Here is a 1,112,802-nt window from a genome sequence, read left to right on the forward strand (position 1 = left end):
CTCTTTGGGTTTTGGATGATGCCTGTGAATCTTGTAGCAGGTGTCATGATAGATTAGGCATTCCCTCTGCTGTGTGTGTGATTGTGTGAGACAGAGAGGGAGAGAGAAAGGGGAAAACTTCTGTTTAGACCAGGGGTCAGCAACCTTTTTCTGCCATGGGCCGGTCACTGTCCCTCAGACCATGTGATGGGCCAGACTATATTGGGGGTGGGGGGGAATGAACGAATTCCTATGCCCCACAAATAACCCAGATATGCATTTTAAATAAAAGCACACATTCTACTCATGTAAAAACATGCTGATTTTTTTTGGGGGGGGGAGGTTTCCCCCAAAAACCTCAACCATTTTGGTGGTTTCCTTGAAAAAGCTCATTGCGAGTGTCAGGAGTTTTACTTTTTGAAATATGGCAGCCTTAGTTAAGCACCAGAGCCCTAAAACCCTTCATGCCATTGCTTTTGCTCTTCTTTGGTTTCTTTTAAATTAGATTTTTGCTGCTGATCCAGGAAATGTAAATATTTATTTATAATCCTGTTCTTTGGCAGAGGGGGAGAGAGAGATCTCAGAGGAGCTTTCAAATCATTATGAAAAAGACACTCCCTGCACTCAGGTTTACAATCTAAAAAGACAAGACACAAAAGGAAAATGGATTGGGATAAACTAGCAAACCCCTACCAAAGCAGCTCTGACCTTGAGAATATCATTAATGCCACTTCAGGGTCCGTCATGGTAGGAGGGCAGGGTATATACTGTAATGTTATAATAAAGAGATGGTGTTGCCACCTTAATTAACCTGGAGGTGATTCAGGTTTTCAGCCCCAGGTACCCAAATGTTGCACAATGGACTCGCCAGGACCCTGTGTGGAGTTGTGTCTAATCCTGTCTCCTGTTCTCTTCCCTCTTCTGGGTAATTTGCTCTGCCACACACACCCCAGCCCTTGTCCTCCCTTTGCTCTGCTGAACACGATGCCAAGTGACTAGAATTCATCCATTGCAGAAAACACCTTCATCTAAATGTAAATGCCATTTCCCTGCCTCGGGCTGCTGCTTCATTCTTTTCTCTCCACTTCGGGGAAACGGATACAAGATAATGCCACTGTCACCACCCCAATCAATTTTTGTCCATGTCAAGCAAAAGCTTTTGTCCTAATACGTCTTTGAAATGTATTGTTCTGGGATGACAGAAGATGCATTCATTGGGGGCTGGGAGAAGAAGGGCACACTCTGAGAAATAGTCTCATTCAAGGAGAAACCCCAAAGGATTGGAGCTGTGTGCATGAAGGAAGTGGCTTGGGGAAGGAGTCAAAAAACTCTTCAAACCCACCCAAATTTCCCTTTTCTCACTAAAATGCAGTAGCTGGTGCCCATTGGGACTGCTTGGTCAGAAACAGGGAGACCAGCAGAGTCAGTGGCAGCCAGAGCCACCCTCCATTGGTTGTAAATAAGAAGGTGGGCAGGGGGTTGGTGGGGCTGTGCCCCATTTGCTCATAGCAAATGGTCTCTGCACCTTAAATGTGAATTAAGCATCACTGTGTATTGGATTATCTAGCTAGCTGGACAGAGAAGTTAGTCTACAGCTCTGGTCAGACCAGGCAGCATAGCCAGTGCTTAAAAGCGGCCCAGCCATTTTATGGAATAATAACCATATAATAGTACTCTAGAACTGGTTTTACTGTTAGTTTATTGAGTTGGCAATCCTTTGCGTTTTGCATTTTACTTTATTGCTCCAGTAGCATTTTGTTGCAAAGCTCTCAATAAACATCCAAATTACCAATAAATATCGATGAGAGAGTTGTAGTCCGACCATATCTGGAGGGCCACAGGTTTTCTGTGTTTGTTTTAAATACAGCAAGGTGGCTACTGGAGCGTTTTTCAAAGAGTTATGTCCTGGAGGCAGACCTGGAGAAGAGGACCTGGTACCCTCAGTGGGCTGGTGAGATGCCATCGCCACAGCAGGACCATTTGTTGCTGAGTCTTCCTTGGATTAAACCACCATGTGGCCATTTTAAATTTCCCACAGTGTCCTGGATGAATGCCTATGCCATGAAGATTGCGGAAAATTTTCAATAGTGGCTTATGGTTGCCCACCATGACCAGGTTCAGGAGAGACGAAAGGAGAGATGTCTTCACATAGCACAAAGCTAAAACTAGGGAATCAACTGCCATGAGTAATATGACCAGTTGTTGTTTAGTCGTTTAGTCGTGTCCGACTCTTTGTGACCCCATGGACCAGAGCACGCCAGGCACTTCTGTCTTCCACTGCCTCCCACAGTTTGGTCAAACTCATGCTGGTAGCTTCAACAACCATCTCGTCCTCTGTCGTCTCATTCTCCTTGTGCCCTCCATCTTTCCCAACATCAGGGTCTTTTCCAGGGAGTCTTCTCATGAGGTGGCCAAAGTATTGGAGCCTCAGCTTCACAATCTGTCCTTCCAGTGAGCACTTAGGGCTGATTGCCTTAAGAATGGAGAGGTTTGATCTTCTTGCAGTCCATGGGACTCTCAAGAGTCTCCTCCAGCACCATAATTCAAAAGCATCAATTCTGACCAGTTAGGGTGGCTTTAAAAGAGGATTAGACAGATTCATAGATGAGGTACCTATCAGTGGCTAGTAGCCAGGATGGCTATATTCTGCCTCCAGTGTCAGAGGAAATGTGCCTCTGAATATCAGTTGCTGGGAATTCCAAGTGAGGAGAGTAGCTGTTTTGTCTGGAACAAAATAAAATAAATAAAAATTCCTTCCAGTAGCACCTTAGAGTAGCACGAAAGCTCATACCAATAACTAACTTAGTTGGTCTCTAAGGTGCTACTGGAAGGAATTTCTTCAATTTTTTATTTTATTTATTTTGTTTTGTTTCGACTATGGCAGACCAACACGGCTACCAACCTGTTTTGTTTGAGTTACAGATAGGTTGCCGTGTTGGTCTGCCATAGTCGAAACAAAAAAAAAATCCTTCCAGTAGCACCTTAAAGACCAACTAAGTCAGTTCTTGGTATGAGCTTTCGTGTGCATGCACACTTCTTCAGATACACTGAAGAATGTATCTGAAGAAGTGTGCATGCACACGAAAGCTCATACCAAGAACTGACTTAGTTGGTCTTTAAGGTGCTACTGGAAGGAATTTTGTTTTGTTTTGTTTTGTTTGAGTTATGCTTGTGGGTGTCCCACAGGCATCTGGTCGGCCACAGTGAGAACAGGATGCTGGACTAGTTGGACGTTTGACTTGAGCAGGCTCTTACTGTGTTCTTAAGCGACGGGTGCTTGAATGAATGGTCACGATTAGCATTTTTTGTTCCAAATAACAGTTGCATATCCCTGCCCAGCCAGACGCCCGTAACGTTCTTGAATTTGGCCAGCAGGTGGCAGCATTCACTAAAAAAGTAACTTCTTACTGAGATACGTGTTATGCTGTATATCCCTGTGATATCGTCAGAGGGATATTTATAAAGTTTTGCTTTAAACAAAGTTGGGTTTAAAAATTCATCCTAGAGCCTTTTACTACACATGGGCTACTGAGGCATTCTGCAGTGTTGGAGGAGGTGCACGTAGCTTTAAGTTTAGAAGCAACTGGTATTCAGAAGCAATGCTGCCTCCACGTGTGCCCCTCCCCCCATCAAGCTGTTCTGGAGCAATATATTTTAGTAAATTGCTTTCAGTTGCTTTTGTAACATAAAGTGATTAATAAGTTTAATAAATGAGAGTAGAAGTAATAGTAATTAGTTTTATTTATTTATTTATTTATTTATACATACATACATACCCCACCCTTCTGACTGGGTTTCCTTAGCCACTCTGGGCGGCTGCCAACAATATATTAAAAATACAATAAAAAAATGCATGCCCATTCATTTAAGGCAATCTTATACCACTTTAAACGATGGTGGCTTCTGCTAAATAACCTTAGGGACTGTAGTTTGTTAAGGGTGCTGTGTGGTATTTGGAGATCCCTCACAGAGCTCCAGTTCCCAGCACTCTTAACAAACTAGTTTCCAGGATTATTTTTTGGGGAAGCCCTGTTTAAAGAGGTATAATACTGCATTAAATTTATAGCGCAGGCGAGGCCTCCCGAGATTCCTCTTTATATCCATACTGCCTCTGTTGCACCTGCACAACTTGCAATAAAATCAGCTGGAATCTCACATGTTTGCAGGCTTCCAGTCAACCACTGGAGGCTTGTTCACACGCTATGCAAAGCACGGGGGCAAGCTGCCTCTAGCACAGGTGCAAAAGTGTGCACATGCGAAAGAGGGCACACACTTGTTGCACATGGGCCGGACCCTCCTTGAACAACAAGTGAATAACTGCGCTGGCGTGCGGGTCAGTGGAATGTGATGCTCACATGTTATCTCTTGTCCCCATGTTTGAGCCGCCTCTGTTTGGGGACTTGTGAGGGAAGAGTCATATGGTTGTTTAGGGAAGCTTTTAATGTTTAATAGGTTATTGTATTTTAGTGTTTTATTGGAAGCTGCCCAGAGTGGCTGGGGAAACCCAGCCAGATGGGTGGGATATAAATAATAAATTATTATTATTATTCTTAGTCAGTAATTCGGCCTTCAGAAACAGTTTCTGGGTGGAAATTGCTGAAATGTCTGGGAACAACATTGGGCAAAACTAAGAAAAAAAACTTGATAACTTTGGCCAAAAACTTGAATTTATTTTTCCCTTTTGCACCCGGATTTTTACTTTTCGAAATATGGCAACCCTACCTCAGGGCCAAGCCTGACATTTGGAGCAAACACTCCTTTTAAGAACTTTTACCTCCCTCAGACGCTCATTTTAGACACATTTTCCCCTCTTAAGCATTCATTTTAAACATCTTTCCCCTCACTTGTTTGAAACATTAACAAACAAAATTCCCCTCGTGAGGTTTTGGGGTTTTTTTTGGTTAAAAACCACTCAAGAAAGGTGGTATTCAGCATAAAAACCGGGCAGGCCTCAGCCTTGCCTTCCTCCGGCCAATCCTGTGGCGGCATTTTGCATCAGGGCCTGCCTACCCAGCCCCTCTGCCAATCAAGCGGCTGCATTTCCCTCGCTCTCGGTCACTGTCCAGAGATGGAGGGGGAGGAAGGAGAATGGCTGCGAGGCATGAAAGCTAATTTCATACACTTAGTAAGTTTCTTTTTCTTTACTGACCTTGCTGGAAGAACCAGCTGTTTGTACATGTGAGAGAGTAATGGGGTTGGAATGGACTGCAGTCAAGTATCAAGGGCAGTGGGAAAATACCTGAAGTGTGTCTCTATTTTGAAAGGAAAAAAAAAGCTGTATTTTAACAACTAAAGCCAAAACAACAACCCTTTTGCCAACTTCCTGCAGGTTTAGGGTCTGGGTTACCTCTCCTCACAGAGAAGCACTTACAATTTTAATTTTAAAAAAATATTTATTTGCCAAGTCCTTCAGTTGTAATTCTTCTCCTTCAGTGATTTTATTTTATTCTCTAAAAGAAAAGGCTTCGTTTCTCAAAATAAGGCTTTCAGTTCTGTCCATGTTTATTTGGGAGTCATGGTTGTCAGGAGCGGGGAGTCTTTCTCTTTCCCCTGAATGAATTATAATCTCCAGAGTCCCAGCTTTCTGGGTTTTTTTTCCTTTTTTTAACACCCCCCCCCCAAGTTTCTAGCATTTGTAGGATCTGACACAAAATGTAGAAAAAGTGCAAATTTCCACACTTTTTTGTGAGCCTGCGCACACACCATATATCTAAAGCACATCCTAACCCCCTCCTAAATGAAAATCTTCCTGGGAATTGTTGTTTGTTAAGGGTGCTGGGAATTGTAGCTCTGTGAAGGTAGACTACAGTTCCCAGGATTTCGGGGCGGAAGCTTGTGAGCTTTAAATGTATGAAACTAGCCTCCCATCTTTCAGTGTTTTAGCCAAAGAATGAAGTCGTAGGAGCAACTGATGTTCAGGGGAGCCAATCTAGCTAATCAGAGAAAGAGAAGGCTGGTTTGAAACACCTGTTACCTATTCTAGACTTCAGATTGGTTTTCAAGCCTGCTGGTCTCACCTGGTGGAGAAGGGATTTGCTGTTGGCTGGTTGAAGACCAAAGTGTTTGGGTGCACGTGTGTGTGATAATTCATTCAGCTTGGAACAACAATTCATGCAACTGATAGGGTGAACTGTGCATAAAAACTTCTGCCATAATACATTTTTTTTGTCTACAATCTGAGTGTGTCAGTGACACTTTGGGATCTTGACTTTGATGGTGTTTACCAAAACAAGTCCATATGTGCTTTGGAGACAGAGAGTGAAAATATTCATTTTTTTTCCTCCATAGCACAGCCTCTCAAGGTCTCACCTCTCATTCTCCTTTCACCTTTTGTTATCCCTCCTGCAAGACAGAGATAAATTTACAGTGCACTCCTTTGCATGCCTACTCAGAAGTAATCCCACCGAGTTCAATTAGGCCTATTTATTACTCCAAGCTCAGTGGGGAGAGGATTGCCATATTATATTATTTTAATAAGAGTTATATGTGTGAAATTGTGCAAACAATTGCTGCATAGTTCTAAAGAAAGATATTGCCATCTTTTGTTCGGTAAAATCTCCACACTCTCAGAGTTTGCCGCAATTGGAATTGTGGAATTTGGCCCCACGTATTAATTTAATTTTTTCAGATTAATGAAACCCAGTGAGCATAATATAACAAGCATCCAGCCTGCAACCACTAGATGGCACTGCTGTCTATGTTTTGGTTTGATAGCAGCTTATTTCAGGGGTCACCAACCCGGCGGGCACCTGGGCACCTGTGAAGGCTCCCAGTGGTGCCCTGGGCAGATGCCCCAGACCGTGAGCTTTCATTTAACAATAAAAAGTAAGTCCCTAACCCTCCTAGACGACGCGGGTGGCGCTGTGGGTAAAACCTCAGTGCCTAGGACTTGCTGATCGCAAGGTCGGCGGTTCGAATCCCCGTGGCGGGGTGAGCTCCCGTCGTTCGGTCCCAGCTCCTGCCCACCTAGCAGTTCGAAAGCACCTCTAAGTGCAAGTAGATAAATAGGTAGCGCTTTATAGCAGGAAGGTAAACGGCGTTTCCGTGTGCGGCGCTGGTGCTGGATCGCCAGATGCCACTTAGTCACTCTGGCCACGCGACCCGGAAGTGTCTCCGGACAGCGCTGGCTCCCGGCCTCTTGAGCGAGATGAGCGCGCAACCCTAGAGTCAGACACGACTGGCCCGTACGGACAGGGGTACCTTTACCTTTACTAACCCTCCTAGAAAGAATATTATGGGGCAAAATGTACAGATACCTTCTAAGCAATTTCTGTAAAATGAGAGTGGAGTCGCCACCTTGTATATTTTTTCCTGGTACTTAGGAAAACTTCCTGTTATTATTAGATTGCAACTGTGTGTTTTTGTGTGTGAGAGAGTGATCTCCACAATAAGTACCATCACAGCATAGCGTGACTTCCCATGATAAGCATAATATTTTGGGGGATGGTTGTCTCTTAATTTTGTGTTATGCCATGCTCCCTGTGGCAGCCATTTTGTGGTTGTGCGTTTTCAGCCCTACCTTGTGATGTTGGGAATTGAACCCATTGCCCTCTGCAAGCAAGGCAGATGACCTACCACTGAGCTACACCCCTTCTCTTAAGAGTTAGGAAAAATGCCTTGTGTCAACTCTGACCAAGGCCTGTCCATCTCAGCATTGTGTCTGCACTGACTGGCAGTGGCTCTCCAGGGTTTCAGGCAGGTGGGGGGGGGCATTCCCAGCCCCACCTAAAGATGCCAGGGATTGAACCTGGGATCTTCTGCATAACAAAACAAATTCTCTCCCACTAAGTTATGGATAGCTCTAATACTCAAAGGAAGCCAGTATGCTGAGCTACAACACGTCCTCATTTCCATTCAGACATTTTCACTACATGGTTTCACTACATGGTGCCTCCTGTTGCCGTGAGACAGAATGAGAAATAAACTGGGCTGCCACCCACTTTAGTTAATCTCAACTGATTTGGTTAATCTCAACTGATTAACCAATTAATGAATAACGCTTTTAAAAATTGCACATGATGAAATCCAATCATTCAAAAGGGTTGCAGACGTGTTGCAGTAACAGTTCTCTTGGAACAGAGAAGGGGAACTGGATCTGGTTGGTGGTCCAGAACATGATTTGTCCCATGGACTAGATTTGTCTTGCCAGGGTCACCTGACATCACAGTGATGTCAGATGACCTATTTTTTTGCATAGTGCTAAGCATGATCAGCTGATCAGTTGGCACTTGTAAAGTGATGTCCATGGGGCTGTGTGCAGATGCTGCTGAACTGCAGTGCCTGCAACCTCCCCTTTCAGCTAAGCCATGTCTTTATTTGCCCTACAACTGCCACCATATATGTCATCTGGTTGTAGGGCAGGTGGGCATGCCTTTGCCTGCTCAATCCACATTCTGTGTGGTGTGTGTGTGAGTGAGAGAGAGAGAGAGCATGGAAGGAATGTGTCTTTTAATATGGTGCTTGCCATCTGTACTTTTTGCAAGAACTTTTATTAAAAACGTAATTAAGAATCTGCTGCCTGGTTTAATGGGGGGCACTGTTTCATTCTATCAAAAATGTTTTTATCGACTTAATTTAACTATTTGACTGAACGTAACAGCCCTTAAAAAATGAACCGATTGGGAACACAGGAAGCTGCCTTATACTGAGTCATACCACTGGCTCATCTAAATCAGTATTGTTTACACTGTCTGGCAGCAGCTCTCCAGGGCTTCAGACAAGCATATCTCCCCTACCTGGGGAGGGGAGATCAACTGTCCTTTGGCTGAGATCTGAGTTGCCTAGAATGGCTACAACTGCTACTTCATGGAGGATGTTGACCAATTCAAGTCCTGTTTAACAAACACTCTTAAGAACAGAGAGGGCTATGGCTCAGTGGTAGAGCATCTGCTTTGCATGCAGAAGGTTCCAGGTTCAATCCCTGGCATCTCCAGGTAGAGCTGAGAGAGACTCCTTTCTGAAACCCTGGAGAGCCACTGCCAGTCAGTGTATACATAACAAGCCAGATGGACCAATGATCTGACTCTGAATAAGGGCGCTTCTTACGTCCTGGAAAAAATAATAATTTCCCTTCCTCCCAGATTCCACTTATTTCCACATTTCCACTTATCCTGCATTATCTTCCTCTTTGGTCATTCCACCCTGGTTCTCTCAGTCTCCCTGCTGGAAACTTTTGCAGCTATTAAAGGGAATTGTTCCCATGCAGCCCAGTCTCTCCAAACACCACCCATCAAATTGACGGGCCCTTAGCTAGTTTGTAGTAGTGCATTAAATAAAGCTCAGTTCTTTCATATAGACACTAGGGGGCACTCACGGTACACCACAGGTCTCAAAGGGACTAAGCAAGAAACAAACTGAACTTTATAAGGCTGCAGCTTGAAAAGCAAAAGCCACCAGAAGATGAAACATTGGAGCTCCTCTTGATGCCTTGCCTGCTGTGGAGCTTCCTTTTCTTCCTTTCTAAAAGATGGTTTTCTGGGAGGTGGGAGTGATGCTGCTGCTTTATACTGAATCAGACTGCAACTCACACCCTGGTCAGTCCCCTTATGCTGTTTCTGTCCCAAGCAGCCAGTATTTAGAGGTGCACTGCCTCTGGAAATTGAGGTTCTCTTCAGCGATCATAACTAATAGCTATTGGTAGACCTGTCCTCATTCATGGATTTGTCTAATCCCACTTTCTAAAGCAATCTAAGCCTGCCTTTATTGTCACATCTGGTAGCAGTGAATTCTATAAGCTAACCATGCATTGTGTGAAAATGCCCTTTCTTCTGTCCCAAATTGTATTGCCATTACCAAAATAATTGGGGGATCATGAGCTTTCATAATACAGTGGTACCTCGGGTTACATACGCTTCAGGTTACATACACTTCAGGTTACAGACTCCGCTAAACCAGAAATATTACATTACCTTGGGTTAAGAAATTTGCTTCAGGATGAGAACAGAAATCGTGCTCCGGCGGCACGGCAGCAGCAGGAGGCCCCATTAGCTAAAGTGGTGCTTCAGGTTAAGAACAGTTTCAGGTTAAGTACGGACCTCCGGAACGAATTAAGTACTTAACCCAAGGTACCACTGTACAGGAATGGAGAAAGATAATTCTGAGTGGTGTTTCAATAATGTTTTATTTTATTTTTGTATAAAATATAAAAGTTGCTCTCCAACTACTAGGAATTATTGACCTCCTTCCTATGTTAGGAACATAGGAAGCTGCCCTGTACTGAGCAAGACCACAGGTCCATGTATTGTCTACACTGACTGGCTGCATCTCCCTAGGATTTCAAGCAGTGAGTCTTTCTGAGCCCTCCCTGCAGTTGCCATTGGGGATTGAACCCAGAGCTTTATCTGCCACAGGTAAAGGTAAAGGGACCCCTGACCGTTAGGTCCAGTCGCGGACGACTCTGGGGTTGTGGTGCTCATCTCGCTTTATTGGCCAAGGGAGCTGGCATACAGCTTCTGGGTCATGTGGCCAGCATGACTAAGCCACTTCTGGCGAACCAGAGCAGTGCACGGAAACGCCGTTTACCTTCCCGCCGGAGCGGTACCTATTTATCTACTTGCACTTTGACGTGCTTTCGAACTGCTAGGTTGGCAGCTGCCACAAAGAAGCACTTAATCAGCCACCTTTCTGGCTTAGTTCTGAGATTCCACCAGACACTCTTTCATGCATCCATGAGGACTAAAAACTTTCTGCACCCAGTACCACATCTTGAGGTCTTTCCCCCTCTTCTGCAGAACTGCATTACGACCTTGCTTTGCCGCTGCAACTGCATACGATCAATCACCTTGTAACCTCTGCATTGTTCCTTATACTGTAATGATCCTGTTCTTCAGAAATACCTTTACCTCACCATGAACTCATCAGTGCCTTGCCCTCTGCTAAAGGCACCCTGCTGGCAGCTGGAGCTGTCTAGCCAATCCCCCACCCCACCCCCCACCATCACCTTTAGTTTCTTCTATTTGTAAAGTAGCTGAAAAACCAAAAGCTGTGTTTTGTTTGGTTCTGACATTGGCTTGCAAGAGTCTAGGAGATGGGAGTTCAAGGCCAGCTGTGTTTGCCTCACAGTTTCCAGGCACGGCTGGGGAACGGCAGCCAAGGAAAGAGCCAAGTCACAGGAGATGGGGAAATTCCAAGCTGGGTGTTGATCAGAACAGGATTCTCGCTCTCCTGCCATGTGCGTTCTTCTCCCCTGCCCCCCGTAGCAATGAGCTAAAGTTGTCCAATCCGTTCTGGCTGTCAGCAGTAGGGGAGCTGGATTTCATGCTTCCAAGTGTGTCTGCATGCGGCTGTGTCTCTGACGTCTGCGCTGTGCCTCCCTTGCCCCCCTGCCAAGGAGGTTGGTGCCAACAGGCGGACAGACCGATGATCCATTTGTGACGCCAAGACCGTGGAAGCAACGCGTCTCCCGTTGGCAAAGCCTCACTTTCCCTATTACCACCTGTAGGGGATGCAGTAGCCTCTGTGCTCCCATCGAAACCCGGTACGAAACCCGGTACCCGAAAAAATGGGAATTCCGCGACTGGGAATCTGTTACACACAGCTACATTTTTGCAAAGGACAACAGCAGTAAATGCTGAGGAACGTACTGTGCAAACTAAGACTGTCTTCTATTACACAACCTAACTGTATTTTGCGTAATTTATCCTGGTTTGGGGGAGTCGCAAGGAAGGTTAAGAAGCTATATGTGAGGTACCAGCAACCCGTATGCGGAACAGTTGCCCAAATGATACATTCTTGACACATTTTGAGAGTCATCTCTTTATGAAGGGGATCTAAAGGGGGGGGGGAACCCTTCAACACTGTAAAAACAAAACAAAAACACAGAATTACAAGCTGTAAAGGCACACAGAGCTGAGCAATACCTTTATTTGGGAAACAACCTTTTTGACTGGGCTGGGGAATCATTTTCAGCCCAAGGGCCACATAAGCAACTTCCTGGGGGCCACATGGCTGGTTGTGGGTGTGGCCAGTGGCAAATGTGGGTAGAGCAATGGATGTGACTTACCTTTATACCTCTTACCTTTGGCCCTCCAGATGTTGCAGCCGCCGTCAGCCCCAGCAAGCATGGGCAAGGACTAGGGATAATAGAACTTGTTCAGCAGCATCTGGAAAAACCAAAGGTTCCCCACAACTGCTTTAAATATCAGGCCAAGTTCCTGCTGTGCAGTAATCAGATAGATCTCAACACGCAGGCTAACACACGCAGCCTGCCTCGTCATCTAGTTTTAGCAAGAGGCAGCTCGAGAGCACATCCCAGTCAGGTGAAAGTGAATTGTGGTCATGGCTTGTGGTGACCTGGGAAGAGCCTTGGGGGCCAAAGAGAGAGGCCTGGGGAGCTGTATTTAGCCCTTGGTCCCTAGGTCCCTCCTACTTTCCTGGGATGAGCTGCGGTTGATGGGAGTTATAGTCCAAAAATGTCTGGAAGGCAGCCGGTTGTGGAGCAAGGCTGCCACGTGTGCTCTGAAGCACATCCCAAGGAAGACTGTGGTTTTCACCCCTAACAATTTATGGGACCAAAGAAAGCTGCCTTATGCCAACTTCTGCCTTGTACCACTTGGAGCAAAGATGCTCGTACGAGTCCGCCCCTTCTAACTGCCTCCTAACATGCAAGCTTCAGAGGCCTTTCTCTACCTTGGTTGTGAAAGCCTCGCAGTGGTCAGCAGGGCCTTCTCTGTGGTGGCTCCTCTTTTATGGCATCACCACCCATCTGAGCCCTGACAAGCGATGCCACGGGTGGTATTTTAGGATTTGTTAAAAACAAAACTGCTTGCTCAGACAATAATGCTTGTTGGATTATCAGCTGCATCTTATTCACTGTGTAGTAGTAGTAGTTTATTTATTTATATTGTACGTACATACATACATACATACATACGCTGCTCATTTGGCTGATTTTGTGGTCTTAATGAGTTTTTATATTTATAGACTCAGCCATAAGATGGAGTATAATAGGTGGGAGTCTTCTTGTTTCTTGGTCACCACCTTCAAATACAAATATTTGATAGATAGATAGATAGATAGATAGATAGATAGATAGATAGATAGATAGATAGGTGAAGTCAGATCCTTGGTCCTTTTAGCTCAGCATCACCTACACCAGCTAGCATTGGCTTTCCGGGGGTTGAGGTGGGTCCCCCCCATACCTGGAAATGCCAGGGATCAAACCTGGGACTTTTGCCATACAAAGCATGTGCTCTGCCTCTGAATCACAGCCCATTCCCCTATAGGAACATAGGAAGGTAGCTGCCTTCCATTGAGTCAGACCCTTAGCCTATATAGGTCAGCACTGTCTACACTGACTGGCAGCAGCTCTCCAGGGCTTCAGGCAGGGGTGTTCCCAGCCCTATCTGGAGATGCTGGGGACTGAACCTGAGGCCTTCTGCATACAAAGCAGATGTTCTGCAGCTAACCTGCCTCCCCTCCTCCCTTTCCACAGGGTGCTATTACACAGATTAGCCATCTTGTGTGCCCTGCTGGGGCAGAAGCAGGGAGCTATAAATAAAACAAGTACAAAAATAAAATTTCATAGATGCAATCCCCGCTGTGCCACAGAATGTAACTAGCAGAAAGCTGCAGCTAATTTTGACTTCCCTTCAAGTAGAATCAGCTAAAGCAATGCTCCTATTAAGAGGCAGAAGGTTTTAAATTATTATTAGCATTACTTTATAATTTCATAATACAGGTATTCGGGAAGCAAGGCAGGGACGACTGCTCACTGAAAAAGCATTTCCTCTGCACTCAGACGGTTGCAGGTTCAGTCCCCAGTGTCTCCAGTTTGTGTGGTCAAATACAGTCAAACCTCGGTTCCCAAACGCCTCTGTTTTAGAACATTTTGGCTCCCGAACACTGAAAACCTGGAAGTAAGTGTTTTGGTTTTCGGACGTTTTTTGGAAGCTGGACATGTGACGCCGCTTCTGCTTGAGTGCAGGAAGTTCCTGCAGCCAATCGGAAGCTGTGCCTCAGTTGTTGAACAGCTTCTGGATTATGTTCGACAACCAAGGTTTGACTGTAGGTACAAGAGACATTTGAAGAGCCCCTCCTGCTGGTCAAGATAGGTAAAACTGGACTTGTATGGAACAATGGTTTCAGTATCCACATTCCTAGAAGCTAGGCACCTTGGATTAATAAATGCGCCCCCCTCACGTACACACACATTTCCCCCTTTGCATGTGAGCGGGTCCACAATCCCTGGAAGGCAACAGCTTGGCATTATGTCTGAACCCAGATTCATGGCTTGTCCCTCCCTAACAAACCAGAATTGCTAGCCAGTTTTGAATCCAGCATCGGTACATGGCATTGGGCCAACCTGAGGCAGGTGGTGTCACTGCCATCTGCCACCACTCACCCACCCCCCCACACTCATGCCCACCTTATTTTGCCACTGCTAACATGGTGCTCTTGCTCTGAGAAAGGATTTCCTTTGTCAGAGGGAGGCATTCTGGGTGTGGTGGCCCAGGAGAGTGACCTCCACTGCTGTGGCTTCGTCAGGTGGAACAGACAGAATACTAACTTTAAGCTGATTTTTAAAAAAAGGATTTTCTAGCTGCATTGGCAAATCGGCAGTGGTAGAGGCACTCTTCGTGGGCCACCTTGCTCCGAGGGATGACCCCTTTTCTCTGAGCAAGGCCACAGAACAGACCCTCTAAAAGAGGGGTCAGCAAAATTTTTCAGCAAGGGGCCAGTCCCTCAGACCTTGGGGGGTGGGGGTGGGCCGGACTATATTTTGAAAAGAAAAAAAAAATGAATTCCTATGCCCCACAAATAACCTAGAGATGCATTTTAAATAAAAGCACACATTCTGTTCATGTAAAAACACCAGGCAGGCCCCACAAATAACCCAGAGATGCATTAAAAAGAAGGACACATTCTATTCATGTAAAGACACGCTAACTCCTGGACCGTCCAGGAGAAGGTGATTGGGCCGGATCTGGCCCCCAGGCCTTAGTTTGCCTACCCATGCTCTAAAGGGCCCCACAGTGAGCAGGCATTTTGCACAGTGGGCAGAAGGAGCTGGTCTGGCAGCCAGACAAACAACCACAGGCCAGAGGGGGCACCAATTTTCTGCTTCTCAGCCCTGGCTGCTTGAGGGAAATTGCCTTGCTTGACCTCATGGAAGGGCCAGTCCTGCTTCAACCCAAAGGTTGTTCTTGAATCCTGGCTTGTTAGGGAGAAGCAAACAACAGTCTTGGAAGTAACTCTGAGCTGTGCCTTTTCTCCTTGGTTCCACCTGCTTGTGTGAAAGGGGGAGCCAAGTGAGAGTTTTGGGGCTGCATGCACAGTGGGTTCTTCCAGACAACCTATTGACTGAACGTTTGTCCTGATTTGCTTGCACAAAGGTTAAACAGAGGTCATGCTATGTTCAGTTTTCGTGGAATAGTCATTCTGATTTGCTTGCAGGGTGGCAGGGCTATCAGAAGGCAGCAATGTCCATTCTGACCTGTCTTCGTCACAGTCAGGTCTGTTTCTGTTCTGCAGTTCAGGTAAAGGTAAAGGGACCCCTGACCATTAGGTCCAGTCGTGGCCGACTCTGGAGTTGCGACGCTCATCTCGCTATATTGGCTGAGGGAGCCAGCATACAGCTTCTGGGTCATGTGGCCAGCATGACTAAGCTGCTTCTGGCGAACCAGAGCAGCGCATGGAAACGCCGTTTACCTTCCCGCCAGAGCAGTACCTATTTATCTACTTGCACTTGGATGTGCTTTTGAACTGCTAGGTTGGCAGGAGCTGAGACCGAGCAACGGGAACTCACCCCGTCATGGGGATTCGAACCGCCAACCTTCTGATCGGCAAGCCCTAGGCTCTGTGGTTTAACCCACAGCGCCACCTGTTCTGCAGTTCAGTTTTCACTAAATATGACACCGTACATCTCTCTACTGTATAAGATAGTGACATAATTATTTCCACACAAGTCATTTCAATGCAAACACAATTTAAATGGGCAGGGGGGAGGAGACACGCTATTGATTTCCATTCTGACACGGGATGAATCAGCGAGCATCAACCGTTTCTGCTTCTGTCACCTGTTCCCGCCAGAATTCTCTGACTTCCCTACACGGCAGTTATGTGACAATGAGCGTTCGTCCTCATTTGCTTGCAGTGTGTTTATACATCTTCCCATTCATCTTTCGCTCATCTTGCAATTTTCAAGACATTTCCCCCCCCCCCCTAACTCTTTCCTAACTGCAAAAAGTTTGTTTCTTTTTCTAAAGTGGGTTTGTGGCACTAGGGTAACAGTGCATTTTAATCCACTTTAATTGCGGAAACCTGGATTTCCCAGTATGCACTTGCAAAATGCTGACCTTCTCGAAAGAGCCATTATTCGCCAGAGTTCTTGGCTTATTATTACATGTAAATGCAGCCAGAGTAAGGCTGCCAGACGCCCTCCTTTTCTCAAACACACCCAAGAGGACAGAATGCCCCTCCCAATGTGATTCTTTCTCTAAATCATGCATGCGCCACCTTTTCTGTTGTGGCATACTCTCCCTGTTGAGCTCAAAGAAGCACCAACTGTGGCGTATTCTTGCTGCTAGTGGACCACATACCTGTGGCTTTCCATGGCTTTTGCTATTATCAACAATAGTTCCTGATGCTCTTGCACACTGTGATTGATTTTGCTGATTTTTATTGATGAGTATTGATTTTTCTAATACAGCGTTTTATCACAGCATGAATTTTTGTTTTTGTAATAGAAATATTTCAATAAATACATTTTATTTATTCACAGGCTTGCTTTCTTAATAAAGCACTCAAAAATTGTAAGCAAGCATAGGAAGATAGGTAGCTGCCTTCCTTGCACAGAGTCAGGCCATTGGCCTATCAGGGCAGTATTGTCTACACTGACTGGCAGCCCCTCTCCAGTTTTTCAGGCAGGGGATCTTCCCCAAACAACTTGGAGATGCCAGGGATTGAGCCCAGGGCATTCTGCGTGTAGAACAGATGTTCTACTGCTGAGCTATGGCCTCCTCTGCATAGAGTGCTGCCTTACAATGAGACTGACAGTGGCTTTCCAGGGCTTTTAGATGAGATGTTCTAGTACATAACTGGGGTGCAAAGCAGCTGCTCTACAACTAAGCTATAGCCCTTCCCTGAAAGTTCACAAAGTTGCCATTTTTCATTGTCCACTGCCCCCAATAATTTATCTTTGTCACATTCAATAATAGTAATATTTATTAAATTTATATCCCGCCCATCTTGCTGGGTTTCCCTAGCCACTCTGGGCGGCCTACAAGAGATATAAAAACACAACAAAGCATCAAACATTATAAAACAAAATATACGAGCAACAAACTAACCAATAAATCAATAGAAACCAATAAGAACAGCAACCATATTAACAATAATAATAAATAGTTTGCAGTTATACCCAAATTAAAATAACTGCCAACCCCAACTAAACATTTCTAAGAATCATTTCCACCCAGTTTTCTCCTTTAAAATGTGTTGATCACAGCTCTTTGGATTTATTTGATTTATCTTTTTTATAGTCCAGTTTTCCAAAAATTGAAGCAGCTTAGAATGGAAATCATTTAAGAGAACACAGGATATAGAAACAGAATATTAATGTGCATTCTCTCATTTAAAACAACAACATTAGAAATCTCTGCAGCAATTTTTTTTTATTAAAAAAAAGAAGCATGATCTTAAAAAAGAATTAAGAAGTAAATATTCGCTTAGTTGCCATCGAAAACATAGCATTAATTACAGCTGTCTGAAGGACTTCTTGCAGAAGCCAAAGGGGGCGAAAAGTGCATCCAGTCCCAGGTGGTTTTGGCACTCTGGCGTGATGGTTGTCCACTTGCCCCCACGGCCTAGGAGCCCACGGTGCTCTGAGTCTCCCAACTCAGCTTACACAGGTGCAAATCTGCACATGTCAGCAAAGGCTCCCTGCCTGGTGGGCCTTGGGTGGCGCCCTCATCACATTCTGGGCTTGAACAGGAGCCAGGACTGCAAAGCTCGTTTCCGCCAGCCCAGCTCAGCAGTATCTGAGATGTTCTGGGAGAGTTGGCGTTGCCACTTCCCCGCCAGTCGTGACTGTGTTGGTAAGATGAGAAGGGATGGGGTCGCTGGTCCCAGGCCCAGAATGTGTGCCTCTCCTGGCCGACGATTCCCGGTCATCTATTTATAATTGCATCCCGTGTGGGGATTAGGAGTAGGAAAGTACCTCTCTGCACGGGGGGTGGGTGCAGGGAGCAGCAGACAGAGAGCCTCCCACTTGCAAAGTTGAAGAGGCATGAGGACGCTGAGGCAACCTCCATCTGCAACAGGGAAGTGGGAGGGCCTGTGGCTTCCTAGAGAACTCCCCATCAGCCTCCAGCTAGCATAGTCCATGGTCAGTGGACTATGATTATGGGAGCTGAAGTCTAGCATCATGTGGGCAGCCACCAGCTTCCCCATCTGATCTGTAAGGAGGAGGCGGAGGAGGAGCAACAGCACCCCCTGCTGGTTCAAAATAGCGAGCAGCAGTGACCTGGAAGCCTTTAAGGGGCAAGTCAAGCAGGAATGGGCAGATCTGTCCATTTTGGTTGGCTTCATTTCTCATTTTTCCAATCAGAATTCAGTTCTCCACATTTCTGCAGCAATTTGTGGGTTTTTTATCCTCATTAAAAATTGTCAGCATTTTAGTGCAATATTCTCCAGATAAGCACATATAAATAAGATGATAATATTAATAATAATAATAATAATAATAATAATAATAATTTTCTCATGCAGTTTTGACAAAAATATTCACACTTCTGCAGTGAAAAGTTCCATAATATAATGCATTTTTGTATGCTAATTTCACTACTTTTTTGCATGCTCTCTCTGAAAATATGCATTTTTGTAAGTCTTGTTTGATTGGAGACCAGCATCGTAAAATTTGGGAAAGCCTGCATATCAAAAGATGGCTTTGCTTGGGTTCTCCTATTGTTTTGGAAAGTGCAGATTACGGTAGATAGGTTCACTTTTAAATGTGAAGTGAATTGAATTAGTTCCCTAGTCTCTAGTATCACGTGACCTCTTCTGCCTTAATACTGTACAGTGGTACCTCGGGTTATATACACTTTAGGTTACACACTCCACTAACCCAGAAATAGTGCTTCAGGTTAAGAACTTTGCTTCAGGACAAGAACAGAAATTGGGCTCCAGTGGCGCGGCGGCAGCAGGAGGCCCCATTAGCTAAAGTGGTGCTTCAGGTTAAGAACAGTTTCAGGTTAAGAACGGACCTCCAGAACGAATTAAGTACTTAACCCGAGGTACCACTGTATTAAGAAGCTTCCTTGAGTCTCTCCCTGCAGTTCCCTCATTTAGCCAGAGCTAATTGGGGGCGCCATGGGCTCAGAATCCATGATGGTTGCAGCAAATCTTAATACTACCCCGCACCCTGAAAATTTGGCTATCTACACTCCCCCCCCCCCCATAAAAAGCTCTCTTGCGTTCTCTGCAGGAGCTTCTATTGGCCTGTTCCAGCAAACGAGAGCTGTTTTGCAGGAAAGTCCCGCAGAGCCATTAACACAGCTTGACCCATCCAGTGCTGGCATGGGAGAAGTGACCCTGAGGATGCCCTGTCAGGGTGCAAGTGGTTTAATTTTGATTTAGGGGTTCTGTCTCTTGCAGGGATGCAAGGTCAAAAGTTTAACTCCCACTCTCTACAAGTTCCCGGAGCCTTGCAAAAGAAGCCTGTGCTGGTCTCATTTCATTTGCAAGTGGGGACATTATACCAGAACCTCTGGCGGCCTTGCCTCGGCTCTCTCAGCTAAGTGTCACCCAGCAGTTCTCTTCATCTGACAGACAAAGCGATGCATCTTACAACAAAACTGATTGCAACTGGTGAACTTATTTAATGCACTTGGAACAGTCTCTATCATGGTTAGTCAGCTGAACAGCACCTGACTCAAACTTTGCCCATTTCAGTTGTATCATATTCTGGTTTGTGGTGAAGCTACCTTACATCAAGTCGGACCATTGGTCAGTCTCTGGACATTTGGGCAGGGGACATTCCCAGCCCTACTTGGAGATGTCTGGGTTTGAACCTGGGACCTTCTGCATGCCAGACAGATGCTCTAACTGCTGCTGCTTTCCTTTATATATAGGAAGCTGTTTTATAGTGAGAATGAGACCACTGATCTGTCAAATTCAATGTTGTGGGGAAGCTTTTTGGCTCCGTGGGCCAGTTTCTCATATCAGCATCAGCCTCACAGGTTAAATTCGGCATCACATGATTGACAGGTGGGCGTTATTGCTGCATGTTACCTGCTAATTTTATTTGCTTCTTTCTGCTCTTATAAAGAACCACAACATAATACATGCCAGGTCCAGTCTGTTAAACTGCTCTCTGAAAAGCTGGTGCCTGAGTCCTCTTTATGACATCTTAATGGACTTTAGCCACCCCAGTCAAGAAGCATTATAGAAAACCCAACAAACCTTCGGGCATCTCTTTGCAGCCCGAAAGAACCAGAAACTTTTTCTTTTTTAAATAAATATGAATTCAAAATACTTAAGAAGTTGGATTCTGCGCTCGACCCCTAATTTTATTGGCTTATTTCTGTTTTCTTGAAGAGCAACAACATCTTACAAGCCAAGTCCGATCTGTTGTTATCCTCTCTGAAAATATGGCACCTGGGTAAGGAAAAGCTTAGCAGGATTTCCCTGAAAGCTGCCGTTTTTCATCCCAAAGTGATTTTAATCAGAATTTCAGGGGGGAAAACCAACAAACCACAAGCACACAAGAGAGACAGAGAATGTACTCCCATTTATTTCCATGGAAACAGCCACGAGGCCAAGGAGGGTAACACAGCAAAAGCCACTTTGCAGTTAAATTCTCCCATAAAATCATTTGTAACATACGGTCAGCAATTAGGCTATTTTTCCTTGCCCTATGCAGACATTGCCTGTCTTCTCTTGATATATTTATTTAATGCCACAAAGTTTTTCTGGTGCCCTCCCCCGCCTCCCCAGCTACAGCCACAGTTGCAGCAACATAGGTTTCCAAACCTGGAAGGCGCCTTTTCTAACAACCCAGTCTGACCTGTGCAATAACAGGCCACAGAGATTGTCCCAGCCTGCCTTTCCTTCCATGGAGTGTGACTGTTGCACGAGAGTTCAGTGCCTATCTCTTAGGAACATGCACTGGTTCTGTTTGGAAAAGGAAGTTTATTGAGGAGGATGCCCTCAGGCCAAGACGGCCAAGGCAGGGATCTATCCTGTCTTCTCTCTGATTTGTTTTGCTTTTTAATTAACATAAAATCAAGAATACAAACAAACAAAAAACACAATCAAGTTTACAAAACATTCAAGCAGTACAGAGGTTGTGTTTTCCAAATCAAGAGCAGATAATGTAGAAAAATAAAAGCAGCAAAACACGTATTGAAAGCCAAATTTTGCAATTTGATGGGAGGAGAGAGTTTTGTATGAGAATTATATGAATTTTTGTAACATTTCTTGGCTAGAGAACTGCATTTCAAAAATTGGAAAAAAGTGGGGGTTTTGATGGATGGCTGTGCTTAGGTCCTCGTGTTGTTTCAAACTAGGCAGACTCACTTTTAAGTGCAGTTTGAATTTTATTCCTCCCCATCCCTAGCTCAGAGAAACTACCATTAGTACTATTATTAATTAATTATTATATCACTTAATGCCCAGGTGGCATTTAAACAGTTTACAAAGCATAAAACCCAGCATTGCACCACATTGTTAAAATACAGAATAATTAAAAAAATATGGCATAATGGGGGGAAAACACAATAAAACAATCCCTTTAAAACAACACAACAGTGTAAAACAGGAGACTTGAGTCAAGATATCAAGGGAATGTCCATGCAAATGGTTGTATTTTAAAAAGCCAGCAGAATGCCAATACAGATGGAACCTCTCGTTTTTTCGTAGGGACTGCATTCCACAACACCAGTGCTAATAGTGAAAATGTCCGTGTTGAAATGAATGAGTTGCATGCATAAAACTCTTGTGAGGCCAAACCATGTGTCTCTGTGTGAGTCTCCAACAAGCCTCCACTGGGGGAGATGGGCAGCAAGTAATTTCATCATTTCCGTGTATTAAGTGTTCTTGGATCAGACAGACTCTCCAGGCAGTGCATACCTGCTGCATTTTTGCATAATTTGTTGCTCTAAGCTTGGCTTCCTCTAACCCAAGAGGCACATGCGGACCACTAACTCATTCACCAGGGCAGTACAAAAGTGCGCCTCTGGTTTTAATTGGGAGCTGGGGAGGTGAGCCCAGCTGTCAGGAGTTTGGGTGAGACTGTTTTAAAGGTTTATCACATTTTTTCATTTTCTAATCATTTTCATTTACTGCTGGATCAGACTTGCCTGTTCTTAAGTTTAAGGGAAAGGGTCATAGATCAATGGGTAGGGTGCTTGTTCTGCATGCGGAAGGTCCCATCTTCAATCCCCAGCATCTCCAGGTAGGGCTGGAGATGGCCTATGCCTGGAGCTTTGGGGAGCTGGTCTGACTTGATATATAAGACAGCTTCCTATATTCCAATGTCTTAAGGGAAAGGCCATAGCTAAGTGATAGAGCAGTCGGTTTGCATGCAGAAGGCTCCTGGTTCCACCCCCCCCCCCCCCCAGCATGTCCAGGTAAGGCTAGGAGAGACCCGTGTCTGAAATCCCAGAGAGCTGCTGCCGGTCAGTGTAGACAACACTGAGCAAGATGGGATAAAAGTCTGACTCGGTATAAGGCAGCTTCCCATGTTTCTAGCTTTGCTGTGTAGCGGTAACTTTTCCAGAACAAAAATTGCTTTGCTGTCCATGCCAGGTTTGTTCTGTTGGATTCTGATACTGATTGTAAGCTTGAGTGTTCTTCAAAAAAGTCGACACATGCCAGGCAAAATGAACATCGTTGTGACTGGAAGAGTGGAAAGAATAAGGACCCTCCTTGCTGCAATAACCCCCAACAGCAGCAGTCATGGAGAGAGGGGGAAGGTTTTGCCCCCCTCCACTTCACAGCTGTCCCCCACCCCCTACAGTTAAATTGGAGCCATCAAGGACCAAAAAATTGCAACCTGGTAACTTTAATCCTTGCTGGTTTACAAAATTGCTGTTGTCACAATGGGAGGCAGCCCATGCTTCTGCATCCCTTCTGTCCTGGTACCCAGTCTGTAGAACTCCTTCTCACTGCCTCCTGAAAGTGGTTTCTTTCCAGCAGGACTTTAATTTAGCTATTTAGCAGCATCTGGCAATCTGTTGTCCTCCAGATGTTTTGGACCACAACTCCCATCATCCCTGGCCATTGGTTTTGCTGGCTGGGACTGATGGGAGGTATAGCCTAAAACATCTATAAGGCACCAGGTTAGCAAAGACTGAGTTACTACGTAAATCTGTTTTAGTTTTTATAGTGCTGCTTTTGTAGGTCACTGGATCTTTTCCCCTCTATTACTCTTACTCTGTTTTCTTGATTGTGCACATTTGTTTTTATTGTAAGTTGCTTCAGTGTCTCTTCAGGTTGGAGTGGGATGCAAATTTCCATATAAACAAACATAGATGTTGCCTTACTCTCAGCAAACTCAGTAGAAACCATCTAGAATGGAGTCTGAGTGGATCTACATGGTTCAATAGGTTCCTTTTCACGCTCAGGAAAGAGTGTGAATGAATTCTGTAACATGTGTGCATGTGTGTATTCTATAAGTGTTATATGGCGCATTATGCAAGTTGATTGGTAGAAACTAAATGGTTCTGCCTCATACAGGGCCGCAACAGGCAGCCTCTTCTGGAAAAGCCTGTAAAGTCTGGTAGCATTTCTGCATTGAGTGTGGGGTGCGATCAGGTCATCATTCACATCACACCCAATGTAGTACCAGCGTGGGCAGCCTTGTCAGAAAGAGGCAAAGCCAAACCAGTATATAATGCAGAGAGAGAGCAGGCAGCCTCCTCTGTGTGTTGTTAGTGGGCGCACAACAGAAATGGCCTTACTGGTATATGCTTCTGTCATGCTAGGCAAGGAACCAGGTTTACAGCAGGTACCTACATACAATGCTCACTTGCCTTTTGGGATATTTCATGCTCTTGCATCCCATTGCTCCTTGATGTATCCCTTCAAAGCACCTGCCTCTCCATCCTCTCCCAGTTCTCAGTTCTCCCCCACTCCATTATGATGTGCACGCCTTCGGCGCTTCTTCTCTGTGTTGGAGGCCGTTGGTGGGTTCACCCTGGGGGGGGAGAGGGGGGAAATTCAAAGGCCATCTTTCTGGCTTGGAAAACATCTTGACAATATCAAAGGCTGAGACGTGACTTTGAAATCAACAAGGTGCAACCTGAAGCCCGTAGCCGGCGCTTTGAGCCTGTCAAGGAGGTGGGGAAAGAGAGGGATATCTATAAAACCGGGGAGAGCTGCTATCTTTAAGGTGCTTCTGTTATATCAACGCAGCATTGAGGCCACAGTGACGTTGTCTGCCGCCTCTGCGGAATGCAGTATTAATCCCACTTGGCGATGGTTTGGGCTTACGAGCTTAAACCATGTCTGCATGAGCGACGTGACCTTTGGGCGACGCAGCCATCGATTTCCTGAAGGGCCTCGGTGGAAGTGTGTGCTGCCGCGTTTGCATGTCTCTGCTCATGAAGGGACACGCGATCTAATTAGCGATGATTGGGGAAGGAGCTGGCTCGTTAAGAATCAGGAAGTAATAAATAAAATATGACTGAGGGGAGGCGGGGGGGGGGGCAAGGGGAAAAGGCAGGAGCAGGGCTCCCTGAAAGCATCCAAAAGAGAGAGAGAGACAAATAAATGGAAAGGGAGCACTAGGAGAAGACACAACTGAATGGAAGAGACTTGCAAAGAGAGCTTTTCTCAACTCTTGTCAGCTCCATAGAAATCCAGGAGCAGCAAGACTTTGGCTTGTAAAGCAAGCCAGGCTGAATATGATCATGGAGAAATCTTACTATTTGTTTCTCTCATTTTCCCACTATTAAATTCATTTATCTACAGCTCCACATCTGTCCATCAATATATTATTATTATTATTATTATTATTATTATTATTATTATTATTATTATTATAAAAAGAGCTCTCATGAAAATCTTTCAGCATTTTAACATACATTTCTCCAAAACACGCTTTTTGACAAGCAATTTCCCTTAATCTGTAATGCACCACCATACATTACTTTAGCGAATGTAAGCATTTCTTTGCATACTTTCTCCCAATGTACGCTTTTTGTAGTGGTTCTGAAAGGATGGTTGTGGTTCACAACTGGTTGCGTTTCAGTTGTTTTGGAAAGTGCAAATCTGGTAGGCTTTAATTGCAAACAGAATTTAATTTTTCTCCTATCTCTTGAACTGCTTGACCAGCTGGCCTATTGTTAAGAGGCTTCCTTGATGCTCCCTGAGCAGTGCAAATTTTGAAGGGTAGCTGTATTTCACATTGCATGTTGTTTCAGGGATTTGCAAAACAAAATGTCAATTGAACAAAATTCCTCCCCTTTCCCTACCTCAGCTAAAGCTTATGGCTTGGTAGCACCTGAAAGGGTACATTTTAAGTCCTACCCAACTGGGGTGGCAGTAGTCATTGGAGCAGAGGAGGCATGGAGGATGCTGTTATTAGTGGGGAACATTGGGAAAGGAAGAGCCCCAAGCGCCTTTGCTGTTAGAGGTTAGGGTGGGAAGACCTGCTAACCCATGGGTAGGCAAACTAAGACCCGGGGGCCGGATCCAGCCTAATCGCCTTCTCAATACGGCCCACGGATGGTCCGGGAATCAGCTTGTTTTTACATGAGTAGAATGTGTCCTTTTATTTAAAATGCATCTCCAGGTTATTTGCGGGGCATAGGAATTTGTTCATCCCCCCCCCCAAATATAGTCCAGCCCCCCACAAGGTCTGAGGGACAGTGGACCGGCCCCCTGCTGAAAAAGTTTGTTGACCCCTGTGCTAACCTCTTGTCCTGCCCCACCCACAGAGCAGAGAGATTCCCTAGCTATGGGGGGGGGGCATTGACCAACCAGGAGGCTGGACAACTGGAGGAGGAAGCAGGGGGACTAAGCACCCCATCACCAAGAGCTTGGCACCACCTCCGCCATTGGTAACAGACCCACACCCTCATTTGGGGAGGCATGTGGGAGAAAGTGTCTTGTGAATGCGTGCACCATATCTCACCTTTAAAACCTCACAGGAGGGGATTAGTAATTTGTGGAGACATCTTTGCATCTTTAATCTGGTCTCAGATCCCTGTGCTGTTCCCGAACTCACTAGCCGTGCCTGTAGCAATCTGAGCCCATAGCTTGACCCGTAGTGTCGGAAACCTTGAATAAAGCTTCCGTTCTTATTTACACAGAAGATCATTGATTGTAGCATTTGGGAAGCGAGCCTTGACAGGGTTACTGAGAGAAAGAGTGAATGGTGATGTCTTCACTTATGAATGTAGGAAGGTACAGTCCTTGCTTGCTGGGACCAAAAAGCCATGTAACTGCATCCAAAGGAAGGATGTGCTATGTGGACAAATACTTTTATAATCGTAACAGTGCAGCATCCTGTTCTTACAGTGGCCAGCCAGATGCCTGCAGGCATCTTCACCACCACCATCACTGCCAATTTTTTTGTATGCCTTCTGCTCCCCGCACCCCTCTCCCCCGTGACAAATTGTGCACAAATCAGTTTTTGCCTGTCTGGGTTATAATTGCCTCGCTCTGAACCCAAGTGGCAATGTTACAACTTTCTTCACACTTCCTTTAGGAACCTAGGAAGCTGTTTTATATTGAGTCAGACCATTGGTCCATCTAGCTCAGTATTGCCTGCACCCATTTCTCCATCCCATCTGAGTTCCTTCCTTCTGTTAGTTTTCTCTCTCCCTCCAGGCCCCCTACACTTGTTAAGTACCCTCCCCTTCTTTTTATATAGCTCAGGGGTAGTCAACCTCTTTATACCTACTGCCCACTAATGCATCTTTCTTGATGGTAAAATTTCCTTACCGCCCACCAGTGCTTGATGGAAGGAGGATTGAGCTTGTGCAGTAGAACCCCCTACCACCCACCTAGAATCCTGAAACGCCCACTAGTGGGCGGTAGGGACCAGGTTGACAACCCCGATATAGCTTCCTATACATAAGGCTGGAAGTGGAAGCCGACAGTATTTTATGTGATTCATATTGATAAGTTATTTTATTTTATTTTATTTTATTTTATTTTATTACTTTGTTCTACTTGTATGGCGTGAGGGTATTATTTTTTTTAACCTTCCTTTGTGTGCCATAAGGGGGGGGGGCAGAGGGATACACTAAAGTCCGAAAGGAACTACTTTCAGTATCTATGTTGCTGTCTTCTACTAAAATTAAAAATGCTGTGCATACTTCACTTCAAACCCAATGAGTTATAGTTCCAAGTAGACCTGTACTGGATTGGGAACTTGTATTGTGTGAGGCAGCTATGGTTATCTAGAATACTTTTGGCTCTGGCTTGAACCATCAGGAACTCTGGCCCAGTGTGCCCACCCATCTCTGCTATCATCATTGGCTCTAACTCTAGGCATCACTGCCATGACACACCTGACAAATTATTTCCTCAGAGTTACCCAGTTCTGCCCTAGAAGTAGACTTACCCCCATGTCTGAGTGAATTAATCTTCTTGTGTTTTGTTTTGTTTTGTTTTGTTTTGTTTTGTTTTGTTTTGTTTTGTTTTGTTTTGTTTTGTTTTGTTTTCAAGGAGGGATGCCAGATGGTTATTAGGCAGGGAAGGAAAAGAAAAAGAATCTACAATTACTATTATTATTATTATTATTATTATTATTAATAATAATAATAATAATAATAATTTTGGGAGCAGGAGGGTGGTGGAAACAGCATCCCTGCAGTCAGTGGCTCTGGTTATTCTTCCAGAGCTGTGCTCCCTCCAGTCTTTGCCCTTACGGAAGCGGGACAGAAGTTCAATATTCCCGCCGACTGAGCCTCTGGATAATGAGGGCACAGACAGCAGAGGTTGGGCTCATTAGCCATTCTGCTGCCCAATTAGGCTGGGAGCTAATTGCTCATTAACGAGGCCATACCTGCTGAGGCAGCTGGGCTTCTGCACAATCTTGCACTCAGAGATGTGTGTGTGTGTGTGTGTATGTAGGTGAAGAATCTAAAATGTAAGCCTCAACTCTTCTGCTTCTGCTAAGAGCCATTTGTTTCTGTTGCTGCTGCCGCCGCCACCGCCACCGCAGCTCCCCAGGGACGGCAGTTCGATTCCTGGCTCCAACCACGCCTGAGCGGCGCGCATCCATTAGCCCAGGGCTGCCGTGACTCTGCTGGAGGTTTCCTCCACGGCGGCGGCTGGCATCCTGACCCGCTCCCCTCCCTCCTCCTCCCCTCCCTCCCGCAGGCAATTTGAACAGGGAAAGGCGAAGCAGTGAAGCAAGAGGCAGAAAGAGCGTCAGGGGCGGCGGAGATGAGCGAGGCCCGCAGGCACTGCCTCATCGTGCATCCCTGTGGCGTCTGGATGCTGCACAAGGGGTTTTTTGGGGGGGCGGTGCAGTCTGGAGGAGGGGGTTAGGGAACTCTGAGAGGAAGGATAAAATCCTGTAGTGCAAGAGAGATGAAAGTGGGGTGTGTTCCTCCCACCTTATTTTGCATCTCCCATATCCTGTTTTTCAACATTTTGGAGCCACCCAAGGATGCTGAGACTTCGTTGGGTTATTGTTCTTTACCCCACTTATCTTTCAAGGGGGGGGCGTCTAAATTTATTGCAAAGGAATCTAGGAAGACACAGTACACTGAGCCAGACCACTAGTCCATGTAGCTCAGTACTGTACACTGAGTGGCAGCAGCTCTCCAGGGTTTCAGACAGAGACCCACTCGGAGCCCTACCTGAAGGAGCTGGGGCTTGAACCTTTTGCATGCAAAGCTGATGCTCTGCTACTGAGCCAGGATCCTTCTGTAATGACAGAACATAGGAAGCAGTATTAGGAACTCAGATATGTAGGCTATTCATCAAATGGCACCTTTTTATCTTGTATTCTTTACTGTAAGATAAAAAGTACATAATTACAAGCGCACAGAGTAATATAAGATGCAGAAAAAGAAATAGCATCCATGTAGAAAACAAAACAGAACAACAACAAAAACTAATATACACTATACAGTGGTACCTCAGGTTACAGACGCTTCAGGTTACAGACTCTGCTAACCCAGAAATAGTACCTCAGGTTAAGAACTTTGCTTCAGGATGAGAACAGAAATCATGCAGCGGTAGCAGGAGGCCCCATTAGCTAAAGTGGTATCTCAGGTTAAGAACAGTTTCAGGTTAAGAATGGATCTCCAAAACGAATTAAGTTCTTAATCCGAGGTACCACTGTACAAGTTACCACAATGGAATGTCTAGCCGCCTTTTTTGTTTTTTTGCAATATTACAAAGCAAAAAATGAATTGTGTATATCATCAATGTTAAAATATTTAACATTTAACATACATTTAACATTTTGCCTATTACAGCAATATCCGCCCCCCCCCCCAAATGTGAACTAATACTGCCATGGAGGGGGGGCAGGGAGGAAGCAGCAGAGGCAACTCTCAGGGCGGCCTGGCCAGTCCATCATGGCTGCTCCGAAGCACTGAGCAACTGCCTCACAAGAGACAGGTGTGTGGGGCTGGGCAAGTTTGGGGGTGTAGGTACGAGGGCTCTTCCCTCTCTTTCTCCCTAGGCATGCTTGCTTGGAAGTAAGCCCTGCCACACCCGGAGGGGCTTTCTTACCCTTAAGAAAGTGTGCTTAGTATTGCAGGGGAAGTGCAGAAGCAAAGTTTCTGCCCTGCGAGCCAGCTGACTCACAGAGCAGCGCAGAAGCGTCTTTAGTTGCATGCGAGTCACCTGGCTCAGGCGGCAGTGCCACTCAACCAGATGGAGATGTCAGTCGCCAAATGCACCTGATGCCTGGGGAATTTCAAACACTGATAAGGAGCGGCCTTAAACCAAGTCAGATCATTGGTCCATCTATCTGTCCCTCCCTGGAGATGCTGAGGACTGAACCTAGGAGCTTATGCATGCAAAGCAGCTGCTCTACTACTGAGCTACAGCCCTTCTGGTGAAGAGCTTGTTTCCAGATTTTAGGTGTCATTGAAACAAATGTAAAAGCAAGGAACAGGACAAAAGAGGAGACAGATTTGCATCACATTTGCATGTGGTTATTTATATGCATAGATGCAAATGTAGAAATAATTGCTGTGATTTAAATAGAAATCCCATACAACAGACTGTGCCCAAGTGACCTGTGTGCCTGCTCAGTCTGCTGCTCAGATCCTAACTGTATATGGACAGTGTCAATAAGAGAGTCTGTGTGTCCTACTATATGGACGGCAATCCTCAATTGGAAGGCCAGTCTGTTTTAAAGATAAAGTACCTAAAGAAGTGGGGACGCAGGTGGCGCTGTGGGTTAAAGCCTCAGCACCTAGGACTTGCCGATCGAAAGGTCGGCGGTTCGAATCCCTGCGGCGGGGTGCGCTCCCGCTGCTCGGTCCCAGCGCCTGCCAACCTAGCAGTTCGAAAGCACCTCCGGGTGCAAGTAGATAAATAGGGACCGCTTACCAGCGGGAAGGTAAACGGCGTTTCCGTGTGCGGCTCTGGCTCGCCAGAGCAGTGATGTCACGCTGGCCACGTGACCCGGAAGTGTCTCCAGACAGCGCTGGCCCCCGGCCTCTTAAGTGAGATGGGCGCACAACCCCAGAGTCTGTCAAGACTGGCCCGTACAGGCAGGGGTACCTTTACCTTTACTTTTACCTAAAGAAGTACTCCCTAAAGAAGGGAGAAGAGGGATGCGGGTGGCACTGTGCGTTAAACCACGGAGCCTAGAACTTGCCAATCAGAATGTTGGCGGTTCGAATCCCCGCAACAGGGTGAGCTCCTGTTGCTCGGTCCCTGCCTACCTAGCAGTTCAAAAGCACGTCAAAGTGCAAGTAGATAAATAGGTACCGCTCCAGCGGGAAGGTAAATGGCATTTCTGTGTGCTGCTCTGGTTCGCCAGAAGCGGCTTGGTCATGCTGGCCACATGACCCGGAAGCTGTACACCGGTTCCCTCGGCCAATAAAGCAAGATGCGCACTGCAACCATAGAGTCGGTCACGACGGGACCTAATGGTCAGGGGTCCCTTAACCTTTACCTTTAAAGAAAAAAGAATAGAATAACCTTGAAGTTTACCCATCAACAACTTGCAAGCATAGCAGACTGAGCTGCCCTACGGCCTTCCACGCCTTCCACATTATGGCTGGTGGGTTGGTTCCTCGAGTAGGACTAGCACTGGATGCAACCTATTACTTCTGCATTTGTATCTAGGCATCTAAATCAGCTTATTCGAATTTTATGCAGATTTGTGCTGTGTTCTCACCCTCTCCTTTTTGTGTGATGCAACACGTCTTTTTAAAAGATTCGTAAGTGGTAACTCTTAAACACCAGGCCCCCTCCTTTCTCCCCTTTTTACAGTTCTCCCATTTGAACCAGACATCCCTTCCAATGGAGAACTGTCCTCTGTAAAGAAGGATTCGTGGGTGGCTACCCTACTTTCATTGGTTTGTCATAACTGGAAATTACTTGAAAATAAATATATTGCCATAATAACAATACAGGGGAAGTGCATTTAGCAAATAGATAAAACGAATGACTGAAAGGCATATACCTAACAGTGGTTTTATGTTTTCTTGCCCTTCCTTTTCATCAGTGGCGAAGCTGCATGCTCCGCTACCGGGGTCAGAGAACAGGTGGGGGCATGGCTGGTGCCCCCCTGGGTCTATGGCACGCATCCCGGGGACGTGGCACGCATCCCAGGGGTATGGCACGCCGCCCGCAGAGGTGTGGCACGCACCCTGGGGCGTGGTACGCCGCCCGCGAGGGCATGGCACAACACCTGCAGGGGCGTGACGCGCATTCTGGGGGTGTGACGTGCTGCATGTGGGGGTGTGGCACCCGACATGCGGGGGGGTGCGCGGCTTGTGTCGGGGGCGGGGGCTGCTGCGATAGCACCCTACAGGAATAGTGGTGCCAGGGGTGGTCCGCTCCCTCCGCACTCCCGTTCCTCCGCCAGAGATCATGCCATGTGCAACTTAAGGGTTAATACTGCAAGTCTTAATGTCAGCCAAGAGGGGGACAGGTGGAGATGTTGTTTAGCAACCAGGCAGTGTGGCACAACATTTGCTGATGTAGCACACAACATGTCCTGATTGGCTGTGTAGTTGTGTGGGAGGTTTCTTCTATGTTTGGTGTTTTTTTAAAATAATAATTATTTGTTAAAATTTCATACCACCCGTCATCAAAATATCCCAGGGCGATTCACAAGATAAAACATCTCCCAGTTATGTACAAGACCTGAGTTGTGTGAACCACTCTGTTCCTTCTTTCCTAAAATTGTACTCTATTTTTGTTCAGTTTCCTCAGTGAAATGTTATCAGGATTTCTTTTCTCTCTGGACTCCATCTGCTTTGTTTAAGAGATTTTGCTGACAAAAATAATCCAGTTTTTCAGCCCCGAGATTCAAGGGCTCTGTTTTCTCCCTGTCTCTATCCATATTAGTTAGTTTCAGTACATATATGAGTATAATCCCATAATTTTGATATCCAATCTTCTAACGTTGAGTGTCTTCATTTCCCCCCAGTTATTACAAATAATTATTCAGGCAATGGTCAATAAGATTTCTGCTCATTTTCTCTGTCACCTGTTAAGACCAGGGGGCTTCTGTCCTATTTAGAGCAAACCCATTGAAAATAATGGACATAAATTAATCATAGACATTCATTTCAGTGGGTCTCCTCTAAGTAGGTCCAGCATCGAATGCAACCCCAGATCTAACCCAACTAAAATAACTAAGGGATTTGAGGGTATGCACATTCATTCTTTGAAAATGGGGAAAAAGTCATTCTTCTTCCATAATTATTTTACTTTCCTTGCTCTGCTTTCTTCCTCTGCCATCCCACCCCCCACTGCTACCGGGCAGCCAATTTTCCACAGCTGTCTTGTTTCACGGGGGTGGGGTAGGGGGTGAAAAAAGTCCTGTTGTGATGCATCTCATCCCGGTGAGCATTATTTTTCTTATGTGAACTGCAGGCTACGCTTTCCTGCAGGCAAGGCTAAGCCTGCGAAAAGGCCAAGAGGTGCCCCAGGGTCTCTCCCCCCCACCCCGCTGGATTGCTGCTTTTCTTCCCCCTCCAAGAGAAGAAGAGGAGAAAGCACCCCCTCCTTTCCCCCCTCCCCCCAACCCCCCCTATTGATTGTCAGCCTGGCCCAGAGCGAAATCCTTGCAGCCTGCCCAGTCCTTGGCCGCCAGCCAAGGCCTGTCCCCGGAGGTGGAGAGAGCAGCGAGGGGTGGCGGTGGTGGTCAGGCAGGGGATGTCGGGAGCGCTTTGAAAATTAAATCTCTCAAGAGCTCACGAGGCTGTTACTTGACCTTGGGTTAAACTCAGCGGAAGAGAAGCTGGGAGAGGAGCGGTGGGGGCAGCCGCATTACACCCCCCCCCCAGCCTCGCCTCAAATAACTGCTGGGCGCAAAAAGCTTTGGGGAAAGGAGAGGGGGAGCTGACAGCTAGAACAGGTTAGCATCAGGGATAAGCCAGGGAATTACTGGTTCCCGTTCAGCCTCTGCATTCACGGCAATTGTGCGCGTTTGTTTTACATGGATCAGACCTTTCCAGGCTTTAAGCATGTTCAGATGTTCATGTTTTCTAACCCACTGAGATGCCCCACCTCTGCTTTCCTAAGGCGAAGGACCATAACTCAGTGGCAGAGAGCCTCTACTTTGCGTGTAGAAGGTCCCGGGTTCAGTCCCGAATGGCAGATCCAGGAAGGATTGGGAAAGATTCCTCATCTGAAACGCTAACGAGCCACTGCCAATCAGTGTGGTCAATAATGAGCTAGATGGATCAGTGATCCAGCTCCCTGTGTTTTATGGTCTTTATTCTAAAAGAACCAAAAAAAGAGATGACTTTGCATCTGGTTGGCCACTATGAGAACAGGATGTTAGGCTGGAGAGCCAGTGTGACGTAGGGGGTTAGATTGTCAGACTAGGACCTGGGAGACCAGGGTTCAGGTCCCCACTCAGCCATGAAGCTCACCGTGTGACCTTGGACCAGTCACCATCTCTCAGCCTAACCTACCTCACAGGGTTGTTGTGGGGAATAAAGGAGGGGGAGGACCATGTACGTACACCACGTTGAGCTCCTTGAAGAAAAAGGTGTGATAGAAATGAAATAAATAAAATGGGCTTTTGGCTCTTCTTATGTTCTTACAATGGGATGCAGGTGGCAAGAGCCTAGGACTTGCTGATCAGAAGGTCGGTGGTTCGAATCCCCGCAACGGGGTGAGCTCCCGTTGTTCGGTCCCTACTCCTGCCAACCTAGCAGTTCAAAAGCACGTCAAAGTGCAAGTAGATAAATAGGTACCGCTCCGGCGGGAAGGTAAGTGGCGTTTCAGTGCACTGCTCTGGTTCGCCAGAAGTGGCTTAGTCATTCTGGCCACATGACCTGGAAGCTGTACTCCGGCTCCCTCAGCCAGTAAAGCGAGATGAGCGCCGCAACCCCAGAGTCGGTCACAACTGGACCTAATGGTCAGGGGTCCCTTTACCTTTACCTTTACCTTTACCTTTACCTTTACTATGTTCTTACACTGCTCACCCCACACCCCTGCATCCCATCGCAGTTGCCCTTCCTTTCTTTTTGCTTCCACCTTGCATCTTTTCTGAAGCGCAGAGAGAGAGAGAGAGAGAGAGAGAGAGAGAGAGAGAGAGAGAGAGATGAGCCTCATTGTTCAGCATTGCAGAGCAGGCGGGCTCCTCCATCCTCTCCTCACCCACCCTCCACCCCCTAGTCTTTTGCCTCCTGGTGCTAGCTGGTTATTTTTGTCTCCGTCTCCCAGCCAGAGTGGCTCGGAGCACCACTGAGCTTTCCCGTCTCTTCTTCTCTTTACTCTCCCTGCCTTTCCCTGCCGCAGAAAGAAAAGCCATCGAGCCAGATGGAGCCACCGTGCCCACCCTCCCAGATCGAGCTGGGGTGGTTTCTAATTAGGACTCCTCGCCTATTATCCCCTGACAGCTGACTTGAGGTATCCAGGCAGCCCCAGAGGCAGAGACAGGAATGCAGACCCTCTGCTCCCTCTGCTGCCTGCTCCCTCCGTTTCCCTCCCCAGCTCCTTTCTAAAAAAAACCCCTGAAATGGTGCCATGTTGCGCAAACTCCAGCCACAACGCCCCACCTGCTAAGTGTGCCTCTTAGGGCAGTGTGGGTGCAGAGTGCGGCAGATTGTTTTGAACAAGATGGGAAAGAACTTGAGGGACTCCTCTGGTTTTTTTTGGGGGGGAGCATTCTTGAAGGCTCAGCCAAATGCTGCTCCGGAATAAGTCTCTGATTTCAAACTCCTCTTCAGAGATTGGTGAGGATACCTTTTGTGCGGTACAGCTTCCTCCAATCTGGTGCCCTTCTGATTTGTGGGGCTGCAGCTCCCAACCAGGCCCAGCCACCACAGCGCAGCCATGGATGGGAGGTGTAATCCAAAACATCGGGTGGAAAGTTGACAGGAGTGCTCTGATGGTGTTTCCTGCTTGGCAGGGGGTTGGACTCGATGGCCCTTGTGGTCTCTTCCAACTCTATGATTCTATGATTCTATGACTCAGACCATAGCGGCCAGTCCATTCTGGACCCAATTCAAAGTGCTGGTGTAAACGTTTTAAGGCAGGGATGCGGAACCTGTGGACATTCAGGCATTGCTGGACTTCCTATCCTCTTAGCTCCAGCCGGCATGGTCAATGGTCAGAGATTATGGGAGTTGTATTCCAACAACACCCAGAGGGCCCCAGGTTCCACATTCGTGCTTTAAAGCCCTAACCAGGCTCCCTGAAGCAGCATCTTCTCTCATATGTATACCTACCATTTACCCATGGCTGTTATCTAAAGCTCTTCTCCAGGTGCTCCCACCATAAGGGGAGGCAGGCAAAAGGTCTTTCCAGGGGTGGCAACCTGGTGGTGCAGTGTTGTCTGTGGAAAGACAAGACTGATGTCCGAGTTGTGAACTTTTTGGTCCCAGCGGAAGACCTTTAAAAACATACATTTCTTTCAGGCTTCTTCCGGATGATCTGTCTACTGAGCATCCATTCTAATTTGTTGGTCAGTAGGGAAGGAGGAATAGTTCAAGTTAGTTAATGTTAAAATCAACAGTGGAGGTAGCTCTCACTGCAGTGAGCCAAATCCTCCTTCAGGTTTTACATCTCATGCCCTGGGAAGCATGAACTATTGCTATGGGACACTGCCATGCAATGCAACTGGACTAGTTGATCTTGAAGTTCCTCCTGGGCCTGTGACCTGGTATCAAGATTTGGGATGGGTCAGGAATTCAATTCAGTTTGCATTTAAAGGCAAACCCCTATGTCATTTGCACTTTCTGAAACAATATGAGAACACAATTATACTTTGAAGTTTGTACCTCTGAATTTTGCAGTGCATATACTAGAGTAAAGGATTCACAAAACTGCATATGTTAGTAACAACATACAAAATGCATTATATGAGGGGAAAATAGAAATATGAGGGTATATATGCTTTGCAAAAATGTGTACATAGCATTCTAAAGTGTGTGTGTGTGTGTGTGTGTGTTGTTTTAGGCAAAAAAGGCACAAAAATGCTAATGGGTTTTCATGAGGGCTTTTTTTAAAAAAGAAACGTGGAAATGTGGAGAACTGAAATTAAGACTGGAAAAATGAGAAACTGAAATCAACAGATTTCCCAGTCCCTAAAATTGATGATTGCGGGTTCCATCTCTCCTTGTTATTGAGCACTTGCAAGCACGGATCCAGCTCAGTTCTCTCCCTCTGTTTCTCAGTCGTGCACACACCCTCTTCCAGGAGGGGAACAATTTTGATTTGTCACTTGCTGAATGCTTTACAATGTGATCCTTTATTTACTTCCCTCCGAAGTTCTCCCACACCCACCCTGTAGACCTTTCTGTGAGGCCCTCTCCTCTCCTGGATTCTTCCCACCTCCCCACCCACAAGTCATCTATGAATAGGCTGCCGCCTCAGGGGTCAGAGTGGAGGGAGCGTGGCGGATGCCTCCGAGGCTCTTGTAGCCCCCACGGAAGCTGACCTCTGTCTTCCCTCCCGTACAGATCTCCTGCCAAGCCCTGGGGAAATGAGTCAGGCCTGAGAAAGATGGGGATGGTTGCTTCAGCATTATTCAGCCACCCCCTGCTCTGGACCCGTGAGGAGCACTGGACACACAGGGCTGCTTTCTCAGGAAGTAGCTGGCTCTCCCCGCTTTCTGTTTCGATCCCAAACAAGTAATTCCTTGCAGCTGTCACCATGCCCGGCTCCACCACCGCGGCTCATGTGCTTCTGGTTAGCTTGGGAAAACAGCCACGCCACTCCTGAGTGAAAAGCAGGATGACAGAGAGGCTGCGGGAGGAATTTTTCGGCTCAGCAAAGGGAAACCGGGGTAGAGAAAAGAAACAAAACAAAACAGGAAGGAGGAAAGGACGGGTGTAATTCTGATTGGGGGTTAAGCCCCGGCAGAAGAGGGAAGCGGCAATAAATAAGAGTGCTCCATAATAGCACGCAGGTGGGAACTTTTTCCAGCACAGGGGCTATCTTCTGGAGGGCCCAAGCCAGGGGTGGGTGGAGCCAGAGTCAACAGTGGGTGGAGCAATTGATGCAAATTTCTACCATAGTACCGTACAGTAGGCTAGTTTCTACACTCACAAACCCATTCAGGCTGTCAAGAGGCATTATCAGAATTCAATGACACATTCCAGAGAGTCTGGGATTTGGCACACACAAAAGAACCAAAGGCAGGGGGGGGGGTAAGGAATGTAAATGTTTCTTGCCTACAAAAGCATGCCCTAGAATCCTTTGCAATGCATGGAGAACCCACAGCTGATTCATTGCAAGGGTTCCCTTGTAAAAAAACCCCTACCCCATAAAGGTAAAGGACCCCCGGACTGTTAAGTCCAGTCAAACGTGACTCTGAGGTGCAGTGCTCATCTCACTTCAGGTCGAGGGAGCCGGTGTTTGTCCACAGACTGCTTTCCGGGTCATGTGGCCAACATGACTAAATGCTTCTGGAGCAGAAGGACACCGCAACAAGTGCTAGAGCACATGGAAATGCCGTTTACCTTCCTGTCGCAGCGTTGGTACGCTTTTGAACTGCTAGGTTGGCAGGAGCTGGGTCATAGCAATGAGAGCTTACCGTGTTGTGCGGATTCAAACCGTTAACGTTCCGATCGGCAAGCCGAAGAGGCTCAGTGGTTTAGACCACAGCCCCACTTGCTCCTGTTTCCTTGTAGGATAAGTTGATGTGGAAAGTATTCTCTGAAGGTAGAATGTTTTGAAAACACTCTATGGTAGTGTTCAATAAATGGATATTGTAAGTGCCATTAGTCCTGTGTGCATGGCTTCAGTTCTTTATTTGTAAAATGGGTGCAACACTCAAGACTCCAGACCAATGTGAGTACAAGTTTTAGGACTGAGAATTGGATTGCTGGTGGTGGTGGCGGCAGCAGGAAGTTCAAGACCGAAATATAAATGCAAATGTGTCCTATTAATATGTTTTTGAAGCATGATGCTCACTCTGTACTCCCCACACAGTCTGTCAGCCTGTTGGGTTTATTCCCTTTCTAGGTTGGGTGGGGAGAATAATGCTTGGGCTTTTGTGTTCTGCTTGAGCCAAAAATAGGCAGCCCCAGAGAGGGAGAAGGTTTGGGGACTGGGCAGTGGTCTGGCTATGTGGGCGGGCAAGCAGTTGGTTTTCCATTTCTAGAGCAGAGATGTTGCAAAGATGAAGCGTTTATTATTCTCCCAATGCTTTCTCTCAGCACTCCCCTGCCTTCCCCACTGCTGTGGGATTGGGGTTTTTTCGGGGGCGGGGGAGACTTGCAAACATTTCCAGTGGTAGATAGGTCCAGCTTCCAGCCTCACCACAAGACTCTGGGGATTGCGTTGCCCTCTGGCTAGCAAGAAGGACCACTTCAAATTCTCACTTGCTGGGTTTATATTTAATTTTCCTTTCCATACAGGCTCTTCCAACGTCCTTCCCACCCGAAACTGTGCACACACAATGTAGAAAGATTAGACTATTAGTGGCTACAAGTAATCGTGGCTATATTTTACCCCCAAGATCAGGAACAGCATGCCTCTGATTGGCAATCACTATAGCTGGGGTAAAAATCTGATTCCGTTCACATGTAAAGGTGATTTTACCAAATTAGCAGTTGCTGAAACAATACACAAATCAAAACACAGCCTTTGTTCAATATTTTATACATCTCAGTGACTTTTGCAATGCCAGTCTTCAGCCGTGTAATGTGTACAAAAATGCACATGCTAGCGTAATGTGTACATATATGCAAATGAAAATAACAGGAATTTTTTAATTAAAAAATGTAAATAGTTGTTTTAAATGCTTTTTACTGGTGATTTTATGGTTTTATTCTGTTTGTAAACCGCTTTGAGTGTCTCCCCCCCTTACAATCAAGCAGAGTATAAATTTTATGAAATAAATAAACAAATAAAATTATATTAGAGGAAATTCATTTGAATCTTTTAGACTTGTGTAGGCAATAGGATACCGGGAGAGATGGACTTCTGTCCTGATCCAGGAGGGCTATTGCGTCGTGAGTGCTATAGGTTGTCCCCTTAGTACAGAGATAGGAATCATGTGGCACTCTCGATGTTGTTGGACTCCACTTCCCATCAGTCCCTTGCCAGTGCTCTGGTTGATGGGAATTGGAGCCCAGTGCTGCATCTGGAGGGATGCAGGTTCCCTCCTCCCCCTTCCCTAATATGTGCCAATCAGAGTTCTTCCATGGCTGAGAAGCAAGAGGGATATTATGAGCTTCTCCAGATGACCTATTTACTGAGCATTCATCCTGATTTGCTTGCAAGGGTTTATATGTCTTCCTCCTAGTTAAATGTGCATCTCACACTTTTTAGTGCATTTCCCCATCATTTCCCACCACCACCACCTCTGCAAAAAACCCGACCAGATTATTGATTAAGGTGGGTTGTTTGGGCTAGGGCAACATAGCCCTTGTTGAGATGCAGAGACTCAGAGCTCTGGTCTGGGCTTGAATCCTTCCTGACAAACACTAGTAGTCTGGAGGCACTTTATATCTGCAGGAGCCAAGATAAAGTTTGTGATTTTATTTTATTTATTAAGTCCTCCTGAAGATTCATCTCCAGTTTAGTTCCAGCTTCTAAAACACACGTTTTTGCATGCAGCATTGCCTAGTAAGTTCACATTTTTTGCAAAGGAGCTTCCCCTAATATACGGTAATACATGTTTGTATGTCGTTTACATAAATACATGCACTTAACCCCACTATATGCATTATTTTTGTACACATGGAGAATGTTGCTACAAAAAAAAATAATGAAAGAAACCAGATAAATGCGCATTTTGAAGGATGGCTGTGTTTTGGTTCACAAATTGCTCTGGGAAGAGCAAATGAGGGAGGTTCACCTTTAAATGTAAACTGCATCAGATTTCTCCCCGTCACCACCGTCCCTGGCTCCCGCCTAGCTCTGGTTTGGCCTTCCTGCCATGTCTGCCGGCCAAAGGCGAAGGCAGGAGGAAGTGGGTCGGCGGCCTGGCTTTCTTTCCCCAGATGGGCTTCCATTCTTGCTTGCGGTCGCCAGCTGGTTGTAGGGAGGGGGGTGGATGTGCATGCAAACAACCTCAGACACACTTGAGAGCTGCTGCTCTGTAATCGTGGCTCCCCTTTTAACTTTATGGTGTAGCAGAGCAATGTACCGATTGCGGCATCTCTGGACCCGCATCTTGAGTTAAAAACAGGAGGCTTCCCAGGCAGGGACAGAGCCATAGGGTTTGTTGGAAGGCGAAGCGGAGGCCAGATGGCTGCAGAGGAAGGAGGGGAGAGGAGGCGCTGGAGGGGCTGCCGCACACTCCGCTTTCCACGTGGGCTTCTCTGCTGATGCTGTGTCTCTGCACGCCTTCTGTGCTAGCAGGGAACGGGAGTGTCCTGCTGGCAGTGAGAGCAACAGCGGCTGCTTTTATGTTGTTATTTTAAACATACGGAGAGGGTCCCTTGGGAACCCATATGGAATTTCAAAGATGTGGTTTGATCTGCTGTGAAATAAGCCCAGCACTGATAGCTGAACTGAAGTGTGTATGTGTATGTGTACAGCATTTGATGTTGCAGTGAATGGGGCAAGGTGGCACTCAGAGTCTCTTGACCCCCTCCAAGACCATGACTGGATGCTACAAGTGTTGGAGTAGGGTGGGAGGAACACATCAGGGAAAACAGCATGGTGGCACCCCAGGTAATGGTCTGTGAAACTTAGGAAGCTGCCTTGTACCAGATCGGACCATTGGTCCATCTACTTCAATATTGTCTACACTGACTGGCAGCGGCTCTCCAGGCTTTTCCTTTGGGGGATATTCCCACTCCTATCTGCGTATGCTGAGGATTGAACCTGGAACCTTTTGTATATAGAACAAATGCTCTTATCACTGAGCTATGACCCTCCTCTTTATAATAGGAACATAGGAAACTCCTTTATACCAACTTAAACTATTGCTGCACCTACAGTATTATTTACACTGGCAGTGATTTTTCAGGGTTTTTAGAAAGGGGATTCCTCCAGTTGTACCTGATGATGCTGGGGATTGAACCTGTGACTTTCTGAGTGTAAGGCAGGTGTCCTTTCTCTGCGGTATCTTAGGTCTGGGGAAGGACAAGGATAGAATATAAAATTCTATGGTGGTTCCCTTCATTGGCCCAGTGGCAGATCCCATCTTTTGCATGTAGAAGGTCCCAGATTTTCAACTCTTGGCATCTCCAGGTAGAAGGTAGGAAAGATATTCAAAATATGGTGGGGTATGAAGATGATAATAATGATCATGATGCTGATGCTGGGGCCCCATGGGGAGTGGAGTCCAGCAACATTTGGAGGGCCACAGGTTCCCCTCCCTACTTGAAATATACGTGGACTATTATTTATTTGTCTACTTATTTTTGTTCTTATATACCACATACATGGATCTCTCTCTCCATTTTATCCTCACAGTGGTCGAGGTAAGTTAGGCTGAGATATGGCACCTGGCCCAAGGTAGCACAATGAGCCTCCATGTTGATGGGTGATAGCCATGTTCTAAAAAACATGGAGCTCCTGACCATGCCAGAGTGATAAGGTTGGGTGCTGCCAACCATAGCTCAGAAGCCAAAACCAGCATCCGATGGTGCATAAGGCCCAGAGAAGCATCTCAGGAAGCTTGCTAATGAGCTTTTTAATGAGCTGTAGTTTCAGGCGAGTTAAGCCCAAATAAATATATGAATTAAAAGATTTGAAAAGCCGAATGCAATCAATAGAAATGTTGAAATGCCAAACCAGTTAGCAGGAACGAGTGTACTGCTGTGTAAATTGGTGCTAGCCCTTTAAGACAGCACCAGCCAGATCCGTTCTCTCTCTCTCTCTCTCTCTCTCTCTCTCTCTCTCTCTCTCTCCCCCCCCCCCCCGCTTTTCCTGGTCTGGATCCCTCTCTGCCTGGAACATGCCATCTGCAGGAAGCCCCATAAATCATCTTGCGCTTGGCTGTCTGCAGTCCAGCGAGGTCTCTCTCCTCCTGGCCCCCTTTCCCCTGGAACCTGCGGGGCATTTCTCCATAAATGAGGCAAGGGCTGGCCAAGTAGCACTCCCCTGGGCCGCTCTCCAGATGTAGTCCCCAGCTGAAACAGCAGCATCGCAGGAGAGGAGGTGGAGGCGACAGGAACTGCAGCCAGGAAACTCCCCGTCAGCTTGAAAAGCTGAGCCACGCTCACGTTGCTGTGCTCGGCGGCCAGTTCAAGGAACAATTTCCCAGAGCCTCCCTGACTTTCTGCCACTGGCATAAAACCTTGTTCCAGAATACCTTTAAATATATTTGCAAATACAACAGACCAGAGTGCCGGGAATACTTTGAGTTGTATGCAGTGCTGGTCCTACTCAGAATAGACCCATTGAGGCTAATAGACATGAGGCTGCATCAACTATATCCTAAGTTAGAACAGAAGTGGATTTAGGGCAGCGTAACTGGTTCTTCTGCACTGGGTGCTGCGCCAAGGAACTATGACGTAGTACACACACAGAGGTGAGAGGCAGGAGGTGCCAGATTTTGGCTGTCCGCAGGGTGCCGCTGAAATTTGAAAGACCAAAGTCCACCCCTAGTTAAAAGCTGAGAGATCCAGTTTCAAATCCCCACTCAGTCCTAAAGCCCACTTCGACCATTCACTGTCTCTCAGCCTAACCTACCTCACTGGGTTGTTGTGAGGATTAAATGAGGAGGAAGGAGACCATGTACGCCACCTTGAGCTCCTTGGAGAAAATGTGGGATATAAATGTAATGATAAATAAATAAGGAAACCTAAGTTATGTCCATTAACTTCAATGGGCCCACCAACTTCATGACTGGTGCTGAATACCACCTATGACTGACTAAAGTTCATTCATTTCAGTGAGTCTCTGATTATGCCAAGCATTGAATACACCCCACCATCATCTGCTGCCATTAGCAATAAAAGCATTCCATGAAGCCTGATTTGAATGTACATTGTGATATAGTCTGTCCATAAGTCCAAATAGGTACCAAATTGGGATTGACCTTTATAAACTGCCTTCCAATAAATGAGGAACATTAGTTACAAGAGTCACTTCAAAAATGCAGACAGAGTCCAGAGAGAAAAGAAAACAATTGCACTTTACTGGGCAAACTAAACAAAAACAATATATGAAATGTGGGGGGGGGGGAATAGAGAGGTTTTGTCTTAGTTACAGGCCTAGATAAGAGCAAGGAGACTTACTCAACCACACATACTGGAGGAAACTCTCTCAGAACTACACAGCCATTTGGAGCACCTCAGCTAGGATCATGCCATTCTGACTGATTTCTAGGCAGCACCTCCACCATCACCCCCTCTTGGTTGACTGTCAACAGAATTAACCTTTAGATTACTAACCGAATGATCCCTGTTGTTGTGCTTCCAAGAAAAACACTGTGCAGTACTTATTTTATTTTATTATTTATTCTATTATACTTCTTTCCAGCCCTTTACTGTAAGGTCCCAGGTGCGTCACCTCAATTAAATATACACATAATATGTAAGGCACTAATGGGATGTTTACTAGTAGTAGCTAGAACCCCTATGGTCACATTATGGAAAGGTCTGTAAGGAATCTCTCTACCAAGATAGTACAGCAAAGTTTGGGAAGTTATACTCCCAGAAAAAACTTACTCAAAATCTGTGTATAGCCAAAAGTCAGAGAGGGAGTGAGACAGTGAGATTCATGGAGGACAGGTGGGATTTGGTTCCACTTACAAATAAAACTGATACTCAGAGACTTGTGGCAAAAGCATTCAGTGAATTGTATGTAAATATATTGCCTGTCTGAAATCAGTGGTAGAGCATCTGCTTTGCAGGCAGAAAGTCCCCGGTTCTGTCCTCAGTAGCATCTCCAGGCTGGGCGGGGGGAAATTCTCTGCCTTAAACCCCACAGAGCTGCTGTTTGTCAAAGTGGACAATACTGCTCCAGATAGAACCAATTGTCTGAATCAGTATCAGGCAGCTTCCTAGGTTCCTTTTTCTTTCTGCTTTTCATTTCGTTTTGTTTTGTTTATAATGTTCTGCACTGGTTTTTGAAAATAAAGAAAGAATCATTCAGGAGGGAGCCACAAAACAGAATATACAATTGTAAAACAAGTAAAACAGTTACAACCATAAAATGAGAAAAGTATATAAAAAACAGTTGCACGGATTAAACAATTATGTATGTTAAAACCAACACATTCCTGTGTGTGTGTGTGTGTGTGTGTGAGAGAGAGAGAGAGAGAGAGAGAGAGAGAGAGAGAGAGAGAGAGAATGTAGTTTGAATACAGATGCAGTATCCATTCTGATACAGATGCAGGGTCTTCATGTTTTGGACCCTACATTTGCTGTTGCTGCTGTTTGGTTTGCCAGGGAGTCGGGATATGTGCAATGCAGGGCCAATTGGGTGTATTCGAACTGTGATTTACTGTGACTTGCTTGCGTGGAAGGCGGGGGTGGGGGTGGGAGCTAGTATTGGGTGGGAGAGGAGGGAGGAAATCAAAGGACCTCAGCCCTCAGCGGCCTTGAAAGTGATCCGCAAGCGACGGCTGTCTTTACACTGATGTATTTGCTGTCACCTCTCCCTGGCACGAAGTGACAGATTTCTGCGTCGCATGAAGCCAAAACCAATAGCCATCCATCAGCCCTGGATGGACAGGAGTGGGAGGGGAAGGGACGAAGGGGTGGGCGGTTGAGAAAGGGAACTGCTGGCAAAATACTTCCCAGGTGGTCTTCTCTTCCAGTGCTTGGCATGACAGAGAAATCAGTCCCGCGTGTGTTTCGTTGGGGATACAAACAATCTGAGTAATGGTGAGCAGGCAGTTGAAGGCATGAGTATATGCCGCAGCTTCCTGTGCTTCTGACATGGGCCATTGGCTGTGTGTCCCATAATTTCTGTAGGTCACAGAATTCATATTTTCTCAGTGCAGAATCCTCAGGCTCCAGGGACCAAATGTGGCCCTCCAGGTCACTCTGTCCGGCCCTTGGAAATCTACATGGGCCACACACCCTGCCAACCCTTTCCCCGGGCCACTCCCCTTGCTGGCCTTGCTTCACACCCTCCTTGGGGCTCTTATTATTATTATTATTTTAAAAAGTTTTCAAAAGCCTTTCTAGCGATACTGGCAAACCATCATGGCAGCACATGTGTTCTCCTGCCTCCCCCTTCATTTGCTGCTAAAACCAGGGATCGAGAATCTCTGTAACCCTCCAGAAGTTGTTGGACTCCAATTGGGGTCTGAACTGGTGATGTCTGACCAGTAAAGAGATACTGGGATCAAAATGGATGGCTGGGGAAGGGGAAGAAATTTGATTCAATTTGGGTTTAAATGGGAACCTTCCGAAAACAATACACAAACTGAAACACAGCCTCCCCTTTGAAATTTGCACTTCTCTGAAATTTGCAGAGCCATTCTCCAGCCAAATAATGTATGCAAAGTTACATATTTTAGGATGAAGTGTACAAAAAAAGTATACTGGTGAAATTTCACAACTAACTGAAAATAACTTACAAAAATGCATTGTGCTAGTGAAAATTGCTTTGCAGAAATGTGTGTTTCAAACAAAATTGCATACCAAAACATGTGCATTAGAAAAAAAAATTACACTAAAATCCTGGTGAATTTTCATGAGGACTTTAAAACACACACACACATAAATGGGGTGGGGGATGTGGAAAAATGAATTTTAAGATTGGTGAAATGAGAAACTTAAAGAATTCAGAGCTCACAGATTCGCTCATCCCTATGAACATCTCAAGGAAAATGCCAACCCGCAGCTGTGAAAAGGGTGAATTCCATGCTAGGGATCATTAGGAAATGAATAGAAAATAAAACAGCCAATATAATGATGTTATACAAATCTATAGTGCAATAGCACTCTGAATACTCTGCTCAGTTCTGGTTGCAGCGCCTCAAAAAGGATATTGTAGAGCTGGAAAATGGCAACTAAATTGATAAAGAGGTTGAAGCAACTTTCCTATGAAGACAGGTTACAACATTTGGAGCTTTTTAGTTTAGAGAAACGTTGATGGGAGGGGATGGTTGAGGTGTATAAAATTATGCATGGTGTAGAGAAAGTGGATACAGAGAATTTTTTATCCCTCTCTCATAATATTAGAGTTATCATGTGAAGCTATATATTTTTTTACCTATCTAAATACTTTATTGAAACACTTATCAAACCTGACCCTGCAATCATAATCTGAAGCCTTTCTTTGTGTGCCCCCACCAGAAGAGGTCTGGAGGGTGGCAACTTGAGAATGGGCCTTTTTCTGTAGTGGCTCCCCGTTTGTGGAATGTTTCCCCCAGGGAGGCTCACCTGGCACCTTCACTACATACCTTTAAGTGCCAGGCAAAAACATGCCTCTTCACCCAGGGAGTTGGCTGATGAAACCATCTTTGGCCTCTTAAATTGTGGGGGGTATTGTTCTGTTTGTTGTTATGTTAATGAGCCTTGGGCTGATTAAACCATCTACAGACTTTTAATTGTGTTTGTGGGAAGGGGCTCATGGGGGTGTTGTTATTATATGTTTTGTGTTCTCATTTTATATGTTTTTGTTTGTGATCTACCTTATGATGTTCAGTTTACAGGCAGTATGCAAATTTTAATAATAATAATAATAATAATAATAATAATAATAATAATAATAATGATATAAGGGAGTTGCAGCACAGCCACAATAAATTTCTGGGCAGGCTCCTCCCAGATTTGCTTAATGCCTTAATGCTCAGCCCTGAATGTGCCAACAACTTTCCAGGTTTCATGTTCCCTGGTTTGACCAGGGAAATGAGTATTACTGAAATCAAAAGTCCTACCCATGGAAGGATCCTTTCAATGTCTTCCACACTGGACAGCAGTCAGTAGCAGAAGAAATTGTGCTGACCATTCTGTTCTTTAGCAGAAATTTATGTCTGTTTCCTTGGAATCAAAGTCAGCCTCTCTCCTGCCAGAGCACTCCTCGCAGCTCAACTCCCCACTCATTTTTCCCTCATATTATATCGCAGAAACTGGGGTGCTGGTCATGTAATTGACAATCCACTTCTCAAGAAATAGTTGCTGTGCGGGTCTGTCATCTTGGCTGAACTTCCATGCCTGGGAGGTTTTTATTTTACTCGGCAACCTGCAGATGAATCTCATTTTGCCCCAATGATTTATGGAGGCAGAGTTCTCCCTGAGTTGGTCTTTCATAACAACCTCCCTTTAAGATTTCAGTGTCTCTAAAGGCTCCACCATGCCTCCCTACCCCAGAAAGTCCTTCAAAATAACAGTCTCCCTAGAGAAGGGGACAAATTGAATAAACTCTCTTCACTTCACCCCTCAGTGTATAATTGTGCAGGCTTCCTTCAAATACATTGAAATCTTTTCATATGTGTCTCCTCCCCTTCCTTTACCAAAACCCCAAGGTTCAGCAGCGCTTCTAGATTTCCAAGTCTGGAATTGTACCTTTTTCTTCCCAGATGATGGGTGTTGGAAGTGTGGGATAGTTAGTCACATATAACCAACATGCTTAAGTCTAATTAATGCATGAAGGGTCTAAGACCATAAGTAAGCTGTCCTGCCAGTCTTAACTCACCTTGGGAGGGACTAGGTAATCAAGACTTGTTCTGCTTAGTCTACCTGAGAAGCTCAATGTGTGAGGACTCCTGAGCTGGTTGCTCCAAGCTCAGACTGCATAGCTCTTACAAGCCACTCTTGAGTTCCTATATCAATAATTTAGGAACCAAGACAAGTTTTAATACCTATGCAACTTTTTCTGTATGGAATAGCACATGGATTTTACTTTTGGAGAGTTTGTACGTAAACCATTTTTAACTTACCAAATGTGCGTTCTTTTTCTCTACTAAGGAAACTTTGGAACTCACTTTAAAGGACACATTTCATGGTTTTGCAACCTATATTTCCAAGTTTTACTTGTTAGTCACACACTAACAAGTAAAACTATGTGTGGAAGTCTCTGACTGGCTGTGCAGTACTGCAGGAGTTTTCCTCTGTATGTTTGGTTGAATGTTTTTCCTGCTATGTACAAGGCCCGTCAAAACACCTCTGTTTCTTTCTCCTCAAGTTATACACTGCTTTTTCCCCTTGATGTTTGTTCAGTACATTGTTGTCACAATTTATTGTTTCTCTGGAGTCTGATCTGAATTATTTGAGTGACTTAGCTAACATGGGTGTCTTTGCCTTGAGCTAGCCTAGGAGTTAGTGAAGAAAGTACCGTAAAATAAAGCACTGGTGACATTGGCTCTCCAAGGGTTAAGACAGGGAGTCACTCCCAGCACCACCTGGAGATACTGGGGGTTGAACCTGGAATCTTCTGTGTACAAAGCACACAACATTTTTCTTAATACGTAGGAACATAGGAAGCTGCTTTATACCAATCCAACCATTGGTCCATCTAACCCAGTATTGCCCAGACTGACTGGCAGCGACTCTCCAGGGTTTCAGACAAAGGTCTCTCCTAGTCCTAGCTAGAGATGCTGGGGATTGAATCTGGGACCTTCTGCATACAAACCACTGAGCTTGGGTTCCCCAAGAAAGCTGCTTTTTAAAAAATCAGCCTCTTTGCTCATGTTGACCAGCATTATCAACTCTGACTGACAGTCACTTTCCAGGGTCTCAAGCAGAGAAGGTTATCCCTATCTCCTTCCTGTGCAGAAGGAAATTAATAAAATCGTAATAATCTATCAAGCGCCATTTGGAACTGTGGTTTTAGTTCTGCTGCCAGCTGACTGAACAGAAAGCGTTGTCCCTGAAGTGCTAAAAGGGGGCTAATTTGGAAGCAACCTTGAATCTCCAGTGTGTTCAAAGCCCGTAAAAGTTGTGCCCAGCATCACACACAGAGCCTATGGGATGGATGACTGAAGAGAAAGAGGCTATGGATTGTATCCAATGTTAGTTGTATGGTGGTTGTGATGATTTACACGCCCTTCATCCTAAGCTCCCAGGGCAGGTTACAGCAATTCAGGCACAATATGGAAAACGGTTTAAAACATCTTACAATCACAGAAATAAGGTGGGTCCTAAGAATATACATCTCTGGTGTCAAAAGTCAGGGTGAAGAGGTACCTCTTAATTCTCCACTGGAAACTGTATAATGGGGTGCCAGGCGCAACTCTTTGGGGAGAGAGTTCCACAACTTAGGGGCTGCCACAGAGACGCGCTCTCCCAGGCTGCCACCCCTGTCAGCTTTTTAGGGTGGTGGAAAAGTCAAGAGGATCTCCTTTGCTGACCTTAGCATCCAGGGGAGTCTGTAGGGAAGGAGGTGGTTTTTCAAGTATTTGGGGCTGAGTTGTTTAGGGCTTTAAACACCAACATTAGCCTCTTTGATTGGGCCTGGAAACGAACTGGCAACCAGTGCAGCTGTTTTAAAACAAGGGTTATGCGAGATCTAAATGGAACCCCAGCTAGCAATCTGGCTGCTGCATTTTGGACCAATTGAAGTTTCCAAGTCAGTTTAAAGTAATGAAGATGACTTAGATCCATTAAGTTCACTGGGTTTGCTCTGCATACGATTTCATTCAATACAACCGTATAAAAATGTAGATTTTCGGGGGGGGGGGGTTCCATCCTTTCTCTCCATCCTTAGATCTTTGACTGCTAAAGAAATATGCATAAACCACATTGGGTAGGGATGCTGTCTCTGCCAATTTCAAAATTATTCTCATTTTTATTTGCTGTCTAAACCATCTGTGCTTCTAATATGGTGTTGTGGAGCACTCAGGCCAAATCTAGTTGTTTTATCTGATTCTCACAGCACCACCTCCTTATTTAATAGGGCATGTAGGATTAGTGTTATGTTATGGGCAAAAAAACCAAAAGAACCACCTTCTTGGATCGCACAGGTTCCCCGCCCCATCCCTTGCCTTTACTGACCCCAGCTACCTCCATCACAACTCTGCCTCCTTTTAATGCAGGAATAAGAAATCTGTAGCCCTCTAGCTGTTGCTGGATTCCAGTTCCCATCACTCCCAACCAGCATGACCAGTCGTTAAGGATGATGGGAATTGGAGTAGCAACAGTATCTGGAAGAATTCCAGTGGAAATGGGAGCAGAAATTGTGTTCTTGAATTCATCCTATGTTAGAACAAAGCAATCTAGCAAATCAGTATTCCCTGTTGTTGTTGCTTTCAATCTGCAAATGATATGTAATTGATTATATTTCTCGCTTGCACACATTTGCACTGTGTTTCCTTTGCACTGAAATTATGGAATAGCAGTGTTATTTGCATGAATAATTATGTAAATTGCATAAGGGATATAATTTTGTGACAACAAGAGAAAGAGCATAGGTTTTGGCAGAAGATGAACTGCAGCTGAATGGAAACAGTGCTGCATGTGATGAATACAGAGCAGAACAGAAAACGATGCATCCTTAGGTGGTTGCTTGCTGTCCTTGCATGATGTTCCTTGAAAGTCTCATAGCACCCTGCAGCTAACAACAGAGTTAGCCTTTATTTCAAAAGTTGCTTAGTTATAAAGATCCTGGATATGTCCTTCCCCTCTATGTGTGTTGTGCTAATAGACTGTGAGACTTGTGTCATAGCCTGGAAGTATTGATTTATTAGCCTCTGCCCAAGGTACAATGTTTTGTTTTCTGCTGCAGTGGAGAAGCAGGTGGAAAGAGGATACTTTCGCAGTGGAAAGCTCTTTGGGTAACCTTGAGCTAGTAACTGTTTCACAGGTTAGCCTACCTCACAGGGTTGTTGCAAGCATGAACTAAGGAGAGGAATGGGGAACCATATAAGCCACATAAAACTCTTTGAAGGAAAGGTAAGATAGAAATGTAAGAATGAATCAAAAAATCAAAAAAGTGCTTTTGAAGTGATGGTTGCAGGGTCTGGGTTGGTTCATATGGGCAGAGGTGATCCTTGAGGTCCTGAACTGAATAAGGATGAATAGGTGAATACAGGCATTGTTGTTTAGTCATTTAGTCGTGTCCAACTCTTCATGACCCCATGGACCAGAACATGCCAGGCACTCCTGTCTTCCACTGCCTCCCGCAGCTTGGTCAAACTCATGTTCGTTGCTTCGAGAACACTGCCCAACCATCTCATCCTCTGTTATCCCCTTCTCCTTGTACCCTTCATCTTTCCCAACATGAGGGTCTTTTCCAGGGAGTCTTCTCTTCTCATGAGGTGACGAAAGTATTGGAGCCTCAGCTTCAGGATCTGTCCTTCCAGTGAGCACTCAGGGCTGATTTCCTTCAGAATGGATCGGTTTGATCTTCTTGCAGTCCATGGGACTCTCAAGAGTCTCCTCCAGCACCATAATTCAAAAGCATCAATTATTTGGCGATCAGCCTTCTTTATGGTCCAGCTCTCACTTCCATACATCACTACTGGGAAAACCATAGCTTTAACTATACGGACCTTTGTTGGCAAGGTGATGTCTCTGCTTTTTAAGATGCTGTCATACAGCAATACAGGCATACCTGAGTTTATTGAACTTTGCTTTACTGTATTGCACTTTGCAGATATTGCCCCTTATGAGGAGGCAGCTGCAGCTGCAGCAGCCCACCTGCTTCCAAGGGAAGGAAGCCCGATGTTGCCACTGCCCCTCATCTGGCCATGGGTGTGGAACAGTCTAGGACTAGAGCCAAAGTTTTTTTTTACCTCCTACCCCTACAGCCAGGGGGTCTTGGCTTAATAGACTACAGTATAGTGTAAACATAACTTTTATATGCACTGGGAAACAAAAATAAAATAAAAAAATTGACCCACTTTATTGTGAATTTTGCTGTACTGCAGAGGTCTGGAACAAAACCCACAATATCTCTGAGGTATGCCTGTACCACCACTGTGAATTGAGCCTGGGAACTATCTGGTAGCCATTGCCGTTGGGGGCAGTTGGGGTAGGATTGGTGTTGTGTTATCAGACTGTCTTGTCCCAGTAAGCAACTGGGCTCCCAAATTCTGCACCTGCTGCAGTTTCCAAAACCATCTTCAAAGACGGCCCTTTGCCACCAAGGCCACTTCGCCTCAAGCAACAGTGAGTGATTCAGAATTACCCCTGAGCTACCTGCCTACTCCTTCAGAGGGACTGTAACCCCATAAAGAGAAGGCAACATGATGAGATGTTCCTCTGCACAAAATAAATTATCTATGCTTTGGAAACACTGAGGACCTCTGAGGGGAAGCAGAGGTGGACTTTGGTAATATGGTGCCCTGACCGAGGATGAAATTTATTGTCCGTCTGCCCCCCACCCCCCAAAAAATAATCTTATTTTCACACTAATTCCCTTCGGTACGGTTGCTTTTTTATTGATCTTCTCAATATTATTATTATTATTCTTATTGTGCGCCACCTTAGCTCAGTGCCTGGGGGTGGGGACAGCCCATACCACCCTAAATCTGGTGATGGGGAAAGTGTGGAAGAATGAATGAATGAATGAATGAATGAATGAATGAATGGCTCTCCCCTAGCCTTCTCTCTGACACACAAGTTTTTTGGTACTGAGGAACGTTCTACCATGTGACCACCCCTACCTGGTGCTGTATGGACATGGTAACTAGACTTGCCACATATGGGAAAACTAGGCCTAGGTTTCTCTTGTTTCTAAATATTCACTAGTCCATGCTCTCTGCCTGCCTTCCTGTTTGACCTTGGGAAGAAAAGCAAATGGGCCTCCCTTGAGATACTTCCACAGGGCACGTGGGTTGCTAAACAAGGCTTTAAGCGTCCCTATCTGTAATGAATTGTTAAAAGCAATCAGATTAGGAGTGTGAATAAAGAACCAGCCTGCCTAATCCATGCTTAGTTTACAAACTTCTGGGTATTTTGGCAGCACTTGAAATGCAATGAATGTGAAGGCTTCTTTAAAAAGGTTGTCTGGGAAAGTGTTCTTGGCTGGAACCCTAACATTATGCACCCCCAGTTTACCTGGATTTTGTAGCTGAAATAAATATGGGCCTGTTCCAGAAGGCTTTTCTTATGTTTTTAATGTAAGATCCTGTTGAATTTTCACAAGAAAAAAAATTCAAATTGTAAGCTGAAATAGAAATGTGGATAACTGAACTTAAGGTTGGTAAAATGAGAAATTGAAATTGGCAGATTCCATATTTCCCCCTCCTTGCTGGCTTCTGTGCTTTGCCAAAATATCTTCTCCACCACCATTCCCCTCCCTCAAATACAAATTTGGAAGGAAGGCTGGAGGTTTTTAATCGCTACCTCCCAAGTGTGATGAGAGATCAATGCTGGGTTAATGGAGCAACCGCTTCAATCTGCGCTTGCAATGCACGTGGGGGAAGGGGGCGTGTAGGTGCGGGAGACAGAAAGAGACACTTGCTGTGTGGCACTTTCTCCCAGCCCCCTGCCCTGCTTTTCACTTTTCAAATGCTTTGGATTGCTTTCGGGTCAAAGTTTGGGGCCAAGGGAAGAAGGGAAGTAAATTAGATCAAACATAAGGTTGGGCCAGGGCTCATGCAACCAGCTCCGGTGGAGGTTTCCTTTTCCCTGAGTTGCAGATCTAATATTAAAAGCTACTGGTGATGAAACTGACTTGTGCATTAGGAACACGGAAAGCTGCTTTGCCCTCTATCTCTGAATGGCAGCAGCGCTCTCAGGTTTCAGGCAGGGGACATTCCCAGCCCTATCTGGAGATTTGACCCCAGCACCTTCTGAACTTTAAGGCCTTCCTTTGCAAGGTCAGTGATTTTATTTCCATCCAGCTCAACAACAGACAATCCTTCCCCCTCCCTCCCCCATACACTCCACTTACTCAACCACTCCCCAGCCTGGGGCATGAAGAAAAGTAGGAGGGTTGCCAAGGCCGGGAGATCCCCTGCTTCCACACTCTCATCTATCACCTTGAATTGTGTTGCAGGATAAAATTTCTCATCCGAACCTAATGATAAATTAAATCAAGGCTGGAGTAAAGAGGATTAATGGCCGTGCCTGCGTGTACCCATCGAGGAGACCACAGCCGCCCAGCCCCACGAGCAAGTTTTAAAATGCTCATTAAAAACAATAAAGCCAATTGCCAGGTGAAGATTCTCCCCATTTCCCAAAGCAGGCAGGCAGAGCCTCCCTTGAGGGGGGGGGGGGTTGGTGGCGGCATCTTGTTTCTTCCATGAAAGAGTGGGGCTTACTATTTATCCTGCGCTTTTTGCAAAGGGAGCCTTAACAATGTCCAGGAATGGAAGTGCGCTGTGAGAAATAAATAATAAGAAATGCTTAAGAGTTTCCTCTGAGCTCAGTGTAACCTCCTGCAAAGGAGGCTGCCTGCTGCCTCTGCAGGAATCACTACAAAATCACCTGCTGCCTGTTGTGTCTCTGTATGATCTACTTCTCTGGGCTTGTCTCCTTCCAGTCTTCCATCATGCTGATGTCTAATTCTGCCATGGCTCTGCTTTCTAATGTTTGTAGATCTGTCTTTCCCAAGCTGGTGCCTTCCAGATGTTTTTGACTATAACTTCCATCATCCCCAGCCGGCAGCATCCTCTTTTTTTGACATGGTTTGATGTGTGTGTAGTAGAGTTGCCTGCTATTTTTTTGCCTGTTTTATTTTATTGGGGGAGGGGAGGTATTTCCCCTGTTTTTTTGGTGGTGGCATTTGTAAGCATGAGTGGTTTTCTTCTGAAGAAAAGATGTTTTGAGGTGCCCACAACAGTTTATTTGGGTGCCTCAAAATTGCCATTGTTTCACAGGAGGGATTCAAGGACATGCTTGTGCTTTAGATTTGCGGAGTTAAAGCAGATTAAAAGGCTCTGTACAATTCACTTTTTAAAAGAATCAGGACTTGGTGCAGTTGGGAAAGTGACAGGGAAACGTTTGGAGTGAATAAATGACTAACACAGGTGTGGAGAATATTTGGCCCTCCAGATGTTGCTGAACTACAAATCCCATCATCCCTGGCCACTAGCCATGCCTACTGGAGCTGATGGAAGTTATAACCCAGCAACATCTGGAGGGCCAAAGGTTCCCCCACATGTGGCCTAATGGGAACACGGTAAGCAAACGCAGAATGGATGCTAATTGTTGTATAACTGCCCCAGAAACAAATGCTCAATAAAGTCTGGCCATGGTCTAACCCAGAGCTTTCCAAACTATGTGTAATGACACATTAGTGTGTCTGCTGCAGTGTGTAGGTGTGTCACACGAATGTACCCCGCTCTCTTCCCGGGGCTAGAAAGGGGTTCGTTTAACCTCTGGTTTGCTAGTAAAACTGAATTACAGTGGTAGCTTGGGTTACAGACGCTTCAGGTTACAAACTTCACAAACCCAGAAATAGTACCTCAGGTTAAGAACTTTGTTTCAGGATGAGAAATATTGCGGTGGCGGCAGCACAGCGGCAGTGGGAGGCCCCATTAGCTAAAGTGGTACCTCAGGTTAAGAACAGTTTCAGATTAAGAACAGACCTCCAGAATGAATTAAGTCCTTAACCCAAGGTACCACTGTACTGTGTTATGAAATGATACATGTCTAAAAAGTGTGTCACCAACATGAAAAGTTTGGAAAGCTCTGGTCTAACCTTCGCTTAAGCTTTATACAAGCAAATCAGTATGAATGCTTAACAAACAAGTTGTTTGGAGGAGTCCTTGTATTTACAAATGTGCTCCTGGGTCCAAAATTTCTGGGGACATCTGCATGACAGGTGCTCTGTCATTGAGCTATGGCCCTTCCCCACATACTGTAGGGTAGGAAACGAGGTTTCACATATCTGAGCATTTTTGCAGGAATTTGGCATCCCATAACCCACATGCTCAGGGGTGGGAATCCCCTTTCTTGCTGCTAAACTTGATGACTCCCCCCCCCCCCCAGCTCCAACAGCTCTCCTAAATTGGAACAGATGCTGAGAGAATTTGATAATTAACCCCCCAGTGTCTCTAGGGGGGCAGAAAAGTAAAACCCAAACTTCTCCTTCTCACCCATCCACCTCTAAGCCAGCCTGATAAATAAATTGGATGTCTGAGGGTGGAGAAAGGAAATAGATAAATGAATTTATGCAAACATACTGTTGCAGCCAGAGGGAATTTCTCTCCTTGCTTCTGGGGTTTAGAAAGAAAGAAAGAAAGAAAGAAAGAAAGAAAGAAAGAAAGAAAGAAAGAAAGAAAAGCAAATGGACCACAAGAGGAAACATGTCATGGTGCAAACTACAACCAGATGGTACGGGTGTGGGAGGAAAAGGGTGGAGAAGGGGGAATTCTCCGAACGGAACATGTTTATCAAAAAGCAGAGGTGGCAGTCAAAGAAACCTCTTGTTTGGCTTAGTGGGTTCCCCAGGACTCCTGCGGAGGAGGTTGAACTCAGAGCAGCTGGCTGGAAACTGGTGTTGGCAGCGGAACAAAACTGAAGGGTGGTTCTTTATGAGCTTATAGAAGCCTCAGCTTCTGATTTGGAAATTACCCCCACTCCATAATCCTAGTTTTGTAGGATTGGGAGCTGTAATTAGGAACATAGAAAGCTGTTTTATATGGAGTCAGCTTATTGGTCCATTTAGCTCAGGATTGTTTACACAGACTGGGGTTGAATTTTGAATGAACGTGCACACAGTTGTGCCATAAATCTGGTGCCACAAGACCAGGGCCAGCCCTACCACGAGGCAGAGTGAGGCAGCTGCCTCAGGCAGCAAATTCTGAAGGGTGGAAAGAGGCTGGAATGGTGTGCCATGTGGTCTGCCCTGCAGCCCCTAAGGTAGCTTCCTGCTGTAGCATGGACGGCGCACCAGTGAGGAGACCTGAAGCAACATGCCTCAGGCCTCCCACTACACTGGGGCCTGGATCTGTGGCAGGGGAGCACTGGTAGCCCATCTTGCTTCAGGTGCCAAAAGGTCTCTGGCAGGCCCTGCACAAGACTGTTCCTTCTTTTTGCTGCAGAAGATTGAACACAGCTACGCCTCTTGCAGTTGAGTTAGAGAGTACATGCTGGATGAGAGTGTAGGAACATAGGAAGCTAACTTACACAGAGTCAGACCATTGGTCCATCTAGCTCAATATTGTCTACACTGACTGGCAGTGGCTGTCAGACAGGGAACTCTCCAAGCCTCACCTAGCAATGCCCAAGATAGAATGTGGGACCTTTTCAGTGCAAGACAGATGCTGTACCACTGAGCTATGGCCCTTCCCAACTTAAAGAAAGTGGTGTTAGAAGTGGACTCTGCCCATGGTGAGAGGTACTCTTGTCTAGGGAATTGACAGGTCTGTCAATGATGATTTCTCTCAATTTCTCATGTTTTCATCAGCCTTAAGGTCATTCTCTACATTTCTGCATCAATTTGCAGGAAAAAAAGTTCTCTTGAAAATGTATCAGTGCATTTCTCCCAATATAGAGGTTTGTGCAAAGTAATTTCCCCAAATATAATGCGAATAAATCAAATTTCACTTTGGTTCACATACTGGATCAGGAGGTGTGAATTAGGTAGGATGCTGTTAAAATACAAACTGCACCAAATTTCTTCCCATCCCTAATGCACAGGAATAGTGGCTAGGCAGCAGCTGATTTGCTTGTGGACAACCACGCAAGGGGGAATGTGCTTTAAAAAGTATATAACTGCTACTATGCACACTATTGTGCACACTTTCCTCGACGTACACATTTGCAGAAGTGCACATTTTGAAGTTTAGCTGTGTTTCAATTCATGTATTGTTTTGGAAAATGCATTTTTAAACCTTACTTTTCAGACAAATCATTGTCTCCCATGGTGGCTCATATCATTTTAACGGGGTGGGGTGGGGGAAAAGAGGGAGAGGTTTTGCCGTCAGTCAGGCTTACAATGGGCTCTTCCATCCAATCTGTTTATTGAGCATCCATACTAATTCATTTCCTCAAGATTTGCATAGATGTTGTTTGCTTAGACAATTATTATACAATGGTACCTCGGGTTAAGTACTTAATTTGTTCTGGAGGTCCGTTCTTAACCTGAAACTGTTCTTAACCTGAAGCACCAATTTAGCTAATGGGGCCTCTTCCTCCTGCTGCACGGCCGGAGCACGATTTCTGTTCTCATCCTGAAGCAAAGTTCTTAATCTGAAGCACTATTTCTGGGTTAGCAGAGTCTGTAGCTTGAAGCATATGTAACCCGAGGTACCACTGTATTTATTTAATTAAACAATTTATATACTGCTTTATTACAGCCACCTCTAAACAGTGAACAAGGAACTGAGTGTAATGGGGAAAAATAAAAAAACATTTTAAACTGCAAAATCAGAATTCAGTTAAAATGCCTGCTGGAACAAAATAGTATTCAGTAAGCACCAGAAGTTCAGCAGGGAGAGGGCCTGTCTGACCTCAACTGGAAAGGAGTTCACAATGCTGAACGTAAGGTTGCTGGTGGATGTGAGCTGTGAATCTGAGCCACAGAGTACCACTAACAGTGACTTCCCTGAAGACCTCAGTGATTGGGCTAGGATAATAGGGACATTGCTGTTTATTAAACGGTAATTCTTATTGGTTTCCATACAGATTTATATGGCATTGCTGAAAACCACCAGCATCCTGTTCTCACAGTGGCCAGTCAGATTCCTCTGCAAAGCCCACAGGCAGGGCCTAAAGGTAAGAGGGGCATGCTTTCTCCCAGCATCCCCAAGCCACACTGGTTCTGGCGAATGGCCCATCTAGCCAGGATCCTGATCCCAAAGTGGCCAACCAGATGGGAAGCCCACAAGCAACTTGTACATTCTGCCTCCGACAGTGGCCTCAGGTAGCAAAATACTTTGGATTGCCCCTGTGAGGCATGTACCAAACACATCTAATAATAATAATAATAATAATAATAATAATAATAATAATAATAATAATAATTTTTATTTATACCCTGCCCTTCCCGGTTCAAAAACCGGGCTCAGGGAGGCTAACAACAAATTTAAAACACTTAATTATAAAAGCAGCATAAAATACAGTATAAAAACATGAATAACAATAAAATTCAAAAATCAATTTAGGGGAAATAAGCATTAGATAATCCCCAGGGATAGCTGGCTGAATTGGTCAGTGAGGAGGCCAGGGGAGAATTAGCTGTGGGGTCTCAGAGCGGATGATCTTCATAAAAGGGGAAAGGGGAGGGAAGGGAAGGGTAATAAAAGATCAGGCTGAATTCAAATTAAAGGCCAGGCGGAATAGCTCTGTCTTACAGGACCGACGGAAGGAGGTTAAATCCTGAAGGGCCCTAGTCTCATGGGACAGAGCATTCCACCAGGTCGGAGCCATCACTGAAAAGGCCCTGGCCCTGGTGGAGGATAGTCTGACTTCCTTAGGGCCCGGGACCTCTAAACTATGGTTGTTCATGGACCTTAAGGTTCTCTGCGGGGCATACCAGGAGAGATGATCCCGTAGATATGAGGGCCCTAAGCCACAAAGCCAGGGAACAGGTCAGATTTTAGTTTTTGTTTGGAGGCAGAAACGGCAGCATGGGTGGGGGAGGTAAAATCCACCTCTCTCCCCGCTGCCAGCCAGCATCAGTTTTTTTTGTCATGGGAAATCAATTTATCACTGCCAACCTTTCCAACTCCCACACCTTCAGGGAAGCAGACAGAGAGGCTGGGGGGGGTGAGGGAGGGGGACCTGGCTGCCGGGTTTGGCGGCGCTTCGGGGAGTTGACAACACTGCCAGGCCTGATGCAGCCAAGTGGGAGAGATGGTTCATTACATGAGACTGGCAGTTTTGTCTTTTGCCTCTGGCTGCATTTGTTCCGGCATTGCAGCCTCCTGCCTTGCTTCCCTCAACCCCTTCAGTCCAGGCATTTAGCATTTCTGCTTAGCTTGACTCTGGATTAAAGCTTAACATGTCCTTTGCCAACCTGGTGCCCTTCAAATATTTTAGACCACAGCTGCTTTCATCTCCAGACAGCGTGGTCATGTTTTGGACTACAGTGGTACCTCGGGTTAAGTACTTCATTTGTTCCAGAGGTCCGTACTTAACCTGAAACTGTTCTTAACCTGAAGCACCACTTTAGCTAATGGGGCCTCCTGCTGCCGCCACGCTGCTGGAGCACGATTTCTGTTCTCATCCTGAAGCAAAGTTCTTAACCTGAAGCACTATTTCTGGGTTAGTGGAGTCTGTAACCTGAAGCGTATGTAACCTGAAGCGTTTGTAACCTGAGGTACCACTGTACAGCTCTCATCAGCTTCAGCCAACATGGCCGCCATTTTGAACTCCAAACATGTGGGCGGAAGCTGATGACAATTGTCGTCCCCATCATCTGGAAGGTACCAGGTTGTCAATGGCTGATGTAGCAACAAAACCTACTCTGAAGTCACATTTAGATTTTCCCCAATCTGTTGGATTTTGGCTGCAGTAGAAAAATGAGGGGAGAAAGGTGTGGAAAAAGAAGCACACTTATTGGAGGTGGAGGAGGGGTGGGAAGCAAACATTCCTTGACATCTGCTTCCTACTTTTGCTTTTTAAAAATCTGCCTTGCTTCGTTTTGCGTCAAGAGAGTCTGCTTGGGGGAATTAACCAAATTGGACATAAATAATTGAAGCTGCTTGAATCATATTTCTTCGCTAATCAAAGAGAGTGGTCCAGGAGAGCTGAAGAGGCAAAATTATTATTATTAAGCATTGATTTGATTTATGATGTCCATATCTTCTGCCAATCCCCAGTGGTAGGGCTCAAGGCGGCATACATAAGGTTTCCAAGGGACCTCCAATCAAGGAACTGATGGGGGAATAGGGATGTGGGGGGAACTGCGATCCAGTTTGCATTGTGCCATGAAAGTTCCTAAGTCTCACTCCCCACCTCCTAAAAAAGGCAGTAACTGAAACTCAGCCATACTTCGAAATTCGTGCTTCTCCAGCCAACAATGTTTACAGAAACGTGAATATTAGGAGATGTGCATAGAAATGCATCATAAGAGTGGGGGTGTGGGGTGGGGAACAATTATCATCTCCCTAACCTGGCAGTCAAGGGAAATGATTCACATGGACGACTAGTTCACTCATAACATGTTTATTGCAGGACGCATCATATCTGATACGTATCTGCTAGTCTTGTTTTTATTTTTTTGTTAAATCGTTTTTATTGCTGTTAACCTAAACTCAAAACTCATTTTTGGGCAAAGGACACATTCTCTTCAGGGGAGATTGCTTGTACAATACAATACATACAAACAATTTGCAAATATCAGGATAAATCTGTGCTAAAACCTAACAATTTTTTATCAGGATCTCAATAGGGAAGTGGCTATGGTGGAGAACTGAATTTAAGATTTAAGAAATGGGGAAATGATGGAAAAAGGAATTGATTACATCCTCTTCTCAGAGTGCCAGCGGCTCTCCAGGGTCTTGAGCAAAGACAGGTCTTCCCTGTCACTTTCTGCCTGATCCTTTTCGCAGGAGATGCCAGGGATTGAACTTAGCTCTTTCTGCATGTCATGCAGGGACTGTACCACTCATCAGAATATGAGAAGAGCCTGCTGAGTCAGGCCAATGGCCCACCTAGTTCAGTATCCTGTTCTCACAGTGGCCAAACAGATCCCTATCTGGGAAGCCCAAAACCAGGAACACAAGAACACTTTCCCTTCCTTTGGCTTCCAGCAACTGGTATTCAAAAGTATTATGGTCTTTGACTAAGGCTGGATTAAGACCTTTAGAGACTGTAATGGTTATATGGGGTTGCTTGTGCGTAAGTTGCCGCCACTCCTGGCTAGGTGGCCTGGTTAAACCTTTCCTGGCTGGACAGCCCTTCACTTCGTGGCTGTTCAGTCGCTGGCAGAATCCGACAGTGGGCGTTTCTTCAACCTTTTCCAACATAAAAGTTGTTTGACGCCCAGTCTCCTCCTACTCTCCCTGCGCGGAAGTCTTCTGCGCAGGGAGGGCGTGGGTAGCGGAGGACCTGTGCTCTCCCCGCTGGTGTCCAGTGAAGAGTCTCTGATCCTGCTCTCTGCTTCCCCCATTGGCCCCCCTCCATCCCTGGTGTTGTGCTGATTTTCTTCCCCAACAGGAGACCTGCCTCTCTCCCTACTTGGCCCCTCTCCAGCATCGTTGTGGAGCCTCGCCTCCTCCTCTCGTTCCGATGGCAGTTCCCTGACAGAGACCCTAGACACTTAAAAGATTGGGGGGGGGGTGTATCAGAAGATAAACCATAAAATTCAATTGTATTTTTCGAAATGAAGCAAAATCTACAGTAAGATGGAAAATAATATTTATTTTTGTATACTTCCACTTCATTGAAAAAATTGTATCCTACTTTTTCTAATTGCAAAGTCTTTGATAAGATCCTCAAAACTAATCTTACGTAACACTTCTGCTTCTGTACATAGTAGAGATAAGGCATCCAGCCTGCCTTGTTGCATAGTTGCTCTCTTGGGATTTCTAATATACTTCAACTGAGAAAATGAATGCTCAGCTGAGCAGTTCGTGACCATTAATGTTAAAAATCCAGCAACGGAAAATTTCTCTCGTGCCCCCCTTTCCCTTATTACACTTTAAGCATGTGCATATTTTATTTAATGTTTAATCCAGTCCTGCCTGTGACTGTGGAGGCCGAGCATCATTGCTAGTAGCTATCAATACCCTTGTCCTCCGTGAATTGGTCTAATTCTCTTTTAAAGCCATCCAAGCTGGTGGCTGTCACTACGAGTGTGAATTTCACAAGTTGTGTGGCAAAGTACTTTCTTCTGTCTGTCCTGAACCTTCCCACATTTGGCTTCACTGGATGTCCCCAACTTCTAGTATTAGAGACTCTTTTCTCTACCCCCTTTCTCCATGTCATGCATAATTCTATACATGCTCAGGTATGCTCTCACCCCTGTAAGCTAAGAGTGGTTCTCAGAATGCCTGTATCCTCCTAATGCAATAGACGGTCCTCACAAGCCCCAAATTTCCTAGATATTTGTTATTTCATTGGCCCCCAGTCTCTCCTTGAACAACTGCTCTCGCATAACTAATCGGGACTGCGTCCTGCCAGCCTGGATTATGGCACACCGTGTAGAGCAAAAAGCTCTTAATCCCCGTGAAGACGGGGTCTGCCTTGTAGCCAAAGCAGCTGCCCCTTTCCTCTTCCAAGAGTGACGCTCTGGGAGCTGTTGCAGGCTTGTTGGAACAACAGGGCACAGGAAGAGCTTTGCTGGTCTTGTTTCCACACCCCAAAGAGACTGCTTGCACTCTGAGGGCTTCAAGAAGGTGCTCAGTCCTTAATCATCACCATCTATAAACATGGAATTAAAGCAAATCTAACTATCTTTCCCTCTCTCTCTATACAGTGGTGCCTCAGGTTAAGTACTTAATTTGTTCCGGAGGTCCGTTCTTAACCTGAAACTGTTCTTAACCTGAAGCACCACTTTAGCTAATGGTGCCTCCTGCTGCTGCCACGCTGCCGGAGCACGATTTCTGTTCTCATCCTGAAGCAAAGTTCTTAACCTGAAGCACTATTTCTGGGTTAGCGGAGTCTGTAACCTGAAGCATATGTAACCTGAAGCGTATGTAACCCGAGGTACCACTGTATATATATATATATATACTTACACATACACATACATACATACATACATACATACATACATAGATGGAATAGTTTTCAGATGGTAAAGGCAGTGTGAACAGGACTTTCTGTTTGCCAGGGTTTTCTAGAGTTTGGCTCAGCAATCTGTTTTTGCTCTGCCCTTGAGTTATCATTCCTTCTAATAGCAGACTCAGGTGGTTGAGTGGTGACAGGATTTGGAGACAAACTTGGGCCTCTGTAAAACAACAGGGAGGCATCAGCATGCTAGTGTATAGCCAGAATTATCTAGAATAGTTATTACCTAACCCCCCCCCCCCAACAGACCACTTGAAAATTGCTGAGGTTCTAGGCAGACTGCTTTGTGCTTTTTCTGCCTGTTGTGGTGGTTGTAAATGCACTGTGTTAGATGCTGTGCGATTTTTAATTGTACTTTTATTGCTTCATTTTCTCATATGTTGTACTTTACTGCATTCCAATTTGATTTCCATAGGACTCTTTCCACTCCTTTCGAGTCACCTCATCACTCCTTCTTTCACACTGCTAATCCTCTCCATTCCTTTCTTGCGCTTCCTCCCCTCCCCTCCATGTCTGGTCCATCTGGACTAGACCAGATTGCCGGGTTCTAAGAATGGCAGAGCAGCCACTGAAGCGGCTATTCACAGCCACTGCTGTAGCCATTCTTCACAGACATGTTGTGGACCACCTACCGTTAAATTAGGTTTGTGGACATCTGGTGGCCCACAGGCCACAGTTTGGGAATCCCTGATCTAGTAGTGCAAGACATTTGAAAAACAAGCAGGCTCAAAGGGGGCAAACAGCCCATAAAATCACCCAGTGATTGGTGACTGTGCATGCTTAGCGACTGTCAGGAGCTAACCTGAGGGACATGCCAGTGGGAATAGTGGTTGTTGTTGCTTTTAATTTAATTACAAATTACACTTCTGTCCTACCTTCCCTGCAAGGAGTTGAAGGCGACATACATGGTTCTCCCTCCATTTTATTTTTGCAACAACCCTGTGAGGTAGGTAAGGCTGAGAGATGGTGACTGGCCAAAGGTCATCCAGTTAAGCTTCATGGCTGGTGGGGATTTGAACCCTGGCCTCCTAGGTTCTAGTCTGACTCTAAGCACTAAATCACCGTGCCTTGTGTGTTGAACACCACTAAGGGTAGGGCAGAAATTCAATTCAGTTCACAACTCAAAGTGAACTTACCTAATTTACACTTTTCAAAACAATATGAGACCCAAAAGGCAGCCATACTTTGAGGGTCACACTTGTCCGAATTCTGCAGTGTAGTTATCCAGCCATGTAATGAGTACAAAACTGTATATACTGGGGTTGAAGTATGCATAAAAATGCACATATGTAGTGGAAATAACTTACAATAATGCATTATGTTAGGGAACACTGCTTTGCAAAAGAAATTTGCACTAAAATGCTGCTGAATTTTCACAAGGACTTGAAGAACTGCACTCAAGACTGGAAAAATGTGAGACTGAAATGGACAGATTTGTTCACTCCTATTTGTGGCTGAGCAGGGATTTGAACCCTGGTTTCCCAGGTCTTAGCCTGGTATTCTAACCACTTCACCCCCTGGCCTATTCCACTCCTTGTTAGTCTAGCAACCTCTTCCCTTGGTACGGATGATCATTACCTCCCCTGGATTAGCCTCTAGATGCCTGACAGAGGGGCAGAAATTGACCTATAAGCCTCACTGTTTCCCCCACCTACACTGAGTAGGCAGGTTAAAATTTGAACGCAGCAGGTGGGATGCATCTTTAACCACCTCCACCATCCTGCCTGTTAATAGTTCATGTTTTTTTCCTCTTGCTCTTTGAGAGCAAACAAACATGCACACTTGAGCAGATATGGGTTAATACTTAAGAATGGGGGTGGTAGGAGTGGAAGGGGTTTTTTTCTGCAGAAGACAATGGCCTAATTAAATCCATCTCTCTCTTCCCTTTGAGCGGCCTGTGCACATGGCAGTGATCCCAAGTAAAGGGAGTTGCAGATGGGCTCACCCCTGTATCAAAGTCTGACGTGAGGGCCTTGAAAAATTGAGCTCACCTACAAAGTTCAAACAGAGCTGTGTTGCTTCTCTCAACTACCCTTGATTGTAGCTGAAATACAAAAATATTACGGTAAAAAGAAGGACTCTATTGGGGAGTTGTACTTCAAATCCTTTAGACAGTACCACGACAACTATCCTGGGAATAAACTATGCTGGGCTAAATGATGGACTAACAGATCAACATGGTAGAAAGCAGTTTTCTATGTTCACTTCCCAGTCCGAAGGTGATGGTGAGGAGGTTCATAAAAGGCTCACAAAACCCTGGAAAGTCAGACAAGAATTGACCTGTGTGGACAGGCATCCTGATTCCTCTGCCCAGTGAAATTATACTGAGATCTCAAATCAGGGGATGACTGAATGTGGCCCTTCAAGCCTCTCTTTGTGGCCCTCAATACTTTATTCAGGTCCTCATTAACTCTGCTTCATGCCCTTCCTTGAGTGTTACTGCCTGACTGGAATGTGTCCTTCAACTGTGGTTATAACTTTTGCCTGCCTGGATGGAAGATTATGATGATGTGTGTGTGTGTGAGAGAGAGAGAGAGAGGGAGAGAGAGAGGGAGAGGGAGGGAGGGAGGGAGGGTATAGACCTCAGAGTGTTGTGGGATTAAAATGTAGCCTACTATACGAAAATAAGAGTTGTATCAATTGCTCTGCCTACTTTTGCCTCTGGCCTTGCCCACCACTGGCATGTGGTCCCCAGAAGTCTGTCCATGATGCGATGTGACTATTGGGCTGAAAGGGGTTCCCGCCACTCCTGTAGTAAACGATGATGCCTTACTTAATGAGCATCTCCTCTGAATATTCAGGAACAGGAGGGAGGGAGGGAGGGAGGGAGGGAGGGAGGGAAGGAAGGCTGGCCAGCGCATGGAGAATTAATCAAGTCAACTATGGCAACTATGACTCTAAAGGAAATAACGCTGCGATAAAATTTTGCCGCGCTGGAGCAGTGCGGAGTTTAATCACAAGAGATGTAGGGAAGCTGCTGACGTTTTTTGGGAGCCGTTTTCTATTCCCCGGCTCGTGTCTTCTCAGATAAAAAGTAATAAGCTAATTAAAACGTGCCCAAGCGTGGCTGTGAGCAATAAAATGGAAGTGTGGGAAATAAAGAGACAAACAGACAAACAAACAGGCCAGCTCTTCCCCTCGGCCTCAGATCCCACCCCACCTACCTCTGGCAGCCAGGACTCAGGTGGGTCGAGTGGAGCTTCTTGATAAACCTGGCATGATTGTGTCCAGCAGTAACACACATAAGCCACATCCGCTCCAGATGTTTAAAACACTATAATACCATTTTAAAACAGTCATGGCTTCCCCCAAAGAATCCTGGGAACTGTAGTTTATGAAAGGTGCTGAGAGTTGTTAGGAGGTCTCTGTTCCCTTCACAGAACTACAATTCCCATAGTTTCCTGGGAGGAGGGATGGATTATTAAACCATTCTGGGAATTGTATCTATGGGAGGGGAATAGCTAATGCTTCCAAATACTGCGGGAAGAAACTGCGGGAGGGGAGACTGTTCTTGTGAGAGCGGGATGTCTGGCCTAGAAGGGCCATTGGCCTGGCTTAGTGGGCTCTGCTAATGAAGGAGGCTCTTTTAAGCTGAAGGGGCCTTTTTAAAAACAACAACACCACTAGAATTCTTAAAGTTTTCTCCAGAGTAGGGTTGCCGAATTCTAATTCCCTGAATCTAGGAAATGTGTTTTGTATATTTAGATAAATTGTTTGGCCATTGTTCCTCAGCTAGACTTGATCGAGGTCAATTGCCATTACTAGATTGCCCTTTCCTGTGGCCTGAGGTGTGTTTTCTGTGAGTTGTTACTTGGTTGGAAATCAAAATCAGCTGTCAGCAGAAAATGACTGGACAGGATGCATGGTGGTGATTGCATTAAATTTTTGTGTGTGTGGACCCATGCTGACGTTTGTGCGCATATGTGCCCATGCACACAAATGTACAGCACATTGCTTCCCTTCACCCCTAACCTGTTCATCCAGATAATGAATTCTACAGAATGTTGGAAGAGTTCTTCTGAGGGCAGAACCAGTTCTACTGTGAGTTTAAATATAGAGTACCATTAAACATCCTTAATTCTTTTTTAAGTAGGAAACTTATGGTCAGTTTACTAACACAAGTCACCTCAGAAGCCAGCACATGAAGGCTGTTCATTGCTAAGGGAATGAATGGTTTCTACAGCATGCAGAGTCTCATGAATCCTGATGCTTGGAGTAAGATACACAAGCGTCTGTAATTTCCTATGAAAACAGACAAATTCTGAACACATGCCATATTGTCAGGGCATCTGGTAGATCCTTGGTCTATCAAACTCAGCATTGTCTATACTGACTACCAACAGCTCTCCAGAGTTTCAGGCCACGTTCTTTCCCAGCCTTACCTGGAGATACCAGGGATTGAACTGGGACTTTCCATGTGCAGACCACATGCCCTACCACTGAGATAGAGTCCTCTACCACTGCTTGGCCACTGGTAGAGAGGAGGTGCTAGATGGACCCTTGTTTAATCCAGCAGGGTTGATAATGTGCTGCTTTGCTGAGTGTATGGACCAGCAAATCTGTGTGTTCAGTCTTTCTCCTCTATCATGTTCTTCTCTAAAGAATGATCCCAGTTGAAACAGGGCTTTGGCCAATTACTAGATTTATGGCAGGTCACAGTTCAGGATGGATTGCTCCATGTGGAGCTGGAACAAGTTTGGAATGTTGGTTCAACAACAATTAAACCCAGATATTGAACCTGGGACCTTCTGCATACAAAACAGATGTTCTACCACTGAACTATGGCCCTCTCCCTTAAGATTTTGGGATAACCAGCCTCATATAAGCAACATGCTTAAGTCTAATTAATACATTAAGAGGTTGATACCATAGAGTAAGCTGTCCTGCCAGGCTTAGCTATGTCCACTTCCTCTCAACTTGAGAGGTGCTAGGTAATCAAGCCTTTGTTCTTCCCCAGTCTATCCAAAAAGCTCATCTTATGAAGAGGTTTGAGTTGGTTGCTCCAGCAAAACCCCATAGATCTCACAAGCCACTCTTGAGTTCCTATTCCAATATTTAGGAACTTTCACCACTTTGTAACTAAGCGATGTTTTACTGCCTGTGCAGCTTCCTGAAGCACATTAATCTGACCTTGGAAGTGTTTGTAAGTAAACCATTTTTTAATTGACCAAATGTGTCGTCTTTTCCTATTCTGGGGGTTGAGAGAAACTTGGGAAAGACACTTTTTAAGGGGACATTTTGGAACTCACTTGGAGGCGCTAACTGGCAGTAGCTCTCCAAGGTTTCAGGTAGGAGTATTTCCAAGCCCTACCTGGAGATGCTGGGGATTGAACCTGGGAGCTTCCACATGCTAGACAGAGGTTTCCCTACTGAGTTACTGCCTTTCCCTTAAGGCATAGGAATATAAAAAGCTGCCTTGCATGGAATCACATCATTAGTCCAACTTGCTCAGTAAGGCACACACTTACTGGCAGCAGCTCTCCATTATTTAAGCCATGGAGAAGCCAGGGATTGGACCAGGGATCTTCTGCATGCAGAACAGCTGTTCTAGCCCTCGAGTTGCAGCTCTTCCCCTAAATCAGCTTCCTTCCCTTCTGCCCTCTGGTACAAGGGAAGTTCCAAAAGGGGAAGCCCAAGAATAGGGGCTATCCCTTAAACCACAGGCGTGGGCTGCCTCACCCCAAGCAGCAGCCCTCCCACCTCTGCTTTGCATGCATCACAAAGGGAAACATCTGTTGGGTTTCATGTGGTTCCAGGAAACATAGTCTGAGTAGGTGGCAGCTAGGTTTCATGATGCAGCGAGACCGGGGCACCCCTTGCTGCATTGGAAACAAAAGCACAAAACCGCAATTGCTGTAAACACAGGGAAGGGGAACACTCAACACTTTCTCCAAGCAGCCCTTAAGATTTTGTTTGCATGAGAACAGTCTGCTGCATCAGACCAATAGCTCACCTAGTCCAGCCTCCTGCTCTCTCAGTGGCCAACCAGATGCCTATGGGAAGCCCACAAGCAGGACCTGAGCACAAGAACCCTCTTTCGCCTCCTATGACTTCTGACAACTGGCATTCAGAAGCATGACTGCCTCCAACTGTAGAGGTAGAGCGCAGGGATCATGGCTGCAATTCAAGCTTCACAGTCCTTGGCCTGATGCCCACACACCAACAGGCTAATGTGCTAAACAGCTGTTACATTACCATATTTCATGTCCATGCTTCAAGTCTCTCCAGCAATGCTCTACGCAGACATCCTCCTCTCTGCTTTTCACCTTGGATTTCCCACCACTTGTATGTGTGGGATGCCCCAGTTTCCTTTATCAGAGAGTTGAGCCCTGCTTTCTTCTAATGGGAACCTCCTGCCATGTCGCGCCCCCCCCCCCCCTTTAAAATAAGCTCCAGTTTGTAAATTAGTTCCTCCAGGCGACTCTGGAATGTTTGTACTGTGGGATGGGTTTTAATAGGTAGGAGAGGATATATTAACTGCAATTTATCTTTCCAGGCCGCCACATGTGTTGGTTGAAGTTTTAAAGTCCCATCCTTAGCAGCAAAATTGAAGCATGTAGGAATAGGCTGTGAAGCCTCTTAATGAAGCCCAATTATGAAGTAAGATGGCTTCCCCCTTTCTTCCTCCATTTAACAAAGAAATCAGACAACATACTGAAAAGCAAGCTTAAAATATAACTTAATTAGATCAATAAAGATCAGGCTTAAAAAATAATAATATATAACTTAATTACTTATTAGTCTTGCATTGGTTTTCAGCTACAGCAGCAGTAAAAGCTTTGCAGGTAAAATACTTAGATTTACAATAAAAACGGTCTCAGGCTTGTGCCTGGGACTGGAGCAAGCACAGAGTATATTTATCTTTATGGCTGATAAAGGAGAGAAAGAGGGACAGGAAGTACTATATGTTCCTTCCCCTCCAGAGGAGGAGGGGAAATGACATCACACACAGCTCTCTCTACCAATTGTATTTCTATGGCCTGAGTGTCTGCCTATCAGGAATACCTCTCTGTGGTCTTGGCCCCTTCTCATGCTAACTAGCAAGGAAATGCATTTGTTAGGATTGGCTGTTAATCGCCCACATGTACAGTAACTGAAAGCATGTTCTTCTCTGGCTGGCCCCTCCCACTTTTTAGGCTACCATCATGCCATAAATAACATATCATGTATGATGGACTGCTAACTGAGCTTATCAAAGCAAGTAACATTTCTGGACTTATTTGCAAGGCTCACTGCACATAGAAAGCTAGTAGGTGAGGAAGAAAGAGCAGCTATATACAGTTATTCTCCCTGGCATGGTAGGTTTCTAAATGGACTGTGCAGGAAATAGTCCTGCATAGCCCTGTGAGCCTTGGGATGAGCTAGTTGAATCAATGTAACAACTAAAACAGTTAGAACAACAATTAGACCCATTTAAAGTTGGAAGCTCAAGTCAGGAGATCAGGGGAATGGCTTGGGCAAACTGGTGTGTCTTCAAGAGCTGGTGGAAGGCCAGTGTCAGTGGTGGCCTCTTGTATTTCAGAAGAGAGAACACTCTACAGCAATGCTGCACAAAACTCTGGGTTAACATTTGCTCTATCTTAATGTCCTCACCTGGCAATATTAAGGCACAGAACATATGTTGGCTTTAAAGGATGAATTCATACAGATTCACCAAAGAGCTTGGCTTAATAGGCATCAGCCGTAGGCCACAAGATCCCTAGTATTAGCACAATGATTGTGCCCCTAGCCCCCGATCCTCCTCTTGCCAAGTTGCTTCACTCCTGGAGTTTAACAGAAAGTCTTCCTTTTCAGTGAGAGAGAGAGAGAGAGAGAGAGAGAGAGAGAGAGAGAGAGAGAGAATGAATCTGGTATGAAAGGGAGAGGAGGTAGCCTGATAAGTTTATGCAGGCCCCTGTTCTCTCTTCAACTTTCTTCATAAAGAAAGAGACACTTTTAGCTAGGGTTGCTAGTGCACCTGTTTTGATTCTGGGGTTCAAAGTAGAGCATTTGCAACAATAAACCGTTAAATGTGTGAATGCTCACTTCTCTTTGTGTGGTGTGTGTTTGTGAGCTGTGTGCTGCCACTAGTTTCTTTTCCTGCTGCTGATGCTACACTATTATTATTTTTCTTTGCTAGAGTTTCTTTCTCCATCCTTGGGTGAGGCTTCAGGTCACAGATCACATAGTAAATGTGGCAGTGTTGCACAGCTATGTACCACATTGGATTTGGTGTTGTCCAGAGCCAATTTAGAATGCAGGCAATCCTTCTGGACTGGCCACAAGGACAGCCCTAGGCCAGTGGTTTTCAAAGGGTGTGGCGATCCACACTGGTGTGGCAAGAGAGGATGGCAAGTGTAACAGGAAGATTCAGGGAGAAGTAAAGAAGCATTTAAGTAGTTCAGTATAGTATAGTATAGTATAGTATAGTATAGTATAGTATAGTATAGTATCCAGATTACATGCACACCCACCCACACACCCAGAAACAGTATCCATGCCTTACGTCAGGCATCCCCATACTTGGCCCCCCAGATGTTTTGGGACTACAACTCCCACCATCCCTAGCTAACAGAACCCAGTGGTCAGGGATGATGGGAATTGTAGTCCCAAAACATCTGGAGAGCCGAGTTTGGGGATGCCTGCCTTACATCAAGAGCATTGGCTGTTCTACAGTTTTCCACATATTGTGAATAGGGATTTTCAGCTCTGATAAATATGAAAGATCAGAAAAGAGAAAGGTTTCTTTGCCTTGATGAGGAGATGAGAGTTTGTTTGTCCCAAATTAGACCTAATATAAATGTGATGACCCGGCAAAAGCAAATTGACACCTTTCATGGAGTTTGTATGCATACTTAAGGTACATATGTAAGAGGCTCGTTTATCATCATTTCGGAATGATTAATATCCTAATGTAGCTCCATTGTTTTATACTTTCCTGGTGTCCCTTGATCATATTATAAAGTAGTTGTGCTCTATGTTATAAATCAAGCGCTGATAGGAGTCGTTTCTCCCCCCCCCCATGTAAATAATAATAAAACCACACCAATAAAATAATAAAACCGCACCAATAAAAAATTTGGTGTGACACGAGCAAATTTTTATTATGAAAGTGTGGCCCAGAGACAAAGTTTGAGAACCACTGTCCTAGGCAATCAGGCATCAGTTAATGAATGTGATGATGTCACTAAAGGTGAATGAAGCCTGATCATTGTAATGTTTGCTGAACAGGTGAACCCTTTATTGTTCCTTTGTCACTGAAAGAGGCAGGGGGAGGCCTTTCAGTACAGGACAAAATGTCCAGGAAAATCAATCCCTCTTTTAGCTGAGCTGTGTACCGTTTAAGTGTTCTCGTGGCACTGGTGAGGGATGCAGCCATGAAAGTATGGTTATGTAACATGGGTCTACACATAGTAAATGTCATTTCCTATCCTCCCTACTCCCCTTCTCTCTCATGCGACACATGTGAATCTGTGTGATGCAGGCAGCTCCACCAAACCCATCTCCAACGCACATGGGAAAGAAAAAGAATCAGAGGGCTACATTGAGCGCATAAGCGCTAGCATTGTTTATGAAGCAAGACTAAGGCCAAATCTAAAAATAAAAACCATCTAATCATCAGCCCCAGGTTCTATCCCGCCTATTGTCGTAACCCCTCCCACACACACACTTTGGGGTTAGGGAGATAAAAAGCCACTTTTAACTTCCTCTGTTTTGCATTTCTGGTTTTCAGCTCAGCAAGAAGGAAGTCTCAGCCAGGGGTTTGCCTCTGGTCTTCTGCTTCACATTTATTGTAATCGTTTTCCTTTCTACTCGTTCCACCCACACATGCACACTAAAAAAGGCTGTGGTATCCCACAGCAAGGAGCCTTCAGACTCTTGACACCCAAGAGATAAGAGATGAACCATTTTCTGTTCCGTTATCATATCTTTGAACTTTTTAAATGCTACACAAGCTTGATGGAAGTCAGGGTGTGGTGGTTAGTGTGTACATGTGTGAATTAAAAAAAAAAAGGTGGTGAAGGGGTGAAGAAGAGAGATGTATTTATGGATGTGCCTGCCATGTGGTTCTTCTGATTCACTAAGCCTGTGAAGGGAAAACAAACTGCTGCTGTAAGAAGAGCTGCTAAGCCTGCTATGAAGAATTTAATAACATGTCTTTCTTGGTCAGATTAGGTCACATGAACAGCGTAGGAACATAGGAACCCCTCTGTACTACAGTGATGACCATTTTAGACATGTTCAATTGCTGTGCGATAGTTGAAGTGTGGGTCCTTTAGGACCCAGAAGCAGAACAGGGCCAGGGAGCACTTATACACACTCTGCCAACACACACAGGGACTAGGAACAGAACAGAAATGTTCACCGCCTGTATACGTTTAAACAGTATCATACCACTTTAAACAGTCATGGTTTCCCCCAGAGAATCCTGGGAACTGTAGTTCATGAAAGGTGCTGCTAGTTGTTTGGAGGTCTCTGTTCTCCTCACAGAGCTACAATTCCCAGAGTTTCTGGGGAAAAGGGGACCACTTTGGGAATTGTGGTTCTGTGAGGGAAATAAGGGTCTCCTAACAGCTTTCAGCCACTTCTACAATTTACAGTTCAAACTACAATAAATTGGATCATAGTAAAGGTAAAGGTAAAGGGACCCCTGACCATTAGGTCCAGTCGTGACCGACTCTGGGGTTGCAGTGCTCATCTCACTTTACTAGCCGAGGGAGCCGGCGTACAGCTTCGGGTCACGTGGCCAGGATGACTAAGCCACTTCTGGTGAACCAGAGCAGCGCACGGAAATGCCGTTTACCTTCCCGCCGGAGCAGAACCTATTTATCAACTTGCACTTTGACGTGCTTTTGAACTGCTAGGTTGGCAGGAGCTGGAACTGAACAGTAGGTTTGATTATTTGTTCATCAAGCTTAGTATTGTCTAGTCTCTCCTCGGTTCTGTAATAGACAAATGTTCTTTTTTACCATTTCCCATTTTAAACTGGAGGTGCTGGTCTGAACCTGGGAATTTTGTATGTGTGTATTCTGAAGCATATGGGGAGCCATGGTCCCTCCCTGCTGGCATGAATTAGAAACCTGTGCTGCTCCAAATCATTGCCCCCATCACTGGGGAAAGGTCCTAAGCTGGGGGGGGGGGCAGAGCACCTGCTTCACATCCAGAAGCTCCCATGTTCTGCCAGTGAGTGTGAGAGGTAGCACTGGTCTGATTTCGTTGAAGTCAGTCTCCTATTTTCTCCCATGTTCTAATCTAGCCCCAGGCTATTGGTTTCCCTATCTGAAACCCTGCAGAGCCTCGGCCAGCTGGATAGACCCACACCTTGTTATGTCCCTGTGCTTGAAGCAGCTTGGGCATGCCTTTTTTGAGCAGCGCCTCTCTTTCTCCTCCTCCTCTGATCCTTTTCGTACGAAGGGAAGGAGCCAGAGCAGCTCTCCTCCCCGCGTTTCCCTCCCCTCCCTTCCCGGCTGTGAGTGCGCCGGGCCAGTAAACAACGCCGGCTCCTGCCTCCTCGCTTCGCCTCCCTCGCTCTCGGCGGCGGTGGCGGCTGCTGCTGATTCCGGGAAGCCTGGATTCCTCCCCCTCCCCTCCCCTGAGCGCCGCCGGTCAGATGAAAGGCGAGCGGCATCGATCTGCCAGCGGGGGAGTCTCGCTGCGCTGCGCCGTCTGCAGCTGTCGGAGGAGGAGGAGGATACGGAGGAGAGGCGGCGGCGGCGGCGGCTCCACGTGGGAGGCCCGCGACTGCCGGCTGCGAGGGGCAGTCAGGCCGGAGCGGAGCCAGGCGGCCAAGAGGAGATCTGACCCCGGCGCGTAAAGGCGCAGAGTCGTCGCCCCCTTCGCCATCAAGGCCTCTTGGGAAGGGGATGAGGAACGCAGCATCCATCCATCTTTCCATCCATGCGCCGCGCTGTCGCCCCTCTCCTTCCTCGTTGCGCTCCCGCTCCCCAAACTCAGCTATGTGATGGTGGTGCTAAGGGGTGGGGGCAGTCTTTGTTTTGTAAAAACGAAATTAAGCTTGGGGTGACTGGCTTGGTAAGCCTGGGGGTCTACACACAGGAGCAGAGTGCATAAGGAGCAAAGAGACTTGTGGCACCTGAAAGGTGACCAGACTTACTGTAGCAGAAGCCTTTATAGACTACCTTACTCTTGTTTCTTGTTCTTTGTCCTGAAAGAAAGCCAGAATTATGGCGACAAAAGTCTTTATGGATTTCTTATCCTTCATAATAATAGTAATAACCAGTGCTTTCTTTTCTAGAAAAACAGGTGCCGGTACTCACCATGTAGTTGTTACACTTTTTAACAACAACAAAGAGGTGCTGATACAGAGTACCCTTGAATACCCCCTTGCGGGGCAGGGGGAGAACTGGTAATAACTTTCGTTTTTATCTTGCCCTTCCTCCACAAGACGCTTCTGAAAGAAGCTTACATGGTCCCACCCACCTGTTATATCTCTGCAATAACCCTGTGAGGTAGGTTAGGCTAAAACAGGGTTTCCCAAACTTGGACTACAATTCCCACCATTCCTGACCGCTGACCCTGCTAGCTAGTGGTTATGGCATTTGTAGTCCAAGAACAGCTGGAGACCCAAGTTTGAGAAACAGTGGGCTAAAAGATTGTGCCTGGCCCAATTTGAACCTCTGTATCGCAGGTCCACAAAAGCTTCTTCCGCATCCCTGGGACTGTGCCTGACTGAACACATTGCATTTGGTATGCAAACAGTCCCAGGTTCACTCCCTGGCATTTCCAGGCACGGTTAGGAATGTCCCCTCTCTGGAGAGCTAGAAGAACCAGTGGTCTGACTTCTGTGTTTCTGTGGGCAGAATCTCAGTGGTAGCGCATCTCCAAGTAGGACTGTGAGAGACTTCCTGCCTGAAACCCTAGAGGGCCACTGCCAGTCAGTGCAAACAACACTGAGTTAGATGGACCAATGGTATGACTCTATAAGGCAGCTTTCTATGTTCCTATGTGTAAGACCTTATCTCTGCCTGATCTCCTGGGGAGCCATTGCCAGGAAGAGCAGATGGTACTGGGTCAGTTGGCTTGTAGGATAGCTCAATCGGTAAAGCATGAGTTCCATGTTGGACAAAAGATTCTTGCATTGCAGAGGGTTGGAATAGATGACCCTTGTGAAGGGATTCCAGCTTTACAGTTCTATTAAATACCAATCCTGGTATAAAACAGGTTCCTTTTTCAAACATCAGAGGATGTGCTGATCAGAAATTTCAGGGGTGTGGCTTACAGTAAGCCCTGCATGGAATAAAAACCTTTTAAAATAAAATAAAAATAAGAGCAATTGTATAAAATATTTTTGTGGGTTTATTGGTGATTTCACCCCAACCACCTTTGATGATGTTAGATTTCCTTTGATGGCTCTGAAGGTGATAATGCTGCTTGCTAGGGACCCCCAAAAGCTAATATCCTTTGATCATTCGTAGCCGATTTTTCGGATGTGCTGGAGATCACAGCTTCTAATTAAATCAATGACCATCGCTGCAGGCCCATGGAGTTTTGACTGTCTCATCTAGTCAGCAGAGAAGGAAATGGGTCTTTTACCACCACTGCGCAAGCTAACAACAGGCTTCTATGCTCACCAGGGCTGGGAAGCCTGAAGGCCCCCCCCCCCCAATTGTTAGACTCCTAACTCCCACCAGTCCCAGCCTACAGGCCCAATGGCCAGAGATGATGGGAGTTGTGGTCTGGTGAGAGCATCCCCATCTCTGTACCAAAGGCTCTTCTGAGCTAGGAGCATCATCCAGAAAGGAGGTTACCACTCTCTCTCTGTGTGATTGACTGCTCATTCTTTTATTAAGACTTGTGGGTTGTTAAAGGAATTTTTTGTGTGGTGCCTAAAACTAGATAAAGATGGCACCAGGTGAGTCTCCCTGGGAAGAGCATTTCATAAGCAGAGTGCTACCACTAAAAAGGCCTGTTCTCATGATGCCACACTCTACCTCTTGGGCTTCCAATACATGAGGTACAAGGGCAGCTGACTTAGCCTGCCTCACGGGCTGGCTGTCCTTGATACTGAGTCAGACCATCAGGCCATCTAGCTCAATGTCTACACTGACTGGCAGCAGGTCTGCAGTGTTTCAGGCAGAGGAACTTTCCTAGCCCTGCCTGGATATGTCCAGGATTAAACCTGGGACATTCTGGATGCAAGGCAGATGCTCTGCCCCTGAGCTACAGCCCTCCCTTTAAGACACAGGAACATAGGAAATAGTTTTATATTGAGTCACATAATTGGTCCATCTAATTCAGTATTGTCTGCACTGACTGGCAGCTGCTCTGCAGGGTTTAAAGCCAGGAATCTTCCCCAGTCTTATCTGGAGATGCCAGAGATTGAACCAGGGACATTTTGTAGGCAAAGCAGGTTCTCTACCATTGAGCTATGGACCTATGGGCAATTTACAAGTTTATAGACAAAAAATAATAAAATACAAAAAAATCCAAGAACAACAACACCCATGAAAATAAAATAGAATAAAAATAGCTGCGTAAGGTGTTCTTCCTTCGGGTGAGTGCTCCAGAAATATGGAGCCACTTCTGAAAAGCTATAGCGAGGGATGCCTTGTTCTGTTCAATGTGAACAATGCTGAATAAATAATATTAATGCTAATGTTTATCTATACCCATTTTGTTTGCATACTCTGTATATCCTGATATTTTTGGAATTGTTCTTTTTCTTTTTGCAGTGATGACATTCCATCAGTGAGTGATCGGTGTCGTTACAGGAAGAAAGGTAATTAAAGCGAGATCTTTGATCCTCTATTTTTTGTGCATTTTTGTGCAGCTCTTTGACATAAACACATTTATTTATCGGTTCTGAAAATTTGCTGCTCATGTTTAAGCAACAAAGAACAACCGCAGCAGTCTGCCAGCTGCCATCCTGAACCCACTTACTCAGAAGCAAGCCGCAATGAATCCAGTTGGGCTGACTCCTTAGTAAGGCTGCATACACACCGACCCATTTGTAGCACAAACACGTACTTTTCCTCAGTCTGGAATCATTTATCCTCAGCTACTATAAGTGTCACATAATACCCATTGTGCATTTGTGAGAACGCAGTCATTTAGTGTGGCAGTATCTACCCTTTGGAACTCCTTGCCTATTGATATCATGCAGGCCCTCACACTGTATTATTTTTGGCGCCTGTGAAAAACATTCTTGTTTAAACACACCTGCCCAGATACTTCAAAAGCTGAGGTAAGTTAAATCTGATTTAGCTTTTGCATGTTTTAAAGTATGGATGTCATTTTCCCCTTGATTTCCTTGTTGTTTTTTACTAAACCACTTTAAGTTGTGTGTGTGTGTTTTTCAATCAAGCCGTGCATAAATTTTATGAAATAATTAAATAAATATAACATGCTGCTTCCAGTTTAGATCAGTTCTAGATCCTCTCGCCCACAGGGGTGGGTCTGGTTACTTGATAGGTTAGCCAAACCTCCCTGCACATGACCCAGGTGAATGAAGAAGGAAGTGGTGCTAATGATATGGCTTTGGCCCACCCTCAACTTCATTGGGCAGGTGTAGTTTCCCCCCCCCCTCGCCAAAATAATAATAATAATAATAATAATAATAATAATGCCAGAACCACCTACATCTGTTTCCAAATGGATACACTGGAGAGTAATGTGGGATCTGCAACGAGCTTTTATTTTGGGAATGAAACCAGCGTCTCAAGAAGCGCTTTTCAGGGGCAAAATATATGCAATAGATCTAGGTGGTGTGTAGCCTATGCAGGAAAAAAAAAGCAGTCTTCATTGATTCCGGAATCTCTTGTGTGTACACAGCCTAGGTATTTGATTGTGTTATGATTGTCATTGGATGAGAACATTTTAAAAGAAATGGAAGTCTCATTTTATTTCTGACTGAAGCAACTTTGGTGGCTGAGTCTCCATCCCAGCCTTTGCCAGCTTGGTGGCCTCCAGGTGTTTTGGATTGCAACTTCCATCAGCCGCAGTCCCCGTCTGGCTTCTCTAGCCAAACTTAACGACGCTCCTCTGAGTTAACCAAGTGAGAGGTGAAAACGTAGGCGAGCTAAATGGCATAACAAAGCAGTTACTAATTTCAGGATGGAAATTGCTCTGAGCTGGGAGGGTGGAGGGTGGGAGCCGAAACCAGCATTTGTACCTACCTGTTCCTTTTCATGCAGGAATCCTCCTTCTCAACTCTCTCGCTTCCTATAATATGCTTCATTTTATCGGAAGGCCTGCCTGACTTTTTTTGTCCTTTTCCCGGGCCACCATAATTTCTTACCCTGCAGCCAGCTTGCGGGAGGATACTTGGGAAGGCTCCTGAATTAAATCTGCATTTGTCCTCTGTGGCCGGGATCCAAGAACGCCGTATGCACAGAGCCTGGCCTTCCTTTGAAGTCTCCCCTGCAGCCGCTAGCTGTTTTTTAAGTTTTAACTTTAAAAATTTAAACTGAAAAGTGGGTTGTCCCTTCAGCATGTGGTGGAAACTTCAAAGGAGCCCCTAGCTGAGATATTTTCCTCTGTTGTTTTCGTTTGCAAGTCTTGGGAACGACCTAAAGAAAAGAAAGAAAAAGGGCAGTGCATGCACACCCTGGTTCATTCCCATACGAACTGCAGCAGTGATGTCTTTTTCACTTGTCTGTCTGAGCAGCCCCTTTATGGGGATTAAGTTCCTGCTGTTAGGTGTTGTCGCATAGCACCTTGCCCTGATTCTCTCAATTATTTGAGTGTGGTTCTGGTAAAAAAAACACACAACACCATGAATTTCAAAACCATGTGCTGCATCACTTTTGGATTTGGATCGGGCAACCACATCTATTGTTGGGATGCAACAGAGTTACCTGTCCTCAGAGGAGGCTGCCTGTTGCTTCTTTGGATGAGTCTCAGATCTCACCTTTCCAAATCAAATCGTATACTCAGGATGGGGACTCACTCAGGAGCTCCAGGCTGATAGGCTCTTCTGAAGGTGGGTTGTTCTTACTCTTTTCACCTCCAACTTTCACATCCAACCTAAACTTCTTTTGTTTAAGGACATACCAGTGGTCAGAAGTTTGGAGAAACAGTTTTAAAGAACAGCTTTAAACAGCTGGCAGAAACAAATAAGGTATATAACTGCCTCTGTTCCTCAGATGAGAGGTAGGAGAGGATTATTACATAGTCTGGTGGGTGTGGGGCATGAGCCCATTAGTGTTTCCGAAATGGGAAGAGCATCTTACTTGAGTCTCCTTGGTGGTGATCCTTTGCATGTGAATTGTAATATTGTTGAGTGTGAGTGGGTTTATTTTTGAGTGGTTGGTAAATAGAAAAAAATTGCTTGAGGTAGGAAATGTATGCGGTGGTGTGAAATGAGTGGCAAGCAAGACTGTTAATAATGTGTGCTACTGCTCTCTGATTTTATTTATATGGGTATTGATTATGGATATCGATATTGTTTGTACATTCTGTTATGTAAATAATTTTAAGGTAAAGGGACCCCTGACCATTAGGTCCAGTCGTGACCGACTCTGGGGTTGCGGCGCTCATCTCGCTTTATTGGCCGAGGGAGTCGGCGTACAGCTTCCAGGTCATGTGGCCAGCATGACTAAGCCGCTTCTGGCAAACCAGAGCAGCGCACGGAAACGCCGTTTACTTTCCCGCTGGAGCGGTACCTATTTATCTACTTGCACTTTGACATGTTTTTGAACTGCTAGGTTGGCAGGAGCAGGGACCGTGCAACGGGAGCTCACCCCGTCATGGGGATTCAAACCGCCAACCTTCTGATCAGCAAGTCCTAGGCTCTGTGGTTTATCCCACAGCGCCACCTGCATCCCATGGTTTTTATTGTAACATAGATAGACAGACGTACACTTGCATACTGCTTTGAGATCTTCTGATAGAAAACAGGCTATAATTTATTGTATTTACACCTCTTCTTTCCTCCAAGGAGCCCAAGGAGATGCACATGATTTCCCCCCCCCCCTTTCCATTTTGTCCTCACATCAAGCCTGTGAGGGAAGTTTGGCAGAGAGACAGTACCTCACCCAAGGTTGCACCCAGTGGGCTTCCTGGCTTAGTGGTGATTTGAACCTTTGTTTCCCACATCCTAGTCTGACACTGACTCTGGACTGCTCCTCCTTCCCAATGTGAAAAACAAAAACAAATTCTGTTTGCTTCCTTCTTTGTTTGCACAGCAGGCCCAAGAGCCAGCGAGGCAGAGTGAGAGGCTGGCCTGCGTTGTCTTTCCTCCTCACCTTTTGGCATGCCCTGAATGCCCTCTGCCCATATCACAGATGCCCACAGACATCTGAGGCTGGCTCTGGAGGCCTCTCTCCCTCACGCCCCAGTGCAAGGTCTGAGCACCTCACTGGCCCCCAGAGAGCAGACCCTAGCAGATAACCTTGCACCTGAAGATCGCAAAACCAGCCATCCGTCTGCTTGAGTGTGATGCTCCCTGATGGCTGATGCATGCAGGCTGCATTTTTATACCCTCCTCCTCCCTTCTCCTCCCTCTTCCCCAACTCGATGAAGTGCAGATTTTGGGTGTTTTGCTGCCGGGGGGGGGGGGCGGGCGAGAGAAGGAAAAGGAATGAAATATTTACAACTCTTCTCTCCCTCGCTTGTTGCCCTGAAGCATTTTGGAAGGGGAAAGAAAGAGCAACATGGAAATGGCTCCTACGGTATAAATATGCTGGTTTGTTTACTCTGCCAGCCACGGCTGCTGCCACTACTCAACCTTGGGTTGTTGGGATTTTTTGCAAGTCAGTTTGCCAAGAGATGGCTGCCATGGATTTCCTCATGGGAAGCTATATGCAGGTTGATGGAGGAGGTGTGATCACCTTTGTGAGGGAAGCAGGTCCAATTGTGTGCCAGTGGCAGTTGTGCAGTTAAAGGCAGATACAACGATATGTGTGTGTAGGAATGAGAGACATATGGGACTATGTTTTCTGTGGACAGGACCATACAGCTGACCGTTTTCTGCATTACCTGTTTATGCATCTTGTCTGGCTGCACCTGCCCACCCCCGCCGTGATGGTTAGGGATATAAGGAAGCATCATTTTCCATCCTACACTCTAGTCATGACATTCAGCACCGTTTCTGTTCTACTGCAGTTTGTCTTCCACCAAAAAACCCCCACATTATTTGACTCTGTGTCTGCCATGGCAGAATTTTACATTATTACATAAATTGTGTTGTTAAGTTGCTTCACCCCATTCAGAGCCATATGAAGAAATATAATGCCAAAGGGAGGAAAACGTAATCAATTACCATATTTTTTGCTCTATAAGACTCACTTTTTCCCTCCTAAAAAGTAAGGGGAAATGTGTGTGCGTCTTATGGAGCAAATGCAGGTTGTGCAGCTATCCCAGAAGCCAGAACAGCAAGAGGGATTGCTGCTTTCGCTGCACAGCGATCCCTCTTGCTGTTCTGGCTTCTGAGATTCAGAATATTTTTTTTCTTGTTTTCCTCCTCCAAAAACTAGGTGCTTCTTGTGGTCTGGTGCGTCTTATAGAGCGAAAAATACGGTACATATCCTTTGAGGAATGAAAGCAACAACAGTAGTAAATGCTGACCGCATTCACCAGATTTGTTTCCATTTTGGATGTGGGACGAATGAGCGAATATTGGCGATTTCCACTCCTGTTTCTCTCTTTGTCAGAATTCTGCAACACCTCTGGTAATGGTGAAAGATATTTGGGTGGGTCAGTGTAATATCTGTGAATGTTCCATTCACACATGCAAGTTACAGTTCGTTGCTGCAATTGTCAAGATGAAAACATGTATGTGTGAAATTGCCCAGTGGTCTTGAAGTTAATATTTGGAGATTTTATTTCATTTTATTTTTTTAAAGGCATTTCACGTTCCCGGGGAGATGTCATTGCGGGCTGGGAGCAAGCCCTCCCTAAGCACGCAGGGCACGATCAGCCCTGCGCCATTGAATGGTCCTCAGCCACGTCACCTTTGGCCGTCCAATTCGGACGGTCCGGGGGCGTGGAACGGGTTATTTAAACTGCCCGCAGCCAAGGATTTGTCCCTGTTTTTCTCCCTGCTCGGCCAGTTCTCCCGCCCTCCCTCCCTTAGGTTAGGCTCTTTTATTTCTTGACCTTGATATGGACCTCAGTTGGTCGCCTTGGTTGTCCAAAGTGCCTGGTAGAAATTTTTCCACTTGGCAAATTGGCACCAGCCATTCGGTTTTTTCACCTACCTCGTAGCAAATCATCACAACTTTGTAAGGTTTGGCGGTTAGGCATTGGAGTATTAGGTTGAAGGGGAGGGGAGGTAGTGGCCATCAGCTACCCCTCCTAATTCAAGGGTATTCCGTTAAAGGAATCTGGGGGGGCGTGGTCTCCATCCGAAGCCCCAGATGGGGGGCTAGGGTGACCCTGGGGGAGTCCCTACTGGTGGTTAACCCTTCCAAGACTCCTGCAGACGGGCAGGAGTCAGATATAGTTGTGTAGTTTCCAGTGCCGAAGCCAATGCCACTCACATTCTGTAACCAATAAAATTGTGGCCTTTTCCACCCATTAACAAAAAATACTATTTCATGTGTCTTTCTTCCACTCCCCGGAAGGGTTTGAGGCCTTGCCATGCAAAGCAGGGTTTTTCACCAAACCTGGTAGAGAGTGACTTGCTGATTTCTATTGCTTCCTGTGGCTCAGTGACTTCCTTGCATTGTGGGGCCCTTCCAGACATCCATTTTATGGTGCACTCATTATGATCTATGCTAAAGATGGTATTATTATTTATTAAATTTATATACCATCCTTCATCAAGAGACCCCAGAATGGTTTACATGCAGTCCTGCTTTCAGTACTGTTTCATGCCTGCAAAAGTTTTGGGGCATCCATACTGCTTTGTTTCTAATCAGTGCACATCCTGTAACTTCCTGCTGAAATTTTGGTAAATTTTCATACCGCAAACATCCCGAGGGAGAGAGGGCTGTCCCACTTTTGTTCTATGATAGTGCAAGAGTGCCCTTCCAGATGACAATAATTTGATAACATTTGGAAAGCATTGCAGAATGACTAAGAAAGTTGAATGATCTGTGGATTGTCCAGTAATAATCCATCACTAATGCACCATTATTGCACCAATGACATGTTGAAGAATATATCACCAACACCCCAAAACAAACTGGAGGGGACCTTGAAGGCTTTGCTAATAGGTCAAGGTTGGGAAATAGATGCACTGTAGTTCTGGCTACTGCATGCTTCTTCCATAGGAGGTCCAGCAAATGGTTCTCATTTGTGCAGTGGAACTACAGTTCCCATGATTCTTTGGGTGAAGCTTGACTATTTCAAGTGGTCTGATACTGCTTTAAGTGTATAGTGCATATGCAAGTCCTATTCAGAGTAAACCCACTGAAACTAATGGACCTAAAATGGTCGTGTTAATTCATTTCAATGGGTCTACGGTGGGTAGAAGTAGCACTGGATACAGCCCAGATACACCCCACTTCCTCGTCCTGCACTGCTGTGTTCTGTTCTGAACAAAGGCTGGATATACATTAATTAAAACTGCTAAAGGCAATGATTACAGAAGGAGGAGGGACAGATTTGGGGAAATAAGGAATTCCAAACCAGCAACTCCAAAGCTCATGGAAGTACAATATTTATGTCCTGAGCTGTGAGCTTAGCCAAGTTTTCTCCCAAGGAGCATTGGTAACTGAATCTGGGCTGCGTGGGACCCGGAGACACATTGTTCTGATTGAATAATTAATGCAGAGTTAATTGAGGCTTTTACGAGTGGAGGGGCGGGTGGCAGAACTCAGCCTGCATGGATGTGCAGCATCCCAGGGGAAGCTTGCTTTTCAGTTCTCCAGAGAAATCCTCTGCAGCTTTTCACTCCCCTTTCTGATTACTATTAGTATTATTTCAGATTTCTGTCCCATCTTTCCTCTCAAAGGACCCCAGGTCAGCAAAACAACAAAGTGGCAAAACAATAACATAAGAACATGAAGACGAGCCTGCTGAATCAGGGCATAGCCCATCCTGTCTGGCATCCTGTTCTCACAGAGGACCAACAGATGCCTCTGGGAAACCATCAAGCAGCATCTGAGCACAAGAGCCCTCTCCCCTCCTGTGGTTTCCAGCAAGTGGTATTCAGAAGCTTTACTGCCTGAGTGTGGAGGCAGAGCATAACCATCATGGCTAGTAGCTATCAATAGCATTATCCCCCATGCATTTGTCCAGTCCTTTTTTAAAGCCATCCACATTGGTGGCCATCATTGCTTCCTGTGGCAGTGAGTTCCATAGTTTAACTGCGCACTGTGTGAAGAAGTACTTCCTTTTATCTGCCCTGAATCTTCCAGCATTCAGTTTCATTGGATACATACAAGTTCTAGTTTTATGAGAGAGGGAGAAAATATTTTCTTTATCCACTTTCTCCATGGGTTTTCTCTATAGACTCAAAAGTCCTAAGTGCTGTAAACTTTCTTCATAGTGGAACAATACAGTAAAAATAAAATAAAGTCATATTTAAAACTCTTAAAAACAGTTTAGAACATTTAAAAACCTAGGGCTGTATCCAATGCCAGCACTACTCATTGAAACTCATAAGCACGGCTAACTAGGTTCATTAATTTTAGTGGGTCTACTATATAAGTAGATACAAGCTTGGTTGGATACAAATCTCTAGCGACTGGCCGAATTCAGCATAATGTCGAAAACCCATAAAAAAACTCAAAACATTTTGAAACAGTCACATAACATTACCCTGACAGCTTATAATTTCAGAGCTGCTAGGAATAGCACATTTTAGCCGTTGCATGCCTAGGTGAAAAGGGATGTTGTTACCATATTTTTCCGTCTATAAGACGCCCCCATGTATAAGATGCCCCCTATTTTGGGGGACTCCGATTTAAGAAAATGGGGGAGATGTTTCTGTGTATAAGACGCCCCCCAAATTTTGACATTTTAAAGGAAAAAAACCTAGTCTTATACATGGAAAAATACAGTAAATTCCTCTGGTTATTATAAGGGGGAGACACATACCTTGTTAGGAAGACAAGGAGCCACCAGTAAGAAGGCCCTGTCATGGATCAGTCCCAAAGGGGTATTACTACTAACAAACAGCAGTAAAGCTCATGCTATTAAGGCTGCATTGACATAGGTATAGTGTCTCGATCAAGGGAAGTCATAGCTCATCTGCCTTGGTCAAATATCTAAAGGGCTGTCACATGGAAAGATGAAGCAAACTTGTTTTCTCCTGCTCTGGAGGCTAGGATCTGAACCAATGGCGTCAAGTTACAAGAAAGGAGATTCCGATTAAACATCAAAAAATGCTTTCTGACAGTAGGAGCCTGTTTGACAGTGGAATAGTCTCCCACAAGTGTGGTAGACTCTCCTGCCCTGGAAGTTTTTAAGCAGAGGTTGGATGGCCATTTGTCATGTACTATCTTTTAAAGATTATTGCATTGCACTGGGTTGGACTAGATGACCCTCAGTATTCCTTCCAACTCTACAATTCTATGATTCTGTTATCTCATGGGCTGTAACTAGTCAGTGCTCCAGAGACCTCCAATGAATCTGAACTAATTTGTGGCACAATGTTTGGCAATGGATCTGAGTGATTTTGCTGTTAAGAGTTGAGCATAGACGTGCTGGGAGGGTATTTTGCCAGGGAGCAGATATCTATATCTATCCTGCCTTCCCACATCCAGCTTTTCCTTCATTCTTGGTCGTTGTTTGCAATACATTTTCCACATTTACTAGGTCAGTGGTGGGCAGGGCCAAAGGCAAAAATGGCCAAGGAGATTCATGTAAATATTACCTTTGTTCAGGAGACTAGTTTCTGCACAGACAGAGATGTGCTTGTGTGTGTGTGTGTGTGTGTGTGTGTGTGTGTGTGTGTGTAAGCTAGCCAAGGTAAAATACACATTAATTGCTCTGCCCAGTTTTGTATCTGGCCTCGCCCACCACCAGCATGTGGCCCCTGGAAGGTTTACCAGAAGCAAATGTGGCCCTTGGGATCATAAAGCCCCCCCACCCACCCAGCACTTGAACCTTAAAGTGTCTCCCTTTCTTCTTCCCCTAACAAATGCACAGTATGGCATCCACATATAAACCCCTTCCTGGAGATGATTCCCTCCCTGCTTCCCCAATCCTTGGGGGGGGGGGGCTTCTGTTGCTCCTCTTCTTTTCCTTGCATCATTAATGTCTTAGTGGTCATGTTGATAAATCATCGGCTGCTGCTTGGGGGAAAAATAAAAATAGTCAAGCTTGATAAACAGAGCAGAGACATTGGGGGGGGGGGAGAGTTGAGATGTGCTTACACATATGGTGGAGGGGGGGCATCCTTCCTTCCCTCCACCGCAAATTTATCCTGGAGCGCATGATTAGGGAGGTCACTTCATTGCTGGTGCTTCAGAGAGCCACTCAAGGAGTGTTGACCCCCACAATCAGGGCTGGCCTCTCTCTTCCCTCCCCCGCCACCCCCACCCCACTTTCCCCGCTGTTGCTGCTGCCGCCGCCACCACTTTCAGTTTCCTAATTAAGGGCTTTTGTGCATGGTGGCCTCTTTTTCTCTCCCCCCCCCCCACGGGCTTTCAGCTGCCAGTCATTTTCCACTGTGAAGCATCACCGGGTTCGCCGGGTGGGGGCAGCTAATGTATTCATTTAGACAGGAGGCTCCAGGTTTTGTTTTTTTGTAGCTCTGGATGTAATGGGGATTATGGAGGAGAGGGGGGCCCTTTCCCCTAGCTTTCTTTTCAGGACCCTCTTGGCTGACAAGCAGACCTTCCTCCTCCCGTCCAACCCCCAATTGTTTTCCCTGGCCTTTCAGGAAAGTCGGGAGGAATATTTTTCAAGCAAGGACTTTCCTGGCTGGATCTCAGCCAAGGTCTGGTTGATGGTCCTGTGTTTTGGCCTGAATAGCAGGCAACAGATGCCTCTGAAAGGGGCCAGCAGGACCTCTGACCAACCAAACAGAATGCAGCCCACCACCGCCGGGACTCAGTAAACCTCCCCGATTTTGCAGTCTTAACCACACAGGCAACAGAACCAGCAGGAGGGTTGTCAGACACAATGCAGCTACAATTCATAGGTTGGTGGGCTGCGTTCAGCAAGTAGTGCTGGCCTGTTAGGGACACAGGGAGTTGCTTTCTCTTGAGTCAGAATCAATGGTCCATCTAACTCTGTGTTGTCTACTCTAACTGGCAGGGGCTGTCCAGGGTTTTTGGGCAGGGGGCATTCTCGGAAATGCCTGGGATTGAATGTGGTGCCTTCTGAATGCAAAGCAGATGCTCTGCCACTGAGCTGTGGCCCTTCCCATAAAGCATAGGAAGCTGCCTTATGCAGAGTCAGACCATTGGTCTATCTGGCTCAGTACTGCTTACACTGGCCAGCAGGATTTTAGACCAATATCTCTTCAGCCCTACCTGGATATGCCAGGAATTGAACCAAGGACCTTCTGCATGCAAAGCTAAAACCTGACCACTGAGCAATGACCTTTCCCCTGCCCTTGAAACTTGACAGTAGGCTTCCTCTGGACAACCCCTTCATCACTAATGGCTGCTTATTTATTTAGAGATTTTTTCATCCTGCTATTGAGCCAAATAAGGCTCTCAGAGTGGCTTACACATCATTTAAAATAAAAAAGGGGCAATCCCTGCTCTCAGGCTTACAGTCTAAAAAGACGCAACTCAAAATGGATTGAGAGGGAGGAGGAAATAAACACACTTAGGTTCAAGCTCTTAGTAAATGGCAATGAACAGTGGTTGAAGAAACAGGTGTCTATCTCCCATTCAATCTGTGTGGTTCTTAAACAGCAACAAGCAGGGGAATCAAGAAATTTAGGTCACCCTTTGGATGGGAGTCCAAAACATCTGGAAGTCGCCTATCTGGAAATGGCTAGGCTAGGCAACCAAGTTCAAGCCATGCTATTGCCCTGGACATAATCACTTGCCAATAACAATGGAGGAAAGCTATAAAGGCAAAGCTGATGTACCTGTGCATACACTGGCCATATTTGGATGTGACATTAAACCATCGTTTAGTCCTATAGTGGCTGAACGGTAGAGACGTGGGATAAATTCGATTCAGTTCACATTACATTTTATTTGTATCCCACTGTTCTACATTGCTGTACATGCCATCGAAATGACAAAATGAGAAAGATGCAAATGAGGCGTTGTGGAAAACATGACTACTAAAATAAAGAAACCAGTCTAAGTCATACTCTGTAATCCATTTGAAAAATAAATATCACAAGATAAAACCAACTCTCAAAATCAGCAAATAATAAATAAACAGTAAATCATTCACAATATACAACAAATCATTACTAGGCTATAATCAATTGAAATAAGAACAAAGTCACAATACATAAAACACCACAGACTGTAAAAAAAGAAGAAGATAAACTGAGCTGCGAAGTCACATAACTTATAAAATTATAAAATGCACAAAATAGTGGGTCTCCCTGCATTTAAATAATGCCCCTCTGTTCACACTTTCTGAAACAATATGAGAAACAACGGCCATCCTTGGAAATTGTGCAACACAATTCCCTAGCCGAGTAATATGTGTACAAAACTGTATATTCTAGGGTGAAGCATGCATATGAATGCACATATTAGTGACAATAACTTACAGAAATGAAGACTTGAGGGCCAGGCTAGATGTAGTGCTATTTCACGCAATTAGCAATGACATTAATGGCTTTTAAAATTGTAAACTGCTAGCACATAGAATCCTGATCTGCATCAGGACCATAGCTGTCAACGTTTCCTTATTTTAAAGGAAAATTCCCTTATTCCGAATAGGATTCCTCGCAAGAAAAGGGAAAAGTTGGAAGCTGTGATCAGGACCCCTACACTGCAGGGGCAGGGTGGGGACTTGCAGGTTTGTTGAGCAAGAGCTCCAAATCAACTGTAATTGTGCAACCTGAATTTGCTGGTATATGACTGCATCCCACCCAAAAATAACAACAGTCTGGAAGTGCCCGACATTATCTGAGTCAAGACCTGTTTATCTGAAACTGCCATTAACGGTCATACACCAGGCAACCTGCATATCAGACAACATATCTGCTGCGGGGGTGGTTCACACCTTCAGTGGTGAGTCATCCAAGTGGGGGCTTAGCCCAGTGGTGGAGCACCTGCTTTGCATTGCAAAAGGTCCCAGGTTTAACCCCCAGCATCTCCTGGAAGGACTGGGGGAGACCCCTGTCTAAAACCCTAGAGAGCCACCTCCAGTCCATGGAGACAGTATTGAGCTTGTCTGACTCAGTATGGCAGCTTCCTAGGAAAGGCCAAAGCTCAGTGGTAGAGCCTCTTCTTTGCTTGCTCATTTAGCTCAGAGTTATCTATACCGACTGGCAGAGGACATTCCCAGCTGTAACTGGATATACTAGGGATTGAACCAGGGGCCTTCAGCATACAAAACAGGTGATCTTCCCCTAAGCTGCAGCCCTTACCTGAACAGGAATATAGGAAAGTGCCTTACACTCATCCAGGGTTTCAGACACGAGTTCTCTTCCAACTTTACCTGGAGACAGCACAGATTGGACCTGGGACCTTCTGTGTACAAAGCCGCTTGAGCTTATAGCCTTTCCCTGCTGGGAGTGACGCACAGAGCCGGCCATGTGGCTTTTGTCTTACTCCCTTTATTTCTCATGCCCAGTGAGAAAACCATCTGCTCTCCACCAGCCAAAGGAACAGGAGCCACCAACTGCTACTCAAACAAAAACACCAGCAAAGGGAGTATCGGCCTGTCTGGACAGAAATGCCTGTAGTCTATTGACAGGGCACCTCCCTCCACTCTCCCATGTGCTGCTTTGGGAACAGTAATAGGCTGAAGAGTGGGATAAAAAATATATTCAAAAAGTTAACAATAAATTCATTTGGGGTTGATGTTTCCAAATATCTTGATGTTCCGGTTCCCCAGGTTCTGTGCTGCTGGGAGTTCTGCCAAGGTGCAGAGGCCTCCAGCAGGGCTTCCAGGAGAAGCACCACACATCAGGGGGCCATTGGCACGGTGCTGACTGTGGCTCCTGTCCCACAACACACACCAGAATGAGGGCAGGGTGCTGCCTTGCTTGTGGTGACATCACATGCCTTCCCTGCTGCTGCTGCTTTGGCCACAGTGCCACTTTCCACAAGGCATCTGTGGTGGCCACCTGCCAGTTACCCCAAATACAATGGCATGGCCCACATCTCTATTACCTATCTAGATCTAAATCTTTGAGTAACTAAAAATGGCAAGAGGGAAGGGTCATGGCTCTCATTGAGGCTAGGCTGGTCATCCATGGGACCCTCAGCCACTGATCAGCCTTGAAGGTCTCTACACTGCTGTCAGAGAAAAGGGAAGAAGATAAGAACATAAGAAGAGCCTGGCTGCTGGATCAGGTCAAAGGCCCGCCCATCTCACAGTGGCCAACAAGATGCCTGTGGGAAACCAGCAAGCAGGACCTGAGTGCAACAGCAACTCTCCCCACTTGTGATTCCAGTCAACTAGTATTCGAGAGGCATATTGCCTCCAAGAGGGGAAGTGAAACATCACTTTCATGATTGGTAGCCATTGTTATTAGCCTTATCCTCTTTGAATCTGCTTAATCCCTCTTTAAAGCCACCCAAAGAGAGCACAATGAATAAGGACACAAGAAGAGAAACCCAAGGGCTCATTTAGTCCAGCATTATGGCCTCACAGTGGCCACAGCAGATGCCTGTCAAAAGCCTGCAAGCAGGACATCTTGCAGAGGGAGGAGGAGAGCTGTTTGAACCCTGTTTAGCTACCAATGGTGTCCTAAAGAGTGAGGTCAGGAGTGGGCACAGGGCTTGGAGGGGAGAGCTATTTTCTGAAATGGGGGTAGCTCACCTTGTCATGTGCACATTCCAGCTGAGCTAAAGGGCTTGCATATCTTCACTAGAACAGTAAAAGATGGGAGAAAAGGCATCAGATTTTATATGCTGCATTTCAGTGCACAGGGTTGGTGGTGATGGGTGGTGGTGAGGAGGGGAATGAAGACGTGAGACTTTTTCAAAGTCTGCCTGGTAGGGAGAGGGATTAATCAGGATAGAAGAGTTACAAGCAAAGCTTCACAGTGGCTCTAGAGGAAGGTATTAACCCTGGGCCAATAAAGGGCAAAGTTCTTGGGCAAAGTCTCTGGGGCTTTTTAAAGGCCAAGAGAGTAGCTGCTGAATCTGGCTTGGCTGCTTATAATCACTCAACGCTCCATCACTCCCTTGATGCTGAGAGCACTCCAGGGAACGCTCTCCCTTCCTCTCCCCTATAAAGATCCTCCCTGCTTGCTCTGGAGGTGAGTAATGGGAAAATGTGGGCGCATCATGGCTTTATAATGGCAGCATTTGCAGAATATCCCAGCAGGGGGGAAATGAAACTTTCCTGCTGGTCTCATGCTGAGCATCTGGAATCCTTCCCTGGAAGCAAGCTCTAGTCTAGTAAATAGGGGTGTTTTTTTAGGGTGGGTGGGTGTGTTTGAGAGAGAGAGAGAAATCTCAGCACAGCTGTTCCAGCTTCTACAGGCATGAGTTTTATTATTCCTGTCCAGCTTTCAGCCATCAACATTCCCTTCAAATCTGGATCTTCCAAAAATGCACAGAGAAACCTAACTTCCTTCCGAGAAACCCACTCTGATGCTCATTGGGGATGAATCTGTTGGTTTCTCTCAGTTTCTCATTTTTACAGTCTTAAATTCAGTTCTCCACATCTCTGCAACAAATTGCAGATTTTTTATTTTTAAAAACCCTATTAAAATAATTTTAAAAGCATAAAACAAAATCACAGAAAACAGGCATGAAATATCAAAGTAGAAACAAAAAGGGGTAGCTAGAGGCATGAGTAATACATTCCTCTCTCTTTTTTTAATCCTCATGGAAAATTCAACAGCATTTTTGTGTGAATATCTCCTAATAAACACATTTTTTGTATGCAGTTTTAAGCTCATATACACCTTTTTGCAATCGATTTTCCCTAGTGCAATTAATTTTTCTGTGTTATTTTCACTTAGGTTTATTTTTATGTACATCCTTTATATATGTATTTTTGTCAACATTGATTGGGGAGCAAGGTGTGAATTTCAAAGGGTGGCTGTGCTTTGGTTCACATTGTTTCAGAAAGTGTGTATTTGTCAGTCACCTGAGAACAGGCCTTTTCAGTAGCAGCTCCCTGCCTATGCAATAGCACCCCTGGCTCCATTGTTACATATCTTTAGGCACCAGGCAAAAACATTCCTTTTTAATCAAGCTTTTAACTATCCATGGCCTGTTTGCATGAGCAGGATGTTTTAATGTAGTGGGTTTTAAAAGTACTTGTTGTAATGGATGTATACGTTTGTTTTTTGCTAAAAAATATTGTAAGTTGCTTTGAGTGAAAAAGTGACTCAATAAATTTAATAAATAATAATGATAATAATAAAGTGAACCGAATCAAATTTCTTGCCCCATCTCTAATGCTCAACACGAGGTGCTTCCAGATTGAGCCAGGGGTGGGGGGTGGGGTGAATATTGTAAAATGGCTCATCAAGATACTGCAGATGGCTGATTGTCCACAGGTTTGTTAGGTTTTTTAACTTGGTGGATTTCCCCCACAAAGAGGAAATCTGGGTTTAATGAGTGCGTTATACAGACTGGCATTTTGATGATATGTGAACATGGCAAAAATAAAAATTTTAAAATGTATTTATGCATCCATCTTGCAATGAACACCCTGGCAATTTGTGGGAACTATTTGCAGGTGCAGTTCAGAGATATTTGAACTAATTCAGTGAATGTCATTGAACCGAACTCGTTCATTCCAGCCACTGGGCATGACCCACTCGGGCACCTGACTTGTGCCTCCAGCTCCTCCATTTGTACCTGGCAGAGTCGAAACAAAAAACCAAAACAGCCAATAACCTTAACTTGATCTGGAAAGGCCCACCTTTCCCCGAAGGGCTGAATGAGTCAGAGGTGACTCAGACCTTGTAAGAAGCGGCTGCCCTTGTGCACTGATGCAAAGAAGTTCAGGTGATATGCTCTTGCTTTTCCCGTAAGGTCACCTGGCTTATGTTACATAGGGCTTTTGCAGAGCCAGACAGGAGTCCAGGCCCTGTTCCCCGCCCTGGAAAAAAAAGCTTCCAGCAAAAGTCTGGAGGAGAGCGCAACTGATCTGTGAGCCAGGGGCCTTCAAATTATCTACATAGGAAGCTGTCTTACACTATTTCAGTTATTGTCTACACTGACTTGCAGCAGTTCTCCAGGGTTTCAGGCAGGGGGCATTCCCAGCCTTACCAGGAGACACCAAAAATTGAACCTACTGCATGGAAAGCAAGTGTTCTTCCACTGAGCTATGTCCCTTCTCCCCAAAGGAGAATTGATTTCTTTGGATTTTATCCTATGATGCTGGGAAGCTGTATAAATGTTATTGTCTACAAAGGGTAGCTAGATGATGGTGGTTATCATTTGTATGAAGGACACCCTTTCTCCTTATGACCCTGACCCAAATCCCCACACATGATCCAGTCTTGCGGGGACTTGGAATCATTTTCCGCTGTTTACGCCTCAAGGAGTACTTTCAACACACACAAGAACAAGACAATGTAGAACAATCTACATCTTCACAACACAACATCTCTCAACCTACTGGGGAACAACCACCACCCTCCCAACACATTAATGAACAGAACATTGACCACCAACTACCACCGAAAAAATGTTACACATGGACCCCACATGGACCCCTTCTGATGGACGCAATACCACACTAGATTTGTACATCGATTTCTTCTGCCACAGAATCCAAATGGATGTGACCAGAAAACACCACTGCTTACAACAAAATCTAAACCTTGCTGAAAGGAGAGCCATAGATAATCTCAGGAACAACCCAGACATTATAATCAAAGAGGCGGACAAGGGAGGAGCTGTCGTCATCATGAACAGAACTGATTACATCCAGGAGGCTCACAGTCAACTTTCCAATACCGCCTTTTACATAAAATTGGACTCATTCAATCTAGGGACATAGGAAGCTGCGTTATATGGAGTCAGAATGTTGGTCCATCTAGCTCAGGTGTTACCTACACTGACTGGTGGTGGCTATCCAGGGCTTTCAGACAGGGGAGTCTCACCCCAGCCCTATCATTGCTGTGATTATTTATTATATTCTCCAATAGCTTTCCATGAGGCATCCCAAGCTGATGTACAGTATATACTAGAGATTTAACCTGGGATGTTTTGCATTCAGAGCAGCTGCCCTGCCCTTCTCTTAAGACATAGAAACATAAGAAACTGCCTGAGCCAGAACTCTAGTCTATTTAGCTCAGTGTTGTCTGCACTGACTGGTAACAGCTCTCCAGGGTTTCAGACAGTGGTTCTACCTGGAGACGCCGGGAATTGAACCTGGTCCCTCCTGCATGCAAAGCAGGTGCTCTACCACTGAGCCGTGCCTGTTCCACCTCTACCCATATAGTCCAGTGTCCTGTCCACACAGTAGCCACACCTGGGAATTAAAGCTCTCTGGAGGGAAGACAGGTCTCCTAACAACTCTCAGCACCCTTAACAAACTGTGATTTTGTTTTTGTTTTTTGGCCATTTGGGTTGCAAATAATTCATGCAATTAAACAAAGGATGAATGAAAAGTAAAATCCTCCCCCCTGCCCTTCCAAACCCATTGGAAAATGGACTCTCCTGAGTATGTACATCAGCTTTTGTGCAAGGGTGGGGCTTGCATAATTAAGCCCTGAGTAGGTGGGTGGGGATGTGTGCTGTGTGCATCTTCTGTGGAATTGCAGATATCTGTCTCCTTGACATTCACAGGGCATCTGTTATTAGGGGGCTGTAAAAAGGCAGGGTTTAACTCTACAGATCTGTGTGCGATGACAACAGAGGAGTCTGGTTTTAATCCAGGTCGTTGCTGCAGAGACTCTTTCTCCCTCTCTCTTTTGCTCTGAGCTGCTGGGATGGCAAATGACTCATGTTGGAGTCGGCTTTGGGGCGGCCTTGCTAATTGAAATGTGCCGCCGTCGGCTTCATCACAGACTCTGCTCTGCATCCCCAGTGACTCCAGCTGCGGTTGCTACGGCTGAGATAGCTGATGGGGTCATGGCGGTGGGTTAGAGACAGGTCTGTAGCCAAGGAAAAGCATGGAGTGTGTGCGGGGGGGGGGGGGGAGAGGGAGAGGAGAGAGAACAACAAGCTCTCTCCTTCCCTTCTAGTATTCCTCTCTCTGTGTATGTGTGCCTATCAGGACACATAAAGAACTGTCTTGCTGGGTCAGAGCAAAGGTCCATCTCACTCAGCCTTTTCTTCCCAGCAGTGGCCAACCTTGCTAGCAGGGCCTCACAAGGAAAAGCCTTCCCCCAGTTTCCCCCCTCCTAATATTTAGAGGTAGATTGCTCCTTAACATGGAGGTTAAGGACATAAGTGAAGTCTGCTGTATCAGGCCAATGGCCCATCTACTCCAGCATCTTGTTCTTACTATGGCCAGCCAGATGCCTGTGGGAAACCTACAAGCCAGACTCAAGGACAAGAGCAACTCTCCTCTCCTGTAGTTCCCAGCAACAAGTATTGCTGGAATAGCACTTCTGACAGTGGAGATGGAAAGTGGTCATTGTGGCTGGTAGCTCTTGATAGCTTTGTCCTCAAGGATTTGCCTAATCTTCTTTAAAAGCCATCCATGTTGGTGGTACCCATCAATGCCCCATGTAGCAGTGAGTTCCAAAGCTTGGTTATATGGTGCACAAATAAATACTTTATTTTATGTATCCTGAATCTTCCAGGATCCACCTTCATTGGATGTTCATGAGTACTTGTGTTACAGGAGAGGGAGAAAAGCATTTCTCTACCCATTTTCTCCATGCTATGCATAATTTTATAAATTTGCTGGGTTTTTATTTTTTTATTGAAATCTGTTTTTATGCTCTTAACGTTATAAATTTCAGAAGTGGTTGTCAAAGACAGAAATTGAAAAATACAACCATTTCAGTAACAGTTGTATAGATAAGTTTTCTACTTTCCTTTATTCAGATCCACTAGCCGTCAATAAAAACTGAGTTGCACCCCAACAGTTAGTGGGCTGGAGTTAGCCATGCTCATTAATTGCAGTGGGTCTACTCTTGAGTAGGACTAACAACCCAATATAAACAAACTGTGTGCTGCTGTGTGAAGAAGTCTTTCTCTTTGGCTGTCCTAAACCTATCCTTCTGCTTCATTGGATAATCCTGGTTAGCATGGTCCTCATTGGGCTGTTTCAAGGGATCTTTGTTCCCCTTGAGGTTCTCCTGAGTCTGCTGATAGCTCCCTCTTGTCATTTTGGCTTTGAATGCAGTGGCACTCAACCCGTGAACATTGTAGACAAATGGATGAGACGCACACACATACATATGTTGAATGAATGAATGAATAACTGTTGGGCTTGCTTGCAATGCTACAAGGCTTCCGCATGGTTATTATCTGCTGAGAGCATAATGGAAAGGCAGTGGACAAGTGTATGAGAGTCAAGGGCAGAGTATGAGCATACCAGCTGCTTGTCTGTAAGGCTACCAGTGCCCTGGATAAGGAGGATGTGAAAGGGAATGGCAGTGTGTGTGTGGCATGAAAATGCCAGGCTCTGGCAGAGATCTGTGCAACATGCCAGTTAGTTGGGAAAGGCACAGAGCTAGAGTGGGGAAAGACAAAGGGCCTCGTGGAGCTTGGAGTGGCTCATTAAGAGCAGCACAGCTTGGTCATACATTACGACCTGTTACTTTTCCAAGAGAGCCGTGCCTGGCTTCTGCTGAAGTGAGCTTGAGTGCATGGGAGAGCGAGGCAAGTCTGCCCTTGCCCATCGGTCCAATAAAATTGTACTTTAGGGTAAGGTAATGTATCATTCCCTGCCAATGAAAGTGAGGTCAATTTTATGCTCAGTGTTCAGTCTCTAAATAGCCTGGGGGTGCCCTACATGCATTTTCCAAACAGCTTGCACCCTGAATCAGTGGTGGAAGCTCTCATGTTTGCTTCCGTTGGTGAAAAAGAAGGTGCAAACTCTGGGAGCTATTCTTCAAGGCAGAACAAACCATTCCAAAGGAGAACAGTTTGCTTTGCGGCCTGGTGTGACTGGGACATGAACAAAAACACAAACAAAAAGATGATTTGGAGGGTCTGAGAAAGCAGTGGTGGGGAACCTCTTTCTGCCTACCTTGTGAGCTACCATCTGGAGGCCACATGGGAGCAGTGGGTGGGACCAGGGCAAGAGTGGGTAGAACAACCGACGTGACTCTTGTATAGTAGGCTACATGTCAACCATGCAGGACTATTGAAGTTTCTACTACTACTACTACTACTACTACTACTACTATACACACACACACATCTACATCCCTTCATCTTTTATCCAGGCAAGCAGGAGTAGGGATGGGTGAATCTGTCAGTTTAGGTTTTTCTCATATTCTCATTTTTCACTCTTAAGCTGAGTTATTCACATTTCCACATCAGTTTGTGTGCAATTTAGCCTAATATATGCATTTTCTGTATGTTTCCCCCCCTAAATTTAAATGTTCATTTATATATATTACAACAATATGTTACAATATATTACAACAATTATTCAATCATATTTTTATCATTTTAAACTCTGACTCCCTTCCCCCTCTTTCTGTGCTTCTTTATAATTCTTTTCATCTTCCTGCCTACTATAAATCATCTCAACATATTCTTTTATACACAGTGTGGGGGAAAGTATTTGATCCCCTGCTAAATTTGCCCGTTTGCCCTCTGACAAAGAAATGACCAGTCCATAATTTTAATGGTAGGTTTATTGTAGCTGTGAGAGACAGGATAACAACAGGAGAAACCCCAGAAACCCAGAAGACAAAAGCCAGAGATTGATGTGCATTATAATGAGTGAAATAAATATTTGATCCTTTTGCAAAAGATGACTTAGTACTTGGTGGCAAAACCCTTGTTGGCAATTACAGAGGTCAGACGTTTCTTGTAGGTGGCCACCAGGTTTGCACACATCTCAGGAGGTATTTTGTCCCACTCCTCTTTGCAGATCCTTTCCAAGTCAGTAAGATTTTGAGGCTGATGTGTAGCTACTCAAACCTTCAGCTCCCTCCACAGAGTTTCGATGGGATTAAGGTCTGGAGACTGGTTGGCCACTCCAGGACCTTAATGTGTTTCTTCTTGAGCCACTCCTTTGTTGGCTTGGCCGTGTGTTTTGGGTCATTGTCATGCTGGAATACCCATCCTCGATCCATTTTCAATGCCCTGGCTGAGGGAAGGAGGTGCTAACCCAAGATTCGATGATACATGGTCCAGTCCATTGTCCCTTTGATGCGGTGAAGGTGTCCTGTCCCCTTAGCAGAAAAACACCCCCAAAGCATAATATGTCCCCCTCCATGTTTGATGGTGGGGATGGTGTTCTTGGGGTTGTGGGCAACATTCCTCCTCCTCCAAACACGGTGAGTTAGGTTGATGCCAAAGAGCTCGATTTGGGTCTCATCTGACCACAACACTTACACCCAGTTCTCCTCTGGGTCATTCAGATGCGCATTGGCAAACTGCAGACAGGCCTGCACGTGTGTTGTCTTGAGTAAGGGGTCTGCAAGATCTCAGTCCCTGCCCTGAGATCATTGACAAGTTCCCCCTGTGTAGTCCTGGGCTGCTTCATCACCGTTCTCCTGATCATTGCAATTCCACAAAATGAGATCTTGCATGGAGCCCTAGACCGAGGGAGGTTGACAGTTATTTTGTGTTTCTTCAATTTGAGAATTATTGCACCAACCTACCATTAAAATTATGGACTGGTCATTTCTTTGTCAGAGGGCAAACAGGCAAATTTAGCAGGGGATCAAATACTTTCCCCCTTCACTGTAGCTATTCCCCTATATATCCCATATATATTTTGAAACTGCAGGTTTTTACTTTAATCCTGCCAATGTCTTAATCTGTTTACAGTTTGTTTGTAAATACTTAATAAACCATTTCCATTCCTTTCTTTAAAATTGTTGTATTGATTTCTTAATCTGCCGGTAAATTCAAATTATTTTGATTTAAATTCTTCACCTTCTTCTCTTAATAAATTTCTAAAAGTTGCCCAGTTTCCCATAATTTCTTTTTCTTTTTCACCGCTATGGCTTCCAAAGGTGAAAGAGATAGTGGTGCTTTGGTCTCCAACAAGTTTTCATACTTGACTTCCGGAGGCGGCGCGAACGGCAATGGCGGTCCTCCTCGCGCTGTGAGGGGGAAGCTCCACGGAAACGGGTCGTCCGCTACGGCGAAGTGGAGACCCGCATCGGAAACCCACAGGCAGCGAAAGCCTGTGGTCGTGGGACTCAGCGGGCACCAGAAGCGCCCCCTGAAACGAAGAAGGGACCCCGTAAGGGGTTTCGGAACGTGGAAGGGCTGGCGCGGTGCTGTGAGTCGATCGCTCTTTCTGTGGAGTGAAGCCGCATAGCCGCTGTCGGTGAGCGCTGACCTTTTTTCCTGGGAACATTCGATTTGAAAAGCAACAACCTGTGAGTAAAAAAAGACAGAAAGAATTGGAGACTAAATTATTTTAAATTCGGCTAAAAGCGGGAGACGCAACCAGGAAGTCCGTCTTCCGCTTCTGCTTAAGATCTAAAGCAAAGGACTTTGATGTTTGGAGCCTTTGAAGAGGCGTTAAAAGCAATCAATCTGCGCATCTAATGGAGCTGTTTTCATGGAGATTTAGGATTTAATCTTTTAAGTGATTTATTTTTTAGCATGGACTGTGTTTTACCTCTTCTTTTGGAATTACAATTTTACTGAGAAACCCAGGCAGTCGGACTGCCTGATTAACAGAACTGTCAGATTGCAGACTTTGACACTTTGTTACTTTGGTCTGTTACAAACTGAGTGTTATTGGAACTGCTACATTGAAACACTTTTTCTGGCACTTGCTAGAGACATTGTTGTGTTTTTAAGACCAACTCTGCTAACTACAAGAAAACTGAAGGTTCTTTGGAAATTAATGGCTGTTTGGACATTGTTTTAGAAGTTTTGGAACTTTGGATTAACTGGAGTTATAAACTATTGATTTCAACAATTTGGCCTCTTCCCTCAAGACACATTTGAACTCCCTCTAGAGGATTTTGGATTTACAACTGTATGTGACTTTGCTTTCTCTTTCCTTCCCTTCCATCTGGCTGTTTACCCTCTGGGCTGGTGGATTCCTATGGGAACATACTCAGTTTGACCTTGACTAGTAGACAGAACTGGAATGAGTGGCACTGGGAAAACAATAGCGGCTAAAGCGAAAGCTAAACAAACAACTTTGACTTTAACTTCACAGCCGCGTAGATCATCTGTCCCTGCTGTTTTGCTGGCAGAGGAAGAAGGAATTGAGCAACCTTTGCTGGAAGATATGGCAGCAGGAGGATCCAACTCAGTACTAGATAAAATCTTTGAAAAATTGGAAGCTTTGGATAAAAAAGCGGATGAGCAAACGGCTAAGATTGATCAAAATACAGCCAGTGTTAACAAACTAACTGAACAAGTTGCTCTGAATGCACAATCAATTGGGAGACTATTTGAAGCCACTACAGAAAACCGCAAATTGGCCGAGGAAGCCAATCAAAAAGATGAAGAATTAAAGCAGGAGGTAAAACCATTGCACAAGCAGATTGGTGAACAGCAGGCTTATCTGTCTATGATAGAATTACGGAGTCGGGAAAATAATTTGAGATTGAGGTCAATATTAGAACTTGAACAAGGGAATTTAATTGAGTTCCTGACAAAAGAATTTTCCAAGTTTTGGCCATTGGAGGAAGAAAAGGACTTTAAAATTGTGACTGCTTTTAGACTTGGAAAATTAACAAGGAAAGACAGGCCCAGAGACTGCTTGATTACTTTGAGATCTAGGGAGGAAAGAGATAAAATACTAGGCCTACATTACGAAAAGTCACTTGAAATTCTGGACAGAAGAGCAGAAATATATAAAGATATCCCAAAACAACTTTTGGACCTTAGATCCACCTATACTGAGTTAGTAAGATTGCTGAGGAGCAATTCAATTGTTTTTAGGTGGGAATTTCCCCAAGGATTATCTTTTACATTCAGAGGGAAGAAGGTGAAAATTAAAACAGCCGAGGATAAAGAAAAAATTTTGAGTGCTTACGGAGAGGACCTTCAGAAAGGGATTGAAAGACCTTCAGGGTCTGGGCCATCGCCTGCACCTACACCTTCGGGATCTGAAGATCAGGAGAAAGAGATATCACCATAAAAGGAATAACAGATTTGTCCAGGATGTCTCTGCAACTTCTGAGTTGGAATATTAACGGCTGCAATTCCCCGGAAAAAAGGAAAAGAATATTTCATGTATTGAAGAAAGAACAATTGGACATTATTTGTTTGCAAGAAACACATGTGACTAGGCTCCACAGAAAAGTGTTAATAAACAAGAGATTAGGCCAAGAATTTATCTCTTCGGACCGAGTTAAGAAAAGAGGAGTGGTGATATACGCAAAGGAGAGCCTGTCACCAAAATTTTTATTTAAAGATGAGCAAGGAAGAATTTTGGCAATTGAGATACAAAACCAAGGAGAAAAGTTTTTGATATTAGGAATCTACGCACCAAATGAGGGGAAATCGGAATTTTATAAGAAGCTGCATGAGATAATGCTGGACTATCTGGACTATAACAACATCATTATGATGGGAGATATGAATGGGGTGGCATCAACCAACATGGATAAGTCACATAGCCAAAATGTGACAAAGGATGGCAGACTACCTAAAACTTTTTTTGAATTGACTGACAATATGGACTTGATTGACATTTGGAGGACAAAGAACCCCCTGGGAAGAGAAGGAACATTCTTTTCTGAAGCCCAACTGACATGGACAAGAATCGACCAAATATGGATAACTAGAGGTCTGGCACCTAAGACAAGAAAAGTGGAAATCTGCCCAAAGACCTGCTCCGACCATAATGCCGTAAAGATGGATATGAGACTAACACCAACCGGCTCCTTTAGATGGAAGATGAATGACAATTTGTTTAGAGATCAGGAGATTACCAAAAAGGCCCAAAAAGCTTTGAAGGACTATTTTGAGATAAATTTGAACACTACGGTGGAAAAAAGAGTCATCTGGGATGCAAGTAAAGCGGTCATGAGGGGGTTTCTGATACAACAGAACACTATAAAGAAAAGAGCACAGAATGAGAAAAAAGACAAGATTTTGGAGAAAATTAAAGAATGTGAGAAGAAGCTAAGATCGAGACCGAAGTCACAGGAGATCTTGAGAGAAATTAAACTTTACCAAGCACAATACTCCAAATTGATAAATCAGGAAGTGGAGTGGAAAGTTAAGTTAATGAAACAAAGATCATTTGAATCGGCAAATAAATGTGGAAAACTGTTAGCATGGCAGTTGAAAAAGAGACAAAAATTAAATACGGTCACAAATCTAGAGATTGAAGGAAGAAATATTCAGAATCCTGCGGAGATCAGAAAGTGCTTCCAGAGATATTTCAAACAACTATATACTCAAGGGCCGCAAAATGAGGTTGAGATAGAACAATTTTTGATAAGGAATGGATTACCAAAGTTGTCTCAAGAAAATAGGACAATCCTGAACTATAAAATAACACAACAAGAGATTGAAGAAGCCATTCAGAATATGCAATTGGGCAAATCTCCAGGGCCAGATGGGCTTACCTCCAAATATTATAAGACATTGAAAGATTATTTGATACATCCATTAATGGAGGTTTGCAATGAAATTATGGAGGGGAAGAAGGCACCGGAATCGTGGAAAGAAGCTTTCATCACATTGATACCTAAATTAGAAACTGAAAAGACACAACTTAAGAACTACCATCCCATCTCCCTCCTAAATGTGGATTACAAAATATTTGCAGACATTTTAGCGAGTAGATTTAAGAAAGTTTTAAATGAAGTAATTCATAAGGACCAGGCAGGCTTTCTCCCAGGTAGACATTTGTTTGCTAACACAAGGAACATTATTGATATTTTGGAACTTTTGCAAACAAATATTAATACAAAAGCAGTGTTAATATTTATAGATGCGGAGAAGGCCTTTGATAACATTTCATGGAAGTTTATGAAGAAAAACCTGGAAGGGATGGGAGTGGGACGGGGATTTGAAAATGGGATAGATGCTATTTATTCAGAACAAAAGGCTAAATTGATAGTTAACAATGTGGTGATGGAAGAGTTTAAAATTGAAAAAGGAACACGACAAGGTTGCCCTATCTCTCCTTTGTTATCCATTTCGGTCCTGGAGGTGCTCTTGAATATGATTAGAGGGGACCGGTTGGTTGAAGGAATTCAGGTCGGAGCGAAACAGTATAAACTTAAAGCTTTTGCAGATGACCTGGTTTTGACCCTACAGGAGCCAGAATCTAGTACGAAAAGGGTATTACAATTGATTCATGAGTTTGGTCGGGTGGCGGGATTTAAACTAAACAAGCAAAAAACTAAGGTATTGAAAAAAAATTGACATCTTCAGAATCAGAAAGGTTTCAGAAAGAGACAGAGTTAAATGTGGTTAAAAAAGTAAGATACCTAGGGGTAAACATAACAGCCAAGAATCTGAGTTTATTTAAGGATAATTATGAAAGGTGTTGGTCAGAAATTAAAAGGGATCTAGAAGGTTGGTCAAGATTGAAACTTTCCTTGTCGGGCCGAATTGCTGCTATAAAGATGAATGTATTGCCAAAAATGCTGTTTTTGTTCCAGACTTTACAGATTGTGGATAAAGTGGAGTGTTTTGGGAGGTGGCAAAGAGATATCTCCAAATTTGTCTGGCAGGGCAAAAAGCCCAGAATTAAGTTTAAGATATTAACTGATGCTAAAGAAAGAGGGGGCTTTGCCCTGCCAGACTTAAGGTTGTATTATGAATCAGCAGCTTTTTGCTGGTTGAAAGATTGGCTGCTTCTTGAAAACACTGATGTTTTGGATCTGGAAGGTTTTAAAAATGCTTATGGATGGCATGCATATTTGTGGTATGACAAGGTCAAAAGTCATAAGGCTTTCAAGAACCATATTGTCAGGAAAGCAGTGTTTAATGTCTGGACAAAATATAAAGACTTATTGGAAAACAAGACCCCAAGGTGGTTATCACCAATGGAAGCTAAGGCTCGGAAAAGACTCAATATGGAGGCCAAATGGCCGAAATATTGAGAAATATTAGAAAAAGATGGAGATAATTAGAGGCTGCAGAGTTTGGAGAAGTTAAAAGATAAAGTGCGAGATTGGTTACATTATGCTCAGATTAAAGAGGTTTTTAATTTGGATAAAAAGATAGGATTCCAGGTGGAAAAATCGAAGTTGGAAACAGAATTGTTAGAACCTAAGACTAAGGTACTTTCAAGAATGTATAACTTGCTGTTAAAATGGAATACACAAGATGAAACGGTCAAATCAGCTATGATAAAATGGGCACAGGACATTGGGTATAATATCATGTTTGCTGACTGGGAAAGGTTATGGACCACCGGTCTGAAGTTCACGGCATGTAATGCCTTGAAAGAAAATATTATGAAAATGATATATAGGTGGTACATGACTCCAGTCAAGCTTGCAAAAATATATCATCTGTCGGACAATAAATGTTGGAAATGTAAAGAAACTGAGGGAACGTTCTTTCACCTCTGGTGGACATGCCCTAGAGTTAAGGCTTTCTGGGAAATGATATATAATGAGTTGAAAAAGGTATTTAAGTATACCTTCCCTAAGAAACCAGAGGCCTTTCTTTTAGGCATTGTTGGCCAGGGGGTGTTAAAGAAGGACCGAACATTCTTTATGTATGCAACAACAGCAGCAAGGATACTTGTCGCCAAGCATTGGAAAACCCAAGATTTGCCCACACTGGAAGAATGGCAGATGCAACTGATGGACTATATGGAACTAGCAGAAATGACTGGCAGAATCCGAGACCTGGGAGAGGAAGCAGTGGAAGAGGACTGGAAGAAATTTAAGGACTATTTACAAAAACATTGTAAATTGTATGAGTGTTAAGAAAGATGCAAGATTGTAAATAACATGGCACCACTAAGCTAGTTGAAAGGAATATGAAGACAAGTGAAATTTAAGAAATGATAAATTTTGGATAAATATGTCAAAATTAAGTTTTTAAGGTTTGGATAAAAGTATCTAAAATTAGGGACACAATATTGGAGAATTATAAAATAAGAATTGAAACAAGGTGATAAATTGCTGGTTAAAGTTTTATAAACCAGGAACGCAGGAACAAGAGATGTGAGGAAGTCCAAAAAAGCGAAGAAAATATGGCTATTATAAGATGTAAGTGTTTTTTCTTTTTTCTTTTTTGCTGTTATTTTGTTTTTTCTTCTTTATTGTATTAAGAAAATCTTTAATAAATATTTTATATAAAAAAACAAGTTTTCATACTTATCCTCTACTCTATACATTTTTTTCCTGATTATATGGTTTGTAAAATCTTTATGTCCTTTCACTTTTTCATACCACAAGTAAGCGTGCCAACCAAAAATATTACCATGACTTTTCAGATCTAAAAATACCGTATTTTTCGCCCTATAGGACACACTTTTCCCCCTCCAAAAATGAAGGCGAAATGTGTGTGCGTCCTATGGGGCGAATGCAGGCTTCAAGAAGCTCTGCGCTAGCCGTGGGAGACGCAGCTCTCCCACGGCTAGCGGAGAGCTTGCCGGCACCCAGAAGCTTGGGGCGCACTGAGCTCAGCACGCCCCAAGGTTAGGGCTTCGCGCAGCCCTCCGCTAGCCGTGGGAGAGCCGCGCGAAGTTGCGCGGCTCTCCCACGGCTAGTGGATAGCAGCCTGTTCTGGGAGCTGGGGTTGGGGGAAGCTCGGGCTTCCCCTGCCCCAGCCCTGCACCTGGGGGGGGATTTTTTTTTCTTTATTTCCCCCCCAAAAAACTAGGTGCGTCCTATGGGCCGGTGCGTCCTATGGGGCGAAAAATACGGTATGTGAATTCTTCAATAACAACCATTCCTTCAGCCAGCACAAACAATATGCTTCATAATATAATCTCCTATCTGGCAGAGAGAAACATCCTCTCTCTTTTGCATCTGTCAGTTATTTTATGTTTTATTCTCAGTATTTTCCTTTGCCAGATATATTTGGAAATATGTTTTTGCCATTTGTTGAAACAATCCGTTTTGCTGATCACCAGTATTGATTGAAACAAAAATAACATCCTTGGAAATACATTAATTTTGATGGTTGACACCCTACCCAATAATTAAAGCTTCATTCTACTCCATATTTGCAAATTTCTTTTAAAATTCTCCCAAGTTTTTAAATAATTATCTTTATACAAATTTATATTATTTGCTGTTAACCACACACCTGGATATTTAATCTTCTTTTAAATATTTAAGCCTGATAAACTTTGTAATTTATTTTTACTCTCACCATTCATATTTTTTACCAGGAATTTGGTTTTATCCTTATTAATTTTAAGACCTGCTATTTCTCCATATATATTTTTTATATCTTCCAGTGTTTTCGGGATTGACTCTATTGGTTCCTCTACAGATAGCACCACATCATTTGCAAAAGTTTTTAATTTGTCTCTGTCATACGCTTATTGTCTCTGTCATACGCTTATTCCCTTAATTTATTGATTATATCTTATTCTTTGTGCCAAAACTTCTAAAACTGTTATAAACAATAAAGGTGACAGCGGGCTACCTTGTCTAGTTCCTTTAGTTATTTTACAATTCTCAGTCAATACATTTACTATCAGTTTTGCTGATTGATCAGTATATATTGCCTCAACTCCTTTTTAAGTGTCTCCACAACCCATATATTCCTAAACCTTAAACATATATTAAAGTCCCAGGAGACATTGTCAAATGCTTTCTCAATGTCTAAAAACATTAAAGCTGCTTTTTTTTTCATTTCTTACTTCTAAATATTCTATTACATCAACTATGTTTCTAATATTATTTTTCATTTGTCTTCCCAGCAAAAATCTGGCCTGATCTTGATGGATTACCTCTTTTAATATAGTTTTCAACCTATTAGCTAATATGTCTGCAAACAGTTTATAATCATTATTCAACAGCGAAATAGGTCAATATTTCTTAACCAGCTCTGGATCTCTATTTTGCTTATGAATCAAAGTTATGTATGCACTCTTCCAGGATTCTGGTAACTCTCTTGTATTCAAAGTTATATTGATATTATCTTTTAAAGGTTGTATTAGGTAATCTTGTATTTTTAAAATAATATATTGCTGAAAGTCCATCAGGTCCAGGTGCCTTCCCTAATTTTGCCTGTAAAATTGCTTGCTGTAATTCCATCATTGTGACAGGTCCATTCAGAAATGACATTTTATCTTTGGGTATCTTAGGTAGTCCGCTGTCTTCTAAATATTTGCACATTTCTTCTAAATTCTCTTGTTTGGCTCAATATAGTTCTGTATAAAACCTCACAAATTGATCTCTTACTTCATTCGGATTTTCCACAACTCTGCCTCCTACATTTATTCTATTAATGCAGGTTTTTTCTTGTTTCTTCTTTATTTGCCAAGCTAATAGTTTCCCTGGCTTCTTAACCTGTTCAAATTGTTTCTGTTTTAAATATTTAATTTTCCACTCTATTTCTTGTTTATTATCATTGAATACTGCATTTGCAACATCTTGATATCCTGTTTGATTATCTATTTTTGAGGGGAATTTATTAATTCTCCCCTTTTTATTTATTGTAAAATTTATTTATTTTTCTGCTCTCTTACCTTTCTTTGGTATGCGCTTTGCCTTATATATGTAAAAAACCTGCACTGCCACTTTACTCGCATCCCATCCTACCTTTAAACTTGTCTCTTGGTTTAAATTAATTTCAAAATAATCCCTTTTCTAATATTACTTGATCATTTAATAAATTTTCATTTAGTCTCCATCTCATTGGGGAACTTGTGCCTGTTCTTAATTCCACTATTATAGAGTTGTGGTCTGATAATGTTCTTGGTAGAATTTCCACCTTCTTTACCTTAGTATACAAATCTTTAGAAGGCCATACATAATCTATTTGGCTCACAGAATTATTTGTGCTTAGATAAAATGTAAATTGTCTAGCCTGTGTTTTTCTCTCCAAATGTCAATTAAACTTAAATTGTCAGTCATCCTAAAATGATACATCTTTTGTATTATAAATTTTATTATTGTCGTGTCCCAATCTAGGGAGGCTACACCATTCATATCACCCTTCAAAGTCATCTTCGCATTCATATGTTCAAATAATATTTTTTCCTGTCTCTTATAATAATCCGGGGGTTTTTCTCTCTCATTAGGTGCATCCACACCAATTAACAATATTTTTTCTCCATGTGTTATCTGAGTTATCACTATAATATATGCATTTTTGTACCCATGACTTGGCTTGAGCACTGCAGTTCAACAATAAATTTTGAAGGATGGTTACCGGTATCTTTTCAGTTTGTGATTTGTTTCGGACAGTGCAGATAAAGTAGGTTCACCTTTCAATGTCAGTTGAATACTCCTGAGGCAGGTGCTTGGTGTGCCACAGGTGGGGCATGAACTGAGGTCTGTCCCATGGGGTGTGGTCCACAGGGAGCTTCTCCTACACAAGCTCAGCTGAATAGGAAAACAGTTCTGCTATTTGGGGCTCTTCTCTGGATCCCATTCCATTTTTCAGTGTTCTGTTTCCCCACCGACTGTTCCGTGTGTGTGTTTGTGTGTGTGTGTGTGTGTGGTTATATTTTCTACTATAGTCACGGAAATGTCTTCGACCAAACCTGACCGCAGGTATTTTCATTTTGCAATCCATATAACTATTCTGAGAGAGAGATGGCTACCCTGTCCGTCCCTCCCTGCCCCTGGTGCCCTGTTTAGTTGTCCATTAGTCACTTAACTCCCCAGAGTATTGATGGGAAGCCTAATCAATTAATGCCTGTCAAGGGACCTGGAGAGCTTTGGATAACAGTTGCTATGGAGAGCACAAACCGTTACCGTTTACATGGATATGGCCTTATTTCAATGTAAGAAGAAGGTGCCCCAATAATTTATTTTGCTGTTTGTTTATTTGTTTATTTAACAAAATTCAAATAATACTTGATTGCAATAAAGCCTCAATGTGTTTTGTAAAAAATGATGCACAACATTAAAATTATCAATAAAAGTCTGGGTGTTTGTTTTTAAATACCTTTTTAAAAACAAAAACATTCAAAAACATAATCAAAATCCAAAATAAACTAAAAAGGTTGAAATGCACACAGCTTCTACATGCCTGGAAAGTGTTATAAGGAGACAGTATGAGGGGTACAGCAAAGGCACCTATCTGATTTCAGTAGGCAGGGAGTTCCCAACTTTAGGCACTGCCACACCAAAAGATCAATTTCTAACAACTTTGTAATGAATATTATGTGGCATCTGTAACAGTGGCAGTTCCTCAGATTATTGTGGCTTGCCCTCAGTTCAAGGATTTAAAGGAAGTTTTTAAAAAAGGTTCATCATTTACATTCCAATTTGTTTTTATTTTGTATAATTTTTCTCCTCTGTCCTGGTCTATCCCTGGGCCACCCAAAGCCAATGTGAATTAAAGCATCTTGCACAGACTCAGGCTTTGGCAAGTCTCCAGGGAAAAAGAATATGGAGCAGAGGCATTGGCTGAGAGAGCCCTCTGTGTCCTCCGTCTGAGCAAGCAAGAGGCACGATCAGAGTTCAAAGACACATTCCAGCCAGGCAAAATACTCAAGGAGGGTGCAAACCTAGGCTGGTGAGGGGCGTGACTGACAAGGGAGTGTGTCCCACCTAGAATGAGGCCTAAGGGCCAGTGAACAAGATCTAGAGGTTACATTCAGCCCTAGGCCTGAGGCTCTTAAAAAGGGATTCTACAAGGAGAAAATGGATTGGGGGGCTGGGAATTCCTCTCATAAAACTAGAATTCATAGACATTCAATGAAGCTGAATGTTGGAAGATTTAGGACAGATAAAAGAAAGTACTTTTCCCACACAGTGCATAGTTAAACTAATCTACCGCCGCACCTGAAGCTCAGCCATCACACCTGGCTCAATTTATCTTCCTGTCCAGGACTCTGCTGATAGAATTAAGCCTCTGAAAGGCAAGCCCCTGTTGCTATGTGGAGTGAGGCTTCAATAAGGGGAAGGGGAACTGCATGAAAACAAAGACCACCCGGAGACTTCCTGGCAAAGGTTTGACCTGTCCCCCCCTCAGCAGACTGGGGTCCAATTCTGTCCACACATCGGCTATTCATCTTGCTTGGTCAAGTCACTCCAACATGCCACTGACCTTCCGTTTTAAAGTCCTCCCCACCTCTCAGTTTTCACATGGTGATGACAACGATCCCTTGCCTCCCCCCTCCCCGCCGCTTTCCCTCTTGTCTGCTTCCCATAAGGTGGAGAGGCAGCTTTGCAGAATGTGGCTATAAAGGCTGGTGGGTGGTGCAGTCCTGGTTGGGGATTGAAGTGCATTGGGGAATGAGGTGTGGATCTGCAAAACAGCATTATTTTAACAAGGCTGGCTGACTGGCTGGCTCTCTGCCATTTTATTTTATAGAAAGCACGGCCTTGACAGGTGCTTGTGGCAGGAAAACAAATCCTGCGTGGGTCTTTGACAAGAGAGGGAGACAGCATGGGGAAGAAGAGAGAGGGAGCTCTAGGAATTGGAGGAAGAAGTGATATCTATCCGATGGAGACTGTGCTTCTTGGAGTCCTTTGGGATGTGGCCTTTAGGGTGCCAAAGGCCTCAGGACCACCCATTATAGTGGATGGTTGTCAGGACCATGTGACTCCCTAATTTAGGCTTCCTCAACCTCAGCCCTCCAGATTTTTTGGGCCCACAACTCCCATGATTCCTAGCTAGCAGGACCAGTGGTCAGGGATGATGGGAATTGTAGTCTCAAAACATCTGGAGGGCCAAGGTTGAGGAAGCCTGCCCTAATTGCAGCAGCTTCACTAACTTCCCAATTTGTTACCAGGCTGCTTGTCACTGTTAAGTTATGGGGAATGGCTTAGGGTCAGGATATCTGAAGGGCCTCTCTTCCCCATATGTTAGGTGTGTGTCTTAAGGCCATTCTAGCATCTGAAATGTGTTTTGCGGGGGCTCTAGCGAAGGCTGGCCACACTGAGGTTGTAGGACTCATTGCCTAGGGAGATCAGCTTTTCTCCTGGAAAGTTTTATATTGACCTTTTTATTTATTGTATAATTTTACTTATATGAAACATTTTAATCCTGCTATTCAGCTTTTTTGGGGGGATAGGGAAAGGCTCCCAGAGCAGTTTAAAAAAAAGAATGTAGAGACAGTCTCTGCCATCATGCTTGTAATCTAAAAGACACAACACGAAAGGAAAATGGAATTGGGAGGGAAGAAAAGCAAACTCAGGCATCAGTTACAATGTTCTTACTAAGTGTTGTTGTTATTATTTATTTCATTTATGAATTACTTCCCATGAAGCATCCTGAGTTGATCTCAATGTAAAACATCATAAATGGAACAGTTGCAAAGAAAATGTTCTTTCTGGCAGGGAGGACAGATGTAACCTACTGGCAGGTGGTCCTTCTTTGGCTAGTGGATGAGGCCAGGTCAGTCTTCCTTTCTATTGTTGTTATTGTTGTTGTTGTTTAGCTAGATGGGTGTAATGTAGTTTCCCATGATCCACTGTAATTCACACTTCTCCAAGCAATTCATGAAATGAAGCTATCCTTCGAAATTCACTCTCCTCTGAATTTTGGATGCTGTTCTCTAACCCAAAAATGTGTGTATTAGATGCACAAAAATGTGTGTATTAGTGACTACAAGTATGCTTTATATTCTGGAAAACAGCTTGCAAAAAAATGTGTTGTTAGGCAAAATATAACCTGTAAAAATGTGCTCAGTTGGTTGTCCTACACCAGGCATAGGCAAACTTGGCCCTCCAGATGTTTGGGCACTACAACTCCCATCATCCCTAGCTAACAGGACCAGTGGTCAGGGATGATGGAAGGTGTAGTCCCAAAACATCTGGAGGGCCAAATTTGCCTATGCCTGTCCTTGACCAACTAGACCTATTGAAATTAATGAACATGGCTAACTTGGGGCCATTCATTTTAAATGGGCCTACTCTGAATAGAATTTAGAATCATAGAATTGTAGAGTTGGAAGGGACCCCAAGAGTCATCTAGGGCAACTCCCCCCCCCCCCCGTAATGCAGGAATCTCAGCTAAAGCATCCATGACAGATGGCCATCCAACCTCTGCTTAAAAACTTTCAAGGAAGAAGTATCTACCACCGCCCAAGGGAGTCAATCCCATTGTCAAACAGCTCTTCCTGTCTGAAAGTTTTTCCATCTGTTTAGTCGGAATCTCCTTTCTTGTAACTTGTAGCCATTGGCTCGAGTCCTACCCTCCCGAGCAGGAGAAAACAAGCTTGTTCCCTCTTCCATGTGACAGCCCTTAAGATATTCGAAGATGGCTATCATATCTCTTCTCAGTTTCCTCTTTTCCAGGCTAAACATACCCAGCTCCTTCACAACTTGCTTGTAAGGCTTGGTTTCCAGACCCTTGATCATATTAGTCACCCTCCACTGCACCCATTCCACCTTATCAATATCTTAAATTGTGGTGCCCATAACTGGACGCAGTATTCCAGATGTGGTCTGACCAAAGCAGAATAGAGTGGTACTGTTACTTCCCTTGACCTGGACACTACATTTCTGTTGATGCATCTTAGAAAAGCATTCGCTTTTTTTGCTGCTGCATCACACTGGTGACTCATGTTAAGCTTGTGGTCTACTAAGGCCCCAAGATTCTTTTCACATGCTCTACTGACAAGCCAGGTGTCCTCCATCTTATATTTGTGCAGCTGGTTTTTCCTGCCTAAGTGCAGAATCTTACATTTGTCCCTATTGAATTTTGTTTTGTTGGTTTAGACCAGGGGTCGGCAAGGTTTACCTTGCCTGGGCCAGTTCACTCCAGTGGAGCCCCCTCCGTGGACCAGATTGTGTGCGTGCATGAGCTGATGCGGCCTCGATTTCCGGCGTCTGCACAGATGCTATTTTTGGCATCTGAGCATGTGCAGATGCAATTTCTGGCAATGCAGAAGTGTGTCCCCACACCATGCTGCGCCAGTTTAGTGCAGTGCGCGGGGACTCGCCAAGCGGACCGCTCAGTTTGGGGGCAGCTCGTGGGCCGGTTAAACGACCCCCATGGGCCTTTTGTGGCCCATAGGCCTTAGGTTGCCCACCCCTGGTTTAGATCCAGTTCTCCAATCTGTTAAGGTCATCTTGAATCCCAATTCTGTCTTCTGTTCTTCCTGATGTTTCGTTGAAATATCTTTACTTGTAACTTGAATCCATTGGTTTGGGTCCAGTGAATCCAACCCTACTGACAGAATTTCAGAAGTACTGTTGCTGTTGCTGTTGCTGCTGCTGCTGCTGCTGTTGTTGTTGTTGTTGCTTTAAGCATTTGAAAGTGAATGCAGAAATGTAGCACACTGAGTTTAGGATTTGGAACTTTTTTTAAATTGAGAGAAACCAAAATCAACAGATCTGTCCAGCTGGGTGTAGCCAACTTTCTTGATCATTTGCCATTTCAGAGCTGGGTGCCACGTGGCAGTTGTTAGGTGTCTGTGTGTGTTGAGCTGTGACTTTCAGCAAAGAACAATTTGAAAATTGCACACGTTCAAATGAAACACAGACAAGCCAACTGTTGCCCAGATAAGATGGATGGTATTCCTCCTCCTTGTGAACACTAAGTCTGGTGGGGCAAGGCCCAGAGATGAATAAGGGCATGTGTGTGTGTGCATGACTAATTGCAAGAGTTTCCGCCGCTAGGGTAATTGCCAAATTCCTCTTCGACCCTTGCTGTCTATATTTCTTCACCATTCAGAAAAGGTACTGTGAGTAATTTCCCTAGCAGGGGGTGCTTATATTGCCTCCTCTACACATCCTGTTACACTGCTGCTTCCAGACCCAGCCATTACAGAAATGGTTGGAAGGTAATCAGAAGAGCCCCCTTCTGCTTGTGCTGTCAACTATTCCCCATTTTTATATGTGCATTTGTTCCTCAGCTCCTACTCTAGTGCTGGCATTTGCAGCGTATGCTCTGTATTCCTTCCACCCGCTTTGATTATCGCTCAGCAGCGTACCCCTAAAATATAATCTCTCACTAGGGAGTAGTGTTTGTGTGTGTGTGCAAAATAATGCAAGCCATCTAGCTCTCTGTTTTTTTCTGCTGCTTCTTATCAAACTCTGGCGAGGATCTCTACAGGTTGTGCAGGGATTTACAATGCCTGGCGAAGAGTTTATGCTGCAGTTTGAGCTGCAATTTGGAGCCTGGATCTATTCGGGATCCTTTGATATATTTTTCTTCATTGTGCTCAGACAGCAGCTGCCTGGAATATAGGGGTGGGAAAGCAATAGGATTCCGTTTGCTTCTAAAGGTGAACCTGCCTAATTAACACTTTCCAAAATGTTGTGCAAACTGAAACACAACCATCCTTCAAAATTCACACTTCTCTGAATTTTGCAGTGTAGTTCTCCAGCAAATCAGTGTGCACAAAACTGGGCATACTAAGATAAAGTTTGCATATATTGATGAAAATAACATGTAACACTGTGTTGGATTAGGGGAGGTTGCTTGCAAAAAACAGGTATACCCGGCAAAATGGCATTAAAATGTGTATATTATGAGAAATTTGCGTTAAAATGCTGAAATATTTTCAAGAGGATTTAAAAATATATACAAGCAAACTGATGTGGAAATGTGGAGTCTTCTTCTTTGGTGATCACTTGTAGCTGAATAAGATTGTCTTCCATGAACACGGTCTTAACAGTGAATCTTTAAGTGACTGTGGAAGCCAATTCTGGATCCACACATCCTTCCACAGTAGGAACATATGTTTCCGGGTGGGAGTTGATCACGGTGAGGGTTTGCCAAATGTTCCTTTCTCTTAGCACTTTTCTCCCTTTTGTCCTGAGTTCAAACATCTTCAAAATCCATGACACCTTTGGTAATGTCTGCTCTCCAGTTTGAGCACTCATAGGCCAATGTTTCCCAATTCTCAGTGTTTATACTACATTTTTTAAGATTTGCCTTGAGAGAGTCTTTAAACCGCTTTTGTTGACCACCAGCATTATGCTTTCCATTTTTAAGTTCGGAATAGAGTAGTTGGTTTGGAAGATGATAATCAGGCATCCAAATGTGACCAGTCCGACGAAGTTGATGTTGTAGAATCATTACTTCAACACTGGTGATCTTTGCTTCTTCCATTACACTGATATTAGTTTGCCTGACTTCCCAGGAGATGTGTAAAAAATTTTGGAGACACCAGTAGATTCTTATCTGCTGCAGCCTTCATCCGCTTTCACAGCCGTTGTAACATGCTGCTTGTTATCTTCCACCTTTTTCTGCCATTGAGGACTTATTGGGTCATTCTTTTTCTAGCTCCTTCCCTTTGACCTTACTGCCTTGGGTGACAAGACTCCCAATGGCTTTGCTCACAAGGGTCATAGGAATGTGCAAGCCCATTCACCACAAGGTGATGATCCAGCAACTGAACTTAAGGGTGGGAAATGGAGAAACTGACAGAAACTGAAATTGACCGATTCATTTATTCCTCCTGAAGCTATTGATGGAAGTTGAGTGTTTCTACCTGAATGCTTCTGCACTCAGACTAGAAAACCAAATGTAAGGCATGCATCCGTCAGGCCTATTCCCAATTTTGTCGCCTGGATGAAGCAGGGGAAGAAGGCTCCTGCAGATCTGAACCACAGGGATTGGAAATTGCATGTCCATCTGGAAGCACTCCTGAGTTCACTGTCTGAAAAATGGGTCTCTGGAGATTCAGCCTATCCAAATGGTAATAATTGCTGACTCATCAGTTATGAGTTATAGTTAACCTCATTTCTATATAATGGCAGTTTGGCAACCCAATAGACAGTCGTAAGAAGACCCCTGCTACATCATGCCAGAGGCCTACTTAGTCCAGCATCCTGTTCTCACAGAGGCCAGACAGCTGCCTGTGGGAAACCCACAGCAGGACCCAAGCATAAGAACAGTCTGCCCTCCTGTGGTTCCCTGCAATTGGCATTTATGCCAAGAAAAGAATGGAATTTTGTTTGTTTGTTTTAACCAGCCCTGCTCTTCAGCATTTAAAGAGTAGCCTGGCAAGCAAAATATAAACAGATGTATTTTGCAGATTTCATTCTCTTGAGGTGTGGGTTTCACCACTAACTTGGATGGAATTAAAAATGGCAATGGAATTGAATCCCACTTGCTAGATCGTGACAGTGATCTAATCTAGCTAGCATAGGGAGCGCAGGTCAGGCCATGTGGAGCATATAGCTCTGTCCTTCTCTGCTGTCACTAACTCAATCTTCCTAATGGGAGAGCCGTCCCAGCTCAATAATCATGTACAGCACTATGAGCTTCTAGGAAGAAGACTTAATTTTTAAAAAGGAATTACTTCTGAAGACCATATGAGCACAAGAGAGCCCTCCTGGATCAGACCAAAGGTCAGTCTAGTCAAGCATCCTGTTCCCTCTGTGGCCAACAAGATGCCTATGGGAAACCTGAAAGCAGGAACTGAGCGCAACAGTACTCCACTCACTTGTGATTTCCAGCAACTAGGATTCAGAGGCCTGCTGCATCTGACAGTGGAGACAGAACATAGCCATTATGGCTACTCTTATCTTCCAAGGATTTGCCTAATATTCTTTTAGACAAATCACCAGCTCTTGGAGCGAATTCCATAGCTGTACTGCTGTGTGAAGAAGTGCTTTTTTCGCCTTTCCAGCACCCAGCTTCTGCAGACACACGCGTTCTCATATTCCGAGAGAGGTAGAAAAACTTATCTTTATCTCCTTTCACTATAACCATCCATAATTTTATACACCTCTATCACCCACCACTTGCCCATCTTTTCTCTAAACTTAAAACCCCCAAACATGTCTGTCTGTCTGTCCTCATAGGGGAGTTGCCCTTTTCTGAACCTCTCTCAGCTCTATGATAATCCTTTTTGGGGGGTGAGGTGACCAGGGCATCTAGGGGCAGCCCACTCATTTTGGCCCCCTATCAAACCCAAGTCCAGTGGATCCCTGAGACATTGTCTACAGCACCCTTCCTTTGCAAAGCAGTGGGGGACTGGGTATGTAAATATTCAACACTCGGACGCCGTAGGTGCTGCATGGTGGATGCCAGCACCAGTTTGGAAAGATCAGTGACTCACCTACCGTGTTGCATAATTGCCGGGGAACAGACCAAGCGCTGAGTCATCAATCTTGAATTGACATATTGCTCCACCGAGTGTTCCAGTCCCACTTTCTCTCTCCTGCTCTGCCTCCCCCCCGCCCATAACAGGAGAGAATATGTTGCTTGCCTCGCATATAAACATTCACGGCACAGCAGGGAGGGCTCTGAGCACATTACTGATGAGAAGCAGGCCTCACTGGGGCTGCTTCATACTGTCCCATATTGGTGCGAAAGTGTATTTTATAAAACAGAGTAAAAATGCCTGTGGGAGCCTTCATATGTATTTTTTAATGCTTCATTCTCCATGGTCTGCCTAGATAACTGTCTTTCTTCCTCTTGCAGCTCTCTAGGCCACTTGGCTTGGCAACTTGGGACTCTTCCCAGGCCACGGCCATTCATCAGCCACACCCCTCTCTGAAGGCCACACCCTCCTTGAGTGTTTTTCCTTGGCTGGAAATGTGTTCCTGAATTCTAGGAATGACTCTTTGCTCGCCTGGATAGAGGATAGAGAAGACTGTGTCAGTGTGTGTAGAAACTAGCCTAAAGTGAAATGAGCATTTATTGCTCCACCCACCTTTGTGTCTGACCCTAGCCATCACTGTCATGTGGCCCCCAGAAAGTTGCCAAGAAGGGAATGTGGCCCTCATGATGCAAAACATCCCCGCTCCCCGCCCCGCTCAGGGGTGACTGCCAGGGCTGAGCCATGGGTAGATATCAGGAGGGAACTGAGAGCCAGAAACTATACAGGGAGTCAACTTTTTTGCGCTAGGAAGCATGTTTGGAATTGGGACAAAATGCTGTGGGTGCAAGCTACAAAGTGGTTGCTATGGGTTTGTGGCAGTTCACAAAATGGCTGCTGTGAAAGGCGTGATATAACACAAAATAAATATTTACTGGAGCCATTTAAAGGTGCCAGAAGATGCTGGCACACTGGTGCCCATGGGCACCACACTGGCAACCTCTAAGCTAGGAGTTGTGCCAGGGGATTTGAATAGGAAATCAAGCTAGGAAGGTGAGCCAGGGTACTGATCTGGACAACAAAGCTGAGAATCGGAGCTGAGAGATGCTCAGAAAGCAGCAGAACCAGGAAAAGAATCAGCTTGAACAGGAAGCCTTCTGTAGCTTTTCCTGCCTGGACGGGCCCAATGACAGCTCAGCTGGGCAGGGCCAGTCCACAGCCTGAATACACTTCAGAGCCCAGGAAGATGCTGCAGAACACAGTTCCAGTGATCTATCAGATGCGGTAGCCATACCCAGAGCCAAGTGATCCTGGTTCCAGCACTGGCATTTCCTGGCTGGGCTCTATTCCCAATTTGTGTCTGTTTCATACAAGTCTTCTCAGAAGTCTGTTCCATTTCCACAGGAGGCCCCAAGCTCAATCCCTTTCATCTCCAGGTAGGGCTGAGAAAGATGCTGTGTCTGAAACCCTGGAGATCTGCTGCCAGTGAGTGTAAACAATGAACCATATGGACAAATGGTCTAATGCAACTTCCCATAAGAACAGTAAAAAGAACTCTGCTGGATCAAGCCAATGGCCCATCTAGTACCTCATCTTGTTCTTACAGGTTACTTGTGGGACACCTGCAAGCTGCACTTGAGCACAACAGCATTTTGCCCACCTGTGTATGTATTCAGAGGTGTAACAGGGGGTGTAGAACAGAGCCATTGTTGCTAGTTGCCATTGATAGCCTTCTGCATGAATTTCTCTTATCCTCTTTTGAAACCATCTGGGTTTGGGACCATCACTGCCTCCTGTAGGAATTCCATAGTTGAACTATGTGCCATGTCCTCTTTTTAAAAAAATCAAGCCTGAATCTTATGTTCTTGAATATTAGGGGGAGGACTGTAGAGTTGGGAGAGACCCCTTCCTGAGACCCCAGAGAGCTAGATAGACCAATGATATAAGGCAGCTCTCTGTTTTTCTAGTCTTCTGGCCCTGAACCATACTGTGACCTAATTCGCCATCACTAGCCTCCCTTCGTTGGTGCCATATTGTTTTACGAGTGCCACAGATAATAACAATACACAAGGCTTGCGTGCCAGCATTTGTAATCTGTCCCAGGCACCCGCCCCGCAAAGCTATCGATGAGGGTGGCTTGCTGAGAAACATATGCAACCATCTTGCTCGTCTTCCAGATGGATATCTTGTCAGAACTTGGCAGGGGTGGTGGATGGCTGTCATTTTGTCATCCCGACTTCTGTCAGCGAAGAACGTGTTTGTTAGCATGGCGGCATGGTGGAATACCTGGTGTTCTTTCTCTCTCTCTTCGCAGGCCGCCGCATACACACAAACAACAGACTGTGAGCACCTTAGTCGCCAAGGCTGGGGAAGGGTTGGCTTGCAAGACGGTTGTATAATTAAAGGCAAAATAACCGTGTCTGCTGCCTTTGCCCCTGCAGCATAATATAAGAGCAAGACTCGGGGGCTGGCTTCTGGCGATTCAGCCGTGGCAGCATGAAAAATGAAGAGGAGAGCGATAAGAAACTAATAATTTATGTTCCAAGCACAGCCTCACACCGGCGCGGAGGGGAAATTTGTGCCAATAACTCCTACTAACTCAGAAAGGCACGCAATCCTTTATTGCACAAATTATTAACGACCAGAAAATAAATGACTCTGTAATCAGATCGGTGCTGCCGGCACTTCTTGAGTTTCTTCCCTTTATTTGTATAAATTCTGAAGCTGGTCCGCCCCTGGAGCCCGCAGCAAAAAAGGGGGAAACTTTTACTGGCCCGCCGCCCTGCCTGACAACAGTGCAGATTAAACAAAGATGGAGCAGGCATATCCTGGTTATCTCACTGCCTGTCAGAGGCCTGTTTGCTCAATAAACAAGCGCTGCCCCAGTTTCTGCCCTACGGCAGGGCTGCGGCAGGGAACCTGGATTTGGGAGCTGGCTGCCATTTGACATAATATGAGAATTCTCCTTTTACACAAACAGGAACAGCTTTCTGCCAATGTGAATCTGCTCTTCTGCTAAGACCGTCCAGCTGCATCTAGGGGTGGGTTGACAAACTTGATTCAGTTCACATTTAAAGGTGAACCCACCAAATTTGCACTTTTTGAAACAATACGTTAATTGAAAACACAGGTGTCTTTTACAATGTGCACTTCTCTGAAATTTTCAGTGCAGTTATCCCTCTGCATGAGGTGTACAAAAACGAATACACATGGGTAACATGTGTCTTTAAAATCCATATATGTTTGAAAATTACATGCAAAAATGCATTCTGTTAAATTAAATTGCTTTGCAAAAAAGACATATAGTAGGACAAATTCACACAAAAGTGCTGATGAATTTTCATAAGACCTTTTTGTCTGTGGAAATGTCAACAACTGAAGGTTGGGAAAATGAGAAACTGGAAGAAACAAAAATGGACTGGTATTCTTACCTGCTTCTAGCATTTCATTAATATATTCAACCAGGAGATAAGCATCATAGTGTATTGGGATGTACCAAATATTCCTTTTCTGCAGCTAGAATGCACTGGTGATTTAAATCTGCAAAGAAGGTTGCAACAACAGGGGTCACCCCTGGGGGCGCACTTGGAAGTCAAAGGAACTGTTGTGGTCACCCCAAAATACCTATTTCACAGATGAAAGCTTGGTGATGATCAGAACAGGCAAAACATTACACATGAACATACACAAAATAAAACAGAGTCAGGGGGAAAATACCCAAACAGCTAACCCTCTCCAAACCAAATTAAAAACCAAAAAAATAAAAAACCAAGAAAGGAAGAAAGACATTGGTGTAAACAGGGGGTCTTAGTGGATACTTGGGTTGTGGTTTCTGAGGGCACCATGTTGCCCCTGGGCACCATATTGGGGATGCCTGAACTAGCAAAATATCCTCTGGGTGGATTTATGGAACTCTTTTCTCCATGCAGATCCACCAGAGCTCTAGCCTGAGTGCTTAGCTGTAACCCAGGAGGTTGCACCCAGTTAAGTCCTCTCATGAGTAGAGGCACTGCAATCAATGTGCCTAAGTTAGCCATGGCTACTAATTTCAGTGGGTCTGCTTTGAGTAGGACTAGCATTGGATACAACTCAGTTGTAAAGACTGCCCTGCACTGATCGTGTATGCACATGTGGAGATATATATATATTAGGCCACAGCATTCAAGGGTATAGTATCCAGACATTGCCTTTTAAATTGCTGCAAGCCACTTTCTTAAAGTCAATATGGGCTTTTAGCACCAGCAGGAAACTGGGTTGGGAAGCTGGGGCCAAGTTCCCTTGGAGATTGTCACTTCCAGGCTGGACAATCTGAGAATAGATCTGAGAGCTGACATCTTTGTTCAGATTTATGGTGGAGCCCATTTCATCCTTGCTGGCAATACATTATGTTCCTGCATGCAAAGCTTCCCCCCACCCACACACCAAGGAAAGAGAGAAGAGATTAAAGAGCAGCGTAACACGCTCCAAAGATGGGGAAACCAATGAGTTTTCTGCAGGGTTTACCCCTATCTGTCACAGGCTTCCTCCATATCCAGTGCTGTTCAGACCTCTGAATTAGGAATTAGATGGCTTCCAGATGGCAGATTAACTTCCAAACGGGTCATGGAGATATTGCAAACAGTTGATTGGCAACAGGCTTTTTTTATTTATTGGATTTCCCCCGGAAAAGGTAAATCTGGATTAAATCTTCTTTTGGGGGGAAGGGGGTAAAACCGGTTAGTGTTTTGACGACAACGATGCCGTCTGGATGCCGCAAGGAACCTGCATACATTATCATCAGCATGATTGCGCAATAAACGCTCATGTAGAACCACCCTGGTTGCTTGACTGCAAACAAGAACCGGCTGAAGAGTGTTCTCTGCGAATGTACACAGGTGTGTGTGTGTGTTGATTTCTTCCTCCCCATCCTTACAACAACCCTGTGAAGTACGGTAAGTTAGGCTGAGAGGCAGTGACTGGCCCAAGGTCATACCCAGTGAACTACAGGTGCAAGTGGTGATTTGATTCCTGGTCTCCCAGGCCCTAGTCTGACGCACTAAATGCTGCACCACACTGGTTCTCTTCAGGTTTGGGGACAAAGAATCAGAAAACATGTTCCGTGGTTACAGAGTTGTCTTGAGGCACAAGGGTTGAAGTCTTGGCTCAGCCATTTACTCAATGGGGTTGTAGCCGGTGCTAGTCCTACTCAGAGTAAACCCATTGAAATTAAAGGACGTAACCGAGATTTGTTTCTTTCAATGGGTCTCTACCAAATAGGACTTCGATGCAGCCCCAGGTTACTTCTCACGCCTCCCTTAACCTTAGTTTCTCATCAGTGTAAGAGGGAGATCTCTGAAGTGTGCTGAGTGCAGGAAGTATTTTGGGATTTGTGTGAGGATATAGATGGCCAAATCTCAATTTCAGTTTCTCTTAGTTTCTCATTTTTTCAAATCTTCAGTTGAGTTCCCCACATCAGTTAGCATTGGGGGTTTTTTTGTTTTTAAAGTTCTCATGAAAATTCATCAGCATATTAGTACTAATTTCTTTGAATTTAATAGTTGATTATTTTCACTAATACATGCTTTGCTATACACACATTTCCCTGATAAACACATTTTTGTACAGATTCTTTGGTAGGAGAACTACACTGAGAAATCCAGAGTCATGCATATTTCAAAGAACAGCTGCATTTCAGTTTGCACATTGTTTCAAAAAGTGTGATAAAAAAAAAGAAAGCAGACTGAAGTTTGTGAAAGACAACATATGCTGAAAAGCACTGTAGAGATATGTGGTGATCAATTGTATGAGATCACTTATCATGAAGTTCCCATCAAGTTCAAACCCTCTTGGACTGGATCAGGAAGCAAGTCTTATATAGGGACTTAGTCCTCCCTTGATATCAGACTCCCTGACCCCAAAGTCCTGCCATTCTCAGATATGCATATGTAATAATGATAATAAAGATATATAATGATGATTTGCATATGGTGGGCCAGCTGCACACTGTGTACAATAGTCTTTTGAGGTGTGTCAACAGTTTGAAGGGGTTGGGGGGAAACCCAGCTCTCTTGATCCTTAAAGCCAGATTGCCTGGAGGTGAGTTTTACTTGCCAAAGGCTAGCGTGCTAGCGGCCAATTAGAGCTTTCACCATACTTCATTATTTTAAATTAGCTGAGCTGTGGTCCTTCTGGTAACTGTGGTGGCTTCCAGACAAACTGTTCATTGAGAATTCATCCTAATTTGTTTGCAAAACGCTTGTGAGGAGGCTAGATGACGTCAGCTGCTCATGGAACATTCATTCTGATTTGTCTGTGGGGAGGTTAGACAAGGTTGTGTCAAGCAAGTGTGTTATCCTACTTTTCAGCGCATTTCCCTGTCGCTTCTTTAAAAATAAAATAAAAAATAAGTCAGTTGGGGAGAACAGTCGGGCAGCAGGCTTGTGGTGCAAGCACCCCACGTGAACTTTTTTTTGCTCAACCTGACGTTTTTGGTGTGTGAGTGAATCCCACTAGAAAACAGCGACAGCCTGGTGGTGCTTGGCATTTCTTAAGCAAAGGGACAATGTGCACAGTGGCGTATCAAGGTAAGGTGGTACCCGGTGTGAAATTTTTTTTGTCACCCCCCCATTAAAATCCCCCTTCCTCCCTCCACCCCCCCCCCCGGTCAAAGAAAGCCGCGCAGGCAGCAATCTGATGTAGATCCTGCCTTCTCCCCCTCCCTCCCTCACTCCACCCCCCATCAAAGAAAGCTACGCCCTGCCCTCTTCCAGCAGCCCGGGAGTGTGGGGGGCAACAGTGTGCCACCCACCTGCGACTCCCAAGCCTCCCCCGAGCTGTCAAAAGGAAGGGGGAAGGCCGCCGGCAAAGCCGATGGCTTGGCATAAGCTTGGGAGTCGTGGGTGGGCAGTGCGCCAAATGTCACCCCCCCTCCGTGTGTGTGTGCACTCGTGCACTTGAAGCTGTGCTGCTGCTCACGAGGCAAGGCAGGGTCCCCCCAAGGGTGAGACATGGATGGGACAGGCAGAGAGAGTCTGGCTAATTGCTGGGAAGGGGACACGTCACAATGCAACTCAGCTTGGAACCTGCTTGGTTCCACAGGCAGCGTTGAGTTGCATTTTGTCACACATACCCATTGATGGCACCTGGGGTGGTCCACCCCCACCGCACCCGCTTCCTCTGCCAGTGAATGTGCAGACACCCACCCACCCGCAACACTTGTTCACATGTTTAATGGGTACATAGAACTTTCAGCAGTGCTTGGTCAGTGTGAGAGCAGGATGATGAACTAGATGAGCCTTTGGCCTGATCCAGCTACAAATCTTTTCTTACATTCTTAGCCTCCTTCTCCTCCTTCCGCCCTTCACTCTAACTTCCCAGGGTGGCTTACAGCAATCAAAGCACAATGTTAAAATGGCATCTCGCTCAATGTTGCCTGCACTGACTGGCAGCGACTCTCCAGAATTTCAGGCAGAGAAATGCCAGAGAATGAAGCCAAGACCTTCTGCATGCAAGGCAGATGCTGTGACCAACTAGCCTTCCTTTCCACTCGAGAAAAATCAGGTGCCTTCTGGTATGGTGTTGTAATGTCAAACCACATACTCTTAGGTTACTTGGAGCCACTGGTGGGGGGGCAGTCTTTCTCAACCATGCCAGGAACATTTCCTTTTACTGGCTTAGGTGTTCTGGCTCCATACATGATTTTGCCTTACCTTTTTTCCCCTTGGAGAAGCTGATGGGACTTGAGCAGAAGCAGATTTTCCTGATTTTGAGGGATGGAGCTCCCCAGTTTCCGCCACCACCCCTTCCAGTTGTGCTGTCAGGACCATTTGACAAGGCTGCATTTATGCTGTTAATTCATGTTATTTATTACTGCTGCCGTTATCTCCTCGGTTGCTTCTTCCAAAATTACAGGGTGTGTGTGTGTCTGGTCCTCTTAATGGTGGTGGTATAGGGGTGTTTGTAAAGGAGACTACAAGGCTACAGTAATGAATTATGTTCCCAAGAACTGTAAGTTTTTTATTAAGGCTGGTTGGGATTTTTCTCTCCCCCCCCCCCCATCCCTTTTTATTCTTCTTTTCAGACTGAATGCCCAATCACCACACAACCGTGAAACCCAAATTGCCTTACAGCTCTCTCATGAACATACTTTTAATCTCGTTGACCTGTCGTTATGCTGCGAGGCATAAATTCAGATTTGGAGATCTTATGTTCCATCATAAATTGGGCTGGCAGTCTTCCGATCAACAGAATAAAACTGTCTCCGACGAGGTGGGTTTTTTATTCGTCGGAGCTGTTCCAGGAGACGAAGCGGAGGTAGAGTCAGCTTTTCTTCATAAACTATCGCTTAAAAAAAATAGAAAGGGACTGAGGGAGAGAGAGAGAGAAAGAGAAGCCTAGGCATGAAATTTGTAAGAGGGAGAAAGAGGGGGAAGAAATAAGGAGATGTTTAAATAACATTAATGTCAAACATAAACTTATAGAACGTGGGAAATTCTGAATTAGGGCTGGTGCAGTGGAGGCGGCAGAGGTGGCCACACTTGCAACACTGAAGAAATTATGAGGCAGGATTGGGCCGGAGGAGGGGGTTATTATTATTATTTTCCTGCAGCCACCGCAAAAGTGAAGGAAGGGGTGCTAATGGATCAGTTTCCAATTTCTATGTATAATTCCGCACCTCACAAAAGCCTCCATAAGCTGGGAGGAATTCTGCAAAGTGAATATATTACTTTCAAATGGATTCAAGTAGAATTTGCTCCCACTAGAGGAAGTGATGGCCACACCAACTTGGATGGCTTTAAAAGAGAATGGGACAAATTCACGGCAGAAATAGCTATCAGTGGCTTCTAGCCATGATAGCTACGTTTTCCCTCCACTGTTGGAGGCAGTATGCCTGTGAATGAACACCAGTTGCTGACAATTGGGGGGGGGGGAGGCCTGCCTTTGGGAAATGTAGCACATTTGGGTAGCAAGCCGATTTCCGAGAGTTAGTCTATGTAAAACTCTACCCATCATATTTTGCTGGATGAAAGAGAATGGAAGTTCTGTAGTTTAATGGTAGAGCATCTGTTCTGCACACAGAATGTCCTGGGTTCAACTCCCAGCATCTCCAGGTCGGGCTGGGAATGTCTGTTTGAAACCCTGGGGAGCTGCTGCCAGTCAGTGTCAACGATACTGGGCTAGATGAACCAGTGGTCTGGCTCAGTATAAGAGCAGCTTCCTAAAACCCTGTCAAAAATTGTCTGCGCATGAGCTGCACCAGGTGTGCAAAAGGAGATGGTGGCTTGCCTCTGAATCCCCTTCTGTCCATGTGCAATCCCATGTGTTTTTACCCCCAACCTATCCCCCTTGCTGAAGCTAGTGCATAACTTTTTACACAGGCCAGGTGCTGTGGCGTCCGCATACATAGCTGGGATTCTTTGGATTGGAACGGTTACCGGCTCTCCAATAAGAAACTTAAGTGTTTAATGCTGGTGGGACTTCTGCAGACATGGCGAGGGAGGGAGGAAGGTGGGGGATGAGGAAAAAAGAGCATACTCCTCTGGAAGGAAACCCATAGCAACAGAAATGCAAGGATTCTGAGCTAATTAAATGCAAGGCAGGCAGCGTGGCCCCAAGACAGAGTGCAAGCTCTTGCAGCGACACTGTGGGAGGGTGTATGTTTGTGTGTGTTTGGGTCCAGATTAATGACCTAGGGCAGCATTGCTGCAAGTGTGATAGAACCGAGGGTGGGTGTGAGGGAAGCTTCAAGTTGGGCTTAGGGTGACACCCCCCTCCAATACCTTTGGGAAGCAGGAGGGAGGCCTCCAGCCTACTATTAATTAGTTTCCCCTCCTCTTTCCAGCTTCCTCCTCAACTTATGGTAACTAGGAGTTGCCCACTGTGGCTGAGTCCTCTGTTGATCTTCTCCCCCTTGTTACAAAGAAGGGCTTATCTGCGTATATGTGTTTAAAGAAACCTGGGTTGTTAATTTTTTTTTAAAAAAAACATTTTAAAAGCATTTGAAATCATTTTAAAAACAATACGAGCAAAGTCCTCCAAGACTCAGTGGTTAGCACCGAGGGGTTGGCAACCAGGTGCCTGACAGCCCTGCATGCCTCCTTCTCTTTGCTAGGTCCTTAAAGTATTTGGGGCACAGGTAGAGATGAAAGAGAGCAAAGATGTTCCATTACACTGTGGTTCATCTTACTCTGAAAACGATGTTATTCGTCTTGTTGTGTCCAGTGGCACAAAACTATATAATTTATGCAATTGATAGCTTGAGTTATGTAATTACATTGTTGTAACATTATTCCACCCCACACATTTTAGTATAAAGGATACAGCATGCAAATATTGGGGGGGCAATGTAATAAATCAGGTATCATTTGAGGACAAGAAAGCAACAACAATAGTGTATATCAATCATATTTGTTGAACTGATTTCTGTTCTGGACATGGGAAGAACAGGTGAAGATCATCAGTTTCCGCTCTCATTTTCATCAGAATTCTCTTACACACGCAGCATACATTTACACAAGCTGGTTTATAATTTTGAATGCCTCTGGGCGAATTAAGATGGCGAGTAGCCAGCTATGTTGGCATGGGCTGATCAGAGTTGGAACGTCTTGAGGTCACAAGATTGGGAAAAGTCTCTATTGAGATCAGAGGTGTAGCTGGGCAGGCTGTTACCTTGGAGGTAGTTCTTTGGGAGGGGCATCATGACGCCCTACCCTGTTGTGTCCGTCTTGCCTGCCCTCCACTTGGAGGGTGCTGTGGGAAGGATGCAACAGCTTAGGACACCCTGCAGCCCTGCACCGTTCTAGTGAGTCTTGCAAAGCGGCACTGGCCTGGCAGGGCACTGTGAGTGCGCCCCTCAAAGCAGGGTGGCAGTGCATTAAGAGGAGAGGGTGAAAAGGGAAATGCAGTCAAGGAAGTGAGGTCTGCTTGCAATATTCAATAGTTCTTTGGACTTAGCAGGGCCAGAATAACGAGGTGCAGTGCTTGAGACAGGAGGACTAGTTGCTGGTGTGGGAATCAGCCAGGATCCCCACACCATATGATCCTGAGGTGGGAGGGATCTCATTCCTCTTCATGCCTTACACCTGCTAAACTCCCCATGAGCTAAAATCTACCTTTAAACAAGTATTTCCCTTTCCTCCTTTTTTTCCCCCTGACTCCTCAGGCAGATTTTCATTTCTGTTCCAGTCGTTCTGCCAGTAATCTCCCTGGCTGGCACCGTTCTCCCCTCCCCTCGTGAGCTCCTGTGGGCCTTCCACGTGGAGCGCATAAAGCCCCGTCGCTCAGCGCTATCTGACTAGTTTTAATCATAGCGTTTTCCATTTAATTAGGAGGGAAGGCACACTTTGCATATTAATATGCATACAGCGCAGCTCTCACCTCCCTGAGCATTTGAGAGGGGGCTTTGTGGAGGAGGGCTTTCCCAACTTGAAAGCGGTGACATATGTGTGATAATCAAGCAGATTTTAATTTATTTATTTACTTATCAGTTGCATTTATATCCCGCCTTCCCTCCAGGGATCTCAAGGTGTGGTGCACACAGTTCTCTCCACCCCATCCCCCCGGTACTTCTTTTATCCTCACAACTACACTATGAAGTGGGGACCGTCCAAAGGTCAGTTGAGCTTCTCGGCTGAGTGGGGTCTCTCCGTCCAGTGCAATCTCTCTGTCCGACACTCTGTCCCAGGGGTCAGCAACCATTTGGGGGAAAAAATAAAAAATGAACGAATTCCTATGCCCCACAAATAACCCAGAGATGCATTTTAAATAAAGGGACACATTCTACTCATGCAAAAACATGCTGATTCCTGGACCGTCCACGGGCCGGATTGAGAAGGCAGTTGGGCCACATTCGGCCCCCAGGCCTTAGTTTGCCTACTCCTGCTCTGTCCACTACAGCGCATTGGTTATCACAGGCTTTTCTCCTGCCCTGCTCAAACACAGCCTAAAATGTGCTTGGGCTCTGCAGTATAGAATCATAGAGTTGTAGAGTTGGAAGGGACCACAAGAGTCATATACTGTAGTCCAACCCTCTGCAATGCAATCTGGAGATACTTAATAGTTCTGCCGCTATTCTGCTGCTACATACAGTCTTTTATGCCTTCCGCCTTGCTGATTCTTGAGCTACCAGTGTCTTCAAAGCAGTTTCCATCTCATTTCCAGTCCCTGGCATCTCCAGGAAATGTACCCAGTCTGAAACCTTGGAGAGCTGCTGCCACCCAGTGTAGACCAGTGTTTCCCAACCTTGGGCCTCCAGCTGTTTTTGGACTACAACTCCCATCATCCCTAGCTAGCAAGACCAGTGCTCAGGGATGATGGGGATTGTAGTTCAAAAACAGCTGGAGGCCCAAGGTTGGGAAACACTGGTGTAGACAATGCTGAGCTAGATGGACTAATGGTCTGACGAAGGCAGCTTCTTATGTAGGATAAGCTGCTTCCACTCCTCCTTGAGCTAACCTGTATTCTGCACTGCTAGTATCTTCACAGGACACCCCCCAAAAAAAACCCATTTCTCTTGAAGCAGAAGCACTAATTCAGCTCTCCTTGCCTCTCTCAGCACATCCAGATCCTGATCTGAGTCTGTTCCAAGAATGACTGGGTCCACCTGGACCAGCTTTATTTATTTTTATGTTTAAAGGAAAGAGCCTTACAGTATAAGACAGCTTCCTGCATCTTCTGGAAAATGTACCTTTTTGTCTTCAGCTTGATGGCCAGCAGGGGAAAGGGATCCCATTTGGCTTCATGCTGAAGATGTCCCCACCACCACTCGCCTCCCATCACCCAGCAACTTACTGAATCCTATTCTTGGCCTTAATCTTCCATCATGCCAAGCATCCCCTACTCCAAACAGCTGTTTCTTGAACCAAACCAGCCACTCTGTAGCGTGCAATTCAGTCTACAATTTGTAAGCAAGGCCACAGCCACTCCTGCTTGGGCTGATTGGGTGCAGCAATGTTTTTTTGCCAAACAAGTCATAGCGATCCAGCGTAGAGAGATAACTCAGGCCCCGGAGGGTGATGGAAGTGTTGCTATTTATACAGAGGGCAGGTCACAGAGTTCTATGAAGTAGAACCGGTTTGGTCGGAGGCAAGCGAGAGTGGATAGGATCAACAACTGTCTGAGAAAGGAGCTCAAGCCACAAGCACTGATTCGAATCTCTGGTAGCATCAGATTTCAAGCAAATTTTATGCTGCTGTTTTGTCACTTCAGAGCCAGCTTTTCTCAACCTGTGGGTCCTCAGATGTTGTTGAACTACAACTCCCATCACCCCTAGCTCGCAAGGCCAGAGCTCAAGGATGATGGGAGTTGTAGTCTAACAACATCTGGGGACCCACAAGTTGAGAACCACTGCGTCCAGACTATGGCCACTTCCTAAGGACCTCTTTATTGCGCCTTCATCCTGATTTGTTTGCTGGGAGCTTAGAGGACAGCCACACCTGCAACATACATGTCTGCTCCCTCAAAGAATCCTGGGAACACTATAGTTTGTTAAGGGTGCTGAGAGTTAGGCTGCTATTCCCCCTCACAGAGCTACAATACAATCACTCTTCCCAAGGAACCCTGGGTTGTGTAGCTCTGTAAGGGCAATGAGGGGCCTTGTCGCAACTCTCAGCCCACTCAGCAACAGTTCCCAGGATTCTTTGGGGAAAGCTATGACTGTTTAAAGTGGTATCATAGTTCAGTGCATGGCACCATAGACTCTGGAATATCATTATGGTAGAAAAACTGTCCTCCATAAAACTTGCTGAAGGAAGAGCTAAACCAATGGACTTCTTCGCAGTCTGGTGCATGTGCATGGATTATGCCAGAGCAAATAAAAACTAACAAGGTCACAAGGTTTTCTCCAGCTTTAGTTTTCTACTGAAAAAGCAACCATGAACAATTCTTCTGCATAGTCCTAAGCTACATGTGCTATTTTCTCAAACTATGTACAGCAAGTAATCTAGGAGACGGGGTAGGAAGACTGTTAGAGTTATTGTTTTTGTTGTTGCTGCTGCTGACATGTTACGATGATTATCCCCCAAAATTCTGTATTTTATGGAAGGAGATTTGATGCACAAGAGCTCTCAATGTGCTATAATTTCACAACCTGAATTTGCCGGTATGTGGTTGAATTCCACTTGGAAATCACAACAGCCTGAAAGCACACTGAGAGCCTTTCAGAAAGAGAACTTCCTACATGACAGTGGACAGCAACTAAAACTGGACATTTTCTCTGCTAATAATACTAATACTAATACTAATACTAATTTATTTATACCCCGCCCATCTTGCTGAGTTTCCCCAGACACTCTAGGCGGCTTCCAACAAAATATTAAAATACAATACAAATATTAAAATACAATAGTGGCTTGCCCCCACTCCCAAAAGAACCCGAGACATGGGCAAAAGGTCTCTTTGAACTGCAACTTTGTCAGAGGGCTTTTTAACACAGAGAAAAGGCAAAGTAAGTGGTGATATGATGGAAGTTTAAATAATTATGCATGGCATGGAGGAAGTGGATAGAGAAAAGGTTTTCTCCCTCTTCCATAATGCTAGAACTCATGGACATCCAAGGAAGCCAAATATTGGAAGTCCCAGGACAAAGAAAAATAAGTAGTTCTAGAAGCACATAGTTCCACTATGGAACTCTCCCACAGGAGACAGTGATGGCTTTAAAAAAGGATTAGACACATTAATGGAGGAGAGGGTTCTCCGTAGTTGCTATCTATGATGGCTATGCTCTGTCTCCATAGTTGGAAGTAGTATGCTTCTGAATACCAGTTGCTGGAAACCATAGGAGGGGAGAGTCCTCTTGCACTTAGGTCTTGCTTGTGTGCTTCCCACAGACATCTGGCTGGCCACTGTGAGAACAAGTTGCTAGACTAGATTGGCTTGATCCAGCTTCTGTTTTTATTCTGGGTGCTGTTCTATTGATGCTTCCTTGTTCCTTCCTCCCCAATGTGTTCTGGCGGAGCTTGCATTCTTATCTTCTAAAGGGGAAGACACTGGCTGATCTTCTGCTTGGCTGTCTCTGTCTGTCTGAGTGGCTGTTTTGCATCATAACTGGTATGTGAGTGTGCCTTTCCGCTGTGTTTACAAACACATGTTTCCACTTGACGATTTACGGAGCTCGCTACTTCAAACAACTTATGTAGACCGCAGAGGGTTGACCCAGTGGTGGGGGAGCATATGGCCTTCCATATGTTGTTGGGCTCCCAGCAGCCAGCATGGCCAATGGTAAGGGATGGTGGGAGCTGTAGTCTAGCAACATCTAGAGAGCCATGACTTCCCCACCCCAGAGACTTGGGTCTTTGTAGGAGGATATATGGCTACATCCATGGCTATTCATAGTAGCCAACGGCTACTAGCCATGAGGGCTATGTTCTAGCTCTGCTGCCAGAGGTCATATGCATCTGAATACCCATTGCTGGGAATTCCAAGTAGGGAAAGCACTGTTTTGTCCTTTCGGGCTTCCCACTGGGACATCTGGGTGGCCACTGGGAAAACAGGATGCTGGACTAGATGAGTCTTTGGGCTATCCTTTTGTTCTTATAAATAACAGAAGGAAAGGGCTCTTGCCTTCATGCCCTGTCTGGGGCTTCCCAGAGGCACCTACTTAGTCACTGTGAGAACAGAATGGGCCTTTGACCTGACCCAACAGCTCTTCTTATGTTCTTAGGCAGACGGTCTTGCACAAGCTATTATGGGCTAGTCGCCTTGGTGGACTTACTTGCAAGTCTGCCTTAAGGCATCCATGCTTAGGAGCTAGGCTGAGTTAAATGTTAGGCTCACTACGCTGGTGCAAGTGTACATTTCCCATTGTCGTTGGTTGTGCCTGAGCAGCATATGTTTTCCCCCTTTAAAAAATGCATGTGGGGGAATTCAGCCTAGGAAGTGGCCCTTTGGGATCAAGCTGTTACAGAGCTTTCTTTAATCTTTCTAAGATCAGCGATTTGTGCCTGGCGGCCGTGGCTTTCTTCCCTCTCCACCCAGCAACAGCTGCTGTGGGCCATCTGCACCAGTAGCCTAATACACCACTCAAAGTAGTAACCACACTGGCAAATGTCAGGCAGGCAGTGGCACAGAATGGCACAGTGGCACAGAATACTGACCTGGCTAGTATTTGGCCTGGGCTGAGCATGCTGAGAGCCTCTGCTTCACCTGTTCTAGGGGTTTTAGAGGGTTACAACGGGAAGACCTGTGAGGCTTTAAGCTGGCGAAGAACAAAACTAAGCCTGCAGCCGCTGCCTAGACAGAACATGTATGCATTCCAGAACCTATATTAATACAGTGGTACCTCTGGTTATGTACTTAATTTATTCTAGAGGTGTGTTCTTAACCTGAAACTGTTCTTAACCTGAAGCACCACTTTAGCTAATGGGGCCTCCCGCTGCTGCTGCTGCGCCACTGCCGCATGATTTCTGTTCTCATCCTGAAGCAAAGTTCTTAACCCGAGGTACTATTTCTGGGTTAGCAGAGTCTGTAACCTGAAGCGTATGTAACCTGAAACGTATGTAACCCGAGGTACCACTGTATACTATCTTTCACATTAATACACCTTCCTTCTCCCAAAGAGCTGTGGGCCATGTATTGAGGGTTCCTGTAGCCATTTGAACATGTCAAGTATAATCTTATTGGGGCATCACAAGTGAAAGCTGCATAGGGTGGAACCTTTGTTATGCCCCTCCCCTGCTCAAATTCAAGTTTAGTACAACCCTCAACGAAGGTTTTGAGTTGTTGTTTTTTAGCATTGTACTTGAACACTCAAGCAGCCCGGTTGATATTCAGGTGAAGCAAGTGAGTGCTTACTTATCCTTAATCAAAGCTAACTTGAGCCTTGCTTTGGGTAATTCACTGGGCCAGTTCTCACAAGGGCCTGCAAATGAGCCTCCATGTGGCAAGAAGCCTTCTGTTTCCTGTACCGGCTGTTGCTTCTGAGAGCTGCTACAGGCACCTAGTATTAGCAGAGAGAAGCCACTTATCCCAGGAAAAACGTAAGAAGAGCCCTGCTGGATCAAGCCAAAGACCCATTTGGTCCAGCACCTTGTTCTCCCTGTGGCCAACCAGATACGGGAACCCCAAATGCAGGACCTGAGCACCACAACTCTCGCCCCATTTGTGATTCCCATCAACTGGGATTCAGTGGCATACTGCCTCCAACAATGGAGATAGGGCATAGCCATTGTGGCTAGTAGCCACTGATGACCTCACCCATGAATTTGCCTAATCCTCTTTTAAAGCCATCCAAGTTGGTGGCCATCTTGTGGGAGCAAATTCCATAGACTGTGACGATTGTATTGCAGCTCTGAGAAGGGAGGACTATTGTAGGTTTTGCCCATGTTCTTTTGCTGCTTCTCAGTTGAACTGGAGCATGTCATGGCACTGACCCGGGTTAGCCACCGTCGAGGTAGTCCATCAGTGCACCAGGGTGGTTGTTTGTTTTCTTGCAGAAAGCCAAAGTTGTGGCTCTCCAGCAGCCAGAAGGAGAGACTTGCCTAGAGTTAAAGGAGCAAGGAGTGGGAGGAGGAGATGAACCAGCATCTCCTGAGCCTCAGGGAAGAAGCCATCCCAATAATCATGCCATCCGCCCTCTTATTCTACCTGAGGCCTCATCCATCTGGTGCATTCACTTTTCAGCTTGCATCAAAGAGGGTAATTAGGAAATCAGTCCAAGCAAACAGGTGCCCAAATTACACTCTTCAAATGCAGAAAACAGATGCCAGTCATAACCCAGGCTTGAATGGACATAGCCGGACCAACTTACAGAGTATGTATGTTAGATGAGGAAGTGTCCTGGCTCAGTGGCAGAGCATCTGTTTTGCATGGAGCAGGTCCCAGGTTCAATCCCCAGTGGCATCCCCAGGTAAGGCTGGGAAAGATCCTTCGTCTGAAACCCCAGAAAGTGACTGCCAGTCGGTGTAGAATATATTCAGCTAAGCAGACTAAAGGTCTTGTTTGGAATAAGGCCGTTTCCTAAGTTTGCATATCTTAAGGGAAGGGCCTTAGTTCAGTGGCAGAGCATCCGCTTAGCATGGAGAAGGAGGTCTGGGGTTTAGTCACACCTCCAGGGAGGGCTAGGAATGCTCCCTGTCTGAAAACCCCTGAGAGTCACTGCCAGCCAGTTTGGACAAGACTGAGCTAAATGGACAAATGCTCTGGTTCAGGATAAGGCAGCTTCCTGTGCTCCCAGGTACCAACAGGCCACGACATGTCACCCCAGTCACAGGCCAGTGTGGGAAGGCCGGCGGCCTGTATCTCCTTTCATGTCTGCTTTCCTTCCTTCCTCCCTCAACCTCCAGATTTAACAAGGTTCTCCCCCCACCCTCCGCCGCATACACACACACACACCTCCAAGCGATTATAATTATAGATGTTTGCCAAACCAGTTTCGCTCCCCACCTCTGCTTTCGAAAGAAACAGCAGAGGGCGGGCGGGGGGGGGGGTTGAGGGCAAACCACAAGAGAGGAGGCGAGAGTCGGTTTCTGGGCGTGCCGGAGTCTTGAGCGTGGGTGCAGGATTCCCCTCTTCCGAGAAGGCAGCTCTTGTTCCCCTCTCTCTATGCCGAGGGCGGCTGGCACGATAAAAGGAAGGGAACCAAGCCAAGCGCATAAGCTGTCTCCCTCTCTCCGCTGGGGGAACCTTCATCCTTGCACTTGACAGCTCCGGATTAAAAAAAAAAAAGGCCACAAAACAAAGAAGATAAAAAGAGGAACTCTGTTCCTTTAACACTTTGTGGTTTAGTGCTTTAGAGGTGTGGTAGCAGGCATGGCAATGTTTCATAAATACTGGGGTTCTTTTTTTGGGGGGGGCTACTCAAGCCACCTCAACCCCCTCCTGCTTGTTAAAACTGGTTAACGCCATCCAATGCCTCTGGCTTTCTGTCTGGTTGCTCATCCCCTTGTCAGCCACAATTTTATTCATCGCATCAGCTGTGGTTGGGGAGGTGAAGGGTAGTGGGGTGGGGTGGGCAGTCTGTGTAACAGGAAATATTTTTTAAAAAATGCTTTCAAATTCTTTGCACTTCCCAAAAAGAATTGGATTCTGTAACGTAACAAAATCATGCAAATGCACATAGCTTCTATTATTTTGCATTATTTTACTTTTTTTTTTACTATTTTTGCACGACTTGCTCTGGTTTGGGTAATCATTTTTCAAGGGAGGAAAAGATCATGCCTTTAAGCACCTCATGCAGAGTGGGCAGTGAGAATGGGGTGTGGGGCAGACAAGGGTCTTGTGGGTACCTTTTTCTCAATTTAAAAGCACATAGAACTGGAGGAGGAGGTTGGAAGAGTGATGCTCTTTCCCATTTTCTCTTTCAATTCTATGTGCTTTTCAATTCTCATATTAATTTGACTGGATCTGACTTTAACTCAGAACCCTGGGGGAAGAAAAATGTGTGCACTCATAACTTTCTCTCTTTCTGTCTTGTTGTGGGGAGGGAGTTGGGGGAGAAGTGACCAGAGCAACTTGTGCCTGTGGCACTCATTCAAAAATCAAAATGTGCCTGCAGGCCTAAAAAAAAATTGTTGCACATGCACACACAGCACTTTACAAGGACTATTATCTGTTCCTCTGGTCCATGGGAAGGAAAATTGGATGGGAGGATTTTTTTTTGAAAGAGGTGCTTGTCAAAATTGCTAGTGATCAAGACCACCACTTTATTTGGGATGGGATGGGGGGCAGAATAACAATGTTTTTGTGCTGAAACAGGGTTACGGAATCTACGTTACTGGGACTACAGCTCCTATCACAACTGATGTTTGCCCAGGGTGGCTGGGGCTGATGGGAGATGGAGTCCAACAACATCGGCTGGTGGGTGGGGGGCGTTTCGCCATCTCTGTGCTGGTCAGTGTTCAAAGTGAGCGACTCTCATCCATGACCCTGCAGAGTGGTCAGTATGGATGTCTGGCCAAGTCTTACACTATACATTTAGGAACATAAAAATGTGTTGGGCTCATCTATCCCAAGCATCCCGTTCTCACCGGTCAACCAGATGTCCGTGAGAAAACCCACAAGCAAGACCCGAATGTAAAAGCAATCTCCCCTTCTGTGTCATTACTGCCTCCAGCTGTGGAGGTACAGCATAGCCATCAGAGAATAGCCAATAAACATTTAAAGCACATGACTCCCCCCCCCCCGCAAAAAATCCTGGGGGCTGTAGTTCCCCTCCCCAATGCTCCATTTCACAGCACTGTGAGCAAACTACAGTTCCCAGGGAATGTCTGCTGTCTGGAACAGTGTACAGCTGCTGCCAGTCTGTGCAGAAAATACTGAGCTAGGTGGACCAGTGGCCCCATTCAGCATAAGGCAGTTTATTATGCTCTCTTTAAAAAACTGCTTAGGCAGAGGATCACATATAGGGCGGCACCCCAACCCTACTATCAAGTGTGCATGTGTATATTGGGGAGGGGGTGGGTGTTCAGTAGCGTCCCCTTTTTGGTTCCTTTTATACATTTTTGTTTTCCCTGGGGAGGGAAAGGAGAAGGTGAGTGAACTCGCCCACTAAACCTCATCGGGTTATATTAGGAGTGGCAAAGAGTGGAGGGAGACCGTGAGGGTGTCTGGGGGCTGCTCCCGAAAGCAGTTGTCAGTTTTGGGGTTATTCTCTCCCCCCCTCAGGGGCTGTTTCAATCGCACTTAGGTGGCATCCGGTTGGCCCCTTGGGATCCAAACAGAAATTTGCAGCAAGCAATGAAACCGCAGCCGGTGCGTGTGTCAATGGGTGGCTTCGTTCTCTCGCCTTCTTGGGCCCTGATCCGGTGCCACGTGGAACCCCCTCGCCCCCTTCTCCCAAAAGGCGAAGCAACGCGCGGAGCAGGGCGCGCAGGTTGGCAAAGCCGGGAGTTGCTCTGGCCGCTGGCGAAGCTCGCCGAGCGAGGAGGCTGCTTAGCTGGCTGGCTGCCTCCGCCTCGTCCTGCCGCGCGCCCCGGGGGCGATGGGGCTGCTTGGGAGCGCGCCTCCTTCCTGCCCGCCCGCCTGTTTTCCTTCCTCCGTCTGGCCCGGCCGGCTCCAGGCGACCGGGGGCGGGAGGCCTGGAGGAGTTTCCAACCGCGGCGGCGGCGGCAGAAGCAAGGTCTGCGCCGCCCTCTGGGCTCCGCCGCTCCTCTCGCCGGGTTATTTATTACCTCTCTCCCGCGGTGGCGGCGGCGGCGCGGCGGCTCCGGGGCGGCTGCCAAGCTGCCGGGGGAGGCGGCGGCGGCGGAGGAGAAAGGGACCCCGCGCAAGGGGGATCCGGAGCAACGACGCCTCCCCAACAGTTCCAGCTAGCCAAACTTTCTTAGCAGGGTTTTTTATATTATTTCTGACGCCCACTCACCCGCCGTTTCCCCCATCATCGGAAGCTAAGATTCACCCGTTGCATTCTTGCCTAAGTATATTGCTTATTATCGGAAAAGAAAGAAACAGGTTGGTTCCTCCATTCTTTCAGGGACGACCAGCTGGTGGACAGGAATTCAAGGGTGAAGCCTCCTTTCCTGGGCATAGAGGCAGAGAGCTGCTGCACCTGTTGGATTTCTGCTTGTCACCCTATGAGTGAAAAAATATAAAACAGGGTTGGGGAATCTGATGTGCACAGCGACCGGGGGTGGTGGGGAGTTGCAGTGTTGGCAACATCTGGGGGGCCACCCAGTTGCCCATCTCTGCCCTAAAGGCTTGAACAGCTGACATAATTTGTTTGCCAGCATCTTGTGCCTTTGGAGGTGGGCCAGTTAATGAGCCAGAGCTCTTATCTTCCCTGTAAAGAAAAAAAAAAGAAAAAAGATTTTATACCAGTTTATGTAGGAACATAGGGATGCGGGTGGCGCTGTGGTCTAAACCACAGAGCCTAGGACTTGCCGATCAGAAGGTCAGCGGTTCAAATCCCCACGATGGGGTGAGCTCCTGTTACTAAGTCCCAGCTCCTGCCAACCTAGCAGTTCGAAAGCAGTTCAAAGTGCAAGTAGACAAATAGGTACTGCTCCGGCCGGAAGGTAAACAGCGTTTCCATGCGCTACTGTGGCTCGCCAGAAGCAGCTTAGTCATGCTGGCCACATGACCCGGAAGCTGTGTGCAGACAAACGCCGGCTCCCTCGGCCTATAGAGTGAGATGAGCGCCGCAACCCCAGAGTCGTCCGCGACTGGACCTAACAGTCAGGGGTTGTTGTTGTTTAGTCGTTTAGTCGTGTCCGACTCTTCGTGACTCCATGGACCAGAGCACGCCAGGCACTACTGTCTTCCACTCCCTCCCGCAGTTTGGTCAGACTCATGTTTGTAGCTTCGAGAACACTGTCCAACCATCTCGTCCTCTGTCATCCCCTTCTCCTTGTGCCCTCCATCTTTCCCAGCATCAGGGTCTTTTCCAGGGAGTCTTCTCTTTTCATGAGGTGGCCAAAGTATTGGAGCCTCAGCTTCACGATCTGTCCTTCCAGTGAGCACTCAGGGCTGATTTCCTTCAGAATGGATCGGTTTGATCTTCTTGCAGTCCATGGGACTCTAAAGAGTCTCCTCCAGCACCATAATTCAAAAGCATCAATTCTTTGGCGATCAGCCATCTTTATGGTCCAGCTCTCACTTCCATACATCACTACTGGAAAACCCCCTTCATGGATCACTGCCTTGCCATGGCGAAGGGGCATGAATAACTCAGAGAAGCTATGAGCTATGCCGTGCAGGGACACCCAAGATGGACAGGTCATAGTGGAGAGTTTTGACCAAACGTGATCCACCTGGAGCAGGAACCGGCAAGCCACTCCAGTATCCCTGCCAAGAAAACTCCATGGACAAAGACAACAGTCAGGGATACCTTATCTTTATGTAGGAACATAGGAAGCTGACTTATCCATTGGTCCATTCTACTCAGTACTGTCTACACTGACTGGCAGTAGTTCTTCAGAGTTTCAGGCAGGCGACATTTCCAGTCCCAGCTGGAGATTCCGGCAATTGAGCCTGTCATCTTCTTCATGAGAGCAAATATTCTCCCACTGAATTACGGCTCTTCCCTTAAGATATGGGAACATAGGAGCATTTATACAGGGCCAGAATATTGGTTCATCTGGCTCAGTATTGTCTGCACTGACTGGCAGCAGCTCTCCAGGGTTTCAGACAGCGCTGCTTGAAGATTCTGCGGAGTGTACCCAATGCAAGCTGTACATGAAACAGTACGTGTCCCTTTGCCTCAGGCAGCTGAATATCTGGGTGTCAGTCCTGATGATGTCCCCAAAAAATGGAAAAAGAAAAGTAATTTTCTTGACTCAGGGAGGCTCACTATGACACATTCTGAAAGTACCTCCTGCAAAGGAAGTCAAGTTTTCCTGCCGACATCTTCTTTGCTGCACTATATAAAAAAATAAATATATTTTATTTGGTCAAGGGCAGGGTGTTCTGCTGTGGCACCTTATTCCAGTGATTTTAAAATGGTTTACAGGCCTTAATTAACATTTCACCCTTCTTCTCCCCCTACTCCCAGGGCTGGCTGGTTTCCCTTCATGTAGCTTGCCCCAGTTGTCAGGCTGTTAATTATGCAGCTTGTTGACGGTGGTGTGTATGTGTGTGTTGTGGGGAGGGGGAGCAGTTAAAAAGGAGGCCTTCTCTGGGGGTGATGCTAGAGGCTGTTCAGACTTCCTTTTCAGGATTCTCCTTTTTCTTAAGGGGGGGTGGCGTGTGGGGAACCTTTTGCAGCCTGAGGGCCACATTCCCTTCTGGGCAAATGGGGGGGGGGCACATGCCAGTTGTGGACGGGGCCAGAGGCAAAAGGGGCTAGAACAACAAATGTAAATTTTACCTTTGCACAGGAGGCTGGTTTCTACTGTCCTGCATCCAGGCAACCAAGAATCATCAGAATTCAAAGACACGTGTGAGCCCTCAAGGAGGGTGCAAAGTAGGGTCAGTGAGGGGTCTGGCCTGGGGAGAATCCTGAGGGCCCTGCAGAGAGGCCTGGGGGGCCGCAAGCTGCCACACACCTGGGCCTGAGGTTCCCACAGTTTTCCAACTGTGCATTTGCCTCAGAGGTTTGGTGCAAAGCCATGTGGTGTCAAACCCATATCTGTCAACTTTCAGATCTGAAAATAAGGGATCAGCAGCCTCACCTGTCCTGGGGACAATCTATGGGATATCTAACAATCTGGGATAGCAGCGGGAAGCAGCGGGAAACGGCACTGGATTAAGGGAATTTCCCGCAAAAAAAGGGAAGGTTGACAGCTATGGTCAAACCATACTTGTGACTATTGCATAGGTAATCAAGGGCTCTGAATGGCAACGGCTGTATGCTGCCTCCTGGATCAGAGGCACCGCTTCGCAATGCCAGTTACTGGGGAGCAACATCAGGAGAGGGCCAGGACCTCCAAGTTCTGCTTGTGAGCTTTCCATATGAATTTTCATTCAGAGGAGCTACTACAAGACCAGTTTTTATTGTGGAATTGATGCTTCTCATGCACAGAGGGTTTTTTTGCAGCTACATCCACACCATACATCGAAAGCAGTATCATACCACTTCCCCCAAAGGATCCTGGGAATTGTAATCTTTTAAGGGTGCTGAGAGGTTTAGAGGAGATACCTCTTCCCCACAGAGAGCTGTAGTTCTAGAGTTCCTTGTGAAGAGGAATTGGTTGTTAAACCACACTGTTAATTGTAGCTCTGTGAAAGGAAAAGAGGCTTCCCAAACAACTCACCAGCAAACTACAGTTCCTAGGAGTTTTTGGCCGGGGGGGCAGAAAACCGTGACTGTTAAACTGGTATAATAGTGTTTTTAATGTATGTTGTGGATATGGCCGCAGTATTGTCTGCATCAAGACGCCACCCTGTATTCCCTACCCAATTTAATCCAGATTTATGGGGTGTGTGTGAAATCAACAGGTTAAAGGAACACAACACCTGTTTCCGATGAGCAGTTTGTGATATCTCAAGGACAGATTTGCAAATTACCTTGTTCCCATCCCGAAGTGCATAGTAACAATATGGAACACACTCCTAGAGGAAGTAGTGATTGCCACCAATTAGGATGGCTTTAAAAGAAGCAGCAGTGCTTCTGAATACAGTGGTACCTCGGGTTAAGTACTTAATTCGTTCCGGAGGTCTGTTATTAACCTGAAACTGTTCTTAACCTGAAGCACCACTTTAGCTAATGGGGCCTCCTGCTGCTGCTGCCGATTTCTGTTCTCATCCTGAAGCAAAGTTCTTAACCCAAGGTAATATTTCTGGGTTAGTGGAGTCTGAAACCTGAAGCGTATGTAACCCGAGGTACCACTGTACCGGTTGCTGGAAAGTTGGCCATTCTGAGAACAGGAAGCTAAACTAGATGGGCCATTGGCCTGATCTATCAGGCTCTTCTTTCTTTTTTCTTCTCATGTTCTTAAGCATCTATAGGTGGGCATTGTGTGAATCAGTATGCTAGGCTAGATATGCCTCTTTGGTGTGTTCTGGCTGGGTTCCTGTGTAAAGGAATAAGCATGATGTGCCGGTCAGAGTCCGGAGAGTGGCTGTTGCAGGCACATCCTGCTTGGGGGCTTCCCATAGGTGCCTCCGGTGAGAATAGGATGCTGGACTAGATGCTCCTTTGGCTTCACCCAGGAGCGCCTACTCTTCTGTTCTTATTCATGATACTCTTCTCAGAAGAGAATTTGACAAATTTATAGAGGTTAGGGCTAGCAATGTCTACTAGCTACAATGGCTATGTTCTCCCTCCACTATCAGAGGCAAAATGCCTCTGAATACCAATTTCTGGGAATTGCAAGTGGGGAGAGAGTGCTATTGTGCTCAGGTTCTGTTTGCAGATTTCCCATGGAGGCATCTAATTGCCCGCTATGAGAACAGGACTGGACTAGATGGTACTTTGGCCAGATCCAGCAGCTGAGCTCTTTCAATGTTCCTTTTTTTGGCACTCAGATCCCCACCTTATGGCTTAGCATCGCCCCCTTCTCCATGCAGCTCAACTAAATGTCAAGCATCTTACCCTGCGCCTTCAATCTCCTTCCCGGCTCTCTCCGGTTCGGTTCGTCTCCCTTTCTCCCCGCTGCACTGCACGCAAGAGGAATGGACGTAAATATCCTTCCCCCCTTTTGGCTAGCAGTATTTCTTTTCCACTTGCTGCCTCCTCGCTGTCTGCAGGCCCGCTAATGTCTCCAGAGCTCCCGAGCCCATTTATTTTCCCATCCGCTCTCGGCTGCCTGAAGCGGGGCTAATGCATCCCCAAAGGCCTTTGCTCCTTGTTAATTACACCGGGAGAAGCCGTCGCAGCTGCCATGTGTGCATCAGGACCGTGGCTGGCAGGTGGGCGACGGCAGGTGGGGCACAGGGGAGGGGGGGCACAGAGAAATCAACAGGCTTGAGAACTAGGCATACCAGAGAATGTGAAGGAGCCACGCAGAAGTTTCCCACACTCTTGTTTAAACCCAAGCTCTAAATGATTCTTTCTACCTTTGGGATGCGACGCGGGTGGCGCTGTGGGTTAAACCACAGAGCCTAGGACTTGCTGAACAGAAGGTCAGCGGGTGAGCTCCTGTTGCTTGGTGCCTGCTCCTGCCAACCTAGCAGTTTGAAAGCACGTCAAAGTGCAAGTAGACAAATAGGTACCGCTCCGGCGGGAAGGTAAACGGAGTTTCTGTGCGCTGCTCTGCTTCGCAAGAAGTGGCTTGACATGGAAGCTGTCAAGGGTCCTGGAACTATATCCGTATAACAATGTTTGACATAGCACCATATACTTGACATGCATGCAAAGACAGGTTCTGGTGGATTGAGCAGATAGTCGGTCCTAAAGTCAAGAAGGTGGTTTCTGCACGTGCTGCGGTGGGAAGTGAGGGGCAGATGGGGCTTGTCAATCTGGGAAGGTAACCCATCTAGGAGAAGGAAAACTCTGATCCTAAACCCCCGGTGCTTTGTGGGATATCTTTGGGAGAAGAAAAACCTAAGAAGTAAACAGTACACAAATCTAGAAGTCCCTTAGATCGTTGGATGGTGCCTTGTACGCCTCCTTCTGAAAACTCCTACAGCCAAGTTGGTGCTAAATAGATTGCTTTCATTTGGACCACATCAGCGATGCTGAGAGGTAGGTCTTGTCTTCTGGGCAGCCCAGGACCTCCATACACACTGCCTAGGCTTGCACCCTGGGGAGGTCTCTTTGGTGCTGCAATACAGCAGTTAGACTTCACCCTGGGATGCACCCTCCATTTTCTCTTGAGGCAGACTGATGCTAATGCAGTATACTTTACAAAGAACATCATGCATGCCTTTGGAAACAGTCATCACACAACGGCCCTGCAAGGTAGGCTGGTAGGACTGTTAATTCAGATAGAAGGTTGAAAGAGGGAGGGAGGGTTGGGAGAGAGAGAGAATTGCCGCAAGTCTAGCTAATGAGTCCATGGAAGGAATGAGATTTGAAGCAGCCCAGTCTACAGTGGCAGCTGGCGCCCATGGGGATTGGTGGGGCAGAAGGCAGGGAGACCAACAGTAGGTGCAGTCTGAGTCAATGACAGGCGGAGCCAATTAATTCTAGGTTTGTCCCCATCCTCCTCCCTAATGAGTTCTGCAAGAGGCAACACTGAGACTGAGGTGGAGGAAGCTGACAGGCAGGGCCATCCCATTGAACTGGTTGTAAGAAAAGAGGCAGGGAAGTGAGGGCTGGCTGAGGTTAGTGGAACAGCTCCCCATTTGCCCTGATGGACCAACCTCCACTGGATGGCAGAAGTCTTCTGCCAGACACCACTGCCAGTCAGAGCAGACAGTGCTGGACTAGATTGACAAACACTATGACTAAGGATAAGGCAGATATTTCTGTGTCCTTCCTTTGGGTGTGAGTCTTTAGCTAAATTGTGGAGCACATACACCTTTGCATGCAAAGGTTCTGCTGAAAATCCTCAGGTAGTTAAACTTTTGCCTGGCTGAGACTAGAAACCTGGAGAGCTGTGGACAGTCCAAAATAGACTTTAATGAGCTAAACAGACCAACTGTGTGTATTGGTTGAAAGCAGCTCATGGGATGGGGTGGGGAGAGAGGCTATAGGTTGGTGATGAAGTATCTGCTTTGCATGCCAAAGGTCTCGGGTTCAATTCCCAGCATATCTGATTAAAAGGATCAGGTGGCAAATGATGAGAGAGCCCTGAAGAATTGATGCTGCCAGGCAGTGCAGACAGTACTGGGCTAGATGAACCAATGCCCTTTCACTAACACAGATTCCAATATTCTTCCCTGCGTAGGAACTGAAGGATCTTTCAGTTTTGGTTCTCTTGGTTTCTCATTTTCCCCGATCTTAAATTCAGTTTTCTACATTTCTTCAGCAATTTTCCAATTCTCTTTAAAGTGAATATTCATGAAAATTTTCCAGTATTTTAGTGTGAATTTATCCTAATTATTTTCCTTAATATGTACATCTTTTTGCAAGCAATATCTCCTGTTATAAGGCAGCTTTTGTACATTGTTTTCACTGATATATTTACATTTTTGCACTTGGTCCCCTAAAATATGCATGTTTGTAAACGTAGTGTAGTTGGAAAACTGTATTGCAAGATTCAGATGGTTGTGTTCCAGTCCTCAGATTGTTTCAGAAAGTGTAGATCTGATAAATTCAGCTTTAAATGTGAACTGAATTGAATTTCACTCCTGTTCTGGGCATGGGTGGCCCTTTAGGAGGCCTGATAGTAGTGTACACACGTTGGGCTTGATAATAATAATAATAATAATAATAATAATAATAATAATAATAGGGGTAAATATTCTCATCATGATCCTCATACAAGCTTGTTTCATTCTGCCACAAAATTGAAAGAATGGTTGTAAAGTCTGCTTCCGTCGCTGAGTTACAATAGCACTTAACCTCGGTGAACTGAAGGGATAAGCAATGCTCAAAATCTCATTAGGATAAGCTTACATTGTCTTTGGCTTGGCCAGAGAGGGAGAGAGAGAGAGAGAGAGAGAGAGAGAGAGAGAGAGAGAGAGGGGCAGGCTTTTGGGAGCCTGGAACCATCCACTCCAGACGTGCCCAGTTAAAAGTAGAGGAAGAACTGTGATGAGTGTGTGTGTGTGTGTGTGTGTGTGTGTGTGTGTGTGTGTGTTTAGAGACAGAATTGCCTTGGAGTATGAATATTTTTGTGTTCAGCATCTGAGTACTATGGCCACATCCTCACAACACAATTGTGCACACCCCTGCATATTCCTGCATTGCAGGTGGTTGAACTAGATGATCCTCAGGGTCCCTTCCAACTTTACAATTCTATAATTTGATGAGGCCCTGAATTATGTCAAGACAACCCCGGTCTCTGAGCAGTGAGAGACTCCAGGGGTACCTGCACTTTCCCAGGGTTCGGTTTCCATGAAATGAAGGACACTGGAGACTGTGGTGTCTTTAGGATATATGGCTTCCTTTACACATACACGCAGGTCCCGCTATCCAAACGCTCGTTATTAAAAAAATCACTTATCCAAACACAAGAAATTAGTACCCAAACCTCGCTTATACACACCACCCACTACAGGTTCAGATATCCAAACTGCCAGACCTGTGTGTAGTACTGTAAACAAAGAAGCTGCCTTAAACAAGCCTTTCTTTTTCATTTGTTGCTGGTCCACAGCAGCTGTTTCACCAGAAACCATGGGCAGGACGAAGAGGTTGGCAGAATCGCCCCACCATGGCACACCGCTCTTGGTAGCACACTGCAATAGCAGCTGAGGGATGAGGTGACCTTTCCCTTAGCCTTTTCTTGAGCTATTAGCAAAGATGTTCCGTCAATGGGCATTAATGGCTAGAAGACCTTTCTCTGATGGCTGGAGGCTGAGATACATCTGTGTATGTATGTTTACTAGGAATGGACAAGTCTACTGCCATATCACCCTGAGAAGCCGGGAGGCCACCTTGGTATACCATGTGTATTAGGGACAGTTAAATCTGTCCACTTCTGTCTTCTCAGTTTTTCCTCTCTTTTCTTTTCATTTTTTTAAAAAATTACATTCTCCACATTTCCACAGCGATGTTTTGTTTTTTCCTCATAAAAAGAATTATCAGCATTTTAGTGTGGGTTTATCCTAATAAACACACATTTATATGCAGTTTCGGTTCACATGCACACATTTTTAAAAGCAATTTCCCCTAATATAATGCATAATGTGAATTGAAGGAGAGATAAAAGAAAGAATTCCTTCATGCAGCACTTAGTTAAACTATGGAACACACTCCCACAGGAGGCAGGGATGGCCGCTAATCTAGAGGGTGTAAAAAGAGGATTGGACCAATGCACGGAAGCGAGGGCTACCGATGGCTGTGCTGTGACTCCATAGTCAAAGGCAGTGATGCTACTGAATCTCAGATGCTGGAAACCGCAGGAGGGGAGAGGGTTCTTGTGCCCAGGTCCTGTTTGCAGGTTTCCCATGGGCATCTGGCTGGCCACTGTGAGAACAGGAGGCTGGACTAGATGGGCCTGATCCAGCAGGGCTCTACTTATGCTCTTAATTCTCATTTTTGTATCTTATTTTTGTATGTTATCATCAACGCAGGGGCTGTTTTTCAGTGGTAAGTGCACCTTCTTTACACGCAGAAAGTCTCAGGTTCCGTCCCTTGGTAGAGCTGAGTGAAGATGTCTGGCAGAATCCCTGGAGAGTCTTTGCCTGTCGATGTCAACAATGCCAAGAGAGGTGGACCAATGGTCTGGCTCAGTATAAAGCAACGGATGCTGCTTTATAGACTAAAACCCTCTGAGTGTCATCCTCATGCTCAATGGGCATCTTTGCAAACAAACAGAAATGGCAACACCAGCAACAAACCCTAGAGGCTACTGGTTCTTTTTTCCCCACAAGGAAAAGGACCCTGTTAAAAGCTGTACACACACAAACAAAGCAGCCCCCCAAAACAACAACACAGGGAACCGTTGTTTACCTCAACTGGGCTACATTTCCCAGCACCCTTAACAAACTACAGTTTTATACTTCCTTAGGGAAAACCATGTGCTTTAAATGCACTGTTGGTATGGAGCATAAATCAGCACATATCAGGCTGGTGTGATGGGTTCCTCATTTGACTGTATTGAGCTTGGAATCAATGGAGACTGGGGGTGGCTTGTTTATGTCGCTGGTTTTTAAGCTGCCGCAGGAATTCCCTCCCCACCCCCAAGAGAAAGTTGTTTATCACATAACACACTATTCATCTGGTTTTACCAATTACATGCCGGATGAAAGTGGCTTATTCCTACTCCCATCCAGTATCTTTTGCTCCAAGGGTGGACAACCCACAACCCTCATCTTAATTTCATGAGGGTGTCAAGGAAGGGGAGAAGGAGGTTGAAGAAAGAGAGTGAGAGATAAGAGATGCCACACCCCCTCTGAGATCTGGTGTCACTCACCACTGGTTTGAGCATAGCCCATCACTTACCATCAGCATTCAGCCACAGCAGACTGCCTCAAAGGGAACACAGCCCTTTGTGGAATAAAAGCTTCCATGCCCCTGCCTTACTCTTTTGACTGAATTGCCTTTTCACTGTCTCTTGCGCTGCTAAGCCTTTTGGCTTCACTTTGTAATTCTATCTCCCTCCCTGTTCTTCTGCCTATGTGTGCATTTGTCCTGTTTTTACTGGGCAACAAGTGACTTGTCAGCAGCCGCACCAATGGGACAGCAACCAGAACCGTGTCCAGGTCTGGTTTGTCACAGAGCGAGCTGGCAGTAAGCCACACTATTCAAAGTTGGAGTTAACTCTTTACAGTGGTACCTTGGGTTAAGAACTTAATTCGTTCTGGAGGTCCATTCTTAACCTGAAACTGTTCTTAACCTATAGCACCACTTTAGCTAATGGGGCCTCCTGCTGCCGCTGCGCCACTGAAGCACAATTTCTGTTCTCATCCTGAAGCAAAGTTCTTAACCCGAGGTACTATTTCTGGGTTAGCGGAGTCTGCAACCTGAAGCGTATGTAACCTGAAGCATATGTAACCCGAGGTACCACTGTATTAGCAAAAACAGGATCTGCACAGACTTGGTGGAATGCCGTGCCTAATGATCACAGGAACTCTTCCCGAGCAGGTCTTGCCCCATGGATCAGTTGCTGAGACTAAAGGTCCTCACCTCCCCTGTCTCCTCCTCTCTGGTATTTTTTCTGAGCAAGTGGAGAGTGCACCTGTGTGCCTGTCTTTGCTCCTCCTGCTTCACGCCTCTTCTGGTCCTGGGAGACTGGGGCTGGTGGTGTGGGGAGCTTGTTGTCTATGACTCTCCTTTCCCCCACTTTCCTGCTTCAGCTTCTGCCTCTGATTCTGGACACCTGTCTGCCATGACTCTCCCAGCTCACTAAGCCCTGTTTCCCCTTCAGCTTCTAACACCTCCTCTTCCCAGTCTTCTCCCTCTGACCACTCATTGTTGTCCCACCCACCCCGCCCTGGGCTCTGAGCCTTCTTCCCTTGGTGGTTCCCCAGCTGGTTCTTCCCACCATTCCTCCGCACCCAGCCAGTCCTTGACATGGTCCAGAATCAGAATCCAAGCAAGCAGGATGCTGCAATAGATGGACCTTTGAACTGATCCATCTTCCCATGATCTTAAACTGTGACTTGCAATTGTTCAGCACCGGGGGGAAAGGAGGAGCAAAGGCAGTAGTCAACAGCAGGCTCTGCCATTTTGGGGCCTTAGTGACTGGTGCCAAGCCTGGTAATGTACCTGTCTGATAGCTCCAGCAAACTTTGGGCACACTTCCTGAGTGCTTTGATATGTGTGCATGCGTTGGAGGAGGGGGGGCATGTCCTGCTGTCAGATCAGTGGATAAATGGTGGGTTCCCACCTTGCCCCTCACTTCTGTGCTGCAACTCAGAACCTTCTTTCAAGACTACAAACACAAAGGGGTGGGGGAGAGATGAAACGGGAAACTCAGGTGCCAAATGTAAGCTGAAAGGCCTTGTGATTCTGTCTTTGATGTTGCTTTGACCTGGGCTCAGGCTCTGGGAGCAGCTGGTCTGCCGCCCAATTCCCGTCAGTGATTGGGTTAAAGACAGAAGCCACCCTGTCCAGATAAAAAGAAAAAAAAGAAAAAAAATCTGTCTAAAGCTGGCCCTATCTTATAGCCAAGCAGGTGGCTAGAGGCTGGAAGAAAGGTGAATAATTTTTAACGTTATTTTAAAATCTGAAAACAGAATGGCTTGCTGTTGGGAGAGTTATTTGATTCAATTTGCATTGAAAGGCAAATTTAACCTAATGTACACTTTTCCAAAACAAGCTGGTTGCTCCAGCTTAGCCGCATGGCTCTCACAAGCCATTCTTGTGTTCCTATACTAATAATTTAGGAACTTTCACTGCTGTAACTAAGCCAGTTTTTACTGCCTGTGCAACTTTTTCCAAATGCTGTATGGAAAAGCACATGAATCTGAGTTTGGAGAGTTTGTAAGTAAGCCATTTCTAACTTACCAAATGTGTGGTCTTTTTCTATGCTAAGGGAAGAAGGGAGTTTTGGAACTCACAAGGGCATATTTTAAAGGTCTAACAGCCTATATTCCCACATTTTACTTTACTGAATATCTTGTGATTTTAAAACTCTGCTTGGGTTCTCTCACCAAAGAGTACTTGCCCCAACCCTGGATCTTGGCATCCAAGGAATTCTCATTTTATACCAATTTTCCTTGCAACCATCAGTTCTTCCAGCAGAGATGCATATCTTGAAGTCCTTTTTATGCTAGCTGGCCTATGCAGTTGTTTAAGATTTTCTTGAGTAGCCAGTCATTTTAATGATTGTTCTGCCCTGCTTTTAATGTCTCTCTATATATTGCTGGGGACGCAGGTGGCGCTGTGGGTTAAAGCCTCAGCGCCTAGGACTTGCCGATCGAAAGGTCGGCGGTTCGAATCCCTGCGGCGGGGTGCGCTCCCGCTGCTAGGTCCCAGCGCCTGCCAACCTAGCAGTTCGAAAGCACCTCCGGGTGCAAGTAGATAAATAGGGACCGCTTACCAGCGGGAAGGTAAACGGCGTTTCCGTGTGCGGCTCTGGCTCGCCAGATGCAGCTTTGTCACGCTGGCCACGTGACCCGGAAGTGTCTTCGGACAGCGCTGGCCCCTGGCCTCTTAAGTGAGATGGGCGCACAACCCCAGAGTCTGTCAAGACTGGCCCGTACGGGCAGGGGTACCTTTACCTTTACCTTATATATTGCTGTGGGCACGCACACACACACACATACCAATATTTTATGAGAGGGCAGTATAGAAATACTTTGACAAAAAGATAAATGAAACCCTGATGATCTGTGAGCAAAATTGCAAAAGTAGTGCAGAACGGTGGTGAACTGAACTTAAAAGACTAGGAAAGTAAGAAACTTAGGTGAGAAATCGCAGTCAACAGATTTTGTCCACCCCTTTCTGGAGATTGGCTCTTTACTGCAATTACACACAGATTCATTAAAGCGAGGTCCAGACTGGCTTGCTGTGGCGAGAGGGCTGGCAACCTCCAGGGCTTTCCTCTCCCCTCCTCTGCTGTGCTGTGCTAACATCCCATTGCATCGGTGTGATACGCTACAGTAGGCCTGTCATCAAAGACTTATGCCTCCCCTTTGATGAATTGCAGGCGTGTCTGTCTCGGAACTGCCCTTGCGGGAGTCAGTGATGAGTAGTCAGCAGGAGAGAGAAGGGACAGATGAAGCGGACCAAAGGGAAATTGGTGTGTCTCTCCCCCCCTCCCCCCAAAAAAAACTCCTGCTGAAAAATAATCATTGTTAAGGGTAGGCTTCCCCTGCCTCTCTATGGCTGCATACACACCATAGATTTAAAAAGCACATGACTTCTCCTTATGGATCCTGGGAACTGCAGTTTATCCCTCACAGGGCTGCAGTTCCCAGTACTCTTGGTAAACTAAGAACTTAAGAAGAGCCTGCAGGATCAGGCCAATGGCCAGTCTTCTCCAGCATCCTGTTGTCACCATGGCCAACCAGATGCCTCAGTGGGAAACCCGCAAGCAGGATTCGAGCACTAGAGCGCTCTCCCTTCCTTTGGCTTCCATCCACTGGTTTTCAGAAGCATTGCTTCCTGCAGCTATGGACAGCCTTCTCCTCCGTGTCCAATCCTCTTTTAAAGCCTTCCAAGTTGGTGGCCATGGCTGCCCCTCCTGTGGGAGCGAGTTCCATAGTTTAACTTTGCGTTGCCTGTAGAAGCGCCTTATCTTTTAGATTGCAGTTCACATGGTACCTTGTGGGCAGGGAGAGAGAAATAACGTGCATTAAATGTGCAGCCTTTATCTCTTTTACAGACATATAGGTATGCATGCCTATCATTTTTTATTGATTGATACACGTTGCCCCTCACCAGCACTCACAATTGGCTAGTTGGCTTATTTTCAGAGTGGGGCCCACAGCTGCCTGACTCACGGCTGGTCATTGTGCATGCTAGCCTGAAGCAAGCTGCTGGCTTGGAAAGAAAAGCAGGATTGGCTAGGAAAAACCTTTGTGGCGCGTAGCCTGGCAGATATTGACTGTTGGGTGTAGGCACTGGTGGAGGAAGAGGGGGGGACCACCCCCATCAGCACAGTCCCGGTGGGGTTCCATCACTGCTGCCCCCCACCCGTACTGGCGGCCCCACCCCTGCAGGCAGCACACCACGCCCCCAGAATGCATGCCCCACCCCCGCCTGCTTTCCACCTCTGGTGCTGGAGCATGAAGCTCTGCCACTGGGTGTAAAGGTAAAGGTAAAGGGACCCCTGACCATTAGGTCCAGTCGTGGCCGACTCTGGGGTTGCAGCGCTCATCTCGCTTTATTGGCTGATGGGGCCAGCGTACAGCTTCCGGGTCATGTGGCCAACATGACTACACCGCTTCTGGCGAAGCAGAGCAGCGCACTGAAATGCCGTTTATCTTCTCACTGGAGTGGTACCTATTTATCTACTTGCACTTTGACTTGCTTTCGAACTGCTAGGTTAGCAGGAGCAGGGACAGAGCAACGGGAGCTCACCCCGTCACGGGGATTAGAACCGCCGACCTTCTGATCAGCAAGTCCTAGGCCCTGTGGTTTAACCCACAGCGCCACCCTATGCCATTGGGTGTAGGAGCTAGGAAAGGCATGGGCACGTTAGCCACTGGTATTTCTGGTGCCATGCTACAGAGAAGTCTACAGAATGGGAAGGGAGTTGGGTGGTTTTATCTTCAAATGGTTGGGGAACCTGGCCTGGAGACCAAAAAAAACCCTCTATGGCTCTCTGCTTGGCCCCTAGGGCTATCCTCAGGGCACACCCCTCCTCAGCTACACCTGCTTTCTCCCTTCTGCACCCTCCTTGCGTGTTTTTGCTTGCCTTGAAACGTGTCCTTGGACCCTGATCATGCCTCTTGCTTGCCTTGATAGAGATGTGTGTGTGAGTACATCTAGAAACTAGCCTGCTGCACCGAGGTAAAATGTACATGTGTTGCTCCGCCCACTTTTGCTCCTGGCCCCACCCACCAATGGCATGTGGCCCCAGGAAGGGAATGCGGCCCCCAGTTTGGAAGAAGCTTCTCCACCCAGACCCTGACCTGGCTGTCTCTTGCCCTTCACTGGTGTCAAGCACCCCTTTGCCCTGCTCATGGTCAGGGTGCCTGGCCTCTGACTGAACTCTGTATAAAACATTCACCACGTCAGCACTGGAGGCAGAGAGAGGCCACCTGTCTCTGTTCTGGTATAGTTTCACTGTGGGGCTTTAATATTTTCCCCGGGGTTGTTGTTGGTTTTTTTTGGGTTTTGCTTTCTTCGTCTTTGCTTCCCTTTTCCCATCTTATCGGAGTTTTGTTTGATTAAAGCTCCACGTTGTGTGGTTGTCATGGCAATGGGTTTACTTCAATTAATCCCTTGCCTGGGGAATAAGACTAAAAGGATGGGGGGGGGCAGCAGAGAGAGGGAGGAAATAAAGAAAAACAAACAAACAAAAAACCACGGGACACCTGATAGCAGAGAATCAAAAGAGACCCATTGAAGTCAGTGAGACTGTGTAACTTAGGTCCATTAATTTCAGTGGGTCTCTGCTGAGTAGGACTTAGGCCCTACCTGAACTAGACATCTAAAGCACTATTATGCCACTTTAAGCAATCATGGCTTCCCCCAAAGGATCTTGGGAAGTGTAGTTTGCTAATGGGTGCTGAGGGTTGTGAGAACCTCATGTCCCCCTCACAGAGCTACAGTTCCCAAAGTTCCCTGGGAAAAGAGGCTGAATGCTAAACCACTCTGCGAACTGCAGCTCTGTAAAGGGAAACTTCTAATGCTAAACCACTCTGCGAACTGCGGCTCTGTAAAGGGAAACTTCTAATAAATCTCAGCACCCAGAAAAAACTACAGCTCCCAGAATTCTTTGGGGGAAGCGGTGACTGTTTAAAGTGGTGTAATACTGCTTTAAATGTATGGTGTGAATGTGGCCTTGCTCAGGAAAGGGGGAATGTTTATTGCATTTGTGGAGATTTCTTCTTACGTTCCGAGAAATCACTGTGGAACTTTGGCCTTTTTCGGTCTCTGCTGGATTAAAGCAGGCGAAACCTGGGATCTTTCCAGTAATGGTGTTTATTTTATTTTTTTAAATAGGACCTTATGTCCTCAGTGCTTCAAGCCCCATCACCCCACCCAAAGCCCCCCTTAAACCCCCCTCCCCTTTGGCGGCTGTTCCTCTCTGAGCTGTCAAAACATCTCCCCTAATGAAGCAGTCTGGCCTTAGGCTAGTCTGACCTCCGATGCTGATCCCACCAAGCAGGACTTTGGTGGCGCTTGCCCAGCTGCCCTGCACAGCACATTGGGGCCTCATGTGCCTGGTGGTGCTAGACACGGCCTGGAGCGAAAGATCTAGGACGGCCTTCTACAACCTGGTGCACTCCAGATGTTGTCAGACTACAACTCCCATCAGCCTCAGCTGGCACACCTGCTAGCTAGGGATGGTGGGAGTTGTAGTCCAACAACAGCTGGAGACCCAAGTTTGAAAAATGCTGTTCTAGGGTCTCCATTGGGACAAAAGCTAAAGTTGAGACCAGGAAATAATTTATCAGCAGCTGTCAGGGGCATTATTAGAAGGTGGGTGCCATTTTGCACACTTGCAAACAGATTTACTTATTGTTTGTATCTCTTTCTTCCAGCCCACACCCCCAAATTAAATCCCTTTACGGACATGGAGGCTGGCCCACTTGGTCAGATGGGGCACAGCCCCACTAACCTAGTATATCAAGCCAACACCCACCTACTTGGCTTCTTATTTATATCCAGCCTTGGATGTGGCACTGCCTGTCAGATTCCACATCATTCCTAACCACCACCCAGTCCAGAGCTGAGAAACACTGGCCTTTCATGTGGTTGAGCTCAGCTGACCAGAGAGATGTTTTGGTGCTTTATTAAAATCAGGCAACACTGGAGGGTCTTGCAACCCTCCAGATGATTAAAGGTAAAGGTAAAGGTACCCCTGCCCGTACGGGCCAGTCTTGACAGACTCTGGGGTTGTGCGCCCATCTCACTTAAGAGGCCAGGGGCCAGCGCTGTCCGGAGACACTTCCGGGTCACGTGGCCAGTGTGACATCGCTGCTCTGGCGAGCCAGAGCCGCACACGGAAACGCCCTTTACCTTCCCGCTGGTAAGCGGTCCCTATTTATCTACTTGCACCCGGAGGTGCTTTCGAACTGCTAGGTTGGCAGGCGCTGGGACCGAGCAGCGGGAGCGCACCCCACCACAGGGATTCGAACCGCCGACCTTTCGATCGGCAAGTCCTAGGCACTGAGGCTTTAACCCACAGCGCCACCTGCGTCCCAGATGATTAGGACTAGCCTAATGGGCCACTGGTCCATCTACTCCAGCATCCTGTCCTCACAGTGGCCAACAAGATGCTTGTTGTTACATTTAGCCTCTGGAACGGTTTCTGGAGAATGTGATAGCTTACAAGGATACAGAATTCAGCAACCCCTGCATTAGTTTTAAGCAGAATAAATCTGCTACATATCCTGTTTGGGCTCTACAGTATACAGGGACCATAGCTCGTCTGCAAAGTAATGAAGATAATCTTTGCAGGAGCTCGGTTGCTGGGTAGGGTGGGAAGCAGACTTCCTTGCAAGATATTATTTCCGCTGCGTTCAACACAAGCTGATAGGTTGCAAAAGTCACTGTTGCTCCCTATTTAGCATGCATAAAGTGTTGAGTTCAGTATCTGGCATATCAAGCTTAAAAGTCTAGGCCAGGGATCTAGGACTCTGTAAGGACTTTGATGATTTGAATAGTCTTGTACAGGGCCTTTTTTTCTAGTTCCGGCTTGGGGGTGGGGGGAGCCCTGGTCTTGCAAAACTGCACCTGGTCCAAACTGTGGTAACCAGATTGCTAACAGGAACTAATCACTTGGGTTTAAAGAACTATATGCAGGTTTCCAGCCACAGTTTAAAGGAACAATTTAAAGTGCTAATTTTGCCCTTTAAGACCGTAAATGGTGTGGGACCAAGATGCCTTAAAGCAATATTCTCCAGCTTTTATAGACCAAGGATCCACCTTTAACCCCAGTCTGCAAATGGGACTTGCTCTAAAACACTTTTTAGCATACGTGTGAAGTTTTGGGCCTTATCTCTCTCCACCAGAAAGGAAAGAAAAAAGTGGCCTTGGTGTCACAGCGGCAACAAAACTTAGTTTGGGGTGTTGACCCACCTCTTGAAGATGAATGACTCAAAGAACACTTCCTGTGTATAAATCTGAAATAATTGTTGGTTGGAGGGCCTCTTAAGAGTGTGTCTGCTTTCCTTGGCTGGCCATAAGTTACAAGGGATAGGCCTTTATTAATGGAGGCTCCCTCTTTGTGGAATTATTATTATCATCATTATTATTTGTTACTGTTAGTTGCTTTTCCTACAAGGTGACTTGAAGCAACTTACAGGAATACCATTTAAAACCTCAATAAAAACCTAAAACACAACACACCTTAACTTGAGGTGCCACTTTAGCTAATAGGGCCTCCCGCTGCTGCCAGAGCACTATTCTATTCTCATCCTGAAGCAAAGTTCTTAACCCGAGGTACTCTTTCTGGATTAGCGGAGTCTGTAACCTGAAGCATATGTAACCTGAAGCGTATGTAACCTGAAGTACCACTGTAATAATGACAATAACACCCCCCCACACACATAGATCATTTAACAGCCAAGGGCCTGTTTTGGGGGGGGGAATGTTTCCGTCAGATGCCTTAAGATATGTAATGAAGGCACCAGGCGAGCCTCCCTGGGGAGAACATTCCAGAATTGGGGAGCATTGGAGCCAACTCCTAGGGATCAAGGGGTCTTCACCCCTCCAATGAAATATTTGAGCCTCCCCCCAGTTGATAGGCATTGCCATTCAAATTGTGTGTGGGGGGGTCGCATCTTGTGATTATGAAAGACGGAGCTTCCCTGGAGCCCCCCAATATTTTATTCAAGTTGGCACTGACGTCACCTTTTACAGAAAGTAAGTGGGAGGTTTGTGGCACAACAGTTGCACTCTCAGCATCTTCAGGTAGAGCTGTGAAATATATCTCCCCGCCCCCTGAAGCCCTGCCAATGTGTCAACAATGCTGAACTAGATGGACCAAGGATCTAAAGCAGCTTCCTATGTTCCTACTTCAGACCTTGGCCTACCCAGTTAGAATTGCAAGGAGTAAAGCTAGGCAGATCTTAGTCTGAGTGTCAGGATGCTGTCAACAACTCCCAGCTGGTTGCCCAGGAAAGTATAAAGACAAGGGAAGGTTTCTTACTATCCTTTTTTATTCAGTAATTAGAGGGAGAGGCTATAGAACCCAACCTCTTGGATAATGGCGTGGTCCTGCTATGTGCCCTCTGTCTTTGAGCTCTTTGCTCTCCTACTTTCACGGCTCGCCAGGTTCTGGGAGAGGGGGATCTGGAATGCTTTCTAAAGACACCGTGTCTGTCAGCTGTTGTCTCTCTGCTGCTTCCTCTTCCTCCTCTCCCATTCTTTCCTGTCTTTTCCCCTCATCTTCCTCTGAGCTGTGACCTCCTGCAAACCCCTGTTGTAAATCTAAACTGTCTTCCTCTTCCTCCTCCTCCTCCCTCCTCCCTGGAAGGGTCAGGCTGGGGAGGTGGTCTCTGCCATTCCTCCTCTGCCCAGTCCCTGACACTGAATCACTTGAAAGCAATTACAGTGGTATCTCGGGTTAAGTACTTAATTCGTTCTGGAGGTCCGCTGTTAATCTGACACTGTTCTTAACCTGAAGCACCACTTTAGCTAATGGGGCCTCCTGCTGCCGCCGCGCCGCCGCGCCACCAGAGCATGATTTCTGTTCTCATCCTGAAGCAAAGTTCTTAACCCAAGGTACTATTTCTGTGTTTTTTTAAAATAATTTTTTATTAATTTTCCACACAAATAAAAACAAAACAGTCAACACACACAAACAAACACCAACATATAAACATGTATAATTTCAAATCTTTTTTTTTTTCATAACCTTACTTCTCGGACTTCCCCCTCCCTCCCCTTCTCTGCTTCCCTATTTTAAATGTTTCTTCAACAACCCTTCAGATTGGTTAATTAATCACTTATTGTCTTTTTAAATTTCTTCTGGTAATTAATCTATCAGTCAATTACAGCTATAATTCCATATTTTCCTTTACCTTGACATTTTAACATTCATCAATATTACAACAGTTCTTAAGATATACTTTAAACTTCTTCCAATCTTCTTCCACCGTCTCTTTCTCTTGGTCACGAATTCTGCTAGTCATCTCTGCCAGTCCCATATAGTCAATCACCTTCGCCTGCCATTCTTCCAGCGTGGGTAGTTCTTGTGTCTTCCAATACTTTGCTAGGAGAATCCTTGCTGCTGTGGTGGCATACATAAAGAACGTCCTATCCTTCCTTGGCACCAATTGGCCGACCATGCCCAGGAGAAATGCCTCTGTTTTCTTATGGAAAGTACATTTAAGTACCTTTTTAATTTCATTATAAATCATTTCCCAGAAGGCCTTAATCCTCGGGCAAGTCCACCAAAGGTGATAGAAGGTACCTTCAGTCTCATTGCATTTCCAACATTTATTATTGGGCAAATGATAGATTTTTGCAAGCTTGACTGGGGTCATGTACCACCTATAAATCATTTTCATAATATTTTCTCTTAAGGCATTACATGCCGTAAATTTTATCCCGGTGGTCCATAACTGTTCCCAGTCAGCGAACATAATGTCATGACCCATGTCTTGTGCCCACTTTATCATAGTTGATTTTGTTGGAATTCTGGCCCGGTCAGAGGCATGTGCCTATCTATACAGGCACCGGCTGAATTCCTTTGACCTCCCTCCGGCGACCTCCGGCAGGAAAAACACACGAGGTCCGTTCCGGCGATTCCTTTACTCCCCCTAAAGTATCAATGCGTGCTGCAAGCAAAGCGTCATCCAGAGAAGAAAACAAACAGTTGTTATATGTATAACATTCCCCTGTTGTTTCAGTCCCACCCTTGGAACTACCCGCCACTGGTTTTACCAATGTACCTCTCTGGTTGTGTGACTTCCAAGGAATGAGTGCTTCTGCATTACCTTGGTTAACAACTCTCTGTTGTGCCTTTGTCTCTGACTCAGACACAGCTTCAATCTGACCTTGGTCGTTTACAACAGCAACAGCTAAATTAGCAAACTCCTTTGAATACCTCTTGGGTGGTACACCCTTCGTTGCTCTCTCAGACCTACGTAAGAGGTGCTGCTCTTCTTTGCTTTCTGGTTCAGCCTCTGAACTCTCTGGAGAACCAGTACCAATTGTAAACAGTGGTTCGTCCTCCTCTTCTGACGGTCTAGTCATTATGTGAGATTTCCTCTCAATAACTGTGACAACTGAGCTGTCTGAGCTATCGCTGTCATCATCAGTACTACTGAACTCAATAAAATCAACATCATCATCATCATCATCAGAATCATCATCACCTCCTGTGGGAAATGTGTGAACTATCACTCTCTCCTGTTCAGGAGCACTCTCTAGAAATTTTGTGAGAATCACCTTACCAGATTCAGACAAAATTACTCTGTAGAGACCCTTTTCATAACCCACAAAAATGCCTCTGGCATTCTTTACTCCACCCGGAGCTTCTGTCCTCACATGAGACCCAAAAACCTTGAAATGGGCAACAGAAGGTTTTCTGTGGAACAGTTTCTCAAAAGGAGAACTTCCCAACTCTTTTGAAAACTTTCTCAACCACGTATAACAAAACGACATTAGCGACTCAGCCCAGTACTCATGTGGCAGATGTGAACTAAGCAATTGCGCTTCCATTCCCTTTTGCAATTCTTTGTTCACCCTAACACAGACACATCTGTTCCAAGCTTCTTCGGAACTAGCAATTCTGTGTCTTATCCCTTTCTTCTTCAGGAACCTCTGAAAATCCTGTAAGAGAAAAATTGGCTTCTCATCTGTGCAAAGACAATCTATGTCAGCATCATGCATATTTTTAACCTTGTCACAAAACTCTTTAAACCTTTCTAAGGCTTCTTTCGGTCTCTCCAAAAGATAAATCCAGACAAAACCTGTAAAAGAATCAACACATATTAGGTAATATTTTGCATTGCCTCTAGAAGGTGCTAGAGGACCAATCACATCAGCATACACCCGCTGAAATGCCTTGTCGACCCTCGAGGTGACCTGCTTGGCGTTCTTCTTGGCTACACCTGCAAAAGAAATAATGTTAGAATCACAAGAATTACATTCCATGTAATCACTTTGATCAAAAGTCAACAAATACAGTCCATCTTTCTCTTTGGCAGAAAGATACAACTCTCCATCTTTGTAGATCTCGCAGTGTTGATCATCATAGGACAGTTTTAGTCCCTTCTTGGCAATCTGCGAAACGCTGAGCAGATTGTACTTCAACTCTGGAACCAAATAAACATTGTTTATAGTCAAGTTCAGACTTTCAAGATACACAGTCCCAATTCCGGTGGCTTCCAGCTCTTGACCGTTGGCTTGTTGTACAGCGAAGCTTTGCTTCTTAAACGTAGAAAATAGTCCTCTGTGTCCTGTCATGTGAACTGTGGCTCCAGTATCGATGACAAAGAAATTCCCCGCTTCTGGTGCGGCTTTTAGCGACATCAAAGCCTTTGCAGTCTTTGCCTTTGGGATGGTATGACCTTTGTCTGACGCCTCAGACTTTGTGGAGCTCGCCTTGGCTCCTTTGTTCTGATGTGGCTTCTTGCAGTTCCGCTGAAGATGCCCAGTCTGTTCACAATTGTAGCATCGGACAACGTTTAAAGCTACAGCGTCTTCTCCAGTAGCTACAGCAGTGGGGGTGTCAGAACTCCGTTCTTGTCTCCCCCTGTCCTTGACTTCCAGGGCGGCAAGTCTGTCCTGTTCATTCAGAACGACGGCAAAGACCCTGTCCGACGTTAGATCTTGCGCTGGGAGGGACCCCAGCTGACTGGCAACTGTTTTGTAAGTCCGATTCAGGCTGTTGATCACCATGAAGCAAAACACTTCCTCATCCAGACGGAAATTGCGTTCCACCATCTGTTGACGCAGAAATGTCATTTCCGTCAGGTGCGCTTGAACATCTCCATCAGGCGCAAGTCTCAGGTTGGTCAGCTTTTCAAAATACAACAACGCTGAAGAACCTGCATCTCTCTGATGTGTCCTTCTCAGCGTGTCCCAAACATCTTTCGCGTGCTGTAAATCTTGTATATGAATAAGCTGTGAGTCTGACACGCACAGAATTATAGCAGTTCTGGCCTTCACATCCTGTGACTCCCAAGCACGCGTTGGTGCTGCAGGGATGGGGTTCTCAATCACCCCAAACAGTCTCTGATTCTGCAGCAAGGCCTTCATCTTAATAGACCAAGATGCATAATTGTAACTGGTCAGGAGGTTTGGAGAAGGCAGGCCTCCCCCCTTCTTGGCATCCATTTTGAGTCCTTGCATTGACTCTCAAACACAAGCCTCTAAAATCCAATAGCTGGCTTGTTTACACTCTTGTGCACCTGGCAGCTATAACACTGGCCGCTTGGAAAGTCCCCTTTCAAGTGTTCGTTAAGGGCCTAAGTCAAAACATAGGCTGTTTTTGCCTCTCTGAGCATAGCCTGACTTCCAGCCCTCTCGTGAAACTGGCCTGCGTTGCTAAGCAACAGCATTCCTTTCCTTGGACAGGAAAAACCACAGGAATGTTTGGAATGCAGAGCTCTTCTCTCTCGGAGCTGTTTTTCCCAAACGTTGCTCCCTCGAAGCAGAGCATGCACACTTCTAAGCCCGAAAATCTCATACCTGGGCTCCGTAGCTTGGCTTTCAGCTTCTTCTGGTCAGCTTCTGGCTGCAGAGAATCAGCTTTCTCACCTCAGGCCTCCATGGAGCGATGAATACAGTAGCTCTGCCACTTTTCTGCAGACTTCCATGGATCGAAGAAACCATCAGCTCTGATACCACTGTTGGAATTCTGGCCCGGTCAGAGGTATGTGCCTATCTATACAGGCACCGGCTGAATTCCTTTGACCTCCCTCCGGCGACTCCCGGCAGGAAAAACACACGAGGTCCGTTCCGGCGATTTTCCTCAGGCTGTGAGAAAAACACACCAACTGCTTCTCCTCCTTCTCCTCCTCCCTGCATATCCCCAGGGAGGGGAATCAGACACAGACAGAAATGTAACTACATGTCTTTATTTCTGTCTCTAGCAGTTATACAGTAAAAGATGTGTGCTCTCTTCAACAAACAGAGAGAAACTCCAAACTCCACCCATGTACATCCTGTACAGGTCATATGACACACACTGAGCTCACATCCTGTGCTCAATAAGGAGAATGGACTGCCCCTTTGTTTCCATGGCAACAGTCACAGACTTCCTGTTTGGCTTTCCAGCCACAAGCAGCTGACTGAGCTGCTAGAGCCTTTGCTTGCTGCAGCATTGCTGCTTTAGAATAACAGATTTGACTGTCTCATCTAGTGTATTCCACTTCAACAGCAGGTTATACATTCTTGATAAGTTCTTAGTATTGGGTTCTAACAGTTCTGTTTCTAGTTTTGATCTCTCCACCTGGAAGCCAATTTTCCTGTCTTGTTTAAACACCTCCATTATTTGATAATAATGAAGCCAGTCTCGTACCTTAGACTTTATTTTCTCAAAACTCTGTAATTTAATTTTTCCACACTCTTGCTCTAGGATTTCGCAATATTTTGGCCGTTTAGAATCCATATTAGGTTTTTTCACCTCCTTAGCCTCCATTGGTGATAACCACCTAGGAGTTTTATTTTCCAGCAAGTCTTTATATCTAATCCAAACATTGTATAGTGCTTTCCTGACAATATGGTTTTTAAAACCTTTATGAACTTTTACCTTGTCATACCATATATATGCATGCCAACCAAATCTGTTATCAAATCCTTCCAAATCCAGAATGTCTGTGTTCTCAAGAAGTAGCCAATCTTTCAACCAGCAGAAAGCTGCCGATTCATAATACAGTTTTAAGTCCGGCAGGGCAAACCCCCCTCTATCTTTAGCATCAGTTAATATCTTAAATTTTATTCTGGGCTTTTTGCCCTGCCAGACAAATTTAGATATGTCTTTCTGCCACTTCTTGAAACAGTCCAATCTGTCCACAATCTGTAATGTCTGAAACAAAAATAACATTCTAGGCAATACATTCATCTTAATTACAGCAATTCGGCCTAACAAGGAAAGCTTCAAGTTTGACCATATTTCTAGATCTTTCTTTACCTCTGTCCAACATTTGTCATAGTTATCTTTAAATAAGTTCACATTTTTAGATGTCATATTAATCCCCAAATATTTAACTTTCTTTGCCACCATTAATCCAGTTTCATTTTGAAACCTCTCTCTTTCAATATTTGTTAAGTTTTTCTCCAAGACTTTAGTTTTTTGCTTATTCAACTTAAATCCTGCTACCTGACCAAAATCTTGAATTATTTCTAAAACTCTTTTCGTACTAGTATCTGGCTGTTGTAGGGTCAATACTAAGTCATCTGCAAAAGCCCTCAGTTTATATTGTTTGGCTCCGACCTGAATTCCTTTAACCAACTGGTCTCTCCTGATCATGTTTAACAAAACCTCCAAGACAGATATAAAAAGCAATGGGGATTTTGGGCACCCCTGTCGTGTCCCTTTTTCTATAAGAAGTTCTTCAGTAACCACATTATTTACAATTAACTTTGCTTTTTGTTCAGAGTATATAGCACCTATACCATTTTCAAACCTTTGGCCTACCCCCATCCCATGGAGATTCTGCTTCATAAAACTCCAAGAAATGTTGTCAAAAGCTTTCTCCGCATCCACAAATATTAGTACAGCCTTCGTATTGATGTTAACTTCTAACAGTTCTATAACGTCAATTATGTTTCTTACATTATCTGACATATGTCTCCCAGGGAGAAAGCCAGCCTGGTCCTTGTGAATCTCCTCCACCAACACCTTCTTCAACCTTTTTGCTAAAATGTCAGCAAATATTTTATAATCCACATTAAGTAATGATATAGGGCGGTAGTTCTTGATCTGGTTCTTTTCAGTCTCAGTTTTTGGTATAAGTGTAATAAATGCTTCTTTCCACGATTCGGGTGCCTTTTTCCCCTCTAAAATTTCATTGCAGACCTCCTTCAATGGTTGTATTAACCATTCCTTCAGAGCTTTATAATATCTGGAGATCAATCCATCCGGTCCTGGAGATTTCCCCAATTTCATATTCTGGATGGCACCCTCTATTTCTTGTTCTGTTATTTTCTCATTCAAAACCATCGTACTTTGTTGTGAAATTCTTTATAGTCCATATTTTTTAAGAAAATCATCTATTTCTCCTTCATTCTCCGGCCCTCGTGCGTATAGTCTTCTGAAATAACTCTTAAAACAATTACTGATCTCATTTGGTTTAAAGATGTTCTTTCCTTCCACCTCCAAACTTGTAACAGTATTCAGTTTTTGTCTCTTCTTCAGTTGCCATGCAAGAAGTTTCCCACATTTATTTGCTGATTCAAATGTCCTTTGTCTCATTTGCTTAATTTTCCATTCTATCTCTTGATTCATCAGTTCCATATACTGCATCTGGTAGAACTTAATTTCTCTCAAAACCTCATGAGACTTTGGTTTGGATCTCAATTTCTTTTCACCTTCTTTTATCTTTTCCAAAATCTTACCTTTCTTCTCATTTTGTCTCTTCCTCTTTAAGGAGTTCTGTTGTATTAGGAAACCTCGCATCACGGCTTTACTTGTGTCCCAAATTACTCTTTTCTCCACCTCTGTCTTCAGGTTTATCTCAAAGTAGTCTTTCAAAGTTTTTTGGGCCTTTTTGTAAATCTCTTCATCTCTAAATAGGGTGTCATTCATTCTCCATCTGAAGGAACCAGCTGTTGTTAATTTCATCTCCATCTTTACAGCATCCAAGGTACTATTTCTGGGTTAGCGGAGTCTGTAACCTGAAGCGTCTGTAACCCGAGGTACCACTGTACTAGCTGAGAAACTTGCTCCTATTGGAGGCAGCGATGCCAACCCACTTTAAGAAAGGGTTGGACAAATCTTTGTAGGAGGATAATGCTATGTCAAGGGCTATTCATGAAGGATATGGCTATCAATGACTACCAGCCACGATGTCTATGTTCTGCCTCGATGGTCATAGGCAGTAATGCTTCTGAATTCCAGCTGCTTGAAACTTCAGGAAGAGAGATTGCTCTAGTGGGTTTCCCACAGACATTTGTTTGGCCACTGTGAGAATAGGATGCTGGACCAGATGATCCAGCAGACTCTTGCTATGTAGCCAGAATAGGCAAATATTGGAGCTGATGGATTTATTCTGTAATTTTGGATACAGTCATACCTCAGGTTAGAGATGCTTCAGCTTGCGGTTTTTTGGGTTACAGACGTGCCAAAACCCGGAAGTACCGGAATGGGTTGGTTTCGGAAGTCACACATGCGCAGAAGGGCTAAATCACATTTTGTGCATGTGCAGAAGCGCCAAATCGCAACCCGCACGTGCGCAGACGCAGCGCTGCGGGTTGCGAATGCTGCGGGTTGCGAACCTGCCTCCTGCACGGATCACGTTCGCAATCTGAGCGTCCACTGTAATCCCACCTTTCCTTCAAGGAGTACGCAGCTCTTCTCACAACAACCCTGAGAGGTAGGTTAGGCTGTATCGCACTCAGTTGCCCTGCAAATGAGGATGGATGGGCTGCTTTGTGACCTTGAGCTCAAAGCGTTCCCAAAGGGGTGCTCTAGTACTGGACATGGATGCACCATCAGAAAGTTACCGAGTTGTTTTTACAGAGCACAGCTGTAACTGGGGAGTTCCTCGCTGTGCCCTCCTGCATTCAGATTCTCCTTCAGCTCTGACAAGATTGGCACAAGGCTTCTCTGACAAACCGCTTTTGGCGCCGGTTTGTCCTTGGCGACCAGCAGGGAGACAGAAAACTCTGAGCATCACTCTTTTCTCAGAGCTTTAGGGGGGCTGCTTGTCTACAAACAGTTTCAAATATTCCAAATGAAGGGTGGGAAATAGTTTATTTTCTGGTAGGCTGCCTGCCAAGCTTTGCCTCATCATCATCATCATTAATTTTGGGGGGGGGGCGGGAGGAAATAATCAAATACAGCGAAATATTGGCAAGTAAACATGCAGTACAATGTAATGTAATATTTTAAACCTTGCCATTAAACTTTTAATGGAAAGCAGTAAATGTGGCAATTAGGTAGGATATCTCCCTGACACACCCAATTTGTGAACCACAAACCAAGATCACCACTTTTTCCTCCTTCCTCCATGCACAAGGCATTCAACAAGAGGGAGTGTCAAGAAAAGGTGTGGGTTTTGGGTGGTGGTGTTGTTCTGCTTGTGCTTTTTTTTTAATTATTTCTCCAGCTGCTTTATATTAAATAAGAACATCTGGACTGGATCATCCTCAGAACAGGGACACAGTGGCCCACAAGTCTGTCTGCGACAGCAGCCAAATACAGTTGTTTTAGGACAGGCAACTGATGGTCCCAGATCCACCCCCACAGTCCTTTTTTTCTTGGCCCCTGCTAGCTCTGCCAATTTTTATTTTTAGAACAAATGTAGTATGAAATAGAGATCCAATTCCACACTTTGGGTTGCATTCAACTAAGTTTTATTCAGGGTAGACCCACTGAAATTGTTCATTAATTTCAATGGTTCTCCTCTGAGTAAGACTAACATTGAATTCAACTCTTATTACAGTTATTACAGTGGTACCTCGGGTTAAGTACTTAATTCATTCCAGAGGTCTGTTCTTAAGCTGAAACTGTTCTTAACCTGAAGCACCACTTTAGCTAACAAGGCTCCCACTGCCGCCGCACCGCCAGAGCACCATTTCTGTTCTCATCCTAAAGCAAAGTTCTTAACCCGAGGTACTATTTCTGGGTTAGTGGAGTCTGTAGCCTGAAGCATATGTAACCCGAGGTACCACTGTACATTTTTGGTTATGTGCTTTATATATATTTAGATATAGAGCACTCCCCAAGGACATGTTCTCTGTAACTTCCTTTCCTGACCTAGATTAACATAAGAGGAGCCTTGCCCCTGGATCAGGCCAAAGGCCCAGCCAATCCAGCATCCTTTGCTTATTTATTTTACATTTTACAAAATTTATATAGTGCTCAGCTTTAAGAAACCTGATAAGCAGTTTACAAAAACAAAAAAACAAAACAAAACCCTTGATAAAATTCTTGATTAAACAAACCAGGTGTTTAAAAACATCCTGTTCTCACATTGGCCAATCAGATGCTTCAGTGGGAAGGTCGTAAACAGGACAGGAATACAAGAGTTTTATGGGGCCAGTTTTATGATGGAGGTGGTGGTTCTGGGCTCCAAGAGTACTGTCTGGAGAACACAATGACCCTTGCATAGTGTGACTGTCCAAAACACAAGGGCAGTATCCAAAAAGGGGGTCAGCCCCACTCTGGCCTGGAACGCCTTGTTCTCCTTAGAGGTCTGCTTCTGCAGTGAAAATTTGCAGTCAGACTGAGAACCATGACAGAGGACTGCCATGATGTTTAAGACACTTGTCCTGAAGACAACATGGGCAATGCATTGGTGGAGTGGGGAACCTGGTGCTGACAGTTGTCCTTGCTAGCTGGAGATGGTGAGAGTTGTGAACCCAACATCTTCTGGTGGGTCTCAGGTTCCCTATCAGTGATGTAGAAAATGTTCCTCTAAGTAAGATTGCTCATGAGAAGATCACTTAAAAATCTACCCCCCCCCCCAAAAAAAATGTGCAGGGGCTCACAGCTGCCTGCACCACACTTACCTTAATACAGAAGCCCATTCTTTCCAAACACCAGAGTTGCGATGAGACAGAGTAGAGAGACTTTCACTCTTGCTGCCCAAGGCAGCAGTGAGCCTTCCAGCTGAAAACAGGTTGGGGGGCAAAGCCCAGTGACACCCACTGACTCCAAAGGCATCCAGAGTCCACGGGTAAGAAGAGCAACCTTTATTAACCCACCCAGGTTAATTTGGGCTTTAAAAAAAACACGGGGGAGACGATTGTGTGGTTCTTTGAAGGAGGTGGTTGTCCGTCGCTTACCCCCCTCTCCTAGAGTCAGTCCCCCCACCTTCCACTTTTTCCGCCTCTCTCTTTTTTTTGCAAGCGCCTTGTGCTGTTTAAATGGGGCAAGTTGGAGAGTCGGCCGCGGAGGGAAAAGCTTGTTTGGTCGGAGTGTCTCAGAACTCCACTCTGACTTCCGAAAATATATCAATATATATGTTTCTATCAGGGGTGCCTGTAGGAGGAAGCCCAGCCAAATAGAATCCCCTTACTTCTAGTGAAGGCAAGGGCGCTGTTTATTGGGGAGGGGAAATTGTCGACTGTGAAAGTGTTCTAATTTTATTTATTTTTTTAAATTCTAGGTTGCTTTTAATTTCTAGCCTAGAAATTGGTTTCCTAACCATCTCAATAGGCTTCGCTGGGAGGGGGCGTCGTTTGAGAAATATCTCCTTTTGCAGGTGCACGTGTGGATGCATGTGGGTGGGTTTTTTAAAATTATTATTAATAGCGGGGAGACAGACCTGTGGAAAAGTTGCAGGCTTGTGTGGGAGGGAAGGAAAACAGTGTTGCAAAGGTTGCGCTAAAGCAATTGCAATTTTAAAATAAAAAATGCAGTTTTAAAAAATTACGTATTTTGCAAGTGGCGGGGCAGGGGAGTGAAAGTGCGTTACCCGCGTGGAACGGAGAGAGAAAATAAGGCTGCTTCTGCTGGTGGTGGCTGCAAGATTTTAGGTGACTGTAATATATATTTCTTTTTTTAAAAAAAAGAACCACTCGCACACAACCAGATTAAAAATAAAACGCCAGGCAAACGAGCAGGGAGGGCTGCGTGGGCTGGCAGGGCAAGCCAGAAGGGGATACTCCAGGCGGGAAAGTGGGGGGGGGGTGGGGGGAGAGAGAGAGAGAAAGAGAGAGAGAAAAGAGGTCGCTAGGCAGAGGCGCAGGGTCGATCCGCGGCTGGGGGCGGCGGCGGCGGGGGTGTGTGTGTGCGTGGAGATCAATAAACCTTTGGCGACCGAAACCATGTCTCCGGCGGCGGCGGCGGCAGCTGTGGCGGCGGCGGCGGCGCCCTCTCCCTGGCCAAGATGTCAAGTATTAACCCGGAGGGGCAGATCTGCCGCCGCTGCCGCCGCCACCGCTCTGAACTCCTCCCGGGCGCATTAAGCTCGGGTTGCTGGCTGCGGGATCCCGGCGCCCCTTGGCTGCTGCGCCGCTGGGGAGCTTTGCAAGCGGGTTCGCCGCCGCCGCTCCAGCCGGCGCCTGCAAGGTGCTGCTTGTGCTGGGGCTGTTGCTGCTTTTGCTGCTGCTGCTGCTCTTGCGGGAGGCTCATTCCAAGCGCGCAACTTGCAGCCTGGGAAGAGCAGCCGCCGCCGCCGCCGCCGGCTGAGCGCGCCGCTGTCGCCGCCACCATGCCGGCCATCAAGAGGGAGCGCCCGGACCGCGAGGAGCTGGCGCTGGCCGCCTTTAACCAGCCCATGGAGACCTTGCCCGACTACCTGGTCCCCTTGGCGGCCGCCGCCATCCCCGTGGTGACCCCGCACCCGCCTGCCTACGAGCAGATCTTCGCCACCGCTGCGCACCACCAGCACCACCACCACCATCACCAGCAGCAGCGCGCTTACCTGGACTTCCACGCGGCGCCCCACGCCGCCGCCCACTCCCACCCGCACCCCCTCCCCGAGGACCTGATGCTGGAGCGCTTCTCGTCCATCCCGGATTTCCAGCCCTTCTTCGACAACGGCGAGCCTTGCATCGAGGTGGAGTGCGGCGAGAACAAGGCGCTCCTCTACATCAATAAGTTGTGCCAGGGCAGCAAAGGGCCCTCCATTCGCTACCGGGGAGAGTGGCTCACTCCCAACGAGTTCCAGTTTGTCAGCGGCCGGGAGACCGCCAAGGACTGGAAGCGGAGCATCCGGCACAAAGGTACCGACCGACCGGCCGGCCGGCGGGGAAGAGAGCGAGCTAGCTGGGGCGGGAAGCCGGGGCGCGCCAGGCGGCGGGGCTGCTCCTTTCGGCTTGCTCGGCTGGCTTCTCTGGGGCGAAAGTGCCGGCTTTCGAGGCGCGCAGGGCTCCTCGTCAGGCGGCTGGTGGGGAAAAGTAGGTAGGGTGTGTATGATTTTAGAAGGCTCCCTTTCCCTCAGCAATCAGTAGCGGAACAAGCCTTTGCATCGTCCCGATCTCGGATAAGGGAAGGGGGGGGCAGGCTTGGTAAGCTTTATTTTTTCCACAGGGCTCTTCGTTTTACCGGAAATAGTGTGCAACTGCTAAAATGATAGGTGGCTTGGGTTCAAGTGTATCCGCGCCCCGCTATCCCGTAATCGCGTGGTGGGTTGATCGTTGTTCACTGAATGTTACGGGGAAAGATCTCTGCTCATGTTCAGAGGCACTCTTGACTCCTTTGCTCATTCCCGGAGATTCGACGTTCCGGTGGGAGGGGCGTGACCGCGTTAACTATCGGCGCGTGCTAGAAGAGAGTCCCGTCAAACTGGGAAACTCCCGCGGTTTTCCGAGGGGGCTCGTTCCCAGTTCCCTCTCCACCGCCGAATCCCTTGATGCCCATCGGGGACAACAGCTGTCGGCCAACGGGTGTGCGGGATGATGTTCCGCGAGGGTTTGTAAGTGCGTCTTTCACAAGCCTTGTCCTCCGCCCCACCTTTTATAAACTGCCCTTTTTACTTTCGGAAAGTCAAACTGACATAAACACGCCTTTAGATTATACTCGCTTTTCGTGAGTGTGAACGAACGAACGCCGCAAATGCGCTGCAGAATCCGAAAGAACCGACGGCGGAGACGGAAGTTTTCGCGCGTGCTTAGAAAGTTATTGATGCGCGCCTCTTGTATTTTGCGGGCCAAGTAAAACCGAGGGTGGATTATTTTTTTTTAAGATTGGTGGCGGCAGCATGTGCCCATGTTGGGGGGGGGGAGAACTTGCACTTGTTGGGCGGTGGCGGAGTCTCGCGCGCGCGCGCGCCAGAATTGGAGGGGGGTGGGGGAGGTTGAGGATTGGAACAGACTCATCTTTCCTCCACTTCAAACCGGAGCCGCCTGGCGCGGAGCGAAGGACTGTCTGGAGCGCGCCTCCGAAGTGACCCGAGGCTGCAACTTCTCGAGGCCAGGCTGAGCCGAGAAGCCGCCAGCGCTTTGCCGCCCGGAGTCTGGTGTGTGTTTCTGGGCTCTTTTTGTGTGCGCGCGTGTAGTGGGGGAATCGAAGCAGCACTGCAAAGGGTCGACAGAGATACATACTCCTATCCTTTTTGAAGCTGCCTTGTGCGTTGTTTTCTCGGCTGCCCCCGACGGCGCGTCCCCTTTGAGGCGCTGCTCGCCTGGCTGCGGAGTTGTGGTTTTGGCGCTGGGCGCCCTTCGCGGTTGTGTCTGCACAGCTGCTGTTTACGTCTAGCTCAGCGTGTGTATGTGTGAACGGCGCGCCCGCCCCGTCTCCCCTCCCCCCCGCCCCCCCCCGAAGCTCTTCTCTCTTCTCCGAGTGTAGCTTTTGCGCCGGGGCGGCTGGGCGCGACTTTGGAGAACCCCCTTTCCGCTGCTGCTCGTCTGCGACTGGCGGGAGCGCTTTTCGCGCGGTGGCCTCGCCTCTCGCCCGCACCCCCCCCCCCGAATGGCAAGTGAGGCGCAGCAACCTCGCTGCTTTCTGGAGGGGGGAGGGGTGTTCAAAAACGCAAGCTTCGTGTTTGCGCGTAGCGTGGCATTCTTAGAGGGCGCGATCCTAACTCGGGAGCAAGTCCCTCTGAACTCTGCGGGGCCGCTTTCCAAGTATGTGTGTGTCTTGTGAGAGGTTGCGTTTTTTACCGGCGTCGCAATGAGCGGAGCTGCTCTCCCCCCCCCCCCCACCTCGGACAGGCAAGAGGCACGTGGACCTGTGGTGTCCCTCCTCCAACCCGCAGTGTGGCGTCTTCCGTGACTTGCTGTTGATCTGCCGCTTGCGTCCCGATCCGGGACTGGCCTCGATGCTTTTGGATCGCCCCTTCCGCCGACGCTGAGGTTAAGCGGAGGAGCGGGTGGGGGGGGGGCGACCGCGGGTCTGCTGCGCCTGCCTTGCTCTGCTCTGGAAGCGCGCCTGTGGGTGGGGGGAGTCGCTTCGGAGAGGGCTGATGCGAATAGAAACCGAAATCCCAACCCCAGCCGCTCAGTCCGGATCCGCCAATGCGCCGAGGCAGGTGGGTGGCGGCGGCGAGGGAGCTGGTGGGTGGGAGGGAGGTCTGTGCTGGCGGCTACTCCTCTTCCCTCCTCCTCCTCCTCCTCCTCCTCCTCTGTTAACAATTTAATTTCACAAAATCTCCCGCACCTTCGCCCCAGCGACTTTCCCCGGGAAAAGTGGAGCGGCAAGCGGGTGCGTCTTCGTTGCTGTTGTGCAAGGAGGCGAGGATCGACCCTGTGGCTTGCATTGGCGCGCGCGCTCTTTTTTTACACACCCCCCCCGCGCGCCTCTTTTTATTTTATTTTATTTCATTGCCCGGGCTCGGGGAGGCAGCTAAGGCTGGGGCGAAGCGGGGGCCGGAGAGCTGGGTGAAGGAGGTGGGAAGCCCAAGAGGCGTCCGCCTTGACATGTCATTAGCCGAGGGCTGCATGTGTCACGCCGAGGGTCCCAAGAGCCATTAGGAGGTGACTGACACCTCGCCTTGTTTATTGATCGCCTCGAGGAGGAGGAGAGCGGCTGTTGCTGCCGCCGCTCTAATGATGCTGCTACCCCCTTCCTCCGGCCGGCTTCAGGAAAAGTCCCCTCATTCCTCTGGGGAGGAGAGCTGGTGTTCAAGGGACGGAGAAAAGAGTTTTTCAGGGGCAGCGGGGGCTAAGCTCCCTGCGCTCCCCGCCTGTCTCTTCAGCCTGTTGTTTGCCTTTCTTTACCTGCTTTCAGTTGTGTGTGTTTTATCCTTTGAGTGCTAGCGTCATGGCTGTGAATTGCAAATGCATGCATCTTGAATGGTGTTTGCTTGATGCAGGGGGAGGCGGGGTGGGTGCAGAGCGGCTCTGCTCCTCCAAGGCCTCTCCTTTTCAGGGTTCCCCTATTATTTTTCAGCCTGGCGAACATTTTTAACAAGGTTAGATAGGGGCTAATGAGCGCTGCTACTCCTTTTCATCATTTCTACAGGGTACAAAGTTCAATTAGGGTGCAAGCCAGGGCCCTGTAAAAGGGGATGGGTGGGTAGAGGCTGGCTTGTTTTGTGCAAAGCCTCTCAGTCTCTCTCTCTCTCTCTCTCTCTCTGTCTCTCTCTCTCTCTCTAAAAGCCAAGCTAAATACTTGTTTTGTTCTTTCCATCCCCCCATTCCCCTCTTTTTTCTTTTTCATCCAGGGAAAAGTTTGAAGACTCTTATGTCCAAAGGAATCTTACAGGTACATCCTCCAATCTGTGATTGCCCTGGGTGTCGAATTTCGTCTCCAGTGGTAAGATGATTGCGAAAAACCAAAATGAGAACGCAAAGAAATAATTTCTCTGTTTTAATATTTGGCCACATTTCTATTTGATAATTTCTTCATCTATCCACCCCTGCCGGTGTGCACACTGTTTTTTAAGTATATGTGTGACTGCTGGTGGGAGACAGTGGTTTGTGGTCCTCTGTGACAATTGAGAGAGCTATATCCCGTGATGTTCTTATGCTGAATGCATCTAGTTTTAGCTCCATGTTATCGAGGAGGGCTCAGGGTTGCAGCCTCCAATAGGCAGGCAAAACTGCTGTTCAAGGATGCCAACTCAAGTGTTTGCGAGCTTTCTATCAGCTTTCTTGGTCATCCATTTCCCCTTTCTGGTATATTATTCAGCAGTGCAAAATAGTCAGTGTAAGAGGATTTGAAGTTAGATTATGATATTGGAATGTGCATGTTTTGGAACTGTGTTGGCAAAAGACTGCAGGAATAACAATCCTATCTTGAAAAAAGAAGAGAACACTTATGTTCATAAAAATAATAATAATAATAATAATATTTTTTTGAAAATGGGAATAATGTACAGCATTAGTAGGGTTCAATTAAATGCAAGGCCCTGTTCTCAACTGTGCCGATACTTCGATCAATGAGACATACTTTCACGTAAATGTGCTTACACTTCTGTACTCTAAATTGGAATGATGAAACAATGGGGTGGGGTTCCCAGCCCCACACCTTTCAAATCATATTTATGGGCAAAGAGTGGATTTGCAACCCACATTATGTGTATAGAATCTGGAGCAGGAATCCGTAATTCTCCGCTGCTGATGAGTGTGATGTCGTTAAGAATATAGGGTTTGGGTTTCAGTTTGTGATTACTGAATTGACTCGCATCAGTACTTTTCGACAATTGCATGGCATCCTATTTTTTTTCCTGGTAAAGGTGGTGTTAAACGAAGTGATATAACACAAAGTGAGGCTTGTTGAGTAAGAAGTGCATCTGTGTATCTATAAACATTTGTAAATGAGCACTGAATGCCAAATGAGGATTTGTGGGTCTGTGAAGTGCAAATGTGGTTATTGACAGCTGATTATTTGCAGTGTATGGCTTGGTTGGTGGTATGTTCATTTCCAAAAGTTCCATTAGGTTTTTTGTGTGTGCAATGAGGGAGACCCCAGGGTCATCGCAGCAAAACATATTGGAGGCTGGTTTAAATTCATAGTGTAGATGTGTTCTTAAGAGAGCTGATTTGGGTGACCAGTTCTTCAGCCTTGGAGAGCCTGATCCTACCTACCCCAATTAAATTGTATTGGCAGTGGAGGGCGGGCAATCTAGGCCTGTTTCACTCACCAGCTTCAGTAGATATGCTGGGGAAAGTCCAGAGCCCCCTGGCTCTAGACACTGGGTGGGCTTTTCTTCTTTGTACAGTGGTGGGCACTTCTCTGATTGGGACATGCGAGATCTAGAGGCTGCTGCAACATTGCAGATATCTTGGATTGCTCCTTTGGGAAGGGTGGTACCCTGCTGCCTGAAAGGGAAAAATATGGGCTGTTGTTGTTGTTGGCCAGCAGGTCTTGGGGCAGGTTGCAACAGTTTAACATTCATAATTAAAAGTGGCTAAAACAAATTTTGCTTGTAAGAATTGGGTCCTGAAAACACACACCTCAAGTGTCAGAGGCCGGAGTGAAGAGGTTGCCTCTTCAAGCATTTGTGGAAAGCTGTATAGTGAAGGTGTCAGACGCACCTCTGTCAAGGAGGAAGTCTACAGTTTGGGGGCTGCCACATGGAATGCCCCGAACTTCTGAGGGTAGCATAACTACCAAGATACACACACACACACACACACACACACACACACACGTGTTTATCTTAACACCTGAGAGGGTCTGTAGGTACGAAGGATAGTTGTCAGCGCCTTAAATTGGGCCCAGAAACAATGGCAGCCAATGCAATTGTTTGGGGTTATACGGGTTCTAAAGACAACCCGTTAGTAATCTGGCCACTGCACTTTGAACCAGTCATCTGTAAGGGCAGCCCTGCTATAGGCCAGGGATGGAGAACCTGTGGCTTTTCTGATGCTGTTGCACTCAAATTTCTATCTAGCCAGTATGGACAGTGTCAGGAACAATGGGAGCTAGAATCCTGAAGACCTCTCAGGGGCCCACAGGTATCCCCACCTTTGTAACAGGCTGTAGCTTAAGTCATTCAGGATAATCCAGTTCTAGTTTAAGTTCAGCACGTCCAGAAAGGGATTATTCCAAGTTTATGCCCGTCCCTTCACAGAGTGAACTGGTTTAATACGTTTTCAGTTCACATTTGTCCAAATGATCCTTGGCAAAATAAAATAAAAATAAAGCATTCAGTATTATTGTTATTGTTATTATTGTTGTTGTTACTACTACTACTACCTCAAAGTGAGTTAAAAATAAAATTAAAACCAATATACAGCTAAAATGAAACAAAAAATAATAATACTGTGTTTACATAAAAAAAGGAGTCCAGCACATGTCACCCACTGAAAGAGGCCAGCATATCTAAACGTTATAAGTTGCTGTGCCGAAGTATAAAACATACTTCAGAAGACTAAGGAAGCATTAAAAAAGACACAGTGGAATTGGGTTGTTTATTTCCTCCAGTAATTATTATATTTAAGCTTACAGGCCCAAAGAGTAAGAGAATGAACACAAAGATGAACTTCACATCTTTCTACCCCACAAAACAAACTTAATTCATCTTCAATTCGCCCAGCAATTATGGGAATTATTTACAGGTGTAGTTTAGGGAGTTTTTAACTGATTAACTGAACTTGGTAACGCAGAGCTAGTTCACTTTAAGCACCGTTTGTGCCTCTTACGAAGTGGGGCTCTTTAGTGTCCAAATGCTTAGGCCCTAATAATTTTTTTAGTCTTGTCAAGAAGTTTCTTTTTTGTTTCTGCTGCAACAAATGTAACATGGCTACCACAATGGAAGGCTGGAGTCACTGTCACCTAAGGGTGCGTTCTTATGAGCACCCTTCCCTTTTTTGGGTGCTGTCGTGCTGAACAGGAAGTGTACAAAGTGGTATCTCTCCTCACCACAAAATGGGAACTGTGGTGTAGTTAGTTAATTTTAGGCTTTCACCAGGGGCAGGCAAGGTTCGCTTTGGATCAGGTATATGGAACCTTTGACCCTCCGGATATTGCTGAACTACAGCTCCTATCACCCCCAGCCATTGGACATGCTTACAAGGGCTGATGGAAGTTGTTGAGCAACATATGGAGGGCCAAAGGTTCCTGACATCTGCTGTGGATGGTAATGTGTATTACTTCACCTATTTTAAATACAGTGGTACCTCGAGTTACAAATGCTTCAGGTTACAAACTCAACTAACCTGGAAGAGTTACCTTGAGTTGAGAACTTTGCCCCAGGATGAGAACAGAAATCATCATCATCATCAAACCTTTATTAGCATCACTTACAAACATTCAGAATAAATAGACCAATGCAATCTCATTGCCATTTCAACAGTATAATCATTTGCCAAAGGGAAGAAGAGGCGAGCAATCTATTTCACCTCTCTGGGTCTCCAGCAAGGGCAGGGTCCTGTAGCGTACTTCGGCGGCAAAAATATCAAATAAAGGAACTTAGCTACTGTCTTGGTGAGCTCCTGGTCTCTCCCCTGTAATAAGAAGTGTATAACCTTTGTCTCTGGTTTCCACATTGGGGTACATAGATGGTCTAAGAATTGTTGGTAGATATCAAGAACAGAAATCGTGTGCTGTTGGCGCAGTGGCAGCAAGAGGCCCCATTAGCGAACAAACAGTTTCAGTTAAGAATGGACCTCTGGAACGAATTAAGTTCATAACTAGAGGTACCACTGTATAGTATAGTAAGCCAACCCTGCTGTATTTGAAAGGCCCTTCTGCTCAGTACGACTGTCACCCTCTGCCCCAAAGCCCTATCCTTTTTCTTTATATATATATATATATATATAAATTTTTATTAAGTTTTTCTTTAACAAATAATTTTGACAACCATGTTTACCAATTTACAGTTTTTGAACTTCCACCAGTACCTCCTTCAATCATCCATTTTTCATATCTTTACACATTTTCTATGTAGTATTGCCGATTTGATAATAACCTTCCATCTCAGTTTCTTTCTTACAATATACCTTGGTTTATCACAAAGCCCCAAAGCCCTATCCTTAATGCACCAGTGAACTTGAATAAGAGAACATGGATCCATTAGGACAAATGACGCATTACCCCACCAACCTCAGGCAGCAGTGGCGTAGCGTGGGTTGTCAGCACCCGGGGCAAGGCAAGTAATTTGCACCCCCTAACCCGTGGATTTGCGCCCCCTAAACCTAACCCCCAGATGTTGCGCCCGGTGCAGCCGCCCCCCCCTGCACCCCCCACGCTACGCCACTGTCAGGCAGCCCCCTCTCCCATCTTCTTACTTATAACCAGTCCTGCTGGGTTGACCCTAGCTGTCAGTTTCCTCCTCCTCAATCTTAGCATTTTCCCTTGTAGAACCTAGCAGTGAGGAGAAGGAGGAGGATGGAGACAAAAGTTGAATTACTTGGCTGTGTCTGTCATTGGTTCTGGCTCTGTTTGGGCTCCCTATTCTCCACCTTGCTAGTCTCAAGGGACACTAGCCATTACTGATACTTCTACAGTGGATCCTTTACTGTTGCTTGAGGCTCAAGTGGCCTTGGTGGCACAGAGTGCTTTCATCAGCTTTGGCTGGTATTTGAGCTACACCCCTATCTGGACAGGGATAGCCTAATGTCTTTTGTTTATGCTCGGGTAACCTCTAGGTTAGATTACAACAACGTGTTATCCATAGGGCTGTCTCTGAAGACTGTTTGGAAACTTTAGCTGGTGCAGAATTCAGTGACTAGGTTGCTTACCAGGACAGGACGGTTTGAGCATATAACACCAATCCTGGCCTGACTGCACAAGCTGCCAGTTAGTTTCCAGGCCCAATTCAAAGTGCTGCATTTGACCTATAAAGCCTTAAACAGCTCAGGACCACAATACCTCAAGGATCACCTCTCCTCATATGAAGCTACCCAGAGCTTTCAATCACCATAGGCCCTTCTTTGTGTGCCTTCTCCATGAGAACAGGCCTTTTCTGCAGTGGCTCCCCATTTGTGGAATGGTCTCCCCAGGGAGGCTCACCTGGTGCCTTCATGACATATCTTTAGGCAGTGGTGGAACTAGGCTGTATTTCACCTGGGTCAGAGACCTGGCTTGGCACCCTCCCCCATGCACATTTGTGTGCGCGCGCACACACGCACACACACACACACACAGGCTGGGAGCCTCAATGGCACCCCTCTGGAGGCTTCACCAGGGGCAAAAAAACTGGCTGCCCCCCTCCCCCGGTAGCTAGGCCTTTGCTTTAGGCAGCAGGCAAAAACATTCCTCTTCATCCGGGACTGGGGCTGATTAAACAACCAATGACCTTTTAAACTGGGTCAGGTGGGGTGTTATTGCTTTGTTTGTTATTACCTTACGTATTTTTGTGATTTTTTTTAATACTGTAAACCGCCCTGGGTTTCTTGGATGAAGGGTAGCTTATAAAATAAACTGGCAGACAAATAATACCCCACACATTCTGTGTGTGGGGGGGACTAATGGAGGTCAGAAAACATGCCAGCCACTTTGCAAGGATTGGGCTGGTCAAATGGGCGCCTCTCCGTCCCAGACAGCCACTCTGTGTATGAACATGCCCTAAGAATGGGCACAAGAGTCCCTTAATTAAAAGAAGGGTAAAAACTTATGAAGCTTTGCTTGCGTGCTTTTGCCACATTATTGAGCTTCCGTGTCATTCTCGCTACAGCCCCCCACCCTGCCAGCAGCTCTCTGAGAAGAGGACTATAAAGGTGCTCCTGGTGTAGATGATTATTTTAAATTGTTAGCCAAAAATAGTTTATAGCATGTAGAACTCCCTGGAACATGGAGTGCCTGGAAGTTTGGGTAGTAAAGCAAGTGTTTCACAGTTTGTTTTATAACTCTAGTATTATAGGTTAAACTTGCCCGCTTTTAATCCTAGGTGTCATAAGCAGTGTGCCATTTTCATGGTTTCACAGCAACAATGATAATTGGAAGCACAGCAGATTCAGGTTTCCTTGAGATGGTGATTCTATAAGGCTGAAAAACGTCACATGCATTTTGACAGCAACACAATTTATAGCTGTGGAGTGCACTAAATAAAATATCGTGTGGCTATTTACATATAAAATACATATCTGAAGGGCAGGTTTGTTGGGAAAGGAAAGGGGCTTTTGACACATGGTTTGCTGAGTCTGCATTAATATACGTTAATTGGTCCTTTATGATATATGGTACTTTCTACATAGGGTCATGCTAGGTTTGATGACTGGGGTGATTTTGTGCAGTGCATATTCACAAGGTGTTTGCCAACATGGGTCCTTGTGTGGCTGATTGCTGCACATTTTGGAAGAGTGGCATGCTCACACCTGTCTGCGTACAATTTGCAAAGTGGCTACTGTGCAGGGGATCCAGAGAAGCTGCTTTGTCTGTGCAGATGCGTACAGCTGTCTGTGCAAAAGCAGTTGTGCACTGTATATGGAGAATCCACTTACAAAGGAAGTGTAAAGCATGCTGTCTGCTGTAAAGAGAGGAGTAATAAGGCAAAGAGTAAATTTCTACTCTGTGCTTGTGGCTAACTCTCTTCCTTCCTGCAAATATGAAATCAGTGGCACCTTCAGCATGTATAATCTTCTTTGTCTTGATCGGCCTTACAAATAAGTTCATGCAATTTGTTTCTCTCTCTCCCCATTTTACTAACCCAAGTGCCTAAATATCCCTTAGTTAGCCACATGTCAGCCTAAAAGAAAACCAGCCTTTACAATGCTTCCCTACCTGGTTGCCTGGAGTTGCTGCAGGTGACCAACAAAAGTATAAGATAGTGGCTATGGGCACTGGCAGAGGAAGAGGCGTGCGGGGGGGGGGGAGTGTACCGCCCCCGGCAGCGTGATCCTGGAGGGGTGCCGTCACGGCTGCCCCCCCCCCCGCCCATGCTGGACGCCATGCCCCTACGGGCAGCATGCTATGCCCCTGCCTGCTCTCCGTCCCCTGGTGCCAGAGCATGAAGCTCCGCCACTGGCTTTGGGTCTGCATACAAGGCCTTCCAATGTATACTCAAGGATTATAGGAGCAAGATTTCACCTATTTCTGTCAACATCAGGGGATGTTCCCACCCTGTTGCAGTCTTGATGCGTGAAGCTTTTTCCCACTGAAGTAGAAAGAACAACAATACTGCAGAATTTGTGTGTGTTTTTGTAGCTTTGGATTGAGGCCATTGTCTTTTACTGTTTAACTTCTTAGGGAGGTTATCTTGATGGGTTTTACACCAGGCTTTTCAAAATCAGGGAAATATTTAACTTCAAAGTATCCTTCTGGGAGTCCATTCACCAAATAAAATCCACTCCATTTCCCACTCTCTTTAAAATGCTGTCATGTCAGTAACGGTTGGTTCCCTTCTGGGAACGGCATGCTCAGCAATCTTAGCAATGCTGGAGAACAATGGGGAGTCTTCTAATAGCATGATGCAACCTCTCACGTTGGAGAAGCTCTGTAGCTCAGTGGCAGAGCATCTGCTTTGCATGCAGTGGCACTTGGAAGGTCCCAGGTTCAACCCCCAGCATCTCCAGGTAGGGCTGGAAATGTCTCAGTCTGAAACCCTATACCATGGGTAGGCAAACTAAGGCCCAGGGGCGGATCTGGCCCAGTAAAGGTAAAGGTACCCCTGCCCGTACGGGGCCAGTTGTGTCCGACTCTAGGGTTGTGCGCCCATCTCACTTAAGAGGCCGGGGGCCAGCGCTGTCCGGAGACACTTCCGGATCTGGCCCAATTGCCTTCTAAATCCGGCCTGCGGACTGTCTGGGAATCTGTGTGTTTTTACATGAGTAGAATGTGTGCTTTTATTTAAAATGCATCTCTGGGTTATTTGTGGGGCATAGGAATTTGTTCATTTTATTTTTTTCAAGATATAGTCCAGCCCCCCACTAGGGACAGTGGACTGGCCCTCTGCTGAAAAAGTTTGCTGACCCCTGCCCTATACAGTGGAACCTCATGTTACGTACCGCCCTCCTTAGGAATGCTTCGGGTTGCAAGCTCCACTAACCCAGAAGTAGATGCTCCCGGTTGCGAACTTTGCCCCGGGATGTGAGCGGAAGTTGCGCTCCAGTGGTGCGGCAGCAGCGGGAGGCACCAGTAGGGAAAGCGTACCTCATGTTAAGAACGGTTTTGGGTTACAAATGGACCTGCGGAATGAATTATGTTCGTAACCGGAGGCACCACTGTAGAAAGGCTTCTGAGCTAGATGGACCAGTGGTCTGTTAGCTTCCTATGCTCCTTGGACAATGCCCCAGTGTATTTAGACAGCTACTCAAAAGTAGCCCTGCAAAAGCATCCAGGTGAAGAACGCATGACCAAAATGGAAAAAACCAAAAAACAAAAACACTTCCAATGCCTACCTAAAAAGCATCAGGGATGAGGCCAGTTATAGTGTCTCTAGAAAAGTCTCTAGGAAAGTTCATTATGGGGCTGGTGCCACAGGCCCTGTCTTGATTACCTTGACACTAACTACAACTTTCTTTAGACAGTGGGACAAAACCAAACAAACCCAAGGCCTCCAGTGATTATGAGCGTAACCAACTGGCCAGTACACATGGGAAAAGGTGGTCTTTCAGATACCCTAATCCAAAACAGTGTAGGGCAGGCAGGGCAGGTGAGTCTTTGGCCCTGAATTCCCATCAGCCACTGCCAGTGGCGTGGGATGATGGGAGTTGTAGTTCGGCGACATCTGGAGGGCCAATAGTTCCCCAGCTCAGATGTATAATAGATCCGAGGACCAATACCTTGATTTGTGCATTGCACTTGACTCCATTGTCCCTTGAGCTGCATTTTGAAAACACAGAGCAAGCACACACATGCACACACACACAATCAACTTGCACAGTTATGATGGGGCTGCTGACTAAAACCTATGTTGGGGAACAACTGCTTCCTGGCCTCTTCCCATCTTTGATTCTCATTTCCTTTCTTAAACATGGCAGGTGGGGTGTGGGGTGGAGAAAGGCAAACAGCACAATCCAAGTCATATTTGCACAGAAAGAAAAGTCACTGGGTAGCAAGCATGTCTGAGGATTGCAGCCAACACTTTCTCAGGCTGTGTGCTCTGAAGTCTGCCCCACTGAATGGGATTTGTCTGCTGTAAACCTAGATTGAAGACTGCAGCAAATGCCTGCCTATCGTATTGCATGCTTATTGACAGCCAAACTTGTTAACTTTATTTTTTAATAATAGAAAGTAAGGAGAAGGAGGGGCTGCTTTTGAGGGGTAAATGGCCCCCGCCTGCTCTCTCCATAGCCAAAGGGGTGAGCATTGAAATTCTCTAACCTGGAACTCCCTGTTCTTGCAAAGATTAAATTAAATTAACCCCATCCTTTCCTCCCTCCCCTCTGCTCGCCCTTTCTCTTGGGTCAAATCAAATTTGTAGTGTCAGGGGCTTTAATCAACCTCTGTGAATGGTTGGAGACCACATCAGCCACCCAGAAAGAGCGAGTGGGGGTTGGAACATTGATTTGAAGAGGAAATTGCATCTGGCTGTATAGATCTACATTTGGAAATCGGCTCAGCAGAAAGCAGCGCGCGCACACAAACACCACACACTGCAGCATGTGCCTGAAGCTGCTTCTCGACTGATTCCCCCCCCCCCCCTGAAACCTCATTAGGAAAATCCAAGAACTGTTTCACCTTGTGAGAGGCTGATAAGGAAGGGCCCTAGCTCAGTAGTAGAGCACCTGCTTTGCATGCAAAAGGTTCCAGGTATCTCTGGCATCTCCAGGTAGGATTGGGAGGCACCCTGGCTGAAACCCTTGAGAGCTGCTGCCAGCCAGTGTCTATCATACTAACCAAATGGTCTGGCTCAATATAGGTCAGCTTCCTGTATTCTAACCATTCCTTGGAATTAGGGTTGCTCAAGCAGAAAGGGCTGTGTTTCCCAGTGAATGGGGTTGCATCATAGGGCATCTTCATTACAGATGCCACTTGTTTACACATTCACTGGGACTCCAGATAACATTTGTTAGGGAGTGGACCAGTGTTTAGGATTTCGGTGAGAGGAGTCCGAGGTTCAAATCTACCTCTCATAATTACTATCATGAAATAATGATTCACTATTTCAGGGTCTGATTCCCACATGCATGTCCTGATGCCTGGACACTTGGGGTTGGATCCAGTGCTAATCCCGCCCAGAGTACACCTGTTGAAGTTAATTGGCATGGCTAATATATATCCCATTAATTTAAATGGGTCTCCTGCAAGTAGGACTTAGTTGGCTACTACTCACAATTGCTGGCAGCTGAATGCGTGAGCAGACCCCTCACTGAAAAGCATTGTGTCTGGGGGGAGATTAAAGGTTTATTTTGAATGTGTTTCATCTTAATGGTTTATATCCCACCTTTCTGTAACAAGCACAGTTAAGGTAGCTTACAAAACCAAAATAAAAACCATGAGATAAGTTAAAAATAAGATCCTTAACAGGAGCATCCTACACAAATGCAGGGTCCATCAGGGTTGTCCCATTCGCCTGCATTTCCATCGCTTACTGTTACACCAATCAAGAGTGAAGTTTGTGTCTGCTTTCATGAAATCTTGGGCCTGCTTCTCACTGAGGCGATGAGTTTGCATACAATGCTAATCTGTGGTTGAACTTTAGCCATAGTTAAAACAGAGGTGTCTGACAGATTATCACTTAAACCTTGCTTTGCTATGTTTCTACCTCCTGCTTCCCCCTTTAAAGGAGACACAAGCTGGGAAGAGCTTCTCCTTGCTCAAGGCTCAGCTTTTACATGGTCACAGCTCCTTAACCATCATTCACATGAAATGCTCCATGCACATATGATCCCAAGTATCTGTACAGCAACTGTCACAAGGTGCAGCTCCTCCCACATTAAAGGTGAGTTTCCAGTCCACCTGGTGAGTCAGGTATGGGGAACCTTTGGCCCTCCAGATGTTGCTGAACTACAACTCCCATCAGCCCCTGCAATCATGCAGCAACATCTGGAGAGCCAAAGGTTCCTCACACCTGCAGCAAGTCCATCACTACTTAACCACTACTTTATGCCTGTTCTCTCGGATGGAACTCCTGCAAAAAAATCTGGGCCCCAGTGCCTTTTAACACCTGGTGACATAATTTTAACCCTATATCTGAAAGGAGATTTGTACTATAAATCCAAAGCAGATTCAACACGCATTTAAAGCACACAACTTCCCTGGAAGCTTCATAGAGACTCTGTAGTTCCCCCTCACAGATCTACCATTTCTAGCACCCTTAGCAAGCTACAGTCCCCAGGTTTCCTTGGGAGAAATTTGTGTTGAGTATACTTTAAATCAGGGGTCGGCAATGTGCGGCCCACGAAGACTGTTTTACCAGCCCACGAGCCACCCCCAAACCGAGCCGCCTGCTCGGCGAGTCCCCCCCCCCCGCGCTGCACTAAACCAGCGCTGTGCGGGGACTCGCCGAGTGGCACCAGAAATTGTGTATGCGCACGCACAGATACCGGAAATAACGTCTGCGCATGTCCAGATGCCGGAAATTGCTTCTGTGCAGGCACGATTTTTGGTGTCTGGGCATGCGCAGAAGTGATTTCCGGCGCCACGGACATGCGCAGACGCAATTTACGGCGTCGCGATGTGCCAGTCTGGCCCACAGATGATCTCCGGGGGAGTGATCTGGCCCACGCCGGTAAACTTTGCTGCCCCCTGTTTTAAATGTATAGTGTGGAGCTCCTTTCAGTATCTTGAGCCCCTAATGTCAGGGACAAGTAACAACTCCCCTTTAAGCATAACTTGTATTTTTTACTTATTATACATCATGCAGGACTGTTAAATTTTGTCTGAAAGGCTGTAGGGCGGCAGCAAAAGCTACTGAACAGCCTCTGAAGACCCTACATGTTAATGTATACTGTATTGATTTTGCAAGGAAATGTTTTCAACCAGCCTATTATGGCAATGCACTTCCTACGTGTTTATTCCAATACTTCATTTCTGGTTTTGGTGTTATGTTTATCAGTTTGCATGTTTATGCGTATGGCTGTTTGAACAATTTTTTGTTGTTGTTGCTGCCCTTTTTCTTTTCTGAGGCTTGAGCTCAAATTAAAGCCAGCCCGTCTGCTCTCTCCCTCTTTGTGATGCTGTTGAACTTACGAAAAGCAAAATATTCTGTGGGCAGGGGGGCGGAATTAAGCACCGGGGAAATTTTCCGCCCCACATCACTGGGGCCCCCTGAAGGTGCCTTGCCCAGAGCCCTACCCTCTCCCACCAAGCGCGCGCGCGCGCACACACACACACACACACAAGCTTGGAGCCAGCACTGGATAGACTGTCTAATCTCACAATGAATCTGTCTGTACTAGAACAGGCTGAAATGCAGACCGCATTTTACCTTGTGAATGGGAGTAGCAGGTTGTGCCTGCAAGTCAGGCATTAGGATCAAGGGGTGTGTCCCTCAGAGGTGCACCAAAGCCCCACTCGAAGCATAGTTATTCCAGAGCCCTGCTGAGTCTGTCCAAAAGAATTTCGGCTGCCATGCCCGGCACATTTCCTGGGCTTCTGATGAAATAAATACAAACACAGAGGATTCTGCTGCTACCATCAGGTAAGTAAGGCTCATGGAGGTCACTTACCTATTGAGCATTCATCTTGGATTTCTTTCCATAAAGCTTATGCAGAGGTTAGATAATATGTGGTTGTATTGAGCTTTCAGTCTGATCCGCTTGCGAAAAGGTTATGCAACAATGAACATGCACCCTGATTTGCTTGCAGGGTGTCTCTGCATCTTCCCATAAATCATTTGTTCATCTCACACCTTTGAATACATTTCCTTGTCACTTTCCTAACTGCAAAAGAGCAGGGGTTTTTCCCTTAAGTGCCAGGGTGACAGAGCGAGCGCTTTAATCCATTTTTGCACCAACCTAAATTTCCCAGTATGCACCTGAATAGTCTTAACCAGGGGTTGGCGGCCACAAGTGGCCCACAGGGATGGTTTTACCGGCCCACGAGCTGCGCCCAAACCAAGCCGCCCACTCGGCAAGTCCTCGTGCGCTGCACTAAACCAGTGCAGCGCAGCACGGGGACCCGCTTTCACAGCGCCGGAAATCGCGTCTGCATAGACGCCAGAAATCGTGGGTGGTAAACCTTGATGACTCCTAGTCTTAATCTGGAGACACCCTAAAATTGTAGATACCTAGCTAGATGCAATATTTTTATCCTGCTCAATAACAAAGTCCCTCTGTCTGGTTTATGTTGGCTTGTAAAAATGTGTTAAAAAACGGTTTTTTCCAAAACATTGTCCCTAAGATGTTACTAGATTCTAATCCTCATTATCCCTGACCATTGGCCATAGTGGCTGATGCTGATGGGAGATAAGAGTCTGGCAACAGGATCTGGAGAGCACTAGGTTGAAGAAGGCTGCTTTACAGTCTTTAGGCAATGCCCCCCCCCCCCCGCGTTCCTAAGCAGAGACCCAAACTTTCGCATTATCCACAACTGTTTTTCATTCTTCATAACTCGCTGATTGGAAAGCTTGCTCACTCTTCTGCAACATTTTGAATTGGGTGCTAGTTAAGGTCATTTCTTAGAGTAACCCTGATTAAGTATGCCAGTGCAGTGTGCTTCGAGTAGGGCAGGTTTGGGGCAACTTGTGCCCCTCCAGATGTTGCTGAACTACAAATGCCATCAGCCCCAGCAAGCATAAGGCCAATGCCCGGGGATGAAGGGAGTTGTAGTTTAGCAAACCTCTGTTGCACCAAAGGTTGGGAGACCAGGGTTTAGATTCCCACCCACACCCAATGCTCACTTGAGTGATATTTGGCCAGTCACCCTCAGCCAAACCTACCTCAGAGTTGTTTGTGAGACTGTAATGGGTAAGGCAGGGAGAGCCACATTATGCCACCTTGAGCTCCATGCAGGAAAGGTGAGGTTAAAAAAGTTACCCCACACCATATGTTACCTTTAAAGCAGACCCCCCCCAAAGAATCTTGGGAGCTGTAGTTTGTGAAGTCATCTCATAACATCTCTCAGCATTCTTATGAAACTACAGGTCCCAGGATGGGGAGGGAAGGAGCCCTAACAGTATAAGGGCGGATCCACGACATGCATTCAAAACCCATGATCTTGGGAGCTATAGTTCCCCCCTCACAGAACTACAACACCCAGCAACCTAACAAGCTGTAGCTCCCAATATTCTTTTTGGGGAAAGTCATATATTTTGAACATGCATTTTACAGTGTTTCTCAACCTTGGGGGCCACAGCTGACTACAACTCCCACTGGTCCTGCTAACTAGGGATGATGGGAGTTGTAGTCCAACGACAGCTACGGAGCCACGGTTGAGAAACGGTGGGTGCGCAATATGTTTCTGGAGAAGGTGCGTAACTTGCAGCCTCGACTCTTAGCGCGGGGACCTTGAAAAGGCGCCTCTAAGAATAATCAGCCCCCGCGATACAACATGCGGCGGGAGTGACCTCTGACAAGTGTTCCCCGCCTCCTGGCGGCTGCAGCGCCCGCTGTCCTTTGCTTGCTTTCCTTTCCCAGCGAGCGGAGCCGCGTCTCGCCCGCTGCGGCTGCCTTGGCGGCGGCGCCTCCTCCTCCAGCAGAGCGCGTCTCTCCCGCTCCCGCTGCTGCCGCCGTCGCATCAATCAAGCGACGCAGCTGAGCAAGCCCACCCGGCGGCCGGGCGGCTAATCGGGCGGAAGGGCGCGGCGCTGGAGAGGAGAGGAGGCGGGCGGGGAGGTCACTGCAGGGGCAGGCGGAGGAGAAGGGGCCACCCGCTCCCCTGATGGAGGAGGAGGAGGAGGCCAACGCCGCCGCCGCGCTGGCTGGCTGGCTGGCCTGCGAGCTGCTTGCTTGCTTGCTTGCAGCGACAGCAGCAGGAGAAAAAACGAGAGGGAGAGACTCGCACGGGGCCGAGAGGAGTTTGCAAACTCTGTGAGTCTTCAGTTCCGCCCCCTCTCACTTTTGCACAGAGAAAGAGAACGGCTTACAGGGAGCAGCCGCTTCTCTCTTGGGAGGGGGCGCACGGAAAGAGTTACTGTTCATACGTTACTTTGAACTCGCAGGCCAGGTCGTGCCTGCAGGGAATGCAGCTTCGTTGTCAAGAGCCAGCTTTTTACCCATCTCCCGCTCCTCCCTTGCGGGTTCAATGGAACGTGTGAAAAGGGATTCAAAGTTAAGAGGCAGCCTCCCCAAGTAAGGAACTCTAAAATGCACTTTGCAAGAGTCTGTGCAGCATTGTGTGGCAGCTTCCCCTCCCCATTCCGTTAGAACCTGAAAGCAAACCTCATTGAGCTCAGCTGGCCTACTTATTGGAATGAAGTGCATATAAGGTCCCTCTCTTTAGGTGCAATCCTGTGTATACCTGCCTGGGACCATTGCACGTGCTAAGCACACATCAGTGCAATGGGATTTGCTCCTTGGTAAGCATGCATTGAGCTTGCAGCCCATTCCTATGGGGAAATCTGTGGCTCTCAAGGGCTGCAACTCCCAGCAGCACTGACTTGGCTTGTTTAGTGGGGTTTGCTCCCAGATAAATGTGCATAGGATTTCAGCTGTAGTTACACACACGTGCACACACATTGTTGTATTGGGGTTGTTGTGATGGCCTTCGCACCTCCAGGGGGTGTCCAGTAGTAGTGTGCCGGCATACACTTTCTCTCCAGCCTTCCCACATCTCAATTGAGGGCAAACACCTGTGGTTGTTAAGGAGGGGATTCTCAAGGCTCACTCTGTGTGTGTCAGGAGAGTGTTCTTGTTATGGTAAATCCTCCTTTCCTGCCCTCCCCACCACCACCCTGAATTCACATTTGCAATCATTTCGGTCCCTGCAGACCTTTAATTCTGCATGGCGAGGGTTTCTTTATTTGTGGTTTCACGCTGCTTTGAATTGGCGTTTATTCTGGTACATTGAGTTTGATTTATTGGGGGAAACGTTGAAATTGCACCCTTTGGAGACAGCTTTCAGAGTCAGAATTCCAGTGCTTAATGGACGGGCGGTGTGTTTGTGAGCTGCTCCTTTGAGCTGCTCTGCAGGATGGGCCTGTTCTCTGTGCTCACAAGTGCGCTTTGCAGTCTGGTGTCTGGACAGCAAGTGGTGGTGATTAGCTGGTAGGGCCCTGCTGCACAGAAAGTGGAAACCACAGAAAACTGAAGGTGAACACCATAGAGACACTAAGACTGCAATCCTAACTGGGCTCACCTAGGTGTAAGCTCCATTGAATTCACTAGAACATAGTCTAGAGTTGACACGTTCAGGATTGCACTGCTGGTCAAGCCTGCTGTGCTTGTCAGAGGGAAACTTAAGAGTCTGTCCCCCAGTCCATTCTATTACTCCAATTTTGTGAAAACCTGTCTGTATGATTTTTTGCACTGTATGGTATGCTGGTGTGATTGCTTAAGCCATCTGAGTTACTCTCCCCAGTTGCCACCAGCTTGTATACCTATAGACGTTTTCAGTTCATAGGGACCATGAGGATCATCTAGTCCAACCCCCCCTGCAATCTTTCACCAAATGTGGGGCTTGACCCTGAGATTAAGAACCTCATGCTCTAGGTCTTTGAGAGCATTTTAAAAAGCTCTGTAGAAGTTAGCTGGCGACCTTCTGAGTTGAGATGGTCGTTTTGTTGTTGTTGGTTTGATTTTGGAATTTATTTTGTATGATGGGTGGGAGACCTCAGGCTGAGGGGAGGGCAGATTCAGCCCACCAGACACCTCTATTTAGCCCTTTGGACCCTCACCAGCCTTGCTTCATTCCTTCTTTGAGTGAGTTTTTGCCCAGTTGGAAATGTGTCGTTGAACTCTGATGCCTCTTGCTTGTCTGGCTGGAGGATAGAGACATGAGCGTGTGCAGAAGCTGTGGAGAGGTTAAAATTTTTACGTTTGCTGCTCCACTCGCTTTTGCCTCTGGCCCTGTCCACCACTGGCATGCGGCCCTTGGAAGGTGGCCCAGAAAGGAACGCAGCCCTCGGTTTGGAAAAAGCTTCCCCACTCCTGCCGGAGGGAAGCCATGGCAGTTTATGTGCAGACCCAGAAAACACTTCTCATGGCCAGCGCTGCTTCAGTTGCAGGCATGACACATTTGGCTGGAGAGCACAACCCAGGTTCAGATGAGCTTGTTAAAATCAGAGAGAGACTGGGGTGGAAGTTGTGTGTGTTTGTGTGGGTGTGTGTGGGAAAAGGAGTAGTAGAAGAGCAGGAATGCAAATAAATTAATAAATGGGGAGGTCGGGGAAGCGGCCTCATCTTGTTAGTGATGTGTCAAGGGCAGTGTAAAGGTGAGCTCCGATAAGTAATTTCGCTGTCAAAATTATTTAGAGATGTCATTAAAACTGCTCGGGGGCTGTCTCCACTGCTTCAGGGCATGAGCGAATGTTTTTAATTTGCTGGTGGCTCGGTGTCCCCAACTCTGGCTCGCTCGCAACTGCTTTCAGGCTGGTGGGGGGGGGGAGCTGTCAGCTGGGACTTCACTGTGAACATATGCAAGGCACTTGCTTTAAATTCCCCAACGGGCAGTGATGCTTTGTGCCCATCTGCCCCATAGGATCAAGAAAAAATCTCACTTCCTCAACGCCCCCCCCAAAAAAATTGGAATGTAGAAGCAACACCATCCTTTATGTATTGGCTTTCTTTTCTTTTCTTTTTTTGCAAGAGAGGTGGGTGAGTGGGAGGGAGGACACTCTTTCCAGCACATGCAAACTTTTTTTAAAAAAGTTTTGTCGTCCCCCCCCCCCCCTTTCTCACTCTTCCATGCATTACCTAATTCCTTGGGATGTTAGCTGGTGGTTCTGCTCTGTGCAGGCTGTTTCCTCCATCTAGACACTTGGCAAGGGTCTGCCTGCACAACAGATGCCAGTGCTGAGCTGACCAGGAAGGGGGAGTCACTGCTGCTGCCACCTTTCCGTTCTATGGTTTTTCTCATGGGTAGGTAAACTAAGGCCCGGGGGCCAAATCCGGATGGTCCAGGAACCAGCGTGTTTTTACATGAGTAGAATGTGTCCTTTTATTTAAAATGCACCTGTGGGTTATTTGTGGGGCCTGCCTGGTGTTTTTACATGAGTAGAATGTGTGCTTTTATTTTATTTATTTAAAATGCATCTCTGGGTTATTTGTGGGTCATATGAATTGGTTCATTTTTCTTCTTCAAAATATAGTCCAGCCCCCCACAAGGTCTGTGAGATAGGGGAACGGCCCCCTGCTGAAAAAGTTTGCTGACCCCTTTTGGATCAGTCCTAGTAGGGAGTTTGGATCAGTCACTGGCTGTTATCATTCGTGTGCTGGTAGGGTATCGTGCCATTGGTTCTTCTGTAGCCAAAGTCCATGGATAGGGGATCCAGTGTCCCCGCAGGTGTACTCCAGTTCCCATCAGCCCCCAGCTGGCATGGTCGGTGTCGTGGGTGAGTGGATTTGGAGTCCACCAGCATCTGGATTTCCAGAGATACATTCAACTTCCATTGTCTTATCCTCCACAAATGTGTTTAATCATAGCTACTAGCCATGATGGTGATGCTCTCCTTCCACTCTCAGAGGCAGCTTTCGGCTTTGAGGCAGGGGGTCTCTCCCATGCCAGTATGCCTCTGACTACCACTTGCTGGGAACTGCAAGTGGGGAGAGAGTGCTGTGTTGCCCTTAAGTTCTACTTGCTGTTGCCAGTCAAGGCTTCCCATATGCATCTGGTTGGTCACTGTGAGAACAAGGTGCTGGACTAATGTCCTTTAGCTGGATCCAAGAGGGCTTTTCTTGCGTTCTTATGCATAGGTAGACACATCCATGTAGACTTTCAGTCCATTGGTCCATCATCTATAACAGTCATTCCCTTTTTATACTACCCTTCTTCCGGTAGGAGCCCAGGGCACAGGAAACCATTGCAGTGAAAGCACCGGAAACTGCATTTCCAAAAATTAAAATTAAAATTAGTACCAGCCGCTGACTTTACTGCTAGCATTTATGCCTCAAAGGCCCAAGCAAATAGATGTCTTTAATTGGCAACTAAAATATTATCAGTGTAGGGTTTGGACACAGCTTCCTAGTTTTTCAGTAACTGAAAGCAGCTCTCCAGGGTTACAAGCAGAGGATCTTACAAAGCCCACCTGGGAGATGCCTGGGTTTGAACATAGGACCTTCTGCATGCAAAGCAGATGCTCCGCCACGGAGTTTTGGTCTGTCCCTTAAGAGACAGGAACTTAGAAAGTTCCCTTATAAAGAATCAGGTCATTGGTTCATCCACTTCAATATTGTCTACACTGACTGGCAGTGGCTTTTTGGATTTCAGGCACAGGGTATCCCACACACCAAGTATTCAACCTGGGCACCACTGCTCTAGGGCCACCTTTAGCTCTCTTGTGATGGGGCTGATACGCTAAACGTTATTGAACCTCCTCTTTTATAACTACATCTTTCCCTTAGCTCTTGTCCTTGGCCCTAATTTGCTTCCCGGATGATAGTGAAGACGGAGCGGAAATCATGCCTCCCCATGGGTCGAAAGTATAATCCGATGCAGGATTCCGCTGTAACGTGCCTGAAGGAGGCAGAAGGGTGGGAATTCCCAGATGTGCAGAAGGAGAGCCTTACGCACATTCTGGATATGGTTAGAGCCTGGAGTTTTAATTGCTCTTGATTCGTTTTGCACATGGCGGAGAGGGGAGGACACCCTTGAGCAAAAGCTCTTTCCAATTGGACTTGCCAAATTGGCCAGCGTTTCAACCAGACCGTCTCGGTATTTTAATTATCTGGATAGATTTATTATTTAAAAGCCCAGTTTAGTAAATGAGCAATTGTATAATTTCCTATAAATGATCAGCAGGCAGTTTAAAAATAAAATTAAAGATTCTCTACCTCTCAAGCCCTTCTCCCCTACCCAATTTTGTGGCTCTGAAAGCAAAATCCTGCTGTTGCAACATGTTTTGCTAACTGTCATCCTTCGCATCTGTTAAGCTTTGCATAATTTATTCAGCTTTCTTGATGGAGGCACTCTATGCCTTTTGAAACTTTTGTGTGCAAACGGGGGTGCGGCAAGGGAAAATCCAGAGAGGGGAAGTGCTTGTGGATATTTTTCAAGTTTTTTCTTCCTGAAAACAGAAAGTCTATGATGCTGAACTTCACACCCCACTTGCAATGGGGTGCTCCAGATCTAGAAAGGCCTGGAATATTTCCTCTCCTTAGAAGGGCACTGCTGGATCAGGCCAGTGGCCCATCTAGTCCAGCATTCTCGTAGTAGCCAACCCAGATTCTTTTTTATTGTGCAGGGATGTGATTTAAATGCATGTTGTGAATGCAGCCCAGATTCACATCACAGTGGTCAGGTTTCACTAAATATGGGCACTTGCAGAAGAAACATCATCTCACCTCTCTGCAAACAGATGAGAATGAATGCGTCATCTGAAAGTGACCTGGGTGTGTGCATATGTTCTTTTAAGTTGGGTGTTCTTGGGTTTTGAAAAAAGAGGTATTAACATGGGTTTTTTTTTCTTCCGCTCAGGAAAAAAATCTAGCAGAGACACATAAGTTTATTGAAAACAATCCTGTGGACTCAACAGCATTTATATATTTTTTTGACAGTAAACAACTTTTGGGGAAGCAAAATGGCAAATGCAATTCAATGTAAAGAAGTATAAAGTGGTACATGTTGGAGGGGAAAAAATCTTAATTTCACAAGGACACTCATGGAGTCTGAACTAGAGGTGATGGACCAGAAGCAAGTCCTTGGGGTCATAGCAGATAGCTCAGTGAAGATGTCAGCTCCAGTGTGTGGCAGCCCTGGAAAAGGCAAATTTCATGCTAGGGATCATTAGGAAACAAATTGAAAATAAAACTGCCAATATCATAATGTTATAAAAATCTATGGTGTGACCACATTTACAGTTACTGTACAGTTCTGGTCACCTCACTCCAAAAAAAGATATTGCAGAGTTGGAAAAGGTTCCGAATAGGGCGACCAAAATGATCAAGGGGAGCAACTATCCTATGAAGTGTTGCAGCGTTTGGGACTTTTCAGTTTAGTGGAAAGGCGACCGACAGGTAACATGGTAGAGGCTTATAGCATTATACATGAGATGCAGAAAATGGATTGAGCAAAGTTTTTCTCCTTGCGTAACAGTAGAACTCGTGGACATCCAATGAAGCTGAACGTTGGGAGATGTAGGTCAGATAAAAGAAAGTACTTCTCCATCAAACTACGCTCCTCCAGGAGGCAGTGACGGCTACCAGCTTGGGTGGTTTGGACAAATTCATGGAAGCTAGGGCTATCAATGGCTACTAGCCATAATGGCTGTGCTCTGGCTCCACAGCTGGAGGCAGAAATGCTTCTGATTACTAGCTGCTGGGAACCACAGGAGAGGGGAGAGTCCTGCTCACTGGTTTCCACAGGCATCTGGTTAGTCACTGTGAGAACAGGATTCTGGACTAGATGGGTCATCGGCACGATCCAGCAGGCTATTCTTAATGCTCTTTTTAAAAACACACACACAAGAGTTTGAGAGTTTGTCTCCTTTTTTCCGGTCATGCCTACTCGCCTTCTGGAGCCTGTGCTTATGTTGAAATAAATGATAGCTAGCACTTGGCTCGCCTTTTACGATACTAACCTTCATGGACCTTTTCTCCTGGTGTCATCCTTGGTCCTTTTCAGTCAGCTCTGAACTGCCAGTGCTAAGTCTTTTATCTCTTTCAGATGCACTTACAGTTCTTCTCCATCGTTCCTTGCCTTTAGCTGCTGCTCCTCCTTCTCCTCTCACTGCAGCGGGCTGTGGTGCAAATGATATGTGCAAATATGTGTAACAAAAACCCCAACCTTTGTGTGCTTTATTTTTAAATGGAAAGAAGGTTTGGGAGATTGTGGTTTTTTGAACGGAGCAGGAGTCAAGAGTTCCTAATCCTCTTCCCTCACCAGCTGTTTTTCTTGCTCAGAATTGCCTTTGCCAGCTGCTCTTCCCCTTGCAGGGCTCCAGCTGCGTAATTAACCTTGTAAATCAGGGACGGGGAACTTGTGGCAGTCCAGATGTTGTTTGGCTGCTCCCACTGCCCATTATCCCTGACCATTGGCCCTTGGGGGCTGGGAAAGAGATGGAAAGCCAAAAGTAAGCGGAGGAAGATTAATGTGTTCAGGTCACTTATGAGTTCTTAGGTTTGGTTTCAGTAGAGCAAGACAGAGGCAGCTGTGGCCCTGCAGATGTTGTTGGACTCCAACTCCCACCAGCCCCGGCACCCAGCCTGATGAATGGTCAGGGATGATGGGGAATGTGGTCCAGAAAGGAGACTTCTTGTTGTGTCTTCATGTGTGCCTGATCTGGCTCTTATTGAGGCTGATTAAAACAAGGTTGGGGAAGCCTATGGCCCTCCAGTTGTTGCTGGACTCCAAACCTCCATGTGAACTGCAGAACGTGGTGACACCTTACGTTTTTATGTATTTAGGAAGATATAATCATTATAAGCCACTCTGAGCCCCATGGGATAATGGATGGCCAAAACTGAACTAAATGAGTTGTTTTCTCCTCTTGCTTTCTAATTTGGTGCAATTTAACGTAATCTCTCACTGGTGGTTTTTGAGTTTTGCATAGATCCCCCTCCCCCTTTCTCTGCTTGCTCTTGGGGAAGGGGTATATATCTGCACCCCAGTTTATTTATTTTCAAGTACAACCCCTGTATATGGGTTTAAACACATCCGTATATAGGGGTTGTATTTTAAAAAATAAACCTGGAGACGAATGTGGTAGGTCTGACTTCTGTGGAAATGGCATTTTGCTGCGTTGCTAAGGCAACAGGAGATAGCACCTGAAGACAAGAACAGGCAGGACTTCCCCTTCTCAGCTGTGGTGGAGCAATAGTGATCGAATGAGATTAGGTAGAATTAGATAATACTAAAATTCGCTATGGTTTTGATGCCAGCCCTTGATTAAATAAGTGAGAAAGTCCTGTCCCCTTATAGGTAAAATGAATTCTCCTCGGATCAATAACTTTTCATATCCTTTCCCTGACCCCATCAGCTTTGTTTTTGCAGGAGTCTTATGAAGAAGGGGTTATGGCTGGCTGGTAAATAGATGTGCACCTGTGGTGAATGAAAGTTGCCCCTAATGACAATCTTTACCAAAAAAAAGGTTATTTTTACTCTCTCTTTTTTACGTCAGAAATGGTAAACATATTTATTGGTGGGCAGGTAAGCTAGTGAAAATCATTGTGGAGGGTAGGACTAGATGACCCTTGGGGTCCCTTTCCCAAATGGACCAAAACTCTGTCTCTGTTTCAGGCAACTTTCTATGTTTCTTTGGCATGCCAAAAGCACATTTTCTCTCCTTAAGCTTTCATACCAGTCAGGAGAGAGGAGGCGAGAGTGAGGTGTACCTTAAAGCGATCTCAAAAGTCTGCTTGTTACCTGTTTGGGGAGCGGAGCCCGCAGCAGCCCACCCACCATTCAAAGCAGGTCTTTTGGCGGCCAAAAGGGACAAAGGAGCTTTTGAGGTTTTTCTCATCTATCCTGTTTGAGGTTTGTTTGCGTTTCCCCTCCCCCCACCCCTTCCGGAGATGTTTGGCAGTTTTTTGAATGTGTGCCATGGAAGCCTTCCTGCAGTAAGCCTAACAGGTGAAGTCTCGCTGTACGGAATCTGTTGCAAGGAGCTTCTTACTGGAATTTAAAATATATATATATATATATATACTCTGGATAAATGCTCACCCCTCCCAGTGGGTAGGGAAGTAAGAGACAAGTTCATAGTGTTACAGTTAGTATATGAAGCCCTTATGGATTGGAACCAGTTTACGCTATATATATATATATGCCCACTCAACGGTTTCAGTCTGTGGAGTCAGCCCCTTTACGGGTACTGCATGATACAGTGGTACCTCAGGTTACATATGCTTCAGGTTACATACGCTTCAGGTTACAGACTCCGCTAAGCCAGAAATAGTGCTTCAGGTTAAGAACTTTGCTTCAGGATGAGAACAGAAATCGTGCTCCGGCGGTGCGGCAGCAGCAGGAGGCCCCATTAGCTAAAGTGGTGCTTCAGGTTAAGAACAGTTTCAGGTTAAGGATGGACCTCCAGAACGAATTAAGTACAGTGGTACCTCAGGTTAAGTACTTAATTCGTTCTGGAGGTCCGTACTTAACATGAAACTGTTCTTAACCTGAAGCACCACTTTAGCTAATGGGGCCTCCTGCTGCTGCCGTGCCGCCGGAGCACAATTTCTCTTCTCATCCTGAAGCAAAGTTCTTAACCTGAGGTAATATTTCTGGGTTAGCGGAGTCTGTAACCTGAAGCGTATGTAACCTGAGGTACCACTGTACTTAACCTGAGGTACCACTGTACTAGCTTTGCACTTGTAAGATATTGGCCTTTGGGTGTGGCAGCACCTGGATTTTGGAACTCCTTGCCTATTGAAAGCAGCCAGGAGACTTCACTGTACTGTTTTTGGTGCCTGCTTAAAAGCATCTTTGTTTGGACCAGCCTTTCTAGACATGTAGGAGTTGTACATGTCTTATTTCTTTGGAGCTACTTATTTGATTACAGCAAGCCCACAACTTACACAGGGGTTCTGTTCCCAGGGATCGCGCTTAAAGCCAAAATTGCACATAGTCAAAACAAATGGGGTTCAGTGGCAGGTGGGATTGTGAAAGTTGTTTTTCCTGGAACCCTGCCCCCTTTCCACCCCCTTTTTATTTACTTTTTTGCCACGCACATAAAGCTCGAATGTGTTACATGCATGTATGTTGTGGGCTTACTGTATTTTAAAATGTCTGTTTTGGGCTGTTTTTCAATTGATAGTTTTAAAGTTTTATTGCTAAACATTTCGAGGTTAGCAATAATACACCAAGCAGTGCATAAATTTTGTTACATCATCAAATTCCAAACTTGGAGTGCTATAGGGCCATGCTGTGAATATATTCCTGCAGCAACCTGTACTGTGCACCACACAAATATGGCTTCTTCAAACTATTCCCCCCCCCCCTTTGTGAGAAGCTAGTCTGCTCCCTCTCTTTCAGTGTTTTATTTTGTGTCCACACTGGGGGAAAACCAAAAATTCTTGCAGATATAGAGGTGAATATTGTTATCAATGTAAAGCACACGGGTATTGGGGTATATTTTGCATAATTCTAATTCTGCAAGTTGAGGGGGTGGGGATCCTGATCAGTGCAGCCTTCCCCCACCACGAGCTCTCCAGATAGTTTGGACCACAACTCTCATCCACCCCAGTCAGGAGTGATCCAAAACATCTGGTGGGTATCAGGTTGGGGAAGGCTGGAGTGTGATGTGTGGAAAACTAGGACTGGGCAATAATCTGGTTTTCAACTTACAAAGGTAAAGGGACCCCTGACCATTAGGTCCAGTCGGGGCCGACTCTGGGGTTGTGGCACTCATCTCACTTTATTGGCTGAGGGAGCAGGCGTACAGGCCAGCATGACTAAGCCGCTTCTGGCGAACCAGAGCAGCTCATGGAAACGCCGTTTACCTTCCCGCCGGAGCGGTACCTATTTATCTACTTGCACTTTGACGTGCTTTCGAACTGCTAGGTTCGCAGGAGCTGGGACCAAGCAATGGGAGCTCACCCCGTCGCGGGGATTTGAACCGCCGACCTTCTGATCAGCAAGTCCTAGGCTCTGTGGTTTAACCCACAGCGCCACCCACGTCGCTTTCAACATATATCACTAGCTAAACATCTTTGCTCATAATCTGCTTGGTGTACCAACTCTGCAAGTTAGACTTGCCCATGAGAGGCAGTATGGTGCGATGGTTAGAGTGACAGACAAAGGGCAGGATGGGGGCAAAGCATAAGTTCGCATCCCGACTTGGCCAAGAAGCTCTCAAGGCACATTAAAAAAGCTTGCTCTCTTTTAGCCAGGCCTACTTCACAGGGTTGTTCTGAAAATAATAACAGAGGGGAGGACCACCAATGCCACCTTGAGAGTTCCTTGGGAGGAGGGGAGGATAAGAAAGAAATAGTACCTCTTTGTTCTTCCACTTAAAAAAACAAAACCCGACTGCTGTGTTTACAGCCGTGACACAAACTATTGCAAAGGACAGAAGATCAAGCTTTGCCGTTGAAACAACGAGCCCTGTGTGGTTTTCATCTGTGAGCCAAACCTTATTTCCACACCTGGATGCTATTTGAGCCCCAGTCCTTGTCTGGCTGCTTTTTTTTGTGTCTGTGTTTTTCTCTCCTTCTCCCCAGCCTTTCCTGTTTGGCCCTGGCAGGTAACAAAGACCTGGCGGCTTTTCAATTATCTAAATAACTGATTAGGGTCTGTTTTGTCAAGACTTGCACCTCCTTAAACAAACAAATTTCTCCCTTTCCTTGATGTTTGCTTTAACGATCTTGGAAGGATGTCAATAGCAGTGGGTTGTTCAGGAGGGGGGAAACCAGTTGGGCCGTAATGCATCGCAGGGTACAGTTTTACCGTTGGGAAATGTGCTGAACGCCACTCTTCTCCCTCCCCACCCTGCTCATAATGAGAACTGCCGTCCTTCAGCAAGGGCCAAACGTTTTGCCCAAAGGCAAGCGAGAGGTATGTTAAGCCGGGCGATGTCTACTAAGACAGTGTTCAGTTACAGGCACCTGCCAAAACAATGTTTTGCTTTTCTGCCACTGGCAATATTGGCAAATTCATCCCCATCCGCCCAATCGCCTTCAGCAGCTACAGGCAAGATAACTATTGGCGACAAACTGGCCTTCTCCAGTTAGTAGAGTTCTATCAAAGTACCATCCTTTTCTAGTTGGTTATCAGGTGTTTTTTCACTAGAAAAGATAGCGCTTTGTTAGCACCTTTCTGACTGCAGGAGGCAACACAATGTTGATGGGTTTGCTGATAATAGTGTATTGTTCGTTTTCACCTGTACATTCACAAGACACTGTTCCCTCAGAACAATTCAGGATGGTGCTGTTTCTCCCAGTTGGCAGGGTGCTAGCAAAGAGCTGTCTTTTTTCCAGTAAACAAATACTGGAGTTGACTCATGGGGCTATGCATTCAACAACAAAAGCTTCAAGCAACCAAGGTAGTAGAATTGTGTGCAAAAAATTAGTTACGTACTTAATTCGTTCCGGAGGTCTGTTCTTAACCTGAAACTGTTCTTAACCTGAAGCACCACTTTAGCTAATGGGGCCTCCTGCTGCTGCCATGCCGTCGGAGCACGATTTCTGTTCTCATCCTGAAGCAAAGTTCTTAACCCGAGGTAATATTTCTGGGTTAGCAGAGTCTGTAACCTGAAGTGTATGTAACCCGAGGTACCACTGTACTGTTTAAAGCTAACTTATGTGATTGTTTACCAGTTGTCCAGTCTGAGCCCACTGTCTTGTTACTATCAATTTGGCTGTTTATTTGCGTCATATTTGTTATCTGTGGTGCATTCAGACACTTCTGGAAAAAAATGAAGAAATTTGAGATTTCCAGGCAGCTATATGCTGTAATAGCCAGACATGGAACCTCCCTATTTAGAGGTAATATACCTGGGAATACTGAGATGCTGGAAACAATTTGCAGGCCAGAACCAGTGTTTTCATATTCAGCTTGACCGCCTAAAGGTTCTTATTCTTTGTGTGCATATGTATATCTATCTCTACAAACCTCCATATAAGGATGTTAGAGAATTCTGCTGAACTTGGAAATGGGAGCAGAACCTGCTACTGTTTGCTTATTCGTCCCATTTCCAGAATGGAAATCAATTGTATTTGCTGTTGCTGTTGCTTTCAATCCGTAAACGATACATGATTGAGAATGCTCCCCCATCTAGTCCATCATCATGTTCTCACAGTTGCATGCAATGAATACAAGGTGGAAGAAAAAATTATGCCTTCGTACATTCCTACATATCTATATTTGTAGATCTACATATACCAACCCATAGATTCACATAGAAAACTCAACCCCTCAGGTCACAGTTCTTTCAATTGCACACTCCCATCTCCAGCCTTCACTGATCATTCTTTTGCACCCTGTATATGGAAAACACACACACATGCATCTCACACAACCATGAAGAGTAGCCACATTAAAATGCGCACCCCAGGTACAGCCCCCTCTGGCTCGGATTGCACGCGCTCCTGGTGCGAGGGCCCTTGTTTCAGAATGGCATGCTCTGCTTCAGAAGCAGGCAGCAAAACGGCTTTATTGATTAAGGGGGAGGCAGGGAAGGTAATAGGCATTTTGCCCGGGGCGCCTCAATCGCGTTACTTTGCCGTCACTCTCTCGCCATTCCAGCTGGAAAATTGGGTTAGGGAGAGATAAATAAATAAAGGAGCGGAGAACAGCGGGAGGTTGACAGGCAGCCAGATGCTGACCCCAAGCACGGCCACCCTGGGTTAGAAAAATACAAAGTGAATGTTGACAATCTCTCCCATCACTCTGTGTGTGTGTGTGTGTGTGTGTGTGTGTGTGTGTGCACACCCACCCACACCGACACCCCTCTGGGGTTGTGCTGATAACTTAGCCTGCCGTTGCGATTTCATCTTGTATAAAGGATTCACTGTGCAATGGCTGTGCAAGCTGAAAGGAACAGATTTGGGGGTCTGGAGTTAGGCTTGAGGGTCAGGGTTGTGAGTTTTGCCCTGTCTGACTATTGCTGTGTTGTTAGTTTGTTCATCTTGTTGCATCCCTCTTGTTCACTCTTCCTACCCTCCAATCAAGGGTGGTATCCAATTAAGATTTGCTCTGAGTAGACAAGTGGATAAAAAAAGTGCTGGAAAAAATATGCTTCTGAACATATTCTGGTGCACATCACTGTTGGGGACCACTGCTACGGTCTTGGTACTCAATGGTTACTTAAAGTTGCTGGCGCTGGCCCTATCTCTAAGATAGATTAGTATCCTCTCTAGATTTCTAGGGTAAGGTTAGAAGTTGCGACTAGCCACAGCAGCTATCGTCTTCATCCATTGTGGGAGGCAGTATGCCTCTGAAAATCAGTTGCTGGGAATCACCAATGGGGAGAGTTCTTGTTGGGTTCAGGTCCTGCTTGCAGGCTTCCCAGAGGCATCTGATTGGCTCTTATTATGTCCTTACGTTGTACAGCTTCTGTTTTAAGGACTGTGGAGGGTAGGGGTAAATCCTTTTTACTCTGTGGGATTCTGCTTTTAAGTGTTTCCCAGGTTTAAAAACAAGCCAAGAAGGAAAGAAAATCCCTTGCAAGTAAAAAAATCCACCCCAGTTGCAGAGTGTTTCTGGCTTCTGCTGCAGGCTGTTGGGGGACGTTAATAGCATGCGGCAAATGCAGCAGAATTGTGGGCACACCACCACGGGTTAGTTCAAAGCATAGTGTGGTGGGTTTCTTGTATGCACAGGTGTTGGGGCATTATTTTTTTCTGTGTCTTTGCTTCTGACCAAACCTGGCATACACTACAATGCTAGGCTCTTGGGTCATTGCACGGTGCTTTTGCTCCAGGAATCGATATTGTCAGGGGCGTGTCACAGCGCTGGCTTGAACTAACACTTGGGCGGCCCGTTTATTTATTCAACTGCGTATTGATCTGCTGAGCTGGGCTTTGGCCTTGGGCTACGGCTCGGGGTTACATCCAGAATGGCGCCTGTACTGCAGTTCTGCGGGAGCGGAGACAAAGCACAGGTTGTGGAGTTTCTCATCCCAAGAAATTTCCTTTTTCTTCTTTTTTTTAAAAAAGGGACTTAGGTTTCTAGCCCTTAGGGGTACTCTTGCAGAATCCAAAACTGCCTGAGGAATGCCTGAATGTGGAGGGTAAGGTACTCAAATGGCTACTAACCATAAGTTCTACCTCCGTTGGCAGAGGCTGCATGGTTCTGAATGCCAGTTGGCTGGGGTTCCAAAGTGGGGAGAGTTGCTGTTGCACTTAGGCCCTGCTTGCAAGTTTCCCTTAAGCATCTGATTGGGAACTGTGAGAACAGGATGCTGGACTACATTTACCCTTGACCTGATCCAAGAGGGCTCTTTCTATGCCCTTACAATCCCCCTTCCTGCAGTGATCAGGAGTTGCCCTGTATCCACCCTTTCCCCTCCCCACAATTAACTGAAGAGATCTTGTGAGATAGTAAAACCACACAGAATAAATTCATTCAAGTCAAATATAGTAATTATTATTATTATTATTATTATTACCCCACCCTCCCCAGCCAAGACCGGGATCAGGGCTGCTAACACCAGGTATAAAAACAATTGATTAAAATACAACTTAAAAACAAGATTAAAAGACAACATTAAAATGCAGCCTCATTTCAGTAGAAACTCAAATCAAAAACTTTTTGGGGATGGAAACATCAAATCTTCACCAAGGCCAACTATCCAGAATGGTCCTACGTGGGCCAGAAAAAAGCCAGGGAAGTCCCCAAATAGGAGTTCCATCACAGAAGGAGAAAGGAAAAAGGAAAGAGGGGGAGGGGATCAAGTTGACTCCAAGCCAAAGGCCAGGCGGAACAACTCTGTCTCACAGGCCCTGCGGAAAGAAATCAGATATAGTGGTGCAAAAGTCCTTAATTCGCAGGACCCTCACATGTGTTGCAGAATTTCCTGCAGAAATTGTTACTCCCTGCTCCCTTGTGCACCATGCAGCCATGGTTGAAATCATCTGTGCTGTAAGGCTAAGCCAACAGGCCAAGCCCATTTTGGCTCTTCCTTTTCTAGAGACCCCTGTCTACATACAATTCCATGGCCGCTTCAAGAGTCATGTAAAGCACAGGTGGGGGAATCTCAGGCCTGGGGACCAAAATGCAGCCCTCCATACATTTCCATCAGGCTCTCGGGACTCTTATAGGCCATGCCCTTTCCTAGCCCCACCCCTGTTCTCATGTCATGCCCCTCACTGACCCTCTTCTCTCTCTGGCTGGAAAAGTTCATTGCACTGTGATAATGACTCTTGCTTGACTGGATGAGAGGGAGGGTGTAGACACCTGGATTTTGCATTGCTTGAATGTAGCCTGCTGTACAGAGGTAAGAGCCACATCTGGCTGCTGGAGTTGCTGAAAGGAGGTGTCCAAGATGCCATCCAGCCAAATTCTGAATGTGTATAGGGAACACCTCCTCTTGCTGTCAATCTTAATTGCCCTTCTTTTCAAAAATTTCCAGAGTTGAGACCTGGAATGTCACACATTAAAAACTTTCCTGAACAGGGCTGCCTTCAGATGTCTTCTAAATGTAAGGTAGTTGTTTATCTCTTTGACATCTGATGGGAGGGCGTTCCACAGGGTGAGCGCTGCTACTGAGAAGGCCCTCTGCCTGGTTCCCTGTAGCTTTGCTTCTCGCAATGAGGGTACTGCCAGAAGGCCCTTGGCGCTGGACCTCAGCATCCGGGCAGAGCAATGGGGATGGAGACGCTCCTTCAGGTATTCTGGGCTGAGGCCGTTTAGGGCTTTAAAAGTCAACACCAACACTTTGAATTGTGCTTGGAAACATACCGGGAGCCAATGTAGATCTTTCAAGACTGGTGTTATGTGGTCTCGGTGGCCTCCCCCAATCACCAGTCTAGCTGCCGCATTCTTGATTAGTTATAGTTTCTGGGTCACCTTCAAAAGTAGCCCCACGTAGAGCACATTGCAGTAGTCTTTCTTCTGGTTCTCAGTTTCTAATCCCTCAATTCCACCTGTCTGCCATGTGGGCTCCTGTGGAGTTGGCGTGGGAGCGATCAGGTGAAGGACCTGCAAAATCCACTTTCTTTCATCCTTGTCCCCGCCCCCCCCCCCCCAAATTTCAGTATCTTGACTCTCTCCTAGTCTCTCTGCAAATGTGTGAAGACATGTACTTTGCTAATGATTCCTAAATATAGCAGCTGTTCGGTGCACCTGTTAAGCTGTCAAATGTTGCCACAACCTAGCCACTCTTGCTATTTGTTGGAGCTGCTGGCTTGTCCCCCATCCCCACTCGCCAGCGGCTTGACGAGTTCCCTCAGGGCCCCCCACAAAAGCTTTAGAAAGTGAACTCCAGGCTGAGAAGCAGAAATCTTAATGAGAGCCAGCAATCCCCCCCCCCTTTTGTGTTTTGGTTAGGAAGTCCTTGGGAGGCCTGGCTTAGTTCTTTTTCCGTTCACCTTCATCCAGGAGTGGAGGGTGGGGCTATGTCACCTAACGTTCTGTAATATATCCTAAATGCCCGTGGGACAATATCCAGATAATTCGGAAAGGGATAGCAAGAGGGAGTGAAATTAATGACTCTGCTTATTAATGAATAATGACTCTGCTTATTAATGAAATTAATAAGCTGCTTCTGCATCCAAAGCAAGTGAACTTTGGCCCCGTCCCTTGAGAAAAAGGAATGTAGGAATCTGCCTTCTACTGAGCCAGACCGTTGGTCTGTCAAGCTGTATTGACTGGCAGTGGCTCTCCAGGGTTTTAGACCAAAGTCTTCCCTAGCCCCAACTTGGAGATGCTGAGGATTGAACCTGGGACCTTCTACTGATGCTCTGCCACTGAGCAAGTAACCATTGCAAGCTCAGCGATGCATCCTCCCCTCCCTCCTCATGGTGCCATCCTGCTCCCCCAGGGCCAAAGTAGGCATTATGGTAAATGTGTGGTTAGTGTGGAGAATAGCACGCACTCCTGCATAGTTCTTGCTTCCCCTCCCTTTGGAGCATCTCCTACAACAACACAAGAAGAGATTCCCTTTTGTCTGCAACCTCCTCCTCTTCTCTCCCCCCCTCCCCCAAATTCACAGGCACACACAATTACTAACAGCGATAAGCTCAGGTCTCCAAAAAATCCAGGAAAATCACTCTTTGTTACATGGCAAATAAAGCAAGCCTATAGGGAAAATAACCATAAATGTTCATTATTTGTACAGGAAAATCAATTTGTAGGCCAATTGACCAAACAAAGTAATGCAATTTGCTGGAAAATCTCTTCTATACCCCCACCCTCATGTAGTAGACAAATCATCAAGCCGGTTGTGAATGGAAACCTAAATTTGTGCACGCACACATACATATTTCTTATGGGCTTGGTGTGGAATTTACGTGTGCTTGGGGAGGGGGAAGAGAAAGCTGATATGGAAGGGCAGAGGCCAATGGAGATCTTCATGCAAATTCTCTTAGAGGTGTTTGCAATTTCATACCTTTCCTTAAAAAAGAAAAGTTTCCAGCATAGTGAACGACTTGGAGGACTTCTTTGGGTGGTGGTCATGTGGTGGACTCCCAGATACTTGCCAGAGTTTAGGAGAAGATGGGGGATACTTTTTCTAAAGGCCTGCTCTGAGGGAAAGCACCTTAGCTCAGTGGTAAGCACCTGCCTTTCATGTAGGAGTCTCAGGTTCATCCTTGAACTTGGCCTGGAACCTAATTGGCAGCCAGTCCAGCAACCCTTTGAGGCAGGTTAGGTTGACAAGGAATGATTGGTCCAACATCTCCTGTGGAGCGTCATAGCTGAGTTGGTGTTAGAACCTTGGCTTCCCTGGTCCTAGTCTGACCCCCTTAATGCTACACCACATTAGCTGCCTTGTTTTCCATTGTTTTTCTGCTGATCTGGTCCAAATCTTAAAGAGAACCCATTTCTTGGATGTAGCTCAGTGACAGAGCTCTTGCTTGCATGCAAAATACCCCAGGTTTATCAACATAGGGCTTGGAGAGACCCAGGAGAGCTGCTACCAGTCTGTGTAGATCAAGAGTCGGCAAGGTTTATCTGCTGTGGGCCGCTTAACTCCTGTGGAGATCGCTTCATGGGCCGGAGCACGAGTGTGCGATTTTGGTGTCTGCACATGCACAGACGCGATTTGCAGCACAGAGAAGTCATTCACAGCTTCCCATGGGCTGCAGGAGCTTCCTGCAGCCAATGGAAGGTCGCCCAGCATTGTGGAAGGCGGTCTCCGCTCTGCACCGGTTTAGCGTGGCACACGGGAGCCGGCCGAGCGGGTGGCGAGGGTCCATGGGCCGGTTATGCGACCTCCATGGGCTGCTTCCAGCCCATGGGTCTTAGGTTGCCTATGCCTGGTGTAGATAGTTCTGGGTCATATGGACCCAGCAGACTGACTTGTATAAGGGAGTTGTTGATAAGTGCCAGCTTGGGGATCTGAAAGTACTTTACGGGTGCTTCCAGGTGGGGTTTAGTCAATAAGGGCAAATTCACATTAGACAATTATAGTTGATTGGGAGGCCTTGCACAACAAACCTGCTCCTCCAAAAGATCAGACTTCTTGCAGTATGAATAATGATGGGAAAATGCAGCAGAATGTGTGGGACAACACCTGCTTTTACTCCTTGCAAACAAATCAGAATGAAAACTCATTAAATAGCCAACATGATCTAATCTCTTTGCAAACAAATCAGGATGGATGCTCAATATGGGTGCGCAGTTGGGAGAAATCTGGCATAGAAATGCACTGTGACTTAGTCCAGGTCAGATGTGAAACTGGGAATATTCACATACACACACACCTCCCTTTTGATCCTTTCCACTCTCCCTCCTTCCACATTTCCAGGTGGTCGGGATGCTGTCTTTTATCCCACCACCAAAATAATAGCAGGAGCAAGTTCAGAAAGGAGGCTTCTTGGTTCTCTTGTCTAGAAGCTACTGCTCTCTTGACCTCTAGAAATTATCCATCCTGTCTCGAACAGATGTGGATCAAAAGAGTCGAAAGGTGCAAATAATTTACCATCTGCCTTCAGTGCTCGTTTATTGGCACCTTGAGTAAATGCAAGCAGATTATCTCCGAAGCCCAGGCTTTTCTTTCAGCCGCCTCCCCCCACCCCCAATCCTGCCTTCCTAAGCAATAAGGAATTTTTAGCCGAAGTGGCATCTAGATCCAAAGAGTAATTTAGACCGAAGCCTGATTTGATGGAATAAAATTGTTCAGGGGCTCCCTTGACAAAGCTATTAAGGAAACTTTCTAGTTTCCAAATTACAACACCCACCCCACCCCGGGGAGTAAGGCAATATAGGACCTGGAGAAGGGAAGCGAGGACGTGAGGAGCTTGAATACTGCCAAGGTCAGAAAACTTGGCCAGTTCTGCTTTCCACCCATTCCGCGCCTGCAAATGTTTCTCACAGTTCCTTGGCGACAAGCAGAAGGCCAGGAAGCCGGGAGTAATTCATAAATTCTAGCAAACTCTTAATATGTTCCGGGTTGGGAAGAGTTTAGTTGGAAAGCAGAGCACTGAAAACATTTGTGAGTGGAGATTGTGAGGTCCCAAGGCATGGCAGTGGAGCCCTTTTAGGTCTTCCTGCTGGTACCCACAAAGCCTCTGGGCCACCGTCCTGACCCACACTGCTCCATTGGTTGAGAGGGTGGTTGAAAAGTTCACTGAGTTAAAAGAGCAAGTTGAAGAGTTACGTACTTGCCCACTTCGTCTGTCAGCTCTGTGTGCTTTCTGAGGCTCAAATCAGTTCTGCTGGACCTGACTTTGCTCTGATCCTTTGAAAAAGCAAGCGTCTGCATGCACTTTCTTTCCCAATGGCCTGTATCCAACTAAGGTCCGACTAAAATTTGACCCATTTAAATTTATGGACCTGAGCTGGTCAATCTACTGTCTCTTGGGGGAGGGGGAGAGAATCTCGGGTCTGATTTCAGGGATTGTTTGGGTGGGGTGGGGGGTTGTAGGCAGCTGATGAGTCAGGAGCCAGAACTCATGAAACTCAATCTGTTCCAGACCAAAAAAGAGAGAATACACTTGGCCTCTCCGGTTTTCATGATGGTTTTGGACTCTTCCAGTTTCCAAGTGTCCAGATTCCAACTCGCTGGAGGAAAAAGGATGCCAAAATCAGCTGCTTCTGCTGAAAGAAACTGACGTTTCTTTGAGTTTGGTCGTCCAGGCAGGTTTCTACCCCCTAGGAACACGGGAACCCTCCCAACAGATGTTCTGCCAAAGTAACCGACATGTGGAATTTCCCCATGGTGGAATTTACTGGTATCCTGGGGCGGCAGAAAAGCTCAGTGCTGTTCCAGGTCCTGGGCTAAGGCAAAGCACGGAAGAATCCGGGTGGCTTCAGTTTTACGAGCTGACAGGGCCAATATTTACCTCTTTGCTCTAAACTCTTTGCTCAGTTCAGAAGGCTAAAGCTACAATCCTTCCTGAGGAATAAGCCCTATTGAAACACAGCGAAGCTTGCTTCTAAACACAGAAAAGGGATTGGGCGGCATTAACCAAATTCAAGATTATTTTGAAAAACCAATCCTTGCATGGAGGAGGAGGAATCGATGGTATGTGGAACCTGCAACAAAACGTTGCAGCGTATGGACCGCTGCTGTTCAGGATTCCCGCTGCTCCACTCCATTCCTAACACCACCAGGCAGTCAGCAAGCATTCCGTTAATACTGAGCATGTTCAGTTCTCATTGGGCTGTTTCGGGGTTTGCCTTCAAGGTTTATTTGTTGTTGTTTGAAAAGAAGTCTTGCATTTATGTAAACTTCAGGGCTCCATCAAGCCTGCCGACACCTCCCTTTTGGGCATGGAGAGTGCTGTTCTGGCAACATATGGATTGGTACTCACAGCCTGAACATCCGATGTGGAAGGGAGGATAATTGCTTTGTTCTGCCTCCATTGTCAGAGGCAAAATGCCTCTGTATACCAGTTGCTGGAGACCAAAGGAAAGGGAGAGTTCTGGTTGATCAGAGGTCCTGCTTGCAGGCTTTCTATTGGGGCATCTAATTGGCCACTGTGAGTACAGACGGGATGTTAGACTAGATGGGCCACTGGCCTGATCCAACAGGGCTATTCTTATAGATAATTTATGTTACCTGGAATTTTTTTCCTTTTTAATAAATAGAAAAATGTATTAAAATACATCACTAAAACAATACAGATAATTGTTAAAGTGACTGGCTAATAACAAAAAGAAACATCTGCAAAGGCCCTTCGGCATAAAAAAAGATGTTTAGGAGACACCTGAAAGCAAAAAGTGAGGATGGCTGTTGAATCTTTGCTTGTATGGGACTGGCAACACTAAAATTCTATGCTCAGACTCATATTAAAGTTTTGTGCCAAGAAAAACCACATTCTGTAACCTGGATAAATTATTTCAGTGGGCCACGTTTGCACAATCTTTCAAAATTTGCATAAATTATTTTGGTTTCTCATGGGATCAGGAGAGATAGTGAAATGCCACACTCAGTTTCCTGAAAATACCTCTGACTTCTGAGATTTCAGCCGCCGTTGCTAGCGCCCTTTCAAAACATAGCTCCGTGACTAGAAGGGCTAGGAACTTGCTTTAAAGAAATTCAGAGAAGCTGAATTCTTCCCTGCACGTTGTGAATTGGATTCAACTGTCTCCTTTTCTGGTGGCAAAGTTTTCTCTCAGCTGAAGACTTCCAAGCAGGGGGCAGCCTTCTGCTTTAAGGAATCTTGTTCCTTGCCGAGAAGAAAGGTTTCTTAGCCCAATGCTCTGCTACCATGTCTTTGTTTCTTGAAGGACCAGCTTCAGAGCATGACTTCCTGTTGTGCTGAAAAGGGGATCTCCAGGTCTTGATGTGACCTAAGAATCTTCCCTTCTATGAAACATCTGGAGCATTTTCAGAAAGACTGCTTTAAAAAATAGGTTCTGATTTCCCCCCATCTCTGTGTTATATGTTTTCCCACAATATATTCCTTTTGGGGGGGGAGTGAGGGGCAGAGAGTTAAAACATCCATCATTGAGACAGGTTAGGTAGGGAAGGAGGTGTGGAGATGGTCTCACGGGAATTAGAGGCAGAAAGTTTGCCATTTCTTTGAGCCTAGTAGCGGTCCAGGATATTTTCCAGTCATGCAGCTGGGTTTGGTCACATCCAGGCCTGTTCGTTAAACACTCATTTTGATTAGTTTGCACAAAGTTTATGAGAAAGTTAGATGATGCTGGCTATTAATTAAGCCTTCATTTTTATGTGATAGCAGAGAGGTTAGACGGTAGTGCCACAAGCAAATGTTATTTCACACTCTTCATTGTGTTTCCCCATCACTTTCCTTATTGCAAGAAGTCACAATTGGGGGGGGGGTTTAGTGGTGGAGGACCAGGTTTTCATGGGCAAGAGCCACAACTCAACTTTAATTACGCAACCTGAATTTGCAGATACGCAATTGAATCTCACTTGAAAATATGAAAAGTCTTCGGAAGGAATACCAGCAAAGTAACTGCCATTCATTATGGCAGAAATTTTCATGGACTGCAGTCCACATATCGGCTATTGCTGTCAAGTCCATAGCAGAAGGCAGCTAATGCTACAGTGCTTTGTGCTATTAATAGAGATAGGGGAGAAATCTGATTCAGTTTGCATTAAAAGGCAAAACTCTTTTTAACAATCTGAAACAATACAAGAACCTAAGCACAGCCCCCTTTTGAAGTTCACACTTTTCAGAATTTTGCAGAGCAGTTCTCCAGCCGGGTAAAGTGCCCCAGAAATCAGAATGCATATGTTAGGGTAAAATATGCATTATGTTAAGGGAAATTGCTTTGCAATGATGTGTACATTAGACAAAACTGCAATAAAAAATGTGTGTATTGGGAGAAATCCGTGCAAATTTTCAGGAGGACTTTAAAAAAATAAAAATTGCAAATTGATGGGGAACTGTGGAGAGCTGAACCTGATGAGAAACTGAGAGAAACCAAAACTGAGAAACCGAGAGAAACCAAATCCCTAAGGATTAGACAGAAGTGGGCCCCAGTGTGTTCAGCAGGGCTTAGTCCCTAGAAGACATGTTTAGGATAGCAGAGTACTGTGGAACCTTGGTTCTTGAGCGGCTTAGTTGACAAACAAATCTGCTCCCGAACTCCGAAAACCTGGAAGTAAGTGTTCCGGTTTTCGAAGGTTTTTTGGAAGCTGAACATCCGATGCAGCTTCCACTTGAGTGCATAAGAACCATAAGAGCCTGAGTGCTGGAACAAGCCAGCAGCCCATCTAGTCCCAACGTCCTGTTCTCACAGTGGCCAACCAAATGCCCCGGTGGTAAGCAAGCCCACAAACAGGATCTCACCACAAGATGACTCTCCTCCCCTGTCATTTTGTGGAAGTGTGTGCATGTGGGTGTTCTGCAGAGCAAGATGTGCCCTTTGGGCTCTACCTAACTTTCCCCAATTTCTCTCAAGACCTCCTGCCATAAGGGTTGCCTGGCTTCATTTGTGGCTGCACAGTGTGAATTCCTATCCGTATGAGAGATGCACTGCATTAGCAATCGGGCGAGGAACTAGGCCGCTTTTGACAGGTGATGAGGGAAACGCGCTTGGCAGCAAAGCCTGCGGAGAGAGCTTGCCTCTTCTTTTATTCATTTCCTCATTACTTGAGCGTCGGAGCAGAGGACGGCACGGAACCCGAGAAGCTTGTTTTATCAGCGGCCTGGGTTTTAATAGCAAAGCTGGTTAAGCACCAGGAAGTGAGGCGAGGGCTGCCCCAGCCCCTGGATTTGCTATCGAAACAAATCGGCGGCGTTGAGACGCTGGCTTGCGATGTGTAATGAAGGCCTGGGGGAGAGACGGGGGGCTTATTTGGGCACCTGGTGTGACCCTTTTGGTAATCGCAGCTGGCTTTAAAACAGGCGGGGGGCGGGAATCGGGGAAGGACAGAGGACTCTCTCTGAGGAACTCTTGGTATGGCTTCTTAATAAGAAATTTGTGGGCCTTCCCTTTTCTCCTCCCAGCCGTGGTTTCCAGGCTCCTGGAGGGCAACCAAACCTTCGTGTGTCAGTAACAAGGGAATGAAAACAAGGGAATGAAAACTTTGGGGCCTCCTCTCCATATGGAGCTCATTTGACTTCTCTCTCTCTGTGGTCTGTGGTGATGGTAGGCAAAAAGCACCTTCGGCCTCCACCCAAGAGGCTCGGTGAGATGACCAGGCAGTGATGGGGGTGGCATCTTTACAGATGGCAAGGGACCCACGAGACGGAGTCTAGCTAGGTAGGAGAAGAACCCAGTCCCTTCTGCATGCCAAGTACGTGTTCTGCCACTGAGCTCTATACAACCTCTCCTGCATACGTGTTTGCAGCTGCCTTTATTTATTCATTTGCCAGGAAGGCGAAAAGTGTGTTGGTTGGAGCTAAACTACTCAGGAGTTGGCTTCCCTTCTCCACATAAGAGCAGCCTGTAGCTGGATCTGGCCAAAGGCCCATCTAGTACAGTTTCCATAGTGCTAATTTTTTTTTTATTTAGTTTACATAGTGGACACCCAGATGGCTCAAAGAAGCCCACAGGCAACAGCCCTCCTTCACTGCTACTTATATGAACATAATAAGAGACTTACTGGGTCAGGCCAGACACTGACCTATTGACCAACAAGGTGCATATGGGGAGCCCGTGAGCAGAACCTGAGCACAAAAGAGCTCTCCTCACCTGCTGGTGCCGGCAACTGACATACTGTCTCTGACCGGGGTGGAAGAACATAACCAGTGTGACTGGTAGCCACAGTGAAGATGCCCTGTCCTCTGTCAAGATGCAATATTTTCTGCCCCCCCCCCCCATGTCCAGCCTTTCCCACCACATGACCTCACATAAGCGTCTCTCTCTGGTCTCTCTCACTCTCCCACGTCTCTCCCGCCCTCCAACCAACACATTGCAAATTCCGCCCTAGCTGAGGCCTTGGCGTCTCTGGGATCAATTAAATGCTCGCCGGGGACCTGCTGGAAGGAATCCTTCCTCGTTTTCTGGCAGCTGTGCTACATCACAAGCAGGGCGTTGATACGCTTTGACCTTCCCTCTGAGAACAGGGGTCCTTCCTTTCCTCCTCCCCCTTGTTCTTGTACTTTCCAACCCTCCGTTCTCATCTGGAAGATCCGTCTCGGTTATTTCCTATTCTGCTGCGGAAAAACGCCGTATTCTCTTTTTATTTTTTAAATGGGCTGGGGAAAATGTGGCTTCATGTGGGAGTTACGATGGAAGGGTTAGTTTGGGTGGGTGGTTTGGGGGTGCTTTTGTCTTAACAACATGGCTAACCTTGACTGGCTCCTCTTTGAGTGGAAATTTTAGCCTCCTTTCCATCTTTGATTTCCGTCTTCTTGGGAGACCCGGAGTGCTCTTCAACATGGGGATAAAACCAAAGCAACGACATATTATTAAAATGCATATTTAAACTCTAGCTCTCACCAGGGCCAATTAGAGCGAGGAGCAGTGGTCAGGCGGGAGGGCCATTTGCCGGGCCCTCAGGCTCAAAGGAGGCCTCGGATTTAATTGTGTGGCATTTGATAAGTTTCACCAGTTGCCTTTAATGCAGATCAGAGCAGAATATGACACGCGCTCTCAGCTTAGAGCTGCAGATTTAAGCAAATAGGAGATGTGATTTGGGGAAAGAGGCAGGCTTGTAGTCATTATTAATCCTAATCAGAGTAGACCAGTTTAACAGAACTCAGGATAGCTCAGTTGGAAGAACGTGGGGCTCTTTAGCTTAGGGTCATGTGTTTGAGCCCCACGTTGGGCAAAAGATTCCTACACTGCAGGGGGGTTGGACTAGATGACGTCTGTCCTCCCTTCCGACTCCACAATTCTATGTAATAAAGGAATGTTACTAACTTAGATTAATTCATTTTAATGGGGAGAATACTGCTGCACTGATGTCCTGCTTTTTGAATGTGTTACTGCGTCTGGCTGGCCAACAGGATGATGGGCTAGATGGACCTTTGGCTCTTCTTATATTGTCATATCAACACATTCAAAAACATAATAAGTCAAGAGGCAGAAGATAAAATTCGGGTCTCTTCCCTGTCCCCCAGCACACAATGATGCACAGTACTCTTATTAGCAAGGGAGGATTATCTCAGGGTTATAAAAGGAGGCCACATCCAAAGGGACTTCCTTTGGGCTGATCCAGTGTTTATACTGGAAGTGAACAAAGCTAGGACTCTCTTAAAATGCTGTTTTAAATTTTTTTGGAGGCTGTGCATGTCCGGCGGTGGTGATGGTTTTCCCAGGCAGGATGCTGGACTAGCAACTGTGAAATGTTTCAGATGTTTGATATATGCTTCAGTTGCTGTGTTACTCCCCGAGAAGGAAACAAACCCAGAACAAATTAGGACCTTGAATTCAGCCAACTTTTTCCTAGCACCTAATTTTTAGTGACTAGGAAACCTCTTTTCCACTATGGTATCTGTGAGCCTCAGACCAGCGGCAGGTTATTTTCAAGCTTCTTAGCCATTGGCTGAGGTGTTGTGATGACATGGAATGTTTGTGAACATTTCCAATTGTTCGGGGTGGTGTGCCAGTAATAGAAATTATGCAGTAGGTTATATGAGTGGGACTATGTTTCACATGTTGATGCAAAGTTCTTGGTCACATCTTTGGGTTGCATGCAGCTAAATCCTACTCAGAGTAGATCCATTGAAACGAATGGACCAAAGTTGTGTTAATTTCAGTGGGGTCTACTCTGAAAAGGACTAGCATTGTCTACATTCCGTTGTCTTCAGGACTCTTAATACACATTTGGTAATCTGCAAAACATCAGCACTAGTGGTGGTTAAATAAAGTGGACTAGAATCATGCTGAAGTAAACTGCAAGCCTGCCCATTGGCTTGCAGTGCTAGGAATCTAATCTGAGTAGAACTAGCATTGACTACAACTCATTAACTTTGATGTGTTAGGTTAATCTGGAGGAATGAATGTGGTATTATAGGGTGGCATTCAGCTAAGTTTGACTCCGGGTGGACCTGTTGAAAATAATAGACACAACTTAATAAAATTTAGTTTCATGCCACTCTGCATTCAGCCAGCAGTAGTGTAACAGGAGCATTGAACTTTGCTTCAGGATGAGAACAGAAATTGTGCTCCGGCAGCAGCAGGAGGCCCCATTAGCTAAAGTGGTGCTTCAGGTTAAGAACAGTTTCAGGTTAAAGAATGGACCTCCGGAACGAATTAAGTACTTAATCCGAGGTACCACTGTAATGCAAGGGTTTGGACTAGATGACCCTCAAGGTCTCTTCCAGCTCTACAATTCTATGAGAACCGATCATTGCTGCTTGAAAGTCCAGTGTGTAAATGTGTCTGTAGTCCAAAGCATCTGAGCACCAAGTTGGGGGAGAGGCTGTGTTAGAGTCGCAAATGCAGGCCACTTGACCCATAAGTGTGCACTTGAGCCACCCCCGATTGTGAGCCTGGCAGGGCTGTTAAAGGAAGCTTAACAGGACCCCCTATTTCTCTGTGTGTGGGGCTCTGAATAGTTTCCGCGAGGGCTGTTCTCAATCCCCAACACACACCCTCTGTTCCTTCCCCCTTCTCTAGTTAAGTATGATGAGTCCCTGAGCAGCCACTGAGACCAAGTAACTGCTCTTAGGTACCATAATGGCCATTAAATGATTTTTATGAGCTGAGATCGGCACCGTCCCCCTCCTCAGCTTCTGGAGCTGCACTCGAGGCAGTCCCGTGGCAGTTGTGTGTTGGGAATTTGCAGGCCGCTGACTCTTAATTGATGCGATAAATTGTGACTTAGCGGGAAAGAGGTGCACTGCGACATCTAGCTGTGGGGGAGGAGCGGGGAGGTTAGGCATTGAGCTCTGGGGGTCCCTGGCGAAAGCATCAATTGCTGGAGTAAATGCTCAATATAGGTGCTGTGCTCAGATTTCCAGGAATGGCTTCAATTTAAAAAACAACCAGGAGTGTCATTTTTGTTAGGGTGCAACTGAATACTTTGTTGCATATTTGGAACCTTCCTGTGTTGGTTGCTGAATACTGTATGTAAAATATTGGGGGGGGGGTGGAGGCATTTTTAGAGTGGCAAGTGGAAGGGGTATTTAACCCTTTTGTGTCTGCCACTTTTTTCCTCTGCAGTCTCCCATCCACTGCTGTTTCCTCCCATTTCTCAGGGTTCCCAAGCACCATGGTGCATTAAACTATGGTTTATTAAACCATGGTCCTCGTACTGCTTAGTTGACAAACAAATCGGCTCCCAAATGCCAAAAACCCAGAAGCAAGTGTTCCGGTTTTTGAACGTTTTTCGGAAGTCAAACAACCAACGCGGCTTCCGCTTTAAGCTCCTGCAGCCAATCGGAAGCCGCGCCTTGGTTTCGGTTTTGGGAGTCGAATGGATTGCGTTCGAGAACCAAGGTTCCACTGTACTTGTGAGCCCTGCAGCTTAGCTATGGTTTATTAACTGTGCTTAAAGATTACTCATTAATTAAAGCATCTACTTGGTTTACAAAATTAGTTAATGCTAACCACAATTTAGTATCGCATAAGAATCCAGTCTCCTGCCAAACTGGTTAAGGAGCTATCACCACCCAACAGCTATAGAGCTGTGGATAAAGAGCCACAAAAGATTCAGACAAAGGCACAGCAGCCTTTTCTGGTGCTTTTAATCATTCTGTAATGTAAGAAACGAAGGTCTAATTGATAATCTGCTGTACGCCTCAGCTTTAATGATGGTTTGTTCACACCATTAACATTAACTATAGTTTGTTTTGCATAGGGATTATGGAGGTGTCAACAGAGCCACCCCAACAGATGACTGACTTTATTTTAAAAACCTCCCCCCTTCAGCACATCTTGATTGAGTCACCTAATCTGATCTTTTCCTCTTTCTCTCCCCCCTTCCCTTCCTTCGACTCCGGATATCTCCCCTTCCACAGAATCGGGGTCGCCTTGCTGAGAAGAGGACCATCCCCTTGCCTCCTACCAGGACCCCAAAGAAAGAGCTTCCTTCCATATTCTCACACAGTGACGACAGTGAGGAGAGTGACAAGGTCAACGGTCACCACCCTGATGTCAAGCAAGAGGAGGATTTGCATATTAGTATCATGAAAAGAAGGTGATTTTGTTTATTGTGATTTCCTATCTCACCCCCCACACCCCAAAGCATTGAGTGTGAGTTGATCATTTGTGCTTCTACCCCAGTGGTTGTAAGTTGTGAGACTGCAAAAAGTCTCTGATTGGCTGGCTGCATATCCCCTTTGAAAGCCATTGGTTGGCATGCTGTGATGTCATGTAGTGCTCATAAAAATCCACATGCCCTGAAAGCAAGCCTAGACAGTAAGATTCTGTGATCACACTTCTTGTAGAAGAGTTATGCCGTAAAAAACATATTTGTTGTGCTTTCCCCACTTCCCTGAGTCATAATAGATTCCAGGGGCAGTGGGTTTGATTTTCTTTAGAGGAGAGATCACTGGAGATTTGAATGTCATTTAAAAATATTTGCAAGTGTACAAGTACAGACAAAGACTATTGGAGCAGATATGCTACCCCACATCAAGGGGGTCACAGGTTCATTCCCCAGCATCTCCAGCTAGGGCTGGGAGAAACCCATGTTTGAAATGCTGGAGAGCTTCTGCCAGTCAGTGCCGACATACTGAGCTAGATGGACCAATGGTCTGATTCAGTATAAAACAACTTCCTATATTCTACACCCCTGGCAATGTAGCTGCCATGGGTAGAGGAGAGGCGATTTTTCCCTCTGGGGAAACAAAGCAATCCCCAAAGAGAGTCCAGACTTTGGATTCCTCTGGGAAAGCATGCATTGTGTAATACCTTGTAACGGAGAGGCAATGAAAATGTATTGCAGCTGTGTCTCATTGCCCTCCACCCCCCAAGTGTATCATTACAGCTATTCTTGATCATCACCACCACCATCCTCTCCCTGCGCTCGCTAATGCACAGAGTTGCTTGGATTCCGAAACAAGCCCTATAAAAACAAAGGAATGGGAGAGCAAAGGCGTGTAATTGCTTTTCTAGTTCTGTGTGTGAGGGGGTTTTATGTGCCTGTTGCTTGCCAGTCACTAAGCCGTTTTCCTCCCACTTTGCCGGGTCGCCAACAGCAGAGGTCTGGGGAGCTGGAGTGGTACAGCATCTCCTCCCCCAAACCCCCACCCCAACTGAAAAAGAAGCATCTCTGTCTTGACACCCTGTTTCTTGTGGCCATTGTTGTGGATGCAGTTTATTAATTCTGCATGTAAAGCTGGGCAATAGGTCTGCGTCCTTCCCTACCATGGGTGCGCGATGTGCTATGGAGCCATGCACAAAGCATCTCCAAATTGTTCATCCTTCCTTTTTAACTACCCATTTAATTCAGCGCCTCTGTTCCAGTAGCCCTGCTTTGTCTTCCTAAGGAGGGAGGCGAATAGTTTGTTAGATGAATACCCAGGGTTTGCAAACCAATAAAATGCTTTTATCTTCAGAATTTTAATTATAGTGATTTGCTTGGGCTCATTGGCGAGAAAATACAGTAAGGAAAGAGAGAAGAGGAGAGAAAGTTTTAACTATTAGTCGTTGGCTTGGTCATCTACTAAAGTGGTTTCCTCTGAGATTTTGCATCCCAGTTTTGTGCATAACGTACACCAGTGGCGCTTGCCTCCCAGTGTACCTGTGATTTCAGCCTCGCTCTGTTTTCATGGAAGGTCTCGAGGCTAGAAAAATCCCCAGTTGACTACGTCCTTGGCTACAGATTTTGCTTCTGAGACCAATGAGTTCAGAATACTTTGCCGTGCACTTTTAAGCCAGTCTTATTCAGCATAGTGCCCTCCAGTTGTTTGGACTCCCAACTCTCATCAACCCCAACCAACCTGGCCAATGGTCCAGGATGCTATAATCTTAGATGTCTATATTTGCTTGCTTGTTTGTTTTCTGTCTGAAGATCTCAGGGCATTTCACAGAATAAAATACAAGTTAAAACAACACAAATATGCAATAAAAAGAAGAACAAAAGCAAAACAAACTAATAATCCTCCTCTACAGGTTCCCTGCCCTGTGTTAAGCCACGGTTTAGTGTGTCGAGAAGATGTCTGTCTATGTCTCCTGGTTTTTGTCCTCCCTCTCTTCTGCTTTCTTTGCTCCATTGAGAGAGATTGGAGCTTGGAAGCTTTTGCTATCCCTTAACTCGTTCTTTCAATTACACTCTGGCCTATAGGTGACCTGGAATTGCAAGTGAGTGGTCTGCCAGAGGAGGGCTAGCAGCAAAGAGATAGGAAACTCGCTTCTTCCATGCCCAGCATAGGAATGCAACATTCAATTCTTCTCTTGGTAGCCCCCAATAGATTAGTAAAACCCTTTTTCAGGTTAGTCCAAACTCATCCACCTGACCATGTGTGAGGGAAAGGGAGGAACACATGAGCCTGAGAGTAGGCCTGGCTCCACTAAACCATGGCTTAATGTGATGTCTGAATATGGCCACTGAGTGTTTTTCAATCTCAGCTCCTTTGCCCCCCTACCCCGCCTACAAAAATAGTGCTGGCCTGCCTTACAGGGTAGGAATGAGGATTACTGAGATCCTCTATACCACTTTAAAACAGTAGTACCGTATTTAACAGAGAATGATTTACAAACTGTGGTTTGGAATATTAAGGAAGAGGTTATCTCTTGACACGTGGGGCTAAAGTAATTTATCTGTCTATAGGCTGAAAACTGTTTGCTTCCCTGAGAAACTAGCCATTCATTGATCTGCTTGTGATGTTAGCATTCCTTACTGCTTGGGGAACGCTGCCGGAATAGAATGTTGACAGACACTGCAGCTTCCGAAGGTGAAGCAAAAGGTCATAATGCCTGATAGGATGAAAATCCTTAGTAGATACAAATGTTCAGGAGGTGGGGGAAGCGACAGAGATGCAGCCTGGGCAGAATAAGCTGAAAAGGAAGAGGGTAGTGGAGCCAAGAGACGCAAAGCTCCGGGGCAAAGTTACTGACGGAAGAGAGCGAGAAAGAGCTGGCAGGAAGCAAGTAGGCTAAGTGAGCACTGGGTCACAAGTCAAAGGGCAGGTGGTGGTATTTCATGTCACGAAGAGTGAGGAACCCTTTTCAGTCCGGGGGCCACATTTCCTTGTAGGCAATCTTATGAGGGCCACATGCTAGTGGTGGGTAGGTCCAGAGTGAGTAGGGCAACAGAGATGAGCATTAACCTTTGTACAGTAGCTACAGTCCAGGGTGTATGAGGTGTTTGGGGAGGGGTAGTACCTCTTGTGGGGGGGGGGATGTTGTGCTCCTTCTGGGTTAGTGTGTCTACCTTTGGTCCCCACCCTCAGCTCTCACCTGTGGCTCCTAGAAGCTGTCGGCATGTGACAGTGGCCACACCCTGGGAATGGCTTTGAGTGGCTGGCAAAACCAGGTGAGGGTGTCCAATGGATCTCAAACCCTCGGAGAGTTAGGTACTTCCTTGCATGCAAAGACAGGCTTTGGCGGATTGAACAGATGGAGACTAATAAATTGATCCAGTGGTCGAGAACACAGTTTCTGCACCTCCTGTAGAGGGAAGCGAGGGGCAGGTGGGGTTTGGGCTACCTTCCCAGGTTGACATCTAGGAGAATGAAAACTCTGATCCTAAACCACCGCTGCCTGGACCCCTGGACTTTGAGCTTCCCCACCCTTGGTTTAAACTAACCAGCTGAGTCACTAATAAAATAAGAAGCTAAGTAAGAAGAGCCCTGTTGGATCGGGCAGGCCAGTAGCCCATCATAAACCAGCATCTTGTTATCTCTTGACAACAAGATGCCTCTGGCAAACTGGCAGAGGACCGAAAAGCAACAGGACTCTCCTCACTTGTGATTCATCAACTGGCATCCCACAATTGTTTGGCGTCCCCTATAGTTTCTCTGCCTCTGGCTTGCGTTAAGTGGACCAACATTTTGTATCCTATGTGTCTGTGTGTTTGAACGCCTATGATCTTCACTCTAGCCCACAGAATAGGAATCTGATGGAACGGTCTTCAGCGACTAGCAGCCACTTGTGGAGAAATCTACCTTTCGGTTCAGGCCCCTGCAGCTGACGTCAAGTGCCCCTACCAGCAAGAAGAAGCGCAACCAAAACACGTCTTTTAAAACTGGCAAAAAGTCCTTTTGGCTTGTGGCTGGTGGGGAATGCTCTTTTAAATCAGCAGTCTCACGGGTTGAACAGGCAAAACAGCTCCGGGGGTAGCTGGGATATTTTATTGGTGTCCCGCCAATGTGCTGGGAGTTGTCCGTACAGCCCGCAGTAAATTCGAAGAAGAGAGGGGGAGAGGGTTGAGAAGAGAGACTACGGATTGGAACAAGGGAGGTGTGGAAAGATTGATGGATGAGGTTAAGGGAGGGTCAGATATACGTTTTTAGAATTCCCCTCATTTCGCTGCTGTTATTTTGACTGATGGGCTGAGTGTCTCTGTGGTTTAGCGGTGGGGGGGGGACTTTCTGTCCGCCCCCCCATCCTCCCCCGTTCCGCTGCTTCCCCCCTTCCCCTGCCCCCATTTCCTTTCCACTTTGCCTCCAGTGAACCGGGTCACCGCGCCGTTCTTACCCAGACTTCCATCTTCTAATAGCAAAATTGCCAACCTCCGTGAAGGCTTTAATGGTTTGGGGCTGTCAGTCTGTCAGCCGCATCCCTGGTGCTCTTAAGTGGAAATCTATTTCTGACATCCCTGAAGGCTGCTGCTCTTTGCCTCTCTAATTGATTGGAGTTCAAACCAAAGCAGCCCCCATTCTCCCACCCCCACCCCCCATTCTGCATCCCTGCTCCCCCACCCTCCTTACATGTTTCTGGCACTTGTGGGACGCAGCTGTGTGCAAAGGGGGCAGGGTGTGGGTCAGGTCTGTGGCTCCCATCTTCTCTGGCAACCTTCGTAAGTAGGAATCTCTACTGAGAATTATGCTCAAATAAATCCTCCTCGGAGCAGACCCATTTAAATTTATGTACCTACATTCAGTCATATTTATTACCATCCAAAGGGTCTACTCCCAAGTAGGTCTAGCATTGGATACAGCTCAGTATCTCCAGCCAAACTTGTTCTTTTGAGGCTTTTATGGGACCATCTACCCACTGGTGTATGTGTGTGTTTGTTGCAAGTCGTCATGGTAGTGTATGTTACGTAGATTTGTGTTTTATATTTTAAACGCGCCCCACAATCCTTGGATGAAGGGTGTATAGAAATTTAATTTAAAAAGATGATGATGATAAAAGACTCGTAAGATGCCCAGGTCTGGGATTTATCTTCCATTGACAGAAGGGCCTGCCCTACAATTGATCAGTCAATCAGTTTATTTAGTGTTTTTGTGCCCTGCATTTCAGCAACAAAAAAGGGTCCCAGAGCAGCTTACATACAACAAGTTAAGCAAGACAAGTCCCTGCCTGCAGGCTTACAATCTAAAAAAATCACTAAAGGTAAGAGGGATAGGGAGGGAAGAGGGAAAAAGCAAACTTGGGCACTAAAAGTAGTAGTTCTATTAGGTAGACAATCTGCCCCCTTTTGCAAAACTAAAATGTATATTATGCAAAATTCCATACAACAGTATTAGGAATTTGCATTAAAATACTGATGAGTTTTCATGGGGCCTTCAAAAACAACAAAACACTGTAGACTGATGTAGAAGTGTGGAGAACTAAATTTAAGACTGGAAAAATGAGAAATCAAGAGGAATCAAAGTTGGTGTGTTCACCCATCCCTATGTATAGAGTGGTCTCACTCACTGGATCATCACCTTGCTGTGGTGAGTGGGCTTGCATGTTCCTATGACCCTTGCCTTTACCAAAGGTGTCATAGACTTTGAAGACACTCAAACTCAGGATGAAAGGGAGAAACATGCTAAGAGGAAGGCACGTTTGGCAAACCCTCCCCTTTATCAATGCCCCCACTGTGGAAGGATGTGTGGATCCAGAACTGGCCTCCACAGTCACTTACGGACTCACTGTTAAGACCGTGTTCATGGAAGACAGTCCTACTCTGCTACAAGTGATTGCTAAAGAAGAAGTAGTATAGAGAGGTGCTGTTGTTGGGACAGTGGGAAGGAGAAATCTCTAGGCCTGTTTGTACCACCATTCAAGGGCCCAGCTTCCTAGGTGCAGCTCTGGTTGGGCTTTTGCCACTGCGTTCCCTGCCAGTGATGCTGTTCCTCAGCCTAGCCCTTCGGTGTTCTCCTGACATTTCCTCCTCCAGCACAGCTGCTTGCTGCCGCCGCCGCTTCATAGTAATGACTGTCACCCTAATAAATAAAATACATTTAAGATCCGTCTGGGAAACGAGCGCTGGATTTGATCCAGAGTGCCAGGAAGCGGCAGTGGGTCTAATGAGGACTTAGATTTGATAGTGAGCGGAAATGGCTACTTTATTGTGCTGTGGAACTGGCAGGCAGCACAGAGGGGGAGGCTGAATGTGTGCTGGGAGAAATGCCTTCCTAAAAGGGAGCCAGGTAGAGCACCTGCTTTGTATGGAGAAGGTTCTAGGTCATAGATGGCAACGTTTCCCTTTTTTAAAGGGAAATCCCCTTATTCCGAATAGGATTCCTTGCAAGAGAAGGGAAAAGTTGACAGCTATGTTCCAGGTTCAATATCCAGCATCTCCAGGTAGGGCTGAGAAAGGCTCCCTGCCTGAAATGCTGGATAGCCACTGCCAGTCAGTGTAGACAGTATTGAGCTAAAGGGACATTTTTTTCTGAGTTTGTATAAGGCAAGCCCCAGAGAGCAAAAGCACCTAGGTATTTGTTAGGGATGGTGGAGTAATGAGAACCTCTCCAGATTCGCACTCTGTCAAATAATATGCGAGCTGACACTCGGCTATCCAACAAATATTACACACAGAAACTATCTACAAGGGTGTAAAATTGCATATATGGGTGAAAATGCTGGTATAAGTTGTGGTCTTTTTCCTGAGGCTTGTGCTCCAGCTAAATCCCACTTAGAGCAGACCTACAGTGGACCTACATCATGTCCATTAGCTTCCAATAGGTCTACCCTTGAGTAGGGCTAGCATTGCATACAACCCAATATCTCCAACCAGACTTGTTCTAGTAGACCTGTTGAAGTTAATGGACACGACCAACTTGTGTGCATTAATTTTGATGAGTTTATTCTGATGAAAACTTAGCTGGCTATAAACGCAGATCTCCTGCCTTTCTTATCTGCTTGTTAAACTCTTTTCTTTTCTTTTTGCATACCTGCTGAAAAGCACAGGTTTCAGTGAGTCATCTAAACTTTCCCAGAGGCACTCTGTCTATTTATGCAGATTTGCATCTTGGGCCTTTAAGAACCTAACAACACCTTGGCCTGTTAGATTTCTGAATGTGTCTGATTATATCTATATATTTTATGTACTATCAATCAATCTGTCCGTCTGTTAACAGTAGGAATGTTGACTAGCCATCCTTCCACATACAACTGATTTGTTCTAGGAAATAATAACAACTTATTTTAGTTCCCACCATTCACTCAATAAGGTCTCAGCATGGGTTAGGTAAAGGTAAAGGGACCACTGACCGTTAGGTCCAGTCACGGACGACTCTGGGGTTGTGGTGCTCATCTCACTTTACTGGCCGAGGGAGCCGGCATACAGCTTCCGGGTCATGGGAAACGCCGTTTACCTTCCTGCCAGAGCGGTACCTATTTATCTACTTGCACTTTGTGCTTTCAAACTGCTAAGTTCGCAGGAGCTGGGACCGAGCAACGGGAGCTCACCCCGTTACGGGGATTTGAACCGCTGACCTTCTGAACTTGCCCTAGGCTCTGTGGTTTAGCCCACAGCGCCACCCTTCAGAGTGGGTTACAGCACTTTAAAATGCAACACTTGGGGTCTAGAAGTCTCTCTTATACTGAGCCAGGCCACTGAATTTTCTAGCTCAGTTTTGTTTATACTGCCTGGCATTGGCTCTCTAGGGTTTCAGACATGGGTCTCTCCTTGCCCTACCTGGAGATGCTGAGGATTGAAACTGTGACCTTCTGCATGCAAAGCAGATGCTCTGCCCCAGAGCTACATCTGCTCTCTTGAGAAGCTGCCAGGAAGATCCATTATGCTCCTGTACAATCAAACGAGAAGGCTACCTCAAACTCATGGAAACTTATGAGAGACCTATGGGATTGAGGACCCAAATTACTATTGTGTCTGTTTTTTTGGTTTTCTTAGCAAATGCCAGGTTGTCTATTGTAACTTTGTCAATAGGATGAACAATTAGTCACTTTTGTATTGGCTTATAGTTCATGTTTATTTATTGATACGCATGTTTCTTACATGTTTTTTAATTATTTAAAAAATAAAAGAAGAAGAAGCTGCCTTGTACGGAGTTGGAGCATTGGTCCTTTTGGCTCCGTATTGTTTGCACTGACAGCTGTACCTGGAGATGCCAGTGACTGAACCCGGGATCTTCTAATGCGGTATACTGCCTCAGAAGATGGTTTGGAAACTTCAGCTAGTGTAGAATCGGATGGCCAGGTTGCTCACTGGAGCAAGATGATTTGAGCATATAATGCTGATCCTGGCCTGACTGCATTGGTTGCCAATTAGTCTCCGGCCCCAATTCAAAGTGCTGATTTTGACCTATAAAGCTTTAAATGGCTCAGGACCACAATACCTCAAAGGCCACTTATCCACAGATGAACCAGTCTGAACCTTGCAATCATCATCTGAGGCCCTCCTTCGTGTGCCTCCTCCACGAGAGAGTGGCACCACAAGAATGCGCCTTTTCCACAGTGGCACCCTGCTTGTGGAATGCTCTCCCCAGGGAGGTTCAGCTGGCAACTTAATTATACACCTTTAGGTGCCAGACAGAAATGTTCCACCTCAACCAGCCCTTTGGCTAGCATCCTATCTCCTTTAAAATATGGATTATTGGTTTGCTTTTGTTTTTTATTATGTACTTTTGTGTTTGATATACGCAAAGTTGGCACGCAACCCCTAAGCTGAAAGAGCTTTCCTTAAGACACAGGAACATATTCCGCACCCCTGCTCCTATGGCACATTCTTCCATGGTCTCTCGAGACAGACAGATGCCAGCAACTACCGGGAACAGAGGGCACTGCCTTTTGCAGAGTCAGGCCTTTGGTTTGTCTTTGCACACAGTGATTGCCAGCTTCCCTCCAAGCTGCTTTCTGAGCCCTGCCTGGAGATGCAAGTGGGGTTTGAACCTGGCACCTTTTGCATGCAAAGCAAATGCCCTATCACCGATTGGTGGCCCCTTTCCCAGGCCTTCTTCTGCTTCCCCTCCTTTTCCAAGCAGAGAGGAAGCCTTGCCTCTGGTTGTTGAGGGACACATCTGGCTTTCCTTATTAAACCCTGTATAACTGATTGTGTGTTAGAGGAAGGGCAGGGGAGGTTGCAGCAGAGAAAGGGAGCATCAGCAGCTGCCTTGCTGCTGTTTGCTTCTAGCTCCCACCCCATTCTAACCCCCTCTTCAAATCTCTCCCCCCCCCCCCATTTAATTATTAGTAATTTATAAGGAGCCTTCTTGGTCCCTCCAACCCACCCAAATACACGACTCGTGCAGCTTGATAGCTTGCAAATTATTAGTAATTTGATTTCAATTGAATGAATAACCCGCTAAAGCGAAACGCACATTAGCCCCAGAAATCTAATTGGAGATAACACCATAGAAACTAAAGGGGGGACGACAACAGAGCCAGAGCTTGGTTAAGCTACCCAGAAAAGGAAGAGGACAGCAGAGGGGGTAGGAGATAGAAGATAATTGGGATTTAATTTCATTTCTTACCTACTCATTTGTTTAAATATGGGTGTTTAATTATCCAGCTCCGCAGATAGCTGCAGTTGCCAAGTTATGAATATGCGCTCCTCACTGCAGCGCTTAATTTCACCTCTCTCTCTCTCTCTCTTTTGCAAAATAGACTCTGATGCTAGCCAAGCCGGCTTTGATGTTGAGCCCACTTAAGCCTTATTGGGGGGAAACGGGCGTCTCATGCAAAAAGGGATATTGTAGAAAGCTGGAGAAGGTTCAGAGAGAGGGCAACCAAAAATGTTCAAGGCGTTGGAGCAACTCCCCTGTGAGGAAAGGTTACAGCATTTGGGGCTTTTCGGTTTAGAGAAAAGGCGGGCAAGAGGGGAGGATTGATAGTGGTGTGTAAGATAGTACAGGGTGTGGAGGAAGTGGATAGACTGACGTTCTGCTCCTCATAATGCTAGATCTGGGAGATACTCATTGGAGCAGAATATTGGAATTCCCTGCCGCAAGAGGCAGTGATAGCCACCAACTTGGATGGCTTTTAAAAGAGGATTGGGCAAATTCATGGAGGAGAGAGCTATCAATGGCTTAATAGCCAGGAAGGCTATGTTCTGCCTCCGTGGTCAGAGACAATATTGTTTGTTTGCTGGGTCCCACTTTCTGGTTTCCTAGAGGCTTCTGGTTGGCCACCGTAAGAACATGATGCTGGACTAGATTAGCCACTGGCCTGATCAGCAGGCTTCTCTTGCATCCTTAATGAAGACGAGATAAAATAAATGACTTTTTCATTCCCATGAGATCTAGTGATGCTCACCAATTTGGATAGCTTTTAAAGAGGATTAGACAAATTCATGGAGGATAAGGCTGTCAGTATCTACCAGCCACTAGGGCTATGTTCTCCCTCTCCCGCCAGAGGCAGCATGGCTCTGAAGACCACTTGCTGGGAATGTATTTATTTATTTTTTTATGACTAATTAATTAATTAAATTTCCATACCGCCCTTCATCTGAGGATCACGGGGCAGTTTGCAATATAAAAACACAAAAATACAAAATACATAGTAACAAATGAAAACAACCCACCCCCATCACAGTTTAAAAGGCCATAGATTGTTTAATCAGCCAAAGGCCTGGGAAGAGAGGAATGATTTTGCCTGACGCCTAAAGATATGCAATGAACATGCCAGGCGAGTCTTCCTGGGGAAAGCATTCAGCAAGTGGGGAGCCACTGCAGAAAAGGCCCCGTTCCTCTGTTGCCACTCTCTGGACCTCTTGTGGAGGAGGCACACAAAAAATTATGATCTCAGGGTTTGGGCTGGTTCATATAGGGAGAGGTGGTCCTTGAGGTATTGGAGTCCTGAGCCATTTAAAAGTGGGGACTCACAATTGGGGAGCGTGCTGTTGTGCTCTGGTCCTCCTGTTTGGCCTCTGATGAGCTAAGCCTGAAAGCGAATCCACAGCTTCTAGAACTCCCATGCAGAAAATGATGATCTGGGAGCTCCAGCCAAGCCAAGCCAAGATTCGAAATTACAAAGGAGTCTTTCCAGGACAGGGTAGACGGACTGGGAGACTTGTCACAGTTTCCCAGAATCTGGTGGGTGGAGGAAGTGGAGGGGAGCTGAAACCAGTCTGGAGATCGAAATTCATCAGCTGGTTAGTGACGGGCCTTAGCTCAGTTGTAGAGCATCTGCTTTGCCTGCCAAAGGTCCCAGCATCTTCTGGTAGGGTTGGGAATGCCCCTTGCCTGGAGAGCTGATGCCAATCAGTGTAGACAATGTTAAGTTAAAGGGACCCTTGACCTGACTCTGTAACGCAAGCACCCTGTGTTTCTAGCCCTACTGTGCCTGGACTTCCCTGGTGAGTAGCCAATCAGGGGCTGAGCATCATCCCACCTGGGGACTTGATCCTGAATCTGAATCTGAAATGAAGTAGGTTGCCTGAGGCAGCCTTCAGAGGCTTGCTGGGGGTGGGGAAATCTCATCCGCTGTCACTTGTCAGCATCTAAATTTAGGCTGCCTCTTGTCTGGAATCTTGTCTCTCCAGCTTGCGGGCGGAACATGCAGAATTAATTTCAGAGGCGGGGAAAGGGCTAATGATTTATTTACAGCTGGAGAGAGTGTGACCGGGTTTGTGTGTGTGTGTGTGTGTGTGTGTGTGTGTGGTGCAAGGCAGCGTTTGGGCTTCCTTAATACATGGCAGGCCTCGGCTTCTTCTCCTTCCTGGAAGATCATCTTGTTACTTGAGACACGATCTCTCGCTACCACCAGCCTCCCTTATCCACTGTGCTTCTGAATACATTTGCTGGGAATCTTAGGTGGGATCCTGCTTTTGTGGGTTTCCTATTCAGGCACCTAACTGGCCACTGTGAGGACAGAGTGCTGGACTATGGTGGGCCACGGGCTTGATCCAGCAACAGGGCTCTCTTTACAACGTGCTTTTTTGCTAGCTTATTCAGCTCGCTTTTTAAAGCAGTACTGGTGAAGGCATAACATTTCCTGGTCCCTTAATAGTTGAAGGGGTCAGGAGTGCCTTACTTCTTCACTGTTCTCCTTCTTGCAGTGGATGAACAAGGCACTTCCTCACCAACCTCAGCCTGCCCTTAGCAGCCACCATACACCTTCCTTCTTCATAGCATCCATCCCTGGAGATGGCCCTTGGCTTCCTCCTCCTGGTTCTCAATCTTTGACAGCTTGGCAGGAAGAACAATGGCTCCACCTGACATTGGCTGGCTCCACCTACTTTGAGGCTCCCTCCCTTCTGCCCCACCAGTCTCAGTAGGCTCCAGTCACCTCTGTTCCTTTCCTCCTTCAAACCCGATTCCCCGCCCCCCCCAAAAAAACCATTAACTAGAGTATTGTGCTACCTCTGTGCCAACATTAACTGTGACTAGCTCTAAGACAGAGTTTCAGGTCAGGGACTGAAACTTGCTTGCATCCCAGGTTTAAAGGTAAACAGTGGTTTGTGGCAAATGTCTGTGCAGATAGACACTCTACGTTGTCTTTTAGCATTGAAAAGGTGGGAGAGGGTGAACACAATACTTTAGACAGAGGTTACAAGAGGAGGGAGTGTTACCACCCCCCTAGTCTGTGAGCCTGAGCTTCTCTGAGCTGCAACATCCTATTCAGCACCTGCAACTGAAAGTTCTCTCTCTCTCTCTTTCTCCCTTTCCCCCTTCCTCCTCCTCTCTCAACAGGATACATGCACATTGGGATCTGAACATCTCTTTCCGTGAGACCTCTTGCAGGTACCAATTTTGGGGCCCCTCTTTGTATGGTAGGCCAAGAGTTTATATAACGATGCATTTGGGGGTGGGATTGTTGGGTACCACTGAAAAATATGGAAGGCTGTTCTTGTAGGGGTCGACTGTGATTTGGGGTTTCTTGCTTTTCCTTCTTTTTCCCCGCTTTCGTTTTTTGTCTTCGTCAGGGCAATCAAAACTTATACTTAAATGCAGAAAAGGGTAATTTGCAATTGGGAAGGTAGAGAATTTGAGTCACATAGACCCCTGCAGAGTTTGTTACGGCTGAAGTGATCCACACGACTGATTTAGCACGCAGCCAAACTATCCTTTCTAGCAACACCATTTTACTTCTTTTTCATTTAATTGAAACACCATTTTGATGGGGGGGGCGATACCTCCCAGTCACACAGTCAATTTTTGCCCTCTAAAATGAATTGGGTAAAAGCTGGTAGGCACAAATCAAGGCCAGCATTCTTCCCACCGCCCCTGGATAGACAGCACACCTGGGACATTCTAGGAGGAGATGTCATCCTTGTAAGAGGGGCCAAAAACAAAATGTCAGCCACCCATTCTTAAGCACCCTTGAACCTTTCAGGCAACTTCACTGCTGCTCTGAAACAAGCCCCCTCATTTCACCACCCAGCATTAAGCAGCAGGTTTGACAGTTCAGCCACATGACACATACAAGCCAATCCTTAGTCCTCCGTCTATTCTAGGTAGGTGGTATTTCTGGGATGTGAGGTGGGTTGGGGTGTAAGCTAGTCTTTCATCCCCAACATGGCACCCCTTTCCATTGATGTTGACTCCCAGCTGTTCTGGCTGGAGCTGATGGGAATCGTAGACCAAAACATCTGGAGGGCATCGGATTCAGGAAACCCTGAGGTTCACTGAGGTCTTTTTCCAGAGGCAACTTACCTCCGAGGTTAACCATTATCCTGAACTAGTCCCACACTATGTCACGCATACTCTATTACCTTACACGCCTGTGGTTGTTTTGTCTTGTCTCTGCCCTTTGCAACATGTCTGGGAACAGCCTGACTTGATTTTACCTGCCTTCCTTTCCTCTCCTTCCTTTGATCTTCCTTTCCAAGTCTGCAAAGGTGCCCTGCCTCCTCCCCCCTAAGCAGTCTGGTCACCTTGGAGTTGCTGTCTCGGTTGTCCTTGATGAAAGAATGTTTAATTAGATACAAACAGGTCCCATGCATTCTCGACGCCAAAACCCCATCGCTGGTGGGGAGGTTCCTTCCGCCCCCCTCCCTTTCCTGAAAGGGGAAATATTTCAGTCTCCTGAGGTCTCCAGGGTAATCTTTTCTCTTCAGTACTTTGAAGCCATTCACACAGCTGATATAGTAGTGCCTTAAGTGTGTGTCTCTATCTTTTTTAAAGAAGCGGCTCCATGTGGTGCCGTTCCCTTTATTTCTTTTTTTAAGCATCGTTAAAAGCTTTTTTTCCCCCCAAGCATCAAAATGGTGATACTTTCCCCCTTTTTAGACTTCCCCAACACTTAAACAAAAAAAACAAGCAAAGTGTCTGTCAGGATCCCAAGTTGGGCTTGTAGTCCGAAGGCCTAGCATAGAGATAGCCAAGTAATGATCTGCACATATTTGTTGGACTACAATTCCCATCATCCCTCGCCATTGGTTGTGCTGGTGGGGGCTGATGGGAGTTGGGAGTCCAACACCTTATAGCACTACATTGGCTACACCTAGCCCAGCCCTTCAGGGAGCTGAGCATCTTTAGTAGACTTGAGGACTCCTGTTTTTGCTTTGTGAATCCAAAGTTAATCGTTTGGGTCTTATAAGTGGGTACACATCATACATTTAAAGCACACCCCCACACCCCCGCCACAAGCATCCTGGGAATTGTAGTGCTGGGCATTTTAGCTATCTGAGGAGTAAGCTGTAGTTCCTAGAGGGAAGCAATGCACTTTAAATTTGCTTTAAATGAATGATGTGTATGCAGCTTATGTCAGCTGTTTTAATTGCTTTTATGTAAGTGGCTCTGGGAGCCTTCTTTGGCTGGGGACAATTGTTCTAAATAAAAAATTAAAAGTGCACGTGTACATAGTCTAGGACACAAGCTTTGGGCATTCAAGTATACAAAGGCATACCTGGATCACTTTCACAAGTAAAAGGTTTCCTCATGGCTGTGCCATTGAAAACACATGGCTTCCCCCAAAGAATCCTGGGGGGTATAGTTTGCTTAGGGTGCTGGGAATTGTAGCTCTGTGTGGTGCAAGCTAAATGTGTATATGGTGTATTTGCAGGGTTAGCTCTCGCTAGAATTAAGGCTCCTTGCAAGGGAGAATTGGCCAAATTAGCAAGCGTAAGGAGAAAGGAACAGCTGCTCAAAGTTGTGCTTCTAGCCTGATTGACACATGTTTCATGTTTTATCTGTGGCGGGTGAGACAGTAGACGGGAATGGTGGCGTGGGTGGCACATCACCACATCTGTCAAACCTGCCCTTTGTGTGATCTTAAAACATTTAATTGGTTGGTAAGGGTAGGACAGGACAGAGGTTATGAAACTGAGAAGCAGGGTGGTCAGTTTCAGTTTCTCTCAGTTGCTTGTTTTCCATTCCTAAATGGAGTTTCTCAGCATTTCCACATTCTAGTGTGAATTTCTCATAATAAACACGTTTTTGTATGCAGCTTTGACTTCAGCGATCTTCCCTACCTTTGTCTTTTGTTTTCACCAATACACACATTTTTATTTATACTTCCCTCTAATGCATTTTTGTACACATTCATTGGCTGGATTGCAAAATTTGCAAATTCTGAAGGAAACTGTATTTCTGTTCATGTTATGGTTCGAGAAGTGCAGATTATTAAAATGCCAGCAAAACTAATTGCTCCTCCATTCCTACTGTGGGGCTGCTGACCCTTTGGTGGTACAGACAGGTCACAGTACCATTAACCCTTTGCAACCATAGCACTGGTTTTTATTAACTGTGGCTAAGCATTAATCTCCAATTTCATAAGAAGAGCCCCATTGGATCAGATCAAAGCCCCATCTCATCCACCATCCCACCAGATAACCTATGGGAAGCTCACCTAAAAGCCATGCCTTAAGTATTTCCCCTTGTATCAAGAGACAAAATTATGGACTCAGTGTAGGTTTGGAAACCAAGGCTAGTGTTAAGGTGATCCTTGAGGTGGTGGAATGGGTTTCAAGCCAGGGATAATATGATTTCTCTACCTCTATAAACTCTGTTTACAAAGGGACAGCAGGGGTCTTGTTGGTGTCTCCCTATAAACACCTTATGAAGGCAGGATTTTGCTTGCTGAGCTAGCTGTGGCTTTACTTTGTGTATGGTGGTGGGGGCGGCTCTGAACTTCAGTTAAGATGACAAATTCTGGTTAGTGCTAATCGTGTTTAGGTGTTAGGTCAGCACCAGACTATGGAAGTTACAAGAGAACTGGAAGGGAAGCTGTTGCATCTTGGATTTGTTTCAAATTGAGTAGCTTAATTGGTAGAGTATGAGACTCTTTAATCTCAGGGTTGTGGGTTTGAGCTCTACGTTAGGCAAAAGATTCCTGCATTGCAGGGAGTTGAACTAGATGACTCTCACAGTCCTTTCCAACTCTACAACTCTATGTAGAGAATTCTCTATGTAAATAATTTTTTATCCACAAGAGCCAGCTTCAGTATATTAATAGTATTGGCTTCTTGATCTGATCTTAGAACTTTTCAACTTTCTACTCATACCTTTAGGACAAGGGGAGGAACATTTTTCATCCTGAGGGCCACATTTCCCTCTGGGTAACCATCTGGGGGCCACATGCCAAGGCCGGGTGGGACAATTGGCATAGCTTGGCATACAGAGAGAGTGATAAATTTGATGAGAGCATTGAATAGGTGTTGGGATCTTGTTCTCTAATCCCCACCCAGCCGTGAAACCCGCCATGTGGGTTGCGTTCTGCTAAGTCCTACTCAAGTAGACACACTGAAATAAGTGGATCTTAGTAATGCCCATTAACGTCAGTGTATCTACTCTGTATCTACCCCCATGACCTTGGACGTGCCACTGTCTCTTAGGCTGACGTACTTTTATTGGAGAGTCAGGTTGGGACTTGAAGAGACCAGGGGTCAAATCCTCACTTGGCCATGAAGCTCACTGTGTGTGACCCTGGTCCAGACCCTACCTTTCAGCCCAGCCTACCTTGCAGAGTTGATGTGAGGATTGAATGAGGAGTGGCGGGGGGCAGGCATGGGCATGCATGCCACATCTTGAGCTCCTTGGAGATAAAAGTGGGATATAAACTCAATTATTATTTTTTAAAAAGGATTTTTTAAAAAGATAAAACGGGATCAATGCCAGCTATCGTGTGTGTGTGTTAGTCACAACCTGTTTTACAGACGTTATTTAACACTTCAGGTGCGTTCTTAGCTCTCTGGAACACACAAGCTTGGCTCTGCAGGACCTCATCCAGGGTGTCTTGATTCTTTCTCTTTCTTGATACTCATCTTCCTAAAAGAAGACATTACAAAGACCAAGCCAGACCCAGGCTGTCTTTGCCTTGATATCTCGTGCTGGTTGCTCAGCTGCCATACCAGGACGTTCTTCCTGTAGGTGAGGCCAACATCAACAAGGAAACGGTTGCTGGCGGCTGGCAATCAAAACAGACCGTCATGGGAAGGTGGTATTATGGCGAGTGAAAGGTGTTGTCGTCCCCCTGCACAAACACACGTCATTGGTGCATTTGTGTGGTTTTCAGGCAATAGCTGGAGAAAAAGCATTAAATAGACTCATGTTGTTTAATTTGAAAGGTATTTTAAAGTTAAGGAAAGAAGTAATCTCTGGAGGAGATGCTGCTGTTTGATGCACCTCCAGGCTCCATGTGCTTTTCTGAGTACTTAGGCCGAAGGATCTCTTTCTGTTGAAAAACCTTTTCATAATGCAGAAGAATTCTGGGGCATCTTGGGAGCTGTTTCCAGCCTGAGGGCCACATAGCCTTCTGAGCAAACTTCTGGGGGGGGTCAGGGTCCCGCGATCGCCCAGGGACACCCCACGATCAACCAGTAGATCGCAATCAACCTGTTGGACACCCCTGGCTTAGAGGATCTCTAACAGGGTTTTGTTTAGCAGTCACACCAAACTATAATTCCCAGGAATTGGGGTGGGGGGGGTGGGAGGTCATGACACTTTGACTAGTATAGAACTGGTATACATGATCAGTGCAGGCATGTTCTTTCCCCACCCCCTTTTCTATTTCTCTTTGTTTTGCCTTTAAAAGTGAACATTGGGCTGCCCTTGGGACGACCCACTTTAGGCCAGCTTTGCAATGCCCATTGAACTTCTGCTGTATGTTGTCAAACCTTTTTTGGCCTCACCATTGCCCCGCTTGAACCAAGAGTGTCCTGCAGAAATGCATCTGGGGCTGTTCCACACTTGCATATTCCATGGGGAGAAGGGGCAGGGCAGCCAGGCCATTTTTCAAGGGGACACCATTTACCAACTGCAAGCCGCCTCTTTTGAGGGAACCCTTGATCGTTTTCCCCAGCTTGGAAGTCCGCTGGGGTGCCTCTTCGTTCTGCGCGCCCCTCATGTCGCCCTGTCAGCGAGTCTTTGTATTAATAGCCACATTGCGCTGTGGTCAGGGGATGATCGATAACACAGGTGCTTGATGGATGTTGAGAGGGAAGATTTATAGGTGCTGGTAGCGGTCGAGGCGGGCAAGCCAATGGAGATAGACAGCAGGGGGGCAGCGGGGGAGACGGAGAGTCCTTCAGAACTCTGGCAAGGAGCAGACACTGCAGAGATGTACATCTGCAATAAAAAAGGCCTCTTGTTCCTTTAAACAAAGTTGCTCTTTACGCTTGGACCTTCCTCTTGGACCAACTGCACTGGGCCCTCTCTAAAAACCACAGCAGGTGCTGCAACCTTCCAACAGTTTGACTTCACACCCGAAGGAGCACTCCTCCATTGTCTCCCGAGACGGACTGGTGCCACAACCTGTGACTCCCAGCGACGGGTATTCAGAAGTCTACTGCCTCCCAACGGTGGAGGTAAAAGCCAGCTGTCGTGACTAGCAGCCACCGATAGCCCTATTCTTCATGAATTTATCTCATCGCCTTTTAAACCCATCCGATGGAATAAGATGAATCTAAGAAGAGCCTGGGACATGGGTGGCGCTGTGGGTTAAACCACAGAGCCTAGGACTTGCCGATCAGAAGGTCGGCGGTTCGAATCCCTGCGACGGGGTGAGCTCCCGTTGCTCGGTCCCTGCTCCTGCCAAGCTAGCAGTTCGAAAGCACGTCAAAGTGCAAGTAGATAAATAGGAACCGCTCCGGCGGGAAGGTAAACGGTGTTTCCGTGCGCTGCTCTGGTTCGCCAGAAGCGGCTTAGTCATGCTGGCCACATGACCCGGAAGCCGTACGCCGGCTCCCTTGGCCAATAAAGCGAGATGAGTGTTGCAACCCCAGAATCGGCCACTACTGGACCTAATGGTCAGGGGTCCCTTTACCTTTTAAGAAGAGCCTGACTGCTGGATCAAGCCAACAGCCTGTTTCACCCAGTCCAGCATCCTGCTCTCACTCTCCCCACTTTTGCTTCCCGGCAATGGGCACATGGAGGCATACTGCTTCCGACACTGGTGGTAGAGCATAGCCATTGTGGCTAGAAGCCATTGATAGCCTTTTCTTGAATAGATTTGCCTGTCCTCTTTTAAAGCCGTCCAAGCTGGTGGCCATTGCTGCCTCCTGCGGGAGTGAGTGCTGTAGTTTAGCTAGGCACTTGCTGTCTGAACAAAAGAGAAGCTTTTGTGCTTAATCCCAAAGCCTAGCAGACCTGAAAAGGACCCTTTTTACAGCCTCCCTAGCTTGACATTAGAATAACTTGGAAGGAGGCAGGCAGGCAGGAGGTGCTCTTTAGATCTGGTGGGCTGCATAGCCCTGTTCACTTTAACGTTGGCTTGCCCAAGGCTGATCTGAGCATCTCGGATGAAAACCACCCCGCGGCTTCCCGGCAGGCCGCGATGCCCCTCTGTTCAATACCGGAGAGCTCTTGCGCGCTGCAGCGGCACATTTGCTCCTTCCCTGTCTCGCTGCCCTCACTGCTCGCTGATTAGACACTCGATTGCAAGGCTTGAGAGCCTTGACCCAAATCCTTGCGTTGCTCATCTTCAGGTTTTTATCCTCTCGGGGCTGTTCTGCCCGCCATCGACCGGCGAAGAAAGGCATTGGCCATGCGGCGAGCGATTAGGGAGGTTTTGTCGTGCTGTGCGCAAGGCGATAAGTGTGAAACGGGGGGGTGGGGGGGTTGTCTCATATCAAGTTGAGCTGTCAGCTTCTCTCAGATCACCGTCCTTTCTTTCGGCTGACTCAGAGGTCCTGGTCTTACCGAACGGGGAGTTTTGGAGAGGGCTGACCTTGCTGGCTGGCTCAAGGCCTTTCCCACCTTCAGGCTGGTCTGTGCAAAGCCAAGGATATCTGGGGGAAGCCTCTTACTGCGAATCATCCCTTGCACCGCAGCCAGAGGGTGTTAATCCTTTTGGTTGTACGAGAATGTGAGGCTGTTAGAATAGGGGTGGCAAATCGATGGTGTTATCGATGGCTGTTGGCCATGATGACTGTGCTCTGGAAGGGAGAGGGCTCTTGTGCTCAGGTCCTGCTTCCAGGCTTCAGGTAAGCATGTGGTTGGCTGCTGTGAGAACCGGATGGGCCATTGCCTGGATCCAGCAAGCTCTTCAATAATAATAATAATAATAATAATAATAATAATAATAAATTTATTATTTATACCCCGCCTATCTGGCTGGGTTTCCCCAGCCACTCTGGGCGGCTTCCAACAGTATATTAAAATACAGTAGTCTATTAAATATTAAAAGCTTCCCTAAACAGGGCTGCCTTCAGATGTCTTCTAAAAGTCTGGTAGTTGTTTTTCTCTTTGACATCTGGTGGGAGGGCGATCCACAGGGCGGGTGCCACTACTGAGAAGGCCCTCTGCCTGGTTCCCTGTAACTTGGCTTCTCGCAGCGAGGGAACCACTCTTTTTCAGTGTGACAGTCGCATTCCCTTCCAGGCAACATTTTGGGGACCTCATACTTTTTCATCCAACTTTCTTCCAAGGAGCTCAGGGTGGAATATCCTGTCCTGTCAAATAGGATAGGCTGAGCAACTCTGGCTGCCCAAGGTCACTCCTATCCGTTTCATCTCTGATTGGGGATTTGAACCCTGGTCTGCACCACACATGAGTGGGCAGGGCCAGAGGCGGAAGTGGGCAGACATTAATGTTAATTTGCCCAATGTTGCCCCAGGGCATTCCTTATAGGTAAGCTGCCTCCTACTACTGGAAGGGTCCTCTGGATCCTTTTGACCAGCGGTTCTCAACCTGTGGGTCCCCAGATGTTGTTGGACTGCAACTCCCATCATCCTGAGCTCTGGCCTTGCTAGCTAGGGGTGATGGGAGTTGTAGTTCAACAACATCTGGGGACCCACAGGTTGAGAAAGGCTGCTTTTGACTCATCCCTGGGTAAGAGGCGGAGGGTGGGGAGTCATCCCTCTCTCCAGACCAACCCTGCCTGCTGTCCTTTAGTCTTACTAAATTCTTTCTCATCTGTAGCCTTGATTTGTGAGTTCAGTAGTCTTTTTCCACCTTTGCTTTTCCCCCCATTTGGGACCCTATGAGTGAAAGTTACTACTAGATTTATTACCTTCACCATCAGGTCCCAGGGCAGGTTACAACAATTTAAACTTCAGAATTAAAAACAGATAAAACATATTACAATTACAGGAATAGGGGTGGGACCTAAAAATCTCCTTTCTTGGGGTCATTAGCATTTCACCCTCAGTTCTTTCCCCTCAGACTTTCCCCTATTCCTCCCCCCCCCCAACCCCCTTAGCTGCTTTGTCCATTTGGGCCTCCATATTCTTGCTTCTTCATCCGCACTGTTACTTGTCGCTTTTGAGGGAGGGAGAAAAGTTTAGATTTGACGGACTGAGCATGAGGGAATCAGTCATTGGCTGCTTGGTGAGTCTACAGCTCGAGTTTGGCACACTCCACATCTCTGAGTTGCCATTTTCTGCCCTTGTGGTAGAATCATTGGCATTGGGCCTAACAGCGCTTTGGTGCCACGTTGTGTCACAAATGCCTGGGGCCTGTGGAGTTGCGGTTACCAAGCTCCCCCACCCCACATGTTCATTGTTCGATCTCCACTGCCTTTCCACTGTCCTCACACCTGCCTACCTCATCCAGGCAGCTCTTTTTATTGGGGTCATGCAGAACGGGTGGTTGACTGTTCCTCATCCGTTTTCCTGTACTTCTGCTTAATGTGCAGGGATGCTGCGTTCTAATTATTGCATTTATATACAGTGGAACCTCGGGTTGTGTACCATCTTCCTTACGAACACTTCAGATAATGAGCTTCGCTAACCCAGAAGTAGATGCTCCTGGTTGTGAACTTTGCCCCGGGATCCAATCGGAAGTTGCACGACGGCGGCAGTGGGAGGCCCCATTAGCACGGCTCATGTTAAGAACAGTTTCGGGTTAAGAACGGATCTCCGGAATGAATTATGTGCATAACCGGAGGTACCACCTTTGCCTTCAAGGAGCTTGAGGTAGTGTACATGGTTTTTCCCTCTCAATGTTATCTTCACAACAACCCTGAGATATAGGCTAGGCTGAGAGGCAGTGACTGGGCCCTAGGTCATCCAGTCAGCTTTATGGCTGAGTGGGGTTTTGAACCCTGGTATCCCAAGTCTTAGTCCAATACTCTAACCACTACGCCACACAATATACTTTTGTTCCTCAGTACTTCCTCTGTCTGCAACAACCACTTGCCTCAGGAGGAGGGAGATGTGTGTCTGATGCCCATAATGTCATGTCTGATGGGTCCGGGCAACCTTTTTTGTCTCCCAGGTGAAGGGATGAGTACTCAATTTTCTGTGGCTGATCCAGAGGGAATTTCCCAAGTTCACGTCCTGGACTGAAGACCCAGGTCAGAGTGTTGCTCTTGAAGAGCTTGGATAAGTTTTGCTTTTTAAGGTTTTTTTCCAATATTCACACACACAAACACACACCAACCCAACCTGGTCAAACTGTCCTTGAGATCTTTCATATATCTCACAGGTTAGGCGCCAGCTTCTGTTAAATAAGGTTGTTCAGGCAGCGTCGTCGTGCTGCAACAGTATTTATAGAGCAGGCTGGGGTTCCCTTTTTAATGGCATCCATAAAAAGATCATTATTTTTCTTCTGGCGCAGGCTCTGGCTGATTTACACGCCTACCCCGTCCCTTGGTGTTCGCTCTCGTTTAGGCAGCTCTGACTGATACATCGCTCCTGTTTCACTCGTTCTTAAATAACATAGATGCCTCGCAAAGCGTGACACCATCGGGACCCATCCCCACCCCCTTTTTCTTCTTGAAACTTTGGCAACAAGATCCTTTTTTTGTTTGCAAAGAAGTTGCCTTTTGGTACTCGATTAGAGTTGAGTGCAGAAATTCCTGGGCCATAAATGATGCTGACGCCCTGCCCCCTCCCCGCTGATGCCTGACAGGAAAAGAAACATGAAATGATGCCTTATCCTGAGTCAGAATTGTTGGTCCATCTAGCTCAGTATTGCACACACTGACTGGCAGCAGCTCTCCGGGGCTTCAGATAGGAGTCTTCATTCCCAGCCCTACCTGGAGATGCCGCAGCTGCCGTACATGCAAACGGAGTTACACCACAAAGTGTCACATTGAAAAACTTCACCTCCTAAGTGTAAGGCAAAGGAGATGATGATGCTTCGCCTCCTCCCGTTCCATGTACGAAGCTGACTGGCCGGCCATTGAGTTTTACTTCAATACTGGCAATGGGGCTGTTCGTTCCCACCCCACCTGAAGGCAGCGGGCCTGCTTCAAAACAAACGAAACATTTTTGTATTACTTTTATAAACGTAAAAGAACAAAGATAAATCATAACAAAGAGAGAAAATGTTTCACAGGGAGTTACAATCACATCTCATGGATGTATTCAAATTTCATTCATCAGTGCTAAAAATATTTTTAGATTTTCCCCAAAGTATTTAGTCACAATTAGCCATGTGTGGCTTGGGCTGGGGCGCTTCAGTCATTTTCGTCTCCAGAGACAAGCGTAAGGAAGGTTTGCCACGTGTCCTGAAATTGGTTGACTCCAGATCCTGTTCTTAGGGCTCTGAGCTTATGGATTGGCTTCTTCATTCACGTCACATTCCAGACCTCTTGATAAAGCAGCAGGCTTGCTGATGGGAGTAGAGAACAGGGTAGACAGGGGCATACACAGCACCGCCCTCCAATACTTCACTACCGCCTGAGGCATCCGCCTCACTGTCCCTAATGGTAGGGCCGTTCCAGATCCAAGTCTTCTGCCAGGCACGCAGTTCCTGCAAGCTTTTTGATAATGCTGTGTCACTGGGACGACAAGCTCATGATATAATAACCTGCTAAAGCATGCCGTGTGATCTAGTTTGATTTGATGGTTTTGATTTGCAGCCGAGGCTTGAAAAGCCCAATCAGCCCTGTTATCTGGGCCAGCTGCAACACTCCAGGAGGCTGGTATGAACGGGAACTCTGTTGCTGTTAGATGAACTAACGAAAAGCTGGACAGTAAAACGGGGGGGGGGGGGTGTCTGTTAAAACTACCTTTCTTTTTCGTGGGATTCCCACTTACTTCATGCTGGCATTCAAAATGGGAACATTTCTTGCATTGCAGAATAAACTGCATTTCTCATTAAAAGCATGGAACATTCCATTTCAGTCGGCGAAAGGGAGTGAAGGGTTGTAGCTCTGTGGTTAGGACATCTGCTTTGCATGCAGAAGGTCCCAGATTCAATCCCCGGCATCTCCTGATAGGACTTTGCCACCTGAAACCCTGAAGTGTTGCTGCTAGTTAAGGTAAGCAGTACTGAGCTCGATGGACCCAGTGGTCTGATTCAGTATAAAGGCAGACTCGTATGTTAAAGCTCTGTGAGCTGTATACGTTGAACCTATGCAGTCAGAAACACGATGGGAGCTGCTGTGGTTATATCCTGCACTTCAAAATAATACAACTGCACAGGGCAGTGAAGGACTGACATTTCTTGGGCATTTGTGGGTCTGTTCCCCTTGACGGGGTGAGCTCCCATTGCTAGGTCCCAGCTCCTGCCAACCTAGCAGTTCAAAAGCACGTCAAAGTGCAAGTAGACAAATAGGCACCACTCCAGCGGGAAGGTAAACGGCATTTCCGTGCCCTGCTCTGGTTCGCCTGAAGCGGCTTAGTCATGCTGGTCACATGACCCAGAAGCCGGCTCCCTCGGCCAGTAAAGCGAGATGAGCACCGTAACCACAGAGTCGTCCTCGAATGGACCTAACAGTCAAGGGTCCCTTTACCTTTATCTTTACCTTTTCTGTTCAGGGGAGAGCCTTTCATTATGTCGGTCAGGGGTGGGGAACCTCTGGTCCTCCAGATGTGCAGACTCCAATCCCCATCTGCCCCAGCCAGCATGGCCAATGGTCAGGGATGCTGGGAGCTGAAGCCTGGCATCATCTGAAGGGTCACGAGTTGCTGGACTCCAGCTCCAGAACCGTAGCTATGCGGAGCTAGCTGCGTGTTTTGCGCCAGGTGAAGCCTCCGGGGGGGGGGTACCATTGAGTTCTCCCGGCCTGTGTGTGTGTGTGTATCCATGCCAGTGGTGACAAACTGGGTCTGTCCCTGACTACTTACCATGCTGACTGGGGCTGAAGGGAGTTGGAGTCCAGCAATGTCAAGTTTCCCCATCCACACCAAACAGGTAATATTGAAAGTGGCCAGGTAGAAGCGCCTTTCCCTGCAGCTTTTGCCCGGTGGATGCACAGGCAGATACCTCTGTCCATTTCCTTAATGTCTTTGTGGTTCTTCAGCTCTGTCTGTGCTGCTGCCGTCGTGGCCCCAACACGGCTCCTTGCTTTGCATATTGGATTTTATTTTATATGTTAAGGAAGGGCAGAGGGTCGGGACAGGTTTATGGCGACTATATTGATCAGGGGAATTTAATACGATCTCAGCAGCGGAGGAAGGATCGTTAAGAGATGGCAAGATGAGTAAAACTTTTTTCTTTTTTAAAAAAGGAATGGCTTTCCATTGTATTTCATATCTCGTTATCTTTCTGGGTCTCCTTTCGTTCCACCCCCTCCCCTCCCCAAATAAATATCCAGTGAGTGTTAGTGACTGTTTTGGGGGCACGTAGCTAGGATCAAGCTGTTCGATGCATTGTCACTAGGCATGGGCAAATCTATCAGTTTCTCTCTGTTTCCCATTTTTGCAATCTTGAATTCCTCTTTCATCCCCAGTTTGCTGTTGTAATTAATTAAGTCCTTGCGAAAATTCATCAGTATTTATGCCATTTTTCCTAAGAACATGCATTTTTTGCAAAGCAGGTTCACCTAAAATAACATGTTTTTACATGTTGTTTTCATCAATACCTGTGTTTGTATGCACACTTTATCCCACTTTATATGCCTTTATGTACATGCTATGTAGCTGGAGAAGTGCAATGCAAAATTCGGCGGAAGTGCAAATTTCAAAGGATGGTTGTGTGTTCAGTTCTCATGTTGTTTTGAAAAGTACAAATCCAGTTAAATTGCCTATAAATGTAAACTGAATAGATTTTTTTCCTCTCCCACCCCACCCTCCATACCCCCAGCTCTAGATTCACTCCCCAGGTGGAACCAAACTCCCCAATTCCAGTTTCAAAGGTCTGTTGCAGGCTTGAATTGGGATTCTGTTCCTGACACAGGTTTCGGGTTCCCTGTCCCTCATTTGTATTCTTAGCTTTTCCCCTCCCAGCACCCCCCACTCACTACTGCTGTCTCCTTCCCTTCCCTTTTGACAGCCCATCACTATGACTGCTAACACTTCGACATCTTGCCAGACCCCACAGGCGCCTGGCAGCCTTGGCGCGAGAGACGCAAGGATCCTGACGCTGATTTATTTTTTGGTTAATTGCCTCAATCCATTAGCCTCTTCATCCTTCTCCCCATTAAAGACATGTCTGACTCCTAATGCCTGTAAGTGTGTGTGTGTGTGTGTGTGTGTGTGTGTGTGTGTATTTATTATTGGATTTCTTTCCTGCCCTTCAGTATAAGATCTCAGGGCAGATTAACACTATAAAATGCAATGTTAATAACAAGGTGTGTGGTTTTTTAAAAAGAAATATCAGGGTGTGTGTACGTGTACACCTGCACATCTCACTAACATGGATAGGAAGCGAGTCAGATCATTTGGTCCCTCTAGCGCACTGTAGTCTACACTGACTGGCAGCAATTTCCCAGGGTTTCAGACAGGGAGTCTCTCCCAGCCCTACCAGGATATACCATTTGGGATTGAATTTGGAACCTCCAATTCTTAATTTATTAGGAATATAGGAAGCTTATGCTGGTTCAGGCCATTGGTCCATCTAATTCCATATTGTCTATATTGACTGACAGCAGCTGCCCAGGATTTCAGGCACTGAAGTAATACCTTCTTGCATAAGTTTGGTGTACACGAACATGCCGACACCAATGCACCTATATATGCTTTAAGATTTCCAAAATTTCAGTGCAGGCAAACTTTCTGTTAGAATCCAGCTTCCATCAGTCGAGAGCCAGTCATGCATAATATAGGTGTTTGAGGTTCTTAAATTTTCTTCATTTTATTGGTATGAGAAATAGAGTGAGTGGGATAGGGGGAGCACTAACTCGCTGGAGAGTCAGCAAAACAGCACAAACACCTGGCTATGTTCATCCTTCCAGTGTGGTTGGCTAAGGTTATCTTTCTGCCCAGAGTTCATCTCACATGTATATCTCCTCTCGAGCTCCATTTCCTGTAAGCTTCAGAGCTACCCTGTTGCCGTTGGTGAATCATTATATTGCCATTACAGAGGATGGATTAGGATAGTTGGCCTTTTGAGAGAAGGCAAGCGGACTATTAGTCCCATTACGTGCAGACAATAGATTAATCTGGGGATGGTTGGGCGGAGACATTAACAATTGCATTTGTTTGTTATGGGCTGAATTGCAGCATTTTTCTGTCTTTTTGGTAGCCACAGTCGCTTGCAAAGCATCTTGGCATGTTTGAATGTCACCCAAGGTTAACCTGAAATAGTCCGTGAAGCAAGAACCCCAATCAGGCTGGGATGGAGGCTATTAGTTTAAGCAGCAGCTTTTAAAAGAGAGATAGGGAACCAGTGGTCCTCAAGATGTTGCTGCACTCCCAGTGGGCTGATGGAAGTTGTTGTTGTTTTATTTCCTTGCTCATAAAGATAGCCCAGTGCTCTTTTAAACCTTTTGTCAGCTAAGCCATGGTTTGGCTTAATGTGTTGTCCAGTCAGAGGATTATGGTTTGTCTTACTCCAGGCAAACCACAAGCCTGGGTGTGCACAACACACTAAGCCAAACCAAGGCTTCACTCACAGCAACATAGGACCAGGAGAGAAGCAGAGAGGCCGCAGTCTTCTCTCTGGGATCCTGCATGCTTTAACCTTTAACTTTCAATGTGTATACTCTTGAGTAGGACTAGTATTGGGTATGACCATAACTTGGCCCAGCATTACGTGCAACCTGAGTCAAAGGGTCTCTTTCAGGGAGGTGAAATGGAATGGCATCTCCTGGGAAAGGGCATTGCTGGCTAGCTGGCTGCAACTCTCAGTTGCAACACTCCCCACTGCAGCATTTTGTTGCCGCTTCCACTTTTCTCACCCATTCCTGACATAATACGTGAAGCAGCCATTACCTATCAGTAAAAACTGTTAAGATAGGGGACATACTTTGATTTGCTTGTCTGTGAGAAAGGGGGAGATTGGGTGTTCCTTCTGTATTTCCCCCTCCCTTTTCTCCTCCGCGCTGTCAACGCTGAAAACCTTCTAAAGCATTAATTAGCAAAAAGGCGGGGTGGAGGGAGGAAAAACTTGGTCAAATTGAAAATGGTTACGGCAACCTTCAGTCCTTCAGGAGATTATCTGTCTCCTCTTCAACCTCTCAGGAGATCCCTATCTCTCTCTTAGGCCTCCTTTTGTAATCCATTTTTAAAATATATATATAAAATACGCTGCTGGAAGGGATCAGACGACTAATCTGATTTCGTATGTGCGTATTTGGGGGAGGGCAGGCGGGCATGGGAGAGCTGGCAGTGTTTTAGAAAAAAGAAAGAAAATCACTGCATATCGGAAGGAAGTCTCTTCTTTTTAGGAGAGAGGCATCTGTGCCTCCTCCCCCCCCCCCCCCCCCAGCCTGTCCCCAGCTCAGAGGTTCTTGCATTATGCTGGTAGGCGGTTTTCAGACTTTCTTGCTTACATATTAAGCTGCTTTATGCCTGCTCAGAGTTCACTAGCGCATTTCAGCCAAGCAAAAATGTTCAAGAAGGTTGTGAAGTAGGTCCAATGAGGTACATGCCCTGGGGGAGAGGATATATCGTGGGGAGAGTCTCAAGGGCTAGATGGAGAGGCTTGCAGGACTGCATTTGTCTCAGAGGCTGGTCGTCACCCATCCTTGGTCTATAGGAACTGTTCAACATGTGATGAAATTGTTCCTGGCCTGTTTCCACACAGGGGTGTGAGGCGAGTGACATGATCGGATGTCTGTGTGTGTTAGGGGATAGCAATCCCTGAGTTAGCCTCTCAAGAAAACTTAGTTGACAATCTAGTATTCTTTGAGCAGAGACTGAGGTCACATTCACACCATGCATTTAAAGCGTTATGATTCCACTTTCAAGACGGCTTCCAGGAATTATTGGAGCTGTAGCTTGTTAAAGATGCTGAGAGTTATTTGGAGCTTATTACCCACTTCCCAGATTTGCATTTGGTTGAACCATTTTCAGAATGGTTTAACAATCAATCCCTCTTCCAAGGGATTTCTGGGAATTGGAGCTCTGTGAGGGGAAATAGGGCTCCCCTTTTTATTTATTTCCTAAAATTTATATACCGCTTTATTGGAGGGGAAAACCTCAAAGTGATTAACTGTTTTTTATTGATAATTTCATTGTTTCATTCTTTTTGTAAACTGCTTTGAGGGATTTTTTAATGACGAAGCAGAATATAGATTTACGTAAATCTTTAGGAACTTCATTTTGCTGCCTGTATAAACCAGGCTATGGAACATTGCACTGACCTAACATGCCATTCTGTGGTCATTGCACATAAGAAGGGGGGGGGGGGACAGCTGCACAGACTTGCACCCTAGACTGCTGTGATGATGGGGTTATAAGCCAATTAAACCCACTGGCATGTCCACCATGTCAGGCCTCTTTCCCCACCCCACCCCTGGTCGGCCCACCCTCCTTTTCCTGTTGTGCTGACGGCAGCTTTTATCTGTCCTTTGTCCCTGACGTCCGGAGATATTGATTTGCACGATTAAGAGGAACCGATAATCGCCTCAAATTAATCCTCTAAACTCCTTTGGAAATATTTTGCATAATGCTTCTCGAAGGTGGTATCTAGGCAAGGGATAAGCCTTGAAATTGCTTGCCGTGGTGTCGGCAGGAGCCAGGACGGCAGGGGAGAGGAGATATGGATTGGGCGGTATGATTTAAATGGCCAGTGGTGAAAACCAGCTTCTTCTTCACACGTAAATGGTAACTTGGGTGGCTGCATCGAGGCGATTCCACCTTGAAGGAACAGGGTAGCCCTTTAGGATTGCAGCTAACATCGCTTGAAGACTCCTGTTAAGGTCAGGTTTGGTAGAGAGAGCAGTTCTGCAAGGGGTTGGGGACAAAAGAGGACAGATAGCACAAACCCCCGCCACTGTCTGAAAAGCTGCAGCCAGACACCCATCGACAGCACCTGCCTCTAATGACTTTTCTGTCATAAACTTTATCTGATTAAGCAGAGCGCTGGACTGGAGATTAGCGCCCCTTCTCCCCCTCCCTTTTCCTCCCACACTCTGGACGGGCTCATGGGAGCAGCTCCACAGCATTGCTGGTCCAAGCTGGGGAGGGATTCAGCCTCAAGGAGGGCTATTTAAAGAGGGACAATTGCTAGGTAATTTGGCAGATAACTCTTGGTCCCCTCACCCCAGCGCTCACTGGTTAGGGTGGTCTCCGTGGAGCCAATGTGTGGGCGGTCATGTGCGGCGTCTTGCCGATGCACAGAGTAAGGCCGCTGGCTGTGTGAGTATGAACCTTCTTGGGAATTGCCTTTGCCTTAATTCTTTAATGTTGTGGGAAGTTTTTGCTCCTCTGTAGTCCTTGTAGCATGTCAGGGAGAAGAGAAATTTGAGGAGGGCTTTGCCTGAATTATTTAATGTTGTGGAATGTTTTCATATCTCTGTCGGAACATGAAGTACAGAAGAGAAATCCATGGGCATTAGGTCTACTGAAAGTTGTTAGTTGTGATGGAGTCTCTGCATCCTGATCTCAAATAGATCAGCAAATTCCACAGGTGTGGGGCCACCAACAAAAGAGCCCTGTCCTCTATGCCCACCAACCTGATAGGGAATCAGGTGCTCTTCTTTTGAACTTCATTTACAGGTAGCAGAAAGGACAACACAAGAAGATCACTATTTAAGGGGGAAAGGAAACTCGCAGAATGCAGTTCTTAGCGCCTTGCGTTTTATTTTCTGATGTATTCTGCAAAATGTTCTTGATGCAAGGATCGTGCATTAGTGCCAAATTTATTCTCCTTTATTAGTTGTTCTGCGATGCTTCCACCAACACTACCATATTATTGCTGTCGGGAGGGACTGTGGTGCAACAAAAGAGCGACCAAAACGAACCAGATCATGTGCAGTATTTCAACAGGATGTTACAAAATCTGCACTGCCTGGAAGTAGAGCAGTATGACCACCCCCCAAAAAATTGTAGGCATAAACAGTAGCAAAAGCAAGATTGCATGTGACTACCTCGATGGCACCATGAGCACAAATGACCCCAAATGCACATTTGGAGGAGGTCTTTGGGTATCATAGGGTTGGCTTGTGGGAGAGGGCAGTTAGGGTAAAAGAGCCTCAGGAGAAGCTTGCTAGCAATTGGCTGTGTAAGTGAAACCCTTCTTCTCCCTTCCACAGCCGGGACAACGAACTCACCTCCTTCATCTCCAACCTCCACCAGAGTCGCCAGCTCGTTATGCCAGAGACCCAGAGCCGGTGCGAATTCAAGAGAAGCAGCTTGGATGTTGGCTTGGGGGCAGCAGGTAAGCTTCCTGGCTCACCTCTTCTTCTCCCTCCTTGCCCCCGTGCCTTGTCCCCACCCCCAAATGTTTGGCTGCTGCCCCAGACCTGGGAAGGTGACATTTTGTTTTGACCCTCACCTGGGCCATTCTGAGCCTCTCCTTGGTGTTTATCCTGTGATGTGGAGGCCTGCGTGTTCAGAGCATGCTCCGCCAGAGAAGCGAAGAGGCCTGCGGGCGGGGAAGGGGGTGGGTAAGCATGCAGTGAAGCAGAAAGAGACCTTGGTTGGGTTTGTAATTGCATTAATCAGAAGCTTGTCGCGCGGTGCCTCCATCTCCGCCGGCCCCCTTGCTTGAGTGGCTGCCTCGACTTTATGCTGCGGTCTGACCTTTTGTGGGGTTTAGCAGGCTCCGGCTTGTCTTCTGCTGAAAGAGAGGGAGAGGGAGAGAATGAAAGACAGGTCGGTTGTATCTTCTGCTGATCCTTCCTCTCATTGACAGCGTTGGTGGGAAAGAGATGCGCTGGCTTTTGAAAGGGCGGTGGTGCATAAATCAACAAGTGAGGCTATTGGATGGATGGCGGCTCTGTTGTGAGCCTTTATTTATTTTTGTGAGCAGCCGGTGAAGGAAGGGGCTGTAGCTCACAGCAGTGCGTCTGCCGTGCCAGTCAGAAGGTCCCTGGTTCAATCCCCAGCATCTGCAGGTAGGGCTGGGAACGCCCCCCTGTCTAAAACCCCACAAAGCTGCTGCTGTTCGGTGTAGACAATACTGAGCTGGATGGACCCAGAGGTCTGACTCAGGATAAGGCAGCTTGCTGTGTTCTTAGGAACTGGTTGCTCAGAACATAACTAGGCCTTGAAGATAGGGGAAGGGAAACATTGAGGTAACTTCTAAGGATCCAGAGATGCAGGGAAACAGGGATGTGTCCTGGGGTCAATCCAAGGCTTCAGCAATCTCCTAAATGTGGTGTACATAGTCTGCCCCTTGTTGTATCTTCATAGCAAGCACTGTGAGGTTGGTTGAGCTGAGAAAGAGTGTTTAGGCCCTTAGAAAGGAATCTGTGTGTGCTCAGAAGTAAGGTTTGTAACCCTAAGTACGACCATATAGGTTCCCCAAGCTGCTGGAAGACAGATTCAAGACAGAGCAAAGGAAGTACTTGTTCAAGCAGCACGGAGCTGTTTCCCACAAGAAGCAACAGTGGCCAACTAGGATAGCTTTAAAAGAGGATTAGACAAATTCATGGAGGAGACAGGTATCAATTGCTGCTAACCCTGTTGGCTGTGTTTTACCTCCGCTGTTGGAGGCAGTGTGCTTCTGAATATCAGCTGCTGCAAACTGCAGGAGAGTTGGTATTACGTTAAGGTCTTGCTTGTGGGCTTTCCTTTGGCCTCTGTGGGAACAGGAGGCTGGACTAGACGAGCCCCCAGTCTGATCCAGCAAGGCTCCTCTTATGTTCTTAAATGGAAGCATAAATCTGGTGCTGTACCTTGTCTTTTCACAGAGGGGAGGTAGGTGTAACTTGGACTTCTGCCTAGCCAGCACATGTGAGAGGAGAGGCCTGGGGGGAGGGGGGGGGAGGGAAGCAGGTGCTGATAAAATCTAATTGCCCCATCGATTGCGCTCGGAGCTGCCGTGGGTTGCCGCTTAATGATTGAGATATTCTTAACTTGTTTGATGCAATGCTTAGCTAGACCCCGCTCTGCCCAGCCCACTGGGGACCGTAAGGTATTACAGGGATCTCTTAATCATGGAGCTGGGCTAGGCGTGTGCTCCCTGCCCAGCACCAAAAGATTTATTATAATTATCGCTGGGGCTTGGCTTTGCTCTCTCTGCAAGAATGCAGAGGTGAGATTGTGCTGTGTTAAGAAGGGGGCTGGGGGGCTGCACTGTTAAACTCCTTCAAACATTGCCTCGCTGATGAAATCGGCTCAGGACAAGGCTAAATTAAACCACTGAGCGTAACTGAGTAAAACATCCCAGCCTGTCTCTCAGCTAAGGATGTTGGAATCTATTTGTCTCAGTCTCTCATTTTTACAATCTTTAGTTCTCTACATTTCTGTGTCTGTTTCCATTTTAAAAAGGGGAGAGGGCACATTAAAATTCGTCAGCATTTGAGAGCGACTTTTGCCCAATATACACATTTTTGTATGCAATTTTTCCTAATATGGACACATTTTTTTCAAAGCTATTTCCCCCAATATAGTGTATTTTTGTGTGTTGGGTTTCATGTTTTTTTAATTAATAGATTTTTATTGAATTTTCCAGAAAGAAACAAGTATAGTCAAACAATATAAACTAAATCACAGTTAATCAAGGCAACATTTTATGTGGGGGGAGAAGGGAAAGAGCGAAAATGGCTGGTGGTTCAGACCCCAACTGCTGTGCTGACATTCATGCAAATGCAACTATGTAAGGAAGGAATCCATATATCAGAGCACTTTCTTGTATTTACCTGCCAGCAGAGTCATATCCTCTGTCCAAAGTATGATTGGTGGTGGTGGGGAGTGACTTTATCTAGGCATTACCTTTTAAAATTACTATTACTATTAATTTCCATTTTCCCCATCACGCATTAAACAACATAACTCACAACACATCAACCACTTCGCTTAAAAATATCAAATCAAATTATTACAGATCACTCCAAAAAATATTTCCACATATTACAGTAAGATCTCGAGGGGTTATGAACTTTGCAATTTTCTTGACACATATCTAGGCATTTTTATGCACACTTCACGTGCTCTCTTTTTTAAACTTATTACTTGGCTGGAGAACTGGCAGTGCAAAATTGGGTGAGGTGTGAATTTCAATGAGTGGTTGTGTTTTGGTTTGTGTATTGTTTTGGAAAATTCAAATTGAGTAGATTCACCTTTAAAGTGCTATCTGAATCAAATCCCACCCCCAGCCCAATTTTCCAGGGTTGTATCCAATTCTAGTCCTAACCCTGGTCCATTCATTTCAGTCGGTCTACTCTTGAGTAAGCCCTCATTGGACACAACCCCTTAGTACTTTTAAGCCGCCACTGTACCACCTCTCCTCCTCCCTCTGAAGCAGAGCATGGCTTACAGGATAAGTGTTACGTAAAGCAAATAGCACTCGCTTTTGAGAACTGAGTGCATTGTCATATTATGTACTCGAGTGTACTTGAGTGCTCTTTAACTGTAAAGCACTGAATGGTTGCCACAGAGGACTCACTGGCGGCGGCTGCTACTCATGAGTCGTGCAGCAGTTCATAGGTCTTGCAAAGAGGAGCTGTGGCTTCAGGAGAGGGGGGGTCACTTGCCTGCAGATCCCTGGGTGGGATATGTGGTAAAAAGGATAACTGTAGCTGATCCTCAGCTGTTGCTTCACATCTTGCAAATGCTGCCCAGGTAGGGTTTGCTGCCCACAAAAAATAATAATAGGATGAAGTCACCTGGTATAGCCCTACCTGCATTCAACAAAAGACTTCTGTCTATGTTGTAGCACAGGCATAGGCAAAGTTGGCCCTCCAGATGTTTTGGGGACTACAACTCCCATCATCCCTGACCACTGGTCCTGTTAGCTAGGTATGATGGGAGTTGTAGTCCCAAAACATCTGGAGGGCCCAGTTTGCCTATGCCTGTTGTAGCAGGTGAATTTTTATACCACATAAGGCAGGAGTCTCCAACTTTTATTAGGCAGATTCGGATTTTCGAGTGAGTGTTCTGGGTGCCACTCCTGCTGGCCTCCCTGGAAATTAGTCTACTGTACAAAGGTAAAGTTGACATTCATTGCTCCACCCAACATTTGACTCTGGCTCTGCCCACCACTGTCATGTGGCCCCCTGGAAGGTCACCTAGAAGGGAATGTGGCCCTCGGACTGCAAAAAGCCCAGCCTTAGTCTATTTTGTGTATCTACAGTCTTGTTATTTTTATGTCTGCAGTCCATGGCTACTGACGTTGTCCCCTTCCCACAGTTCTGCAGCAGACGAATGCAAAAAAAGACCACTGATTTTTTTTTTAAAAAAATGTAATTTGCTCTTAATTAATTCATTGCAGGATCTGTGCTCTTTCTCCCCCCCACCCCACAGTGGCAGGATTTGCAATTGTTCTAATGGTTGAGCTGTACTGACTCCCCCCGCCACCGCTCCCCGGCTTCCCACCACTCTTTGTGCCGCTGCGCCCCCCCCCAACAGATCAGATAAATGCGAAGCTGCCTACAAGGTGCTGCTCTCTTGCCACAAAGGGATTTTCTCTGTGTGCGAGAAGGGAGGATGATGGCATAAGGCCCTTTTTAATCTTAATTGAGAGCGACACACAAAGGGATGAGCGCAGGAGCCGGGGTCCGCCTGACAAAGGCATGGCGGCAAAGCTGGAGGTTTGCACATCAAACACAGACTTAGAGCCTCCCTGAGAAGCTTGCTGCGTGTCTGTAAACAAATCCAATCCTTTCTATCCAGTTTGGCTAATTCACTCTGCCAGGGCATGCAAAAGCGAAGATGGGCGGCTGGCGGAGGAGGAGGGGGTGGGAAGCTTATGAAGACAGCGCCTGTCAAAAGAAGGAGCTGATCGGCTTGCGTGTGTCCGCAGGGAATGCTCCAGCCCTGGGGTCTTTTAGTTTCTTCCTGTGGCTGACTCAAAACTATTTGCTCTTTTCTCTTCTCACCGCCCTGCTGTCACCCCAAATGCTTTGGGTACCTCCCAAAAAACTGCCTTTGGTTTCCATTGTCTTTTTCAGAATTCCATGGAGAACTGGTTTTTTGTTTGCCTTGTTTTGAGTTGCCCCTGTGTTTGCCCTCACCCTTGATCGCTCTCAGTGATGTTATTCTGCAGCCTGATCTGGTTGGCTGTATAGCATCATGACATCATCCCGATTCACTATGACTGCATCCACACCCCATGTTTGAAGCGCTATGATACCATTTTAACAGTAGTTGAGAATCCTGGGAAATGTTGTTTGATTAGGGTGTTGGTCTCACAGAGCTACAGTTCCCAGAGGTATAATAGTGCTTCAAATGTATGGCACAGATGTGACCTATGTTTCTGATTAGTATCTCAGCTTTTCTCCAAGGAGATCAGCACATCCTACATGATTCTTGCCTCCCACATTTTCTCCTCAAAACGATCCTGTGAGCAAAATTATGGGAATATAGTGGTACCTCGGGTTAAGTACTTAATTCGTTCTAGAGGTCCGTTCTTAACCTGAAACTGTTCTTAACCTGAAGGACCACTTTAGCTAATGGGGCCGTCGCGCCGCCGGAGCATGATTTCTGTTCTCCTCCTGAAGCAAAGTTCTTAACTCGAGGTACTATTTCTGGGTTAGCGGAGTCTGTAACCTGAAGCGTATGTAACCTGAAGCGTATGTATTCTCTCTATTCCTAGTCTTGACTCTTATTAGCCATCCCCCATGGGATCCTGGATCATGAACCCTGAGCCTATGGTTGCTGATTGTGATTATCATGTGATTATCACAGGAAGGAAAGAAATGAAGCAACATGGAAGGGGTGGGATATGGCACAGTAACATTACTGCAAGATTTTTGTTTAGATAACTTTTCACTTCTCCAAAATCAGTGACTTTGACTTCAGTGGCTAAAAGGGATGGTGTGGTGCCATTTTTAAGTTTATTTTTGCTTTCTGTTACCATGATCTGGTTCACTGGCTTTCCAAATGGAAACAGCTTTCCAAATTATTTATTTGAACTTCTGAACGTTGTCAGTGCTGGGCACACGGGCACCAGAGCATGCGGAGGGCATGAAGCAGGATGGGACCTAGAGCCGTGTGAAGAATCAGAGGAGACCCCATAGAAGAGCGTATTAGGAGTGCAGAGTCTGCTACGGGCTGTGGTTGGTGCCTGGCTGGCACGAGGGTGGGGGAGGATATGCATGCAAATAGGGAAGTTTGTATACTTGAGGCAGGAATGGGAGAGAAGAAGGAGGCAGGCAAGCAAGCAACAGGGAAAGAGGCATACCATAGCATAGTGGTTGGAGCACTTGCTTTGCATGTAGAAGTCCCAGACTCAATCCCCAGCATCTTGAGGTAGGGCTGGGAGAAGTTCCTGTCTGAAAACCCAGAAGGACCGTGCCAGTCCCTGTGGACAGTGCTAAGCTAGATTTACTCAATGGTTTGACTTGGTAAGGCAGCTTTCTATATTCCAGTGTCTTAAGCAGATGCTTTTTTCTTTTTTTGTAAATATTTTTTATTTATTTTCAATAAAATCCTCCAATTAATGACAAATCCAATCAAATCATTTCAAAATACAATAATAATACCACCAATTATATATTCCAATTATAAAAAAAATTCAAAAGGGGACTCCCCATGTTCCAGATGTCTTGAGATTTTTGCTCTCATTACAGTCTCTGCGTTCTTTGCTATTGTTCAGTTCATAACTCTGATTTTAACCATCCTTGTTTTCTCAAACAAGTCTTGCTGTACTGTAATTCCCTTTTACCCCTGAGCTACAGCCCTTCACATAAGAAATAGGAAACTGCCTTATATTGAGACAGATCCTTGGCCCATCTAGCTAGTGTTGTCTACACTGACTGGCAGCATCCCTCCAGGATACAAAGGAGGTGGGCTACTGCCCTTTCCTCTTCTGGGATACCAAAGGAGCAAACTGGGAGGTGAAAGTATGATGTTTGCTTTACTACCTGACTGCACCTTCCCGATTTAATGATTATTATTTTTTAATTTAAAAGAAAACCTATAACTGATTGCTCATCACATGAAATTGAACAGAAAGCCAACTCCTTCCCAGTCAAGCATCTTAGGCAGTCATTGCTGCCTTTTTTGCTGCAAAAGGAAGAGCTGTTTGAACAGGAGAACCAGTGACAGCCTTTCCACCCTCTTGTGGCTGGTGTTTGTTTAAACTGAGGATGGGGGTGATTTAAATTGCCCTCTCCCCCCAATTACTTAGTCTGTGGTTCCCCACCCCCTCTTCTTCAAACTGGCAGGATGATCAATTTCCATGCTGTTTTGGTTTTCTTGAATCTGGGATCCTAAGACCTTGGGAAACATTTTCAAGCAAATTGCTTCCTTCATATAAGCAGATTGCTTCCTTGCTTTCCTCTCCTAGAGCACGGGTGAATTGGCATATGGAGTTATTCACATAATAGCGGTTATCATCTGATAACCTGAGTTATTATCTCTCTGCTCACGGAGCGCTGCCTTTGATCAAATTGGGCAGACGCCCAGTCATGGAATACAAGTGGAGAGGAATGTTCATGCCTGCTGATTCCTCAGCCAGCAGCTTTCTTTAGAGGTTCTTGGAATGTTGTGTGCTGGGCAAAGGCACCCTGCCTGAAACCCTGGACAGCTGTTGCCAGTATGTGTAGTCCTAAACTAGATGGGCCATAACCTTATTATAAAGCCATCCAAGTATAAGAAAACCAGAGAGACAACAGGGATTTTGTCAAAAGTACCACAGAGCCTAAGAGTTGCCGATCAGAAGGTCAGCGGTTCGAATCCCCGCAACGGGGTGAGCTCCTGTTGCTTGGTCCCTGCTCCTGCCAACCTAGCAGTTCAAAAGCACGTCAAAGTGCAAGTACATAAATAGGCACCACAACGGCGGGAAGGTAAACAGTGTTTCCGTGCGCTGTTCCGGTTCACTATTCTGGCCACATGCACAAAAGCTGTACGCCGGCTTCTTCGGCCAGTAAAGCGAGATGAGCGCCGCAACCCCAGAGTTGTCCACGACTGCACCTAACGGTCAGGAGTCCCTTTACCTTTAAATTTTATTCTAATTAAAAGTTTTCCTTCTTCTGGAGCAGCTCCGTACGGGGTGGGGGGAATACTTTGAATTTTGTTCCCTAGTCACATGCAGCTGAGTGTCGGGCATTAACAGCTACAATAAACTTGGGAGGGAGCACTTTAAGAACCTTATCCTTTCTCATTTTTCTTGCATTCTGTGCCTCCAGCACTTTTTTGTGGTTATGCCTCTGCATGAGAAAGCTTCCTTTGCTCCCCTGGATGGACTTGACATCGTGACATGCTGAAGTTGAGCAAGGGGGGCCCAGTCCGCTGGCGCGCCTGAAGGCCGCTGAGATGTAAGGGTTAAGCCAGTAATGTGACCGCACAGCTCATAAATTAACCAGGGACCTGCCCCCCTCTGCAGTTGCAAAAGAGAGGTATTGAACAGGCTGCCAGGAGGACTTGTTGTTCCACCGTGGATGCTGTGCTCTCTCTCTAGCAGTGGGAAACTAATTGGCCAGGGAGCAGCTGCATCGTGGGGGTGGGGAAGAGCCCAACCAATTAAGAACTCAGGGGAGACTTTGCAGTGCAAATCACCACCACCCATTTTCAATTTCCCAGTCACTCATTCCTGGCTTTCCCCCTCCCTTCCTCCTCACACTTCACTTCTAGAATTCTGTTCTTCCATTTTCTTGTGTTTTGCATTTATCTCTCTCCCCACTTTCTCCGCTGTGGGGAAGGGCTATGGCTCAGTGGTAGAGCACCTGCTTTGCATGCAGAAGGTCCTCGCTTCAATCCCCAGCATCTCCAGATACGGCTAGTAATGTCGCCTGCCTGAAATCCCAGTGACTTGCTGCCAGCCAGTGTAGGCAGCACTAAGCTAGATGGTCCCAGTGGTCTGACTCAGTATTAGGCAGCTTCCTGTGTCTTAAGGGAAGGGCCGTAGCTTGGTGGTAGATTGTCTGCTTTGAATGCAGAACGTGTCCTGGGTACCATCTCCAGGTGGGACTAGATTATGTTCCCAATTCATCATAAATGGAAAACAAAATGGTGGATGCCTGGAGGAGAGATGACACTCTGTATAGCAGCTAAAAAATGGAAGGGAGCCACTCTTAACATACCACAAAACAAGCCTGCCCATCCCCAGGGAACCTCAAGAGGACACCCAATTAGAAGGGGATCCCATTACATCTCAAGAGCCTCCTCAAACCTGCAACTTGCCTGTGAGAGGTGGGGTGGACTTTGATAAGTCAAGTTTTACCATGAGTACTGAGGGAGAAACTCATCTTGTGATTCCTCCATGTCACACACATTTGTGTGTCAAACGTACCAAAGTCCTAGAAGCATAAGAAGTTGTGTGCTGGATCAAGCCAAGGGCCCATCTTGTCCAGCATACCCTGTCCTCACAGTGCCCCAAAGGGCAGTCTCCCCACCTGAAATTCCCACAAACTTCGTATTCATGGGTATACTGCCTCCCAACAGCGGAGGTGGAACAGGACCACAGTGGCCTATAGCCAGGTGCTAGCCTTCCCCTCTATAAAGTTGTGTAGCCTCCTTTTAAAGTAAGCCTAGGAGGGTATGCTGAATAAGACCATAAGAAGAGCTGGGCTGCTGGATCAGGACAAAAGTCCATCACGGTCTAGCACCCTGTTCTCAGCCAGATCCCCAGGGGAAGCTCCCAAACCAGACCTGAACACAATAGCATTTGCAATTCCCAGCAACTGGGATTCATAGGCATACTGCCTCTGATAAGAGTGTGGGGGGGGGGGGGAATAGCCATTCCAGCTAGTAGCCATTGCCAGGCTTCTCCTCCATGAATCTAGTGGCTCCCTTATTACAAAATATTGCTTCTAATTTTCTCCTTTCCCATCTTTTCTCCCCATTATTTTCTCAACCCCGAAACTACCGTGTGTGTGAGAGAGAGTTTTCTCCCATCTCTCCCTCCTCTCCCACCTACCTTCCCTTTCGCCTCCCCTCACTCTGTCTTTGAGCTCCTTGGGAAGAAGACAATTTGAAGGCTTTCCGCTCGGCGCTCAGCCCGAGAGGTTCCTTTTCCCTCAAGCCAATCAATGGCAGGCTTTTTGGCCCCGGCGGGGCTCGGCAAACACGAGATCAATAAGTTATTAGCACCATTCTGTCAGCTGTAATGTGGAGATTGATCGGGGCTGGGGCTCCTGCACGCTGCTTGGCACTTCCCCGGCCTGATAAAGATGACAGATTAAGGGAATAAGAAAAAGGAATTAAGGAGTCTGGCTGTCAAAGCCTGTCACGGGCCGGTGGGGGCTGAATGAGTGCGGTCGGACGTTTAAGCGACGCTCAGGGCACGGCTCCTGCTGCCTGCTCCCCTGGAAGCTGCTATCTCTTTGCTGCCGCCTTCAAAGTGGTGCAGAAAAGGCCGAGGCCCTGACAAAACGAAATGGTCATGGTCATCGCCAAACTGTCAGGCCGGGTATCTGAGGATGCGTCAGTTCAGTGGCTCTGGCTTTGTGGTTCTCCATGGAGATGAGTAATGGGCCTAAGGTGGTGGTACAGGCAGAGGTCCCAGTAAGGCAGGGGTAGGGAGAGGGGAACCTTTGTCACCCCAAGGGCCACATTCCCTTCTGGGGGCCACATGTTAGTGCCAGGCAAAAATGGGCAGAGCAACAAATGGGAATTTCATCTTTGTACAGTAGGCTAGTTTGCACACACAGCCTTCTCTATCCAGGCGAGCAAGAGTCTTTATCAGATTTCGAGGATGCATTTCTAGCCAGGCAAAAAACTGTGTGTGTGTGTGTGTGTGTGTGTGTGTGTGTGTGTGTGTGTGTAAAAAACAAAGCTGCTGAGGAGAGTAACTTGGGAGGGTTTATTGCCTGAGGAGAGTCACGAGGACCAAATGGACAAGGATTTGGCCCCCGCACCTGAGGTTCCCCATTCCCACTGTACCTCAAAGCTTGGGGACCCCGCTTTTTCTTCTCTAATCGTGTGCTAAGAATGCACTGATCCTGGTTTGTATAACCACACATTTTGGTCCCTGGGGACAAGTAAAAGGTGTGTAAAATCAAGCATTGTGAGAAGAAAGTGGGTAAGTTTTTCTCCCATTGATAATATTGAACTTTGTGGCCATCCAATGAATCTGAATTATGGAAAATTCAGTACAGACAAAAGAAAGTACTCTTTCACGCAGCACAGTTCATTTAGTGTCAGGGAATCTGGGCCCTTCCTGAAAGTAAGGATGGGGGAGAAATTCTATTCAGTGTGCATTCAAAGGCAAACTTCTCTTAACTCAGACTTTCCGGAAAAAATACACAAACTGAAACACAGCCAACCGTGCAAAAGTCACACCTCTCCAAATTTTGCAGTGGAATTTTCCAGCCAAGTAATGTGTACGAAAATGAATAAAAGTGTGCATAAAAATGAGTACATTAATGAAAATAGCAGACAAATATGCATTATATTAGGGGAAGTTGCTTTGCAAATGCATGTATATTGGACTGTATTGATTTGTTCATCATATAATATTACTTTTGCTAATTGTGATGTTTATTTTTAGTTGCTGCTTTGTTAATGTTTTATAGATTGTTAGTGTTTTATTGATAGTTCATTAATTATATTATTTGATTTATGCTGTATTTGTGATGTTCTATCATGTTATTGTTGTTTATTGTTCTTAAGCCGCTTTGAGATTGATTTGAATGGAAAGCAGCATAGAAATACAATAAATCAAACGCTCCTTGCAAAAAGGTGTATATTAGGAGAAATTCATACTAAACTGCTGGTGAATTTTCAGGAGGACTTTAAAAATAAATAAACCACAAATTGATGCTGAAAAGTGGAGAACTGAACTGCATATTGGAAAAATGCGAAACGTGAGAAGAAGAAACCAAAATTGGCAGAAAGGCAATCAGAAACCATGAGCATAATATAGAGATGAGCAGATTCCAACTGCCTTGAATTAAATTTATGAACATTTGAAACTCAGGATGTTTTCAGTCTGTGAATGCTCAGTGAGCCCGTTCCAACCGCCTTGATTTATTTATGAACTCTTGACCCTGAGAAAATGAATCAACCTTGAAATGCCTGTGGACTAAAGGACGAGGACTTCTTTCTAAACAGTTTTCACCTTAGTTCCTTCTTGGCTTTGTTGTGTCCTCAGAACATGATAGTGAGCACTTGGATTGGCTGTACGTTTCTCGGAAAATAAGAGATTCTCATGTGCCGTATGGCGGGGAGAGAAAACTTCAGGCTTTCGAGATCTGCTTTGTTACAGAGCAACATAGCAAACTGCCCTTGTACAGAGTCAGACCGTGGATTCATCCAGCGTGGCATTGTATATATTGCCTGACAGTGGCTCTCAAGGGTTTCAGACCAGGGACCTTCCCAGCCTTACCTGGAGATGTGAGGGATTGAGTTTGAGACCTTCTGCATGCAAAGCAGATGCTCTACCAGCAAGCTACAACCCTTTCTCTAGATTAGGAACATAGGAAGCTGCCTTATATCAAATCAGACCATTGACCCATCTACATTGACTATCCACAGTTCTCCAGGGTTTCAGAGAGGGGGACATCACCAGCTTTACTTGGAGATTCCAGGGATTAATGCTAGCCAAAGTTCCTTTCTTAACCAGGGCATGAAACAGGCCTGCAAGCTGAGGTTGAGATTTGGGGGAGCAGCAAACCCCAGTTAGCATGACATTAACACCGAACATGACATTGGTGCCTACATAGACACAAAAATCATTTTGAAATGAGAGTAAAAGAGACTATCACACACCCAAGTACCATTCTCTACATATGCATAACTTGTGCAAATTCAGCCATGGTTAAGTGTGGCATTGACACTAGGCCTGTGTCTTAACCATACAATACTTACATGTAAAAAAAAGGTAAAGGACCCCTGACATTTAAGTCCAGTCGCAAACCATTCCGGGCTTGCGGTGCTCATCTGGCTGTATAGGCCAAGGGAGCCGGCATTTGTCCACAGTTTTTCCAGGTCATGTGGCCAGCATGACTAAACTGCTTCTGGCGCAACGGAGCAACGAAACCAGAGCAGTGCACGGAAATGCAGTTTACCTTCCCGCTGGAGCGGTACCTATTTATCTACTTGCACTTTTTGGCGTGCTTTTGAACTGTACAGATACATTATTTTGTAACGAGAAAGAGAAAACCCTACTCACTTCCCAAGCACAGTCTTCATTCATGCGTAGCCTGCAAGGTAGGCCATGGTTAGCTTGGCACTGACACTAGGCATGTATCTTAAGCATTTGATACTTGTATATACACAAGTGAGAGTAAGAGACGCCCAGCCACTCGCCCAAGCACCGTCCTCTATGCATGCATCATCTGCAAAATGAACCTGGATCTCTTTCTTCCACCACAAAGACGAACAGCTGGGCTTGTTTTCCATACTATGAATTTTTACCACCTTTTTATGACCCGACACAGGCTGTAAAAATGAATTTTGCAGGGCATGTCTGCACACCTCTCCTTGTAAACGGCCTCGTTATAGGTGAGCAGTGAAGGAGGCTGTGAAAGCAAGCCACCCCCATCCCCGCCTCTGCTCTGTTTCTCCGAAGGGACTTTGGAGGAGGCGTCTCAAAGCTGTTCATGTAATAAAACCACACCTTGGGAATCAGGGCCCCTCCGGATATCCTTTTTATTGCACATTCATGATGATTTGTGCTCTTGATGCTATCAGGGCAGTCACACACAATCCTTTTTTCAATACTGCTTGCGCCTGTCACATTGCGCTTCATTTCCAATCAGTGCGTATCCTGTAACTCGCTGCTGAAATTTCATTACTTTTTATCCACAAATAGTCTGGTTTATTTTTGTCCCATATTTGTTGCACTTTAGCTCTGTCGGATGGCAATAATGTGGAAGCATCACAGAACAAAAGCACGATAAATCCATCACTAATGCACCATTACTCTGTCAAGAACATGTTTCAGAATATACCAGTAATGAAACATCAGTCTGGCAGAGCCCTTAATGTCTTCAAATTACTCATTGCCTAACAATTGGTCTTCTCCAGAATGTTGATGTACAAAGTGAAACACTTCTCTCCGAGAAGGCTTTCCTTCACCATTTCAGCTCTCTCCAGATGTTCTATTTGTGGTGATTTCATTAAGATTTGAGCTCGTGGTGATATTGGGGTGGTTATCTGCCATTCTGCTTTAGAACCTGTCTGCGCTTGTAAACATTCTGAAGCACAAGGTAGCAGCGAGAGCCTCCTTGGTGGTGGCTCCCCCCGCAATTTGTGGAATGCTGTAGTGTAAAGGTTTGCTTGATACCTTTTCTCTGATTCTGCTTAAACTTGCATTTGAGGTTCTTGTTGTTATACAGTTCTACCAGTGTTGATTCTTTTTTTAACTGGTTGCATTGTTGTTTTAGTTGTTTGTGTTGTGTATGTTTTTAATGTTTTATATTCTACTTTGTTTCATCTACAGCAGATGTTGCCGAACTACAGGTGCTTATTTATTTATTAAAAAGATTTATATATTGCTGTACCATAAAGAGATATCACAGAAGTTTATAACAATATTGAAAAAAACTTAAATGTTCAGATGTTTCTGAACTACAGCTCCAGCCATCCTTGGCCATCCTTGTTGAGGCTGATGGGAGTTGTGGAGAATGATGGGCTGGGAATGTGGAGAAAACATCCCATTAAGGACTAACATATTTGGGTGAAAACACCCAAAGCTTTTTGCGGGCAATAGAACTGGGGAAAACCTCCCATAGGGACTAGCATCACTGAAGCTATTTTAGGAATGAAAACACACCAAGGGCATATTACGGACTAAGGGACTGTGGGGAAACCTCCCATAGGGACTAGCGTCATTGAGGTTGTTTTAAGAGTGAAAACTCTCAATTCATTTTGCAGGCTGTGGGACTTTGGGGCGGGGGGAAGGGAACTTGCCACAGGGACTAATGTCATTGGGGCTATTTTAGTCATGAAAATTTACCTTGGGCATTTTGCAGGCTATGGCACTCCCATAGGGACTAGCGTCATTGAGCCTATTTTAGGAGTGAAAATGCATGTGGCGTTTTGCAGACTGTGGGGCGGGGGATGAGTTCCTATATTAGGAGGGGAAAACACACCTAAGGCATTCCTTCTGGCCGTGAGCAGTGGGCAGAGAGCAGGGGCAGCAAGACCCAACGAAGGTCTGCCGGTTGCAGGACATTGCACAGTGATTTTAAACTAGCCAGTCAGATGTTGGCTCCTGAGCCTCTAGGCTCCAAGCACTTTTCCTTCTCTCCCCCTCCCCAAGTGCTGATGGCTTGCCCTCTGTTTAAATTACACCCTGTAATTCCCATGACCTTTCCCCCCCTCTCTCCCTTTGTTCCGCTGATTCGTGCCGGCAAAGGGCAGAGCCAACTGCATGCCGTGGCACGAAACCCCAACTGGGCGCCTTTCACCTGCCGGTCCATTGTTCTTTTACGGTTTAGGGAGGGTGGAAGCCAGCCCCATGCTGGTGGGGCATAGGGCAAAAACCGTCCTGTTGTCATGGATGCCGTTTCTAGGGGCAAGTGTGTTGCACGTGCCGGCCAGCGGGATGTCCAGGTTCAGGAGAATCCAAGCTTGCAAGGCAGGGAGAAATACCCCAAAGAAGAGTTTGGATTTGATATCCCGCTTTATCACTACCCGAAGGAGTCTCAAAGCGGCTAACATTCTCCATTCTCTTCCTCCCCCACAACAAACACTCTGTGAGGTGAGTGGGGCTGAGAGACTTCAGAGAAGTGTGACTAGTCCAAGGTCACCCAGCAGCTGCATGTGGAGGAGCAGGGAATCGAACCCGGTTCACCAGATTACAAGTCCACTGCTCTTAACCGCTATACCACACTGGCTCTCACACTCACATGTTTCCCATAGAGTCTCACACTCACATGTTTCCCATAGAGGCTAAGCCTCAGACTGGCCTTAAAAAGGAAAAAAAAAGTACTTGACTCTCAGTAGTTATTTTATTTATTAAATTTGTATACCACTCTTCATTTGTAGATTTCAGGGTGTAAAACGCAACATAAAAACACAAAATACATAATAAAAGAAGAACAAAAAGTTCGTTGTCAGCATCTCAGGTGTTAGCAGGGATGAGGGAGGAATTTGATTAAGTTCACATTAAAATAAGTATCTCCCAACTCATGCACTTTCCAAAAACCATACAGAAGCCAAAACACAGCCACCCTTAGAAGTTTGCACTTTTCCCAATTTCTCTGTGCAGTCCTCCAGCCAAGTCATGATGTTAGGACGAAGGGTGCATAAAATGCATGTATTAGTCAAAAGAATGTGCAAAGATTGCATCACATCACGGGAAATCCCCTTACAAAAATGTGTGTACATGTAAATGTGCACAATAGGAAAAACACGCACTAAAACGGTGGTGAATTTTCCATGAGGATTTCCGCAAACTGATATGGAAAAGGGGAGAACTTACGTCATGATGGGGGGGGGAAGAAGTTTCAGTAGCCTTCTCCTTTTTAAAAAAGCAAACTGCAGAGGCAGTAATGCTTCAGAGTACCAGTTGCTGGAAGCTGCAAGAGGGGAGATCTTGGGTTCAGATCCTGCTTGATGGGTTTTCCCACAGGCATCTATCTGGTTGGTCACTGTGAGAACAGCATGCTAGACTAGATTGGCCATTGGCTTGATGCAGCTTCAAGGCTCTTTTTTATATTCTTATATAGATGAAGGTTTCATTCAAAAATCAGTCCAAAGAGATAAAACTGCCAGCCATTAGGGGGGAAAAACAGGGCAAAAGGTTTCGCTGCCCAAAACTCTGTGGCAGAGGGAAAACTTCCTCCCTGATTTAAGTGTTTTGATCCACAGGAAAGTTTACATACTCCCACACTCACAGAAACTGTTCCATCAAGAGATACTGTTTCACCTAATTTGCAACGGCTGCCCAATCTGAGCAACACAGTGGTTGTTAAACAGCAGGCAATTAGGACTGCTACCAGCAATACAATCAACGTCTCCGCAATCCAAGCAGGGTAGTTTTTCATGTGGTTCCTGACCAGTTGCAAAGAAATATGCACAAGAGCTGTATGGGCCTTGTGCTTAAATAAATAAATAAATGCCACCCGAGCAAGTTGAATTCCATGCCAGGAAAAGCTCAGTTCTGCATCTAAAGATAAATTAAACGACTTGAGCAAAATGGCATGAATTTTATTTTGTGTGCATTTTTTTAAAAACATAATTGTGCATAATTAATTCTCGTTTTGGTCATGTTGGGGTTTGGGGGAGGACACAGAGGTACATGAGTTGCTGAAGCCCATTTCTCAATCCACCACTTTGCATCCTGGGATTTCATTAGTCATAAGGACCAGAAGCTTGGTTGGGGGTTGTTTACATTAAAAATTTACATTACAAAAAAAAAAAAGCAGCTGAAATTGTCAGGAAGCAGAGTTCTGCTTCTATTAAGTGATGTTATGAGCGTTTTCAGAATTGCAACACACACACATGCACACACACAAAATATGATACTTGTTTCGCACAGGGTGTTTTTTTGTGGGGGGAGGGGTTGCAGTCCCTTTAAGGCAGAGCCTTTTTGATAGATGAGAATTTGATGCTTGCGACGATGACAAACGGTCTCCCCAGCATTATTATGGGAGGATATTGATTTTTAAATCTGTACAGGAGGAGAAGGGAAAAGCAGGAGGGGGGAATTGAGAAAGAGAGGAGGGGGTGGGGGGGGGAGAGAGAGAGATGTTGTAATTGTATATTAGATATTTTGCGTTGGCTTGCTAGGACTGCACGGATGCAGAGGCTGAGTGCTTCTCGCGCAGTCTGGCGGGGAGAAGATTGCTGAAGATCTTGCGATCGCCAAGAGCGAAGGGGTGGAGATAGAGAGAGAGAGAGAGAGACCGTGAAGAAAGATTGAGGAGCAGGGTGCTTGTGTGTGTGTGAGAGAGAGAGAGAGAGAAGGGGGAAGTGAATACTCTTTCTCTCTCTCTTTCTCCCCCCCCCAACCACCCGCCAAGACCCCAGCTGTTTTGCATCAGGGTATGAAAAGCGAGGACACACCCGGGGGACGAAAGGCGGCCGATCAAATGATGCAGTTCAGTAAGGAAATAAACTAGATTTCCAAATTTATGGCTGGAAACCGTGGCCATTGATCAGCGTGCTGAAGGGTCGCCGGGTCCCTTTGGGCTGCATGATTAGGAAAGCATATCCGTGAGCTCAATATGACTTCCACTCCGCCACCCACCCTCCCTCCCTCCTCCCTCGCTCAGCCAGATTTGTGTGTGTGTGTTCAACATGCCCCCCAAAGTCTCTGGATGAAAGGGTGGCGGTGATGGAAAGAAGAGTGTGCCTTTCTATCTAATTCTCTTTCTCTCCTCTCTCCCCCCCCCCTTCCAGACGAAGTTTTAGGCAAGAGAAGAGCGTGTTCACCCAACAGCAGCAGCGAGTGTCCCCTGGAGAGCAAGAAATCTCGAAGTGAGTCCCCAAAAGGTAGGTTCCTTTTTTTAAAAAAAATCATAATACTTTCTGAAGCTTGGAACAGTTGGCGTTTATGATGGAGAAAGAGGAGTTTTTTTGGGGGGAGCAGCAGGATCTCCCCGAGTCATGCCGCTGCTGCAATTTCCTTTCATAAAAGCTCAAAGGGTTCTTCCATTCTCAGCTTTCTGGCTACGGAAGGTGTCCCTTAACTTGAATTGCTCTTAATTTATGCTGACCCCTGCACCCTGCTCCCACCCCCGGACTTGATAAGATCTGGGTAAGTTCCTTCCTTTATGAACGATTTAGTACCGGATGAGAACATCATTCTGTAAGATTTCCCCCACCCCCTGTCCGCTTAGCAAGAGTTAAGATTACAAAAATTACTATGTCCCATTTCCTTCCTTGGTGTTTTCCTTTCTTTCTCTCTTCCCCCCTCCGCTCCCTCCTGCCTGTGAGTTTGGGTTTTTATAGTAAAACATTTTCTTTTCAAGACTTCCGTATGGAATACAAACAGCTACTTCAGTCGCACTCGGGGGAGTTGGGCGTGATCAACAGGATTTTTTAAATTCCAGTTATTTCTTTGAAGAGAAGAACTGCATACCTGCCCAATGCCATATTTGCAATCTGCTTTTGAAAGCCCCTAAGTTTCAAAAGCAGTTTTGCGTGCAGCACAGAGATGGGGGAGTACGAGGCCAGGTTCCTGTGTGAGAGAGGCAGAGACTGTGTACACATTGTACATTTAAGGCAATGACTCCTCCACCCCACCAAATAATCCAGGGAACTGTAGTTTCTTAAGGGTGCTGGGAATTGTAGTTCTTCTAGGACTAAGCTACAATTGGTCCATCCAGCTCAGTGTTGTCCACACTGACTGGCAGCAGCTCTCCATGATTTCAGGCCAGAGTCTCTCCCAGCCCTACTTAAGAGAATCTGGGGATTATCATTCATTTAATTTCTATACCGCTTTGTATTTTTAATAAAAAAATCTCAACCTACATTAGTTTGCAACCTACATTAAAAAATCAAGTAAAGTAATCCAGAAGAAAACATTACTGAAGAAAGTCAAGTATACATTAAAAACAACAGATGCTCTTCCACTGAGCTACAGCCCTGTCCCTGTTCCCTAGAGGTTTCCTTGTTTTAAGTTCAAAACTAATTAGCAGTTAATAGCACACACCTTGATGGAGATTGCACTCTGATTGAGGGGCCCAAGTTGTCAGAAAGGTTTTGCCTTAACAGCTACTGTGAAAATAAGTTTTTTAAGCAGCAGCTTTCTTTCTCCTTGGCTCTTCTGCAGCAGGACTCTACTGTGGGCTAGAAAAAGTGCCAAGATATGACCTTGCCATGCGTTCAAAAGGGCACTTAAGGCTTAAGAAAGATGCCTTCTTCACCTTCCAGTTTGTTGATACCAACGTTTTAGGCAGTGAGGGACAGGGCGGGGGACGGAAGGACAGGAGATCATGGGGTGTATCCTACTCAAGAGCAGACCTGTTAAAATTTATGGACCTAAATTGGTCCTGCCTGTTATTTTCGCAGGGATACAACCAATGTTATTTCTACTGAGGGTTGTTGGCATCTGTCTGTATTGGGAGACAATGGAAGAGTGTTCCTTTGGGGGAAAAGTCAGACTGTTGGAATGTTGCAGTGCCTGTTGTGGCTGTAGAGACCGATGCAGGAGAGACATGTTTTGTTGCAGCTAGGATGGATGAAGGCATCTGGTTGTGCTTCTGCAGATGCACCATAGCGCTTCTTCTCTCTGCACTCCTCCCAGCAGTCATTTCTCCTCTGATCACCGCTATGGATGCTCAACCTGACTGTCTGTCTTCAGGTGCTGCAATTGTCTGCAAGGGTTTCCCCCACAGCACAATTGATGCTACTAGCCTTCACGTCACATTTGTAAACATTTTTGTAGTGCAAAGTTGGTCTGCCAATTGACCTGGTGCCAGAAGCCAGCTCTCTGTAGGGCACATCCTTGGGGATCCTGCCGCCTTCCATTCTGTGGACATGACCAAGCCAGTGTAGACGTTGCTGAGTGCAAACATACTGCGAATGTGGGCCTGAGAGAGCATATCTTTGTTTGAAACTCTGTCATTAATGCACCTGAGTGTGGGGAACCTTTGGCCCTTCAGATGTTGCTGAACTACAATTCCCATCAGCCCCAACAAGCACAACCCATGGGAGAGTTGTAGCTCAGCAACCTCTGAAGGACCAAAGGCTACCTCCCCACACCTGTTTTCAAGTCTTCCACTTAGATGATGGAGCGAACTTGTTTTCTGTTGCTCCAAAGAGCAGGGCCTGAACCGGGTTCAAATGACATGCACTGGAATTTCAACTGAGCATTAGAGAGAACTTCCTGGTGGCAGGAGGTGCCTGACACTCCTTTGACACAGGCTTTTGAGAAGAGGCTGGATGACTGCCTGTTGGGGAAGTTGTAGCAGGGGAGTGCCTGCATTGGCAAGGGGTTCAGCCAAATGGCCTTTTGAGGTTCCTTCTAACTCCTATGATTCTATGAAAAGTAGTCATAAGATAACAAAAGGATGGCTGTGCTTTTATGTTAGTTCTGTGGGCAGCCAGGACATTTGCTTCTGGGCATTTTGAAGAGGCACAGGGAAATCTGGAGAAAGAGCCAGCAGCATCTCTCCCTGTTGTTCTAGCGCTGGAGTCACTGCAGCTTTGTTACTTTGCCAGGCAGAGTCTTCACAATCATAAGGACTAGAAACTTTACTTGTATCTTATTTCTATTTTAATCTTCTCTTTTCAACCATAAGGACTAGAAACTTTGTTTTTAACCGTTTCTTGTTTTTAATTTTATCTTAGCTTCACCATCATAAGGACTATATATACTGTATTTCCCCCCTCTTACCTTGCTTTCATTTTTCACAATGCTAAGAGTTGGGAACTTTATTGAAAATGAGAAGGAATGCAATTAAGTGATGAACCGAGACCTCAGGGTTCTCTCTTCTGCAGGGCAGTTGCAGATGCCTAGGAAGAAGCTCCAAAACCACAAAGACAGTATAATATCCCAGAAGAATCTGGTTTTCCAGTGCACATTCCTCTTGTCCACAAGCCTGTGAAACCATTTTCCCCACTCCTCACCCCAGCCTGCCTCTCCTTTTTCCTCCTCTGCTTCCCTCTCCCTCCTTGGAGTTGCAATTAGGCAGACATCAATATTCCAATAGGATCCAGGTAGGATGCTGAAATGCATTTTGATACCAAGGAAGACAGTGATGCCAGCCAGCTTATCGGAGGGGACCTAACAGTGGTATTAACCTGTAAAATGCTGCTCATAATACGCTTGTGCTATCCATCTGCAGGCTGTTTCTGAACTCCTGCCTCCTCCTCTTCCTTCTCCCCCTTCTCTCCCCCCCTTAACAGCTGCATCCTCTGAAAAATTAATCAAGGTGATAGCAGTTTAATCCATCTCTTGGAGAAGGAAGGCAGCTAAGCTTTAATCAGGCTTTCCCGAGACCTGACTATCTATCGCTTTTGGATTCGGAATCAATGCTGCTTATCCCAGACCCCAAATAAGACCTCCCTTTCCCCCACACCTCCATTTCTGCCCAGATTGGCATCTCCCCCCCCCCCCCCAGTCCCACCACACTCTCTTTGACATGGACAGTTTCAGGCTGAAGCAGCAGATTATCAGATCTGGTGTGAGATCGGTCAGAATGATCTTTGTGCTTCCAGTTACCTGCAGAAGTTTAAATGAAATAGATTCTAGGGTTTTCTTTCTCCTACGTGAGGCTGACTAGTGACACTGTGTGTGTCCCCATCCATCCATCTGTGTCCTTTTCCAGCCAGATATACCAAGGGGGGGGGGTAAGGGGGAAGCAGTTTCCATCCTGTGCAAAGTTCATGGCAATCTGGACTGCTTCCTTTCTGCTGCAGTTCAGCTTCCACTAAAACCTACATAATTTGCTATCCACCATGGCTGAAACGAATGCAGTTAATTATAGAATCAAATACATAATTAACTTCAGTGGGTAGGAAGTATAAAAAACAATGCAGGAAACAGAATTAGTTAAAGTTGCAAACTTAACAACAACAGATGATGATACTATACACTGCTCATATTAACTTAAGTGATTTCCATTCTTGACCCTGGGTGAATAAGCAGACCGTGTCAACATCTACTCCTATTTCCATTTCCGACAGAATTCTCTGGCATCCCTAGCTGTAGTCTAGCAACATTTGGCCACTGTTAGAACAAATGCTGAACTTGATGAGCCATTGGCTTGGCCTGATCCAGCAGGGATTTACTTATGAGTAACAGAGAAAGAAGGCTGCCGCCTTCATGCCCTGCCTCTGGGCTACCTGAGACCCTCTTATTGGCCACTGTGAGAACAGGAGGCTGGATGAGTTGAGCATTTGGCCTGATCAGACCAAAGGACCACCTTGCCCAGCATCCTGTTTCCAAGAGTGGACAACCACGTGCCTCTGAGAAGCCCTCAAATAGGACATGAGCACAGTTAATAGGACATGACCATGGAAGCTCCTTGCAAATATTATAACCTGTAGCCATGGAGAGCCTTATCCTCCATGAAATTTGTCCAGCCCCCTTCAAAGTCATCTACCCTATTGGACATGGCAAATAGAAGGGGAAGAAACGGAGGCAGTGAAAGATTTTACCTTCTTGGGCTCCATGATCACTGCAGATGGTGACGGTGACAGCAGCCATGAAATTAAAAAACGCCTGCTTCTTGGGAGAAAGTAATGACAAACCTGGACAGCATCTTAAAAAGCAGAGACATCACCTTGCCGACAAAGGTCCGTATAGTTAAAGCTATGGTTTTCCCAGTAGTGATGTATGGAAGTGAGAGCTGGACCATAAAGAAGGCTGATCACTGAAGAATTGATGCTTTTGGATTATGGTGCTGGAGGAGACTCTTGAGAGTCCCATGGGCTACAAGAAGATCAAACCTCTCCATTCTGAAGGAAATCAGCCCTGAGTGCTCACTGGAAGGACAGATCCTGAAGCTGAGACTCCAATACTTTGGCCGCCTCATGAAAAGAGAAGACTCCCTGGAAAAGACCCTAATGTTGGGAAAGATTGAGGGCACAAGGAGAAGAGGCAACAGAAGACGAAATGGTTGGACAGTGTTCTCGAAGCTACTAACATGAGTTTGACCAAACTGCGGGAGGCAGTGGAAGACAGGAGTGCCTGGTGTGCTCTGGTCCATGGGTCACGAAGAGTCAGACACAACTAAATGACTAAACAACAACATTTTTGAAGAGTGGGTTCCCTAAACTGATTGCCTGGTGCTGTGTGAGAAAGCCCATCATTTTTTCATTGCACAGCAACCTGACAGTGCTTTTCGTGTCAAGGGTTTCTTTGCCCTGTTTACAGAGTGTGAGTTTGTATGCATCTGCTATACCTGAATATCCCACATTTTGAGATAGTTACCTTCTTGAGTTCCCCTTCCTTTATTTGGTGTTCCTGCCCTAAAACCTCCTCCCCTATGAACCAGATAATGCTGCACTGACCTTGACAACTGCTTTTGCAACCCCCTTTCTACCATAATCGTCAATTCCCCACCTGGTTGTTCTGGCCCTGAAGCGTGAACATCAGAGGGGACAGCAATCCTATTACAGCAATACAGCATTATTAGTCTTTTATAGTTTGGGATATGGGATAAACTCAATATGGTTTGCATTTAAAGGCGAACTGTCCAAATTTACACTTTTCGAAATGATACTTGAAACGTAGCCATCTTCTGAAATTCAAATTTCTCTGAATTTTGCAGCGTAGTCCTCTAGCCCGGTCATGCGTACAAAAATGCATGTGATAGGGCATAATGGGTGCCTGTAAATGCATATTTCAGTGAAAATTATAGACAGAAAAATATATCGTATTAGGCAAAATTGCTTTGCAGAAATGGGTACATTAGGTAAAACTACACAGGAAAAGACCCCAAAATCTTCTAGTCCAACTCCTTACAATGCAGGAACCTTGAGTAAAAAGAAAAATCCAAACTAAAGAGCTGATAAATTTGCTTTGGAAATTGCTTACAGTTTTCAAACTGAGTTGGGAATGTGGGGAACTTAATTTAAGATTGAGAAAATGAAGCCAATATTGACAGATATGCCCATCCCTAGTGTAGCCCACTGACACTTGCTGTGGCTGCATGCTCTCTGGAAAAGGATGGAGAAGCAACAGGATGAGTTGCTTTCTTCTCCTCTCTCCTTCCGCCCAGGGAAGAGGGAAGGGGAGACACCTGTAGGGGCCTCCAAAGCTTCCAGCTGTGAAGCAGGTAGCCGTCTCTTCCTTTCCTCCTCTGGAGATCAAACACCAGCCCTATCTCAGCAGAATCGGGGGCCGTCCAGGTGTGCCTGCTGTCAAACTGAGCAGAACGTTCTTGCCTCTATTATGGAAATTGGAGCGTATCAGAGGCCCGGAACAGGAGCCGCACTGGCAGGTCGTGGAGGAAGTGTCCACCCCAGGAGAAGACTCCTGACTCTCTCCTCTTTGTCTCCCGCCAATAAAATCCTCACTTCTGACACAGGTGTGGAGATCAACTCCCCAGATTCCACAGGAGATGGGAAATGGAGTTGCATTATTAAGAGGCTGGTGGCTGAAGAGAGAGAGAGAAAATTGTTGAGATGGGGACTGTCTCTTTCCACCCACTACTCTTTCTTTAAGCAAAAATAAATGCAGGAGAAGCTTCAACACATTGGAGGAATTTTGAGCTAGGCTAATGTAAGCATTGGTGGGGCAGGGGAATTGCAGTGTCAAGAAGAGTTCTCTCACTTCCTATGTGATCCAGTAGACAGGAATGTTCTCACTGCTCTAATTCTCAATTTCTGTGCCAGGTGCAAACTGGGATTTGTGGGTCTTGGTAGTAGGGCACCAGATTGGATGCTGGGGGGGGGGCGGGTTAGGCAGGTCGCTGCAGGATTGCCAAGCAAGAGCAGCTGAAGCCTTCTGACGATAGTGAGGACTAGCAACCTGCTTTCTCCTTAAGCAGTTGTTCACAACAATTGAAAGTTCTGTTCCTGAATCCAGGTTGCCTTTCTGTTTTGGTTCACTTCAGGTAGCCAGTAAGGTCTCCCATTCCCTCTTCCCTGTATGTGAAAACTTTTTAGGTTCAGGGTTGACGAATGGACAGAGGGCTAAGGAGCATGCTTCCTCTGAGAGTGAAGGGAGAACACAGCCATTGTGCCTTATAGCCATTGATCCAAGTTGGTGGCATTCACCATATCTAGCTGGTAAAGGTAAAGGGACCCCTGACCATTAGGTCCAGTCGTGGCCGACTCTGGGGTTGCAGCGCTCATCTCACTTCATTGGCCGAGGGAGCCGGCGTACAGTTTCCGGGTCATGTGGCCAGCATGACTAAGTCGCTTCTGGCAAACCAGAGCAGCACACGGAAACGCCATTTACCTTCCCGCCAGAGTGGTACCTATTTATCTACTTGCACTTTGACGTGCTTTCGAACTGCTAGGTTGGCAGGAGCAGGGACCAAGCAACGGGAACTCATCCCGTCGTGGGGATTCGAACCGCCAGCCTTCTGATCGGCAAGTTCTAGGCTCTGTGGTTTAACCCGCAGCACCACCCACGTCCCTTATCTAGCTGGTAGTTGGTTCCATTGTTTAACTATGCACTGTGTGGTCCATTCTAAGGAATAAACTACTTCTGTATATATCTTTAGTAGACTCTTAGATAGGGGGAGGCACTTATAGGAGTGAAAATAACAGTCCAGCATCTGGATCAGGCTGAAGACCCACCTAATCCAGCATCCCGCTCTCACAGTGTTCTCACATTGTGGGGGGTGAAGCGCCAGTTAAAGGTGCTGGCAGAGTTCACACACAGTTGTCACGTGAGCTGGAATGCCAGGGGACGGGCGCCTCCGAGCGGCATCTGTGCACCAGGCGGAGCAGAAGGCCAGGGCAGCTGCTGCCGTCTCGGTTACGCTCTCTGAGTGGCTCAGCCGGAGTCCTGATGTCACACCTGGAGACGTCTGGAGATTTGATGGGATCAAGCGCCTGGCTTTAACCCGCCGGCGCTAAAGACCAAAGCAAGACAGCAGAGCCGCAGGGCTGAGATGGGTGGCAGAGCAGGAAGAAATCTCCCTTGGGTTCTTTCCACACATCACATCCTAACCCCCCCCCCCATCCACCTACCCCTGCCTTTCTCTGCACTTTGCCTCTCTCCGCCTTGCACCTGATATCATCTCTGGGACAGATTCCTCCTCTGCACACACCAAGTCTTTTTCTCTAGCCGAAAGCAACGACACAATCCAAACCTCCAGTGATTTCCCCCTCCCAAAATCCTGGCTTCCTCCCCTCCCCGCCAAGCTTTGGCTCTGAGTGGTGGTGGGGGAACAGCAGAGTTGAGACAGTTGGTGCATTTCTGAGCTTTCTCTCCAGGGAGCCAAGTGGGCGGGCAAGCGTGGGAGGCCTTGTCATTCAGCAGCAGGGAGCGGCGGCGGATGGCGGCGGCAGGAATAGAAAGAAGGGGAATTCCAAAGCTGCGGCTGCTCCCCCTTCCTTCCCTGGGGTGTAGACCACCTGCTCCACCATGGGCAAAGCTCCCTTTGTGCGCTTCCCTTCTTGGCCACCCCTCCTCGTTCCTCTCCAGAGTCAACAGGTCTTCACGGCTTTTAGTGCCAGGTGCAGGTTGAAGTCTTAGGTTCACAGTGCTGGTGCATAAAGCCCTTCTACAGCTTGGGACCAGGATATCTATACCCAGTTGATCACCACGGTCTGCAGATGAGGGCCTCCTGCAGTTTTTAGGAATTCCATTCCACACAGCGCTGGAATCGGGCTTTTAGTGTGGTGGCACCTGCCCCTTGGAATTCCCTCCTGTTAATTTATTAGACAGGCACCATTTTTTGTGGCCTTTTCAATTCCTGCAGACCTTCCTCTCTTCCAACAAGCCTTTTTTACATCACACACACACACACACACACACACACACACACACGGACTACATCTCTGCTGGAATTGTCTTTCAGATGTTTATTTATTTTATCATTTGTGCATTTGCCACTCTGGGCTTCTTTTGGGAAGAAAGATGGGATACACATCTAAATGATGGCGCTGAAGCGGCAATAGCATTTTTCATTGACATTGTTCCCTGGGCTCCTAATGCTATGTGCATCAAGTCAAGGAGGAGATAACTCATCCTGGTTTCATGAGAAGCCAGGCACCTCTGGTTTATGGAGTGGGCCCCTTGGTGGAGATGCACTTCGTAAAGATACAGATTTCCTTTTACAACTTTTCAAAGTGCCCTGACATAATGGGAGAGTAGGAATTAGACTGGGTCTGCACCATACATTTAAAGCACACATCTTTCTTCAAAGAATGCTGGGAACTATAGTTTGTTCAGCATGCTGGGGGTTGTAGCTCTGTGAGGGGGTGAACTACAGTTTGCAGGATTCTTTGAGGCAGGGGTCGGAAGCCATGTGCTTTAAACGTATGGTATGTATGCAGCCAAACCCTTCTGAGAGAGAAGCACTGGAATCTGCCAGTGAGGCAAGAGGCACTGGCCAATGAAGACAGAGAACCCAGTGTATTGGCTTTGTCTCATCTCCCAACCTTGCTTCCTCCAGATGTTTTTGGACCCCATCAGCCCCAGCCAACATGACCCTAGTGATCAGGGGTGATGGGAGGTGAAGTCCAGCAGTGTCCAGAGAGCCACAGGTCATCTAGCCTTGCATCAGAAGAAGGCAGGGTTGTGACAGTGGTGTCTTTTACTCCAACCGTATGCCAGCTCTGTTAAATACTTCCTAGAAAGGCAGAGTATAAAATGTTAGGAAATTAATGAATGCCCCCACAATGGCACCACACACCCTCCCTCTGCAGCAAAGGATGTGGTGCCCTTTGGAAGAGTTTGTCAAAAGCTGTCCACCAGGATGTTCACACTCACTCTGGTTTGGGGTTGGGGGTTTTTTTTGGAGACTTCATGCAATTTTAAAAAAACAAGAGGGTTTTCTCTGCATCTGCCTGGTCATCACCTCCTGGGCCAGGAAGGCTCTGCTTTCAGAAGCCAGCTGCCTCCGTGCCTGTCACAAGCACATGGATACAGGGCCCAAGGCACAATCAAAGCAGTTCCCTTAATAGATCGTTATCTGATTCAATTAACCGTGCCAACTGTTCTGATGGGAGCTCTGCAGCATGCACACCCATGCATTGGGGGGGGGGTCCACCCTCCCCAACTCACTTGCTGCCTTTGCTCTCCCCCATCCCACCCCCCGCACTGCAATGTTACCACTGATGTTGGGAGTTCCTCTGGAGTAATGAAAAGCTTCAGCCCGTGGGGATGATCAGAGATAAAACAGTGTTGGAGGGAAGCTGCCAAAACAAGAAAATGGTAATTACTGTTGAGCTTTGCTTACAGTAAACAAACGTCTCCAGGCCTGGTTTTTTAATCTTCCACCATGTGCTGCAGCAAGAACCTGGAGGCACCTTTGCTGTTTTAGGGGTGAGGTGGTGGGGGGGGGAACGGGTGACAGAAATGGTTGGGAGCCAGAGATGGGCTGATTTTTATCTATGGGTGCCTCCAGAAGTCCTTTTCCTTGGCCATTCATGGTGATTCATGATGGTTATTGGAGCAATTATACGTGACCCCTATTTTCAGTGCTGTTTTCATAGAATCACAGAATTTTAGAGTTTGAACCGCCCTGAGCTCCTTGGAGGAAAAGGTGAGATAGAAATGCAACAAATGAATAAACAGGGGCGCTGACTTATAAAAAATATTGGGGGGCCCCATACCGACTTATAAAAAATATGGGGGGGGCCCAAGACCTCCAAACCGCTGCTGCTGGGGGAACGAAAGGGGCGAGCCCCGGGCTGTGAGGGCCTGCCCTTTGCGGCAGCCAATTGGCTGCCGCCGTGGGCGGTGAATATTAATGAGCTAGGGGGAATCCCCGCTTCTCGCTGGGCTGACGCCAGCCCCGCGAGATTGTTGATGGGTCGAGAGCCCGCAACCCCACCCCCTCTCTAGATCGGGATTTGTTTTAACTCATTACTGAATGTATTTTAAAAGGTAACTATCGTCAAACAAGGAAAATAAAAAATACCAACATAATTTTGTGATTTTACAAAGCATAATATAACTAATAATTTTCTTAAATTATTGGGGGGGCAGAGCCCCCCCAAACGAATTTTTGAGGGGGCTCAGGCCCCATGGAGTCGGCGCCTATGTGAATAAATACACACCCTCTTCATGTTTCATCTTTTCTCCTCTCAGAAAATTCACACACTCCCTTGTTGGAGGGCGCCGTGACTCAGATGACCCCCGAGGAGCACTACAGGAGGATGATGTCCGCCCTCAATGAGCATGGCACCTTCGAGGAGCAGCAGCAGCAGCGCCTCTACCAGTTGGCCAACAGCATGGCAGTCCCTAGCCATAGTGGTGAGGACCCCCTTTCGTTGTCTTATTGTGAGAGTGCCTGCCTGGAGCTTTGAGCCACTTCCACCACCCCTTGGGAAGCTTATCATGGAGCCCCCCGAAAGAAAACACTGGGAATGGCCCCCTAAAGGCAGTTTTCCCACAACCACTTGAGTTTCCCCAGGCAGTGCACATCAGTCACAGCGGGACGTAGGAAGCAGCCTTACATTGAACCCAGACCATTGGACCATCTAGCTCAGTGCTGTCTGAACTAGCCAGCAGCAGCTCTCTAGGGCATGGGTAGGCAAACTAAGGCCTGGGGGCCAGATCCAGCCCAATCGCCTTCTAAATCCGGCCTGTGTATCAGCGTGTTTTTACATGAGTAGAATGTGTGCTTTTATTTAAAATGCATCTCTGGGTTATTTGTGGGGCATAGGAATTCGTTCATATATTTCCCCAAAAAAATATAGTCCGGCCCCCCACAAGGTCTGAGGGACAGTGGACCGGCCCCCTGCTGAAAAGGTTTGCGGACCCCTGCTAGGGTTTCAGGCAAGCGACATTCCCAGCCCTACCTGGAGATGCCAGGGGTTGAACCTGAGACCTTCTGCATGTAAAACAGATTCTCACTATAAACAACACACTGAGCTGGACAGATCAGCGGTGTGACTGAGTATAAGGCAGCTCCATTTCTGTATCTTAAGAGAAGGGCCGTGGGTCGCTGGTAAAGCAATTGCTTCACTAACCAAATTCAATCCCTACCTTCTCCAGTGCAGACCAGAGGTGGGAAACAATTTTCAGCCCAAGGCCTCACTTCCTTTTTTTTAGCAGCCTCCCCAGGTGCCACATGCCAGTGTTGGTGGGGTGGGGAGCAGAGGGAAAAGTGGGCGGAGCAATGCATGCAGATTTTTACCTTTGTGCAGCAGACTCATTTTCTGCACACAGTTCATCCACTAGTTCATCCTCCATTCAGGCAAGTGTGAGAGGCATGTCAGTGTTAAAGGGCTCATTCCAGCCAGGCAAAAACAGTGCAAAGCATGCTGGTGATGGCTGGCAAGAGAGGCTTGGGGGAGGCACATTTGGGCCTGAGGTTCTTCACCCCAGGTGCAGACAATTCTGAGCTAGATGGACCCTGTGCTCTGACTCAGTAGAGGGTAGCTTTCTGTGATCATATACCCAAGTCCTGGGGCAACAACAGGCGGTGATTTTAACTCAGCATTGGGACTTAAAAGTTATTTGCCTCTGCATCTGGATGATGTTAGCTGGGTTCTTTTGAAACAGCAGTTTCTCACCTGGTGTTTTGCTGGATCAGAAACGGCTGGGAGAGGCATCCAGCCCCTTTAACTCAACCCAGGTCACGAGATAGGGAGATCAGGGGTGGGATGGAGGTGTTGCAAGGAAGGAAATGGTCTCCTTATGGTGGATCCTCCGTTTGACAGATCGTTCTCCCTGGAATTCTGCCTTTAATGCAGGGATGGGGGACTTCTGTGCCTCCAGATGTTGCTGGATTGCAGTTTACATCAACCATGATGGGATGGGCAGATGGGAGTCTTGGGCAGATGAGAGTTGGACTAATAAAGGGTTTCCCACGCCTGCCTTGTAGGTAGGGGCCAGAGAAGGCATTGCCTTGCATTCCGCCCTGCCGCTTGCAGTGCTGCTTCCGTTCAACTGCAGTTTGCCTTCTGCCCAAAAGGACATTATTTATATCGCTGTTTAAAATTTTTACGAAACTAATTACATAAATTGCATAATTATTGAACCCACCAAAACCAGTAGCCTGCAGAAGGCTTGCTCTTGTACCTGTGCATCACCTGGCAACCGTTCTCGACTTGCATTGGCAACCAGGCAAGCAACTATTCAGAAGGCTGACTCCGGGGCAGAACTGGATGGCTAAGGGGATGGACTCCCTTCCATCTCTCACCCTGGAATAGCAGAAGCTCCCTAGGAGAAATAAGCTCAGTGAGAGCAAGTATAAATTTTATTCCTGCCAGCACAAAGCACTGATTATCTGCGGGCACACCCAGTGGCACCAACTAACCTTTAATAATTTAGGAGCCATTTTTTTCTTTTTCTTTAATTGCTTGTCTCTCCTTTCCTCTCCTCTCTTCCTTCCTTCCTTCCCCCCCCCCCCACTTGCACATGCCGTTCTCCATCTGCATCAATCCTCACATTCTCCATTTCTCCCGCGCCTGGAACTGCCGTCCCCTGTAGCATCCGTGTGTCAATCACTCTTGATTTCCAAACCGTCAAGAGAGTGTAGCGTTGTAAATAACACATCCTCTGCATGTCTGCGCGGGCAGGCGGTGGGTTAGGGGGAGGCAGGGCTGTGGCTGGAAGAGAGAAGGAGGGGAGGGAGGAGGCGGGAGCGGAGGAGGGTTTGGGTGGATAGTTGCGGTCATTCGGGATCAATGCCGCTCTTGGAATTGGCAGCGCATCAGGCTTCTAAATTGCAGCCCCCACTGCAATAAAGCACGGCCAGCCTTTTTCAGATAATTAATTTATAAACATTGGAGGTGTGCAGTCACTGGCTGGAGAAAATTCTCTGGGCTTTTCAGCGTGTGAGATCTGGTGGGGCTTGATGTTCTCTTTTTCTTTCAGGGTGGGGTGGGGTGAACCCTCATTTTAAAAATCATTCAGAGAATCTGTGTTTGTGTGTTGTATATATTATGTTTGCAATATTTAATAGTGTAATCGGGGGTTGTATCCAAAGCTAGTCCTACTCAGAGTAGATCCAGTGTGTGTGTGTGTGTGTGTGTGTGCGCGCACACACACACACACACACACAAATATAAAATATCTAACTTAAATGTGGTATGGAGGGCAGGAATGTGATTTAACATGGAACATTGTGAAATGCTTTTCAATATTATTAGTATGATTAATAATTAAGTAATTGTGGGTGGTATTCGATGCTAGCCCTATTTAGAGTAGACCCACAGAGGTTGATGGGCATGACTGGCTTAAGTGCATTATAATTTCAGTAAGCTGCACTGTGTAGTACTTAGCTGGAGACAGCTCTGTGGTGGTGTTTTTGAATGTATAATGAGATACCGTGCATGCAGATTTACTCAGACATAAGCCCGGTTGAATCCCAGGTAAGAGGGTATAGGATTGCAACCATGATCTGCTTAAAAAGGTGCTACCTATGAACCAGGCAGCAGGAGTGGGTTTTTTTTAAAGACAGTTTTTAATGCAAGTGCTTTTAAAGACAGGTTGCAGTCTCTACCATCAAACAGGCATCCATACTTCTTTCATACACCAGGACAGAACACCTCTTCCAAACTGGGCCAGCTCTTCCATTAGGCGTCTACCTCATGCAGCCAGTTCTAGGAATTCAAGACCAGCACCGAGGTGTTACTGGAGTCCAGAGCTGTGTGTGCACCCTGAATCTCCTAAGTGAGGCTTCTGCTCTCGGGTCCACTGATAGGGGGAGAATAAGGCTACCAATGGCTGCCAGCACTGCTGTTTTACTGAAGTCCAGGGCTTCCCATTGGGGCACCTGGCTGGCCACTGTGAGAACTGGATGCAAATCTAGATGGGCTTTTCCCTCTCCTCCCCATTTTTATCCTCTCAACAACCCTTTTTGCTAGCTAGGTAGGTAAGTGGGTGGCTGGAGCAAAGTCACCCAGTCTGAGGTTCATGCCTGCGTGGGAATTTGAACACTGGTCTCCCAGGCACTAACCCAATATCCTAACCACTAAACCACACACAGGCTCTCTGCAAGCCAAAGCTGTGAGTGGGCAGGCAACTGCCTGTCCCCCCACTTGCATGTTCTTCATGAGATGAGTTCTTCTCATTGCATGTTCTTCATGAGTCCTTCAATGAGATGCTCAGAAAAGGTGACTCTTACATGATCGCTCACCTCTGGGCTCAGCCAGGGGAGCTGGTGAGAACAGGACTTCTCCAGTATTATTCCCACAAACTCTCCTTGTCTCCTCTCCTTTGCAAACCCATTCTGGCATCCTGGGGATAAAGGCATCAAATGGTGGTGATAAATAAAGCATTGTCTGCTTCCTCCAAAGTTCTTGGTACAAACTGCCGCCAATTAGTGATTGCTAATTACCTGGCTGTGGAAGGATTACTGCTCCTGCTTTAGAAAAGGAGGGAAGGGGAGAGAGGCTTAGCTGCCTCAGCTTCGTGGCCTCGGCTGAACATGGATACAAATGTAGGAACTGTTTGTTTGTTTTTATTCAATTCCATTTGCGAATCACTTCCCATAAAATACCTCAAAGCAGTTTGCAGTAAAAAGAACAAAACCAAAAATAGCAAAAATCGTTTCCATATGTAAAAACGTTTCCATATGTAAAAACAATTCCATCTATACAAACAATTAAAGAACAATTTTGTATATAAAAACAATTACAAACCCAGTACGTTTACAGATTGGGATAAAGATCTCCTCTTTCAGAGGCTTGTTGAGAAAGGATGATCCTTCAATGTGCACCCAAGTCTGTCTGTCTGTATTCTGGGAGGGATTTCTAAAGTGTCGGTTCTGCCCCTCTGAACACCCGATTCCTACATCATATGGAACGAACCTCCTGGTAAGATGATACCTCGTAATGGGTTGGGTATATAAGGAGTGAGAAGCTCTTTCAGCTATCCTAATCCCAAGCTTTATAGGGCTTTGCATACCAGTAAGGTAAAAGGTAAAGGACCACTGGATGGTTAAATCCACTCAAAGGTAACTATGGGGTTGTGGCGCTCATCTCACTTTCAGGCTAAGGGAGCCGACGTTTGTCCACAGACAGCTTTCCGGATCATATGGCCAGCATGACTAAACCACTTCTGGCACAACAGAACACCATGATGGAAACCAGAGTGCACAGAAATGCCATTTACCTTCCCGCCACCTGTTTATCTACTTGCACTGGTATCCTTTTGAATGGCAGGAGCTGGGACAGAGCAATGGAAGCTCACTCCGTTGCAGGGATTCGAACCACCAATCTTCTGATCAGCAAGCCCAAGAGGCTCAGTGGTTTAGACCTCAGTGCCACCTGTGTCCCATGCATGCACACCTTGAACTTAACCTGGGAGCTAATTGGCAGCTAGTACAAATTATCACTGGGTATAAGAAGCTGTGTGTGTGTGTGTGTGTGTGTGTGTGCGTGCGCGCGTGCGTGCGCGCGCTATGGTGGGTGCAGAGTATGTGCAAAGCATGACTAGGAGTACTATTTCAGGGGGAGGAACAAAGATTCCAGTGGTTCAGGCAAGATTTCATACCAAGATTAGTGAACCTGCTCTTGGAGAGACCCTCTTTTGTGGAAACCTGCATGTCTAGAGGCACACGACCTTTGGATGGTATTGCTTTCCTGTCCAACTTTGGGAGCTTCGTGGTGGCCTCTTGTCTGGGGACGCTGCACTATATGGATCTGTGCTCTGATCAAGACAGACTGCTCTTTTAAGTCTTAGGTTTTAATCTTAGGTTCTTTGGCTGAAGATTTTTCAATGAAAAACAGCAGTTGGAATTGTGTAGGATAGCCTTAATCAGTCCAGATGTGGTTGGACTCCAACTCCCATCAGCACCTGCCAGCATCCTAGGTGATTGGGTGTGGCTAGACTACAACTCCTGAGGGCTGGAGGAGGGTCTGAAAAACAGTGGAGGCGGGATGTGACAACCCGCCCCCCTCCCTCTCTCTCATCATCTCCAGGTGTGACCATTTTCTTTCCACTTTTACGGACAGGGAAATCAAGACTGGGTGCAAACACATGGCTTGTCTAAAGCCACTAATTTGTTGGGTGCAATTTTATTTATTTTTTAAAGAAAGAAGTCCATAGTCGTGCTTATACATTCTTTGACGTTTTGGGCCAGGGGGCGGGGAATATCTTCTTGCCCTACCTTGAGATACTGAGACTCAAACCAGGACCCCTTGAATGCAGAGCACATGCATACATTTAAAGCATGCGGATTCCCCCCCAGAGAATCCTGGGAACTGTAGTTTGTTAAGGGCACTGAGTGTGGTAGCTCCGTGAGGCACAAATGATAGTTCCCAGGGTTCTTTTGTCCCTGTTAAAAATCTACCTGCAAAGCTCAGGCTTCCCACACACATGCATATTTTATCAGGTTTATGTCTGTGATTCACCCCAATCCTTCCCCCCCCCCTCTCTCTCTCTCTCTCTCTCTCTCACACACACACACACACACACACACACACTGTCTTCATGCCTGGAATTCCCTGCATATTCAGAGAGACTGAGCCGCAAGAGCCACCCAAGGCAGATGCCTCTTCCAGTCCCTCTAGCAGATGCCAAACCACCACCTCCCTTTCCCGTCTCTCTCTCTCCTCTCCTCTTTCTCCCTTTCCCCGCCCAAAGAGCCTTGCAGCTCGGAAGCCGAGCTCCAGGGATGGTGCAGACGGACGTTGGTCAAGGCAGACTTAGCGTGGCAAGAGCGATATATAGACGGCCAGGGCCACTGAGATATAAATAAATCCCAGCCAGGCTGAGCTACTAGAACAAGCAAAGGCAAGCTGTTGCGGGGGGCAAGGAGTGAAGAGAGAGAAACCCCAGCAGATGGGTGAGTTATTACCAGCCGCTCCGGCTGCATCCTCTGCTCAGAGGGCGCGCAGGAGGGGAGAGAGCAGCCGAGAAGGACTTGAAAGGAAGTCTTGGTGGCTGAGGTGGTGTCCGGCTGTAGGAAAGTGGTTGAACCAGCAGCGCAAGTCTGCAAGACAAGCAAGGAGGTAGGTGCCGTCCAGTCGAGGCAAGCAGACAGAAAGGTTCAGAGCTTGGTTGTCTGTGGCCTGGGCAAAGGCCCAAGTCTGACCCTGGAAGCTTTTATAACCCTGCCAGGCTGGAGCAAGGGAGGGAGAACCAATAGGCTGCTTCCTGCATAGGTGGAGTTGCCTTGGAGACGGTTGCCTTTTAGCTCCACAAACACTTGAACCTAATGGTGGCTGGTGCCCCGTTTCCTCTAATGGACCAGCCTCCACTGAGCCAAACCTCCATCACTTGAGACCTGGGGGATCCTGGCATTGAGGCAGCATGGGTAAGAAATGACCGTGCTTGGCATTTATGCACGGCCTCAAGTGTGTTCAGGCTTGTTTCACATACCACTGTCTTGGGAATCTTTGTAGCAGAGGGAGGACGGTGGTGGTATCAACCCACCCCTGTCCCCCAATTGCAGAGGCCGAAAGAAAAGTGGAGTGAGGAAACTTGTTGCCCTAGAGATGTTGTTGGACTCCCCAGCGCTTATCAGCCCCAGCCGGCATGAGCAGTGGTCAGGGATGATGGGAGCTGAGAGTCCCGACAATATATGGAGAGCTACAGGTTCTCCATCCCTGGACTAAAGGCTCCTGGGAGCTGGGGAAACAGAAAGGAGGCTGCCTGCCTGCATGAGTGGCTGCTCTGGAGTTTAAGCCATAGCCCTTCTCCATTGGTATTCAGTGACCTCCTGTCTCTTGAATGTGAACGTTCGATTTATCCCTCATTGCCAATGGCTGTGAACTGGGCTAGTTTCCCCTTTTAAAGCCATCCTGGCTGGCGGCCATTGCTGCACCTTGTGGCAGAGTGTTCCATAAGTTAACTGTGACTCTGTTGACTTCCTGAGTTAGCACTTGGTCTCCCTTAGCCGCGATGCCAAACTTAAGGCTTACTGCTTTTTAAAAGATTACAGTTTTAAAAAATAAGTGGATGTGTCCCAGAAGGCGACTCCACTTGGGTCTGGGTGCTTGAGTGCCCATCCAGGTGTAAAGGGAAAAAACCCAGGGGGGAAAGAAGGTGTCCTGTCACTCCAGGTTGGACATTTCCTACCATGCTCACTTGATGCAAGAAGCCAACCAGGTGGACCTCACAGCATGAGCATCAGTCTCTCAACGATGGCTCTCAACTTTATGGTCTAGCAGGAAAACCCCTGATGGAACGCACGTTTGGGTTGTAGGACCTGTGTTGTCAAAACAACTGTTCTAGCTCCAGCCTATCTTCCCAGTGTAGAACGAGGATCACCGTCTTCCTGCAAAGCTCAGCAGAAGCTTTTTCTTTGGGGGCTTACTCCAGACAGGGGTTGCATCCCATGTTAGTAGACCCTCAAAGTAAAGGTCATAATTTCTGAATACCAGTTGCTGGAAACCACAGGATGGGAGAGGGCTCTTGCATTCAGGTCTTGCTTGAGAGTTTCCCACGGGCATCTGGTTGGCCACTGTGAGTACAGGAGGCTGGACTAGATGGGCCATTGGCCTGATCCTGCAGGGCTCTTCTTACATTCTTAGACCTGTTGGAAGTAATGTACACAAGTAATTTAGGCCCGTTATTTTCAGTAGGCTTACTCTCCATAAAAGGGAGTTGCCTGCAACCTGGAGCAGGGTTGTCACAGTTGTGTTTTGCAACATATCATTAATGCGATAATAGTAAATTAGTGATGGATTTATACTGCATGTTGCTCTGATTAATTAGGCTTTCCCCCAATGTGGATGCATTATTCCCATCTGGGTGGGTGTTCTCACTCCATGGCGCAACAAAAGCAGGACATGAAATCAAACAGGAGCATTTGAGCCCTGAAAAGGATTTCTGCAAGATGTTACGGGACATGCCCTGATTGGAATAAAGTACTGTAGTGTGTCTTCCCCAAAACATCTGTAGATGCAAAGCATAAAAAGCAGGGGCCACATGTAAATGCCCCAATGACATAGCGAGAGCAAAGCATCGTGAATGCCCAATAACAAAAAATTATTATTGAACAACTGATTGATTCTTTAACGAGTCTCTGGTTGTATAAGAAAACACTGATGGATTAGTTAGTTGATGCCTTCTTTCCACCTATCCAGCTTCCATGCACCACTAACTGGGGGCCAGGAGCTCTGCAGTGTCCAAACTTCTTGCTCTGAGCAGCTTAGCAATCGTTGGATGGCTTTTTGGGGGGGGGGGGGAGTGCAGACAGGACCCTCTCCAGAGCAACAAAGTGACTTGTTCTTTTCTCTGCCAAGCACAGAAACCCTCATCCTGGGTTTAGTTGAGTTGCACAGTTTGCTCTCAGGTTTTAAAGGCCCCTGTTTAGGCAGGGAACTTTTGAGTGCTCCTATTTCAGCCAGTAGACAACAGCTGGATTGCTCTGGCTGGAGATTCCCCCACCCCTGCTTCTCTCCCTGCACCTGAGTGTTGACAGGAAGGATTCTCTTCACTGTTGTCCACTAATTCTCTCTTAAGAGCTAATCCCCTTTAACGCTCTGAAGGAGCCTGATTCCCATTAGGGCTCTTGAAAGAGAGCACTGGAGACAGAGTTTCTTGTGGGGGGAGGGGAGGGGGTCGCAGCAACTAGGGAGACAGAAGGGTGTAGAATGGAGAACTGGCCAAGAAGGAGCCATGGGGAACTGGGGAGAGGATGGTGCAATAATTTATGCAAGGGTCCCCTATCTTTGCAAGGTTGGAAATGGAAGTGAGGTGGTCAGAGGATTTAATTTTTTTCGCATAAAGCAGGATAGATTGGGAGTAGCATGTGGGTGGCTGGGCTGTGCCTTGGGGCATCTTCCAGCTGCCTTGCAGCACTCCATGACGGATGCTTTTCATGATCTGTGATGGAAGGTGGAGGCTTTAGGGGTACTGGCTCCCTTCCCCGGGGCTGGGGGTGATGACTTGTGTTCTTTTCTATTTTCTTCCTTTTTTCTTCAGCCTCCATCACCTTCTGTTTAATCTCTCAGCAGCTGCAGATGTTAGAGATTTGCAGGGCTTCCCCCCGCCCTCCCCTGTCGTGCCAGGAAGGAAGAGGGGAGGAAAAGAACAAAATTTGAGAGGCAGTCCAAGCACATGAGGCACTTTTGGGTGGGGTGGGAGGTTGTTTTCCATGAATGCAGCAACAGCTTGTTTGGTGGCAATGTGAATGCTGCGGGGGGGACGACCCAACAACAGTTGTCAAATGTGGGGCAGGGTGGGTGGGAGGAGAGCCAGTTGCAATAGGTGCTGGGGCTCAAAGCCAGCCTGGCAGCTGCTCCCTATCTACTTTGCAGGCACTTGTCCTTGCTTCCAGATTTGAAGGCAGCCTAATTGTGTGGCAGAGAGGCATAAAACTCAGCGTTGGAGCATCTGCTTTGCATGCAGAAGGGCACCAGGTTCAGTCCTTGGCATCTCAGTGCAACAGGCCAAAGCCCGTGGAACTTCTTCCTCACTGAGATTAGGCGGGCACCCTCCTGGCTCAACCACAGGCGCATTAGAAAGATTTCCTTACTCCAGCAGGCGTTTTAAGGTCTGTGTTTGGTCGAAGGAGCTATTTCCCCCCTGTATGGTTTATTTTTATGTACACCATTTAGACTTGCAAATGATCAAGCAGATATATAACTGCCATACAATAGATATCCAGACTGGACCCATCCAAAACCCCAGAGAGCTGCTTCCAATCAGTGCAGACAAAACTAAGCTAGATGTACCAATGGTGAAAGGCAGCCTCCCATGCAAACATAATGTACTTTGCCTATGTTCAGAGACTCTTCATCACATGCCAGGAAGCAGTGAAACCAGTTCACATCCAGGTAGGGTTGGGGCCCCTATCTAGCACACCAGCTTACTTAGGGTTTTCTCCTCCACAGATCTCCTCCGGGCACGGCAAGAAGTGGCAGCCGCCGCCGCAGTGCGCAACCCCAGCACCATGGAAGCGCATCTCCCTTCTGCCAGCAACTCATCCAGCCAGCGGAGGAAGCAGGGGCTCCCTCAGCACCGGGATTCACACTTCACCGAGAGGTAGATTGCAACCTGTATGGGACCTGTATCTCTTCCCCACCCATCTACCCACTTCCTTTTCTTGCTTGTGCCCACCCAGTTGAAATTTGTTTTGGCATGCTGGCAGGTGGGGGTTCCTTGAACTACTTGAGGGTGTAAGTAGCACATGCAGGGTATGGATCACTGGTAGATCAGAATCGAAATCGAGGGCTGGTGTGAATCCTGACAGCGGACTAGGACCCAGTTTGCTCATTTGTTTGTTTGTTTTAAGCATGTTTACCCCACTCTCTGGTTGACCAAAGAAAAAAAAAGGTTCCTAGGCAGTGGCCCACAGCGATAATTTGGCACAACACAAAACGGGGGGAGAAACCAAGCTGATCTCTCCTTTAGCAAATGCTTCTTGCTCTAGGAAAGTGCTGGAAGTTAGAGGTACAGCCATGAGGGCAGAGGCCCTTTGAGGGTCACCGAATGCTTTCTTGCCGAGGAATTTCTCTGGGTTTTCAGTCTAACTTGGCCTAAGCATGGTTTGAATCCTGAAGCTGAAGGATAAGAAGACCATAGCTTCACACCTGTTTTGCATGCAGGAGGCCATAGGTTCAGTCACGGGCATCTCCAGATAGTGCTGGGAAAGGCCAAGGCTCGGTATTGCCAGCACTGACTGGCAGTGGCTTTCCAGGGACATTCGCAGCCTTACTTGGAGATGGCACTGCAGGTCGAACCCTGGGGCCTTCTGCATACACGCAGCAGGTGCTCTGGGTGCATCTGAGCAGGCAAAGTTTTTTGGATGGCTGCTTCTTCCTGTGTGCCCCGGGGTGTGCCTGGTGTAGCTTGACTGAAAATGAGCAGGCCTGAGAGAGAGGGAGGGAGAGAGCACTGGGTGGTGGTGGGGAGATGTACTTTGCTTGACCTGCCCCATAACCACCCCCCAAAGCAGGCAAAACATGCTGGAGACAGATCTGTCAGGAATGTGGATGTAGGGGCTGGTTTCAGCTCTGCATGTCAGCAAGGAAACCTCACCAGCTCTGTGTGCACTGGAAATCAGCCAGATGACTGGCTGAAAGATCACTTTGGTGGAGCCGGAGGACGGGGGAGGCAGAATGCAAGATGCATCTGAAATGGGCCCTCTTGTCCATCACAGGTGGGCCATTTCAGTTCCGGTTGTTTGCTTTGCTTCCACCATCCAGACGGTATTTTGTTTTCGTGTGGGCATATTCCCCCATTCCCTCCAAACCCAAGAGCTGAACTGCATTTAGGAAGATAGGGAACTGTGTCTCAGTAGCATCAACACTGACTGGCAGTGGTTCTCCAGGGTTGCAGCAAAGTAACGTTCCCAGACCTGCTTGGAGAGACCAGGATTTATACCTGGGACCTTCTTTGTGCAAAGCTGATGCTCTGCCACTGATCTACGGCCCTTAAGACATAGGAAAATAGAGAGCTGCCTTATGTTGAGTCAGCTAAGTAATGCCAACACTGACTCGCAGCAGATGTCTCAGGTTTCAGGCAAGGGTCTCTCCGAGTCCTACCTGGAGGTGCTGGGGTTTCAACCTGAGAATTTTCTGTATGCAAAGCAGATGCTCTGCCTATTTGTCCTCCCTTATGACAAAGGAGCATAGGAGAAGGACACAATCAGAGCATCGGTCCATCTACCCCAGTATTCTTGATTCTGGAGGCGGCAGATGTGTTTCCAAACCAGCTTTTCATCCAGGTGTTGACCAGCCCCAGGCCTGCTTACCTTCTTCCGCAGGGGTAGGCAACCAAGTGGCCCATGGGGGTCGTTTAACCGGCCCACAAGCTGCCCCCGAACCGAGCCGCCTGCTCAGCAAGTCGCCGCATGCTGCACTAAACAGCGTGGCATGGGGATTCGCTTTTGCAGTGCCGGAAATCACATCTGTGCAGACGCCAATGGCAAAAATCGCAGGGGCGCGCAGTGATCCGGTCCATGGAGGGATCTCTGCTGGGGTGAACCGCCCAGGCGAGGTAAACCTTACCGACCCCTGTTCTTCAGCAAGCCTGCTACCTTTGGCTGTTTAGGGAAGTTTTTAATGTTTGAAGTTTTATTCTGTATTTAATGTTCTGTTGAAAGCCGCCCAGAGTGGCTGGGGAAACCTAGCCAGATGGGCATGGTAGAAATAACAACAACAACAACTGCTGCTGCTGCTGCTGCTGCTACAGCCTTCAAACCAGACACTGGTGTTGTTTTAATGATAATAATAAATAATGAACTTTTATTTATATCCCGCCCTCCCCAGCCAATGTTGGGCTCAGGGTGGCTAACATCAGATACCATTATTCCCTCCTTTCAGAAGTGTTCTGTGTGGCCAAATAGCTTGCTTCAAGGCTTTGATTTGGGGGCAGTGGGGAGGCCCATTGGAGACATAGTATATATGCCCTAGCTATAAAACACTTTGCCCCTGTCCCCCCCCCCCAAATCATGGGAACTGTAGTTTGCTAACACGGCTGAGAACGGTAGCTCTGTGAGAAGCAAACTACAGTTCCTACGATTCTTTTTGGGGGGGTGGGGGATGTGCTTTAACTTTATGGTGTGTACGCAGCTACTGAATTGAGATGTTTAAAGGGTTAATTTTTCCTCCTCCTCCCGCCCCGCCTTTTGGCAGGGTCCTTTATTTTTTTTTAGTCAACAAGGTCAATCAAAGCTCCTTTTGTGTATGCCTGGACTCCCCCAAAGGGCGTGGGTGTTTGAAACTGCAGGTAGGCAGAGAATTGGGGGGGGGGAATAGCGGTGGTTGGATGACTGGGAGGGGGGGAAGACAGAGTAGGGAGATCGGGAGGGGCAAGACCCGTCCCCCAAGACTCTGGCTTGGAACAAAACTGCAGGTAGATTTATGGTCTCTGCCTTTCCCGGGAGTCAGGCAATAATGCATGTCGTGATGGGGGGGGCACAGAAAGTGGGGGTTGGAATGGAAGCGTCTTGGCATGGTGCTAAAATTCCATTTCAGCTTCCTGTCGAGAACCCGCAGGGATTAGGTCAGTTCACGGATGCAGCAGCGGCAAGAATAATTAGCCACTGAAGAATTCAGCCATTAGCTAGAGGCAGAGAGGGAGGAGGGAGGGAAGAAGAGGCCTGGCAGTGACTCGGGCTTCTTTTATGAAGGTGGCACTGCGGAAAAGAGGGGGTAACCAGAATACTCCCCCCCCCAATGCTAGGGCTGGAGAAGGGGGGCGGGGAGTAAGGCAGTCAAGCAGAGGTACAAAGAGCTGCCTTCACTCTGAGGAACTCAAGTTAGTCACATGTATTTTAGTGGGTCTGCTCAGAGTAGGACTTAGTTGGATGCAACTACAGCTGGGTATTGAATACTCCTAATAACCACAGGAAGCTGCCCTTCACTACTCTAAAAGTGCACCATTCAGCCAGCCCAGCTTACGGCACCTGCAGCTACCAGGCTCCTTTAGTCTGCAGCTCTCTATTCTCATCAAAGACCATCCTTTCACAGCTCTTGTCAACCTGGAATCTGAATATAGCGACAGAGACTGAACTGGGTGCTGGCTTTCTAAACAAATGCAAAATAAATGCAGAAGGTCTATGGAGCCATCTGTAGTACAGTGGTACCTCGGGTTACATATGCTTCAGGTTACATACACTTCAGGTTACAGACTCCACTAACCCAGAAATAGTACCTTGGGTTAAGAATTTTGCTTCAGGATGAGAACAGAAATCATGCTCTGGCGGAGCGGCGGCAGCAGGAGGCCCCATTAGCTAAAGTGGTGCTTCAGGTTAAGAACAGTTTCAGGTTAAGAATGGATATCCGGAATGAATTAAGTACTTAACCCGAGGTACCACTGTATATGCAAACAGCTCCCAGGTTCGGCCCCTAGCATGTTCAGGTAGGGCTAGGAACGTCTCCTGCCTGGCACCCCAGAAAGCGTCTGCCATCCAGTGCAGACAGTATTGAGCTGGATGGTCCAGTGGTCTGACTCTGCATAAGGCGGTTTCTGGTTCGGCCCTGTTGGAAGTGCCCCATCCTATCCCAGTAAAGTGGGGAGCACAGTCTCAGCCCCATCGCACCTATCCTTGTTACAACAATTCAGAATAAAAATCAGTTAAAACAAATAACAGTCACAGGAGTAGGGTGGGTCCTGAAAACAGGCACCACAGGTGTGAGAGGCCAGGGTAAAGAGGTGCATGGACACACGTTGGAAACAATTTAATGAAGGTGCAAGTAGGTGCCAAACGCACCTCTCTGCAGAGGGGATTCCACAGCTTAGGGCTACCACAGAGAACATGCTCTCCCAACCCACTACAACCTCTGAACTTCTGAGGTCAGTGGAACCACCAAGAGAGCCTCCTCTCTTGGCCCCCAAAAGGCCTGTGCGATTTTTCAAATATTTGGGGCCTCAGTCGAAAAGACTTCAGACGCTAGCATGTTCCCAGAGACAAACTGGCAGCCAACTTTTGAGAAGCAGGGTGCAGCCTCACAATGGCTCTTTACCCTGCCTGCCTGCCTGCCTGCTTGCAAGCACAACCTAGAATTTAGTCCTCTTCAACTGCCCTCTTTCCCTCTTTGTTAAAAGGTAGCTCTTAAGCCTGTGGGGAGCTTGTGATTGGAGAAGAGGAAAGGGGGTTAAAAAATGCAATACACCGGGTTTTTAACGGTATAATGTGTAAGCCCGTAATGACTTAAAGTATTGATTATTTGAAGGCCATTAGCGCTTATTGTTAAAGAAAAGTCAATACTTTTAAAGCCTCGTGAACCATTTGTCTCCTCTTAAAGGACATATCAAATTTAGCAACATGCAGTTAAAATCGCCTAATACCTTTGCACGCCAGCCGCTGACTAGGGTGTGTGTGTGTGTGTGTGTGTGTGTGTGTACGTACACACAGAATCATTACAAATGCTGATTTGTTTTCTTAATGCTAGTATGTCACATGTCATTGGGTGTGTACCCAGAACCCTATCCATTTGCTCTGTATTGGTGGATGAATGCCCCCTTGGTTCTGTGATCATACAAATTACTACACCAGTGGTGGACCTGTCACACTAAAACTCTCCACCACATCCTAAAGGTAGTGCTGTAGTGCTATAGTCTGACTTTGACACACACACACACACACACACAGATACTTGTGTCGGCTAAAATGAGGAAGAGAATCTGAAATTCTGCCTAAGAAGCTGCATTCTGTGTCCCTGTATATATAATGCAAACGGAAGAGATTTGCATAATTGCTCTCTACATGTTTTATTTTGCAGGTCTTGGTACTTTTCCATAAGTCATTCATTTTAGGGCAATTATAGGATTAATATAATATTGCGGGTGGCGCTGTGGGTAAAACCTCAGTGCCTAGGACTTGCTGATTGTAAGGTTGGCGGTTCGAATCCCCGCGGCGGGGTGAGCTCCCGTCGTTCGGTCCCAGCTCCTGCCCACCTAGCAGTTCGAAAGCACTCTTAAGTGCAAGTAGATAAATAGGTACCGCTTTATAGCAGGAAGGTAAACTGCGTTTCCGTGTGCGGCGCTGGTGCTGGCTCACCAGCTGCAGCTTCGTCACGCTGGCCACGTGACCCGGAAGTGTCTTCGGACGGCGCCGGTTCCCGGCCTCTTGAGCGAGATGAGCGCGCAACCCTAGAGTCGGTCATGACTGGCCCGTACGGGCAGGGGTACCTTTATCTTTACTATAGAATTAAGGAGAAAAGGCCTGCCTCCCGTCACCTGGGAAAGCCTGATGCAGCCACCCCTTTCCCCTTGACTTCTGGAGTTTTGGGCCATACACTTTTCAAGACTTATTTTTTCAGCCATAAGGACTAGAAACTTATGTGTCCTCCCACCCCGACCCCCGTTTAATGACAGGTGATATTCTCAAGAAAGCTACTTTGTGCCAGCTACTTTCCTAGACTCGCAACATCCCATTCACAGCCCTCTGTTCTCTTGCTGAATTTGTTCAGTCTGTGTCCTTTTAATTATTCCAGAACCTGTGCAGCCAGGGAGGGAAAGGAGGGGAGAACCCACAACAGCAAGAAACCACACCATAACTTTCTCCAGCCCCATGGCAACAGCTCCCCTCCCTCTTATCTTGCTGGCAATCACACCAAGCCCCAGAGTCACAGCCAATCAATGTGCCCTCAAAGAGACAGAAAGACAGGCTCTGCTGTAAATAGAGTCTGGAGCCAAAAGGTTCACACAGGAGAAGAGTCAAGATTCTGCCTTGCACAGAAGAGGGGAGTGAAGAATAATCCTAGCCAGAGCACCAATATCACTCTGACCCACTTCCTTTGGAATTACATTAAGTGTAGTCAAGCTGACCTTTGATTTTATATCGGGGCGTGGGGATGTGTCCATTATTTATTTAGTATTTATTTATAAGGTTTCTTACTTGCCCCCTCACCGCAAAATCCCAGGGCAGGTTGCAACAATAGAATCTGCAACTATGAGAACAGATTAAATCATTGAAGTTCAGAAGAGATGTACAACAGTTCCACGTGGAACAGAACAGTATAAATTGAGCAAAAGAAGCGGGTCTGGCAAAACAAAAACACCGTAACTGCCGGAGGGCAGGATAGAGGTGTGTATTCAGCACATGTGTACAATTCCGGAGCTGGCATTCCCTGCACTTCTGCAGGTGGCGAAATCACAAATAAGCCCCCCTCTCCCGTCGTTTATGGCACCCAAGGGGGTCACTAAGAAAGGGGACAGCCTGTCAGGTATTAGGGCATTAGATGCAGGAGTTCTAAATGGAGCCCCAGCCAGTAACCTGGTTGTTGCGTTTTGGACCAGTTGGAAGTTTCTGAGTTGTCTTCAAGGGCAGCCCCATGTAGAGCACATTGCAGTAGTCTAGAGGTTGCCATGACCAAGTTATCTCTATCTAGAAGGGGGCATAGCTGGTGACTATCATCGCTACAGCCAGTTCTAGTGACCTTCAATTTTTCCATTTCCCCAGTTTCTAAGGGAGTTGTTGTTTCAGCAGTGAAGCTGCTCAGAGTGAAAACTTAGATGGAAGTGGAGGCACCACCCCAAATAGGGCTTGGAAATATTTCTGTCTGAAACAGGAGAGCCACTGCCAGTCAGTGTTGACAGTGCATGCATGACTCAGAACGTCCCTTGCCTTAAACCCTGGATAGCTGCTGCAAGTCAGTGCAAACAGTCCTGGGCTAGGTGGACCAACTGAACTGACTCTGTATAAGGCAGATTCTCATGTCTTAAGGGGAGAGCTCAGGGGTAGGGCACCTGCTTTGCATGCAGAAGGTTCCTGGCATGTCTGATGGCTGGAACCCTGGAGACCCACTTCCTGCCAGTGTAGTCAATACTGAGCTAGGCGGAACCAGTGGAGCCTGACTCTGTCTAAGGCAGCTCCCTGCGTTCCTCTGATACGGGAGGTGAGGTGTTTCATTGGCAAACGGTAGGGTGGGAGGAGTCCGATGGAACCAGAAGACTGCCCTAACAGAAGTGGAGGCTTGTTCTTGGCAAAGAGGCACACAGATGGGGATGGGAAAGAGGGAGATGGAGTCGGGGTGAGCAGCAGTCCCTCGCTGGATGTGCTTATCTCTGCGAGACACACGTGCGCACACACTTGCTGCCAGTGTTTACGGGAGGGCAGCGATGGGTGGGGTGGGCGAGGATGTGCCTGCTTGGCCACAAAACGGTTAAGCGCCACTTGATTTCCCAAATTGCTTCTTATAAAACAAGCGGCACGTCTGCCAGGCTCTCGTCTCCCCATGATTACAGCTAATTACGATTGAGCGGACGCGCCTCCCGGCCCCCGCCAGGCCGCTTTAATTGTCCGTTATTCATCCGCTCGGCTGTCCGGAGTGGCAGCGCACTTGGCAGCCCGGCGACCGAGGGCCCCGGCTAATTGTGAGGCCTCGGGGATTAGGGCAGGTGATTACACACTTCATGGTGTAATTACATAAGCATCGCTTGGCTGCTGCCCCGGCGCTGAGCCCCGAAGGTCATGCGCCACGTTACCTGAGATTAATTGGCGCTGCCACTGAAGTGCGAGGCGCTGGCGGAGCCGTTATACGATTAGCATTAACATTTCAACAGCGACGGATCGATCCGTGGCTCTCTTCCAGACACCGGGAGCTGTGCAATTAGTTTAGAGGAGAGCTCAGGAGGGAGGGAAGGAGAGAAAAGCTGAAAGCTAGGCGTTGGGGGGGTGGCAAGCAAGAAGGGGGGACGGAGAGGGATGGACAGAAGGGGAGCAGGGGGGAGCGAGCGGGACGAGACAGACTGGAAGCCGGGGGAGAGGGACAGATGGGGAGACAACAAGGGGATGGAGACCTGGGTCTCGGAAGGGGAGAATTTTAATCCACTCAGTTATATCTCTTTGTGTGTGTCTACATGCACGTAGTATTTGTGCAGTCTCATTAGAAGGAAAAATTATCCCCTTCTGTTTTTATCTTACTTGGTCTCTGAATGTGTGTTGACTGGTGTGTGTGTTTATAAATGGTCTTGTGAGATGAGATTTTACTCAATCTAGTAGTCCACCCTTGTTTAGTATGGATAGGGGGTTAGTTTTCCTCCTGACTGACAGTGGGTGAGTCTGTCCATCTTGCTTCTTTTCGGTTTCCCCATCCCCCCCAACCCACAACTTACATTCATTTTAACCCATTTCTTCTTTACTTTGCAATTTGTTTATTTGAAAAAAGAACTTGTTGTTGATTCCGTTTTTGAATCTGTTGTTGCTGTTGGAAAACAGAACAGTAAAATTTGGCGACGTGCATATTTTGAAGAATAGGCAGGTTTCAGCTTAGGAACTGCTTGGCATGAGGAACCTCAGGCTCAGGGGCCAAATTTGCCACTCAAGAATCTTCCCCAGGCAACTCCCCGCACCGGTCCTGCTGCACACCCTTCTCAGGGACTTTTGCATCGTTGGGTTGTTCATTGAACTGCAGTACAGTAATGTCTCTTGATTTCCTGGTTGGAATATGGAGAGATGTGTCTGTGTCTGTTTCTGCAAACTTCTGACTTTTGTATGGCTGTGCAAACACAAGAATTACACCTGTTGCTCTGGCCCCACCCACCTCTGACATGTGGCCCCCGGGTTTCCTACAAGAGAGTGTACAGCACTGCAGCTTTAATCACTAGAATCCTCTCCCCCCCCCAAAAAAAAGTACATTATTTGGTGTGGAGAAACATCCATAAGCTACTAATGATTGAAGAGAGAGCCTGTGCTACTTTTGTGTAATGAGCCGGTGCTGGTTTGGAGGGGGGGACAAGCAGGGTACGGCTCTGGACCCATGCTCATCTCCCGGGGGAAGGAAACACATTTCATGCTTGCTGGCTCCTTGTCATCTTTCAAGCAAATTTTGCCCTTTTAAAAATAAATGGCTGTTCCCAGTTGAGAAAAACCCAACGTTCCGAAATCGCTGTGGCTTCCCGGGCTTATTAGCTAAAAGATTGTTAGCCATAGATGTTTTGTCCAGTGGGGAGTTTAGCTGGTTACACTGGCATTAGCCATGAGAATGTAACCTGGAACCTTCCATCCTGTTCTCACAGTGGCCAACCAGGTGCCTCTTCGGGAAAACTCTCAAACAGGACCTGAGCTCAAGAGCAGCTCTTGTGATTCACAGCAACTGGTATTCGGGGTAGATTACCGGTACCTCCAGCTGTGGAGGCGGGACATGGCCATTGCAGCTAGTCAGATAGCTCCCTTGAGTGTGCTCTGAGAGCCCATGCATGGAAGGAAGCCAAGGGGAGCTGCCTGATCTTTTTTTGCCGGGGTGGGAATCCTGTGGCCCTCCAGATGCTGTTGAACGCCAACTCCCATCAGCTCCAGCCAACATGGCCAGGGATGATGGGAGCAGTCGGCTCCCCATCCTTGCTTTATGCTGTCTGGATGGGAGACTGTGAACTGTTCCAGCAAACACCTGAGAATTCAATACATAGAACAAATGTATGGCAGTTGAGGGGGTTGTTTGGGCCATTGGGAGAAGAGTGCTGAGCTCCCTGAGTATTTGGACCAGTAAGAGAATGTCTCCTAGTCAAGACTGGTCCAAACAATATACCAAGGGAACTTAATTCACCTTACAGGTGTTGTACAACAGGTACAGTAGGATCCCTGGCCCATGTTCAGCTCTCGGCCCAGTTTGGCCTGTGAGGTAATTCCCTCCCCCTTACCATACCTGCCAATCAATCAGCTGACATCAGCTGGAGGGCAGGGTTCATTCCTGCAGGGTGCTGCTCCACCACTGTGTTCATTGCAGAGAACATGCAGGCAAAGCAGACCTTCTCCCCACCTCCCAACCTATCAGTCAAATGACATCATACTGGCATTAGATGATTGGCAGGTGGGTGTCCCCGCCCACCTGTCTAAGTTAGAGGAGCAGAATGATAAGATGTAGGCCACTGGGCCAAAAGAGGTTCCCCACTCCTGCTTTACAAGAAGGGTGAGAAATTAAAACTCCACTTTGTGTTTTCATATGTTTGTCCCCGCCTCTCCTGGTTAAGCTCACCAGTTCACTGTGGGTTGCATAGCATGCCCCTGTGCTTATGTGCTGAGCCAGGAGCATGTCAGAACTGTATAGCTTCTACAGACTTGGTCAAGGCCACATACACACACCCTACATTCAAAGTACAACCATGCCACATTAAACAGCCATGGCTACATCACCCAAAGAATTCTGGGAGTTGTAGTTTGTTAGGGGTGCTGAGAGTTGTGAGGAGACCCCTGTTCTTCTCCCAGAGATACAGTTCTCCTAATGATTAAACCATGGGTAGGCAAACTAAGGCCTGGGGGCTGGATCCAGCCCAATTGCCTTCTAAATCTGACCCATGGACTGTCTGGGAATCAGCATGTTTTTCCATGAGTAGAATATGTCCTTTTATTTAAAATGCATCTCTGGGTTATTTGTGGGGCCTGCCTGGTGTTTTCCCATGAGTAGAATGTGTCCTTTTATTTAAAATACATCTCTGAGTTATTTGCGGGGTCTGCCTGGTATTTTTACATGAGTAGAATGTATGCTTTTATTTAAAATGCATCTCTGGGTTATTTGTGGGGCATAGTAATTCGTTCATTTCCCCCCCAAAAAAAATATAGTCTGGCCCCCCACAAGGTCTGAGGGACAGTGGACCAGCCACCTGCTGAAAAAGTTTGTTGTCAACAGTAGTTGAACAGACAGTCCCTCTTCCCAGGGAGCTCTTAAGACTGTGAAGGGAAGAGGGGCCTCCTCATAATTCAGCACCCTTAACAAACTACAGGTCCTCCCAGGATCCTTTGAGAGAAGCCATAGCTGTTTAAAGTGATGGTGTGGATGCGGCCCAACACTCCCCCCTCCCCACACACAAGTAAAGTGCTTAACTTCCCTCTGCTTTGTGTTGTTTTTCCCTTTAGGGAGATGTCCCATCCACCCCCTCTTCTGTCGCCTCAGAACGCTCCTCACATTGCATTAGGCCCGCACTTGAGACCCCCCTTTTTAGGGGTACCTTCGGCCTTGTGTCAGACGCCAGGTGAGTGTTCCTGTCTGTGCTGAGGATTATGCCATGCAGCAAAATGTTCAAGGAGCGAGGGAGGTATGTGGTTTTGGTGTTCTTCCTCTAGCAATGGACAAATCTGTCCATGTCAGTTTTCTCTGGTTTGGTATCCCAACTAAGTTTTAACTCAAGATGGACCTGGTGAAATCATTGGACCTAAGTTGTGGCCACTAATTTCAGTTGGTCTCCTGTTGAGTCGGACTGGCATTGGCTACAGCCTTCCATCTCCTACTTTTTCCAGTTCTAATTTCAGTCTTCCAGGTCAGTTTGCAATATTTTTCTCTTTTTAAAAAAAAAAAAAAGTTCTCATGAAAATTTTGTCAACATTTTTGTGTGCAACTGTGCTAATTATATACGCATTCTTTGTATGTGCTTTTGCCTAGCACACACGTTTTTGTTATCTATATATTTTCACTAATATATTCATTTTCATTCAAATGTTCCCTTAATATATGTGCCTTTGTGTATATTACTTGTCTGGAGAACTGCATTGCAAAAATTCAGAGAAGTACGGATTTCGAAGCACAGCTTCCTGTGTGTTGTTTTTGGAATTGTAAATTGAATAGTTTCCAATTTCCCCCTCTGTCATCCTTCATAGTCAGAAGGCTTAGTGTAGAGATGGAGTGCATGCTTTTGAATGCAAACAATCCAAGGTGCTAGCCCCTTGCATCCCCAACAGGATATTAGGGAGCAGGACTGAGAGAGGCCTAGGAACAGGACTGAATCGTCATAAGGCTGGATTTGAGTGCAGTGGTCCAGGGTTCTGGAGTGGGGGAAGATCAAAGACCTGTTACTATTTCTGCTGCAGGGTCTCTGTCCCTAGCGTCCTAGCACATCCAGTCAGCATGAAAAGGAGAGCTTTTTAGCCACTGAGAAGAAGTCTTCTAATCCTTTCTGCTGATTTGGAGCCAGTCAGAGTGAAAGGAGTTGAGTAAGCCAGTTGAAGATTGACTCCTAGGGTCATTCTGGAGAAGGCATTTCGGAAGAACACCAGGGAATTGTTGCTCAATATGCTCCAAAGTAGGGTTTCCCAGATTTGGGTCTTTATCTGTTTTTGGACTACAATTAACATCATGCCTGACCTCTGGTCCTGCTAGCTAGGGATGATGGGAGTTGTAGTCCAAAAACAAGTGGAGACACAAGTTTGGGAAACTTCTCCGAAGCTAAGTAGGTAGGGACACTGCAAACAAAGGGCTTCAGTTTCAAGGGAAGGGTGAGCAAATTTTATTATGTGAAATGGAACTTTGGGGAAAACACAATTCAAGTCACTCCGAAAGAAGTTATTGGAACACTCCAAATCATTTGTCCATGTACATGCACAGAAAATAATAGATCTAGCTGAAATGCAGCAGATCAGCATTAGTTGTTGCAATGCACCCCTAATTATTATTCTTGTTTGACTCTTGTGAAGGGATGATACACTTCTGAATTTAACACTACATTAGTATTTCTGAACAACCATGCATTTGTGTTAACCTCCAGATCTTTCCCCTCCCTCCCGCCCACAGGTTACGGGTTTCTACAGCCAGCCCAGGCAGAGATGTTTGCACGACAACAAGAGATGCTGAGGAAGCAGAACCTTGCCAGGTTAGAAGCCCACAGTTGATGGAGATGGGCCCCAGCTCAGTGGGAGAGCATCCTCTCTACGTGTAGACAGTTCCAAGTTTAATCCCTGGTATCTCCAGGTTAGGTCAGGAGAGATCCCTGCCTGGAGCGCTGCTACCAGTTGGTGTAGACAGTACTGAGTTAAATGGGCCAGTGGCCTGACTTAGGTGTCGGAAGGGAAGGGTTGTAGTTCAGTGGTAGATCAGTTGTTTTGCATGCAGAAGGGTCCCAGGCTCAAGCCCTGGCAGTTCCATGTATGGCTGAAAAGCACCCCCTTCCTGGCACCCAGGAGAGCCACTGCCAGTCAGTGTAGACAGTAAGTGGACCAAGGATCTGACTCTGTGTAAGGCAGCTTTGGGGGGGGGGGGAGAAGAAGGAGGCCCACTCCCTTTCTTCTAGCTCAGGGGTAGGCAACCTAAGGCCTGGGGGCCGGAATCGGCCCAATCGCCTTCGACCCATGAATCAGTGTGTTTTTACATGAGTAGAATGTGTCCTTTTATTTAAAATGCAGCTGTAGGTTATTTGTGGGGCATAGGAATTTGTTCATTTCCACCCAAAAAAATATATTCCAGCCCACCACATGGTCTGAGGGATGGTGGACCGGCCCACAGCTGAAAAAGGTTGCTGACCCCTATTCTAGCTAGAGCTGTGGGAGGTGGGGGCCTTGGCCATGAATTCATCCCTGATCTCCCATGCATATCCTTTGAGAAGGGGAGATTAGCTGGTACGCTTCATTGAGCCAAAGAGTTGGAGGCCGTGCCAGACACGTTTATCATCGTTCCCTTCCAAGGGCTCTCTCCCGGACAACCTCCCTTCCTCTTAAGGGGGAGAGATGGGAGGCTGGGGAATCTCCCTGGGATGTGGGAGTTTTGGAAAGCATTGCAATTTGCCTGGCAGTGCCTCCCCTCCCTCTTTGTTTTCCCCAGGTTAGACTCCAGCTTCCCATTTCCAATTGGAAGCAGGGAGAGGCGGAAGCAGAACTACCTGGGTGATGCAAGGATGTCGGGGTGGGAAAATATTGCCGGAAAGGGAGATGGATAAAACTCGCTTCCAAGGGTTGGCAGACCCATTGAAAATAATGGATGTGACTCAGTTGGGCCCAATAATTTCAGTGGGTCTGTTCTGACCCACCCAATACGCATTGCTGAACCACTGCTATTGGTTTTGTGTTCTGTTGTTTGTTGTATACTGCCTTTCATCCGAAGAATGCAGGGTAGACCACAACATAAAAATACAAGTGAGAACACAAAATACATAATAAAACAAAAACAAGCCATAACACCCCCCCAAACACATTTAAAAAGCCATAGAATGTTAATCAGCCCAAGACCTGATTTTTGTCTGGTGCCTGAAAATATGTTTCAAAGGCTCCAGGCAAGCCTCCCTGGAGGGAACATTCCACAAATGGGGAGCCACTGCAGAAAAGGCCCCGGTTCTTGTGTTGCCAACCACCGGACCTCTTATGGAGGAGGCACATGAAGAAGGGCCTCAGATGATGTAGTGCTTTGAATTTGTGCAAGTATCACACTCCATTTGTATTCAGATGGGGTCCCTCAACAACCCTGCAAGGTAGATCACTTTCACACCCCATTTTAATTTTGGGACACTGCAATTTGGAGACAAGAGGGGGTAGTTTATTCACAGCTGCAAGGCAGAGAGGTAGGACTCTGACCCTGAGCCTCTCAGTTCCTCCCAAACCCATCTCACCCATTTGCCTTCATCCATTTAGGCTTGAGATGTCTGCAGAGATCATCCGCCAGAAGGAGTTGGAGAACCTCCACCGCCAGCGGCTCCTGGCCAGCGACCCGATGAGCTTGCACCCGGGCCTGCCGCCGGACCACCCAGCCCTGCGCAACGTCCACGACATTCCCGAGGGGCACCCGCTCCGCGATGAGCTCTCGCGGAGGAACGCCATGTTGGTGCTCCGCCATAATAACACCCCACTCCTGTCGCTCAACCACGGGGTCCCCAGCGCCTCCACCACCCCGCCCAAGGAACAAGGGAGTCGGAGGGGGAGCCGGAAGTCCACACACCACCGGGCCGAGGCGCCTGGCCAGAGCGAATCCAAAGAGCTGTCCGAGAGCCGCCCCCCTGATGGCAACGACGAGGAGATGAAGGACTCTGAGAGCGATGCCGACGTGAGCGAGGAGAAGCTGGACAGCACAAAGGCTGAGAGCAGCAGCCTGGCTGGCGAGCTGAAGGAATGCAAAGAGGCAGCAAAAGCCTGCGATGGTGCCAAGGAACTGGGCGATTTATCTGCCAGCCAGAGCGCCCCCTGCAGCTCTTCCAGCGCTGAGTCGCCCAGCCACCTCCTCGGCCCAGTCATCAACAAAACCGAGGCAAAATACCTCCCACCGGCCTCACTCCCACCTCCGCAGCCGCTGCCATTTGGCTTTCCGTACACCATGAGCCCCTATTTCCACACAGGTAGGTGGCGGCGACGGTTGTCTGTGGAATTGGTACTTTAAGAATGCAAGCAGACGTTGGGAGTGTGCAGAATTTTCAGGTGGAGTGTGCCTTCGTTTGCAGAGTTTGGTTCACAGCCGTACCATGTGCTGAAAGCATTTGCGCTCCTTTAAAATTCATGACTCCCCTTACAGAATCCTGGGAACTGTAGTCTGATAAAGGTGCTGAGCTTCACTGACTTCCCAATTCCCAATACCATTAATAAACTACAGTTCCCAGAATTGTCCGTAGTTGCTAAAAGTGGCACAAAAATGCTTTAAATATATTGTGTGGATATGGCCTTGGATTCTGGATTTGGAGGGGGCGCTGTGGAGAACCCCTTCTATCTCCCTTCTTTTAACATGACAACACCCACCAGCCCAGTATTTCCACTTTCTTAAAGAGTCTCTGACTACACATAACCTGTGGTTCTGCTCTGGCCAAGAAAGGTGATCTGATACACGTTTAAATTAAAGAGGAGCAGGCTTCTCTTTCCTTCTGATTTCTTTGGTTATAAGAACCCTTTTTCTCATACAGTATTACTGTTGTGTTTCTTTTATTTTCTTGTTATTGTTTAATTGTTTCTGATGGTGGCACTGTGACATATTTGGGCTCTGTAACTCCTGCCTTTTACCTGTATGGCTGTGTTTTTAATTCATGGAGGATACGACTATCAATGGCTACCAGCCACGATGGCTACGCTTTGCCTCTGCAGTTGGAGGCAGTAATGGCTCTAAATACCAGTTGCTGGAAACCACATCTGAAGAAGTGTGCATGCACACGAAAGCTCATACCAAGAACTGACTTAGTTGGTCTTTAAGGTGCTACTGGAAGGATTTTTTTTTGTTTTGGAAACCACAGGTGTGGTGAAAGTGCTCTTCCACTTGGGTTCTGCTTGCAGGCTTCCCACAATGCACCTCCAGTTGCCCACTGTGAGAACAGGAAGCAGGAGTAGATGGGCCATTGGCCTGATCCAGGAGGGCTCTTCTTACGTTTTAGGGTTTTTTTATTTGGTTGTTCTTAATGGCTTTTAATGTTAGTCCCTTTGGTTCACTCTGTAAGAAAAGGGACTAACAATAACAGCAATGAGCTTTCCAGGCCTTTTGAACAGGCTGACGTCCACCCAATTCTACACCCTCCTACCTGTGAGGTGCTAAAAAGTGTTGTCAAATGTTATAATTTATTTAATATGTGCTGATTTTTGTACTGGGCAGGGAGGAGACCATTTGTATCTTTTGCTGGTGGGGGAGAGATACCTTGGGCCAGCTCTGTGACCCTAAACATCTCTTTGGATATTATATTTCAGGACCTAGCTGAGTTGAGTTGAGTTGAGTTGATATTTGTATTCCGCTTTTCCAACGACAAATATTGAAAGCTGCTCACAATAGCATTTAAAACAAAAAACATTGCAAACACAGTAATATCAAACACAATAGCATATAAAGCAAACAACAGCAAATTCATCAACACAATGAATACTGTTCAGTAACATATGAAGCTGCCTTATATTGAGCGAGACCCTTGGTCCATCTATCTCAGTGTTGCCTATACTGACTGGCAGCAGCTCTCATGATTTCAGGCAGGGGACCTTCTTAACCCTACCTGGAGATGCCAGGGACTGAACCAGGGGCCTGGTGCATGCAAAGCAGATGCTCTGGCTGCTGGGCTTACAGCCCTTTTGTTCCAGAATCCCCCCATAGGTCCACTGTTGTTTGTGTGTGCATCCAGCCCTAGTTGATGCTTGGCAGGTGAGGTGTGGTTGAGTGGGTTGCAATGCAATTTCATTGCCCTTTTGGTCTTGCAAGGTCAGCCTGGCCTTGCTTGGAAAACCCTCCTCCGGGACAGATGTTGATAAATTGCTGGGCAGGCGACAGAGAAGGACCTGCAAAAATGATTATGGGCTTTTCAGGATTTGGAAAGGAATCGGTAAAGGTGTTTTTGTTAAGATATATATATACTGCCCTTCATCGAAAGATCTCAGGGCTGTTCACAAGACATGACATGAGTATAGTTGAGCTGGATTTGGGGGGGGCACCTTTTTAGTCCAATCAGAATGCTTCTTAACCATCTCAGTGTTTGCACCCATGGTATTTTGTGTGCACAATTTCTTTTGGAACTTCCCCATGGAGTTAGGAGTACTTGTACAGCTCCCAGGCATGAGTGTTCCCATGTTTCACAGTGCACATATTGTCTTCTTAATGGCAGCTGTTCTGTCTTAGGCTGATGAGAGTTGTAGTCCAAAACAGCTGGAGGGCACCAGATTGGGGAATGCCATTTCATGTGAATGAAGTGCCGCCATAACGCGAACTGAAACTTTAAGGCTTGTTTTCGAAGCCTCTGCTTTTCCTTCCTCCTGTTTGCTACCTAGCATGTTCAGCCAGGGAAAGAAAGAGGGGAACATGAGCTGAAGTGGGTTGGTGGGGGAGGGGGAGGAGGAGGGAGCTGCTTTGGGGAGAAGAGATGGAGGCTATGCAAGCCACTTGGGTGATGGAGCCGTCCTCCTTTCAAGAGGAGCTCATCGGGTCAAGGCAAGCCCGCCGGCACTCGCCACCAAAGGCGGGGCAGAAAGGAGTGATTTCTTCCTGACAGATGGTTGGGTGTGATGGAATATCCCCAGCCACCTCAACAGATGAGGCGGCTTGGCAAGAGCGTTTCCTTACTGGCTGATTAAAAGGGAAATGTGGGTTTTTAAGAGCGTGCAGAGCAGGGCATGGGTCCCAGATGGGCAGGGGCGAGTGAGAGGCGGTGCTTCTCCAAGCCCTGATGTAGCTTTTTCTTGGTCATATCAGTTCCTGTAACCCCTCCACTTTGTTTTCAAAGCGTGTTTCAGCTGGGGGGCTTTGAATGCCTATTTGTGATTAGGGCGTTCCTGGTTTCTCCTTTTTGGTGTACCACGAGGTTTGCGGAGCTGGTACGTAGGGCAGGAAAACAACTGCTGCTAGAACTGTAGCTCAGTCTGATGTTCACACCACGCATTTAAAGCACATTACTTCCCCCCTCCCCCCCCCAAAAAAACCTGTCAAGGGTGCTGGAAATTGTATTTCTGTGAGTAAAGGTAAAGGGACCCCTAATCATTAGGTCCAGTCGCAGATGACTCTGGGGTTGCGGCGCTCATCTCGCTTTATTGGCCGAGGGAGCCGGTGTACAGCTTCTGGGTCATGGTGGCCAGCATGACTAAGCCACTTCTGGTGAACCAGAGCAGCGCACGGAAACGGCGTTTACCTTCCTGCCGGAGTGGTACCTATTTATCTACTTGCACTTTGACGTGCTTTTGAACTGCTAGGTGGGCAGGAGTAGGGACCGAGCAATGGGAGCTCACCCCGTCACGGGGATTCGAACCGCCAACCTTCTGATCAGCAAGTCCTAGGCTCTGTGGTTTAACCCACAGCGCCACCCACGTCCCTATTTCTGTGAGTACTAAGCTACAATTCCCAGAATTCTTTGGAGGAAGCCATGCACTTTAAATGTATGGTGTGGAGAAAAAAACAGCATGGTAATGGTTACTAGGGCAGAGCTTGGGCTCATTCATGGACACTTGTTTCCTCAACATTCTTATATATCTTCATGGCACCCATGTAAGGTAGGTTATGCTGGGCCAAGCTGGGAAGTGCGGAAAAACAGTGATGGGTTAAGTGACGGAAAACTGAAATGGCACATAGAATCATAGTCCAAGCCCCTGCATTGCAGGAATCTCCACTAAAGCATCCATGACACATGGCCATCCAACCTCTGCTTGAAAAAACTTAAGAAAGGAGAATCCACCACCTCTTATGGGAGTCTGTTCTACTGTCCAACAGCTCTTGCCATCAGAAATATGGGCCTGATGTTTAGTCAGAATCTCCTGTCTTGTAACTTGAATCCATTGGTTCGAGTCCTGGCCTCTGGAGTAGGAGAAAACAAGCTTGCTCCATCTTCCATGTGACACCCCTTAAGACAGGCTTCCTCAGCCTCGACCCTCCAGATGTTTTGGCCTACAACTCCCATGATCCCTAGCTAGCAGGACCAGTGGTCAGGGATGATGGGAATTGTAGTCTCAAAAACATCTGGAGGGCCAAGGTTGAGGAAGCCTGCCTTAAGGTGTTTGAAGGTGGCTGTCGTGCACAGAGTATTTTCTTTTCAGCAAAATGGTTTTTGTGTTTGTTCTGGTGAGAGTTACAATGAAACTTTGCATGCTCAGAAGTTTTAGGTTTTTCTCATCATTAACAAAACCTAATATTGTAATAAATTGATAAGGGTTGCACCCACTGAAGTTAACGGACATGACTAGCTTTGGTCCATTAATTTCAGAAAGTCTTAAGCTTTATAGGGCTCATCTAGATACAGTTTTTAAAAAGATGCCGCAAGACTAATTTTGTGGTACCTTATTTGATGTGTTGCTTTGGGGAGGGGGGGGATAACAGAATCCTAGAATTTTAGAGTTGGAAGGGACCTTGGGGGACATCTAGTCCCACCCCCTGCAATGCAATAAGGAAGAGGTTCCTTATTTTGGGCCCCCAAAGCGCTTTCATCCAGCCTTGCTCCTTGGGCCTATTCCTTCACTCTTGATTCTCTACATTTCCCTGAATCTGCCACTGTGTCCATTGAAAAAGGTTTGTGCACAGGGTGGTAAGGCAGTTTTATCACCGGTGGCTTGTTCACACATGCAAGCCAACTCTTCTTGGGGAGGCAGAGCAGAGATGCAGCATCTTCAGGTTGGGCTGGGAGAGATCTGTGTCTGAAACCCTGGAGAGCCGCTGCCAATCAGTGTAGACGGTACTGCTCCAGGCAGACCAATGGTCTGACTCAGTAGAAACCTGCTTTCTGTGTTCATAATGATGCATTCCCCAAGAGACAACGTGCGCATGTGAGCCGTGTGTGTGTGTGTGTGTGTACACATGGCCTTGCCTTCGTGCCGTGGATGAAAGCTAGATAATGCAAGCAGGAAGACCCAGATAGCGGCTGACGGGAAGATGGAGGGCAGAAAGGGGAAAGGGTAGAGATTTAATATCCGCAGATGATCCAGGAGGCTCTGAACGAGGCTGGCTGCTTTCCAGGGAGGGGGAACAGTGGTGGTGTTGGAGCAGGCTGGGGGGGAGGCTGGCTCCTCCGGCACTTTGGAGGCGCAGAGCCATTTTCTATCCCCAGTGACAGAAAATTATCGACACGGCAGTTGATTGCCGGGTCAATTCCCCAAGCTGCCTTATGAAAACCCCAGTCGCTGCCAAAATGACCTCATCTCGTTTCAGCCACGCACCTCTTCTCTCATACACTGCCACCCCCCCTGCCGCCCACTTGCCCGCCGGCCGGCCCCGTCCTCTGGAAAAGGTGAAGGATGGAGCCAGCAAGCAGCTAAAATCTTCCTATCGATCTGCAGTCTGGAGAGCAATTAACGCCAGCCTTCCGGGGCCGTTCGGTGACCTCTCCCGGCTCTCGGCAGGGCAGGGGAAGAAATAACAAGATGGATTAAGCCCCCATCCCGGCTCTCTGTGTGGGTCAGTGGCATCGGCCCCATGCGGGGGGGGGGGGAGGTGCCTGGTCTTTATGGCTTGTTTGGCCTCTTGGACCCACATTGGTGGGAGAGGATAGGAATCTCGCGACCTTGAGGAAATTAGCAGTCCTTTGCTAGGGGCTGGTGTGGGCCCCACCTCCAAAGCAATGGTGGCTGGTGGTATGTGGGGTGGAAGGCCAGGTGGAGTAGGTGGAGCCGGAGCCAGTGAAAGGAAGAGCAGACTCATTCTAGTTTTGTTCTCCTCTTCCCTGCTGAGTCCACCACCACCCGCAAGAAGGCAGGCAAGTGGGTAGACTGAATTTGGTGGGGCAGCATCCCACTTGCCTTAATGAGCCATCCTTGGCAGGGTAATCACTCTCGCTCCCTTATAACCTGGCCCTGCATGGCAGGCAGTCCATTGTAAGCCCCTTGACCCACACAACTATTAACATAGCTTGAATTCTAGCCAGTATTAGCAATGGCATGAGCTGTAGCTCAGTGCTAAGAACATCTGCTTCGCATGCAGAAGGTCCCAGGTTCTATCCCTGGGTAGGGCTGGGCATGTCCCTTGCTTGAAACCCCAGAGAGCCACTGCCAGTCAGGGTAGGCAATACTGAGCTCAATGGACCAGCTGCCAGAATAGGCAGCACCCTATCCTGCTACATCTTCAGGGAAGAACTGTGGCAAAAGGTTCCAGGTTCAATCTCCAGCATCTTCAGGTAGGACTGGGAGAGATTCTCTGCCTGGAACCCTGGATAGCTGCTGCCAGTCAGTGTAGAAAACACTGGGCTTAGTGGACCAGTGGCCTGACTCTGCATAAGGCAGCTCCCTCTCTTCCTATGCACTAATTGCTGGGGATGGCAAGCGGGAGAGGGCGATGGATTTTGCTCAGGTCCACTGTGGGAAACCAGTTGCCAGTGCCTGTGGTCTAGCAGGGCCCTTCCTGTGTTCTCCGCATCTTGTGGGGCCAGAGAGAGATGCTTTGAAACTTCTTGCTTCTGCCCACACATACTGGCATCCCTTGAGAGAACCGGGTGTGAGAGCTGTGTGGAATTAATTAACGAAGCTGTTCAAAGGAGTCCTCTGAGCCCAAATCCTGGGAAGCTGAGCGTGAAGCATGTGAGACGAAAGGGGGGAAAGACGTCAGCAGGGAGTGGCTTGCCTTTTTCCTTGTGGGCAGTGGTGCTGATTTGGCCCAGAGGCCGAGAGGAGGAAAATGGGCAGAGGCAAGGAGGTGGGCCCGTTCAAGGTGCCAGTGCCAACCCCCTCCCCAGTTAAAATCAGGAGCCTGACCTGATGGGAATAGAATAATCGCCTCTTTATTTGCAGAATGCAAAGGGCAGGCTTCCAGGTGCCTTTCCATTGTTTTGGACCACGACTCTCATCCACAGCTCAGTGATAGAGCATCTGTTTGCATGCAGAAGACCCCAGGTTCGCTGCCAGTCAGTGTACGCTGCAAAGAGATAGACCAATGGCCGGTCTCAGTAAAAGGCAGCTTCCTATGCTTCTGTGTCTTAAGGGACAGGCCACAGCACAATGGCAGAGAGTCTGCGTTGTGTCCAGCTTCACTCCCTAGCAGCTCCAGGAGAGACACCCCTTGCCTAAAACCCTGGCAAGCCCCTACCAGCCAGTGTAGACAGTACCAAGCTACATAGACAAAATGATTTGATTCGCAGCTTCCTGTGTTCCTAGTAGTTTTCGTCCAAAGCAGCTGGAGGGCACAAGGTTGAGTAAGAATTTGGGCTTTAAAGCACCAAACCAGCAAGCCTTCTCAGTATCCCTGGATATACCCCCGCCCCACAGGCATGGGTCAGTTGTTCCTATTTAACTGGAGTCTGTGAGAGGAGAGTGGTTAAAGGGGGAGTTTGAGAGAGAAATGCACTCCTCCTGAAAGGAGGGTTGGTCAGCTGAACTAGGCGTATTTTTTGGGTCTCTGCACGCTGTGGCTGTTTGTCCTCACAGAGCTTTGACCAGTTCCTATTTATTTATTTTGGCAAAATCAGGCATCTCCTCTTTCTTGCCCCCCCCCCCACCTCCAGTAACTGCCAATAAATCACTCTGTCTCCTGCCCCCCCCCCCCATCCTTCAGCTCAGAATTTTTTACGCCAGCAGACATTCTCTCCGTGTGTTTTCCTGGTGACTGCAAAAGGGAGGATGAACTGTCTTGAGATAAATATTTTGGCAGGGTCTGTGTTTGTGTGGCTGTGTGGAAAATACTTGTGGATTCTTACAGGCGAGCTCAGGGGAGAGTTGGCACACCAAAAAAAATGTGTTGGGGAGTGCCTCTTCCTCAAGAAGAAGAAGAAAAAATATTTTCCTTCATGGCAAATGAAAGAATTTGAATCACTTGCCACGGGCACCTGATGTCAGGAAGCTGCTTTATCCACTGGTCTGTCAGATCTCCGTCTACACTGACTGGCAGCAGCTATCCAGAATTTCAAACTGCGAGTCTTTCCCAGCTGAGGGGAAGAGGAGGATGCCTGATGGGAATCTGCATGAGTTGCTGTTCTGAGCATGGTTCCTCCTAGTCTGCCCTTCATCCAGTTCTGGGAGCTACACTGAGGTGCCGTCCAGAACTCTATAATTGTCCAGGCTAGAAGTGCTCTTACCCTGAACCTATATGTACAGAGTTTATTTGACATAGGTTATACGGAGGTTAGACTACATCCAGATACTTCCTCATCGCTTCTGTAACCACAAACCCCTGCCTTGTGGATGTGTTTCTAAGTGTATTTGTTGCCCTGGGGCAACAGTACTTTATCCAAATAGTTAGGCAAACCTGGTTTATGCCTGATCCCTCCCACAAAATGCTGACTAGAGCAGAGGCAATCTAGACTGGGGAGAAGAGTTATTTTGGCAAAGTCTTGCTTGCTTGTGCTCAGTGCAGGAGCTGTCCTAGTATGGAGAAAGTTTGTTTAACCTGCCCATTGGGGGTCAATGGGTGCTGGAAGTAGTGGTGGGAGAAGAAAGGGAGGCCAACAGTAGACGGAGCCAGAGCCAATGATAGGCGGAGCCAGAGCTTGTGCTTTGCCATTGAACGCTTTCTCTGTGTCTTGAGCAAAACCAGGTTTTTTTCCTATCAGGCTTGGTTAAAAAGTTGGCAAGAGAAGCCAGCCCTGAAATTGGAGGCTGGAAAAGCCCCTCTGGAAAATAGCTTCTGGTCCCATGGAAGGGTTGGATCAGAGCACTGCCCTATTTTTCCTATGGGTCCGGAGCGATGCCCCCGTTGCAGAGCCAAAGTGCTGAGGTTCAAGCTGCCCAGCCGGGTACAAAGGAGGAGGCTCTCCTCCGTTCCCATCTACTCTGCCGAGCTGCTATCCTTGGCCGGCCTCTGGAAGGAGGAAGTGCATCATTTGGAACCAGTTGGCTGTTACTGCCAGATCCCTTCGGAGACGCTTGCTTCTCCGGCTGCAGATGGAGGCGTCTCGCCGGAGCCTTAGCTGTGCCTGGAATAATTGAGTTCAATTCCACTTCCTCTATTTACCAAGTCAGCTCTGCGCTCTTTCAAATGGGTGGGTGGTGGGGAGGGGGAGGGAGAGAGAGAGAGAGGAAGAAAGCGAGAAAGATCTCCAATGTTTGGCAAAAACAGCTTCAGGTCTGAAAAAAACGCAAGTCTCTTGGATTAGGAGATTACTAAAGAGGTGAATGTCTGCCTTCACTTAGGCTGCATACACACCATACATTTAAAGCCTATCCCATCCCCAAAAGAATCCTGGGAGCTGTAGTTTACCCCCTCACCAATCTACAATTCCCAGCACCCTTAATGAACTACAGGTGCCAGTTTTAATGCAGTGGGTGAGATGTTCCTTAACTGTATGGTGTGTATGCAGCTGAAGATCAAGGGTGGCTCATAACCTGTGGGCCCTCTGGTTGTTGGACTCTAGTTCCCATCATCCCTGACCATTGGCCAGGCTGGTAGGGGCTGATGGGAGTGGGAGTCCAGCATCTGGAGGGCCACTGGTTCCCCATCCCTTCTCTTAATTCATCTTAGGGCAGTATACAGACTTTTGAATTTCACAGGCATTCGCGTTTCACTAGCAAGAGTTCTGTCAAATCTGGCAGATTTCACAGTTTTATAAACAAGTTGATTCCGTGATAGCTGTTGGGCCCTCCTCAAGTGTTGTTGACACTGACTGGCAGTGGCTCTCCCAAGGTTTCAGACAGGGGGTCTTTCCCAGCCCTACCTGGAGATAACAAGCGATTGAACCCAGGACTTTCTGCATGAACAGCGGGTGCTGTTATCACTAAGCCATGCGCCTGGCATTGTAGTTTTCTGTGATAACAAGCTGCCTGACAGCAGGTAGCATTTCCATCCCTCTACCAGCGAGCTCTTCAACCTGTTCCCTAAAAGGAAGGCGGCTGCCTGTTGTGTCTCTGCACGAGTCTCTGTTTTGAGTGTGCCTTCTTCCAATCGCTCAGGTCCTGTCCCAGCATCTCCAGGAAGGACTGAGAGATTCCCAGAAATCCCAGGATGCCACTTCTAATCAGTGTAGACAATATTCAGCTGGATGGACCCAGTGGCCTGACTCAGTATAATGCAGTTTCCTATGTTCCTGAAAAGCTGCCACTTCCTTGAACTCCTTTGTTGTCCTGAGCACATACTTAGAGGTGGTCAGAGACCTTTGCTGGCTGGCCTTAGTGGGGGCTGTTGATGTTGCTTTTCAGTTTGCAGCCCTTGCTGGATTCTACTCCCCCCCCCCCCGCCTCCCCTCCCTTGACTGCAGCTGAAGAAAATTAAGCACATTGAAGACATTAGTTGGAAATGTGTCATCCCCCCCCCCCAGCCCCGCTGTCATTCTCTTGGCTTCCCCGCCCTCGGGGCTAGGAATCTCCGGGAGGCCTCAGCGGGCAAATTGACCCTGCCTGGTGTTTTAATTGACAGTTCATTAAAGATGGATGTGTGGCTGGAGGAAAATAACGCAATGGGCAGCAAGGGAGGCCTGGCAGCAGTGTGGCTGTCCGTGTGGGACTTTCGTGATTTATGTTTCCTCTGCCCCCCCCCCAGCCCCAATTTCCCAACTCTCTAAAAACCTTCTCCCCCATTCCAGGCAGCATGGGAGGTCTCTTTTTGGATGGTGAAGACAGCCCAGCACTGGAGGACGTCAGCAAGTGGACGGTGGAGGACGTCTGCAGTTTCGTGGGCGGTTTGTCCGGCTGTGCCGAGTACACTCAGGTAAACTCCCAAATATTCAGGAGGGGAGGGGAAAACCTGGGGCTTTGGGTTCTTACTTTCTCTGCAAATCAACAAGGCCAAGAGTTGCTTTCAGATTCCTGGAGGGCTCTATCAGAGGGTTGCACTGTTCCCTGTTTGTTTGTTTGTTTGTTTGTTTGTTTGTTTGTTTGTTTGTTTGTTTGTTTGTTTTAATTCTGCTTCCTAACAAACTGAATTCTGCAAGCTGAATAAATTATTCAAAATTTATTCTGCTGATCCTAGTCATGGGGCACTAAAGTGTCCACCCCCCAAGCTACTGGAAATCTTGTCTCAACGCCTCTGGCTTTCTGAGGTTTTGCCAGGCCTTGCCTCCGCCTCATAGGGTCTAGAAACATATGGGATCTTTGAAAAAACTTTTTTTTCCCTAATAAAAAAGTATGCATCTCAAGAAGCTGAATACTGCACTCAGTACCACAACTGTCTGCACTTCTTTGTGTCTTTGTAAGTCTACTGTGGCTTGTCTGCAGAGGCTTGGTCATGCCCATCCATGTTCCCTAAATACTAGTAAGTAAATACTGCCTGCCACTGCTGACTAAACAATCCTACATGGAAGTAAGCCACACTGTGTTCAAGAGCACTTTCTCTCAAATACGTATGCAGAGGATTGCACACTAAAGCACTGTTGTATACTCCGGTATTACCATTATAAGAACAAAGGAAGCTGCCCTATACTGAGTCAGACTTTTGGTCCATGTAGCATAGTATGACTGACTGGCAGTAGCTCCCTGGGATTTCAAATGAAGGATATTCCCAACCCCCCTAACAGGTATTGGGGTTGTAATTTAACATAATTTATCCTTATTAATCCATACAAATTATCCAAATGTCCAGCATACAGTTACCCCAGAGACAGCATAAAAGTTGTTAAATCCGTCACAGGGAAGAATATCACTCAAACTATCCTCTTCAGGATAGCCACACCTTCAAAGATTTTTTTTTTTGGGGGGGGGGGATTCATTGTTAAGACCACTGTGTCCAAATAATATTTAAATCAATAAATGTTAAATAAAATGTTGTTAATAAAAAGTAAAAAATAAATAAAAACAATAACAAATGATAAATATTTAAATAAATGATAAAATATCAATAATTCTTTGCATGCAGACAGTTTTTTAATCTACGGTTTTTTTAATCTGGGTTTTTTGATGATTTTTTTCTGATAATTATGTGCAAGCAGCTTGGAGGTCTGAGCTGTAGAACTTAAAATTGCTGGTTAACCCTGTGCATTGAGCGGGGAGGAAGGTGGGTGGGGGAATAACCCCCAAGGCAAGAGGCCCTTCTGGAACATCCATCACTGCCAGGCGGGGATCATGAAGTGGCTCAGTGTGAGGCCTCCGGTCAGGATACAAAAACCCCGTCTGTTCGTTCGGCACCAGAGTCAGCCAAGGCCTCTTTCTTATAAACACTCCATTGAGAGAGAGAATATCAGCTTCAGGGGAAGGGATCCTGAGATGTGCAACGAGAAGGTGGCTGTATACTTGGAACAGAGAGAAGACCTGCTCAGCAGGGAGGGGAGGGCCAGAGCTGAGTGGCAGAGCATCTGATTTGCAAGCAGAAGGCCCCAGGTCCAATCCTTGGCGTCTCCAGCTGGGACTGTCTGAAATCCTGGAGTCCCAGTTGGTATTGATGCTAGATGGACCAATTTGGTCCCATGATTCTGCACAAGGCAGCTTCCAGGGCCCCTATGAGGCACATGCCCTGCAGGCAGAAGGTCCCGGGCTTGATCCCCAGCATCTCAAGGGAGCTCTGGAGAAGAGCCTTGCCTGAAACCCTGGAGAGCGGCTGCCAGTCAGTGTGAGCATGGGCCTGTGATCTGACTTGGTACAAGGCAGCTTCCTATGATCCTCTGGAAGCCAAACATTCAGAACAGCAAGGCCCTTCAGGGGAAGGAGTGCTTTGCAGGCAGGAGGCTACGATCCTGGCATCTCCAGGTAGGGCTCAGGGTATCCCTTGCTTGAAACCCTGGAGATCAGGTACACTAGAGAGACCAAGGCGGCTTCCTTTGTTCCAGTGTGCCATGTTCCCCTTCCAAGAAAGAGTCGTACAAAGCAGGGCTAAGAAGGAGGAACCGGTCAAACCTGTTAATGCTTCTAACCTGAATCAAATACTTCACCTTTATTAATACTATTATACGTTTCTAACTGTGCTAAGCAAAATAAAAAAATAAGAACTAAGTCTATTACTCTTAGACCAATTAAAGTGTTTGGACCTAAGTTAGCCACACTTGTTAGCATCAATGGGTCTACTCTTGAGTAGGACGAGCACTGGGCTACAGCCCAGTGTTTATTTCGTTTTTCAAACCACCTCCCACGAGGCACCCCAAAACGCGCCTCTTTAAGCACAGCCGGCTCTCTCACCTGCCAGTGAAAGGAGGAGGCCTCCCTGCGAGTCTCAGGCCCCCTGCTTTCCAAATAATTTGCCCACCCCCTTCCCCCAGCCCTTTCTGCTTACAGGGTCGCTGTTTTTCCCTGTCTCTTTCTGGGTGGCAGGCGGGTGCTGCATTTTCAAGGCAGGGCCTGCCCCCTGCTCCCCCCCCCCCCGCCGCCGCCGCCACCCTCTCGCACACTGTGCAAGTGCTAATCCCCTCATGACACGCTTCATTAAAGCCCCCTCTAAGGCTGGGGCTTCTGCAGGGCGGCAGCTGTGGCAGCTGGCTTTTTTTGGGGGGGGGTCAGAGGCACGAATGGGATGGAGAGGGTGAGAATTGGCGGGAGATGCAGAAGGCTCTGTGTAGGTGGGACTGCTATATATTACTATTATGACATTTTTATAGAATCTTACAGTGAAATGTCGCCCCGAATGAAACCCTGGCGATCTGCTTTCCAGTCATTGTGGGTGATGCTGAGTTATACAGACTGGTGGGCTGTTCTGATCTAGAGCATCAAGTACATACTGCATACTGGACCAGGGCTGTCCTAGAATGGACCGCCTCCAATACAGGCATCTGATCAAACCCTGGCATGTTGCCCATGCTGGCTCTCAGATGCAACCTAAAACTAGGGTTGCCTTAATATAAATGAACATGTCATTAGCTAGGCATAAGTATTATTGCTGATAGTGGATGCAGTATGTAGAAAGCTAAGCAGGCACAAGGCAAATGCTCTACCACTGAGACACAGTCCTTCCCATCCCATCAAAATGGTCCTGAGCTGGCCTAGCACCTTCCTCTCTGTCCTATTCTAAAAACTGCAGCTTTTCTTTGTTCCTTCTCTTTCTGTCTCTCTCTGACACACACATCCCTCCCTAGTTTGCTTTGTCCCTTCAGTCAGATGGCAGTGGGTTGACTCACCTTTGCCAAAATGGCTCCCATCTTCCAAGTGGGAGCATCCAGCTATTTCCTAGCTTTTCTGGGCCAATTACCTGTACTTTCAAAGACGTGTACTTTCATCACTAAGGAACTTCAAGCAGCGCCCCCCCCCCAAACCCTTAACTTTCTCCAGTCCAAAACCCAGACTCCTCCATAGCACCCCTAGTGCAGAATAGAGTTGTGGCAACACTCTTAAAGGCCCTCCCCGCTGTTTTTCTCCTCTCTTGCAAGCCATCCGTGTGCTTTTGTGCCAGCAGCACCTACTGGCATGAGCAGGACAAGCATGCCCTCTCAGCTCCCGGCCTTGTGCTTCCTCCAGGCTGAAGAAGACAGCAAGCAGGGTTGCTGAGAGTTCTTCCAACCGTCACCAGCCACCCCAGAGCTCCCTGTGAAGAGAGTTGCACTTTCACAGTGGTGCTTTCCAGGCAGCCTGATCCAGAAAAATACAATCCCCCCACCCTATTAACAAGGTCTCTTGAGTGAGCCACGAAGGGCAAGAGGTTTGGAGGAGGGGGAGGTAGTGAAGGAGGAGGAGGAGGAGGAGGAGGAAAAAGGGGTTTGGCACAGAACGAGTTAAAGGGATAAGGGCTTTTTCTTTTTCCTTTTGGTCCACAGCGGGGCTCTGCATTTAACAGGTTTTTACTGTGCAAGAAAGCCAGGCCGCCAGGGAGACCCAGCGCTGCAGAGCTGTCTGCCTGCTTTCTCTCCTCCAAAAACCGCAGCTGCCGGGGAGGTCTGGCACAGAGCTGACCTCCGCTCTTGCCAGCAAAAAACAAGCAACCGAAAGAAAAAAGCCGGCCACAGCGTTTGCATTAGGAATAAAGCAGGGGGCAGTGGGAGGAAGGCTGTCTTTGCTCAGCGCAACCCTGTATTGGAAACAGACACACACACACACCCTTGGTGCTCTCAGCCCCTGGGACCGTCCATCTGTGTCTTGATGGCACGTTGCATCGCACACAGCTTGGCATGGGCTCCAGGGAGGCCTGGAAGCAAGCGTGGCGGAGCGCAGGGATGGTTTTTTGGCTGTCAGCCAAGCTGGCCTGCTGGGTCACGGGGCAGGGATAGGAGACTGTGCTCCTGAGCAGCCTTGGCTGGAAGGGCCCACCTATAAAAAGAAGATCCAGAAGGGGAGGGAGCTGCTGTCGGCTTCCGTTTTGTTATTATGATTTAAGGGAAAAAGCTTGAACAGCAGGCTCCCATCTGTGCCTGCCTCTGAATCCCCAGCTTTAAGAGTACGGGGCAAAATGAGGTAATAGTTGTCTCCAGTAGTGGCCCTACTCAGAATAGACCCCTTGGATTTGATGGACATCTCTAACTTGGGCCCATTAATTTCCGGGTGTTTACCAGTTCACAAATGGACAAAAGTCAACAGCAGAATAACAAGGATAAAGCCTTTTTTTAAAAAAACACCACTGCATAATTGAAATACATAGTAAATCAACTACGCTAAAAAGTTCAATAATTAAACTATGTAATAAACAAGCCATTAAAACAATATTCAAAGCAGGAGGTACAAGAAGTAAGAGCATTGAGTTTCTCTCTTCAGCCTGATTGCAATACGTCAGGTACTCCCCTACTTAGAATCATGGAATTGTAGAGTTGGAAGGGACCCTGAGGGTCATCTAGTCCAACCCCCTGCAATGCCGGAATCCCAACTAAAATGCCCATGACAGTATTATAATTAGAAGACTAGCACAAAAGGAAGAGGCCTGGGGTAGACATTTCCTCCCCCATCCAAATGCTTTCTTTGCAGGGTGCTTTTTCTTCCTGTTTTCTTTCTTTCTTTAAAGTTTTACTGAGTTTCCCAGTATTAGATAAAATGGAAGGAAGAAATCACGAACAACAAATACAAAAAACTGGTCCCTTTGAGAGAGAGGAGCAGTATCGTATTGTTTATGAGTCTCTGATTATGTCACTGGATGGAAATACCCATGCCATTATGACGAGCCAGTTGCTGGGGGGTGGGGCACTGTATAACCTTATTTAACAGAACTAATGGGCAGGAAGCAGTCTGCATCAAAGTGATCGCAGATGCTCTCTTTTTGAAGCATAGGATGGGGTTCGCATCCACACACACAGAGCCCACCTGCATTCTGAAGTGCAACACTGCAGCTTGGCTCACCACCTTACCCACACGTAGACCCAACCTCATTAGGTTGGCAAACAATAATGATATAGGCTCACATCTACACACTGTGTGTGTGTGTGTGTGTGTGTTAGTCTTGCTTTGTGTTCACCAATAGACTTGACGTCGTATAAGGCAGCTTTCTGTTTCTCTCATAAAACACAGCACTCAGATTCCAAGTAGCTCTCCTCTGGTCTCCTCTTACCCACACTGCTTTCTGCTTCTGCCCCTGACAGGTCTTCCGGGAACAGGCCATAGACGGCGAGACTCTGCCCCTCTTGACAGAAGAGCACTTACTGAATAACATGGGGTTAAAACTGGGACCCGCATTGAAGATAAGGTCACAGGTAAGAGTGCTCAAGATGCAGCAGGCCAGAACCTCAGAATCCAGAATTCCTGTTGACACTTGTCTTCAATAAGATTAAGGGCTGCAAGTCCGGCAGGCAGCTGGGGTCTAAGGGCTCAAGTGGCCTATTCCAACCAGACATTTGTGTGTGTGAGTGGATGAACAGAACCCAGGGCAGGTGGAAGTGAGGGTGGGGGGACCACACTTTTGAATGCTCTCCTCTTTACACAGAGAGGCATAAGAAGTGCTTGTTGGGTGAGGCCAGTGGCCCACCTAGTCCAGCATCCTGTTCTAAGTGGCCAACCAGATCCCCTAATGGGGAATCGGCAAGCAGGACCTGAGCACAAGAACAGCTCCCCATCTCCTGTGGTTTCCAGCAACTGGTATTCAGAAGCACACTGCTTCTGACTGGCAGAGCACAGCCACTGTGGCTAGTAGCCATTGGGAGCCTTTATCTAATCCTTTTTTAAAGCCATCCAAGTTGGTGGCCATCACTATTTCTCCAAACCTAAGAAGTTCCAAGGGACGTGGGTGGCGCTGTGGGTTAAACCACAGAGCCTAGGGCTTGCCGATCAGAAGGTTGGCGGTTCGAATCCCCACGACAGGGTGAGCTCCCGTTGTCCGGTCCCTGCTCCTGCTAACCTAGCAATTCAAAAGCACATCAAAGTGCAAGTAGATAAATAGGTACCATTCCGGTAGGAAGGTAAATGGTGTTCCCGTGCGCTGCTCTGGTTCGCCAGAAGCGGCTTAGTCATGCTGGCCACATGACCTGGAAGCTGTACACCGGCTCCCTCGGCCAGTAAAACGAGATGAGCACCGCAATCCCAGAGTTGTCCGTGACTGGACTTAATGGTCAGGGGTCCCTTTACCTCTAAGGAGTTCCAAATGGGGGAGTTGGCAACATCTCCCTGGAAGGAGGAAACTAGCAGGGAGGATCATGGCAATGAGCACATCCCATGAGAAGGTATTATAGGAGGATGGCATCCCTTTTCTGCAAGCCGACGGTGTCCCACTCTGCCACTTCATTCTACAGCATCTGTAGGTCAGGCCTGTGCTGATGGGGCTCTGGACTCGCCTGCAATAGCAGCTTTATACATTTCCTTTGCCTTCTACTGTAACCCAAAAGCTTGCACACTCACATACCGGTCGATAAGTTGTTTTGGTAGAACAAGGCTGAGGAACCTTTTGCCCTCCAGATTCCCAACTCCCATCATCCCTCATCCCTGGTCACATAGCTTGGGGCCTGACGGGAGTCCAACAGCACTTGGAGGGGGCCACTGGTTCCCCACTAAGTGCAGTAGAAGGTGCTTTTCTAAGTACACCTCCCCCACCACCACCACACACCTTTTTCTCAGTGCGTTCTGGAAACAGGGCATAGGAAAGGGTTCAAATAGGAGTCAGAGGTCTAGGTGTTTTGCTAGCTTTTGAGCACTATCTCTTTCTTCCCATCCCCCAAATTTTTCCATCACCCACCACCAAAATCTGCAGGATTAACATCATTTGCACGCACATACTGGTCCTTGGTTTCTTCTTCCTCCATAAAGGCTGCTCGCTTTTCCCCATCACAGCCTTCATTTGCACAGTCAACAATTTAATGGTAGCCCCCTGCCCTCTCCCCAGCTGCCGAGTCTCTCCCCCTATCCTCCCGTCTGCCCCAGGGATGTGGGCTTATATTAATCACCTTCGATCCTGAGCCAAAAACCCCCCGCCTGCTCTCGCACCTACACAGCTGGTTTTTGTTAAAGCTTCAATAAAAAACAGAGGTTCATATTTAACCCAAAACAACCAGAGTATTATTTAGTTAGCAAAACTTGGGCAAGGGATGGCTGTATCACTCCAAGCCCAATTTTAAGGCTACTGCCAGTTATTTTACTTCCGTATCTCTCCTGCAAACACTCCAAAACCTGCGTGTGTAATCAAAGTCGGATTGGTGCTCCTGAATTTCTTGCTGCCACCGCCACTGCTTCTTTTTCCTCCTTGAATCAGTTTTATTTCCTGCAGAATTGATCCACAGGGAACAATTGCCCAGAGAACCTTTTTATTAGACCCCTCGTAAACAGTAAGGGCTGCAGGGAAAGTAATAAAGTTGCCCTTATTGTTTTAACATAATATAACAAATGTATATGGCCAGTGGTGGTTGAGGCGGGGGGAAGCCTGCCTCGGCAAAATGTATTTATTGCACCATGGTCCGCTTCCCAAGGGTGGTGTCGCTGGGGGGCCGGCAGAGAGATTGCAAGATTGCTCAGGGCTTCGGGTGCATGTGTGTGTGACCACCAAAAGGTTCATCCACAGTTGGAGGCAGTAATGCTTCTGAATATGAGGGGAGCGTGTTCTTGTGCGCTGGTCCTTCTTGCAGGTTTCCTATTGTGGCATCTGGTTGGCCACTGTGATGTGAGAACAGGGTGCTGGACTGGATGGGCCTCTGGCCAGATCCAGACTTACAATGTTTTTGAAGTGTGCGTGGAGGAAGAATGTGAAGCCCAGACACAGCAGTGGTCCCCCCAACGCAGACTGCAGCTTCCCCGTGGAACATCCCTCCACATCCAGCCATTATTATCCCCGTGTGTCTGAAATAAGAAATAGCCTGGTCACATTTCAGGTGACTCTGCCCCAAGTGTCAGCGGGTATCTCTGTCCTGGGTGCTGTTTCACCAGAGGGTGACAAGGAACATGTTGGGCGTGTGGGATAGAATTCTGAGAACTGGTTTCTAGGGAGACAAGAGGGCTCACTTGCTCTATCTGCAAATGGGTCTCCATGGAGTGCTCTGATGATAAGTATATCAGGAGCATAATGACCCCTCTCCCCCAGCATGTGTTCTGCAATCATGTACACATGTGCAATTTGGGATTATGTGAAATTTAGCATGACTATCTGTCCTCTCCTGCCCCATTAAATCAAGGTGCTAGTCCTCAAGAGGGGGAAGATTGACTTTTGTCCTGTGGAGATCCCCTCTCACCAACCACTTCCCTTTATTTATGACCTTCACCAAGACTATCCACAATGTGTGCATGTGGAATTACTCAGCTTGTATGCACATGGTTTTAATTTGCCTACTTTGTGCACGTTGCCTTTTCCAGAATTTCTATTTTGTCAAAACAGCCCCCTGCTAGCTCCCTGACCTGTACAGATTCTGCTGAGGAATCAGCAGCACCAGGCACTCACTGCTTGACCCCAGAAGACGAACTGCAGCTAGAAGACGAGCCCGCATGCTCTCTTCTCAACCCACCCATTAATCTCCCCTCTTCCTTTTGCAATTTCCCTCCACAGGTAGCCAAGAGAGTCGGCCGGGTGCTGTACATGGCTAGCTTCCCCATGGCTTTCCCGCTCCAGCCCCCGGGCTTGCGACCCGCAGACCGTGACTTGCCTCCCGCTGACCTCCGCCCCTCGTCGACAGGAAGCGTGACCTCCTCCCCATACGGCAACGCTCTCCTCCCCGCCAGCCGCATCTCGCCAAAGCAGGAAAACGGGAACCCTTTGCTGGCCGGCCTCAGCGACACGTCGAAGCCGCCCTCGTAAACTGCACAGCCCCAGGCAGTCAGCCAGCCTCGCAAGGGTCCCTGGCTTGGGCTGCTGGGCCTTCCAGCACTGGAACCAGCCAGCCGAGGAACCAAGAGAATAATAATGCATTCAGCGTTGGGGTTTTAAGGGGCAGGGGTCGGCGTAATCCAAAGATTTATTGGAAGCAATTTGAAAAGGGACACCGTGACTTTTTCTTTCTTTTCTTTTGGAGAAAAGGAACGTCGTTTGGGCTTTTTTCTTTGTTGCCTTTACAAAAATGCAACGTTGGGGAAGAGACCCTCAGCACCCCCTTCTTCCCTTCCCCTAACCGCAGCCTCCCGCCAGGAGGAAACACTCTTCCTTCCCCACTTCTGAAATGTGTCCCTCGCTGGAACCTGTTCCGTTCCTCTTTCAGGGTGTCTATGCATCGCTCAAAAAACAACTTTGAAACAATACCAAAGACAGACAACTGACCCAACGCCCAAGTTCTGGTCCATGTTTACTTCAGTTTGGATGGTACGGCACAGCTAGCTCTGTGGGGTACAGGTTTTTTGTGTGCTTTTCTCTTTTTTTAAAACTGCATTTTCATGCTGCTTAAACATTGCAGATTGACTGTGAAAGATTCCCTCCTTGCTGGGCACTGCACAGACTTGTTTTGCAGAATAATAATAATAATGATAGCCTGGGGGGGGGCAGAAGGGGAGATGAGCGTGGAAGAGGCTGGGAGGCAGAGTTACCCCCCACACCTTAAACTGCGTGTGTACAGAAGATGTGTGTCCCATTTTTACTTTGTTTGTGTGGGGGGAGTGTGTGTGTATTTTGCGGGGGAGGGGGGGAAGAGGCTTGTTGCAGAGGATATGGAGTTGCACATTTTTACCTGGTCCCTCACCCCATGACCAAGGTAACAGGTACCTGAGTGAGCCCATCGGGGGCAGGGCGCTCTACCTTGCCCCCTCCCCACCTCGAAATTTGTACAGTGATGGAAAACAATCATGTGATCGATGCTTGTCTGCTTTTCTCTCTCCTTACCCTTTCTGTTTTGAAAACACCTGCACGCTCAACCTTTTTTCCCTTATTCATTTTTTTTTTTTACTTTTGTTTGGGGTGGGGGTGGGGAATCAAACAGATCGCTCAATGGTACCTTCGCTTCTTTATATATTGTAAATGGTCGTTATCCATCACATCCAGGCCAACGCTTTCCAGCAAATCAATTTAAATAATAATAAAAAAGAAATCACTTAATTTATAAATTGGTTGTTCCGTGGGCCGGCTGTGTCCTTAAGAGTCTTGCAAAAGTACAAAAAAAAAAAATACACAGAGTTGAGTCGGGGGTAAGCAGAGGTGAATCTAGCGAATGCAGTTCCCAGTGCAGAGTCTCTTCTGCCCACTATAAAGAGAGACCACAAGCACCCAACTATTAGCCCTTCTCTTTCCTAGAATCTGCTTAGCATAGCTGTACCAGTGTTTTAAATGGCAGAGGGCACGGGCTGGCAAAGAAAGACTTCTCTGCGCCCCTAGAAGCCCTGTGGAATAGGTAAGGTAATATTAGGAGATACCTGCCACCAGTTAATTGCTGGAACTTCCCCACTGGAAGCGGTGGCTGGCTAATAATGGACAACACAAGCTCTGGCCGTGCTGGTGGGCTTGGGGCTGGCTTCCTTCCAACAAAATGGGGATTTGGAGGTGGCGGATCCGCCCTCCCCTCGTTATTTATAAAGTGGCAGGTTTTAACAAGGGCCTTTTTATCTCCTTGCCTGAGCCACTTTACTGCTGCTGGCAAAGTCACAAATTTTACTGTGTTTCTCCAAAACGTATAAACTGCTGCACAAGATTTTCACGTTTCAAGTGGTGCCTTGGGGGACAGGGGAGGCGGCCTCAGCAGAGCAACTTCCTGCCCCTGCTTTAAAGGGGCATATGGGTTACCCTACCACAAACGCAACACCTCCAGATCCATTCCCCTTGCCCCTCACAATACCCATCCCAGTTGTCTGCTGGCGCAGCTGTCAGTCAGCATCAGAGAAGTCCAAGTCTTCCACCATGTCTTCGGGTCTCTGCGCCAGCTGCTTCAGCTCCGCCCGTGACAGCTGTTTCCCAACGCCCTTGCGGCCGGCCCCTTTGCCTCCCCCTGTGGAAGGGAGAGAGAGAGGTGTAAATCCTGCCTTATCAGGAAGGAAGAGGAGGGGAGAGGGAGAAAGAGGCAGGCAGAAGCGGCTCATTGCTAATTAATCACAAGCATTAATTAATTTATCGCCACCGCTGCATCTTCCAGATAGCAGGGATGGAAGGGCTGGTGAACAAGCGCTTCTGTGCTCCTCTAATTGCAATTTGGAATCAAAAAACAAGGCCTTTTGGGAAGGATGGTGCAAAAAGTTGTTGCCCCCCTCCCACCGCTCTGCACTGCTCTTTCTAAGCGGGACTCTTGAGTTTAAAACGTGGGGCAGGCTTTTTTCCTGAAATCTCAGCCCCAGCCATCCTTAGGGGAGAGAGAACAGTCCTGGGGTTGTATGCAGTGCTCATCCTACTCAGAGCAGACCCATTGAAATCCATGGCCATGGCTAGCATCAGTCCATTTATTTCAATGAAAGGAATCCCTTGGCACAAGCATTTCTGCGTGCCAGACCAAACAGTCTTTCTTTTCCTCCCCACATGGGCTGTTCTGGGTTTTCTACTGACCATAGCAGGGTGGGGGCCTGTTGTGCTTGCATAACTTGTTCTACCAGCTCCCACTAGTGCAACTGCTTAGTTGAATCTGGGTCCGTAGGTTTACTCTGAGTAGAATTCGGTTGGCTGCAACTCCTAGGCAACATCGTACATTAAGATAGACACAAGAAATGCAAGGCCCTCCACATGTCGTGAGACTACAACTCCTATCATCCCTGACAATAGGCCATGCTGGCTGATGGGAATTGGTGCTCCAATATCTTCTTGAGGGTAGCAAGATCCCTATCCCTATGGACAGTACAAGGCCAGTACCCCGAAGCTCCTCTGCCCAAGCAGGTCACGCAAGTTGCATTTCAAAGCTTGAGATGATCATAGGTATTGAAAAAATCAAGCTTAAAAAATTTTAACGGCTGCAACTGTCCCTGGGACTTTGGGGTGAAGAACAGGTAAATAATGCTTTAAAATTATATGCCAAAGGTCTGATATCCTTGGGAGACCCACCACCATAGTGCTGACAGTAAGGGACATTTCTCAGCCCTTCCTGAAGATGCTGTGGATTGAACCTGGGGACCTTCTGCGTGCAAAGCACATGCTCTCATGTGCTGGCCCCCGCAGAAACATGGGCGCATACGCCCCTGTGCTAAAATGCTTATTACAGTATTGCAGATCTGGAAGGGTGTTTTTTTTTTGCCTCCCCCCCCCCCCAAACAAATGTCACTGCACATCTCGAGGGAGGGGCCAACTGGTAACATCCGCCCCAAAACAAGCACTGAGAGAGGCAGCTGTGGGAGCCGTTTGCCTTGCCAGGCTCTGGCAGCCCCAGATAGAAATAGCTCCAAGAGCCGGCAAGGAGACTGCCAAGTGCTCCCAGCCAATGTTCGCTCCCATCTCTGCTGTTCATCTATTCTGGGCAACGGCACCAAGGTCCATGTGCCAACCCTCTGCCATCTGTCACAGTGAATCAGTCAGTGGGGCTGGGCACAGCTCTCTCCTCTCATTTTCACCTCAAAGCCAGGAGAGAAATCTTGTTAAGGAGAGGGGGGAGGAGAGGTGGACATCCCTGCACCATCATCGCCACCCCAAAAGGGCTTTGCATCCTTTAAACCTCACCCCTCAGCGAGAAGGGGAAGGCAGCAACGCACTTGGAGATAATGGGAAAGGACAGCCAGAGCCGGTGGCACTCTTGACAAGCAACGTCCTTCTCCTGGCGGAGACTTCTCTTGTTTGCGTGGATCGTCACCCAAGGCAAAAACACTGCTTGTCACCACCCTGGGCCTTGCTTCAAGGACCTCCACTGCTTATCTTTTCAGGCCAAACCGATGGAATTGGTATGCGTGCGCGCGCACACACACACACACACACACACACCAGTGTAGCGGGTAAGTGGCTGGATCCTACCCAGCACCTTCCTCCGTGGGCACCAGCTGCTCCTCTTAAAGGGATCTCCAGCAAGACAGTACGAGGTGTGCAGAGATATGACAACCAGGAAATGTGTGTCACACACACAAATGCACACACACACCTGGCAAAATGCAAGCTGTGTAGCAAGCAAACCCATTTCCAAAAAACGTAACAGGTAAAAGGCATATTCCTTCAGATCCCATACTAGAGGTCAGGAGCACAGAAGCAAAAGCCTACATCTCGCCTCACCAATATGCCCAACGTCATTCCTCCAAAGGAAGCTGTGGCAGCACTCTCTTACCATCTGAATCACTGGAGCTCTCGTCGTCATCATCTTCTTCGTCCTCCACTTTGTACTCTCCTTCATCGCTGTCATCCTCTTCCTCACTGCTGCCAAATGAAGTGTCATCTAAACTGTCCTTCTTGGCCTTTGATTTCCCTGCAGCAAGGAGACCAAAGCAATTTTTTTTTTTTACAGAAAGGGTATCAAAACATTTAAGATACTTTTGCAACATGGGAAACTGCATAGTCTCAGATGTCGGACACAAAGGTAGCAGAACAAGTCAGAACCCAACATGTGTTGCTCGCTTTAACAAGGTGGGGGGGGGGAATCTATATATTCCTTGACACGATGGCTTGCAACCAAATTTTGCGTTACATGGCAAAGCAGTCTTCAATATACAAATACAAGGAGAGCCTTGGGGGATCAGGCCAGGGGCCCATCTGGTCCAGGATCTGGTTCTCACAGGGGCCAACCAGATGCCTCAGCGGGAAGCTTGCTAGCAGAACCTGAGCACATGAGCAACACTCTCCACTTACGACTCAATCAACTGGCACTCGGAGGCCTATTGCCTCTGACACTGGAGGAAAGAACACCACCATCTTGGCTAGTAGCCACTGACAGCCTTACCATCCACAAATCTGTCTAACTCTCTTTTAAAGGTGGCCATTGTTGACTCTTGTAGGAGCAAAAAAGCATTTCTCAGTTTCCTTTCTGCACACCATGCATGATTCTATCATGTCAACTCTGAAAAAGCCCCAAATGTTGCACCCTTTCCTTATGCGGGAAAATGCCCCCTTTTGGAACAGCACTCCAGCCATGCCATGCCCCCTATCCAACAGGCCACACACACAGACCCCTGAAGCCCTTATGAAGGTGCTGGCAATCACAGCTGAGTTCTGCTAGGTCCCACTTGAGCAGAACACCAAATGGTGCACCATCACCTGGGTTGGGGCAGTCTAGGAAAAGTTCCCAGGACCAGAGAGAGATGTTTGGGGGGCTGCATTAGCCCCTGGGTTTACACGGACTTGAAAAAAACAACCCACCCTCTCCCCAAATTCACTTTGGCTCAAAAGATTTCCTTGCTGCCTTTTCCCTGACTGTTCAGCTCTCTCCACCCCCCAGGGGACCAAGCAGAAGATGGATGGCAGGGTTGCCTTCTGCGGGAGATAATCCTGACAAGCACCTGAGCAGCCTATCTCTGCAAGCGCAGGAGAAACAGAAAAAAGTGGCTCTCCTGCCATCCCCCTCCCCAGCCCAATCCATCACACGCCGCTGGCGGGGGGAAAGGGGTTATCAGCTGCAGCGGCTGCCTGGCGATGGAAGCCTGCCCAAACCGGGCTCCCAAACAGAGCTCAGCTGCGACCGGCAATTGCAAGAGCCAGCACCTTGATTATTTCCCATTACCTTTGCAGCCAGGGAGCTGTGTGTGGTGCTGGGGGGGGGGCACATAGGCAGGCTTATGTAACTTACTTTTAAAACCATTTTCTAGAAAGAAGGGGAGAAGCTTAATCACAGGAGAGCAGCTGGGTGGATCTGCCATGCTCATTTTTTTCTTTGCAACTCTCCCCAACCAGAACATCTGCGCGGGTCTTTCCACATCTCTTTCTTCATTCAAATCTTTCCTCAAAACTCTTCCCCGCCCATGAAATCTTCATTTTCACAGACACCCCTTCTCCCAAGCTGAACATAACAGCCCTCTTGGACCAGGCGAACAGGTGACCTTCCACAGTAGTCAACCAAATGTCTCAGGGAACCTCACAAGCAGAACAGGAAGGCAGCAGCCCTCTCCTCCGCAGCCCCAGCAACTAGTATTCAGAGGTATAATCATAGAATTGGAAGGGACCCCAAGGGTCATCAGGTGCAACCCCCCTGCAATGCAAGACTCTCAGCTAAAGCATACATGACAGATGGCCATCCAAGATCTGCTTAAAAATCTCCAAGGGAGAATAACAATAATTTTTTATTATTACTATTATTATTATTATTATTATTATTATTATTATTATTATTTACTTATACCACTCGGCAGCTTCCAACAAAACACTAAAATACAATAACCCATTAAACATGAAAAGCTTCCCTAAACAGGGCTGCCTTCAGATGTCTTCTAAAAGTTTGGTAGTTATTTTTCTCTTTGACACCTGGTGGGAGGGCAATCCACAGGGCGGGAAGAAGAGTCCACAACCTCCCAAGGGAGACCATTCCACTGCTGAACAGCTCTTACTGTCAGAAAGTGCTTCCCGATGTTTGGTTGGGAATCCCCTTTCTTGTAACTTGAAGCCACTGGTTTGAGTCCTACCCTCTTTTCCAGGCTAAACATACCCAACTCCTTCAACCAGTCCTCATAAGGCTTGGTTTCCAGACTTTTTATCATCTTGGCCACCCTCCTCTGCAAAACGTTCCAGCTCATCAATATCCTTCTCAAACTGTAGTGCCCAGAAGTGGACACAGTACTTCAGGTGTGGTCTGACCAAAGCAGAACAGAACAAGACAATTCCTTCCCTGGATTGCGACACTAGATGTCTGTTGATGCAGCCTAGAATAAGATTAGCCTCTTTTGCTGCTGCATCACACTGTTGACTCATGTTAAGCTTGTGGTCTACTAAGACTCCTAGATATTTTTCACATGTACTGCTGGCAAGCCAGGTGTCCTCCATCTTATAGTTGTACAGCTGATTCTTCCTACCTAAGTGTAGAACCTTACATTTGTCCCTACTAAAATTCATTTTGTTAATTTTGGCCCTGTTCTCCAATCTGTTTAGGTCATTCTGGATCCCAATTCTGTCTTCCGCAGCACTGGCTACCCCTCCCAGTTTGGTGTCATCTGCAAATTTTATTAACATCCCCTCAGTACCTTCATCCAAATAATTTATGAAGATGTTGAAAAACAACGGGCCCAGGGCAGAACCCTGCAGCACCCCAGTTTTCACTTTTTCCCAGGTTGATGAAGAACCATTTGTAAACATTCTTTGGATTCCATCAGTTCAACCACCTACAAATCCACCTAACAATTACTTCATTCAGCCAACATTTTACCAGCTTCTCTGCAAGAATATGAGGGACTGTCAAAGCCTTACTGAAATCAAGATACACTACATCCACAGCATTCCCCTGATCTAGCAAGCTTGTAACTTTATCAGCTCTTCTGAACAGGAAGGTTCCTGTCCATCACAGCTAATGGCCAACCAATAGACCCAGCTCTCTCAGCGAATCTGTCTAATCCTTTTTTACTTGGCCCCATTGCTACATCTTAGGGGTGACAAATTCAATAAAGCAATGACATGCTGTGAAATCCAGCTTTAATCAAATGAATTTGCTTGCTATTGTGCCTTCTTGATCTTGGGTTCTATCCAATGCTAGTTCTTACTTAGGGTAGACCCACTGAAGTTGATGAACATGGCAGCAAACACACTTTGGAACTCCCTGCCTACTGACACCAGGCAGGTTCCTTCACCCTGCCCCTTTCAATGCCTGCGAAAGACATTTTTGTTTAGGCAAGCCTACCCAGAAACATAAAATGTTGACATGCATTTTGCTCAGGATTTAACTTACTGATGTTTTTCAATTATTATTTTTACTGAAAATTTTATTGTTTTATTCTTTCTGTAAACCACATCTAAATCTTGTGAAATAAACAACATAACCCAACATAATTTTACTGGGTCTAATCTGATGCCACTCTTTCTCCCCCACCGAAGTTCGGACTGTAAGCTCCTTTGGGGCAGAGACTCTTGCGTCTAAAGCCCCATTATGGACACGGGTGCCTCTCTACAAACCAACCAGCCACCAGCTTTTCAAACATACAAAGTGCTTTATTAATTTTTCTCATCTCCCTTTTTGCCCGAAAGGCCGCAAGAGGGTCTATCTCCTAAGGCCACCCAGGGAGCCTCACGACAGAGAAGGAATTTGAACCTTGGCCTGCAGGACTGAATACCTACACCACTCCTCTCTCCTTGCAGGAGATGATGACGACAGATTGAGAGCATTTGGCTTGCCTTTCTGGACGAGCCGGGGGGTGGTGGTGGAAGAATTACCACCCACTGTGGAATCCTGTGCTTCCCACTCCTTTTTCCCACTGACTGACTGCTCCCCAAGACACACCAACCCCCCAGCAGAGGAAAGAACAGCAATGCCCCCAGACACTACGGAGTTAAGAGCATCCTGTTCACATCATCTAGCCCCCCACCTCGCTTTCCCCCACCGGAATCCCTGCTAGCAAGAACCGGAGATATTAGCCTGACTTTTAATACAATTTGGTTGGGAAGCGAGCGCTCTAAAGGCAGCATTAATCACTTTAACGATGAAGCTATTACTGGAGGTGCGGCGGGAGGGGAGGGGAGAAGATGGGAAATTTTTCCACGCTTCCCCGCCCTTAACCCTCCCCACCCCACCCTCAGGAGTGCTTGCAGCCGTTGCAAGGAAAGGGTCTGTTTCATGCCATGCTGGGTTGGAGGGGGGGGGGCAGGCTGTGGATACTGGTGGGGTGGGGTGGGGGCGCTGCCAGCCCTTCCAGGCACAGAGGTCTTGCGGCATTTCATTCCCACTGAACATCTGAGTGACCAACCCAGCCTCAAGTCATGAGCTCAGTAGTCCCAATCCTGCACCATCAAAACATTTTGGCCAGAATACTGGGTCTTGAGCTTCCACACTGTGGACACTCTGCACACCACAGAACCATAGGAACCTGCCTGATGAGGCCACTGGTTCATAGAGCTCAGTATTGTCCACATTCAGTCTGCAAGTTAGATACTCTACCACTGAGCCCTTAGGACACAAGAATATAAGAAGCTGCTTTAGACAGCCAGGTCCATCTAGGGTCAGTACAGTCTGCACTCAGTGTCAGCGCTGCACTGAACTATGGCCCTTCCCGAACAGGGAGAGCTGTTGCAGTCATAGAATCTTAGAGTCGGAAGGGACCCCGAGGGTCATCTAGTCCAACCCCCTGCAATGCAGGAATCTTAGTTAAAGCATCCATAACTGATGGTCAAACAATCTCTGCTTTGAAACCTCCAAGGAAGGTGAGCCTAACAAGCTCTGGATGGAGTCCGTTCCACTGTCAAAACAGCTCATGTCCTATTTGGGGGCTTCCCAGAGGCACTTCGCCCCGGGCACTGTAGGCAAACGCGAGGCTGACATTTGCTCAGATCCAGCAAGGCATGGATGGGATACATGTGGCCCTCCAAAGGCTGCTGGAATCCCAGGGCCCATCAGTCCCAGTCAGTGTGGCCAACTGTCAGCGATGGTGGGAATTGTAGTTCAGCAACATCAGGGTGCGGTGGGCACAGGTTCCCCATTCCCGTTGTCAGGGGTTCAGAAGGAGAGACACAGGAGGGGGAGCAAATGGAGAGTGAGGAGGAGGAGTACGAGGGGGGCGCAGGCAGTGACAGTGGCCAGAGTTATTCCACAAGCCTCTCTAGCGAATCGGAGGACTCACAGAAGGGAGCGCCGGTGGCCAGAGCGAGGGGGGTTCCAGGGGGGAAGCCCCAGGAGGAAGGGGCCAGCGGGGAGTCCCTGAGCAGCAGTTGGAAATCAGGACCAGCTTCTCCACCAGAGCGCAGTGGGGAGGGGGAATCCCAGGAGTCGGGACCAGTGTCCTCACCACCAGAGGGAGGAGAGGAGTCAGGTTTGGCAACGCCCACATCAGGAAGCGGGGAAACGGTCAGAAGGAAAGTCACCGGCTGGGCGCGTGCGCCAAGTTCAAATGTACAGGAGCGCGGCACAGCGGGGAGCCCGGGAAGGGAGCCAGGTCCTAAAGCCCGCCGGAGGGAGGGGCAAGACTCAGGAGGCTCAGCGTCAGAGGAGTCCAGGAAGGAGGAAACCCCAGAGGGCAGAAGGACCCAGCGAAGGAAAGAACAGCGTAGGAGGTGGAGCCGGGCTAGAATCTTAAACTGGTGTGGGTGGAACAGTGAGTCAGAGGGGACTTAGCCGGTCTAGCGTCAAGACGTGGGTCTGCGCGCCCAGAGCTTTGAAATGGAAACTAAACTTCAATAAAGACTTTTGTACATTATATCCACCGGGCGTTGGTCCTCTGTGAGCTGGGATCTAGAGGCAGACCTGACACCCGTGTTAAAGGCTCCTGGGAGCACCATCTAGAAAAAGAGGCTGCCTGCTATCTCTCTGCATGAGTGGCTGCTCTGGCTTTGATTAAGGTTGATTAAAACAGGGGTGGGGAATTTGTGACCTTCCAGAGGTCACATCCAGCTCCCATCAGTCCAAACTTGCATGGCCAAAGGTCAGTGGTGACAGAAGCTAGAAACGAGCTACATATGGAGCGCCCCAGATTCCCCCAACCCCTGCCCTAAAATGGCATTCTCTCCATCATGCTACTCAATGCGTTGGTTTCCCTCATCCATAAAATGGGCATAAGGAATCATAGAATTGTAGAGTTGTAAGGTACCACGAGGATCATCTAGTCCAACTCCTGCAATGCAGGAATCTTTTCCCAGCATGGGGCTCAAATCCACAACCCTGAGATTAAGAGTCTCATGCTCTACCGAATGAGATATCCCAGCTGTACACACCACTCACCTTAGAGAAGATATGTGTTTTAGGGCAACTGGTGATGCTCCCTACCCCAAAATAACCAAATTCTGATCCTTACAAACACACAGAAACACACAGATTATCCCCACAGTGGAGAAGGTCTAAGAAGGACAACCAGTCTATTAACTCTCCAGCTGGAAAGGTTATAGGGAGGGAGCACTGAGACCAGAGATGACCAGAGAGACCAGAGACCTGGGTTCAAATCCCTACTTAGCCATGAAGTTCACATAATAAATTCTACCAGTCAACCTCAAGAGAGCTGATGTGGACAGAAAATGAGACAGAGAGAGAAAAGGAGAAATTTGGGAAGGGCCATAGCACACAGAAGGCCCCAGGTTCAATCCCTGGCATCTCCAGGCAGCGCTCAGAAAGGTTCCCTTGCCTGAAACCCTGGAAAGCTGCTGCCAGTCAGTGTTGACAATACTTTGGCAGATGGATCAAGGGGTTGGTCTCAGAATAAGGCAGCTTCCTAGGTACTGCAAATTCTGTCACAATCCTCCAGATAGAGAGGGAAACTAATCTTGTCTTTGGAGCTCTGTTCATTGTTTTAGGTTGTGTTTTAATTTATGTATTATTATTATTATTATTATTATTATTATTATTATTATTATTATTATTACTACTGCAATGTGATGCTGTTTCAGCCATGCTGTCAGCTGAATTCCTCAGTTGAAAGGTGGGGTGGGAATAACAACAGCAGAACAAACAGCCACAACACACCACAAACAACAAGTTTGGCTGCATTTTACAAACAGGCAGAGTAAATGTATAGACACGCACACTTCTAGTGAATTATATCTTTCATTTAGTCAAAAACGTACAAGAGGCAAGGAAATGCAAGTTATAAGCGAGAGAGAGAGGAAGAGAAGAGCAGAGAGAAAGAAGCACAAAACTCCCCTGAGGTAAAATCTGAGATAATCACCTATGGTTATTACATAATCTATTCTTCCTCCTCCCTCCTCCTCTTCCTCCCCCTTCCTTACCCACTGACATTTGGGTCGACAGGCTAATTATCTGATAAAAGGAACACGTCCAACCTCACCCGGCACACAACCACACACACACACATACACACACACAAACATATACAATCGTTGCTCATTACAGATCAGGCTGGCTAGTAATGTATGCACAGTCACGCACCAGGAAATTCGTTCCCGTAACGAACCGGGGAGCGGGGGGGGGGGGGGAGAGGAAGACCGTTCCCTCTGGCCGCCCCACACAACCCTCCCCCCTCCCTCCCCACCCCCCAATATTAAATTGGCGTAATATGATTACGTGCTGGATAAATGAATGAACGCGCTAAAGTTCATTAGAGGCGCACCGTCGCTTAATGCGGACAGATCGCTCATTACGGGCCCCGGCGCGGGGAGAGGCGGCAGCCAGCGAAGCGGCTCCTCGCCGGCTTTAATTGCCTCGTGACAAGGCAATCCACCAGCTCTCCCCAAGCCATTAATAACCGCCCGCAGCAGCCAGCCTCCCCTCCTGGAGCTCCGTCAGCCGGTAAATGAGAGGAATGAGTCCGCCGCCGCCTCTCCCCACTGCGACCGCAGACAGGCCATTGATCAAATCTGGCAGGCGAGGGGAGGCCATCTTACACGGGGCCTCGTTCTCGGAAATTCAACGCGGCTCTGGCCCGAGGCGTCCAAACCCCCTGACCTTTCTCTTTCCCCCGCCTCCCTCTCTCTCACACAGACAGAAGCAAGGCTCCCCACACTATCCATTCCTCTTAGCATCACTAGTCCAATTCATCATGGTGATAGATAGATGATAGATAGCAGCCAAATGCGGCCCTGCGCTCCTCTGTATCTGGCCCTCGGGACTCTCTCTAAGCCACACCTTCTCTCCTCCGGGCTATGCCCCTCACAAGTCCCACTCAGCTGTTTTTGCCTGAAATGTGCCCTTCAACTGCGACATTGCTTCCCTGGATGGAGGGTAGAGAGGGGTGGTTCAAGTGTATTTGTGGGAAAAGGCCTACAGTGCACAAAGGTAAAATTAGCATTTATTGCCCCGCCCCATTTTGCCCCTGGCCCCGCCCACCCCTCACCTATAGCCTGGACAGGACTATGGCTCCAGCAGTGAAGTCCTGTTTTTTAGGGGAAGCTTACATTACTATTACTCCAGCTCTCCCAGTGATTCTCCACAAAGCCTTTTTGAAGCAACTTAAAAGGTAAAGGGACCCCTGGGCATTAGGGCCAGTCGTGGCCGACTCTGGGGTTGCAGTGCTCATCTCGCTTTATTGGCCAAGGGAGCCGGCGTACAGCTTCCAGGTCATGTGGCCAGCATGACTAAGCCGCTTCTGGCGAACCAGAGCAGCACACGGAAACGCCGTTTACCTTCCCACTGGAGCGGTACCTATTTATCTACTTGCACTTTGACATGCTTTCAAACTGCTAGGTTGGCAGGAGCAGGGAGCAAGCAACGGGATCTCACCCCGTCGTAAGGATTCGAACTGCCGACCTTCTGATCGGCAAGCCCTAGGTTCTGTGGTTTAACCCACAGCGCCACCCGCATCTCTAAAAGCAACTTAAGAGGGTTTTTTAAAAAAAAAACTACATGATATTAAAGAAATAAAAAAGATGTATCACTCAGTCGGATGAATCTACTACAAACCTAATGTGATTTTATGGCCATGGCCTCTTTTGCAAAAAGGAAACCCTGAGAAAGTTAGGTCTGTGTAGATTGCTTGGCTCTTTCTTCCATCTACAAATTACAAAATTCCCCCGCTTTTGTACTAATGAACAACAGTTTACAGGAGTCAGGCAGCTTGCAGAGTCATGAAGTTAAGGGGCCACAGCAGAGAAGGCCCCGCTTTGTACAAACTTTGATTTGAGGCCCTCTTGCCCAAACAGGAAAGTACATCTAAGCAATAATTGCAGTGTGGCTCCTGTATATGGTCATTAGTATACTTAAAAATAAAGTAAAATATAGACCATTTCTTCTGAGGGAAGCCACACAGAAGAGAAGAGAAGAATACAGTGATACCTTGGGTTACAGACGCTTCAGGTTAAAGACTCTGCTAACCCAGAAATAGTACCTCAGGTTAAGAACTTTGCTTCAGGATGAGAACAGAAATCACGCAGCAGCAGCGCGGTGGCAGCAGGAGGCCCCATTAACTAAAGTGGTACCTCAGGTTAAGAACCATTTCAGGTTAAGAACAGACCTTCAGAACGAATTAAGTTCTTAACCTGAGGTACCACTGTATTCCCAATTTCAAAGCATCAGTAATGTGGCTATTGAGACATATCTGAACACCCTCCAAAAGTTCTTATCGGAATGGTGGTTTTCGTTTCAAACAAACAAAGCAAGCACTTGCGGATAGCTTCCTGAAGCCTGGAGAGCGAGAGGGGTCGGTGCGCACCGACCCCTCTCGCTTACAAGGCTTCAGCAAAAGCCTGCATTCGCTCCATAGGACACACACACATTTCCCCTTCATTTTTGGAGGGGGGAAAAGTGTGTCCTATAGAGCGAAAAATACGGTATGTTATGCATTTTTGTAGTTTAGAACACAACCAGACAGTATTTGGCTCTTAAGGCAGCCAGCATCTATCTATAGGTAAAGGTAAAGGTACCCCTGCCCGTACGGGCCAGTCTTGACAGACTCTGGGGTTGTGCGCCCATCTCACTTAAGAGGCCAGGGGCCAGCGCTGTCCGGAGACACTTCCGGTCACGTGGCCAGCGTGACATCGCTGCTCTGGCGAGCCAGAGCCGCACACGGAAATGCCGTTTACCTTCCCGCCGTTTACCTTCCCGCCAGTAAGCGGTCCCTATTTATCTACTTGCACCCGGGGTGCTTTCGAACTGCTAGGTTGGCAGGCGCTGGGACCGAGCAGCGGGAGCGCACCCCGCCGCAGGGATTCGAACCGCCGACCTTTCGATCGGCAAGTCCTAGGCGCTGAGGCTTTAACCCACAGCGCCACCTGTGTCCCCTATCTATAGTGTGCATTAAAAAAAAAATACAACAACCACACAAACTCATAACTTCTGCCAGAGAATTTAGGAGGTCCAACTTCTTTATATTTCAGTGGGGGGGGGGAATCCATAGAATAAAATACAGCTCCAAAGGACCTTATTCCCCTCATGATTGAAATGGAGAAGGAGGAAGTAAAAACTGGATAAGGCCCCCTCTGGTGTAAGGTTGCCTCCAACCATGTTCTCCTCAGTGTACACCCATTGGAATTAATGAACCTAAGTTGAGTGAAGGCCATTAAATTCAGATGGGTCTAAACATTAGGTACAACCCTTTAGTCTTGATTAGAGATCTAAGTTTGCAATGGTTAACTATCAGGAGCCAGGCTGCTCTCCAGACTAACTTACTCCGCAGAGATTATAGTTGCTATAAAACGCTAATGAGTGCTTAACTACTGCAATATTTAATTAAAAAAAAGGAAGAGGGGCTGTGAGCTGCTGCTAATTAACAGAAAATTGGTAATTTCCAAGCTATTAACGGCTTATTTTCCACTCATCTGAACACAGCCAAGAAACTACAGCTATAGCATAAATAGGAAGCGCATTCTGTCAACAAGGGAAGAGCTTGCTGTGAGAGGGGGCTTGCTCTCTGGTGAATTCATGGCGACTAGGAACCTGCTGCCTCAATCAATCAATCCTTCATGGCTGCTTTTCTGTCATGAGTTCCAATGAACACCTTATTATGCCATCTGCCCTGTTTCGGGAAGCTTTTAAATGTCCGATGTTTTGTTTTATTCCTTTATATTTTGTGGGAAGCCGCCAAGAGCGGCTGGCGTAACCTAGTCAGATGGGTGAGGTATAAAAATTATTATGATCACCATCATCTTGCTTCTCCCTGTACAAAACCCATTTTTTGTCAAAAATGTATAAGACGTGCAACAAATGTTGGAAATGTAAAGAAAAAGAAGGTACGTTTTATCATATGTGGTGGGAATGTAAGAAGGTGAAGGGTTTCTGGGAGATGATCTATAACGAAATGAAAAAGATGTTAAAATATACATTTGTAAAGAAACCAGAGACCTTTCTTCTAGGAATTACGGGGAATGAAATTAGAAGAAAAGACTGTAAACTTTTCCAATATGCAGCCACAGCAGCAAGAATTCTACTGGCCCAGAAATGGAAACAAGAGGAGATACCGACAATAGAAGACTGGAGAATGAAGCTGACTGACTATGCAGAACTGGACAGATTAACCGGAAAAATTAGATATCTTCAAGACCAAAAGTTCATCGAGGACTGGGGGAAATTTGCTGAATATCTGAAAAGAACATGTGCAAACAACACTGGTGGGATTTCAAGAAGCACTGTGATAACAGAGATATATTGTTAAAAAAAAAAAAACAGGAGTGGGAGGGAAGTTTAATGGCAATATAAACAGAGAAATGCGTAAACTGAGAAGTAAATATGGATGATTGTCAGAGAATCCGAAGGAAGTCTAAAAAGTAACAAATTTGTGAAAATCTGTGAAAATTTGGCATAATTGTATTTTTTGTATTGGAAAATAATAAAAATTATATTTAAAAAAACCCCATTTTTTGGATACAGGGGTGTGAAACCTTTTTCTGACCGAGGGCCCCATTCCCATACAGACAACTTTCCAAGGGCCAGTTGTGGGTGGTGCCAGAGGCCAAAGTGGGGGGGGGGGAATAGGAGGTTGTTACCTTTGTACAGGAGGCTATATTTCCAGGTATGCAAAAAGCAGAGGCTTTTCAACGGCACTATAAACCAGGCATTGGGCAAACTCGGCCCTCCAGATGTTTTGGGACTACAACTCCCATGATCAGAACCAGTGGTCAGGGATGATGGGAATTGTAGTCCCAAAACATCTGGAGGGCCGAGTTTGCCAATGCCTGCTATAAACATTCCACTGTCATTAGCAGGGCTCCAGGACATATTCCAGCCAGGCAAAAGCACTCAAAGAGGTTGTGGGAGGGTTCAGAGGGTGAAATACAGAATCCGGGAGGGAAGAATTTGTGCCTAGGTCTAACTACCCCCACCCCCATCCCATGTAAATACCATACTGTTTCCAAAGCAGGCCCACCCATTTTCCAAGCTTCCGATAGCTTCTCATTACCCGATAGATGAGCAATGCAACACTCACAGGTTTTGCTTGGAATCCTGATCCATCTCTGCACTCACCCCACTTTTTTTCTTTTTAAAAAAGAGTAAATCGTCTAGTCCTCAGTCCCCATGGCTCCTCACCCCTGGTTTATATGATCAAGAGGACTAGAAAAATGGGAGAGGTACAAAAATATACTGGAACCTAAAGTTCCACACTGGTTGTCACCATTAGAGATATTGAGTGTAAAGAAAATTAATATGAGAGGAAATTGGATAACTTATGGTGAGTTAGTAATGAAAGAGGGGGGGGGGAATGGAAAATGAAGCCATATGAACAAGTTAAAGACTATGTGTATGATTGGTTGCGTTATCTTCAGGTAAATGAAAGGTTCAAAATGGACCTCAAAGAGAGGGGATATACAGAGAAAGAATCAAAATTTCAAACGGAGATAATTGATAATGATGTTAAGATATTGTCAAAAATGTACAAAATACTTTTGGAATGGCAAACAAAAGATGAGGAGATAAAGTCGGTCATGATTCAATGGGCCAGAGATTTTGGTTATAATATACAATTGGATGATTGGGAAAAGGTATGGAATGATAATATGAAATTCACTGCATGTACGGCGTTAAAGGAAAATATTATGAAAATGGTTTACAGATGGTATATTACACCCGTAAAGTTAGCAAAAATGTATAAAACATGTAATAAGTGTTGGAAATGTAAAGAAAAAGAAGGTTCATTTTTTCATATGTGGTGGGAATGTAAGAAGGTAAAGGGTTTCTGGGAAATGATATACAACAAATTGAAAAAGATGTTTAAATATACGTTTGTTAAAAAACCAGAAGCCTTTTTGTTAGGAATAACAGGAAGAGAGATAAAAAGATGTGATTATAAACTGTTTCAATATGCAGTTACAGCAGCAAGAATACTAATGGCCCAAAAATGGAAACAAGAGGAACTACCGACCTTGACTGAGTGGAGAATGAAACTTATGGATTATGCAGAATTGGATAAAATGACTGGAAAAATTAGATATAAGAAAGATCACAAATTCATTGAGGACTGGGGAAAGTTTACGGAATATCTGAAAACTGTATGTGATGAACAGACAACGCTAGTGGGTTTTAAAGAGGCTTTGTGATAACCCAAGGTATATTGTAAGAAAGAAACTGAGATGGAAGGTTATTATTAAATCGGCAATACTACATAGAAAATGTGTAAAGATATGAAAAATGGATGATTGAAGGAGGTACTGGTGGAAGTTCAAAAACTGTAAATTGGTAAACATGGTTGTCAAAATTATTTGTTAAAGAAAAACTTAATAAAAATTTATATATACATTTTGCAAGGAAAAAAAAGGAAAAAAAAATGATTTTAAAAGAAAGACCTCTGTATTCCGCCTTTGGGATTCTGCCCAGTCCACATATTTCAGTACCTAAGAACTTTTTTTTTTAACCAAGCAGATTTCCCAGCTGCACAAATTCCCCACACTAACTAAATACACACAAGAAGCCAAACAAACACAAAGTACCGTATTTTTCACTCTATAAGACGCACCAGACCACAAGACGCGCCTAGTTTTTGGAGGAAGAAAAGAAGGAAAAAAAATATTCTGAATCTCAGAAGCCAGAACAGCAAGAGGGATCTCTGAGCAGTGAAAGCAGCAATCCCTCTTGCTGTTTTGGCTTCTGGGATAGCTGCGCAGCCTGCATTCATTCCATAAGACGCACACACATTTCCCCTTACTTTTTAGGTGGGAAAAAGTCAGTCTTATAGAGCAAAAAATATGGTATGTTGTGCTCCTTCCTTACATCCTGTATCAGTGGCAATTTCTCCATGGCAGCCCTTAGTCCCTATCTGCTACATAGCAACAATTCATATATGAATATGTCTTCGTTAAGTATCTAACAGGTGCTTTCAAGGGTATTTACAAGCATGCCGCAAAGTCTTAGATGCTTGGAGATGAAGATGAAGAAGAGGAGGTTCTGTTCCCCCCCCCCAAAAAAAGATGTTTTAATATGGTTTGGGAAGTTTGCACATATGCCTAATGGGTCTACCCCACCCCTTTTTTTAAAACTGCGCATTATCAGCTTTACAACTGCACGATTCCCCGCATTCCCAACTACACACTTTGTAGATTCTTTGCCACAGAATCATAGAACTGCAGGGTTGGAGGGTCCCCCAAAGGTCATCTAGCCCAACCCCCTTCAAGGCAGGAATCACAGTTAAAGACGGTCAGGCAGACAGCCATCCAACCTCTTTTTAAAAACCTTCACTACTTCCGAGGTAGTCCATTCCACTGCCGAACAGCTCTTCCCATCAGGAAGTCGGACCTAATATTTCGTTAGAATCTCCTTTCTGGCAATTAAAATCCATTGGTTCGGATCCTATGCTTTGGAGCAACAGACAACAAGCTTGCTCCATCTTCCATGTGACAACAACCCTTAAGATATTTGAAGGTGGTTATCATATCTTCTCCTCTTTAAAAAGATGGGGAATTAAGAAGCTGTGGTTGGGTGTTCCTCTGACTCTTGGAACATGAATGAAACGTGGTCGGCAGCACTGGTCTTCAACGGGTCGGCCTGGACCCACTAGGGGGTCTGCAGCATGATCCAAGGTGGGTCATAACTGGAGCACCACCACCATGCAAATATCTGGGGAAAGATTAAGCAGTGGGTTCCCAAATGCATGCTTGAGCTGAAAGTGGGTCATGGGGTCTGAAAAGCATGAAGCTACCTACAGTCATACCTCGGGTTACAGACGCTTCAAGTTGCGTGTTTTTGGGTTACGGACGCGCCAAAACCCGGAAGTACCAGAACGGGTTACTTCCGGGTTTCGGCACTTGTGTGTGTGCAGAAGCGCCGAATCGCAACTCGCGCATGCACAGACACGGCGCTGCAGGTTGCGAACGTGCCTCCCGCACAGATCATGTTTGCAACCCAAGTGTCCACTGTATTCTACAATACAAAGGGGTGCACCCGAACCTCCGCCCACTTTTGTCTCTGGCCCCGCCTACCAGCCCCAGCCCCCGGCCCAGGTTTCCTCATAAGGGACCTTGTGCTGAAAAGGTCATCTAAATAAAACAGAAATTGGCCGCATTCAAGGGAGGTTGCAACTTTGGGAATGTTAGGAAGCTGCCTTATACAGAGTCGGACCACTGGCCCATCTAGTTAGGTATCATGGCTGGCAGCAGCAGCTCTCCCAAGGTTTCAGGATAGGGTTCTTTCCAAACCCCGCCTGGAGATGCCATTGACCCTGGAGCCTCCTGCAAGCTCAGTAGATGCCCTGCCACTGGGCAATGGCCCTTCGCCGAGAAAACAAACATGGCCTCAATGCTTTTTGGGAACCAGAGAGAGAAAGAGAGGGGAGATTTCCAGCTGTGACAGCTCCTGCTGTTGTTCCACCGAGGGAGGCTCGCCAGCCTCCAAAACGTGTCACTTCATTTCGCATTGCCAGCCCGCCGCATGCTGACAGGATTTCCCTTGCCTCTCTCCTCGCAGGGAGAATGGTGTCGCCGGGTTGGCAGCTAGCTTTAAAGGCGGGCACATCAGCAGCCCAGCCATGCGTGGCCTAACCGCCTCTCCAGGGGTGCCCGAACACCGTTCCCTGCTACGACCCAGTGCCCCTGCCACCAGCACAACACACACACACACACACAGAGCAGCAGAAGTATTCCTGCCTCTTCTAGAGTCACGCTCAACTCGGCTTGGAAAAAATGCTGACGGCGAAGACTGCCAAGCAACCAGCTTAAAATCAATACAGGCCCAATGTCCTCGTTTATTCCTCCGAGTGTCGTGAGAGGGGCTCGCCCGTACATGGCCACGCCAAAAACATGAACTAAAATCCAGATCTGCACCGCAAGGAACTCCCAAACACAACATTAAGAACTGCCACAGTGGGACGGGCTGACGGAGTCTGGCATCTTATTCCCACCAGCTGTTGGCCACATGTCCCAGAGAAGCTCAAAAGCAAGCCTGTGGCTAATAACGGCTAATAACAGGATCTCCCAATGCTCAGAGCCTTTGGCTTTCCCTTTGTATATTTCTGTGTTTATTTAGGAAAAAAAAACATTAAAAAAAAAAACCCTTCCAAAACCAATCCTCACATATAGCCAGCAATTCCCAAATGCTAAAACACACCGGCAGCAAATGTCCAAAGGGATGCTCTTTTCCTAATTCCCTCGCAACTGCGAGTGGGGGGCTTTCCTGATGTGCTCTGGCTGCTATAACTCCCGCTTTCAAGAGAACAAGACATCTGCAAACCCCTAGTGGCCAAAGGGGAGACTGCGGCTCTCCCCACCCACCCCAACTTCAAAGTCCCTGCTGTACCTTTGACAGACAGACCGCCGACAGCATCTTCCCCCTCTTCAGAGTCGCTGTCCAGCTCAAAAAGGTCCTTGAACTCCCTCTTATCGTCCTCCTTCTCTTCGCCCGGCTTCTTCCGCTTGATTTCAGGTAGGTTCAGATCTTCCATCTGTGCCAGGAGAACAGAAAACTTTAGTCCTCCCCGTTTCAGTCAAAAGCATAAAGCAGCAGCATGACAGCCCATATAAATATATCACTTGCCCTTTAACTGAAAAGAACTACACACACGATTAGGACAGAGGCTGGGGAGCCTATGGCTCTCTGGACATTGTTGAATTCCATTTCCCATCAGCCCCGGGCAGCATGACCAATGGTCAGCAATGACGCAGCTGGCAGCCCAGCAATATCAGGGAAGGCCATAGTCCTCCCCCCACCTGCATCCCTACACTAAAGGTTCCTGGAAGCTGAAAAACCCACCCAGAAAGGAGGCTCACTGTTATGTCTCTGCATGAGTGGCTGCTTGGGCTCTTATTAAGATTACAATAGGGATGGCCCTCTAGTTGTTGTTTTGGACCCTGGATTAAAGGCTCCAGGAAGCTGGAAGCACATTATTATGATTTATTAAAACAGGGAAGGAGAACCTGTGGCTCTCCAGATGTTGGCTGGACTCCAGCTTCCATCAGGCCCATGCCAGCACAGCTAATTGTTGGGGGTGGTGGGAGATGTGGTCCGGAAACATCTGGGAAGGTCTCAGGTTTCCCATCTCTGGCTCAGAAGGACACTGACAAGAATGATTCCATCTCCATTCTGTTCAAAGGGCATATTCCAGCCAGGCAAAATTACTCAAGGAGGGTGCGAATGAGGGCCAGGAAGGAGTGTGGTCTAGGAAGAGGTGTGTGGTCTGAGGATCAGAGAGAGAGGGCTGGGGGGGGGTCTGCATTTGGCCCCTGAGCCTCAGCTTCCCCATCTGTGTCTTACCCGCTCTTTGCCGCTGATCTCCAGCTGAATCTCCTTCTCCCTCAGCTTCTTCCAATGCACATAATATGTCATCAGTGGAGTCCCTTCCTCTCTGACCTTTTTCTCCCATTGCTCCTGTCAAGGTAAGCAACAAAATACCATTGTCAACTGCAAGTGATACCATCTTAAGAGCCAGCATGTGAGCCTATCTTCACCACTTTCCCCTCCCCATCCCCCTGGAGGCAAGTCATAGTGTCTGCATTCCTATGCCCATTTTACAGTTGGTGCAGCTGAGGACTGAAGGGGAGAGGGCAAGCCTTTGCTCATTAGGATTCTAGGAGTCGTTCACACAGTCGTTTGGGCATCCCCATGATTCCTTGATATGCCAAAGACCACTTTGATGCACTGGATTAGTGCAGCCAAGAGAAGTTTCCCCCCCCCCCCCCCCAAGTCTAGCACAGCTGTGAGCCTAAAGGCCAACCATCTCAAAACCTTGTCAGCAGATGGAGGCTGTGTAAAAAGCTTTCTGTGTGTCAGCCCAAGTCAAACAGATCCCGCCACATCCTCACTCAGAAACTGATCATCAGAGATAAATGGCCTCTGAACTAGAAAGCCCAGAAGCATTGGAATGGAGGAACCTCAAGTGTGGAACTCTTCTCCCCACGGAGATGCACCTAACAACTTCGCAAAACAACTTCTGCTACGTGCCAAAGACATACCTTTTTACCCCAGCCTTTGACGGTCAAGGTATTTTGTTTTGTGGGAACCACCTCTTTTCGCTAAATTTACGCTGTTCTGTTGTTAAATGGTTTCATGCATTTTATACATACAAAGTACGTCTGGAGGATCACACAGCCCCCCCCCCCCCAAATCCCTAAACTAGGCCATCACTTGCCCTTACTGCCACCTTCTAATGCAGGGGTGGGGAGCCTGTAAACCCACCCCCCACCCCAGATTTTGCTGGACTCCCATCACCTGACCACTGAGCCATACTGGCTGTGGGCTGACATAAGTCCAACAAGATCTGGAAGGCCATAGAAGCTTCCCCCCCCCCCCCCCCGGGCAAGGCTGTGGTTACGACTGCCACAGAGGTCTCTAAATAATTTTATCATAAAGGCCAAAGATCGTAAGGGATTTCCACTGCGGCCTTAAAAAATATTAGTGGGCGTCATGAAACGAGAGCTCTGGGTTGTTGTTGTTGTTGTGGGCTGATCTCTTTTTCACAAGTCGACTCAAGCGAGAGTCGGCATCCACGCCCAGCCCTCCTCTTCCTTCCTGCCTTTGCTTGAGGCTCCGCCAAGCGGCAGTCAGAGCCCCTCTCCCGAGATACTGAGCCAGAGAGAGAGAGAGAAAAAACAGAGACTCACCATAGCCTCCCGGTTAGCGACGCCAAAGGTGGCTTTCTGCCGCTTGCCGGTGATGTAGGCAGAGTTTTCCTGCAGCTTCTCCAAGAGCTGACGGATCGTCTTGCAGTAGTTGGCAACTTTGCACTCCTTCAGGAACGACTTCAGCTGCAGGAAAGGAAGCAGACATTCCATGAACTGATCCCATTAAATTCCCCAACTCTGCTCCTTACAACTTTATATTCCGCAGTACGGCACAGCTGCCAAAAGAGCAGGAAAGTATGGAATGCAGGATCCCACAGGAAGCTGCCTTGTATAGAGTCGAGCCACTGCTCCGCCTGGCTCAATACGCTCTACACTGACTGGCAGCTGCTCTCTAGGGTTTCAAACAGGGAGTCTGCCAAGAATTGAACCAGGGACCTTCTGCAGGCTTTACCATTGAGTCACAGCCCTTCCCTTAAAGCATAGGAAGTTGCTTTATACTGAGCTGGGTCCATCTATTTCAGTATCATCTACACTGACTGGCAGCAGCTCTCTGGGGTTTCAGGCTGGGTTCTCTCCCAGCCCTACCTGGAAATGCCAGGAACTGAACCTGGAGAGCTACTGTAAGTCAGTGCAGAAAATACTGAACTAGGTGGACCAATGGTCTGACTCAATATAAAGGCAGCTTCCTACCCCTGCCTTACATGGCCCTAAGAAGGGGAGGGGGAAATAGACCCCCGCCTCTCATTTCTAACTGATTGCAGCTTGAGGTTTGAACTTTGTTCGAAGCTAGCCATTTGCATCTTTCTCTCCCCTGAATTGCCCCACTAGTCACTGGAATTTTGGGCTCAGAAGCTGCACATCTAGACAAAGCATGGTATGCCCAGAGTCAAACCCAAAATTGTGGAATTCACTTGTGAGTGGGGATGGCATCACAACATCAGCACATCATGCTACAGAAGGGAAGAAGAACCTGATATGGTGCTATGTTCCTTATAAACATGTTATTTGGAGTTAAGGGTACGGGGTTAGAGAGATCCAACTTTTCAGACCACAATCCACCAGGGCAGTTCTTCTGCACAAGCTCTACTGAAAGGATCAGGAGCTGTGCAAGAGAAGTTTCCTTGGTACCTTATATGCCTTGCAGCCATAGTCCCCCAAATTAAAAATAAAAATGGGAAGCTTAGAACAAAAAAAAGTTGATTTAGTCCAGAATCCTGTTGGGCAACCAGATGCCTCAATGGGAAGCCTGCAAACAGCACCTGAGCACAACATCAACTCTGCCCCCATGCAATTGGCATTTATTTTATTTCTTTTTTTATTTGTTGCATTCATACCCCATCTCCTCCCCCCCCCCCCCCACGGAGCTCAGGGCAGCTTACAACAGCTCTCCTGCTCATTTAATCCCCACAACAACCCTGAGAGGTAGGTACGGCTGAGAAGTAGCAGCTGGCACAAGGTCACTCCACCATGAGCTTCATGGCCGAGTGGGGAATCGAACCCTCATCTCTCAGGCCCTAGTCCGACACTCTAACCCAGAGCTTTCAAACTGTGTGGCACGACACATTAGTGCGTCGGCTGCAGTGCGTAGGTGTGTCATGTGAACACTCCCTGCTCACCTCCTGGGGCTGGAAAGGGGTTAGTTTAACCTCCAGTTTGCTAGTTGAAGCCACCCAAGTTAAGTAAATAGGTACCACTCTGGAGGGAAGGTAAACAGTGTTTCCGTGCGCTGCTCTGGTTCGCCAGAAGCGGCTCAGTCATGCTGGCCACATGATCCGGAAGCTGTACGCCGGCTCCCTTGGCCAGTAAAGCGAGATGAGCACTGCAACCCCAGAGTTGTCCACGACTGGACCTAAAGGTCAGGGGTCCCTTTACCTTTACGTTAAGTGACCAGGGCCGGGGCATCTGGATCTGACAGCAACTGCCAAGCACTGGACACAGACACAGAACTTTGCTACACGCAAAGCCAGCTCAGCATCCAAATGAAGGGTCCCCCTCCCAAATTCTTTCCTTAAGACATTCTTTCTCCTTGCTTCCTTCCCACTTCCTCTCTCTCTCTGTCTCTCTCAGTCTTTTCCCCCAGGGCATACGGATGGGGATGAAGCTGGAAGCCTGCGTGTTCCTGCTAATTGCAAGCATGCCCCCTGGTTGCTCCAAACAGCCAGCCAGCTCAGATTATCCTCAGAGATTGAAGGAGGACAGGCAGCTGTTCCTTCCCTACAAGCAACCTTCTGGGGCAAACAAGACCACCCCAAGGTCCCCTGGGCAAAGGGTCCAGGGATTTAAAACCAAACCTCTGCCCACTACAGCCTGACTCCCTAGCAAAAAGAAGATTGTAACAGTCTCCTCTGGAGATCCTTCCAGGCTACAGCCGCGTTTCATGAATGAGGCAGGCCAGGATGGGAGTCCAACCCCACACCCAGAGGGAGGGGGTGCAGGGGGTGGAATTCCAGGAAAAGCAAAGCCCTGCAGAGGCGTCTTTAAGAGAGTGGAAAGGAAAGGCGTTCCCCCAACGGCACTGCTGCAGACAGGGCTCCCACCCAAGCAGAATGGGAAGCAGTGAGGGCATTTTTAAAAACACGTCACTTTCAGAAAGGGCCGTAGCTCAGTGGTAGAGCATCTGCTTTGCATGCAGAAGGTCCCAGGTTCAATCCCCAGCATCTCCAAGTAGGGCTGGGAATGTCTCCTGCTTGAAACCCTGTCAGTCAAAGTAGGCAATTCTGAACTGGATGGCTGCTATTTAGAAGTGGACACGGGGAGAAAATGCAACTTTAAAAAAAATTGTATTTAAATGAAAATTTCCACATGGAATTTGCATGTTTTGAAAAACTGCAAACTAAATTATTTACTTTGTTGGCGACAAGCCTAAATCCTCCTCAGAGCAGTCCCACTAAAATTAATGAACCAGATTCAGTCATGGCTATAGATTTCAATGGGTCTACTCTGAGTAGGATTGGGGCACATTCCTTAGTTATTTAGTTGTGGCTTTATAAACAGTTAACAACCAAACTTTTTTCAGTGCACAATAAAATGAAATAAGTGAAGATATAAAAGATCGACAAACAGCAAATTAAAGGCGATGGGTTGCATCCAATGCTAGTCCTACTCATTGTAGCTCAATTAAAGTTAAGGGGTCTACTCTGAGTAAGACTTAATTGGGCCGCACCCCAATAAAACCACTTCTACAATGATTATTCTGTGGGAAGGGCAGTAGAACAGTGGCATAGCACATGCTTTGCATGCAGAAGGTCTCAGATCCAGGCATGGCAGGGACTATCCCCTGTCTGAATCCTTGGGAGAGCTGCTGCCCGTCAGTGCAGACCACACTGAGCCAGATAGACCAATGGTTTGACTCAATACAAGGCTGCTTCCTATGTTCCTAGTGCAGAATTTGGGACTGACGGGTGAACACATACAAAAGTGATGCGGACCAGAAATAGGGCAGGTTTGCTCGCCGCTAATAACCAGACAACTTCCTGGATGAGCAAAACTTCTGTAGGTTGTCAAGTCTCTGCACTATCATAGACAGGGAACAAGCTCAGTCAGAATCCCCATTATAGAGGGGCAGGGCTAACCCAGAGAGAGAGGTGCCTTTTCACCCAAGGCTAGTTTTTTGACACCTGGATGCACCTGGAGAATAGTTGGGAGGGCGAGCTCCGGAAAACCGATTGTATAGGCCTGGCCGTGAAGATACTCCAGAATCAGGTCGTATAGCTGGTCAATGAGGCCATCCTGTGTGGGAAAAAGCAGGAGAGGGGGGCTTGTTAGAAAGAGAGAGGAAAAGCAAGTGCTTGTATTCTGCTTTCCTTTCACCACTGAACTTGAGACAAAGTATATGGCTTCTCCACCCAGGTGATCTCCCAGCCAGGCACTGAGTGCTAGGGAATCTGATTTGCACGCAGAAAAACCCAGTTCAAGCTCCAGCTTCAAGCCTTAGCATCTCCCAGTGTGGCCGGGCATGTCCCCTGTCTGAAATCCTGGAGAACTGTTGCCACTCAGTGTAGACAGGCAAAAGGCAGCTTTCTGTGCACCTATTTCAAGGAGCACTGAATTCAGAACCATGAGGACTGGGAACTTAATGCTCTTTTTAAAAGGAGGACCATAGTTCAGTTGCAAAGCACTGCTCTGAGCTTCAGCCTCAAGCATCACCAGTTACCAATGATCAATCAGGTAATGGAGAGCCGCATCCGATGAGAGGAGACCATTGCGGCGGCTGTGGTGCTAAACTACAGTTCCCATCATGCCTGTTCAATGGCTGTGCTGGTTGGGGCTGATGGGTGTTGGGAGTCCAACAACACTGGGATGGAACATCAGACGGGTGAGCCCTCCCAAGACCCTCTGCCCAGTTCAGCTCTTTTATAACAAAGGACACCTGCACCTTTCATACAGCTGGCCAAATCACAGAGTCCAGACGTTACATATATAATGACTCATATTAATTACTTCTGGTGATGCTTAATTAGACTTGGTTTCGTAATTAATTAGGTGGTGCAAACGGGCTTATGGTTGTACTCACTGCCCGCAGGGTGTCCCCCCAATTCTAATTCTATAGTACTCAAACTAAAAATTTTACTAGAGAACTGCAGCTCAGTGGTACAGCATCTGCTTCGCATGCAGAAGGTCTCAGGTTCAATCCTTGGCACCTCCAGGCAGGGCTGGGGAAGAATCATTATTCCCCCCCTCCACCCCCAAATCCTTCTGCTTCTAGTTATTTGAACGTTTATTTGAAGGGAGGAGTATAAATAACCACACAAGCAAATATGGCAGATTAGGATTTCATAAATTGGGCATTTCAAAAGCTGCTACTCCGAAAAGCCAGAGGCTGGACCACGCCATCTCTGCCCCCAAAGCCCGCCCCTTACCCGGAAAGCCTTCTCCTGAAGATTGGCATTGGAGAGCTTCAAGATAACGGAGAAGTTGATGGGTTTTGAACTCATGCGCCCCGGTTTCTTGTTGAAGTCTACCTGCTGGAAAACCTATGAGATAAAAAGACACAATCTAGTATTTACTATTTGCTCAGGAAGGAATTGGGTGTCATGCTATTATAATCGTTCTGATGGCACCATGATTTCTACTTGTCAGGTAGAACAATCCTCCTCTCCCACCCCCACCCCCTTTGCTGACCTGGGACTCTCCTGAACCTCCAGAGGGGATTTGGGAGATATTGGGGGGAATGCCAGGGGGGTGAGAAAGCCCCATTGCATTACCAAGAATCTTCCCCTAGCAAACCGGGTTAACTGAACCCACCATTCAAAGCTGCTGGTGTACATGCCATTTTACTGAATGTCAAAGTTCCTGTGGGTACAATTTTCGCCCCTCACCCAACTTCCTGAAAGCTCCCCTGCCACCACCTAGGGGTGATCCAGAAGCTGCATTCACACATCACAGTAAGCCGAGAACTCCGGCTCTGGGGCGAGTGAGTAAACATTACAGTTTAGTGCAATGCCTGAACCTGGCTCGCCAGCCAGACTTAAGGCAAGGTTTTGCTTCTGGGTTATACTTCCGGGGTCGTTAAAGAGAAAAAGCAAAGAATCACACTCCACAAGCAGAATGGCCATCTAAGCCAAAGCTCTCGCCTACGAGATGATGCGGAGTCAATGCTCTGTAATTTTCACTGACCTTCTCAGCGACCCTGTGAGGCTGGGAAGTGACAGAGAAAACAGGTGCCCTTCTCCCAAAGCCACCCCGGTGAGGTCTATGGCAGAGAAAGGATCTGAAGAAATACTTTAGATGCGATGAAAGGCTTGCTGTGGTTAGAGCACCATCTCTAGGCAGGGCTGGGGAATGTCCCCTGCCTGAAACCGCCTGCAGAATTGTTGGCAGTCAGTGCAATGAACCCTGTGCTAGATGGGCCAGTGGTCTGACTCTGTATAAGGCAGCTTTCCTATATTATTCCCTTTCCCTAAACCCCGCCATTTCAAACAAACGAATCAAACCCCAAACAACGCAGACAGTGCTGTATCATAATCTCCTTTTCAAGCCTCCCTTAAATTTCAGAAGCAGTTTGATCCCTAGCACTAGGTGTGTGTGTGTGTGTGTGTGTGTGTGTGTGTACGAACAGCAGCCCAAATCTGCCCCCACCCCCCGCCAGAGCTCAATAAGCTAAACTGTGGAGGGTATGCAGATGTTGGGTCTTCCTTTGCTGTGCAACACCTGGTAGAACAATATTCCACCACCCCTCCATCTTCCAGAATCACTATTCATTCCCTTTTCCGTGTCCTGGGCCTCTCTTTCTCTCCCACCCCCCACCCTTGGAGTCCAAGCAATGGGGCCCTCACACATCCGACAGCGACCCACCATTTAAAGAGTCAGCTGAGTGCATTTACGTCTCTCCTCTTGTGACTCTCTGAGCTTATCAGTTAACCTTCCTTATTCCTACATCCCCCCCCCCCAACGCACACCCAAGGAGCGCGGAGGGGGAAAGAGATGGATTTTAGATTGTCAGAGCAGCCTTGCACCCTATCGGGAGATGGGAGAAGCAGGCGAGTTAGAAGGGAGAGAGACATGGGGGAAAGTTTTCCCACCTTAATTTACCCAAACTTGCCTTCCTGTATTAAGTGTCTGAACAAGGGCTGGTGGAACAAACTTCTTGGCAGTCTGTGTGAATTGATTCTTTAAGTATGCATTGTTCTTGTTTTACACTGTACTCTGTACACACAGAGAGAGTTTTTATCATTTTAAATGAGATCATTTTTTTCATTTTTTAAATATTTCTGTTTCACATATGCTTTTATTATATAGCAAATCACTCCAGGAAGCAATCCCTAAATGGAAATAAATAAATAAAATCAGCTTCCCAAGTGCCGCCAAAGAATAAGGAATGCCCTCCAGCATCCTCTTAAACATAAGCAGAGCCGGGTAATAAAATAATAGCAATCATTAGCTGTAAAGTAGAGCCAAATCTCAACCTCCTTTCAAGTAGGACTGAATCCCTGCAAGGACCCACCTTGTTTTGTTTCTTCTGATTGTAAGTTGTTCTAAACAGTTTTTAATACTGTAATTTAAAGTCGTCAATCCCTGCTGGGACCTTAGAGCGAAAGTCAGGGGATAAATAATTGACAGCAGTAGCTTTGAGCAGAGTCCTATCCTAATAATAGCAATAAACTTTTAAGTAGAGCCAAATTCTACGATTCTACAAAATCCTCTGAAAAAGAATAAGAATAAACAGTAGGACCCCCTTCCCTGGGCCTTGCCCCCTACCCTATACACTGAGACCCTTCCAGAGGCCCACTCAACCTCTCCTGAAACATGTCTCACCCCTCAAGAGAGGGAGAGCGAAGGGAGAAGCCGCCAGTCGGGGGGGGGGGGGAGAGAAGCAGGGCAGGTGCTCTTCGCGCCAGAGCAGCCAAGGCGGCTGTCAAGGCCCATCACTGACACGACTCTTATCTCCGGTGGCAGGAGCCAGGGGAATTCCAGCACCTGGAGGGGCGGCAGGAGACGTGCAGGCTGTCAGCGGCGGGTGGTGACAAGGGCACGGGGGAAAGCAGAAAGGGGGGGGAGCACAGTTAGAGAAAAGAGGAGCCGCAGAAGGCCCCTTTCCCTGCTGTTACTTTAGGATGAGAGCAGCAGGGAGGAAAGAGTAACTGCATCCTTTGTCACGCAAAGCACACGCCGGGATTCCGGAGAAATTCATTTGAACGGTGGAAATAAGGTGACCTCAGAAGATGGGGCTGAATCTTAGGAACATACTAGGCCTGTCTAAATCTCTGCCCCATGACAACGTAAGTCCTTGCATGGAGAAAACTAGCACTTCAGGGTTCTGCAGTGGCGATCTCTTTGGTGTGCCATTTTCGACACGTAGCAAGTTTTGTTTCTGAAAGGGAGGTGGGGAATCAAATACATGAACGCAGTAACATGGGAAGCTGCCTATACCAAGTCAGACAATGGGTCCATCTAGCTCAGTATCGTCTGCGCTGACTGGCAGCCACTCTCCAGTGTTTTAGGCCAAGGCCTCTCTCAGCCCTACTTGGGATTCAGCCTGAGATCATCATTTGCATGTAGAGCATATGCTCTGAACTCAGGACCTCGCCTGCAACACAAGTGCTTAACTTCTGGGGAATGCTGGCTCAGATTCAGTGGCCTAATCGCTCCCTCCCACCAACCTGCAAATCTTAGACAAGAACAGCTCACAGGCTGCTATGGGGACAACAGCTCAGAGGCCTAAACTACCTCACATTGCTGTTGTCAGGACAGCATGATCCTACTCAGAGTAGACCCACTGAAATTGATGGACGTGACTAATCCTGGTCCATTGATTTCAACAGGTCTGCTCCTGAACAAAACTAAGCTGGATGAATGTGTGTGTGTGTGTGTGTGTGTGTGTGTGTGTGTCACAGCTGTCAATGTTTCCCTTTTTTTAAGGGAAATTCCCTTATTCCGAATAGGATTCCTCGCAAGAAAAGTGAAAAGTTGACAGCTATGGGCGGGTGTATCTATATACAGTGGTACCTCGGGTTACATATGCTTCAGGTTACATACGCTTCAGGTTACAGACTCCACTAACACAGAAATAGTGCTTCAGGTTAAGAACTTTGCTTCAGGATGAGAACAGAAATCGTGCTCTGGCGGCGCAGCGGCAGCAGGAGGCCCTATTAGCTAAAGTGGTGCTTCAGGTTAAGAACAGTTTCAGGTTAAGTACGAACCTCCGGAACGAATTAAGTACTTAACCTGAGGTACCACTGTATATCTATCTATATCTCTCTATCTATCTCACAAAAATACTGGATCCAGAAGATTGAAAGGAAGTTCCACATTTTGAGAAGCTTATTCCCACACAAACTTCCTTCTTATAAAGGGGCTGCTTGTCTTCGGCGAAGTCATGAACCAAAATCTCCCCAACGCAGGCACTCAGCCCGTGTGTGCCGTCCCCACCCGCCGTGGGTGAGCTGCCTGTTGCATGAGCCCAGGGCCATCGGATGTGGTCGCTGGCGGAAGCCAGGAGGAAAAGCACGCTGAGACCACGGGGGCGGCTGGGCTGATATATGTGGCTTGCCACGAGGGAGGAGGCGTCGCCGCTGGGACCCTGTTATCTACCGGAGGTTGAGGGCTGGGAGCTCAGCAGCGCAAGTGGGGAGCGAGAAGGAGGAAGGAAACAGATGCACGGAGGGGAACAGCCAAGAAGCCGCAAGGGGTCCAGGAGAGAGAGAGAGAGAGAGAGAGAGAAAGAGGGAGAGGAAGAGTGCAGGGGGGGGCTACGCTGGCCGCTGCAGGCGGAAAGGATGTGGTTAACAAACGGACGTATGCAACGACATAAAAAAATAACCACAGGAGGGTTCTCGCTTCCCAGCAAACCACGGTGGCTTGGCTAATTCCCAGGCAACGGCCTCTCCCCAAACCACCACCCCTCCCCGCCCCAAACTTCGCACCGTCTGCCATTTCTCCTTTTCCTTCCCACCCTCCCCTTTCAAAGAGCACAAATAACCAGACGCGGGGGGGGGGGGGGACAGCAAAGCAGGACAGTGTGTGGAGGGGGGCCCATAATGAATGCAAGCAACAGATCCTGCACAGAGGCTGCTACACAGCTGAGTTACGCTGTAGGATTTGCTCCCAAGTCCACATTCCCATGCTTAAATCACTGCGATATCACTTGCGACAGTTGTAGTGTCTTCCCACCCCCCAAATAATTCTGGGAACTGTAGCTTGTTAAGGGTGCAGAGAGTTCTTGGAAGAATCTCTACTCCCCCCCACACAGACACTGTGCAGTTTTAGCAACCAATTCACAGGGAATTCTGGGAACTATAGTTCTGTGGGAGGAATTGGGGGGAGGTCTCCTAACTATTCACAGCACCTTTTAATGTTCTACAGCTCCCATATTTCTTTGGGGGAAGCATTGGCTGCTTAAAATGGTATCACGGCACTTTTTATATATGGTGTAAATGTGGCCCCACACAACGCAGTTCTCAAGAGGCAGCTTGCAGGTCAAATTTGGGGAAGGGGGCAGATTCCTAGGGGATACACAAAATTTGTCCCAAATGTGGGGGGGCAGCATAGCAGCCGCCTTCAGCACAACCCTTGGGTCCGGTTACCAAGCCCAACTAACTGAAATAACTGCAAAACAAAACTTAAAAGAGGGAGCCATTCTGGACCTGTAAGAATCGACATTACAGCTAAACCTTTATCAGGCCAACAACATTTCAAAACAGTGTGCAAGCTTTGGAGTCCGCCAGAACTCTTCATCGCCAGGCCAGGTGGCTGCTGCTTTGGTACCAAGCCAAGTTTAAGCTTTTGCTGTTAACATAGAAAACCCTAAACAAGACTGTTCTATACATTTAAAGCTGTATCACACCACTTTGAACAGTCACAGCTTCCTCCCAAAGAATTCTGGGGACTGTGATTTGTTAAGAGTGCTGAGAGTTGCTAGGAGACTCCTATTCCCCTGGCAGAGCTTCAATTCCCTGAGTGGTTTTATCAGTCAATCCCTCTCTTCCCAGGGAATTGCAGCTCTGTGAGAGGAACGGGGGTCTCCCAACAACTCTCAGCACCTCCCTTAAAAGATTACAGTTCCCATGATCCTTTGGGGGAAAACATAATGGTTTAAAGATTACAGTTCCCATGATCCTTTGGGGGAAAACATAATGGTTTAAAGATTACAGTTCCCATGATCCTTTGGGGGAAGACATAATGGTTTAAAGATTACAGTTCCCATGATCCTTTGGGGGAAGACATAATGGTTTAAAGCGGTGCGATGCCGATTTAAATGGATATTGCAGGCGGAGCCCAACTTGGGAGCAGTTTGTCCGAAAGACCAGCCTGCACACTGAAATCCACGGAGGACGCTGTCTTGGTAGCAGAGCCGCTGGTGGTCCACCATGTGCCCACCTGGAATAGGTCCTGAACACACAGGAAGCTGCTTTATATTTTATTACTGCGCCATTTACGCTGGTGAAAAGAGCACTCACCTCCAAGATAAAGGGCAAGACAGGAATGAACGTCCAAGTGCTCTCCGAGAGCAGGGTCAGGGCCCGGGCGCAGTGCATGCGCAGGGGGTAGAAGCGAGCTGTGGGCACCAGCCTTGCAGGGAGAGAAAGAGGAGAGGGGAGAACGGTCGTCAGCCACAGAATCAAAACTCTCTATCCTGCTAGAGAGGTTTCTGCCGTGAGAGCCAACCCTGAAAACTGATTTGTTGGCAGAACAGCTGCACATGTTTTTCTACAGGACTTCTAATGCACAATTTGTCCACCACCACCAGCAGCACAAGGCAAAGGAACAGCAACAATGGATGAACATAAGCAAAATGCAGGTTTGCATTTTCTTCGGTTTGATTTGAGCCAGGGATGAACACTAAGGAGTTAAAAGAATGGCTTGAAAGTCCACGAAGGCAGAAACTAAGCTAGTAAGCGCTCAGCCACTGATTTTTATTTCTTTACAGCAAGGGTGGGTAGAGAGCCTTTAGCTCTCCAGAGGTTGTCGGGACCCCCGCATCCCTTCAACCCCAGGCAATATGGCCAACAGTCAGGGATGATGGGGTCCAACAGCATTAGGAGAACCAGAAGTTCCCCATACCTGGAGACTAGAGGCTCCTGGGAGTGGGAAGTACCGTATTTTTCGCCCTATAGGACGCACTTTTTCCCCTCCAAAAATGAAGGGGAAATGTGTGTGCATCCTATGGGGCGAATGCAGGCTTTCGCTGAAGCCTGGAGAGCGAGAGAGGTCGGTGCGCACCAACCCCTCTCACTCTCCAGACTTCAGGAGAGCCGCAGCGCCAGCCCCACAAGGTCGGGGACAGCGGGAGGCGGACCGCCGCCATCCCGCTGCCCCCCGATGTGGTTTGGAGGCTGATGGCGGGAAGACGCGTGCTTCTCCCCGCTGCCAGCCCCGGACCTGGTCTGCAGGCGGGCGGCGGGGGGAAGAGCGCTTCTCCCCGCTGCCTGCCCTGCAAGCTCCGGGGACAGCTGGGAGGCGCAGCGCGCCCTCCCGCTGTCCCCAGACCTGATCTGCAGGCGGGCGGCGGGGAGAAAAGCACTTCTCCCCGCTGCCGGCCCCACAAGCGCCTGGGGGGGAAATAAAATTTTTCTTCTTTATTTCCCCCCCAAAAAAACTTGGTGCGTCCTATGGGCCGGTGCGTCCTATGGGGCAAAAAATACGGTACTGCTCAGAAAGGTGGCACCCTGTTACGTCTCTGCACGAGTTTCTGCCCTGGATTTTATTAAACTGGAAATGCAACATTTCCTTTTTATTATTATGATATCTATATATAGCAGTTATGTATATAAAAACAGCTGAAATTACTGCATATATAAAAGCAGTGCTTAAAAACAATTATAAATATTAAAACTGATTAAAAACTACACCAGCCTATAAAGTAAAATCCACGCAAGTCCAAAGCAGATTTCAAAAAAGTTTTTAGAAGATGGGTTGAAATACAAATGTCCATAGCAGGCATCAGAAAAGGCAACAGAGAAGGTGCCTCCCTGTAATCTCTCTGCACGAGTGACTGATCTGAAGACTTCTCCAAACAGGACGATGGAACCTGTGGCTCTCCAAGCATTACTGGACTACAACTGCCATCAACCCCAACTAGCATGGCCAAGGAAGATGGGAACTGGGAGCCAAACAACATCTGGAATGTCAAGAGCAGGCATAGGCAAACTCGGCCCTCCAGGTGTTTTGGGACTACAACTCCCATCATCCCTGACCACTGGTCCTGTTAGCTAGGGATGATGGGAGTTGTAATCCCAAAACATCTGGAGGGCTGAGTTTGCCTATGCCTGGTCAAGAGTTCCCCCATTCCTGGCACAATCAGGGACAGAGTTCAAGGGACGCCATCCCAGAACAACTGCTCCGCTTAAAAAAACGGAGAGATCTACAGGAACTCACACCTTTCTTCCTGCTTCTACACCCTCTGCAAGTCCTTCCCACTTTTCAAAGTCATTCCCCGATCACAGCTCTTGTTCTGAGAAGCAAATCACATCACACTGCTCCCCACTCCCACCCCCACAAAACGGCAACGGCGACTGCTGAGATTGTAAAAACCAACGAGGGCGAGAAACTGCATCAGCCGCACCATATAAATCACACACCACCCCTTCACCCTCACCCCCACCCACCCACCCGCCAAATAGTGAAATAATTATCACTGGATCCATTATGGAAATAAATCTACTTTCCCGCCCCCCGAGACCTGGCAACCGGCGAAAGCGATGACGAAAGCCTTCTACAGGAATTAATTGATTGGGGGATAAACCTGTTAAAAGGTATAGATTTACTGTAAACCAAGGCCATTAATTTCAGAGAGCGAGGCAAGGCGACAGCCGGCTTAAAAACTTCCCAGCGGCGAGGGACAGGCCTGGAATGAAGTATGTGCCAGGAGAGTTTGTCGCCGGACCAGCTGACCGGTCAGCCGCGAGACAGGAAAAGGCTGGAGTACAAGAGAGGTGGTTGCCTGAGGAACACAGAAGCTGCCTTCTATCGACTTGGACGACTAGCTCAGTATTGTCCACACTGACTGGCAGCTGCTCTCCAGGGTTTCCGGCCTGGAATCTTTTGTAGCCCAATCTAGAGATGAAGGGGATTGAACCTGGAACCTTCTGCTTACAAGGCAGATGCTCTTCCACTGAGCTACAGTCCTTCTTTTAATACATGGGAAGCTGTCTTCTACTCAAACCATTGATCCATCTAGCCCAGTGCTTTCCAAACTTGGGTCTCCAGCTGTTGTTGAACTACAACTCACATCAGCCCTAGCTAGAAGACCAGTGGTCAGGGATGATGGGAATTGTAATCCAAAAGCAGCTGGAGACCCAAGTTTGGGAAACACTGGGCTAGCCTAGTGTTACTCACACAGCCAGTGTAGCATAGCGGTTAAGAGTGTTGGACTAGGACATGGGTAGGCAAACTAAGGGCTGGTGGCTGGATTCGGCCCAATCGCCTTTTAAATCTAGCCCGTGGACAGTCCAGGAATCAGCGTGTTTTTACATGAGTAGAATGTGTCCTTTTATTTAAAATGCATCTTTGGGTTATTTGTGGGGCCTGCCTGGTGTTTTTACATGGGTAGAATGCGAGCTTTTATTTAAAATGCATCTCTGGGTTGTTTGTGGGGCATAGGAATTCGTTCATTTCCCCCCCTTCAAAATATAGTCCGGCCCCCCACAAGGCCTGAGGGACAGTGGACCGCCCCCCTGCTGAAAAAGTCTGCTGACCCCTGGACTAGGACCTGGGAGTCCAGGGTTCAAATCCCCGCTCAGTCCTGAAGCTCACTGGCTGGCCTTGGGCCAGTCACAATCTCTCAGCTGAACCTACCTCACAGGGTGGTTGTGAGGGAGAGAACCTTGTACGCCACTTTCTAGCTCTTTGAGAAAGAGGTGGGATATAAATGCAAATAAATAAATGAATTTCCAGGTAGGGTTGGAGATGGCTGCTGTCTAAAACCCTGGAGAGCCTGTCTGTGTTGACAACACTGAGCTAGCTAGACCAGTGGTCTGGCTCAGTATAAAGTATTCCTGTGTTCCTGGTTGGCATCTGCCAAGCAATGATACATCTCCTATATACAGTACACAGAACCCGCAAAGCATAAATGTTTATCTGCTGCCAGCCAGTGTAGGCAACACTAAGTTCCCTACATTACTCTCAACCAAGAAACTTACCAAGAGGAGCAGTAGCTGCAGTTAATATTTGTGGGGGAAAAGCTTATTAAAACATTCTGGAATTCTGTGAAGACAGTAGGGGTGTACAGTTGTGTACCTGAGGACACAAAAGTTGAACTAAACACTTGTGCAGTAAGTTACACACAATGTTCAACCAGTGTCTTGTCTGTGTACATTTGAGAACAAGCGCTGCATAGTGTTTAGGGTGCTGGAGTAGGACTAGGGAAATCTGGGTTCCAATCCCCACTCAGCCACGAAATTCAGTTGGTGGCTTTGGGCCAGTCGCTGCTTCTCAGCCTAAATCTACCTCACAGGGTCGTTGTGGGGGGCGGGAGGTGTATGCCAACTTGAACTCTTTGCAGAAAATATTAACAGGGGCAGCACCTGAGCTAGGCAAGTGTGCCCACTTCCACACAAACGCCTATATATGTAGCGACAGCTTATACCTGTGTTCAGGGTAATGTGTGAACAAGCCTAGCATCATGTCTGAATGTGGTTGAGGTGTGGTTGGTGTCGACGACAAATGAACCACGTTCAAACCACCTGCCTGGTGGGCATCTTTGGGCAAAGTATTTGCAGCAAGAGGCACCTCAGAAATAATTACATTTTAAAAGAAAAAAAGATGGCATTATAACAGAACATTTGAAGAGAAAAGAAGGGTGGTTCTGGGTATATGTGATTAACTTGGAGAGACAACCCCCCCACCCCCAGCCGCCCTTATATTCTTCTAAGTCCTAACTCCACACACACACACACACACACACACTCTCTCTCTTGGCAAAGCATTGTTTTTTTAACACAGCGACAGCCAAAATCCATTCTGGCAGCCTCACACAGTACTCTTGAACCCCCAGGCCCACATTCCTGTCCCACAACTCTTCCCTCAAATCTCTGTCAAACCGCAGGAAACGAAGGCCGACGAGCCCCCCCCTTCCACCATGCACCAGAGGGTGGGGGGGCTTCGGAGGCAGTGGGCGAAAGGAGTCAATTCCAGCTTCTGTCGGCAACCCCTGTGCTGCCTAGTTATCTTGTTTAAGCACATTTAAAATTCTGCCCTGGTTCCTGCCTGAAGCAAGAGAGCTCCCGCGGACAGCATTAGCTTCCACTCTCGTTTCTTCTGTGGCTCCGTTTCTCGAGGGCGAAGCGCCACCTTCTGGGCAAAAAATAATAATAACCAGCACGGTGCGCTTCTCAACCACCCGATGTTTAAAATTAAAACAAGCCAGAAGCGTTCCTTCTAAAATCTGTTGCCATTTTCTTTTCTTTTCCACCACTCTCCTCACATTTAAAGTCAACAACTTGTGAAAAGCCACTGTGGTGTAGAGGCGGGTAGGGATTGAAAGGCATTAAGAAATCAATCTTTATCAAATACAGTGGTACCTTAGGTTACAGGCGCTTCAGGCTACAGACTCTGCTAAACCAGAAATAGTACCTCGGGTTAAGAACTTTGCTTCAGGATGAGAACAGAAATCGCTCGGTGGTGGCGTGGCTGCAGTGGGAGGTCCCATTAGCTAAAGTGGTACCTCAGGTTAAGAACAGTTTCAGGTTAAGAACGGACCTCCAGAATGAATTAAGTTCATAACCCAAGGTACCACTGTACAGTGGTACCTCAGAAGTCGAATGGAATCCGTTCCGGAAGTCCATTCGTCTTCCAAAACGTTCGGAAACTAAGGCACAGCTTCTGATTGGCTGCAGGAAGGTTCTGCAGCCAATCAAAGTGGTGTCAGACATTTGGGTTCCAAAGAATGTTCGCAAACTGGAACACTCACTTCTGGGTTTGCAGAGTTTGGGAGCCAAAACGTTCGAGTCACAAGGCATCTGTCAACCAAGGTACGACTGTATTGTTTTTTCATGGTCGATGGCCAGGACTGATGGGAGGTGCAGTTCAAAAACATCTGTAGGGCCAAAGGTTACCCTCACGTGTGACAGGTGATGAACCAAATTTCCAGAACTGCACTGGAAGGCTGTTTTCAGCTGAAAACTCATGGTAAACAATACCAAGATTGATGGACCAATGTCTATTGAGATGGGCTCAATATAAGGCAGCTTCCTCCATTCATATGTCTTAAGGGAAAAGCTTGATGAGTCAAAGCACTGGTCCACCCAGCTCAGTACTGTCTACACTGACTGGCAGTGGCTCTTCCCAGGGATTCAGACAGGGCTCTCTCTCAATTCCACCTGGAGATGCCAGAGACTGAAGCTGGAGTCTTCTGCATGCAAGACAAATTCTCTAACTGACTGAGGTACAGCCCTTTTATACATTCATAGGAGACCAGTTTGAATTTTGAGAAGTTTGTACAAATGCAAACAATCGATCTGCATGGGTTACTCTAGATGCAGAATATGGATGGAACAAGGACCTCTTCATGCTCCATCCATATTCTGCATATAGAAAAAACAGCATACCTGATTTCTAACATTTGTGCGAACTTTTAAAAATTCAAGCTGGTTTCTCTAGATACAAACACCCTCCATTTTCAAAGCTTTTAGGGCTTGTTTAAAAAACAACAACTTTTGCACAAAATCCCAAGAGCCGTCCTCTTATGTGACAGTCACCAGCAAAATTCCGCTCCTCTCCTCCCAGGGACCTGCTGAGCTCACCTTTCCAAGAGGCCTCAGAGACAGCTGATTTATCTGCTTAGACAGGTGGAAAACTGCCTCAGCTCGTCCGCAGGACAATTAAAAGCCCCGCTTAAGTGACGGAAAGACATCTTGGGGGGTGAGGGAAGAGAGAGAGAAGGGGGGGAGAGGCGAGCTCTGGAAATCGTTTAAACCTGTTTATCTTCATCAACACTCAGAGGAGCCTGGAAACGCAAGCAACGTAGGTTTTTTTAAAAAAAAAAAAAACACCCAACCGTGCAATCTGGACACGGCATTAACAGGATTTCTGGAGATTGCTGGAGTTTTAGAAAATTTACTGCACACCCATTAGCCTCCAAGTGTGGTCCCAAAGCACGGAATCAGCTGGTGTGGGCCTGAGTGTGTTACGTGTGTGTTTCAAATAACAAAAACATTCAGGGTTCTTCATACAGGTATAGGTTTGCAGAAATATGTCAAGAGCATCAACAAATCTCAAGCGGCTCCTTTTCAGGGGCCATCACTCATTCTGGTTACTTTGCGCTTGTGCTGGTTTATGATGTTCTAACCCAGGGAGAGCTGCCAACATGGTGCCCATGGGCACCAGTGTGCCCGCTGGTATGTCCTATAATGCCCAACAAAAAGCCTCAGTAAATTAACCCTCAAACTTTCAGCAAGGGCTCAGCCTCTCCAACACTGAACATGCCCCCTTAAACATGCCCACATTTCACCGGGTGCCAGGATTGGACGCCTGCCCTCTTTTTCGTTGCAGGTGCAAAGAGCTTCCTTTTTACCCTTTTATATGGGCTGAAAACCATATGATACCACTTTAAACACTCATCACTTCTTCCAAAGCATTCGGGGAACAATGATCTGTTAAAGGAGCCAAGAGCTGTTAGGAGACTCCTTTTCCCTCTCACAGAGCAAGAATTCCAGGGAAAAGGGATTGCTAAACCACTCTGGAAATTGTATCCCTGGGAGGGGAATAGGGGGTCTCCTAATGCCTCTGGGCACCCTTAACAAACTACACTTCTCAGGATTTTTTCGAGGAAACTGTGACTCTTGAAAGTGGAATAACTGCTTTAAATTCATAGTGCAGATGTGGCCTCAGTGAGTGGCTGATGGAGATTTCTCCCCCCCCCCTCCCCGATAGGGCAGCTGTGTGGGATTGGGATTGCCTACCCTATTTTTGTTGGTCCTGTCTTCCTCCCACCCCACCCCCTTCTTTCAACCTTGTGGCCATTTTGCAACATGCCACCCACCTCCCGGCAGACATTTCATGACAGGCACCTAGGTCACTTTCTCAAAACTCCAAACGAAGCCCAGATGGCAGACCAATGTCCATGAGCAGGTCAACCAGGAGATGTCATTGCCTTGGGAGTTGGGAAAGGAGGGAGCCCAACTGAGACAGAGACTAGAGTGCCAGCGGCAGGTGAGTTGACCAGTTCCTGGTTCTCAGCTAATTGACCCAGATGGAGGAGCCTGGGTCCGAGGGCCCACTGAAGCAGATGCCATGACCACCACAGGTGCTGTCCCTGAATCCAAGGGACTGGGGGTCCCATCGCCATTCCTCCACCCGTTTTCCTAAATTAATATATTTTGAGAGTGGACTTGTATGTTTTGAGACCCAGTAAAGCATAGCACTTAGAGCGTCAGACTAGGACCTAAGAGACCAGGATTTAATTTCCCCATTAGACCAGAAAGCTCACTGAGTGCGACTCATAGCCTGACCTACCTCACAAGGTTGCTGTGAGAATAAAGTGGAAACAGGGGACAGGATAAAACAGAAGACATAAGAGAGAACTTTCTTCGCCAGCTTGAGCACCTCGAAGGAAAGGTGGGAGATGAACACATAGGTTTCGAAAGGCAAACCTGACACAGAGGAAACAAAAGACTTACTTAATGCAGCCTATGATGACTTGGGTCAACGGGTAGATCAAAGGCTCCATGATGTTGTTCGGGTGGATGGTGCTCAGGACGCGACACCAGAAGTACAGGCAATGGACATACTGCCAGTTGTAAACAGACTGGTAGTTTTCCTGAAGGGTGAGGAAAGAGGTAAATAGAGAGATCTTCTAACAGAGGGCACTGAAGAAACATAATTTATACAATTTGAAGGGGGGGGAGAAGGATCTTATTCATATTATTTATTTATTTACCATTTAACTGCATTTACAAATCACATTCCTATAAAAACATACTGAATTCGTGGGATGATAGAAATACATATACAATAGATATAGAGGCAACTCCCGATTGACGAGCACCCAACAGCACGGCACCGAACCTGGAAGCAACTATAACGTCACTAAAACAGCAGAACTTGGCGGGAGGGGCAAAATGCCTTTTGCAGGCCGCAATGTAACAATTTCAAACGCAATGCAGAATCAATGCAAATATGAATTGCACATCCTGCTTTCTGACCATCAGGCCCTCAAAGCTGTTTACAAAGTTAAAAAAACACAATTGTCACTTCTTATCATCTCCTCTTCTTGCTCCCAATACCTTACTCAGTGTTTCCCAAACTTGGGTCTCCAGCTGCTCTTAGACTACAACTTGCGGTATCCCTGACCACTGGTCCTGCTAGCTAGGGATGATGGGAGTTGTAGTCCAACATCAGCTGAAGTTTGAGAAACACTGCCTTAAGTCAATGATTTGATGGGAGCTGGGAGTCCAACAACATCTGGAGGGGCAGTTTCCACTTCCCCATTTTAACCAGTCTTAATGAGAGCCAGTGCAGGCACTCATGCAGAGACACAGCATGGAACCTCTTCCTGCATGGTGCTCCTAGCTCCCATGAACCTTCAGATGGGGAACCTGTGGCCCTCCAGATGTCACTGAATTATAACATAATCCCTGACTACTGGGCATCCTCACATCTGCCTTAGGCTTGACTATGGAGCCTGGCACCCATTGCCATTTTTGTGACTGATTAAAGCAGCACCACTGGAAGAAAAAAATTAAAAATCCTAGGCATTTTTAAACTCTGCCTGAACCATCTCACTTTTTCTGCCACTTGGGGGTGCTGGTTCCTCCACCGATAACTTTTTCTTTTTTAAAATTGACCAGATTGGAGAGGAGTCCCCTAAACATATTTTAAAGCAGCCTATGCCTCTCACATTGCCACACTTCCCAGAGTGATTTAACAGTCAATCCCTCTTCCCGGGGAACTCAGGGAATTGTAGTTCTGTGAGGGGTAACAGAAGTCTCTTCAAAACTCTCAGCATTGTTAAACTACAGGCCCCAAAATTCTTTGGGGAAGCCATGGCTCTTTAACAACAACAATCTTTATTACGGTCCAGAGACCCAACAAATCGTTACAAAGCAATACACAATTCATACAGCCTACCTCCAGGTTAAACAAGCATTTTGTTCAGAATATAGGGACCACTGGTTCTTGCAACCACCGATAAAAACTTTGCCACTGCTAATGTTCTAGCATTTGTCCAGTCTTCCAATAGGAATCTGACATAGTGAGCCTCTGATTTTCCCGGGAAAGGTACCAGCAAGGGTAGTATCAGTTCAGCCCTGGCTTGCTCATATTTTGCACAGAGCAACAAAATATGTTTTATGGAATCGATCTCTCGAGCACATGAGCAAAGTCTGTCCTGGTAGGGAACTCCTCTCAACCTGCCATCCAACACTGCAGAAGGAGGCTCTTTAAAGTGGTATAATACCGCTTTAAAGATATGGGATTAATGGAGGCAAGATGTGACTGCAGGTGTGTGCAAAAGCTGGGGGGCGGGGGGGGTAGGTTTTGCATTCCCATTTCTCTTTGCAAGACCTCCTTTGTTTGGTTATTCAATTGTTAGACTTCTAGAACTGGAACTGCAATGCAGGGATCACAGCGAAAGAATCCCTGAGAGACAGCCACCGAACTTCTGCTTAGAACTTTCATTGAAAGAGTCCACTGCTTTCCACCCGACTGCCAAACAGCTCCTCTGTCAAAAAGTTCATATCTTACATTCACATTCATTTAGACTTGAAGCACACCAAAAACTTTTGTTATGTTTCTGGCATTCATAGAAAACTTTTTCTTTCCTCCCACACCTTCCCAAATTGGTCTATTTATTATCTCTCGACAGTTTTTAATTCCTGCTGGGTTTTCACACTTTAATACTGTTTTAAGATCTGTGTTATTGTATTCAATTTCTGCATGTTTATCATTCAGCTGTGCTGTATTTTATTTGCTTCTTTTATTGTCAAGCAAAACACCACCTTGAGCTCCTTTGAGGGAAGGTGGGATACAAATGTAAAAAACAAATAAGTAAATAAATATTGTACTGTTAAAATCCGTTTTAACAATGTTTACGTGATTTTCATTTTCTTGTTTTCTTACTTTAGCTGTAAATTGCTTTGTGGTTTTTGGTTTTTAAAGAGGGATATATTGACTAAACCTAAGCAAATAAAATAAAAATATAATGTGGTTGTCACCGTAAGATCGTAATATTGCAAGAAAGGCTACGAACACTCAAAATAGGCTGCACAAGCGCAAAAAAAACCCCTGTTACTTTTGCATGGGGGGAAAGGCCATAGTTCATGTTCAGAGCATCCATTTTGCATGCAAAAATCCCAGGTTCCCTCTTGAATGTCATCTCTAAGTACGGCTGGGAGAGACTTCTGCCTGAGACCCAATAGAGCCTCAGTCAGTCAGAGTAGACCAGTGTTACTCAAAGTTAGGTCTCCAGCTGTTGTTGGACTACAACTCCCATCATCCCTAGCTGGCAGGACCAGTGGTTAGGGATGATGAAAGTTGGAGACTTAACTGAGAAACACTGGCGTAGCCCATACTGAGAGCTAGAGGAACCTAATGATCTAACTCAGCCTAAGAAAGCTCCCTATGCCTTAAGGCAGGCAGGCACCCCCAAACTCGGCCCTCCAGATGTTTTGGGACCACAACTCCCATCATCCCTAGCTGACAGGACCAGTGGTCAGGGATGAAGGGAATTCTAGTCTGAAAAGATCTCAAGGGCAAAGTTTGGGGATGCCTGTCTTAAGGGAAGGAATGCAGCTTAGTGACACGAGCACCTGCTTCTTATGCAGAAGGTCCCAGGTTCAATCCTTAGCATCTCCAGGTACGGCTGGGAGAGACTACTGCCTGATATCCTGAAACTCTGTTGCCAATTATGGAACCAGAGAGTTGGAAGGGATCCCAAGGGTTATCTAGTCCAACCCCCTGCATGCAGGAATCTCAATACTGAGCTGCAAGGACTGGTGGCCCGACTCAGGATAAAGGTAGCTGCCTATGCTTCTGTCTTTCCCCATCATTTACCTATTTGCCACTTGAATTGTAAAATGGATGCATTATCAAGATGGGCAGTAACAATAACTCGGGACCGACAGAAATTTAATCTCCCTCGCTCTGAACTGCCTCTCCCACAGTGGAACTAACTGGATTTGGGTCCTGTCTGGCTCACGGCTGAGGGTCTGAGAAGCCAAACAGATCCAATTAAGGTCCTAGACTTTGGTTATATCTCCTCAGCTTATCTGCCATGTCTGAGCATCTTTTGGGAAGGGGGGGAGAGAGAAGGCTTAACATGGTAACCAACCCCTGCAAGCACCAGGGGTGTAAATCAACCCACTAATCTGTGTCGGTATTGTTTACTTTAAAACACCAATAAAGAGGGGATTAGCAATTTGCCTTGCATTAAGTCCACGTCAGACTGGATGAGACCCCAATCTGGGGATGGAAAGGGATGGGGGGGGGATTACCTGCTCTCTCCCGCCCTATCTTACTTTTCCTCTGGTGGCTGAGTGGCGGGGGGAGAACAGGAGACACACAGCTCTAATGGGAGTCTAGGAGGACAACAGATACAAAAATGGGGGCAAATGACAGGTTGCCAAAAAGAAGATGGGGTTTTTTTTGGGGGGGAGGACAAAGTGGGGAGACTCTATAATCTTCTTTGCTACTTGGTGGGGCTTTCAGTTAATGCGATGAAATGCAGATTTCATATATCAACAGAAGACACGCCAGATCAGAAGACAGCTGATAAAGCCAGGCTGTTGTTGTGAGGGATATCTCTTTTTATTCCACCACCCCCTCAATAAAGACCAAGAGACGGATAAACAAAAAATATCAGCACCTCTCTAAGGCTGTGTACACACGGTAACTTTAAAGCACATTTGAGGCACATCCTTTTTTCTGAAAGAAATATGGGCACTGTAGTTTGTTAAGGGGAACTGCAACTCAGCAATTCCTGCTAGGTGAAACTACAGTGCCCAGAATTCCTTGCGGGTAAGAAAGTGCTTTAAAGGTATGGAGACAGTCGATAAGTGTAGACAGTCGATAAGTTATACACCAGGTGTATCTTGAGCAATGGAACTAAATGGGGAGATTCAGGACCTAGACAGGAAACAGGAAGTGCTGGGACAGGAAGTTAGGGAAAGCGACCCTCCCATGCTCTCTCTGCAGCTTGACCAGTGGACTGGTGTGTGAGTCCACACAGAACTGAACAAAGATATCTCACCTAGTGCTATGAGACAGGAAGAAAAACGTCTCCCTCTTCACTTACCATGTCACCTCTTACTTGTGTTTTCTCAAAAGCCCCAAATGCTGCAATTTTCCTCACAGAAAGTGGCTCAATTCCTGTGGCGCCCTGGCATGCCCTGAATTATGGTCAGGGGTGCCACGGGCAACACTGGCCTCTGTCTCTCTTTCCCTCCCTCCTCTGATGCCCTCTCACGTCTCTGCCTCCCAAAGGCTTGCACAGCTGTTGGTTGAAGCAGCCTTGGCTACAAACTCCCTGGGCAAATGTTGCCTCTGGGGCTGGCCAGGGGGTGCTGGTTGCCAGGAGCTGAGGCGGCCTCAGAGTAAGCAAGCAAGCAGGCGAGGGAGCCCAGCCAGCCCTTGCTGTTGGGAATGGACAGGCAAGTCCCAGGCCCCTGAGGGGCAGCCTGAAGAGGCACCTCTCTTTGGGGCAAGGGGGGCAGCTCAGAGACCAAGGATGGCATCAGCAGCTGCCCGGAGGATTCCCAAGGAGAGGGAAGAGGAGGCTGAGTGAACACTCCACAAGGGAGGAGTGAGAGGCTGCCAGCTCTGCAGGCAAGGGGCGACATAACTGGGCTCCTGAGCCCCACAGGGGTGCCGCAGAAGTTGGTCAAAAAGGTTGAAAACCTCTCCCCTGGATCATTCTGGTTGCCCTTTCCTGAACCTTTTCAAAGCTCTACGATACCCTTTTTGAGCTGACGCGACCAGAACGGTGCACAGTATTCCAAATGCGGTCACACCAGAGATTTGGAAAGCAGCATTGTAACTTGCCTTCTTCTTCATGGCCATGGCACTGCGCAAATGGATGGCCAGCTGGCGGATGTAGACGAAGGCATGCTGGTAGGAGACGGAGGTGTCGAGGGAGTACATCTCCGTCAAAGTCCGTTGCATGAAGTTGATCATAGGGAGGACATTGGGGGAGGTGAACCTGGAGTTCTTCACGTAGGAAATATACATTTGCTATAAAGAAAAAGGTGGAGTTTGCGGGGGGAGGGGGTTGGAGGAAACCAGAACAAAGTTTATTTAATTTTAACAAAATGTATATAGGCCACTTGACTGTAATATAAAACCTCTGAGCGTCTGGCAAGAATACATTAAAGCCATTCAATAAAAGGCCGTTAAAAACAAGCATTAAAAACCATTCAAAAGATAATTCAAATCAACAGTAGTCCCTAAAAATGCATGCGCCTTAAACTTAAATGTAGAAAAAGAATTTCAAATCCAATACGGTTACCGACTGAGATAAAAAAAAAAGATCCTCTACTTAGAAGGCTTCTTGGAAAATAATAGTTTTCTTTTCTTTCTTTTTTACACTGCTGGGCTTCGATAGGTACCCCGGAAGGCAGACTTGCCATGGTATTAAAAAGCAGCAGCAAAGTATATGGAGGCCCATATCTGACTGTGCCCACTGTTTGAAGCTGCCATCAGGTCTAAAGGAGGGGCAGGTGGGAGCTTTTATCCTGCTCTACTTTGTAGGCCTCTGACCATCAAAAACATTCATTCATTCATATATATCCTGTTCTAGCAGGGCTTGGTGCTATCCAAGTAAGTGAAGGCAGTAAACAGATTAAGAAGGGCAAGTCTGAGCAGGCAAAAAGGAAGTCCAGGGCAGTGTAGGAAAGAGGAATCAAGGCAGTTCAGGACCAAGGACAGCTCCCAGTAGGCCCTGGTGACTGAGCTATGGAAAGACATTGTTTCAGCCAAGGCCCTGAGTGTATGGCAGCAAGGCCTCTACAGTCATACCTTGTTTTGCGGCCGGGATCTGTTCCAGGGCCCCAGCGGCTAGCTGAAAAGGACGCAGGGCAAAGTGTGACGTCTGTGCATGCGCACAGAGCAGTTTGCGCTTCTGCACATGCATGAAGCACGATTTAGCGCTTCTGCGCGTGCGCAAACGGCAAATCTGGAAGTAACCCATTCCGGTTGCCAGAATGGACGCTAGACAAGGCGGACGTTCATGGAGGTATTACTGTACTACTGCTGGACCAACCTCCTTGTGAACTCTGAAGCTGGCTTAAAAATCTGATTCTGCAGGCACTGACTTCTATGGTACAGAACGGACTGGGGTGTTATGGGGAACGCTCATTGGAGTTTGAGGAAGGCGGGAGTGCTCTATCCTCAGGCCACGACAGGGGCATGAAGGGGTGTGGAGCATAGGCATAGCCAGGATTAGGGTGGTGGTGGGGAGAGACTTTATATAGGGAGAGCAGAACCAGGTTACCCGTGATGCAATCGGTCAAGTAGTTAAGCATTTTTATTTATTTACTTGATATTTGGGGGGGTAGTTGCACCTCCCCGGCTACGCCCATGGCGTGCAGCAGTGTGTATTTCCTCCTCATCCATGTCTTCTTTAGGGGAGTAAGAGGGGCCAGCTTCTGGGGCCATGACACCTGTGGTCCTCCAGGTATCACTGGACTACAACTCCCATCATTCCTGCGCACTAACCATGCTGTTTGGGGCTGGTGGGAATCCATAATCATCTTCAGGGCTGCAGGTTCCCCCGTCATGATCCTGAGCCTTTTGACTCATAGTAGACAATAGGGGACCAATGCCTTCCCATCAATAGTATGGCAGTTGAGGTGGCTTTTCTCCACCACCTTACCTTGAGAACTGGGTTCAAGTAGACATCTTTTTTATGCCGGCAGATTTTGTTGAGCACCAGGAAAGCCAGCACCCTGACGGTTTCCTCACCTGTGCTCCAGAGACGGGTAGCTTGCTGGAAATAAAGAAAATAATTAAGAAATGCACACAGAAACCAGCAGACAGGTTCCCAGTCCACTAGCTTCCACCCAATCTCAAAACACAGACCACCTCTGTTATCCATACAACCTGTCCTGGAAGCTTAGGGTGAAGGGAGAGCAAACAACAATGAATATTAATATAAATAGGGCTGCCACATTTAGTCAATCAGTTGTAGGTGTGTATCAACTGATAATATTCTGATAACTGGGGGCACATTTTTAATCTAATTACTGACTCATTATGTTTATTTTCTTACAAAACAATAGTTGGTAAGCAGCTTCTGAGGAACACTACCATCTCCTCTCTCACACAGGAGTGAGTGCCTCTTCTAATGATATTTTCAGAGGGTATTTCTTCCTCTTCTAAAGAACTTAAGGTCAAAGTTGCCAATGTGGTGCCCTCCAGGAGTTTCTGGACTACAACTCCCATCATCCCTGACCACTGGCCAGAATGGCTGGAGTTGTTAGTTCAACAACATCCAAAGGCTGCCTCTGAATTAAGAAATTCTGCCTGGGTTTACTTAATTCCTCCTCCCTCCCAATCACCTTTCCTTTTGTGCCATGTCTTTTTAGATTAGAAGGCACTGTCTTATCACTTATCACTGACATTTGTAAGCCGCTATGGGAGTATTTATTCTGCTTTTTTGGCTGAAGAGCGGCATTAAAACTAGATAAATAGATAAAGCACCAGCTGCCGAACTCACCTTGAGCAGCATCCGAGTTTGTTTTGGAAAAGTCAAGAAATAAGGCACAATGGAGCTGACGTGCTGGAGGACAGCCGCTCCCACAGAGGCTTCTGTCAAACATGAGAGGAGCTGCAGAAATGGGCAGAATGTGCGGGAAGCATTAAAACCCGGGTGAGGCTCACAAGCTGCAATCTCACCAAATTGTACATCTCTCTCTTAAGCTGGTCAGAGGCACACAAGTGCCCCTCCTTCCACAATGTTCAACCGAGAGACCAAGCCAGGCATTGGATTTCACTAACTGCAATTGAGAACCCCCACCCACCCACCCCAAACCATGGTTTGAACTTCCAAGAGTAAAGCAGCCAAACCACAATTGCAGGCCTGATTTGCTTTCCTCTGGAGGCAACAACTGTAGTTTATAGCTCTACCTCTCCTTCAAATCAGAACCAGTGAAGGTCCTGTATGAGTGTCTGGAGGCGGTTGGAGGATGGATGGCGGCTAATGGATTGAGGTTGAATCCTGACAAGACAGAAGTACTGTTCTTGGGGGACAGGGGACAGGCTAGCGTGGAGGACTCCATGGTCCTGAATGGGGTAACTGTGCCCCTGAAGGACCAGGTGCGCAGCCTGGGAGCCATTTTGGACTCACAGCTGTCCATGGAGGCACAGGTCAATTCTGTATCCAGGGCAGCTGTCCACCAGCTCCCCCTGGTACGCAGGCTGTGACCCTATCTGCCCGCAGACTGTCTCACCAGAGTGGTGCATGCTCTAGTTATCTCCCGCTTGGACTACTGCAATGCGCTCTACGTGGGGCTACCTTTGAAGGTGGCCCAGAAACGACAACTAATCCAGAATGAAGCAGCTAGACTGGTGACTGGGGGCAGCCACTGAGACCATATAACACCTGTCTTGAAAGACCTACATTGGCTCCCAGTATGTTTCCAAGCACATTTCAAAGTGTTGATGTTGACCTTTAAAGCCCTAAACAGCCTCGGCCCAGTATACCTGAAGAAGTGTCTCCACCCCCATCGTTCTGCCCAGACGCTGAGGTCCAGTACCGAGGGCCTTCTGGCGGGTCCCTCATTGTGAGAAGCAAAGCTACAGGGAACCAGGCAGAGGGCCTTCTTGATAGTGGCGCCCGCCCTGTGAAATGCCCTCCCATCAGATGTCTAAGAGATAAACAACTACCGTATTTTTCGCCCTATAGGACGCACTTTTCCCCCTCCAAAAATGAAGGGGAAATCTGGGTGCATCCTATGGGGCGAATGCAGGCTTTCGCTGAAGCTTGGAGAGCGAGAGGGGTCGGTGCGCACCGATAGCAGCCTGCGGATAGCAGCCTGCTTGCCCAGAGCGCCCCGTGCTTCGGGAAGCTATCCGCAGCCTGGGGAGCCCACGGGAGTTCCCACAGGGCTCCCTAGGCTGCGGATAGCAGCCTGCTGCACAGAGTGCGGGGAGCGCTGAAGCAGAGCACCCTGCGCTTCGGGCAGACATCGGGCAGCCCCACAAGCTCGGGGGACAGCGGGGAGGTGCAGCGCCGCCATCCCGCTGTTCCCTGACCTGGTTTTGGGAGGGAAATAAAGGGGGGGAAATTCCTTTATTTCCCCCCCAAAAAACTAGGTGCATCCTATGGGCCGGTGCGTCCTATGGGACGAAAAATACGGTACCTGACATTTAGAAGACATCTGAAGGCAGCCCTGTTCAGGGAAGTTTTTAATGTGCGACATTTTAATGTATTTTTAATCTTCGTTGGAAGCCGCCCAGAGTGGCTGGGGAAACCCAGCCAGATAGGCGGGGTACAAATAAATCATCATCATCATCACCATCATCATATCTGTTCCAGAGCTCACTCCATCCTCTGCCCATTGGTCACAACAGACACAACTGCCCTGGGACAGAACTCAGAGCCTGCTACCAGCTGTAACTAGTGGAAAGGCATCACTCAGTCGTGGAGTATCTGCTTTGCACACAAGAGACCCCAGGTTCAATCCCCAACATCTGCAGGTGCGGCTGGGAGACACTCCCTATATGCAACCCTGCAGAGCTGCTGCCAGCCAACAAAGCATGATTGTGCAATGGGCTCAGTGTAAAGCGGCTTCGTACATCACTATCTCTTAAGGGCAGGGCCATATCGCAGCAGTACATCATCTGCTTTGAATGCAGAAGATCCTAGGTTCAATCCCCGACATCTCCAGCTAGGGTTGGGAATGTCCCCTGTCTGCCACCCTGGACAGAGCTGCTATCAATCAATGCAAACAATACTAAGCTAGATGGCATCAGTGGTCTGACTCCATATAAGGCACTGTCACAGGGATGAGGAGTGACAGATGCAGTTTTTTAAACAAGTCCATCAACTCTCCCCACCTTTTACCTGGATGGTACAGCCAAGGTGAGTTTTGATGTCTAAGCGAAGCTTTCCCCAAAGCGGACTGGAAGAGGGAAGGACCATCCTAAAGAACAAAAGAAATATATTGTGTGTTATAATAATGAATAATAATAATTTATACCCCGCCCATCCAGCTGGGTTTCCCCAGCCACTCTGGGTGGCTTCCAACAGAATATTAAAATACAATAGTTAGTTAAACATTAAAAGCGTCCCTAAACAGGGCTGCCTTCATATGTCTTCTATAAGTCTGGTAGTTGTTTTTCTCTTTGGCATCTAGTGGGAGCGCATTCCACAGGGCGCGTGCCACTACCGAGAAGGCCCTCAGCACTGGACCTCAGTGTCCAAGCAGAACAAAGGGGGTGGAGACGCTCCTTCAGGTATACTGAACCGAGGCCATTTAGGGCTTTAAAGGTCAGCACCAACACTTTGAAATGTACTCAGAAACGTACTTTAGGCATAGCAGCGCAAGATGAAAATTGGTGGCAGCCTTCCCGTGTGTTTATATGCGGAGGTGAGTCCATCATGGACCTGGGACACAGAGGGTGTTATTCAACTCAGAAGAGACCTATTGAAATTAACGGACCTCACTTAACGGTGCTCATTCTACTTGAGTAAAACTTAATTGACCACCTTGCAGAATTAGGTGCAGAAATCAGTATCTTGAGAACCACAACCTTCCATCTGCCCCTCCCATAGTTTCATTTGAAAACAAGCTTCTAGCCCTCGTCGCTAGGAAGGTTGGCTTCAAAGTGTCTGGACAATGGCCACTGAAATTTAGCATAAAATGTGCTAAATCTGCAAAGTTTAGCTAAAGTCTTGAGAATTTGGCTTTTCCTGGAAGGAATCCTAAAATAATAAAAATAAAATAGCAGTACAGACTATGCACACAACTGTGCAGATAAAATATGCCATCTATAGCATGCTGTCGTGGTAAACTTCAGTTGTTACCTCGATTTCACTACAGGCCTTGGAGACAGGGAGATGCCACACCTATTTTATAGTAAGGGAGCAGAGGCAGAGAGGGCGTGAATAACTTGCTCAACACCATCCAGCGAATCCATGGCTGGCCTGACATTTGAACTCAGGACCTTTTAAGTACTAGCAGAATTTAAATGGTTAGCCCAGGTTGCATCCAACTGATGTCTCCTCAGAGCCGACCCACTGTAATAATTAAATCATGCTCAACAATCTCAACTGGTCTACTCTGAGTAGAACCAACTTTGGAACTCCCTGCCTATTGACCATAGGAAGGCACCTTCACTGTACTCTTTCTAGCACCTGCTAAAAACATTTTTATTTAGGCACAACCATCGGGACATGTAGAATGTTGGCAGGCATTTTGATTATGCTTTTATGTTTTAAATAGTTGTTTTCATCGATTATTCCATTGTTTCATTCTTTCTGTAAACAGCTTTTGAGGTTCAATTGCTTCTTACAATTAAGCAGTATATGAATTCGATGAAATAAAATTTTAAAATGCTCTTGAGTGGGAGGCCTCTTTTCATCTAACCCGGTCTGACCTTGTTTAGTTCAGGAAAGCTGCCAAGTATACCCAGAAGCCAAGTTCATGTGCAGAATAGCATGCATGCAACACTAATCCCACACACCCAACCCCAAAAACCCAGCCAGATCGGATGGCAGTGCCAAAGAATGCAGGAGAATCAATGCCCGCGGCAAGCAATAAAGGATTAATTGTACCCTCCACTGACCCAGCTGTTTGCATTCATTCCCTGTTTGAGCTCGAAAATCCAACCCTGACTTCCAGACAAACCTTCAGCCACCTTTCTCACTCTGAGAGCACCATGATCCTTGAGCTCTGATGACATGAGGGTTTCTTGGGGATAGCCAGAACATTTGAGAAGAGAAGTAACAGATTGCAAGGGGACGGAAAGGTGCCTGGAACAGGGCACCCAGCCACTGGCAGATGGTACAGCACCTCACGTGCCCCCAGCACTCTGACAGGAACATAGGAAGGTGGCTTAGACAGAGCCAGACCATTTTTGGGCTACAACTTCTATCAGCGTCAGCCAAAGCATACTGGCTGGAGCCAAGGCCTGTTGTAGTCCAAGACAGAGGGCACCAGGTTGGGCAAAGCTGCCATAAACTAACTTTCATTTCTATGAAATTCTCTCCATAATTTCTCTCCTCTTCTCCAAGTACAGTTTTGATTACTGTTTTATGGTTGCTACAGTCTTGATTTAAAAAAACAAACAAAAAACTCCTTTCTGTAATCCTCCTGAAAAGGAAATGTTTTCGACCCTGAATGTTGGGATTACAAATCCATAAAATGAGTGAACACCAATATACACATGTAAACAGCCAGTAAGTAACAGATTATTCAGATTCAGTGGGTAGGGTTTGACTGATTTGTATAGTGCCTAGTTGTTGTTTTAATGCAGTGGTTCTCAAAGGATACAGCTCAAAGGGAAGGAGACGATGTGAAGATTCAAGGGCAATCAAATAAATACACACACAGAGAGAGAGAGAGAGAGAGGGAGAGAGAGAATATAGATATATTTTCAAAACAAGAGCAAGAGCATCAAGTGAGACCGATGACAATCCTAGTTGTGATCCCAAAATTACCATTTGAACAGAGTGCTGGAGAAGACGCATTTAATTTGACACCAACAGCAGGCCAAACGAATCTCCAAAATATAAAGTTTGTCACCAATTACAGTGAGGGGGGGGGGAAGTATTTGATCCCCTGCTAAATTTGCCCGTCATGGAGTGGTCATTTCTTCGTCAGAGGGCAAATGGGCAAATTTAGCAGGGGATCAAATACTTTTACCCCGAGCTCTCCAAGTCCCTTTCTGGATGTCCCATGATCATATTATAAAGCAGTTGCGTTCTATGCCATGACAAGAATCTGGGAAGTTAGACACCGAAAGATCTGTAGCATTCTAAAAAAACCAAAAAAGACAAAAAACTGGGGGTGGGGGTTAAGAACATAAGGACAGACTTGCTGGATCAGTCCAGTGACCTATCTAGTCCAAAATCCTGTTCTCACCAGATGCTCCATGGGCTTCAAGTGACAAGAAATGAGATTCCGACTAAACACCAGGAAGAACTTTCTGACAGTGAGCACTGTTCGACAGTGGAATGTTCTCCCCTGGGAGGTTGTGGACTTTCCCTTCCTTGGAGGCTTTTAAGCAGAGGATGGAAGGCCATGTGTCACGGATGCTTTAGCTAAGATTTCTGCATTGCAGGGGGTTCGAATAGATGAGCCTTGCGGTCCCTTCCAACTCCCATGAGAGAGTCTCATGGAATGCAAGAAGATCAAACCTATCTATTCTGAAGGAAATCAGCCCTGAGTGCTCACTGGAAGGACAGATCCTGAAGCTGAGGCTCCAATATTTTGGCCACCTCATGAGAAGAGAAGACTCCCTGGAAAAGACCCTGATGTTGGGAAAGATGGAGGGCACAAGGAGAAGGGGACGACAGAGGACGAGATGGTTGGACAGTGTTCTCGAAGCTACTAACATGAGTTTGACCAAACTGTGGGAGGCAGTGGAAGACAGGAGTGCCTGGCATGCTCTGGTCTGTGGGGTCACGAAGAGTTGGACACGACTAAACGACTAAACAACAATATCCATGATCTGAAAGCAACAGCAACTCTCCTCAGATGCAATTCCTAGCAACTGGCGTTCAGAGGCATTCTACCTCCAGCAGTGGAGATGAGACATAGCCATGGTTGTTAGTAGTCACTGACAAGATTTATCCTCCAATTAAAAAAAACAAAACTTACTTGGATTTGTTTTTTGCAGCTTTCACCTGAAGCAATTTCTGCAGCAGTTTAAAAAGATCGCGAATGCAGAAGGACACCAGGGTATTGAACACTAAACAGGACAGAAAAACAAACCTATGTAACCAGATATAAAACTTCCTTTGCAGTAAGGAGCAAAGCAGTTCTAGAACACACACAAGGCTGTGTGTGTGTGTTTGTGTGCGCACATGCATGTGTTTTATCTCTAAACATCTACAATTAGGATTAATTTGACATCAACCCTCCTAGGAATCTCAGTGAGAACTTATTTTGCTTAAAAAGCAACATCCCCAAGGTGATGAGGATACACGGCACAACTTTTGATAAAAAGGGGGCGAATGGGTGTGGTAAGATGAGAACAGGACTTAAATTGATCAAGGAACTTTAAAGGGGGGGGGTTAAAAAAAGTGGGGCAGCACTATTAAATAGAATGAACTGGAAGGTCAGCAGCATCTAACACTTAAGAATCACACAAAAGAAGTAAAATCCCAATTTGCATGCTAGTCTGAAAACATTTGCATCTTTTATCTCAAGACCTACCTGACTGCCCTATTATAAACAAACAAACAAACAAATCATTTTGCAAAATGCCCAGCTGCCTAAATGTATGCATGCACCTACTGGGCCAATTATTAACCCTTGAACACAACTTAGAGGTGTACACACACACACACACACACACACACACACACATAAACAAGGAGTATATCAGAATGTGTGGGGCACCCCCTGCAGAACCATTTGGGTAGGTGAAATAGCACTACAGTTTTAGCAATAACTGATGATCCTTTGGCTCCCCCTACTGGAATGGCTCCTGTATAGCCAGAGGGGTAGCTCTTAAATACCCTTTATACGGTCATACCTCGTGTTGCGTTAGGTTCATGTTACGTCTTTTCGGCTTGCAAACGCAGCAAACCCGGAAATGTATACTTCCGGGTATCGCTGCACGTGTGTGCACGCAGAAGCGCTCTATCGCACATGCGCAGAAGCGGTGCTCTAGTTATGGGCTTTTCAGGGTGCGAACGGGACTCCAAAATGGATCGAGTCCGTAACTAGAGGTACCACTGTACAGGATAATACAGGCCTCTCTGGCAGTGCCCATCTTCTCGTGGGGAGGACATGCCTTTAGTATTTCTATTTTTAATATGTTACTAGATAAGCATTTTGTATTATACGCCGTTTTATATTTTCCAGCTTTTAACATAGGAAGTTGCCTTATATGGTGCCAGGTAATTTGTCCACCCGGCTCAGAGCTCTTTGCACTGATTAGCAGCAGCACTCCTGAGTTTCAAAGAGGGATCTTTTCCCAGCTCTGCTTGGGAGATGCCACTGGGAACTGAACCTAAGACCTTCTCCCAGAGCAGGTGCTTTGCCCCTTCGCTACAGCACTTCCCCTGGGGCAGAGGGAACTGACTACAGGCACCTTTACAGAAAGGAAGTGAGTTCTCAGTGGACACCCTGCTGGCACAAGGGAATATGGAGGTCCTCCTACTTAATCTCACCTTAGAGGCAAAGTTTGAGAGGCAGCAGTTAAGCCTTCTCTGATACTGGTAGAGTGAACAGTACATAATAAACAAAGGAAGAATGTTCCTGGTGATGCTACTTTGAGCTGCACTTGCAGCAGCAGAATCACATGACACAGGATCTTTTCGGACTATGCCATCCAATCCGCAGAAGGGACAACTTCGGGTTTTAATAACTTGCATGCATTTTGGTTTGGGAAGGCTTTCCCCAAAGGGTGACCCAGCCCTTTTATATAGTACCAGCTATGCAACTACGGGACGCGGGTGGCGCTGTGGGTTAAAACACAGAGCCTAGGACTTGCCGATCAGAAGGTCGGCGGTTCGAATCCCCGTGACGGGGTGAGCTCCCGTTGTTCGGTCCCTGCTCCTGCCAACCTAGCAGTTCGAAAGCACGTCAAAGTGCAAGTAGATAAATAGGTACCGCTCGGGCGGGAAGGTAAACGGCGTTTCCGTGCACTGCTCTGGTTCGCCAGAAGCGGCTTAGTCATGCTGGCCACAAGACCCAGAAGCTGTACCTATTTATCTACTTACACTTTGATGTGCTTTTGAACTGCTAGGTTGGCAGGAGCAGGGACTGAGCAATGGGAGCTCACCCCATCGCAGGGATTCGAACCACTGACCTTCTGATCGGCAAGTCCTAGGCTCTGTGGTTTAACTCACAGCACCACCCGCATTGTGAATGGTACAGTCCAGTAAACCCATGTGTCACACAATTCCGCTGCATGAGTAGGTTCTCTATCACCACTAGGGGCAAAAGGCAAGCATGAGAAGTGCTGGAAGCTCACCTGTGCCATCAGTGACTTTGTACTTGCCGGGTTCCATCCCCGAGGCATCCCCCTTGGCTGTTACCACGCAGGCTTTGAAAGCCTGGGTGATCTCGTGGAAGAGCTTTGCTGTGAGCTGCTTCTGGAGAAAAGAGGACAGAGCAATGGGAAGATGATTAAGGAGAGATCGATTTCTTCGCGTCATTAAAAATTAAAACAAGGAATGTGGAAACCGACAGTCCCAGGGTGTAACAGTTCAGCCACCTTTGGCACGCTAGATATTAACACCAAAGGGAGCGTGCCGCATCTTAGGATACTTACTGTAGGATGGGCACAAGGACAGGTGATCAGCACCCCAATTTAATCAGCGCTACCCTTAAAAAGTGCAAGTAGATAAATAGGTACCGCTGCGGTGGGAAGGTAAACGGCGTTTCCGTGCACTGCTCTGGTTCGCCAGAAGCGGCTTAGTCATGCTGGCCACATGACCCGGAAGCTGTACGCCGGCTCCTTCGGCCAATAAAGCGAGATGAGCACCGCAACCCCAGAGTCAGTCATGACTGGACCTAATGGTCAGGGGTCCCTTTACCTTTACCCTTAAAAAACAGAGTGGGAAGGAAATCAAACCGCCTCATCTCTTGCCTCTGCAGCTGCTTTCCAATGCTCCACCATCTTCAAATTTACATTGATGAAGTCCACTTTTTTCCGTTTGCTGGTTTGCTCTTCTTCATCATCTTCATCATCACTGGCTTCCTGCAAAAGATTTTACAATGGTGCCGAGAGGTTATCATAAGGACATAATAAGCCGTCGGCAGCAGGTTTTTCAGATACCTGGAAGGCAGATTTGGAAGAGGACTTTCTGCCTGTGTATTCCATCCTTCAAATGCCAGGGGAAGCTCAATGGTTACAGCACATGCTTCGCTAAAAATAAAACGAGCACATGCTTTGCGTGCAAAAGGTCCCAGAGTTTCCATCACTGGCATGCTTATGTAGGGCTGGAAAAGCCCTTGGAGACCTGATGGTAATCTCCACGGTCCTTTTCCCCACCTGGTGCTCTTCAAGAGGTTTTGGGCTACAACTCCCGCACGCACCCCAAAATCATGGTGGGCAGTCAGGGACGGAAAAAATAGTGGTCTTAAAGCATCTGGAGTTTGATAAAAATGCCTAGGTGTCATAGTAATGAGTACTGTCAGAACAGAAGCCCTGATTATATTGCATAAACAGTCGTGGCTTCCTCCAACAAATCCTGGGAAGTGCCACTTGTTTTTATTTTAATTGGTATTTAATTGAAAGGCTTTCACTTAAATGTGATAAAAGGAATTTTTAAAAAAATGTGGAAAAGAAAAAAACATGCCAAAAGTACAGTGTAATACAGGCTTCTTCAACCTCGGCCCTCCAGATGTTTTGAGACTACAATTCCCATCATCCCTGACCACTAGTCCTGCTAGCTAGGGATCATGGGAGTTGTAGGCCAAAAACATCTGCAGGACTGAGGTTGAGGAAGCCTGGTGTAATACATTAAGGAAATTCAATTTCATTTCTACAGCTTATGGTATAGATATAAGTGATATTATTATCCTTACATATGGCTGCTAATAACCTACTGCCTTCTGCATAAACCTGTTACAGATATCAATATATTCATCCGAAGTCTATGTCTATTGGCAATCCATTCATATGTTGCCAGTGTTATCATGTTGTCAATCCATTGATTGGGAAGTGTCATTTGTTAAGGGTACTGAAAGTTGTTAAGAGACCCCCATTCCTCTGACGGTACTACTATCCCCAAGAGTGATTTAACAAGCAACTCTTCTTTCCTGAAATTCTGGGAATTGTAGCTCTGTGAAAGGAACAGGGGTCTCTTAATAACTTTCACCACCCTTCATAAACGTCACTTCCCAAAATTCTTTGGGGTAAGCCATGACTGTTTAAACTGGCATAATAGTGCTTTAAATGTGGGCCAATAAGTCTATTAATTTCAGTGTGTTTACTCTGAGTAAAATTTAGTTGGCTAGAACCCGCCAGTCTTAATCTCTGGCCCATTTAACATCCTAAATTAGATTACTCTCTAGGTGGAGTGATACAATCCAAAAATAACCATGATACAAATTTAGAGTACCTGGAGAAAAAAAAATTCTGGAAAATCCACTTCATTACTCTAAAGCTTTTTCCTAGAGCTCATGACATCAGCTAAAATTTTCACTAGGATACTCAGAACTCCAGAGGGTGACCTCTGTAAGGAATTTTATCCAGGATATATATAGCCATCGTAAACCCTTGTACAATCTAACAGTACTCATGTGCTAACCAATTCAACCACTGAAGCACATTTATGGGCTGAATCTATCAACCAACAGCACTCTATTGTAGATGAGGTAAGATAATTTGGCTTTCAAGAGATTACGAAGCACAAGCTAGCTACCGCAAGACCCACCAGTGACGGCCACCAATGAGGATGGCTTCAGAAAAGGACTATATAGACTAGAGTAATTCATGGAGAGAGCTATCAAGGGCTGCTAGGCCACAATGGCTATGTCCGGCCTCCGCCAATGGGGAACCTTTTGCCTCTTAATGAAGACCAGATGCTGGGAATCACAAAGGGGGAGAAAGCTGCTGTGCTCAAATCCTGCTTTCATGCTTTCAAAGTATCAGGTTGCCCACTATGAAAACAGGGTGCTGAACTAGCAGGGCAACAGGCCTGATCCAGCCCATTCCAAGAATAGTCTTCCCAGGAGCTCTGGGAGGCCTTGCTCTTGGGTCTACTGAGACATGAAAGGTGATGAGAGACAAGGCCTTTTCTGTTAAAAACCCATTTTCCCAAACTGCCTGCCTCAAGAGGTGCAAATGGTGCCATCTGTTTCCTTCATAGCATCAAGGGCATTTTTGACCAAACACCAAGGCTTAATAACAACAACAACAACAACAACAATAATAATAATAGGAATAATACTAACAATAATATTTGGAATAATAAAGTTGGAAGCCACTCTGGGCAGCTTCCAACAAATTGAAACATAGAAAGACATCAAACATCAAAATATTCCCTAGCCTTCAGATGTCTTCTAAAGGCCTTTGGCCGAGGTTCAGTCTGACTCCCTCTCCCCTTTCATAAGAACTTGCATGAAAGTGGCCTCCCAATTTTTTTCACAGGCCCATATAAGTTCACCACAAACAGTTGGGCCTGGTGAGCATTTAAGGTCCTCAACCCTAATCTGTGGGTTGCCATCTGATTGGATTTTATTCTGTTTCTGATTTTAGCATGTATTTTAATTGATTGCTTGATTTTATGTTAATGTGTTATACATTTGATGTTAGCCACTCTGAGCCTGGTTTTGGCTGGGGTACAAATAAATAATAATAATAATTACTCATTTACTTGACATCTGGTGGGAGGGCGTCCCACAGGGCAGGTGCCACTACCGAGAAGGCCCTCTGCCTGTTCCCCTGTAACCTCTCCACATGCAGGCTGAATGATGGGGGTGGAAAAGCTCCTGATGCTGCTCTTTTATCTTATCTTGTTGCTCTGTGGTGCACTGTTTTATTGGTGTAGTTTTATTTTAAGGATTCGGTTATTTTTAAAAAATTGGCTACCACTAAATGTTAAAATGACAACTACATCATACTCAGAGAACACCCAGTGAAATAAATGGGCATAAGACAGTCAGCCTCATTCATTCCAGTATTCGGCTATATTTTATTCAGTGTAGACCTACTGAAATTAATCGACACAGCTTACTCATTTTTATTAATTTCAGTGGGCCTATTCCAAGTAACATTTAGTTGACCAACATCCTATCAATGTTAGAAACTCAGATATATAAGCCAGTTGCCAAAAGCACCTCTAACTTAGGTTACACAATGGAATGTCTATCTCCCTCTCTTTTTATTACAATTACAAAGCAAAAATTGAATTGTATATATTGTCGATGTTAATTTATTTAATGATTCAGTTGCACATTTTACCAATTCCAGTCATCTTTTTTCAAAACACGCAAACTAATACACAATTCACACCAGTGACACATTTTCAGTATCACATTTTTAATAGCAATTGCTACTGGGACCCTATAAACCTATATGGTCTCTCAGCCTTAGCAATAGCGGCCAACCATGTCATTTGAATAACCCATATTTATAAATACCAGTATATGTATATGTGTGTGTGTGCGCGCGCATTATATAAAATATTGTGCTACACTTGTATGTGGCACAGCTTTGTATGTCAGTAATATTTTATGTAGTGCTAGTGCTAAATCCATAAACCAATTATATATATATATATCATTACAGTAGCGTAACACTAATTCATTTACTAAGATTACTGTACAATTTATTACGAGTACTGTGACAAGGACAAAAAACTGCGAAGTTTGTTACAAAAGGTGAATGAATAAATGGAACTTACATGTTTAATTTTGCTTATACAATAAAAAATATTGGTACCATACTGACGTTTTGAAAATAGTTTTTCTTTTTAAAAGTCTGGTCTTCCAATATGCTCTATAGCAGCATCCTTCCACCACAAATTAATTGCATTTTCAGGATTGAAAACCTCCAGGTTGGGGCCATTCATCTGGATCATTAGTAAGTCGTCAACGATAGTCACAAGCCGACTATTCCAAATGTCTGTTTTAATCAGATTTAACTGGTTAAAGCCCCTCTCACATTCTGCAGTACTAAGTGGGAGAACCTGCAAAAAGTTCAAAACTTTACATATATTAATATATGAATCAGAAGCTGTTGACTCTGCCTGAAGACGCTGCCAAGCTTCTTCACATGTGATGACTCTCTTATTCCGAGCCCACACTTTAAAATCCTGATATTCCTCCATGATGGCTTCCTTGTCAACTTTTACACTGATAGGCAATGCTTGCACCAGTTCACTCAATTCTTTTTCTCCATGGTTACTTGTAGACAAGTCCCTTTCACCGACTGGCTCGGGTACGTTGCATGGGTCAAATATTTCCACATTTCGTAGAACTTTGTCGTTTCTGATACTGTCCAACCGTTTGTCTATTCCTTCCACAATTGAACTCAGCAAGACATGTCGATCTTCCTCAAAGCACTCAATTTCGCTTGCGCTACAAACAATTTTCACACCTCTGTACACTAACACACCATCTTCGAATTGCACGGTACTGTCGAACTTTCGCAGCTGAGGGCCACTTTCTTTCACCATCCTCCGCAGCCTTTCTCTTGCCGAAGCCAAACTGATTTCAACATCATTAACTGACACGCACTTCCTCTGAAATGCCTCAGATAGTCTCGCGAGTGTGTTCGAAACATCGTGCATGAGAAACAAAAACCTTACAAACCATTCTGACTTCAAACACTCCAAGTACTCCTTCAGTTCTGACTCTGCACCAGAACCACTCACAATCTGCTCCAAATCTGCCACCGCTAGTGGGAGATTGTTTGCTAATGCCTTCACAACACGGTTCTTTGACTGCAACCAGCTGGTTCTGCGAATACCTATGTTGCGAAGCACTTTTTCGCTCAGTACTTCATCAATATCTTTCAGCACCTTCGCTCCTTCAGGACGACTGTAGTAAAATGTGTATATACCACACACAACATCTTCGGCGACCCTAGCAAATTTTACACACTTGAAGGCGTCGCCTATCGCAAGCTCCAGTTGGTGAGCTACACCGTGAACTGCCACTAAACCTGGACAGTTGTCCTGGAACTGTTTTGCTATGCCAGACACAGTCCCCATATTAGCAGCGGCCCCATCGAAACTTATCGCCGTTAGCTTGCTTTTCCAGTCGGGTACGTAGTCACGGAGAACTGACTCAATTGCAGATGTCCCATCTACTGCATTCTCACTAGTACATTCCCTAATGGCTCCATAACTGCACTTCAGTCCACCTTCAAATATATAATAAAAGTAAATTATATCAGATGCCACAGCCAACCTATCCGTTGAGGCGTCAGCCAAAATCCCAAAGAACTCTGTTTTACTCAATTTGTCCCTGAGTTCCAGACGTAGGCTTTCGGCAATGTAATGCACAATCTGTTTCGCCGCCTCATCGTCCGTGTGCGCCTCGCCTAGTCTTATACCAATCTTCCTCAGGAGTGCACATATCATTGGGAAGAGCTCAAATGAAAGGTTCTCCTTTGCAACGAAGTATGCAATGTTGAACAGCTTCTCCACCTTCATGCGCAAATCACTGTCCATTGTTTTTAATGTCTCTGCCATTGGGCTTGACTTGGCAGATTCATCTGCTTGGCGAGTAGCAGATGACCATGTTTTCTTACCTGAAAAAGTTAAGGAAAATGAATTTTTTATTATTATTATTCATTTCATTCCTAAACAACTTTGTATTTTAAATTTAAAAAATCTCAAAATGCTTTACACCACTTTAAAACATCAAACAAAACAATCCAGGATAAAACATTACTGAACAGCACTTGTTTGCCTTTCTGTAGTCTATCACTGCTCATGGTAGTAGGAGGAATGGTAATTCAATTCCAACAGCAAGTGAGGCTTGATGTGCAGCATTTGGACAACCAGCCTTGGGGCTCCATGGGCTCTTAAACATCAGCTATGGGAGCCTGGTCCAATTACCCTGCTGCTGGTATCACAGCCCCAGTCCCAGCAAGCTCCTCCTCTGCCAACTCTCTGAGCACAAGGAAGACTTTCCAGGTCATTTGTGTGTGAGAGAATGAAGAGTCCTGCCCGCCCCACACAGACTTTGTAAGAGTTTGTGGCATTATTAATTACAGATAAGAGCATCCTGCAATTTTTAAAACAGGAACAGATGAGAGCATATGGACAAAAAATAAATGAACAACCCCCCCCCAAAAAAACCCACGCTAGAGCATTCACCACTATTGTTTCATCAAAGATATAGTAAAGCAGCAGGCTATTTGTCTGAATGCATGGAGTCTTGCAAGAATAATGTCACACGAAAAACAGAAAGACAAAAAACAGAGGAGCTGTGCAGATGTAGCACCCACCTCGGGCTATAATTCATCATAGGTTTCCATCATTTTTGATGCAGTAGTAGAGCAGCAAGTTAAGACATATGCAAGATAGGAGGTCTTTGTGCCTACGTCTGGTTTTAGCTGCAAAAGTAACTTGCAGCCTAATAATAAGAAGGAAAAAATGGTCATATTAAAATCTGCCACTGTTAATGGCTGTTTCCTCCGAACTTTCCTGCAGCTGGAAGTTCGGCCATTAAGCACAACTTGAAACCACTGACTGGTTACTAACAAAGCTGCAGTCTTCTGGGTGTTCGTACATATGCAATTAGCATGCCCAAAGTGAATACTCATGAATGTAGAAAGTGCTTTTATTTGTAAAACCTTACTTAACATTGCAAACTGGTGTAAGTGTCCAAGACTGGTGTGAAGCTGCTCTTAGTAGACTTCTCTGCGACCCATCCCCTCTGCAGGGAGGTGGGACCAATTCGGATGGTCCGCCCCCGCCACTTAATGGATCCAAATGGTTTCCAGAGAGTGGTAGGGGATGCTTTATCCCATGTTGATGGCCTTTCAGCTGATTCCCTGGTGGCCCGCTGGAATGCGGAGTTAACCAGGGCTATTGACTGTTTGGCTCCGAAGCGCCCTCTCCGATTGCATGGAGCCCGGAGAGCTCCGTGGTTTTCCACGGATCTGAGGGCAATGAAACAATCGTTGAGACGGCTAGAGCGCCGGTGGCGGATAACTCATTCCGAATCTGATCGGACACAGGTTAGAGCTCAACGTCGAGCCTACCAAGTGGCGATAGCGATGGCGAAGAAGAATTTCTTCACCGCCTCTATTGCATCTGCAGAAAACAGCAGGAGACTTTTTCAGGTGGTTCACAATTTAGCGGAACCACCTGTAACATCGGGGCCCAGTACGGGCCACATATTCTCCTGCAATGATTTTGCAAAGTTTTTTGCAGATAAAATCGCTCAGATTCGGGAAGAAGTAGACTCCACCGTGGGAGCAGGCCCAGGGCAGGAGAGTGCTAGAGTTCTGTCTAGTCAAGTTGAGTGGGATCAATTCCAATCTGTTACCTCCGAGGATGTGGACAGGCTGCTTGGACGAGTGAAACCAACCACCTGTCTCCTGGATCCTTGCCCATCCTGGCTTATAAAAGCTAGCCGGGAAGGACTGGGCGATGGGCTTTGTGGGGTGGTGAATGCTTCCCTCCGTGAGGGAGCCTTCCCAGACCCACTGAAAGAGGCGGTTATTAAACCGCTTCTTAAAAAACCATCTTTAGATGCGGCCACGATGGCCAACTATCGCCCAGTCTCAAATCTTCCATTCTTGGGCAAGGTGATAGAGCGAGCGGTTGCCGAACAACTCCAGGCACGCCTGGAAGAAGCGGACCATTCGGATCCCTTCCAGTCGGGATTCAGGCCTCATCATGGGACTGAAACTGCCTTGGTCGCACTGGTTGATGATCTCCAGCGGGCTAGGGACAAAGGTGAGAGCTGTTTCCTAGTTCTGCTGGATCTCTCAGCGGCGTTTGATACCATCGACCATAACATCCTTCTGGACCGTCTTGAGGGGCTGGGAGCTGGGGGCACTGTCCTACAGTGGTTCTGCTCCTTCCTCCTGGGCCGTGTTCAGAAAGTGGTGGGGGGGGATGAGTGTTCAGACCCCTGGGCTCTCACTTGTGGGGTGCCTCAGGGTTCTGTCCTCTCCCCCATGCTTTTCAACATCTACATGCAGCCGCTGGGAGAGATCATCAGGAGGTTTGGGCTGGGTGTTCATCAGTATGCAGATGATACCCAGCTCTACCTCTCTTTTAAATCAGAACCAGTGAGGGCAGTGAAGGTCCTGTGTGAGTGTCTGGAGGCGGTCGGAGGATGGATGGCGGCTAACAGATTGAGGTTGAATCCTGACAAGACAGAAGTACTGTTTCTGGGGGACAGGAGGCGGGCAGGTGTGGAGGATTCCCTGGTCCTGAATGGGGTAACTGTGCCCCTGAAGGACCAGGTGCGCAGCCTGGGAGTCATTTTGGACTCACAGCTGTCCATGGAGGCACAGGTCAAATCTGTGTCCAGGGCAGCTGTTTACCAGCTCCATCTGGTACGTAGGCTGAGACCCTATCTGCCTGCGGACTGTCTCGCCAGAGTGGTGCATGCTCTGGTTATCTCCCGCTTGGACTACTGCAATGCACTCTACGTGGGGCTACCTTTGAAGGTGACTCGGAAACTACAACTAATCCAGAATGCGGCAGCTAGACTGGTGACTGGGAGCGGCCGCCGAGACCATATAACACCGGTCTTGAAAGACCTACATTGGCTCCCAGTATGTTTCCGAGCACAATTCAAAGTGTTGGTGCTGACCTTTAAAGCCCTAAACGGCCTCGGTCCAGTATACCTGAAGGAGCGTCTCCACCCCCATCATTCTGCCCGGACGCTGAGGTCCAGCGCCGAGGGCCTTCTGGCGGTTCCCTCATTGCGAGAAGCAAAGCTACAGGGAACCAGGCAGAGGGCCTTCTCGGTAGTGGCGCCCACCCTGTGGAACGCCCTTCCAGCAGATGTCAAAGCAATAAACAACTACCTGACATTCAGAAGACATCTTAAGGCAGCCCTGTTCAGGGAAGTTTTTAACGTGTGATTTTACTGTATTTTTGGTTTTTATGGAAGCCGCCCAGAGTGGCTGGGGAGGCCCAGCCAGATGGGCGGGGTATAAATAATAAATTATTATTATTATTATTATTATTATTATTATTATTATTATTATTATTATTATTTTATTATGGCCACAATTGCAAGTTTAGCTCTAGTGCTTTACTGGATAGTGTATTAAGAGTTTTGGGTTTTTTACTTGCACAAAAGAGAGTAATGTGCCCAAAAGGAAATATTTTAAGCCTAATCCTTATTCATGCCACAATGCATCCATAGCGATTCCACAAGTGCATCACTGTGCTGGTGGTAGGTTGGAAGGTGGAAACATAGGAGAATGCAAATGACAACTGAATGAATCCCATATTTATGCCAAACAAGGATCCACTCTCAGGAAAATTAAATAAAAAACCTTGCGCACCTTAGGTCAAATTTAAATATACATGTGTTATACAAAAACATGGAGTTGACTTTAAAGTCCAACTTCCCATCAAGGGACCTAACATCCCCTAAGTTCATGTTTCGGTCAGAGAATGTGAGGAGGGCAGGAACCAGGAGGCAAATGCAAGGCTGATCTTTATTGTTCTGCTCGCAAATGGAGGGAGGTGGGGAAGGAAGCCCAGAGAAGAAGTGTCTAACTGGTTCAAAGACACATGGAAATTGCCCAGCCCCTTAGCCAGGGACCACCCAAAAGCATCATGCAAAAGTCACACAAATGGGTTGTGCATGTAAATCAGACCAAGTCTCCATTTACATAGCAGATACCGCTTTGTCAGGTCCATTTTGTATTTTATTTTTTGCAGAGGCTGGCAGAAGTTAAACCATTTACAGGTTTGAGGTATTTGCAAGTGAAAAGAACTCAGCCAGTCTATATTGGGAAAGTTTTTATCAAGACCTTCCTGTTACCTATTTGGGAGGGAGTCTCACAGTTCCACTGGAGGCTAAAAATAGCCCTGCTTTTGCCCTGTCTAAGTTATATCCACTAAAATAAACTGTCTATTTTTCAAGGGGATATTTCCTAAATTGTTGAAGGTTGAAGAATTGGTATTTCCCGGGGGGGGGGGGGGGGCTGCTAGGTGTTTGCACCTTAAAATTCGTGTAACACATTCAAAGCACCACAATTAACTGGAAACTAAAGTACTATCTTAAAGATTTCAAAATATAGTTACAAATAATGTAACTATAGAATGTGCATTTAATAACGCAGAACCGCTAACAAAAAGAATCTTAAACATCTCAAAAGGAGACATTGCTAAAGGATATAATATATAATATAAACTGTACATTTAAAACAGCATAATTAACAAGAGAATAAAATACTATCATGAGCATAGAATATATCTTGCTTTTCACAGCATCTGGATCTTAAAGCAGCTTCTGGGCTCCCTGAGAATTTAAATCACTTAGTCTTCTTAAGTCAGATGTCACTCACTTCCTTCCCTATCACAAAACTGTCACATTTAGCAAATGTAGAAAATCGTATATGCAGAATAAAACTATAAACTCACCGTTTCGTTATTAAATGTTGCACGGTCTTTCTCAAAACTTGCGTCCTCGGCCTGGGAAAACTCTTTGCAGACACAGCATATCATAACATCAATAAAACATCTCCAGCCATGGATTTTCTTGCTCGCCTCCGAGGTCTTCCTCTTGGGTCCCACTGCCTTCTGAGGCCAGACAAGGCCTTTTCTGTCATGGCCTGTCTCCCATAATTCTCTGCCTCAAGAGGTGCAAATGGTGACACCGTGTTTTCTTCATAGAATCAAGAGTTCCCCTCCCTCCCCGCCGGAGACTGAGGCTTCATGCCGCCATTTTATTTTATCGCTGTGTGGTGTATTGTTTTATTGTGATCTGTTTTTAAGGAATCAATGCTTTCTAAATTGCCATTTTAAAATGTGGTTGTAGCCAACCAAATCCTACTCAGAGAACACCCATTGAAATACATGGGCCTAAGACAGACAGCCCCATTCATTCCAGTGGGTGGTATTCAGCTAAGTTTTATTCAGCATAGACATACTGAAATTAAAGGACATAGCTTACACATTTTCATTGATTTCAATGGGTCTATTCCAAGTAACATTTAGCTGAGCACCACCCAATGGGTCTAACCTAAGTAAGGACTAACAGTGGATCAGTATTTTTTTTTAACTTGTGGAAGGCAGAGTGATTGTTTTGTTATGTTTTAATTATTGATTTTTGCTTTTACCTTGTATTTTTATATTGTGAATCACCATGCAATCTTATGATGAAGGGCGGTATATAAGTCAAATAAATAAAATGATTAGTCACTTGTTACAAAAAACAAACAAACCTGTATCCAAGCAACTCATGAAAAATAAAGAGTCAAGATGAAGCAAAAAACATAGAATGGCTTAAAACAAAGCCATTACAAAGACCCGTAAACAGACCCAATGAAGCAGCAAAACCTCAGCAGCAGAAAGCAGGAATAAACTGAAATATTCATCATAATCTGTCAAATACCATGGGGAAGAGAGAGGTATTCAATGGGCACTAAAATGATGTTAAGGGTGGCACTAGGTGGACCTTATGCAACTGTCCAAGAGCATCACTGAAAATCAGCTTATATACAGTATGTTTTTTTAAAACAGAAACAAATCACCTCTAGCTTTTCAGGCAACACATGAAGCCCATCCTCTTCATCAGAGCTATCGGAGGCATCGAAATTCAGCAGCGTGCGGTCATTTTCTTCCAAGAATTTGTAAAATTCCGGATCACGTTCCTTCAACCGGGAGAGCTGGTCTTTGTGTTGGGAAGCCTTCCCTGTCTTCACTTTCCTGATCAGGAGAGAGGAATTGTGGTTTCTTTAAAATAAAATAAAAATCAAGAGCTGACTTTGAAAGTACAGAGATTTAGAAACAATTGCTTATAACTTGGATGTACAGTGGTACCTTGGGTTAAGAACTCAATTCACTCTGGAGGTCCATTATTAACCTGAAACTGTTCTTAACCTTAGATTAGCTTCAACCAGAGCCAGGGCCTTTTCAACACTGGCTCCGGCCTGGTGGAACGCTCTGCCTCATGAGACCAGGGCCCTGCGGGATCTGATTTCTTTCCGCAAGGCCTGTAAGACAGAGTTGTTCTGCCTGGCCTTTGGCTTGGAGCCAATTTGATTCCCTCCCCCTCTTTTTCCTTTCTCCTCCTGTGATGAGGCTGCATTTTAATGTTTCAATATTTTAATCTTGTTTTTAAGTTGTATTCATTCAACTTGTTTTTATTATTGCTTGTTAGCTGGCCTGAGCCCGGCCTTGGCTGGGGAGGGCGGGGTATAAATTATTATTATTATTATTATTATTATTATTATTATTATTATTATTATTAACCTGAGGCACCACTTTAGATAATGGGGCCTCCCACTGCCGCTGCGCTGCCACCACATGATTTCTGTTCTCATCCTGAGGCAAAGTTCTTAACTCAAGGTACTATTTCTGGGTTAGCGGAGTCTGTAACCTGAAGCGTCTGTAATGAGGTACCACTGTACATTTCAGGGGTTTGGCACACAACCGTTTGGAATTGTAACTAATTTAAGAAGAGCCTGGCTGCTGATCAGGCCAAAGGCCCATCTAGTCCAGCATCCTGTTCTCACAGCAGCCAACCAGAGGCTTATAGGAAACTTGCAAGCAAGACCCAAACACAGCAGTACTCTCCTGCCTCTAACTGCGCAGAAAGAGCACAGTCATTGTGGCTAGAAGCCAACGATAGCCTTAATCTCCATGACTTTCTCTAATCCTCTTTTAAAGTTGGAGACCATCATCGCCTCCAGGGAGATCAAGTTCCATAGTCTATATGCTGCCTGGAGTACTTTATAAAAATCTGCCCTGAACCTTCTAAGATTCAGCTCCACTGCATGTCCACGAGTTCTAGTGTTATGGGAGTCAGAAAATATTTCCTCTACCCGCTTTCTCCATGCCATGCATAATTTTATAATCTTGTGTCATTTCACCTCTTATTCGCCTTTCCTCTATCTTTTTTTAATTTCAATGGGTCCCCTCTAAATACATCTGAATACAGTCGTACCTTGGTTTTCAAACAGCTTAGTTCTCGAACGTTTTGGCTCCCAAACGCCGCAAAACCCTGAAGTGAGTGTTCCGGTTTGCGAACTATTTTTGGAAGCCAAACGTTCAGCGGGGCTTCCACGGCTTCTGATTGGATGCAGGAGCTTCCTGCAGCCAATCAGAAGCCGCGCTTTGGTTTCCAAACGTTTTGGAAGTCGAATGGACTTCTGGAACGGATTCTGTTTGACTTCCAAGGTATAGTTATAATGGAGAAAATTATGCATAATTTTCTCCATTATAACAAGGGCTAGAACCACCAGACACTTTTTATGACTTGGTGTTCTTTCATTACATATACAGCAGAACCATCATTTTCAAGATGACTCTTCTCACAAGGCTGGCAAATCTGGAACTATATTTGATAAATTGATAACGCTGATAAGTCTTTAGTTGGGCTTTTTTTCTTTACCCATGTGCAACTACACTCATTCTACATGCCTATTTTATAGATTTGTTTTTCATCTCTTGCTGTATTTGCTCTCTGTTTTACAGTGGTACCTCGGGTTACATACGCTTCAGGTTACAGACTCCACTAACCCAGAAATAGTACCTCGGGTTAAGAACTTTGCTTCAGGATGAGAACAGAAATCGTGCTCCGGCGGCGCGGCAGCAGCAGGAGGCCCCATTAGCTAAAGTGGTGCTTCAGGTTAAGAACAGTTTCAAGTTAAGAATGGACCTCCGGAACGAATTAGTTAACCCAAGGTACCACTGTATATACATTATAAAATGAAAAAACAAAACATTATGGGGGGGAAGCTCTGAGTAAACTGTAGTTGGATATCATTTATTTTATTTTTTATTTGAACAACTCATATACCCTCAAACTACAAGAGTCTCCAAGCGCTTTACAAAGATGAAATATATAAAATAAAAATTAGCTAAAACTATTACTCTAATGCACTGTACTTCACTGTATTTCAAATGTGTTTTTTTAAAAAAATATTTTCTGTGGTTTGTTTTGTACATTTCAAAATGTAATGAAAAGCATTTTAGAAAATTCTAAAAACAAGGAACGTTTTCGTCTCTTACTTTTCCACGGCTTTCGATTTTAGCCCCCCTTTCTTCTTGATGGGGGCCTTCCCATTCTGGCTGAGCTTTTTATGAACCCCATCCTCTCTGGAATTCAAGGCTTCCTCCTGCAACTCGTCATCCGCGTCAGAATCAAATCCGGAAGTCAGGAACTCATCCACACTCAGCTCAGCGAGTTTTCTGTTCCCAGGGAGGCATGGGACAAAATGGGTAAACAAAAGACAAAGAACAGAGTTTCAAAAAACAAGAGAGGTGTGAACATCGCTGGAAAAATCTGCCTTTCAAGATGTCAAGAGCATCAACCAAGGACCATAGCTCAGAATTGAATGGCCACAAGCCTGGGCAAACTGAGGACTTTCCTACCTCATTCTTTCAGTTGCAATGGTCTGACTGCACTGCCTACTGATAATTATTTAGTAATTAATGTATTATTTAAATTATGTATATAACAGCAATTGATTTTAATGCATCTATGGGTTTTTTTTTATCTGTCTGTTGGGTTGTAAGTCACTTTGGGCAAGAGAAAGCAACTAACAAATTTAAAGAACTGTGAGGGGAGAGAGACTTTCTGCTGTTCATCAGGCAATGGCTTTTTCCACCTGCCTTACCCCACCTTTCAGCTCTAGCTAGGAGCCTTTCCCAAACCATGACTTTTGAGAACAGCAGAAGCAGCTGGGAGGAAAGAAGTTCAAGGATATTTTAAAACAATTAATTTTATAAGTTATGAATCCTTGTTTCTCAATGTGATCCTTTTACACGGTTTTGCATGTTTTGTGGTGTTTTGTGCATTGTGACTTGAAGTTATTTTTTATTATTGTTTAGCAATTGTATCTGATTAGTTTCTGGGTTCAATTCAAAGGGCTAGCTTTGACCTATAAAACCTTATGTGGCCAAGGAGCCTGAATACCTCAAGGTGATTGTAAGTTGTTTTAAACCATTTTTAACATTGCGTGTTAATTGCTGTAACCCACCCTGAAACCTAGTAAGAAGTCTCCTGGGTCAGGCCAATGGCCCATATAGTTCAGCACTGTTTCTCAGGAAAAAAAGAAAATAATTCCTACTGTGTTCAATGAAACGAATTCCCAGCTTTATAAAAAAAGTATATTACTTGTATTATTGTTGTTGTTAATTTATCTGTATATCTACTTAAGGCCAAAGCAGATTTCTAAGCGAAGTATAAAAACCCAACTACGTAAAGATTAAAATATGTGCACCTGTAATTAAAACACACGATATAAACAACTCCATAAACACTGATCATGAAGACACACAAGTAGCCAATTCCAATAAAAACAGATCCAGGGATTAGAAGATGAGAAATTGTTCCATTAACCTCCCAGGTGTTCCTTGTGGCCCCCGCGATTTAGGGAAATTCGCAAACACGCGCAGGGGAAACGGATGAGAACTTCCATTACTCTCTTTCTCCACAGCCCGGATTACCGCAAACCATGCAAACCCTCCAAGGGGACAGTTGGGAAGATATCTTGGGAGCGAGCACATTTGCAAAGCTAAGGTGGGACCGGTCCGGTTTCAAAATGGAGGCGGGACCGCGTGATGAGATTCCTGAATTACTTAAGGATTTGGGCTCGATGACCCTCGGGGATCCCTTCCAACTCTACCATTCCATGATATTATGCATCTTCTAGAAAAAGAGCTAGCTCTGTTAAACGCCTGCGAGGCTACCTGGCTGCAAAGCCACACTAACCTCTTGCTGGAAGCGGCCATGCTTTGCGCTCGCGCCTCCGTCCGGTCCCAGCGGCAGCAACGTGGTCCGAGCACTTCCTCTCCCAAAATGCAACAGTAGCAAAGAGGAGGAGGAAGAAAGAGGAGGAGGAGACTGGAAGAGAAGCCGGCCCCGGTTGATCTTTAGGTTCACGGGCACGGCGAGAGGAGGGAAAGAAACGAAATCAGGCTTTGAACAGGGCACGAAGCGGGCGGGCGCGTTTGGGCACACACACACACACACACACACACACACACAACCGATTCCGGGGAAATGTTGCACCGTTGAATTTCACAGCTTGGAGTTGTGTGTGCGCGCGGATGTGTCTTTTCTCGTATCCACTGCAGGCTCTCAGATATTTAGAGGTGCCAAGGGACTGTTGCACGAGTGATAGGGAACGGTGGGGACTCGCCCAAAGTAGAGCTTGAGAGACGCAGTGACTGCTGTGCACAACACGCATTCAAAGCACATCCCTTCCGCGCCCAAAGAAGAAGAGTTTGGACTTGATATCCCACCATTCACTACCCTTTAAGAAGTCTCAAAGCGGCTAACAGTCTCCTTTTCCCTTCCTCCTCCACAACAAACACTCTGTGAGGTGAGTGGGGCTGAGAGACTTCAGAGAAGTGTGACTGGCCCAAGGTCACCCAGCAGCTGCTGGTGGAGGAGCGGGGAATCGAACCCCGTTCACCAGATTACAAGTCCACCGCTCTTAACCACTACACGACACTGGCTCTCTACTGGTGAGAGCCCAAAGAATCCCAGGAACTGTTTACCCCTTGCAGAGCTACAGTTCCCAGCACCCTTAAAAAACTACAGTAAGACGTGGATCTTCTAAAAGGCATGAGTAGGCAAACTAAGGCCCAGGGGCCGGATCCGGCCCAATCGCCTTCTAAATCCGACTTGCGGACGGTCAGCGTGTTTTTACATGAGTAGAATGCATGCTTTTATTTAAAATGCATCTCTGGGTTATTTGTGGGGCATAGGAATTCGTTCATTCCCCCCCCCAAAAAAATATATAGTCCGGCCCCCCCAAGGTCTGAGGGACAGTGGACCGGCCCCCTGCTGAAAAAGTTTTCCCACCCCTGTTCTAAGGAAACAGTAGCCCCGCCCCTCCGAATGTTGAAGTGATCTATTTCTCCCTTTGAGAGTGGAAAAGGAAGTTGAGACTAAAAAAATATGGGAGATCTTGCTTCACTGGAAAAAGAAGCCCCTTTCCAGAGGAAGGACTGACATAGGAACATAGAAAGGCACCTTATACCAGCTCAGCCCATTAGGGGCATCTAGCTATGTTCTGAATTGTAAATACTGACTGGCAGTGGCTCTCCAGGGTTTAAAACAGACAGGAAGCCTCTCCCAGCAGATGAACCTGGCACCTTCTGCATGCCAAACACAGGCTCTGCCACTGAGCTATGACCCTACCCAGTGGGAGCACAGAGCAGTTGGCAATACTGTATCTCATAGGTCACACAATACAGACAAAAATGTTAACACTGAAATATACAAAGCAACAGTGCTGGCAAGAAGGCTGGTTACATTTCAAAGGTATATAGGTAAAAAGATAATATGTTCACCTTGCTTGTGCCTAAGTGATGCCAACATGGGGGGCAGCAAAAGGATGTGATTTAGGAGAGAATTTCGTAATCAGAGGGGCCACTGCTGAGAATGCCCTGCCTTTCACCATCCCTTACCCAGCAGAAGTTAAATGGAAAATAACAACCAGGGCATCCCTTAGTGGATCTTAAATGACTGATAGGGCGGTACTTGGGGATATTTTTGTCCGTCTGCAAAACCTTGTGGTCTCCCTTGTGGCCTGCTGATATGTTCCACTTGTGTTTGGGTTGGTGCTGTTTTTGCTACATAAGGCTTGGCACTCACCATCTGGACATCAGAAATAGAGGGAATGGTGATACAGTACTTAGCATTTACATTTTGTCCACAAATGTTTATGCCACAATAAGTCTTTTAAAAAGTGCCCCAAGACTCTATTATCTTCCTGCTTTATCCCCGCCCTGCCCCCCCCCGCCCGGCAATACTTACAACAACCCTGCAAACTATTTATATTGCAGATTGGGGATAGTGAAGCTGTGTATACACTGCCCCTTTAAAGCACATCTGAAGGACATTATTTCACTCAAAGAATTCTGGGGGCTGTAGTTTGTTAAAGGTTGCTGGGTACAGTGGTACCTCGGGTTAATACTTAATTCGTTCCGGAGGTCCGTACTTAACCTGAAACTGTACTTAACCTGAAGCACCACTTTAGCTAATGGGGCCTCCTGCTGCTGCCGCGCTGCTGGAGCACGATTTCTGTTCTCATCCTGAAGCAAAGTTCTTAACCTGAAGCACTATTTCTGGGTTAGCGGAGTCTGTAACCTGAAGTGTAGGTAACCTGAAGTGTATGTAACCCGAGGTACCACTGTATTGTAGTTTAGCAAGGAGTGAACTACAGTGCCCAGAATTCATTGAGGGAAAGAATATGCTCCGAATGTGCTTTAAAGTTATAGCGTGTACACAGCGTGAGAGACAGTAGCCTACAGTCCAATCTTATGCATGCTGGTTTTGCACATCAGTGGAGAAGATGATTTATTGTACCTGTTTTTTTAATCTGGAGAGGAGGTAGTGTAATATTTATGCATGGAATTCTCTCCCAATCGATATTACCTTAGATGCCTCTTTGTTATCCTTCCACCAGCAAGTGAAGGTTTTCCTATTCAGACAGGCCTTTAAAACTAAGGTGCAGACGATGCTGATCACATTTCTGGTTCTGAATGTGTTCTGATATATTGTAATTATTTAACATGTTTGTGTTTCTTACTTTGTATTTTATCATGTTGTTTTTAAATGTTTTTAGCCACTTTGAATCTCAACTTAGGATAAAAGTGGGGTGTAAATATGTATAATAATAATAATAATAATAATAATAATAATTTGTTTATATATTTTGGATGGATATGTAACTTTGGGCCATATTGGTTTTTGGCTAGAAGCAATAAAGTTGGCAACGAATTTTATATCTAGAGTTAAACATTTTGGGTTGTATCCAGTTAAATTCTACTGTACCCATTGAAATGAATGGGTACAGGTCTTTTATGACACTGAATCAGAGTGGTGTTGAGTACAACCCCATTATGTGTCTTTTCATAGCATCATAGAATTGTAGAATTTCATAGAACTGTAGACCTAAATGCAGAAATATTTTCCCCAACATGGGTCTTGAACTCTACCAGCAGAGCTTTTGCCTGCTTATATTCAATAGCAATCATTGCCTGACAAGTGCTCAATGCAAAGGAGGCGTTTTACCAGTGTGGAGTAGCCATAAAGCTCTCTAAGTGACCTTGGGGCAACCTCTCTCTCTCAGCCTAACCTACCTCACAGGATTGTTGTGAGGATAAAATGGGGAGGGGGGGAAGTGTGTTCAGGTCCTTTGGAGAAAAGTTGGGATACAAATGTAATAATAAATAAGTTGTTTTGAACCGCTTTAAATAATGTTTAATATTGTGTTTTAGTATTAATGTTGTATTTTAATTATTGTAGGGGACCTCAGAGTGAAGGGCCGGTATTAAAATGTAATAATAAACAAACAAACATGGGGGGAGTATCCGAAGATGGGCTTCAGGGGGCACAAAAATGGGTTTGTTTTGTGCCCAAAGCAATAAAATTAAGTGTATGCTTCCCCCTCCCTTTCTGTCTTTTTGCATTTTTAATGCATTTTGTTCCCTTTTTATTGTTTCACTTTATTTCGTTCAATAAAAATATTTCCCATAAAATGTATGCAAAATGTGCATATTTGCTTTAAGTGATTTTTTTGGGGGGAAGGGGGTCCATAGCTTTCCTCAGATCCTCCAAGAGGTCTGTGACCTCAAAAAAAGGTTGAGAACAGCTGATGTAAAGACACTCTTCTGTATCCCCAAGGAACAGTCTACACAGCACGACCCACCGTTGCAAAACTGCAGAGCGGGCGGCGACTTTACACACACACCAGCACAGACACACAAATCTAACAAGCCTTCCTTTTGATTATTGCTGTAGAGCCCAGGGTGGGGGAAAGTGCTGGTGTTTTTTCCACTGTTAAGGGAAGCAAAGAAAGACGGACCTGATATGTGCAAAGAGAAGAGAGAGTAAAGAAGGAGAGAGGAGTATAATCCAGCGGGAGGCTTTTGCCGCTGTTAGCAATCGCCCCATCAGCTGGGAAAAGCAATTTTTGCACCGGCTAACTTTTTAAAAAATCCATCAATCTGGAGAGCAAAGTGCCTGACCACGGAAAGCACCTTTGCTTTCTAGCCCTGGAGGTGTCAACTGGGTGAGTACGGTCTTTTATTCACAATTCTCTTCTTCTTCTTCTTCTTCTTCTTCTTCTTCTTCTTCTTCTTCTTCTTCTTATTTCTAACGGGGGAAATTCTAATAGAAGCAACCACCGGTTCTGAACAAGAGAGGCAGATTATTTACAGGATTGCAGCCTAAACGTGGGTCCATTGCAGATGTGTGTGTCTCGTTTTATTGTATAATTTTATGTGCTACCTGCAATGGCTCCATTTGGAATTCTCACGCAGCCTGGGTACCGCATTTTGCAGGACCGGGAAGGTTGGCGGTGAATCTCAAACGCACACTTTTGCACGCAGCCTGCCCGTGCGCTTCCTCGAGAGTAAACCCCAGGGTCCTCAACCGGGTTTTACTCCCAGGAAAGTGTGCCCTAAAGCTTGCAGCCTCGCCCCCGTTTCCCCCGCCTCTTCTCTCTCTCTTCCCCAGTGAAATGGGCTGGCTTTCATTTCTCCTTTGTTACTCTTTTTTGAGTTTTCCTTGCACACACACAAACCCAGCCTGGCTTGTTTGATGGAAATAGGATGGCTGCGTGCGATTGCAAGCGCTTGCCTCGCTTTGCGCTAGGCGCTGTACGATTTGAGACGCCAACGAACAACAATGCAGCCACCACAAAATCCTTCATTTGTTGTGGCAGGGGAGGAGGATCTCGTTATGGGCTGCACGTTTCCAAGAAACTGCGGCTCAAATAATCTGCTGCAAGGCGTCGATCGGATGGGGCAAAGCACGGGCCCCGATCCCGCTGCTAGTGAGGGTGTTCGTGTTGCGGTTGGAAGCTTTTGAAGACACGCGCTGGTGTACCGGCGAGGGGGGTTATCTGAGGTGACTGCCGTATTTCAGACAACTGCAGTCTAGCTCTCGCTCCTTTAATTTAATGTTTTTGAAAAAATCCGGATTTGTCATTGTGGGTTGCAGCGGGTGCACAACCCTTTAAAGGAAGTGAGTGGCTGCGGGGGGTGGGGGTGGGATGCAGGTTTTGCGTGTGCGCGCCTCCCCCCACCCTCGCCCCGTTCCCAAATGCTCCAGTTGCAGTATCAGAAGCCTGCATTGCTGCTACCCAGATCAGTTTTGTATGTGTGTATTTTTTAAAAAAAAAAATTTAAGGAGGCTATCCGACTTTGCATATCCTGGCAGAATCCCGCTGCTGCAAATATATACAGTGTGTGTATGTCTATCAAAGCAAAACTAATTCTTCCACCAGCCCCATCTGAAAACTAACCTACTGCCTATTTGCTTTGCGTTTTCAAAGACAAATATGACCATTTATAAAACCGGGACTATCAAAAGATCGGGGGGTGGGGACGAAAAAATCTAGCTCCTCCTTAAATTTTTGTGTGTTAAATCGCCTTCCACCTGGTCCGTTTACATTTGCGTCAATTTTAGCCCTATGGAAAGTGGGGGGCGGGCGGTGGAATATGGACACAAAGGAATCTGTTTCTTAGGCCATCCGGAATATGTTTGCACTTTCTTCCTGACTGCACCCTCCTCTCTAGGCTGGGAATGCAAGGGAGAGATGTAATTATGCAAATCATGAGAAAGTATTAGTTGGGGGAGCACTAAACTGCATACTCCCCCCCCCCCAATTAAAAATTGACATTTTGAAAGTCTTTGTTTTAGCCTGGCTATTTGCAGAAAAGACTCCTAGTATATAAGAGCACTGAGAAGGGAAGGGGGCACCCAGCCAATCCCACCCCCTTTGTAAATGTACCTGCATGGCAACATGTGTTGATCACATTCACATGTTAGCATTTGAGTCAGATATTAAGCATACCGTAAGTGGGGGAGAGAGATTACCCCCTCTAGAGGGAGGGTGTAAACTGCAATGCAAAACTGACCTTTTTGTGCATGGACGGGGGGTGTTCCTAATTGTTTAATGCATTCCACCCACCTTATTTGCTTCTGTTTTAAAATAATAATAAAAAATTAAGTGCATCTTCTTTTCCCGTGCTACATTTATGAAAGCATAACTCAGTCTTTCAGAAGCAATGGTTTTGTAACTCTCCAGCAACTTTTTTTTTAAAAAAAATATTGTAATAAAAGAGTCATACCCAGTGTCCTGTGAGAGAGCTGTTAGTCTACTGTTAAGAATGAAATTTCAGCCCACCCGCACACACAGATGATGGCCCATTGCATCTCTGCATGAATAGCTGTTCTGGTCTTCCTTTTATTCCAGTCAGCCTACACTGAATGCAGGTAATTTTTGTTTTCATCACAAGATGTAATTTGAGCATTTAATTACCCACACTACAAATATAACAGAATTACCTGCCTTCAGAGGAGGATCCCATTTGTGTCCCTGTGTGAGTCTCTGGTCTGAAGTTGCCTTTTTCCAGTCAATCTTCCCTGTTACAGATCCTTCTGCCACATCTCATGATCAAATGAGACTGGTTCATTTACTCTCCTTCAAGTAGTGATTCAGGAAAATTACCTGCCCTGAGAAAGCTGACTGTTGTATTTCTGCATGACTGCCTGTTCTCACTTTGCCTCCTTCCAATCCATCTCTCCTGACAGACAGGTAACTTTGTGGCCTCTCTGAATCAAGTGCAGCTGGCAAATTCACTGGGGCATTAAAATAGCCTTAATTAAAATAAACAATAAAACAAAAATTAATAAGTATAACAATTAAAAAAAGTTAAAACGAATCAGAAGTTCAGTTCAATGGAATGCTTGCCTTAACAGGTATTTATTCAGTTACTCTCATGGCAGGAAGGCTAAGATGAATTGCCTCTGCTTTTAGGAGGCTGCCTGCTGAGTCTCTGTATGAGTCACTGCTTTCGCTCTGCTTCCTTCTAATTAGAGGGCTCAGTCTGAAACATATGGAGTACACATTATTGCACAATCCAAAACTAAACTGCTGGTCATTTTAATTCAGACTTTGTGGGATGAAAAATGAAATGAAGGGTATCTTTCCCCAGGTGGGGATAACATTTCATTTCTTGGTATCCTAGGGGAGATGCCTACCGACAGTGCTTCAGAACCCATGCATACCTTTTGCAGCATAACTTTACCACACTGTTCAACAGTGGACCAGACTCCACAGGGAGATAGTGGACTCTCCTGTCTTGGAGGTTTTTGAGTAGAGGTTGGATGGCCACCTGTCACGTATGCTTTAAATGAGATTCCTGCATTGCAAGGGGTTGGACTCACTAGACGATCCTCGGGACCCCTTTCAACTCTACAGTTCTCTGACTCTATTACATCATGGTAGAAGCCCCATTGTCAGAGCACCACACAAGAATGAGTTGCTCTTTCTGACCTTCATCTAGCAATACTTGGATGTGGTACAGAGGTTCTTGGCTCCAGACCAGACTTCACCAATATGGTGCCCCCCAGATGTTTTAGACGACAGCTGTCACCAGCTCAGCCATGCTGGCCAGGACTGATAGACGTTTCAGTCCTAATCATCTGGAGGGTGCCAGGCTGGTTGAGAACCACCTAATTTTAGAGCTGGAAGTAACCTCATCAAACTGCCTGCCCAACGTCACCCCTGCTGGGTGGAGCAGCAGGCTTTCTTCCACTGTTAGGAAGACAGATGGTGGGGGATGCAGGTTGGAGCATGCCCCAGGATTGGGCCCATTTTGCTCAGCATGAGACTTGTAATCTTAGGGTTATGCATTTGAGTCCCATGTTCGAGTTCCCATGCATTCCTGCATTGCAAGAGGTTGAACTAGATCAGGCATAGGCAAACTTGGCCCTCCAGATGTTTTGGGACTACAACTCCCATCATCCCTAGCTAACAGGACCAGTGGTCAGGGATGATGGGAATTGTAGTCTCAAAACATCTGGAGGGTCGAGTTTGCCTATGCCTGAACTAGATGGCCCTTGTGGTCCCTTCCAACTCTATGATTCCTTTAAGAGAGGAGGGATGTTTAGGCACCAATGCAGGCACCTCTTTTTGTCGAATTTCCTGCAGCATCTGTGAATTCCTGATTTTTTGTTTTGTTTTGTTGTGCTACTGATGTAGTTGCCACACAGCAGGAAGAGAAAGGAAGGCATTTCCTAGCCTCCGAGGAGCTTAGAACACAAAAAGAGTTCATTCCAAGCCAACTCAACTTAGTAAACAGAGTCTAACACAGGAGCATAGGAAGTAGCCTTATACCAGAGCAGTGTATCCTAGCTCGGTATTGTTGAAATGGTGTGTATGTGTGTGTGTGTGTGCTTGTGGCCCTCCAGGTGTTGTTGGATTGCTAATCCCATCAATGCCAACCATTGATCATGTTGGCTGGGGCTAGTGGGAATCCAACACCATCTGAAGGGCCACAGGTTCCACGTCCCTGTTTTTAATCCATCTTAGCCAGAACAGCCGCTCATGTAGAGACACAGCAGTGAGCCTCCTTTTTCTGGATGGTTCTCCCAGTTCCCAGGCAATTTTAATACAGGGATGAGGAACCTCCCATCATCCCTGGACTGTTGGCCATGCTGGCTTAGGCTGATGGGATTTGGAGTCCAACAACATGGTCTACGTCTATTGGCAGGAGTTATCCAGAGGTTTCTGCAGCCAAAGTATGTGCCCTACCACAGGGGTGGGAAACCACCTTCAGCCTGAGGGCCACATTGCCTGATTGACAACCTTCAAGGGACGTGTGCAGGATACTGGCAGGTGGGACCAGGGACAAAAGCAGTTGGGCGAACAGTGAGGTGTCTTACCTTTGCAGAGGAGACTCCATTCCAACCACTCAAAAGGCAGAGGTTTAGAACATAAAACGAACCTGCAGGATCAGGCCAGTGGCCCATCTAGTCCAGCATCCTGCTCTCACAGTGGCCAACCACTGTGGCTCGTAGCCATGGAGAGCCTTCTCCGTGCATACAGTGGTACCTCGGGATAAATACACTTCAGGTTACATACGCTTCAGGTTACAGACTCCGCTAACCCAGAAATGTTACCTCGGGTTAAGAACTTTGCTTCAGGATGAGAACAGAAATTGTGCTCTGGCGGTACAGCAGCAGCGGGAGGCCCCATTAGCTAAAGTGGTGCTTCAGGTTAAGAACAGTTTCAGGTTAAGAACGGACTTCCAGAACAAATTAAGTACATAACCAGAGGTACCACTGTATATCTAATCCTCTTCTAGAGCCATCCAAGTTGGTATCCATTGCTGCCTTCTATGGGAGCAAGTTTTATAGTTTTAACTCTGAAGAAATACTTCCCTTTCTCTGTCCCAACTCTTCAAACATTCAGCTTTCTAGCATTACAAAAGTGGGAGAAGAATTTTCCTCTATTCACTTTCCATGCCATGCAGGATTTTATAATACTTATACATACAAATCTCTCTCTTTCTCCATCCAGGCAATGCAAGAGGCACCAGAGTTCAGGGACTCTATTCCAGCCACGCAAAAGCCCTTAAGGAAGGTGTGAATCAGGGCTGGGAAAGCGTGTCACCTGGGGAATCCTGAGGGCCAGACTGAGAGAGCTAGGGGGCCACATTTGGGCCCTGTGCCTCAGCTCCACTATTCCTGCTCTATACCACAAAGCTGCAGGCCCTTCCTTAAGCTCCATCAACGTTGCCCACAAGCCAGTGGGAGGCAGCCTGTAGGATTGAGGAACTGGATCCGTGTCTTACAGCAAAAGCAGAGAAAGGGGTTTGCAGCGCCTGAAAAGTGTTGCTTGCTTTCGTTATTAAAATGTTTGAATCTCACCTTCCCATCAGTACCTCTTACAGCGCCAAATTAAAAATCTAAAAGCAAGCTAAGTAAAACAAAAAACAAAAAAACCCACACAAATTAAAGCAATTAAGAAGACAGCCGACAACAGATGGGATTAAAGCAAACAATAACTCAGCGGAAAGAACAATGGGGTTGCAATCTTATGTACACTTGTCTGGAAGCAAGTCCTGTTGAGCTCAGCTGGGTTTCCAAACAGACGTGCAAAAGAAGAGCTCTGAGGCTAGATCAGGCCAAAGGCTCACTTGGTCCTGTATCTTGTTCTCACAGTGGCCTTCCAGAAACCTATCAGAAGCTTGTAAGCAGGTCCTAAGCACAAGAGCAGCACTCTCTGCCACTGAGAGTGGGAGTAATACATAGCCATCCTAGCTAGTAGCCATTAATAGCCTATCCCTCATAAATTTGTCTAAGTTATCCAAGTTAGTGGCCGTCACTGACTCCTCCTGATCCATAGTTTAACTATGAAGTACAGTGGTACCTTGGGTTACATACGTTTCAGGTTACAGACTCTGCTAACCCAGAAATAATACCTTGGGTTAGGAAGTTACAGATAGGTAGCCGTCTTGGTCTGCCATAGTCAAAACAAAAAAAATTCCTTCCAGGAATTTTATATAGTGAGAAGGTGGGGAGGGGTATTACTCAGAAGGGTGGTGGGAATGGGTGATTGGCAGATAGCTGTGATGAGCCTGTTGACGACTCTTAACGACTGCAATAGGTCTTACACCTTCTCACTATATAGAAGGTCTGGAAACTTCTGTTTCAGTGTATCTGAAGAAGTGTGCATGCACACGAAAGCTCATACCAAGAACTAACTTAGTTGGTCTTTAAGGTGCTACTGGAAGGAATTTTTTTTGTTTGGGTTAGGAACTTTGCTTCAGTATGAGAACAGAAATCGTGCTCCGGCAGCGCGGCGGCAGCAGGAGGCCCCATTAGCTAAAGTAGTACTTCAGGTTAAGAACAGTTTCAGGTTAAGAACAGACCTCTGGAACGAATTAAGCACTTAACCTGAGGTACCACTGTACTTTCTTTCATCTGGCTTGAATCTTACAACATTCAGCTTTGCTGGACATCCCTGAGTTCTAGTATCACAAGAGAAAGAGAGAAAACTTCTCCTCTGTCCACTTTCTCCACCACCCCTATCATGTCCTCTCTTGCTCACCTCGTCTCTAAGCTAAGAAGCCCCAGACATTGTGACCTTGCCCCATAGAGGAGTTGCTCCACCCCCCTGGAACTGTTTGGTAGCTCTCCATGCTCATTTCTGAACTTTCTTTTGCTCTGTATGCATCCGCTTGCAACCCACAGGCATTCTTAGAAAGCTGCATTCTGGGTATTCAAAATGCGAGCAGCGAGTTTGAACAACTGGGCCTCTCTAGGGCAGATGTCCCACATTTCTGGTGACTCAAAATACTGGGGAAAGTTCAATTATCTTTATTTTGTCTGCCCTGTTTATCCCTGCCTCCTTTCCCTCCTGGTGTTACCCTGTGTCAAAATTTAGGCTCTAAACCTTTCAATGCAGGAGCTGACCTCTTATATTTTGTAAAGTGGCACACACAATAAATAAAGTAATCACAATGCGGGGTTTTGTTAACTTGCTGGAGCCCAAAGCAGCCTGCTCTGTAGGCCTGCCAACGCCTTGATCCTCCCTGTTCATGGCGTAGGGCACCTGTTGCCTTTGCCCGATTATGTGGACTGATTTTAAGCACCAGTTTGGATTTGAAGGCCTTTGGTTCTATGAAATGCCACACTGAACCTAACGGCTGGCATTGGAAGCTACCTGTGTTAGCAACAGAGAGGGTGATTAATTTTGTGGTTTGCGTCATGTCCTTTAAAACAACCAGGACTATTTTTAGGACGGCTTGGTTTGAGGGCTGCAAAAAAGAGATAGCGGATTTGCTTCCATAGTACACTATAGACTTGAGCTTTCAACCAAGATGGAAGGCTTAGCTGTTCAACACTACCTGAACCAAACAAGCAGACCTGATGGGTAATATTAGGACTGTGGGGCTAGAACATGCTGAATAACAGAATAATAAACTGCCTCTGAGTGTGTACAGAATATATTTCCATCGTTAATGACTGTGCATGGTAAAGATAAACTATGGTTTTAGATAAATCACAGCTTGTTGTGACATCTGAACCCAGACAAACAGTGGTTAATCTTAATTGTAGATTACAAAGATGGCTTGTTTCAACAATGCATATTTAAGATTAGCCACAGTTTAGAGCTCAGAGGCCACACTAAACTGTGGCTCATTTAAAATAGAAATGGAAGCTTCCAATCTCTTCCTTGCAGTCAAACTGAAGAAGGGGAAGCCCAAGTCTTGCTGCAGCTTCTAATGCTAAATTATAGTTTAGCACAATCTTGCATTTAACAGCTCACCTAGTACCACAGACAACCAGGAATTTCATGCAGGTGAGTGAGGAGGCTGGCAGAGGACAGACAGATCAAGCCATCCACCAGTCTGCTTGATTTCCCTGCTAGACACAGTGGACGGGAAGCATCATAATACACAACACACATGGAAATACAGTGGGCTAGTGAAGGAAGCATGGGTTGCTTTCTCTCTTTTCCGCTAGCTCCCTTGCAAAATGGTTGTTTTGTTTGTTTTTAAGTAGCCTAAGAGTACCTATGTTTACTGACCAGAGTTCATAAGTAATTTCCAGGTTCTTCCCCACTTCCCAGGCTATAAAGTAGTTGAGGGTTAAAAACCAAAATTCAAGAATAGGTTTACTAAGTGTGAGGTGTTGGGTGTGGGGTTTGTTTTTTTTTAAAAAGAGAGAGTTCTGTATCTCTGTATGAGTTGCCATTCTGGGTACTACATTCCTGCTTGAAAATGTTACTCATACAAAGGTGCTGTGGGCAGCCTCATCTGAGAGAAGAAGAAGAGTTTGGATTTGGTATCCCGCTTTATCACTACCCTAAGGAGTCTCAAAGTGGCTAACATTCTCCTTTCCCTTCCTCCCCCACAACAAACACTCTGTGAGGTGAGTGGGGCTGAGAGACTTCAAAGAAGTGTGAGTAGCCCAAGGTCACCCAGCAGCTGCATGTGGAGGAGCGGAGACGTGAACCCGGTTCACCAGATTACAAGACTCTTAATCACTACACCACACTGGCAGGTCATTCCATAGCACCTCTGCTTTGGCAGTGACCGAATAGTGCCTAGACAGAACCAAAGGATGCCCTAAGGAGGAGGGTTGGAAAGAGGTTCAGAACAGTGACTCTCCAGAGGCATCTGGCATTGGAAACACAGGCTTTATATGCAAGACTAATTTAATGTGAACATGCAACACAGCCATTGAGTAATGACAATCTTTAGTCATGCTGGGTACAGTGGGCAGGATTTTCAGGTCAAAAGGTCTGCCTTGCAGCAGATCTTAGCCTGTGCACCTGTTGGTTATAGAAATAGTCCCTTAGGAGCACCTGTTAATAGAGGGTGAACAGCTTCTAGCCTAACCCTGTCTAATATATGCCACTTTAGAAGCTTGCTAGGCAAATTTAAAGGTAAAGGTAAAGGGACCCCTGACCATTAGGTCCAGTCGTGACCAACTCTGGGGTTGCAGTGCTCATCGCGCTTTTTTGGCTGAGGGAGCCAGCGTACAGCTTCCGGGTCATGTGGCCAGCATGACTAAGCCGCTTCTGGTGAACCAGAGCAGCGCACGGAAACGCCGTTTACCTTCCCTCCGGAGCGGTACCTATTTATCTACTTGCACTTTGATGTGCTTTCGAACTGCTAGGTTGGCAGGAGCAGGGACCGAGCAACGGGAGCTCACCCCGTTGCGGGGATTCGAACCGCCGACCTTCTGATCGGCAAGTCCTAGGTGGTTTAACCCACAGTGCCACCCACGTCCCTTGTAGCCAAGTTTAGATAGCTTTAAAAGGGGATTAGATAAAAGATTTAGTGCTGTGTATGTACAGATCTGCTCTTTATTGTTATATCAACAAAGTTTAGACACCCCCCTCCTAGCAATAAAAGATTCATATATGCATTAATCCAAAGTGAATTCTCCTGGAACATAAGTTTTTGCATTGGTGGCTCTGAAGCTCGACCTTTTAAAAAGACAAAAGGCTTTAATTTAAGAAGGGATGGGGGAAGGGATTGAGGACTTGAAAGCGTTCATATGTTACCCTTAAGCCAAATAGTTCCCAGGGCACTTCACCATAAAAAAAAAATCAATACAAAATTGCATGTAAACGGACATGAAACAACTAGCTGTTAATGACAGCAGATTAATATGGTTTAAAAGTCATTCCCAAGTTGCTCCTAGGCAACCCACTATGTCCCACTTCCTTAACTATTATTAGTTGAAAAAATGTTTGCTTAGGACAATAACTGTTTTGCATCTTACATTATTGAATAGAAGAGTTCCTTGTTCAGAGTTGCCATGGGCAGGCTTGCTTGAAAGCATGCCACTCCATAGCATCTCTGCTTTGGCAGTGAATGAATGAGCCAAGGCAGAACCCAATGGTGCCCAGAGGAGACAGATTCAAAAAAAGTGTGCTCAGAACAGTGACTCTCTCAGAGCTACAACGATTACTTTCTTGGGGTATAGGTTCATTAGGGCTCTCAGAATCCTTTAATTGTTGCTTTAATTTATTTCTCACAGAAAGCCAGGCACTTCTCTTGTAGCAAACAACTGTGCTCAGGATGATGGGTAAGGGTGAGGAATCTTTTTCACTCTTAGGGCTGCATTTCCTCTTGGAAAGCCTTTAAGAAGACGAGGAAGGAATGTCTGAAAAGATGCTACCTCCAACAGAGCTTGGAGTTTCATGAACAGAACTGGGATCTCAAAGCAAAGTCTGTTCCTAGTGAGGCTATAGGCTTCACACAGAGGGTAAGGAACAGGAACTGAGTCAGACCATTGGACCCATCTAGCTCAATATTGTCAACACTGACTGGTAGCTGCTCTTCAGGGTTTCAGGCAGGGAGTCTTCTTTCCTATCCCTACTAGGAGATGCCAAGGATTGAACCCAGGACCTTCTGCATGCAAAACTGCTGCTGTACCGTTGAGCCACGGCCCTTCCCTTAAGACACAGGAACATAGGAAGCCTCCTTATACTGAATCATGCCATTGGCCCATCAGCCTTAGTATTGTCTACACTGACTGGCAGCTGCTCTCCAGGGTTCCAGGCAGGGCATCTTTCCCAGCCAATGCTCCCAGAGATACGATTGGGGATTGAACCTGAGACCTTCTGTATGCAAAGCAGATGCTCTGCTTCCGAGCTATGACCTTTTCTCTTGACTTGTGCCCAGAGACAAGTTGTTTATGTTCTGCATTCTCAGGATTGCTGAACACATTGTCTTAAAAGATCCTGTGTATATGTGACTGTGCAGTGTGGCAGCCTTCCCTTCAAGTTGAAGAACTGTGGTCCTATCAGCCAGCCCTTGGGTCTGCGACTGCTGCTGTTGAATGACAGATTGGCTGTGTACCCATGACTTGATTGTAGATGGGAAGGCCGATCTGGCCTGCATCACTGAGACCTGGGTGGGTGAACAGGGAGGAGTTGGTTTTACCCAGTTGTGCCCACCTGGGTACTCAGTACAGCATCAGAGCAGACTTGAGGACCAGGGAGGGGGTTGCTGTGGTCTATAGAGATTCTCTCTGTGTGTCTCTATCCAGGCTTTCTGTCCCACTGAATGGGGATCTTGAGTGTGTGTTCCTGGTGTTGGGTAGGTAATTGGGACAGATTAGAGATTCTCCTGGTTTACTGACCACCTTGGTGTCCTTCAGTCTCCCTGACGGAGGTGTTCTTGGCGGCAGTGCTTGAAGACTCCTAGACTGATGGTTCTGGGGGACTTCAACATCCATGCTGAGGCAGTTGGGTCTGGGGTGGCTCAGGACTTCATGGCTGTCGTGACAACCATTGCATCCTCACTATACCATCTGGCAGAGCTTTTCCGGGTCTTCAGCACACTGGCCCAAAAGTGGTGGCAGAACGCTAGGCATTTTGAGGATAAAATTCCTTGCATCCATCAGGACCTTAGCTCTACTGTTACAGCAATTGACTCTCAAGAGATACACAGAGCACTGTCTAATCCTGTTTTGTTGGTTGAATTTCATTGATCCGGCTCGAGGATGTTGGCAAGGCGCTTGGATCGGCACAATCGACTACCTGTGCTCTGGACCCTTACCCTTCTTAGCTGATAAAATCCAGTAGGAAGGAGACAGCTGTCAGGACTAGGGAGGTGGTCAATACCTCTTTACAAGAGAGGATAGTTCCTGCCTGTTTCAAGGAGGCAGTGATCGCTTCTTAAGAAACCATCCCTAGATTCTGAGAACTTTGGGAATTACCAGCCAGTTGCCAACCTCTCTTTCTTGGACAAGGTTCTTGAGTGGGTGGTTGCTAACCAGATCCAGGTGTTCTTGGAGGAGACAGATTTTTTCCTTGATCTGATGCCATCAACCACTGTATCCTCCTGGAGAGGCTATCTGAGTTGGGAGTTGGGTGGCAGTGGTGGGTGTTACTATAATTAAATATACAAATAGATTGATAACCTGAAACGGTTCTTAACCTGAAGCACCACTTTAGCTAATGGGGCCTCCCGCTGCGCCGCCGGAACATGATTTCTGTTCTCATCCTGAAGAAAAGTTCTTAACCTGAAGCACTATTTCTGGGTTAGCGGAGTATGTAACCTGAAGCGTAGGTAACCCGAGGTACCACTATAGTCCATGCAAATGCTAGGATGTTTCAGGACCCAGGATAGCTCCTGCACATGAAAGAGGTTGTCCCTATGAAAGTCTAAGCCCAGTTGAGAGTCCTTCTACCGTTATGCACATCCTTATGATTTGACCAGTTCCTGGGCCCTCAACCAAAGCTTTGATACAATGCTATTGAATGGTTGAAACTATTGTAATTGTCCCATCTAGCTTGTACAGTAGGACCTTTGGGAGAGTGCACTGCTTAGGATGGTTGCTCCTTGCCCCACTACCTTACACTACCCCCTGCATGGCTGAAAGGTGGGAACTACTCTGAGGGGTCTGCAGGAAGGCCAGCACATGGGGGCTGTGAAATCTCCTAGCCAGATGACCGCGAGTCAGTGATGTTGCCATAGTGGAATCTTTTGGAAAGGCTAGGATGGGGATGGGGAACCTTCTCCAGTTGAGGGGCCATATTCCCTTCTGAGGGACTTTCCAGGAGCCGGTGGTGGGTGGAGCCAGAGGCAAAAGTGGGTGCAGCAACAATTTTTTTTTTTTTTACCTTCATATAGGAGGCTACTTTCTTCACCCACATTCCTCCATCCAGACAAAAGGCAGGAACAGAGTTCAATAACACATTCTAGCTGGGCAAAAACAAAGAGGGTGCAAAGTCAGGCTGGTGAGGGATGTGGCCTGGGGACAATTTTAAGGGCCAGTTAGAGAGGTCTGGAGGACTGCATTTGGCCCCCAGGCCTAAGGTTCCTCACCCAGGGGGCTAGGCTGAAACATTTAGGGAGCAGAAAAATACATTTTATCCCCCACCCTGAAAAAGTCTCACCTGCTGAAATCAGGCTGCTGGAGGGGAGCACATGGCCCACCTTCCACCCGTCATAATTATACCTTGTGCTTCCGCCACTGCATACTTTGCAAATGTTAATTCACCCGCCCGCTGCGCATCGTGCATTTGGCAGCTCCTTAACTTCACGAGATCTCCTCTCTCTTCCCATTTGCCTTTAGCTTGCACGATCAGCTGTATGTGGGCGGCTCTCAGGAGTCACATCCGTTCAGTCGCCGCTCGATGCCTCCACTCGTTTCAGACGAGGACGGGAGTTCCCTCTTCTCCATCACAGGAAGCGCTCTGTATGCTTTGGTGCTCCCCCCCCTTCTCTTCCGAGGCTGCAGGAAGCTTGGCATCTCACTGCGTCTGCACCCATCTGTCCATCTGGCTTGTAGCGTGTGCATGTGTGCGCTGCTTTGTGGTCTGATTCTCTTTGTCCCCATTGCCGTCTTCGTCATCACTGCCGCCGCCTCCCTCTCCTTGGCATATGCGTCTCCCGCTTTTGGCAAGAATGAATTAAAACTGCTTCCTCTTCCTAGCTGAGGACCAGTTATTTTTAGGCACGCTCACACATACTCATAAGCCCTCGCAGCCGGCAGTGTGGAGGTGTTTGTGATGAATATCAAGGCCCGGATAAACATGCGTGTGACTTACTGCCGGTGGGCGGATCTGATGTGAGGCTGCTGAGTGGTTTTTAATTATTCCTTTTCATGATTATTACCGGCGAGGTGCCTGTGGTTATCACAATGCATGGTGCTCAGAGGCAGCGGCAGGGAGGCTAGTGCTTTGGAAGGAGCCTTGGGCAAAACTGTATGCCTTCCCCCCACACCAATCAGGATTTAAATGGATAAAGTCCAGTTCCACCCAGCATCCAAGGTAGAACATAAGAGCAGCTCTGCTGGATCAGGCCAGTGGCCTCTCTAGTCCAGTATGCTGTTCTCACAGTGGACGGCCAGCTGCCCTTTCTGGAAAGTGCACAAGCAGGACCTGAGCACAAGAGCAACAATTCCCTCTTGTGGTTCCTAGCAAACCGGCATTCAGAAGCCTGCGGCCTCTGACAGTGGAGGCAGAAGAAAGCCATACTGGCTAGTAGGCACTGATAGCCTTCTCTTCCATGAATTTGCCTGATCTAAATCATCTCCACATAATGCAATGATGAATAACATAAGGAGTTCCCTGCTGGATCAGGCCAGGGGAGCATCATAGTCCCACATCTGGTTTTCATAGTGAATGGAGGTAAAAGAGGATTGGATGAACTCATGGAAGGTATCAGTGGCTGGTAGTCATGAGAGCTGTGTTCTGCCTTCATTGCCAGAGGCAGTATGTACTCAGGTCCTGCTTTCCTTTGGGGCTTCTGGTTGGCCACAGGGAGAACAGGATGCTGGACTAGCTGGGCCTTTGGCCCAATCAAGCAGAGCTCTTATGCTCTTGTTCATCATGCTCCCCTTGGATGGCTTTAGAAGCGGATTCAACACATTGATAGAGGGCAAGGCTGGCAATGGCTGACCCCTCCGCTGTTGGAGGTAGCATGTCTCTGAACGCCAGCTGCTGGGAACTGCAAGCAGTGAGAGTTGCTGTTGGGCTCAGGGCCTTCTTTGGGGCTTCCCAGAGGCATCTGATTGGTCACTGTCCAAACAGGATGCTGGTGGGCTTTTGGCTTGATCCAGTTGCCAGGCTCTTCTTACCTTCTTATTTTCCACTTTTGCATTCATATAGGGTGCTTCTGGTTGGGGAGCTGAAATGTTGCAAAGAGGTCGTCGGCTGCAGGGTGTTGTTGTTTAAACCAAGGAGCAGAGTTTAGGATCCAAAACTGTGATTAATCTGCTTCTTGTCCTTCCCTAAAATGTTTCTCCAGAGAGGCTGAGAGGGCGCTGCCACGAGCCAGGAACGACCCGCCTGCAGCCATGGAAAGCGGAATGCAGCTCCTAAACCGGGATGGGCACAGCATCTCCCACAACTCGAAACGGCACTACCACGACGCCTTCGTCTGCATGAACCGCATGCGGCAGCGATCCTTGCTCTGCGACATTGTGCTGCATGTGGCCACCAAGGAGATCAAGGCCCACAAAGTGGTGCTGGCTTCCTGCAGCCCTTACTTCCACGCCATGTTCACAAGCAAGTATCTCTACCCAAATCCTCTTCTTCTTGCTCCTTGCCTCAGTTGCCTTGAAAGTCTGCACCCAGATGGTTCATGTTCTGCTCCAGTTGAGGCAAAAATTCTGCAACCTGTAGAAATTCTGCAAGTCGAGTAGACTTTTAATTGGTGCCCTTCCTCTTGCTGCACATAATTCATTAACCCTGAAATTCTTTCTGCTTTGAGACTTTCCCTTTCAGGTGAGCTGCAGAGCAGAGTTTCTCGAAGGGTGCATTAGATAACTTGCAAATGAACTTTAATAGGTGCATAATTTAATCTGGTGTTACTACTCAAAGAGAAGGGGAAAGGGACTATGTGGGGCACTGATGCCTCATATTTAATTATTTTTTATATTTATATCCTGCCCTTCTTTGTAAAGGAGTCAAGGGTGGCAAACATTTACATAAGAAGAAGAAGAAGAAGATATCCCTTAATCATGACATATATAGCAGACATTTTGGGTTCTACCCAAATAAATCCTATTCAGAGCAGATCTATTGAAATTAACTGGTCTATGTTAGTCAAGTCCACCCAGTATAAACCAGCTAAGTGAGGGGGGGAGCTATTGGTAGTCTTGTCTCTGGCTTTTTTAAAGAATCAACCCCTCTTCCCAGAGAACTCTGGGAAATGTACTTGTGAGGAGAATGGGAGGGAGTCTCCTAACAATTCTCAGCACTCTTAAAAGACTACAGCTCCCAGGAGTCTTAGACGAAGCCACAACAGTTTAACATTACAGTGGTACCTCCGGTTGCGGACGGGATCCGTTCTGGAGCTCCGGTCGGATCTCGAGGTTTCCGCAGCTGGAGGGACCGCTTCTGCGCACGCACGCACGGCGGTAGAGCGCTTCTGCGCATGCGCACGTGGTAAAAACCCAGAAATATTCTTCCAGGTTTGCTGCTTATGTATCCCAAAGTTTACGTTAGTAGAGGGATACGTAAACGAAGGTACGACTGCATATGATACTGCTTTAAACGTATACAGTGGTGCCTCGCAAGACAAAATTAATTCGTTCCGCAAGTCTTTTCGTCTTGCGAGTTTTTCGTCTTGCGAAGCACGGTTTCCCATAGGAATGCATTAAAAATCAATTAATGCGTTCCTATGGAAACCGCCTTCAGACCAGGTCCAGGGACAGTCTGTCCCCAGACCTCTTCTGAAGGCCGGCGGGGGTCAAAAGTCTTTGCTTCCCCCCCGCCTGCCTTCCCGGGAGAGCGGAGAAACGCAGCGCTGCGTTTCTCCGCTCTCCCGGGAAGGCAGGCAGGGGGGAGCAAAGACTTTTGCCCCCCGCGAGCCTTCAGAAGAGGTCCAGGACCTCTTCTGAAGGCCGGCGGGGGGCAAAAGTCTTTGCTCCCCCCCGCCTGCCTTCAAAAGCCATCCGGGATAGCGGGAAGCGCTTCCCTGCTATCCCGGACTGCTTTTAAAATGCTGGCGGTGGGGAGCAAAGCCTTTCGGCCCCCGCCGGCCTTCCTGGACCTCTTCTGAAGGCCGGAGGGGGGGGGGAAAGGCTTTGCTCCCCACCGCTAGCATTTAAAAGAGGTCCCCAGAGATTTCCCTATGGGCTTTCTTCTTGCGAAGCAAGCCCATAGGGAAATTCGTTTTGCGAAGCGCCTCCAAAACGGAAAACCCTTTCGTCTAGCGGGTTTTTCGTCTTGCGAGGCGTTCGTCTTGCGGGGCACCACTGTAGTGCAGATGGGGCCAAGTCTGAAGCAAGGGCTTCTCTCAGACCTCTAGGACTTGTGATTGTTGCTACCCAGAGATGAATTTGGGACTTTCTGCAAAGAAAGCATCTGTTCTGCCATTGATCTGCGGTTCCTCCTCCTCCAAAGGGCTGGATGGGCCTTGGCTTTTGCTGGACACAGTAACCACAATAAAACACCTAGGGGTTTCTGCTTAAGATACCCATGGCGTCCTCATGGAGTTCCCTTGTGTTTCCTTGCCACCACAGATGAGATGAGTGAAAGCCGACAGACCCACATAACACTCCATGATATCGACCCGCAGGCGCTGGAGCAGCTGGTTCAATATGCCTACACGGCTGAGATTGTGGTGGGAGAAGGGAACGTACAGGTAAGATGGACCAGAAGGACCAGCATCTTTTCTATGGTTTCTTTGGGAACTGTCCTCACTGCTGCCTCACCTGCACCCTCTGCTGTTAAGCGGCAACACTGCTGTGGCATTCTGGTCTGATGCCAGGGACAAAAGTGGCAGAACCACGGACAGCTCCGAGGGAGCAACTTGCTCAACAAAGGTTGGGAGCAGGCTGAGGCCTTTGGGGTCTCCAGACTTCTTCCTCCTGGCTCTGCCCATCTTGAGGGTACTTCAGAACCTTTGGCCTGAAAACAGGCACGGATCCTCCATTCCATAGCTTTCTTTCTGGTGGGCTCTCAGCCCAGCCAGACTAGAGACATGTGGTTCTTCAAGCAAAGGCATCAATGAGTGTTCAGCCTTGGTGGTCTGGAAGTTCTTGCCCGGCCACCTGAGGTGTGATGGTCTGCATACCTTCATGCAGTCAGGTCTGAGCCCTGACCCAAACTAGCTCCCCACTTGGTGCCTCTGCAGCCTCCGACTCTTTGTCCAGATCAGTGCTGGGTGCAAGGGCCATGAAAGCTGCTGCTGCACTGCCCCACCAGGTGAGCCATTCCTTTATATTTCCTTCTGTTTCCAGTGTTCAGGGGTGGGTGTTGACATTTTTGTAGTCAAAATTGCACACACGTACAAAGGTTGGTATCAGTAGGCTTGGAGAAATCCCCCTGCAGAGAACCCTCAATTCTTGCAGCTGTACAACAATAGACTTGAGTGGGGGCGGGAATCCTAACAGAAGATCCCCTCAACCCCACATCACCCCCAAAAAGCCCCACCCCAATGAGGACTGAGCAAAGGGGACAGTTGGAGAGATGGGTGAGAGAAGAAGTGGAATGGAGCATCTTGGATACGGGCAAGGAGCATTCCACATGGCCATATGGGGTTCCTGGGTCCGTCTTGTTTAATGTCTATTTATGTATCAAAACCAAATTGCAGTGGCACCTCCAGGCCCCTGAACCACAGATGCTGCCTGCCTGTAATCTTATCACATTGCCCTCCCTGCAATTCCCGATGATGTCACATGATGGCTGGCTGGGCTTTGTTTGCTGTTGGTCTTGCAGTGCTTCCAACAAGGCTGGCTCAGCTGGCCTGGAGCAACCCCTTCTCTCTCCCCATCTGTGGATCTCTCTAGGGTTTTTGTAGGTTCCTACCAGAAGGTGATGGCTGAAAGACTGCCCAGTGCAAAACCAGGATAATTGAGGGAAGCCTTGGTCCAAAGTAGAAGCTTCCCTGCTATGTTTGCGCTGACTGCACAGCTTTCCATTTTAAAAAATGGAAAGAAAAATGATGACACACAACTTATTAAAATGCAAGAAGCAGAAGTGTTCTTAGTACTATGGAGCTGGGGCACACTTCTCTCCTGCAGCTTCCAGGACCTGGTATTCAGGAGCATTGTTTCCTCTGGCAGTGCATGGCCATCAGGGATAGAATTGATAGCCTTGCCTCCATGAATTTGTCCAGTCCTCTTTGAAAGACATCCACGTTGGTGGCCGTCACTGCCTCCAGTGGGAATGAGTTCTAGCAAGATCGGACCCTGCCCATCAGCTGGTGTCACCTAAAGATGTTAGCTGATTGGCAGATGGGTGTGGTTTGGGGAGGAAATGACTTCACAGGCCAATTTAGACCCCCTGGTGGGCCAAGATCGTTTCCTTGTGTTTTTTTCCCCTCTTGGAAGATTTCTTAAAGTTTTCCAAAATTTCACACATACATTTCAATACATAATAAAAACGTATTTTTTTTTACTCCCCACTCCCTTTTCCATGGTTTTTTTCTGTTTCTCTCCCTGTGCTACATCCTGTCTTCTATCTCTTAAATCTTAACAAAACTACTATAATCTTTAATCCATTCTGTTGCTCATAATTCAAATCCTACTTGCGTGTTTGCCATACGATAATATTTCTCTAAATAATCCGAAAAGGATTTCCATTCTTCCACAAAACCTTCATAGGTTCTCTTATTTTAGCTGTTAAATTTGCCAATTCTGCATAATCCATCACCTCACTTATTCATTCTTCTTTAGTGGGTATTTCTAATTCTTTCCATTTTTGTGCATGGAGAATCCTAGCTGCAGTTGTTTCCTTGTTACATATATTGTATGTGTCACTTTGTAAACAGCTTAGCAACTTAGCGGTATATAAGGAGGCAGTGATGGTCACCAACTTGGATGGCTTTAAAAGAGGATTAGACGCATTGATGTAGAGGGCTTAAATGATGTTTACCAGCTGCAATGGCTATGATCTGTCTTCATAGTTGGCTGCAGCAATGCTTCTTAATAGCTATTGTTGTAAACATCAGGAGGGGAGATTGCTCTTGCACTTGAATACTGCTCACTGGTTCCCACATGCATCTGGCCGGCCACTGCAAGAACAGGATGCTGGACCAGGTGGACTATCGGCCTGACCCAGCAGGGCTCTTCTTAAATATATTAAATAAAAATGGCCTGCAGCCTAAAGGCTCCCCACCCCATGCATCCTGATTCAAGAACTGTAACATGTTTGGAAAGTCCTTCTCTGTAGGTCTCAGCTTTTAAGATTGTTTCTTGCGTGTCAGGAGAAGGATGGAAGAGGATGTTTCACGGTGGCATTAGGACCAGGAGTGTCAGGACCAGCGAGGGTTGTGGGGAGTGAGATACCTGCCTGTGACAGGCTTTTTTGCCTTGCAGACACTGCTTCCTGCCGCCAGCCTCCTCCAGCTGAACGGGGTGCGGGATGCTTGCTGCAAGTTCCTGTTGAGCCAGCTGGACCCCTCCAACTGCCTGGGCATCCGGGGGTTCGCAGACACACACTCCTGCAGCGACCTGTTGAAGTCGGCCCACAAATACGTCCTGCAGCACTTTGTGGATGTCTCCAAGACAGAAGAGTTCATGCTTCTGCCTCTCAAGCAGGTAAGAGATTGCGCGGCCCTTTTTTCGCCTTGTGTGACAGGTTTCGTGAATGGTATGAAGCAGCACCAGAGTTCGCTCACCTGCTTGAGATTGAGGCTGCAATCTACCTTTGCAAATGAAATCCACAAAACGTTTTAGTAGCACAAACTAAAGGTATAATGCAGGCTTCCTCAACCTCGGCCCTCCAGATGTTTTTGGCCTACAACTCCCATGATCCCTAGCTAGCAGGACCAGTGGTCAGGGATGATGGGAATTGTTGTCTCAAAACATCTGGAGGGCTGAGGTTGAGGAAGCCTGGTATAATGAGTGATCGATTCCCCCATCCCCCATGTTTGGTTTTGCACACAGACACTCAGTCCCATCAGTTTATGCAAATGTCTGGATTCAGTGGGAAACCAACACCGTGAATGCTGTCCAAACGCCCTGGTAAATAAATATGGCTAGAGTGAGTCTGGCTCAGGATAGCACAGCCTCCTGTGTATTCCTAAAGAGTTAAAAAAATTGAGGGAGGTACCTCCCTCCTAGCAACTTCAGTGCCTCCAATCGCTTTTCCAAACCACAGGCCAAGCTTTGCAGCTGGTATAGGAAGGGTGCATGTAAATACGTGCTGACCTAATGTGCTTCTTATGCAGTAAGAAAACACCAGTGTGCCTTCTCATTAAAACTCCTCCTGCGTTTCCATGAGGCCATTCCTGCCTTTGCTGGTGGCATCATGCCAGCTTCTCCTTTGACACTGTTGCCAATGCTTGGCAGGCACCACTGTGATGCCCTTTGTAGATGGAAGCATTGGGAAGGGCTGTGTTTTTTGTTTTTAGTGGGGGGGCGTGCTTTGCATGCAGAAGGTCCCAGGTTCAATACCCCCCAGTCTGAAGTTCTGGAAAGCCACTGCCGGTCAGTGTAGACACTACTGAGCTAGATGGACCAATGGTCTGAGTATAAGGCAACTTCCTATGTCCCTATGGTTTATGTAGCTTAGTGGTAGAGCATCTGCTTTGCATGCAGAACCTCGATCCTTGGCACCTCCAGTTAAAAAGGCTCTCAAGTAGCAGTAAAGACCTCTAGCTGAATCCTTGAGCAGCTGCTACCAGCAAAAGGGACCATTAGTGAGTTTAGATGAGGGATCAGTAACCTGCTAGGTGGTTTTCAAATATAAAACCAAGCACTAACCTATAAAGACCCATCATTAGCACACACTACAAAAGAACCCCATCCAAACACAAAAATTGGAACATTCATGATTAGAATAACCAACAAGCAATCCCATTATAACAGCAACATAGTTAAAGCAGGCTGCTGAGGTCCTAGTGAGCCTCTTCTAATGTTCTCATGTTGTTTTTATCTCGATCTCTTGATCTGGATCCAGCTTAGAAATGCTGGCGGTTCTTGGGATCAACTTTGTTCAATTCCATTTTTCCAGTGCAGTGTCTGAAATAATACAAATTTTCTATTATTTTCGCCCCCCTCCACCCACCCCGGTCCTCCTCTACAGGTGCTAGATCTCATCTCCAGTGACAGCCTCAATGTGCCCTCAGAGGAGGAAGTCTATCGAGCTGTCTTGAGCTGGGTGAAGCATGATGTGGACAGTCGAAGGCAGCATATCCCTAGGGTACGTTGCTGTGCGGGTTTCGGTGCTGTTTGGGATGAATGTGGGAGGGGGCTGCATGCTACATAGCCAAGAGTCTGCTATTTTCAGCTGACCCCCCAAATGGTGGTTGCTGGGTCTCCAGGCTCTCCTCCGTCCCTTCCTTGACCTCAGGCTGTGCTGCTGTGCAAGGTCAGGGACAAGTCACTGCTTCCCTCCGCAAAGTTTGGAGAGGGGTGGGGTGGTCCATTCCTGCAGCTGCACCAGAGTGCCTCAGTAGCCCAGCAACAAAGCCACCATTTCCAGGCTTTATTTGCTAACTCCAAGCTGGAGCAAGTGCCAAGGATTCTCCCACAGCTGCACTGTTGGTTTAGAGCACCGTACAATGATGTGGGTCGCGCTGTGGGTTAAACCACAGAACCTAGGCCTTGCTAATCAGAAGGTCGGTGGTTTGAATCCCCGCAACAGGGTGAGCTCCCATTGCTCGGTCACTGCTCCTGCCAACCTAGCAGTTCGAAAGCACATCAAAGTGCATGTAGATAAATAGGTACCACTCTGGTGGGAATGTAAATGGCGTTTCCGTTCGCTGCTCTGGTTCGCCAAAAGCAGCTTAGTCATGCTGGCCACATGACCTGGAAGCTGTACGCCGGCTCCCTCGGCCGATAAAGCGAGATGAGCGCCGCAACCCCAGAGACGGTCAAAACTGGACCTAATTGTCAGGGATCCCTTTACCTTACAATGACAAAAGTGATTATTCCTCCTAGCTGTCCAGCTCCAAGCTGGAGAAGAAGGCTCTTCTTATTTTACTCACCAAAGGAAACACTCGTTGTGGCGAACAGAGTTCTTGACTCCTCTGTATGACATAATCGCACAACTGATTTCAAAAACAGAACAGCTTTCTTTTTCCCCTACCGATGGATGCCATTCTAGAGACAGAGACAGAGAGAAAGAATGAATGGGTCATTTGATTTTATTCTGCTGTAGTTAAGAGCGGGAAGGAATTCAATTCAGTTCACGTTTAAAAGCAAATCTATCTAATTTGCACTTTCCGAAACGATGCAGAAAACAAAGCACAATCGTCCTCCGAAATGTGCAGATCTCTGAATTTCTCAGTGCAGTTCCCCTCACAGAGCAACAGTTCTTAACAGTCAATCCCACTTGCTGGGGGACTCTGGAAATTGTAACTAATAGGGGTTGCTTAACAACTCTCAGCGTTCTTAACAAACTACAGTTCCCAGGATGCTTTGCGAGGAGCCATGGCCATTTCAACTGGGGTAGTGGTTAAAGAGTTGGACTAGGACCTGGAACAGCAGAGTTCAAATGGAGGAAAAAGGTGGGATATAAATACAATGAATAAATTGATACTGCTTTAAATGCATAGTGCAAATGGAGCCTTAGTTGGGTGCAACCCTTAGTGCAAACAAGTTTGGGTCAATGCCCAAGGAACAGGTTGTCCGAAAGTGACCCTGTTCTTGCATGATTCCCATTCCAGACCCTGCAGTTTTCCTTCCCCCTCATACCCCGCCCAAACCTTCTCCTTTCTTCTCCCCAGCTCATGAAGTGTGTCCGGCTTCCCCTCCTAAGCCGTGACTTCTTGATGAGCAACGTCGACACAGAGCTGCTTGTGCGGCACCAGTCAGAATGCAAGGACCTTCTCATCGAAGCCCTCAAGTACCATCTCATGCCTGAGCAGAGAGGCGTCCTTAGTAACAGCCGAACGCGCCCCCGGCGTTGTGAGGGGGCCAGCACTGTGCTCTTTGCCGTGGGTAAGGAGGCTTGGCCAAGACCAAGGAACTGGATGTTGGGGGTTGTGGGGAGAGGGGGAACTTCTGGAGGTTGGACAAAGGAAGGACTAGATGCGGGGAATGATTGTGCATGTGGCACAACTTCCTGGCCTGTTGGGGAGGCGTTGCCACTTTAGCACTGTGGGTGCTGTTCAGATTGTCTCTGTCTAGTCATAACTGTTAAGCAAAATCACGTTAATAAAGCAAGCTGGAACACAGAGAGAAAAATCCTGATAACAGTTTTTCCAAGCCAACTAGACAAAATCAGTGTATAATTTGAGAAGAAAGAAACAGAGAGGTTTTTGTCTTTTCTTAGTTCAGGCCTTGTACAGAGCAGGGTTAGATATTAAACCAAACACGGGGAAAACTGCCTCGCAACTGCACAGCCAGTCACAGCACATGCTACCTCATGCAAGCACATGCTAAAGATCATGCTGCTCTGACAGGCTGCTAAGCAAAACCTCCATCTATCCCCCCTTCCTTGACTAACACTTAACAGAATTTACGCTTAAGTTATACACTGAATGATCTCTGCTGTTGCATTTCCCACGACAACTGGTTGGCGGACTATACAATATATCATCTAGATCAGGCACGTCCAACTCACAAGAGGCTGCGAGGGGGGAAGCCAAAGCTTTTTTTGGAAAGGGGAAGATCTCACTATACTTTAGTTTCCTAACTCGTTAGCTACATACAATTAAATACCACCCATTTGACACAATGGAGGAACAGAGCGATAGAGGAGGGAGGCGGGGACTTTCACTGCATTGCTTTTCACTACTGCCGATTGAGAGGGATCCCGTCATCAACCAAGATCAGCCAGGGATCGACCTGTCAATCATGGTTGACCAGTTGGACATCCCTGATCTAGATGATGGAGAATGATGATGGGAGTTAAGAGTCCCAACAACATATGAAGGGTGACAGATTCCTCATTCTCTCTGTAGAACCAGAGCCTACCTGTTGGATGCTATTACTTGCTTCCATTGAGATTCTGCCCCCTACCCCGCTGGGGCTTGTTCAGCACCCCCTGGCCGCCTCCTACCATCCCTCCATGTTTCCTCACAATTTTAATGGGGCTTTACATCATGTCTGGATGATAGTACATTGTACAGTCTCTGGGGAGCCAAATCCAGTCCTCCAGATTCTCTTTGTGGCCCTCTCCCCAGGCTGTACCCCTAATTTGATCTGCTTTGCACCCCAAGCATTTTTGCAGCCCACCTAAGCGGCAGCTTATCAGGTGCCAGGAGTCAAAGGCTAAGAGCCAGACATTTGCAAACCACTGACTCAGTGGCGTAGCGTGGGGGGTGCAGGGGGGGCCGGCCGCACTGGGCGCAACATCTGGGGGTTAGGGTTAGGGGGCGCAAATCCACGGGTTAGGGGGCGCAAATCCACAGGTTAGGGGGCGCAAATTACTTGCCTTGCCCCGGGTGCTGACAACCCACCCTACGCCACTGCACCGACTTGCCGGGGGCAGCCTTCAGGCTCAACTCCTATGGACTGCCTATAGCCCAGTCCTGACAGGAGGTTGCCTCAGAAACAGCTGTGTGAACTGAGCCCCGAGATGAGCTTGCAGAGAGCCCCTTGGCCTTACCCCCTGGCCTTCCAGCTTGTCACTTTCTCCCTGCTTTCTGTTTTCGTGCAGGTGGCGGCAGCCTCTTTGCCATCCATGGTGACTGTGAGGCCTACGACACCAGGACAGACCGCTGGCACATGGTGGCTTCGATGTCCACTCGCCGGGCCAGGGTGGGCGTTGCTGCCATTGGGAACAAGCTGTATGCCGTGGGCGGGTAAGGAGGAATTCTCGGCCACTCTCACCCACCCACCACCCCCATGGCTGTCATCACATAATTTCAAGGGAGCAATAGATGTCAGGGAGGGAGAATTTTGTATTTATGGAACCTGGCCTGGTGATTATTGGCTAGTGGTAATGCCGAAGCAGACGTTTTCATTGGTAGCTCCAGTGTTATGGAACGCATTCCCTGTTGCATCTGCCAGCTTTTGAAGACACACCTGTTTACACAGGCATTACTCTGATCTCTTGACCAGAGTGTCCTGTTTTAATTGCTGTGTTGGTTTAATTGTTTATTTTGATTGTGGATGTTTGTTTTTTTAAATGTATTTTTCATTGAAAATTTTCAACATAAAATACAATAAGAATCAAACTAATATACAGAACAATAATATTTTAGAAACCAGAAGGGAAAAAAGAAAGGAAAGAAAGAAAAAAGAAATACAGTGGTACCTTGGTTTAAGAACAGCTTAGTTTATGAACAACTTGGATTAAGAACGCTGCAAACCCAGAAATAGGTGTTTTGGTTTGTGAACTTTGCCTTGGAAGCAGAACATGTTTCACTTCCTGTTGAGTGTGTTCCATTTGTAAATTGAGTCCCCCGCTACTATGGGAAAGCACGCCTTGGTTTAAGAACGGACTTCCGGAACGGATTAAGTTCATAAACCAAGGTACCACGGCCAATGACCGTATTTATATCATAAATATCCTGTCATTTATCCACAGGCAGAGAGGTGGATTTGTTTTGATTGTGAATGTTTAGGTTTTTAATGTTTTAATGGGATTCTTTTACTGTGCATTTTAGTTGTGGATGTTGATATGTTTGTGTAGCTGTCTTTTTTTATAACTTGTAAATCCCTTAGAAGCCTATTTTCGTATGAAGTGATAAATATGTATTCTTCTTATTCTTATTAGCATTTGGTTGTCTCCAATGTTAGATCTAATCAGAGTAGACCCATTGAAGTTAAGGGACTGTGGGTCTATTCTGAGTAGCACTTATTTGGTTGCAACCCATGTATCCTGATTTAGGAGCTAGCGGCAAAAGGCAGAGATGATTGGGAGGGATGTCATTATTCAGAGTGCATTTTCCTAACGTCTCCATTTTAAAAGATCTCATGTCTGAGAACCTGGACAGCTGATGCCAGTCAGAGCATAAGAACCTAGAACTAGCCAGCTGCTGTTACTTATTTTCCGCCCTTCACCCTATTGTCCTAGGGCATGTCACAACAATTTAAAACAACAACATTAAAAACAGTTTTAAACCATTTACAATCAGAAGAACAAGGTAGGTCCTAAATATATACATCTCAATAGTATATTTTTTATGCTGGAAAATGTTTGTAGTATTTTTTATAATTTTATCAAATGATATTTTACAGAGAATTATTTTAAAATTCTAAAACTATAAATAGGGTGATATATTCAATAGTAACGCTGGCTCTATTTCACCACAGCTATGATGGGACCTCTGACTTGGCCACAGTGGAGTCTTACGATCCGGTCACCAACTCGTGGCAGACGGAGGTTTCCATGGGGACCAGGCGGAGCTGTTTAGGGGTAGCAGCACTGCATGGGCTCCTCTACGCTGCTGGAGGATATGATGGAGCCTCGTGCCTCAACAGGTAAGAGGGCTTATTGGCTTATTTGCCATTCCCCTTGCCCCCCTCATTCCCAGAGTGGTTTAACAATCAATCACTCTTCTTAGGAAACTCTGGGAGTTGTAGCTTTGTTGGGGGGAATAGGGGGTCTCCTGACAACTCTCAGCGCCCTTAAATAAACTACAGCACCCACAATTCTTTTTGGGGGAAGCCATGGCTGTTTAAAGTGATATCACAGCACTTTAAATGTATGGTGTGAATGTGGCCCCGGTGTGATGCAAACCAGTTAAAATTCACGAACAGAGCTAATTTAGGTCTGCTAATTTCAGGGGTTCCACTCTTGAGTAAAACCTAGTTGGATATAACCAAATACAATTTAAATTACAAGTTCCTTACAGCTAGGAAAAATGCCATCTGACCATATTTCTTAAATAAGAGAATATATGCAGGCAACTCCAACTTACGCACCTTTAACTTCTGCGCATTCAGCTTTATGCGCTTGACAAGAAGATAACAAAAGATTTAAAAGTTGGGGGGCCCTCTGGCAATCCCACCCACCATTGCACCCAATGTATTTTGGCTTTAGGGGTTATCCCCAGAACGTAACCTCTGTGTAAGTTGAGAGTTGCCTGTGGGTGAATGGTTGGGTTGCATCCAATACTAGTCCTACTCAGAGCCAACCCATTGAAGTTAATGGACTTGACCAATAAGTCCATTAATTTCCACAGATCTACTTTCATTATGATTTGTATACATATCATCTTAAAAGTTCACATTCCAATAATTAATAGGTAAAGATCCAGTTCTCTGAAAACTTGTCTACTGCTATTCCGTCCGTCTTTCTGTTTTTTTGTTTTACAATGCATCTGTTTGGTCACCATAACTATTGACCATATTCTACTTATTCCTCTCTCTTGACCTGCCTCAGTGCTGAAAGATATGACCCCCTAACAGGCACCTGGACATCCATCGCAGCCATGAGCACCAGAAGGAGATACGTCCGCGTGGCAACCCTTGGTAAGTCTGGCTTATAAATTAGAGAGAGAGAGAGAGAGAGAGAGAGAGAGAGAGAGAGAGAACGGACACTTGCTGTTCTAAGAACATACCAGAAAAACAGGCTTGGCGCTTTCCCAAAGCAATTGTGTGAAATAGTTTTATCCAGTATACTGGCCCACTTTTGTCCTTGGCTCCGCCTTCCAATGGGATGTGGCCCCTGAAAGGCTGCCCAGAAGGGATTGTGGCCCTTGGGTTGAAACCAACCCCTGCGTTGAAGCACTAAGCACCACAGTAAGTTCCATGGCCACTTGATGGAGAACCTCAGCTGTGGAATGGCTCCTTTTGGGCTTTCTGTACAGATTTTTTTTGCGTGTGCCATGAGTTCTTCCTTCCGCTCCAGTTTGCTGACCTCCAAGCCCCAGGGACTTCTTAGTCATTCCCCTTCCACTCATGCATGCCGCCTGCTGTCGTCATGGCACCGCATGCCTGGCCTGCCACTTGCTCTGCACCTGTCCAAAAAGCAAACTTAATCCTAACAGCAGGCGGCCTTGTTTAGGCTGCTGCCTTGCTCGCACGGAACAGTTCAGAAGCTGCCTTGTGAATGTTTAATGTCCCCTTGCACCAGATGAAGCCTCTGCAAAGTGACCGGAAGGAACGTCGTGTGCATGCGTGTGTGTGTGTGTGTGTGTGTGTGTGTGTGTTTTCACGCTCCATGAGGTAATCTCTCCCCAGAGGAGCCTGCCTTGGCTGCTCAGTCCTTGTGGCCTGGTGTTTTTCTGTACACTCATCTTTTTATTGGGCCTACCACTCGTTCCAAGGCTTTGAACTGTCGTTTACCCCTCACAGAGCTACCACTCCCAGCACCCTTGTCAAACTACAGTTCCCAGGTTTCTTTTGGGAAAGGCATGTGCTTCAAATGTATGGATTGAATGTGTGTTTTGGGGTGGGAGTCTTGCTTTGCTGCATATTTATGCATGGGTTGTATGTGTGTGTGTTTTTCATCTTCATCTTCTTCTTCTTCTGCAGATGGCAACCTCTATGCTGTTGGGGGATATGATAGTTCATCACACCTGGCAACTGTGGAAAAATATGAGCCACAGGTAAACAGGAAGGGGCACTGAGGGTTATTGGGAGAAGAATGGGAAGTTTTGGATATACCGTAGTTGGGGTGGTGATGGAGCCACTGAGAGTGGGCCGGAAGGAAAATGGGGGAGGGGGAGGGGCAGGCTGCAAAGATGAATTGCAATGAGAACTTACGAGCAGCAGGTGACAGAAAGCCCTGCAGGACTTCTGCCTTCCAGTGTGTGCCTTTACTACTACTACTAATAATAAGAATAATAAATTTTATTTATACTCCGCTCTCCCCAGCCAAGGTCAGTCTCAGGGCGGCTAACAAGCAATAATCAAAACAAGTTGAATGAATACAACTTAAAAAACAAGATTAAAATACAATATTAAAATGTTAAAATGCAGCCTCATCACAGGAGGATAAAGGAAAAAGAAAGAGGGGGAGGGAGTCAAATTGACTCCGCCAGGCGTAACAACTCTGTCTTACAGGCCCTGCGGAAAGAAATCAGATCCTGCAGGGCCCTGGTCTCATGAGACAGAGCGTTCCACCAGGCCGGAGCCAGTGTTGAAAAAGCCCTGGTTCTGGTTGAGGCTAATCTAACTTCCTTAGGGCCCAGGATCTCTAGGGTGTTGCTATTTATGGACCTTAAGGTCCTCCGTGGGGCATATTACCCCCCAAAGGAGAAAATAACCTATCCATATACTGTACTGTATTTGTGCGAGTCCATCACCATGCTGGCGATGGGCTGAGCATGCTCCAGGTTGTGGGAAAGATTGGAGACAATGGGTGGTGGGGTGAGTGAGCGGGGCTGCAGGTGAGTGAGCTAGGCTTGTGGTGGGAGGAGGCCCCCAAGCTGGGGGGCAGGTGGCGTGAGAGCAAGAGGGGCAGCGACCGAGCAAGCAGGGCTTGCAGCAGTGAGCTGAAGAGGGCAAGTGAGCCATGGGCATAACAGCCAAGCAACATGGGCTTGCAGCAGCAGATCAGGTCAAGCGAGAGGGGCAGCACATGGAGTGGGGGTAGGGGTTTTGGCGAGCAAAGCAAGCAGGGGAATCAGCCCCTCATGTGGCTCGTAAGAGCATAAGAAGAACAGTGTCCTAGGCCCATGTAGTCTTGCATCCTGTTAACCTAGTGGCCAGCCAAATGCCTCTGCGATATCCAAAAGCAGGACCTGAGCACAGCAGCATTTCCCCAATAGTGGCTCCTGTCAGCATCGCCCTTGAGCCAGTGTCACCAACTGGACTCATCCACTTCAGCCCTGACTGAGCTAGGAGTGCTGGGTAGCACTTCCAGAGACCACCTTCTGCCTAGGAACAGGTCAAAGTGCTGTGGACTCACAACTTAGAGTTGTGAGCACCGGATTCACTCCCACAAGAAGACAGTCGTCACACAGCAGAGTATAGCAGAGTCTAGCAGAGTATAAACACGACTTGGAGAGCAGCTCTGTAGAATATCTTCTTTATTCTATCTACAACTATTATACAACTATATACAGAGCTTAATGAGGTCTAAGCATAAAGAATGCTGCACTGCACTGAGTGTCTGCAGCTGCTCTTAGCAGCAACCTTATCTATACACACGATCTCTAACACTCAGTCTCTCTCTCTCCGACACACTGATTGACTGACTGAGGCTGGAGTAGAATAAGTAGAGAGCAGAACACTGCTCCTCCTCTCTGGAGAGTCAGCAGAGATCATCAGGAGATTCTTGGATATGGGAGGGGTGAAATCTCCTCAGTTGGTATTCAGATGCACCCTGCCTCTGACAGTGGAGATAGAACATAGCCATTGTTGCTCCAGGTATCTATGTAGTGTGGCTGAGTTATACTTTTAAGTTTTATATGATTGCTCTTTTTAATCTATGGATATGTATGTATGTATGTATGTATGTATGTATGTATGTATATGTTTCCTTTGCTGTTTCCTGCCAGATCAATACATGGACTCCGATTGCCAACATGCTGAGCCGCCGCAGCAGTGCCGGCGTGGCTGTTTTGGAAGGGATGCTGTACGTGGCAGGAGGCAATGATGGGACAAGTTGCCTTAACTCGGTGGAGCGCTACAATCCAAAAACGAACACTTGGGAAAGTGTGGCACCCATGAACATCCGGAGGTAGGGAGCAGCATATTCCAAAGAGAGGCTGCGGATGAGCTGCAGTGTCACAAGCTGCCCCTCAGGGCAGGGATTCCCAAACTGAATGAAGGTTCATGCGCTTCATTCAGGTGGTATGCGACATGCCTGTACAAAATGCAATTAAAAATCATCTTGAGCAGCGTACTGCAGTTGCTACGGCAGGCAGAAAAAGTCAGTAAGTGCTCTGTCAAGACCCTCAACAATGTTCAAGTGAACGTAATAACAGCTCACTGGCTTAGGCCAATCTAGTCTGTTATCCAGTCCTCAAAGCTGCCAACCAGGTGCCTGTCCTGTGAAACCCACAAGCAAGACCAGAGCCCTCTCCCCTCCTGCGGTTTCTGGCATCTGGTACAGTGGTACCTCGGTTACATACACTTCAGGTTACAGACTCGGCTAACCCAGAAATAGTGTTGCAGGTTAAGAACTTTGCTTCAGGATGAGAATAGAAATCGTGCTTTGGCGGCGTGGCGGCAGCAGGAGGCCCCATTAGCTAAAGTGGTCTTCAGGTTAAGAACAGTTTCAGGTTAAGAACGGACCTCCGGAACGAATTAAGTACGAATTAGGTACCACTGTATTCAGAAGCATCACTGCATCTGACCGTTGAGGCAGAGCACAGTCATCAGCAATTGCAGCCATTGACTGCTCTCTCCTCTGTGCATTTGTCTAATCCTCTTTAAAAGCCATCATTGACTCCTGTGCCATAGTTTAACCATGAGCTGTGTGACAAAATGCTTTTTTTATCTGTCCTGAAACTTCCAACATTCAGCTTCATTGGACGTCCACAAGTTCTAGTGTTGCGAGAGGAAGGAAAACATTTCCCCGTTCCCCTTCTCCACACCAGGTGTCATTTCACAAGCTTCTATCACTTCTCCTCTTGCTCACCATTTTACAAAAACTAAAAAGTCCCAGCAGCTGCGACCTTTCTTCATACAGGAGTCGCTCCACCCCTTTGATCATTTCAGTCACCCTTTTCTGAATATTTTGCAACTCTACAAGTGGTCCATGGAGAAAAACGTCAGGGGACGTGATGACCAGATTCCTAGTTGCGAGCCCTAACATAAAATAAGAAGAGTGGCAAGCCATGTTTAGTCATCTGCTGCTTTGTTTCCTGTGTACAAATTAAATCCAATGCCACCTAGTGGCCAAATTGCAGAATGACACTATCCACGCAGCTGGTAACCTAGTGGTTTGACTTTCTCTCCTCAGGAGCACCCATGACTTGGTGGCTATGGACGGGTGGCTATATGCAGTGGGAGGCAACGATGGCAGCTCCAGCCTCAACTCCATCGAGAAGTACAACCCGCGCACCAACAAGTGGGTGGCGGCTTCATGCATGTTCACCCGCCGCAGCAGCGTGGGCGTGGCTGTGCTGGAACTCCTCAACTTCCCGCCCCCTTCCTCCCCTACCCTATCGGTGTCCTCGACGAGTCTTTGACAAAGAGTCCGGTCGCACCTTGCCTCGAGGGGACTGCAGCATCTGTCGGAGTGCAAAGCCAGCCTGGCCTGACCCCTGCGGCAGCCATTCTTTGTGAAGAAAGAGAGTGATGAAGGCGTTGATGCTGCGTCCATACATTTTTAGTAATAACTTTCTGAGGGGGCCATTTCTGGTTCTTGTGGTGGAGCTCCAAATGGGGATTTAGACCACACTTCTTTAAGAAAGAAAAGAGAAAGAAAGAAACACTAAGAGCCCCTCCTGGTTTTCACCATCTCTTTCATCATCACCTGACTGGTTCTGCCTGGTCCTGTCAAGACCGGACTCAATAATCTCCTACTTCCATGTTTGGACATGACTTCTGGTTCCACCTCCTGCAATGGAGCTTAAACAACGAGAAGAAAGGAAGGAAGGAAGGAAGGAAGGAAGGAAGGAAGGAAGGAAGGAAGGAAGGAAGGAATTGAGAAAGAAACAAAGCCCATCTAAAGCAGGCAGGAGGATCACTTGTTTCGGCTACACCAACAGCTGAATGTAAGCTGTGAATGTCACAATTAGCCAAAACTTCTTACCAAGCCTATAGCGTACTCTTACAGATTCGTGAGGTGATGCACTTATTTCTCTCACACTGGTGTCTATTGAAAGGGATGCCTTAAAATTAAAAAAATAAAACAGGGCTGGAGGGAAGATGGCTGCAACACAAGCCCTCTTAACATGTTCAGTGGCCCCTCGCTCTGTCAGCCTGGTTATGTGCCACCACTTCTGACGTTCTCCTGCCCTCTTCAGCGGCATGGGTTTTGGGGCATCCGCCAATGTGCTGGCTCTGCTGTTTTGATTCCCCAACCCCACTTCCCAAAAATAATTAGGAAGAAGCTAGCCCGACAACGGTGCTCTGGGATTGTACTTATGGAGAACGAAGGAACTTTTAACAGGGTGGAGCAAGGTTACAAGACTGTGTTCATATTATTCTATATTTGTTAACTTTCAATTTTTGACGCTTGCGTTTCTAAAGTTCTTTAAGGTTTTTTTTTATTGTTTCATTTCCCGCACATCTGGTTTTCTGCACTCCATGTTATTTATTTATTTATTTATTTATTTGCCCTATTCTTCCTTCCTTTTTTTTTTTAAAAAAAAAAGTTGGACAGTTGCCAAAAGGGAGGAGGAGGAGCCAGGTGATGATAATGTATGTTTTTTGTCAAATAGAGAGTAAGTGCAATCTGTGGGATGGCGGAGGCAGCTGAAGGATGGGTTGGTATAAAGATATCATTGAAATGAATGGGGGCTGCCCAGCCTTTCCCACTGAAAGGGCAGAGAGATGTTCAATTGCCCTCTCTTCGAACACCTCCCATGCATTCAAGAGTGGCATTGCCCGAGTCCCTCCCGCATCAGGATGGTACCTCTTCAAATTCTGCTCATTTCAGGGTGGTGTTGGACAACCGCCATTCATTCCACACGTTCAGTGTGCAATAGCTCTTCAAATTCTGTTCGTTTCTGGGTACTATGGTGCAACGGTTATTCATTTCAGACTGGCATGTGGCAATAGCTCTTCAAATTCTGCTTATTTTGGGTCCTGTTGTGCCATGGCCACTCATTTCACAGTATGGTTGTACAGTTCATGTTCAGATCCTGCTCATTTCAGAGCGCTATTGCACACTGCTCAGTTAATTTCAGTTGAAGTCCCTACAGTCATCGCCTAACTTCATTTCTGTTTTTGCTTGAGCAGTGCTAAATGTAGGAAGAATTCCTTATAGACTGTGATTTGTGTGATGTGACTTGGAAGGATTGCCTTTGGAAAAGCTTGCATCGACTACATGTGTGTGACAGAGAAAGCGTGCAATTCTTTTCTTTATTTTTTTTAATGCCGCATTCATATATGAAGAACTTGCACTGAATAGGCCAAGGTCCCTACACTGACATACCACTGGAGCATAACAAACATTTTGAGTAGCATCTGTACTGTAAACTTGAACAGTGCCCTTGTTTGGAGACCCACCTACACCATGAAAACATCTCTTATGGAGGAAAGAGTTTGCTTTTAAGATAACGTTTCACTGCATTATACACTAGCCTCTTAATGCGATTTGTGTGCAACTCAAGAGCTTGGGAACGGGGTGAGACTGGAGCTTCGAGACGACCCATCCCAAGACATGCATTGCAACGGATGAAGTTCTTGTACCTCAGTAACCTCTGGACTCTATTCTGCAACTGTGGCCTAATTGATCTCGCTAAAGACTTCTGGTTTTAGTTTTAATTTATATACCCTCCTATCTGATCTCTTGTTCATTTGCCCCCTCCCCCCATTTCTTCCTTTTCTCTCCCTCCATATCCTTCCACCAGATCGATCTGCTGTGGCAATAACAGGCTAGGCCTTTACAAAGACAACTGGTAGGCTCTTGGCTGGCTCATGTTATGATAGGCCTGCCCTGCTCCTTGCACAGTGTGTGGCTGCATTGAAGGGTTAATTAATCTATGATAGACATTCAGGCTTGGTTTCTTTGGCCACTGGGGTGGGCTTCCGAACCTTTCTAGGGTAACAGGGAGTTGTATCTTAGATAAGAGTGGGTATTTCCCTTGGCCTAGTTTTGGTAATGGGAGACAGGTACAGGTACTTTTGCAGAGAGTGGAACCTGGGTCATATTTGTGCCATACATTTAAAACGGATTTAATGCACATTTAAAGATCATGGTTTCTCCCTTCCGAAAGAATCCTAGTAACGGTAGTTTAGGGGTGCTGGGACTTCTAGCTCTGTAAACTGCAGTTCCATGGATTGTTTAGGGAAACGCCATGTGCTTTAAATGTGCATTTAAACATGCTTTAACCAAAGAGCACCCAGCCTGGCTTAGTGAGCTCGTGCCAAACCTTTTTGTCCAGGGATGGGACCAGCTCATGGTCCTATTGCTTACCAACAGCACTGCATAGGTAACTTAATGGGAACATTTATGTCCGTAAAGTTGCATGTGCTATTGTTTTTCCTGGAAAGCGCAGCTTCTGATACGCTTAGCCCTTCATACAGACACACCGGTTGCATGGAACAGCAAGTGGGGAGCATGTTTTGAATGGGGTGGGGGGGTACCTCTAAAAGTACCTTTTCGAAATAAAATAAAGTTGAGCACTCAGAATAAACAATCTCTCCACCAGTAAGCTTTGTCAGGGCTTTGCCAGTTGCAGTACATTTTAGAGCAGGAATGGGGAAGCTTTGGTGCTCCAGATGTTGCTGTGAACTACAACTCCCATCAGCCCCAGCAAGCATGGCCATCAGCTGAGAATGGTGGGAGTTGTAGCTCAGCAACATCTGCAGGATCAAAGGTTTTCCACACCTGTTTTAGGAGAAGATACACAATTGTTATTATTTTTCTATCAGTGCCTTCAGTTCCTTCTTGGTTGTGGGTGGTTGGGGCAAATTGTATGCAACAACCAATGCCTGTTTGGTCACCTTCTGTCATCATCTGCTTGTTTTTTATGTGTATATACTTTGCTTGCCTCTGGTGGCATGGGACACATGACATGCCTTTGCTGGAAGAGGTAGGTAACACTTGCTGCTCTTGGGTGACAGGTTGCAAAGGGGCAGTTCTGATGTGATATTCAAGGTTTCTCCTTGCAGTCCAAAGACTTAGAGTTCTTCATCAATCTGTACTACTGGCAGGGACCAGCCTAGTCCACAGTTTGTCTTTTTTTAAGGAAGGTGTACCTGTCTTTTACTCTGGCCATTTCCTGTATTCCTGGTTGTGAGCCACAGCATAATGCAAGAAGAGTGGCAAGTCATCATCTAGATCCACAAAGCATCTGTTTTGAAGAAACTTCTCCTGTAGCCTAGGGGTGCATCCCCTTGGAACAATGTTCTGTTGAAATGTGTCATCTGCACACCTCACTTGTGGAAGGTGCTCTTTTGGGGTTGCCTATGAGTAACAATGATGGATGCCCCATTTTGACAAAAAAGTTTTTGCAGGGGAATTGCTCCTTGAGTTACCCTGCTAATGCACACCCCGTTGTATTGGAACTAGGCTGGACATCTTGATTTGTACGGGTGACGGGGAGAGAGACTGACGTCCACTTCTTGATGTCCTTGAGTTTAAAAGGAGCCACTGATCATTGGAAGAGAGCATCTAAATCCATCTGGCCCAAAGTGACACCAGGAGATGGAAGGAAGAAGCTTAGGCAATTGTGAACTCAGAACAATGGAGAGAGAAAGTGACTGTGGGCTTGATAAGCAAAACTGTGAAAAAGAAGTACCTTTTATGGCCAACCGGGGGGGGGGGGGTCATCCATCGCCTCTCTTATGTCTGTGTGGTTTTCTTTAGCCATTTCTTAATCCAACCCCACAACTGACTAACCCAAAATGACTAATCTTAACATGACTTTTGAAGTGCTTTTCGTCCAGAGTATGTTATTGTCCAGCACAGGCCTGCTGCCTTTTGAGGACGTTTCTTTATCCAGAGTTGAGCATGTATTGTCCAAAGACCGTAGCAACTGACTTGAGGAGGGAGGGAGGGAGATTAAACCTGGCACTCCTCTGCTCCCTAACAGCAATCTGGAAATACTGGGTTGTGTCCAGCGCTAGTCCTGCTCAGAGTCAGGCCCGTCGAAATTAAAGGGCATGGCAAACTTCAGTGTGTTAATTCCAGTGGGTCTATTGTGAGCAAAACTTCGCTGGCCACAACCCAAAAGCTCTCTGGCTTACCCATGGTGCAAACCCCTAGCTCAATCAGCCAATGTCAGAGGAGCCTTCTGTTTTTGTTTTAAATGTATCTGTAAATGTGTGTCAATTTATTTATGTGCATTTAAACTTTTCTTTTTCTTTTGTGTTTTTGAATTTTTGCACTATAACAGGGGCGGGGCAGGAATATGAGCAATACAAGCCAGTGTGTAAAATTTAAAAAAAAAGTTTTTTTCTTGACTACTGCATTTTTAAAATTATTTTAACCTCCTGTATGTTGCAACATTGTGGATATACTGTACGTGGCTTTGTCTGAAATGAGCCTTAATTCACATACACACAGCTGCAGCAGATGAGGGGGCAAAACCAATCCTGGACTATACCACTTTGGCTATGTAAACACCATACATTTAAAGCACATGGTTTCCTCCAAAGAATCCTGAGAACTGTAGTTTGGTAAGGGTGCTGGGAGCTGTAGCTCTGCGAGGGGTAAATTGTAATGGCCAGGATTCTTCGTGGGCAGTCATGTGCTTTAAACAGAATTTATGGTGTGTACGTAAGCTATGTGTCCAGTGAGGATCAGGAAGAACTGGGTTCAAATCTGTCCTTCCTGGGCGGCGTTGGACCAGTGGCTATAGGGCTGTACACACAACCCTCCTTATACATTCACCAAACATGTTCCTCACTAAACTGATCTTTGGTGAATATGTGAGGGGTGTGTGAGAGAGCGTTGCCAGGGAACAGTGCAAGGTATTTCGCCACCTGAGGCAGAACATCATGCCCCCTCCTATGTCAAGGCACGTAGTACTCAAGCCCAGCCAAGTTATTTGACATCTGGGGTCACCGCCGTATTACACATTTAAAACACGGGGCTTTCCCCCCCAAAGAATCCTGGGAGCTGTTGTTGGTTAAGGGTGCTGGAAATTATAGTTCCGCAAGGGGTAAACTATGATTTCCAGGATTCCTTGGCCTGTGGGGAAAGACAGTCAAATGCACCAACAAAATATAAAGGCTAATAATTGGGATAGAATGGGCCAGGAGAGGGCGCCCTCAGACTCCCAATTTAAGCTCCTAGGGTTCAGCAGAAACAAGATAAGTTCAAACAAGCTTACCTTGATTGAATGGTGTGTTTGTGTGGCCACTTACTGGGGGTGGTCAAAGAATGAATGTAATCCCTGTACATGTGCGTTGCAGGTGGGAGCAAATGTGAGCTCATCCCATGGAAAGTGTTCTCTGGAGACCAGTGCTAAAGTCTTCAGCACTTAGCACTGGTCTTTGAGTAAAAGCTCAGGATTCGGTGGTGCCTTGGTAGCAAAGCAGTGTGCGAAAGAACTGGATGTTAAGAACATAGAAAGAGACTGTCAACAATCCCATCTTGTCCAGCAACCTGCTATCACAGTGGCCAGCCGGATGCTTATTATGGGAAGCCCACAGCCAACACCTGAGTGCAGCAGGAAAGGTGTGCCTGCAAAGTAAGGAATGCACACCACTTCTTTCTTGCACTCACCACCATTCCCTGGGCAAGACTGGAAGTGTGCACAGTCGAGCTGCTTCAGGTCGTGGCGGATATGCTCCTGGAGACACCTAGCTTGGTTGTCCTGGGGGATTTTAACATCCATGCCGACACGACCTTACAAGGGGCCGCTCGGGACTTCGTGGAAAGCATGGCCTCCATGGGGCTGTCCCTGAATAAGTCTGGCCCAACTCATAGCCACGGACATGCCTTAGACTTGGTGTTTACCTCTACGGATGTTGGTGATCTGACATTAACTAAAAGCGAAACAAAAGAAGTGCCATGGTCAGATCACTTCCTGGTGCAACTGGACTTCTCCGCAACCCTTCCCCTCCGCAGGGAGGTGGGACCGATTCGGATGGTCCGCCCCCGCCACTTAATGGATCCAATTGGCTTCCAGAGAGTGGTAGGGGATGCTTTATCCCAAGTTGATGGCCTTTCAGCTGATTCCCTGGTGGCATGCTGGAATGCGGAATTAACCAGGGCTATTGACTGTCTGGCTCCGAAGCGCCCTCTCCGATTGCATGGAGCCCGGACAGCCCCGTGGTTTTCCCCGGAGCTGAGGGTGATGAAACAATCGTTGAGACGGCTAGAGTGCCGGTGGCGGAAAACTCATTCTGAATCAGACCGGACACGGGTTAGAGCTCAACGTCGAGCCTACCAAGTGGCAATGGCGACAGCGAAGAGGGCCTTCTTCGCCGCCTCCATTGCATCTGCAGAAAACAGCAGCAGGAGACTTTTTCAGGTGGTTCGCAATCTATCAGAACCACCTGTACCACCGGGGCCTGGTAGGGACCCCAAGATCTCCTGCAATGCTTTTGCAAAGTTTTTTGCAGATAAAATCGCTCAGATTCAGAAGGAGGTAGACTCCACTGTGGGAGCAGGGCCAGGGCGGGAGAGTGCTAGAGTTCTGTCTGGTCCTGTTACATGGGATCAATTCCAATCTGTTACCTCCGAGGATGTGGACAGGCTGCTTGGCCGAGTGAAACCGACCACCTGTCTCCTTGATCCTTGCCCATCCTGGCTGATAAAAGCGAGCCGGGAAGGGCTGGGCGATGGGCTCTGCGGGGTGGTGAATGCTTCCCTCTGTGAGGGAGCCTTCCCAGACCCGCTGAAAGAGGCGGTCATTAAACCGCTTCTTAAAAAAACATCCTTAGACCCGGCCAATTTGGCCAACTATATCCCAGTCTCAAATCTGCCATTCCTGGGCAAGGTGATTGAGCGGGTGGTTGCTGAACAACTCCAAGCACGCCTGGAGGAAATGGACCATTTGGATCCCTTCCAATCGGGATTCAGGCCTCACCATGGGACTGAAACTGCCTTGGTCGCGCTGGTTGATGATCTCCGGCGGGCTAGGGACAAGGGTGAGAGCTGTTTCCTAGTTCTGCTGGATCTCTCAGCGGCCTTTGACACCATCGACCATAACATCCTTCTGGACCGTCTAGAGGGGCTGGGAGCTGGGGGCACTGTCATACAGTGGTTCCGCTCCTTCCTCCTGGGCCGTGTCCAGAAAGTGGTGGTGGGGGGTGAGTGTTCAGACCCCTGGGCTCTCACTTGTGGGGTGCCTCAGGGTTCTGTCCTCTCCCCCATGCTTTTTAATATCTATATGAAGCCGCTGGGAGAGATCATCAGGGGGTTTGGACTGGGTGTTCATCAGTATGCAGATGACACCCAGCTCTACCTTTCCTTTAAATCAGAACCAGTGAAGGCGGTGAAGGTCCTGTGTGAGTGCCTGGAGGCGGTTGGAGGTTGGATGGCGGCTAACAGATTGAGGTTGAATCCTGACAAGACAGAAGTACTGTTTTTGGGGGACAGGAGGCGGGCAGGTGTGGAGGATTCCCTGGTCCTGAATGGGGTAACTGTGCCCCTGAAGGACCAGGTGCGCAGCCTGGGAGTCATTTTGGACTCACAGCTGTCCATGGAGGCGCAGGTTAACTCTGTGTCCAGGGCAGCTGTCTACCAGCTCCACCTGGTACGCAGGCTAAGACCCTACCTCCCCGCGGATTGTCTCACCAGAGTGGTGCATGCTCTAGTTATCTCACGCTTGGACTACTGCAACGCGCTCTACGTGGGGCTACCTTTGAAGGTGACCCGGAAACTGCAATTAATCCAGAATGCGGCAGCTAGACTGGTGACTGGGAGTGGCCGCCGGGACCACATAACACCGGTTCTGAGAGATCTGCATTGGCTCCCAGTACGTTTCCGAGCATGATTCAAAGTGTTGGTGCTGACCTTTAAAGCCCTAAACGGCCTCGGTCCTGTATACCTGAAGGAGCGTCTCCACCCCCATCGTTCAGCCCGGACACTGAGATCCAGCGCCGAGGGCCTTCTGGCGGTTCCCTCATTGCGAGAAGTGAGGCTACAGGGAACCAGACAGAGGGCCTTCTCGGTAGTGGCACCCGCCCTGTGGAACGCCCTCCCATCAGATGTCAAAGAGATAAAGAATTACCTGACGTTCAGAAGACATCTTAAGGCAGCCCTGTTCAGGGAAGTTTTTAATATGTAATGCTGTACTGTTTTTAACACTGATTGGGAGCCGCCCAGAGTGGCTGGGGAAACTCAGCCAGATGGGCGGGGTATAAATAATAAATTATCATTATTATTATTATTATTATTATTATTATTATTATTATTAGCATTTGTATCTTACCTGGCAAGTTCACACCTGCTGTGACCTGCTTTGCATCTGTTTTGGATGAAGAAGGTCCCAGATTCAATCCCTGACATTGCCAGGTAAGGTAGGGCTGGGGAGGAGACCTTGTCTGAAGCTCTGGAGAGCTGCAGCCAGTTTGTGTCGACCAAGGGTGGGCCTGAGGGCCACATTCCCTTCTGGACAATCTTCCGAGGGCCACATGCCGGTGGTGGGTGGGGTCCAAGACAAAAGTGAATACAACTGAAAGCATTCCTGTTCACTTGGGCATTGGGTGGCTGAAAAATCATGTTCCTGGCAACCCCGTGATCACTGGATGGAAGAATGTTTTAAATTGTAGCTGCTTTTAGAAGTTTTTAAATGCAGTCTTTAGAATGTTTTAAACTGTCTTGGGACGTATTTGTGATTATCTTTTTGCTGCTCAGAGCTTGTTGAGGATGAAGGGTGAGATATACATTCAACAACACTTCGAATAAGGAGGAATGCAAGAGGCATAATCAGACTTTAAGGATATGTTCTGGCCTGGCAAAACATTCAAGATGGTGAAGCAAGGCCAGTGAGGGGTGTGGTCTGGGGAGAGGAGGAGGTACCAGATGAGGGCCAGGTACCAATGCTTGAAAGGCCACATTTGGCCTCCAGGCTTGAAGTTCCCCATCCCTGGTGTAGACAATATGTGAACCGCTCTAAGACATCTGGGTATAGGGCGATACGTAAATTCAATAAATAATAATAATAGGCCAATTGTCTGGCTCAGTACATAAGCCTGTTTCCTACATTCCTAGCAGACAGGAGGACTCTGAAGTTGTGCTATATGCAACTCACAGTCCTGGTCTGGCAGGAAGAGGGAGCAGACTGTGGGGAGGGGCGGGAACCACCAGGTTGCAGACAGGCTTCCTCCCTCCTCTAAATAATCAGCAATACTTTCATGAGAGAATGTCCTGGCTGTTTTGTTATACCTCTGGTTTAGGAAAGCCCTGAAAACGAGTTACCTGAAGCGGCAGCTTTGTGAGCATACCTACTACTTCATCTACCTATTTCATGAAACGCATATACTGCTTGATTATTTCTAAAGAAAACCTTCAAAGGACCAAACAATGAAATCACCAATAAAAACCCCCAGTTAAAAACAACTATTTAAAACATTGAGAAAATAATTAAAATCAACGATGAGCTAAAAGCCAGATTAAAACACATATCAGCAGTCTGTGTGTCCGGATAGGCTGGCCTAAACAAAAATGTTTCGAGCAGGTGTTGAAAAGAGTACTGTGAAGGTGCCTTCCTGCTGTCAGCAGGCAGGGAGTTCCAAATTGTGGCTGCTGCCACACAAAAGGATTTATTTCTTACTAATGCAGAACATATATACAAGCTGTGCTCATATGGAACAGGGCGAGTGGGAATTACTTGGTGCCTTTTCATAAGGAGGAGGTTAGGAGAACTGGTGCCCTGGTAAAGGAGCACCCATAAAATATTTTGCTACATTGCCAAAAAGCAATATGGTAGCCTAGCAGCAGGAAAATATCCCTCTCGAGAACTTGTGTGCTGCCTTTTCGAAAAGCCCATTTCTCTAAACAAAGGCATTGTGCCAATCAGAGTTTCCTAGAAAGGTCATAGTTTCTTTTTAAGAAACGGAGAGAGGTTTTCAGCCAGGAATGAAAAGATTTCTCCTTAGCAAACTGATCTGAGCAAGCAGCTCACTCCCCTTGTCTCAAACCAACTGCTCCCCTTTGGAGTTAATAAGCTCCAGCCTTCCATGGAAGGAAGCAGCCTTGACTGACAGCAGCTGCTGAAAGTCCAGATGAGCTGATCTGGGGACTCTCTTTCCCTGCTGTCAAACAGAGGCAACCAGGACGGCTCCTGCCTTAGGGCGGGTATGTGGGCTGCAAGGCCCCAAGGTGAAAAGGAGGAAATTTTTCAAATGCATTTTCATTCCCACCTGAGGCAAAAAGCTGTCAGCGCAAAGCAGAACCCCACATGCCATCCTTGCAATGCTGGAGGGAGCTGCAGATGCTGGAGTGAGTGCGTTTTGAAAACAGGAGCCAATGCTCAGTACATCCCAAGTCCAGACTGTAAAATAAGGTCCAGTGGTGTGCACAAAGAAATTGCCTGGTAAGGTTGCTGGTTTAAAAGATATAGAAAACTCACAGTTTATTACTCTCTGGCTAACAAGCCTAAGTAAGGGTTTGACATGTGGCCAAGCTGGAGGCAAAAAGTTAACACTAGCGCAGGATAGCTCAACACTTGAGGACTAACTTGGAGAAGAAGCAGAATGTAAAGCTTGGGAGGCAGTGATCTACTTCACCAAAAAGCAGCTAATAAAGAGGAGGAATCAGTAAAGAGGAAGAACAGGTTGCCTGTCTATTGCTTGTCAACTAGTTTGGATAACTTATTGAAAGTGTGTTGCTTTGCTCCCCACACGAACCAACAAAAGACAGCAAAGCTGGCATAGGGAAAGTGTGGTCCTCAACATGGTGTTGGACTGCAATCCCTTCCCATCCCTAGACATTGGGGCATGATGGCTAGAGTTGTGGGGAGCTGGAGTCAAACAACCTCCGGAGGCTACAAGTTCCACAGCCCTGCGGTACATTCACAAGGTTGGGCGTTGCTTCTGCAATGCTAGTCCTCTAAGGTCATGACAAGTAAATATTTCTGGCATCGTCTACTGTTGTTACACGAAGATGGTGTGCAAGGCAATTAATCCTGATGGGCTGCAATTTCTGCTAAGCCACTAGTCCTTCAAACAGCACCCGTCTGATTTGCACCCTTGGGCCAGGTCTGCAGACAGTTGTCTAAGTAGGGCAGGCAATGGAGTCCATAAGGCAAATTTGTTCTATTTTTGCATTTGTTCCCCCCCCCCCCATCCATAATGTTAAATACACACTGAAAGCAGCAGGTATTATTTTCCTGTTAATTATGCTGCTTTAGATGTGTATTCTATATTTGATCTTATCCAGAATGTTTTATTTCAACATATTGTCATTTTCAATATTTGGTGCTTAGGCTGCAGGCCGCTTTGAGAAGCAGTTTAAAGGAAAATAATACGTGCAAAAACCCCAGACAGGGGCCTTGCCAAGCCTACCTGGAGATGCTGGGGATTGAAGCTGGGGCCTTCTGCATGCAAGGCAGGTGTTCTGCCACTGATGTACAGCCTTTCCCCTTTCTGAAGATGGAGAGAAGAAAGCATAATTAAAAAGAAGTATGTCTCTTGCCCAGAGATATATTTGGGTATGTCCATACCTTGTCTTAAGGTGGGCTGTGAACCCCATGTGGCAGTATCTACTGCCTTCTCCTTCCTAAATGTGGAGATTCCCTATGCAATCGGTGTAGCTCTTCTATTTGGATTTTCAAAACGTAGGGTGTCTCCAGATTTAGGGAAGAGACAGTGTGGGACAGCAGTTGTTGAAAGAGAAGTGGTGCATGGGCAAGGGGGAAATAAAGGAGGCACAAGTGGTTCACAATTCACATTGAAGTATAGACAGGCACTTTGCTCTCCCCCCAACACCTCCCCCACTACCTTTCACTGAACATCTAACCTGAGGAACAGTTCTGTGTGACCTGAAAGCTTGCATCCCGATCCCTCCTGGAAATGCCAGGGTTGATTTTTGTGTAACTAACACCGGAGTAGGTATGTGAGATCAGCCAGTGAGATTCTTTTTCCACACTCCCTCCCACCTGCTCCACATTGCTCTCCAGCCCCTTAATCCAGACTCAGATTTCTATAAATAAAACACCAGTTGCATACAGTTTTTCCAAGCACGGAGCCTGTCTGCTCACCAATCCTGTTTAAAAATAAAATTAAATTGAAGGGGTAAAGGAGACCAGGAGCAGGATCCCATGATAGAGCAGGGGTTTTTTGCTTTTTGCTTTTTAAAAAGATACTGTTTTAAGAAATTGAAGCTGAGTTTAGTTTGGGTTCAAATGTCCAGAAAATAAGTCGAATGCTAGATATTTGGCAACAGGTGCAAAATCCTGTTTTTGACACTGATGTCAAACAGGGGTGGGAAGAGAGGAGGTTTTGCAAGGGAGAATTAGCAGCACGAGTGCTCACACCTCCCCCTCTGTGACCTCTCGCCACAGGTGCTCTCCTCCACTTTGTGTCAATAATTCCATACCTCCTCTAAAGCGCAAATTATGTAGGAGCACTTTGATCTGCAGAACTTGTGCTTCTACAAGTGCCACTCAGTGCTCCTTCCACATTTGTAAGGAGTCGTTCCTTCAGTATGGAAGCCAGTGGTCTTTTGGCAAGTTCAGGGTCCCTTTGTGATAGTCACAGACATGCCCGCTCACGGCCATGCCCCCTTCTAAGATTATACAATGAACTTATAATTATGCAATAATTATCATTAGGGAACTCATTGCTACTGTCAACACAGATCTCCCTCAGCTGCATTTCAGCTAAATCTATTATTTTCTGTGCACAAACATAGGCAAATGATTTGGAGTCTTCCAATATCTTCTGGGAGTGACTTAAGCTTGCTTTCCCCTGAAGTTCCATTGTACATAACAGAAATGGCACCCCATATTTATATATTCAAATATTTATTCCACTTATTATCCCACCTTGCCAAGTTCCAAGTAAGAATACTGAGATCTTTCTGGGAGCTTCTGAGTCAATGACAAAGCTTCTTTGGGGGTCTCAAAGTAGTGCCATTATACTTGTGTTACCTAGGTTTTGACCGAGAGAATACCTTAACTGCAGAATTATTAAGGGAGTGACCAAATCTCAGCTCCCCTTCCCTAGGTAAGCACCTTCTGCAGTCAGTGAACTTCTTAGAGCGGATCTGGGTGATATTGGGGAAGGTGATAAATGCCAGGGTCTCAGTCCTTTACTGTTCTGTCTCACATTTCCAGGCCTCGCAGCCCAACTTCCATTATTCGCTGAGATGTTATATATCTGCTAAGTCATGGAAACCATGACTCAATGCTGCCCCTCTGATCATGAATGTCCACCCACTTGCAGCAGGGATCATTGTCTAGTTCCATAGATGGTCCTAAGATGTCCTGAATGTCTGCTAACAGTTGAGCCTCGTATCTCACCAGTCCACTGGAATTTGGAACAGGCCAGTTCATAGCTGTCAACTTTTCCCTTTTCTTGCGAGGAATCCTATTCGGAATAAGGGAATTTCCCTTAAAAAAAAGGGAACAGTTGACAGCTATGGGCCAGTTATGTATGATCATCTGCAAGATGACCTTCAACCTTGAGCCCTGGGCAGTACCATGAGGTTTTGAGCTAGCTCGCTTAAGATTCCCCATTCTCTTGCAAATGGAAGCACCTTGTGGTTTCAGTGTTTCTTTGGAGCATAAAGAGATACCGGTAACTCCTTTTTGGTTTTCCTCCCACATGCCTTCTCCAGAGTGACCTTAGGAGCCAATCCCCACTGTCTGACTCATCTCCTTTCACTTGGATTGGTTCCAATCAGAACAAAGGGTGAGAATACTTTCTTCTCTGGGGCTAAAAAGCTCCCCTTTCTGATGACTGGGTAGCTCTGGGACTCTGGGGAGACCCTGCTGCAGAAATAAAAACAACACCCCGTCCATGACCCTGGACCACTGCACTTCTGGTGGCAGCACCTATGCTTTGGAACTCCCTGCCTATTAACATTAGACAGCCATCGCTATACTTTTTTATGCCTGCTGAAAAGTTTTCTGCTTCAATGGGCCTATCCAGGCTGTGTGTACACTATACCTTCAATGCACACTCTTTCCCCCAAATAATTCTGGGCACTAGTTTGTTAAGAGTTGCTGGGAATTGTAATTCTATCAGGGCTACTAAACTGGTGGCTGCACAAAAGGGGCATGGCTCAGTGGTTGAGCATCTGTTTTGCATGCAGAAGGTGCCAGGCTCTTTCCCCAGTATCTCCAGGTAAAGCTGGAAGTAAACCTTGCCTGAGACCCTGAAGAGCCACTGCCAGTCAGTGTTGACAATACGGAGCTAGATGGACCAACGGTCAGACTTGGTATATAAGACAGCTTCCTGTGTTCGTATGCCCAGAGCAGCTAATGGGATAATTGCCCCACGGCTGCAATCCTTTTCTTCATATGCCATTTTCCTAATTAAAATTGCCACCCCGCAACAAATGAGATATATATATATGAGATATATATATATATATATATATATATATATATATATATATTACAGGTACTGTATTTTACTTGTAAGCTTTTACATTTTGCAGGCGGAAAGCAGCTTGGGAGGGAGGGAATTCAAATCAGAAAAAACAGCATGAGCCAAAGATTAGGAACCTCCTCAACTCCCCCACTCAACTTCTGCACAACATTTGCTTTTTCCAACCATAGGCTCCCTCTTCCATATTCAGTTTCTGTGCTGGGTCACTGTAATGTATTTATCATAATCATCATCACATTTATAGCCCCCTTTTCCTCCATGGATCTCAAGGTGGCATATATAGCGTTCCATATTATCCTCACAACAACCCTGTTAAACACTACTCTCTTTCTCCTTCCTTTGACAGCATGGATTTCTGTTGACACGCTGAAGCATTCCACTTATGATAGTCTTCCCCCTATCAGCTTTAAACTTGTTTTATGCTTTATTACTTCTCTATTCCACCTTTTCCTCCAAGGAGCTCAAGGTGGCATGCATGGTTTTCCCCCTCTTCGTAGTATCCTCACAACAACCCTACGAGGTAGGTTAGCCTGAGAGACTGTGGCTGGTCCAAAGTTACACAGCAAGCATCATGGCTGAGTGGGGATTTGAACCCTGGTCTCCCAAGTCCGGGTCCAAAACTCTAGCCATACACCGGCTCAGCTGTCCTCAGCTATCCCTGCTGATGTTTCCATTCTACAGAAATCCCTTTGAAAATTGAATCACACAACCTTTTGGCCAAGTGTTTGATTCACATCTGTTTGCTTCTCTAAAGCTTCCCCCTTTCCCCCCTGTTCAGTTATGAAAGCAGCTATTGCTAGTTCACACAGCAGGACTGAGACACTTTTGTAGACCTAATGGATTCTATGAAGTGAGGCGCAGCGGATTGAGATACTGGCGTGAGTCAGCCAGAGAGGGGTAGGCTGCCTATGCTTTGATTCGTCTCTCTATTTGGGGGGACCTAATATTTTATAGGAAGGAGATGAAAATTCCTGGGGAAGCCTAGAAGTCATTGATGACTATGTACACCCTCCGCTGGCGATGGCAGTATGCCTCTGAATACCAGCTGCTAGGAGTCACAGGTAGGGAGATTGACTGTTGCACTCGAGTCCTGCTGTCCAGCTTCCCATCTTCTTTGTCCAGCTTCCCATTCTTCTTTCTTCTTACTCCTTGTAGCCAAGTAAGATTGCCTTCCATGAACACGGTCTTAACAGTAAGTCCGTAAGTGAATGTGGAGGCCAATTCTGGATCCACACCTCCTTCTACAAGCGGAGGCATAGGTTTCCGGGTGGGAGTTGATCACAGTGATATTCTTCAAAGTCTGTTGCAGCGTGTGCAGGCCAGTGTTTCCCAGTTACCAGTGCTTATATGGTAAATGTAAAAGTAAATAAAACAGACAAATCCCCCAACAATTTGTTTCAAAACTACCCAATTTCTTGTATTATGGATGAGGGAAGAGTGGGGACCTTATCTCAAATCCACGTTATTTATTTATTTATTATAAAAAATATTAGGTATACTGCTAGATCATTAAAAAAAAACCCCAAAGTGGTTTGCAGCAATAAAACCATGCAGAAAATGCATTACGAACTTTAAAACAATTTTAAAACAAAGAAGGGAAAAACAAACATCAGTACTCTTAATTGCCTGCATAGGCCTGGTGGAATAGAAAGGCTTTCAGCAGGTGTTTAAAAGCTGGTATAGAAGGCACCTGCTGAATCTCTACTGGCAGAATATTGCACAAGACAGTTTCTCATTGTTGTCAAATTAGCCTGACCAACTCGGGAACGACCAGCAACACTCATGCAGGTGACCTCAGTGATCAAGCTGGAATATGAGGGTTCAGGCGACTCCTGAGGTACCCTGGACCTAAGTTGTTCAGGGCTTTCTCAGTTAATACAAGGAGCATGAACCTGGCTTGGTAGCAGCCAGTGCAGCTGTTTTACCAATGGTGTCACATGTTCTCAACCAGAACACCAGCAATCTGTCTGCTGCATTCTCTACAGCAGGCTTCCTCAACCTCAGCCCTCCAGATGTTTTGAGACTACAATTCCCATCATCCCAGACCAATGGTCCTGCTAGCTAGGGATCATGGGAGTTGCAGGCCAAAAACATCTGGAGGGCCGAGGTTGAGGAAGCCTGCTCTACAGTATACCTAATTTACCTACCCAGCCATGAAGCCGGTCGCAATTTCGCACAGCTTGACCTACCTCACAGCGGTGTTGTTGTGAGGATGAAATGGGGAGAAGTGTCTATGCCACCTTGAGCTCCTTGAAGGAAAGATGAGAGATAAATGTAATAAATAAACTTGCAGGAAAACTCTGCAACTCAGTTAACTTTTACTCAGAGTAGACCAATTAATGGACAGGACTAACTGAAATCTATTCATTTCATGAGGTCTTTCTACTCTGAATAAAAGTTCACTGCAATCCTAAATAAAGAAAAGCAGACTTGTGCTTCCAGTTTTATTAAAGTCAGACCAAAAACAAATGAACCAGAAATTTAATTTTTTTTGGCGGAACATTTCAGCAGGCCTAGCTGTCTACAGGAGAAAACTAGTAATGGTAACACACACCTCTAGTTTTTCATGGAGGGGGGTGATGATTAAAATTTGTATACCACTTATCATCTGCGGATCTTAGGGCGGTTCACAAGATAAAATTACAATTTTAAAAACACAAAAGACATAAGAAATAAGAACAAACACAAACCAATAATCCTAGGCTAGCCAAACATCAGGAAAATTTCTGACATGTCCTGGCTTTCGCGTGTTGGGGGAATTTTCGGCAAAATGTCAGGGAAAATCTTGATGTATAGCAATGCAATGGAAAAAGCAGTGGAAACAGCTAAAAAGAAGCTTAAAATTACTATTTTTGGGAAAAGCTCAACAATTTGGGTGGTTTCCTTTCAAAAAGGCTTTGCGGGTGTCAGGAATTTTACTTTTTGAAATATGGCAACCCTACAATAACCCCCTCTCTCACAACACATGGCAAGAGTTTCTCCCAATTGCCTCTTTAAAAGTTCCTTCATTAGTTTCACCTGCAAAGACGCAGCAGCAGCAACAACAATCAACAAAGAATTCCTTTCTGGACTCCCCACTTCATGCTGTGTGTGTGATCAGATCCACTAGGAGGGGAAGTGAACCCAGTAACAAAGCAGCCCTTGGCCAAATGGCTGAGAGTTCCCAGCTCACACCCATAAGAGTCACCGCTGCAGACGGAAGTGTCTGCATGACACACTCAGAGAGCACACACCTCCTCGCTGGCTTCACACGCTCCGACGCCTGGGCTCCCTGAGCCTGCCTGCCTTTTTGCTCCTCTCTCCCCCCTCCTCGCAACTCTTTCTTGGATTATACAAGTCGCTCTCAAACATGGGGAACATGGCTTGCGTCCCCCAGGCACCCGGCAGGTTCCGATACTCCTTCTCCAGGAAACCCTCGCTTCGGAAAGAGTGAGTACGCCGCAATCTTTCCTTTTAAGTTTTCTGTGCTGCTGCTGTCTGCGTGTTTTGTTCTCTTAAAAAGAAAGCCTCATTGGGAATAAAATTCCCTTGCTGGGTCTCGCTTTCTTCAAGAAAAGTCAGGCACTGTGTGCATGTCCGTTTCCTTGAGATTTATCATGACAAGTGTTACAGTACCTCCACACTTCTCATATCCCACGCAAAGAATTTGGTGGAGTTCTTGGAATAAAGGACGGTGTCTGGTGTGTGTTTGTGTGTGTGGAGAGACAACAATTCCTTTATTTTAAATGGGTGTGTGTGTTTTTTTGTTTCCTTTGGAGTGGCACCCCTGACAGCTTCAGTTTAATTGAATTGTTTTGAAAATTATATCCCAGTTGAGAATTAAAAGGTTCGAGTTAGATTGCAAAACGTTAATGTGCTGGGCAGTGCTATGCAGAATAACTCATAATAACACACAGCATAAATTTAAAGCAAACCCTCCTCCCAGTAATTTACCTTTCACAGAACTACATTTTCCAGCACTGTTAAACTACAGTTCCCAGGATTCTTCAGGGAGGACAATCAGCTTTAAATACATGGTGTGTATGCAATCTTTGCTCTCCAGTAAGTGTGTTTTTGTCTAGTTAAAATAACAATAGCCATTTAACAGTAGTTTAAGATAGTCTCTAGGAAGACGAGCGTTTCAAATGAACTTTTAATTCAAAGTCTCACTCGATAAAACTTTCCCTTGCTTATAGGCAGTGTTAGAAAGGCAGCCCTTTCCTCAGGACTCACTTAGGAATTATAATCCTAAATATTTACTGCTATTTGGGGGGCGTATTTCTATGTTCGAAACATGGTGAGCCCCCAAACTGGCAAATGGCGTGTAATCAAGGGAAGTAATGATAAGAGTTTTGAACAAGATGGGGGTGGTTTTTTATATATACATATATTACTGCATTACATAATTGAAATCAGTTTCAGAACTCCAGTGAAATAGTAACTTACTTCACCATAGTTTCCCTACACGGATAGCACTGCATGTAGATTGTGGCACACAACTGATTTCACTGTGTGCTGTGTACAGTGTACCCAGTGAAATTAGAGCCTTGTGGCATATTTAATGGCTCGCAAATTTATAGTAGGGTGAGCTGTTGTGGACTACAGCCCACATCATCAAGTGGGCATGAATTCTGAGAACATATGCCCCAATAAATCTGAGTCTTCAGGGTGCCCAAGTCTTTGTGTCTGCTGTGGCTACCCCTCTAGAAGTTGTCCCAGCAAAATGGACAACATGCACATTATGCGATCGTTGCTGATAAGCCCTGCACAGAACCACCCTCTGTGTAGGAATGCCATACTATTTGAAGCGTGGGCTTTACGTGGATTAGTCTATCTGAACACCAGAACCTCCTGTTGTAAGCTTTCTGTTCCTATTCTACCTTCGATACCGATCAAGTTTGAAAACTTCGTGGCAGCAGAAGGGCTTCACAACAGTACTTTAAAAAGGGAGGTTTCATAATAAGTTCACAAAACTAGCTCAGATTTGCAATGGAAAGGACAACACAAAAGGGATGTAGTTGAGCCTCCTGCCATTTCTCATGGTTTTCACACCTCACAGTTCCCACCAGACAAAATCTAGCCTTACGTAGAACCTGCACAGTAAAACTAAGTGACTGTATATGTGGAGGAGTAATGGAAAACTAGGCCAAATTCCTTGGTGCCAACATGGTTAGAAAAACAATCCAGGGATGATGTGCCTTTTCGGATTTTTAAGTGCCCAAATGACCAGGCACCTGGGATTTCTTTCTTTAGGTGTCTATGTGGGTCAGTGCAGGCAGGAAACTTGAAACTGATGCTGGTAATTGTGTAAAGGGCTGTGGCTCCGTGGTGGAGCATCTATTTTGTGCTAGTTTCAATCCCCAACATTTCCAGGTAGGGCAGGGAATATCCCTTCTGAAACCCTGGTGAGCCACTGCCGGTCAGTGCAGACAATACTGAGCTAGATGGATCAAGGGTCTTAGTATAAGGCAACTTCCTATATACAAAATCCAGACTTAAACATCTTATGATTGCATGAAAAATCAGAGGATTTGTGGGCAAATGCAAAATCACGTTGCATGTTGAAAATGCTGTGTGTCCAGGCAGTGTCCCCAATGCCCATCAAGCCATTTGGGTGGAAAATGCCAATATGATTGCACATCGTATCCACCTGCGAGGCACTTGACGTTGTTAGGTTTTGGTGGTGCCGAGATGAGTGGTTGTGAATTAGCGGAGCAACGCACTTCCCTCTTCCCTCTCCAGAAGGGAATTAAAGCATCATCAACAAAAGAGTTCATGGACTTCCGTAGAATTCATATAACTCTTTTGTTGATGTGGCTTTAATTCCCTTCTGGAGAGGGAAGAGGGAAGTGCATGATGGGATATCACAAGAAGTAAGAGCTTTGCCCTGCCCTAGTTAGCACTTCATGGGCATCCCTGGCAAGAGGTGCGACATTGCAAACCACAAGTTCTGACACATCAAAGAAAACTAACACATATTGCAAAATGCAACAAATGGAACATATGCTAAGGTGGTTTTGTATTTGTAACCATATTTTGGGGTATCAGTGTCTGCCCTTAAGATCAATAGGCCTCTTTTCCTATTGAGTTTCTTTTTCTTTCTAAAATTTCTGCCTTGCTTCTTTGCTTTACCAAGAGATGTTTGGGGATGGGGGCTTTGCTAAAATTCAAGGTTAGCAACAGATGCTGGGCCTGTCTGTTTTGTTTAGGGTTGCAAGTAACGCTACTCAAGTTGGCTGATCAGTGCTACCAGACGGTATGTGAAAACAAGGGGTCCCCAGTTGAATATTTTTTGGGTGTGTGTGGAGGTTTGCAACCTGTGGCACTCAAGTGAAAGTACAGTAGTAATAGAGAGAGCAAATGGATGGTTTGAATGTTCTTTACAGGACAGAATTCTCTCACAGAATACACTTCAAGTACAGTATAGGGAATGGCACAAAATTTACATGCACACACCGTGGTGTGACTGCAAGAGAGCATTGAATGATGCATTAACAACCTATGGAACTCACTGCCTCAAGATGCTGCAGTTGACACTAGGTTGAAAAGCTTTAAAAAGATATTGACAAATGAATGGAGCAGGAGACGTCAATTGACAGCTATTGCTCACATTAGTGAAATAATATATGTGTACACAAAGGCTCACACATGGGGTTTGCAGTAGTCTTTTGGGGTTTTTTTCAATTAAAAATATATATGCTGGGGGAGTGGCAACTGTCTTGTCACATCACCTATTTCACTGGAATTTGTTGCCACAAGAGTAGTGATGGATGAGGATTACATAACTTCAGGGAGGATAAAGCTCTCAGGGCTACTAGCCACAATGGCTATGTTGCCTCTGTTACTAGAGATGGCATATTGCTGGGGAAGAAGGGTGGAAGGTCACAGGGCGGATTACAGCATAAAAATACTAAATTGAAAAACTAAATACTTAACATAACAATAAATAATAATAAGCAAAAAACCAATAACCCCACCTCCTACAAACACCTTTAAAGGGCCATAGATTGTTTAATCAGCCAATGGCCTGGTTATAGAGAAAGGTTTTTGCCTGGCATCTAAAGATATGTAATGAAGGCACCAGGTGAGCACTCCACAAGTGGGGAGCCACCACAGAAAAGGCCCATTCCTGTGGTGTCGCTCTCTGGACCTCTCGAGGAGGAGGCACACTGAGAAGGGCCTCAGGTGATGATCTCAGGGTCTGGGTTGGTTCATATGGGGGGGGGGGGAGGTAGTCCTTGAGGTTTTGTGGTCCTGAGCCGCTCAAGGCCTTATAAGTCAAAACCAGTACAGTACATTGAATTGGGGGGCCCTCCAGAAGTTGCCGGTCTCCAACTCCTATCAGCCCCAGCCAGCATGGCCAATGGTTAGGGAAGATGGGAGTTGTAGTCCAACAACATCTGGAGTTCAGCAGTTTCCTCACCCCTAGTTTAAATATGCTGAGTGGCAAGTAATCAGTGTTAAGTGATCTGGAGTCTGTACCCATAAGATGTGTCTTGCTGCATACGTGTGTGTGTGTGTGTGTGTGTGTGTGTGTGTGTGTTTAAGAATACAATCTCCTGTTTGCAAATGAGGAATGCAACAGCCCCTTACAGAGAAGCATTTGCTTCTGCTGTGTGGAGTAGCATGAAGGATGCATGTGAATAAAACAAGAACAAAAAAACAAAACAAAAAAACACCCATCACCATGCAGCAAAAATGTTGTAATTTGCTTTCAAGAGCCGAAACTATGTTGACTGAGAGTGAGGGTGGGTGGGGAAAGGGGAATACCTCCATGACATCAGCTGGCACCTGGGCACTAACAATGCCTTTTAATGGGGTCTGAGTCACTGCTGGTGTCACCTTGAAAGAAGAATCAGGGATGGCAGGAATGGTTATTTAAATGGTGCAACAAGACTGTTGGTTTTAGCCAGGGGGAATGCTATGTGGGGCCCTAATCAGGGAGCAAAAATGACTTAGGATTGTTTCTAAAGCTATGCCTTTACTCAGAGTAGTTCTGCTGAAATTAGTGAATATGACTAAGGCTGTGAACACGCTGGGTAGAACCACGATACTTTCGAAGCACACCCATTTCAAGTACAGGACTGTCGCCCCTCAAACCCTGATAACTGTCATTTCCTCCTAACAGAACTACAATTCCCCACATCCATAACAAACTACGGCTCCCAGGATTCCTTTGAGAAAATTATGTGCATTGACCTTTATGGTGGCTAACACCGTATGTACACTACTTCCCAAATCAGTGGTAGCAGCACATTGGAAGTAATTGGAGTGTGGAGGTCAATTCATTTCAATGGGTCTGCTCTGCGTAAGACATGGTTGGATACAACCTTTAGGGCTGCACTGATTTGCTTGTTGGTGTAGTGTGTGGGAGAGAAATCACTTTTACTTATTTAGCTATCGTAGGTAACTTTTACAAACCAGTGCTGTTGTGCTCAGATCCTGCTTTTGGACTTCCCATAGGCATCTGGTTGGCCTCTGAGAGAACAGGATGCTGGACTAGATAGGCCTCTGGCCTGATGCAGCAGATTCTTATTTGTTTTGGGGTATCCATGTTTGGGTGTGGGTGTTTGCGCCCTGCAGCAATAGTTGCAACAGTGGCCTTGAGAAAGAGATTCTGAGGCAGAACATGGGGCCTGTTTCAATCCCCATCATCTGCAGGTAAGGCTGGGGGGGAAATGTCTGAAAACCCTGGAGAGCTGCTGCCACTTAGTGTAGACAATATTGAGCTTTCATGCTACTTACGTTAAAGTTGCATCATCTTCAAACTCATGTGTTCTGAGAGAGCGAGCATTCCTCATCTTTCTTTTAGAGAACTGTGAAGAAGAAAAAGGATTACCTTAACTCTGTCCTTGGGAAAGACAGAATCCTTTGACCATCCATGATGAGGAATGAGAACGAACGAAGCATTCCTTTGTGGAAGGACAAATGAAACAAAGCAAAAAAAAATGCCAAGGAGAAATTCGCTAAGCCTAAATGTTATTGATGGCCAACTGTTCATTAGGTCCGGACACTTAAAAGCCTTGTGATAAAAGTTGCTAATTCCACCCTGATGCGTTGCTGATTTGATTTGTTTGCTTGCTTTGATCTCGCCTGACTTTTTTTTTAAAATTTCTTTTCAGACAAGAGAGCAAAAAAAAGCTAGCCAGCCTTTTTGGTTTTGAACCAGGACAAGAGAGGGATGTTACCTCAGACAAGATACTCCAATATATTCCTGGCCAGGTAAGTGCTCTGAGATCTATAGTGATCTTAATTTGAATAATGGTGGTGGCATTTCTGCTATCCAATGTTTTGTGTGTCTTCAGGCGCTCTTTTAATCTTGGACATCCTGAGGTGAGATAAGTGACTATTGTATTCCGTCTACAGATGAGAAACCAAGGTTGTGATAGGGCCTTGAGCAAGGCCACTCACTGAGTTTGTGGCTGAGGAGATGCAATTTGTAAGCACAAATCCTCAACCTGCAAATAAAATTGCTTCTGCACGCCGTAACGCAGTCTGGTTTAAACTAGTTAAGCCAGCCTGGTTTAAACAGATTTTCATGCTGTGCCCCAATGAGTTTTTGGAAATGGAAGAAATGGCATGCCTGTTTTAAGGATAGTTAACAGCCTGTCAAACTACAGTTCCCAGAGGTCTTAAGGAGGAAAGCTACAGCTGACTTTTAGGACATCTAAAAACACCATCATCATCATTACCATACCTTTATTTTAATTATCAGGGTTCTACTTCTACGGATGACAGTCTTTAGAATTGTTTCACTGTGAAAGTTGCAGCATGATTGCTGGCCAGCCAGTGGGCTTGCTATTGTCATCATGACGCACAAGAGCTTTTAATTACCCATGATTAAAAAATAAAACAAATTAGCCAGCCCACAGTCAATATTTCCCTGCCCTGAGCCTTTTTAAACAAGAATTCAGAATGGGGATCAGGGCTGTATATATACCTTAACACATTTAAAGCAAACTCCCCCTCACCCAGACAAAAGAATCCTGGGAACCATAGTTTACCTTCACAAAGTTACAATTCCCAGCACCTTTAACAAACTGCAGTTCCTAGTATTTGAGGGTGTGCTTTAAATGTGTAAAGGTGTGTGTGCAGCCCAGATCCCTTCTCCATTGAGGAATGTTTGCTTGTTCTCATGCTGTATTTCCCTGGGTGGAGATGGTGACAGAGCCCTGTCACCAACCTGTATATCTGGAGTTATGACTACAAAAAGGTGGGGAGGAAGGGATTGTGCTGCTCTCCCTGTTCTTTTGAGAAAGCAGGAAGCTAGTTGATGGATTAGGCTGATTCATCCTTCCCAGGGTGCAAAACTTGGTAATTCTGTAATGCACACAGATGGCTCCACATGAGACGTACCTAGGGTCCCTTGTGCCCTTGGCCAAGTAGCTGTATCAGCGGCAGTGCCACACCCCCCCCAAAAAAAAGTCACTTTACTGCAATGGCCAAGAAGCCAAGGCAAAGTCAGATAGGGCTTCTGGAAATGTTGGATCAAACCCACAAGTAGATTTTATTGCCACCTTTTCCCTCACCCTCGGATTTGTGCTGGGAGCAGTTTTGTTTGTCCTCCCTTAATGCTCTCTTTCCACCTTGACTGTAAACGCTGCACTTGCAAAAATATTACCAATGTCTGTTTTGTTAGGGGAAACATTGAGCCAGTGGTGTAGCGTGGGTTGTCAGCACCCGGGGCAAGGCAAGTAATTTGCGCCCCCTAACCCATGGATTTTAGGGGGCAGAGAGCTGCGAGTGCGAGCGCCCCCCCAGATGTTGCGCCCGGTGCGGCCGGGCCCCCCCTGCACCCCCCACGCTACGCCACTGCATTGAGCTAGGCCTTGTGGGATGCACACAAGAGACAACCACTCCATGCAGTTAGAGCACATTCAAAGAACATGGCTTCCTCCCCACAGAATCATGGGTGATTTTATTAAGGGTGCTGGGAACTGTAGCTCTGTGAGAGATGAACTTCGGTTCCCAGCATTCTTTGGGGGAAATCATGCACTTGAAACGTGTGACGTGGATGTTAATCTACTAGGTGAACTACTTTTTGTACACGCACAAGGCAGATGTGTCCAGCCTCCTCTCCTGCCCCACTGAAGTGCTTTTTTCTGTGACACGGTGATGCTGCCATCACAATGAAGTAGCCTTTTGCCTGGAGTCTTTAATTTCCATGTTTTGTAGGCCATAGTCAACATCTTCAAAGGGGTGAGACCCACCCCAAGCTAAGAGATGGCTTGAGCTGAAAGCCCCATCAATTTGCTGTGTGGGGATACGCTTACATGTTTGGAAAGGAGTAGCATTTATATGCAATAATTAGCATCTATAGTGCTTTAGAGAGTTTAAAGAGCTTTACATACTCAGGAATTTTGCTCAGGATTGCTCAGGAATTCCACAACAACATTCAAAATGAGGTGCCTGTACTCTGCCTATAATGCAGATGGAAGTGGGGCTCGAGGTGGACATTTATTTATTGCATTTATATCCCATCTTTCCTTCAGGGAGCTCAAGGTGGTATAGATGGTTCTGCCTCTCTTTCATTTTATCCTCACAGCGACTCTGTGAGGTAAATTAGGCTTAGAAACAATTACAGGCCCAGGGAGTTTCATGACTGGGATTTGAACTGTGGTCTCTCAGGTCCTGATCGAACACTCCCAACTACTGTACCACGCTGGCTCTCAAAATGAGTGAGAGACCCTGTTGGCATATTACACCCGTGTTCCAAGATCTCCACTGGTTGCCAGTTTGTTACTGGGCCAAATTCAAGGTGCTGCTCTTGAAATATTTATGTTTGTTTCATTTATTTATTAAATTTGTATGCTGCCTTTCATCCATAGATCTCTGAGTGGTTTGCGACATTAAAAATAAAACATAAAAGCACAAAATACATAATAAAAAAGGGGGGAAGAGAGGAAAACCCACAAGTCAATAACCCACCTCCCCTCAACACTTCAGGAACAGTTTTACTTGAAGGCTTGCCTTATTCCATGGGTGCCTGCTTGCACAGCCACAAATGCTGTATAATGTTACAGGGTATATAACATTATACAGCATGGGGGGGGGGGAACCTAGTCTTTGGTGCTCCCTGCCCATTAACATACCATACTGTGTTTGACGCCTGCTAAAAACGTTTAGGCAAACCTGCCCAGATATGTACATTTGCTGTTTTGAAATTGGTTGGCTTTATTTATATTTTGACCATGTTAATATGTCTACTTGTTTTGACATTTTGATTTTATCTATATTTTCTTATGGATATTTTATATTGTTTTATGCAAACTGCTTAGAGGGTTTATTATTATTATTAAGCAATATATACATCTTATCAAATAAAAATAAATATGTGTGAATTGAATAGGAACTTTGGTCTTTTAAATACTGTCATGAGATCATTAAGGATTCTGCCTTGCATCTTTTAACCTTAATCTGTGGAGTGTTGCGGCTGGTTGTTGTAGGCCACTTACATGCGCACCCATGCACACATAAACACATGTGCACACTGTTAAGAACATAAGACCCTCCTGGATTATGCCAATGGCCCATCTAGTCCAGCATCCTATTCTCACGGTGGCCAGCCAGATGCCTATAGCCCAGAGTACGGTGGTCATTTATTTTGGATAACTTACATGGAGTACCATGATGGGTCAAATGATGTTTTATATCAGGCATAGGCAAACTCGGTCCTACAGATGTTTTGGGACTACAACTCCCATCATCCCTAGCTAACAGGACCAGTGGTCAGGGATGATGGGAGTTGTAGTCCCAAAACATCTGGAGAGATGAGTTAGCCTATGCCTGGTTTACATTGCCTATAGCTGCAATCTTCTGTGCATTTACCCTGTAAAGGCTCATTCAGGCATCCTTTTTATTCTGTGTTTATGATTATTTGTGCTCACGAGCCTATTGGGGCAGTCCTACACTATCCCACATTAAATACTGCTTCTGTCTGCAAAAGCTTGGGGGGCAGGCATAGTGCTTCATTTCCACTCCTGTACCTTTCTGCTGAAATCCTGTAACTTTTAACTCCACAAATGTTCTGTATGAGTTTTCATCACACGTCTGTTGCGCTATAGCCCCTCTAGACAGCAATAATGTTGTAGTGTTGCAGAACTGATAAATTGGGATAAATACACCAATGACACATTGCAGAATGCACCCGCAATAAAATATCAGTCTGGAGTTGCTCCAAGGCCCTCGAAAATAGTGGGACTTGCTTCTGGAGAAAAATCGATACGATTGTGCTGTAATGGAGGAGTTAATGTTGGTGCTCATGTCGACTCTCTCATGCCACACATTAGCTACAGCAGTTGTAGTAAACCTGCAACTCCACCAGTAACAAACAATTGCGTATATGAGGGTTATATATACTATCAGTGAGATTGTGAAAGGATGACAGGGTTCTTAATATCAGGTGATATTGTGTGTGCCTGAGGCAGAGAAAGATAGAGTGAATTACCTTTGGCAAAGGCGGAAATTTGGGCCCATAGCAGTTGGGTGCCTTGACCGATGTCAACCACTTCCTGTCTTGCTGCATTTCCCAAGCACAGTGGTGCATGCCCTGGGGCAAAAACAACATTGACTCTGTGAGGAAGGAAGAGAAGTTTAGATAACAAATATTATCTCCACCACGCTTTTTTTTTAATATGTCTTCAAGGAGACGCTTAATTCAGAGCCCCCACCCCCACCCCTTGTGACGCAATAGCCTGTCCAAAGTTGACATGGTGGCCATCCGTGGTGATTAAAGTATAAGTCATTGGATTCTCCATTCTAGCTAAGGTCTGAGGGAGTTTAATTTTTAACTAGCCTCACCTATAGCTGAGGCGGAGCAAAGCGAGACATGTCGGTGCGTGTTTTGCTCGATCAACCCCCAGCTAGGAACTGGGCTTCAAAATCCTCTCTCTCTCTTTCTCGTGTGAGGTGCTGAGAGAAACCCAAAATGATCAAAACCTCTGCTTGGAGCAGTGGGGGGGGGGGCATGAATGAGTGTCTGTGAGAAATACAAACAGCCCAGAGGGGTGGAAATACTGCTGAGTGATGATAAAGGGAGTGAAAAAACCCCAAACTCTGGTTTCTTCCTTTTTAGGCCACCAGCCAAATGTCTTCTGCCTGAAGGCCCTTGATAATATTCCATTAGTGTGTGTGTGTGCGCGCGTGTGCTTGTGTGTGTGTAGGAGGTTAGCGCTTTGTACATTTTTGGTACAGTGAGCAGGTTCTGCATTCATTGTATTCAACGCTAGTCCTATTCAGAAGTGAAACCACTGAAATGAATTTCAATAGGTCTACTCTGAGTAGGACTTTAGGCCCCATCTGTGCCATACACATGTGCCCACTCAACCACTTCAGTTGTCTATAGGTGCCACATACGGTAATGCCCATTTTGCATTTGTAAGAACTTGATTGTTTAGTGCGGCAGCACATGGGCATAGCCGGGGGGGAGGGGAGAGTTCCCCCAAATCAGTAAAAATCAATAAAAATACATAGCTAACTGAGGTCGTCCCCCCCCCAAATCTTGGCTATGCCCTACACTTAGGAACTCCCTGCTTATTGAGATCAAACAGGCGTCTCCACTGTACTCTTTTTGGCACCTGCTGCAAACATTCCTGTTTCGATGAACCCGCCCAAATGCTTAGAAGGTTGAGGTAATTTTAATCTGTTTTAGCGTTTTAACTTTTGCGCTTTTAAAGGTATGCCTGTGGTTCCCCCCCCATTGATTTTATTGTTTTATCTCTTTGAAAGCAGCTTTGAGGGTTTGTTTGTTTTTTACACTCAAGCGGTACATACATGAAATAAATAAAATAGATTTGAAGTGCTCTTATATCACTAGGGATGCAGGTAGTGCTGTGGATTAAACCACAGAGCCTAGGACTTGCCGATCAGAAGGTCGGCGGTTCGAATCCCCACGACGGGGTGAGCTCCCGTTGCTCGGTCTCTGCTCCTGCCAACCTAGCAGTTTGAAAGCACATCAAAGTGCAAGTAGATAAATAGGTACCACTCTGGCGGGAAGGTAAACGGTGTTTCTGTGCGCTGCTCTGGTTTGCCAGAAGCGGCTTAGTCATGCTGGCCACATGACCCGGAAGCTGTACGCCGGCTCCCTCGGCCAATAAAGCGAGATGAGTGCCGCAACCCCAGAGTCGGCCACGACTGGACCTAATGGTCAGGGGTCCCTTTACCTTTATATATCACTTTAAGTAATTATGTCGTTCCCAAGAACCATAGTGTGCTGAGAGTTGTGAGGAGACCCCCTGTTTCCCTCACAGACCTACAATTCCGAGAGTTCCATGGGAAGAGGGGTCAATTGTTAAGCCACTTTGGGAACTGTAGTTCTGTGAGGGCGATGGGGGATTTCCTCACACCTCTTAGTGCCCTTAACAAAACACAGTTCCCAGGCTTCTTGGACGGAATGGCAATGCCTGTTTAAAGAGTTATGGGGCCTTAGTCGGGTACAACCTATTAGATGAATTCTGGAAGATTCAGGACAGGCAAAAGAAAGTGCTTTTTCACACAGCATGTAGTTAAATTATGGAACTATATACCCTGTGATACAGCAAGAGTGGCCAGTTTGTGACCTTCCAGATGGGCAGCATGTAATAATAATAATTTTTTTGCTGGAGTATGCCTTCCATCGTCGCTGACCATTGGCCCTGCTGGCTGAGGCTGATGGAAGTTTTGCAGCCCAACAACACCTGGAGGTCCACACAGGTTCCCCATCTCTGCCTTCACATATTAACATTGAGAGCTTGAGGTTATTCATCTGTTTCCCACATACCTTTGGTATTGTCTTTCTTTACCCCCTGCTTGGGTTATTCTGATAAGTGATGGAGCAGGAAATGACCTCAGATTTCCACTGATGGTGTTATGATTCACCAGTTAAGACACTACCTAGTGTGAAGGTGCCTCTCTCTGTGTGTGAATTAGATATTGCTGCGATCAATTTGCATTAGGCAAATTGAGATAAATTATCTCAACCGATATTGGAATTCCCCCCTCTTTCCTCCGTTTATTTACCCATTTGTGATGCAAACAGCTAGAAGTAGTGCTATTATGAGAAGATTTCCAGAGAGTTAACTGCGTAAGCCTCCTGCAATGAAAACAATCAAAAGAGTATTGTGGCACCTTTTAACAAAGGTATTGTGGCACAAGCTTTTGTGGTCTGAGCATCTGACAAAACTGTTTGAATGCACAAAAGTAGGTGTTTTAATATATTTATGAAGTCTCTTTAAGGTGCTATAAGACGACTTGGTGTTTTTACTGATGTGAGGTTTCAGCTTGACTGGAATTTTGTGAGAATTCCAGAACCATTTTTTAATTTCATTTTTAAGAACACTTCACATCTCTCACTTTTGTATTTTTTGTATATATTGTAAGCTGCCTTGAGAACTTTCCAGTTGGTAAAGATATATAGGCAGCATTTCAAGCACTTGACTTCCCCTAAAGAATCCTGGGAAATGTAGTTTGTTAAGGGTACTGGGAACAGTACTTCTGGGCAGGGGGGTAAATTAGTTTCCAGTATTTTCGGGGGGGGGTGTGCCATGTATTTTTAATGTATTGTTTGGATCTGATCTGACCTGACGATGGGTCCATCTAACTCTGACTGGCAACAGTTGTCTGGGATGCTCGACTGGGTGCCTTCTCAGCCTTAGCTGGGTGCACTGGGGATTGAGCCTGAGACATTCAAATATTTTAAACAAATGTCATTTTTTATCTCGCCTAATAGTTAGTATATCTTGGACTGATTGTGAGGGGAGGGCCCTGCCGCTCTTGATTCTTGAGTATGTCAGTGATACTAAGCCACTTACTTGCCTATACTGTTCACAATTCTTTTTGCCTGTTGAATCATTGAAAAACAAATGATGAAGGATTTGTACTGTGAAACTAGACGCAGAAACGACGTGCAGAACCGGCTGACAAAGCAAAAGATATTTCTGGAATGAATCACAATTATTTCATCATCCCATGTGAACAAGATTGTATAGTATCTGTGCAATTTGCCCAGTGTAATTATTCTACACCTCAGGAGTTCTCGAACACAGAAGACATTAAAGGGCAAAGGCTGGCCCATTGCGGGAATAATTCCTACCACCCCTACATTTTCATTGGCACACTATTCTTACCATTGCCTGCTTAAATGTGGCAACAGAGCTTCTAGGATGCACCAATCCAGGAACTAAACTTTATAGACCCATTCGCACCAACCATTCTTACTCGGATTTCTGCTATTCCAATTGAGACATACAGTAATCTGAAGCTGCAATCAAGTTTAGTGAGTTAGTAGGATGTTGCTGGTGGTTTGCGTAAAGCGAGTGAGTTCCTATTGGCTTGGAAAGCCTGGGAACGTGGGGGAAGATGAAAATCTGGGTTGCCACTTAATGCCCAGAAGGGCGTCTAATTAAATTTGGGTGTGTGGCTGATTGTACTAACACACAAAATAAGTAGCATGCTGGGGTGTGGGGGAGCAGGTGGAAGAGGCCGTTTTAAAATATGAATCCAAGTTATTCTCTTGAAAGAGAGCTAGATGTTTTCTTACTTCTTTTGCCAGCACTGAATATGGTGCCTTCAGCGAAGTGCTGCCCTGCAGATGTTTTGTACTCCAAAACATCTATACTGTCATATGTCAGTTTATAATCCTATATACGTACCCACTTAAGTGCCAGAAAGCCCCATTGAACTCAATGGGATTTTCTTTTGAGTAGATTTGCATAGGATTATGTGTGATTAATTATAAAAAGGATTCACCAACAGAGGTTACTTGCTGTGTCTGTGTGATTTACTGCAGTGGCCTTTTCTCCTCCTAATCAGCCTTCACTGCGGATATGTGATAACTGCTCTGTTTTGGGTGTGATTGTGGTCATTTAGTCACAGCAGAATTGTTTGCCTTCAGAGGAGATCCTGCCAGAACCATACAGAAGCCCAGTCGTTCATACTGTTACACAAATCTTTTCAGGTATACGAGTGGAGACATGTGCCTCCACATATAACCGAGAATTGTGAATTTAATGAAGAAACACTGCGGTATACTTTTGTGGCCACATGTATCTGAACCTCAGAGTATACATGATGTTCTAATTATGGGTTCTGACCCTTTTGGACAGCTTTGTTCTTCTACAGCAGGGAAAGTGGAACACATCAGCCTGTGACTGTGCTAATGAAAGGTTACCCTTGATAATTAAGCACTGAGAAACTTTAGGTTAAATGCTTCTGTCTGAGGCTTGCATGTGCAATAAATTCCATTCTTGGTCCTGCCTTTCCTCTTCCCTGATCTCTGGGCCCACCAAGAGCCTAAAATAAGATAGTTCTCAGTTGCTGTTGCTTTTGAAGTTACGTTTGTGCCTCCTCAGGCCACAGCTCTGATATGGTAGCAGGAACTTATGTGCACCCCAGCATTGTTTTGGCGTTTTTAAACAGGAAAAAGGTACAAATGGTATCACTTGGGAGAGTCCTGAAAATCACAGCTGTAGATCTGTAATCAGCCCTCCTACACATGACAAGTGAACATCTGCAGCTTTGATACAGTGTGAAAAGCAGTAACTGATATAACTCTAGAACTTCCAATGAAGCCAAATGTTGGAAGTTTCAGGACAGGCAAAAGAAAGCACTTCTTTACGCAGTGTGTAGTTTAACTATGGAATTCACTGCCACAAGAATAGTGATGGACACCGATTTGGGTGGCTTTAAAAGAGGATAATATGTGCATGCACCATACATTTAAAGCATGCACACCCCTGTAAAGAATCTTTGGAACTGTAGTTTACCCCTCGAAAGCTAAAGTTCCCAGCACCCTTGACAAACTATATTTCCTGGGATTATTTGAGTGGGGGGGGGGGAGGGCTTTAAATGTATGGCGTACATGCAGCCTTGGACAAATACACAGAGAACAAGGCTATCTGTTGCCACTAGACAGAATGGCTGTATTCTACCTCTGCTTTCAGAGGCAATATGCTAGGACTCACAGTATGCTAGGACTCTCAAGTGAAGAGTGCGTTGTTACACTCTGGTCTTGCATCTGATTGGCCTCATTGAGAACAGGTTGTGGGACTAGATGGGCCACTGGCCTGATTCAGCAGGCTGTTTCTTCAGGGCTCCTCTTATGTTCTTAATTTGGATAATCAGATGTACTAATTATAACCTTAAGGCTGGGGACAATGCAGCACAGGACAATAGGATGCCAGTGGTGGTTGCGCAAGTGGTGCAGATTGCAGGGTGCTATGCCTCTGTTTCAGTGTTGAACCATGGAAAATACTCGAATGAAAAGCACATCCTCGGTGACGAAGAGAGGGACATTACTATAACTGTTTATCTTTAGGATGAGTGCACTGTGTGTGTGGCAGGAGAGCTTTCAGAGTGTAAAGACCCCTGGGGGAGAGCGCAGCTCGTCTGTGCAGAGAGAGGGGAGCGCATTGCATTCTCCTCTGTGGAATTTCAAGTCTGTGAGGGCTGAGCTCCTGAGAGGTCAATAGAGGGTGAGTTTCGCTCTCACAGTGCAGAGCAGGATGGAATGTTGGAAGCTATATTAGATGTCCACCTTCTTCTCCCTCAGGTGGTTAACCTCTGTCTTCAGGATGCTAGTGGGGGATTTCCTTTACAGTAATAATTTCTCTGCACATAGAAAATGAGTCCTTGAAAGAAGGGTCCCAATGCAAGATTTTCTCTGACATTCCAGGCTTTGCTGAACTTTTCTGTATTAAACAGTGTCCAGTCATGGGAAGCCTGACCTCCAGTCTGTAACCTCAGTAAGAATTAGGCCATTCATCTAGATAAAGGATGGAGAACCTCATTCCCAGAGTTCAAATGTAGCCTTCCTACCTTCTCTGTCCGTCCCTTGGAACTTTACCCAGGCTCTCCTTGGGTTGCATCCCTCACTGGCCTTGCTTTGCACTCTCCCTGAGTGTTTTTGCCTGGCTGCAATGCACCCTGGAACTCTGATCATGCATCTTAAGTGGCTGGACGGAGGATAGAGAGGGTTGTGTGAGTGTGCGTGGAAACTGCACAAAGGTTGGAAACTCAAGGCAGTAGAAATATAAGATGATTGGAACCCCACTGAACTTGAAGCATGGGAAGCCCCAACAAAAAATTATAATTTGGCAGAATATTTGGACTATATGATATGTATTTGTATAATTTGGAATACTTAATGTGATTTGATTGGATTGTTAAAATGGGAAATTTAATAAAAATTATTTTTGTTAAAAAAAAGAGAGGAAACTTCACAAAGGTGAAATTTGCATTCATTGCTCCACCTACTTTTGCCTCTGACCCCTCTCACCACTTGCATGTGGCTCCAAAAAGGTTGCCCAGAGGGGAATGTGGCTCTTAGTGTGAAAAGGGTCCCCCATCCCTGCTATAGATATGTCAGTTTAGCTGCTGTTCAGTATATTAGAATCTCTTCTGTTAAGATTCCTTGCATTGCAGGGGGTTGGACTAGATGACCCTTGGGGTGCCTTCCAACTCTACAATTCTGTGATTCTGGATTTGCTCCTTCATGTTTTTCTCCTGCCTTTCCTGGGATATCTGGATAGCACCATCCTCTGAGGTAACTTAGGGTGAGAGGGCAACTCACCTAAGCCGACTGAGAGCTCATCCACACTTCATTTTGTGCCACATTTCTAGACACAGGTCTGGGCTTCCCAGGTCCATGTTTAAGCTTTTATTTTTGTCCTGTCACTTCCCCCAGGAAAGGCCACATTTTACCTGTCAATTGGAGCAAACAGCAATGCACGGAAAACCAATTGCCGTTTGCTCAGATTTAGCAGTAAAATGTGGTTTTCCCTGGAGAAAACGCCAGGACCAAAACAAAACAAAAAACGCCTAGAAAGTGCAAAGCAAAGGTGAGTGTGGATGAGCCTTGAGTGAACTTTGAGACTCAGCAAAGATTTGAAGCTCGGTTTCCTACAACCAAACAGTTCCCCAAAATTGCAGTTGGCGGCAGTTGCCCCAATATCCCTTTTATCTGGGAAAACCTCCCTGCCAGTTGAGCCTTTGTGTTCACAACAGCTTTGTCCTGACTGGCTTGCATTCCCCCACCCCTTTTATCTGTCTCAGGGTTGGCAGATGATCAATAACCCAGCAGCAAATATTTAATCTCTTTCTCCTCACTTTAATTGCCCCTCGGTGAAATCGTTAATTGTCGCTTAGCAGTTCCCATCTCCAGATACATGCTCACTGATGCCCTGTAGATTCTAATCTGTCCCCCACAGGACAGCTGGAATGGAAAGGTAGCTAACTAACTCTCTCTTTCTCTGGTTATAAGGGCAGATATTCCTGGAGAAGAATTCAGTGTGATTCCAAAGCTTGCAATCCTTTCAGCAACAGAGGGCTGTTACACATTACTTTTATATTTTGAATGGCTTTGGGGCGGCTGCCAGGCCTCAGTGTCTGGCAAAGCCTACCGCTGATGCTGTCCGAGCCTTTCTTCAAATCCCGCTGCCCTCCACTCTCACTGTTGACTGGTCACCATTTTAAATTTCCCACAATCCCTTTCATGAGCTTTGGGGCATTTCAGGACGTATAAAAGGTAGTTGCCTGGTGCTGATCAGAGGAGCCACGGCTCCAGTAACCACTACTAAGGAAACCCAGTAGACCCTCAAGTATGCAGCAGCCCTGACCCTGGGTCTTACTTCCAAGTAAATATGCACAGGGTTGCACTATTTGTTTTTGCTTTGAGTTCTACCACCCACAGCAGTGGTAAATGTAAATTATGAATCAGTGGAAACTTGGTGTAGCAGAGATGCATAAGCTTCTGGCTTTCATCTACTGCATACAGTATTTTGAAAATACTATATATCTTTGTTTGCTGTGCATTCAGACACCTCTTAAGATATTGTAACCAGATTTTGCATTATGGCTCCTGAGGTCAAGGAGCAGATTTTCATCTGTGTTTGGATACAGTTGGATGACGTTTGAATCAAGATGGTGGAGTGATCCTTTCAAAAGTGCACTGGTTTTAAACACTGATTTAGAAAGGCACTGATCTTTCGGTTTCTTACAATTCCAAAGTGACACCAGGTTTGCAGCCACCTCTCTTTTTAGTAACATGTGAGCTGACCCTTAGAAAGCTTCCAATTGTATGAGGAGTAGCTCTGGCTCCACATCTAGACGTGTTCATTGAGGATTTATCCTGGTTTGCTTGCACTTAAGACTTCAGGGAGGTTAGACAACACTGGCTACTTATTGAGCATTCATTCCAATTTGTTTGTGCAGAGGTTAGACAACACTACATAAAGCAAATGTTATCCCACACTTCCTCATCACTTTCCTGATTGGGAGGGATTGAATCCAACCTAAAAGCAATAACTGTCTGGAAGCACTCAGTGATGCTCAAAGACCAGCAACCTTCAGCATTGATGGAAGTTGACCTAGTAGCAAAAGATAACGTATGCCTCTTGCATTCTTGCTTGAGCTACCTTCCATACCTTAGGAGGTCCTAAGGCATAGATATATGTTTTCTACCATACCACCAAATCCTGCAGCCCAAAGGATGTTATCTGTCCGTAGGCTTTCTATGTCTTGATCCAATTAGGCCTAGCTAATGTCAGAGAAACCCAAGATAAAAAGGGCTTGTGGGTAATTAGCACCAGTTAACTGGTTCCTCTCTAGCTGTTGACGGGTCTCTGAAGTGGCTGTTGCAGAGAGGTGAAGGCCCATTCCTGAGAAGTGAGCTAACCAAAGCACCACCCAGGGCAATGTTGGTCTGGCTAATAACTGCTGAGCCTTCATCTATCAAGGGGGCTCATGCAGCTGTCTCTGTTGGCACCAGTTATTAGAAAGCAGGCATATATGGATTAGAACTGGCTAACTTCAGCGGGGACCTGCTCTGCCTGGATTGTGCTATCTGCCTGCCACTTGATCCCACATTCTCCTTCAGGCTGCAAAAGACTTTTCCCTTTTTGAAGCTAGGACTTTAGTTGGTGCTTTTACTTAGCTTCACTGCATGCGTTTGACGGAGGGGAAGGGAGTACAGTACTGATGCTTTCTGACAAGGGAAGATGGACGACAGCTGAAAGCTGTACAACAAGAAGCATCTTTGTCCTCAGTCCTGGATAAACAGGTTTTGCAGGCTCTTCAAAAACCTCCCCAACCTGTTTGATCAGAGTCACCTGTGGGTCAAAAATGAATGTGTATGCATGCTGAAGAAAAGGATGACTTCTTAAAAACCATCCATTTCTCCACAGGCCTCTTTTGGTTACTGGGAGGAGAATGATAGACTAAATGAGCCACTGGCTTGACCCAGCAGGGCTTTTCTTGTGTTCCGCTTGTGTTCTTGGAAACAAAACAAAAAGCTGCTAATTGAGTCCGCATTTGCCCAAACAGTCTCCATCAGCACTGAGTGTCTGTGAAAACATTATTCAAGGAGCAAACACAAGACGAGATGGTAAAGCTCTGTCTGGACTGTACCATGTTAGACTGGTGGGGCCCCCCATGATCAAATGCCACACATAGCTCAGAGGTAAGAGTACCTGGTTTTTATGCAAAAGGTCCCAGGTTCAGTCCTTGACATCTTCAGGTAGGACTGGGAATGTCCCCTGCTAGAAACGCTGGAGAGCTGCTGCCAGTCAGTGCAGAATGTGTGAGCTAGATGGACCAGCAGCCTGAGAATACAACTCCTTAATGGTCACCCACGTGATACAAATCCCTATATATTAGGGCAGTATTCCTCCAGGAATTTTAAAAGTTGCATTGTTTTTATATAGGGCTGCTTCCAGGCTGTCTGTAGTTTGCAGGAGTGATTGAGTCACATACCAGAACTTCAGGTTTGCACATTCAACGTGGATTAAAGAGCTCTGGTGCTCTAGCACAACAAATAAAATTTTAAAAATTGCAACTCTTTTTGCTGTTTGAAAAGTGATGGAGAAATGCTTTGAAAAAGATGGATGAATAACTAATGGCAAGGGCATATAAACACCCAGCAAGTAAATCAGGATGAACATGGGATGAATGCTGCTTGCCGTATAACATCCCTGTAGACAAATCACCAGTAAACACCATATGTACATGTGTACACGTTACTGGCTTAAAGGGCAGCAAGATCATTGCCCCCTGAGTGTGTTCCACATTGCATTTGCATGTTGTCAAATGCAACAGTGCGGTTGAATGTTTTTCAAAGTCACCCTCTTTTTGCCCATTCCAGTGGGTGGAGAGATGGTGTGGATGTCTTCATATGGCTTCTGTTTTCAAATTGGATCAAATATAGTTGTGGGGGCATGTAAAGATTTAGCATATAAAGGCTAATGGGCATGTAAAGATTTGTGTCCAGGTTGAGAAGGAAAAGCAAGAGCTGTACAAGCAGCTGAGTTCAAAGAATTAGGAAGGGTGTGTGTGTACTTGCAGCTCAGCTGCAGGACTTGACTTTCACCCAAGTCTGGTAACCTCTACTTTTGGGGCTCAAATTAAGTTAGCACCTTCTTAAGCCACTTAGCTGGGTTAATCACAATGCTGAATGTGGAGGAGATTAGTCGTAGTTTGTTTTTAAGCCCCCTCATTGACTCCTCTCCAGGGTTGTAAGCAGAGAGTCCGGGTTGCAGTAATCAAACCTTAAATCCTTGGCTGGCATGGAGACTGTACAACAAACACACACCCCAGACCACTTGTTCTTTAGGAAAGGCATCTGTGATGCATTTAGGGTTGCCAGCTTTTTTGTTTCGAGAATGTTACCTCTCCCTTGATCTGGGCTGGCTCTTGGTTCTAGGGGGTTGGAGAAAATTGGAATATAGGAAGTTGCCTTATTGGTCCATCTAGCTCAATGTTTCCCAGTCGGGGGCTATATATGGCACCTGGGGACCCCCAAGATATGCCAAGGGGGCCACAGATGACAATCACATAAATAGGGGGCCACAGCAGGAGGCTAGGTGGTGACAGAGGGAAGTGAGAAGGGGAAAGGGGAAAAGCATTTTTTAAAAAAAATCCTGATTGGCTGGCTATGGGGGGTGGCCCACCAGGGCCTAGCACTCCTTCCTGCCATGTGCATTTTCTTGGAGCAGTTTGTTTCCAGCGGGAAACAGTGATCGCTGAGGCTCCAGTTCTGACTGGTAGAGTCCGCGATCCAGAACCCCCAGGTCAGGTAAGTGTAGTGGTAGGGTGGCAATGGGTAGGGCTGGGTGAGCCAGAGCTGCTTGTTGCTTCCAGTGCTGGACCCGTTGGCAGCGTCTGCCCGGCTCTGCAAGGCGCGGGGTGAAATCCACCCCAGTACTCAGCCGAGTGGGGTCATCTGGTGCTGCTGACTTGCATCTAGTAAATAGCTGTCTACTCAGAAGAAAGCTGCACTGAGTTCAGTGGGCCTTACTCCCAGGTAAGGATGTGTGGGGCTGTAGTGTTTTATCTAGGAAGCCAGGGCTCCTCCAGATGACAATATCTTTTCGCACCAGGTTGGTGAGGACCACTTGCTTTTTAAAATTCTCCCAGATATACAGAACTCCTTGTGTACCTTTTGGACTGTATCTGGAGGTTTACCTGTGTCAAATAACTGGGGTCAAATAAGTGTTGTTTAATTTTTATAATACATGGAAGATGGATCTCTCTTGCAAGGTTCTGGTCTCTCCTTCACTGGAGGTTTCTAAGCAGAGGTTGGGTGGCCATCTGTCATGGATGCTTTAGCTGAGTTTCCTACATTGCAGGGGGTTGCACTAGAAAGATGACCCTTGGCGTCCATTCCAGCTCCATGATTCTGTTTTTCTGCTTCAATATGTAATGGTATTTTTTTTTATAAATTATAAAAACTATAAATAAAACATCTTCTGTTTACAAACACAACATTTAAATAGCCACCTTTCTACTGGTAGGACGGGGTTGCATGGGTGTAGCCAGGATTTTTGTTAGGGGGCAGGCTTTTGTTAGGGGGCAGAACCTCAGGTTTGTATTGATTTTTACTTATTGGGGGGCAGCTTCTCCCCTGCCCCCAGGCTACGCCCATGGGGGGCCACAGGAAGGAAACCAGGTCAGAAGGGGGCCACGGTCGGGAAAAGGTTGGGGAACGCTGATCTAGCTCACTATGATCTGCACTGACTGACATCACATGAAACTAGCACCACGTGTAAAATTCAGTACAGTAGAACCTCGGGTTGCAGACGTAATCTGTGATGGAGGCACATCCGCAACCCACAGCATTCGTAACCTGCAGCACCGCATCTGTGCATATGCGTGACATGATTTGGTGCTTCTGCGCATGCGTGAAGCTTGATTTAGCACTTCTGCACATGCACGAGTGGCAGTGGCATAGCGTGTGTTGTCAGTACCCGGGGCAAGGCAAGTAATTTGCGCCCCCTAACCACCAGATGTTGTGCCCGGTGCGGCCGGCCCCCCCTGCACCCCCCACGCTACGCCACTGACGAGTGGTGAAACCCAAACGTAAACCTTTCAGGTACTTCTGGGTTTCCCATGGTCCACAACCCGAAAACATATAACCTGAAGCCTTTGTAACCCGAGGTACCACTGTCTTTGCAGTTCAGCAGGCAACACGTTAAAGAATGGAGTCCAGTGGTGTTTGGCTTTTAGACTCCTAACTGAAGGCCACATTCACACCACTTTAAGCAGTCATGGCTTCCCTCAAATAATCCTTGTCAAGGGTACTGAGAGTTGCTGGGGGGGTTGCCGTTCCCGTCCCAAAGCTACAATTCCCAGAGTGGTTTAACAATCAGTCCCTCTTCATAAAGGACTTGGGGATGTAGCTCTGCGAGTGGAATAGGGAGTCTCCGAACAGCTCTCAGCACCCTTGGCAAGCTGTATTTCCCAGGATACTTTGGGGGAAGCCATGACTGTTTAAAATGGGATATAGTCCTTTAAATGTACTGTACAGTTACTTCTAAACTCAGCTTTACCAGTTGGGAAGCCAGTACAAAAAAGAAAAAGATTGCTGGTTCTTTTGGCCCCTTTCTTCCATTTTCCAAAGCTTTTCGTTAAATTAAATCACCAAAAGAACTTATGCAACCCAACTGAGAAATAACATGAAATTACACAGCAATTAGCCAAAATAAAGTCATTATAAAGCTAACAACCAAACATACATTTATTACCTGCTGTTAGTCTTATTATTTCATATGATTTAAATACCGCTTGACTGTAGAAAAAAGCCTCAATGCAGTTTACAGAAAGGATAAAGCAGTAAAAGCATCACTAAAAGTTTACAACCATAATTTAAAACATCAAGAAAGTTAAAACCACAGTAGATTAGAATAAAACAAATTAAAGTTCATATGAACTTTCTAAATATATGGGTAGGCTTGTCTAAATAAGAATGTCTATGCCATGTGCTGAAAAGAATACAGTGAAGGCACCTTGCCTGATATCAATAGGCAGGGAGTTCCAAAGGGTTGGTGCTGTCACACTAAAAAATAAATTATTACAGATGAGGTGCAAGTATTATGTGGCGCTTATAAACATACCGATTCCATTCAGTACAGCATATTCCAGGGCAGGATACAACCATTTAAAATACAGTATTAAAATTAGTTAAAACAAATTACATTCATAGGAAATAGTATAAAAACACATTGGGTCCTATTCCACCAACCTTTACTCACAGCAGGCCCATTAAAATTAATGGATCTCACTTTGTCATGTTCATTAATTTCAATGAGCCTACTCTGAGTAAAAGTTTGTTGAATGCCATCTTTTTTTAAAAAAACAACAACAACAAACCTGGCTGGTTCTCAAGGGTTTAATCTGTTGTGATGAACCATTTTTGACTTTTTAGTCATTATTATTATCTTAATAAAAATGCTATATTTCTAACCTTTTTTTTTTTTTTTCAGAACCTCACCAACCAGGAAAATGAGAAGGAAAATTTTGACCAGCGTTTCCCAAACCTGTTCAAGAAGGGAAGGAGGAAGACTGTGGTGCGGAACCTGGGGAAGATTATCTATTACTCCAAGGTCAAGTTTAAATTTCAGCAGTGTCAGGTGAGTTCTGCAGAGGAGGAAAGGCAGATGCCAAAAGTTGCTTTGAGAGAAGTAACGCCAAGGCTGTGTAGATACGCGATTCTAAACTATACATGTACAGCACTATCGTGCCATTTTAAACAGCCATGGCTTCTTCCAAAGAATGATGGGAACTATAGCTTGTGCTGAGAGTTGCTAGGATGCCCTTATTCTTATCACAGAACTACAATTCTGAGTTGCCTGGGAAGAAGGATTGATTGCTAAACCACTCTGGGAGAGGAATGGAGTCTCCTAAGAACTCTCAGCACCCTTAGCAAATGACAGTTCCCAGAATACTTTGGAGGAAGCTATGATTGTTCGAGACTGCATAGTACCGCTTTCAGCATATAATACAGATGGAGCCTAAATTTCTGAATGGCCAGTCTAGTGCCTGTTAGTTTATGATATTCTTGCAAAGGATGCAGGACTGTGTGGGCTTTGAATCTGATCCAGCAAGGCATTGCTTAAGCAGTGGTGCAGAATCAGGATCACTTAATCAAGTAGGATGTCCTGAGCTGACCCTGTATGTTTAATACACACCATTGGTCCATTATTATTATTATTATTATTATTATTATTATTATTATTATTAATTTATTTATACCTCACCCATCTGGCTGAGTTTCCCCAGCCACTCTGGGCAGCTCCCAATCGAGTGTTAAAAACAATACAGCATTCAATATTAAAAACTTCCCTAAAGAGGGCTGCCTTCAGATGTCTTTTAAAGATAGGATAGCTGCTTATTTCCTTCACATCTGAAGGGAAGGCGTTCCACAGGGTGGGTGCCACTACCAAGAAGGCCATGTGTCTGGTTCCCTGTAAACTCACTTCTCGCAATGAGGGAACCGCCAGAAGGCCCTCGGCCACACTATACCTTTTAAACACTGCCCTTTTCTCCTCCTTTCTGTTGAATTGTGTATAGTTTCCTCCTTCTCTTTACGCTATTAGAGTGTTAAATTTTACTAATTTTAAGTCTCCTTCAGTCCCAGAAGGCATTTTTGAAGTACATAATGTTAAAGATCTCTGTCCCCTTGAAATACATTTTTTTAATGTGTTCATTCTGTTGTAGGAGATGAACGACTGCTACCTGGAGCTCTTTCAAGCCTACCTCTATTTTCAATCCCTCGGTCCAAATGGACTCACCTATCAGGTAAAGGATGGCAGACTCTTAACACACCATAAGGATGCAAGATGAGCCTGCTGGATCAGGCCAGTGGCCCTTCTAGCCCAGCATCCTGTTCTCACAGTGGCTGACCTTTGGGAAGCTTTGCAAGCTGGCCATGAGTGCAGCAACACGCTGCCCACCAGCACTTCACAGCAACTGGTATTCAGAGGCATAAATCTGAATAAATAAATCGTTTCTGAGTTCCCTCTGCCAGAGATGCAGATGAACAATCGCTGCAATGACTTACTCTTTCCCTTGGTTATCCAAGGCAAATGAGTTTGTCACTGCATGCTTGTGAATCATGCAGCAAACCAAGACAAGGGAAAAAGCACTTTGGAATCTCAAAGCCTCTTGCCTTTGTGGGTGCATTCAGGGCACAAAACCTCCCCAGACCTCTCTTAACATTGCTGAGTCATGCCTTTTGCATTCTGTCTGGTCCTGGTCTTCCAAATAACCACTGTAAAGTGGATTGACCTGTCTTTGCACAGAGAGTAGCTGTTTTGAGAATTATTTCTTCTGTGGACCCATGGGAGAGCAGTCCCAGTGCATTGTGGGAAATTTACTTGAGAACCAATTTTTTTGTGGCATGACAAAACCTACGTATCCTGTGCTTTCATTTGAAATTGCCATTAGGGTTATTTCTGTTTGTATTGACCGACAGACCATAAACATCAAATGACAGCATAGGTGGCGAACCTCATGCCTCACGCTCAGCGGCCCTGCTTAGCAGCCCAAGTGTTTTTGCCTGGCTAAAATGTGTGCTTGAACTCTGATAAGGTGGAGGTTAGAGAGCCTACTTTGCAAAAGTAGCATTTACAGGCTACTATTTTTGCTTCTGGACCCACCCACCACTGGCACCAGTCCCTTGGAAGGTTGCCCCAAACAAAAGCTCTCCATGCCCCCTGCCTCAGTGTAGCCAACATTGAGCTAGACAGACCAGTGGTATGACTCTGTATAAGGCAGCTTCCAATGTCCTCTAGGCTGAATCACAATGAGTCACCTGTTGCAAAGAGTCCATAACAGTTTTATTTGCTCCCCTACTGTTTGTGTCAATTAGGCCTCCTTCTTGGGTAGCATCAGGTCATTATTCAAATAGATATCATCGTAGGAATAACTCATGTGTCTGGTTTGCACAGAACACTAAGCCAGACCATGGCTAAGCATGAGTGAGCAAGCGTGCAGGTACTCAAAGCTAAAAATCGCAGCCGCTTCGCTCCTGCCTCTGACTTGATTGGTGTAGTTATCTGGCTTCACAAAGGCAGGTCCCTGTCTCCAGCATCTTAGAGCTGTGTTAAAAAAATGGTATACAGAAGCCTAGAGATGCCCGATCAGCACGGAAGGGGAGCTTTTCAGCCCCTGTGTGCTCCAAAGCTAAGCTTTTGGGAAAACTGAAAGCGGCCAGGTGCTTCAGTTTCAAGATAATTGTATCCTAATTCTGTTAACATGCAATGGAATATATTGGAGCACTCCAAATCATTTGCTCATACACATGAAAATAATAGATCTAGCAGAATGGCAACACACGGAGATCTGCATTGATTGTTGCATAGCATTCCTAATTGTATAATTGTAAGATTTATTGTAAAATCCAAGAAGAGTTGTGGCTGCAGCTATCATGAAAGGAATTGTGCACTTCTGAATTTGCCACTACACTACTGCCCACTGTGCTGCTTAGCTTGCCTGCAGTTTTGCTCCAGGCAAACTATGAGCTGTAACCAGAGTTTGTTCTTGGTTTGCTGCTTATGGTTTGTCTGGAGAAGATAAAAAACTACGAGCCCAGTTTTGGATGTAATACTAAGCCAAATCATTGTTTAGCTCCAGGTAGCAAGGCAGCAGCAGGACTGGGGAAGGAGCAAGGCAGTCACAGTTTTTGCTCTGACTACACGCCCCCCCCCCCCTTGCTCACACTTAGCTGTGATTTGGCTAGAGTTACACAGGACCTGGGCCAGTCGTTACATTTGTACCATATATTTAAAGCATCCTATGCCACTTCAACAGTCCTGGCTTCCCCCAAAGAATGCTGGGAACCGTAGTTCGTTCAGGATCTCCTAACAACCCTCAGCACCCTTAGTAAAGGTAAAGGGACCCCTGACCATTGGTTGCGACCCTCATCTCACTTTATTGGCCGAGGGAGCTGGCGTGCAGCTTCCGGGTCATGTGGCCAGCATGACTAAGCTGCTTCTGGCGAACCAGAGCAGCGCACGGAAATGCCGTTTACCATCCCGCCAGAGTGGTACCTATTTATCTACTTTCACTTTGACGTGCTTTCGAACTGCTAGGTTGGCAGGAGCAGGGAGCAAGCAACGGGAGCTCACCCCGTCGCAGGGATTCAAACCGCTGACCTTCTGATCGGCAAGTCCTAGGCTCTGTGGTTTAACCCACAGCGCCACCCTAAGCACCCTTAACATGCTGCAATTGCCAGGGTGCTTTGTTGGAAGTTGTTGTTGGCACCCATCTGTTTCGAGAGACAATGGAGTACACCTCTGGGGGTGAAGTCAAAGCGCTGCATCAGCAGCACTGAAGTGCCCTCTCCGGGAGGCGGAGCAAGCCTGGGCAGTGTGTATGGAGCCTTGGGCTGCCCAGACGACAAGACCCCCCTCTCGGTCTTGCTGATGGTGGTCCAAAGGAAAGCAGAGCAATATGTTTAGCTCCAGCTTGTGCTGCAGGAGTTGCTGGAAGGAGGCGTACAAAGCGCCATCCAACCAAAGCCTGAATCCATTCTGATACACTTCTGGATTTAAAAGGGGAGTTTTGGTAAACACAGTTGGGTTGACAGATATAAGATGGTTACATTCTCTTTTCACAGGGCTTGGTGCCTCTGAGAGAAATTCAGCTGAACGAGCTTGAAAACCCAAAGGGCGCCCAACAGGAGATGCATGCTTTTCAAATCACAGGTGAGAGCAAGCCACTCTTTGACGTACCTATTTTTGGTATGACGTCATTTTCTGTGGTGACTGTGGAATGAATGCTTTCCTTAGGAGGTGCTTTTTCTTAAGTGGGAGAGAATAGATGGTGGTGGTGAAATGCTTTTGCAGTGCAAAGTGGGAACCTACAGAATAGCTGATGTCAGTAGGGCTGAAAAGGGTGTGCATTGGGGCAGTTTGGGGTTGTGCTGCAAAACTTTTGCAATTGTGAAATGAGCAAAACCAAAAATAGCTTACCGCCCAAGGTCTGTAGGGAAGGAGATGTATTTCCGATATCTGGGGCCTAAGTCATTTAAACACTTACATGAGCACCTTGAATTGGTCCCTGCAGGTTCTTTCTAACTGCCTTATGTTCCTAGCAAACCTTTTAACTTTGACCTCCACCGGCCACTTTTAAGCTATGCTGTATCTCCTCTAAACCCCACAAATTGAGAGCTACTATTTTAGGGCTCATTCACACTTCCTTTTTACCCCGTCCTTTCTAGGCACAGGTCCACCCAAATGCTGCTCTCTTTTTTTTGCCCTGCCCCTTTTTCCAGAAAAACCACTCTTTGATGCTGAATCAGAACAAATGGCAATTTGGGTTTTCTGCTGGCTGTCGTTTGCTTCGATTCAGTGGCAAAGAATGGATTTTCACAGGAAAGCATTGGGGCAAAAATAAAAATACCGAAACGTGGAGCTTTACAGAGCAGGCCTGTGCCTAGAAATGCGGCAGAAAAGGAAGTCTGGGTGGGCCTTTAGTTTGGACATGTTTGCCCTCTCCAAAGACTTAAGCATTGAATTCCAGCTGCTGTTGCCAAAACACATCTGGCCTGGAAGCACGTAGGCAGGCAGTGCCAAGACACCCACTCATCGGCCTTTGTCTGAGTCCACAATCTTTATCAGGTTCTCTTTCTCTCTCTGACTACCTCCTGCTTTTAAACAATCATTCTTGGTAGCTGAGCAGCAGTTGCTGCAATTCAGGAATGACTAAGCCCTTGGAGCCACTGAACAGACAGGTTGCTGTCCCAGGAAGGGTTGGCTGACTGACACGGCCACATAACTTGGCTGTCCTGATAGCATCTGCTTGTAGTCTTGTTAGTCTAGGGGTATGATTCTCGCTTTGGGTATGAGAGCTCCTGGGTTCAAATCCCAGGTGAGCCCCTGGGAAAGGGAAGTCACGCTTTTTGGGGAGGGAACGTAGCTCAGTGGTAGAGCATCTGCCTTGCATGCAAAAGGTCCGAGGTTCAGTCCCCAGCAACTCCAGGTAGGCAGGGAATGCCCCTTGCCTGAAAACTTGGAGAGTTACTGCCAATCAGTGTAGAGAATACTAAGGCAAGCTGGTGCATAATGTGGCAGCCAGACTGCTGATGGGGGCACCTGGCTGACAAGGGAGACACCATTGTTAAACAACTGCACTTACTATCCATCTACCCAGCTAGGTTCAAAGCCCTCGCATTAATAAACAAAGCCCTGAGCAGCTCAGGTCTAGGGTACCTTAAAGACCACCTGAGCCCTTATATCTCAACTTGATCACTGAGGTCATTGGTTGTTCCTTGAGTTGCTGAGGCTCATTTGACAACAACAAATAATTGAGCCTTTAGTGTCATCAGCCCAGCATTATGAAACACTCTGCCAATAAATATTCAGCAGGCGTCCTCTGTTTCAACATTTAAATGCCTGCTGAATTTTTTTTCTATTCCATCAGGCTTATGCAGTCAGTTAAGTGCACATATTTCCATAATGGTTAGCTGATTTCTGAGTTTTAACTTTTTTGTGTAGCTTTTATTTTATGGCTTCATATATAATTATTATTTTTTAAATGAATACAGTGGTACCTCGGGTTAAGTACTTAATTCATTCCAGAGGTCCGTACTTAACCTGAGACTGTTCTTAACCTGAAGCACCACTTTAGCTAATGGGGCTTCCCGCTGCCGCCGGGCCGCCGGAGCACGATTTCTGTTATCATCCTGAAGCAAAGTTCTTAACCCGAAGCACTATTTCTGGGTTAGCAGAGTCTGTAACCTGAAGCGTATGTAACCCGAGGTACCACTGTAGTGGAATATAAATATTTTTAAATAAACAAATTGTAGTTTACCCCTCACAGATCTACAGTTCCCCAAGGCTATTAGCAAACTACATTTCCCAAGATTATTTTGGGGAAGTCATGTGCTTTCAAACTGTATGGTCTGTATGCAGTCTCTGTCTTATTTCCAAATTCAAACAGGTCATGAAGAGACTCTGCTACATGTTAAGGCAGGGAGAAGAATCCATTTTAGAGCTTTGGGAGGGAGGAGCAGGGGTAGAGAGATGACGGCGCACTACCTACATAGGTTTTGAGTCACTAGGCTGCAGCAGCTTGCCCAAATTCAGGAATCATTCCAATATGCAAAATGGGCTTGAGAAATTGGGTACAGTCTGAGGTTTTGCAGGCACTGTCTTAATGAGCACCTGGGCTCATCGAGAGCGTGTGAACTTTTCCCCTCTGCAATCTAAAAAATCACAAGGCATACCTCCTCCTCCTCCTCCCCTTAAGGGCAATTCCCTTGAAAAAGAAAGTTAGAAAATGAAAATGAAGGGGGGGGCGGGGTTCTCATTTCCCTAGGAGAAAAAGAAAAGTTCACATGAGAAGTTCCAGGGATGAAAGGAGAATAGTTCTGTTCTGCTAGCCTTGAGGTAGGTTGGAAAGATGAGCAGACGACTGCAGTAGCTCAGTCAGTAGAGCATGAGACTCTTAATCTCAGGATTATGGGTTCAAGCCCACGTTGAGCAGAAAGATTCCTGCATTGCAGTGGCTTGGACTAGATGACCCCCCATGGTCCCTTTCCATCTCTAATATTCCATAACTATTATCTCCAGGTGAAGCAGGAAAAATCTCACAACAAACCTGTGAAATAGGCTAGGCGGTGAGAAACCAGCTGACCCGAGAGCACACAGTGAACTTAATGGTTGAGTGAGGATTTGAACCCAGGTCTTGCCAGAAGGAGAGCAGATCTATGACTGGGAGTTTTTTACCATGTCCCTGTTATGGTATAATACCATAATGTTGTGTTGTGCTGTAGTGTAACAAAAATCATAATAAAAATGCTTAAGGAAAATAAGGCTAACAGGACAACTCCCCATTGAAAAAATAACCAAAACAAAACCCTAAGTAGCTCAGTGATGGCTCAGCATGTTCAGATGCCACAAAATACTGAGCATCTGTTAGGGGGAGAATGGAATGGAGTATATTGGAAAGAGCACAACTAGTTGGTGGGCTGGAACACTGAACGGGAACACTGTATGCCGCAACATTTTGCTGAAGTTCTCATATTTCTAACCGGTGCCGATACATCGAGAGAATTTATATACTCTTGAAAGGCAAAACATTGCAGTAGTAGAGCAGACACATACCCCCACTTCTCTCTGCTTCAATTCCCCAGTTGGCACCACATAAAGTGAATTGTATTTTTCCCTGACTCTCAAAGATATTGCAAAGCCAAATTAATCAGTGTTTGCGCTGAGCACGCTGCCACAGAAACCTCCCCAGAAGGCCAAAGTACTCATTCTGCTGATAATGATTTGTTATGACGGCTTGCTGAGTGTCAGCTTATCACAAGGCTCCAAGCATTGCCATTCAGGTCGTTTCAAAGCGTGCCTGGTATTTGTTTTAACAAGAGGCGGGGCAATGAATGATGGGTAGCTGAGCATCGGTCAGACTGGAAGTGGGAGGTTAATATTGCTCTGGCGCTTATCGTAATGACCGGACAAGGGTATGTGAGCGGCTGCAGCAGGCAGAGGCAGCTGGGAGGATAGGATCCAACTCCAGCCAGGCATTTAGTGGTGGATTTATACTGGATCACCCACACATCAAATGATTCTTACCCAATGCTACCACATTACTGCCACATGGAAGAGCATACATAGGCTATAATTCAACAAAGGCTACTGCATACTCCTGTTTACTGTGTACAAACGCGTTAGCCACAGTCCACATCTACCCTATAGTTTCTTGAGAAATACTATGTTTTGGTGTGTTTCTCCCTCCCGCTCCCCAAAACCAGTTTTCATCCAGTTTGGAAAAATAAGCCATATGGAGACATCCTGGCCCCCTTTTCACCTGCTGGTGTGGACCAACAGCAGGAACATGGAAATGCAGCAGACTGCACCGAGGTGTTCAAAGGGCATGCAAATGCTATTTGAAAGGCAGCATTAAAAAGAAACCTCGCTGTGTTTTAAACCAGTTATGTGTGCCCAGCTAAAAACAAATGTGGTATGAAAGTTGTGGTATGAACATGTTACAGGCTTTCAGCAGGAAGCTACAGATATGCCGTGACTTGTTTATAAAGTGGTATCACAGTGCTTTGCATGTATGGTTATGAATGTGGCCCGGTCCTGATTCTCAGTATGCAGGGAGATTGGAATGTGATGGATCCTGCAGTTATGCAACTTGTGCAGACGTAATGGTAATAGTGCAAGCCAGGAAGTGCTCTACCATGTAATTTCCTGAGTTTATTATCTTAGTGGGCGCCTCTGGACAACCTGAACCTTAATCCTGATTTGTTTGCAAGGAGGCTTGACAACTTGGGCTACCTAATGAGCAATCTCATTCTGATTTGCTGGTGGGGAGGTTAGACAGCATTGCAGCAAAGCAAGAGTTACCCTTAGTTACCCTTATACTTTCCAGTCTGTGACTGGCAGAATACGAGACCAGGGAGAAGAGTCGGTGGAAGAAGACTGGAAAAAATTTAAAGATTATTTACAGAAATACTGTAAAATCAATGAATGTTAGAAAAAATGTTGGAATGAAGTTATATGGCTTTAGCAGAAATGTTATAAGGAACTAAGTACAAATAGATTATTAATGTATTAAAGGGAAAAAATAAGGTTAGAATATGTTAAGATAAATTACCGGACAGAAAACAGAGGAAGATGGAAAGGAATTGCTGAAATAGTTAATTGAAGTGGAATACAAAAAGGGAGGTGTGAGGAGGTCGTGGAAACAAGTGAATGAAAGATAAGATACTGAAATTATTGGATGTGTTTTAAATTGTGTTTGTTTTGTTTTGTTAATTCAATGTTTTAGTGTTTTTGTTTTTGTTTTTGTATTGTATTGTTTTGTTTAATTCTTTTTCTTTCTTTTGTAGTCTTTAAACTGTTAATAAATATTATTTTTTTTAAAAAAAATACTTTCCAGTCTGTAAGAACATAAGAAGAGCCTGCCGGATCACTGTGGAAAAAGGATGCTGGGCTAGGTGATCCACTGGCCTGATCTGGCGGCTCTTCTTAGGTTATCAAGTCCAGGACCCTCTTCTCACAGTGGCCGGCCAGGTGCCCCAATGTGAAACGCAAATGCAGGACCTGAGTGCAACAACCACCTCCCCCTCCTGTGGTTTCCAGCTACTGATATTCAGAAGCATTGCTGCCTCTACCAGAGAGATAGAACATAGCCACCAGGGCTGGCAGCCATTGCTAGCCTTTTCTTCCCATGAAATTTGTCTTAATCCTCTTTTAAGGCCACCCAAGTTGCAATTTTCTGTCACTTCTCTTATCGTAAAAAGTCTGATATTCTGCGGGGTGGGCTCCCAACCAGCTGTAATTTGCAGCCTAAATTTTCATTATTATTTTCAAATTTTATTTATTTATTTATTTTGTTTAAGTAAGTAATACAGAAAAAAACTGTAGGGATGCAGGTAGCTCTGTGGGTTAAACCACAGAGCCTAGAGTCGGTCACGACTGGACCTAATGGTCAGGGATCCCTTTACCTTTACCTTTTACAGGAAAAAAAAACAACAAGAAGAAAGAAAGAAAGAAAAATAGAGAATTTTCTGCTACATGATTGAACCCCACTCGGAAATAGTAACTGCCTGGAAGTGCCACATCTTATCATCAAGTTTGGCTCCTCCCCAACCTCCCTCGGAAGGGTTGTTTAAGACCATCCTGCCCGCGTCTTGCATTGTATGTTCAACCTGTTAACGTGCCCTCCTTGTGTCCTTCGCCTTTCCAGGTCCCTTGCTGAACCCCCTGACAGTCTACTGCCCCAACAGGTCTGAGTTGAAGCGCTGGCTCTACCACTTGGAGAAGCAGATCCATCTAAATGGAGGGAGCTTCGACATGCCTTTCCTTGCTCAGGTGAGTGCTTTGGGGATGGCCTGCATGCCAGCAGGGTGAACATGTAAAAATCGGAGTGGCGGCCGGAGATTATAATTCCTGTTCTAATCCAACCTCTCCTCCCTTGCCCTGACATTGATCTGACTGTAGAATCTCACAAAACAGCAAGATGAGTTTGATGGGTTGCTGAATTACACACCCAGATAACAAGATCTCTGCTTAGGTGTAAGTTTGTTGCTAGGTACGTAGAGGACTTTTGGCACAAATTTATATACAGTCTGCATATGTTAATTTATACATGTAAATGCAATTGTGTGTGTGTGTGTGTTGGGGGGGAGACCTCTGGTTCTTTCTGTCAGGGCTCACTCCAAGCTATGGGGTGCCAGCAGAATTTTCTGGGCCCAGTATTTATGTACACATTAAAATCAAAGCAAGTCTTGTCCAACGTCTAACATGGCCTAAGCCACGAAGGGCTGTAGCTTTGTGGTAGAGCATCTGCTTTGCATTCAGAAGGTCCCAGGTTCAGTCTCCAGCATCTCCAAGTAGGGATAAGAATGTCCCCTGCTTGAAAACCCTGGAGAGCTGTTGCCAGTCAGTGTATACAATACTGAACCAGAGGGACCAGTGATCTCTCTCTCTCCTGCCTTTCTACCCCATCCATCTATTATGTGCACCTACAATCCCTCTGTCATCAGTCAATAACATCCACAGGAGATCTGGGTTCTGACACAAAAGAGTTGGGGCTAACCCCTACAATGCCCATGTTCTGTAGGAACAGTGGAATAAGAAACAGGCTTATCAGTGCTGCTCCCAGTCTGTATTGTAGGGTTGGGGAGTCTCTGGCTTGTGGGCCAGTCTTGGTCTGCTAGTGGGTGCACTTTGGCTTGCAAGGGCATTTCCCCAAACCATGCCCAAGAGTGGACATCAAAGTTGGCTGCAGGTTGTGTGGGGGCTGATAAAGATCTGGCCCACTAGGCCAAAAAAAGAGTTGCTGTATTGGATTTGTAATTGATTTTTTAAATAAAATGGTTGTTGTTGTTTTTACTGTGGTTATATATGGAATTGCTTTTATGTTTCTGTGTACATTGAATTGTTCAACCACAGGGAACTGTTTCCACATACAGAATTGCTTTTAATTGTTTGCTGTGGTTGTCTTTACTGTGACATTGCTTCGGGATATTTTATGGGAAGTGATTCATAAAACAGAATCAAATAAATAAACAAATACTTCCTAGTAAAGCTAACAAAGTGCTGAAAATGTCTGTCTGGAACACCCAAGGCAGCTCATTCTGCAACCGATTTGAAACCTCTTGCCAACTCCCTTACCCCCCTGCTGCCCCGCTGCCTCCCGTGCCACAAGCACAGCCCTTTTCTAGGTGGGGATCCGAGGGGTTTTTATCTTTTCCTGAAACAAAGGCTTAGTCAGCGTGGGAAATGATGAGTTAGCAAGGCAAACTGGAAACCAGCCCGGAACCAGCAGCTGTGAGGTGCGGGTGGTGAGGGAGGAAAGACTCAAACACAGGTGAGGCCTGCTGGTTTTGTTTTTGCCCCTGTAAATAAATACCTTAGCAGAAAAACTCTTCTGTGCTGTGAAACTGGCTGCTTTCGGTCTGTTTCCCAGGGTGAGCAATCCTTTCCCGGACAGTATCTGGGGAGAGAGAGAAAGAGAGAGGGAGCAGGTTAATGGGGGGGGGGGGGTTTCCCCCATTCCTCACTATTTCCAGTCTGGCTCTGGACAGCTCAGTCTTTGTTGCAGTTGCTGCTTCTGTAGCTGTATAAAAGGGGAAATGTTCCAGGTTGAAAAGCATTGACAAATAGTTTGTCAAAAGAATTTGAAGTGGAAACCAGGATAACTGGTTTTAGATCCTATTTATTTCCCTCGAGTGTCTTTTTAGGGAAGTCAGTCGACAGTGGGCAGGTAGTGACTGTCTGTGGCATGCTATCCGTACATTATCTCAAAGTATGTTTTCCCCAAAATGTTCTAACTGCAGTGAAACAGAAAATGGAATATATGCTTTTTAAAAAAGGAAGAGCTTAATGCAGTAGTAATGGCAGATACACTTGGTCCTGAATGCCTGCCTTTGTATTTCTTAAGTAGTGAAACAGCTCAGATGCACAACTCACATCTACCAGAAGCCTCTCTGCATTCAGAATTGTGGGCCCAGTTTTACAGAAGGCCCTCCTAGTTGAGATCCGACAGCCTCCCTCCCTGTTGAACTTCCGACACCCACTAAAGATCTTTTTTTGTTGTTGCTGTTCCAGTAGGCATTTCAACTGAAGTCCGATTTCATCGTTTTAACTTATTTTTACCTTTTCTGTAGTATATTTTTTGTATGCAGCTTAGAGACGATTGCAGTTTAGCAGCACATATTTTTTTAAAATAAATAAAAAATGTAAAAACAAATCAGTTAATAATTTCATATCACTTGACATCTATGATCCCTAAGCAGTTTATCTTAAAACCAAAATATACTTACCACAGAAAACAATAAAACAATAAATAAATAACAGAACGGCACATTAAAACTTTAGTCTGGAGAAATGCTGCAAAAAATGTGGGTTCCCCCCCCCAGTGGCATTTAAAAGCAACCATTATTTGCAGCTGCCGAGCATGTTCCTGAGGGCAGGTGCCACCACCAAAAAGGCCCCACTTCTGCAGTGTCATAAGACCCAGAAGCTACAGCTGGTCAGGAGGGGAAATGCTGCAGCCACATTGTTGCTGGGGACAAACTACTGCCAGCCTATAGCACCAGTTCTCAAAAGCTTGCCCTGGGTGACTATAATAAATCCTTGTATTAATTTGCAACACCCTTAATGGCTTGGGTGCCGGATACCTTAGGGACCACCTGATCCCTTATATCTCTGCCCAATCACAGATCTTCTGAGGACCCTCTGTTAGCTATTCTCCATGTCTCAGACACACAGCTTTTACTTCACCAGAAGTGTGGGCCCAACTCTGTGGAGCTCCCTCGCAGCTGAGGTTAGAGAGGCCCTCACCTTGCTGAACTTCAGGTGCTGGACAAATACTTTTCTAGCTCAGCAGGCATTTTAAGGAAAGTTACTGTTTATAGGGCTGATTTTATCTGTTGTATTATTATTTAATTGTGTTCACCGCTTAGAGACTTGGCGTGATTAAAGCGGTATATTAATTGCTTAAATAAACAAGTTTTCAAACTAAAAAATATTATTTATTTGAGCTATTAGTATACCACTTAATCATGCCAAGTCTCTAAATGGCAAACTACGGATATAGTGGTCTTGCCGGCAAGCCACCTATTGTGCTCAGCACTGAGCCAAGGCGGACAGTTCTGCGTCTTTCATTGTCGTGCTTCCTTCCCCTTTAGAACGAATGTAAGCAGAGCTCCATCAGAAGAGAGCAGCTGAGGTGGTCTGTGCAGAATGCCGCTGTGCAAGAGTGGAGAGGCACCCAGCGGGAGTCTCTAGGTGACATCCTTTGCGTCTCTAAAGTGAAGCTGCAACACTTGCCCTTTCAGGTAGGATCCTCGATGACCAAGGCTTCATACACACCACACAGAGTATATTTAAGCTTCATCATTTTTTTGCTGCTAGTAAATTCCAGTGATTGACACAGCTGATTGGTATAGGTCCTGCAAACTGCTTCCCTTGACAAACGTCAGGAATTTTATTATAATTGAAGAACAAAGAAGCTGGGGTTCTTTTGGCCTAGCAGGTTCAGGTATCACCAATCTGTTGTTTGTTTTCTTCCCAGAGGAGCCTAGGTCTTTCAGAAACTCCAAAAAAGGATTAAGGTCAGCTCCAGACTTAGGAGTTACATCCGCATCATACATTTAGAGCAAGTTTTATACCACTTTAACAGTCATGGCTTCCCCCAAAGAATAGTGGTAGCTGTCATTTACCCAACACAGAGCTACAATTCCCAACTTCCTTAACAAACTACAATTCCCAGGACAGCCACTGCCAATCACCATAGACAATACTGAGCTAGGGTCTGACTCTGTGTAAAGCAACTAACTGTGTTCCTTTGTCGTAAGGGAAGGGCTGTGGCTCCACAGCAGAGCATCAACTTTCATAAAGACAGTCCCAGTTTCAATCCCCTGCTTCTCCAGATATGGCTGTGAAAAACTCCCTGGAGAGCCACTGCCAGCCAGTGCTGACAATATAGAGCTAAACGGATCAACGGTCTGACTCAGTATAAGGCAGCTTCCAATGTTCCTAATTCTGTATCTTTTTGGTACCCTCTGCACTTCTGGCTTCATCGAGTAGTTAGGCAGGTTGAATATTCAATTTGAGCTCAATATGAACCTTGATCTTCTTGGTCTCTTAACAGGAGCAGCATGACCGACTACTGATCCTCTATCCTTCCACCCTGGTCATAGTATCCGAAGAACGCAATGGCCTCTACTTTAAGGTAGGAGCTTCCCCCAACACCCTCCACACCCCTGTACCCTTTATTTAATGTTGCCTATACTGTATAACATCTGTGTTATGTAAGTAGGGCTGCAACCTGAGTTTAAAGACCTTTTAATCAATCCATACTGTGAGTTTTAGTCCGTCGGTCTGTTGCTTTTAAATTTGCATATGGTTCAAAACAGTATTTCTGAAGCAAGAAGCAGACATCCTAGAAGACGTTTTCATTCTGTGTGTGAGGAAAAGGAGCATGCCTCTTTTAAGATGATAATTGCTATATGTAGATTTTGTAATTAGACACATCAGTACTTTTATTTGTTGCCCGGTTAATCATAGCACCTTTGCAGCTGTTTAAATGTGGTTTTAAAAATACATAAATAAATACCGTATTTTTCGCTCTATAGGACGCACCGGACCATAGGACGCACCGGACCATAGGAGGGGGAGAACAGGGAAAAAAATGTTTTTTCCTTATTTTCCCCCTCTAAAACAAGGTGCGTTCAAAGTGCATTCACCCAAGCTTGTGGGGCTGGCGGTGGGGCACCATCAGCCTCAAAGATCCCTGAAGCCTTTGGAGCGCAGCACCCCGCTGCCCTGCAGAGGCTTTGCGCGCAGCCATCTCTAAGCTAGAAGCCATCTCTAAGCAGCCATCTCTAAGCTAGGCTGTTCTGGCTTGGGAACAGACTTGCTAGCCTCTGCAGGACAGCGGGGTGAAGGCACCCCGCTGCCCTGGAGAGGCTTTGTGCGCAGCCGTCCCCAAGCTAGAACAGCGAGACGGAGCGCTCCGCAGCGCTCCATCTCCCTGTTCTGCCTTTGGGCTTAGCGGCGCAGCCTGCATCCACTTTATAGGATGCACACACATTTCCCCTTAATTTTTGGAGGGGAAAAAGTGTGTCCTATAGAGCGAAAAATACGGTATATAAAAATTTTTATTATAGGCATACCTTGTTTCTCAAATGGCTTAGTTGCCAAACCAATCGGCTCCCTAATGCCGCAAACCCGGAAGTACCGTATTTTCCTGTCAATAAGATGCCCCAAATTAAGAAAATACCCATCAGCACTACCTGTGTATAAGACGAGCCCCAATTTTAAACCTAATGTTTTGCTTTAAAAACATAGTCTTATACACGGGAAAATACGGTAAGTGTTCCGGTTTCTGAACATTTTTCAGAAGCTGAACATCCAACGTGGCTTCCGCTTGAGTGCAGGAAGCTCCTGCAGCCAATCAGAAGCCACGCCTTGGTTTCTGAATGGTTACAGGAGTCAAACTAAGGTACCACTGTATTGCAAATTCTAAATACCAAGATTGAAAGACTAAATTCACCCATCAATAAATATGCAAATGTTATTTAAATATTAAATGCAGACTGTACAAAAATGTTCCACATTATTCAATATAGGTTCACCCAATTAATCCCATATATATATATATATATATATATATATATATATATATATGTAGATAGATAGATAGTTCTGAAAGAGGTTGCTTAAACTGAGTCTCTTTTATATAGTAATGGCATCTCAAATAATTCCACTTCTCTGTCTCCCCCAATAAGAAATATCAACCTGGTGCCCCCATATGTGGCTGGATTACAATTCCCATCAGCTCCCACATTTGAAGGGTTCTTGGTTTATGAGGGCTGAACTATATGCTTTTTATCACCACCTGAATATTAGTTCCAACACAATATACACAAACTCCATTGTTCTTTGACTCTATGAAGCACTGAAGACTGAATAATTTTTAGCGTTCTCATGGTGTTCAAAGTCCTTAACAAACATTTTTATGGGTAATGTAAATTAAAGTGCATGACTCCCCCCCCCCCCCACAATCCTGGGAACTATAGTTTGTTAAGGGTGCTGGGACGTATAGCTCTGTGGAGGGTAAACCATGGTTACCAGGATTCTTGGGGGGGAATTAGGTGATTTAAATATATTGGGTTGTATCCAACTAAGTTGTATTCAGTGTAGACCCCTTGAAATTAATGAACTAAAGTTAGCCCATTAACTTCAGTGGGTTCAATCTGAGTTGGGGAAGCATCAGACAGAATCCTAGGGTGGTCTCCAGTTCAAAGTAGTTGTATTGAAATTAATGGACCTAACGTAGTTGTGCTGATTAATTTCAGTGGGTCTACTCTGAGTCAATGTTCGAAACTCCCATTGTTCTAAGGCACATTTTGCGACAGGGAATTTCATTAGCGCCAGCAGTTTCTGCGCCTAAGGTTTCAGATTAAAACTGCAGAGTGGAAGGAAAGGAGGACCTTTTTCTGCCTCCCTACTTCCAGCTACTCTCTGAAGACTAGAGAAGAGACCCTCTGAAGAATATTAGGGGAGTGGGCAGGGGAAGGACTAGACCATGTAAAAAATGAACATAATATTTTAGCTGCAGTTCATTTATTTTCAGCTTTGTATTCTTGTTATAAAAAAGCACACCTAGACATTCCGTTGTTGCACCCATAACCTAGGTTTAAGGTGCCATTTAGCTCCTAGCTTTCATATCTCAGTTTCTAAAACTGCTTTGAGTAAAACATAGTTGAATACCACTCTCTATATCTGATGTATAGTAGAGTTGGAAGGGGCCCTGAGGAATTTGAATGCAGGAATATGCAGCTGTCCTATAGGCCTATCCAGGCAGAGCCGTTGCCAATGGCCCCATAAGACAGATCAGCAACTTGAGTCTGTGGCAGAGGTGAAATGTGAACTGAGGGCTGCTATGCTCCACCTCTTCTGCTTCTTCTGCCCTGGCCTGTGCTTCCTGTCTGGTGAGCTGGCTTCATCAGCCTCTGCTTGACAAGTCGGCCAGCGTTTGTGTCCTTGGCTGTAAGTGCTCTTGGCAAAGGAAATACTTTGCTGCCACCTCCTTTAAAAAAAGGGGGGGGGACTGAGGGTAAAGTTGGCCAACGTGGAATATATTCCCGTCCACTTGCTTGGAAAGCCGGCTATGGCTTCTGAATATTTGTGGTTAAGCTGTCTCGGAACCAGAAGGGCGGTGGCTCCATTTGCGTTCCTTTGAAGCTGGAGAAGTGACCTCACTCAAGGCTCAAAGGCCAAGCCCATCTGTGGCCTCCTTCTCATGGAGGCAGTGTTGGCATGGCTGTATCACTTCATACTCACAGTTGAAGGCTTGCATGGCTGAATGCTGCTCTGCATACCTACATCTAGGTGGAACGAGTGTGGTATAGTGGTTAGAGTGTCAGGCTACAACCTGAGAGGCCGGGGTTCATAGGACCAGTTACAGGGCTGAGGAAGATCTGGGTAAAGTCCTCTCAGGGGCCCTCTCCTCTGTCACTGGGCCCTGGTGGACGGACCAGGCTGTGGCAGCAATGCTTGAAGCAGGAATTTCCCACAATTCCTCAGAGCAATGCTAGGCGAGGGGCATTCTGGGAAATTAAGAGTGGCTAGATCTCACTGCCTGGTGCTGCTCAGAGTGCCAGGCCATTTGTGGTGGTGGGGAGGACACACTAAAGGGGGGGCACCAGTGGAAGCATCAGCAGTGGGGCCCTGGCAGTGAATTGGCTCTGGGTAACCCGGGGCTTATTTAGAGAGGCTGTACAGTGGTACCTTGGGTTAAGTACTTAATTCGTTCCGGAGGTCCGTTCTTAACCTGAAACTGTTCTTAACCTGAAGCACCAATTTAGCTAATGGGGCCTCCTGCTGCTGCTGCGTCGCTGGAGCACGATTTCTGTTCTCATCCTGAAACAAAGTTCTTAACCTGAGGTACTATTTCTGGGTTAGCGGAGTCTGTAACCTGAAGCGTATGTAACCTGAAGTGTATGTAACCCGAGGTACCACTGTACTAGGACCAGAAAGCTTACCAGGTGACTGGGTTGTTCCGCCTCTGTTTTGATTTTTACAGTTTTACCCATGAGCATATTACTTTATATTCTCTAACTTTTAAAAATATGTTTTTAGAAATTTCTATTATAAATTGCTTTGATTTTAATGGGAAAGTGACTACAGTTTAGAAACTAAATAAATCAGGAACATGTACCTTTAAAAAAGTAAATTCCTGCCAGGGGTCCTTTTCCCTTTGTTTCAGCAAAGGACCTTTATATGGATTGAATGCAGCTAAGCCCTGCTCTGGGTAGAACCATTGAAATTGATGGGCCTAAATTAGGGCTCATCCAGACTTCAGCTTCTCCCGCCTCTTTCCCCCAGGAAAACCTGTTCTTTACTGCTGAATTGGAGCAAGTGTCAATCAGGTTTTCCTCAGTGCTGAAAAGTGGGTTTTCCTGGGAAAACAGAAATCCGCTTCGATCTGTGCATATAAGGCACAGGAGAAGCCACTTGGTGCAGGACAAGCAGAAGGGTAGATGAGCCCTTAGTCATGCCCATTAATGGCAGCGGGTTTACTCTGAGCTAGACTAGCACTTGATGCCACCCTATGTGCCTACTCACGCTTGATCCAAGGCTTGTACATTTTATACTTCAGCATGCACAACTGAGCTCAGAATGTACACTTGAGAGGATGAGCCCTTGGATTCAATGAAGTCTTCACATTGCATCTGGTTATAGGAGGCAGAACCAATCTTGAGATTCCTTTTAAAATAGCAAATCCTTACAGCGGTTGGGATTCTCTGATCACATTGCTGGGCAGTTGTTACAGGGGGGAAAATGCCTGTGGTTTTGTGGGGTGTAATGTGCCATGGTCCAACTGTCACGGACAGCCGGCTGAATTGGGTGGCTTCCCATTCCCTAGAGCCACCTTTGACTGCCTTCAAGGCAAAGCCGAAGACTGCAGCAACAAAGACATGATTTAAGTATTAAGAACATGAGAAGAGCCTGGCTGCTGGATCAGGCCAGAGGCCCATTATTGCCTGTTAATCTGGGTCCTGCTAGGCTTACATATTCATCACAACCCAGCAGTTGTGGTATGTTTCATGCACACCATAGAGCAGCCATGATGCGTCAGGCTGGATGGCACGATGCCATGTCTGTGTCTGCTCTGAAGAAGCTGCTCAGACCTTTGTGCACATACTTGCTGCTTTAGATGGAGACCTTGGCATGACGATAAGAGGAACAGGAAAAACAGCTGTGACACCAAAACAGAAGTGAAAGCGTAACATGTTTCTCCAAACCAAGTGTGCCAAAGTTCTCCCTATCCTGTTCTCACAGTGGCCAACTAGAGCAGGATAACGACAGAATACAAATCTCCCCATTTGTGATTCCCAGTAATAGAAACCTCGTTTGAAGCTAGCAGTCTGCATTTCTCTTCTTAGGAGCGTAAGAATATAGGAAGCTGCCTTGGTTCATCTGCCTCTTTGTATTGTCTAAACTGGCAGCAGCTGTCCAGGGTTTCAGACAGGGGTCTTTGTTTCCCTGCTGATCATGGAGGACCAAATGCCCACAGTAGTTGCCATGAGCCTTGCACTGCTGTCAGGTTTGGGTTGGCAGGCCCAAGGCGGAGGAAGAAACAGAGTAGGACTTGATTGGTAAGAACCAGGGTCTGGGGAGGGGGCTGTTCCTGGTGTGGCAAGACTTCAGACACTTTGAATGGGGGAGCAGGGATGCTGGCTGCTCCCCCTGACCTCCCACAGAACATCTCCATGGATGCTGGGGAGGGATGTGGGCAGCCATGGGAGGAAGCAGCCATGTCTGATCAGGCACCTAAACAGTGAGGGTGCAGCAGTATTGTCACCTAGGACCAGGCGCCACCTCTACAGATGGGAGCAGGCTCACCCATCCCACAGAAGCGCTGGTCTGAAATTGCGCCCTTCTTGCAAAGCAAGCATGTTACACCTCCGCTTTGGAAGGTTGGCAGGTCGGTGGGTGGAAACTGTTGGGACACCTTTGTTGCTTCCATCTGGTTCTGAACATCTTGCCTGATTCCTGAATTGTGTCTGCTGAACTCTGTGTCTGCTTCCTGCCCTTGCTTGCTTGATTAAGGATCTCTTTCTTACTTGCACGTAAGAGCCTCTGTGTGCGTGGGTTGGGCATGAGGCAGGACAGTGTGAAGGGAAAAGACTGGAGCTTCTGCTCTGTATGCCAAAGGTTCCAGGTCCAGTCCTTGGCCTTAGGAAAAACCCACAGCATGCTAAACTTTCACCATGGGAATGTTTATCTGTGGCTGAGCAGCTTTGCTTCACCTTTAAACAATATGGATTTGGATGTGGGGGAGACCTGGGTGCATTCAGAGCCCATGATGCGACACCCCAAAAAAACCAGCGAGCTCACTGTAATGACAGTAGTCATCCAGTGGTAGCTGGTGCCTATGGGGCGGAAGGCAGAGAGACAAACAGTAGGTGGAGCCAGAGCCAATGACAGGCCGAGCCACCCCAATTGATTGTAAGTAAGCTAGCTGGTAGGGGGGGATTGGTGGAAAACCTTATTTGTCCTAAAAGGCCAAGTTCCACAGGCAGTCACGTCAGCCCTCTGTACTGTAGGATCTGGCTTTGTAGTAGAGCTTGATGCAGAGGTGTAGCTGTGCAAACTTTCAGCCCTGTGTCGCCCAGTGCATCATCCACCTGTGATGCCACTGCAGGAACTTGGCTTTCCAGGGGCATGCCTGGGCTTGGCATCGCCCTTCTGCACATGAATTCCTCATTCCTGCCCAACGATGCTGGAATCCGGACCAGCTTTGTGCATTGCCAATTGAACAGAAGAAAGAAAACAAAAAAACTAAATTAGGTCACTTTGGGTTTGGTGCAAGCGATGGTGTGTGCGGCAATGAATGCAGTCCACCCAGTGTGACTAGACACCAAGTACTTAACGCTTCCCATAAGCAGAACCCAAGTGCAAGCAGCGCCCTCACAAGAATCTAAGGAGAGCCTTAGCACTTTGCAGATGTGTCCATGTCTTTGCAGGCCTCTGCTTCCAGATCTGACACTGCGCTCGACCTTGCCCTCTTGAGCAGCCACGTCAGGCATCCTATGAATGAGGTTTGCCAGGCTTGCGCCACATCTGCCCTGGGAGCTAGGGCTGTCATCGAGGTTGGAGGGAGGCTCTTGCCTTTGCATGCCATGGCAGAGAACGCCTCTTGCTCAGCAAAACCTGTGCCAGCCAAAGCCTCTTGTGGGGCAGTGAGGAATCGACGGGGCTTCCTGGATGTTCCTGTCAGAGCAAGCTCCACGGACTGGCTTAATTAAAGTGACACACCTCAATAGGGAATGGTTTGTTTTCGCAGGGGAGGCAAAGATTCCTTTGAGGTCAGGGGTGGCACCAGAGAGCTGGGTGCAGTTTTGGGAGGGCAGGAGGTGCCCTGTGGACAGATGGGTACCCTCTGCCTCTCCCCAAGACACTAAGCGCTTCCATATGACAGCTTGTTGTTGACTCAATGCAGCTCATGCTTGCAGGTTTTTCCTCAACAATCCACACAATGTAATTTCAGGAAGGGCTGTAATACAGTGGTAGAGCACCTGTGCATGCAAAATGTCTCAGGTTCAATCCCCAGCACCTCCAGGTAGGGTTAGGAAAGACCCCTGCCTCTATTCCTGTATCCCTGCTCAGTTCTGGAATGGCTGTTTTAGTAACTGAGCCACCTCCAGAAATCCCTCTCGCATATCTTTCTCTGAATTTGCCTTTCACCTCTGTCTTTCCCCTGTCTTCTGCCTCTTGCACAGACACACACGTTTGTTTTGTTCGGTCTTCATGCAGAACTTTGGTCTTTCCAAGATCCTCGTCTTAACTGAGGTCACTTGGAAAGTCAAACTTGAGTCCCCTGCAGCCGTTATCCTGAGCAAACTGTATCGGAAAGTAAACAATGTTTGGGGAGCATCCTGAACTGGGATGATGACTCAGGAGTTTCGGAGAACAAAGTGCAGAGAGTCTATCTATTGCAACTGTTTTTTTAGGTAAACACACTAGCAAGACACGAAACAAATTGTTGCAGTGTGGGGTGCTTCTGTTAAGTGTGCCAGTCAGATATGACCTTTTCTTGGATACTAAGAAAGTAAATCAGAAAACCTCCCCACCCCACGGAGGGCTGTCTAGTCCAGTGTTTCCCAACCTTAGTTGTCCAGCTGTTTTTGGACTATAACTCCCATCATCCCTAGCTAGCAAGACCAGTGGTCAGGGATGATGGGAATTGTAGTCTGAAAACAGCTGGAGACCCAGGGTTGCGAAACACTGGTCTAGTCCATGTACCAACAGTTGAATTCTGTAACCTCCATAAATTATGCAAACTAGTGACCTTGATTTGCCTAATTCTGTTTGTGTTTGTCAAAGGAAACAGCTAAACATTAAAGCCCCCTCCTTCCCTAATCCCTCTGAGGTTGCATTACACATTGTCTACATATTTTCAAGTAAGAAGAGCCAGGCCGTTGGATCAGCCCAGTGGCCCATCCAGTATCCTGTTCTCATGGTGGCCAACCAGATGCCTGTGGAAAACCCACAAACAAGAGCTAAGCAAATACCCCATCCCCTTCCCCCTTGCCCACAAACATTCTTTGGCTACTGAGCATGCTCAGCTCTCTTTCAGCTGTTTTGGGGATTCTCTTCGTTTAAAAATACAAATAGATCTGCAAACATTGGAGCTCCCTCAAACGTCCTGATAGGCTCCTCTTGTATGTGGGTGTCTTTGACAACATAGAATCAAGACAGAGACCCAGCTTTTTAAGGCTATGCTTTGGAGTAGAAGCATTTAGATTTGTTTTTATTGCCAGTGTTTATTATTAGATAACATGGGCAGATAACCTCCCTAACTGCGAAAAGTCTGGAGTGTTTTTTTAAAAAAGGTAGATTTGTTGTGCTAGGGAGACAGAGTGCTTCAACTCATAAAATGCCCAAACCAGTATGCACTAGAATTCCTCCCATAAAATAGTGACTGGAGGCACTATCATGGTGCTTCTGGATGGCCTGTTTATTGAACGTTCATCTTGATTTGTTTGCTCAAAGCTTACATGGGGGTTAAACTATATTTGATTTCTATTGAGCATTTGTTCTGATCTCTTTACGGGGCAGTTGTATGAAAACAAAAATTCGTCCTGGGCCCCTTCAGACTGGTGGGGGTGTTTTTTTGCAGGTGTATTCCATAACGTATCATTGATGCAATAATAGCGCATTAGTGGTAGATTTATACAGGACTGCCAACACATCATTCCACTTTATTAGATTATCTGTGATGCTTTCCCAATGTTAGTGCATTATTGCTCTTGCACTATAGCACAACAAAAGTAGGACAAAAAACAAACCAGAACTTTTGTGGTATAAAAAATTACAGGATGCCAGCAGGAAGCTATGGGGCACGCAGTGTGCCCACCCCAAAACTTTAGTAGGCATAAGTAGTGCTGGAAGCGAGGATCACGTATAATCACCAGGATAACCAACATGTGTATTCATCACGATTTGTGCTCAATAAAAAGGACCTTGGCAAAGCCCCTTGATTCCTTTGCAGGGTGTTTACACACCTTACTGGTAAGAACATAAGATGAGCCTGCTGGATCAGGCCAGGGGCCCATCTAATCCAGCCTCCTGTTCTCACAGTGGCCAACCAGAAGCCCGTGGGAAGCATGCAAGTCGGACATGAGTCAACAATTTTCTGCCTACTTGTGATTCCTAGTGACTGGCATTCAGTGGAGGGCAGAGCATAGTCGTTGTGGCTAGTAGCTATGGATAGCTTTGTCCTCCCCCACATTTTCCAATCCTCATTTAAAGTCATCTAGGTTGGCAGTCAATAGTGCTTCCTGAGGCAGAGAGTTCCACAGTTCAGCTATACACGGCGTGGAGAAGTCATTCACTCATCTCACAGGGTTCCATGTATTTCCCTGTCACTTTCCAAACCACAGTCTGTTGTCCTAGCGCAATTAAATCCAGTTAAACAAAAAACCATGCACACAGGGTGCTTTAATACACTTTAATTGTTGTTGTTGTTTAGTCGCTTAGTCGTGTCCGACTCTTCGTGACCCCATGGACCAGAGCACACCAGGCACTCCTGTCTTACAATACTTTAATTACTCGATCCTAAAGTTCTAGTGTGTGTGCAGATCTCTCCAGCAATATACTGACAGTCTGGAGGCACCCATAGTGAATCTCCTTAGTTGATTTTTAATTTGCCATAGGCGAATAACATGTTTTCCAGTTTAGTTCAACAGCATTTGCTTATTTATTTTAAAATATTTTCAACAGGAGGAAACTCAGGCTTGGAAGGTGTGTGTTATTTTTTTTCTTTCAAATTTACTAATCCCCACCCCATCCCACCCCCTCTGCCAACAGGGAGAACTGCCTCTGAATGCAATCCAGGTGCAATTTGAAGAAAACGAGAAAACATCTTTCCTAATAGAAGGTATGCCACAAATCACAAGCATAAAGTGAGAAGGGGATTGTTTAATTAAGGCCGAGGAAGTGGCAGAAATTGTGGTGCCTTAGATAATTAGACCAAGTCGTTGAAGGGACACTTCTCTACAAGGAAGGAGTGGGGGAAAAGCAGCATTTGAAAGAGAATGGAGAAATCATAGGCTCCATTCAGACTTTGGTTAAGGAAGCTTTAACTATGGTTTGTTCTAATGATGTAGCAATCCAGAGTCAGAAATCAAGAAGCCGCTGGTCTTGCTCAGTAGTAAAGCACACGGTACTTTGCATGCAGAAGGCCCCAGGTTTAATCCCCAGCGCCATCTCCTGTTAAAAGGATCAAAGAGCTGGTGATGGGAAAGGTTCTGGAGGTTGAGAGGTACTGGAGAGCCACTGCCAGTCAGACAGGACTGGGTTAAGCGGGTAAATAAAGCAGAACTTTCCAACTGTGCTTTTTGAAAGGAGCTTGCAAACCATCCCGAGCGAATCACGTTCAAGGCAATGTAATCTATATTCCTTGCAGGCCGTTTAATCAACTCCATTCGGGTGATTTGCCCCAGCTATGACGATTACCAAGAATGGCTGTACTGCCTGAAGACAGCTCAGTTCCGTAATGCTGATTCCTCCCTTTCTGGATCGGAGAGCTTCTCAGGACCAAAGCCGCACCACCTGGCTCAGGTAAGGTTCCACAAACTCCCCGCTTGCTTAAAACAAAACAACCTATGCAGAATACTTAGGAGCTGGCTGTTTCCCCATCCATTTATTGTGCACTAGCTACAGACCCATCAAAGTGGCGGCGGAGATGATGTAGTTGTTCCAGTGGTTGTGTCGCTTTTGCATCCTACAAGTGTCATACCATTCCGTGGGAGTCTTTGAGAGCAAAAGTGGTCCCAGATCTGTGTGGGTTTTGTTTTATTCATCATGCCAATGTGTGACAGAATGGGCATCTGGGTGGCTGCTGCGAGAACAGGATGCTAGATGCGCCACTGACCTAATCCAACAGGGTTCTTCTTACATCATTATTAAATGTGAGAATTGCCTTTCACCTTTATTGTGTACCATTCCTGTTGCACTTTTCAGTTCGTTAACTGCACTTTCCCTTAACAACAGCCCTGAGAGGTAGATTGTGCCAGATAAATCCATAACTGGGTAGGATTTGAACCTGGGTTTTTGTTGCCAGCAGCCAGCACTCTGTCCTTCTGTATCACATTGGCCCAAAGAAAGTCAGCTGTAACTATGCAATATTTAATAACCAAGAACCCTATCCTCCTCTTCCTTGTTTGTTGCTTCAGTTCTCAGGAAGCGGGAGAGGCTCACTCACGTCTGATGGCCGAACAAACTCCTGGGCATCAGGAGGGAAGGGGGCAACATCCACACACCACTCCCAGAACAGCGCGGGCTCCCTTTCCGAGAGGCAGTCATTTGGTGTGATGCCAGAATGCCGACTAGCTGATGACTCCCAGGCTCAACCAGTCCGGGTAGGTAAAAATTTTGGAAATTAGGTGCCCAGATAAGCTGCAACATGAAGTGGTTTTCATACCACCTCCTTTATGAGCAGGATCCTTGATGTTCAGGATCCTGGTTGAATCCTGACCACCAGGGCTTGTATATATTCTGTGACAGGGGGCAGGATCTCTAACATAGTAATCCTAATTCTGCATCAAGAAACATTAAATTCTGAGAATTCAATAAATTAAACAAATTTGCATGGCTTTCTCTTTTGTTCTGGTTTTTGCTTGGGAGCGTTTGCTGTACCCTTTTTGGAGTCTGCTAACAAGATTTTTGTTTAGGCAAGCCTCTCCAGACATGCAGAATGTTGACATGGATTTTAATCAGGTCTTAGCTTGTTGCTGATTTTAATAACTTTTTTTTTAATGTTGGTTGCTTTTAACTATTTTACTGATCATTTCATTATTGCATTATTTTTGTAAACCACTTGGGGGTTTTTTTACAATTAAGTGGTGTATAAATCTTTTAAAGTAAAAAAACAGGCCAGCATAAATTTAATGAATAAATGTTTAATAAAACTAAACTAAACTGACACAGTGAGAGCTGGGACCAAAGAGGATGTTACAACAAGGAGATATAACTAGGAGACAGGACAGAAGAACGTAATCCATCATCATCATGTTGGAGGAAAATGCACATAACTGGAGCTTGGTTCTCAGATAAGCAAATCACATGATTTCTCCTTTTTCTTCTCAGTGTCCAGGAAAGCCAGTCTCGACAAGCACAGGGATGCCAAAAGCTGAGCTGAAAAGGAAAGGAAGCTCTCGAAAATCCAAAGGGAAATGTGGGCCACTGGCCCAGCAGCCACAACCCCACAGCCAGGATGGGGAAAGGAACCATTTCCAGCTCATCCCAGAGCATCCCAGTGGAGAAGTCCTTTCTCCAGTGTACAATGAGCCATACTCCGCTGTGGTTCAGCAACACCACCATCCTGCTCTTCCCCCGTTGCATCTGGATGTGAACAATGTAAGCGACCAGGAGATGGGACCAATGTTCAAACTTCCTCCACGATGGCCGTGCTCTGCCTCCACAGTCCGAGGCAGCAATGCTTCTGAATGCCAGTTGCTGGAAACTACAACAAGGGAGAGTCCCCTTGTGCTTGGGTTCTGCTTGAGGCTTCCCCACAGGCATCTGGGTGGACAAGATGGGTCATTGGCCTGATCCAGCAGGCTCTTACTTTGGTAGCAAGGAATTGCAACTCAGAGGCAGGACATGTGCCGAGGTCCAGGCAGGGCTGGGAAAGATGTCTGCCTGAAAACCTGGGGAACTGCTGCTAGTATAAATCAGAGGTTGGGAAGTTCATTTTTAAAAAGGAACTAAGTCTAGTTCAAGGGAGGCTCAGAGGTGTGATAAGGGAGAGGGCTTTACAGTTGTGGCTGTCTGTGGAATGCTGTCCCCAGTGAGGTCCACCTGATGCCTTCATTTACATCTTCTCAGCGCCAGGGAAAGACATAACTTTTTGCCCCAGGCCTTTGATAAACTATGATGATGTTTTGTTAGTGGTGTGCTTCCAACACTTCCTTTCTCTGTTACGAAGGTTGTTTTGTTCTGTTGTTATGGTGTGATACATTTATATTTATGTTTAAAATGCATTGTAAGTCACTTGAAGACTTTCAGGTGACAAGTGACTCGTAAGTCTAATTCAACTCTCAGGTCTGATGTTCTCCCCTTCTAGTACCAGTAGTAATTTTATACAGTTTCTTCCCATGTTCCAGTGCTTACATCGTAATTCCTTGCATGCACTGCATTGCATATTGGTTCCTTTCCCTGGAACCAATTTCTGCTCAAGTAGTGAGGCATCACATTCATTAACCTTCTTTTCTCTTCCTGTAGCTGCCACCGTGGAACTTGCGAAGAGGAACTTGCCCAGCTCCCACTAACCTGGAGAACGTGCCTCTGCCTTCCTCCCCTATGTACGCTGACCCTTATACACCAAATTCCCCTTCTTCGCACAGAGCAGGAGACCCCAACTTCCTTGAAGAGGTATTGTGCACGTTAAGTTGACAGTAGATCCCTTGAAAAGGTGCCCCAAAGTTTAACAAAGGAATCCCCAAATTGTGTGCTGTGAGGGGAAAGCCACCAGTGTGACATAAATTGAAATAAGTACAAGCTCCTTTGAGCTTAAATAAGTATCTATCTGTAGAAGAGCCATCCCCTCGCTTTTCTGCGTCAGTAACTTTTCTCAAAGTTCTGTTGGGAGATGAATTCTAGCTACATCTGGAGGGCCACAGGTTTCCCACCAGTTCCTTAAACAAAGCTTCAGGAGAGGTTGAGTCAGACAGAATTTCATTGGAATAACCAGCTAAATATAGCCGTGTTTCCTTTTCCTTTGAAGTTCATGAAACACCATGGAAAGAGCTCCTTGGAGCAGCAGAATGGCTACCCAGCCATACCTGTGTCTGTCCCTGTCTCCCATAATACTCTGGTGCAGAAGAAGAACTCCCAACTTCTGCCTGACAACCATTGGCAAGAGCAAACGCCTCAAAAGAGATGCAACATGCCCGGGTCCATTTTTGATTTCTCAGTGATGCCTTCTCCAGACACCGATTGTTTGACCTCAGTGAGTACAGTCTAAAGGGGAGTACTCCTTAGTGCAGGTGTGGGGAAGCTGTGGCCTTGCAGATGTTGCGGAACCACAACTCCCATCATCCTTGGGTTTGGCTATGATTGCTGGGGTTGATGGGAGTTGTAGTTCAGCAACATCTGGATGGCCAGAGATTCCCCCACACCTGCTTTAGTGTGTTTGGGTTTTGCTAACTCCTGGGTTACAGGTTATTAAGATTTCTTTTCTCTCTGGACTCCATCTGCATTATTTAAGTGACATTGTTAACACCAACTTTGTTTCTCCCTCCACCATTCAGAGCACCTTATCACGGGATGAATTTCTGACAACTTCCTTGCTGCATTCAGGTGAGTCCCAGGTTTCTTGGGCTGTCTCACAATACAATCCCAGCTCCAAGTACTCTAAAAAAAAGAGAATACATTGGGGTGGGGAACTTTTTTTCCTCCCGAGGAGCGCATTCCCACCTGGGCAACCATGTGAGAGCCACATGCCAGTGATGGGTGGGGTGGAAGGAGCAAGGGAGCAGAGCAACAAACAAGCCATATGGTTTCTATGCATAAGAGGCAATTTTTGGAGCTCAAGGTAACATTCAGGTCAGGCAAAAGCACACAGGGTGTGAAGCAAGGCCAGGAAGAGGTGCGGCTTATGGCAAGGGGGTGTGGCTCAAGGTTGAGTGTCATGGGGAGAGTTCCGATGGCCAGACACAAGCCTCATCCACACTTCCATTTGCCCTGCTGCTTTCCCCCAGGAAAACCTGTGGTTTAGCACCAAATCAGAACAAACCACAATCAGGTTTTCCAAGTTTGACAGTTGTTCTGCTTTAATGCTAAAAAGTGGGTTTTATGGGTGAAAGCAGTGGGGCAAAGGCAAAACTGCTTGGACCTGTGCCAAGAAAACATGGGATAAGTGGAAAATCACTCAAACAACCTGTGCTTTTTAGTCAAGAGACAAGCAGAAGTGTGGCCAAGTTCAGAGTGGCTATTTAGGCCGCTGCTTAAAACTCACCTATTTACACGCAGGTTTTACCTAAAGGGTGATCTCTGCTATGTTTAATGTATTAAGCTGATCTACTGATTTATTTATTTATTTTACTATATTTTGTTTTATGAATGTAATCTTACTGTGGATCTTGCCATGACAATTTTCTCATGGTGATGGTGGCGTAGAAATCCTTGCAAATAAACAAAACAACATAGTTTGGTTGGGTTTTAGGAAAAGGGCCACGTACCAGTCAGTCCTAAAAAGATTCCACAGAGTAGAAAGGTTTCCAGAGCATGTCTAAAAACAAAAGAAGGAGGCAGCTTGGTGCATCTCTTGGGAGGGAATTCCACAATTGGGGGATCTGTATCTGTCAGTCAAACATTTGCTAATGTCAGGCCAGAGGACAAGGTTTCCGATGCCCAGCTTGGGCCTCAAATAGGTGCATTTGCATGCAGGTTTAACTGTGGGTTAAACCACAGAGCCTAGGGCTTGCCATTCAGAAGGTTGACGGTTTGAATCCCCGCAACGGGGTGAGCTCCCGTTGTTCGGTCCTAGCTCCTGCCAATCTAGCAGTTCGAAAGCACGTCAAAGTGCAAGTAGATAAATAGGTACCGCTCCGGTGGGAAGGTAAACGGCGTTTCCGTGCACTGCTCTGGTAGTCATGCTGGCCACATGACCTGGAAGCTGTAAACAGGCTCCCTTGGCCAGTAAAGCGAGATGAGCGCCGCAACCCCAGAGTCGTCCGCGACTGGACCTAATGGTCAGGAGTCCCTTCACCTTTACCTTACTCCTGAATAGGCAGCTCCCCGTGTTTAGGTCTAGATATTATGTCTGATTCCTGTGCCTCAATTTATCCACTGCCTCTGTAGATGAAAGCCTCAGAACGTACGACCTGCCCGACAGCGGACGAGAGCGCCTCGACTCTGCCTACCACGATTATGCCGAGCTCCAGAGTTTCCAGAGCGACTTCAGTTACGACAACATATGGGAGACCGAAGCGAAGGGCTCGGGTTTCCGACGGACGGTGCCAGTCTCTGACAACGAGATCTACCATTGCTGAAAGGGGGGAGGAGAGGACTTGAGACCTACCACTGCTTAAAACGGGGTGGGGGTTATATGAAGCACTGAGGGCAGCAACAAAGAGCTTCAGAAAGAAACATGGCTGCCTGCTTCTCCTCTGCTCCTCTTGCTTTTGTTGCTGAGGCAGTATAAGGATTGGAAAATTGAGCTCAAGGCTAACCAGGCTCCTCTTTTTTTAAAAAAAAAGAAACAAAATGCTCCTCTGGAAGTAAGAAGTTTTTGTATCCTAGAGAAGGCAGTGGCCCTTCCTGTTACTTGTAGGCACACTTTTATGCTTTGATTTGTTCCTTCACTTCCTGTTGTGGTGCTATAAGAAACAGGTCTGGAAAAGGAGCCTGGGCTTTCAATGAGAGCATTCCACCCCCCCATCCAATCCACTGTGCCTGCATTTGTGGACTTGCAGTTGGGACACTGGACTCTTGGTAATGGCTATGAAAAAAAGAATAATAATAATAAAAAACATCAACCCTGCACTCCTCATTGTTGCAGCTGGTGGAGACCGAAGCCCACATTTTTGCATCTGACCAACGGATCTTGCCATTTTATGCAAGAAGAGGAAGAAGAAAAATCACTTGCTAGCTGCAACAATTTTCTTTTTTGGGGGGGACGGGGATGTGGCAAGAGAAGTATTATGAAAACAAGGGAACCGCTTAGTCTAAAATGAAGGTGTGCTGGTGGGTATATATAATTGAAAATGCAACACCGGCAGATGTGTGCATCAGGGAATGGTACTGACAGCCACTTCCTATCCTCCTGATGCTTTAGTGCTTACCAGGGAAACCCAGACCTCTGCCTTTTTGGAATAGCATGTTCCACAATAAGCAAGGAGGCTGTGCCTCCCTTGATTGTGTGCAGAATGTGCTTCATTCACAACAGCCACCTGGGGAAGAAGAGGGAGAGCTAGTTCTTGCCTGCCTAAGACCCGTGTGGGTGGAAGACACCCATCCAATGCCCAGGTGAACATGCCCTGTTCAAATGTTACACAGTTCACTGCTGGGTGCTGCACCTCCTGTGTGCCTGCAGCTTGCAGCGTTGTGCCAGGACCTCTTGGTTTTTTGCAGCACTGCAAGTGAGCAAATTTCAGAATAAAAGGTGGTGGTCACGTCTGGAGCACCAGTGCCAGCACTGAGGCAGATAGTCACAATGTTAATGCAGGGAGAGGAATTGAGAAGGCGGGTGCTCTGGTACTCAGTTGAGAGGTTTGCTGGGCCTGGTGTGGCCCCCTGGAGCCTCGGGGCGGAGCCGTGTGTTGAGCAGCGATGCGGGACTACTCTGGCCTTCCTGGTGATGTTGAGATCACTGGGAGTTCTGTTTGCCCAACAGCATTTGGACAGTCCAAGCAGTTCCCCATCCTTGCTTAAGAAGAGTGCTTTTGCATCCAAAGGAGCTGGTGTGGCTTGCATTTATCATTCATCCCAGGCTCCAGTACCAACCTGGTGGCACAGGCAAGCTCTGCGAGGCCACAAATCTTCGGGTTCCAAATTCTGAAACCCACAGCAGGGACCTGCAACCAATTAGGTCAAGTCTGCTTCTATTATTATTTATTATAAATTGCATTTATACCCCACTGTTCCTTCAGGGAGTTCAGGACATGCCATGCCTAGCCCCTCCTTTCATTGCTCTAGCAATCCTGAGCTTCAGTGGCCTTTGTGACTGAGTGAGGATTTGAGCCTGGAACTCCCAGACCTTGGTCCAGCACTCTTAACAATTAAAACCTCACTGGATGATTTATTATGTTGTGGTGGTACCACATCAGGAAAGGGCCTGGTGTGTCTTCCTTACTTGAACTTTTTATATAAATAAATAAAAATAAATATTACTTTAAACAGATGGCAACCAGTGAAGTTTACATGTAGTTTTTTTTGTTTGATGTTTTATTTAATATGTAAACACGGGTGCCTTGGGGCAGTGGGAGAGGTGGGAGGAAGAAATGCTATTCAATTGTGTGATTGTTGACAAAACTCTGTGGAGTGCTCCTGGAACTGCCTTTACATCTTTCCAGCTGGTCCAGAGTTACACCAACTTGGGGATGCTTGTTTCTGTACAGTATTTGAAACCGCAAGTCTCTCCTTTTTTTTGTATTTTCAAGGAAGGGGAAGCTTTAGACCCAGTGAGGGTAGAAGGATTTTTTTTTTAATAATATTTTACAAAGCAGATGTAGGAGCTTGTAAAAAGACAGTGGGTGTCAAAACGTTCAGGGCTCAGACCACAGCTGCATTAGACCCATTTTCAAAGATTTTGCGGAGAGGGTGCGTTTGTGTGTTTGTATATGTGTGCATGTGTGTATAAGGAGGGGCGAGGTGTTGTAGCAAAGTTGCAAATGTAATGGATTTTACATGCTGTACAGTTCTCTTGACACGTTCTTGGAAGACCATACTGCTAATAAAGTTAATATATGTAACAGTTCATAGCTTTTTGCTCCTTAATTTAACTAGATTTCATGGAGAATGAGACTATTGGTGACTATGAGCAGTGGTACCAATTTTATGATAAGTCTTAGCCGCTGGACTGGCCCCATTAAAGGACCTTATGATATATGCTAAAACATTTCAAACCCATGTTGAATCTCAAAGTACAGTACTTCCCAATTCAACTCACACCTGCAGTAGAGGCCTAAATTTATGGCATGACATCATTAGAACTAGTTTGAGTTCCATCTCTCACATCTCCTGTACAGGTGAGGCAATAGATTTCCCCAGAAATCAAAGGTGCACTGACTTGCTGGGGAAACCTAATATGTTGGGATTGCGTTTCCAGGTCACCTAGTTTTAGATTACTATCACTCCTGCAATCTGGCTTTTTGAAGGGTGGAGACAGATTTCAGGCACAGGCTGTAAAATACTGTATTTACTCAAGTCTAATGCGCCATCAAATCTAACACACACCTTGATTTTCACAATGTAATTCAGCCAAAAAAGGGTGAACATTAGATTCGAGTAAATATGGTACATCTTGCAGGAGCGTGTATTCAAACTTCAGTGCCCTTGATGTTAATACAGTAGTACAGTGGGATCTGCAACCAAATTTTGAAGTGTGAAGTGCTTCACACACACACACACACACACACACACACACACACACACACGTGTCAACATCTCATGTTCCCTAGTTCACTTCTCCATTGGGCTATTATTTGAGAGGTGTCTTTTTTTTAAAAGGACCCCCCCTCCCCAAAAAATACATTTTTATTTTTGTACACCTGCAAACCTGGGAATCTCCCATGCTCAGTGCTACCTTTCTCTTCTGCATGGGTGATGCTGTTCTGGCTATGTAAGAAACACAGCACCTGCTGCCCCCATCCTGGAAACAAAGGAAATTGCTATCCAAAGGAATGGGTGTGGCTATGCAGATGAGGATCTGCTCAATTCCCAACTGTTGCCCTTGAGTTCTATGGAGTACAGTAAACAGACTGCAAGGGACGCGGGTGGCGCTGTGGTCTAAATCACAGAGCCTTAGGGCTTGCTGATCAGAGGGCCGGTGGTTCGAATTCCCTCAACGGGGTGAGCTCCCGTTGTTCAGTTTCTGCTCCTGCCAACCTAGCAGTTTGAAAGCACGTCAAAGTGCAAGTAGATAAATAGGTACCACTCCAGTGGGAAGGTAATTGGCGTTTCCGTGTGCTGCTCTGGTTTGCCAGAAGTGGCTTAGTCATGCTGGCCACATGACCCAGAAAAACTGTCTGCGGAGCGGACAAATGCTGGCTCCCTCAGCCAGTAAAGTGAGATGAGCACTGCAAGCCCAGAGTCATCCTCGACTGGACTTAACGGTCAGGGGTCCCTTTACCTTAACCTTTACCTAAACAGACTGCAAATTGAGGTTCTTGAATTTATGAGCCCTTCCACCATAACTGCAGGCATTTTGCTAGTTCTGCAAATAATAAATAAACAAAAAATGTGGCTTATGGGAGCACCAATTAGGTACCTAGCCTTTCTATTGATGTAACTGGGCAACCCAATCCTAAGATCTATGTATGCACCAGGGTCACCCTTTTCCCTACTTCTACTCTCAACTAGGGTTTCTGCTTCCCAAGCACATTTTTTAAAACCCACACACTTCCCTTCAGGCAAAGGTGGTTGTGTGACAAACACGGGTGTGTAGCTCTCTGCGGTGGCGAGTGAATACAGGAGCTGGTGGGGTGATGGGCAGGGCAACTAAATGGGAGGCAGAGCCAGGCAGCCACTGAAGGAAGAGCTTTTTCTGGCCTTCTCCCCAAATATAAGCAGAGCATCAGTTTAAGACCCAGCTACTGAAGAGAACAGTTGGACACCTGGAAATTTCACAGTTCCAGGAGCCAGCATCAAACAGCTAGTTATACCAGTGGCTTTTGAATTCTGGAGAGAGAGAGAGAGAGAGAGAGAGAGAGAGAGAGAGAGAGAGAGGATATTACAGGGAGTTGAATGAAATGAAGTGAATGAACCTGGCTCTATGGGGGTCAGGACTGCTGTGTTCTAACTCTGGAAGTCATTGGTTTTCCATTGGTGGTCCATACAGTGGTACCTCAGGTTAAAGACGCTTCAGGTTACAGACTCCACTAACCCAGAAATAGTACCTCAGGTTAAGAACTTAACCTCAGGATGAGAACAGAAATTGTGCTGGCGGCGCGGCACCAGCGGGAGGCCCCATTAGCTAAAGTGGTACCTCAGCTTAAGAACGGTTTCAGGTTAAGAACGGACCTCCAGAATGAATTAAGTTCTTAACCTGAGGTACCACTGTACTTCTGAGGTAGCGAGCCTGTGCTTGGCCTGGCCTCCTTCAGACAGTAGCTGGGGGATCACAGAAGTTGGTGCTTCCAGGGTGGGATGAGGGAATTGCTTCATATAGGTCCATGGGCATAGCCAAGATTCATGTTGGGGGGGCAGGCTTCATGTTGTGGGGGGGACAGAACCTCAGTTAGTTAAGCATTTTTTATTTACCGGTATTTACTATATTTAGGGGCGGCAGCTGCCTTCTGCCTCCCCCTCCAGGCTATGCCCATGTATAGGTCGCAGCCACATTTAATGCACATGCCTCCCCCTGCCCAGGAATCCTGGGAACTATAGTTTGTTATGGGTACTAGGAATTGCAGCTATGTGAGAGTTAAACTGCAGTTTCTAGGATTCTTTGGGGAATAACCACGAACTTTAAATGTGTGTTGTGGCTAGGTGGTCAGAGTAAGATAGCATATCCTGAAGAAGGCTAGATTTGGGCAAGTCATGTGCTCTGCCACTGAGTGATCAGCCTCTCCCCAGACATGCTGTCGGAGGTGCCCTTAGCTTAAGAACTTTTGTATGTTAGGCGGGCTGCTCCAGCAGAGAACCATGGCCCTTTCCTTAAGACACAGGAAAACAGGAAGCTGCCTTAAGCGGAATCCAGCTAATGATATTGCCTCAGTATTGTCTACACCAGGCTTCATTAACCTCAACCCTCCAGATGTTTTTGGCCTACAACTCTCATGATTCCTAGCTAGCAGGACCAGTGGTCAGGGATCATGGGAATTGTAGTCTCATAGTCTCAAAACGTCTGGAGGGCCAAGGTTGAGAAAGCCTGGTCTACACTGACTGGCAGCAGCTCTCCAGGGTTTCAGGCAGGGGTCTTTCCCAGCTCTACCTGGGAGATGCCACTGCAGATTGAACCTGGATCCTTCTGCATGCAAAGTAGGCTCTGCCACTGAAGCGATGGTTCCTCTTAAGAAACGCATCTCTGCTTTGCCAGTACACTGCCCGTAGGAATGTAGCACAGCAAACACATTGAAACACTTCCCACATTTACTGAAGTGGTATTTGCAGCTTTGCCTTTGCAAGTCACAAATGAACTGACACCCCCACCCCACCCCTAAACAGATGAGGATTTAACCTCCAAAATTCAGAAAGGGAGAGACCCAGGGTTTGCTTCATTCTTCATTTTGTTTATGAATTGTTTCCCATAAAGCATCCATAAAAACATGAAAAATGGAAGCATATGCCCCCCCAAATGTCCCCAAGGCCAATACAGAAACAATTTATGGGGGAGGACTTCTGAACTATTGGGGTGTTTTTTTTTAGTGGGGTTCAATCCCATACTGGCAAATTCAGGTTGTGCAATTAGAGATGCTTTGGAGCTGCTCTTATGCATCAACCTTCTTTGTGCAATAGAACAGACTTTTTGCCATAAGGAAAGTAATGGGGGAAGGCACAGCAAAGTGGGGGATGGGACTTGCTTTGGCACAACTTCATCTTACATCCCTGCAAACAAATCAGAACGAACACTTACTAAATAGCCAACATTGTCTAACTTCCCTACAAACAAATAAGGATGAATTCTCAATAAACAGGTTGTCTGGAATCACCCTAGGATATTTTTTTTAACCTCCACTTAAAAGGTTTCCTTTTTTACATGCATCATGTTAATTTCAGCTTGAATGCATATATATAGTTAATCCACAGACAGGAAGTGTCCTGGTGGCTCTTTGCGTATCACCAACCTTTAGCATTACATTTCAGGGGCTCTTTGCAGAAAGAGGTTGCTGGCATGGTCTGCGAGCTGAAACTTGGAGACAATGTTGACTGAAAAAGCACCTGTCTGACTTTTTCATTTGCTTGGCAGTAACGCACGTCAGATGCTGGGTGAGGGCAGAGGCTGTGTAGGGCAGTCCAATACCCCCTTGACAACGGTCTCTAAATGCCGGCCAATTGCACTCATCTTGGCAGGCTTAGCACAGGGGAAAAAAGGCTTTCGATAAACTCATCAAGGTCATTGCTGGTGCAGCAGGAACAAGCTCTTGTTGTCAGTGCATAAGTACTGAAAAGGAAACAAACTGAAGCTAGCAGCAAAGCTGTACCTCGGGAGATGGAGAATTTATTTTATTTTTTTAGCTCAAGGGTCACATTCCTTTTTGTTACAACTTTTAGGGGGGAGGGGGCACATGGCCATGGTGAGTGGACCCAGAGGCAAAAGTTGGTGGAGCAACGAAAGTGAATCTCTACACACACTGAACATGTACCCCTCTCATTCCTACATCCAGACAAACACGAGGCATGATGAGAGTTCAAGGACATATTTCAGGCCAGGGAAGAAAGACACTGGGAGGGTTCAAAGCAGAACTATTGAGGGCTGTGGCTTGGGGATGGTCCCAAGAGTCAGGTAGATAGTTCTGGGTGGCAACATGTGGCCCACCCACGTCTGAGGTTCCTCATCCCTATCCTACCTCTTCAGTCCATATTTTTTTTTTGGGGGGGGACAGATGCGGCTAGTGATTGTGCTGGGACTCTTGTGTGCCTGGAAGAGCAGCCCTCCACACTAGAAGCCCTTTCAGACCATATGCACATGGAGGGGGTGGTTCTCAGCAGATCAAGGGGTGGAGCCTAGTGAGGTAACAGTGAAGGCTAGTGACATCTGGTGACTATGGCACTTGGTGGGTCAGGGGTGGAGCCTGTTGGGATTAAAAAGACGTAAATGCCAAGCCACGACCATTTTCAAGGCAATGAGCATTTCCCTTGAAATGCAAATAGCAGCTCCAGGGAGAAGATTTAGGAACACAGCTGCCTTAAATAGACCCATTTAGCTCAGTATTGACTGACAGTGGCTCTCCAGTATTTCAGAGAGAGAGCATTCCCAATCTGGCCTGGGGCTGCTGTGGCTTGAACATGGGACCTTCTTCATGCAAACCATATGCTCTACCACTGAACTATGTCCCTTCCCTTAAGGCACAGGAACAATAAAAGCTGCCTTACACTTAATTAGATCATTGGCCCATCAAGTCTATAGTTGGCACTGGTTGGCAGAGGTTTTCCAGGGTTTCAGATGGGAGACAGTCATACCTGGAGATGGATTGAAGCAGGGACCACTGCCACTGAGCCATGGGCCCTCTTATTGTGGTAGAGGATTAAGGTGTTAAGCACTCCTCGTGGTTCTGGGACTGCTCAGGCTCCCCCCTGGCTGCAATTTTCATAACATAAAACAGCCATACTGATTGCGTCCGTAAATTAACTTCTCATCTATTTTGGGCCCAGTATTTTTTACTTCTCCCCTTCCAGAGACAGAGATTAAAAACTCTGAAATGCCAGAGAATTGCCAACCCTTCTTTGGAAAGTCGAGGGAGATAAAGAAGAAAAGCTATAGCTGCTGCTCCAACAAGCCGAGCAGAAACTACTGGGTTTTTAATCTCCCATTTTTGGCTGCGGTTTCTGATACTCCGCTCACTCATTTTTCCCAGGGGCCCACATTTCATCTGGATCTGCTCACGAGGAGGGCGGTTGCTGCCTCGCCTCTGATGATAGCAATACTTTGCTCGCCTTCACTTCCCCATTGAGAACAAAGCAGCAATCATGCTAACTAAACGATGCCATTCGGATAAGATCTCCATGAAGACAGCCTTGGCTCTGTCTTCCTGATGCAGCAGGCTGTGTTGGATGCCCTCTGCTGCCTCCCCACCCTGGAGGGCCCAGTTGCAAAAAGAAACTGGAGTAATTCCAGGTGTCTGTAGCAATCTCACTTTAGGCAGAGGCTGAGGCAGAGTTACAAGCTTCTTTCTGCCATGATACCAGTGCTACTGGTGCCTGTTGGGATTGGTAGGGCAGAAGGCAGGGACCCCAACAGTAGGGGGTACCAGAGCCAATGATAGGAGGAGCCAGAGCCAATCAGAGGCTGAGCCAACTAATACTCCCATCCTCCTCCTCCCTGCTGAGTTCTGCAAGGGGCAACACTGAGACTAAGGAAGAGGAAGATTGGGCATCCAGTTCCACCCACTGGATTGGATGCAAGTAGGAAGGCAGATAGATGGAGGCTAGCTGAGGGCAAACTAAGGTTGGTGGGGCAGCGCCCCAATTGCCGAAATACAGCAGCCTCCACTGCAACACACTAAGTAAAACCTTGTCTTAGCTTTCATTCTCCACTGACCTAAAAAGCCCAGAAGATGTGAAGCTCCTCTTTGAAAGCCAGCACATTCATGTGGTCACGACAAGTCATACTTTGGCTTACCACTGCAGGTGAACCAAGTCAGTCAATAGTTCACTCAACCATGTGTTTATCCAGTGAATGTAAAGTTGCCCCTCCGGATTTACTCAGGCTTACCCACGTATGGATTTTAGGCAGGAATGTGCATGAACTGATTTTCTGATGACCACTTGTACATTTGTACATAGAGCCTAAATGCATATGTAACATCAGGTGGCGGAGTTTCATGCTCCGGCACTGGGGGGGGTGGAGAGCAGGCGGGGCTGTGGCTGGTGCGCGCCCTGTGGGGGTGGGGCGTCGAGCACGGGGGGGGGGTGCAGCCACGATGGCACCCCACCGGGATCATGCTGCTGGAAGCGGTGTGTTCCCCCCGCCCCTATCTTCCTCCGACAGTGGTAACATCCACAGGAGTCGCTAGTAAGCTGCAGAGTCCTAAACCGTCACTGACCAGCTCTCAGATTGTTGAAATATACATCTAAAATTACAAAGTTACCCAAGTGAGAGATGAGAGATGGCAGCCAAAGCATGGCATGATTTGAAAAAAAGTTTCCTTTACCAGGAAACATTTATATGCACGTTCATTTGGCACTTTTTTGTATGCTGTAAACTTTCTTTTGTGTACACATATTTCTGTTTTTCTATTTGGATTTTTGTTAACATTTCACTTGCTGAATTTTTGGTTGATGCATAGAAGTTAAAGGGGCAGTGACAAACCTCAGGCCTGGCAGTTGAATGTGCACCACCCCCACCCCTGATCTCTCTACTTGACCCTCAGTATTTTCCCAAGGCCTCACACTGTCTCCAGCCACATCACTGATTAGTCTTTGTTCCACACACTCCCTGAATGTTTTTTGCCTGCCTGGAATGTGTCCCTGAACTCTGATAATCCCTTTTGCTTGTCTGGATGGAAGACAGAGAGGGGCTTGTGAGAGCGTGTGTGGAGTCCAGTTTACTACACAAAGGTGAAGTTTACATGTGTTGTTTCTGGCCCCACCAACCTCTGGCATGTGGACCACGGAAAGTTGGTCAAAAGGAAATGTGGCCCTTGGGGTGACTAGGGCTCCTTGCCCTCCTTGCATTGAAGGCATAGATGCAGAGCACAAAGCTACATTGGCAACTCTAGGCAGAGGAGCAGAAAGGAAGCTGTGAAAGAACATCAGCTGAAGACAGAGGTGCCATTTCAGAGTAGCGGCTAAGCATCTGTGAAGGAGCCAATCCCTAATCCAAATCCTGGTAACAATAGGAAAGCTTTAGGCAACTCAAACCACCCTCCCAACCTCATCTCCAATATGGGGACAATAACTGAGACCTACCTTTTAAGAAGTGCTTTCAACGTTCAAATGTACAATATGCATAAATGTTAAGCATCACGAATAAATCAATAATGCGTTTTTTTAAAGCATAATGGTGATGATTTACTAAACAGTTTTGGGCATGTGTTGGAATCTTGCAGACGACTAGAGCTTATTCAATCTTTCTTCCAAGCCTTAGAAGCCTGGGGTTAATAATGATAATAATAATAACCACCTCAACGCAGGCAAGTAGTGGTATCTTTTATTGGCTCAACTTCTGTTGGTATAGGAATTTGCAAATGTTAAAGTTACACAGAACATTTCATCAGGCAGTATTGTTCCACTGGTAACTTTTCACCTACCCAGCAAGCAAGGCCATTTACTAAGGCAAACATTTTTAGTAACTCCAACAGGAAGAGATTTGTGGCCTTCCACATCAATCACTGAACTCTTCAAAACAGTTTAAGAAAACCACACGCTGCTGTAATGTTCCAAGGATACAGCAGTTCTGCTCAATCTATTGTCTTTTGTAATAACCAAGGCTATAGATTCTGCCAAAAAATCCCCCTGCCCATCACCTACTGCGAAAAGGACAGGAGGCTTAACACTGAAAGGTTGGACAGTGTGAATGTGCTGGTATTTCAAAACATAAAAATGTCGACTTTCTCTCTCCTACTTTGTATGGAGAATGTCTGGATGCCTCCTAGATAAAAGGATGTTGTGTTTAGGACATTCTTCTCATTACTTCAACCTAACCTTTTCCCTTCCTTTTCAACCTGTTGCTTCTGTCAGCAGATACGGTGAGCCATCTTTTCCTTCACTCTTCTTTTCCCACATTCACTTAAGAATATGTGGAAGCCACCAGTGTGAGCCTCTACCCTTCATCCTAACCTTCACATTCTCTTGATTAAAGGCATCAGTTCATTCAGGAAGACTTTCTAGAAGCGGTGCTGTCAGGGCAGAAATTGGGAGACCTGATTTTCAGTAGAACGTGCTCCAAATGCACCCCTCTGAAGCAATATACATTCCTCACAGCTAAAATGATAGAGGTTCTGATGGACCATTCAAGCTAAAATTCCGCAACTGCACCATTATCTCCTACGCCTCTGCCTCCTGGATTTGTTTTGGTAAACCATCCCTGAAACTTGCCTCCTTTCAATATTCTTCTCCAAAAACGGATTGCACCTTCCAGTTGTCTCTTGGCCATCAGGTCTACCTCATGAGCAGCTGCCCAGCTAGCTAGCTAGCTACCAGATGTAGGCTGGGTTATTTATTTATAGCCCTCCTTCTCCCATGAGTTCAAGGTGAGTTACTGGCCAGGGACAGAAAGGTTTCAGGCTGGCATCTCCTTCTAGCACTAACAGTGGAACCAAACTCCAGTTTCTGTGGAAGCCTCCATCTTATCTTTCAAAACTCTTTGCCGTCTTACCAGTTGAGGGGGGTTATATTAGTGAGTCCAACAGTCCAGGATAGACCAAGATGCCCCAAAGGTTGGTTCCCTGTCTCCAAAGAAGTACCGTGATATCCTTTCCAACTCATCCCCAAAGGACCGCCAAGAATTGGATGGAATTGACCTGTGTCCTGTTATGTTCCGTGCTGAGCTTCCATGATGACCTGCCGCCTGAAGAAGCGGATGGCTGAGAGGGTACCAAAGTTTGCTAGCAACACTGAAAGAGGGAAAAAGAAGATGCATCCACAGTGCAGATGGATGTATCAAAGAAAGACAGGTTGTTATGCAAATCGTTTCCTTGTCTTCTTAGAATGCATGCACTGAAAGCACTATTATACCACTTTAACAGTCATGGATTTCCCAAAGGATCCTGGGAAATGTAGTTTGTTAAGGGTGCTGAGAGTTCCCCTCACATATCTATACATACCAGAGATCGCTGGGAAGAAGGCCATAAACGGCCTTGGTCCTGTATACCTGAAAGAGCATCTCCACCCCCATCATTCAGCCCAGACACTGAGATCCAGCGCCGAGGGCCTTCTGGCGGGTCCCTCATTGCGAGAAGTAAGGTTACAGGGAACCAGACAGAGGGCCTTCTCAGTAGTGGCGCCCGCCATGTGGAACACCCTCCCTTCAGATGTGAAGAAAATAAGTAGCTATCTTATCTTTGAAAGACATCTCAAGGCAGCCCTGTTTAGGGAAGTTTTTAATATTTAATGCTGTATTGTTTTTAACACTCAATTGGAAGCCGCCCAGAGTGGCTGGGGAAACTCAGCCAGATGGGAGGGGTATAAATAATAAATTATTATCATTATTATTATTAAGAATCACAGCAAAAATTAACCCTAAGGTTTCAATCCAATGCTTGTCCTACTCTGAATAGACCCATTGAAGTTAATGATCATGCCTAATTTAGGTCCATTAATTTCAATATCCTTTCTTGAGACCATTGTTTGTTTGTTTTTTGCTGTAAGGACATAGGAACAAAAGAAGCTGCAACTTGTCTATATACCCTAGTGTTATCTACACTGACTGGCAGCTGCTCTCCAGATTTTCTGACAGAGTTTGCTCCCAGCCTTACCTGGAGATGCCAGGCACTAAAGCTGGGACCTTCTGCATACAAAGCAGATGCTCTACCACTGAGCTGTAACCCTTCCCTTATGACACAGGGACATGGGATGCTATCTTACACTAAGTCAAAACACTGGACCATCTAGCTCAATATTGTCTACACTGACTGGCAGCAGCTCTCAGGCAGAAGTTTCTCCTAGCCCTGCCTCAAGGTGCCAGGAATTGAAGCTGACTGCCTGCGAGGCAGGTGCTCTACCACTGAGCTATGGCCAGTGGCACACTCTGCCTGGCCTGCTGGCTCTACTGAGCCTCTGGGTAAGCTCACCTTGAAAACCTCTCTTTTAATAAAATGCCAACATCTGGGCTGTGCCTAAATGGTTGCCCTCCCCTTTCACAGGAGCATAGGAAGCTGCCATATATCAAATTATACCATTGGTCCATCTAGCTCAGTATTGTCTACACTGAGTGGCAGCATCTCTCCAGGGCTTCAGACATGGAGCCTCTTACAGCCCTACCAGGACTGAACCTGTGACCTTCTGCAAAGCAGGTGCTCTAACCACCAAGCTACAGCCCTTTCCCACCAGCCTCAAAGGATGTCACTTTCTTCCCAATTACCTGATCATCACCCAGCCCAAGCGCAGGCACAAGTTCAGCCACCTATCTCCCCATCTGCAGTTACCCAGCTTTGCACGCCCTGCACTAGGTGGAGTCATTATCTTCTCCCTTCCTCGGCCATCCCATATTGCCTAATAATGCCTTAAAGTCCTGGGGCTTAATTTTGACAGAGCACAGAATGTGTGTGGGGAGACTCTTGTTTCCAGCCATAGACAAGCAACCCTACTTCCCACCCACCCCATTCCTTGGTCAGGATTCCAGAGCCAGTGGAGAAAGGAAAATGAGAAGTAGTCATCTTTAAGCATAAGGAGGAATTGATTCAAATGAACTTGTGAGTTTAAAGGATGCACCTTCCAAGGAGGTTGCCCATTGTGCCTCTGTATGATGTAACACTCTGCCTTTGTCTCCTTCCAATCAGCCTCTGGGGAGGGCAGGTGACTCTGGCATTTCTTTTCACTGGATAGGCCCCGAAAAAGCAATCCCTCCCAATGCAGAGAGACAACAGACCTAGAGGAGCATTGCCATTGTGCCTCTGTAAGAGCCACTGCTCTGTGCCCTCTGCCTTCTAATCACAGTGATCTACCCCCTTCTTTACAGGAAGTGCTGTTGGGTTGTTCAGTCACTCCCAAATGATTGAATTGCCTCCCTTTCTGATGAGAAGAACAACTGGCTTAGAATAAAAAGTTGGGCCATTAAGGAAGGAGAAGGGGAGAGTAAAGAAATGGTTAAAAAAAAGAGAGAGAGAGGGAAACATCTCTTGGCATTAGTTCTGCTCTGTTCCAGAGCGGAACCAGTATGTTAACATTCCTGGTCTATCTCTGAGGCTTAAATCCACCCCCTCTCCAAATCCGCTAGGAGTTGTGCTTCTCCCACACAAAGCCCTTGGATACATTACCGATCTTCCAAGCATCCGGGGCCTGCAGATCAGAGCTCTTCACAGCCCACGAAGCAAACGCCATAAAGCCCAAGCACATGTCTCTTTGTGTAAAAACCGGCTGGAGGGGTCGTTCTGTGGCGGGGGAGAAGAAGAAGAACCAATACAGATGTTTCTCCTGGAAATGTTTATCCAGGAATCCTAGAGCATTGCCTCCCCCTATCACACTGGTACCATGAACAATTCAACTTTAAAGCATAAAGGCTTTTGACCTTTCAAATCCCTGCATGCTTTGCCTTTGATCCTCACAAAGGATTTTTCTTCTTTAGAAAAAAACAAATCCCCAGACATTGGCATGATGGTGATAGCAGTGGTGATTATATTTGGACCAGCTTCACAGCTGTCCTTCAACCTGGGGTTTCCATTCCACCTCAGTGATATTCAAATGGTGCCTTTGGGAATGCCTATCAGTGAGAACTGTGCAACTGGAATACAAGGACTCCATATGTTGTTGTACTACAACTCCCATGATTCCCAGCCAGCATGGCCAAAGGCCAGGGATGATAGGCACTGTAGTCCAGCAACTTCTGGAGAGCACTGTGTTGGTTGCTCTTGCTATAATGTCTTTAAATTCCCAGGAGTCCATTGCTTTCCACGATCCCTTTTTTACCTTCTTCCTCCTTTACCTTCCACCTGCCCTAATCTTGCAGCCTGCTCCTTTTGCTTGTGAACAAATTCAGTTGCCAAACAGGGATCACACTGTACAGAATGCAGTGCTGTATCTCCCTTGTCTATAACCCCACGCAGAGACGCAACAGCCTCCTTTCTGGAGGGTGCTCCCAGCTCCCAGGCATCTTTAGTCCAGGGATAAGGGACCTGTGGCCCTCCAGATGTTGCTAGGCTACAACCCCCATCACCCCTGAACATTAGCTATGCTGGCTGGGGCAGAATTGACCTGGAGCACAATAACATCTGGTTTACTCATCCCTACAATAAATGAAAAAAGCCATCATAAAGCAAGTCTGAAAAATCTGAGAAAAAGAGGGAAGTAGTGGAATAACTACAGGCTGGTGAATGTGTCATGTGATTCATAAGAGAGTCAGCAGTACTAGTAAGCCAACCCTAATGTGCTCCCCCCCACCTTAACCTTGGACATTGGTTTACTCAGCTTCCACTGAAAAGAATCTTGCAAGATAGTGCATTGTGTGTCCATATAATCAATATCCACCCCATATAGACAAAGCATGTTTATATGGCATTTTAAAGGTCATGGCTTCCTCCCAAAGAACTGCAGGTTACCCCTCACAGAGCCACAATTCCAATCACCCTTAACAAATGACAATTCTCGGGATTCTTTGGGGTAAGCCCTGTGCTTTAAATGTATGGTCAGAGTAATGCCTGGCTAGCTTTCAAGCAAATAGATCAGAGACCTGAGTTCTAATCTTACCCATCCACTCCTTGCACTCTTTCTGTCTGTCTCCTGCAGAAGAACAAATGTCGCAATAATGCTCAATCTGCTTCGAGGCTCAGGACAAAGAACAACTTTTGAGCATTCCAAGGTCAGTCTTTGTTTTACTTCTGAGAGGAGCTACTTTCAATCAGTTATGGGTGCTTGCAGATGACCCTTGAGCGTTTTTGGAGCACTGTTTTCCTTTGGGGATACAGGACCTCTCGACGGCCCAAGGTTGCAAGTCCAGTTTCAATGCACTCTTAGGTTGGGAGTGACTCAGCAGGGCTTATTTCTGAGTAAACACGCCTGAGACAGGGCTACAAAGGTTTTAACCTCCAGGGTGTGTTGTAAAAAACGTTAACAACAGTGTCTTACAGCACTCTAATGAATTTATGATGGCATAAGCTTCCGTGGGCTAGAGTTCACTCCATCAGACGCAGCCGACTCTCCAGTCCTCAAATGTTTGTGCCAGTGTAAATTTGTTGGTCTGCAATATTCTTTTACTGTTTTCTCTGCAAGTGGTAAAACTCTCTGTGAGTTGATCTATTCTAGGCCATCAATTAAGGCTGGCTGGCTGATTAGTCACCACCAAGGCAAGAGGGCTTTATTCAAATAATGAGGTCACCATTTGGTTGAGTATATGAAATATCAATAGGTTGATGTATATATGTGTGTGTGCATCTATTTATCATATCTATCTATCATCTATCTATATCTATCTATCTATCTATCTATCTATCTATCTATCTATCTAATCTATCTATCTATCATCTATCTTTCCGTTTGTAAGGAATTTACATCTCCGCAGGAAAGTTATTTCATGTGTATCCACTATAACAGCCACAATTTAGCTGCTCTTGAACCCACTGCACAAAAGGGTTTGCCATACTTGATTCCAAATGTTCTCATACTTTGGGCATGGCATAGTGCCTCTGGGTATGTGTGCTGATGCCTTTTCACTTTAAAAAGAATGAAACCAACTTATGTTTTCAATAGAAAGGACCTAAGGACAGAGGGCCTCTGAGGACATGCAGAGTGTACCTTCCCTTGAAGCATGTGCTCCCTAACAAAATGCTTAGGGTCATGCTGCTGCTGGGAACACATCTGTTTATTAAAAATGAAGATGCCAAATGCCCAAATGACATCACCACGGAACTCTGCAACCAGTCCTTAGGATAGGTCAGGGGTGGGGAATGTTTTTTCAGACTGAGGGTCATGCTTCTCTCTGGGCTACCTTCGGGGGGACGGGGGGGGGTCATCCACCAGTGGCGGGCGGGAGAAGTTTCTATGCGCACTTACACACCATCATCCCTCTATCCATCCAGAAAGGAAAGAAGCATGATCAGAACACAAGGGTGCATTCCAGCCAGGCATGAACACACAAAGAAGGGTGCAAAGGAGAGTCAGTAAGGGTGTGGCCTAGGGAGATGGAGTGGGGCTGGGGAGGAGGGTGCTCTGGGGAGAGTTCAAAGGTAGGGATGCCATACGTCTGGATTTCCCCGGACATTACCAGGATTTCAAAGGTGGAATTGACTTCTGGGAGGAATTTCCAAAAGGATCTTAGGCAAGTCAATTGAAAAATTGCTCTTTTTTGGTGTTTTTGTAAAAAACAACAACAACACAGTTCAACAACTTGGGGGGTTGTCTAAATAAAGCTCAACAACTTTGGGGATTTCCTAATAAAATCTCAACAATTTTGAGGTCTTCCTAATAATATGAAATATGGCAACCCTATCTAAGGGCCAGACAAGAGTCCAGGAGGGCCACATATGGCCCCTGGGCCTGAGGTTCCCCACATCTGCCTTAGATGCACAAAGTGTTGAGCCCTGGCACATTTGTTTAGAAATTAAGCACTGGCAAAACAGTTAAATGGTCAGCGTATCAAGTTGTCAAAACCAAAAACCCACTCACATATCAGGAAAAAGAAATGGTACCTGGTGGCATCACAGCCATCCCTAGGTCTTCTGGTCTTGGTAGGTTTTCACCCAGGAACCTCGGAGACACGAGCACCAGCCTTCCTTGAGATCCTTTCCGAAGCAGAGGGGCTTGGCTTGTGGGCCGTGATCTGAGAAGATGTGCAGGTCTGCACAGAAAGGATTTTAAAGCTCTTGCAGCCTTCCTCATCTCTGAGGCTGGGATGCTGAAGAAAAAAACCCTCCAGTTCCTCTTCTTCTTTGCTCTGATGGCAAAGAAGTGTTCGTACACCTCTGGGGTAGACATCTGCATAGCACCGTCACCTATGTCCAAATCCAGGTCCCCCGAGCCACCAGATGGCGATGACTGATGTCCGGAGCTGAAGACTGTCTCCAGAGCTCCATCTTTGTTTCTCACCTTGGCCTCCCCCATTTCGCTGAAGAAATGTTCGTACATTTCAGGCCCATCCATTTCAGGCAGCTCTTGGTCAATCCCTGAGATCGGTTGCCCCTTCCCAATCCCCAATCCCTTCTGCTGGGTGTCATCACAGAAAAAACAGTCATACATTTCTGGCCACGTCATAGCAGATAAGCCACTTTCTGGAGAGCCTTCTAATGTCAGACCATAGGGAGTGGACTCCCCTAAGTGCTCTGATGTCTGTTCTCCTTGAAGTTCCTCTTCAAATGGTAAAGCTTCTTCAAATGGTAAAGCCACGCCAAGATAGTGGCACGTTTCTCCACTGTCGTTCTTCTCAACCCTTCCTGTCGAAGCAGCTGTTTCTGTGTCTTTGTGCAATAGCCCATCACATATGGAATTGGTTGCTTGGATTGGGCTTGAACCTCTCTTTTCCTCCGATGCCCTTGGAAATTGTTGTACCCCACTGTCACATGGAGAACCCCTGACTTGGTTCGGTGGGCCTCCCTCCTTTAAGGCCTCCCTATGGCTTGCTCTACTCTCAACGTTGACATTTGCAGAAATGTTTTCTTCCTTGCTCGCCCTTCTCGGAATACTTCCCCCACGGCTTGCCGATAGCATCTCGGATGGTGCGGAGACCCTTACGATTGGAACCAAACACCCTTGAGATGGAGATGGATTTTCCTGAAGCGGCGCTGCTGCCTGTGCCTTCAAGGTGACCTGAAGGGGCTTGCCACCCTTCTCTGGGTGCTCTGCTCCCCCAAGCTCTACAGAAACTGGAGAAGAAAAGGGCGCAGAGCTTGGAGCAAGTGGGGGTTCTGGTTCCCAACAAGCTGCTGTGCTCTTCATCGATGCTGGGAGCTGCATGTCCACACAGGCAGCCAGGGAGGGATTGTCCTTGGAGTGTTGTGATTCCAAGCAGAGAGGACTGCCCCCATTGTTGTTTGCCCCCTCTGTGGTCTTCAGGTTTGTAGGCTCAGCACAGGGAGGTCTTTCCATTCTCTCCTGCCCTGGGCTTTTCTCTGTCAAGGCCCTCGCTTGGGTGGCAGTAGCTAGCACCACTGGTAGGGAGCAGTCTGGATTTATGGTCTGGTCTCCTCTCTCTGTTTCCTTGGCAGTAAATGGAGCTTCTGTGACAGTAACTTGCAGCCCACTCCGACTTCCTGATGGCTTCAAAGTGACACGGGGCAGCTGACCTTCCTGGGTCCTCCTGGAAGACTGGGGGCAAGCTGTGCCAAGTTGTCTGCTGTTGCAGAGAAACCTGATGACAGAGCCCAGATCTGTTTCGTCGTCGCTGCCAGACAAAACCTCGTCTACAAGCAGGTGCCCATCCGGGGTTCCACGTGGGAGGCAGCTGGCTAAATGGCTGGCTGGGAGGACAGGGCCCACTTTTGCTTGGACCGACCCACTCTCTGTGGCCTCCCCTTCCTCAAGGTCGCTGAGGAGCTGCTCGTCAGCTGTGGCCAAGGCTGGCTGGCTCAAACTGCATTCTTCAGACTCCAAATAGAACTCAGCCCAATCCCGGTCGTTCAACAGGATGCTGTACTCAAAATTTTCCATCTGGGAAAGGGACATGTTGATGGAGTTGTTGGGAGAGGGGAGAGAAAAGAGAGAAGTTTTTACAGCATGTTTCACTTTGCAATAAGAGATAGAGGGGGAATTAGATTCAGTTTGCATTTAAAGGCAAATCTATCAAATTTATACTTCCCAAAACAATATATGAACCAAAACACAGATATCCTTTGAAATTCACTTGCAATGCAGTTCTCCAGCCAGCCACTGTTTTCTAAAAAATACACATATTAGTGGGAAATGTGCATAAGAATTGATAAGGGAAAATAACTTTCAAAAATGCACTACATTAGAAAAATGCTTGCAAAGATGTGCACATTAGTCAAAACTGCACACAAAAATGTTTTTATTAGAGTGAAAATTGCACCAAAATGCTGATGAATCTTCATGAGGATTAACTAATAATCGTCATCTGTGAATTGCTGCAGAAAACTGGAGAATTTAATATAAGATTGGAAAATGAGAAACTGAGAGAACCAGAATCCTTCCATCCCTACCACCACAGAGGACACAAATAGAGGCCTTTAAATAGGGCTGTAACAACAACATTTTCACAGCAGTATGTCTATCATTGGCTGCTATCCACAATGGTTGTGTTCTTCCTTCACTGTCCGAGGAAGTATGTCTTTGAAAACCAGTTTCTGGGCATCACAAGTGGGGAAGTTCTGTTGGGCTGATGTCCTCTGTGCAGGCTTCCCACTGAGGCATTTTGTTGGGCACTATGAGAACAGGATGCTGATATCTAAAAAAATATGGCAACCCTGGTATTGCCTCCAGTGACTTGCATCAGCCCTCCCAAGTCTGACATGGAGCCTCTCCCAGTCCTACTTAGAGATGCTAGGGATTGAACCTGGGACTTTCTGAATGCAAAGCACGTGCTCTGCCATTGATCTTCCACCCTTTCCCCCAAATCCACCACTTCTGTGTGGCCTGTGCCTTATCTCTTAATTCTCATTCCCAGCTGCAAATAATCCTTGTTCTCTCAAGGGTTTGCCTTCAAATGTAAGCTCCTCGCTAACTGGGAATGCACCCTCCTCTCGTGAGCAGGGATTGCTTTTATCTCTCAAGTGACAATGACGGCATAGAATTAATAACAAAAACAATAATGATGATGCAAAGAGAGTGACATGTTATAAACATGCTGCCTATATGGAAACCAATTGCTGCCTTTCTCTTCTAATGTTCTTTAACATAGTAGTGTGACCAAGAAACATTACCAAGTATTGGCTATGCAAAATGGAGGGGCTATGCACACTCAGCTCCCAAAGACTAGGAATCGGGAAACCCTAGTCTAGACATGCCGCAAGTTAACTTCCTCCAGAAATAAACCCAAGTTCACCCCATTGATTTTCTTCCATGTAAGTGAATGGCTGCAATTCCTAACTATGCAGGAAGCCAAGTGCTGTTTTGGGGGCACAGGTAAGGTGGACTGAAACCTGTTCCTTGCCCGGATGCAGTGCACACGTGACTTGACTTGAGCTTTCTGGTTCCATGCTCAAAGCCTGAGAGACGCATTGAATATACAAACTTAATAACATAAGAGCCCTGCTGGGTCAGACCAATGACCCATCAAGCCCAATATCCTACTTTCACAATATCCACCCAGATGCCTGTGAGAACCCTGCAAGCAAGACCCAAATCCTAGCCCATTCTCCCCTCCTGTGTTTCCAGCAACTGGGGTCCCGTAAACAGAAAAGACTTCCCACCACAAACGTCACACACACACCACCGCCAATCATGTGGACCGGCAACTTGCTAATAAACAGTGGTGATCAACAAGTATGATCTTGAAGGCCATCTCCTTCTGTCTTGTGAGTTCTCCGGGCCACCCGATCGGGCAGCAACACCAGCAGCTACATTCCCTCTTCTGTGGCCTCTCCACTCTGGTGGTATAAGGCTCCTCTGCTAATATCATCAGCTGCAGTGTCTACTCTAGAGGACAGCCTGACCTTGAGGGTTTCGAGGTCACCTATGCAATATCACAGCCTCTAGTACAAAAGGATGCAAAGCGGAAAGTGGCTGTTCTAGAGGGGAGCAGATACACAAAAACAATGCGGGGGGTGGCACTGCAGCTCCTACCTTGCAGACAGCCTACGCCAAGGATGGGGCCATGCCAGGAGCAGCACAGCAAAGTTCTCCCGGCGTGACATGGTGCTGTGCCCAGTACCCTGGGCACTGAGTGCAGAGGCTGTTCGCCTTCAGAGAGGCAATTCTCTCAGGCCGAAAATAAGACCCTCCCTCCCAAACGTGTCACATGAAATTCTATAAATGCAAAGGGCTGGTCCAGAAATAGAAGGCAGGCAGCCCTTCCCACAGATGCGCCAAAGCAGCCACTCTGACTCACCCTGTTTACCAGGGGCAGAACCTGTTTTCTGGTACCTGGCAAATCATTGCTCCTTTTTTAGCCAGGGTGTTGGGGAGATTTTGGGCAGGTATGAGAGAACCTTTGGCCCTCCAGATGTTGCTGAGTTACAGCTCCCAGCAGCTCAAATCTCCATGGATTATGGCTAAGGGTGTTGGGAACTATGGTTCAATAACTTCTGGATTTCCACAGTCCCCCATCTCTGGTCCGTCCACGAAATATTGGATGTGTTTGAGAAGAGCTATTCAAATGCAAGTAGGTCCACTCTGGTATCAAACCAAGGATGGGGGACTTTGATACCAGCACCTCCAGGTGTTGTGGAAGGAGTATTACATAGTTTTCCCTTCCCTAGTTGGTCTTCGCAGGGAGGTTCAGCTGGCACCTTCATTATGCACCTTTAGGCACCAGTCAAAAATGTTCTTTTTCAACCATGCCTTTGGCCTGTATTGGGAATTTTTTAATGTTTGCTGTGTTTTTATTATGTTGGAAGCCAGCCAGAGTGGCGGGGGCAACTCAGCCAGATGAGTGGGGTATAGATAGATAGATAGATAGGCTCATTAACATCCTATACCCTTTAAAATGTGTCTGAGGGAGGGCAAGGAGGGTAATGGTTTCATTTTGTTATTTTTATTATGTATTTTGTGTTTTTATCATGTGTTTTTATGCTGTGAACCACCCTGAGCCCAATAATAATAATAATAATAAAATTCTAATTATATCCCACCCTTCCCAGGCAAAGCTGAGCTCAGAGTGGGTAACAACAGTAAAATAATACAACATTCTAAAATCATTTCATTATAAAATTAATTTAAATCAGATTAATGGCAACCATTGGGCTAGAGTTCTGTGAGGATTGCCAAAGGAGGGGGTCAGGCTGTGCCTTGGCCAAAGGCCTGGTGGAACAGCTCTGTCTTGCAGGCCCTGCGGAAAGATGTCAAGTCCTGCAGGGCCCTAGTCTCTTGAAACAGAGCGTTCCACCGAAGCTACAGCCAAAAAAGCCCTGGCTCTGGGTGAGGCCAACCTAACCTCTCTGTGGCCCGGGACCTCCAAGATGTTTTTGTTTGAAGATCATAAGTTCCTCTGTGGGACATACCAGGAGAGGCAGTCCCATAGGTACGAGGGTCCTAGGCAGTATAGGGCTTTAAAGGTTAAAACCAGCACCTTAAACCTGATCCTGTACTCCACTGGGAGCCAGTGCAGCTGGTATAGCACCGGGAAGTGTGATCATGCAGTGAGGACCCCATAAGGAGTCTTGCTGCAGCATTCTGCACCCGCTGGAGTTTCTGGGTCAGTCTCAAGGGCAGCCCCACGTAGAGCGAGTTACAATAATCCAGCCTGGAGGTGACTCTCGCATGGATCACAGTGGCTAGGTCAGGGCAAGAGAGGTAAGGAGCCAACTGCTTAGCTTGGCGGAGATGAAAAAATGCCGCCTTTGTTATAGCTGCAATCTGCGCCTCCATGGAAAGGGAGGTATCGAAGATTACACTCAAACTCTTAACGGACAGTGCTGGCACTAATTGCGCCCCTGCAAGAGATGGGAGTTGCCCCCCCCCCAATCCCATATCGTCCTGACCCAACCAAAGGACCTCTGTCTTCGAAGGATTTAACTTCAACTGGCTCTCACGTAACCATCCAGCCACAGCTTCCAAACATCTGATCAGTGTGTCTGGGGCCGAGTCAGGATAGCCATCCATCAACAGATAGAGTTGGGTGTCATCAGCATACTGATGGCAGCCCAACCCAAAACCCCGGACAAGCTGGGCGAAGGGGCGCATAAAGATGTTGAAAAGCATCGGGGAGAGTATCGCACCCTGAGGCACTCAACACACCAAGGAGTGGCGCGATGACAGTTCCCCCCCAAGCGCCACCCTCTGTCCCCGACCAGAGAGAAACGAGCACAGCCATCAAAGGACTGTGTATGAAGGGTGTGTATGTATGAAGGTTGGTATGCTAATTAATTAATTAATTACTCTGTGAGGTAGGTTAGGGTGAGAGTGGCCCAAGGTGACCCAGTGAGCATCATGGCTGAGTGGGAATGGGAACTCTGATTTCCCTGATCCTAGAGTGGCAATCTAACTACACGAAATGACTAAAATGCCTGTTCAGAAATCAATGCTTTCCCCTTTCTGGGCACCTCCGCACGGGTGTTTTATTGTGGGTATGTTCTTGACACCACAAAAGTGCATCCATGGTGGATTTATCCTGCTTTAGTTTGTTCTGCAATGCAACACATTATTGCTGTCCAAAGGGGCAAAAATAAAACAGAACAGCTGTGGTATTAAAAAGTTATGGGATTTCTGAAGGAAGTTACAGAAAATGCACTGACTAGAAAGGAAGCAGCGTGACGGGCCCAAGACTTTTGCATGTGCAACACAGCATTGAAAGCAGGATTGCATGTGACTATTCTGACAGCATCAAGAGCATAAATAATCCTGAATGCACAATATAAAGGACGTCTGGCAGGGGTCCTAAGAAGAGCTTGCTGAGTAAAGGATGAAGTGGGTTTTCTTATCCCCTTATTTTAAACAGGATGTAAACATGCCCCAGTGACTCTCACCCACTAACCGCCTTCCTCCCCCTTCCCCCAACCATAGTTATGGTAAAGTTCCTTTTTGTTAAGAGATTAACTAGAGAAACCCACACACTGCCACAGACACCAGACATGTGTTGCTGCCAGCCAGACTCAAAAGCTGAAAGCAGGAAATGCTATTAATAGTGTTACAGTAAAAACCAAAATGCTGCACATCACACAAGATCTCAACACACTCCATAGCTTCCAAAAAACATATACTGGGGATAGAACTTTTGTCCTCCCCAGGGGGAAAAAAGGGGGGATGGATGCTCATAGTGTGACAATTTTTTCTACTTTGATCTATGGTAAGCAAGTGCTAGAGATCGTTCTCAGTAGTGGCTGCTGCCCATTGGGACTTGTGGGGCAGAATGCAAGGAGTCCAAACAGTAGCTAGAGTCAGTCTATGACAGGCAAAACCAACTAATTCTAGTTTCACCCTCATCCTTTTCCTTGCTGAATTCTACGAGGGCAACACCATGCGTTCACCAACACTTACTTTTGTAAGTGTGATTTCTAGGCACAAGTCTGGGCTTTTCAGGTCAGTGTCTGAGCATTGTTATTGCCTCCCACCATGTTTTTCCTGGGAAAACCCATGTTTTACCACTGAATTGGAGCAAACAGCAATCCACTGAAAAACCGATTGCTGTTTGCTCCAATTCAAGGGACAAAGAAGAAGAAGAAACTGCTTGGACTTAGGCCCTGGAAAGCCCAGACTTGTGTGTAGAAACACAGTGCAAAAGGAAGTGTAGATGGACCCTGAGACGAAGGTGGAGGAAGCTGCCAGGCATAGCCACCCCGTCAACTAGATGTAAGCAAAGAGGCAGCAAGGTGGGTGTTGCCAAGGTTGGTGGGGAAGCCTGCTATTTGCCCTAATGGGCAAACTTCCAATAGCCTCAACCATTGGCCATTATTTCCTCAAAATCTGGGAAAAACAGTAAAAACAGTGCTGCAGGACCATGGCTGAAGATTGCCATCTGCTGGCCACGCTCCTGAAAAGCAGGTTTCATTGCAACATAATTCTGTTCTTGAATGGGTATTGAAGCCTTTGGGATTTTCTTCAGCATCTAAAGACCTACGGTACCCCAAGATATTTTGCTACCAGTCTAGACAAGCATTAATCCCCCCCACACTATTTTTGTTGGTGGGTGCAATGTGCATGGGGGAGGGACCCCCACAGTTCTAATTTCAGCCTTCTTTCTTGCCGTACATGAACGGAGTGAAGGAGCTCTGAATCCATCTACTTGCATAATGGTGCATGATGCAGCAACCTTGCTGAAGCCAAGCGGGTTTGGGTCTGGTCAGTGCCTGGGCAGGAGAGCATTTGGAAGCTCTTCAACCCCTATACTGACTTCCTTCTACTATTAGACTAAGACCTGAGAGACCAGAGTTCAAATCCCCACTCAGCTTAACATATTTCACAGGATTGTTGAGGGGATTAAATGAGAAAGAGAAGGCTAGACAGCCCTTTTGTTACCCCTCCTAGTGGTGCAGCAATGAAAAAAAACTGCTAGCATATTTGCAAAGCTAAGCAGGGTCCAATATGGTTTCAAATTGGATGGGAGACCGCATGTCGAGATTTCTGCATAGCTGGGCTTTGGACTAGATGACGCTCGGGATCCCTTCCGACTCTATGATTCAGGTAAGAGTTCAGGTAAGGCATTACCATTCCCACCCAATCTGAAAAGAACTGTTTTCTGCTTTGGCCACTAGGTGTCACTCAAGGACAGAGAGATGGATGACGGCCCAGGATGGCCAATTTTGAGTTATGTGTTTGCATGGGGGTGCAGATACTACCCCAGGGGACAGAAAAATGCCACCCTCTTCCAAACAGCTAGATCCTAGTGGGAACAGTGCTGCACATGAGGAACATGTAAGCTCCACAAAATATAAAGTTGCCTTTTATTAAGTCAGAGCATTGGTCCTGTTCAACCAGCACTGTCCACTCTTCGGGCAGAAGCTCTGCAGCATTTCAGATCAGGAGTTCATTCTCAGGCCTACCCCCCAAGATCCTTTTAACCAAGGACTGAACACGGGGCTTTTGGCATGCAAAGTACAACAGTGGCAGAGGATATGCAGAAGGTCCCAGCTTCAGTCACTGCTAGCATCTCCCAGGTAGGCTGAGAGAGAGGGGGGGGGAGGGAGAGGGAGAGGGAGAGGGAGATGTCTGGAAAGCTGCTACTAGTCATTGTTGGCAGTACTGAGTTACATGGACCAAAATTCTGATTCAGTATAAGGCAGTTTCCTGTGTTTGTTAGGAGTACTTAGAAGAGTTTGGATTTGATATCCCGCCTTTCACTCCCTTTAAGGAGTCTCAAAGCGGCTAACATTCTCCTTTCCCTTCCTCCCCCACAACAAACACTCTGTGAGGTGAGTGGGGCTGAGAGACTTCAAAGAAGTGTGACTGGCCCAAGGTCACCTAGCAGCTGCATGTGGAGGAGCGGAGATGCGAACCCGGTTCCCCAGATTACGAGACTACCGCTCTTAACCACTACACCACACTTATCACTTGGTGTTAGAGCACCTGCTCTGCATGCAGAAAGTCCCAGGTTCAATCCCAGGCAGCAACTGCAAGTAGGGCTGGGAATGTCGCCTGTCTGAAACTCAAGAGGGCAGCGGCTGCGGCTGCGGCTGCTGTCAATGGTACAGAGCTACTACTAATGGTCCAATTCCATATTAGGTGGCTCCCTATGTTCCAGGGGCCCTTGGCAATGGCGAACTTTGGTCCCAGCTCTCACGCAGCTCATCTCTCCAATGTCTCCAGGAAACCACATGAATCCTTGCAGCGGCATGCTTTTCGAAGGCAGGGGTGAGAACCTGTGTGGCCTTCCAGATGTGGTTAGGCCTCCAGCTCCCACCAGCCCCATCCAGCATTGCCAAGGTGACTAGGGAAGATGGGAGTTAGAGACTAGGAACATCTGGAGGTTCTCCCCCCCCTGCTTCAGAAGTCTTTGGCTGGCCGTGACTCACATCCTAGTGCAGAGAGAAGGCCAGGCCGCCTTTTCTTCCCCTTCCTAACACAGCTGATTAATTCCTCTGTAGGTCGAAATGCTCCCCTCGCTGGCTGGCTGCAACCCCCACTGGAGCCAGAATCTGTTTCACATCTGCGGGATTCAATTAGTCTTCTTGCAGTGCTCCCTTCTCTTCTTTCCAGTGCACCCCCCCCCCTTCCTTACTCTCGCCAAGGCCTAACGGGCAGAACTGGAAGATGGAAGCTGTTATTCCAAACTCACGGCGGGCCTAGCTCCACACTGATCTCTCCTGACCTGGCCCACCTACTGTCTTGGGCTTCAAAGTGCAACCCAGGGAGGGAAAAGTCAGATTGCAATCATCACGCGGCATGTGCCCAGTAGCCCCCGAGCTGCAGCCCCCAGATTCCTCGCAAGAGCAGCGGTGAAGATTTCCTGGGGTGGCGACAGCTGCTTCCTTCCGAAATTCAATCTGACTTGAATTAAACCAGCAGTTGAGAAAGAGAGATTTGGGGTAGTGCTGGGGAGAGACTGATTTAACCCTGGAAATGCTGGGGATCTCTGCCCCCCCCAAGAACAAGCAAAGAAAGCAAATGATTTTAACACAAAACTGGGACCTACAACAAAATGCTGCAGTCTGGAGCATTGCTCTTTGATGTCCTCATTCACAACACTCCATTATGTTCTTGCTCTCATCCAGGTTTACACATGTGTACACACGTGAATGTGAGAAGAAGAAGAAGAAGAAGAAGAAGAAGAAGAAGAAGAAGAAGAAGAAGAAGAAGAAGAAATTTATACCCCGCCCATCTGGCTGGGTTTCCCCAGCCACTCTGGGTGGCTTCCAACAAAACATTAAAATACAATAATTCATCAGATATTAAAATCTTCCCTAAACAGGGTTGCCTTCAGATGTCTTCTAAAAGTTGGATAGTTGTTAATTTCTTTGACATCTGATGAGAGGGTGTTCCACAGGGCAGGTGCCATTACCAAGAAGGCCCTCTGCCTGGTTCCCTGTAACTTTGCTTCTCGCAGGGAGGCAACTGCCAGAAGGCCCTCAGAGCTGGACTTCAGTGTCTGGGCAGAACAATGGGGGTGGAGACGCTCTTTCAGGTATATAGGACCGAGGCTGTTTAAGGCTTTAAAGGTCAGCACCAACACTTTGAATTGTGCTTGGAAACGTACTGGGAGCTAATGTAGATCTTTCAAGACCGGTGCTGTTGTTGTTGTTGTTTTATATTTATATTTATACCCCACCCATCTGGCTGGGTTTCCCCAGCTACTCTGGGCGGCTTCCAACAAAACATTAAAATATAATAATTCATTAGATATTAAAAGCTTCCCTAAACAGGGTTGCCTTCAAAGGTCTTCTAAAAGTCAGATAGTTGTTTATTTGCTTGACATCTGAAGGAAGAACGTTCCATAGGGAGGGTGCCACTACCGAGAAGGCCCTTTGCGCACACGCGCACACAGCATCAGCCAGCATTTCATGGTCCCTAAGCATGCCCAAAGTTCTATCTGCCCTCACAGTAACACATCAAGCTGCTTTATAGTGAATTATTTAGACCATTGGTCAATCTAGTTCTACATTGTCTACACACTGACTTGCAACAGCTCTACAAAGTTTCAGGTTGGAGTCCCTCCCCATCCTATCTGCAGATGCCAAGGATTGAACCTGGGACCTTCACCACACAAAGCAGTTGCTCTACCACCAAGCCATGGCCCTTCCCTTAAGACATAAGAACAGAGGAAACTGATTTTTACTGAATCAGACCACTTGGTCTGCCTAGCTCAGCATTGCCTACACTGACTGACAGTGGCAATGTGCCCAAATTTAATCAGAGCAGCAAGATTTGGGAAAGGGTGTGATTTAATCTGGGTGCCTTCCCCCCAATTTTGCACCACATCCTGGAGCAACTATGAGCCACAAAGTGGGGAAAAATGCATATAGTGTTTACGGTTTGTGTCCTGTCCTCCCCCTCCCCTCCCCCGGGGCCAAACTGCAAGATTCCAGGGAATGACACAGGGATGGAGTCAGGTTTAAACATCTCTTCTGCCGGTGGGTCTGCTCTGAAACATCATCATCATCATTATTATTATTATTATTATTATTATTATTATTATTATGAAGTGGTGCCCATCCTGGGGAACACCCTCCCATAAGATGTCAAACAGATAAACAACTATATGGCTTTTAGAAGACATCTAAAGGCAGCTCTGTATAGGGAAGTTTTTAATGTTTGATGTTTTATTGTGGGTTTTTTATTTTGCTGGAAGCCGCCCAGAGCAGCTGGGGCAACACAGTCAGAAGGGCGGCATATAAATAATAACATTATTATTATTATTTCAGTCATAATCTCCAGCATGAGTTGAGGCTTGACTCTTGAGATGGAGATACAGCGGCTGCTACACTTGTTTTTCTGCTTGTGTAGTATGGACATATCCCAGCGCTGGTTTCTAGGGGAATGTTAAGATGACAGAGAGGTTGGGCCAGGGACAGGCAATACCTTTTTTAGCCTGAGGGCCAGATTCCCTTCTGGATTACATTCCGAGGGCCATATGCCAACATTGGGTGGGGCCAGAGGCAAAAGTGAACAGAGCAATGGATTTAAATTTGACATTTCATCGAGCTGGCTAGCTTCTACACACACACACACACACACACACACACACACACACACGTCTCCCTCCTTCTTCCAGGCAAGCAAGAGGTATAATCAGAGTTGCAGGACACATCCCAGCTGGGTGTGAAGCAGAGTTTTGTGGGCCAGGTAGAGGTTCCTGGAGGGCCACATTGAGGCCTTAGGTTGTCCACCACTCCTGGGTTAGATGGCAGACCATTAATTCCACCAGTTTATTCTACCATACAGCCCACTTCAACAACTGCTTGCCCAAAGTTTCCTGAGTCCACCCTGTTCCCCGCACATGTCCTGCTCTCTCACGCCTTCCCTAACACTGTCTTTGAACAATGAGACCCAGAAGCTCTTCTATGCCTTCCTTTTGCAAAAGGGTGTGTATTGGGGCACCTGGTTGGACAAAAAGCATCGAGACCTGCAGGGTCTAGTTCCCCATTCAGCTATGAAGCTTACTGGGTGACCTTCAGCCAGTCACTGTCTCTCAGCCTAGCCTGCCTTTCAGGGTTGCTGTGAGGATGAACTGGAAGAAAGAGAGAACCGTGTGCATCACCTTGGAGGAAAGGTGGGATATAAATGCAATAAATAAATAAGTTATACAGAGATCCAGCAGTGGAGAAGCTTGAGGTAATTCCCTAGCCAGTTGCTTGAGGTCAAAGGTCTGGTGATAGGTTACAGTAGAGTCCAAGAGATTGGGGTCCCCAGAGATACCTCTCTCTTTTCATCCCACCCCCTTCAGCCCTTTGCTTTAGAACATCTCTGCGTTGGTTTTGTACTCTCCTCTCCCCAACCCCATGATGGCATTTTAACAAGGTCTGGTGCTGAATTGGCTAAAAGAAAATTAAATAGAAGAATCACATTAAAGAGGGTGAAAAAGCCCGCCACGATAATTAAAGGTCGTCCAGGCCATTCCAGAGACTACCCAATTACTGTGGCAAGAGTGTCACTAATGTGAGATAATGATGTCATATGGCCACTAATGAGATGGGTTAACCAACTCCTGCCCCCCAAGCCTTCATTCCATGATGACACGCCCGCCCCCGCCGCTGCCCCACACCAGCCTCCTCAGCCCCATTTGTCTCACATCCCCACACCCCTGCGCAAAAGAATGTGGCTTCTTTCCTCAGCTGGTGAGCTGGAGGCAAAATGGCAGCCAGCCTCCCCTATTAGCCTCCTCTAATGATGCTCCTCCTGGGGGTGAGTGGGGGCGAGGAGAATGGAGACAGAAGAGTTCAGAGTCCCCTTTGATGAATTTGAGTTGGGGTGGGGGGGAGAGAGATATTTCGTGGAGCCCGCATTCACTTCCCACTCCATGAATTGCTCCTTCAAGTGATGTCAACAAGACATTGTTCTGCCATGACCCTGGTCTCGTTCTCTCCCCCCCCCCTGATTCTTTCCCCCTCCCGCTTGGCCTAAGTTGCAAGCCCCCATTAGTGCTTCTTAATTGAACATAATCTTTGGCTTTTTAAGGGGGAGAAAACCCACAAAATGTCCCCCAGTTCAGATCCCAAATCTCTCACCCTCCATTTCTGCTTAGGCAGAATAGAATTGTCTTCTATCTTGTGTGGCTTTGTTAGGGACAAGTTGGAAGCACCTAGATTTCTCGGGAAGTAGGAGAAAATAGGTTATATCCAAAGTTAGTCCTACCCATTTGAAATGAATAGATACGACTGTCCATTAAATGAGCAGACCCACTGAAACGAATAGATACGTCCATTAATTTCAGTGGGTCTACTCTGGGTAGTTAATTTATTTTATCTCACCCTTTTCTCCCCCAACTCATTTAATCCCCACAACAACCCTGTGAGGTAGACTAGGCTGAGAAGCTGTGACTGGTCCAAGGTCATTGCTAGTAAAGCCATGTGGTGATTTGAAACCTGGTCTCCCAAGCCCGAGTCCGGTGCTCTAACCACTGCACCACACTGGCCCTCACCATAAGTAGTGGTGAAAACTTATGAGTATAACTTAAGTGATATTTGCACCATGCACTAATGTGCCATTTTAAACAGCCTTGAAGCCTTAAACACCCAAAGAAGCCTGAGAGCTGTAGTTTGCTAAGGATATTGAGAGTTGCACTTATACAGCAACCATTAACAGAATTCCCTGTGAAGAGGGATTGAATGGTAGCTCTGGGAGGGGAAAATAAGGGGTATCCGTACAACTCTCAGCTTTCCTTAGAACCATAGAACTGTAGAGTTGGAAGGGTTCCTTTCGGTCATCTAGTCCAACCCCTGGCAATGCAGGAATCTCAACTAAATCAATCATGATGGACGGCCATCCATCTCTACAGCTCCCATAATTATTTGGGGGAAGCCATGCCTGTTTGTTTAAAAGTGGTGTCAAGCTGTTTTAAACACATGGTGTGAATGTGGCCTAACCTATGCCCATTAACTTCAGTGGGTCTACTCTGAATTTGGTTGGATGCAACCCAAGGTCTCTTTTTCAACTTCTGAGTAAGAAATGCTCCTTTGCCCTCCCAGTGAGGCTGGTTTCCATTTTAAGAGGGAATATTGTCTTCAGATTAAACCAGGGGGAGCTGGCTCTTTAAAAAGAAAAGAAACACAAAACAAAACAAAACCCCAACAACCCACAAATCCAACCTCAGTTTTGTGTGCTAAAACCTCTGACTAAAAGCAGCCATGCAGGGGTCTTGTGTCAATATTGTTTTTTGGAGGAAAGGGGGGGGACAGATGGGGGGTCACATTTGAACATTCATTTCTATGCGCCCTCTGCTGAGCTGTTTGCCTCAGCCTTTGAAGGCCATTGGCTCTATTAGTGTAAACGCCTCTTTGTCTTACAGCTCAGGAAAATAGCAGGAGGGACTGGGGACGAAACCACTGCTGTAACTGAGATTAAAGTAAACTCACAAATGGAAAAAAGCCATGGGGTCCTTTTAGTACTTCGAAATTTGAAGGGGTGGGTTTGAGGGGGGAAAGGAAGAGGTTGGGGGGTGGTAGAAAGTAAGGTAAAGCAAGCCTATGTTTAATTAAAAACTTGAAGAAGTGTTCCTGTCAAGGAGTTTGAAATTAGTGAATTGGGGTTGTAGCCAACTAAATTCTACTCAGAACTGACCCATTGAAATTAATAGGCCTAAGTTCATTTTTCTTCATACTTCAAAGGTATTAATATGGCAACCAAATACAAGCTATAGCGAATGGAAACATAAATTGAATATATGTTCAATTTACCTAACGATATATATTTACCTAACAATAAAAGGTTGACCTATACAATCAATAATACCTAGATTTTTAATTAAAAGGGATTTTAAATCTCAAAGGAGGCCATGTGGCCTTGTCTAAGCTGAGGAGCCTTCATAACAAATTTAACTGCATTAAATATTACATACCTGTCTGAACTGGACAACAGATATGTAATATTCTTCATATCACTGACAGTACCAACCATTGCTAAAGATTTATCTAAAATATAGATATTTCATACCATTTGCAGTAGCATATAGTGCATGCAGAAGAACCTGGGACCTCAGTTGGTCACTGTTATGCATTTCATTGGGTCTAGGCTGAGTAAGACCAACATTAGATACAACCAATAATCTGAACTTCCCAAACCGATTTGCAGACCAGGACGAAATTATCCTTTGGATTTCTCATTTCTACAGATTTTGTGAGGTAGCTCTTAGCTAACATCGCAGTCCTTACTGCGCCTGCTCAGATGTAAGTCCTACTGAATTCAGCAAAGGTTATGCCCAGATAAGAGGGGTTAGGATTGCAGCCTCAAAAGTGTTTTGTGTTGTGGTTTCTTTTTTTAAAAAAAAATGATTTAAAAATAAAATAAAATACATGTAATAAATTGAGAGAGAAAAGGCATTTAGAGATTAATTTCTATGTTTGTATTTAAATATGCATTTAAATGAGAATTTTAATGCAGATTAATTTTTTTAATTTCTTATTTTTGCATATCATTCTGGGGAAAGGACAGAAAGGGCATATGAATGAACACATTCAAATCCCCAACTTACTGAAGGTTTGAGACCCATCAGCTACCCTTACCTGGTTTAGCCGCCCAGTCAAAGCTATTCCTGGGATGTGGCCACTGTCACATGCTGACAGCTTCTAGGAGCCACAGGTTGAGAGCTGAGTGCAGGATGGGGACAAAAGGTCCACAAACTACCCCAGAAAGAGCACAACATGTCCTCCACCAGAGGTTCTACCCCTTCTCTAACACCCCATGCCCCCCTGTGTTTTATATATATTATATTTTTGATATGTTATATATATAAAGATCCTCATGACAATTCACCAGCATTTCTTGGATTTATCCTTATAAACACATTTTAATATGCAGTTTTGACTAATGTATGCCTTTCTGCAAAGCAGTTTCTCATGATATAATGCATTTTTGTATGCATGTTTATTTTCGCTAATATATTCACACTCCCATCCTCCAATATTTGCACACTCCCATCCTCCAATATTTGCATTTTTTGTAAATACTGGTCGGTCGGAGAACTGCACCACAAAGTTCAGACAAATGCGAATTTTGAAGGATAGCTGTGTTTCGGTTCAAATATTGTCTCACAAAGTGCAGATTGGATAGATTTGGCTTTAAATGCGTACTGAATAAAATTTCTCCTCCATCCCTAGTCATGCCTGGAATGGCCCATCTCGACACTTGCCAGTGATGATTTGGCCCACTGTGTCTAAGGAACCCGGATGCCTCTTGTTCCTAGACCTGCCATGAAATACAGCCATAAATCCCAGAGAGTGCTGTTCTTCCCACACTTTAGTAACCTGTATAAATAAACAGCAAATCTGTCTGTCACCCTTCTGAGTTATGTTGGAGAGATTAGAGACTGCAAGTGTGAAAAGTTAATTGCTTAGCACTTCAGTTAATCATCCTGAAAAGAGCTTCTGGGCTGCAGATGAGGGAGCTGCCTCGTTAATTTCCAAGGCTACTGTTCACTGGTGCCCACCAAGTTTATGGAAACCCCACCAGCAGCCACACCCTGGACCCTTTCGAAGGGGTTGTTTCTCGCAGCATAGTTAATTGTTAACTAACTTTAAGGCAACACATGCAGCCTCATAAGTGCTGCTTGCCAGGGACAGCCTTGATTTCATTATACAAAAATATGCCCATTGAACAATATTTTCTTTCTTACATTTTTTTTTAATCCACACCTGTTCTTCTGGATACTCAGAATTGTGTGCAAATGTGGTCGTCCCCCCCCCCCCGACATGTAATCCTCATAACCACAACCCTGCAAAGTAGTTAAAGTTGAAAACTTCTGTGTGGCCCAAGGTCATGCAAGCAAACATGCTCCTCCCTTAATATTTTATCCTCACAACAACCCTGAAAAGTAGTTTAGGTGGAATGTTTAAGAGAGCAGGCCAAGGTCACTTAATGAAGGTTCATGGTTAAGAAGGGATTTGAACATGGGTCTCTCTCATTGGCTTAAGTTCTGTGCATTCTGTGCACAATACCGTTTAGGGAGATTTGTGATAAATGCCTTATTGACAATTTTGCAAGTTGTTCCAGTTTCTTTATGCATTCCTTTGGAAGTTGAGATATCTAAAGGGAGTCTGTGCGTTCAGCAGAATGAAGCACGATAATTCGGAGGTGGTAGAATGAACGGCATTTTATAAGAATGTAAGAGCCCTGCTGGATCAAATTTAAGCCCCATATAGTCTTGTTCTCATGGTGGCTAAACAGTTGCCCAATGGGAAGCCCATAAGCAGGACCTGACTGCAACAGTACAGTGGTATCTCGGATTCCATATGCTTCAGGTTACATACGCTTCAGATTACAGACTCCGCTAACCCAGAAATAGTACAGTGGTACCTCGGGTTAAGTACTTAATTCGTTCCGGAGGTCCGTTCTTAACCTGAAACTGTTCTTAACCTGAAGCACCACGTTAGCTAATGGGGCCTCCTGCTGCTGCTGCGCTGCCAGAGCACGATTTCTGTTCTCATCCTAAAGCAAAGTTCTGAACCCGAGGTATTATTTCTGGGTTAGCGGAGTCTGTAACCTGAAGCGTATGTAACCTGAGATACCACTGTACCTCGGGTTAAGAACTTTGATTCAGGATGATAACAGAAATTGTGCTCCGGCGGCGCAGCAGCAACAGGAGGCCCCATTATCTAAAGTGGTGCTTCAGGTTAAGAACAGTTTTAGGTTAGGAATGGACCTCTGGAACGAATTAAGTACTTAACCCGAGGTACCACTGTACTCTCCTCACATGAGATTCCCAGGAACTGGTATTGGACAGCATCCTGCCTCCAATACTGGAGTAAAACATAGTAGTTACTGACAGCCTTATCCATGACTTTATCTAACCCCCTTTTAAAGCCATCCAAGGAGAATTTGATGAATAAGAAGTTGGATCGGGTCAAAAAGTCCACCTAGTCTAGCATCCTCTTCTCACAGTGGCCAATTAGATCACTATGGAAAGCTTGCAAACAGGACTCAAGTCCAACAGCATATCTCCCCACTTGTGATTTTTTTTAAACTGGGAATGCAAATTTTGTTTCCTTGCATCTGTAACAATGCCACCTCAGTAGTCTCAGTGGAAAGCTTTCAGTGACAATGGAGGTTCCTCAGGGTTGGTATCTGGGCAGAAACACGGACTTAAGAGTCTCTCTGTGTGTCGGATGAAACCAGGTCATTGCGGTGGTGGCTCATTGCTATCAAATATGATGAGCTCATGGGTGATTCTGTGTTCTTTGGATTTCCCCTAGGCAGATGTAGCTATTTGCCAGTCTTAATAAAGATCCTTCAGATGATTGTTCTGCATAGCTCTGTGGCATCTGTGGGTGGCATTGCAAGTAATACCCAAGCGCAACAGCAACTCTCCCTACTAATGATTCTCGGCAACTAGCATTCAGAGGAATGCTGCCTCAGATGGTGGAGGTAGAACCTAGCCATCATGGGTAATAGTAATTGATAGCCTTATCCTCCATGAATGTGCCTGAAACTCTTTTAAAGCCATCTACTTTAGGCTGGCGCTGACAAACTCATTCAAGGGCTACAAGTGAAACCAGTTCAAATTAAGTCCTGACAGTGTCCTACGAGGATTTAATGTTACTGGCTACGTCTAAGAAACACTGAATGGGGACCAGGAGAGAGCAACAATCTTCTTGGGAGAGGCTTGACCTAAGTAAGACAATGATACATGCATAGGGGAGAAGGTGGGCAGGTGTCAAGAGGTCTAGAGAACCGGTTGTGTGGAAATACAGACTCTGGCAAGTGTGTTGGGGCCACTGGGAAGCTGTCAAGTTCCCATGATATTTTTCTGCCTGAGGCAAAGGACAAGATGGCAGCGTCTCCCCGCATTCCATGTACAGAATGTGAACAGTTCAGTCTTAGGCCACATCCATATGATACATTTATGACCACTTTGAACAGCCATTGCTTCCCCCAAAGAATCATGGCTCAAAAAAGCTCAAAAACTTTGGTGGAACCCCTAAAAAAAAGCAAGTTCAACAACTGTGGCTGCCCCACCTACCTACCCAGAAATCCTGGTTACGCCCATAGCTAAGAGTGGTTAGGAGATCTCAATACCTGTCACAGATCTACAATTTGCAGAGTTCTCTGGGGAAAGGGATTGATTGAGCAGTGAGACAGTCTAGGAATCTTGGAGGTTCCTTTCTCTGCCTGCTTTAACCATATGCAAACACACCCAGCGAGCTGAGCTGCATCCCATCACCTTCACCAGGACCTAGCTGCTAAGCTAAACAGGTCAAGGATCACAGTGAGAGAACACATTGCTACTCCTAGAGAAATCTTTCTCCATAGTAGTGGGAATGGCAGCCTTTTTTGCTGCCAAGGTGTGAACGTATTAAACCCCCAGCTTTGGAACAAATACAATAGCAGCTTCCCCTTTCCTTCCCACTATTCTTTGGCAGAAGGGCCAAACAGAAAAGAGTTTAAAAAGAGACTGTGCAAAACTCCCCTCCCCCTTTTTACAAGGAAACTGCTTTTGGGGCAGTTCAGTCCTGTGTAACTAAATGCACACATTTTTGCCATTTATCATTTCATGATGGGAAGCAACAATGTACTCCCCAGTTCAGGAACACGTTGCTGAATATGTTAAATATACTCTGAGCTTGAACAGAGAGGCACAGGTGAGTGGATTACTCCACCCTGTAGTCACAGGCTACTGGAAGCCACAAGGCAGCTGCTGTAATTGCAGGATGATTAGGAAAGGCCTCTTAGTCCATGGCAAGAACGGCACCGGGATCTGCGATAACGCCCCAGCTTGCTGGCAGCTGCTTGCCTGTCCCACACACGGCAACACCAATTAACAACACAATTAGTTACGCCTTCCTGCAATGGTGATGATCCAGGAGGAGAGCCTGCTCCTTGGGTGGAACCTTTAGTGGGGAGAGAGGGAGACAGTGTGCCCTGTGCACCCTCCTGAACCCCCTTGGAAATAGGCCACTGTCTGTGACTGATGAGTGGTGATGCTAGGAGATGTTGCACCCATTGAACTTCTGTCTGCCCTTCAGCTGTTAAAGGCACAGCAGCGCAACAGTAACTCTCCCCTTCTGCAGTTTTCAGTAACTGGCTTTCAGAGGCAGAGTGCCTCTGACAGTGGAGGCAGACCATAGCTGTCAGGATTACTCACCACTTATCTTCCATAAGTTTGCCTAATCCTCATTTAAAGCCATATTCCTAACCATATTGTCAAATACAGAAGTCACACAATATAGTTAAAGTGAATCCAACACACATTTAAAGCACAAACCTTTATTCAAATAATCTTGGGAAAGGTAGTTTCTCCCTACAATTCCCAATGTACCCTTAACAAACTACAGTTCCCAGCATTCTTGGGGAGGGGGAGTCATGTGTTTTAAACCTGTGTTGGGATGCACTTTAAAGGTATGGGGTGGATCTACTCTTATACCACTTTAACAGTCAGGCCTCCCACCCCCCCCCAAAAAGAATCCTGGGAACTGTAGTTTTTGAGGGGGCGGGGGGTCTTCTAACAACTCTCAAGACCCTTACCAGACTGCACTTCGCAGAATTCTTTTGAGGGAAGCCATGTGTTTTAAACAGGTGTTGGATGTGATTTAAATGTATGGTGTGGATCTGCAAGCAGTAAAGACCGTGGAAGAGGCTGCTGAGCTGGAGTGGGCACGAAGGAGTTAACCCTGCCTGTCTCCGCCAACTTGGAAGTTCTTTTCCCACACTTCTGAGTACCAGGTTGAGCAAGACCTTGTCAGACGGGTGGCTGATAAACCGCATACCATAAAATTTGTCAAAGGCCTCCGCATACTTGACTTCTGAAGCTAAACCTCGCCCTGCCCGTGTGGTGGTGTGCGTCTGCCTGCCTGCCTGCCGTCTTCCTCTCTCACACCCACAAGCACACACACTCCTGTGTAATTCATTAACCCGAGTGCTTGGGTTGTGCCCCAGGACAGACATAACCTATGGCTCTGAGTCAAGGAGGGTGGAGAATTCCCACACTGTGCCTCGTCTCTCTCTCTCTCCCAGTCGGGGAAGCGGGCGCTGGGCGGACGCAGCACATTCCATCTCCACATATATATACCAGGCCCAGGGGCGGCTGGTGCAGATCGCTCTCCCCACCCCACCCCACTTCCAAACACACTGTAGAATTCATTCCCATAAGAGGCAGTGATAGTCGCCAACTTGGATGGCTTTGGAGGTGGTTTAGACAAAGTCCTGGAGGAGAAAGCTATTCATGGCTGCTAGCCACAATGGCCATGCTCCACCTCCACGGTGAAAGGCTGTATGCCTCTGAATACCAGTTGCTGGGAATCATACATGTTGCACCCGGATTCCCCTTGCTGTTGGCTTCCAGTAATGGTCATCTGGTTGGCCACTGTGAGAACAGGATGTTGAACTAGCCACCTGGCCACCTGGCCTGATCAAGCAGAGCTCTTCTTGCATTCTTGTTCATCATACTCCCCTTGAGACAGGATGACCCTGAATACCAGTTTCTGGGAATCACAAATGGAGAGGGTTGCTGCGGCAGTGCTTAGGTCCTGCTTTGGGGATTCCCTTAATGGGAATCCAGTTGGCCACTGTGTCAACAGGATTCTAGACTACATGAGCCACTGGCCTGATCAAGCAGTCAGCCTCTTCTTATAAGCCAGCCTCTTATCTTCAGTTCTAGGAATTAGTTCACATGGCCTGAGTAACATGTTCTGAAGGATGGGTTGTGGGAGTATTTGGTATTTGGCAATGGATAAAGGCTACAACTATGTTTAGATTGTGTACAAAATGTACAACTTGCAACAGGATTAATCTTCTTGCGAACCTCAGCTTCCTTCTTTTTCTCTCTTACAAAATCACCCACCAAGTTTCTGGTCCTTAACATTTGACAGAAGCCAAAGGGGTGATTGAATAAAATTTGCTGAAATCAGAAGCCAGGGCTTCTGCTCTGCAGGCTTCTTAAATAGGTGGGGGAGGTGGAAGAGAAGCGCTTTGGAGCTTAATCTATGATAGCAGAAGGCCCCAATCCCTGGCATTTCCCATTGAAAAGGACGAGATGTTGGCAGGTGCTGGGAAGGACCCTGGAGAGTTACTGCCGTCAGTCAGAGTAGACAGAGCTGGACCAGATGGCGGACAAATAGTCTGACCTGGAATAAGGCAACTCCCTGTGTCTGCCCCATGTTTAGGCCTGTGGGATGCAATAGGTATAATTAGCATCAGTAACCTTGTGTGGCTTTTGGCAGCCAGACAAGCTCCCGATGCCACAGGAGTAGCGCGTGTGAGTGCTGCCCCAGCAGCCTGCCGCACAACAGCCAAAAAACACGCCCAGACCCTCCAACTTTGCAAGCTGCTTACTGTAAATAAAACTATCAGTTTTTCCAACCTGAAGTGGGGCACTTAAGCTTTAAGCGTGGGACAAAAACAGTCTGTCCAGCCCTATGAGTTTACACAACAAAAAGCAAACAGCAGGGGGTGGGGAGGATACACACACACACACACACACACACACACACACACACGTGCAATGGAGAGTTTTGGTTTTTTTTAAAAAAGAAGAAAATAAATTAGCTTCCCTCCCCAGGAAATGTCTTTCACAATGACTCATAATATTCCCAGCCTGCAAATTTATATTTGAGAAAAGCATTTTGACAAAGAAGACTGTGTTTTCTCCAAAAGGAATTGTTAGCAGGTTTCATGAGCTTCTCTGGCATTTGCCCCAATTCTTCTTTCCGGGCCTCACCTTTTGCTGCTCCTGCATTGTCATGGTGGTTGCGATGAACACTTTAGGCTTTTTGTTCAAGCTAACAGCTAGAGATTATCCCTTAGTCCTGGTGGCGGCTGCAGATGCTTGCTTCAGTGGGAGCACTGGTGGCTGGAAGCTACTGGCTGTTGAACACATTTCCACCGGCTCAGGTAGAAATTGAGCAGAACTGGAGTGCAGCGGTCTAACACATTGAAATGAGGCTGCCAAAGGAGAAGATCTCTAATTTTTAGGAGGGTTACTAGTAATGCATGGTGTTTGCTTTTGAGGGGCAGCCATCCATCTGGGGCAGAGGAGGGTGATCCACCACTATGGGAAATGGGGCACTGTCCCGCCAAACTCAGCCAACCTGCACCTGCCTGTCTTCTGTCTTACATCTAGCCCAGGAGGTGGGCCTGGCTACCAGCTTCCGCCTCCTCCATCTCAGTGTTGCCCCCTGTAGAATTTTGCAGGGAGGAAGAGGATGGGGATAAACTAGTACTAGTTGGCTCTGCTTGTCATTGGCTCTGGCTCTGCCTACTGTTTGAGCTCCCTGCTTTCTGTCCCACCAGTCCTAATGGAGGCTTACCTGCTCTCCTCTACTCAACCTATATACAGTATTTGTGACCAGATACTGAAAGGGGGGTGAGGGAAGTGTAAGTGAGTCCCCAGTAGCAGCTCTTCATCACATTCACACCATAAATTTAAAGCAGATTTAAAGCACATGACCTCACTCAAAGAGTCCTAGGAATTGTCACTTGTTAAGGATGCTGAGAATTATAGCTGTGGGAGTGGCAACTTAATGGACAGTGTGAATGGAATGGAATGGAAGTGATCCTCCTGATGGCATTGTTTCCAAGCCCCCCCCCCCCAAAAAACCTGAAAACAACTCTGGAAATCCAATTGGTGCTTTGGTAACATCTTCATCCTACATCTAAAGCACGTTTAACATGCACAAGCTTCCCTCAAAGGATCCTGGGAATTTGTTAAGGGTGTTGGAAATTATAGCACTGTGAGGGATAAGCTACAGCTACCCAAATTCTTTGAGAGGGCAGCTATGTGCTTTAAATGTATGGTGTGGTTATAGCCCCATAGGGCAGGAGCCAATAAACCATATATTAGTTTTGAAACCATATGCGGCTATAAAGCCATTCCTGAGGGGCATCTAGAAGCATTCTGAATATCACCAGAGCTTATCTGTACAGCAAACGCTCCAGTCAGAATGCTGCTAAATGATCCTGTTCCTTTAGAAGCTGGGTAATAGCACCAAGAGCAAAGATAAAGGGTTATATCCAGTGCTAGTTCTATTCAGAGTAAACTCAGTGAACATGACTAAGGGTCATCAATTTCATATGCAACAGCAGCAAGAATACTCATCGCAAAGTACTGGAAGACACAAGATTTGCCCACCTTGGAAGAATGGCAGATGCAACTGATAGACTACATGGAATTGGCAGAAATGACTGGCAGAATCCGAGACTTGGGAGAAGAACAAACAGAAGAAGATTGGATGAAATTTAAAGATTATCTGCAAAAATATTGTAAACTATTTGAATGTTAAAACGATGCAGGATATAGAGATAGTGCGGCATTAGTGACAAAGTTGAAAGGAACGTGCAAAGATGTTTTATAAGTAATAAGAAAAGAAACATAGCAAAATTAATCAATGATGGGGGATTAGAAGATAAGTGGTTAATAGCGGCAATGGTTAATTTAAAAGAAATTAAGTAACATTAAAATTAGTCAAAATAATGGAAGAGTTTGCTGAAACTAATTTGGAAATTGGAATACAGAAAAGGGAGGTGCGAGGAAGTCGGGAAAGTAAGGTACATGAAATTAAGAATTGAACCTATATATTTTTGTTTGATTTTTTTGTGTTATATTGTTTATTGTCTGTTATTGTGTTGCTTTGTTTTGTTTGTTATGATAAAATCTGTTGAAACCCTAATAAAAATCATAAAAAAATCAATTTCAGTGGGTCTACTCTGTGTTAAACCACAGAGCCTAGGGCTTGCCGATCAGAAGGTCAGTGGTTCGAATCCCCGTGTCGGGGTGAGCGCCTGTTGCTGGTCCCTGCTCCTGCCAACCTAGCAGTTTGAAAATACATCAAAGTGCAAGTAGATAAATAGGTACCACTCCGGCGGGAAGGTAAACAGCATTTCCGTGTCCTGCTCTGGTTCACCAGAAGCGGCTTAGTCATGCTGGCCACATGACTTGGAAGCGGTACACCGGCAATAAAGCAAGATGAGCGCTGCAACCCCAGTCGTCCGCAACTGGACCTAATGGTCAGGGGTCCCTTTACCTTTACCTCTGAGTAGAATTAATCAGGCTGTAACCCATAGTCTGTCAATAATTTGGACCACTAGCATGTGGTCTCTGGTACATTGCCCACCCACCCCCAGTGCTTCTTGCCTTCTAGTGAGCAGGGGGATGATCTGAATCAGCTGCCAGTTAAAGGCAGACCAGCCTAGATTTGCCCTTTCCAAAGCAGGATGCAAACCAAAACACAGCCCTCCTTGAAAATTCACACTGGAATCACACAAAATTATCTGGATTCTACAATGCAATTCTCCAGTCAAGCAATGAGTACAGAAATGCACAAGCTAGCGTGAAGTGTGCACATAAACTGCACGTGTTAGTAAAAATAACATACAAAAATGCATTATAACAGGGAAGACTGCTTTGCAAATAAAGAGTGTCAATTAGAGGAAGCGGCTTATACAAAAATGGGTGGGTGACCTTGGGCCAGTCACACTTCTTTGAAGTCTCTCAGCCCCACTCACCTCACAGAGTGTTTGTTGTGGGGGAGGAAGGGAAAGGAGAATGTTAGCCGCTTTGAGACTCCTTAAAGGGAGTGAAAGGCAGGATATCAAATCCAAACTCCTCCTCCTCCTCCTCTTCTTCTTCTTCTTCTTCTTCTTCTTCTTCTTCTTATACAAAAATGTGCATATTAAAATTAATTTGCACTAAAACACTGATGAATTTTCACGATGGCTTCTTTTTCCCCCTTAAAATGCAAACTGATGTGGAAATAGGGAGAATGGAATTAAGACTGGAAAAACAAGAAACAGAGAGGAGCCAGAATGGACAGTTTTGCCCATCCCTGAAGTTACTCAGGTTCAAAACCTACTTGGGAGGCACATGACACATGTCCCAGGCTGCACTAATGCCACCACCTTTATCCCGTAATTTTTCATACTACTTTTAGGATGACCCTTTTCTTTCTTTTTAAATTGCATTCTTCTCTCTCTGCAGATGTCTGTGTGAACTAGCTTCATGGTTATTATTACATGGTATTGGTAGGAGTGGCTCTTCCACCCTTTGGAGCTGGTTCTGTGCACTTTCTCCTCCACTGTCCGCACCGCTCACCTGCAAATTTAACCTTTCTGACTTGGAAGTGAATTTGTGGGAATGAAGTTTTGTCCTTTGATTTATTCCCCATAACTGGGCAGTAGTCATAATTTTGTTTCGGTACTAATCTTATTTGAGTGCAATGTGCACAGCTGGGCTTACTCTGAAAGTCTTTACAGTGGAACCTTGGCTTTCGAGCGTCTTGGAAGCTGAACCGTCTTCCAGAATGGATTATGTTCGAAAACCAAGGTTCCACTGTACTTTTACCAGCAGGTGTAGTGCAGGGGCAAAGCTGAGTTGTGTTTGCGATTGAGGAAGGAAAGTGTGCCCTCAGAAGCAGTTGGGGAGGGGACCTTGTTCCCACTGAGGTTCAGCCTTGGTATCTGTATTCAGTCTATATTCAGCACATTATTTTTCAGATAATCAAAGCATTAGAACTGAGCCCTGGAAGAAATGATAACAGAATCCCTGAGTGTGGGTGGAGTGCTTTCTCTGCATCATGCAGTAACTATAGCAGAAAGCATGTCAGTAGAGCAACTTGTGAATCTCAAGTATTTTGACTTACAAAAGGCAGGTAAACCCATAAGGATTGCATGTAGAAAGTTAGGGATGTCGTGTTCAGTGGGAAGATATGGCCTTGGTCAGAATGCAATGTACCATTTTTTAAAGCAAACGCAGCTGTCTTTAACTGGGCTTTCCAGGGTCTTGGTGACCCAGCTATCATTAATGAACTTTTGGCTAAACTATCTAAAAGTGGGGGGGGGAGGGAATGAAAGAACCCCCTGGCTGTGCCAGATCAAGGTCCATCTAACCCTGGATCCTGACTGCAATGGCAGCAAACCAAATGCAGCTGCGAATCTCACCTGCACAAAAGCATGGACTTGGTGATTCCCCTTCTTTTTTTGTCCCTATTGAAAGAACATCAGAAGAGATAACAGGCCCATCTAGTCCAGCATCCTGTTTGCACAGTGGTTAGTCAGATGTCCCAATATGCTAACAGCCCATCTGTGATTCCTAGCAACTGGTATTCAGAGGAATACTACCTCCAATGGCACACAAACTAAGCTTTGGAGCAATCTAGAGCAATACGAGTCCTGCAGATCTGGATACCTAGAAGGGGTAGAGGAGAGAAAGGCCTTCTAAGTTAGAAAATGGAATTGTGAGATTTGGAGTTTTACAAGCCCCTGAAGAGCCCCTATATCCCTTATTGCCAAAGGCTCTTCTTCAACTTTGTACACATTCCTTCATTTCTTTTGCTTAGCCTGCATTGAACATAAGAAGATCCTGCTGGATCAGACCAATGGCCCATCTAGCCCAGCATCCTGTTCTCACAATGGGCAACCAGGTGCCTTTGAGAAACCTGCAAGCTGGACCTGAGCACAAGAGCCCACTCCTTTCCTGTGGTCTCCAGCAATTGGTATTCAGAAGAATTATTGCCGCCGCCCCCCGGTCGTGGAGGCAGAGTGTCACCACCAGGGACAGGAACCATTGATAGCCTTGTCTTCCATTAGTTTACCCGGTCCTCTTTTAAAGCCACCCAAGCTGGTGGCCATCATTCCCTCTTGTGAGAGCAGGTTCCATAATTTAACTATGTGCTGCATGAATAAGCACTTTATTTTATCTGTCCTGAATCTTCTAGCACTCAGATTCACTGGATGTCCATGAGTTCTAGTATTAAGAGAGAGGTAGAAAAACTTCGCTATCCACTTTCTCCATGCCATGAATAATTTTATAAACTTTCAGCTTGTTGCCTCTTCCTTGTTTTTTCTCTAAAGTAAAAAGCCCCAAATGCTGCAACCTTTTCCCATAGGGAAGCAGCTCCACCCTCTTGATCATTTGGCTTCTGAAGTAAGCTTTCTCAGACTGAAACAATTGTCTGTTTTGTTTTGTTTTTAAGTAGATTTCTGAGAATGTTTAACATTTAATGACATCATGGATCTTCAGGCATGGATCTGCTGCTCAAATCATAGCAATGATCTACTCCAAGGGTAGGCAACCTAAGGCCCAGGGGGAGGATGCGGCCCAATCGCCTTCTCTATGTGGCCCGCGGATGGTCCGGGAATCAGCATATTTTTACATGAGTGGAATGTGTCCTTTTATTTAAAATGCATCTCTGGGTTATTTGTGGGGCCTGCCTGGTGTTTTTACATGAGCAGAATGTGTGCTTTTATTTAAAATGCATCTCTGGGTTATTTGTGGAGTATAGGAATTCATTCATCCCCCCCCCATATAGTCCGGCCCACCACATGGTCTGTGGAACGGTGGACTGGCCCACAGCAGAAAAAGGTTGCTGACCCCTGAATCTACTCGCTAGAAAAGTTGTTATGGGCTAAAGGCAAAAACATTCCTCTTCTCCCAGGACAACTGATGGCCTTTTAAACCGGGGAAGGGTATTGTTTTTGTTTGTTTTAATTGTAAGAATTTTTGTGTTTTTATATTGTAAACCACCCTTTTATAAAAAAGAGGAACAGACGTGAAATTGCACCATAACTTTCCCCTCCTGCAGTTTCTATTGAGTTTTGTGGCACCTTATAAGACAGACAGATTGCAATGGAGTTTGGTCTCTTAGGATGAATGAGCCACTGTCCCACAGTCTGACATCAGTCAGTAACCTGCCAGCCTGCCTTATTTCTTACATCCAGTACAGGGAGTGGCATAGCCTGTCAACTTCCTCCTTCTTACTCTTAGAGTTGCCACTTATAGAACTCAGCAGAGAGGAGGTTGGGGGTCAAAACGAGAATCAGTTGGTCCATGTAGCTTAGTATTGTCTTCACTGACTGGCAGCAGCTCTCCAGGGTTTCAGACAGAGAATATTTCCTAGCCTTACCTGGAGATGTCTGAGTTTGAACTCGACCTTCTGCATGCAAAGCATGCAAACTAGACACTCTACCACTGAGCTGAAGCCCTTCGCCTAATGAGATTTACTGTATTCCAGGACACATTTGTGCATCATGAGTCCTGGAGAATTTCTGGATCACCATGAACAATAAATGACTTAAATAAGAAAAGATATTGGTCTTGCCTCCTTCACTCAGCCTCTATGAAAGAGCAGGCAGGGTTATTCTGCTGTGCCTGTGAAACTGGGTGGGATTGCATCATTGCCTTGCTCCCAATGGAGCAAGAGAATGCTCTCACTGTGTTTCTGCATGAATCACTGCTCTGGGCTGGCCTCCTCCAATCAGCTTCCACTTTGGCGGTGTTGTGGGGGGTGCGAGTGCGGGAAGAAAAGCCTGCCACGAAATTGGGTTGGCTGGGCTGGCCACGAGCTGAAGCCCAAAACATGTGGAGGGCATGAAAACTTGACAAAGGCTGAATCACATCATCACTTGGTCACTTCTAATGCAGAAGAGGGTGCCTGTTGTGCTTCTGCATGAGGAAATGTTCCGGAACTAGCTTCCTTCCCACCCCAAATCCATGATTTAGATACACAAGGAAAGGAACCATTCTATAAGCAAGCTCTTGGCTTTTGCTTTTTTAATGCTGGTGTAAGATTGAACTCTCAGTCAAAGGGGGTGGGTGGGTAGGTTGGGGGAGAGGACACAACTGTGTGTGTCAGCAGTCTGGGAAAGTCTGGCTTTCAAAGTACCAGGAGGCCATGGCCAGAACAGTGGCAACTCTACCCTTCTCCCTGACAGCTTTCATCCTAGAGATTAACCACCGAAACCAGCTAACAACAGCAGGTTTGCTTCTCCATTCTCTCACCTTCCTCTGACACCAGATCCTTCCTGGCTCATGTGTACACTTCATCTCTTTCTTTCTCCTGTGATCTGGAGTCTCTCTCCTCTTCCCCCTCTCCTTCCCTCCTCCTCCTTGCCTCTCTCTCTCCTAAGTCTGCTTACTGCTGACTGAAGCTGTCATTATCAGCTCAATAAATCTCTTGGCACTGGGTTCTTTTTTTTTTTAATTGAACCGCTTGCTTGCCTGAGGGAGGGGGCGGGGGGGGGGGAGAGACAAGGCTTGCAAAAGGTTGAGGAGAGCACCACTTTCCCACGCCTAGGACACACCGCCTTGCGCATTCCCTGGCTGCCAGAACTTTTGCAAATGTTTGGATAGCCTTGAACAAACAGCACACCTTCTTTTTTCAGAAAGGGAGGCCAACAGGAAATTTTGCTAACCGCCCCCCCCTTCTTCCCCCTCAGCCCATCCACCGCCGCCGCCACCCAGCTCTGAACAAGTCACGAATTGTGTCTCTGCATGTGTGTGTATTTATTCTAGGCTTGTCAGGCCTTTGGGGTTTAAGGGTTTTGAGCAGTGCAATGGATACTGATGCACAAAAGACGCTGTACAAAGCAAACCCGGCAGAAAGGAGATGGCTACCTTCCCCACTTCCTTCTATAAACATAGGACACCTGCACATTTATATTGCCAGGCTGCTGTATAACAGGTGAAGTTCCCCCATGCACAAATATTTCCTAAGCTGAGTTTCTGTCTGTTGTTTTCAGCTGGTTACAAAAAGAAAGAGGCTGCCTGAGGGACAGCATAATCACCATCGCTGCCGCCATCAGCATCATTGTATTTCCCTTCCACCTTTTCTCCAAGGAGCTCTAGGTGGCACACCTACTTCACCTCTCTGTTTTATCCTCACAACAACCCTGTGAGGTAGGTTAGGCAGAGAGAGGTCCCGTCCATACCTCCATTTAATGTGGATTGTGAACCCCTTTAATTCTCCCTCATTCTCCAACTTTGCTCTCCCCCACTTTCTCCTCCTTAAATTCAGAGATTCCTCATGCTTTGAAAATCCGAACAGGAGAGCTGTGTTGATAGCAGAGGCCATGTTAGGGATCAGAAAGTGTGGGCCAGTTGGAGGAGAATGTCATGTGGCCCAGGGGGAATTAAAAGGAAGCACAAGCACTTCACAATCCAGATTAAGCCGAGCTATGGATGGGCCCAGTTAGTGACTGGCTCAAGTTCACCTAATGAGCTCCATGGCTGACTGGGGATTTAGACCTTGGCCTTACGAGTCCAGCACTCTAACCACTGCACCACATTGGCTCTAGAAGTTAACATTAAGCTTAATCCACCAAATAGATCCTTTCCTGACATTGACGTTGTGAACCATATTTGATGAACAAAATTCAGATGTTCCCTAGAAAGAGAAGTCATAAATGGTATTAGTTGCAGCTAGACAGGTAACAGCAAAAAGTCGGAGAAGCGGAGAACAGAGGAACATTTCAAGAACGGAAAGTTTTAATGTGGCAACATGTCTTAATGGAAAGAGGAACGGGACAGACAAATATAGGTGATATCATAGGACAGAGGTATGGATTCCTTCAAGATAGGGCTGGGCCCAAGGCATTTGGGCACCTCAGGTGAAGCAGAAAATGCTTTTTTATTCCCTTCCAGAGAAGTGAGGAGTGGAGATCTAAATCAGGAACAAGGCTGGTGGGGGTGGGATTAAGATCAACATCAAGACCAACATCAGGAACAAGGGGGTAGTGAAGATCTACATCGGGAACAAGAAGGGGAATGAAATCAACCTTACTCGGCTGTCATAGGGGGCAGGAATGGGGCCTGCTCTGAATCACACCGGGCAGGTGCAGACCCCAGGAGACCCCAGAAGGCAGCCCCCAACATTTCCTCCCATGGGGTGGGAGGAGGCCAGCAACACCTCCTATGTGCTGAGAGGCTGCTGAGGAGGTGGCAGATCTGACTTCCAAATAACATGCTGGGTAAGGTTGTAAAAGTAACGTTTAGGAAGTTGCTGAGCTTTTTGTAGGAAGACCCCCCCCCAACAAGAAATTTTTCTATTGACGTAGTGTCCGAGAAGATGCGGATGTATGGCAGCCCTAACTGGGGATGTGTTCCTTGAAGGCTGCCCAAGGCGGTTGTCTCCACCTTGCCTCATGGGCAGGCCCTGGGCCAAGTGCTGGTCAAACTGAGACCTCAACACCTGCCTCACAAGAACTCTCCTGGAGAGCCTTGATCAGCTGAGGTGGAACAGTGCCTCCTTTTCACATTCTTATTGACATTGTCAATAAGAAGACCGACACAAAAGGTAGCGCATTGTATACCAGGCAAAACAAATATAAATTCTATGTGTTGTAACTTTTGCGTGTTATTGTTATATATGAAAAATATATAGTGGTATCTTGGGTTACAGACGCTTCAGGTTACAGACTCCGCTAAACCAGAAGTAGTACTTCGGGTTAAGAACTTTGCTTCAGGATGAGAACAGAAATCATGTAGCGGCAGCACAGCAGCAGCGGGAGGCCCCATTAGCTAAAGTGGTACCTCAGGTTAAGAACTGTTTCAGGTTAAGAACGGACCTCCAGAACGAATTAAGTTCTTAACCTGAGGTACCACTGCATAACAATAGGAACCCCAGAGGTCATCCAACACAGCCTGCTGCTGAATGCAAGATCTGCAGACGCAGTGTGTAACTACAGCACCCCCCATCCACCTCACCTATCAATAGCCATCTGGCCTCTGCTTAAATACCTCCAGTGAAGGAGAGCCCATGACCTCCTGAGGCAGTCAGTTCCACAGATGAACAGCTCTTAGCATTAGGCAGTTCCTCCCTATGGTTTGCCAAAATACTGTAGGCTTCCCTGAAATATTCGCCCACTGGGTCACATGTTGCTTATGGATACTTCTGGGTAGAATTGCCAATTTACCAATGTAATTCCCACCCCACCCCTCCAACCCTTAACAGCAGCAATGGCAGGCAGGAATCCTCCATAGGGGAATCTTTTCCTTAGCCCAGTAATACATTAATGGGGGAAGGGCTGTTCCTGCCGAATGTCTACATTTTAAACAGTTAAAAGGCCCAAGCACACTGCTTGAAAGAAATGTGCACCAGGAAACTGGGGCTGGGGGCGGGGCGGGAGGCTTAATGTTTTTATCTCTTGGGAGATTGTTCTTTCCTTCCGAATTCAAGTGCTCCAAAGCTTGCTTTATTGGTGCCGAAGAACCCTGAGGGCAGAGAGGTTTGTTTGAGGTTCTTTATTTTTAAAGAAGGATATGCCAGGGTATCTTATGCCAAAGAAGTACTGCTCTTCCTTTAGTTTCAGAAGTGTGTGTAAACAGTAGAGGGCATGTGGTTCCTTGCTGTGAAAGGAGCCAAGCTCTGCACATGCTCTGGGGTGCCCTTGTCTTTAAGATGTTAAATAATAAATTGCTCTTACATTTCCCTGGGACCTTATGGTGAAAGGAGGGGTAAGAAACACAAGGGCACCCCAGAGCATGTATAGTGTGTTTTGTCCTCACAGAGTGGGTGTTTTGTCCTCACAGAGTGGGGGAACCACGGCCCCACACCCTGCATCTGGAATTCTATTCCCACCAGTTCCTTAAATCCCAATTGTGTCCAGATTATCCTTGGAAATGGGAAGATCTCCACGAAATGAACCAGTTGAATAAATGTGTGAAATGCGTTTTAAACAAATAGTGTGGATGTGACCTTGCTGTGTGTGTGTGTGTGTGTGTGTGTGCGTGCACGCGGGTGGAAGGGAGGTGAAAGGCACCCCCCCACTGTCCTTCTCCCTCAGCGGTTCCCCTGATTGACGAAGGGCCAAGCCCTTCCACAAGAGCCTTTAGAAATCCCACATGACTTAAAGGCTCCCTTTGACGCACACGGTCTCCGGAGCTGCCAAGACGTCCATGCCTCTGCCTGGAGCAAGTGGGGAGGTTTCTGTTCGCTTTCCAAGTCTGCACAGGGGCGTCTGGCCCACAGATGCAGTAACTAGGCCGAGCAAGGAGAGAACTGTGCGGGGGGGGGGGGGATGATTATGCGTGTAACGGCAAGGTCCAGCTGGGAAGAGTTTAGCATCGGTCCTGCTGGCTCAGGATTAGGGAGGAAAAATGCCAATGCTGGGGGAGTTTTGTGTTGCATTCCCTCAAGTGCCAGGGCCTCCCGCCTACACAGTGAATCCGGCTAGAAGCGATTGCCTGGTCTCACTTGGAGTTTATGGTGGGCTTGTGGCAAGGGAAAAGCAGTGTGATCGCAGCAGCTGGGCGTCACCGTCACAATTCTTTAAAAATGTGTTCACTGCCAAAAAAAATTGAGCGTTTGAAAATTGGGCAGAGTGCCACTGTGGGGTAGCGGTTGTTTATTGCTGTTTACATCCCACCTTTTCTTTTCTACAGAGCTTGAGGTGGCATCCATTGTTCTCCCTCCTCTTCATTTACTCCCCACAACCTTGCAAGGTAGGTTAGGTTGAGAGGTAGTGGCTGGCCCATGGTCACTCCAGTGAGCTTCAGGGACGAGTAGGGATAAGATTTTTAGTCTCTCCCAGATCCTAGGCTGGATCTAGACACATCAAAGAAGTGTTTCAGAGCTTAAAGCGTTGTAAATTTAAACAGGGAAAACAGGTAGAGAAAAATAGGACTCTACATTGCCATCTGGTGGCACAATGTTATATTGCATATGCCACACATATAGATCTCTTTTTCTTTAACAGTCTAGCCCAGGGGTCGGCAACCTGCGGCTCCGGAGCCGCATGCGGCTCTTTAACGCCTTTGCCGCGGCTCCGGGGTGGAGGCGAGGGGAGGAGGCGCATTTTCCTTTGTTCCCGTGCAGTCGCTGTCATCTGTGAGGCGGCGGCGGAGAGCAGAAGGCAGCGCCACTCTCCTCGCGAGTTGGGCGCAGGGCAGCGGCAGCAGGAAGGCTCCCCAAGGGCCGAGCGGCACGCGCCCGCCTTCCCCGTGAGCCATTGTTTTTAGTGCGCCTCCTTTCACTCATTGTTGCCCCGCGCGGTGAAGCGACGCCGGGTTGGGAGCCGCCAGGATCTCTGGAGCGAGTCCTCTTTCGGGGGTTGTGGGGGCTCCCAGCAGCAGCAGCTCCCGGCGGGAGCTCCTGCAGGGTGCGCAAGGCTTGCAGACAGTCGCCCGAAGCACGGGGAGCCCTCCGGAGGGCTCCCTGTGCTTCGGGCAACAGGCTGCCGCCCCAAGCCTCGCGCGCCCGACGGGAGCTCCTGCCGGGCGCGCAAGGCATGCAGACACTCGCCCGAAGCATGGGGAGCCTTCCGGAGGGCTCCCTGTGCTTCGGGCAACAGGCTGCCGCCCCAAGCCTCGCGCGCCCGACGGGAGCTCCTGCCGGGCGCGCAAGGCTTGCAGACACTCGCCCGAAGCACGGGGAGCCCTCCGGAGGGCTCCCTGTGCTTCGGGCAACAGGCTGCCGCCCCAAGCCTCGCGCGCCCGACGGGAGCTCCTGCCGGGCGCGCAAGGCTTGCAGACACTCACCCGAAGCACGGGGAGCCCTCCGGAGGGCTCCCTGTGCTTCGGGCGGCAGGCTGCCGCCCCAAGCCTCGCGCGCCCGATGGGAGCTCCTGCCGGGCGCGCAAGGCTTGCAGACACTCGCCCGAAGCACGGGGAGCCCTCCGGAGGGCTCCCTGTGCTTCGGGCAACAGGCTGCCGCCCCAAGCCTCGCGCGCCCGATGGGAGCTCCTGCCGGGCGCGCAAGGCTTGCAGACACTCGCCCGAAGCACGGGGAGCCCTCCGGAGGGCTCCCTGTGCTTCGGGCGGCAGGCTGCCGCCCCAAGCCTCGCGCGCCCGACGGGAGCTCCTGCCGGGCGCGCAAGGCTTGCAGACACTCGCCCGAAGCACGGGGAGCCCTCCGGAGGGCTCCCTGTGCTTCGGGCAACAGGCTGCCGCCCCAAGCCTTGCGCGCCCGATGGGAGCTCCTGCCGGGCGCACAAGGCTTGCAGACACTCGCCTGAAGCACGGGGAGCCCTCCGGAGGGCTCCCTGTGCTTCGGGCAACAGGCTGCCGCCCCAAGCCTCGCGCGCCTGGCGGGAGCTCCCGCCAGGCGCGCAAGGCTTGCGGACACTCGCTGGGGCTGCAGGCTGCTGCCCGCAAGCCTTGTGAGCCTGTGGGAACTCCCGCCGGGCTTGCAAGGCTTGCGGATAGCTTCCTGAAGCCTGGAGAGCGAGAGGGGTCGGTGCGCACCGATGCCTCTCGCTCTCCAGGCTTCAGCGAAAGCCTGCATTCGCACCATAGGACGCACACAGATTTCCCCTTCATTTTTGGAGGGGAAAAGTGCGTCCTATGGAGCGAAAAATACGGTATATAGCATGTCTTTGTTGCTGGCTGATTTGCTGCTATTGCTTTGCAATTTGCAGCTACTGTTTTGAAGGGGAGTGAAGAACACACACTCAAAAAAAGGTAACTTGTTAATATAACGTTTATTTCTATGAGGAGGAGTAATTCTGAGGGGTCAAACAAAAAATAATTAAAAAGTGTCAAAAAAGTTATTTTTATAATGACGAGGATAACATTGGGCTAAGAAACAATGTATGCAGTGTTATATTTGTTTTAAATGTCGCAATGGTTTTGCGGCTCCCAGTTGTTGTTTTTTCTTCGGAAACGGGTCCAAGTGGCTCTTTTTGTCTTAAAGGTTGCAGACCCCTGGTCTAGCCTGAGTCCCTAGTCCGACACCATCATCTGGGCATGAAGCTCACTGGGTGTGAGCTTGCGCCAGCCATTGCCTCTCAGCCTAAACTACCTCACAGGGTTGTGGTGAGGATAAAACAGGGAGGAGAACCAGGTACACTGCTTTGAACTCCTTGGAGGGAAGGTGGGACAGGAATGTAATAAATATAGAGAAACATGCTAGAGGTCAATTCTGCACTTCCTGACCAGAATACCTATACCCTAAAATCCCAGATGCTGTGGTATAGGCTACACAGTAGTCACGAAAATGGACATGCTCTGAAGCACATTTTATTATTATTAATATATTTAATATATTTAAGCCAGTGTGGTGTAGTGGTTAAGAGCGGTAGTCTCGTAATCCTGGGTAACCGGGTTCGTGTCTCCACTCCTCCACATGCAGCTGCTGGGTGACCTTGGGCCAGTCACACTTCCTTGAAGTCTCTCAGCCCCACTCACCTCACAGAGTGTTTGTTGTGGGGGAGGAAGGGAAAGGAGAACGTTAGCCGCTTTGAGACTCCTTAAAGGGAGTGAAAGGCGGGATATCAAATCCAAACTCTTCTTCTTCTTCTTCTTCTTCTTCTTCTTCTTCTTCTTCTTCTTCTTCTTCTTCTAATTATTAGCTGCTTTCCCCCCCACAAAAAGTGACGTAATGTGATTTCGAGTCACTGCCAGGACAGAATCCCACCACTGAACATGCTCTTTGCTGAATCTCTGTAGGTATGCACTCCCATCCCACACTTGGATAATTATAATTTGGCTCTCATTTTCTGAAGTTTATAATTATAATTCATTGCGCCCAGGGCTCACAAAAACTCTTTGCTTTGTTTGTTTTTGCCGAGGGAGGGGGGAGTGCCAAGGGTATAATAAACTTGTATGATGTAACAAAGACAAAAGTACATACGAGCATGTGCAAAGGGTTTTTAAAAATCCATATGCAGCTAGCCCATGGAGAGTTATAGTTTTTTTTATTTTTAAAAAAGATATTGCTTCCCAAACCAGCCTAAACTAAAGCAGACCAGATTAATTATTTTGTCATGTATAAAATATATCAGCTTAATTATTTTGTCAAGCAGATGTCATCCCAAAAGGACAGTTTGGTGGCTTGTTTGTTGGTTTGAAACAATTTCAAGGTTTTTTTGTTTTTGTTTTAAATAAAATCGCAGCCTGTGCCTTTTTGGAGTTGTGAGAGCATTTTGAACTGTTGGTGGACACAACAGACTAGTTCTCCTTTTTTGGCAGGCAGACCTGGTCTTTGCAGATTTCGTAACAAGGCATGCCTTACAGCAAGGACGGAACTTGGAAAGGATTAACAGGGTAGAAAGCTGCAGGCCTGCTGAGTTCTGGGAACGTAAAAGCTTCAGAGGCCTCCTGACAGCTCCCCCGCCCGTCCCCCCCCACTCCTGTGCCTGCCTTCCTTCTCCCCACCAGCTTCCTGTAGCTGTTTTCCCTGCGATGAGATGTTTGACCTCCAGTGAGTCAAAACTGGAAAGATTCCAGAATTTAGATTTCTCTTTTTTTTTACTGGGCTTTTTCAGACAGTGGGGTTATTACAAAGAAAAGGAGGAAAGGGGGCACTGGTTCCCTAATATTGCTAACCCTATCCTGTGCCCGTGAAATGGATGGCTGGATGCAGAGTTAAGTGAAAGATAATATTTATTTCTTATCACTGGTTGCAATCATTCATAGACCACTCTTCCCATCCAAGAAAACCCAAAGCGGTCTTACAGAATAACACTCCAACACTAATGTGTTGGGGGGAAAAACCTATGTAAAATCAGTTAAATATTAAAATATACATAAAATCCAAATAAAGCCAGTGGCAACAGTAGGTGCACTTCTCTTTCCTATCCTTAAAAACACAAACCTTGATGACATGTGCATTTAACTGCATAGGTGGCAAACAAGCCACGAATGCCCTTGCCCCACAAAATAGAGGGAGAAGCAAAAGGTGGGGGGGAGAATGGCATTATGATGAAGCCTCATACTGAGTCACACTGTTGGGTCTTTCTACTGTTATATGGCTACATGCTAAATTCAATCATTGGCATTTGGAGTGGACCATAGTTCAGTGGTTAGATCACCTGCTTTGCCTGCAGAAGGCCCCGGTTCAATCCCTTATATCTCCAAATAAAGCTGGGAGTGCCCCCTGCCCAAAACTGTGGAGAGCCACTGCCAGTCTGTGTAGACAATGCTGAGCTGGATGTACCAATGGTCTGAGTCAGTAGAAGGCAACTTCCTATGATGGGACAACAGTTGGTGCGCTGGGAACTGTGCCAGCCCCACCATTAGACAAAGTGGTGGCAAAAGGAAGAGTTATTGACCATTTCCTAAGTTCTTTTGCAGGGAGCTCTGGGCCTGGCTGGGTCCTTTCACTGCCAGACAAAATAGAGAGCACTGGGCTGGGTAGGCATATAGTCTTATTACAAGGAAGTGTCACATGCTCTGTTCTATAAAGTTCCTTGTTTCTTCTCATGATCAGCAGAGCAAGTTATGCTGAATTAGGGAGGGAAGGGCGGTAGCACAGTAGTTAGAGCATGCAGAAGGTCCAAGGTCAACCCCCCAGCCCTGACATCTCCAGGTAGGAACTGAACTCCCTCCCTGAAACTCTCAAGTGCCACTGCCGGTTAGAGTAGGGTCACTTCTTATGGTCATAGGTCTGTTGCCTTCGTAATACGGTTTGTAGGCATCCCAAAAGCATCTGATTGGCAACTTGTGGAAAACAAGATGTTGGATGAGATGGGCTCTTGGTCTAAAATATGTCTCTTTGCTACCATCTGCAACTTGGGAGCTGAGTCTTAGATGGAATGCTAATGCCAACACTGTGCATGATAGTAGTAAGTGGAAGAGGGGAGTGAGGAGGGCAAGCAACCCCACCAACAAGTCACTCTCCCCTGACAGATGTACCCTCCATAGGTAAACACATTTTCTGTTTCCTTAACCACCCACCCTCAGAAATGAACTTTGCCACTTGGGTGCCTTCCTCACTAAATGTTTTCCCTGATGTGCATTGTTAGAAGACACATTTGCTTTTCTTTTTTTTAACTGACAATATTGCAAATAAATAAGTTGTAACTTAAAGAGGCAGTACTTTTGGAGAAACCTCCCTCTTCCCAACTGAGAACAGAAGCTGTGATTAACTGAAGGATGGATAATATCTAATAAAATATATCCTTTCCTAGCATCTATGCACATCTCTACAAATTCATGTGTGGAGAAGGGACATTCCATCTACATATTCTTCTTCTTTACATCCATATCCCATCTTTTCTCAAGGAGCCGCTCAAGGCAAATTCTTCTCCCCCTCCTCATTTTATCGTCACAACACCCTTAGGAGGTGGGCTAGCCTGACAGACAAAAACTAGCCGAAAGCCACACTTCGTGGTTACGTGGGGATCTTGCACCCATGGCCTCGTTCCAATCCTCGAGTACAACCACTACACCGCGCCGCCTCTCAAATGCTTCCCCCCTCCCCCACTTTTCTTCTTCTTTAGATTACAGCCTATGCATGGAAAACTGGGCCCTGCTTTGGATCTGCCACGCGCACGTAACCAGCTGCGGGTCTCGAGGACTGAGGTGGTGGGGGCGAGGAGGGCGAAAGGGAGAGCGCACGGCCCGCACGCGCCACCGAGGGCTGAGCCAGGGCCACGCGACTGAGCGAAGGAGAGCGCAGCTAGGAAAGGGGGAGGAGCAGGAGGGCAAAAGCAAGCCGGCCGCGTGACTGAGAGAGCGAGCGCAGCACAGGGGAAAGGAGGAGGAGGAGGAGGAGCCTCACGTGTGCCTCCTTTTGTTTCGTTCCCATCCCCAAGAAGGCCTCGGCTCCCAAAGAGGGCGCGCGAGGGGAGGGTTGCCGTGCGGTGCGCTCGCCCAGCCGCCCGGTTTAGAGAAGCGCGCGCGCAAACAAACACACACCCAACCAACCTCACAACATCGCCAGCGAACAGCTATTGCGTAGCCCAGGAGCGCTGTGCGTGCACGGGGCGAGCGGAAAACAGGAAGCCGCTTTCTGGAGTCGGACTATCTGGTTCTGTATTGTCTACACACTGAAGTCCCATCCACACTTCTGCTGTTCCCCTGATTTCAAGTCACAGGGCCGAGAGGTGTCCCCCCACCCCGTCCCCATGCACACACATAGCAACGCTTTCCCCAGGAAAAACGCTGCTTGTTGCTGAATCGGAACAAACATCAACCCGCAGAAAACCCTGGCTTGTCAACAGTTCTGCAGAGTTTCCCAGGCAGGTGATACTTCACAACCCTACCTGGAGATACCATTTGAAATTGAACCTGGAGCCTTCTGCTTTGGGATGTTTGTAATTGTGTTTTAGACTGTTTTTGTTTTTAAATCGTGTTATCTGTTTGCTGCCCTACGCTCCCTGCGCTCCCTGGGGAGGAAGGGTGGAATATAAATTAAACAAATAATGCCGTGTGTACATGGCTTCCTAAAACCAATGGTGGGGGTGCACTGGATGGAAAGTAAATGGGAGTGTATACTTATGCAAGTGTCTTTATGCGATATACACAGCAGCTGGGCAAGGCCATTCCCCACCCCATGCCTGACTGCATTCGAGTCACATTTTTGCATTCCTGTGCACACAGGTGGGGGGATGTCTTCACTCAATGTGCATTACCTGTTTAGTTTCCCTGCACCTGCAGCCCCTGCCCAAATTCCTATTCAATGAAGCCATCATATGTCCGTGTGCTTGCATCTGTGCATTCACAACCGATGTCTCAAATGCACACACCCGAGTTTAACCATGGCTTGCTTTTTCGAACTGAGTGAAGTTGGTTTGGGACAAAACACACTGAGCAACAGCATTTCTCAAGAAATGCTAACATTGCGAGTACTTGGCCTCAGACACCAGCAGTGGGAGTAAACTGTAATGCGTATGCTGCCTTAGCCGCAATCCAGTCAGAGGTTTCCCTTAAATGAGGTATCTTTGTGTCTCCTTTTGCCAGTATGTATTGCCTCCCCGCCAGCCACTTTCCACCCTTCTCCTTGCTCTGTCCTTCCAGTTAGTTGACACAGCCTGTGTCTCTGTTTGCTGGGCTCAGAAGTTCACTTTGTGGGTTGGAGCGCACACAACCAAACGGGAAGCTGATTTGGTTCATGTGAGGTCTCCATCTGGGATGCGGGCGGCAGTACAGCTTTCCCCACAAAGAGCATGAGAACTGCCAGCCTTTCTGTTTACCTTCCAGCCTTTGGCAGTGCACTGGCAACTATATAGCGTGTGCACTTCATACATTTAAAGCATGTGTCTTCCCTCAAAGAACCCTGGGGACAGTAGTTTGTTAAGGGTGCTGAGAATTTTACCTTGGTGTGGGGTAAACTACAGTCCCCAGGATTGGTAAGGGGGAACGGGTGTGGTTTAAATGGTGCACATAGAGCCTGGCAGATGGGGACAGGCAAGATGCTGAAGCCCTGCGCTCTGATTTCTGCAAATCTTATTCTGCCAGCCAGTTCAGCACCAGCTGCCAGCACAATGCTGGGACAGAGTCCTGGGTGCAATTCCTCCACTCAGCTGAATAATGAGGGATCACACAGCCGGAACCTCAGAATTACACTTTGAACCAAATCATTTTCAATGTTAAGGACTAGAAACTTGGTGGTTGTGTTTTTAAGACAGAAGAAAAGAAAGCTGAAATTCACAGGGAGAATAATCTGTCCAGAGTACTATGTGTGCAACTTGGGCAAAGCCTGTATACACCCACTGCCAAATATCGAATACTGCACTCAACAGCCCATCATCCTCCAGGATAGGTCACTCAGGTCATCTAAACTAAGTCCAAAACTGACATTTGGAAGTCAGTGGGAGGGCAGGGCAGAATTTACATGGCTCCTGTGTGTCCTGTTCAAGCCTGAGATGTGCACTTAGAAAGAAACCACAGCTGAATACAGAAGTTCCCAGGTTCCCTCATGCAGAAGTTCCCAAGTTCAATCTCTGGCATCTCCAAGTGTGGTAACAAGTAGTACCCAAAAGATTTTATGCCAGGGGTGGGGGGATTCTAGCCTGTGGACCAATCTTAGACCCCAAGGGTGCATGTGTCCAATGTGGCCCAAAAACTGTTTTTCCCCAAACCACACCCACCTGTCTATCAACTGACATTACTGTTCTTCTAAGAGGATTAGTCAAAATAAGCGAGGACAAGACTATCAATGGCTACTAGCCACAATGGCTTTGTTCTACCTCTACTGTCAGAGGCATTATGCCAGCAGCTAGGAATTGCAGGTGCACAGAGGGCTATTGTGTTCAGGTTCTTCTTGTGAGCTTTTCATATGGACATCTGATTGGCTAGCATATTGTGGGAACAAGATGCTGGACTAAATGGGCCATTGGCTTGCTCCAACTGGCTTGTCTTACACTATTTATTTATATATTAAATTTATATACTGCCCTTCATCCAATGATCACAGGCCATCATCCTCTTAAATAACCCCCAAAATATACAACATAAAACCGAAAAACACAAAAGCCCCGCAAACCAAAACAATACTCCCCCAAAAAACTTTTAAAATGTCATAGATGGTTTAATCAGCCAAAGACGTGAATGACAAGGAATGTTTTTGCAACAGCTGTAGTTTCCAAACTTTTCAGAGGTGGTTATATTCTTATGTTGCAGGGAGGGAAGAGAGAACCCTCCCCCCCCCCCCCGACATCAGTTGTGTGAGAGAATTGAGCCTCACGCTCTACCGGCTCTTGTGCACAGCAATGCCAGTAAAATGTAGCTCCCCCACACAAACACACTGGTGGGGAGGGGAGAAAGAAATGCTTTGCTCAGTGATCCCCAAAGCACCAACCACAGGATTTGCATTGCTGCTTCTGTTGTGGTTCCCAAATCCTTGATAGCCAGCTAGCTTTGGGGTATTTGGGAACCCCATGCAAGGGATTTTGACAGGTGGGGCAGGGCAACTCACCAATTATATGGCGTTGTCATGTTGCCATGTGACTGACAGGTGTGTTGTCATGTTCAGTTGTCAAAGTTGGCCCAGGAGGTGGGTTTCCCTCACCCTTGGCCACAGCTAAAGCAAATCATCAGCCCAAAGCTCTGCCTTATTTAAGCATCCACTCAGCCTGTCATGCAGACATGATCCTTCTCTGGCTCCTCCATCCCGTGAGCCGTTTCAGTAATGCAGCACTGTCATCTGCAACTGGAGACACCATAAATATTATCAAATAACTCCCATTTCACTTGGCCCTGGATGGGAGAGGAGAATAAAAACCTTGTGTCTTTCCCTCTCCCTTCCCTGCTCTTTTTTCTTTCTTTTCTGTTTTTTTAAAGTCAAGCTCGTGCTATCATAAAAATGAGTCAGGCTTCCAGGGTACCAGTTAATGCATTCATTCCGAGGGCTGCTTAACTTCAGAAAAATAAAATGAGACGAACTTTTAAAAAAGAAAGAGGAGGAGGAAGGAGGAAAGGGAAAAAAGCTTCCCTGCTCCTTGGAGTGGCCCTGGAAAGAGGTTTGGAAGGGGGAAATCAGTATGCAAAGGTTATTTGGGTTTTATGCAGCTAAGTGCTACTCAGAGGAGACACCCTGAAATTAATGGACCTAAGTTAGTCATATGTATTATCTTCAGTGGATCTACACTGATTATGACTGATTTGGATACAACCCTTTGACTCCATTTGCCTTTAGTTTAGTGTGTACATGAGGTGGCATGGGGGAGATTATACAGTAGTCATCAGTGCAGCAAGGAACACTTTCCTTACCTCCCTTCTCTCTCTCTCTCTCTCTCTCTCTCTCTCTCTCTCTCTCTCTCTCTCTTTTCTAAAATATTAAATCCTTCCTTAATATTTAAATGTTTAAGTCCCTGTTTCTCCAAAGGGTGGAAGGGTTCAGAAAGGGGCAGCTGAAACAATCAAGGGCATGGAGCAACTCCACTATGAGGAAAGGTTACAACATTTGGGGCTTCTTTATTAGGAGAAAAGGCAAGTAAGAGGTGACAGGATAGAGGAGTATAAAATTAAGCATGGCATGGATAAAGCAGATAGAGAAAAAAGCTTTTCTTTGTAGAACTTTGGGACATCCATCAAAGCTGGAAAATTCAAGCCAGATGAAAAGCAAGTGCTTCTTCACACAGCACACAATTAAACTATGGAACTCACTCCCACAAGAGGCAAGGATGGCCACCAACTTGGATGGCTTTAAAAGAGGATAGGACAAATTCACAGAGGACAAGGCTATCAATAGCTACTATCCCTGATGGCTATGTTCTGCCTCCACCGCTGGAGACAGTGATGCTTCTGAATACCAGTTGCTAGAGTACTGCTGTGCTTGCAGGCTTAGCACAGGTATCTAGTTGGTCAACGTGAGAACAGGAGGTTGGGCTATATGGGCTATTGACCTGTTCCAGGAAGCTGTTCTTGAGTGTGCACGTGCATGAGCACATATGTATGCACAAAGCACTTCACCTTGTGCCACCTCCATTACTGCCCCCTATTAGCATTCCAGGAAACTCATCTCTCTATAGCAGGGGTCAGCAAACCTTTTCAGCAGGGGGCTGGTCCACTGTCCCTCAGACCTTGTGGGGGGCCGGACTATATTTTGGAGGGGGGAAATGCACAAATTCCTATGCCCCACAAATAACCCAGAGATGCATTGTAAATAAAAGGACACATTCTACTCATGTAGAAACACGCTGATTCCTGGACCGTCCGTGGGCCAGATTTAGAAGGCAATTGGGCCGGATCTGGCCCCCGGGCCTTAGTTTGCCTACCCATGCTCTAGACTAGAGCCCTTTGCCCCTCCACATTCCCCAACACACATCACAGGTTCACCCCAGGCCCCAATTTTTTTAAAAAACAAAAGCATTGGCAGGTCATGAATTGATGTGTGGCCCATCCCCGCTCCTTTGAAAATGAACTTCTACTGTTTGCAGCTTTGGCAGGGAGAAGGGACGAGGGAGACACAAGCACACACACACACACACACACAGAGAGAGAGAGAGAGAGAGAGAGAGAGAGAGTGTCCCATAATGACCACTTTCTTTGTGTGACAAGCCGTCTGCTTCGTGTCTGGGAAAAGAGGAGCCTGGCAGGCATCCGCACGGAGCCACCCACACAGCTCGGGATAGCTGAGCTGCAGTCGTGTGTCAATAAACTACACACAGAGAGAGAGCCTCTTTCCTAGCCCATGCCCTCCTCCCATTTCCCCTGGCTCTACGCAATCTGCCTCTCGATTCTGGCTCACCCTCCCACAAGCAGAAGAGACACATAGACATTATTGGCATGCACACTGATGTACCAGTTAAATCAGTGGCATTCAAAACATCATTTCTTCAAAAAAACCCTGGAAAGGTTCTATCAGGAGCTCCTGCCTGGTTCTGATCACTATGAGCATACAAGATCCCCCAGAATCTACTTAAGGGCTGCCAAGTCTCCAAGGCTTGTCTCTAGGGCCATGGATTGTCTACCGATGGCTAGGCTACTAACTCTGTTGTGCATGCTCTACCCCTACTGTGAGAGACATATCTAGGCTCCCTTGCACCCTTGGTAAGGAACTGTATCAGCGCCCCCCACGATTCCTTGTGCCCTTCTGTGCTTTCCTCCTTCCTTCCCTCCCTCCCTCCACTGTCTGCTTTCCTTCCTTCCTAACTTCCTTCCTTCCTTCCTTCCTTCCTTCCTTCCCCTGAAACTTTCGCCTGTTTCCTCGTCTTTCTTCCCTCTGAGGCCTGCTGGGAACTCCACACACTTTCAATAGCACCCAAGGGAGCTTGCGTGTGGTGTGGTCCAAGCAATGCACCGGTAGGTGGGAAGGCTCCTAGCCACTACGAGCTAGAGTGGAGAGCCATTATTTTTGTGCCCCCCTGGGCCTGCGCTCTTGGTGGAGGCCAACCTGACCAGCCCCTAGTTATGCCATCTACCGTTGGAGGCAGTATGCCTCTCAATAAAATATCCCTGAGGATATTTGGTGGTACAGTTAGGTAACTTTAGACTCCGGAGTTGATGATATTCTAGTTCCAACCTACCACCCCTGCATTTTCAGCAGTTCTCAACCTGTGGGTCCCCAGATGTTGGATTACAACTCCCATCATCCCTGAGCTCTTGCCTTGCTAGCTAGGGGTGCTGGAAATTGTAGTTCAACAACATCTGGGGACCCACAGGTTGAGAAAGGGTTATTTAGATGGTAATTTGGGAATGGGGAACCTGTGTGGTTCTCTGGATGTTGTTGGACACAAACCCCAGCTTGGCCAACAGTCAGAGGTGATGGGAATTGAAGTCCAGCTTCTGGAGGCCTTCAGCTTCCTCATTCCCTACACCATCATGTGCACCAATAATGCCCATGTGCCTTTTCTGTCAGAAACAGATTGCGGAGAGAGCCAAAGGAAACGGGAGGAGAGGTGGGGCTAGGAAAGAGGCTTCTGGGAGCTGTTAAGCATCATCCAGAAAGGAGGCTCCCCGCTGTGTATCTGCATGAGTGGTTGCTCCAGATTTGATTGGTTAAAACTGGAGTGGGGAACTTGTGGCCCTCTCCAACTCCCATCAATCCCATCCAGCTTGGCCTATGGTCAGGGATGACCAAAGGAGTCCAGCCCTGATCATGATCAGGGAATCCAACAAGAACAACACTGGGCTACACGTTTCCCAATATAATTTGGCACCTCAGGCAGACTTCAAAATTGCACTCCCCTCCCCACCAGGGAAGAAGGGGTGAGGGAAGATCTATACCAGGAACAAGGGAGGGAGGAAGATTGACATCAGGATCTGCTGTCCCTGTGAATCCTGCTACCTGAGGCAGTCACTTCACCTTGCCGGCCCTGGTACTGCTTCATTTATTTCACAATGTGGTAAGCAGCCAGTTCTGGCACATCTGAATGGTTGCACACATCAGAGAGGGGATGGGGATGTCTTCATCCAACATGCATGATCCTTTTGGTTCCCCCTCCCCTGCAATCACCCCCCCACCAAGCCTCTGTTCATTAAGCTGTTGTCTGCACATGTGTGGGGGCTGTCTCAAATATACATGCCTGCCTTAAGTTTGAATACTGCCTGAGCTAGTTGGATTGAACCTGGTTTGAGAACAAATACATCAAACACTAAATTTTTTTTTTTTCCAAGTATGGGTGGTTTGGGGTTTCATTTCAAACGTTGTTCCCAAGTACAGGATTTTCAAGCATTGTTGTTTGATTGCAAAGGGCCTCTGCAGAAAAGAGTTCAAAAAACAACTACCAGGAGGAGCAGCAAGAACAACAACAGGGTCTAGGAAGCTGCAATGAAGTTTTGTCCCTTTTAGGAAGTGATGTTGCTTCTTCTCCTTTCCAACCCTTTGCGATGACAGCTTTGAGTTATGGTCCCTGTGGAGCTTTTTCTACCCTTCCACCCCGACTCCCAGTCCATTTTCCTCCTCGGCATACCCTGTTGCAGCCTAGTTAAAAAATCCCACACTCCATAGCCTCAAATAACTTAGATTGCACATTTGGCAGGAGAGGGTCAATGTGGCTGTGTTTTCACGGCGGAAAGGCCTCTGGCCGCATATTTTTCTAATTAGGGTGGTTTCCCCCCCCTTCTTCTGTTCAGCACAGTGTTCCCCACCCAGCCCCCCTTTCCCTTTTTTTGCAGCTGCGATGACACTCAGCTCTTGCCCCCTGCTTTCTCACGCTCTCCCTTGCCAAGTCGTGTAACCAGCTGGGCGGCCGCCAAGCGTTGAGGTCGGCGTGTCAACCTCCGCTCCTTGTGTACATACTGAAAAGAAGGTGCTTTTCTTTAACCATGCTCCCTCCCTCCCCACAGACCTCCTTCCCTCCCTCCTCTTGGCTCGTGGAAGTTGGTTCCTTGTCAAGGTCACCGCTCACAGCTTAGTTTGGGTGACCCAACCTGACAGCAGAAAAATGCATTAGGGAGCCCAAATTTAGAGGGGGCGACGCCAATTCTTTTCTCTCTAATGTTTTGCAACGATTTCTCCCTTTTCTCTCCCTCCCTCCTTAGGAAGAAGGCTTCCTGTCCCTCTCCTTCCTAAAACCACCCATCCCTCTGTGATTTCAACCAGTCTTTTATCAGTCCCTGGGTTGGGTGCCGCTCTTCCCCCTTGTTGCTGCTGCTGCTACAACTATCTAAACACCACACATTTAAAGCACACCTGCCCCTTAAAGAATTATGGGAACCATAGTTTACCCCTCACATGGCGACAGTTCTTAGCACCCTTAACAAACTATAGTTCCCATTACGCTTTTGAGGGTGGGTGTGATTTAAATGTGTTTAAAATGTATGGCTCTGAATACCAATTTCTGGAAGCTACAGGAGAGAAGAGCACTGTTGTGCTTGTGGACTTCCCTTTGCGGTATCTGGTTGGCTACTGTGAGAACAGGATGCTGGACTTTTCATCATGGGATGCTGAGAGCTGCTAGGAAAACCCTGTTCCTCTCACAGAACTGTAATTCCCAGAGTTTCCTGGGAAGACGCGATGACTGTTAAAGCATTCTGAGAATTATATCTCTGTGAGGGGAAAAGGTGGGTCTCCTAACAACCCTCACCACACTTAACAAACCATGCTTCGTGGGGGGGGGGAGTCATGACTGTTTAATGTGATATGATCCTGCCTGTAAATACATAGTGCAAATATGGCCTAACTTAGGTCTATTAATGTCAATGGGTCTATGCTAAGTAAAACTTAGTTGGATACCACGCTAATCTTCCCTCCCTTCGCCACACACTTTTGAACTGCACATTATCAGCTTTCCAACAGCACACTTGGTTCCCCCCCAGTTCTCCCCCCTTTTTTTGTCCAATTGTACAATAAAAACACACACCTTGAGACACAAGCTTGTCAACACAGCAGTGTGGTCCCCATCCACACAGCTTCTTCTTATAGCCCTGTTCTGCTTGAGTCTCCCCTGTGCCTGAAATGTTTTCTCTCCCTCCTCAGCGGCAGGCCCGGAAACCACCCTCCAGCTGTGGCTTATTAAAGTCAGATTGTCCCTTGAGGACCAAACCAGAGCCAGGGTCATTAATAACAACTAACTACGCAGCTTTGCGTGCCAGCCTTCCATGTCACGAGGCAGGGGAAGGGGGTGGGGATGGGGGACCCCACCAGCCTTCTAATGAAGCAACACACGCACATTCAATCACATTACTCGTTTCTTCTCCTCCCTCCCTCCTGCCCTTCTCCAAACAAAACAAAACAAAAACCGAAAAACTACAGTCATGCCCACCCACTTAAATGAAGAAATTACAGGCCTCTTGAGAAGGATGTAACCTTCATAAGTTGCTCCAGCTCCCTGTTAAGGGACCTGAGAAAGTCTGTTAAAAGAGTGGAATTCACTGCTTGGGAGTGTGTGGCAGAGAGGAAGACATGGGAGGATGTACTGAAGCAGTAACTCCCTTGCGTGCATCTTTTGAAAGACTGGCTTGCCAGTTCATTGCTGGGGCACAATTCACTTTTCCTGTGGTTCCGAAACTCGTCCACCCCCTGTGGACCACTTGAAAATTGCTAATGGTCTTGGTGGACCATATACTGGTTTTGCGGCAACTATAATCTTCTGTGCTCTTAGGTGCTGCATTGGCTTTTAACTGAATTGCTATTGCTTCTTTTGTTTCTTAATATGTTGTGTTTTATTTGAAATGCAATTTGCCATTCCATAGCATTCAAATTGCAGTGGAATAAAGTACAATAGAAGAGATAAAAGCAGCAATAAAAACGCAATGGAAAATAAACAGGTTTGCTGCAGATGGGCCAAGGGCCACCTGAACGAAACTTGCAGGCCCCTGGTAGCCCATGGACCAGTTTGAGAAGCCCTAAATTTGTCATTAAAGTGCTAATTAACATAAGCCCCTCCCCCAATATCACAAAGACTGCCTCCTTCCCTGCAGACTCTCTTGGGTGTTATCAGCACAGGACCCCTGCCCCTTGGTATGTCCAAGCCAAAACCCCTTTAAAAGCCATCCACGTTGGTGGCCGTCATTACATCTTTTGGCAGTGAATTCCACAGTTATAACTTCTTGCCTGTTCACTGGCAAAATCTACACAGGAGGGCAGCACTGATGGCTGCTGCCCACTGGGAATGGCAGAACGGAAGGCAGGGAGGCCAAACGGAAGGTGGAGCCAGAGACAATGACAGCCACAGCCAGAGCCACTGAGAGGCAGATCCAACCCATTGTACTTTTGTCCCCACCCTCCTCTTCTTTGCTGCACAATTCTAGAAGGACAACACTGAAATGGAAGAAGTTGCCATCCCGTGGACTGGTTGTAAGAAGGGCAGAGTGAAGTTGGTGGAGCAGTGCCCTATTCTCCCTAATGGAACCGCCTCCACCGTGGGGCAGCGACAAAAGCAAGGAGCAGCAGCAACTGCAGTCTCCATGCGCCATGTCATATTTTTATTGGGTTGTGGTACAGATTGGGCTGGAGGAGAAGCTCTGGCCTGCACATGAGGCTAGTCCTTCATCTAGGAGTTTGTGAATGTGGTGTGGGTGTGGGTTTCTGTGAGAGATTTATTTATTGCATTTATATCCCATCCTTTTTCTCCAAGGAGCTCAAATGGTTCTCACCCTGATTTAATCCCCACAACAAGCTGTGAATCAAGGGGACTGCAAGGTGGTGGTGGGGGGGTGAGGAGGGTGAGAGAGTACACAGGTGTCCAACCCTCTAACCACACTGATTTTTATGTGCATTTTAGCATCATGCAACCAGTTTCTTTCCAAATAAATTTGGTGTTCAGGTGGGAGCAGGGGCGGACTTAGTAACATTGCACCCTGAGTGAGAATAAAATTTTCGCCCCGTCAAGTATTGAGTAGATTGTTGTTGTTGTTGTTCTTGTTCTGTGCTCCCTTGGTGCCCTGTGTAGGGAAACTGCCCGCACCACCCTAAATCTGGTGCTGATTGGAGTGGGAAGATCCCCTATCCCCATCCTCCCCGCCCCCCCGCCTAGAGTGAGATGGCAAATTCATGGACAGTGTTGATAAGTGGCATGGAATTGGATCCACAGATGGCATTGTGCCCAACCGCACATATCCCAAGTCTGAACCCCAGACTGTTAAATTCATCGGTGCTTTGACCACTTCTGCACCATACATCTAAAGCACATTTAACACATATTTAAAGTGCATAGTTTCGCCCAAAGAATTCTGGGAACTGTAGTTTGTTAAGGGTGCTGAGAGTTGTAGCTCTGTGAGGGCTAAACTGCGACTCCCATAAATCTTGGCTGTGGAGGGGATGAGCCATGACTGTTAAAGTGGCATAAAGGTGATTTAAATGTATGCTGTGATCTGATGAGAACGGAACCGAGGAATGGTACTGTGGATTCAGTAATGGAGAGAGTCCAAGTATGCAATTCAATGTTATGTAGTGTGTGTGTGCAGTGAGGACTGCTGGTGGCCACAAGAAGAACTGGAGGGGCAAAACGAAGCCACTGAGCATAATTCTTCTGCAGCTCTGTTTCAGGGAAAATTTGCCCTTTCACAGTTGCTTAAGCGAAATGTCAGCCCCTTGCTAAACGGCTTCTGCCACAAATGCTCCCTCTAAGGGAGCGGCTATAAATCAGGCAGCAGTTAGTGGGAAAAAATCAGGTTCCAAGAAGGCAAAGCAGTGGGAGATGTCTTTAAGAGAGGGAAGGGGAAAAGCTGGGGGTTTCGCCTGTGTTTGAGTTTATTATGTGGCCCAGCAGTGATGAAATTCATCATTTCTTGTCAACCCCCCCTCCCCCGTGTGCCCTCTCTCTTCTCCCATTTTCTAACAGGAGACAAAGCAAGGGGGAGAAAGAAAGCCTAGTAGCAATTGCAATCAAGTCTGTGTAAATTTGGCCCCTCCGGGTCCTCTTCACAAAGCTGGACAAAGGCTTCCAGGCTGGTGTCTCAGCTGGGAATCGAGATACCACAGCTGTAGCCAATGCCAACTCCGTTCCCATCAATATGGTGCGGCCCCTGGCAACCTGCTTACAGCCATCTCCCATCTTCCTCACAAAAGACGGGAGCAAACAATACCTTCTCGAGACTCTCTTGCCCACCAAAATCTTAAATATTTCATTAGATTATTCCCCCCCGTCCTTTTCTTTTCTCAGCTCAGGCAGGGAAAGGAAGAAGAATAAAAGAAGCCAGATCTCAAAGCTGGAGACAGACAATAGTTTTGTTTTTGCTTTTTTAAAAGCAAGTGGAAAGTGGTTGGAAAAAGCTTCTACTTCCCAGGAGGTATGTGACACATTAATTTCCATCCCTACAGTTGGTCAAACAGGTTTATTCATTTGGCTTTTTGGAAATGAGATCAAACCCTGCGCAACCTGCTTAATGGAAGCAGAAGTAGAATGTGCACACAGAAGGAGGCACTCTGGAGAAAGGTGGTTGGCAAGTTTTTCTGGGAAGGTGGTTCCATAGCAAGGATGCCACAGAGAAGGTTTTACTCTGCTCACTGGTGGAAGACATCTTGCTAAAAAACAGTGCATGGAACAGGGTGATGCCCCCAGTTCTGAGAAACGCATCCACATTTAATCAAGGGGGTGGAGAAACTATTAGGAAGGTTAGACTAAGAGGTCATGACTGGCCCAAGGTCACTCTGGGAGCTTCATCGCTGAGTGGGGATTTGAACCCTGGTCTCTCATGTCCTAGTTAAACACTCTAACCACTGCATCACACTGGCTCATAGTCATGTCTATTAATTTCAATGGGTCTGATCTGAGTAGGAGTAACATTTGATACAACCAGTGGTTTTTTAAATATATATATATATATATATGCTTTCGTAGATTTTCACGGGTACAGGAATGCAGGTTTTGGTGTCCTCGGGTGTCTTCCCGTGTAAAAGTTTTTACACGGGAAGACACCCGAGGACACCAAAACCTGCGCATATATATATATATATATATATATATATATATATATATATATATATATTATTGTATGATGGTTTTTTATATATAAAAACTTTGGTTGCATTTTTATTTTATTTTTGCATTTAAATACTGTATAGAAGCTGTCTTGTGAGGTTACTCCAAAAGGTGTCTTATAACTCCAAAAGGTGTCTTATAAACCTTTCAGTTATCCAAAGATGGTTTGCAAATCTTTGAAATAAGGACAGTATAATTATATAGGCATAGGCATTAGATACATTGTAAGCTTATATGTTATATTAAACATTCTCAAGTTTTTTGTTTTATAAGAAGCAAATTGTGATTGATTACTAACACTTCAGAAGGCATGCCATTGATGCACTCGTTGTGCATTAGTGATGGATATCTATAAACATCCTAACCTCATTCTGCTTTATGAGTTCTTCCATGCTTCCCCAGTGTTAGCACATTATTACCAGTTGGAGGGGCACTCTTGCACTAGAATGCAACAAAAGTTGGGACAAAGAACAACCACCCTGGATCATCTGTGGTATGGAAAGTTTCAGGCATAAATTATGAGGGACATGCACTGCTGGTTGCAAACGAAGCAGTATGTCTGCCCCCAAACCTTTGCAAGGACAAACAGTGTTGAAAGAGGGATGATGTATAACCACCCCAAATACCATCACCAGCACAAATAATCATGAATTCACAATAAAAGTAATGACTAGGAATAAGCATGAAAGGTGCTTTGTAAGAAGCTCCATTTAGTAACCTTAAGAATGCATGCTTTGGTATCCAGTAGGCATTTAATAGAGATGAAAGACTTTTTCAGTAATTGAATCAGCATTGGTTATTGCTGAACTTGACTTTGCATTGTTTTATAGGCTTTTTCTTGTACTCAGTACTGTGATTCTGTGTAATGCTGGTGGTCAGCAAAAGATGTTTAAAGACTCTCTCAAGGCATATCTTAAAAAATGTAGTATCAACACTGACAATTAGGAAACACTGGCCTGCAAGCATTCCAACTGGAGACAACCTTTACCAAAGGTGTCATGGACTTTGAAGACACTCAAACTCAGAATGCAAGGGAGAAACATGCTAAGAGGAAGGCACACTTGGCAAATCCACACTGTGATCAACTCCCGCCTGGAAACCTATGTCCCTATTGTGGAAGGACGTGTGGATCCAGAATTGGCTTCCACAGTTGTGTACTGACTCACTCTTAGACCATGTTCATGGAAGACAATCTTACTTGGCTACAAGTGATTGCCAAAGAAGAAGAAGTCTGCAGCAAAATGTGTATATTGGTGAGTTTTTTTGTTGAATTTTTAAACACAATGTTATTAATTTCCCTCTTTTATTTACATTAAGACTGTATTGTTCTTTGGAATGGTTTGACCCAAGTTCATACATTTTGTTTGATTTAAGTAATTTAGTGCTGTGATGAATACACTTTTGAAAATTGGGTGGGGGAGGATGTCTTAGCAGGTCAGCATTCAAAGAAGGGCAGAGAGGCTCTAGCAGTGATGACTGGAATGATAAAAGGTATTACAAATACACAAGTGTCCTTATTTCGCTTTGTGAATAGATGGAGATGTGGCATTCTGATTGCCAAATAAGCATTCTATTTTCTTTAGCATCAGAAAGAAATGCAGATGGTTGTCTCATTCTGCCCTTGCTCTAGCCCTGTGAAGAAGGCTAGACTGAGAAATAGTAAATCACCCAGGGCCTCTCCTGTGAGATTTGTAACTGGCTGAGTTCAGTGAGGATTTGAATTCAGGTCTCCCAAGCCCAAAGAGGAGATCCATGTGGCGTGGTGTACATGTAGTAAATAATAAATGGCTCCAGACCGCAATACTGCAAGGAGCACCTCATTCCATTTGAACCTACCCAGATCCTAAGATCAGCTTCTGAGACCCATCTTCATGTGCGTCCTTCACAAGAGGTCTGGAGGAGGGCAACACGAGAATCGGCCTTTTTTTCAGTGGCTCCCCACTTGTGGAATGCTCTCCCCTGGCAGGCTTGCCTGGCTCCTTCAATATACACCTTTAGTTGCCAGGCAAAAACATTCCTCTTTAACCAAGCCTTTGGTTGATTGTCATCCAATGCCCTTTTAAAATGTGGGTTGGTTTTTTTTAAATTTTGGTGTGGTGGTTCATTCGGTTGTTTCTGTTTTTATTTTGATTATGTATTCTGTGTTTTTATATTGTGATTTTATCTTGTGAACCATCCAGAGACCTGTGGGTGTAGGACAGTATATAATAATAATAATAATAATAATAATAATAATAATAATAATAATAATAATACTGTAATAATAATAATTTATTATTATTCTGCTTCCCCCCCCCCAGATTATACGGTTTAACTTTACCCAGTAGGTGACCTTTCAAATGAGCTAAGGTTAACCAAAATATCCAGTTTCATCTCTTAAACACTTCTTAATAACTTTGCCACTCCATATTGCTAAATGACCTCAAATGGCGCTCTCTTCTTCTCTTTCCTGCTCGCCTTCCCCTTAGCTGTCCCCCTTCATCATCACTTGGCTTGGGTCTTAGTTGGCTTCAAGTGATAGCACAATAGCATCTTGCATTCTTTGTTTCACCCTTGATTTATCCACCCTCTTGAAGGACTCTAATGAATAATTCAGAATGATGTGAGATTATGGGAAGGGTCTTGCTCCCCTCCATCACCCTCCTCCTCTCCAACCTTTAAACCCTTACTCCCCCCCACCCCACCCACACAGCGTCCAAGAGGACTGCCCCTCGACCCCTCTTTGCTGTCAGTTTGATAAATATAATCTATTGCCAATTAAAACCTCGTTCGCTGTCTCTCCTTGTGCAAGGGAGCACCTCGTTAACGTCTTCTTAGTAGGGTGACTCCCAGGAACTCTAGCAATTATTGATTGCTGATAATAGAAGGCTTGTATGTTCCCCCCATCCCACCCCCATTCTGGGTCAGTTCAGCAATGCACATTGGCATGTAAATAGGTTATTCACCCAACATTACTTTTTGATAGAAAAATGACCACGGAATGCTTTGATTTTGGACCTTCTCTTGTTCCTATGCTCACAATGAAATCAATAGTCTCATTGCAGTGCAAAAACTCCCCCCCAGCTTTATTTATAATTTAACTCTCCTCTTTTCTCCCCATCCCCACTCCTTAACAACACCATTGCATTTTCAGACACAAACTTTCTGATAAACTGCTATTTGTTTTCAAAAAGTGAAGTAACTAATATAATGAACACTGAAAATAACGTACACTGGATGCATACCATAGACATTAGTGGGACTTTGAAGTTAAATGGCCATTGGACAGTGTGGTATAGCAGATAGAGTAGCCTTGTACTGGGGAGACATTGGCTGAAATCCCTACTCACCCTAGAGCTGACTAGGATAACTTGGGCCAGGCTATCTATCAGCCAAACCTACCTTATAGGACTGTGAGGATAACATGGGAAGAAATCTAGGCATGAGCCAAGCTAGACCCTGTGTTTGTCATCTGAGGTCCTTTTCTCCATGCATCCCTATTCTGAGGGCTTTTTCAGTTGTGCTTTTATGGAAAGCTCTCCCCAGGGAGTCACGCCTGGAGCAATTATTGTCTGTTTTTAGGCACCAGCCAAAAACATTTTTATTTACTCAGGCTTTGACTTTTAATTTGGGGGATAATGTCCATGGCCTCTTTTTATTGTTCATTCTTTTAGTGGTGTGGGTTGAATCTGTCCTTTTTTATATAAAATTATATATAGGTATTTTAGGTTCTTGTTTTATTGTGGTCCTTACATTTGGTTTTAATGTTTCTTGTTCTTACATTGTAAGTTGCCTTGAAGCACTTTCGTGTAAAAAGCAATGAAATAATGATGATGATGATGTCCTCTTGAGCTCTGTCGAATGCAGTTAGTAACAGGAACAGTGGTGACCATTCACGCTATTGCATAGTTACACCTGTCTTTACTATCCACTGGGTGTGAAGGAGATGCAACAGGGATACCTGAAGCCACTGTTAACTGAATGGCTCAGACTGAAAAAGGCAGATCTGTCTGCAAGTTCAAGGGAGCCCGCAAGGGTCAGTTTTCAGTCAACTACCTGGGATGCTACAGCCAAAAACAGGTGTAGCTTGGTGTGTAAAATGGAAGGCTCCAGAGCTGAGTGCTGTTTAGCTCTGAGGCCCAGTATTCAGATTTTAGTTATGTGTCTTGAGGTGCAGGTTATTCATTCACAATGGGAAGCTGAGGGAGAAGGGTGAATGAAACACTGCATTCTCGGAGACTTTCTTCTCCATGTCTGTTTTTCAAGTGCAAGGGGGCAAAGGGCAGGGTCAAGGGAGAAGCCACCCAACTAATATGGGGCAACCATTCTCCCCAAGCCAAATTTAGCCCTACCAGTCATGTAAGGTGTGCAGATGTTCAGAGCAATTTTCTGCAGGCCTAGATAGTGAATAGCATAAACCCTTGCACAGAAATTGAGCCTCTTGGAGTGAGGTGAGGTCAGATACAAGTCGTCCCCTGGCAGGAAAGGCATTTATCTCTCCTCTTAGCAACTGTCTGTGCCTCTCAAAGGAGAGATCTCTTCTTTGCTTACTGCTGCCATGCACAATGAGGGTGGGTGGGTGGGAGTGAGGGATAGATGGATGGATAGATGATAGATAGATAGATGATAGATAGATAGATAGATAGATAGATAGATAGATGATAGATAGATAGATGATAGATAGATAGATAGATAGATAGATAGATAGATAGATAGATAGATGAGGAAAGCCGTTTAATAGAGTCTGGGCAAAAACAGGGGGGAAGCCTTCGTTGCTAGAGAGCAAAACCCCTTTCGGTAACCACGGAGGTGACTTTTGCCTCTCTTCCTTTCTGAAGCTGTTTACCCCACGCTTGATTTGAAGCCCCCAGAGCAAGGATGAAGCTGCCAGGGTCTCCCGTCCTCCTCCAAACAGTTATTCTTTAACTTCGGGAAGGCCCTTGCCCTCTGTTGTTTGCCTGACTGGCATGCCAAAGGAGACAGCAAACGGTGCGGCTGTTTATCTGCCCGTCAGTCAATAACACAGCATCCCTTGCCCCCAGAGGTCACCAAAGGGGACTGGCACCTTTAACCCGCGGAGCTCAGCTCCCTCTTTGCTCTCCTTAGCGATTCACCCGGCTGTCAGTAATTCAGGCAACTGGTTTATTCAGCTGAGATCTCCCGATTTCAAAAGATAATCTGGGAATAATTGGGACTTAAGGAACTGGTGGGAATCTTGATTTTCTCTGCTGTGCTGCCATTCACCAAACATGGGTGGACATCTTATTCCGTTCTAATTTGGTGGGCTTACTGAACCAAGATGGCCGTGATTCTGCTTTGAGTGCAAACTTGCCAGTCACAGGGCAGGATTGAGAGCTGTGAAACTAGTTATGATAGCTCAAGGAGGTGTGGGAAGGGCTGCATGTAGTTCTTGGGTCCATATATTTAAAGCACCATTATAACAATTAAAAAGTCATTGCTCCCCCCCCCAAAGGATTGTGGGAACTGTAAAGGGTGCCAACCGCCTATTTCGCTCACAGAACTACAGCTCCCAGAGTTGCCCGGGAAGAGGGAGAACTACAAAACATAGCAGTTTGTGACATGGCTCCCTTCTCACTTAAAAACAGAATTCATATTGGTGAAGGCTGGGTTCCGATTGCTCCCTTTTTGCCTGACAGAAACGCAGCACTTTTAACAGCTCACATGGCAGATGCCCCTTTGAGGGTTCCTCCATAGGCAGAAAAGTCTGAGGACCATCAGTGCAAGGGGGGAATTATTATTTTTCATAATAGTGAAGAAAAGGTCCAGCAAGTTCTGCACTTATATAGTTTGTTTGTTTGTTTGTTTTGCTAGATATAGCCTGATTTGAAATATTAAGATTATTTGGAAGGCTGCCACCTCAGGCAAAAAAAAGGGGGGTGTCTGTGGAATTTTGAGTGAGTTTCGGTGAAACTAGCAAAGTTATTCAGGGCTAAGTATTTTCCGGTTACTAGGTATGGGGTGTACTTTGGATCTTTTCACCTCAGGCACCAAAATGTTTAGGGCTGGTTCTACCCTCAGACATGCAGGCTGGTATTTTCCTTGCCTTCACTTCTTTGGGCATTGAACAACATTAAGTTACAGGCCTTTGTAGATCTGAACATTTTCATTACTTTGGCAGCATTAGGTGTGTTTTTTTTAACTTCACCAAATATGGTCGGGTGGTAACAACTTAACACCTTTTGTGTTTTAAAGTTCAAAAGGTCTTTTCTGTTCTCTCTGCCTCCTGAAAATCTCTGGGGCACATTACCAGCACACCGTCCCCAAACAGAGCAAAGTTTAATATGAGAGAGAAACGTGGCCCACACTCTGAGCACTGCATCCTTGACACGCCTAAGGAGAGGCAAATGCTCCTCTCTCTTTTGTTGCTGCAAAACATCCAGCCAAGAGGTGTCTCCGAAATTACAAGCCTTTCCATCATCAACTCCTAAAGTGAAAATCTCCCCATCTTTGATTTATTCCATTCTTCCCCCCCCCCCCCATTGCTTTAAGCAATGAAGTGATGCCCATGGGTTTGGAGAAACCCATCTTAATAGAGTGCTGGAAATTATAAGTCAATGGGGCGATGGGCTTAAACAAAGGGAGCCCCTGAACAGGACAAATTAAACAACACCTGAATTGATGAACAAACTGGTTATTGCACAGATTCATTCTCCCTAGGCCCACCCCGTTTAAAAAAGTCCTTTTCTTCCTGCTTTCCCCCTCCTTTTACCGCCTGAGAGTCAGTCCTAATGAATAAGGTGCAATTGGAGTTTAATGGGCCGCGTCGGAGGGGCCTACCATCTGATCGCCGTGGCAACCGATCCTTTCTCAAGATTTTTTAAACAGTCTGAAATGTGCTTTTATTGTCTGCTTAAAATGTGTCATGTGAGCCCCAATGGTGGTGGGCGCTTGTATGTATCAATTTGTTTCTGTCTTCTAGGCGGCCCTTCGTGTGGGCTATGAATATATGTTGGGGGGTGGGGAGGGGGGCTCACCCAGGCACAGAGACAATAGGCCCAGCTGATTTGGAATCCAGGGATACCAAGCACCACTATGCTTTGGAATGGTGACATATGGTCCCAATCTGACCTAAGCCGTAGCCTTTAATAGCTAAACTCGTACCTCTGCACAAGGGCCAGGCATTGTCCTTTTCTTTTAATTGCCATCTATTCATCCTATGGCCAAGTAAACTTTTCCATACCTCCTTTCTTTTTTAAAAGAGAGAAAGAGAGAGCGGGTGGGGCGGGGGCTAAGCATCAAATGTTGACCACTGAAAGAGCATGGTGGAGTGGGGATGTTGAAAGAAAGAAAGAAATAACAAAATCCACCAGCTCTTTGTGTTTGCTTTCTACTTGGTTCAAGAGACTTAACAGAAGGGGTAAGGTCACCTCTGAACCACACATTTGAAGCACATGGCTTCTCCTAGAAGCATCATGGGAACTGTAGTTTGTTATGTAGTTTTCTCTGCAATAAAAATGCAATCAGTTGGTGACACCCGTATTTGCTAGGCAAGAGGGCAGAACACTTGTCAGAACATCAGCTTCTTTACATGTCAATTATAATAAAGTTCCTGACATTTGTTAAGGAAACTGCTTTGCTGGACCATAGCTCCTGTCCCAGCTAGCTGTTCCAATAACATGTTCGGAGACTTTGGTTAACTAGCAGTTCCCAAGATTCTTTAGGGGAATTTATGTGCTTCAAATATATGGCATGGATGTATTCTGAAAAACAAAATTATAGAGCAAGTGATCTGTTCTGTGGCGTTCTTGTGGGCAATGTCAAACTAGTTGCCATTCTGGCCCAGTTGTATGAAAATATTAAGGTTGGGTTTCTAAATGTGCTTTCTGCCAGCATCCTTTAACTTGCAAACTATTGCCTTCCAGTGGTTAGGAAACTAGAAAGCTGTGCTATACTAAGGCTGCATATATGCAAAAAAGCGTATGTCTTTCCCAAAGAATCCTGGGAACTGTAGTTTGCTTCTCACAAAGCTATGATTCCCAGTACCCTGCACAAACTTCCGTTTTCTTGGTTCTTTGCAGGAATTCATGTGCTTTCTATTTTCCTAACCACCCAGCATCTCCAGATAGGGCTGGGAAATGCATCTACTGTATCTGAAACCCTAGAAAGCTACTACCAGTCTGTGTAGACAATACTGAGATGCTGGGGATTGATTAGCAGGTATGTCAGTTCAATTCCTATTGGTAAATGCAAATGGTTGTACCACACATTCACATATCTAGAATAGTATCTTTCACAGAGGAAAGGTTTTAGTTCAGAGGTCCCAGGTAATGCTGGGAATTTCCTTGTCTGGAAAATCCTGGAGAGCCATTCCCAGCCATAGAATCATAGAATCCAAAACTTCATCAAAATTTGTTTGTCTGAGTTTGTCACTTTCAGTGTACGGACACAGGCTTGGCCTGGACGGGCTTCCTGTTATATACCTGCTGGGATTGACAAGGCATCTGACCCTCACCTGAATCTCATAGCTCTCCTGACAGGTGATTTGGTCTGCAGCCACAGTTTGGAAATAAAAGATGAGATTGCCCACAAAATACCAGGCACTCTACTATTCAAATTAGGCCCCAGTGTTTTTCTTACAATCCCCTTCTCAATGAATTAATCAATTTTAATCCAGCATGTAAATTCTCAAAATTTTCTTATTTGTTAATTCGAGCAAGTAAACTACTGCTCTCACTTCATTACAAACAGTATTTTTACCTGCAACACACTTGAGCAAACCTGCTCCTTAGTTAACCAACTAGAAGGGTTTCTATTAACTATTATTGCTGCTATTCTGGCCTTCTGCTGCACCAGGGTTTACACCAGTGTAATAGAGTTGTAATTCAAATGCAGACAGCAACAGCTGTTGAGACATAGCAGCACCGGCAGCCACTCCCATAGTACCTTTCAAAATCCTGCCATTACCTACGAACCACAGTGATGCACATTGATGAGGCACATTTGCCAGGCAGGGAAGGCACCAATTGACAACTGCCACAACCATGATGATGTGGCCTTGCATGGTTCACACCCCTTGACACATAATTTACCAACCTGCTGCCAGGCACTGCCCACAATGTTTTCTCCTTAGGAGGCAGTGTGCGGCAAAAAAGCTTCTTATTTTCTTCTTCTTTGGCGATCACTCATAGCAGAGTAAAATTGTCTTCCATGAACATGGTCTTAACAGAGAGTCCATAAGTGACTGTGGAGGCCAATTCTGGATCCACACGTCCTTCTACAATAGGGACATAGGTTTCCAGACGGGAACTGATCACGGTGAAGGTTTGCCAAGTGTGCCTTCCTCTCAGCACATTTCTCCCTTTCGTCTCGAGTTTGAGCATCTTCAAAGTCCATGAAACCTTAGTAAAGGCTGTTCTCCAATTGGAGCGCTTGCAGGCCAGTGTTTCCCAATGGTCTTTGTTTATACTACATTTTTTGTATTTGCCTTAAGAGAGTCTTTAAACCTCTTATGTTGACCACCAGCATTACACTTTCCATTTTAAAGTTTGGAATAGAGTAGTTACTTTGGAAGACAATAATCAGGCATCCACACAACATGACCAGTTGAACAAAGTTGATGTTGAAGAATCATTGCTTCGACAATGGTGATCTTTGCTTCTACCAGTACACTGGCATTAGCTCGCCTGTCTTCCCAAGTGATGTGTAATTTTTTTCAGAGACACTGTTGATGGAATCTTTCGAAGGGTTGGAGACGCCGTTTATAATTGGTCCATGTTTCACAAGCATACAGTAAGGTTGGTAGTACAATAGCTTTGTAAACAAGCATTTTGATTTCCCTGTGAATGTCCAGGTCTCCAAACACTCTGCCCTTCAATCAGGAGAAAGTTGCACTTGTAGAGCTCAAGCGATGCTGGATTTCGGCATTAACGTCAACCCTTGTGGAAAGACCGCTGCCCAGGTTCAGGATAAGTGATTGACATTTTCCAGCGTTACATACACCGTTAAGTTGGATTTGTGGCACTGCAGAGGATAGCCATCATGGCTAGTAGTCATCATTAGCTTTATCTTCCATGCTTGTAAGTGCTAAATTCAGATCAGCGTAATCAACAGCTGGGAAAGTCTACCTGCAGATGCATTCTTAGATTTCAGATTCACCACATACCATTTCCAAAATTTGCATGCCTGGTCTTTGTTAATCTGTTCCCATGCTCGGTTTCTTTCTCTTTTTTATTTTTTAACTTTCCCACGAGTAGACTAGGTAGGTGTCTATGGCAGTAAAAGATAATCAGATTTGCATGGGATTGGATTTTGCCTTCTGCGCCTCTGAGGCAAATTTCCCCTGCCAGAGCTTTTATTGCAGCTACTTGCATCTGAAAGCAATTGCTGTAATCTGACTGCTGAGAAGGTTTGAGGAGGGGGCTGCTGTTGGGATGATTGGATAAGGAAAGCAAATTTTTTTTTTAACAAAGAGGGGGGAGATAGGAGGGCACCTGGAGCTGTTGCTACTTAAGGAATGCCAGTGATATTTTCTGCATAGGCCAGGCAGATTATTATTTTAGAGCAGGCACCACGTCCCAATGTCTCTACAGAATGAATTGACAGCAGGCCAAGGAAGAAAAGCAAATGCTGGAAGTGACGTCAATACACTCGTCAAACTTCTTGACCTTTATCATGCTCGGGCGCTTCAAAGCTGCTCCTCACTGTCTTTCCCTCATTAGCTAATTACAAGGACTGTTTTCCCTGGTATCCTTTCCAAGCAATCAAACGAGCACAGTCTATAAACTAGGAAGGGAAATGACTTTCCTTCTGGATCTGAGGATGGCTCAGAACACAGGGTCTGTCTTCCTGCATAATCAGTTTTATGGCACACTGCAAATGTGCATTTGCTCCTCATTGCTGCCCAGTCTGCATGTCTTTACTCCAAGGCTACACACCTTTTGGAAATATAGCCCATTTCCCAAAGCTCCAAAAGAAACTGTGCAATGTTTTTAGCACAGTTATGTTATTTTCCTTACCCTTAGAACCTTCCCTGATATATACAAATGCAGTGTAGAAAGTGGTTTCAGAAATGACCTGGGTGCTTATTTTGATTTTTTTTCTATCATCTGTGGCAAGTACCACAACTCTGTCCTTATGACCTTTGGCGCCATACACACTTTACATTTAAAGCACATCCTCTGCCCTCAAAGAAACTTGAGAACCGTAGGTTGTTAAAGATGCTGGGAGTTATAGCTCTGTGAGAGGGCAAACTACAATTCCCAGGTTTCTATTTTGTTTGTGCAGAGGTGGGAATTTACTTTAATTGTATGCAGCCAAAGGGGTTGTAACCAATGATAGAGCTACTCAGAGTAGACCCACTGAAGTTAAGAGACAGGACTTAACATAGGTCCATTAATTTCAACGATTCTATTCTGGACTCGGCTCACACATTACAGCAAGGCAAACTGTGGGTTAGCATGAATAAACAAACGTGTGTGGAAATGAGGCATTTGCGAGAGTTTTAAAATGGCTGCTAATATGTTTATCCCAATCTGACCATTTTTGTTCTAGCAAGCTATTTCCCTTCCTTTCTTTGTGGCAGATTTTGTGTGAGAAATATAAGGTTGAATCCGACAAAGGGTATGCTTATATCAGTGGTTTAAAACCCAGCAAGGTCATTCCCCCCTGCTGCATTGCAAGCTGCATTTGCTTGGTGTTGTTCACATCAGAGAGGGCGGTAGGGATGTCTTTACCTGATACACATGACCTTTTTGGTTTCCCCTCCCCTGCAACCCCCTGGAACTTGTATTCATAAAGTCAGTGGTCTCGAATGCACACACCATTCTTAACTATGAAGTGAATGCAGCTTAAGTTTTCTAGTGGGATTGAAGCTGGTTTGAGGGGGGGGGGGGAACCCTGTATCAAATAGCGGTATTTGTCACAAAATGACAGGATCAACATGGATTGGCGCTAACATGTGTACACAGCTTCAAAAACTAGCAGTGGGAGAGCACTGGTTGTGGAGTAAGTGATAACTGGAACCGTAAGTCATACTGAGAGTAGAACCAATGCGATCAATGGGTTTAAGTTAGTCACGGTTGACGTTTAAGCCTACTTATTTCAGCAGGTCCATTCTGAGTATGACGGAACTCACATTCAACCCATAGTACTGTGAATTACAGGATCGGATCTGCAACTACCCTAAGGCTGCGTGGCAACTGCAGAGCCAGTGTGGCACAGTCAAGTGTGTTGGGCTTGGGAGACCAGGGTTCAAATCCTCCCACAGCCATGGAACTCACTGGGTGACCTCGGGCCAGTCACAGTCCCGTGGCCTAACCTACCTCACAGGGTTGTTGTGAGGATAAAATGGGGGAGGAAGAGAACCACACATGATACCTTGAGCCACATGGAGGAAAGGCAGGATGCAAATGTAACAAAGAAAGAATAACCCTATAACCAATTTACCTGGGAACAAGTCCTGCTGAGCTCAACGGGGCTGACTTCTGAGTAGACACGGAGTAGACACTGTGAAAGCTGAAGAGGCTCTTGGCCTAGACATGTTTTTCACAGTGATCCCTCTTGACCCACGTTGACCCGTTTCCTCATTTCTCCTCAGGGTTTTCCAGCTTGCGCAGGCCTCGAACATCAGCGTCTGTTTCCCTGCTGTTTTCCACGCACAGATTAAATAAATGGATGGTCTTAAATGGCTGCCCTTTCCACACCATGTCACCGACCCTTTCTGAAAGCCATTTAACCAAGCGGCTCCATGGCGGTTTCCGCGCTTCGGCCGTGTCAGAGGAGTTCAAACGCTGCGGACGAATCGTCAGCGCAACCATAGGACAAGAGAGGGCATTTTTGACCAGGCCCGGACAATACAAGCTCTGACAAGGATGGTGCTGGGGAGGAGTGCGCAGCTGAGGTATCAGGGCTCATTTGCCGGAGAGTCGCTCAGCACCGTCAAGACCACCCCACGGCATGCCCACGGCCGTTCTGGCAACGCAGAAGCTCCCCCTTCCAGAGGAGAAAGTCACTTTGGGAAAGAGATGACAGCCTTGCTGCCACACATGGCGTTTCGTCTCTTGGCGACCTCTCTCGTCAGCTCAGCTCAGCTTAAATGCATGCTGGGTTTCTGGGGTGTGTGCGTACGCACACATGTATCTTAAAATGCGCAATTTGCTCGCTCTGGGTTCTGAACTCTGCCGAATTGCACTCTTTCCCTCACCGAATCTTGCTATACGAATGGGGAAGAAGAGGCGCCTCTGTTTCCCCGAGGAACGGAATAGCATAATGGCAGGTTAGGAATGATGCCTGGTTTGAGTTTTACCTCAGTCACAAATTTTTTACTTCAGATTTTACTTCCAGTCTAGGTGGTCTCTCTCTCTGTGTGCCTTGATTATAGTTAACAGCACTGGCTTAATTTGCAGGCTCCTCACAAGGGTTCTTGAGGTACTTTGTGGGCGCGTACATTTGAAAATGCTCAATTTGCTCGCTCTAGGTTCTGAACATTGCTGAATCACACGCTTCCCCTCAGCAAAATTGGAAAGAAGAGGCTTCGATGCTTTTCTGAGGAATGGAATAGCATAATGGCTGGAAATCCTGCCTGGTTCAAGTTTTACGTCTGTCACAAATTTTACCTCAGATTTGGCCTCAGCCTAGACAACCTCTCTCTGCCTTGATTATAGTAACAGCAGTGATGTGGCCTACAGGGTTGTTGTGGTAATTAGTCCCCAAACATTCTGTAACATAGGTTGGGTGTGTGCTATACATTTAAAGCACATTTCACCTTCCCCAAATCATTCTGGGAACTGTTGCTTGTTAACAGTACTGGGAATTGTAGCTCTGTGTTATGGGGGTGTATTGGTTTCTTTCTGTTTTTGTTCTTGTTTTTATTATGTACCGGTATTTTGTGCTCTCATTTTGTATTTTTATGTTGTGAACTGCCCAGATGAAGGGTGGTTTAATAATAATAATAATAATAATAATAATAATAATAATAAGTAATAATAGTAAAAAATAAAATGGATGACACTATTTGAATGATCAACAATAGTAATTTGAGCATTCAGAACACTATACTTGTTACATATGCATTCATCCAGTTGTGCTCTCTGAGGCTTTTTTGTCTGTCAGGGCCTTTGAGCCTGAAAACAACTTTGAAACAGGCAGATGTTCAACAGGTGAAACAGCCTCAGCACTTAACACCATCCTGCTTGAAAGGGCTGCATCTATTGAACTGTCACACAACCAATAAAGGCACAGGAGCTAGGCCATAAAACACACCCAAATAGAAGATGCTGAATTAATTTATATAATTTAATTCTTCGCAAATTGTATCCCCCACCCTCCGGGTTAAATTTTCATACTTTCCAAGCTCTACATTTTGAAAGCAACTCTAGCCCACCCCCCTACCCCACCTCCATTCTCCAGGGGTATCTGTTAGTGAGTTTAACAGTTTCAAGATCTGGCAGATTAAAACAAGGAAATCCCAGGATGAAATTTGATACAAACAGTCTTTTGTTTCAGATGTTAAAAGAAAGAGGGCTCCCCCTCTTCTTGTTCTGCCATGGGAAAGGGCCCTGCCAGCATGTCCCTGGAAGTCATAGCTCATCTTGTTTGACAGGAGTTGAACGACCTAGCGAAATTCAAGCAGGAAACGTTGAAGAAATATTTGCAGCTTCTTAAGGAGGCAGGCCTATGCACTGTTAGGCCAGCTGAAAGTGCATTGATTTCAGTGGACTTAAATGTGCTTAACTTTGCACAGGATCGGGCTGTTTTGGCTTGTTAGGAATTCACCATGGCAGGAACAGGGAGAGGTCAGTGTCAAATCCTGCCTGCTGCCCCGCTGCATTTGCAGAGAAGGTGGTCGTCAAAGTATCAAAGCTTGAGCTGCAGAGCCAGCACTTTTGTAAGGCTAAAAGCTGGAAGACCCACACCTTATTATTTCCAAGCTCAAACCACCACTACAAATTAAGGGGCCCTGCAGGCGGGTGCTTTCCTTCCTGCGGGTGTACGCTATTTATTGTTTTATTTACTTAATGTAATTTGTATATTGCTTAATCATTAAAAATGCTTCCAAGGGATAAAATATGCATTAAACTTATCCATAAAGGTCTGCAGTAAAAAAAAGTTAAATCTAAAAAACACACTTTAGAAATAAAATCAGCAGTTAAAAAACATACGTATTAAAATAAAAGCACATACATACATATCTGGGTAGGCTTGCCTAAATGAAAAAAAAAACCACAACTCATTCGGTGACCATGGGCCAGTCATTGCCTCTCAACCTAACGTACCTCACAGGGTTGTTGTGGGGTGAGGGTTAAACAAGGAGGGAAAGAGCTTCTTGGAGTGAGAAAGGTCAGATATAAATGCAATAAAATCAATAAAAAGGTGCTTATCAAATCGGGTCTCTCCTCCTCCAAATATTCACTGAAAAAAGTTCATCTTAACTAGAAGTCTAACATTATAAAGAGATGGGCCCAGATGTACCTTAATAGGAAGGAAGTTTCACGTGTGGAGCCACTACTGTATTTCATCCTGTGTGGGGACCACCAAGAGGGTCCCACCTGTTGATTATTAGTATGCGCAGGACAATGTGGAAGAAGGTGGTCTTCCATATGTGCAAACTATCTCTTCTTCACTTTTTTGTTTTGTTTTAAAAAAGCATCTTCTGACATCTTCCCGAGAATGCTCCTAATACTACTTTGATGTTGATGACGTCCCCTACAAAGAATCCTGTGAATTGTAGCTCTGTGATGAAGAAACAGCTCCCATGATCCTTTTGGGGGGAAAGATGTGGCTTTTAAAGCAGTACCGTATAAGAGTACTTTAAATGTACGGCGTGGTTGTGACCCGTTGGAGGGTATGCCCTGAGAACTGAAAATAAAGTAATAGGAATAACCTCTCCCTGTTGCATTTTTCTTCTTCTCTCTCACAGAAAGCCTTTTCAAACCAAAGCAGCTGCTGCAGCAGCAATTCTTCCAATAAGTGAACTCACTGTCGCTTCAAAGAGGAAAGGTTTGGGGAGGGTTCACCACCACCACTTTTTGCTTCATCTCTTCATCCCAAGCAGTATGGCATGGTACAAATCACTTCTGGGAAGACAAGGTAAGAAGGTATTTTGAGAGGGTGGGTCATGAATGAGGCACCAAGATCCAGAGGGGTGTGCTGGATTCACCCCAGATAAATGCTTCAGTTGCGATTTTATTTTATTTTATTACTAGTCCTGCATTGTTGATGTTTACATTGTCTCATGATTTTGTGATGGCATGTCTCCCGACTGACACTGTTTCGATACAAGGGATTAAAACACATACTGGAACTTTGTTGTTTAACGTGTCACCCGAGCACAAGAAATCCACTTAAATAAATAAATAAATGATGGTCTTTGCAGTTTGGAAAGTGACAGGAAAATGCATTGGAATTTGTGGGGTGAATGAATGACTAATAGGAAGACCTATAAACACACTGCAAGAAAATTGGAATGAATGCTCATTGCCGTATAACTTCCCCGTGTGCAAATCAAAACGCATGCTCAATAAAGACCGGATATAGTCTAAACCTCCATGTAAGCTTTATGCCAGCAAATCAGGGATGAATGCTTAATGAGCATGGTGTGTAGCTGGTGTGGTGGTCAGAACAGTGGACCAGGATTAGAGGAATGGTGGAGGATTTCCCCTTCAAGTAACAATTCTTCAACTTTGCTCCCAACTGCCCGCCCACCAACTATATGTGCAGAATCCGCTTTCCCTTCTGATCCACTTGCCTGAGCCACGTGGTTCAGCATGGTTCATTATACTGCTGGCCTTGACTCTTATTGCAGAAACCTTAATAAATGTGCAAGGAGCCCTACGGTACATGTTTGAAAACAATAGACCATCTTAGTCCAGGTGAGATTATTGGTCCACCTAGCTCAGTGTTGTCTGCTCATGCTGGCAGCTCTTCTCAGGGGCCTCCTACCTGGTCCTTTATTTAAATCCTGTAAATGTCAGGGATTGAACCTGGGATTTTTGCATGCCAAGGGACATCAGACCCTTGGCTCATCTGTCTACACTAACTGGCAGCAGTTTTCCACGGCTTCAGGCAGGGGACATTCCTAGCTCTACCTGGAGTTGCTGGGGATTAAAACTGATACCTTATGCATGCAAAGCAGCTGCTTTGGCCCTTGCCTTAAGATGCAGAAACATAGGATGCTACTTTATAGCGAGTCAGACCAGTAGCTCAGTTTGTCTACCTGGGACCTTCTGCAGGCAAAGCAGATGTTCTACCACTGAGCTGTGGCCTTTCCTGCAAGTAAGTGATCTACTATTAAACTATTGCTCAGGGTACTTTGGGCAAGGATACATTTGGTTTCTGTGGTGCCCCTGCAACTGAAAAGCACTGCAATAGCCATTGTGTCTGCCACCTCTGATATATTGCTTTTCTCCCTTGATGGTGCAGCGGCAGAGGAATTAAGCTGTTGTGTTGTTCCCTGCCCACTCCCACCCACGGCCACTGGCAAGCACCAGTCAACTCGACAGGCAATAACCCAATGCACCCTCCATTCGGATCTGCTGAAAAAACGACAACTGTATTAAACTTGGCATCCTTTTACGGATATGGTTCCCATTCCTTGGCTCCTGTCCCCTTTCACAACAAACGCCCCAAAGCAGCTTTCGACATTCTGTCCAAATGGCTGATGATGCTAAGTGGAGAGGAGAAGAGAGGAAATGGAGAGGAGGTTTAGAGGAAGGGAGGAGGGAACAGACAAAAAAAAAATATCAGGGTTTGGAAGACGACTCAAGGGCAGCCAGCAATGGGCATGAGAAGGCCTGTCAGCACCGATCCTCTCCGGGAAGAGCAAACGGAAGTTGACATCATATTATCATGTTTAATGTATTCGAATTAAGGAGGTCCTTGACAGATCTGTTTCTAATGTGTGTGGGCAGGAATAGAGAGTGGGGTTACCCAATTCATAGAGATATAGGGCTGTCACCAATGCTAGCCCTACTCAGTGTAGACCCATTGATGTTAATTGTCCCAAGTTAAGCCTAACCCTGGGCATTACTTTCAGTGGGTCTACTCTGAGAAGAACGGACGTTGGCAACATGTTTGACAGTGGAACGGAGGTCCTCGCAAAGTGGAGGTTTTTGAACAGAGGTTGGATGGCCATCTGTTGGGGGTGCTTCAGTTGAGATTCCTGCATTGCAGGGGGTTGGACTAGATGACCCTTGGGGTCCCTTCCAACTCTACATTCCAGCTTTTGGGTTCTGATTACCAGTTTACTGTGGTTTGTATCCAAAATTAGTGCCACTGAAATGATGGACATGACTAGCTTATGTCCATTAATTTCAGTGGACTGACTCTGAGCAGGAATAATGTTGGGGGGAAACCCCTTATTTACTTTGATTTTTAGGCTGAGCAATAACGGAAATTTCCCAGGATGGCTTACAATAAATGTTGAAGCCATCAATAAAACAATAAAATCACAAGATCTAACAGCATAAAGCTAGCAACAGGGTAAAATCAGTATAGCACACTCACACAACAGTACTGGCAGTTTCACAGATGTGAGATTGTTGTTGGCTTGCAGCTGGGGCAGATGAAGGCATCCAGTTGGGCTGCTGCAGATGCACCATGGCATTTCTTCTCTCTGTGCCCCTCCCAGCAGCCATTTATCCTCTGTCTCCAGGCACTGTGGTCATCTGCAAGGCCTTCCCACATGGTGGGGTTGATGTTGCCAGCCTTTATGTCTTGCTTGCAGACATCTTCGTAACGCAGAGTTGGTCTGCCAACAGGTGTGGTGCCTGAAAACTTCAGTAAATATATGTAATCACTAACCTGTGTGTGTGTGTGTGTGTGTGTGCGCGTGTGCGCGCAAATGTGTGTGCGTGGTGCCAAACTGGGTCTTTGCCCTGGGTGAAATAAAGCCTCGTTTCACCCCTGCTGTCTGGGGAGAGCATTCCATTGAGACTACTGAAAAGACCCCTCACCCATGGAGAATATGTTCTGTATTACAAAAATAATTTTGCATGGAGCTTCTTTAGCAGTTATACAGTTAACTTGTTAAGCCTGTTATGTGCAAGGATCAGTTTGGAAGGTGGTAGAATAATTGAGGATGGGATTGACGCTCTGCAGACCCCTTAACGTCCTTGAACTTGTGGACTGGGAGTCAGGTAGCTTCAAGCTATAGCTGCCTAATGACCTGTTTAAGAGGAACTGCCAGAATGTCCTTAGTTGATAGGGAGTGTTTTAATGGGTGTGCTGTGACACCACCCAGGACACATCATTTGGCAGGAGCACCTGAGCAAGAGCCTTGGGTCTCAAGTTCTGGCTATGTATATGTGGAAGGAGAAAATTATATTATGTGTTTGTGGGTATGTATCGCAGCCAGTCCCACATCCTGTCTTTATAATGGCCAACCAAGTGCTCAAAAGCATTTGTGCAACTCTCCCTGCTTGTGAATCCCAGTTACAGCCTCTTGACAGTGAAGCTGGAACATATCCATTTATGCATAGTAGCCATTAATTGCCTTCTCCTCTAGGAATTCATCAAATTGTCCTTTAAAGCCATCCAAAGAGAGTATGATGAGTAAGAACGTAAGAAAAGCTATCCTGGATCAGGCCAGTCTAGTCTAAAGCAAGGGACGCAGGTGGTGATGTGGTCTAAACCACTGAGCCTCTTGGGTTTGCTGATCAGAAGGTCAGTGGTTCGAATCCCCACAATGGGGTGAGCTCCTGTTGCTTTGTCCAAGCTCCTGCCAACCTATCAGTTCAAAAGCATGCCAGTGCAAGTAGATAAATAGGTACCGTTGCAGAAGGAAGGTAAACGGTGTTTCCGTGTGCTCTGGCTTTTGTCACGGTGTCCCATTGCGCCAGAAGCAATTTAGTCATGCTGACCACATGACCCAGAAAGCTGTCTGTGGACAAACACCAGCTCCCTCGGCCTGAAAGCAAGATGAGTGGCGCAACTCCATAATTGCCTTTGACTGGACTTAACTGTCCAGAGGTCCTTTACCTTTTACCTTATCTAGTCTCAAGCAGGACCCAAGCAGAAGGCCACTTTCTCCTGCTGCAGTTTCCAGCAACTGGTATTCAGAAGGTTGACAGAGGCAGAGCATAGCTATTGTGACTAGTAGTCATCAATAGCCCTCTCCTCCATGCATTTGCCTAATATTTTAAAGCCATCCAAGTTGGCTGCCATCACTGCCTCCCATGGCAGCAAGTTCTGTAATTTAACTACAGGCGATGACTGATTAACATGCATCTGAAAGACAAAGCGTTGAACCCAAAGTGTAGAAGTGACCCCAAAGTCACAAAATATGTCACTAAAAGGGCGGAACAGGCCAAGGCAGGCTTATATGCACTCCGACGATGCATGTAGGGACCAGGAGTGGAACGCCCACACAAAATGGTCATCAGCTGTATGTGTTGCATGAAGGACTCTTTTATCTGTCAGGAACCTTCCAACATACAGCTTCATTGGAAGCCCCTGAGTTCTAGTGTTATGAGAGAGGGAAGAAAAAACTTTTCTCTATGCGCTGTCTCCATGCCACGCATAATTTTTTAAAAAACTGCTATCATGTCACTTTTACTATTATTAAACTTATAAATTGCCTTCTATACAATTGCTCCAAGGTGATGTACAATAAAAACAGCAAAGAAAACAGTTAAGGGCACACACAAAACAGCAGACGTATTTAAAAGCAAAACAAAAACAAGACAAAGTGTACATCTGTGACATAGAGACCTATTCATCTAGATGCAAAAGCCCGTCAGAACAAAAAAAAAAAGTCTTCAATTGTTTCCATAAAGTGCAAATATTGGTCACCTGTTATATCTTAGCAGGAATGCTATCCTACAGAACAGGCACAGACAAACTAAAAGCCCTGGTCTCAAGTTACTTCAAATCGGGCTTCTGAGATCTTTGGAACTTGCAGGAGAAAATTTCCCACAGACTACAGCACATAAGGGATAAAGTTGTGTATTCTGACAGTATGCCATACAAAGGTAGAATGAGGTACTGGGTAAACAACTAATCAAGGTTGTGTTTGTAGGCACGTGGAGACATGTTTCCAGTCCTTAAGGTTTCAGGGATAGAATTGCACTACAGACTTTCAGGAGTAGAGGAGGCTGTCAGTGAGTGAACGTATGAAAATACAAGTCTGCTTTATAAAAACTAATAGTATTTCTCCATGTTAACTGTTGTCTACTTCAGGGGTGGAGAAACCTTTTGAGCCTGAAGGACACAGGCCCTCTTGGGGTTACATACTGGTGGTGGGCAGAGCCAGATGTAAAAGTAGGCAGAGCAATGGATGTTACTCTTGCCTTTATATAGCAGATTACATTCTAACCATGCAAAATTCAGGGGTTTCCAAAACACACACACACAGCTTACATTTCTCCATCTTCCTTCCAAGCAAGATCCATTTCACAGTTCGAGGACCTATTTCAGTCAGGCAAAACCACTCAAAGAGGATGTGGCTTGTGGAAGTGGGGTGCAGTCTGAGGAGAGTCCTGAGAGTCAAACAGAGATGCCTGGATGGCCGCATTTGGAAATACCTCTGCAGTTATCCTTCCCTGATGTGTACTCTGACTGGCAGCAGCTCCCCAGGGTGTCAGGCAGAGGTATTTCCTCATCACCTGCTTTCTGATCCTTTAAAAATAGGGATGGCAGGAATCGAACCAGTTATCTACACACAAAGCAGGTGCTTTTATTACTCAGCTGCGACATCTCCACTATGATTAGAGCAAGTGCAGTAGGCGCAACAATGCAAATTCTTATTTGCATATTGTGCACAGGTTGTGGAATTCTGCTTTACCTGGTGCAAAAATTAGGTGATCTTGCTGCAGAACCTGCAGTGGCAAACTAAAAGCCGAGCACATTTATATAGCTAAAGAAAGCACAGAGCATGAGTTTTCATCTATGGCAGGTCAAAGTTCACCTCAGTGGCACTGCTCATACAGGTAAAGCTGGTAGAACAGATCTCTTTAAGCCATCTTCTCAAACCTGCACCGTTTGCCTGAAGTACCTCACACCACCTTACCTCTCACATCCTAAGGCTAAAGGCTGCAGGGGCTAGAATTATAAGCAGAGGGGATGGGGAGGGACCTTCTAAGTGGGGAGGACAGCTTTGAAAAAGCTTGGCCTTTAACCTCTGAGCTGTTAGCTTGCACGGAGCAACCTTTGTTGTTTAGTCTTCATTTGAGTGGAAGGTATATCTTAAGATACAGAATTAATTGCTGCTAGAGCTTTCGTTGTGCAATTGCACAACAAAACTCTTTAGGTTCCTTCTAACTCTACAGTTCTATAATTGTACAATATGCAGCAAAATTGTGCTTTGTTAAATAGAAGTGCCTGCACAGTAAATTTCGGAAATATTGCAGGGAGATCTAACCATGGTGACACGTCTACTTTGGCTAAGGTGGTCATGTAGCCTACTTTAACAGAGGACAGAGGGCTTTTTAAAATGATGCTCCAAGGGGATAACAGGGCCTTGAAGTTGCCCACAAATGGTTTAGCATCTAGCTAGTTGTCTGAGCTGTCTGAGCATGAAGTACATAGACCACCTGGTTAGTCTTCCCCACTGTGGTGAAATACAAAGCTCAGTGGGAGAACACACGCTTTGAACAGGAGTGGGAAACTTGCAGTGCTATCCAGATGTTTATTAGACTACAGCTCCCATCAGCAGTAGCCAGTGAGATCAGTGGCCAGGGATTGTGGGAATTGTAGTCCAGAGCATATGGAAGGCCACAGCGTCTGCATTCCCAGACTAAAGGCTTCTGGGACCTAGAAGTGCCATCCAGAAAGGAGGCTCATGCTGTATCTCTGCATGAGTGGGTGTTCTGCCTGATATTAAAACTGATTAAAAGGGGGGATGGGGAGATGGGGCAGCTTCCTGTGTTACTGTTTAAATGATAACAATCATTTCTAAATTTGTTTCTATACATATAAATTAGCATATGCAGATTTGTGTCCTCTTTTGTATTTTTGCCTTTCTTTTTTGGGCAATGTGATGTTTAAGTGACCACCCTAAAGACTAGCTCTCCAGGCACACAGCTGGGAAAAGTCCCTGCTGTGTTAGGCTAAAAGGACGAATGATGTGACTCAGTAAAAGGCAACTCCAAATATTGGTAAGGTTTAAGGAGTGTTATACTATGTTTAGGCCCTCAGTCCCATCCTTCAGAGATATTGGATGGCATTAAGTTTTACCCAGAATAGAACATGACTAAGTTTAGGTCCATTAATTTCAGTGCACCTACACTGAGAAAGACTTAGCTGAAAACAACCAAAGGATTATTCTTATGTTCTTAAAAAGGAGGATCAATCAGAGAAATTAATAGAGGATAAGGCTATCAATGTCTACTAGCTATGATATCTATGTTCCATCTGCCTCCGCTGTCAGAGGCAGTATGCCTCCCAATGCCAATCGCTGATCATTGCAAGTAGGAAGAGAGATATTGTGCTCTAGTTCTGCTTAAAGGTTTCCTTTTGGGGCATCTGGCTGGCCACTGTCAGAACAGGATGCTGGACCAGAAGGGCCATTGGCCCAATCCAGTAAGGCTCTTCCTACGTTCTTAATAAAAACAGCCTGGTTTACAAGGCAAATTCCTGCCCCACTGCTACCCCAAACCAAACAAACCCAGAAAACCCAAAATTGGCCCAGTAGCCTGTCCAAATGCACGAAGTTATGCAGGCCCTTTTCTTCCACCTTCCTTACTTCATAATGTCCCTACCAAAAACCCTCTGGCTTACCTCCCTCCCTCTCTTCTCTTCCACCCCCCCCCCTCCTGACGCAGCAAGTTGGGAGAGGTTATGGCGGCCTGCCGGCAGTGCGCAGCTGTTGTAATGACACGAACAACCCACCGCAGGCGAGTTTCCAGTGAGGCAAGCGGCATGCGTGCGGGCTGGGCGGGCTGACACTTTTCCCATGCATTGTGCCCTGTGTCACCGAGGAGGTGGGCCCCTCCCAGTCTGACAGCCCAAACCGGATACCTTCAGTGACTGAAATAATAGGCCTGGTGGTGGGAAAAAGGAGGCCGAGAAACCTCGAGGGAGGAATTAAGTGATGAATAACTTTCCCCCCACAGCTACGTTCCAGAAACATGCCTGAGCCTGCGGCCGGCCTGCCAGTTGACTGCCCTTCCTCCTCCTCCTCCCTCAACACCCTCTGCTGCCCTTGTGGGAGAAAAACCCTGTCTGGATTCCATCAGTGAAATAATTGGGATGGTTTAGGGAGGAAACAAAGCAGCAACTCAGGGCCTCCCGCAGGCTCGCGGGAGTGCCAAGCCCCTGGAAAGCTCACAAGCACAAGGGCGTAAGAGGAGCCCTGCAGCTGGACCAGGCCAAAGGCCCATCTAGCCCGGCCTCCGGTTCTCACAGGGGCCAGCCAGGTGCCCCAATGGGAAGCCCACAAGCAGGACCTGAGTGCAAGAGCAGGTTCCCCCCACTTGTGAATGCCAGCAACTGGTATTCAGAGGCACACTGCCTCAGACAGCGGAGGTAGAACATAGCCATTGTGGTTAGGAGCCACTGATAGCTCCTTACCCTTGGTGAATCTGTCTACTCCTCTTAAAGCCATCCAAAGTTGGCGCTGCCACTGCCTCCGGAAGAGCAAATTCCATGTGCTGTGTGAAGAAGTCGTTCCTTTTTTGTCTGCCCTGGAATATTCCAACACCAAGTTTCATTTGAGGATCCCCAAGTTCCAGTGTTAGATGAGAGAGGGAGAAAACCTTTTTTTTCTCTGTCCGTTTTCTCCACACCGTGCACCTCTATCATGTGTCCTTATGCAGGGCGTGAGGGCAACATCCTTTCCCCCTATTGCCTGATACTGGTATCAAGATTCAGAGGCTATACTGCCCTGGAACATGGGTGTTCCATTTAGCTGTGCTGCATCTCATAGCTGTTGGATTTGTCTAACCAAGTTCAAGGGCGCTTTCTGCTATGGTAGAGCACCTGCTTTGCATCACACCAGTCCCAGGTTCGGTCCCTGCTAACTCCAGTATAAGCAGGCAATGGAGAAGAGCTTCTGCTTGGAACCCTGGAGAGCTATTGCCAGAGTACACAACGCAGGAATACTCCACTACGTAGAAAAATAGCTTTGCTTAATCAAAGGCAATTTGTATTTATTTTTTTAACAGTCTAAGCTTGTGGCTGCCGCTGCCGCCGCCACCACGTGTTGTGGCCATGAATTCTGTAGGTTTAATTACACAATTCTGATTTGGCACTTCTCCAATTTTTGTGATACCATTTTCAGCTCAGCAAAGCAAAAGCTGTTGTGTATTTTAGGATAGAAATATGATTAGAAATGTGTGTCAGGATAAAATATGTATGTAAAGGACATATTTTGAACTGTATTTAAATATGAATTTTCATATATATATATATCTATATAATATTAATATGAAAAGTTGTAAGTGAATGCCTAAGTGACACCAATCCATCCTTCCTCAATCCTTAACAAACAAGTCGCTTCTGAGCGCATGCTTAGTTCATGGCTATGTATGCAATTTTCATACACTCACTCTCTCTCTCTCTCTCTCTCGTGATATATATGCAGTGTTCACTGATACAATGCATTTTTGTATGCTATTTTCACTACTATATGCATTTTGTATACACACATTTCCCTAGTATATGCACTTTCGTGTGCATTACTTGCCTGGAGAACTGCATTGCAAAATCCAGAGAAGTGCAAATTTCAAAGGATGGCTGTATTTTGGTTCCTATCTTGTTTTGCAAAGTGCAGTTATGGCGGTTCGCCTTTAAATGAGAACTAAATCAAATTTTTTCTCGATCCCTACAACAGAGAAGCAAACAGAAGTGTAATTTCTTGCTCTTGGTGTTTTAAACTGAGGATGGTTCACCCCAAAGGTCAAGCCTTAGCAGATGACGTGGGCTTCCCTGAAACCTAGATGGACAGCCGTCTCCAAGAGGCATATCCTGCTCAGGAGACGTTGACTCTCTCTCTTGTGCGCTCTCTCTCTCTCTCTCACCTTGGCTTTTTGATCGTAAATGCTTTTAAAAGCTTTCTGGCTTCTAAGGTTTCTGAGGTTTCCTGTATGAAACCTCAGAGGGTTTCGCTGGAGAGGCGAGCCATGCTGTGCTCTCAGAGAATCGATTTCCTTTAGCAGCTTAACTTCTCGTTAAGAGGAAGGAGCAGCCTCACGTTTAAGACAGGCACAAAAGGAGAGAATGAGAAAGAGCACACAAGCCAGGGTGGGGGTGGAGAGAGGAAGACGCAAACTGAGGTGATGCCACAAAAATTGTCCAGGGTGGGCAGATACTGTACTGGAAATTATATTGTACTCGGCACTGCTTGGGAATTCTAAGGAAAACAACAACAGCAGTGCTGTTTGGAAAGGTTCAGTCTGCACCTTGATTCAAAACAGCATCCAATTATAGACAAAAAACCCCTGCTCCTTGATATCAGGAACCATCACACAAAATCTGGTTGTGATATTTTAAGAGGTGTCCAAATGCACAGAAGTGGCAAAGTATATTTCCAGGTGGGCGAGTTGTGTCCGACGTTTTAAGAGAACTGAAAGAAAAATATAGTGTATGTTAATGACAGAGAGTCCATCAATGGACTGGGTGGGGGACAAGTGGCGGGGCGAAACTCCTTGTATGGGGGGCATTTGCTCTCCTGCCAACTCCCCCTGGTGCCACCCACACATGCATTGCTTTCTTATTTTGAGAGACAAAAGCCGTGACCTAGTCTGAGTGAGCATCACCGGCCCTGGAGCACCATGGTGAGGACTTTCACAATCTGCCTTCCCTCCCTCTGCTCATTCCCGCCAGGATGGCAAGCCATTCAGTAACTGCTTATTAACACAGTCTGGAAACAACCTGACCTTTTGGCGAAGAGTAAATCAACCAACTCATTACTCCCTCCCAGGTGTATTATATTTATGTATTGCATGTGCCTATTCATGGGTGTGTTTGTGTATGCAATGCTACACAAGGTCAGTCCACTGCAGAAAAGAGATACATCGCTAGTTCTCTTTGGCTGCTTTCTTGTCATTCCACCCTCCAGTTTGCTTCATCCTGTTAAAATAGCTGACAACAGCTATTAATGTAACCCCAGATGCCCAGATGGGTAGTAGCAAAGCGGGTTGAAAGCGAAGCCTCCTTGTTGAGGAACACTGTGTTTCAGTCCCAATGCTATAGATCCTCATTTGTAGAGAGACCCTTCTGAGCAGGCAAAGCGGTGTGGGGCTTTATTAGGAAGAGGTAGCTGAAGTGAGCAGTGTTCCCTACCTGTGGTGGCGACAGTTGTCCACCCTACCATACATGCAATATGCCTATACTTAGGAAGTGAATTTACAGGGAACCTCACAATTCGCAGCTGTCGTTTGTGCACTCTCAGATGCAAATGTCCCTGAATGATACAATATGTGTGTTGGGCGGGGGGGGGGGCGGGGAACCCAACAGATATGTTGCCGAGGAAGAAACTAAGCCCCCCACTCCCGAAAGCGTGATGAATGGGTACGAATTGGGCTGCATATGTGCTAAAGCACGTGCCTTTCCCCCCAAAGTATCCTGGGAATTTATCCCTGCCTGCCTGCAGGCTTACATTCTAAAACACACATCACAAAAGGAAAAGGGGATGAGGACGAAAGAGGAAACAAGGAAGCTAGTGATCCAGTTCTTGAACTTACACAGTAGTTCTTATAACTTATAACAAGCAGCTGGAATGGAACAGTTCAGAGAGAGGAGAAGCCAATTCATCATACATTTAAAGCACATGGCTTTCCCCAAAGAACCCTGGGTACTGGGAATTGTAGCTCTGCGAAGGGTAAACTACAGTTCACAGGATTCTTTTGAGGAAAACCATGTGCTTTAAATGTACGGCACATAGGAAGCCTAGGTTTACGAAACTAAACTTGCCTTGTACCCATTTGTTACTGACATAGCAGGTTTCGTAACAAATGAAAACCTGAAGCCAAGGGGGCTTATTTGGTTCTATTTGTCATTCGCTACAAACCAAATGCAGCCTTCTAAAAGCCATGCTTCCCCTATCTGGCTCCTATTTTTGCTGAATAAATTGTTTCGGACAGACATGGCGTTATCTCCTCGTGATAAATTTTGTCTTCAGTTGAGGCAGCCAGACATATTACACTCCCCAGAAGCATAAACCTTTGAGCCGCCCGCTTTCCCACAAGCGCCTGTGATAAATATAACCCCTTGGTGCTGCTAATTAGGTTTATGTGTTTGGGTGGGGGAGTGGGCTCCAGCACTTTTTGCTCCATCCCACCCCCACTGCTCAGGAATCCTTCACCTGTCCTGGTCAATGTATTGTGGTCAAGGAGTCAGCAGCAAACAGATCTGGCAGGATATACGGTATGTCAGCTGCTTTTTAGCCTCAGATAACTGCAAGGGGGAAAAAGCCATGCTGCATCGCAGAGCTGCACACTAACTTACATATTTGTTAAATGAACACGTGTTTCCTGCCTTCTGCTTTTGAACAAACCTCTCTTTGCCTCGAAAGCTTTATTTCTAAAAAAGTATTGTTGCTGCAGCAAACAAAATGAATACCCTGTGTTCTTTCCTTCTAATAAAAAACAGCCAGACCATCTGATTTGTGCCCACCTCAGAGTTGACCCGTTGCAATTGATGGACCTAAGTGAGTTGTTCTCATTAACTTCAGTAGATCTACGCTTGAGTCGAACTAGCATTGGTGACAGCCCACTGTAGTTACCTTACTAACTTATCATGAAATTTGCTCACGACCACATTTATTCTTTCTGGGGGGGGGGGGGCAAGCAAACAAACCCCAAAATTGTTGAGCTTTTTTTCCACATCAGCGCCAAAAAGAATTCGATTTTTGACTTGCCGAAGATCTAGGACAAAGCACCACATTTCAAAAATTCCCCCCATCAATTCTACCTTTGAAATCCTAGTAACCTCTGCGGAAATCCGGACGTCTGGCAGCCCTAGAGTAGCCCCATTGAAATTAACCATCTCCATTAATGTCAGTGGGGCTGCTCTGAGTATGACTAACATTTGAAACAACTCAAACAAACCTATAGTGGAAAGTCATACCCTTTGACCAGGAAGCTCATTTATCGTAACCTTGGATGTTTGAAGGAGGCTGACTGTAGTTAGGGTGGGGGGAAAAGAAATCAACATATACCCAGAAGCATAATGTTAATATTATTATTGCAGCACTGAAGTAGTTACTCACATTTAACCTTGTACTGGCAAAGTCCTTGATATTTGCAGGTATGTTCTTTAAAATTACTAGTGAGGCCCTGAGGAAGGCATCCTGTTTGAAGGTGTCGGTGAGGTGTGGCCCTTTTGACCAGGCTTTGCTCTGTGACCTGTTTTCTGGATTTGGGCTTGCATCCAACCAAGCTGTGATTACCTGTGGTTCCCTGCATTGCAGGTGGTTGGACTAAATGACCTTTCTGACTCTGCAGATCTATGATTCAGTGAATCTATATCCCTGTAGTTTGGGGATGAATGGATGCACATCACAAGTGAGTTCTTACGGTGGCTAATAGACTTATATAATCCTAGAATCGTAGAGGTGCATAGAACCTCCAGCTCCCTGCAATGCAGGAATCATTTGCACAACATGACTCTGAGAATTAGAGTCTCATGCTCTGCCAACTGAGCTATCCCAGGTACTTTGATCCTGTAGAATAAATACATACTGTCTGTTACGCGTCAGTCTGAGGACCTCACTGCCCTGTGTCCCTTGAGCATATTTCATATACGCCTCAATAGAGGTTCGGTTTAAGATTTGTGTACCAGTGTGCACTGAATCTACAATGTGAATTGAGGGTGGCCTACTCTTATTTCTGAGTATTAATTGTATGTCATTATTTGTCTGGGTTTCCCCACCCCCACCCCAATCTCTGCCTATTTAAATGTTATTTCATCTTTTTCCTTTAAAAGAATTCTGAAAAATTATTATCACCATTATTGCACCAGGAGGCCTGCCATGGGGCAGTGAGGAAGGGTAGGGCAGGGCTGGTAGAGCACATGCTTTGAATGCAAAAAGTCCCAAGTTCAATCCTGGGGCTTCCTAGTGAAGATTGAGAAAGACATTGGCTGCATGTCAGTAAGAGATGATACTGAGCCACATGGAACAATGGTCTGACTCAGCATCCAGGCTGGCTGAAGGATCATTGTGGATAGGGAGGGGTATGAAGAAAGGCTATTCAAGCCACTCATTTGCCTCCCACCAATGGCAGCATCTTGGGGACAAGGAGTCACTTGTTTATTTTATTTTATACCGCTTGAGTGTAAAAAAAAACCAACCCAACATCCTCAGAGTGGTTTGCAAAAAGAATAAAGCAATGAGGTTATCAGTAAAAACTTTTTTTAAAAAAAGGTATGGATGCTGCTGCTCTAAAAGATTGGTTTCTTACAAATGTGGAATGCATAATATGTAACAGTGCAGTTCCGCATATCGCTCCAACTAAGAATCCGTGCATTCAACTAAGTTCGACTCAGAGAAGACCCGCTGAAATTAATGAGCCGAAGTTAGTCAGGACCATTCATTCTAATAGATCTGCTCTCTGAATAAGACTAGCATTGGATGCAACCCAACAGAAACAGCCACCAACCCACTGGTCAGGAAGCTGACAAATTCCAGGCATCACCACCAGAGGGAGTGCTGCACCAAGGAGGTGGGAAGGGAAAGGGGAGTAAAGGAACTGGCAGCCCCAAAACACCATGAACAGTGGTCACTTTCAAAATGCAATTGCATGAGATGGGGGCACACTCATGTTTGCACGAGGGTCGCTAAATCCTCTCAGCTGGCCTGTGAATGAAGGTGCCCTTAAATGAAGGCTGCAGATGGAAAACAGGCTGTTTTATTTATTTTATGCCAGTTTCCTTTTGTATGAGGATTGGTAGTTAGACACACAGGCCAAATTGAGCTGGATTTGCTGCCTTTGTTTGTGATGGCCGGTGTGTTCGGTCGAGTGCAACAGAAGAGGCAGGGAGCAATGCAAGAAATTTGGCGCCAATCTGCCCGGCTTTGAAAGAGGCGGCATTCCAATCCCCTTTGGCCTTAAGAGAAAGTCCTGATTGAGTGCTTCAGCTCAGTGACCTCCCCTGACCCCTGAGAACGCGACTGCTTCTCTAGAGCCACTTCTTTTCAATTAATCAAATTAACAGCTTGGATAAATCTGCCCACCACTTGGGACAGCTGTGACCTACTGCAGCACCCACTTCCAATAGCTCTCTCGGATCAGGGCCTTTCCCCTCTGCCCTGTAGGCTTAGCACCATCTTCTGTTAAGTACACCTTTCTAAATAAAACATTTTGATGGCCTGGTTTCTACTAGACTGTATATTGGCCAATAAAATGCCAACCTTTGGCTAATGGGGTCATAAGTACATAATTAATAAACAAATAAATAAATAAATAAGACCAGACTGGATCAGGCCAGATGTTCATAATGGCTGTGTACACATCATCCATTTAAAGCAACATGACCTCCCCCAAAGAATGCAGGGAACTGAAGTTTGTAAAGGGTGCTGGGAATTGTAAGGAGGTAAACTACGGTTTCCGGGATTTTTTGGGTGGGAAGTGATGTGCTTTAAATATATGGTGCTCATACAGGTCTAGAATTATGTTAGCAGCCAGATGTCTCTGAAAACTCCCAAGCAGGGTATGAAACCAACAGCCTTCCTCAGCACCTGGTACTGATAGGAAGACTTCCTGTGTCCATGGGGACTTCCAAGTGACCCTATTTTGCACCATGGATTTGTCTAATCTGCATTGAAAGCCCATCTAAGCTAGCGAACCTTGTGCTTAATTACCGTACTTTAGGTCCTTATTTGTCCCAAAATATAGGGAAGCGTTTGCACTAACTTGACTTTGTTCTATCCTCAGTTATTTTCGAAGATTTAATGGTATTCCTTATGATCGTTGTGTTTTCACCTGTGGTAGTGAAGGTTTAGGAACTGTTGCCATATTTTGTAATGTTTATATGGATAAAGGAGCTGGACTTAGGGATCCCTTGATTGTTCCTTTCCCGTGAGGACCTTTAGAGTGATTTACAGCCTCTCTGGTCATTGATACACAACCTGAGTCTCATGTAAACTGAATGGGTTACAGCATTTGAATCCCAACTATGATGATTCAAAAGAAACTTTTTGCAGAATTGTTAAGCGTTACTGGTTTTGATTTTGTCCTACTTAAAAAAGAAGATTTAGAATGAAAAATGGGCGGTTAGTGTGCTTGTCTTTTTTAGTTACTATCCCATTCATTGTATGGAATCGAACGTTTGGTTTTAGAATCCGAAGGTCTGTAGACTAGAAGTAAATTGGAACAAAGTCATTGACACAAGCAGAAGCTCCCATCACCCCTGATCATCTGTTACAGCAAGTGGCTGTTACAGTGGCTGTTACAGCAAGCTTGACATACAGAGGTAGTACACCTCCTGAAAGCCAGCTGCTGAGAACAAGAGTGCAGCTAGGGGTTCCCTTTGTGCTTGGCAGCTTCTTAACAACATCTGGCCAGGAGCTGCTGGGAACAGAACTATGGGCTAAATAGACCCTTTGTTGTCCTGCAAGGTAGTCCTAGTTCCGCTGCAAAGTCTAGTTCCAGGTGCAAAGGAAGCCACAAATAAGGGAGGTTTTTGTTTTATTTTGCAAGTATTTTATTGGCTCAGCATGGTCAAATTTCTTCCTCCTCTTACAGCCCCAACCCTACATATGTTGACTTGAAATTCCCACAGTGGGGCACACTCCCAAACAAGTGTGCATAGGGCCTTCCACCCATTTGGAATATAAAGAAGAGTCTTACTGAGCTGGGCCAAGGTTTAGTATACTTCAGCATCTTGTTGCCAACAGTGACTAACTAGATGCCCCAACGAAACTCATAAGTGGGGTGGAAATGCAGTAGCCCTACCTAGAAGCCTGAGCCCACTAGCTTGTACTTGCAGGTCCACTGGCTCTGAACTGGAGGTTCTATGATGGCCAACAGCTGCTTGATGATTCACACATGATTCTGCCTAACCCCCTAACTCTGAAAGCTATCTCAAGCCAACCTAGAAATACTTCTAGCCTCCTCAGCGGCGAATGTGCACTGGATTGCAGCTGCATAACCCAATCCTATGCATCCTATGAATTACTTGGAAGTCATTTCTGCTGTGTTCAATTGAGCTTATTCCCAGGCAGTGCTTCAGTTATAAGTGTGTTTATATTGGGGGAGGGGGGGGGAGCCTTATGAACATTTGTAGTGAACAACTGAACTACTGCTGTTGTTAGGCTTTATCCAACTAAGTTTTGCTCAGACTAGGCCCCCTGGAATTGATGGACCTTAGTTAGTCATGTTTGTTAAATTTAATGGGTGTACACTGAGTAGGACTAGCATTGTGACAACAACAACAATAAGTAGTAGTAGAAATAATAATAATAATAATAATAATAATAATAATAATAATAATAATGGTAGTATATTTATTTATATGCTACCTTTTTCCCTGATGGGACTCAAGGCAACTTACAGTTAAAAAAGAATCACTAAAAACATGGAAAAAACAATTTTTTAAAAAAAAAAATCAACATTAATAGAATTAAAACTATATACATATATACAATCTGTTTAAAACATCCAAATAATTACAATAAAAACAGCACCTGCCCTTTCATTAAAAGCAGTCAATTCCCAAAAAGCCTATTGGAACAAGGTCTTCACCTGCCGGCAGAAGGACAACAAGCAGGGAGCCAGGCTAGCTTCTCCAGGAAGGCAGTTCCAGAATCTGGGAGCAGCTCCTGAGAAGGCCCTTTCCTGCATCCCCACCAAATGTGCCTGGGAGGGTGCCAGAACCGTGAGAAAGGCTCCCCTGAAGATCTCAATACCTGGGCAAGTTCATATGAGGGAATATGGTCTTTCAGATAGCTTGGACCTAAGCCATTTAATGCTCTGTTCAGAGGGAAAATCCTAGCATGATTTCTATGCAGCAGTCACTGAGCTGACAGTTAATATTTTTCACCTCACGTTTCCTCTACAACTGCCACATTAAGGGAGACAGTTAGTCCCCCTTTGTATCAGCGCACAGAAAACCTCAAGGATGCTTCTTCAGGCACATAGCAAGTATATTACTTAGTAGAACTTAATTACAGAAAAAAAGATAAATGAGCTTAATGGCATAAAAACTTATAAAATATTAGCAGTCCAAATCTAAAATATTTATTATTTATGCAGAGGGGAGAAATCCTAATTAAATCAGAATTACCTGAATCAACAAGGCTAGAACTGAGCAGCCTGCAAATGTTGAGATGGCTTCCCAAATGACAACGTGAGAGATGCGTATTTATACCTAATTTTTTATTTGAAAGAGATACTGTATTTTTTCTAACATTTCTCAAATATCCAAGAAAAACAACAATCCAAGAAAAGCAACTTCATGAAAGGAATTGATAAATCATATGCCCAAAATACATACACTGCAACAATTTTGATTAAACATAATGACTAGCATCAAAGCAAAATAATTTTAGCAACATCTAATAAAACTAAATCAAATACAAACAACTATTTTTAAAAGCATCTATACAGAAGTTACATAGTTAGTATGAAAAAATGTATATAGTTCACATTTGAGCATACTAAAAATACTGATTTTAAAAACAGTATTCGCTGTGAACACAGCTTGTTTAGCTAATCTAGAAGGGTGGATTGATTAAATCAGTTTTCTTTATCAGGAGACATAAGGTTATTGGTTCAAGATAGGAAATGAGGAGCACTGATGTACCAGTCTGATATGCAAGTCTGGCCTGTTTCCAAAGGGCACTGCAAAAATAGAAAGATGCTTTTTATTCCCATTTCAACAAATTTAATTGTGTTGCATTGGAGTAAGGAAAATCAGCTACAAGACCTCTCCAGTGTCTAAGGAACCAGCCAAAATGGGGGCAGAAAGAAGTACAGAAGTGGGAATATTTGATCATTACTATTTTATAATTATATTTGATTTACTGATCACCCTTTAAACAACTCTAAGAAATTTACATGAGATAATATAAAACAGTTAAAAACACAAAAACTAATACATTTAAAACAAGACCCTTATAAGCAGACATAGAAATGGCCCATCTAGTCTAGTGTTCTGTCCTCACAGTGGCCACCAAGATGCTTGTGGGGAACCTGCCTCCAGCTGTGGTGGAAGAGTAGGGCCATTGTGACTAGTAGCCATTCATAGCCTTTGATGGACACTTGAGTTGAGACCCATTTATCCAGCTGGGAAAGCCTGGGAATATTTTCCACAGCATTGGATACAACCAATTATTATTTATTAAATTTATATTCCACCCTTCCTCCCAAGGAGCCCAGGATGGCAAACATCAAGGATAAAACAATGCCATTAAAACAGTGTTAGAAACTGAGATATGAAAGCTAGGAGCTAAATGGCACCTTAAACGTAGGTTATGGGCGCAACAACGGAATGTCTAGACTTGCTTTTTTTAATAACAAGAATACGAAGATGAAAATGAATGAACTGCAGCTAAAATATTATGTTCATTTTTCACATAGTCTAGTCCTTCCCCTGCCCACCCCCCTAATATTTTTAAGAGGGTCACTTCTCCAGTCTTAAGAGAGTAGCTGGAAGTGGGGTTGCAGAAAAAGGTCCTCCTTTCCTTCCACTCTGCAGTTTTAATCTGAAACCTTAGGCGCAGTACTGCACCCAGAACTCAGAAATTGCTTGCGCTAATGAAATTCCCCGTCACAAAATGTGCCTAGAACATTTGGAGTTTTGAACGCTGCATTAAAAAAAAAAACATATTCAAAACAGAATTTAAAATTCTTAAGATTTTTGTTAAAAGTTTATTAGGCAAGATTTGGTTCTTTATTGTTTATTTAGTAACATTTATACACTGCTTGATTGTAAAAAAACAAAAACAAACTCAAAAGAGATTTAGAAAAGATAAAACAGTAAAATCAAGAAAAAACTTGCAACCCTACAAAAGTTGAAAAGTTGAAACGCATTAAAATTACCTCAACTTTCTAGAGAGGCCTGTCTAAACAGGGAAGTTTTTAGCAGGCGCAGGGGGAAAAATACAGTGAAGGCGCCTGCTAGATCTCAATAGGCAGGGAGTTCCAAAGTGTGTGGCACGAAAAATAATGTTTTTACAAATGTGGTCAGGGGTTAATGTGGCAATTCCGCTGCTCAATCTCAGAGGTAGAATGGGCACATGTAGGGCGAAGCCCAGGGTGGGGGAATCAGTGAAGGCTCCCAGATAAGCATAAGCAGATAACAATGGTATCCAACTAAGTAATACTCCACGTGGCCCCACTAAAATTAACGCCCCAGATCATCAATGGGTCTCCTCTCCCTGCCTTAGGGCTTGCGTTGGCGACCGCCGGCCGCCCGCGCAACGCCACGCTCCTGCATGTCTGCTCAAGAGAAAGCACCACAGAGCTCGACGGGGCCGGCTGCCAGGGAAGTGGGATTGCGGCAGCAGCAGCCTTGGGAGGCGTGACTCACTCGAGCTGGATCGGCCTTCGGGGCTGTCCCTACCCTAACCGGTAGCGCCCAAGGCCAGCGCTTCCTTCTCACGCTCCCTGGCTCGCTCGGCAGCCGCTCCGCCCCGTCGGGCCCACCCACCTCCTTCCTCCCAGCGGGGCCAGGCAGGGCCACCCGGCCGCCGATTGCGCCAGCGAAGGGCTGCGCGCCGCTCCCTCCTTCCCTCCTCGCTCCGTGCGCCACCGCCCGGCCCCGCGTGGGCGGCTGAACGCTAGTTGGCTCGCCGAGAGGCGGGCGGCCGCCGGCCAGCCATCAACAGCCGCCGCCGCACGCAGCTCAAGCCAGGAGGGATTTTCTGGGTTGCTTGGCGGCGCGCCCGGCCTCGGGCTGCTGGAGCCTCCGCTGAGAGAGGGAGAGGAAAGAGAGATCGCTCCATTCTCATGACCTCCAGCCAGCGCGCGCGGCAGGGCGGCGGAGGGACGGCGCGGCCGCCGGCCCAGCAGCGCGCACCGCTCGCTCCAGGGCAGCCAAGTCGACAGCTGACCCGGGCCCTTGGCAGGCTGCTTTCCCCGGTGCAAGCCGGATCTGTTAGGATTCCGGATCCCTCCCTGCCTCCTCCCGCTGGTCACTCTAATTTTAATTTGGTGATATATAGCTGTGGTATTGGGCTTAGAACCAGCTGTGTTACACACCATGCATTTAAAGTACATACACCCCCCATCAAAAAAAAATATCCTGGGAACTGTATAGTTTGCCCCAACTCCAATTCTGACACTCTCACAAAGTACAGTCCCCAAGATTCTGTGGGTTGGTTGGGGAATGTGCTTTAAATACATGGTATATAACGCAGTCTGAGGTTCAAATGTTCCCAAAGCCAGGATGTTCTGAAAGTGAGTGTAAAAAGAACCCTGGCGCACCACAGAAAGGTGCCTCAGCGTATTGATTCTGGGTTGCTTCCAGGCAAGGATGTTATTATCGCAAATGGGTCATTCAGATCTGACCCCCCCAAGCTAATTTTCATTTTTCCTGCCCACCCCACATCACAATATCCATTGCTATTCTGCTGCTTTCTGCCCACAACAATGGGCAAACCTTTGCAAAAAATGCATCTGGGCTGTGTTTTTATGTCCCCTCAGTCACTGCTCCCACTGGTCCTCCTCTGCCCTTTTCCCATTCTGGGCATTAACACAGGCATTTCTGCACCTATGCATGCACAGCTTTAAATAAATAAATAAATCCCTGAAACTGCACAAGAGCAAACATTGGCAACCTTATCCAGCCAGTTACATGCTTCACAGTGGGCAAAATGGAGGGTTGTGCTTTTTGGGCGTGGTTGGGATATCTATTCTCATTTTGTTTGGTAGGTGTTTTTTTTTAAAAAAAATTACTGAGCCTTTGCTAAGAGGGTTAGAGGTCTTGTACAAGACTTCTGTATTACAAATAAAATTAAAAGCCTATTGTATATATTACGATTACATTGTCCTAGGTAAACTCTCACATTTGCTTAAAAACATCATAGGAGTACTGGATCAGGCCAAACAACTGCCTAGTCCGTTGCCCTGTTCTCACAGTGGCTAACCAAGATGCCTCTGGGAAGCCTGCAAGCAAGAGTTTGGTGCCAGTTGTGATTCCCAGCAACTGATAATCCGAGGCATAGTGTCTCCAATGGTGAAGACAGAGCAAAGCCATTGTGGTTAGTGTGAGACCTTGAGATAACATCTCCTTCAAAACTGATATACAACAATTAGTGCAAATAGGTTTCTTTCCCTTGTTGTTGGGAAGGGGGAGTTGGAAACAAAATGATTAAGTTGAGGAATATCTGTGCCCACTTCCTATGTTCTCTCTTTCTCTGCCCCTTCCAATAGCTAAAAGATAACTCCTTTCACAAACTCTGATGGTTATTGCATTGAAAAAACCAAAGAGAGATTCCCAGCCAGGGAGTCATCTCCTGGGGACTGTCTTTCTCTGTGGATTCCCAGCCATCAGTCCTGATATTGGGTTGTATCCAATTTTAGACCTATTCAGAGCTGACCCATCAAAATTAATGGACATTACCAACATGACCATTAAATTAAATGGGTTACATGCATAAGAACATAAGAAGAGTCTTCTGGATCAGGCCCATGGCATCCTGTTCTTACAGTGGTCAATCAAAGGCCTGTGAGAAGTCCACAAGCAAGACCTGAGCACAAGAGCACTCCCTGGTAGTTTCCAGCAGCTGATATTCAGAAGCATTGCTGCCTCCAACTACAGAGGCAAAGCATCACTATAGAATCATAGAATTGGAAGGGGCCAAGGGTCATCTAGTCCAACTCCCTGCAGTGCAGGATTATCAACACACTGTCCCCCATCCAATTTGAAACCATACCAGACCCTGCTTAGCTTTGCAATCATGGCTAGTAGCCCTTGATAGCCTTAAAGGTAAAGGTACCCCTGACCATTAGGTTCAGTTGTGGACAACTCTGGGGTTATGGTGCTCATCTCGCTCTATAGGCTGAGGGAGCCGGTGTACAGCTGGGTCATGTGGCCAGCATGACTAAGCCGCTTCTGGGGAACCAGAGCAACGCACGGAAACGCCGTTTACCTTCCCGCTGGAGCGGTACCTATTTATCTACTTGCACTTTGTGCTTTCGAACTGCTAGGTTGGCAGGAGCAGGGACCGAGCAATGAGAGCGCACCCCGTTGCTGGGATTTGAACCGCCGACCTTCTGATCGGCAAGCCCTAGGCTCTGTGGTTTGTCCATACCTCTTTTAAAACCTATTCAAGTTGGTGACCCATCACTGCCTCCTGAGTGGGAGGAAATTCCAGAATTCTACTATGCACTGTGTGAGGTTCCAACTTAGTTCTTCTCTGGTAGACCCATTGAAATTAATGGAACTAAGATACACATGTTCATTAACTTCATTGGGTCTACCCTGAGTAGGACTAGCACTGGGCACAACCCAACAGAGTCGGATACAACCCACTGATGAATCCTGCTGATCATTTCTGAGCACTAAGAAGTGATCATCTTCTTAACAAAACAAGGCCCACTATCCTTGGTCTGTTCTGTCTGATACGCAGCACACAATAAACTTTGGACTTGTAGCACCCCCCCCCCAAAGATTAGCCATTACCTTTCCCGGTCCAGATATGACAAACAAAATGATCATCGATATTATTATTGACTATTGTAAGCCTTACTTCATTGGACTTTCACCTTACATTGACAGCAACCCTGTTACTTTGCCCTTCCGAAAGCAACCTTAAGAAAGACGATTGTGTTAACCCGTTCACTTAGTTGCATAATTTTTATTTATTTATTTGTTTCTGCTCTTGCAGCAGCCTGTGTTTCTCATGGCTAAGGCACATCTGAGTACAGACTGGAGTGGGGGGCACAGTGACAATGCTGTTAGCCCCACCACTGAAGCAAGGCCTTCTTCCCCTGAGAGTTGTTGCCTGTGAGCTCTGCTTCTTGTGTAAGAGCTCTCTGTGCAGTCCAGACACCTGCACAGCCAGGTGCCCCGATCATGAGAATCAGGATCTCTTGTCTGTGTAGACAAACACACTCTGATTTGTACTCAGTTATGTCCAATGTCTGAGTTAGGCATTCCTAGGGCGCATGGTATATGTACCCAAAACTGAGGGCAACAAACTTGAATTGATTTAACTTGTACAGGAATCAACACAAAAGCTTCAATTGCAGATGAAAGTTTCCCTTCTTCGGTTAATCAATAGGGCTAAGACTGAAGGCACACACACACCTTTGCTCCAGCATTTTACATTTATATACCACCTTTGCTTTCCAAAGAGCTCAAGGTGGTGTAAATTGTTCTCCTCCTCCCCATTTCATCCTCACAGCAATCCTGTGAGGGAGATTAGTTAGGCTAAGAAATGGTGACTGAGTAGGGATTCGAACCCTGGTTTCCCAGGTCAAAGTTAAACACTCTAAGCATTATGCCACACTGACTCTCTTTTCAACCTGTCAAATCTGATATAAAATGGGTGTGGAACCTTCATTTCTCCGGTCAGACTTGGCCCTCCGGGTCTCCTCATCTGGCCCACTGGGCTGTTTTCCCCGACCCTGACCTCAGATGCGGGGCACATAAAGGTGTGTGTGTGCAGCAAAAATACCTCTGAGGATTCTGGCAACATAGGTCAGCTCTATCTACTGCCCCCCCCCCATTATACGTAAAGTTGGCATAACATAGGTGACATGTCAGCCCCTTCCCCAGAAATGATGCTTCGCTTCTCTCTATCAACAACAGTAACTATAATACTGTACTGGCCTACTTTACAGGGTTGTTGTAAGGATGCCTGGCTGAACATATGGGAATTGCTTTGAATGTTCAAGTGCTGTACAAAGGCTAAACAGTGTTGCTGTTTATTATCCTCACCACCAAATTGCCACTCCAGGCAGCCACATCACCTGTTGCCTGCCTCCCCCTTACCTCCGAACAAATGCCTTGTTGTATGACTTTCTTGATCAGTGCCAATTTTTAAATGTCTCATTCGTCTGCAGCCAGGCCTTGCTGCAATTGCTTCACCTTTGGCTGGGATTAGTGCACTCAGTGTGTGTGTTGGTGTGTGTCATAATGGGTGGCAAAAATTATCTTTCCCTCCATTCTTTTCCCTCTCTGCCACACCAGGATGAAATTGGGCAGGGATGGGGGTTGGGGAGGCTGATAGAGAAGAAGAAGAGAGGGGAAAAAAGAACAGGGCTGAATTATTCTCTTTTATGAGGTGATCATTGTGAAGGCAGGCGATTGAATTTACAACACTATTGAGTATGAGAGTCCATCTCACCCTGTCAATGAGAAAGCGGGCTTTCCGGGGAGGGGGGTGGCTGGGTGGGGGTGGGAAGCGAGGAAAGAGGCACATTTAACCCTTCTGCCTTGCATTCCCAGGCATCTCAATAGACTCTCGGCCTTGCAAAAGAGCCCGCTGCATACTCAATGAGACCTTTTATACCTTTTAATTACCCTTCTCGACAAAAGGGCCAAGGCTCTTCACTGCCCAGCTCTCCTGTAAGGCGGGAGGCTAACTTTTCCCGCTTCCCTCTAGCTCCTTAAATGAGAGAAAATACAGAGGGTATAACATCTCCCCCCCCCTTTCTGTGCACCTTGCCCCCAAACAATTTCCTACCAAAGTATGTTTCCTGACAGCAGATGTAAATTTGGGTTGAAGGCTGAATTATGATTTTTAAACTTTTTTTATATAAAAATGTTCCTGTTTTATCCTATACTTTTTCTAGAGAAGTTGGAGCAGTGTAGCTGGTGTCCTCTCCCTCCTCGCCTCCCTATATATATATGTGTGTGTGTGTATTTATATATTTATTACATTTAAATCCCAGCTCTCCTCCTCCAAAGAGCTCAGGGTGGCATACACACTTAGAAATCATAGAATTGTAGAGTTGGAAGGCACCCCAAGGTACATCTAGTCCACCCCCCCCCAATGCAGGAATCTTTTATTCAACATGGGGCTCAAACCCGCAACCTTGCGATCAATAGCCTCATGCTCTACCGACTGAACTGTACCCAGCTTCTTTTTTCTCTTCCCATATTTTGTCCTCACAACAACACTGTGAGGCTGAGAGTGAATGACTGGCCTGAGGTCGCCCAGTGAGCTTTGTGGCTGAGTGGGGATTTGAACCCTGATCTCCCAAGTCTTTGTCCGACAGTAGCCAGCCCTAGATGCCCTAGTGGGAATCCCTAAAGCTGGACTCAAGTGCAAGACCATTCACCCTTACTGTGGTTTCCAGCAACTGATATTCAGAGGCATTCTGCCTTCAACAGTGGATATAAAACATAGTTATCATTGCTAGTAGCTGTTGATAATACCCAGGAGTCTCAGGTTCAAATTCCCACACAGCCATGAAGCTCAATAGGTGACCTCGGGCTCAGCTGGTGTCTCTCAGGCTAAGCTACCTTACAGGGTTGTTTTGGATAAAATAGAGGGTGGGTGGGTGCGTGGGTGGGTGGCGGGAGAAATGCAGGTGGTATTCAGTTAAGAGTTACCCAGAGTAGGCACACTGATACCAATTAATGAATGTGACCAAGTTAGGCACATGAATTTCAGTGGGTCTCCTCTGAGTAAAACTCTGCTGAATACTGCCCTGTCAGTGCAACAGCCCACCTTGATTGCTACAAACAGAAAACCAGCATGATAGGCAGATATCTGAGACAGAAACTGTCTCCTGATGTTCCAGCTTTTTCCTTGCAGAGAGTTAAAGCACAAGCACACACATGCACACACCACAATCATCTCAAGAAACATCCAGAAGAGATATCCGCGGCCTACAGTCTGAAGTAGTGTGGCCCATTATGTCAAGTTAATTATTTCCCTACATCCTTGCAGCTTTCTGCTGAGGACAAAAGAAGAGTGAACTCTGCCTGTTGAATTTCTACCTGTCAGAAAAGTGTTAGTTAGAGGCACAGGAGCACTGCCATAAGAACTGGTAGATAGCCACCAGTGTTGCCAGCTTTTGCACTAGCCCATGGGTAGGCAAATTAAGGCCCGGGGGGCGGATCTGGCCCTCTCGCCTTCTAAATCCGGCCCGCAGACAGTCCGGGAATCAGTGTGTTTTTGCATGAGTAGAATGTGCCATTTTATTTAAAACACATCTCTGGGTTATTTGTGGGTCCTGCCTGGTGTTTTTACATGAGCAGAACGTGTGCTTTTATTTAAAATGCATTTCTGGGTTATTTGTGGGGCATAGGAATTCGTTCATCCCCCCCCAAAAAAAAATTAGTCTGGCCCCCCACAAGGTCTGAGTGATAGTGGACCAGCCCCCTGCTGAAAAAGTTTGCTGACACCTGCAGTAGCCCCTGTAGGAATATCAGATCTGTCTGATACTGAGCCAGATGTCTGATCCATCTAGTTCAATGTTATCTGGCAGTGACTTTCAAGGGTTTCAGGCAGGTATCTTTCCCAGCTCTGCCTTAGATGCCAGTGAGTGAATCTGACTCTGGGACTCAAACATTTATGTAAAGAGGCAAGAGTGGATCAGGGCTTTCCCCCCACCCCCCACTAGCTACTTGGCAACCATACATATAATTTGTGCTAGAGCTCAGTCAAAGAGGAACATGCCTGGGCTAATAATAATGCTGCATATCTTAATCTTCCTGCAGAAAAGTAGTCATAGTTTCTTCCTGCTCAGCTGGATCAGAGTTTCTGGGTCAGAAGGTGTGATGGCCTCGTGATGTATGTGTGTGTTTAAAAAAAAACCACCCAGCACCTCTTTTTAAGGAAATAAAATTGCTGGCTTAATGCCAACTACAGAATAAGCCACGAAGGCAGACAGAAGAATTAGTTAGTCCAGGGCTTAGTTTCTGGGCTCTTTTCCAAATGCCAGACCTCAGCCGTTTGGAGTGACAACGCCGGTACCTCTGTGGCCTGCCTTTCAGCCCTAAAGAGCTACATCCAGTCCTTGCACATCTGGGGAAAGGGCAGATGGGTGCAGTGCCCAGTTTTGTGCTCCAGAATTGCTCACTCTAAAGAGAGAGAGAATGACTTCTCAGAGGAGATTCCACCAAATCCCCTGCCCATGAAACATGGAAAACAGACTTTAGAAAGACCATTCCATAATTTCCTTGCCACATGAAAAGGCAGGATGTAGGCGGAGGTATGCAGGGCCCCCAAGCTGTACCACAGGGAGAGGCTTGCATGTTTGCCCCCTGCTCCCAGCATAGAAGGCTGGCAAAGGTCCAACAGAGGTGTAAACACATGACATCTTTCCCCCCTGTTGCAAATACTACCACAGAAACTCCTGTAAACTAGCTCAAGGAAAACTATGATAGAGGCCCAAGACCTAGAAAAGGTGGGCAATTGGTTCCAAAATCTTCATTACCAAGGAGGAGAACTCCCCCAGGCAGACTCAGAAAAACAAAACTATTTCACCCCAAACTTGAAAAATAGATTGCTTCTAATTCCAGGTCCACTGTTGAGCCCAAATTCAGACTCAGGCATTCCCTACAAGTGCCCTAACACAGGTGGCCCTTCTGGTGCTGTTGGACTTCCCTTCTCATCAGCCCCAGCCACCATGGCCAGATGGCCAGGGATTATGGGAGTCCAATATCTGGAGAACCACATGTGCCCCAGCCCTGCCCTGGCAAGTCTCTAAACCGCTCTCCCAGCTACCCGCTTACCTGTCTACCAACTCACCCAGCCTCTCCGGCCCAAATCCTGAGGGTTGAGTGGAGGGAGGTTTGGCTTCCTTATCTAGCATGCAGCATACACCCATTGTAAGTGTTGAGGAGGGGAAGGGAAATGAGAAACCTCCCTTCTGCCCATTCCAATTGCTGCGGAAGCGAAGGTGATGTGGGTCTTCACATAGCCTTACAAGTGGGAGGCAGGTCTTGGGTCCTTTTCCAGCTCAGATGAAAATCTGAGCTGCAGAATAACTTTTGGGCCTGTCATGTTCACTTTACATTTGAAGTGGGTGTTGAAGTGGGTCCTCTTGGATACAGCCAATACAGCATGTTAGGGTGATACCAAGATGCAAATTCAGCTCCCCAATGTGACTTGTTACCCCAGGGCTACATCACTGTCAATGTAACCTACGTAAGGATATATTGGAATACGCCCTGAGCCCTTTGTAAATTGTGGGAAAGAAAGCATGAGCAAATAAGGTTTGGTTTGTCAAAATCTTTTGTTGCATAATAGGAATAATTTTACTTTCTGAAACCTCATTTCCAGAATGGCGGGGGGAGATAGGAGGCAATATTTAGCATGCAAAGCCTTTGCAAGAGTATGCTTATAGGGTTCCTCCACCCTTCCAGCTGTTGCCCCATTACAACAAAAAGCATACAAAGCATATAACATGTGCAGCACACAGTTTTGGGCATGTTTATTCAGAGGTCAACCCTTACTCTGTTGGGGATTTTCTTCCAGTTAAGTTTTCTTAAGATTGTGGCTTCAGTCAGGGGCGTAGCCAGGATTTTTTTTGGGGGGGGGGGGCAGGACTTAATACTTAACTGATGAGATTGGTCAGTTAGTTAAGTATTTCTATTGTTTTTCTTGATTGGGGGGGGGGAGCTGCCCCCTGCCCCTCCTTAGCTACAGCCATGGCTTCAGTTGATTTGTATGACTAAAGACAGTAGTTCTGAAGCAAAAAACCAAAACCCAAAACATATTGTTTGCAGGCATGTCACAGCAGGCATCATTTCTGGAGACACAGCCATTCTCTCTCTCTCTCTCTCTCTCTCTCTCACACACACACACACACACACACACACACACACTTTTAAGATCCACTGCCTCATCAATTAGTGCTACATTTTAGTCAACCGAAAGCATCCCCAGATGATCAGTTGGTTGTATTAAACATTGCAGTCCTGTTTAACCTTCCTCCATCCCACACTTTTAAAACTTGCCCATGGTGCTGAAATGAGTGACCCAGGGTTGCAAAATTGCTTGTCCACACGCCTGAACACACCGATGCAAACAACATAGTATCTGTGGCACATCCAAAGCCAGGAGGGAAGAGACCAGGATTCCTAGCACCATCGCATTTTTCACAATCAATACAGAGAGACTTGCCTATCTGCACACCTGCAGGCATAGGGCCCCCACAGACTGCTGGAGCAATCTGCAACATGTCACAGATGCAATAATGTGTGTTGGTGGAGGATTAATGGTGGCCATCATCCCACTTCATTAGCTGTTCTGTGATGCTTCCCCAGTGACACAGTATTATTGCTGTCTGGAGGGACACTCTTGTGCTATAACGCAGCAGGAGTTGGATAAACCCACCATCACCACTTGTTGATATAAAGTTACCAGATCTCAGCAGGAAGTTATGGGATATGTGTTGATTGATAACAAAGCCGAGTGTCCACCCTCAGTCTTTTGCAGGTGGCAAACAGTACTGAAAGTGGGATAGTGTAAAACTGCCATGCTATTATCATGAATGCACAATAAAAAGGACTTCTGAAGAGGCCTTAATTCTTCCTTGCTTGAGATGGAAGGACTCTTTAGAAAGTTGATCCCACCTTCACCCAGCCTTTGCCAGACAACACACCAACATTTCTACTTTAAGAAAGTTTTTATTTGTACAAATACTTTCCAACATTTTTTATTTTTTAAAAAAACAAACAAACCAAAACATCAGGCATACAGACTCACAAAAAAAGAAGCTTTGGCATAGTATGGGAATATTTGATACAGAACTAATGCTGTAATCCTATATCCAGTTTCCTGGGAAGCAAGCCCCTCTGAAATCAATGGGACTTTATACTTTTCTTTTTAAAAAGTAGGAACACATAGGATTGTGCTGTAAGACTTTTCCTTTTTAAAAAACAGAACCAAACCAAAGTATTTCACATAAACAGTTTTTTTAATTAAAAAAAGAGTAAGAATACAAACTTAATTCCCAACCTTTGGAAATGAATAAATAAGGAGTTTGTGGGGTGGGGTGCATTTAACACAAAAACCAAAGTCCAGGTTCCATACAACGGAACCAAATTCAAGTCCTTTTGTGCAGGGTTGGGGGTAGGAAGCGGGAGCAGAAGATGGTGTCTGTTTTCAGAGGAGAGAATCACCAAGGCCTCCAGACAGCTTCACTGCGCTCCCCACCAGCTTGGGAGACTGGCGCTAAGCTTCCCCCGAAGGATGTGAGCCCCTGCACTGGGGAGACGGAAGGAGTTGCTGTAGAACTGCCGGAAGAGACTGGCATGTTTGCGTTGGCGTAGAGAGGAATCACTGGCCCCGAGCCAGGCGGGAAGGCGGGGTTCGGGATGAGGAAAGCAAACTGGCCCTCAGTTGCCGGCACCAGCTGAAAGCCCCCGTAGACCTTCGGAGACAAGGTTTCCGCAGGGTTCAGTTTGCAAGGCACTGGCATCCCCCCAGGTCCTCCAGCAGGTCCTGGCAACTGGACATGCAGAGGTTGAGCCAGATGGGCAGGCTGTCCACTTGCGGCTGGAGGTGGTGGGGGCGGTGGGGGCGCAGGGTAATTCATGGCCACGATCTGACTCAGGCAGGTGGAGAGGTGGCCCAGCAGCCGGCCACGGACATCTGTGTTGACTCCTTCGCAGGTGGAGAGGAAGCGGGTCACTTCGTTCATGCACTCGTTAAATCCTGCCCGGTATTTGCCTAGGACGGTAGGATCAGCGCTCAGGGCTGCTGCAAAGGAGGGGAAAGAGACAAGAAGGAGAAGAGTTAGCCGGCTTGGATCTTTCAAAGCCTTTTGAGTTCAGCAGACGCAGCTTCCTTTCCTTTCCTCTCTTATGTGAACAGCTGCATGCCAGCTCTGAAATTGCTCCTCATCAGCTAATTATATCTGTGCATTTAAGCTTATGGGGATTGGCTGAATTGCAGGTCAGGGTATCTCAACCTGGATTTGGTGACGGAAGAGCTGCGTTCAAACCCCTCATGGTGCTCAGCCATGAAGCTTCCTGTGTGGCTTTGGATAAATCCCTTCTGGAGGGGAGTGTGATGAAATACAGGACTGGAAGGGCAGGGGTTCATAATCCTTGCTGAGCCACAAAACACATTTGGGTGGTCCCAGACAATCTGCCTAACTCACAGGTTTGCTGTGAGGGTTTTAGTTTTTTAAAAAAGGGAGTATCAGATATCCTGGGGGCAAGGGCAGTATGTGGGCCAAGAAGGGCCATAGGCCACAGTTAGTGTGTGTGCTTTGTGTGTAGAAGGTCCCAGACTCTGCCCTCAATGGCATCCTCAGGTAGGGCTGGGAAGGATTCCCTGCCTGAAAGCTTGGAGAGACGCTGCCTGTCCTTGTAGACAGTGCTGAGATATAGGGATCAGTGCTCTGACTCAGCATAAGGCCGCTTTCTATGTGTACAAATGTGCTAAGCAGATTAACTGGAAAAGGGTCAGGAAAGGAGGGAGGCCAGCCAAATCGCCAGGCTTTATTTTACGTGCATCAGATTGCAAGGTTGTCAAGCAGGATAGCCAGAAGTCAGGGAGAAACATACAAAGAGTTCCGAATTGAATCCCCATCTCCACCCCACACCCCATTTGCAGCCCACCCAAATCTGCCCGTAGGAAGGTTGCCCTCACCTGTCATCTGAGCCCTTTGCAGGTTCCGCAGGTGCTTTACTGTCATTTCCAGAATATCTGCTTTCTCCAGCTTTGAGTGCCGGGAGCTCTGTGGAAAGCAAACAAGCATGATGAGCAAGTTTATTCCATTTGTGGGAGGCAAGGCAACAAGGAATAACCTAAGGAGTCCCTTCCCCCATATTTCAAAAACTTTGCTGCATCTGGCCATCTGGGACCAATTCGCCTCTCGCTTATCTCTCCCCCTCCCACGATGGCTATAAGTCAACCAGGTAGCTAGCTATCAGTAGCAGAATCAAATGGGTACTTTCCAGGGTGGGGTAGGGAACTCGAGTACACACAGTTCACCCCCCTCCCCAAAAGAACTCTCCAAGTATATCTCTTGCCCCCTTGAATCAAAACTTACATCTTTCTTCAGAGCATCCAGAATGAGAGTCTTGAGCTGGCCCAAGCTTTCGTTAATCCTGGCACGGCGTCGTTTCTCCATGATTGGTTTGGAAGACTGAGGGGAACACAGAGAAGTGGTAGAAATTTAGGTGGGCATTAGATAAGCGCTCTTATCTCTCTTCCTGTGTACGAGCACAATAACAACTTTGAATGCTACTGCTACCTGCAACATGCATAGCTTTAGTTACTTAGTAAGCTACTTCAGGTAGTTGGGTCGACCTGAGACCCTTTTCAGATTGTACACCCATCCCAGCCACTACAAGCCTTCTCAAGACGCCCTCCCCCATGCTCATACCAACACAACAACTCTGTAAACAAACGTAACTTCCCATTTTTGTTCCACAGCTTTGCCCTAAAATTGTTCCCCACCCCTCCCCATATAATACTCAAACCTGTCAAGGCACTGCCCCAAAGGCACAAGGCTAATCCCCCCCCCCCCAATCTAACATACATCACTTGTCTGTTGCTACCATATTCACATGCTCATTTCACACACACAGTAATTTATTTGGGAGATGGTGCTATATAGAAAACGCCAGCAGATTAAACACCCACATTTTGTGGGGAGATTCGGGGTACATAAACAGCCTTGGAGTAATAAGTAAGATTCGCTAAAGGATGGCGAGAGGAGAGATCCATTTGCGCAGTCACACACATGTATGCAAGCTACATGAAATAAAAAATCAATCCCAAATCAATATATTTTTGCGGGGTGGGGAGAAGATGAGGGAAATTACCTTTCTGTGTTCGCTGGCGCTCTTGGGTTTATCGGGGGTCTGGCTGGCACTGGCCGGGGCCCCCGCAATCGGGGAGGCGGTAGGCTTCTCCATAGTATCAGCCGGCATTTTTGCAGTTTCTTGATTTTAATGCAGAAATAAAAAAACAACAAAAATCGGGGGACGTCGCAAAACAGCGCTGGAAGTATTACAGTAGGGGCGGGAGACAGGATCAACTGTTTTTAAAAAGCAAAACAAAACTGTACATCCGATGTTGGTAGCCAATGTATTTAAGGTTGCTGCTGTCGGTGCAATGGTTACTTATCCCAGCTTAAGAGTTTGCTGGCCAAAAGACCAAGGAAAAGGGTGGCGGGGGGTCGAGTAAAGTCTGTGTTTGCAATCAGGCGTCAGCGCGCGCGCGGCGAAGGGGAGACGTAGCGCGCGGCTGCCTGCGCGCCTGGCTAGTCGCTCTTCCGCCGCGCTTGTGCTGCTGCAGAGCCGCTGCTGGCTTGGCAGGCTCCGAGGAAACTCCCCCTCCGCCTTTATAGCCGGCGGCAGCTCCCAATTCGTGTGAAACCTTCTCCGCATTCTTTCCCACACTCCTGGCAGCCAATCGGAGACGGGACTCACCCCGCCGGGGCCGCCGATTGGAGGACGCCCCCGCGAGCTGTCAGTCACGCGCTGAGCTTCCAAATATATATATATATAAAATATCTCCCAAGGCTGGATTGAAACCAGCAGCTTGGAAGGAACAAAGGTGTGTGTGTTGGGGGGGGGGGGTCAGCAACACTCCCCCCTTCAAAAGCAGAGGTGTGCAAGGCCACCTGTACAGCAAGTCGGTAGGCTTCTATAATACAACACACACACCCCAAACTTCAGGGACAGGAATGTATTAATCCCAGTTTTGCCTTGCAAAATGGGGGTGGGGGTGCAGAGAGGCCTGGAGGGACACTCAACAACAGCAGCAGCAGCAGCCCGGGGAAAGGCCCTGGCAGAGCACCTGCTTGGCATGCGGAAGGTGCCAGGTTCAACCTCCGGCATTTGCAGGTAGGGCTGGGAATGTCCCCTGCCTGGAAACCCCTTGGGGAGCCGCTTCCCATCAGCGTAGAAAATCCTGGAGAAAGTTCTCAGGCCAGATATTTGAGGAGGTCAGTTGCTGTAGGCTACATATGGCAAGGGAAGGAGGGTAGAATTAAAAACAACAACAACTCTCAGCCCCTGTTACTGAAGGGGCGAGGAAGAAGCAAATGCTGAGAATTTCAGAAAAAGCTGGGCTGCTATGTATGTGCTTTTACTTGGTTACGGCCTTTGTGATAACGACTCTCATCCCGACTTTTGCTTTTGCAATTTCGTTAAAGGGGGGAAAACCCCGCCTTAAACCCCTATGCTAAATTTTGTACTCATTTTTCATTTTGTTATTTTTCGCTAGGGTGGTTCTTGTTTAGATACAGCTGGATGGGGATGGAGTGGATAAATAGTCCGCTCCCTTTTTAATTTAGCCTGCTTTGATGTTATTTATATTTGCAAGTATTTGGATATACAGCACTGCTGCTTTTATACCAATAAGATTGCTTTTTCAGAAAGAGATAAGCATTGAGCAATTAACTGAGCACTGGGTTGCTCACTAATTTGACCCACTGAAATTAATAGACATGGCTAACGTAGGTCCATTAGTTTCAATCGGTCTACTCTGAGTAGGACTAGCACTGGATGCATCCAGTTGTCTTGCTGTGCAAACCTATGCATTACCTTCCTAGAAGTAAATCTCATTGTGGTGAATTGGACTTATTCTTAGATACAGTGCGTCTACTAGGATTGCAGTCTAAACCGAAAACCCACTAACTAGACCGCTTTTAAAAGGATAAACCTGCAAGTACTTGGCCTCCAGCTGGAATCCCTTTATCTCTGCATACTTTTATATATTATTTGCATTAGAAAATTGCTACCTCACTCATATTTTCCATAAGGCGCAACAGTAAAGCGACCGAATCATGCAGAAAAAGAGAGAAGGGGGGAAAGAACCTGCATAGTTTTTAAATGCACGATTAAAAAACCCACCGCTGCTTCCAGACAAAACCTTGCCCACATCTCCCTCCAGCTGTTGCAAATGAAAGAAAAGAAACCACTCTCTTTCCAGCAGCAAGGGAGGGAAACGAGCGGGTGGGGTGGGGGGGATAAAAAAAAATGAAGCAAGCCACAGCAGCAGCTGGTCCGGCACGCGAAGCCCTGCCAGGCAGGCAGCCAATGGATGAAAGGCTGCAAGCCAAGCTGCCTCTTATTGGCTGGCAACTCCCGGAGCTGTCAATCAAGAGTCTCTCCCTCCCCACCCCCATTCCCGGACCCAGCGGCTAAAGCAGCCGCCAGCTGTTCTCGTGCCTCCACCCGGCTCCCCGGCAAGCCAAATTGGGGCGCGCGCGCGCGCTCACTGGCTCGCTCGCGCAAGCCCTTCCTGCTCTCCTTTTCCCTTCCTCCTGCCTCGCCCACGGGAGCACGTGCCAAAGGGCTTCTGGCTTCCTGCACCGTGCGCACGCACGCACACACTAGCACATAATACACGCTCTCTCATACTGGGAAGAGGGAGGGGGTAGAAGGAGGAGGAAAGACTCCAGAAAAAAAAAGTCCTACTGTGCAATCGAGTTGAGGGAAAGCAGTTCATGGGAAAACCACGCCTCCTTCCTCTCTCTCTCTCTCTCTCTCTCTCTCTCTCTCTCTCTCTCTCTCATTAGTGTTGTTTAGCTTCCCGTTCAAGAGAGAATATGCAGTCTCTCAACAGGGCTTGCTCTCTGTCCCACTATATGTGTGTTGACTGTTGTCAAGATTTGGAGCAGTTTTCTGGATTTTTGTTTCTCCAGCATATACTTTCTTTTTAGGGTGTTAGGATGTATCATCTATCTATCTCTATCTATCTGTCTGTCTGTCTGTCTGTCTGTCTGTCTGTCTGTCTATCTGTCTATCTATCTATCTATCTATCTTGTACAAACCACATAAACAAAACACAGTGGCTGCTCACAGATGCCACACAAAATGAAAAAGGGATGGGGTAGGAAGAGGAATAGTATGTATGGCAACCCTGTGGGCTTGATATAGAAGATAATACACTTATTTTCTACCTAGGCTTTCTACAGAAATAAAATTCTGTTGCATGTTTGCCGCATTATTATTTTTAAAAAGTGGTTCTTACATCCCAGTGTTCTTAAAACTATTACCTGGCACATGGCAGTATTTACAAGAACACTTTTTATGTGTTGGTGGAGGGAGCAGGATTGTGTTCTGCGACCACTGCCAACACACCTGGCAACCATACAGTTCACTGGCTGCATGTTTGGAGAGCATAAGAAAACATCCTATGTGCACACCACCGTGCCCATGTACACGCAGAGGGGGAAATCCTGATTGGTCCAAGGTCCGCCTTAACTGCATGGCTCTACACACATCTGTTGGCCATGGACATATTCATAGGCTCATCATCACACGTGGACGTGAGAGGGCAGGGTCAACACAGTGCTGCAACCTCCTAATGTGTGTATTTTTTCATGAGGGCTTACTTCTTGGCTCTCGGGGTCTTTGAAATCCCAGCTGTGTTACTGAGGAAGGCATAAGCTGAAATATTTAACTAAATAGATGTTAAGACTGTCTCTTGTTTGGTCACATGCACAACATTTTATTAATTATTTCATTTGGGTGAAAAGGCCATCAGGGACCACAAAGTGATTTTAAAAGCAATAATGGTAGAACATGATCAAAGAACCACATCTTAAGAAGTGTTGTAATGAAGAACAGCAGAACCTAAGGATCTCCTGTCTTAAAACTTCCCTTTTCCTGGGAAGGCGAGGGAGGTTCACATAGCGCACACACATACCCTTTCACCCTCACAACAATCCTGTGAGGTAGGTTGGACTGAAATAAGGTGACCGATTTCACATGGTCACCCAGTGAACTTCATGTTTGAGGGCTGATCTTATACTCTGGAGTTATACTCTTGGTCACACCCCAACACTAATTGGAAAACCTCTGTCTCCCTATCTTATCTTCCCCATGCCGCACGGAGCCTTAACTTCACAACAACCAGAGGAAGAGCAAGTGGCAGTGCAGCCCATGGATATACAAAGCATCCATCACCACCTACTTGGCAGGGAGGTGGCCTTTATGTGGGGAGTTTCCTTGAACATATGCAGAGGGCCTTTCCCCTCCTGGTATGGAAATTATTTAGGGCATGTGGATATTGGTTCTGAGGTCTGTTAGCCCTGCTTTAGGATCTAAATGTGAATCATCTTGGTGAGCTGGGCCACATGCAACCAACACAAAACCGAGTCGAGCAATTTATTATGATTTTTTACTCCTCCTCTTGCTTTGCTTTGTTCCAGACCACCTCTCTGATAATCAGATCTCCAAGCACGACCCAAAGTTTAAAGGAGTGGGGAGCTCTCTCTGTGTGTGGTGTGGAAGAGGTGGCTGGAAAATTGAATCCTCTTCCTACCCTCTTTTCAATTTCTTATTCGTGAACAATTATTGTCTGGGAAACGGCTGGGGAAAAATACGGTGGATAGGTGAGGGACAGAGAGTGAGAGAGTGGAAGCCCAATAGTGCCACCTATTGGCTGTTTGATAGGTCTGTTTCAGATCACGATTAAACATCGAGAAGTTGGTTGAACTCTTAAGCTTTCCCCATAGTCAGGGAAGGTGGGAGTTGTACTCCAACAGCATCTGGAGGACAAGGGGTTCCCCAGCCCTAGATAAGAAGCACCATTCAGAAATAAGGCTCCATGCTGTGTCTCTGCCTGAGTGCCAGCTCTGGCTTTTTATTAAGATTGATTAAAGCAAGGATTGGGAGCCTGTGGCCCGCACCAGCCCCAGCCAGCATGTCCCATAGTTGGGGATGATGGGGGTTGTAGTCCAACTGCTGTTGGAGAGCCACGCTTCTCCATCCCTACAGTAGAGTAAGTAAGGATGGGTGACTCCATTTGTTTCAGCTTCTCAAAGTTTCTCATTTGTTCCCCAGTCTTAAGTGCCTTTCTCCACATTTCCACATAATTTTGCAAAAAAATTTAAGCCTCATGAAAATCTGTCATTTTACTGCTCATTTTGCCAGATATGAACATTTTGCTGGAAATGAACATTTTGCAAAGCCATTTCCCGTAATATGATGATTTTTTTGTGTCTGCTCACTGACATAAGCACACTTTCATATATGCATTTTTGTACATATTACTTGTTGGGAGAACTTGCATTGCACAAATTGGAAAAGTCCAGATTTTGAAGGATGGCTGTGTTTTAGCTAAGTTCACCTTTAAATCCAAACTGAATCAAATTTCTCCTCCATTCCTAGTTTCCCAGGAATGATGGGAGTTATAATTCAGCAACATACAGAGGCCCACACAAAATCCTCATCCTAGCTGTAGAGTAAGTCCCCTTACTCTTGTTGTTATCCTTTCTGAGTAAATATGAATAAAATCTGAAGCAGCGTTGCAGTGGTATATTTTGAAGTGCAGGAGCTTATGATGACGGCCCTCCTCACCACCACCCCTAAGGAGAGTCCAAAATTGCAGTCACTGCATTATTACAGTGTTCTTCAACCTGGGGTTCCTGGATGTGGATAGACTACAACTTCCATCATCCTTGGGCTAAGCTGGGTGTGGATGATGGGGCTTGTAGTCCACCCACATCTGGATTGAAGAACACTGTATTATGATATATTCTCATGTGGGAGGGCAGCAGTACATAGGATGCTGCCCAGTTTATTAGGATCAAGAGGACTGCAATCCAGTGCATTGTCTCTTAGGAGTGAGCTCTGCTGAACTCATCAGTGCTTAATTCTGAGTGCATAGGCTCAACTTGTAAAACACACTGAGCTGTAACAACAGACATTCAGCTAGCTAAAAACACAACCTTTCACTTTAAATAGAAATGCACACAATATTTCAAAGTGGTGTTACCATTTAAACTGGGGGTGCCAGGTTTGAGTGGATGGGCACATTTGCAAATGGGAGAAATTGTTGTGGGCATTACACACTCATGCTGCAATCAGGCACAAACCACAACCTATTCTGTCGGCTACAATGAAATACATATTTCAAGCCTACTTGGTATGTGGTGGGGGAGTCTAGGTGGGGACCTTGTGGGCAAAGGCCTCCGTGGGCACATGGCACCCACTTAGGTGACCTCTGATTGAAACTGCAAGGAACCCCCAAATAAGATTTTGGCCTCTGTGTGATTAGTTTCCACATTCTCTGAAACTATGCTGATCTGCGAAGGGTTGTAGTTTAGCCATGCAGCACCTGCTTTGCATGAAGAAGGACCTGGGTTCAATCTCTGGTATTTCCAGGTGCCGCTTGGAGAGATCCCTGCCCAGGACCCTGGAGGGCCACTGCCGACCATTGCGGATAGTGCTGAGCTAGGTGGATCTATAGTCTGATTCAGTATAAGGCAACTGCCTATGCTCCTATGTCTCTAACAATGGTCAAACTTGAAAACTATGTTTTCACCTCATTCACCCCATGGTTTTGGCAGACCTAATTGCTCCAGCTCTTAAACAAGCCCACTTTCCTGCATTTCCTTTTTCACTGCACCATGACACGGTGAGGAAAGCAACCCCCTGGATGTGAAGCCACAATTGAAAAGGCCCTCTCTCTTGTCACTACCCTCTGAGACTCCCCCAGAGCGGGGATCTGGGAAGAGGCTTCAGGAGAAGATCTAAGGGTCTAGGTTGGGTTCATTTTGGGAGAGAGGATCCAGAAGATATTGGGGTCCTGAGCTGTAAAGAATTTTATAGTTCAAAACCAGCACTTTGAATCCATCTCAAAACAGCTGGATAGACAAGGTAGAGGAAGGGAAGGAGGGAGAGGCTGCTGTGGTCTCTGTAAGCAATTAGCTTCTGGGCTCTGCATTTTCTGAGTTAATTTCTCATGGTTTGCCACCATCGGATGAGACACCATCAGATGAGAGGCAGCTGCACACAACTATAGATGTGTCACACTAAGCCAGCATTGTCTTTCAGCAGACATCAAAGGAACTGGGAGTTGTAGCTCCCATGAGATTCTGCATCCTCCTCCTCACTATTGAAAACTCAGGCTGTGGGTTTGATTTAAGGCCTTGAACAGTGGTCGTCTGTGAAGGTGGCTGGAGAGTGGGGTTTGTTTTACTCAGAGTAGACCCATTGAAATACATGGACCTCTGTAGTCATGTTCATTATATTCAACAGCTCTACTTTGAAAAGGCTGAAGGTTGAATACAACTCTCTGTTTTATTGTGCAAGTGGAAGGTACATTGTTTGGGAAGCTTATGAATCACCTTTATCTCAAGTTTGGGGTGATATACAATAAGTATAAAAGCAAAATACATCTAACACCAACAAATGTTTATATATTATGTATGATGGAATTAAAAAACACACTCATATATTTGCTCATTTTAAAAAATAGCAAATCATTAAAACACTGACTCATATATTGCTGCTAAACATATCATCATTATCTGGTAAAGCCTATCAGGAATGTAGCTTATTAGGCTTCCTGGGGCTCCGATCAATAACTTTGCAGATCAAGCAGTGATTTGTGGTTCCTTGTTCTCTGAGCCATTGGAAGGAACTGCAGCCAACTCAAACAAGAACATTCACACCCCAGAATCCTCCTAACCCAGGTGACACCAGGAGGTCAGTTCTGTGCCATTGCCTAAAATAATGGGTCCAGAATGGCTGCCCTCTCTTGGGCCCAAATTTATGTGAAAGGTGATCATCTGAAGCCCCCACCTTAAGTAAAGCAGGAAACATTGTAGTCCTGTTAGCAAAACCAGAGATTCATTTTAGGAGGTGCATGAGAGAAAGCAGATTGCATATCATGGGTCCCATGCAACCCACCAGTTCAGGGCAGGACTGGCAGGATCTATCAGAGAAGAATTAAGAGTCTGGAGGTGGAGAGAGTCCATGTGATAAGTTAGGAGAGCTTTCTGACCCATTACTGCTGGATGTCCCAGAAATAATAGAAAATTGTATGGGTCAGTGTTTGCCCTCCCTTTGAACAAGAAGTAGCTGAAGAGGCAGCAAACCAATTGGTGGGGCTGGCTAGTCAAAGGCAGAAGGGTACCTGGGGTGGGGACTGACTTAGGTCCCATCACCTAGGACAAATCACTGTCTATGCTGGCACAGACATACCCAGCTGATCCGCCAAAGCACATTTTTGCATGCTTGGTCTTCTTTCTTGGGAGAAGAACCACACAAGTGACCTGCTCTATAAAGAAGAGCAGGAGCGACTTGTCAAGCACTGGGACAGCAACTTAGCTTCTCCTGATCATGAACCGTAGAGATTTGTTGTAGACTTGTGAATCCTGTATCCTATACTGTTAGCTAATTCTGAGACTGTGTACTGATTTATTGAATAAAGCTCTCAGGTTTCCTTGAGCTGAGAGTCTGAATATTTCATCTAAGGTGGGAAGCTAGGACATTGAGGTAGTCCTGCTGATTGGTTGGCGGGCATGTTGTTGACTCCTCCAGCCAGGTCCTGCATCATAACTCAAGAATCTGCCTCCTGGGTGGCATGCCTCCACCTGGCTTGCACCATGGCTGTATGAAAACAAGACTTAATTTAATGTTGTGCTTTAAGAACTGGGACTGGCACCCCCCTCTCTCAGTCACTTTCCCCACGAATAACAAGGAACATGCTATTAACACAACTGTTTGTATTGGATTATGTCCCCGTGAACAGAAGAAACCCACTTGTAAAAGGCAAGCTTCCGCCGAGAAAGCTCTCCGTCCTCTTTGATCTTTAAGCCTAATTTTATTAGAGTGAAGCTTCTACAATTTGGAGGTGGTGGGGTGATGGTAGGGGGAGAAACACAGGCTCAAAAGCCCACAGCTGGGGGTGAGTGGAATGGAAGGCATATGAAAAGACGAGTGCCAGAGGCTGAATGCCTATTTTTGTCTTACTTCCAACTGTTGACAAGTCTTGCTCCTTTCAACACTTTTAGTTTAGTTTAGTTTAGTTTTTAGTTTTGTGAGGCAACTGTTCACTCTGAGCATTATCAAAGTGTGTGTGTGTGTGAGAGAGAGAGAGAGAGGGAGGGAGAGAGAGAGGGAGAGGGAGAGTGTGTTTTCTTCATTTTGTCTGCTGTGCTGCACTAGTGCTCCATTGAGACTGGTCTATTGGGGCTTGTGGGGACCCTGCCCCCAAATCTCAATCTGCCCTCAGTCAGTCCCCACCTGTCTATATTCTTACTTACAACCATTCCAGGGAGAGGCACTTACTTGCCCCCTTCTTTCTCCTTAGTCTTAGCTTTGCCCTGCAGAGCTAATGGTTCTACCCATTGTTGGCTCTAGTGCCATCTGCTGTTGGTCTCTTTGCCTTCCACCCTACCAATCCCATAGGATACCAGCCACCACTGTTGGTGCTTTACAAACATTCTACAATTAAGGGAAGTTTTTCCTAAAGCCATGTGAGAACTGTTGTAGCGCAGTGTTCACAGCAGGGGTGTGAAACATTGGGCGTAGGGGCCAAATGCGGTCAACCGGGCCTCTCTGCCCAGCCCTTGCAACTCTGCATTGCTTTCACTGAATGCTTTTGCCTGGATGGAATGTGTCCTTGGTCTATGTCTGTTGCCTCTTGGATAGAGGGATGTGTGTGTCGGAACCTGACTTGCACAGGCTAAAATGTAAAAAGTCACATCCATTGCTCCACCCACTTTTTCCACTGAACCCGCCCACCTCTGACATGTTGACACTGGAATGGAATGCAGCCTTTGAGTGGAAAAAGGTTTCACATCCTGGCTAAATGGAGAGGTGGAGAACATTCTTAGCACTGAGAAGCAACATATGAAGGTTTTGCCTAAGTTCCAAGGCAGGCTGCAGATGGATGGGGGACATAGGAGCCAACTCCTAGGGGCCATGGGGGTCTTCGCTGCCACCCCCAATAAAATTACCGTGCTGCGCCCCGCAAAGTTAATGGACATTGCCATTCAAATGGTGTATGTGTGCTATGTCATGTGATCAATTGTGTGGGGCAGGGCTTACCTGCCCCCCCACAAATATTTGGTTCTAGTTGGCACCCCTGATGGGGGACCTGGTTCTGGTTCAGGCAGGCCAGGTTCCTTAGGGCCCTGATTTTCCTGGTATGGTCAAATACAGATTCTGAATCAGGTTCTGGGTCAAACAAGGAAGGAACACAAACTCTGTTCTGGATCAAGAAGGCAAGGCAAATCCAAGGCAAGGCATCTGTGTGTCTCCTCAGTTCCACAAGTCACTGAGACTGAGCAACCAAACCTGGAGCAATAATTTTGTAGAGCCAGCCCAGTCTCCATTGGTTCCTCAGCCAAATTACCGTGCTGCAGTCAGTACCCACCATGGCCATTATTAGAATGGCACCACCGTACAGGAAGCAGCAAGCCAGAAAAAAACTTTTGCCTGAGACCTGCCTGAGTGGCACAGGAAGCCATGCACCACAGTCTCTACTTCTCAGGTCCTCAGAGTAAGTTCTCCAGGGTCCAACCCTGTTACACCACAGGACCCTTCGCCACTAACTTTGTGCTCCTAGAGATTGCAGAGGTTCACTTATAATTTGGCTTGTGATGAAGATTTTGCAGAAACAGGTTGGGTTACCTGTCAGCCAGCTGTTGTTTGGGCTTCAATAATTTCTGTGGAATGTGGGTTTCCAAGTTCCAAATTGTCATTTGGTAAGCATAACGTGCGCCCCCCATATTATTTATTTGCACATCTATAGCAAACAAACATTTATGCCTATCAGCATGTACACATTTCCCCCCCCCCCTTGTGATTAATAAATTTAGTAATAAAAAGAGACTTCATAGAGAGGATGATTAATTATGTTGGTGTAGTCATTGAAGAGGGGGACGCGGGTGGCGCTGTGGGTAAAACCTCAGCGCCTAGGACTTGCCGATCGCCAGGTCGACGGTTCGAATCCCTACGGCGGGGTGCACTCCCGTTTCTCGGTCCCAGCGCCTGCCAACCTAGCAGTTCGAAAGCACCCCCGGGTGCAAGTAGATAAATAGGGACCGCTTACTAGCGGGAAGGTAAACGGTGTTTCCGTGTGCTGCGCTGGCTCACCAGATGCAGCTTTGTCACGCTGGCCACGTGACCCGGAAGTGTCTTTGGACAGTGCTGGCCCCCGGTCTCTTAAGTGAGATGGGTGCACAACCCTAGAGTCGGACACGACTGGCCGGTATGGGCAGGGGTACCTTTACTAGTCATTGAAGAGGGATGTGCATCATCACCTAATTTTTAAAAGTAATGCGCTTTTTTAAAAAAAATAAATAAATGCTGACCATTTCTAACAAATTGATTTCCATACATTTGGTTTTCACCAGCCCCAGTATTGCAGTTCCCAGACTTTCTCATATGAACATTTTACAGCATTGAACCATGTTTATTCTCAACTACCCTTTGATGAGGTTCTTTATATGCCTACAACTTAGAATTGTTCTAATCCTGTGTCACTCAAATACTGAATTTCTCTCCTGTGTTCTTCACCCATCAGGGTTTTAGTTTTAGGGAAGGGCCAGAGCATCTGTTTTGCATGCAGAGGTCCCAGATTCAGTCCCTTGCATCTTCAGGAAGGGCAGGGAGAGATCCTTGCTTGAAACCCCACGGAGCTGCTGCCAGTTTGAGTAGACAATACTGAGGTAGATGGACCAATGGTTTGACTTAGTATAAAGCTTGGCATATATTTTCATATGGAGTGCCACAATGCAGTTGTGTTTTTTGGGGGGAAATAGTTCTAGTTCCAATGCAAAAATGAACTAATTCTGTTCCAGTTCGATTAACAATTCATTCAATTGATCATCGGCCTTTTTTCAGCCTTCAGAATATTACAAACTGCTCTGCTGCACTAGAAAATATACTTAAGAAGTCTATAATAATAATAATAATAATAATTTATTATTTATACCCCGCCCATCTGGCTGAGTTTCCTCAGCCACTCTGGGCGGCTCCCAATCAGTGTTAAAAACAGTACAGCATTACATATTAAAAACTTCCCTGAACAGGGCTGCCTTAAGATATCTTCTGAATGTCAGGTAATTCTTTATCTCTTTGACATCTGATTGGAGGGCGGCGTTCCACAGGGCGGGTGCCACTACCGAGAAGGCCCTCTGTCTGGTTCCCTGTAGCCTCACTTCTCGCAATGAGGGAACCGCCAGAAGGCCCTCGGCGCTGGATCTCAGTGTCCGGGCTGAACGATGGGGGTGGAGACGCTCCTTCAGGTATACAGGACCGAGGCCGTTTAGGGCTTTAAACGTCGGCACCAACACTTTGAATCGTGCTCGGAAACGTACTGGGAGCCAATGCAGATCTCTCAGAACCGGTGTTATGTGGTCCCGGCGGCTACTCCCAGTCACCAGTCTAACTGCCGCATTCTGGATTAATTGCAGTTTCCGGGTCACCTTCAAAGGTAGCCCCATGTAGAGCGCGTTGCAGTAGTCCAAGCGTGAGATAACTAGAGCGTGCACCACTCTGGCGAGACAGTCCGCGGGGAGGGAGGGTCTTAGCCTGCGTACCAGGTGGAGCTGGTAGACAGCTGCCCTGGACACAGAGTTAACCTGCACCTCCATGGACAGCTGTGAGTCCAAAATGACTCCCAGGCTGCGCACCTGGTCCTTCAGGGGCACAGTTACCCCATTCAGGACCAGGGAATCCTCCACATCAGCCCGCCTCCTGTCCCCCAAAAACAGTACTTCTGTCTTGTCAGGATTCAACCTCAATCTGTCTAAGAAAACACCAACACACACACACACACACACACACACACACACACACACACACTGTAATGAGAACAATTGTTTTACATTTCCCCCAGCCATTATGATATTTCAGCTTAGAGTAAGATCACTTTTCAGGAATGTGAAAATAGCAAATGCAGTGGTCACAATCAAACACAGAGCTAAGTGCAATGAAAGCTCTGTGTGTGTGTGTGTGTGTGTGAGAGAGAGAGAGAGAGAGAGAGAGAGAGAGAGAGAGAATGAATTTGAATTTAATTGTATAACTCCCAAAGTTTCATGGCAAAAGGAACTTAATTCATGTTCAGCTCACCCAGAAAGCATTGAAACAACTCAAAGGTTTTGGAATTTAGTTCAGTGAATTAGTTAATCTGAATTAATTCTTTCCAAGTCCTGGCAGAATGCCAGCCAACCAGCCAGCCAACCATGCACCCTTCCAAGATATTCCATTCCATTACCCCTTCCATAGGAGCCAACTCAATAAAATATTTGAGGGGGCCTGGCCCCCACAAAATTGATTGCCATTGCCATTCAAATGGTGTGCATGTGCTGTGTCTTGCGATCAGTTATGCAGGGCAGGGCTTACCTAGGAGCTCCCAATATTTCATTTAAGTTGGCACCCCTGCCCCTTTCCTCTCCCCTTGCCATTCCCCACCCAACATACAGGTTCTCACAGTCACGGGAGGTAAGAGATTATGCCTACCACCAACTGGACTGCCTGAGACAAATCTCCAAAGGAGGTGGAGAGAACTAGACTTCCACTTGTTTTAAATTGTGCTAATGGAAATGGGGGAGTTCTTGCCCATTGGCCTAGTATTGTCTGTATGTGTGCTGGGCTCGGGGGTAACCCGAACAATGTTGTCCAGCTCCCATCCCAAATCCAAGGATTCCACGAGGAGTCAGTCCAACAGGGCCAAGGCAGGACACGAGGCAGGAAACCTGGCAAGGTCAGGCACAGGAACACAGGCAGGTTCTGGCAAACAGCAATGTTGCTCCCGCAACCTGGGGCGGGGTCCAGCAGCCTTTTATCTCTGTCGGGCTAACGGCCAGTCCTGATCCCCCAGTGACTCACCTCCCTGTCTCGCCCGAAGGCAAGCACTCCTCCTGCAAGTACTCAGGTCTTTCCTTTTCTCAGACCTCAGTCTCTGCAGCTTGGGAGATGTTGGTGGGTTACTACAGTGTTTCCCAACCTTGTGCCTCCAGCTGTTTTTGAACTACAACTCCCATCATCCCTGACTAGCAAGACCAGTGGCAAGGGATGATGGGAATTGTAGTCCAAAAACAGCTGGAGGCACAAGGTTGGAAAACACTGGGTTACTAGACCCAGAGGCCGCCTCAGCCTCTCCTGACCCAACTGGTAGTGGAGCAGCTGTAAGTGATTGCCCGGCTGGAGGCAATGAGGTAATCCTCACATCTGGAGCCAGGGTAGGCTCAGGCCCCTGACTTGGCCCAGCTGGTGCTTGTTGCAGGGGAACCTGTGCAGACTGGGGCTCTTCAGAATCAGGCCCCAGACTAGGTTTAGCTGCCGCCTGAGGCAAAGGATCCGGTGCAGACTGAGACTCCTCTGGCTCCGAGTCCAAGCCCGAGTCCCAGGCCATCACAGTATGTCTAGCACTAAGGAGAGCAGCCCAATGACTGGACCAAAAGGTGGCTCTACCATGTTTGTAGGACTCTATGCCAGGAAACCCATTGCCCTGTGAGTGTTCCTGCACTATGATTCCCATCATTCCTTACCATTTGCTATGCTGACTGGGACTGATGGGAGTTGGAGAAGTTGGAATAAGCTTTTAAAAAAGGATGGTGGCAGACTTCAACTTCACCCAGTTTGGGGAATAAGTTTAAAAGGGGGCAGAGATGACACAAAGAACACTGCAGTGTCAATCTCGCAATATTGCGTGATGCCAAATGAAGAGACACCCACCTCTAGACTTGTGTCTAACCGATCACTAAAGCACTTTCCTGAATGGCTGTTGATGACTGGTGGCTACTAGCTCTTGCACACACCCCACTCCATTGGTGGGCGGAGGCTCGCGAGAAACTGTCTGGAGAGTTTGAATGTAACCAATGAAGGAGAAAAAAAGCCTGAGTTTTGCAGAAAGCAGCTTTTATGAAGGATAGATCATTAGCCACAGCAGTTAAATAGAAATTCCATTTGAAAAGGTAATGCACTGTTGTCCAAATGCCATATGCTGTGACAGACTAAGGGAGGACTGATGCCTTCTTGTAGCTGTGCTTAGAAACAGGATGCTGGATTATATGAGCATTTGGTCTGATCCAGAAGGGTTCTTTTTTCCAGGAACAACGTATTATGCTGCCTGGGGTGTTGGTGATACTCTTCTCAAGACATTCACTGCATACCTGATCACCCAACCTTAGCTTATTCATCCATAATCACAAACAGATATTACCCAAACATCACCAGGCTTCAGTACTTACTTTTCACAAGGAAACTGGCCCCTAGGTTTTCCTTCCGCTGAGGGAAGTTGGCGGAACCAAAAAACAGTATATTTTCTCTTCTCACTCTCCCCCACCCCTTTTTCTTTCTTCCCCCCAGAGTCAGGGAGAAGCTTAAAGGGAAGTTGCAAAGTTCAGTCCTTTGGAGCATGTTGCTCCGAAAGAAAAGGAGAAGGGAACCAAAGCTGTCCACCATGACCCCATGAATGAAACAGATGTAGGCTCTTTTTACAAGAGCCCCTTTGGTTTCTCCAAACACATATTTGCTGACTTCTCACAGGCTTGAAAACACATTTGAAAAGGCGGCAGGGATAAAAAGGGAGAGAGAGGCAAATGGCGGTGTCCAGATTTAACACAAGCCAAAGCTCCATTCTCCAGACGCACTCCTGGATGTAGAGGCCCTTTTCACCAGGTCCCCAGTTAATTTGTGGGTGAATAATAGGAGTGGGGACGGCGCAATCTGCACGCAGAAGGCAGAAAACAGAGTCAATTACATCTGTATTAAGAAGGCCTTGGAAAGAAAATCTCCTTACATGGCCCTTCCACAGATACTGTTCTTAATTATATTTGCTAAGGGGCAGAATGTGTTCTTCCGGCATGTGAAGGAATTCAGGGGTGGGGGGATCTAACGTTAAGGACCCGGACGTGCCCATGCACTGAACAAAAGGGGAAAACATTCCTCTGTGTTGGCTTGCCAATTTGTCTGACGTTGCAATCTGCAGTATAAGTCCTAGGACGCAAAGCTCAGTTAATCCACTGAAGTGAGTGGGAGCTGTGCAGGAGAGCTCTGAGGTGCTGTTGACCAGGAGGCATTGGCAAATCGCTTCTTCTGAATCTAATCTACCCTGCAGGGTTGCTGTGAGTCGGAAGGGGTGAATCCATAATTTCCATTGCTAGTTTTCCCCCAATCGTACACTCAATTCTCTTCAGTTTAAGTTCAGTTCTCCCCATTTCCACACCAGTTTGCTTTTTTATATATATAAACGAAATAAGCTCTCCTGACAATTTATCAGCAGTTTAGTGAAAATTTCTGCTAACACACGTTTTTGTATGCAATTTCCCCATAGGATTTTTGCAAAGCATTTCCCCCCCAATATAGTGCATTTTATAGGTTATTTTCATGAATTTATGCATTATTTTGTATTTTGGTATATGCATTCCTTTACTCATTACTTGGCATACTTGCACTGCAAAATTTGGAGAAGTGTAAATTTCAAAACATGGCTGGGTTTGGGTTTGTGTATTCTTTTGAAAAGTGTGAATTAGGTAAATTGACCCTTCAAATACAAACTGAATATACTTTCTCATCCATCTCTAGTTATCAGGCTATAATCCTGTATGCCTGTACCCAGGAGTAAGTCCCAGTCAACACAGCGGGACTTCCTTTCAACTCAAGTACACAATTGGACTGCAACCCCACTCCTCTGAACTCCTTGGAGAAAGAACTGAGAAAATTGTAGCTGGAACAGTGCATACTCTATGCTTAAAAAATAAATTAAAAAATCTCTCATTCTGTTCCCATGAAAGGCTGACTAATCAGCCTTTTATAGCTTGTGCAAAAGTGCCCACTGCCCACATTATTTTGCATAATTCATGCTGCAATATTGACTCTTGCATCATTTCTCCCAGTTTTGCAAGGGATCAAGGGACTGTGCAATCTTGCTTTAAAAATATATATCTCCAAGTATGGGGTAGTTTCTGTACTGTGTTGCTCACACTGTGTGGTTATTTGTGACTACACTTTCGAGGATGTTAGACTGACCTTCTTGATGAGGATCAGAGCTCTTCTGCAAAAACCCTAGAAGCATAAGAAGCTGCCTTAAACCAGGTCAAACCCTCGGTCCATGTAGCTCAGAACCTGTGAACATCCGATGAACCGGAATGTTGGGAGATTCCGGAGAAGTGAAAAAGAAGTACTTCTTCACACAGCACATAGTTAAACTGTGGAACTCACCCCCACAGGAGGCAGTGATGTCTGCCAGCTTGGATGGCTTTGAAAGAGGATTGGGCAAATACATGGAGGATAAGGCTATCAGTGGCTACTAGCCATGATGGCTATGCTCTGTCTCTACAGTCAGAGGCAGTAATGCTTCTGAATACCAGTTGCTGGGAATTTTGGGAGAGAGGAGCGCTCTTCTGCTTGGGTCCTGCTTGTGGGCTTCCTATTGGAAACATCTGGCTGGCCACTGTGAGAACAGGATGCTGGACCAGATGGACCCCCTTTGGCCTGATCCAGCAGTCTCTTCTTAAATCCCTATGTCTGCGTTGACTGGCAGTGGATTTCAGACACGAGTGAAGTCCATCTCAGCCTGACTTGGGCGGCCAAGTTAGCGTTGCAGACCTGCGTTGCTGCTGCTGTCCGCTGGTTGATTTTAATCCACTTTATTGTTACTTCCGTCATTTTGTTTGGTTGGGAGCCTCCTTGCGGTATGGAAAGGCAGAATATAAAATGTTTCACATTCTGTTCTGTTTTTTTGTTTTGTTTTGCTTTACTCATTTGCTGTAAGCCACACAGAGAACTTGATGTTATGAGATAGCATACAAACGCTACAAGCAAGTTAATAAAAATAAGTATCTGGCTGGCAGCTGTGGGAAAGAGGAGCTGGACTTGATTGGCCTTTGGTCTGATTCAGAAGAGCATCTTTGATTAAAGAACAGGAACATCATCATCAGTTCCATACCACCCTTCATCTGAAGATCACAGGGTGGTTCATAATATAAAAACACAAAAATTCATACCATAGTAACTACCAAAAACAATACCCTGCCCCAGTTTAAAAGGCCATAGATTGTTTAATTAATCAAAGGCTTGGGATAAGAGGACCATTTTTGCCTGGTGCCTAAATACATGTAATGAAGGCGCCAGGCATGCCTCCCTGGTCAAAGTATTCTACAAACAGGAAGCCACCAGAGAAAAGACCTGTTCTCATGTTGCCACCCTCCAGACTTCTCGTGGAGGGGGCACACAAAGAAGGGCCTCAAATGATGATTGCAGGATCCATGTTGATTCATATGGGGAGAGGTGGTCCTTGAGTTATTGCAGTCCTGAGCCGTTTAAGGTCTTGCAGGTCGAAACCAGCACTTTGAATTGGGCCCGGAAACTAATTGACAGCCAGTGCAGTCAGGTCAAGATTTGCATTATATGCTCCAACCGTCTTGCCCCATTGAGCAGCCTGGCTGCCAAATTCTGCACCAGCTGAAGTTTCCAAACTGTCTTCAGAGAGAGCCCCATGCACGATGCATTGTAGTAATCTAACCTAGAGGTTACCAGTTCATAGACAATAGAAATTAGATTATCCCTGCGCAGGTGGGGGTGCAGTTGGGTCACCAGTTGAAGCTGATGGAAGGCATTCCGCACCACCAAGGCCATTTGAGCCATAGGAAGTTGCTTTACACTAAGTCAGACTATTGGTCCATCTAGTTCAGTGTTGTCCACGCTGACTGGCAGTGTCTCTCCAGGTTTTCAGGCTTGGAACATTCCCAGCCCTATCTTTAGATGCTGAGGCTTGTACCTATGTTTTGCATAGAGACTCTACCACTGAGCTATGGTCCTTCCCTTAAGACACAGGAACATGGGAAGCTGCCTTATCCCAAATCAGACCCATGGCCTATCTAGCTCTGTATTGTCCACTCTGACTGGCAGCAGCTATCCAGGGTTTCAGATGGGGAACACTCCAAGTCCCATCTGGCGATGCCAGGAATTGAACCTTGGGACTTTCTCCATACAAAGCAGATGCTCTTCCACTAAGTGACAGTTCTTAATTTAGAAATCAATTAGGTTATTAATTAGCAACTTAGTGTATCCTCAACTATTCTTCTGGAATTGAGGAGCACAAAGGGTTTGCAAGGTAGACCACCATTTACCAAGTGGTAATAATGGAGCTTGGTGTGGTTGTCTGTTGTCGGCTAACATCCTCCCAAAAGCTGGTGAGTCGTTTGACTGTTCCTTCTCTAATGAGATGTTGGAAGAGTGATAGCTGTCTCTTTGCCACTTCAGCAAACCACTGCCTTGCCAAGCAGTTGGTTACGTGACTCCCATGGTCTTCTGTAGCCAGCCCTTTCCACATTTCTCATTCTGTGGAGCTGACATGACTCCTAATGCTCTGATCTATTGAGAAATCAAGTATTGCTAACTTAATTAACTCGGATGGTTCCTCCCTCTTCATGCCCCCCCCTTCCCCGCCACCACGGTCTTCATTCAAGAGCCCTCAAACTTCTGTGTCACCCAAACACCCATTGCAAATATCCATAGTGGTCACAGGGACTTTCATTTTTGCCTCCCTTAATCTTATTAAGTGCCTGTTCCCATACCTGAAGCTTTTTATTTTTTCTTTAAAAAGCATCAATTATATTGGTTCTGGCTCCGAAACGATTTATCATCTTGTCATCTGTTGTCAAGCAGGCCGTATGACCCCTGTGTTTTGTTTGAACCTGCCTAACATTACAGCCTCTTTTTCTTTGGAATCTATGGCTTTTTCTCTCTTCCCCCCACCCCTCTCCTCCCTTTCCCCCTTTTTCACTAGGGCTGTTCATGAGGTTGGCCTAATCAGATTAGCTCAACCCAGACACAGCAAAGGTAATTTATTCTCCCCTTTTAAAAAAAAAAGGCTTGGCCGTTTTCCTCCTGCCTCCCCGCCCCAAAAAACTTTTTGTAAACTTTTCTCATCTCGGGTGAAAATCTTTTGTAAGCTGTATCAAATGAACTCTTGAAAGAGACCCACGCTTCTCCTCAAAGGGGACCTGTTAGAATGGGTCACTAGGCCAAAACAGTGGGGTACCTCCTCTCCCTTTCAAGCCGGCCATTCAGGCAGCAGGAGCCTGGACCAGCTTATGGAGAAAGACCAGATCGAATCCCTAAATCGCTGGAACATTTAATTTGGTTCCTAAACTAAATGTTCTGAAAAAAGTCCATCTTGTTTACAACCCTAATGAGATAACACTTTTTTGATGGTTTGTTGGGAGAAGGAAACAGCTATACTCTGTTCTTTCTCTCCAGCTATACTTAACCAGCAATCCAATTCATTGTGTCTGTATATGTACCAATTTTAACATGCACCACAATCTTTGACCCCTTTCCCCCACAACACTCCTGTGAGGTAGGCTGCTGTTGCTGTTTTCCTCTTTGTGGGGGGAGGGACCAAACCTAGAAGATATAGACCCACCTAGATACAAAAAAAATCTGATGAAAACAGAAATTCATTCATTCATATTCATAATTGTATTCATATGCCACTTCCCTACAAAAGGAATCATGCTCAAAGTGGCTCACGACAAAGAAAACAGGAATGCATTTCAAAAACCAAAAACAGTGCAAAACCAATTTCATAATAATGTCATGAAACAACAACACAACAATTTTTTTAAAAAAGAGCAACAACACCAAATCATTTCTGTACTTTAAATATAATAAGATTATGTTGGCACCTCCTGGCAATAGCAAAACTAATAAGGGAGCTTGACTGTTTCACTTTGGTCTTAGAAACACCCCTCCCAAAATGATGTTGCTAGCTGCCCTTCTCCTGCAGCAAATTGCAAGGCTTCCACAGACATGATGTAGGGTAGCTGGAAACACCTCTCCCATGATTCTCAGAACTGGGAAATGATGTTTATCCTTTACAGAACTACAATTCCCATCACCCTGAAATAAAGTTCCTGGGATTCTTGGGGGAAAGCCATATGTTTTGAATGTGCTTTACATGTGTGGTGTGGATGCGATTGATGACTAGACGGTGAGCTATCTCCGATTCTTCCACTGCCCCAGGGCAGGTAAACACTGGCGTGTGTTTTTAATTGTTATTGCCCATTCCAGGAAAAAAGAGTGCGAGGCTGGGATATGCTTAAAGCATTGCAGATATATTCTCTTTTCATCTCTCCCTCCTGCCTCTTCTTATAAAGAATTCATGCTGACCAATTTAAAGACTGAGGGCTGCTGCAAACCGAAAGATAAGATTATCAATGCACACGTCACTTCTGGGATTCACTCGTTATCACAAGTAGTACTGGATGAAATGACTTTTGAAGAAAGGTTGCAATAAATGCATAGAGAATAAGTCTTTATCAATGGCTGCAAGCCATGAAAACGGAATGAAACATCCAAATCCGGAGGCAATGCGTCTCTGAATGTCAAATGGTCGGGATAAACAGTCTGTAAGATATTTGATGTAGGAAAAAAGATGATTGGAACAACACAGGTACCTGCCTTATACTGGGTCAAACCATTAGTCTATCTAGTTCAGTTTTGCCTACACTGACTGGCAGCAGCTCTCCAGGGGTCCAAACAAGACCTTTCCCCAGCCATACCTGGTGGTGCCTGAGATTGACTCTGGAACTTTCTGCATGCAAGGCCTATGCTCTGTCACTGAGCTATGGTCCTTCCCTAGGATTAGGAGAAGTTCCTTCCAGTGGAGAAAAATTGCCTTATTTCCCTTGCCCCCCTGCATAGTGGGAATATATTTCCATCACATGGGATGGACTGGAGAGGCAGAAGTCATAGCTGAGCGGTTAAGCACATGTTTTGCATCCTGAACGTCCCAGGTTTAGTTCCCTAGCAACTCTTGATTTAGAAGGAAAGGGTCTTAAATAGCAGGTCTGAGGAAAACCTCTCTTGCTCACAGACCTGGAGAGAGGCTGCCAGTCAGAGCAGACGATAAGCTAGGCTGATAAGCTTGATTCACTAAAATGCAGCTTCAGACACATGGACTCACAGGAGGCAGTGATAGCCACAACCTTAGATGGCTTTAAAAGAAGACTAGATAAATTCATGGAGGACAAGGCTATCAGTGGCTATTGGCCACAATGGCTATGCTCTGCCACAATCCGAGGCAGTGATGCTTCTGAATACCAGTTGCTGGAAACTGTATGCAAGTGGTCAGCTCATGCTTGCATGCTTCTCATTGGCGCCTGGTTGGCCACAGTGAGAACAAGTTGCTGGATTAGATTGGACCACTGGCCTGATCCAACAGGCTCTTCTTATGTTCTTATGGAGAATCATCATAACCCTTATACCTAATTTTTTTTGGGGGGGGGGTTCTAAAAAGTTGTGTGGTTGGCCCAACTGAAGACGAAACTAGATGGCCCTTTGTTCTGTTCAACAAGACCATTCTTACAGATAACGCAAGCTCAGCACTGTGACTGAAACTATGACTAAGTTTGGAAGCACGTAAAGTCAACAACGGTTCTGAACGGTTTCTACAGAAGAAAGAACAAGCCTGGTCAGCAACGAAGGAGAGTTTTGTTACCTTTTGTGTGCTGTTCAAGTCCAGACAAAAGCTGGAGAGGATTAACATGATGACGGGGGCCGACACACCTCCATTAGCATCAGCCAGGAAGGAAACCGGAGAAGTGTGCGAATTCCCCCACAGGGAATTATTCGCCACCATCATCACCGCAGTAAGACTGTGCCAGCACAAACGGCATTGTTTAGAGATGGTGTAATGCTGGAGATCTTCTGTTTTCAATGGATGTCAACAGTATCTTTGATCAAGAGTACTGTATTAAAAAAATCAAAATCAAAGCAACTTTGGATTATTTACTTACTTTTTTAATAGTCCAAGTTAAATGGGGCTGGGCAAATCTGTCAATTTCAGTTTCTTATTTCTTAATTATTTATTTTATTTTATTTTTTTTTTAAATATTTTTATTGCTTTTTAGAAATACAGAAAAAAGAATAAAGAGTGGTTATAAGAAGATAGGGTATAGGTAACAAGTTTCCATATTCTTTTTCCTTCTATTCTATAGGACTTCCCCTCATCCTCCGAACCCTGCGTTCTCTGTCTTATAAAGCATCAGCAATTTGTTAACTTATTTCAAAACCTATTGTAACTTCCATTTTATCATGTTCCCCACTTTCCATTTTACTGTCGCTCAATTCTTATATGTTTTATATTAAACACAATAAAGTTATTTCATCATTTTACCTCTGAATTCTTGTGTCTTAATTTTCATTCCAATAACTTACATTTGCTGAAGCTAGAATTTCCTGAAAGGTGCATTTTTTTTTAACATTCATATAACTTATAGTGTTTTTTCAAATAGTCCTTAAACTTTTCCCAATCCTCCTCAGTTGTTTCTTCTCCCGCGTCTCGGATTCTGCCAGTCATTTCAGCCAGTTCCATATAGTCCATCAACTGCGATTGCCATTCCTCCAGCGTGGGTAAATCTTGTATCTTCCAGTATTTTGCAATCAGGATCCTTGCTGCTGTGGTAGCATACATAAAAAAGGTTCTGTCCTTCTTAAGCACTCTCTGGTCCACCATGCCCAGAAGGAAGGCCTCTGGTTTTTTAGGTAAGGTAAATCTCAATACCTTTTTTAGTTCATTATGGATCATTTCCCAGAAGGCCTTCACTTTCGGGCAGGTCCACCAGAGATGGAAGAATGTCCCTTCCGCCTCTCCACATTTCCAACATTTGTTGTCAGACAGATGATATATCTTGGCTAACTTGACTGGGGTCATGTACCACCGGTATACCATTTTCATAATATTTTCCTTCAAGGCAGTACATGCCGTGAATTTCAAACCGGTGTTCCATAACCTTTCCCAGTCTGCAAACATAATGTTATGCCCCACATCCTGAGCCCATTTTATCATAGCGGATTTGACTGTCTCATCCTGTGTATTCCACTTAAGCAGCAAGTTATACATTCTCGAAAGTAGTTTACTTTTTGGCTCTAACAATTCAGTCTCTAGTTTCGATTTTTCCACCTGGAATCCAACTTTTTTATCTATTTTAAATACCTCTTGAATTTGCGCATAGTGCAACCAATCTCGTACCTTAGTTTTCAATTTCTCCAAACTTAGCAACCTCCAATTGTCTCCAGTTTTTTCAATTATTTCCCAATATTTAGGCCAATGGGCCTCCATGTTGGGTCTCTTACGTGCCTTGGCCTCCACCGGTGAGAGCCACCTCGGAGTTTTACTCTCCAATAAGTCTTTGTATTTTATCCAGACCCTCCAAATTGCTCTTCTGACAATATGGTTTTTAAACAATTTGTGCACTTTGGCCTTGTCATACCACAAATATGCATGCCACCCAAACGCATTGTCAAACCCTTCCAGATCCAGGACATCAGTGTTCTCCAATAAAATCCAATCTTTCAACCAGCAGAAGGCTGCAGATTCATAATATAGCCTCAAGTCTGGCAGGGCAAATCCCCCTCTTTCTTTCGCATCAGTTAATATTTTAAACTTTATTCGGGGCTTTTTGCCCTGCCAAACAAACTTAGAAATATCCTTCTGCCACTTTCCAAAACATTCCACCTTGTCCACGATCTGTAGGGCCTGAAACAAAAATAACATTTTCGGCAATACATTCATCTTTACAGCAGCTATTCGGCCTAACAAGGAAAGTTTCAATCTTGACCATATATCCAAGTCTCTTTTGATTTCTGACCAGCATTTCTCATAATTATCTTTAAACAAATTCAAATTTTTGGAGGTCAAGTACACCCCTAGGTATTTTACTTTTTTAACCACATTCAGCTCCGTTTCTTTAGAGAACTCATCTGTTTCAGTAACTGTCAAATTTTTTGCTAAAACCTTGGTTTTTTGCTTATTTAACTTAAACCCCGCCACCCGACCAAAATCAGAAATTAATTCTAACACTCTTTTAGTGCTGGAGACTGGTTCCTGAAGTGTTAATACCAAGTCATCTGCAAATGCTTTCAATTTATATTGTTTCACTCCGACCTCAATCCCCTGGACCAACCGGTCCTTTCTAATCATATTTAGCAACACCTCCAGGACTGAAATAAACAATAGGGGGGATAGGGGGCACCCCTGGCGTGTCCCTTTTTCAATTTTAAACTCCTCTGTCACCACATTGTTTACTATCAATTTAGCTTTTTGTTCTGTGTAGATTGCTTCTATACCATTTTCGAACCCCCGCCCCACTCCCATCCCTTCCAAATTTTTCTTCATAAACATCCAAGAAATATTATCAAAGGCCTTCTCTGCATCAACAAAAATCAAAACCGCTCTGGTATTCAGATTTGTTTGTAGAAGTTCCAAAATGTCAATAATGTTTCTTGTGTTGTCAAACAAATGCCTACCAGGGAGAAAGCCAGCCTGGTCTTTGTGAATCACTTCATTTAGTACTTTTTTAAGTCTATTTGCCAAAATATCTGCAAAAATTTTATAATCCACATTTAGGAGTGAGATGGGGCGGTAGTTCTTAAGTTGGGTCTTTTCAGTCTCTGATTTAGGTACCAATGTGATGAAAGCTTCTTTCCACGTTTCCGGTGCCCTCCCTCCCTCCATTATCTGGTTACAAACCTCCATCAAAGGTTGTATCAAATAGTCCTTTAAAACTTTATAATATTTGGAGGTTAAGCCGTCCGGGCCTGGGGACTTGCCAAGTTGAAGATTTTGAATGGCACTTTCAATTTCTTGTTGTGTAATATTACAGTTCAGGTTTGTTCTCATTTCCAGGGGTATTTTTTGTAATCCATTAGTTTTTAGAAATTGATCCACCTCTGAGGCTTTTTGCGGCCCTTGTGTATAAAGTTCTTTGAAATACCTCTGGAAGCACTTTCTGATTTCCTCGGGTTTCTGAACCATTCTCCCTTCGATCTCTAGATTTGTAACCGTATTAAGCTTTTGTCTCTTTTTCAACTGCCAAGCTAGCAGTTTCCCACACTTATTCGCCGATTCGAAGGATCTTTGTTTCATTTGTTTAATTTTCCATTCCACCTCTTGGTTTATCAGTTTTGAATATTGCGCCTGGAAGAATTTCACTTCTCTTAACACGTCCTTCGACTTAGGCCTAGATCTTAATTTTTTCTCTCCTTCTCTTATTTTCTCCAATATCTTCTCCTTCTTTTCATTCCAGAGCCTTTTCTTAATTGTGTTTTGTTGTATTAGAAACCCTCTCATAACTGCCTTACTTGCATCCCAGATTGTTCTTTTTTCCACGGTGGTATTCAAATTTATCTCAAAATAGTCCTTTAAGGTTTTTTGGGCCTTCTTCACAATCTCCTGATCTCTTAATAAGGTGTCATTCATTTTCCATCTGAAGGTACCGGTTGTGTTAAGTCTCAATTCCACTTTCAAAGCACTATGGTCGGAGCAGGTTTTTGGGCAGATTTCCACTTTTCTAGTCTTAGGTGCCAGTCCTCTAGTTGTCCAGATTTGGTCGATTCGTGTCCATGTCAGATGAGCTTCAGAAAAGAAAGTCCCTTCTTTCCCTAGAGGGTTCTTAACCCTCCAGATGTCCACTAAGTCCATATTGTCTGTCATTTCAAAAAAAGTTTTGGGTAGTCTGCCGTCTTTCGATATGTTAGCACTTTGTGACTTATCCATATGTACAGAGACAACCCCATTCATATCACCCAGCATAATGATGTTGCTATAATCCAAATAATCCAGCATGGTCTCATGCAGCTTCCTGAAGAATTCCGACTTTCCCTCATTTGGAGCATATATTCCTAATATCAAAATTTTTTCTCCTTGTGTCTGTATTTCAATCGCCAAAATTCGGCCGTGTTCATCTTTAAATAAAAATTTCGGTGACAGGCTCTCCTTTGCATAAATCACCACTCCTCTCTTCTTAACTTTGTCTGAAGAAATAAATTCTTGGCCTAGTCTTTTGTTAATTAACACTTTTCTATGGAGCCTTGTCACATGTGTTTCCTGTAGGCAGATAACGTCCAATTGTTCCTTTTTCAAAATGTGAAAGACTTTCCTTCTTTTTTCCGGGGAATTTCCGCCATTTATATTCCAACTAAGAAGCTGCAGAGACATCCTGAATCAGTTGACGGGTTCTACAAAGGGGTATCTAAGCTTCCTCCCGATCCCGGGGGAGGTAATGTTGGTCCTGGTCCTGGTGGTATATCTCTTGGAGATGGTCCCGGTGGTGGTGGAGGCCAAGAAGCTGCGGCTCCTTTTTGCAGGTCCTCCTCGTGGTCGTGTAGGAACTTCTGCTGGTCTTCAGGTGATTTAATCTTTATTTTCCTTCCTTTGTAAGTAAATGAAAGTCCTTGTGGAAACTCCCACCTGTAAGGAATTCCGTTGTGTCTCAACAATTTGGTCAAATCTATATAGGTAGTCCTAAGTTCCAAGAGATATTTGGGTATATCTCTGTAAATTTCGGCCCTTTTACCTTCTACCTCCAAAGATTTCTTAAAATGTAGGCCTAGTATCTTGTCCCTTTCTTCTCTTGATCTCAGAGCAACCAAACAGTCTCTGGGCTTATCTTTCTTTACTGATTTTCCTAGTCTAAAGGCTGTCACAATTTTAAAGTCCTTTTCTTCCTCAATTCCCCAGAATTTGGTGAACAAAAGTGTCAAAAATCCCTCTAAATTATTTTGTTCCAATTCCGGGATAGCCCTTATCCTGAGATTACTATCTTTACTCTTCAATTCAACCAATGCCAGATAGGCTTGTTGTTCCCCTACCTGCCTTCTCAAAGGTCTTACCTCTCCTTTAATTTCATCCACCTTTAAGTTCGCCTGTTCTGCTTTTTGGTTGGCTTCCACAGCTAATTTAAAGTTTTCTGCCGTAGCTCCTTGCAATTTCTCAATTGCCTGAGTGTGCTGCGAAACCTGTTCAGTTAATTTGCCAATAGAGGATGTAGCTTGGTCAATCTTTGATGTTTGATTGTCCACTTTTTGGTTTAAGACTGCCAATTGTTCCAAAATTTGTTTTAAAACTGTTTCAGATCCTCCAGTTGCCATGTCTTCTGCAGCAGGCTGCACTAATTCCACCTCCTGTGCTGTCAGCACAGTTGGGACAGATGATCTGCGATGATGAGTTAAAGTTGTTTGCAAAAGTTGCCCAGATTTTTTCTCTTTTTCTTTATCTTTAGCTTTAGCTGCTCTTGTTCTCCCTGTGCCGCTCATTCCACACCTGCCTCTGTTCAAGGTCAAATGGTCTTTTGTCCCATGAGAAAAACAAGTCCCAAATATAAATTAAAAAAACCACGAAAGATTTCAATAAAACTCAGTTCCCATGCAACTATGTTTCCACAGTCCTATAGGGGGAGTATTCCAAAGCTTCGAAAAAGAAAGGAACTATTTTCCGCCATTGAAGTTCCTCAATTCCCCATATTGGGTTTAGTAATTCCCAAACACAAAAGGAAGGTTTCCAGGACTTCTAGTTTCTTTAAAATCCAGCCATAAAGTATCAATACAAGTCCATGTAACAATGTTTAGTATTAGTATCTCAGTCTATGCAACAATTTCGATCTCTGCAATAGTATCGTCAGTTTGACAGCAGTTTGACAGTTCTTTTTCTATGCACTGGCAGCCCGGTGACGGGGTTATCTCTTTCACCCCCGTTTAGCCCAAAGATTGGAGGATAGTTCTAAAGAATAAAAGTCTATACAACCCACAGTTCTTTTCCTTTTTGGCTTCAAAATACAGAGTCTCTCAGTGCACCCTTTCTTCCACTTTAACAATCCCTTTTTAAATACTTCAGCTCGTTTCCGAGCCCTTGCTTTGATCTGATTAGCAGAGTCGGAAGGCGGACTTCCTGTTACTCGCCTCCCGCTTTCGGCCGAATTTCTTCAATTTAGTTGGAAAATTTAGGACCCTTACTCACGGGTATGTTGCTCCAATTCCGATAATTTCAAGAAGAAAGGTCAGCGCTCATCAGCAGCAGCAGCGCGGCTTTGCTTCCACGAAAAGAGCGATGAACTCACAGCGCCGCTCCCCCTTTCACGTTCCGGAGCCTCTTACGAGGCTCCTTCACAGCTTCTGGGGGGGCTCCAGGCGCCCGCCGAGTCCCACGGCCGCAGGCTCACTCTGCCTGCGGTTTTTCTTGATGGGTCTCCGCTTTGCCGCAGCGGACGACCCTTTTTCGCGGAGCCCCTCTTCACAGCGCAAAGAGGACCGCCATTGCTGTTTCGCGCCGCCTCCGGAAGATTTTATTTACTGAATTTATATCCCACCCTTCCTCCGCAAAGGAGACCAGGGGAGTAAACAGATATGTATTCAAAAACAAAGCAAAATATTCTTTAAAAGTAACGATTAAAAATGCTGAATGTTGTTCTCCCCAATTTCCACATTACTTTGCAATTTTTTAAAAGAAAAGTTATGAAAATTCATCAACATTTTAGTGTCACTTTCACCTAAGATATGCTTTTTTACAAAGCGGTTTTCCCTAATGTAATGAATTTTTTAATATTATTTTCACCAAAATATTATTCTATATGCACACTTTCCCCTAATATAATGACACTTGATGGAGAAGCTGCATTGCAAAATTCAGGAGGAGTGCAAATTTCAAATGAAGGCTGTATTTTGTTTTGTTTTTTCGTATCTTGAGAAAGTATGTATTAGATAAGTTTGCTCAGGTCAGGGTCATGAAATGGCCATGAAAGATTAGAGTCAATCCACACCATAGTTTTAAAGCCCATGGCTTCCCCCAAAGAATAATGGGAACTATAGTTTACCCCTCACAGATCCACAGTTTCCAGAGCCCTTAACAAACTACAGTTCCCATGATTCTTTGAGGGAAGTGTGGTGTGGATGTGTATTGGTGGTGATGGTTTTTTTTTAAAAAAATACATTAATATAAGTCACATTGTCTTGTCCATATGGAATCATTAAGTTTTTAAGATGGTGGATGAAAGCCTAGATGCCAGCTTGCTCAGAGGCTTGGTGAGGGCAGTGGGCCAGGAAGAGAGCTGGCAAGCTGACACAGTTCAGCACATTCAGCCACTGAATTATAGAGCCTTTAAAACAGGGACATCCAACTCCTACAGGTGTTGTTGGGCTCCACTGCCAATAGCCATGCTGACTGGGGCAGATGGGCGTTGAATCCAACACTTGGAGGGCACCATATTGGCTACCCTCCTTTTAAGATTAAGAAACCTTCAGAAAAGTTCTCAAAACTTTCAAATAAATTCTCTTTTCGTGTTAATAAACTCAACAGAAAAATCCTTTAAAAAAAAAAAAGACTTTTGACTTTTTCTTGCTTTTTAAAGAACAGGAAAAACTTCCCAAGAAGCTGTCTTCCTCATCATTTCTCTCCTCAATATCTTTCTCCATCTTCTTCTTCTTTTTTTTGCCAATCCCATTATCTGTTAATTATGACTTCTTTTTTAAAATGAAGCAAGACAAAGACCACTTTTGTCACTCACACAAATGGCTGCTGCAATTGCTCTGATGCGACTGAAGAAGTGGCCCAGACAGAAGGGAAACAGTTTCTCAAGCCTGTTATCAAACCCCTTTATTGCCCCCCTCCCCACTGCATGATGCTGCTCACTAAATAATTAATATGATAGCTTAATTGTAGATGCCACACCACATGGCTGTAACGGAAACCCAGAAGGAAGAGAAGAAGCTCGGGAAACAGAGCCTGGATTCTGCTGACAAAGGACAGGCACGTTAGAAAGGGAACTAACGGCTCATAGCTGCTTAAAGTTACCCGAAAGAATTTTCCAAGCATCCCTCCTAATGCATCCCATGTGAATGCAACTCTCTCAAGCCGGATGGCAAGGGCAAACAGCCCTGGGGGTGGTGCTGCAGCAACTTCCTTTGCAGGCAGAAGGCTCCAGATTCATAGGAAGCTGCCTTATCACCCAGGAGCGCAGTGGCAAATTCCAAATGCAGGATACAGCCATGGCCCCTCACAGCCAGACCTCCTCCTGGCCATGCTCCCTTCTAAGAATATGCAACCTGAGATTATACAATTGTCTTATAGTTAAACAGTAATTATAATTAGGGATGCATTGCAACAATCAGTGCAGATCTCCATGCACTGCCTTTCAGCGAGATTTTCTGTAGATGGGCAAATGAACTGGAGTGCTGCAATATCTTCTTTCAGTGTGACTTAAGTTGTGTTTTCCATTGCACATAACAAAACTTGCACGTCTTGAAACTGAAGCCCCTTGTGTTCTCTTAAAAGGGCAGAGAGATGAATGCAAATGCTATCTCCCTGCAAGGGACTAGCTTCTGTTGCAGATGCTCACCCCTGCCTCTATCCTCCACCCAGGCAAGCAAGAGGTGCTAATGGAGGTCAAGGCCAGGTTAAAAAGACAACAACTCAAGGAGGGTGTGAAGTAGGGCAGGTGAGAAGTGTGTCTGAGGACAGGATGCAGCCAGAGAAGAGTCCCAAGAACAAGACAGAAAAGCATTTGGCTCCTACGCCTGAGGTGCCCTTCCCTGGTTTAAATCTCTACAAGCTGATTAAGTACCCTCGGGCAAATCTTCATCTCCTCCACTGGTTTGAAATATAAAGATTACACTCACTACTGTTCCACCTTGCAAGATGGTTGTAAAAATGCAAGGTAAGAGCTTTGATCCCACGAAACTGCAAAACGATGCTATGATTCTATGAAAACAAATGCCAAGTCTTCTGATAGTCAGGAAGCTCAGTCCGCCAGGCTCCTGCAACCCCTGGAAAGCTGCTGGTCTGACTCAGTGGGATGGTGTGACTCAGTATAAGACAGCTTCCTCTCTTCCTGTGGGTCTCAGCGGCTACAGCAGCAGAAAAAGACCACAGTGTTCTGGGGCAAGGCATTAGTGGCCAGCTCTTTTTAAGGGCAGAGGGACTCTTTCTACAATTTCTGTGGAACAGCTGCAAATTTGACAGGCTCATCTTTCTCCATCGTATGTAATGCTCTGGAGGTGCTCCTGGAGGCTAGGGTCTCAGTCCAGGAGGTGAAAGCCTGTTACTAAAACCCACAAGAGTGTGGGGTTCCATGTGCAGCACAGTCTCAACAAGGTCACACATACAGAATCAGCTTTATGTTTGCTGGCCTCCTAAACCATACTCTAACCATTGCTCCTCTTAGAGAAGGAGCAGCAGGGATTGCATACTCACAAGGCACAAGTAGATCAGCAACTCTGCACCTGTAGATTCATGCTGTCATTGTTCTTCAGCCTGGACCTCTCAGCTTTAGATGTTGGCACTTTCAAAGATGCTCTACCTTCTCCTCTGACAGTTCCAAGGGCTCTTCATCAGTTATCAATCCACAGAGCCACTACCATGAGGTAGACTGAGGTGGCTTCCTCAGGCTGCAGAATCCAAGGGATGGGCATGCCCTTTACCTCCACTGGAGAAGCAAGGAGAAGCAGCTGCAGTAACTTCCAGGTTCTGGTGAAATTTTGCAAGGGCTGTGTGAGATTACGTGGAGGCCTCTGCACGATCTCGTGATGAATCTTGGTTGAACCTAGAAGCTGAAGCCACACAACCCCAGTAAAGACTTTGGCAGGGGTGGCAAGGAGGGGAGCAAGTGGCACACACGTAAAGCAGCACTGTCCCATTTTGCCTCAGGCGGTGGAATGGGATGGGCCGCCCCTGCTCAAAGGGAACCTCAGCATTGGATTCAGGGGATCCTGGACCTGTTGAGTGTCTGGTCCATTCTCTAATGACTCAGCAACTGTATTCAGGGCTGGGAAAAGCTTCCCTGGTGAATTTCTGCCCAAGAGATGCTGTCAAAAAGTGCACAGGAGCCCCAGACAGGAAACACAACACCAAGCTAAACGAAATGGATGTGTGAAACTCTTTCCCTCCTCCTTAGCAGGGATTTAATCAGTTAATGGATCAATTAAAAGCCTTAGTTGATTAAACCATTAAGGTCAATTTTCATTGCTGAGGGTCGGTTTTAATTGGTGGGGCTGCAAAGGAGAGAATATCTGATAACATGTTGAGGCTGTCTTCTGCCAGTGTTACCTGTAACCGAGAATGAATTGCGGTTGGCGGGGGGAGGAGGGAATCTGAAGGATAGTCTCCCTACAATGCAGGTATGCACATTTTCTTTGCTAAACTGTGTGCTTGCTTATATTTCCTTCAATATCTCTCCCTCAGTGGGGGGTGGGGTGGTACCTGTATTGAAGTTTCAGTGATATGCAAAGATGTTTCTTTTTTAAAAACAACAACAATGAATCAGTTCATTGTTTAAAAGCGGATGATTCATCAGCTCAAAATCCTTTAATTGGTCAATAGTCTGAGAGATTCTGAGCCAATAATCTACAAATTGTATGCAGAAAGTGGCATCACACAGAGGGGAGGAGAGAGAGGGAGGGAGATAAAGGAGGAAGCACAGAAAAGGTGCATTGTATGGGTTGGGGTAAAAAGGAGTATTTTCTCAGATTTCTGAGAGCAAAAGAGTGGTCTATTTTTCAGTAAGTCTCCCATATTAAGGCCTTTGGGGGATTCAATGTTATTGCTTCCCCTGTGGCTCAGATGTGGGGCTCGTATCCACCAGCAACCATGCATTCAGTATTGTGTACCCAAATTTCACGAAACTCCCTTTTGCAGGAGACCAGACAGTCTCCCCCCCGCCACTGTAGCACCTACTGAATACTTTTTATTTATTATTCCAGCAGGCATTTTAACTGAATTTTGTTGTATTTACTTTAACTGATTCTATTTTTCATTGTATTTTTTTGGACATTGCCCAGAGCTTATAATAATTAAGCAGGATAGAAATTGTCATAATAAGATAAAATAACATAAAGCTTAACACAAGCTGACAGTGTGATTCAGCAGCAAAAAAACCCTAATGCAATTCTTGGCTGCATCAACAGAAGCATAGTATCCAGATCAAGGGAAGTAATAGTACCGCTCTCTAATCAGACCACACCTGGAGTACAGTGCCCAGTTCTGGGCACCACAGTTTAAGAAGGATATTGACAAGCAGTAATGTGTGCAGAGGAAGGTGACAAAGAAGATGATAAAGGTCCTGGAAATAATGAGGAATGGGTGAGGGATTTAGCCTGGAGAAGACATGACTGAGATGATATGATAGCCCTCTTGAAATATCTGAAGGGCTGTCAACATAGGAAGACGGAGCAAGCTTGTTTTCTCCTGCTCCGGAGGGTAAGACCCAAACCAATGGATTCAGATGGCAAGAAAGGAGATGCTGACTAAACATTAGCTGGAACTTTCTTACTGTTGAAGCAGTTGGGCAGTGAAACAGACCCCCTTGGAGGGTGGTGGAGTCTCCAACACTGGAGAGTTCCTAAACAAAAGTTGGGTGGCTGTCATGTCGGGGATTCTTGAGCTGCGGTTCTTGCATTGCAGGGGATTAGACTAGATTATGCATGGAATACCTACCAACTCTACAATTCTATGCTTCTGTATATTTCCTCTGAAGTTCAATCCTGTTTATTTTGTTGGTGTTAATATTAAAGCAAGCAGGTGTGTATTTAGAGGAGGGCATCCTCTCTGCATTACCCCCACTGGGTTGGCTTTCCTTCTTTCCAATGTGCCCCAATAAGGGACTGGTGAATCTGCCTTGTCTTTGAATGGATCAGACAATCACTCCCACTGCAGAGATGCCGGAGAATTATCTGCTGCCCATTGCATTGCTCTAGGCCAGGGGTCTGCAAACTTTTTCAGCAGGGGTCCAGTCCACTGTCCCTCAGACCTTGTGGGGGGCCAGACTATATTTTTTTGGGGGGAAATATGAACTAATTCCTATGCCCCACAAATAGCCCAGAGATGCATTTTAAATAAAAGCACACATTCTACTCATGTAAAAACACGCTGACTCCTGGACCGTCCGCGGGCCGGATTTAGAAGGTGATTGGGCCGGATCAGGCCCCCGGGCCTTAGTTTGCCTACCCATGCTCTAGGCTTCCTTCTTTCCACAGCAACTGCCTTATACAATACTACTTGTCCGCTTGGCCCAGTATTACCTACTGGGTAACTATCCGTGGTCTTAGTCAAAGGAGTGTCTTTCCCATCACTTCCTACTTGGTCTTTTTAACTGGAGGTGCCAGGGATTGAACCTGGGGCCCTCAGCATGCAAAGTATTTGTTGTTGTTAGGACATTTATATACTGCTTGATTGCTCACATTTCTAAGTAATGTACATAAAAGCAACCCACAGAAAAGAGGACAATAAAACAATCAAAAGATATTGTAAAAATTGAACATTTCCTTATTTATCAATCTATAATAAAAGTATCAGGGCAGGGTACAGCAATGTGAACATTTTAAAAACAATGCAAAATAATTATTAGAATGACTCAAGGAAAAAACCAACAGCTGTACAAGCCTGTTCTTGCTACTTACATTTGTCAGTTGCTTTATATAAAATTCTTCAAGTGACTTAATACGATAGCAAATAAAAGTAATGTAAAACCAGAAAAAATAAGACAATGAACAATTTTATTTTATGTATTTTACAAGATTTATATACTGCTTGTAATCAAGCCTCAAAGTGGTGTGCAAGAAGAATAAAACAATAAAATTACCTGTTAAAAAAACAGTTAACAGCAACTACTTATTCAAAACAGTTTAAAAATAATTAAAATCAACAATAAGCTAACAACCAGGTTAAAATGCATGTCAGTATTCTATATGTCTGGTTCAGCTGGCCTAAACAAAAATGTTTCAAGCATGCACCTAAAAGGCCACAGCAAAGGCATTTGCCTGTTGTCAATAGGCAAGGAGTTCCAAAGTAGGAGTGCTGCCACACTAAAAGACTGATTTCTTACAAATGTGGAATGAGCATTATTTGGCACCTGTCCCAATGCCAGTTTCACCAGGGGTGGACTTCGATAATATGGCAACCTGAACAGGGACAAAATTTGACACCCTCTCCCCTAAATATTTCTTATTTTCACAATAATTCCTTTGGGTACAGTTGCTTTTTAATGGATCTTCTCCGTAAGTACCTGCATAAATATAGGTTGTTGTTGTTGGTGTTGTTGTTTTGCACCCCCTCGTCTTGGTGCCCTGTCTGAAGGAACCGCCTGTACCATCCTAAATCCAGTGCTGGTTCCACTCATGCAAGGATGAGTCCCACCCACCCCACCATAGGGGGCAACTTAGTTAACCAAAGGCCTAAACGAACCAAAAAGTCTTAATGTGGCTCCTAAAGACTTGACAGTGATGTTACCCAGCACATCTCCCTGGGGAGAGCATTCTACAGATGGGGGGGGGGGCACCACTGAAAATACCCGTTCTCATGTGGCCACCCTCCACACCTCCTTCAGATAGGCAGATGGAGATGGGCCTCTTTACCACTGAGCTACGGGCCCTTTGCTTAAACGTGTTTTTACACAGCAGACTCTTCTGAAGGTGGATAGTTTTCATGCTGTACACACACACTTTTTTGTGCAGGTGGGAGGGAAAGATTGAAATATGCTTTTGCTTTTAGTTCAGTTCAGCTTTCAGAAGTCTGGGAAGCACTTTTCTGAGCGATTGAGACTAGGAGGTTCCTGTGCTAGGCGGGAGGGAGCTGATGGACGTGGCAAGAGCACTGGGAAAAAGGGGGAGGAATTCTCTAATGTGGTCAGTTTTATCTTGGCTTGGCTTGCTGATCATCATGGACAGGTATGGCCTGGCCCTTCCAGTAATGAACAAAGTTGAACTGGGAGATCGACCAATTCTGTTGTCTAATGAGCAAGTGGGGTTATGTGCTGGACACCCTGAAACTCACCTTTCATCTCTCTCTGACCCCACCCCTCCACTGAGCTGAGGGCAACCCCCACTGGGACCCGGTCTCCCATCATGCACTTTTTCACATCACAGCTGCCTTTGAGCTGACCCCCCAGCACACAAGAGCAGGGATGTGGGCAAGTGAAAGTAATTGCCCAAACTGGAAAATTGGCCTGGGAGAAGGAGATCTTTGCTGGCTCACTCTCACTGTAGGATCTTTAATTACCAAGATGGGTCAAGACCCTTGGGCTTTTAACCAGTTGCGTTTAATCAGAAAGGACGGCTCCTTGGCATGTTGAGCTTGCCTCTGTCAACTTAGCATTTTGTCTGTGGCATCCCTCCTCCCCTCCTCCCTCTCCTCTCCAAGTGGTGGGAACCTCCAAGAGCATACGGCTTTTTGCAGAGCCAGGGCTCCTTTCAAAACCCACCTGTAAACATAAACATTCAGGATTTTTCAGTTTCGAGAAAAGGCGAGCGACAGGTGACATGATCCAAGTTTGTAAAGTTATGCGTGGCATGGAGTGAGTGGATAGAGAAAGATTTTTTGCCTTCTTCCATCATGTTAGAATCTAGAGACATCCAATGAAGCTGAGGACAGATGAAAGAAAGTGCATAGTTAATCTATGGAACTCTCTCCCACGGGAAACAGTGGTGGCCACCATCTTGAATGGCGTCAAAAGAGAATAAGACAAGTTCATGGAGAATACGGCTATTGTTGATGGTTACAAGCCACGACTCCATGGTTGGAGGCAGTAACGTTTCTGAATACCAGCTGCCACAGGAATGTAGAGGGCTCTTGTGCTTGGGTCTTGCTAGAGGAATTCCCACAGGCATCTGGTTGGCCACTGTGAGAGCAGTTTGGCCAGTTTGGTTCTTGCAGCTCTGCATTTCTACCTTTCCTTTCTAAGGACATAAGGAAAACCTGCTGGGTGCCTCCAAACTGGACATCTTTAGTAGACTTAGGGCTTCTCCACACTTACCTGCCTGTTTCTTGCCCATCCAAACACCCCCACCAAAAGCACCCCCCCATCTGCCTGTCGTCTGCACAGCCAGAAAGCCAGAGAGTGCAAGTTAATTAAGAATCTACTTCTGTTTTCTTAGGAGACATCTCCTTTTGTTACCCGCTAAGGAGCCAGCTCGTTAGGGAGAATCAACAGCCCTTTGACCATCTGTCATCCGAGTATGTACCTGGCAGAAAGACCGGGGGTGGGTGGGGGAAACAGAAGCCCCAACCAGGGAGGGCTCCTAAGCCTCTGAAGTCTCAGCAAAGCAGACGATTCTTCCCACAATATAATTACATCAGGTCTGCCAGAGAATGACAGATCTAGTGAGTGGAAAATAGAAGAATGTAATTAAAATCTCAGGGAGGAGGAGGGAGACACACACACACACACACACACACACACACACGGAGCGTGGGGGTGGGAAAAGAGAAAGATATAGAGGCAGGGTGGGATGAAAAAGGAAAGGGATATAAATTTACAGGAATCTGTTTGACTTGTGGAATGTGTAGCATTTAACAAGTACCGAAAAAAGTTACACGGCCAAGATTTTCCTCTCTCCAAAACCACTCTTCTAACAAAATTGTCTTCAAATTTAGATTGTCTTTTTTTTCTTCTGTAAAATTTTGGGGTGGAGGAGGAGGCTGGCAGCCAGGATCACCCACAGGAATGGTTGTAAGTAAGGAGTGCAGGCCTAATGCACCAGCCTCCACTGTGGATAGTCCCAGACAGCTTTGTCTTCCCCACACCTTCCTAGAGTTCCTCCAATTGCTGCCCTCCCAGCAGTTGCCGCCTGAGATGACTGCTTCAGCCTGCTTAATGGTAGGGCTGGCCTTTGGACAAACCCCTTTTATAGGATGCTCCCCTCCTCCCTAGCCTAGCTGCTGTTTCTGGTGAGGAAGCAAGACAGTGTTCATTTCTTCAATCACATGAAGCCAGGATACCTAAAATACTCTCTCACCCTTTTTATACCCAAAAAGGCCTTGGGCCGTTCGGCTCTGTCAGGATCTGGCATGGTAACCCCAGAGGTAAGAGGAGGAGGACGAAGTAGGAAGGAAGGAAGCAGATACAGGAAGCGATCTGGAAGGCTGGTACACAGAGATGGAGGAGAGAGGCCCTCCCCTTGTGGCTGTAGATATCAAAGAGGGGGAAGCACACCTGCCCACTCTTCCGATTGCACCTTCTGCAGAGCTTGGAGCCTTGTCAGGGAGGGGGGAAGACCTTGACCAGCCAGAGGGAGGGGCTGAACAGCAGAAGGGGGTGGCACACCTGGAAGCAGCAGGGCAGCAGACAGTAATAGAATAATAGGTAAAGGTACCTCTGACCGTTAGGTCCAGTCGCGGACGACTCTGGGGTTGCACGCTCATCTCACTCTATTGGCCGAAGGAGTCGGCGTTTGTCCACAGACAGCTTCTGGGTCATGTGGCTAGCATCTCTAAGCCGCTTCTGGCAAACCAGAGCAGCACACAGAAACGCCATTTACCTTCCCGCCGGAGCGGTACCTATTTATCTACTTGCACTTTGATGTGCTTTCAAACTGCTAGGTTGGCAGGACCTGGGACCGAACAACGGGAAATCACCCTTTCGTGGGGATTCAAACCACTGACCTTCTGATCGGTAAGCCCTAGGCTCTGTGGTTTAGACCACAGCGCCACCCACATTCCCAATAGAATAATAGAATCATATAATTGTAGAGTTGGAAGGGACCACAAGGCTCATCTAGTCCAACCCCCTGCAATGCAGGAATCTTTTGCCTGACATGGGGCTTGAACCCAAGACCCTCTCATCGCCAAGAACCAGGTGCTGCCTTTGTAGGTGGGATCAGATATACCCACCCAGATGGAGTACACCACCTTGTATTTAAAAGCTTGGTGGGAAGGGCATGTTAACTGCTGGGACATCTTTGTCACTTCTGTTCTGCTACAAACCTCTTTCCTTACTCACGTAGCTTGGAATCCTGACTTCTGGGCCCTGTGCTTGCTGCTGAGTCTATCCTGCAATTAGTCTGACTAAACAGCTCTTATTTACTCTAAAGTAATTGCAGAATACGCCAGCAAATAGAAAGAAAATGCATGAAACAAAAAGCCACCAGTCTGGAGAGGCCCACACACTCATTATGTAAGAGCCAGTTTCATTTCTGCAAATAGTTTTAACGTGACAGGAATATGATGGGAAATGAAACTTCATGCTTGCTCCATGTGCAAACTATTGACTGACATTTTGCAGTATCGTGAATATTTTAAATACCGTGGAGTGGAGGCTGCTCAGTGACAGAAAGTTGAAAAATAAATTGCAGCTTTGGAGCCGGAAGTGAGAGATAACGGCTTGGCAGGAGCAAAAATAAAACCACACGTCTGGGAATGGGAGTAGCTGTGCAGTGTTGGCAAGAGTTCTTGTCCAGGAGGCAAGGGGGCTGAAGGAATAGTGTGCATGTAGTGAAAAGTAGAAACCTGGAAGAATCAGTGTGTGAAGATTTTTCAATGGAGGTGGCTTTTGCAACAGAGGGGCTGGAATGGAAGAACTCAGATCCATATGCAATGTTTCACTATAGTCAAAAACTTTAGTATAGTGGGGCCATATCAAGCTCCTAGTCCTCTTTGTGATTAACATTTCCAGGTATGTGAGGCACAGCAGGGAAGACAAATGGTGTGCCCCATTTCCTAATGACCATCTTCTTGCCCCCCGCCCCTTTTGGGGACACTTTGATATGCATCCCAGCTTTAATTATTTTTCATGTCTCTCTCACACACGCACAGTCGTGTGTGTGTGTGTGTGTGAGAGAGAGAGAGAGAGAGAGAGAGAGAGAGAGACCCTTTCCCCTGATATTGATGGGAAGAAGAAGCTGGCTTCTCATGAAAGGCACTCTCTTCTTCTTCCTCATCATTTGATGCTCGAAGTGCTTCAATTAGCCACATTGGCGTCGCCTTTGATGCTTTGTTCCCTGAGGTTCCTTTGCTGTGCACTCAGAACACTTCCCCCACCCGCGCTCTGATCCTGCCACAATCAGGTCCACCACCACCTTTGTCGGCCTCTCCTGGGGCAGTTTGGGGGGACCCAGGTCTCCTCTGTGTCCTTGTCCTTTCTCCCGCAGCAGTCAACCCACCAGCGTCTCCCCGTCTCTCTTTTGACAGCTTTGCCCCCCTACCAACCACCACATCTGTTCTAAAACCAATATTGACTCAAAGAAAAGTAAAAGAGAGAGAAAAAGAGAGAGCGAAGGAAGCACCCCTGCCTCTTCATTTTAATCAAAAGTTCCCCTTCTCAAGCAAACGAAGTTTTTGCAAAGTCTCCAGGTGCTAGTCTGGGGAGGGTAGGTAGAAGGCACACACACTGTCCAATTCAGCTGGGAAGAGAGGAACCTCTCTGTCTCTCTCTCTCTCTTTCTCTTCTGGATAGGGAGTTGGAGACTCACGAAGCGAACGCTCACACCTGTTGGAAGCAGCACTGCAGAAACTGAAGTCACATTCGTATCATACATTCAAAGTGCTCTTATACCACTTAAACTGTCTTGTCTGGCTCCCAGCACTACTACCACCAAAAGAATCCTAGGGACTCTGGTTTGTCACAGAGAGCTCCAGTTCTCAGTACTCTTAACAAACTACAGTTTCCAGGATTCTCTGGAGGAAGCCAGGACTGTGGCAGTGGTATTAGTGCTTTAAATATATGCTGTGGGTGCAAATTCTATTCTGGCACGCCAATGGGTTACTCACCACCCCCCCAACGTCCCAAGACAGCTTACAATAAAAACACAATGTTAAAAGCAAACCTGCCCTTTTCTTCCAGGAAAACACAAATCTTTGCTGCTGAGTTGGAGCAAACGGCCATCAGATTGCTGTTTGCTCCAATGCAATGCCAAAGAGAGGGTTTTCCTGGAGGAAATAGCAGGACAAATAGAAAACCACTCAGACCTGTGATTTCTAGGCACAGGAAAAGCAGAAGTGTGGACAAGTCCTCAGTGTGAAAAATGAGGCAAACTTCTCACTGATACACAATCTTCCCACCTATGTCTGGGTTGCTAGCATTCAATGTTGGTTCTGCTCAGACAAGACCCCATTCATATGAATGGACCTGATTGACCTAGGTGCATAAATTTCAGTGGGCCTGAAGAACTTAGAAACTCCCACCCCGTCCCCATCTGCACTATGTACCGTATTTCAAACAGTGTCATAAAACCTTTAACATTCATGGCTTTCCCCAAAGCATCCTGAGGGCTGTAGTTTGTTACAGGGTATTGAGGGATGTCAAGGGCTGCATTGTTTTTAAGGGCTGTAGTTCAGGGTAGAGCACCTGCTTTTGCGTGCAGAAGATCCCAAGTTCAATCCCCGGCATCTCCAGGTAGGGCTGGGAATATCTCCTGCCTGAAGCTCTGGGGAGCTGTTGCTGCCAGTCAGTGTCGACAGTTTTAAGCTAGAAAGTATCAGTGGGTTGATTCAGAGTAAAGCAGCTTCCAATGTTCCCATCTTAAGCTAGCAGCTTTCACCATAACTCGTCGTTCATGAATTTTATTGGTTAATTATGTGTTGCAGAGGTACCAAATTTGGGCACCGCTGTTCGAAAACAATTGCTGTGGGCTCTGATGAGGGGGCAGGGGGTAAGCGGCGTCCCTATAAATATCGAGCCTCGTTGTTAAAGCTTTGACACATGAGCAGCAATTAGAAAATGCTACCAGCCATCCTTCTAAATGAAGTTTCTTTGATTTCCACCAAACCCCACCCTGGCTTTTACGGGGGAATGTAATTAGTTGGAAAACCAGCAGCCGGGAGTCAGTAGGGGGCCTCCTTTGCTTGAGATAATGGCCCAAATACCTCCTCAACCCAGCCCAGCATATTTCAATCTTCTGATGAGACAGGCCTGGTATTGCCTGGAGCCTAGATCTCCCCCTCCCCTCCATCTCACACTCTACCCTGAGAACCACTTCAGGCTATTGCAAATCTTGTGGATTTTTTTATTAACAGGCCCCAGGGCTTGGTTACTCGACAGGCTGCCTGGCTCCTGTTTCCTGGGAGGGGGCATGAGAAGTGCTGAGACAGCAATATTTTTGCACAATAGCTTGCTTCCAGATGTCAGGCTAGCCTGGCTCGGCCCCTAGGTGAAGGAGCCGCTAGGCTCTCTCCCCTTAGGTACCGGTAGCTGCCCCTCACCAGAAAATGGCACTTAAAAGGATTGTGGTCTCTCTGGTCACATCCCCACCATCCATTTAAAGCACACAAGAAGAGCCTGCCAAAGGACCATTTAGTCCAGCATCATATTGTCAAAATGGTCAACCACATGCCTGTGGGAACTTGAGCACAAGAGTTCTCTCCCTTCTTGTGTTGTCCAGCAACTGGTATTCAGAAGCATTCCTGTCTCCCAGCTATGGAGGCAGAGAGCAAAGCTATCATGACTCGTAGTCGTTGATGGCATTATCCTCCAAAGCCCATCCAAGTTTGTGGCCATCACTGCCTCCTGTGGTGCAGAGTTCCATAACTTAACTATGTGCACATTGAAAAAAAAACCATGGCTTCCCTTTAAAAATATTGAGAACTGTACCTTGTTTAAAGGTGCTGGGAATCATAGCTTTGGATTTTGAATACAGATCCCAGAATTCTTTTGTGGAACACATGTGTTTTAGATGCATGGTTTGGCTGGAGAACTGCATTGTAATATGTGGAAAAGTTACAAATTCCAAAGGTTAGCTATGTTGCTGGGAAGATGCTGGGCTCTCCTTAATAAGCAGAGGCTGGATAGTCATCCATCAGAAATGTTGTGGATGCAAGATCCTTGCTCAGAGTGGCTGGCTGGACTGAATGACCACCATGATTATCTTATGGCTCTAAAATTCTGTGATTCTAAGTGTGAATGGGATTGCAGCCTTTATTGTGCATAAGTTTTCTTTCTTTAGGTTTGCATTGTGCATAGGTTTTCTTCCTGAATCTGCTGCCAATCAGTCTCATTGAATGACACCCCACAATTCAAGCATTATGAGAAAGATCACCAGATGTTCATCTGGTGCCCATAGCTGTCACAGCGGAGAAGGCTCTCCTCTGTCTCCACAGTCAGAGGCAGTAATGTTTCTGAATACCTGTTGCTGGAAACCACAGGAAGAAGAGTACTGTTGTGCTCAAGTCTTGCTTGTGGGTTTCCCATTGGGGGATTTGATTGGCTACTGTGAGAATAAGATGCTGCAAAAGCTGGACCATTGGACTGGTCTAACATATCTGAAGGACTATTGTATTTTAATATTTTGTTGGAAGCTGCCCAGAGTGGCTGGGGAATGAATGAATGAATGAATGAATGAATGAATGAATGAATGAATAAATAAAATAATTATTATCAAGGCTTTTCTTATGTTGTTAACGTTCATGACCAGTGGCATTTAAGAGGTGCATTTATCTCAATGCTTTGAAAAGTTTCTGTTGCTGATTTATTTTTAGCATTAAGTTAAAGACACAAGAGTAAGGCTGAACACTTTTCTGGTCAGTTGACAGCTCTGTTTAAGAGAAAAGAGGGTGGGGTGGGTATCTTTCACTCACCACTTTTCATAATTTCATCAACCTCTAACATGGCTTTTAGTCAAAACAAAAAAAAAATTCCTTCCAGTAGCACCTTAAAGACCAACTAAGTCAGTTCTTGGTATGAGCTTTCGTGTGCATGTACACTTCTTCAGAAGTGGTCTTTAAGGTGCTACTGGAAGGAATTTTTTGTTTTGTTTTGACTATGGCAGACCAACACGGCTACCTATCTGTAAATGGCTTTTAGTCATTATTTCTCCTCTAAGTTAATATGCCTTAGCCAGACTTGACAGAAAAGGTTACTCCCCACCCCCACCCCCAAGAGATATTTTTCAGCTTTGTCTAGGTTGCCACGGACCCGGGGGTTTTATTGCTGGGAGACAGACTCCACTCCAAGTTAATCAACAGCCCACAAGGGGAGTCAGACTGTTTTGCTTAAAAGCATTCCCTCTGGTCATCAGAGCTTTACGGCTCTTTTGAGGCTACAACCATGAAGCATCAATAGTTGATCGCAGGAACATAGGAAGCTGCCTTATACCGAGTCAGACCATCGGGTCCATCTGTGTCAGTACTGCCCGCACTGACTGGCAGAGGCTTTCCAGGGTTTCAGACATTAACCTTCCCCAGCCCTACCTGAAGATGCCTGTGATTCAACATGGAACTTTCTGCATGCAAAGCAGATGCTCTGCCACTGAGCTAAATTTCTTCCTTTAGTGTTAGGCAAAAATGCTGGCCATCTGATACTGTGGCCCTATTTGCAGACTGCAAAAACAATGGGGCGTTTGGGCAATTTTGGGGGGTAGCAGGGAATTTCAGAGATGCACATGGAACTCACCTGGAGGCCTCCTGGTGCTCACGTGCTGCTGTTTGTTCGTCCCTGGGCTGATGCGACACCATAACCCCGTTTACATGTTAACTGGAATATGGGGACACAGGGAGCTGCCTTAAACAGACCATTGCTCCATCAAGCTCAGTATTGTCTACACTGACTGGCAGCAGCTTTCCAGGGTTTCAGGCAGGAGTGTCTCGGAGCTCTCCTTGTCAGGGATTGAACCTGGGACCTTCTGCATGCAAAGCAGATGTTTTACCATTGAGCTATGGCCCTTCCTCAAGATTGTATGAATAGTAGGTGGGGAACAAGCCATCAGTGAGATGTCTAGACACATTTATACAGACGTCTGCAAGGAGCAGGAAGCTTACATGTTAACAGCCACTGCAGATGTCCAAGCCAATGTGTGAACACAGATTGAGGCTTTGGAAGATGGGGAATCATTATATTTCAAGTGGTGCAAAGCCAATTTTGCTTATCTATTGCATTTATATCCCATTTCTTTCTCTAAGAAGTTCATGGTCTCTCTCACACACCCTTTTGATTTAATCCCCACAACAACCCTGTGAGTTAAGTTAGGCTGAGAGGCAGGAATGGCCCAAGGTCAACCAGTGAGCCTTGTGGCTAAATGAGGATTTGAACACTGGTCTCCCAAGACTCTAACCACTATGCCACATTTGTAGCATTATAGGAATTCTGAGGTCTCAGATATAGAATAAATGGTGATAACTGCACAAGGTAAACACACATACATAAGTATATAAACCACATGTCTAAAATAGTACAGGAGAGCTATCCAAAAGCCATCTTGGCTTTCCTAAAGACTAAATATTTACTTTGCCTCCTTAATCCCCCCTGCCTGATAACAGGTAGGCAGATAGCAATCAGGGAAGTTCCTGAAGGGATTCCTCTCCTATATCTATGAACCTCCTTTGTATTAATTGTCATTGTTTGCCCAGATGCTCTGCATTGAGGGATGTCTGAAGTATCCTGATTGTCTTATCAAATACTAATGTTTTGTGTAAACTGTGTCTGCATGGATGTAAAACTTGCCAAATCCTTAGGAGTATCACACTTTGTCCTGCCTGAGCCACAGTAACCCCACCTTATGAGTGATGTAATTTCTGACTGTTTGTAGAGGGGGACTATTCCAAAATGAAAATCCTTAAAAGAGATGTTTCTTCTTGGTTCTGGGTCTCTCTTGCCTCCTTTGCTAGGAAGGGAGGAAACTCTGTTGCAACAGAAAAATAAAGATCTGCCTTGCTTTCACTGCATCCTGCCTCCATCCATTCATCTTTGACCAATCATGGACTTAGGGGACTCAGTCCCTTGGGGAGTTGGGCTGCAAAAGCCAACCACCCCTATTTTTCTATATCAGTAGTTAAGAAAGGCCTGTATAGACACCCAAAGGAAGTTTAAAGTGGTCACATCTTTTCATTGCTTGATATCATGTTCTAAGTCCTCCCCAAGTGTGTGTGTGTGTGTGTGTGTGTGTGTAGGCAGGGGTGGACTTTGATCTTTCAAATTTCAGCAGCGCCCTGTACAAGGCCAATTTTTGGGCAGGGGGTCGCCTCTTACCTTCCATTTGTGCATGCACAATGCCATATTTGCAATGCCCTGCAGCACCGCCCGTGGCTTGGCGCCCAGTGTGGGGGAACTAGTCATGCAGCCCTAATTCTGCCTTTTGTGTAGGCAACCTTAAAATGGTAAAATATAGCTGAAAAGAATAGCAAGGAGAGACAAGAAGACCTTCTTAAACGAGCAATGCAAAGAAATAGAGGAAAGCAATAGAATGGGAAGAACCAGAGATCTGTTCAAGAAAATTGGAGATATGAAAGGAACATTTCGTACAAAGATTTCCATAATAAAGGACAAAAGTGGAAAGGACCTAACAGAAGCAGAAGACATCAAGAAGAGGTGGCAAGAATACACAGAGGAATTATACCAGAAAGAAATGGATGTCTCGTATACCCCAGGTAGTGTGGTTGCTGACCTTGAGCCAGACATCCTGGAAAGTGAAGTCAAATGGGCCTTAGAAAGCACTGCAAACAACAAGGCCAGTGGAAGTGATGGTATTCCAGCTGAACTATTTAAAATTTTAAAAGATGATGCTGTTAAGGTGCTACACTCAATATGCCAGCAAGTTTGGAAAACTCAGCAGTGGCCAGAAGATTGGAGAAGATCAGTCTACATCCCAATCCCAAAGAAGGGCAGTGCCAAAGAATGCTCCAACTACCGCACAATTGCACTCATTTCACATGCTAGCAAGGTTATGCTTAAAATTCTACAAGGAAGGCTCAAGCAGTATGTGGACCGAGAACTCCCAGAAGTGCAAGCTGGATTTAGAAGAGGCAGAGGAACCAGAGACCAAATTGCAAACATGCGCTGGATTATGGAGAAAGCTAGAGAGTTCCAGAAAGACATCTACTTCTGCTTCATTGACTATGCAAAAGCCTTTGACTGTGTCGACCACGGCAAACTATGGCAAGTTCTTAAAGAAATGGGAGTGCCAGATCACCTCATCTGTCTCCTGAGAAATCTCTATGTGGGACAAGAAGCTACAGTTAGAACTCGATATGGAACAACTGATTGGTTCAAAATTGGGAAAGGAGTATGACAAGGCTGTATTTTGTCTCCCTGCTTATTTAACTTATATGCAGAATTCATCATGCGAAAGGCGGGGCTGGATGAATCCCTAGCCGGTATTAAGATTGCCGGAAGAAATATCAACAACCTCAGATATGCAGATGACACAACCTTGATGGCAGAAAGTGAGGAGGAATTAAAGAACCTTTTAATGAGGGTGAAAGAGGAGAGCGCAAAATATGGTCTGAAGCTCAACATCAAAAAAACGAAGATCATGGCCACTGGTCCCATCACCTCCTGGCAAATAGAAGGGGAAGAAATGGAGGTAGTGAGAGATTTTACTTTCTTGGGCTCAATGATCACTGCAGATGGTGACAGCAGCCACGAAATTAAAAGACGCCTGCTTCTTGGGAGAAGGGCAATGACAGGCCTAGACAGCATCTTGAGAAGTAGAGACATCACCTTGCCAACAAAGGTTCGTATAGTTAAAGCTATGGTTTTCCCAGTAGTGATGTATGGAAGTGAGAGCTGGACCATAAAGAAGGCTGATCGCCGAAGAATTGATGCTTTTGAATTATGGTGCTGGAGGAGACTCTTGAGAGTCCCATGGACTGCAAGAAGATCAAACCTCTCCATACTGAAGGAAATCAACCCTGAGTGCTCACTGGAAGGACAGATTGTGAAGCTGAGGCTCCAGTACTTTGGCCACCTCATGAGAAGAGAAGACTCCCTGGAGAAGACCCTGATGTTGGGAAAGATGGAGGGCACAAGGAGAAGGGGACGGCAGAGGACGAGGTGGTTGGATAGTGTTTTCGAGGTTACCAGCATGAGTTTGACCAAACTGCGGGAGGCAGTGGAGGACAGAGGTGCCTGGCGTTCTCTGGTCCATGGGGTCACGAAGAGTCGGACACGACTAAACGACTAAACAACAACAACAACATAGCTGAAAAGCAACACAAGGAGAGCTGCATTCATTGTAACTATAATTATAAGATTATTGTATAATCCTATAAGGGGGTGTGGCTGTGACTATAATGAAGGGACCCTGCATTTCTGAATTTATGTACCACTCCATTAGTGCAACTTTATGTGTGCAATCTGAATTTCTGGGTACGTGGTTGAATCCCATTGGAAAAGAGCAACAGCCCAGAAGCGCTCTCTTGAGAAGCACCAGGGTTCATTGACAAGCAATGCATAAAATGATAAAGAGCAAATATTACAAAGCGGTGCCAGCAGCTCCCCTCCCTTCCACGCATCTACCAGGCACGCTAAGGCCGCCTGGCTGACTGCATCTGATCGCTTAATTCCACCAGGAGGAAAGGGGGTGTTGGTTGAACCACAGGAGCCAAGGCAACACGAAACCAGAGCCGAGCCAGAGCAGGGTGGGGAGGAATCTAGTCCTGAACATTTGACCTGGCAACAGCTGCTGGCATGGAGACAGGTCTTCCTCTCTCCCTTTCTGACAGCAGCTGCAACTGCCTGGAAGCCTGTGATGTGGCTCTGGGGAGGCCAGCCAGTAAGAGGTTTGACCTCCAGGCTCGGAACCCAGCCAGTGGATTAAAGCAGCGGTTTTTCCAAACAAGCCCCAAGCGCTCCCCTTAGGCTGAGCGTTGCATCGGAAAGAACAGTGGTGATAGGCAAGCTGTCTCTTCCAGGGATGTTTTTCTGCCGTTGATAGGCTTCTTGTCGAGGATGTGTCTTCATGGAACCTCAGAAGAGATGGCACACTTCTAAATGTCAAATGCGTGGGTGCGCGGGATGTCAAGCAAGATAGCTCAGTGCTAGAGTGTCTCTTTTTGGGACGCAGGTAGCACTGTGGGTAAAACCTCAGCGCCTAGGGCTTGCCGATCGCATGGTCGGCGGTTCAAATCCCCACGGTGGGGTGAGCTCCCGTCTTTCAGTCCCAGCTCCTGTCCACCTAGCAGTTCAAAAGCACCCCTAGGTGCAAGTAGATAAATAGGTACCACTTTATAGCAGGAAGATAAACAGTGTTTCCGAGTACTGCGCTGGTGCCGGCTCGCCAGAGCAGCTTCGTCACGCTGGCCACGTGACCCGGAAGTGTCTGGCCCCCGGCCTCTTAAGTGAGATGGGTTCACAACCCTAGAGTCGGACACGAGTGGCCCGTACGGGCAGGGGTACCTTTACCTTTACCTAGAGCGTCTCTTTGCATATAGGATGTACTGTGTTCAGTCCCCAGCATCTCTAAGTAATGCTGGGAATGCCCCCTGCCTGAAATCCTGGAGTGCTGCTGCCAGTCAGTGTTGACAAACCTGAGCTAGGTTCATAAAGCAGCTTCTTATGCTCCCTTGCATGTTTACTTAAAAGCAAGTTCTTCTTTGCTCATTGGAGCTTTCTCCTTACTATGTGTGTTTAGGATTGCAGCCTTAAGTGGCATTCCAAGCAAAGATAGGGGCCTTGCTTCTGCTGATGCTGTCCTGCAGTTCAAATTCTACCCCCCCCCCAAGGAATGAACTCCTGTTTTGCAAAGCCTTCGTACCCAGCTCCCCACTGAATGGTGGAGTGGCACCAGGAGTTTGACCCCAATATGGGTTTATGGCGCTCAGCACAGCCAGAGGTGGAGACACAACTCCAAGGCGGCGTCAGGGGGCAGCAATGTGATCTCACATCAGCCACCGAGCTTCAAAACAACAGCTGCTCCACAATAAAGAGCTCTCGTTCTTTCGTTCCTCCCACTCCACCCCAAAATAACTCATGCCCTCCAAATAATTAGTTAAATGCCTGTCCGCACAGCAGGTTGCATGTATGTGGCTATGTGCAGAAAGGGCCTTATATAGACCCTTAAATATTACAAAGAGTCCTGCAAGTTTCTGCACACAGAGATGAATTGCAATCACCTCCTGGGAACCTGCATCCTGTCCTCACCGTGGCCAACCAGTTGCAAAGGGAAGCCTGAAAGAAGTATTAGAGTGCAACAGCAACTCTCCCCACAGCAATTGGTATTCAGAGGCATAACGTCTCCACCTCCAGAGGCAGTGCACAGCCATCATGACTAGCAGCCACTGATACCCTTCTCTTATATCAGGCATGTCCAAAGTCCAGCCCGGGGGCCACTTGCGGCCCCCGGGCTGGTTTCAAACAGTGCCCCGGGCAATTTTGAAAAAGCAATCTCTTGCAGCCCCTGAACGTCTGCCCACCCAAAGCCATTTCCTTTTTGCAGGCTCACCAGGAGCTCTCCTCTCTGCATGGGAGGTGTGGCTAGCCCCCGCGACATTAGGGAGTCCCCAGCTGGGTCACTCTTTGGGTCAACCAATCTGGGGGGCGTGGCTAAATAAATAAATAAATACTACAGTACACGTTTGAGATGTTGATGCTGCAGCGATGGTGGTGGCAGAGGGGCGGCCACCGCCTTGACCCAGTGCCAGATTTATGTATAGGCTAAGTAGGCTGAAGCCCAGGGCATCTAAATCTAGGGGGCCTCACCAGCCTGCCTGCTCCCGAGTGCCGCTGTCTTCCCTCTCCCAAAATTGTAAACCCAAGACTTCATGCAAGGGCAAGGCAACTCAGGCCCAGCAACTATGAGACTCAGGGCTAGCCAGTGGGGCCCAATTTGAAGCAGTGGGGCACAACTTGATTTATTTATTTTTGTAGGGCCCCAGTTCACAGCCAAAGTCTGCAAAATCTTATAAATATAAATAAAATCCATCTAGATTGCCCTGGTTGGGGGGCCCCTTAGGAGCGGCACACGGAGCCCAATTTGGCCAAATTGCTCCAATTGCCTTAAGGTCAGCCCTGATGAGACTGTGCAGGGGTTGGACTGATAAGCCCTGCACCTTCTAGGTCCCTGGTGTCACCATTCAGAGTACAGACTCAAGGACTTGTTTGTCCTCAGTAACCAAAATTATGTTATCAACATATACAAGCAGAAACATTGTTTTCCTTCATTTGCAAGAAATCGTACAAAACAAAGTGGCCCTAATAAAGAAAAGTTCCAGGGTGGCAACAGAAAGCAAACTAAAAATGCTTTTGCAGTTCATCGGAACTTTCCAGCAATATCAAGTTATAGGAAAACTGGTGCTATTAACAGTAACCCTTCTAGTTGGTTAATTGGTTCAGCAACTTTCATGAATATGACATGTGATGCTAATTATTTTCCCTAAGAGTTAAAATGATAACTAATCAGAGGCAGCTACAGTTGCAAATGGCAACAAAATATCTGTGAAAGGAAGAGGAGCAAATTTCTTCAAATGTGTTGCAGGTAGAAATACTGTTTGTAATGAAGTGAGAGCAGTAGTTTACTTGCTTGAATTAACAACTAAGAAAGTTTTGAGAATTTAAATTCTAGATTAAAATTGATTACTTAATTGAGATGGGGATTGTAACAAAAACACTGGGGCCTAATTTGAGGGCCTGGTATCTAGTGGGCAGACCAAAGCACTCGTCAGGAGAGCTATGAGATTCAGGTGAGGGTCAGATGCCTTGTGAATCCCAGCAGGTATATAACAGGAAGACCCTGCCTGGCCTCTTTTAAAGTTGGTAGCCATCATTAAGCCGAGAATGCTGCTCTTATTTCTGAGCTCAGTTTCTTGGTCATGTAGGAGTGTGATGGAATTTTGGGACGAGTGTGATGGAATGTGACAGAACTGTCTGCTAGAGGGAGCCTGCAACAAAATGTTGCGGCATAGAGTCCTTGTGCTTTGGGATTCTAGCCATTCAATTCCTCTTCCCCTCTGTTCCTTCCACACACACACAACGGCCAGTCAGCATTCTGTGGCAACACAGCACTTTCATTTCTCATTGGCCTTTGCTGGAGAGCTCCCTCTCACTTAGGGTTCATATACATCTTGCTCTCTTTCAAACTCTTGGGGTTCTCCAAAGCTTGCTAGTGTTTTCTTCTTGTGCATGGGGGATACACCCTGAACATCAGCAATAGACGGGATTGTGATCGTTGGATCAGGCCAATGGCTCATCTATTCCAACATCCTGTTCTCACAGCGACCAATGGAATGCCCCAGTGGGAAACCAACAAACAGGAACCGAGCATGACAGCAACATTCACCTCCTGATGTTTCCAGCAATTGGTCTTCAGATGCATACACCAGGAATAAGACACCAGTCTAGAAGGGCCTTGATATAATGAATTAATTCCCCCAGCCACTCTGGGCGGCTTCCAACAAATTAAAACACAATACGACATCAAACATTAACATTTGCTCTGGTGCAATGTCATCTAACCTCCCAGCAAACAACTCAGAATGAATGCTCCTTAAAGAGCCAGCTGTGGTTTCCTCTCCCTGCATACAAATCAGGATGAATGCTCAACAAACACCCATAGCTAGGGGTTTTCAACCCCTTTGGAAAGCTCACAAAAAAAGACCACGTGATAGTTTTCTTCAAATACCTGAAGGGCTGGATAGGTTATCTAGAGGGCAAAACTGTAATGGATAGGTGGCAATTGCATCACAGAAACAAATTAAAGCGGAATAACTCTGCCATTAATTCACCATCATCGTGTCACAGGTAGGTTGCAGAATACACCCACAATAAAAGACCAGCCTGCAGGAGATCTCAGAAGTAGAAGGCAATTGGTGGCTACTAGCCATGATTGCGATGCTCTGCCTCGATGGCTGCTTCTGAAATCCAGTTGCTGGAAACTGCAGGAGGGCAGACTGCTCTTGTGCTTGGTCCCCATCTTGAGGATTTTCCACAAGCATCTGGTCAGTGGCCACTGTGAAAACAGGATGCTGAACTAGGTGGGCCATTGGCAAGTGTCTTAGCCTCAGAAGGCATGTAAGTATTTTATTAATGTCATTGGACGAAGTGATGAGAGACCAGAAGCAACCTTTGGCACAAATAAAAGGGGGAGGGGGAAAAAAACCCTACCCCCAAATACCCTTTAAAGAATCCATCGCCTGCAAATGGCACACCACACTTATGGCATCTGCGGGCCGCTGACTCTTTACATGGCAAACCTCAGAGGGCTGGGGCTCCCTCTTGTTTACGAGCTCTCATAATTTAGAGGAGGAAATGTGAGGCGCAATTTTTTTTTTAAAGTCCTGCAGTTTCTTCCCCCCACCCCACCCCCGCTTCTCCAGCAGATGCCTCTGCTTTGCTCAATTGCTTTTCTCCTGTCCCCGCCCCAGCAGCCCCCTCTCTCCTCCCAGCAGCTCAACCCTTTGCTCCTTCCGGGCAGCCGGAAGAGCAGAGTGTACTCAAATCCCCTTATGGGTTTTCCGCGCAGGCAGGGAGAGTTTGGGGAGCCAGAAGTCTTGTAAACGGAGGCAGCTGCAGAAGAAAAGACAGGTGGGGAGAGGAAGGGTGGGTGGATTGGCTGGGAGACTAACACTGCGTCTGCAAGAGGAAGGGAGGGAGGGCTGAGTCAGACCCATTTAAGATGCCCCAGGTGGCTCACTGGCTTTGGACAAGAACATGCCTCCTGTCAGTTCAGCCTATTCATTGCTCTGCCCAGCTGAGTTTTGACTGTGCTTACAAGCAGCAGCTCTCTAGGATCTCAGAAAAGGGCTTTCTCAGCTGTACCTGGAGGTGCCAGGGACCTTCTTAAGAACCGCCTCTGCCCATTTAAAGCAATCCAGACCCTGCAATCATCATCTGAGGCCCTTCTTTGTGTGCCCCTCCACAAGAGGTCTAAGGGGACGCAGTTGGCACTGTGGGTTAAACCACAGAGCCTAGGACTTGCTGATCAGAAGGTCGCCGGTTCGAATCCCCACAATGGGGTGAGCTCCCGTTGCTTGGTCCCTGCTCCTGCCCACCTAGCAGTTCGAAAGCATGTCAAAGTGCAAGTAGATAAATAGGTACCGCTCCAACAGGAAGGTAAATGGCATTTCCGTGCGCTGCTCTGGTTCGCCAGAAGCGGCTTAGTCATGCTGGCCACATGACCTGGAAGGTGTACACCGGCTCCCTCGGCCAATAAAGCGAGATGAGCGCTGCAACCCAGAGTCGGTCATGACTGGACCTAATGGACAGGAGTCCCTTTACCTTTACCTTTACCACAAGAGGTCTGGAGGTAGCGAAACAGGAATGGGCCTTTTCTGTGGTAGCTCCCTCCTTGTGGAATGCCCTACCCAGGGAGGCTGCTTGGTGCCTTTGTTATAAATCTTTAGGCACCAGGCAAAAAAATCAGCCTTTGGCTGATTAAACTATTTATGGCCTTTTAAAGTAAGTGTGTGTGTGTGTTGGGGCAGGTTTATTGTTTGCTACTGTGCTATGCATTTTTGTGTTATATATTGTAAACTGCCCTGTCATCCTCGGATGAAGGGTGGTATAAAAATTCAATACATAATGGTGATAAAGGTGATGATGATGATGCAGAGCAGATGTTCTGCCACAGAGCTATGGTCCTTCCCTGAACAGATGGCAACACAGGAATACCACTGGTCTGTCTAACTCAGTACATAACTGGCTAGTGGCAACTCTCCTGGGTTTCAGGCAGGGTGGTTTTCCCAACCCTACCTGGAGATGCACAGGATGGAACCAGGACCTTCTACATGCAAATCAGGTGCTCAACCACCGGGCCACAGTCCCTTCCCAATACTTACACTTGGAACCCTTGCCCTGCATTTGGCCTGTGTTTCCTCTTTCCCTATAACATCGCTAGACTTCCGGTTGGCCTCAGCTTGAATAAAAACCACTCCTGCCTGCCTGTTGCAGATGCAAATGGGCTGTGACTGCATGGTGCATGGTGGCAGCTGGCAAATGCAAAAAACTTTAGCACGCCCATGCAAGTAATTGTGGCTATCAACAATGAATTCCCTGCAGCTCCTCCCAGCTGTGCTGAACCCCAAAGGCGACAAAATAAAGAGGTGGCCAAAAAATAAAATGAAGAGATGGCCCTCTAACCAGCTAGCCAGCTCTTCCAGGCAGGTGTAGCTTACCACACATCAGGCCTGGTCAGCCTACACCAGCTCTCTGCAAAAACAGCTTTTGTGTGTGACACTCAGGTGCCTGCAGAACTGGACAGTGGGGCTGCTTGGGGGAGAAGGAACGTTGAGAGTCTGCATAGAAAGGGGATTCCAGAAGATTGAGAGCCTAAGAAATAGGTAGTCGGAGCAGAGGCATGGTGGCTGGAGAGAAGGTGTACCATAGTTTGAATGTCGGCAAGGCTTGTTAGTGCCGATGGGAGTTGCGGTTCGGCAACATCTGGAGGGCCAAAATTTACTCACCCCTGCCGTATAGGCATTGACTAATGGGAAGTGATAGAAGGCCTGAGGGAAACCTGAGCAGAGGGTTGAGGGGATATGGGAGCAGGAGAAAAAATCAAAGAGATGGGGTAGAGAAAGGTCACACCAGGCCTAACTTGAACAACAGCAGCTGCAAGCTGTTGGAAGTGGCCCAGCAAAGAAGGTTGTGTACAGACCATACATTAAGAGCACATGACACCAATGAATCCTGGGAACTGTAGTTTGAGCCTCATAGAGCTACCGTTCCCAGCACCCTTAACAGACTAAAGTTCCCATAATTCTTGGAGGAGGGGGGATGTGCTTTAAATGTATGGGGTGTACACAGCCAATATCTGGCTGAGGAAGCACTATCAAAACAAGGAAGAGAGAGTAATGGTTGGGTGGAATTTCACATGTCGGCAATTTTCTGAGTTGTAAAATGGGATAGAATTATTCCATTGAACCAGCCAGTCACAGGATGCTGGTAACAATCTATCCTTGTTTGTGTCATCCTGCCCCCTGGTGGGCACAGTAGCAAACGACCACTTTGGCAAAGCTGGAATTTTGACATTGAAAAAACCCAAATCAGTTTAAAAAGGGTTAAGGGGGAAAATGGTAAAGTAGCAATGAAGTATAAACTTCCAGAATGGATTAGAGTGAACGATGATAGGCTAGAGAGAGAGAAAAGTTTAAAGATAAGTGGAATCCCTTAACTGAATTTACGTGGAATAAATATAACATAACTGTTGATGAGTATAATAGCTTTTCTAAGTGGGAAAGTATTAATATATGCATATCAAAAGGTATTACATGTGTGTATTTAATAACTTCTTGTAACTACTGCATATCTTTGAGATTTAATAGCTTTTTAAAAAATAATAAAATAAAAAGCAAAGCCCAAATAAATAGATAAATAGAAAATCTTTACAGTGCAATGATCTAATGCATTCTGCCTCCCCTTAGGCATGCTCAGGTGGGCTTGTGGATGGACACCCCTCATTTGAAGGTGCCGTTTTGCATGAACCAGCACAGAAGGCTGAGTGAGTATGATTGTCTACATGACCATGAATAACTTTCCTGATTGTAAGATGCTTGAAAGCATGGACAGAAATTAAATGAAGCTAAAACTCAGCTTCCATTCGAGCTTTGATCAGTTTTAAATGTTCACATAGAATTAAAAACACATGATCTTTCTCCCTTTTCCCTTCCCCCCACCCCGCCGCCACACTCTGCTTTCCACGATAATTTGCCTTAAAAGACAAACTCTCATACTCTCAGCCAACCTGATACAACTGTTCCCCCTACTGGCGAAAGATAGCATAGCATCGGGCACACAGAACTTTGCTGCACGGAAAGTGCTTTAAGCACATTACCCCTGCTGTAACCTACATGTAAGATTGCCAATTGACTTCCCACCCAGTGCTTTAGGAAAGGGCCATAGCTCAGTGCTCATGCAAAATACCCCAGGTTCAATCCCCAGCCTAGCATCTCCAGGTAGGGGTGGGAGGGAGACCCCCTTCTGATATCCTGCCGGCCAGTGTAGGTGTTACTGAGCTAGACGAACCAACGGTCTGACTCAGTATAAAGCAGTGAGCATCCTGTGTTCTAAATAGAAGCCCTTGTTTTAGCACAGTGGTCAGCTTTCTTCTCTGGAATTTCACTTGGCACGCCAACCAACCGTTTGGCCTCTTGCTTGGAAGGGGCTTTGTCAAAATCTGAGCCAGAGGCTGCGGGGAATGGGAAGTGCTGAGGGATCCTTGGGCGGGGAGGGGGGGAACAAGCCCTCAATGGCTCCCTAACATCCCCCCACCCCGCGCTTCCTTGTACTCAATCCTCATTAGCGCGAAACCCCACTTCAATTAACACAGGGCTTGGAAGGCTCCTCCTCCCCTTTTGTCTTTCCCGTAATTGGACTGGTCCTGCTGCTTTAAGTAGGCAGCTTACATGTCCCGAGGTACCCTGAGAAAAGCTGGGCATGGCACGGAACGGTCCCTGTCCCCACTTGATGGATCTTGCAAGTGGAGAGGAAAAATGACAACATAATTGGAACCTCTTCTTTTGTGATGCACGCATCCCCCCCGGTGCCCATTCATGGGTTGAGGGAGGAGAGAGAGGGTGACAGATGGGGACAGGATGGTATGGCATCAATGGGGCATGTCCAAAAGCCTTTTCATTGATCTCGCTGCCAGTCTGAGCCTCTCCTACCCCCCCACCCCCCACCCCTACTTCCCAGCTTTCTATCTGTTGACATCCAAACTCCAACCGGGTCAGTGAGTCATATTCTTTACCTCTTATGTGCCACGGGACTCGGAATAAGCTTAACATATGAACATAAGAACAGCCTTGCTGGATCAAGCCATTGACCCATCTAGCCCTATATTCTGTTCTCACAGTGACTAACCTGCAAGCAGGACCCGAGCACACCCTTTTCTTACCCCTTTTCAGCAACACATCCAGAACTATTGCTGCCTCCCAACTGTGGAGACAGAGCATAGTCATTGTGGCTAGTAGCCATCAGCAGCATTTACTACCATAAACTTTCTTTTTTAAAATACTTTTTTAGTGGTTTTTAAACATATCATTTCCAACACTCATTTAACATAAATTCTTATCTTATACAATATTTTAGACTTCCATCAACAACCTCTGAAGATTTTGCGTTCTTTATCGCTTATTCTGCATTTCTTAATTTCTGCATTACTTTTAATTATCATTAATTAATAATTCTCTTCATAATCTTCTTTGCAATATTTCACATAATCCTCCTTACAGAACTTCTTGCAGTTCTACTAGCGTAATCTGTTTATTACAATTGAATGAATGAATTTATTAATACGGTCACAGACCAGCATCAACACACACAATATCACAGATCATAAAAAAAATATCAGAAATACAAGGGACAATATGAATATAATAAGGCTTTAAATATAAAAATTAAAATTAATTGTTAGCGTGTCCCCTGTAATTAACATTTAGGGGTTTGAACATTATGTGGTACCACTTGCTTCCTGCGATTGATTGCAGATGCACAGAATTTAGCTACATTTAATGTAGTCTTGGGATTCTTGTCCTCTAGCAGTAGTTTTAAACTATGGTATTCCAATTCTTTCCTGGACTTTTGCAAAACAGGTGTGATAAAAGTCAAACGTATATCCTCATAAAGACGACAACGTAATAGTACATGTGAAGCAGTTTCAACTTACAACGAGCCACAAGGACAGACCCGTGCTGTGTACGGTTTACCCTCAAATCTGCCCTGAAGTAAGGCAGAAGGAAGAACGTTAAATCTGGCGAGGGTAAAAGACCGTCTGTATTTGGGTATCTGAAGACCTGACAGATAGTTAGCTGGAGAGAAACCTCTTCCATGGTCCCTTATTGCCGGATGTTTGATCATTTCTCTCATGTGGCATTGTAATTCTACGTCCCAGATACGCTGGCGGATTATAGTCCTAGCTTTCTCGAAGCCTGTCGCTATCAGGGTCTGCTGTGGGATCCCCAAGCCTTTAAGCTTTTCCAGCAGTGTAGCTTTCCATCTGGATTGGTAGGTATCTAATAAGGTTAAAGGTGCCAGCCCAACCGGGAAGAAAATAAGCTTTAGCCAATAATGGATCTTCTGTTTATTACAATTGCTTTTTAGATAGTTCAACTATTTACTCCAGTCTTCTAACAATCTCTGGTCCTGCAGGTTTTGAATCCATCCTGTTAATTTGTCTAATTCTACATAGTCCATTTATTTCATTTGCCACTCTTCTTTTGTTGGTAATTCTTCTTGTTTCCATTTCTGTACCAGTAATATTCTTGCTGCCATTATTGCATATAAAAACAATTTACAATCCTTTCTGTTAATGTCATCCCCTACGGTGCCCAGTAAAAATGCTTCTGGTTTTTTAATATACTTCCATAAACTTTCTAATCCTCTTTGGGAGCCATCCAAGCCAATGTTCATCCCTGTCTATTGTGGGAGTGAGTTCCATAGTTGAACTATGCGTTTCATGAAAAGAAGTGCTTCCTTTTATCAGTCCAACAATGGATGCCCAGGAGTGTGTGCGTGTTTTGTGGGGGCAGTGGTGTTGATGGTGGGGATCCCACAACCAGAGTGTCTCATAGAGGTTGCCTTCCACAAAGCATTCAGAGTGGCTTGCTTCCCCTTGTAGGTAGGGATAGGGGAGAAATTTGATTCAATTTGCCTTTCAATGCAAATCTTAAAAAGCTAAACAAGAAGAGAACTTGAAACATCCATCCTTCAAAAGGCGCACTTCTTTGTCTTCTTGGTTTCTGAAACAAAAACTTTAAGAAAGTTTAAGAAAGAATGGGGAAAATTTATAATTTAGTTAGCAGACCACTGTAAGCAGATGAAAACATTAGCAGGATTTTAACTTCACTTGTAATGTAACAAATACTATGGACAATACGGATAGATACAAAATATAGACTGTGAAATAATATGCAGTTGGAAATGTTGGCAATAGGACCCATGGAAGGGATGGGGGGAAGTCTCAAGATTCAGAGAAATCTCTTTTTATGGATATCTCTTTGGTATTGTGAGACGCGGGTGGTGCTGTGGGTTAAACCACAGAGCCTAGGGCTTGCCGATCAGAAGGTGAGTGGTTCGAATCCCCGTGTTGGGGTGAGCTCCCATTGTTCGGTCCCTGCTCCTGCCAACCTAGCAGTTCGAAAGCACCTCAAAGTGCAAGTAGATAAATAGGTACCGCTCCAGCGGGAAGGTAAACAGTGTTACCGTGTGCTGCTCTGGTTCGCCAGAAGCGGCTTAGTCATGCTGGCCACATGACCTGGAAACTGTCTGTGGACAAATGCTGGCTCCCTTGGCCTATAGAGCGAGATGAGCACCACAACCCCAGAGTTGATTTCAAAAGTCGCACTTCTTTGGATTTTGGAATGCAGATCTCCAGCCAAGTGATGTGTACAAAAACATATACATTGGGACAAAACTTCCATGAAATGTGTATGTTCCAGAAAACAACATGCCAGTTTTCAAGAACTGCAGGTGGGGAGAGCTGCTGTTGCACTCGGGTCCTGTTTGCAGGCTTCTCATAGGCATCTGGTTGGCCACTGCAAGAATGGGATGCTGGACGAGGTGGGCCTTTGGACTGATTCAGCAGGGCTCTTCTTAACGTTCTTAACCTGGAGTGCTGCTGGTGGTCAGTGCAGACAAAACTGAGTTAGAGAGGCTAAGAGTCTGATGCAGTATAAGGTGGTTTCCAACATTCCTTGGGAAAGATAGTTCTTTAGATAGCCACTAATAGGCAAATTAGCCTGCCTGGTAAAGGTGTCTTCCTGGGCTCTATATCAGCCATGCTGAACAGAGACTTCCAGATTTTATTGAGCTGCTGCTACTGCTACCATCAGTCCCAACCAGCATGGTCAGGGGTGAAGGGGGAGGGCAGAGAGGTCTTAAGCTTGGGATTTCTCACCAACAGCACAACACTTCTGGCCAGCCTTGATTCTGTTTGCTACGACAACCGGTTAAAAGGACTGCAAAAGGGATAGAGCTTGCACATCCTGCCGTCAGCCCCCTGTACAGAACCCTCAGTGTTCTCAGGTCACCTCCAGAGAAACTTGAATAAATCTTGAGTTCATTAAACTGCAAGTGCTTTTAAGCTGTTGTGACCTGGTCATCTGGAGGCTAGAAAGATTTGGAGCAATAACATGTCTCGGGTGCAGTTGGGGGAGGCAGATCACGTTGACCCGCTGGGGCCAAATTAGCACGTGCTGTTGCAAAAAATAAAATAAAAAACACAGCCCAGAGGCCATAAATCTTCTGCAAAGCAACAAAGGGTGAGAAAGAAATGACAAAGAGAGCATCTGGCCCAAGGGCTGCTGGAAGGGTGTTTTTGGAGGAGGAAAAGCGGGCAGGCGGCACCCGTCGGAAAGCCGGACAAAGCTGCTTAGCTGATGCCTCCTCTGCTAAATGACTCCTCAGCTTTTAAAGTGCCCAGCTGGGTGACTTGGGAACAGCCCCAGCCCCCCAAAAAACAAAGGCAAGTAAATTAATTTGTACAAAAGGAGCTGGGTCTTTAAAAGGCTGTGTGGTGGTCCTGAGAGCTTGGTAGAATCCTATATATAGTGCTTCAGGCTGCAGGTGTCAGATGACCATTTTTGAATGTGAGAAAAACCCACCGTCTGTAGAAAATGAGCACCCAAGGGGAAAAAATTCCCTGCTGTGCTAGTTTTCTACTTGCATGGAGTTCATAAGTGTATGAGTGTTCAGAAATCACATAAGATTGTAAAAAGAGCCAGCATCCTTTACAGTCAACCAGATGCCTCCTAGGAAGATCCTAAGGAGGAACTGAGTGCAAAAGAAAACTCTCTGCTTGCGTATGAACATAAGATCCAGGAGGCTATTATGCAGTGGTGTAGCGTGGGGGTGCAGGGGGGCCGGCCGCACCGGGCGCAACATCTGGGGGTTAGGGTTAGGGTGCGCAAATCCACGGGTTAGGGGGTTCAAATTACTTGCCTTGCCCCGGGTGCTGACAACCCCCCCTACGCCACTGCTATTATGTTCTTCGTTTGTTAAAGGTGCTGTTTTATGAGAGGTAAACTACAGTTCTCATAATTCTTGCAGCAGAGGGAGCCATGTTCTTTAAGCATATGGTATGAAGATGTGACCGTACAACTTCTTGCTGCAGCAGCAACTGAGGATGCTACAATGTCATGTGTGTGCAGTGGGTATCCCTATATCCTCTCCTCCTGCCTCTCTTCATCAGCTACTGAATGTATCAGGTCATATATTCTGGAAGCCCTTTGCAGTGGGGTGGGGGGAGATTCCAGATGGTGTCAGTTCCACCTCCACCTCTCCAGCCCTGTTGGGAGCACATGGGAGGCAGCTGGAAACAGAAGAGAAGCAGCCGCCTACAATACTGTATCTTGCCAAGGACCACAGCAGGAAGGAATCCTGGACTGGGCCTGTTTCCTGGGAAACTGCAGTGTGGGGAACACAATGAGGACTGGAGGCTTTTTTAAAAAACCCACAACAACAACCCACCCCCTTTTTATAACCTCAGGGGAGCCAGGGAGGGTTAGGGTTTGCCTTCTCGGACAGCCAAATGCTATTGTGTTTTTATGACAGTGGAGCGTAGCAAGGTTGTGTTTCTTCGCAGCTGCCGGAGTGACTTATAGGGCTGCCCAGGGCGAGGCTGAGATTTAGGAGGGAGGGGGGTCACTCTGAGTTGCAATTCTCATAAGGAATTCCCTCCCCTGGCTTCAGTTTTGATGAGGAGATCTAAGGGCACCAAGTGAAGCTTTGAGGCAAAGCAGCTCAAAGCAGTTGTGGTGTGGGGGGTATATTTTGAGCCAGGATCCTCTCCCGCCCCTAGAACAGAGCCCTACAACCCATTCTTGAGGCAGATAGTCCCCGGTTCAATCCCTCCATGTAGGGCTGCGATAGACCCTGAAATCCTGGAGAGCCGCTGCCGGTCAGTGTAGACAACACTGAGCTAGATTTTCATTATTCTGACTCTGTATAAGGCAGCTTCCTATGCCTTTGAAGGCTCAGTGATAAGTGCACATGCAGAAGGTCCCAGGTTTGGACTCCAGCATCTTCAGGTAGGACCGGGAATGTCCTCTGCCTGAAACACTGGGGGGCTTCTCTTAGTCAGCATAGCCCAGGCTGAGCTAGATGGATCAGTTGCCCGAGACAGTACCAGGCAGCTTCCTATGTTCCTGTCCCACTGTTGGCCCTGCCAAGTTTCTGAGGCCCCATCAGCTGCTCAAGGATGCCAGATGTTGACAGCAGCCCAGCCCAGGGCTCTTTTGCCAAGGCAGTGTGGCCAAGTGGCAGCATCAACCATTATTCTAGATAGTGTGATAGGGCATCTCAGAGAACCTCAGGAGGCTGCATCGGTGCAGTCGCAGCATGAGGCCTGAGATGTGTCCTCTGCAGGTAGAAAAAATGCCTCCCCCCACTACAAAAATAAAATAAAATAAAATCTTTCTCTGAAGGCAACAACCCTGAGCTGGAATTGTCTCTCTATGAGGTCTCATACCCACTGAATCTGAAGATGCAGCAATTGGGGAGCTTGCCAGAATCTCCAGGTGTGGCCTCTACGGTGATGTAATTAGGTGAGGCTGGATGATGTCACTGGGTTGCCGACTCCAGAAAGTGAAAAATCTGATACGTGGGGTGGACTTTGGAGAAGAGCCCAGCAGTAAAGGGGCAGAGCTAGGAATGTAGAGAAATACGGGGCATTTTCTCCTCCTCTTTTTTTATTGTTATTAAAGGAATTGCTTCTAATTATCCCCCTCTAGTGGGGCTGCTGGTGTTGGAGACAGAATGTCTCTGTACCAGTTGCTGGAAATCACAAGTGGGGAGAGTTGCCATTGACCTCAAGCCCTGTTCATGGCATTTCTGGAGCATTCAGTATGGACACATTGAGAACAAGATGCTGGACTAGATGGGCCTCTGCCTATGATGACATACTCTTCTTGATTTGACATGTTATTGACACAATAACACTGCATTAGCAGTGGAATAACTTGCTTTAGATGCTTGCCCAACGCCACTGCGCTATTCCTGTCTGAAGGGGCTACAGAGCAACAAAAGCGGGACAAGGACCAGAATCTTCATGGGTTATATATATATATATATATATATATATATAGGGATTCAGCTGGAAGTTACTGATTGGAAATGTAGCACCGTGACTGCCCCAAAACTTTTGCAGGCACAAACCATACTGGAAGTAGGATCACATGTGAGACCACCTTAAGAAGAAGAAGAAGAAGAAGAAGAAGAAGAAGAAGAAGAAGAAGAAGAAGAAGAAGAAGAAGAAGAAGAATTTATTATTTATACCCCGCCCATCTAGTTGAGTTTCCCCATCCACTCTGGGTGGCTCCCAATCAAATGTTAAAAACAGTACAGCATTAAATATTAAAAACTTCCCTAAACAGGGCTGCCTTCTGATGTCTTTTAAAGATAGGATAGCTGCTTATTTCCTTCACATCTGAAGGGAGGGTGTTCCACAGGGTGGGCACCACTACCGAGAAAGCCCTCTGTCTGGTTCCCTGTAACCTCACTTCTCTCAATGAGGGAACTGCCAGAAGGCCCTGAGCACTGGATCTCAGTGTCTGGGCTGAGCGATGGGGGTGGAGACGCTCCTTCAGGTATACAGGACCAAGGCCATTTAGGGCTTTAAAGGTCAGCACCAACATTTTGAATTGTGCTTGGAAACGTACTGGGAGCCAATGCAGATCTCTCACGACCGGTGTTATGTGGTCCCGGCGGCCACTCCCAGTCACCAGTCTAGCTGCCGCATTCTGGATTAATTGCAGTTTCCAGGTCACCTTCAAAGGTAGCCCCACGTAGAACGCCTTGCAGTAGTCCAAGCGGGAGATAACTAGAGCATGCACCACTCTGGAGAGACAGTCTGCAGGCAGGTAGGGTCTTAGCCTGTGTACCAGGTGGAGCTGGTAGACAGCCGCCCTGGACACACACCTTGATAGCATCATAAACACAAAATACTATGAACGCACTTAAGAAGAAGAAGAAGAAGCTACTGCTACTGCAGGGTCTCTTTCGTACTTTCCAGTGTGTTTCTCTATCACTTGCCTTACATAAGAAAGTTCAGTATTTGGGAGTTTGTGGGGTTGTTGCTCAAGACCTCCCAATCAGTGATTACTGGGTAAGCTGAATTTACTGGTATGCGATTGAATCTTTGGTGAAAATAGCCAGAGATTAGAAGTATCCTAGGAATGATATTGCTGTGGGATTCTTCCACAGTTTGAACAGATGTACCTGGGCTCAGGAGGGAGGAGAAATTTGTTTCAGTTAGGATTTTAATATGAACCTACCTAATTCACACTTCCTGAGACAATGTGCAAATGGAAATGCAGTTTTCATGAGAAATTCACTCTTCTGCATTTGTGCTGCTGTTCTCCAACCAAATAATGGGCCCAGAAATGTGTATATTAAGGGAAAGTGTGCGTAAAAAAAGAACATATAAAATGCATTGCATTTGGGGAAACTGCCTGCAAAAATGTGTGTATGGTGACGAATTTTCACAAAGACCTATTTTAGAAATCGCAAACGGGTGTGTATATGTAGAGAACTGACCTTAAGACTGGTAAAACGAGAAATTGAAACAGACAGTGTTGTCCATCCCTAGCCCCAAACCCCTCTCTCTCCTCCCCCACCCCCATTTATATCTCCCCAATGTGGTTTCCAGATGTTGCACAGCCTTCCAAATAGGTCTTGCCAGCATGCTGGCGACAGGCCTCTTGCCTTGTAAACCATGCCTTGTCTTTATCAAGAGGGGACTAAAGCAGAAAGCCAAACCTTTCTAAAGAGAGTGTCCCCTCTGCCTTTTTTTCCATCCAGAAGCACCCACCCACAGAGGACTTTGGCATGACCTAGAAACAAAGAGCCAACTGTGTGTACCGTGTTGAGGTCAGTGACCTACCTTATTGTCCATGGGTTGGGGGGGTCACGCGCTCCACCTTTTGACAGACTTTCCCGTTGTCCACGTTCAAAAGGGAAGAAAAGAGGTAGAGTTTGCAGCGACAACAGGGGTCAGGACCTGACCTATTGTGTCTTCCCAAAAGGAGAAACAAAAGGCTCAGATGGGGTGCTCCAGCGAAACTCAGCTCCGTGAGTGATGGGGGTCCCCACCCTTCTGTCCAATTTTGGAACGACAAATGTCAGCCCTGACCTCGGAGGTTTGCGAAAACAACCTCTCTTTGGCCAGGACATGCTTTTCGCTTTTGTCCCTCAGAGGAAGATGAACCTCGGAGGTGTTTATGGAAGGCTTAGCTGGGCATAACTCAACAGAATAAGAAAGAGGCCAAACAGTGCTACGGAAGGGAACACCAGAAGTGGAAGCAAGCCGTGTGGGCAAACAGAAATTCAGCAGACTTTTTTCTTTTCTTTTGCCAGGGAAGAATTGGCAACTACAAGTTCTGCTAACCTGGTTCAAAACCAGAAGAGCAAAGCTTTCTTTCATCTTTCAGAGACGGAGTGGATAACCTTTTCCACCCTGAGGGCCACATTCCCTCTTGCACGATCTTCTGGGTGGGGCTGGAGGCAGAAGTGGGTGGAGCAATGGATGCAGCTCTTGCCTTCGTTACAGTAGGCTATATTCCAGCCATGCAACACACACACTCAAATACATACCCCTCTCCTTCCTCCATCTAGGCAAGGAATAGACATTATCTATTCGTCTAGACAGCATCTTAAAAAGCAGGGACATCACCTTGCCGACAAAGGTCCGTATAGTTAAAGCCATGCTTTTCCCAGTAGTGATGTATGGAAGTGAGAGCTGGACCATAAGGAAGGCTGATCGCCGAAGAATTGATACTTTTGAATTATGGTGCTGGAGGAGACTCTTGAGAGTCCCATGGACTGCAAGAAGATCAAACATATCCATTCTGAAGGAAATCAGCCCTGAATGCTCACTGGAAGGACAGATCGTGAAGCTGAGACTCCAATACTTTGCCCACCTCATGAGAAGAGAAGACTCCCTGGAAAAGACCCTGATGTTGGGAAAGATGGAAGGCACAAGGAGAAGGGGACGACAGAGGATGAGATGGTTGGACAGTGTTCTTGAAGCTACCAGCATGAGTTTGACCAAACTGCGGGAGGCAGTGGAAGACCGGTGTGCCTGGCGTGCTCTGGTCCATGGGGTCACGAAAAGTCGAACACGACTAAACGAATAAACAATAACATTAGTCATTTTAGCCAGGCAAAACCCATGTTGACAGCATGGAGCAGGGCTGGTGAGATCATATTCATCTGGTACTATACCAGCTGCACTGGCTCCCGGTGGAGTACAGGATCAGGTTTAAGGTGCTGGTTTTAACCTTTAAAGCCCTATACGGCCTAGGACCCTCGTACCTACGGGACCGTCTCTCCTGGTATGCCCCACAGAGAAATTTACGGTCTGCAAATAAAAACATCCTAAAGATCCCAGGCCACAGAGAAGTTAGGCTGGCCTCAACTAGAGCCAGGGCTTTCTCATTCCTAATAAGGCTTGGTTTCCAGACCCTTGATCATCTTGGTCGCCCTTCTCTGCACACATTCCAATTTATCAATATCCTTGCTAAATTTTTGTGCCCAGAACTGGACACAGTGTGATCTGACCAAGTCAGAACAGAGAGGTACTATTACTTCCCTTATTTGGGACACTATACTTCTGTTGATGCAGCTTAAAATAGCATTCACTCTTTTTGCTGCTGCACACACTCCTGACCCATGTTAAGCTTGTGCTCTACTAAGACATCTAGATCTTTTTCACATGTACTGCTGTCAAGCCAGATGTCCCCCATCTTATAATTGTGTGGCTGGCTATTCCTGCCTAGAAACTTACATTTGTCCCTATTGAAATTCATTTTGTTAGTCGTACTGAGCTCTAACATGTTCCTGATTTATGGATTGCTCCACAAACCTGCCTCCCAGGTTCATTCCTGGCTACTAGCCTACCCCACAGCCTCCAGGTTACCTAAAAACATTAAGAAGAACCCTGATGGATAAGGCCAAAATCCCATCTACTCCAGCTTCCTGTTCTCACAATCTGATACCTCTGGGAATGTCAAAACCAGGACATTACCTTGTGGTTTCCAGCAACCTAGTATTAAGAGGCAGATTGCCTCTGCCAGTGGAGGGAGAATACAGCATTGTGTCCAGCAGCCACTGCCAGCTTTATCTTCCATTACAGTGGTACCTTTAGTTACGAACTTAATTTGTTCTGCAGGTCTGTTCTTAACCTGAAACTGTTCTTAACTAGAGGTGTGCTTTCGCTAATGGGGCCTCTTGCTGCTGCTGCGCCACCGGCACACGGTTTCCGTTCTCATCCTGGGTCAAAGTTCTCTACTCGAGGTAACTCTTCCAGATTAGCGGAGTTTGTAACCTGAAGCGTTAGTAACCTGAAGTGTTTGTAACTCGAGGTACCACTGTACATCTTGTGGCAGTGAATTCCATAGTTTAACTAGTATGCTGTGTGAATAAGTGCCTCCTTTTGTCTGTCCTGAATCTTCCAGCTTCATTTCATCTTCATTCATCTTCACTGGATGTCCTTGAGTTCTAGTGTAGTGAGAGAAGACTGTTGTTCAGCTCAGACACACTAGATAAGCTGAGGGGATGGGCAGATTTCATGATGTCAGGAGCTACTTTGTCCAGTCATTCTGCTGCTGATTGTCATGACCCCTGTATACCAGCAGTGATCTGGACACAAGAGTCAGAGATTGCAGGGGAACCAGATCTGGGCCAGGGCTCAGAGCTGACTACAGAAGACAGGGAGGCCAGTGAGCCTGAGGTGTTTGGACAAGAACTCCTGGCAAAACCTCCCAAACCGCCAGGGCCTATATGGCCAGAGCCTGGACCCTCTCAGTCACCTTCCCCTGAGCCTGAGGAACAGGATGCCTCTCACCAAACATCACCAGTGCAGAAGTTCCAGGAGCACACCAGGAAGGAGGCTATTGAACTGAGGAGGTGTGCCCATCTTCAGGCCACACAGCTGGCTTTTTAAGGCTCTGAAGTTCTCTCAAGGGAATGGAGCTGGAGAATGTTGTTTGGAGACAGACGCAAGAGGCCTCAGTCTGCTCCCAACTTTTCTTGGAGCACGCTGCTCACTCAGAGCTCCCTATGGTCCAGCAACCTTCAGCTAGCCTTGTCATGTGCCGTGTGGGTTCCTGCATCAGACCAGAACATAACTCTGCTATCGATGAAGAAGCGGGAGTCAGAAACCCAGAGCCGGCCCAAGTCATTTTGCAACCTGAGGCAAAGGACAAAGTCTCATCTCCTCCTTCTTCTTTGTACAGAACCTGACTGGTCTAGCAATTGAATCTAACTTCTTGGGCCAAGTCAGTGATGACTCACCCTTGAGGGTGTCTTGATTGACAATTGGTACACCCGTGTGGGCAATTGCACGGGCAGAAAAAATGCCTGGCTCAATCATAAAAGCCTCAAGGATGATCTTGCAAGGGAGGTTTTCACGCTGTTTGGTCTGCTTTTATTTCCTATGTAAACAGGAACAGGCAGGGGAGAAGGCCATCCCAAGCACACGGGCACTCTCAAAATTAATGATGGATATGTTAGCCTGTGGCTTTATAGGGCCTGGTCAGCAGGGATTGGCCACTGAGGTCAGCTGACCATGCTGGCAGTGCAGCCTAGAGGGTACCCTGGAAGCACAAAACTCAATCTGCCAATCATGCAGTAGATACAGAGCATAGGTGAGGCCAGGGATTAAGGCTGCTGCAAGCCCTGCTTTGAGGCAATAGCTGTCTACACACTAAACATTTGATGCACATCTGAGGCACCTTTTTTCCATCCAAAGAATTCTGGGCACATTGAGGAAAACAATGTGTCTCAAATGTGCTTTAAAGCTATAGTGTGGACGCAGTGACACATGTGAAGATGCCTAATACCAGGGCAGATAGTTTGATCCATCTAGCTCAGTACTGTCTTTTCTGAATGGCATCAGCTCCCTAGGGTTTCAGGACAATGTCTTTTGCCATCACCTAAATGGAGATAGATGGGGTTGAACCTACCACTGCAATATGGGCACACACAATGTTGTTGTTGTTGTTGTCACTTTACTTATAAAAATGTCTCAAAGTGACTTACAAGCACAGTGGAATTACTTAAACCGATTTCAATAAAACCTTTTTTTAAAAAACAACAACAACACTAAACCCCCTATTTATATAAATAAAAGGCAGGTCTTGCAAATCCTACTGCATCAAAAGAAACCACAAATACTTTAAAATTCTTCAAACTAAGGGTGGATAAAAAAAGGAAACTTTTTGCCTAGGAGCTACAATTAGATTTTCCAGGGATAGTCCCAGAATTAAGCTGCCCTGGTTTCTGATCTGATCCCAGACTTTTCAACAGGATGTCCCTATTTTCATCAGAAAAATGTTGGCAGAGATGCAAGTGGGGAGCCACCACAGAGAAGGTGTTTCCTCATTTCTACCCTCCAGACCTCCTGTGGAGAGGGCACATGGAGAAGGGTCTCAAATCACAGGCTCCAGCTTGCTTCATATGGGTAGAGGCGGTCCTTGGGGTATTGGGGTCCTCAGCTGCATAATGCTTTATATACCTCAAAACCAGCATTTGGAAATGGATCCAGAGGCTGATTAGCAGTCAGGGCAGTCAGGCCAGGATTGGTGTTATGTGATCAGACTGTCTTGTCCCAGTGAGCAACCTGGCCACTGAATCGTGCATCAGCTGAAGTTTCCAAACCATCTTCAAAGGCAACCCCACTTATAACACACTGCAGTAATCTAATTTAGAGGTTATCAGAATGTAGACAACAGAAGTTAGGGGAATAGCTGTACAGACAGGGGCACAATTGGGCCACCAGCCAAAGTTGATAGAAGGCACACACCAACAACTTTTAAGAAGCTGCGTAGCAGGTGTTGTATGCACTAGAGAAACCCCTTTTGACTTGGGTCCTCTCCGTGGAGGATTTGGGATCATGGTTAACCCAGTTCAGCTTGGGAAACATAAATGTGGTTCTGGGGAAAACTTCCACCAACACTTCCAGGGGCAAAAGATGCAGGCTTGTGGCTGAGAATAGCTCGGCCTCCCACCTCCCCTCTGGCCCCTCCACTTACCCAGTGGCGTTTGCGCTTAATCTTGGCCTCCGCACAGAATGAATGTAAGCAGGTGGTTATTATCATCCGCCCCTGCTAAGAACTGGCTGTAAGTCCCTTCTGTATGGGGACGTGGGCCAGCAGGGTGGGGGTTCTCCTGACAGGCTCATGGGACCGGCCGGGGCCTCTTAACAAGCATCCGCGCCCAGCCCTCCGGGAGCGGATGTGTTAACTGTTTCTGGTTCACTGGAGGGAAAAATGGGCACAATGGACGATGTACAAATATTGTGGGAAATCTATTGGCCCCTTCAGATTTCACGAAGGCCAGGGCCCATTCAGCGGGATGAATTCCCCAGCAAGGTCTCATTCAGGCGGCGTCAATGGGAAACTTTTAATTGAGAGCCACTTCATTCAAGACCCCGTGAATGAGGAGGGGGCTTTTCTGAAGGGTGAACAGAGGCCTTCGTCTTAGCCGAGATAGGCCAAAAAAGAGAGAGAGAAGGGGTAGCATGAAAGAATAGAAAAGCCACTGTTTCCAACACTTAATGCTTCAGTCATGAGGGCTTTTAATCCTTCAATGTAAGGATGGTGGAAAACTGATTCCCTTATTTCTGGAGTAACAAAACTGAGCAGGGAAGAGGAGTGGCGGAGTTGAGGGTAAAAGGCCGTGGAAGACAATGTTGAGGGGGCAGGGGGAGCAGCGGCGTTAAACCTGGCTAGGGCCGGATGGAGACTATGTTTTGGGAGGAAAGCAGTGAGTCAGAGATAGCAGGGGAAATGAAATCAGGTGCTCTCTCCCCCCCCCCCCCCCCCGGATAAAAAATCCGTACACACATCCCTCATTGATTGTCACAAGGACTTTTCGCAGGTAAACCGATAGGAGCTTCCTAAGCTCCCGGTGTGTGCTTGTAATGCCTCTTTCATCAGACCAATAGGGTGGTCTCTTAAGTATCGTCGAAAAAAAGAGGAAACCTGTCGCCCAAAAAAGAGGGCACAGACCTGCGTAACTTTTGCATGTACAGTGGTACCTCGGGTTAAGAACTTAATTCGTTCTGGAGGTCCGTTCTTAACCTGAAACTGTTCTTAACCTGAGGTACCACTTTAGCTAATGGGGCCTGCCGCTGTGCCACCGCCACGCGATTTCTGTTCTCATCCTGAAGCAAAGTTCTTAACCCAAGGTACTATTTCTGGGTTAGCGGAGTCTGTAATCTGAAGCATCTGTAACCCGAAGTACCACTGTATTAAGTTATATGGACTGATACAATTTTTGGAAACCATGGTTTGCTTGCATCCAACGAAATCTGAATCAGAGTAGACCAGTTCTAATTAACAGACCTAAAATACCATGTCCATTAATTTATGTGGGTGTGCTCTGAGCAGGATCAACACCCGGCACAACCCAATGACTATAACTTAAAATAAGAACAGATGCCTCCAAGGTCAGAGGCATTATACTTCTGATCACCAGTTGTGGAAACTGCAGGAGGGGAGAGGGTGTACTTGCACTGAGTTCCTGGTTGTGTGCTTCTCCTAATGGGCTAATGCAGGGATGATCTGTGTGCTTGCTCAGCCTGCTGTCCAGGAGCTACTGATGGGCAGCTTTGAGACCCCGCTGCTCTCTCTTCTTAGGACTCATTTGGGCAGGAGGGAGGACTTGACTTGAACCCCCTTCAAACAGAGGATTGTGCTTTGCAAAGCAGGGCACACAGCCATCTTGCAGACCAAATGATCACAGCCAGAAACAACTCTTCTCCCTGGCTGACCTAAGACACTTTGCTGCCTGAAAGGGACTGGGAGACCAATTTTATTCTGATACATTTAATTTGTACTTTCTGAAATAATGCATGAACCAAAACACAGCCATCTATTGGGATAACAGGGTCCAAATACCTGTTGAAGCCCTTTCAAAAGGTGCAGCGTTTGGCTAGTGAATCTTGGTTAGAGAGATTTTACTTGTTGCAATCACACATACAGAGATGCTTGTAGGCAAAGAAATAATAAAGTTGCTTATTAGAGGAAAAACAAAAAATGGATAGAAGAGTTTCTTGTTCTAGCCTAGCTAGTCTGGAGACGAACATGGTAGCCATGCTTGCTCCTTTGTTGTCTCAGAGGATAGTTAAAGATGACCTCTCATTTTGAGGTCCAAGAGAAAAGTGTGAGGAGGAGGAAGTTGTAAACAGGATGATAGGACGTATCATTTTTAAAGAACAAAGAGATTGTAGAGTCGGAAGGGACACCTTGCAATGCAGGAATATTTTACCCAATGTGGGGCTCAAACTCAAAACTGAAAGGTTAAAGGTACAGGAATTGTATGGGAATCTGGAGGTACCTCATACTATCTGTCTTAGCCCCATGCAAATCCCTCTTTTGCAAGCTGAGTAACACCCAAACTTCCAACAGCATCCTTTGACAGTTGCACTTCTCCAGATTTTGCAGAGCAGTTCTCTAGCCATGTAATGAGCATGAAAATACATATTCTAGGGCAGAGTAAGCCTAAAGATGTGTATATTAGTGAAATCAACATATAAAAATGCATGTTAGGGAAAATTGCTTTGCAAAAATGTGTATATAAGCAAAATTGCATACAAACATGTGTATATTAGGAGAAATTTGCACTTAAATGCCCACAAATTTTCTTGATGACTTTAAAAACACACATACACACAAACAAACAGATCTGAAAATGTTGAGAACTGATGAGCAGAAAAACTAGAAGGAAAGCGAAATTGACAGATTCCTGCCTCCTACCTGTTGCTCAAAGTAGAATATCTGTCTTGTATTCAGAAGATCCTAGGTTCAATCCCTGGCACCTCCAGGTAGCACTGGAAGACAGCACTGCCCGAAACCCTATAAAGCTGCTACCAGCCAGTGTAGACAGTACTGAGCTAGATGAACCATTTATTTGACTTGGTACAACACAACTTCAGGTCATTATCCTCTGTTGACACAAGGGCTCTCCTGTGCTCTCTGATCTGAACTGGTGCCTCAGATGTGCTGGAAGATGCTATTCTGTCCCCAGTGTTCAAATGAGATTCAACTGCAGTCCAGTCAGCTTCTGTACATATGTTAGGTGGGTATTGCCATCTCACCCTTAGTTTCAGGCAGCAGATTGTCTTTGGCTGGCCCTCTGTACAATTAAGAGTGTAAGAGCCTAAGGAGAGTCCTGCTGGGTCAGGCCAAAAGCCCTTGCAAGGCCAGCATCTTGTCCTCACTGTGGCCAACCACACGCCCACTATGGGAAGCAAGCGGGATCTAAGTGCGACACCCCGCTTTCCCCTTGTGACCCCCAGCAACTTCCATTCAGAGGCATGCTCCCTCCGATTGCAGAAGCAGAGCAGAGCCATCATGACTAGTAGCTGTCAATAGCCTTATCCTCTATGGAGTTGTCAAGTCGTCTTTGAAAGCCATCTGGGTCGGTGGCCATTGCTAGTTCTGGTGGGAGCAAATCCCACAGCTTAACTATGTGCTGCGTGTGATTAAGTACTTTCCTTTCTCTGTCCTGAAAAAATATTCCAACATTATGGGATGCCCCCCCCCAACACTGAGAGAGAGGCTTTCTCCCTATCTGAAACGGGCTGAGTCAAAAAGACCCAGTGGACAGTGGTGTCAGGTCCACTGGGGGAAATCATTTAAAGCCTCTTGCCTGCCCCTGGCCCAGAATTGTGTAAATGGCACTGCTTTGACCCGCTGCTGTCTCTCAACCTACTTCGCTCGCTAGATGGTTGAGGGAATCAAACTGGGATCGCTGCCCTGAGCTCATCAGAGGAAGAGTGGGACCCAAAAGTAATAAAAATATTGCGAAAGGCCTGGTTAGATGAAACCAGTTATTTGCTTCAACCTCCATAGTTTATTGCACAAGATCTAGCTATATATGTGGACATAGATGGATCCAAAGACCTTGCAACTGCCTTTTCCAAATCTCCAAATCTGTTGTCTTTTCCAAATCTGTGGAGCAGAGCTTCCCAGCAGTGCACAGAAATCTCTTTCTTTAGGTGGTCCCAGGAATGAACTGGGAGGGTGGGGGGCAGCTTGTGCATTCCTTCCCCGCTCCTCCCCCCTGGGCCCAAAAAAAGCGCCCCCCAGAAAAATAACAACGCATTTGTTAAGTCTGAAGTTCCCATCCCCTCGACAAAAGCTCTCAGATATTTTAACCGTGGACTCGGGCAGGCTGACAGCTCCGATTGTTAACCGCGCCGCAGCGGCAAAGGTTCCAACACCCCCGGCAATCTGCAAAGAATAACGCTCATTAGCGCGATGCTTGGAACAGTGTATCGGGAGGTGGCATCGGGGAAAAGAGAGGGTGGGTTGCATTCCCCCTTACTTTCTGGACAAAATTTTTTCTCACACTTAAATTCATTGAAGAAGAAGGGAGGGAAAGAGAGAGGAGCGCGGTGGTGTGTGTGTGTTGGGGAGGGGGTTGGGAATGAGAGAGGACACCAAAGCTTCAAGAAAAAGTGGATGAGCAAATAATACATTGTTCCTGTTGCACAGAGGGGGGGCCCCCATGTCCCTTTCGTCAGGCCTTCATGACGATTTGTGCTCATGATGGGATCGGGGTGGTTAAGGGTGACCCCCACCTTCCATACCGTTTTGCGCCTGCGAAATCTTGGGGGCGGGCATACTGCTCCGTGTCCATTCGGTGCATGCCTTGTGAATTCCTGCTGAAATCCTAGAACTGTAGAGTTGGAAGGGACCGCGAGGGTCCATCTTTTGTAGGAATATTTTGCCCAATGAGGCTTGAACCCATGTCCCTGACCCACATCTCAGACCCATGTCCTCAAAACCCAAAACCACAAAATGTTTGGGTTTCCTTTTCATCTCAGCATGAGAGTCCCCCCGCCCATGGCAATAAAGTGGTGACGTCGGGTAAGCATTGCAGAACAGCTAATAAAGTGGAATGATGTCTGGACAGTCCAGCATAAACACACCATTAAGGAGCTGTCATTGCATTGGTAGACATGTTGCAGGACGCACCTGCCAATGCCACCCCCCTCCCAGAACACCAACCTACCAGTTTACACTGGTTTTGGTGTCATTCCCTTCCCCAAGAAGAATGATAGTTCCATAAGAAGGGCTCACAGCACATCTGCAGCATGTCAACAAAACTAAATTTCTGGAAATGTCAGGTAGGGACATGCCTTGATACAAAACTGGTATATAAATTCCTAACAGCCTTCACCAAACTGACACCCTCCAGATGTTTTGGACTACAACTCCCATCAGCCCCAGGCAGCAGCTTTCCAGGGTGTCCACCTGGAGACTCTCCTAGCCCTATCTGCAAATGCCAGGGAGTGAACCCGGGACCTTCTGCATGCAGGGCAGGTGTCCTACCACTCAGCTGTGGCCCTTTCCAGTGGTAAGCAATTTGTCTCCTATCTAGTTCTCCAAAAAGAATCAAGGCAGCTCCTTAGATTCTCTACCTATCAACTGAGTGATGAATTGGGGGTGAGTGCTCTCATTTCAGCTCTAATTACAGCAGCCAGTGGCTAATGATGTTAATGCTGATAATCAGTAATAGCTGATACATTTATTGTAGTATTAGTTTAGTTGTTCACATTCTGCTTTCCTATTGAAAAAATAACCAGTGCAGCATAGGAAAACACAACAAAACAATACACCCATTGGAACAACAGTAACAAATGCCCTTCCAGTTTCACGTTAACAGCTACCAAGGCACGTTTGGTCTCAAATGACCATCTCCTCTTACCCTTCCAATCAAAAAAACCCATGCACCATTCCTCCCCTCTATTGACCTGGAAATAGTTTACACGTCCCAAGAGGTCATAGGTCAAAATGCTGCCATTTTCCAGGTCATCACACACTCCCTGAGTGTGACAGCCAATTAGCCACCTGGCTTCCCCACTGCCTCACCCAAGCCCAGTCCTGCCCTCTGTGGGAAGGATTTAGGTCTGCTTCACCTTTAGAATCGCTGTTCTGTTTGCGGAGTGGGCAGGAGTGACCTGCAGTGGTATTGCTAGAAATCTCCCTGTGTTTTCTACTAGATATAGGGACTTCCAAAGGAAGGCCCATAAAGCTTCTGTGGTAGAGCATCTGCTCTGCATGCAGAAATGTCCTGGGTTCAATCCCCACCATCTCCAGGTAAGGCTGGGGAAAGAAACCTCGGAGAGATGCTGCCAGTCAGTGCAGACAGTACTGAGCTATATGGAGCAGTGGTCTGATTCAAGATAAGGCAGTTCTCTATGCTCCTAGGGCTTGCCGTCAGAAATTCATAATCTGTACTCCGGTCAGTTACCTGGGTTTGTGTGTATTTTGAACTCAGAACCCTGTTCACGTGTGGGATGGAATAAAAGCAGCATCAGGAATGAAGTTTTGGGGTTGACCAGGCCTGATATAGAACAATAACAGCAAAACCCTGTACCTAGAAGAAGAGGTGTTTCCATTTTGCTGTGGTGGGTAACAGCACCTATATGATCTCTCTTGGGATAGGGCCATAGCTTAGTGTTAGAGCACCTGCTCTGCTTGCAGAAGGTCCCAGGTTTGATCCCGAATCAGGTAGGACTAGGAATATCCCCTGTCAAACCCCAGATGCCTGCTGCAAGTCTGTGTAGACAATACATCTCCAGGTCCCTTGTATTAAATTTGACTACTGCCTGCCTAAGTAAGCACAAAGTAATTCACTGCATGTGACTTCCCTATTTATGCCCTGCCTCCATTTTCCTCCCTTTCTTCTCTTTCTCCTGTGTCAGACTTCAGATTGCAAGTTCCTCAAGGCAGGGACTGGGCCTCCTGTGCTCTGCAAAGTCCCACAAACAATTATGGTGCTCTATTGAATGAACGCATGAATGAATGGCACTGGTTTTTTGGGATTAGGAGCCTAGGGCTGCACACTCACCATGCATTTAAAGCCCACATCTTCTCCAAAAGAATCCTGGGAGCTGTAGTTTGCTAAGACTGCTGAGAATTGTAGCTCTGTGGGATGTAAACTAGTCTCTACTATTCTTTGGTGGCACAGGAGGAAACAGCCTTTAAACAGGCCTTTCAACACACGAACGGACCTTTTCTGCAGTGGCTCCCCAATCCAGAATGCTCTCCCCTGGGAGGTGTGCTTGGTGCCTTCATTATACACCTCTAGGCGCCTGACAAAAGTTCCTCTTCAACCAGGCCTTTGGTTGACTAACATCCTATCTCCTCTTGAATGTGCTTGAGGGTGGGGGTGAGTTATTGGTTTGTTTTGTTCTTGTTTTATTATGTATTTTGTGTTTTTATCTTGTATTTTTTATGCTGTGAACCACCCTGAGATCTATGGATGAAGGGTGGTATACAACTTCTTATAAAAACTAAAATAAATAAATGCACGGTGTAGATTGTAGCCAAAGAAAACAAGGAGAAATCGGGTTCTGTTAAACCATTGGGAAGTGGGTAATCTTTCAAACTAGCTGGGAGTCCATTTGCGAGAAGCTGCCAGAACTGTAAGGCAGAAGAGCAGTTTTCGAAAGCAGGTGGGGTGGAGAGAGAGCACTCTGTCTTCAAGGTGGTTCGTGAAAGAGTCCACTTTGCCTCCATATGGGACAATGCTGGTCTGTATGGTGATACACCGGCAGACATCTGGAACAACAGGAAGCGGCAACAAGGGTCGCCGCGGCAACGGTGGCTCCGTCTCTTTGATCCTACACCGGGAGAGCTGGGGAGCCGGAGAACCCGCAGGGCCCCGGCCCATTGAGCCTGAAGGGGCTGATTGATGGGCCAGCTTCAGTACGGAGGGAATACGATAAATCAAGGCTTCCACGCCTCCCCTCCCCTGCTGGAAAAATGACAATACTGCTTAGCTCCGGCCGGAGCTTTGATGCCTCTCTGTATCCCAGAGTTCAGTCATGGAGTTGATGTGTCTCTCGAGCCCCTCCTGTGGAAAAGCTGTCTGCAGGAGCTGTTTTAATTCCACAATCCCACCCCCACCGCAACTTCTCTGTAAAAGTAGGCCTGCAATAGAGCAGTTCCCAGGTGTGGATGTGAATAATAAAGATAATAATAATAATAATAAAGATAATAATAATAATAATAATAATAATAATAATAATAATTTATTTATACCCCACCCATCTGGCTGGGTTTCCCCAGCCACTCTGGGCGGCTTCCAACAAAACACTAAAATACAATAACCTATTAAACATTAACAGCTTCCCTAAACAGGGCTGCCTTCAGATGGTCTTCTAAAAGTTTGGTAGTTATTTTTCTCTTTGACATCTAATGGGTGTTCCACAGGGCAGGTGCCACTACCGAGAAGGCCCTCTGCCTGGTTCCCTGTAACTTGGCTTCTCGCAGCGAGGGAACTGCCAGAAGGCCCTCGGTGCTGGACCTCAGTGTCCGGGCAGAACGATGGAGGTGGAGACGCTATTTCAGGTATACTGGACCAAGGCTGTTTAGGGCTTTAAAGGTCAGCACCAACACTTTGAATTGTGCTCAGAAATGTACTGGGAGCCAGTGTAGGTCTTTCAAGACCGGTGTTATATGGTCTTGGCAGCTGCTCCCAGTCACCAGTACCTCTTAACTGTTAACACATAGTGGCCCATCCATGCCATGGGTTGAAAGCACTCTTATACCACTTTAACCAGCCACGGCTCAAGGAACCCTGGGAACTGTAGTTTGCTCAGGGTGCTGAGAGATGTTAGGAGAGCCCTCTTCGTCTCACAGAGCTACATTTTCTGGAGTGGTCTATCAATCCCTCTTCCCAGGGAACTCTGGGAATGGTAGCACTGTGCAGCAGGTGAGGGGTCTCTCAGCACTTTTAACAAATCACAGCTCCCAGAATTCTTTGTGGGAGGACACCGTAACTCTTCAAAGTGGTATGAAGCTAAATGTATAGTGCAGACACGGGGTTGTGCTTTCCAAACCTGTAAAAAGAAATGCTCCATTCTTATACAGTGGAACCTCTACTTACAATCATAATCCATTCCGGAGGCCTGTCGGCTGGGCGAAACTGGATGCTAGTAGAGGCGCCGTTGTGTATGTGCACTTCTGTGCATGCGTTGACAGTGGCAGCCACTTGTGCGCACGAGCAGATGGCAGAAGCCGCTTCCGCGCATGCGCGAATTGCGGCAAACCCGGTGTTTACTTCCAGGTTTGCCGCAGTCGCAACTTGGAACGTCCGCGAGAAGAAGCAGATGTAAGCTGCGATTCCACTGTACTCGACTCCCATGTACATTTACTCAGAGGAAGCTGTGATCCACCCCGAAGGTCTTTTTTGACGAAGGACAGAATCTAAGGGTTGTCTCCAACTAAGTCCTACTCATCATAGGCCCCTTGAAATGAACGATCCTAAGTTAGACATGTCCATAAACGTCAATGGGTCTACTCTGAACAGGAGAAGCATTGGCTCCACCCTAAACTATTAAAAAGAAAACCACAAATGACTAAAGTCTTACTGTGTTCAGCGGGGGGTCCTAGTGCTGGGTAACTGAGCATAGGATTGCAATTGAGCGTTTTATATATATATATATATATATATACACACACACACACACACAAAAGTACAGTCATACCTCATGTTGTGTCTGCTTCAGGTTGTGTGTTTTCGTCTTGCGTCCCACGGCAACCCGGAAGTACCAGAACGGGTTACTTCTGGGTTTTGCCACATGCGCAGAAGCGCTAAAACACACTGCGCACAGACGCACTGCTTCGGCTTACGTCAGTTCCATGTTACGAACGGGCCTCCGGAATGGATCCCGTCAGTAACACGAGGTTCCACTGTAGTTCTAAACTGCCAGCTGTTGTTTTCTATTTTATAAAAAAGAACCATGTTTGTGTAACAATCATGTTAGTCTAACAATAAAATTGTTACATCATCATGCAATTATAAAATCATAAAGTACAGAGCCAGTGACCAGCTTTGTCACTGTCTTAAGTTTGTTTTATTTATTATTTATTTCTCATATTTACATTATTAATTAATTAATTAATTAATTAATTTCTATACCATTTTAAATTTTAAAGAAAAAAAATATCAAAGTGGTTTATGCCACCTTTTCCTCCAAGCAGCTCAAGGTGGTGTTCACAACAACCCTGTGATGTAGGCAAGGTGAGAGACAGTGACTGGCCCAAGGTCACCCAGTGAACTTCACGGCTTGATTGGGGATTTGAAGAATGGCCTCCCAGGCCCTTGTCCAACACTCTAACATTTGCACTACACTGGGCTCTAGCCCAAAAGTGCATTTCAAGCCCCAGTGTGCTAAATGGATCAGCTTTAAGAACAACAACAACCCACAGAGATTCTGCCTGAGTTTCTGTTCTGGGCGTGCCTCTACATGCAAAGGCGAACATACCGAAAGCTGTGAAATTATTCATTCTTGGAGAGAGGTCAACAAATTCCCCTAACCCTACCCTACTCTAGACAAGAACAAAACAACATTTTCCCCCAAGGTGAATTGACTTTCACAAGACTTAGTGATAGTGAGCAAGGATCTGCATTCAGCTCCCCCGTGTGGTAAGATCCCCAAATTACACCTAGATGGACTAGATGGGTTTTTGGCCTGACCGGGTTCTTCTGAAGTTAAATAGGCAGCCCCTCTGACCTGATACTAGGCAGTTTCCAACACAAGGGACCAAGACAAAACTAGTGAAATATGCATGGTCATAATAGACTTCTCTGTGCATTTTGCTGTCAGAAGCTTTAAATGAACAGACACCTTTCCCCCTCCTTGCTGGTGGAGATGAGCAGATCTATCAGTTTCAGTTTCTCTCCATTTCTTATTTTTAAGAGCATAAGAAGAGCCTGTTGGAGCAGGTGAAAAGGCCTGTCATCCTTTTCTCACAGTGGCCAAGCAGATGCCCCTGTGGGAAGCCTGCAAGCTGAACCTGAGCAAAACAGTACTCTTCATTCAGAACAGTGAGCATGTGAAGGCAGACTTCCTCCAACAGTGGAGACAGAAATTAGCTGTAATGGCTAGTAGCCATCCATAGCCTTCATGAATTCGTCTCTTTTTTAAAAATAATAATAATATTTATTACTTTCCCAACAATTTAAACACTACAAAGGGGGGAAAAAGTTAAACAATACAATACAATACAATACAAAAACAAAGACACTACATAACACTAACACTAAGACATTAAACTAACAAAAGAAAACAATTCAAAACACATCCAATAATTTCAGTATCTTATATTTCATTCACTTGTTTCAACGACCTCCTCACACCTCCCTTTTTGTATTCCACTTCAGTTAACTGTTTCAGCAATTCCTTTCCATCTTCCTCTGTTTTCTGTCCTGTAATTATCTTAACATATTCTAACCTTATTTTTTCCCTTTAATACATTAATAATCTATTTGTACTTAATTCCTCTTCATGAATTTGTCTCGCCGTATTTTAAAGTTATCCAAGTTGTTGGCCATTGCTACAGTCACATTTACACAGTGGCACATTTACACATTTATATAGTGCTCTTTTCACTAATATATGCATCTTTGTGCACAGCATATGCATTTTTGCACACATCACTTTGCATTGCAAAATTCAGACAAGTGCAAATTTCGAAGGCTGTCTGTCTCTTGGTTCTCGTTATTTTCTTCGGAAGTGCAAATCAGAGTGGTTCGCCTCTAAAATATGAACTATTCCCACCCCCCATCCCTACATCACTGCACACTAAGCTCGTCCTCACACAGCACATGAATATGCCCTGCTAAGATGACCTTTGTTGCCTGCAATATGTTCAGTTAAGCAGGGGGTAGAGTGTGTGGTTGGGGGGAGAGCACATTTTGTAAAGGCAAAGGTATTTGAGGGCTTGTTATTGTTCTTAAGGCAATGGTTGGTGAAGGGGTCTGGAAAGGGGGCTTAAAACATATTAGAGGGTAGTTAATCCCTGTTGAGCATTCTTCAGGACCCACTCTGAGCCTGGATGTGCTCAAGGGTTTTCCCTTCTCCACTGCTCCACTCTCCAAAATAAAAGTTTTGTGTTATGTGCTACTGCCCTCTATTGGCAGAAAGGTGGTAACAGCAGAACAATTTTGATTGAGTTGGTTTCCTTGTCCCAGCTTGGCATGCTATCCAAGGCTTCTGTCTTTGTCTCTACGTCCCTTCAAGAAGCATGACACTGGACTTGATGGGCAGTTGCTTGGATCCAACAGGATCCTTTTTCTTCCTAGCTCTTACACTTTCTTATAGGGATGGGCGCCCCTGGCCCTTTGGATGTTGCTGAACTGCCACTCCCATTGGCCATGCTGGCTCTCACAGTTGTTGTTGGGAGATGGAGTCCTGCAACATCTGGAGGGCCACAAATTCCCCATCTGATGTGGATGTGACTAAAATCTCCAAGCTGGGGTTGGTGGTGGGTGCAAGTTGTCCATAACGCATATATTGACAAATGTACACATCGCTTGAATGTTAAGGCACTGTGCAATGTGCTATCTGGCAATTTGCAGAATGGAGAGTCTCATTTTGACATAGTATAGGTATCTGACCATTGCCATCAATGAGCCAGTGTGGTGTAGTGGTTAAGAGCAGTAAACTTGTAATCTGGTGAACCGGGTTCGCGTCTCTGCTCCTCCACATGCAGCTGCTGGGTGACCTTGGGCTAGTCGCACGTCTCTGAAGTCTCTCAGCCCCACTCACCTGACAGAGTGTTTGTTGTGAGGGAGGAAGGGAAAGGAGATTGTTAGCTGCTTTGAGACTCCTTAGGGTAGTGATAAAGCGGGATATCAAATCCAAACGCTTCTTCTTCTTCTTTAGCCACTGAGAAGGGGTCTCCTCACCCCTTTGGGCTGATTGGAGCCAATCAGAGTCAACGGAGGTGACCAGACACTGAGGACTGACTCCTAGGGTCACTCTGGAGAAAGTGCAAGGGAAGAACACAAGAGGAGGAGCTGTTCTGTATGTTGCAAAGCTCAGCGTTTAGGAGCACTGAAAACACAAGTTGATTCAGTTTCGGGAGAACAGTGTGCAAATTTTGCTCTGTACAATGGAACTTCCAGGAAAACCCAACTTAAAATATTGGAACACCCCAAATCCTTTGCCTGTGTACATACACGGGAAATCGTAGATCTAGCTGAAAGGTTACACATGGAGATCTCCACTGATTGCTGCCATACACCCCTAATTATTATTATTGTAAAATATTATTTTATAATCTCAGAGGGGTGTGGCTGTGAGGGGGTGTGGCTAATCATCATGAAGGGTCCCTGCACTTCTGAATTTGCCACTACAGGAGTGCTTACTTGGGAGTATGGCATGTTAAACTCAGTGGGGCTTAGCTCTGTATGGACACCTGCAGCAGATACCGGGAGCCTGTGATTCTCCAGATGTTGCTGAAGTACACCTTCCATCATCCGTGGCCATGGACCATGCTTGCTGGAGCTGGTGGGAGTTTAGTTCAGCAACATCTGGCAGGCCAAAAGCTTCCCACACCTAACCTACTGGATTGCACTGTTCCAATGCAACTGGCCTTCAAAATATGCAGGTCTGTGCGTTCCAAGCTCTAGCACAGATGTTTTTTCTCTCTCCCCTCCCACCCCAATAAAAATTAAAGGCAATTTTCATATCTGCTTTGAAAAGGGGGCACAAATTGTCTCAGTCAGCTCTGAAACTTTGGGCCAGCCACAAGACACAGCAGCAGTTTTCCAAATCCCTGAATAGTTGTCCCTTGCTGCCCTCTAGAGGACATGACTAGATCCAATGGGCTGGTGCTACTACTAAGGTGTAGATTTTGGAGGAGCATTATGAGAAATTTATTGATGGCACAAGCAGTTCAACAATGGAACCAATTGTCTCTCCGTCCCTGCTCCCCTCCCACCCCTGGGCAGCGATTTCTTGGGAATGTGCTGGCTCTAGATTTCCTGCCCCGAGCAGCAGGGTAGACTAAATTACCTACAACCCCCCACCCTGCAACTATGATTATAAGAAAAAGTATGATGTGCTGGAATGTGATGCTCTAGGCTGCCCCCTAGTAGCACCTGGTGGTAAAACTGTCCCCTTCCTCTATGCTTAACTGTGAGCAACTAATAGCTCTGCTCTGCTCTGCTCTGCTCTGCTCTGTGGCTGGGTGGATTCCAGACAGAAATTGTGCCCAAGCTCAGTTGATTTACGAGGACAGAGGTTAATATATATTCAGATATATATTAACCTGCTGAGTCTACTTGGAAGAACAAGTGCTGGACTGCTGAGTCAAACACTCTTGTTTGAAATTAAATTCTTGATTTCCATGGCCAAACGAAAAGAAACACTCCCCCCACATAGCAACAGAAGTACTTTTTTGTTTTAAATTCCAAGCACTAATAGAATTTATTGAGAGCTCATTTTGGGAGGTTGTTACCCCGTAGTCCCTTATCACAGTGCTTTTTTATAGGTGACACACTCTTTGTCCTCTTAAAACTGAAGGGACACTGCACTCTTAGGAACTCCCCCTTTAAATGTTTCAAATGTGGAAATGTATGAATGTTCTCTCCACATAGTAGCTTGTCTCCTATATTTTATTTGCTTCTTAGTTGGAAAGAGGCAAGCCCAGAACAGTGATTCACAAGGATACAACGGGCAACCTCCTCTGACTAGGGGTAGTTCAGCTGCATCTCTGCATCGGATCAGCTGGCTGCTCCCCGTCACACTTGATGCAGAAGATTCTGCAGAATGGTGTGTGTGACCCCAGCAGAGACTGATTAGACAGCCAGGCAGAAGCAGTTACTCATGGGGTAGTTACTCACTGGACAGTCTCCTTTGTTGGATGTGCCTCTCTGCCATTTGGGGTGGGAAGGCTGTTTGCTCTGATCACACCTGCTGCAGAAATGGGAGTGCCATTATCTGTCCTTAGTGCAGAGACACAGCAGGCAGCCTCATCTGTGGGCAAGTAATACTGCTATGTCTCTGTACTGCGGGTGGTTGAATGCTTTACTCACACCCGCTGCAGCAATGGAGCATTGTAGCCTTTGCTCATACAGAAAGTGCTCCAGCTCTTTCCTCATTCGGATTGCTTTTTTTCTGCATCTTCCCTGTCCCCTCAAACTCTGCAGTATACCTATTTGAGATTTGGGAGACCCAAACTGTATATGGTCCTCTTAATGTGTCCACCCTGGAGATTAAAATAATGGTTTTATGGATAGCTGTGAGTTTCCTAATTATTCCTAACAAGGAATTTGCCTCTTTGGTGCCAGCTACTGTACAGAAGTTGGGGTGCAGCAAAGCCCCCCCCCCCCCGGACCTAGCAACAGTTCCAATTACTGGAGTGCTCATTCTGCAGAAATCTCTGCTTCCACGGCTGGTCAATATCTTCGGCAAGATAATTAATATTAAAGCACCCGCTTCCTGGAATTATGATGAGTGAGGGTTTGGTTCCTTGTTCCTAAAGGTTCCTCTGCAATTCATTTGGCCAACGTCTTAATGTGCCAGAGAGCCCTGAGCCAACCATTCACTTTAGCAATATTAATTCTCTCTCTCTCTCTCTCTCTCTCTCTCTCTCTCTCTCTCTCTCTCTCTCGTCAGCTTTGCTTACATTGTGATTTTAATTCCTACGCTGTCTATATTCTGTCTCGCTAGCCTTCCACCCCCACCCCCTCACCATTTTCTGGCTTGATTCCCTTCTAGCAAAAAATGGTCTATGCAACTACTTCTGAGTTTAAAAGCCACATTGACATAATGCATAATGAATGGTTCGTTTGCAGGTGGCTGTTGCACTTTGTTCATGCTATTTGTGCAGAGAGAGGATGAAGGCCAAACAGCAGCTGGGGGGCCTGCTGCTCTTCCTTTACATCAACCTTTCACCTCAGTTTTTTTTGGGGGGGGGTCCCTTTAGGGGGCATCTAGTCTGATCCCGCTGTTTGTTGCAGAAAACTCAGTGCAAGAGCAACCCCAACAGATGGCAGCCCAGCTTCTGCTTCAAGACCTCCAGTGTTGGAGAGTCCACCATTCTTCTAAGTCACAGTTGGGTGACTTTTCCAGCCTAAAGGCCACATTCCCTTCCTGGGTAGGAGTCCGGGGGCCATGGAGCAGTGGCAGGTGGGGCCACTAGCAGGAGTAGGCAGAGCATTGAATGTAAATGTTTGCCTTTGTACAAGAGGATAGATTGTATGCACACGCAAGCACACCTTTCCCTATGCTCCATCCAAGGAAGCAAGAGGCATTATCAAGGTTCAAGGACACATTTACAGCCAAGGAAACTGTGAAGCAAGACCAGTGAACGGTGTGTCTGGGGAGAATCCCGGGGCCAGATGGAGAGGCCTGGAGAGCCGCATGTGGCCCCCAGACTTAGGATTCTCCACCCCTGGCTTGCACCGACTGCAAGCAGCTCCCCAGAGTTTTGGAGGTAGGCACCCTGCCCAGCTGTACCTGGAGAAGCTGGGGATGGATCTTGGGACATTCTACATTCCAAGCAGATGCTCTGTCACTAAGCTAAGTTCCTTTCCTTGAGACACAGCAATGAAGGAAGTTGCCTTATACTTAGTCAATCTTGCTCCGGGGATGCTCTATAGAGACTCACTGACCCTTTTGCCCAAGCCTACAGGGAATGGCCTTGAATTTGACAAGCACATTGGCAAGGCAGCCAGGGCAATGACTTGCCTCTCCAGAAGGGTATGGAAGAACTTGGTGCTAATGTCCAATGCCAAGGTCTATCGGGCTTGCATGTTGAGCACGCAGCTTTATGGAAGTGAGTCTTGGACAACTTGCAATCACCGTAAGTGATGCCTCAACGCCTTCCACATGCACCACATCAGGAAGATTTTGGTCATCACATGGCAGGACAGAGTATCAAGCAAAGATGTGCTCTCCCAGGCCCACATTCCCAGCATGTTCACATTCCTGTCTCAGTGACATCTGTGCTGGGTTGGTCATGTCCACAGAATGGAAAGTGGCAGGATCCCCAAGGACGTACTCTATAGAGAGCTGGCTTCTGGCACCAGGCCAATGGGCAGACCAACTCTGTGCTACAAAGATGTCTGCAAACACAACGTGAAGGCTGGTCACATCAACCCTGCCCTGTGAGAGTCCCTTGCAGACAACTACAGCACCTGGAGGCAGAGGTGGAATCTACACACACACACACATTAAAAATGCTGTGAAAATGCTTTTATTTAAAACATTTTGAATAGATGATAGATAGATAGATAGATAGATAGATAGATAGATAGATAGATAGATGATAGATAGATAGATAGATAGATAGATAGATGATAGATAGATAGATAGATAGATAGATGATAGATAGATAGATAGATAGATAGATAGATAGATAGATAGATATAGATAGATAGATAGATAGATAGATGATAGAGATAGATGATAGATAGATAGATGATAGATAGAATTTGCCATAGCTCACCATCGCCATCCAGTGTCACATGTGTATACAGTGGTACCTCGGGTTAAGTACTTAATTCGTTCCAGAGGTCCGTTCTTAACCTGAAACTGTTCTTAACCTGAAGTACCACTTTAGCTAATGGGGCCTCCTGCTGCCGCCATGTTGCTGGAACACGATTTCTTTTCTCATCCTGAAGCAAAGTTCTTAACCCAAGGTACTATTTCTGGGTTAGCGGAGTCTGTAACCTGAAGCATTTGTAACCTGAAGCGTATGTAGCCCGAGGTACCACTGTATTGCACTTTGCAACACACTTAAAATGTTTTATTTGCAGCTATATTAGCTTGAGTCCAGGCAGTCAGGATGTGCATCCAAAGCTGTGACCAGAGAAGGAATGACTGTTGGGAAGAGCTCAGAAAGATGAAACACCCTTGTGCATCTGCAGCAGCACAACCAGATGCCTTCCTCTGCCCCAGCTGCAACAAATCATGTCTCTCCCACGTCAGTCTCTACAGCTACTGCAGGCGCTGCAGGCTTGCGGCAGTTCGGCTTCACCCCCAAAGGCACACTTTGCCACTGTCTCCTGAGATAGACAGATGCCAACAACTTGCTCAGTTCTGTTGACACTGACAGGTGCCCCCCTGTCCCCAGTCCTACTTGGTGTTGCCAGAGATGCTCCACCACTGAGTTATGCCCCTTCCCTTAAGATGTAATGAGCTGCCTTATACAGAGTCACAAGGACGCAGGTGGTGCTGTGATCTAAACCACAGAGCCTAGGGCTTGCTGATTGGAAGGTCGGCAGTTCAAATCCCCACGACAGGGTGAGCTCGAGTTGTTTGGTCCCAGCTCCTGCCCACCTAGCAGTTTGAAAGCAAATCAAGTGCAAGTAGATAAAGAGGTACTGCTCCAGCGGGAAGGTAAATGGCATTTCCATGTGCTGCTCTGGTTTGCCAGAAGCAGCTTAGTCATGCTGGCCACATGACCTGGAAGCTGTCTGTGGACAAACGCTGGCTCCCTTGGCCTGCAGAGCAAGATGAGTGTGCAACCCCAGAGTCATCCGCAACTGGACCTAATGGTCAGGGGTACCTTTACCTTTATACAGAGTCACAGCCATTGGCCTACCAGTAATGTCTACTGCCCAGGGTTTCAGGCAGGGGACGTTCCCATCCCTACTTGGATATGTCATGGGGACTAAACCTGCATGCAAAGCAGATGCTATGGCCCTTCCCCAACTCTCTCCTCTTGCCTTGTTGCGAGGCTGTCTCCTTTGTCTGGGAAGAGGGGCATTTCATCTGAGAAGGTACCTGATGCCAGGCTGGGGCAGGGAAAGTCTCCATTTGTTGGTGAGCCTGGGAACACTGCCAACGAACTGAAAGCATTGCTCTGAGAGCGGCTGCGACTGGCAGCCAAGGGCCCTCCATGCGCTGTATATCTCTCTTTAGTTAGCTCCTGTCAGGAGGAAATGCATTTTTTACTTGCCTTTCTGGCACCCAGCTCCCCAGCGCCTTTCAATTAAATTAATTGCTACAGTGAATTTTCGCCTCTTCATTACATTAAGCACTCTCAGACAGGCTCCTTTTCTGAAGAGTTTCATTTGCGAAATGGTTTTAATTTTTTTAATGTGCATGTGATGGTGGGAGAGGGGGGTAGAATTGGACAGGGTGGCCAAGCATCTAGCATGTTGGGCTTCCAACTGGTGCTGCAATGCTTCAGCACAGTGCTAATTCCAGGTTTGGGGAGTGAGGGCACGAGCCAGGTGTTCTTGACGTGCACCCCTCCCTGAAGGCCACCACCACCTCCTTCTGCCCATTGGCTCATTGCTGGCACTAACTGGCAGCAGCTCTCCAGTGTGTCAGACAGAGAGTCTTTCTCAGCCCTACCTGGAGATGCCGAGGACTGAATCTGGGAGTTTCTGCATGCTCTCCCACTGAGTTATGGCATTTCCTTCAAGACATAGGACGCTGCCTTGTATGGAGCCAGACCCATTGACCCATCTAGCTCAATACTGTCTACACTGACTGGCAGTGGTTGTGCAGGGTTTCAGACAGGGAGTCTCTCCTGGCCTGTTTGGTGATACAGGGGAAAAGATAATGATCATTGGCTTTTTTTGAGTACCAAGAGAAAGCTTTAATTACTCCTTTGTCTCAGGACACACAGCAGAGTCATCAGGAATTGCATAAAGGTTAAATGACTGAGCTGCAGCAATAAAACTGCTGGCACATCTGCAAAGCTAAGCAGTGGCTGGTATGGTTTCAAACTGGCCATGTGTTGAGCTATCTGCATTGCAGGAGATTGGACTAGATGACCCTCGGGGTCCCTTCCCACTCTATAATTCTATGATTCTAAGTACCGATTCAAAAGTGGTTTCTGCTTCAAACTCACTAGGTAGCCTAGTGAGGCTAGCCATATATTGACCTACCTTATAGGGATGTTGTGAGTATTACAGCAAGATGTGAAGTACTTTAAAGACTACCCAGGAGCAATGTATACTTTTACAGTACTATCAATTTACCCTAACTACAGCACTGCAGTAATGCCTACCAATCAGAAGATGGCACCACGCTTTACTTTTAGCTAGAAGCCAGGTTTCTCCGTAGACGCTCCAATTCACTGGGGTTTTCTTTGGCAAAGATGCAGAATCCAGAGGGGGCATCTGCATTCTTGCAGTGCAGACACAGGATCAGATGTTATGCCTTATTGCTCACTCGCTTGAAACCCCAGAAGGGTTTCATTTTACAGAGGGACTTTTCATTCATCCATACAAATTTATTCAGCCCATGGGCACATTTGCAAACCGGAGAAAGTACTGTAGGTGCCACATTTTTTATTATTCAGGAAAGGGGTATAGCTCAGTGGTAGAACATCTCTGCTTTGCTTGCAGAAAGTCCCTGGCACCTCCAGGTAAGGCTGGGAAACTCCCTGTATGTGACGCTAGAGAGCCACTTCCATTTAGCATCAGCAAGTCCTGAGCTAGAAGCACCTATGGACCTGACTCTGTTCCAGGTATGCTTTGACCTCTCTTTCCGGGAGATGGTGCAGACTGGTCCTAGCGGCTCTGTTCTGCCTCCATGGTGGGAGCCAGAAGAATACCAGTTGCTGGAAACTGCACTATTGGAGAGCGCTTTTGTGTCCAGATCCTGCTTGCGGGCTTCCCACGGGCATGTTGCACCTTGGGAGACCAGGGTTCAAATCCCCACTCAGCCATGAAGCTCACTGGGTGATCTTGAGCCACAGTCACAGTCTCTCAGCCTAATCTCAGGGTGGGATTAAAATGAGGAAGGGGGAGAACTATGTATGCCACCTCGATTTCTTTGGAGGAAAAGGTCGGATACAAATGCAACAAATAAAATTGGCAGACACTGGAGAGACCTGTCAGGAGTAAGCATGGACCAATGGTACTAAATAGTATGGGAAACAGCCCTACTAGAAAAATTAACCAATAAACTGAAACTGACACGGGGACAAACAGAAGAAGCCCCTGTATGGCTCCCCTTTATCACACACACAGCCCAACGAGACAATGACAAAAATCCACCAACAGCATACAAATCAATATGGCTAACCTGATTCAAAACATCCACCCACCCCACTCACACACGAAAACAAAGACCACCACAGCCAACCACAAATGAACAACCACACCCTAGGCCAACCCCAGCCTCTCTCACCACCAAAGGAACACAAGTGAACAGCAGAGAACCTGCACAAGCAACGCTGACACCAAACCCTACATATGGAAAGTAAAATAGAAACATTGCCACCCGACCCCCCCATCTCCCCCCCACCTCTTCCCCCCTTTTCTTCCTAATGTCTCAACAAATGAAACTGATTTGTAAAAATGTTACATGGGGGGGAAAGTACGAGAGAGAGACATTGCACACTTTTGTAAATCAACAAAATCTTTAATAATACACACACACACAAAAAAAAAATAAAAAAATTGGCAGGCCAACTGTGAGAACAGGACGCAGGACTAGATGATCAGTTGGCCTGATCCAGCAGAGCTCGTCCAATCTCCTTATGCAGCAACACTAGGGTAGTTTAATCTGAGTTGGTCTTAGACAACTGCTTTGCACTGGAAGTGTTTCCTTTACTGTTTTAAGAAATCCAGTTACCAGAAGAAAGAGAAAAGGGTATTAAGCAGCAAAGCACTCAGTCCAATGAGGCCGTAAAAGTGGAGCCAGGAGGAAGCACAGAAGACCGTCTGTTCCCCTCGTCCTTCTCGCTCAGGGCCTGCTTATTCATTCTCCTCTTTCTAAGTACTGGCTCCAGCAGACAGCTCCGCCACACTTTATCATCCCCAGAAATAGCAGCCGAAAGAGGGGGAGAGGGAGGGGGAAGAAAAGAGGGTCTCTTCACTGAGGGCATTTCACTTCCCTCTCCCACAACACTTTATCTCCAGCACCCAGTCAAGGCATTTGCTGCCGCTGTCACTGGGGTATCTCAGATAGGCAACTCCAACCTGTGTCTCCTTGCACACTGGGCTGTTGTATGACGTTATCAACTAGGACAGCTGCAGTTTTCTGGTACCTGTCCCCAGGCTGGCACTGCCAGGCACCTGCCGATGACTCCACTCCAGCAAGCATTGGTGGCTGGTTTATTAGGGTAAATGAAGTAGTGTCCCACCAACCTCAATCTGCCCTCATAGGAAGATAGGTGCCTTATACTGAATCAGACCATTGGTTCATCTAGTGTGGTCCAAAATGGCACCATGCACCTGAGAGATAGCCATAGCCTTAAGGGGGGGGGACCCAATGTTTGCTGAAGTACCACCCCCCCCCCAAAAAAATCTAGTAGAGGAGCAACTCTGTAATGCAACATTTGGTTGCAGGTTCCACTTATTAAAAATCTATTGGCAATTTGAAATTTAGTATTGTTGACCTTGTTGATCAAGACAATGGCAGCATCTGTTTTTACGTCCAAATTTGCCTTGCTGCACTCAGACCAGTACCCCTGATCTATTTGCTGGATCACAGCTTTACCATAGGTGGATAAACTCTGCATGGTCATTGTCCTCAAACAACCAAGGCCTTTCATTTCCCATTAGCTATTCAGGAGGATTATATCACAAGTCACTTTAAAACACAGAAACACAAATTTTGGTCTTTTGCAGACGTTGCATAACGTTTTGATCCCTGCACCGGTGGGTCCAAATTATCATTTATATGAATAGAAATCTATGTTAGGAACATAGGGAGCTGCCTTACGCAGAGTTCATCTAACCTTTGAGCAATGGCTGTTTCCCAAATGCACCATTTAATGCATAATGTAAAAATGTTCATGTACACAAAAGTTAAAATGTCTATAGACAATAGTGCCTTCATAAAATCACATTATTCCAAGTATTCAGCAGTCCTCAGTATCGCTGGTATTCAAATGTGCAAACACTCAACATCCATCTGGTAAACATTTGTCAGTAAATATTTGCTCTTTGGCAAACTACAAGATCCAACAATGGACTTTAATCCTACTGCAGGATTTTCTCCACACGTCCAGTCTTGAGGCCAAAACACATATTTCTGTCAGTGGTGTAAGCAGTGGTGATGGTTGGTTGCTGGTTGGTTGCCACTATTGCTGGTTCTGTGAAGCCCTTATCGCCCTTAGTTACATTTGTCCCCAGATTGTCATTATTCTTTGGGAAGGTTCAAGCACACACCAAAAATTCAAGTTTGTGCAATTAGGATAACAGGATCCTAGAATTGTAGAGCTGGAAGGTATCCCAAAGGTCATCAAGTCCAACCCCCTTCAATGCAGGAACCACTGGAATCTACAGTTAGTTGAATAGAGTGCCTTGCTATTCTGGGTGCAACAAATCCACTCTCTAAAAAAGAACAACAGGTTTGGTTTTATATTTTGTTGGGGTTTTTTTTGCAGTTAGGATAATGAATGGAGAAGTGTGGGGTGAACAATTGAGGGAGTGTTGTTATGACCATGGTTCAAACAAATCAGGCTCATTGTTGAGTAACCACCCTGCAAACGAATGAGAAGGAATGCTCAAGAAAGACCAGACACCATTTAACCTTCGGGCGAACTTTGTGCAAGCAAATAAGAATGAATAGGTGCTGTAGGAAGCAAGAGCAGGTGCCCCCATTTTTATTTCCCACAATCCCCTGGAAAGAAACTCCTTTGGGGGGATTGTGGGTAATTAAAATGGTGTCCAATTCACAATCTAGCTGTTTCGTGTGTGTGTGTGTGTGTGTGATGTGGAGAGGGGTAGCCCCAAGGCCAGTCTCAGCACATCAGTGCGCCCCCCCCATCATAGGAACATAGGAAGGTGCCTTATATCAAGTCAAGCCATTGATCCACCTAGCTTAGCATTGTCTACACTGACTGGCAGTGGCTTGCCAGTATTTCAGACAGAGGTCTCTCCCAGTCTGGCATGGAGTTGCCAGGCAATGAAACTGGGACCTTCTACATGCAAAGCAAAGGCACTTCCACTGATCTGCTGCCCCTCCCTTGCCCAAGGATGCTAAGTGCTGACTGGCCTGGAGCTATCCCCACCAAATATTTTATGCTTTCCTGCATGCTCTGCAATTACTGTAGGAGGTCCATAAATAACCTCCCAGTGAAGGTAATCTAGAAAGTGAGCAGCAGATGATCCAAGTTAGGGATGGCGGTGAGGAATGGCTGCTTTAAAACACACCCACTCCCACCCTGCAGCTAGGATAATGTGCTGAGGAGTGCATGTCTTTTAAGAGCTGGTAATGAAGTCAAGACGAGGTCAGTTGTGGGAAAGCAATGATGGACCTGAACAAAGAGGCATGGCGGGAGGTTGCTTTTCCATCCTGTGACAGCACAGCACGCCCAAGGCAGATTTGGGGAAGCTGTCTGCGCTTCTTCTAAAACAGCAACAGATTAGACCGGGGTGAAGGAGCCTATTCACTCCAAGGGCCACATTCCCTCTGGTGCAACATTCCAGGGGCCATGTGCCAGGGGTGGGCAGGGGCAAAAGTGAGCAGAGCAACGAATCTGAATGTTGCCTTCATACCTTCATCCTCAAACAGCACTCTTTCCAGGTGTGATTTCCAGCACCTAACCCTAACCAGGTTAGTAGGGTGGTGGTTCTCCTGGGGGCTGAACGGCCATGGAAGGCTGACTTATGGGTGGAATGGAGAAGCCTGGGAAACAGCAAGGCCAGCCGGCTGGATTCCCTGACAGGAGGAGCAGCCTGTGCTGCAAGATTCTGTTGCAGATCCCACTATTACCAGTCTGGACCAGCACCAAGGCAGGTCACACAAACAGAAGCCCCTCCCCCTCTGTTTCCAATGTCTCCTGCACTGGTAAGGAGCTTCAGTCATCACACACACAAACAGCATTAGGCTGATCGCTTAAGCTGCCTTGCCCCTCTTTGAAGGAGGTGAGTTGGCAGGCACCTCGAAAGAGGAGATGGAGGATAAAACCCAGCTGTATTTGGGTACTCTGCTTGAACTGAAAAAAGCATCAAGAGTTCTGGGAAAGAGGTTTCCAGTAGAAAGAGGTGATATTAAGATTCAAGGCACGGTTTTCTTCTTCTTCTTTTGGCACAAGCCCCCAAACTGTTGAAATACCAGAGCTGTATCTCATGGATGCCCTCCACGCCACAGGGCAGAGGACTGGCTGCTTACAAGGGTGCGGGGGTCTGGAATGTCCCTCTCCCTCCCACCCATTTCTCTTCCTGCCCCCCTCCCCCTGCCCTCCATGGCAAGGGGGTGGGGAGGCGAGGGAGGCGGAATAGAGAGATTTCCAACCTGCAATTCTGCAGTTCCCTTAAATCCATAAAAACAGGATTAATGGGTGCAAACTGTCAGGGAGAAGATAATTAAAAGAGAGAGAGAGAATTCTTGAAGTTTAGCCAAATACTTAATGTAACCATTGCCATTGCCATTAGCGTGGGCAAGAAAAGAGAAGGGTGAGGGGGAAGAAAAGTACTAAAAAAAACTTAAACCCCCCCACCCTCCAAGCTCTTAAAAGATTTTTCTTTCTCCTATAATATATACATCAATTTCCTTTTAAGTCTTGTACAGAAGGAAGAGATTAGTCCATAAATAGGAGCCCCTCTTTTTTCTGGTCGCCAAACCTCAAAAAGGTTGTTATAGTACTAGAAAGGGTTCAGAAAGGGGCAAAGAACAAGATCTAGGGGCTTAGTGGAGCAACTGCATTGTGAGGAAAGGCTGGAACATTTGGGGCTTAGAGAGAGGGGGGCGAGTAGAGGGGGGATGTGATAGAGCTGTATAAAATGAAGGTGGGGGCTTCATGATAATCACAGCCAAGTGCACCCCCTCACGGCCACACACTCTTCTAAGGTTTTGTTGTTGTTGTTTAGTCGTTTAGTCGTGTCCGACTCTTCGTGACCCCATGGACCAGAGCACACCAGGCACTCCTGTCTTTCACTGCCTCCCACAGTTTGGTCAAACTCATGCTGGTAGCTTCGAGAACACTGTCCAACCATCTCGTCCTCTGTTATCCCCTTCTCCTTGTGCTCTCCATCTTTCCCAACATCAGAGTCTTTTCCAGGGAGTCTTCTCATCTCATGAGGTGGCCAAATTATTGGAGCCTCAGCTTCAGGATCTGTCCTTCCAGTGAGCACTCAGGGCTGATTTCCTTCAGAATGGATCGGTTTGATCTTCTTGCAGTCCATGGGACTCTCAAGAGTCTCCTCCAGCACCATAATTCAAAAGCATCAATTCTTCGGCGATCAGCCTTCTTTATGGTCCAGCTCTCACTTCCATATATCACTACTGGCTTCTAAGGTTTGAATACTGTTATATAAGATAATAGTAATGAGGAATGCAATGCAGCAATGATCAGTGCAGATCCCCATGTGTTGACTTTCAGCTAAATCTTCTATTTTCTGTTCACGGTGGTGGGCAAATGATTAGAAGTGCTCCAATACCTTTTTTCGGAGTGACTTAAGGTATGTTTCCTGCAAAGTTCCGTTGCAGGTAGCAGGCCTTGCATGCCATTCCCTTGAAAACAAAGCCCCTTGCGTTTTCAGTGAGCTGAATGTTTAGCTTTGGGATGTACAGAACAACTCCTCCCTAGTGCTCTTCCAGCATGCCTTCTCCAGGGTGACCCTAGGAGCCAATCCTCAGTCGCTCACTTCCATTCTATTTCATCAGCTCCAATCAACATTATCTACCTTTAAAATTGATCAGATTTAGGGTATTATCTTTGTGTGTTACATGAGCCTGTGGGGAAGGGATAGAGATCCAAAAACAGGAAGCCCTGGGGGGTGGAAGTCAGCAGCTGCTTACTCATGAGTAGCCCTACCAGCAATCAGCCAGGAAAGGTTGCAGCTGAGGAAGGGCCTGGGCCTGGTAAGATGCTGCAAGCTTCCAGGCTGAGGCTGATGGCTTATTGGCCTCAGAGGGCGGCTGGGAAGGAAAAGCATGAGCAGCTTGTTTTAATTCTTCCACAAACTCTAATCCAGAGCTTTCTGAACTGTGTGTCATGACATGTTTGCGTGTCGGCTGCGGTGTGTAGGTGTGCTGTGGCTGTATCTCTTATAAGGGGTTAGTTTAACCTCCGGTTTGCTAATAAAACTGAATTACTGCGTTGCAAAATGATGCATGTCTAAAAAGCGTGTCACCAACATAAAATGTCTGCTTTAATCTGACAAGAAGTCAGCTGTGCACATATTATACCTTTGAAGCACATCATTTTCCCTCAAAGAATTCTGGGCACTGCAGTTTCTTAAGGGTTGCTGGGAGTTGTAACTCTGTGACGGGTGAACTACTACAGTGCCCAAAATGATTTGAGGGAAAGAAAAGTGTTCTAAATGTGTAGCGTAGACACAGCCTGAGAAATAGGGCTGACTCACGGCTGGAAACAGTTTGAATGCCTGGGTGCATTCAGGATGCAGAGAGCAAGGAAAAAACAAAACTACCTATGAGCACATGCAGAGTGTGGCAGGAAACCAACCGCCACTACTCAGGTTTGCCAATTTTATTCACTTTCACAATTCTGCGTAGTGCTGCTAACCATAGCCCTTGCCATTTCCTTGAAATCTCAGGGGAGGCCAAAGGAAGAGAAAGGAGCGTGGAGACCTGCCTTAACCCCTGCCAGAACCATACACTGCAACATTTCTCGGATGAAAATAGAGACCATAATCATAATCATAGTAGCAGCAATATTTTATTTATGCGCCCACCCATCTGACTGGGTTGCCCCATCCACTCTGGGCAGCTTTCAACACATTTAAAAATAATAATAAAACATTAAACATTTTTTTAAAAAAACTTCTATATACAGGGCTGCCTTCAGATGTCTTCTAAAAGGTTGTATAGTTAGTTGGCTCAGGGATCGCATAACTCCATACCCTCCAACATTTCTCTGAAATGAAAATAGGGACATTCTAAGGAAAAGCAGGACATTCTGGAATCAAATCAGAAACCAGGACGGCTTCTGTAAATCTGGGACTCTCCCTGGAAATTAAGGACACTAGGAGAGTCTGGTCCAGTAATATCTGCAGTCCAGGAGTTGAAATGGCTGAAAATGGCTGTGGCCCACCAGTCACAAAATGGGGGGTGGGGGTGGGCAGAGCCAGTCACAAAATGGTGGGAGATGGAGGTACTGATGACTTTTGCACCACCAACTTTAAACACTGATGACTTTCCACAAAGAACCCTGAGAAGCATATTCGTTAAGGGTGCTAGGAATTGTTTGTTTGTTTGTTTGTTTGCTGCATTTTGATTTCACTTTTTTCTTTAAGGAGCATACATGGTGGCATACATGGTTCTTTCCCTCCTCATTTAATCCTCACAACAGCCCTGTGAGGTAGGTAAGGCCAAGGTCATGCCGTGGCTGAGTGGGGATTCGAACCTTGGTCACAGCTTTCCAAACTGTGTTGCGACACGTTAGTTTGTCGGCTGCAGTGTGTAGGTGTGTCGCACAAACGCTCCCCACACTCCTCCCGGGGCTGGAAAGGGGTTCGTTTAACCTCTGGTTTGCTAGTAAAACTGAATTACCTTGTTGCAAAATGATGCATGTCTTAAAAAGTGTGTCACCAACATGAAAAGTTTGGAAAGGGACTACAATACCCAATATTCTTTTGTGGTGTGGTAATGTGCTTTGACTGTGTGGTGTGTGTGTAGTACAGAGAGATTGTTAAGGCGGATGAATTTGACGGATTGGTCTAAAATAACCAGCCAAACCTTTAGCTGTCAATCCTTATGAAACAGGAACTGTACGAAGCAATTTGTGTTACGGGAATGGTTTTTAAATAAAATGGCAAGAGGCCCTTCCTACAACAGGGGGATTGTTGCTGTATTAGCAATCAATCAATATTCTATCATCCTTCAGATTTTTTTTTTATCTTAAAAAGTACCATCACGGAGGGGGTGTAATGTTTTATTTGATAAAGAGCATGGCTGCATTTCCCCCCTCTGTCCCTCAGATCTCCCCCCACTCTCGCTTAGCCCAATTTATCTTCTCCCACTGCTTTCAAATGCCTCTTAAAAAAAATTCTACAGGAGGAATTGCAGAAATCCATTTCCTACGATGCCGCAGCGAGAAAGAGAAGCGTTTTTATTTCCCTGTTATTAGCCCCGTGACAAGGTAAGTAACTTTGAGAAGATGGATCGCTCAATGAAGCATTTTTACTTTCCCAATTAATCCAGGCATAATAGTAATAAATCCACCAGGAGCGGTAATTAAATACAACCGGTCTGTGGCATCCCCTAGTTGCCAGCATGTCAGAGGTAATGTACAGGAACATCCTTCTCCTGGAATTGGTTGAGGGAAAAGTCAATTGTGATGGGATGCCGGAGGTGGAGGGTGAGGTGGGGGTAAGGAGAGAAGGATGTCAAAGGCTTGAGATCACGGGCTTCCCCCCTTCGCTGCTCCCATCTACAGAGAACAGATTTATCCCATCAATCCCTGCTAGGATGCCTCTGCTGTTAAAGATGGCAGTCCAGCCCCAGTAATACAATTAACCTCGGTGCACTTTTAAAATGGGATTTGCTAATGGGGAACCCTTTTGTGTGTGCGTTCCTGGCCTTTTCAAAATTAAAAGAAGCGCTCTGGCTTCTTCGGAACTTGATAGATTAGCTCGTGCCAGGCTGAAATGACATCTTGTCGCGACAAAACACGTTTTCCTGAACCCACGTCCGTCGGAATGCAAGTGTGTGTGTGTAGATGACATTTGTAATGAAAAGTCAGCTGGCAGGAGGAGAGGATGTGTAGCCTTTCCTACTTATTCTCCCCTGCAGTGACATTCAATAGCATAACTGATTTACAAAATTTGCTACGGTTGATATAAGAATACAGGAAAAGCCCTGCTTAGTTTGTGCAGTTAAAAAAGGTAAAGGTAAAGGACCCCTGACAGTTAAGTCCAGTCGCGTGACCTTAAACTCTGAACTTCGGTTCAGTGGTGGGGAATCTTTTTTTCCCCTTTCCAATTTGAGGGCCGTATTCCCTTCTGCATACTGATGGGCATGGCCATAATAATAATAATAATAATAATAATAATAATAATAATAATAATTTATTTTTACCCCGCCCATCTGGCTGGGTTTCCCCAGCAACTCTGGGCGGCTTCCAACAAAGATGAAAAATACACTAAAATGTCACATATTAAAAACTTCCCTGAACAGGGCTGCCTTCAGATGTCTTCTGAATGTCAGGTAGTTGTTTATCACTTTGACATCTGATGGGAGGGCGTTCCACAGGGCGGGCGCCACTACCGAGAAGGCCCTCTGCCTGGTTCCCTGTAACCTGGCCTCTCGCAGTGAGGAAACCGCCAGAAGGCCCTCGGAGCTGGACCTCAGTGTCCGGGCAGAACGATGGGGGAGGAGATGCTCCTTCAGATATACTGGACCGAGGCCATTTAGGCTTTAAAGGTCAGCACCAACACTTTGAATTGTGCTCAGAAACGTACTGGGAGCCAATGTAGGTCTTTCAAGACTGGTGTTATATGGTCTCGGCGGCCGCTCCCAGTCACCAGTCTAGCTGCCGTGTTCTGGATTAGTTGTAGTTTCCGGGTCAAAGGTAACCCCACGTAGAGCGCATTGCAGTAGTCCAAGCGGGAGATAACCAGAGCATGCACCACTCTGGCGAGACAGTCTGCAGGCAGATAGGGTCTCAGCCTACGTACCAGATGGAGCTGGTAAACAGCTGCCCTGGATACAGATTTGACCTGTGCCTCCATGGACAGCTGTAAGTCCAAAATGACTCCCAGGCTGCACACCTGGTCCTTCAGGGGCACAGTTACCCCATTCAGGACCAGGGAACCTCAATCTGTTAGCCGCCATCCATCCTCCAACTGCCTCCAGACACTCACACAGGACCTTCACCGCCTTCACTGGTTCTGATTTAAAAGAGAGGTAGAGCTGGGTAGCATCCGCATACTGATGAACACCCAGCCCTGATGATCTCTCCCAGTGGCTGCATGTAAATGTTGAAAAGCATGGGGGAGAGGACAGAACCCTGAGGCACCCCACAAGTGAGAGCCCAGGGGTCTGAACACTCACCCCCCACCACTTTCTGCACACGGCCCAGGAGGAAGGAGCGGAACCACTGTATGACAGTGCCCCCAGCTCCCAGCCCCTCAAGACGGTCCAGAAGGATGTTATGGTCGATGGTATCAAACGCCACTGAGAGATCCAGTAGAACTAGGAAACAGCTCTCACCTTCACCTAGTCCTTCCCGGCTAGCTTTTATAAGCCAGGATGGGTAAGGATCCAGGAGACAGGTGGTTGGCTTCACTCGTCCAAGCAGCCTGTCCACATCCTCGGAGGTAACAGATTGGAATTGATCCCACACAACTTGACTAGACAGAACTCTGGCACTCTCCCGCCCTGGCCCTGCTCCCACGGTGGAGTCTACTTCTTCCCGAATCTGAGCGATTTTATCTGCAAAAAACTTTGCGAAATCATTGCAGGAGATCATGTGGCCCGTACTGGGCCCCGATGTCACAGGTGGTTCCGCTAAATTGTGAACCACCTGAAAAAGTCTCCTGCTGCTGTTTTCTGCAGATGCAATAGAGGCGGCAAAGAAAGTCTTCTTCGCTGTCGCTATTGCCACTTGGTAGGCTCAACATTGAGCTCTAACCTGTGTCCAGTCAGATTCGGAATGAGTTATCCGCCACCGGCGCTCTAGCCGTCTCAACGATTGTTTCATTGCCCTCAGATCCGTGGAAAACCATGGGGCTGCCCGGGCTCCATGCAATCGGAGAGGGCGCTTCAGAGCCAAACAGTCAATAGCCCTGGTTAACTCCACATTCCAGCGGGCCACCAGGGAATCGGCTGAAAGGCCATCAACTTGGGATAAAGCATCCCCTACCACTCTCTGGAAACCATTTGGATCCATTAAGTGGCGGGGGCGGACCATCCGAATGAGTCCCACCTCCCTGCAGAGGGGATGGGTCGCAGAAAAGTCCAGTTGCACCAGGAAGTGATCTGACCATGGCACTTCTTTTGTTTCACTTTTACTTAGTGTCAGATCACCAACATCCATAGAGGTAAACACCAGGTCCAAGGCATGTCCGCGGCTATGGGTTGGGCCAGACTTATTCAGGGACAGCCCCATGGAGGCCATGCTTTCCACGAAGTCCCGAGTGGCCCCTTGTAAGGTCGTGTCGGCATGGATGTTAAAATCCCCTAGGACAATCAACCTAGGTGTCTCCAGGAGAACATCTGCCACAACCTGAAGCAGCTCGGGCAGGGAATCCTTGGTGCAGCGGGGAGGTCGGTACACCAAAAGGAATCCTGTACTGCCCCTATTGCCCAACTTCCAGAACATGCACTCGGAAAACTGGGTCTTCCCAATAGGACACCTGGTACAAACTAATGACTTCCTAAAAATCACTGCAATCCCCCCTCCCCGCCCACATGACCTGGGTTGCTGTGCATAAGAGAAACCTGGTGGACAAGCAGCGGCAAGGACAGGCCCATCTGCTTCATCCAACCAAGTCTCTGTTACACATGCCAGGTCAGGTCCTCCATCCATGATCAGGTCATGGATGGCAGTGGTCTTATGAATCATTGACCTGGCATTGCACAGCAGCACCTTCAGGTCATGTGGGTTTCCCTTGCTGATTCTAGTATCCATCCGGTCAGGACCAGACCCGGAGGCAGGGATAGTCCTCAGACAATGACTAAACCTGCCTCCTCTGTAATGACATGGTCTGGTCTTAGCCTAACTCCTCCTTCTACCCGTGATCACTGAGATTGGTTGTCCCAGTGCATCCTCCCCTGTGGAACATGCCCCAGCCATTTTGTTGGCTGGGACCTACTCCCCGGCAGCCCTGACCCCTCCCCTTAAGAACAAAATAAAACCTTAAAAAAAAAACCAATAAAACAATACAAACAAAAAACAGAAAAAATTACAAAAACATAAAATCAAACAAATTCCCAGGCCCAATAAACATCCATCCCACCCCACCCCCACATACAAAAAATTCAAAAGAAAATTTTTAAAACATTTTAAAAGCACTCTGCACCCCTCCAGCAGTAACAGCAACTGCTGTTTGCCAGAGGCAAACGTGGGCAGAGCAATGGATGCAGATGTTATCTGCGCACAGGAGGGTAGTTTCTGCACAGACTCACATGCGCCCACCTCAGTCTCTCATCCAGACATGATGTTCCATCATGTGACTGGTGCTCATGCACCAGTGTGGTGAGCCAGTGTGGTGTAGTGGTTAAGAGCAGTAGATTTGTAATCTGGTGAACTGGGTTCGTGTCCCCGCACCTCCACATGCAGCTGCTGGGTGACCTTGGGCTAGTCACACTTCTCTGAAGTCTCTCAGCCCCACTCACCTCACAGAGTGTTTGTTGTGGGAAAGGAAGGGAAAGCAGAATGTTAGCCGCTTTGAGACTCCTTCGGGATCCAAACTCTTCTTCCAGCCAGCCAATACCACTTTAGGAGGGTGCAAAGCGGAGCCAATAAGGGGTGTCCCCTGGGGAAAGGGGTGTGGCTGTGGCTGAGGCACAGGCTGAGAAGAGGACCAGATAGAGCAGGTTGAACAGCTGCATTTGGACCCCAGGACTTGGGTTCTCCACCCCAGCTTGACATGGTCCTATCACGGGGAAACCCTGCTTGAGATGTTAACTGCTTCACTCACTTCAAAATAGCTGGAAGCTGTGGAAGATTGAGGATGTGGGTTTTAGTGCCTCATCTTGGAATTCTGCACATCTGTCCCTAACATCACAGTTGCTTGCTTGCTCAGGTCTGACTCAGATATTGTTTTAACAAAAATAAAAAATAAAAACCTGTTTCCTCCAGACCCTCCAAGATATGCCCCTTATCCCGGCAGACGCTCCATTCCGCCAATATAAACAGATCTGGGTTATGTAATGTTGATGGGGTGCTCAGCAGCCACAGGAAGTGTGCATGATGGAGCTATTGCTCATGTGGGGCCAAAGCCTTCCATGGAGTAATGAGCTCTGGTTTCAGTGGGGTTACGCTACGGATCAACTTGAGCACAAGCTGTGAAAGAGCTCTAAAGAAACCCAGGCACTGCTCTAAAGATTGGAGGGGGCCAAAGAGAATTCTTTCACTAGGAAAAATAGGAAGCTGCCACATACCAAGTCAAGATACTTTGTCCAGCTCAGGGGTGAAGTTGTGGGCTGAATTCAGCCACCCCCCCATCTCAATTCAGCCCTTGGAACTCATCCCAGACCACAACCCTCACGAATTCCACTGTGCACCCTTGAGTGCCCTTGGTTTATTTCTTTTTATTATTACATTTATACCCTGCCTCCGCCCCTTTGGGAGCTTGAGGTGGCATCTCCCTTCCTTACAACAACCTTGCGAGGTAGGTCAGGCTGAATTTGTCCTTGAGCTGTGATGGTCCCTCTCCCCTCCCTAGGTGGATGATGGAGAGAGAAGTGTGTGCAGAACCCTCTGGGGTTTTGTGTGCTGTGAAATGTAGCCCTGCCACTGTTGGGCACAGGGCGCTGGACTGGAGGCAGCGATGCTGAGTTCTTTTGTTCTTAATTAAAACAAAGCAGGTCTTTCCAAGGAGAGGGCAAAGGAGCAACTTCTCAGCCTGGCCCATGCACCAGTTAAAAAGTAAAACAAAAAACCCAGGTGATTTATGTTTTTTATTTATTTATCAAAATTACATCCTGCTTGTAAACAAACAAGCAAGCAAACCTCAGCTAAACTGCAAACTGTGGTTTACAAAAGGAATAAGACAATGAAATCTTTAGGGAAAAAAGGAAAAAAACTTTCTGAAAATAATTAAAAAGCCAGCTTAAGAGCCATGTCAACAGTCTACATGTCTGGATAGGCTTGCCTTAACAAAAATGTTTTTAAGCAGCACCAAAAAGATGTCCTGGGAAATAGGGTAGTATCCCTTTCTTTGCTTCCCGGCCAGACCCAAGAGTCCCGACTGATTAAAAAGAACCCCAGACACACATCCCCCACTTCACCCTCTTCTGACTCATTATTGCTCCCACTGTGATCTCATTAACAGATTTACTTATTTGGAAATCATTATCCAGGCAGACAGGCCTAACTAAGAAGCCATCTCTCAGGGGTGACTCCTTGGGGAAGGTGCTGGATTGCGACATCAGGAGATTCGCCTCAACGCTACAAAGACACACACATGCAAGCCATTTCTAAAGAGGAAGGGAAATGGAGGGGAGAGGCAAACTTACACATTCAAACATATTGCCAAGCTTTTAGCAAAGATTTGAACACACCAATGTAAAAAAACCCAACCTCAGCAAGGTTTTCTAACATTGTTTATTTTATTCATTAGATTTCTTGGTCACTTTACTTTCCCCCCAAGGTCACTCAAAGCAACTTAGAATATATAAACAAGCAAACAAACGCATACATTTAAACCAGCAGAAAAGCAAAGCAAAGCAAAATCTGAAAGACAATCCTGTGACTTCAGCAATGGGATTAAAACATCCCACCCACTCAATGAGGCCACAGAGAATTAATAATATATATACAAATCCCATCGTCCTTGGCCATTGTCCATGCTGGCTGAGGTAGATGGATGTTGGAGTCCAATAGCTTCCCCACCTCTGGCCTATAACTCCATCCCCAACCATTGGCTATGCTGACTTGGGCTGATGGGAATTGGAGTTCAACAACATCTGGAGGGGCGCGGGTTCCTGAGCCCTGAAATTAATAATAATAATAATTTTATTATTTATACCCCGCCCATTAGCAAAGTTTAAAATAAATAGAAAAATCTCCTGGGTGTTGCAGTTTGATCCTGGAGCTTGTGTGTACATATAATGATATATTCTGATTTTACCACATATGCTAACTCCGGTCCTCTCGATAACTTAGACTGTGAAGTCTTTGGGAAGGAAGGCGAAAAGACTGGCTCTCCTGTGCTCTGTGAAGCACCACAAACCATTATGGTGCTTTATTGAATGAATGAATGAATGAATGAATGAATGAATGAATGAATGGAATTGATTTTTATCATTCGTTGAGTGGGACTGTGTACACACCATACATTTAAAGCACATGACTTCCTCCAAAGAATCCTGGGAACTGACATTTGTTAAGGGTCCTGGGAATCGTAGCTCTGTGGGGGTAAACTTCAGTTTCCAGGACTCTTTATTTTGGGGTGGGAGGGTGGGGGGTTCTTTAAATGTCTGGTGTGTACACAGCCTATACACACCTACCTGAGAGTGAGCATACCGTCCAATACTGTATTCTTTGCTCTATAAGAGTCACTTTTTCCCTTCTAAAAAGTAAGGGGAAATGTGTGTGCGTCTTATGGAGCGAATGCAGGCTGCACAGCTATCCCAGAAGCCAGAACAGCAAGAGGGGTTGCTGCTTTCACTGCGCAGAGATCCATCTTGCTGTTCTGGCTTCTGAGATTCAGAATATATTTTTTCTTGTTTTCCTCCTCCAAAAACTAGGTGCGTCTTGTGGTCTGGTGCGTATTATAGAGCAAAACTACGGTATTTCCCTGATTAGAATAGGGACGTCCCATTCCATAATGATAATTTTTCTATTTATACCCCACTCTAGGCAGCTTCCATCATATATAAAAACATAATAAAACATCAAAAATTTTTTAAAAAACCTCCCTTTACAGGATTGCCTTCAGACAGCCCGGGGGTCGGATAACTCCATATCCTACATCATGTCTCCAATGAAAACAGGGACATCCTAAGGAAAAGCGGGACATTCTGGGATGAAATCAGAAACCAGGGTGGCTTCTCTAAATCAGGGCTGCCCCTGGAAAATAGGGACACTTGGACGGTCTGAGTAAGTCAAACTCCATTCAATGACACTTATTTCTAGGTAGACATATATAGGATTACAGTCATACCTCGAGTTGAATGTGCTTCGGGTTGAGCATGTTCGAGTTGCGCTCCGCGGCAACCCGGAAGTAATGGAGCACGTTACTTCCGGGTTTTGCTGCTCGCGCATGCGCAGATGCTCAAAATGACGTCATGCGTATGCGCAGAAGCGGCAAAATGCAACCCGCGCACATGCAGACACACCATCGCATCTTGCATTCCATTTGGGATACGAACAGGACTCCGGAACGGATCCCGTTCGCATCCCAGGGTACCACTGTATTCTGTGAATCTGGAAAAAAAGGCTGCATGCTAATAATGCTTATTGCTTGCGAGAGTGGAGCATATGAAAGGCTATGGCGATTGATTTAATTTTTTTAATTTTTTAAAAAATAGCACTCTGCCCCCATCTCCGCCTCCCCGGGTTCCCAGAGGCCTTTCTCAGCTCTGCTATGTAGATCCACTGCGTCAGCAACTCTGAAAGGTTTTTGTGTGAAATTGACTCAAAAGAGCGAGCCAAGGAAATAGTCTCACATCAGCAAAATCATGTTCAATCCATTTGCTCCTCAAGTACCTCCAGGCAGGGGTGTGTGTGTGTGTGCGCACACACAATAAAGGCACATTCACATCATACATTTAAAGCACTATGATGCCCCCTTTAAGCAGCCATGACTTCCCCCAAATAATTCTGGGAAGTGTCACTTATTAAGTGTGCTATCTGTTGTTAGCGGACCACTTAGTCCCCTCCCAGAGCAACAATTCCCAGAGTTCTCTGGGAAGAGGGATTGACTGTTTAACCATTCTGGAAACTGTAGCTGTTAGGGGAACAGGTCTCTCCTAACAATTCTCAGCAGCCATAACAAACTACATACAGCTCCCAGGGCTCTTTGGGAGTAGCAACAATTGTTTAAAGTGGTATCATAGTGCTTTCAATATGGTGTGAATGAGGCCTAATGTGAGATTGGACTCCCTTTTCAACGTATCCCATATAAGGGGTATGTTGACCTTACCTTAAGCAATCTCTGGGTCAGATTATATAACTCTTTCCCATATATAAATAGCCCTTGTACCGTAAACACAAATATATAAAACCTTTACCATAAACACCAGGTCCCTTTTAAAATCCCAGTTCAAACTTGGCTCCCTGTTAATTAGAATTATATTAGAAAAGGAGGGTTTTGGTGCCAACCAAATCCAATAATGTATCACTATGATTAGAACTGAAGTTTAAATATACCCAATCAAATATTTACTTATTAAACATGCACATGAAACATTTAAGAAATAGAACCTCTGTGCATATATAGTTTTATATACTTCTGAGGCCCAGAGGAATGGAAATGTGTGGGTCAACAGGAAAAAATAATTTAATGGGATAACAGCTAGCACTTAAAAGGCTAGATGTCTAAAATGATCCCAACTAGCCATGCTTTGCTAGAAGCGTTCAAGTGACCTGGCGGGTCACACCAAAGCTCTCCATCCAGCCCTTTCATTCAGACAATGACCAGCCAGATTTCTCTAAGGCTGTGTGCAACAGGCAACCTTTCTGATGATTGCAGTGTATAGGTCAAGTTCATGCAGAAGGACAAAAATCATTCTAGTATCTTTAATGGTTCTGCCATTGTGCCTTTAACAACAGCCTCACAAATACAGAAGTGATGCATCCACCAGGCCTGGGAATCTAATCCCAGATTGCAATCCCAGAATATGGAGTGTGAATAGTTCTGTCCTGCTGCATTGGCTTATTATCCCCCCCTGCCCCCCACCCACACACTTCTTTCACCCCAAAATCTGGTTGGTTACCATGGGAAAGAGGATACTGGATTGGATAGGCTTTTGGTCTGGTCCTTCAGGACTTTTCTTGTGTTTGTATATCCTTACTTATTTATTGATTAAAAGATTTATAAATTGCTTCTGAGGGTGGTTGCTCTCAGAAGGTGGAATGCAAAGTAATTGCATGCTAAGGATAACAATATTTTATTCATTTTGTGTGTGTGTGTGAGAGAGAGAGAGAGAGAGAGAGAGAGAAATTGGGGGTATGTTATGTATAGACGGGTGGCTTACACAGCAACACAACCTCAAAAACTTAACAATAGCAATAGTGTTAACAATCATTTCGAAAACACAAACCAATGAAAACAAAGTAATATAAAATCACAGAAAACTGATTATTCTTAAAATAGCTCTCTAACAATGAATGCCTTATTTGCTCCAAAATAAATGGGTTTAAACACACACACACACACACACACACACACACACACACACACACAGCTCATTCAAATTTGCAGCATTAGGGTTAAAATATCCACAAGTGGGGAAAGCCTTCAAAAAAGTGAAAAGCTCACATGCAGTCTTAAGTGAATCCTACCACCCTAACTTATCAACCTCATTCTGTGAAATGATAGAACAGACATGAATTGTGGAAATATAACAGGTGGTTTTGCTGTCTCTTCCCATGGTGATGGGGAAAACTTTGCTTGCTGGATTTCTTGTTTATTTAAAACATGTATACTGTATACAGCCCCCTCCTCCAGCTTGAGAAACCTCATCTGTAACTTTTACACCAAATGGGACAAAGTCACATTTGAGTACATCATCTTGATTCAAAATGGCATCAAACATAGACTAAGATTTCCGACCCCCAACTTGGGCCCCCTTGTGCTGGGTTTGGCGACAACATCTCAAGAGATGCCTAAACTTTGAGAACAGATGGGTGGACAAACCACAGAACAAAATAGATAGACGTGAAGTGTTGCAGGTCCCAGGAAAACAAATGAACGAATGGACAGTACTCAGTTCACCACTGGAAAAAAGCTCTGTGTGTGCAATCTTGTGTACTTTTACAGAAAGGCAGGGCATGAAATCAAATAATAACAACAGTAATAATAATAGACGTGACTTGAATATGATTCTGCTCTCAAACTAACCCCCCTGTGATGCTGGATTCTCCAGAGTATCGAACTTTTGAGTATTTCCACTTTGTTCTTAATATTCTATTAACTTATTAGGAAGTAAGTCCTGCTGAATGTGGCGGGCCTTTCTTCTGAGTAACTTACCGAGGACCAGATTGGATGAGTGCATTGCTGCGTATGTGTGTGCAGCCATCTTTGGACTTTCACTATCCTTGTTTTTCCTTTATTTTTCATTAAACTTATTAGTCACCTTGTTTGTCAATGCAGCTCAAAGTGACTTACAACAATGAGCAAACAGCATACATTTAAACCCTCGTAAAACAAAGCAAGGAAAAATCTTAAAACAATATCCTATTTTTAAAAGGCAGGATTAAAACATCTCACCCACTAAAAGAGGCCACAAATCATTTAAAGCCAAAGGCCTGATGAAAAAGGAATCTTTTTGCCCACCGACTATAAATATGTCATGATGGTACCCAGCCTCCCTGAGAAGAATATTCCAAAAGTAGGGTGCCAACACTGAAAAAACCTGTTCTTATGTGGCCACCCTCCAGACCTCCCATGGAGGAGGCACAGGAAAAAGGTCTCAGACGATGATTGCAGAATCCTTGTTGATTCACAAGGTCCTTTGAAGTGCTGGGGTCCTGATATGCATAAGGCTTTTAGGTCAAAACCAGCAGTTTGAACTGAGCCCAGCAACTAATTGGTAGCTGTGCAGTGGGGCCAGAATTGTTGTTATGTGCTCAGATCATTTCCCCCCAGTGAACAACTTGACTGCCAAATTCTGCACCAGCTGCAGTTTCTGAACCATCTTCAAAGGCAGCCCCATGTATAACACATTGCAGTAATCTAACCTAGAGGCTGCCAGAGCATAGACAACAGATGTTTAGGCTGTTTCCAGACTAAACATGCCCAACTTCTTCACCTGTTTCTCATAAGACTTGGTTTTCAGACCCTCGATCACCTTGGTCACCCTCCTCTGTGCACGTTCAAGCTTGCCAATATCCTTCTTAAATTTTGGTGCCCAGAACTGGACAGTGTACTCTATGTGTGGTCTTACCAAGGCAGAACAGATTGGTACTATTACTTCCTTTGATCAGGACACTATACATGTGTTGATTCAACCTAGAATAGCATTAGCTTTTTTTTATTGCTGCATCACACAGTTGATTCTACTAAGACCTCTAGATGCTTTTCACACGTACTACTGGCAAGCCAGGTGTCCCTCATCTTATATTTGCTCAGCTGGTTCTTCCTGCCTGATTGTAGAACCTTACATTTGTTCGTATTGAAATTCATTTTGTTAGTTTTGGCCCAGTTCTCCAATCTGTTGCAATGGTTCTCAAAGGGTGTGGCAGGAGAGGATTGCAAGTGTGGCAGGAAGATTCAAGGACAATCAAAGAAACATTTAAACATTCAGTGTAGTGTAGTGTAATTATTTTTGCAGACTATGGATTGATGTCTTTTCAAAATGAGTGCAAAGCATTGGCTATTCTCCTACAGTTTCCCACGACATATTGTTGTGAACTGGGATTTTCAGTTCTGAAAAATATGAAAGATCAGGGAAAAAAACCTTCTTTGTGTTGATGAGGAGATGAGAGTTTGTCTCAAAGTAGATCTGAAATAAATTAGGTTACCTGGCAAAAGCAAGCTCACATCTCTCATTGAATTTGTATGCATACTTAAGGTACATACCGTATTTTTTCGTGTATAAGACTAGGGTTTTTTTAACCAAAAAATTAGGTTTAAAATTGTGGCTCTTTTTACACACGGGTAGTGCTGAAGGGTGTTTTCTTAATTTGGAGTCCCCCAAAATAGGGTGCGTCTTATACACGGAAAATTTGGCATGTATTTTGGGAATGATTCATGTTCTTATGTAGCTGCATTGTTTTATATTTCCTAAATTATAAAGTACTTTATATTATAAAGTACTTGTGTCCTGCACAGGTCAAGCACAGGTTTCTTTACGTTTCTTATAAATTTCTTATAAATTAAAAGTTCATTTCTTATAAATTAAAAGTTCAGTGTGGCACAAGCAATTTCCCCCCCTGAAAGCGTGGACCAGAGATAAAAGTTTGAGAACCACTGTGTTAAGGTTGGATTGAATCCCAATTCTGTCTTCTGCATAAGCTATCCCTCCCAGTTTTGTATCATCTGCAAATATGATGTACATCCTCTCAATTCCTTCGTCCAAGTCATTTATAAAGACATTGAACAACAACTGTCCAGGACAGAACCCTGTCGCACCCCATATGTCACTCTTTCTCCCTGTGTGTCACTTTTTTCCAGTATGCTGAGGAACCATTAATGAGTGCTTTTTGGGTTTAGTGAGTCTACCAGCTACAAATTCACTTAAGTTAACCTCACCCAGCCCACATTTTACCATCTTCCTCACAATAATATCATGGGGGACCTTTGTCAAAAGCCTTACTGAAATCAAGGTAACACAACATTCACAGCATTCCCCTGATCTACACTTAACGGGGGGGGGGGGGGAATGAGATTCGTCAGGGATGACTTGTTTTTGAGAAACTCATACTAGGTCTTAGTAATCACAGTACAGTGGCACCTCGGGTTAAGTACTTAATTCGTTCTGGAGGTCTGTTCTTAACCTGAAACTGTTCTTAACCTGAAGCACCACTTTAGCTAATGGGGCCTCCTGTTGCTGCCACGCCGCCAAAGCACGATTTCTGTTCTCATCCTGAAGCAAAGTTCTTAACCTGAAGCACTATTTCTGGGTTAGCGGAGTCTGTAACCTGAAGTGTATGTAACCTGAAGTGTATGTAACCTGAAGCGTATGTAACCTGAGGTACCACTGTACCCTTTTCTAAGTGTTCACAGACTGACCGTCTATTCTGATATCAACGCCAAGCTGGTTCTCCAAGAATTCTCAAAGGTTATAGATATCAGATATTACTTCTGCAAGCTCCTTTAGTACCCTTGGGTGTAGCTCAACAGGCCCTGGAGGTTTGAATTCATTTAAAGTAGCTATGTGTTCCCTTACCACCTTTTCCTATATAGGGCTGTAGCTCCTTCCTTGCATTGTTTATTCTGTTATCACCAGATTGGGCATTGCTTTCCTTTTGAGTAAAGACAGAGGCAAAGTAGGTGCTGAGCAGTTCTGCCTTCTGTCTGTCACTGAATACCATTTCTCCATCTTCCCTTAGCAGAGGACCTACTACTTGCCTGTTTTTCCTCTTGCTTCAAACATAGCTGAATAAGTCTTTATTATTATTATTTTCAACCTCTCTTGCAAGCCTGAGCTCATCCTGAGGTTTGGCCCGCCTGACCTTCTCCCTGCAACTGTTGGCTACTTGTGAATATTCTTCCTTTGTGATTTCCCCTTCTTTCCATTTTTTATACATGCCCTTCTTAAATCTCAGCTCATCTGTAAGCTCCTTATGTAGCCACACTGGTTTCTCTAGACGCCTCTCACTTTTCTTTCTTGTTGGAATTGTCTGCATTTGTGCTTTCAATATTTCAATTTTAAGAAACTCCCTTCCACCTTGCACTCCCTTTGCTTTCAGTATTTCTGGCCATGGGATCTTGCCCAGTAGTTGTTCAAGCTTTTTGAAACTGGCTTTCTTAAAGGCCAGAGTGCATGTCTGGTTGCACTCAGCTTTATCTTATCTCTGTATCATGAAACCCAAGAGGATATGGTCACTTCCTTCCAAGGTTCTCAATACTTCTGCTTTGTCTATCAGTTCATTGTTGGTGAGGATCAGATCCAAGATAGGTGATGCCCTGGTTGCTTTTTCTACCTTCTGGGAAATGAAATTGCCAGCGAAGCAACTGAGGAATATGTTGGATCTTACATTTTTGGCAGAGTTTGAGTTCCAGCAAATATCAGGGTAGCTGAAGTCTCCCATGACTGATATCTCTCTCCTTTTTGAATGTTTCGTAGGTATTCTGCTCTAGGAAGGCATCATTCAAGTCTTCAGTCTGGCTTGGGGGTCTATAGCAGACACCTACAGTAAGGCCACTGTTGTTTCTCTCTCCTACAATTTTCCCCGTATACCATCAATCTGCCTTCCACGCTCCAGGTCATGGATCTCTTTACATATAATGCTATTCCTCCTCCCTTCCTGTTTGGTCTATTCCTTTTGAACAGGTTATACCCCTCAATCTCTACATTCTAGTCATGAGTTTCATCCCACCATGTTTCAATAATGCCTATTAGGTCGTATTTGCCATCCTGTATGCTCAATTTTGTTTTGTTTCCCATATTCTGTGCATTAGTACAGAGACAACTGAAACTACAAGTCAGCCCTCCAGTTGCTGCCTTCTTATAGTTGCCTGCCCTTTAGCAGGTTTCCGGAGCACCACCCCAGTTTCCTGTGCATCCATGAAGCTATTATCTCCAGTACCAGGTGTTCCCCTGTTGTTGTTGTTGTTGTTGTTGTTGTTGTTGTTGTTGTTGTTGTTGTTGTTGTTGTTCTTCTTCTTCTTCTTCTTCTTCTTCTTCTTCTTCTTCTTCTTCTTCTTCTTCTTCTTCTTCTTCTTCTTCTTCATTGAATTTATATACAGTGGTACCTTGGTTCTCAAACGCCCTGGTACGCAAACAACTTGGAATCCAAACACTGCAAACCCCGAAGTAAGTGTTCCGGTTTGCATACTTTTTTCAGAAGCTGAATGTGCTCCGTTTTGAGTGTTATGCTTCCAAATTGAGTATTACGTTTCCAATTTGAGTGCCACACTTGCCACACCTCCGTTTTGAGAGTTATGCTGAGGTCTGTCTGTTTTTGCTATTTATTTTGCATTTTTGTTTTTGCGGCTCTTTTTTGTGTGACTGTGTGGAACCCATTTTAGCTACTGATTGATTGATTGTGTGACTGCAGTACATTGTTTGTTGCTTTCACTTTATGGATCAATGGTCTTGTTAGATAGTAAAATTCATGTTAAATTGCTGTTTTAGGGGTTGTTTTTACAAGTCTGGAATGGATTAATCCATTTTGCATTATTTTCTATGGGAAAGTGCACCTTGGTTTTGGAACGCTTTGGTTTTGGAATGGACTTCCAGAACGGATTAAGTTTGAGAACCAAGGTACCACTGTAGCACCCTACACCCAGAGGTCTCAGGGCAGTTCACAGAACAAAATCAAAATATGAACCACAAAATATATAATCAAAATAAAAATAACAACCAAATAATGTCTGTAATAATTGTCTCCCTTCCGTTCAGGATTTTGTTTAAAGTTCTTCTGATCCAGTTCATGAGATTCTTAACAAACACATTTTTGCCAATAGTTGAGAGGTTCAACCCATCCCATATAAGACAAATAGATAAACAAACTATTTAAAAATAATTATAAATATTAAAACAGTTTAAAACAACAGCAGCACATGCCTAAGATCAATCATTTCTGCACTCTTCAGGGTCCTTGTTAAAGATGTATATAAACTGTTTAAATAAATAAAAGTAGTTTGTGCATTAGTGTTACACACTCGTAGTTCTTCCACAGTAAACTACTCAACTTTCCACCCTTTGGCAGGTATTGGGCTTATTTATTAATTCATTATAAAAATTAGACTCTGCTTTGCCCTCCACAAAGCAGCTCAAAGTCGCTTACCAATAAAAAAGGAGAGGTAATAATCCGGCCATTAAAACACATTTGCAAACTAGAAAGAGCAAAACCCAAAGAGCACCACTCACAATGAATAAGTTTACAAAGTAAAATGTTTTTAGTTGCTATAAGAACGCAAATAAAGGGTTTAGCTACTGATTGATTGATTGTGTGACTGCAGTACATTGTTTATTGCTTTCACTTTATGGATCAATGGTCTTGTTAGATAGTAAAATTCATGTGGCGCTGTGGTCTAAACGAGAGCCTAGGGCATGCTGATCAGAAGGTCGGCGGTTTGAATCCCCGCAATGGGGTGAGCTCCTGTTGCTCAGTCCCTGCTCCTGCCAACCTGGCAGTTCGAAAGCACGTCAAAGTGCAAGTAGATAAATAGGTACTGCTCCGGCGGGAAGGTAAACAGCGTTTCCGTGCGTTGCTCTGGTTCGCCAGAAGTGGCTTAGTCATGCTGGCCACATGACCCAGAAGCTGTACGCCGGCGCTCTCAGCCAGTAAAGCGAGATGAGCGCCGCAACCCCAGAGTTGTCCGCTACTGGACCTAACAGTCAGAGGTCCCTTTACCTTTTTAAGAACGCAAATAACTTTATGCATTGATTTCCCCCATCTTTGGTCATTTTTATTCCTTTAAGAGGCCAAAGCCTGGTGGTATTCAACTAAGGTTTACTCAGAGAAGAGACCCACTCAAATGAACAAACATGACTAGGTTAGGTCCATTAATTTCAAAGTGTCTGCTCTGAACAAAACACAACTGAATACAAACCCTAGTGTGGAAGCACCCAGAGGATGGGGGTGACTTAAATTGATACTGTCAGATTATACATCTCTTCTGGAAACAAACAGAAGGTGGAGGCAGGCAAAAGCCCAGAAAAGAGAAATAAGGGGTTTTAAACAGGATACCCAAATAAGAACATAAGAAAAGCCCTGCTGGATCAGGCCAATGGCCCATCTATTTCAGCATCTTGTTCTCACAGTGGCAAACCAGATTCCTGTGGGAAATTCAGAAGCAGAACCTGAGCACAAGAATTCCCTCCTCTCCTGCGGATTCCAGCAAATGGCATTTAGAAGCATTATTGCTTCTGATTGTTGTGGTAAAGCATAGTCATCATGGCTAGTAGCCACTGATAGCCTTGTCCATGAATTTGTCCCATCTTTTTTTTTTTTAAACAATAAAAAGCTAGGCTGGTGGTCAGATTGGAAAGAAGATGAGGGGCTCGTGCACCTTTAATTGTTGGGTCGAAGAGGGAACGCCCTTTACTATTAAAGGTGCAAGAGCCCTCCCCACTTTTTGCACCCTAGTTTTAAATATATATATCACAAATAAAATCTAATTATCCAAGCAGAAGGTGCAAGCCAAGAGACCACATTGAGAAAGAAGGCTTGTGATTTTTTTAAAAAAAATAAATAAAAATAAATCCAGTTGAGCTCTCCAAGCAGAAGACTGCTCCACTTCCTCTTCTGCCCGTCTTAAGCTGCACCTTTAAAAGTCACATCACGTTTGGCGGCCTGATTATCCATTAACCTGATGTGAGCTGTATTTCCTGCGGGTGGCGTTTCTCCCCTTATTACTCCAGCTCTTTCTTTCTTTTTCTTTTCGCTTTTGCAAAGAAGACAGAAGCAGAGCAGCAGGCAGGGAGCCAGCCAGGAGCGAAGCTAGGCTTTCTCTTCTTCTTCTTCTCTCTCCCCCCCCCCCTTTCCTTTTCGCAAACCCTCCCCTCCGCTTCCCCCCTCCCCTTTTTCCTTATCAGCAATTCAGATCGCATGCAAATTCCCTCCCACCCCCCTTTTGCCTTTTCTCACACTGGAGAGCGAGCGAGCGAGAGAAGCAGGGGCAGGAAAACCAGGAGAAGCAAATCTCTCTTTCTCTCTGCCTCACCAGAGCTAGAAATCCATCCCTTTCTCCCCTCTTTCTTTTAGCTTTCTCCTCCCCTCACCAGCTTTCCTTTCAACCCCCTTTTGCAATAAAAGTAACCTTCCTTTCCTCCCTCTGCAAAATCCCATTTTGGGGGTGCAACTGTGCAGTTTGTAAGGGCTTGATCCTTTCGCCCCCTCTCTCTCCAACAAAACTGTTTCCCGCCCCCCCTCCTCTCCGCCTCCCTCCTGTTACCTTTTCTCCTCTCTCTCTCTCTCGTTCTCTTTTTTGCAAGCCTCCTCTACCCACCCACCCATCCCGCGCCCGGATTGCTTTTGTGCCGCGATGGGGTGGGAAAAGCGAGCCCCCGGGTCCCCCTTCGCTGGCGCTCGCCTCCTGCGCCTCCTCTTGCCGCCGCTGCTGCTGGCATCGTGGCTGGGCAGTTGCAATGGAAGTTGTCCCGAGAGGGAACTGGAGAGGAGGGAGGAAGAAGCTAACGTTGTCCTCACAGGGACGGTGGAGGAAATCGTGAACGTGGATCCGGTTCATCAGACCTACTCTTGCAAGGTAATTCGGGGCAGAGGGAGGTGGGCTCACACACTCAATGGGCTGCGCTTCCTGGCTGGGTTGAAACCTTCACTGTTTCCCATGCCAAAGTCTCTGTGTTGTGATCTTCACTCTCTTGCAAAACTTTCTCTGTCTCTGCTTTTTTTTTTTTTTTTTTTAAAGATAATTTGTAACACCCCCCCCTACCCCCGCAACTTGTCGATCTCTTAACTGCAAACCTGCCGATGGGAACAAACTGGGTTGGGGAGGAATCAGGCTTGGAAAAGATTCTTCCCCCCCCCCACACCCACACCCGCTCCTGTTTCCTAGTTTACAACTTACATCCGAGTAGCCCCACTGGACATCTTTGGAACTTTTTTTTGTTTTTTTGCTGCTATTTCTGGCTGAAACAGGCCAACTTAGAAACAACTTTATTTCCGACGCCAGGCCCTGAACTGCCTCTTACATTGATTGCACCCCCCAGCAAGAAATAGTTGAGTTTTCGCGTGGACGGGCATGGACTGAAATGCTATTTTTTCCCCTGTTCAATAAATGAATTGACAAATACACCCGCACCTCCCCCCCCCAAACCCGCCGATTGCCATCCATTTCACAACTGTTGCTAGAACTAAAGGGTGATGTTGCTTTTTAGTTGAATGACTTATCACTTTTGAAAAATTAAAAGTAGAAACTGAACATTTTAAAAACAAACGGTGCCTCTGAGGTGTGAAGTTCTTCTTTTGCTTGTTCACGGTTATGTTTTTGGTACATTCCCGGGATGTTTTTAAAAGTGCAATATATATATATATATATATATGCTCCCAAAGAAAATGCAAGGAAGGTGTTGTAGGAGAACAGTGCTCTTGGTGCCGGTGACAACGCTCACTTTGAGCCAGAATAGGATAGCGGCTTGTTGAACCAGTTATTTAAAAACAGTTTGAAATGGGCTGAAGTTCCAGATAAATAATTGCTATGTATTATCCCACCTGCCAAAAAAGAAAACCCACTGTAATACTATAGAACACAGAAAGCTGGCTTAAACTGAGAGTCAGACCACTGGTCTATCTTGCTCAGTATTATTAACACGGACTGGCAGCAGGTCTCCAGGATTTCAGACAAGGGTTCTCTCCCAGACTTACCTTGGGGATTGAACCAGGAACCTTCCACTGGCAAAGCAGATGCTCTGCCAGTGAGCTACATGCCATCTCCATATGCATGAATACTTATGTGAGAGCAACCACCACTGGGTACAGCAAGGATTTCTTCTGAGGCCATAGGATTGGCTTTGTTAAGTGAGCGAATATCAGTTCAGTGGAGCTCAGGCCTGGAATTATTTCCCACTTTCCCACTTCCTTCTGAGTAGTCCCAGTGGACTCCAGCAAGATAGCTTGCTCCCAAGTGTGTAATTGCGTCTCACAGATATCTAAGACTGACTTTGCTCTGGGTCAGCCTACAATCCCACCTCCGTAAGTGTTAGGGGCATGAAGGTCCTCCTCTTGCAGTTGTACTTTGCAGCTGGTTTTTCTAGATAGGCTGCCTCAGAACATGGAAGTTCTATAGTTTTCACAACTAATAACCATTGACAGAACAGACCTTACCACACCCAACCTTGTCTGTAAGCCTTAGGCTAGTAAAAAACAAATGCTTTCCATTAAACTAGCTTGCAAAGGAGGGATGGATCTTAGTGACCCTTGTCTAACAACCTCCTTGGTGTTCATGCTATCCTTGGAGGAAAGGGTTTAGTATCCTCTGCAACTAAGGCAGAAATAGATGGCTGTCTGCCAGCCTGTTCAAGTCACCTGTGTGGAATTCCTTGTTGCCCACAGTGACCCCTTAAATAGTAATATGCAAGGCTGATGTAACCTTCAATATTTTCCCCCATGATCCTATGTTAAAGCCATTGCTTCATCCTTGCAACAATGAGTTCTGCAAATTCATTAAGCGCTGGGTGGTGAAGCCTTCTTCCTTCACCCTCTAGAATATCTGTACCCTACCACAAGATAAGATGTTTGTGGGCTCTGTGGAGTCTTACCCCCCCCCAAGATCCGCAAACTTAATTTAAGCTGACACACTTGGGTTTCATTCAGTTTGGTCCAAGGGTGCGTACACACCATACATTTAAAGCACCCCCCAAAAAAGAGATATTGGGAACTGTAGTTTAACAATCACAGAGCTACAGTTCCAAGCACCTGTAAACTACAATTCCCAGGATTCCCGGGGGGGGGGGGGAATAGGCACTTTAGATTTATGGTGCATGCACAGCCCAAGTGGCTAAATCTGCCTAGAACTTGGTGTGATGTCAGTTCAATTCTGGACTGCATTCAACCTTAGGACAGCATGAGGCATCTGAACTAAAAGTGCCCCTGAACATTGTGGGTGGAAGACTACCAACCTGGATGGTTTTAAAAGAGGGTGAGACAAATTCATGGAGGAAAAGGCTATCAGTGGTTATTAGCCACAATGGCTATGTGCTCTGTGTCCACTGTCAGAGGCAGTACGCCTCTCCAGCAAATGTAGGAGAGGAGAGTGTGGTTGCGCTCGCGTCCTGCTTGCAAGCTTCCCATTGTGGCATCTGGTTGCCCACTGTGAGAACAGGATGCTGGCCTGGATGAGCCTTTGCCCTGATCCAGCAGGGCTCTTCTGATGCTCTTCTGTTCCACTTCGAAGGTTGCTTCCTTCCACCTCTATGAACAACTGCAAGTTTAGGATGCTGCCTTTATATACCATGTCAGACTGTTTGTTCATTGCAGTCCAGCAGTTCCTTCATCTGCTTCCTGATCCTGTTAACCATAGATGCCAGGGGGAATTTAACCTGGGACTGTCTGCATGCAGAGCCACTCAGTTTGGGTCTCCGTTCTGTAAGTCTAAGATCAAAGAATGGAGCACTTTATGCGACGTAAAGCAACCTCCCTCCGACCCCAGATAATTTTGGACTCCAGATCCCATCAGCTGTGGCCAGCATGGCCAATGGACACGTATGATGGGAGCTGTAGTCTAGCAGTGTCTGGTAGGTGCCACATTGGGGAGTGCTGATGTAAGGCATAGCATCCCTGCAAGCTTGAATCACTCACTAAAAACAGTGCAGTCCTAAGATAAGTATCTGCCAAGTTCATTTGCCTTTAACCAACCGGGTTTCCCAAACCTTTAGGCCCACTGAGATGGGAGGGATGCTTTATCCTTGTACCCAAGGAAGTTGATATATAAGAAGATGCTGCTTGATACAGAGTGAAACCACTGGTCCAAATGGCTCAGTATTGCTACCTTGACTTGCGCTGTCTCTCCAGGGTTTCAAACAGGGGAATATTCCCAGTCCTGCCTGCAGATACTGGGGAATGAACTTGAGACCTTTTGTCCTACAAATCAGATGCTTCACCACGGAGATATGTCCCTTTGTTTAATAGGATTATAGGAAACTGCTTTATACTGAGTCAGACCATTGGTCTGCCTAGCTGAATATTGTCTACACTGACTCGCAGCGGCTGTCCCAGGATTTCAGGCAGGATAATATTCCCAACGCTACCTGGGGATGCTGAGGATTGAAGCTGGCATGAAAAGCAGGCACCCTGCCAATGAGCTATGGTCTCTTCCTGACTTCTTAGGGTGTGTGTAAAGATTAAGAAGTTAATTACCCACCATTGGAGAAGCCCACCCTCTTAGGTTTCTGCATGAACCACCACCATCATAATGGAAGGAGGCAAGCTGAGAACACTGACCCACGTGGAGGCACAGCAGACAGCCTCCCATCTGTGAAGAGCAATTACTTGAACTTGATTGATTTAAATCTGTCTGTCCATCTCTCTCTCTCTCTCTCCCTCCCCCCCCCCAATTTCACAGTGGATTAATTTGGAAAGGTGAGCGCCACCCTCACTTCATGTTGCTTGTACTTTTAAACCAGCAGATAACACAAACACACACATGCACACCCTCCCTCCCTCCCTCCCCACAATCCATCTAGATCTCAAAGTCAGTGGAAATGTAATCTTGAGAATCGCTGCACCAGTATATTTCTGTTTTGATTGATGGCAGGTCTTTTCTTTGTAACCTTCCTTCTTCTAAATCTAAACAAGTTCCTTTTAAAAGAAAAAAGCAAGGACACATGTTTTTCATTGGGCGACTTGAAAAGCTTCAGTACATAATTATGTATTTTTAGATGGAGAGTAGCCTTCTTAAAAAGTGCGGCTAACCCCGGAGCAGGCAACATCTTTGCAAGACTGCTTTTAAGCAAACCCAATTCCAAGTGTCTGCAGTAGAGCACATTGCCTTTATACTTCCAGGCTGGGAAAGTTTCAAAGCCACCAGCTTGGAAGAGTGTAGTATGTTCCCTCTTCTTCCACTAAACCTGTGTAATTAAAAAAAAATGAAACAAGAATGACCCAGCATGGTTGCTGACAATTTCTTTTATTTATATTGCAGCATTGGTAGGCATGGCTCTTTTCTAGAGTAGGATTAACCCAGAGAGCCCTCTGCCCCATGGAGCTCGCAATGCAAATTCTGGCAGGGGAGGAATTTTGATGGGAAGGAAAAGGTCACACCGACTGGGTGAATATGTTTGGACGCCATCATGCTGTAAAATGTTCCTCAAGATTGACCCCTGTTGCTGCAGACTCACTGCTTATTACCACTGCAAATAACCCCTGCTGCTACAAGGTATAGCTTGTGTTTGGTCTTGGAACAGAAATCTTGGTTAACTGCAGGAAGATCTTCTGTTTCTAAGTATGCCAGGAGAACTAGGGTCAGCAAGACCTGAACAGGCCATACTGATGATGATTCCCCCACCCCACCCTTAGGGGCCAACACAGCTTCCTTTAAAAATAATAATTAACCACACTATTATTTATAAGGATCAAGGGTATTGAGAGCAGTGGAGGTTGATTTCTCACAGGGCAAGTCCATGTGACTGATTTCCTCCTTGCAACCTGTCCAGGGGGTAGCCTTTGCTGTCACTCTGTCTAAGTTCCACCCTAGTAGAATTCGGCAGGACATAGTGTGGGGACAAGCCAGGAATTAGCTGGCTTCATCTCTCATTGGGTCTGACTCTTACTATCATTGACTCTGACTTCACCTGCTGTTGGCCTTCCCCGGGCTTCCTCCCCGTCACTCCCAGTGGCCAACAGTCAAAGGGTAATTTTAAACGTACCTTTTGTATAAGAGTTGCTTTCAAGGCAGATTCTGCAGAGATTGGCAACCATTCCCACCATTAAAGCATTGGCATAAAGCAGGGGTGACTCTGTTTGGGGAGGGGGACCCCTTAATCAAGCCCCCTCAAGTATTTCTTTCTGGAACTGTCCCCCTCTACCAGAGACCCCCACTGATTTTGGTGGGGGGACAAAATGGAAAAAAATAGGGATGCAGAGCTGGAGTAGGCAGAGGCCAGCTCCCTGTTGGAGATGTCAGTGAACCCCTCCTGGCTCATCATTGATGAGTGAAGAGCGGGCAGTAAGCCTCTGTCCTCCGCTAATCAGCCCAGATCTGCTGAGGCGGGTGGGTGACACTGTCTGCTTGTGTGTGAGCATGCAAGAGTGTGGGGTGACTGCATCCACCATTGGCATGTGCCCCCCCTCCCCAGGCTGAATCTGCCCCTCAGGCAAAAAAAGGTTAGCCAGCCCCTGGTATAAGTGAATGGAAGCCGTTGTTGTTTAGTGATTTAGTCGTGTCCGACTCTTCGTGACCCCATAGACCAGAGCACGCCAGGCACACCTGTCTTCCACTGCCTCCCACAGTTTGGTCAAACTCATGCTGGTAGCTTCGAGAGCACTGTCCAACCATCTCGTCCTCTGTCGTCCCCTTCTCCTTGTGCCCTCAATCTTTCCCAACATCAAGGTCTTTTCCAGGGAGTCTTCTCTTCTCATGAGGTGGCCAAAGTATTGGAGCCTCAGTTTCAGGATCTGTCCTTCCAGTGAGCACTCAGGGCTGATTTCCTTCAGAATGGATAGGTTTGATCTTCTTGCAGTCCATGGGACTCTCAAGAGTCTCCTCTAGACCATAATTCAAAAGCATCAATTCTTCGGCGATCACCTTTCTTTATGGTCCAGCTCTCATTTCCATACATCACTAATGGAAGCTGTAGGCTTATGAAATTAGCTCAGTGATAGTGTGCACGCTTTGCACACAAAATGTCTTCAGGTAGCACCACCTGGAGAGTATAGGGATTGACCCTGGGATCTTCGGCATGCAGAAAAGATGTCCTCCTGCTGAGCTGTGCCTCTCCCCACATGTTTGTGTGGAGGAATGAACCTAGCAGATTCCAAATTTGCATGGCAGCTGTTCTTTCAAAGTGTGGAACATGGAGCGGGGGATGGACAGAGGCACACAGGAAGCTGTCTTCTACTGAGTCAGACCAATGGTCCATCTGGCTCAGTATTGTCCAGGCTCAGCAGCTCTCTGCTATTTCAGACTGCATTTGCTCAAATTGCTGTTGGCTACGGATGGCAGTGATTGCCAAGCTACTTCTGCACACCTTAAGGGCATGAGGGAAGGCTTTTTTTTTGGGGGGGGGTTCCTGTTCTATCAAGTCATTTTCGGAATGGCAGCATGTTGTAGTCCAAGAACTGCTTTTGTAAATGGTGTGTGTGGGAGGGAGGTCTTGCTGTTCATGAACGGGAACTCAAAATCTCCACTGTGTCTGTGTGTGAGTGGATAAACCACAAGGGAGGGCGAGGAAAACTGGCCAGTTGCAGCCCATCTTCCCAAATGCCCCCTTTTGTCCACACCCCAATAAAGATTGGAAGAGGGAGAACTGGGGTGAAATCCTTTCAGAGCTTTACACCTTTCTCTATCTGGGTAAAGTTATACTTTGGCAAGTGTGTATTAGCCAAATACAGATGTGTGTGTATGTGTTTTAGATGGAAAATTGGAGGGTGAGAGTGAGGCCTAATCCAGCACCTGCAAAAGACCTCCCTCCCACAAGCAGGGCATGTCTCTGTTCCAAAAGCTGGGCAGGGGGATGATGACCTGTTTAAAAATGGCTTGGGGAGGTTGTATTCATATGGGTAAATCAGCGGGCAGGGCATAGATAAGCCCTAGAGCTGCCAGTACCCTGCCTTTACTTACCAGATAAGTGATGTGAGTCATTGTGAATCCTGTGCTGGACTTGGCAGGTATAGTTGTGTCCTCAGCCTTATCTGCCTTGCAGGGCTGTTCTGAGGATATTGCAGAGGAGAAGCGGTGGGGATGGTGGTGGACCCATCTGTGCCATTCTGAGCCCTTTTGGTGTGAGAGAAGATGAAGCCAAAACCAGGATCTCATAGAATCAGCATTATATCTAAGGCGCACTACCACCACCACTGGATCTAGGCCTTTGCTGGTGATTAAACTGGTTTGCCCATTGCAGCTTCATGGGAGGCAAGATTCAGATTGTGCAGGCATTTAATGTATAGCATAGGTGTGTTGATTAAAATAAATAAATACAAATCTTTCATCAGCCAATTTGTACCTAATTTTCCTCTGTCAGTGATTGGAGGTTGCATAACGGATTGCATACAACACCCTGGATTTTAACCTGTTTGAGGTGTTGCAGTGAGAGCCTTTGGCCGGGCTGCTTCATGTCTGATGTTCCCCCACCTGCCGCCTCCAGTTCTGCTTCTCCCCCAGTTGAGAATGTTTTAATAAGGACTGGGTGGTCTGCTGTCAAAGTGCTCTCTGAAGATGTGCATTCCGCTGAAGTTTCTCCGTCCCTGTTGGTTAAATCCTAACCCTCCCAGGATGAAGCCTCCAATATACACAAAAGATGAGTGAGATAGAGCCAATGAAAGAAATTAGAGCTAACGCTGTTTAAACAGTTGCGGATTGCTTCCAGGCATTGCTTTCCCTGCCAACTGATTAAGAATTGAGTGGGGTGGGGGCGGAGAGGAAGGACAGAGGGCAAATGCTGGGATGGAGACTTGCTCATCTTGCTTCCCCATTGCTGGATGGAGTGACTAAGTGAGGAGAAGAATCGAGGTGTGTGTGTTTCGCCCTTCTGTGCTGTTGACCCAGGTTCATTGTCTGCTCTCTGAGTCAGAAGCCAGTGGACGAAATACTTGAGTGTATGAGCTGTGCTCCCCCCCCTTTTCCCCTTTGCTCAGACCAGCTCCTGTGTGGAATGTTGTATCTGATCTTTTTGAGTCACACAGGGCTCTTTATCAGCCTGGGGAGTGGGGGGGGGGGAAAGGTTTCTGCCTGTGTTAGGTCCACAATTAGTGCTTGCTATTTTAACCCAGGTGCAAAAGGGAGGTTGGCCTATCCAGTTCTGTATCAGATATGCTAGCCTTTCGATCTAACTCATTGAATCTTGACTCAAAAACTGGCAGCAAGACAGGGTCCTCTATTGCAGTGGGCTACCGTAGAGGATGCATTAAAGGAGAATTGGCGGTAGTGGGAGCAGTGGGGGAACTGCTCCCGCCACACCCCCTCCTCATATGTGTCACCTGAAAAAATTGCATCCCTCTGCCACATGTTGCGGACAGCTCTGTTCCTTTCCTTCCTGTCCTGCTTTCCATAGCTGATGTTTTCCCCACCCCTGAGTATTTGGAATGTGTGGTGAATGTTCCGCAATGTCACAGCAGTCCCATGGGAGCGGGTTTGAGGGGTGGGGATGTGTAGGCAAAAGATAATGGGTCCTAGCCCTTGGTCTCCCTTAAAAGGCAGACCTCCCCTCCGTGTGTGTGTGTGTGTGTGTGTGTGTGTGTGTGTGTGTGTGTGTAAGGAAGGGAATGACTGTCCAATTAACCCCACACACATTTTTAATAGGAATTCTCCATCCTCAGCTAATTGATTGGATGTACCCATTAATGCTCCCAGCTGTAATTTAAACGCAAGATATTTCGTAAAAGCATTTTTGTCTTCCACGGCCCCTGCTCTTGCTGTCTTTATAAATCTCTCTAAAGCGCACTTTTGTCGCTGGAAGGGTCTTAACTGCCACTGTTATCTCCCAGGCTTGATCTCCTTATGTCTCTTCCTTCACAGCCCCCCCCCCCCTTTTAAAATAAATTCTTCAAGTGCCTGGTGACTCACTGTGCTAGGAGTCTTAATTGCCCTTGATGAGTTCAGTGTCTCTGCATATACTATATGACCTTCCCATCCCATCCATTCATCCCCCTCATGAGAAGCAGAGGGTTGAAAATGCTGCTTGCAGAGTTTGACCCAGCTCTCTCTCTCACTCTCTGCAGATGCTGGAACACAGGTTTTTTCCTTATACTGAGTCAGACCCTTGATCCATGTAGCTCAGTATTGTCTGCACTGACTGGCAGTGACCTTCCATGGTTTCGGATAGGGTTCTCTCCTGGAGATGTTGGGGGTTGAGTTTGGGACCTGATGCATGCAAAGCCGCTGCTGTACTGTGGAGCCACATCCCTTTGCTTACAACATAGAAACATAGGACACTACTGGGGCAGACGATTTGTCTACCCAGCTCAGCATCGTCTGCATTGATTTGCAGTGCCTCTCCAGGGTTTGAGACAGGGGATATTCTCCCCGTCTTACCTGGGGAACGACCTCCTCTTTTTAAGGCATATGCTCTACCATTGAGCCACAGTGTACTCATACAAAATAAACAAAGCAACTTCTCTTTATCAGAGGTGGGCTGATGGGGATCTACTGGTCAATCTATAACTCATTTGCTGTAGATCAGCAACAATTCTGCCTTGCAATTGATTAACAGTACCAACTAAAAAGAGAGAGGGGTCCTCCCATCTAAATTACTCTGCTCAGATAAATTATGCTTGGGGTGGGAATGACCAGGAGTTAGTGGGGAGGGCCATAGCTCAAAGGTTAGAGCGTTTGCTTCGCATGCAGAAAGGTCCCAGGTTCAATCCTCAACATTTCTATGTTGGTTTGGGAAAAAGACTCCTGAGACCCTGGAGTGCTGCTGCCAGTCAGTGTAGACAGTACTGGGCTTCCTACCTTAGTTCCCCTACCTATGTGCACGGCATACCCAAGCATCTCTTTGCACTCAAGCTGGGATGTGAGGCCAGTCTTTGCCTTTGCTGCTGAGCTGCAAATCCCTTTTTCTTGTGCCTTTGCAAATAAAATGGGTGGGGTTCATCCTGTGGTTTTCTTTTTTTCCTTTTCTCTTCCCTTGCCTCGACTTGAATCTGGGGTAAAGTGTACCTGCAGGGCGCACCTTGGCAAGCAGCTGGTGCGAAGGGCCTTTCATGCCTCCTTTGGCATGGTTTTGGAACTGGCTCCGTTCCCGGTGGGGAAGAGATGCATTCCATAACTCTCTGCGGCTTCAGGTGGCCCCTCTTAACCTGAGCTTCGGCATGTTTATTACCGCGTTCTCCGTGCCCTGTCAGAGGCATCGAGCTCGCCCCAGATTTTTCGCAGGCAGGGAGAAACGGGCACCTTTGCTGGTGTTAAAATCATGGAAACAAAACCCCCAAGCTGATTACAGTGAGAAGTGGGGGAGAAGGAGGACGGACAAGCTATGGTCTGTGATTGTTCCTCTCCACTGAAGTGGGTCTGGCAGTTTGCCAGTCTGTGGAAAATGTTTGCGCCAGGAAAACAAGGCCTGCAGTTCGGATTTTTGACACTGAAAAGGGGGTGAGATTTGCTTTTAGGTGACGGAAGCTTGGCACTTTTCCTGTGATTTAAAGAGTACTGCTTTCTCTTGTTTGTTTGTGTTTTTTAAAAATCGAGTGCAAGAGGAAGGAGAGGAGTTTTGTTACATCCTCCCTGCAGCTGTAACTTGACCAAGGGTTTGCATCAGATTTGGGGGCCAAATGCAGACACCCCCCCCCCCAGGCCTCTCCACCTGGCTCACAGGGCTCTGCCCATGCCATGTGCCCCAGAGCTTGCTTCACACATTCCTCAAGTGTTGTTGTTTTTTGCCGAACTGGAATGTGTCCTTGAACCCTGACCATGCCTCTTGGATGGAGGGTAGACAGCGGTGTGTGAAACTAGCCTACCATAAGAACGAAAAATTTACATTTGTCGCTCCACCCACTTTCACTTCTGGACCCGCCCACCACCAGCATGTGGCCCCCAAAAGGTCTCTGTAAGGGGAATGTGGCCCACAGGATGAAAAAGGGTCCTCAGCTCAGCTTTAGAGTTTCCTATTTTTGTTATGAGTGCCTGTTTTTTCCTCTCATGGAAGTAGTTCCGATATGATCGGCATCGATGGTTTGTACTGCTGATATGGCAAACGTCGATGGTTTGTCTTTGCTGTTTCAGAATCGTAGAGGTTCTCTCTCTGTGAGTACTGCAATAGGCAATCACAAGTGGCCTCCTTGCAACATCCATGCTCATAATGACGTATGTTTGAGATGTGCCCAGACAGGAAATAAAAAGGCCTGCGGATTCGGTTATGGCATCAGATCAAGTCCTCCTGTGCTCCAGCTTGCCTCTCCACCCGTGCCAACGGTTCTCTTTCCTCAGTAGCAGAGATGTAAAGCCACCCCAAGGAATATGGGGCTGGGACTTTGGAGGGATTGGTGTACAGTGGTACCTCGGGTTACATACGCTTCAGGTTACAGACTCTGGTAACCCAGAAATATTACCTCGGGTTAAGAACTTAGCTTCAGAACCGAAATCGTGTAGCGGCGGCGCAACGGCAGCGGGAGGCCCCATTAGCTAAAGTGGTGCTTCAGGTTAAGAACAGTTTCAGGTTAAGAACGGACCTCCAGAATGAATTACCGTATTTTTTGCACCATAACACTCACTTTTTTCCTCCTAGAAAGTAAGGGGAAATGTCTGTGCGTGTTATGGAGTGAATGCCTACGGATGGCGGGGGGGGGGGGATCTGCTGCAGTCGTGAGCAGAGGATCCATGGTTCCCCTTCCTTCCCTCCTCTGTGGCTCGCTTTGAAACAGCAAAGCGGGAGAAGAGCCACTGAGTGGGGAGGAGAGAGGGACAGAGAGCCTGCTTGCTTTAAAGGAGCAAAGTGGGAGAGGAGAGGAGCCGCTTACACTCGTGTAAGCGGCTCCTGTCCGGTTGGCTCCTTTAAAGCAAGCAAGCTCTCTGTCTCTCTCACCTCCCCACTCAGCTGGCTAAATAGCAGCAAAGCTTTTCAGCGAGCCGGGGAGGAGGGAGAGAAGCAGAGCCTGCTTGCTTCTCCTCTTATACCCCTCTTCTGCATTATTAACAGCATCCTTCTCCACCCACCCCATGCGTGTCCCTTGTCCCTTGAGTGCTTTTCCTTCCCTCCCCACTTAAACCGTGGTTACAAAGCACGGATCCACATGGATCCTAAGGATTTTTGCACTGGGTCACCCCAAATTCACCGTCAGATCACATGTCTGTGGCCACAGCATGAACCACAAAAATCATACATCCACTGTTTCGTTTAGAATTTTTTTTTTCTTGTTTTCCTCTAAAAACTATGTGCGTGTTATGGTTGGGTGTGTGTTATAGAGCGAAAAATACGGTAAGTTCTTAACCCGAGGTATCACTGTATATGGAATTTGCTGCACATGGACCCGGCCCAGTTTTCAATAGGGGTGGTCACTGTTGAAATATTACGGTGTTGTCCAAGGATGTGGGGTCATAGGAAGCTGCCTTCTACAGAGTCAGGCCATTGGTTCCATCTAGCTCAGTATTACCTGCTCTGGCTGGCAGTGGCTGTCCAGGGTTTCATGTAGGGGATAGTCCCAGCCATACTTGGGGATTGCACTTGCCATCTTCTGCATGCAAAGCAGAGCTGCAACCCTTCAAGGATATAACACTTAACAAAGGTTTGTCATCACAGAAGTATTTACTGTGTTTTTCAAGTGCATGCACTTGACAAAGTGATGTAAGGGGGCAGACATGTTTGTTTCTCTAAGGAGCTTTCCATCTTTTAAGTCTCAACTGTTGGGGATGGATAAATAGGAGCAAGCATTCACTTACGTTTAGGTAGCCTTTGCTTCACTAGAAAGGCATCCCCCCCCCCCGGGTGGCCACTTGGATTCTCCTCCTCCTATTCCTGATGTTTGGTGGCAAACTGGTTCTGAATGTGAGGTCTCCCATAGCCCTGATTCTGAACCTATTTCAGCCCAGAGGCTACATTTCCTTGTAGACAACATTCTGGGGGCCACATACCAGCAGTGGGCAGGGCCAAAATTGTGCAGGTCAATTAATGCAAATTTCATCATTGCACAGTAGCCCAGTTTTTCCTCACACACAAACCACCACACACTGTCCCTTTGTCCAGGCAAGCAAAAGGCAGTTCAAGGGCACATTTCAGCCAGGCAAAAACACCTGAGGAGGGTGCAAAGCCCCAGGGATGGGACGTGAGGTGGGGGAGAGTCTTGAGGTCCTGACAGAGAAGCCTGGAGCCGCCCCCTGCACCTGGCCTGAGGTCCTCCACCCCTCTCAACCATCACATCATTGATGGGCTTTTGTAATAATAAATGTCCTGCTTTCTTCTTCATTCTTCAGGTGAGGGTCTGGCGGTATCTGAAGGGCAAAGAGGTTGTGACTCACGAGATCCTCCTGGAAGGTGGAAACAAAGTCATGATTGGGGGATTTGGGGACCCCTTGATCTGCGACAACCAGGTGTCTACAGGGGACACCCGGATTTTCTTCGTCAACCCTGCCCCGCACTATATGTGGCCTGCTCACAAGAACGAACTGATGCTCAACTCAAGCCTCATGCGGATTACACTGCGCAATTTGGAAGAGGTGGAGCACTGTGTGGAAGGTAGGTCTGTTGTTGTTTTTGCTGTTCAGACTTTGCCTAAAGTGTGCAGATTTCAACCTGCCTGTCCTGCATGGCTAGATTTTGTGTATGCTGAAAGGTTTTGGTCTGTTTGGGCAAATTCCCTCTGCAGTCTTGCATACCTCAAGCAAATAACTTATTATTTCTACACCGCTTTTGCTGCTTTGTTTTGTTGTTTTCTGCTTCCGTTAGTCCGGGGTGGGTGGAGGAGTGCTGTGCTGGACATTGAAGATCCCTCCCAACCACTAGAAATCGTATTCAGCCACCTCTCCAACTTCTGAGATCTCACCAGAGGTCTCTCACATTCTTTAAAGCGTGATTTCAAAATCACAAAGGACTAGGAACTTGATGTGTGTTCTTTAAAAAACCAGCATAGGCAGGCAGCTGAATATTCTGCACATGGTACTACATTTTGTGCTGCTGTGGTATATGACCCGATTACCATGTCTCATGAGGCTGTGGTGTTATGAACTTTTGGCTCGGCTGGATTTTGCTTTCTGGACCCTAAATCTTTTGATGGAATGGGAAGCAGTTCTGAAAGCGGCATCTGTAAATGATTTTGCATCTCGCTGGGCATTAGTTGGAATCATGACTTGGGAAGCAGGGCACAAGGTGAAACCAAATATGTTCCAAATTGGAGCATAGGCTTTAGATGGAGCTTCCATGTTCAGAGGCAGTTTACTTCTCGCTAGCACTTGCTTTGGAGGACAGGGTTTAAAAGAAGGGGTTGATATTTCCTTTGTATACTTTTTCTTTCTTTCAGCCTCTGGTCAGCCTCTGTTGGAAACAGGTTGCTGGACTAGATGAACCTTGTCTTCCAATTTAATTTGGGAGCCTTGTTGTAGAAGGAAGCACACTTTTGCTCCCCTCTAGTTGACTGCTCCAATGTTTCATCTGATGATGAAAATAATATTGCTGATATCCTAATGCTGTATTATACCAACCTATGGTGTTGGCCGCATTTGGAATACTGTGTACTGTTCTGGTCGCCTCACCTCAAAAAGGATATTGCAGAGTTGGAAGAGGAACTGAAAGGATCAAGGGGCTAGAGCAACTCCCCTATTAAGGAAGGTTGCAATTCTGGGGACTTTTTAGGTTGGAAAAAATGCGAGTAAGAGGAGACATGATAGAAGTATAGAACTATGCATGGCATGGAACAGGAGGCAGGGATGGCCACTAACCTTAGATGGCTTAAGAGGATCAGATGCATTCTTGGAGGAGAGGGCTATCGATGGCTACTAGCTATACTTTGCTTCCACAACTGGAGGTGCTTCTGCTTATGAAAAACCATTGTTGGAAACTACAGGAGGAGGGAGGGCTCTTGTGTTCAAGTCCCGCTTGCGCGTTTCTCACAGGCATCTGTGAGAATGGGATGCTGGACTTGATGGGCCCTTGGAGTGATCCAGTAGGCTCTTCTTATGCTTTTATGATGTTCTTACTGGTAGGAGGTGGCCCCCAGTATGATCCATGATTAATCCAATGTCGCTTAGGAACACGTGGGCTTGCATTTCTGAAATGTACCTGACTTCATGCTTCTGCCCAAAGGCTGTATTGATTTTTCTGTGTGAGTTTCTTCTTCTTCTTTTTTTGCAAAGAAATCCACTTCTCGTGCAGAGCCCACAAATTCAGCCCAAGGAGCAGGTGAGCAAATAAGACAGAAGGCTGCTGGAATCCTGGTTGAGCCAGCAAATAAACATTCCAGTCAGTCTTTGCCTCTACTCCTCTCTTTCTGGGGCCTCTGAAACAAACAAGAAAGAAGGGGGGGGGGGAAGCCTCCTAAAGACTTGAGGCTGAAATGAGCTTCTTGCCATTATTATTAGTATTACTAGAACATTTTTATCCCTCTCCTCAGCTGAGAAAATTTCCCAGAGTAGCTTACATACAATTTGTACATTTTTAATTTAAAAATAAATAAATTTCTACAACAATAATAAACTGCAGTGGTTAAAAAAAAGCTGTACAATTAAATGTAAGACAGCCCCTGTCTTCAGGTTTACAATCCAAGAGATATGACACAAGAGGAGGAGGAGGGAAGAGAAAAATCCAGGCCAGGCACCCAAAAGGCTCAGGGGCCAAATCTGATTTTACAAGGGCTTCCATTATGCTTCTAAGGTATTAGAAGTCTGGGAAACTTTGGCATATGCATTTGATTCTTGAACTGGTGACTCTTTGGTTCAGAGCTGAGATTTCTAATGTTCTGTATCGGCTTCCCTCTTCTTTTCCTTCACTCATTTGAAGGGTCCTTCCCCCTCACCCGACCCGACTAACCCCTCTCCGATTTCCCATCAGGATGAGTGTCTCTTTATTTCCTTCCGATTGTTGGCTGCAAAGAAAGTTGAGTATTTTTTGTGTACGGCCCAAGTGTGGCTGACTCTCAAGTTGAGGTTTCTGTGGAAGGAAACGGAGATAAGAAAGAGGCGGGGGGGGGGGGGAGAGACAGACTGCCCCGTGAGGGCAAAATGTCGACATTCCTATATGCAGGGCAACCTCGGTTCATTCCTGGGGATTTGACTCAGCTGCAATTGTTGTTCTCTTAGTCATGTGGACCTTGAACCAAGCCGCAGAGCTTTGTGTCGCTTGGGGTCAGGCACCAATCAAGCTGGTGGTGCCTCATGTTCTGTCACACCTGTGGGATACAGCAATGTGAGTGGCAGATTCAGAAATGTGGGGTCTTCTTCATGATGGCTACAGCCATACTCCTTTCTGTGATTGTTCAAGATTGGCTCCATTCAGCATAAAGGGTGAGAAGACTACTTCTCAGTGGCTATAGGGCTCCCCTTTCATGCTGATGGGATGGCTCTAGCGCCCTGGAGAGCACGCTGTAGAAATATAATCATCATCAATACATGCATCTTAATTTAAATGTATAAATCTTTACAAGTCATCCAGATAGGAATTTACATAAAGCTGACATTTATAAGAATTGTGTTCAAGTGTAGCCAGGGCAGCGAGGTCCTCACATTGTTGCATAATAGATGGTGGGTGTTCCTGCTTCCAGGCTCCAAGTGCAAAGCTTTCAAAATCCACTTCTGTTGTCCTGCCATTGATCCCCACGCTGCAGGAATATAATTTAGAAGCCCATGGACATCTGTAGAAATCAGTAGTTTTGCCAGTAAAAATTTGACACTGAAAACAACTTCAGGCCAAAAGAATCTATCAGTGGATATGCCCACATAATTTCCAAACATTGCACCTCTACAATCTGTCTGTACAAGACGGTGCAATCCAATTTTCTGAATCAGTTCTGATCTTCCTTCCTAAACTCTTCTGCATCACAGTGAACCATGGTTTAGCATGATGTGCTCAATCCCATCCTGACCTCAAGCTTGTATGCTCCCCTCTCCCTTTCCAATGTGTCATTGAAGAAAAATTCGGAAGCTATCACTTCTCTTGTTGGTTAACTGTGGCTTGTTGTGCTATCAGAACCCGACAGACTGTGGTTAATCTTTAACTATGGTTTGTCTGAAACAAGCCAACTTTAAACTGTGGACCTAGACATTACATTTCAGCTGAAAACTAGGAGACATTTCTTGATGAATGAAAGCAGTTTCCTAGAAGGATGAGTAGGAGGGTGACTCTCCTAGGGGGTCTTTAAACTGAGGCTGGACAGCAGTGTGCTGGGGAAACTCTGCCTCTGGATTTATCTAGAGGTCAGACTAGATTGCCTGCAGGGGTCCCTTCCAACTCTGATTATACCTGAGGTCAATCAGGATTCCTGCCCTACCTCATGATTAGAAACAAGCTTCCAGATATCAGTACTTGTAGGGGAGAGCAGGAGGAAGTGGTGGGAATAATTTAAACGAGGGCATACAGAATGCCATTTGAAGTATAATCCAGTCTGTGGTAGGTCCCGCTGAAACCTTGGTTTTATTTTTGCAGATCGCTCAATGTTACTGGGTTAACATCTGTCTCTACATGTAACATCGTCTTATTTGAACATCTTGAACACCCGAAGAAGGACTCTGTATAGGGCACTTAACCTGATCAAAGAAATATTACTTGTTTGATTTTTGCGAATTTTAATCAGCGACTTGATTAAATCTGCATAAATCTTGTATATCAATAAAAGTACAGTTATGGAGCAAAGAGCCTCTATTTGTCTTTAGACGATGCATGCCTGTGTTGAGAAGAGGCATTCATTCTTTTCTGTGCACGAGGGTGGGCGGGTGCCTCTTCTAAATGCTATCTGCAGCATTCGTAGGTACGTAACAATTTCTTTACCCTTCCCAGAGTGGTCTACATAAAATAAATTGAAGCAAGACTGCCCACTGGCTTACAATCTAAAAAACACGACCCAAGAGGGAGATGAGATGTGGAGGGAAGAGGGGAAAAGCCCAGATTCAGAAATAGTAGTTATAATGACCAACTGGCATAGAAACAGTTCCTGTTGGAGCTGGTCTTTTAGCATCACTGATGGAATGAACCCTGCAAATGGGGTTGGTAAGTTTTGGTGTTCTGGTCATGCGTGGTTCATATATTGGAGGGAAACACAGCCCCTGTTCTGATTGCTGCTCTTCTGTTTCGTGTCTTGATGTCTTGAGCCAAGTTTTGCCTGTATACTTGCATGGACCTTCATATTTTCATAGGAGACCATCTTTCAGTTTTCCCTACCTAAAGGACAAGAGGTATGTGGTTACATAAGGAAGATGGCATTTTGGAGGTGGCACCCTAATTATGGAATGCCCTCCCCTGCAATATTTGCCTTGTGTTCCCTACATTAAAGTCCTGATAGTGCCAAGTGAAGATCTTTTAATTTTCCTTCTATATTATAGCCCTTGGAGCATATTACAGTGGTTCCTCAGGTTACAGACGCTTCAGGTTACAGACTCTGCTAACCCAGAAATAGTACCTCGGGTTAAGAACTTTGCTTCAGGATGAGAACAGAAATCACACGGCAGCGGGAGGCCCCATTAGCTAAAGTGGTACCTCAGGTTAAGAACAGTTTCAGGTTAAGAACAGACCTCCGGAATGAATTAAGTTCTTAACCCGAGGTACCACTGTATTTCTGCTGGGTTCTGAATATGACTAAGATGCTTGTGTTCGTCTTTTGGCAAAATAGTGATCTGATAAAAATAAAATAAAATAACGCCTGCCTTCCACGCTCGCCATTTTTGTGAGGAGAAGAACCTTTGACCCAAGAACTTCTGTGTTCTTGATTACTTCATCATACCCAGCCTTCAAGGAGGATAAAACATGGGGCCATATTGTGCTCCCAACAACCCTGTGAGGTTGGACAGGTTGAGAGTTCATAACTAGCATAGAGCACCATGGCCAGTTGGGGTCTTGGTACCCTATCCATCCTATCATGCTGGCTTTTTAAAACATTTATTTTATTTATTTCACAGAATTTATAGGACACTTGATTGTAAAAAAAACAAGCAAACTTCTTAAGTGGTTCACAAAAAGAATAAAGCATCCATAAAAGATATTTTTATAAACAACTTATTTAAGACATTCAATCAATGATAAACTAAAAACAAGATTAAAACACATTTCAGCATTCTGTGTGTGTGGATAAGCTTGCCTAAATGAAAATGTTTTCAGCAAGTGCTGAAAAGAGTTCAGTGAAGGCGTCTGCCTGATGTGGATAGGCAGGGAGTTCCAAAGTGTGGGTGCTGCCAGGCTTACAATTTCCTACAGGTATTATGTGGCACCTGCAACCCAGCTGTGCAGATTAAAGTGCTTGAGTGGGCAAATATATGGGGTAAAGTGATCTTGCAGGTAAACTGTCCACAAGCTGTTAAGGGCACCTTGAGAACACCTTGAGCTTTTAGAACAGTCTTCCCCAGCTGCACTGGCTGGGGCTGATGGGAATTGTAGTTGAAAACATGAGGAGGGCACCCGGTTGGAGAAGCCTGCCTTGCGACTTGTCTGCATGATGAGTTTGTGTGTATGTTTCCACTTTTATTTATTTGCTCTCTTCCTGCCTGTTCTTTATTACTTTCCATCCTCCTTTTCTTCCTTCTCTCCCCTTGCACAGGCTCCCTCTTAATACTGAGAGGCTTTGTTCTTGTAAAGCGGCCCGTGCAAAATTCCCTTTTCAGAGTCCTTAAAAGAGCTTGTAAGAGTCTCCTGGAGGGTGGCTCTGAGCAAGGAAATCGCTGGCATGGAGGCCAGCGGTTGGTGAATCCGGGGTCCCGTTCTTTCCCATGCTCCTGCCCCTGAGCGCGGCATCTCTCTCTCTGGAAAGCCTCCTGCTTTTCTCTCTCTTAATCCTTCCTTGGCCTTTTTTGTGGTGGTGTTCCTCCCCCCCCCAACCGATCCTTTTGGAGGCCTTGTTTCCTTAAAATGTGGGGTTCTGTTGTTCTTTTTGGCGTGAACGGGCTTCCACTGCATCTTCGAAAGAGGCTGAGAAAGTTCCTCCAACAGCTGTGAAAAATGGTAGCTTAGCTATGAGGAACTCCTGCTGCTCAGATTATTATGGGTGGAGGTTTCTGGGGTGGGGAGGGGGCTTAAATAGCTGTGGAGGCTTCAGGGGGCCACTGGATGCCTGCCTGCTGCATGATATATATTAGAATATTTGCCCTCCTCAAAAAAACCTCCCACAATTAGCATCTGTCTAAATTGAACAAGAAAGATTTATTTTTCAATTTGGAAATTTGTGTGTTTGTTTTCTTTCAGAGTAATAGGCAGGTGTACTCTCTGCAACTGAAATAACCATCTATGGCCCTCCAGACCTCTCTATCTGGCCCTTGGAATGCTCCCCTCACCACACCCCTCACCGACCCTGCCTTACACCTTCCTTGACCACAACACCTTGTTTTTGGAGGAGGAAAACAAGAAAAAAAATTCTGAAAGCATCAATCCCTCTTGCTGTTCTGGCTTCTGAGATAGCTGCGCAGCTTGCATTCGCTCCATAAGACGCACACACATTTCCCCTTACTTTGTAAGAGGGAAAAAGTGAGTCTTATAGAGCAAAAAAAATACAGTATGTAGAAAATAGCCTAGTGTACAAAGGTAAAATTTGCATTTATTCTCCCCACCTACTTGGGCCTTTGGCCACGCCCACCACAAGTCTGCAGCCCCTGAAAGGTTGCTGAGGAGGAGATACAGCCCTCAGGCTGAAATGGGTTCTCCACCTCTCTGTGAGACCAATACCAAAACAAAGCAGGAAATCAGTATATAGCACTGAGTGGGTGGGGCTAGTACCTTCTCTCTCGGATCTCCTTGGTTTTACCTGCAGGAATTGGTTTATGTTATTTCACGTGACTGCATGAATCTGACACTCCTAACAGTCTGCAAAGTGGTGTCATAGAATAAAATCAAAGAATTGTAGAGTTGGAAGGGACCACGAGGGCCATCTAGTGCAGGAATCTTTTGCCCAACGTGGCAAACCCACAACCCTGAGAGTAAGAGTTTTTGACAAGGTTAAAATTCATAAGACTTTCAAGAACCATATTGTCAGAAAAGCAGTGTTTAATGTCTGGACAAAATACAAAGACTTATTGGAAAGTAAAACTCCAAGGTGGCTTTCACCATTGGAAGCTAAGGCCCGGAAAAGACTCAATATGGAGGCCAAATGGCCGAAGTATTGGGAAATTTTAGAAAAAGATGGAGATAATTGGAAGTTGCAGAGTCAGGAGAAAATGAAAGATAAGGTGCAAGACTGGTTGCATCACGCTCAGATTAAAGAAGTTTTTAAACTTGACAAAAAGTTAGGATTCCAGGTGGAAAAATCGAAGTTAGAAACTGAACTTCTAGAGCCCAAGACTAAGGTACTTTCTAGAATGTATAACTTGCTGTTAAAATGGAATACACAAGATGAAACGGTCAAATCGGCTATGATAAAGTGGGCACAGGACATTGGATATAACATCATGTTTGAGGACTGGGAGAGGTTGTGGACTATTGGGCTGAATTTTACTGCATGTAATGCGTTGAGAGAAAATGTTATGAAAATGATATACAGATGGTATATGACCCCAGTCAAACTTGCAAAAATATACCACTTGTCTGATAATAAATGTTGGAAGTGTAAGGAAAATGAAGGAACATTCTTTCACCTCTGGTGGACCTGCCCTAGAGTGAAGGCCTTCTGGGAAATGATATATAATGAGCTGAAAAAGGTATTTAAGTATACCTTCCCTAAGAAACCAGAGGCCTTCCTTTTGGGTATTGTTGGCCAGAAGGTGTTAAAGAAGGACCGAACATTTTTTATGTACGCAACAACAGCAGCAAGGATACTTATCGCTAAGTATTGGAAAACCCAAGATCTACCCACGCTGGAAGAATGGCAGATGCAACTGACAGACTATATGGAACTGGCTGAAATGACGGGCAGAATCCGAGACCTGGGAGAAGAGACGCTGGAAGAAGACTGGAAGAAATTCAAGATCTATCTACAAAAATATTGTAAATTATATGAATGTTAAGGAGGATGCTAGAATGTAAACAATTGGGCACCATTGAGAGAGAGGAAGTGATATATGAAGATAAGTTAAATTTAAGAAAAGACAAATTTTTGGAAAAATTTTAAGTTATATTTAATTCTTTTAGATTTGAATAAAGGATATTAAAAATTAGAGATATAATATTGGAAAATTAGATAATAAGAATCGAAATAAGGGGATAAATTTGCTGGAAAAACCTTTTTGGCTAGGAACGCAGGAGCGGGAAATGTGAGGGAGTCCAAAGAAGTTAAGAAGATTATGTTAAAAGATATGTTATATGGTATTGTTTATTGGAATTGTAACTAAATTAAAAAATTGCTAATAAATATATTTTTTTAAAAAAGAGAGTAAGAGTCTTATGCTCTATCTGCTGAGCCATCCGTTTGCTGTCGTCCACCTAAGATGTTACCACTTTGTTCCACAGCCTGCCTTATTAATGGGCCCATTGGCCACTATGACCAAAGACTGTGGCAGCACGATGTGAACCACAGCTGGATGTGGAGTGGGGTTGCGTTTTTATCTTGCGTAGGAGGAAATTTGTCTGCTTCTTGCTGTTGCCTCCTACCCGCTGCACATGGAATTTTCTTCTCCTTCCCCTGTGTGGGATCAGTAAAGACAACTTCTCTGGTTAATGACCCAGATGTCTTTTTTATTTTTTAAACTCCTCTGTTTCCATCTCTTCTTCTCCCACCCCCCGAGCCCCCACTTCCACTCCCAACCGTTCTTGCTCTGGTAGCCTGATGCAATTTTTGTCAGGCTTTTTGGCCTGTTGCCCATGAGCTACTTCTGTTTTGAGAAGAAACATGTAATGTTAACAATTGGCTTGGCCAGTGCCTTGGGGTCACTATTGAAGATCTTGGCAACATCCGGCCCTCCTTTTCAGAATCACAACTCTCTTTTTTGTGGGGTGGGGGCTGTACAAGAACTTTAAGCTTAATGCATTCTTCTCCAACCTGGTGCCCTCCAGTTGTTTTGTACTGCAACTCCCAACAGCCACAGTACCTCCCACCATCTGAGATGCTAGAGGGGTAAAGTCTGGGACCCTCCGATGCAAATGCATGTAAGGTGACCATATCCGAAAAGCAAGGGGAACACCAACCTCCAACTTTCCGGTGCAAATTTTAGCATCTGGAGTGAAAGAGAGAAACCCTGGTCTCACTCGAGCCCTAAACTACACTTCTCTGATAAATTCTATTTTGATATGTTCAACCTGGAATCTTTTGAGTTTTCTTTTAATTATTATTCCTGCTTACTTCCTGTATCGCCTTACCCCACTTGACTGCTATAATCTGCAGAACTGACGTTGTTACAAGTGTCACATAATACTGATTCAGGACTTGTAAGAAACCAGTATTAGTGTGGTAGAACCTACACTTTGGAACTCTCTGCCTACTGACATCACATTTTGTTTAGGCAAGCCTATATCAATGTGTACAACGCTGGCATGTGTTTTAATCTCTTTTTAGCTTCCTACTGATTTCCATTATCTTTTGAATGTTTTAAAATACCTTTTATTGATCATTTCAGTGTTTGCATTTTTTAATTTTTTATTGCAAACCGCTCGGAGGTTTTATTGCAATCGAGCGGCATATAAATTTTGCTAAATACCAAAACATTCGGCCGAAGATTGTCTTCCTCTTCCAACTTCAGCCTGTCTTCTCTTTACTTCGCACTGCTGTCCTGAAGTCCCTGGGGAAACCAGGCACCTCCACAGAGCTTGCCTGGGCTTGCCATTTTCCCTCACAGCCTTGCCCTGAAGTGTGAGTTTGGCTTTGGTGTGTTTACCTTTGTTATATGTTCCGTAAGCATCTGTGTTTAAAAACCCACATTCCTTGAACATGACTCTCAGGGACACCAAGGAACAAATTTGAGGGGAGGACCCTTCTCCAAGCAAAAGGTTCCTCGGAGAATCCATTTTGATCTCTTTTCAGCTGGCACATCACACTTCCTCTCCTCCCTCATCAAAATTGCCTCTCTTTTTAATTTTTCTATATATTTGCCTCTTCAACTATACACTGAGCCACTCTCTTAGATTAGCGGGGAAATACGATTCGAGACGCTTCAATTATTTATGCCCAATTTGGTTAATTCCCTGAGTGGGCTCTTTTGACGCCAAACTACAAAGTCAGTTAATATCCCCCCCCCCCCCAAGAAAAAAAACCCTAAAAGAGCATGTGGAAGGTAGTCTTTCTTCCCTCCCCCTCTTCTATAAATCTTCCCTTTTCTCCCTTTCCCCCTTCCCCGAAACTCAGTTTTACCCCCTGTTGACTTTAAAATCTAGCAAAGTTTGAACGTGAGCTCAACAGGGACTCATTGCTATTTTCCAGTCTACATAACACAAGTTTTGCATAAGATTTTTTTTCCACAGTGATATTCATCAAGCTGATGGGGCGATAATTGTAGGCTTGGCTTTCTTTCTTTTTTTCCTCCTTGTAAATGGAGATGATGATGAATCCCAGCCCTTGGGGGTGTGTGTGTGGGGGAACACCCAGTAGAATGAAGAGGATTAAAACATGCACACACCTAGAGAGAAAAATATAGACACCTGCTAATCAAGGTGTATTCTTCGGAAAGGTCAGTTGAAATGGCATTTTCTGGTAGTGCCTTATTATCTCTGAGGGAAAGTGAGATACATTCTTAATGTCACAATGTGATGCAAATGACTATGGTTCAAGCATATTAAAGTTTCTCATTAGGATTTAGATTAGCATTTAGGCTAAGTTACGGAAGGTTCAACCTTGACAGTTTCAGAACCCTGGGCAAGTTCTTGCTACAGACAAGGCTGCCATTTTGATTGTTAAGACCCTCTTGGGCACTGTCTCATCCAGGCCGCCAGTAAGAATGCTACCTTCGGCAAGGTGGTGGCCTTACCTGCTTTCAGATTGTACCCTGAGACCAAAATGCTCTGTAGAGTTTCAATAGGTAGCCGACACCGCTGGGTTTTTGGCATCTGTCTGTCTCAAGAGACAATGGAGTGCGCTTCCTGGGGTGAAGTCAAACCACTGTGTTAGCAGCACCAAAATGACCTGTCCCCGGGGTGCAACCCTGGGCAGTATGTATGGAGGCCCTGGACTGCCCAGACGACAAGACCCACCCTCCACCCCGGCGGTCCAAAGGAAGACAAAGCAATATATTTGGCGCCAACTTGGCTGCAGGAGTTGCTTGAAGGAGGCATTCAAGGCGCCATCCAACCATTTTAGGGACACCACTCTGGATTTGTGTAGGGTTCCCTCCTTAGCCTTTTCTTCTGAAGATATCCCAGAAGGCAGTTGAGGCTTAGGATGAGTTTTCCTTTTCCTTTTCCTTTTCCTCGTTGACCTTTTCCTTCCCAGGTTGACGAGCCCCAGCTGCCCCTCAGTACAGCATAGGCAGGAACTTCCTTCTTGACCATTGGACCCACTATTGGTCTTATCTGCTCAAGCCAGTCTTCGCGTTCGGGGAAGTCTGTAATTCACCAAGAGTTGGAGACCCATTGGCTATAATCACATGTCTCTTAGTCACTGTGGACAATGGGTCTTGTAGTCCAACATCATCTGGGGACTCAAACCTGCCTCCCAGTCCTATTCTCCAATTCTATCAGCTTGGTAAGAACTAGGTTCTCTATAGGTGTGGGTTTTGGAACCTCAGGTCCAAATGCCAAATACAACCCTCCAGGTCCCTCTGTCTGGCCTTCAGGACTCTCCCCAGGTCACACCTAAATGCTGAATAAGGGTTTTAGGGAGGGTTGGGGGAGGAGATTTAAGTCAGATCTGGGGATACCTGGTTTACTTTAAACCAGGATGGCCCAACTTTTCATACCAAGAGGGCTGCAAGAGTACTTTGACATGGAACTCGAGGGCCGCACACTGCCTTGTTGCATGGTGGGCAGGAACGAGCCTTCCTAAAGATGGCTAAGTGAGATGCTGGGCTTTGGCAAGGAGGCATGGGGCTCTGGCAAGGTCTGGACTTAATGGTCAGGGGTCCCTTTACCTTTATCTTTTTAAAGCCCTCCTTCCCAAAGCTGGGAAAGCGCTAACTAGGCTTTGAGAAGGAGGACCCTGTCAGAGCCCTCACAACTCCTTCCCAAAGCCCAGCACGCTTACCTGGCTTTGGGAAGGTGGGGGCCACTTGTGTTGGACCACCCTGCCTTAAACCCTTTCCTTCTAGCTTCCTTCATTTCTCACTCTCCGCCTTCTTTTCTTCCTCCTCCTCCTCCTTCCCTCTGTTCTGCTATGGCATTGTGGCTCTAAATATGCCTACAAGACATGCGGTAAATTCATTCCTATCTAATATTAGTCTGCCTGGACTCCCCCCCCCCTTTTTTATTTTTGGCAGAGGATGTTAATTAGCCTAAAGTGATCCAGAGGACTGGCTGTGCCTTTGCCTATTTTGATTTGCAGCTGATTTTATTGTGTCTGTGTTTGTGTATGTCTGTCGCAGGGTGGGGATGGGGGTGCAGAGACATAAAGAAGCAGAGTTGGGGGGGGGGTTGACTGAACCTTGTTCTTTCCCGCCAACCTTGAGGGATTTTTGAGCTGCTTGACATTTTCCTTTCTTTGTGGATGTCCATTGCAACCATTTGGCACCCTGCGTTAGGAACCGGTCCAAGCTAGTGGAGAGAACTCAACTATCTTAAAAGATCAAGGATGCCCTGGTTAGCTGCTGGTAGCTCACATGGGTATCCTATAGAAAGGTGCCCTTACAACTTGGCAGGGCCTGGGGCAGTGGGGCACTGTCTCACCTACCTCAGTTTGACCTCAGCCAGAAACCCACCTGCCTGCTTTCTTACTTGCATCCTGTCTAGGGTGTGATCCTGGCTGTCAGTGTCGTCCTCCGTAGTCTCAGTTTTGCCCCTTGAAGAAGTCTGCAGATAAGAGGATGGAGGCATAACTAATGTGAGTTTGCTCTGCCAGCCATTGGCCCTGGCTGATTGGTCTCCCCACCTTTCACCCAACACTGTTTATACTGAGTTGGGACCATTTGTCTATCTAGTTAGGTAATTGCTTTTCGTTTTTAAATTAATTTATTAACAAGCAGCAGCAACAAAAGTTGCAAGCATAACAAAAAGAAAAGAAACAAGAGAGTCAGAAATGTAAACCACAACAGTTCACAGGCTGGAGGGACAAAAAGCACAAAGAATGCAGAGCAGCTCCAAATGGATGATAAGTATTAACTCTTACCAAGGTTCCCTAGTTCAGTACACTGGCTGGCAGTGGCTCTTCGGGGTTTCAGACAAAGGGCACCCACAGCTCTGGCAGTGTGGCGGGGAAGGGGCTTAAAGAGAAGATGCAAACGAATCAATAGTGTGTTTTGCTGGCAAACACGGGTGCTCTGAGCAAACCTAAACGGGGGCGTCTGGTTGGAAGCTATTAAAGGGAGCATCAAGGGGCCAATCTCTGGTGTGGATGGAGTTGTGCAAGTCAACTGGAGCTGTAAACAGCCGACTTGGGATCTGTGTTCAGTCTGAAAACATAAGATGGCCGTGAGCAAGTGCATGCTGCTCTTAGATTTTGCAGGATTATTGTAGGATTGTCTGCTTGCTCCTGCATGGTAGTTTCATACAGATGGAGTGTGTATGGAGGTTTCTGTTGATTGCCCTTGGCCTTGGTTTTTCCCTGTATTTTAAAGAATTACACAGGAAACTGTCTAACATGAGCCAATGTCACCGGTCCATCTAGCTCAGCATGGGCTGCACTGACTGGCAGCAGCCCTCCGTGGTTTCAAGCATGAGCAATTTCCCAGCTCTGTTTGGAGATGCTGGGGATTGAACCCTGGGGCCTTTTTCAAAGAAAGCACATACCGTACTTTACCACTATGCCATGACCGTTCTTATGAGTGTGCTCTGCACACACATCCCTGACTGCAACCCTGGAGAGCTGCTGCCAGTCAGAGTAGACAACACTGAGCTTGTATTCTGTGTAAAACAGTTTCCTATGTCCCATTCTCTTCTGTTTTCAAAATAAAGTTTCTCCTGCTCATAGTAATAGAGGAAAAACCACATGATCGTGTCTGTGTGTGGGGGAGAACTCCCTAATGGTAGAAATGCTAATGATTTATTTTTCAGAGAGAGCCGAAGGGGGCAAAGGAGTTTTAAGCTGAGTTTTAAATTAGTCCCCCAGCCATTTTTCCTCCTCCCAAGCAAACGGCAAACAGGTTCCTTAATCTATTTCTCATGTTCTCTCCTCTCTTTCTGTCTTCTTTTGTTTTTGCTGGTGCTGAATTTCTTTCCCTTTTTTTAAAAAGCGGCTGAGCGGGATCTCATTACAGGCAACACGATTAGCATATAGTTTAACTGGAGCGCCTAGTGCCCTACATCTTCAAAGCGGGGAAGTTGGGAGAAAATGACCCAAGAAACATCCAAAGCGATTAATAAAGCTCTGCAGACTGTATCTTGGCAAGATCATAAACACTGCGGAGGAAACAGCGGGCAGTTCTTGTGGGTGGGTGGGAAGGCGCGCTGGCGCTTTGCTTCTAGTGAGATCATTTGATTTAATTTCAGCCCTTCATCTGCTGGAACCAGTTTGGCTTTTGTTTTGTTTTGTTTTGTTTTTAAACACAGAACCTGTGCAGCAGACAGGTACTCAAAAGGAGCTGCATCAGCTAATGAAGGTAGAGGTTTTTTTTCCTCCTGAGGTGGGGGGGCGTTCCCCTCTGCCCAGTGCTCTGGCCCTCAGCCACTGCTATGGACATGATTAGATCTGTTTATTTCAGTACATCTCTCCTGTTGCATTGTAAATAGAACTTAGTTTGATGCAACCCTCAATTTATTCTAACATGGTATATGCTATTCATGGGGGATCAGTGCCTACTATCCACAATGACTATATTCTTCTCGACTAGGTGGGCCACTGGCCTGATCCAGCAGGAAGCTGCTTATATAGGAGCTGGGGAAAGTCCTGTGACCTCATCAGATCTACCCCTCTCTTCTCTGCCTCCTCCAATGCTCCCTCTATTTATTAATATTTTAGCAGTTAATTTTTGGGCCAGATCTATATTGCACTACCTGCTGTTCTCACCATGGTTAAATCCAGGATTGCAAAACCTTGACTAATTAGCCATGGTTAGCGTTCAGCTGGCCGCACGGGTATTGCTAAATGTAAATAAAGCCCAGGTTTGCAAACCGCATCTTCAGCTCAAGAACCATGGTTAGCGCTGAGTTCAGTGCCCATGTTGCAAAGCTGTTCACTATCTCTCAGGCTTAAGTCAGCAGGCACCGTTAACCTCAGCACTACGGAGCTGATCCTTCAAGATCCTCAATCTCTTGGCTGTTATTTCATGAAGTACAAATAGTTTTCTCCCTAGTTACCTTTTGGCAGGTAGTGAAGTGGTAGTGGCTTACCTCTCTGCAAACCACAGCCGGGGGGTGGGGGTGGAAAAGGTGTCTCGCCCCCCAGCTGAATGAGCCAGCAGGGCAACTGTACGCCCCTCAGTGGAGCTGTTTCACAGAACCCCCACCCCGCTGCTGGCTCATGAAAGCCTGTGGCAAGGCAGGGGCTCCGTAAAACAGCTTGTCTGAGGCGAGGGCAGCTTTTTTCTCCCTCTGTCAGTATGAGGGCAGAGTGGGATGGTAGCTTAACTCAGCAGTAGAGAAGTAAAATTTGTGGAAATTTTGAAGCCATGAGAAAAAAACGTTTTTTTCCCTGGGGGGAAGTGGAAATTTTGGAAAAATTGAAAAAAAGTCCAGTGTGGAGTAGTTTTACAAATTTCATGAAACACAGTGTAGATAAAAGTATTATGCTTGCAATAAAACAGGTAACCACCCCCTTTCCCTCAAAAGCAAAAAAAGAAAAAAGAAAAAAAAGGAAGAAACTGGCAACATAAAAAATAATCAGATTTTCCCCTTAGCACCAACAGCAAATAAAGTTAAGGTCCACCTCAATATGTAAGCTCCATATAAGGTCTACCCTTTGAGTAGTGTTGGTTTTTTAAAATCAAAACAAGACACAACATATACATGCAGTTTATTCTATCTCATTTTCTGAACTACTGCTATCATTTTCCATTTCTTCTTGCTCTTCCTCTTTGTCATTTTTCTCATGGACTTCTAAAAAACGGCTTTGGGGGGGAAAAATCATTTTTCCGGTTTTCCTCCAGGCCTTTCTATCTCTACTTGACGACAGCCGGGGCAAAGCATAAGGCAATTTTTTGCATGCCAGGCCCAGAGGTAACTAACATCCAGTTACTGAATAGTATGTTGCACTAAGGTTCAAACTCTGCTTGTGTGTTGTTGTTTTTTAATTGAACTTGTTATTATATATTATAAACCACATGATGGTAAGAGCTTTCTAAACAGTTTACAAAAATATACAACAGAATATTAAAATGATTGATAAAACACAGCTAAAAGCAGGTATTTAAGAATATTCAAAAGATGATTAAAGCCAGCAGTGGTTAAAAAGAAGTAAATCACATGCAGCTTCTATGTGTTCAGATGGGCTGGCCGTAATGAAAACGTTTTGAGCAGTTGCCGGAAAGAGTAGTTAGAGCACCTGCCTGGTGTCAGTTGGCAAGGAGCTCCAAAATGTGGGTGCTGGAAGGCCTGGGGGGGGGGGAAATAGAAAAATTGAGGGTAGGGGGGAGGGAACAGGTTTTTCCAGTTTTTTTCCAAAGCCTTTTTTCCCCCCAGGAAAAATTGGGGGGGAAATAGTGTGTGAATATTCAAACTATATAAAACTATTTTTTTTCAATTTTTCTGGAAAAAAACGGCTTTGGGGGGAAGAAAAGGGAAAAAAACCCTGTTTTTTTCCAGGCCTTCCCATGTCTACTCAGCAGTATATTGCTGGTGTTACCAACATTACAGAATTCCAGCTGCTTTCTACTCAGTCTTCACCAATACGTTATCAAGCCTCGACCAAGCCTTCACCTATGTCTGGAAGGTGCAAGATCCATCAGTTAGCAGAGCCATATGCTGTAAAGTTTGCTAAAATGTACCACCTCTGATTGCAAGTAAGGAATAGCATGTTTGAATACTCTCTCATATAAAAAGCCTTCTGCATATAGAACACTTGCAAGTTAGGGACACAATTGCTTTTTATTTATTTATTCAGTTGTAGTGGAGCAGTGGATACAAGTTTTTTCCTACTGTCCTGGGACTGGAAATTTGTGGTAATATCACAAATTATATGCCCTGTTTTTCAGTGTGCCTAAAATCCTTTGCTTACTAGAGGCTACCCCACATTTTGTTCAAAAATTGCTTTGCACAGGTAACTACCATAGAGTTATCTAAATTTTCAAAAGTAGGGGGTCGGTGGCTTGGCTTTTGAAAAATAGGGGGTCCTTAGTAATGAGCTAATTGGGAACCACTGGCCTAACTCATATTCCTATGTCCCTGAGTCTGATTAATGGTTCTTGGCATAGATTTCCCTTTTTGTTTTGAAATTATCCCTGCCTCTCTCCAAGCCCTTCCCCACCCTATTTCTCTCCCCATACCTTCCCTCTCCCATAGTGTGTCTGGCTTCTTATATTTAAATATCTCCTGATCTCTTTATGTATGAAGAGGTGATGCCCAGACCTGTGTCCAGAGGCAATATAGCATTCCGCTCATAGCTGGGGAATGCATGTTTTGGGAAAAGACGGTGCTCAGAGCCTGAGGGCCTGATCTCTGCAAAGGAGGGTGAGGTAGGAAGAGAGAATATGGATGTTGCTGGGTGTTCCTGCCCAAGCCACCATTGGAGCAAAGACACAGCTCAATTGGCACGGGTGGCATGGACCGGCACATACCTGCCAAATGTCTGGAGGAGGGGAAACTTTGCAGAGTGTGCACGAGGCTGCGCCAGGAAATTTTGGGTTGGCTTAACGTAACATCAGAAGAGCCCTGCATGGAGGATCTGGTCAAAAGGCCAGATCTAGTCCAGCTTCCTGTTCTCACTTTGGCCAACCAGATGCCTCAACGGGAAGCCTGCAAGGACGACGCAAAACACTACCGCACTTTCCCCTCCTGCAGGTTCCAGCAATTGTAGTACCTTGGGTTAAGTACTTAATTCGTTCTGGAGGTCCGTTCTTAACCTGAAACTGTACTTAACCTGAAGCACCAGTTTAGCTAATGGGACCTCCCGCTGCTGCCGTTACGCCAGAGCACGATTTCTCTTCTCATCCTGAAGCAAAGTTCTTAACCCAAGGTACTATTTCTGGGTTAGCTGAGTCTGTAACCTGAAGCGTATGTAACCCGAGGTACCACTGTATTCTGCCTCTGAAGCATAGCGGGGGGACTTTTTCAGCCTGAAGAAGAAGAAGAGGAGTTTGGATTTGATATCCCGCCTTTCACTCCCTTGAAGGAGTGAAAGGAGTCTCAAAGCGGCTAACATTCTCCTTCCCCTTCCTTCCCCACAACAAACACTCTGTGAGGTGAGTGGGGCTGAGAGACTTCAGAGAAGTGTGACTGGCCCAAGGTCACCCAGCAGCTGCATGTGGAGGAGCGGAGACGCGAACCCGGTTACCCAGGATTACGAGACTACCGCTCTTAACCACTACACCACACTGGCTCTCAGTGGCCTGAGGGCCATATTCCCTTCAGAACAACCTCCTGGGGGCCATATGCCGGGGTGGGTGGGCCCAGAGGCAAAAGCGAGTGGAGCAATGAACATGATGTTTACATTTGTACTGTAGGCTGGTTTCTAGATTCTTCCCTCCCCCTCCCCATCCTGTATCCTCCATCCAGGCAAGCGAGAGGCTTTGTGGGAGTTGAAGGACACATTCCAGCAGAAAGAAACACTCCAGGAGGGAGTGCAAAGGAAGGCCAGTGAGCAGGGCAGGGGTTGTGGCCTGTGGAGAGTTTCAGGGGCCTGAGAGAAAAGCCTGGAGGGCCACATTTGACCCCTGAGCCCCACAAAGAATCTGGAGAACTGTAGAAGGGACAGATTTCAGTAAAAATTCACAATAATTCATTACCTGTATATTTAACTGTATTGTTGGCATTTGTCTGCCTCGAGAGACAATGGAGTGCGCCTCCGGGGGTGAATACCAACTGCCGCATTAACAGCACTGCAGTTGGCTGCCTCAGGGCAGAAATCTAGGCAGTGTGTATGTAGGTACTGGGCTGCCCAGACAAAAAGATCTCCCGTTCGGCTTCCCTGGTATGGCTGAAAGCAAAGCAGAGCAATACGTTTGGCCCTAGCTTGGCTGCAGGAGTTGCCAGAAGTAGACATTCAAGGTGCTATCTGTCTTAGGGACTCTGCTCCAGATTTGTGTAGGGTTTACTCCTGAGCCTTTTCTTCTCTTTTCAGGTCTTTAGCCAAGCCCCTTCTGGCAGGCAAATAAATTTGGCAACTGTAGTTACCCACCCCTGTAGGAAGGTAAACTGTAATTGTGATAGGTGAGCAGGAATAATACTACCACAAGGTAGTATGCTTTTCTTTTTGTGAGGAAGGGGCCATTGTAATGCTTGGGGGTTTCCTGCATAACCTGCAGGAGTTATGCATTAGAGCTCCTATTATTGTTAGAGATTGCGGGATTTTCCAAGCAGCTTCAGAGACGAGAGGGGCTGCCAAGATCCTAGATCCCTTTTCTTGGAGAAGTGGATGCAACTCTAGGCTGATTCCAGGCATATCAAGGCTGATTTGCAGGGCGGGGAGGTTTCAGCTGAGGACACGCCTGGGTGGTTGTGCTTCAGACTGAATGCTTTCACAGCAGACTTCTACATTGCAATTATTATTTATCAATTGCTTTATTTGATTTCTTAGCAGTCCTGTGCCCTAAAGGCCCCAACTGCCCTATACATCTAAAGCACATTTAAATCACTTTAAAACAGTCATGGTTTTCCCCAAAGAATCCTGGGAAACTATTATTTTCTAATAATAATAATACTAATAAATTTTTATTTGTATCCCGCCCTCCCCTGCCGGAGCTGGGCTCAGAGCAGCTAACATCATATTAATAACACAATATACATAAAAACAAGCAATCAATTGATTAAAATGCATCCCAAATAAATTAAAATTAAACTAAACAAATCGCAGTCCTCAGGTTAAATTGAAAGCGGTTAATACTCGCCAGGACCAACTGTTTCCATATAATATATATAATATATAAGGGGTCCTGAGACTTGTTAGGAGACACCTTATTCCCTTCACAGAGCCACGGTTCCCAAAGTTCCCTGGGTGGAGGGATTGTAAGCAACTACCGCCATCTTAGCAAAGTACAGTTCCCAGGATTCTTTGAGGGAAGCCATGGCTTTTTAAAGTGGCATGGTCCTGCTTTAAATGGGTAGTGTGGATGGGGTGGGGTGGGGGCTGTGTTTGGGTCTGAAGTGTACAGTCCCCTGCCCATGCACTAAATCTTCAATTTAAGGAATTTGAAAATACAGTGCTTTAATTCCCCCCCCACAAGAATAGTGTGTGTCCAAAAATACGTATGCATATGTATTTCATGTGTCAAAGTGGAGAGGTGCCGCTATCCAAATACTTTTGAACCCCCAACTCTCTTTGTCCCAGCCTGCGTGGCCAGTGGTCCAGGATGATGGGAGTTGTAGTCCTGAATATATCTGGAAGGAGCTACGTTGTGGGAGGCTGCACTACACTAACACTCCCTGCACAGAGAAAATAAGTGTGTCAGGGACAGAGCTTTCAACATAGTGCTTTATCAGTGTGTGTAATTTATATTGTACAAACAAATGCAAATATTGCAGTGTGTGGAGTGTTGCGGTTCAGGGTTCTATTCCCCCTCAAGCCCTGGTTTTCTGCTCCCCAACTCATTCCATGGCCACTGAGCATACCCACTCTATTTTGGGCTGCTTTTTTGGGGGGAGGGGGTTCTTTCTCCTCTCCACTTGTTTTTTTTCCTCCCTTTAAATAGATTCTTGTACTGGAAATGTTAGAGTTTTCCCCAAGCTTACTGAAACATCGTAAGTTGTGTATGCACCAGACATTTACAAATCAGGGAAGGATAACAGATCTGTTTGTTTGCTTATTAAATTTGGTATCCCACCCTTTCTTCAGAGTGGCAAAAATCAAACACAGACTGTTTACAATTTAAAAAATTACAGAAATAATACTTAAAATATTCAAAAGCAATGACAACCGCTTAGTTTTGTTTTTAGGACATCAACAACATTTAAAGGCAGGAGTTAAAGTCTGTTTTAAGCACGTGACTTTCCCCAAAGAATATTTAGAACTGTAGTTTACCCCCCCCCCCCGAGTTATAGTTCCCAGCACCCTTAACAAACTACAGTTTATAAAATCCTTGGGTGGGTAGGGGCGATGTGCTTTCAATATATGATGGTTGTGCACAGCCTAGGCTACATAAGGAATGGCGCTCACAACCTGAACATTGGAAATACTAAGGAACAATGAGTCTGTTCCCTGAAAGGGTGTGACCTAGACACAAATTACCACCAGTGGGAGCTAGGCCTAGAGCAGCTGTGGGGAACATTTGGCCCTTCGTATGCTGCAGGACTACATCTCCCATCATCCCTGACCTTGGGAGTTGTTGTTCAGATGTATACCCATCTAGAGCTCCTTGGAGGAAAGGTGGAACATGAAACAAACAAATTTTCTCTTCCACAAGAGGCCAAGCATCTTGACAGACCAGATTTGATCCATCTTGCATCCTTTCTTTTTTAGACTTCATAACTACAAGTAGCTGAGACTTAGTTCGTTCTCTCTCTCTTCCTCTCTTCCTTCCTTCCCTAAAGGGCCCTTGAAATCTCTCCCTCTTTCTCCCAGCGGGAGCTCCTTTCTTTAACCTGTTCTGGCATGCGCTGTGGGTCAGGTGGATTAACTGAGGTAGAAAGTCTGCCAGGCTGGAATGCCAGCTATGTAACTCTTCTGAGTTAGATAGTAACAGGAGTCTTTGTGTTTCTCAAGAAACGGGTGGCCTCTTGTGCTTGGGGGTGGAAGGCAGTTGTGTGTGTGTGTGTGTGTTTGTGTAGAGCTCGGATACAATCAGGCACCAAGGAAAGAAGTTAAGGACCTCCCAGTCTTCCCCTCACCCTCTTTTCCTTTAGAAACATGCATGTTGCTCCATTTCATTTTTCTCTTGATTCTTCCTCTGCTTACAGACAGGTTTAGCGGTTACTTTTACTCTCTTTAAATTAATTAATTGGCCTGATCCAGCAGGCTCCTTTTCTGTTCTCATGCAATCTCAGCAACAAGATCTATCAGCAAAGCCACTGGAAAATTGTACCAATAGCAGTCTACCAATTTAAATTATTGACTCCCAACAAAAACTCGGAAACAGTAGCCCACCCTGATAGTCACTAGGCCTTCTAGGTATCAGGTCCTCCAGGGCCCAGGTGGACCTAGGCCAGCCAAGCAGGGAACAGGTCTTGCAGGACTCACTGCAAAGGTGGTCCTTGTTCACCTCAAAGATGGCTTACCATGCATGGAAGGAAGCCACTTCATCTTCACTCCATCCCGGTTCTCTAGGGCTCTCATTGGGAGGCTGCCTAGATTGTGACCTGTGCTAGGGTTTAAATAGGCCTGTGAATCGGAGGTTCTGCACCCAGGTTTATTATCAAAGCAGTTATCTGTGTGATCTCTGGTTGGGTGAAATCATTCATGGGATTAATTCAAGAAGGAGGAAGTCACAGTAGCCAGGGTGGTGGTGGGGGAACATGACAGGGAGGTGGGAAGAGTAGCTAAGGAGAATGATGGAGCCACTCAGCCTTAAAAGAGGTGAATCTTAACCCAAATCTGTGTATGTGTGTTTGGGGTGGGGGCCAAAATCTCTGCTCTGTGAACAGTGCAAAATCAAAACGACCGAATGTTTTAGCCAACATCCCAATTTTGCTTGTGGGCTCTTCAAATCCTGGAGCCAGGCCCCGCAGCTGATTGGCACATGTTTTGAATAGAATTTGGTTCTGCAAATTAACATTTGCCTCCTTTGTATAATTGACAGTGTTTAATTTTTCTGGCCGGGCAGGAATGTTTGCCTTCTTTACAGTTTTGTGACTTTACAATCAGTGGAGATTCCCATTGTAAAACAAATCCCTTATAAGCAAATAATTCAAAGCTTGAGCACCCCCGGCCTTCTGCTATGTCTTTGCTGCTCCTAAATTGCTTGGAGAGGAAAAGCAGGCTTGTTCAATTATTTTTTTTAAAAAAGTTTTAATCTCTTTGTTGAAAGAGAGACCAATCATTTTCCCATTTACACCTGGGCTGAGTCGCACCCAGCACAGAGCAACATTGTTCTGTACAGGAAACGAAAAGGATGAAACTTTTAAAATCCTATTAAGAATAATCCAAAACTCTGCTCCCCTCCACCAAATCTGGTCTTATTACTTGACTCTGTCTGGCTTTTGTACCTCTTGCACTGTCAATTTGTCACATTTGAGAGTTTGAAATCATATCTCCACTGCAACACAGTTATTGTCTTAAGAGGCAATTCATCTGTTTTGCTTGTGAAACCAGAGGCTTTAACAATGAAATAATAAAAAAGGGCTGTCTTCAGTGAAGTTATATGCAGAGTAGACATAGTGGCATTAATGTACATGAGGAAGGTAGCAATCTCAACTCTGCTTACCTGAGAGTAATTTGCATTGGCTGCTCAACCAGCCTTTGTCTCTGGCCCTGCCTACCCTTGGCATGCGGCCCTTGGAATCTTGCTCGAAAGGGAATGTGGCCCTTGGTGTCCATAAAGTCCCACAACACTGCTGTATCTGGTTAAACAACTATAGTGGGAGAGAGAAAGAGGAAGACAATGTGTATTTTATATGCATAGGATTTCCAGCTGCAAAGGATGGTGTGGAGCTGTCATAACTTTAAAAGGCAAATTCATGGAAGATAAAGCTGTCCATGGCTGCTGGTCATGATTGCCAGATGGAGACTCCAGATTCAGAGGCAGTATACCTCTGAATGCCAGCTGCTGAATGGCAGACAATAAGGCTGTCAACTTGGCACTCTGCTCGGAGATTCCCAGGGGCCTCTGGTTGACTGTGCTGGGAAGCAGGCTGCTGAACTTTGGTATTGCCTGTGTGCAAAGCAGATGCTCTGCTACTGCTACCGAGCTACGACCCCCTTGCATGTTCTACTTCAGTGCTCCTGAACCATTAAATTGGTAGATGCCTAATCTTTGCCTAAGAAGGAGGTCACACTCACATCATAAAGCACATGGCTCCCTCCCAAAGAATCTTGGGAACAGTAGTTTATTTGTAACTCACTCTCTGTATGTGTGTGTAAACTACATTTCCCAGGATTCTGTAGGGAAGCCCATGTGCTTTAAATATATGGTTGTGGATATTCCCCCGGAAAGCTTAGAACTTTCTAAGCATTACTATATATATAAATTAATGTTTGTAAAATGCTTTTAAATACATAATGAAGTAAGACACTTCTCTCCCTCCCTATTGTTTTTAATTTTTAAAAGTGATTGGTAAATGAGGAGAGAGTAACAGTTCAGTGGTGCAGCAGTTGCTTCGCATTCAGAAGGCCCCAGGTTCAATCCCTGTCATCTCCATTTTATAATTACTATTATTATTATTATTAATTACCTGCCCATCACTCTAAGGTTCCAGAGCATGTTAGAGCAAATTAAGTGCAATTTTAAAAGCAATTTAAAACAGCAGGTGTTCTCTCAGGTGTTTGGGGCCTGGGCTGTTTAGGGCATTAAACACTAACATGAGTGGGCACCTTGAACTGGGGCCAGAAACAGAGGTTATACGAACTCTAAATGGAAGGGCAGCAGATGACAGGAAAGGCCGCTCTCTCTCTGCCTGACACTCTAGAGTGCTGCTGCGAGTCATAGTACAGTGGTACCTCGGGTTAAGTACTTAATTCGTTCCGGAGGTCCGTTCTCAACCTGAAACTGTTCTAAACCTGAAGCACCACTTTAGCTAATGGGGCCTCCTGCTGCTGCCGTGCCGCCGGAGCACGATTTCTGTTCTCATCCTGAAGCAAAGTTCTTAACCTGAAGCACTATTTCTGGGTTAGCGGAGTCTGTAACCTGAAGCGTATGTAACCTGAGGTACCACTGTAGATAGTACAGGACTCCGTGGGCCAGTGGCCTGACTCTGAACAAGTCGGCTTCCTAGCATCTGATACCTCTATCTGCACTAGCGGCAACAAAACATGTCTCTCCTGTATTGGTCTGTACAGCCACCACAGGCGCTGCAACCTTCCAATGGTTTGACTTCATCCCCAAAAAGCACACTCCTCCATTGTCAGCCGAGACAGAAGGATGCCCTGTCTGACTTTTGGGGTGCATTGCTTAATACTAAACCCACCACTGTTTCTTTTTCATATCCTTCTCAAGTCCTTTTTCCTGGCTGGATTGCATCCTGGAATGTGTTTGCCTGAATGGAAGTGAGAGAGAGAGAGAGAGTGTGTGTGTGGTTTTGTAAATTTCTGTCTTTTGCGCGGCTGGTATGTAACCTGGTATATACCAAGGTAAGAATCATGTCTGCTGCTCCACCCACCTCTGCCTCTTGCCCCACCCACCACTGGCATGCTCCTCTGGTGATGATCTCAAGACTTAACAGAGATGCCTTTCACAGGGGATTAGGCAAATTAATGGAGAGGTTGATCAAGGCCTATTAGTCATGACAGCAAAATGGAACTACCCCAAGTTTTAAGAGGTAGTGTATCCTCAGGTATACTAGCTGTGTAATGGCAAATACTGGGAACAGGTAAATACTGCCTATCTTATTTTGTGAGGTGTCTTGAACTGTTAGAGACAAAAACCGGGTACTTTCTAACATTTCTGATTATTCAAGAATATCTTTATATAAAATAATTCCTGATGAATTTAACTGGTTTTTTTTTAGAGCGGTAGAATTGGAAATTGCAGCCAGAACATTATTATTTTTTTAGGTCACAGACCTCAAATATCTACCTGAATATAAGTTATATTGAGATGAAGAGAACGAACCTGGAAAGTCTCATGTACAGATATTTGCTCAGACTGACACTGTTTTTTGAAAGTTGCTTTGGGCCACTTTTGTGAGGAAAGCGACTAATAAATATGAATGGTGGTGGTGGTGGTGGTGATGATAATAATAATAATAATAATAATATACATTAATAATAAATGCCGTATTCACAGTCTCTTTGTGGGCCTCTTGTGGGAATATCTGGTCAGCTACTCTGGGAAACTAGATGGATCTTTGGCCTGATCCAGCAGACCTTGTCTGATGTTCTTTGTGAGTTGTCCACCACCTTTAACCCAGAGGGCTTTGGGGCCTGTGTGTGAATGTGCTCTCATCTCCACCAGAACAATGCCAGATTGCAGGAATGTGATAAGGCTAGAGAGGAAATCGCCCTTATCATGGGGAAAATACCACCCACAGAGTGTGCTAGGAAGAAAAACCAGCAGGGTGATGTTGGTTGGGATAAGGTGAAGATCATGGGAGAGGTCTGCAGGAACTTCCTCTGGGTGTTTCCGGCAAGAGTGGAAGCCATCTGTGGACCCTCTGCCCTTGTTGGTGGTAAACAAAACAAAACTTTTCCCACGGATCTGACGTTAGTTTCCCCACTGTTAAAATAGGATGTTCCCTATTGAGCAGCTTGCTTTGTCTCCTTCTCATCCCCTCTCTTTTTGAAGTTGCTGTTGGGAGTTGCTCCTTTTTCCTGCATCCATTCCATGTGTTTGCCAGTCCTGTCTGCTTTTAAAAATGGTCCATCTGGCTCTCAGTCATGCCCACACTGACTGGCAGCAGCTGTCTAGGATTGCAGGCAATCGTTGTTCCAATCTGACTTGCAGATGATTGAGCCGGGGACCTTTCTGCATGCAAAGCAGATGCTCCACCACTAACGCCCCTCCTTACAATCCAGAAATTTGATTATGTTATACGTTTTCAACCCCCAGTTCTCCCGCCAATCCATTCTCTTGGGTAAGGGGAAGACGATTCTGTTTTCCCTGCACCACACATCATTTTATAAAGCTCTCTCCTTTCCCCACTCTTAGTAATCCTTAACCACCTAAACAGCAAAGGCCCAAATATTCTACCCCTTTTCTTCACACAGGAGTTGCTGCAGCAGCACCCTACTCCCCAGATCATTTTTCTTGCCCTCTCACCCACCTTTTCCAGATCTAAGGTACCCTTTTTGAGAGAAGGTGGCTGGAAGTGCACCCAAATGTGGCTTTACTGTAGAGTTATACATAAAGACATGACTATACCAGCTCTCTTTATTTTCAGCCCCTTTCCTAATAATCCATATAGAATGGGTTTTTACTCACACCTGCCTACCTGCCACTGCCAAGACAAGGGGCTCTTTACAAGTCTGGCCCAAAAGACAGGAAGAAGGGATGACAGGAGTGTCTTTTGTCATTTCAGAGAGATGGAAATTTCAGCCGCTAGCCTCAAAAGGCAGCTTGCCGTGTGCCTTTCGAAAGCTGCTTGTCTCAGTGTTGTTTTTCAAATCGATTGTTGGTTTCGATATGGGCCACTACAGTTTTTGTTGTGTTCCACTTTTTCAGTTGCGCCGGCTTTTCCTTGGAGAAGAAAAGTGGGGATATAAATACGGTATGAAATGATGAACTGTTAGGAGCCCCAGCTTGTTAAAACTTGAAACCCCTGAATTCAAAAATGTCCAGGAATTGCACTGCAGCGCAAAATCTAGGCAACGGCATACCAGGATGGTGTCATTTGTGGGGGCCCAGCCTGGAGCCCATTGCTACGATGATTGAACCAGTATCGGTGGCCATTCATGGCTGGTGCCAGACTTGGGTGGGTCCTTGAAGCAGTGCTGTTGATGGGTCTCAACACAGCTACCCCAAACCAGGGGGAGCTGTGGCCCTACCTGGGCTATAGACCAGGTGTAGTGGTTAAGAGCAGTGGACTCGTAATCTGGTGAACTGGGTTCGCGTCTCCGCTCTTCCACATGCAGCTGCTGGGTGACCTTGGGCTAGTCACACTTCTCTGAAGTCCCTCAGCCCCACTCACCTCACAGAGTGTTTGTTGTGAGGGAGGAAGGGAAAGGAGAATGTTAGCTGCTTTGAGACTCCTTCGGGTAGTGGTAAAGTGGGATATCAAATCCAAACTCTTCTTCATCTCATCGATACATATCATGCATCTGTAGGCCAGGGCATGGCATTTTGGGGAACTTAAAATGGTGGGCAGCCAGAACTACTCATCAGTAGGGTAGCCGTACAGGGCTGGTGCCAGATTGGGGCGAGCCCTTGAATCAGCATCCAGAGGCCTGGTGTGGAGTGCAGAGAATGGTAACATGACCAGGTCCGGCCAATGAGGTGCCCTCTTAAGCCCCTGGGGTCACCAGCAAGTGCCCCACCTGGCTTACCTCTGGTGCCAGACCTGCAGTCTTATCCCAGCTGTTCAGAAAACGGGGGCAGTACAGCTGGGGGAGAGGCGCCTGGGTCTGTGAGGGGGTGGGGTGGGGAATGTGTGTGTGTTTGCACATACAACTTGCAGGGCCTTCTTTAGGTTCAATGGGTAGCCAGCTGTGGTGAAAAGCAGCCCCTGCCCTCTGCTTGGAATACAGCAGGAGCTGAGCTTGGAAGGGGCTTCCTCCCTAACCTAAGCCATCTTCAAATGGGAAAGTGACCCCATGGCGGTCAACTCATCTTACCATAGGCTGTGCTTTCTACAGGAAACCAACAATAATGGGGGGGAAAAGTAGACTAGCAAGCTTGTAAAAGCAGCATTTTATAGGCCCACGGTGGTGAATTTCCATTTTTCGCACGCCTCTTTCCTTCTGTGAGTGTTTCCACCCCGTCCCCTGCCCTGGAGAGGGGGTGGCGCTGTGCACCGGATGCTGGCTTGCATGCCGATCCTAATCGAAGCCCGCGGCCTTGAGCGGGGGCGAGGGGTGCCACAGCGGGCAATGCAAACAAGTTCCACAAAGCCTGCCTGTGTGCTCATCTTTTCTCTGTAGCTGCGGGCTATTCTTTTCTTCTTTTGGGTGTGCTCACTGCTCCTGGTTACCTGCCGCCTCTGGTTTTCCCTCTTTCTCCTCTCCTCTGCAGTCCTCACCCCCCGCCTCAGCTTCTATGGTAAGGCCAGAGAAACCAGATGCACAAGTTCATGGCTGCCTTGTTGGGCCTGTCTCGACCTGTGAGCCCAACTCCATTTGCAGTGGGTTGGAAGGAAGTGTTTCTCAGGCGGGGTGAAACGTTATGCCCTCGTCTCCCTAAACTAGGCATTCACAAACAGAACTGCAATTCCGCCACGTAAAACAGAATGGAGGACTAACTGATCCCACAAGGAGGTTGCCTGTTGTGTCTCTGTATGAGTCACTACTCTGAGGTAGAACCTTTTTTCCAATCAGCCTTTGTTGGAATTGGTCAATCTGTTGCTCCTTGTTTGTAACCTCGCTGGTTAATTTGGACAATGCAGAGCTTGATGGATGAATGCTATGACTTGGTGCAAGACAGCAAACTATGCTGCTATGCCCCATTAGATCACTCTTGATGCAGAAATTTAACTTTCCGTTGGAAGGAGCTCCCTTTGTTTCTGTGTGAGTCAGTGTTCTGGATTATGCCACCAGTTTGGAAGGAGATCAACCCAGGACAATGGTTCATGCAGTGATACAGCGGGCCACATCCTCTGATGTTGGGTAGCTTTGCTGTGTCTCTGCAACAGGAACAGTTTGAATGATGCAGTAGACAGCCGATTCATTTGTCCCTTGCCGGAGCTGGCTAGAGGGTAGCAAAACCAGAAGAGTGAATCATACAGAGACTCTGCAGGCAGCCTCTCTTGTGAATGGATGGCCAGCTCAGAGGCACCTCTAATTAACTTATTTCTTACAGTACAGTATACGACTGCTGTGCGTCTCTGCAGCTCCTCTCCAGCTTCAAAAAGAAATGATGTGCAACAGTGACTTTTTCCAGATATATTGCCTTGAGGGAATCCTTGCCACACCAATTTTTTTTGTCTGCCTTGCAAAGGATTCTGGGATGCATAACGAAGGCAAAAACAATTTTGTGGAGCACTCCTAAGGCTTAGATCAGGCTAGTGGTAGACAAGCTCTCTCTCTCTCCCGCCCACCACCCCTGGGAAGCTTTTTCTGCCGTTGCCACTCTCCCAAGTGAAGGAGCTCGACAGGTTGTCTGGAGGAATCCCCAGGTACCTAAGAACAAAACTCGAAAAGCACTGGTGTAGAACCGTTATGTCAAAGAAGAGCGGCTCACAAATCTTTGGGAAAGGTTGCCCCTACCCCATGGAAAAAAATTGCTTCGTCAAACATTTTAAAGATGTGTGTGCGTGAGTGCTTGCTTTCTTGAGATTATGTAAAATGCAGCCGGGTGGATCAGAAGAGAAGGGGTGGGGCATTGGATGTGGTATATTTCCCCTTGCAATTATTGGCAGCTGTCTGCTTTGCACCTCGGTAAATTTGTGCACGCACAACCTTTAAATCCTTTCCATTCATTGCTCTCTCTGTCACACAGCATGTTATCCTCTTCCCTCCTCAAACCCCAGACGATTTGTCTCGCTGTCTTTCTGCAAGAAAATGGCACAGAATTCCAATGACTCTGAGCCTTCTTCCTTCCCTTAACCCTCAGGTCTGCCACAAAAGTGTCTTCGTGAATTCCAAGGAAGTGTTTTCTGCTTAATTATCCAATGTGTAACGCCACCCATCCACCTACTCTCCCCTCACCTTCCATGGCTACTCCTTAAAGTGGTTAAAACAAGTGCTTGGTAACCACAGCTACTGCTGTTCTTGCATTTACAAGTTCCTTGCCTAGTCACCTGTGGTGAGTAAGCACCACTCCAGGTGACCAAGCAGGAATCCCGCCCACCGTATAAACTTGAACTTGGTTATTTTCTGTCAATGGGTGGTATTCAATGATATTCAAATAAATGTGCAAGTGGAATGATTTCCGCTTGCACGATAGGACTTTACTCCCTCCTCACATGTTCTGTCCTGTCCCTACATCTGCTCCAAAGGGTTGGGGGAAAACCCTGAACAGATTTAAGGGGTGCATGGGGGCAGGAGGAGAAAAGTCTGGTCACACAGGCAGAAGTTTTTCTGCGCTCACAAAGTGCTCTTTTGAATTCAGCCCAATGTGATTCAAAATATTAATGTGGACTAGTAACTTCCTTAGTCATATCCCTCACTTTGTCCCTGTTTTGCAGAAACAGTTCTAGTTTTCTGGTTCCCTGTGCTAAATTGTCCTAATTTTTTACTTCTGGGGTGCTTCCTCTTATTCTTTAATTAGTTTCAAACTGCCCTTCTGGGCCTTGAGAAGTTAATTTTATATGTAGCCTGATTCCATTACTTAGAAGTGGGACTTGCTGTCAAGTAGATGTGCATAAGATTGTCATGCTAGTTCAGGCACAGGCAAACTCGGCGCTCCAGATGTTTTGGGACTACAACTCCCATCATCCCTAGCTAACAGGATCAGTGGTCAGGGATGATGGGAATTGTAGTCCCAAAACATCTGGAGGGCCAAGTTTGCCGATGCCTGTGCTAGCTGGAGAGTGGCTGCATCTTGAGTGCATTGCATAGGGATGTTGATACAGGCACAGGTGCCCCAAATAGATAGCTCTGTTGGTTAGAGTGTGGTGTTGATATGGCCCCCGGTTGGGAAACACTGCTCTAGAGCAGGGATAGCTAGCAGTGTGCCCCTCAAATATTATTGGACTCTTAGCTCCCTTCAGTCTCAGCAAGTGTGGCTAGTGGTCAAGTATGGTGGGAGTTGCAGCTCTACAACATCTGTAGGCACCATGTTGGCTGCCATGGGTCTAGAGCAACAGAAAGCAACACTTGCCCCTTGCCATTGTTGCCAACTTCCTCTGTGCATGTTCCAGTTTGTTGATTGCCTTCTTAAACTGCAAGGCCCAGAGGCCTTACCAAATTAGAATAGAGTGATCCCCTTATGTCTTGCGATCTGGACACTATACATCTGTTGATGTGACTGAGAAGTGCATTAAACATTTCTGCCAGCACATCACACACCCCTGATTTGGAAGTCTAGCTTGTGGTCAACTAACACCCCTAGATCCTTTTGAGATGGACTGCTGTCAAACCACATATGCACATATTTCAGGACAATTATGGTGCTCTTTTCTTTTAACCCTCCAGAAGGTCTTTTAGCAAAAGAACAGACACCCTCTTTTTGCTTTTAAATATGTGCAAGACAGACAGTTGAAGGGTAAATGAAAGTAATGAATAGAGCATTCTGCAAATGGGAAAAAAACTTTGAGCAATGTGTAATAGTGGGGAGGGGCGGTTGCTTGGGCACAGCTCTTTGGAATGGAGATAGGGGTGTTTCAAGTACACAAGAGTGTCTGTATTTTCATCTGTGAAATATTTAAGGGTATGGGAACTCTGTGGGCAGCGGACATAGTCGTCGCTACACATTGTGCACCCAAAGTGATAACATTGTTCAGTAGACAGCATGGACGCATTGTTAGCCCACAAATGCCAAGGATCGATGTTCAAAATGTTCAATATTTTAAGTACCTTTTTATTTTATTTTTTAGAAAACAAAACCTAGCATCCAGATTTAAATTTCTGTGAGCACATTTATTTCAGAGGGGCCAATGCTGAGTGATAAGAGCACCTGCTTTGCATCCAGAAGGCCCCAGGTTCAATCCGCAGCATCTCCAGGAACTTTCTCTGTCTAAGCCTGCCAGTCAGTGTAGACAATACTGAGCTAGATCGATCAATGGTCAGACTCAGTATAAAGCAACTTCTTACATGCCTAAGCTGGTGCTTATAAGAAGAACCAAAAGAGCTACCTAGCCCAACATCTTGTTTCTCTCAATGAACAACAGAAACCCCTCTGAATGGAGAAGCTCTATGGCTAATAACCTTTGACACACTTTTCCTTCTCCTTGAATCATCTAAATCCCTCTTTCATGCCTCCTTAAACCATTGAAGGCCATTGAAACATCTTGTGGCAGTGAATTCCATAAGTAAATCCAACACATTGTTTGAAGAAGTCTCTCTCTTGCTCATGCCAGATCAGAATCTACTGCCCATCAGTGCAAGAAAAAATCATGCTCCGGCCACATAGTTGACAGCTTATCTCTGTGTCAGGCCTAGTGAATCCTGTCTCAGTCAAAGCTGTTTGAGGCCCAAACTAGATGTTGTGGGGGCATGCTTACGCAAGTCCCATGTCGTGTCCAGAGGCCTTGGTGGATGCTTTTTAAATTTAAGACAAACTAGATATGCCGTGGCTGGGTCCAGTGGCGTAGCGTGGGTTGTCAGCACCCGGGGCAAGGCAAGTAATTTGTGCCCCCTAACCCATGGATTTGCACCCCCTAACCCGTGGATTTGCGCCCCCTAACCCCCAGATGTTGCGCCCGGTGCGGCCGGCCCCCCCTGCACCCCCCATGCTACGCCACTGGCTGGGTCAGCCATGTTGGTTTGTTCACATATAATACAGACGTTGGGTGTTTAATTTTTCACACGTCCATAGGCTTCATTTTGGCCTTCAAAATGTGACTATGGCCCAAAACCCTGTCTCCGCTCAATATCTGAGGGCCAAACTACATTTCATGGGGGCCACCTCGTTTGTGATATACATTGGTGAATGCATGAATACACTCAATCTTAAGTGTAAATAAAAGAAGCGGTAAGATTCCCATTAAAAATCAGTATGAACATTTAATGCAAGGGGAGATCTGCTGTCCTCTGTCTTCAGCCACACACCCACAGACATGCCACACAACCTGAATGAAGTCTGTTAGTTGTTTGCAGACCACAGTTTGGGGACCCCTGATCTAAGGGAGTGCTCACTGTTAATTGGTATTTGGCCTATAAGCAGAATATAGGAGAGCATTTTTAATATTTGTCGGTAGCGTCCATTTTATCTCATGGAATAATTCAATTTTATTTTTATGTTTGTATAAACTACAATTGTGAATTTTGCCTTAACTCAGCCTTTTTGAAGTCGCTTTTTCTTAAGGAGAGTGTGCAAACGAATAAGGCAAGCGTAAGGCTCTTTTTGTGTGTGCAAACGAAAAGGGCAGGCAGGTGAATAAAGAGTTGGCAGGGAAAATCAATTTTTTACAGCAGAATATGCACAAGGGCAAGAGGAACTGAGTGCTCCCTCACACTGGACCATATATGCTATATCTATGATTCTATGATTTCACATGCTTTTCTCCTTAGCTGGACCCAGTTCTCATGTTGGACCCAGGCTGGTAGAAATATTTAGGCTTTGGATACACTTCAGAGGCCAAAGTTAAGCCCTCAGAATGTACAATCACTCTCTCCCCATGTGTGTCTGTGTAGGAAATGGGCCCCCTGCCCCATTGTTTTCTATCTGCTGCAGAACATGAACAACATGGCTGGCCTTGGCATATCTAGTTTGGGCCTTGTGCAGCTTAAATTGAGACAGGATATATACACTGGGGCCTCTGGCCTTGGACATGTTTCAAAGGCTGGAGCTAAGCTCTTGAACATGTGCTTTGTGTAAAAAATAATAATAACCCCCCTACCCACTGTTTTAGATGTGAACAGAAAAAGCACATGAACAACAAATATGGCTGCCCTCCTGTCACATCTGGTTGGCCCTTAGTCAACTGCTTGAGGCCTGTGTTTTGGGTTTCACTAATCGTCATTTGGCCTGGTTTGGTAAGTTGGCCGGCATTCCCTTTTTTTGATTTCCTGAGAACGCAGATCCCTCGCTTGAAAAATGTCGTGCTTTTTTGGCCAGGCACCCTGGAAGCAGAGTTGGTTTTTGTCGTGCACCCAAATGATAATGACCCGCTCCTGGCTTCTGTTTAATAGATCGCTTTGGATAGCTTAATGGGGCAAGCGACAGGCAATTGGGCAAATAGGGTTCCGTGGGGAGGGGGACTTTCCCCCTTGTCCCAAAAAACCTCTCCACTCTCAAAACACCCTCCACTTTTTACAACAACATAGCCCAACTGCCCCCAGATTCTTTACTATTTAATCCTCATGCTGATACGCTTACTCCCCTAGAGGCTTACTCTTCTTTACTCTCACTGCTGCTCCCAGGATACTTTGCCATGACTGTTAAAGTGATATAGTAGTGCTTTAAATGCGCGGTGTAGATATGGCCTTGAACCTGGGTCCCTGAAATCCAACTTGGCCTTCCCCAAACTTGTGCCCTCAGATGTTCATGCTGGCTGAGGCCAAATGGGAGTTGGAGTCCAAAAGCATCTCAAGGGCATCACTTTCACAGGACATGGCAATTTCTCCAGCTGCCCTTGTGCTGGTTCCCTTGGACCTAATCTGCTTTGCTGCCTTCCTGGCAGTGGTGAATGTTGCTGCTGTCTATCCTCATGCCAGTCGCTGCTCCTATTACTGGCAGGTGTCGGGTGCTCTATATGGCTTTTAACATTTCGGGAGCTTGAACTCATAGGGTGACAGCTTCTTGTCCCATATATTCCATGTTTCCTCCTCAGCAGTCAGCATTCCATGCCTGCTGAGCAAATTCATTCTCCTGGGCTGTTGTTGTTTTTTTCTATTCAGGGTGGGGGTGGGTCATACTTAGTTTTCTTCTTGAAGATTTGTTTTATTTTTGCCAACTTTCCTGTGCGTGGGTCCTGTTGTTTTGACTGCATATGGACACGTAGCATCAGAAATAGAGGGGATTATGTGTGTGTTTTTATCTGTGGAATGTTGAAGAGTGCACCACTCTCGAAAGCCTCTCTCTCTTGGTCACCTCCGAGCGTGGAATACTTGACCGCTGATCAATGGAGCCTTCCATGTTGACTCTTCTGTCTCAAGCCTTCCGTGCTGTAGATTATGGCAGCTCTCAGGTGCTGCTCCTCACCCCTCTCTCCATCACCCAGTTGGCATTGCAAGGCTTCATTTGAGCCAAACTTTAGACTTACAACTTTATTGGGATTCCCCCCCCTCTCTCTCTCTGTGTGTGTGTGTGTGTGTGTGTGTGTGTGTACGTGTACACACTGTCATTTTGCCTTTTCAGATCTCAGCTCCTCAAAGATGTACAGTGGTACCTCGGGTTACATATGCTTCAGGTTACAGACTCCATTAACCCAGAAATATTACCTCGGGATAAGAACTTTGCTTCAGGAAGAGAACAGAAATCGTGCTCTGATGGCGCCATGGCAGCAGGAGGCTCCATTAGCTAAAGTGGTGCTTCAAGTTAAGAACAGTTTCAGGTTAAGAACAGACCTTCAGAACGAAAAAAGTACTTAACCCGAGGTACCACTATATCGATGGCCACCCACTTGGATGGCTTTAAAAGAGGATCAGACACATGCATGGAAGATAAGGCTATCAATGGCTACTAGCCATGATGGTTAAGTTCCACCTCCCCTTTTGCCTCTTCAGTGCTGGGAATCACAAGTGGGGAGAGTTGCTGTTGTATTCAGGTCCTGTTTGCAGGTTTCCTGTTGTGGCATCTGGTTGGCTACTGTGAGAGAACAGGATGCCAGACTAGCCCTTGGCCTGATCCAGCAGGACTCTTCTTATGAGAGCTTTTCCATTCATGCTCCCTGCCCATGGGATTCTGACTGTGCCACTGTTGGGAACAGGATGCTAGATTATTGATCGAATGCTAGATGTTGATCAAAACCCCAAGGCTCTTATGGCTTTTAAAAATGAAGGAAAGCAAACTTCCAAGGTTCCAGCCCTTATGTATGTGAATATATATTTGCAATTACAGATAGGTAGCCGTGTTGGCTGCCATAGTCAAAACAAAAAAAATTCCTTCCAGTAGCACCTTAAAGACCAACTAAGTTAGTTCTTGGTATGAGCTTTCGTGTGCATGCACACTTCTTCTTCTGAATTTATATATTTGCAAGTACCTGTATATGGAGGAGCGGGTGGTGCTGTGGTCTAAACCACCGAGCCTCTTGGGCTTTTTGATTGGAAGGTCAGCAGTTCGAATCCCAGTGACGGGATGAGCTCCTGTTGCTCTGTCCCAGCTCCTGCCAACCTAGCAGTTCGAAAGCATGCCAGTTCAAGTAGACAAATAGGTACCATTGCGGTGGAAAGGTAAATGGCGTTTCCGTGCACTCTGGTTGCCATCACAGTGTTCTGTTGTGCCAGAAGCGGTTTAGTCATTCTGGCCACATGACCCGGAAAGCTGTCTGTGGACAAATGTTGGCTCCCTTGGCCTGAAGCGAGATGAGCGCTGCAACCCCATAGTCGCCTTTGACTGGACTTAGCTGTCTAGGGTTCATTTTTTTTATGGACAACGCCTGTAGAAACCTCAGAAGCCAGAATGGCGGGGTCTGATTCCCAAAGGTCAGGGTAGAGGTGTTAGTGCCCCTTCCCCAAGGTTTGCAAAATTACAATAAATAAGTACTGAGAATTGCTATTCAGATCAGGAGAAATAATGCACATTTTGCCTAATGTACGCAGGGTGCAGCTCTTCAAGGTTGCTTGCTGCAGATATTTTTCATTTTAGCACAGTCTCAGACTGCTGGGTCCCATTGTTTTGGGACATTCTTGAACATTTAAGATGTTAAATCCCGCATTCAGGATCCTAAATACCACAATCCCACCAAATACAGAATCCCACCAGGCAGCTCTGTGGGAGGTGAAGACGCTGCTTACCCACCAGCACGTACTCATGTGCGCATTTCAGAGTTTCCTCCGCCCTTCCGCTCCCTCCCTCCTGATCTGTTTCCTAATCTTGCATACTGAGGAGGATTAGAATTCCTGAGGAGCAGGCAGAGCCCTGCATGTTGTTCCTATTTGCTAAAATCTCTCCCCCCACCCCGCCTGTGTAAAAGGAGTTCTGAGATATAGCAGAAAAACCGAAAAAATGAAACTTTTTTTTTTTTGCAGAAAAATAAATAAAAAAATACTGGAGCAGGAGAACATAAGGGGCAAAGATGTTTGATTTCTAAAAGAGGAATAATGGCTTGTTTTGCATTATGCTTCCCATCCTAAACATGTTGTCTTTGAAGTCCTATTAATTTTGGTGGTTAACTTTCTAGTGAGCACACTGAGGCTTGCTGCCTTATTTAACCGGTTATAATTTGTGAATGAATTTTATTATTATGGTCACAGACCAGTTCCGGCTCACTTACAATATCAGGAAAATCATAAAACACAACAGGAATGCATTGAATTGCAATTGGATATAACAGAGACAATTCAGATATAGCGGCAGTTAAAAATGTAATTTGTATTTTGGAAAGTACTTTGCCTTAAGGAAGCCTCAGGGACCCAGCAATTGGGTGGCATTTCTTTGGGCACGAGGGCAAGCTATTTGGCTGTGGGGGTGACTTGCGGCCCCATTGCTGCCCTCTGCTTGATATCAGAAACAAATAATAAGTGCAAATAATGGTTGAATTAAAAGGTGTGGTTTGCAGACCATTTAGCATCAGTTGGTTTACTCAGATATTTCTTACCCTTGGGATCTGTTGGCATTTGCATCTATGGGCAGTTAAATGTGTGAAAGGTGTTTCATTAGGGAATATGGACATTCTGGCTGTGAAATGCAATAAAAAGCCTAGTAACCCGTTTAAGGCTAACAGACATATAATAAGGCTTCATGGAGCAATTACCAGTATCTGCAGTAGACCATAGAATTCGGAACTGAACATTCGTATACATTGGCGGATGAAGGTGGGGGCGGGGGGAGTGGCTTCACCTGGGTGCCATCCAGGGGGGTGTTTGACATCGCGCCCGCTCCTGCCCCCTGGGATGCTCAGCGCTTGCCATGCACATCCCGGGACACATGTCACGCCCCCTGGGATGCATGCCACGCCCCCTGGGACACGCACCAGCCACGCACCCGGATGTACGCCGCTCCCGGTGTCGGAGCAGGTAGCTCCATCACTGATCGTATATATTTTTAGTGTTACTGTTACCACCCAAGCAAAGTCCCAGTCTGAACAGGAAACTCTATACAGTGGTACCTCTGGTTACATATTTGATTCGTTCCGGAGGTCAGTTCTTAACCTGAAACTGTTCTTAACCCGAAGCACCACTTTAGCTAATGGGGCCTCCTGCTGCTCCTGCGCTGCCGCTGCACGATTTCTGTTCTCATCCTGAAGCAAAGTTCTTAACCTGAAGCACTATTTCTGGACAAAAAAAATTCCTTCCAGTAGCACCTTAAAGACCAACTAAGTTAGTTCTTGGTATGAGCTTTCGTGTGCATGCACACTTCTTCAGATACTATTTCTGGGTTAGCGGAGTCTGTAACCTGAAGCATATGTAACCTGAAGCGTATGTAACCCAAGGTACCACTGTATAGCCATTCCAGATCAGCAGAAGCCACTGGCCGGCCTTAACTCGATGGCAGGGCTTCTCTGCTTTGTATGCAGGAAGGTCCCAGGTTCAATTCCTGGCATTTCCAGGTAGGGCTAGGAATGTCCCCTGCCTGAAATGCTGGAGGGCTGCTGCCAGTCAGTGTAGGCAGTATTGAGCTAGATGGACCATCGGTCTGACTTAGTATATGACAGCTTCTTATGTGGGTGGAGTCAGCCTAGAGTCCAGGAACCCTTTACTGGCCAGGGCGCATTCTGACCTACAGCACCAGTGGATCAACACTGGAGCTCCTGATTCCTGCCCAAGCTGCTTTACACCAGACCTTTCCCCAAATTGGTGCCCTCCAGAAGTTATGGACCATAACTTCCCATCAGCCCCAGCCAGCATGGGATGATGGGCGTTGGAATCCACAACTTCTGGTGGGCTTCAGGTTGGGGTAGGCTGGTCTAAATGGGGAGGTCATTTTTTTGGGGGGGGGGGGTTGTTGGGTGGGAGACCCACAGTTCTGAGCTGGGCAGAACCAGTTTGGCGAAGGCTTCTTCAGACAATTCACAAAGTGACAACCTCAGTTGATGGGGACCATGTTCATTTATTATATTTGTCCCTGGTTGTCTACAATGTTAGCCCTACACAGAGTAGACCTATTGAAATGAATGGGCTTGTGTAACTTAGACCCATTAATTACAATGGGTCTACTCTGATTAGGACTTAAGCTACATTCACACCATGCCTTTAAAGCACCATTTGACCACTTTAACCAGTCTCTGCTTCCTCTAAGGAGTCCTGGGAGTTGTAGTTTATTAATGGTGCTGAGAGGTAGTTGGAGACCCCTTGCAGAACTACATTTCCCAGCAAGGCTTTTTTCCAGCTGGAACGTAGTTCGGGCACCTCTCAGGTGGGTGCCATTGTCATTCTAAGAGAACGAGGAAGGCGTTCATGGTGAGTTCCGGCACCTCCTTTTCTAGAAAAATCGCACTGATTCCCAGAGTGCTTTAACAACCAACCCCTTTTTGCAAGGAACTCTAGGAATAGTAGCTTAGGGAGGTTGCTTAACAACTCCTAGCACTTTCATCAAACTACAGCTCCCATAATTCTTTGGTGGAAGCCGTGACTGTTTGATTCCACTTTAAAGTGCTTTCAGTGCATGGTGTGAATGTGGCCTTAGTTGGTCACAGTCCTCCATTTCCAGGAGATAAGATAAAACTACCATCAAATGGACTCATTTTGGAGTGTAGGGACCTGGTGGTGGTGGTAGGAGAGACCCACAGCAGGAATGCACAGCTGGAGAAGGCGCATTCTCGCTTGCCTCACTGTAGTCAGCTGTGGCCATGCGCCAGGCCCAAATCGCATTGTTAATAAGCTCACATACCATTCGTATCAGGACTGTGGAGGGGGAGATATTGTGGATTCTTTCTTTCTTTCTTTCTTTCTTTCTTTCTTTCTTTCTTTCTTTCTTTCTTTCTCTGTCTCTCTCCTAGCCCCCTCCTTCAACCAGCAGAAGGGAGGAATGCAGAGACACTTCTGTTGCAATGAAACTTCTAGCCATGCCTGAGAAAGGATATCCAGACCTTCATGTGACATATTTCTCTTTATTGTTTTTAAGAGAAGGACTGAGCAGTAGAGGATCCTGCCTCCCTCCCTCCCTCCTCCTCCTCCTCCTCCTCCTCCTCCTCCTCCAGCATCTTCCCCAGGAGCTCCTCCTTCGTCATTTCTCATCAAGCAGCTGCTGTTTCCTTTTTCCCTGGAGAAAACGGACGGCTGCTTTTCCTTTGCGGAGGGGCGAGGGGAGGGGGTCAAGGGTCGTGTCCATCTAACCCCAGGCACAATGAGAGGCTCTGTGGTCAGGGTCCCGTCCTGTGCTTCGCTAGCCTGAAAAAAGGGGCTGTGGAGTATTTGTTCCTTCGGGTTTTTTCTGTGCATCCCCACCTGGCTTAGCCATTCAAACAGAGAAGGAGGGTTAAGTGCTGCTGTGTTTGTGAAGAGAAGTGCTGCTTTTGAGAACGCCTTGCCTGTGTCTCGGGGCATGAAATTTGTAGCGCTGTGGTTTAGGCTCCTCCCACTGGCCCTTGGAAGCTCCGCCTCTTGACCTGTGTCCAGCTAATACCATTGTATTTGTTCTGATCAACATTCCTACACTGATATCGGTGGCATTTTGTTGAGCCTCTTTTGGCGTAGCGGTTAAATCAGCCCGCATAATTGAAGTGTCAAAGCTTTTGCTGTTACCGCCCCAGGCTGTAGATTCAAGAGGTTTAAGCTTTGCATGCAGAGAGAACTCCCTGCATCTAGAAAAATAACATACCAGCAAGAAGTCCGCAGAGAACCTTTACTCCCTTACATGCTGGCTCTCTAGGTGCAGGGAGATTTCCAAGACTCAGCAACAGCCCCCTGTAGTCTAGAGGTGTACAATCCAGGCAGGGCGGTCCGACTTGATTCTGAGGATGTGTGGCCCTACAGGCAGGCACTGGGGAGTGGACTTGCTAAATAACGAGAGAGGAGGGGAAAGGTGAGGTGTGCAGCCTGGTAGACAAAAGTGTCCTTGTGCCACTCCAGCTCATGGGAATGATTGGCTAAAAAGGTTTTGTTGTTCAGTACACAAAGCCCTGCAGCCTGGCAACCTGCTTTGAACACGGGCACCAGCTGTCTAGCTCTGTTGTGGCTTCTCTGGGCAAAGAGGAATGTTCCAAGCTGTGTTGATGTATCCATGCACTCTTAACTGCCCCTATTGCTCTATTGACCAGGAAGAGGCCCCTGTTTCCTGCTTGCTTTCCTTGATATATTCTTGGTAAATCCATGCCGCACCCCACTTTTGCCATCTGGGGATCCTTTGGTAAAGTTTTGGGGTTTTATCACATTGGAACAGGTGTGTATATGTTGCATAGCTTTATTCATCTTGACATGGAAAAGGGACAAAAATGCTTTCTCTTCCCTTCTGCAAAATCCTGCTCAAACCCACTGCTGGATTTTGGGATTCCACCAGGTGCGTTTTCCACTCCACACCCCCTCCCCGACACACTTTCAGGCCTTTTCCTACATCAATAAGGATTAGAAACTTGCTTGTTGTTGTTTTTTTAAATGAAAGCCAAAATTGTCCAGGTGTTGAGTTCTTTGCTCCTCTTAAAATTCTACACTTGCACTGAATTGCAGAACACAAATTTGTGTGAAATAGCCTTTGCAAAGAGGAGAAAGTGTGTGTGTGGGGGGGGAATGGAAAAGTAATTGCCTTTGAGAAAATTCAGACTTCACCACCTCAAAGATGTAAACACAGCCTTGACCTGCATATAATTCCTCTCCGCCCCGCCAAGTGTGATCTTTGTAGAAAAGCCCAGAGGACACGATGAGAAAAGAAAATGGATGAGAGTTTTTTTTTTTATTAAATATTTTTTAGCTTGTTTAACCCTGGGAGAATTACATCAAAACGTCTCGTTTGGAAGGTCTCCAAGAGCAATGGCCCACTGGAGGGAGAAAAGCTAACTGACTGTGTTTGTTCCTAAGTGGAATGAACATCCTTGGAAAGGAAGGAAACATAGTAACTTGCAGGGCGGGCGGTGATGGTCAGAATGTAAAAGCAAATGGTACTTTATTAACTTAATAAACAGTCCTTTTGGGGTCAGGAAGAGGCTGCAGCCTATGCTTCACAGGTTGAAGTTCTCATATCCAGTTCCTGGAATCTCCAGGTGGGTAATTCCTACCTTAAATCCAAACTCAATAGAGGAGGTATCAGCAGGATTTAGAGGAGCCCCAGGAATTGTAAAAGTTCAAAAAAAACTTCAGAGGAGAAAACCAATCACTAATGGATAGTGCACCCCCTAAGCAGCTCAACTGAGCATGTTCAGTGGTCACAGAATGCTGAGTTGTGGGGGAAAGGGTAGTATGGAATAGAGTGGAATGGAATGGGAGAATGGCTGGCTGGAACCCTTAACTGGAGCACTCCATTCCGTGACATCTTGTTGCAGGTTCCATACGTTGTTGTTTTTTGTTTGTTTGTTTTAGTACAAGGAGTTCCTAGAAATGTTTTCTCTTCTGAGATTTCCAGATTTTCTTCATCCTTGTTTTTGTACACTAAGAACATAGATCAGGTGAAACCAAGTCTAGCGTCCTGCTCTTACAGTAGCCAACCAGGTGCCGCCAAGCAGGACCTGAGAGGAACAGCAACTCTCCCCACTTGTATCCCCAGCAACTGGTATTAAGGGGCATCGTGCCTTCAATACTGGTGGTAGAACATAGTCTTTGTGTAGATTGTGGATGAGGAACCCCAGACCAGAGGCTAAAGGTGGCCATAACCAGTGCTTTTCTTCTAGGAAAAAATGGTGCTGGTATTCACCGTGAGGTTGTTAAGTAAGTGCCACACTTTTAACTAGAAAAAGGTGCCAGTACTGTGTACTCTTGAGTACCCCCAAGGGACAAAAGCACTGGCCATAACCATTATTAATCTGTAAACACCAAGACAACTGTCTCAACCATTCTTTCCCTTTGTCATCCTTGTGATTTTTAGTTGTTAACAAACTGGATGCTGACACTCCTCTTTCAGCTTGGGTGGAACATTTAGGTAGGTGTTATGCCATACTCATGGGACGTGGGTGGCGCTGTGGGTTAAACCACTGAGCCTAGGACTTGCCAATCAGAAGGTTGGCGGTTTGAATCCCCGCGACGGGGTGAGCTCCCATTGCTTGGTCCCTGCTCCTGCCAACCTAGCAGTTTGAAAGCATGTCAAAGTGCAAGTAGATAAATAGGTACCGCTCCAGCGGGAAGGCAAACGGCGTTTCCGTGTGTTGCTCTGGTTCACCAGAAGCGGCTTAGTCATGCTGGCCACATGACCCGGAAGCTGTATGCCGGCTCCCTCGGCCAATAAAGCGAGATGAGCGCTGCAACCCAGAGTCGGTCACGACTGGACCTAATGGTCAGGGGTCCCTTTACCTTATGCCATACTCATCCTCAAAACAACCCTGGAAAGTAAAACTGAGAGATGATATCTGCAGTCAAGGACTGTAGCTCAGTGGCAGAGCATCTCCTTGGCATGCAGAAGGTTGTAGGTTCAGTCCCTGGCATCTCCGGGTGGGACTGGGGAGACTGCTGCCTAAAACCCCAGAGAAACCATTGCCAGTCAGCATAGAGGACACCCAGCTAGATAGACCAGTGGCTTGATTCAGTATAAGTCCTAAGCTTCATGGGTGGGTTGGAGATTTGATGCTGGGTTTCGCTAGATGAGATCCAGTTGCTTTTTTCCTGCCGTACCACAAGCTCAGGACTTCAGAAGCTCCTGAACTTGGAAACATTTGTATTTCAGTGTTTTTGATCTTCCGCCCTGACTAAAGAGCTGCCCTCCACTTGACGGCTTTCTCTCATTGTCACCTGTGCCAGAGTAAGAAATAAAAAAACCCCGTCTGTTTTGGGGTGGGGAGCAGTGTTTGAAGCTTTGCCCTCTGGAGATTCAAGCGATGCACCTGTTAAGTCCTAGGGTGCTTTTTGCTTTGCTTTTCTTGCACCATGAACAGACATAGCAGCGGCTCCCAGGCAGAGCATCTGGAAGGAATTACAGCTGTAAGCGAAAACAGCTGGCTGAACCCCCTCAAGGAAACACATGTTTGGAGGGAGCTGGGCTGCCAGGGGTGGCAGTGGAGGTGGGGGCGGGGAGAGAGCAGGCTGGGTGGGTGGATTTTCCCAACGCTGCCGCCATGCCTGTTCAGAAGCCCAGCATCTCTCACCCCCACAACCCAAGCATTAGCTGCAACACGCCTTTGTCTGTGGGGGTGGGGGAAGCTGATAGAGTAACAGAACAGAACCGTCAGACTCTTCAAATGCTGCAGCATTCGTATACTGCGTGGTTAACACAGCGGGTTTCAGACACAAGACTGACGGTGACTTTATATTTGTACAGTGGTACCTCGGGTTACATACGCTTCAGGTTACAGACTCCGCTAACCCAGAAATATTACCTTGGGTTAAGAACTTTGCTTCAGGATGAGAACAGAAATTGTGCTCCGGCGGCACAGTAGCAGCAGGAGGTCCCATTAGCTAAAGTGATGCTTCAGGTTAAGAACAGCTTCAGGTTAAGAACGGACCTCCAGAACGAATTAAGTACTTAATCTGAGGTACCACTGTACAAGCAAAGATACTGGAGTTTATTTTATATCATAATTTTTTTTATGCCACTATATCCAAGGAGTTCAAGCTGACATGCATGTTCTTCTCCCTTTCTGTTTTGTTCTCACAACAACCCTGCGAAGTAGGCTAGGCTCTGAGAGAATAACTGGTCCAAGGTCAACCTGGTCCAAGGTTATTTTCTGTCCAGATGCTCTGAGCAGCTCTAAGCCACTCCTTTAAGTTTCCCAGAAGTATTGATGCTCTGAGGAATTGTGGGAAATTCCTTCTTGAAATATTATTGCCACAGCATGGCCCATTCAGAGGCACTGACAGATGAGTGAGCCCATGAGACGCCTTTACCCAAATCCCCCCTCAAACCTATAGCTAGCCCTCCACGACCAGAACCGCTCCTTCCAACCCAGGTTCCCGTAATTCACCCCCTGCCTGTTCTTTCCTCCTCCTCTTCCATCAGAGCCTGTCATCCCAACTCCGATCCCAGCAGCGCTGGCTCATGACACACATGTACATATCTGCACTAAGGCATAGCCATCACCTGTCCCTCATTCCCCCATTGTCCTCATCTATTGGCACATTGCCCACAGTCCATTGACTTGATTAAATTGCATTGCATTAGCAAATGAACTAGCGAGGGTTTCCAGGACTTTTTGCTCTCTCAGCTCCTCTTGCAAAAACCGCTGCTTGGAAATCAATACAAAACAAGCTAAGAGACCGATTCGGATCTTGCCCCCATCCTAAGATGGTTTTTGTTTAGCCTCTCCCCTGTAGTGCTGGCATGAGGGCACTGCTGACCTACCTTCCAGGGTTGTTGTATGGCAGCCTTTGTCAAACTGGTGCCCTGCAAATGGTTTGGACCATAAGCCCCATAGGAAGAAGAAGAAAGTGGTGAAGCCTCAAAACCAGTGCTGGGAAACATTGTCTCTCCCAGGTCCTGAGTCCTAACCACTATGCCACACTGTCTCTTCTTTACACATAAGACTGAGCAACTAGACCTACCCTAGACATTTAGCTATGTATGTGTGAAGATGGCAGGATCCCCAAGGGATTTGGCTTCAGACACCAGGCCCATTGGCAGACCAACACTATGTTACAACTTGACCTGAAGGCTGGCAGCATCAACCCTGCCCTTGCAGATGACTGCAGTGCCTGGAGACAATCAGGTTGTGCATTCATAGCAATGGCCAGAGGATGAATGACCGCTGGAAGGAGAGCAGAGAGAAGAAACGCTGTGGTGTATCTGCAGCAGCACAACCTGACACCTTTATTTGCCCCAGCTGCAACAAAACATGTCTTTCCTGTATCGGTCTCTACAGCCACAGCAGGCGCTGAAGTCTTCCATCAGTTTGACATCACCCCCAAAGTCCTCCATCTTCTCCTGAGACAGACGGATGCCAACAGAATAAGCTGTGGAACTTGCTCCCACAATAGACAGTGAGGGCCACCAACGTAGTTGGCTTTAAAAGAGATTTAGACACCTCCACTGTTGGAGGCAGCATGGGTCTGCATATCAGTTGCTGGAAACTGCCGGAGGGGAGAGTGCTGTTGTGCTTAGGTCCTGCTTTTGGGCTTCCCATTGGTGCATCAGGTTGGCCACAGTGAGGAATGGGCTTAGCTGGGCTAAGTTGGGCTGCTGGCCTGATCCATCTGCGGGACTCTTCTTGCGTTTTTACACTGTTGCATTACAGTGTCCCCTGCCCATTGGCTGTGATGGGAATCCAGCCACACCTGGGGCTACAGGTGCCCACCTCCACCCCTGTTTTACATTCCGTAGCTGCTGAGCATCCTCTGTTCTTGCTGGGGAGCTGTTTCTGGAGTAGTCTACTTGCATGGTAGGTTTGTTTGGATCACAGTTGCATTGGCCCTCACCACTCGAGAGTTTAGTATTAGGAGGAGTGATGGCAGCCACTTGGGGTTTCTTTGAGATGTGAATTACAGGTAGAAATGTGAAAAATAAGAATGAAATTGGGCTCCGCCTTTTGTTGTGGGTGGCCTTGGTGCCTACCTACGTGTGCCACTTTTTTATTTATTTCCTTGATGATTTAAAAACTCTGGCAAAGCTGCCTCCTTCTCAAGCCGGTGAGAATGGAGTTAAAAAGAGCAGCCTGCCATCTGCCCTCTGTGGCACTCTTAGCAGTGACAGTCCTCCCAAAGGGGAAGAGCAAATGAATTTTAATGAAAATCTTGAAAGACTTAAAAATTTCATGTTCAACTTCAATTATTCAAGACTTTTTGGAGAGGAACTTCCAAGCTTCATGTGGGAAGGCGGAAATTGGGTGGGTGGGTGGGTGGAGAAGAGAATAGGGGGCCCTCTTTATTTTCTTTAAGGGAGGGTCCCCCCTACATTTTTAGATGAATCGGATTCTGTTTGGTTCTGCTTGAGTTTAACAAGGATAGCCTTTGAAAAGGCCCACTCGATTTTCTCTTTGTAGCCTCCAGCAATGGCACACTGCATGCTTGATAAGGAGGGTGGGGGAAGAGATCAAACTAGTTTATTTATTTTATTTTATTCCAGAGAAGAGGGCATGAATGGAGGGTGGAGCTAGATGCTACGTATATATTGCGGCATGATGGAGAGGTGTGTGTCCTGCTAGGGATGGGTGGCCAAGTTCTGAAAATCCCGACATGTGCTGTCAGTAGCAAATGAATCTGTTAGGTAAAATACCATCACCTGCAACAGCTGTTGTGCCCCTTTGTCATTTGGCATCTGGTTCAGAATTTGGAAGCTTGTAGTCCTTAAGGTGTGAGAGCAGGTTCATAATGTGTCAGGGAGAAGTAACATGGTTGGAGGCAGTGACTTTGAATGCCAGGAAAGAAAGCAACAGGTAGATGTACCAGGAGGTGTGGATTGACTCAAACGGGATATAATGCTCAATCAGCGGCGATGTCGTCCTATAACCTCTGTGCAAGAAATCAGAATGCATGTTCAGTAAGCAGGTCATCTGGAAGACCTCTCAATCCTTTTAACTGGAGGAGCCAGGGACGTTCTGCATGCAGGGCAGGTGCTAGGGCCCTTTCCCAGTTCTCCCCATCATGCTAGCTCTGCCCCAGACTCAGTCCACTGAGGTTCAGTCTACACTTCCATCTCTCAGAAAGACGGAAAATAGATGCAGGATCTACAGCTCAGCAATTCCATTCCTAGGGCTTCTCAATTTTATTTCCCCGTTCCTCCTTCCCCCTTCCTCCCAGATTCATGTACCTTCTCGTCTGATGAAGAACCTGAAAGCTGGACACACTTTGGGCGGCATTTTTTTGTTCATCACAGGGTGGGAGAACCCTTTATAGCTTAAGGGCCGCTTTCTGTTCTGTTCCAGGAGTCACATCCTGGGGTGGGCGGGGCCAGAGGCAAAAGAAATTGAAGCACCGGATGTGAAATTTGCCTGTGTAAAGTAGGCTAGTTTAAACACACACACACACACACACACACACACACACACACACACCCTTCATAGCTTAAAGACCATAGCTTAAAGACCCATTTCCAGCCAGGAACAAGCAGGGTATAAAGCTTGGCCAGTGAGGGGTGTGGCCTAAGGAGAGGGGGTGTGGCCTGGTGGAGAATTCCAAGGACCAGACAGAGAGGCCTGGGGGCCATGATTGATCCCTGCAATAAGGATACTGGATTTGGATTCTTTTTAAAAAAGAAATTTCATTTGGCACTCCCCCAACGAGCAGGAAGGAATCATTTCCTCAATCCAATGTGGTTCTTTGCACCCTCCTCTTAAGTGCAACCCGGCGCAGCAGCTGTGCGCACCTCTGTTTCCCGGGCGCCAACAAGTTGTGGTGTGTGCGGCCATTCCCTTTTCTTGCGAAGTGCCTCTTCGGCCCTGGGTAACTCCGCAGGACAAACGCGTCTTTTATTCTCTGTGGCTGAGGGCTGCCAGCCCTGGCGCTCTTCCCAGTAAACAGAGAGCTGCGTTTGGAGAACATAAGCGCCTATTGTCTCCCTGCTGGGGACTTTGTTACGGGAGCTCCCACTGGAGGGGGCGGGGAGAGAGGGATCCTTTGCTCAAAATAGGGAGTGAGGTTGTGGGGGGAGAGGCTGGCTCTGAGAAAGGAACATCAGGAATAAAAGCGGGAGAGTGGAGGCTCTTAATTGCATTAGTTTCACCAAAAATAAAGCTGCGGTCCTCTGTTTCACTTTGATTCCCTTGTGGGTCCCCAACCCCCCAAGGGTGGTTCCCTCTTCCTCCCTCTCTCTCGCTCTCTCACTCTCTCTTGAAGAGTGGTGTCTTTGTCAAAAGGAACATGGCTGAAACTTTGGCTAATGAGGCTGATTCTCCTGGGGCAGAGAGGTGCTATCTTGGAAAACGATCTGAGCTACAAAGCCTTGTTGGGAGGATGCTATAAACAGAAGGGAGCCCTGGCTGCTGGATCAGGCCAATGGCCCGTCTAGTTCAGTATCCTGTTCTCACTGTGGCTAACAAGATGTCTTAGTGGGGAGGACCCAAGAGCACCAGAAACACCACCCCACACTTCTTATTCACAGCAACTGGGACTCAGACACATACAGTGCTACCTCGGGTTAAGAACTTAATTCATTCTGGAGGTCTGTTCTTAACCTGAGGTACCACTTTAGTTAATGGGGCCTCCCGCTGTGGCCACGCAATTTCTGTTCTCATCCTGAAGCAAAGTTATTAACCCAAGGTACTATTTATGGATTAGCAGAGTCTGTAACCTGAAGTGTATGTAACCCGAGGTACCACTGTACTGCCTTCATTAGTAGAGCTAGAACATAACCACTGGGGTTAGTAAATAATGAGAAATGGGACATGGGTGGGGGAAAGTCCATATTAGGACCATATGATGCTGTCCCAGGATTAAACCATGTGGTTGTCCATTGAACACAGTATTGTCTCCCTTGTGCGGCAGCCGCTCCCCAGGATCTTGGCTAGATATCTCAGGATTCTCCTCAGACCTTATCGGCCCTGCTTAGTACCCTCTGCACATGCTTTGGCCTGGCTGGAGTATATCCTCGAACTGTGACGATGCCTCTTACTTGCCTGGAAAGAGGGATGCAGTGGCATAGCGTGGGTTGTCAGCACCCGGGGCAAGGCGAGTAATTTGCGCCTCCTAACCCGTGGATTTGCGCCCCCTAACCCTAACCCCCAGATGTTGCGCCCGGTGCGGCCGGCCCCTCTGCACCTCCCACGCTACGCCACTGGAGGGATGCAGAGATGTCCATGTGTGTAGAAACCTCTGGCTTTGCTTGGCTGGAATGTATCCAGCTGTGCACCTGTTGCCTCATCCACTTCTGCCTTGGGCCTTGCCCATCACTGACACATGGCCCTCAGAAGGTTCTACACAATAGGATGTGGCCCCTGAGTGCAAAAAAAGGTTCCCCTTGTGCATCTGGCAAAGTGCATTCCTGTTGAAGAAAGCGGATGCTATAGTACATTTTGTTAAACTGCACAATGTACCTTTAATGCACATTCTTTCCTTTCAAAGTGTTTTGCGTACTGTAGTCCGATAAGAGGTTGGGGGGGGGGGACTGTAACTCTGTGAGGGGTAAAACTACAGTGGCCAGAAATCTTTGAGGGAATTTGAATGTGCTTCAGATGTGCTTTAAATGCACAATATGTGTACACAGCCTTTAAGTGCCACAGTTCTCTTTGATTCTGCTGCAACACTTCTCTGCTCCTCCTGCAAAAGACGTTGGTTTGGTGGTTAAGAGTATCAAGACTAGGACCTTCAAGACCCGGGTTCAAATTCCCGCTCAGCCATGAAGCTTTCTGCGTGTGTGAACTCAGGCCAGTCTCTCTCAGCCTCACCTGCCTCACAGAGTGGTTGTGCAGGTAAAATCGAGATGGGGAGAACCGTGCGTGCCCCCCTGAGCTCCTTGGGAGGAAGGCGGAAGGTGAATGTGATAAATGAAAGAGAGGAAACCAGGAGCCTAAGCTTGTTTTCCTGCAGAAAAGTTGTCCGTTGCCATGAGAACAGATGCCGATCAAATAAGTGAATTCAGGGGCATGCAAAGTTTTCTTGTACTGAGTCAGGCCACTGGTCCATTTAGGGGTCAACAGACTTTATCAGCAGGGGGCCGGTCCACTGTCCCTCAGACCTTGTGGGGAGCTGGACTATATTTTGAAAAAATATATGAACGAATTCCTATGCCCCACAGATAAGCCAGAGATGCATTTTAAATAAAAGCACGCATTCTACTCATGTAAAAACACCAGGCAGGCCCCACAAACAACCCAGAGATGCATTTTAAATAAAAGGACACATTCTACTCATGTAAAAATACACTGATTCCAGACTGCCTGCAGGCCGGATTTAGAAGGCGATTGGGCCGGATCTGGCCCCTGGGCCTTATTTTGTCTACCCATGATTTATCTCAATATTGTCTACACTGACTGGCAGTGGCTCTCCAGGGTTCCAGGCAGGGATCTCTCCCAGCTCTAACTGGAGACACCAGGGATCAAACTGCATGCAAGGCACTGTGCTACTTTGATCACTTCCTTAAAAAACTTGACCCCTTATTGACTCATGGTTCCTTTCTCTTAGTGTGGGAAGCCCTCAGGAGGGAAGGGCCCTGGCAGAGGTGCCTTGCTGGGCTCCCTGACAAGCGGAAGCTGCAGCCCACATATTTGTTGTTATGGCCATTTCACGACTCATTTACCCTCAATCGGAAAGGGCTCTGGGGAGGGAAAAGAGGCTGAAAGGAGCAGAAGTTGATTCCTTCCGCTCCACACTTAAGCTGCCTGAAAGCGCAATGGCTCAAAACGAACTTCCTACACAGGTTCAGCATGCACTCTGCGGTTGGGGACGGTGGTCCTCAAGGATCGCTGACCTCACTTAATCCTTTGGATGAGGGATGATGTTTCCAAGGTGGTGGGTTTCGGCCTCATCGCTTGTGCCCTTATGGGATATCTGGAACTACCTGCTGCAAGATATTGCTAAGATCTAGTGTGATGTAGTGGTTAAGGGAGCTGTTCTAGGATCTGGGAGACCAGGGTTCAAATTCCCACTGCCTCTTAGCCTAACCTACTTCACAGGGTTGCTGTGAGGATATAATTGGGAGGGGGAGAAATAGCCTTCTTCTTCATGAATTTGTCTAGGTTTTTATTGGTGGTGGTGGTGGGGAAGCCATCCAAGTTGATGGCCATCACTGCCCTCCTGTGGGATTGACTTCCATAGTCTAACTATGCGCTCTGTGAAGGACTTCCTTTTGTCTGTTGTGAATCTCCCAGCAATCATCTTTGGATGGCCTGGGATTCTAGTCTTATGAAGAGAGAGCTTAGGCTGAAAGATTGTGACTGACTCATTGTCACTTGGTGAGCTCCACAGCTGAATGGGGATTTGAACCCTGGTCCCAGTCTGAGTCAACACCATCATCATCATCATCATCATCATTATTATCATTAAAATTTCTATACAGGGCAGCTTACAACATAAAAACACAAAGATGCTGTTATGTGTTTTTTTGGGAGGTAGGCTATATGCTGAAACCTTCTAATTCCTGGATCTAGCAAGTATTTAAAAAATCTAAGCAAGGATTCAAATTCCTGGAATAGCTAGATTCCTGGTGAGGTAGTAGCCTGAGCCTCAATTATCTGGTAGTTAGAACGACAAAGGCCAGAGTTGACTTGTGTGAGCTAGAAGCTAGAAGCTGGCAGATTGCAGGCTGGGCAGCTGATAGACAGAGTTATGCCTGATTTCTATTGGAAACCAAGGTTGTGGCTATGGGAGAAGCAAGGCCCTCTTGGGGTGCTAATGCTGTGAACCCCTCCATCTCAGGTTGTATATATGTATAAATAAACCATATATCATAGAGACACCACAGTCTCCACTGTCTCTCATTCCGAAGGAAGCCAAACCCTGGGTAAGCACTTGAAACCCCTGGAATCTCACATCGCTTGGGTGACATACAACAATACATGCAATAATAACAAATGAAAACAATAATCCGCCCAATTTAAAAGCCCATTTGTTGTTGTTGTTTAGTCGTTTAGTCATGTCCGACTCTTCGTGACCCCATGGACCAGAGTACGCCAGGCACTCCTGTCTTCCACTGCCTCCCGCAGTTTGGTCAAACTCATGCTGGTAGCTTCGAAGATGCTATCCAACCATCTTGTCCTCTGTCGTCCCCTTCTCCTTGTGCCCTCCATCTTTCCCAACATCAGGGTCTTTTCCAGGGAGTCTTCTCTTCTCATGAGGTGGCCAAAGTACTGGAGCCTCAGCTTCACAATCTGTCCTTCCAGTGAGCACTCAGGGCTGATTTCCTTCAGAATGGATCGGTTTGATCTTCTTGCAGTCGATGTGACTTTCAAGAGTCTCCTCCAGCACCATAATTCAAAAGCATCAATTCTTCGGTGATCAGCCTTCTTTATGGTCCAGCTCTCACTTCCATACATCACTACTGGTTAAAAGCCCATAGATTGTTTAATTTGCCTGGCGCCTAAAGATATGTAACGAAGGTGCCAGGTGGTGCTCTACACAAGTGGGGCGCCACCACAGAAAAGGCCCTGTTCTCTTGTTGCAGCCCTGCAGACCTCTTGCAGATGTTTATCTAGTGTATAGCCACAATCTTGTGGGCACCTAAAACATAATTTAATGCCAGTCCCTGACTTGACTCACCCACTAATCACTACATATGCAGGCTGTGTCACAGCCCTTTGATTAGAGGGGGGAAAGGGCTTTCAACCACCATCATAGCTAAATGGAGATGCCATGTTCTAAATGTCAGTTGCTGGACATAAAAAGTAGGGGGTGATTCTTGCCCACTTGTGTGAGTCTATTGCCCCAAATGAACAATCCTATGCCTGGGCCTTGATGGGGTGAAGCAAACTACAACTGGCAAATCTTAACTGGGTTATCTTGGATGCCTGCCTGATGGAGGGGGGTGTTTGCAGATGGGACACACCTGAGACCACCTCTCCTTACCTTTCCTTTTTTTAGCACAGGAGCCTCAGTATTAATTAGCACTGAGCAACAAAAATCCATCCCCCACACTTTCACAGCCTCATTTGCTGGGTGTGAAAATGTGTGTGGGCTTGCTTGTTTGTTTGTTTAGCTGATTGCTTAAAAAACAAAAATAGGGAGAGGGCTAGCAAAAGAGGGTAGGTGTGTGAAACCCACCTCTTGTCGCCCAGGGCTTCTGCTGAAGGCTGTGATTTCCTAAACACACACACACACACACACGGGACGGATGGACCCATTTGAGTTCCACAAATTTGGGTGGGTGGTCTTCTTTCTCCCCCCCCCTTTTGCCGACACCCCTAATGAATCTGGAAATTCCCTTTGAAGAATTTGTGGCTCAGAACTCAGCTGTTGAATCCGGGGAAAATATTGCGCCCGGGTATTTGGCCAGCCTTCTATTTTAAAGCGACAGTGTCCCTCTTGTTTCTGCCCCCCTCCCCATTGGCTAGGTAGATGCATTGCCTGCCCCCCCCCCAAAGTAGACAGGGGCCCATGCTCAATTCAGGGGTGGGACGGGACGTCCTGGTGTCGATGGCTCAGAAGGGAAACCTCAAATCCTTGCAAAGCAATTATGCCTAACGAGACACTTCCGACAAGTCTGTTTCCAATTCTGGAGGCCTTCAGAGGCGGCTCTGTTACAGCGCTGAATGTTTTGCCTGCAGTTGGTTTTGGCCGTCAGGAGAAGCGAGCAGGTTTTTCTCTTCGGAAAGGAGCACACCTTAGCCCTCCAAGCCAAAGCAATTCGTCAACACTCCCCTCCCTTCCAACCTTTCCCAAAAAATCGCACCCTCCTCCAGAGAGGGGTTGTGATTTATAGGCCTATGTTGATCGCTTGCCAGTTGATTGATATGCGTATGCTAGCAGGTGGAATGGGTCTAATTGCTCTGTAGTTTTACAAGAAGGAGAGGGCTTTTGCCTGCCTTCTGGTTGTTTGAGGGGAAAGGGTGTGCATGTGTTATAAGGAACCAGTCTGGAGCAGAGAAAACAAAAGAGAATGTTTTGGAGGGCTTTGAGACAGTCGGAAGAGCCTTGCTGCTGGATCAAGTCAAAAGGTCTACCACCTCCAGCATCTTTTTCTCACAGTGGCCAACCAGATGCCTGTGGAAAACCTGCCAGCAGGACCCGAATACAAGAGCAACTCTCTTCCCACTTGTGATTCCCAGTTTTGAGAGGCTGACTGCCTCTGACACTGTAGATAGTGGGCAGCCACCATGACCAGCAGCCATTGGTAGCCTTACCCTAGGACCTGCCAATCAGAAGGTTGGTGGTTCAAATCCCTGCAATGGATTGAGCTCCCGTTGCTCGGTCCCTGCTCCTGCCAACCTAGCGGTTTGAAAGCACGTCAAAGTGCAAATAGATAAATAGGTACCGCTCCGGCGGGAAGGTAAACAGCGTTTCTGTGTGTTGTTCTGGTTTGCCAGAAGTGCCTTAGTCATGCTGGCCACATGACCCGGAAGCTGTACGCCGGCTCCCTCGGCCAATAAAGCGAGATGAGCACCGCAACCCCAGAGTCGGCCATGACTGGACCTAATGGTCAGGGGTCCCTTTACCTTTACCATTTTAATCCCCTTTTGAAGACATCCAAAGAGATTGCAATGAATAAGACCGTAAGGAAAGCCCTGCTGGATCACCTAGCAGTTCGAAAGCATGCCATTGCAAGTAGATAAATAGGTACTACTGTGGCAGGAAGGTAAACAGAGTTTCCGTGCGCTCCGGTTTCCATCATGGTGTCCCGTTGCACCAGAAGTGGTTTAGTCATGTTGGCCACATGACCTGGAAAGCTGTCTGGGGACAAAACGCTGGCTCCCTCGGCTTGAAAGCAAGATGAGCGCCACAACCCCACAGTCACCATTGACTGGACTTAACTGTCATGGGGTCCTTTACCTTTTTTTACCTTTACCTAGGTCTTTGCATAAGAGAAATGACTTTTTATATAACTAGAAAAAGATTCTAAATTTGTATCTGTTATCAGTGCTGTCAATTTTGCCATCTCTGCGTATTCCAAGATTTTCATCAACCCATTCTTCCTTGCAGGGTGTTCTCTCCTCCTTCCATTTCTGAGCATAGAGAATCCTTGCTGCTGAAGTCACATACTGTACATAAATAGGCGTTGAGGCTTTCTTTCGGATTTCGCTGTCTAGTATACCCAGCAGGAAGGATTCTGGCCTCTTGGGGAAATATCACTTTAAAACTTCTATTAATTTCATTATATATCTGTCCCAAAAGGCCTCTGCCTTCCTGCTGGTCTACCACCTATGATACAATGACCCCTCAGAGTCCTTACGTTTCCATCCCTTGTTTGACGCACTTTTGTACATTTGTTGTTGTTTTTAAAAATAATTTTTATTGATTTTACAAATTAAGTCACACACTTAACACAAATAAGATTTTAAAATAAGAACAATTTTAAAATAAAAACAAGATTCTTCCGAATCTTAGGACTTCCATCCTCCCCTCTGTGGGTCCTTAAAATGTCTTAAATCAACTGCATATTATAGTTCGTCCGAATTGTAGTCCTCCAAAATATCCATAGTCTTTATAATATTGGAAGAGTTATTCAAAGCCTGTCAAAGGAAGATTTCAAGTGTTTACACGTTTTTTTGTACATTTGAGCTAGCTTCTTTGGGGTTAAATGCCATCTCCTATATCATCTTGTAATAGTTTTCTTTTAAGCCATAGCATGTTGTAAATTCCATTCCTGTTTCATACTTTCCTTGACCGCCTTTAAAAGGAATTTGACAAATTCCTAGGGGACCAGGCTATCATTGGCTACTAGTCACAGTGGCTATAGGATCGTAGAATTGTAGGGTTGGAAGGGACCAAGAGGGTCATTCGGTTCAACTCCTGCAGTACGGGACTCTTATGACCGACATGGGGTTTGAACCGTATTTCTCGCTCTATAAGATGCACCAGACCATAAGACGCACCTAGTTTTTGGAGGAGGAAAACAAGAGGAAAAAATTTTCTGAATCTCAGCAAGAGGGATCGCTGTGCAGTGAAAGCAGTGATCCCTCTTGCTGTTCTGGCTTCTGGGATAGCTGCGCAGCCTGCATTCGCCCCCATAAGACGCACACACATTTCCCCTTTTTAGGAGGGAAAAAGTGAGTCTTATAGAGCGAAAAAATACGGTAAGTCTCATGCTCCTTGAGCTATCCCAAGGATTAATCTTCTGCCTTCACTGTTAGAGGCAGTAACACCAGTTGCAGGGAATTACAAAGCTGGTCCAGCTTTCAGGCTTCCCCTTGGGGCAACTGTGGTTGGCCACTGTGAGAACAGGATGCTGAACTGGACCGACCTTTGCCCGGATCCAGCAGGGAGGCTCTTCTTATGTTCTCTCTGATTTTGCACTTGTTTCATCTCCTTCCCATCTCTTCTCCCACTTCCTTTAGAACAGAAGTGCAGTCCAGACAGAATTCAACCCTGGAAGCACCTGAACCTCCTTTGAGTGCTGGTAGATCTAAACTCCCCTTTGATTCTGCCTTCCCCCTCCTGCCCCCCCCCCCCCAGCTTTCATTGCTATTCTGCTCAGAAAGCGCAGGTGTCAAGATAAAGAGACTGCAAGGAAAGTATTTTTTGTTTTAATGTGTGCAATATAGATAAATGCAATTAAAAAGAAAGAGAATTACGTAGGGAGAGAATTGTGCTTCTGGTTTCAAGGGCAAGTGCATTGACTTTGAGACTTGCTTTTTTCAGGCTTGGATAGAGATGGGCCAGGATGAAGCGGGGGCAAGGATCTGTGGGGAAGGGCTGTAGCTCAGTGGTTAGAGCACCCACTTTGCATGCAGAGGGTCCCAGGTCCAGTGTCCAGTAGAGTTGGGCATGTCCCCTGCCTGAAACTCTACACAGTCCCCGCTGGAGGATTTGTAGTGCCACATCGCAATCCTCTATTTGCATGAAAAAATGGGGCTGGGAAGGTGAAGAGCCAAACATTTTCTGGCCACCGCCCCTTTGGTTTCATGAACTTATTTCCAGTGTTCCCGCCTTTCCCCATAAAAAGAGAAATAGCGGTTTGCACAACCCACTAAGAAAGATAATGGCACAATAAATGCAGTAACAATTAATTGCGCCTTTATTCAAAATCCAATTAAAACTGTTTAGTTTAATTAATTCAACAAAATTTATGAACTTGATCCAGTCATACCAGCTTTTCAAAGCCTGATATTCATTTACACCTTCATCTCCCTTGCCTCTTAGTTCCCCCCTAAATAATCCCACTGCCCCAGGTGTTGGCACTGCCCTCTTTATGAATTGCTGCTCCGAGTGGGTTAATGTGGGGGGAATGACATCGGGGTTGGTGGGCGGAGCAACAGAAGACAGAAACAAAGCAATTATAGTGTGATTTAAAAATCACACACAATTGCAGCCCATTAGATTTCCTACAAGAGGCAGAAAAGTCATTAAGTGGTCTGCCAAGACCCTTAGCAAATTTCAAGTGGTAGGTGGGGGGGGGGGGAGAGTTTGGGAACCCCTGAGAAAGGGCCATCTGCAATGCCTCCTGTGTTTGGGATAGACATGGGCCTTTGATCTGCCTCCCTTGTTTGGTTTAGAAGGTTCCTGTCCAGCCAGAGATGCTCAAAACAGCTCAGATTTTAAGACCAGGATCACAATCTCCTTTGATTCAGAGCAAGGACTGGGGGGTGGGGGGTGGGGTGGGCTGGAATCTCTCCCAACAATCTGCAAGTTTTCTCTGAGCTGTTTCTGCTGAAGCTTTTGCTTCTCTTTTATTGGGGGTTCTCTGTGAGTTGCTAGAGGGACCCAGTGGTCTGACTCAGTGTCAGCTTCCTTTGTTGGCCTTGCTGCCCATGGGCCATTGCCGGTAGCTCGCTGGTCTTTATGTTAATCCGGTGACGGTTCTGGTCTGTTTTTAAATCACTCATCTTTTGTATGTGCTCATGAAACAGCGTCCTTCTCCTCTCTCACACGCACACACACAAACTCTCAAAAGAACCTATTCATTCTTCCACCCCATCCCAAAAATAACCCTAATGGTCTGGGATATTTTAAGCCACCATAATCCTAGCCCAAAGCCCATGGCACGGGAAGTGGCACGGGTTGCCAGCAGCATTGCATCATTGACTTGGCAGGCGTCCTCATTGGAGGCTTGGAAGGTTAATTTGGGAGGTTCTCCTCCCTTCCCTCATCATCGGTTTGTGACTCTTCCAAAGTCACGTTCACCCATTTGCTCAGCCGCTTGTCTGGGAGGCTGCTGGCATTATCCGCCTGGCGCCCGGGAGGGTGCAGCACCCCCTGGCCATAGGGTTGCCACCCCACCCCTGCATTTCCTGTAGCAACTGCTCCAGCATACATAATGCCAATACCTCAGGAACTAGGGAATACCATCCCACTAAAAATAAAAATGAAAATCTGCATTTGAGCTATTTGAGCTCTGAAGTCTACCCAGGCAGTCTTTTAGAAGCTGGGCTGCTGGAACTGCGGGCTCAATACTTCAGCGGCCGTCTGTTCTGAATTTGTTTTTTTCTTTCATCCTGTCAGGGATAGGATGGCGTGCAGAAACTTCTTGACCCCAGGAGATTTGCAATCCAGTATGGAAGATGGCAACAAGGGGCGTAAAGCAGGGCTTGCAATGCACAGCTCTCACAGTTAACTAAAAAGCTGCTCCTGATTAAATGGCTGGATTATTATTTTTTTAAAAATGGGAGGATGGGAGTTGGAGTCCAGTGGCAGAACATCTGCTTTGCTTGCTGAAGGTCTCAGGTTCAATCCCTGGCATCTCTCAGGTGGAGCTGGGAGAGATTCTGCCTGACACTCTGGAAAGTATCTGGTAATAAGTGCAATACGGAGTGAAACAATACCTGCATATTAAGGCCTTCTGATTGCAAGGACTGTAGCTCAATGGTAATAATAATAATAATAATAATAATAATAATAATAATAATAATAATAATAATAATAAATACCCCGCCCTCCCCAGCCAAGGCCAGGCTCAGGGCGGCTAACAAGCAATAATAAAAACAAGTTGAATGAATACAACTTAAAAACAAGATTAAAACACAACAATTAAAATATTGAAACATTAAAATATTAAAATGCAGCCTCATCACAGGAGGAGAACGAAAAAAGAAAAAAGAAAGAGAGGGAGGGAATCAAATTGGCTCCAAGCCAAAGGCCAGGCGGAACAACTCTGTCTTACAGGCCCTGCGGAAAGAAATCAGATGCTGCAGGGCCCTGGTCTCATGAGGCAGAGCGTTCCACCAGGCCGGAGCCAGTGTTGAAAAGGCCCTGGCTCTGGTTGAAGCTAGTCTAAATGATGTTAGAGCCATCAGCATTGCTTGCAGAAGGTCCCAGGTTCAATCTTCAGGGAGAGATTCCTGCCTGAAACCTGGTGAGTGCTGAGCTAGATGGTCCAGTGCTCTGATTCATTATAAGGCAGCTTCCTATAGAACCTCTGTCAGACATCAGCTCTGAGAAGGCTACATATACAAATAGAGAACTCACTCTCTAATTGTGGGTTGTTATTTAGCCGAAACACTACCACCCAAACCCAACCCAACCCAACCTGAGAGGTCTCATCATCAGGGTTTGCAAAAGTTCAAAAAATATTTAAAGCAGGGGAACCCCCCAATGAATGAGACACCCCGAAAGCAGCCTAACTGAGCAGGTTCAGTGGTCACAGAATGCTGAGTGATTATTGCGGGGCGGGGAGAGGGAGGAGATGGAATGGAGTGAAGAGGAAGCAGGCATGGCTGGCTGGAACCCTGAACTGGAGCATTTTGTCGTGAGTTTCACATGTTATTTTTTTTTAAAACACAATTAGTTACTAGAAACGGGTTGCTTTCTTTTCTGAGAACTCCAGATCTCTTCTTTCCTCGTTATTGCACACAAAGAACATAAGAGACTGACTGCTGGTTCAGGTCAAAAGACCTACCTGGTCCAGCTTCCTAATGCTGTTTGATATACAACAAAGATGGAACATAGAGCCACAATGGTCCAATTAAGTTTGCAGATAAAGCGTTTTCTCAATTCCTTGGATTGTGATTATAAAAGATGCATCACAAGGATTAATGGAGGGTATTCTTTTCCTCCTCCCCGTTCCCTCTTATTCGACTCAGTTTTCCTTTTTTCTCTTTTTGTATCAGTATGTTTGCTGTTGCTTGTATTTTGTCTTTATCCTAATAATCAAGTGTCTTTTTAAAAAAAGCCTTTGAGCAAGGGTGGGCATTTGTGAGGAGACAAATAGCTTCCTACAGGCATCTCTCTGGCTGTCCTCTGTTGGAAACTGGGTACTGTTCTTGATGGATCTTTGGCATGCTCTGTCGGGCTCTTTTGTTTGTATGCATGTTTGGAATGGCTGTCATTGGTCCTTTCCGTTCTAATGCCTTATTTTCTCCTTTTTCTTCTTCCCTTTCTCCCTTCCCCTGCTATCTAAAGAACATAAGAGACTTCTTGCTGGTAAGTGCTGGCATTGTTCTCAGACTCCTTCATTAGTCAATCCATTTGTCCTTTAATGGGGTATCAGCTCATAGCTCTTTTTCCAGACTTGTTCAACTAGTGACTTAAGAGACTGGGCTCTGATCCAAGAGACTCTCAGTTCAAAATTCATCTCTCTCTCCCCGCTTAGCTTTCTCCCTCCCCATTTGCAGTGCGGAGAATATAATTCTGGCCTACCTTGCAAGGTTGTTATACAGCCTAGTGAACTAATGGGCATGAAAAAGGGCTCTTGGGCAACCAAAAACCTTGGCTCGGTTGATTTTATGAGTCTTAAGACTGCAACTATGTCTACTCTTAACCTGAGATTAAGCCCCATTGAACTCAATGGGCTTATATTTGAGTAGGCAAGCATAGGGCTGCGCTCTTAGTCCACTTGCTGGTTAATGAATTGAGTACATTGATTATGAGAAACGGTTTGTCTGAAGAAGAGAGGTGTACTTTGTTTTCAGTTGATACTTACAGCAGCTACTGAAGGAGGTATTGTTCTTTTTGTCAACCACAGGATAAAAATGCCTTTTTCAAGATGAGTTCCAAAACCCATCTTAAGGAACCATCTTCATTAGGGCAACCAAATTAGTGGGCAGGGTTTTTTATTTTTAATTGCTTGTGACCTGGTTGCTATCGTTTTAATAAGTATTGGTCTTAGAAATTACAGTATAACACATTTAAGTGGGGAGGGATTGGTGGAATTGATTGGGGGAGCTTTTTTGATGTATTTTAAAATAAATTAATTAGTGAATGTTGCTGGCCTGATGTGAAAGAACAAAATAAACAATGATTTGCAATGTTTGAAAATGCTTAAGACCTCCAGAAGGGCCCTGCAGGATCAGGCCCATCTTGTCCAGCATCCTTTCCCCCCACAGTGGACATTCAAATGCTCTTCTGGAAAACCCAGAGTGTGAAAGCGCCCCCCCATGTGATTCCCAGCCGCTGACAGAGACCTCCTTCCTCTGACAGTGGACAGCTTGTCTCTCCTTCCTCTACAGCTTGCTTTCTGGAGAAGGCATAATTCCTAATCTGCTGCTGTTTGCTTGTTATATGCAGAAATGAAAGTTTTTTTGCATTTGTTTTCATCCTTAACGGTGGCAACTTCAGATGACGAGGGTCTCTGGAAACCGATAAGGAATGTTTTGAACAATTTGGGCATGTAAACTTGGAGAAGAAAAATTAGATGAAGGGGAGGCAGCATAGCAGTCGTAGTGTAGGTGGAAGGCCTTACTGCCCAAGGGTGGAGCATCTGCTTTGGGTGCAGAAGGACACAGATTCAATCCCCAACAGCATCTCCAGGTAGAACGGGAATGTGAAACCCTGTCAGCTAGCTGCTCCGTCACCCGGAGAGGCGGGGTGAGCCGCCATCCGTGCATGGGGGCGCTGTGGTGATCCGACCAGGGGGGTGCTGTGGCGAGCTGCCCACAGAGTCTACCGGGCAGACGCAAGCCCCATGCTGCCATTTCGGGCAGCGCAGGGCCCCGAGCCACCATGTCACTCCCAGGAGAGATGTGTGGCTCAGGCATGCTACAGGCCAGGCCCCATGGTAAGTGCCACCCTCCCGGCAGTATTCCATTTTGTTATCCCCTCAGGGATGACACCCGGGGCCGGCTGCATCCCGCTTCCTATGCCCCTGCGCCTTGTCTTTCCATCCATAAGGACTAGAACAGTGGAACCTCATGGGCCTCTTTATCTGGCTCTCACAACACTTCCCCAAGTCACATCCCTCACCAGCCCTGCTCTTGGGTGCTTTTGCTTTGCTTGGATGCAGCCCTTGATAGGATAGAGAAGGGTGTGTGTAGAAACTAGCCTACTGCAGAGGTGAGATTTACATCCATTGCTCCACCCACTTGGCCCCCTGAAGGTTGCTGAGAATGAAATCCGGCCCTTGGCGCGGAAAAGGTTCCCTGCCCTGGACTGGAAGTTAGCCCTTTTAGATTCCCCACATGCCAACGTCTGGGCTTTTTCCTGCTGAATTACTCCCCTCTTATTTACAGCCTCCCCCCCAGCCTACCCAAACAGTGTGAGAGGTTGTTGCTCTAACACGGTCTTTAAAACCAGGATATCCGAGCTCTTGGAACAAGAGGGCAGGAGGCACAGAGGGCAAGTGGGAGGGTGTGACACACCGTCGGCCCAAACCTGGACCGTGGCCCGTTCATCCCGGGAACCCCAGCTCTGGGAATCCCAGGATGCCAAGGGAGTGTGTGTGTGTGTGGTGGAGCAACTGGCTTTGAAGAGAAGGAATAAACTGTCGGTCCCTTTGTTCAGCCGCTGCAGATATGGCTGGCATGCGAGGACTGGAATTTGGAATCTGACCGGCTCTGCCAAGTTATGTCTTGCTTCTCTGCAAAGCGTTTCACATGCCTTTGCTTTTATCCGGTGGGCGACTGCAGCTTGCAGGGTTTCCAGCACACACACACACACACACACACACACACACACACACCCTCCTGATAAGGGATGCCAGGCAGGTGGACTAGGCTGGTACATGAAACAGTGCCTCCTAGTGTCTGCAGCAAGGCAGACTATCCCTCCAGCAAAACATGTGCCCCATAGCTCAGGGTTAAAATATTTTTTCAGCATGCAGAAGGTCCCAGGTTCAATCTCTGGGTAGGACCTAAAAGTCTGAAGGGTTCCTGCTAGTCAATGTAGACAATATAGTGTCCACACTGCAAAGCGGACCAGTATACTGTGTAAGTCCATCTAGTTCAGTAGGGATGCGGGTGGTGAGTCTCTTGGGCTTGCCGATTGGAGGGTTGGCGGTTTGAATCCCTGCGGCGGGCGAGCTCCCGTTTTGTCCCAGCTTCTGCCAACCTAGCAGTTCGAAAGCACACCAGTGCAAGTAGACAAATAGGTACTGCTGCGGTGGAAAGGTAAATGGCATTTCCATGCACTCTGGTTTCCATCACAGTATTCTGTTGTGCCAGAAGTGGTTTAGTCATGCTGGCCACATGACCTGGAAAGCTTTCTGTGGATAAACGCCGGCTCCCTCGGCCTGAAGTGAGATGAGCGCTGCAACCTCATAATCACCTTTGACTGGACTTAATCATCCAGGGGTCTTTTACCTTCACCATCTAGTTCAGTATTGTCTACACTGCCTGACAAAAGCTCTTTGGGGTTTCGGGCAGGGAACTTTCCCAGCCCTCCCTAGAGATTGAACCCAAGACCTGCATGCAAAGCAGATGCTATAACAGGGGTCGGCAACCTAATGCCCATGGGCCGGAAACAGCCCACGGAGGCCGTTTAACCGGCCCCTGAACCGCCTGCTCGGCGAGTCCCCACATCCTGCACTAAACCGGCACAGCGTGGTGCAGGGACTCTCTTCCGTGGCTCTGAAAATCGCTTCTGCACAGGCACAATTTTTGGCGCCTGGGCATGCGCAGAACCGATTTCTGGTGTTGTGCTGCGCCGGCCCGGCCCACGGAGGATCTCTGTGGGAGTGATCTGGCCCATGCCCGGTAAGCCTTGCTGACCTCCATGCTATACAGTGGTACCTCGGGTTACAGACGCTTCAGGTTACAGACTCCGCTAACCCAGAAATAGTACCTCGGGTTAAGAACTTTGCTTCAGGATGAGAACAGAAATTGCACGGCAGCAGTAGTGGGAGGTCCCATTAGCTAAAGTGGTACCTCAAATTAAGAACAGTTTCAGGTTAATAATGGACCTCCAGAACAAATTAAGTTCTTAACCCGAGGTACCACTGTATCCCAGAGTTGCAGCCCTTTCTGAGGGTGCCACAATCAAAATACTCTTTGCTTTCTGGATTGCTAAATGCTGCATTGCTGCTGGTGCTCTGAGCTCACCCCCGGAGGCAAGCCATTCCAATTTGTCTTTTTAATGCTTTTAATTCCTTGCTTGGTATTTGGGTGTTACGCCAGCAAGGAAGCCAAGGGTGATGCATAGCCTGTGCTTGAAAGCGCGGGGGGTGGGGGGTGGGGAGGGATTCTGCAGTGAGATCCAAGTTCCCAAAATCGTCAAACTCAGCAACCTGCTGGAATTTTGCAAATAATGCAAATACGTGCAGAAAATGCTTAAAACTCTGGCTCTGCTTGATGCAGGGAGGGGGCAGTGCGCTACTCGCTGCATTGAACCCAGAATTGCCCTACCCAATTTTCAAGACTATTTCTGCATCCATGCTGGCCGGGAACTTAAGCTTTTCAGAGTGAAAGACGAAGTTCTTCAGGATTGAGTGCAGAGTGCCAGGAAGTTACCCCAACTGCACCCTCATGTGCAACACATTCAAGGCCATGCCATTAGACTGGTTGTAAGTAAAAAAAAAACATGCAGGTGGGGTGTCTGGCTGAGGGCAGACTGAGGTCAGTAGGGCAGTGCCCTCCCCATTTCGCCTAAAGGACCAAACTCCACTGCAGTCTGGCTGCCCAGTTTGGCACAGCGAACAGTTCTGACAGGGTTCGATTCCATGCCACACCAGCTCTGATGGGGATTCCCCTGATCCAGAAGGGCTTATGTACATATCAGCCAATTGGGAGAGAGAGGCGTTAAGCTAATTTAACACCTGGGGGATCTGGGAGCAGCACTACTGGCCATGCTTCCTGGTGGTTCGTCTTCTGGGGGCTGCATGGCTGGGCCAAGGCAAAAGGGGATAGAAGAATAGATTTGATTGTTTAGCATTGTACAGGAAGCTCCATTCTAACTATGAAAAAGCCAGTGTTGTGTACACACACACAGCCCTCTCCAGAGGTGAGCAACCAGGGATCCTCACAAGTCAAGGACATTTTCTGGCTTGGCAAAAGCACAGAGCAGGGCTGGGTGTGTGGCCCAGGGAGAGCGTCAGCCCAGGGCCATATGCAAAGGTTTGAAGGGCCACATTTTAAATAATATTTATTAAAGTTTCAAAAAATTACAAAAAGAAAGAAAAAGAAAAACAGAAAATACGAAATACAGAAAAAGTAAACACAATTAAAAAGAAATCCATCTTTCCATGTCTTGTCTTTCATTTACTTGTTTCCTTGACCACCTCACATCTCCCTTTTTTGTATTCTAGTTCAAGGGCCACATTTTAGCCTAAGAGCAGAGCCTTCTCACTCATGCACTAAGCAGATTACTATTTTCCAGAGTTAGGGCCTTGACCTCCAGACTATAAAAAATCGATTGTGTGTTCTAACTTCCTAGTCTGTGTGCAAACCATACATTTAAAGCTCATTCAGCCCCCACCTGCCCAGCCCCCCTGGCAAAGAATCTTTGGAAGCACACTTTATGCCCTCACAGAGCTACAGCTTCTAGCACTCTTAAGAAATTACAGTTACCATGATTTTGAGTGTGGGTGCTTTAAGTGTATTGTGTGCATGAAGCCCCTCTCCTGTAAAGACCACTCCCTATCCCTCATCAGTTGCATCACTAAGCCTCCTGGTTTCTCCAGGAGACTGGAAAGTTTCATTCCACACAGCTAGCCTTGAAAACCTGCACATTCGGAAGTAACTTTCCCTTAGCTGAATACATGTCTACGCGAGAAAGTGTAGTGGAATTCAATAGCACTCTCTTCTGGTTGAAGGACAGAATGCTTCTCTTTTTCTTCTTCATTGCTTTTTGCCAGTGGCTTGTGGTTTGTTGATTGTTGTTATTATTTAATAGAAGCATAAGAAGAACCTGCTAGATCAGGCCAGTGGCCCACATATTGTTGTGAACAGAGATTTTCAGCTCTGAGAAATAAAAGATCAGATAAGAGAAAGGCTTCTTTGTCTTGATGAGGAGATGAGAGTTTGTTAGTCTCAAATTAGACCTAATATAAAGGATATATAAAGCAAGCTCACACCTCTCATTGAGTTTGTATACGTACTTAAGGTATATATACCTATGTAAGAGGCTTGTTTATAATTATATTTTGGGAATGATTCTTGTTCTTAATGTAGGTGCATTGTTTTATACTTTCTGGATGTCCCATGATCATATTCTAAAGCAGTTGTGTTACAAACCAAGCACAGCTAGTTGTTGTTTCTTTTTGTTTTCCAATGTATTTCTTATAATAATAAAAAAAATTCGGTATGGCACAAACAAATTTTCATTCTGAAAATGTGGCCCGGAGAAGAAAGTTTGAGAACCACTTCCTTAAAGGAAGCTTAGTGGAAAAGCATCTGAAGTTAAAAGGGATCAGGTAGGAATCATAGAATCGTAGAATTGTAGAGATGGAAGGGACCAAAAAACCCCACCTAGTCCAGTCCTCTGCCATTCAGGAATCCTTTGCCCAGTGTAGGGCTTGGACAGACAGCCCTGAGATTAAGAGTCTCATGCTCTACCAACTGAGCTATTTCACCTTAGGAGGTGATATGAAGAAGACCTTTCTCTGCTGAAGACCATGGAGAGTCACACTGCTTTATTACAGTGTTCAAAACTCCCATTGTTCTAGGCGCATTTTGCGACAGGGAATTTCATTGGCGCGAGTAGTTTCTGAGTTCTGGGTGCAGTACTGCGCCTAAGGTTTCAGATTAAAACTGCAGAGTGAAAGGAAAGGAGGACCTTTTTCTGCCTCCCCACTTCCAGCTACTCTCTGAAGACTGGAAAAGAGACCCTCTTAAGAATATTAAGGGGGTGGGCAGGGGAAGGACTAGACCCTGTGAAAAATGAACGTAATATTTTAGCTGCAGTTCATTCGTTTTCAGCTTTGTGTTCTTGTTATAAAAAATTGTACCTAGACATTCCCTTGTTGCGCCCGTAATCTAGGTTTAAGGTGCCATTTAGCTCCTAGCTTTCATATCTCAGTTTCTAGCACTGCTTTATTAATATTAATACTATTGTGGATGGTTTCTGTTCACATTCCCAGCCAGCCATGCCTTCTTCTGTTCATTCTATCCTTTGCTCCCCAATTTCCTGTCCTCACACCCCCATCCTGCTCAATCTTCATTGGGCTGGTTTTCCCCCGGTGGGGGGTGTTACCCTTCCTCTTTAGCATTTTCTCTTTAAGAAGATTTTGTGAACTTCTGCAAGCGCTTAGGGTTTCCGTGAAACCTGCTGACGCCTCCCTCTTTTTGCATGGATGGCACTGTTTTTTAGGCTGCATAAGGAATGGTGCTTGCGCCATGAACATCAGAAATAGAAAGGGGGGATAAATAATGGTCAGCATTCTAGCCATAGCTGTCAACGTTTCCCTTTTTAAAAGGGAAATTCCCTTATTCTGAATAGGATTCCTCGCAAGAAAAGGGAAAAGTTGACAGCTATGATTCTAGCCAGGGGAGGAAGGGTCATAGCTCAGTGGCAGACCAGCTGTTTGGCATGCAGAAGGCCCCAGGTTCAATCCTCCAATGAGCGTCTCCCACCGGAAACCCTGGAGAGCCACTGTCAGTGAGCATTGGCCAGGCATAGGCAAACTCAGCCCTCCAGATGTTTTGGGACTACAACTCCCATCATCCCTAAGCTAACAGGACCAGTGGTCAGGAATGATGGGAGTTGTAGTCCCAAAACATCTGGAGGGCCGAGTTTGCCTATGCCTGGCGTAGGCAGTACTGAGGAAGATGGACTTATGTATCTGACTCAGTCTCAGGCAGCTTTCTATGCTCATACAGCTTTCGGATTGCTTTCTCAGACTCTAGGTCTGCTATATTACCCTGTCTCTTGAGGGTCCTGATATACGGCAATTGTTCACTATTCTGTTCCCTGCTTAAACACCCAGCCCATCATGGTAAGGCTGTTGTTAATTCTAAGCACCCCCAAGGGACCAATCCCACTTCCACTCCCTTGGCCTCCTCTGTGGCTTGTTTCTCCTTTATGCGGAGCCGTTAACAAGAAGCCTCTAAAATCCTCCAGCCAGGAAGGAGGTCTGTGTGCTTTAAATGGAAAGTGTCTGGTTTGAGTTGGCCACCATCCCGGCCTCTGCGGTCAAGGAAGGGGCTGTGAGAAAACTTAACTCACATGTTGGCTGCCCTAAGCTGCAGGATTGGTGGATGGGGGGGGGGGCAAGACTCATCTCCCAAAATTTATTGGCTTGAAAATAATTGGCTGATCTCTTTTCTGAAGTTGAATCCAGGTGCGTCTTATCTCTGACAGGCCAGTAGGTGGCAGTGTTACTCTGCCAAAAGAGACTGAAGAGCGTAAAAGAAAGACTTTTATCTGCCTGCTACTGTAGCCAATATTATGCTCTCCAGATGTTGTGGACTATAGTTCCCATCATCCCTGACCAACAGCCCTGCTAGCTACTGGGGATTAGGGGAGTTCTAGTCCACAGGTTCCCCAGCCCTACTAGATTTCCTTTGTTTTTTGGTGGTGGGGAAGGGGCTGTTTAACTGAGGGAGTCTACAATTTTATTATCATCATCGTCGCTGTTAACAATAGTAATTTATCATCATCAACTGCTCTTCTCCAGAAAGTCCCAGGGCAAGTCACAGCAGTGCCAAATACAACAGTAAAAACAGTTTGAACCAAATGACAATCACAAATAGGGTGAGTCCTTATATAGCTATACTTATAATGTTAGGGTGGCGCTGTGGGTTAAACCACAGAGCCTAGGACTTGCCGATCTGAAGGTCGGCGGTTCGAATTTCCACGACGGGGTGAGCTCCCATTGCTTGGTTCCTGCTCCTGCCCACCTAGCAGTTCTAAAGCACGTCAAAGTGCAAGTAGATAAATAGGTACTGTTCTGGAGGGGAGGTAAACGGCATTTCCGTGTGCTGCTCTGGTTTGCCAGAAGCGGCTTAGTCATGCTGGCCACATGACCCGGAAGCTGTACGCCAGCACCCTCGGCCAATAAAGCGAGATGAGTGCCGCAACCCCAGAGTCGGTCACGACTGGACCTAATGGTCAGGGGTCCCTTTACCTTTTTATAATATATTGTTATGAGTTTGTGGGTGGCAGGCTCCCATGCATTCTTGGGTCTAGTAGGTGTTAGAATTTAACCAAGGCTGGGAGATTCAACCTGGATGGCAGACTCCTAAATCCCTGGACCCAGCTTCCCATGTTCAAGAAATCACCTGGGGTGAGTGCCTGCTACCGCTGAAATCTTGCACCACTCAGAGATTGGGGTGGCACACAACAACATGTATCTCAGGTATCAAAAGCCAGGGAAGCAAGGCTGTATCATGAAGGTGCCAGATGCCCCTCTGTGGAGAGGGAATTCAGCTGCTTAGGGGCTTCCACAGAGGATGCACAAAAACAATTGCCAACAGAGAAGGCTTTCCCCCCAGAATTTAGACTCAACCTCTGTTATCCTTTCTCCTTCCTTCAGTGTCTGTCTCTTCCTGATTCCCACACCCCCGTGCCCCCTTTTTTTGCTGCCACAGTATTAAATGACATCATTAAAATCCCTGCAGGCTAAAAGGGGGCAGGAACGGACTCTCCCCCCACCCTCACCTCCTTTTGGTTGTTTTTCTCATTAATGCTGCTAATTAGCTTGTAAAAGCAAAGGAAGGGTGTGCAGTGTCTCTGTGTCTGTGTTAACCCATTAGCACTTCAGACAGGGCTCCTTGAGGGAGGGAGATTGGATAGAAGGGGCATCATAAAACCTGTTTATGCTGCCCGCCTGGGCTGCGGGATAAATACCAATTAGCTCTCTAGCCAAACTGGATTTTAAAAGACCCCAGTGGACAACTGGAAAGGAATCAGGGATATTACTGCCATTCTCTCAGGCTCACTGGCCTGCCGTCGGAGAGCGTGGCTGCTGAATTGGATTTCCTAAGCACATATACTAATAACAAAACTCATTTTCTGAGAGCGGGTGCTTCTGCAGCCACGTTGCTAGTGTCTGTGTGCAGGAGGGGGTGGTCAGCAGACCCCTGGGAACCTCAAACGTTTGCAGAAATCTCACACTGGGAAGTTCTCATAATGAGAGGGAAGGGGCTTTGCTGAGGCAGCAGGAGACCAGCAGAGGGGTTTCCATAAGCTAAAAGGCAGGATTTTTGGTGGTGGTGATTTATTATTATTTTTTAAATAGATTTTATTAACATTTGAAAAAGAGTAACAAAGCTCAGCACCAAATATCTTTTTTTATAAGATATAAAAAAACTCATAATCTAAACAGGTTGTTTTTTAAAAAGTAAGCGGGGAGCTTTCAACAAGGACTTTATTTATCCCATAAGATTTATATGCTGCTTACGTGTAAAAAACAAAACAATCCAAACAAAAAATCTCTATGTCACTGGTAGGCAAACTAAGGCCCAGGGGCTGGATTCGGCCCAATCGCCTTCTAAATCCGGCCCGCGGACAATCCGGAAATCAGCATGTTTTTACATGAGTAGAATGTGTCCTTTTATTTAAAATGCATCTCTGGGTTATTTGTGGGGCCTGCCAGGTGTTAAAAACCGGAACATGGAGGACTCCATACCACCACATTTGGCTGCAGATCCTCCTTTTTCAATGGCTTCTTAATGGGTGGACCTGGGTTGTACCCAACACTGGCCCTGCTCAGAGCAGGCCCATTGACATTAACAGACGCCGTGTACTTTGCTTCATTGCGTCTATTCTGATGTAGAACTTGTGAAACCACACCCTTGGCTGCCAGGCTGATAGATAAAAGGGAGGAAGAGTGAAAATCTGACTTCAGAGTCAGATTTTTCATTATGCTCCCTCTGTTCTGCTCCTGTTTCTGGGTTGGGGCTCCTGTTTAGACAAAAGCCAGACCAGAGCAACCAGCCCCTCTCCACTTTCTCTGCACTGCACAGAGCTTTACAAAGCTGCCATCAGTCATCGTTTAATGGCAGAGGCTAGTGAATGCTGTTGAGGTGAGAGGCCAAAGATGGTTAAGAGAACAGGTGGGTGGGGACCAACTTTCTGCGACCTCCTTCCCCATCCTGGTTCTCTCCGTCCCTCCGTCTACCTGCCCCATACATCCTTTGGGCTGTCTCTGGTGGCAGGCAAGCAGCTGTGGTCTCCCCATTGCTAGCATTTTCCTAACAAACCCATTAGCAACCCCCTGGGGCTGCTTGGCCACACAGTGGCTTTAATGCATTTAGATGCTCTGGTTCATAAAGCTGTGGGGGGATGTGTGAAGTTAGGGGCAGGGCAGGGAGATGGGGGGGGGGGAGAGAAGGTGAGGGTGGGGGCAGCAGCAGAGATTTGCCCCTATTCTTTCCCCTTTAAATAACATAGCAATGGCTTCCCTGTTCATTCTCCTCTCTCTTCTTCTTCTTCTTGTTGAGATGGATGGACAGAACTTTTTAAGTTTTTAATTTTAATTTTAAGTACACGTAGGTCCTGTTTACTGGAACACAAGGAGCTAGAATCTCTGCCTCCCTGCCCCCCCCCCCTCTATCCCAACCAGCAAAAGGCAAACAGGGACTTTAAAAATGCACTCTGGTTGGATATCTGAATCTGCAGGGTGTATAGCAAGGTTTAGCGAGTGTTCGTAAAACGGGACCTGGGTGTGCAGCCTCCCGGTTGATTTATACTGGTGATAATGATAGCTATCTTACCTATCCCTGCCCTCCTCTCATATCTATTTGCATGCTTAGCAACCAACTCTATCTCAACAAGCAGAAAGCTCAATAAGGAGTATGGGCACATAGATGGGGGGTGGGTAACCGTGCTAGATCTGTACAGTGTAAATTCCCAGCTGGCGGTTCAGTTCAATTGCTGAATATTTCATTTTCATTTCACTTATTGCTTATATCTTGCTTTCCCCCTCCTTCCCAGGGGAAGCTCAGAACAGCAAACAGCCAGCAGAGAGCGGCTCAATTAACACAAGATATCAAAATAACCAATATAACAAAACATAGCATATGTCAAAACATAAAGCAAGTTTACGTCTAAACAGTAATACAATACCCATCTGTTAAACCCTTAAGAATTAATTCAATAACAAGGATGTCCTTCTGGCTTTGATTCCCCCCCCCCCCCATACACAGCTTTATTTATAGGGGAAGGGCTGTAGCTCAGTGACAGAGCATCTGCTTTGCCTGCAGAAGGTCCCAGGTTCAATCCCTCATATCTCCAAATAAAGCTGGGAGTGTCCCCTGCCTGAAACCCTGGAGAGCCTCTGCCGGTCAGTGTGGACAATGCTGAGCTGGATGGCCCAGTGCCCTGGCTCAGGGGTTGCCAAACTTTTTTCTGGCCCTTGGACACAGATTTGTGAGTCAGTGGAACTATCCAGTCATGTCTCTCCTCCAGATCAGCCATGCCACTCCCACAAAAGAGATGAAGTGTGAACCAAGGGATCATGGTAAAAAAGACCAGTACAGTGGTACCTCAGGTTACAGATGCTTCAGGTTACAGGTGCTTCAGGTTACAGACGCTGCAGGTTACAGACTCTGCTAACCCCGAAATAATACCTCAGGTTAAGAACTTTGCTTCAGGATGAGAACAGAAATCGTACGGCAGCAGCGGGAGGCCCCATTAGCTGAAGTGGTACCTCAGGTTAAGAACCGTTTCAGGTTAAGAACGGACCTCCAGAACGAATTAAGTTCTTAACCTGAGGTACCACTGTAGAATCACTTGTGAGCCCTGGAACAGCACATAGGTCTGAAGTGGGATAGAGCTCCCTTCTTCCAACTTCCTCCTTCACCTCTGCATACTTTTCAAGAGCGATAAAGGTTATCTGCCCTTACCACCTCATGACCAAGGGAACGGGGAGCTTGGAGGTTTTTTGGACACAGGTGCCTTGGTGGCGAGTCGCAACCCCTTCTCTTACACAACATAAGGCAACTTCCTGTACTCTTCAAATCCAGTGATGGGATGACCCCATGCCGCTGGGGAGGGCATCTGAGTACAGTGGTACCTCGGGTTAAGTACTTAATTCGTTCTGGAGGTCTGTTCTTAACCTGAAACCGTTCTTAACCTGAGGTACCACTTTAGCTAATGAGGCCTCCCACTGCCACCACATGATTTCTGTCATCGTCCTGAAGCAAAGTTCTTAACCCGAGGTACTATTTCTGGCTTAGTGGAGTCTGTAACCTGAAGTGTATGTAACCCGAGGTACCACTGTATTCTTCCAGCCATGATCTTCCTTGTGTACATCTTGGATACGTAACATATTGGCCCGAATATAAGACGCACCCACAAATAAGCCACACTTTTAAATTCAAGACTTACCATATTTTCCCATCTCTAAGATGCCCCCATGTATAAGACGCCCCCTATTTTGGGGGACCCAGATTTAAGAAAAGGGGGGATATATCCTTGTATAAGATGCTCCCTATTTTTTGACATTTTTAAGGGGAAAAAAATCTAGTCTTATACATGGAAAAATACAGCATTTGTGGGTGTGGCCCGCCTCCTGATACAACCTTCCCCTGGCACTACCTCCCCAAGTCTGTGCCGGAGGAGACTTAGCGGCGGGTGGGTGGCTCACTGTTGCCCCATGCTCCCGGGCTGCTTCCAGGGGGGTGGGGAGCCACGCTGCTTTGCTGTCGGCGTAAGGTCATGAATATAAACCGCACTTTAACTTTTCGCCCAAATTTTGGAAAAAAAGTGCGTCTTCTATTCGGGCCAATACGGTATCTCATTAGGAACACATGATAGCGGCTTTGACAAAACACAGATGCAATACTTTAATTTTGCCATGTTCTTTTGCAACCCATTACTAGGAGAATATATATATGTTCTCTTTAGGAATTTCTAACCCGCTCTCCCAAACAATGAAGACTTCCCAAAGGGGCATAAATTATTAAACAAGTTGTAAATACAGTTAAAAGGAATAAAATAGCTTAAAGTTTTAACAAAGCAGTAATAAAATACAGTGTAACAAAAATTCGATTCTTATAAACAAATCCCTATCCGTGAATGGGTTTACCTTTCTGGGAATTTTAAATTTCACTTTCAGATCCAATGTTCTGGCGGCTTCCCCCCTCTGCTCCCATCTTGGAGTAGGGTAAATAAAATGTAATAATTCAAAGCTAAGCAGGGTCCAGTATGGTTTCAAACTGGATGGGGATCATATGTTAAGACTCCTGCATTGCAAGGGGTTGGACTAAATGACCCTTGAGGTCCCTTCCAAGTCTACAATTCTATGATTGTATGAAAATGACCTCATGCTTCTGAGATGTAGGAAGGAATGCAGTGGACGGACTGCGCAGTTTGTAGTGGTGGACAGCAGAGGGCGCCTAGGAGACGGATCTTTTTTCATCTCCGCCAAGCTAAGCAGTTGGCCCCTTATCTCTCTCGCCCTGACCTAGCCACTGTGATCCATGCGACGGTCACCTCCAGACTGGATTATTGTAACTCGCTCTACGTGGGGCTGCCCTTAAGACTGACCCAGAAACTCCAGCGGGTGCAGAATGCCGCGGCGAGACTCCTTATGGGGTCTTTGCTGCGAGATCACATTCATCCGGTACTATACCAGCTGCACTGGCTCCCGGTGGAGTACAGGATCAGGTTTAAGGTGCTGGTTTTAACCTTTAAAGCCCTATACGGCCTAGGACCCTCGTACCTACGGGACCGCCTCTCCTGGTATGCCCCACAGAGAAACCTACGGTCTGCAAATAATAACATCCTCAAGGTCCCAGGCCTCAGAGAGGTTAGGCTGGCCTCAACTAGAGCCAGGGCCTTTTCGGCTGCGGCTCCAATCTGGTGGAACGCTCTGTCACAAGAGACTAGGGCCCTGCGGGACCTGACATCCTCCCGCAGGGCCTGCAAGACAGAGTTGTTCCACCAGGCCTTTGGCCAGGGTGCAGCCTGACTCCCTCCTCTGGCAACCTGCTTAGAATCTTGCTTAATTAGTTGCCATTAATTTGATTTTAATTGATTTTTATAATGAAATATTTTTAGAATGTGTTTTTTAGAATCTGATTGTTTGATTGTTGATTGTTGTTAGCCGCCCTGAGCCCGGCTTCGGCTGGGGAGGGCGGGATATAAATAAAATTTATTATTATTATTATTATTATTATCTTTCGTGCTGAAGAATCACAAGTTTCTAGGGGAGAATTTCTCCGTCTTCGTTGGCAATTGTCTTGGACTACACAGCTCTGTTGGAATTAGGTGGCTGCTTGCTGATGAGCAAACAGAGACAGGAGATTCAGGAAGTTATTCACCCCCAACTCCCCTCATCCCTGACCATTGACCATGATGACTGGGACAGCTTGGAGGAGTCTCAGGTAGACCTTAGCTCTGATTCCGCAAAGTTTTTTTTATGCCAGCAGGAGTTTCCAATAAATCCATAGGATTTAATCATTTGAATCCTAGGAATGGCCCCAGGATATTGTGTAGCGTGGAGAACATAGATAGAGACCATTTTTTTTCTTTCCTCTCCTAACACCAGAACTCTGGGACATTTGAAGGTTGGAAAATTCAGAGCAGAGTTCTTCGCACAGCACATAGTTAAACTATGGAACTGACTCCCACTATGGAACTGATGGCCACCAACCTGGATGGCTTTAAAAGTGGATTGGACAAATTCACGAAGGATAAGGATATGGCTACTACCCATGGCGGCTAGGCTGCTGGAGGAAGTTTGCTTCTGAATGCCAGATGCTGGAAGTTGCAGGAAGAAAGAGTGCTTTTGTGCTCAGGGTTTGTGCCTGAGGGTTTCCTCAGAGGCATCTGTGAGAACAGGATGCTGGACTAGGTGAGCCACTGGCCTGATCCAGAAGGGCTCGTCTTGTGTTCTGCTTGGGAAGATGTCAATAGGCGTGTTTATGTTATTTGCCAAAAAGGAATAATAACAATAGTAATATGTGGAAAGGGAATTCTTCTGCCATTGTTGGTGTGCCTTTTTGACCACACAGATTTGTGACTCTTCCTGTCTTACATTTTCAGTGGTATGATTTGAGGGGTTAGGGGGTGCCGCAGTTTGACGGTCAGAGCACTTAGAGAGGTTTATCAATCAATTCCTCTTCACAGGGAACTCTGGGAATTGCAGCTCTCTGAAGGGATTTGATGTCTCCTAACAAGTCACAGGACCCTTTAGAAGGCAGGCACACTTTCCAGGAGTCTTGGAGGGGAGGGAGAGCCATGACTGGATTATTTCTCTGTTTGTGCAAGTTTGGGGTGAGACAGAATCACCTCTGAGCATGCACAGAGGGTTCCTTACCTGGCCATAGGAGCCACCACAAGCATGAGCCCTCATGCACCTGTATATGACGTTTTGAAGTTAAATTGCACTGAGTGCCTCTCTTTAACAGAGACCCAACTCTCTTCCTTTTGACTGATCTCTTATCCGTTCTTTTCACCATGCTTCCATTCCTCAGATCTGCCCTTTATCGTCTTGGTTTCTAGCGAGGTGGTTAACCACAATCTAGGCTAATGCCATTTCATTTGGAGTTGAGAGGGCTGTAGCTCAGTGGTTGAGCATGAATTTTAAGTGCAGAATAACCGGAATATCTAGGCAGGGCTGGGAAAGACACTTGCCTAAAACTCTGGAAGGCTGCCGCCTTTCAGTGCTGACAATACTGAGTTAGATGGACCAATGGCCTGACTTACTATAGGGCACCTTCCTGTGTTCCTGTATTGCAGGAGGGAGATGTCCAAATGCTCCTTCAGACGTACATCAATCAATCAATCAATCAATCAATCAATCAATCAATCCCTAAAGAGACAGACAGGCAGACAGAGATCTAGCATGTCAGGGGGAGACTTTCTCCTTTAGACTCTTAATTTCTGTGTGTAGGGATTGATTGATTGATTGATTGATTGATTGATTGATTGATTGTATGAATGAATGAATGTTCCATCTTTTGTGCCCTCCGCCTGCAGTCTGATTTGGCCAGACCAGAAACAGATAGATGATCACAGTTCGGGTCTCTGTTACAAGTCTGCCTGGACAAGGTCCACTTCTGCCAGTGAATTACTCCCTTTCCCCCTCTCCTTCTCTTTTTCGAGACCATTGTCTGTGCAGGGGAAGGGGGGGGTCATATTCTGCTGCCAAGGAGCGTGGAAAGGGACAGGCTTCTTCGCACCCTGCCTGCACGTATTTGGCGGGGGGCCGTCTCAAAGGGGCACATTCCTGCCGTCCTCATGAGATTTGCTAGGCTTGCTTTGCATATGGAAACATGCAAATGGAGGCATGCAAATTAATTGTTTGCCACTCCCCCCCCCCCACAATGTTTCTTCCAGGGGTGATGAAGAGGGATGGGAGATTTAAAGCTTTTGGATTAGGTCCAACTGTTTCCAAGAGAGTGTGGCTTTGAAATCCAAGGCATTCTTGGCTAAGGCATGGAGACGGTCCCACAGGCTGATTAGGGTGCGTTTCTGTGTGTTTAACTCATTGCCTCATTGGTGCAAGACCTTGTTTCCCCTTTAGGACACATTTTTACCCTTAGGCCCCTGTCGAAAGCACTGTGGGGTGGAAATGCTGCTCAGCCCCCTTTGTTGAATCACACCTCCAGGTCCTCTGCGTGATTCCTGGAGGTTCTGCTGTCAGGAGCAAAATTTATAAGCGGCAGGGCCAGTTCTAGATTTGAGAGGGCCTTCGGCACAGTGGGGTCCCTCCACCATTGTTTATTTCCCATAATGCTCCAGAGAAATGCTGTGCCAGAAGCACTGTGGGAAATTGAAATGGTCACATACCACCGCCACCCTGTAGGAGGCTGGATGCTCTCAATAATGAGTTTGGGTGGTATGCAATGTACTTGACTATTTATCATCGTTTATCACATTTATATTCCACCTATCCTCCAACAGGGTGGCATACATGCCTCTCCCCTTCCCTAGCTTCATCCCCAAAACGGCCCTGTGAGGTAGGTTAGGATGAGAGGTAGTGACTGGGTCCAAGGTCACTCAATGATTTGAACTCCGGTCTCCCAGGTCCTAGTCTGACACATCACACTAGCACTAAGAAGCGCTCTGTGCACACAGAACAACTCACACATTCTTCATGGGACAATTTCACTCCTCTCTTCCCGTAACACATTCCTTCCTAAATCTGCTCTAGCGCTTCCACACACCCTTCAGAGCAGATCTGGTGACTGCTGGGGTGCTCATGGGCAGAAGAGGGGGGCAAAATTCCATTGCACTGGCAGGAATCCTTGGACTAGCTCCCACTAGTGCAGCGGTTAATTGAAACATGCTCATTATTACTATTGTTTATTAGAATTTGTATAGCAGCAGCAGCTCCCATGGTGCATTAGAGCAGCCGTTACCAGCCTGGTGCATTCCAGATGTTTTGACCTGCAGCTGCTGTGCTGGCAGGGGCTGATGAGAATTGTAGTCTCCAAACATCTGAAGGGCACTAGGTTAGTGAAGGCTTTCACAGTGTGTAAGATGGCAATTTTAAGAACCTAAGAGGAACCTTGATGGACCAAACCAAAGGTCCACCTAGTCCATCATCCTGCTTCCTACAGTGATGAGCTAGGCACAAAGTGAGTCAGACCAGTGGTCCATCTAGCTCAGTATTGTCAACCCTGACTGGCAGCAGCTCTCTGGGCTTTCTGGCAGAGGTCTCTCTCAGCCCTACCTGGAGATGCTGGGGCCTGAACCTGGGACCTTTTGCATGCAAAGCCCCCTCCCCTTTTGTCTGCTCTAGAATCCCATTTTGAAGGTCACATCACACTCCATTCTTGTTATCAGTGCGCATGTGCGGGTTGTCGTAGCACATGTGCGCTAAGGCAGAAAATTTTTATAATTCCGACAGTGGGCAGACAGTGTTTCTGAGAAACTCACAAGCGGATGTGTGGTGGCAAATGCTTTCTCATCAGACTTTATCCACTAGCAACCTGTATTCAGAGATATACTGCTTTGGAGCCTGGAAGCTTAATTTAGCTGGGGGAGAGGGGATAAACTATTGATAGGCTTCTCCAAATATTTTTGGTGCTTATAATCCCAGAGGACTGCATCAATATGCCCTTCCAGAAACATTTGGCTATGCAAATGTTTCCTCTGGTGCTCGGTCTCTTTTTCCTTTGAACTTCCGGCAAAGAGTCACGGTCTGTTTGCTTTTTCTTTAACCACAGAAGGTCTTTGCAGTTGTCTGTGTGTGTGTGTGTGTGTGTGTGTGTGTATACACACACATCCCAGGCCTTGTCCCAGCTGAGAAGCAGCAGCTGAGAGAAAGAATGTCACTTGCAATGTGAAAATTTTATGAGACTTGGGGGAGGGTGTTTTTAATTCCCTCCCTGCTTTCGCATCCACCCGGCTCACAACTCTGGGACGATTCCCCCTGCTTTTCTAAAGAGGGAATTCCCTTCCTTCAAAAAGTAGCGATCTCCTGTTCTGCCTTCCCATCCTTTCTCTCTGCCCCCGCCTGCACACCCTGCCCCGCGTACTCCATTACATCTTGTAACGCGATCCATATCGCTATCCTTCCCCCCCCCCTTTGACACTCCATCCTGCCAGGATCTTCCCTGGCCTTTCCTCTCACTCAAAAATACCAAAATAAAAAAAATCAGCTGTTGAGGCGACCCAGCCTGTATGTGCCTGCCTGCTGACAGAGGGTGCGCCTTTTGTGTGTGTGTGTGTCTGTGCGTGTGCAGAGAGGCGAGAAGCTCAGAGTGGCTGAGAAAGAGACACATAATGAGTTTTGACACAGCCTTCTCCGCCCCTTTCAACATCTTGAGTTCACAAATGAGACGCGGGGCTTGTCGAGGGGGGCGGGGGTTGGATGGTTGGAGAGAGCGAGAGAGAGCGGAGGGAGGGGAGATAATTTCCCTTTCGCTCTCTTCCAGGGAGGCAGGGAAAGCTGAACGGAGCCTTCCTTCCCCCCCCTCTCCCTCCCATCTCCCTGGAAATGCTGACAGGTGTCCGTAGCTCCAGAGGTATCTTTCGGAAGCAGTGGGGGTGGTGCCCGAGGGGTCCTGCCTCCTCTTTGAATGGCAGCAGCTCCCTCCGGAACACACCGCTATCTTCTCTCCTTTGTTTTTAACCGCTTCTCCACCTCTTGTGCCGCGGAGGAGAGCCTCCAACACCCCTCCTTGCCACAGCCGAACTCTTGCATTGTTGGTTTTGCTTTGAGGGAGACCCGGGTCAGGGAAGGATGGAACCGCTGACCGACGTCCGGAGATGGACAGCTCACGCCGGGTGAGGACAGCAAAGCTGCAGCGGTGCCCAGGGGACGAGAACAGACAGTCAAGGAACGGCCGCGGACAGTCGTCTCGTTTCCTCGCTTGGCTTTCTCGCCACCCTGAGTCGTTGGGGGGCGGCTTGAAAAACTTGGGCGTGTGTTGTACGCCTGGCGGCTTCCGATCCTGAGCTTCGCTGCGAGCGGCACCCTGTGTTGCCAGAACTCTTGAATTGGGGCTCTGTGCCCTTTTGCAAGCCTGCGTTTCACGTTTCCTTTTTTAAATGCTTCTTACTCTTGGGATGATTTTATTTATTTCTGGTGTGTGAGGAATCGGTAGCGAGGGCTGGTGTGCTGGCTCTGTGCAGGGAGAGAAGGTGGCAGTGCATTTAGCTCATCTCAGCAGCTGTTCCGGCATCGGCGAAAGGAGCTCGGGATCCGTCTCCCATCAAGAGAGCCCGTTGCCAGCCAGAGAGCCCTGCCGCCAGCTGCTGTCGAGGAAACCGCAGCTGAGCCCTCGGTGGACTTTGGAATCCCTTTGAAAGAGGAAGCAGAGAAAAGGGGATTCTGGCCCCGTCTCCTGGCTCCCAGGCGATAAGAGAATTCATCAGCTCTGGATTAAGTTTCAGGGTGTGTGTGTGTCACATGCAGGGGTCTGTTTTCATTCTCACTTCTTCTGTGTTTCTCTTCAACATGCGTTTCTCTGACAACACGCGTTGTCAGAGGTGCGCATGGGCTGGAGGAACTCGCTCTAGCCCCGAGGACCACCCAACAACCGGGTCGACGGTTTAATAGTGAACCGCGCCTTGTGAGGATCCCCCCCCCAAAGACTCAACTAATGTTCGTGGTTCTTGGATTCTTGGAAGATCTATCTCCCCCCGCTCACCCTCTAATTTTTCTCCACAATAGCATACTCCTCCTTGTCTGAGGGTTTGACAAGTCTTGAAAACCAGGATTAAACCCCTTTTATTTCCGCGAAAGCTGTCTGCTGAAGGAGTTACCGTTGGATGGAGTTATCCTGCATTGTTTCCCCAGCTGGCCTCTTTCCTAATCGGATGGTAGATTTGGGGAGCGTTCCAGAGTCAGGGGGCCCCTTCAGAGTCTCCCTCACAGTTTTTGCCATGGCAGGCATTGCTTGTTGAGGACGGAACCCCAGCGCTCATGACTGGTTCTGAGAGGATGACTCTTCAAATCCCTCAGAGGGGAAGCTGTCTGACGGGACACCAGTTCCTTTGGCTTAGGTTTCCCTTCGCCTAGATTTGGATTACAACCTCAAGATGGTCTGCACAATGTTTGGTTCTTCCTCCTGAACTCTGAACCCCTCATGCCGGCCGGCCAGCCTGAGGATGTCGGTTCCTGAGAACACTTAGAACGCAGCCACCATTTTGGAAACGGGCAAGCGAGGGGCGAAAGCTTCCTTGTGCCCAGAGCAACCGCTATCCTGGATCTCCCGGTTGGGGCCTGGGCCCCAGTGAGCGGCATGACCGCTTGCCAGTACCCCATGGGGCCCGGCTCCTTGGAGAGGGACCGGATGTACCAGCACAAAGTCTCCCTAGTGGTTCGATATTTCATGATCCCCTGCAACATCTGCCTGATCCTCTTGGCCACCTCCACACTAGGATTCGCCGTCCTGCTTTTCCTCAACAACTGTAGGTGTCTCCCTCGGCACGTGGCGGCAGTGGCGGGGGGAAAACAAGGGGGAGGAGCTTAAAGGCAACATGGGTGTGGCTCGGAGGGTGTGGCTCTCTTAATTTGCTTGCTTAGTAAACCTATAATGCATTGCTGACACTTAAATGCAGGCTGAACGAACAGGGATGGCCCCATAGGACTTTGGGTTGCTTCCACTTGAGTCCTGTTCAGAGCAGACCCCCTGAAATTAGCAAGCCGAAGTCTGTCATCTTCAGTAACCTGCTCTGAGTAGGACTGACATGGGATGCAACCCCTTTGTGCCTCTTTGATTTCCTCGTGTCGATAAAAACTGTTTTGCACACAACAGGTGCGTTCTTCGCTCTGAGCTGTGTCTCTGAACTAATTCCCATTCCATGGGAGCAAGGGGGGATATGCCTTATGCCTGGCATTGATGCCCCACTTGAAATGGATGGGGGGGGAGCGCGTCGGGCTGCTGCTTGCTATTGGCTGTCATAGCTAAGCAGACTCTCCATGTGCAGAGACGGTTATTCAGAGGAGAGACCTTGTAGCTCAGTGGCAGAGCAGCTGCCTTCCATGCAGAAGGTCCCAGGTTCAGTTCCCGGCCTTTCTACTTGGGGCTGTGAATGCTGCTGGAGTCTTAAACCCCAGGGAGGTGCTCTGCCAGTCAATGCAGACATTATCAGCTAGGTGGACATAGTCTTTGTCAAATTGCTGTGTTCACAATATGGGAAGAGCTGCAGCTCGGTGTGTGGATGGGCGTAGAGCATTGCGATGCATGCAGAAGGCCCCGGGTTCAATTTCCAGGTAGAACTGGGGGAGGCTCTCTGCTGAAACCCAGGAAAGCAAATGTTAATCCTAACTCAGTAGAAGACAGCTTCCTGTGTTGTTTCCTACAAGACCTGTAGCTCAGTGGCGAAGCACCCTCTTACATGCAGATGTCGTCCCAGGTTAGGGTTAGAAGGATCACATACAGACGATGGGTAAGACCCTTCTCTACCAAAGCCCCCAAAAGCTGCTGCCAGACAGGGTAGACAGTACTGGGCTACAGGGACAAACACCTGGGGTAACGAGGCAGCCCCTTGCGTTTCCCAGTGCATCTCTGAATATCAAATGCTGAGGGCAAGCAGGAGGATAACCGGGGCTGCCTTCATGCACTGCTTGTGATCTTTCCAGAAGCGTCTGACTTGGCAGTGTTGGATACAGGGCGACGGACCTTTTGGTCTCATCTGGCATGGCATTCATCTTGCTTTCCTATCCCCAGATAAGTGGAATCGCTGCTCAAACACTTCCTTGGAGGAATCTACATTTACAGCCCCTAGAGCCTGAATGTGCTTATATTTAGTTGTGTGTGTGTGTGTGTGTTTAAGTGAAAGCTGATGTTCTCCGGGTATTGAATCTCATGTCCTAATGCATGGTGCTTTCTGTGCTGAGGGTGCATTGTGCGTAGCTCACAGCCCTGGTTAGGGAGGGGCAGTTACTAGTCCTGATGGCCAGATGGAACCTCCATGCCCAGATGCAGTATACTTCTGAATTGCCAGATGCTCAGGAGCAAACTAGAACAAAGCAAACAGATGCTAGGTGGGCCTTTGGGTCTGATCCATCGGGGCTCCTTTTGCGAGCCAAGGTGAGGGAGGGCTCTTGCCTTTGTGCCCTGCCTCTGAGCACCCCTGAGCCATTGGACTGGCCTCTGTGAGAACAGGAAACTGGACTAGATGGGTCTCATTCACCAGGGCCCTTCTTTACGTTTTTAATATTGCATTTCAAAGCACTTCTGCGAATCACAGCACTCGTTATCAATATAAAGTTCTGCCCAATGATGCTCAAAAGACGGCCCGCTCTTTCCGCCAACCTAAATTTTACCCGGTATGAAACCTCATTTTCCACTGCTTCATTTTCTCATACAATTTTGACAGACACATCCTGTATTGGCCCCTCCCCTCATAAATTTAAAGCGCTATTTTACAACTTCCAGCAGCCACGGCTTCCCCCAAATCATCCTGGAGAGTCTGTTTTTGTAAAGGGTCCTGAGATTTGTCAGGAGACCCCTCTACCCCTCTCAAAGCTACAGTTCCCAGAGTTTCCTGGGAAGAGGGAACAATTGTTAAACCACTCTTGAGAACTGTGTCTCTGTGAGGTGAATCAGTGTCTTGTCTCAGCACCCTGAAATGCAGCTCCCAGGGCTCTTTGGGGGAAGCTGTAGTTGCTTAAAATGGCATGATAGAGGTATAGCCCAGATCACGGGTGTAGTCAAGGGGGGGGCAGGGAGGGGCATTTGAAACTGAATCTCTGTGGGTGACAGAAACAGGGATTTGGAGCCAGGAGGCTTTGGGTGGCGAAATCTCCTCCCCATCACTTCTTTTTTCAGCTGTCCTCTCCCAATGTTGCTTACCGTCAACAAGCAACCCTCTGCTATTTTTGTTTGTAAAGCAGGGATGTGGGACCTCAGGCCTGGGGGCCACATGTGACATTCCATGCCCCTCTAATTGGCCCCTGAAACTCTCTTCAGACCGCACCCCCTCACTAGCCCTGCTCCAAACCCTCCTTGTCTATGTGTAGAAACTGGCCTATTATGCAAAGGTGAAATTTGCATTCCCTGCCCTGCCCACTTTAGCCTCTGGCTCCACCTACTGCTTGCATGCAGCCTTTGGGACCAGGCTACCCATGAGTAGTTCTTAATGACATCTTTTGACCAGAGTTCACACCTTTTGTCCTGGAAATCCCTAATCCTTTTTGGGTGGCAGCTCCCATCTTCCAGGCTTGGCTGGAAGTGATGGATATTTTGAGTCCCAATGATACCTTAGAGGGGCACCCTGTTGATTACCCTTGCTCCAATCCCACCTACATAAGAAAAGGAACAGTGTTCTGCACAAGCTCCAGGGCACCTTTGTCCTTCATTCTGACTTCACATGCCACAAGGCTGAGATCCTACCAAAGAAAATGGGGTCCCAGGCTCTACCCTTGTCTTGGATTTTCAAGGCTCGCCTCTGTTTTCTGAGAATCCTAAAGTGCTTCTTGTGCTGGATATAGAAGCAGACTGGGGTGTGGCAGTTAAGTGTGTGGGTGGCTTTTCTATCGAGACACAGCTATTTTATACCCAGCGTTGTACAAAATGCTGGGGGGGGGGGTGTACGCAAGTGTGTGTGGTCTGAGAGGAGATACAGACATACAGAAGCAGATGTGCAAATTTGACAGCTGTGGTTGGATTGTGACAACGGGTGTTAGCAGAGGACAAACATACACACCCTGGGAAAAGCTGTACTCGTTTTACATTTCTGGAGAGTGATCTCTTTTTATAGGATTGCTCTCTACAGGCACAACAGGGCATTCTCTGTGATGATGATTTAAATGCAGCCCCCCCCTCCAACCACTGGAAATAGTTAGTACTGCTGGGCACACCCAACTAATATCACAGCCAAGACGACTAGAGCCTTGATTTCTTACCAAACCCTGAAAAACAGGGTCTAAACATTGCAGTGGTAGACATGGGATATGTTAGCCTTTTTGTTTTTCTAACAAACTACTATGCTGTTCTTTCCAGATGTTGCCAAGTTGTATTTTTGACTCTGGTTTCTCCAAGACATGCTAGCTTTCTACACACAGGGTGGGCCGTATTCGAGCATGCATCTTTCCGCTTTTAAATTGGCCCGCGCTTGCTGCCCGAAGAGGGTCTTTACTCCTTGATTCTGCAGAACGAAAAAAAAGAGGTTCTTTTGGTCAGGGTTGTGGGGGTGGCAGTTTTAGTGCTGCTTATGCCTCTCCTGTCTTTTATGACACCCCCTCCTCTCCCAGCCTCCCCCAACCTAACTGGATAACAAGCGGCAGCTTTGCAAACACAGGTCACCAATCAACTCAAATGGCTTTGATGGATCAGTGTCTTGGGAGACCCTTGCACGATAGGTAATAAATAGTTTGATTTGCATCGCAGCTGGGGTCAGGAGGGGCCTTGACAGATTGACTTGCCCAAGGCAGCTGCTGTCACATCCCTTACCTCCCCCAGTGCTAGAAGAGAAATATATTTACTATTGGGTTTTTGTGTGTGCTTTTGTGTGTGGATACAAACACCGTCCCCTTAAGCATCAGTGTGCGTTTTTAAAATTCTGAATTAGCATCGGAGACGGGCATGGCTCCAAAAAAGGCTTACTTTTGGAGCCTTATTGACCTGCTCTCAAGGGAGCCTGCCCCTCTGCCTCTGCATGAGTGTCCGTCCTTGGTAGGCTTCTCCATTGGAAGGAATCAAGCCCAGAATGGGGCATCGTTCAGAGGCACAACAGATTTGCCTCTGTTTGAAGGCAAATCATATTTTGCCACATTGCTATACATCAGGAGGTCACCTCCGGACTACAACCTCCAGCATCTGTGACCATTGGCCATGCTGGCTAGGCTCTGCTGTTGAGAGGTGTGGTCCCACGGCAGCTGGGGGCCCCCCAGGATGGCTAACCCTGCTCTACATGATAATTGAATCCATGTATTACAGCTGCTGCAAAGACATGGCTGATTGGCAGGAAGCAGGTCCAGAACAGGTAGTCACTCAGGGAGGCAGCCAGCACCCTCATTTGTAGATTGGTGTTTAGGGCATACGGTTTGATAGTATGGAAGGATCCAGCTTTGGAGAAACCATTCCAGCTGCAGTCACAGCATGCTCACCTGGAAGTAAGTCCCTTTGCAGTCACTGGGACTTACTTCTGAGTTGATCTGCAGATCGTTGAGAGGGATTCGGAGTTCACCTTGATGTTTCTGAATACTGGTTTGTTACAGTGCCATGTGCAAGTGAGGAATAACAGCCAACAGCTCTGTGGCTCAAAGTGTTTTCTTGAATCTCTCAACTAATGCCACCCCCTCAATCTTTTGTTTTGCAGACAAACCAGGGTACTATTTTCCACAGCCGCTGCCGACGCCACAGGACGGTGAGTAGTGGGACTAAAGCAAATTCCAGATCTTATCCCTAACCTTTGGTTTTCTTGAAAGCTGTTCTGGTGGGGTTGATACCTCCTGCAAAGGAACACTCCTTTGACCCAGTGATCTATTTCCCTACCTCGTTGCTCCTGACTCCTCCCCCTTCCTCCCCACACGGAGCGAGCGCATCGTGCACCAATGTTCTGTCTGATACTGCTTTTGCCAGCTGGAGAGAAAAGACATTTCCCAGTAGTGGTAATCTAGGGAAAACACCTATATTTGTTGCAATGTGTGTGATGTTGTTAACATTGATGATTATACAATAGCGTGCTGACGTCAACAAGGTACTGGGCTAGGGGCCTGGGTTCAAATCTCTGTTCGCTGAGTGATTCTGGGGACCTCATTCTCTCCTGCCCTGGTGTACTTCACAGGGTTGTTGTGAGAATTTCAAATGTGGTAGGGGAAAGACTCTGTTGAACCCTCCGCCAACTGCTTGAATGACAGAGCAGCTTTAAAACAAATGTAAAAATCAAATGATTTATTTAAACTTTATGTACCAGAACCTCAGGCTTTGCTTAAGGTTCTCCCTGGTTTTTAAAAAAAGCGCCCAATATTTTAAAATATCTGTCTTTCAAAGTCTTCATTGATGCTTCTGCTACTCTGCTGCTGATGGCAATGATTAGTATCATGATACACTGTTTAAACCAGTCTTGGCTAAGCTGCTGCCCTGCAGATGTTTTGCACCACCAGCTCCCATCAGTCCTAGCCAACAGAGCTGTGAGATGCCAGTGCTGTCACCCAAAACTTCCAGAGGGCGCCAGGTTGGCAAAGACCGCCTTAAACCAATTAAAAGTCCACAGATCCCAGCCCTTTTGAAAAAAGAAGGAAAGAAAAGATAATACTCTTTTTGCTTTATGCGTGAGAGTCCCACTTTTCTGTCTTTCTCTGCAAGGCCAAACATCCTGTTCTCTGCCTTTCTGGAGCACTTTTCAGTGAAATTCCAATTTGACAAGCAACCCTATGAGGACAGAGATGAGGGCCCTTCACACATTTACAGAAGATGACTCTCTCCCACTGTCTCATTTGGTGAAGCTGCACACATCCTCTTGGGGTGATTCCCCCGGTGCATGGATGTGAGTTTGATGAAGATGCCTACTTCAGACATGATGGTGTGCAACCCTGTGTGCCTGCTGTATAAACACAGGCGCTCTGCAGTGCATGAATGCGATGCTGTCACTTCCCAAGGGCTGAGGAAGGCATTTGGACCTACCACCCCAATCTTGCCAACAGAAAACAACTCTCTAGCTATTGCATTACTTTTTCAACTGATGTCTAGGGATTATTGGCAGTTTATCCACAAACCAGAACAGTGAACAGTCCATTTGCAACAGCAGCAAGGAGACATGTGTTTGCGGGACAGAGAGCCCCCCCCCAGTAATTTTAGGGTACATTGTCTGCAACTGTAATCTCTATCCCTCTCCTCCAAGTTTTCTCCCCTTCCCATCATCTAGGATGCCACCCTTCCCTCTCCTTTCATTATACAGTGTCGCTCATCGCATCTTCCTGTGACCAAACTGTGTCTGTAGATTCCATGTACTGAGCGTACATTTCCTCCATGGAATGCAGTGGGAAAGCAGCTATTGAAAGTGGGGAAACGTAGGCTGGAATGAAATCTTGATGGGAGTGTGGGCTGAGCCAACATGGAGTTTTTGTGGGAGCATGGGCAAAGTCAGAATGGAATGTTTGGGGGGGGGCATGGGCGGAGTCAGAATGGATTCTTGGGGGGGAGCATGGGCGGAGTTAAAATGGATTCTTGGCGGGAGAATGGGCGGAATTAGAATTGAATCGGGGGGGAGCATGGGTGGAGTTAGAATGGAATCTTGGGGGGAGAATGGGTGGAATCAGAATGGAATCTTGGCGGGGACACGGGCGGAGTCAGAATGGAATCTGGGGGGCATGGGCGGAGTCAGAATGGAATCTTGGGGGTATGGGCGGAGTCAGAATGGAATCTAGGTGGGAGCATGGGCGGAGTCAAAATGGAATCTTGGGGGCATTGGCGGAGTAAAAATGGAATCTTGGTGGCGGTGTTTGCCGAATTTTCCGTCTTTTCTATCTTCCTTGTAAAGCCATGCAGCACAGTAAGAGGAAGCTGTATGTGGTAAGTGAGGTATCTTGGCTGTGTTCTGCACTTAGCTTTTCTGCCAGCCCATGTATATATACATGTATGTTAAATATAAATGTCATTTAAATTCACTGCTACTGCCAAAGCAAATCTACCTTGTGCACAGATAATGCACCAGGCGGGTCCCTAGCAGGCTGTGGTTTGCATTCATACAGCTTTTCCCTAATATCAGGATACATATATACGGCCTTAGCAAATTGCATCCACATGCCCACTGAACTGGCAAGAGATTGTTAATGGGTTTCTTGTATTCCCCTTGAAGAAAAAGAGAGCACTTTTGAAGTTTTGTGAGCCCTTGTCAAAATTATATGTTGTCTTTGAGTTTTGAAACCAAGAAGCATAGAGAAGACTTGTCATAATTGACAAAGAGGGAGAAGCGATGGTGATGGGTTTGAAACTGTAAAGTATTTCCACCCAGCCCCCACCCCAAGGTGAATTTAGATGATGGTGCAGAAGAGGAGGTACTGCAAAGACACTAGTGCAGGGGTCCCCAAACTAAGGCCCGTGGGCCGCATAAGGCCTGAAGGATTCGTTTATCCGGCCCACAGTAACCCCTGCCGCCCGCTCCCAGCGCTGCACTGTGTGGCTGCCCACTTCTGGGTCGGAGCAGCACTGGAAATAGCTTATGCGCATGCGCAAGCATTATTTCCGGTGCACATCCAGGTCGGAGGAGGCCCATGCACATGTGCACAAGCTATTTCCGGTGCTCCTCCGACCCAAAAGTGCGCCGGAAATAGCGTGCGCGCACACATAAGGGCACACACTCCCCCGCCCTTCAGCCCACCGTGCGATCGGCGCTTACCGAGGCACGGTAAGTTTGCTGACCCCTCCACTAGTGTGTTCCAGTCTTTGAAACTGTTACACTTTCAGCTGCTCGAGTTCTTGTCCCTGGCAATTTGGAGAATCTTTCAAATACCTGCAAAGTGTGCTTGGCAAGAGCTCAGAGCTGAGCTATCAAGAAGTTCAGTTTTAGCAGAGTATACCTGTATCAGTTTGAACAATTTGATGAGGATTTGTTAAAAATCAAGCTCTACTGTCATCTGGCAGTGGAGGACCTTCATCACTTAGCAAGGTTTGAGAAACACTCTGCAGGTGCCTTCCAGAGAAACTGAACTGTCCCTGCAAAGTGCAGATCAGTTTGCAGATGGGGCACATTTTTGTAGCAAAGTGTTTTGCTTGGTTCCCACCAGAGTCATTTGTTGGGCAGCTTAAACTGTCCATAAGTAATGGGGATTAAATCAAAAGTGATGAGGGCAAAGGTCAATTGAGGAGACAGGATTTCAAAATGGGGTGAAGGGATTATTGGGGTATCACTGCAGTGGGTGAGTGAGAAAAAGTGTTCCCTCCTGAATATTTATGACAGTAAGAGAAGCCTAGAACCAGAATGGAAAATGGCAGGTTTGGGGCGGAGCCCAAATGGAACCTGGTGGGTATGGGTGGAATCACAGGAAATACCAATTTACTTGTTTTTTAGACTCCACTGATGATTTTACCTGAGAATACTGTTTTTCAGATAGGTAAAATAGATGCTCGTTTGTAACTTTACATGCATTAGTCCCCTTACCCCCAATTCAAAGCATACTGGTGTTCAAAACAATTTAAAAAGCAGCAATCAACTAATGGTTTATTAATTCCTCTCCTTATCTTTTGTCAGAATGGGAAAGCGACGGATGCCATGATAAACAAAATGTGATTAATCTATAATTGGACCCAGGGTGTCTTGTTTAAAAATAAAAATGAACGTAGGTGTAGCTTGCATCTTGACGCTGTGAAATATTAATAAACCAAGCCTATCCAGATGACATGTTGCATTTTTTTTTTTAAAAAAAAACACATCTTGCCCTTATGTACTAGGCACAATCTCTTTCTGAGGAGGAGTCTGTAGCATATTGTGCCTCACATCTCTTGGCTTGCTGCGGAGCTGCTTTGCTTCTTGAAGAAAAACAACAGTATTGCCCTTTCTTTCCCCTTTTAAATTTAGGACAATCTTCCTTTTAATTTGCTGGGTGATCTTATCTTATGTGGAAATGCTACAACACTGGGTTGTGTGTGCAGATGCCTGGCATGTATTTGAGGCCCTGATGTGGTGTAGGCAAGGGGACAAGAGGACATGAGATGGAGACATCACAGACACTGCCCAAGAAGCACTTGCTTCCCCACTCCCCGCACACACACTAAACTTAGCTTCAGCAGGTGCAGCATTCTTCCCCAAGCAGCACCCATGAGGGCTAGAAGCTTGGTTCACATTTTTAAAAGCTAAGATCCTTGGCAGGGGAGCCAGATTCTGCACCAGGCTGCCAGTTGCAAAATGCCAGGATGGTGGTTCATTATGCACAATGAAGCAGCCCTCCCCAACTCCCCATGTCTCAGGTGGAGTCTCTAGTGCCCCGTGCTCAGAGATTTTGGCTGCAAATGCACCACATATCCTAGGAACTGTAGCTTGTGGCAAATTGTAGCTCTGCAATGGGCAAACTACAGGTCCCAGGAGTCTTGGAGGATGGGGGAGAATGTGCTTTAATATGTATGGTGTGCCTGCAGCCTCTGCCTTCAAACTGGACTCATCCTGCATCATGTGAAATTTCAGCTCTTGCCTTTTCCTCTCTCCAACTTGGCACATGTTAAGAACAGTTTACGTCAGGTTAACATAGCTGGTCCAGTGGGACACGGAACCCCCCCCCCCTTTTACCTTCCTTTTTTCGTGTAACCAAGGGCAACAAGGCACCATATCCACTTGAAAGACTGCAATAATTGTTAGTAAGGCTTCTTTTTTAAAAAATACTAATAATAGCAATAAAGGGGAATGGATTTACAAAACCAGGAGACCACACTGGCCTGCACATTTTGGGAGGAAGTGTTTTTATGACTTTTGTCTGCATAGATGATAACGGATGACAGCAGCAAGCATGGGTGGAAGCCCCTTGAGAAGAACTAAATTGGTAGCTTGGGGAAGCTGTTGCTGATACGGCCCATTTGTAAGGATGTGTAAGGATTTGCTTTATTGAGTTGGCAAGTGCGGTGGGGTGGCCAGAGCACAGGCGAGGAACCATTCCCAATGGGCTGCATTCTCCTCCCTTCTCAGCAACCTTCTGAGAGCCACATGACCATGGTGGGCGGGGCCAGAAGTAAAAGTGGGTGGGGCAGGGCATGCCCATTCGCTTGCCCCTCCTCTCTTGAACCAATCCACAAACAACCTGCTTGGTAAAGAAGCAGAAGGCAAGGGTTCCACATTGATATTCTTGCTTTCCATCCTTGGCAGGGATGGTGAGGAGAAACTACTACAAGCCCCACTCTTGCAGTGTGTATGTGTCGGTCACAGTGCTCCCCCACCCCGTACAAGGGCCTTGGAAACAACCCCAAAAAACCACTCTCCCCACGTGATTCACAGAAGCTGGCATTCCGAAGCAAACTGACTCTAGCAGCCGGATTCAGTCTGTCTTCCCCCTCTGGCCTTTACAAGTTGGAAGTGGTAATCCCAACCAATCTGATGCTGGAAAGGCAAAACCTTTCCATCTGTCAATCACCCAAGTCAAGCATAGCCACTGCAATGCCTTCCAGGTGTTTTGGACTCTCCTTTCTCCTCCTGCCTCATTTTCTTAATGAGCCTCTAAAAATAGGGGAGGCATTATATAAATAATCTTAACAAGCAGCTGCTACTAGCCTTATCCAAGCTGTGAATTTGTCCCGATCCCCTTTTAAAGCCACCCAAGGGCAGTATGATAAATAAGCCACCTTGAACCCAAGTCCGGGGGAAAGGCGGGATGTAAAAAATAAATATAATAATGGTGACAACAACAACAATAATATAAGAGAGCCCTGCAGCTGGATCTGGTCAAAAGGCCCATCTAGTCCAGTGTCCTGTGCTCCAAGTGGCCACCAGGTGTCCATTATAAGAAACCCACAAGCAGGACCTGAATCTAACATCACCTTTTTTCACCTGTGATTCCCAGCAACTGGTGTTCAGAGGCATATTGCCTCGGACAGAGGGAAAGCATTGCTAACATGGCTAGTAGCTGTCAATAGCCTTGTCCTCCCATAGGATCATAGAATCATAGAATTTGAGAGCTGGAAGGGACCCCATGGGTCATCTAGTCCAGCTCCCTGCAATGCAGGAATCTCAGCTAAATCATCCATGGCAAGTGACCATCCAACCTCTACTTGAAAACCTCCAAGGAAGGAGAGTCTATAGATTTGCCTAATCTTCTTTTCAAACCATCCATGTTGGTTGGCCATCACTGTCTCCTGTGGGAAGTGGATTTCATAGGGCTTCAGTGCAGAAAATGTAGTGGGCATGTTCTCTGTTCTTCCAGAGACCAGAAGCTATGGGTGGAAACTATGGAAGAAGCAGATTTCAGCTGAACGTTAGGAGGTGTTAGGAGGTGTTAGAAAATGGAACTGACTCTGCGTCAGGCAGGGATGGGCTTTCCTTCACTGTGGGGTTTGAAGCAGAGGCCAGCCGGCCATCTGACTCTGGGATGCCACCACCGCAAGGTCCTTTCATTCAGCTGTGGATTGATCTAAACGGCCTCGAAGGGTCCCTTTCAGTGATTCTAAGGAGCACTCTGGAGTTGAGAGCATCAACAGCCAGGGAAGCCAACGCCAAGGGTTGGTTTGCACACTTTCTCTCTGTGACACACACACACACACTTCCCGGCTTTCCTCCTAAATGAGGAATGAGCCAGGCTCGAAAAATATGGGTCACACACATGCGCGTGCGCACACACACAAAGTGTGCTTCAGCAGAATCTCGCGCTGCTGCTTTGCTAGGCGAGGAACTCTCTTGGGGCACAGTGAATGCCTTCTCTAATCGTGCCCTGCAGCTCTGGGTGAGCCTTCAGGGCACTTCAAATGTAGAGCTACTGGCGGCGGAGGAGAAGTTTAGTGAAAGTGGGGGTGCAGCCAGCCACAGAAGACTTGAGCGGGGGGTGTGTGTGTATGTATGTGTGAGCGGTTTCTAAAGAGAGGTGCTGCGATCGTTCCATCAACCTGCTTCCTTGGGCGTGCTGGCTTGTTTATCTACTGTGCGCAGGCGTTATCGATAATTAATGACGCCTCCGCGCTCATTTCCCAGGCTGTTTTCACACCCGGGTGGGCTCCTCTGATGTCTCAGCAGCCTGCTGCTATGCCATCCATTTTCCTGTCCTAATCCTTTTGGCCACCAGACCTGGCCCAGACTCTCCGCAGACTTGAGAGACCTAGGCTCTGAAGGTGCTTCCTTTTCCGACAACCGAGAGCAGTTCGCCAGACGTGTCGCAAAAGGAAGCTGAACCTCTCTATGCCGCACAGCCCTCAACAGATGTCCAAAGTTGGCAGTTTGGGGGCGGAGTGGGTGGGAAAGAAGCACCTTTGACAGCCGTAACACTGCTAGACCATTCGTTCATCTAGCTCAGTATTGTCTACACTGGCTGTCAGTAGCTCTCTAGGGTTTTGGGCAAGGGGGACTTCCAGCCGTACCTGGAGATGCCAGGGATTGAACCCAGGAGCTTCTTCATGCAAAGCACAAAGCCCTTCCTTAGTTTTATAGGAAGCTGCCGTATACTGTGTGGAATTCAACGCCACACTGTTCTGTCCATGCAAACCTTTCAACTTGTGCAGCTGATTAAACAATACCCCCCTCTCCCCCCCCCCGTGCTGCTCTGGGGAGTCTACTGAAACACACACCCTGAGCAAATTTTGGGGAGCGTGGTGGGAGGGGAGCAGAGAAAGCACAATTCCAGCAGCAGGTCTGTTTAGAGGTTTCCACTGACAAGGTTTCTCAGGTGAGAATCTGGCCCGCTGAGTCAAAGCATTGCCTGTCTTAATTCAGAATTGTCCCCACTGATTGGCAGAGGCTCTTAAGAGTTTCAGAGAAGGGACACCCGTGGGCATTGCTGGAGAAGCCAGGGATTTCAGCGGAAACATTCTTTCAATGCAGGTGCTCTAACCACTGAGCTGCAGCACCTCACCAACCCTAACTAACTCCATCTTGGGTAAGCTGTGGATACGTCATGGGGGCGCTTTCTTTCCTGCCCACACAACCGCATGTCGGAAGGCTCTGCAGAAAGGCCTCCTCTTTACAGCCTCATAAACCCTCTGCTCCTCCCAGCAGTGACGCAGGAGGTAAAGCAGAACCACTTGCTAAATTAAATATTGGAAAAACCACTGTCTCTTCCTTGTCAGCCCCATAAATACTGGGATTGTCGTCTGCCGCTAGCTAGCTTTGGGGGCATCCCGGGGCAAGGATGGGAGATGGTTTCTTTTTCACTCTCTCGCATTGAGAACCAGTTAACTGATTAAAAATGAAAGCCTTGTAAATTCTCCCTGCCCCGCTCTCTTCTTCCATTTTCTTTAGTGGTGTAATCAGGGCTTAGGTTGGCAGGCTGAGCTTTGGTTTCCTAGGGGTTGTGTGTGTGTGTTTACTTTGCCCTAATCGGCTAATTGATTAAATCTGCATATATTTGCATGTGGGGGAAAAATTGGTTTGAACCAAAGAGCCATTATATTTTTTATTGTTGAAGGATGCACACATGTATCATCTTAGGAGATGCACTCCCTATAGTGGGGGGACGCCTATGGCCCCCAGATCTTGTTGGACTTTGGGGTTCAGGGAGGATGGGAGATGTGGTTCAACAACATCTGGAGTGCCAGTGGTTTTACACCAGCGGTTCTCAAACCCTGGTGTAAAAGGTAGAGGCTTTTAATTCAATTTTTCTGCTCAGCATTGCAGCCCAGATTTGTATAATGACATAAGAAGAGCCTTTCTGAATGAGGCCAGTGGCCCATCTAGTCCAGCATCTTGTTCTCATTGTGGCCAACCAGATGCCTCTGGAAATCTTGACAGCAGGACTGGAACACAAGAGCACTCTCCTTTCTTGCAGTTTCCAGCAACTGGTATTCAGAAGCATTTTTGCCTCTGACCATGGAGGCAGATCAGTAGCCATTGATGGCTAGCAGCCATTGATGGCCTTATCCTTAGATTTGTCTAATCCCCTTTGAAAACCATCCAAGCTGGTGGCCATCACTGCCTCCTGCGGGAGTGAGTTCCAGAGTTCAGCAGTGCACAGTGTGAAGACTGTAGCTCTCAAGGGCAACAGGCTGAGGTCTTTCCTAGCCCTACCTGAAGATGCTGGGGACCGAATCTGGGGCCTTTTGCATGCAAGATATGTGTTGGGATACCATCTTTCTGAACCCATGCCTTCCCTGCCAGAACACCTCTGTTCACTGAAGCTCATCCTCTCCCCTCAGCACCACATGAAGCCATCCTCTTAGCCAAACAGAACATTTCTCTCCCGTCAGAGCGGCTGCACTGATCTTCCACATTCGCTCACCACCCCTTTTCCCCCTCAGGAGTTGGAATGATCATGAATATTCTATGAGCGCTCACAAGATTGCTTAATACAGATTAATGACCTTCTTAGCAGGCTTTAACCACTTCTTTGGGCACCCACACCACGGTGCTTCGGTCGGGTGCTATATTTTGTGGGCTCCCCGTGCTCCCCCCCCCATCTACACTCCAAAATAACACATAAAGGGATCTGTAAGTGTTTCTAGTCTGCAGTTTTAATAATTGCCGGAACACTTCAGGGCGATAAAGCTGGAAGTGAAAATGCAGAGTAACGATCGGGACTGTCCTTCAAATCCTGTGGGAGACTGTCGTTATAGTGTTTTCCAAAGTTTAGATGCAGTTGGGCTCAGTTTTTTCTTCTTCTGGGTTTAAAATTCAAAGCATGCTTCATTCTCAGACTCCAAAAGGTATTCTTGGGATTTCTTGATTGACTCCCAACATGTTGAGTAGGCATCTCATTGCAGTTGTGGGATGGGCCAATCAATACTGCCTCCTGTGGGCCTGGTCTCCCCTTTATCCATCCCCCAGGGCTCAGAAATGGGTCTCTTCCTTCTGGGCACTCAGTCCTTCATTTGGAAATTGCTGCTACTTGCTTCTGTCACAGGCACGTCAGAAGCTGCCAGACCAGACTATTATACAGGCTGAAATATATGTCTCATCTAGGTTGATGTTGTCTGCTCTGACTGGCAGTGGCTCCCTTGGGTTACAGGCAGAGAAGGTGCCTTTTCTGTCACCTAATACCTGGTTCTGTTTTTAACAGGAGATGCTAGAGATTGAACCTGGGACCTTCTGCATGCAAAGCAGACTCTCTCCCACTGAGCTATGGTCCTTTTCTTAAGACACAGAAACATAGGAATTTGCTTTATGCAGAACCAGGCCACAAGTCCATCCAGCTCAGGGTTGTCTTCTCTGATGGGAAGCATCTGTCCAGAATTTCAGACGGGGAATAATTCCCATTCCTACCTTGAGATGCCAGGGATCGAAACCAAGCCCTTCTGCATACAAAGCGGATATTCTCCCACCGATCTGTGGCCCCTTTTTGAGATTTTAATCAAAGATCTTTTGGTCCATGGGGGATGTTTATCTAAGCTTCCTCATCGCTGTTGCTGTTCCTTTAAAAAAAGAAAAAAGAAGAGGAAAAATCGATTTAATCACATTTATATTTAAATGGCTCAGAACTTCAACAGGGATTGTAGTAATTCCACAGCCTCAGACATTTCTGCAGGCTGGTCTGTGATCAACTAATGCATGGTAATGCAGTCCCGTGAGCTGCTGCTGGGAATCAGGTAGCGTGAATTTTTCTAAGCAATGAAGATCTACACCCCATCAGGACTACACATTTAAAGTACTGTTATACTACTTTAAACAGTCACGACCTCCCCCAAAGTATCCTGGGAACTGTAGTTCGTGAAGGGTGCTGAGAGTTGTTAGGAAACCCCTATTACCCTTACAGAGCTACAATTCCCAGAGTTTCCTGGGAAGAGGGATTGATCATTAGGCTACTCTGGAAATAGCAACTTTCTGAGGCGAACTGGGGTCTCCTTACAGCACCCTGCAGCTTTAACAAACTACACCTCCCAGGATTTATTGGGGGAAGCCGTGGCCTTGAAGTGGCATGATACATCTTTAAACGGATGATTGTGGTTGTTTGGGGTTGTGTCCCATGCTACTCAGAGGGTAAGGGGTCTGCTTTGAGTAGAACTTAGTTGGAACAACCCTTGATCATCTGGGTCAGCTCTCTTTAAGGGATCAATTCAGAGGGTTGAATCCAGACGCAGGGAAAAAGCTATGCAGAAATGTAGTTGATTCCATCCCTGGCATTATCATTCGTAATGCAAAGTTTGCATTATTGTCCTTGTGTTGGTTTTGTGCCTGAGCTGTTTTGCATGGGCATCTGCCCAGAAGAGCATAATTTTGTATACTTCAAAGCAGTTAACAAATGGAATAAAACAATAAAGTTATCATTTTTTTTTAAAAAAAGTTGAAAGCTTTAACCCTTAAAACCCCCTGATGAAAAGCAATATAAATGCTAGGAGCACACAAAGGCAAAAATGCCTTCTGTCAGGACGGTGACCTGCCCCGGCCAAAGGACAGCAGGTGTGTGGGACAGATGAATGTCCTGATGAGACAGAGCAGGAGATGGGAGTGGTTATTTGAGTCAATGCTATCCTAAAGGATTAGGAGCTCAGCCGAGCAGTGGCCAAAACCCTTCTCTTCCCACGCCTGCCTAAGAAGCGAAGACCTTTCCTTTCCCAAAAGTGCCCTCAAGAGGAGAAATTCCTTTGTGGCAATCGTACTTGTGACTGGAGTTCCTAAGGAGGAAATGCAACAGGCAGGATGGATAGGAGGACCATTTATATTGGGGAGTTCCATTTTCTTCTCCTTGCCAGTATCTTTAGCTCTGACCCTTCTGTTTCCTCCGCATTAAGCCTCTCCCAGCTGACCTCCTTCCCCCAGAGGGGAGAGGTCACGCCGGCCCTCTCTGGGGCCTTAAAGAGAGGAGCATCAGCCTGGCTTATCGTCAAAGCCGCGTCTGTCTGAGAGAATTTGTTATGTGGAAAACTGACGCAGGTGGACACAGCAGCCCTGAGGCCTTAGCAAGATGGATTACTGCTGGGGTGGATCAATTTCTTCACTCAAGCTGCTGGAAGTCAGCGGCAGACACTTCAAAAGCCATGTGGATATCTGAGCGTGTGAGTGTGTGTTTGCTAGCTGCCGCTGGGAATATGGAGAAAAAGGGCTGGCGAGCAGCAGAGAAGGAAAAAGGGCCACGGAGCGTCTGCACTCCATTAAACCAGCAGCGGCGGTCGCCTCCCCCCCTCCTTCCCCTGGCCGTGAATTCACTTGGCAGAACACGACAGATCGCATTCGCCTGTGTCAGAGAAGAAATAGGCTGGGATTAGTCTGCAAAGCCTACGGGAGGAAAATAGATTGATCAGTTTGCATGTTTGATTCTCTCTCTCTCACACACACTGCTATTTTTTTTTTTATTAAAGTTAGATTTCTTTTTTGTCTTTTGAATAGCCTCCCTCTCAACTGATTGGGTTTTGATCCTTGCTGTCCCCAAAGGAGACGTGCGGAGGAATGGGTCGCCAATCTAATCGGGGTTGCCTTTCCATCAAACTGGGGAGCGGCATAGAAAGACGCACCATACCAAGTCAGAACATTGCTCCATCTAGCTCAGTATTGTATACCCTGACTGGCAGCAGCTCTCCAGGAGTCTCTCGCAGTCCTACCTGGAGATGCCATTGGGGATTGACCCTTGGACCCTCTGCAGGCATTATAGGTGCTCTGGCGCTAGGCTACAGCCTTCCTCCATTTTGATACTCCATTATCTTGGGATAAAGAGCCCTTGAATTCAAGCACTTACTTGTTTTACCTCAGGAGCAGGGAACATTTTCCTCCCACACCCCTGAGGGCCGCATCCCCTCCTTCACAGCCTTTCAGGGGCCGCATGAGTGTTGGGCTGGTTCAGAATCAGAAGTGGGCGGAGTCACATACCTGACTCCTTTCTTTGTACAGCAGTGGTACCTTGGGTTACAGACGCTTCAGGTTACAGACTCCGCTAACCCAGAAATAGTACCTCGGGTTAAGAACTTTGCTTCAGGATGAGAACAGAAATCGCGCAGCGGCAGCAGGAGGCCCCATTAGCTAAAGTGGTACCTCAGGTTAAGAACAATTTCAGGTTAAGAACGGACCTCCAGAACGAATTAAGTTCTTAACCCAAAGTACCACTGTATTTTAGCCGCTACAAAATGCAGAGCTTTCTACATTGTTGGGTGAGGACGACAACCTCTGGCCAAATATGCTAATCTTTGGCCTGTGAGGCCATTTACCCCCCTCTAAGCCACACCCATCTTTGAATCACGAATGACGTCAGCTGACAGGTGGGAGAGCTGGGTTAAACTTCTGCGTTGGCTGAACGCACCTGTTCCCAGCAGGATTTAAGCCCCCGCTCATCAGCTTATGAGTGGGGTGGGCGTGTGTGAAATCCTGCTCGGTTTGACTACGCTGCCTGTTTCCTGTGTGCAGCTATAGCAAGCACCCTGGAGGTTTTAATTTTTTTTTTTAATGTATCAGCTGTGAGAGGGTCTTCTCCCACACGTAGTCAGTGCTTTCAAAAGGCAAGTCTCTTTCTCCCCATCCTGCGCCAGCTGAGAAGGAGGAGGAGGGGAGAAAGAACCACCCAGCCAACCCTGTGCCCAAAGTGCCAAGCAGAAGACTGGCCAACACGCCTTGCTCTGTGGTTCGCTTGCACTAGCTGTTGGGCACTTGGAAACCCCACACAAGGGATTTTGACAGGTGGGCAGGACAACCCGCCTGCCACGGTATGTGTTGTGATGATGTCATGTGATTGACTGGTGGGCTGGCCAGAAAGGTTCCCCTACTTGTTCTGCACAAGGTATGATTGCTGTTGAAGGACGGGCTGAAAAGCAGTTTGTAGGGCTGGTGAGGGGTGTGGCCTGCTCTGGGGGTGTGGCCTAAGGAAGAGTTCCAAGGGCCATGTAGAGAGGCCCAGAGGGCCACATTCCCTGCTTTACATGCAGATTTAGACAGTTCTAATCTCATGTTTGCAGGAAAGCCATTGAAACAGGCAATGCAAATGTCTTACACCTCCCTGCCATACCTAAATGCTTGAAACTGCTCTCTGTGATGTGCGGAAAAAGCCACGATGAACAGAAATCTTTTTTTGAAGTAGTAGTAGTAGTAGTAATTAGGGCATATCTTCTCTGGAGAATGAGGCTAGGAGGAGAGATCCTTCTCCTGGTACAGTATTTATTTTCCTCCAGGACCAAAATATTACCAGACATTTTCCAGCATCAGACACCTTGGTTGTAGCACGAAGGCAGGTGTAAATGTTTGAAGAAATTAATTAATTAGTTAATTAATTAGTAAATTTCATGGCTGTTGAGTGGCAGGTCATTTTCAAAGCTTGGAAGCATTATTCAGATGATAGGTTTATCAATAGGTCATCCACAGGCACTCCTTAATTATCGATCTGAACTACAAGTGTTCAGTGTTGACTCCTATAGTCATCTGATACTAGTCCTATTCCATTAAAGCTAATGGAAATGATCAACTTAGGTCCATTAATTCTACTCTACGTAGAACATACAGTTTATGGTTACAATCCCAGGTGTTATTTGGGAGTAGGGTTACTTTGGGAACCCCCCTCTCCCTATGAGGCTACCTTTACTGCCATTCTCACCATCTGCTCCTCAGCCTTCTTTCTGCTATTAATTTCAAAGGTTTCTACTCTGAGTAAGATTATCATTGGGTACAACCCTGCCTTTTTCCTTTGCCTGTTACCGTCTCCTCTGTCTGCTGAGGGGGTCCCCTTCTTAATGAAAACATCAGACACTGGATTCTGATAACAAGGGCATTCTTCATTCAGGTGTTGCTTTCCAACTGTGTAACTTGCAAACTTACCCAGAGTCCTAGCTTGGGAACCTTCCAGAAGTCATGCAAACCTGTCTGTTTGAGCTAATCTTAGGAGCTATGCAAAGAAAGCCCCTGGGGGAAATTCCAGTGAATTTCTTGAAATTTTGGGCACAGCCACCACCATACCTTTAAAACGATATCATACCACTTTAAACAGTCAAAGCTTCCCCCAAAGAATTCTGGCAGCTGTAGTCTGTTAAGAGTACTGAGAGCTGTTAGGGGACTCTGCGTAGAACTACAATTCCCAGTACGACTTAACAATCTGCCCTTCCCAGGCCAGGGAACTCTTGGAACTGCGGTATAACTATTATACCACAACATAGAAAGGGTTGATTTCTCTCTCTGAGGGTGAGCAAGAAAGATCTTCTTGCCTGGCATTCTGCTGTTTCCGGGGATGAAGAAGCCCTTTCCCAGAGAGAAGATGTCCATTGCCACAGGGCTGGTGTTCAGCACCTGTTTCTGACACTATGGATCACTAGGAGCTCATATTGGATTGTATTAATTGTTGGGTGTGTTTATTTGGTCCCCCCTCCCATTGGCCTTACTTATATGCTGTTGTGTTTTTGGTATGATTATGGCGAGTGTAACATTTGCTGGTTTTTTAATACTGTTCTTATTGTGATCTGCGTTGGACTCAGCATTGTTGTCAGAAAAGTGGAATGTAAATATCAAAACCAAATTGAATGGTGCGGATGTGGCCTTTATTATCATTTGGGGGGACGGCGGAGGAAGAGGCAGGAATTTATCTTTCCCGAGCCTTTAGGATAGAGGCGGGCTATAAATCTAACTAATAGGCACAGGCTAAAAAAGGCTGATGACCTCCGTCTTAACAGTCTGTGCTCCCACGCGATGGTGAGTTTGCAAACTTTTTTTTTTTTTCCCAAAATGATTTTTATTTAGTTTTCCATCCATCACAAAAGAGACAAGACAATAAAGAAAACATACAACACGTATAGTTTCAGGCTCTTAATTTCATGGTCCTTACTCTCCCGACTTCCTCGTACCTCCCCTTTCTGCATTCTCATGTCGAAATAGTTAATTAGCAAATCCCTCCCTTTTTTTCAAATTGATTATACAAATTGTTCAGATTCTTCCACTTAACCATTATCGCTATTAACCCCTATTTTTCTCATTCAACATCAATCTAGCATTCACTGATTTTAGAATATTTCTTTAAATAGTCTTTAAATTTTTTCCAATCTTCTTCCGCCGTTGCTCTTCCCTGGTCTCGAATTCTGCTCGTCATCTCTGCCAAGCCCATGTAATCCATCACTTTCATCTGCCACTCTTCCACGGTGGGTAAATCTTGTGTCTTCCAGTACTTTGCTATAAGAATTCTTGCTGCTGTTGTGGCATACATAAAAAAGGTTCTATCCTTCTTTACAACCAATTGGCCGACTATGCCCAGGAGAAAGGCCTCTGGTTTCTTAGGGAAAGTGTACCTAAGTACTTTTTTCAGTTCATTATAGATCAGTTCCCAGAAAGCCTTAATCCTTGGGCACGTCCACCAAAGGTGGAAGAATGTTCCCTCCCTTTCTTTACACTTCCAACATTTGTTCTCGGGCGAATGATAAATTTTTGCAAGCTTGACTGGGGTTATGTACCACCTATAAATCATTTTCATAATATTTTCTCTCAAGGCACTACATGCCGTAAATTTCATCCCGGTGGTCCATAACTTTTCCCAGTCAGCAAACATTATGTCATGGCCAATATCCTGCGCCCATTTAATCATTGCAGATTTAACCATTTCATCTTGTGTATTCCATTTCAACAACAAGTTATACATTTTTGACAAGTTCTTAGTACTAGGTTCTAGCAATTCAGTTTCTAGTTTTGATTTTTCCACCTGGAAGCCAACTTTCCTGTCTAGTTTAAAAGCTTCCATTATCTGATAATAATGCAGCCAATCTCTCACTTTCCCTTTTAACTTCTCAAAACTTTGCAATTTCAGTCTGTCTCCTTCTTGTTCCAAAATTTCCCAATATCTCGGCCAGTTAACCTCCATGTTTAGTTTTTTAATAGCTTTTGCCTCCATTGGCGACAACCACCTTGGAGTTTTACTTTCCAACAAATCTTTATATCTAATCCAGACATTATATAATGCTTTTCTGACAATATGATTTTTAAAACCTTTATGAACTTTTGCCTTGTCGTACCACAGGTATGCATGCCATCCAAAAAGATTGTCATAACCTTCTAAATCCAAAACATCAGAATTTTCTAGAAGTAGCCATTCTTTCAACCAGCAAAAAGCTGCTGATTCATAATACAATTTAAGGTCTGGCAGGGCAAATCCGCCCCTTTCTTTCGAATCAGTTAATATCTTAAATTTTATTCTAGGCTTCTTGCCCTGCCAGACAAACTTAGAAATATCTTTCTGCCATTTCTTAAAACAATCCATCTTATCCACTATTTGCAATGTTTGGAACAAAAACAACATTCTAGGCAAACTTTGTTCCCTCTGGAACGGAGTCTTGACAGTTGCTGGTGAAGGAGGCTTGTCCAGGATGGAATATTGCTTGAAGCAATGAGCTCATTATCCTCCTTAGCTGTGCAGCCTTACCTGGCTCCTTGTCAAAATCAGATACTGTGTTTGAGGTGCTCTGCCTCTTCCCTTCCCTTCTCTTCTTTCTTTCTCCTCTTCTCTCTCTCTCCCTCCAGAATGCAGCATGAGACAAATCCCCCCTCAAGGAATTCAGAATGATGTCTCTGGGGACGTCCCCCCCCCCAAAAAAAAATTGAAGGGGTACTCTCTTAAGGTCTCTTTGCAAAACAGTCCTTAACCGTGCCCTGGTTTTCTTTGCACATGTGGGTTGACTTTGCACAGCTCCTGTTGACTTCAGCAAAGTCTGAACACAAGAACTTCCCAGCAGACGGTAACCTTTTGTTAATTGGTGTGTGCAAAAGCGATGCCTTTCGGTTTACCCACTTCAGACACCAACATTTCTGTTTATTTCTTGCTATGTTTTAGCCTCACCCTTCTTCCCAAGAAGCTCAGGCTAGAAATCATAGGCTCCCCCTGCCACCCTCACTGCTATTTTGTCCTCACAACAACCCTGTGAGGTAGGCTATCACCAGAGCTAACGACCGGCTTACGGCCACCACTGGTGAGTTTCATGGCTGAGCAGAGATTTGAACCCTGCTCTCCCTGGCTGCAGTCGCAGAATTCTGCCCAATATACATGAGCTCCATGTGGGTTGTTTTTGGTTTTTTTTAGACTGTCTTGTGTATCTGCATGTGTTGGGCTAGTCCCTTCAGATATTCTTGAAGTTGACATTATCCTTTAATGTCAAGCACAGAGCAGTGTTTCGTAGGTGGTGTTTCCTGAATTAAAATTGGATGCCTCTTTCTTGGCCACACCCCAAAATGTTTTCTTTTGAGAGTGTGTAAGAGAATGACTTGGCCTCAGAAGGAATCCCACACCTCTGTGTCTCTGCACGAGTTTTGATTGGGAGCAGGCAACCATGCAGAGATGTGACGCTCAGCCTCTTTGTTTAAGTAGAGGTAGGTTCCTTGAGCCCTTTACTGTGTGAGCAATTGGATCATCCCATCCCACCCATTGCAGAGAGACAGCAAAATCCCCTGCCCCAAGTGGAGGTTGGTTGGAACGAGGTAAGGGGTCCTGATCCATCACAGCTTCCACCATTGCGAGGAGGTGCTGGCCTAACTTGAGCTGGAGATGAGCAGGCCTGTGATTCTGGAGTTGGTGGTGCTGAGGTGAGACAGCACCCTGGACAGGGACAGAGGTGCTGATCCAATGTGTTCAGTAGCTTTCATTCAGGACCATGGTTAGCAATCATGCAGCGGATACAGAAGGAGTCAGTTGATTCGGCTTTGGCCTGGAACAATTGACAAGGGCTTTCTAGTCTGGGCTGTGGAGTCAAGGCCAAAAACTCCTTTAAAGCCCCAGGGCTATTTATGCAGCACTAGCTTCTTCTAGGCAGTGGGGCTTGACGTTCAAGGGTCTATGTCTTGATCTGCTGAGGAATTTGCGGCCCACTCACCAGAATCCAGTAACAGAGGTGCTTCCTGTGAGGCTCAGGGAACAGGGTGCAGATTCTAGTAGCAGTGAATCTGCTCAGGAAGGGCTGGCAAATAAACAACAAATACTGTTTCTCAAGGACTCCACATCCTAGGGCTAAGAACATAAGAAGAGCCTGTTGGGTGAAGCCAGCGGCACATCCAGCCCAGCATCCTCTTCTCGCAGTAGCCAACCAGATGCCTCAATGGGAAACCCACAAGCAGGGTCTGAGCACAAGAACTGGCATTCAAAAACGTTGCTGTCTCCAACTGTGGGCAGAGCATAGCCACCAAGGCCCATAGCTTGGTCTGAAGCCATGACCCAATTCCTAGAGTAGTACATCATGCAGAGACAGAGCGGTTAACCTCTCTTGGTGGATGCCCGACTATTTCAGGCACATGGAAAGCTAAAGTGGTGCTTCAGGTTAAGAACAGTTTCAGGTTAAGAACAGACCTCCGGAACAAGTACCTAACCCAAGGTACCACTGTACTGGCAGGTCTTTCTCAGCACATAGTGCAGTAATTACTGCGATAGATTCCTCTCCTCTGTTACTCACTTGCTGGGATGTTTTTTCTCTCTTCCTGACCAGACTGTGATTGGGAAGGGAGAAGTGAGTGAGTGAAGAGGCTCATCCCCCCTCCCTCTTGTCTGCACCCACCAGCCTTGGCTCTTAGCTGAGGGTGCTTAAGTCTGAACTGATTTGAGGCTGTTTCAGTGGTACTCTGCAGAGGGAGAGGGAGAGTGAATGCTAAACATAGCTCTTGAAGAATGCTGTGCAGAAAAAAAGAAAGCTGCTGGTGGTTAGTTATTAGGTACCACTTGTGATCTCTTGAGAATACCGACGCAGTGTGCGCCGTTTTCATCTTCTTTCCCACCTGTATTCACAAGCAAAGCTTTAGCAGCCTCTTGGGGATCAGCTTCTCCACTTTCTGCGTGGCAAGGTGTCACTGTCGCTGGGGAGGGAATGAAGGAGAAAGTGGGAGAATCGTTTTGGATTTGATGGCATGACTCCTTTGCTCAGGTTTCATCTTGGACTGCAAAGTCCCCTAATCCTTTTCTCTACATGTTGTTTCAAGTCCTCATTTTTAAAACTCTTGCTCTCCTGACATGAGCATTGCATTGGTTTCTGAACACGCGGTGAATATTTTCCTCCCTTTTCTCCAACTTAGGAACCTTTAGAAGGAGAAAAACCCTCTCCTGGATACCCTAAAGCAGCCTTCTGCAGCCTGGTGCCTGCCATATGTTTTGGATTACAACTCCCATGCGCTGGCTGGGACTGCTGGGAGTTGTAGTCCAAAACATCTGGTAGGCAACAGCTTCTGGAAGGCTGCTCTAAAACCAAGCCGTGCTTATAGCTTACAGTTAAACTGGGGAACTCATTCCCACAGGAGACAGTGGTGGCCACCAACTTGGATGGCTATAAAAGAGGATTAGATAAATTCATAGAGGAGACGGCTATTGATGGAAGCAGCATTGTTTCCAAAAACCAGTTGCCGGGAACTGCCACAAGGGAAAGTGCTGTTGTGCCCAAATCCTGCTTTCAGACTTTCCACAGGCATCTGGTGGACAAGAAGCTGGCCTAGATGGTCCACTGACTTCACCCAACAATCTTTTCTTACATTCCTTAGCAGAAAAAAGAAAGAAAAATATACAGCTCCCTTTTATATCAAGCTCACAGGGCCGGTGCTGACGATGCATTTGATCTGGGCCCCTAGGCAGCCTGGGTTTGTCTCCAATGCTGTTCCTACTCAGAGGGGACCCATTGAAGTTAATGGGTATAATAACTGGCTTGGGCCAATTAATTTCAATGTGCTTAAGGTGAGTGGGTTGCAACCCATACTTAAGGGGCTCAATGGAACCTGCATATCCAAGAGCAGAATGGCACCTGCATATCCAAGAATAGAATAGCATAATGATGGGAGAGGACAGTAGCCTTCGTGCTCGGCTTGCAGGTTAACCAAAAGAGACATCTGGCTGTTCACTCTGTGAAATAGGATATGGGACTAAACAGCCCCATGGCCTGAGCTGGTTGCAATCTTATACCCAGAAGACTTAATTCTCATTACGCAGAGAGGCCTCAGTTGCCTCAAATCATCCCCTCCCTAAGGCAAAATTAGAAGCAAGGCAGACATTTACTAGAGGCAGTCCCTGGTAAATAGGGATATGTCATCAGCTTGTGGCCTTAGCTTAGTGGCAGAGCATCTGTCCCAGGTTCAATCTCCAGGTAGGGTTAGGAGAGAATCCTTGTCTGAAAACATGGAAAGCTAATCAGCCAAGTAATGCTTACTATTTATATCATCATGGGCACCACCCAGCACTAACATGTGGCCCTCGGAAGGTTCTCCTGAAGAGAATGCGGCCTTTGTGGTGGGAAGAGGTTCCTCACTCGTGCCCTGCCCCTAAAAACCCTCCATTAAAAAAACCCCTTCAAATTCAACAGTATCTCTAACTGAGAATGTCAGGAGGGAAGCATTCCATTCAGGAGAAGGCAATGCTGGAATTTATGCAAGCAAATCTGAATTAGAAAGCACATAGCAGGAGACCACCCCCCCTCTAATAAACTCCCCCAGCCCCAGGCTGCATGGGAGAGACAGCTTGGGGGAAATGTGTGGGTTGTAGCCAATGCTAGTCCTACTCAGAGTAGACCTATTGTATTCCTTTATTTATTATGTTTATATCTCACCTTTCCTCCAAGGAGCTCCAGGTGGTGTACATTATTCTCCCCCTCCCCATTTTATCCTCATGACAACCCTGTGAGGTGGGTTAGGCTGAGAGACAATGGCTAGCCCAAGGTTGCCAAGTGAGCTTCATGGCAGAGCAAGGATTTGAACCCTGTTTCCCAGGTCCTACTCTAACCCCTACACCACATTGGCTCTCTGATTTAGGACCATTAAATTCAGCGAGATTACTCTGCTTAAAACTTAGTTGAACACAATGCTGTGCGCTTTCAACTACTTCTGGTGTTGTTGTTTTTAAAAATAAAATCTTCCATCAAAATGAGAAGATGCGAACAGCTTTGCTGACGGCCGGCCGATTAGAGGGGATAGGGTTAAGTGATGCAGATGCAACTGGGAGGGGTGGGTGCATGGGAATTTGGGTGCTGGCTTGGAACTGCAGGTGAATTGGCTGTTTTGCTCTAAATATACAATCCTCCCATTCTGTCCTTTGGAAGCACTTGGGCTCCCGTACTGCGTTGCCATGGTGAAGGGGGGGGGAGAAAGGGAGAGGGGAGGGTAGAGAAGAGAGAGCGAGTCACCAAAGAACAAGTGGCACCAGAAGGGGACAGATGGGGGGACCAGCAGGTGACGTGAGAGTGGAAGTGACCTAGGGAGTCAGCAGCTGGTCCGGGGCTCTGATGGCCTCCCAGCTGAGCTCTTGATTGGAAGGATGGATGGATGGTGAGCCAAAAGAGAAAGAAAAAAGGATGCTTTTGCCTGAGAAAACTTCCAGGGACTCCCAGCATCTCTTCAAAAGGCCGTGTGTGTGTGTGTGTGTGTGTGTGTGTGTGTGTGTGTGTGTGTGTGTAGGAACATTAAAGAGCACAGTGGGGTCCAGGGCACACATTCCTGGCGGAGGGCTCATGCATCGTCAGGCAATGTTTTCACTCAAAGGCTGGCCGGCTCTTCAACTTTCTCCAAATGCGGACGCTGATTGCCTGCTTGCCTCTGCCTGTCCCCCAGGTTCGGCTTTGTTCTGCTCAGTTTGCACGGCAGTTTTCCAGGCGCCACATTTTTTTTTTTAAAAAAAAGGCTGCCTAAATGTGGAGTTGGGGGTGGGGTGGGGATCGCTCCACCACAGAGCACTATTGAGCCAGATATTTGGCCTCATCAAGAGGGCTGTAGCTCAGTGGAATAGCATTTGCACTGCATGCAGAATGTCCCAAATTCAGTCCTCAGCACCTGCAGGTAGGATTGGGAATGCCCCCTGTCTGAAACCCTGGTGAGCAACCCCCCTTCAGTGTAGGCTGTTGTTGTTTAGTCCTTTAGTCGTGTCCGACTCTTCGTGACCCCATGGACCAGAGCACGCCAGGCACTCCTGTCTTCCACTGCCTCCCACAGTTTGGTCAGACTCATGTTTGTTCAGTGTAGGCACTACTGCACTAAGATGGACCAATAGTTCTGACTCAATGTAGTTCCCTGTTTTCCTGTGTCTTAAGGGAAGGGCTGCAGTTCAGTGGTAGAGCAGCTGCTTTGCATGCAGAAAGCCCCTGGCTCAATCCTTGGCGTCTTCAGGTATGGCTGGGACAGACCCCTGCCTGAAGTCCTGGAGGGCTGCTGCCAGTCTGTGTAGACAATACTGAACTTAAATGGACCAATGGCCTGATTCAGTATCAGGCAGCTTCCTATGTTCCTATGGCATTCCACCAGTTCAGTCTACCAGCTCAAGCAGAAATCCTGACCCTTTATAAGACTTGGACCTACAACCGCCCTGGGGCTCTGTTTTTTCCCTTTTTAAAAACAGGTAAGGGATAAAAACTAGTACTTAAAAGGTGATTATATCATATATAACTTAAAAAGATAGGAAACTAGGACAAACGGTTAAAAGTGACTACAAGGGAGGGAGCGTGGAGGAGCACAGGTCTTGCATTTTGGGCCTAGTTTGGGACTCCGGGTAGCATCTCTGAAAGATAGCCACCTATATATAGAGAGAAATAACCAGCTATAAAGAGAGAGATTCTGGTGTTGCTGTTCCCTCACCTCCCTACTCTTTCGCACGCCTCCCCTGCTCACACCCCGACTCCTTTTAATTTAAAGCATATTCCTTAATGTGCATCACACTGCTTCCTGTGTTTTCACGGCTGATCGTTCCTCCAGGGCAGATTCCTCCTCTTGGCTGTGTTTTATTTCCAGTAAGGGGTGGGAGGCTGTGTTGTAGAGGTGGCAAAAAAAGAAGAAAAAAGGAGAAATAAAGAGCAGAGGTATGCCAGAAGCTGGTTCTTATAAAAGGGGAGGCTTAGCCGTGGCAAACCACAATGGAGCCAGCCTGCCTCCTGACCTGTGCTGCTTAAGCACTCCCTCCCCAATCTTCACCTCACTACCCCCCCCCCACGCTCTGCACCCCACACCCCAGAGCTGATTAATTCTTCTGGTGATTGAGAGCCAGCCCGCTAGCCAACCAACCCTGAAGCCTTTGTCATGATGCAAATCATGACAAATGAATGAACACCATGTTCAGATTGTTTGACTGGCAAAGGTGGCATGGTGGCACTTCCTAATAATGAAAAAGCATCACCTGGGCCACAGCTGCCTGCTCTTGAGTGCTTCGTCACCCCTACACTCCAGAACCTTCTTCCATGCTCTCATTGCACCAGTTGCAACTAAGCTTTGCCTGTGGGAGCTCTTCTTATGGGGATAAACTCTTCACCCCCTCCTCCTTAATTACTGAGTCTTACATAATCCACCTTTCTTGCCCATTCCTCCCTGCTGTCCAGTTCTTGTGTATGCAGGCGGCCTGGAGGGAGTTTGCCATGTTCCTAGATGAGACGTCTACAGTTCTGTGGTAGTGGCAAATTTAGAAGCGCAGGGTCCCTTCGTGATTGTCACAGCCACTCCTCCTCACAGCCAGGCCACCTTCTGAGATTATGCAACCTTTTTAAGTTTATACAATAATCCTATAATTATACAATAATAATAATTAGGAATACGTTGCAATGATTGATGGAGATCTCACTGTGTTGCCTTTCAGCTATGTATTCTATTTTCTGTGCACGTACATGGGCAAATGCTTTGGAGTACTCCAATATTTTATTTCAGAGGTACTTGAGTTGTGTTTTCTGTGAAGTTCCATTGCGTGTAACAGAACTTAACACCCCACTCCCTTGAAACCAAAGCCTTCTGAGTCTTCAGTATTCCTAAATGCTGAGCTTGGGAGCATACAGAACAACAACTTATTGGTGTTCTTCCTGCTTGCCTTCTCCAAAGGGACCCTAGGAGCCAATCCTCACTCCTTGACGCACATCCTTTCACTCTGATTGGCTCCAGTCAGCACAAAGAGTGCAGAGACGTTTTCTCATGGCCTACAAAGCTCCCTTTTCATGCCAAATGAGTGGCTTTAGAATGATGGAGACAGGGACCTTGCTGCAGAAATATTGACAGGACTTTGACCCCCTCTGTGACTCCAGACCACTACATCTCTGGACATCTACCTTATTTTCTACATTAGGTTTTTTTTAATAACCAGAGAGTTGAGACATACTATTTGACTTTGGGTGATGGTGGCCAGCTGCAAAGAGGAGAAGAGGGCTTGTGTACCTTTAATAGTTTTGTAGAACAGAGCATTCCTTCTTCAGCACAACTATTAAAAGTGTATGAGCCCCCTCTTTTGCATCTAGCCAACCTATTAAAAACCCTTCGCTAGAAGACAGGACTTCTGGACCTTTAATATGGACGAGGGGGTTTCAGCAGCAGGTATATAGGCGTCAGCTGCTGAAATTTCTCTTTCTACACTACTATTAAAGGTGCAAGAGCTCTTTCTTTCTTCCTTTCCTTTCCTTTCCTTTCCTTTCCTTTTCTTTTCTTTTCTTTTCTTTCCATCCTTGTTTTGAAAAACCAAAATAGCCCTGCATCACATTTCATGCTACATACTGGGAAAGGGTGCCCTTCCAGTCAGTGGTTGTGGTGGAATCTCCCAGTATTTGATCTTTAAAAAGTGAGGATTAAGTTTGTTCACAGCTAAGAGGTCATAGAGTAATCCTGGGGGTCTCCCTTAATCTCTTGGTTTACAGAAGCACAAAGTGAACTTTCTCTTGCCATTTCCACAAAAGCATCTAGCAGAAAGAGACTGGGGCTATATTCATGTGAACAAACTGTGTTAAAATGTTTGTATAGGGATTATTATTTTAGAAGACGGACTTGGCTTCTGCTCTCTTCTTTGAGGCATGTATCATAAAATTGTAGAACAGAGTCGGACGAAATCTCAGTGGTCAAGTAGTCTAACCCCTTAGCCATGCAGGCAATCTGCTGCTGTTGGATTGCTGATAGGTTGCTGCTCTGCCTCTTTTTAAAAAACTTATGACAAAAGAATGTCCGCCACCTTTCAATGCATCCTTTTCCACTATCAAACAGCTAGTGCTGCCAGGAGTGTTTTTTTCCTGACAGGTCATCAAATTTTCCTTCCTTGTATTTCAGACCTCTTTGATTCAGGCTCCTGTTCTCTGGAACAGAAAATTATTTGCTCCATCATGTATTTGTTGTCCCTTCACATAGGTGGTAATTGGAGATGGCTGCCATCATAGGAGCCAACTCCTAGGGGCTGTGAGGTTTCAGCCCCCACAATAAAATACAGTGGTACCTCGGGTTAAGTACTTAATTCGTTCCAGAGGTCCGTTCTTAGCCTGAAACGGTTCCTAACCTGAGGTACCACTTTAGCTAATGGGGCCTCCTGCTGCCGCTGCACAATTTCTGTTCTCATCCTGAAGCAAAGTTCTTAACCCGAGGTACTATTTCTGGGTTAGTGGAGTCTGTAACCTGAAGCGTCTGTAACCTGAAGCGTATGCAACCCAAGGTACCACTGTATTTGAGGGGACCAGGGCCCCACAAAGTTATGGGCATTGGCATTCAAATGGTGTGTGTGTGCACTGCGCCATGTGATTGATTATGTGGGGCGGGACTTACCTGGGCCCCACGATATTTTATTCAAGTTGGCACCCCTGGCTGCCATGTCTAATCTCGAATCATCTTTTCTTCAGGAAAAACACACCCACTGTGTCTCTGGTCAGTACCTAGTTATTCTTGAGGGCCACTTTTGGAGCAGAATGTCTCTGAATTGCATGTGAGGAGAGTGTTCTTGTGCTCAGATCCAGCTTGGGGGCTTCGAATTGAGGCATCTGGTGGACTGCTGTGTGAACAGGATGCTGGACTAGCCCTCTTATGTTCTTAAAGTAATGTGCCCTTCTGATAATGCCTCCTGCATGCATTGAAGGAGGACAGAGAGCGGCTTGAACATGTGCCAAGTTTAAATCTGCATCTACCTTTGCCCCTGCCCGGCCTTGCATGCGGCCCCCAGAAGCAAATGCGGCCCTCGGGGTGAAAAAGATCCCCCTGTCGTAGAGGGGACTACTGTCAGACTGATCCATGCATGAGCAATAGACTTGCGCGGTCTGGATTTTGAAACTTTCCGACACATTGCTGTGCCCACGTGGCTTCAGCGGGATTCCACCAGAAAGCCTCCAATGTCTATTCTGGGCGATGGGTACCACCCATACCCTGGTCCCAAGCTCCAAATGATGCCGCAAAGTGTCTGGAAGGGCTGGGTGTGCAAGCCTCTTGCCGTCGCCGCCCTTGTACACGCCCGCAGTGTGTTTCTCCTGCAACCTGTATTTGTTTTCCCAAGCCTTTCCGCTGTATTTAAATAGGGCGGCCTCCAGCTGTTCCACCGGAGCCTGCAAAAACTAGCAGGAATCCTCCCCCTTCCTCGAACAAGCCTGGGGTGATATAATTAATATTGATGGAGGGGAGGGAGGGCCTGCAGTGGAGGAGTGACTGTACACTGTCTCAGTTGGATCTCCGGCCTAACAGGTCTCCATGGCAACGTACACCTCAGCCTCATGCAGAATTCATGTTGGCCTTTCCTGTCCTGTCAGTATGGTTCCTCTCTTCCCCATCACTCGTCACTGGCATCCCTGAGTGACTTTTTGTGTATGTGTGGGGTGTGTGTGTGTATAGGTTTTATCCTCCCCCCATTTTTGGGGGGCATGTGTGTCCTTTGCAAAATACCTGTAGGAATAAAAACCCCATTGTCTTTGAAGCCCCTGACACTTCCAGGTTTGCTCGAGATGATTTGTGTTTTCATAGTAAGCTGCCTTGTACCAAGTCAGAGCGCAGCTCAGCATTGCCTACACGGGCAGGCAGCTACCCTCCAGGGTTTCAGTGGCAGCTCTCGTAGAAGATGCCAAGGATCAAGCCTGGGATCTTCTGCATTGAAATCAGATGCATGCTCTGCCATTGAGTTACGACCGTTCGCCTGTCTTTCTTTCTTCAAAAGAGGAGGAAAAATTGGGGAGTGAAGAGAGAGAGCGAGAGAGCGCAGTGTGGGCCTCAGACTCTTAATAAAGGCAGTTCTTCAAAGCCTCATTGCTTCCCCACCCCCAACTCCAGTGTTTGACATCAGGGAAATTTATAATGTATTCTCGGCTTGTGGTGATAATAGTGAAGAGGGGTGGAACACGGGTCACCCAAAGGTTGAGGTTGTCCCCCCCCCCCTTTGGCTGTTAGCATTTTGGGTGCGATTGAAACACATACTGGCAAATCCAAGCTGCACAATTGATGTTGATTTGGAGCTCTTGGGCAGCAAAGCCACTTCCCTCAAAAAAAGTTTGTTGATGATGGGAAGTGATGGGGGAAGTGCCCTGTAAAGTGCAGGGTAACAATTGCTCGGCATTGTCTAACCTCCCCACAAACAAATCAGAATAGATGCTCAATAAACAGGCTATCTGGAAGCAACCTGGGAATTGTTCAGCTCCTGTTGAGGGCTTAGAACTAAAATGCTAGATTCTGGAAATGCAAAATATTTTTGCAACCCCCAGTCAGGATTAAGAGGACACTGCTTGATTAAGAGGGTGCCATTTGTGTACGCCAGCGGAGGCCATAATAATTGACGCCAGAAATACTACCACTGCAATACTGTAAATCACATTTCCCTATTTTTAAGATGTTACAAATGGTCGGCATTTTCATTGCCTTCTATTTCTTCTAATGTAGGGAGTTTCCGGATGGGTGTGTATTTTGGGATTGGTGCTTCTCATGAGTGCCCAGCCTTTTGCAGCATTCACACAACATTGTTGGCATTAAAATGCCAGCCATTCTCCCTCCCCATTTCATTTGGATTTGCCCTTTCTGGAGTTGGGGCATCCAAGAAGGAAACGAAACCTGTTTCCAGTGACCCATTTGCGATACAGTGGTGCCCCGCAAGACGAATGCCTCGCAAAACGAAAACCGCGCAAGACGAAAGGGTTTTTCGGTTTTTGCGTCGCTTCGCTAGACGAATTTCCCTATGGGCTTGCTTTGCAAGACGAAACGTCTTGCGAGTTCTTGCGAGTTTTTTTCCTTTTTCTTAAAGCCGCTAAGCTGTTAATAGCCGTGCTTCGCAAGACGAAAAAACCGCAAGACAAGAGACTCGCGGAACGGATTAATTTCATCTTGCGAGGCACCACTGTACCTCAGTGAACAATTTACAAATGACACTTGGAATAACACTAACAACAACAACAAGAAGAAGAACAACAACAACAACACCACAGAGGGTATCTGTACACTGAAAATGTATATTTCCTCTTTTCCCCAAGTGAAACTGGCATGGCATCCTCCAGATAATTGCAATTCTGTTCCAGGAATTGCAGTTTGGTCCAGGAAGCCTATCCACTTTGGACCCACTTGCTGCTGGAATAAGGCAGGAGACTGGTAGAAGGCCCCCACACCCTTGCCTTAGAGAGAGATAGGCTTTATTGCAACTCTTTGTTCTGTGCATGCTGGTGTATTTCGAGTCTGTCTTTCCTGCCCTCACACGCCTACCAGTTACCTGGGGAATACATCCTTGAGGTATGCACAACGACAACCTGTAGACAAATCTTGCCTCTGTGGCCCATCAATACCCATTAGAAGTAGAGAACAGCCTACTCAATTAGGCAGCCTATTTTCGGCCCCCTGCTGCCAAGGCTAAATTGCCCTCTGCAGAATATTCCCCAAAGCCTCTAGCAGTGTAACTTTTCTTTAAGGGGGCCAATCCTCCCCCTTTGTCTAACTGGGTTTGGGGGGGGGGGAGGACGTAGTGTAACTCTGTGTAACTGGCCTAAAATATTTTTCTCCTTTCTTATACACTACTGCTGTATTCCTCCTCCTCCCCAGTACTTCGAAGCAGTTGTTGCTGACTATGAACCTAATATTTTGATTATTTGCTCCATAAACACATCTTTGCTTTAGTAACCTTTTTACTCAGCAGCCGGCAGCCTAGAGATGGGGAAATCTGTTTCTCGTCTTGTGTCCCGTGAACATCACTGGATCATACCTGTGCAACTTGTTACCTATCACATTTGGGGACCTTAAGCTGAAAGATAAAAAAAATTTAGCCCTAAGGACTACAAACTTGTATACCCCTCCCTCCCTCCCTCCCTCCCTCCAAAGAGTTTGCTAGCATATGAGTCTCCTGAAGCTCTGTTTCATTTGCTGTTTATGTGATGTCATTACACTGTTTTATTGGTTTGAGACTGTAATTCTGTTTTAATGGATATTGTGTTGTATATACTGTACACCATGTACCCAGCCAAGAGATTTTTAAAAAATATTAAGAGGTTTAGAAATATTTTAAATTAATTTATTAAATAAATATCAAGACACAGAGGATAGCATGGCCTCTGATGTGATAAATTCCTACATACAGGGTGGGGTTTGTTTGTTTTTACTGCCAGTGAGCTTTCGAAAACAAACTCAATCCTTTCAACTGTAGACCAAAGCAGAATTTCTGCAACACATTCACCAAGCTTACTAGTCGGTTTTCTGGTGAACCTCGACCTGCTCCCACTCAGAATCATCCCTAAGGTGTGACTTCTGCAGTAGGTAGCTTGTGCCCATTCAGATTGGCAAGGCAGAAGTACAAGGAGCCCAACAGTAGGCGGAGACCGAACTAATGACAGGTGTGGCCAGGACCAATGACAGGCAGAGCCAACTAATTAGTTCCATCCCCATTCCAGGTGAAGGCTGGTTGGGGACCCTCTAAGGTTGGTGAGGCTGCTCCCCAGCTATTCTAATGGACCAGCCTCCACTGGGCTTCAGCAAGCTCTTGCATTCCACCATCATTTGCAAATATGTACATATGGTAACCGAACCACGATATGATAGTTTTGCATAACTCCTAGTTGGTTCACTGTGAGCACTGGAGATGGTCCCTTTTGCTGCCTGTGATGTAGGCTTTCTCTGCTCCAGCTCCCTCTTTCCCCACCCCTTCCCTTCCAAAAAGCATCTCGTTGCATGTTTGGACTCAGACGGAAGAGCTCTGTGTTCGTGTACACGCAGGAGGAGTGTTTATTTTTCCATCCCAGTGCTTCTGCCTTCGGAGACTTTTTAAGAGCTATGAAACTAGGTAAATCCTACGCTCCTATCTCCCACCCTGGAGTTTTAATCGCCTTTCCTGCTGAGCTTTTCTGATTGTTTTTTCTACCGCATCCTGTGTGGCAAGGGATGAGTTTGTGTGTGTGTCTTTTGGTGAGAGAGTGATCTGGATCCCCTCCAGACTGGCAAATGGACATCATGCTTTAAATGAGAGAGATTCGGATTCAGAACAAAAGCCAGGAAGATTGTTTACATGAATGGATCCCCTCTTTCCAACGTAGGAAACTGAGTCAGGCCATTGCTCCATCTACTCTCTACACTGGCTAGCAGAGAATGTCCTGGGTTTCAGGCAGGGTACATTCACAGCCACACCTGGAGGTGCCGGGAATTGATCCCAAGACTTTCTGTATGCAAGGCAGATGCTGTCAGCTCAATACCAGAAGGTTGCTGGGGGTTACCCAGAAGCCAAGTCTCCTGACCTCAAGGGAACTCTGCACATGCTTGAGGGTACTCTCTCTATTATTCCTTCCTATCTTCTCAAGGCTGACCTGTGGCTCTAGAAAACTGGGTTTGGGGACCAAGTTTCAAATCAAGCCCTTGCCCCAACCTTGTGTGGGTCTTCTGGTGGAAGAAGGACTGATGTGGATTTACCTCCTGCAACACACCTTTGGGGCTGTAAAGTTGGCTTCTGACAACTCCTGCACCTGTTTTCTTGAGTGAAGAGCTTGCTTTTAAAAAGGGAAACAGGTTTAAGAATCTATCTCAATGTTACCAGATTCTCCACTTAGAATTCTCACGCCAGACCCTTAAAAAGTATTGGGCATGCTATACTTCCATGTAGTGATCATTGTGCTCTTTCCAACTAAGATCTGCTTAGAAGAGACCTACTGTAAATAATGGACCACAAGTTAGCCATGATGGTTAATTTTAATAGCTCTACTCTTAGTAGGGCTAACATGGGATACAACTCTATATCCCCGACCCCTGCAAACCACCTCTGACAGGGCCACCTACCTGTCAGTCACCTGACATCATTATGCCCCCCCCCCCGGTTAAAATTGGCTCACGAATGTAATTGATTCAGGGAGGATATTTTTTAGCATTTTAAAGGACACCACAACCCATTGCAGCATTTATCAGAAGTGCCCACTGAAATCAGGAAGGCTTACTTCAGAGTAAACATGTTGGGCAGAAAACTAGCCAGCTGCTAAATTTGTTCTGCTGTTGAGACTTGCTATTTCCACCCCCACTCAGCTTTTGAAAATAACAATCGGTCTGCTTGCCTGCCTTTTTTCCACACTTTGCAACAAGTGCAGACAGGGAGGCTGCCAAAACAGAGGACATAAGCAGGAGAGAGTGGCTAATTAAATCTGCCCTGGTTTAATCTGACACTGCAGAACCCCATTCAAATTGCACAAAGATATCCTCCTGCTCTCCAACCCCTGCAGACATCAACTGGTGATCTGTAAGTTGAAATGTGTTGAGATTTCAAATATACCACTTAAGTGACACCAGTTGCTGGGAATTTTTCTACAATGTCACGATCAAGTGTTCTGACTTTGGATTTTCCTGCAGTTGCTTTTGAGAAGAGATGTATAGTATTACGCTCTTAGGCCACAATCCTATGCTCATTTAAAATGGGAGTAAACCCCATTTAACACCAATTTACCTGCGAGATTGTCTGACCCCACATACAATACTTGACTACTTTGATCTGTTACAATTGCCACATAATACTCATTCCGTACAGTGGTACCTCAGGTTATATACGCTTCAGGTTACATACGCTTCAGGTTACAGACTCCGCTAACCCAGAAATAGTGCTTCAGGTTAAGAACTTTGCTTCAGGATGAGAACAGAAATCGGGCTCCGGCGGTGCGGCAGCAGCAGGAGGCCCCATTAGCTAAAGTGGTGCTTCAGGTTAAGAACAGTTTCAGGTTAAGAAGAGACCTCCGGAACAAATTAAGCACTTAACCCGAGGTACCACTGTATTTGTAAGAGTTCCACACTTTGGAACTCCCTGCCTATTGACATCAGGCAGGTGCCTTCACTGCACACCTTTTGGTGCCTGCTAAAAACATTTTTGTTTAGGCCAGCCTATCCAGACTTTTAAAAAACTGTTCTTATCTTATGTTTATTTTTATTTTTTACTGTTTTAATTAGTTGTTTTTAACTGTTTTTTATTTACTATTTATTTCATTGTTTCATTCTTTTTGCAAACCGCTTTGGGGCTTGTTGTTTGTTTTTTTTGCAACCAAGAGGCCTACAAATTTTGCGAAATAAATGAATAAATGGAACACAGCGGAACTTACTTTGAATTAAACACACATAGGATTGCATCTGAGGATGGGTGGTGAAGTGCAAACAGTGATCCACCAGAAAACACTTCTTGCCATAAAAGTCTCCAGGGTTGGGTTACATTAGGTGTTTTAGGACCGTGCAAGCCAAGATTCCCCTGCGCCCCCCCCCCCCGGGTCAGAATTTAATCCGAGACAGAGATAAATCAGGATCATTCCTTTGAGCTCAGCATTGCCACCCTGAAGAAGCTCTTTTTTGGTTCTGGAGAACTTCCGCAGAATCTCTCTTATCTGACCACAGTGAAGTTATCTCACAAGGGCCTGGAAGGCAGTCTCTGGCGATACTCTAGTGATTCAGCATTGCTTTTGGAGCTTCCTATCCACCTTTTGTTGTCTAATCTTCATACCTTCATATTGCTTGGCACACCATCCCCTTCTCCCTGCTCTGGTTGTCCCTGGAACCCTTTGTCCTGTTTCTCTGCCTGTAGCAGGAACCCCCCCCCCCAATCATTCAGTTTGTACAAACTTCACACACACTCACACTCACACACTACATACGCTACGCTTCTGTTATAAATTCATAGAAAATCAACCATGCATCGGATTTGCACTGTTCTACTTTTATTTTACTCCATGAAGGAAGGACTACAAAATGGGGAAGGTTTGATACAGGGCACCATAATCCCTTCACCATCCCAGCACATCCACAGCAGCCCTGCCCAGTTGCTATGCCAACCCTGATGGTCCTAGACAGAAGACAATCAAGATCACAAAGAACTTGCATATGGGAATGGATTCAGCATGGACTGGAACAAAGGACAATGATCAGATCTTCCCTCAGGGGGCAGGAAACTGTGACTACCTTTTGTCTTCAGAAAATAACTCATGGGGAGGAGAAGAAGGGAACCAGCCAGGTGACAGGACACTCAGGTTACCACCACAACTCCTCCCTCAACCCCTCCTTTCTGTAATGTATGCATGATGTTTCTGGGGGTGGGCTTGACCTAGAGGATGGGAATTTCAAAAGTTTTTATAAGGTCTTGCACACCATTTTTCTGTGTCTTTCCTCTCACCTGCAAGTGAGGGGAGCACCCTGTTGCAACAGTCAATAAAGACCAAGCCTACAGGCTGCTGATTTGCTCCAATTTACTCTGGTTGGTGTCTTTACTTTTTGTCCAAGGGAGCCCTTGGATTTTTCCGGTAACACGCCCCATTGTGAAAAAAAGGCGACTCTGAAATCCCCCACAATGCTCGCTCTCTTTTTCTTCTGGGGCCTTTTCTTGCTTTTTTTATTTATAGGGTTTCCAGCTGCTTCATTCCTGCCATTTTGCCCGTGTTACCAGGGCTCTGCCTGACTTGGAATAAAGACTCCTTTCCACGGGTCACTTCTGCTGTGGCTTGGTTTGTGTATGTTGTCGGTGTGACTGCCCTGGGAAAGCGAGGACACCCCCTCCTGTTTCAGTGGGGGGGGGCTACATTCTTTGGGGGTGTCTCCACTTGTCTGGGTGGGGTCTGGAAGCCATTCTGTTAATTTGCTGTTATAACTGACATTGGCACTCTGCTCGTCCATCTGGTCCCAGCAGGTGGGGGAAGAGGAGGCAGTGAATGCAGCCATCAGGACAGCTGTTACACCACAGAAAGTGACTCAGGTTACCTGTTTGAAGTGATGAGCAGTGACATCCATCTCCTCCTCCTCCTCCCCTTGCTCAGCCAGGCCCAGGCGAACATCCTGCCCTCGCCATTCCGCACATGTTTGGGGTTGGGACCATCTTACCTTCCTTTGCCAAACATACCTCTCCTCAAATTATTCCCCTTGTTAATTCTTTCCCGCCAACAACCCTCCTGGAAACAGGTCAGTCAGTAGGAAAGGGAAGCATGCGGAAATTGGAGGTGCGTCACTGTTAGGGAGGCAAATTAGGAGTAGTAGGCAATCACACGCTTTGTTTCCCCAGCAAGATTGCAGACCCTGCATGTTCTTACTGATGAGTAAGCCTTAGGGATGTGGATTTTGTTTTGACAAACCTTTGCCCCCTTTCTCTCCCTCCCCCCTCTTTTCCTACAGCAATGGGTGGTGGTGGTGGTGAGGGCTGGAAAAGGTCAGCTACACAGCTCCTGCTCTCCGCCCCCCCTCCTCTGTGGTCTCCACCTGCTAATCCAATCCTTTCCAGGAGCCTCTGCCGTTCTTGAAGGTTTTAGGCCAGGGGTCTGCAACCCGCGGCTCCGGAGCTGCATGTGGCTCTTTTACACCTTGGCCGCGGCTCTGGGGCGGATACTAGCGAGGGGAGGAGGCGCATTGTGTGCCCCAACACTCCCCACTGTGGCGAGCGCTGTACTGGCTGTGACGTCGCATGGGGGCGGTGCGTGCGTTAGTCACGCACTGTCCCGATGTCACCTTCCTGCCCGCCCGCTACATTGTAAGGGGCATGTACGCTGGTCACTGCATTGAAAGGGAGCATGTACGCTGGTCACTGTTTTGAAGGGGAGTGAAGAACACACACACACAAAAAGGTAACTTGTTAATTTAACGTTTATTTCTATGAGGAGGAGTAATTCTGAGGGGTCAAACAAAGAAATAATAAAAAGTGACAAGAAATTTATTTTTATAATGACGAGTTTTGCGGCTCCCAGTTGTTTTTTCTTCGGAAACGGGTCCAAGTGGCTCTTTTTGTCTTAAAGGTTGCAGACCCCTGTTTTAGGCTAACACTATAATTGATCTTCTGCAACATGTCTCTTGTTCTTGCTGCCCCCACTCCCCAATACATAGGCTTGCTGCCAGACTCTGGGGGGAAAAAAGCAGGATTGGGGTTGGAATTTGCAATTACATTAAGCTGGGGCAGGTTTAACAGAATCTCAAGTCCAGTGCAAGCTTATTCAGCTACAGCCAGACTAGCCAATGTGGTTGTTGTTGGACCACAGTTCAAATCATGACACCCCCCCCCCACTTTTTTTAGCACAATTATCCCTCCAATGGTTCCAAACCTATCTTACCAAGTCTTTCACCTGTAATCTTGTCCATTCCCAACAATACTTGTTTATTGAGCTGTAATACTACAAAATCCATGATGCAGTGCAACCTACTATGTGCAAAAGCAAAGAAACATACGGTGAGTGGCCAGAAGCAAAAATGGGTGGAGCCATGGATGCGACTCTAACCTCTGTGCAGTAGTTTACATTGCAGCCACGCAAAAGTCGGAATATCTGCAGACCTCCCTCTCTCCATCCAGGCCAGCAAGAGGTGTTATCACATGTTATCACTGGGCAAAAGCACACAAGGAGGATGCAGGGCATCAGTGTTGCCTGAGAAGGGAGTGGCCTGAAGATAAGGGGTGTGGTCTGGGAAAGGAGGTGTGGCTTGAAGAGAAGGGGTTGTGACCCAAGGAGAATTCTGGAGGCCAGATAGTCCTGGAAGGCTGCGTCTGGTTCCCAGGCATGAGGGTCCCCCTTCCTGGAGTAAATGGACCAGTGCTCTGACTCCATAGAAGAGCATCGCAAGAAGGAAAGAGAGAAACTGGAACAGGTTCAGAGGAGAGCAGCGAAGATGGCTGTGGTATTGAAGGGAAGCTTGAAGGAACTGGCTGTGTTTATCCTGGAAAGGAGAAGGACTGATGATCACACTTCAAGTACCTGACTGGCTCTGTTGACACAGATCTGCTGTCAAGTGTGAAGAAAAGCCATAGTCAGTTTTGTATGTATTCAGCAGCCCGGAATCCCTGAAATAGGCTCACTCCCTAAGCGGCAGGAACAGGGATGCTGGCTGGCCTGGCTTTGACTCCCCCTCTCCCTCTCTCTTGAACCCGCTCAGCCTGCTGTGCACAAAGGCATCTTCCCTTGTCTGTGGAGGAATAAAAGATTGCCATGGCACCTTTAGATGAGATTTCATTTCAGACGCAATAATCTAACAAGAATGTTCCCATCCCTTAACAGCCCACCTGCAGTTTGATATTTAATCAGGAATCGGCTGTCGCGTTTATTACAGTGGGAATCCCAAGACCATTTCGCATCACGCTTCGTATGGAGGATCCCCCGCCACCCCCCACCCTTTCTCATCCAATTTGGGTTCCTCTTTTAGCCAGGCACACTCGAAATAAATGGGACAACCCCCCATGGTGCCTTAATTTAATTTAACTGTGGGTTTAAAAGCGTTGCTCAGTCCGCGCCTTAAAACATTCATCCTTTATTTTTCCTGGTAAGTTTTCCCATTTGATTATTCCTTTCCCTTGCTTTACTAGACTCATTTCTGCCAAGACGCCTGGAATTTTGATTGCATATAAAGGACTCCCATTTCAGCAGTGTGGGGGGAGAGTACCTTCTGACTCAAAACACAGGCCACCATCGCCACCCCCTCTGACATCCGCCTGCAATGATGGAGCCAATTATCTTAAACCTGTTCCATGTTTTTAACATTTCACTGGGCGCATTAAAGCCTTCGTTTCATTTATTCATCCTGGCTTTTTAGAGGTGTCTTGGAGAGAAATCCATCTCCCCCACCCCCTGCTGCTGGAACCAAAGCTACGGATTAAGACCCCCTCCTTGCAAACACAGGGCATTCATTTATTTTATTATTTTGTGTGTATGTGCTTCGTTCTTCAGCCAAAAAGACCCCCACAGTGGCTTACATATAATCAATTGAAAGTTGACAGCTCCTGTCCACAGGCATGCAATCCAGAAGACACAACACACAAGGAAAATGGGACAGGAAGGGCAGAGGAAGCAAACTTGGGTGCCCATCCTTAAATCCAGATGGATTTGAATGTAATTGTAATGTGGGGGTCATCAACACAATACTCAATCCCAATTGGTTCCCCTTAAGATTTGGGTGTAAGGTTTTGGTATGTTGCTGTAAACCTTAGGATCTGTCCCTCACCGTTCCCTACCCACCTTGGGTATGCTTTTACCTCCTGCTTGGATTCTCTGTAGCCCTGTTTTGGCTATAATCCAGTTGGTGCTCACTACCTGAGGTTGCTATTAGAAGGCGTAGCAAAATGTCTTGCTAAATTATGTGGGGCACCTCTTTAGTCAGCTTAAGCTTTTCTTCATCCATTAAGGTAATTGATTAACAAGAAGGAGCAGCAGACAGAGAGAAAATAAGAGAGAGAGTTCAAGGCTCCTGCACCCTTTACAGTTGCATCAGAAAACAGCATTGGGGCAGATGCATCTTGTCACTCCTATATTTTTTTTGCGGGGGGGGGGGGGGAGGTGGGAAGTAACCCCAGCCAATTGCTTTCTTTTGCAGAAGTATTGCAGGTACAGTAAACTAGCCTTCCAGTGCATCTCATCACCCCAAGGGGCTGCAGTTAAGGAGGGGAAAGGCCGAGGTGAAAAGGGGGTGGCTGCTAGCCCTCCAGCTAAAAATTCAGTTACATTAATTATTTCTTTTTTTAAAGAAAACATTCCCTTTGTTTCCTTCCCTGTGATGCACAAGGAAGTGGATCTTTCTTTGTTTGCTCAGTAGATTGGACCCCGACTGAGTCAGTGAGATATAATGGTTGATAATAAGCACCTTTTGCGAAGATCTAGGGACCTCTCTAATAAGAAGAAAAGGCTTCGGAGGGGGCTAAGTGCTCCTTGCCCTTTCTTTGAGAAGACCACCACTTAAGCCCCCCACCCCACCAGCCCCAACCCCTTTCTCCTGTGTGTTTTAGGAGCAGAAGGTTTAATAACAGATTTCATTCCTGTACTCCTTTGGGGTAGCTGAGCTGCCCACTTTTGATTAATTGACCCTGACAGCTAAAATAATTTGTAGCCTTAAAAAAAAAAAGCTTTATTATTATCTCCTACTGTCTCAGTAACAAGTATGAGTAAGCAGCATCTTCATGTACAGCCAGAAGGGTTGGAAGAATGGAGCTGCCCTTTCTCCTTCCCTGACTCCCCGCCCTGTCTTCCTGCCCTTCCATCCCAGCAAACATCCATCTACAGCACAGCTGCGGCAAACCATCCTTTTAATGGGAAAGACCGAAGGAAGCGTTAGCTTAGTGATTGGAATTAACCCAAAGTGGGGGGGGGGGGTGAAGGAATACACCTGGGCCTACCGAGGTGGCTTTCCTTCTGAGCCCACCACAATATATCATTCTTTGTTCAATCAAGGAGCAGCTGGCAATATAGATGGCTGTTTTTCTCCCCCCCCCCCCCTCCCATGGCCGTTCACCTTTTGCTTCCTTTCAGAGATTTGCTCTGATTGTCAACATTCTGTTGCTTGCATCTCACCAGCTGCCTCTGAGTGGCTAGGATGCTCACAAACATTCTGTGGCATCACAGGCACCAAGCCAATGGCGAGGGAAGGCGTGGTGATAGACTGCTGATGGTGTTTTTTTTTTAAGCTTCTCTGTTTGTTGGTTTCGATAACTAAAGGCAGCCACAAGATTCCTTAGCAGATGCTCAGGAGTTTGGCAATAGGATGTCTGAAAACCTCCGTCCTTTAAAGGGTTATGAGGATGACAGTGCTCTGGAATTTCTTGGCTGCAGCCCAGTTCAGACAAGCACAGAATTCCTTGTGCGCTGTTTACATACAAGATTGTCACTTCATTCTCTCTGGACAGGGAACCATGCCCTTGCAGATGTTTTCTCTCATGTATTCAGGCACCCAGGTAAGCATGCTGATGTAAGCATGTTCCTGGGTTATATCCCCATCCTTATCACAGCAGTGAGGAGCCAGAAATAAGCTGATATTCAACAGTACTTGCACTACTCTATAATTTTGTACACCAGGACAGGGAACCAGCAGGCCAGTTTTGGCCTGTCAGGGGTTCCAATTCGGATGGAGACACCAGGCTTTGATAAGCCATACCCACCTATCAGGTAATGTCGCCTGATGGGCAGTTCAGTCCTGCTCTGTCTCCACCCATCACTCCCAGGAGTCAAATTGGACAAGTGGGTGGGATTATTTACCTGTCAATCACCTGTCATCTTTGTGCTGCCCCCTTGTCATAGTTGGCCCATGGAATGAGAGGAGATGGATGGAGGACACAGAGGAGTGTGCGAATATGCAACTGGCCTGCTGGACAAAGGCGAACACTTGCATTTGTTGCCCTGCTCAAATTTGCCTCTGGCCCCGCTCACCACTGGCATGTGGCCCTCAAAAGGTTGCCAAGAAGGGCATGTGGCCCTTGGGTCTACTTTGTTTGGCAAGATCTCTCCAGAGTTTGCGGCAGATATCTTCCATCTGTGGATTGAACCCGGGGCCTTCTGCAGTAACCCCTTGCAGTGTGACTGTTGCGATGGTTCCCCTCAACCCTGCTGCAGCCCTGGCTTGGGGCAGAGATGCTGGAGCAAGGTACGGCTGGAGGGGATAAATAGGGTGCCGGGAGGACTGCGAAGCAACTCAGCCATATGCCATCCACTCCACATTCATATATCTTTCATGGCCTCCCCATCCAGCTGCGTCCTCGCACGCTCCCGGCCCTGCCAGGGGAGGCAGAGGCACGAGAGCCTTGCTGAACCTGCTCTGAATTATTCACCAGGCCTTGGCCCTGACAGAATGAAATAGGGAAAGGAGGGGAGGTTATCTCGCAACCGAGGGGATGGGCTCAGTCTCAGACCAACATGGGCGACAGAAGCAAAGCAGGGTGCCTGATACAGCCTTGGGCTTGGACTTTTCACTGTCTCTTGGGATGCACTCAGACAGGGGTGGGAAAACTCAGACCCGGCCCTGCAAACTTCTCTCTCTGGCCCTCCTGAGTCTCCCTAGGCCATCCCCCTTCCCCAAACAACACCCTTCACCCAGCCTTACTCCATGTCCCCTCCATAATGGCTTTTGCGTGGCAGGGTTGTGCTTTGGGATTGTGATAATGTGTCTCTGTTACCTGGATAGGGCATGGGAAGATAGGTGTGTGTGTACAGGAATCTCTGGTAGAGCAGAAGATCCCAGGTTCAATTCCTGGCATCTTCAGGAAGGGCTGGGAATCTTCCCTGTCTGAAACCCTGGAGAGCCACTACCAGTCACTGTGGACAATGGGAATGATGATAATTTCAATGTTTGTACTCCACCCATCTGCCTAGGTTGCCCCAGTCACCCTGGGCGGCTTCCAGCATATATAAAAAAAAGATAAAACATTTAAAAAAACTTCCCTCTACAGGGCTGCCTTCAGATGTCTTCTAAATATTGTATAGTTGCTTATCTTCTTGACATCTGATACGAGGACGTTCCACAGGGTGGGTGCCACTACCAAGAAGGCCCTCTTGCCTGCTCATGATGGTCATGATGACAGTTTATTCATGGGGCAACTCAGTCAGATGTGTGGCATAAAAATGAAATAACAATAACAATACAGTGGTACCTTGGGTTAAGAACTTAATTCGTTCCAGAGGTCCGTTCTTAACCTGAAACTGTTCTTAACCTGAGGTACCACTTTAGCTAATGGGGCCTCCTGCTGCCGCCACGCCACCACCGCACAATTTCTGTTCTCATCCTGAAGCAAAGTTCTTAACCTGAGGTACTATTTCTGGGTTAGCAGAGTCTGTAACCTGAAGCTTCTGTAGCCTGAAGCGTCTGTAACCCGAGGTACCACTGTAACAGCTATTTTTGATGATGATGATGATGATGATGATGATGATGATGATAATGATGTTTACCAATGAATTCCCTTGCCTGCACGGGGTGTGAGTAGAAACCAGTTTAGTGTGCAAAAATAATTTACACACTCTGCCCTGCCCACTTTTGCCTCTGACCCCGCCCACTACTGGCTGGTGCCTCCCCCGTTCCAAGCTTTCCCATAAGGGAATGTTGCCCTTGGGGTGGGGAAAAAAAATTCATCACACTTTTCTGAATGGGAGTGTCCAGGGGCTGAACTCAGGACCTTCTGCATGCAAAGGAGATGCTTACAACACTTGCATCTGGAAGGCTTTAATCTGCAGGAATGGCTTCACTAGGGGATACACTGATTAGCAGGTGCTTTCCATGGATTCAGGGAGTGAGTTTCTCCCAGATCTACCTGGAGATGCCAGGGGCGGGGTCGAACCCAGGACCTTCTGCATGCCGGGCAGATGCTCTAACCACTGAGCTACAGCTCATTTTTTCCTTGACCATTAAGCTCCAGCCCGCACAGCTTGGCAAGAAGCGCCTATGTGCCTTCGGACCTTTTCCCAACACGTATGTCTTCTCCCAGTGCCACCGAGACGCTTTGTCTTCTGTGCCTTCCTCGCTCTCTGAGTGACAGCTTGATAATGCACTACAAACTCTTTTAAGACTTCAGCTCCAGGAAGAAGGAGCACAAGGAGGATGGGGAGGAGGGCAGCCGGGGTGCAGAGGGGGGGAGTGGGCTGGTTGGCTGGATGTGAGGGTGGAGAAAGGGAAGGAAATAATCATCAAGTCAATCGCTCTCTCGCTCTGCATTTTTAGACCCCCATTTTGCTTTTCTCGCCTCCCTTCCCCACCCCCTTATCTCACTGTGCGAAAATTGGGGGGGGGTTGTTTCCAGAAAAAGACTCTCTCATTCTCATATATAAATATAAATATAAATATAAATATAAATATAAATATAAATATAAATATAAATATATCTATATATATGTGTGTGTGTGTGCGCGCGCGCGTGTGTGTGTGTGTGTGTGTGCTGAGAAAGAGACGATCCACAGAGCTTCATAAAAATGATAAATTGCTTTTAGATATTGGGCAGGAGCGAACGAAAGCTTCTTCTTCTTCTTCGTCTTCTTTATTTATTTGACGATATTAGTCTCTTAGCGCTGTGCATTGTTGCTGTGCATATGAGCTTAAACTCTCTCCAGGCAGCTGAAGCCAGGCGCCCAAGTATTGAAGTGTAAATGAACCGCCGGCAAGCGTGCTGTTTTTCTTTTCTTTTTCCTTTTTTTTAAAAAAAGCATTCCTCTCCCCTTTTATGATTTCTCTTTTCCCACACATTATCTTTTTTTATTCATTTATTTTTTATTTATTTCCGTTCTCCCGCTGTTATGTAGGCCAGGCCATTTCCTTAGCTGGGTGCTTTGTCCGTAGAACGCAGCTCTTTGCGTGTGGGTCTGCGATGTCCCTATACAATTATAAATTAAAATATACATATAACTAAATCGGTAACGGGGAGAAATGCATAATAGGTGCGTGTGTGTGCATTGTGAAGGTGGAGAGGGCACGAGGAGGGGAGCTTTTCTTAACACAGACAAACATTCCAGGGCATTTATGTGTTTTTGACATTTCTGCCCCAGCTCTCCATCCCACAGGATCCACAAGGCAATGGTGAAAGAGATTTGTTTGTTATTTATTGTGTTTTGTCCAAGGAGCCCAAGGGGCATGGCTCTCCCTCTCCCCAGTTAATCCTTAAAACAACCCTGTGAAGTCTGTTAGGCCGAGAGAGGCAGTGACTGAGGGCAAGGCCACACCCAGCGAGCTTCATGGCCAAGCAGGGATCTGAACGGTAATATATATATATATATATATATGATCTGAAACATAGTTAAGCAGCAATATTTTTACAAAGTTAAACAAGCAAACAAGCAAAAATCAATCCTCACAGAAGCAGCAATAAATCAACAGAATTATTGAGGGCAATAATTAATTATGCCAATTCTCCTTCCTTTCTTCCTCTATTGATATCCCACCTTTACTCCAAGGAGCTCAGGATGGCATTCCTACTCTTTCCCCAGGTTATCCTGACAACAACCCTGTAAAGTAGGCTGAGAGACAAAGGCTAGCCCATGGGGAGGCAAACTAAGGCCCAGGGGCCAGATCCAGCCCAATCGTCTTCTAAATCCGGCCCACGGATGGCCTGGGAATCAGCGTGTTCTTACATGAGTAGGATGTGTCCTTTTATTTAAAACGCATCTCTGGGTTATTTGTGGGGCCTGCCTGGTGTTTTTACATGAGTAGAATGTGTGCTTTTATTTAAAATCCATATCTGGGTTATTTGTGGGGCATAGGAATTCATTATTATTTTTTCAAAATATAGTCCGGTCCCCCACAAGCTCTGAGGGACAGTGGACTGGCCCCCTGCTGAAAAAGTTTCTGACCCCTGGCTAGCCCAAAAGCTTCATGGCTGAGTAGGAATTTTGCTACAAATAGAGAGGGGAAGGGAAGGGAGAGAGAGGAAGAAGTGATTGTAAAAGGAGCAGCAAGGAGAGATGGAAGCACTTGTCAGCTTGGGGAGGTCAAGGGGGTGAAGCTCGGAGGAATGGAGAAAGCTGCTTTATACCCAGTCCATCTCGCCCAATATTGTCTACATAGGCTGGCAGCACCTCTCTGGAACCTTCTGCATGCCAAGCAGAAGGCTCTATCACTGAGTTTTGGCCTTTAACTGTAAGTCAGGTGAGGAAGGAGACAGAAATTACAGCATCACTCTGCTGAACACTTTCCACCTAATGGGTAGACATCGTGAGTGGCAGGACTGTGGGTGTCACAGCGGCACCGCCTCTCCATTAAGCCCGCAGCTGCCTGCCAGGGGTTTGGATTGCAGCCTTAGAGCCTGTGGATCAGGAAATCCTGCCTGAATTGGAGAGGCTCAGCACAATTCATCACATCAAGAGCACAAATCATCACAAAATGTGTGATAAAGGGCTGGCTTTTTACATTTGCAAAAAATGTACTATGGCTTTGTACATTTAAAGCACATCTCCCCCTTCCCAAAGAATCGTGGGAACTGCAGTTCATCCCCAGAGCTACAACTCCCAGCACCCTTGACAAACTACAGTTCCCAGGAATCTTTGAGAAAGGGAGAAGCGTGATTTAAATGTTCTTTAAATGGGCGGTGTGGACGTAACAGGTGTTTGGAGGGGGCCCTTGTGTCTTTAGGCCACTTCCTGCCTCCCTCCTTCTACCCAGAAGGGCCCACATTCTGCCCGGAGAGGAAAAAGACTGCAGACCTATGGAAGGTGCCAGAATATCTCCATTTACGCAACGCTTTCCAAAGCGCAATGACTGCAGCTTAAAAAAACAACCTGAAATTTGGTTGTAAGGATGAGTATGTGTGTGTGAGAACAAAGATGCACAGAATCATCTCAGCTAAGAGCAAGTTGCCGAAGGCTGTTGGGGGCCAAATGAGGATTTGCTACCCTGGTGTCCAAAATCTGAGGCTGATGCTTTGGATAACGCCTCTCTTTGGAGACGACATGAAAAGCTACACGCTACACACACACACTGTGTGTGTGTGTGTGTGTGTGTGTGTGTACACACTTCTCAGCTTCCCGTACCTGGCATTCCTCCCACCACCACCACCCACCTCCCAAATTAAAAAAGAACAGCCAAACACCTCTACTTCATTTGCAATTTAGATGGGGAACTGGCTGGTGCTGGCTCCTCTGATTAGCATGCGCGATAACAAGAATAGTGCATCTCTTATTAGGAAGGCGACCCACCCTCCCGCCACATTCCTAATTGCAATCTGTAATTATTGTGTGTCTATCAAGTTGGTGGTTTTGAGGCTCGAAGCCTTGAAAGTTCCCCTAGAAACTCCATATTTTAAAACAAAAATAATAAAAAAAATCAAACAGAATGTTTTAAAAGTGTTTGAATTTTTGCAGCAAATATAACAAAAATGAGATCAAAGCAAGCATACAATGAACAAGCAGATTTAAAAAAATAGAAGCAGCATATAATAATAATAATAATAATAATAATAATAATAATAATAATAATAATATGATGCTGCTCATCCAACTGGGTTGCCCCAGCCACCTTTGCTCCCAACAAAAAATAGTAAAAGGACAATACAACATCACACTGTGTACTCAGAAATGAAAACAGCAATTCAACAGTTTTGTTTGGAGAACTGCCAGGTATATTGGCTTGAGAGGGCCTTTGCAACCAGGGATTGATTTATGATGTGTCTGTCCTCTCTCTTTTGCCTCGCGGACTTTCAGAAACAAAACAAAGCATGATTTCTTTTCGAAAACAAAACTGTGTAAGGTACCTGCATCCTCCCAGGGGCCGTGTGCCAGCAGTGGGCGGGGTCAGGTGCAAAAGGAGGCGGAGTTAAGCTAAAGAACGTAAAGCAAAGGATGTCATGCACATCTCTGTGCCGTCTTCTTCCCAGGCAAGTAAGAGGTGTTCATGGTGGGGGGAGTGGCTTGCCAGGTTCCCAGAAGCATCTGATGGGCCACTGTGAGAACAGGATGCTGGACTAGGTGGGCCCTTGGCCTGATCCAGAAGGACTCTTCTTAAATTCTTAGGACATATTCCAGCCAGGCAAAAACACGCAAGATGGCAAGGCTTGTGAGGGGCATGGGCTGGGGGGATTCCTGAGGGCCAAACAGAGCAGTCTTAAGGGTCACATTCAGCCATCCCGCCCTGGTCTGAAGTTCTCCCACACTGGGGGGTGCTGTTCACACATACCTACTAACCTTGCTGCTGACTTTTGCTCCCAAATTGTCTGGTAACCTTGCCACCCGTCAGGAGGGAATTTTGCAAAATTCGGCAAAATGTGATGGGAAACCCAGATGTATGGGAACGCAATGGAAAAAAGCAGCGAAAACAGCTCAAAAAGCTTAAAGTCACTATTTTCGGGGTATGTTTTGGTGGGGGTTTTTTTTAAAGGCTCAACAGTTTGGGGGTCTTTGCGGGTGTCAGGAATTTTACTTTTTGAAATATGGCAATCCTAGGTAACCTGTTCCTCAGATTCTGAAACTCACACCCAAAACAATCTTGCAACAGGCTCAACACCTCCCCCTGCAGCCTCTCCCACACCTCTGTTTTATTTATTTATTGCGCTTATATCCCATTTCCTCCAGGGAGCTCAAGCTGCCATCCATGGTTCTTCCCCCCCCTCCCCGCCCTCATCTCATTCCCACAACAACCCTGAGAAGTAGGTTAGGCTGGGTGGCAGTGACTGGCCGGCCCAAGGTCACTGTGGTGAGTGTCATAGCCAAGTGGGGGATTTGCACCCCGGTCTCCCAGGTCCTCGGTCTCCCATTCTAGCATACTGGTTGCTATGCCACTACAGCTCTCTTGCTCGCCAAACACACATTTTATTTGCAAAACTATCTGTGATGAGTAGACTATTTTGATTAATGTTGATTTTATGGCTTTATTGAGTTGAGTCACTGGACTTTTTTGGGGGGGGGTTGCTAATTGAGTTGTTCATTGATTATTGAGCGGAGGCTTCATGCGTTTGGTTATGTTTATCTTGTCATTATCTGCCTCAGGGTGCAGAGAGAGAAAAAAGCAGGCATCTGTTCCTAAATAGATAAATTTGAGAAAAAGCATGCCAAGGGAACTATCTATCTTTTGAGGAAGTATGCAGAGATAACCATCACCTGGAGTGCTAGGATTTTGTAAGGGGGGGTCCATCTAGCTTGATGCTGCCTCCTCCTTTGGGAAAAGGCCATAGCTCCATGGTAGAGCATTGGCTTTGATGCAGAAGATTCAGGTTCAGCCCCCATCATCTCCAGGTAGAGCTGGGAATGTCCCTGGAAAATTGAAGGAATGCTGCCAGTCAGTGCAGACAGTACTGAGCTAGATGGACAAGTGGTGGCCAAAGGGCTCCTGGCCTTCCCTCTGGGCATCCTGGCAGCAGGGGAGAGACTCCTGCGTGAAACCCTGGAGAGCCGCTGCCAGTCAGTGTAGACAGCACTGAGGTTGGTGGACCAAAGTTCTGATTCAGCATAAGGCAGCTTCCTATGTTCCCGTTGCAATCCTTTATTGAGAGCCATGAGGACTAGAATCGTCCTTTATTTTCAGAGAAAGGGCTGTGGCTCAGCGGTGGATGTAGCACAGGACAGGGGGATCTGAGGGCGCAGAGTGAGCAGCCTGCCAGTGGCCGCCTTCCATGCTGGGGTTTCCCAGCTCATTTTTCTCAGACTCTGGGGGCTCCTGTGATTCCTGCATGGGACCCTTCCAACCCTACAGAGTCCTATGATTCTGTAGTTCTAGGACTCATTATAAAACAGCTTCCCATCTTCCTATTAAGGAAAGGGGTGCAGATAAGAGGTAGAGCATCTGTTTTGCATGCAGAAGGTCCCAGGTTCAAGGCTGGGAATGTTCCTTGCCTGAAGCCCTGGGGATGCATTCTGCAGAGCCAAGCCAGAAAGTGCCACACCTTGAGAATCATTTCCTTAATCCCAAATTGCCATTCTTACCACAATTGCTCCTCTTTCCATCACCTCCCGAGATCTCACTACATCCTGCTGTGATGTAGCATTCGCACAACGCATATTAATTCACAAAGCCCTTCGTTGACTTTAGTTGCTGTGTTCTCACGACAACTCTGTGAGGAAGGCCACTGTTTCCATTTCACAGATGCTAAGGCTGAGAGTGACTTCAGGAAGTCCGTGCTCTTAAGCTAGTACTGTACCTTGCATGTGAGTTTCTGAGATCCCAGTTCATTGTCTACACAGGCTTATTGGCCATAATTTTTTTCAGGCTTTTTCCCCATAGGCATAAGGACTAGAAACCTGAGCTGGAAACACACACACTATATTAAAGTTGAGATTGATGCTTAGTTTTCCCTCTTCTGACAAACCAACCCTCATTCATTGCTTAATTATCTTTTTCTTCTTTGCCCTCCCATCCAGTGTGCCGAGGTGTGCTGTGTGGGTTTGGCGCCGTGTGCGAGAGGAGTGCAACGGGCCCCTCCCAGGGACTATGTGTGTGCAAGAAGACCACGTGCCCCTCAGTGGTGGCCCCTGTCTGTGGCTCGGATTATTCTACCTACAGCAACGAATGCGAGCTGGAGAAGGCTCAATGCAACCAACAGCGCCGGATCAAAGTCATCAGCAAAGGGGCTTGTGGTGAGTAGCTGAGCTGGGCCTTGACTCACTTGGGTCAGGATGAGCCTCTTTGCCTAGCATCTAATTCTTTAGTTCAGGAAGGTTTAGGGTTATGTTTATTAACTGCATACATCACTTCCCACTGAAGGAAGCAATTTACAAGCAAAGGAAAAAAGATGCTATAATAAAATTGCAAAAACGTTACTAAAAACGGATTCAACAGTACACTATCCTCTTGAACAGTACAGTGTCCTTTAGCTGGTGTTGCACAAGAGCCCAGGAGAACCAAAATGTATTTGATTGGCACCCAAATGACAGGGTTGGTGCCAGGCAGGCCTTCCTGGGGAGAGCATTCTGTAGACAGGGAGCCACTGCAGGCCAGACCTGTTCTCTTCTCACCACTCTCCAAACCTCTGGGCATGTGTGAACACTGCCATCCTTCTTTAAATCTCACCTCTGTCACTTAACATGTAGGGTTGCCACATGCCTGGATTTTCCTGGAAATACCCAGAATACTGCAGTCGAAAGCAGTGTCTGGGAGGAAATCGGCTAAATGTCTGGGAAAATCTGGATGTATGGCAATCAATGTCAGCTGTGTCATTTTTTGCCAATTTCCCTTAAAAATAGCTCAACATCTTTGGCAAAAAAAAAAAAGCTGACAGAATTTTCACTTTTTGAAATATGGCAACCCTATTAGCAGGAAATATGTGAGTGTCAGGGATGCGGGTGGCACTGTGGGTTAAACCACAGAGCCTAGGACTTGCCGATCAGAAGATCAGCGGTTTGAATCCCTGCAATGGGGTGAGCTCCCGTTGTTCGGTCCCTGCTACTGCTAACCTAGCAGTTCGAAAGCACGTCAAAGTGCAAGTAGATAAATAGGTACCGCTCCGGCGGGAAGGTAAACGGCGTTTCCATGTGCTGCTCTGGTTAGCCAGAAGCGGCTTAGTCATGCTGGCCACATGACCTGGAAGCTGTACGCCGGCTCCCTTGGCCAATAAAGCGAGATGAGCGCCGCAACCCCAGAATCGGCCACAACTGGACTTAATGGTCAGTGGTCTCCTTTAGTTTTATGTGAATGTCTGGTGGGGAGGAAACAGGAAGTGGGTTTCTGGGTGCAGATGAAATGGGAAGTGGGTACCTGGTGGGGTGCAAACAGGAAGTGAGCTTTAGCTGGAAACGGGAAGTAGGGGGGAAATTGGAAGCAGAAATTAGCTGGGGACAGTCTAGGGAGAATGAGGGTAAGGGAGATCATCTGATAGCCTGTGGGGATACATGAAAGCTGAGCTGGGGAAGGAGGAGAGGGAAAGTTGGGGGCACTTTCTCTCTGAGTAGAATCCCTCGGCCAAAATTCCTGCTCCTCTTCTTGCCGCCACCCCAGCCTTCTCAATGACAAACAGGCCTGCTTCCTTATGCCTCGGATCTACCTGCGACAGAAGCACTTTGTGCATGCACGCAGAGTCTGATGTGCCTAAGGGTGGCTTGTGCCCTAGAGCAGCTTATTTCCTGGAGAGGCCTGGCCGTAAGTGAGGCTAATGGACCCTCCTTGGTAACATGGCATGCACCAGCTGCTAGCGAAGAATTGTGCAAATGAACACCTCCCCCACCCCACCCCCAGCCTGCATGTCTCCAAGTAAATTAAGTTGACCTTCCCTCCCTCCATTCTCAGTGCCCTCCCCTGATGAGGATCCCTCTCGGCTCTCTCGATAAATCTGAGCTTCTCGCCTCCCGCTGGGGGCTCTCCTGGAAGCAGGGAAGGGAGGACGATGCGAGTGCCAGAGTGATTTATTTAAAATAATAATGGGGGATTGGGAAAGGAGGAGGGAGGGAGGAGAGTGACAAATGAAAGGGGGTGAGTTGTAAATAAATAATTAAATAAATGAGTCTGTAGCCGGGGCCTATAAATAACATTTGGCCCATCCCGGTCAAATGTAGAGCGGCTTCTTGATGTCTCTTTCCTTCCCTCATTACATTTTGCTCATGGTGCGTTAAGAGATGTCCTGTGGCTGGCACAGTTTGGGCTTCTGACCACTCCTCCCCCCCGCCCCCACCATGGGAATGCCGCCTTCAGAAAGACTGCCCAAAAGAGAATGTGGTCTATAGAAGGTTCCCTATTCCTGGCCTAGCTCATATAATATAACAAGACTACCGCAAACTCCTTCAAGTCTTTTATCCTCTCCATTTCCTTTTAGTATCAGTCATTTCATATCCCTAACTTCCTGCAAATAACGTTGTACTCAGAGCCATCCATGTAAGAGACAATTTAAGCACGGGAGCACAATAGCCGTAACGAGTCAAAGTACGCTACCGTATACCTCTGAGAACTCAACAATTACTGTTTAATTTAAAACATTGAAAGTTTAAATGAGCATTAAGCATGCTAAGAGGTTACTTTACAATATGCAGCGCCAATCATGTCAACATTATACCCACATAGAGGCCCCATCTTCACATTTAAAGCAGTATCATACCACTTTAAACAGTCATGGCTCTCCCCCCCCCCCCGAGACTCCTTTTTTAAGGGTGCCGAGATTTATTAGGTGATGGCCCCATTCCCCTCACAGAACTACAATTCCTAGAATGGCTTGACAATCCCTCTTCCCAGAGAACTCTGGGAGTTGTCGTTCTGTAAGGTCTATTTCTCACCTTTTGGTGGGAATTCCCACCAAACATTATCATTTATTGTTTCAGCAATAACCACAGCCATCTCTAAGCAGTGTACAAAAAACCCCAATGCAATAAGACTAAAAAATGAGATATAACTATAAAATGAGAATTCAGTTTAAAAGCCTTGGGGAGGGGGGAGTCTTCAATAATTGTTGGAAGTTCAACAGGGAGATGAGGTCTCTCTGGCTTCAGCTGGAAGGGGGTTCCATAAAATTGGACCCACAGTATGGAAACCACTAACAGTGACTCCCCTGAAGACCTTAGTGATCTGGCAAGGATATAAGGGATCAAGTGGTCCCTGAGATATCCTGGACCCAAGTTGTTAAACGCCATTCCTAAGCAACATCTCCCCCACCACGCACACTTGCCAAACATTGCACCTCTCATCAGTTCCCTTGTTCAGTCATGCTTTTGCATGCTCATCAGTCCAGGCCCTGCGCCTCCTCTTCTTTCCCCAGGTTCGAAGGACCCCTGCGCAGAGGTGACCTGCAGCTTTGGAAGCACCTGTGCCCGCTCCACGGATGGGCTGTCAGCTAAGTGCATCTGCCCGTCTTCATGCAGCGGCGTGCCTGAGAACGTGGTGTGCGGCAGCGACGGCAAGGACTACCGCAGCGAGTGCCACCTCAACAGGCACGCCTGCGACAAGCAAGAGAACCTTTTCAAGAAGTTTGACGGGCCTTGTGGTGAGTTTTCTGGGGCTTCTGGCTGCCTCGCTGTTCTCTCTTTGGCCCTCCAGATGTTGCTGGGCTGCCACACCCATCTTCCCTCAGGCTGCCGCTCCCATCTTCCCTCAATGCCTGCTGAGACTAATGGGAGTTCCCCACCTTTGTTTCAGTACCTTAATAAAAGCCAGAGCAGCCACTCATGCAGAGGCACAGCAGAGAACCTCCTTTCTAAATGGTGCTCCCATCTCACTTTTAATCTAGGGATGGGGAAACTATGGCCCTTCCAGTATTGTTGGATTATGACTCCCAGCATCCCTGACCATTGGCCGTGCAGGCTGGGGCTGATGGGAATTGGAGTCCAGCAAACATGCAGTGAGCAACTGCTTGCCCACCTCTGCTTTAGAGCAGTGTTTTCCAAACTTGGGTCTCCACCTGTTTCTGGACTACAATTCCCATCATCCTTGACTACTGGTCCTGCTAGCTAGGGATGATGGGAGTCGTAGTTCAAAAAACAGCTGGAGGCCCAAGTTTGGGAAGCACCTTCCCACAACCTTGGTTCCCTAGATGGTTTGGGACTACATCTCCCATCATCTCCATACCATCTGGGGGTGGTAGGAGTTGCAGTCCAACCATACCTGGGGACTCAAAGGTTTGGGAAAGGCTGTCTTAGTATGAAAGTACTGTGAGGCTGTGCATCGCTAAAAGCTGAAACAAAAATGCTTTGTACATTCTCAAGGGAATTGTTTTCTGCTTTGTTTTTCCCCACTCGGGTAAAACAGCCTCTTGCCCAAGTACCCACCAAAATTTGTAAACAGCTTCCGTTGTGCTCTGCTGTGTGTTTTTGAGGTTAAAGAGTCCTCTCTCTCCCAACCCAGTATATACATGTGTGGCTCTTCTCGTCTCCATGGTGATGTGTTAATCTTCTATCCTCCCTTTTGGGTTTCTCTCTCTCTCTCTCTGGAGGGGCAGGATAGGAATGTAGATATTTCAGAGTCTTCGGATTTTATTTTATTTTTCAGAACTTGTGGGTTATGTTTGTTAGGAAATAATGCCCTTTTGTGCATATGTGTTGAATCAAGTTGGTTCCTCCCAGGTATTAGCTGGGCGCTGAAAATGCCCCTGTGGAGAGACAGAGAAGCAGGATTAGCCAATAAGTAGTCCTGTATCTTCGGTGTTTCTATAAAAGTGCCCAAGGGGTGAATGGAAGGCGATTTCGATAAACCCAGATTAGGTGGGAGGGAGCTGGAAGGCCAATGATCTCCACCTGTGCTCAGATACCTGGTGTGTGTGTGATGGCTGCTCATGCCCATTGGTTCTGCACATCTCCTTTTGACGTGGCCCATGTCCCGACCACCTGGAAAGTCTGTCTTTTCTAGGTGGTCAGTATCCTTCTGGGACCCTTGACTCACCTTTCTTGCACCCTGCAATACGTCTGTAGGTGTGAACTCTTGCAAGGCTCTCTAGCCTCCAGCAAGTGGGTAGATTTCCATGGAGAATCATGGAGATCTATCAGGTAGCCATTGAGGGGATGTTTTTCTGAAATAGTGTGTCTGAGTTGTGAGTTATGCTCATCCTATCATGGCTCCCCCCACCCAAAGAATCATGGGCACCATCACTTTTCAAGGGTGCTGAGATTAGGACCCCCCCCCCCATTCCCATTGCAGAGCTACAGTTCTGAGTGGTGGTGTAACAGTCAGTCCCTTTTCCCAGGGAACTCTGGGAATTGTAGCTCTGGAAAGGGGAATAGAGCACCATCCATCCACCAGCACTTGTGCCAGGGAAAGACCCCCATCCTGAGACCCTAGAGAACTGCTTTCACTTCTACAGTGTTGGACTAGATAAATCAAAGGCAACTTCTGTGGAGAAACTATATCTGGAGTGTTGAGTCCATAGCTCAGTGCTAGACAAGCAGTGTTACACACCGAATGTCCCAGATTCAATTCCTGGGATGGCTGCAAGCTTTTTCCATACGCTCACATCATTCCTCACCTACTTTTCCCCAGACCCTTGCAAGAGCACCCACAACGACATGAACAGAGTTTGCCGGGTCAACCCTCGCACTCGGCGTGCTGAGCTCCTGCTCCGGCCTGAGAGCTGCCCGCTGAAGCGGGATCCAGTGTGTAGCGATGAGGGGGTAACCTATGACAACGACTGTGTCATGCTGAGGTCGGGCGCCATTCGGGGGATCGAGATCCAGAAAGTGCGGTCAGGACAGTGCCTGCTTCAGGGTAAGAGAGTCTAAATTCCAAGTTGTTACAGGTTGACGTGAAGGGTGTCTGAAACAAAAACCTCTAGGGACAGATTTCCGCAGTTGGAGGGGGGTGGCCAGCACTGGAAAGGCCCTGTCCTTAGAATGAATCGTGATAGGTTTCATTTACATTTCCCCATACAAAAGTATTAGGACTGTTTTCTTCTAGAGGAGAAAAGCAAGTCCTGTAGGCAGTGAGGAGGAGTATGGTTGAAGGGGCAAAACAAATCAACAGAATCAGAACCCTATTGCTTCTGACGTGACTTGTCGGCGTTCATACTCTGTGGAAGATGGTGGAGAATGCTCAAAGCACCCAAACGTCATCCAGTGTTTCTCGCTGGTCAGAATGCATATTCTCCACTTGGAGACTTTGCACATTCACAAGCCAATGTGTACAATACACCACAAAATGTGACTTAGAGATTTTGTTTACCACCCCGTTTCTGCAGTATTCCGTTCACCATTTTAATATGCACATCCTTTCTCCACAATGGCTTGAGATCTGTGCAGGGGCTGGTTCTTAGGCACATTCTCCTGCCATTGATCCAGACATGTGTGCATGTGTGTGTATATGTATATGTATATATATATACACACACACACACACAGCCTAGCCACAGTGGTCAATACATTGGTAACCCTCAGGACTCGATTACCATAATGCACTGTATGTCAGGCTGCCCTTGTCTCTGGCCAGGAAGATGCAATTAGTGTAGAATGTGGTGGTCAGATAGTTTACTGGCAGCATGTCACTTTGCTGCTGAGAGGGCTGCAGTGGTTGCCAATTTGCTGCTGGACCAGGTTCGAAATTCCTGTGTTAGTTCACAAAGACTTAATAATCTTGGAACCAGAGTACCTTCAGGACCACCTAATTCCTTATGCTCTACCGCAATAGCTGATGGAACCATTGGCAGTCCCACGCATGCCCCTGAGGGTCAGCTGGCTTTTATCGGGGGCTGGGGCTTTAGTGCCACCAGAGGTTCTGCAGGAGCTTCCTGTGAAAACCATATTATTCAAGACGGGTCTTTCAAACCTGAGACGCTTTGCCATTTGCTCTTACTGACATGTTGGATGTTTCTGTTGCATTTTTAGCCTGTACACCTCTTTGTGATATTTTGCACAGAAGTGTGGTTTATAAATATTCAAATAAATAAAATATATTGTAGCACGAGAGAGCTCTCAGTTTGCAAAATGCCTACCGTTTATTCATCCTGGGCCCCAGGATTTTCTCTGTCAAAGAATCATAGAGTTGGAAGGAACACAAGAGCCCATCTAACCCAGCCCTCTTCAATAGTCAATAACAGAAGGGACAGATTGGACGTGCCTCTTAATTTAAAGTGGCCACTGACCCACACTCCAGTGCTGCTCCCAAATTTCACTGCTTTCTCCTGCCCGGTTCTTTTCCAGACAAGTGCAAGGATGAGTGTCGCTTTAACGGCGTGTGCCTGAACCGCCGGGGGGCTGCCCGCTGCTCGTGCGAGCGTATCGCTTGTGATGGCTCCTACCGGCCTCTCTGTGGCAGGGACAGCCGGACCTACGCCAACGACTGCGAGCGGCAGAAAGCTGAATGCCAGCAAAGAGCCGCCATCCCGGTCAAGCACCAGGGCCCTTGTGGTAAGTCGTGCAAAACTGCTGGGGGCGACAGCTTCTCCCTGTCTCCCTAGCTGTTGAGAGTGGAAGAGGCCCAAGCCCTTCTCTCTCCCTGTATCATCCGTTTGATGAGTCCCCGCGAACCCAATTTTCAAAGGTAAGTCGCTGCTCGTTTTGCCATTTTAATGGGCCACTGGTGGCAGGTCTGATCTGCCGGCTCATCTCCTCTGAAGTGGTTGTGGCCCTGCGCCTGCTCTGTTTCTTCTGGCTAAGGTTGTCTTGGGATTTTGCCTTCCGGTCATCTCCCTCCTTTGCTCGCTCCCTCTCTGTAATGGGGAATGTTTGAATAACAGTGTGTGGAGTGTTCAGTCCATGTCTCCCTCCCACCCAGCCTTCCTCCCTTCCATCTGTCTGTCCATCCGTTTGTGACGTCCACCCGCCAACTCGCTCTGCCTGCAATGCCATTCAGAAGCAGCTCCCATTGCTGTCCTTTTGCACCACAGGTGATTCCTTTCACCCCAGGTAACGCCACTTCGGGGCAGCTCCTGCGATGCTCTCCGCACCTTTTGCCTTCTCCCCATCTCCATTCTGCCCTACAAACCTTTCTCAGTTTACAGGTGTGATCTGTAGGCCATGCTTCTCGCCTTCGTCTTTTCTTGTCTGTCTCAAATCTGTCAAGAGGGAGAGAGCCCGATACACGTGAAACAGGTATTGATTTCCCTAGAGTAGACTTGCAGTTCTGAAGTGAGCAGGCCCAACAGAGCCCCTTGGGGGAGGGAGCGCCAAAGTTGTGAGGCCACCACTGAGAAGAGCCCGTTGTCCCAGCTGCCCAACAGGATTGACTTAAGGGATTGACTCACTTCCCCGCCAAAGGGGCAGGGAAGAGCTGGTGGGAACTTCAGTTGAGACAAAGCCTAGCAAGGAGAAGGTGCTGGCAAGGAACTTGATGGGAGAAAAGTCCACAGGGTGAGGAGGCCTCAGACTATATCCAACAAGGAACTGCTGGAGTGTACTCCGTGAGGGACTGATATTTGATGTAACACCCTGTCTTCCAGAAACAGTGGCAAACTGAACAATCCAGCAGTTGTGGCTGTTTGTGAGCACATAATTCTGTGTATGTCCCTTTGGAAAGGAGTGGGGAGAGTATCCACCTGTATCTTCAGCATCATTTTCAGACCTCACAGTTTCCTCCTCCTAGGAAGGGGAGAGAGCTGAGGAGTGGGAAGTCTGTCTCTTCACACACACACACACACACACACACACACACACACACACACACCCAAAAAAACCCCACCTCGTGGGAGTCATGATGTTGTTAGCAAAGCCTAGGGATTAATTTTGAAAGTGCGCTAGGCAAAGCCAATCAAAGGCAAATGGAACGCAACTACCTTTGAAGCCAAAGGCCCCCGAAGCCTGAAATCGCGGCACAGAGCTTGGCAGAGCTTCAAGGTTTGCTCCTGGCTTTTATCCGTACCTGGCAGAGGAGGCCAAAGGCTCTTCAGGGGCACAGAGAGCGCCTGACTCAGCTGTTCCTTGCTAATCCAGGACAGGAAACGCTTGGAGGCATTTCTGTGTTCTCTTCCCCCACCTAACCCGCCTTGTTTTAGATTTTTAGAGGGCACTGTTCTTGTGTGGCCTGGGTGGCCTTCTGCCCCTTCTCCTCTTCCTCCTCCTCTCTCCAGGGCATTGTACTCTGCCAACCCCAGTGGACACAACATGATCCCCCCCATCAAACAGCTAGGGAATAAATGAAACCTTTCCTGGGATATGCCATCAGCCAGGACTTGAGAGATGCTTCCCTCCCCAAGGCAGCTGTGCTTGACAGTTGGCCTCTAACCAGCAAGGCATGCCCTCTGTCATGCAAAGTGAGCCTCCTCCTCCCATTTGATACGGACCTCTGGAGATAGAGAGGCTTTATATATATATATTGCTCACAAGTCACGGGTCCCAAGTCCAGCTGAAGGTGATGTTCTGCTTGTGCTGCTCACAGCGAGGCTTGGAGGCAAAGCACACGCATTGCATGCAGGCTGTCCCAGGTTGACTCACCAGCTAATGAGGAGGCAGGGACCCTGTAGGGCAGCTGCCATTCAGAGTAGGTGGCGCTAAACAAAGATGGGCAGATGTTCTGACTCTGTATGAGGCAGTATCATGTGTTTAGCAGGATGCAGATTTCTCCTTGTTGTTATTAACTGGATGATTAAAAAGTGGGATGCTAACAGGACTCAGGTTTAGCTTGGGTGAATATTCCAGGACAACAATACTTGGGAGCAGTTTAGACTACAGTGACACACACCCACACCCTACTCCATACACGCGCACATGTTCAGCCCACATTCCCAACTGCAGATGAGAACGTTCACAAACTGGAACACTCAGTTCTGGCTTTGCAGCGTTCGAGAGCCAAAACGTTTGACTTGCAAGGTGTTTGGGATCCAAGGTACGACTGTACTTTGCAGCATTTAATAAAAAGAAGAAGATAAGCTGCCATTCTTTATCATGTGAATATGCCAACTTTTGATGACTTTTGACATCCTACTATTTTAATATGCTAAAACACTCTTGCAACTGAAGCTCTGCCTTAGAGCTTAATTCCCCATCCACCCTGCTTTCCACTCAGAACTGTCCCCACTTGCACGATGATAAGTTCACAAAACCTTTAGCAGATTGAACTGCCAATGAAAGCTTGCAACTTGCCAGAGTTACCTCTTGTCGATTAGTCCCATCCCTGGGTCTTGGGTGCTGGGCTCTTCATTGTAAGAGGAGGGGAGGAATTAAACAGGGTATGTCTGAAGGGGGCAGAGGAGGGAGGTTGTCCATAGCTTTGTCTGTCTTCTCCCTCCCTCCTGCTCTCTCTTCTTTCTTTCTTTCTTTCTTTCTTTCTTTCTTTCTTTCTTTCTTTCTTTCTTTCTTTCTTTCCGTTGTGTGTCTTGTGTCTTCCAGCGTTGCCTGTTTGGAGAAAGGAGGCCCGTCCGCACAGTGCCCCGCCGCACCCCACCAGGATGTCTCTGCTCCGAGGTCGGCTTTCCACCCTTCCTGCCCCCCCCCCCCCGCTCACCGCCCTTCCTTAGCTCTGCCCAAGACGATCCATCCTCTTCTCTTGGTGCCCTTAGTCCAAAGGACTAAGCAACCCCTTCCCCACTTGGAATGGAAGTTTTTGAGCCTTGTAAAATGCTTTGCACTTCCCCTTCCCCAAGACGGGTTATGCACGCAGTTATGCCACCAGCATTTGCTTTTCATGGTTGCTGTCATTGCAAGAGGCCACTGCCACCCACCCACCCTGAACGGTGTCCCTTCTCTCCAGCACGCACTGTGTGGTTCTCCTGTTCCCTGCGAATGAGGTGATTTGGGCTGCTCCTGGTTGGTTTTTATGATAACCCTTTGCCTGGCTTCTTATCATGCTGTCTTCAGACCCTTTCTTCCATCTTTGGTGTGTGTTTCTCTCTCTCTCTCTCTCTCTCTCTGTGCATGAAAGCAGCCACTCGTTGGGGGGGGGGGTATACCTGCGGACAGTGTTCTCTCATGCCAACGCACTCACCTCAGGCACAGGAAGGAATAGCAAAGTCCATGTCTTCTTCCTTGATTAGCAGGCAGTAAGAAGCCTTTGGATTGACTGGGCCTGTAATAAATACTGGGAGCAGGATCTTCTGCATGCTGTACACCAATCCCCCAGTCTTAACAACTTGAGAGCCAATATGCCCGGAAACCAATGTCCCCACTGTGAAAGGATGTGTGGATCCAGAAATGGCCTCCACAGTCTCTTACGGACTCATTGTTAAAACCGTGTTTATGGAAGACAATCTTACTCAGCTAGGAGTTATCGAAGAAGAAGTAGTAGTTAGGAACTTGCATTAGGACCCGGCTAGATGTAGGCTTCAATGTGGATAAAAGCTGGGATGGGACACCATATATGCCGCCCTGGGATCTTGGAGGAAGGGCAGAACATTGGAAGATTCAGGACAGACGAAAGGAAGTCCTTCTCACAGCACTTAAGTTAAAACTATGGAACACATTCCCACAGAAGGCAGCAATGGCCACCAATTTGGATGGCTTTAAAAGAAAGGATTAGACAAATTCATGGGGGAGAAGGTTATCAGTGTCCACTAGCCCAATGGCTATTCTCTGCCTTCACTGATTGATGCAGTCATGCTTCTCTGAATGGGAGTCGCGGGTGGGGAGAGTGCGGTTGTGCTCAGCTCTTGCTTGTGCACATCCCATCAGGGCATGCGCTTGGCCACTGTGAGAACAGGATGCTGTGCGCTATAATGAGCCATTGGCCTGATCCGGCGGACTCCTTTTTTCGTTCCTATGTTCCCACGCCATGCCACCCTTAATTCTATACGCATGCAGGAATAAATTCCCCGATTGTGGAGTCCAGTTTAGTTTATTTGCATCGACGGTGGCTCATCACAAATTCTTCCAAAAGAAGGTTCCAGTTTGCATACACTGCAGGGGAAGCCCATTAATGCCACGGGCTCAGTTAGTTACATCTGTCAGAACCTTGAGCTTCTTGGTTGCTAGGGCAAGTAATGCTGTGCTATAAGGCAAACAAATAAGATATCTATCTCTGCAAGGAGCATTCAACCAAATGAGTTCCCATCTACAGTCTGAAGAGGTATAGCCCTGACACAAGGTTTCCGCTTCACTGAGGCCTAAGAGTAGTAATTGTCTTTCCATTGCGCTGTCCATGCACCACACCATCCTGTCTGTCTGTCTGTCTGTCTGTCTGTCTGTCTATTTTCCATGTCTTCCACCTTCTTTCTGTCTGTCTCCTCCTTTCTCTACTTGTTCAGGGCTGTTGTCTGAATCCCATGGAATGTGGTCTCTCCTCCACAAGCCACACGCACATACCGCCCCTGTAATCCCTCATCCCTGCCTTTGGCTTTCCTCTTTTGGCCTGTAAGCATCCTGAGACTGCGTAGTACCAGCATATGGCCTTTGGCAGAACAACAGCAGGTTCCTCCCCCTCCCCACCCCTGCATTCACCCACCCACCCTTTGATCCTGTTGCCTGCCAGTTGCATGAAGATTATGAACCCAGTGAAAACTCTTAAGCAAGAGAGACTGCTTTTGAAACACCGAACAACCTCCTGCGCGGCTTGGGGTGACCTTGAGGCTGAGGAGAACTCCTGCAGCGAGGAGGAATTCTAACTTAAGACTTGGCTGCGGTGGGAGGGTCTCGCCTGTGGATTGATGGGGGGCAAAGCACTTTCCCGTCTGCAATTCTATAGGCAAGCACAGAACTAGGCATTCTGAGAACCAGAGCTGCTTCTTCGCTACCGTTACTTAGAAGCAGCAAAGCTTCCAGCCCTCATGAAACTTATGGGAGGTGATGTCACAGAAGGTGCAGATAGGGCTGAGCAAATCATCACAGAGCATCGAAGCCCACTGAGTAACTGAGGGGCAGTCACACTCTCTCAGCCTAGCCTCACAGGACTGTTGTGAGGATAAAATGGGGAGTAGTGGGACCTGAACTTCTTGAAATAATAATACAAATGCATTATCATTGTCAAGAACAACATTTGCTCTCACCCTCAGCAGGGGAGGGCCTCAGTGCCCTATAGCTCCTTGCCTCCCACTGCAAGCAGCAGCAACAAAATAAATGGAAAAATGCAGGTGTGTGTATAAATACACCCACAAATTTGTTTCATGGGCATCATTAGTACCAGTTAGAGCGTTTAGCTTTTCACGGCAAAGAAATTTGGTTTACTTTGAGATAGCTAGTTTACTTTTATCTTATTTTAAAAGATGTAGACTTCAGGGGAGGGGGCAGGAAAGCATGTTGGAATAGACTCTAATTCAGACAAGTAGGTAGGTGTTTGTACTCTGTCAGCTTGGGGTAATTTGCTTATAAGGAATGGGCGGCCATTCTCTCTCCTCCTCCCCCCATCTCCTTTTCTCCATTTTGAAACCAAGAAAGTCGCCACCAAGCTTTCTCCCCCGAGTACGTTGAGTAAGCACGTGGTAGCTTTTGGTTCGCCCAAAAGACAAATAGATTCCTGAATAGATTCCTATATTACCTCACACATCTTTTTGATGTGAGGGCGGTAGGGCGGCAGAATACCTCCACTGTCCCTCCCCTCACACTCACAATTAATGGCACCATTGCGGCTGCGACAACAGGAGTCAACTGTGCGGCCATGATGGGCCTTCCCTCTGCCCCTTCGTCCTGTTTGCTTAGAAGCTCCAAAATGGAACTGGGAAAGGGGAGCAGGAGGGGGCGTACCTGCCCAGGTGACGTTGATAAAGGAGCCCCATTACAGAGCAGGTTCTGTTGAGGGAATAGATTACCCTTGGAAGGGACAATGAGGCATTCATGCTCATAAATAATGTGTTACTTTCTTTCCGTATATTTAAAGCACATGGCTTTCCCCAAGAGAATGCCAGGAACTATTGTCCCCCCACCCTTTGCAGAGTTACAATTCCCAGCATCCTGGTTCCCATGATTTTTCAGGGGAAGCTATGCTCTTCAAATGTATGGTGAGAGGGTGACCTCCAGGGCAAAAGTAACTCGGCCAGCTTTGAATACCATGCACCTTGACTCGGGAGGTGGCATGATTTTCCACTGGCAAAGTGTATTGCACAGTCCCTAACTGTTCACACATGCACGTTAGCTGAAGATCGGTTTTAATGAGAAACGTGTGGTGAACATGTGAGTACGGTAATATGTACAGCCCTTCTGGCCCAAGGTCACCCAGCTAGGAGGGATTTCAACTCAGGTCTTCATGCTCCTAATCAGACACTTAGGCCACATACCATACATTGAAAGCAGATTTCTACAATTCTCAGTGCCCTTAAGAAACTACAGTTCCCATGAATAATTGCCTACCATTGAATTAGACTCGAATTTGACGATAAGTGAGATTAAGGAAAATATAAATTTTTTGGAGAACTGCTAGATTCTATTTTAAACGAGCGGATATAAGATTGTAAACAAGATGGTAATTTGCTTAGAAAAACCTTTTTTAACGATGCAAGTGAGAGCGGGAGACGTGAGGGAGTCCAAAGAAGTGATGAAATTATGCTATGATATAAATAATGTTGTTTATTATTAATGCATTTGAATTTGAAAATCTTAATAAATATTTTTTTAAAAAAAGAAACTACAGTTCCCATGATTCTTTGAGGGTGACACTTTAATTGTTTGGTGACACTGGCTCCCAGGAGTCCTTACCCTTTTGTCAACTGTAGTTCAGAAGTGACACAGTGCGGAAACAAAACCTGTGGGAACCATTCTCCCTATGGAGGGGAGAAGGCCCCCCTCAGAGGTCGCTCAAAATAGTGAAGTGCCAGAGGCAGATAAACAACCCACCCCCTGGCAGAAGTGTTTTAATCGTTTAATTAATTGGCCGTTTGCTGCCCTTTTAATGCATTATTATCCCTTAATCCTTAGCTAACATCACAGGCACCCTGGTGTAGGTAGTTCTATGGTAACATTTATATATGGAACCCCCACAAAATTGGAATAGGGGAATAAAGTCCTCTTTACTGGGGAGTTGGTGCTCCCTCCTTGCTTTAATTTATGCCGCAGCGTAAAAAGAAGCCAGAAGTTAATACCCTGAAGGATTTGTGTTAACTTTTCATGCTTAAGACGGATGGTTAGGACAGGTGTGCAGAACATTGAGCCCTCCAGATGTGGGCTAGTGGTGATGGGAACTGTAGTCCTGCAACATCTGGAAGGCCAAAGGTTCCCTACACCTGGCTTAGAAAACATGGAAGTGGTTCTATAGGGACAGCCTCTTTTACTGGAAGAAGTTTTCTTTGCTGGCAAAAGCAGTCTCCCTTGCTCCCCACTTAGGACTGTGTTTAGGGTGGGTCTTTTGCAAATCTGAAGCAGGGTGGTAGTGGTCTTGATTTTATTGGGGATGTGTGTATCTGCCACACTGTGCCTCTTGGTGGAAGACAAGGGGGTGGGGAGTGAGTTGGGATAAGAGATTTAAAGTGGCAAAGGATTTTTGGATGTGTGATAAAGAGAGATAATCCTCTCCCTGACCCGCTGTCAGCTATGTGCATCTGCCATGTATGAACAATAAAGGGTGGCTTTCGCTTAGTCGTGGTTGAAAAGGGAATGAATGGGCTGCAGAAATTCCTTTGGCCGGCATCAGATGTTATCAACAAGGACTAGCTGCTTAGGGAAATCTGTGGTCCTGAGCAGCTGTGTCAGGAAATAAAACAGTACTACTTTTAGATGGCACATTGAAGATGCTTTTGTGTTCATAATGAAAGTTAGGAACAGTTAGGGATGCAGACCCAGGAGTCCCAGTCCTAATTCCAAATTTCTAGGTGCTGGACTATGCTGATTCTCAAAAGTGGCATCATGTCAGAAGCTGGGTTTGATTACTCATGATGAAATAGTTTAAAGAAACATATGTAAAGGGGTCAGAATTCTTCAAATATACTGTCTTGAATATTTCTTCCACCAGGAGGCAGTGTTTGGTTTGGGGGAGGTCATTGTTTTTTTAACTTGCCCTTTGACCCCTCTAAACCAAGGAAACCCTCCTAACTGTGAACAGAGGACAAATGAGGTACCCTAGTTTTCTTTTACACTGACAAGAGGCCTCAAAGCATGCAGGAGTCCTGATAAAATAACCAATCCAACACTCATGAGATCTAGCTACATGCCTTGCTGCAAAATTTTGGAAATGTGAATTTCAAAATACGCCTTTCCTTTACAAATCCAGGAAACACCCTTTTGACATTTGGGTTAGTCACGTGCTTCCAAATTTTGTTTTCCTCTCCCAAAAGCCAGTGTTCAGGATTTCAGAATTCTGAATATCTTGGCTAAACTGTCTTCTACTTCCCAAAAAAGAAGGTGCAATATTGTGCTGACTGACTAAAAGGAAGAGCAGAAGCTTTTTGGCTGCACGCCAGGAGATTTTTCTTCAGTCAGATAGATTTATCGCTCCCTGCCAAATAGTGAACTGTGGAACCTATAATGAAGGGTTGGCAAACACATGCTAGACTTATTTCCATGTTTTGAGGTTTCTGGCATGGTAAGGGGTAAATGATAGCATCTATGCCTTGAAACCTTCATATAGTTGGATGACAGGAGCATGAATACAGAGGGTCATATCCAGCATTTGTTTATCCACTAGCTCAAAACCACTTGCACTAGTGGACAGGGGAGTTCTAATGTTGCATACCAGAGGAATCGATCACAATAGCTGTGCCGGTGGAAATGTGTTGTGCAACAAGATTGCATGATCTGTTGTGCAGCAAAGTTACCACCGACTTGCTTAGGCATTTTCGCACAGCGATGTTCCTCTGACATAAACGTTTCGCCAGTAGCACAAGTTATAAGCTAAGTATCGTATTTTTCGCTCTATAGGGCGCACTCGACCATAGGACGCACCTTGTTTAAGAGGGGAGAACAAGAAAAAAAATGCTTCCCCTCTCTGCTCAGCGCTCCCCGAGCTTGTGGGGCTGGCAGTGGGGGGAAGCGCTGCTTTCCGCCACCGCCAGCCTCAAAGATCCCTGAAGCCTTCAGAGCGCAGCGAGAGTTCCCGCTGCGCTCCGCAGGCTTCGCGTTGCTATTGCTGAAGCCAAGGGGCCTGCATTCGCTCCATAGGACGCACACACATTTCCCCTTAATTTTTGGAGGGGGAAAAGTGCGTCCTATAGCGTGAAAAATACGGTAATTTTTAACTGAGTGCTGCATTGGATGCAAACCATATTCCGCCCATTCAATCCGTACACTTGGAGATGGAGACCCTCCCTCACCTACTGCGTCCGAGCAGAAGATTTGTAGGTGAGCGAAACACTTAACAAGCTTTGCTTTCTCTCCCTACTTCTCAATCCAGATCTTGGCACGCCTAGCCCCTGCCTGAGTGTTGAGTGCACTTTCGGGGCTACCTGCGTGGTGAAGAACCAGGAAGCGGTGTGCGAATGCCAGCAAGTGTGCCAGAGCATCTACGACCCAGTCTGTGGCAGTGATGGCCTCACCTATGGCAACCCCTGTGAGCTCGACGCCATGGCTTGCGCCCTCCGGAAGGAGATTAGGGTGAAACACAAGGGCTCTTGTGGTGAGTTTATAACCAGGGGGTGGGTTTTTTAGCCTCCAGAGTGGGAGATTTTCATCCTGATCTGTACGTGTATTGGATTTGAAATCGTTTCTACATATGAAATCGTTTTTTATATGTGCAGTTGGTTTTTACTGTTTTTTATATAACTGTTTGTAATATATGTTTTTATACATTGTTGTATCTATTTACTTACTTATATACCACTCAACATAAAAAAAACCACCCAAGGACGGTCCCACAGAGAGTGCATTGCAGTAATCTAACTTCAAGGTTAATAATAGTAACAACAACAGTGATGATGATAATACTAATACAGCCCTACAGTCACTGGCCTAAGGTCACCCGCTAAGAATGGATAAAAAATTAATAGTGGTCCTCAGTCTCTGGTGGTGCCTGCTGGTTTCTCAATTTTTTTGCCCCAGGCAGCACAGCCAGTGGCCAGGGATGATTATGATGATCAAATTTATATCCTTTTCATTTCACTTTTATTTTGTATACAGCCTTTCTCTATAACTATATACAAGGCAGTTTACAAGTTGAAGAAGCAACAACAAACATCACACACCTTGTAGCAATCTGATCCGATACAAAAAAGTTATAATAAAAACATAACCTTAAAATTACCTATATCTAATTAAGTAATGTTGAATAATCCATCATAATAAAATAGGACACAGATTAATAATATATCATCAAATAATAATTAAACAGAAATTCACTCTTAACATTGATAATAAATAATTACTAAACTGTAATCAATAAAAATAACAGCAGGTCGCAATGCAAGTGATAAAACAATTAAAAACAACTCTAATACAGAGGCAGCCTGGGGGTGTTCTCAAATTTAAAGGCTTGTTGGAAGTCGGTAGTCAATCAAAAAGACAACAGAGACAGTGCTGGCACTGGGAGCTGCTGGGAGTGGTCTCCCAGCAGCATCAAGAGCAAAACAGGTTTCCCCCATCCCTGTTATAAAAGCTGGGTGAGGATATGTCCTGATCCAGGACGATGTACCTTCAGGGTCCTTGGCACATCAGGTTGAAAACGTATAGGTAATGATGCTGCCTTCTGCTGCTCTGTTTTTAAATTGCTTGAGGTTTTACTTGACTGTTTGTACTTACTATGATTTTGTTGAATTTTGTGGTTAAAATTAGTAGTAGTAGTAGTAGTAGTAGTAGTAGTAGTAGTAAACTGCCACAAGAGCCCAAAGAGACTGGTTTGACAGGGCGGAATCCCACCTATTGCCATGCTCCTCATTCATTGTCCATTTCTCCCTTAGGTCCTTCCACCCCTGAGAAAAAGAGCCTTGAGAGGTTTCTCCCTCCTCAATATAATGCGTACCATGTGTGACTGAACTAACCATGCAATATAGGGAAAGGGCTATAACTCAATGGGGGGAGAGCTTGATCCTCCAGGTCAGGCTGGGAAAAACTCCCTCTCTGAAACTCCAGAGAGCTGCTGCCAGTTGTCGTAGCCAGTACCGAGTTAGATAGGCTAATGGTTTGACTTGGTGCCTTAAGGGAAGGGCTGTAGCTCAGTGGCAGACAGTGCTTTTTTAATAGAGAAATACTCACCATGAAGTTGTTACAGTAAGTGCCACACTTTTAAACAAAAAAGGTACCGGTACTCTGTTCCCTTGAGTACCCCCTGAAGAGCAAAAAAAGCGCTGGGGGTACAGTAGAAGGCGCCAGGTTCAACCCCTAGTGGCATCTCCAGGTAGAACCAGGAAAGATAACTGCCTTTGGAGATCTGAGTAGGCAGTAGCAATGATCTGCCTTGGTTACATTCCAACATGAAAAACCTTCCGAAAGCGATATGCTCAGCTCGTTTGCTGGGGGAAGCATCAGAAGGGGAGCCTTCGTGTCTCAAAACTCTTACCTTGGCAGAAAGACACTCCTTGGCTTAACCGTTTGTGCCGGTGTCCTCTTGCATTCAGTAACCAAACTGCATTAAATCCTAGAAGAGCAGAAAGCGGTGGGGTGGACAGGGAGGCAGAACAAAGCCCTGCTGCTTTGAGCGGCGGTTACAGAATGGCTTGCTTTTTGGCTGCTAGTCAAAGCGGCTATGGTTACTTAGCAGGCGAGCTGGATGTGCAGGTGAATTTGTATCCCTCAGAAATGTTATTTGCTTCCCACTGATGCCCTAGCAATGGCATGTGATTATGTGCGGTGGAAGCAGGCCGTTTCCCAAGCGTGAACTATCTGTGCGGCAGGGAGATTTGCGGAAGGCGGGGGAGTAGTCCTCATGCCAGAGCATCCATTTGAGTTGTGCCCTTGTACGGTGATGCGCAGCAGCTGACAGCACATTGCCAATTTGAAGCTGTAATTAAATTGGCAGGCAACACACAGAGCGCAGGTTAACATGCTGGGCACGGTGCGCTGGGGGTGTGTCCCACACGAGCCCTCGTGGAAGTGTGCAGGAGCTGTGCATGTCACCATCTCAGCTTTGCATCAGTGTTGCTCTGGCAATAATGAATCTGGACCGACTTCGGAACATCAGAAGCTGCCTAAAGCCAAGGCACTGCGAGGAATTTAGTTTCTCTATAAAGACCCTGCTGCCCTGTAGGATATCTTCAGAAGGAGAAAAGGCTCAGGAACAAGCCCCACACTAATCTGGAGTCCCTAAGACAGTTTCATGGTGCCTTCTATGTCTCCTTCTGCCAACTCCTGCAGCCAAGCTGGTGCCAAACATATTACTCTGCTTTCCTTCGGACCTCATCCGTTAGGCTGAAAGGGAGATTGTGTCATCTGGACAGCTCAGGATCTCCATATACTCTGCCCAGACTTGTACCCTGGGGTGATCACTTCAGTGCTGCTAACACAGAGGTTTGACTTCACCTCTGGAAGTGTACTCCATTGTCTCTCGAGTCAGACAGGTGCCAACAGGTATAAAGGCTCCAACCATCCAAACCCAAATAGCAAAACCACTGAGCGGAGCTCCAGTTAGAGACCTCACAAAGAAACAACCAGGCAATCCATTCCTCCTCCCGCCCTCCCCTTCTTCTTTCTCTGGGCATTAAAAAGAAGTACGGTTTGGCGAATGAATTATGAAGACGAACTACCCTTCCCAAACCCCTCTTTCCCCCTTCCCGGTCCGCCCCATGCTGTGAACGCACATTGGCTCGAGGAGATGGGGAGAAGGAGATGGCAGGAGCCGTGAATTATTGGTGTCATGTTGTAAATACATCCGCTCCCAGGAAGGCGAAGCTATTAAAATGAGAGAAAGAAGCCCGCAGGGTTGTAGAGCCTGTTTAGAGAGACACAAAGTGTTCATCACCCTCCGCCATGGATTTAATGGGCCCGGCGTGGACTACTCTCCTTTGGCTGCGCTCCGTCCCGAAAGCACTTTCCGACTGATGCTCTTGAATGGCAGTCTGTGAATGCCTCTCAATGCAGAGGAGGAGGAGGAGGAGGGGTGTGGGAAGGGGTGCTATAGTGGATAAAATTAGCTTTGCTGGATCAAGGCAATAGCCTTGTCTACTTCAGCATTCTGCGCCTAACCATTATTTTCATCATTTATTTATTTCGAGAATGTATATCCCACTTTTCACCATCTAGGCCTTAAAGAGGCTTACAGTGATACAAATCTACCATGTACAAAATTTGACACATAAATTAAACCTCAAAATTTAGAAGTCTTTAAAATTTTAATCCCAGAAATCGGGGGTGGGTGGGTGTTAAAACACCAGAGAAGCTTTCATGATGCAGAGACCTTCTGAAATAAAATGATTTCAGCCAGGCACTGAAGCTTCCACTATCTTGACATCTAGTGGGAGGGAGTTCCACAGTGTTGAGCCCATGGCATTGAAGACACAGCTCCTTGTTGACAGGAGTTGTGTTTCTTGTCTATGGGGGGGGGGGCACTTCTCCAGATGATTTTGGCGACTGACTTGGGACATACAGGGTTAGGCAATTTACGGTGAACTACAGCCTGATAATTACTTTACTTATTAAATTTCTATCCTGTCCTTCCTCTCTAAAGGAGCTGAGGGTGTCAAGCAGCAAAGCAGTAAAACAGCACAATTAAAAATAGAAGAAATAAAACAAGAATGTGTTAAAAACATTTCAACACTTGTAAGAGCATCTAAACACACTTTAAAGCCATCACATATCCTAATAATGTAAAGGTTTTCCAGAATGGGGTATTTCAGGGATGCTTTCAGATATTCCTCCTGGTGGTTAATAATGTGGGAGGGAGACAAACCTCACCTGGGCAGGGGGAAGGCATTCCTCCGCAAACAGGAAACTTCCACCTACTTCTCCTGCCCAAAGGAGGCTCCAAGCTGTGGTTTGAGTGACTCGCCCCAAGGGGCAATTTCACAGAGAGTTCAAGGTTCCTGGTTTTAACCTCAGTGTGGCTCCTGACATCTCAGCAGGAAGGACTATGAAGGGCTTCCCATTCAGACTATAACTTTTCACCGGGGTGGTGACACTCTTGACCCATGACAGTAACACATGGTCTGGTTCCTGAAGCAAACTTCTGGCTCTCACTAGGCTTACCAGTGACTTATGGCTCAGCCCCGACAACGTGAAGAGAAGGCACCTGCCTCGGAATGCATGGCAGACAAACCATAGCTTGCTAGTTCGTGTCCATGATGGTTTTGGGGGGGGTAGGGCATCTCTCTGTTCTACATATTGCATTCACAGCACCAATCATCAGTATAACCAGGGTATGCTTGAAGCCCTGCTAATGAGTCTGGCCATTGTGATTAATGCATTGGTAACCTCAAGATTTTTGGATTTTTGGGACGCAGGTGGCGCTGTGGGTAAAACCTCAGTGCCTAGGGCTTGCCGATCGAAAGGTCGGCGGTTCGAATCCCTGCGGCGGGGTGCGCTCCCGTCGTTCGGTCCCAGCGCCTGCCAACCTAGCAGTTCGAAAGCACCCGTGGGTGCAAGTAGATAAATAGGGACCACTTACTAGCGGGAAGGTAAACGGCGTTTCCGTGTGCGGCTCTGGCTCTGGCTCTGGCCAGAGCAGCGATGTCACACTGGCCACGTGACCCGGAAGTGTCTCCGGACAGCGTTGGCCCCCAGCCTCTTGAGTGAGATGGGCGCACCAACCCCAGAGTCTGGCAAGACTGGCCCGTACGGGCAGGGGTACCTTTACCTTTACCTAACCTCAAGATTTGATTATTGCAGTGCAATCTATGTGGGGCTAGCCTTGGGCAGGGTCTGGAGACTCCAGCTAGTGCAAAATTCTGGGGCTAGATGGTTGATGGGGACAGACCTTTGCCAGCACATAACTCCCATACTCAAAAGCATGCATTGGCGGCCCATATGCTACCTGGACAGCTTCAAGGTTCCTGGATTCATTTACAAGGCCCTTAACAATTTGGGTCCAGGATACCTCAAGGACCACCTAATCCCTTATAACCCTGCCTGATCACTGTGGTATTTGTGGGAATCACAGTTAGTGGTACCCCATGTCTCAGATGAATGGCTTATATACACCTTAGTCTCAGTGTTGCCCTTGTAGAACTCAGCAGGGAGGAAAAGGATGGGGACAAACCTAGAATTAGTTGATTCCACCTATCATTGGCATTGACTCTGGCTTCAACCACTGTTTGGGCTGCCTGTCTCCTGCCCCATCAGTCCCAGTGAATACCAGCCATCTAAGAATCAGAGAATTGTAGAGTTAGAAGGGACCACCAGGGTCATCTAGTCCAACACCCTTGGATCCATGACCCTGAGATTAAGAGTCTCATGCTCTATCGACTGAGCTATCCCATGGCTAGTGTTGGGTGAGGCTCAAATCAAGCCAAGCTCTCCCTCCTCCACAAACTAACAGGGCTCCCTTTAATCTAAGCCAACCCAACCCAAACTGATATTTGTCTTTGAAGTAAGCATCAAAAATCCAAGACTTGTGTTTTCCCAGTATGAAATATGGCATTTTTATTCATGACCCATAGGCCATGGCCTTGACAACCCTGCCCCCACCCCCTTGGGTCACTTTTGCAGCTCCCAATCAAGTTAGGAGTGAGTGTGTGTGTGTGTGTGTGTGTGTGTAGATTTGCAAGGTGGGCCAGACAGATTGCAGGGACCTGCTTTAATGACAGAACCACATGAGAGAGGACCCCGTGAGTACCAGCAAATTGCAAATCTCCACATTTCTCTAGTAGATCTGGAAGGTCCCTTCCACAGCTGCTGATTTGCAGTTGTGCTTTCTTCTTGATACGAGCTTGTGGCTTAATACAGCTTTATAAGTGTGCCCGACCTGGCACTCCCTCCTGCCTCCCCTGTTTAGAAGCTTACAACAGCACACGGCGCTCGCATGACATTTTGTGGCTCTGGCTCTTGGCTTTGACAGATTTAATGGCTGGCTGTCACCCCTCTGTCTCTGAGCGCCCCTCTCTTTCCCTTCCTTGGGGGTCAGCCTCCCTCTGTGCCGGCTGCACTGAACTGAGCTGAAGAGGGGGGGTAGGGGTGGGGGTGGGAGATTGTAGCAGGATTTTACGACCGCCCTGACACTTCATTAAGACGGAGAAGAAAAAGAGATGCTTGCCTGGCTCTCCCATTACCATATTCCATCCCCAGCCAAGACAGTGCTCAGGGTCAGCTGGAGGCTTTGACGGAGGCTGTTGAAGAAGGGGGTGCTGCCTCTTGTGGGTACTGAACTGCCCTCTGATGGTTTTATTGTTGAGACACTAAGCTGAAGGGACCACAACTCAGGTAGAGCACCTGAGAAGGTCCCAGGTTCATTCCCTGGCACCCCAGTTTAAAAAGATCTCAGTTAGCAGGTGATGAAAAAGATCCTGGGGGATCTTCTACCAGTCAGTCATATGGGCAATTTGCAGTGCCTTCTACGTAGGAGTTTCATAGGACATTCCCTCACATAACCTGAGACTGACCTGTACAGTTTGGATGACCATCACGCTTCCTTCCTTAACCAGTGAGTTCCCCCTCCTTTATTTTTAGACCATTGTGGGAAATGTCAGTTTGGCGCCATCTGCGAGGCAGAGACTGGGAGGTGCATTTGCCCCACTGAGTGCGTCCCCTCTGCTCAGCCGGTCTGCGGCACGGACGGAAACACCTACGGAAACGAGTGCGAACTCCACGTGCGGGCCTGCACCCAGCAGACCAACATCGAGGTGGCGGCACAAGGCAACTGCAGTGAGTCCCTGCCTCTCTTTGCTCTACTTCTCATTGAGGTGATCAGCCCACCCCTGGGTCACAGCACTTAAGACTGCAGGCATGGTCTCACGTAATGGAACACTCCTGCCTTCACAAAAGCCACTGGAAATTAAAACACACCGAAAGCAAGTGTGTCAAGGAAAATGGTTTGCACACAGCCTTCTCCCTGCAGTGCTACTTTTCTATGTGCGGATGTTATTTTTGGTATGGAGGAGTTTTCCATTCAATCAGCCTACTCTTGCATTCTAGGAACCTAGGAAGCTGCCCTTATACTGAATGAGACTGTAAAAGTCCCTTTGTCATTGAAGCAGTATACAAATGAATAATAAAATTAAAAATAGTGTTATAATAGCAACAAATAATAATAATGATAATGATAATCAGTATTGTCCATGCTAACTGGCAATTGTCCTCCAGAGTTTGGGGCAAAGGACATCCCCAGCCCTATGTGGAGATGCTGGCGATTGAACCTGAGACCTTCTGCATGCAAAGCAGCTGCTCTGCCACCGATCTGTGTCCCTTCCCCTAAAGTGGCAAGAGCCACTGAGATCCCACCAGTGAGAACACAACACTCCTCTAAACCAGTTCCTTAAGGGGCAGCACTGGGTTTGTGAGTCCTCAGGAAAAGAGGAACCTCATTTGGGTTTCCCAGATAAAGCGAACGGCGAACTCTCAGCGCCGCCGCTGGGTGATTGGGTACTTGAATATCCACCTCGTCAGCACGAGATAACAAGCAGCTTGATTTCTCAAGGACTTTTGCCTCGCAGAGTTTGCAGGCTGGAAAAAACTCAAGGCAAAGATTTCTTCAGAGATAGTTAAGAGATTTATAAGGGGATCTCTACATGTAATTGGATTGTTTATGTTTTTTAAAAGTTGCTTTATGGTTTTAATTGCCTTTTGCAAACAGCCTCGGGCGGGGGGGGGGGGTCCTCCCTAGCATCATCAGCATGCCAGAACAATGTTGTTGCTTGTTGTTTGTTTTTTTGCAAGGGAAGCAGAAGGCCCACGATTCAATCCCTGGCATCTCTCAGACAGGGCTGGGAACGTCCCCTGTCTGGAAACCTGGGAAGTTGTTGCCAGTCAATGTAGACAATACCAGGCTAGATGGACTAGTGGTCTGACTTTGTATAAAGCAGCTACCCATGTTCCCATGTTTTTAAGCCCAGGACGAGCATCAGCAGTGGGCATTTGAACTACAGCAGTTACCCAGTGCTGAAGCCAGGCCTGAGGCAGAGGTGGCCAGCACCCACCAAGTAGGAGGTGGTGCAACTCTCCTAGATTACCGTATTTTTCGCTCTATAACACGCACCTGACCATAACATGCACGCAGTTTTTAGAGGAGGAAAACAAGAAAAAAATATTCTAAATGAAACAGTGGGTGTATGATTTTTGTGGTTCATGCTGTGGCCACAGACATGCGATCTGACGGTGAGTTTGGGGTAGCCCAATGCAAAAATCCTGAGGATCCATGTGGATCCGTGCTTTGTAACCACGTTTTAAGTGGGGAGGGAAGGAAAAACACTCAAGGGACAAGGAGCACACGTGGGGGGTGTGGAGAAGGATGCTGCTAATAATGCAGGAGAGGCTCCTCTCCGGCTTTGCTCCTTTAGAACAAGCAGGCTCTGCTTCTCTCCCTCCTCCCCGGCAACAAAACCACGATAGTAACCACTCTGAGACAAATCAAGAAAAATTGCGACCAACACTCTCCCCCAACAAGTGCAGTGAGGTCAAAACACACACACACACACACACACACACAGAGAACAGGCCCTAAAGTCGCAGGGCGCTGGGAGAGCGCAGGGGCGCAGGGAGAGTGAATGGAAGCAAGAGAAGGAGAACGATGCCTCACACACACACAGACACACAGTGTCAATCCTAAAGTCGCAGGGGCGCGCAGGGGCGCTGGGAGAGTGAACGGGAAGCAAGAGAAGGAGAACGATGCCTCACACACACACAGACACACAGTGTCAATCCTAAAGTCGCAGAGGCGCGCAGGGGCGCTGGGAGAGTGAACGGGAAGCAAGAGAAGGAGAACGATGCCTCACACACACACAGACACACAGTGTCAATCCTAAAGTCGCAGAGGCGCGCAGGGGCGCTGGGAGAGTGAACGGGAAGCAAGAGAAGGAGAACGATGCCTCACACACACACAGACACACAGAGTGTCAATCCTAAAGTCGCAGAGGCGCGCAGGGGCGCTGGGAGAGTGAACGGGAAGCAAGAGAAGGAGAACGATGCCTCACACACACACAGACACACAGTGTCAATCCTAAAGTCGCAGGGGCACGCAGGGGCGCTGGGAGAGTGAACGGGAAGCAAGAGAAGGAGAACGATGCCTCACACACACACAGACACACAGTGTCAATCCTAAAGTCGCAGAGGCGCGCAGGGGCGCTGGGAGAGTGAACGGGAAGCAAGAGAAGGAGAACGATGCCTCACACACACACAGACACACAGAGTGTCAATCCTAAAGTCGCAGGGGCGCAGGGAGAGTGAAGGGGAAGCAGGAGGAGGAGAACGATAGCTCAAGCACACACACACACACACACACACACACACACACACACACACACACAGCCCCTACAGTGGCTAATCCAAAATCGGACAGCAAAAAACTGCAGGCAGGGACAGAGAACACGGGGTTGTTTTAAAGCAGCCAACTCCCGCTCTGCTTCTCTCCCTCCTCCCCGGCTCCGCTAGCTGACAGGAGCCACTTACACCCGCTTTGCTGTTTCAAAGCGAGCCACGGACTGCTCACGACTGCAGCAAATTCCCCCGCCATCTGTAGGCATTCGCTCCATAACACGCACAGACATTTTCCCTTACTTTCTAGGAGAGAAAAACTCCGTGTTATGGAGCGAAATTTATGGTAATGTTCGCCTTTCAGGTACCCCTTTTAAACTTTCTGAGCACGTGGTGATAAGACTGTTGGATGTACCTAAACAAGCTCTAAGGATGCCATAGATGGCAGTGGATTTAACCTCTAAGCTGCTGGGCCAAAGAGAATCCTTTTTCTACTTCCCCACTAGTTCAAAGCACAAAGCTTAGTGGTAGAGGATCTGTTTCGCATTCATCTGCAGAAGGTTTGGGTTCAAAACCTGCCATCTCCATGTTATGTTATGTTATGTTATGTTATGTTATCTTATCTTTGTTATGTTATGTTATGTTATGTTATGTTATGTTATGTTATGTTATGTTATGTTATGTTATGTTATGTTATGTTATGTTATGTTCAAGGCTGCAAATGACCCCTGAATTTGGGGAGATATTGCCCATCAGTGGAAACAATACTAATCTAGATGGGCCAATGGTCTGACACAGTGTAACTCAGCTAGCTTCCTGTATTCCCATGTTTGCCCCACAGGCCTATGATTCTTAGTATCTAATGCAGCTGCTTTTCTTCCTCCTCTCCCCCCACCCCACCCGGCTTTTCCCACCTCTAGAAACCTGTGGGACTACGACGTGCTCCTTTGGGGCCATATGTGTGGGTGGGCAGTGCATCTGCCCACGCTGCGAGAAGCAACCTTTGGCCCGAGTGTGCGGGAGCAATGGCGTCACCTACGACAATGCGTGTGAGCTGCGGGTGGCAGCTTGTCAGCAGAAAAAGGACATTGAGATATCAAGGACGGGCCCTTGCGAGGATGGTAAGTCTTCTCTGCCTCCTCCCAGCAGCAGGATGGTAAGCAGGAGCGGAGAACTGGATCTGGCTGGCATGGCAGATCCTACACCCATGGACCAGCTTTGACATGTGATCAGGGCCCACCCATCTCTCCAAATTCAATGGGTCTTATTATAACTGCTGATCAGTGGTGGTAGTAGGCTCCTTTGAAGTCCCTTTACAGGGGCAGCTTTATGCAGCTGATCCCAGTAGGGCTTGCTATCAGTGCCGATGAGCTGATTGGCACTGACAACAAGCGCTTCTTGCAAAGGAACAACCAGGAGCTCACTTTAAGCTCCTTCATCTTCCTTTGTAACCACATCCTTTCCTGCTCGGCACCTGACATCACATATATCAGGTGTGGGGCAGGTGGGCATGGTTTGGGAGAAATGACATCATGGACCAAATTGAGATGCGTTCCAGGCCTCATTTGACCCACAAGCCAGAGGTTTCCCACCTCAAAGTAAAACATTTTCCAGTAGATCCATTTTCCTTTCATTTCTGAAAAGCATAGCCCCAGAACTTGTTTAATACTGAAACAAAAATTCAGAAAAATGACTGAATTTTCAAAACTTGAGCTTTGGAATCTAAATTTGACCTTGAAATTCAAAATTGTTCTCTTTTGATCTGCTGAATGAATGAATAAATGAAACTAAATCCTTACTAAATTCCTGAGACAAGTCATCTTGGTCAAATATTGATACTGTCCCATGCAGGCTGTTGTCCCCTCACCCCACCACAAAACTTACTGATCATAAACTCCAAATTTTGCCTTGCCAGTTTAGCATTTGTAGCAAAAGAATGAATCTTTCTGATAGATTCCAGGTCCCTGGCTTCCTTCTGTGGCCTCCCTTTGAAAGTCTTTTGCTGAAAAAACGATGGCTTTACGGTCAGCAGCAAAGGTGTCCCTGAGGAATTCAAAATGTTCTCCCATCTGTTTTTAGAAACTTGGCATATATATTTTTTGGCCTCAGGTTTTTGCCTGTTTATTCTTACGCACAGACAGTGTGGCCTGTGAAGGAGGTTCTGACCCTCCCTTTGTGCCCACCCCCTCACTTCCTCCCTCGTTGCACCTGAGCCCTATTGTAGGCCAGGTGTGCTCTCCTCCTGTTGCCTAGCAACCCCTTGCACACCTCTGAGTTTGGGGTGCGTGTGCTCGCGTGTGAACTCTGTGCGCGTGTGGAAGCTGCTTTGCTTCTCTGTTCATTAAGCTTCCCTGCCTCCCGGTTCTGTCACAAGCTGCTCTTCCACCCCCCTCTTTCCCTCCCATAACCCTCCTTCTCATTGTCTTTTTATCTGCCAATAATGAAAGGTGACTGCACGTAATAGGCCTCGGCAAAGAGGTTTATCAGTGCTTTAATTTCACACTTCAAAGAGTGGAGGGAGGTGGGTGGAGAAAGCACCCGGCTGCTGTTCTCGTTCCTCTCTCACTTTCCTATCACCGTGGGAGGAAGTTAGGACGAAAAGAGGACAAGGCAGGGCCCTTATTTGGCCAAGCCTCAGCTCCAGAATGGCACTGCCAAGAGCTCAAGCCAGTCTCTTTAAAGCATGTGAAGGAAGGAGAAAGGAGAGACTTTGAGAGCAGAAGGCAGGGATAAGGAACCTCAGACCCCTATACCATATATGTCCCCACTCCAGGGCTCTCTGTCTTGCCCTCAGATTAATAATAATAATAATTTATTTATACCCCACCCATCTGGCTGGGTCTCCCCAGCCACCCTTGGCGGCTTCCAACAAAGCATTAAAATACAGTGATCTGTTAAACATTAAAAGCTTCCCTAAACACACACTCCCTCCTTGAACGTTTTTGCCTGCTAGAATGTGTCCTACAACTCTGACAATGCTTCTTGTTTGCCTGGATGGAGGCTGGAGAAGGGCGTGTGGGTGTGGGTGTGGGTGTGTGGAAACAAGCCTATACAGAGGTAAAATTGCATATCATTTTATTTAAATTAAATAAATAATTTCTTTTTGTTGCTGCTGCTTAGTTGTATTCAGTGTTAGCCCTACGCGGAGTATAATAATAGATATGCCTCACTAAGGCTCATTAATTCCCATGGGTCTACTCTGAGTAGGACTAGCACCGGATTCAACCTATAGTTATCAATCCGCTCCACACTCACTTGTGCTTCTGGCCACCACCCCCCCCCCACTGGTTTATTGCCCCGAAAGTTGCCTAGAAGGAAATGTCATCCTTGGGCTGAAAAAGTTTTCCCCACCCATTGACAGAACAAGTGTATCTCTATGAGTGCTGGCTGTTAATGGGGAAGCCCAGCGAATAAAGAAATAAATCTGAGATTTGAGATGCCAGAGTCAGTGGGTAGGCAAACTAAGGCCCGGGGGCCGGATCTGGCCCAATCACCTTCTAAATCTGGCCCATGGACAGTCTGGGAATCAGCGTGTTTTTACATGAGTTATTTGTGGGGCCTGCCTGGTGTTTTTACATGAGTAGAATGTGTGCTTTTATTTAAAATGCATCTCTGGGTTATTTGTGGGGCATAGGAATTGGTTCATTTCCCCCCCCCAAAAAATATAGTCCGTTCCCCCCAAGGTCTGGGGGACAGTGGACCGGCCCCTTGCTAAAAAAGTTTGCTGACCCCTGTTCCAGACCTTGCAGATCCAAAAATGTCATTGCTAGAAATGTTTGAATCCAGGCAAACTGGACCCTACAGTTTCCTGGAAAGAGAGGTTGATTGTCAAACCACTCTGGGAATTGTAGCTCTGGGAGGGGGGAAAGGGGTCTCTTAACAACTCTCAGCACTCCTTAACAAACTACAGTTCCCAGAATTCTTTGGGGGGAAGCTACAACTGTTTAAAGCTGCTTTAAGGTGCAGGTGGGGCCCGAGTCCGCGACGTTGGTTTCAGCATCTCTCCATCCCAGAGATAAGTCCTTGCCTTTGTGTCTCTCCATGCCAGTGAAGAGAATCTGCTCTCTCTGGGAGTCTTGCCTCTTGTTCCAAAGCTGCCTCTACCATGCTGCGCATGCGATTTAGCCAGGGCAGGACTTCACCAGGAGTTGGGCAAAGGCTGAGGAAGGGAGCAGGCAGCAGAAGATGGCATTTAATCAAAGAGTCCTCCTCATGGAACTCCAAGTTGCTGTCCCTCTGGGAGAAGCACTTGAATAATTCTCTGTGTTAACGCCAACTTTCTGCCTTTGATCGCTCAATAAAAAGGAAAAAAAGGAAGAGGGGGAAAAGTATGAAGAGGGGGCACTTTGAAAATTTTTTAAATAAATAAATAGCATTTCATTTGGCGCAAATTCAGAGTAATGCAGGTAAGGCTGAGGAAACCAGTTGGAACTCAGCTCTGTGTGAACTCTTATTAGGGAGATGTTCCCTCACGCCGTGCAAGTTTGGAATTTGATACTGAAATAGCTCTGTGTGGGGATGTGGTTGCAGTTAATAAACAAAGCAATTCGTCCATTTCTCTGTGCCTAAAGGTAAAGGTAAAAGTTAAATTCTGCAACCAGTGTCAATGAGAATGGTTGAGCGTGGATTCCAAATCCATAGCCAGAAAGTCTGCAGAAGGATATAAGGAATCGTGGCAGAGCAACCAAATCATACATGGATGATGGCCTAGCCTAGTAATTAAACCCAAATTCCCTCCAGGTGTTGTGACTCCCAACTCCCATCTGCTCCAGCCAGCATGGCCTAGAACAGGCACCCCCAGCTGTTTTGGGACTACAACTCCCACAATCCCTAGCTAACAGGACCAGTGGTCAGGGATGATGGGAATTGTAGTCCCAAAATATCTGGAGGACAGAGTTTGGGGATACCTGGCCTAGGATAAAGGAGTGGGTGGGAGTTATAGTCCGCAAAAGTTAAAAGTAGTTTGACTAACTTGGCAGATGGCAAGTGAAAAGCTTCACCCTTCCTGCTGTAACCTCCTGTATTTCCAGTGCTATTTTCCCCTCTTTCTCTTAGAATAGCAGTGGCACCCACCTGAAGGTGCCGAAACTGAGTTCTTGTGCGTCCCCCCGGAAAAGCCCCATGTCTTTCTATGCTGGCTGTGGAGGAGGGGGGGGCAATGTGCTTTTCTCCTTGACTAGCTCACTTGGATGCTTGACTAGCTCACTTCTCCAGTAGCCTACTGCATGCAATTCCTTGTCACGTATGGCTACCAGGCTAGTGTTTGAATGCAAGTCAATTTTATGATTTATAAATGTATTTTTATTGAGTTTAAATATGATAACAATGTTGAGAAAACAAATGGCCAATTACACAGAGTTTGCAATGTATCAGTCTCGTTGATATTTGAAGCAGTATTTATTGGGACAATTCTGTTCATCTAAAGTACTGTTTTCTATAGAGCCCTATGTACGGGGAGGGTGGGTAATATGTGCCTTTTGACAATGACACACATTCAATAAATTTGTAACAAACCATATGCCATTTATCTGTCATCGATACATACCTTTGTGCATTGACCTGGTAGGTGAGGGTGTCCATTAAAACAATTTGCCATTGTTCTTGATATCGGAATCCTAGGAGATTAAGATGAGAAGTCTTCCAGTGTTTTGCAATTACTAGTCTAGCAGCAGCTGCTGTTAGCATAATTATTAAATCCTTTAAGTGTGTATTCTTCACTGAACCTTCAAAGCTCATTAATAATAATTATTTATTATTTTATTAATTATTCCATGAAATTTATATACGAGTTTATTTTTTTATTTAAAAAACCCTCAAAGCAGTTTGCAAAAAGCATAAAACAATAATATTAGTAAAAAATTTTTAAAAAACATTCAGAAAATTAAAACCAGAGATAAAGTAAACACTGATAATTGGGCAGGGTTATCTAAAAAAAAGGGTTCTTAGCAGGCACTGAAAATAGTGCAGTGAAGACACTGCCTGATGCCATTAGACAGGGAGACCCAAAGTGCAGGTTCCACCACGCTAAAAGATTGATTATAATAATGCTTTAGTCAGGTTTGGCTGTACGTTTTGACCAGTAATCTTGCTGATTTCATTGAAAACTTCTAACCAAAATGTTTATTTGTAAGACTACCACAAGTGGTAAAAAATGCCCAACGTTTCACCACAATTTCTTAGCCCCATATTTTCCAAAGGTATTCAGTTTGGCTAGGAAGCTGCCTTGCCCTAGGTCTAACCTGTTGTCCAATTAGACCAGGGGTCAGCAAACTTTTTCAGCAGAGGGCCGGTCCACTGTCCCTCAGACCTTGTGGGGGGCTGGACTATATTGGGGGGGGGGGGAGAAATGAACAAATTCCTATGCCCCACAAATAACCCAGAGATGCATTTTAAATAAAAGGAAACATTCTGCTCATGTAAAAACACGCTGATTCCCGGACCATTCATGGGCCAGATTTAGAAGGCAATTGGGCCGGGTCCGACCCCCAGGCCTTAGTTAGCCTACCCATGATCATTCTAGACCAGTCTTAGCAACTCTTGAGTGGCAGCAGCTCTCCAGGGTTCCAGGCAGAAAGAGACCTTTTTGCATCCCACGAACTGAGCCCTTCTGCATGCAAAACAGGTGAGTTGTTACTGAGATATTACCACTCCCATCCCTGGGCCAATTAATCATTTGAGCCTGCCTTGTACCAGCCCATTGACCCATTTACTCCAGAATTGTATACCCTGGATGTTGGTGGTTCTCCAGCATCTCAGGCAGAGATAAGTCTTTCTTTCCCATTAGCTTCTGCCTGTACCTTTTAGCTGGGATTGAACTTGGGAACTGCTGCATGCCTCTTCCCCTGCAAATTCAGCATAACTTGCTCTGCGGATCTTGAGGAGGAGCAAGGAACTACGCAGAGCATGAGATGCTACCTTATAATAAGATTACTTGCTTATCCAACCCAGTGACCTCTTGCTCTGACTGGTAGCAGGCCTCTAAGGTTCTAGCCAAGTCCAGACATAGGATGCTGCTTTGTGGTGAGTCTGATCATTGGTTCACCTAGCTCAGTATTGTCTGCACTGACTGGCAGCAGCTCTTCAAGGTTTCAGGAATGGAATCTCTGTCAGTGAGCTACAGTTCCTTTCTTACCTATATAGAGATGCCTCCTCCCTGAAGGTTCAATTAACTGGCTAAGGATGCTTGAGTTCTAAAATATAATTAATAATAAAATGAGCAGTAGTGGTATTATACCTATAAGACTTGATTATAGTTTTAAATGAGCACTGGAATTTGAGCACCAAATTCCACATATTTCTTTATTTTTTTAGATTACTATAATATCCCAAGCTGGGTTTCAACAGCACAATGAAACAGAACAATTAACAAGTGTAAAATAAGAAAGGTAGTGGGGGGGGGGGCAGAAACCAGTTCCATTTGGGAAAGCAGTGGGAAAACAATTCCACATATAAAAACAATACAAACGTTTAAAAACAATTCCACCCACAACAACAGCTACAGAACAATGATGCATGACTCAAACCTGCGCCGCCAGTACCTAACCACTAAGTTAATTGATTTACCAACGGAAACACATGCAATTAATCTGCTGTGATTGCTCCAGTGCTTAAATATAATAAGAATAAGACTATAAGTTCACTGAGTGCAAAATTCCACACACGTGTGGTGGGATCACATAAATGAGGACAACACAGTCCTGATTAAGGCAGCGTTTATGTAGGGAACTGTATTTTTTTACTCTGCTTTTCTTTCCTTGGGCAGAATGTGGGTCAGGAGGATCTGGCTCTGGGGACTCCAACGAGTGTGACCGGGACAGCTGCCGACAATACGGTGGCTCGTGGGATGAGGATGTGGAAGATGACCGCTGTGTGTGTGACTATACCTGTGGAGCTGTGCCAAGGAATCCAGTAGGTGTTGAGAGCCCATGCTGTCCTTAAGCCTAGCTAATCACCCATGGCAGGGTTTTTGTAAGCAACTCAGGGTATTATTGCAGCATTTGGGGCTACTTAGTTTGTAGAAAAGGCAAGTAAAAAGGTAACATGGTAGAATCATGGAAGAAGCTGAAGGTGGTAAGAGACAAGGGCTGGGGTGTGAAAGGGCACATTTGCAGCAGATTGATTTTCTTTTATTGCATATGTGAATACAGCGGACAGTGATTGTCTTACAGCAGCTTAGAAGATTTTCAAGTTGGTTCGATTACATACCGTATTTTTCGCTCTATAGGGTGCAATTTTCCCCCTCCAAAAATTTAGGGGAAATGTGTGTGCGTCCTGTGGAGCGAATGCAGGCTCCCTCCGCGCTCCGGAGGCTTTGCGTTGCTTTCACTGAAGCCTGGAGAGCCAGAGGGGTCGGTGTGCACCGTCCCCTCTCGCTCTCCAGGCTTCAGGGATAGCCGCCTGAAGCCTTCAGAGCGCAACGCGAGTTCCCGCTGCGCTCTGCAGGCTTCAGGTTCCTTTCACTGAAGCCAGGAGAGCAAGACTCTCCTGGCTTCAGCAGAGAGGGAGAGCTGCGCAGCGCCCCTTCAGCCAAGCGGGAGTAGAAATGGAAGGGGCTCCATTTCTCCTGCCGCTTCGCTGAAGGAGCGCTGAGCAGAGAGGGGGAGAATTTTTTCCCCCTTGTTCTCCCCCTCTAAAACAAGGTGCATCCTATGGTCCGGTGCGTCCTATAGAACGAAAAATACAGTACTTTTTTTCTCTTCCATTTTATTGGATCCTTATCAGCTGTTTTCCTTCTACCTGTAATATGTGCTGTGTTTATTTGTACTGAGTTGTACCTTTGTTCGGAGGGTTGGGCTCGTTTGGTGCTTTGTATTTCTCTAGGAATGGTCAAGCGGTATGGATTACATTATAAATAATTTATTTATTTTTTTAAATGATCAGGTGTTTGCACAAGCCTAAGCATAAAGTGATGCTTCCTTCCAAGGCATACCCTCTGCCCTTGGTAATTTCTAAGCTTGTCTTGTGTGCAGTGGCGTAGCGTGGGGGGTGCAGAGGGGGCCGAACGCACCGGGCGCAACATCTTGGGGGGGGCGCTCGCACTCGTAGCTCTCTGCCCCTACTAAAATCCACGGGTTAGGGGGCGCAAATTACTTGCCTTGCCCCGGGTGCTGACAACCCACGCTACGCCACTGCTTGTGTGTACAACAGAAGGAGATGGAGTTACCTCCTCTTTCTCTTCCCTGCAGGTATGTGGCTCTGATGGTGTGACCTATGCTAATGAGTGCGAACTCAAAAAGACACGCTGCGAAAAGCGACAGGATATCTATGTGACGGGTCAGGGCGGCTGCCGAGGTAAAGCTCTCATGGGGGTCTGGCAAAGCTTTCAGTCAACCCACATCCCTTTGTCCTGCGCTGGCATCTCTTGTTTACTCCCCGCCCACCTCCCTAGATCAGGGATAGGAAACCCATGTGTTGTTGGACTCCCAACTCCTATCATTTCTAACCTGTGTATTTTTGTTTTTTGTTTTCTCCATAGGAACCACAATCCTACCTCCTCCACTCCTCCACTGCAGCCAGACCGTTTATGGATGCTGCCCAGACAATGTGACCTTGGCTCTTGGTGTTGGCTCTGCAGGCTGCCCCAGTGAGTTAAATATGTACTTCATTTTCTTCTTTTGTCTTGTGATAGTGGGGATGTTAAACACCGATTCCATGGGACTTCCCTGAGCTGAAGAAATAGCTTTCTAAGGCCAGGGAGTGATCACAGGCAGTCATACCTAGAGCTGCATCTGAAGTTGTTGTTGTTGTTTAGTCGTTTAGTCGTGTCCGACTCTTCGTGACCCCATGGACCAGAGCACGCCAGGCACTCCTGTCTTCCATGGCCTCCCGCAGTTTGGTCAAACTCATGTTAGTAGCTTAGAGAACACTGTCCAACCATCTCGTCCTCTGTCGTCCCCTTCTCCTTGTGCCCTCCATCTTTCCCAACATCAGGGTCTTTTCCATGGAGTCTTCTCATCTCATGAGGTGGCCAAAGTACTGGAGCCTCAGCTTCAGGATCTGTCCTTCCAGTGAGCACTCAGGGCTGATTTCCTTAATAATGGATAGGATTGATCTTCTTGCAGTCCATGGGACTCTCAAGAGTCTCCTCCAGCACCATAATTCAAAAGCAGCACCTCTAATGCAGAAGGAGCTGATTGCAGGAGGCAGAAGATCTTGCTTGGAGCTCAGGCAAAAGCAGGAGACTAGATCCTGATATTTACATCAAGCCTGGCCAGTCCAGAGATCTGCCAATCCTGGGGGATGATGCTGAGCACAACCTGCTCGCCTCTTGTGCCTGAAGATGGCAGGCACAGAGGGAGAACTCTGGATTTGTAGTCCCATTCTGAGCACATTCCTGCAGGCGCTCATTGTCTGAGTTTGCCATTAGAGGGGGTGATGTGTGCATTCATTGCCTTGGCCCCCTCCCTTTCCTATAACCTCAGAATGTGCCCAGTGTTTTAAACTGTGTGCATCCCAGTTTCAGGGCTCCCTTCCTCTTCGCCGCAGCCGGCCACATCCGCGAAGGTTTTATTAATATTTTATAAAATAATTAGCCAGAGACGGCTCTTTAACCTAACGAGATGAGAAAGCATTAGCAACATTTTTAACAGCTGAGGCTGACAGCCAGCTGGTTCACGGGTATCCATTAGGGCATCGGCTGGTCTGTGGCCATCGTAGGCGAGTGTGCCGAGATGAGGCAGTCTTGATTGGGGATGTAGAATCATTTCATGCGCCATATAATTTAATAAGAGGAAGCGTTCTGAAAGCAGCTTTAATCGCACGGGAGCTCCTGGGCTGTGGAGTCACAGAGGTCACCAGTAAGGGTGGGCAGCGGGGAGGGGCTGGCTGGCTTCTCTCATGGTGCCACACTGACTGCTTATGCAATGTAGCCACTAAGAGACTGAGCCATGATCTGGGCCTCATCTTGCTATTAAGGTTCAGAAAAGGGCAAGCAGAATGATCCGCGGGGTGGAGCAACTCCTCTACAAAGAAAGGTTATGACATTTGGAGCTGCTTCTCCTATTTTTGGTTAAGAGCAAAGATCTGTATGAGAAGACATCAGTAGCGTAGCGTGGGGGTGCAGGGAGGCCCGGCCGCACTGGGCGCAGCATCTGGGGGGGCACGCTCGCACTCGCAGCTCTCTGCCCCTACCTGGCTCACTCAGGGTTAGGGGGCGCAAATTACTTGCCTTGCCCCGGGTGCTGACAACCCACGCTATGCCACTGGAAGACATGGAGATAGAGATGTGCAGAATTCTGCATGACATGGAGAAAGTGGATAGAGAAAAGGTTTTCCCTGTTTGCATCTCCAGGAGATGCAAAGAGGTTCGGGGAACATTCTTTCATATGTGGTGGACTTGTAAAAGAGTAAATGAGTATTGGGAAATGATACATAATGAATTTTTAAAAATGTTTAAAAGTACCCCCCAAATCAGAGTCCTTTCTGTTGGGGATAATTCAGGCTGAAATTCCCTGGTGTCAAAAAAAAGAGAAAAAGGTTATTTATGTATGCCACTACTGCGGCCCGTGTTTTGTTAGCCCTCAAATGGAAAACGAGTGAGGTCCCAGCCAAAGAAGAGTGGCAACTTAAGTTGACAGAATATACACAGCTTGCAGACTTAACATATAGAATAAGAGAACAAGAAGAACATACTTTTAGAGAAGATTGGAAAACGTTTATTGAATATATGGGAAATAATTGTACAGCTGAAAACACTGGCAGCATTAAGATAAATTCAACAGTGTAAATAAGTTACGATGGATGTAATAATGGAATACTGAATGGTATAGTTTCTGAAAAATATTCAGGGATTTATGATATGTAAAATGAACCATGGAAAGAGAAGAAAGGAAGTCATCAATATCTTAAGGAGGTAAAAATGAGTACTTTAAATTGTAAAACAGAAAATTTTATATATAATAGAGAGAAAAGGTTTCCCCCCTCTCTCATATAAAGCTAGAACTCAAGGAATGAAGCAGAACATTGGAAGATTTCAGGAGAGACCAGAGAAAGTCCTTTCCCCTTTGAAATTCGCTGCCACGAGTGGCAATGATGGCCACAAACTTGGATGGCTTTAAAAGAGGATTATATAAATTAATGGAGGACAAGGCTGTCAGTAGCTGCTAACCATGATGGCTTCGTTCTACCTCCCCATCAGAAGCAATATGCTTCTGAATGCCATTTGCTGGGAATTGCAAGGGAGGAGAGAGGACTCTTGCTCTCAAGTCCTGCTTGCAGGTCTCCCATAATGGGCATCTAGTTGGCTATTGCGAGAAGAGGACCAGGCGGGCTGCTGGCCTGATCCAGCTAGCTCTCCTTATGTTCTGATGCACCAGATGGGTTCCAGCAATGCATTATCTTGCACCGCTCCATACCATGCCACCCACCTTAATGTGCAATATTGGGATAATAAGGCAGACCTACTGTCACGGTCTGGTCTATGGACGATTGAAGTCCTGGCTGAGGACGTCGGGACTGGGGGCAAGATGGCAGGGTGGGAGCAGGAGCAAGAGTCCAGAAGCCAGGGGTCTGAGGGTCAGGAAGCGGGGAGTCAGGAAGCCAAGGTCCGAGGATCAGGAAGCAAGAAGCCAGATGCAGCAAGGCAGGAAACGTGTTGCTGTGGCAAAGAGCTGAAGGGAAATGCTGACCTTATATCCCTTCCCGGCTCTTGCCATCAGGTGCAGTGAGTTACCAAGCAGCCTCGCCTTGCCTCTCCAGAACAAACTTAGGAAGGCCCCAGTCCTGCGAAGCCCTACTGGTCACAGGGCCTGGCTCCTGCACACACTCCTGATACCTACCTTATACGGCATGTCTCTGTGAGAGTTGCAAAGCTAGGTGTCTGTGAAGCAGCCATTTAAAAACTTGTTGGCTCTAAGAAGCCTTCACCATAACCTGCCACAAAAAGTGCAGGGTATGGCAGAGGCATTGTGGGGAGTGTTCCAGGCTGCAGACTCAGTTGACATCAGACTCCAGCTAGGATTGTCAAGCCTCACTTTTCACCCTGCATGAACTAGGACGTGCCCAGAACATAATAAGGATTAGAAATGTGGCTTAGGAGATGATTGGCAGTAGGAGGGTGAGAGTTCTTTTTCAAGGAAGCTTTTCTGCTGTAATTGATCACTTAATTGAGGAACATCCACAGAATCCCAGGCGTCTGCAGGACACTGTTCGAAAGCCATTGCTCTTGATCAGGGATAGCCAGTGCAATGCCCTCTGCTTGTTGCTTGACTCTGACTTCCATCTGCCCCAGTCGGCATAACCAGAGGTCAAGTATGATGGGAGCTATAGCTCCAGCAACACCTGGAGGTCAACAAGCTGGCTGCCCCTGCTCTATTTCATCATTTTTATTAACTATTACTGGTTTTTTAGGTGATGATGGTCCTTGTAATGGCCAGTGTGTGGTGCTACATGCCATCAGGCCTGTGCATTTCTTCTGTGTCCCCGTGGTTTGCATATTACACGGAAAGGCCATAGCTTAGTGGTTAGAGCATCTGCTTCTTGTGCAGAAGGTCCCAGGTTCAATCCTTGGCATCTCCAGGTAGGGCTGGGAGAGGACCCAGTCTGAAACCCTGCAGAGCTGCTGCCAGTTAGTGTAGACAGTACTGAGCTAAATTGCCCCAAAATCTGACACAGCATAAGGCAGGTCCCTAACCACACGAGTATCCATAGGTCTATGGTACAGCACCTGCTCTGGGTGCAGAAAGTCCCACATTCAGACACCATCATCTCCAGGTAGGGCTGAGAATGATTCCTTTTCTTAAAACCCTAGACAGCCACTGCCAGTCAGTGTAGACAGTACTGAGCTAGATGGGCCAATAGTCTGATTCAGTATAAGACATCTTCCTATTTTCCTGTTTGCAGAAACTAGCATAGGACTTCCCCACCTTGAGATCTTCTGCCTTCATGGAAGGTGGGATGGAGTGTGGGGAAAGGGGCAGTGACAGACCTCTAGGCTTGGAATTCCCACAGCTGTGAAGGTGAGCTTAAAAACATCCAGGTGTTGTGTTGTGAGATCTTAGAGCCCTAGAAAGGACAAGAGGAAAAGCAATGATCATCAGGTTCAGAGCAACCCAGTTTTCAGTCACTCATACCTATTGCTCATGGTGTTAGGCATCACTTCCCCGTTTGTCAAGCCAGCTCCATTTGCGCCCCCTTCCTAAAGTTTATCTGCTGTGTCTTGAATCAAACCTCTCTTTAACTTGTGTCTCGCTCATGCCCTTGCGTCCACAGCAGGGGGTATAAATCAAGATGTAATCACCGGCCTGCAAACTGTGCTGCAGGACTCAGATTTATTCCCTGCGGCCAGCTTCTGCAATAATTTCCCCCCCTCTAGTGTTTTCCTGCAATGGAAGGAAAACATTCAGCGTCACATAAGCCACTTTGGTTTGTCCAAGAATCTCTTTCTGGCCTGCCTCAAGAGTGAGCAGCTTCAAGGGGAATGGCTTATCTGCCTGTATCTGCCCAGGAACCAATGTTCTTGTACCTGCTCCCATAGAGGAACAGACAGAGGGTTGGACCGTGGGTGCATCCACATTTGATTCCCAACAGCTGGGAATTTGCATGCAGACAGCAAGGAGCAGATGGACCTTGGCTGGGAAGTTTTGCATGCCAATAAGCCAATGAAATCTGAGAACAATCTCTTTTTGACATTGTGCGAGAAAGCAGCTCCACATAGCGGGGCAGAAAGTAAACAAGGATGGAAGAGGGAAAGCCCTACAAAACTGTACAGCTTGAAAAGTAGAGTTCCTTAAAAACCATGTACTGTTTTGTTTCAATTGCTAGTATTTCTCAAGAAACAATTTCACAGGAGAAATATGGAATGTGATAGTGGACATAGAACTCAGCTTTCTGAGAATCCCAGGTTGTTATTATTAGCTTCTTTGTCCTCCTCCTGTTCCTCCTCCACCAGTTTTCAGTGCTTATCGCGGCAAAGAAAGTGTTGGGAGGCAACTCAGTGTTGCCTTAGCTCAATGATACAGCATCTCCTTTGCATACAGAAAGTCCAAGATTCAATCTCCAGCACCTCCAATAGAAGGATCAGGCAGTATGTGATGGGAAAGACTCCTTGTCTGAAATGCTGGGGTTCCCCTGCCAGTCATTGAAGACAATCCTGAGCTAGATGGACCAGTGCTCTCACTCAGAATCAGGCAGATTTATTATTATTATTATTATTATTATTATTATTATTATTATTCTACCCCACCCATCTGGCTGAGCTTCCAGCTAGAGAAGAGACCGAATAAAGCACAACGGCATACCTCCATTGCTCTCCAACCCCCCATTATAAATTATGAAAAGCAAATAAAAGTAGGATGCTGTATAAAATAAGACAATCACACAATCCTGCATAATTTAGATAGGTCACGGAAACTGGTTCATTTTTTAAAAATATGAAAGAAGGCTCAGATTCTTAGGAACCAGAATCCTGTGGCTTTTCTGTGTCCTTTGTTGATTTGCAAGCATATACAAAACATTTCCACAGCTACCACTGTTCTTTCCCACCCCCATTTCTTTCTTCTCAATCACTATGTTTGAGGGCTTCCAAAGGTTGGCATGATATACTAGCTATTTGTTATTTGTGATCTGCACAAAGCCCTCTCTTCCTCTAAAGGGCTCAGGAGAGAGGCAAAGCTTACTTTCACATGTGCCAGGGTTTCGAGGAAATAGCAGGGTCTCTTCCAAGCCATTTGAGAGAGTTTCTGCTGTTTTCTGATCTTCACTTCAGCTTCTGCAGAACTTGGGGGACGGGTTCTGAGTGCTGCTTAAGTGTTTTGCTTTGGGTGCTTGTCCTTGGCAAGTAGATTTGTAGAATACAAGGCAGTGGCTACTAGCTGAGATGGCTATGTTGTATCTCCAGGCAGCGTTTCTCTGAACGCCAGGTGCTGGGAATCATAAGTGGGGAGATCCCATTTGACGTCAGATCCTGACTTGAGGCTTCCCAGAAGCATCTTGCTGGCCACTGTGAGAACAGGATGCTGGACCAGCCACAATGGCTATGCCACGCCTCCACAGTCGGAGGCAGCAAGGCCTGTGAATACCAATTGCTGGAAGCTTCAGGAGGAGAGAGTGCTCTTGTGCTTGGGTCCTGCTTGTGGGTTTCCCACAGGCATCCAGCTGGCCAGTGAGAAACTGGACGTTCTTATAACTAGATGGGCTATTGCTCTGACCCAGCAGGGCCCCTTTTATGTTATTAAACATATCTGACCTCCTACCCGTCTTTTGCAGGTACCTGCCACTGTAACCCCTACGGTTCCTATGGAGGCAGTTGTGACCCTGCCACCGGGCAGTGCTCCTGCAAACCTGGCGTGGGGGGCCTGAAGTGCGACCGCTGTGAGCCGGGTTTCTGGAACTTCCGTGGCATTGTCACCGACAGCAAGAGTGGCTGTACCCGTGAGTATTGCAGTCTCAACCACAAAGGGGAAATTTTTGCCAGGAGATCCTGGAGGTTTGCATGACTCCTGCCCAGCATTAGCAAAGCTGTTTGGTGGCAGAGTGAATGTTGACGTTGCATTTTTATCACATGCTCTTGGGAAGGTGCAGTAGATCAATAGTAAATCAGGCCCTTTGCATGCAGAAGATCCCAGGTTCATTTGTTTTCCAGCACCTCCATATAAAAAAAAGGGGTCTGATGGTAAATCATAGAATTTTAGAGTTGGAAGGTACCCCAAGGGTCGTTTAGTCCAATTTTAGGAATCACAGCTGAAGAATCCCTGACAGATGACTATTTTTAAAACAGTGAAAAGAGTCCACCACCTTTTGAGGGGGTCCGTTCGACTGTCAAGCAGCTCTTACTGTCAGAAAGTTATTCCTAACGATTCACAGAATCATAGAATTGTAGCATTAGAAGGGACCCTGAGGGTCATCTTGGCCAATCCACTGAAATGCAGAAATCTATTTTCATGTAATTTGAATTCATTAGTTTGGGTCCTGCTGTGTGGAGTAGCAGAAAACAAGCTTGCTCTATTTTCCATGTGGCAGGCCATTAGGTGCTTTAAAATACGAAGCTAATTGGATCCATGAGACTTGGTATAAGGCAGTTTCACATATCCAATTGTCTTTTGCATGCAGAAGGTTATCTCCCTGTTGGGCTGGGGAAGACCTGCCTAAGACCTTAGAACAGCCTCCTCCAACCTGGTGCCCTCCAGATGTTTTGGACTACTGCTTTCATCAGCAGACTCCCATGCTCTTTGTCTGAGGTCTGCTCATTTTCAGACTGTTTTGGCCTTGGCAGTCATACAAGGAGCAAACCCTCCTTGGAAGCTCGCAGACTCCATGCCCTCGCCATGCAAGACCAAATCTGTGAGCAATAACAACGTCCAGGTCTGGAGGTCAGGTCACATCCACTGTATGTGGCATGAAGTCGTTTTTCAAAGAGTTGCAGCACGTAGCCAGATTTACAAAAGGTCTGCCTTAGGTTCAACTTGTGCGTTAATTTGAAACAGATGAGCCTGTGCTTGTAAGATGTGGAGCAGGCCTTGCGGCAAGGGAAATCGCAAAGCCCTGTCAACAGGCTGGAGGAAGCTGATCTGACCAATTCCGTCTTGTTAGTTCACGGGAGTTGAAAACTCCAGATGTTAAGAGGAAGCTTTCCCCCTCCAATCCCCTTCTAATAATAATGTTCTGCAAAAACATACCTTTCCTTTCCTCCAGATGGTAGAGAAATTTGTTCTGATGCCTTCCAGATGCTGGCCATGGGAGAAACCCGACACTCTCTTTTCCAGATGTTAGTAATAACCTTTTTGGGTTTCACTTAGCCAGATGTTAGTAGTAGTCCCCATGAGAAATGTATTCTTGCTCTCTTCCAGATGTTAGCAGAAGCCCCAAATTTAATCCCGCCTGTTGTCTCCAGCTGTAGAAATGAATATTTTGCCAGCTGACTGAATAGGAATCAACCTACATTTTGTTCCTAGCTTGAAAGTGTTAGGTTTTTCTGCAGACTTCAACCTTCCACTTCATAAGCTTTTAGTTCTTATTCCTGAGGTGACACGTGGCTGAAGGCTCAGTAAAATTGATGAACCATCCACCATGCTACATTTACATTTATTAATGTGAAACAACAACAAATATCTTTCAGAGTATCTACTTCCAGTGCAACTTGCAGTGATACGAAATTAAAAACAATAAAACAAAAAGAACAGATTCACAAATACAAATAACTATATCAATCTTTTATTTAATTTTATTTCTTACATTTATATCCTTGTCTTTACTCTAAGGAGCTAAAGGAAGCTTATGTGGTTCTTGCCCCCTTCCTCTCCACTTTATCCTAACAACTTCCCTGTGAGATAGCTTAGGTTAAGTGATATGATGACTGTCCCAAAGCTTCATGGGTGAGGGGGGATTCAAATTGCTACAACTTTCCAGTCTGACACACTAAACACTATATAAGCACAACAGCATAGTAAAACCCAAGTTAAGTAGTGCCTTAAAAAGAAGAGGGGGAATTAAAAAGGCTCCACCTAGTGGTTATGAAAGGAGGTACCAGGTAAGCTTTCTTGACCGGGTACCACAACTTAAAAGGTCGCCACTTGCCTAACTCTGGTCATCATAGGTCACTAGGTGAGTGGGGTGCAGAAGAGGCAGACAGCATTCTACCCCTCCTCTGGCAGCCCTCTGCATTCCTTTGCTAGGTGCAGAGGAGAAGGGTGTTCTACCTCCTCCACTCAGCAGCAAGCAGTGCTCTGTCCTATCCTCGTCCACTGTACGAGCCCACAGTGCAAAACAGCAAGGTAGGTAGGCTGCTTCAGCACCAAGGAGAGCTCCTAGTAAGCAATGCAACTTGTGCTCCAACATGGAAGTGAACTGAGGATTTATTGGCTTCCAGTTCTATGGGCACTAGTGCTGCGGCCTTGGGTTCAGAGGGCTCCTGGTCTGCATATTCCATTTCAGGGCTAAGAACCCAATCTAGCTCCTTAGCACCTAACTCTGAATCCTGGTTGTTGCTGGACTCTGGAGCCAATGACATGTACTGTTCATTCTTAGGAGTAAAAAAAATGCAGGCTAGTAACTTTTGGTTGGGTTAATTTAGACTCCAGGCCAATAGGCTAGTAGTTTGCTGGTGGAATGTAGTTTTCCTTCTGCTCACCCCTAGCTAAAAACCCAGCTCTCTGTTTCCCCACACCAGTGTCTTCCATTCCCCCCCCCTCCATTTTGACACCCCAGATGGCCCCTTACATTTCTGTTGAGAAATTGGGGCAAGGGATACAGCCCAATCGTGATCACTTTCCCCAGATCTGTATTGAGACTATTCCTCTGTGCAAATAAGGAAGTGAACTGCGATAGGGCAAGTGGTGGTGGGGGTTAGGGGGGAGAGAGAGAGAGAGAGAGAGAGAGAGAGAGAGAGAGAGAGAGAAGTGGAGGCAGGGGAAGGCTGTGTTAATTTCAAGCTCCATTGGAGACAAAAGCAAAGGAATCGATAAGGTGGTGAACGGGGAGAGGGCAGAATTATCATGGGAAGAAGAGTTATTTGGAAAGGATAGCAAACAACAAAGAATTGTGTGTGTGTGTGTGTGTGTGAGAGAGAGAGAGAGAGAGAGAGAGAGAGAGAGAGAGAAATTATTATAGTGATACCATCCCCCTCTTCCTTTCTCTCTTGGGCGATGGATCTGAATTGTTCTGAAACAGTCATTCCTCAAATGGAGATGGCTTTATCCATCCCAGTGATTAAAAACAACAAGCCCTTCCTCAGAGTTCAGCACTGAACTGGGAGTTGAGACTCTTGGGTTCCATCCTGGGTGCTGAGAACAAGTGTTACCTCATTAAAGTTATAAAAGCCCCGCTCACAGTAGGCTTAAGAGCTGATAAGATCACGCTGGGAATTGGGATGTGTGCATCTAATGGCATCACTCATTAACCATTGGAACTGACGACTGGAAGGGGATTGATGAATCCTCCACCATCCCAAACCCAGGTGTCCCTTCTCAAAAGGAACCCGCTGTCTGCAAAATGAACCAGAGAGTTTTGTTTTCCGTTGAGAGTTTTCAGACAATAAGTGGTTTTGTCTTTTAACTTTATGTCCGTCTCCCTCCCATTCCCTTCTTAAACTCTCAACAGAGAGCTGGGAAATTCATTGGGGGTGGGTACAGGGTTGCAGTCAGGATTTGCCTGTCTGGTGTGCCTAGAGAATAGAGCCAAGAACATCTGCATTTGTGCTCATATGCCCTTTGATTTGGGGTCATGATTGGGAGTTTTACAAGACTGGCTGGGTGCAGAGGAATGGTGGGAGGCACCAGCTGGGGAACCCCCAAGGAAAGAAGACTCAGAGCCAGGAGATTGGTGATGGGATGACGATGAGTGGTCAGAGGGAGAAGAGGGAGCAGATTAGCATGAGGAGGTGCTAGAAGCTGAAGAGGCAACAGGATTTAGTGATCAGGAAGAGGCTGTCGCAGAGAGCAGTCCGGAATCAGAGACAGAAGTGGAGGCTGAAGAGAAGGAGGGCCAAGAGGCAGAGATGAGGCAGGCTAATGATGAATAGAAGGAGTCTCCCCCTCCAGGTGTAATCAGCTCCCCTCCCCCTTGGTCTCCCAGAACCTGCAGGAGTATGAAGAGGGCAGAGCAAAGACAGATCAGGCAGAGAGGTCTCAGGTTGCAACTGCCTCATTGGGGCGAGAACTACTGGGGAGTTGCTGTTCTTACTAGGCCTGCGCTGTTTTGTTTCTTTGAATAAAGAGTTAACATCACTGACACCTTGTGAGTTATTGTTGATCTGCACCCAGCTATATACATGGCCCTCCATGTTGACCTCAACTATCCATGCAGCCGATTAAGAACGTAAGAGGTGGCCTTAACTCATACGTAAACATTTTTGAGGTTTGCACTTCCACAAATGCCACACAGATGGCAGTTCCTGTCCAGTCATGACAAATGGTGGTCACATCCGAACCACACATTTGAAGCACTGTTGTGATGCTTTAGGAATGACTCCTTTAGTGTGGCAGCACCTGTGCTTTGTGGAACTCCCTGCCCGTTGATATAAGGCAGGCGTCATCACTGTACCCTTTTAGTGGCCTGATGAAAACTGCATGTTTGGCTGCATCTGTTCTTAACTTTTTATTGTGTTTTAGAGGTTTTTTAATACGTTTTTGTATTATTTTAAATGGTTATTTTTTTAAAAATCACAGAAATATTTGCCCTCACCCCCACTCTGGGCTCTTTTGGGAGAAAGGGCAGGATTAATAAAGATATTATATTTAATAAATAAAAGGATATCTTGAATACATAAAAGAACAAGAAGAGCCCTGCTGGAGCAGAACAAAAGTCATCTAGTCCAGAGTCCTTTTTCTCTCACAGTGGGTCCATCAGGTGCTTCTGGGAAGCCCACAAGTGGGGCAGGAAGGCAGTAGCCCCCTCTCATTGTTACTGCCTGATATTTTCAGTCGGTGGTGGAGTGGAGCACATAGCAAGAGGGAATGGTCTGTTGGCATTTGATGTACTTTCCCCCACTGGCATTTGTTACCATTTCCCTTTAAAACTTTCGTATGGCAGTGAAATCTATAAGTTAAATGATGCATTGTTATGACAGTGCGCTAAGGGTTGTTAGGGGACTCAAACACCCCTCCACTCTCTTCGCAGAGCTACAATTCCCAGACTTCCCTGGGAAGAGGGAGAGTGATTTTTAAACCACTCGAGAATTATAGCTTGGTGAATGGGTGTGTGTGTGTCTCCTAACAATTCTCAGCACCTTTAGCAAACGACAGTTCCCAGGAGAGTAGCCATGGCTGTTTAAAGTAGTATTATAGAGCTTTAACTGGATAGGGCCAGAGGGAGAGGGGGGAATTTCTGTGTCATATATTCAGTTTGTTCCTTCCCATCCTGTCGCCCTCCTGTGAAGCTTGCCACTGTGATCCCGTGGGCTCGGTGCGCGATGACTGTGAGCAGATGACAGGCTTGTGTTCCTGCAAAACTGGCATCACCGGCATGAAATGCAACCAGTGTCCCAACGGAAGCAAGCTGGGAATGTCTGGCTGCGAGAAAGGTGAGCGGGGAGGGGCTGCTTTCTTCGTGGGCTTTCCTCTCCCACATTGCTTTGGAGAAGCCAAGATTGCTGCATAATACAACTGTTTGTGAATATGGCTTTAACACCTCTCTGGCTGTGTGCGCCCCACACATCCTAAAGCACATTGCTTCCCCCAGAGAATCCTAGGGTTCCTGGCTCTATTAACAAACTACAGTTCTTTGGGGAAGTCATGCGCTTTAAATGTGTTTTAAAATGCAGCAGTGTAATGGCAAAATCAGAAGTGCATGGTCCATTCATAGTAGTCACAACCACACCCTTCTAAGATTAAAGGTAAAGGGACCCTTGACCATTAGGTCCAGTTGTGACCGACTCTGGGGTTGCGGTGCTCATCTTGCTTTACTGGCCGAGGGAGCCGGTGTACAGCTTCCGGGTCATGTGGCCAGCATGACTAAGCTGCTTCTGGCGAACCAGAGCAGCGCACGGAAACACCGTTTACCTTCCAGCCGGAGCGGTACCTATTTATCTACTTTGACGTGCTTTCGAACTGCTAGGTTGGCAGGAGCAGGGACCAAGCAATGGGAGCTCACCCCATCGTGGGCTGATCAGCAAGTCCTAAGCTCTGTGGTTTAACCCACAGCGCCACCCACGTCCCTTCCTTCTAAGATTATACAATATTAATTAGGGGTGCATTGCAACAATTAATGCAAGTCTCCATGTATTGCTTTTCAGCTAGATCTACTATTTCAGCATGTGCACGTACATGGACAAAGGATTTGGAGTGCTCCAGTATCTTCTTTTTTTTGGGGGGGGGGCCTTAAGTTGTGCTTCCCATGTAGCTCCATCCTATATAACAGAACTTGCACACCACTCTCTTGAAACGGAAGCACCTTGTGTTTTCAGTGTTCCTAAATGCTTAGCATACAGTGGGGGCATGCAGTGGCTAAGAAGCTCCCCTTTCGTGCAGATTGGGCAGCTCTAGGATGCTAGAGACAGGGACCCTGCTGCAGACCTCCCGTGACCCCAGACCACTTCCCCACTGCTCAGATGTGTGGTGTGCATGCCACCTTCATCATCTGCAAAGGAAGACCTACCAACTGTTAGGCAAAATCCAGGTGTATGAGTTTTCATGCCATGCCTCTACTGTTATTTATCCTACCCTACTCAGACCCATCTGCACCCTCGTCCTGCACTGAAATGGTGTGTGAGTTTGGGGCGTCCTGCGTGGAAGTAAATGGCTTTGCACACTGTGAGTGCCCATCTCCACTCTGCACGGAGGCCAACATGACCAAGGTAAGTAGACACAATTGTGTCCATTGTCAGCCCTATTCAGTATAGGACACACCCACACCCACACACCCATGACATTAGTAGATCTAAGCTAGTCATGTCATTAATTTCAGTGAGTCTCTTTTGACTAGGACATCACACGGGAGACAACTCCTAGAATTTATTGTCCCCATTTTACAAATTGGGGGAACAGATGAGCTTATTTACAGCTGAACTCGAGTCACCTGTGGTCTTACTACAACCTGACCTTGCTTCACCTTCCACTGCCCTCTCTTCTCGTGTTAGCTGTTGCCAAGAAAGTACTTCTTCATTCAATGCACAGTTAAATCATGAAACTTGCTCCCTCTCACCACCAACTTGGATGGCTTTAAAAGACAACTGGACAAATTCATGTCGGGAAAGGCTGTCAGTGGCTATTAGCCACAGTGGCTATACTCTGCCTTCACAGTCGGAGGCTGTATTGTTTTTGAATATCGGTTTCTAGAAACCACAGGAGGCGCTTGGGCCCTGCTTGAGGGTTCCTGCAGGCACCTGGTTGGCTACTGTGGGAACAAGATGTTGGATGAGATGAACCAATGGACTGATCCAGCAAGTTTTTCTTAATGTTCTTACACTTTTTGTTCCTACCCCCCCCAAATCCTACTGGTCTTTGATCTCTGTCCCTGTTGTATCAGCAGAGGAGCATCCCTATTGCCTCTCCACTGGAGAACCTGGATAGCTCAGTTTAGTGCACGATGCTGATAACGCCAAGGTTGCAGGTTAGATCCCTGTAAGGAACAGCTGCATATTCCTGCAGTGGACTGGATGGATGATCCTCAGGGTCCCTTCCATCTCTATGCGTCTGAACTGCCATTATCTGTTTCACTCTCACTCATTCACACACACACACACACACACACACACACACACACACACACACACGTCAACAGGCTCAGGGCTGATGCTCAGCAGCCACTGCATTAATTGTTTTGATTAATTCTTTTGCTTTCTGCCTTATTGTGTTTTTGATATGGCTATAATGACTGTGATGGCCCCTTTTAATTGTAATCCTATTATTACTGAGTGCTGCTTTGATCTCAACACAGTTGCTGTGGAAAAGTGGAATTACAAATACTAATCTGATCAAATAACCTAGGTCTGCGGCTCCGACGGAGTGACCTATGGTGACCAGTGCCAGCTGAGGACCATTGCCTGCCGGCAAGGGCAGGTCATAGAGGTGAAGCACTTCGGCCAGTGCCAAGGTAAATACACGAGCACCATGTCAAGCTTCTTGTTTGGGCAGTGGCGTAATGGTTGTAGAGTGCTGAACCAGGACTTGGGGCGCCAGGGTTCAAATTCCCATATAGCCACAAAGCTTCCTGGGTAACCTTGGGCCAGTCACCATCTCAAAACCTAACCTACCTCATGGGGATGTTGTGAGCAGAGAATGGGGAGGGAGAAACCACGTATACCACCTTGAGTTCCTTGGAGGAAAAGTTGGCATATAAATTTAATTCATTGAGAGAGAGAGAGAGAGAGAGAGAGAGAGAGAGAGAGAGAGAGAGAGAGGAACTTGGGGACAACTGGTTGATTGATTTCATTTGCACTTTGCTCTTTAGCCAGAAAGGGTCCCACAGTGGTTTATATGCAGCTAGGTATAAACAAGACATTCCCTGCCTATAGGCTTACAATCTATACAGTGGTACCTCGGGTTACATATGCTTCAGGTTACAGACTCCGCTAACCCAGAAATATTACCTCAGGTTAAGAACTTTGCTTCAGGATGAGAACAGAAATCGTGCTCCGGCGGTGCGGTAGCAACAGGAGGCCCCATTAGCTAAAGTGGTGCTTCAGGTTAAGAACAGTTTCAGGTTAAGAACGGACCTCCAGAACAAATTAAGTACTTAACCCAAGGTACCATTGTACTTTTTAAAAAATGACACACAAGGGGAAAGGGACAGGGAAGGTGGGGGTGGGGATCAAACTCAGGCATCAAATCTTAAACAGCTCTTTTTAACTACTACTGACAATCAGTTATGATTACCAGGGGTGCTGGGGATGCAATTGTGGGGTTATGGACCAGCTAAAATGGACACAGGACTATATATTTATTTTTACCTTTGTAACCTGCCTTATAGACCCAGTAGGCCCTCACAAAACATGAATGGGGATACTGTGACCTTTCTGATGTTGGGCTACAACTCCCATCATCGCTGCCCATTGGCAATGCTGTTTGGGGCTGACAGGAGACAGATCCACAGCTAAAAATGTCCATTTTAAAAAAACACCAGTGGAAAGATCCAAATGTCAAAAGCTGCCGTCAAGGTCTGAGTTAAGGTCTGGGAGCTATTCAGCCTTCCGATGTTGTGTGAATGTAATAAGCAGGGCTCAAATCTTAATGACGAGCCTTCAGGTTTTTCGACCCTGTAATTGTCAAAAAGCCAGATATCAGATTTGTTCTGAAACAAAAGAGAGCAAATATATACACTCTTTTGAGCCTTGGTGCCTGATGAGAGGTTATTGATTTTGGCATGTGATATGCAAGCCAATCTGATGTACTCACTTGAGTTGCAAACAAATTGGTATGGGAGCAGGTCTCAAATTCCAAAGGCGTGCTTTGGAAATCTGTTATCTCACAATCAGCAGTGGAGCTAAGTCATTTTAGACTCTTGACTCCGTGGCCATTTTTTGTGTATCAGGGTATGTGTGTATGTCTTTAAATAATAAAGTGCATTGCTTCACCCATTCCAACATGCAGTCAGCACATCCTACTGTATTTGAGGTCCCTCCTGCTCCCTTCTGCCCAGTGGGGCCCTGGACAGGTTCCCCCAAGTCTTGATGGCACCACCACTAAAAGAACTATTTTGCTCCAGTTTTAACATGGCGATGAAGAAGCACTATGTGTCACACATGCAAACTTGTCACCAATCTGAAAAGTAGGGAAGGCCCCTCATTCAGTGGTAGAGTGCCTGCTTTGCATGCAAGAGGTCACATGTTTAGTCCCTGAGATCTCCAGGTGATGCTATGAAACTCTGGAACCCTGGAGAGCCACTCAATGGAGATCATTCTTATGATAGCCTTCTAAGTGCTTTGCAAACTACAGACAGCCGCACCCATGAGGTTTATTCACCCACTTCTCTGTCCCCATATGTGACTTGTGGGCTGAGCCAGCTTTGGCAGGTGATGTGTTCTGCAGGCCTGACTGGTCCTGGCCTGCCTCTTAACCACTGCCTTCCTTTTGCTTTCCCTGCAGAATCCATCACTCATGCCAGCCACGCTACACCACCTGCAACCTTGGGATCGCTTCTCCCTCCAACCCCTCAAGCCACCCCCCAGGTTCCTGAGCTGCCCAGGACGCCAGGCAGCTCCCAGCACTTTGAAGTCAAGGCTTCCCCACAGAGCCACCCAGTCACGCGACGGACCAGCACCTCCCCTCGCCCAGCCACAACTGCTTGGACCACGCATGGTGTCCGCCAGACCACAATCCGACCTCTGTCGACTGCCCCGGTTGTCCCAGTCACCAGCCAGCCAGCTTACGTTGAGCCAGGCAGCGCAGAAGGCAGTGGGGACCCAGAGATGGGCATCAGTGGAGACCAAGAAGGCAGTGGCGCAAGCTCCACCGGTGAGCTGGCTGCGCCGTTTTGATGTCAGTTCTTTGTTGCCGGAGGACCATGCAAAGGGGTCGTATTGGCCTGGCAATGCATTCTCCCAGGCATTTTATACCTAAAATGGCATGTTGTGATCTGGGTGCCATTGCGGAGAAGGCCATGTCTCTGGAAGGGGGGAACCACATTTTTAGGCTGGCTTTGCTGATCAAGTTTTTCTTTAAAAAAAATTGTGACTACCAGGGTCTGGTTGGACCCTACATAAGCAAGTTTCTTGTCCGTGTGGCTTTGGAGTGCAAGACTCTCATTGGCTACTAGCCACTTAAGGCTATATTCCCCCTCCAACGTTGGAGGCAGAATGCCCCTGTATACCAATTGCTGGGAAACATTAGTGGGGAGAGTGGCTCTCATTGTCCACCTAGCAAGTTTCCCATCATGGTTGGTCACTGTGAGAAGAGGAGGGTGGACTATGATGGGCCATTGGCCTGTTCCAGGAAGGCTCTCCTTTCGTTCCTATTCATTGTATTCTCTTGGGATGGCTTTAAAAAGTGGACTAGGCAAATTCACAGAGGAGAAAGCTCTCAATGACTACTAGCCATGCCTCTGAATGCCAGTTGGTGGGAACCACAAGGTGGGAGATTTGCTGTTGTGCTTGTGTCCTTCTTGTGGCCTTCCCGTTGGGGCATCTTGTTGGCTCCTGTGAGAAAAGGCTGCTGGACTAGATGAGCCCCTTTGAACTGACCCAGCAAGCCTCTTCTCAGAGGCAAATTTGCTAATATTTTCCTCACAGTAAACGTGGTAGCCCTTTTTCACAGACCTGTCCTGCAGGAATCTGATCGAGGAAAACAACAGGATGCCCACAAAGAAACCTCTCATGATAGGAACTTTAGAATCCTAAGAGTTCTTCCTCTCCCCCCAAAAAGATTTAAAGCCTTCTTCCTGTTGTTATGCAGGGGACGAGGAGATGGAAGAAGCGAGGGTCACGAGCACCCCAGTTATAGAGAGGGCCACATGTTATAACACCCCTTTGGGATGCTGCTCTGATGGCAAGACAGCTGCTGCCGATGCAGAGGGAAGCAACTGCCCAGGTAAATATAGTTTTGTTCAATTGTAGCCTGACTTCCATGGGCAAAGTGGTCTGTAACTCACCTTAGTTGGGAACAGAATCCCAGCTCTGCTTAAAATCCATTAAACTGTCGGCCCGGGACTCTGCAAATTGTAGTTTTGCAAAAGAGGGTACTGCTGTGCTCTGAGGTACAGCATGGCCCAGCCAGGGTGTGGGGCAAGGTTCAGGCTGGAATGCAAGGCACATGTTTGGATTGGATGCAAGGCAAGGTCCAGGGACACAGAGCTCTGAAGCTGTTCTGAGAAGGAACAAGCTATAACGGAGCCCTTACATAGTAGCAGAAAGAACAGCCTTACTGGTAGCACCAGCTGCATTTCAAGAGGCTGTTCTACTTCAAGGACCCAGTCTTCTCTAGTAACCTCCTGCTGTGACAGAACAGGGGAGCCTCACATTTTCCTGGGAGTCCTCTGAATCACATCCTCGGGATGGGAGTGGGGGCCGAAAGCCCTTCTGGGGCTGACCCTGCATGCCCTCTTCTGCTTCAGAGTCCTTGCCCTCATCCCCTGGAGTTGCGGATTCAGACTCCAGGGTTATGACGGCCATGCACCTTGGTGAAATTTGGTCAGCATTGTTACTCTGTCCTTGGCGACGCTTGAAGACTAGCTCATTTCAAACCTGTTTTTCCTGACCTACTTCTCCACTGTCAGTGAACCCTGGGTCAAGTAATTCTCTTTTAGGGACCAGGCCTTAAGTTCCCTCACAAAACTTCGGATCTTTCTAGGAGGCGAACCATGGCAGTCAACCCTGTTTCAGCCTACGTTCAATGTTGACAATGTAAACATTCCCTTGGACCAGGGATGGGGAAACCACAGCCCTTCAGAGGTTGCTGGACTGATTTCTGATCAGCCCAAATCCTCCTGGCCTAGTTTGGTCGGGGCTGAGGTGAGTTGTAGCTCATCAACATCTGGAGGGCCACTTTGCCAGCTGCCCTGAAGCTCCTGCCTGGCTCCTTGACTGCTCTGCTGTGGTGGCCTTGGGGATAACAATGAGGGGTTTGAGGGCCAAGGCAGCGGAAGAGGGAGAATCCAGTATGGTGGCTGGAATGTCTGGGTCCAAAGGCTCCTGAAGGTCTGACCATGGTGTAAAGGGAACATTTGGGAAGGAGCTGATTTCGTAACCGTTTATAACGTTGCTATACCAATCTTTGGTGCAACAGCATTTGGAATATTGTGCACAATTCTGGTCACCACACTTCAAAAAGGATGTGGTAGAGCTGGAAAAGAGCAAGCAAAATGATCAAGGGGGTGGGGCAACTTCCCTAGGAAGAAAGATTATACCATCTGGGGCTTTTTAGTTTAGAGAAAAGGTTAGATTCAAAGGCGACATCATAATTTATGAAATTATGGAGGAAGTGGATGGAGAGGGGGGGAAATGCCTCTCTCGTAGCACTGGACTTTGCAGGACTGACAGCTACAGACATCCCACTGATGTCTTCTAGGAGGCTGGCCTAGTTGCTTTGTGTTTCCCCATTCTTTTGAAAGGATGCAGTCCTGACCATGCCCATTGTGATACTGCTGCTCATTGCCTGTTTTTCCTGGGGTTGAGTGGGCGGTCTTTTGAAGTCCATGGAAACATCAATGCGTCTGAGGAAGAAGGTTGCTTCAGACCCTCCTAGAGACTGCAGAGGGAATGAAAACAGGGCAGCCAACAGCAACCTAATGGGCTGAGTAGATTTGCCTGATACCAAAACTAGAGCAATCTGCCTAAGCGGCTTCTCGAGTCCAGCTCTGTTCCTCAGCCGTAGCAATTACAGCACAATGTCTCACCTTAAAGACCCTTGGCTGTTTTTGCTGAAAGACGAGCAGAGATGGCTGACGCCTCTGGAACTTGAGCAGAGATTGAGCCTGGGACTTCAGCAGGCAGGACACTTTTTGCTCAGCTACCACTGAGCTGTGGGTTAAGCTTCATAATCAGAATGCTTCCCAGGTGTGAGTGTCCTGATTTCCCTGTGGACACATGAAGTGGCTTTATCTTTACTGAAGGGAAGTGTATGCTGCCCTTCCTCCCAAAGGAGCCTAATAAAAATCACAATTGAAAACAAAACAAAACCACATTGGAGCATTTCAAAACGTAAAAAAACACACAACCCAGCAGACCATCTAACACAAATTTAAGAACAGATGTAACCAAATAATGCATTTGGATAGAGCAGCTGAAGCAGCAAACCTGCATGGCTTTATTTGAGGACTGATGTATTTTACTTTCACAAAAAGTAAGCTTCCAGTCCCTAGTGCTACAGAAGCGAATGTCAACATCCCTTTTTCTCTCTCATTATAACTCTCAGAATAGAAAAGCATAGCAAATGGCCAGATGTTTAGGGTTGTATACAATGCTACTCCTACTCAGAGTCAACCCGCTGAAATTAATGGACATGAATCAGTGGGTCTACTCTAAGCAGGACTAAGCTGGGTAAAACCTTTAAAATCCCCACCACCTCTCTTTTTGAGAAATTAAATTCTGTCCCCGGCATTGACAGCGTTTTCTGAAAAACAATCTTTACTTTTGTCTTTTTGAAAATGTAGAAATGTGGTAGAAAATAAGAGGAAGTTGCATCAGTAAAACTGGGAAAATAAGTGTCTTCCATCAAGACTTGTTTAAAATTAATATATTCATAATTCAACATGCACATGAAGTCAAAAGGGAAAGGAGGCATCATAATCAATACATCCCCCTCCCCAATATTGTGAAAGAAATAGGATGCTGACCACATATAGCTGGACTGAGATGATATCAAACATAGGAATCCCACTAAGTCACATTAAGGCTTAGGCTGGTAAAATGTTTGAATTGCTTTCATCACATGTGTCTCCTTTTTCTCCTTCATTTGTGTTTTAAGGATACAGAGTACTCAAATTCTCTTCTGCTTTTAAAGGTGTTTTGCTATGTTAATGTGTCAGAAATAATCTGTATGTATAACAAAATGCTGGCGTTCGCAAAGGGGGCGTCACATTTCTGCAAAAGAAATAATTGAATAGGGTTGTATCCAGCCACACCCTTTTCAGAATAGACCCACTTAAACCAATGCACCTAAGTTAGTTATATCCATAATCTTAAATGAATCTTAAAAGTAGAACAGGCATTGGATACAACCCTCAATTTTTAAAATTTTTAAAACACAGGTTTATGGCAGTACTCTCATGCTGCCACTAAACCTTACCCTTACCTGACCGTAGCCACTCACTTTCACCCTTGTCCTTTCCCGGGTCCCTTCGGTCCTTGCTCCTGTGGTTTCTTAGAGAATACCATGCGGCAGCTGTTTCTGCCTCCTCTTTCCTTTCTCTCTGTCCCTTTGGGAGTTTCCCAGAAGCCCACGTTTTCTGCATGTGAGCCCCGCACTCCCCCAGCCTTTGTTATGTGACATGTATTCCTTCTTCCAGCTAACCGTCTTGTTCTCTTATTACTCAGCCAGTCCAGGACAGCCACCATCCAGGGTGGAGCTTGGAGGAACCTGTATGGTAAACTCTGCCGATTCTAAAACACTTGGAGCCTTCGCCTTATTGACCCAGCATTCTCAAAATACTAACCTCCATAGCGCTGAACACCCCCAACCCATCCAGACTAACCCCAGACTCTGGCACTACCCATATACTGCCATCTTCTCGCTTCCCCTCCCCCGCCAAGGGACTGAACACTCTTTATGGTTGCTTTGCTGTGAATACTCTGTTGTTGTTGTTCATTAATGCTGTTCGCTTCTCTGTTGAGCTAACAGATTTGTGTCTCCTCCTCTGACTTCCCACCCCTTCCCTTCAGCAACAAAAGTCTTCCAGGGGGTCCTCATCTTGGAAGAGGTGGAAGGCCAAGAGCTTTTCTACACACCAGAGATGGCTGACCCCAAATCAGAGCTCTTTGGGGAGACTGCCAGGAGCATCGAAAGCGCGGTGAGCACAAATGAATAGGAATATGCTGAGGCCCTAATAGCAGCCCCAGAAGCCCTCCACTTTGGCCTACGATTTGGTTAGCGTGCATTAAGGGTAGGCCTCTTCAGTGGTAGCCTCCACACTTGTGGAATTCCCTTTCTTGAGGTTGTCTTCCTCTCGTTAAGTGGACCCTAAAGGAGCAACCAACGAGACCTGCAACAAAATGTTACCATGTGGATGGTCTTTGTTCAAGATTCCAGATACTCCATTGAGATCTCCCTCCTATCCCCCGTGCCTCTGGTTTTGCATTCCCTTTCCCAATGTGCTGCAGCTGTTGAGCAAGCTCAGTCTACCTGAAAGGTCCCTCTGCAAATGTTTCTAAAGATTTTTCTTTCACATATCTCAGGGCTTCACCAAGCCTGCTGATACTTCTTCTCTGGTGGTTCATAGCATGAACATCAGAAACAGATGAGATTACAGTATATTTTACAGAATATTCAAAACCGTTCACGTACCTGTGTTATATATTTACTAAAAGACAGAAGTCATGTGAAATGGTAGCATAACCCTTCTTGCTTTGATTTTACTTTCTCACTGCCCCACCTGCTGGACCTTTAGCTGGACGAACTTTTCCGCAACTCTGACGTCAAGAAGGATTTCAAGAGCATCCGGGTACGAGACTTGGGCCAGAGCAATGCCGTGCGTGTCATCGTCGAGTCTCATTTTGACCCAGGTGAGTGCCACACTCCGATTTCTGCTGGATAATAATAATAATAATTTATTATTTATACCCCACCCATCTGGCTGGGTTTCCTCAACCACTCTGGGCAGCTCCCAACAGAATATTAAAAACACGATAAAACATCAAACATTCAAAACTTCCCTGAGCAGGACTGCCTTTAGATGTCTTCTAAAAGCCAGATAGTTGTTTATTTCCTTGACATCTGATGGGAGCGCGTTCCACAGGGCAGAACAGGGATCACTTTCACTGGGCTGACCCAACAGGTGCATGCCCTTATTCTGTGAGAACACAGACAATATATGGGAAGTGGTGGGGAAAACGCAGACATGGGAAGTGGTGTTTGGTATAGAGTTCCACCAGATACCATTTCCTCTGTGTGTGTGGGTGTACACACACACAAGGCTGAGTACACTACTAAGACCTTTTAGATAAGTGCTTTATAAGTGCTTTGGATTCCAGCTGATTTTTCATATGTGTTTCTTGCAGCAAAACAAAATTTTGTTTTAATGCCCTCCAGACCCTCCTTCTTTTTATTGGATTACCTAAATCATTAAGAGTCCAGGAACACATTTTTACACTCACGATGGTATTTTAAAAGCAAGACAATCGTATTTTCCTTTGGTTGAGATATGATAGCACTGACATTCATCCTTGTTCTTCTGTTCCATTTCCCTCCTGCTCCCTTCCAGCCAAATACAGCACTGCAGCTTAACCATTAATAAACCACTACCCTTCATAGAGTCTCCTTGGTAGAGACACCATATGGATTCAACTGGTGAATCCATGGAAAAGGTGCATGGATTAGGGAATGAGTTAAACACTACTTCTACTGCTCTTCCTGAATATCAAACATACAACTTAATACACAGCAAATTAACAGGTCACCCAGGTATTATTTCTTAGGATCTCATGCACAGCTATTAAATGAAGGTTCCAAACTATATTCTAGGACTAAATTATGAGAATAAAATTCCATTCAAGTGTTCCATTCATTGTATTTGCTTTCCCATAGGATTTTTATGCTGTTTTTCTTTTATTTACATTGCCATTTGTATAGATCCTCATTTGCTTGTTCTTCCTCTTCTTCCTACAGCTATCTTCTTGGAATTCTAATTTGCCTGACAACGGCATTATTATTTTTGAGTCCAATTAGTTTAAATGAGTAGCCCCATTTGTATTGTATCCTAGAGTCACAGAGCAAAGCCGTGTATTTTTTTGAAAAACTCTTCTTTTCAGTTGCGTTTCAGCACACAAGTAATTGAAGATTGAGACTTTTTGTCCCTATACAGATAGATCCAAGGCATCTCAGGCTGCTTTCATGATTTAGTCCTTTAAATAAAATCACACCATTTTGGCTGTGAAGTCTCTCGGTCGTTGCCCTGCAGGCAGCTAAGGAGTGAGGGCCCTGTGCGCTCTTTCCACATCACTCAGGACTACTTTTAAGGCTGGAAATTGCTTGTTAAGCCATTCAATGAAAATGCTTTCTTTTCAGACCTTCAGTCCCCTCAACCTGTTCAGCACCCCTCCCCTCAATCTAAAATTGCTCCTCCTGCTTTAACTCTCCCATGATTCTGTGTGTGATTGGAGATTTGTTGTAGTTTTGATTAATTTCTTAATGGCAGATTTATGTCTCATTCTGAGTTCCAACGCTTCACTGGCTGCGGCTGACAAATCTGTAAGTTTTGCAGATAGAGCCTTTAAGTTCCACCTTAATTTCACTTTTAAAATCTGTGAATGCCGTGTTCTATTGCTCTTTAAGATCTTTTCAAAATTGCTTTAAACTGTCTTGAAAGAGCTCATAATCCTGTTTGGAAAAGTGCACAGATTTCCAGGCCATGGTAGGGTCCATTTCTTAATCTGTTGTGGTTGAGTTTCCAGTGCTGTCCTTGAGATTATTTTTCTTTTACTCCCTGAGAGGAGGAGAGCACAACCCTTGATTTGCCAGTAATTATTAGGATGTCCCCAAGCTTTGAGACTCTTAAAATTGTTAAGAAGGGAGGTGGAAGGTCAGAGCAGATGGATTATTCCATCATCTTAGCATATGATGTCATCATACTCCCGAACTTCCATAAAAAAAAAATAATAGCAGGTTTTTAGGCCTTATGATTGTGAAGATACACTTGAAAATGTGTGAGTGATGCCTGACAAAGCCTCAGATGCCAGAAGGGTGGCTTAACAAGCATAAATTTGCCTTAGGTCATGAAAATGGTTTTGTACTTGTGTTCCAAACATGATTCCAGTTAGAGCAAAGCTCTGGCTTGTCTCTAGCTAAGTTCTGCTCAGAGTAAACCTATTGAAATTAATGGACATGTTAGTCATACTTCATTGGGTCTACTCTGGGTAGGACTAGCATTGGATCCAACCCTCTATCTCTTACCTGTAGGATTAACATGGTGCAGAATGTCCATTTAAAAAGAATGAATAAAATAATAATAAGTACAGAGTCGACACACAGCCCTATATTTAACCAGACAGAGAGAAAGGGAGGCTCTTGCCTATAAGAAGGTCATTTGTAAGCTCAAAACACGTCTGAGCCAGAGGGCAAAAAATACCTCCTCCTAAGATGTGCCTTTTGCCCTGCAGCAAGGACCAACAGGGGAGGTCTGTGGCTGGAACTGACTGCCCGCTGGCCCTCCAAACTCTTTTCCGTGGGAGTTGGGGGGAAATGAAAGGGGATGGTTTCCAAGGGTTGCGTGAAAAGGATGTTTCAAACCTCCCAGTGCCTCATTCTCCCTCCTTCCCTTTCCTGGGTCCTTGCAGCCACCACCTACACAGCTGCCGACATCCAGAGGGCCCTTCTGAAGCAGATCAAAGCCTCCAAGAAGAAAACCATCCTCGTGAAAAGGCCCCAGCAGGAGAACATCAAATTCATGGACTTTGGTGAGTTCCTCCCCCCAGGCCAATCCTCATCTGCATTCCCCCCTCCTGCCTTTTCCTTCCCTCTCTGCCTGGGTCGTGCTTTTTTCCTTTTCAAAAGATGTCTCCACTTGGCTGCTTTCATGCCTGGAGCCTATCAAAAAGTGCCTACTGGCATATTGTCCCCCCTTCCTTTCCACTTTCGTTTTGAAACACAGGTAAGTTTCTGTGCTGTTGAGTTGTGAGCCGCAGAGATTCATCTGGACTCCCCTGTGTGTGGGGATGGGGGGGGGTGAGAAGATCTGCCTTTTTCCAGCCTCAAAGCCCTCCTTGGTTCCTTTTGGAAAGACAGGAGCTTTACCACAGTTAATGAGCATGAGATCTCCCCCGCACTTTTGATCCTCTGCTGTGTCCCCAGCAAAAGCGCAGAGGAACAATGTTCGCATTGCAATTGATGGGCTCTCTTAATGCAGAAAGAAGTGCTTGATATGTAAAAAGCACCCTTTGCAATCTGAGAGCTGGGACTGTTTCAGGTGTGACGATACCTGCAGATTGCAAGATGCGTTTTTGAGCATGAATGCTCAGGCCCAGGTGTGGCGACAAGGGTTGGCAAACAGTCTGATGCTTTGTGTTGAACACCCCCCCAAAAGAAAATCAGAGTCAGCAAAAGAGAATTTTTGCTTTTCCTCGTCCAAGTTGAGATCGTGCATGTTGCCTTTCCTGGAGGTCTCCGAAAGCTTGGTGCTAGCAACGTATAGCAACATAGAAAGCAATCTTATACGGAGTCAGACCATTGCTCCCTTCAACTCAGCATTGCCTGCACTGACTTGGTACTGTCTCCCTCGGAGTTCAGGCAGGGATCTCTCCCAGCCCTACATGGAGATGCCAGGGATTGAACTTGGGACCTTCTGCATTCAAAGCAAGTGCTCTACCACTGAGCCACATCTTTTTGAGAGCCAGTGTGGTGTTGAGAGCCAGTGTGGTGTAGTGGTTAAGAGTGGTAGTCTCATAATCTAGGGAACCGGGTTTGTGTCTCCGCTCCTCCACATGCAGCTGCTGGGTGACCTTGGGCCAGTCACACTTCTCTGAAGTCTCTCACCCCACTCACCTCACAGAGTGTTTGTTGTGGGGGAGGAAGGGAAAGGAGAATGTTAGCCGCTTTGGGACTCCTTCGGTTAGTGATAAAGCGGGATATCAAATCCAAACTCTCCTTCTTTCCCCAGAAGAAAGGGACCTCTTTAAGCAGTGCCCCCCAAACTCACTTCTCCTTTATTGGCTTTCCCTAGACTGGATCCCCCAGCTTTTCACCACCACGACCACCACCACGACAGCCAGCACCATGGCACCGGCTGCCGCCACCACCCGCCACTTCACCACCACTGCTGTTCCCCGGGCCCTGTACCCAGGGAGGTCCAATGGTAAAGCAACCGGGGCAGTCACCACCAAGAGGCCTGTCACCACCGCTCCAGCCACCACCGCCAGGAAGAAGCCCCTGCGCCTGACCCCAACCCTAAAGAAGCCGGCACGGCCCTGCGATTCCCACCCCTGCCTGCACGGCGGCACCTGTGAGGATGATGGCCGGGAATTCACCTGCAGTTGCCCGGCTGGAAAAGGAGGGGCAGTTTGTGAAAAATGTAAGTGTCTTGGTGAGGTGGTACTGTGTTTGTTGGGGGGGGGGACACACAGCAGAGCCCTTTTAAAAGAGCCTAGCAGATACGGTGGCCTGCAGTATGTGATTATGCAAAAAAAAGGAGTGGTACCAGGTTTGAAAAAAATTGACTGCCCAAAGCTAGTGAGAAGTACAGTGGTACCTCAGGTTAAGTACTTAATTCGTTCTTAACCTGAAACTGTTCTTCACCTGAAGCACCGCTTTAGCTAATGGGGCCTCCTTCTGCTGCCGCACTGCCGGAACCCGATTTCTGTTCTTATCCTGAAGCAAAGTTCTTAACCCGAGGTACTATTTCTGGGTTAGCGGAGTGTGTAACCTGAAGCGTATGTAACCCGAGGAACCACTGTAGCAGAGGATAAGCCTCACATCTCTGTTTGCCCAGGGAGCAGGCCAGCATTTTGAAAACGTCTTTTGTCTCAGCACAGCAAGGCAAGTGAATCTGCAAGTCTCAAGGGCATTTGCTATAGCCTTGTCAGTTGCAGATCATTGCTGCGCCCTTGCTTGAATTGAAATGGGATGCTTTCTATCTCAAATATCAAAGACTCCAGATATATAATAAGGTTTTTGCACTGTTTCTTTTCTCCCATTCTGCTTGCCTTTTTTTAATACTAAAAAAACGCTTCACCTTTTACACTCTACCATCTCTGCCTGCCCTCTGCAGCGATCAGGTACTTCATCCCCAGTTTTGGAGGAAAATCCTACCTGGCCTTCAAAATGATGAAGGCGTACCACACCGTGCGCATTGCCATGGAGTTCCGGGCTTCTGACCTCAGCGGGCTGCTCTTGTACAATGGGCAGAACCGCGGCAAAGATTTCATCTCCCTGGCGCTGGTCAACGGCTTTGTGGAGCTCAGGTGAGTGGGCTTTGTTGTGGCTCAGGGACCACGCCAGCTGCAGGAACAGAGGGGAGGCTGAGAGAGACAACTTATCAGAAGAGCCCCGGCTGTGCCAGAGCAAAGCCCCACCTAGTCCAGCATTTCCCAGAGTCCTCAGCAACAGACCTATAGCAGGTGTGGGGAACCTCAGGTCTGGGGGCAGTAAGGTCCTCTCCATGTAGCCCTTGGAGAGTTTGGAGCTGGGGGCATCTAAACATCAATCAGGGTGCACTGGGACACCTTAAAGTGTGTCCTTCCTCAATCTGGGCATCTTCCCAGGTGGCGGTGTCAAGAATTGGTGGGAAGTGCTATATCATACAGTAGAGGGTACCAACCTTTCATAACCCAAGGGCCACATTTGTCCTAGATCAATTCTCTGAGGGCTGTCAAACAGCAGTGGGGGGGGGGGCACTTCATACAACACATATGCACTCTTACCTGAGTTGATCCATGCAAATCAGCTGCAGAGAAGAGTTGGGTGCTGAGCTTGGTGGGGGGTGGGGCTGCATCCATTGCTAGTCCTACTCAGAGTAGACCCATTGAAAGTTATGGACATGACTAACTCAGGTCTGTTAATTTCAATGGGCCTACTCTTGAGTGAAACGTGGTTGGATACAACGCTTTTTCTTTTCTTGTCTTTGTGCCACTGCCACCCAAATTGATAGGCCATAAAAGTCCGCCTGAAGGACCGGATCAGGCCTCTTGGGCAGAGGGTTAGCCACCTGATTTTCACAGGTTTTGTCCACCAACTACCAAATTGAACTCTGTAGGTGGCAGAGTCCTTTTCCCAGGAAGTCTCACTTCTTCCCACATTGGTTCTGAGAGGTCGTGGTATAATATAGCCCCCTGATTCAGCGTGGGATGCAAAAAGGCTGCTGCTGAAGTATTCCCCATGTTATCCTCTGTGCTCTCATTCTCTCAAAAACACTGCATCCTTTTGTGCCTTCCCTTCTCCAGCAGCATTGGTTAAAGTAAAACTCTCCCCTCCACTCCTCTGCTTGCTCTTTTCCAGGTTCAACACGGGCTCTGGGACAGGCATCATCACCAGCAGGGTGCCTGTCGAGCCTGGCAGATGGCACCAGCTGGTTGTCAACCGCAATCGAAGGAACGGCATGCTCTCCGTCGACGGGGAGCCACATGTCAACGGTGAGAGCCCCAGCGGCACGGATGGGCTGAATCTCGACACGGATCTCTTTGTTGGAGGAGCTCCAGAAGATCAAATAGCAGCGTGAGTAGTGGGCGGGCGGGTGGGGAATCTTCCTAATTTGTTTGCAGGGTTTTTCTAGAACCCCATGACAAGTAGAGGTTGAATGCTTTTGTCTTTGTGGGAAAAAGCGCTGATTAAAAAGAAAGAAACTCCCTGCATGTAGAAAAGTAGTGCAGCAGGAGGGGGAGGTGGTTTAGAGCCCTTCTCTCCAACATGCTATTTTAGTAATTGCTACTGCTGCTGCTGCTGCTGTTGTTGTTAATTAAATTTGTATTCCACCCTTCATCTGTAGATCTCACGGTGGTTCACAACTTAAAATTACAATATAAAAAACACAAAATACATAACAAAAGTAAGAACAAAAACAAAACCACCCCGCCAATAATTGGACGAGCAATCAAAATCAGTCAATCCTGGTTTCCTTATAAAGCTCACTTCCTGAGTCTCATTCTGCACTGTTTATACCTAGAAGATACATCAATATTCCATAACAATGGCGCTGGTTATAAAAATGGATCATCAAAACTGGCAGAACTGCAGGAACAAACGATTCAAATAAGCAACTCAACAAGGGCTGACGTTCTAAGAACAATGCCTTATAGAAGAACTAACAATGATAGAATGATGACACCCGCGAAGAGCAAGTCGCAATCTGCTTCTCCATGCTAGCAAAAAAAGGAGAAGATGCACAGCATCAGCAACAAAAACAAATACAGATTAAATTTCAATGTCAGTGTTAAGACAGGTGCAGTGACAATGTTAAAATGCACAGCTGAGAGCTGAAATTGAAAAACGGAATCTCTGATTTAGCCCACGTCCGGGAGGATGACTAGGACAGCTCACCATAATGACAAACCAGGATTCTGCCACCTTATTCTGCTACACGTGTAGACCAGGATTTTAGGCTATAAGCATCTGAGATTGGCAGTAAGGGTATCCTGAGCAGACACTGAGGTCATACATTTAACGCATTAGGATACCACTTCAAGCATCCATGGCTTTGCCCAAAGAAATCTGGGAGCTGTAATTCTTTGAAGATGCTGAAAGCTGGTAGGAGGCCTCTGTTCCATTCACAGAGCTACAATTCCCAGAGTTCCCTGGGAAGAGGGATTGACTGTTAAGCTGCCCTGAGAATCGTTAAAAGCCTCTGAGATTCACAGTTGAACCTCTCTGAGTGCAAACCACTCGCCCCACTCTGAAAAAGAGCCTTAATAGTTATTTTTCTCCGAAATATAATGTATACACTGTCTGGCGAATCTTTCCCTGCAGCATAGGGAAGGGCCATTGCTTAGTGGGAGAGCAGGCACTTTGCATGCAGAAGGTCCCAGGTTTGGAGCTGGGACCCTGGAGTGCCACTGCCAGTCCGTGCAGGCAGTACTGAGCTAGGTGGGCCAGTGCTCTGACTATGGTATAAGGCAGCTTCCCATGAAACTCTGGAGAGCCACTGCCAGTCAGTGGAGACCAACCTTCCCCAGCCTGGTGTCCTCCCGATGTTTTGAACTACAATTCCCTTCAGCCCTCGCTAGCTGAGACCGATGGGAATTGTATTTCTGGGATGTGTGGACTGGGGAGCACCAGATTGGGGGAGGCTGCTGTAGACTTTCCTGAGCTAGTAATTCTTTTGTCCCTATAAGATGCCTGAGATTGACCCTGGACCTTCCAGAGGGATAGCATGTGCCTTGGTCCCTCCCCCACATATCCCTCCTGGACATGGGATTTCACTGTAGCTGCCCTTCCAGCATTGCCCATCCAGCCACCCCTCCTGAACTTCGGCCTTGTTCTTCTGCCTTCCTCTCAGGGTGGCAGAGCGCACATCAGTCACAACTGGCCTGAAGGGCTGCATCCGCCTGCTGGACGTCAACAACCAGATGTACGACCTGAGGGAGAAGGGCAGCGACGTGCTGTACGGCAGCGGAGTGGGCGAGTGTGGCAACAACCCCTGCCACCCCAACCCCTGCCACCACGGCAGCCTCTGCCACGTCAAAGAGGCGGAGATGTTCCACTGCGAGTGCCTCAACGGTTACACAGGTTGGCCTACCAGGGTGTGGAATGGGAAGGGAGTTGCCTGGACCCTTTTGCCTCTCATAGGCCCGTTTTCTTTGTGCAAGGTGTGGTGGGGAGGGTGACCTGAACCTTTCTGCTTGACATGATAGCTTTCCGGGTGCAGAGTTGTTACTTACCCACCCTGAGGCCCCAGAGCAGGTTGTGGCAATTAAAGCAGGGGTCAGCACACTTTTTCAGCAGGGGGCCAGTCCACTGTCCCTCAGACTTTGTTGGGGGCTGGACTATATGGGGGTGGGGGAATGAACAAATTCCTATGCCCCACAAATAACCCTGAGATGCATTTTAAATAAAAGGACACACTCTACTCATGTAAAAACACACTTATTTCCGGACCGTCCGTGGGCCAGATTTAGAAGGCGATTGGGCCGCATCTTAACAGTCACAAAAATAAGGCGGTTCTTAAAATATGCACCTCGAAAGGCAAGGTAAAGAAGTGTGTCTTCGGCATTCTCCGAAAGGCGCCAGGTGCATCTCTGTGGGAAGAGCGTTCCACAGCTTAGGGGCTGCCACAGAGAAGGCCCTATCCTGGACTGCCATGCTCATTGAGCCTCAGAGGGTGGAAGAACTACCATGAGGGCCTCCTCTGCTGATCTCAGCCTTAAGGAGGGTCTGTAGGGAAGGATACCGTCTTTCAGAGTTCCAGAGTGGTGAGGATAACAGCTGAAATCTTTCTCCCTCACATGCTGGCTTTCTATAAATGATGTTATATCTTTGTACTCAAGAGAAAACTCCAAACCAGCTAACAGTAACTACCAGGATAAACAGAATTGTATTGAAACAACACGGCTGCTGACTTAGCTGACCTTTCTCTCCTCTTCCTTCAGGGCCAACCTGTGCTGACGAGAGGAACCCCTGTGACCCCAACCCATGCCACATCTCTGCCACCTGCTTGGTGCTGCCAGAAGGGGGCGCCAAGTGTGAATGCCCCATGGGGCGGGAGGGAGAGTTCTGTCAGACAGGTAAGTGGTGCTTTGTCTGATACACATTGGTTGGTGTGGAGTGAAAAACACTGCAGGGCTGAGATATGGAGACAGAGAGAACACTTTTAGATATAGGTCAAATTGGACGAACGCAATGAGATACAGGACCAATCAAACATAAAATTAACTTTGTTCAAGTGATAATTCCTTGGATCACCTACATTTATGTGCGTTCCTCTTCCAGCATGCTAAAATCAGTATATATTTGACAAGCAACCTGTATATAATTTTAACAACATTTTGTGTGTTTCCACCTTGTTTTCACCTCCTCCCTTTAACATTTATTAATGTTGCTTCCAATGCCAATCAGACTCACAGTGGACCCAGTGAAATTAATAAACTTAGTTAACTTAGGACCCTTAATTTCAGTGGGTGAAATCCTGAGTGAAAGTTAGCTGGGTAAGAAGTGTGCGTGCTGTTGAGTTGTCATGCATTAAAATACATTAAAATACATTTTAAAAGCTTTGAAAAGGTTTTGATACAACATTTAAAATGCTGCTGTATTATACCCACTTACCTGTCAGTGACTGCCCATGAACTCAATGGGAACTACTAATGTGCAGACATCGACAGGAGGTTCTGAAAGGCTGCAATCCTGAGTACACTTGCTAGGGAGTAGATCCCATTTAGTTGGGTTAAGTGTAGATACAGGATTTCCCTGTATGTGCACTTGAATGAATTTCACTTTCCCGCTTAATATTATAGTTTAACTACTTTCAACTACTGGCAAAAAACATTTCAGATATTTATGCAAGCATGTGGCGTGCCTTTTTTGTTTGTTTGTTTGTTTACTAAATGTAAGTTAAATGAGCATGCTAAATCAGCATCAACTTAGGGCAAAAAAAAATTGTGGTTCAAATTTCTTCAGAAAACCCACATTGTTGCTACTTACACTGGGGTGGGAGGCAGCAGTTGAGGCTGCAAACCTTTACTCCAGGGATGGTGAACTTACAGCCCTCCAGATGTTCTCTCAACAGCCCCGGCCAGCATGACCACTTACTTGGGTGTAAGCTCCATTGGGACTTACCCAGTGGGACTTAAATTTGAGTGGAGATGTATAGGATTGAGCTGTCAGCGTCCCTATCTCTCTGTCTGGGACCATCCCCGCTGGCCACTTAATCTGACGTTTCTGCTGTTTGTTCCCTCCATTTCCCCCTCTCCTTTAGTCACAGAGCTGGACCAGACAGTTCCCTTCCTGCCAGAATTTAATGGGTTCTCCTACCTAGAGCTGAACGGTCTCCAAGCCTTCGTGCCAGAGCTGCAGTAAGTTCTGTTCCCTCTGCTTTCTCACCTCACTTCCGCCTGTGCAAAAGTGATTCAGTTTAATGGGGCATACATATCATGGGAGCATTGGAAACTTGCCTTATACCAAGTCAGACCAGTGTATTGTCTACATTAACTGGCAGCCACTCTCCGGGGTTTCACAGAGTGAGTCTTTCCCATCCCTCTCCAGAGATGTCAGGGTTTAAACTTGGCCTTGGCCTCTCCTGCATGAAAAAAACCTCTGTTTTTTGCTTCTGTTTAAAGTCACGTCTCCACCCACCCACTCCAGCAGTATTCATAGGAAGCTGCCTCAGGCCGGGTCAGATTATTTGTCCCTCTAACCCAGTATTGACCGATAGCAGCAGCTGCCCAGGATCTCAAAGATCATAGGTAGAATATATTGGGACGTCGGAAGTGAGATATCAATTGCTGCCTTATTCCCAGCTGCTGTTTCTACACCATAACCCTGAGTATTGCAAGAGAATTTGGCTGCATACACACCATACATTTAAATCATGTCTCCCCCCGCACGACTCATGAGAACTGTAGCTTAACCCTCACAGAACTGCAATTCACACCTCCCTTACCAAATGACATTTCCATGGATTCTTTGATGGAAGCAATGTGCTTTAAACGTAAGGCATGTATTCAACCAAAGTCACTTGTGAGGTCTTCAGGGACACCTGGTTAGGAATACAAGGACGTATTGTGGGTGGTAAGCATTAGTGAGGCTCCTGCTACCCTTTTCTCTATGGGGAGAAAGACCTGAAAGTTGAGACTTGGGGCTTACGCTATTCCTCAGGGAGAAGATGGCCATGGAAGTCGTGTTCCTAGCGAAGAACCCAAGCGGCATGATCTTCTACAATGGGCAGAAGACAGACGGCAAAGGGGATTTCATCTCCCTGGCTCTTCATGACGGCTACCTGGAATATAGATACGACCTGGGCAAAGGAGCAGCTGTAATCAAGTACGATCAGCTTCTTTCTGGGGGCAGCGTTAAGAGTGGGGGTGGAGAGACATGTAGCAGTAGTAGTTGTTGTTGATTACCCACCTTTCATTCTAAGGTCCTGGGGCAAGTTATAATAATTAAAACAAAAGATTAAAAACAACATATAATCACAGAAATAAAGTGGGTCTTAAAAATATACACCTCAAATGTCAAAAGATGGACTAATGTAGGGCAGGTTTAGGTGAGGTTAACTCTATGTTGTGTGTATTTGATCACATTGCGAAAATGTATTTATTTGTATATCATTACCTCATAAGTGGTTTGCAAATAGAGAAATAGAGAGATGGAAAGATAGCGCGCGCTCTCTCTCTCTCTCTCTCTCACCAGTGTGTGTGTGTGTGAGAGAGAGAGAACGGGTGTGTGTGTGAGAGAGAGAGAGAGAGTGAGGGAGAGAGAGAGAGAGAGAGAGAGAGAACGGATATTTAAAAACACACCAAAATGAATTAAAAATCAACAGTAAGCAAAAAAGTGATTAAAACACATTCCATCATTCTACAGGTCTGGGTAGGCTTGCCTAAAACACAAAACAAACATGGAATCCCATGCTCATTCTTTCAGTGTTTGTTAACCCTGGGTTATAATATCCTCTAGGAGCAGAATCCTGTGCAGGTTTGCTTAAAAGTAAGTCTCACTGTAGTCGGAGGGGCTAACTCCAAGGCAAGTGTGCCTGGAACTGCGTCTTTAATCAGACCTGAGCAAACAAACTTTCTGTTCTCCTTTTTCAATCCCCCCCCCTTTCCCCCCTCTCTCCCTGTCATACACTTGCCACGTCCTTTCTAGGAGCAAGGAACCAATCCCGTTAAACACCTGGATCAGTGTATCACTAGAGAGGAACGCACGCAAAGGGGTGATGAGGATCAATAATGGCGAACGGATCATGGGAGAGTCTCCGGTAAGTGGGTGAGCCCTAAGCATTGGTCCAATGAGCTGAAATGGTTTGTGGCAGCCCCTCTAACTTGGCTGAGCAAACGGAGTCCAGCATCAAGAAGCCAGCAATCAGTGGTGTTCTCCCTTTGGCTCAGACGAGGGGCATAAGCTTGTCCACACACAAATCAGTTTGGGGTTCCAAATGGTTACTAGAGGGACAGGGAACCTGTGGCCCCTCCAGATGGTGTTGTCCTGGCCCAGTGGTCAGGGATGATGGGAGCTGCAGTCTGGCAACATCTGGGTTCCCTGTCCCTAGCTTTAGAAGACATCAAAGAATTGTTCTATCCTGATATGCCTGGACTCCAGCTTCCAACAGCCCTGGTCAGCAAGGCCAGTGGTCAGGGATGATGGGAGTCATAGACCTGCAACTTCTGTTTTTAACACATTGGGGTTGTGTGCTGTGAAGAAGCAGAGCCCAACATCTAGCCCAGCGTTCTGTCTCCAACAGCATCCAGCTAGAAATTGTCACAAGCAGGAGACGATGGCAACAGCACTTCAACATTTCCTCCCTACTGTATTCTTATTTAGACGTGAACAAGGTGGCTTCATAGCTGCCACAATCTATAGATCACTCCTCCATGAATTTGTTTGATCCCTCCTTTGAAGCTAGCTAAACCAGTGGTCATTATCAGCACATGGCATAAGTAAATTACATCATGAGAGGGGACATTTTCTCTTGCCTATCCGTAATCTACTGACTGTTCATTTCACTGGTTGACTCCTGACATCTGGTGAGAGAACCTGTGAACCAATCATAAATATATATAACTGAATCATGTCCTGCCACTTCCCATCTTCACTCAATCCCTCCTCAAAATTGTAAGCTTTCCATGTAAGAAAGATCCTCTCATGCTTTCATCATTTTGGTCGTCTCCTTTATGCCACCTGCACTCAATCTCAATTTTCTCCCTATGCATCTGAAATCACTAGTGCTGTTTGCATCGCTCCGTCCAGCTAAGTATTTCCAGCTGTCTGGCACACCCACTCCGCATACTAAACACATGCCCTAGAACCTTCCCAGAATCCTCTGCGGTACGCAAGAAGAATTTGTAATGAAAAAGGTCCCCTGTACATAAGGTGGTTTTTGTTGTTGTCGTCGTTGAACAGACCAAGGTATACACCATGCCCATTTCTACTTTCAAAACACCAGCCTTTGACCCCTGTCTCCAAGCTTAGCCTAGTTATCTGAAACAAAATGGTTCCTCCCCACCCTTCATTTTAATTCTGGGAAGGAAACACACCTCCAAAAGGGGAAGCTGCAGAATAAAACTGTGCAGAACAGCAAACCGATAGGCCTGTGGCTTGTGTCTGATCTTTTACACATGCTCCTTTTTCTCCTCTTCCCAGCTTTAAAGCTTCCTTTTTGAAAGAGCTGTTGCCTTGTGTCTTATCAGAGCTGCACCTGCTCCTTCCCTGTGCCCCCTGCTCTGCTCTGTACCTTTTACTCTACCAACGGCCCGCTAACCAGGGGACAGGGTTGCTGCTTGTATCTTGTGTGACTCTTTTCTGCCTGGTGATGTTATTGCACTGATCTTTTCTTTTGTCTCTTTCTCTCTCCGTCTTTCTTTTTGATTTTTGTTTGTGTTTCTTCCTTCTCCCCCACCCACCCCTTTCTCCTCCCTGCTGTCTGGATTTCAGAAATCCCGTAAGGTAAAGATAAGTATGACGGTCCTCATTACCATCTCACCCGACACTGGCTCATCCCTCCGCCCAAACCCTGCCGCTCTCTTCACTTCTCCATCCAGCCGCCAGTAATTTATCATCGCCTGCCTGCTTGCTCCATCTTACAAAAATCACCTGTTGGTTTTTCATTTTGTTAGAATAGCTTCTCCTCCTCCTCCTCCTCCTCCTCCCTTTTTTATTTTTAAGGAGTCATTAAGTTCATTAACTATTTTGTTTGTTTCTTTCTCCTCTCCACTCACCCCCTAGCCCTACATTTCCCCCAGAAAGTTTGGCCATTTCTCCATTTTTTAATATTATTGTGCATTAGATTTAGCCTTTTTAACGCAACCAGAGGTGGCTTTGATGCCATGACTCGCAACGGGGACAGTAGGAACCTGGAAGGAAAGGGCTGGGGGGTGGGTGCCTTTCCCCTGTGGCTTCATGTCTGAGTCCCCCTCTGTCTGGATCCTGGGGCTGTAGTTCATTAAGGGTGCTGAGAGTTGCTCAGAGACCACATTTCCCCTCACAGAGCTACAATTCCCAGAGTTTCCTGGGAAGAGGAATTGATTGCCAAACCACTGTGGGAGGGGAATTGAGATCTGGCTTGGAGGAGAGTTCCAGGGGCCAGGTAGGAGCCACATTTGGCCTCCAGGCCTGAGGTTCCCCAGCTCTGGTTCTTGCTTCCTTCTCTGTCCCAGGACAGCGAGGGATATGAGTTACAGCCTGGGTCTTCTCCTTTCTCACTGTGTGTTTTTCTTTCCCCTTCTCCCCACCCATCCAGCTTCCTCACACCTCCCTAAACCTGAAAGAACCCCTCTACGTTGGGGGAGCACCCGACTTCAGCAAGCTCGCCCGTGCTGCGGCTATTTCCACCAGCTTTGATGGCGCCATCCAGAGGGTGAGGCATATATGATCTCTGTCAATCGGTAGTGCTCCTCATGGGATGAGATCAGGGCTACGTAGTTTGTGTTTGCGGCCACTTGTGTTGTGTGTGCTTCATTTAATAAGATATTATTGTACCTCAGAGATAAGGAAACCGTTTTTTGGACCCGAGGGCCACATTCCCTTCTGAACAACTTTCATAGGTCCACATGCCAGAGGCAAAAGTGGATAGAGCAATGAATGTAATATATGTGTTCAGGAAGCTAGTTTCTACCCACACTCACACACGCCCCTCTCTGTTCTCCATCCAGGCAAGTAAAATGTATTACCGGAGCTCAAGGACACATCACAGCCAGGCAAAAACACTCAGGGAGGGTGTGAAACAGAGTTGGTGCAGGGGTGTGCCCTGGGGAGAATCTCAAATGTCAGACAGAGAGACCTGGGGGGGGGGGGACTGAGACTCCCCACGCTTGTTGTGTGTCAAAAAAGTTATGGTTTCACAGTGAAATCTCCTAAACACCTATAGGAGGATCCCTGGCTCTATTGCTTGGTGGAAAATGCTCACAATTCATTTTTACTAGAGATACCATCCATTAAAAATAAACACCTTTTTTTCATCTCCTTAGGGGCTCATTTGCAGGACCTGACAGTCTTTCTTGCCCTCCTCTGAACCCTTTCCAAGAAGAGTGTAAACCAATTGGAGCAGGTTCACAGGAGGGCAACAAAGACGGGCAGAATTATGGAAAGTAAGTCCTGCGAGAAATAGTTTAAAGAAACGAAATCTCCTTAACTTGGAAAAGAGAAGATTAAGGGGAGACATTATTGCAATCTCTGAACTGACCTCTAAGGCCTATTCTGTCTCTGCGGTGCTAAGACTTGGTTAACCTGCACATGTGTCCAAAGCCCAATACATCTGGGTGCCTAAAAGGATGCCTAAAAGACTGTCCCAACCCTTATATATCCAACCCATCATTGTGCTCTGCAGGAGGGGGGCCCCTGCAGACACCATCGCATCAGAAGGTCTAATCCATACTTGGTACAAGCCAGGTTTGAGGCACCTACCTCCCTCCCATTTGGAGATGTCAGACAGACACAGAATCTGTTGTCTTTCTGATGGCTACTGAAGACCTTTGTTTCTCAGCGAGCCTTTTAAAAGGGAGATCCACACCCCAGTCTGCATTCGACCAGAAACTCTTCGCAAATATCCTTTTATTGTTAGATTGCCGCGAGATGTGGGAAGCGTATCATAAACGAAATAAAGTAACAAGCCTGCAAAAATTACTGGGTTTCCTCCTTCTCTGGCAAGGTAATTTAAAAATAAAATAAAACCCACCCTGATTCTTTTGTTTCTTCTTTTTTCCTCCCCACCTGCTCAGATTTCTATAAAAGGCGTCCCAATTCTGAAGGAAGAGAACATCCGTGGTGCCGTCGAGATCTCGTCCTTCCGCTCCCATCCGTGCATCCAGAAGCCCAGCCCTTGCCAGAATGGGGGGATGTGTAGTCCTCGCATGGAAAGCTACGAGTGCACATGCCAGAGGGGCTCCTTCGGGGTGCACTGCGAGAAAGGTGCTGCTCTCTCACTCGTGCTAGAAGTTGCTGGTGAAGACCAGAAAAACGCTGCTTAACAGAAAGTAGAATAGTTGGATGTCATCCTAGAGTCGTACCTTGGTTCTCAAATGCATTGTGACTCAAACATTTTGGCTCCCAAATGCCACAAACCCGGAAGTGAGTGTTCTGGTTTGCGAACGTTCTTTGGAACCTGAATGTCCGATGCGGCTTCCACGGCTTCCGATTGAGTGCAGGAAACTCCTGCAGCCAATCAGAAGCCGTGCCTTGGTTTTCAAACGTTTTCAGAAGTCGAACAGACTTCCGGAATGAATTCGGTTCGAGAATCAAGGTACGACTGTAATTTCTTTGACAAACAGAAAATCAGAAGCCGTTTTTCCTCTCTTTCCTTTCTTTTCTTTATTCTTCTTTGTGTCCTCTGCTCTGGGCCGTTATTGGGGTCCGAGGATTACACACACATGAAGGTGGTGGATGGTTCTTGGAAGAACCCTGAGTGAGAGGCAGGGAAGTGAAGATCTCCCAGAGTAAGAGGAAAGGAAGCTCCCAGGTGAGAGCTGGGAGGGTCCACCACTTTCTGTGAGTGACAAGGGTTAAGAGCTACTTTTGATAGAGGATTTTGTGTCCCCCCCCCTTTTGTTCTCTTTTTGTTTGTATTTAGATTAGTTTCTTTTGTCCTTTACTGTATTATGAAAAAAGCTCTAATAAAATCTTACTAGAAGCAGCAGCAGTTGCCAGTGGGAGTCATTCAGTGGAGCTGAATGTTGGTCGATCATAACCAATCTGCCTTCTTCATCTTCTTCTTCCTCCCCCAGTCATCACTGAGAAGGCGGCAGGAGACACGGAGGCCATTGCATTCGATGGCAGGACCTACATAGAATACCACAATGCTGTGACCAAAAGGTAATGCCTTTTCTTTGGACTAACAAAGCGGGGGTAGAAAAACAAGCCTGTTGGCAGGAACTGAACTCAGAGCTTAACAATTAACCATCTGGAGGGGCGGGGAAGAACCCCAGGGTCTTCTACAGTGGAGTCAGAGGGTGGCAGCGCCACATCCTCAGGCCAGGGAGGAGTGGGGCACTGGCCCTACAGGTTCTTCTGGCAGCAGTGCCCTTCAGGTTCATCCATCATCTGATGGAAGAGGAATCTGACTACTGGTCCCTGATAGTTCTTTATCCCCAGCAATACATGGAAGTTTCATTCAGCTGTGGCAGAAGAAAGCAGCACAATAAGATCCCCTCCTAATCCCAGCCCTCCTGTCTGCCCACCTTCGTGTGTGTGTATTCTCTTGTCTCATGAATAACATTTTTGTATGTCTTTAATCTTGGCTCCTGTACCACACATCTCTGCAACCCATTTGGGGGCAGAGGCTTCTTTTATGTGTGTTTATTCTGTGTGTAGGCGTTCCTCAGATGCTCTGGGCGTTGGACCCACCTCTTCCCCACCTCTGGTTTTTGGTCACCCCTTTGGAGACTGCGATGGGTTGTATCCAACTAAGTTTTACTCCTACCCCCTGAACTTAATGGGCCTATGCTCTTCATGCCCGTGAATAGTGTGGTGGCACCTACCCTTTAAAATTCCCTCCTCTTAAATATGAGACAGGCGTCGTTTCTGTTGCCCTTTGGGCACCTATAAAAGACCTTCCCCTTCCAACAAGCCTTTTAGGCAAGAGACCTTTCCCAGTCTGCATCTGAACTGGAATTGTTTTTAAGGCATTTTAATATTTTTAAGTCTTCTTGTTTGCCCCCCTGGGCTGCTTTGGGGGGAAAGGAAGGGTACAAATAAAATAAAATATTAAATTTCAATGAGTCTATCAGAAACACTGCCTCCTTCCCTACAGACCCTCTCAAAATCAGCAGAGAAGGCCCTCTTGGTAGTTGCCCTGCCCTCGGAAGCATAAGGGGTGGCAGCACGGGAGAGGGCCTTCTCTGTGGCAGCCCCTAGGCTGTGGAACTCCACCCTGCAGAGGTGTCTCTCGTTCCTATTATGGAGTTTTGCCATATGCTAAAGATGGGTGGCGCTGTGGTCTAAACCATGGAGACTAGGGCTTGCTGATCAGAAGGTCGGCGGTTTGAATCCCCGTGACGGGGTGAGCTCCCGTTGCTTGGTCCCTGCTCCTGCCAACCTAGCAGTTCAAAAGCAAGCAGTGCAAGTAGATAAATAGGTACGGCTCTGGCAGGAAGGTAAATGGCGTTTCCATGTGCTGCTCTGGTTTGCCAGAAGTGGCTTTGTCATGCTGGCCACATGACCTGGAAGCTGGCCAGTAAAGCGAGATGAGTGCCACAACCCCAGAGTTGTCCGCGACTGGACCTAATGGTCAGGGGTCCCTTTACCTTTACCTTTACCTTTAAAGGTGCATCTCCTTATCCTGGCCTTTGACACCTAAGGTAGGGGTGTGTGTGTGTGTGTGTGTGTGTGTGTGTACAGCCGACTCTAGTTGTGGTTGCAGTTCATTTTTAAAGGAGTTTGCCCCCTAGGGCATTTGGGTGAAGGATGAATAACAAACACAGTCATTGTCACAGCAATAATACTTGGATTAGGACTAAAGTTGGATACAACCCTATGTTTCTTTCTTACTTGTGCTCTCTTGTCTTGTCTGTCACCTCACTTTCTCTCTCGCTCTCTGCGTCCTGAATGTCTTTGTTTCTTTGTTTTCAAGCCAACTGACCAATGAGATCCCAGCGTAAGTAGATCTCCTTCCTCGCCCTCCCACCCTCTGTAATCACCATCTCACATCAACCATCCTGCCACCTACCAACCCCAACCCCAACCACGTCACTCAGTCACCACCACCGTTCACTTGGGAATAAGAACTGAAAGGGAGCCTTCTTGGAGGGGGGGCAGGGGACAGGTGGTCCTACAGGGGAGCACCCACACCTTCACTTTACACAGATGTGTGCATTGTATTAGACTTAAGCCACAGCCCCAGAGCTGCCTGTCATCCTTACCCCATTCCCAGCACCCAGGATATATGCCAAGACATAGGTTATGCAAAAGAGAGCCGTAGTCTGAATTTTTTCAGCAGCTCACCGAGCAAAAAAACAAGGGGGGGTGAGAGTTATCCCAGCTAAACGGTTCCACTAACACAAGGAGTTTTAAAACATTTGTTTCTTAATGAGAATTTATTGGTGGAAAGGGGGGAAATGCACAAAAAAGGGAAAACGAAACAACCGCTGGGTTTGTCAGCTCACGTTCACAATACAGTGGTACCTCTAGTTACAAACTTAATTCATTCTGGAGGTCCATTCTTAACCTGAAACTGTTCTTAACTAGAGGCGTGCTTTCGCTAATGGGGCCTCTTGCTGCCCCTGAGCCGCCAGCACACAATTTTCGTTCTCATCCTGGGGCAAAGTTCTCAACTCGAGGTAACTCTTCCAGGTTAGCGGAGTTTGTAACCTGAAGCGTTTGTAACCTGAGGCATTTATAACTCGAGGTACCACTGTACACTGAAAATCAGTAAACGAGACATTAAGGTCTTCTGACCATTGCATAAGAGATGGTGAGTGTTTAATCCTTCCAGGAGTTTTAGCTGTGCCATGGTGCTTCCCCAGCCTCTCCTGTGTGCCCTGTAAATCTGCAGCAAATTTATAGGGCCTGCAAAGGGGGGGGGGGCAGAAGGGAGGGGGGAAGCTCCATTGCACACCTAAAACTCATTGCAGTAGCAGAACTGTTTTGCTGGACACCTTCTGTGAGGACTTCAGATCCATGCAAGGACCTAACAGGCTGGGGTGAGCTCTTCCAACTCTTCATGCACTAAAACACCAAATCTGAAATGCCACCCCTTAACAATGGGCCTTATTATCTTCTTGTGGCAGTTTTCCCCATGAGGACTAGTGACCTGAATTAAAACTAACATTGTTTCAGAATCATGGCATTATACACATATATAGGTTGGGGCCTCTGTGGATCTCCTAAGTAATCACACAGTTGCTTTTCTACATCTGTGACATCTAAAGGACTTTTTAAAAGAGAGGCACACACACAAAGTCTAACCAATTGTTGAAAATTGGATCCAGAACAAATACAGTGGAATGTTACTTTATTCCTTTATATATAGAAACACTTCAAATACATATAAAGAGAGAAGTGAGTGAAAGATTTTCAGTGTGTTGACAATCCATCATGGTCCCCCCCCCACCTCGCTGCTCCTCTACAACATTAAGAAGAAGAAGAAAGAAATTGTTCACCAAATCACATTGAACGAGATGACTTGACAGCTGTGACCCAGCTTTAGCAGGGGTTAAGGGTCTCTGTACAATCTTTGCAGATGAAAACTACCTTGGTGGACCTCAGATCCCATTCCAGAAAGGAAAAAATAACAGATCTCTGTTATATCTCTGGAATTGAAAATGTGTTTTCCAAAAAAATCAAAATCTCTCAAGGTGCCCTTGTGTTCTGGTTAAAAAGTGGGACCAGCAGGTAGTTATAGTTGCTGAGGTTGCCTTACATAATCAGAGACATCACAGGTTGTTTAAAAAACGGCTGGTTTGGGGTTGTTGTTTTTTCCTGAAACAAGCTTTGTTGTTTCACATGGGCAGGCAACTCTGGTCCATCCCTTTTATTGGAATGTCGAATCACTCTTAAGCCACCGCATGCTTGCATTGGTTTGAAAGAAACCCCCTTCTGCATACCTGAGATAATAATACGCTGCTGTACATGTGGTCACTTACTCTGATATGAAATGGACCACCTAATTAATGGGGGGTGGGGTTTGAGGCTCTTTCCTTTGCTTTTCACTCCCTGCCTTGGTTTAACCTCTTGCGACTCTTCCCCCCCCCCTCCCAACTAACCCCAGACTAAAGTGACTTCAAGGGTTTGTTATCTCATAACTGATCGTGTGAACAAACATAATGAAGCTATGTCAAGAGCCTTTATTTAACAAAGAGATAGAGGCCCTTAATTCTTCATCATGTTCCAACCACTTGATCATGTAAACAAATCCAGGGCAGAAGTGAGTTGAAAGGGTGGTCTTTACCCAGAGGCTCAATTCCTCGCCTCTCACTTCTGCCTCCGATGATTATCCCTTAGCTGTTGTAAACAAGCTTAAGGGGCTATTATTTCAGGATGTGCAGAAACCCATTGCGTTGCCCGGTGGTACCACATTTCTCATTTGCAAAGATCTCACAAACTTTAAAGTCCTGCTCATTGCAGACCCCGTTGAAATTAATGGACCTAGGTTAGCAGTCTCCATTAATTCCAATGAGGAGGGCTAAGGCTGGACACAGCCCTGCATTTAGAAAGAGCTGCTGGGATCTCTCAGAGGTTTCGCAGGGACTGGCCACTTCTCACTGTTTGCCTTGGGCGCTTATTGCATGCCTCCCCTTTCTTCCTGCTTCTAAGTCCCGATGCTCTGGACTACCCTCTGGATATCAGGTGAGTGTCAGCAAGGCTTCTGCTCTGGTGTCCAGATGTTTGCTTCCGCTGCCACCATTTCTTCACCTTTTAAAAATCTCCTCTGCATTCCGCTTTGCTCTTATGCATGATTGCTGCATTGTTACATCTTAATAATAATAATAATAATAATCACCATGGGCCTAAAAATGAATAAATCACAGAGCACACAACCAAGCCCAGCTCAGCAAGAGCGCTTTACCCATGAGCTCATTTTGAGACGCCCTTTTTCCATGTTCCTCCCCCCTTGTTTTGAACATGGTCATCATGTTCAAAACAAGGAGGAGGAAAAAATAATCAGATGTTCATGTCTTTCATTTCTGAGCTTTGAGAGCAGGGTTTGCACAGAACGGTTTACCTGATTCAGAGTAACAAGAGCTGACGTGATCCAAATTTCCCAGTTATTGAAAAGCACCAGGGATCTCGAGCCAGAGACACTGGTGGAATGAACCTGGGTACTTTGCTTCCTACGTTCCACCAGGGCAGAGGGAACAGCCAGTCCATTGAAATGACACCCCAACCTTCCATATCTATAAAGCAGTTGTGTGATATTGTGGACTCCAGCTCCCAAGAGCCCCAGCTACACAGCTGGTGGCCAGGGATGGTGGGAGTTGTAGTCCAGCAACATCTGGAGGGCCACCAGTTCCCTATACCTGCTCTAAAAATCTAAATATTCCACTAAAGGGTGTAAGAAGAGCCCTATTGGATCAGCCATTGCTAGTCTTAATCTCTGCAGGTTTTACAGGTCCGAAGCTTACCCGGTAAAATGAGGTTGTGCGCAGTCACAATTGCAGACCAGTTGCTGTCACATGGTGCACTGCTGCAGAGCTCCCCTCTCAAAAAGATAAAAGGGTTGGGACCGACGCTAGTCCTACTCAGCGTAGACCCTTTAAAATTAATGGAGGTGATGAACTCAGGGCCATTAATTTCAGCGGGCCTGCTCTCTGGCTGAGTGGGACTTGGCAGTTGACAACCCAAACATCTTAGCAACATTTGGGAGCTTGGTTTCAATTACTAGATTGCCGTAACAAGCTAATCCAGATAACTTGCAAAATAATAATAATAAATTAATTAAGAATGGAAAGGCTGGGGGGTGGGGACCAGCAGTGTGCATCCAATCATCCTTAATAAAGCTGTTATCTGCCGAGGCCAGAACTAATGAGAAGAATCAAATTAAGAGGTTCTCAATTCCATTCACGCAACGGATAAATTAAAGCGAGCATCCATCTCAAACAGAAAACAGCCAAGTGAGGATCTAAGTATGACATAGTAGCCACTTCTTATTGGACTAACTGGCAGCAGAGTCAGAGATGGCATTCAGGTTTTCCTCTTGCCTTATTCCCAGGTGCTGTTTTAAGAACAGAAGAAGGGCCCTGATGAATCAGACCACAATCTAGAGCAGCATCCATAGTTGTATCCAGTGCCAGCCCTACTCAAAGTAGACCCATTGAAGTTAATGTGAGTGGCTAACTTGGATTCATTACTTCCAGTGGGTATACTCTGAGTAGGAGTTAGTTGAATACAACTGGGCATCCCTGACAGTTGAGGCTGGCACTGCCCTGACCTCATCCAGATGCCAGCTTCCTGCCTTCTTGCGTCCCTCCAGTCCTGGGGGTGGCCCTGTCTGCCAGCTTTCACCTCCTTAGCTTCAGTTGCCACCCTTGTAGCACTTAGCAGGGAGGAGGAAGAGGATGGGGACAAACCTAGAATTAGCTAGTTCGGCCTGCCATTGGCTCTGGCTCAGGGCATCCTGTCCTTCACCCTACCTGACTCAAAAAGAACATAAGTCGAGCTAGCTGGGACAGGCCAAAGGCTCACCTAGGCCAACCTCCTCTTCCCACAGTGGCCAGCCTGCGGAGCCTGAGAGGAAAACCTGGGCACAGCAGCCACCACTTCCCTCCACTTTCCCCTGGGTAGCTCACATGAATGGCTTCAAGGCCTTGGGGCTGCCCATCTTGGCTATTTAGTTAACAGCTTCTGGACACACAAGCTCCATTTAGCTAAGAGCCGTTGACAGACTTCTTTATGGGCTAGTGTCCTCCTCGTTAAAAATACTTGAAGCATTGCACACATTTTTAGTGGCCGTATTTATAAAGGGTGTTAGAACTCCTTTCAGGTCGTTTGGTATTATTGGGTCATAGCTGGTGTTAATCCTACTCAGAATAGACCTGTTTGAATCCGTGGACATGACCGATGTAGGTCCATTAATTTCAGTGGCTATACTCTTGAGTTAACACACAGTTAACCTACTATTATTTATTACATTTGTCACTCACTACATGAAATGTATCAGAGTGACTTAAATGTTGTTGTCTTTTTAAAGAAATGCAAATGCAAAAGTTTAAAACAAAACATCAAAATAATAAAACATTATCTGCTAGAAGTGGTCATTCTCCAATATTATAAAAAAGGAGGAATCCTGCCCCACCCCACTGAACAATGAGCACCTCAACATTTGTTCCTATCCAAAATTGGTCCTACGTGGAGCAAACCCATTGAAACGAATAAAGATGGCTAGCTAAGCTCCATTAATTACAATGGGTCTCCTGTGAGTAAAAAGTAGTTGGCTAGAACCCATAATTTTTTAGAACCGCTCACCTCACAATTCAGTAAATTCTCCCCCACTTTTCTAAAAGCTTCTGAATTTGTTTCAATGTGGAATTCACCAACAGCCACTGGCCACCTATTTCTATCCTGTGTCTGTTGAGGGATGAAACACTCTTCTTTCCCATGCTGTTGTGTGTCTCGTGTTGTGTGGTACGTGCGTGGTACATGTGCGTCTTTGTGGCAGTTGAAGCTTGAAAAAGCCCTTTCTTCTAAGGCCTATAGGCCTTCTATATGCTTGTCAAAGCAACCTTATTTCCTTCTCAGATATGAGGCCCGGGGCCAAGCTAGGCCTGAGCTAGAAAAAAATGGGACTTTCTCCGTGGTTTGGTTGCCTCAGTAGTCTGCAAGGTGAAACAGGGTGTCCTTTTGTAGCGTTCTTCAGAACGCAAACTCCATCCCGTTTTCTGAATGGATGTTGTCACCTGGTGATGCTTCCACCTCAAATTGGCGTACACCGTTGAAACAACGCTGAGAACTGGGACTCAGCACCAGCCACTCACCCATCGAGAATGCAGCTCTCCCTCCTTGTGTCATTATGTGGGCGTACAAGGAGTGGGGAGATCCCTCCCCCCCATCTCAGAATCTGACACCCCACTTTATCTCCATGCAGTGAGAAGGCCTTGCAGTCGAACCACTTTGAGCTGAGCATCAAGACCGAAGCCACGCAAGGCCTCATCCTCTGGAGCGGGAAAGGACTGGAGCGTTCAGATTACATTGCTTTGGCCATTGTGGACGGCCGCGTACAGATGACCTATGACCTTGGCTCCAAGCCTATGGTCCTGCGTTCCACTGTCCCAGTCAACACAAACCAGTGGATCCAAATCAAAGCATACAGGTGAGAGACACTTGGGGAGAATGCTTGCTCACAGTATCATTTGTCAGCCTCTTCCTTCAACCTTCATAAGCTGCTTCAGCCAGGGATGTCCAACTTCTGAGAAACTGCTATTTACTCCCAGTAAAAAGACATTGGCAGTGACTTGCCCATTGTATTGACCAGAGTTATTGAGTTTTCTTAGGGAGCCAAAGTTGTTTGCGGGGGCGTCAGGGTCCCGCAATCGACCAGGGACACCCCACAACCGACCAGTAGATCGCGATCGACCTGTTGGACATCCCTGCTGAGCATTGGTTTTGAATGTCGAGCATCACACATTCAGTCCTGGGCATGCCAAGTTAGGACTGGGAAAGGTTCCCTGTCTGAAACTTCTTAAGAGCTGCTGCCAGTCGGTGTAGAGAATACTGAGCTAGATAGAACCTATGATCTGACTCAGGGTAAGTTGCCGTAACTTCAGAAGTTATGTGAAAAATGGAAATTCAGTAGTTTGAGTCGGGACGGAGATCTTTCAGCTGTTTGTGGCCTGAGTCATCTAGGGCTTTAAACACTAGTGTGAGCAGCTTTACAGAAACCAGTAACAAACTGGCAACTAGTCAGCCATCCTAGGCTCTGCCTGATTGAGCTGTGATTCCTGCATTGCAGGGGTTGGACTAGATGACCCTTGGGAAACCCTCCAACTCTAGAGTTCTGTTATTCTAAGAAGGATGGGATATAGTAGTAGTGAAAACAATGGCAACATAAGCTGCTTTATGCCAAGTCAGACCATTAATCCATCTAGCTCAATATAGTCTGCACTGGCAACATTGCCTGAAATGGAATTGCCATTCTTTTAAAGCAAATTCTGAAAGTCCTTTGTCCAGCCTATTTCAAGTAGTCCAGATGACTAGCAATCGCTCTCGGGGGTCTCGGGCAAAAATCTTCCCCAGCTCTATCTGGAGATGCCAGGGATCGAACCTGGGACCTTCTGCATACAAAGCAGGAGCTCTGCCACTGAGCCCACAGCCCTTGTCCCTTGCTTCCATGGTGTTCCCGATCCCAGATAATGTTCCTCCTTTCCTCTGCACCATGTGAGGCTAAGGAAGCAAAGGGTCACCCCTAGAGCTTGGCAGGTCATGCACACACATACAAAAATAATCCTCGGGTGACTCAGACTGCCTTTGGGCAGATCGTGCCTAGACTTGTCCACCCTGGGCTCTAGGAAGAGGTCCCAAAGGGTCAAGCAAAAAGTCCTTTCCACTGCGTTGTAATGCCTATGGCTTTGGCAGTTCACCCTCATGAACATCTTATTTCCCCCGCCCACCTCTGGGTTTTTATTTTTATCTCGGATGTGTGGTTGAGATACCTAAAGCGGAGGGGGTGGGTTCTGCAGCTGCCTTTTGAGGTCCAGGATGGAGTGATGAGTGTGTGTGTGTGTGTGCTTGAATAACATGGGGCAAGGGAGAGAGAGGAGCTTATCCTCTGACCTTATGTGGCACCCTCTCCTTAGCTCAGGGGTCAGCAAACCTTTTCAGCAGGGGGCCGGTCCACTGTGCAGGGGGGACCTTGTGGGGGGCCAGACTATATTTTTTGGGGGAAATGAACAAATTCCTATGCCCCACAAATAACCCAGAGATGCATTTTAAATCAAAGAACACATTCTACTCATGGAAAAACATGCTGATTCCTGGACCGTCCGCTGGCCGGATTTAGAAGGCGATTGGGCCAGATCTGGCCCCTGGGCCTTAGTTTGTCTACCCATGCCTTAGCTGCTCCATTTAGAAGGCAAGGAGGGTCCATGAATTGGCTAGATTGGGGAGGAGCCTGCAGTGGGGCTTGTAGATATTAGAACCGTCTTCCCCACCTTCAATCTAGGGGGCCCAAATGGTGCTTTGAAGGGAGCTGAAACCTTGAAACTAATCATGCAAATGAAGGCTTGTTTCCTGGGCTGTCATTCAGTGAACAAGATACTAATTGATGAGTCATGCGAGCTTTTTTGAACCAAGTAATTGATTCATCAAGTGCTCTTAGATTTCCAGGACCGTAAAAACATTTCAGAAGCAAAGAGCAGGCTTTACTTTGTTTTCAGGAAATGCACACATAACATCACAGAATAATCTTAGAAGAGGCGCTCCTTCAAAAACATCTCAGAAATAGATGCCCCAGTTAATCAGGTAGCAGAATTTCCCCCCACCCCAATTGTCTTAGTTCTTAAAATTCCTAATGGCAAGAATAATTTTAGAAGACACATTCTGTCCCATGGCTGTGTGTGAGAGAGAAAGGAAACACCTCTTTAACTATGCCACTTGCTATTGGCATTTTTTATAAGCACTTGTATGAGAAATATATGAAATTAGGGAGGAAAACCAGGACACAATCTTAAGTCAATCGTTCTTCACTTTTTTTTAACTCCACTCTTCAGTCGAAAAGGTTCACAGAGCTGCTTTCAGGCCAAGGAAACCCAAACAGTCCCAGCTCTCAGGCTTAGTGTCTAAAAGATATGACCCGCAAAGAGAAAGAGATTTTTTTTTTGGGGGGGGGGGAGCAAATCCAGGCACCAGTTCTTAAAGTTACAGATCTTTGTAACAAGCAGCTGGGATGGGAGCAGTTCGGATAGTCTAATGGGATGTCTGCCACTCAGTTATAGATAAAGAGGAAGACAAGCCAAAAGCAGCTGGTTTTTTAAGCAAGGCTGATGGAGTAGCCTTGCATCCCGTCTCTCTACTGCAGCCTGAAAATGGCTGCTGCTAAATGACAGCTGAGACAGAGCCCAAAGGTAAACTGGTCTCTCAGCAAAGCCGTTGAAATGAATATGTTGCTAAATATTTCAACATTTTAAGGAAAATGGCTGGTCAAACAATGTTTACTGTTTTATTTTTACAAGGTTTGTGGGGTGCTTAGGAAAGAAAAATGTCATAGGTACTGGGGGTAGGTTGTCTCTGTGAAACCGAGTGGCGAACAATTACCACCAAGGTAACCAAATCCCTCTAGAAGAAGGAGAGCAAAGCAAAATTTCCTCCACCTGGTAGGAACCAACGTTCCACACATGTAGAACCCCGAGCCTTTTAGCAACGGCTTGCATTTCCCCTTCTTTCTGCAGAGTGCATCGAGATGGGTCCTTGCAGGTTGGCAACGAGTCCCCCATCACAGGCTCCTCGCCTCTTGGAGCAACTCAGTTGGACACAGACGGGGCTCTTTGGCTGGGTGAGTTGAACCCCACTTAATCCAGGTTGTGTACTTGCCTGCCACACAGGGCGTTGGCTGGCAAAACCCTTCCTCCAGGTAGCCTGGTAGCTTCCAGAATAGACTGAAAGAAAACACTCCACACTAAAGGCCCAAATTGCTGCTGCTGCTGCTGCACCATCGAAGCACATAGCATTTTAAAGAGAAGGGATTGTGACCAAATAGGTCCCACTCAGAGTAGACCCGTCGAAGTTCACAGACGCAACTAACTTAGGCCTGTTCTTTTCAGTGGGTCTAACTCTGAGTAGAACTTAATTAAATTCTAACTTAGCCATGTCTATTAATTGGAACAGGTTTACTCTGAGTAGAACCATCACTGAATACAAGTCAGAGGAAGAAAAAGAGGGATGGCCTCAGTTCAAAGAGCATTTGTCCCCCATGCATTTTGAAGAAGATATTTTTCAGAGGAAACATGGCAGTTTTACCTCTGTCTTCTAACACTCCAAATATTCTTTTGCAAATGGTTCACCATCATGATTTGGAGTGTGCAGAGCACGAGAGTTATAGAACCCTATAACTGAAAGGTTGTAAATGACCCCCCAAGGGTTATTTATTGCAACTGCCTGAAATGCAGGAATGACAGCTAAAGAATCCCAGGCTGATGGCCATCCAGCCTCTGTTTCAAAAGCCCCCAAGGAATGAGAGCCCACCACTTTCCAAGGCAGTCCTGTGTTTCCCATAAGGAAGATCTCCTTCGAAAACGACGTTACTGTCATGTGCACTTCACAGAGTCGGGTCGCTGCCCCAAGGAATACATAGTACATTTGGCATGGGGAGAGCGATACAGAAGGGAGGGGAGGAAGATGGAGAATGTGAGTGAACAGAGCGAAAGAGGTGTGTTGCCAGGTGAGAGTTCACCTTAACCCTCTCCTTTGCTCTCCCTTCCCCACCTGCGCCCTCTTTTGCAGGAGGACTAGAGAAGCTCAGCATGGCTCACAAACTCCCCAAAGCCTACAGCACCGGCTACGTTGGCTGCATAAGAGACGTCACTGTCGACCGTCAAGAACTGCACTTGGTGGAGGACGCTTTAAACAACCCCACCATATTACACTGCTCAGCCAAATAATATGGCCTGCGGCCCTCCCTCCCTCTCTCCTCCCTTCCCTCCCTCCCTCCCTTCCTCCCCCCTCCCCCCTCATCCTTCTGGCTATTGCTGTAATTATTTTCTATTTTTGTAAACTTATTGCTTTTTATATTTTTGTGGGGGAAGGGAGGGGGGAAAGCGAGGAGACAGAGAAGAAGAAGAGGAGGAAGAAGAAGAAGAGACGGAAGATAAAACTTTGGGTTGGGGGGAGTCATTTTTGGTTAATTTTTTTGGTGCACTGTTCTCTCTCATCCAAGCTGGTTGGACTCTTGAGCAGGAGCCAAGCCTCCCTGTGGGGTGTTTTTTTTTTTTTTAATTATTATTATTTAGAAAAAGAAGAAGAAGAAATCCTTCCAGGCAATGACCAAGGAGCAAACATGCTCCCACCTTCTATATCCCGCCTTCAGGTGTCATGCTCTGCTGTAAATGCCATACATACTTGAAACTTTTTCTTAAAAAACATCGGTTTTGGAAGTTAACACCCACAAGGAGGAAATCATGACAATTCCTCCCGGACCCCAGGCGACGAACTGAAGCCCTCAAAGGAGCAGAAACCAGAAGTCCTCTTTCATAACAGCTTTGAACAAAAGAAGCAACAGCCAATTGGAGGGGGGGCAAGCAAAGGGGCATGTGGGGAAGGCCGCTCGGTGGGTGGGGGGAAACGGGGTGCCTGCTGACGAGGTCCAAGGAAGTTGGAACAAAAACCTTCAAACCAAGGCACCCACCTGCTGGTCTTTGCCTTATCTTTAGTCTTAAAGAGGTGTGCTATTATCTTCTTGTAACCACAAATAGGGTGGACAAAAAGTTGGAAAGCCCTCTCGCTCACACGCTCTCATTTTTTTCTTTCAACGTACTTCCAATGCATATACGTGAACTTGGGGGGGGGGGGGCAGGATTCTCCTCTCTCCTGCAGGAATGTCTGGAGTTATGATCTTGCATTAGGGGGCTAGAGAGATTAGAGAGGAGACGGGATGGCAGTACTCCTGGGCAGCACCCAAGTCCTCCCAATGGCTGGAAGGTGACTTGAGTTTCCCAATCCATTCTTTGTTGACCACTGAGCAGCAGTCTTCTTTTGGTTATACTTCATTAGCTCAGATTGGGTCCTCTCTCCCACCCCACCCCACCCCCCCAAAAAGATGCTGGAACTGATAACTGGGGGTCAAGTGGGTGCTTTAACACTCTAGTGAAGGAGGAGGGGAAACCTCTGTATCTCTTCAGATGTGGTTGGATGACAGCTCCTGTCTTCCCTGACCATTGGCCTTGGCAATGAGGAGTGATGGGAGGTGAGGGTTCCAACATTTGGAGAGCCTTGAAAGGACCCCCAGATGATAAGCCTGTCTCCATGTGCTCTATAACCAAAATACTTGTATGGAGGCATAAAGATCTGCTTTTGGGGCCCCCTCCCCTAAAATCCCAATATCTCAAAGACAAAGCCTAGGGATTTGTTCTGAGTTCCAGAACTACATTTGAGCACAAAAGCCCTTTCAACACATGAGAAGTCCCCTTTCTGCAATTTAGCAACCTAACCTTGGTGGGAAAAGCTTTGATGTTTGCCATGGTTAAAAAAATTGGGAGTCAGAAAACCTCGCCATTCTGCTGCCCAGATCACCTCATAGATCTGTCAGTTGAGTTCCTGATCTAGTTTGTGTTCTGGTCGTACGCCGCCTTGCACTTCCGATGGAAACCGCCATATGCGGGGTCAGAGCACAGGGCAAGCGGGAGCCACTCGGCCCACCAGCCCCTCCCAGATATCTATGGTGCTCTACTCCACTTGCCTAACTTTGGGTCTCCCTCCCAAATTCCCCCCCCCCCCCCCATGGCTGTGTTTTATGGATGCCAGCCTGTTGACGGATGAGGAGGAGAGGGAGTCTTATTTCTAAGGTGTGCATGTTAAAGGCAGATTGGGAGGGACGGCAAACCCCAAAGGCCTCTCTGGAACATTCCATACACAGTCGCCTCAGAGATGGCCCCAAGTCTTTTGGGTGCCTGCGGCAGAAAATTCAAATGGCACCCTCTGCCCACCCCCTTTGGTGGTAAATAATGTAATAAAAAAAGACTAAATAACTGAGATTTTCCTGGCTTTTAATGGTGCTTCACAAATGGGAAGAATGCCGCCATCCTGCCTAACAGTTTGGGTAGCCTGTGCAGATAACGTACCCCTCACCCCAAGACAGGCTTGCACAGAGAACCGCCCAAAGAGGAGTTAACAAGTTGGCAACCTGGCTTTTGTTTTTTAAATAACTCCCCCCACCCTATGCACACCCACCCACCCCTTGGACTTGCACAGGAGCAGCTGTGAAACCTATTTCCACACGTTATTTTTATCCAGACATGTCTCGACGCTGTGCGGCCTCGCCACTCTTTGTTGTTTACAACAACCCACCGACAGGAATAGGTCTGAGGCCTCAGACTTACTGCGGGAAAATGATCCTTGGAGATGTTCTCTGTGTGTATGTGTATGTGTATGTGTGGCCGTCCCCCAAAAGAACAACTCCCAGGAGCCCTCGCTGCAAGTGTCAACCAGGCCCTTAAATAGAATATTCTGGATTGCTTTCCAGCTATCTGCCACTCTCAGATTGTGGTATTTATATGCCCCTACCTCATGCAACATGGGCTTTGGAATTGCCAGGTTTCAGAAGGGTTGTAGCCGTAGGGCTAGCAGAATTTATGGCTAGAAGTCCGGAATAGCACAGCTCAACGTTTTCATGAGCTGAGGGCAGTCACACTGCATGTACAGCACCTGGCCTGTTGCGTGAGCAGGTGCTACTCTTGAGCAGCTGACAGGGACCAAAACACCCCAGCCAGGCCAACCAATGGCATCTGATCTGGGTTCCCCTTAGAGTGCATGGGGAGGGGATAAAGTTTCCTATATTCCCACCCGGGGTGAGTGGCTAGAACATCCCCCCCCCCCCCGATTGCCCCTAATCATGCAATGCCTGGTCTGGTCCCAACGAGGTGGTCTCAGCACCAAGGATAGCTCCTATTCCTCTAAAGCGGGCTGGAGGCAAACCAGGCCCTTTTGAGCTGCATCTGTTTCTCTCTTACACTCCACCTTGTTGGAGAACTGCATACAGTGGTACCTTGGGTTACACACACTTCAGGTTACAGACTCCGCTAATCCAGAAATAGTACCTTGGGTTAAGAACTTTGCTTCAGGATGAGAACAGAAATCGTGCTCCGGCGGCGCGGCGGCAGCAGGAGGCCCCATTAGCTAAAGTGGTGCTTCAGGTTAAGAACAGTTTCAGGTTAAGAACGGACCTCCAGAACAAATTAAGTACTTAACCCGAGGTACCACTGTACTCTTAAAAGGCCACCTCTCTGGCCTGAAGAAAGGCATTTCTCTTCTGCTTTGTAGCCTTAGTATTTAGCATAAATACTAAGTAATTAGTAAGTAATACATAAATACTTAGTATTTAGTACTGGCAATGTACTGTTGGGGAGGGCATGTGATGGTTCTGGCTCCAGCTCAAGGGACCCTTGTGCTTTGGGCTATGGCTCAGTGGGCTCCTGCCTGCCATCTCCCTGTTTTCCAGATAAATGCAAATACTCCCGGGCCGTATGTATGCCTCCCTATTTGTGCTTCCCCACATTGGCATACGTGCGCCGGATTTCTTTGTGAAAGGGAAACTGCCCAAAATGCTGCTGCAGGAATGTGTGCAGCAGACCAGACTGCTGGAAAGGGGTGGTTGTGTTTGGACTCTTGGTCTCTGAGGACAAAATACAGTAATAAGTTGTGCTGGGTCATTTCTGGTGTCTTTTGAGTTGGTGCGATGGATTTGTGAAAAGGGGATCATCAGAAGGATGGTGAGGCATCCATCGCCAGTCCGGGCTGGGTAGCGTCTATGGCGAACCTCCCAGGTAGTGCTGGAATCTCCAACCATGAAATGGGCTTCATTCATAGCAAGTGGTGCCTACACAAGAATGCAGGCAGGTTGAGAGTTTCTTCATGCACCTCCACAGGTAGGTTGGTGTTAGGTGTGCTCTATGCATGGGAGATGTGGCTGGATGCAGTAAGAAATTCAATTCACTTGGCATTTAAAGGTAAACTTGCCTTGTCGGCACCTTCCAAAAATAGTACACGGACCAAAAGAAGCCCCTCTTTCAAAGTCTGCTGCTTCGGATTTTGCAACGCAGCTCTCCCAACAATGAGCCAGTTGCGCGAAAATGAATATATTGGGATAAAGTGGCCATTTGAAAATGCATCTGCCAGTGAAAAGCAACATGCAAGGGGGAAACTAGCTTTGCAGAAATAGGTACACGAAGGTAAAACTGCATACAAAGATGTATCGGGAGAAAATCCACACTGAAATGCTGATGAATTCTCATGAGCACTTTAAAAAATAAATATCACAAAATGATGGGGGAAATGGAATTTTAAGATCGGAAAAGTGAGATGGTGATAAGATGAAATGTCCAGATTCATGCCCAGATTCATGCCCACCTACCAGTGAGGAGCCCTACTACCCGAAGTATTTTGGTACATGAATCTCCCATTTATGGTGACGTGTTTGGTGTAGCATGGACCTTTAGTGCTAGGGAAAGTAGTAGGGGATGAGGGCAGCCCCAGTGGTCCTTAGGGATGGAGTAATCCAAGCTGGAAGAGCACCTTCCTAACTTTTATTCGGATTACCAATTAAAAAGCAACACAAAACAGTGTTTTGAAATAACATTTTAAGAGAGGAGAAGCCCATCCTGCCATCTGTTTCAGTCTTCAGGTGGTGACTGAGGAATGCTCTTTAGATACTATTCAGCATGAATTTGGGTCCAGATTGGTGGGACAGCCGCATGGCTTGTGCCGTGTTTATTAGAACCATTTGGAGTTTTCCCCATTGGCCCCACCAGATTTAAATGCCCAAAATGTGTTGTTGGCAGTCGATAGCCTGATTACTGAAGAACCAGGGTTTTCAAAATGATTTTTTTAAAAAAAAAAAATCTGGCATAAGGTTCATCCTAAACAAGATTTATTAAGCTTTGGCTTTCTGTTCAGCAATGTCCAAATACTGCTATTTTTACAAAACGAAAGATTAATGGTAGAGGTTTGGATCTGTTCACTTGGGTCTTCTTTTTAACAAGGGTTTTGATTTTTTAATGTCCATCTGGCATCTGTTTTGGTTTGTTAGCTTCTTAGGGTAAACAAATGACTTACGGCCTGCTGTACGAATTCCGTGGGCTGATGATGCTCTAGCGATGCACTCTAGGGCAGATGTGCTCCCACCTTTAACCAAAATATGCATTTGGGGATCCACTCCTTAATTTTCTATCGTGCATTTGTATGGCAGTCCTGACTTAACTCGGGTTAGGGAGCCTGGTTTAATAACCATTAATTATTGAGTTTTTATGTCAGTCCCCCAGAAATGGTTTTTTTCTTTTTTTTCTTTTCTTTCTTTATTAAAATGGAAACGCTTCCATACATTTAAAAGAGGTGTGGTCCATGTTTCCCTTCCTTTTCTTTTTGAAACTGGTGGGCAGTAGTTTTCAGGACAGATCCACCACCGATAGCTAGATATTCTCCAATAGTTAGATATTCTCTCCCAAGTTCAGAGGCAGTAAGGTAAAGGTAAAGGTACCCCTGCCCGTACGGGCCAGTCTTGCCAGACTCTAGGGTTGTGCGCTCATCTCACTCTAGAGGCCGGGGGCCAGCGCTGTCCGGAGACACTTCCAGGTCACGTGGCCAGCGTGACGAAGCTGCAGCTGGTGAGCCAGCGCAGCACACGGAGCGCTGTTTACCTTCCCGCTGGAGCGGTACCTATTTATTGCACTTAAGGGTGCTTTCAAACTGCTAGGTGGGCAGGAGCTGGGACCGAACGACGGGAGCTCACCCCGCCGCGGGGATTCGAACCGCCGACCATGCGATCGGCAAGTCCTAGGCGCTGAGGTTTTACCCACAGCGCCACCCGCGTCCCTCTGAGGCAGTATATCTTTGAATAAAGTATTGGGAATCACGAGTACAGGAGGGGTATGTAGTTCACTTCCTACCAGCTGCTGCCAAGAAGCACCATGGTGAGAAACAAGATGCGGCACTAGATAGGCCTTTGGTTGTGTGTCCATTTGTTTGGCCCGTTGGTTTTAGCATCACTGTTGTCGACAGGGTGTGCATGTGAAGACACATGAGGTGCTGGCAAGGGATGGTGGGAGTTGTAGTCCAAAACATCTGGTGGGCGAAGACCAAGATAACGTAGGCAAAATGCTTTTTGTTGAAGGCAGGAAAACTGTTCAAACCCCATTTGTTGTATCTGTCTTCAGCTATAAAGTGTTGCCTCTGTCTTCACTTGTGCCCCCTGTAAAAAAATGCCAAGCAGCATTAATCATTACCCCTAAAGTTTATTAACTGATACTAGGTTCTCTTCTAGTGTGAGCTGCACAGTTGGGCAAGTTATGTGCTTTTAATGGTTGTAAGGCAGTAGTGGGGGAATCTCAGGCCTGGGGGGCAAAGGCAGCCCCCCAGGCCTCTGTTTGGCCCAGGGTCCTCTCCTTGGGCCACAATCCCACTTCAGGCCAAACCCATCACTGGCCCTGCTCTGCATTCACGTCTAATGCATTTGCTAGACTGCAACATAGAATCATAGAGTTGGAAGAGACCACAAGGGCCATCGAGTCCAACCCCCTGCCAAGCAGGAAACACCATCAGAGCACTCCTGACATATGGTTGTCAAGCCTCTGCTTAAAGACCTCCAAAGAAGGAGACTCCAGCACACTCCTTGGCAGCAAATTCCACTGTCGAACAGCTCTTACTGTCAGGAAGTTCTTCCTAATGTTTAGGTGGAATCTTCTTTCTTGTAGTTTGGATCCATTGTTCCGTGTCCGCTTCTCTGGAGCAGCAGAAAACAACCTTTCTCCCTCCTCTATGTGACATCCTTTTATATATTTGAACATGGCTATCATGTCACCCCTTAACCTCCTCTTCTCCAGGCTAAACATGCCCAGCTCCCTTAGCCGTTCCTCATAAGGCATCGTTTCCAGGCCTTTGACCATTTTGGTTGCCTTCCTCTGGACACGTTCCAGTTTGTCAGTGTCCTAATATGTCACTGAACTGTCTTAAAGGAACGAAAGAGTTCAGTGTTAGAGCATCTCCCTTGCATTTGGAAGGTCCCAGATGGAATCCCAGGATCTCCAAGGATGAGAGAGTAATAGACGCCCAACCTGGAATCCTGGCGAGCTGCTGCCTGCCAGTGTAGACAATACTGAGCTAGATGGACCATGTTTCTGACTCAGTACCAGGCAGGCCCCTACCCTTTGGCTGCACTGGGCGCGGCAGAAATCCGGATGGGCCTCTTGACTTCCTCCCCTGGCCTGCCTCTCCAGCTTGTAGTTGGCACAAGCCAGATGTTTTCATCCCCTGCCAGCAGACACCAGCCGCCGCCTCCCCCGAGGCTCGCTTTGCGTCAGACCCCGCAAAAGAGGCATGGATGTTACGAGCCGCCCGTACAACAAGGCCATTGTTGGGAAACTGCTGCTGCAAGAGGGCCGGGCGCTGGCAAAAACATGCAGACGGTGCCAAGCTGTGCAGCTTCTCTTCCACTCTTCTTTCTCTCTCTTCCTCTTCTCTGCCCAGACCTTGAGATTCAGTTTCACTCTGTGCATTGGGTCCCCTTTTTCGGTCAGCGGTGCAGTTTTGGGTTACGTTTGGAGGGAGTTTTATTTCCACCACCTGGTCCAGAAAGCAACAAGCAAAATAAAATATCTAAGCAAGCCACACTTGAAGAGCCTTCTTGCTCCCCCTGTCGTGGCACCGTCAGGGCAGGATTTTAAGGGCAGACATCAAGGGTCCCTCAAGCAGAATGAACAGGAGGCCACCATAGCAGCAGGGCTGGCTTACTGCATGTTGAAGCAAGTGAACCATCTGAATCAGGAGTGGGGGGAGCCCCGGACTGCAAGCTGGATTGCCCCCAAAGGTCCATTTCCCATCACAGCTGCCTGAGATGTTCTCTCACCCAGTGGGTCCCTGTGCAGAATTGCAGGCTGCATCCTATTTGCTAGACTGGGCTTTGCAATCCCAGTTGGTTGTGCTCAGGATTAATACAAAAAGTGGCCCGATATATCTTGCTACCCAAAACAGCATCCTAATGGGCTACTGTTTGGCAGGAAATGGCCCTGGGGGGCTTGGCCAACCCCCTAATGGACAATCTGCAGCTGAGGACAGACATGGTCTGTTCGAACTGTCTGGCATAGTCTTGAATGCCCTGGGGAGAGAGGGAGAGAGAAGAGGCTGTTTTGTTCTCTCTTTTCCCTCCTCTGGGGACTTCTTTTTTAAATATAAAAAACGGGGGATGGAAATTTTGACTCCTAGCTTCCGCTAACAATGGCACCTCAGTAGTCTCAGTGGAAAACTTTTGGAGTGACAACGGAGGTCCCTCAGGGTTGGTCTCTGGGCAGAAACACAGGCTTAAAAGTCTCTCTCTGTGGGTCAGATGAAACCAGGTCATGGCTGCGGTGGGCCATTGCTATCAAATGTGATGAGCTCATGAGTGGATCCACACCCTCTGGATTTCCCCTAAGCAGATGTAGCCTTAATATAGATCCCTCAAATGATTATTCTGCATAGCTCCGTGGGACTTGTGGGTGGCATTGCGGCGTTGCTCGGTCGCCTTCCTCTCCCATACTCTCCTCTCCCAAACCCAGTCGCTGGTCATTTTATTAAGAAGACAGTAACGTATAACAAGAGCCCTGCAGGATCAGGCCAGGGGCCCATCTACTTGGGCATCCTCTTTTCAACATCAACCTATGTGGCTTCCAGCAACAGGAGGGCTTAAGAGTGAGGCCTTATATCCAAAACCAGCCTCCCTAACCACAGCTGCTGGCCCCGAAAGAGCACCAGGGAGTGCTTACTCATGAGTAAACCAATCACTCTGGGTCTGTAGAAACACACTGTGTTGTCAGTCTTTGACCTGGACCCCGAAACCGCTGGCACTGATGCTCTCAGGGACTGAGGGGGCAGCTCTCCCTCCTGCTCTGGTGGCTCCAGGGCTTTGTCACCAGGTATCAAACCAGAGGGACCCTCAAAGTGACCCTCAGCATTGTATTTGGGGGCAGGGGGCTGCCTGTTCTCTGAGGACTCCATGCCCAGCACCAGGTTGGGGCTAAGCATGTGGCAAGTGGACTGGCCGCTTGAATGTTATCCCTCCCAACAATGTGGTCCAAAAGAGATGCTTTGAAGCAGGTTTATCCATCTCCGCAAATTCCCCAGTTGGGAAATGCACACAGCTCAGTGCAAGAGCTGCATTGCTGGCAGAAGGTCCCAGGTCTAATTTCCAGGAACTCCAAATAGGGCTGGGAGAGATTTTCTGCCTGAAACCCTGGAGAGCTTCTGCCACTCAGTGTAGACAACACTGACCTAAGATGGACCAATTCAGTATAAGGCAGCTTCCTATGTTCCCATCAGACACCGCACCCTATTAAACAAGTGAAAGAAACTTGCTCTTCGCTTGCACCCTGTACCAGTTGCAGTTTCTCCAAAGGGACCCATCGTTCTTACCTCCCGCACAGCAGCATTTATGAACCTGCCACAGCTGAGCAACTAATAGGCACAAGAAAGTACTTTTAAGGCTATTTAAAGGGATGTGACAAAGTGCCGCCTGCCCAGAGATGTAGGTGAAAAAGAGGAGGATCAGGCCCTCGAGAGGAAGGTGTTTTGATATGCTTTGGGCCGTTTGTTTCAAGAATGGAAACTGAGCTCATTCTGCCCTTTATATAATTTGTGCACAGGCTGTCCCTGACGTGGCCTGTCATTTAAGCACTGAATAAACACATACGCCTAACAGGTCTAATTTCTCTCTCCCACACATCATTTTTCAAACAGCACATTATCAGCTCTCCAACTGCACATTTATTTGCAGCTTCACTCCCTCTCACACACAGAGGAGCTGCCTCTCCTGCCGCAGTGTCCCCCCCCCCAGTTTGCCCATCTGGATCCAGTAGATCTCTCCCTACCATTAAGCCGAGTGAGGCAGATTCCTCAGGCGGCAAAAAGCCTGGGACTTGGTAGAAGGCAGCTTCCTATGAGAGGCATTCCACAAAGCTTGTCTCACAGCAAGCCCATTGAAATGAATGAACACACAACTCAGCTAGGTCCATTCATTCCTATGGGGTCTGCTTTGGGCAAAACTTTGCTGAATACCGTCCTACGCTCCTACAGTCACAGTTAAGTACTATCCATCAGATCAGCTTTGCGCTGCGGCGGGAAGGTAATAATGTTATTTGTTTGATCATAAGCCGTGGCGAAACGACAACAACCCGTAAATCTGGCAAATAATTACAAAAGGATAACATTACAGAACGACAAAACCAATTGTCTTGATGGCAGCTCCAGGCGGAACCTAATTTATCGCAAAAACTTCCGTTCTTCAAATGGCGCTCAGGCGCACTCGCAGCAATGCAGATTTTCTGCCCTTCTCCAGCGCCAAAACAAAAGGCAGGAGCAGTGACAGAGTGCAGCTGCTTTGCATGTAGAAGGTCTGTGGCTCAATCCCCCATGGTATCTCCAGGTAGGCCTGGGAGTGACACTGGTCGGATGCTCCCAGATGCTCCCAGTCAGTGCAGATAATGCTGGTTTAGCTGGACGTATAACCCAATTCAGAATAAGACAGCTAACTCTGTCTTACGGGTTGTGGCTCAATTAGAGCAGCTGCGTGGCAGGCTGAAGGTCCCATGTTCAGTCTCTGACGTCTCCAGTTAAAAGGCTCTCGCATCACAAAGCTAAAAGCAACCAGTTCCAATTGTCAGACCCAGAGGGCAGCTGCTGTAAGGCTCACATGTTTGTCCATAATCAAATGAGGGATATAATTTGGTCCCAGCAAAAGGCATCGAGTTGAGGCTCACTTCAAGAAGACCTGTTGCAAAACTCCAGCTCCCATCCTTGGTTATTGTCAAGAGCAAGCCAGCAGTTGGAATCCAACAATATCTGGAGGGCCCCTACCTACCTGTCTCAGCAAGTTGGGTGGGGCGTAAAGGTAAAGGGACCCCTGACCATTAAGTCCAGTCGTGGCCGACTCTGGGGTTGTGGCGCTCATCTCGCTTTATTGGCTGAGGGAGCTGGCGTACAGCTTCCGGGTCATGTGGCCAGCATGACTAAGCCGCTTGGGGCTTACACACAGGTAAATAAATCTGCCTAGGCCTGCAGTTTTCTTCACTCTGAACTCCCTCGCCCTCTAGTGGCCAGGTGGATTTAACTCACTAGAACAACTCTTCAGAGGCCCCATTGAACCAAAGGTGTGTGCCCATGCATGCACACACACAATTGAACTGTCTTAACACACAGGCATCTCCTCACCCCAGGCAACTCTAAGGGGTCTCTAGCTGGGCATTATTTATTGCATTTATACCCTCGCCTTCTTCTCCAAAGAGCTCAAGTCCATGGTTCTCCTCCCATTCATTTAATCCTCACAACAACCCTGTGAGGTAGGTTAGGCTGAGAGGAGACAGTGATGGCCCCAAGGTCACCCAGGGAGATTTCTTGTGGACTGGAGACTTGAACTGTGGTCTCTCCCAGGTCCTGGTCTAACCACTGTGCTGCACTGGCTCCCCAGCAACCTCAGGGGGATGCCAGAACTGTGTTCTCTCTGTGTGTAAGAGACACACAGAGAGAGAATAAGGTCAGCAGTGGCTGCTCATTAGGGTGTCTAAACATTGCCTCCACTGTTGAATTAGAAGCAAGGAAGATGTTGCTGTGCTCAGGTGCTTTGGGGCTTCCCATTGAGGCACCTGGCTGGTCACTGTGAGAATAGAATATTGGACCTGGTGGACCTTTGACTCACGTTACATTCATATTTTTAGAACATCCTGCCCTGTGCAGAGTTCTGCGTTGGTTGAAACCTCACACACCATCTTGTGAATCTCGGTGGCTGGTAGGGTCATTTTATTCCATTGTTTTGCTGCTGTTAACAAACGTTGCATGCCACTCCCACCCCCAATCCCTGCCGAGAAGGTGCAATATTCCAGGGAATTCAATGTTCTCTCCCAGGGTTGTGCTGCCATTGGGAAATTGAGGCCCATAGGAGGCTAAGAAATAGGGTTAATTCGCACATATTTACACCCAAAGCCTAACAACAACAACAACAACAACAACAACAACAACTTATTATTTATACCCTGCCTATCTGGCTGGGTTTCCCCAGCTGCTCTGGGCAGCTTCCAACAAAACACTAAAATACAATAACCTATTAAACATGAAAAGCTTCCCTAAACAGGGCTGCCTTCAGATGTCTTCTAGAAGTTTGGTAGTTATTTTTCTCTTTGACATCTGGTGGGAGGGCGTTCCACAGGGTGGGTGCCACTACCGAGAAGGCCCTCTGCCTGGTTCCCTGTAGCTTTGCTTCTTGCAATGAGGGAACGGCCAGAAGGCCCTTGGCGCTGGACCTCAGTGTCCGGGCAGAACGATGGGGGTGGAGACTCTCCTTCAGGTATACTGGAGAGAGTTCAGAGCATCACATCTCAAGAGTGGTGGGTTTCCCCAGCACTGGATTTTCAAGGCACCCTGACCACCATCTCATTGCCTCTGCCCCAGCCTGCCAAGATGGTTCCGGCCCTCACAGCAGCTCCTGAAGTTCTGCCCACTTCTTTTCTTCTTCTTCTTCCCAAGAACTCCTGCTCCAAGCAACTCCCCTCCATCTGTCTGCCTGCTCCACCATATCCAGAACTGCTGGGGGTTTTTTAAGAGCATTTTTCCTGTGTGACATCATGTCCCCCCTGTCACTTTGACAACTGGATGGTTTCCATTGATGGGTTAATGATTCGCTTCCTGGCCTGGGGGGGGGGGGAAGCTTTCCCTGTATTTTTCACTGGTCTGGCACCTTCCCTTCAAATGCTATCTAAATCCCATCATTTATTAATTTCTCAGCACACCTTAGCAGTTATGCACCCCAAAACTCTGTTACTGCAGATCTGTAACACTACCCTTCTTTGGATTTTTGCTAAACACCTTTTATGAAAAAAGAAGGATTTATTTTCCTATCATTTGAAGCTGACAATCAATAGGGTTCAATCATGGAGGCTGGTCCATTAGGAGAACAGGAGGAGGAGGAGGACAACTCTAGAATGAGTTGGCTCCTCCTCTCATTGCATAAAGGTAAAGGTAAAGGGACCCCTGACCATTAGGTCCAGTCGTGACTGACTCTGGGGTTGCGGCGCTCATCTCGCTTTATTGGCCAAGGGAGCAGATATTTGTCTGCAGACAGCTTCCTGGTCATGTGGCCAGCATGACTAAGCCGCTTCTGGTGAACCAGAGCAGCGCACGGAAACACCGTTTACCTTCCCGCTGGAGCGGTACCTGTTTATCTACTTGCACTTTGATGTGCTTTCGAACTGCTAGGTTGGCAGGAGCAGGGACCGAGCAACAGGAGCTCACACCATCGCGGGGATTCAAACCGCCAACCTTCTGATCGGCAAGTCCTAGGCTCTGTGGTTTAACCCACAGCGCCACCCTACCCTCCAACATTTCTCCCATGAAAATAGGGACGTCCTGGGGAAAAATGGGACATTCTGGGATCAAATAAGAAACCGGGAGGGCTTCTCTAAATCAGGGACTGTCCCTGGGAAATAGGGATACTTGGAAAGTCTGTCATTAGCTCTGGCTCAGCCAATCATCTTCTGCCCCACTAGTCCTGATAGGTGCCAGCCAAGAAAGCTCAATGTCATTTCGTCTGCCTGGCAGAAACAGCCAAAGAATTTGAGCAGGGAGAAAGAGGCCTTTCCTAGCTTCAGGATCTCAGCTCCTTTCAACTAGGAAAAGGGCAAGGAAATAACATTTTCTGGCTGCAAAGTCGTTTGCTTCATCGCTCAGTTTTGGATCTCTCCCACCCCAGCAAGGACATGCTGTGTTAAGAGTATAAATAACATTATTTAATCGTGAATATATAAATAATATAACAGCCCAGTGCGTACACAGATGTCTTTATTTAAGAACACACTACACCGTTTTACACTTCCCAAAGAAATAAAAATAGTAAATCTCTTAAATGGTTTACAACCTGCCTTAAAATGTAAAACAGAGCATTGCAAACTATCAAAACAAACCATCACAAATGAAAACAGAAATGAAAGGCCCACATTTAAAGCAGAATAATTAATAGAAAACCCCTTTTAAATATTTTTAACACCCTTAGAGATTTTTGAAATATGAATCAATGCTTTAAAATAGTTCAAAGCAGAAAAACAACTTAAACCTACAAAATAGATAGCCAGATAGATAATAAAGCCACAGTGAAGCAGCATGGCGTAGTGGTTAGAGATTAGGACCAGGACCTGGGAGACCAAGGTTCAAATTCTCCACTTCATCACAAAACCCACTGGGTGACTTTGGGCCAGTCACTGCTTCTCTGCTTAACCTCCCTCACGGGGTTTGTTGTGGGGATTAAATGAAGAGGGCAAGAGAGAACCATGTATGTCGTCTATATCATCACTTTGAGCTCTTTGGGGGGGGGGAGGCAATGAATAAATGCAAAAGGGTAGTGTTTGTGTGAGGTTATTGTTTTGTTTTGTATTGTTTTGTTTTCTTCCTGTTCTTCTTATGTATTTTGCTTTTTTATCTTGCATTTTTATGCTGCGAACAGCCCACAGATCTACGGATGAAGCGGGGAACACAAATTTGTTAAGTAATAAATAATAATAAAATGTTGAAGCTTTTGCAGAGGCGGCTGCAAAAAACAGGACAACTTTTTGTTCGGGAACCAACCAACCCACCCACAACCCCCAATTATCGCCCCTCACTTAAAAACACCTCCTCCCCTCAAAAATAAATAAATCCCCCTTAGTTAAAATAAACTTCACACCCCCTACAAAATCTTTCAAGGGCTGTTTCTTTAAGCGCAGCTCCTCCGTTGCCAGGCGGTGCCTGTTGCCAGGCGGCGTTGATTGGCGGATCGGGGATTCCCCTCTCACACATCTCTCTCTGCAGGGAGGGCTTTCCCCTTGGCCGACACGTGGGTTTGCCAGAGCCCCAGCTGGAGGAGCGCGGGGCGGGGGCGTGTCCTGGGCTGCTTCCACCCTCCGGCCAATGAGCGGCTTCGGCGTCGGAAGAGAGGGCGGGACTGGGCGTCCATATATGGAGGTGGGCGAGGGGGCGTGGCCCGGGAGTGTTGCCCCTCCCTCTCTCCCTCTCTCAGTCTTTAGGGAAGCCGCTCCCTTTGGCTCCTTCGCCTGAACTGGCGCTGATGCTGCGAGAGGAGCGGACCGCGCTGTGAACTAGGGAAATACACGCAACTTTTTCCCCCTTTTGGTGGGGTGGGGGGGGCGTGTCCCTCCCGGGGCTGGAGCTGCGATGACCTCCCGCAGGTAAGATCCGCTTAATCTCCTGCTGCGCGTCCGAAATGTGCGGAGTTTTGCAATTTGGGGTTTTTGTTTGCCTTCGGTGGTGGTGCGGCGTGAAGCTCGGAAACGGGGCAGCGGACAGCCTCCGTCCCCACCCCGTCCTTCCTTTACTTCCCCACACCGCTCCGTATCTAATATTTGCAGGTAGACCGCCCCTGAACATGGAGGATTTAAAACAACCTCCTTCTCCACCCCCCCCCGCAAAAAAGGCGGTGTACTTCTTTCTGTTTTGCACTACAGCTCCCGTCGGTCCTCCGCCAGCGTGGGGGTGTGTGGGAATAATACCTTAATATTTGGAGGTAGTTTGCCCCTTATCATGGAGGGGCTCTTTATTTAGATCATCCTTCCCACCCACCCCAGGCTTCTCCAGATGTTTTTGGGCTACAGCTCCCGTCCGCACCCCCCCTCCCAGCCAGCCAGTGTGTTTTTTAGTTTGTAAACAAGGCACAGGTCTCTACTCTCCCTTCCGCCCCACCCCCTTATCTGTTGTTATTTGGAGGTAGACTCCCCCTGATCGTGGAGGGTCTCTATATTTAGCTCAGCCTTCCCCCCCCCCCCACACGTTTACTGCCCTCCTCTAAATGTTTCGGACTACAACTCCTGTCAGAGCCCCCAACCCGCTCCAGACAGTATATGGCGAGGAGGAAGGGAGAGTTGCCCAACTCTGCTCTCTCCGACCCTCGGTACCTAATATTTGCAGATAGACTGTCCCTGAGCATGGAGGCCTGTCTTTAGGTCAGCCTTTGCCAAGCTGATGCGACTCCCCCCCCCCCCCCGCCGCTTTGCAATGTTTTGGACAACAACTCCCATCAGACCTAGCCAGTACACGGTTTGCACTGCGGGGCTGTTATTTTCAGTTTTTAATTTCTTCATTCTTAGTTGTTCTGACTAGTTTACCTTTAAAATAAATTTAAAAAGCTCTGTGTCTGTGTGTAAAGCAAACATTTGTAGCCAATCTACGCTGAGTAGACCCATTTAAATTAATGGACCTTGCTACTTTAGGTATGTTAATTTCCGTGGCTCTAAACTGATCAGACTTTGTTGAATTAATTAAATGGAAAGCAGCAGCAACCGCCTTTTTGTTCCGTCCCCTCTGCCTCCTGTTTTCAGTACTTGGAGGTAGACTGCTCTTATACAGGGGTGTACCATGTACCTGTTGTGTAGAATACTTTACAACAGACCCATCTTATTTGTTGTTGTTGTTAACCTGCCCTTCATTCGAAGGCCCCAGAGTTGATTATATTTAAAGCATTAGAAACAGTTAAAAACAACATACAATCACGGGACTAATATTTGTCTTAAAACTATACATTATCAGGTCTCGAAATCCAGGGCAAAGAGGAACGATTTAGCTACTCTGGTCATTCCTGCATCATGTGGCAGGGAAGTCTTAAGTCAGACTGAATTGGGTGAAAGAGAAAAGTTTCCTTCTGCCTCATCAACAACTTCCTTTGGTCATTTCCACATTTTAATCTCTCCCTCCAACCCGCCCCAATTTTCTTCTTTAGAGCTCTGGAGGCTGGTTGTAGTTTTTAATGTTTATTGAACTCTGAATCCCTCTAATGGATATCAACTGATATTCTGCATTGTACTGTGTTGATATCGGTGTAATCTTTTTCCTTTTGTTTGCCTTGTTTAAATTAAAATCTTTACGAAACAAAAACAAAAAAAACTGTCATGGAAGACCTATCCTTTCATTCTCCTCCTACCCACACCCAGATTAACCTCTTTTCCTTTCCATCTTCTTTCCTGGTTACAATGCAGATAACAGGTTTTTGTGGTGCAATTTGTTTCCTTTCCCCTCTTCCTACTAAATATTTAATTCTGCAGTCGGGAGGTAAGCTCACAGCTTTTGCTTTGCCTTTCAGCGTGGGTGCGCCTGAGGATGTGCAGAGTGCAGAATCTGCAATTTCTGCAGTTGTGTAACTGTGATTGTGTAAATGACAGGCGCACCTCTGAGCCACTGATTTCCTTACTCACAGCTCGGTAGCTATAGATTCACACACATACCTCAATGCAAATAATCTCCAAATCAGAAAAGTGCCCTCTTGCAAGCTTTAACCCTGGAGCATCATTATTTTTTTTAAAGCATGACTTCCTTTCGGTTTAGCAACCATGAATGCAAATGAACATGTTTATGGTTAAAATAGTTTGGAACAGCTTGTCAGGTAGCATCTCCCCCCCACCCCCGCCACTGACGTCACCCTGTTTGACCTCATGTTCCTTCTGCTCAAACCCAAAATCTCAGAACCCAAAAAGGAACTCTGAATTCTTGGAACCCAAAAGCCTTTTGATTGTTGTTGGTACTCTATGGCCATTGCAACATTTGGGGAGGCCTAGACTGACGTCTGCCAAGCTTGATTAGAGGTTTGTGCTGAATGTTCTGTAACTTAAAGCTTCACTTTGCTGGGAGCGTGGTATAATGGTTAGAGCAGTCTTGGCCAACCAGGTGTTTTGAACTCTTAACCCCCATCAGCCCCACCTAGGACAGGTTAAAATGTTGGACCTAATCTCCAATCACCACACAGGTCCAAACTCCAATGAGTGACCTTGGGGGCTGTTGCTTGTCATTAGCCCGCCTCTCAAGGTTGTTGTGGGAATGAGGACGTGTGAATGCATTGTGCATGCATTCAGACTTCCCCCTCAACCTAGTGCCCTCCAGATGCATTGGATTACAACTCCCATGGAGCTGATGGGAGTTGTAACCCAAAGCATCCAGAGAGGGTGATAGGTTGGGGGGTGTTGTTGTAGACATTGGCCTAAGCTTTTTGCAGAAAGGGCAGAGATAAAAACGTAGGAAACAGATATTGCTTGCTGAGTCACTCCAGAGGAATTTCTTATTTTAATGATCTATTTTAAAGTGGGCTGTCCTGCCGGTAGGCCAGCAGGCTGTCCACGTTCTCTTAAAAATATATATGTGTGTGTTTGTGTGTGTGTGTGTGTGTGTGTGTGTATATATATATATATATGCTTTCGTAGATTTTCACGGGTACAGGAATGCAGGTTTTGGTGTCCTCGGGTGTCTTCCCGTGTCTTCCTCGGGAAGACACCCGAGGACACCAAAACCCATATATATATATATATATATATATGTTCTGTAATCGCCCATTCCACCCCCTGCAAAAATATAAACAAGCCCTTTCTTTGATTTAAGCTAGAAAACATCCATAGCGGCGGAACTGCTATGGGGCAGCTGTCCTTGTTTGCTTAGGGGCTTAGGGTGTTCCCTGTTTCCTCTCCATCAGGGTCTTCCTTTGTTACCTTTCGAGGTGTATTATTACTATTAGTGCAGCATTTGATGCCACCCGTGAGCCCTGTATTCCACAGAGCAGGAGCAGATGGTCCCTGCCCCGAGGAGATGGCAATCTATAAGGTTCTGGCACAGAGAAAAGAACAAAGGAGACGAATTTGTGGCAGGAGGGAATAGTGACTTTGTCCATTGTGGGACCAAACAAAACATGAACCCCAACACAGTCTTCTCCTGGACCTTCCCCCCACTTTAAATGCAGGGGTTTTCAGTACTGGCCATTTTGGACTTTCCAAGGTTTGGGGGCTGGGGGAAATGTATTTAAAGGGGGAAAGGTCCAGGCTAACACCAGAGAGGGGAGGGTGCTCTATGGGCACCCAAACATTAAAGTGCAGATGACTGATGAGAATCCACTTTTTGCTTCGGTGTGGGCTAGTCCAGCCTATGGGTGTTTGAGAAGCAAGTGCTCAAGTTTCTGATGGGACCAGGGGGTTTGTGTGACAAAGGCAGGAGGCCCAGGTGTCCTGGAAGGCTGCTCCAAGCATATGGGACAGCGAGGGAGAAAGGAGGGAGTTTTTGGAGGGAGCAGAGGCCTTGGGATATCTGAGGCTGTCAGAGCTACTAGCTATGGTTTGTGGTGGCCTGGTGGCTGTGTTCTACCTCCTCTGTCGGAGGCAATGCACCTCTGAATACCAGTTGCTGGGAATCGCAAGCAGTCCTCGCACTCAGGTCCTGCTGTGGGGCTTCTCACTAGGGCATCCGGTGAGCCACTGGGAGGAGAGGATGCCAGACTAGATGGGCCTTTGGTTCTGGTCTAGCTATAGGGCTCATTTTGGGTTCTTGTGGAAAGGGGAGGAACTTGTGTTGAACCTGAGAGCAGACAGGACATCCATGTAGTATGTTTCCCATGCTTGGGTCTCCATCATCCTTAGCTAGCAAGACAGGTCAGGGATGATGGGAATTGTTGTCTGAAAACAACCGGAAACCCAAGTTTGGGAAACCCTGATGTAGGGGTTTGGACAGGAGTAGTATAATACTGCAGATTTAAGTCCTCTTGCCTTGAGTCAGAGGCAACTGTATCTTGACTCTGGTTGCACATGCATGTTAAGTCTTGCACATGACCACAAATGCTGATGGTGCATTTTCCTTCTACTTCTGTATCTGTGTCTCTATATCTGTCTACCCAGTTAGTGTTTGTTTTTTTATGGGGTGCATCTAACATTCTTCTTTCTCTTATTAAATTTATTACCCACCCTTTGCCAGCAGGTACCAGGGTGGGTTACACCAAATTAAAATTCAGTATTAGAAACAGTTAGACCAGTCATTGGAATAGGGTAGGTCCTGAAAACAGCCATCTCTGGTATCCAAAGGTTAGCGCATGTTTGAAACTATAAAATGAAGGTGCCCCACGCACCTCTGTAGGGCAGGAATCTCACATCTCGGTCCTGCTCAGAGTAGACCCACTGAAAGTAATTGGCATGGCTAACTTAGGTCTATTAATTTTAGTTGGTTTACTCTGAGTAGGACTTGGTTGGCTACAACCCAATAAGTTTTTTTCTTCCTATATACATAAAAACACAAGGTTGTCATCATACAGCCCTTTTAGGAGGACTTTTCAGGGCCACATCACAGTCCTGGATTTGCATGAAGAAATGGGGTTGGGAAGGTGAAGAGTGAGCTTAGTAGTTGCATGGGGTGGGAAGGGGAAACCCTAGGAGGGTAATGTGGGGAGAGTGGCAGGTCGGTTGGAGAGCAGAGCAAGCCCCTAGTAATTGTATTTGTTCATTTGATTCATTGTGAGCTGTGACAGTTTTGTGGTAAAGTGGTATGCAAATGGAACTGACAATGAGTGAACATATTTGATTGGCACATATTATGTACCAAGCAGAAGCAGAATAAATACCCTATTACACTTTTTAAAAAGGAAAAAGGATGGTGTTCTGGCAGCTTAATTAAAGCCCCCCATTTCAGCATTGCCAGTGTAAATCAGGCTGTTTCAGAGGAATACAAGTCTGGAAAATCTGTGATGCTCCAGATGTGATTGGACTTCAACTCCCAGCAGCCAGCATGCCTAATGGTCAGGGTGTTTTGTAGCTGGGTTGCAATGGTAAAAGATCAAAAATTGCAACGGGGAGATTGAAAAATCAATAAAATAATGTGAAACGACATCGTAAAAGTTTGAGCAGCAGAGAGCAAAAGCGTATGATGCGATTCACACAGCATCACTAAAATCTAAAATTCAATGGATGAAAAGTGCACAGCTATGGAAAGCCTGCGGTATAAAAAGGTCTCTTTTAATCCAGGGCTCAGAGCAGGAATATGAGGAAGGCAGTGGTGGACCTACATTTTGGGGGGCTCTGAAGTCTCATTAGTTCCACAGTAGATCTGCCTCTGGAGGATGGTCTCAGGTGAACCTCTCCAGGCTGGAGCCAATTAGCACAGGTGGAATCTTGCTTTTCCAAGATGGTGGCATGTTGCTGACCGCTGTAGTAAATAGGATGCTTCAGGAGTTGTAGGTCATAACATCAGAAAGTCACCCTTTGAGCTGCCCCCGATCCACCCACCCTTGGCTTTGTTCCGTTTACATCTCATCCTTTTTGATTCTCGAGTAGGTGGGACGGGCTCTGTCCTCGTGCAAGTGAGTCACGCCTGCATGCGCTCAATCTGTGGCGAAAGCACCTTTTAAAAAATATATATATATGAATTGAAATCTGTTTCCCCTTGTCGTCTTCTCTGGCTGCTGCTTCCTCCTCCGCAGAGAGAGAGAGAGAGAGAGCTGACTTGACGGAAAAGAGGCAGGCCAGACTTTTTCCACAGAAGGTGAAGGAGCAAGGAAAAAGAGGTGGTAGAACAGTTTGATGCGTTGTTTTTCTTGAAAGTTTCTGGCAGCTGATTCATCAGTGCTTTGGTTGTGGGGAAAAAGCATTGCCCTCTAATGGGGAAGGACGTCAGCTCCGTGGCAGAGCACGTGCTTTGAGTGTAGAAGGTCCCAGGTTCAGTCCCTGACATGTCCAGGTAAGGCTGGGAAGGTCCCCTCTTTAAAACGCTGGAGAACGTTGGCTAGTCGGTGTAGACCAGCCTTTCTCAACTTTGGGTTCCCAGATGTTGGAGGACTACAACTCCCATCATCCATAGCCAGCAGAGGCAGCAGTCCCCACCCCTGATCCATGGAGTCTCTGGGTTCAGAGGCTGTATGTCATTGAATACCGGTTCATGGGAATCGACCATCATCAGAAGAACCTGCTGGTTCAGGCCAGGGTCTCATCTATCTCAACATCCTCTCCTCATAGTAGCTGGGGCCGGACCAATATATTTTGCTGCCTGAGGCAAAGGAAAAGATGGTGCCTCTCCTTACCTGCAGCCTAATCCATGTGTGCAAGCTGATCAAACTGAACTTTACATGAAGATTGGTGGTGTCCTCTATGGCAGCCGAGGGCAGCAGGCTTGCTTAGGGAACCCCAGTCCCAACCTCTCAGCAACTGCAGCCTGAGGTACCTGCTGATCACTTTGCCTAATGGTAGGGCCAGCCCCAAGAATAGCCAACAGCCTGATGCTACAGCATGGTTGCTCCAACTTCACAGCGCCGCCAATCTGGAATCCCAACGCTTCGGGTGCATCTCTTCTGACAGCAGTGAGCGAGAGAGACAGAGAGAGCAGCATTCTGCTCCATCACACTCTCTGGCTTGCTCAAGAGGTCAGCTAAGAATAGCCCCCCCTCCTGCTCTCACGCTCCCCCCCCCCAGCCGGCCGGAGATTAAGAGTCTTGTGACGTGATGAGATGAACACATGCGGGGAGCCACGGATTTGCATGTCTTGTGGGCTGTTACTGGATCCTGGATGCCCTCTGCGTGACGTTCCTCGAAAGGAGAGACAGGGCACCCTGAGCGTTACTCAGCACCCTCCCACTCCCCCTGCCTCCCACTGACTCAGGACAGAGGGGGGCACCTGCCCTTGAGAATGAGACGAGGCCTTGGAGGAAACCAGGAAGCCATCTCAGTTTCTGACTGGATCCCGGAATGTCCTGCCTTTCCTTTGGAAGTCCCTATTTTCGTTGGAGAAATGTTGGAGGGTATGTCCCAGTACGATCTGGCTCAAGGATCTAAATTAATAATAAAAAATACTAATAAATAACCATTAACACATTACAGTGGTAAGGTAAAGGTAAAGGTACCCCTGCCCGTACGGGCCAGTCTTGACAGACTCTGGGGTTGTGCACCCATCTCACTTAAGAGGCCAGGGGCCAGCGCCGTCCGGAGACACTTCCGGGTCACGTGGCCAGCGTGACAGAGCTGCATCTGACGAGCCAGAGCCGCACACGGAAACACCGTTTACCTTCCCGCTGGTAAGCGGTCCCTATTTATCTACTTGCACCCGGAGGTGCTTTCGAACTGCTAGGTTGGCAGGCGCTGGGACCGAGCAGCGGGAGCGCACCCCGCCGCAGGGATTCGAACCGCCGACATTTCGATCTTCAAGTCCTAGGCGCTGAGGCTTTAACCCACAGCGCCACCTGCGTCCCCTATTACAGTGGTACCTCAGGTTAAATATTTAATTCGTTCCGGAGGACTGTTCTTAACCTGAAACTGTTCTTAACCTGAGGTATCACTTTAGCTAATGGGGCCTCCCACTGCCTTCGCACCACTGCTCTGTTCTCGTCCTGAAGCAAAGTTCTTAACCCGAGGTACTATTTCTGGGTTAGTGGAGTCTGTAACCTGAAGTGTCTGTAGCCCAAGGTAAGGTAAAGGGACCCCTGACCATTAGGTCCAGTCATGGCCGACTTTGGGGTTGCGGCGCTCATCTTGCTTTATTGGCTGAGCGAGTCGGCGTACAGCTTCCGGGTCATGTGGCCAGCATGACTAAGCCACTTCTGGCAAACCAGAGCAGCTCACGGAGGTACCACTGTATTAATGGCAAGTAAAATGTATAGTAGTTGTTTTTAATGAGTTCTTCGCAATTTTACACATATTTCACTTGCCAAGCAAAACGAAATCCTATTAATTTGACCCAAATGTCTTTTGAATTCTCATGCCATGTTGCAACTTGTTAGCACCCCTCATTTTGGGAAGTTGAAAAATTCAACGTGCGCTATCGCCCTACCAGCAAAACGGCCGCAGGTTGAAGCAGGTAAACTAGGTGTATATTTGCGGAAAGGCGAGCTGACAAATATATTTGGCTCCTGGGCCTGAGGTTCCTCACTATTCCCTCAAACCCCAGTTCCTGTGAGCTGGATCTCATTCATTCCTCCTTGCGCAGCACCTGGAGGGGAGTGGCTGACTGATTCACTCTGGATCACTCTGGAAGTGTTGCAAAACAGCAGCAGGAGCAGGCTGTGCGACTCAAGGCAAGCAGCAAAAGTGTCTCGCTCTTTTCCGGGCTTTCCTGCCTCCAGGGTGAAGCAAGGAGGTGGAAGGCAAAAAAGGGAATTGGGCGGAGCAACAGGAGTTTGTTAATGCAGAGGGATTTCATTGTTATTCACTGTCGTTTTCCAAGCAAGCTTTGAGCTGTCTCTCTTTGAACAGCCAGAAAGAACTCCGGAGCCAAAGGCTTGTGCTGGACGGAAAACTCGAGGGTTTGGGGCCTTGGCAGGTGACACTCAGGAAATCCTGACACCTTGCAGGAAGGCCCTTTTGCATGCGTCACAAGCCGAGCACCTCACAGTCTGAATGTTGGAGGAGTCGGGACAGATAAGAGAAAGTGCTTCCTCACATGGCACATACCGTATTTTTTGCTCTATAAGACTCACTTTCTCCCTCCTAAAAAGTAAAGGGAGATGTGTGTGCATCTTATGGAGCGAATGCAGGCTGCGCAGCTATCACAGAAGCCAGAAGAGCAAGAGGCATTGCTGCTTTCACTGCGCAGCGATCCCTCTTGCTCTTCTGGCTTCTGAGATTCATAATATTTTTTTTCTTGTTTTCCTCCTCCAAAGACTAGGTGCGCCTTGTGGTCTGGTGCATCTTATAGAGCGAAAAATACGGTAGTTAAACTATGGAACTCTCTCCTGCAGGATGGCCACTGACTCAGATGGCTTGAAAAGAGGATTGGACAAATTCATGGGGGGAAATAAGGCTTTTGATAAGCACGATGGCTCGGCTCTGCCTCCATGGTTGGAAGCAGCAATGCTTCTGAATACCAGTTGCTGGAAATGACAGGAGGGGAGAGGACTCTCTTGTGCTCAGGTCCTGACTCTTTGTGTTGTTTTCTTGGTCAGTATTGTAACACAGAAGGGCTGTAACCAAGTGGTGGATCATTTGCTCTGCATGCAGAAGGCCCCAGGTTCAGTCCCTGGCATCTCCAGGTAGGACTGGGAAGGTCCCCTGCCTGAAACCCTGGAGAGCTGCTGCTGCCAGCCAGTGTAGATGATACTGAGCTAATGGTCTGATGGTTTTCCCAGTAGTGATGTATGGAAGTGAGAGCTGGACCATCAAGAAGGCTGATCGCCGAAGAATTGATGCTTTTGAATTATGGTGCTGGAGGAGACTCTTGAGAGTCCCATGGACTGCAAGAAACCTATCTATTCTGAAGGAAATCAGCCCTGAGTGCTCACTGGAAGGACAGATCCTGAAGCTGAGGCTCCAGTGCTTTGGCCACCTCATGAGAAGAGAAGACTCCTTGGAAAAGACCCTGATGCTGGGGAAGATTGAGGGCACAAGGAGAAGGGGACGACAGAGGCCGAGATGGTTGGACAGTGTTCTCGAAGCTACCAGCATGAGTTTGACCAAACTGCGGGAGGCAGTGGAAGACAGGAGTGCCTGGCGTGCTCTGGTCCATGGGGTCACAAAGAGTCGGAAATGACTAAACGACTAAACAACAACAACAAAAATGGTCTGATGCAGGATAAGGCAGCTTCTCCCCCCAGGCACAGTGTCTGCTTCCTAACACAGTACAGCACATTCAGCTGCTGGCAAGGTGGTCGGGGCAGAGAGACATGTGACACTGGATTGTAGCAGCCCAAACATGTGTTATGTTCTGATTTTCTCTTTTCGTCTGGGGCAACAGCTTATGGCAGGAGCAGTCTGAGAACGTGCTGGTTCAACAGCAGTATCTGGGATGGTTTGGCAGTAGTTCTTCCCAAGGACCTGCTACTGGGGCCAGGCAGAGCCCACATCGCAAACAAAACCGGGCTGTTCAGAGTGAAAGGGAGCAGGATTGAATCCTGGCCAGCTGGTGAATGGAGGAGGGCCTGCTTTATGCAGAGGTCTGCTTTACGTCTGCCTTCCCTGCCCCCAACCCCCCAGGAATGCACATGGGAAGCAGACCCCAGCAGGACCACACTGTCCGCTCAACAGTGCAACCCTGTTGGCTGCAGAGGTCTGCTTTGCCAGGACGGTTCAATCCTGCTGGCTGCAAGGGGTCTACCTCACCAGTGCATTCCCAGCTGGGTAATTCCGAGGGAAGCAGACCCCTGCAAATAACAGGATTGCACTTTTTGCCCCCCCCCCCCCCAGCTGGTGAGTGGAAGGTGTCTGCAGTGTGGTTGAGAGGAGGAAGGGTCTCCCCCGCCCCAGCTCCTGACTGTATGCTTAATAGGCATTTAAAACCCTAATTAAACATTAGGACTCCCTCTCCCAATTGATTCAGGGCCTACAGCTGAGTTTGCCTGGGGCCAATCCAAATCCCCGCATAAGGCCCTGCATTGGGGGGGGGTGTATGTGCCTGCAGCCCTACTTGTTACTGGTAGGAAAGTGGTGGCCACTCCTTTATTACTGGTTTTTAAGCAAGAATTTTGTAGTCGTGGAGTTTCTGCAGCGGGTTGCACCAGATGACCTCTGGAGAGACCCAATTTTATGAATCAAGAGCCTGGTCTGTGGGGTTGTGCTGGTGGCAAAGTGTGATGGGTTATGGCTCTGTCTGTGGTTTGCCTTTTTCTTTTGCGGGGAGATGGGCTGAACCCACAAGTGAGGCTTGGTCTGCATGTTTCCTCCTGCACCTTGTCTCTCCCCCGCCCCCCGGTGGCTCGTGTCCAGGAAATGTGTCTAGGATGGTTGTTTAATCAGGCGGCTGGGCTTGTCCGCTCTGTGGGCTTCCTGCCCTCGGGTCTGAAGGGAAGATCGGAAACTCTGCTGCTTTAAAACAGGACTGGTAATCCGGAAATGGAGAATTTCCTGGATGTGTGTATCTCCCCCTCCCACTTTTGTGTAAAATAGTGGCATTTAATGGCTTTACATTTTACCAGCTATAACGGTTGGAGGGAGAGAGGAAGCAGCGGGGCCAAGTTCCTGCTGATTTGCTAAAGCAATCTCTTATTTATTTACAAAACAAATTAGATGCCTTTTCCCCAAAGATCCAGGGAATGTGGAGCAAGCCATTAGAGCAATGTGCACATTTTTAAAAAACCCTTTTATCATTCTTCGGTAGGAAGCTTGAGTTCTTTGTGCATAGAACCTCACAATGCATTGTGTGCATTGTGTGCAAGGCATGATACCAACACGTTGAAAAAGCCAAGATCAGGGGGTGTTGGTATTCTGATTACAGTGCCATCACGCCTTAAAAGTTGCACCCAAGGATCATGCAATTGACAGGCGGAACAATGAGCAGAGCGCAGGACCAAAGGTCCTAATTAAAAGCAGGTGAATGTGTGCAGGGTTTTGCAGGTCCACCGTAATGAACGGGAAATGCGACAATGAGTTGCAGCGCACAGTTAATTTCCCCCATATATTATATTCCATCTTCCCTCCTGGTTTTCCGTCCTTTCTCTACACACCGGCTGGTCAGCTTTCTGTGGCTACTGAGCATGCTCAGTCCTCATTGGGCTGTTTTTCCGAAGTATTCTGCCCCGCCCAACGAAACTGGGTGTCCCTCTCATGTCTGCTGATAACCTCTGCTCCCCTTTGTGGTTTGGATAGGACTCTCTCAACCGGAGAACATGTCTGTATACAACGACCACTGCAGCAGCTGATCTAGAATTCGAGTCGTGAAGTTCCTACAGCCCACCTAGAGTTAGCAAACAGGGATCATGTATGTCTTGCATTAGGAATGCTTTTTGAGTTGTTGGGGTTTTTGTGTGTGTGTGTGGGGGGGCTATTCTTGCAGTATCTCCAAAAGGTAGCCAGTTCTGGTTTCTGCGGAGTCCCTATTCCAAGTGCAGGGCTGTATCTGCTCAGCTAAGGTAACACTTGGCATAGACCCACTGAAATGAATGGACCTAAGTTCACTTCAGTGGGTCTACAGTGAGTAGGGCTGGCATTGACTACAACCTGCAATATTAATTCAGGTCTCATTATCCTCTCTGTGTTATAAGAATATACACAAGAGCCTGGGGCCTTCCAGATGCCATTCCAAACCGCTCTGAGGATTGCCTAGTTTGGGGTTATTCCTGGAAAGTGTCACTAGAGACCAAAGCATCCTCTCTGCCTTTTACCATCTTCACCTGGTCCTCCAGCTAGGGTCAATCATAGACAGGGATAGCATACCCTCCAACATTTCTCTGGTGAAAATAGGGATGTCCTATTCAAAACTGTGCGGCTTCCAACATAGATAAAAACATAATAAAATATTAAACATTTTAAAACTTGCCTATACCAGGCTGCCTTCAGATGTCTTCTAAAGGTTGTAGAGTTACAGTGGTACCTCGGGTTACAGACACTTCAGGTTACAGATGCTTCAGGTTACAGACTCTGCTAACCCAGAAATAATACCTCGGGTTAAGAACTTTGTTTCAGGATGAGAACAGAAATTGTGCGGCAGCAACAGCGGGAGGTCCCATCAGCTAAAGTGGTGCTTCAGGTTAAGAACAGTTTCAGGTTAAGAACGGACCTCCAGAATGAATTAAGTTCTTAACCTAAGGTACCACTGTACTTATCTCTTTGGTTCGGGGCAGGGGGGTGTCACATAACTCCATACCCTCCAACATTTCTCCGACGAAAATAGGGATGTCCTAAGGAATAGTGGGACATTCCAGGATCAAATCAGAAACCGGGACCGCTTCTGTAAATCCGAGACTTTCCCTGGAAAATAAGGACACTTGGATCGTCTGGGAAAGCCTGATCACCATGGACCATGCTCTGGTAACCTTGAGGCTAGATTGCTGCAATGCACTCTGTGTGGGGCTGCCCTTGGCCTTGGTTTGGAAGCTGCGGCTAGTGCAGGATACAGCTCCCGGACTGCTGGTGGGGGCAGGCATCTGACTGAATACATTGTTAAAGCATCTGTATTGGCTAACCATCTACCAGGTTTGAGACCCTTGAATTAACTGAGAAAGCCTTAAGCAACTTAAGTCTAGAGCATCCTCAGGGACCACCTGAGTCCTTGAGAGAGCACCTACTGAGGAGCATCACTGGTCGTCCCCACGAGTTGGCGAGGCTCATCTGACATCAACACAAAACCGAGCATTTAGTGTCATCCACCCAATTTTGTGGAATAGTGTGCTGACAGATGTTCAGCAGGCGCTTTCTGTTTCAACTCTGAAATGCGTGCTGAAAACCTTTCTATGCTGTCAAGCTTATGCAGGTGATTAAAAGTGCACCTTTCCGTAACAGTTAATCTCCACTTTTTATTTTTATTTTTAAAAATATTTTTATTAGCAATTACAACCTAACAACTTATCAAAACATATCATATTCATTATTTCCCCCCTTCCCCCCCTCAAACCCTCCCTCCCCTCCCCTAGAAACTTCCCTCAGCTCCTTTCTCTGATTTCTCAACACATATGATTCTCTGCATGTTATAAAATTATGCAAATCCTTACATTATCTATCTACCATGTTATCAATCAATAAATTTGTGTATGTTTATTCAAAATAAATTCTACTTTTTAAATACACCTACCTGGTTTTTATGGTGCAGTTTTGCATACGACGGGGACGCGGGTGGCGCTGTGGTTAAAAGCCTCAGTGCCTAGGGCTTGCCGATCGAAAGGTCGGCGGTTCGAATCCCCGCGGCGGGGTGCGCTCCCGTTGCTCGGTGCCAGCGCCTGCCAACCTAGCAGTTTGAAAGCACCCCCGGGTGCAAGTAGATAAATAGGGACCGCTTACTAGCGGGAAGGTAAACGGCGTTTCCGTGTGCAGCTCTGGCTCGCCAGAGCAGCGATGTCACGCTGGCCACGTGACCCGGAAGTGTCTCCGGACAGCGCTGGCCCCTGGCCTCTTAAGTGAGATGGGCACACAACCCCAGAGTCTGCCAAGACTGGCCCGTACGGGCAGGGGTACCTTTACCTTTGCATACGACTCTTGTGAACTGGTCTGGGTTTGTTTTATGAATGCACATATATTTATATACATAAATAAATTGGCCGTCCTGGTTGGGGCTGATGTAACCCCTACAAAATGCACAGAGCATTAAAATAAGTTAAATAAAAACCATTCAGCTTTGCTCCAGACGCTTGGGTTGCTTGAGAGGGCTTTGATGCGTTGCAGGGGACTAGATCATCCTTTGGGTCTCTGCAATCCTTTGCTGGCTGGTGGCTGCTGTTTAGAGTTCTTTCTGCCTGTCTTCAGGCACGGGAGCGAAGTTGGGTTAAAAGCACGGGGCGTTTGTGAAGTGTGTTTGCTGGGTTGCCTGAACACAGTCACGGGCATTTAATCCCGGCTGGGACATTGCAGGGGGTGACCTGCTAATCTCTGATATTCTTAATATAGGAAAGTCTGCTCTTAAATAAACCCAGGGCTGCTATATCCAGCAGCAGGGGAGCTAAATATAAAGGAAGATTCTCCCTCGCTCCTTTCACCAGCTCTGGTTCCCCTTAGTAGCCTTGGTAAACAGAGGCTAAACAAGGGAAAGCAGTCATCCCCGGAGGCAGGCTTGATCCCTCTGTGCAGGATGCTAAGCCTCAGGGAGGAAGAAGGGTGATGCTCTGACCCCTCCTGTCTTGGGAGCTGGGCAGTGGCCAATTTGAATGGGGGAAAAACCCCACACTGTTAGCCCGAACAAAACCCCTCTGTCTTTCAAGCTTGTTGATAGGAACAAATAAAGGGACATAGGAAGGAACCTGCTTTAGACTGAGTCAGACGGTTGCTCCCTTTAGCTCCATATTGTCTACACTGGCTGGCAGCAGCTCTCGGGTTTGAGGTGAATGTGTAGGGAATTGAACCTGGGTTTTCCCAGGTGCTTCTGAGCTACCATTTTGACGCTTTCCTACTCAGGTAGGAAGCTGCTTCCTATCGAGCCAGAGGGTTGGCCCATTTAGCTTAGTATTGTCTACCTTGACTGGCAGCAGCTCTCCAGGGTTTTGAGATAGCAGTGTGCCCCAGCCCTGCTTGGAGGGGCCGGGGATTGAACTTGGGACCTTCTGCATACAAAGCAGATGGTCTGCCGCTGACCTACGGCCTTCCCTTCCCACCCGTGCCCAGGCATACGGCGGCTGAGTGTTGATAAGTTTTTCGTAACGTGTCTTTTGATTTTTTTAGCTCCCAGGCAAAACGGCTCCCTGCAAACACTCTATCCTGTGTGCAGGTGACAAAATAGGAGCTGGTGAGGGGGTTGCATATTGCAGAATATTCTCCGAAAGGTTTTGTAGTAGAAAGATCTCTCCTGAGAAATGTTGGCTGGGCATGGAGCTTGGAAAGTTGCTGCCAGCCTGTGTACGCAATACTAAGCTAGGTGTTCTAATGGTTTGACTCTGCACGATGCAGCTGCTGCTGATGTTGCTGTGTTTGGGGGAAGAGTCATAACTGAGTAGTAGAACACCTGCCTTGCATGCAGAAGGCCCAGGTTCAACTCTCAGCATCTCCAGGTAAGGCTGCGAAAGGTCTCAGTCTGGAACCCTGGAGAGCTGCTGCCTGTTGGTGTTCTCTGACCTGGTTTAAGGCAGCTTCCTATGTTGGGAGCTGGTTCTTTTCTCCTCACATCTTTCTGAATCTCCTGCTGCTGAGTCTCAGTGTACTGTATAATCTGCATAATTTGAAGGGCCCTCAAGAGTCATCTAGTCCAACCCTCTGCAGTGCAGGAACCGCAGCTAAATGACCCCTGATTCAAATAATATGAACCTGTGGGCAATAGGGAGCAGGGCATCAGCTAAGTAGTGGACTCTGTTAGGTAGCTTCTGCATGAACACCAGGAATATATATATATATATATATATATATATATATATATATATATATATACACATACACACACACACACACACTATATATATATATATATATATATATATATATATATATGCATATAGCATTTCCCAAATGCAAAAAATAGGGTGGCATGATTATTTAGTGAGAATGGCTGGAAAATATCAACAATGGGAATGCATGGGTGAAAACTGGTGTTTTCTTTTTTAAAAGAAATTATAGAAAGGCATTGAAAGGTGTCATTAACCTAATTTTGTCAGTGATAAAAAAAAACCACAACACGTTTATTAGAAACGTTTGTGTCTGGGCTGCCTGCCAGAGGTGGAACCAAATGCTCGTAATAATAACCTCTGACTTGCGCTTAGTGAAACCCACCAGGCTTGGGCGCATAAACTTCTCGTTGAAAAAGGGAGAAAATGTCTCTGCCTTCAGCTTAACATTTGAGCCTCAGAAGCAAAGTCATTAGCATCTCCCTTAATTAGCCAGGCTGGTGTTTTGTTACAGTTTGTGAGCAAAACAGCAAGAACTCTCGGCTGTGGGCAAGGGACCGTCCTCCTAGTGATTTAATAAGATTCCCACTGGATCGTCTAGGGGTAAAGGGCAACCCACAAATTCATTGCATCTTTCCAAAAACGAGAAGTCAGCAGGTTTGGACGTAGGCGTATTTTATGAGTGAATGAGCACGCGTTCGCACTTGGTCTTCGCCAAAAGGCAAAAGAAAGCAAAGTGTATAAATAAAGCTGAAGCAACACTCTGCCAAAATGATCTCCAGAGTTATTCAGCAGGTGAGGCGGTCTGGTGTAGTGGTTAGAGTGTCAGACTAGGACCTGGGTGAGACCAGGATTCAAATCCTCCACTAAGCTATGAAGCTCACTGGTGGTGTGACTTTGGGCCAATTGCTGCCTCTCAGCCTAACCTGCCTCGCAGGGTTGTTGTGGAGATTAAATGAGGAGCGGGGAGAACCATGGCTGCCCTCTTGAGCTCCTTGGGGCATGGGGGGGGGGGGAGAGACATAACTGCAATAAAATATTACGAGGCGGCCTGTCTCTCCTGGATCAGGGAATGGTGTATATTACAAAATACAGACCTTCAGGACCTGGAAGGACATGACAACCGTTATGGCTGGCAAGCCTACTTAGGTTATGATAAAGTCAAGATCTATAAAAACTTTCTAAATCACATTATAAGGCAATCTCTCTATATGGTTTGGGCAAAATAGAAAGATTTGCTCGAACCTAAAACTCCATGGTGGATATCCCCACTTGAAGCATTAGCAGTAAAGAAAAAAGTACGAAAGGGAATTGGCCAATAAAATAAATGAAATGAAATATCATCCTTAACAGCAGAGTACACCTAATGCAGAAATAAACCAGTGGATTGATCCATCTCCTGGGCTAAGGTACCCTGATTTCCCCCCCCCCCAAACGATACCCCAAATAACCGTCAGTAGCAATCTTGCCGCTTGGAAGTCCTGGGAGGTGTTCTGTATTGACATCGTCCTTTCCTAAGCAAGCAAACCAGCTTACTTATTCGGATTTGAATAAAAGAAACGCAGTGGGTGGGTGCATTCTCTTTTTCCCTTCTGAGCCTTTTTGTATCTAAAAGTTCCATTTAAAAAATAAACGCCCTGTTATATCTTCAAGGATGGAAATTAGCCTTGTCACAATCTATATTTCTGACTGGTCATCATGCCCTGGCTACAAAAATAGACCTTGATCTGGAATAGGCTGGTACAGGGTGTCTTATCTAAAAACCCTGGGAGGCTTGTGATAAACCTGAGCAATGGTGTGTGTGTGTGTGTGTGTGTGTGTGTGTGTGTGTGTGTGTGTAGGGGATAGCAATAGTTGTCGCTTCCTTGAGCCTAACTGCCTCGTCAGTGTAAAGTAACAATTGAGGTTTTTAAACGTTTCTTCATTACTAAGCCTGTAACGTTTGGTGGTGGTTGTTTTCAATTCGTTTATTTTATTTATTTTATTTTAGGGGGCGGGGAAACCTCTGTTCGAAGAATGTACTCACTACCCAGCATAGGAGCCAACTCCTAGGGGCTGAAGGGTCTTTGTACCCCCAAAAAATATTTGAGGGGGCCACCCCCCAAAAAGTTGATGGGCATCTCAAGTCAAATGGTGTGTGTTCACCACATCATGTGAACATATACCTGCCCCACCCATATTTTGCTCTCTAGCACCTCCTGGTGTTGCATAACGTATTCAAAACGCTGTTTTTTGACTAATGTAGCAGAGTCCTAAGTTTGACTAGGAGTAGACTTGTTGAAATTAACGGCTCTAACTTAGTCATGTTCAGTGAGTCTGCTCTGAAGCGTAGTAGTGCACCACCCTATTTATAACATTTCTAGCCCACCTTTTGCGCTTAGGAAGTCAAGGTGGTTCTCCCCCACAACACGTTCCTCCTCACAACGAACCTGTGAGGTAGGTTAGCCTGAGAGACTGTGACCAGCCCAAGGTCACACCTGGCAAGTGTCATGGCTGAGCAGGTCTCTCAGGTCCTGAAGCCTGTTACTCGATGGAGGTCATTTTGCCCTGAAGGGTGTTCAAAGAACCCTTTCTGCCTTTCATTCTGCAACACAACTCTGATGTCACAAACCCACCTGGTTCCGACTCAACCGAGTCGGTTCACTGATGGATTGAGAAAAGGCTGGGGAAAGGCTGTTCTGAGGGGCTTCACTGCTTCAGGCATTCGCACGGAGTGGTGTCCTGTCATAGCCCTGGAGAATATCTTTAACCAGATTTTATTTCCCACCTCTTAAATTTTGCTCCATGAGGTAAGATGTGCCTTTTTGGACCAGTGTCTTCTGGAGGAATGCTTCTCGTTTTTGTCAAGGCTGCAGAAGCTGATGTGTGAGGTGATTCTAGTTACCGTATTTTTCCATCTGTAAGGCGCCCCCATGTATAAGATGCTCCCTATTTTTGGGGACACCAATTTAAGAAAACGGGGGTGGGGTGGGAGATCTATTCGTGTATAAGACGCCCCCAAATTTTGGACATTATTTTTAAGGGAAAAAACCTGGTCTTATACATGGAATAATATGGTAAACTGTGAAATTTGCCACCTCAAGAGGGAGTGACAGCCTCCATCTTGGATGACTTAAAAAGAGGATTAGAGAAATTTGTGGAGGATGTAAGACTGGGTTCCGCCTCTGCAGCCATGTACCCTCCAAAATTTATTCGATGACTATAGGGGCATCCTATTCAATAATAATAATAATAATAATAATAATAATAATAATAATAATACCCCAGCTTTATACTGTTTATTGCCCCAGCCACTCTGGGTGGCTTCCAACATATATAAAACATTAAACATTAATACAGGACTGCCTTCAGATGGCCTGGTGGGTTGGATAACTCCATAGCCTCTAACATTTCTCTGATGAATGTAGGGACGTCCTAAGGAAAAGTGGAACATTCCAGGATCAAATCAGAAAATAGGATGGCGTCTGCAAATCCAAGGCTGTCCCTGGAAAATGGGGACACTTGGAGGGTCTGCTGTAAGAGGCAGGGTGCCTCTGAATTGCAGTCCTGGGCATCACAAGCAGGGAGAATTGCTCTTGAGCTCAGGTCCTTCTTTTGGGCTTCCTCTTGGGGCATCTGGTTGGCCACTGGACGCTGGATTTAGAAGCATCTTTGGCCTGATCCTGCGGCAGGGCTCTTGTTTGGGCCTTATGGGCACTTGAGAAAACAACAACTTCCGCTCGGCATATCGGGAAAAGAATTTTGTTCCGCACCCATGGCGCAAAGCAAAACTGCTCTGTGCATGCTTGGTTATTCTCACTAAAAAGCATGTGCAGATTCTGCTTAAGTGGGGAGGTGTTGCAAACTGGGTCTTCTCTGTCGGGGTTTTGGGAGTCAGTTGTCCTAACCAAGCTACAGATGCTCTGCAACGACCTTTATCTCCAGACATGGGGAAATTGGAAGGTGCCTTTATAACAGAGTCAGCCCCTTTGGGTCCCCTTAACTCAGCGTTGTCTACTGACAGGCAGCAGGTCTCTGCGGTTTCAGGCAGGTATCCCTCCTAGCTGTACCTGGAGACGCCATTAGGAATGGAGCCTGGGACTCTCTGCACACCAAGCGGATGCTCTTAACCACTGAGCCATGTTCATTTCTACCCCGCTCATAACATGAACACCCTTCTCCTCCTGCCCCTGCCCCCAGCTGTGTTGGAAGGAAATGTTTGACTGGGTAGATCCTGTCTTGCTCTCTCTCTCTTTCTCAAAAAAGGAAAAAAAGTCATTTTAGCGGCAGCTGGACTCGTGCTGATAAGAAAAGACTTGGTTTCCTTCATCCTCTCCACCCACTCTTTCCCTTTCAGTATACGTGTCTGTTCTCCTCTACCCCGCAAAATTAATCACCTGCAACTCAACTGAAAAACATGTGTGTCAGCCTGGGCACCCCAAGCCCTCTCTGAAGGGCGAATCGGTGTACGCTGCCAACTTTTCTTCTTTCTTTTCAGTGCTCCTCCGTGTATTATTTCGCACCCGGCGCATGTGCTTTTATAGAATAATGAGAGTAAGCAGCAGCTCTGAGGTCTCTGCTCCCCCGTTTCTGATCGTGGTGTGAGCCAGCCAGGCCCTTTTTTCAAGTTACTCCGTTCCATCCCTCTTCCCCATTATCCATTCCGCCCATGCAAGACCAGCCAGCATTGTATGCTACTGAGCATGCTCAGAGCTGTGTACTTTTTTGGGGTGGGTGTGTGTTATTTTCTCAAGACTTGCTGCACTTCTGCAAAACCCTTTGCTCCTGCCGATACCTCCTTCTTGAGTGGTTCTGTCTGTGCTACACCAGGTTCCATGCTTAGAGAATAATTAATATAATTTTGTACTTAATATGCAGGATTTCTCTCTTATTCCGCTCTCCCCCTGTCATTTTTAGGGAGAGGAAAAGAACTCTCTTGCAGGGTTTACCGCTATACAAAGGTAGGAAAAACACTGTAAAAGGCCAAATTCCTGGCACAAGGCACTCATAACAGAGGAGGTGGCTTTTTCTCCCCCCCCCCCCCGTTTTGGTAGGAGTTCTAAATTTAGCATCCCGTCAGGGAAACCTCAATGACAGATTTACACGCTGTAGTGTCTGTCACTGGCTGCAGTGTCACATCCCAGGACGATGGAGACGTTTTCCTTCAGGGCGGAAGCCAGACAGTCCGCATCGACCAAACGGATCCCGTTTGGTGGAGGGAAGTGTGTGTGTGTGTGTGTGTGTGTGTTAGGAATGAGCAAACAATGGGTTGTAGCCAACTAACATTAACTCACAAGTGGAACCAATGCAATGGGTGGACAGGACTCACTTAGGCCTATTCATTTCAGTGGGCCTACTCAGAGTAAAAGTGCAACCCAAACGTCTTAGAATCAGGATTATGGAGTTGGCTGGGATGCCCAAAGGCCATCTAGTCCATCCCCTGGCAATCAAAGCTAAAGAATCCCTGACAGATGTTCTTCCAGCCTCAAACATGACTTGTTTTTTGAGGCCTGAAAATTATCTCCCTAGAGTCACAGGCAGAGAAGTCATATTTTTTCCAATTCCATGTTAGCTTGAACCTTTCAGCTGCAAATGTTGGAGGTTGACCCCGGGACCTTCTAACATGCCAGGCAGGTGCTCTAGCACTGAGCAACGACCTTTCCCTTAAGACATGGGAACAAAGGAAACTGTTTTGTACTGAGTCAGACCATTAGGTCCACCTAACCCAGCACCGTTGGGCGTGGGGAACCTTTGGCCCCTCCACATGTATCTGGACTACAACTCCCATCATCCCTCTCTCTTAGCCATGTGGCTGGTGCCCAGGAACATTTGGAGAGGGCCACATAGGGATTTTAACTTTGAGTTGAAATCCCATCCCATCATACTGTTAGGCCTTTCTCATTAGCAGCAAACAAAGGCCACACCCATGAGATCCAGTGGCATGTTTAGTTAAGGCTAAAATAGTTTTGACACATGGGATTTAAGGTTCTGAAGATTCTGTGTTCCCTGCTCTCTAGATCAGTCTCTGCTAGCCAGGCGCTTCCCACCTCTGACACGCTGGCTGGGACTGATGGGAGTTATAGGGCACCAGGTGCAGAACGCAGGAAGTTGCTGAGTCAGGCCATTGTTCCTTCTAGCTCAGTATTGCTGGTGCTGGCTGGGCAGCAGCTTTACAAGATTTTGGGGAAGCTGTTTTTACCAGCCCTTGGGAACTGGGAAATGCCGTTGGGGACTGAACCTTCCACTCGTGCAGCTAGGTTCCTCACTGGGCCTAATCCAGACCAATCAAATGTGCCACGCTATTTCCCAGCATGGCTTTTGCTTTGGCACTCTGATTTATGAATAGATAATACTAAACCACAGAGCCCAGGGCTTGCCGATCAGAAGGTCGCCGGTTCGAATCCCCGTGACGGGGTGAGCTCCCGTTGCTCGGTCCCTGCTCCTGCCAACCTAGCAGTTCGAAAGCATGCCAGTGCAAGAAGATAAATAGGTACCACTCCGGTGGGAAGGTAAACTGTGTTTCTGTGCATTGCTCTGGTTCGCCAGAAGTGGCTTAGTTATGCTGGCCACATCACCCGGAAGCTGTATGCTGGCTCCCTCGGCCAGTAAAGCAAGATGAGCGCTGCAACCCCAGAGTCATCCGCGACTGGACCTAATGGTCAGGGGTCCCTTTACCTTTACCCTTAATACCCCTGTTGCTCTGTGCTCTAAATGTGTGGTTTCAGTTGAGATTACTGCATTGGAAGGGGTTGGACTCCATAAGCCGTTGAGATGCCTTCCAACTTCACAATTCTGTGACCAGGATTGTACAGTAGCCTGTTCTGCATGTAGCTACCTTCTGAAGTTCAAAACTTGTGGGAAAGTTTCCTGTCTCTCCACCGTTCTGCCCCCGCTTTCCTTCTAATTTCACTCCCCTCCATTCCCAGTTAACTCTGGAGGGGCTCGGAATTAGAGCAGAAACAGTAGTATGATTATGATTATGATTTCTTAGAAATGGTTTCCCTTCCTCCAGAAATGTCAAAACAAGGGGGCTCATCCGGACAGCTCCATTTGCAAGGACCACCTAGCTTTTATGTTTGCCGATAAACCATACGGAAAATGTGGAGGCGAGAGAATGATAATGCCTCTTGTAAACAATCTGAATGGCTGAGGAAAGAACTTGGCCTTTAGAACTATGTAAGCTTTTTTAAAAAAACCAACAACAACAAACAAGAAGGAGAAATTGGCGTGAGAGGGAGTCAGTTTGATTTGGGACTAAGGACAGCTGCAAGTTTACCCCAAGCATACGAGATTGCTTTGCATTCTGGCTGAAATAGGTACCCACCCTGGTCACAAACATTTTGAGCAGAACATATCCTGAAAGAGCAACTTGCAGAACTGTAGATCTGAGCCGTTTGTCTAGGAAGTACTGTAATGGAAGGAGCTTGCACTAGAGTTTACCTTCAGGCCGCCATGTTTCTTTCAGAGCAAGAGCAAGGACAAAGAGCATCTGGGAAATGAATGAGGCAACAATGAGGCTTTCAAGTTTGCTTGCGGCAGATTTAGGATAGGTGAAGTTGGGGAATTTGGCAAAGAATCAAGCAGAGGCTGGGTACTTCTTGCCTTTCTTTTGATGGGGTCCCTGTTTCATGCTAGCCAGTATAGACTGCAGCACTTCTTTGCATGATTGTCTGCCTTTCTCTCTGAAAGCCAAAGGTTGGGTTTCAGCTGGCAGAAGAGCTTTTGTGAAAGCTCAAATGTGTTCTGCATGTTGAACCATGCAGGCAGCCAGCAGGAAACCTATTATAGAGTCCAATGGAGCTTAATCCTAGGCAGCTATGGATAAGACTGAAGTTATGCTGATCCAAGTAAATTGCATATTGTGCATTGCTGCTGAGTAGTATATTCTGCCCATGTTTGCTCCTGGTCCCACCTACCGCAACATGTGGCCCTTGGAATATTGCCCAGAAGGAAATGTGGCCCTCAGGCTGGAAAAGGGTTCCCAGACCCAGCTATAAATCCTCTGCTCAGGAGCATCCAGAAACACCTGACTGACCACTCTTGGAAGCAGTGAACTGGGCTATGTGGTCAACCACTTCCTTTATCTGACCACATTCAGCCTTTTAATCTCATTTCAGAGTCCTCATAGCTGCTCTTGATAGGCTGCATCTCTTTGATACCAGCTAATGGTGCTGCCTTGCACTCCGCCTTCCTTATGGCCTTTTCTTCCTGGTGTGCTAGAACATTAATCCGTGATGTTCAGCCACTCTGTCTCATCCTTAAGTCTCATTAAACCTCATTATCTGGTTCTTTCAGCTGTGGCAAAACAATGTTTAGAGGGGCAATTCTGTATAAGTACAGCCTTGATGGTTTTGCCTTGCCGAAAGCTGCCTCTTCTGGAGAGGATCCTGGCTACAGAGCAGGACATTGCGCCACTGCTGCCAATCGTATCAGGCCCCATTCACGCCACTCATGTAAAGCATCATGATACCACTTTAAAATAGTTGTGGCTTCCCCCAAAGGATTCTGGGACCTGTGGTTTGTGAAGGATGGTGATGGATTTTAGGAAGCCCCTATTCCCCCACACAGAATACAATTCCCAGAATCCCCTGGGAAGAGGGATTGGCCGTTAAACCACTCTGGGAATTGTAGTTCTGTGAGGAGGAATAAACTCTCAACATCCTGAGCAAACTGCAGCTCCCAGAATCCTTTGGGGGAGGCAACTAATGACTACTCAAAATGATATCACAGGGCGTTAAATGTGGCCTCAGAGATCTGGGCTGAAATTTAGAACTGGGCTTTCTGGCATGAATTGGGGGGGGGCAAGTACCCCTGAGCATTTTACTGCAAAAAATCCATTTGAGAAAATAAAATGGGAAAGGGGGTAGGTGTGCTTGATCTGCTCTCATTGCACAACATACATTTGCTTGTATGCGATTGAACCCCACCTCCCCACTTGAAAACAGGAAGTGGCCTAAATTCAGTGCTCGAAAATTATGAGGCCTGCCTCTCAGCCTAATCGCTTCTTGGCAAGGACTTCAAAAGCCTTCTAGCCTCGGCCAGGACGATCAGCTTCACATACCTCTGTCTCTGCCGGTGTCTCGCAGCAGCTATCAGCAGTCTTCCTCTCCTGTAAGCGCTGTGGATCTGGGCCCATAACCCTGTTGTTGGGATACTGCCGGGGAGATGGGGGCATTTGGCAGGTGCCAGCTGCCTCCAGCCACCGGCTGGCAGCTGGGCGATCTCCAGTACAGCATCAATCAGCGACACGAGCCTCAGATACATTTAGAGACTCGGCATGCTCTTATCAGCAGAGTGTATAACTTCTCACAACGGAAGTGGCGGACAGAGACATGTGTTAAGCGTTATTTACAGGCGTTTATTCAGCATAGTTCAGGAACAAAGGAAAAACATGTCTGTTTCCCTTCATCTCCAGCAAACAGCAATACAAAAGCAATATACAAACGGAAGTTCCCAGCAAGCCTGTGCTGGGAGTAAACAGGCATGTGTTGCACAACAGTCATGCCTGCTCCTTCTAAGGTGGAACAGAACTATATCCTCACAGTTCGCACATGTTGTGGCAATGGGTTCCCAAGTATGCAAAGTATGGAGAAGGGTGTGTGTTGGGGGGATGAGGGCCCTCCTCTCCAATGGGTCTCTGCCCCCAAAGCAGCATCTCTATGGAAGACATTACATCTGGAAAAGTGCCAAAATCGCCACTTGCATTCCCTGTGAGGCGAGTTGCTGTTTGTGGGCTTCCCATATAGGTCCCTGGTTGGCTTCTGCGAAAATAAGATGCTGGACTAGGTGGGCCTTTGGCCTGATCCAGCAACCAGCAGGCGGCTCTTTACGGTCACCGAAATGACTCTGCACTAATTATATCGACTTACATTTTGTTTGATTGCCGGAAGCTTCCTCCAAGTGTTTTGGGAGAGGCAGGTTCTATAAATATTTGGACCATTTTTGTAGCATCCGCTTAAAACATATACAATTTGGAGTTGTTTACCACCGTAAGAACCTTCCAATCCCCTTAACCTCCATCCTTTCGGCTCCATCAAAAGGGCCGTGCAACATTTTTCTTTTTTAAAAACCTTCCTTTGCTTTTATTTTCTCTTATTAAAGTAATCACTCACTCTGTTGCAAGCCCAGGACATTAAGAGGAGGAGGAGAGTCTTGACCCTTTTTGACAACCTTATTTCAGAGCTAATGGCATTAAAACTGGTTGCCTGGTGCTATTTTAAGCTGGCTCCCTCTTCCTTCCTGGTGATCTTCCCGTCGCTGAGAAGTGAGTCATTCGCTGTGTGATGGTCAGATGCCTTTTCTAGTTTTTCGGTTGCAATGGAGTGATAGTGGGCTGGTCAATGGATTCTTTGTTGATGGGTGCATTGATATCCCCACCTTTTCCTTCATGGAGTTCAAGGCGGTATTCATAGTTCTTCTGCTCTCCATTTTCTCCTCACAACAACCCTGTGAGGTAGATTAGGCCGGCCACTCCCAGTTCACTTCATGGCCGAGTGAGGATTTGAACTCTGGTCTCCAAGGTCCTAGTTCAACACTTTAACTACTGCTCTGTAGATGAAGTTGTGTGTCAGGCAAACTGGTCCATTAGGGTGGAAGCGGCACTGCAGATTTATTTATTTCACAGCCTTTATACAGTGGTTGCTTGTAATCAAATCTCTAAGTAATGGGTAGGTAAACTAAGGCCCGGGGGCCAGATCCGGCCCAATCGCCTTCAAAATCCGGCCCGTGGATGGTCCTGGAATCAGCGTGTTTTTACATGAGTAGAATGTGTGCTTTTATTTAAAATGCATCTCTGGGTTATTTGTGGGGCCTGCCTGGTGTTTTTACATGAGAAGAATGTGTGCTTTTATTTAAAATGCATCTCTGGGTTATTTGTGGGGCATAGGAATTCATTCATTTCCCCCCTCAAAATATAGTCTGGCCCCCCCCCACAAGGTCTGAGGGACAGTGGACCGGCACCCTGCTGAATTGATTGCTGACCCCTGCTAAGTGGTTTATGAAATAAAAATGAAAGTGTTAACATTATCAATAGAAGGAGGTATTTTAAGAATGCTTAAAAGAGAATTAAAATCAACTGTAAGCAAATGCAGGTTGGAAGGCAGGTTTGCATTCTGAGGGTTAGTTATATCCAGGGCTGGTTGTTTTCAAAATAGACCAATTGAAATTTATGGACGTAAGTTCATTCATTTCCATGGGTGTATTCTACTTAAGACTAGCATTGGAGGCAACCTGTTTTTTCTGGATATGCTGTTGGCCTAAACAAAAAATGTTTCAGGGAGATTCCTATAAAGAATAGAAGGGGGTTCTTTCCTGACGTCAATAGACAGGGAGTTCTAAAGTGCTACAACAGAAAATAAAATGACCTGGCTTAGATGGATATCTGTGTATGGGAAGAAGGAATCTCTCACTGATCCTTGCACATTAGGGTGTGTTGAATTTTTAAAGTCTTTATTGTCCTTTTCATGCAGTTTATCTGTTAACTTTGCTAATTCTGGATAGTTCCTCAATTTTTCTTGCCATTGTTCTTTCGTTGATACTGCTTCTTTCTTCCACCCTTGAGCTAATAAGATTCTTGCTGCTGTTGTAGCATACATAAATATTTTCCATTTTTCTTTTGGCAGTTCTTGACCTGAAATGCCTAGCAAAAAGGCTTCTGTTGTTGTTTTTTACAAATGTTATTTTAAACATTTTTTTCAATTCATTGTATATCATTTCCCAAAAGTTTTTTTTAAACAATTTTACATTCCCACCACATAGAGCTCTCCTTGTTTTATTGCGTTCTGAAATAAAACAATCAGCAAATGGGTTTTGGAGGCAGGGCGTGGGAGGGGAACCGAGCCAATGCCGGCCACAGGTGCCGCAGAGCTATGCAAAATAATCATTTGTGGGATCTATATTAAGGCTGCATCTGCCTAGGGGAAGCCCAGAGGACGTAGAACCACCCGTGAGCTCACATTTGATAGCAGTGAGCCACGATGACCTGGTTTCATCCGATGCACACAGAGACTCTTAAGTCTCTGTCCAGATACCAACCTAGAGGGACTTCCGAAAGCTTTCCACTCAGAATGCTCAGGTGCGATTGTTACAGATGCAAGGAATCTAACTTTCCATTCCCATTTTTTTTAATGAAAAAAACAACAAGAGGGGATATTTGCTGTCCTGTTTGCCAGCTTCCCATAGTTATCTAGCTGGCCACTGGGAACAACATGCTGGACTAGGAGGAATTTTTGACCTGGTCCAACTTCTTATATTCTACTTGGATGGCTTTAAAAGTGGGGTTGATAAATTCATGGAGGATAAGGCTTGTCGGTGGCTACTTGCCAAATGATGTATGCCAGCATCAGAGGCGGGATACTGCCCAATACTAGTTCCTGGGAATTGCAAGAAGGGAGAGTTGCTGTTGTGGGTTGGCAACTGTAAGAACAGGATCCTAGACTAGGTGGGCCTTTGACCTGATTTAGCAGGACTCTTCTTAAGTGTGTATCCATCCCTATCCTTGGAAGAATGCTCTGTGTCATCTTTTTATTAACGCTGTAGTTCTCTTCTGCTTCTGTCTCTCTCCCCCCCCCCCCCAACCTCAAGGTGGTTTCACCCAAACATCAATGGCATTGAAGCGGAGAAGTTGCTGTTAACCCGAGGAGTCCATGGGAGTTTTTTAGCCCGGCCCAGTAAAAGCAACCCGGGAGACTTCACCTTATCCGTCAGGTATGAAATGTTCAAAAACAACAACTTTGGGGTGGACGGGCCAGCTTGGAACCAATAGCATGGTGCCATGTTCTCAGCGGAACAAATTCTGAGTGGAATGAATCCTAAAAAATCTGAAGGAGAGTCTCCACCCCCATCATTCAGCCCGGATGCTGAGGTCCAGTACCAAGGGCCTTCTGGCAGTTCCCTCACTGCGAGAAGGCAAGTTACAGGGAACCAGGCAGAGGGCCTTCTCAGTAGTGGCACCCAGCCTGTGGAACGCCTTCCCACCAGATGTCAAAGAGAACAACAACTACCAGACTTTTAGAAGACATCTGAAGGCAGCCCTATTTAGGGAAGCTTTTAATGTTTGATGCATTACTGTATTTTAATATTTTGTTGGAAGCTGCCCAGATTGGCTGGGGAAGCCCAGCCAGATGAGCGGGGTATAAATAAATTATTATTATTATTATTATTATTATTATTATTATTATTATTCAACATCAAAACATTTGCTGTGCCCTCACCCTCAGTACACACCAGACATTCAGAGTTTTCCTTCTCACCCACAAGAAGGATGGAAAGACCAGTGGCAGAGCTGCTACTCTGCATGCAGAAGATCCAAGCAGGCAGGGCTGAAATCCTGCAGAGACGTTGCTGGTCAGCGTAGACCAATGTTTCCCAAACTTGGGTCTCCAGCTGTTTTGGGACTACAAATCCCATCACCCCTGACCATTGGTCTTGCTAGCTAGGGATGATGGGATTTGTTGTCCCAAAACAGCTAGAGACCCACGTTTGGGAAACATTGGTGTAGACCAATGATAGCCAACTGGTGCCTCACCTCCCCAGGCTACCAGCTTGGGTTGCTTTCAAAGAGGACTATACAAATTAATAGAGGGGAAGGCTATCAGTGACTGCTAGCCAGGACTGGCGATGTTCTGCCTCCACGGTCAGAGGCAGAAACACATCTGAATACCAGTTTCGTTTGTTTGAAAGTTGTAGGAGAAAAAGAGGGCGATTGCACTCAGGTCCTGCAAAATGAAACTGTTTTGGTCAGGTGGAAAATAACTCTTGTGCGAGAGATGAGGCACTCTGCTCATGCTCAGAGGCACCCTCTGCATGGGTTGCTAGTGTTCTTGCAGCTGCAAATTGGCCAGCTTCCTTGGGGCTGCTGCCAAACCATCCAGTGATCTCAGGGCAGAGTCCGCCGGCTTGGAAAAACCCCTCTTGATCTTTCCAAACCTCTGAATGTTTAGCTGCTGGTGGGGGGGGGGGGCAGGGAATAAGCTCATCCACTCACAGCTGTAGCTGGATCTCGGTAAATAATTTAAGGAGCAGGAATTGGTGCTCTGTGCATTTCTGTAAGAGGTGTTTGGGCCGCAAGCCAGCCTTCGGGGAAACGCAAGCGCCAAGGAAAGGGAGTTTGAAGAGCCTCTGGATGAGGAATCCATTTAACATGAAGAACGGGGGACGTTTTCTGAGAGCGGGTCTCATGTTCTTGGCTGCAGCTATAATGCAGATTATTTCAGGGGGAGTGGGGAGGAGATATTGCTAGATAATAGTGTTTCCGCCTCCTCTTCCACATTGTCACACGGCTACAGGAATTTCCCTTTGTGAAAGTGGCCCCTATTTGCTTACACACTAAGCAGGTACAGGAATATTTTTGTTGTTGTTACATTCCCCCACTTCCCCCCCCCCCGCCCCAAAAGCTCCAAGTACAGTGGTACCTCAGGTTAAGTACTTAATTGGTTCCGGAAGTCTGTACTTAACCTGAAGCATTCTTAACCTGAAGCGGACTTTCCCATTGAAAGTAATGGAAAGTGGATTGATCCGTTCCAGATGATGAAAAAACACCCCCTAAAACTGCAATTTAACATGATTTTTACTGTTTCCCGAGACCATTGATCCATAAAATGAAGGCAATAATCAATGTACTGTACTATAAAATAAATAAGACAGTATTTTAGATGAAAAAAAATATATTTCCAAACTCACTGTTTGGAGGGGGCTCAGGGTCCTCTTCCACAACCACAATCGGCTTGGCTCCCTACATTTGCCGAGGCCTCAGAGAGCTCCGTAGGCCCCGCCGATGTCCGGGTTTTCATCCAGGTAGCAGTGAGGCCTCCGAGAGCTTGGACAACTTACTTCCAGGTTACAATCGTTCGTAACCCGAAAAAACGTAAGTTGAAGCGTTCGTAACCCAAGGTACCACTGTATTTAAAGACTCCAAGAGTTGCAGTGCTATCCTAGAATTTGGTTTCCTTTGAATGGACCAGGGGAGATTCTGGTGCCGTAGTAGGACATACGGTTTTAGTTACACACAGATACAGCCTAAGCCTAGGATGGAAGTACTCGCAGCATTAACACCCGCAGATACCTTCCTTCTCCATCAGGTGCTGCTCTGGATCCCACACAGAGCAAGCACATCTCTGCATCTCCAGCCTCATGCTCCTCTCTCTGGTGTCTGTTCTCCTACTTGGCAGCCAATTCTGTGAAACTTTTATTCCTAGACTTCTCTCTCTCTCCTTGCGATGATCCTGCGAGGTAGGTTAGGTTGGGCGGGATATGAACTCGGGTCCCTGCAGTCCTCTTTACTGCTCCCCTTGCTGTCTTGAGCTCCAACCGGCAGGTGAACACATTTCCCACCCCCCTCCACTGTGAGTCTTACAAGGAACAGTTTTGGCCTCCGTCAAACACGGTATTGATAGAGACACCTGTGTGCGTTTTTGAGGGAAGCACGGATTTATTGCCAATCGGCAGGCAAGGGCAGCCCATCCCGACACTCTTGGCGGTTCAGCTTTCATATCTCGGAGAGCTTTTGAGGTAATTAGCAGCTGCAGCTGTGTGCTTCAGAGAGGGAAAGAGAGCCGTCTTCCTTTCTAAAACCGCGCCAAGACGGATCTGAGGGCGACGGAGGTTCTTCTCCCGCGAAGCGAAATTTGCAGCCGCAGCCGTTTTCATGTAATTATTTAATCCAGCTGCTGGTTTGGAGAGAGACCCTGCCGCCTTCGCTCAATAGCTGCCTCTGTGGCGAGGCCACAGGTGTCCCTTCTTTGTGCAGAAGCGATTTTGGCATCAAACAAATTGAGCGTGACTCCACGGAAGCATTGTCGGGCGTTTAGATGTAGGCGGTTCTGGCAGAGAAGCATTTGTATGGTGGCCTGGTCATTTGCAAAGGATTGTGTGTAATTTCCTCTTTTATTCCCCAACCCCCCACCCAGGTTTTAGAACTGCACGATTTTTTCCAGGTGTTAGCATAGCTTGCCCATTTAAAAATATTTCCTTTGCTTTTACCACATTCATTCACAGCTCAGTAATGCTCCAGGATCACTCAGGAGCAATCGTGTCAATGAGCATACGAGATGTCAGAATGAAAGATGAGGTTGCTGGATCAGGCCAATGGCCCCTCTAGCCCAGCATCCTCTTCTCACAGTGGCCGACCAGATGCCTGTGGGAAAACCCACAAACAGGGTTTGAGCACACAAGCCCTTGTGGTTTCAATGCAGAGCCATTGTGGCTTACAGCCATCAGTGGCACTCTCCTCCCTGAGAGAATCTGCTTATAAAGCCATCCAAGCTGGGGTGCCATCACTGTCTCCTGTGGCGGTGAGTTCCATAGTTTCAGTGCTTTGCAAGCAGACAGTCCCCAGTCTAGTCCCTGGCATCTGGGAGAGACTCTAGTCTGAAAAACTTGCAATATTTGGGTTTGAAGATTGAAAAAATACAGTGGTACCTCGGGTTACATACGCTTCAGGTTACCGACTCCGCTAACCCAGAAATAGTACCTCAGGTTAAGAACTTTACCTCAGGATGAGAACAGAAATCATGCTCCGGCGGCGCAGCAGCAGCAGCAGGCCCCATTAGATAAAGTGATGCTTCAGGTTAAGAACAGTTTCAGGTTAAGAACAGACCTCCAGAATGAACTAAGTTCTTAACTCAAGGTACCACTGTACTGGTTTCTGGAAAGTAGAATCTTATGTGGAACAAATGTTTTGAATAATTCTTTGTATGTAACTGACAGATAAAGAATTGGAAGCCTTCCTTTTCCTTTCCTTTCCTTTCCTTCTTCCCTATCACCTTTCCTTTTTTCTTTCTTTTCTGTCCCCCCCCCCATGCATGCTTCTCTCTCTCTCTCTCTCTCTCTCTCTTTCCTTTTTCCGCTTTTGTTTTTATATAGATTAATTTTTGTATAATTAAAAATCTTTAACAATGACAACAACAATGCAAAGAAAGACACCGGTCTCTGATACCCCAGGGGGATGCTGGACACCCCGTAATATGCTTTTCGTTTATTTAAAACTTCATCAAACCAGTTAGGATAAAAACAGTGGTTTGTGAGCAACTTTCTGTCTTCTTTCCAGTGCGGAATGGGTTAATCCCATTTGGCTATTAGCAGTGCTGAGAGCACAGGCGCAGTCCCATTGGGGACCCTTTCTGGCCTTTTCTCCCCTCCCTGGCTTTCCTAAGAGGGGGGAGGCTAATTGCATTTAAAGGCACTTAAGAGGCTGCTTGCCTGCCTGCTGAGCTGGCCCCTTTAGGCCTCCAGACGCCTGATGGATGAGTTCAGTCCGGGAGGGGTTGTCTGCTTCTAAAAGGCTTGGTGGGCCAGTGAATTTGGTCACTCCCAGTTGCGGGAGTCCAGTAAGATTGGCAGCAGGGGACTCTCCCCTAAGAGCTGGGCTCATTTAGAAACACAGGAAACTTCCTTATTATACTGAATTAGACCTTTATTCAGAGTCTTTATTCATAGTGCTGACACATGCTATTACTATTTAAAAAACAAAAAAAATGCACATTAAACAATAAAACAAAACCTTGCATCGGTTTCTGACCCTCCTGGCTGTGCAGATATTCTGATGCTGATGTTTATCCCACTTTTGATTTAGTTATTATTTATTGAATTTATATCCTTCCCTTCCTCCCCTGGAAGCCCAGAGTGGCAAACAGATGCTAAATTTAAAAAAAGAAAGCATTCTAAAACAAATGAAAGCATTCTACAAAAAAAAAAACCAATTGCAAACGTCTAAAAGCAGTTATGGTCAGAAATGGTCTTCCGTCCAGTGATTTTGGGGTTGCCAGGAACAGGGTTGTTCAGCCAAGGGGAGCAGGAATGCATTTCCTTCTGAAGGTTAATGAAGGGCATGCCACAACCGGGGAGCCATCACTGAAAAGGCCCTGCCAGCATCAGTGGGGAGGTCCCTGGTGCTGGCACTTGATCCAGGAATCTCAGAGCAGCGTGCGTGATTCTACCCCACACATACCAAATTTGTCTTTACAACAAGTGTGCAAGGAGAGAGAGAGAGAGAGAGAGAGAGAGAGAGAGAGAGAGAGAGAGACTGGCTAGAGTCCCTCAGAGAATTTAAAGACCAAGTGAAGATTTGCACCTGAATGTCAACCTACCACCCTGCCCCATGTAGCCTGTGGCTTCCAGGGTTTGTTTTGCAAACAGGTGTTACAATAAGTTTTTTACTCATTTTTAGACCCCACTTTTCCTCCCCACACAAGAATGCTGTTTGGTAGAGTGACAATGAGTGACACATAATCTTCAGGGCTTGGTGGGGTTTTGAACCCAAAGCCACATTCACACCATACCTCTCAAGCATTACGATGTCACTTGGAGCAGTTACATCTTCCCCCAAAGAATTATGGGAGCTGTAGTTCGTAAGGGGGCCAAGAACGGTTAGGAAACCTCTGTTCCCTTCACAATACTACATTTCCCTGGGAAGGGGGACTGGTAGTTAAACCACACTGGGGACTGTAGGCTAGTAGTGTGTACAAAAATGCATATACTGGGGTCAAGGGTGCATATAATAAATTGGTGAAAATATAATATATATATAATATATTGGTGAAAATAACATGGAAAAATGCTTTATATCACAGGAAACCACCTTGCAAAAATATGTATATTAGGAAGTGCAAAATAAGCCCTAAAATGCTGATCATTTTTCATGATTCTAACCCCCCCAAAAAAAAACAAAGTTCACAAACAGATGTGAAAATGTAGGGAACCTAAGGTTGGGGGGGAAACTGCAATGGATTTGCCCCCACCCATCATTTGCTGGTTGTTTGATAGGTCACTGAATATGATGCTTTTGTTTATCTTTATATCCAGCGTTACAAATTCTCTTCTCTTCTTTCTCCCGCTCGCAACCGCTTTCCGGCTCCAGGAGAAATGACGAAGTCACGCACATCAAAATCCAGAACTCCGGGGACTACTACGACCTGTATGGCGGGGAGAAGTTTGCCACGTTGGCAGAACTGGTCCAGTATTACACCGAACAGCAGGGTCTCCTGCGGGAAAAGAACAGCAACATCATTGAGCTGAAGTTTCCTCTCAACTGCCAAGATCCCACCTCAGAGAGGTGAGCCAGGAGCTCCTGCCCCAGATCGAGCCCTGTTTGCAAGCTCTGTTCTCATACTGACCTTCCCTGAGCACCGTCCTGGCCTACCTTATAGGGTGGTTGTGAGAGAGACGGAACATGCGTGTAAACTGCTTTGAACCTCAAGTGTCGTATAAATACAAAGAATCATAGTTTCTGCTGCGGCTTCCTAGATCAGGGATGGGGGATCTGTGGCCCTCCAGCTGCTTTTGGACCCCAGTGGCCAGGGATGGTGGGAATTGTGGTCCAAAAACATCTAGAGACCCAGGTTTGGGAAACCCTGACCTAGAGGGTCACAGGCTTCCAGAGAATGGGGAGCCTGTGGCCCTCCAGGGGTTGCTAGACTCCAGCTCCCATCAGCCTTAGGTAGCATAGCCTCTGATCATGGATGATGGAAGTTGGTGTCCAACATTATCTGAAGGGCCACAGGTTCTCCATGTCTGTTATAGAAGCAGCTCTCAGCATGCTGTGTTAAGGGCCCCTTCCTGTACCACTTGGACACCTCCGTTAGGCTTACCCAGGACTTTCTGATCAGGTGGGCACCATTTTTATTTCCCACAATGCCTCTGGGGTAGAATCACCCTGGGGCTTTGTGGGGGATTAAAAATGGCAGCCTCCTGACACTGAGGAAGAAGATTAAGGAATGGGGAGGAGAATAGGGCAGGAGTCTCTGGCAGGTCCTGGCATCTGCTTGGCGATACCAGGCCTGGGCCCTGGATCTGTTGGCAAATTTGGGCTCCATCTGCATTATACATGTATTGTACCACTTTAAACAGTCACAATTCCTCCAAGGAATCCTGGGAGTTGTAGTTTATTATGGGTGCTGAGAATTGTTAGAAGACTCCGTTCGCCTCACAGAGCTACAAATCAACATCATAATCGTTGATTTATTAATTACTTTCTGAGCCGTGGTCTCAAGGCGATTTACACATAAATTAACTAAAAACTAATAAAAAGCTAGTTTAAATTCCTAGAGTGGTTTAACGATCCATCTGTTTTCTCAGGGAGGTCTGGGAATCGTAGTTCTATAAGGGGAATAGGGGTCCCCTAACAACTCTCAACGCCAATCCACAAACTACAGCTCCCAGGATTCTTTGGGGGAAGCCACGACAGCTTAAAGATGGGGCCTTGGTTTCCACGTGTTTGCTTAACTCTTGTTCCTATCTCTTGATTCCTGCATTTATTCATAGCCAGGGCTGATGACATAAAGATAGGAACCTCTAGGACTCAGGGGCAGAAAGTACCTCCATGTTGAGGGGTTTGTTTTGCTGTGCGGGGAAAGAGAGTCACTCCTCAAAATAGGCTGATGGCGCCATCTAGGGATGGAGGGGTAGAGGTTCAAGCTTACAAGAAAGAGAGGTCTTCCTTATGGGGCAAGCTGGAGGCCTAGTGCTGGTATCTACCTCAGGTGTGCAGTCAGGATGGAGGAATCTGACAATTATGCTTTTTTTCGTTTTCTCATTTTTGCAGTTCTCCATTCAGTTCTTCCATAGCAATTGGCGATCTCCCCACCCCATGAAAATCCACCAGCGTTTTCATGTCAAGTTTCTCCTAACGGACACATTATTATATCCAGTTTTAACTAATAATATACATTTTTGCTGCAACTTCTCTCCTCATGTAATGCATTTTCCTTGTGTTATTTTCACACAATTTTGCAGCACACTTTCCCTCCCAGTATATGCATTATTTGGACGGAGAGTTGCATTGCAAAATTCGGGGAAGATAGAATTTTTGAAATATTATTGGGTTTTGGCTTGTGAATTGGTTCAGGAAGTGTGAACTGGGTATCTTCTCACTAAAATGCAAATAATCAGTTTCTCCCCTATGCTTAGAATGGACAGGCTATTATTATTACTACTATCACTATCACTATCACTATCACTATTATTGTCCGTATCTGCTCACCACATATAAAGTAGGCATGTGTGTAATAAATTTACATGAAGAGGCAAGCTAAAGCCCTCATGTATCATCACATCTGTGAGGCCCACTGGTCAACTGTAGGTGGGTCTAGAAGGGAAAGGGGGTGGAGTTTGCAGGACTGCCTTCTCTCTCCCTTATACACCTGCACCCCCATGATACAAGCAGGCACGGAGGCGAATTGCAGGCCAGAATGGCCCTTGGGGTTCTTTCCAGACCACACCCCTACTAAGCCACACCCACTATCCCCAGGCCACACCCCTCTCCAGCTCCGCTTTGTATCCTTAGTAACACCGTAACTTAACGCTGAGGTTGAATTCCAAGCATCATGCCTAAAGCCAAAATCGCATATAGTCAAAACACATTGGGTGCAATAGCAGGTGGGATTGCCAAAGTCTTTTTTAATCTGCGCCCCCTTTCTACTTCCTTAAAAAAAAAAAAAATTGCCAAGTGCTGAATGCACACAAGTTAAATGTGCACAAGTTGCGGGCTTACTATATTAATGCTAACTAATACACTTAGTATCCCCGCCCCCCGCCTGGAACATGTCCTTGAGCAAACATGTTGTTTCACACTGTTGAAATCGACTATAAATATATGAAATTTAGCTATGATTAAATGTAGTTCCAACAGCTGGTATTTAGAGGTCTACTGCCTCTGACAGTGGAGGGTGGAACATTACCATTGTTGCTAAGAGCCATGACTGTCTTTGGTCCAGGAAAGTGGCAGAACATCTGCTATGCCTACAGAAGAGTCCAGGTTCAATCCCCGGGATCTCCAGGCAGGACTGGGAAAGGAGTCTTGTCTGGAACCTTGGAGATGCGGACAATCAGTCAGTGTGGACAATGCCAAACTCTATGGACCCAGGGGTCTGGTTCTGTATCAGTGTTCTGTGTTCCTGCCCATTAACTTCAATGGTGCAGAATTCAGTGGCCAGGTTGCTCACCGGAGCAAGACGGTTTGAGCACATTACACCAATCCTGGTCCGACTGCACTGGCTACCAATTATTTTCCGGGCCCAATTCAAAGTGCTGGTCTTGACCTATAAAGCCTTCAATGGCTCAGGACCACAGTACCTCAAGGACTGCCTCTTTCCATATCAACCAACCCGGACCCTGAGATCATCATCTGAGGCCCTTCTTTGTGTGCCTCCTCCTCGAGAGGTCCGGAGGATGGCAACACGAGAACGGGGCCTTCTTTGCAGTGGCTCCCCGTCTGTGGAATGCTCTCCACAGGGAAGTTCGCCTGGCGCCTTCATTATACACCTTTAGGCACCAGGCAAAAATGTTTCTTTTTAACTAGGCTGTTGGTTGATCAGATTTACATCCTATGTCCTTTTAAAATTTCTGGGGGGCAGCGGCAGCTATTGGGTTGTTGTTTTTATTTTTATTAGGTATTTTGTGGTTTTATATCTTGATTTTATTCTGTGAACTGCCCTGAATCCCCTGGGTATAGGGCAGTATATAAATTCAATAAATAATCATACTCTAGACAGAACTTGGGTAAAGGCAAAGGGTCCAGTTGTGACCGACTCTGGGGTTGCGGCGCTCATCTTGCTTTATTGGCCGAGGCAGCCGGAGTACAGCTTCTGGGTCATGTGGCCAGCATGACTAAGCCGCTTCTGGCGAACCAGAGCAGCGCACGGAAACACTGTTTACCTTCCCACTGGAGTGGTACCTATTTATCTACTTGCACTTTGACGTGCTTTCGAACTGCTAGGTTGGCAGGAGCAGGGACTGAGCAATGGGAGCTCACCCCGTTGCGGGGATTCAAACTGCCGACCTTCTGATTGGCAAGTCCTAGGCTCTGTGGTTTAACCCACAGCGCCACCCGCATCCCTAAGTCCCAGAACTTAGTTGGCCATAACTCCTGATCTCTTGGCCTACTGCACCACCCCAAACTCTCTCCCTGAAGCTCTTTGCCTTCCTAGATGGTACCACGGCCACCTGACGGGCAAAGAAGCTGAGAAGCTCCTCACTGAGAAGGGCAAGCCCGGGAGCTTCCTGGTGAGGGGCAGCCAGAGCAAGCCGGGAGACTTTGTCTTGTCGGTGCTGACAAATGAGGACAAAGCTGATACGGGGGACCGGAAACCCCGGGTGACTCACATCATGATCCGGTACCAGGTAAGGTGTTGTGAAAGCAGATTGTCAGACATTCCTCAGAGGTTTCTAGTTAAATCCACCCGGGGGGGGGGTGGGAATCCAACATGAAGTTTCTTCTTGTCGCTGAGCTTTAATCCATTGTGCTGATGGACAGGCATTGGTGCTACAGTGAAAGGTTTTGCCATTTGCCTGTTTAGAGCCAATGAACTCTCAAGACTGTAAAATGGCAATAACTGCTCTGCCTTCATCACTAAATATAATAATAATAGCAATTGCGGTGAGCTGAATTATTATTTATTTATAATAGTAGTCTCGTATCCAGTGTCGCTTGGGGATTCTAAGAACCCCCCACAAAAGTGCACTTTTGTGAGGTGAGGTCTGCCATCTTGATTCAAAATGGAACCCAGTTGTACCCAAACGTAGACGAAAGCCCTGCTTCTTAATCTCAGGAACCATTATGGAAAATTTTTCTTAAGTGAGATTCATATGCCAAGCAAACCAACAGCTCTCATATATGTATATGTATATAGATAGATAGGATTAGATTAGATTTATAAATAATGGCACAAACTGTTCCTTTCTCCCCTTCCGCCCTCAAAAAATAAGCAAGTCTTATCCTTGCAACAAATCTAAGAGGCAGAAAGCCTAGCGAAGCCTCTTGGATGAGGGTGAACTTTGGTTTCCCTCGACTAACATGCTTTTCACTGCACTACACAGCCTTTTGAATTAGGCCAAGGTGAGATCTGAGAGTGAGGATTTGACTCAACATTGTCCTAGTCCACATCTTGTTCTGCCTCTACCACACTCTCTGTGTGTTTGTTTCTGCAGTCATAACTTTGCCTTTCCCCCACAGCTGGATGGAAAATACGACGTTGGGGGTGGTGAGCGTTTTGACACCCTCACGGACTTAGTGGAGCACTACAAGAAAAACCCCATGGTGGAGAAGTCCGGGGCAGTTGTACACCTGAAACAGGTAACATGGCAACAGTTATTTAGGTGGGACTGAGTTGTCCCTGATTGGAGAAGCCATCTGAGGAAGGGGCCTGCCTTTGCTGTGTCCTCCAGGGATGTCCTTTTTCTGGTTCTCGCCACCCCAACTCAACCCCTCTCTCTCTTCTTGGCCCTTCATGTTTTGAGGTTGACTTCTGTTCATCCCTGTCTTGCAGCCTTTCAATGCCACACGGATCATTGCCGCCAACATCGAGAACCGGGTAAAGGAACTGAACAAAATGGCAGACCACAGCGAGAAGGCCAAGCAAGGCTTCTGGGAGGAGTTTGAGGTACACAGAAAAAACAAGAATTAGATAACAAAAACTACAGTCTCCACACAAAAAACCCAAGTTTGGCAAATACCACATCTGTTTTTATTTATTTTAAACATGTATATCCTACTTTTTACCAACCTAGCTCTAAAAGCAGCTTATAGCAAGAAATAAGATATATGTTCATTAAACAAAATGTAGAGCAATGTTTTGAATGTCAGAAATTTGAACAAAGATCATCATCAGAAAGAAATTTTTTGATTGCAAAGGCCTCCTGAAATAAAAAGGTTTTAACTATAAACAAATGTGAGGTCATGGAGGGTTAAGAATAAGAATAACAACAGTAGTAAAAATAGAAATATTTCTTTTCCTTTTTATATTTCCTTCTTCTTTTTAATTTTGTTAGATTTGCAAATTAAAAAGTAAAGAAACCATCAAATAAATCAACAAGTCCGTCATATAACTGAACTAAACAGTTGTGAGTCCAACTGTTTCCCTTTATTATTATTATTAAATATATTTATTGAAACTTATTCAAAGATACACAAAAATACATACCTATGACAAAGTATCTTTTTATAATATGCTGGGATAAAGCAGCTACTTTAGCCTAAAAGAGAAAAAAGAAGGAAGAAAAGACAAGGAAAGGAGAAACCTGAAGAACGAGAAAGCGAGAGGAAATGAAGAGCGAGGACAACAGTTTTCAATGTAACCAAATCGCCTTGACAGCAGTTCCCACCCCATTGCTCACCTGGGTGAGCCATTTGCTCCCCTCTGTGTCTCACCCAAAGGAGATCCCCTCCTGCTCCGCTCTGTGCCAACAGATTCCCAATCCAGTTCTGATATTACACTTTGCCAACTAGTGGTTTTTAATACATCAGTGCCCCCTGTTTGCAGTGCTGGGGATATTGACCTACCTTGCAGGTAAAAAAAGGTAAAGGTGCCCCTGACCGTTGGGTCCAGTCGCAGAGACAACTCTGGGGTTGCACTCTCATCTCGCTTTACTGGCTAAGGGAGCTGGCATTTGTCCGCAGACAGGTTCCGGGTCATGTGGCCAGCATGACTAAGCCATTTCTGGCGAAACCAGAGCAGCGCACGGAAGCGCCGTTTACCTTCCCGCCAGGGTGGTACCTATTTATCTACTTGCGCTTTGACGTGCTTTCGAGGTAGCTTGTACAAATTTCACTTCAAGGTTTACACTCCCTCTTCGAAAGCACTTTGCGGATGTGGAGTGTTTTTTTAAAATTCAAGCTTTCTCCCTTTCTTGTTTCTGTCCTCGCAGATGCTGCAGCAGCAGGAGTGCAAGTTCCTCTACCCCCGGAAAGAGGGACAGCGTGCAGAGAACAAAGCGAAGAACCGCTACAAAAACATCCTTCCCTGTAAGCATCACAGCTTTTTCACCCGAGGGCCACATCCTGTCCAGGGCAACCTTCCGAGGGCCGCGTGCAAGTGGTGGGCGGAGTCAGAAGGAAAAGTAGGCAGAGCAATGGGTCTGGTGTGGTGGAGCGATTAGGATTTGTATCCGGACTTAACCATCTTGGGACAGTGAGAGGTGTGTGTGTGTGTGTGTGTGTGTGTGTGTGCTATGCACTTTTTTTGTGTCGCCATAAACTACCTTGCATGGTCATTTGTGAGGGTTATCCAGGAGACAACCTATAAATACATCTGGGAATCGCTGCAATTTTCTCCCCAAAATATCATGCCATGTTTCTCTCTTCGTGTAGTTGACACGACGCGAGTGGCTCTCCGAGACGTAGATGAGAGTGTCCCAGGTTCCGATTACATCAATGCCAATTATATTAAGGTGAGCAGAGAAGGCCTGAGGCCAGGGAGGGGAGGGCCAGAGGACTTGATCTTAACCTGCAAAGCAATGGGTGGCAAAGTAGCAGGTGTCTCTGAACATGGACAAAGGGCCTTTCGTTCTCAGCACTACTTTGTGCAGAGAGCCAGTGTGGTGTAGTGGTTAAGAGCGGTAGTGTCGTAATCTGGGGAACCGGGTTCGCGTCTCCGCTCCTCCACATGCAGCTGCTGGGTGACCTTGGGCTACTCACACTTCTTTGAAGTCTCTCAGCCCCACTCACCTCACAGAGTGTTTGTTGTGGGAGAGGAAGGGAAAGGAGAATGTTAGCTGCTTTGAGACTCCTTCGGGTAGTGATAAAGCGGGATGTCAAATCCAAACACTTCTTCTTTTTCTAAGCTGGGCAGAGAGATAAGATATTGGGTCCTCCCAGCCCCCAACTTCAACACTCTAATTTAGGGCAGTCGAGCTTTTCAAACCAAGTGGGCCGCAAGAATACTTCAACATGGAACCCACAGCCCGCACAGTGCCAAAATTTGATGGGAAATTAGTGCTGGGAAGCCACTAGCTAGGCTTCGGGAAGGAGGTGGGGAGACTCTAGGACCCTGCCAGAGTCTCACACCTCCTTCCCAAAGTTCAGTGCCTCCCTTACCTGGCTCCAGGAAGGCTGCTGAGGGCTGCAGAGTTTGTGTGTCAAATGTTGCCAAGGGCCACCAAAAAGGCCTCGAGGGCCACGTGTTGGACCGCCCTGCCTCTGATGCTTTTGGACTCCCAACTCCCAATAGCCCAAACTTGCACAGCCAAAAGCAAGGCATGATGGAAGTCGTAGTCCACCAACTTCTGGATGGGGATAGGTTCCCCATTCCTGCTTGTAACTACTGCTATGCCACATTGGTGCTCAGTTAGATCAGCTTAGTGGTCCTAGCTTCCCCCAGAGGGTCATGGGAATTATTTTTAGTTAGTTAAATTCTACTTTTTAAACCTAAACAGGTACCATTTCAGCTGTGGGTGTACAGTTGTACCTTGGATCCTGAACGCCTTGCAAGTCGAACGTTTTGGCTCCTGAATGCCGCAAACCCGGAAGTGAGTGTTCCGGTTTGTGTATGTTCTTTGGAACCTGAATGTCCGACAGGGCTTCCGCAGCTTCAGATTGGCTGCAGGAGCTTCCTGCAGCCAATCAGAAGCCGTGCTTTGGTTTCCAAATGTTTTGGAAGTCGAACAAACTTCTGGAACGGATTCTGTTTGACATACGAGGTACCACTGTACAAGTATTTTTATCATGTCAGCCTAATACTTTGGCTTCTGTTCGTTTAAAAGTTTAATGTGCCAGACAAGCAGATGATTTTGTTATTGTTGGAAAAATTGAGTCTTTTATAAAATTATTGGACCAGCAAGGCAATGTAAACCCACATGTAGTACAGGGAACTCTGTGACCCTAACATCATCATTATTATTATTTTCACCATCATTATCGTCATTATTATTATTATTTATTAGCTGAGGTGATTAAACATTTTCATTTAGTATTTTATTTTACATAGGTTTTTCCCCCTTTTAAATGTGTCTGTACAGTAAAGAGGCTGTAGCTTTGGATGTCAAAAATTAATCATTAAACAAATACATTAAAATGGGGTGGGGGGAAACGATAATTTAGGGTGACATTAAACTCATTTTTACTCAGAGCAGACCTGCTGAAATTAATGGACCACACTTAGGCATGTTCACTGATTTCAGTGGGTGAAATTAATAAATTTAAATTAATTAAATGAGCACAACGAAGCTAGTCATCCATTAGTGCTTGTCTTTCTGTTCTTCCTTATACTCACCAACCTCTTTTTGTGTGTGTGGGTGTCCCATTTCCCTTACTTTCCAACACCCCCTGCCCCTCCCCCCCGCCCTGTTCTAGAATGTTCTTGAAGACGGGAAGAGCTCTGAACACAGCAAAATCTACATTGCCACCCAGGGCTGCCTCCAAACCACAGTGAACGACTTCTGGGCGATGGTCTACCAAGAGAATACTCACGTCATTGTCATGACGACCAAAGAAGTGGAGCGAGGGAGGGTGAGCCAATCAGTACTGCAGGAGTGGGGGGGGGCTTCTTCTCAGCATAAGGGCCACATTCCCTTCCCAGCAACCTTCTGAGGGCCACCTGCCAAGGAGGGAAAGAGTCGGAGGCAAAAGTCGGCAAAGCAACAAATGCGAATTTTACCTTTCCAGAATAGGCTAGTTTCCACACACGTGTTCCCACTACCCCCTGGCCAAATGTCAAGTGGTGCTCCAATGGTGTCAGAAGTTGTGCTGTGGCTCATAACCTTTTCGGTTTGAAGAAACGGCTCGGATGAGCTGGCCAGGGCTCCCTTATTCTTAATTTTTGTCCCCACCTCTGCATGTCAGAAAGAGCAAGTGGGTTATAATTAGCTGATGATGAGTTTGAACAGCCTCTTCAAACGGAGACTTGAAAGGGAGCCAGCACAGAAGCCAGCTGGTAATTGCCACGTTGGCTGAGAGCCTTATTAACAGCCTTGCCTCTCAAAATGCTGGTTTCATTACCAACAACGAGAAAGGGAAATCGCAATGTTCGTAATCACTTCCTTCGTACTCTCCAGCTCTGTTTGGAAACTTGTTCATAGGATGCTATCATTTTTTTTTTAATATAATTTTTTATTAGTTTTTTTAACCTATCATTTTCAACAGTAATTAAACATACTTTTACATATTATTCAAATTTTTGACTTCCATCAATCCTGTCTGAAAATTTTCCAATCTAATCTCTCAGTATGCATTTCTTATCCTCCCTATTACATTTCAAACTCATAACCAATATCTCTATCTTTTTATACTTTGTAACACTTTGTATATTTCTCCTTACAAAACTTATTGTAATCCTACTAGCGTAATTTGTTGATTACAGTTGCTCTTCAAATAATTCATATACAGTGGTGCCCCGCAAGACGAATGCCTTGCAAAACGAAAAACGCGCAAGACGAAAGGGTTTTTCGGTTTTTGCGTCGCTTCGCTAGACGATTTTCCCTATGGGCTTGCTTCACAAGACGAAACGTCTTGCGAGTTCTTGCGAGTTTGTTTCCTTTTTCTTAAAGCCGCTAAGCCGTTAATAGCCGCTAATAGCCGCTAAGCCGCTAATAGCCGTGCTTCGCAAGACGAAAAAACCGCAAGACGAAGAGACTCGCGGAACGGATTAATTTCGTCTTGCGAGGCACCACTGTACTTCTTCCAATCTTCTGTAAATATCTGGTCCCTCAGGTTTCGAATCTTTCCTGTCATTTTGTCCAATTCTGCATAGTCCATTAATTTCGTCTGCCATTCTTCTTTCATCGGAATTTCTTCTTGTTTCCATTTCTGGGCTAATAATACTCTTGCCGCAGTTGTTGCATATAAAAACAATTTAACATCTTGCCTATTAATGTCTTGACCTATAGACATAGCCTGCCCCGCACCCATCCACCAACCACTTTAAGCTTGTATTTTCCCCTCCTTATTCGTGGATAACAGATAGTTAAGGGACCGTCTTATCCGGTGATGTAGCAGTCCAGGATTGTGGGAATTGAAGATCCCTTACGATTTGGCAGACAGGGCCCCTGTCTCCAGCATCCTAGAGCTTGCCCAATCACAGCATGGAAGGGGGAAGATTTTTAGCCATTCTCACCCTTTTTGGCTGATCGGAGCCAATCAGAGAGAGAGTAAGGAAGTGAGTCAGCCAGTGAGAATAGGCTCCTGGAGTCGTTCTGGGGAAAGGTGTGCATGAGAACACCAAGGAGGAATTGTTCCATATGCTCCAAAGCTAAGCATTTGGGAACACCGGAAAAACAAGGTGCTTTCATTTCAAGAGAACGAGGTGCAAGTTCTGTTATGTACAAAGGAAACCACAACTTCCGTCAGCTTTGAGATACCACATCACTCCAAATCATGTGCCCACAGAAAATAGTAGACCTAGCTGAAGGGCAACACATGGAGATCTGCATTGATTAGAGTCAGAGAATTGTAGAGATGGAAGAGACCCCAAGAGCCACCTACACCAGCCTTTCTCTGCCTGAGGGTTCCCAGATGTTGTTGGACTACAAACTCCCATCACCCCTAGCTAGCAAGGCCAGAGCTCAGGGATGATGGGAGTTGTAGTCCAACAACATCTGGGGACCCACAGGTTGAGAACCACTGAATTCTAGACCATCCCTGTACAATACAGGAATCACAGCTGAAGAACCCCTGACAGATGGCCTTCCAGCCTCTGTTTAAACACCTCCTGTGAAGGAGAGCCGTGTGCACTGTCCAATCAGAAAGCTCTTCCTAATCATAGCTGTCAACCGTCCCTTATTTGGCGGGAAAGTCCCTTATCCCAGCGCTGTGTCCCGCTGCTGTCCCTTATTGATGATGCCCCTTAAATTTCCAGGGTTTCAAAGGAAGCAGCTCCTCTCCCTCCCTCCCTGTGGCCAGGGAGGAGGGAGGCTCCAACTGTGTTGCTTGGCTGCGTTGCTCACCCAATAAGGAGTCTAAGAACGACTGGGGGGTGGAGCTTGCATGCCTTGTGCCGATCAAATCGGCTGCATTGCCTGGGGACTCTCCTTTGCTCAGCGCTTCCCAGCGGAGAGGCGACGGTGGTTTTCCTTGATGCGTCCCCTTTGCCGGGTTGCTGCACTGTGGGAACCACCGCTTGAGGCTTCATTTGGCTGCTGGCTGGGCTTTCTGCCTTTGGCTTGGAGGGGCTCAGAGGTTGAACATACTCGTGCTTGGAAAATACCTTATTTTGGCTGCAGATCCCTTATTTTCGAGGCTTCTGGTCCCTTATTTTCAAATCTGTAAGTTGACAGCTATGTTCCTAATGCTTAGCTAGAATCTCCTTTCCTGTCATTTGAATCCACTGGTTCACATCCTTGCTTCTTAGGGCGATGGAAAGCAAGTTTGCTCCCTCTTCTATGTGAGAGCACTTGAGATATTTGAAGGTGGCCATCCCATCACCTCTCACTTTCCTCTTTTCCAGGCTAAACATACTCAATTCCCTCAACCGCTCCTCATAAGGCTCCGTTGAGGCAAGGAAGAAGGGCTACCCCTATGCTATCCATAAAATCAGTTATCAGTAATCAATATATTCATATATGCTCACACATAATCAGGCCTTACAGTATTTTATAATCCATTTTGAATCAAAGGGAAGCCGTGCCTTAGCTAATTGCATACTGCTTGAAACAGCAAAATTAGGAGCCAACCTTTCCCCTACAAACATCCGTGTACCCTGGACAAGGGGAAGATGTGAATCAGAGATTCTGGTACAAAATCCCCTCAGATACAGGCTAAATTAATCCACAGAACAGGAAGAGCAAAACCACAAAATCTCCAAACTCCCTGTCCTGTCATAACTAGGGGAGAGGTTAGACAGAGCGTCACTGCAAGCATCGGAAAGCAGAACTAGAACTCCGTGCTTGACCAGTGCTTGACCAGGAGCTGGTAGCATGGCAAGAAGCTTGCTAATTGGCTAATTTTCGCTGACAATATTGTGACTGCCTCATGGTTGTCTCATGATCTATGATTTGCTGTGATCTGCTCAGGTATAAAGACCTCTGGATTTCTGTCAATCGGGGTCCCAGTTCCTTTTGGAGGAGATTCCAAACTGGCAATAAACTTCACCTTCTTATTCTCCATTGCTGAGTCTGCCTGATCCTTATTTAACACCAAGCGAGTACCTGCTTACGTTCACGTGCTTCACCGTTTCTGGACCCTCCATCATCTTAGTCTCCCTCCTCTGCACACATTCCAATATCCTCCTTAAATTTTGGTGCCCAGAAATGGGCACAGCATGCCAGGTGGGGTTCTGACCAAGGCAGAATAGAGTGGCACTGTTGTTTCCCTTGATCCTTTTGTTGATGCAGTCTGGAATTTTGCTTTTAATGGGATTTAATCTCTCTCTCTCCCCACAGAATAAATGTTTCCGCTACTGGCCGGATAAAAACTGTGCCAAGGAATATGGTTACATCAGCGTGAGGAATGTTGGTGAACGAGAAGCTCAAGGTTATCACATCCGAGAGCTGGAGATTTCACGGATGGACAGGGTGAGAGGTCACCTTTTTAATAGACCTTTTGCATGTGATGGTGTTTGCTTTGAGATGGCATTTTCGTCTAATCTCGCTGGATCATCTGCCTGTAGATAAACTCCCTACCTTCCAGCCTGGAAAGACCCAGGAATGAGTATACACTGTTGCCCCACAAGGGTGTGGGAAAAGTGGAAAATTCTGCAGAATTCAGAAATCCCTCTGATCTTTAAAAAATATATATATATATAAAGTTTCTAGCACCTTCAGAAAAATGAAGCTTCAGAAGAGTGTGTCTCAGCAAAGCTGGCTGCAAGCTCAATGCAATCTTTTAGCAGTTTGCATTGTGATTCCAGTGCCTGTTGCAGATCTTGCAGATCGTTCCTCCCGCAACCAGCAAAATAGAGAAGCCCACCGAGCTAAATAATACAAAGTAGGAGCATAAGGCAAGCTGTTTTCAGTTTTGCATATGGCACACAGGTGACAGAATCTTCTCCACTCAATCCATGTGCCTCCTGCTGTCACCCCTGTTCATGAATCAGTGGTGTCGGGCAAGAGAGTGTATATGCGCTTCTATATATACATTGAACCCTTGGACTGAACCCCTGTGTAAGATGCAATCATGGTATACAACTTCCTTTGTGCCAGAGTTTAGTACAGTACCTGTGCAAACATTTTCCTAGTTTTGTCCCCCACCCCCAGTTCCTTGACAAATCACCCCATTACCCATAAAGGTAAAGGGACCCCTGACCATTAGGTCCAGTTGTGACCAACTCTGAGGTTGCGGCGCTCATCTCGCTTTATTGGCCGAGGGAGCCGGCATACAGCTTCCAGGTTATGTGGCCAGCATGACTAAGCCGCTTCTGGCGAACCAGAGCAGTGCATGGAAACACCGTTTACCTTCCCGCCGGAGTGGTACCTATTTATCTACTTGCACTTTGATGTGCTTTCGAACTGCTAGGTGGGCAGGAGCTGGGACCGAGCACGGGAGCTCACCCCGTTGCGGGGATTCAAACCACCAACCTTCTGATCGGCAAGTCCTAGGCTCTGTGGTTTAGCCCACAGGGCCACCCGCGTCCCTAACATAACGCTTAACAATTCCCACTGCCACTATTTCCCTAACCCAGGCAGATCTGTGTTTCTCTTCCCTGACTTGCACTACTCAGAGCAGGATATGCATTTAGCCTTACAAAACTATCTCCTCCTCCTCTCCAATGTTGCAGGAAGAGCGCCCCAGGCAAATCAAGCACTTCCAGTATTTCAGCTGGCCAGATCACGGGGTCCCCAATGAGCCGGGGGGAGTCCTTGGCTTCCTGGATCAAGTCAACAGGGCCCAGAGGAGCGTCCCGGACACTGGGCCTATTGTAGTGCACTGCAGGTGAGTGGCCAGGAGGGGGCGATGCTTGGCTGAACTGGCTGCGGAGGTTGGCAGTGTTGGGCATTTGCCGGAACTCCTCCAATGAATTTTCTATGGATTGCTCAAGTAATAATATCAAAGCACTCTCAGTTTGTATGTTCTAGATTTTCTAGGCTCTCCACTCTTTTAAAGCCATCTTGTGGGAGTGAGTTCCATAGTTCCACGTTGCATGAAGGACTTTCTGTTATCTATCGGGGATCTACGCTCCTCCCTTACAGATTATAAACCAACAGAGAGAATGTGAACATCTTAAGATGTCAAGAACGGGCGATGGGAGGAGAAAACAGTAATTCTGGGATGGTTGGAGTTCAGTGGGACTGGGGGGGGGTGGCATATAATTACAAGGATTACGATCCTTGCGTCAGGAATCCCATCGGCGCTGTTTTTATGGCTGCCTTGTAATCTCCTTAATGGCAGTAATCTCAACGTTAAACCCTCTAGAGAAAAGGGTTTAAATGTTGGGCGATTGATTTTCCCACCAATCCCTTCCTTGAATGTTGTCAAAGTTGGCTGATGCGAGCTGGAGTCTACCAACTTCCTGGGGGTCCCAGCCCTTCGTGTACCTGTTGTAGCCATTCTCACCTTGGCTGACCAATGGGCTAATGTCTGCGCTGGGCTAGTGGCAACTTTTCCCTTCTCACCTCTCTTTCTTCCCCCAGTGCCGGGATAGGACGAACGGGCACCATCATAGTGATAGACATCTTGGTGGACACTATTCACAGGCAAGGTAAACAATAGAACTTTGAGGTTCTGTCCCCCTTTAAATTCTAAGGAGGTTCTGGGGCATGCAGAATGTTTAATGCAGTCTTGTAAATAATAGGCACTCGCTTATAGTGATCTGGTACTGCATCCAGGCGACCAGTTAGCGGAGAAACTTTGCTTTAGGTCACAAACTACTAACTGCTCTGGGCAAACTGGCTCTCTGGGTGTTTTCAGGGCTGAAAACTCTGAAGATGCCTGACCAGTGAGCTTTTATACTACAGACTTGACCCCAGAGCTTGCCCCCATTCTTGTTCCTTTGGAGCTTGCCCTCTTCCTTTCATTCTTGCTGGCTGCCATGCAGTTAGTTAGGCATTCAGCCGCTTTTTGTGTTCCAAAAGGGATTTCAAGATTGTTCCGGATGATCCTAGGGACAAGGAACTTGAATTTTAACTACATCATTATGGGAAAGTTTAACACTTCCCACCTGGGCGCGATTCTCGTTTTATAAATGAGTTGGCCTTTTGGAGCCTCTCACAAGAGTGGTCACCAACAGACTGTCACTGTTTTACGGAAGGGATTTGATCATCTACTGTAACTGTTAAGGCTGCACGTTGAATTCAAGGGATGAAAGCCCTCTGTTGTATAACCTCCCCAAAAACAAATTGAGATGAATGCTCAGTAAAGACAGGGCATAGTCTTGACCAGTGCTGGATTTACGTATAAGCTAAACAAGCTATGGCTTAGGGCCGCACTCTCTTGGGGCCCCTCAAAAAATTTAAAGGGAAAAAACAACTGGATGTACATTTCCAAAATATAAGATAAAAAACAAATAAAATAAAACCTATGTACAGCAACAGTGTTTTGTGTTGTGTAGGCTCCTATTTGTTATGTGCAAATGGCTTTTAGGTCCCTATTTTAGGTACCTATTAGGTCCATAAATTACCATATAGGATATATAAAACACGAAAAACAGTGACAATTTGTTGTTGACAAAGGACAGCTGGACATATAAAGGGCCCCATTACCTTCAGTAGCTTAGGGCCTCATCAAACCTAAATCCGGCCCTGGCCTTGACTACTGATTAAGCATTGTGCAAGGAAATCTGAGTGAATATTCAATGAATATATCATCTGGGGTTCCTGTGTGTCCACCATAATCTCCTTTTTGGCTCATATACCTTTCCCTAAAACATTCGTTTCCACCAAATAATTTTGGGATAAGTTGTTTTCTTACACCTTCTTTAAGATGAAGCCATCTTGGCTGTATGGTAAAGGTAAAGGAACCCCTGACCATTAGGTCCAGTTGTGACTGACTCTGGGGTTGTGGCGCTCATCTCGCTTTATTGGCTGAGGGAGCCGGCGTACAGCTTCCAGGTCATGTGGCCAACATGACTAAGCCACTTCTGGCAAACCAGAGCAGCGCACGGAAACACCGTTTACCTTCCCACCAGAGTGGTACCTATTCATCTACTTGCACTTTGATGTGCTTTTGAACTGCTAGGTTGGCAGGAGCAGGGACCGAGCAACGGGAGCTCACCCCGTCGCGGGGATTTGAACCGCCGACCTTCTGATCGGCAAGTCCTAGGCTCTGTGGTTTAACCCACAGCGCCACCCGCTGTATGGGTGTACCCCCAATTCTAAATCTGCCACATGGAAAAATGCTCTCTTTCCACATCACACTTTTAAAGCACATGGCTTCCTGCCCCAAAGGATCCTGGGAATTGTAGTGTACAGAGCTGCAATTCCCAGCACTCTTGATGGATGACAGTTCCCAGGACCCTTTGGGGGAGAAGCCGCATGCTTTAAGTGTACAGGGCAGATGTGACCTAAGGCTGCCCCACCTTTCTTGCCCATAAATAGGCTTGGACTGTGACATCGATATCCCCAAGACCATCCAGATGGTACGGAGGCAGCGCTCTGGCATGGTGCAAACAGAAGCGCAGTACAAGTTCGTCTACATGGCTGTTCAGCAGTACATTGCCACAGAACAAAAGGAGCTGGAAGAGGAACAGGTAGGCGGCGTCCCATTTGCCCACCAAAAGAGGGGCGGTTTTGACCTGAAGAGTGCTTAGGGATGGGACCAGGGACTGGATCGCACCAGGCCAGTTTTGGATGCAAAGGAATGGTGGGAGGAACCAGCTAGGGAAAGGAAGAAGGCTCAGAGACTGGGGAGTGGTGGTGGGATGACCATGGGTGGTCAGAGAGAGAAGTCTGGGAGGAAGAGAAAGTGTTAGAAGCTGAAGAGGTAACAGGGCTTAGTGAGCTGGGAAAGTCTGTGGCAGAGAGAATCCAGAATCGGAGGCAGAAGCTGAATCAGGAATGTTGGGGAAGGGATGCCAAGAGGCAGAGATGAGTCCAGCTGTTGAAAAGTCATGGGTGTCTCCTACTCCTGCTGCGACCGGCTCCCCTCCTCCCTGTTCTCCCAGAACCAGAAGAGGGCTGAAATGGGTAAAGGAGACGTTGGCTCCATGCAGATGCAGTCTCTGATTGCTTAGGAAATACCCTGGAGAGGAGAGGACTTAGACTGCTGTGGTGGAGGTGGGGGCTTTCAGTCTTGGCAACTGACCCATGGGGCAAGACCTGTGCTTATTAGGCCTGACACTCTGCCAAGTCTGTGCACATCATGCTCTTGCCAATAAAGAGTTAATTCCAACTTGCAGGGAGTGATTTACTGCTGGCCACTCCTGTCACCAATTGCTTTCCAAGCTCAACTACCAAGGTGTTTGCTCTGAAAGTATTTAAACCAGGGGTGGGGAACCAGACTCTCATCTCCCATCAGCCCCCAGCCAGGATGGCCAATGGCCAGAGATGGTGAGAGCAACATCTGGAGGGCTGTAGGCTCCTCATCCCTGAACTAGACTGTCACTTGCCTGTATTTCCCTGAGCTACCTCCATCACAGCTCTGCCATTTTTTAAAATGCAGGAATAAGGAACCTGCGGCTCTTCAAAAGTTGCTGGTCTCCAACCTCCATCAGCCGCAGTTGCATCCAGTGCTGGTCCTACTCAGAGTAGACCCATGGAAGTTGGTGGACATTGGCTAACTTGGGCACAGTGATTTCCATGAGTCTGCTCTTGAGTAAAACTAGGTGGGATGCTGCCCAGTGAACCCAAGGTAGTCTCATCCATGAATTTCAGTGGGTCTACTCTGAGCAAGAGTAGGTCACATTTTAGAAATGGCCTCAAAGGTTGGAGGAGTTGTGGAACCAATCAGTTCTGTCCGGTTGTCCGTTTCAGAGAAATACGAGGAAGGAGAGAGAGTACTTGAATATCCGATACCCGCCGATGGAGCAGCCCAGAATGAAAGCTCGTCCCCCGTCACCAAGAGTCCAGACAGGGTAAGGTGGAGCTGTGGGGAAGAGGGCCTTATTTGAAGGCAAAGCGGGGGGGCGGGGGGCGGGGAGGAGTTGGGGAGACAGCATAGACGTGAAGCTTTGGCCCAACATGAATTCAGAGCAAATTTTTGGCTACAGAGAACATTCTTTTCAGAGCTGGGGATGCCAGAGGAAATTGTGAGAGGGCAGAAATACAAATTGTTGTGAGCAGCATAGGATCCAATTGGCATGTTGGGAGGGTGGGAAGCCAACAGTTCACCTCCATGCCCAAAGGCCTCCCAGCAAACATTACTGTTAAGGAACCCAATCATTGCCTCAGTTCTTTGTCTGTAAGATTTTGTTGTTACATTTCTATACCACCGTTCCTCCAAGGAATTAAAGGTGTCTTCCTGGTTCACCTCTCTCTCCATCACTGCAACAAGCTTGTGAGGTAGGTTAGGCTGAGAGGCAGTGACTGGCCCAAGGTCACACACACACACACACCCGGTGGCCGAGAGGGGGATTTGAACCCTGGTCCTCCAGCACTCTACCCATTACACCCCACTGCCTCTCAAGATGAGAATACTTTCATAGACAGGGGAAGCAGCAGCAAAACAGCCATGTGGTTACAGCTAGATAATAGATGTGAAATGCTTTGAACACTCGAAAGCCCCCAAGAAATGCAAAATGTGATGCCCCAGGGAGGCATATTAGCTGGCTTAGTTTTTGCAAGACTTCTCTTCTCCACACCCTGCTTCCAGAAGCTTTTATTTGGGGGGGAGGGGGGTTGGAGGATGGGAGTTTGCTCTTGGTTGATGTGTTCCAGCCCCCTTTCTCCTGTTTTGCGCAAGACAAGGGTTGAACTAGATGCCCCACTAGGCCCCTTCCAACTCTACAATTCTGTGTTTATGTGTTTCCATAGAGTCGACGAAGAATCCGCCTCCGTATACGAGAACCTCAGCGTTAAAGCCACAAAGGTCTCAGGTTTAAGCAGCTCAGGGAGATAGCAGCTTCGGAGAGGGACGTGTACTTGGTGGCTATAAAACAGGTCTGTGGTTTGTCTGTTTAAGACTGTTTTAAGGGACCAGTGGGATCTGCTACAAAATGTTTCAGCATGGAATGTTCCTGTTCCATATGCCGTAGAGAAAGAGAGATTTCCCCTCTGCCCCTCCCCATCACCCGATATTCACTGCCCCGTTCACAGGAGACAAATTTTAGGCAGGGGGCATTTTGAAAGGTTTTCTTGTCATTTTCAGTGGTGTTTTGTTTTTAAAACTCTCTGAAAAGGTTTGGACGTTATGACTGGTAGTACCATAGTCTAGCCTTCTTTTTTTTTAAAGAAAAAGGAGATCCAGTTTGAGCGGAACTGCTTCTGGGCGTTTTGCAATCCCTCTCTTCCACGCTCTCTGCCCAAATGCCCCAGGCATTGTATATTTGAGGGCACAGAAGGAAATGGTATCCACTGCAGCCCACAGATCAGGGATGGGGAACCCCAGGCCATGGGATCAAATGTGCCCCTTCCAGACTCGCTTGCATAGCTCTCAGAATTCCCCCTGGGCAACGCCCCCTCTCAGCAGACCACACCCCCTTCCACACAGGCCACACCCCTCCCCACCGGCCACACCCCCTCCCCGGCCCTGTTCCACATCTTACTTGCAACTCTGATGATGCCTCTTGTTTGCCTTGTAAGAAATGGTTTTAAATAGAGGGTAAATTGAATGGTTGTAGGGGGGCGGTTGGAGGAGAGGCGGAAAGAAGAGCTGATTTGTCCATGGCTAGGGGGCGCGATTTGGGCGGTTCTGCCAGGGGCAGAAGATCACCTAGCTACAGCTCTGGTGGCATGACCTTAAAACAAAGCAATGCGCATGACCAAAACAGAGACACTTGCTATTCTGTCTCTGTTAATTCTGTGATGTTCAAATTGCTGGGAGGCAGAGCAACCTCCATTGGTTCTGCTGTGGCTTCCTCTCCCCTCCACTGTCATCTAGGGGGCAGATGCTTCAGTGGGAGAGATAGCAAGCAGAAGGCTGGATGCTCTGGGAGTGTTTTTGGGTTGAACAGTGGGGTACAAATGCTCAGAGCAAATAAATAAAGTGAATACCTCTTTCCCCCTCCCTTTTTTTCTGCCCTTATATTAGGGGTTGCCGAGAGTCGCACCTGCACGTCCTCCACAACCTTCCATCGCCACCTATTGCTCGTTTTCACCACTTGAACCTTGGATTCAGCACAGAAAACCAAAGATTGACCCAGCATGCCACCTGTCAAGGGAGGAGCTGTCTATGCTTTAGGAACAAATCTTGGCCTAACTTATTCAGGAGAGAGACAAACTCCCGCCCCCCCCCCCCCGTCGTGCACAGATTCCCTGATGCCGTTTATCTGCAAGTGCCTCTGGATGTCTGTAATAGAACCTACGAATCTCCTTTTAACTTGTTTTTTTTATAGATATATAGATATATATATAAGCACAGTAAGCTAATGAGTGTCCTTTTTTGTGGTGTGGGGTGGAGAGGGGAAAGTTGTTAAAACGTCACAGAAATAGGAGGCAAAAGCACATTGTTGTGCATGGAGTGTGGTACGGTTTTCTCCTCAGTGGGGTTGGGTTTACTGAGCTGCAGAGGAGAGAATTGTAGTAGTAGTAATAATTAACAACAACAACTTATTATTGATACACCTGCCACCTGGCTGGGTTTCCTCAGCCACTCTGGGCGGCTCCCAACAAAAGATTAAAAACACGATAAAAGATCAAACATTAAAAACTTCCCTAAACAGGGCTGCCTTCAGATGTCTTCTAAAAGTCAGTTAGTTGTTTTTCTCTTTGACATCTGATGGGAGGACGTTCCGCAGGGCAGGTGCCACTACCGAGAAGGCCCTGTGCCTGGTTCCCTGTAATGTCACTTCTTGCAGTGAGGGAACCGCCAGAAGGCCCTTGGAGTGGGACCTCAGTGTCCGGGCTGAATGATGGGGGTAGAGACGCTCCTTCAGGTATACTGGGCTGAGGCCATAGTATGTTGCAGCAACTCTTGTTTGTGATTTTTGCCCATGCCCCCCAATTGTGGCTCCCTAGTAGGCTATGATCGGATAGCTAACAGAACGATCCATGCTGATCATGGCTTGCTAGGGAGCTACGGGCATCTTTCCACACACCTTGTTCAGAAACAGCTAGAAGTTGAAGCTTCCTTATTGTCTTATTCTGCCAGGAGAGGAGCAAAGTAGGAGTGGATCAGGCGTCACACTTAAGTGTGATGCTTGCTTCAGAGAAACCACATTATGGCAGAATCAGAATCAGTTGGAAGGGACCCCATGGGTCATCTAGTCCAACCCCCTGCCATGCAGGATTCACAGCTAAAGAATCCCTGGCAGACAGCCGCCCCCAACCTCTGACTAAAAGCCTCCAATGAGGGAGAAGTCCATCACCTTCAGAGCAGCTCTGGCTTACTGTTATGACTGAACATGGCTGTGCTACCTTACAGTAATACCACACCTTTAGTCACTGCCTGGTTTACCCTTATATGGGGAAAATGCCAAATTGCGTGGCCATTTTGAGATTACTAGGAATGCTTCTCTATGTTAACGAGAGGTTTTTTAAAATAGGGTACCTTTTCTTCCACACCAGGGATGGCTAACATCTGTGGCACTCCAGATTTTGCTGGACTCTTAAATCACATCAGCCCTCTGACCACTCACCCCATCTTGGGCTGGTAGGAGCTCGGGCCCTGACCTCTCTTTTTTTGCTCTTCAAGATATGGCAACCCAATCTTAGTAGAAGTTGTCTTTTTAAAAAGAGTAGTCTTGAGGTGAGAAACTTCCAAATTAAACCTTGAATGCCGGCAATAAACAAAGGGGCCATGCTGAAAGCTGTAAGCAAACACTCAATGGGTTCAAGTTGTCAGGAGCTCATCCTACTCTCGAGTAGGACCGCCATGTGAAAGACAACAATCCCATGACTGCAATCACGGAGCAGGAATACTAACATAAATGTCACGGCATTTGCAAGACACCATGTTTCCCGGCCTTCGGAAAAGGTTAGGGGGGAGTCTCTGCGAGTTGCTTCAGAGCTGCGATGTCTTGCTGGTGCGTTTTGTTTTTGTGTGCTTAAAACAGAGTTGGGAAAAACGACCACTGCTACCTTAAAGGGTCATGATTTGTTTGCTGATGTCTCAATACAGATCAGGCTTAAGAACCCACTGGGTGGTTATGGTTGGGAGGGATTGTCTAATCAAACCATGAGATTTTAAAAGTTATTTCTTCTAGAAAATCTTTACAAAAGTTAGTCGCTTGCTGAGGAACCTTCTGTGTGTGGCAAAGGATTTGTAGTGTGTGTGTGTGTGTGTGTGTTGTACAGTGTATTCATGGTGCATTCTCCTAGGCTACTCATACCAGTGATAAACCACAAAGGAACCTCATTGACACCCATCTAGCAAGATGAGCCCTGCTGGATTGGGCCAAAGCGTGGCCATCTAGTCTAGCCTCCTGTTCTCACAACAGCCAATCATATGCCCCCAATGGGAAGACCACAAGTGCAGGTAGCCCCTCGTAACCTCTTTAAAAACCATTCTCTGCTTGTTTTCTCTCTCTTTCAATTGCACACTGCTACCCACCCTTCGGGGAAAAAAAAATCCTGCAAAACACCAACACATATTTAAGTCAATTTAAAGAAACTGCCATATTTGTAGAATACCACACACCATCTATATAAAATTGAAATGTTTAATAACACATATAAAATTAAATACGTTCTCTTCCCACTCCAAGATATAATTGCGCATAGGCTTCATTCAAGCTGTTGGTGAAGGGAGTCAGTCTCTGGGGAAAAGTCCTTTTTCCCATTGTCCTTTCACATGTAATGGGCCCAGGGGACAACACTGTGCAATTTTGAACAGTTGGCCTCTTCTTCCTGCTGGTATGATAGGCGTGTGGGGAGGCATCATTCCAGGTAACTCTTTGATGGGCATCCTTCAGAGCAGCAGGTGTTGACCTTGCAAAAAGGTTCACCTCTGCTCTCTGCATTGCCATGGGAGTCACAAACAGGGTTAACACAGCAGAACCCACAGGGTGTATGGAACGGCAATGTCCTTATTTAAAAGTTTCCAGAGGTTCCTAAAAAGAGCATCATGAGCATGGCGAGAGAGCAGAAAGCACTGATGTCCCAACTCAGAAAGCCAGACCGTTGGACCCCCTAGAGTCTAGAGTTGTCCGGTGTGACAGTCTCAGGCCAAGAGGGTTTTGTTCAACTTGGAGGTACAAAATACGTACCTCCTGTGTGCAAAATATGTGCTCTGCCCACTGAAAGATAGTCCCTCCCTGTCTCGGGCTCACCCTAGGAGGTCAAGAATGTCGCTCATTGTTGGCGCTGGGGTGGTGGTTGGAGGCGGTGGCACATAGTGTGGCCTGTTCAGCGTGTAAGTCCTGGTGAAGCAGCGGAGGTTGCCCGTCTTCAGGGCACACTGGACCGGCCACAGGATGATGCAGAAGAGAATGATGATCAAGGCCGAGAGCAGCATGATGCGCTTCCAGTCATCGCACATGTCGCAGCGGGCAAGCCTGCTCATGAAGCTCTCGGGGGGCACCACAGGGATTTCAGGTTTGCTGGGGGCGACGTCGATGCTGATGCAGGGCTCAGCGCTCTCCGGGTCAGACGACTGCCTGCAGCAGAGGCGGGTGCCCTCCATCCAGATCATTTTCTCCTTCTGTAGCTCTGGAGGCAGGGTGGCCAAGAGTTCCTTGCTCGTCTGGAGGCCCGGAGGCCCTTCCAGAGGGATCTCGGTGATCTGGCGGCAGAAGGGGCAGGGGAGCTGGTCCTCGACTCGGTGAGGGGGGAGGGTGGCGGTCAGGCGGGCCAGGCACTCCAGGCAGAAGGTGTGTTGGCACTGGAGGACCTTGGGCGTCTTGAAGAGGTTGTCATAGGTGTTGAAGCAGATGGAGCACTCGATGGGGGAACCCGGCTGCGGCGAGGTGGGGGAGCCCAGGCGAACCTTCCCAGAGGTGGGAGAGCACACCGGCGAGCAGACACGGGGGCGGCCTTCTGAGGCGGGAGATGTGATCACGATGGGGCTGAGGGGGACGGGGATCTCGTGCGGGGCAGCCGGGACAGGGCTGGTGGGGCTGGTGGGAGGAGAGTTGGGCACTTCCGTGTGCCACACATGGGAGAAGCAGGACATGACGGAATCTGCAGAGAGAAAGAGAGAATCTGTATTAAGGGAGGGCAAGACAAGGAAGAACCAAAATGGGATGGGTAGATATGTGAGCTTGCATCTTGGGGGGGGGGGGGACACATGCAAATGTTAGCTATGTACAGTAGGCTAGTTTCTACACAAACACACTCCTCTCTGTCCCCAGGTTGGAAAAGCGCAAGGGCACAAACCAGCCACACAAAAGCACTCAAGGCGGGTTTGAAGCAGGGTGGGGTGACGGGTAGCCTGGGGGAAAGTTGGAAGGGCCACACAGAGAGGCCTGGAGGTCCACTTGTGGCCCCCAGGACTGACATTCCCCATAAATATCCATAATGGAAATGACTTGATACTCTAATCCAGTTTTAGGACAAGTATTACTAGCTTTAAGTAATTCTGTTTTTCCTGAAAGGAATTAGATTAATTGGCAGAGGAGAGCATCTATCAACAGCTACAGACTGAGGGGGCTGCTTCTATATACCTCTGAATACCAATTGCTCAGGATGTATGTACACACACACAGTTCCTCCACCCATAAGCCGGGGAGGCTGGCCGAATAGGAGGGCACTACTACAACCAACCTCAGCCAGTCCCCCGCCTGCCTGCCTTCTTTCTTCTAGCCAGCCAGGGGGTAACTGTGCCTGACTTTAGCTGGCCTCTTCACCTTCTGCCCTGCCAGTTCCACCAGCCACCAGCCACCAGGGGCAGAGCCACCGATAGAAAAGTGTAAAAACATACCCCAGCCGGTGCTTCTCCTAAGCTGAGAAGAGAGAAGTGTTGCCGTCTCCATGAAATCCACAAGGGATCTCTCTAAGGTTGGCTATCTAGCCTGCTCGGTGGTGGAGGAGGAGGAGGAAGAGCCTAAGACAGACAGACAAGTCCATTCAGAACTGGAGGTAAGTACTAGCACCAGAGAGCTAAACACAGGTTTCAACTATTTAGGTGGGCAGGAAGGCACACGGTGGGTCTTGAACCCATAGTTTGCAAGCCACAACAGATCCCTGTGGTGCTTACAGCGCCACTAGTGGGTGGAGGCTGGTACTGCAGTGGCCTGTTCAGTAGGGATCTCCAGCTAGAAGAAGCCAATAGGGTTTGGGGGTCTGGCATTTTCTGTCTTTGAAATAACAGCTGGCCCTGGTTGTGGACTTGCTCATCTCTGTGCTGCCTGGAATTTCTGGGAGTTGTAGTTCAACGCCGCTCGCCTGGGCAGCACTTTGGGGAAAGGTTCTCATCTCATTCTAAGGGACAGGAAGGGTTTTGCTTGTGCTCTTAGCCCCAGTTCTGGCAAGCCCGTCCCCGTCCGCTAGTTTACAGCTAAATTAAACCTTATTTAATAGGCTGGGAGTTTGCATAGGCAAGATTATGACTGTGTCTTAACGTAACCAGCTTCTGTCACGTATACACACACACACACTTCCATTTCCAACAAAACATTAAAAGGGTGTCTTCTGACAACAGTCCAGTTCCTAGAAGCCTGCTGTAATAAAGTTGCAGTGTTAGGCACTTCCAAAAAGGAAGCCAGATGAGACTATGATCTTTTCCTGGGGAAAGACCATGGCTGGGTGGCAGAACTGTTTGATCCCAGGTAGGGGCTGGGAATATCCCCTGCCTGAAACCCTGGAAAGCTGCTGCCAGTCAGTGTAGGCATCAATGAGCTAGATGGGCCAAAGGTCTGGTTTGGGGGGGCTTCCTCCTAGAGTCGTTTAAATCTCACTTCCTAGAAGGCCAGAAAGGAACGTGGGAATTAATGACAATCAAATTCTTGCAACAATTCTAACTCAAACTTAGGCTGCATATGTTGCTGAACTACAACTCCCACCTGCCAAGCTTGCTGGGGCTGATGAGAGTTGTAGTTCCCATCCTTACTAATAATTAAATTCTTCATTTTTCTTTTGCACCCAGAAGATCTACCTGGCGGTTTTTATGCTGCCTTTCCTCCATGGAGCTGAGGCTGAGCGATATAGTTCTGTTTCCCCCTTCCCCGCGTTTTTATCCCCACAGCAACCCTGCAAAGCATGGAAGGCTGGGAGATTACGATTGGCCAAAGGTCACCTGACAGCTTCATTGGAACCCAGGTCTCCTCGCTTGTACCTCTTGCCTGCTCCCACACTCGGCTTGCCCTGTGCAAATCCAGGAAACTTTAAACAAAGCTTGTGCCAAGTCACAGCAACTAATCCTCTTTAGACATCTGGAAGAATTTGGCTGTGTTTTAAAAACATCCAGTGAGGTGTCTAATGGGACAGGCTCCCTGCGATCAGGTGAGATGCTCAGAGCCCTGAAGCGAGGAACACTAATTTCCATGTACAGTACTCATGGAACTAGCTCAACCTGTTTTTGAGGCTAGGCTGAGCTGGGAAATAATTCAAATTCAACCAGAAGGATTGAGTCACCCCAATTCAATGGAAGCAAAATGTGCTGCGTGCTGCGGCTCCAGGTTAATTAATCTGCACCCGTTTGCTTCTGCCTGTTCATGTGCCTCAGTCACATGCCAATTCCTGGAAGAAGATGCCACTATAGCCCCTGGCATGGCAGGTTTTACCTTACCCAGAAGCAATAGCAAGGACACCTACGCACTCAAGTCTAGCCCACATTAAGTAACTTGGCAGATTTGGGCTAAAAGCTTGATGGCAGAGTTGCTCAGATCCTGCCTGCAGCTTTCCCATTGTGCAAACAGGATGCTGGACTAGATGGGTCTCTGGCCTGACCCAGCTTCAAGGCAAGAGTACCTCCGATTACTAAACACTGGAGACAGAGGTAAATGAATGGGACTTGTGACCACCAAGTATTCCCATTTTATTCAATGCAACAATTATGTGAGGTAGGTGGATTTTACAGCCGTGTGAAGATTTGAACCTGGACTCACCTATTCCCACCTCGACACCATATTGATTCTGTCAGATGTCTTTAAAGGACATGCAACAGATGAGAATTTATCCTGGAGAAGCTCATCCCTCTTGCGTCTGCATGAATCAGTACATCAGGCTTGACTCAGCCTAATCAGTGATTCACGCCCAGTTAGGTGACTCATACAGAGATGCAGCAGGGAACCTTCTCCGAGGGCACGCGATCAATTTCCAACTCTGAACTCGGGATTAGTGCATGGATGTCATGCTCAGTGCAGAGGCATGTGACAGAATAGCTGTGGCCCCACACGAGCAGAATTGGAAAGAGGCAATGTCAGAGCAGTGAATCACAAAGAGAAGCAACAGGGAAACTCCCAATATGGGTGGGTGCTCCAAGTCCCAGTATGTGTTTGTTTTGCTTGCAGCAGACCCAGCAATAAGTTTGGGAATGATTGGAACAGACTGTGAACCAGTTTTGCAAACTCCATGCACCAGACACCCAGAAAACCAGTGTGGTAGACAGGTTAGCATGTCGGATTAGGAGTGGGATTAGGAGCAGGGCACTTGCTCAACAACAGTTTACCATTTCTGCTGAGGATCTGATATATGGAAAGGGCAATAACTGCATTAAATGGAGGGGGGCAGAATCTGATTGCAGGTCTATAAGGACTTCACACAGTGAAGACGCAGCACAGAACCTGCATGCAGGAACAGCGCAGAGCTCCTCAAAACCTTGCCGCCCTCGGCTCCTTTGGGTGGAAGTCAGGGATATAAATTTAATATGTAAAACAAACAAATGCAATAAATAAAACTGCTGTGTGGAAGTACTTGGCCCCTGCTGGCCCCACTTCAAATCCGTATTGCAGGGATGGACATTTTGACAGGTGGACAGAACCTCCCACCAGTCCCTTTGTTGTCCCTCTGCACCACTGTTTCCCAAACTCGGATCTCCAGCTGTCGTTGGACTACAACTCCCAACATCCCTCGCTAGCAGGACCAGTGATCAGGGATGATGGGACTTGCAGCTGGAGACCCAAGTTTGCAAAACACCTCTCTGCACTCTCAACTGCATTGAAAGCAATGGCTATGATCCAAGGACAGGGTTTGTTTTAATCTACGCTGGAAAGCAGGTGGGTGGAAGACGGTCTTGGTATATAAGGCAGCTTCCTGCACTGACTGGCAGTTGCTCTCCAGGGATTTAGACAGGGAGTCTTTCCCAGACCTGCCCGGAGAATCTGAGACCACCTTTTTATTATTGACAGTATTATATTCGTACACTACCCTTCATCCGAAGATCACAGGGCAGTTCACAACATAAATATACAAAATGAGAACATGAAATACCAGTTTGGAAGATGAACACCACACACACACACACACACACACACACACACACACACACACACCAATTTTCCTGGCCCTAAGCTCTTTTGCATGCAAAGCAGATGCTCTGAGAGTTCGCTACGGCCCTCCTTGAAAATAAATCTTCCTTTGCATGACAGGCCTATGAAATACGAAAGATATCCCCACCCTTTGCTCCCTATCTTGTGCCTGATGTGTCAATTTCATCCTCAATGTGTCATTTTCATTCCTTCTCCACGGCAGGCGGCTGCTGGCCTGCCTCAGTCTGGCAGGTAGTTTGCCATCGAATGGACCCATCGCCTCCCTGCATCAACATCCTCCTCTCTCCTTCTGATGTCACTCAATTGCCACACTTGGGATGATGGCAGGATGTTTGTCTCACAAGTGTCAGGAGGTGGAGTCACCGAAAGCCCAACGCTCAGAGGTATCCTTTGGGTTGCTGCCTCCGAGGCCTTTCCAGAAATTATGCTTCTAAGCATCTCCCGGGAGTGGTTTTATCTTATCTGCTTTGCAAAACTACGCCGGAATTTGCATTCCACACCCTTGCTCCCAAGAGAGGCCCAGTTGCCTCAGGAAAGCGTTCACCGTTAGGAAAATAAAATTTCAAAGCCCCACACATCTCTCTCGGTTCCGTTCATTACTTAAGCTCAAGCTTTTGCCCCACCCACCGCAGAAAACATTTCTGATCGCAGGCTCTTTCTCGCACAACTTTGCATCAGTTCTGTTGAGGATATTATTAGATAATAACCTTAATTCTGGGCGCAATCTGAAGAACGGCAATGCACCAAAGGCTACCTTAAAAACTCTGTGGCAGAACTGGGATGTGATCAAGTTTTTCTTCTGGTGGATTGGGCCCCATAAATTACCAGGAGAAGGGGAACCATTTGGATTTTTTTGGGGGGTCCCCCTCCTCTGACCCTAAAAGTTCCCTTGGCAACCTTGAAGTTGGTTTGGTCTTTTTTGCCAACCCAGAATTTAGGAGAAAACAAAACATCAACTTACCTGTCTGAGTGTGCAAAATCTTTGAAGTAGTTCTGTTCCTCTTCACGGCATGCTGGTATGCTTCCCTGATATAAACCTTCCCAATACGCTGCTCTTAACTTGTCCTGGTGCCTTCTCAAAGGACACCATCCACACCACTGGCCACTGGGCCAATTACTCAGGTGTCTTTTATACCTTCTGGTCTAGCAGGATGACTTACCTGATCAGCATTACCTGTCTCTCCTGATTGTCAGGGAAGGCCTCTGTTGTCATTGGCCGGCTTCGCCCAGAGGGCAGGGCTTCCAGTGTTGACAAACAGGACCGGCTGGAGCAGCTTCTGAACAGAAGATTCAAAGTTCCCGAGAGCCCTGCCCACTTTGTGGAAGTTTTGTCCTTTTGGAGATCTGGCAAAGGAAATGCTTTCTTGTTCTGGTTTCAAGCAGCTCCGCGAAGGCACTAGACCTCTGGCATATATATTTTCTGGTGCTTTCAAGCCCAGAGTTAGATCTGTTGTGTCTATGCCACCATTTAGAAAGAAAAGAGAACTTTTACAACATTTCTCTGATGAAAATAGTGACATCCTATTCCATAATACAGTGGTACCTCTGGTTAAGTACTTAATTTGTTCCGGAGGTCCGTTCTTAACCTGAAACTGTTCTTAACCTGAAGCACCACTTTAGCTAATGGGGCCTCCTGCTGCTGATGCGCCACCGGAGCACAATTTCTGTTCTCATCCTGAAGCAAAGTTCTTAATCCAAGGTACTATTTCTGGGTTAGCGGAGTCTGTAACCTGAAGTGTATGTAACCTGAAGCGTATGTAACCCAAGGTACCACTGTAATAGTAGTAGTAATAATCATCTTATTATTATTATTCCCCACCCATCTGACTGGGTTGTCCCAGCCACTCTGGGCAGCTTCCAACAGATATAAAAACACAACAAAGCATTCAACATTAAAAATATTTCAGGTGCCTTCTGAAGGTGATATAGTTACTTAACTCCTTGGCTCAGAGTTCGCCTAACTCAATACCCTCCAACATTTCTCTGATGAACATAGGGACGTCCTAAGGCAAAGTGGGACACTCCAGGATCAAATCAGAAACTGCGACAGCTTGTGTAAATCTGAGACTGTCCCTGGAAAATGGGGACACTTGGTCTGCTGATCTAGAGCACGGATGGAGAACTGTTTCCAGTTGGAATAAGAATAAGAATAATTGATTATTTATACCTTGCCCATCTGGCTGGGCTTCCCCAGCCACTCTGGGTGGTGCTGAGTAGAGCCAGAGGCAAAAGGGAGTGGAACAATAAAGGTAAACTACCTTTATTTTTATTTAGGCTAGTCTCTACACACATCCACACACCCCTCTCTATCCTCTGTTCTTTCTGGCTTAGGAACACACCAAGCTGACTTAAGGGCTCGTCTGTTTGTCCACCTGTCATGAGAAAGTTTATAATTTAAAGATAACCCCTTAGCATTAAGGAGCTGGCAATATGAGGATTTGCCCTAAGGTCACATGATCCAGGCAGTTCCAAAGTTGCTGCACAAGTTTGTCTTAGAGGCTGGGAAGAACAAAGCTGTCACCAGCCGTTCCTCATTCCTGCAGTTTGTCTGTGGACCCAGAATCATTAGACCACCCAGCTCAGCACTGTCTGCTCTGACTGGCAGCAGCGACCCAAGATCTCAGGCAAAGAAAAGTCTTTTCTCTCACCTGCTTACCTGATCTATCTTAGGAGGAGATGCTCAGCATTGACCCTGGGGTAAAATGTGTGCTATACCATAGAACTACAGTTTCACTTTTTTTGCTTTACCAGCATATTTTTGCAGCCCTTAAGTCCTAGAAACTTGCAATTAAAAAAAAGTGATTTCTTCTTTTTAACCTTTTAAATAGTATCATCTTGCGTTCCCTTATTCCACAGAATCTTTTGAAGTTGTAAAAAGGTAAAGGGACCCCTGACCATTAGGTCCAGTCGTGACCGACTCCGGGGTTGAGGTGCTCATCTTGCTTTATTGGCTGAGGGAGCCGGCATACAGCTTCTGGGTCATGTGGCCAGCATGACTAAGCCGCTTCTGGCAAACCAGAGCAGCTCACGGAAACGCCGTTTACCTCCCCACTGGAGCAGTACCTATTTATCTACTTGCACTTTGACGTGCTTTCAAACTGCTAGGTTTCCAGGAGCAGGGACCGAGCAACGGGAGCTCACCCCGTTGCGGGGATTCGAACCTCCGACCTTCTGATCAGCAAGTCCTAGGCTCTGTGGTTTAACCCACAGTTCCACCCACATCCCTTCCTTCTAAGATTATACAATATTAATTAGGGGTGTATTGCAACAATTAATGCAAGTCTCCATGTATTGCTTTTCAGCTAGATCTACTATTTCAGCAGACCTTCTGATCAGCAAGTCCTAGGCTCTGTGGTCGCTCTGTGACCACCTGCGTCCCTTTGAAGTTGTAGATGGCACCTTTTTGTAGCAAAGTATTTTGCTTTTCTACTTTCCACCCTTCATGCACATATATTATGTTGCACAAATTTCACAAAAGGCATCCCTTCGAGAGCTCTTCTGACATCCATTGCAGGAAAGCACCCTGAGAGTTCTTCTATTAATTGTGGAGGAGAAGAAAGGGAAGACTCTGCTCAAGTGCTTTATGCTTAGAATAGCTGTTAAAAAATCTCTCCCCTTTGTTGAGGCACATAATAGGCACATGGGCTTTGCAAATGACATGGATAATAACCACAAAACACAACCTCATGTATATATTTCTGCTTGGTGGTGTCTGCATTTTGTATGAAAATCTTCGTGCCTTTCAGACAAGGCTGCATCGGATGCTAAATTAATAAGTAGGGTTTGTGCAGGTGACCCTAACTTGGTGATTCCTCTTAGCCAGGGGTCAGCAAACTTTTCCAGCAGTGGGCTGGTCCACTGTCCCTCAGACCTTGTGGGGGGCCGGACTACATTTTTTGGGAGGGAAATGAACGAATTTCTATGCCCCACAAGTAACCCAGAGGTGCATTTTAAATACAGTGGTACCTTGGGTTAAGAACTTAATTCGTTCTGGAGGTCCATTCTTAACCTGAAACTGTTCTTAACCTGAGGTACCGCTTTAGCTAATGGGGCCTCCTGCTCCCACTGCCACGCGATTTCTGTTCTCATCCTGAAGGAAAGTTCTTAACCCAAGGTACTATTTCTGGGTTAGCGGAGTCTGTAACCTGAAGTGCCTGTAACCCGAGGTACCACTGTAAAAACACACATTCTACTCATGTAAAAACATGCTGATTCCCAGACCATCTGTGGGCTGAATTTAGAAGGTGATTGGGCCGGATCCGGCCCCCAGGCCTTAGTTTGCCTACCCATGCTCTTAGCACTTGCTTCTGGTCCCCGTGGCTGATGGAGACGAGCAGGGACTGTGTAGTTGGTATTACTGAGCCACTGAAAATTTATGGATCATGGATGGAGGAGAAGTTGGTCCCTGATATTTGGCCTTGCTGGCTGAGGCTGATGGGAATTGTAGGCTAATAGCACCTGCCGGGCCACAAGTTCCCTACCCCCTGCTACAGATTACAGTTTAAGCAGCAAGCAGCCTGGAGCTTAAATCTCACCTGGCCCTTCAATTATCCTCTCTCATCCCGCTTTCCATTGCTCTGCCTCATATTCATTTTTCCCCACACACAGGATGGGAAATGAAGACACAAGCATTTGAGCAAAAAAATGGTGGGGCGCCCTCCCCTTTGCTCACACTTGCTTCTTTCCTTCTCACTCTGAACCACATCAGGGACCATGAAGGAGAAGAGCAGGGAGAGTGGAGGGGAAGGGAGAAAAAAGCCTCCCCTGTTGTTTCCCAGGGTCTCACCAGCAAAGCAACAGGGCCGCCCCACCCATGAGGCAAGGGGAGGTGACTGCCTCAGGCAGCAGATCTGGCCTCCAAGGAATGCCTTGCCCTCAGCTGATGCTGCTGTGACAGGAATTGAGGCAGCACACGCCTTGAATGCCAGATCTGCTGCCTCTTAAGCAGCCCTAATTATGATGATGATGATGATGATGATGTATTTATAAGCTGCCTCTATAGTGGTGTCTTGGCAAATATGAGGAGTTGCTGCTCTCCTCCCACCCCTAGGAAGGAAATGGCGGGGGTTGCCCTTTGGGTGTCTCCTGGGGGGGGGGGGGAAGGGAAAGGAGTTTGTTAGCTGCTTTGAAACTCCTTAAGGGAAGTGAAAGGCGGGATATCAAGTTCAAACTCTTCTTCTTCTTCTTCTTCTTCTTCTTCTTCTTCTTCTTCGTCTTCGTCTTCGTCTTCGTCTTCGTCTTCTTCGCTCTGCACCCACCTGCCATGATTCAGAGCAGGCCCCTTTCCCTCCTGCGATGGTCTTTGATTTCTACTTCAGTGAGGTTGTTCTGATTCTTCACCTTGTTCCCAATGTATATCTTCACTCCCGGCTTGTTCTCAATATCAATCTTCACTTACTTCCTTCTTCCTTGGCCGGGGTGGGGGGGTGTATTGGGACGGTCCTGCGGAACAAGTTGGGGGTCTTTTGGATTCCTCCATCCAAAGAGTGTTGGCGCAGAGCTTGTTGCAAACAGCATCTGTATCGGTACAGGTTTGGCAAAATCAGTTGGGGACACATTTGTTTAACCCAAGATGAAGATCTAGGATACGTTTTCTCTCTCTCCCCTGCACCCCACTTTCCAGAGCTTGAAAGTGTAAAATGGTTGTAAACAAACCCAGTTCAGTCCCACCAGTATATGCAACTGTCAGGCTCATTTAAGATGATATAGAACCTCTGCTTTCAATAATGATAGAATCCACAGGTGGAGAATACTTCTGATATATCTTTATTATTTGCGAAGGGAACCTTCGTATGAGGTACTGCTTCGTTATCCCTTTGGAGCTGAGCTGCATCTGTGTACTTTTGTCCTTCTGGGCTGTGTGGTTTAAATTTTTAATTCTTTGTCCTGGTTGCACTTTTTTATTGCTGCTAACAAATCAATAAAACATATATTTAAAAAGCAATTGAATAAAAAACAAAGCAAGCTGGCAAGTAAATAAATAAAGGAATGTTAGCTGTTTTAATGCACTAGGGGTTTTCTGTTTCCTGTGATCAGGGGCTGGAAGAACAGACACGAGTTACTCTTGTGTGTGCACTTTTTAAACATGTCTGCTGTGTTCATGCTTCGGCTTTCTGCTCCTGATCCATATGCAAATGACATGTGCAGGAAAGTCTGGATGTGGTCCAGGGTCTGGTTGCCTGGAGGGGAGTATCAGATCCATATCACACACAATGGCACGTGTCTCTCCCACAGAAGCCACTCTAGGAATGCCAGGGGTGATTCATCACCAGGCAAGGCAAGGAAGTCTCCAAAGAGGAGCAGGAGTTGGCTTTCATCACAGATCTCCTTCCAGTCACTTAGAAGAAATGTAGCGAAGAAACTCTGAACTGTCTGGCTAATTCAAGCCGTCCTCTGAGGTTCTGTCTTTGCCAATATCCTGGTAGAAGGAGAATAGAACTTTTGCATTGTATTTCAATGCCAGCTTTTTTGAGTTATCCATGCCTGCTTTTAGCACTTTTCAGGGACATTAACTGCCCCCCCCACTCATGTTCCACAAAGCACAGTTTCCACAAGAAAAAATCCACAATGCAAAAATTTGGCGCACACACACACACACACACCAACAAGAACAACACAGTGAGATGAATATAGTTGGAGAACCAAAACAGTTCTCCGTAATGCATTGGTAGAGCAATACTTAGGACAATTTTTATGGGGAGATCTGATCACGAGTCTCCAATTTATCTACCAGGCGGACAAAATAAACATTCAACTGTGAAGGCTATGCATTTTCTGCAGTTTAACAGATAAGAGGAGAAAGCTCTTAAAAAGAAAACTCAGTTCTTAAAGAGAGGCTGCTGTGCCTTGTCAGGGAAATTCAAGATTTCGTTTTAGGTCTTTATTCAATTAGGGTTTACATGATTTCATTCAGATTTGCATAAATTCATTTTGCTCGGTCCTGTTTTATTTTCTCTTCCTGCTACATGTTAATATTTTTCGAAACCATTATTAGCTAATAAATACAGTAACAGCAACAATAATAAATGTGATCTGAAAAGGAAATCTGACACTACACCTTTGTTTATATTGTAGTTTATTTGGGCCTGAGTTAACGTCTACTGAGGTTATCTTGTGTGCCTTCCATCCAGTGGCTAACAGCTGACTCAGAACTGGTGTGGGCTAGAGGAAACCAGCTGTTTGTCGAAAGCCATGGTGGGGAATCTGTGGCCCTCCAGATGTTGCTGGAAAACCCCTTCAGCACCAGCCCACATAACCAATAGTCAGCAGTGATGGGAGCTGTAGTCCAGTAAAGACATAGCTGAGCTAAAGTTCAGGGATGGGGGCAGGGAAACTAGACCACAAAAACTATCCTTCTTAATCATTGGCCATGCTTCCTGGAGCTGAAGGTCATGTCTGTTTGTTTTTTAAATTATTAGAAACGGCTAATCAGTTTACACAAAACATAAAATACACACCAGGATTTTCAGTAAAAATCAGGAGTTGAAAGCAAGTTGACCTAAGAAGGTAACTCAAGTATACATAAAATCCACTGCTCAAAATATGCATTACTTTGAAAAGGAAAAACTGCCTATTAAGATGCATATCAATCTCATTTTTTAAAAACCTGTTTTTAAAATCTGTATGCTGCTTTATTTTCATGAAGCAGGGCCCCGTGGAACGCCCTCCCATCAGATGTCAAATAAATAAACAACTATCTGACATTTAGAAGACATCTGAAGGCAGCCCTGCTTAGGGAAGTTTTTAATGACTGGTGTTTTAATGTATTTTTATTCTTTTGTTGGAAGCCACCCAGAATGGCTGGGGGAACCCAGCCAGGTGGGCAGGGTATAAATTTATTATTATTATTATTGTGCTCTGGCGGCGTGGCAGCAGCAGCAGCAGGAGGCCCCATTAGGTGCTTCAGGTTAAGAACAGTTTCAGGTTAAGTACGGACCTGTGGAACGAATTAAGTACTTAACCCAAGGTACCATTGTATTATTATTATGTCCTGCACTCCACTGTACTAACACACCTGGAAGGAAATCCTAGGTCCCTAATTATGTGAGAATATGCTGCAATGTCTCAGGCCGGGGAAAGGCATTCTGCCCATGTTCAGAGGCACTCTTATATAACTCTTTGAAAGAAAAGCCAGTGTATTTGTACTTTGAAGGGCGGCTTGTTTTCCTTTTATTCGTTTCCTGCTTATGTGGCTCAATGTCAAGAAGGTTTGAGTCAGCGATTCTGCAAGCAGGTATCACTAAAGATCAGGGGACACCCCACTCCCAAGCCTTCGTTAATCTGAGCACATGCCAGCTTTTGGATCCTGCTCCTCCTCCCATTACACACTCTTTGGCCAGTCTTCATTTCCTGCTGCTGGTCGGGGAGACTGCCCTAAACGATTATGTAACTATTATAATGGGCTGAAAGGTGCAAGGCAAGTGATGTCACCCTTCAGAGCCAGGTGACTCATTAGTCACGGCTCTGCTTCCCAATTACAGGAATAGCAACCATTCTCCCGGGGTGGAAGTCAGGTTCTTTTCCCACGCAATTACTGGTCAGGAGGCAATGATCGAGGCATAGCTTGAGAGCAAGGAAGCAGCAGCCTTATACAGAATTTCAAAGGACTGATCCATCTAACTTAGGAGTTGGGGAACTGCCGGCCCTCCAAGCAGACTTTGTGCAACCACCTCCTTTAACTCCTTCATCATTAAAACTCACTCTTTCTAATCAGTCTAAATAAATTCAGATCAGATCCTCATGCAGAGACACGGCAGGAACCCTATTATTATTATTATTATTATTATTATTAACCCACCCTTCACCTAAAGTCCCACGGTGGGTTGCAACATTAAAACTCAAGGTTAAAAGCTCTTTAAAACAATTTAATGGCTTTCAGGAGCCTGAGGCCTTCCAGATGCTGCTGAACTACAATTTCCATCATCCTTTGTCTTTAGGAGGATCTGGAGGAGCAACTGTTGGACTGGACAAATTCACAGAGGATATCTGTGGCTACTAGCCAAGATGGCTACGCTCTGCCTTCATGGTCAGAGGCAGCAATGCTCCAGAATACCAGTTGCTGGAAGCCAATGGAGGGGAGAATGGTATTTGGGTCCTGCTTGTGGATTTCCCACAGGCAGTGGCATAGCGTGGGTTGTCAGCACCCGGGGCAAGGCAAGTAATTTGCGCCCCCTAACCCTGAGTGAGCCAGGTAGGGGCAGAGAGCTGCGAGTGCGAGCGCCCCCCAGATGTTGTGCCTGGTGTGGCCGGCCCCCCTGCACCCCCCACGCTACGCCACTGCCCACAGGCATCTGGTTGGCCACCGTGAGAACAGGATGCTGGTCTAGACGGGCCATGGCCTGATCCTGCAGGACTCTTCTCATGTTCATATGGAAAAGACACCACAGCCTTTATGCCTGATGAATAGGGGAGAAACATTTGAGTTTGTTTGCATTTTAATGAGAAGCTACCTAACTCTCAGGGACATGGGCGGCCCTGTGGGTTAAACCACAAAGCCTAGGACTTGCAGATCAGAAGGTTGGCGGTTCGAATCCCCGCGACGGGGTGAGCTCCCGTTGCTCGATCCCTGCTCCTGCCAACCTAGCAGTTCGAAAACACGTCAAAGTGCGAGCAGATAAATAGGTACCGCTCCGGCGGGAAGGTAAACAGCGTTTCCGTGTGCTGCTCTGGTTCGCCAGATGCAGCGTAGTCATGCTGGCCACATGACCCGGAAGCTGTACGCCTGCTCCCTCGGCCAATAAAGCAAGATGAGTGCCACAACCCCACGACTGAACCTAATGGTCAGGGGTCCCTTTACCTTTACCTTACCTAACTCTCATTTCTTGAGCCAATACTGGAACCAAAACCTGAACATCTGTTGAAATTCACCCTTCTCATAATTTTTCAGAGCAGTACCCCAACCAACTTGTGTGTAGGAGAACGCACATACAGTGGTACCTTGTATTTATACAGTGGTTAAGTATTTAATTCGTTCCGGAGGTCCATTCTTAACCTGAAATTGTTCTTAACTTGAAGCACCACTTTAGTTAATGGGGCCTCCTGCTGCTGCCGCACCTCAGGAGTATGATTTCTGTTCTCATCCTGAAGCAAAGTTCTTAACCCGAGGTACTATTTCTGGGTTAGCGGAGTCTGTAACCTGAAGCATATGTAACCTGAAGCATATGTAACCCGAGGTACCACTGTATTAGAGTGGAAATAGACACTTTTGCAAACAATACTGCACTATTATTAGTGTTCTAGCTTAGATTACTACAGCACGTTATTTGTAGGGCTGCCACTGAAGACAGTTCGGAAACTTCAGCTGGTGCAGAATTCAGCGGCCAGGTTGCTCAGTGAGGCAAGACGGTTTGAGTACAGAACACCAACCCTGGACCAACAGCACTGGCTGCTAGTTACTAGTAGTTTCCAGGCCCAATTCAAAGTGCCGGTTTTGACGTATAAAGCCTGATATGGCTCAGGACCGTAAAACCTCAAGGACCACCTCTCCCCATATAAACTGACCCAGACCCCGCAGTCATCATCTGAGGCCTTTCTTCAGGTATCCTCCATGAGAGGTTCAGAGGGCAGAAACATGAGAATGGGCCTTTTCTAAAAGGGGATGCTTTCCCCAGGGACACTTGCCAGGCACCTTCATTACATATCTTTATGGCAGGGGTCAGCAACCTTTTTCAGCAGCGGGCCGGTCCACCATCCCTCAGACTATGTGGTGGGCCGGACTATATTTTGAAAAAAACAAATGAACAAATTCCTATGCCCCACAAATAACCCAGAGATGCATTTTAAATAAAAGCACACATTCTACTCATGCAAAAACATGCTGATTCCTGGACTGTCTGCGGGCCAGATTGAGAAGGCGATTGGGCCGCATCCAGCTCACGGGCCTTAGGTTGCCTACCCCTGTTCTATGGCCTTTTAAATGTGTCTGTGGGAGTGGGGTTATTGGTTCGTTTGTTTTTACAGTGGTACCTCGGGTTACAGACACTTCAGGTTACAGACGCTTCAGGTTACACACACTGCTAACGCAGAAATAGTACCTCGGGTTGAGAACTTTGCTTCAGGATGAGAACAGAAATTGCGCAGCGGCAGTAGGAGGCCCCATTAGCTAAAGTATTATATCAGGTTAAGAACAGTTTCAGGTTAAGAATGGACCTCCAGAAAGAATAAAGTTCTTAACCTGAGGTACCACTGTATTATCATTATGTAGGTTTTCTTCTTCTTTTCATATTGTGTTTTATGTTGTGAATGAACCACTCTGTGATCTTCAGAGGAAGGGTTGTCTACAAATCAAAATAAACAAACTGTATACAAAAAATATGTATGGTAGGGGAAATTTGAACTGACACACTGATGGATTTCCAATAAGATATTTTATAATTATAAGTTCTGTGGGAGCATAAAGATTTTAAGATTTTTTGGGAGGTGGGCATGAGAACCACAGTTGACAGATCTCTCCATCCCTGCCAATGAGCTCCTTCCCCACCCTCTCCCCACACACGGTAAGGCCTTTCAATAAAGCACAGCGTGGGACATTCTCAGGTCTGAGCTTCAGCACTATCCTTATGGAATGGCCCCTCTCTGCTTTTATGCAGGGCCCAGGGTGGCGCACCGATGAGCCAGAGAACAGTAAAGAGGCAACACCTGATAAGTGCATGAGAACTCGAGATAATTGTTATCCCCAGGTATGGCGGGAATGTTCAGAAGGATGCCTATTCATAAGCGAGGCGTCCGTGATCATGCAGAGCAACAAAACAGGGCCTGGAGCAACTGGCAGTCACGGTCCCATTAACGAGTGCCAATTAGTCAGCGGGCCTCATTAAAGAACCACCATTTGGAGGAGGCAAGAGGCAACAAGCCCCGAGATCAAATCAATTAGCCACATGGCTATTTGCAAATCCCTCTGACTGTGCTTCCAGTACTTACTCACTCCCTGGGCTCTCAGTGTTTCTATAACCTGAGCTTGGGCAGCAGACGTTTCGATGTAACGGCCATCTGCTCCAGCTGTCCCCATCTTCTGTTTCACATCACTCCCTGCTAAAAAAAACAAAAAAAACCTCCCTCCAATAATTCTTTTGGGGAAGACACAGTCCGCCTCCGAATGCTAGTTGCTGGGAATCGAAAGCAGGGAGAGTGCTGTTTTATGGGGGATTCCTAACACGCATCTGGAAGGCCACCATAATGACAGGAGGCTAGACTAGATGGGCCTTTCGCCAGATCTAGCAGGGTTCTCCGTGTGTCCTTAGGGAGATGATCTAATAGAAGAGTTTGGATTTGATATCCCGCTTTATCACTACCCGAAGGAGTCTCAAAGCGGCTAACATTCTCCTTTCCCTTCCTCCCCCACAACAAACACTCTGTGAGGTGAGTGGGGCTGAGAGACTTCAAAGAAGTATGACTGGCCCAAGGTCACCCAGCAGCTGCATGTGGAGGAGCAGAGACGCGAACCCGGTTCCCCAGAATACGAGTCTATCACTCTTAACCACTACACCACACTGGCTCCCTTGTCACAGTTATCCATGCCCCAATAACATGTTGGCTGGATAACTGCCAAGTTGGGGTTCTCAGCTTGGCACCTGCAGTCCCCCAAGGACTCACAGATGTTTACTCAGGGGCCTCCACCAGGTTCTCTTTGCATGAGATTACTTAGATTGGCTCTGTGGGTTTCTCTTCCCTCCCCCAAGCGCTGCCCAGGGTATCTATGGCTATGTTCCCCCAGAGGCAGTAGGTTTCTAAACACCTGTTGCTGAGAATGGCAAGTGGGGAAGAGTTGCTGTTGTGCTCAAGTCAGGGCCGGCCTGCTCATTAGCCACTTCAGGTGGCAGGCTGGGAGAGGCGACAGAGCCATGCTCCATAGCATTGCACTGCTCACAATGGAGTAGGGAAACTAGGCCAGTCCCCTAAATGTGCCCCTAAGCTTCTGCCCAGCTTAGGGAGGGAAGCACTATGCTCACATGCATGATGTCAGGACATCATGACATCATGTGTATGATGTCAACCCCCCAATTGCCCTTGCAAGCTAGTGCCTCTGGCCCTTACTGTTTCCCTATGAAAAATTTCACTGCATACCATTGACTGATCACCTCCTTCTCTTGTGCTTGTCACCTGTGGCCACCTCCTGGGAAGAGAAGGGAGACCTGCTGCTGCCTGCTTCTCTTTGGCCTCCTTATTTTTCTCCCACCACCTTCAGTGCTCCTGGGCTTCCCTTGGCTGCCTCCGGTTGCCTCAGGCAGCAACAGCAGGGGAGGGAGGCACCATTTTCTATTTTGCCTCAGGTGGCAAAATATCTTCAACTGGCCTTGCTTGCATGCTTCCCCTAGGCTTCTGTTTGGTCACTTTGAGAGCAGGCTGCTGGACTAGATGGGCCATGGGTCCAATCCAGCAGGGGGTTCTTGTGTTGACATCTGCATACTTTGACCATCCTCTCCTTCCTCTGCAAACTTAAGACTCCCGGTTCCAGATGAAACACGACTGAACTGCACCAGGCCATGATGGTGCCTTCCTTTTTTTAGTTCTGTTTGTTTCCCCGGTGGGAAATAGCTGGTTTTTTTATTTGTTTATTCAGTTTTAACTTAACTAGTAGCCATTAAGAAAAGGAGGCCCTCGCCTTATCTCTCTTCAGCCAGGCCCCCTAGCCAGAGAACTCAGCTTCCAAGCCAAGGGAGGCTATATATCTTTCCTTATACAAATACCAGCACTATCTATGACAGCTCAATTCCTGCTTGCAGAGCAATAAACTGTTTGCAGGCTTGCAAGAAGTCGAAAACCCCCAACATAACACTTAAAAAGAAGAAGAAAGCTTGTGAGAATTGATTCACATGAAACAACAAAAAAAGCACTGAACTAGGCTTAATTTCAAGTAGTGCTGATGCCCTCCAGAAATTGTCTCAGTGATCAGAGATGCGTATTGTAGCAAAGCAAACCTCTTAGCCTGGAGCAATTTCCTTTGGCGCAAGGGTTTAATAGGATTAAACTTGTAGTACTGTGTGGCTTAGTGGCTGAGAGCTTGCAGCGCTGTAGAAGAATTCCACACACCCCGCCAACGAAACTCACTTCCGGCATATTTACTCAGTGCTGTCAGCACACAGAGAGCACAAGAGATATGGATCCCTGCCCCAGGGAGCTTACAGTCTTAAATTTACTACAAGGGAATGAAAGGAAAGGAAGGCAAGTGGACAGGGAGAGAATATGTGTCTGTTTCAGTTAGCATCTGCTTAGACTTTGTTACAGGTAGGGAAAGGCAAATGGTTTCTCACCATTTCTCAGTTCCCTAATCTAAAATTCATTTCCCAGCAATCTGCAGATATTTTTTTTTTTGAAAGAAAAGAAATAACAATCATTTTTTTCCAGTTTTTAGCAGGGGTTTCCCCTAATCAGCATATTTTTGAATGAAGGTTTGACAAATACTGTACGCACTTTTTCTCAAGCAGTTTCTCCTTGTTGTTTAGTCGTTTAGTCATGTCCGACTCTTCGTGACCCCATGGACCAGACCACGCCAGGCACTCCTGTCTTTCACTGCCTCCCACAGTTTGGTCAAACTCATGCTGGTAGCTTCGAGAACACTGTCCAACACTGTCCAACCATCTTGTCCTCTGTTGTCCTCTTCTTGTGCCCTCAATTCTCTCCCAGCATCAAGGTCTTTTCCAGGGAGTCTTCTCTTCTCATGAGGTGGCCAAAGTATTGGAGCCTCAGCTTCAGGATCTGTCCTTCCAGCGAGCACTCAGTGGCGTAGCGTGGGTTGTCAGCACCCGGGGCAAGGCAAGTAATTTGTGCCCCCTAACCCGTGGATTTGCGCCCCCTAACCCTAACACCCAGATGTTGCGCCTGGTGCGGCCGGCCCCCCCTGCACCCCCCACGCTATGCCACTGTGAGCACTCAGCGCTGATTTCCTTCAGAATGGATCGGTTTGATCTTCTTGCAGTCCATGGGACTCTCAAGCGTCTCCTCCAGCACCATACAGTAATTCAAAAGCACCAATTCTTCGGCGATCAGCCTTCTTTATGGTCCAGCTCTCACTTCCATACATCACTACAGTACTGGGGAAACCATAGCTTTAACTATTTGGACCTTTGTCGGCAAGGTGATGTTTCTGCTTTTTAAGATGCTGTCTAGGTTTGTCATTGCTTTTTTCCCAAGAAGCAGTTCCTCCTAATGCAATGTATTTCTGTATGCTCACTAATACAGGCATATTTATACACACACATCCTCCAGGTGATATTGCTGGCCTCTGTCTCGAGAAACAATGGAGTGTGCCTCTGGAGGTGAAGTAAAACTGCTGTGTTAGGACACAAGCCTGGGGAGTGTGTATGGTGGTCCTGGGCTGCCCAGACAACAAAACTCCACTCTCAGCCTCACTAATGTGGTCCAAAGGAAAGCAGAGCAAGACATTTGGCGCCAGCTTGGCTGCAGGAGTTGCCAGGAGGAGGCATACAAGGTGCCATCCAACCACCTTAGGGACTCCATTCTACATTTGTGTAAGGTTTACTCCTTAGCCTTTTATTCTCCCAAAGATATCCTGCAAGGCAGCAGGGGGTTAGGATCAGAGTTTTCCTTCTTCTAGAATAGATGGGCTACCTTCCCAGGTTGACAGGCCCCATCTGCCCCTCATTTTTTCTCTTGAAATAATTTTTTTAGGTCTTATACATATATAAAAGATAAATGTTCATAACTGCATATATAAACCACATGTCTGAAACGCCACAGAAAACGTCCTGAAACCATTTTGCCCCTCCCAAATTGACCTCTGCAAGGTCAAAGGAAAATGGGAAAGCCTCCCCATTGTTTTTTCGTTCATAAATCCTGTCTTAAGGGTATGTCTGTGTATGAATAGGGTGAGCCTGTGACCTGGCTCAGGAACTAAGTATTTGTCATTACAAAAGACTGGCCAGGCTCCCCAAGGTATCCAATCAAGTGACCATTAATAGGTAACCTGCCAGACAGGAGATAAACAACACACTCAGATTTCTGTTGTAGACCGCCTTTTCTGTGATGTAGGTATGATGTTTCTGGGGGTGGTCTTGAGCGCCAGGGAAGGCAATTTAAAATGTCTATATAAGGGCAGGCACACCTTTGTTCGGGGTCCTCCCCCTTTCCTGCGTGTGAGGGGAGCACCCTGTTGCAACAGTTCAATAAAGATCAGGCTTACTAGCTGCTTTGCTTCTCAATATTCTCTAGTTGGCCTCTGTTATTTTCTCCGACCGATGGAGAACCTACAAAGGACTCTGTAAGGGCTCTTGTGTCCCCCATAATGGAATAAGGGCAGATTTTTGTTTGCATGTGCTGCAGAGTGTAATAAACAAAAATCTGCCCTTATTCCCTTATGGGGGACACAAGAGCCCTTACAGAGTCCTTTGTAGGTTCTCTGCCTTGTTGACTGTTGGACCCCCTGTTGGTTTCTTCCGCTCAGTCCTCTTAAAACATAAGAAGAACCCTACCAGATCAAAGCAAAGGGTCCTCTAGTCCAACATCCTAATTCTTCACAGTGTGTCCAGTCAGGTGCCTGAAGGAAGCCAACAAACAGGAACCTAGGTAAAGCAAACCTTTTCCATGTGTGGTTCCATGGTGCGAAATATCAGTGGCGTAGCGTGGGGTTAGGGGGCGCAAATCCATGGTTAGGGGGCGCAAATTACTTGCCTTGCCCCGGGTGCTGACAACCCACGCTACGCCACTGCGAAATATAGTGGCACAAATACAGAGGTGTCTCTATTTTTTCAAATAAAAAATAAGCAATCTGATAGAACAAGAACATTACAGAGGAAAGTGATAAAACAAAGTCATTAAAAGTTTAACAGCGAAAGCAAAAAATGCATCTACCAACTTATGAGAATTAAAATAGATTTCTTAATATGATGTCTTAATACGTTAATCAATCAGGGAAAATGATAAAACATTAATATGGCAATAAATAGGATTTGTAGATAATGGCACGAGTGTATCATGAATAAATAACATTATTAAAAAGAGGGAGAAAATATAAAAGACAAATTAATGGATAGATTACTTTGGGTAATGAAGTACCAGATTGGAAGAGGAAATGGGACACCTGCAAGTACCTTCTGCTTTGTGTTTTATGGCTTGTGCTCAGAGCTGTTATTAGTTATTATTTATTGAATTTATATACAGCCCTATACTCCCGGAGGGCTCAAGGCAGTTCATAGAGCAAAATCAGAATATAAAACCACAAAATATATAATCAAAATAAAAACAGCAACCCAATAAACCACCCCCTTGTTGTTGGCATCTTACTCAGAGTAGATCCACTAAAATTCATGGCCATGATTAAAGCCTCATTTGCATTACATACTTAAAGTAGGATCATACCAATTTATTTATTTTTTTAATAATATTTATTAAAGTTTTAAAAGTTACAAAAAGGAAAAGTAAAAACACCATATTATACAAAAACAAAACAGCACATCACAATAAGGAAAAGGAAAAAAGAACAGAAAAATAGAAACAATTAAAAAACACAGCTCACAGAGCTACAGTTCCCAGAGTTGTTCAAGGGTCAATCCATCTTCCCAGGGAACTCTGGGAATTGTAGCACCGCCAAGGGTAATAGGCAGTCTCCTAACAACACTCAGCACCCTTAACAAACTACAGCTCCCACAATTCCTTGGGGCGGAGGGGATCCATGTCTGTTTAAAGTGGCATCATAATGCTTTAAATGCATGGATTGAATGTGGTTCTTATATTATCCTCTGGGCTCCTAGTCCACTCCCCAGCTCCAGCTGCTGGTAGTAAAGGATCAGTTACTCACAAGTAGACCTCTTGCTCAAGAGCAGACCCCTCACGAGCTGAGCAACGACTCTGGGACTGCGGTTATGTTGTTGCTCTTTGGGCTACTCCTGGATTATTATTTTTATGCTTGCTTTCTTGATAGCTGGTTGCATCTCCTCCTCTGATATCTCCAAGGGTTCTTCAATAGGCCTCTCCCCAAAGGACCCTGCAAGGGGGTCCTCAGCAATTGTTTCAGGAATCCCTGCCTGCTCCTCAAGCTCCTAGGACCTGTGGAGTGTCTGGTTCATCCAGGATGGATGGCGGCTAACAGATTGAGGTTGAATCCTGACAGGACAGAAGTACAGTACTGTTCTTGGGGGACAGGGGGCGGGCTGGTGTCTAGGGCTCCCTGGTCCTGAATGGGGTAACTGTGCCCCTGAAGGACCAGGTGCGTAGCCTGGGAGTCATTTTGGACTCACAGCTGTCCATGGAGGTGCAGGTCAATTCTGTGTCTGGGGCAGCTGTCTACCAGCTCCATCTGGTACGTAGGCTGAGACCCTATCTGCCCGCGGACTGTCTCACCAGAGTGGTGCATGCTCTGGTTATCTCTCGCTTGGACTACTGCAATGCACTCTATGTGGGGCTACCTTTGAAGGTGACCCGGAAACTACAACTAATCCAGAATGTGGCAGCTAGACTGGTGACTGGGAGCAGCCACCGAGACCACATAACACCGGTCTTGAAAGACCTACATTGGCTCCCAGTACGGTTTCCGAGCACAATTCAAAGTGTTGGTGCTGACCTTTAAAACCCTAAACAGCCTCGATCCAGTATATCTGAAGGAGCATCTCCACCCGCATTGTTCTACCTGGACACTGAGGTCCAACTCCGAGGGCCTTCTGGCGGTTCCCTCACTGCAAGAAGCCAAGTTACAGAGAAGCAGGCAGAGGGCTTTCTTGGTAGTGGCACCCGCCCTGTGGAACTCCCTCCCACCAGATGTCAAAGAGAACAACAACTAATAGACTTTTAGACAACATCTGAAGGTAGCCCTGTTTAGGGAAGCTTTTAATGTTTGATGAATTACTGTATTTTAATATTATGTTGGAAGCCACCCAGAGTGGCTGGGGAAACCCAGCCGGATGAGCGGCCGGGATATAAATAATAAATAAAGAATAAAATTATTATTATTATTATTATTATTATTATTATTATTATTATCATCATTATCATTATCATCATCATCATCATCATCCTCTGAGGACTCTGTGTCTAGCGCCAGGCCAAGGCTATGCTGGTCAAGGGATGAGATCCAGCTGCACTTAGCTCAGGGGCAGAGCACCTCCTCTACATACAGAAAGCCCCAGACTCCATCTCTGAGGCCTCCCATTAAGGTTGGGAAAGACCTCTGTGTGAAACACTGGAAAACTGCTGCCAGCCAGTGTTGACAGTACTGAGCTAGATGGACCAATGTCTGACTCAATGCAATACAGATTCCTATCTTTCCCCCCCCCCCTCCAGAGAACAGAACTATCAACGGTTTCTAGCCACAATGCCTCCCTCTTCAGGGGACATTGCACCTCAAATTACAAGACTTCGCATGTGAAGTCCAATGACTTCTGGAGGGCACTAGGTTCCGATCCTGAAGTAGGCTTCGGCCTACTCCAGAAACGCAATTGTTCCGTCTTGTTGTTAAGTTTCTTCCGCCTCATTGTTCTTCTCTACTTTTCACCTTGAAAGAGAAGAGAGAAAGAAAGAAAGGGAAAAAAATCTCTTTCCCAGTATCACAGCTCATTCGATAGACGTCCTCCGGTAGCAGAGAGGCCCCGTCTCTTGTGAGGAAGAGCAGTTAGCGTTGGTGACATTAATTTCCCCTCAGCGTCTCCCGAACGGCCCAAGTTGCTAAGTAGGGTTGTGATAAGGGAAAGCCGGCTCGCCTGGCCGCTTTATAGATAAGCGCCGTTCTGTATAAAAACTGCCGCTATGGAATTTTTGTTTCTAAATGAAAGGGGGAAATGAAAAAAAGCACCCAGCTCGTGACAGAGTTCGAGAGAGCAACCGACGGGAAAAAAGAGGATTAAGCTATTGATACAAGAGCAACGCTGCCTCAAAATGCGGGAAGGAGAGGGAAATGTCATGGCTGCACTACCGGAGTGAGCCAACCGTCCGGAGGCAGGAAGGGCTGAGCTCACATTTTGCCTTCACTGTAGAATTATAGAATTGTAAAGTCAAGAGGGACCCAAAGGGACATCTAGTCCAACCCCCTGCAATGCAGGAACCACAACTAAGACTCTGACAGGTGGCCATCTGACCTCCATTTAAAAACCTTCAATGAAGGAGAGCCCGTCACCTTCCAACCTAGTTCGTTCCACTGTGGCTAGTGTTAAGTTGTGGGTGAACATATCAGACGACACAGCGATTCTTCCAAAGCAGCTCTTTATTTGTAAGCTGAAACAGAACTGAACTGAAGAGCTCAGTCAGCCTGCTTATATAGAGCTCCAGAACAACGTACCTGTAGCAACTTTCTAAAACTATCCAATCACTGAACGTCACTTTCGATCCTTAATTTGCATAACTATCTACAGTATCCCCCTGCTGGTCCAGGGTGAGAACTTCAGTACATAACAGCTAGCATACCACCTCTCAGTCTTCTCTTCTCCAGGCTAAACATACCCAGCTCCCTCAATCAAGAGTTTCCAGACTCTTGATCATCTTGGTCGCCCTCCTCTGCACACGTTCCAGCTTGCCAAAATCCTCCTTAAACTGTGGTGTCCAGAATTCCTCCCTATCTGTTATTTGACAAAGGGACAATTTAACAGGATTTGAAGGACACTCAGCATGGCTTCAATACTGGAAGGAGAAGTCTAACCAATCCACCCTGATCATAGTGGACAGAGGACATGGCTCAACTGGCGGTTCATGAGGAGGTGACCACCTGTAAACAAAAGAAAGATCGGAATTTGTCTGCTATATGTACTCTTTTTGCAGATCTGTTTGCTTGGATGTCTGAGCACTTGCTTAGTCTGGACCACCAGCCATTTCCCTTCTTCTCCTCCATCTCCTTCTCACCATAGCTGTCAACTTTTCCCTTTCCTTGCGAGGAATCCTATTCAGAATAAGGAAATTTCCCTTTAAAAAAGGGAACAGTTGACAGCTATGGTCCTCACTTGCAAACATAGAACATGCTGTCTAGATTCATTAACACTTAGATTGTATTGCTTGGCTGTGTTTGTTTCTTTTGGGGAAATTCAATTAAAAATGATGAATAACAAGAATGAAAGAAAGAAAGAAAGAGAGAGAGAGAGAGAGAGAGAGAGAGAGAGAGAGAGAGAGAGAGAGAATGGGGTGACAACCAGGAAGCCATGACGGAAAAGACCCTCAGCACCAAAGTCAGAGAGCTGGATAAGACCCCATGAGGACGATATTAATAATTTGGAAGTTCATACGGGTGAAGGCGGTCCTTTTGGTAAGTTCAGTCCCAAGCTGCATGAAGCTTTGAAGTGTAATAATAACTAGCAATCAAAGCTGTGCTTGAAAACTGATTGTGAGCTTTGGGGGACACTGAGAAGGTAGCCAAGTACCTGTTGAAGATTCATTCCCCATGTCTGCAGTCATGGGATTGTTGTCTATCACATGATGGTGTATGTTTTTATTCCACAGAGTGGGAAGTGACGGAGACAGGATGTTTGTGTTACTGTGTTCCGTGAAGTGGGACTATTGTCCTTTGTTCTTTCTTTTTGCTGTCTGATGCTAGAGATGTTGCAGTGCTCTGTGTTTGTTTATAGGCAAATAAAGTAGAATAGCCAAAATGCTGAGTTGCTGAGGTCTGTTACGCAAACTGCGAAGACTCTGCGGATCCCTAAGTGTGCCGATGTCTGCTGGCATCGGTCGCTGTGATGTTCGGGCAGAATAAAGCTTTTGAAGCTCCCGAACAAACGACCAGGAGGGAGAAGACATGCCAGTCGGGCATGTGTCTCTGCCAGGGTCCTACTCGAGTGTAGAACGAGCTCCTGACAGTACCATCTGTTTAGCCTGGCTTGCAACGCTTCCTAGGTCACATTCCCAGCATGCATTTAAAGCACCATGATGCTGCTTAAATAGCCGTGGCTTTCCCCCCAAAATTGTAGTTTGTTAAGGGTGCTGAGATTTGGGAGGGAACCCTCTATTCTCAGAGACAGAATTCCCAGAGTAGTTTAACAATCAATCCCTCTTCCCAGGGAATTCTGGGAATTGTAGCTCTGGGAGGGGAATGGGGGTCTCCTAAGCAAACTACCCTTCCCAGAATTATTTGGGGGAAGCCGTGACAGTTTAATGTGGTATCAAAATGCATTAGAAGTATGGGGTGAATATGGCCCTAGTCTCAGCTGCATTTCCCAGCGCAAGCTCCCAGATCCTTTTAAACTAGTGATGTCCTGGATTGAACCAGAGAACTTTGGCACACAAAGCCAGTGCTTTGCCATTCAGCTACTGCCCTCCTTCTCCCGCCTTCAAAACATAGAGCCGAGAAACTAGCCGAAGCAGGACGAAGCAGGAGTTGTGTTGTGGCCAAACACGTTACTGCTTCAGTTGCTCCAGCAACCAAAACACCTACAATCAGCTCTGGGCAATTAAGACCCAATGCATGGTAGGCAAACAGGGAACAGAGGGCATGTCTGTGTGTGCATGTGTGTAGCATGGATATTTCCTATCCCCGACATCCAGTTTGGTTGACTCACAGACTTTTGTCACCATTCTGCCTTCTCAGGGCTGTCTTAAGCAAGTCTGGCGCCGGGGTGCAAAGATTCCTCAGGCTCCCCACCCCGTTTCCTAGAGTTGTTGACCTTTTCCCAAGCCTCTGCGGGGATCGCTCTCCTCCCGCGGAGGCTTGGGAAGGAAGCTGCATGCCCGCCAGCCATATGGTTGATGGGGTGCAGCTAGCAGGCATGCAGGGGGGAAAGGGGAGGCCTCCGGCAAAGCCGCGCAGCTCCTCCACTCGCTGGGGCGCCCCTGAGAGGCCAGGGCCCTGGCACAACGCGCCAGTAAGCCCAATGGGAAAGGCGGCTCTGTGCCTTCTGCTAAGGCAGGGAAGGGAAATGTTTTTCATCCTGAGGGCCACATTCCCTTCTAGGCAACATTCAAGGGGCCACATGCCAGTAGTGGGCAGGGCCAGAAGCATAAGTGGGCGGAGCCACACATTAATTCACTCGTGCATTCCTCTCCACCCTCCATCCGGGTGAGCAAGAAGTGTTATTTTCTATTAGGATCGCTGTGGGATTTCCACCGCCTGAGGCAGCTACTTCAGTCTGCCCCATGGGCGGGCTGGCTGTGCTTAAGGTATCCTGGACCCAAGTTGTTCAGGGCCTCATAAATTAATACAAGAACCTTGAACCTGGGCCAGTAGCATACAGGGAGCCAGTGCAAGCTTTTGTGCACTGGAGTTATGTACGGGTGGTATCCCATGCCCATAAATGGTCTAGCCACAGCATTTACCACACTAACAGGCACAAGCATAGCCCCACATAGAGTGCATTGCAACAACAACAACAACAACAACTTATTATTTATACCCCGCCCATCTGACTGGGTTTCCCCAGCCACTCTGGGCGGCTTCCAACAAAATATTAAAATACAGTAATGCATCAAACATTAAAAGCTTCCCTAAACAGGGCTGCCTTCAGATGTATTCTAAAAGTCTGGTAGTTGTTCTTCTCTTTGACATCTGATGGGAGGGCGTTCCACAGGGCAGGCGCCATTACCGAGAAGGCCCTCTGCCTGGTTCCATGTAACTTGGCTTCTCACAGTGAGGGAACTGCCAGAAGGCCCTCGGCGCTGGACCTCAGTGTCTGGGCTGAATGATGGGGGTGGAGACGCTCCTTCAGTCTTAAGCTTACACAGGAACTATATAAAGCCTCTTAAATATCCTGGGAATTAGGTACCAGATTCAACCGAAAGAGATGATGATCCCAGGCTGTATGTAAACCCGCCTGTACTTAGAAATGACACAGCCACACCCACCTCCTCTGCCACCTCCTGCACATGCAAAGCGCTCTCAAGAAAGGAGATGGGCAGATGTTATTTGGGCCATAAATGTTCCTTTATGGAGATTTATAAAATGCGTGACGCAGGGAAACAACGGTGGCAGAGCCATAGAGGTTTATGAGCAGTACTTCTGAGACCTTGCTGAGCTTTCTGGGAACCTTTAAAAGACAGTGGGACAGAGTTGTTGTGGACACTCCAATAAGGCAATAGAAATAAAAGTGAGAACAACATTTATTTGTACCCTTTGAAAGTTACATAACCGTCCCTTCTTTTTCCAGTCCTCAGGCACGGGCATAGTTGTCCCAGGTTTGCAGAAGTTTTTTTAAAACATAAATATAAAAAAAGTTTTACTAAGAGTAAAGATAAAGGTAAAGGGACCCCTGACCATTCGGTCCAGTCATGACCGACTCTGGGGTTGAGACGCTCATCTCGCTTTATTGGCCGAGGGAGCCGGCGTACAGCTTCCAGGTCATGTGGCCAGCATGACTAAGCTGCTTCTGGCAAACCAGAGCAGCACTCGGAAACGCTGTTTACCTTCCCGCTGGAGTGGTACCTATTTATCTACTTGCTCTTTGACGTGCTTTCGAACTGCTAGGTTGGCAGGAGCAGGGACTGAGCAAAGGGAGCTCACCCTGTCGCGGGGATTCGAACCGCTGACCTTCTGATCGGCAAGTCCTAGGCTCTGTGGTTTAACCCACAGTGCCACCCGCGTCCCATTCTACTAAGAGAGGAACCCCCCAAAAGCAGCCTGGTGGGGAAAGATGCTCTGTTCAGCTATCATGCCAATTAATTTCATTTTATTATTATTATTTCACCCAAGGGACTCTGAGTAGCACCCATGGTCTCCCCTGTTTTATCCTTGCAACCACCCTTGAAGGTAGATTAGGTTGAGTGCAGTATTCACAATTTGCATTGTTCTAGGCACATTTTGCAACAGGGAATTTCATTAGCGCAAGCAGTTTCTGAGCTCCGTGCGCAGTACTGTGCCTAAGATTTCAGATTAAAACTGCAGAGTGGAAGGAAAGGAGGACCTTTTTCTGCCTCCCCACTTCCAGCTACTCTCTTAAGACTGGAGAAGAGACCCTCTTAAGAATATTAGGGGGGTGGGCAGGGGAAGGACTGGACCTTGTGAAAAATGATCATAATTTTTTAGCTACAGTTCATTTCAGCTTTGTATTGTTATATAAAAAAAGCATGCCTAGGCATTCCGTGGTTGCACCCATAACCTAGGTTTAAGGTGTCAGTTAGCTCCTAGCTTTCATCTCTCCGTTTCTGACACTAGTTGAGTAATAGTGACAAGGGCAAGTAACTTTAGGGATGGGCAAATCTGTCAATTTCAGTTTCTCTCGGCTTCTCGTTTTTCCAATCTTACACTGAGTTCCCCACATTCCCACATCAGTTTGCTAACTTCCCTAATAGAATGCATTTTCATGCAGTTTTCACTAATGTATGCTTTCATGCTTGGCCAGAGAATTGTATTGCAAAATTCAGATAAGTCTAAATTTTGAGGGATGGCTGTCTTCCAGTTTGCATATTGTTTCAGAAAGCGATTCTCCCCTGAAGTGCCAAACTAGCTTTTTTAAAACAAAAACAAAAACAAGCCCAAGGCCCATCAGTATTACAGAAATCCCAGTGTAAAGAGCCATACAGTGGTACCTCGGGTTAAGAACTTAATTCGTTCTGGAGGTCCGTTCTTAACCTGAGGTACCACTTTAGCTAATGAGGCCTCCCGCTGCCACGCAATTTCTGTTCTTATCCTGATGCAAAGTTCTTAACCCAAGGTACTATTTCTGGGTTAGCAGAGCTGTAGCCTGAAGCGTCTGTAACCCGAGGTACCACTGTATTTAATGAATAGAGATTTGTGCTACGTGCAGTCCAACTCTCTTCTGGAGCTGCGCCAAATCACCATAGCATCACGAGCTGTTGTGCAATTGTCCTTTGCGTTCTTGTCAGGTAAACCAGAGCTGAGCCTGCAACACTTATGGAGAAATCACTGCTGTTACTAAACTTAATTTTACATGCAACCTCTTCAGCATTTTTCATCCTGCTGGAGGCATATGGTACTTTGAGTACCATCACTGTGGAAGAATGGCACTCATTCTGTTTTGCAATTTTGATCTGCCCAGGTTCTACTACACCTGACCTTTGGTTTAACCAGGAAGATATCTTATACCGAGTCAGACCATTGGTCTATTAAGCTCAGTAGTGTCTACACTGACTGGCAGCAGATCTCCAGGGGTCTTTCCCAGTTACATCTGGAGTTGCCGGGGATTGGACCTGGGACCTTCTCTGAGCAAATCAGGTGCTCTGGCACCGAGCTATAGTCTCTCCCATAGAAGGGAATTTTAAAAATTACTTCTGAGCATGCTCAGTTTGCTGCTGCTTTCGGTTCCTTTCTCACTAGTTTTCTGCATGGAAAGGTTTATTTTTAAAACTCGGGAGGATATTACAACTATATACGGCAACCTCCTACATCCCCTCTGCAATCCAAAGTAATGCACTCCACTTCCTACGGTGTGAATCTGTACGCCACAGGTTTAGTTTCCTGGGCTTATTGCTGAGTATCCTGGATGGTGATGTTGTTGTTTAGTCGTTTAGTCGTGTCCGACTCTTCGTGGCCCCATGGACCAGAGCACACCAGGCACTCCTGTCCTCCACTGCCTCCCACAGTTTGGTCAGACTCACATTGGTAGCTGCGAGAACACTGTCCAACCATCTTGTCCTCTATCGTCTCCTTCTCCTTGTGCCCTCCATCATTCCCAACATCAGGGTCTTTTCCAGGGAGTCTTCTCTTCTCATGAGGTGGCCAAAGTATTGGAGTCTCAGCTTCAGGATGAGCACCCAGTGAGCACTCAGGGCTGATAACCTTCAGAATGGATAGGTTTGATCTTCTTGCAGTCCATGGGACTCTCAAGAGGCTCCTCCAGCATCATAATTCAAAAGCATCAATTCTTCGGCAATCAGCCTTCTTTGTGGTCCAGCTCTCACTTCCATACTACTGGGAAAACCATAGCTTTAACTATCCGGACCTTTGTTGGCAAGGTGATGTCTCTGCTTTTTAAGATGCTGTCTAGGTTTGTCATTGCTTTTCTCCCAAGAAGCAGGCGTATTTTAGTTTTGTGACTGCTGTCACCATCTGCAGTGATCATGGAGCCCAAGAAAGTAAAATTTCTCACTGCCTCCATTTCTTCCCCTTCTATTTGCCAGGAGGTGATGCGACCAGTGTCCAAATATCTGAAGGGCTGCTACACACAAGTTGGGGCAGACATATTCTCTGTTGCCCTGAAGGGAAAGGCCAGAGCTGTGCACTGCATTTGTCTATGGCCCAATCCTGAATCAAACTGGGCCCGTTTCGTGGTGGTGGTGGGATCTGGACCTCGTTCCAGTTGGATTGAGACAGGCTGGTAAATAGTCACATTCCAGGATTTGACATTTCTATAAAGCCATCTGGATTTAGAAAAAAAGGGCAGAGGAGTGCTTTGACCTTTGCTATTAATTATCAACTCCTTACTGCAGATGAGGCACGTATGCAAATTGACCTATACGTTTATTGGAGAATATGGAAAAGGGCTTGATGTGTCAGTCTCTCTTCCCGTTCACACTCACTCTGAAATAATGGGCGTTGCCCAGACCGGCAGCCCTCACATGGGCACACTGAGCAGCGTGTCAAGTGACTGATGGAACAGAATTTCAAATCATGCGAGCTTGGAGCCTGGCGTCATATTGCCAAGTTCTTGGGAAACAGCTGTGACCACAAAATAAGTTTTGATTTTGTTTTATTTATTAGGTATGGTTTTTTTAAATGAAAACCACCTTTCAACCCCACAGGTCCTCAGGGAGGTGGAAGACACCATCCTCCTCTGCCATTTATTTTGGACAGTTTTGGAATTGAAAGAGCAGCCACAAAGATCAAGGGAAGCGAATATTTTCCCTAGGAGGAAAGACTGCAGCACTGGGGGCTTTTTAGTTTAGTGAAAAGGCAAGGAAGAGGGGACATGATCGAAGTTTATAAAATTATGCATGGTAAAGAGAGAGAGGATAGAGAAGTTTTTCTCTCTCGTAATGCTAGAACTCGTGTATATTATTATTGTTATTAATATTATTAATATTATTACTGTTGTTTTGTTTCTGTTAATATACAGTACAGTGGTACCTCGGGTTAAGTACTTAATTTGTTCCGGAGGTCTGTACTTAACCTGAAACTGTTCTTAACCTGAAGCACCACTTTAGCTAATGGGGCCTCCTGCTGCTGCTGCCACACAATTTCTGTTCTCATCCTGAAGCAAAGTTCTTAACATGAAACACTATTTCTGGGTTAGCAGAGTCTGTAACCTGAAGCGTATGTAACCTGAAGCATATGTAACCCAAGTTACCACTGTACTGTCCTTTATCAATAGATCTCAGGGTGGTGTATAACATTAAAAACACATTACAGAACATCCATGATAAAAACATAATAAAAAGCTTATTGACAGGCAGCCTAATAATAAAATACAGTAGTACCTCGGGTTAAGAACTTAATTCGTTGTGGTTGGCATACGAGATGAAGCTGGTAGAAGGCAATCCTAGCCACTGAGGTTTTTGTTTTGTCCTTTTGTTGCTCCAAGCCAGCTAATACCTTCCTGGGTGGTGACACTTGGACTACTTTTTTTTTTTAAGAGGATCTTTATTGATTTTTTAAATTACATACTATATACGGGACGTGGGTGGCGCTGTGCGTTAAACCACAGAGCTTAGGACTTGCCGATCTGAAGGTCGGTGGTTCGAATCCCCGTGATGGGGTGAGCTCCCGTTGCTCGGTCCCTGCTTCCAACCTAGCAGTTCGAAAGCACGTCAAAGTGCAAGTAGATAAATAGGTACCACTCCAGCAGGAAGGTAAACGCCGTTTCCGTGCACTGCTCTGGTTCGCCAGAAGTGGCTTAGTCATGCTGGCCACATGACCTGGAAGCTGTAGCGGCCTATAGAGCGAGATGAGCACCGCAACCCCAGAGCCGGCCACAACTGGATCCAATGGTCAGGGGTCCCTTTACCTTTAACTATACATACACATATTACATTATATTTTACATTTGTTCTTGTTGTCCCGAGCTGACTTCCCTCCTTACTTCTTCAGGCTTTTTTGTGTTGTCTTTATCCATTTTGTATATGGTTGTTCTTCAATTTTTGTCCATGAAATGTCTGTAAACAAATAAATCTTTCTATATGTATATTCTTGTTGTCTGTCTATATTCATTTACAAATACTGTTCAACAATGGTCATAATATACATTTTTAATTCATTTTGATTTAATTCATTTTGATATTATTATCTGTCAGGGGTTCAGAAGGAGAGACACAGGAGGGGGAGCAAATGGAGAGTGAGGAGGAGGAGTACGAGGGGGGCGCAGGCAGTGACAGTGGCCAGAGTTATTCCACAAGCCTCTCTAGCGAATCGGAGGACTCACAGAAGGGAGCGCCGGTGGCCAGAGCGAAGGGGGGTCCAGGGGGGAAGCCCCAGGAGGAAGGGGCCAGCGGGGAGTCCCTGAGCAGCAGCTGGAGATCAGGACCAGCGTCTCCACCAGAGCGCAGTGGGGAGGGGGAATCCCAGGAGTCGGGACCAGTGTCCTCACCACCAGAGGGAGGAGAGGAGTCAGGTTTGGCAACACCCACATCAGGAAGCGGGGAAACGGTCAGAAGGAAAGTCACCGGCTGGGCGCGCACGCCAAGTTCAAATGTACAGGAGCGCGGCACAGCGGGGAGCCCGGGAAGGGAGCCAGGTCCTAAAGCCCGCCGGAGGGAGGGGCAAGACTCAGGAGGCTCAGCGTCAGAGGAGTCCAGGAAGGAGGGAACCCCAGAGGGCAGAAGGACCCAGCGCAGGAAAGAGCAGCGCAAGAGGTGGAGCCGGGCTAGAATCTTAAACTGGTGTGGGTGGAGCAGTGAGTCAGAGGGGACTTAGCCGGTCTAGCGTCAAGACGTGGGTCTGCGCGCCCAGAGCTTGGAAATGGAAACTAAACTTTAATAAAGACTTTTGTATATAACATCCACTGGGCGTTGGTCCTCTGTGAGCTGGGACCTAGCGGCAGTCCTGACATTATCCAATAAAATTCTTTGTATTTTCCCGTTATGAGGTTTCTTTCAGTTCTACTAGTTTCCCTATTTCACATAGTCTTCTCTATTATAACATAAATTTCCCTCATTCTTTTTGATATGTTTGTCGGATTTTTGCTGTTAGTTTGGCTATTTCTGCATACTCCATAACCTTGTACTGCCACTCTTCTATTGTAGGCAATTGTTACTGTTTCCACACCTGGGCCAGCAATAACCTCACCGCTGTTGTTGCGAACAAAAACAGTTTCTGGTCACTTTGACTACTTAAAGATTGGCACTCAGCTCATGAATTTGCTGTTAGTGTGTTAGACTTGCAAAGCAAAAAAAAAACCACATGCAAGTTAATAAAAGCAGTAAATGAAAACACATAAGGTGGTTCGGAACCAGAAAGACCAGGACTTCCTTAAGGATTGGAAGAAATATATGATTTATTTGAAAGACAATTGCATTAATATAACATCACTCGTAGGTTTACAAGAAGTTTTGTAAGGAGGACTATATAAATTATTATAAAATGATTTAGGAAGGAAATAATTAGGAAATGAAGTTTAAAAGCATTAATTATAATAATAAAATGCAAGATCAGATAACAAATTTGAAAATCACTAGACAGGATTGACAGAAGTCTCAGGCTATAATAGTCAAAATGAGGATGATGTGATGTGAAGTTTTGTTTGGAAAATATATGCAAAAACTAATAAAAATGATTTTTAAAAAACATAACGTGATACAAATTCCTAGATGCACCAGCCAGGACCCAACAGAACAACAAAACTGTTTTCACCCTTGTTTTCTGATTTATTTTTTTCTCTGGATCTTCTCCGCCTCCACTCAGAGCAGATTCCATTTGTAAGAGTTTTGCCATTCCGGTTGCAAAATAGAGAGGACTGCAGTCAAATGATGGACGAGACACTGCAGGAACTGGTCATGGCCAAGTGATCTGCCTTTAAAAAAAAGAAAAAAAGCCCATTGCATAATGTGGGCCATGATTTCACAATATCAATTAGCCTTCAGCCCTCTTTGATTAAACAGTAATTGCAAGCAAATTAGTTGTGACTTGAGTGACAAAGGCCTCTGGTGTTGCAATAGACAGACATGCAAGTCGTGGGGAGTTGGAGGTGCTTAATGCATATCATGCTGCTGGACTCTGGTTGGCCAATGAAACATGATGCTAGACTCAATGGGCCCCTGGCTCTCCCTATGTGCTTATCATATAGATAGATAGATAGATAGATAGATAGATAGATAGATAGATAGATAGATAGATAGATAAATTTATTGTCATTGTCCGTATATACACAGTATACACAACAACGAAAATCAAACACCCGAGACCGGATTCACATACACATTCGCACGTATCTCCAACACTCTCATCCTATGCAGACATAATCTATTAGAACATAACATAATCCAGAATATAACATAACCTATTTGAAGCATAGCATAACCTAAAACCTATCTCATTCCTTACTACTCACTGCTTGCTATTTCTTACAACTGGCCCTGAGATCATTATTTAGTGCAATCAGAGCTCTTGGATAGAAACTATTCAGAAGGCGTGTGGTTCGTGTTTTCATTGTCCTGTATCTTCTGCCCGAAGGCAACAGTTCAAAGAGGTTGTGAGCAGGATGGGTGGGATCTCTCAGGATATTGTGTGACTTCTTCAAGCTGCGAGACGTGAAGATCTCATCCAGGGTTGGTAGTTGGAGCCCAATAACATTCTGGGCAATTTTAATTATTCTCTGTAAAGCTTTTTTATCCATTTCAGAGCTGCTCCCATTATGGGGAGATGTCCAGGGCTTCACTCTCCAGAGTGAACAGGAGGGCCGCCACTTCAAAAACAGCAACCCTGGCTTAACATAATTTGAATGCAATAAATAATACCATTAAGTTCAGAATCATGATCACAATTCCTTTTAAAAAAGCAGTTAACTACCCACTTTTAAGGGATGCGGGTGGCGTGGTGGGTTAAACCACAGAGCCTAGGACTTGCCGATCAGAAGGTCGGGGGTTCGAATCCCCGCGACAGGGTGAGCTCCCATTGCTCGGTCCCTGCTCCTGCCAACCTAGCAGTTCGAAAGCACGTCAAAGTGCAAGTAGATAAATAGTTACTGCTCCGGCAGGAAGGTAAACGGCGTTTCCGTGTGCTGCTCTGGTTTGCCAGAAGCAGCTTAGTCATGCTGGCCACATGACCCGGAAGCTGTACACTGGTGCTCTCAGCCAGTAAAGCGAGATGAGCACCGCAACCCCAGAGACGTCCGCTACTGGACCTAAGAGTCAGGGGTACCTTTACCTTTACCCACTTTTAAATTTGCTTTTGAGGGTGAGAGTAGGTCAAATTTTCAAATCCAAATGTTCAAATCCTTGGAAGTTCCTGAGCAGAATAGGGACATAGGAATCGTACTAAGTCAGACCAGTAATGTCTACACTGGCTGGCAGTGGCTCTCCAGGGTTTCAGACAGAGTTATCTCCTAGTCCAGCAAACTTTTTCTTCCAGGGGCCGGTCCACTGTCCCTCAGACCTTGTGTGGGGGGGCAGACCATATTTTTTTTTGGGGGGGGGGGAAATTGAAAGAATTCCTATGCCCCACAAATAACCCAGAGATGCATCTTAAATAAAAGGACACATTCTACTCATGTAAAAACACGCTGCTTCCTGGACCGTCTGCGGGTCAGATTTAGAAGGCAATTGGGCTGGATCCAGCCCCTGGGCCTTAGCTTGCCTACCCATGTCCTAGTCTTTACCTGGAGATACCAGGAATTGAACCTGGGAGGTTTTTTTGCATGCAAAGAAAGCTACATACAGCTGGTGTCAGCCATTGACTTATAGTCCATCTTTCTAATAATAATAATAATAATAATAATAATAATAATAATAATAATAATAATTTTTATTTATATCCCACCCTCCCCAGCTGAAGCCGGGCTCAGAGCGGCTAACAACAGTAAAATGATAAAACATTCTAAACATTTCATTATAAAATTAATTCCAATCAGATTAATGGCAACCATTGGGCTAGAGTTCTGTGAGGATTGCCAAAGTAGGGAGTCAGGCTGTGCCCTGGCCAAAGGCCTGGGGAACAGCTCTGTCTTGCTGGCCCTGCGGAAAGATGTCAAGTACCGCAGGGCCTTAGTCTCTTGTGACAGAGCGTTCCACCAGATCGGGGCCACGGCCGAGAATGCCCTGGGCTCTGGTTGAGGCCAGCCTAACTTCTCTGTGGCCTGGGACCTTCAAGATGTTGGAACTAAAAAGTGGGCTACACAAATATCTACTAAACTCTTGGGTTCAAAAGGGCTCAAAAGATTGCTCCTCACAACATTTCCTGCTTCATGCATGGAATCCCCTGCAGGGCTATTTTCTTTTGACTTTGACCCGCCCAAGCCAAAGAGGAAGTGGTAAGATTCATTCAAGATCCAGAAATTCTCGTAAGCACCAGGAAACATTCTCTAGAGCCAAGATCCAAGGCCACCAGGTAGAACTTCAGACCAAACTGTTCCTGGAACTGTTCAGTCAAGCTTTCATGCCAAGTTGTTCGTGATTACACAATGATCTTATCTACATTTTTAAAAAAAGACGACTCAAGCATCTCTATCCCCAGAATAAAAGGAGGCGAGGGTCAATGCCGTTCTTTGGGAAGGATAGAGCAGAAGGCAGGGAGCCAGAGTCAAGGACAGGCAGAGCCAAGGGGCAAAGCTGAGAAGAGGAGGAAGCTCATAGCCAGCGCCACCCCCAGCCTGAAACTCTGGAGAGTGGCTGCCCGCCAGGGTAGGCAATAGTTAGCTAGGTGTGACAATGGTCTGGCTCAGGGAAAGGCAGTTTCCTTTTTATTTTTTAATAAAGTATTTTTATTAAGTACAAATTAGAAAACATACGTATTCACAACAAAAGAAAATACGAAAGAAAAAGAAAATACATCTAACCAAGGAAAAAAAATTAGAGAATACTTTGTCTCTTTTCATATTTACTGTTATTTATACCTCTATAAAATGCTATTCACAATAAAGCAGTGAAATGAAAGATAAGATATCAGTAAAAAGAACAAAGAAAGAATAAAGAAGTAAAAGAAAAAGATCATAGGTGAAAATTTTTAAAAGTAGATAAGTACTCACAACACATAGGCGTTTCCCATCTATATTTATATTCAGTTGTATAATTTCACCTTGTCCTTATCTACCTTAAATAAAGTGGGTTTTTTTTTTAAAGACTTCCACCGTTTACCCCACGCTTTTTTAATAATCCGTTCGTCAGAACCTCTGTTCTTCATATTTTCCCTTTGGATTTCCTTAATGTCTCACTTTGTATTTTTTATATTATGCACAAGATTATTCTAAACACAACCAGATTTTTTAGTCGAGCCTTGGTTTTGTAAATAATCATTTAAGAATTCCCATTGCTTCATAACCATAGTTTTGGATTTTCTCCTTATTATATTCGTCAGTTTTGCTAATTCCAGGTACTCACAAAGTTTCTCCAACCACAGTGGTGCCCTGCAAAACGAACGCCTCGCAAGATGGAAAACCCGCTAGACGAAAGGGTTTTCCGTTTTGGAGGCGCAAAACGAATTTCCCTATGGGCTTCCTTCGCAAGACGAAAGCCCATAGGGAAATCTCCGGGACAGTGGGGAAGCGCAGCGCGTCTTCCCCACTGTCCTCGGACCTCCTCCGAAGCCTGGCGGTGGGGCGGAGAGACCTCCTCCCGCCGCCAGGCTTCGGAAGGCTGCTCTGAAAGCTGGCGGTGGGGCGGAGAGACCTCCTCCCCCCGCCAGGCTTCGGAAGGCTGCTCCGAAGGCTGGCGGTGGGGCGGAGAGACCTCCTCCCCCCCGCCAGGCTTCGGAAGGCTGCTCCGAAGGCTGGCGGTGGGGCGGAGAGACCTCCTCCCCCCCGCCAGGCTTCGGAAGGCTGCTCCGAAGGCTGGCGGTGGGGCGGAGAGACCTCCTCCCCCCGCCAGGCTTCGGAAGGCTGCTCCGAAGGCTGGCGGCGGGAGGAGGTCTCTCCGCCCCACCGGCAGCCTTCAGAAGGCTGCTCCGAAGGCTGGCGGCGGGAGGGGGTCTCTCCGCCCCACCGGCAGCCTTCGGAAGGCTCCTCCGAAGGCTGGCGGCGGGAGGAGGTCTCTCCGCCCCACTGCCAGCCTTCGGAAGGCTCCTCCGAAGGCTGGCGGTGGGGCGGAAAGACCTTCTCCCCGTGCCAGCCTTCGGATGGCTGTCCTGAAGACTGGCGGTGGGAGGAGGGTTTTCCTTCCCACCGCCAACATTCAGAATGCTGTTCTGAATGTTGGCGGTGGGGAGGAAAAACCCTCCTCCCACCGCAAGCCCCGGGAACAGAGGAGAAGCGCTGCGCCTTCCCCTCTGTTCCCGTACCTGTCCTGAAGGCTTGCAGTGGGGAGAAAGGCCTTCTCCGCACTGCCAGCCTGGCAAGCGGTTTCCATAGGAACACATTAATTGATTTTCAATGCATTCCTATGGGAAACCGTGCTTCGCAAGACGAAAAACTCGCAAGAAGAAAAAACTTGCGGAACGAATTAATTTCGTCTTGCGAGGCACCACTGCATTCTCTTTTTGTTGGGATGCTGTCTTCTTTCCAATAGCTAGCAATCAAAATTCTTGCCGCTGTTGTCGCGTATAGAAATAAGTTAGTTTTATCTTTGGGGATATCTTTATCTAGAATTCCTAATAGATATGGAAAGGCAGTTTCCTATGCCCCTTTTGTCCGTCCTGCTCTAATGTCCACCATCAAGTTCCACCTCGTAACAGGCAGGAAGACTTCGGCAACTCTTTGGCTACAAAATTCAGCCAGCCAATTATGAGTTGTGCGGATAGAAGTGCTTTGCAGATAATATGGAAATGAGTGCTAAATGAGCGCTGTATTTTTCGCTATAAAGTGGCTTTTACATCTTGTGGAAGCTGAAATGTAATGCGGAACTAATGGGGAAATGTGAAAATGGAATAAACTGCCATGGGAATGCAGCCATAGAATGCCAGACTTCAGCAGGGTGGGAGAGAAGACTGTGGGCACCTGGGAAGGTTCTCATGGGCACAGGAGAGCCCACGGACACCACATTGGCAACCCACGTCGTGGGAAATTATTGAGCTATGTGGACCAGTAGCCTGACTCAGTACTGTGGTACCTCGGGTTAAGTACTTAATTCGTTCCGGAGGTCCGTTCTTAACCTGAAACTGTTCTTAACCTGAAGCACCACTTTAGCTAATGGGGCCTCCTACTGCTGCCGCACTGCCGGAGCACGATTTCTGTTCTCATCCTGAAGCAAAGTTCTTAACCTGAAGCACTATTTCTGGGTTAGTGGAGTCTTTAAACTGAAGTGTATGTAACCTGAAGCGTATGTAACCTGAGGTACCACTGTATTTTCCCTCTTTTTTAAAACGGTCAGTTCTGTACCCTGTGCGAAAACACCAGCCAGTGTTTTAGCTGAAACCCCCCAGGGCAAAAAATATTGGTGCAGTGTGTTCTTTTTAAAGAGGACGTTTCTCCTCTCGACAATAACCGTGGCATTTTGTTCTTGAGTTGCTAGCGAGAAACTCCCGCTGCAAAGCAGCACAGATGTGGTTATTTGATGCACAGGCCGTCGCTGCTGCCCCCCCTTCCCTTTGCGTTTTGCTTCAGCCCGAGTGTCAGGTTTCTGGCAGGAGAAATTCTGAAGAAAGCCTAATTGGGCATCAGCCTTCCGGCACGCACAGCGCCTTTACAACTTATTGTTTTTAAAGTCATTTTGCCTGTCGCTTTCTCTTTGAGGCATGCAACGGCAACCTCATGTCACAGCTGTTTTTTCCCCTTCTTATTGGGATGGTATTGGGGGCAGGGGAGTGGGGGGGGGACACAACTTGTTTCAGGTATGCAGAATACGCCGTGGGTGCTGTCACCCACATCTTACCCTCGTTGTTTGATTCCTGTTCTTTCAAGCAGACACCTAACAGCTGGGACTTCGCGCCTGTCATCTTGACGAAGGTCATTCTGTTTCGGTCAGGGGCTGGTTAACTGACAAATTTGCCTTCAAGTGCTTTTTAAAACGATTTCTCTCCCCCGCCCACTCTTCATTCTTCTTTCCCCCGATATCACTTCACTTTGAATAGTACGTGATCATCTCCTTGCTTTGACAACACAGCTTAGTGCAGTTTTCACAGTGGGCCACACACACCCCTCAAAAGCTTTTCGGTGAATATTTTACAGCAAGACAGACCTTACAGGGTGGAAGGAAGGAAGGAAAGAAAGAAAGAAAGGGTGTGTGGGTTTTTTGGGCACTCAAGTAGATGTTTTCAACACCACGCTGTTTTCCCGCTACCTTTGGTGGTTTTTAAAAAACCCCAAAATTGATTTTAACCATTGTGTAAATCAAGCTGCTTTGGCTGTGTGTCAGGTTTTTCTTTTTCTGCCTGTGTGTGGCTCATTCAACTTTCCCTACACCGCTGTGAATATTTTATGAACAAACTAGAAGTGTTAGGATGACAGCCTCTTCATTTTCTCCTGCAGATGCCAATAAGGGAGCCAGTAAAAGCATTAACATCCCCCCCCCCCAGCAAAGAGAGTTCCAAGAATGCTTCGTTCATTTCCAAACAGACTCTGAATTTACCAATTGCTAAGGAAGTGAGAGCTGGAGCATCAAGAAGGCTGATCTCCGAAGAATTGGTGCTTTTGAATTATGGTGCTGGAGGAGACTCTTGAGAGTCCTATGGACTGCAAGAAGATCAAACCTCTCCATTCTGAAGGAAATCAGCCCTGAGTGCTCATTGGAAGGACAGATCCTGAAGCTGAGGCTCCAATACTTTGGCCACCTCATGAGAAGAGAAGACTCCCTGGAAAAGACCCTCATGTTGGGAAAGATGGAGGGCACAAGGAGAAGGGGACGACAGAGGACAAGATGGTTGGACAGGGTTCTCGAAGCTACCAGCATGAGTTTGACTAAACTGCGGGAGGCAGTGGAAGACAGGAGTGCCTGGCGTGCTCTGGTCCATGGCACATGAAGAGTTGGACACGACTAAACGACTAAACAACAACAACAACAACAACAACCATGAGCAGGAGAGAGCTGAGTGTCCTCTTGGAAATTGCCCCTGGGGCACATATGTAACTGTGTATTTTTGTTATATTTTGTTTAAGCTGTCTGTTGTTGCTTCATTTTCTTAGAGATATCTTTCATATATTAAGCGATATAGAAATTAAAAAATCAATCAATCAATCAATCAATCGTCTGGTTGGGTTTCGTGCAAAGAGAATGATGGATCCTGCTGGGCTCATTTGATGCGATCTTTCTACTCTGGAAATGAATGGTTGTCCTTTCTAAGGTAGCTAACCACAGTGACAATGCTCCCTCTAGAGGGCAGGAGGGCACATGACACCACAAAGACCACAACTTCCACTACCAGAGCCAGGAACTGACTTTAAGGTCACATTCGCACCATACTTTTAAAAGCAGTATCATGCCACTTTAAACAGTCATAGCTCCCCACCTCGTCATAGCTCCCCACCTCAAATCCTGGGAGATGTAGTTTATTAAGGGTGCTGAAAGTTGTTAGGAAACTGCCTTTCCTCCACCCCAATTTCCTTCACGGAAGTACAATTCTCCAGAATGGTTCAATCCCCTCTTCCCAGGGAACTCTGGGAAATTTTGCCTGGTTGAAAATTTTCCTTGAACTGTGGTTATCTTTCCTGCTTAACTGGATTGAGAGATTGGGGGGCATAAGACTTTTGCACAGATGGCGCAAGTGGAAGAGTCACATTCATTGCTCTACTTCCCTATGCCTCTGACCTTTCCCAGCACTGGAATAGTGTCTCTGGAAGGTTTGGAATGCAGCCCTTGTTCCAAAAAAAAAACCCCTCAGCACCAGTTTTATGATGTTTCCCCACCCATTAGCAGTACAGATGAAGAGTGAGCTATGATCATTTATTCATAAAACACAAACAATTTAGTCAACTTGCTGAGGTGCACCCACAACCACGATGTCTGAAGACACTGGTTCCTCGGTTGTTGCCATTGGTGTTGGGACTACCTGTGATGCCACAAAATGACATAGGATAAGGCAGTTATTGGTGGATGGAAAGAGGTTCAGGGGAAAGGTCCAGCTAGTTAAGGGTGCTGGGAGCTGTTAGGAGACCCCCCTCATCCCCCCACAAAGCTACAATTCCTGGAGGAGTTCCATGGGAAGAGGGACCGATGATTAAACCATTCTGGGAATTGTACCTTTGTGAGGGGTCTCTTTGCAACTTTACAGCAAACTACAGTTTCAAAGATTCTTTGGGCGAAAGCCAAGAAAACTTAAAGTGTTATCAAGGCACTTTAAATGCATAGTGCGGATGTGGCCCCAGGCCACAGCTGTCAACTTACAGATTTGAAAATAAGGGATCAGCAGCCAAAATAAGGGATTTTCCCAGCACAGGTATGTTCAGCTTCTGAGCCCCTCCAAGCCAAAGGCAGAAAGCCCAGCCAGCAGCCAAACGAAGCCTCAAGCGGTGGTTCCCACAGCGCAACCTGGCAAAGGGGATGCAGCAAGGAAAACCACCTTCACCTCTCTGCTGGGAAGCGCTGAGCAAAATCGAGTCCCCAGGCAACACGGTCAATTTGATCGGCACAAGGCATGCAAGCTTCACCCCCAGTCGTTCTTACGACTCCTTATTGGGTGTGCAACGCAGCCAAGCAACACAGTTGGAGCCTCCCTCCTCCCTAGCCAGCAGGGAGGGAGGGAGAGGAGCTGCTTCCTTTGAAACCTGGGAAATTTAAGGGACATCATCAATAAGGGACAGTATTGGGACACGGTGCTGGGATAAGGGAGTTTCCCGCCAAATAAGGGGCATTTGACAGCTATGCCCCTGGCATGCAGCCTGCATAGAAAAACTGCCATGAGAAAGAAGTCTGGCAAGATTTGGTACACACCTCACCTCTGCACTTCAGCCTCAAGTCTGTAAGCCTCATGTTTGCCTACAGACAGCTGCTATATTGGATCACCCCCTTTTGCTAAAGAACTTCCAATAGTTTATTTATTATTATTACATCCATATCCCAAGGAGCGGAGAGT

The 1,112,802-nt window shown here is 46.5% G+C and overlaps 9 protein-coding genes and 4 long non-coding RNA genes across 46 annotated transcripts; 7 read left to right on the forward strand and 6 right to left on the reverse strand.

Moving 5' to 3' along the window:
* Window positions 1-5,037: 5,037 nt before the first annotated feature.
* SAMD11 (sterile alpha motif domain containing 11) lies at window positions 5,038-328,777 on the forward strand. 17 transcript variants are annotated; one of them, XM_083752516.1, is made up of 17 exons: window positions 5,042-5,104; window positions 58,863-58,952; window positions 78,587-78,633; window positions 126,988-127,220; window positions 175,503-175,594; window positions 220,015-220,193; window positions 232,969-233,019; window positions 251,969-252,093; window positions 270,057-270,149; window positions 281,323-281,487; window positions 291,972-292,122; window positions 303,383-303,498; window positions 305,031-305,109; window positions 306,857-307,554; window positions 318,088-318,212; window positions 323,920-324,030; window positions 327,297-328,777. In XM_083752516.1, exons 5-17 carry the CDS (start codon window positions 175,523-175,525, stop codon window positions 327,543-327,545), a joined length of 2,214 nt encoding a protein of 737 aa, XP_083608642.1. In that variant the 5' UTR covers window positions 5,042-5,104; window positions 58,863-58,952; window positions 78,587-78,633; window positions 126,988-127,220; window positions 175,503-175,522; the 3' UTR covers window positions 327,546-328,777. The 17 variants fall into 17 exon arrangements, with proteins under 17 accessions (XP_083608636.1, XP_083608642.1, XP_083608643.1 ...); XM_083752517.1 differs by lacking the exon at window positions 126,988-127,220; XM_083752505.1 differs by lacking the exon at window positions 126,988-127,220 and having other exon boundaries at window positions 175,503-175,543.
* LOC310850898 lies at window positions 127,040-131,957 on the reverse strand. The gene is made up of 2 exons (XR_014567450.1): window positions 131,697-131,957; window positions 127,040-127,300 (listed from the first exon to the last, which is right to left on the reverse strand). It is a non-coding gene; the product is annotated as an uncharacterized lncRNA (long non-coding RNA).
* LOC310850918 lies at window positions 252,348-255,587 on the reverse strand. Of its 2 annotated transcripts, none has more exons than XR_014567473.1 (2): window positions 255,268-255,587; window positions 252,348-252,489 (listed from the first exon to the last, which is right to left on the reverse strand). It is a non-coding gene; the product is annotated as an uncharacterized lncRNA (long non-coding RNA). The 2 variants fall into 2 exon arrangements; XR_014567474.1 differs by having other exon boundaries at window positions 252,348-252,495.
* NOC2L (NOC2 like nucleolar associated transcriptional repressor) lies at window positions 328,666-457,946 on the reverse strand. Of its 5 annotated transcripts, XM_083752567.1 has the most exons (23): window positions 457,814-457,946; window positions 456,943-457,044; window positions 451,745-451,825; window positions 429,865-429,979; window positions 409,671-409,819; window positions 401,206-401,385; window positions 398,724-398,898; window positions 387,177-387,287; window positions 386,559-386,679; window positions 384,233-384,323; window positions 380,473-380,551; window positions 378,124-378,234; window positions 377,281-377,394; window positions 375,453-375,641; window positions 370,094-370,233; window positions 361,937-362,048; window positions 355,901-356,014; window positions 354,669-354,770; window positions 351,081-351,224; window positions 349,735-349,848; window positions 348,781-348,925; window positions 331,891-332,028; window positions 328,666-329,652 (listed from the first exon to the last, which is right to left on the reverse strand). In XM_083752567.1, exons 5-23 carry the CDS (start codon window positions 409,703-409,705, stop codon window positions 329,531-329,533), a joined length of 2,337 nt encoding a protein of 778 aa, XP_083608693.1. In that variant the 5' UTR covers window positions 409,706-409,819; window positions 429,865-429,979; window positions 451,745-451,825; window positions 456,943-457,044; window positions 457,814-457,946; the 3' UTR covers window positions 328,666-329,530. The 5 variants fall into 5 exon arrangements, with proteins under 5 accessions (XP_083608693.1, XP_083608695.1, XP_083608691.1 ...); XM_083752569.1 differs by lacking the exons at window positions 409,671-409,819; window positions 457,814-457,946 and having other exon boundaries at window positions 456,943-457,036; XM_083752565.1 differs by lacking the exons at window positions 429,865-429,979; window positions 451,745-451,825; window positions 456,943-457,044; window positions 457,814-457,946 and having other exon boundaries at window positions 398,724-398,925; window positions 409,671-409,838.
* Window positions 406,682-444,745, forward strand: KLHL17 (kelch like family member 17). 2 transcript variants are annotated; one of them, XM_083752668.1, is made up of 12 exons: window positions 406,682-407,225; window positions 422,230-422,489; window positions 424,451-424,572; window positions 427,250-427,471; window positions 428,961-429,077; window positions 430,606-430,819; window positions 432,483-432,627; window positions 434,084-434,251; window positions 435,156-435,244; window positions 436,250-436,323; window positions 438,220-438,401; window positions 439,629-444,745. In XM_083752668.1, the coding sequence occupies exons 2-12, from the start codon at window positions 422,279-422,281 to the stop codon at window positions 439,855-439,857; spliced, it is 1,773 nt and encodes a 590-aa protein (XP_083608794.1). In that variant the 5' UTR covers window positions 406,682-407,225; window positions 422,230-422,278; the 3' UTR covers window positions 439,858-444,745. The 2 variants fall into 2 exon arrangements, with proteins under 2 accessions (XP_083608794.1, XP_083608795.1); XM_083752669.1 differs by lacking the exon at window positions 406,682-407,225 and adding an exon at window positions 407,962-408,064.
* Window positions 457,947-458,037: 91 nt separating the features above from the next.
* PLEKHN1 (pleckstrin homology domain containing N1) lies at window positions 458,038-515,980 on the forward strand. Of its 3 annotated transcripts, XM_083752605.1 has the most exons (16): window positions 458,038-458,224; window positions 463,897-463,996; window positions 482,503-482,649; window positions 483,737-483,817; window positions 486,639-486,726; window positions 492,722-492,846; window positions 496,170-496,319; window positions 497,135-497,215; window positions 507,367-507,436; window positions 507,965-508,119; window positions 508,734-508,919; window positions 509,647-509,916; window positions 510,784-510,933; window positions 511,286-511,510; window positions 511,812-511,860; window positions 513,364-515,980. In XM_083752605.1, the coding sequence occupies exons 1-16, from the start codon at window positions 458,145-458,147 to the stop codon at window positions 513,552-513,554; spliced, it is 2,148 nt and encodes a 715-aa protein (XP_083608731.1). In that variant the 5' UTR covers window positions 458,038-458,144; the 3' UTR covers window positions 513,555-515,980. The 3 variants fall into 3 exon arrangements, with proteins under 3 accessions (XP_083608731.1, XP_083608733.1, XP_083608732.1); XM_083752607.1 differs by lacking the exon at window positions 511,286-511,510; XM_083752606.1 differs by lacking the exons at window positions 458,038-458,224; window positions 463,897-463,996 and adding an exon at window positions 479,306-479,816.
* An 8,035-nt stretch (window positions 515,981-524,015) lies between these two features.
* On the reverse strand, window positions 524,016-598,518 carry PERM1 (PPARGC1 and ESRR induced regulator, muscle 1). Of its 3 annotated transcripts, none has more exons than XM_083752598.1 (4): window positions 597,724-598,518; window positions 531,165-533,118; window positions 527,802-527,915; window positions 524,016-525,440 (listed from the first exon to the last, which is right to left on the reverse strand). In XM_083752598.1, the coding sequence occupies exons 2-4, from the start codon at window positions 533,116-533,118 to the stop codon at window positions 525,358-525,360; spliced, it is 2,151 nt and encodes a 716-aa protein (XP_083608724.1). In that variant the 5' UTR covers window positions 597,724-598,518; the 3' UTR covers window positions 524,016-525,357. The 3 variants fall into 3 exon arrangements, with proteins under 3 accessions (XP_083608724.1, XP_083608725.1, XP_083608723.1); XM_083752599.1 differs by lacking the exon at window positions 597,724-598,518 and adding an exon at window positions 575,448-575,662; XM_083752597.1 differs by lacking the exon at window positions 597,724-598,518 and adding an exon at window positions 535,210-535,377.
* On the forward strand, window positions 582,671-586,922 carry LOC310850923. The gene is made up of 3 exons (XR_014567479.1): window positions 582,671-582,713; window positions 584,521-584,647; window positions 586,170-586,922. It is a non-coding gene; the product is annotated as an uncharacterized lncRNA (long non-coding RNA).
* On the forward strand, window positions 598,470-734,679 carry LOC310850908. Its single transcript, XR_014567462.1, has 5 exons — window positions 598,470-598,552; window positions 601,196-601,365; window positions 691,328-691,404; window positions 700,701-700,769; window positions 734,590-734,679. It is a non-coding gene; the product is annotated as an uncharacterized lncRNA (long non-coding RNA).
* Window positions 631,670-635,339, reverse strand: HES4 (hes family bHLH transcription factor 4). Of its 2 annotated transcripts, none has more exons than XM_083752323.1 (4): window positions 634,843-635,339; window positions 634,065-634,160; window positions 633,662-633,749; window positions 631,670-632,761 (listed from the first exon to the last, which is right to left on the reverse strand). In XM_083752323.1, the coding sequence occupies exons 1-4, from the start codon at window positions 634,948-634,950 to the stop codon at window positions 632,181-632,183; spliced, it is 873 nt and encodes a 290-aa protein (XP_083608449.1). In that variant the 5' UTR covers window positions 634,951-635,339; the 3' UTR covers window positions 631,670-632,180. The 2 variants fall into 2 exon arrangements, with proteins under 2 accessions (XP_083608449.1, XP_083608448.1); XM_083752322.1 differs by having other exon boundaries at window positions 631,670-632,764.
* Window positions 734,680-752,360: 17,681 nt separating the features above from the next.
* On the forward strand, window positions 752,361-995,479 carry AGRN (agrin). Of its 5 annotated transcripts, XM_083752360.1 has the most exons (38): window positions 752,361-753,248; window positions 766,560-766,821; window positions 828,617-828,637; window positions 854,975-855,022; window positions 903,766-903,981; window positions 907,083-907,307; window positions 909,293-909,517; window positions 910,945-911,151; window positions 920,924-921,145; window positions 928,057-928,251; window positions 931,716-931,916; window positions 938,558-938,703; window positions 939,981-940,086; window positions 940,271-940,378; window positions 946,999-947,163; window positions 952,604-952,747; window positions 953,895-954,019; window positions 955,152-955,257; window positions 957,249-957,617; window positions 958,554-958,688; window positions 962,477-962,604; window positions 963,202-963,316; window positions 966,086-966,205; window positions 967,468-967,815; window positions 968,512-968,704; window positions 969,738-969,953; window positions 971,731-971,960; window positions 972,821-972,955; window positions 974,143-974,239; window positions 975,042-975,206; window positions 976,029-976,140; window positions 978,619-978,735; window positions 980,096-980,285; window positions 981,098-981,185; window positions 985,623-985,655; window positions 988,891-989,115; window positions 992,189-992,292; window positions 993,240-995,479. In XM_083752360.1, exons 1-38 carry the CDS (start codon window positions 753,027-753,029, stop codon window positions 993,395-993,397), a joined length of 6,222 nt encoding a protein of 2,073 aa, XP_083608486.1. In that variant the 5' UTR covers window positions 752,361-753,026; the 3' UTR covers window positions 993,398-995,479. The 5 variants fall into 5 exon arrangements, with proteins under 5 accessions (XP_083608486.1, XP_083608487.1, XP_083608488.1 ...); XM_083752361.1 differs by lacking the exon at window positions 828,617-828,637 and having other exon boundaries at window positions 752,362-753,248; XM_083752362.1 differs by lacking the exon at window positions 985,623-985,655 and having other exon boundaries at window positions 752,364-753,248.
* A 12,991-nt stretch (window positions 995,480-1,008,470) lies between these two features.
* On the forward strand, window positions 1,008,471-1,065,018 carry LOC310850756 (tyrosine-protein phosphatase non-receptor type 11-like). 2 transcript variants are annotated; one of them, XM_083752660.1, is made up of 16 exons: window positions 1,008,471-1,008,679; window positions 1,037,515-1,037,637; window positions 1,043,786-1,043,980; window positions 1,047,852-1,048,044; window positions 1,048,877-1,048,996; window positions 1,049,190-1,049,303; window positions 1,050,568-1,050,664; window positions 1,051,010-1,051,089; window positions 1,052,990-1,053,145; window positions 1,057,012-1,057,143; window positions 1,058,346-1,058,500; window positions 1,059,199-1,059,266; window positions 1,061,101-1,061,252; window positions 1,062,475-1,062,575; window positions 1,063,474-1,063,599; window positions 1,064,690-1,065,018. In XM_083752660.1, exons 1-15 carry the CDS (start codon window positions 1,008,666-1,008,668, stop codon window positions 1,063,556-1,063,558), a joined length of 1,785 nt encoding a protein of 594 aa, XP_083608786.1. In that variant the 5' UTR covers window positions 1,008,471-1,008,665; the 3' UTR covers window positions 1,063,559-1,063,599; window positions 1,064,690-1,065,018. The 2 variants fall into 2 exon arrangements, with proteins under 2 accessions (XP_083608786.1, XP_083608787.1); XM_083752661.1 differs by lacking the exon at window positions 1,008,471-1,008,679 and adding an exon at window positions 1,027,591-1,027,742.
* A 2,226-nt stretch (window positions 1,065,019-1,067,244) lies between these two features.
* RNF223 (ring finger protein 223) lies at window positions 1,067,245-1,074,089 on the reverse strand. 2 transcript variants are annotated; one of them, XM_083752832.1, is made up of 2 exons: window positions 1,073,926-1,074,089; window positions 1,067,245-1,068,717 (listed from the first exon to the last, which is right to left on the reverse strand). In XM_083752832.1, the coding sequence occupies exon 2, from the start codon at window positions 1,068,707-1,068,709 to the stop codon at window positions 1,067,864-1,067,866; it is 846 nt and encodes a 281-aa protein (XP_083608958.1). In that variant the 5' UTR covers window positions 1,068,710-1,068,717; window positions 1,073,926-1,074,089; the 3' UTR covers window positions 1,067,245-1,067,863. The 2 variants fall into 2 exon arrangements, with proteins under 2 accessions (XP_083608958.1, XP_083608957.1); XM_083752831.1 differs by lacking the exon at window positions 1,073,926-1,074,089 and adding an exon at window positions 1,069,457-1,071,390.
* Window positions 1,074,090-1,112,802: the final 38,713 nt, after the last annotated feature.

This window comes from Podarcis gaigeae (genome assembly GCF_964106915.1).
Source record: "Podarcis gaigeae genome assembly, chromosome: 8".
Lineage (NCBI taxonomy): Eukaryota > Metazoa > Chordata > Lepidosauria > Squamata > Lacertidae > Podarcis > Podarcis gaigeae.

Bases quoted from the DNA above. Each gene is read 5' to 3' on its own strand.
- AGRN (XM_083752360.1), top strand. From the start codon at position 753,027: ATGGGGTGGGAAAAGCGAGCCCCCGGGTCCCCCTTCGCTGGCGCTCGC. The intron at 911,152-920,923 runs GTAAGTCGTGCA...TTCTCAATCCAG, and splicing joins CAAGCACCAGGGCCCTTGTG to ATCTTGGCACGCCTAGCCCC. The intron at 975,207-976,028 runs GTACGATCAGCT...CGTCCTTTCTAG, and splicing joins AAAGGAGCAGCTGTAATCAA to GAGCAAGGAACCAATCCCGT.
- HES4 (XM_083752322.1), bottom strand. From the start codon at position 634,950: ATGCCGGCTGATACTATGGAGAAGCCTACCGCCTCCCCGATTGCGGGG. The intron at 634,161-634,842 runs GTAATTTCCCTC...TGTTCCCCTCAG, and splicing joins GCGCCAGCGAACACAGAAAG to TCTTCCAAACCAATCATGGA. The intron at 632,765-633,661 runs GTGAGGGCAACC...CCTCCTTTGCAG, and splicing joins GCAAAGGGCTCAGATGACAG to CAGCCCTGAGCGCTGATCCT.
- NOC2L (XM_083752565.1), bottom strand. From the start codon at position 409,705: ATGCAGAAATACAACAGTCAGCTTTCTCAGGGCAG. The intron at 370,234-375,452 runs GCAAGTTACAAT...CTCACCCTTCAG, and splicing joins CCATGGCCATGAAGAAGAAG to GAAAACTACCAGTCTGTTTA. The intron at 362,049-370,093 runs GTAAGTCTTTTG...TCTCCCTGCAAG, and splicing joins GTCATCATAGGCTGCATTAA to GCTGGTGCCCACAGCTCGCT.
- SAMD11 (XM_083752513.1), top strand. From the start codon at position 171,285: ATGTCAAGTATTAACCCGGAGGGGCAGATCTGCCGCCGCTGCCGCCGC. The intron at 220,194-232,968 runs GTGATTTTGTTT...CTCTCTCAACAG, and splicing joins ATTAGTATCATGAAAAGAAG to GATACATGCACATTGGGATC. The intron at 305,110-306,856 runs GTTAGAAGCCCA...TCATCCATTTAG, and splicing joins AGGAAGCAGAACCTTGCCAG to GCTTGAGATGTCTGCAGAGA.
- RNF223 (XM_083752831.1), bottom strand. From the start codon at position 1,069,508: ATGGAGACGGCAACACTTCTCTCTTCTCAGCTTAGGAGAAGCACCGGC. The intron at 1,068,718-1,069,456 runs GTATGTTTTTAC...TTCTCTCTGCAG, and splicing joins TAGGAGAAGCACCGGCTGGG to ATTCCGTCATGTCCTGCTTC.
- PERM1 (XM_083752598.1), bottom strand. From the start codon at position 533,118: ATGGAAAATTTTGAGTACAGCATCCTGTTGAACGACCGGGATTGGGCT. The intron at 527,916-531,164 runs GTACCATTTCTT...CCCCCGCCACAG, and splicing joins GATGGCTGTGATGCCACCAG to AACGACCCCTCCAGCCGGTT. The intron at 525,441-527,801 runs GTAATGTATCCA...TCCCTCTTTCAG, and splicing joins CCCGGATGCTTGGAAGATCG to TGTTGCTAGCAAACTTTGGT.
- KLHL17 (XM_083752668.1), top strand. From the start codon at position 422,279: ATGGAAAGCGGAATGCAGCTCCTAAACCGGGATGGGCACAGCATCTCC. The intron at 424,573-427,249 runs GTAAGATGGACC...TTTGCCTTGCAG, and splicing joins TGGGAGAAGGGAACGTACAG to ACACTGCTTCCTGCCGCCAG. The intron at 438,402-439,628 runs GTAGGGAGCAGC...TTCTCTCCTCAG, and splicing joins GCACCCATGAACATCCGGAG to GAGCACCCATGACTTGGTGG.
- PLEKHN1 (XM_083752605.1), top strand. From the start codon at position 458,145: ATGGGGAACATGGCTTGCGTCCCCCAGGCACCCGGCAGGTTCCGATAC. The intron at 482,650-483,736 runs GTGAGTTCTGCA...ATTCTGTTGTAG, and splicing joins TTAAATTTCAGCAGTGTCAG to GAGATGAACGACTGCTACCT. The intron at 509,917-510,783 runs GTAAGCGACCAG...CTCTTCCTGTAG, and splicing joins TGCATCTGGATGTGAACAAT to CTGCCACCGTGGAACTTGCG.
- LOC310850756 (XM_083752660.1), top strand. The intron at 1,043,981-1,047,851 runs GTGAGCCAGGAG...TTGCCTTCCTAG, and splicing joins CAAGATCCCACCTCAGAGAG to ATGGTACCACGGCCACCTGA. The intron at 1,051,090-1,052,989 runs GTGAGCAGAGAA...GCCCTGTTCTAG, and splicing joins TCAATGCCAATTATATTAAG to AATGTTCTTGAAGACGGGAA.